Source organism: Schistocerca serialis, chromosome 12 (assembly GCF_023864345.2).
Source record: "Schistocerca serialis cubense isolate TAMUIC-IGC-003099 chromosome 12, iqSchSeri2.2, whole genome shotgun sequence".
Taxonomy (NCBI): domain Eukaryota; kingdom Metazoa; phylum Arthropoda; class Insecta; order Orthoptera; family Acrididae; genus Schistocerca; species Schistocerca serialis.
In genome coordinates, this window is record NC_064649.1 from 80,175,286 (window position 1) to 81,328,718 (window position 1,153,433).

The following is a 1,153,433-nucleotide window of genomic DNA, read 5'->3' on the forward strand; positions in this document are numbered from 1 at the left end:
GCAGTGGTTAGACACTGGACTCGCATTTGGGAGGACGACGGTTCAATCCCGCATCCGGCCATCCTGATTTAGGTTTTCCGTGATTTCCCTAAATCATTCCAGGCAAATGCCGGGATGGTTCCTCTGAAAGGGCACGGCCGACTTCCTTCCCTAATCCGATGAGACCGATGACCACGCTGTCTGGTCTCCTTCCCCAAACAACCAACCAACCCCGTTGAGTGGCTTCTGGTGCTGGCAAACATTGCTCTGCTTTCATACGTAGAGAGAAAGCAACCCGGGACATAGTAGAAAAAATTGAAGCAAACCCAAGGCTACCTATACATGCCGACATGGGAGGACCCATGAGACTCAAGACCAGGAAACGTATCGCCTGGAGCAGAACATTGGGCACAGAGGGTCTCAATGCTGAATGGAAGAATGCATGGCAGAGTCTGAGAAGAGACATCGTGGGAAACCATCACCTAATCCACGACCCAACCAAAAGGGTTGAAGGCTTCAATCTCAACAGGAAACACTGGTTGGCCCTAAACAGGTTTCGCACGGGAGTTGGACGATGCAGACAGCAAACAACCAAATGGGGCTGTACAGACAATTCGTGTTGTGACTTTGGCGAGGTACAAACAATGGACCATCTTCTGGTTTGTAACATTCATGGTTTCAGAGATGGCTCTCTGATGTCACTCCACAAGTTAACGGACAATGCCAGGAAATGACTCCATAATTTTAATGTCACTGTGTAATTAATTGTCTTCAATTTATATTATTTTTGTTCCATTTAATGTAATAATGTAGTTTGCTTGACATAATTGTAATGTAATAACCGATATAATTTGTTTCCACATTGTAAGTTCCAAACGTTTATTGTGATTTATATTAATCGTATCTGTTCTTTGTAAAATGTATCTGGCAGATCGAGCGAGAAATAATAATAACTTTGGGACAGTGTCATTCCTCAGAGCTCCTTTCTTCCACCAGTCCCTGCAATACATCCTACGTTCCCTTAACCCTCCTGGCCGCAACCTTTGTTACTCACCGTCCTCACTCATCCAGCCCCTCCCCTGTTCCCATTCCAGCACTACACATCCGTCATTTCACCACCACACCCAGTCTTTTTATTTATCTTCTTTTCCACTACTCCCCTCTCCCCACCTCTCCGATGCCCTCAGTCTAACTTGCAGCACTTTGCAGTCCGCCACCCCCACCATACTATCCCTCCCCCTCCCTACTCCAACCTCCTCCTTACCCCCACCCAGTTGCCACTCCCATCATGCACTGGTGCTGCTGCTCACAGTGTGGTTTCAGTTGCCTGAGACTGCAGTCGTGTGTGTGTGTGTGTGTGTGTGTGTGTGTGTGTGTGTGTGTGTGTGTGTGTGTGTGTTCCATTGTTTGATTTGGTCCATGGGGAAGGTTTTCCCTAATGTGTATTTTGTGCAAGCTTTCTAAATCCTTTGATGGAATTTACTACAAAATATATCCTCCTCCTTTTGGGGTTCCTCTGTGAAGATTCCTTCTTTGAAAGTGTTTACAAAATTCAGTCCATATTATTTAGTGTGTAATGTTTTTTTTTGCAACATTGTGCTTTACTATGTCGAATTCCTGACAATTACACTCCCAAATTGACACTCAAAGCAAGCAAGGCTCAAAACTCATGTCCTATTTGCATTCTCTCTACTAGCTGGAACTATGTTTCACAAATAAATACGTGGATCCGCAACCAGCACTGTTCGTCTGTTGAACGGAGGCCCTGTGGATCACAGTATTTGGAACCGGAAGTCGGTGAAATGCTCATGGAGATCGTGGATGCCCACCAGGCAAAGAAGTTAGCAAACAAGAATGTTGGCATGCATGTGAAACCGAGGCTTCTGTACAGGGTAAGTCAGGTCAGATAACAGGTGTACACTCAAATGTTCATTTGAGGCAGATCCTCAGTTGTAGTGGAAATACTGCTTATACTTCTTATACTTATAGGAAACATATGGTTTTCAAATTGTAATATGTTAATTGTTAAGGAAAAACAGCATTTGTATAAAATCAAAGCTAAACAACTGCTGTTTCATTTGCACGATCACTTATAAAAAATTTTGTCATCCAAGAGGCAGGTGTCCTCTTGAACACAGCTTTTAAGTCTCTGCTGGAAGTTACTCACAGCTTGGTGCAATGAGCATTGGTCAGTCAAGCCCATCTCTTCTTTAGTGGCAGCTTTCAACTCATTAAACTTTGGGGCTTGTAACATAGACAAGCTCTTCTCAAATATTCCCACAAAAAAAGTCACAAGCAGACAAGAATGGTGATCTTGGTCGCTGCAGCATGTCACCGAAATGAGAAATGAGGCATCCAGGGGAAATGTTACTCACAATTGCCATGGATGCATTTGCAGTGTGCAGTGTTGCATAATAATATTGTTGCAAATGAACACTATGCATGTTTATTTACCATCTCCGTAATTCTGGCAGAAAGAAAATGTTCAGCATTCATGGTCAGTGTTCGTAGTCACTATTATTACATTCTCAAAAAATAAAGTTCAGTTAAGAACACCGATAGCAGGTATGGCACATCAAACTGTCACATTTGAGGAGAGAAGAGATCTTTAATGAACCTCGAAGCTGTTTAGGGGCCCAAAAAGTGATAGTTTTGTTTGTTAATTGACACATTTAACTAGCAATGTACCTCATTCCTCATAAACACTATTTCATTTGGATCATCCTCATAGGTCATCTGCATACACACAGCAAAGTTGTCTAATTGTTGGAAGTCTGTAACTTTGATCTGTAAATTTAGTTGTAACAATTTTTTTCTCACAGTCTCCCAGTTCATCTATGGATGGAGTGCATATTAACGTGTCGATCTTTTTACGCTTCCGATGACTGCATCTCTCACAATGACAGTGTTTTCAGGTGTCCTTGCTTTTTTATCAGAACTGGGCCTTGCAAGCTCAGTATTGTATTGTATTTCAACTCGGAGCTGTGTGACAGAAATGGCAATAGAGTATCTGCCATGTTGCAATGGCTTTTAGGACAAACATACTGTATGCAAACTCTCAATCTTTTGTTGTCACAGTTCCATTCCTGCTGAAATGGTGGATAGTCCCAAAATGAATAGTCTGTGCCATCTCCTTCCCACCACTGACATGAATGTACAGCGAATCTAAAAAAATTTTGTTTCCGGTAGCTCACCCTGTATTTTGTGGACACGTATGAGTGCTCCACAGAAATTATCATATGCTTTTCTTGTCATAAGTTCCATTCAGCACGTATACAGATAAGCTCACAAAACAAAAATGTTGACACTTTCACTTGTATAGGGCAGCAAAAATTCATAAGTCTTGCAAACTGAAGCTCTGTTTATGGAATGTATGGCCTTTCTTTTCCCCTTGGCTTGCTGCCATCTGATGTTCACAATTGGCTTTAATCACTTCACGTGACACTCCCATCCAAATTAGGTTCCCATGTTCATGTTTAGCACAGGAATGATACATATTTCGGAAGTTTCCACTGAAATAATGCTGCAATATTGTTCTCTCTGCTGCGCTTTCGAAGGTCTGAAGGGCAGGAAACTCTATAGAATTCCTATTTAAGGGATGTATGCAGCAAACAGAATTTTCGAACATTAACTACATCACCTATAGGTTTAAGTTTCACTGATGAGAATATTGTGTAACAAAGAACTGAAGTGGTTTCCTCATGCAAATTCTTGATTCAAGTTGCTGCAGAATAATGTGAGGTAAAATCCTTGACTATCAATGCTGTTTATTTGTCTGCAGATGGTTGAAATAATCAATGACGATATGTAACTGATCCAACACATCATTGTGGTTTGATTTGGTTCAGTGAATATTAAATTCATAAAGACTTCTTTATGGTTTTCTCATTCATTTACTTGCGTTCAGTGAATCATTACAGCAAACAAAAGAAATAAAAGAAGGAAAGTCAAGCATAAAACCAGCAAATAAAATCTGAATAAGTAGATTATTTCAACACTAAGGCACTACACCACAGTGGTACAACCAGAATGTTTATATGGATCTGAATGAATGCCTAACGATGAACTATAAGATGGACAGACTAGAGATACTGGAAAGAAGGATTATTAGAAAAATAATGGGTGCAATAAAAACTGCAGATGGTTTGAAAATAAGAAGTAGTGGGGAGATCTACAAAAATATAGAGAAAATATCTGAAGTAATGGCCAAACAAAAATTAACCTTTCACAGACACCTCTACCGGATGGATGGAAACAGAATAACAAAACAAATACTCCTATATTTCTGGAAGAAGAAGTTGACAACAGCATGGATTACAGAAGTAAGGAAAAATCTAGAAAGGAACATCAAAGAATCAGAAATAGCAGAAAGAAACTGTTTCAAAAATTAAATACTAAATTTGGAAGGCTTTCAAAGCAGAAGAAATAAAGAATCGGTAACAACATGGACAGAAGAAAGGAAGAGATTTCATGGGGAGAAAATGAGGGAATACTGGAAAAATAGGAAACAACAACAAAGGAAGAAGAGGAACTGAAGTTGTTAACATGATCCTAGGTGGTCAATACGATTCTTTTTTAGAAGAAGAAGAAGAAGAAGAAGAAGAAGAGGTTATTTCAATCCTTGGAGTTTTACAGTTGTTTCTATGCCACACTAAGGAATTTTAAATGCAAATAGTGTCAGTGTTTACAGGAATACAATATTTGAAATGTTGAATTAACAGGAATAAAATACAGGGAGCAAAATACTGTCTACAATTTGTACAGAAACTTAACTGCAGTTATAGGAACGAGAAGATGTGAAAGAGAAGCAGTAGTTGTGAAGAGAACGCGATGTTCCACTGCTTCATTAGCTTGATATTGAGTAATGATGTCAAGTTTGCTCTGAGACTACAATTTCTTATTGTTCATTTGCTCACCTTGTTATTTCATCACCCCTGCCAGTAAAGTGTCTTGTCGGACGTTCTTTCTTGAATTGCTGCAGTTAACACTGGAAGTTAAGACTAGAGTCCAATATAAAATTCTCGAAATAAATACAGTGCTTCTCATAAACAAATGTTGTGTATTGTACTGTCATTTACAAAGACCTTCCATAACAAAGTTTGCTTATTATTCAGAACATCACAGATACATTAATTCAGACTATATCTAAAATGGTCTGTCTTAACAGGTACCAGTTGGATAGACAGTGAAACGTGAGTGGCTGGCATATCATTGATACTGTTGTGATGTGATGCATCTGTCACTTCACATGGAGGAAAGTCTTGTATCTGATAATGGGCATAAACATTAAGTTTTACATTTTGGTCTGAAAATAAGAGAAATGGGAATAATAAATTTACATGTGTTTGTGTATCATTCTTACATAAAATCAACATGAGCTGCAAACATATCTCCATGCCCGTCCCCTCCCTCCCCCTCCCCCTCCGTGTGTGTGTGTGTGTGTGTGTTTGTGTGTGTGTTTGTGTGTGTGTGAGGGGGAGGGGGGAGACGCATGCATGTATGCACATTTCTTTTCTGAGGAAGGGTTAGCCAAAAACTCTGTGTGCAAGTCTCTTTGTTATGCCTGTCTGCAGCTCATTGCGTCATCTTTACATCTTTTTTTCATAAAGATCACATAGACACAACCATCTGCTTCATCCCATTAACATTTTACATTATGTGAGAGTCAAATTCTTTACGGCCTTTAGCATTGTTGTAGATACATTTGTCATGTTCTGAGATATGTTCTGTAAGCGATATTTTGTACCTGAGAGCAGCCCGTTATCTGACTAAAACCGATTGTTTGTAATACACTGAGATACAGCTGTTGTGCAAGTCGTGACATTCCATGAAAGAAATCTGAGGTGTGTTTGCTTCAGTAACATGTGTGTCTGTTTAAAGCACGAACTTCAGGACGGGAACCTCGCGCCTGATACGACGGCCACGTACAGTCTACTGGACCGAGTCATAAATGTGCGGGAGGGCTACACGGTGCCCCTCGGCCTCAGGGGGACCATCATAGGTAAGGTGATAAACAAGAATTATAATATGAGATTCAACAAAAATCTTATAATGTCAACAGTATTTGAGACAGAAAGGAAAAACTGGAGCAGGGCTGAATAATACATAAATAAAAAATAAATAAGTAAATAAATGACAGCTTTACAGTCCATAAAAATTTTTTCATTGGGAGCCAGCGGGAAGAAGAAAAAGCAAGAATATAACATGTAGGATGAACTGTTTACAGAGGAATGGAAAAACATTTAGAATCAGTCTCGGGGGGGGGAATGTCAGTTCGGTATCAGAGAGTTATGGTAACACACAAGGCAATTATTGACCCTATGACTTATCTTAGGAGGCAGATAGAAGTAAGTCAAACCATCATTTATAACATTTGCAAATTTAGTGAAAGATTTCCTAGTGTCAGTGTTTACAGGAATACAATATTTGAAATGTTGAATTAACAGGAATAAAATACAGGGAGCAAAATACTGTCTACAATTTGTACAGAAACTTAACTGCAGTTATAGGAACGAGAAGATGTGAAAGAGAAGCAGTAGTTGTGAAGAGAACGCAATGTTCCACTGCTTCATTAGCATCATATTGAGTAATGATGTCAAGTTTGCTCTGAGACTACACTTTCTTATTGTTCATTTGCTCACCTTGTTATTTCATCACCCTTGCCAATAAGTGTCTTGTCGGACGTTCTTTCTTGAAGTGCTGCAGTTAACGCTGGAAGTTAAGACTAGAGTCCAACATAAAATTCTCGAAATAAATACAGTGCTTCTCATAAACAACATGTTGTGTATTGTACTGTCATTTACAAAGACCTTCCATAACAAAGTTTGCTTATTATTCAGAACATCACAGATACATTAATTTATACTATATCTAAAATGGTCTGTCTTAACAGGTACCAGTTGAATATATATGAGGGGCAGTCAGTGAAAATTGAACATCTACGACAACAGGACTGTGGAATGGTTTCATTCTAAAGTAATCATCACACACATTAAGGCATTTATCCCACTGGAGAATGAGATGATTGATTCCTGTTTGAGAGAATTTGACCCACGAAAGGCAAAGGTCCCAAGTTCGAGTCTCGGTCCTGCACACAGTTTTAATCTGCCAGGAAGTTTCATATCAGTGCGCACTCCGCTGCAGAGTGAAAATCTCATTCTAGCCTTTGTCTGATTGGCAGTGTAGGGGCAGGCAACGCCAACAGTGTAAACATCCCACATCACTCCCACTAATGAAATCTGAAGCTGTTCACACAAGTCCTGGTAAGATTGCAGTGACCTCCTCCTTTGACTTTAGGGCCTCCCTGCTCATTGAGTTCCTCGAGTGCAGAATGACAATCAATGCTCAGCACTACGAAGACACTGTCGGTAACGGTGACGTACCGTAAAGTCAAACCACCCAGGAACGCTGTCAGACAGGAATCATCCTGTTGCATGATAATACCTGCCCCACACTGCCAATTGGATGAAGGCTATGCTTCAGTAATCTGGGAAACACTGCAACATCCTCCATACAGCCTAGATCTTTCACCACGTGATTTTTCATGTCTGTGGGTCCTGAGGAAAGGCATTCATGGACGTCTGTTTAGGTCGGATGAGGAAATGCAAGAGTGGGTGCTGTTGTGGATCTGTCAGTGGCCAAACGCCCTCTACAGAACTGGAATTGATTGCTTCTTCTCCCAGTGGGATGTCGTAATGCGTGTTGTTATTACTCTTGAATGAAATCATTCCACCGTCTTGTTGTGGCGGGTGTTTGGTTTCCATTTGTCTGTCCCTGAACTTCCCCATGATGTCATTGGTAATATCAGGGCCGTTCTTATTCCTTGGCTTGGATAGTGTCTCCAAGGCAGGACCTGATGACACAGAATAAACCAGCCAACCAGCAAGTGCTGTGAATGTGGTAAAATTTCTATCATCCGAGCTTGCAGATATGCTGTGACCATCCATTGCCCCGATGTTATTCAGTCTGTACATTGAACAAAAGATGAATTTGGAAAGGGGTTAAAGTCCATGGAGAAGATACAAAGTGAGTATCTCCGAAGGACTTGAAAGAGTGTTGAATGGAACAGATGGTGGATTGAAGAGAGTTTGTAGGATGAATGCCAATAAAGTGAATATTACACAATGATCCACCACAAACGGTACTGGTCTAGCCCGACAGCCATCTAGCGGTAGAACGGGTGAATCTACGAAAATTAGCAGACACATTATCTGTACGCCAGAATAGACAGCAGTTCTAAACTGATGTCAATCTGCGCATGCACAGTAGGCAGCGATAACTTGCGCATGCACAGAAGGGAGTAACACAGTGCTTTCTGCTTGTTATTTGCTTATTGTTCGGCGGCTAGTGGCTAATTTCAGATTTTTGTGTTGGAGATTTTCTGCTCCTGCTCCTTCCCTGCCCTCCCCCGTAAGTAGGTTTCATAAATGCAGAAAAAATACTTTTTTCATTAGACTTTTATACTAGCTGTTTATGAAAGCATTTTTCTATTGATTGCTTTGTATCTGGAGATGAAATGGAGCGAAGAGACTTTAAGCGTCTTAATCCCGGCATACAGCGAGGAGAGGTGTATATATGACCCGCTCTATCATAATACAGTACGTTGGCAATTGTTTCTTTCTGAGTAATATGCATATAACATTATACGGTGATTTTCAATTTGTATCGTAATGCCTTAGTTTACAAAAGTTCATACTTGATTTGATTGCATCTCTTGCTTTATTTCAGCATGCCAGAAAAGAGAAACTGGCAGTGATAGGAGGGAAAGTCAGTGCAGTTTGGCCGAATGTGACAGACGAGGACTGCAAAAAACTGAGTAGCACATACACACTCCTGGAAATTGAAATAAGAACACCGTGAATTCATTGTCCCAGGAAGGGGAAACTTTATTGACACATTCCTGGGGTCAGATACATCACATGATCACACTGACAGAACCACAGGCACATAGACACAGGCAACAGAGCATGTACAATGTCGGCACTAGTACAGTGTATGTCCACCTTTCGCAGCAATGCAGGCTGCTATTCTCCCATGGAGACGATCGTAGAGATGCTGGATGTAGTCCTGTGGAACGGCTTGCCATGCCATTTCCACCTGGCGCCTCAGTTGGACCAGCGTTCGTGCTGGACGTGCAGACCGCGTGAGACAATGCTTCATCCAGTCCCAAACATGCTCAATGGGGGACAGATCCGGAGATCTTGCTGGCCAGGGTAGTTGACTTACACCTTCTAGAGCACGTTGGGTGGCATGGGATACATGCGGACGTGCGTTGTCCTGTTGGAACAGCAAGTTCCCTTGCCGGTCTAGGAATGGTAGAACGATGGGTTCGATGACGGTTTGGGTGTACCGTGCACTATTCAGTGTCCCCTCGACGATCACCAGTGGTGTACGGCCAGTGTAGGAGATTGCTCCCCACACCATGATGCCGGGTGTTGGCCCTGTGTGCCTCGGTCGTATGCAGTCCTGATTGTGGCGCTCACCTGCACGGCGCCAAACACGCATACGACCGTCATTGGCACCAAGGCAGAAGCGACTCTCATCGCTGAAGACGACACGTCTCCATTCGTCCCTCCATTCACGCCTGTCGCGACACCACTGGAGGCAGGCTGCACGATGTTGGGGCGTGAGCGGAAGACGGCCTAACGGTGTGCGGGACCGTAGCCCAGCTTCATGGAGACGGTTGCGAATGGTCCTCGCCGATACCCCAGGAGCAACAGTGTCCCTAATTTGCTGGGAAGTGGCGGTGCGGTCCCCTACGGCACTGCGTAGGATCCTACGGTCTTGGCGTGCATCCGTGCGTCGCTGCGGTCCAGTCCCAGGTCGACGGGCACGTGCACCTTCCGCCGACCACTGGCGACAACATCGATGTACTGTGGAGACCTCACGCCCCACGTGTTGAGCAATTCGGCGGTACGTCCACCCGGCCTCCCGCATGCCCACTATACGGCCTCGCTCAAAGTCCGTCAACTGCACATACGGTTCACGTCCACGCTGTCGCGGCATGCTACCAGTGTTAAAGACTGCGATGGAGCTCCATATGCCACGGCAAACTGGCTGACACTGACGGCGGCGGTGCACAAATGCTGCACAGCTAGCGCCATTCGACGGCCAACACCGCGGTTCCTGGTGTGTCTGTTGTGCCGTGCGTGTGATCATTGCTTTAACAGCCCTCTCGCAGTGTCCGGAGCAAGTATGGTGGGTCTGACACACCGGTATCAATGTGTTCTTTTTTCCATTTCCAGGAGTGTATATTCCAAACTTGGAAAAATAACACAAGTGCACCTTTCCGTATCAGTCCTTCAGAGTGTTGCAAATTACAGTGTGTATATCCACAACAACTTTTGAAAAGGTGGGCTGTGCCATTATGTGGCTAAAGGCCAGGCTCTAAAAACATTCCCCAGTAGCCAGGAAACGTAATGTTACAACCAGCCTGAAACATAACGGGGCATTTACCAGTTTGATCATAAATTGTATAAACATATGATTTAATTCTTACTTTCAAGAATGTGAGACAGCCTCCCTCATGACTGTGTCACACTTGCTAAATCCATCTTGTATCATAGACAATATAATAGAGGGAAACATTCCACGTGGGAAAAATTATATATAAAAACAAAGATGAGGTGACTTACCGAACGAAAGCGCTGGCAGGTCAATAGACACACAAACAAACACAAACATACACACAAAATTCAAGCTTTCACAACAAACTGTTGCCTCATCAGGAAAGAGGGAAGGAGAGGGGAAGATGAAAGGAAGTGGGTTTTAAGGGAGAGGGTAAGGAGTCATTCCAATCCCGGGAGCGGAAAGACTTACCTTAGGGGGAAAAAAGGACAGGTATACACTCGCACACACGCACATATCCATCCACACATACAGACACAAGCAGACATATTTAAAGACAGCAGCTTCTTGAAACAGGCCATGTCCATCCTCATGAAGCTCCTAAATTCATACGGATGTTCAAGCCTCAGTTCTTTCATAAGTAGTGAATATAATCCCCAGCCTTTGTCCCTTATTTCCAGGCAGAGTTGAATTCAACAACGTCTGGCTTTTTGTTTTCGTCATCATTCTGCCCAAATTCGAAGATTTACTGTCGCTGGCAGGGCAAAAGCTCCAAAAACAAGTGAGCCCCCCCGTGTGCAAAATGCAGTATAAATACATGTTGTTGTTGTTGTGGTCTTCAGTCCTGAGACTGGTTTGATGCAGCTCTCCATGCTACTCTATCCTGTGCAAGCTTTCTCATCTCCCAGTACCTACTGCAACCTACATCCTTCTGAATCTGCTTAGTGTATTCATCTCTTGGTCTCCCTCTACGATTTTTACCCTCCACGCTGCCCTCCAATACTAAATTGGTGATCCCTTGATGCCTCAGAACATGTCCTACCAACCGATCCCTTCTTCTGGTCAAGTTGTGCCACAAACTTCTCTTCTCCCCAATCCTATTCAATACTTCCTCATTAGTTATGTGATCTACCCATCTAATCTTCAGCATTCTTCTGTAGCACCACATTTCGAAAGCTTCTATTCTCTTCTTGTCCAAACTATTTATCGTCCATGTTTCACTTCCATACGTGGCTACACTCCATACGAATACTTTCAGAAATGACTTCCTGACACTTAAATCAATACTGGATGTTAACAAATTTCTCTTCTTCAGAAACGCTTTCCTTGCCATTGCCAGCCTACATTTTATATCCTCTCTACTTCGACCATCATCAGTTATTTTGCTCCCCAAATAGCAAAACTCCTTTACTACTTTAAGTGCCTCATTTCCTAATCTAATTCCCTCAGCATCACCCAACTTAATTAGACTACATTCCATTATCCTTGTTTTGCTTTTGTTGATGTTCATCTTATATCCTCCTTTCAAGACACTGTCCATTCCATTCAACTGCTCTTCCAAGTCCTTTGCTGTCTCTGACAGAATTACAATGTCATCGGCGAACCTCAAAGTTTTTATTTCTTCTCCATGAATTTTAATACCTACTCCGAATTTTTCTTTTGTTTCCTTTACTGCTTGCTCAATATACAGATTGAACAACATCGGGGAGAGGCTACAACCCTGTCTTACTCCCTTCCCAACCACTGCTTCCCTTTCATGTCCCTCAACTCTTATAACTGCCATCTGGTTACTGTACAAATTGTAAATAGCCTTTCGCTCCCTGTATTTTACCCCTGCCACCTTTAGAATTTGAAAGAGAGTATTCCAGTCAACATTGTCAAAAGCTTTCTCTAAGTCTACAAATGCTAGAAACGTAGGTTTGCCTTTCCTTAATCTTTCTTCTAAGATAAGTCGTAAGGTCAGTATTGCCTCACGTGTTCCAGTGTTTCTACGGAATCCAAACTGATCTTCCCCGAGGTTGGCTTCTACTAGTTTTTCCATTCGTCTGTAAAGAATTTGTGTTAGTATTTTGCAGCTGTGACTTATTAAGCTGATAGTTCGGTAATTTTCACATCTGTCAACACCTGCTTTCTTTGGGATTGGAATTATTATATTCTTCTTGAAGTCTGAGGGTATTTCGCCTGTTTCATACATCTTGCTCACCAGATGGTAGAGTTTTGTCAGGACTGGCTCTCCCACGGCCGTCAGTAGTTCCAATGGAATATTGTCTACTCCGGGGGCTTTGTTTCGACTCAGGTCTTTCAGTGCTCTGTCAAACTCTTCACGCAGTATCATATCTCCCATTTCATCTTCATCTACATCCTCTTCCATATCCATAATATTGTCCTCAAGTACATCGCCCTTGTATAGACCCTCTATATACTCCTTCCACCTTTCTGCTTTCCCTTCTTTGCTTAGAACTGGGTTTCCATCTGAGCTCTTGATATTCATACAAGTCGTTCTCTTATCTCCAAAGGTCTCTTTAATTTTCCTGTAGGCAGTATCTATCTTACCCCTAGTGAGATAGGCCTCTACATCCTTACATTTGTCCTCTAGCCATCCCTGCTTAGCCATTTTGCACTTCCTGTCGATCTCATTTTTGAGACGTTTGTATTCCTTTTTGCCTGTTTCACTTACTGCATTTTTATATTTTCTCCTTTCATCAATTAAATTCAATATTTCTTCTGTTACCCAAGGATTTCTACTAGCCCTCGTCTTTTTACCTACTTGATCCTCTGCTGCCTTCACTACTTCATCCCTCAAAGCTACCCATTCTTCTTCTACTGTATTTATTTCCCCCATTCCTGTCAATTGCTCCCTTATGCTCTCCATGAATCTCTGTACAACCTCTGGTTCTTTTAGTTTATCCAGGTCCCATCTCCTTAAATTCCCACCTTTTTGCAGTTTCTTCAGTTTTAATCTACAGGTCATAACCAATAGATTGTGGTCAGAGTCCACATCTGCCCCTGGAAATGTCTTACAATTTAAAACCTGGTTCCTAAATCTCTGTCTTACCATTATATAATCTATCTGATACCTTTTAGTATCTCCAGGGTTCTTCCATGTATACAACCTTCTTTCATGATTCTTAAACCAAGTGTTAGTTATGATTATGTTGTGCTCTGTGCAAAATTCGACCAGGCGGCTTCCTCTTTCATTTCTGTCCCCCAATCCATATTCACCTACTATGTTTCCTTCTCTCCCTTTTCCTACACTCGAATTCCAGTCACCCATGACTATTAAATTTTCGTCTCCCTTCACAATCTGAATAATTTCTTTTATTTCATCATATATTTCTTCAATTTCTTCGTCATCTGCAGAGCTAGTTGGCATATAAACTTGTACTACTGTAGTAGGCGTGGGCTTCGTATCTATCTTGGCCACAATAATGCGTTCACTATGCTGTTTGTAGTATCTTACCCGCATTCCTATTTTCCTATTCATTATTAAACCTACTCCTGCATTACCCCTATTTGATTTTGTGTTTATAACCCTGTAGTCACCTGACCAGAAGTCTTGTTCCTCCTGCCACCGAACTTCACTAATTCCCGCTATATCTAACTTCAACCTATCCATTTCCCTTTTTAAATTTTCTAACCTACCTGCCCGATTAAGGGATCTGACATTCCACGCTCCGATCCGTAGAACGGAAATACATATACTTGTTGTAACCAAGTGTCGTAATATAAAACTAACTGTTGAGTCTGTGCTTCAGAATAGTAGTAACCTACATAAGAGAATAACAATTAATACATTTCTTCTTAAATGGGAACCTTGAGTCACATAAATAATTTGAACGAATGACATTCCAATGTCACACGGTCCCCCTTGTGTTTCACTCGATAGAATGAACGACTTTACAAGAGATCAGACAGTTCTGTTTGCATTTCACATGTTATCACTATCTACTATGCATGTGCACCAGATGTTTCCATGTGGTCTATGTGAACCAGCCTGTAGTTACAGATATGCACACTTGGGGTGCTGGTGCATAGGTGTATGTTTTATGTGCATTGTGTAATAGGGGCTTAAAAGTAAAACAGGTGTGATAGAATGTAGTCAAATTAAATTGGCCAGTGTTGTAGGTATTAGATTAGAAAAGAAATTCTAGCTATTTAGGCAAAAAATACTCAAGATGGCTAAAGTAGAGAGAATATTAAGTCAGACTGCCAGCATTTCAGAAAATGGGAAATTTGTTAATATTTAATAGAAATTTAAGTGTTAGTAAGCCTTTGAAGGTATTTGTCTAGAATGTAGTCTTGTATGATAGTAAAACATGGACATAAAACAGGTCAGACAATAAGATAATAGAAGCATTTGGAATTGTGTTACCAGAGCACGATGAAGGTTAGATGGGCAAGTCAGATTATTAATAAGGTACTTACTCAAAGTGGGGAAAAGAGAGATTTATGGCACAACCTGACTAAAAGAAGGGATGGATTGATAGGATACATCCTGAGCCATCAAGGAATTGTCAATTTGGTAATAAAGGGAAGACTGGGGGATAAAAATTTTAGAGGGAGATGAAGGCCTGACAACAGTAAACAGTTTCAGATTAGTGTAGGTTGTCTCAGATTGAAAACAGCATCAGCAACATGTCTTGAGGAAAGGGAAGTTGTTCCAAGCTCTGCTTCAGGGGAGGCATGAGACACTTACAGTCGATTCAGAAGTAGACTGGAGGATACTAATTGATGCAATGTTCCAACCTTTCAGTATGGTTCTGTGCTACCATGTAATGAGTAAATTATATTGGAATGTGTATGAGATTTAATTAGGAATATGTTAGCAGGATGAGTTATGTCTTGTTATACCTCCTTTGGCTGCAACACAAATTAATCCTATATATCTTTGTATCTTAATGTATTTTAGTGTTGATTATAAGCTTGTTTGAATATTTACATCTCTGCTGCCGCTTACCTTTCATTTTTTTATTGCAAGAGGAAGACACATGAAAGAGGTGAGAAAATTGAGCAAACCACTCTCGTATTAGTGTCCATACTGTCAAAGTATGTCTAAGATAAGTGTGAAGATGTAAATAAAAGTGTGAGTTAACAAAAACTTCTCCAACTAGCCTATGTTATTTTATGGCGGTATTTAATATTCCCATTTCAGTTTTGTTAGATCCCTGTTCATAGCAAGCACAGCAACGCAGATTTACACACATCAAAAAAAGTTTTTCATCACTGCGGTTCCCAGAACTCCTGAAGTTAGACGTTGACTGCTGATATTGTATCAGAGACACAGTCCCTTTGACTGTTCGGAGATCTCACAAAACCCACCCAAAGATATAAACAACCATGCATGAGCAGTGCCTATTAGACAGATGGGATCCGACAGCCGGTCAGTTCCAGTCATTCCACCAGGAAGGAGGTACACGACTCATGTTGTCTGTAGTTCAACCATGGCTAGACGGTCAATACCACGGTTCGATCACGTCTGCATTGTTACTTTGTGCTAGGAAGGGCTCTCAACAAGGGAAATGTCCTGGCGTCTCGGAGTGAACCAAAGTGATGTTGTTCGGACATGGAGGAGATACAGAGAGACACGAACTGTCAATGACATGCCTCCCTCAGGCTGCCCAAGGGCAACTACTGCAGTGGATGACCGCTACCTATGGATTAAGGCTCGGAGGAACCCTGACATATTTGGAGGCCTTAGACACACTGTCCTGTGAGTGCAGCAAGGTGGAGGTTCCCTGCTGTTTCAGGGTTGGCATTATGTGGGGCTGATGTATGCCACAGGTGGTCATGGAAGGTGCCGTAACGGCTGTACGATACGTGAATGCCATCCTCTGACCGATAGTGCAACCATATCGGCAGGACATTCGTCTTCATGGACGACAATTCGCTCTCCCATCGTGCACATCTTGTGAATGACTTCCCTCAGGATAATGACATCATTCAACTATAGTGGCTAGCGTGTTCTCCAGACATGAGCTCTATCGAACATGACCACTCTGAGGGATCTGTGCCGAATCGCTGTTGAGGAGTGGGACAACATGGACCAATAGTGCCTTGATGAACTTGTGGATAGTATGCCACAACAAATACAGGCATGCATCAATGCAAGAGTACGTGCTACTGGGTATAAGGGGTACCGGTGTGTACAGCAGTGTGGACCACCACCTCTGAAGGTCTCGCTGTGTTGTGGTACAACTTGCAGTGTATGGTTTTCCTGAGCAATAAAAAGGGTGGAAATGATGTTTATGTTGATCTCTATTCCAATTTTCTATACAGGTTCCGGAACTCTCAGAACTGAAGTGATGCAAAACTTTTTTTTATATGTGTAGTATGTATGCCTATCAGAGGTGATGAGAAAGGGTAAAAAAAATAAAAAAAATTCTTTGTAAGAGGAAAGGTGGAGAAAGTAAGCCCATCAGATGCTAGACTGAGATGACAATACTATTGGCATGTGATTCATCCACATAGATAGTGCCTTACAATAAAAGTTTCTGTGAATAAAAACATTCAGTTGCGCACTTGAGCAATCTTTAGTGGGGTACAGTTACTAAAGATGTCATACTAACATAGAGGCTTGCAATTAATATTTTGAGAGTTTACAGTAGAAAGTGTGTTGAGAAATATATTACTGCCCTCACTCCTACATTTCAATTAATGGTTGTAGGAGTAAAGCTAGAGAAATTGGAGCATACTTGGAGATACATTTCAAAAAGAAAAATGGAAAATTATACTAGAGGACTACTTGTTTTCTGCCACCTGTCGTAATGTGACTTATTTCCACTGAAGTAGACATAAAACAAAAGTTGTTGAGAAATAGCACTTTTTTTTTTTAATTGAGGGCTTTGAGCAACTTTTCTCGTCCTGTGTCAAGCTATGGAGAAGAGACCAAAACTGAAGGAAAAGAAATGATTGTCCAAGCTGGAAAGTATAAAAAAAGGAAAGGAATTTTATTTAAAGTTGGGATACGTAAATGCTGTCCTCAAGAGTAAAGGGTAAGGGCTGGCTGGGTGGGGGATAAGGAAAAAAGGAAGAGGCAATGAGAGAGATTTTGGAACTTCCCAAAGCTGTGTGCCATCCAAGAATCGAGCTTGTAACCTTGACTTTTGCAGGCAACATTCCAGCTGGGCAATCTGCCCGCTCAGCCTTGCTGCAGCTAGTACACCTCTCCTACTTCCTACTTTGAAAACTTTTTTAGTTTGGCACTCAGTTTCAAACTACCAGTAAGTTTCAGAACAGTGCCAATATGCTGCAGATTTAAAATTTCGTTCTGGAAACGAATCCCATAGACTATGTTTAAGCTGTTTCTCTGCCAGAGCTTTTCTTCCAGGAGTGCTAGCCCTGCAAGAGATGCCCGAGAACTTGTGTGAAGTGTGGATGGTAGGATATGTACTGGCAGAAGTAAGCAGAGAGACTGGGCTGTTTGTAGTGCCCGGATAGCTCAGCTGGGGGTAAAGCCGAGTTTTGGGGTTCCAATTCCAGTCCGGAGCAGTATCAATCTGGCAGGAGGTTTCAATACAATGTGCACCACATAGTAGAGTGCTCAATTCATTCTGGCAGTTTTCCATAACAGATGCCCAGGTCAGTAACAAGATTCATTGAAACGAGTTGCATAGTTAGTTCCTGCGTAGGCTTTAACAATGCAAAGGTGGGAGGTCTGACGGAAGCACTGAGGTTACAGAGTTGTTTCCAGGATGCACCTTCCACTCATGCTGTAATGAGCCATTGTCCATGGGGTATCTGTCCAGTTGGGTTATAGAAACAGTTTCTGAGAGGTTTGGATCACTGGAGATGGGGTATGGCAGGCTGTAACTGTAAGGTCAGTCTCGAATTGTCTCCGAATAGCTCGATCAGTAAGAGCAGCCTGTCATACACCTCCACGCGACTTGCAAACTGTGCTGCCTGCCTGGCAGTAGACATTTCTGTGTCTGTGGGAGTTTAGTGATGTCACCAAACTACAACTTACTGTTTTCACCATAGTTACAGCTGGCTTGTTAATGAAATGAACTGGTCTCAGTAGTGGCACTGATGGAGCCGGTATTGTCAAAGAGATTTCTCACAAGGGTAAATGGCATGGTAAAGAAATAAGTGGAGAGGTGCAGGTATGCTGCTCATGGGGAAAGAATGAAACTACTGAGGCTGGTTTGGACAGAGTAATGATCAGGATGGCTATCAGTTTCAAAAAGTACAGCCCTAGTAAAACACTCAGTTGCAAAATTCTGAATGACAATGTTATCATGTGACTAGAAACATGTAACAGAACAGTGGGCTGAGGGTCACACTGTTCCTTTTGTCCAGTTTTTAATTTCACTAATCTTCTGGACCATAATATCTTACTGGTGTGAAATGATGCTTCTGTGACTTCCTTCCCTCTGGTACACAGTTTTCTATGTGGATAGCTATTTCTACCAAATTTTCTTTTAGTACAAGGGGCAGTCACCTGTTTTAGATACATCAGAATGCTGCAGAAGTTTCATGGGGAAGCCTTTATACATCCTCCAGACAATGTTGACCTTTCCACCTGTGATTTCCTTCTTCTTCTTCTTTTAGCCCAGAAGGAAGACATTTGATACAGATGAAGAGATGCACATGTGGGTACTGTTGTGGTTCTGTTGACAACAACAAACATTTTTCCATGAAGGCATTGACCATTTTATCTCACAGTGGGATAAATGTATTAACAGTTGTGACAATTAGTTTTGAAATTATAAACAGTTTACTCATTTTTTTTCCATCTGCTCATTTGACTGATCACAATAAGTCTTTGTAATTGTGATATGTTCTGTAGCTCTTGCTTATCTTTTTTTCTTGTATGATTTGTAGCACTTGAACAGTTTGTTATAGCTTATGTGCAGTTGTTGTAGCTCTTGCACAATTGTTGTAGCTCTTGAGATTGGATTTCATTAGGAAATCTGTGCACTATGACCACACAAAAAATAATGCAAATGAGGAGAACTCCAGCATAGGTGCTGTAAGTTTGAAACCTTTTAGTTATTATTGCATATCGATTTCAATGATGATCTTCAGAGCAAGACTAAGTCCAGTGGACTCGTAACTTCAAACATAGGTGTTCATAGTGAACAACATGCCAACTAGTAGGTTAGATTTGAATGCCAACTAAGAATTGAATCTTACCTGCTAGTTTGCATGTTCTTCACTGCGAACACCTATGTTTGAAGTTATATCTTGTGCATGACTATGTGAGTCCACTGGACTTTGTCTTGCAGTGAAAACAATCAATCTGTGACCGAAATTGATGTGCAATAATAAAAAAGATGGTTTCAAATTTATATGACCAATGCTGGAGTTTCTCTTGTTTACAATACTTGTTGTAGCTCTTGCGCAGTTGTTGTAGCTCTTGCGCAGTTGTTGTAGCTCTTGCGCAGTTGTTGTAGCTCTTGCGCAGTTGTTGTAGCTCTGGCGGTTTTTGTAGCTCTGGCACAGATTTTGTACCTTCTCCACTGTTTTTCCAGTCCTCATTAGGATTTTATAGCTTGTGAAATGTTTTCCCAACTGTTGCACAATTTTTGTAGCATTTGCATAATCTACTTCTATTGTAAGGGCTTTATGGATTTAAAAAAGTGTTTGTACAACTGAATGTTTGCAAAACACAGACAATAAGTGAAACCTCACTATCATACATCTCTGAAGGTATACGGCAGATGGGAGACAAGGAGGCAGACGTGATGCACGACGTGATGTTCGACGAGGCATTCCCCGGTGGGCTGTCGCTGCTGTGTTCGGAGAAGCGCAGCTACTCACTGCCGGCGGCGGCCCTCGTCAACCTGAGTCACGGGGAGCGCCAACAGCGCCGTCGCCAGCTGCAGCCCCTCAGCAAGCCCACCGCCGTCGTGCAGCCCTCCGGAGGTGAGCCAGGATCAGAGGCCTTACTGATAATTACATCTACATTTTTGTGTGGTAGTGCACATCGTATGGTATTGGAGATCACACTGATAACTGGCTTTCATCCTGTCTGACTAAAATTATAGACAAAAAATCTACTCACTAAGTGGCGGCTGGAGAAAACACACAAAAGTTAACGAAATGTGCAAGCTTACGGAGCCAGTGGCTCCTTCCTGTGGCAAAAGGGTTGAAGGGGAATGAAGAAAGGTAAAGGAAAAAGATTAACGAGGTTTAAGAAGTGGGGATTATTACAGAAAAATGGGTGAGAACTGTGGGTCAGTGGGGCAACGGCCTTGCCACTGTGGATACACCGGTTCCCGTCAGATCACCGAAGTTAAGCTTGGCCGGCACTTGGATGCGTGACCATCCCCGCCATGCACTGTTGCCATTTTTCGGGGTGCACTCAGCCTCGTAATGCCAATTGAGGAGCTACTCGGCCAATTAGTAGCGGCTTCGGTCAAGAATACCATCATAATGACCGGGAGAGCGGTGTGCTGACCACACACCCCTCCTATCCGCATCCTCATCTAATGATGACGCGGCAGTCGGATGGTCCCGATGGGCCACTTGTGGCCTGAAGACGGAGTGAACTGTGGGTCAGGGGAGACTTACAGGTGGGATGGGAAGGAAAGACTGATCGTTGGGGACTGCACCAGATGATGCATTCAGTCATTCCTTCTCATCCTGTCCAGCTTGTCTCCCCTGACCCGAGGTTGTGGGTAACATATCCTCATTCGTGCTCGTTTCGTAATCGTTGCCAGTCTTTTCCTTCATCCTGCTTCCTTCTGCCTCAACACTTCTGCCAGAAAGAGGAGCACTGGGTCTATGCACATTTCATTAACTCTCAAGTGTGTTTTCCTGCCACTGCTTGGTGAGAGTGTTTCTGTGTATCTAATTATATTTTCAAAAAATTGATTATTTTTGTTGATGTATCTAACAAAAAAGGGCTGCCTCCGTAGCTGAGTAGTTACCATAGATGTCTCCTGTACAGAGAACTCAGGATCAATTCTTGGTGCTGCCAGGGATTTTTCCGTGGTGAGAGGATGGATACAGGGTGCACTAAGCATTATGATGCCAATTGAGGAGCTACTCAAACCAGTAGTAGTGGCTACATGGTATGGAAAGCCTGCAAAACAGCGAGGAGAGCAGTGTGCTGACCACACGCCCCTCCGTACCGCAACTGCGTGGCACCATAAGGCAGAGGATTATGTGGCAGGCAGTAGACATGGCTTGGTACTTAAAGGCCTGGCTAGAAGCTACTTCAACAAAAAGGATGCAGAGTTTCACGTTGAGAGACCCAGGGAGTGCACACAATGAAACAGCATCATCTGACTGGGGAGTAATTGCCACAAATGTACCATAGGGATCAATATTGTGTCCATTCTTGGTCTCATTAAATACAAATGACCCTCCGTCATCTATACACAATGCAGAAATCATCCTCGTAACTGAAGTATCGCATTCAAGCCTAAAAGAGAAACTTCAGAACTTGGAAAAAGACAAAAAACAAAATACAACAGGAAAACAGAAATAAATAAAGGTGGATGTTGTCTAAGGATTTTATTCAAAGTTGGGAAAGGGAGATACAGTTCTGAAGAGTAGGAGTTTGCACAAGGCCTGATTGCACAACTAGAAATAATGCAGGAGGGGAAAATCAATAAATTAAGCAGAATAGCCTAAATTCTTATGTGTTTATGTTGATGAGAATCTGAAATGGAAGTCACATACTACAAATTCTCTTAAACACGTAAGGTCTGCAGATTTTGCGTTATGGATAATATCATATTTTGGAGATGAAAATGTTAAATAATTGCCTAACCTTTTCTGGTTTCATTCATTAAGTTCTGTGCCATCATATTTAGGTGTATTTTGTCATTGAATAAGAATGTTACTGTTGTATAGAGGCATGTAATGAGGATAATGTGTTGTACCCTCTCTAGAACATCTCGTAGACAAACCGAGCGAGATGGCGTAGTGTTTAGCATACTGGACTCGGGATGATGACGGTTCAAATCCATGTACTGCCATCCAGATTTAAGTTTTCCATGATTTCCCTAAATTGTTCCATGCAGATGCTGTGATAGTTCCTTTACAAGGGCATGGCCAAATTCCTTGCCGATTCTTAAAACGTTCAGAGGGTGCACTCCATCTCTAATGGGTTCGATGTTGACGGGATGTTGAATGTTGATCTTCCTTCTTGTAGACAGCTCTTTAAAAAGTTGGGCATACTGACAACAGCCTCACAAAAAATTTACTCACTGTCAAAGTTTATTGTCAACAGTCGGTCACAGTTTGAAAACAACACTAATATTCAAAAATTTATGTTACTATGAGACTATCTCAGACCCCAGCGACAACAAAGATTTGTTTTTCATAATCATTGACCAAATTTAAAAATTTAAAATGCTGTTGTAATCTACACATTAGGAGCTTTAGACTTGCGTTAAAGGTTTACAACAATAAGTATTACAGTTAGGAACAATATGTATGTCTTGAGGCAGCATACCTCACAACATGAAATTTACCTAGACTAACATATTTGTGCGAATATAGGCTGCATCTGAACTTCTGACATGAGATTACAGTAAAAAGTAAATCTCGAATATAGGCCACACTGCTGAATTAACGAGAAAGTTCAATTAGGCAGTACTCTGAGTTACGTCTGTCTCACTCCCCTTCTTCAGCTCTCACATAACTGGGGGTAAATCACCACCCCCTCCACACACACCCACACAATCTCTCTCTATCTCTCTTCATGATTCTTGTTATCATCATTTTCATTAAGCACATTCTGTGGCTTGAAATTCAGATAGAACAGCCAGTATACCTCAGATTACTAAGTACTACAACTACATTCTCATGCAGACACTAAACTATGTTGGCACCCCTACATAACAAGTGAACAGTACAGAGCAACAATAATATGCTCTGGGTCCATATGGAAATGAATAGCATGGAAAAGAAACTTTTTGCCAAAGGAATTTAAAGTTTTGTATGGGTGGGTTCGATGATTCGTGCAATGAAATAATTTGCCTAATCTTCGCAGAACTGCAATCGTGAAAAGCTGTCTCAGGCTTACAAAAACAGTTTGAAATCTTTCCATTGCTACACGATCCAGCTTTGATGTAAAATTTTTTATTTACATTCCCAAATAAAAAATATACCAAACAGCATCACAGTAAGTAATGTAGGGGAACATAGTGTGAAAATATGTACAAGTGGTACTGAAAGCAGCTGTGTACAATGATGTTGAGCATTACAGCTGACGGACAAAAGTGCCACTGTTGCAGTTTTTAATCAGCCACCCATCCCCAAGGGAGAAAGCTTCCCAGCTGATGATGTTATTTAAGAGCTCCTGACGTTACACTGCAGTAACTGATAATGATATTAATTTCAACCCACAAGATACGTGTACACATCACTTTGAAATTCACAATTTATGATCTGAGGGGAGAAATCTTGATTATAGGCTACACCGTAATTTTTTTTAAGCCAAAATTTAGGTTGTAGGTTCATGTCCATCTACTTCCCCTTTTCTTTTACTTTTTCCCCCCTAAAACATTCTGAGACATTTTTACTAATTTAATAGGAGTATTATCTGCAATAGTCGATGTTATTTATTATAAATAATGTATTCCCTGCACCTCTTATTGCATAGGCCAATGACTGGAATGTTTCCTCAGTTGCCAGAAATCTTAACATGACTGCCGTCTATGTCAGAAAGCAAACGTAAGTTACTCATGGGAAGCCTTTCTTATTATGAGACTGTGTAAAAGATATACATCTATCTTGGTTTTACGGACTGCCTCATGTTGATGTAACTGCTGAATATCTCGACCAGAGTACGTCAAAGAAAGAAAAATATAGAACAACCTTTAGCATTGCTCAGAACATCATGGGATAATGCATGTGTGCTTCTCCTAAGAGCCACGGTCTTCAACGCACATGCGCATCAGGGCACTCGGCACAGCTCAGTTGGTTCTGTTACTTGCCACAAACAGAAAAAGGAACAAAATGCCGTATGTTTTTAGTTACAAGAAAGAATGACATTCATACTTTATAAACACAACAAATAATTTAACACATACATTGGCTTGGCAGCTGGAGAAAAAACAATGTCACAAATGGATTTGTGACATTACATCGTGCACACATGGGTGTGTGCGCGCGCACGTGTGTGTGTGTGTGTGTGTGTGTGTGTGTGTGTGTGTGTGTGTGTGTGTGTGTTCATTCTTAAGAGAGACTGAACATAGCTAAGTACAAATTGTATAGATAACTACCCAATTGTGGCATATTATAAGCTATAGTGCATAATGCTTCACTTGATCCCCAGGACCAAACCTGCCAGTGGCACCACCTGTACACACATTCGCACCTCCATGGAAGAAGGCAGCAGCTCCCGTGTCAGTGTCTCCCCTACGGCAGCAACCGAACCAGCAGCAGGGCTCGGCGTTTGTCAGCTGGACGGCCGGCAGGGGTGTCACATCCCCACAACGGCCGGCACACAGCCAAGCCCAGGTGCAGCCTCCGCACCAGTTCCCGCCTGCAGTGGCGTTTGTGCAGGGACCTCCTCTGGTGGTAAGCTACACCTTCGTCTACACCTGTGTCCATCGTCACCAATGTCGTCATCGTCATTGTCGTCATCATGACGTTTGTCTCTCACTACACACATTGTATCAGTGAGCCTGTGTATTAGGTAGTAGAGTTATCTGTTGTTTTTCTTTTCGTCAAATTTCCATTTTCCTCGGCGTAGCCATGTGTATGAGGGCAGTCTGAAAAGTTCTCAGTCTGATAGTGGAAATGATAATTTATGCTTTCAAAGAAGTTTTATTTTTCCACATAATTCCTACAGTATCAACATATTTCATCCAGTGGTGTTTCAATGTCATTACCCTCTTTCTGTTGTTTTCCTCCGGAAGGGCTGCAAGGTAGCCACCTTCAAGTCGCAGTGGCGTATCATGGACCAAGTAGCGACTGGGGAAGAATTTTTGTGGTTTTGAGATGGACATCTGGGGCAGCCAAAACTGGGGAGTAGGGTGAATGTTCCAGCACATCATAGAGCAGATCACTCGATTCCCCCATTGCCAAGACACTATTGTGGGCAGGTGCTGTGTCCTGATGGAAGATGATATTTTCTCTTCTTTAAGGCGGGTCTGTTTTCATGAATGCTTGTTTCCAGTTTTGTTACAAGGTGAGAGTAGTATTCCCCAGTTGTGGCTTTATATTTTTCAAGACAGCCAATCAACAAAATTCCTTTCACATCTCAAAATGACGACACCATGATTTTTCCTGCTGATGGCATCTCCTTGCCTTCTTTGGAGCTGAAGAACCAGAGTCTGTACATTGCAGAGACTGCTGTTTGGATTCAGTCCATGTTTCATCTACTGTCACATATCAATACAGAAAGTTAAGTCAGTTTTTCCTAAAATGCATCTATTGGTTTTTGGAAAGTGTCATGTTAATACAATTGTGATCCACAGTGAATGCAAGGCACTTACCATGTGCAAAGTTATCTCATGTTCAATTCCTAATTCAAGATGTGACTGACATGTTCCTTTGATATACCTTGAGCATTTGCAATTTCATGCACCATTATACACCAATCTCCCAGAATCTTGTAATGCAGTTTATCAATGATTACAGATGGCTCATCTTGGGTGCTTTCGCAGCCACATTTTAAACTCGGCTGCCCATTCCTGCACAGTGGAAGCTGAAAATGAAATACACTTTTACAAGATGCTAATGAATTTCAATTTGTCTCAAGCCTTCTTTTACAAAACTTAATCGCTGGACTCTGCATGAAATAACCGCAAAAATCAACGTAGGATGTATGACAACGTACCTGTTAGGACAGTGTGTAATATTTTGTTGCAAAATATTCCTCCGAATTTGACAAAAGTAATGAACAATGCACCATACAACTCTGTTGTGATGCATAAAGCTCCAACAGTGCGCTGGAGAAAAGCGATATTTTCATCTAGGTGCAAAACAGTGTTCCATGAAACAAAGTTGACCCTAGCATGCGGAAGATGGAGTTAAGCGGAACTTGTAATGCTGTACAAGTTAAGAACTCCTTGCTACCAGTTGACAGTGTAGCTAATACTAAAGAGCATAGTTAAATTGGGCTTCCTCCACATCTCTCATTCATTTAAATCCGATTGAGAGTATATGGTCTCAGGTAAAAGTAATGTGGCAAAAAACAAGAAAAAGATTATGCTGAGTGAGAATGAAATGCTGACAAAAGAAGCCATTGCAAGTGACGCCATAGGACTGTTTTTGAGTTGTCAGCCATATCGAGACAGTAGTTCAGGAGATGTGGATTCATGAATGACTGACGAGTTTTGAGTAATACGTAACTTCTCTTGTTTCCATGCTAAAATCTGCTTCTTTTACCAAAACATGACAGATTTACGAATATCCATCTCACTAACCTACTAATGCAGCTGTAATTGTGATAGAATCCTGAAACAGTGTATTATTAAACTAGCAACTGAGGAAAAGTCCATATTTTATGAAGAAGCTCATTCCCCTGTATAACAATAAACACGCAATTTCTTCACTTATATTCTCGCAGAACCCACAGCAATTATTGTTTCGCAAGCTATTGGTGGCACTTAAAAATAACATTACTTCATTGGAGGGGAAAAAAAAACTTTAGTTGCTTGACTATCTTGGTGGACATGGAAGTTTTGTGTATTAATCATGTGGCAAAATACTCTCGTCTTTTCTTGTTATGATTTGCCAAAATCTTGTTTTGATATCTCAAGCCCTGTATAAGGTGTGAGGGATTTATGAGTATTTCATTCTGGCATTTTTGCTGGTGTGCCCGTTTATGACTGAGCACTTTACGTATGCTTCTTGTTCTTGAGACTGGAGGCAGACAGTGGTATCCTTCCATGTTTAAAAAATAATTCAATATGTTATCTACATTTCGCGTGCAGCAACATATGTCATAACACACTCAAAACTAAATTCATAGTGACCCCTATTTTTCATAGCAAACTTTAAGAATTTCATGCAGTAGTTTACCTGATTTGAAAAATTAAAATAACTATGACCATTAACGAAATGACAGATGGTTCATCATGAAGCTGATGAATGAAGCTATAACATGTGCGAAAATCTTAATTTTTCTATCGGACAGTGTGCACTTAACACATGCTGGCAATTGCACTTCTTTCCACTCTCTCTGTACCAAACTGTGAAAAGTTGCAACTTATTTTAAATGCATTATAAAAGGTCCAGAATTACAAACAGACGCAATGTAACAAGCAAGATTAAAAATTTAAATGACACAACTGTAATTATTCAAAATAAAATTTTAACAGGTCAAGTGAAACTACAGTAATGGAAATAAAGAAAATAAATGGAGCATGTACCTAGGTAGGCTAATTGATAAAGTGGTCTGAATGGGATTACTAGCTAGTAAGGGAACTGTGTCCGATCATTCAGTTCCAAGCTTGGGCAAGTGGACATAAGTCTATTGATTTCCATTGTTTCAAGGTAGATAATCTTTCTACATTTATTAATATAGATGTGATGGAAGACTTAATGTTGCATCTTGTAATTGTGTCCTCCTTTAAGCAGGTGGTGTGCAAAACTAGTCTCCTTTTCTATGTCTCTAACTTCTTTGGTGTTCCCTCAAGCAGGAGGACAGTGTTCTTTCTGACTGGCATATACAGAATTTGCCACAATTGCAAGCGATATTATCTCTTTTTTGTCCTAAATCAAACATTAACAATTGTCATCTTCCAAAAGCAATTGTGAAATACTGCGGAGTTGTAGTATTTTAAAGTTTTTGGTCCCACAAAAATTTCACAGCCACAAATATTTATCTTTGTAGCTGATGATGGTGTAACAGCCAAAAACTGGTTTGGTAAAATAATAAATATAATTGAGTATTACACCAGTGCCATGTGTATTTTCATTCTCAATCTATAAAATATTCTACCAAGACCTGACAGAACAGTCAATTAATGCAGTCAGTACTGTGCTTTAAATAAGTGCAAATTGCAGCCAGAAGCGATAAGTGCCCCCTATGTAAATAATTATCCCCCCCCCCCCACACACACACACACACACACACACACAAGAGGGGGGAGGAGGGTATCACAATGTAAGCAGACATATATTGAAACACAAAGAGTGAAGCTATCCCCACTGTAATAAAATGTTAAAGGCAGAATAACTCATCTAAATTGCTATGTTTCATCCAACATTTGCATATGAGGCATGCCGCTATAATACGACCTGACCATGTAACATTTCTATCTTCTAATCAAGTAAGTGTTGTACCAGGTGGTCACAGTTAAAATGTTGCTACCCATAGAGACCCAGTATGGGCTGTAACTATCATATGGCAGTGAAACCTAGTAGATATTCTAATGCGTTAATGTGGAACTGATTTATACTGGCAAAAGGTTAGTTCCATTTTTGGCCACCATTTGCAAATCTGGCACTGTACATCATGTTGCCTTGCCAACATCTCCAGTGTTCATATTGAACAAATTATGTTAAGTTGCACTGGCACTGTACATCATGTTGCCTTGCCAACATCTCCAGTGTTCATATTGAACAAATTATGTTAAGTTGCGGTTAATAATAAAGTGAAAATTATGTCTTTCTCACTTGTTTTACCTTTTCTGCCCACATGCCATTTCTAATCCATTACATATGCAATTGTTTCTATGTCTCTCTCTTGCATTTATAGTGCCAGATGTGCACCTGGTGACCAAAATTGGAACTTTTTTTTTTTTTTCCCCAGAGTAAATTGGTTCTGCATTAACGCGTTGGTTCTGCATTAACGCGTTAGAATATCTACCAAGTTTCACTGCCATACGATGATTACAGCCTACACTGGACGCCTATGAGTAGCTGCAATTTAATGAGAACCACCTGGTACATAATACTAGCATTATTTACTGAAAATCAAAATTATTTATAATGGAAAGATATCAGCATCCATAGGGAATAATGGCACAGTGTGGCTACATATTATTCCGTACCTGATCTTTGGCTGTATTTCCAGTTCGTCTTAGCAATGTCCATGTGTACAATGGAGTTCTCTGCAGCACAACATTGTGCTTCCTCCACACAATGTTGCAATTTACCTGTCATTATGGCTGTGATAACTGCTCCTCGTATGCAGTGTAAAGTTGTGAGGTGTTATATCGATGGGCCTTAGCATTAAGAGAAAACCCCCCAAAGACCACAACACCAATCTATATCACTGAGTCATGATGAGAATGTTGTCCTCTTAACTTGAGTGCTAATCCTGATGGCACTGTACAGCTGCAAGTATAGTGATTTTATCACTGTGTGCTGTGATTTTGTGATGGCCTGTTGGTGGCATGTGGTATCAAAATCAGTAATTGTTAGATGAAATAAAAGTCTGGCTATGGACTAAAGCAAATAATTTTTTTCTTTTTTTTTTTTCTTCTGAGTGTGTCTGTCATGGCTCCAACTAACAGTATGTTGAGAATATGTAATACAGTAACCATGTTCAGTAATTGTTCAGTAATAGTGATTGGGTGCTGTGATAGCTGGGAGCAGATGGATGTTAAACAGTTGACTGTACATAATGCTGATAGACATGGAACTTTGTGCTACTGAAGCCCGGCAGCAGTTACATACATCTGACTGTGCTCTGTCCTGACTCAGTGCAGACTGAATCTAGCATTGCCCACAGAACTTACACTCTGGCTATTAAAATTGCTACACCATGAAGATGACGTGCTACAGACGTGAAATTTAACTGACAGGAAGAAGATGCTGTGATATGCAAATGATTAACTTTTCAGAGCATTTACTCAAGGTTGGCGCCGGTGTCAACACCTACAACGTGCTGACATGAGGAAAGTTTCCAACCAATTTCTCATACACAAACAGCAGTTGACCGGCTTTACCTGGTGAAACATTGTTGTGATGCCTCATGTAAGGAGGAGAAATGCGTACCATCACGTTTCCGACTTTGATGAAGGTCAGATTGTAGCCTATCGTGATTGCGGTTTATCGCATCGCGACATTGCTGCTCACGTTGGTTGAGATCCAATGACTGTTAGCAGAATATGGAAACAGTTGGTTCAGGAGGGTAACACGGAACGCCATGCTGGATCCCAACGGCCTCGTATCACTAGCAGTCGAGATGACAGGCATCTTATCCGCATGGCTGTAACGGATCGTGCAGCCATGTCTCGATCCCTGAGTCAACAGATGAGGACTTTTGCAAGACAGACCATGGCTGCAGTTACCCTTGACACTGCATCACAGACAGGAGCGCCTGCGATGGTGTACTCAATGACGAACCTGGGTGCACGAAAGGCAAAACGTCATTTTTTCGGATGAATCCAGATTCTGTTTACAGCATCATGATGGTTGCATCCGTGTTTGGCGACATCACGGTCAACGCACATTGGAAGCGTGTATTCGTCATCGCCATACTGGCATATCACACGGCGTGATGGTATGGGGTGCCATTGGTTACACATCTCGGTCACCTCTTGTTCGCATTGACGGCACTTTGAACAGTGGGTGTTACATTTCAGATGTATTATGACCCGTGGCTCTACCCTTCATTCGATCCTTGTGAAACCCTACATTTCAGCAGGATAATGCACGCCCGCATGTTGCAGGTCCTGTATGGACCTTTCTGGATACAGAAAATGTTCGACTGCTGACCTGGCCAGCACATTCTCCAGATCTCTCACCAATTGAAAATGTCTGGTCAATGGTGGCCGAGCAACTGGATAGTCACAATACACCAGTCACTACTCTTGATGAACTGTGGTATCGTATTGAAGCTGCATGGGCAGCTGTACGTGTACATGCCATCCAAGCTCTGTTTGACTCAATGTCCAGACTTATGAAGGCCATTATTACGGCCAGAGGTGGTCGCTCTGGGTACTGATTTCTCAGGATCTATGCACCCAAATTGTGTGAAAATGTAATCACATGTCAGTTCTAGTATAATATATTTGTCAAATGAATACCCATTTATAATCCGCATTTCTTCTTGGTGTAGCAATTTTAATGGCCAGTAGTGTATTTAAAGATGCTTGTAATAATGTGTACACAAATTCTTCGAATACAAACATGTTACAATTTAAGTAACAACACAAAAGACAGGAGGAGAAGAGTTTATGTATACACCTTAGGAAGTGAAGTTATTTTTAGTTAAATCTCTTCAAAATAGCACAGGTAGCAGGAGTTTCGGACATGTCCCTTTATCCCCAGGATTTAGCAAAACCTGGCAAGAGTTTTCTGCTGATTCATATTTTCAAACCAAAATATTTCATTAATTAATGTGGTAAACTAGTAAAATTATACATTAAAATTGTATATTTTTGGAAACAGAAAAATTAGGGCTACAGTACTGTGATATTTGAGTTTTGAAGGGATTGCATTTTAAGGTTCAAACATCATAGAATTCTTACATTAATAGTAATGTTGAATAGTGACATTGATATAATTTTCAAAAAAATGTAATGTTTGTTGGAATAGACAAAATGAGAGGGCTTACAAATAAGATAAGTCGGTAATAAAACAGTTATTAGCACAGTGGAATATTTGAGTACTTGTGGATCTTATGAATCATAAATTTCAAATATTTTATTGAATAAAATTCTACTACACATTCTGTGTTTACTGTTGTTATCAGTGGCCTGCAAATTATATACTGAATAGCAAATTTTGAAAATTTTTGCTTAAAAAAGAATTTGGATATTTCACATATACACTGTTTAGGAATTGTGCGTGAAAAGGAGAACAGAAAGAGAAAATAATATTCATGTAAGGAGTGGTATTACAACAAGTGGAGGTATTGTGTGTTGCTAAGTTTCAAGGTGCTTGCAAACTGCCCTGTGTGATGACAGAACTGTCATGTCTCACAGTGCCCTTCAGTTTGTACATGTGTAGTATTGGCATCACTTGTCATTTTCAAGTCGATTGATACACACTTTTGTAACTGGCACTTCTTATAATGAAAAGTCTTGTGCAAAGCAGTTGTTAATGAACACTGCTGCCAATCACTCCCCACCACCCGTGCACCCCTAGAAAGTGTTTCTGCATGTTACTCCCACTTTCTCAGGTGTGTGTTTTGATGGTGGAGTAATGAGATCAAGAAAGACATTGTCCTTTGACTACAATGGCAGTAACTCACAGTTGGATTCTGTAAACTCATAAAACACCTAGGTACACGAATAATGCAGTCTACATAGGAGTCTAGCGAAAATGCAGTCTACATCAGAAACTGTTTACAAATTACTTGCGCTTCCTAGAATATTGCTCAGTTGTGTGGGCGTCATACCAAATAGATTTAGCATGCAGTATAGAATGTACCACATCAGTCCAAAGAGTTTTGAGGCTGGTTAATAATAAAGAGAGAAATGTTAAGATAGTGGTTTTAATCCTTCAGGTGTTCTACATAGCCTCTCGCCACTTGTGTGTAACACACAGAACATCCATACAACCATATGACACTGTCATAAAAGTTCTTTGGGGTGCTGTTCAATTCACTCATCACATGTTCTCAAGTGTAATGTATGTCGTCACGTGAGTTTCTGCACATTGCCATTTTGTGGTCGGTTCATATTGGTAACTAAAAGTCTCGTCACTCGTGGCAGTTTTTTCCTGAAAAGATTTTTTCACATTTTGCGTTTCAACTAAGGAGCTGCAGGTGTCCTTGTGTCATTGTTTTTGTTTGGGAGTCCAGGTGTGTTGTACAAACTTTCCAGACACTTTTCTATTCTTAAAAACATTCTTGAGAATGTGTTGATACTTGATTTAGAGATGTTCAGTTCGGTGCTCCATTGTAAATTATGACATGATAAAGTTGACAGATTATATTAACACGTCCGCTACTTAATACTGCCTGCACACCACTGACTGGTGAAATGCATATATGTTGTTTCCAGTTGTTACTTCAAACTGCCCCTGTAATTACTGCACTAACATTGCTTGTTTGGCAGGAATAAAATAAGCTTATAACTTTTTGGATGAACTGTATAGACGAAGAAGGGCAGCACAAATGGTGACAGGTTTATTTGATCCACGGAAAGTGTCACAGTAATTGTGAAAAACATGGCCTGGCAGTTGCTTCAGAATAGATGACAATTATTCTGTAAAGGCTTACTTGCAAGGTCCCAAGAAGCAGTATTAGGTGAGGAATGTGGGGATATACTATAGCCCCCTATGTATTATTCCTGTAATGACCACGAAAATGAGATTAAACTAATTACAGAGCACACACAGGCATTTAAACAGTCATGCCTCTCACACTCCATATGTGAGTGGAACACGAGGAAACCCTAATATGTTATACTGTGTGAAGTACCCTCTGCCATACACTTCACAATGGTTTACAAAATATAGATGTAGATATAAATATTGCAGTATGATAAGATGCACTTGAATTCGACCCATTTCCCAACTGTTTTGTCCTTTGATCAACTGCAAATTGCAACTAGCAACAGGAAAATCTTGATACCAAATTTGGTACATTATCCTTTTCGTGTTCTTTCAAGCTTCATACATAATTATTTTCTGCATTTCTCTTATTTGTTTTCCTTTACTCGGTAGAGTGCTGCAAGCAAAAACCCACCACAAGCAGCCGTTCTCCAGGAGAATACAGCAGGTGCCGAGTTCCGTGCTCTATGGAACAACTTGCAGGTGAGTTTATGTAGTGTTAGGTGACAGATATAAAACTTTGCTTGTGACCAGAGAATGTTCTTAGAAATGTTGTTATTCCTGTTTTCAGAAGCTGCCAGCCAACAACAGTGTGGTGCCTAAGAAACCTGACGGGAAACTGGTGCCTAAATCTGCAGAGGTACGTACATTAAACACTAGATCCTCCTGGGAACGGATTTATGTTGGTTGCAACGTATGTTACCTAAATGTCTTTTGGGATTCTTTGCTCATACTTTTATGTTGGTGTATGCACACAAAACAATATTGAACTGCTAAAATTGGTTAGATTTCCCAACATGTTTTATAATCCCACCTGCCATAAGTAATGGAACACTGAGTTTCATCTGTGAAGGAGGCTGCATATAGGACTCTAGTGCAACCTATCCTAAAGTACTGCCCGAGTTTTTGGGGTCCACACCAGGTGGGATTAAAGAAGACATCGAAGAATTTCAGAGGCAGGCTGCTAGATTTGTTACCAGTAGGTATGAACAAAATGCAAGTGTTACAGAAGTGCTTTGGAAACTCAAACAGGAATCCCTGGAGAGAAGATGACATTCTTTGCGAGGAACAGTAATGAGAAAATTTAGAGAACCGCTCATTTGAAGATGACTGCTGAATGATCCTATTGCCGCCAACATACATTTCGTGTAAGGACCACAAAGGTAAGATACGAGAAATTAGGACTCATACAGAGGCATATAGACAATTGTTTTTTCCCTCAATCTATCTGCAAGTGGAACAGGAAATGAAACAACTAGTAGTGATAATGTGATCCACTGATCCGCCACACAACATACGGTGCCTTGCAGAGTATGTATGTAGATGTAATGTAAAAAACATATGAATCCTACTCTGGGGTGAGTGATATTGTCAACAGTGGACAAAAGCTGAAACATTTCTTATCTGGTTTATTTGTTGTTCTGGAGTTGAATATCTAACCAAATAAGTTGTCATTGGCTTAACTGCAGCTTTGTCCATAAAAGTATTTTCTTTCGTGTACACTCGTTTTCTAACAATTTTGTACATGTGTAATTGTTTTTATGTTTTTATAAAAAATTGCACATTCTCTAACAAAACTACCTACTTGCTAACACCACAATACATTCCAGAAGTAACCACAATGGTAACGGTGCTTGCTAGTTATTACAATCAGTACTTCATATTGACAAGATAAGAGCCGATAGTTTTTGCGTGCCATTGAAAAGAAATGTATGGTGGTGATCTGTGTACCTCTCTTAATATGAGCATGATTCAAAAAGTAATGCTAGAAAAGATTTGTTCAGGAAACTAAAGATACACACAGAATTGTAAGGCACTGGTATTAATTACTTTTCCATGTAGCCACTACATTTGTCTAAGCTGAAATCAAAAGATGTCAGGAACTGTACATACATTACATACAGTGGAAATGGTCACATTGCTGATAAGGAAGGAAATTAAGAATGAGATTTTCACTCTGCAGCAGATTGTGCGCTGATATGAAAGATCCTGGCAGATTAAAACTGTGTGCTGGACCGAGACTCGAACTCGGGACCTTTGCCTTTCGCGGGCAAGTGCTCTACCAACTGAGCTACCCAAGCACGACTCACGCCCTGTCCTCACAGCTTTACTTCTGCCAGTATCTCGTCTCCTACCTTCCAAACTTTACAGAAGCTCTCCTGCGAACCTAGCAGAACTAGCACTCCTGAAAGAAAGGATATTGCGGAGACATGGCTTAGCCACAGCCTGGGGGATGTTTCCAGAATGAGATTTTCACTCTGCAGTGGAGTGTGTGCTGATATGAGATACTGGCAGAAGTAAAGCTGTGAGGATGGGGCGTGAGTCGTGCTTGGGTAGCTCAGTTGGTAGAGCACTTGCCCGCGAAAGGCAAAGGTCCCGAGTTCGAGTCTCGGTCCGGCACACAGTTTTAATCTGCCAGGAAGTTTCAAGGATTTAAGGATTGTAATCTTAATGATAGTGGTGTCGCTAGAAGTGTAGCTCTCGCACTTCTCTGAAAGTATTAGGTAAAGAGCTGGCCATGGCGTTCACGTGCCTAAGAGAGAGTAGTTATAAAATTCAAAGTAGTAATTAATAGGGGCACAACTGAAACACCTATATTGATTTATTGACATACACTCACAATGTAATGCCTTTTACAGAAAAATCTTGCACCTGAGATTGGGAGCACATAATGCTAATGTCTGACTATTTCTCAGAGCTCAGTACCTCACTTGCCATGAGGGAATTTGGACCCAGTTTTTCAGGAAGGGAAAAGGAGATGCATGAAAGCAAGGACATGTTGTTGAAGTTGACTGCATGTGTGTAGTGATAAATGTTAAAGGCAGTGAACAGTGTACTTTTATTATTTACTGATGGAAGTAAAGCTATGAGGATGGGTCATGAGTAATGCTTGCGTAGTCCAGTCAGTAGCATTTGCTCGCAAAAGGCAAGGGTCCCAAGTTAGTCTCGGTCTGCCACACAACTGTAATCTGCACGTGCTCTGCTGCAGAGTGAAAATTTCATTCTGGAAGATAACCTGATCCAACTGTGTATAAACAGGAGAGCAATGTTGTTACGTATAACAGATGAGGAGTGTGTTTATTAAGGCACTGGCCTCAGTTTCAGGAGGATAGAAGCTCATGCTGTGTCCAGCTATCCTGATTTAAGTTTTCCTAAATCATTTCAGGCAAATATCAGGATGATGCCTTCAGCATGGCCACAGCTGACTACCTTTTCTGTCATCATTAAGCACTTATGGACAGTGTGTGCTATAGTTAATAAAGAAAATTGACTTTGGTGAATGTACAAGATAATAGAAGCAAAACCATTTTAGTAGACTTAGCTCAGTATACGAGTTGTTTGCAAGGTAATTGCAAATTTGTGGTTGCAAGTCACCACTGAGTTCAGTATTAAGAATTGTCCTAATCAGTAGAAATGTATTGAAATGTAAACTTTTCAGTTGAGCTTCCATCTAATTCGGCTCAAATTTGACATGAACCCGTATGCTGTTTATTAGTCAATACATGAGCAACATTTCTCGTTCAAAAAGTAGTTAGGGGTTCTGGGTGATCATCTTATTGTGCTTCACATTCTTCTGAGAAAACTTGAACATGCCTGTCTCCAGTTTTTGTGGCAGGACCTTCTATGATTGCTCAAGAATGTTACTCTTGCACAACAGTAGAGAATGTGGTAGTTTTGTGTTGCGGCACCGGCACATTTTATTGCCAATGTAAGACATCTAACTTGCCAGTATGATCAGAGACAGATAGGTCAAGCAGGGTGCGCACCTTGGCCTTCAAGATCAGGCTGTTACAATTGTAGATCAAAGACGTTTTCCGGAACAATTCATGCTCACATTGTCAAGTCCAAATCAGTTGCTACATCCAAACCACAAAAAGAAAGAATGTGTTAAAATGAAGTACAGCGGAGTTCTGTTGAGGTTCTGACAGCCAATGAAATTAAAAATTGAACGACCGTAGTTGTGGGCCAATTACATGTATACACTCTGGGGGAGGGGGAGGGACTACACACCATAAAGGAATTTATCCATGAATGGGATGGGATGGAAATCAGTAGATGTAATGTGTATATATAGACAAACAAATGATTACAGTTTCAGAAAAAATGGATGATTTAGTCAAGAAAAAGAGCTTCACAACAAACAATAGGTAAGCCAATAATGCATTGGTCATCCTGTGTCCCTTAACAAGCTGTTAAGTTACTGTGTGTGACATTAATTGATAGAATTGTTGGATGTCATCTTGAGGGATATGGTCCCAAATTCTGTCCAATTGACACGTTAGTTCAAGAAAATTCTGTGCAGGTTCAAGAGCGACACTTGTAATGCTTCAAGCATTCTGAATTGGGAAGAGATCCAACGACCTTGCTGTCCAATGTAGGGTTTGACAAGCAGTAGAAACTCGTCATTTGCAGGCAGGCATTTTCTTGATGAAATGTAAGCCTAGGATGGCTCCCCATGAAGGGCAACAGAACAGGGCATAGAATATCATTGATGTACAGTTGTGCTGTGGATAACAGCCAAAGGTGTCCTGCTCTGGAAAAAATGGCACTCCAGACCTTCCCTCTCAGTTGTCAAGCCGTATGGCAAGCGACAGTCAGGTTGGTATCTCACAGTTGTTGGTGGCATCTCCAGACACGTCTTTGCCCTGGAATGTCATTGACTGAAGTAGAACTCTGTTTGGTAATGAGTCCCACTTCAAACTGAGCCTCGATGGCCAGTAGAGATGTAATGCACGGTGACTTGATTAAAAAGTTCACATTTGTACAAAGTAGGCCAATATTTCGTCCTGAAGTCAGGGAAACTTGTAACCACATGCCCAATTATGGTATCAACAACTCATATCCGTGTTTACTGGAAAGTTTTTGTTTCTATTGTCAGTCTTTACTAATAATTATGGTATACCTTATGTTCCCATATGTTTGAATATGTGAATTATGCTTTTCCTTGTATTTAGTAGACACATTGTGTATCATCGTAAAGTGTTCCTCAGGTAAATAAGTTACTAATATACTACCAGAATAGTTGTTGAAGTATAATGTGAAGGTGGAAGGTGACTGTGGTTTTATGCTGTGTGTATGTTCTGAAGGTGGAAGACCAGGGGACAGAGCTGTTGAAGAAAGTGCTCAGAATCGTGCCAGATAGCCCTGACGGTGCGGCAGCCAAAGAGAAACGCAAGACGGGTGCTGCATCTGTGACTGCTGAGACACAGGTGACGAACAGTGATACTCTAAAATAAATGCCAGCCCTCACTAGGATAAGAATTGTCACATTACATTTGGGTAAAAACGGTAATATACAGACACTAGAACAGATAGAGATTAAAAAGGTGATGGAGGTAGAGAGGTGTGTGCAAAATTTGTTGCAGAGATTGTTCTGCATTACCCATAGTCCATGTTCTGCTTTCATACAAGGCTATGCTACAGGCATACACTCTCAGAAATGTCTTCCTCAGGTTAAGGTCGATGTCTAATAACAGTAGACTTCATATAGAAAGGAATGCCCCTTCTTGTGCACTGGCCTGCTTCTTGTATCTTTCATTGCTACATCTGTCATGCATTATTTGGCTTCCACGGTGGTGGAATTTCTTCATTTTATTTACTACCTGATCCCCAATTTTGATGTTAAATTTATCAATAATATGATTTCTGCTATAGTCCTCAGTACTTCTGTATTGCTTTCATTTACTCTTGATACATATTCTTTGCTCACTAGATTGTTCATTGTATTTAACAGATCCTTGTAATTCTTCCTCAGTTTCATTGAAAATAGCAGTGTTATCACTGAATCTCAATATTGATGATGTTTCCCTCAATTTTAATCCCACTCCTGAACATTTCTTTTATTTTGCTTGATCATTGTACAGGCTGGACATTAGGGGCAAAAGACTACATTCTTGTCTTACACCCTTCTTAATGCAAGCACTTGTCTCTCAGTTTTCATTCTTATTATTCCTTCTTAGTTTTTCTATATATTGTTTATTAATGGAATGTAGTAATATTATAAGAAGGAAAATTTCTACTCATGATATAGTGGAGATGCTGAGTCACAGGTAGGCACAACAAAAAGACACTCACAATTATAGCTTTCGGCCATTAAAGTCTTCATCTATTGTCAACAAAGTCTTTAATGGCCGAAAGCTATAATTGTGAGAGTCTTTTTGTTGTGCCTATCTGCGACTTAGCATCTCCGTTAATGTGGTGAGTAGCAACTTTCCTCCTCATAATATTGTTACATTCCATCCGGGATTTTCCATTGTTTGATTATTGTTTATAAATGGTCATTCCCTATAGCATATGTCTATTTTCTGAAAATTTCAAACATCTGCCACCATTTTATGTTGCTAAATGCTTTTCCTAAGTTGAAAAATTTAGTGAAAGTGTCTTGATTTTTCTTAGCTCTTGCCTCCATTACCATGTTCATTGTCAGAACTGCCTCTCTAGTGTCTTTATGTTTGCTAAAACCAAATGGATCATCATCTACAAGATTCTCAGTTGTCTTTATACTGTTCTTGTCAGTAACATGGTCACCTTAGATGGCAAGCTAATTGTGCCACATGTCTTACATTCCCTATCTTCACGATAATATGTATGATGTTTTTCCAAATCCCAATGGAATTTCTCTAGTCTCATAAATTCTACACTCTACACAGACAGTATACCAATTAGGTTCCTTTCAAGTATACTGATGCAGTAGTTCCGTACTTAGCAACCTTATACAACCACTCTCTTGGCAAAAGATCTGTACCCAAAGACTGGAAAGTTGCACAGGTCACAAATATTCAAGAGAGGTAGTAGGACTAATCTACTAAATTACAGGCCCATATCATTAACGTCGATTTGTAGCAGGATTTTGAAATGTATATCGTGTTCAAAAAATTAGTAATTACCTCAAGGAGAACGCTCTATTGACACACAGTCAATATGGATTTAGAAAACATTGTTCTTGTAAAACACAACTAGCTCTTTACTCACATGAAGTGTTGAGTGTTATAGACGAGGGATTTCAAACTGATTCTGTGATTCTACATTTCCTGAAGGCTTTTGACACTGTAACACCCAAGTGACTTGTAGTGAAGTTTCGTGCTTATGGAATATTGTCTCAATTGTGTGACTCGATTTGTGATTTCCTTTCAGAGAGGTCATAGTTCATAGTGACTGATGGAAAGTCATCGAATAAAACAGAAGTGATTTCTGGCGTTCCCCAAGGTAGTGTTATAGGCCCTTTGCTGTCTTTTCTATATAAATGATTTATTGCAGCCATCTTTGGTTGTTTGCAGATGATGCTGCCATTTATCATCTAGGTTGTCAGAAGATCAACACACATGCAAAACAATGTAGGGATGCTAGGTGTATGGTGCGAAAATTGGCAGTCGACCTAAATAATGGAAAGTGTGAGGTCATCCACGAGTGTTAAAAGGAATCCATCAAACATTGGGTACATGATAAATCGTTCATGTCTAAAGGCCACAAATTCTTTTAAATATGTAGAAACTACATTTTGAACAACTTAAATGGGAAACAACACATAGGAAATGGCGGGGAAGGCAAATTGAAGACTGTGTTATATTGGCAGAACACTTTAGAAAATGTGGCAGATCTATTAAAGACACTGCCTACGCTGAACTTGTCCATCCTCTTTTGGAGTACTGCTGTATGGTCTGGGATCCTTCCCTGATAGGATTAATGGAGTAAATTGAGAAAGTCAAAGAAGAGCAGCGCGTTTTGTATTATCGTGAAATAAGGGAGAGCGTGTTGCGGACATGATACAGGGTTTGGGGTGAACATCATTAAAACAAAGGTGTTTTTTGAAGCGGTGGAATCTTCTCATAAATTCCAGTCACCAACTTTCTCCTCTGAAGGATTGGATTGTTTGGGGGAAGAGACCAAACAGCGAGGTCTTCGGTCTCCTGTGAAGGCAGAAATATTTTGTTGATGCTGACCTACATAGGGTGAACCGATCATCATAATAAAATAAGGGGAATCAGAAACGCTTGGAAAGATATAGGGGTTCGTTTTTTCTGCACACTGTTAGAGGTTGGAATAATAGAGAATTATTGTGAAGGTGGTTCGATGAACTGTCTGCCAGCCACTTAGTGTGATTTGCAGAGTATCCATTTAGATGTAGATGTAGTGGCAGGTGTTGATACAGTAAGCAGGTTCAAATGGATGCAGAGATGAAGAGGCATCCTTAAGATAGACTAGTGTGGGGAACTGTATCAATCCAGTCTGTGGGCTGAAGGACCACAGCAGCAACACCTTCCTTACGTTGTTACTCCTTTCACATTGTGTAAATTCTGCAGCACCCTGATACTGTAATAATTCTGTTCTGCTTACTTCCATAATTGCCCATTAAGTGTAGAATTAGTCCTTCACTTTTCAGCACACTCATCATTTAGCTTTTTTTTTTTTTTTTTCCAGACTTCGCCAGCCAAGAGCATTCAGAAACCTACAACAGAGAGCAGCTGCATGAAACTGCTGCACATGTTCCAGGCCAGGGGTAAGCTTTACAGGAGATATAATTGAACAAAATAACCACTTCTAAAGAGAGGGGTGTGTGTGTGTGTGTGTGTGTGTGTGTGTGTGTGTGTGTGTGTTACCCACCCATACCTGCAGCCATGCAACTGGCATGGGTAGGAGAGAGAGAGAGAGAGAGAGAGAGAGAGAGAGAGAGAGAGAGAGAGAGAGAGAGTGTGTGTGTGTGTGTGTGTGTGTGTGTGTGTGTGTAATTTTTTTATTGTCCCTGACAGCTGTGTGTGTGTGTGTGTGTGTGTGTGTGTGTGTGTGTGTGTGTGTGTGTGTGTGTGCCGGACTGTGAGCACTGTGCGGTCAAAATGGAAGAGGTGATGATCAGGAGTGATTAAAAGACACAAATATAGTTTCTGCATTTATTACCGATTCAGGGTACAAAGAAACTCTCCAGGATGGAGTTAGTTATTACATATGCTACATGCAAAAGTTAGAAAGGTGCAGAAATGTTACAGGAGTGAGTGCTGAATAATAGAGATAGGAACAGATGCACATTACTAGAGTCTTAGAGATAGATGGCAAAAAGCTATGTGTCCTGAATGAGATGCTAAATACAAGAGAGTGTAATCGAGCAATCTCTCTGCAGGCAGATGCTGGAGGCAGCCATGTGGTCTGTCTCTCTACCTCCTGGCTGCACTGCATCGTGCAAGGACACCACATGGCTGTCGGATTTTTGTGATTCTTTACACAAGGTCTGTTTAAAAAGTATCAGACTCTCTCTCTCTCTCTCTCTCTCTCTCTCTCTCTCTCTCTCTCTCTTCTCTTTTTCTCTCCCCCCTCCCTTCTTCTTCATCATCATCTTCTTCTTCTTCTTCTTCTTCTTCTTCTTCTGTGCATGAGCTGACTTGAATCTTCATGCACATGGGTGAACTTTTTCCCACCAGTCGATAGTGTAGTTGCAGGCAAGCTGTTGACTGAGGTAGTGTGTAGTGCTCGTGTTGGGTTTGCATTGCAATTGAAATGGCAGACAGACTGGAGTGGTGCTACTGCATCAAATTTTGCCAGCAACTGTGTGACAGTCATGTGGGAATTCAGATGGATTTTTGCTGTAGTGATGCAGGACCATCATGTGACTCCAGAGAAATTTTGGAAGAGGAGGGCATCAGCACTTTTTCGGCACATCCCATTGTGACAGAATATTTGGCCACGAAGAGAGTGTCGGCAAAATTCGTGCCAAAGCTGCTGACAGCGGAGCAAAAGCAACTTCATGTTGAAGTCTCGCAGGACACGCTGAAGTCCACAGCAAGTGACCCTGATTTCGCGAAACCGTAATCGCTGGTGACGAGTCCTGGGTGTACAGGTATGATCCGGAAACCAAATCCCAGTCATCACAGTGCAAGCATTGCTCCTCACCGAGACCAAACAAGGCCCGCCAAGTGAACAGCAATATCAAAATGATGCTGACTGCTTTCTTTGACTCCTGTGGTGTGGTACACCACAAGTATCCACCGCAGGGTCAATCGCCAAAGAGTACTACCAGGATGCCCTCCGTCACCTATGTGATGCTGTGCGGTACGAGAGACTGTGGTCAGCAGAAAATTCGTGCCTCCAGCATGACAGATTACACAAGTAATGGGCAAGGCGAACTCCAGATTGTGGTTTATTGGTAAATCCAGAAGCGATACAGTCCTTCAACAAAGGAAATTGCTTACAATACGGTAGTTCGTCCAGTCTTAGAGTATTGTTTGTCTGTATGGGACCCTTACCAGTTGGGTCTCATTCAAGAGATTGAAAAGGTCCAAAGAAGAGCAGCAAGATTGACTAGTACATTTAGCCATCGCGAGAGCATTACAAATCTCGTTGAAAGTTTGAAGTGGGATTCACTTGCAGATAGACGATGCACTAAACGGAAGGGGCTGCTCACTAAATTCTGAAATCCGATCTTTGCTGAGGATGTAGAGCATATATTATTACCACCAACTTTCAAATCGCGCAATGATCACCATTCAAAGATAATGGAAATTAGAGCTCGTACTGAGGTGTTCAGAAAGTTGTTTTTCCCTTGTGCGATCTGCGAGTGGAACGGGGAGGGGGAATATGACTTTGGTGCAAATTGTGCCCTCAGCCACACACCGCTTGGTGGCTAGCGGAGTATATATGTAGATATAGACAATGCTCCAGCACTTTCCTTGCACTTGATACAGACTTTTTTGGGGAAAAAATCAGATACCTGTGCTTCAACAGGCTCCTTGCTCTTCTGATTTGCCCCCCCTGCAATTCGTGGTGTTCCCCAAACTCAGGAGGCCATTGAAAGAGACGCAATTTCAAACAAGAGAGGACATTATGGCAGCAACAACAGCCAACCTAAACTCCATTCAGAAAGAGGCTTTTTCGGCATGCTTCCAACGATGCTGGCACTGCTGGGAGAAGTTTGTGGAGTCTAAAGGGAACTGTGATTGTGTGTCCAACACTCCAGGTAAGCCAGCTTTTATTTCCCTGCCCAAGGCCATATACTTTGTAACAGACCTTTTTATTATGGTAAGTGAAGTTGGGGATCCATTATGTATCCCCGAAGCAGTTTCAAGCGAGTCTCGAAAATTCTCGAGAAAATATACTTTCCTTGCTTGCAGTGTGGGTGGTCCGGGTTTGATTCCCAGCTGATTCAAATTTTTAAACAAAGATGCATGCTCTTATAAGCATGTCTGTGAAACATAAAATCAATTAATTTCTATTTTTTTTAATTCAAACAATCTTTATTGACCATCATTTATTAAAAGTCAGCAATTAATAATTTACATTTGGTATGAAAAGTGGAATTTTGTGTGTGATACGTAATTATTAATAAGAAGATGCACATTTTTCATGAAAAGTGGATTAGATTTGTTTTAATTAGTGTATATTTGGTGAATATCATAGTCAAATGATGTAGGTGTTCAAACTGGCTAGAAAAAAAAATGAAAAAGGTAATGACTGAAACAAGACTCGAACCAGGGATCCAGTAATTCCTGGTCTCAAGTGCTACCGATTTCTTTCTTTCTCTCTCTCTCTCTCTCTCTCTCTCTCTCTCTCTCTCTCTCTCTCATGTATCCCCATCCCTATCTTTACATATTTTACACTTCAGGTAAATGTTCACAGGACTTGCAGTTTTGTTTAAAAATTTACGTCAGCCAGGAATAAAACCTGAACGACACGTGTGAGGAGCCAAGTGGTCCATTGAAGACTCATTCTAGCTTTGGCAAGATAGAGATGTGAGGAAAAATTCTAAGCTGTTTTTCTCAAGTATTTTAGAATGTTGTATCTAACTGCTTTGGGTCATTTATATTTGAGTTGTGAGCTTTACGTACCACAAATGTAAAAAATTATAAAAATCTTATTGCCATGTGGTTTCCTCGTTGGTAGGGCTCTGTCTTGCCTTCAGACTTTGGTCCAGTGATTCAGCACTTGTGTAGCAGGATGTGTGCCTGGGTATGATGATAGGTGTGTGTGTGTGTGTGTGTGTGTGTGTGTGTGTGTGTGTGTGTGTGTGTGTGTGTGTGTGTGTGTGTGTGCGCGCGCGCGCGCAGCAGGATAATGAAATGTTTCTGTGGTTCTTTTTGTAGGACTCGGCATTCCCCGCTATGCATACATTCCCCAGGAAGACGGGACAGTGCTGGCTAACGTTCAGATGCCGGACAACACAACCTACCACGGGGAGTGCGCTGCCAACAGGGAACAGGTCTGTCATTCGCCACATCTTCACCTGCTGTAGTCTCTGTATCATAGATGTGTTAAAATTTTGCTGTGTTGTGCTCTTTAGCAGCTACATACAAAAATACTGAGTGGTGGAGAGAAATGCGAGAACTTGAAATAATTAGAAAAAAATGAAGTAATATTTCAAAACTTCATTGGAGATTCAAAATATGTATTTTTTTAATGTTTCATGCGAACTTGCAAGTCAGTACGTAGTTCACAAAATGACGATGAGAAAATTTGTAAACAGAGAATTAAAAAGTATTCCATGAAGTTTTAGGATTTCAGTCAGATGATGTCATCTTCTTGCCATGATATTTTAGCTGACAATCATTCAACCATCTTCAGGTGAAAATTTTGTTGCAGGAATTGCTCGTAAACATTGCTACCTTTATACAAAAAATTGGCAAGAAGATGCATACCCAAAGACAGCCGCTACATGAGTGACCTCTGTCAAGTTCAGCACTTTCTTCAAGTACTGTTTCATCTGTGATGCACAGGCATGTGGGTAATGAGATACTGCATGCATGTGCTCTATCAGAATGCGGAGTTTCGGAGTTAAAATTAAAATTTCAAAATTAATCAAATAAAATGTCACTGAATGTATCATAGGTCATAAAATGTTTTCTCTCTGAAGAAATTAAAGATATCACCAGGTCCAATGCCTTATCCAGTTGAAAGCCACCATGATTAATAAGATCTTGTACTAAACTGACCAATTCCTTAATAACTGAATCTCAGAAGGGTGTCGTTGAAGCCTAAGATTTGCGAGGGAGAGTAATCCATGGAATGTCCTGTGGAGATACAGTGCACGGCTATGGCTGACTTACTGAGCTGTGAAAGGTGAGTGTGGCGATCAAGTTAAACACATCTGTCACGTTGTCTGACTGTCGTAGGCTTTGCCACACTGGCAAGGTACTTTGCAGATTCTAGTCTTCCACAGTCCCAGATTGTCTTTTGCTGAACTGAGACGAGCACATGTCTTTGTAGGTAGGCGGAAGATTACTTTGACTTGACTTTTTCATAATATTCTGCCTAACGCCAATAAAATGTTGCTGACATACAAGAGGAATGCCCTGGACTTGAACCAGTTGTTCTCATCTTGATCATGTGAATGGTCACGTTTATTCTTCCGTAAAGCTATGCTGATGTGATATAGAGAATATCTATTATCTTTAACCATTGACTGAAGGAGCTCCAGCTTCTGTGCAAGGCTCTCCATCAGACACAATATGTGCCCGGTGAACCAACATTCAAAGGACGCCCATATTTTGTGACGGTTGGTGGCAGCTAAATGCCTGCAAACACTGGTCTGTATGTGTGGGCATTAAGATAAACGGAATCCTGCAATGATCTGTCCACTTTCCATGTGACCAAGACATCCAGAAATGCAGACAGCCACCCTTCTCCACTTCCATCGTAAATTTGATATTCTCGTGGATAGAATTCCAATGCTGCCAAAAGTGTGACAGTTCTTCTTCGCCATGGGAAGACATTTCACCAGAAGACTTTTGATTTAAATTGCGCTGAATCAAGTGCCCTCTCCTCAAAGTCTTCCATAAAAAAAGTTTGCTACCAGAGGGGACAGAGGACTACCCATGACAGCACCATCAATTTGCTCAAAATATTCACTGTTGAATAAAAAGTTGGTTGAGGAAAGGACATAGTGAAATAGTGCTATTATATCAGCTTTAGACTTACTTCTGATGAGTGACAGCAAATCCATGAGAGGGACCCTAGTGCAGAGTGAGATGACATCAAAGCTTACTAATATATCCCACACGATGTGAATATGATATGAACACTTCCCCGCAAAAGTTCTCAGTAAAGATACAGTATGTCAATCTCGGTCGTACATTGGAGTGCCGATATTGCTCACAATAGGATGTAATGGAAGACCGTTTTTGTGTATTTTTGGTAAGCCATATAACCGTGTTGGGACAGAGCTATGATGTCTTAATCTTTTTACAGCTTCTTGCAGAAGGGAAGAAGAATACAGCACCACTGTTATTTCTCTTTCTCCTGTCCCTGTGGGGTTTTTATCAATCTTCCTGTGCATTGGTTCAGTCAACAAGCTATAAATCTTCTGTTAATAGAGGTCACATAGCAGCACAGTGGCATTTCCCTTAGTCACTGGAAGGACCACAGTGTGTGGATCGTCTCGTAGCTTTCGTAGTGTGGTCCTTTCTGTCGAGGAAATGTTATTCTTCTGGGGTGGAGCTCTCGTGAGTACGTGATAGTTTCACGTCTTATTTCTTCTGCAGCATCACTGGGAAGAGGTCTAATAGCTTCTTCACCAGCACCAATAAAATCCGTTACAGGCAAGTTTCTAGGCACAAACACAAATTTCAAGCATTTCCCAAGCACTGACAGCATCATGTTGTCCAGAACTTTATCCATGAAACTGACCACGGAGTGTCGAAAAGTGTCTTGTTGCAGTAACATTGCCCCCCCAATCCTGCGTGCGGCATAGATGGAGCAATATTCGAAGAGGGTGCGTAACTAGGCAGAGGTCACTCGTGTAGTGGCTATCTTTGCGCAACGGTCTTTGTGCCAGGTTTTTGTATAAAGGCAGCAATGTGAACTAGTAATCTCCAGTGCAAAACTGTCACCTGAAGATGGCTGAATCGTTGTCTGGCAAAATATTATGGCCAGAAGTCACTGCTATTGGGCTGCAACAGCCAAACTTCATGGAATCCTCTTTACTCTGGGAAAATTTCAAGATTCACTGAGAATTAAAGAATTAATAAACACATTATAGAGATAAGTTCTTCGCTTCAGCGAATAACTCGTGTAGAGTGTAGAATGTCAAGGAGGAAACCTCTCTACTTGAATTTGAATACTTCAGATTTAGTTCTCGATTTTTTTTTTAAATTTTGCTGTAAGCCTGTTGAAAATGAAACCAGCTGAATGGTGCACACTTTTATCTACAGTGCTTAAGAAACTATTATATCATTTTTCCATCTGCCATTCGGTGACTGAATGTTGCAGTTAATTCTTAATGAATCAATATTGGCAACAACAAATTGCCTATGGCCTACAGCAAACTGACTCTGCAAAGCAGTTTGACTACGTGGTTCTGGGCTAAAAGTATTCATAGTGACTGTACAGAATAGCCACAAGATGTGACGCCATGTGAGATAGGAGAGTGAAAGCAAGCAAAGTAAACAAGCCTTAACGTTTCAAAGTCAGACACAATGACATTATTGTGGTAGTGAAGATAGCAGCATCCAGCTTCTGCACAAGACTTTGAATTAATGTGTCATTTCTAAGAAATGTATTGTACTGAACAGTGTAATGTGTTATTCCTGCTCTCAGCTATTAAATGTATTAAATTTTCGTTTCCAATTGCATTTAACACCAAAATAACTGGTATGTTGTGATGTTCAGAAATATTTGAGAACAGAAAGCCCAACACATTTTTACTTATGTTTTGTATCACGGACCTTCACAGAAGTTCATTGTACACATGGCTTTACAGCCCTGGATTCATCACTACTTTTATATGCTGTATGTGCAGTTCATTATTCTACTTATTTTATGACTTAACTTCTTCCTTTTTCATCAGTTTATTCACTTTTGATTATAGTTAGTTATTTTTGCCACAGTACTTTGATAACTAAAACTCATCACAAACACCCAGCAAAGATAGCATGCTCATCTGAGATAGTTATAGAAATCCCCTGCATCTGCCCCTGCTCCTGCCCCCCGCATCTGCCCCTGCCCCGCCACATCCTCCTCTGAATGATCCCCCCCCTCCGTAATTCTGACCCCCTCCCTGCATAACTGCCCCCCCCACATATCAGCCACCCCCCCCCCCCCCCCCACATATCGGCCCCTGTCCCCCACATATCTGCACCTGCCCGCGTCTACCCATCCCCACCCCCCGCATCTGCCCCTCATCCACATCTCTCCATCCCTCTCACATAATCTCCCTCCCCATACCTGTCACTGTCCTTCCCTTTACCTTAATCTCTCCCTCTGCCTCATCCTTCTCTCTGTCTCATCCCTTATCCCCCCCCCCCCCAACATTCTCTCTCTCTCCCTCCCTCTCTCCCTGTGTGTGTGTGTGTGTGTGTGTGTGTGTGTGTGTGTGTGTGTGTGGGGTGTCATCCTCTTGTTATCAGATTTTGGATATAGTTGAAAAGGAAGGAAGAAAGAAAGAGAGAGAGAGAGAGAGAGAGAGAGAGAGAGAGAGAGAGAGAGAGAGGGGGGGGGGGGCACTCATTGAGGCAAACTCTCAACCACTTGCGTATCAGTCCTGAATTTTTTGTGCATTACTAACTGAGGGTCAACCAAGGTAAAAAAGTGAAAGGTAGCAGGTGTGGTACCTGGGACAAGAACCTACACTACAGTACAAGTGGTTTCAAAAAGTAGATCCCACCACTGGGGACCTCCTCTAGTCTGTATAATTGCCCGTTTCTTTTGTAGTGCCTTCAAAACTTTACTTTTTGATAATGACATCTGACATACCTGCTTATTGCTCAGTGTTTAATAATTGGTAGGAGCATCTTTAAAGTGCCTTTTCTGTGCACTGCAGGCATCAGAGAGTGCAGCCCGAGTGGCACTTGCCGAGTTGGAAGCTGCCGGCGGTGCTCTGCAGTTTGGAGCGTCTGGCCAGAGCTGGATGCAGTTGCACCAAAAACAACAGCCGTTTGGCAGTGGGAGTGGAGTCCACCACGGCAAAGGTGCAGGGGTAGGTGCACTGCCAGCACCTCCCCAGCAGTGGTTCCAGAATGGCAGCCCCAGTGGCCGGTTCAGTCAGCAGCCGCACGGGCAGTGGAGGTCACACACAGCAGGTAAACATTTCTCAACTGTTCGGAGGCCTCCCTTCTGTCTGACCCAACATGTTGTCTGTAATAATTAACACCCTCATGGCAAATAAACTTTGCAGTTTCTAGCATAACTTGTCTTCGCTCTTGCCTTTTGGATAAATGTTAGCCTTCAATTCGACTTCCAATAATAATTCAGTTAACTGAATTTTGGCCTTTACGTCATATTCCTCCAGAGATTCAACCCAGTATTCAGGTAGGTATTGCACTTTTGGAACTCTTTTTGCTGTTTAGAACATGCTCTGCTCGAGCAGTGAGAAGAAATGATCTCGAAATTTGACAAAAATTTGTGGAAAGGTCAGAAACTGTAATCTTTCGGGTTTCCTCTACGAGTCTTTCAACTGCACAGATGGATTCTTTATTAACCAAACATGGAAACCCACTTTTTTTGTCATCGTTGCATTTGATATCGTCCTTCATTGACCTATCTGACCCATTTTCTTACTATTGAATCAAACAGTGAAAAATCCAGGATGGAATAATGACAATGTTATGAAAAGGACAGATTGCTAGTCACTAGACAGGGTGGAGAAAAACTGTCACGAAATTTTAATCCTGGATAGCTGATGCCAGTAGGAACCTCTGCTGTGTAGGTCGACAACGCACAATTTTTAAACTATGGAAACTTGGCACCACATGCTCCAATTGGCCCCAGGATTGCCCTGTTGCCAGATGCTGTGGACAATGCATGACCACAAATGCTTTGCCTGCCAGAGTTCGCTATGTATCCAAGGCGGGCCCGCATGCTCAGTGCTAGTGGGCCAGCCTTCCACTCTGGTGGCCTGGGGACAAATCTGCTGTGGTCCCGATTCATCCATTGTAGTTTTGTGATAAGACATACTGGGAACAAACCCATCAACAGCTGTTAGTTCACGTACAGAAAGTCTTTTATAAATTATGTCGGCTCTGAAAAGGGCCTTTTTTGTAGTTAGGACATTGTTTGCTTAAAGCAGGTGCTCGAACTTGGGACCCTCTGATGGGGGACAAGCTTGGTAACGTCGAGTGGTGTTTCGCCAAACTCTTTCAAAGATTCGCGGCATTGCCCTTATGTGATTGGCGGCATTAATTCCTCTTCATTTCTAGCTGGTTCGTGTTTGAGTGGGTGAACTAGAGCCTTGAAGAATACCCACAGGAAAAGGTCTGGTGGCATGAGGTCTGGTGATTGCAGGGGCCATGTCATATGAGCACCTCTGCTAATTACCCAGCTGTCGAAGAGTTCATTTAAATATCCGCGCACAGCACGACTGTATTGTGTGGGTGCCTCATGATGCTGCAACCACATTTGTAGCCATATGTCCAGGGGAACATCTTCCAGCAAGCTGGACAGAGTTTCATGCAAAAAGTGAAGGTAATTTGCCCTGGTAAGTCAGGGAGGTAGATGCACTGGCCCAGTCAGATGGTCACCCACAATGCCTGCCCAAATGTTGAGCAAAAATCGTTCCTGATGTCTGCGGACATACTTGATGTGAGAATTTCCCCTTGCCCAGTAGTGAACATTTCGAGTGTTGTGGAGGACATCCCGATGGAAGGTGCACTCATCTGTAAATAACACAATGGTGGGGAAGCTGGGATCTCATACAACACATCGCAGAAACCCCAGGCAAAACCCTAGCCTGTGTTTGTAGTTCACCACAGGATTTAGGTCTTGGACAGGGTGGAAACTAAATGAATGCTGGCCATCATCCCTCAAAACCTCCCAGACTAACCAATGAGTGACCCCCATGTCATGTCCAACTGCTCGTGTATTTGTCTAGATGCTTTCTCAAAGGCATTCCAAAACATCCCAAAGGTGTTCTATAGGATTCAGGTCAGGACTCTGTACAGGCCAGTCCGTTACAGGGATGTTATTGTTTTTGTGGCGTAACAAGACAGCTACGCCACACTGAAGTAGCCGAAAGGCACGCGTAATCTCACTTATGCTAGAGAGAGGTCTGAAATAGGATACGTAATGAATGGTAGCAAAAAAAGTACGTAGCTGCTATTATACTTAACTTTTAATCCTTGTTGTATACATCGTTCTTGATGAGACATTTCATACGATAACTATCAAACTATGTAAGGCTAATGGCGCCTTGCTAGGTCGTAGCCATGAACTTAGCTGAAGGCTATTCTAACTATCTCTCGGCAAATGAGAGAAAGGCTTCGTCAGTGTAGTCGCTAGCAAAGTCATCGTACAACTGGGGCGAGTGCTATTCCGTATCTCGAGACCTGCCTTGTGGTGGCGCTCGGTCTGCGATCACACAGTGGCGACACGCGGGTCCGACATGTACTAATGGACCGCGGCCGATTTAAACTACCACCTAGCAAGTGTGGTGTCTGGCGGTGACACCACAATTGTCATGCAGTATCACGTTGTGTTCCAGATCTTCCGGCATCACTGTGATATCCCGCTAACGAGCCTGTTTCGCCAAGTTGCCAGTGAATTGTTGTAAAAGTTTGCAGGTGTGGGTGGCATCTTGCTGGGTACCATTCCTCATACAACCAACGAGCTTCATGCACATTACAATAGCTCGTTCTTCAAACGAATGCTGTGCCACCATGCTTACTGTATGATTAAATCGCAGGTGACATGTGTGCTCTGAAGCTAAGACCTATTCGACGTGTGTGTGTGTGTGTGTGTGTATCACGTTGTGGCAGTAACGGGAAGAGGGACATTTGTACACTATATGATCAAACCCCCAAAAACATACATTTTTCATATTAGGCACATTGTGCTGCCAGCTACTGCCAGGTACACCATATCAGTGACTGCAGTAGTCATTAGACATCGTGAGAGCAGAATGGGGTGCCCCACAGAATTCATGGACTTTGAACATGGTCAGGTGATCGGGTGTCACTTGTGTCATACACCTGTATGCCAGATTTCCACACTCCTAAACATCCCTATGTCCACTATTTCTGATGTGATAGTGAAGTGGAAATGTGAAGGAACACGTACAGCACAAAAGCATACAGGCTGACCTTGTCTGTTGACTGACAGAGACTGTCGACAATTGAAGAGGGTCGTAATGTGTAATATACAGTCATCTATATAGACCATCACACAGGAATTCCAAACTGCATCAGGACCCACTGCAAATACTATGACAGTTAGGCTGGAGGTGAGAAAACTTGGATTTCATTGTTGAACGGCTGCTCATGAGCCACACATCACGCCGGTAAATGCCCAACAATGTCTCGCTTGGTGTAAGGACCGTAAACATTGGATGATTGAACAGAGGAAAAAACGGTGTGTAGTGGAACGAATCACGGGACACAATGTGGCGAACCGATGGCAGGGTGTAGGTATGACAAATTCCTATTGAACGTCATCTGCCAGTGTATTTAGTGCCAAAAGTGAAATTTGGAGGCTGTGGTGTTATGATGTGGTCATGTTTTCCATGGAGGAGGCTTGCACCCCTTGTTATTTTGCATGGCACTATCACAGCACAGGCCTACTACATTGATGTTTTAAGTACCTTCTTGCTTCCAACTGTTGAAGAGCCATTTGGGGATGGCGATTGCACCTTTCCACACGATCGAGCACCTGTTCATAATGCATGGCTTGTGGTGGAGTGGTTACACAACAATAACATCCCTGTAATGGACTGGCCTGTACAGAGTCCTGACCTGAATCCTATAGAACACCTTTGGGATGTTTTGGAATACCGACTTTGTACCAGGCCTCACCAACTGACATTGATACCTCTCCTCAGTGCAGCACTCTGTGAAGAACGGGCTGCCATTCCCCAAGAAACCTTCCAGCACCTGATTGAATGTATGCCTGCAAGAGTGGAAGCTGTCATCAAGGCTGTGGGTATGCATTCCAGCATTATCGATGGAGGGTGTCAGGAACTTGTCAGTCATTTTCAGTCAAGTGTCCAGATACTTTTGATCACATAGTGTATGTGTGAACCGACAACCATAGCGCTGCTCGTCAGCTGATGAATGGCAACAGGGCAATCCCACGACCAATCGGAATGTGGGGCCTTAGCTTCCGTAGTTTAAAGATAGTGTGTTATCGACCTACACAACATTAGTAATTTTGATTCTTACTGCCATCAGCTATCCAGGGTTAAAATTTCGTGACAATTTTTCTCCACCCTGTAAAGTAGAGACGTTAAGTCGCAGACAGGCAGTACAAAAAGACTGCTAAACAGGTAAGCTGTCAGCCAGGAAGCCTTCTTCTAAAGTAGACAAAACAACCACTACCCCCACCCATCCACGCACACACACACACACACACACACACACACACACACACACACACACACACACACACACACACACACACACTGACTCATATACAGACACAGACATAACTCAACACACACATGACCACTGTTTCTGGCCACCAAGGCCAGATTTTGAGCAACTGTCCATGAGGGGAGAAGCAGTCTAAACTGTGTACCAACATAAGCTTTCTTGAATTGTGCAGATGGGAACTCTGCCTGCAATATGTCCTACATTCCTGTAACCTCCTTTGGTCTCAATCTTCGTTAGTTACTGTCTTTCACCCTTTCCTGTTCCCACTTCAGCACTACACAGCCTTCTGTTCTAACAATGCACCCACTGTCTCTCCTCCCCCACCCTCCATCCATCCACCCAACTGCACCTAGCTGCCCGACCCTCTCCTCACCTCATCCCTTAAGTTCCCATAAGAAGCACTTGACTGTCCTCCACCCCTACCCTACCATCCCTCCCCCTCTCCTCTCCAGCCCTCTCCTTACCCCGACCACCCAGATTGATTCTCCCTTCATCCGCAGTTGCTCCCAGTCTGGTCTCGGTAGCCAGTGACAGTGGTCATGGTGAGTGAGTTGTATTGGCCTGAATGTATGTGTGTTTTGTCTACTTCAGAAGAAGGCCTCTCGACTGAAAGTGTACTTGTTTAGCAGTCTTCTTGTGGTACCTTTCTGCGACTCTACGTCTCCACTTGTTGATATAGTTTATAGTTGATGGCCGGGGACACCACATCACTGTTACAGGCAGTCTGCAAATATCAGTTCATAGTTGTTGACTACTACATCTACATGGATACTCTGCAAATCACTTCTAAGTGCCTGGCAGAGGGTTCATCGAACCACATTCACAATTCTCTATTATTCCAAGATCGTGTATAGCGTGTGGGAAGAATAACACCTATATCCCTTATTTTGTCTTGGTGATCGTTCCTTCCTATGTAAGTCGGTGTCAACAAAATATTTTCGCATTCGGAGGAGAAAGTTGGTGATTGTAATTTCGTGAGAGGATTCCATCGCAACGAAAAACACCTTTCTTTTAATTATGTCCTGCCCAAACCCTGTATCATTTCTGTGACACTCTCTCCCATGTTTCGCGATAATACAAAACGTGCTGGCTTTCTTTGACTTTTTCGATGTACTTTGTCAGACCTACCTGGTAAGGATCCCACACCACGCTACAGTATTCTAAAAGTGGACGGACAAGTGTAGTGTAGGCAGTCTGCTTGGTAGGTCTGTTACATTTTCGAAGTGTCCTGCCAATAAAACACAGTCTTTGGTTAGCCTTCCCCACAACATTTTCTGTATGTTCCTTCCAATTTAAATTGTTGGTAATTGTAATATCTAGGTATTTAGTTGAATTTACAGCTTTTAGATTAGACTGATTTATCGTGTAACCGAAGTTTAACGTGTTCCTTTTAGCATTCATGTGGATTATCTCACACTTTTCGTTATTTAAGGTCAACTGCCACTTTTCGCACCATTCCGATGTTTCTCCTAAATCGTTTTGCAGCTTGTTTTGATCTTCTGATTACTTTATTAGTCGGTAAACGACAGTGTCATCTGCAAGCAACCAAAGACGGCTGCTCAGATTGTTTCCCAAATCGTTTATATAGATAAGGAACAGCAAAGGACCTATAACACTACCTTGGGGAACGTCAGAAATCACTTCTGTTTTACTTGCTGACTTTCCATCAATTTCAACGAACTGTGACCTCTCTGACAAGAAATCACAGATCCTGTCACATAACTGAGACGATTGGAGTTAACCCCCTCAGCGTCAGTTATGGCTTGAAGATGGTGCTCTGAAGCCCCCAAACTGGTAGCCATATAAGCGTCATCGTAAGGATGGATTTAAGTGTTCCATTTTATTACATCTCCATTTCATGGTGAGTAGCACTCTATCCTTTCATAATATTGTTACCATTGAATCACTCATATTTTCTTTGCAAGCCTCACAAATGAATGTGGTGTGGTCTTCTCCGCATTCAGGAAATTAATTACAGATCCAATCCCACAATCAGCAGGATTTTCAGCCAACTTCATCATTCTAAACAAGCACTGGACACCACAGGCAACACACGTTTGACTCAAAATGGTGTAATATCCTTCTCCTCAATTCAAGGCAACTACTGCACATGTGACAAATTCATAACCTCCTGCGCTGTTATCCTGTTTTTATGGAGTGAGCTCACAAATATTGCCAGGTATGATGCAAGTGAACACGCAAGTCAATCAGTGCAGAATGAGTATCATATTTATTCATCAATTTAACAGTTATTGGATCTTCTATAACCATATATGTGATACGTCACTATTACATACGTAAAATATAAACATATTACTCAGTGCATGTACCCAGTAAGTACATGTGTCTACAGAGGCACATGTTCTGGGACAAAACAATACATATTCTTCCGACCTAGCGAGAATAAGAGTAATAACAGTTGAGTCTCTTGGTCAATGTTAGTGAATAGATGGCCTATGTAGGTAGTGGCCCAAAATATATTTTAGGATGTCGTCATATTTTGCATGGGATTAAGCAATATTTTTTAAAAAATTAGCACATATTGCTGAATAGCCTTGACAGTTGCTCAATGTTATGGGCCCCACATCACCTTAAACCAGCTCCCGGTATAGGTTTAGTAGCCCAATCTAAAGTTGGGAGACTGACTATGAGGGACTTGCTCATTACTAAGCAATGCTGACAAATCAGCTTACTCATTAATCACATAATAACCTGCAAACCATGGATGAAGGGCAACATCCTGGTGCTATCTTCCCAGGTATGTGGAAAGCGTCTGCCAGAGTGCCACACTGCAAACTGTTATTGGCGGCCTGAGTACATATAAAAGGTTCCTATATATGTTTGGTATCACCACTAGGTTGGATTAAAGGAAGACATCGAAGCTATTCAGAGGCATGCTGCTACATTTGTTACGAGAAGGTTCAATCGACACACTAGTGTTACGGATATGTTCTGTAAACTTGAATGGGAATCCCAGATGGGAACACTATTGAAAAGTTTGGAGAACTGACATTTGTGACTGCAAAAAGATCCTACTGCCTGCAGTGCACACAAGGTGGACAAAAATATGGAAACAGCAAAAACTCACCACTTTACCATGACTAATACAATATGGGAAAACTGTTGGCATTCAAAATAGCTTCCAGTCATCTCAGAATGGATAAACCTTGTAAGGTTTTCATGGGACTCTTAGAATCTTATACCATTCTTCCTGCAAAATAGTGGCAAGTTCATATAACAGTGGTGGAGGTGGCTAACGATTGTTCACTCTTCTCTCCAAATTAGACCAAAAAGGATCTATATTATTGAGATCTGGCGACTGGTGACAGGGGAGATGCAGCAATTCATCCTTGTCTCTCAAAACCATATTGTTATATATCTATCAGAAAAGCCAAATAGATTTAAGTCAGTAGTGTTTCTATAGCAAGTAGAGATATTCCACCATGCAGTGTTTCAACGCTTAACATACAATGGTGTCATCTGCCTTCCAGCTGACACGTCAGACCGGAGTCGGCTGAGGGACCATCAGGGGCACCCTCCAAAAGGATCTCGGGGCAGCCCGGGGTGGCAGCACCAGCATCAACATCAGCAGCAGCATCAGCATCAACAGCAGCACCTGCAACATCACGGACGTCATGGTCAGGGATTCCAACCACTGTTTGGGCAGGTAGGCTGAATGGCAATTGCTTGCTGATAACTGCCTCGTTTGTTATCTCCCTGTTGTTGTGGTCTTCCATCCAAGACTAATTTTTTGCAGCTGTCCATACAATTCAACCCTCTGCAAGCCTCTTCATAATGATTGCAACATATATCTTTCGGAACCTTCTTACTGTCATTGGGTTTTAGTCACCACCTACAATTTTTACCCCCACATTTCCCTCTGTTACCAAATTGATGACTCTTTGAACCTCAGAATACAAGGTGTGATTAAAAAGTAATGAGAATTGTGTTTCTTAAAGTGTCTTTATTTATTCATCAATTTCAATTTTGTTCACTTTAGAATAATCCCCCTGAGATATAATACTCATGCCAGCACTTTTTCCAATCTTGGATGCACTTCTGGAACTCACTTTCGTTACAATGTTCATCTCCTTCAGTGATTCAGTTTGTGTTTCATCAATGGTGGCAAAATGACGGGCTTTCATGGTTCTCTTCAGCCTCAGCAATAGAAAGAAGTAACAGGGGGGCCAAACCCAGCAAATACAGTGGTTGAGGCAACATAGTGGTTGTGTTTTTTGCCAAAATAATCATTAACAAGTATTGTGGTGTGACTGGGAGAATTATTGTGATACAATTTCCACAAGTAGTTTTGCTACAATTCTAGTTGTTTTCTTCAGATTGCTTCACACAAACAGCACATAACTTCTAGGTAGTATTCCAAATTGACTGTGCAACGTTAAGGCAGAAATTTTTGATTCATTATCTCATTGTAATCAAAGAAAATGGTAAAAACAAAGATTCTGTAACTTACCAAACGAAAGTGTTGGTACGTTGATAGAGACAATAACAAACACAAACACACACAAAAATTTCAAGCTTTCGCAACCCATGGTTGCTTCATCAGGAAAGAGGGGAGGAGAGGGAAAGACGAAAGGATGTGGGTTTTAAGGGAGAGGGTAAGGAGTCATTCCAATCCTGGGAGCGGAAAGACTTACCTTAGGGGGAAAAAAGGACAGGTATACACTCTCACTCGTGTGCGCGCGCGCGCGCACACACACACACACACACACACACACACACACACACACACACACACACACATATATAAATCTTTTTAAATCTTGATTTTACAGGCAGTTTCCATTGGGACGATTGGGCCGGGTTTCAATGTCATACCCATATAACCATATTTTGTCATTTGTTATAATCTCCTTCAGAAACTCTGGATCATTGTTGATTTCATTCAGCAGCTCATGAGCAATGTCTGAGTGACATTTTTTGTCGAAATCCAACAATTTTGGAACAAAATTTGCTGCTACATGTTTCATGCCTAAAACATTGAGAAAATTGCTTGGCATGGACCAGAGGGCATGCTGAAGGATATGAACATCATAATGAAAAGTTTCAGGGAGAGCATAAGGGAACAATTGACAGGAATGGGGGAAAGAAATACAGTAGAAGAATGGGTAGATTTGAGGGATGAAGTAGTGAAGGCAGCAGAGGATCAAGTAGGTAAAAAGACAAGGGCTAGTAGAAATCCTTGGGTAACAGAAGAAATATTGAATTTAATTGATGAAAGGAGAAAATATAAAAATGCAGTAAATGCAGCAGGCAAAAAGGAATACAAACGTTTCAAAAATGAGATTGACAGGAAGTGCAAAATGGCTAAGCAGGAATGGCTAGAGGACAAATGTAAGGATGTAGAGGCTTATCTCACTAGGGGGTAAGATAGATACTGCCTACAGGAAAATTAAAGACACCTTTGGAGATAAGAGAACCACTTGTATGAATATCAAGAGCTCAGATGGAAACCCAGTTCTAAGCAAAGAAGGGAAAGCAGAAAGGTGGAAGGAGTATATAGAGGGTCTATACAAGGGCGATGTACTTGAGGACAACATTATGGAAATGGAAGAGGATGTAGATGAAGATGAAATGGGAGATACGATACTGTGTGTAGAGTTTGACAGAGCACTGAAAGACCTGAGTCGAAACAAGGCCCCGGGAGTAGACAACATTCCATTGGAACTACTGACGGCCTTGGGAGAGCCAGTCCTGACAAAACTCTACCATTTGGTGAGCAAGATGTATGAAACAGGCGAAATACCCTCAGACTTCAAGAAGAATATAATAATTCCAATCCCAAAGAAAGCAGGTGTTGACAGATGTGAAAATTACCGATTAATCAGTTTAATAAGCTACAGCTGCAAAATACTAACACGAACTCTTTACAGACGAATGGAAAAACTAGTGGAAGCTGACCTCAGGGGAGATCAGTTTGGATTCCGTAGAAACACTGGAACACGTGAGGCAATACTGACCTTACGACTTATCTTAGAAGAAAGATTAAAGAAAGGCAAACCTACGTTTCTAGCATTTGTAGACTTGGAGAAAGCTTTTGACAATGTTGACTGGAATACTCTCTTTCAAATTCTAAAGGTGGCAGGGGTAAAATACAGGGAGCGAAAGACTATTTACAATTTGTACAGAAACCAGATGGCAGTTATAAGAGTCGAGGGGCATGAAAGGGAAGCAGTGGTTGGGAAGGGAGTAAGACAGGGTTGTAGCCTCTCCCCGATGTTGTTCAATCTGTATATTGAGCAAGCAGTAAAGGAAACAAAAGAAAAATTCGGAGTAGGTATTAAAATCCATGGAGAAGACATAAAAACTTTGAGGTTCGCCGATGACATTGTAATTCTGTCAGAGATAGCAAAGGACTTGGAAGAGCAGTTGAATGGAATGGACAGTGTCTTGAAAGGAGGATATAAGATGAACATCAACAAAAGCAAAACGAGGATAATGGAATGTAGTCGAATTAAGTCGGGTGATGCTGGGGGAATTAGATTAGGAAATGAGGCACTTAAAGTAGTAAAGGAGTTTTGCTATTTGGGGAGCAAAATAACTGATGATGGTCGAAGTAGAGAGGATATAAAATGTAGACTGGCAATGGCAAGGAAAGCGTTTCTGAAGAAGAGAAATTTGTTAACATCGAGTATAGATTTAAGTGTCAGGAAGTCATTTCTGAAAGTATTTGTATGGAGTGTAGCCATGTATGGAAGTGAAACATGGACGATAAATAGTTTGGACAAGAAGAGAATAGAAGCTTTCGAAATGTGGTGCTACAGAAGAATGCTGAAGATTGGATGGGTAGATCACATAACTAATGAGCAAGTATTGAATAGGATTGGGGAGAAGTTTGTGGCACAACTTGACCAGAAGAAGGGATCGGTTGGTAGGACATGTTCTGAGGCATCAAGGGATCACCAATTTAGTATTGGAGGGCAGGGTGGAGGGTAAAAATCGTAGAGGGAGACCAAGAGATGAATACACTAAGCAGATTCAAAAGGATGTAGGTTGCAGTAGGTACTGGGAGATGAAGAGGCTTGCACAGGATAGAGTAGCATGGAGAGCTGCATCAAAGCAGTCTCAGGACTGAAGACCACAACAACAACAATGAAAAGTGAGTTCCAGAAGTGCATCCTAGATTGGAAAAAGTGCTGGCATGAGTGTATTATATCTCAGGGGGATTATTCTGAAGTGGACAAAGTTGAAATTGATGAATAAATCAAGAAACGCAATTCTTGTTACTTTCCGATCACACCTGGTATTCTGAGGTTCAAAGAATCAACAATTCTTTAGTAATTAATGTGCTAGGGTATCAAGGGCAGTCATCATCTTTGTCTTCTCAGCCTTATCTGAAATGTTTATACCACTTGTAAACTCTTGTCTTACATGTAGTACATTTTCAAAAGCCACGTTCAACATTTTGAATGATGTGGTGCACATTATTCCATTTCTCAAGCAAAATTTAATGCAAATTCTTCAATCCCTCTTTTTCGAAAGTAAAAATTTGCCAAGCCTTCAAAAACACATACCTTTTTGACTGTCAACAATAGACTAAGTATTAAAAGCAGCTGAAAATGCAAATGTACATGAGGAAATTGTGTACCAATAATATAATAAAATTTATTTGAAAATCAGACTTATAATGCCCATTAAATTGAAAAATTCCTATTATTTTTTTATCTCAGTTTGTATATCCTATCAACCGACCTCTTATTTTAGTTAGGTTGTGACACAAATTTCCTTTCTCCAGGGTTTGGTTCAGCACCTCCTTGGTAGTTAACCTGCCTACATATCTAATCTTTGCCCATACCTCACTTTTGTCCACCACCACACTTCAGACACACATCTTCAGAAAAAGACTTCCTGACACTTGAATTTACATTTGATGTTTTCATAAACTAGTTGCTATTAGTAGTCTGCGCTTTACGGCCTATCCACTACAGCCATCATCAGTTTTTTGGTGCCCAAAATAGCAAAATTCGTTGACTACTTCTAATGTGTGAGTTCCTCATCTAATTCCCTCACCATTGTCTTATATGATTTGACTACATCTCATTTCATTTGTTTTACTTTCTTAATGTTCAGTTCATTTCAAGACATTATATGTTCCTTTCAACAGATCTTCCAAGTCCTTTAAGATTGCTGATGACATTGTAATTCTGTGAAAGTTTTTATTTATTCAGCTTGAACTTAAATTCCCTTTCCAAAGTCTCCTTGGTTCCCTTTATTGTTTTCTTACTGTAGAGGTTGAGAAACATAGGGGATAGGCTACATCCTTGTCTCACTCCCTTCTCAACTACTGCTTTCCTTTCATGTCCTTCTTCTCTTATAGTTGCAGTCTTGTTTACGCACAAATTGTCAAGAATATTCCACCCCCTGCTGTCTTCAGAATTTGAAAGTGTGTGTGCTGCAGTCAACATTGTCAAAAGGTTTCCCTAAATTAACGACTGCTATAAACATAGAAAAGCTATTCTTTAACCTTACTTTGATCTTGTGCCTTTGTTCCACATTAGCACAGGGTCAAAATTTGTTATGGACAAATTTGTCATGGTTAATTATGAGGTGCCAAGATGCCCTTCCTGTCACCCCCTCAGGAGAAAATATGTGTACTCCAACAGTCTGCATATAGTGTTATTTACATGACAGTGAGTGAAAGTTTCATAAATGTTTGCAAACTGCATAATTGATGCAGGACTCTGGTACTAGCCTGGTATTTACCTAGTTGGATGTGGGAAACCACCTAAAAACCACATCCAGACTGGCTGGCATGTCTCCCTCATCTTTAACCTGTCAGGCTGATTGGATCCGGGGTCAGTGCAGCTCCCCTTCCCAGAAGTGCTGCTTTAACATGCACATCTATCCAGGCAGGTCTGCTGTTCTTTAACTTGTCTTCTAAAACACGTAGTAAGGCCCCACTATTGCTCCTACATTTCTCCAGGACCCAGACTGATCTTCTCTGAGGTGGAGTTTACCAGTTTTTTCCATCTTCTGTAAATAATTTGTCATTGTTTTGTAATGACAACTTATTAAACTGATATTCACACCTGTTGTTACCTAACACTTTTATTTTAAATCTTTTCCATTTTTACCACCCCTATCTGATTTCTCAAAAAACTTCATTTCACTTAGTTGCTCCTATTTTTTTTCTCTTTCGTTCATGAACCTGGTCACTGCATTTGAGTTCACTTGCATAACTTACACACACTGTACAGCAGAGTGAAAATCATTCTGGAAACAATCTCATGAGGCTGTTGCCATGTCATGTCCCCGCAATATCCTTTTTTCCAGGAATAGTAGTCTTGCATGTTACGCACGGGTACCTCTGTGATGTTTGGAAGGTAGGAGATGAAATACTGATGGAAATAAAGCTCCGAACATAGGTCACAAGTTGTCGCGTAACTCAGTTCGTAGAGCACTTGCTTGTGAAAGGCGAAGATCCTGAGCTCGAGTTCGAATCAGCACTCAGCTTTTGTATGTAAGGAAGTATCGTGTCAGTGCACACTCCACTGCAGAGTGAAAATTCATTCTGGGAATCTATAAATGTCCCAATGACTTTCCTATGTCAACTCTGTTCAACACTTCATGAGAAAAGATACTACTGCTTTTATATGAATTGCTATTTTCTGAATCTGTGCTGCAAGTTGTGTAGTAGCCTCTGTTTACTGAAGAAAGATTCCATTTGATTGGTCCTAGTGATCTAGCATTAAAGTATGTGACTGGAAATTGAGATGTCACGGGATCGAAACCTGGCTGGAGCATAGAAATTTTCAGTCTGCCTTTAAACTACTCGTCTACTCAATGATGAAAAAGAGTTGTCAGAAACAACACATTGTTGGGATTGCTCATCAACTTGTAGATCCCCTTTCCCCAACTGGATAATGTGAGTAGATTAGGGACATAAGTCACTGAAGTGGCTTGCTATTGAAAGCCTCAAAAAATTATTATCTAGGATTACTCTTTCAGGTAACTTGCTCAGTGCTGAGTTCATGGAAGTTGATCTATAATTCTGTGTCAGTTGGTGCTGTCTTTCTGTGCTGGTGGTATCTAAGTGATTTTTAAAAGATCATGAAACTTTCCCAATTGAACTGTGTATTAAATTTGTTAGTGGTTTTGTTAATTCACTTCTTCATTCTGTAAGTTATGACATTCATTAGACTCTTTTTAGAAAAAAAAACCTGGGAATAATTTTTAGGGCATTACAGTCTGAAACAGTCATCACGGAAAAAAGATTACTCATTTTACTTGAGTTAATTACTGGTGTTGAACCATCCATTTCTTCTCTCCATGCCTTACTAAATTGATCTATGAGAGTCTCACATATTGTGTTTGGCAAACTTGACAGCGTTACATTTTCTTAAAATGAGAATACTTTGGACCTTAAGAGAAAACAAGTTACCTTCATATCTAAATAACACGTAGTTAGTTAGTTAGTTAGTTAATCAGTCAGTTATTTAGTTGTTCCATATATTATTTGAATGATTCTTTTATTGAAATTATTTGGAACGAGTCAATTATGGAATATGTATACACAATTAGTGTTAACATTAATGAACACCTTATTTTTTAGACATACCCATGCAGCTACACTTAGAAACAAGGTTTGTACCTCTCCCTCTCTTCTTCTTATATGTATATAAAAACTGGCTGCCTTTGAATTCATAGGACTCAATCGGGATCATGTAATCAGTTTCGGCTTTACAGTTGTCCTCAGAATCTGTAAGAAGGAAACACCTGATTGCATACATTCTCTGTTATGCAGCATTTGGTGTGGCATTTCCAATGGACTGTTTTGGAACACCCTTATTGCCCGGCTCACATTCCAAGTGATTTTCACCTCTTTGACCATTAAAGAAGCACCTGCCTGGCCCTTCCTTCAGAACTGGTGCAGACAGGTGGGCTGCTGTTAAGTGACTCCTTAACTTCGAGCCCGAGTTCTCTTGTGTGTTTACCACAGATTGGTTTACCAGTAGAATGAATGCTCAGACAAGTGTGGTGACTGAATGGAAAAGCAATATGGAGCATTATCCGAATGGTCTCCACTGTCTCTGACACAAAAACACTAATGGTTACTCACTTTGTTTACTTTCACTCGTATTATCTGGTACGGGGTTACATCTGTGGGCAAGTGTGTGCACGTGCCAAGAACATTCCGAGTCCAGTAAGGGGTGGTCAGGTTGGTTGTAGTGTCAGTTTGTCAACTTTGTGTAAGCCATCATTCAGCTGTCGTGTAATTGTAACTGTTACCATGTACATATATTCCACCGTGACATTTGTTGTTGGTAGTATTGACTTGTTGAGAAGAAACTGCTGCACTAATGCTTGGATAACACTTTCTGAATTAATGTTTTTAAATGATCTTCATCAAACCTCAAAGGTCTTCATGAACACGGAGAGTCACTAATGTCAGAATGATCTTCCTTAAAGGGCACCTCATGCTCTAAAGCAAAATCACAAAAATCAGCAGGTGGTCATTTGTGCATCACTGCTTGCTCATCATCAGTCCACTTACGAACAACACTGACCATTCCTGTCCTGTAAGTGAACAGGGTAGCATAGTGTTTAGTACACTGGACTTGCATTCGAGAGGACGACTGTTCATACCTGTCCGGCCATCCTGATTTAGGTTTTCCGTGATTTCCCTAAATCATTAATGCAAATACTGGGATGGTTCCCTTAAAAGGGCATAGCCACTTTCCTTCTCCACCCTTCCCTAGTCTTAGCTTGTGCTCCGTCTCTAATGACCTCATTGGCAACGAGATGCTAAACCCTAATCTCCTCCTATCCTGTATTATTACTGGTGCTGAGAAATGGTGTCTTTATGCCAACGTATGGAAATGGAAGGAATGGTTGTGCCCAAACAAAGCAGTAACTCCCTGTATAAAGACCTGCATGCATCTAAAAAAGATAATGTTATGCATCTGAGGGAACAGCAATGGTGTGGTGTACTACGAATTGCTTCCCCAAGCTGAAACCATCACTAATCACATTTATTGTCAACAACTGAGACATGTTGCAGACACAGTCCAGGAACAGTGAGCAGGAAGACTGCGTGAAGTGGTACTACTCCACAATAACACCCGGCCACATCCTGCTAGACTGACAAAAAGCACTACACAGAAATTGAGTTGGGAAGTCATTCTGTGCCAAACCTATTCCCTTGTTCTTGTATCCTCAGATTTTCACCTTTTCCACTCCATATTAAACAATGTTCAAGGAAATTCCACTACAGATGATAATGCGCTCTGAGCATGGCTTGGCGAGTTGTTCTCCTCAAAACCAGTGACGGAATTGAAAAGCTACCCCAGCATTGGAAGACTGTTGTAAATAGTGAAGGAGAATATAGTGTTCACGACTAGAGTCTCTGCTATGTGTATCTGTTGTGTTTATTTAAACTTGTGCAAAAATGCTGCAAATTTATGCACCAACTAAATAAATACACAGAGCGCCTCAGTAATTTTGTCTCTCTCTTCAACTTCCCAAATGGACATTTTCTCACAGATGACTCATTCCCTTTATTACTGAATCATCATCGTGTTACGTGTGTCTACCTTCCAGTAATCAAATTGGGTGCCCAGGATGATGTACAGTCAGGAATTAGTCTGGCAAATTTTGTGAATGATGCCGTCAGTGCTTGAATTAGACTTTCGCAGATGGTTTTTCAATTTTGATATCCTGTAACTATGTTCAGTCAAACGTTCCAACTAAAATCCATTCCAAATAGGTATTCATAAATATTTCACTAAAGTTACAAATTCTGGTGATAGTGCAACTGAACAGTTAGCTACTTTGGACTATAGTATATTCTAAAACTTAGAAGTTTCACGATTGTGGCAACCACCTACTTTACGGCTTCTGTTGCAGGGTTCACAACAGCAGCAGTACAACCGCCGCTCCGGTCTGGCAGAGGCCGGCCACGCTCAGTACGGCCCGGGCACGGGCGGAGGCGTCGCCGGAGGCCTCCCGCCGCGCCTGCAGAACCTCCATCACCACCAGCCACACCAGCAGCTCTTCCAGAACGTGGCCCCTCCGCCAGGGGCACTGCCCCCTCGTTTTCTCGGGCAGCAGGCGCAGCCGTTCGTGCCGCTGCAGGCGGCCGTCAAGTCCCGTGCCGTCACTGGTCGCGGTTCGCAGGGCGAGGAGGGTCGTCACAGAGGGCAGGAGAGTGAGCGGGTGCAGGTCGGTTCACTCCCTCTATCTTATATACAACTATCTGATAAATTTCTCTAAATCGTAAATTTAAGACAGTAGACTTATTTTCCATCTGTCGGTCACTGGTTTTATTATTTCAAACAACTGGTGATCTTTAGATCCTAAAACACCCTTTATTTCTAACCAACTATCCCAGAATCTGGAGCCTAGTGACAGCAGCGGGTTGCCTATTTAACAGCTTCTAGGGCAATAAAAATGATTTTCAATATCTTAACAATACCAGAGAAGGGAAGTTGCTACTCACCATATAGCGGAGATGCTGAGTCGCGATAGTAACAACAAAGAGATTCACACAATTAAAGCTTTCAGCCATTAAGGCCTTTGTCAGCAGTAGACACATACGCATGCACGCGAGCGCCCCCCCCCCCTCCCCCCCACACACATGCGCGCGTAACCGCAACTTGCATACACATCTGCAGTCTCAGAGAGCTGAAACCACACTGTGAACAGCAGCACCAGTGCATGATGGGAGTGGCGACGGGATGGAGGTAAGGAGGAGGCTGGGGCTGGGGCGGGGAGGGGGAGGGATAGTATGGTGGGAGTGGTGGACAGTGAAGTGTTGCAGCTTAGACGGAGGGCAGGAGAGAAGATGCTGGGGAGGCGGGGGGGGGGGGGGGGGTGGTAAGTAGCAGAAAGGAGAGAAATTAAAAGACTGGTTGTGGCGGTTAAATGACGGCTGTGTAGTGCTGGAATGGGAACAGGGAGGCGGCTGGATGGGTTAGGACAGTGACTAAGGAAGGTTGAGGCCAAGAGGGTTACGGGAAAGTAGGATGTATTGCAGGGAACATTCCCACCTGCCCAATTCAGAAAGCTGGTGTTGGTGGGAAGGATCCATATGGCACAAGCTGTGAAGCAGTCATTGAGATGAGGGATATCATGTTTGCCAGCGTGTTCAGCAACAGGGTGGTCCACTTGTTTTTTGGCCACAGTTTGTCGGTGGCCGTTCATGCCGACAGACAGCTTGTTGGTTGTCTTGCCTACATAGAATGCAGCACAGTGGTTGCAGCTTAGCTTGTAAATCACATGACTGGTTTCATATGTAGCCTTGCCCTTGAGCCTGATGGCTGCAGAATGAGTGGTGAGTAGATGGAGTGTACATGGAAGAGTAAGCACAGCAAGTTCCAGGAGGACTGCACCACAAGCAACAGCTCTGATGAAAAGATGGATGATGACAGCTGAGATCTGGCGAGAGGTTCTCCACAGACCGTCAGGAACAGGTCACTGGGAGCTGGATCAATGTTTCGAATGTATTCTGTTATGTTGAATGATAGGTCTCACTTCTGTTTGTGGTAATCAAATTGACTCTTACGTGTTCTTATATGACCTGGTGAGGTGGTGGTTCTCGAGATGTGTCACTCTCTGACTTGTAGAGTCTTGGTGTGAGGAATTAGTGGATATGGCAATAGGACTGATTTGGTAATTGTTGAAGGGAGGCCGTATGCTCACTAGCATGTGGCAAGAATGGTAAACCTTTCATGGCTGGGGTTCCAGATGGCATTTTCATCTAGGATAGTGCAAAACCCGCATTGCAGTTCACACAATAGATGTCTAGATAATTGTGGCAATCCTAGACTGACCTGGCCAGTTCACTGATTTGTCACTGAAGGGGCATGTCTGGTAAGCGGTATACTTTCACACTGGCCTCCCATCAACAATCTTAGTGAAGTGACACAGCATGTGCTTCAGGCATAGCAAGAAATTGCTTAAGATGACATTACTGGGTCACAACTTATAATGATGTTGCTAATGGACATCAGTACCAAACAGAATGAAAATGTACTCATTTAATACTCATTATGCAATGAACATCTGAACAAAAGAGAAGAGTGTGATAAATAGGAACTGGAAAAAAAATCCTTTTGTTCTATGATCAAACTCAGTGCTATTTTTTGACTAACTTCTTATTATTTATTTACCAAATTTCTTATATTTTTGCCACATATGGTATCTCTTCTGCCAAAGTCTCTATTATTTTTGCCAAATACGGTGTAAGTTTTTTGCCAAATTCATTGACCATGTTGCCACATTTGGTGTTACTTTTTCCTCAAATATAGATGTTACTTTTTTGCCAAAATGCAGAGTTTTTTTGCCAAATTTAGTGTTTCCTTGCCAAATTCAGTGTTTCATAGCTATATTCTTTATTATTTTTGCTAATTTTGGTACTATTATCATCGTGACATCGAAGTTCATTACAAAGGAAATGAAGTGTCAGTTTAACATTATACACCAACCTCAGCCTTTAGGAATTTAGAAGTCAAAATGCAGTTTTAATGTTCAGTAATGATCAGTTATGAATATTAGTGAACTGCAGTCCTCAGATTTGTAACATTTTTATGCAGCAAAATTATGAATGTTCCAATACCTCAGTGCCATTTATCTCACGTAATTTTGCTAAAAATGCTAATTTTGCGTTATTGTTTTTGCAGAATTTTCCTGTCCCTATTGATGAATGTTTGCCTGATGTTTTGTGCTGTAACTCTTTCCATTTATGTAAGCATACCTTTCAATCTTCACTGTATCATCATCACATTCCAACTTGAATGCCAGCTCACAGACATCGCTATTTAACGGTTCCTTAATGTTTTCAACATCTACTTTTTTAGTCAAAAATACTTACTACGAATTAAAATATTTGATTTAACTAAAACAGAATACTTCAACACTGTTTGTTATTTTTTCAAAAATCATCAACCTGTGTCCGAATAATCTGCAAGCAGGATTATCTGCACTTAGATAATTGGAAGCTTGCTGTATTCATTAAATATGTTTTCCTTTTGTGTATTAAAGTAATCTTCCAAATCATATTTTAATAGCTCAGTAACAAGCACTTGAGATACGAATTTTACATACCTTCCATCAAATTAATTTCTTAGAGCATGACACATTATGTAATTCTTGGAATCGGTTGTATTTTTAACAATGGTAATTTTAGAATGTTGTCCCTCTCGGGTAAATTTCTGATGCAGATGTTCACTAATTGACATCTATATGACTGCTTTGAAATTAACGCTTACATCCTTTCTCGAGGGTTTATCAAGCTGCCGTCAGATAGTTTCTCAACTGTTCCATTCTTGAATAGGACATGGAAAAAATGAATACCTAAATATTTCCCTTTGAGCTCATATTTCTCCTATTTTATTACTGTGGTTCCTATGTTGGTGAGATTCAGGAGAAAAGTTGGTGACTGAAATTTCACAAAATGATCTTGTTGCAATGAAAAAGCCATTGGTTCAATGATTGCCATCCCAACTTGATTATCATATCCATAACATCTCTCTCTCTCTCTCTCTCTCTCTCTCTCTCTCTCTCTCCCTCTCCTACTTCGTGATAATACATAATGAGCTACCCTTCTTTTAACTTTTTCGATATCTTCCGTCTCCTGTCTGCTAAGGATCCCATACCTTGCAGTAATGCTCCAGAAGAAGATGGACAAGTGTAGAGTGGATAGTATCTTAAATAGATTTGTTGCATCTTCTAAATGTTCAGCCAATAAATTGCAGTCTTTAGTTTGCCTTCCCCCACAACATTTTCTGTTAGATAGCTTCTACGTAAGATGTTTGTAATAGGGTATTTGACTGTTTTCTTGAACTCATCTTAAATTGTTAATTATGCCATTTTATGCTTTTTGCCTTCATGAATTTCAGCACCCTTTTATAAAAAACAGAAATAAAATTTAAATAATTTGAATGCCTGCTAAAATGCTCCATTTCAGTCAACTGGCTAGCTCGCTGCTCATACTGTCATAAAGCTAATTCACAGTGATGTCTTGGTTTGGAATTTACATGTCAGAAAATGGATTCCAAATGGTGTGTAGTACTACACTGTACAAATACATCCATAAAAACTCTTGAAAAATTGTTTTTGATTGTTTCAGAGAGTGAGAAGGTATGTAAAAAATTAGTTGCACTGTACCAGCAAAATGCCATCATGTCGCCGCCAAAATTCCCTTACTTAATTATAAATGTTTTGCACTCTGAAGTTAACATTAATTTACCTCGGAGATATGCTTTCTCACTGTTACAAAGGACAGTGTCAGTCAACGAAATTTAACTCTTAATAAAAATTATCGTTATACCCACTTCCTTGGACAGCATTGGCAGTTTGGTCGGTAGAGCGGTGGACTGTCGAATATTAGAAGATGATATCCATAGATCGCTGGTTTAAATCTAGCCTGCAATAATATTTTAACTTCTTTATAAAACAAATTGACAGTCCTTTCATGTGAAAACCAAATCACAATCACAAAACTTCACCAGACTGATTACAAACAGTGTATTTTTATGTTTTTCTTGGCATTTACATGCACGTACATTTGCAATAATTGTTCACACACATCACTTTCAAAAAGATATTTTCTAGTTAATGTGACCACTAATTTCTTATTTTAGTAGTAGTAGTAGTAGTAGTAGTAGTAGTAGTTTTTCTTTAAAAAAAATCTTCATACTGTTCAGCAAGGATCCTTTTGTTTAAGCTTTTGAAGTTTCATCATCTTGCATAAAATGAAGTTAAGTCTGCTTCAGACATGATGTTAGTTTACACTCACAAACAGTGCAGCCCTTACATTTGTGTTACCTGGATGTTGTACTAAACCTCGTTGTACTGTGGGAGTATGGTGATATCTTCACTGTTTGCAATGCTTTCCAAAAAAGGTAATTGTTTGTAAGCAAAGTAGATACATTTATTCTCAGTTGTCCATTTTTCAGAGTAGATTAACGTGAAGCTATATCCAATACATCTCATCATTGAAGCAACTGCTACAATGAGTTCTTGCTAACACTATTTTCAGATTTTGTGTAAAATTATGACCCCTCCAGGACTCAAACATATATTCTTCCTTTCCATAATCACATACGCTATCCATTGCACAACAGAGTGCATGCTGCTTGTGGCTCCTCTGCTGCGTATCTTGTATACTGGAAATCAGCACTAAGATTTTCACAAGAATGGGGAAAAGAATGGCCGTCCTTGCACATATCACTGTTCTGAATGAGTGGTGCATAAACACATCAAGTTTTGCGAAGTTTACACTGTCAGCATTCATAAAATTCCTTTCTGTTGTTACTTAAAAGAAATAAATGTGTTTTCCATACCTAAATAGTGTAACTATTTGCAGAAAAAGTACGTATAAACCTAGTAACTTTGGCTAACACTCATGTAACACACATATAGCTTCATTTTACTCCTAGTCTGTGATGTCACAGAGCTTCAGTCAATAACAGCGTATTTTCGATCATATGACCAAATCTTGAAATTTAATGATTTTTAAGCTTTAATTACATAAAAATAAGAGATTTTGTGCGAATATTGATTGCAAATGTGATTTGAATGTTATAATCACTCCAAATAACTGCTATAATCACTCCAAATAACAATAATCCGAACCATATTTTTAACATAAGAAAATAGTGTATTGTAATCCCTAGATATTTATTTGAATTAGCAACCATTACATTTGTGATATTTACCGTGTAATCTAAATTTAACAGATTTTTAATACTTGTGTGAAGGGCCCTTTACTTTTTATTGTTTATTAATTTCTGTGCACCACAATTTTTCAGAACTCGACAACTTCCGTCGAGCAGTCGCCTGTGAATAAGTCGAGTGGGGGCAATGTGGGAACTCCCGACAAAGTTGTCTCCACTGCCAGCAAGGGCTCCGGTGGGCCGGCAGCGCGCAAGACCCGCAAAGTGCGTATAGCGGCACGCTTCACTTACGGCCTGGACGTTGATGACGAGAAGCAGCCAGCTCTGCCAAACGAGGAAGAGAAAAAGGAGGAGACGAAGCAGGCAGTGGGCAGCGACTCAGGGGCTGTTGAGGGCCCCACCACCGAGCAGCAGAACTAGAGGCATTTTAATAGTGGTCGGCATTCATTGTAGGCTGTGAACTGTTACTGTAACTACGCTTCTAAGTGAAAGAAAAAAACGCTTCGTGAACTATCACGAACCTATCATTTATATATAGTGAGATCATATGCATGAGAAAAAAAAAGTTCTTTTTGAATTTGTACCGAAAAACTGCAGTTGATTACATTTTAATGTACTCTTCGCAAATCTGATGACTGATCAAATTATCAGATTGGTCGTTGTATGTGCAATGACTTTTGAATTGCTGATTTTTAGTTTGCATGTTTGTGTTTATGATTGTAGCTTTGATCAGTGTATTTTCTAATAAGCCCATAAAAAATGATTTGGTTAATGTGAAAACTGCTGATGTAAGCTGCATTCTGCAGCTTTACATCTCTCTCTGCATTTGTGACGACACACAGTTTCCAAATACTGTATTTCCAATACAGATTTGATTACTGCTGAACCTTTTTTATAGTGTGAGTACCACATGTGATCCTGTATATTTTCAAATAAAAGGCAAAAGATAAAAATATATGTGTTGAAAAGGGTAAGTTGCGCACACTGACTGGTTGGGTAACTTGTTTGAGCACTGTTAACGCAGATAGGAATTCTGCTTTTGAACAGAGTAGTATATTAGAACAGCTCAGAGTTGAAAGAGAGTAACTAATTCAGTTGTGGAATACAGTGCTCCAGAAATGAATGAAAAATTGTAAGGTAAAGCATGTGGTTGTGGAACTTGAGGGTGTCGTAAGATGGTCAATTTCCCAGTTTGATTACAGAAAGTTAAGCCAGTAAAATTTCTTACTCATTTTAGAAACGATTTTTGACTGCATCTGCACTGCTCTTTTCGAAGCTATACGCAAGAGTCTATCATACGGCAGATAAGTTCAGGCCAAAAATAAATCACCAATAAGTAAACAGGTATTCATTGGACAAATATATTATACTAGAACTGACATGTGATTACATTTTCGTGCAATTTGGGTGCATAGATCCTGAGAAATCAGTACCCAGAACCACCACCTCTGGCCATAATAACGGCCTTGATATGCCTGGGCATTGAGTCAAACAGAGCTTGGATGGCGTGTACAGGTACAGCTGCCCATGCATCTTCAACACGATACCACAGTTCATCAAGAGTAGTGACTGGCGAATTGTGACGAACCAGTTGCTCGGCCACCATTGACCAGACGTTTTCAGTTGGTGAGAGATCTAGAGAATGTACTGGCCAGGGCAGCAGTCAAACATTTTATGTATCCAGAAAGGCCCGTACAGGACCTGCAACATGTGGTCGTGCATTATCCTGCTGAAATGTACGGTTTCACAGGGCTCGAATGAAGTGTAGAGCCACGGGTCGTAACACATCTGAAATGTAACGTCCACTGTTCAAAGTGCCGTCAATGCGAACAAGAGGTGACCGAGATGTGTAACCAATGGCACCCCATACCATCACGCCCGGGTGATACGCCAGTATGGCGATGACGAATAGATGCTTCCAATGTGCGTTCACCGCGATGTCGCCAAACACGGATGCGACCATCATGATGCTGTAAACAGAACCTGGATTCATCCGAAAAAAATGATGTTTTGCCATTTGTGCACCCAGGTTCTTCGTCGAGCACACTATCGCAGGCGCTCCTGTCTGTGATGCAGCGTTGAGGGTAACGGCAGCCACGGTCTCCGAGCTGATAGTCCGTGCTGCTGCAAACATTGTCGAACTGTTCGTGCAGATGGTTGTTATCTTGCAAACGTCTCCATCTGTTGACTCAGGGATCGAGACGTGGCTGCACGATCCTTTACAGCCGTGCGGATAAGATGCCTGTCATCTCTACTGCTAGTGATACGAGGCCGTTGGGATCCAGCACGGCATTCCGTATTACCCTCCTGAACCCACCAATTCCATATTCTACTAACAGTCATTGGATCTCAACCAATGCGAGCAGCAGTGTCGCGATACGATAAACTGCAATCACGATAGGCTTCAATCTGACCTTTATCAAAGTTGGAAACGTGGTGGTACGCATTTCTCCTCCTTACATGAAGCATCACAACAACGTTTCACCAGGCAACGCCGGTCAACTGCTGTTTGTGTATGAGAAATCGGATGGAAACGTTCCTCATGTCAGCACATTGTAGGTGTCGCTACCGGCGCCAACCTTGTGTGAATGCTCTGAAAAGCTAATCATTTGTGTATCACAGCATCTTCTTCCTGTCAGTTAAATTTCACGTCTTAGCACGTCATCTTTGTGGCGTAGCAATTTTAATGGCCAGTAGTGTAATAATAATAATAATAATATTAATAATAATAATCAGTTTTCCATTATTTACATACATTATCTGTACCAATGAAAAATGTGTCACTTTCATTGGTAACATAGTCCAGTTCCCAATCAGTGTTGTGCTGATAATCCACTATCAATTCTTTCTCTTTGTCAGCTTCACCACCATCTGTGGCTTCTTTTTGTACTGAATAATTCGTAAAATATTTTCCGTGGTTCTTAGAGAGTGAAAATCCCAACTGGGTAAAACATCTTTGTTACAAAGAGATCATAACCGTCTCACTCAGTTAGTAAATTAATCTAAAATCACTTGTGGTAGCATAATAATAGTATAATGTAAAACAGCTTACGTGAGCAGTTGCACAGGGTACAAAATGCGCTGGCACAGATCACTTTCCAATAAAACTGTGTAACAAATAGAAATAAGCACAAAACTAAATGGAGCTTTGTCTTTTTGTTGTTAAGATAGTTGGTGAATATATGTTGTAGTGCTGACGTTCTTTGTTGTGTGGGTTGAAGCACTGACAACGGAGTCTGTGAATATACTGAATGATGGGAAGCTAATCTGTTTTATATCTAGCAAATCTGAATATCACACTGAATAGCAGAAGCATTGAGTCATCAATGAGCACATAAATAAGGTTCAAAACTGCGGACAAACTCTTTTCCAAGCTTTGGGGGCGGGGGGGGGGGGGGGGGGGGGCGCATGTGTGTATTTTTGTTGGTGTGCATTGTATTCTAGCTTGAAAAAGGTTTTTGTACCAAATAAATTTGATTATCTAGTGAACATAAAACAGTGCTATTAGACGTGATGCACAACCATTAACAGCTTATCAGTGACACCTACCACATGGTAATCATTTACAGATAACCTCTCGTTGTCCTTGTGACAAAAAGCTCCATCAGGTCTGTGACGAAATTCAATTGTCATTCTACAGCATCAGAGCGATATACAAAACAAACTACTGCTGCTGGTAATTTGCCCGAGTCCGTAGTGCAGTATTACACTACTGGTTAACAAGGACAGAACATATACAATTATAATAAAGAAGACTGTCCAGACAGTAGAGTAGTTCAACGTCACTGACTCATTTTGGGAGGTTGTAGCAGGTGATGGATAGGGTGGTAGTAATGATAGCTGATGCTGGAGTACCACAGCCCAGGCATTATTGGCACATTATCATCAGTCAACTCTCATTTTATTTTATTTTATTTTATTTGATGACAGACAGTTGCTGATAATTACACAATAAGTATAAGAGGCTGAGAGTGTAATCTAGGATTTCAAAGTGCCAGTGACATTGTTTACACTAAAAAGGTTGCAAGCTAAATTAACCCATTCACCTACAGTACATGGATATAGCCATCATAGCAGCTCTGTGTATTGTGCTACCATGACTGGTACAACCATCACAGCACTGTAGATGCAACATAAGAGTCTTCTGTAGCTCTGTGCTTTCTGTAATAATTGTGAGCCATACCGCTTGATGGCACTAGTTGTATGTTTATGAAACTGAAGCCACACCACAAGATGGCCACAAAAAATTGACATTTTTTGGAAGAGAGTGATATTGGTGATGCAGATAATGGTGAAGACAATGAGAGTGCAAGTGAGATATCAACAGTTAGCATATTGGAGGATAGGGAAACTGTAAGTGCACAATGAAGTGCAGCGTCACGCGAAACTTGTGCCGATGTGATGACAAAATATTTTGCGGCATCTTGAAAGGTGGCCCATTGAAACTGGGACAATGTAGCTACTCCTCCTATAATTGGCAGTTGCTCTGTAACATCTGAAATAGAAACAATGGTTCTGCAGCATCTGGGACAAAATCCTACATAACTTCAGGTCGTAAATCAGTTTATAACAACAGCTTTTGACTCCATTGTGAGAGAAACTATCTCTTTTGCAGCGAAACCACAGACTACTAATTCAAGCAGTGACAACACATGCTTGTTTCCTATAACAGCTGATAAACTGAAGGCACACTTTGCTCCCTGCATCCTCATGTCACAGACATGAAAACCTTCTGTACAAGACAGTTGGTCACAAAGAAAAATAATTGAGACTCCAGTATTTGCTAAAAGAATGCCACTGAGAAGATGTTATCTCTAAGTATTTGCACTTTGCTACTGAATCACCAGAAACACAACATGGTAAACTGAGGAAACTGAGGTCAGTCATTTCGCAGGTACTCGACAAATTTCAAAGAGTATATTTTCCTAGTAAAAATGTCAGCATCGATGAGAGTATAACGTTACTGTGTACTCAAATAGAAGGATAAAAGGGATGATCAAATTTTCTATTTGAGAACATTGCTGCTGTATATATGCAATGTAGTGCGACTCCGATGTGGGTGTATAAGCACCAACAGGGGCAAAGGATTAGTGTGGCATTAGTGTCTTTCTGACATGTGGGATGAATGTGGAAATGTGAATTATGGTGACGTTATTACCAAATGCGTCCAAGCAGTACCTATGTGATGTTAATTTTTTCTTGGCTGTGGAAGGGCAAACACTGGCAGACATCCATAAGAAAACGAATAATGTGTACAGGGAAGCACATCTGTTGAAAACCATCATTATGGAATGTTCTGGAGTGCTGCTGCTCCCTGACAATGCACATACCCACATTGCAAATGTTGTAACACAGACATTAAGCGAGTTCGAGTGGGAGACACTCGGGCACCCGCTCTATAGTCCTGATCTCTGCCTATGTGATTATCATGCCTTTGGTCTCTTGAAAAAGATGTTGAAGGGTCAACTGTTCCTGTTGGACAAGGATGTGCAGCAGGCAGTTACAGACTTCTTCACGCAGCAGATCATGATGTTTTACCTTCAACATGGTGCGTTAATGGAATAATTTCCTCAATGCCCATAGTGATTTTGCCCGAGTGGCATACCATTTGTGGACTGTACGGCCTTTAAACAGAAACTTTTCCATTCCCCTTGTATTTTGATGTTCCATCATATGGTGCAAAAATAATATGAACTATCAACAGTCAATAAGTTCACTGATAGTGCTATCGATATATAGATATTTCAGCCTAACGGCTGACGCCCATCCTTACTTTAGCCAAGACCAAACATTGTACATCACTGCCCTTACTTGAGTCGAGTTGTTGTTTTGTTAATCATTTCAGTTCTTACTTGCAGTTGAATTTAATGTAAGTGCTGTCATTTAGTGTTTTTGTGGGATGCTGTCCTGATAGTTTCTAATAATGGATAAGCTGTAACAAGAAAAATGGTTACCCATTCGTGAGTCATAAGTTTTAAATACCTGCATATAAATGTTGGGAGTGGCTTTGTCTGGTTTAAATCTTTTAAATAGACCCAGACCTTATCACTTTTATTTGTCCATTTCTTGGCATGGCTAAATTTCTGACAAGTTCTTTTGTCTGTTTATATCCATTGAGGCACCTGAAGGTGCAATTTAATTTGTGAAACCAGTCATCTTCTTCGACAAAGAATTCTAACAACCACAGTGGTCTTGTTTATTCAAATCATGGAATATTTCAGCTGTGGTTGCACTACATATAAAATAGTGTCCACAATTTCTATAGCAGTTTAATGTTAGCACTGGAGTTGTTATGTGGAGAATGATAGAACATAAGGCAGCAGTGCATTTCAAATAACATTAAATTAAAATCAGTGCATAAAAATGGACTTGAACTGGCCAATGTCACCCTGAAATTGCGTTGATCAACAAAAATATCGCCCAATCTGTTCATACAGGTGGTACTCAGTTATTAAAACTGGTTTTAATGTAGAACAACTTGGGAGTGGAGTGGGCAGTGGGTGGGTGTGGGGATCGTATTGTGGAGGGTGCAAGGGGTATGTGATGACAGCACATTCTATAGTTTACTCGTTCCTAAAAGATATTTTCAGCAGGCTTGAAGTCTCTGAGGCAATTGCGCCCTGCATTCTCCCCGTTTCATCCAAAATCTATTCACGCTCTTGTAATACTATAATAACTTAGGCCACAAATTCCCTGCACAACTAAATGTTAAAATATTCATGCTTTCATGCACTATCGAATGTACATGTGAAGGAGAAACATGCAATATCAGATTTTCATCTTTTGTTGTGGTGTATTTTATTTGACTTGAAAAGAATGTACAACAACCAGTTTCCCCAAATTCTCCACTGAGCAGTGTACCTCTGCACCTTGAGGCACTGAGCTAGCAGTCATTGGATTTGGGAGGTGAGGTGACTTGCTATGAAAGGGAACAAAATGGGGTGTAGACTATCATTGACGTACTGCAGCGATGTAAGGGTGCTGCAAGATGACGACCAAAGGGATCCTGCTGTGAAAAGAAATGGCACCCCAGAACATCCCTCCTGGTTGCTGGGCCAAATAGCAGGTGACAGTCAGATTGGTACCACACCATTGTCTGGGGCATCTCCAGACATGTCTTCAGCCTGTAATCTCCTTGACTGGGGTAAAATTGTCTTCAGTGATGAGTCCCACTTCACACTGCACTCCGGTAATCAGCAAGACCTGTCTGGAGACGCCCCAGACAAGGGTTTTAATGTAGAATGACATGGGAGTGGAGTGGGAAGAGGGGTGGGTGGTGCTGGGAGGGGGGGGGGGGGGGATCAGTTTGTGGAGAGTGCAAGGGGTATGTGATGACAGCACATTCTATAGTTTGCTCGTTCCTAAAAGATATTTTCAGCAGGCTGCTTGAAGTCACTGAGGCAATTGCGCTCTGCATGCTCCCTGTTTCATCCAAAATCTATTCATGCTCCTGTAATCTAATTGTCTCCAGAATGAGATTTTCACTCTGCAGCGCAGTGTGCGCTGATATGAAACTTTCTGGCAGATTTAAACTGTGTGCCAGACTGAGACTCTAACTCAGGACCTGCCTTACGTGGGCAAGTGCTTTCTTCCAGGAGTGCTAGTTCTGAAAGGTTCACAGAAGAGCTTCTGTGAAGTTTGGAAGGTAGGAGACAAGATACTGGCACAATTGAGGCTGTGAGGATGGGTCTTGAGTCGTGCTTGGGTAGGTCAGTTGGTAGAGCACTTGCCCGCGAAAGGCAAAAGTCCCGAGTTCGAGTCTCAGTCCAGCACACAGTTTTAATCTACCAGGAAGTTTCAACCTAATTGTCGTCTGCCAGGCAGGAGTGATGGTTGGGGATGCCATTTCATTTCATATCAGGACCCATTTGGTTGTCATTCACAGCACACCTACAGCACAGCAGTAAGATGACAGTATTCCAAACCCAATTTTGTTTCTCTTTATGGCAAGCCATCCTGAGCCTCCATTCTAACAAGATAATGCCTGCGTGCACGCACGCACGCGCGCGCCTCCCCATTTAAGAACATTGGGGCATTATGAGCCGGACCCTCCAATCAGCTTGGGATTTTGACAATCTAACATGCCAATTGGACAGAATTTTGGTTCGATGTCCCTCAGGAGGATATCCGCCAATTCTGTCTGTCAGTGCCAAGCCGAATAATAGGCCAGAGATGTACTTACACTTTATTGACATGCTCGATTTGTGAAGCTTGTTCTCTTGAATAAGTCGTACAGTCTCTGTGACATTGTAATCATTTACATGTAAATTACATCTACTTATTTTCGTCCCTTTCCCCCTTTAAAGTGCATTTGTTGGAACATGTATGCTACATGCCTAAAATTTTTTAATTTAGTATTTTAGCATTATTTTGTCACTCTTGAGTGAGGCGGATAAAGGGTGCCTGTAAGCTTAAGGGTCAAAATCATACAGACGGTGGTGAATTATAAATTGAGTAAGCTGAGATAAAGATCTAATGGCCGAAAATTAATAAGTCAGGGGTTAGAAGTACCGAATGAGCAATCCATGTGAATCACGTTTTGTAGGCTGCACATGTTTCATAACAAATAGTTGCATGTCACATCAACTTTGATATCTTAAATAACAAAGCATATTATCTTGTGTGTTATGTTCATTGTGAAGATTATCAGTGTTTACACTTCACGACTAGTTATCAAAGATGGAGTGTTACCTGTTACAGAAACTGGTAGAATTTTCAATTAAAGTATATTGCAGTAGGATTCTATATCTGGAAAGAAAAATGAATGTGCAGAGAAAAGTTTTGCAATAGCAGTTAACAATATAATTTGAGGCAATAGTTTTGGATTATGTGGAAGATGTTTTATAAGCAAGAGCTTGCAATTTTCCCATGAAATGTGCACTTCAAGAACACAGTTTAGGCAAGTTGGTGTCAAGGGCAACGAATGTGCACACCAACTGGCGGATATGGTATAGCAGTACTTCCACTGAAATAGCGTACAGTGATTTTCATAGTATGCTCGCCCAACAAGCAAGAATGGAATGGACAATGTTAGTGGATATAGATCATATCATCAACAGCACATGAAACGAGATGATTCAGTTTCCCCCGTCAGCACTCATGAGGAGAGATATTGCTACTATTAACAGAATAAGACCCTCTTCAAGAAGAGCACTGAACATATGCTAATAAATATCATTAAATAAAATCATCCAGGAATGCTGTATAATACCTGTATTTTAAAACAAATAAGATTTATTTTTCTCTTAAGAGTAGCTCTTAGCTCTATGAATAGATCCAACACAAAATGTATTTTCCATTTGACCCATCTTTATGAAAGAGTGCTTGAAAATTTGAGGCATTTTTATTACATTTCATTATGTATATTTTCAACATAAAATGAAAAACACAAGTCTTTTTAAGGTCCTCTTTAATGAATTGGACCTGCCCCAATTAATGAAGTCCTGTCTACGTCCTCGATCATGTGGAAACAAGTTTTGAATGTGAAGTACGTTAAGTTGCCCTTCATGTGGACAAATGTTTCATGATATACCATACACAACTAAACTCTGCGAATGATTGTGATGATGTAAGTCCCTAGAAAAAGTATATTTTTGTTCATATTTTGTTAATAATTATGTCTGTGTGAGGAATAAAAACACACTGCAAAAGTAATCATAATCCAATGACAAATCTGTTCTAAAAAATCATATGTGAATAGGTTAAGTAAATAAAGGATGTTGTCTGTGGAAAAAATAAGTCAAAACTAATGAACGATATTCCAGGTGAAATGGGAGCTGGGCAGTTGCCTCGAACAACAGTGTGGCGCATAAAATTATCCAGCATTTGTATTGGCATTAATTTTTTCAGGTAATAAATTTTTATTGTGCATTTTGTTGTTAGAAGTGAGAATATCTCACGGAGATTAGTTTCTTTTATTTCCAAGTGCACTGTTTGTGTGTTATTCCAAGATGGCAGACAAAGGAAGACCGCCTGTTGAACAGCACATTAAAACTTATTTTTTCATGAAATTAAAAGTGTGGTGCTTTCACAGAGACAGTTTCATGTTCATTTTAAAACTCAGTGATTGCCCTCATTTAAAACAATATGTCGACATTACAAAACATTTAATAAAGGTGTTTCAATGTTTGAGAGGAAGCGCAAACGGCCTGCGAATGTTCGTGGTCCACAGAATGTCGAAACTGTCAGACCGGCATTATTGAGAAACCTGGCAACTCGACAAGGAAAACAGCGGCACAGCTTGGGATTTCTAGACAATCTGTACAGCAAATTTTAAAAACTAATTTGCATCTGTATATGTACAAAATAAGAATTTTGCCTAAGTTAATGACGGGTGACAAAGGTCGAAGAATCGGTCACATTCACTGAATGGGAGGTGAATCACAGTGTACTGTTTAACAATGTCTGGTTTTTGAATGAGACATTTTCACCTTGGTGGCCTTGTTAATAAACAAATTGTGTGCTTTTTGGTTTCCGAGAATTCAAACGTGTTTCATGAAAAGGTGCATCTGACTCCAACAATACTGTATGTGCCAGTATCTCAAATCGTGGCATAATACGGCCATTCTTTTTGGAGCAGACAGCGAACAATGAACATTATTTAACATGCTGAATAATAATTTTGGTCCTCAGCTTCTTGCAAAAAGGTTTAAATTAGAAAACGAGTGGCTCATGCAGGATGGATCCAGCTAATGTCTTAAACTTTCTGCATGAAAATTTTAAGGCAAGAGTCATACCAAAGATGTAATTTGATGAGTAATTCAAAACATAGGAGTTTGTGAAGGAGAAGTTGGTAGATGTGTTGGTGGTCATATTGAACAGGCAATAAGCAGAACATAATCTTCACGTATGTTGTTAACACATTGTATTTTACATTTATGTATCCTGACTGAAATAAATGTATTTTACTGAAACAAATGTTGGATCATTTCGTGCACCACCCTGTAGTTTTGAGCAAACAGTGACAGTAACTGTAAAAGAAGTACCACTGTTCTGTGGACATCCTAGAGTAGGAAGACAGGCAGAGGGAACATCAAAGTCAAGGAAGAATGTGGAAACTGCTTGCTCACATATTTGATATGCCAAATAAATGGAAGCAAAGGCGAAGACTCTTTCTCCTTCTTCAGTGTCAGCTTCACTGTGAACCTTGGCTTCTTCAGTAATTCTCTGTCAGTTTTAACGATCTAGTACTTGAGCTTTCCACCCCTACAGTCCAATTTCTTCAGGTTCTCCATGAATCCATCTGGTAATTGGTAAACCCTGTCCTCTATCACCCCTGGATTTCCAACGAATATCTTTTTTGGTCACTTCCGTATCACTCATCCATACCATGTGCCTGGTCTGTCTCAGTCCAGATGATTCCACAGTTCTTCTAATTGGAGGACACTTGTAACTTTACATTCTTCTCCATCTTCCTCTTTCACAGGTTGGGCCAGCTGTCCTTCGATGTACCTTTCTCTCAAAGGCATCTAGTATTCAGATATCTTTTGATGTTAATGACCATGTTTCTGAAGCATATGTAAGCAATAGCCTTATAAGTGTTTTATAAGTGGTTGAGTAGATGGCACACATTGAGAGCCACGAGGAAAATAGTCTTTTAATGCAAAATACTCTGTTGGGTGCTATTAATCACTGTTTAATTTTATAAGAAGTGTCATTTGAGTGGGTAACTGCCCATCCCATATATTTAAACTGCTCAACTCTCTCGAAAGTGTAATTGCTCAAAGTTATCGAGGGTGACATTTTCTCTGTATGTGCTTTCCCAGCAACCATGGTTTTAGCTTTCTGCTGGTTGATATTCAGTTTCATATTTCTATTGGCTTGCTCAAATGCAGTGGATGTCTCCTCCATTTCCTTCTGAGTTCTTGTCATCAGCATGGGCGAATATCTGCAGTGATTTGTAAAAGATCATTTCTCCGCCCAGGAAGTTTGTCCCCTTCATAACTTCTTCACGGCTACATAAGAAACACCACCACCAGCGGACCATCTTTTACATCTAGTGGATGAGACCTCATTCCTCCCATTCTTAGACTACTCTGTCCCTCATTCATCATCATTCTAGAGAGCCTTTACAAATTTCCAGAAGTTACTAGTTCAGTCAAAGCACATTTCAGTTGCTCTTATGCATGCTATCATATGCTGCTTTTTAGTCAATGAAGAGGTAATATGTGCCAATCCTGGATTCAGTTACCTTTTCTAAAATTTGCTTCCAGGTGAAGATCTGATGTACAGTTGATTTATGTGGGAGAAACTCACATTGGTGTGGGCCAATCTCTCTGAACAATTGTGAGACAAAGTCAAACAGTTTGTTAGAGAATACTTCACGTCCCAAGACTAGTTTAGCAGATTTGGAAATCACACAAGGTGAGGTGAAAATGGTGCAAGATGGACGTTAGCACTGGGGTAGATGATGTGTATAAAAAAAAACAGTTGAGAAAATACAGGAGAATATCGAGAATTTAGGACAAAATATCTGTGGTAAAGGAGGCAAATTCACACACAAAGTATCAGGTGATATTTTAGGACTGCTTGTAGAGAAAATACTGCAGACATTGAGGTAACTGATGACTGGAGGGAGGATATGAGGATATTTGTGAAGAGCAAGGTAACTCTAAAGCTAAGGTTGACACCTTGTGAGAGGAAATTGCACTGGCAAAAAAAAAAAAAAAGTTAGATTAAAAACATTTACAAAATAATCCAGACATGACCTTATTCCACAGGGCTACATGATAATTTTTAGTCATACTGCAAAAAGTATAAAATTTGTTGGTTAGTATCTAAGTGTGGACAACTCTGGGCTTACGAAATTGGAAACATTGTACAGTTTGAAGACTGTATAGAGAACTTGATTCAGCAATATGCCATTCAGACAAGAATCATAAGAGAATTCCTGATGATTGTAGACTGGGGTAGGGGGAGCAATACAAAAGCAAACTGTGAGAAGATGACAAACTTTAGTGTGTTGTTGAGGTTCTTTTGAGTGATGAACTCACAATTGGAGAACTGTCACAGAAACTACCCGTGCAGACTAAAGAACTAGTAAGTGCACGTCCGCATGGAATAACACACAGCTTAGAAGAAAATCAAGTGGGTGAAAACAGCTGAATATACAAAGTGACCGCTTGCACAGGACATCCATCATGGAACAACTGGATGTGAGGTTGAGATTGTTAGAATAACAGAGGAAACAGACGATGAAATAAGGAATAGTTATTTTATTTTTTTATCATATGGCACTGGGCAGCAGTATATATACAAATATAAATACAATAATAAACGGGAATAAAAGTGTGCTACAACACGTAAGAGAATGTAGAAGATGTAACAAGTGTCACATAACAAATTGCTGACTACTCATCGATGCTCAGATTTTATATCAACTTCGAAGCATGAAGTGTGGTTGCTGTAGCTTCCTTGACTGAGCCACCATATTTTCTTATTGGGTACATATTTATGATACGGTCCACAGTTGCAGTTGAGCTGTCCACAAGTCCCCATTTATAAAAGCGCGGCCTTGTACCTTGTGTGGCCACTTCGAATACAGTTGAGTTTAGTCCAATCTTTTCTTGGTCAGCTGGACCCTTGTGGTGCATTACTGGACGAACCACTCGAGATTAAAAATAGATCATAAAGATCTATAATCTATCTACAATACATTAAAAGTTCATTATGGTAGAGAAGTTCATTCTGAATGGGGACAGGAACAGAAATGGAAAATCCTTTGGTAAGTTCAAGTCATTCACTATTCAAGATACGATGGCTTATGGGATCCTCCCAAAATTTCAACAGCATTAGCGAGTTATTTTCGTCTGAATTGTTAATTTTTTGTCATTCAAAGAAGCACGATCAGTTATACGGAACGGCCACATTTCTCTTGTTTCATTTTGATCTTTTGCCAAAATACAACATAAGTTGGACTAGCTAACCTTGCTGTAGCTATTGTGATATGTAGTTCTGAAAAACTGTCATATTAAGCAGTTGGCAATCAGAGAGGTCAAAAGCTCACAGAAAACCTCATACTTTCGGTTTGCAATAACATAAGAGAAGAAATTTCATGATTATTTTCGTACAAGCAAAGTCTGTTTTCAAGAGATGTCAAAGACCTTAAAAAAATTACAATACTGGAAAAAAACAATAGCTCTTGCTATATCGTAGTAGATAAGAACCTATATAGAAAAATACTTTCCTCTCTGCATGCTTTCACTTGTCAAAATCTCAAAGATATCTCAAACAGTTTAGGCTGTATGAGGGGTGTTACACTATGTGATCAAAGGTATCCGGAAACCTGTGACTTACAAGTTTGTGGCACCCTCCATCAATAATGCTGGAATTCAGTATGGTGTTGGCCCACCCTTAGCCTTGACGACAGCTTCCACTCCAGCAGGCATACATTCAATCAGGTGCCAGAAGGTTTCTTGGGGAATGGCAGCCCATTCTTTACGGAGTGCTGCACCGAGGAGAGGTATTGATGTCAGTCAGTGAGGCCAGGCACGAAGTCGGTGTTCCAAAACATCCCAAAGATGTTCTATAGGATTCAGGTCAGAACTCTGTGCAGGCCAGTCCATTACAGGGATGTTATTGTCATGTAACCACTCTGCCACAGGCACTCGATTGTGTTGAAAGATCAATCACCATCCCCAAATAGCTCTTCAACAGTGGGAAGCAAGAAGGTGCTTATAACATCAATGTAGGCCTGTGCTGTGATAGTGTCACACGAAACAACAAGGGGTGCATGCCCCCTCCATAAACACGACCACACCATAACACTGCCGCCTCCGAGTTTTACTATTGGCACTACACACGCTGGCAGATGACATTCACCGGGCATTTGCCACACTCACACTCTGCCATCAGATCGCCACATTGTGTACTGTAATTCGTCACTCCACACAACGTTTTTCCATTGTTCAATGTTTACGCTCCTTGAACCAAGCGAGGCATCATTTTGCATTTACTGATGTGATGTGTGGCTTATGAGCAGCCGCTCGACCACGAAATCCAAGTTTTCTCACCTCCCGCCTGACTGTCATAGTACTTGCAGTGGATCTTGAGGCAGTTAGGAATTCCTGTGTGATGGTCTGGATGATGTCTGCCTGTTACACATTACGACATTCTTCAACTGTCGGCGGTCTCTGTCCGTCAACAGATGAGGTTGGCCTGTACGCTTTTGTGCTGTACATGTCCCTTCATGTTTCCACTTCACTGTCACATCAGAAACAGTGGACCTAGGGATGTGGAAATCTCACATACAGATGTATAACACAAGTGACATACAATCACCTGACCATGTTTGAAGTTCGTGAGTTCCGCGGAGTGCCCCATTCTGCTCACAATGTCTAATGACTATTGAAGTTGCTGATATGGAGTACATGGCAGTAGGTGGCAGCACAATGCACCTAATATGAAAAAGTATGTTTCTGGGGGGGGGGGTCTGGATACTTTTGATCACATAGTGTGTGAATATTTCACTCTCTCACAAGTGAGGTCAGAAATGAATGAGCTACATAAATTCTATTTTCTCGAAATTGGAGACAGATCGAGATCTCTTTCTAACTCTAAACAGAAATTAAATATCTGAGCCTAATTTCATTTGCAGCAACATATAGTGTAATACCCACTAAACGTAAAATCATAGCAACCCATTTTCCCCTGCAAACTTTTTCAAACTTCACGCAGTGTCATACTTAGTTGCGAATATCGCGTTAAGTATGACCATCATTGAACGTTTGGGCACTTCACCGGGAAGCTGACATATAAAGCTATAGCTAACACTAAAATTAATTTTTTGCCGATTATTTTCTATAAAATTGTTTGAGAAACATTGCAGGGTATGCATCGTTATTCTGCCAGCGCACTGAAGCAGTTAAAGAATGTCTCATCCATTCTGGCTCGCCAGCAGGTGCAGGGCCTCACTAGTCGGTGCAGTCCCATTGCTGCCATTGTGTTCTGCCTCATTAGGGGATATTTTCCACACTGGGTCAAGCCGCCACATGCTATGCAGGTAGCCTGCTTTCTTTCTGTGCACACCCTACAGAAATGCTCAACAAACTTTGGTAGCAGCAAACGTTACAAAAGATGTGCTGTTCATCACGGAAAAGTTTAGTATTGAAATTCCAAAACGGCACTATTCGGCAAGAGTCGGACAACGTATTACTTCCTCCCATAAAATCTCACAAAATGACCATGGCGAGAAATTAGGGTTAATACATAAGCTTACTGAGAATCATTTTTTCCAAGCAACATTTGTGACTGGAACAGGGAAGGGGGGCATCAGTTAACGGTACCAGATGTATCCTGCACCACACACCTTTAGGTGGCTTGTGGAGTATGGTGTAGATGTAGATAGCATGAAGTAGGTGGCACTCAAGATGTGGACGATTCACACGATCTTTTTCAAATGAAAACTGATAGTGTAGTTGTGAAGAAAAACAAATGACGGGGACACAGGAGGATAAGAAATATGTGGGCAAGCCGGTATGGCTCTTGCCGAAGCCTGAGAGCCACAAGAACAGAGAATGCAAATAAATGGTAATGATAAAAGCATATTGTTAATGTCAGTGTTTTATGCCCTATTACGTGGCCTCCAAACACTGGATCTAGCCACGTCAAGAAAATTATTATTTCTATTTGAAACCACTCACAAAAAAAGTAGAAGTCTATGAAGTCTTTCACTACAATACAATGTAGTTAGATAAAAAGTACTTTGTTATCTTTACACATTGGATTAAGATAAAACCACAAGATTTTGATTTTGGAGGCTGTCATCAAAAGCGGGAAACCTTATTGCAATTCAGAAATGTCTCAAAATCATGTTCCACATTCCCTTCAGATTCAAAACCGTCGAGAATCACTCTCCAGACCAAATTGGGACTCATCTGTGAAAAGAACATTGGCCCACTGTTGGATTGCCCAAGTGGCATATTGACAGCTCCATTAGACGTTTCCCTCTGTGAAAACACGTCGGAGGTAAACATACATAAGGCCTTGGACAATAAAACCCACTCTATTTAAGCCTTCTCTACACTGTTTGTCTGGATACAGTATGTCCAGTGGACACTGTGAGGTCAGATTCAGATGCTAGTTGGTGCGCAGTACTAAGGCGATAGTGTCATGCCCTTACCACCGAATAACGGTCCTCTCTTATTGGTGTTGCTCTTGGCTTGCCCTGCCCTGCCCTTCGGGACACAGTTTTGATCCCTTTACACTGTCGCCACATCCAAAAAACAGCAGAACGATCCACCTTAAGCCATAGGGGGCCACATGAGTTTGCAACTGTCCTGTTTCCATTCTTCCTACGGCCCTCCCACACAGAGAGTATGGTAGGAATCTTCTCTGTGCCACACTCCACCGTCTAAGACTGTGTGTGGGACTACCAGGCCAACACTGCTTCGTTCAATAGGTTCCCTAACATCATCGGTGGCATGATTTTCTGTTGACCAAAATTCCATCTTCCATGCAGAACACAGTGTTATGGACATTGTTGACAGTTTTTGTTATTATATTGTGAATTAGACACAGAATGGGGAAATAGCGGTTTGTTAAGTTAATTTTGGATACCAGTGTACTTCTCCTATCTAGCTCTATTCTCCCACCAAAATTAAAATGTCACTTGAAATACCACTAGACATATCAGTTAAAGATACAGCATTATTAACAAGTGTCTTTACATCTAAATCCAGTGAGGGCACTGCCAGAAAGGTGAACACAGCACCTCTGGCCGTCTGGTCATGAGAGAACAGCTAGCCAGTCGATTTAATCCCGAGCGACAATGAGTTTGCTTTCGTTCTCTGTTGTCATCCAACTTCATGTTCTGACCTGATGCTTCCCTACTCAATGGCCGTACATTTACAAACTATGCCGGATGACGAAGAGGACTGCTGTTGCTACATTGTTCATAGTAGCTTAATCACATTCTTATGTTCTTTTTCATTATTACATCTTCTCACACATTACTCCTATTTGATTTTGTGTTTGTAACTGTGAACTCACCTGACAATGTCCTTTTGTTTCTTCTTCCTGCCACCATACTTCTCTAGTTCCTACTATATCTACCTTCAATCCATCAGTTTCTCTTTTTCAATTCTCCAACTTACTTACCCAATGAAGGGGATGTAACAGTCAACACTCCACATGCAGAACATGTTTGTTTGTTCTTGATGACATCCTCCCAAGTACTTCCCACCCAGAGAATCGAACACATGACTATTTTACCTCTGGAATCCCACTATCATTAAGCCAGAATATCCCTGGGAAAGTTGATTGCTGTAGTTTCCCCTTGCTTTCAGCCATTCACAGTACCAGCACAGCAAGGCCATGTGGACTAGTGTTACAAGGCCAGGGCAGGCAATCGTTGAGACTGGTTTGTTTGGTCTCTCCACAGACACCCCACTGTTGTGATTGTACCTACGGTTCCAAATGTCTGTATCGTTCAAGCACTCATGTCAATCCATCTCAGTGAGGTCAATGGTTTAGTGCGAATATACAACCTTCGAAAACTGCCACACAATTTTCTGAAACATTACAGAGTTTAGCAGTGGGAAGATGGCAGTCCAGTTTCTTTGTCACAGGTAAACACATTCCTCCGTAGCGGACACTTAACAAGACTCATTGGATTCCAGTCATCTAGACATGTTTCCACTGGCTGGTGGTCCAAGTGTTGTGCTCCTAAAACTACTAAAGCTGCTGCTTTGCATTCACCTTCACCCAGTTTACTAATGTTTGACAATACTATATCTGTGATGAAAGTTCTGTGCATGCAGTTAATTTTCTGTTGTCCTTTCTGGCATAAATATATTTCAATATTTTTAGTCTCTGAAAGACTTTTGTGCATGCTTGCAGTATAATTTCTGTTTTACTGTAAAATGGCTAAAATTTTAATGAGGTAAATGACAAATACTGAACAGATTTAAGATTTTGCTCACCTTTTCTGTTAGAAGATGCAATTACATAATACAATACAGTGTACTGCTAAATTTGGAGGCCAAAGATGGGAGGAACAATATGATCTTAGTGTCAATCCATAAGAGTACAGACAGAAGAGATGGAAATATTGGTACTACATCTGAGCTACAAGATGATGTTGAAACTTCTCTTGAAGGGAGTAGGAGAACAGATAGAAGGTACAGACTGAAAGTAGGGAAGTGTATTCACAGTACAGATCTTCACCCTAAACAACTAACAGAACACAGGGCTTTAAAGAAGACAAAGACAATGGTAACTTTGTGGACTTCAAGAAGGCATGCGACTCCAATGACATCCTTACCGCTCGAAGGATTTTGAAAGACAGACTAGACACCACTACTGATAACAGGAATTTTGACAAACATAAAGGCAACAGTAAGATTCACAGGAGCACTGTCAGAAGAGTTTGAGATCAAGATCTGTGTCACACACAGAGGACTTCTCAGCACTGTGCAAAAGGTGGAGAAATTTAAATACCTAGGATGGTGTATAACAGAAAGGAACAGGAGAAGTGAGGCAATCATAAAGAGGATGAAGAAGAGGAGGAAATCAGCTTTATGTGTGACCCATAATGTATACAATAGAAATAATATACGAGGGTAATCCCAAAAGTAAGGTCTCTTATATTTTTATAAGTACAGAACTCTGTTTGTTTGGCAGTTGGTCACACTGTTATGAAGAGTGCTTCACGCACTGTGTGTAAACATGCGCACGCTGTACTGAGGCGCTCAGTCTTGGCTTGGCAGCCGTTGAGAATGGATCTCGCATTGGATGTTACCGCAAAGTGTTATTCAGTTTCTGAAAGCAAAGGGCACTGCCCGGATTGAAATCCATCGCCAATTGATGGAAGTGTATGGCGAGTCGTGCATGGATGTCAAAAATGTTCATAAGTGGTGTAGAGAGTTTGCAGCTGATTGGGCCAAAATTCACGATGAACAAAGGAGCAGAAGACTGTCAATTTCTGAGGACACAGTGTTGAAGGTTGAGCAAAGCATGTGTGAAGATCGACAGATCACCCTGGATGATCTGTGCACATCGGTTCCTGAAGCACCGCTCACAGATTTTTAACGGAAACATTGAACTACCGGAAGGTGTGCGCAAGATGGGTACCTCCCATGCTGACTGAGGACCACATGCGGCAATGAGTTGATGCTTCCTGTGCATTTCTTCACCGCCTTGCAGCCGAACAGGACAACTTTCTGGACTCAATTCTCACAGGTGACGAAACCTGGGCATACCACTTTCCACCCGAGACCAAGCAACAATCACACCAGTGGCGGCATCCTTCTTCGCAGCATGGCAGCGAGCTGGTATGACATGGGCATACAAAAACTGCTACAGCGTCTACAAAAATGCATCAACAGAAATGGTGATTATGTCGAAAAATAGCTAAATGTTCAAGCTGTAAACTGATGTAAACCATTGTAGAAATAAACAGGTCTATGTACTTATAAAAAAAATAGGAGACATTGCTTTTGGGATTATCCTCGTAGCTATTGAAGCACAGAGAAGACACCATAATGCAGTGGTGACAAATGCAGTCCTATATGTGGCTGGGACAAAAACAGTAGGAAGACATGGTACACAATGAGTAGAGAAAAAAGAGGGAAAAATACTAAGGAGAATACGGGGCTTGACAGAGATTATGAAACACAGTTGTGAAGACATAGAGAAGAACTGTACCAAAGTATAAGGACAATATCAGGAGAAATAACACTGACGTGGGCAAGATATGCAGGATGTGTTACCAGAATGAATGTGGGCATATTGACCAAAGGAGTATGGTAGACAGTGGGCAGGATAAGAGGAAAGAGAGGAACCAACTAATTGTTGAACTCTGAAAAAGTTGGTTGGAAGTGGGGATTAACGTGGGAGGGAAGGAAAATTGGAGAAGCATGTACACACTCAGTGCATCGCCTGAGATAAATGAAGGGCACAGAACAAAGAGACAGTATTATCAATGGAGCATAGAGGAGAAGAGGATCCCGAAGATCTCAGAAGAAGCACACGAGAGAAGAAGGAAGAGGGTGAAGAGATTCTGAAGCAGGAGATGAAAATGCAGTATACAAATGGGCTACCCATCGTCCCATAAGGGTTTGTGAATGAAAGGTGACAGCACTAGCAGTGGAGGGTATATAAAGCATGTTGGAGGGACACGGACAACAGGGCAGATTATCTGACATCCAAAAGTGCATGATCATTGGCTTTCGGACCACAAGTGGAAGCCGGACGACCACCGAGCGGTGACAGATGACTTTTCAGGTGAATCAAGTTTTATGCTCCATCTGTGTGAAATTCATGAAAGCCAATACCCTGCAATAATAGTCGGAAGGGGGAGCGTTACGACCTGGGAAACATTTTTGTTCATTCGCTGGGTCATCTCGTCATTCTGAAAGGCGCAATGGATCAACACGAGTATGCATCTATCCTTCTGGACCATCACCCCCACATACAGTTTGTTTTGCCTTGGCGCGATGGCACCTATCGGCTGGACAATGCGATGTGTCACACGGCTCTTTGTGTATGTGCGTGGTCCAAAGAGCAGCAGAACGAGTTCAGCTTACTCCCCTAGCCACCAAGCGCCCAGGATTTAAGGGGAGTTGGAACTCCCTATCTCGACAATGTTAAATTTAGTGACTTTGCTTCCCTTATTTCAGGAACCGCTGTAGCCATTGACATGAAACTTTTACAGGACATTAAACTATATGTTCTGAGTCTACTGAAGTACATTAATTGCAGTTTAGCCACTGCATTCGGAAATACAAGTTTTTAATTACACAGTTAAAAATTTTGTGTACTTTTTGTACATTATCCTGTATAATTTTAATTATACATAACATTATGTTCTTATTTTAGTTCAGTAGACTCAGGGTATGTATGTTATTACTCGCTGAAAATTTGAATAATCTACTCAAAGTGGTTTCTGAGATATAAGGAAAAATGCAACAGAAAATGTAAATTTTTCAGGAATGGCTTCTAAAGTTTCAAAACACTGTAACTCACTTAATATATGATTAATTTTTTATTTTTAGTCACTCAGAAGCACCCCGCACCATACCGTATATCACCTTTTTCCAAGTTTTTCCTTCTTTCTGTACTCCTTAGTGGCCAATTGTGCTGCATACTCTGCTTTAGCAATGTGAACCTTGTCCACCTGTTCAAGTTATCTGATGCAGTTTCCTCCAGGATTAATTCCCGTATGTTGTAGCACTTTCACCCTACCAATGTTGCCATCATTAAAAGCAATAACACCATCACTTGCCCCCCACTTTAGTGTCTATTTCCAACAAAAACATTTTTTTGGTAAGCGAGTCCACGTAAGATTATTGAAGGACTCATTGGGATTTTGAGTTTGACCATGCAGATCCTTCTTCAGTAATTCAGGATTTTCTAGCTCTCTGTAAATAGGTTTTATGATATCCACAACTGCTGCTGGGATGGAATGTTTATGACTGTATGAACTGTTTGAGTACTGGGCATTGCCGTAACTGCACCATGAATCAGGTCCAGGAGGGAAAAGGTGGTGTACTGGTTTTTCATCAGTTGACAGTCTGTGGAAGAAGGTAGTCAATACTGCCTGCTTCATTTTCAACAAATCCTCAGTATTATTTCTAGTGACCATCGCACAATACTGCTACAGTTCATCAATCATTTTGTCTGTCAGCCTGCCTCACGGTTTTACCATCAGAAGGTTTGTCTCTCAAACGTCATTTCAGCTTCCTCTTCTGGACATGACCAACACATTTCAGTTTTGTAATAATCTTCTCACCATACGGCTGAGCAGCTACTACACTGCTGTACGCTTTTGCGTCTCCATCACCTAAGAACTTAGTGTAACACACTTCCCTTCCGTTCACAGATCGACTAAAAATTTCAATAGCTGCCGAGGCCTCCATATCACCACTTGTTCCTTCATAATTTCTGTCACAGATATGCCCTTCTTCATTCCCTGATTTACACTTCTAACAATGTTTGGTTAAGATCTGGAAACCGGTTACCTTTCCAATATCCACACTGCTCACCGTAGCAGCTGAATTCTTAGAACTGTAGCCACGCTTCTGCCAAGTGCCATCAAGAGCTTCTGGTATGTCAGTCATACCATCATTTATTTGAACAGCTTTGTTTGCAGCACCCTTCATTGACTCTTATGCAACAGATTCCACAGCAGCTCCAATAAATCCTGCATACTTGTCAATTTTACAAGGTGGGTGTGGCATATTCATGGCGGCACACATTGTTTTTGCTGCAGTGTGTCCTTTACCATTAGCTCTCAATCCATAACACCATCTAACATTTACTTCAACATAATTATCTTTACACTTATCAGAATTCCAAAATGAATGAGTATATTCACAACTGGCACAACTAATGATAAGTTTCCTGGCTAGTTCATTTGATACCTCACTGTCTTCATGTAAACTGGCCCTCCACAAATTTTAAAACACACACATTCACATAACACCCTTGTTAGGATGTGTAAATTTATCAGAATATAACCTCACCTACCATTTACACCACTTTCATTTTGAGAAAACTTTGTATAACAACGTTTTATTTTAATCTTTGAAGCACTAATGGGTGTTTCTCCAGATACTGACGAGTTTGCTTGTATTTCATTGTCTGTAACTTCCCACGCCACATGTTGAACACAATGTTTCCCCTTATCGAAAATCTATTACCATGAAACCCACATTTCTTAAAAACACTTCGTTTTGGCATCTTACTTTACTTTTTGAGAGATTTACGAATCTATTCATCACTTTTCCTCGGTAAAACGTTAGCACTTCAATATAAAATGTGCGTTTATATTGTGAAAGGATACGATACTGTTTTTGACAGTGCTACTAATACAAACATGTAATTTAACCTTCATAACACAGCTGTCCATACCCTTCCATATACAAAAAAAAAATTACCAATTAGATATTGAAGCAATGCACGTAAAAATTTTAAAATTTTCAACCTGTGTAATGTGAGTTTATATATTGAAAAATTTCAAATTTTATAATGAGATAAAAATCGGAAAATGTGGAAAAAAAACTTTTTCTGTTCTAACTCCCCTTAAACCCAAAGGAGACTCTGTGGGACCACCACAATCCAGCTTTCACACCACGTACCTTCAACTGAAACACCCAGTGTAGCAGGCCAGGGCACTACAGATGGCATGGCTCCACATCCCTACCAGAACTTCACGACTTTTTCTGCATGTCTTGCAGTAGTCCGCACTGCAGGTGGTAGTTAATCAGGCTTCCGACAGGTGGTCACATTAATGTGATTGGACAGTGTATATTAAAACTTGTCAGTCAATGTCGTGGCAGTGGTGCTCTTATTATGATTAATGAGCCTTTTTCAATACCTTCTTGTCTAACACAGTAAGAATCATTGTAACTTAACTTACAGTTAACGTGACAGCCCCCAAAAATGCAGCTTTGACTGCTAGGCTTTTTTTGTGATAGCTCTCTTACTGTCTTCCTTGTGAGATTCTTCAAATTACCTATGCCGAGACCAATCAGGAGTCCTGTCAGTGTTCGGCTCCACTACCTGAAGGGAGGGCCTTTCCATGAGTGCAGCCATGCTAGGAAGTGTGCAGATAGAACCCAACCTAAAAGTGCCTTCCAGTTACTGCACATGATTCTACAGTGAAAGAAAGTATTTTGCTTTACATGATGGATATGGGGATGAATCAAGCTGCTATACTGAGAAACTCCCAGTCATTACAGCAAATACTGCACATTTGCTACCCAACAACTTGCAGCAGAACATACTCCATGTGACACTTTCAACAAGCAGATCCACTGTTTCTGTTGCCTTCAACAGTTACACAAACCATTTAAGCAAACTTAAGTGAAACTGGCCATGTGTAACATGGACTTAAGTAAGTTTAGTTTTTCTTCTACTGTTGAATTCAGACAAAAAGTCTTTGTGAATTCTATGCACTGTCTTGACACTGGACACAGTAGTTCTTGAATCCAAAGCACATTTAGAATTTAAAATCACTGAGGAAAGGGGGAAGTCGATTTGAAATCATTTTACTGACAAGGACTTCCAAAAAAGCACAATGATTCATATACCAATATCCTCTATCTGATACCTTGCTATAATGCAAACTTGTTGTAATATAACAATGAAAACAATCAATTATTGAGAGACAATTATTTGATTTGATCCATTATAAATGGTTCTGAAAGCCTGTGACAAAACAAATTAGTTTGTTTATATACGAAAAATAAAGTAAATTGTGACTGGTAGCAGATGAGTTATTTATAAACAAACCTATTACACAATTATTTAATTGGATAGATTTCCTTCTCATCCTGTATGCTAAGCTAAGTCTCCCCTGACCCACCGTTCTGGGTGACTTTCCTGAAATCTATCCCTCTTCCAACACCTCTACAGACGTTTTCCTTCACCCTTCTTCTTCCACTTCAACCATCTGCCTGAAGGAGGAGCCACTGGCTCTGAACCAAGTGAGGTGGTGCAGTGGTTAGCACACTGGACTCGCATTTGGGAGGATGACTGTTCAATCCCGTGTCCGGCCATCCTGATTCAGGTTTTCCGTCATTTCCCTAAATTGCTTCAGGTGAGTGCCGGAATGGTTTCTTTGAAAGGGCACAGCCGGCTTCCCTCCGCGTCCTTCCCTAATCCAATAATGATAACCATGACTTGCTGTTTGGTTTCCACCCCCCTCCCTCACAAAAAAATATCAATCTAATCCACTCCATTGGCTCCGAAAGCTGGCCAATTACAACTGTCTTTTATGCATGTGTTCTGGCGCTCCTTGGTGAGTAGATTTTTTATTTTATCTATCCAATTACATATTTGTTGTTGTGATCATCAGTCCAAAGACTGTTTCATGCATTCCAAACAACACAGTCAACAGACATCCTTTTGAACTTGTTTACTGTATCCAGCTCGTTTATGATTTTTACCTCCAACACTTCCTTCAACATTAAATTGGTGATCCCTTGATGTTCAGAATGTGTCAAATCAATGAGTCCCTTCTCTTAGTTAAGTCATGCCACATATTTCTTTTCTCCACAGTTCTATTCAGCAGCTCCTCATTACTCACATGGTATCCTATCTAATCAACAGCATTCTCCTGTAGCACCACATTTCTCAAAATCCGCTAGTCTCTTCTTGTCTTCTGAAAAGATGTTCCCAATACGTAAATCTACATTTGATGTTAACAAATTTCTCTTCTTCTGGAACACTTTTCTTGCCATGGTACATATTATTGGAGTGCATATCTTGAATGTTACACGAGCACTTTCATAATAAATGAGTAAATAAATCAATAAATAAACAATACAGCGGAAACTAGTACAACATGAACCCCCTCAGGGGGAAAAGAGGTAATATCAAATTATAGATAGAAACACACATTTTGTCCATTATGGGGCTTCAAATTTTTACAAAACTTGAAAATAATTCAGTTTCTTTCTTACTATACATCACCTGACATTACTTGATGTTTTGAAACTAACAATACATCATTCAAGTCATAATGACAAGTAGTAGTCTCGGGCTTTGCAGAAGCAAAATCTATCATTATTTGACCTTTCAAATACCTGAACACTGTAACAACAGGTCAATCTGCAGCTGCAGTGCTTACCAGGTTCATGTGTGTGACCTCTCATTTGCAAATGACTTATACTAAAGAATGTAACTTGCAGATTTATGTATTCCAACACTTTCGTCTGTCACATACAAATGATCACGCTCCAACGTCTTGCAGGAAAGAAAAAGGAAAATATACTGCCACCACCAAGACCTACTAATAACACGGCACTAACAAACACATTGTTCAAAAAACAATATGAAACCCAACGAAATGAAATATATGGCTTAAAGTTAGGACAGAAGTGGAGATTAAAACAGTTCTCTGTTTAACTTTGTGCAAGCTAGCCAGAGGAAAATCAGAAAAAAAAAAAAATCCAATATCAATATGATGCAGTGTGTCACATGTACACCAATTATATGAATGCCACTAACTCGTCATTTTTTGAAGTTTCTGACACCCAGCACAGCTGTAGATTAATACCATCACAACAGTTAATGGTGTAATGGCAGCTGGTTAACACTTCTAGAGGTGTTCAGTGCAAAGAAAGAAACCAAATGAAAGAAAGGTGAAAGTGAACAGCAATGTTGTTAGAAATGGAGCACAAGCTGAAATAGGACATGGATTGGGAAAGATGTTGGCAGTGTCACTTTCCAAAGGGACCATCCCAGCATTCATCTTAATCTACTTGGGGCAGACAAGATAGCTACATAGTCTGGCAAAAATGTGCTCCTACTACGCCCCCCTCCACCCCTCCTCCCACACACACACACACACACACACACACACACACACACACACACACACGAGTGGTACAAAAATGTGCTCCTACTACACCCCCCCCCCCCCCCACACACACACACACACACACACACACACACACACACACACACACACTCACACACACCCCAGAGTGTTATCTCCGGTGCAACCTAGAGGCCCATGACACAAGAAACTGAAATAAAAAATATACTGGTAAGGCAGCCCTCTTATAATCATGAAAAATACAGAATTCATTATTTTGTTTGGGCTTATTTGGTTGAGTTGTTCTGTGAACAGACAATCTATATTACTAAATGGCTAAAACAGTCATCAGTTTGTAAGCTGCTTATTTACTGGCTTCCATGGGTAACAAAAAATTTGTTTTCAGTATTTCATATAATCCTTGACTGAAATTAAAATGCTGTCAACCTACTTATTATGATATATAATCTTAAATCAAAATTTTAAAGTAAGTATTACAAACTGGAAACTGTGTACATGTCATGAGGCACTGTAGCTCGAGGTGCACAAATTAGCCATACTATTTTCATCCAGTACTTCAGAATGAGAGTTCCTGATGACTTGCAACAAACTGTGAAAGTAATTTCAAACCATTTCTATACTTTTTCTCGCTTATAATCTTAACATCAAGCATCTAACACTTTAATTTGTTTGTAAAGTAATGAAAAGTTTGAAGCTGCTTTATACATGAGAGTTTAATTCTTTAGAGGGGGGGGGGGGGGGGCAGTTCAATGGTTCATAACATTCCTCATTATGCAGCAGATACCTAAGTCAGTCTATACGGACCAGAGCTAATCACTCCTGGGTGACCACGGCCACCTTAAGAACAGAAATTTTGAAAATCAGTGACGGCTCAGCACAGTCTAATGTAAAAACACAAGATTATGACCGAGCAGGTGAGGATTTTGCTTTGTGCTTCAAACTATTGGGGCTCTGAATAGGGAAGAGAGACCAGCTGTTAACTTAGCAGTGCAGGGAAGTGAGCATTCGACAAATAAAAACCGTATAGGAAGACTTCACCACCTGGTGCTAGACAGGGAGCACAAATGAAATCTATGGATGCAGAGTGCACCATATCTGTGCTTTCGTCATAACATAATCTACCTTATCAGATGTCATCCTCTGGGCATAAAAGATGGAACATCTCTAATTTGACAAAGGTCAGACTTACCGTATTTACTCGAATCTAAGCTGCACTTTTTTTTCCAGTTTTTGTAATCCAAAAAACCACGTGCGGCTTAGAATCGAGTGCAAAGTAAGCGGAAGTTCTGAAAAATGTTGGTAGGTGCTGCCACAACTAACTTCTGCCATCTAATATATGTAGCACTGAACAGGTATGCTCTGCAGGCACAAAGATAAATACTGGCACCAAAACCTATACGTCAGTAAATAAATTAAAAGAAAGGTAGAAGAATGTAAACATTATGCCATGTATTCATTAGTGTTTGCTGCTATCTGATTTAAATCCCATCTGCCTAATAAACTACGAAACTAGAGAGACAACAGCAAACGCAGAAGAATATACATATAATGTCACATTTACATTCGTATTATTCTTATGCTGAATAGTGACACAGTCAGAAATGAAGCACGAATCTAAGATGACTAATTTCTGAGCAGAATGTAATGTACTAAAGAGGCATCTACAAAGATTTTCAAACGGAGAAAATTTTTCGCTAAACTCTCGTTCGGAACAAATTCTATCATACGCAGTCTATTATTCGGTTCTTGTTGATCATTATCAAAGAAAACAGCAGTATAAGTAACAACAAATAACAGTCTCTTGCCGTTGTTTCGGTTATGAGACAATTCCTCTCTTTTTTTTTTCTTTTTTTTTTTAAATTGTAAGCCGCGGTAGCGCGCACAAAAGCAAGCCATGCTGCGAGCGGCGACAGGTTGTAAACACTCATTATCAGAATGCGACAAACAATGCATGACACAGTACAATAATGCATTTTCAGCTTAGAGTGATGTAAACACCTATAACAAAGAGAATGGCACTTATTAGATCAAAGCAAAATAATCAATTGATTCAAAGCACGTGAAAAAGGAAGGGTTACCTGTATAAATACGGATGGAGCGCCTGACACGTAGCAATGGCTACTTCGTAAAGCTTAACTGTTAAGCTTACGACTCAAACCAAACTACTGTAGCTGTATCTTCATTCATTCGACCTCAATTGTGTCTCATGTTACAATGGACCAACTTTGTTTCGATTTGGAGGGGTGGTCTAAAACTTTTCTCTGAATTTAGAGTCTCAAATTTCAGGAGCAGCTTAGATTTGGGAAAATTTTTTTTCTTGATTTCGAGTCTCATTTTTCCAAGTGTGGCTTAGATTCGAGTAAATATGGTAGCCTCTGATGTCAGGGATACAGGCAGTCATCAAAAGCTTTGGATTTTGTCCAAATTTGATGCACCAAGTTAAATCAGAAACTTTTATCTAAGGGAACAGTTGCAAAAGACTTCCCAGCCATTATCATGTCTGACATGCAACTCATCTCCCCCCCCACGCGCACCTTTGGATCGAACATGTAGTAGACAACATCCATCATAAGGCTGCATTTCCATCACAGAAACATCTCATCACCTCTGCATGACAGCCATCACACTCCTCGACTTGCTTGCTATACTCCACATGGGAAAGTAATTTATATCATACATACTTTTCGCGTGGGTGTTAAGTCAACCAGCAACTGCTTTTGTGAATGACACTAACAAGAAAATTATTTGCGTTTTAATGAACACGTCTGTGTGAAATTTTGGTTGCAAGACCATTACGTACCTCTCAATTTGCTGGAGAGAGTCGTTTTTCACCAAGACTCTGCAGATGCGCTCTAGATGCCACGTAGAAGCAAACAATACAGATATCTTAACTACAAATGCAAGTGATGACTTTCAATAAAATGCTTCAATCAATATGAACACCTACAAAATGCACAGTGAAGGAAAGCAAGTTGATCACATGTCAAAACTGCACAGTCTACAGTCTATAATATTAGTGCTGAATGCCATATCAACTTTTGAAGTTGTCCATAGCTTCACCAATTGTCCTGCGTTACAAAGAATTGGTCAGTATACTTCTGCAGATAACTGAATGCAAATGACAGAATGCATTTTCATGACAAAGTATCTGTCACAGAATTTTGGCTGCACATTCCTTGAACGTAATGTAAGAAAGTCTGTTATTCTCTTGGCATATATTTTATATTGGCTGAAGAAATACACGTCCAGAGGTTGTGCCCTCCTCCCCCTCCCCCACGCATGCACAGGGTCCAAACTTTCCATTTGGTTCTTGGCAGCATATATGTATATATATCTTGTCTGCCAAACGTCCATCCTTCGACACAGCAACATTGATCATGTAGCTCTGTGTTGCACTGTTAACTGATCGCAACATCAAGACAACGTTCCTCTTCCTTTTCATGGACAGCGTTCTTCTGGAAAAAGCTAACAGTTCTGTACAGAGCCCATTCAGATATTTTCTGTCATGATATGCACATAAACTTCATCAACAAATGTTTGAATTCTTTGAATCGTCTCTTCTTCATCATCTTCATCTTTTCATGCTTGGAGCACATTATCTTAAATACTTTTTTCAAATTAGTAATAAAGCCCAGGGATGTAAAGATTGTACACCCGCAGTTTCTGGCTACATCCATTGTCCACTGTTGTAAATGCAATCAGTGGAATGGAATGAATGGAAAAACCGCATTTTCGCACTTCTTCATTACACATTGCTTGATGATATCGAAATGCAACGAACTATTTTCTTTGAAACCTGTATTGACTTCTCTTTTCTCTGCCACATAGTCCAGTAAGCTTTTAACATTGCTTATAGCCTTCACCTCAGGGAGTCACACCTAGTGATACGTGGCTGGCGACCACGGGGCCCCGAGCTGAGTCCTGGCATTCCTTCCACTTACTTATGCCAGGCTCCTCACTCTTATCTTTCCTATCTGGCCACCCTCGGCCAGCTCTTGTTCTTTTCCGACCCTGACGCTATTAGGTTTCGAGGGCTAGGGGTCTTTCATTTTCCAACCTATACTTCTCATGCAGCGTCTGACCCAGAGTGGGCGGCTGCAAAAGGCGTCTGTATCCCATGTTAGGGGCGGCCTCCAGAACTGCGGAAGGCAACGGAATACCACCGCAGATTATCTTCCCTGCATAATGCAGTCTCCATTTTATGCACAAAAAATGGCTTCCTCTCATGTTAAATCAGTGTCCGGAGGTAAAATAGTCCCCCATTCGGATCTCCGGGGGGAACAACTTGAAAGGAGGCAAAAAATCAAAACAAGAATTGGTACCTGGAATGTCAGAACTCTGCTACAAGCAGGAAAACTAGAAAACCTTAAAAGAGAGATGGAAAAGAATCATATGGACCTCGTAGGAGTTGCTGAAGTAAGATGGAATGGACATGGAGAGTTGCAGTCAGATGAATATGTATTCTACTACTCAGGAGGAGAAGTAAAAGGAATTAATGGAGTAGGAATGATTATGACAAAGGAATTGGCTAAATGTGTGGAATATGTAGACTATGCAAATTATTGGTGTAAGGCTGAAAGGAGCACAAAAAGATTTACTGATTGTCCAGGTGTATATGCCAACTTCAGAACATGATGACCAAATTGTAGAGGAAACGTACAATGTAATAGAGAGAATAATGGACGAAAATAAAAAATGCTGCAAAATAGTAATGGGAGACTGGAACGCCATTGTGGGAGAAGGGAAAGAGGGAAACATAGTAGGCAGTCATGGTCTTGGAAAGAGAAATGACAGAGGTGAATGGTTAATTGACTTCTGCAGGGAAAGGCAGCTGATAGTGGCAAACACATGGTTCAAGAACCATAAGAGGAGGCTCTACACTTGGAAATCACCAGGGGATAAATATAGAAACCAAATCGATTTTATACTGGTAGAAGAAAGATACAGGAATGGAATCAAGAAGGTGCACACATTACCAGGTGCAGATATTAATAGTGACCACAACTTACTTATGGCAGAAATAGAAATAAGAATGAAAAAACTGAAAAAGGCGACAATGGTGAAGAAATGGGATCTAGAGAAGATAAGGTCCAACAAAGAACAAATTACAGAAATGCTGTCTCGGGACTTTCTAAACACATTACGAGACAAAGAAGCACCTGATAATGCCAACGAGTACTGGAATATGCTGAAAGAAGGAATCATTAAAGCAGGACAACAAAATATAGGATATGTAAAAGGGAAAAGGTCAAAAAAACCATGGGTCACACAAGAAATGATTTCCAAGATGGAGGAGAGAAGAATATTGAAAAACAAGAACACTGAAGATGCAAGAAAGATATACCGAAGGTTAAATAACGAACTGCGAAGAGAAACAGAGCAGGCTAGGAAAAAATGGCTAAAAGAGGAATGTGATGAAATTGAAGAACTGGACAGGAAAGGAAGATACAACTTACTATGCAACAGAGTAAAGACTATGACATGGGAACAAAACAGAGCAGGAAGTGCTACTATGGAAATTTTGAGTAAAGACGAAGAGGTAGTGTATAAAGATCGTGACGATGTCCTCCAGAGATGGGAAGAATATATAAAAGAGCTATATGACACAAATAGCAAACCAGAAACTCTGGAACTTGAATCACATAACAGTGTAAGTGATGAAGAGAAAGGACCGACCATCATAATGCAAGAAGTAAAGTCTGCTATTGCTGCAATGAAAAATGGCAAAGCAGTAGGTACACATACAATACCGGGAGAAATACTAAAATGCTTGAACCACAATGGAATAAGAGAAATATTGAGGTTATGTAATAAAATATATGACAGTGGTGAATGGCCTGAGGACTTTTTGACAACAGTAATGATTCCATTGCCGAAAAAACAAGGAACCAAGAAATGCAGCGAGCACAGGACAATCAGCCTCATTTCACATGCAGCCAAAGTGATGTTAAGAATAATTAACAAAAGACTTGAAAAAGTAATAGAGGAGAATCTCGGCGAGGAGCAGCTTGGCTTTAGACGGAATATGGGCACCAGAGATGCAATAGGGCTCCTACGAATCTTAGGAGAAAGGTTTATTGAAAAAGGAAGAGACCTATATATGTGCTTCATCGATTTAGAAAAGGCATTTGACAATGTGGTTTGGGACAAGCTGGTGACTATTATGAGGGAAAAGAGAGTGGACTGGAAAACCAGAAGACTTATAAACTCATTGTACCTTAATCAAAAAGTTTCAGTTAAAGTGAGAGGAGAAAGTACAAACTGGATCAGACTAGGGAAAGGAGTAAGACAAGGATGCTGTTTATCACCTAGTCTTTTCAACCTGTACTTGGAAAATATGATTGACCAATGCTCATTAGATGACAAAGGAGTAGAAATTGGAGGAAGAAGAGTAGGGTGCTTGAGATTTGCTGATGACATGGTCCTTCTAGCCACAGGGGAAAAAGAATTACAGGATTTGGTGGACACCATTGCAACTAACGGAAAAAAATATGGAATGAAAATTAACACAAATAAAACAAAAGTATTGGCAATAGGAGGAAATAAGGAACTAAAAATTGTACTGAATGGAGAAAAACTAGAACAGGTGCAAAATTTTAGGTATCTTGGAAGCAGGATAGACACCGACTGGAAGTGCACCACAGAAATTAAAACAAGGATAGCAATGGCAAAAGAGGCGTTTTATAAGAAAAGGAGAATCTTCTGCAACGGTATGGACAGAGAACTCAGAAAGAGACTCATAAAATGTCTTGTATGGAGTGTTCTTCTATATGGTGCTGAAACATGGACTATGAGGAAAAAAGACAGAGAAAGGCTGGAGGCTTTTGAGATCCGGACATGGTGGAAGATGGAAGGAATAAGTTGGATGGACAGAGTAAAAAATGAAGAGGTACTGAGAAGAGTGGGAGAGAAAAGGCAGTTACTAGATGTAATAAAGAGAAGAAAAAGAAATTGGATTGGGCATATATTAAGAAAGAATGACGGACTGATAAAAACAGTTTTAGAAGGTTATGTAGAAGGGAAAAGGAAGCGAGGAAGGAAGAGATTCCAGATACTGGATGACATGATGGACGGTACAACATACAGCAGCCTTAAGAAGGAAGCAATGGATCGCAGAAAATGGAGAGGCAAAGGACCTGCTAATATAGCAGATAACTGATGATGATAGCCTTGTTTAGGGTATCTTTTCAGGAGCTTATCATATACATTGAAACCCCCTGACATGATAATCATTGTATATGTTCTTCATGGGTTGTCAAACACCGTGATTATACTTTCCACTTTAAACTTCTTATCAGGAGAAAGTTGGAGTTCAAGGTCACTGCTTCCATCGCCTCTTTTCAGATTTGTCATATCACTACCACTTCCAGTGAGGTGTTCATCACTATAGCCACAACCATAATATTCCTGTGTTATGTGTTACAATACTATCCGTTGTAACCTGTGATTAAAATATTTGCACTATAATAGATACCAGAAAACAATTGAATGATTCATCTTCTACACCAAAACTATCTCCGCAAAGAAAAGTTCACTGTATCTTCAGCCCAACCAATTGCAATACATTAGCAGGATCAATTACTAATTGCTGACTCACCTGACACATCATTGTACAAGTAACGTCACAAAATGCAACTTCACATACACAATGCATTATCTCTACTGGTCCCTACTCCCATAGTAGCAGGCAAAAGTTGAATTCAGCACAGCAATTGCAGAGGTTCACAGATAAACGAATATCACTGGTGCAATAAGAGATCTTCCAATAATCCCTCACAGGATTGTGGTGTAAATGCGTTTGCTCGAGCTCAAATATTTTCCTTGTAAGAAAAATTGAAGCCACCAGTTTTCCACAAATATTAACATCATCATCATATCAGGAAATACAATTACATGACTTTGAAAGATGTCAAAGGTTAGCAAAGGATCTCAGTCGGTTCAGGCTGCCAATACCTGCTCACAATCAAAACTGTGAGAAGCGTCTACTGAAATTTGATGAAATGAATCAGGCCTTGAAGAATTCAAGGCAGCTCTGCCAACACACCCTGCTCCCACATACAAGGCGACATGAATTGCATGACCTCTGCTCAGTACGTGGCATACAGTGGCTGTACATTATGTAGTCAACAGGAGAGGATGAAAGGTATGTTTTCTGGTGCATTTAAATAACCAGAACATATCAGCTAAGAGAAATAACCCTGGGAAAAAAAATCTTGCTGCTCCTAGAAAGGTGGCTGCGATATGGCTGGTAACCAGCTCTCAGAAAACACTCACTACTCCTAGTACCCCAAGATAGGTACCGTAACAGGTTATTTCACATAATATCTGAAGAGGAGGAGGAGACTTTGAGTGTAATCAGCACATAGCATATAACTGTGGTAGTGCTATACTTGCATTTTACTTCATCTTTAACTTCTGAAAGCCATCATAAAACCAGAAGGTAATGTGGCAATGTCACTTCAGAAGTAATACTACGATGAGTTGCGATTTGTTGTCTTAATTTGTTGTAATCATCAAATGTACCGTTTACATAATATTATATAGGATGTTCAACAAATATCAATGATCATAACAATAATAATGTAAAAATAACTGCTCAGCTTCAGCAAACAAAGTATAAGAACTGTAGCTTTATATTTCTACATAAATGAACCATTCAACTTTAAATCATGTTCAACAAAGTATTCAATAAGTGTTAACAAGATATTAACATATTTTATGAATTGTTTCTGTCTGCTACCAATAGAACTCCATATTGTTACACATGATACAATCAACTTATTTCCAAATCATACTATAATACTGTGGGTAGCAGAGTTACAACCCTTATCACAACACAGGTCCCTAGCTTTTAAACTGAAACAGTATTACTTTTTGTCGATCCCACAATAAATAATGTATTTACACAGGACTGTACAACAGTCACACTACAAGACTGGAATGTGTTTGATATTCTAATTAGCTATTTATCCAACACCATTTTCATTTGAGCCTTAAATATAGTATATGCTTAATTAATTTTAAGCAATACAAGGCAGATACATGTAATTACATAAGGTAAAATGTAAATTATTCCATCTGGCATCTGCAATGCAATGATTTTACTTGAAGTCATCTGGGTTGAACATTCCCTGCAAAGAAAAGGCATATGTTAAAGCAAGAAGTTGTGAAAAATAAGCTCAGTTTGGCAACTGAAAATTATGAAAACAAAAACAATAGTTTCGAAAAAGAAGACTCTCTCTTCAAAGTTTAATATGCTGGGGTGACAGTAGTGATGCACAAATGAAAGATATTTATAAACCAATGGTCACTAGCAGCACAATAGGGCTCATCACAATATCTATGAGCCATAACAGTAATTCCAAGTAAAGTAATTCTTAAATTTTTTAATTTATCATGACTAGATCATGGCCTTCAGCTCCTATGATTGACAGCATCTATTGCAAATCCGTTTTTTTTCCCCCCCTTCTTTTTTACCAAGTTTCTCAGTTTCTATGTGTACTTGTGGTGCAGCTATGTATGCACCTGAGGCACTGTTATGGGGATAATTATAATCCCCAAAGCTAATAATAATAACAATGGCCATTAATGGTTGGAAAATGAGAAGTAACAATGTGTGTGTGTGTGTGTGTGTGTGTGTGTGTGTGTGTGTGTGATATTTTTTTTGGCAAACAGGAATAAACAACACACAGCATGGTCATAAACACCATTTCCGTCGTTTAAATGACGTACTGACATTAGAGTACCATTTCAATTGTTATTGCCCATCATGTTCCATGTAAATCAAAAATAAAATCAGTTTTACAATTTTAATCTGCGTGTGTCGACAAATCTAGTTAAAAAAAAATTGTAAAGGATATTGTGGAGAAACGAAAGAAATGTGTTGACCTTCGAACAAAAATTAGAATAAACTGAAAGATTTAAAAAGGGAGAAACTGCTGCAAATGCTGATTATGGTGTTGAAATGCAGACTGTTTGGGACATTATAAAACGAATAAGCAGAAAATACAGGATTTTGTCAGGAAATGCAATTCTAATCCTGGACCATGCACACGAAAAAGCATTAAGGGATTTACATTTGATGAATTAAATGCTGCTCCTTTCAACTTTTTAGCCAAAAACAAACAGGTGTCATCCTTTCATACATACCAAACAAACTTTTTTCATGAAGCTCTAGGGTTAGAGGGCAAATTTAATGCCTCATCAATATGGCTAACCAGATTCATATGACATCATAAGATTTGCGAGCTTACTGTGGTAGGAGAGCAACTTAGTTCAATGTTGCAGCAGCTGATTCCTTCCAAGAAGAGTTCCAAACATTTGTGGAAGAAGAGAATATCACATCATCATCATCATCATCATCATCATCATGTAAGACTGATTATGCCTTTCAGCGTTCAGTCTGGAGCATAGTCCTCCTTATAAAATTCCTCCATGATCCTCTACTCAGTGCTAAGATTGGTGCCTCTTCTGATGTTAAGCCTATTACTTCAAAATCATTCATAACCGAATCCAGGTACCTTCTCCTTGGTCTGCCCCGACTCCTCCTACCCTCTACTGCTGAACCCAAGAGTCTCTTGGATAACCTTGCTTCTCCCATACGTGTAACATGACCCCACCATCTAAGCCTGTTCGCCCTGACTGCTACATCAATAGAGTTCATTCCCAGTTTTTCTTTGATTTCCTCATTGTGGACACCCTCCTGCCATTGTTCCCATCTACTAGTACCTGCAATCATCCTAGCTACTTTCATATCCGTAACCTCAACCTTATTGATAAGGTAACCTGAATCCACCCAGCTTTCGCTCCCATACAACAACGTTGGTCGAAATATTGAACGGTGCACAGATAACTTAGTCTTGGTACTGACTTCCTTCTTGCAGAAGAGAATAGATCTTAGCTGAGCGCTCACTGCATTAGCTTTGCTACACCTCGCTTCCAGTTCTTTCACTATGTTGCCATCCTGTGAGAATATGCATCCTAAGTACTTGAAACTGTCCATCTGTTCTAACTTTGTTCCTCCTATTTGGCACTCAATCCGTTTATATCTCTTTCCCACTGACATTACTTTCATTTTGCAGATGCTAATCTTCAGTATTTGTATGGAGTGTAGCCATGTATGGAAGTGAAACATGGACGATAACTAGTTTGGACAAGAAGAGAATAGAAGCTTTCGAAATGTGGTGCTACAGAAGAATGCTGAAGATAAGGTGGGTAGATCACGTAACTAATGAGGAGGTATTGAATAGGATTGGGGAGAAGAGAAGTTTGTGGCACAACTTGACTAGAAGAAGGGATCGGTTGGTAGGACATGTTCTGAGACGTCGAGGGATCACCAGTTTAGTATTGGAGGGCAATGTGGACGGTACAAATCGTAGAGGGAGACCAAGAGATGAATACACTAAGCAGATTCAGAAGGATGTAGGTTGCAGTAGGTACTGGGAGATGAAGAAGCTTGCACAGGATAGAGTAGCATGGAAAGCTGCATCCAACCAGTCTCAGGACTGAAGACGACAACAACAACAACAATAATCTTCATACCATAGTCCTTACACTTCTGATCTAGCTCTGAAATATTACTTTGCAAACTTTCAATCGAATCTGCCCATCACAACTAAGTCATCCGCATATGCGAGACTGTTTATTTTGTGTTCACATATCTTAATCTCACCCAGGCAGTCTACTGTTTTCAACATATGATCCAAAATAATATGAAACAACAGTGGAGACAGGTTGCAGCCTTGTCTTATCCCTGAAACTACTCTCAACCATGAACTCAATTTACCGTCAATTTTGCTGCCTGACTATCCATGTAAAGACCTTTAACTGCTTGCAAAAGTTTGCCTCCTATTCCATAATCTCGTAGAACAGACAATAACTTCCTCCTAGGAACCCAGTCATATGCCTTTTCTAGATCTATAAACCATAGATACAATTCCCTGTTCCACTCTTAGCATTTCTCCATTATTTGCCATAAGCTAAAGATCTGGTCCTGACAACCTCTAAGAGGCCTAACCCACACTGATTTTCATCCAATTTGTCCTCAACTAATACTCACACTTCCTTTTCAACAATACCTGAGAAGATTTTACCCACAACGCTGATTAAAGAGATACCTAGTAAAAACTGCCAACAGTATCCTTGCTTTAAAAAGTGAAGTTCATGCTCCTGGACATATGCTGTCTAAAGAAAGCATTACTATTTTGTGCACCCTTAATGCTTCTGGTAACCACAAAGTGAAACTGCTACTGATTGGGGGGAAAGAAAGAGCATTCAAGGATACCACAGCTAAGGATCTTCCTGTGGATTAAACAGTCATAAAGGAGCACAGACTGATAGTGAAATTTTCAAAAACTGGTTCCACGCACACAATGTATCCCTAGTTCGAATGCAGTTCTACTGCTTGATAATGTCTCTTCACATCTTGATCAGAAGATTCTCATATCTGACGATGGTCTCATCCCAACTACGTTCTTACCTCTTAAACTGTCTGCTGTAATAAGGCCAAAGGACCAATGCATAAATGCATCAATAAAACGGTATTACCAGGCTGGTCTACTGAGAATACTATTTGATGAGAATGATTGTGGAGGAACATTCTTCCACATATAGAAGAAAGTGGTTTTCAAGGTTTCAGTGATGAAAAATAACAACTGTGCACTGACAATGGCTCCAACTAGTTTTGAAAGTGTCGATGACTGAAATTTGAATGAGTGTCTGAAGCCACAATGCATGTGAACCCAGTTTCTAGTATACGAGTGACACCAAAATTGTGACTGTTGCTTCACAACAAAACAAAGAGGAGAGTGAATGTGAATGTGTGGGTGAAGACAGTGACCTTGTCAGTCACTGTACCGTACTGCAATGTGTTTATATTCTTCTAGATCATATGGGCTGAGGGGATTTTTGTAAAATGATATAATTGCTGCAAGAAAAATTCAAAATTCCATGTGAAAAATGTGTACTACTCTCAGAACCAGATCAACATCACAGACTACTTTAAGAAGTAAACTGGCCTGTACCTACGCACAGATCTCAGATAAACTTACAGACAAGGCTTGAGGGCGAGTTAACAAGAAAGAAAGGCAGACAAAAATGTGGAAGAGAGAGTTATTTTGATAAAAGGGTGGGGCATTAATAGAAGTTGGAAAGCAGTAAATCATTCCAATGTTGGTTCCCAATACAGAAAAGACTATGCATATACAGGCTGTTTCAAAATGAATAAACGGGTTTTACGGCTTTGTAACATTTATTATATTTAACTTACAATTATAAATAATACATCAAGTGAAAGAGAAACTATAACACTTTTTCTTAAAAGTGTTCAATCTGAACCAAGAGTTGATATGCAAGTTCTTCCAAAACCTTGATCTCTGTGTCTATATCAATTGTTGCAACGATGCTGTTTCTGAGATCAGCTGACAGCGGAGACATATACACATCATCCTTTAAGAATCCTCAAAGGAATGGGGTAAGAACGTGTGTGAACATGAAGGTCATATAAAATGAGCTCTTTCATCCAGTGCCTTGCGGCCAATCCAGTGGTCGCGTACAATGTTATTTAAACAGTTGCGTGCTGAGTTATGCCAGTGAGATGGTGTACCATTTTGCTGCCAAATAAAATTCTGTGGTTCAGCTTCTTCCAGTTGAGGAGAGTGTCATAGTACTAGAGCATTAAAATGAGAAACACCAGTTACAGTTACTTCATTGAAAAAGTTGAGGAGTCTCGTTGCAACTGTACCATCTCATGAGGATATGCTAACCCACAGATACACACAATACATGTGTCCACATTTCCATTTAGGTGAAATGTCGATTCACCACCGAAGACAACACGATCTAGAAAATCTTCATCTCATGCAGCAAAATTTTGTTTGTGAAGTTGGCATGTAGTCTGTAGGCTTTAGAGCTTGTAACAACTGCGAACGACAAGGACGAACTGATTTCTTGGGAATATGCGTGATAGACTCACTCGTTCATGATTTTTTTCATTCATTCTTGGTTGTTCCATACTCTTCCCTCTCTGCACGGGTATACAAACAAATCTGAGTTTCTCTTTCATTTGATGTATTATTTATAACTGTGAGTTGAATGTAATAAATGCTACCAAGCCTTAAAACCCGTACATTCATTTTGAAACACCCTGTATTACGTAAGTCTGCAGACTTTGCTGCCATTATCATTGAAAGTAAAAGCTTCCGGTTTGTTAGGCCCAGTCACATTCTTCTTCAATTTCTTGTACATAAATGACATTTTAACCACTGAAGTTCTACTAAACACTCAGATATCAAACTTTCATAAGATGGTTTTAATATGAGATATATGTGGCTCGGTGGGTAAGTGTTATATTACCAATGCAAAGATCTGACGTTCAGACCTCAACTGGTCCAGGGATTTATTGCTTCTTTCACCTCTAACAAACAACTATCTGTAAAAAGCAACAAGCTGCACTGTGGCCTGGAGTTCAAAATACATTCTGGGTCATCCTCTAACTGTCTGGGAAAGTCACTGCTAATTAAAAAGAAGAACAACATATCACCTCTCATGAGCACGTTGCTTAGCAAAGCACTGGTATCCAGTCTGCCCTTTCAATTGAGGATGGCCATTCGTTTGTAAAGGTTAAGCTTAAACGACAAATGCCAACTCATAACAGGTAGCACGAAACCCACGTTGTTCGATAAACTTATAAAGTGGCCGGACTTATAGACCCCAACTGGCAAAGAGCTGGTTACGAACATACTGAAGCTTAAATGAACCTTCGATGCCACACCTCATTTGGAGCTTCCGGTGAACCTGGAAAACTTACATACTGCAAAAGTTTCCTGAACAAAGAACTCGAGCCCCTGCACAACTATCATCCACCACGGGAGATACCCAGTGCAGAGAACGAGATGGACGATTTGGAAAGGCCTGAACTGCATCAGACTGAGCACGGCACCAGTGAAAGCAGATCATATCGAGTGCAGCCTTACAGGTGAATACGGTGTCGGATGTGACTGAAGAATATCAGGATACGGAACACCTCATGACCCGTCCCAACTGCCCCAGTAAATGCACCCTTGACAAATTATGCAGGGAAGCAAGGAAGCACTCATGTAGTCCAATAATGGACCACAAAACATTTGACCTCTGGCTAGAATAAACTAAAGTTTACATTGTACATAGATAGAATGGTTTGCAGAAGTTTCTTCATCTCACTAAAATCACAATTTTATCATCTCATTACATGAAATCTCATTACATAAGTTACTAGTTTAATGTACAGAAGACTCATCAATGTAAGTAATATAATTAAGGCATACAATGTGTAAAAAAAATCTTAATTTACAACATTTGTACAAGTTTATCAGATTGCTCTACAAAGGAAGATTTATAACCTTTTAACGATTCTGTGACTGAATAATCAAATTTTGCACAAGGTTGACATGTTATTTTCTTTCAGCAAATCTAATTCCATACTGTCAATCTTTTCACCAGAAATCTATTATAAATTTTCATAACCACTTACTGTGGAATGTGGTGTTAGAGTTTTTAATGTATGAGACAGTAAGACAAAATTATCTTTTTTCTAAATCATATATAGGTTGAAAATTGCTTGCATAAAGATAAACAGTTCATAAGTACAGAGGGGACAAAAATGTGCCTTACAATTGACTGTATACACTATCCCAATTACTTATTTTATGTCTTTAAAGACATTGTTCGATATGACAACTGGCGTGCAATAGTAAATTAACAACTGGAAGAGTAGAATGAACACCATTTTCAGCTGGTTACTAAGGAGTGTACTTAGTACAGCAGACTGTACCTATTCTACAACTACACACACAGCCACAGCGTGCAAACCAGTGTTCAATGCATGGCAAATTGTACTTAGTATTAGGGTGTCCCCTTCTTCCATTTGCACAAGAAGGAGGAATGAATAAAGAGCTGTAGTATATTCCTAGATTTCTTACTTGACACTTTTCTTAAAAATTTGATAGGTAGGATTTTGCACGACACTCTTCAATAGTCTGTCAATTTGGATTTTTCAGCATTTCACTGACACCTTTCCACGGATCAACAAACCTGTCACCATTTGTGTTGCTCTTCTTTGCAATACATGCAGGTACACTGTCTGACAAACAATGTGAACCACTCACAAGACGCAGTCAGATGTCCATGTAACTTCATACATGTACATACTGTCAGCAGGTATGTAAACTGATTCCAGAATGTTGGACTCCTCTGTGACAGGTAAAATGGCCACCAGAATGCATTAGCATTTTTCACATTTAGCGCTGTTACTGGACCCAGTAGACTATATAAGGGATGTGACAGCATCAGATGTCAAGTGATCACTGTGAAAGACACACAAAGGCCACGTACTAATGTGAGATAGCATTATCAGCAATCGACAGAGCTTGAAAAATGGCCCGATTGTGGGTCTCCATTCAGCGAGTTGCCCACTGTTCACTGCATGGTGAGGTCAGGGCAGACATACTTACAAAGATTGTGGTCGACCACAAGGGATGATCACCATATCGTGCACCGAGCACATCTTAACCGTTTTACAACTGTGCCTTCCATCCGAGAACAAGTAATGGACTCCTTGCAACATTCTAAGTCATCCTGCACCACTGTTTGGAGACTATCAGTAGTCAGACTAGACAACCGCAATCACACATGTAGGCTGCCGCTAGCAGCACAATACAAATGGCTGAGCTCGGAGTGATTCTGTGACTGGGAAGCAAGGACTGGTAATGAATGGTGATACATTGTGTATAATGAAGAATCCCAGTTCTGCAGTACCCTGGATGACCACTATCCGAGAGTATGGCAGCAACCTGCAGAGGTGTCTCATTCATCAGTGTTTTGGACAGGCATTATGGTGCAGTGAGCCACAGGGTACGATTTCAGGTCACAGCTAGTACTGAATCGGGGAACTCTTATGACACGATTCTATGTCACGGATATTCTGTGTTGTTACACGTTCTCTCTCGTGCCACTTTTCGATGGGACAAAGCTCGTCCACACGTACACGTGCCTTTATGAACGTTCTGTCTGATGCTGAGGTGCTCCCTCAGCCAACTAGATTCCCTTATCTATCTTTGATAGAACACGTGACACCAGTTCGGACATCAACATTGCAGTGCCAATATCCGGGATATTGAGGACTAGTTACGACAGTTGTTGGCCAGCTTACCTCAGACAGGATACAACTGCTTTATGATGCTCTTACCACCAAATTGTTACACACATCAAAGCCAGAGGGAACAATGTCACACTGATAAAGCGGGCCCACACTGCCATGTTCTCTGTAAATTTAATGTGATTCGTAATCTCTGAAATAACATCACATACCATCTCAGCCCACAAAGTTTTATTTAATTTCCTCTTCCCCTTGTGGGTGTTTCACATTTTTTTATTGGTAGTGTATGAAAGACATTAAAACAGTTATCTGGCAACATGCTGGGTCCCATCTCACCCTGGTGTTGAATGACTTGCCCTTCCCCAATTGATCCCGATTTCCTTCAAGAGGACGAATCTAATACACTCATGCTCATAAATTAAGGATAATGCTGACACAAGGTGAAACAATGCTCTGGTGGGCGGTTTGTGGGTTTAAATCACCTCGGGGTATGACCATGCGGTGCATTTGACCTGCGGTCGTCGCACAGTGGCGCTGGCAGCAGTCCACATACGCAGAGGTGTGTTGGTGCATGTCAGAGTAAGTGCAGCGAGTAAGTGTGCAGACGTTTTCAGACGTGCTAATGGTGACTGTGTGTTGAAAATGGCTCAAAGAACACACATTGATGACATTATGAGGCGTAGAATACTAGGGCGACTGGAGGCTGGCCAAACACAGCAGGTCTTAGCACGGGCCCTCCGTGTGTCACAAAGTGTGATCAAGATTATGGCAACGATTCCAGCTGACAGGAAACTTGTCCAGGCACTACAGTATGGGACGTCCACAGTGTACAACACCACAAGAAGACCGATATCCCACCATCAGTGCCCGCAGACGGCCATGGAGTACTGCAGGTAGCCTTGCTCGGGGCCTTACCACAGTCACTGGAACAGTTGTCTCCAGACACACGGTCTACAGATAACTGAACAGACATGGTTTATTCACCCGGAGACCTGCGAGGTGCATTCCACTGGCCCTTGTTAGCAGGAGAGCCCGTAAAGCTTGGTGTCAAGAAAACAGTACATGGTCATTGGAACAGTGGTCCCACGGTATGTTCACGGACGAGTCCAGATATAGTCTGAACAGTGATTCTCACAGGGTTGTCATCTGGTGTGAACCAGGAACCAGATAAGAACCCCTTAATGTCCTTGAAAGGGCCCGGTATAGAGGTCGTGGTATGATGGTGTGGGGTGGGATTATGACTGGTGCACATACACCCCTGCATGTCTTTGACAGAGGAACTGTAACAGGTCAGGTGTATCGGGACGTCATTTTGCACCAGTATGTCCGCCTTTTCAGGGGTGCAGTGGGTCCCACCTTCCTCCTGATGCATGATAATGCACGGCCCCACTGAGCTGCCATCATGGAGGAGTACCTTGAAAACAAAGATATCAGGAAATCGAGTGGCCTGCCTGTTCTCCAGACCTAAACCTCATCGAGCACGTCTGGGATGCTCTCGGTCGACGTATCACTGCACGTCTTCAAACCCCCAGGACACTTCAGGAGCTCCGACAGGCACTGGTGCAGGAATGGGAGGCTATACCCCAGCAGCTACTCAACCACCTGATGCAGAGTAAGCCAACCCATTGTGCGGCCTGTGCGGCATGGTGATCATACCCCATATTGATGTCGGGGTACATGTGCAGGAAACAGTGGCATTTTGTAACACATGCGTTTCGGGATGGTTTTCACAACTTATCACCAATACCGTAGACTTACAGATCTGTGTCGCGTGTGTTCCCTATGTGCCTATGCTATTAGTGCCAGTTTTGTGTAGTGCCATGTTGTGTGGCACCACATTCTGCAATTATCCTTAATTTATGACCACAAGTGTAGTTCCACGAGTTAGGATAATTTTTGGCACTTTTACAGAGTGTTGGGAACAATCAAATGAAAACAATCGATTCAGACGGTTGTTGGAAAACAGTCAACTCATTCGCTTGTAGCTTTACGTCTCAGCTGAATTATTCATTCACTCTTGACTGAAACCAGTCTATGTATGGGAGCAACCAAATGGAAAACAAGTGAATCAGTTGGTTCTAGCTTTATATATCAGTTGGATTATTATACATTCATTTCTTCTAAGTGAAACCAGTCCATGGGAGCAACCAAATGACAACAGTTGGCACAACCCTTCGGTGTTTTTCATACCATGTTTCAAGTAAAAAATGCCTCTGAGCATCGTGCATGTTCCATGTCAGTATACTGTTGCTGCCAGGGCCGGGGTTGCAACAGGTGCGAGGAGGTGGCGTGGAGGCCAGTCAGTCACCGCCAGCATAGGTCCCGGGAATGCTGCACTGCACTCTCGCTGGCTGCAACCCTAGTCCTGGCAGCACCAGGAGGCGGCTACGGTGGCATCGTCACATGCCTGCCCTAACAACCGTCACCATCATCGAAAAGGGTGAAAAAGTAGGGGAGTGAAATCACTCAATCCAGAGACTGAGTGAAAACATTCATATAACTGGTGAAACTGAAGATATTTGTGTCAGTCAATTGTCTCAGATTGGATGAAACCAGACAAGTGAGTGAAAACATTCACATAGTTGACATGGCCACAGCGACTCTCTCATTCGGTTGTTTCATTCGAGTGAAAAAAACCAACTGAAGGGAAAAAAAAAAGTTAACTGGGCAGTCGTTTCTTGAAAACAGTCGGTTGTCCCATCACTACTTTTATGTGTATTTATCAGGAGCTGTAAAAATTGTGTGTCTCCGGTGTAAGTCTATCTCATAATTTTACAAGAATACTAAAAGACATATTGCATGCTATAACACTAATAACTGAAATTCTATTGATATTGTAAATAACACTTCACAAATGAGGTATTAATTTTGAAAGGACACTAAAAATAATTTGGAAACCGTTAGCAGCTAAGGTAATCATTTAAAATATCTACACACGATGAACAGTTATGTGGATAAATAAACACACAGTGAAACTTCGAGAAAGTTGCCACTCGCAAAACTTTGGCTTACCCTCGCCCTTCGCAATATCGAGTCTTTGGTGGCATCGTAAGGATGATCCTTGGACGGTATCTCGAGAACGGCTGGAACGGGCTGCGAGTGGCTGTCAATTACGTGTCGAATCATCTCGGCAATCTGGAGAATGTACATAAATGGTCTCAGATTCCTTAATGTGATGCACTTTACAGTGTTGTGGCTAAGTGAGAGTGAAGGTTAGTGGGAAAAAAAGGACTGGAGAGGGGGAGGGTAAATTACATGAAAAAGCTTAAAACCTAAATAAATTTGAGACAGTCCTGTAGATATTTACGTATCATTTACTTTTCAATGTATCCTATTAAGTTATTTATTGCAGAAAGATGATACACACCATTAACAACAAATGCCAGCATATACAACAGATGACCAAATTCAGACGTTATCAATAGTGAAACATTAACCGACAATGGGTTAGCAGGCAGCACTAACTCTGTCCCTCCGGGAACTCTGAGAGAGAGCACAATTTCAAGCAATTTTATGCTTAAACGTAGATCTCTATCTCTAAAGTCACTTGCCCGTTTAATCTCAACAGCTTCTTTGTTAACAGCACAACAGTAACTGTAAATAAGAGCCGGAAACTCTGTGTTGTTACATTCCATCAAATGAGTGACACTGAGGCAATGTTCTGCAATCACAGTTGCCATGCACAGCAATCTCTCATTGCAGTTGTACCTTCAAAATAATTAGGTGGTCCGAGTCTTAATTCATTCACTCATTTACTGTGTTTGAATATGACCGGTTTGATGCAGCTCACCACAGTTTCCCTCTTTTCAGCCCAGAGTACAAGTGTAGCACTTACATTTACACCCAACGTTGTTCAATAGAAGTTGGACAGTTGATGAGAAAATCTGCTGCTCTCTCTCTCTCTCTCTCTCTCTCTCTCTCTCTCTCTCTCTCTCTCTCTCTCTATGCACTGTACTACATTAAAAATAAAGACACAGCTTTGATAAAAGCTGCTGCTTTCTCAGCTGTGTTAATTTAACAGCTGAAATTTCCTGTCAGCTTAAAACTTTGTGCCATACTGGGATTCAAACCTGGGACCTTTGCCTTTTACAGGGAAGTGTTCTGCTGATTGAGCTTTCCAAGCACAGCTTCCAACCTGCCCTCAAAGCTTTACATCCACTGGTGCCTTATCCTTATCTTCTACCTTACAAACTTGGTAATTCAATTCTGGGAACCCCCCCCCCCCCCCCCACACACACACACACACCCTCCCCTACATTGTTGCTGAGCCATGTGCCTGCAATAGCCCTTGTTTCAAGATTGCTAATCCCACAAGGTATGTAGAAAATCATGGAAAAGTTTGGGAGGTATGATATGAGGTACTGGCTGTGAATGTGGGCGTGCTTGAATAGCTAAGTCTCCACAGCATTTACTGCTAAAGTCAAAGGTCGCAGGTTCAGTCCAGTCCAACACACAGTTTTAATCTCCCACTAAGTTTCAAATCAGTGCACACTCCCCTACAGTGTGAAAATTCATTCTGGAAACTTAATAGCTGCTCAAGGAAAGCTGTAGAACTGTAAAGAAACTAATTAAAGACATTAATTTGATACGACACCTAACTAATGGTGATGCAAGTACATCTTGTAAGTTACAGGCTAACACGAATATTATATGGCCGATACCTCGAGAAGCTCCTTTGGGCTGAAATAAAAGCTTCTACAAGTTATATCAAGTAACTAAAGAATTTTCTGTGTCACTGTGGCTCTGCTTCGCACCACTTCATGCAGTTCATTCACTTTTTGTTTTCTTTCTTTTATTAAAAATAGGGTACAAACAATAGGTTCTTGCAGTCTGTGTGACTAAATTTTAATAACTCAGTTCAAAGCAGCTTTTCTCAACATAGTTTGACCATTAACCCCTTGTTTGCAATACCTGCTATTATGTTTTTATATTAACTCCACCATAATTACAATGTGGAGTTACTTTGTTAAATGTTCTTGAAATTAAGAACACTAACTGGTACAAAAATAAGCCATCTACTTTCATTGCATCTGAGTAAGACCAGTTATTTCTGAGAAATGTTAAAATATACTTTTTCAGTATTAGCTGCAAATGAACAGCTTCACTTGGGCTTTTTTCCATTTATTTTTGAACTGGAAAAAGAGTGCAATTAATCATTTTACCTGCATAGTACTTAACTTATGCAAATTATGTTATTATGAACTACAGTTGGTATTTTGCTTTGGAGACAAACTGTATGTTAAATTTATCATAAAATGGAGCCGTTTACAACTAAACAGTACAAAAATTGACTTGCCTTTTTCTTTTACAGTTAATACAGCCACTTCTACGCTGTTTTTTTGCACGACTTTTTGCGAGGGCATACTGAGAACACTGATCCAATTTCAGAATTCTGTTGGAAAGTTTAAGATTTTGTCTTGATCCATCTTGTATCCTTGGATTTAATATCCTGCCCCCCCCCCCCCCCCCCCCGTCCCCCCATTCTCATAATATGTATTCACTGATTTTATTGTTGAACTACATAAATTTTCTGTCACTAAAACTGTTTGTTCACACAATCTTTCATTGTTTACATGGTTCCAGTCTATATACCAATGCACTTTCTCAATGAGTTGCTCCTGTGCCTTGACCACACTGCACAACTCATCAGTTAACACAAATTAGACAAATCCTCTCTCTCTCTCTCTCTCTCATCTGCAACAACTTCATGCCGTGGGCTCCCTGTCACCAATCGTCCTCCATACAGTCTCAACTTGGTGCCATCCGAGTTTCATCTGTTTCTCAAATTTAAAGAACACTTTCAAGGACTTCATTTTCATAGTGATGAAGTGGCTCCAGTAGAGGTCAACATTCTACAGTGACAGTACCAACAAACTGGTCTCTCATTGGCAGAAATAAGGCATCAGGATGACAAAGGTGAGAAATAAATATGTACAATGTTAATAAAGTTTGTTTTATTTAAAAAATGTTAAGAATTTTCACGTACAGGAGAGTAAGAAACAGTCTGCAAAGGTTGTACGGATGTTGCTGGAGAGGTTTTTGCTGAGAACCAATTGCTAAGAAAAAAATTCTGCACGTTGCACCATTTCTGAGTTAATTAACATTGAAGTTAGCCAATCAGGCCATTGAACGCACAAATTTAAGTGGCCCGCCAGAGATTGTTTCACCAAATATGTTCTTCATTTGGTTTCCTACTACTGAACAAGACAGCAATACAAGAAATGTTGAGACTGTATGGAGGACAACTGGTGACAGGGACCCACGGCATGAACCTGAACCAAAGGCTGAGCAGCCTCGTGCACTGTCATCTACGCAATGAGAACAACAGACATTAAATGTATCTAGTGTCTTGTTTGAATTGGCATGTGCAATGGCCCAAATGGCTGATTTCACAGCTAATCAATTTGGAAAAGAAATAGCATACAGAATTTTTTTTTTTGTTGACAATTATTTCTTAGCATAACCTACTCTACAACACCTTTACAAGTTTTTCAGACTGTTTCTGACCACCCTGTTATTGATTTGTTTCTCAAGCTCATAATTTACCTGAAATCAGGTCATTACCATATAGGAAAAAGTGGCTGAATAACTATAAAGAGGTAGTTATACTGTCAAATAATGGCAATAGCCGAAACCTGGGATAAGAATTTTTTTTCCATTGTCCATGTAACAGTGAAACATAGTCAACCAACATTTAAGGTGAAAGCCACTGTGCCACATTGCCACTTGTGCACACTGGTGTGATTACATCTAGTCACCAGCTAACAGGCTGTCCAAGGAGAAAATCCTATTCATATTAGTCACTATGTAGTCAGTTTGTTTAGGAGGATTGATACTCAGAGCTCTTTTAATGCTCTTCCTTATTAATGACAATATTATGATGAAAATAACAGGCTGCGGGTCGATCAAAGCGTCCGATCCCACCCGTCGGCTTTGACCCGTGACGTAAGGCTGTTGTGGTGTGTGGCATCACGACGGTGCGGAATTTAGTTTGTGAGGGTGGCATGTTTGTAGGTGTTGTTTTGATGGGATCGGTGGTGCTCTCTGGTGGTGTGTTAGGTGAGGTTTTTGGTTTAGTTTGCGAGTGTGGCATCATGAGTGAATTTTGGTAAATTGCTTTTTTTTATGTCTTTGGGAGGTATGGATATGACTGACTGAGTCAACAGTTTTTGGTTGTCTCTAATAAAATTTCTTCAACTATTCGGATTTTTGGATGAAGTCGTGAAGTGTTCAGTATGTCGTGAAGAAATGAGGCTTACTTAAAGTTCCGGCATCTCGGACCAGGGACGGCTGTATGTGGAGATGTCGTAAGGATAACAGGTCAAGGGAATGTTTGATCCCAATGTGTGGCTGTTGATGTTGGTATCGGGAGATGTTTTTGAGCTGTATAGGTCAAGGGTGTTAGGTCCTAATTTATGGGATCGGGAGCTGCTATTGAGCTATATAGGTCAAGGGAAGTGGCCGATTCCAGATGATGATAGTGTTTAGTGGTATTTGGGAAGTTTTGTGATGTCGGTTTTTTTCGTTGTTTTGCGTGGTTTTGTATGGGGTTGGGTGTCTAAATTTGTTTATATTTAGTTCGTCCCCACCCAAAAAACCCCTACTTCCCGCACTTGTCCCGTTAGTGTCATTAGGCTTTTTGTGGAACGTGTGTGTGTGTGTGTGTGTGTGTGTGTGTGTGTGTGTGTGTGTGTGTTTTCCGATGTATTTTCGTTCTCAATGTGTACGTAACGGCTTTATATGCGCCATATTGGAATCATGGTTTATGGTCGTTTCCGCCATATTTGTGACGTCATGGGTCAAAGCAGATGGGCGGGATCGGATGCTTCCATATTTCCCAGGCTGCTGCTCACCATATAGAGAAGACATTGAATCAAAGACAAACATAACATTTGGTTCAATAGGCATTCTTCTAAAGCAGGGATCCCCAAACTATTTTGGACAAGTGACCCCTTTTCCAAAATGAACTGTTACCTCAGACCCCCGTGGCCAAATTACCTACTTTTAAGATCAACCCCCTTATTCATAATGGTCTGCTAACTTAAAGCAGCTGCTACAGAGTGTTATTTTTCATTCTGACTTAGGTCAATAGAAGAAGACAGAGTGAGAATTAGTAATGCTTTAAGTTAGCAGACAGTTTTAAATATTGTGTTAATTTAATAGCGGTCAATTTTTAGACCTTGTCGACCCTCAAAATCAGTTTTCGTTTATGTCGACCCCTAGGAAATCGATATCGACCCCAAGGGGTTGTATCTCACACACACACACACACACACACACACACACACACACACACACACACACACACAGAGGAAAAAATTTTGTGAGAGTTGTAAGTTATACTTAACATGGTCAATAAAGAATAAAGACCTATTTTGTCTTAAGCCCCTATGATTGTACCAAGCCCAGCTGAAATAAATGGCAGTACTTACATTCTGGTTAATCAGTATGATGTCAATATCATCTCTCCTCACAAATCTCTTGAAGCATTCCTCTATTTCACTAACGCTGGTGTCTGTGAACAACAAACACCACATTAAGTAACATGTTACAAATACTTTTTACTACACAGTAAATCTTACAAAAGTGACTACAGAAAAGGAAGAGAAAAGTGACAAGTAAATACTTTTCAACCGAAGGCATTATACAGGGCGTTTAACAGTTAAATGCACAAACCGAAATATTAGGCAGCACCAACAACAAATATATTTTGTTAAACAAGCAGGTGTCAGAAGTGCGCATGGAGTGAGTTCAACATGCAGGTAAACAGTGACTCACAAAAGTACCTTCTTTAAATATCGAACACCAAAGTCGATTTGAGTTACATAGTGTTGTGGCATCACGACATTCAAAGTGAGTCCGTAAATGGCATATAATGCTGTAGCACATGCTTGCCAGTTGCAGTATGTAACACTGAACACTGTATGTGTAGAACACTACAAGACGAACTTTGTTTAACAGTGCAGCTGAAGGCAACAGTCAAAGAGCTTGGCAAATTAACCACAAAAGTTTCCCCACATGAACATGTTCACATTATCACACCTTTACAGACATCCACCATCAACTGAGCAATATTGCCATATTGGTGATATGCAGGTCAAATGCAGGCACGTAAAGGACAGTGCGTACGCCTATGTTTGAGGAAGACACATTATTGTGTGTTGAGTACAGGCTCAAGGCATGAACACGTGATATTGCTGCCAACTTCGGTGTTCAGCTCGGGTTACTATAGGGTGTGTTGCATTAAAAGGTGCTTAGTCCTTTACATTCCACGAGAGTACTGGCCCTGGGACCAGATGACTATCCCCCCCCCTCACCTCGAGTTTGTATACAGATTTCTGCAACAGGCTACAAGTTTGTACACAAAGTCCTGCACCAAGCCAGCAAACACTTTCAGTTTTCTACGGATGAAAGTCAATTTACATGCATGCAGGTGTGGGTAGGTAAAAAGCCACGTAAGTTATGTGAGGTCATCGGAGACGCCAGTATTGTGGGTGACTTCTTGCTTGGGTCCTACATGTTGTCTTCTTGACTGGTGGCCAATAGAGAATGTTCTAGCAAGAGCAACTGCTGATGTTACTGGAGGAGGTATCCCTGTGTGTCAGTGAGAGGATGTGGTTCCAGCACGACGATGATCAGGCACACTTTGCAGAAACAGTATATGCAGCACTGACCCCACTTACTGGCTAGGGAGGACCAGTACATCGATATGCTAGATCCCTGACCTCACCCTATTCCCCTGTGGGCCCACAGGCGTTACTTGCAAGAACTCTCAAAGCGGCCCCACGTGTAAAAAACATGTAACATATGGAAATAAGGAAGCGTCCGATCCTGCCCGTCTGCTTTGACCCATGACGTCACAAATATGGCTGAAACGACCATAAACCACGATTCCAATATGGCGCATATAAAGTCTGTACGTACACATTACGAGGACGAAAATACATCGAGAAACAAACACACACACTTTCCACAAAAAGTGTAATGACACTAACGGGACAAGCGCGGGAAACGGGTTTTTTTTTGGCTGGGGGGCAAACTAAATATAAACAAATTTAGACATCCACCCCCAAACAAAACCACACAAAACGACGAAAAAAAACCGACATCACAAAACTACCCAAATACCACTAAACACAATATCATCTGGAATCGGACACTTCCTCGACCTATATAGCCCAACAGCAGCTCCTGATCCCATAAATTAGGGTCAAACATTTCCCTTGGCCTATATAGCTCAAAAACATCTCCCGATACCAATATCAACATACACAGCCACACATTGGGATCGAACACTTCCCTTGACCTGCGCAATGTTAATTTTATCCGTCATATCCATTCCTGAACAAAAACAACAACCAATTAATTTTACTAAAATTACCACACGATGTACAGCGAACAACACTAAATTAACCTTCACACAAAATCGTTAACTCACTGAAATGAATTCCACTACAAAACACAGCCAACACTCGAACAATTCTGGATAATGAGCAAAATCAAACTGAGCCCATTACACCACACAAACGAAAACCCTGAACATACCACCAGAGAACACAATAAACCACAACACGACAACATCTACAAACACGCCACACCCACAAACCAAACTCCGCGCCGTCATGGTGTCACACACGACAACACTCTTACGTCACAGGTCAAAGCCGACACGTGGGATCGGACGCTTCTGTCGACCCTAACATACTTCCCATCAAACACGGGACGTCCTGCTGCATCGATATTGGCTGCGCACTTAAGTTAATGGCATTCATTTCAAGCATTTACTGTAAGACTGATCAGAATAATAAAGAACTAGAACACATTTAACATTGTTTTATTCTCAGTCACAGTCGACAATCTCCCGGACACTTGGTACTCAATATGCGGTTGTGGCACCTGGTTACTAAATTAAATGTATGTCTTGATGCCTCCATTGTATCTACAAGTTTGGGTATTGAATTTTTGAACACCTTGTATTAAGATTCTGTGGCGGAATTTTAGTTTCCACCTAAGTATTTCTAAAAACATATCTTCAATTTTAGCTCCACAACTTTCCTGGTAGATAAGACTAAAACTTCCTGTTCTGAGGAAATGAAAGTTGACTCTTAAAGGATTACATATGTTGTTGTTGTTGTTGTTGTGGTCAGTCCTGAGACTGGTTTGATGCAGCTCTCGATGCTACTCTATCCTGTGCAAGCTGCTTCATCTCCCAGTAACTTCTGAATCTGTTTAGTGTATGCATCTCTTGGTCTCCCTCTACAATTTTTACCCTCCACACTGCCCTCCAGTACTAAATTGGTGGTCCCTTGATGCCTCAGAACATGTCCTACCAATCGGTCCCTTCTTCTCAAGTTGTGCCACAAACTCCTCTTCTCCCCAATCCTATTCAATACCTTCTCATTAGTTATGTGATCTACACATCTAATCTTCAGCATTCTTCTGTAGCACCACATTTCAAAAGCTTCTATTCTCTTCTTGTCCAAACTATTTATCGTCCATGTTTCACTTCCATACATGGCTACACTCCATACAAATAATTTCAGAAACGACTTCCTGACACTTTAATCTATACTCAATGTTAACAAATTTCTCTTCTTCAGAAACGCTTTCCTTGCCATTGCCAGTCTACATTTTATATCCTCTCTACTTCGACCATCATCAGTTATTTTGCTCCCCAAATAGCAAAACTCCTTTACTACTTTAAGTGACTCATTTCCTAATCTAATTCCCTCAGCATCACCTGACTTAATTCGACTACATTCCATTATTCTCATTTTGCTCTTGTTGACGTTCACCTTATACCCTCCTTTCAAGATACTGTACATTCCGTTCAACTGCTCTTCCAAGTCCTATGCTGTTTCTGACAGAATTACAATGTCATTGGCGAACCTCAAAGTTTTTATTTCTTCTCCATGAATTTTAATACCTACTCCAAACTTTTCTTTTGTTTCCTTCTCTGCTTGCTCAATATACAGATTGAATAGCATTGGGGAGAGGCTACAACCCTGTCTCACTCCCTTCCCAACCACTGCTTCCCTTTCATGCCCCTCGACTCTTATAATTGCCATCTGGTTTCTGTACAAATTGTAAATAGCCTTTCGCTCCCTGTATTTTACCCCTACCACCTTCAGAATTTGAAAGAGAGTATTCCAGTCAACATTGTCAAACGCTTTCTCTAAGTCTACAAATGCTAGAAATGTAGATTTGCCTTTCATTAATCTTTCTTCTAAGATAAGTCGTAAGGCCAGTACTGCCTCACGTGTTCCAACATTTATACGGAATCCAAACTGATCTTCCCCGAGGTCAGCTTCTACCAGTTTTTCCATTCGTCTGTAAAGAATTCATGTTAGTATTTTGCAGCTGTGACTTATTAAACTTATAGTTCGGTAATTTTCACATCTGTCAACAACTGCTTTCTTTGGGAATGGAATTATTATATTCTTCGGATTACATATATGTGAAATCAAATAAATAATTCACAGTAATAATTATGAAACCAGAAGTACGCATGATTTTCATACAGAAGTGCTGACAAAGATTCTATATCAGAAAAGTGTATTAACCAAAAATAATCTTCAATGAACTGCCCGCGAAAATACAAAAATAAATATATATGGTTTATTTAAGAAAGAGCTGAAGAAGATACTAACATCTAATACAGTACTGAAGAGCCATAAATTCTTCACCTTGAATGAGATGTGCTAATTTGTTTTGTAATACATGTTTTGCTATGTCTTTCATATAATAAATGTTTCTGCCACTTCGCTGTTTCTGGGCAGCTGCACATCCGTCAGGCCATCAGAGCATGTCAAAGAGCAATAATGATTACACATGTGAAATTAACTGTGTGAAATTGTCTGAGTGCAGCAGTCGTCCCCCCGTCTCTGCCTAGCATTTGAATACACTTATTTTTTGTGTTTCCTCATAAATGCTGCACATTTCACTGTAGACAATAATGTGTTGTAGAAATATTCATCTTTCATTTAACAAATAATATAGGTTTTTGAAGTTTTCTGGGAAAATGTATTGATTTAATTGGAATAGTAACATGGTGACAATTTGTTACTCCTGCTTTTAGGTAGGCATATCAAGGTTGAAGAATGCTGGAAGGAAATGATAAAAGTTTACAGAAACTAACAAAGGGTAGTATCTTGTAACATACTCCTCTAGCCAAAATACAAAGAGGAAAGTTGCAACTACGTCACATCTACATAACTTAGCATCACAAAAATGGACGATGTGTTTTCAATAACCGCAAATGGTGCAAAATTGAATATTTTTTTCGTTAGAAATAGGGATGAATAATGTAAAGATAACAATCTATCTCACTAGTTTAAATACCATGCATTTTGGTCTGTAAAATAGTACAGTGGATAGGAGGGGGAGAGTAGCTGTATTTCTTACACGCTCCATTTGAATGTTGTAGAAGGAATTATTTATATTGTTGCTAGAGTAATACATTATGACGAAAAATGCAGTTGTATCTTTTGCCCGGTAGCGTGATCTAATCACATACGATAGTGGACATGGATCTTCTTACGACATTGACAACACGGTATTACTCTGCCAATGCAATGGAATACGAACTCTCATTTAATAAACTATGGGATTATAAGCATTTATTTGAAGAATTTACGTACTTTTGTCTACCACCATGAAGTTAGGATGTCTGCTTTTATTTACTTCTCCAACTCCTCCGAGAAGAAAGCCAACGCAAGTGTCCTAAAAATGAAAAACAATAACAACAACACATGTACAAAATAAGTGTGACATCCAGCCAGGTCAGAAAACGTACCTCATCTCCAATGACTGAGACGAGTTTTCCTTTGTAGGCTGAATGTAATGCCATTTTACACAAGCTGTTCACGCAAACCGTACTACACTTAAAATCACGCCCCCAAGTCAGCTGATCAAGCAGAGGTTATTACTGACTCAAAGACTGCCATAAACCACGGCCGCCTATATTAATTCACGAGGCCATCGATACAGAAACTTCGTAACTGGAAGCTCCTTGTCTTCCCTTCCATCCAGAAACACTATGAATGAATTTTAGCGCAGTTTTCGTACAAACACGGCTAAATTTTATTCACTACGTTTCTCTCTTTTAGACGTGAGATGCATCGATTCCGTGTTTTCATCGATACTCCCAGAAACTGTGGTGTGAACATGATAAACTTCGTGAAATTAAGTAAGGCATAAGTAAGTTGTTCTTGTGTAATTTAGACCCCAAGACACTATACGAGCGTTTTACGCTAGTCTGCGTACTTACCTGGTGTTCAGCTCGTCGGAAGTAGACGTTGCGGTGTAACTATTTCTTCGAGTGTGCTGTTATCTTATTTACATTTGTGTGACCGTTATTCTCCCAGACTGATTCTCCAAATCTGGCGTAATTACTTAAAAATCCATACTTTCTATATTTGCTATTTATTATAAATAACTTTCATTACTACTAAGAGTCAACAAGTCGTCCATTGTTTTCATCGTTACATGAACTACATTAAGGTACAAAATTCAGTCGTTCAGTATGGAAGAGTCATACTAATCTAGTCCATTCTCCGTCTGTTACAACATGCGTCTGTTGGTACTATAATGGTTCTTTGAAAGCCTGCGCAGGGTAACGCTCTTTCAACACAACAATCCCCGCGAACGTGATGTATATTGACGTCACGCGTAATATCGACGACCACATGGTCAGCTATCGATTTTGTGACAAGGAAGAATATCAATATCATTCATCATTGTTTCTCGATTCACTCGCAGCAATTTAAGCTCTCCTCTTAGATTCCTGCTTAACCAACAATCCTAAGTTGCTACATTTTCGGAACTAAAGAGAGAAATATTTGCGAGAAGAAGAAATACAAATTTCATTGCAGCTCATTTTAGTCGCAGTATTTAAAGCTGTACTCTTAGGTTCAAGCCTAACCACAAACTCGGTAATTGCCACATATTCGACAATAAAGAGCCAAATATTAGTGAAAAAGCAGGATATGAATTTTATTGCTGCTCGTTTCAGTCGCAACAATTAAGGCTGTATTCTTAGGTACCTGTTTAACCACACCCTCGGGAAACGCTACTCATTCGTAAACAAACAGCAAAATATTTGTGACAGGGAAGAGTATGAATGTTAATGCTCCACTTTTCACTCGCGGCAATTTAAACTGTCCTCTTAGATTCCTGCCTAGTCACACTCGAAAGGCGGCACATATTCGGGAATAAAGGACAAAATATTTATGAGAAGGAAGAACATGAGTTATATTGTAGCTCGTTTCAGTCTCAGCAATTTAAGCTGTCCTCGTAGGTTCCTGCCTAACCACACATTCGGAAATCGCTAAGTATTTATTTCATCCTTCGATCTCAGGACAGACAGAAAGTAAATAACATCCAATATTGCAGAACATACTCGTATTACATTCATACGACATTAACAGAACGTATTAACAACGCCAACATGAAAAAAGTCACATGTAACTGGATGCGAACCAACAACTTCCGACTCCAGCAACCACGATGTTATTCATGCGACGTTTAACTCCGGTATTGGTTATCGTATTCCATCTTGAAGGTTTGTACCGTTGGTGCGGTATTAAGTGGCATGTAATGATAATGCTGATGTGTTTGTGATAAATTTTCAATGTTCCGTTATACTGAAACGACATGCTGCTAATTATAAGTGTGTTTCATTCTTAATTTGTAAGTTATTGACGATAACAACTCACATCTAAGAGAGCTCCCTTACATGAACGCATTAACATCGATAAATCATTAAGTGACATTTTATTACAACAATTATTATAATAATTCATTATAAGAATGACAAGTTTTTGTAAATATCCGGTACGCGCGGAGGAAATTTTGTGAGAGACCGATATCGAATGCTAACCAAAGTCGATAGCTGATCATGTTGTCGTCGATATTGTGTGTGACGTTAAAATGACGTCACGTTTACGGGAATAAAGAAATTATTATGAAACGAGCTTTACACGAGAAGCGTCTCGCGGGCCCCGAGGAATCATGACGTCATATCATGGCATGACGTTGTCAGAAGCGTCTCGCGGGCCCCGAGGAATCATGACGTCATATCATGGCATGACGTCGTCTCTCATGCAAGCCAATATCGCTGGTACTACGGTATGTTGATGATTTTCACTTATGGACCGTCTGACAGCAACTGAATAAAACACAATGTTAGTGCCATACGCGTTTCGCCTTTATTTTCTGCAAGGCATCATCAGTGGCAGGTTGCGTAGGTTTCTTACATATTACGCTCCTGTTGCATTTTTGGTCTTGTTCTTCTTCCTATGAGCGCCAATTTGCTGTTTTTTCTGCATTCCACAGCACTATGCACTGAACGCTTTTTTTAATGCAATGTTTTGGTTTCTGTTGCCGACAGGATAGTTTATATTCCAGACAATGGACAAGTAACTTCCGTTAGTAATCTTATCATGCGCAAGAAAAGTAAAATGTATGGTAAATCTACAGAAATTTCATTCTTTGTGCCTATAGTATTCTGATGCATTATGTTACTCAGTAAAGTTTCTCTCAATGCATCTATGTGGATTATTTGTGGTAACGGCGTATTCTCATAACAAATGGCTTCGGTATTTAAGTTGCAATCATCGAAACTTTTTCCTGATCAAAAATTGTGTAGTAACTGTATTCTAACAGTAACCTGCACATTTGAAAACTTTTGAATGTTCACAATTAATCATTGATCATAGTCAGTATTTTTGACAGTAAAATAGATATGAATTGCAGTGACTGAATCCAGGTTTGTGAGTGGTGTAATGTGTTTTTGTAATGGATGTTTCAGAGTTTCTGAAGTGAAAGTCCAAGGAAGAGAAGACAACGAGAAGTAGCTTTTTTGTCTGTTTCATGGTTTATAGGCCTATTGGGGAAACTCGCCATGTAAAAAAACGAGTAACGCATCCAGATTGGTACCTCCATGGTGATGTGGAAATCCGAGCATTGTTAATAAAGAAATTAAATCTGTGTGTGTCTTTCTTTTGATTCCTTTATCATGTTGCCTATAGTAGACCAAATTTAATTAAAATACCCAGGTGATAATTTCAACATAAATTGGACTATGTGCTTAGCTGCTTCTCACAGGCAAAGTATAAATATTCACCATCCTATGGCATGCATGTTCACTAGTCAGTTATGGCAAAAGAAATCACTGACTCAAAGCATAATTTGCTTGGTAGACATGATTGGAAATGGCCTTTTTAGTTATAAGTTTACATTATTAGATTATAGTACTCCCTGAGAGATTATCTTCTGCATTTCTTGGCCCTGACATGATTAGGTCTGGAATACAGCATTAAGTGTGCTGCTCTGCTGTCAGCAGCATGGTAGTCAACGTGTTACGCAGTAGTTTAGGAACTAGTGTGAAGTATATGCATCTGTACAGCCTTGGCTAAAAAGATACAGCTAGAATGCTAATTACTGTTTCAGGAATTATCCTTTACACAGTTAAATATATTATGTTAAATATGTATCTAAAACTAAATTCATGAATAACTTTGTAGTCATTTAAATAAAAATACCGCAAACCGAAAAATTGTCTTGAAATGGTAAGGGATATCAAATATAAGTAAATATTTTTCCTCGGTAAGATTAAAGTGTAAAATTGCTGATATCTGGTTGTTACCATGAGATCAGTGCTGGCCCCAGCAGAGCAATGTGCTGTGACCACCGGCACCTTCATGCCAGCCAACGGGTTAATACACAAAACAGGGCAGTGCAAGACTTGGTCCGTAATTGTCATTGGTTGAAGCAACTAAAATTTCTGAGGTATGCTGCAACTGTGTTATTGGTATATTCCCCAGCATGATTTAAAATCTTTGCATTGAAATGGCACTGACAGTGTGTAATATATTTTGCAACTGAGAACAGATAAAAATTTATGTGGGAATATATTTCAAGAAACCCTTTCAAACCAAACCTGACAATTATGTTGACACACCAGTAAACCCACCTGAATGGCACACTGGGTTACACAAGCATTAGCTGTAGAATAGGTAATTTACACACAAAACTTTTCATACAAATTTTATTGTAAAGCACACTGAAGTTAAGGGAAAGATGCAATGCCTAGATGAGATAAACATGGACACACAATAACTCGTTTTGCTCAGATATATGGAAAATTAACTGTAGCATTATATGATGTATAACATATATATGACATATAACACATCTGAGGTGCAAATTTGTGGAGAGGAGAGATTGCATTGAACCTGTTGTGTATGGTGCATATTTTGTTGCAGTGCTGGGATGATGTCATCCAGATTTCAAAATTAGGGGTCTTGTAATGAAACTCTCATCAGTTTTAATATTTAAAAATAAACACGCCTGAAAAAGGAAGCTGAATAGGACTTTAAATTAAATTGCAAAAATTTTCTTGTTTTGCACATTCACTGCAGCTGACACTTAAAAGCTCGTGGCTAGTAGCTCTTATTGACCTTTGTGTCAGCCACAGTGAACATGTTGAAGATTTTAAAGTAACAAAGTAGTTGTTGACATTCTGGTATTAATGGATGGCAGCAGGAAACACAGCAATGAAATAATGTGAATGACTTAAACCAGGAATTAAACAAGTCTACATAGCTTTGAACACAGTCATTTCACACTTCTTAGTCACTGCATATTTGTGTGCTATAACTAATACAGCAACCTTTCATTTTCTCATCTTTGATCAGGGACACATGTCACATCTTACTTATTTTCCTAGAGCAACTCTAGGTTTACTAGATCCACATTTCAGAATTCTGGTAATTGTAGTCCTACTTCATGCTGAAAGTGTGGGTTGATAGCTGTCTCTTCAGATATGATCTCATCAACTGCCATTTCAGAAACTTGAAGGAAAACTGTGATTATTAAATTTTCCGTCAGTGATGAATATATCACTAATGTATATACCACACAAATATTCATGATGCTATAGAATAGTGCAGGGCCATCTTCTGGAACACCTGCTGGGTAGACTAAACAGTGCACTTCACATCCAGTGCATCAGTTTCTTCATAGGTAGTATCATAGTACACTACTATCTCAGGCTTGATTGTTGTGATGCTCAGTGAAACAGCATTATGCCTTGAAGACACTAAACTAACAGCCTTCTTAAGTTTTTGAATGAAGGATATAAGTAATATATCCAAAAACAATTAAGTTTTACATTTTGCTGTAAGAAACTCGTTTGGAATCTTTCCTTTTATTATTATTTTGTACATGTGTGACCTTTTTGTGTCCTCTTCCCAGTTTGACAAGCACATCTAATTTACTTAATGAGGATATTTATGGTTACAAACAAAAAAAAGAAAAAACATGTGGTGACAATGCAACCTGCGAACAAAGATCATCTTCCAAAACTTTACGAGCCTAGGAAGTAAGCACAATGATTTGGACATAATAGCATGTTTTAATAAACCAGATGTTTCAGTTATTACTGAGCACTGGTATACCAAAAAAGAACCTTATTATGCACCAATTAACAAAAAAATTTCTGCTCGTCTTTCAGTAGGGATATCAAACCTTATGGTGCTGTTGCAAAAAGTGCCAATAGTTGGTGCTCAATTCCTTACATGTTGAAGGTGTTACTGAACTTTCTGCAATAAGCTATAGATGGGAAAGCTAATCTCTATCAATTGCTTGTAGAGAGAGATAGTAAATACTCTGGGAAAACGGCTGGGTAATAATGCTGATAATTGTTCACAGTTTAATAAAACCTTATCTAACACAAATCAGTTTTCACTCTTAAGAATGGCGAGTGGCATACACTGATCTAACATTGCTGATATGTAATACAGAGCAAGTTCGTTAGCTGAAGTGAAAGCAACTGCTCTAGGGGTAGGCATCCCCGAAATCAAGACCCTGGTCCTCCAGGTTGGGGGTTGTGCTTAGGGCCAGCGACCCTATCACAGGATCCTGTAGGAGAAAATGGATTGCTACGAATCAGAATGACAAGAATGCTGGGCCACCAAACTTGATGACGAACTTGCAAAATTTAAAGGTTATGAATATGGGAACATGGAATGTATTAAGTCTCTATAGATCAGGATCACTGATAAATGTCATACAGGAACTTGAAAGGTATAAAATGGATTTAGTTGCAGTACAAGAAACCAGATGGACGGGTAATGGAAGTATAAACAAAAATAAGTATACAATAATGTATGGGGGAAATGATACACAAATACATGCACTAGGGACAGGATTTATAATAAACAACAAATTGTTACCTTTTATTAGGAAATTTGAGGCAGTGAATGAAAGGATATCTCACATTACGATTCAATGCAAATATAAGACATTAAATGTTATAAATTGCCATGCTCCAACAGAGGATAAAGAGGACAATATTAAAGAAGAATTTTACAACAAATTGGAACAGGTATATGATACATTCTCGAAAAATTCAATTAAAATAATTCTAGGAGATTTCAATGCCAAGTTAGGACATGAAAATCATTATAAACCTACAATTGGACCTCATAGTCTACATCAGCAGAGTAATGAAAACGGAACAAAACTTATTAGCTTTGCCACTTCCAAAAACATGTTGATCAAAAGTACATATTTTGCACATAAAGATATACATAAACAAACATGGGCTTCAAGAGATGGCATCACAAAAAATCAAATTGATCATGTATTAATCGAAAAACAACATCATAAATGCATACATGATATCAGAAGTCAAAGGGGAGCAGACTGTGATTCGGATCACTTTCTTGTAAAAGCCAAGTTCAAGATCTCACTCTCAAGACATAAATGGTCTAAATTAAATGGTGTTCCTAGGTTTAATACAATGAAACTGAAAAACCCAAACATTCTCAACCAGTACATTAGAGAATTAGAAACACACAAACCTGAAGTGGAAAGTAAAATTAACAATGATGATACTAATCAAGCCTGGAACGCTCTGAAAGAAAGTATCACACGAGCAACTACCTCAGTTTTGGGACATTTTACTACAACTAAGAACCCCTGGTTTGATGCCGAGTGCTCGAACGCTATCGAAGATAGAAAATTAGCAAGGGAAAAATTCCTACAAAAACCAATAACACAAAACAAACTTATTTTTGAAGAGAAACAGAAACTTGCCAGGAAACTCATTAGGAAAAAGAAAAGGGATTTTATGAATTACAAATTAAAAAGAGCTGAGAATGACCGTACCACAGACTCCAGAGGATTTTTCAAGAGCATAAATATGTTTAAAAGTGGGAATATAAAAAATTATGGACAGTTCATAACAGACCCAGATGGCTCCTTGCTAACAGAAAGAAGTGACATTGCTAACAGATGGAAGGAATATTTTAATGAGTTACTAAATGCTCCAACTATAAGCGTCTCTCAGGAAGATGACAATGAATATCTTACTGCTGACCCATCGGACGAAGAGCCCAGCTTAGCAGAAATTAAAGAAAGCATCAAGAAGCTGAAGAGACATAAAGCTCCTGGAAGTGATGGTATAGACACAGATATATGGAAGCTCAGTAAATTTCCTTTTGTAAACTGCTTACACAAAATCATCACCAACATCTGGAAGCAGGAACAGGTCCCACATGATTGGAAAGAAGTAGTTGTGTGCCCTATATACAAGAAGGGGGACCCAACAAATTGTTCAAACTACAGAGGAATTGCGTTACTAAACACAACATATAAAATTCTGACAAATATACTGTTAGCAAGGATAAGCCCTTACGTTGAAGACTCCCTAGATGATGCCCAATGTGGATTTAGACCTAACAGATCGACTATTGACAATATATATGTCCTAAGGATGTTGGGTGAAAAGAAATATGAATTCAATCAAAATGTACATATGCTTTTCATTGATTTTAAAAAAGCTTTTGACAGTATCAACAGGGAATATTTATGGAAGTGCATGAGGCAGATTGGCATCCCTAACAAATTGATAAATTTAATAAAATCTTGCACTTTAAACTCAAAATACAAAATAAAAGTAGCTAGCAAACTTTCTGAAGACTTTGAGGTTAAAACTGGAGTCAAACAAGGGGATTCACTCTCACCAGTTCTTTTTAACATAGTAATCAATAGAATAATCCAAAAAGTAAAGCTACTACAAATTGGAGCACAACTGGAAAGCAAAATTAACATTGTAGCATACGCTGATGACATTGCATTATTATCTGACAGTGAGAATGATTTGAAGCTTCTTACTGCACAATTAATTAAAGCCACAAATGGCACAGGCCTCCAGCTGAATACAGACAAAACAATGTACTTTATCTTATCCCGCTATCCATCAAATAATAATGTACTGCAAATTAATAACACAGCTTTCACAAAGACAAATGAATTTAATTACCTTGGTACAATAGTAACCTCTGACAACTCCATAAAAATTGAAATAGAATCACGAATTCAGAAGGCTAACAAATGCTACTATAGTCTCTTGACAGTTTTCAAAAGCAAGTTAATTTCTAGGAACACCAAACTACAAGTATACAAATCATTGATTATACCAGTACTCACCTATGGATCTGAAACCTGGACTCTCACAAAAAAAGAGGAAAACAGATTAAGAGTATTTGAACGAAAAATTTTGAGAAAAATATTTGGACCCATAAGAGATAGGATCAGTGATGAATGGAGATTGCTAAATAACAATGAAATTTACAAATTATATAAAGACTCCGATATAGTGGCCAAAATTAAAGCCAAAAGACTGAAATGGATAGGGCATGTCATCAGAGCACCACCAAACAGGACCATCAAGAAAGTGACTGAAGAGATTCCCACCGGAAGACGACCTCTTGGACGCCCACGCATGAGATACTTGGACAATATTCAAGACGATCTCAGAAAACTAGGACATGACAGACAGTGGCAAATTACTTGTAAAGACAGAGCAAAGTGGTTCAACATTGTCCATTCTGCAGCAAAAAGCCTTCATGGATTGTAATGCTTAATAATAATAATAATAATAATACAGAGTACCCAGGACTTAGTACTGGGATACTTTCTTTTGTCGATTTATGTAAATGAAAAAATACTGCTCCCTAAATTCAAGGATAGTTCTGTATGCTGATGCTACATCTATTGCATGCACGTGTAAAGGTCATGAGCAACTACAAAAACTGTGAAACTGTATTACAAATGAAATAATTCAGTATTTCTATGAAAGTCATCTCATTGTCAGCACAAGATAGCAGCAGTAATGGATTTTCACCCCACAAGACAGATTTTGAAATTCAGTTGTGCACTGGAACTGATATTGTCATCAAAGAAAACTACTACTTGGTTACAGTTAAACTTTCTATATTTAACATGTTATAACATGGAAACTAATTACAGTACAAGAACACAACTTGGTAGCATTAATGTCAAGGACATGAGGAAGAGAAATAATGCAGAATCAATTCAATTGAAACACTTTTAATGTTTCCAGAATGAGAAACATCCCCCAGGCTGTGGCTAAGCCATGTCTCTGCTATATCCTTTCTTTCAGGAGTGCTAGTTCTGCAAGGTTCGCAGGAGAGCTTCTGTAAAGTTTGGAAGGTAGGAGACGAGATACTGGCAGAAGTAAAGCTGTGAGTACCGAGCGTGAGTCATGCTTCGGTAGCTCAGATGGTAGAGCACTTGCTCGCGAAAGGCAAAGGTCCCGAGTTCGAGTCTCGGTCGGACACACAGTTTTAATCTGCCAGGAAGTTTCACTTTTAATGTGCTGCTACAGTACACCACACCAGTACCATTACTGGTGACGGTGATGGAGGCTGCTATGAAAAGCTTGCGATTTTATTCAAATCTGATGTGGCAAGTTAACAAAACTTTTTATCCATGTGAGTAAAATTATTGTGTAAAATTGATAGCGCAGCTTCTTACAGAAGTCTTTTCAGGGCCCTTCGGAGTCTTTCACTTACATGTCAACATATTTACTCCCTAATAGTATTTGTTGTTCATAATAGGGGTAATTTTACTCTGTTCAGTGAAATAAACTTGCAAAATACTGGAAGTAAAAACAATGTCCATGTAGACTATACATCCCTGCCTACGATTCAGAATGGAATATCACATTCTGATCTAAAGTCTTTAACAGGTTGCTGCTAGACATCAGACAGAAAACTGAAAATCCTAAGGCAATAAAAAAATACAAAGTAAAAAAAATATTTTATTAGCTTCTCCTTCTATAATTATAATTAAACATAAAGTTTCGACTCACAAATGCAATTTCTAGTTAATGTTAACACTAAGGTTCAAATTAACAGGATTTTAATGTTACCATTATATGTACAGCTGACAGTAGTCATTGTAAAATTATGAAATGACATGTACAAAGTATGAGAGAAAAACAGCACTTAAAAAAAAAAAAAACCAACCTTTCTAGCTTTCAGGGTTGTTACTTCCTTCCTCTGGGAAGATGAATATAGTTTGTGACTGGAAATGAGGGGAAGATCACTTACACCACCCGTATAGAACAATTATGTGACACATTCATGTTTGAGATCCAGGTCAGATTTAAGCAACACATTGAAGCAACTCAGAGTCTGGATGCTATATAAGTTACCAGTAATTTCAAACTATGTGTGAGTATAATGAAGATGCTTGGCAAACACATGTGAGAATCCCTGGCGGGAAAATAATGTTCTTTTTGTACAACACTATTGAGAAAATTTAGAAGGCATGAGAAATCTGGGCTCGGATGGTAGATAGCCTTTCTTCCCTCTCTCTGTTTGTGAGTGGAACAGGAAAGAAAATGATTTGTAGTGGTACAAGGTACCCTCCACCAGGTACCATTTGGTTGCTTGTGTAGTATGTATGTACATCAAAATACGGAAGAAAATTGTGACTGCCTACTACATTAAGAAGTAATAGTTGAACTAACCTAAGCTTTGTGATTTACTTCAAATGTTTTGTCCCACAATCAGTGACTTGCATCTACAGCAGTCTTACAATTTGGAGATGTCAGTAGGCTTACTGCTTAGATCTATTAATATTCCCTCATTGAGCTCTTTTTATCTTAAGATCACATAAACTGGATTTTTGTGAAACTACATACAGGGAGATGTGATTGGCATAGAGCTGTCTGTTTACAGAAAAACAGCGATCAAAATTTATGCATATCGGTAACACACACTGGGCAAGAGCACATATCTGGGCTAGAGCACTATACTGGATTTCGCCCCCTTCCCCCCCTTTCCCTAGAAACCTTGGCTGGAGTAATAACTATTTGTAGCGATAATTTCGTTGACAGTTGTGCAACATAGCGAATGAGAAATAACGGTTGTGATAACAGGCAGACGTGTGGCTTTGCCTAATATTTGTTTGCGGCGTATGTAAATGCACTTTCCCACATTTAATGCATTTCTCATAATAAAAAAATAAAACTACTGGGTCATCCCCAAAAAACATATATTAGAAAATGAACAATCATCCGACGTGTTTTGATGCATATTATTTACAGATATCGTACACAAACTGGAAAAATGCAATGGGCGTTCCACTACGTATCCTTTACCATATTTGATTTGTTTTTCCGCATTTGCTACTGCTGGTATGGGTTCAAAGACAAATTCGTGCTGCAAACGTCTCAGTGGTAGTTAGCCTACATTGGTAAGCTGCAGTTCATGCGTTAAAAACATTTATACACATTGTCCTCAATGCGTAATATGTGTTATGCTATAAATCACTCTGCCTTTCGACCAATAATTTGTTATCAGTTGGCTTCAATCAATCACGTAAGACTCTAATGTGTAACTTTGACTACGCTGCGGATTATTATGTCACCATAATCCAGATTATTCGCATTCAAACCTTCTTTCTACATTTAATTCTGTTAATGGAAGCTTCATTCAAACAATCTGGATTGATTTGACGTTCCAAAACAATAGCTGATGGCAAGTCTGTACAAACGCTGTGGCCAACGTGTGACGTCACTTACGTCAATAGAGTTGTTTACAGGTCTAGTCACCAGGCAGCGCTGTCACGCTTTCAGCCTTACTGATGACGTCATGAAGCGATTCCTCGGGGCCCGCGAGACGCACGTGCTTTACACGTCTGCGCAGTGCGCATCAACAAGCCAGGATCGCGATACATGGAACACTCATTGTCGCTTTCTTTCGTGAAGCCTCTGTGAAAGCTGTCCCATTTCTCGATATAGCTCAGCACCTGCAAAACACAATCAACTGACAATATATGTACATTTATACTCGTCATGTTATTTTATATTCTATAAATAACTTTTGTTGCGAATATGATTCGTCGGTAAGAAGATGTAGAGATACGCATCATTCCTCCGGAGTGCCATGTATCACCACGACGTTCTGAATATTCAGTCATAGAACTTGAAAAATTCTTTAACCCTAAGCATTTGTCATGTTGTTGGTCTATGGCAGCGATCGTGAAACATTTTTACTCAACAGCCGATACTGGCATTGCGGTGCATGATCTGAACCGATCTTACAAAACCAGAAGCGTGCATCGAACGCCGCCAACCAGTGCTGGCCCACCTCGGACGTGCCGGCATCCGTAATTCACAGTGGCACCGAAAACGGTCGTCAGACCGCGTCGCCAGAGGTCGCCCGATGACATTGGCCAACAGCGTAGTCAGAGTGCATCCGATCTCCTTCCTCAGTTTTTGGCCGGGCCAAGGGGGTTAGGTCAAGTTAGAATCTATTCCATGTATGAAGTAGAATAGATTTTAATCTCTTAGGGTAGGGTGGATACCACGATACATCTGTGGGTGGTTACGAGTCCCGCATAGCAGCTTCTGCTATTAGAGAGACGCCGAATGCACGTGAATAAGCTTTCCTGTCTCGTAAAGAACGTGGCTAGTACTATACAGACTGTCCTCAATTATCGGAATAACCAGATAAGTTTTACAAATATATGAGATGACGGGAGAAGCGTTCTGTTACATATTCGAGATAATTGGTGGCGAACTTGAAAGCAAGTCATAAACGTTCTGTTTCGCTGCGTTTATTTAAAGTTGTGCAGACGAATGACAACTAACCTTCAACAACTGTCATTTAGCACACGGGTGGAAGACAAGCATAAAGAGTAGTATAAGATACTCAGAAAACCTAAAGCACTTAAAAGTGGAAGTACAAATCGTATGCCACATTTGCAAATCATTTCATGTTGACAGAATCACTACCATACTTGCATAAAACGTCAGCAAGGAGTACTAATGATTTGTGGACAACTAATGACAATCTGCCACAAAAAAGATCCACTAAACTAGCTATAAGATACTCCACCCTTTTCACTTGAACAAATTATTTTTGAGGTTATAATCTATTACTAAATTTTCCAATAAGGATTTTGCCTATTTGAGGTTTCGAATACACCTTCAGTTTCAGTCCATAGATTCTGAACTATAGCCCGATTATGATATTTTCATCATCAGGATGCCACAAACTCACTCTTGGACTTGTTGGACTAAGCTTATAAGTTTCTCAAGTTCCATATTTCATGTGCGAGAATGTCGGTCAGTTTGACCAAAGGGAACAAATTGATCAGAATTTCACCGATTGTCGTCCAAAGTCTGTATGTTCGGGAGAGACGATCGGCTACAGTGTGACTGTGCATGTAGTGGCATAATGATTTGAATAGATCTTCAGTCTCCAGCCGATGTTGGTGGTGGTCGTCGGAATTCATCGATCTTGGTGCCGCTGTGACCTCAGCCTATACGACAGCGGGCTCAGCCCAACCCTGTTTGCCAGGGTCTGCTCGACCCGGGCTGGTGTGCCAAGCTCTGCTGTACCGGGACATCACAGCAAGCTGTAGGAGGCTCGTGTATCATGGCACAGTCTGGCTCACGCATCTGTCTCCACCATATGGTCAGATCACTTACCTGTATGCTGCCCTGAACTGTCACGGACAAAATGAAGAAGAATGCAAATTACTGATCAGCAAAATTTTTCCTTTTGTTTTCTTACAATGAACTATTATTATTCACTGTTTTGCAGTTCCTTATGAGAAATAAGTTGTGGCAGTCCATGAGTACTCTTTTATTTGGACCAAATGCAAGGTTTGTTTGTGTGGTGAACATAGTTGTTGAGGATATCCAAACTAATTCTTTGAAAAATAAACTAACAATTATCGTAAACATGTTATACATTGTATGGATGACTGTATGAGCTTGGGTGACAGAAACAACAAGAACATCTCAGGCTTGTGATGTGAAACTTCTACTTGGTCCAGCATGGGGGTCTTCAAGTCATCATCCCAGGAAGTTGGTGGAAACAGTATGCTCTGATTCACAGAAACAGCACAATCACAGATCTTTTTATCCATGTCAGATGAAAAATCTGATCGACTAAAAATAAACGACAGCTACTGTTACAGTTTTGTATGTAGTATAATTGAACAAAGGAAACAGTTGTTCCTTGAGTATTTTTCATTAGTGTTGTTTAAGTTGGCAAGTTTGCGGTGTATGTAATGTAGCAAGAGGTGCTACACTGAATGGCAATGTATATACACTGTGAAACCTGTCATATCACAAATAAAAGAATGAGACTTACTGAGTGTATTATGACTCAACAGTGAATATTTAGGTTGGCAAAGGAAAGAAGTACCTGGGGCAGGTGGGGGCGGGGGGGAACTTCATTCAGGAAATTTTCTCCGACTCGACAAAGACGGAAAGTCATTGACCTGAGAATCCACAGCAGTAGAGGCTTTATTTTCCAAATTTGTAGTTTCTGGATCCCTGTATCCTTCATTTCAGTTACAGTTTGTTTACGAGTTCCATGTGTGGCCCCCTTTCCAGTCATTGGCTGGCTCCTCAATTTTATTATTGAATCACCAAAGTAAAGATATTTGTTCAAAGTTTTCATATGAACTTTCCACAAATTTGTTGACTGCTTCTTCTCTGTTTTCATGCTTTGAGGTTCCCCTGTTATTTTCAGTAATATGACTGGAGACAAAATAATTTTAGTTCCCACTAAAGCAAGCCAACCTTGGCACCCAAAGCATCACACCTGAAGCTTTTGTTCAAATAATCTTTAGAAGAAGAGTACCAAGCAATTTCTTTTTGCTATAATCAGCTACAAATTTCTGTTAACAGACATTGTTGGACATACTTTGCGCAAATACGTAAACACAATACAGTGCACAATAAAATGCACATTGGCCCCAGTTGTCTGTTGTATGCTAAACAGCACAAGAGATCCCCACCAAATCTGTGAAGCCATGTGCTATGAAGCCCACACTTTACTCTGAAAAAAAGAAAAGAAAAAATTGCTTACACAAATGTTATTTGCATAACTCCAACATATTCATTTCTTCAGAATGTTTACAGCTTGAAGTGTGTTGTGCACTCTAGGGTGCAGTCGTTGAAGTGTTTTCCTTGTTAATAAATAAATAATAAACTGATAGTACACTACTATCTCAGGCTTGATTGTTGTGATGCTCAGTGAAACAGCATTATGCCTTGAAGACACTAAACTAACAGCCTTCTTAAGTTTTTGAATGAAGGATATAAGTAAGTAATATATCCAAAAACAATTAAGTTTTACATTTTGCTGTAAGAAACTCGTTTGGAATCTTTCCTTTTATTATTATTTTGTACATGTGTGACCTTTTTGTGTCCTCTTCCCAGTTTGACAAGCACATCTAATTTACTTAATGAGGATATTTATGGTTACAAACAAAAAAAAGAAAAAACATGTGGTGACAATGCAACCTGCGAACAAAGATCATCTTCCAAAACTTTACGAGCCTAGGAAGTAAGCACAATGATTTGGACATAATAGCATGTTTTAATAAACCAGATGTTTCAGTTATTACTGAGCACTGGTATACCAAAAAAGAACCTTATTATGCACCAATTAACAAAAAAATTTCTGCTCGTCTTTCAGTAGGGATATCAAACCTTATGGTGCTGTTGCAAAAAGTGCCAATAGTTGGTGCTCAATTCCTTACATGTTGAAGGTGTTACTGAACTTTCTGCAATAAGCTATAGATGGGAAAGCTAATCTCTATCAATTGCTTGTAGAGAGAGATAGTAAATACTCTGGGAAAACGGCTGGGTAATAATGCTGATAATTGTTCACAGTTTAATAAAACCTTATCTAACACAAATCAGTTTTCACTCTTAAGAATGGCGAGTGGCATACACTGATCTAACATTGCTGATATGTAATACAGAGCAAGTTCGTTAGCTGAAGTGAAAGCAACTGCTCTAGGGGTAGGCATCCCCGAAATCAAGACCCTGGTCCTCCAGGTTGGGGGTTGTGCTTAGGGCCAGCGACCCTATCACAGGATCCTGTAGGAGAAAATGGATTGCTACGAATCAGAATGACAAGAATGCTGGGCCACCAAACTTGATGACGAACTTGCAAAATTTAAAGGTTATGAATATGGGAACATGGAATGTATTAAGTCTCTATAGATCAGGATCACTGATAAATGTCATACAGGAACTTGAAAGGTATAAAATGGATTTAGTTGCAGTACAAGAAACCAGATGGACGGGTAATGGAAGTATAAACAAAAATAAGTATACAATAATGTATGGGGGAAATGATACACAAATACATGCACTAGGGACAGGATTTATAATAAACAACAAATTGTTACCTTTTATTAGGAAATTTGAGGCAGTGAATGAAAGGATATCTCACATTACGATTCAATGCAAATATAAGACATTAAATGTTATAAATTGCCATGCTCCAACAGAGGATAAAGAGGACAATATTAAAGAAGAATTTTACAACAAATTGGAACAGGTATATGATACATTCTCGAAAAATTCAATTAAAATAATTCTAGGAGATTTCAATGCCAAGTTAGGACATGAAAATCATTATAAACCTACAATTGGACCTCATAGTCTACATCAGCAGAGTAATGAAAACGGAACAAAACTTATTAGCTTTGCCACTTCCAAAAACATGTTGATCAAAAGTACATATTTTGCACATAAAGATATACATAAACAAACATGGGCTTCAAGAGATGGCATCACAAAAAATCAAATTGATCATGTATTAATCGAAAAACAACATCATAAATGCATACATGATATCAGAAGTCAAAGGGGAGCAGACTGTGATTCGGATCACTTTCTTGTAAAAGCCAAGTTCAAGATCTCACTCTCAAGACATAAATGGTCTAAATTAAATGGTGTTCCTAGGTTTAATACAATGAAACTGAAAAACCCAAACATTCTCAACCAGTACATTAGAGAATTAGAAACACACAAACCTGAAGTGGAAAGTAAAATTAACAATGATGATACTAATCAAGCCTGGAACGCTCTGAAAGAAAGTATCACACGAGCAACTACCTCAGTTTTGGGACACTTTACTACAACTAAGAACCCCTGGTTTGATGCCGAGTGCTCGAACGCTATCGAAGATAGAAAATTAGCAAGGGAAAAATTCCTACAAAAACCAATAACACAAAACAAACTTATTTTTGAAGAGAAACAGAAACTTGCCAGGAAACTCATTAGGAAAAAGAAAAGGGATTTTATGAATTACAAATTAAAAAGAGCTGAGAATGACCGTACCACAGACTCCAGAGGATTTTTCAAGAGCATAAATATGTTTAAAAGTGGGAATATAAAAAATTATGGACAGTTCATAACAGACCCAGATGGCTCCTTGCTAACAGAAAGAAGTGACATTGCTAACAGATGGAAGGAATATTTTAATGAGTTACTAAATGCTCCAACTATAAGCGTCTCTCAGGAAGGTGACAATGAATATCTTACTGCTGACCCATCGGACGAAGAGCCCAGCTTAGCAGAAATTAAAGAAAGCATCAAGAAGCTGAAGAGACATAAAGCTCCTGGAAGTGATGGTATAGACACAGATATATGGAAGCTCAGTAAATTTCCTTTTGTAAACTGCTTACACAAAATCATCACCAACATCTGGAAGCAGGAACAGGTCCCACATGATTGGAAAGAAGTAGTTGTGTGCCCTATATACAAGAAGGGGGACCCAACAAATTGTTCAAACTACAGAGGAATTGCGTTACTAAACACAACATATAAAATTCTGACAAATATACTGTTAGCAAGGATAAGCCCTTACGTTGAAGACTCCCTAGATGATGCCCAATGTGGATTTAGACCTAACAGATCGACTATTGACAATATATATGTCCTAAGGATGTTGGGTGAAAAGAAATATGAATTCAATCAAAATGTACATATGCTTTTCATTGATTTTAAAAAAGCTTTTGACAGTATCAACAGGGAATATTTATGGAAGTGCATGAGGCAGATTGGCATCCCTAACAAATTGATAAATTTAATAAAATCTTGCACTTTAAACTCAAAATACAAAATAAAAGTAGCTAGCAAACTTTCTGAAGACTTTGAGGTTAAAACTGGAGTCAAACAAGGGGATTCACTCTCACCAGTTCTTTTTAACATAGTAATCAATAGAATAATCCAAAAAGTAAAGCTACTACAAATTGGAGCACAACTGGAAAGCAAAATTAACATTGTAGCATACGCTGATGACATTGCATTATTATCTGACAGTGAGAATGATTTGAAGCTTCTTACTGCACAATTAATTAAAGCCACAAATGGCACAGGCCTCCAGCTGAATACAGACAAAACAATGTACTTTATCTTATCCCGCTATCCATCAAATAATAATGTACTGCAAATTAATAACACAGCTTTCACAAAGACAAATGAATTTAATTACCTTGGTACAATAGTAACCTCTGACAACTCCATAAAAATTGAAATAGAATCACGAATTCAGAAGGCTAACAAATGCTACTATAGTCTCTTGACAGTTTTCAAAAGCAAGTTAATTTCTAGGAACACCAAACTACAAGTATACAAATCATTGATTATACCAGTACTCACCTATGGATCTGAAACCTGGACTCTCACAAAAAAAGAGGAAAACAGATTAAGAGTATTTGAACGAAAAATTTTGAGAAAAATATTTGGACCCATAAGAGATAGGATCAGTGATGAATGGAGATTGCTAAATAACAATGAAATTTACAAATTATATAAAGACTCCGATATAGTGGCCAAAATTAAAGCCAAAAGACTGAAATGGATAGGGCATGTCATCAGAGCACCACCAAACAGGACCATCAAGAAAGTGACTGAAGAGATTCCCACCGGAAGACGACCTCTTGGACGCCCACGCATGAGATACTTGGACAATATTCAAGACGATCTCAGAAAACTAGGACATGACAGACAGTGGCAAATTACTTGTAAAGACAGAGCAAAGTGGTTCAACATTGTCCATTCTGCAGCAAAAAGCCTTCATGGATTGTAATGCTTAATAATAATAATAATAATAATACAGAGTACCCAGGACTTAGTACTGGGATACTTTCTTTTGTCGATTTATGTAAATGAAAAAATACTGCTCCCTAAATTCAAGGATAGTTCTGTATGCTGATGCTACATCTATTGCATGCACGTGTAAAGGTCATGAGCAACTACAAAAACTGTGAAACTGTATTACAAATGAAATAATTCAGTATTTCTATGAAAGTCATCTCATTGTCAGCACAAGATAGCAGCAGTAATGGATTTTCACCCCACAAGACAGATTTTGAAATTCAGTTGTGCACTGGAACTGATATTGTCATCAAAGAAAACTACTACTTGGTTACAGTTAAACTTTCTATATTTAACATGTTATAACATGGAAACTAATTACAGTACAAGAACACAACTTGGTAGCATTAATGTCAAGGACATGAGGAAGAGAAATAATGCAGAATCAATTCAATTGAAACACTTTTAATGTTTCCAGAATGAGAAACATCCCCCAGGCTGTGGCTAAGCCATGTCTCTGCTATATCCTTTCTTTCAGGAGTGCTAGTTCTGCAAGGTTCGCAGGAGAGCTTCTGTAAAGTTTGGAAGGTAGGAGACGAGATACTGGCAGAAGTAAAGCTGTGAGTACCGAGCGTGAGTCATGCTTCGGTAGCTCAGATGGTAGAGCACTTGCTCGCGAAAGGCAAAGGTCCCGAGTTCGAGTCTCGGTCGGACACACAGTTTTAATCTGCCAGGAAGTTTCACTTTTAATGTGCTGCTACAGTACACCACACCAGTACCATTACTGGTGACGGTGATGGAGGCTGCTATGAAAAGCTTGCGATTTTATTCAAATCTGATGTGGCAAGTTAACAAAACTTTTTATCCATGTGAGTAAAATTATTGTGTAAAATTGATAGCGCAGCTTCTTACAGAAGTCTTTTCAGGGCCCTTCGGAGTCTTTCACTTACATGTCAACATATTTACTCCCTAATAGTATTTGTTGTTCATAATAGGGGTAATTTTACTCTGTTCAGTGAAATAAACTTGCAAAATACTGGAAGTAAAAACAATGTCCATGTAGACTATACATCCCTGCCTACGATTCAGAATGGAATATCACATTCTGATCTAAAGTCTTTAACAGGTTGCTGCTAGACATCAGACAGAAAACTGAAAATCCTAAGGCAATAAAAAAATACAAAGTAAAAAAAATATTTTATTAGCTTCTCCTTCTATAATTATAATTAAACATAAAGTTTCGACTCACAAATGCAATTTCTAGTTAATGTTAACACTAAGGTTCAAATTAACAGGATTTTAATGTTACCATTATATGTACAGCTGACAGTAGTCATTGTAAAATTATGAAATGACATGTACAAAGTATGAGAGAAAAACAGCACTTAAAAAAAAAAAAACCAACCTTTCTAGCTTTCAGGGTTGTTACTTCCTTCCTCTGGGAAGATGAATATAGTTTGTGACTGGAAATGAGGGGAAGATCACTTACACCACCCGTATAGAACAATTATGTGACACATTCATGTTTGAGATCCAGGTCAGATTTAAGCAACACATTGAAGCAACTCAGAGTCTGGATGCTATATAAGTTACCAGTAATTTCAAACTATGTGTGAGTATAATGAAGATGCTTGGCAAACACATGTGAGAATCCCTGGCGGGAAAATAATGTTCTTTTTGTACAACACTATTGAGAAAATTTAGAAGGCATGAGAAATCTGGGCTCGGATGGTAGATAGCCTTTCTTCCCTCTCTCTGTTTGTGAGTGGAACAGGAAAGAAAATGATTTGTAGTGGTACAAGGTACCCTCCACCAGGTACCATTTGGTTGCTTGTGTAGTATGTATGTACATCAAAATACGGAAGAAAATTGTGACTGCCTACTACATTAAGAAGTAATAGTTGAACTAACCTAAGCTTTGTGATTTACTTCAAATGTTTTGTCCCACAATCAGTGACTTGCATCTACAGCAGTCTTACAATTTGGAGATGTCAGTAGGCTTACTGCTTAGATCTATTAATATTCCCTCATTGAGCTCTTTTTATCTTAAGATCACATAAACTGGATTTTTGTGAAACTACATACAGGGAGATGTGATTGGCATAGAGCTGTCTGTTTACAGAAAAACAGCGATCAAAATTTATGCATATCGGTAACACACACTGGGCAAGAGCACATATCTGGGCTAGAGCACTATACTGGATTTCGCCCCCTTCCCCCCCTTTCCCTAGAAACCTTGGCTGGAGTAATAACTATTTGTAGCGATAATTTCGTTGACAGTTGTGCAACATAGCGAATGAGAAATAACGGTTGTGATAACAGGCAGACGTGTGGCTTTGCCTAATATTTGTTTGCGGCGTATGTAAATGCACTTTCCCACATTTAATGCATTTCTCATAATAAAAAAATAAAACTACTGGGTCATCCCCAAAAAACATATATTAGAAAATGAACAATCATCCGACGTGTTTTGATGCATATTATTTACAGATATCGTACACAAACTGGAAAAATGCAATGGGCGTTCCACTACGTATCCTTTACCATATTTGATTTGTTTTTCCGCATTTGCTACTGCTGGTATGGGTTCAAAGACAAATTCGTGCTGCAAACGTCTCAGTGGTAGTTAGCCTACATTGGTAAGCTGCAGTTCATGCGTTAAAAACATTTATACACATTGTCCTCAATGCGTAATATGTGTTATGCTATAAATCACTCTGCCTTTCGACCAATAATTTGTTATCAGTTGGCTTCAATCAATCACGTAAGACTCTAATGTGTAACTTTGACTACGCTGCGGATTATTATGTCACCATAATCCAGATTATTCGCATTCAAACCTTCTTTCTACATTTAATTCTGTTAATGGAAGCTTCATTCAAACAATCTGGATTGATTTGACGTTCCAAAACAATAGCTGATGGCAAGTCTGTACAAACGCTGTGGCCAACGTGTGACGTCACTTACGTCAATAGAGTTGTTTACAGGTCTAGTCACCAGGCAGCGCTGTCACGCTTTCAGCCTTACTGATGACGTCATGAAGCGATTCCTCGGGGCCCGCGAGACGCACGTGCTTTACACGTCTGCGCAGTGCGCATCAACAAGCCAGGATCGCGATACATGGAACACTCATTGTCGCTTTCTTTCGTGAAGCCTCTGTGAAAGCTGTCCCATTTCTCGATATAGCTCAGCACCTGCAAAACACAATCAACTGACAATATATGTACATTTATACTCGTCATGTTATTTTATATTCTATAAATAACTTTTGTTGCGAATATGATTCGTCGGTAAGAAGATGTAGAGATACGCATCATTCCTCCGGAGTGCCATGTATCACCACGACGTTCTGAATATTCAGTCATAGAACTTGAAAAATTCTTTAACCCTAAGCATTTGTCATGTTGTTGGTCTATGGCAGCGATCGTGAAACATTTTTACTCAACAGCCGATACTGGCATTGCGGTGCATGATCTGAACTGATCTTACAAAACCAGAAGCGTGCATCGAACGCTGCCAACCAGTGCTGGCCCACCTCGGACGTGCCGGCATCCGTAATTCACAGTGGCACCGAAAACGGTCGTCAGACCGCGTCGCCAGAGGTCGCCCGATGACATTGGCCAACAGCGTAGTCAGAGTGCATCCGATCTCCTTCCTCAGTTTTTGGCCGGGCCAAGGGGGTTAGGTCAAGTTAGAATCTATTCCATGTATGAAGTAGAATAGATTTTAATCTCTTAGGGTAGGGTGGATACCACGATACATCTGTGGGTGGTTACGAGTCCCGCATAGCAGCTTCTGCTATTAGAGAGACGCCGAATGCACGTGAATAAGCTTTCCTGTCTCGTAAAGAACGTGGCTAGTACTATACAGACTGTCCTCAATTATCGGAATAACCAGATAAGTTTTACAAATATATGAGATGACGGGAGAAGCGTTCTGTTACATATTCGAGATAATTGGTGGCGAACTTGAAAGCAAGTCATAAACGTTCTGTTTCGCTGCGTTTATTTAAAGTTGTGCAGACGAATGACAACTAACCTTCAACAACTGTCATTTAGCACACGGGTGGAAGACAAGCATAAAGAGTAGTATAAGATACTCAGAAAACCTAAAGCACTTAAAAGTGGAAGTACAAATCGTATGCCACATTTGCAAATCATTTCATGTTGACAGAATCACTACCATACTTGCATAAAACGTCAGCAAGGAGTACTAATGATTTGTGGACAACTAATGACAATCTGCCACAAAAAAGATCCACTAAACTAGCTATAAGATACTCCACCCTTTTCACTTGAACAAATTATTTTTGAGGTTATAATCTATTACTAAATTTTCCAATAAGGATTTTGCCTATTTGAGGTTTCGAATACACCTTCAGTTTCAGTCCATAGATTCTGAACTATAGCCCGATTATGATATTTTCATCATCAGGATGCCACAAACTCACTCTTGGACTTGTTGGACTAAGCTTATAAGTTTCTCAAGTTCCATATTTCATGTGCGAGAATGTCGGTCAGTTTGACCAAAGGGAACAAATTGATCAGAATTTCACCGATTGTCGTCCAAAGTCTGTATGTTCGGGAGAGACGATCGGCTACAGTGTGACTGTGCATGTAGTGGCGTAATGATTTGAATAGATCTTCAGTCTCCAGCCGATGTTGGTGGTGGTCGTCGGAATTCATCGATCTTGGTGCCGCTGTGACCTCAGCCTATACGACAGCGGGCTCAGCCCAACCCTGTTTGCCAGGGCCTGCTCGACCCGGGCTGGTGTGCCAAGCTCTGCTGTACCGGGACATCACAGCAAGCTGTAGGAGGCTCGTGTATCATGGCACAGTCTGGCTCACGCATCTGTCTCCACCATATGGTCAGATCACTTACCTGTATGCTGCCCTGAACTGTCACGGACAAAATGAAGAAGAATGCAAATTACTGATCAGCAAAATTTTTCCTTTTGTTTTCTTACAATGAACTATTATTATTCACTGTTTTGCAGTTCCTTATGAGAAATAAGTTGTGGCAGTCCATGAGTACTCTTTTATTTGGACCAAATGCAAGGTTTGTTTGTGTGGTGAACATAGTTGTTGAGGATATCCAAACTAATTCTTTGAAAAATAAACTAACAATTATCGTAAACATGTTATACATTGTATGGATGACTGTATGAGCTTGGGTGACAGAAACAACAAGAACATCTCAGGCTTGTGATGTGAAACTTCTACTTGGTCCAGCATGGGGGTCTTCAAGTCATCATCCCAGGAAGTTGGTGGAAACAGTATGCTCTGATTCACAGAAACAGCACAATCACAGATCTTTTTATCCATGTCAGATGAAAAATCTGATCGACTAAAAATAAACGACAGCTACTGTTACAGTTTTGTATGTAGTATAATTGAACAAAGGAAACAGTTGTTCCTTGAGTATTTTTCATTAGTGTTGTTTAAGTTGGCAAGTTTGCGGTGTATGTAATGTAGCAAGAGGTGCTACACTGAATGGCAATGTATATACACTGTGAAACCTGTCATATCACAAATAAAAGAATGAGACTTACTGAGTGTATTATGACTCAACAGTGAATATTTAGGTTGGCAAAGGAAAGAAGTACCTGGGGCAGGTGGGGGCGGGGGGGAACTTCATTCAGGAAATTTTCTCCGACTCGACAAAGACGGAAAGTCATTGACCTGAGAATCCACAGCAGTAGAGGCTTTATTTTCCAAATTTGTAGTTTCTGGATCCCTGTATCCTTCATTTCAGTTACAGTTTGTTTACGAGTTCCATGTGTGGCCCCCTTTTCAGTCATTGGCTGGCTCCTCAATTTTATTATTGAATCACCAAAGTAAAGATATTTGTTCAAAGTTTTCATATGAACTTTCCACAAATTTGTTGACTGCTTCTTCTCTGTTTTCATGCTTTGAGGTTCCCCTGTTATTTTCAGTAATATGACTGGAGACAAAATAATTTTAGTTCCCACTAAAGCAAGCCAACCTTGGCACCCAAAGCATCACACCTGAAGCTTTTGTTCAAATAATCTTTAGAAGAAGAGTACCAAGCAATTTCTTTTTGCTATAATCAGCTACAAATTTCTGTTAACAGACATTGTTGGACATACTTTGCGCAAATACGTAAACACAATACAGTGCACAATAAAATGCACATTGGCCCCAGTTGTCTGTTGTATGCTAAACAGCACAAGAGATCCCCACCAAATCTGTGAAGCCATGTGCTATGAAGCCCACACTTTACTCTGAAAAAAAGAAAAGAAAAAATTGCTTACACAAATGTTATTTGCATAACTCCAACATATTCATTTCTTCAGAATGTTTACAGCTTGAAGTGTGTTGTGCACTCTAGGGTGCAGTCGTTGAAGTGTTTTCCTTGTTAGTTTAGGGTTTTATGTAGCTGCTGGCTCACACTATATAGTTGAAGGTGGGTCAGAACACCTCATGAGATCTGTCTTCCAATGTAACATCTGATGTATTTACCTTTTTCTTTCAATCCAGTTGCTGTAGTTGACTCTCTCGAAGTACAGGTCCTGCTAATCAGTGCCTCTGAAATCCCGTGAGCAGCCCAGGAAAGGCTCGACTTCTTCATGCTCTGCAGCTTTTATTGGAGCAAAAGAAGTTAAGTCTATCAAAAAAAAAAAAAAAAAAGATACAGGACATTTCCTCAATGGATTCACCCAACCAAGGTATAGGCCATTCCTTCTACAGATCCACCTACTCTTTCCATCTCATACACTTTATCAACTAGTTGTTTGTCAACAATACACACACACACACACACACACACACACACACACACACGATTGCAGTCTCAGGCAACTGAAACCACACTACGAGTAGCAGCACCAGTGCATGATGGGAGTGCCAACTGGGCGGGGGCAAGGAGGAGGTTGGGGCGGGGAGGGAGAGAGATAGTATGGTGGGGATGGTAGACAGTGAAGTGCTGCAGGCTAGTCGGAGGGCGGGGGGGGGGGGGGGGGGGGAAGTAGTGGAATAGAAGAGAAATAAAAAGAATGAGAGTGGTGGTGAAATGACAGCTGTGTAGTGCTGGAATGGGAACAGGGAAGGGACTGGATGAGTGAGGACAGTGACTAACAATGGTTGAGGCCAGGAGGGTTACGGGACTGTTGGATGTATTGCAGGGAAAGTTCCCACCTGGGCAATTCAGAAAAGCTGGTGTTGGTGGGAAGGATTCATATGGCACAGTCTGTGAAGCTGCCACTGAAGTGAAAGATATGTTTGGCAGCATGTCCAGCAACAGGGTGGTCCTTTTATTTCTTGGCCAGTTTGTCGGTGGCCATTCATGCGGACAGACAGCTTGTTGGTTGTCCTGCCCACATAGGATGCAGCGCAGTGGTTGCAGCTTAGCTTGTAGACGACACAAAGGGTTTCACAGTTAGCCCTGCCTTTGATGGGATAGGTAATGTTAGGTACCGGACTGGAGTAGGTGGTGGTGGTGGGAGGATGTTGGGGATAGTTCTTGCATCTAGGTCTATTACAGGGGCATGAGCCATGAGGTAAGAGGTTGGGAGCAGGGGTTGTGTAAGGATGGACGAGTATATTGTGTAGGTTCAGTGGACGGTGGAATACCACTGTGGGAGGGTGTGGGAAAGATAGTGGGCAGGATATTTCTCATTTCAGGGCCCAACAAGAGGTAATCGAAACCCTGGCAGAGAATATAATTCAGTTGCTCCAGTCCTGGGTGGTACCAAGTTACAAGAGGAATGCTCCTCTGTGGCTGGACAGTAGAACTTTGTGAGGTGGTGAGAGGCTGGAAAGATAAGGCATGGAAGATTTGTTTTTGTACAAGGTTGGGGGGGAAATTACAGTCAGTGAAGGCTTCAGTGAGACCTTCGGTATATTTTGAGAGGGACTGCTCATAACTGCAGATCACAGGTGGCTGAGGCTGTACGGAAGGGACTTCTTGGTATATAATGGGTGGCAGCTGTCGAAGTGGAGGTATTGCTGGTGGTTAGTAGGTTTGATATGGATGGAGGTACTGACGGTGGCCATTTTTGAGGTGGAGGTCAACATCTCGGAAGGTGGCTTGTTGGGTTGGTAGGACCAGGTAAAGTAAATGGGGGAGAAGTTTTTGAGATCCTGGGATAATGTGGACAGGGTGTCCTCACCTTCGGTCCAGATAGCAAAGATGTCATCAATGAATCTGAACTAGGTGAGGGGTTTAGAATTCTGAGTTTTTTGGAAAGATTCCTCTAGATAGCCCATGAATAGATTGGCATAGGATGGTGCCTTGTGGGTGCCCAAAGCCATACCATGGATTTTTTGTAGGTAATGTCTTCAAAGGAGATGTAATTGTGGGTGAGAATATAGTTTGTCATGGCAATTAGGAAAGGACGTTGGGAAAGGTAGTATAGAATAGCAGTAATGCCATGGGCATTAGGAGTGTCAGTGTGCAGTGAGGTGGCATCAACAGTGATGAGCAGGGCACTGTGTGGTAAAGGGGCAGGAACTGTGGAGAGTCGGTGGAGGAAATGGTTGGTATCTTTTATATAGGGGGGTAGGTTCCAGGTAATAGGTTGAAGGTGATGGTCTATGAGAGCAGAGATTCTCTCAGTGGGGGCACAGTAATCGGCCACAATGGGAACGTCCTGGGTCATTGGGTTTATGGACTTTGGGAGTGGAAGGTGGGGAGTGGTAGGTGCAAGTAGTGAGATGGACTCTGGGGAGAGGTTCTGGGATGGGCCTAAGGATTTGAGTAGTGACTGGAGATCCTGCTGGATTACTGGAATGGGGTCACTGTGGCAACGTTTGTAGGTGGAAGTATCTGACAGCTGACAGAGTCCTTCTGCCAGGTAATCCTTGCAGTTCAAAACAACAGCGGTGGAGCCTTTGTCCGCAGGTAGGATTCTGAGGTCGGGATCACTTTTTAGATGGTGGACTGCAGTTCTTTCTGCGAGTGTAAGGTTAGTTTACATGTTGACGGATTTGGGGAATGACGGTGAGGCAAGGTTTGAGGTTAAGAAATACTGTAAAGTTAAAGCAATGGTTTAGGGGCAGTGGGGGTGGATCATGGTTGGATGGAGGAGTGAACTGAGTTAGGCAAGGTTCAATATTGGTTGAGTCTGATTTGTACGGTTGATGGCAAAAAAGTGTTTCACTGTAGGGACCGGGAGAAGGAGAGAAGTTCTTGTAACAAGTCCTGCATGATTGAATTTGGGAGCGGGACAAAAGGTGAGGCCTTTGGAAAGGACTGATATTTCTGTGGGGCTAAGGCTTCTGCAGGAAAGATTTATGACTGTGTTGCGCGCCTGTTTAGGTTCAGGCTTCTGTGTGGTAGTTGGAGGGAGTTTTGGAGGGTGGGTTAAGTGTAGTAGGTTAGCGAGACAGGATTTGTCAGCAATGAAGGAATGTGGGGGAGGTTTGGAGGTTGTTGTAGAGGTGGTGGATAGTTGTACTTCGAGGTGGGAGTAGGAACTGAGCAGGATGGAGAGCTTTTTGAAGCGGCATTGTGCATGTTGCTCAAGTTACTCCAGGGCAAGAGTTTCAGTGTGTGTTATGGGTTTGCATCGCCTATCCCATCAAAGGCAGGGCTACCTGCAAAACCCGTCATGTGGACTACAAGCTAAGCTGCAACCACTGTGCTCTGTGCTGCATCCTATGTGGGCAGGCCAACCAACAAGCTGTCTGTCTGCATGAATGGCCACCAACAAACTGGCCAAGAAACAAGAGGACCACCCTGTTGCTGGACATGCTGACAAACATATCTTTCACTTCAATGGCAGCTTTACAGCCTATGCCATATGGATCCTTCCCACCAACACCAGCTTTTCTGAGTTACCCAGGTGGGAACTTTCCCTGCAATACATCCTACAGTCCCGTAACCCTCCTGGCCTCAACCATTGTTAGTCACTGTCCTCACCCATCCAGCCCCTTTCCAGCTCCCATTCCAGCACTACACAGCTGTCATTCCACCACCGCACCTAGTCTTTTTATTTCTCTCCATTTCCATTTCTTCACCCCCCCCCCCCCTCCCCTCTCCACCTCTCTTCTGCTCTCTGTGTAGCCTGCAGCACTTTACTGTCCAACACCCCCACCATACTATCCCTCTCCACCCCAGCCTCCTCCTTACCCCCACCCAGTCGCCACTCCCTTCATGCACTGGTGCTGCTGCTCGCAGTGTGGTTTCAGTTGCTTGAGACTGCAGTTGTGAGTGTGAGTTGCGTTTACGTGAGAGCGTGTGTGGGGGGGGGGGGGGGGGAGGGGGGGGGCAAGTGCGCGTATGTATGTCTATTGTTGACGAAGGGCTTAATGGCCGAAAACTTTAATTGTGAGAGTCTTTTTGTTGTGCCTATCTGCGACTCAGCATCTCCGCTTTACGGCGAGTACCAACTTTCCTTCTCATAGATTGTTACATTCCATCCTGGATTTTCCATTGTTTATCAGCTAGATGAATATGCCCCATCTTAACTTCATCAGTATACACAGTTATTAGCCATATTTTACTGTATTTACTCACTCTGAACAACAAGTTTCTCCCATAATTGCTCTCTGCGGACGTTACCTGTTTGCTCGCTATCCAAAAATATTAATTCCTCTCTTCTAAGTTTTTTTGTTTTCTTACTCTTGTTTACAACACATATAACATCACTACATACACATACTTCTGATGTTTATGTATTTTGCTCCTGCTTACTGATACATATAGCTTATCCTTTACTTTCTCATCATTACTAGATTTAGACAATACAAAAGATTTTATTCCAGATGTTTCTTGTGAATACGCGAGGATAATGTTAGCACTTCATCTCCTGTTACTAAAATTTATTCTTCATGGTTCAAATGGCTCTGAGCACTATGGAACTTAACATTATTCCTCATGGACCTACTCCTTGTTGAATACTAGTTATCAAACCTTCTTGTTCTCAGGTTAACCTGTAAGATCGTGTTTCTTATTTGTATTTAAACATGCCATCAATTTGTCTTGCCTTCCATCTCCTACTTGAACTCTTCTCCCCTACAATGTGTGGCATGACAAACATGTGTCACCTACTTCACTGAAAAAAAATAAAAGTTCTGTTAGTCTATTGTCATCGTCATGCTTCAAATACCTGCCAGTGCAATCCTACTGTTGTATGTTGTAAATTCTACTACACAGACTGTAAAAAGAAGAGATCTTGCAATAGAAACTTTGCATATGGACAGAAGGAAGATATATTTGGTACTCCTAATGGAGAAGTAAGAGGAAAGGAAATAGAGACAGGTGTGGGACAGAAGGAAGATATATTTGGTACTACTAATGGAGAAGTAAGAGGAAAGGAAATAGAGACAGGTGTGTTAGGACTTAAGAAGTAAAGAAGACCATACCCCATAGATGGATTCCCTTACAACCCCTTCCACAGGGATCCCATCTGCTAAGTTACTTCACCATGGTGCCAGAGGGAGTTCTTCAGCATTCCCTACAGAATGGACATGTCACAGCTTCAGCGTTTATCCTAACGAGCCCCTGTGAAATGCAATGGAATAGGTAAATATATTCATGTAAGCCACTGTCAATGATCAGTAATAATAACTTCTGTGGTCCATCTATTTAGTGGTCAATGCTCAATAGAGGTGATATCACTACCCATGATTAACATCTCGTAAAAAAATTCAAATACAGACCCAACCATTCTATTCTTGTTTCTTTTAAATATTCAAAACTAATAATTTTGTATTCTAAATTCCAGAATATTTAGCTTGCTATACCCATAGCTTATGCAAAGACCTTGTGAGTTAAAACATTTCTCTGCAGTCTCATAGAGCTATAACCTCTTCCACTTTCTATTACTATCATATGATAGCAGAACTAATATTGTTGTTCTTGTTGGCTTATCATGTACTACATGAACATCCTACATCTTTCAAAATGTTTCTTGAAATGTTAATTTGTAATTAAGTTTATTAACTAAGCTCATGGCTATCTATGTAAACCTACTGATGCATTCGTTACCAAATAAACATTAGACACTATGCATATAGGTGCTGGGGTCGTACTTTTTTTTCAGTTCTGCTTCTGGAAGAAGTAGTAATAGAAGGTATAATATTAATAAAACACAAGAGAATAGTCAAAGAAGATAGGAATTGTCCCAGTAAAAACTAAGATAGAAATACGGAAACAATAAAAACTCAGACGGCTGGTAGTTGTCAATCCATGGAATTCCCATAGGCCGTGAACTATCATGGAGTCTTAAATCTTTTAATCATTTCTGTATTGTTGTGTATCAGGGTCTGTTAGATATACTGCTTTTAGATGCGGTATATTCTGAACTTTAAAAGAGCCATTGTAATGCTGAGAAAGTTTGCTCGTTTCCTTCCTTAAATTTGAACTATGGTTAAAATACCTTTCTAATACCAAATTATTTATTTGAAAGTTTGGTACAATAGCCTTATCATTAAAAGTTCTGACTTTTTTTTGTGTCTGTGTAATCAGATTCTCTTATAGTTTCTCTTGCAATTTTTCCTTGTAAATTGTTGGTGAACTCACCATGTACACAATTTTAACAAGGGCTCTGCTATAAAAGTTTTATTCATAATTTCTACAGAAGCTAATTCTGTTGACATATGCAGTAATTCATTAAGGATTGCTTGAAATTCTGGCACAAGTTGGGCCCTGGTAGTGTGCCTTGTAGAACAGTATGTTTTATACAATTGTCCTAATTCCTACATTACAGGTTCACAAGGATTAATTTGTGGACAATACTTGGCTATAGTTATGTGCCTTATCCTGCCCAAGCCAAGAAATCCTTAAAATTATGGCTAATAAATTGTGGGCCATTATCAGTTAATAGATATTGTGGTTACCCACATCTGGAAAATACTCTTGCAAGCAATGCATTACTGTATTTGCTTGTTTAATGGGATAAAGTTTAACGCATTTTGACCAACATTCATGTTCTTCAGTATCTTCTTTAAAAAGAGTGGTAGTATTAATGATTCTACTCTCTCTTGTATGGTAGAATTTACAAATTCGTGTAATTGTTCCTTGAAATTAGACACCGTTTCAAGTGTATTAACTATTTCTCCAAATTCTTTGCATTATTCTAAAACAATTACATGCTCATTCACCTCTGAGATTTGATCTTTTACTTCCTCACAAACTAAACTGCATTGGTTAGTGATCTCTTTCTTCAACTCGTGAGGCAAGTGAGTCAAAGTTTTGCAGTGTTAGTTAATTTAGCTTCTATTTCCTGTTTGGTGTGTCCTGTTATCTCAGATTTTAGTTCTTCTTTCCCATTTTCTGCCATGACAGGCAGGTCATTACTTTTAGACTCTACTTTTTGCTATTTAATGGTCAAGCCACCACCAAGCCGCGACGCCAAAATGTAAAAGGCCCACCCACAGCAGGTGAAGCCGTTTATTTTTTGTCATACCTTGCTGTTTTTTTGTATTCCACACATCCCATTTAGTGTCTGAACACTCGAAAGCAAACACTAGCTCACAATATATGTTCCGCGACTTGCTCCCTACTTAATATTATTGTGTCAAAATCATCTTTCCTTGTACTAAACAAGGAGTGTGAAATGTCATTTGTCTAAATGGCATTTAACACTTTGTCTATTCATGTATGTCCGCCCCCGGTAGCTGAGTGGTCAGCGCGACAGACTGTCAATCCAAAGGGCCCGGGTTCGATTCCCGGCTGGGTCGGAGATTTTCTCTGCTCAGGGACTGGGTGTTGTGTTGTCCTAATCATCATCGTTTCATCCCCATCGACGCGCAAGTCGCCGAAGTGGCGTCAAATCGAAAGACTTGCACCAGGCGAACGGTATACCCGACGGGAGGCCCTCGTCACACATTTCATTTCTATTCATGTATCACAGAAATGTGATATACGATATAGAAAATGAAGTATAGAAGGTTTACATCAATACTTGGACAACACTGCTCCAGTAAAGTGAAATATTTTGCTAGTTTCAGTGTACTTCATAGCCTATGTGGAGTCTATTAAATAATTAATTATTTCTGGTACCTATTACCTGGCTGGAATTGCAGAATTTTAATGTATTACTCATAATTATTCTAGTCTGTACATAGGTACAACCCACTGTACCCCTTCACCAGTTTGAGAACCTATGCCACCTGTGCGGCACCCCCAGCACTCCGCATCCTATGTGGCATTGTTATTTTATCAGTTACAATCAGTGTTATTGGTAACAACTGTGATATTTGTGGTGTTACTGTTTCTTTGTGTGTACTTGTGGGTCTTCCCCCCATGAACCATGGACCTTGCCATTGGTGGGGAGGCTTGCGTGCCTCAGCGATACAGATGGCCGTACCGTAGGTGCAACCACAACGGAGGGGTATCTGTTGAGAGGCCAGACAAACGTGTGGCTCCTGAAGAGGGGCAGCAGCCTTTTCAGTAGTTGTAGGGGCAACAGTCTGGCTGATTGACTGATCTGGCCTTGTAACACTAACCAAAACGGCCTTGCTGTGCTGGTACTGCAAACGGCTCAAAGCAAGGGGAAACTACAGCCATAATTTTTCCCGAGGGCATGCAGCTTTACTGTATGGTCAAATGATGATGGCATCCTCTTGGGTAAAATATTCCAGAGGTAAAATAGTCCCCCATTTGGTTCTCTGGGCGGGGACTACTTAGGAGGACGTCGCTATCAGGAGAAAGAAAACTGGTGTTCTACGGATTGGAGCGTGGAATGTCAGATCCCTTAATCGGGCAGGTAGGTTAGAAAATTTAAAGAGGGATATGGATAGGTTAAAGTTAGATATAGTGGGAATTAGTGAAGTTCGGTGGCAGGAGGAACAAGACTTTTGGTCAGGTGAATACAGGGTTATAAATACAAAATCAATTAGGGGTAATGCAGGAGTAGGTTTAATAATAAAAAAAATAGGAGTGCAGATAAGCTACTACAAACAGCATAGTGAACGCATTATTGTGGCCAAGATAGACACAAAGCCCACACCTACTACAGTAGTATACGTTTGTATGCTAACTAGTTCTGGAGATGATGAAGAAATTGATGAAATGTATGATGAGATAAAAGAAATTATCCAGGTAGTGAAGGGAGACGAAAATTTAATAGTCATGCGTGACTGAAATTCAAGAGTAGGAAAAGGGAGAGAAGGAAAAATAGTAGGTGAACATGGACTGGGGCTAAGAAATGAAAAAGGAAGCTGTCTGGTAGAATTTTGAGCAGAGCATAACTTAATCATAGCTAACACTTGGTTAAAGATTAATAAAAGAAGGTTGTATACGTGGAAGAATCCTGGAGATACTAGAAGGTATCAGATAGATTATATAATGGTAAGACAGAGATTTAGGAACCAGGTTTTAAATTGTGAGACATTTCCAGGGGCAGATGTGGACTCTGACCACACTCTACTGGTTATGACCTGTAGATTAAAACTGAAGAAACTGCAAAAAGGTGGGAATTTAAAACGGAACCTGGATAAACTGACTAAACCAGAGGTTGTACAGAGTTTCAGGGAGAGCATAAGGGGACAATTGACAGGGATGGAAGAAAGAAATATAGTAGAAGAAGAATGGGTAGCTCTGAGGGATGAAGTAGTGAAGGCAGCAGAGGATCAAGCAGGTAAAAAGACAAGGGCTAGTAGAAATCCTTGGGTAACAGAAGAAATATTGAATTTAATTGATGAAAGGAGAAAATATAAAAATGCAGTAAATGAAGCAGGCGAAAAGGAATACAAACGTCTCAAAAATGAGATCGACAGGAAGTGCAAAATGGCTAAGCAGGGATGGCTAGAGGACAAATGTAAGGATGTAGAGGCTTATCTCACTAGGGGTAAGATAGATACTGCCTACAGGAAAATTAAAGAGACCTTTGGAGAAAAGAGAGCCACTTGTATGAATATCAAGAGCTCAGATGGAAACCCAGTTCTAAGCAAAGAAGGGAAAGTAGAAAGGTAGAAGGAGTATATAGAGGGTCTATACAAGGGCGATGTACTTGAGGACAATATTAAGGAAATGGAAGAGGATGTAGATGAAGATGAAATGGGAGACACGATACTGCGTGAAGAGTTTGACAGAGCACTGAAAGACCTGAGTCGAAACAAGGCCTCGGGAGTAGACAACATACCATTAGAAATTCTGACGGCCTTGGGAGAGCCAGTCCTGACAAAACTCTACCATCTGGTGAGCAAAATGTATGAGACAGGCGAAATACCCTCAGACTTCAAGAAGAATATAATAATTCCAATCCCAAAGAAAGCAGGTGTTAACAGATGTGAAAATTGCCCAACTATAAGTTTAATAAGTCACAGCTGCAAAATACTAACATGAATTCTTTACAGACGAATGGAAAAACTGGTAGAAGCTGACCTCATGGAAGATCAGTTTGGATTCCGTATAAATGTTGGAACACGTGAGGCAATACTGACCTTACGACTTATCTTAGAAGAATGATTAAAGAAAGGCAAATCTACATTTCTAGCATTTGTAGACTTAGAGAAAGCGTGTGACAATGTTGACTGGAATACTCTCTTTCAAATTCTGAAGGTGGCAGGGGTAAAATACAGGGAGCGAAAGGCTATTTACAATTTGTACAGAAATCAGATGGCAGTTACAAGAGTTGAGGGACATGAAAGGGATGCAGTGGTTGGGAAGGGAGTGAGACAGAGTTGTAGTCTCTCCCCGGTGTTATTCAATCTGTATATTGAGCAAGCAGTAAAGGAAACAAAAGAAAAATTTGGAGTAGGAATTAAAATTCATGGAGAAAAAATAAAAACTTTGAGGTTCGCCGATGACATTGTAATTCTGTCAGAGACAGCAGAGGCCTTGGAAGAGCAGTTGAATGGAACGGACAGTGTCTTGAAAGGAGGATATAAGATGAACTTCAACAAAAGCAAAACGAGGATAATGGAATGTAGTCAAATTAAGTCGGGTGATGCTGAGGGAATTAGATTAGGAAATGAGACACTTAAAGTAATAAAGGAGTTTTGCTACTTGGGGAGCAAAATAACTGATGACGGTCGAAGTAGAGTGGTTATAAAATGTAGACTGGCAATGGCAAGGAAAGCGTTTCTGAAGAAGAGAAATTTATTAACATCGAGTATAGTTTTAAGTGTCAGGAAGTCGTTTCTGATAGTATTTATATGGAGTGTAGCCATGTATGGAAGTGAAACATGGTCGATAAATATTTTAGACAAGAAGAGAATAGAAGCTTTCGAAATGTGGTGCTACAGTTGAATGCTGAAGATTAGATGGGTAGATCACATAACTAATGAGGAAGTATTGAATAGGATTGGGGAGAAGAGAAGTTTGTGGCACAACTTGACCAGAAGACGGGATCAGTTGGTAGGCCATGTTCTGAGGCATCAAGGGATCACCAATTTAGTACTGGAGGGCAGCGTGGAGGATAAAAATCGTAGAGGGAGACCAAGAGATGAATGCACTAAGCAGATTCAGAAGGATGTAGGCTGCAGTAGGTACTGGGAGATGAAGAAGCTTGCACAGGATAGAGTAGCATGGAGAGCTGCATCAAACCAGTCTCAGGACCGAAGACCACAACAACAACAACTTCACTCACTAGAAATGCCATCTTCCACAAAGATTCTATGACCATATCATCTAACCTTGCTTCCTGCAAATGACTAAACACCACATACATTTTATGCTCTACTTTAATTTAAAATAAAACACCTTCAAGGCAATTGAACATTTTAATTACATTGTCCAAGTGCTGCATATTCAAAAACCATCTAACTTTTCTTCAGATGAAACTTATACTAACTATAGACAATTCAGTAACTATTTTTGTAAATTTTTAATATTGATATTGTTACTGCTTCCTAGGAATTTGGTGCTCTTCCATGCCAGAATGTCTTACATGCCATCAAATTACATGCAAAAATAAGAAAATACATACTGTACCAAAATAAGACTATTTATTTCCTATAATGAATGCCATTTGAGTTTGATAATTCTGTGAGGGCTCCACATCGAGCATCATTTGGCAGTAAGAGATCATCAGAGATTGTGAATCGGGTCCTTTGTTGCATTACAGTGCTTATCCTGTATCTGCATACTGTCAACGAAATTTAAAAACTGTTGACAAGCTCAAAATTGGATTCATTTGCCCTTCCTCTTTGGCTCCCAGCAGTTACCATATGTTCCATAAATGCATAAAATGGCTTTCTTCACAATGTTTTACAAACATTGATCATCTTCAAGAAGCTATCGAATTGTGTTTCTAGTGCTTAGCAGAACAGTTGTAGCAAATTACGTTGAGAAGTAGCTTAAAGATGGAGCTGCACTTTTTGTATACAGTTAAGAGTCATTCCCTGTGTTAATGTTATCTTATTAAGCAAATGGATATTACTTTCTGAATTGCCCTTGTATTTAACAGCCAATGTTGTGCTTATCTGTGCAGATATTTCTGTGCCAATTCTTGTGTATCACAGATATGCAGCATAAATGTGGTAACCTACTCATATGGAGGAAATTTTGTTTCATCAGAGGATTTCCTAGTTGAAATTACAAATTTCTGTGAACCAAAACTTTTTAAAGCAAATTTTTGCCTTAATAGTTTTTATGTCCACAAATGAATTTTTTTCAGTTTTTGTATAACTTACTAGTGATTACTCCAAATTCATACGAGGTTTACTGTTTTAATACTTAACAACAATTCAGCAAGTTATATGCTCTTGCTGATGCAGGAAATCCCTACATTACTGTCAGTTACTTTTCTGTGTTGCCTGTGACGACCTCAAGTATATTAAAAATCTTCACAGGAACACACTTCAAATTGTTTCCACTGGAATGTAAAGCCAATAGACTCTGATATCAATTCATCACATTTCAAACCATACTATGGTCATTATTAACTTGAAAAAAAAAAAAAAAAAAAAAAAAAAACTGGCAAAATACTTGTTGTACTGAAATTAATAAAGAAGATCCAAATCCTGAATGTTCAATGCTGACCTACAAGATCTCCATCATACTCAGAATTGCACTATGGACAATGAAGAAAATTCACCAGGATTTTGTGAATAGTTGAGTAACAAACATTACAATAGTTCAATAAGTTTCTCCACTTTACTTATGGGGCTTCACAATTGATTGTTTAAAAAGCAGAATTTCAGAGTGATTTGTAACAAAATATCTTAGAACATTCCGTTCCACCCCCACATCCTCCCTCGCAGAATTATCTGAGTCTCTCAGAATCCCCTTCTGTGATTTTCTTGACCCTTCCAGTAAAAACAGGTTCCCTGAGAATTCCCGATTTTCCAGACAGATAACCACCCTGTATGTTGCACTTAATGGAAGTAAAGAGACATCCAATTTGCTTCGTAATTGCCTCCCTGCCTTGAAACAGTATGCAACATGCAATGTACTTCACAATGCCATGTTCATAAATGTGTATATATGAAGTTTATTTGTAGACGGTGCTAGTTTAAATATACAAGATGGGTCTTTTGAACATGGAAAATTGTGGTACATAGGTAGAACTGTTTCCATTTATGATAATAATATAATCAACAAATGCCCAGCAAAATGCAGTATAGCATGTGCTGTTAGTGAAAGGCTCCTGGGCACAAAGGACTATTTTCAAATACCGACAGAACCTGAGCACCTGCATGTAGCTGGTGTTGCATCCAAGAACTGTCCCGGAGATGGGTCTCACTTGAACTACCACATTGACTGTGGAGGTTGCATTTCTACAAAGTAAAGATTCCACAAATTTGTCTAATTTTAAAATAATACAATAACTGTAGAAAAAAGATGGAATAAATTTTGGAGGGGGAGGAGTTGTTGGAATTTAAAATGGGCAGATGTCATTTTAAACTGTTTTTATTATGTACATAACATCACAATTACATATTTTTGCACAAAAAATAAATGTGAATAAAAATAGCCTGTGCTTCCTTGCATATAAAACCATTTATTATAGCTGCTGCAGGTTATTAAAGCTTGGTTTCATTGTAATATCTTGTCTTCTAACAAATGTATGCTGCAGAACATGATAAGCACTAAATATTGACATACATATGAGAATACTGTTACATATTTTCTAGTTGAAACACACATGCTAACAATCTGCACACATAAAAGCTGACTATGTTACTCTATTACAATACTGCTGTAGGACACATACCTTTTGAGAGTATGCAAGTAGAGAAAAAAGCAGAAAATTGATTCTTTGGTTTCTCCAGTCAAGACATATGAGTTAAACTGTATGTGCGTGATTTTTTTCTTTAATTTTTCAGCAGTGCACAAGGTTTCTCCAAATTGATGGGGTCAAATAATTATTTAGTATACACCAATTTATCTGCTGATAAGAAATAATAAGGAAGTTCATAAAAAATTATGAAGTCATGTTAGCGAGTAGAATATAATTATAAAGTTTAAATAGTTATACACTTATGTTCACTTACTGGCCTCGACAAATAACACAGCTTTAATTTGTAAATATATTTTTAAACATATGTCATATTAATTGTTAAACAACAATAGTTTTTCAGCTGTAAATGACAGTGGAATCTCTCCTTAATGTTTTGATAAAAATAAATCTTTGAAAATATCTGTACTTTACATATAAAAATTTTATTTTATAAACATCTAAAATAGACTTAATGGTAGAAATTAATTCTACAACAGTGCCTTACCAGAGGAAAAGAATACGAAATAACACTCTTTGTGGTGTCTGCAGTGTGTTACAATGTTATCCCAATCACTATTACTTTTATAGCCACTTCTCTTTGTCCACAATACTAAAATTTGTTTCCCTTCATATGTGATGTGAATCTTTGATCTGTTTCCAATAAAGCGAATATAGTCTAACACATACTGTAATCCATTTAATTTGTATGGGCAAATAACTAATCTCCCCAAATTATTATTGTTATTACCATTATCTGTAATGCACATTGCAGAACTCTTTCTGCTCATTATCCAGTGCACAGATACTACACATGTAAGTATCAGAATTTCAGTAGCAAGATGTATACTTTAATCTACTCAGCCTCAAAACTGATTTGGACAAAATAATAATAATAATAATAATAATAATAATAATGCTGTGGATTAGTAAGCCAGTAGTTATACCGGTGTCTGATTGTGTTAGGAGTTCCAAGATCAGGGAGAGCAAATTCAGGACTGAGATAACTAAGAAAGCAGCTGTCATTAAAAAAAAAGACAGTAGACAGATACGAAGTATGGGACTATCAAATGTACCAGGAGAGTGCTTCTGCACTATGCTTTGGATACTGATAATTAGGAAATGATGCAGAATCAGCTAGTTAAATTGTATTTCTTGTAAAAAAGTGGCACATAATATTACATTTCCACTGCCCCCCCTTTTTTTGGGCAGGGGGGGGGGGGGGGGGGCTGGGGTTTGGAGTTATGTCTGTAGCTGGTGTTATATCAATGATCATTGCAATTCAAATGAAGAAAACCAAATTGTAATTATTTTTCCATTTTATATATATCAGCCTCAGGTGACTCAACGTGACTTCAGGCCGATATACTGTGTGTCCCTCCCAAAAGTCATAATTCGCATTTTCTCTGACATTCGGAAAATATTTGCAATGTGTGGATGGAGTTAGCCCAAAATAAATACTGCTCATCATGTCTTTCACATGATGCCCAGTTTTATCAATATCAGTTAACAGGGACAGTAAAACAGGAAGAATAACCAGTACTCCACCAGCAAATGAGCAGTGCTGCTACATGACAGTAACAGCCAGCACGAGCCAGGATGACAAATGAGTCATTGCTGGACTACTGGTTATTCTTCATGTTTTACTGTCCCTGTTAATACACACTGGTAAATTAATATCACACTAGATTAATTTGGGACCACACCATCCAATAGGCATGTGAAATTCCAGTTTAAAAATCATTAAGTTTTCGATGGGAAACAAACCGATGCTATCCACTGACACTGGACGTCGCATGAAAGACATTATGAGTGGTATTGGTTTGGGCTGACTTCACCTACACATTGTAAAAACAAAACTGCAAATACCTGCTGAAACACCAGAGAAAATGCACCTGATGGATCTTTGGAGGCACACAGTGTATATCATTAAAAAAATTATGATTTTATCACTGTTACCATAAGGCAGCATATCTAATCTGTGTAACTGCCCTCCTCCTCTATCTCTGTGTGTTCGACAATTTATAGGAACAGAGGAATAGCTTGTGTGTGTGTCACATAATAAGCTGAATTATGTGATGCTCTGTTACTTCATTTGGATGTCTTGAGCACTAAGAAGTAAAGAGAATATACTTGAAGACTACTGGTAATAACAACAAAAGATTTCTTGACAAAAGATAAACATGATAATATTTTTGGTTAAATGTGGATGATAAATAGTCCAGACTAGAAGATAATAGAGGTTTTTGAAATATGTTACTACAGGAGAATGCCAAACACTCATTGGGTAGATGAGGCAACCAGTGAAGTGCTACTGCACTGAATTGGGAAGAAAAGAAATTTATGTCTTAGCTTAATTAAAAGATGAGATCAGATGATAGCACACATACTGAAACATCACAGAATCAGTTTGGTAATGGAGAGAACTGATGTGGGTAACAATTGTAGAGTAGGCAGTTGCAAATTGATGTAGGATGCGGTAGTTGTGCAAAGATGAAGTGACTTACACAGGGCAGACTAATAAGAAGGGCTGTGTTGACCAGTCATTAGACTGATGATCATAAGAAGTAATATTATTCAAATATCTTCACCTTCAGGTAGTATACCACAGGAGGTGTGTGTAATGTCCAGAAGCACATATATAGCTGCCAAAAAAGGGCTTAGAGCACAGCCGACTGAATAGAAAGGTGAATGGCACTTCTACAGAAAATTAAATACTTTGTGGGCCTGACACTCTTCTTGAGACTGGTGCAAAAATAACAATTACACAACATTTTTGCATCGTAAGCATCATTGTAGAAACTTGTTGTCCATCCTCTCTGTGTGTATTCACTATCTGATTACTTCTGGGAATCTGTAACTTGCCGAGAATAAGAATCTTGTGGTGATCAAAATAGCACCTTGCAGACATCACTTCGAGATTAATCTCAAAATACTTTGCACAGTTATGTAGCCAACAATATTACAATGCCAGCCTCGGTCAGTACCTTTTCCTCGTGTGGAAGCTGCAGCAAAACTGTAGCTCAGCTGGCGAGACGCTAATATCAGTATGTTACAATGAATATAGCAAATATGGCACGAGCACAGTGGAACATTTACACACACAAAATCCAGTCTTGTAGAAAATTTCTTAAACCAGATACTTTTCAGTAAATATAAAGTGAACATCTTAAACAATAAATAGACATTAGAATACTCTCTGACAAACAAGAGTAAAATATCATCAGCTGAGGCTCAACAGATTTAGGGAAAATTGATTGTCAACACATTGAGACAAAAACCAAGGGATAACCATTTATTTTAAGACATAACACATCCATTACTCAGTCTTTTTTTTTTTTTTGTTATAATTTGACTCTTATAATTAATTGCACACCTGTCATCTGTCAGGCTATTTTTACCAAGGAATATAATTTTTGTGTGTTCTGCACTTCACATATTGTCACACTGATATGAGTCTTAACTGAGCTGCCATTTTCTTTTCACGTAATGCAAGAAAGTTATTGCTGAGGGATACAGTTTTGACCTGTATGTGGTCCTGTTATCCTGGGATCTATTATATCTCCCGTGTCCCTACTCCACCCCCAACTGCTCTTTCTAATTTTATAATCTACGAGGGTCATTTCATAAATAATCTTAGATACTGTGATTGATGAGGATCAGCAACTGTGCATTAAAGTGCAAACTACTACATGAAAAAGTCCAATTAAAATCCAGTAATATGAGTAACTTTTAAGGTCAGTTAACACAGGGCTACAATACACTTTCTCACTGGACTAATCATTTTCGTGAAGGTCGTGTGAGTGCTGAAAATGAACCGAGACCATTAATCTCAAACTATCAACAGAGTACGCGAAGGAACTTGCCCTCCTTCTTGCAGCGGTGTACCGTAGGTATCTAGAAGAGCGTAGTGTACCAAAGGATTGGAAAAGGGCACAGGTCATCCCCGTTTTTAAGAATGGACGTCGAACAGATGTGCAGAACTATAGACCTATATCTCCAACGTCAATCAGTTGCAGAATTTTGGGACACATATTACGTTCGAGTACAATGACTTTTCTGGAGACTAGAAATCTACTCTGTAGGAATCAGCATGGGTTTCGAAAAAGACGATTGTGTGAAACCCAGCTCGCGCTATTCGTCCACGACACTCAGAGGTCCATAGACACGAGTTCCCAGATAGATGCCATGTTTCTTGACTTTTGCAAGGCATTCGATACAGTTCCCCACAATCGTTTAATGAACAAAGTAAGAGCATATGGACTATCAGACCAATTGTGTGATTGGATTGAAGAGTTCCTAGATAACATAACGCAGCATGTCATTCTCAATGGAGAGAAGTCTTCCAAAGTAAGAGTGATTTCAGGTGTGCCGCAGGGGAGTGTCGTAGGACCATTGCTATTCACATTATATATAAATGACCTGGTGGAAAACATTGCAAATTCACTGTGGCTTTTTGCGGATGATGCTGTGGTATATCGAGAGGTTATAACAATGGAAAATTGTACTAAAATGCTGAAGGATCTGCAATGAATTGACGCATGGTGCAGGGAATGGCAATTGAATCTCAATGTAGACAAGTGTAATGTGCTGCGAATACATAGAAAGAAAGATCCTTTATCATTTAGCTACAATATAGCAGGTCAGCAACTGGAAGCAGTTAATTCCATAAATTATCTGGGAGTAGGCATTAGGAGTGATTTAAATGGAATGATCATATAAAGTTGATCATCGGTAAAGCAGATGCCAGACTGAGATTCATTGGAAGAATCCTAAGGAAATGTAATCCGAAAACAAAGGAAGTAGGTTACAGTACGCTTGTTTGCCCACTGCTTGAATATTGCTCACAAGTGTGGGATCCGTACCAGATAGGGTTGATAGAAGAGATAGAGATGATCCAACGGAGAGCAGCGCGCTTCGTTACAGGATCATTTAGTAATCGCGAAAGCGTTACGGAGATGATAGATAAACTCTGCAGGAGAGACGCTCAGTAGCTCGGTACGGGCTTTTGTTGAAGTTTCGAGAACATACCTTCACCGAGGAGTCAAGCAGTATATTGCTCCCTCCTACGTCTATCTCGTGAAGAGAGCTTGAGGATAAAATCAGAGAGATTAGAGCCCACACAGAGGCATACCGACATCCTCTCTTTCCACGAACAATACGAGACTGGAATAGAAGGGAGAACTGATAGAGGTACTCAAAGTACCCTCCGCCACACACTGCCAGGTGGCTTGCGGAGTATGGATGTAGATGTAGACGTAAATGTAATGGAGTGTGAAACTTGTGGCTGGTGTTCTCGAAGGAAAATGGAGCGCAACACATGAGGAAATTTCTGACACACTATGATTTCTTTGTGATAGGTCCCTCACTATTTGAGTACTGAACTGGAGTGCAAACACCTAGTCATCATAACCTTTCCAAAAAGAGAGATTTAATACTGAAGATCAAGCTTTCTTGCACCAAATTGTCACTATTGATGATATGTGGCTTACATGCTTTGAGCACAAGTCGGATGAGTGGCGAGTACAAGACTTCCCTGTGGCCCAAAAAATTCCGTCAAACTCTAAGGTCGAGCAGTTATTAGAGTCCAACATTTCCGCCGAGGTCAGGTTACTCATTCACCATGACAATGTTTGCCCGTCCATACAGTGCCAAAGTTATAACTCAAAAGCTGTGCCAATACAGGTAGAAAGTGTTACCTCCAGCTCCCTACAGTCCTGACATTAGCCCACTGTCTTTGACTAATTCCCAAAGTTTAAACAATTTTGCATTCATCTCTGTGAGAGCTTGGTGCATCTGCTACATGGGCTATTAGTCAGCTGAACGAAGTCTGTGTGTCAGATCAAACTGTAAAATTTTCCCAACACTGGGACATGTCGCTTAGAAGCACGAAGACTATATTGGGGCACTGTAAAGCAGCAATGTCAAAAAAACTTTACACAGAAATGAATTTAAAAAACTGCCATGTTTAAGAAATAACCCTTGTAAAGTGTTCATGACTGATCCACCTTTTATTTCATGCTTCAAAGCCTTCATTTTAAAATCTTTAGGAACTCACTGGGACAATTTTCTAAGTAATATTCATTTTCTCTGACAAGCTGGTATAGGAGCTGAGTTGTTATTTCCTTGCGAGTGGAGTTGGAGCCAGATGTCCGAGAGCAACTTGTGCTTCTTTACTTCTTGCAATGGCAGTCAGTGTGTGTGCACTAATGACGAAATACTTCAGTGTGGTAGTTTGAATGATGCATACAAAGAAACAGTGTGAAACATTATAGTGGAGAACTGCAAGTTCAGCAATGATCGAAAGGGTGGCACTCAAAATATCAATTCGAATGGGTAGACACGATAACTCCTATACTTCTATTCCTGTCTCCTCCCAATGAAGGAACTACTGCTTCAGAAAACTAGGATAGAGTTGCATATTTTATATGTGCCTATCAGCAATTTTCCATTTGATACTGGGATACCAACCAACACATCAAGTAAATGAAAATTTCACTGCAGGTTTCCAACATTCAATGCCTGCCACAACATCAAGTGAACTCTCCTGACTCATGATCATTTTAGAACTTCTAGCAGAGGACCACTGTTTATTTATGTGTGGCACTTGTAATGCAAAGTTGCATTATTCCCGAAAATTGACATGCGATATTGTAGTAAGTTGTTGTGCTGGGTCACAAAAATAACACAGGAATCTTCATGTGTTTCAGTGTTTCTTATAGTTTATAGTCTTCAATTACCTGCCTCAATCTACAAAAATATATCTGTCTTCCCAAGCACTGTAGTTTTCGAGTCAAAATCCTAGTGACTGTAGGGAATGGAGAACAGAAACAATGGCCCCCCTCATAAAGCCACCTCCTGTTAAGTTAAATTTCCAACAAAATACATTTTTTTTGTGCAAAGTTCAGTTTTCAGCAACTTCCACTTTCTTAATTAACATAACTACAGACACAGAACTATATTACTAGCACTAAATGCAGAAATTTCTTTTATCTAGATGTCAGTAGTGCTGACTAAATATTATAATTATCAGTCTAATATATTTAAAAATATACAACAATTTTAAAAAGACAAACAAGACATTTGTAAAAGTGACACTGAAATCAAGGGACGGGACTGTTACACCTGTAAGAGGAACAAATCACAGTACACATTCTTGCGGAGTCATGTCTAGTGGCCCAGGTACCACATCTGGTTTATTTCAGAACTGGCCACTTTTCAAGTTCTGCAATCATTAACAGCTGTCCCTTCTTCATCCAACATTTTCTTTAGCTTTGAGCCACTGAAATAGCATTCAAAATCTTGCAATTTTAGCTTAGATCAGCTATAATCGAGCTTTTAACTTTATAATAAAGTAATATAACGCAGCACGAATATTAAAATTTTTAATGGAAACAGCGTTCAAAATCTAGCAATTTTGGCTAGTCCAGCTGTGTTTGAGCTCCTAATAATGTGGAACTTCATAAAAATTATTGCTGTGAAGAAGTTTTGTAATTAATCTTTTTAGACTACAACAATGTGTTGTACTCTCAATGGCAGGAAAATTTATCAATATTTTCTCATCACTTTATTTTGTACTGTGGTTTCCTGACCACACTGATCACCAGGAAAATCTCTAGAGTAAAATATACATGAAATATAATAATCTGAATTATATGTTGTGTGCTAAAACACTACTCTATAACACATCCAATATTTGCTGCTGGCTTCAGTGTTAAATTCCAATAATTTTAACATCAAAAAATAAAGGAAGGAAGACAAGCACATACACCGCATCTCTAAGATCTGTTGATGAATTGACTCTCATACAGTATATACAATTGTATTCAATGATTAATATAAGTAAATCGACATATAATCTCATTCCTTTTAGGAGTCACAAGAAGCTACAGAAAAATAGAACTCCATCATTTGCAGTTAGTGTAAACATTAATATAAGTGTAAACTACAAAGAAAAATTAACCAACATCCATGTAAATATATGGTATTTTACCCGTTTCAAGTTTCAGTTAAACAGACTTTACATCCAGTTTACATTAATATTATACAACTACTTCGAGACACATATTCTACTTTTGTAATACACACCAATAACATTATGCAGGCATGAATTAGCAGCTACACCATCTATCTACTGAATATTACTTTATGACATTTACTACATAAACAAGACACTTATATGTCAAAATGAGACTTGCCAAAAACCTACAAATACATTTACAAAGCACACACCACATTAATACTGTGGCATTCTATGACATTAACAGTCTGACATATCGGGGGCAATTTCAGGAGGGATCCAACTAATCTCGTTTTTTTCCGTTTTTTCTTTCTTCCTCACACTACAGGCTGCCAAAAGACAAACCAAAAAAGGTCCAGTAAAAAGTGAATAAGACCATTTTCTCAAACACTGATGGGACTGCACATGTATCAGGTACAACACATAATGCCTCTTCATTACTATAACATGTTAAAAAATTAAGTGAGATCCTTCAAACAGATTCATTGTTTTGGTACAACTCCAGCTATTTGTGCAGCTGCAGATACAATACAGATCTTACAAATAACAAAATTAATTTAAATGAATTAAGAAGTAATTGTCTATTACTGCAGTCCAATATTGTATAAATGTGTATCATGAAATGCGATAATAAATATGCTCTTAACAAAGTTTACAAAATAATATGTAGCAGCAAGTTTTTCAACTTTCGAACATCTCTGAAAGAACTAAATTCATAAGTTTTCATATTCATTAAAGCCTTTATGAGAAAAGAACAGTTGAAAATAAAATTACAAAAACAAATACAGAAAAAGTATCAGAAAGTTTGGTTGTTTTCACACGTCCTCACTATGCTGTCACAGGTCTCCCTCATTGATGCGTCCTGCACAACTTTCTCATCCAGTTCACATAGACCCAATTCCTGTATCTTCTCTTTTTCTGCCTGAAAAAGAAACTTCATTTTTTAATTTCCTTCTAACTTACAGATGTCTTAGAAATATACATTTCTGTATTTGTACTTGGTTGTAGTTTTCCCACAATTATTCTTATGGATTATTGACTAACTGTCCTTCACTTTAAGGAGAGAAGCTGCCAAGGCAGTTTCAGTTTAAAATGGTGTACTACTGTGCACTAATTCTCAACTACGTGATTGTAGGAACGGGTAATAGACCACAAAGAGTAGTTATTTCACATTGGACTGTTTGGAAATCATGATACACTTGAGACACTGCAGAAAGCATTTCAGAAATACTCAGAACAGGGTAAAACCTGTCGCTGGGTTAATCCTGGCCCAGGTAGAAAACAAAACACAGGCTACTTAGCACAGGTAGACGCATCGGGTCTTGAACTTTGAGGTAAAACAAACCAGCCAGTTAGTAACCAATGAGCACTCTCCATACTGACACCTGACAATTGTAAAGAAGCAGGAAGACATCATCTACAAAATCCAAAATATAATAATGCTGAAAAATTGGAGGACTTAAGTTGCTGTAGACAGGCTTGCTGCATGCTGAGCTGAGCACTGTGCCATTACCATCTGATGCGTCTACCTGTGCTAAGTAGCCTGTGTTTTGTTTTCTACCTGGGCCAGGATTAACCCAGCGACAGGTTTCACCCTGTTCTGAATATTTCTGAAATGCTTCCTGCACCGTCTCCTTCTGTTGCTCTAAGATTTTTCGCCACTGAGACATACATTATTCTAGCCGCAAACACTAGTTTCTGACTTTGAAGCCTGTCTGGAAATTAACAGCCTTTACAAATCTGCACAGATATAAAGACATATTTCCCTTCAGTAGTTTCTGATCCAATTTTGGTAACCCAATCCAATTTCAGTATAAATCAGCAGTTTAGTGTTCCTTAATAGCTGCATGTCTACAGCACCTACTGTAATGCATGTATTCTTCACCTACTAAATAAAGAAATACACAAATTTGATTTTTGTTAAATGCACATTTTTTAACTTTCTGTTGGTGTTCACATTATACAGTCCCATAATTTATGAGGGGTGAAGACCATGAGCGATATACTAGGTTGGTGCATAAGTTTGTTTTTGTTTTGAATGTTCCCGGTTGCTATGGGTCTAAGTGTCACAAAAGTTTTGGGTCTATGGGTTCAGCAAGACAAAGTGGGACACACATATAAATAACTTGTCTAGAAAACTATCATCTGTGTGCTATGGCCTAAGAATTTTAAAGGCTACAACAAGCAAAACAACAGTACTGCAGGCATACTATGCACAGTTCCACTCATTAGTCCGATATGGGATCGTTTTCTGGGGATACTCAACTCACAGTGTAAAGGTTTTTAGAATGCAAAAAAGAGCTCTAAGAATAATTTGTGGCATTAAAAAGATGGAGTCCTGTAAATCCCATTTTACTGAGATTGGTGTTCTAAATGTTCCAAGTTTATTCATTTATGAAACTATCTTGTTCACTAGGGACTACCTCCTGAAAACAGGCAAACTGCTACAGAACAAAACTGTACACAACTATAGTACTAGAGGGAAATCAAATATACATCAAAAATATCACAGAACAACCACCTATCAGAGGAGTATAATTAACATTGGTGTAATATTACACAATAAGATACCAGAGGAAATAAAAAATGCTACTCATCCAATATTTAAAGCTAAACTAATGGCATTTCTAATAAAGCACTGTTTCTATTATGTCAGAGAATTTCTGAATACGTAACAAAATTAATTGTAACAGGTACCTATTTTTAATTTGCCTACTATTTTGCTAATACTATGTATTATTGTAACTTATCTTTGACCTATCCAATATCAATTGTACAATTTGCCCTGTATGATAAAACTGGACCAATAAAGAATCACATCAAATTTATCAATTATCATTTTTTATTTGTAGTTGCTGTTTGAGTTCACGTGTTGTCATTTGAAAACAGTGAGTGGAGCTGTGGATGCTACAAATGCCATGCCAAGTGCAGAAATCAGAACATTTCCAACACATCCTTCTGTGTGAGTACAGTAGAGAGGTGACAGCGACAGAGGTAACCAGAAACATTTGTGCCTTGTATGGGGATAATGCCACTGCACAGAGCCCAGCAAGAGAATTGTTTTCTTGTTTTAAGGAGGCTCCTTTTTGACATTAGTAACTCTTCATGTTCAGGAAAACCTTCAGGGTTTGATGAAGATCATTTAAATAAATTAATCCACAATGATTTGTGTCAGTGCACTCAAGAACTGGCACATGTGATGAACCGTGATCATTCCACCATTGTGCAACACTTGGATGCGACAGTTAAGGTTCAAAAATCAGATGTATCGGTGCCGAGTGCTCTGAGCCAAAATCGAAAAAAATCAGCAGGTGGCCATATGTGCATCTCTGCTTCCTCATCATCAATTGGCTCGTGAACAACACTGACCATTCCTACCCTGTCTCATCACTGGTGATGATAAATATTGTCTTTATGCTAAAGTAAGGTAAAAGAAAGGAATGGTTGAACCCCAACAAAGTAGCAACTTCCCATGCAAAAACTGTGCATATCCGCAAGAGACAATGTCTTGCATCTGGCGGAACAGCAATGGTGTGGTGTGCTATGAATTGCTTCCCTGAGGTGTAACCATCATTGCTGACATTTATCATCAACAACTGAGACATCTTGTAGACACAATCTGAGAATAATGACCAGGAAGACCATGTGAAGTGATGCTACTCCACGATAATATCTGCCCACATTATGCTAGACTGACAAAAAGCACTGTACGAGGTGCATTCAAGTTCTAAGGCCTCCGATTTTTTTTCTAATTAACTACTCACCCGAAATCGATGAAACTGGCGTTACTTCTCGACGTAACTGCCCTGCAGACGTACACATTTTTCACAACGCTGACGCCATGATTCCATGGCAGCGGCGAAGGCTTCTTTAGGAGTCTGTTTTGACCACTGGAAAATCGCTGACGCAATAGCAGCACGGCTGGTGAATGTGCGGCCACGGAGAGTGTCTTTCATTGTCGGAAAAAGCCAAAAGTCACTAGGAGCCAGGTCAGGTGAGTAGGGAGCATGAGGAATCACTTCAAAGTTGTTATCATGAAGAAACTGTTGCGTAACGTTCGCTCGATGTGCGGGTGCGTTGTCTTGGTGAAACAGCACACACGCAGCCCTTCCCAGACGTTTTTGTTGCAGTGCAGGAATTAGTTCTTCAAAACATTTTCGTAGGATGCACCTGTTACCGAAGCACCCTTTGGAACACAATGGGTAAGGATTACGCCCTCCCTGTCCCAGAACATGGACACCATCATTTTTTCAGCACTGGCGGTTACCCGAAATTTTTTTGGTGGCGGTGAATCTGTGTGCTTCCATTGAGCTGACTGGCGCTTTGTTTCTGGATTGAAAAATGGCATCCACGTCTCATCCATTGTCACAACCGACGAAAAGAAAGTCCCAATCATGCTGTCGTTGCACGTCAACATTGCTCGGCAACATGCCACACGGGCAGCCATGTGGTCGTCCGTCAGCATTCGTGGTACCCACCCTGCTGACACTTTTCGCATTTTCAGGTCGTCACGCAGGATTGTGTGCACAGAACCCAAAGAAATGCCAACTCTGGAGGCGATCTGTTCAACAGTCATTCGGCGATCCGCCAAAACAATTCTCTCCACTTTCTCCATCGTGTCGTCAGACCGGCTTGTGCGAGCCCGAGGTTGTTTCGGTTTGTTGTCACACGATGTTCTGCCTTCATTAAACTGTCGCACCCATGAATGCACTTTCGACACATCCATAACTCCATCACCACATGTCTCCTTCAACTGTCGATGAATTTCAATTGGTTTCACACCACGCAAATTCAGAAAACGAATGATTGCACGCTGTTCAAGTAAGGAAAACATCGCCATTTTAAGTATTTAAAACAATTCTCATTCTCGCCGCTTGCGGTAAAATTCCATCTGCCGTACGGTGCTGCCATCTCTGGGACGTATTGACAATGAACGCGGCCTCATTTTAAAACAATGCGCATGTTTCTATCTCTTTCCAGTCCGGAGAAAAAAAATCGGAGGCCTTAGAACTTGAATGCACCTCGTAAAGGCGGTACGTTGTGAAGTCATTAGTCACCCACCTCATTCACCTGATCTTGCGCCCTCAGAGTTTCACCTTTCTGCTTTCTTTCGAACAATCTTCAAGGAACTCCCTTTCCAGATTGAAATGCACTCTGAACATAGCTTGATGAGTTCTTCACCTCAAGACCACGTGATTTCTACACTTGCCGAATCAAGAAGTTACCCCAGCATTGGCAGAGAGTTGTTAATTGTGAAGGAGAATTTATTATTGATGACTAATTTCTTTTTAGTGTTTATTAAACATGCAGAACAATGCTACACATTCATGCACCAACCCAATAGTTTTTCTTTGCGTTGTTTATGAAGTCAAAAGCATCCTGTTACTTTATACAGTGAACAAAATACAGTGACTGTCTGTGACATTGCTCTCATTTGTTGTGAACCACATAAAAAACTTTCTAACTTAATTTTTATTGTATCATGAGACGTATTTGCTAGTTTTGTGAATGATTTTTCTGTAATATGTACACTATGTAAACAGCACATATATTGCACAGTTGAAAGCATGCAGATGCTGAGAAATTTTCCAACACGTTTCTTAATTCTCCAGTAAATTTTTGTCTGTAGTTGGCTAAATCAAACAAGTCATAAGACTGATGTAGAAAATGTAGGACATACTTCTCTGTCAGTAATGTTTTGTAACTTTAATGTAACTTTCAAAATTGAGCACACATAATCCTAGATGTTCATCTTCTCCTGTGTGTTTTATGATACAGTGATTTGTCCACAGGCAGCCACAAACTAAAAGATGTGTGTGGGTCTGAACAGTTTATCTGGAATGATACATTTCATATGCAACTGTAAAATAAAATCATCAAGTGCATGGAAATCAAGGTCTATGAATATTTTTGGATGGTATTTGAATAATTCCAAATAAATATATGACAACTTATTATTTTGCAATATTTAACACAATGTTTGCTGTACTTTTAGTTTAGTGTAATTCTCAAACAAAACAGACCCCACAGCACTTTGAACCTCCAATTTGTGTATTTATCAGCACAGTAATTATCTGAATACATGCTTTAAAGTTTTAAACTTAGTTGTGTAAATATTTTCACACGAAGTTTGTATGTTTTCCATCCTTCCCTTTACAGCATTCCAATGTGGCATTGCCTAATGCAAACTGGGTCAGTTTTCACCCCTGTGGTCTAGTGGTTGATTGAAATACAAGGTGTTGGAGTGACTTTAAAATTGCAATGTCTGTACCATACTGGCAAACACGAGGCATTTACTTTAGTGTAACCCTTGACTTTGCAAGCATGACTAGAAATTTTCGTGCTGTTAATTGTCTGTTCTTCCAGTAATCTGGAAACCACTGAAGCTGCACTTACTGGATATGGTATATGCTTTTAGATTACACCTTCTTAAATAGCACTGTTGTATGAGAATGTCATCATTGCTGTAATTACGAATACTTTTTATGGACAGCTTCAAAGAAATGCCACAGATTCGCATTACTTACGTTACCTCATAATCACAGAAGTAAAGTGTAGATGAAAAATATGAAGGGAAGGCACGGTGTGTATGCACACAGGAAAAGAAAAAATTCCAGATTTCTCAATTAAAAATGCACTTTCTCCCACATGAAAATGCTCTTCTTCAAGGTAAATCCCTTGAATGGTAAAGGTTTTATACAGCAGTGTGGAATTTCAGAGAATGAAAAATCTCAGGGGGAAAAAAAGTTTTGAAAAGATCTGTGATGTGCAGTAACATTTACACTGCTTATTTTCATTTTATGATATGCTACATACTTTTGTATTCATATTATGAAAGTATGGATTCTGAAGTTAGGTTTCCGAAGCTTTGAAATTGAGATTGAAATGCGCTTTTGTAAGCCAGTCACATGTCACATGATCTCGCCAGCCAATGACTGCAGATATTCAGAGCATAGGACGCGTGACATAGGCAGCCAATAGCAACATCACTGTTAAGAAGTGTGAAAACACAAATAGGAAAAGTTAATGGTTTAAATTAATGTACATAGTGTAGCTATAAGAAAAGTTAAGCCTTCACATACAATATTCGTCATGAAGATTAATAAGCTACAAGAAAAACTAAGCTTTCGCATATAATATTGGTCTTTCAAGCATGTGTTAACACTTTAAGATACATCATACAAATATGTCAGCAAAATTTTAAATAATGACGTTAATGTCTGGTCTTCTGGGTTCAAAATACTTGTAAGTGGCTAGTCCTCAATGTGTTAAGTTTTAAATGAGAGTCACATGCGATGTGATTTAAGAAATTCATTGCATTTTCGCACTGTAACATACTTCATCATGCGTAAAAGGAAATGTAATTTGAAACTAACGCTTTTCAAATTACCATTCACAATATTTTTCCACGACATGTTACAAATAGCTTTGTTTCAGTAGTATTCCAGAAAACAGGCGTTACTGTGTGTGGGCAACTATGATGACGTAGGAAGCCCATATGTTCGCGTGTGCGTGTGCGTGCGCTTGTGTGTGTGTGTGTGTGTGTGTGTGTGTGGGGTGGGGGGGAGGGGCCCTTACATTAAATCATAAAAGAAACAGGATACTCAAAGAGCATCGGAATTTTGTACACCATAGTAAAAGGCATAATTCAGCTTAAAGTGCACATTCATATGCCCAGATTCACAATAAAGTAAGCCCCAACCTGATATTAAGATTTGAGAGTGGTTTTCGGGATGCAAACTTTCTTGGAGTAGCAGTACTGTATTAGCTCATGTTTGATTCTTATTATTATGGCATAATGCCATACGTGCCAGAAGATGAAAATGTGCACTTGAAATTCAGTGAGCAGTTGAAACTAGCCAGTAGCATGGAATGAAACACTTCATTTCTAGTAATCTGGCCGTGTCTCGGGAAAAGATTAATAAAAGCCACATTTATTTAGCAAACCGACAAAAATAGCTTCATTGTTCTGCCAAAAACATGGAAACAAAACAAAAGCAGAAAAATGAAACTAATAATAGATGTTAGTCTTCTGTAATTATGTGAATGTATTTTAATTCACTCGATAGCTCCCAACCACAGAAATCCATTTTGTTTTTGGCAATCTGGCAGCTTGGGCACACCAGCAAAATTTTTCCAGATAGCACCTGGCTGCTTGTTGCTACTGCTGATACAGCTAACAGCCACACTAAAGAAGCCAGAAGCAGGTGAAGGTACTGCCTGTACTCAACGCAACTGCGCATGCGCGTGGGCCTACGGGCAACTGCTCAAGCGAACGTTTCGTAAACAGTTGTGATGTCACACTCGTCAGCAGCAGTTTATTGTTATGAAGTATTCCATAGTCCTAAAGCCTTTGACACATTTTGCTGTTTATCAGTTCTTACCAGTCAAAATTACAAAAATTTAACTGATGTCTAAAACAATGAAAATTCACGGTTTTCTCCTGGATGGAAAAATTTCCGAGTTTTCCCAGATTTCTGGTGCGTATACACCTTGGAAGGGGATAAATGAACAAGGCTTGAAATCTTGACAATCTGTGCTGAAGGTAGCAGAGGTGTTTCTCTGGAAAGGAAGAAACATAGAGGACTGCTATAAGAAATTAAAAATCCGAGAAACAATGGGTCACAAATTTAAATGAAGATGGCAAAGTAATGCACACAAACACAAATGAAGACAGGAACTATTCGACTGCAGATTGGTGTGTGTGTGTGTGTGTGTGTGTGTGTGTGTGTGTGTGTGTGTGTGAGAGAGAGAGAGAGAGAGAGAGAGAGAGAGAGAGAGAGTTGCATTTCCATATGTCTTCTATACTTACATAAATTACAGTCCCAATCCACACTTTCTGTCTGTATGTTAGGGCTAATCTTGGGAACTGCTTTGAAGATTTTGATCCAGTTTTGACTAATACATAAAATGATTCATAAGTAAAGTTTGTATATATAAATATTTCATGAAAATTGAGTGAACTACAATGAATGAAAGGTCCCACCGCTGTGAAAATGATGCCATTGCCACTTAGCAGTGCACCTGCTGCAATTCCAAAGAGCAAATATCGACCAAAATTTGTGTAGAGGCTGGTTGTCTATCTGTAAAGTGTGTGCCTGGAAAGTGAGAGGCTGCAGGATTAAACCCCAGGCACACCATGGACTTCTCACTCTTCCTTTTAACCCAGCATTCACTGCACAATGATGTGGAGATTCACCAGAAACTAAAACGGTTTGGATTCCATGTTGAACTGTAGGGCCCCTTTCTCTGACGGGATAAATGGTTAGGGAGACACAAGTCACTGAAGTGATGTCCAATTGAAAGACTTGCACCAGGCCACTGAACAATCCAAAATTATTATTATCAGAATCTGTACATGTATTGTCCTTCTATACATATTATAATTTAATGTCCTCTGCTACTTTTTACACCTGTATGTGAAGGCTAATCTCATAAAATACTGTAGAAATTTTCATACTCCCCTTGGGCTGTTGCTGGAGTCAGCAGAATATTATCTTTTCCATCCTTAGTTACTGTTTGGAGTGACATCTTGCTGCAATGGTGGGAGCTGTGAGCTACTGCACAACCTACAGTGGCAGGAGCAGGGTCCACCAGTGATTGCCAGGTAATGAGTAGCTCTTATATCCGCTATGGGACACAAAACAGGCTGGTGACTGCCCCACTGACAAATAAGTGGTTGTGGCAGCTCGTTACCTCCGATGCCCGGCTCGCATTGTTTGGCAGGTTGCAGAAGTTGTATGACAGTTATGATACTTATTTACCAACCATTGTTCTCTGAATTTCAATCTTAACTCTATGCACTGGCCCATAAACAAAATTGGAGCTATGTCAGACAAGTTGCCCCGTCCCAGAGTCTTAGTGCTATCTGTGTGAAGCTGGGATGGACCACTAGTCATCATAATAAAAAAGTGTGTATGCAGCTTTGGAATGGAAACACTTTAGGACAGCTAAGAAACCTAATAAAAAGCATAAATGAAACAATGGAAAATTCAGGATGAAATGTAACAATGCGAGAGAAAGAAAAATGCTACTCACTACATAGCGGAGGTGCTGAGTCGCGATAGGCACAATAAAAAGATTCACACAATCATAGCTTTCGGCCATTAAGGCCTTTGTCAGCAGTAGACACACACACACACACACACACACACACACACACACACACACACACACATGCAAGCGCAACTTGCACACACATCTGCAGTCTGCGCTTGCACGAGTGTGTGTGTGTGCGTGTGTGTATGTGTGTCTACTTCTGACAAAGGCCTTAATGGCCGAAAGCTATGATTGTGTGAATCTTTTTATTGTGCCTATCGCGACTGAGCACCTCCGCTATATGGTGAGTAGCAACTTTCCTTCTCTCGTATTGTTGTAATAAAAAGCATAAATAGAATCACAAGGGGGAAAGACAGAAATAAAACTGCCCAAGAAGCACAAAGGAAGCTATTTGAACCAAATTCAGATATTAGAGAAAACGTTCTCAAAAGAGGGAAAGTATCAGAAGTGAAAACGAATAATCTGTTTCTGTGATATAAATTCTTCAATCTCCACGAAGTCTCACATCTCTCGGTTTCCAACATGGCAACCTGTACTAGTCCAGTGCTCTATTACAATCACATTCCCTTTGTACTCTAACATAATGTTGAGGAGAAATTTATGTAGACACATCAAAATAATTTTAAAATTAATGTTTGAGGTACAATGAGGTGACAAAAGTCACGGAATACCTCCTAATATCATGCCGGACATCCTTCTAACTGATGCAGTGCAGCAACTCAATGTGACACGGACTCAACAAGTTGCTGGAAGTCCGCAGTAGAAGTACTGAGCCATGCTGCCCCTATAGCCGTCCATAACTCTTGACAGTGTTGCCGAAGCAAGATTCTGTGCACAAATTGGCCTCTTGATTATGTCCCATAAACATTTGAAGGGATTCATGCTGGGTGAACTGGGTGATCAAATCATTTGCTCAAATTGTCTATAATGTTCTTCAAACCAGTCACGAAGAATTGTGACCTGGTGACATGGCACATTGCCATCTATAAAAATTCCATCATTTGGGCATGTGAAGTCCACGAATGGCTGAAAATGGTCTCCTTGTTATGTTGTTTTCTATTAATGATTGCATTACAATTCATTTTGGTAGAAATCCAAGAAATGGTGGTAAAGTAGACGAACAGAGTTTCACTTGGTCCAAAGGAGCCAGTCCATTCCATGTAAACACAGCCCACACAATCATGGAGCCACCACCAGTGCCTTGCTGACAACTTGAGTTCATGGCTTTGTGGTGTATGTGCCACAATCAAACCCTACCATCAGCTCCTATCAACTGAAACAGGGACTCAATTGACCAAGTTACAGTTTTCCAGCCATCTGGGATCCAACCGGTACGGTCACGAGCCAAGAAGAGGCACTGTAACGATGTCGTGCTGTTAGTGAAGGTACTCACGACAGTCATTTGCTGCCATAGCCCATTAACACCAAATTTCACTGCACTGACCTGACAGATACGTTCGTTGTACATCACACGTCGATTTCTGTGGTTATTTCACACAGCGTTGCTCGTCTACTAGTGCTGACAACTCTACGTAAACACAGCTGCTCTCGGTAGCAATTCCAAAATGGAATGTCCCAGGCATCTACCTCCAATTACCATTCCGCATTCAGAGTCTGTTAATTCCTGTCACGCAGCCATAATGGCGTCAGAAACCCTTTCGCACGAATCACTGGAGTACAAGCACTTGGCGGAAACCTTTTCATGTGAATCATCTGAGTATAAGCACTTGCCTGCAAAAGTCAAAGGTTCTGAGTTCGAGTCCCAGTCTGGCACACAGAAAATCTGCAAGGAAGTTTAATTTTGGCACACGCTCCACTGCAGAGTGAAAATTTCATTCTGGAGCACGAGTACAAATGACAGCTCTGCCAAAGCACGGCCCTTTTATACCTTGCGTATGCAGTCTGTATATGTGCATTTCATTGTCCCATGACTTCCGTCACCTCTGTGTACTTTCCACTTTCAATTAATTGACTGTCGGCTAGCCTACTTGCACAGATGCATGCCACACTAGTATTGTTCAACAGAAAATTATTATATTCACGATTTGCACCTTGGTGATGCTTATGAGTACACAAAATCTTCTGCAGGAGTCATTTAGCAGGTTCAACAACCACTTAGGTGTTCCAATACAGATGACTGCAGTATTAAGCTGGACAATAAACATTTGGAAAATGTGTCACACTTTAAATATCTAGGTAGCCAAATTAGAAGTGACAACAGCCTGACAACAGAAATTGCAGCTCGTACAGCCAATGCAGCCTCAGTTTTTGGCACACTGAATCACCGAGTATGGAAATCACATGATCTCAGACTACAAACTAAACCTGCGGTCTACAAAGCAATTAATATTACCAACTTTACTCTACGCCTTGGAAACCTGGTGCTGTTATAAAGCTGACATTAGGAGGCTAGACACCTTTCATCTTCGCTATCCGAGATCAATTCTCCGCATGAAATGGGAGGACTGTGTTCCAAACACAGAGATTTTGCGTCGCATGAAATTGCCTGGTTCTGAAGCTCTCTTAATCAAACACCAACTGAGATGGAGTGGCCATATCAAACGCATGGACGACAGTAGACTTCCCAAAGCGGTGGCCTACTCAGAGCTCTCGTGTGGAAAGTGGCGGCAAGGTGGCCAGCACCTGGGATATAAAGACACCACCAAACGCCACCTCACGGCCTGTGGCATTCCGAGCAAACGTTGGGAGGAGCTTGCATTGCACCGATCAGAGTGGCGCTCAACTGTACACAAGAGTGTGGAACAATTCGAGCATATCCGCCTAAAGAACCTGGACGATAAACGAAAGCTCCGCAAATCTAAGCCCAAGCCTAATTACATCCATACGTATAACTCCACTGGGAAACTGTATTGCTCTTCATGCGACCGGATCTTCAAAGCAAAGCTCAGCTTTGGAAGCCACATCTGAGCCCGCCACAATACGGACTAAACGATTGACAGAGTTGCTGTCGCCGGACACGGCAAGGAGGAAATCATCATCATCATCATCATCATCATCATCATATTCACGATATTTCCTCGTTACTAAGAAAAAATGATCGAAATATTAATTGGTAGCTGCTATCCTATCACTACTATACCAGCCAAATATTTCCTTCATGCTTGTTACAACTGGCATATATAAAGGTAAGCTGAAAATTACTGCCTCTGAATTTTTTTATGTGAAAACTCTCAGCGCTTTCCAAATAAAACAAACTTAATTAACAGCCTATACATTTATTTCTCATGTCTACATATTTATTTCTCTGCATAATCACTCTGGTGATAAACACATTTTTCCCAACAATATAAGGAAAAGATAGATGGTTACTCACTGTCACTGTAAAGACTACATGTTGAGTTGCAGACAGCCCCCCCCCCCCCCCCCCACACACACACTTACACAATTTCATTCACAGAAGCTGAGCTGCTGGAGATGTCATATCTGTGTGTGTGTGTGTGTGTGTGTGTGTGTGTGTGTGTGTGAGTGTGTGCGCGTGCGCGCGCGCTTTCTCATGTGAATGAATATATGTGTGTGTGTGTTTCCATTTCTGAAGAAGGCTTTGGCCAAAAGCTAAATGTGTAACTGTCTTTTCAATGTGCCTGTCTGCAATTCCATAGCAATTCCAAAATGGAATGTCCCATGCATCTAGCTCCAACTATCATTTCGCATTCAGAGTAGGTTAATTCCCATCGTGCAGGCACAATTGCATCAGAAACCATTTTGCACGAATCACTGGAGTACAAGCACTTGTCGGCAATCTATCTTTCTCTTATATTGTTGATATTCCAACGTGGGGTTTCCATTGTCTGACATTTCTCCCAACAAGAGACCAGTTTATTGATACTGTCACTGTAGAATGTTTCACTTTGTTGATGGAGCCACAACCACACCTCTGCTTGTATTGCTTCATCACTATCAAACTGAAGTTCTCGAAGGTGTTCTTTAAGTTTTGGAAACAGATGAAGATCGGATGAGGCCAAGTCAGGACTGTACGGAGGATGACTGGCGCTGGTGAACCCGAGGCGTCAGATTGTTGCAGATGTCACAGCACTAGTGTGGTCTGGCATTGTCGCGCTGAAGGACAGGGTGTACGTGTGTGGATTAACTCTCAGAATTTGTGCTTTCAGTTTTCTGAGGGTCTGTTCTTCACACAATGACATAGTTACATTACACACCTCCATGTTACACAATACAATTCGGAGCCCTCTGGCAGCAGAGTAATGTACTGTTAACATGTAATACCTCAACCGATATTGAGAACAGAATACAAGGTTCTTAATAGGCTGTGTGATCACCACAGATGGTAATGCATGCTCTGCAAAGTCCTCCAATGCTGGCCACAAAGTTAGTAAGGAATTCTTGTGCTAAAGCGTTCCATTCCTCAACTAGCATGGATGACAACTACTGGATGGTCATTGGTGCATGTGGACATGCTGCAATACATATCCCCAATGCATCCCACATCTGCTTGATGGAATTTAAGTTGGGGGAATGGGCACACCAATTCATTCGTCAAATATCCTTTCATTCCAAGAGCTCCTCCACGAGCACTGTTCGATGCGCTTGTGCTTTGTCATCTACCTGGATCATGTTTGACAATGCTATACATAACCTCATACGGTGAGAGGTGGGAGCACATAAGGCACCCAGCGAACATTTCAAACACGTTTTAGTGGTCCATGTGTTATGTTGTGAGGAGGCATAATGTTGCATTGGCATACTGATCTCCGAATCTTTGAACACAGTACACTCACAGTGACAATGCACTACTTCCCTATGTGCATCATGGGTCATTTGGCCCTGCCATAGTTTTAATGGATCACAATGCAAGACTGCTTTAAACTGCACAAAACGAAGAGATCCGGAATGAGAGGATATTCAGCGAATGGGTGGCCTGCTCATTCTCCAAATTAAATTCCATCGAGCACATGTAGTATGCGTTGTGGAGATGTACGGCAGCATGACCACGGGCACCAATAACTGTCCAACATTTGTAACATGCTATGCCATTTGTGGTGATCACACACCCTATTAAGAACCATGTCCCACCATTTGTAATCTCCAGGAGAAAATCATGAATTGCACTGACTTCGGTGTAATTATAGTCATCGAATGAAAGTGACCTTCCTGTTCGTGTCATTGTGTATTTCTCTTAGTTACCTTCTGTACTATATTGTAGTGGTTCTTTCTGTGATGGTCCAAGTTTTACTGAGCTATCTTATTTGGCAGTGCTGCATCATGAGAAAGTTACTTCCATCCTTAACTGCTTCACAGCAGACTACTATAACTGAGATCTATTGCTCATGTAGGGACAGTAGCTCAGTCTAATTACAGCTCACAGAGGCATTTAACCTCTGTTAATCATGCAATAATAATTCCTGACATAGTTACCTGTGCAGATGACAGGTGTCATCCACAACATAAATGGTGCATTTGGATACTTTAAATGGTGTATGTGAATGATTTAGGAGTGTTTTATTTGATTCTAAATATAATACACTTAATACACAAATACAGAACGGCACATGCTAGCTAACAAAGTGTTTTATTTAAATTTAAATACAATACACAGATACAGTAAGACATGCACTAGGTGACAAATATTTTTAGGAATTCTTCGTAAATAGCTCCAGTACATCTCTGATGGCAGCCAACTTGGCATTCTTACTGCCAACACCTCTATCGAGTGTGCTATAAAACCCCAGAGATCTCAAGTGCAAACTGAATTGATTTTCACTCATGGATAAGTAGCACAATTCAAGTTCGTTGCCCTTTGAATTTTCCCACAACTCTGATAAACTCTTCCTAGAATGTCTCCGATACCCAGACAGACATTAAAAATCAAAGAAAGCTCTGATCTCTATAACATCTGTTCATTTAGCATTTCTTAGCTAAAAAAGTTACTACGAACTTCACTAATGTAAATATTAGTACGTGAAGCAATAACGAATATTATATTTTCACCCCAAAATAGCTTCATTATATGTATTTCTGTCTTTCTTATACATGCTTTGTTTATGGGTCCAGGTAAATGCATAATAATACTACAAGAACTTGTTCTAACATTGGCAGGATATTTACTTTTCCTCCATTTAGCTATTCCATCTTTTCTTAAAAGAAATATGTCCTCTTGAATTACTTCTTCCTGTGATTCATATTCATCATTTTCAGGTACTTCTTGTTCTTTTCATGAATCATGACCACTTTTTTGTACACAATCCTCGTTTTCTGAGTCAGCAATATCATCTCAGGATCTCCATCACCCAGCTCATGGAACCATTTTAGACATTCATCAAGATCTCTGCTAAACTCTGTCCTAGCTTTTTTTTAACTTTTACATTTATTTCACAAACTAAAAGTATAGGAAATATTTACTTTTTGTAGGTAAGTATTCCATGTAAAAAGCAAATTAACTATAACTACGGACAAGAATGTTGGATTGAATCTACAAGGGTAATCCCAAAAGTAAGGTCTCTGGTTTTCTTATAAGTACATAGACCTGTATATTTCTACAATGGTTTACAATAGTTTAGACCTTGAACATTTAGCTATTTTTCAACATAATCACCATTTCTGTCGATGCATTTTTGTAGACTCTGTGGCAGTTTTTGTATGCCCATGTCATACCAGCTCGCCGCCACGCTGTTCAGAAAGTTATGAACCTCTTCTTTCACCTCGTCATCAGAGCTGAATTGCTTTCTGGCCAAATGTTCTTTCAACCTAGGTAACAGGTGATAGTCACTGGGCGCAAAGTCAGGACTATAAGGGGGGGGAGGGGGGTGATTATGTTCCACTGAAACTGGTGCAAGAAAGCAAAGGTTTGCCGAGTGATGTGTGGGCGAGCGTTGTCATGGATGAGAATGTGTATACCCTTGCTCAGCATTCCTCTTCTCTGGTTCTGAATTGCCTGTTTGAGTTTTTTCAGAGTCTCACAGTACCTGTCAGCGTTAACTGTGGGCCCAGCGATTCAGCTCTGACGACGAGGTGAAAGAAGAGGTTCATAACTTTCTAAACAGCATGGCAGCGAGCTGGTATGACATGGGCATACAAAAACTGCCACAGCTTCTACAAAAATGCATCGACCGAAATGGTGATTATGCCGAAAAATAGCTAAATGTTCAAGCTGTAAACTGATGTAAGCCACTGTAGAAATAAACATGTCTACGTACTTATAAACAAGAATAGGAGACCTTACTTTTGGGATTACGCTCGTAGGAAAGCAGTAGAGTGACATGCACTTTGTTTGTTTCAGATTGTAGCAATAGTGCTCACATGGATGGCCAGTGTCCTCCAGGCTATAGTAATATCTCAGAAACAATGCAGCCCTGCATAACTGAAAGCCAATGATGGTTGAAGCTAACAGATGGAGAGTTAACAGAAAGATAAAAAAAATGGCATGAAGTAAATCCAATCCAATCATTCACAAAACATTGGGAAAATCATGTGGATGATGAGTGTCATCTGCACAAGCAATGAAGGGCTAAGTAGTCATTCTTCCCATGCTTCACACCCAAATGGATTGAGTACAAGGGGAAGAGCCTTCTGCCATGCACTTCACAGTGGGTTTCCAGAGTATGTATGTAGGTATAGAAATTGGACCAGCAACCTCATGTTTACAAGTTCAAAAATCTATGCAGCTAGGGATCGCTTTACCAAAGGGGTCAATATTTCTTTCTTTTCTTCTCTTTTTTTTTACTTCAAAGCTCTCAAAAATCATTTAAAACAATCAGTTTTACCAAATGTTTTTGAGAAGTGCATCATACTGTTTTAACAGATGGGAGGGCAGTAACCTTTAAATCCTACAATCATGAGGAAAACTGAGGGCAGGTAGTCCATAATGTTGCTTTGTCATATTTCAAATGATCAGTGATATATAAAAGACAAGATATGCACACAAGAATACACTTTCATAGAGTGACAACAGCTTCCCTCCACTTACCTGTTCCTCCTCTCTATCCCGACTGACACTCAGAGAAACAGCGTCTGTCCTGAGAATGCGCGCGGGTCATCAGAGAGGACGAGGGCGGAGACGAGGTGCGCGAGCCCGCGCTCCTCGCCGGCAGAGAGCCAGTGCACCACGACAACCGCCTTGCGCAACTTCTCGTGGTGGCGCGCCATGTGGCGGCCCGAGCGGTGCAGCTCCAGTGCCGACACACCACGCATGCCGTCACCCTCCGGGTGCTCGATCACGTGCACGATGACACCCTGCCGACAGAAGTGTACCACAAACTGCCGCCTTGACCTACGTGACAACTCATTTTCGTATCAGTTACCGAATGGAGGAATCACCAAACAACTGCATATGGTATGTAATCTGGAATGATGGTCAGCTGTATGCATACAAGTAATTTAAACTGCCTCAAAAGCAAGTGTGCTAGTTGTAATATTATCAGGAGTATCACAGGGTTCTACTTTGTGAGGTATTGGATTGTTCACTTATTTTGATTATTTTGATGCCACAGTATCAGTCAGTACCGTTTGCAATTTTTGCATCCTATGCCATCCGTTTGTAAGCAAACAATTTAATTTTAGGTTGTTCATTTATATTTTCTAGAGGCAAAGTTTTACACAGTTTAAATGTGCTGTTCTGTTAGATTGGATGTATTTTTTCTGTAACGTTATTTATTTATTGTTTTATAATTGTACAAGGTGGTGAAAGGGATGTAGGCAGAAATGGAGATGTGATTGTCAGGAGTGACTGAGAGTCATAAGTTCTAATAAACTGTATGCGATTATTGCGGTTTTGGCTTTACATTAGGACCCTTAGGAATGGATTTAGTTATACCCAGTCACATGGGTGACAGCGGTGAGAGGCAAAAAAAAAAAAAAAAAAAATATATATATGTCTGGGGCAAATGCTGAATAATAGAGAGAAGCAGAGGTAAGTTGCAAGAGTGGGGGGCAGATGGCTTAAGCTATCTCCTCTGTAGGAGGTGGTAATTACCAGATAGTGTAATTCTGAAGTCTGTCTCTGCAGACAGACATGGGAGGCACTCACGTGGCCTCTCTCTCAAGCCTCCTAATTCAATATTCAAAGAATGCTGCACTTAGTACAGGCTCTGTACTGTTTTTGCACTTTGATCCATCAATTCCAGCACTCATATGGTGGCATGTGTAACTAGTGATAAAAACTGGAAGACAATAAAAATTATTAACTTGCAGGGGCCCACATTGTAACTAACAACTGAGGTTGTACATCATTTGGAAAGTTTTAAACTAGGTATACTATAGGTCACACTGTGTCTCTGTAAATGAAATGAGTTTGAGTACAAATAATAATATTAATAACTCTGATATCAATTCTGCAGGTAGCACCTACATTACCCCTCATTATGAGGGGCACTCTGTCTGAACAGACGTCGGATGGCACAATGGTACTGCCCAACTGCCATGTCATCCTCACCTGATGAATGCAGATATGGAGAGGGGGTATGTGGTCAGCACACCGCTCTCCCGGCTGTTTTCAGTTTTCGTGACCGTAGCCACTACTGCTCACTCAAGTAGCTCCTCAACTGGCATCACAGGGGCTGAGTGTACCCTGCTTGCCAACAGCACTCGGCAGATCTGGACAGTCACCGTCACCCATCCGAGTACTATCTGAGCCCAAGAGTGCTTAACTTCGGTGATCTGATGGGAACCACTGTTACCACTTGCAGCAAGGTCACTGGCTTATGCACGCTTCTACAGCCTTGCGTTTGTCCTCTAGCCATTCCTGCTTAGACATTTTGCACTTTTTGCCATCTCATTTTTTCGTCGACTGTAATCCGTTTCACCTGCTTCATTTGCTACATTTTTATATTTTCACCTACCATAAGTTAGATTCAATATGTTGGGTGTTGTCCAATGATTTCTACTGGAACTAGTCTTTTTGAATATCTGATCCTCTGCTGCCTTCTCTATTTCATCTCTAAAAGCTACCCACTCATCTTCAACTGCATTGCTTACCCCATGTTTCAGTCCAACATTGCCAAATGCTTGCTCTGAAACTCTCAGTAACTTCTGATTCCTCAAGTTTATCCACAGTCTATCTCCTTCATTCCTTCCTTTTTGCAATTTCTTCACTTTTAGTCTGCAGTTTGTAACCAATAAATTATGGTCAGAGTACACATCTATCCCTGGAAATGTCTTACTGTTTTAAAACCTGGTTTTGAAATCCCTGTCTTACCATTATATTGTCAATCTGAAACCTGCCAGTGACCCATGTCTCTTTCACACATACAACCTTCTTTCATGGTTTTTAAACCAAATGTTTACAATGATTAAATTTTGCTCTGTGCAAAATTATACCAGGTGGCTTCCCCTTTCACCCCCCTCTCCCAATGTTCTCCCACAACATTTCCTCCTCTTCCACTTACTACTACCAAATTCCAGTCTTCCACCACTATTAAATTTTCATCAATTTGAATTATTTCTCATCACACATTTTTTCAGCCTCTTCATCATCTGCAGAGCCAGTAGGTTACAACATGTACTACTGTGGTAGGTGTTCGCTTCCTGTCTACCTTTGTTAAGATAATGTATTCATTTATTCAGCGTAGCTTACCGAGACTCCTACTTTCTTGTCCATTGTTAGACCTACTCCTGTATCACCTCTGTCTCTTTTAGTATTCATAGCCTCATTCACCTGAAGGGAGATACTTTTCTTCCTGCCACTATACTTCACTAATTTCCTCTATACCTAATTCTTCAAGCTACCTACACAACTAAGTTATCTAACATTCCACACTTTGATCTGTAGAACATCTGTTTTGTTTCTCCTGATCACATCATCTCCCTCAGTGTTCGTTGCCTGGAGATCCAAATGAGGACTAATCTACCTCTGGGATGTTTTACTCAAGAGGATGCCTGCATCATTATGCCATAAATTAGAGCTGTATATCCTTAGGAAATATAATGGCTGTGTTGCACTGTGGTTGAATCTATGGTACAGCTATGTGTCGCATAGAGGCCTGCGAGCCATTCCACCGTGGCAAGGTCCGTGTTGTATTCTAATGGCCCTGGAGGCAGTATTAGTAGTAACCTCAGTCTTTATCAGTTGATGCAGTTATCCATAATAATGAAGCCCCATAAATAAAAAATCTGCATAAATATTCAGTCATGGCATGATAAAATTTCAAAGTGGTGCATAGATTGGCAACTTGCTTTTAATGTTTGAAAATTTAAAATCATCACTTCAAGAAAATTAAATAATATGTTACAATATAACTGCAATATCAATGAGTCACAAATTTGATTTGGCCAACTTGTACAAATCGCTGGGTGTAACAATTTCTACGAATATGAAACCTAATGATCACGTAGCCTCAATCAAAGGTAAGGTAGGTGGCAGACATTGGTTCAATGACAGGATATTATGAAAATGCTGTCTACAAGGGAGACCACTTACAAATCAATTACACTACCCATCATAGAGTATTGCTCAGGTGAGTGGGACCCATACCAAATAGGGCTGATAGGGAATATTGGATGCATGTAAAGAAAGCAAGCACAAATGGTCACATGTTTATCTGCCTCACTGAAGATCACCAAGGAGATGTAAAAAAACTGAAATGGCAGACACTGGAAAATGGATGCAAACTGTTTGAAAATACTTCGAAATTAATTTGTTGACTGTGAATTCCTTGGCATCACCTATATTAGGTATAGATCTACTACCCAAAAGAGACATGAAAATTTGTGCTGGACTTGGGACTCAAACTTGGATTTCCTCTTACCGTGAGCGGTCACCTTAACCACTTCAGCTATTTGTGCACGCTCTCTGGACTGACACAAACTGCAATATATCACACTATCTATGTGGCCACTTATTTCATCACCAAATGCTCCCACCATTACGTGGATTCCCGCAGCAGGGAGAACGAGACGATGAGGAGTTGAGACCAATTTTACTATTGAGTCCATGTAATGTTGTGAGCATTAGGTGATGAAATTAGTGGAGTACAATGGAGGATGTAGACAGTGTGACATATGGAAGTCTGAGTCAGTACGGGGAGCATGCATGGATAGCCAAAGTAGTTAAAGAGACCACTCATGATACATGGGATATTTGGGTTCAAGTGCTGGTCCAGTACAAATTTTCATATGTCACTACTGAGTATTAAATCTACACCTGATACAACTTATATCAAAGAATTAGCAGTCAGCCAATTAATTTTGAAGTATTTAGTACAGCTGTGGATTGTCAACAGTGGCTGTTCTTTTCACAGCCCACTTGCAAAGTTTCACAATTGAGCTTTAAGTGAGGAATCTATGAATATAGTACAACTGCCTAAGTTCTGATGCCATAAGAATGGCACCTGTTACAACACACGAGGATGTGTTTAAGCTACTGTTAATCCTGTATTCCATAAGTGACTGGGACAGGAAAGATCCCACATATCTCATGGACTTCACAGTGGTTTGCAGAGCACAGATGTAGATTTTGTCAACACTGTGTTTGAGAATTTATGTGGGTTTTGGTCAGCTTATCAAAGTGTCAGAAATGGAATCTTTTCAAGGGCAGACATGTATCATCAGTGTATTGGAGAACACCGTGACAGTATTTAGTGGGCAGGATGCATTTCAGTCAGTTACTTTTGAACATCAATGACCATTAAGTGATATGTAGTAATTTGCAGGAATATAATTTCCTTTCTGAAGGTGAATTTATTAATGGCGAAACTTGTAGAATTTAGCATTTGCAACCACTGTAAGACTCAATCCAAGTGGCTAATCTGATTGAAAACCACTGTTTAAACCGAATAATAGTGAATAATACACGCGCCTCAGAAACAGGACTGTCTTAACTGGAACAGAACTCAGAAAAGAAAACCGGACTTAAGATTTGGAACATGGAATGTAAGATGTTTGTTCAGGCCGGGAAGCATGCAAACTCTAGTCAGCCAACTAGCAAAACACACACTACAAATTGTGGCACTGCAAGAAATCAGATGGCCAGGAACAGGGTCTATAAGAACAAGTACAGGAAGTATTCTACATGGAGATTGTGGTGACCACCGAGAATTTGGAACAGGCTTTTATGTCAGTAGCACAGTGCTAAACTTGGTAAAAGAATTCAAATCCATAAATAACAGAATTTCATACATAACAATTGGTGGACAAAGCATAGATGTGACCTTTCTTAATGCACATGCTCCTTGTGAAGACAAAGATGAACTCATGAAAGAAGAATTCTATAGTCAACTGCATCTCACGCATGACTCACTGCCAAACCATAGTATGGGGACTTCAACACTATGGTAGGAAGAGAGACAACTTACAGGCCTGTCATTGAAAATGCCAGTTTACATAAAAAGGTAATGACAATGGTAGCCGTTTGATTACATTTGCTACAGATCACAACTTATGCATATCTAGTACCATGTTCCCCCATAAAAATATTCGTAAGGGGACATGGATATCATCTGATGGCCACACTGTGAACCAGATAGATCATGTATGTATCCAAAAACATTTTGCAAATTGCATCAAGGACACCAGGTCATACAAAGGAGCAGACTTTGACACTGATCATTTCCTAGTAATAGCTAAAATCAAAACCACCCTGAATGAAGCAGCCGCAAAAGTTTAGGGAAAACAGAAAAAACGTAACCGAGTATGGATCAACCAGATAGGTGAAAGAAAAACTGAGAAAGAAGGAGAGCCAGAAAAGAGTGGTTAGAAAACATGAACAATATACAACTAAAAGAGAACTTCACTCGAATAAGGAAAGAAACATCAACAGTTCTCAGAGAGGAAAAAAGGAAATATTACAATGACATACTTAACGAGGCAGAGGAGGATCTCACTCAGCGCAGGACTAGACAAATGTATCAAAACGAGAAGAAATGTACCAAAAAGTATGTAAAGAAAGAACAGTTGATTAAAGATGAAAAGGGGAGAACACTAGTGAATGGAAAAGAGAGAGGGCAAAGATGTGCAGAATATTTCTCCCAGCTCCTAAATTGCAAAGACCCTATAGAACTTCTTCCTTTTGAGTCCCCTCACACTGTGGACACAGAAGTGACTACTCCCACTGAATATGAAATTACACAAATACTCCAAAAATTAAAAAATAATAAAGCGGCTGGGGAATACCAAATTGTTGCAGAGCTCATAAAAATGGAGAACTTGACCTTGTAAGAACCATGGTAAGCCTCATACGGCAGGTTTGGGAGCAAGAAAGTCTCCCAGAAGTTTCGAAAATGGCCATCATTACTGAAAAAGAATGGCACCCTGGTATGTGACAATTATAGGGGAATATCTCTGCTAGATATCAGCTATGAAGTGCTATCTTTATGCCTCCTAAATAGGATACTACCACTTGCTGAAGAAGCTGTAGGAGATTACCAATGTGGATTTAGACGCAACAGATCAATGGTGGACCATCTATTTACCCTACGTCAAACAACGGAGAAATGCTGGGAATATAATACAGACATGCGCATGCTCTTCATTGACTTAAAAAAAGCCCTATTACAGTGTACACGGGGGACTATAATCAGAGTACTAAAGGAATTTCAGTTTTCATCTAAAATAATCCACTTGGTGGCAATGTGTCTAGAACAAACACTCTGTTAAGTGCAGACAAGTACTGGTCTACCTGAACAGTTCGAAGTTTGAACTGGCCTCAGACAGGGAGACGCCCTCTCCCCTATATTATTCAACCTTGTACTTGAAAAAATAGACTGGGAATTATGAAAACTGATCCCACTGGAATATCCCTACACAACATGTCAATGACCCGACTGGCATATGTAGATGATATAATACTAATCAGCAGTAGCAGAGAAGAGCTCAGAAGAATGGCAGGCTCATACTGCAAGATTGCTGGTAGGGCTGGCCTGCAAGTCAGTGAAGATACAACAGAAACATGGTCCCGAGCAAGTCAGAGAGAGATGGGAACCTGCTCACGGTGGACAATCTCCAATTCAAAAGGTCAAATGCTTTCAAATATCTTGGTAGTCTCTGCAGTGATCAGAACCACTGTGAAATTGAAATAAATGCAAGAATTGTTGGAGGCAACAGAGCATACTTCAGCCTTTAGGATGTGCTGAAGAAAAGATCCTTGTCAAGAAGTTTTAAGATCAGGCTGTACCAAAGTATGATTATGCCAGTGGTTATCTACAGTGGTGAAAGCCTCACCTTTAGGAGAAAAGATGGAGAGAAACTACTTGTTTTCAAACGAAAAATCCTCCGAAAAATATATGGTCCTGTGATAGATTCACAGGGCCACAGGGGAAAAAGAATTACAGGATTTGGTGGACACCATTGCAACTAACGGAAAAAAATATGGAATGAAAATTAACACAAATAAAACAAAAGTATTGGCAATAGGAGGAAATAAAAATTGTGCTGAATGGAGAAACACTAGAACAGGTGCAAAATTTTAAGTATCTTGGAAGCAGGATAGACACCGACTGGAAGTGCACCACAGAAATTAAAACAAGGATAGCAATGGCAAAAGAGGCGTTTTATAAGAAAAGGAGAATCTTCTGCAGCGGTATGGACAGAGAACTCAGAAAGAGACTCATAAAATGTCTTGTATGGAGTGTTCTTCTATATGGCGCTGAAACATGGACTATGGCGGAAGATGGAAAGAATTAGTTGGATGGACAGAGTAAAAAATGAAGAGGTACTGAGAAGAGTGGGAGAGAAAAGGCAGTTACTAGATGTAATAAAGAGAAGAAAAAGAAATTGGATTGGACATATATTAAGAAAGAATGACGGACTGATAAAAACAGTTTTAGGTTACGTAGAAGGGAAAAGGAAGCGAGGAAGGAAGAGATTCCAGATACTGGATGACATGATGGACGGTACAACATACAGCAGCCTTAAGAAGGAAGCAATGGATCGCAGAAAATGGAGAGGCAAAGGACCTGCTAATATAGCAGATAACTGATGATGATGATGATGATGATGATAGATTCACAAACAGGGGAATGGAGAATTCGAAAATACCAAGAATTAAAAGAACTTTACGCACAGCCTGACATTATAAAAAGAATAAGAAGAAGAAGGTTGACCTGGGCTGGACATGTAGCAAGGATGAATGAAGGGAGGATACCCCATGATGTGATTCTGGGAGCTGCAGCTGGAAGGAGGTACCGCAGAAAATATGCAAGGACAATATTGACAATGACACCGAGGACATGGGACTAGGAGCGGGAGAGTGATGGCAGGAAGCTCGCAACTGGAAACAATAGAGGAGGAGTGTGGAGCAGGCATATGGTCACTAAGGCCCCAGTCACAGATAAGTAAGTAAGTAAGAAAGATTATTAAGTTGCTTGATTTCTTGTATTGCTATAAAAAAAAATAGTAAAATTTAGCAGTTTATTTCACCATTTTATAAACAATTATTAGCCATAGTTCCCTACTGCAGAAGACAGAAATATGCAGAATGACAGGTACACAGTAAGAACAACTCCTGTCCCATGGTCCTGGTGTAGTGTCTACTTTATGTGATCAGTTGCCACATTTGATACATAAATTAAGGTACGGTGGTGTTGTATAGTCCTGAATTTTCCCTTTTGGAAGTAAGGGCCATTTTGATGTAACTGATACAACAGGAAGTCGATGAACTGGTCAATACCAGTACATTATGAACTGTCTGACACCCCCATTTGTGCAGTCAAAAAAAATTACTTTTTCTAAAATAAAGAAGTTACTCAGCATTCCAAAATATCGATTACTAAATAATTCACAAACATAGATACTGCCACAAGCTGTGCTGCAAGCAGTGTGGCACTGTGGTTAGTGTCATTGATCAGTGTGCTGTGGGTTGCTAGCTCAAACCCAACCACCAGCAGTTATTTGTATTTAATATTTGTCATTTCCGGAAGGTTCTCAAAAGTTCCTACATTTTTAATGGTTGCATATTTTGAGATATTCCATGTATGTCTACACAGCAGCACTCTCCACCTGAGAGTTCAGTGTTGTTCTGTTCTGCTCTGCTCTGGTTATACGTGATAAACATGCTTTCACTACTAAATGTTGTACTTTCCCAATGATCCTGCTTCCAGATTTGGACTCGAGTCTGGATAGCATGTCAGAATATAAATATGTGTTTCTCAGTTTAATAACAGTGAAATAACATTTTTCACATTATATGTAGCAAATAATGCAACACTAATAATGTATACTCCACTGTTTATTGTAACCAAAGTCTGCATATGTTTTATGCAAAAAATGTAGTTTTAGAAAAACTAAAATAGACACAGATAAAACCTATTAAATAAATAATATATAAATGTGGGCAAGTGTTAGAAGTAGCAATATGTGAAAAAGAAATGTAGAATGTGACTAATGGAAAAACATTAAACAGTTATTACATAATTAATAATAAATATAAGAGCTAAATAATTTCTGATTAAAAAGTTTTTTAAAAAAATGCTGTACTGTAATGAAGTTAATCAAGATGGAACTTTGATTATTATGAGGTATTCTGCTGACTGTTGTTAGGGTATAAAGGTATATGTGACAGAGGCCATGTGAGATTGATTTGACAAGCAGACTGCACATTTAAATGGAAATTTATGACAATAGTGTGGAGCTAGCTGCAAAAACCTGAACCAAAACATCCAGCTATTGAGATAAGTTTTAAAATGGGCTTGCAGTTCAGTAATTTAACATTGCTGTCATTATTTCTGGCATGTGGTTCTGTTATAGGTCGTAAACTGTAAAAACACTCAAGACTGTTACACTGATGATAAATTATATTTTTGGACATTTTAGACGGAATGCAAATGTTACACCAGTCATTTCATCTGCTCATAATTTCAGTTTTCGCACACGCATTTTTATTTCATTTCGATAAATTAAAGTTCTAATTTCTCAAATTCCCTGTTACCAACTTGACAGAAAATCCTAGGAAGTTCTGGTCTTACGTTAAATCAGTAAGTGGATCAAAACAGCATATCCAGACACTCTGGGATGATAATGGCATTGAAACAGAGGATGACACGCGTAAAGCTGAAATACTAAACACTTTTTTCCAAAGCTGTTTCACAGAGGAAGACCGCACTGCAGTTCCTTCTCTAAATCCTCGCATGAACAAAAAAATGGCTGACACTGAACTAAGTGTCCAAGGAATAGAAAAGCAACTGAAATCACTCAACACAGGAAAGTCCACTGGATCTGACAGGATACCAATTCGACTATACACAGAGTACATGAAAGAACTTCCCCCCTTCTAACAGCCGTGCACCGCAAGTCTCTAGAGGAACGGAAGGTTCCAAATGATTGGAAAAGAGCACAGGTAGTTCCAGTTTTCAAGAAGGGTCGTCGAGCAGATGCGCAAAACTATAGGCCTATATCTCTGACATCGATCTGTTCTAGAATTTTAGAACATGTTTTTTGCTCGCGTATCATGTCATTTCTGGAAAGCCCGAATCTGCTCTGTAGGAATCAACATGGATTCCGGAAACAGCGAACGTGTGAGACCCAACTCGCTTTATTTGTTCATGAGACCCAGAATATATTAGATGCAGGCTCCCAGGTAGATGCCATTTTCCTTGACTTCCGGAAGGCGCTCGATACAGTTCCGCACTATCACCTGATAAACAAAGTAAGAGCCTACGGAATATCAGACTAGCTGTGTGGCTGGATTGAAGAGGTTTTAGCAAACAGAACACAGCATGTTGTTCTCAATAGAGAGACGTCTACAGACGTTAAAGTAACCTCTGGTGTGCCACAGGGGAGTGTTATGGAACCATTGCTTTTCACAATATATATAAATGACCTAGTAGATAGTGTCAGAAGTCCCATGCGGCTTTTTGTGGATGATGCTGTAGTATACAGAGAAGTTGCAGCATTAGAAAATTGCAGGAAGATCTGCAGTGGATAGGCACTTGGTGCAGGGAGTGGCAACTGACCCTTAACATCGACAAATGTAATGTACTGCGAATATATAGAAAGAAGGATCCTTTATTGTATGATTATAGGATAGCGGAACAAACACTGGTAGCAGTTACTTCTGTAAAATATCTGGGAGTATGTGTGCGGAACGATCTGAAGTGGAATGATCATATAAAATTAACTGTTGGTAAGGCAGGTGGCAGGTTGAGATTCATTGGGAGAGTCCTTAGAAAATGTAGTCCACCAACAAAGAAGGTGGCTTACAAAACACTCGTTCGACCAATACCTGAGTATTGCTCATCAGTGTCGGATCCATACCAGGTCGGGTTGACAGAGGAGATAAAGAAGATCCAAAGAGCAGCGCGTTTCGTCACAGGGTATTTGGTAAGCGTGATAGCGTTACGGAGATAGTTAGCAAACTCAAGTGGCAGACTCTGCAAGAGAGGTGCTCTGCACCGCGGTGTAGCTTGCTGTTCAGGTTTCGAGAGGGTGTGTTTCTGGACGAGGTATCGAATATATTGCTTCCCCCTACTTATACCTCCCGAGGAGATCACGAATGTAAAATTAGAGCGATTCGAGCACGCACAGAGGCTTTCCGGCAGTCGTTCTTCCCGCGAACCATATGCGACTGGAACAGGAAAGGGAGGTAATGACAGTGGCACGTAAAATGCCCTCCGCCACACACCGTTGGGTGGCTCGTGGAGTATAAATGTAGATGTAGATATAGATGTACCCACCTGCTTCTCAACATCGAGGACCGTGGCCAGGTCGAGCAGCTGCCCGTCCTGCGAGATCTCGTGCACATGGAAAAAGACCACCGTGTTGTATGTGGAGGTGACCGCTGGTGCCGCCGCAGCAGTGGCGGGCGGAGTTCCGGGTGGGGAGTCGCCGGGCTCCGGGAGGCTACCCGTCGTGATGCGCGCCAGCTCACCCACCCGCGGGGTCAGCTCCTCCGCGAGCAGCCGTGCCGCCTCCGTGTCTGCTGCCGCCACCACGCACACACGTGTGCTGCGCTCTGCAGAGACGGGCGACTGTCGTTCAACTCCGGTATGCAGTGGTATAAATAGAGGGTTATTTTAAAAGGTGTCTAGAGGCAACGGAAAACATAAGGTTATTATTATTGCAGTGATGGATAGGCAAAGCCTCCTAGTTTGTTTCTGCATAGAGTACACTGCGGACCATTAAAATTACAAGACCGTGAAGACAGCATGTAACAAATGTCAAATTGACACCGAGAGTACCACATGTTCGAATAAGCAAAAGATTACCATTTCAGCACAACCACAGAAAGTAAGTAGGAGTAATGCCATCTACAAGCTGCAAATAGCAATGATTATGCAGTGAGTTTCTCTTTTATAAATTGCACCTGAATATTGCTTGTTTTTGAGAAGAATGTATTAGGAATTGTATAAGGAGGAAAAACATCTACCGACATATATCAGAATTCAGGAGTGGCATTACTGTGGTCTATTGTGATTGTTGTTTATCATTTCATATTGCAGCTCATCTTGATCGAGGTCTCACAACTATAATGACACAATGGAACTGATGGGTTCAGGAGCGGCATACTAAATACCATGTATTTAGTGAACGAGACAACAGACAGTTTATGCTCAGACACACAGGATCATACAGGCACACTAGTACCTGACATCAGGAAATTGGTTTGGTTGCGAAAACACACTTGACCTCTTAGCCACAATAATCCTGATCTAATAGAGAGTGTCATGACGGACACAGGGATTAGTGAACACAAGGTCATTGTAGAGAGGCTCAAAACCATATCAACCAAAACCACTAAAAATAAATGCAAAATATATCTATTTAAAACAGCAGATAAAAATTCGCTGATGCCTTCCTAAGAGAGAGTCTCCATTCCTTTCAAGCTAATTATGTAAGTGTAGACCGGATATGGCTCAAATTCAAAGATACAGTATCGACAGCAATAGATAAATTCATACCACGTAAGTTAATAAGAGATGGGACTGATCCACCATGGTACACAAAACATGTCAGAACACTGTTGCAGAAGCAACGAAAAAAGCATGCCAAATTCAGAAGAACGCAAAATCCCCAAGACTGGCTACGTTCCACGGAAACTCGAAATTTAGTGCGGACATCAATGCGAGATTCTTTTGATAGTTTCCACAATGAAATATTGCATGAGTGACATAAAAGTAGATATCTTAGGTGTTACGAAACAACTAAAATCACTTAAGAAAGGCAAGTCTTCCGGTCCAGACGGTATATCAATCAGGTTCCTCTTAGAGTATGCAGACACAATAGCGCCTTTCTTCGCAATCATATACAACTGCTCATTTGATGAAAAGTCTGTTCCTAAAGACTGGAAAGTAGCACAGGTCACACCAATATTCAAGAAAGGAAATTGGAGTAACCCATTGAATTACAGGCCTGTATCACTGACCTCAATTTGCAGTAGGATTTTGGAGCATATACTGTACTTGAACATTATGAATCACCTTGAAGAAAATGACTTATTGGTACATAACCAACACGGATTCAGAAAATAGCTCTTTATTCCCACAAAGTAATGAGTGCTGTCGACAAGGGATCTCAGATCGATTCCACTTTCACAGATTTCCAGAAGGCTTTTGATACCGTTCCTCACAAGTGACTATTAATCAAATTGTGTGCATATGGAGTATTGTCTCAGTTGTGTGACTGGATTCATGATTTCCTCTCAGAGAGGTCACAGATCGTAGTGATAGACAATAAATCATCGAGTAGAACAGAAGTCATATCTGGCATTCCGCAAGGTAGTGTCATAGGCCCTCTGCTGTTCCTGATTAATATAAATGATCTAGGTGATAATCTGAGCAGCCCCCTTAGATTGTTTGCAGATGACGCTGTAATTTACTGTCTAGTAAAATCACCAGATGATCAATTCCAATTACAAAATGATCTAGAGAGAATTTCTGTATGGTGCGAAAAGTGGCAATTAGCACCAAACAAAGGAAAGTGCATGGTCTTCCACGTGGGTACTAAAAGAAATCGGATAAATTTTGGGTATACGATAAATCCCACAAATCTAAGGGCTGTCAATTCGACTAAATACCTAGGAATTACAATTACGAGCAACTTAAATTGGAAGGACCACATAGATAATATTGTGGGGGAGGCGAAACAAAGACTGTGCTTTGTTGGCAGAACACTTAGAAGATGCAACAAACCCACGAAAGAGACAGCCTACATTACACTTGTCTGTTCTCTGCTGGAATATTGCTGCATGGTATGGGATCCTTACCAGGTAGGATTGACGGAGGACATCGAAAAAGTGGAAAAAAGGGCAGCTCATTTCGTGTTATAGTGCAATAGGGGTGAGAGTGTCACTGATATGATGCACGAGTTGGGGTGCAGTCACTGAAACAAAGGTGGTTTTCTTTGCGGCGAGATCTATTTACGAAATTTCAATCACCATCTTTCTCTTCCAAATGAATAAATATTTTGTTGACACCCACCTACGTAGGGAGAAATGATCATCATAATAAAATAAGAGAAATCAGAGCTCGAACAGAAAGATTTAGGTGTTCCTTTTTCCCACGCGCCATTCAAGAGTGGAACAGTAGAGAAGTAGTATGAAAATGGTTCAATGAACCCTCTGCCAGGCACTTAAGTGTGAATTGTAGAGTAACCATGTAGATGTAGAAGACAATTATTTACACAACGTCTGTAGAAGCACAGACTGTCAGCAGGGCAATCCTCATTTTGTCTTCCCCTGCCACAACAGCACAATGTAGCTGTGGGAGAGCACAGACCTGTCAAGCTATCTTTAAAAACCACCAACAATTGTTCATGTCCTATAAGTTTTGTTCATTTTTTCAAATGATAGAAGCTGTCCCTTCAGTTTCAGTGTACCAACAATCCGTACACATTGTATGACAAATTTCTTTGCACTTAAATAAAAATATTAGTTCTGTGCAGGCTATCAGTTTCATCACAAACTTTGCAGTTCAGTGAATAAAGCTGCTATGTGGGCTACTGAAGTGCAGTATACATGACCTTTACTGGGACTGAACTGATGTTACAGGTTGATATGGTATCTTCCTCATATAATTTAATCTGTAAGGTCAGCACAGTTTTATAGTAATACCAACTATTGTTGTTAAGTACAAAATCTATCACTTTCTAAGTTTCAACTATAGTTGCATTACTTCTCACAATGAGATCTTATGGACAGACAATCTTTGAATTTCTTAGTATTTATAGCACTTGCAGACCATTTCCAAGACATAAATTCCTTAAACCAGTAGTACGAAACACACCGCACGCACACTGTAAACCATTAATGCAGTCTTCAGTCATCAGTAGCCAAGTGTGCAATGTAAAAGCTTGGGAATTGTATAGTCGCTGATTCATTTCTCACTGGCAGTAATATTATTTTTCTTTTTATTTAAATTCCACATTTATTAGCAAATAAAAATGTTGATTAATGATCAGTGAATCATATTTTTAAATAAAAAGTCCATCTTTTTATGTTTAATTACTGGTCATATGAAAAATTAAAATTTGATACATACATGCAAAATACCCTGTTGTTAAATGAGAAACATTATGCACATCAGCAATACTATTCAATCTCTAAAAATAAAAGACTATTTTATTCTTTATTTGGGGTTTCGCATTTTCACACAAAATTTTTCTTTATTGTGAATACTGGTATTTTCATGCAGTTTGTAATTAAACATAAAAAGATATTATTATTATTATTAAAATGTAATTCAATATTTGTTAACTAACTTTTCTATTTGCAAATAAGAAGGCAACTTGAACCAGGAAAAAAAGGCGACGTTGCTGCTAGCAAGGTTCAAATCGGCAACTTCACAATTACAAAACTTTTACAATATTGCAGCACCTGAGTTATTCTGATTATGATGCAAAGTTCCTTTGGACATATATGCAGGTCCAAAGGAACAGGCACTGTGGCGACTACAGCCACTATAAAATACAGTCCGGCACGGATTTTCATTGTTGTCATTCCATTGTATAGCTGATGTTTGGGACGCAGCATCTGCGGCTAACCGACCGCTTTCCATGAAGTAGGGCCGGGGCTGTTCCTCAGCTAAGTAACATAGCTTGACATGGTACCACGGTACTTTAGCTTTTTATGTTTGACCATGCCGGATTCTGGCATGTATTAGTTTATTTTATGCTTCTGAAGAAGGCTAGATTACTCTAGCTTAAACCTGGGTAAAGACCAGTAACTTTTCGAAACTGAGGCGTATCTTTGACGTATTAATTTATCACAGCTGCTGACAGGGCTGCAACATGTTAAGAATTCTTATAAACATGATAGTGCTACCGACCTGACCATGTCTTCAGTTCACTTTTTCAGGTGACAGAGTACACAATTTTGTCGTCGCTGTTATGTCAGTGTGTCTGGCAGAATTGCTTTGCACTTTGTCATTCAATATGAAATGGACAGATGATGTTTCAATATACAGTCCATGCTTTATGTCGACTCTGTGTCTTCACACTTTGCTGTGGGACTGTTCTGTCACTGCAGATTGCAGCAAATAGTATAAATAAATATTCCTGTCTATCCTAATGTGGATCATAAATCAAGAACAAGATAACTAATAAGGGGAAACCGCCATAGGTCACTCTCTGATATAGTTGAAACTCAGCAGGGTGAAAGAAGAGTGAAAATAAAGGGACACCTGTTCTGGCTTATGTGCCCAGACATAATAGTTTTCAAGAAATGGCAGTCAAAGTTTTGATTCCACTTCATCAGTCCTCTTGTTCGCCATGTATCCAAGTAAGTTGGTATTGGAGCAGCCAGGGGCACAGTTTTGAATTTCTGCATCCTGTGTTCAAATCCAGTCTTATGTTTTTTTTTTTTTTTTTTTTTTTTTGGTTGTCACAAAAGTATGTGACATCAATATTTTTTGTGACATCTTGAAATACAATGGAATTATTGAAAACAGCCTTTATCATCACAACTGGCATGGATTAAGAGACATTCCAGAAAACTGTTGCCAACAGCAATTGTTTGTCTCTAATAAGTCAGTGGCAAATTTTGTCATTTAGTCCAACAAGACTTAAACCAAGTAATAGAATGGCAATGGCCACAAAATTGTGGGAGTTCACAGAAGAAACCACTCATCAGTTTTTGAAAAAGTTTTCCAAACTTACATAAAAATGAGGCTGTTTCTCTACATTATTGACTTAAGCAGTGGACAAAGTCATCACTCCTTACATGATTGGCTGTTAGTCGATGAAATAGGAAAACCGAACTTTTCATTAAAAGTAATTCCACCAAAAGTGTATGCCTTTTTGTTACTCATGTGATGTATACTTTTACTGAAAAGTGATGAACAGCATTCGCCGATTAGAGAAGAGTCCTGTTTTCCTTGCACAGCAATGGGAAATCACAAGTAGAAGTGATGTTCTTAAAATACACAGTTTGATCCATAATCACCAGCAGGTTCCAGCTTTTGAGAAAATGCTTCAATATGCGTAGTTCAACCTGAAATCATTACCAGATAGCGAGGTATTTAGCTATGTTAATGAGGATGTTTTTCTAATTATATTCACACTATAAAAATGTGACTGTGGCATATGTTACTTAACACAATGCTTGTGGTGCTCCGAATTTCTGTTTAGAACATCTTTTGTTGCAGGTATCACCCTGGGGAACACGCTGGTTCTCTTGGGCATAAAAGTAAAAATCAAAGCAAAAACTGAAATAGTATAAGTAACATGTTTTTAATTTTCAGTTGCCACTTAGTACATAAGAATTGTGGCAATAAAATGTGTTTCTAGTAAGACTTGAAAGAATCATTTATTTTGAAAGTACTTCCATTAGATTTCACAATGGCACAAAAAGTATTGATGTAACACAGTTCTGTGGCAATAAGAGAGAGAGAGAGAGAGAGAGAGAGAGAGAGAGAGAGAGTAAAGAAAAAGAAAAACATACGACTGAATTTGAACATGGGGCACAAAAATCTGAAGCTGTGCTCCTTACCTCCCACTTCCCTCTATCCCCCCCCCCCCCCCCCGCCCCACCCCACCCCCACCCCAAGGGGTCCACCCTTCTGAAATTTAAGCAGCAGCTGAGTTCTAACCTGGAACCCACAATATTTTTTTTACTGGCCAAAGACATTACCGCTAGAGCACATGTTTGCTCAGCCACTGTGCTACCAACTCTCGTGGATACTCATTGCACAATGGGAGTGATCTAGTAACATTGAAACTTCTGACCACAACTTGTTCAGAAACTACTGAGCATTGGCACCAGAGCCAAAATACATGTAACTTTATTCTCCCCTTCTTTCACCCACCAAGTTTCAACTGTATCAGAGAACAGCCTATGGTGTGTTCCCTTCATGAGAAAAGACGAGCACGTCTGAAGTATTTGTCACCCAGTATGTTTGACAAGTGCGGCAGTGGTGCACCAGAAGCACGGCTACCAAGTATCGACTGTAGCAGCCTGAGTGTTAAATGATCATTATCTGCACTTTTGCAGAAATGTGTTGCATCTACATTTTGCACTCTGCCCACTGGCATTCCCACACAGATGTAGCTCACCCCTGAGGCAGCCAGCAGCGGCGTACACATCCCTCTTGTGGGTGACCTTCCAGAGGTCTGGCGGACCCTCCAGGAGACGTGGCCGCACGCCGGCGTGCCGCAGAACCAGCGCGAGGCACTCCGTCCCACGATCCAGCTCATCCTCCGTGCTCTGCAATGGAAAACATTTCTCTGCACAAGTGTCTTAAAATTACACTGAGTCAATATTTTCACAATCAAATGTTCAAATGTGTGTGAAATCTTATGGGACTTAACTGCTAAGGTCATCAGTCCCTAAGCTTCCACACTACTTAACCTAAATTATCCAAAGGACATACACACACACCCATGCCCGAGGGAGGACTCGAACCTCCGCCGGGACCAGATTTTCACAATCAACTGGCTCATAGTGAAAAGATAATTTATCTCACAATCCACATTGCTTACTTGGGGTGTCCAAAAGTCTCTCCGCTGTGTCGTATGATTGTTAGCCGTGCGTGCCATACGACTGTTCGCCTGCCTGGGTTACTTCTCTTCAAGTGGACTCTTCCAACATTCCACTGTTTCATTTATCTCAACCAGCATCAGTAGTATCGTTGGTGTGTGTTGTTACGTGTTGACGTTAATGTTTAAGTTTAGTTCCTTTGTTCGTTTGTTTTGTTTTTGTCACTGTTAAAATGCTAACCATTGAAGAACATGTGTTTTTAGTTAAACAAGTGTTCAAAGCTGGCAGTAAATACACAGTTTCAGTTTGCCAAACGTTTAATTCAGTTTTCCCGTAGACAACACTCCCACATCGCGATACTGTGTGAGATTTGATTAACAAATTTCGAAGTACGGGTTCAGTGACAGATGCACCGACAAGTGGTTGTCCTAGCGTTTTGTCTGAGGATAAACTACTCGATATTTCCAATAAAATGTCAATGAGTCCGAACAAGTCTGTAAGACAACTTGCCCAGGAAATGGATGTTAGTGTCAGAATGGCCCACACAGCTGTAAGGAAAAAATTGAAACTTTTTCCATACAAAGTGACAGTCGTGCAACAACTGAAAAATACTGATCATGGCAAGAGACTGCATTATTGTCAATGGTTCAAAAATTTCGTTCAAAAAAATGGAAGGGATATTCCTAATGAAACGTTTTTCACTGATGAGGCATAGTTTCATTATCCGGGTACATGAACTTGCAAAATTCTCGTACGTGGAGTACTGCAAATCCATTGTGTATTCATGAGGAACCACTTCATCCTGTGAAAATAGGAATTTGGATTGCAATTTCTAGATGTCGGATTGTGGGTCCCATATTTTTCAACGAAACAATAAACACACAATGATACTGCAGTGATAATCTGTACCCATTCATAGAAGAACTTGTGTTAAGTGAAATACTTAACAGTTATTTCCAACAAGATGGTGTAATCGTGCATACAGCTCGCGTCTCAATGACACTGCTTGCTGATGTTTTTGGAGGTCGCATAATTTCACAGGGACTTTGGCCTCCACGGTCACCTGACCTAACACCACCTGACATTTTCTTCTGGGGTGCAGTGAAAGCAACTGTCTATAAAAACCATCCAAAATCCATCGATGAATTGAAAACTGCAATATCCACTTTCACTGCTTCTGTTACAGAAGAAATGTTACAGCTTGTGTTTGGAAACATGGTTAGACATACTGAATTGTGTATTCAACAACAGGGGGGACACTTTCAACATTTAATGTGAAAATCTGTAAGTAAAAATGAATATTCAATAAATTAATAATTTGTATTTCACCGAGTTTCATTTCAGTATATTCACTGTGACATACGGCATGCGCAGCTAACAATCACATGGCACTGAGGAGAGACTTTTAGAACACTCCGTAGATTCTGGAAAAGCTCTTGACTGAACTGATTGTGATAAATTATGGGCAAGAGTGAATGATACAAGCTACCCAGCACACTTAATCAGTACAATTGAAAGCTTATATTGTGAAATAAAAATAGTAATAAATACAGGAGAAAAGATGGCAGATGAGATAAAAATCAACCAGACTGTGAAATAGGGGTGTTCTCTTTCACCCACTCTTATTAACATTTACATATGTGTGGCGTCTGTTGTTTCAGAACTGCCCAAAAGAACAGACACTATTTTTGATCCAGCTGCCACTATGAATTAATACAAAAAGGACATACAGACTTGGTAATTTCCAAGAAATGGTTCACATCAAAATCACGGGCTGACAACGAGAAATATTCAGATTGAATGCTTCACTCTCGAGATGCTGACAAGAGAGACACTAAATGACAAATGTATCGAAAATAGAAAGTCATTAAAAAAGAGAGAGTAACAGCACTTGTTTCACTCACAGGAATTAATTAAAGAAATGAATACTATCACTTACATTATTCATCAGGTATCGGCATCATGTACAATACCGTGTCTGGCGTAAGAACCACTCCTTTCTCCCCGTACCCGGGATACATTTTTCACACGTTGTTGGAAAATTGGGAGAAACTAACAGGAGAGAGATTTACCAAATAGTCATAAGTAGTGAAAATATAAAAACTGAAATGCTTACTCTCTTGTAACGTTCTACTACTCTCAGGTGACATTCCACTTCAAGGATCAGGCATTCGATACATATCGTTTGCAGTGAGGCTGCAATTTTGATGTGCCCTGTTTCTTGGAAATTACCACAGACCTTAGCTGTGAGCAGGCATTGACTGCAATCGATCGGGTGCAGATGTCTCAGTTGTCAGAGATTCTGCCTAGTAAGCAGAGGACATGGGTTTGACTTTCCCCACTGATTACAATCAATGCTCACTCGCAGCCCAGGTCTGTAATTCCTCTGTGTATTTTTAACACTTATGCTGACTAAGACCTGGAGTTCAAACCTGAGTCATCCTATAATTGTTTCCTGTTAGTGATCACTTCTTTCAGCTCTGGTAGTCTTTGCTAATGTGATAAATGCTGAACTGCACCATTGTTCAAAGTCTGTGTTAAACTGCAAACCCCCTTCAACTGGCTGGGTAAGTCAGTTCAAAAGTCGGAGGAAGGCAACATCAGGACCTTGTCTGGTAAAGCAGCGTGGTGTTCAGTGCAACCTTTGGGTTGATGACACATTTAGCCTGCAGCTATAGTGACAAGTGTCCTTAAAAATTTGAAATCTGATGATTATCCAGGAATTAAATTGGATAAACACGTGAATCTAAGCACACTACTATTTGCAGATGAAAAACTAATAATTCGAGTATAAGAAGATGACTTCCAGTTAATAGCACATTGGGTAAAACATATATGTATAGAATAAAGTCTTAAAACTTCGTTACATAAGATGAAAGTTGTGGTCTTTCTAGGTAAATACCCAGTATGGTCATGATAGTATGACAGTCACTCCCAAAGAAATGCACACTATCTTTATAAAAATACTGTTTTCATTCTGCATGTGTGAAAGTTTTACTGTGTATAGATACATCCTTCCCGCTTGTTTTCAAACTTAGTTCAACCTGTTGCAAGCCTTAACCACCCTTCGCCAAGTGATCAAATCAAAATGACAAGGCAATCTCACTTACAGGGTCATTCTGCTCCACGACAATGCAAAGTGTCAGACAGCCAACACAGTCATGGTACTCCAGCAGACATTCAAATGGGAGGTTCTTGGCCACCCTCCATACAGTCCAGAACTCTCTCCCTGTGATTAGGCCAATTCTGGTCCCCTTAAAAAGACTCTGAGGGGCAAACGATTCACATCGGATGACGACGTCCAGCTGTATGTGCAGAACTGGTTAACATAGCAGGCCTGGGAATTTTATGAGACAGCCATTCATTGCCTTGTGTCACAGTGGGACAAGTGTCTCAACAGCCACTGTCAATACTTCTAACATACAGGTACTGGCTTCTGTAATTATGACTCCGACTTGTTTCTTTTTGAACACCCCTTATAAATGCCTGTGGAAATGCGGCAACCATCCTCTCTGCATCTGCAAATGGCACCACAAATGTAATGGTACAAATCAGTGGTGGCTTGAATGCAAAGCCAGGGAGATGAACCTCAGGAAAGGAAATGAACTCAAAGTGCGCTATTTTCTACAGGGGAGCAGAAGATTTTAACACTGTGTAGAGATGAGCATGACTTGTGCAAATGTCTGAGCAACTAGCAACATGGAAACTAGAGGCAAGCGAAACATAGGAAGTTGGAAGCTTCTCCATTCGCTATGTTTTCTACTCCCATCAATAATTAATTTTTTGTTTCTTCTCTTTTCACTGCAGGTTCACATGTAATATGTCATATGTACCTGAATGTTCAGAACGTTATTTAAACAAAGTTCCAGTTACATTTATAGTTCAGCTAGTTATATTTATCTTCCTGATTCCAATTATACAATTAGCTTCACTAAAGAGCTCGGTTCATTAAAAGTTACAGCTAATTGAAATCTTGACTGTAGTGTGTAATGGGGAAACACTTTGAGCTAATAGTCAGAATACAAAATGCAGTTACCAGTCTTTTGAAAGTAGGTACTTTGCTCCTTTTGAAAACAAACTTTAAATTGCTTGAAACAAATTAGCTTCTGAGATAACTGTCACTGAAATTTCAGAGCCTCATAATTTTGACTGACTATTTTGTCTTAATGTTTATAAAAGTCTGACCTTTACTTTTTGAATCAAATGACATTATTTTCAAGACAGATGCCATAATCATAAGTAGGGATTTTCTAACAACAGAAGCATAACACTGCGCCATATACTCTATAATTTACTGACCTTCAACATTTGTCATAAACCAGATAACAGTAACATACAAAATAACAAAATGTAACACAGCCAATTTTCAAAACATTAGGTACTTTCAGAAACCACACAATATTTTTATGCTGTCTGCAAATAGTCACCCCTGCCCAAAAATCATGCAGTCTACCACCAGAATTAAGTCTGACCAGCAAGCGATCATGTAGTATCATTATGTAGTATCATTACAATACAGCTTTAGATATGAAACGCATTAAATCTTTGTTGAAAGAATATGTGACCATAAATTACTCATGCATTAATAATTATGTCAAACTGTACAGAAAGGTTTGCTGAGGTCAGTTTGGTAGAGGCAGTATTAATTAGTGCCAACTTTTTTTTCATTATGTAACTGTATTTAAGTGTGATGTTTTTTTTTTTTCCAACCTACATACTGTCTGTTACTCTGGTGTAATTATATGCCACTCAACAATGTGGTGGAGCTTGTGATATTTCAGTTGATTGTCCTCTGCCACACTGAACTACTGTCAATTATATCATCAAGAGTGTATACAGTATGTAGTTTTCCCTTAACTGCATGCAAAAGAGAACTGTGAAACCCGAACTGGTCATCATTCGTGAATATGTCACAAATCGAAGTAAAATTGATTGTTTTCCAGCATTAAATACTGTGCGGGCCGCATCATTAGAATTATCCTTTTTGTCACGAACAGTTTCAAACCTGTTACAGCAACTGAGAGAAGAAGTGGCAGCTACCGAGAGCACCAAAGCACAATGGATTAGCTACACAGTTTTGAGTATGCCGATGCCAGCGTAACAACTTCCATGCCTGGACTATTTCCGCCAGGAAGTAAACACTCATGTCCGTGGCTCTGTGCCCATGCCACGCTTCGTGGGCGTCCTCTGTGACATCATTCTGCACTATTCTGCTGCGATACCCTCGCCCATATCTATCTCAATGTCGGCTGGTGGGAATACCAGATCACTCTCCGCTGAAAAGGACATGTATGGTTGAAAATGACCTGGCTTTTGCTGCAACATCCGCTGCAAAACTGGAGAGTGCTCGAAATTCTTCAACAGCAAATTGGCTGATGGATGTGATGACACTGATAAGGCTGGCTCCACCATAGGGGTAGAAGATTGTGGAAGCTGGGGTAACAGTGTGTCTACCAGCATCACTGGGGGCAAATTGTCGTCCACTGGCGAGTAGGACAAAGAGCGCTCAGGTTCATATTCCACAGGTTCTGCATCAGTAGTCACGATAACTATCCCCACCATGACCCTCTCCATGGTCAAATGTAGGGCAGTGGAAGGTGCAATGAGGCAGCAGCAGGTGAGCACACTGCTACAATAGGGACCCCCCCCCCCAATGGAACAATGCTGCAACAGACCCTGTCGCCTGATGACAAGCTAGGAGACGGCAGCATTGAGGATCCGATAGGTCATGGGCTCAACTGATTGGAATGGTGAGTCGGTTGCTCCTGACAGACATTCATCACAAATAAATGCCAACTTTTGTAGAGCACAATATCACCCAGCAGGCACCCCTGCCGCCAGCCAATAGGTCCAGCCAAAACAGCAGCCCTGTGAGGAAAACACAGTGGGCTGCAATGGTCCGGGGCCTGTGGTTAGGGGTGCAACAAATCCAAACAATCCCACAGCTAGCTCCGGTGCAAACTTTCCACTGCTCTGCATCTGTTAACCAGCATCACCTGGTACCAGACAGGGCATCGTTGGAGTATAAGGAAGACACAGAATTCTTAATTTGAGTTTTAAATGTTTGCAAGAATCGCGCCACCTCTGAGTTAGAACCCAGGTAAAATGGAAATGACTGTATGGCATTGTTGGCTGGGAGGTCCCATGCGGAGAAGTTCAGCCGCCATATTGCAAGTCCTTTTTAGTTGACGCCACTTTGGCGACTTGCAGGTCAATGATGCTGAAAATGATGATGAAGGACACACAACACCCAGTCCCCTGCTGGGAATCGAACCCAGCCCCCCTGCGTGGTAGGCAGAAACGCTACCGCTACGCTACAGAGGTGGACAGAACCCAGGTGAGATGGGGGCAACAGTCAGATGCTGGATACCGTTGCAAATGTAAAAGTCTGCAAACCCTTGAGACATGAATTGGAAACCAATTTCAGGGACAAGGATCAGGGGAGAGCCCGAACCGATAACATGGAGGAAAGTTTGGAAACAAACAGAAAATCTGACAACGCATCGATCACGAACAACTACATGCTTCCAGAAAAGGGACCCACAAACTCTTTGTGCACGCTCTCCCGAGGGTGCCCCGAAGGGGGCCAAGTGGAAAACTGATGCAGCATTGCAACCCAGTGCAGGAGCCCACATAAGGTGTCCAATATCGTGATCAATCGCCAGCCATTAGATGTGAAGAAGCACCAAAGCCTTCAAATGGGACAGACTCTAGCATGACGCACACAGGAACTGGAGTATGTGATGATGCAACATCGGAAGGACAACCAATGGAAAACTTTGCTCTTCTACGTGCGAGCATAAGGACCCCCTGTGTAATGTCGAGCAGATCGCACAGCACAAAAAACTGTACCCCACACCGAATCTGCTGCTGAAGGAGGCCGGGGCCAGTAAAACCTGTCCCATGCATCTTCCCACCACCACCTACTCCAGTCCTGTAACCCGGAAGGTGTACACGAGAGCCATGTGTGAAAGCACCCACGTGATTTACCAACTGACCTGCCTACACTGTGAAGCTTTCTATGTGGGAATGACCAGCAACAAACTGTCCATTCACATGAACGGACACAGGCAGACAGTGTTTGTTGGTAATGAGTATCACCCTGTGGCTAAACATGCCTTGGTGCACGGCCAGCACATCTTGGCACAGTGTTACACCGCCCGGGTTATCTGGAAACTTCCCACTGACACCAACCTATCAGAACTCCGGAGATGGGAACTTGCCCTTCAATATATCCTCTCTTCCCGTTACCCAGCAGGCCTCAACCTCCGCTAATTTCATGTTTCCGCCACTCATACCTCACCTGTCATTCAATAATATCTTTGCCTCTGTACTTCTGCCTCGACTGAGATCTCTGCCCAAACTCTTTGCCTTTACATATGTCTGCTTGTGTCTGTATATGTGCGGATGGATATGTGTGTGTGTGTGTGTGCGCGCGATTGTATACCTGCCCCTCTTTCCCCCAAGGTGTCTTTCGGCTCCCGGGATTGGAATGACTCCTTACCCTCTCCCTTAAAACCCACATCCTTTCGTCATTCCCTGATGAAGCAACCGTGGGTTGCGAAAGCTTGAAATTTGTGTGTGTGTTTGTGTTTGTTATTGTCTCCATCAACGTACCAATGCTTTCGTTTCGTAAGTTACAGAATCTTTGTTCTTAGATATATTTTTCCCACGTGGAGTGTTTCCCTCTATTATATTCATGTCATTAATTTGAACCCTGACTATAGTAATATATATATATATTTGCAACTTGTCATCTGCATAGGATTTGTCTACATTCTATTTTGTTTATGTTAATTTCATATAACGACTCGTTCCATTATAATGGTGATTTGCTCCTCAATTTGCTATTATGGAACAAGACATGAAAAAAAAAGGAAAGAAAAAAAAAAAAACCCAACATGTTAATCTGTGGGGGAGGAGGGAATCAGAAAACACAGAGATGAGCACAAAGGAAAACACAATGTCACTGTTGCAAATGACTGAGCAAGTTGATACAAGGAAACCACGAGTATGGTGCAAAGTGAGAGCCACATCCAAGCACACTGAAATTCTGTAAGAGCTGCTGGTCGAGGCCTATTGCAACTGGCAAGTAAACACCTGGACCAGTGGGTCAGCTGATACCACACTTTATGTGTGCCTTCCGTGAAAGTATTCTGCATAATTTCACTGCGATATAGATGCCAGCTAATCTGCATTCAGTTCAATGCCTGTTGGCAAAATGGTAAAATCGTGTGAAAGTATACAAAGTTTCAAGAAACAGCTTTAAGTCAGATCAACATGGTTACAGCGCACGCAGAGACATTTAAGCAGACATTCTTCCATACTACATGTGCAAATGGAACGGGGAAGAGTCCTTACATGGGTACAATGGCCTGAGAGGATGGACGTAGATGTAGAAGAGCGAACTAAATCATTGACTTTTCCAGTTGCATGAGACAGGTTGCTGCCAGTTAACACATTACACTGTGCAAGTACAGCCATCCTCATCTTCGATAAAACTTCCCTAAGCGTGTAACTACACTGTCTTACAGACCAACATTTCAGGCAGTACTGCAAATGGTTTTCAACAGGATGCTGTAAATACTATCTACCCTCCAACTCATACCATTCAGTAGAGAACTAATGGAGTTAGAAAAGGGGAACCATGAGACAAAGGTGTAACTTACTGTAAATAAAATCCCATGAGGTATGACAATTCCAAAACAGGCCAAAACATAGTGCTATAAAACAACATGATAGTGTCTCCACATACTCGTAAAGTGTGTCCATAAATTCACTGAATTGAGTGCATCTGGCCCATATTTCAGAAATGACAGAGTACTACAGAAATCTGAGTCTCGGGTCAGCAGTACCTTGTTGTAAGCAGTGGCCAGCACCTCCGTCCGGAATGCCTGCGGGGTCTCCGACGCGAGGTGAGAGTCGCGGTCGAGACTGGCCTGCAGCAGCAGCGTCCCACCGGCGTCCGGAGACGCGCGCACCACAGTCGAGGTGAGTGGCCGCGTCGCACCTGCCGCCCCGTGGTGCTCAGCCAGTACCACCAGCCTCTCTAGCAGCTCCGCAGGTACCAGAGGGCGCACTGCATCGTGCACCACCACCACGCGCACACCCGCCTCTGCGTGAAGAGCACGATGTGAGGTACTTGCATATGTCGTGATGCCCTCCACATGCTGTGTTTATGCCGGCTGGAATGGCCGAGCGGTTCTAGGCGCTACAGTCTGGAACTGCCTCGGGCATGGATGTGTGTGATGTCCTTAGGTTAGTTAGGTTTAATTAGTTCTAAGTTCTAGGGGACTGATGACCTCAGAAGTTAAGTCCCATAGTGCTCAGAGCCATTTGAACCATTTTGCTGTGTTCATGTGTAACCTCACAGGACAAATTTTACTCATCCTCTTAAAAGAGCACCTTCATCAAATTGCAGCACTGTAGAATATGCAGGATTGGTACCAGGCACTAATGTGACCCTCCACTACTTACCTATTAGTTGACTACATTAGTGCTACACTTGGGAGTGAGGGCAATTCGGTCTTCTTACTGTGAGTTTTTATTGTGATATTTCTGAGGACATGCTGAGCCACTTGACAGTACAAGCACAACTGTCCTGAAAGCATTCACACTGTGCTGTGTTTCCCACTGTCACTATTTCATTTGTTTATTGTAATGTCGCCACACATTTCCGGTAACGGCCACGGGTGGCCAAGTGCAATAATAGCATGGTCGAGCAGCAAATCGTGGTAATGAAGTGGCATGTATGTGCTGTCAGTTATATGGAATCAGTACAGTGAGATGGGTCGACATGAAGATGTCACAGAATGCCAGGAAGGAGCTATCGTGTTCTGGCGTGACCGTGATCATACTTTTAATGAAGCTGGTAGACTTGTTGATGTATCAATGGAGACTGTCTAACATGTCAATGAGCAATGATGTACCACTCACAACCATGTAGCATAGTATAAGAATAGTGGCCGTAAACAAATCCTAACCAATGGGGCAGGAGACAAGTGTCATGTCTTATCAATGACAATCAGTTTCAAACCTGAAAGAATTGCTGCTGTCAGTGAATGCAGGTTAATTTCACCCAGTTTCCATAAAAACATTATAAACAGTAGGTCTGTAGGGTGGTCTGACGAGTTGTCATTTATGGCTTTTTTTCAAATGATGCAAACTATCTAGTGCACTGGCAGCCTAACATATGAGGACTATTCATAAAATAACCTCCAATTACATATAATAAATAAATAAATAAATAAATAAAAATTATGTGTATGAGGTTACAGAATTTGTTTTACACTATTGTGAAAGAATACACTCCCATTTATTTTTCCACACAATTTCCAGCCACAATGAGAGATTTCTCATAGCATATGATGAGCTTTGAAATTCTGCAGTTGTAGAATTCTGCTGTCTGCATCCACCTAGCATCAAATTTCCTGTAGCTCAAATCTCAGTAACCACTTTTGTACAGAAGATTACTACTAATCTATGGAAAATGAACACAAAGTTCCACCATGGTGAGTCTTCAGTTTTCTGTAACCCTTTCCCGAACCAGACGAAACAGATCTGCACTCACAATACTTGGCCAAGCACATTTCTCTTCATCGTGGACTTGTCAAACTCAAGCTCTATCCAAACAGGCCTCAGGAGGCCCAGCAGCACCGATCGATCGCTGTGTCATCTTCAGCTGACAGGCATCACTGGATGCAGATATGGGAGGATTGTGAGGGTACCTCAGGTCGGTGATAGTTCTGCGATGTATTTGATAACAGAACTTGGACCTCCTCATTAAAGTTTACAGTGAACATGAACCAGAATATTTATTTCACCATTCTTGGGGACTAATTATTGTCCTTTCTTGTACATATTTATGGTGAGTATGTTTTGGACACTCCTGTCCTGCATGGCACTTTCTCAGCCAGTCAGTTTTCATGACCAGACCTGCTATTTCTTGGTCAAGTAGCTCCTCACTTGCCCGCAAAAGGCAAAGGTCCCGAGTTCGAGTCTCAGTCCGGCACACAGTTTTAATCTGACAGGAAGTTTCAGCTCCTCAATTGGCCGCACAAGAGATGAGTGCACCCTGCTTGCCAACAGCATTCAGCAGACCTGGACGGTCACCCGCCCAAGTGTTACCTATGCCCGACAGCCCTTAACTTGGTGACCTGATGATATCACAATTGCGGCAAGGACACTGGTTTGCCCAGTTTTGAACATACAGCTTCATTGTATCACACCACCTTCCCTTGTTACAGAAGATTTTGACTACTAGAAATTTAGTGCCAAATGGGTGCAGGTAGCACAATTCTATGATTGCGGAATTTCACAGCTCATCAAATGTTACAACAAATGTCTCAATGTGGCTGGAAACACTCAGGAAAAATAAATTAGAGTGCGTACTTTCACAGATTTGTAAAACAAATGCTGTAACTCCATTCACACTTTTTTTTTTTTAAATAAATGGAGATTTTTCGTGTTCTGCTTTCGAACTCACAGGTGGCCAAAGAGAACAGTCAATGCAATTATTAGTCCAAGTATGGAACACTTTATTTGAAGCAAAAAGTGATACACTTATTTTTGTGGTGTCCATGGCTGTGGCTGAATGTTCACATGTGGAACTACATATGCAATTCAATGTTTTGGGGTCTAAACACAAGAAGCAGTCAAACACTCTGAGGTGCATGAAATCACAAGTCTGTAGAAAAATGAACAATATTATTCAGTTACAATAAAAACACATCTGTTGATGGCCAGTAAAACACTGTATAACAGAGACTGGTAGGAAAATAACAGTGTGATGTTACAATGAGCATATACTAGAGGCAGAAGTATGTCTTCTCTGTGACAGTGGTCAAAACAGAACTGCCACTCTTTCACCTGTGGCCACTTCTCAAGCCATGGCATGGTGAGGGCGCCTCGCAAATCTGGCAGGGGTGGGGGTGGGGACAGAAGGGGGGGGGGGTGTTGCTATTTCTTCTTCCTGAATGGCAGCCTGTGACGTTAGCAGGATGTGTGGGCTCTTTGCAGTGGTTGACACCTGTAGCACCGATATCAATGGTTGCAGGTTACTTTACGAATGACCAATGTAATATTTAAGCTGCAGAGCATAGTGGAGGTCAGTGGTAGTTCTGTGATATTTTCGATAACACAACTCTGGCCTCCTCAGTAAAGGTCATGGTGAACATGAACCGGGCTACTTATTTCAATATATTTGGAGATCAACTGTTGTCCTTTCTTCTATATCTTTATGATGAGCATGCTCTGGACACTACTATCCTGCAAGAGGACAACAGCCACATTGGCAGTCCTACATGCGCAAGTTCCCACTTTGATGAACACTATTGCACGTCGACAGCCCTGCTAAATCACCTGATTTTAGTCCTAAAGAAAACATCTGGAACTATTTGGATCAGCAGAGGAATCAATTTGCTTGCAATTTGGCAGTTCTACAGCAGGGGTGTACAGACTTCCCAGTACTAAAGGCTGCAAGCCCCTAACTGGTGACCACATCAGGGACGGGGAGGGGGCGGAAGGAATATGCCATTTCGTAGTTTCCACAGGGTTCCACCCTCTCTCTTCTGGGAAAGAATACAAGATGATTACAAACAAATTTTTTTTTTTACACAAACAAATGGTGAGGGGCAGTCTCTGATCTCTGCTCTACAGGATCTAACTATTAATAAGTGGCTCCAGCTGAGTATGACATACCTGAAAAAATGTGTGGACACATTTCCTTGCAAACTGAAGCCATTATTGAGGCTATTTATAGTGGCAGTCTTACACAGCACATTATTAGTGTGATGTTTCTGCAGGAAGACTCACTTTTTGTCCAGTGTAGTTAACCTTATAATGTTATACAGGATGTTTCAAAAAGAATATATGTATCACAAAGCACTATGTTGTAAAGACTGTCTATCACTGTGCCATGGCTCAGTTATTGGAGGAACAAATACATTTTCTAGTTTATATTAATTGCTACTACATGTTGGTATCCTGTTTGCTTGGTCAATGTCACAGGTTGTAAAATGGCTATGCTATACAGCACAGAAATCATTTTGTGTTCTCGAGTTTGCTAAGTGTAATTCTGTGATTATAGTGCAAAGACGTTTCAGGGTGAGGTACCAAACTAATAATCAGAATGGATGGAACATTCACAGATGGTATCGACAGTTTGTGTATGTAAAGGAAGGAGTCCAGGCTGCCCTTGTACTTCCGATGCAAATGTTGCACGAATTCAAACTGCTTTCCTATGCAATCCTATAAAGTTAACTCATTGTAAAAGTTGGGAGTTACAACTGCCTACAACAACAATTTGGCATGTTTTGAGATGTTGGTAGGTTATGAAGCCGCACAAGTTACAGCTGTTAGAGGCTCTACATCATGACGGGAAATGCAAACGTGTGCAATTTTTCGATAAGCTTTGGAATGCTGTCGATAATAACAACACTTTCACACAACGCCATCCTAGTAGGAAAGTGAACAAACACAATGTTCAAAATTGGGGCTACAGAATCCACATGCACACACTGAATTTGTATGTCATTCACCCAAAGTCAATGTGTTTTGAGCGATATCCCACTTGTCTGTTTACAGCTCATTCTTCTTTGATGGAGTATCTTGCTATGTTACAAAACTTGCTTTTTTCCGTTACTTCCTTTCCAGTGGGCCCGCAGCTTGCATAATGTGATCTTATTGTAGCAAAAAAAGAAACAAAAGACATTTATGTTCCAAGGTTCTAAATCATACAAGCTAAGACGTACACTAGACAATGGCAAATCACCGACATGAGCTCATCTTGTACATTGTATTACTACGAATAAATAAATATATAAATAGTGCATCAAAACACTTGTACCTAAAATTTAAAAAAAAAAAGAGGACTACTTCATTTTCTATTGATACAAGTCACCATCCTCACTGGAGTTGCCAAGTGCGTGACTATCTGAATTCGGGTATCACTGACATACTGTTCGTACTGCTGGCAGAGGACATACTAACCATCTATAATCTTAACTTGAGAGATTCGTAAATATGTGTCCCAAGTTTCATAGTTGTATATCTTCCAGTTTAATAAACATAAGTGTTCAAAATACAAGTTTCTTACAGTTTAATAAACGTAAGTGTTCAAAACACATATATTCTTTTTGAAACTTGCTGTATTGTTCTTTGCTAGTACCAAAATTATTCTATGAATAATTTTTGACATGACTCCTGTATACAAACCAAACAGTTTGTAAATGTATGTAATCAGATTAACGATCTCTAACCCCATCCCTCTCACACATATACATACCAGCTTTCTGAAGTGCCTGCAGGCCATTCCGTATGGATCGGTGTCGGCTGCAGCCCCCTCTGACAACAGAGACACGATCTGCACCTTTGATGCCGGACCCGTCCAGAACCGTCTGCACTTTCTCCGGAGAGTCCACGACCAGCGCGACACGACGGACCCACGGCGGCCGCAACACCTCCTCCAGAGCGTACAGCAAAATGGGCCTGCCCTGTCAGCAATTTAAACACTCACGATTAGCTGGGTGTTCTAGCAAAATAACAACAAACACATTTCAGCACAGATGTTATTGCAAGGGTCACATATTAAATTTCTACACATCTCCCTTAGATGGGCCATTAAGTTGCTGTCTTATGCCAACACTGAATGACATTAAGTTAAGCAGTACCATAAACTGTATTTATTTATAAATAATACTTTAATTATTACAACAGCTTGTCTGCGCAATGAATTTTGAAGTCAGGTTTAGTTTTCAGTATCATTATCTCACCCAATACCATTCAAACTGTGTCAGGCCTCTCTCGACATTCATAAAATTATGTTATGTATCATATTATATAGCTTGGAGTATGTCTGAGAAACATTAAATATTGTTTCACCTAATCAGTAATTTTCTTGAAGGATGACCATCAATAATGATGTGTAGTATACTCCAAACTATATAATTCCAGCCCGAGATGCTGGAATTGGTGGTCATCTGTGCATGAGGGGTGTGTGTGTGTGTGTGTGTGTGTGTGTGTGTGTGTGTGTGTGTGTGTGTTTTTTTTTTTTTACTGACAATGGCTGTGGCCAAAAGGTATATGTAAGTGTCTCTTAATCATGCCTGTCTCTAACTTGACGTGTCTTCTTTACGAGAGTAGCAATCTACCTTTTCCTACATTGTTGATCTTCCTATCTGGAGTTCCAAATTGTATAATGTGAGGCATTACACAATTGTGTGGGTGTTGAGAAATGCCTGAAACAGCTGAGTGATAAATACAATACATGATGTCTCAGATAATGGCCCTGAGAACAAAACATGTCTTCAAAATTCATTGCATAAGCAAAGTGCTGTAGTAGTTAAAGTATTATACATAAATAAATACAATTTATACTAATACTTACCCTAATGTCTGTGTCAGGAAGTCGTTTCTGAAAGTATTTGTATAGAATGTAGCCATGTATGGAAGTGAAACATGGATGATAAATAGTTTAGACAAGAAGAGAATAGAATCTTTCGAAATGTGATGCTACAGAAGAATGCTGAATATTAGATGGGTAGACCACATAAATAATGAAGAGGTATTGAATATAATTGGAGAGAAGAGAAATTTGTGGCACAACTTGACTCAAAGAAGGGATCGCTTGGTAGGGCATATTCTGAGGCATCAAGGGATCACCAATTTAGTACTGGAGAGCAACGTGAAGGGTAAAAATTGTAGAGGGAGACCAAGAGATGAATACACTAAACAGATTCAGAAGTATGTAGGTTGCAGTAGGTACTAGGAGATGAAGAAGCTTGCACAGGATAGAGTAGCATGGAGAGCTGCATCAAACCAGTCTCTGGACTGAAGACAACAACAACAATAACAACAACAACAACCCTAATGTCATTCAGCGTTGGTATAAAACAGTAATGTTCTAGGTGTTATATATAAAGAGTAATGAACTCTGAAAGTACAGGATGAAAATGCTACCTGTTCACGAGCAGGTCCCCGTAAGATTTGGCATTACTGTTGTTTTAGTATTTGTCATTGGTTATTGATCAAATGGTGGCAGCCAGAAACTGACTGAGTAGATTGTTCACAGTGACTGGCTAAAAAGACCACAACGTGAAAAAACGGCAATTTCAAATAAAGGTTTCTGTCACTTGATTTTTTTATGATTTTCGTAAATGCCAAACTTGACAAAAATGACTCAATGTTTGGCAATCAATTAACCATCTTCAGAAAAGACTTACAACTTAAGGGTATGTGACTTGTCATGAGATGGAGTTATCCATAGGTATATCAAGGACTTTGGTACATCTGATTCTGCATTGATATTCAACTGCAATAAAAATCTGTTACTGATGGATTCTGCACAGCTTGACAGAAGTCCAAAAATTGGCCCATGTTAATCGTTGTAAGGAAATGCCTGGAACATTTGACCTAGAACATGCAAAACCCTTATGTGAGATCATAATGGGAGGTGAATCTTCAGAATCTGCATAAGAGATGGACACGAGGAATGGTCAACTGTTTGAGAGTTCTGAAGTGAACAAACACCAACAAAGCACTTCACGACTTCCTACAAAATGATAGTTCCTTTCTTTGATAATGTAGGAAAAAGACAGATTGCTACTTACCGTAAAGAAGACAAGTCAAGTTGCAGACAGGTACAATTAAAAGACACTCACTTATAGCTTTCGGCCACAGCCTTCATCAGTAAAACACACACACACACACACACACACACACACATACACACACACACAAGCAAGCACATCTTGGGCTGGAATTCCAGTCCAAGATGCTGGAGTTGGCTGTCGCGTGTGCGTGAGGTGTGCTTGCTTGTATGTGTGTGTGTGTGTGTGTGTGTGTGTGTGTGTGTGTGTGTGTGTGTGTGTTTTACTGACGAAGGCTGTGGTGTGTGTGTGTGTGTGTGTGTGTGTGTGTGTGTGTGTGTGTGTTTTACTGACGAAGGCTGTGGTCAAAAGCTATATGTGAGAGTCTTTTAACTGTGCCTTTCTGAAACTTGATATGTCTTCTTTACAGCACCAGCAATCCATCTTTTTCCTACACTGCTGAATTCTTACCTGGACAGTCCATTGCTTAAGTTCCTTTCTTTGATTACACTGGCCATGTTGTGAGCATTCCTTTAGAGGACTAAGTACAATGCTGGGTACTACACAATGTTCTGCCACAAGTCATTGATGGAAGTCAGAAAAATCAACTGAAAATGTTGTATCATTGTTCCTTGTAGAGTCACACTACACACAACTGAATCTGATGGAGAAAAACACTGTTGCCCACATTCTCCTGATTTATCACTTAAAGACACATTTTTGTTGCTTTATGTTAAACAATGTCCAACAGTGATTTTCATCGCCTTTAAGGGTTTGAAACAGTCCGAAATCACATTTTGAGATATCAACATACGAGTGGGAAAAAAAAATTGACCAGAATTCGTTCAAAGCCATGCAATGGTGTATAAATTTTAAAAGCAAACGTTTTGCAAAAGAGTAAGGCTATATGTGTTTAAAAACTGATCTTATTAGTCCTCATAATGTCTAAGTGAAAATACATAGTGCAGTGACATAGCTCAGAAACTGTGTTGCCAAATGAATGACAGTGAAATGAATGTGTGAATGAGCATGAGGAAAACACTGCCAAAAAAAAAAAAAAGGGAGAGAGAAATAGGCGCAGTAAGACTTACTGAGAAGCTTAAAAAATAACCTCATTTTGAGAAAGCTAACTACTGGTCCACGGCAACAACAGTGCTATGCTGCATCCATTGTAGATCTGAGCTGACAGTCACTGAAAAACAAAATGTAATCTACAGAGGAAATAAATAGCAGCTAAGGATGCCACAACCATAGTGAAATAAATTCCAAATCTCAGATATTTACTACAGTTAACCAGAGTGATACCAATGCATTTTCCAAAAATGTGTAATACTGGGGCGGGGAGTTAGTTTGTGCACACCACCAATAAATAAATAAATAAATAAATGTGTTTAATTTTTATTAACAATATATTTTTTTAAACATAGGTACTGATGGATGAGTAAGGTACAGAACCTGAAAACATTTTTTAGCATGATCTTAGCAACACCTACATATTTTCAATAATGTTTACTCCAAGTGCAGGGGTACTTCATGACCACCACCAAAAATTTAAAAAATATAAATTTCATAACTGTCATTGATTTCACCTCACATCATGCCTTTCAAAATTCTACAGATGTGTAAGACAGGACCTAAACCTGAAAATATGAATATGACATTTGTTGTGAAAGGTCACAGTGGGTAATAGGACTTAGATTTTTGGTTAAGTTTTACTGAAAAATTTAAACAGTTGTGGAATCTGATATAAGAAATCACCAAAAACGATAAACATTTTTTCAAAATTTTAAAATATAAAGTACCACTCGAGATCACAATATTTTTAAAAGGTGGGCACAAAGTACCCCCTCCCCCCTCGGTAACGCAAGGGTTAACACATTATTATGAGGGGTAGTTATAAAGTTTCAATTATCTCTCAAAAAATTAAGGTATTTAATTACAATTTTTGTTTATTTGCAAATACATATCTGCAGACCTGGTACACACTGAATTCCCACACCACAGTACGGTACCACTCTGCTAGACGGCGAGAACGAAATAACACAGTCCACCATTAAGGTAGAGTATCATAAGGTCGTTGATTTTCTGCATCTAGTGGGAAAAAAGTGCTGCAACAAATCTGTGCTAAGTTGGTGAAAGTGTAAGACAACAACACATCATCATATGATACAGAGATCAGGTGGTGCAGGCACTTCTAGTGCGGCCACACACGTCTCAGTGACAAAGAATGAAGTAGCTGGCCATCTCTCCATTGAGAACCAGCAATCGTAGGAACTGGTGACCCTCTTGCTCAAAGACCAGGGAATCACTATTGAAGCAGTGATGGAACAAGTTTAAATCAGTCACGGATTGCACAATGAGGAAGTGTTCTGTGGTTATCAGCTGAGCCGAGACAACTTTCAGCGGCAGTATTTCGACAAGTTTTCTACTCTCACCATCAGGCGAAGCATCAGGTTTATGTACAGTTTGTATATTTATAGTTGGTAGATGACAGGTTTCTCTGCCTCACCTGCAACGGCTGGGCCAATTGCGCGCCCTCAGAAGGGATATTGTGGACAGTGGAGAGGGATCGTGGACAGTGGTAGGGGGGACTTCTGGCACATTGGAGGGTCCCAGCACCACGTCCTGGTGTTGCCTGTCTATTGCATTTGCTGCCTTCGCTGCTTTCATGCCAGAGCGCTCCTGACGTATTCTTGCTAGTGCTATATCCCATATGGAGCAAAGTTAGAAACCATTGCTCTGGTTGACAAGATCATCACAGACTCGTATTTTTACTGCCTCTTTGATGATCGAGTCCTAGACCTCATTTTTCCAGTGCAGCACCTCTGTCTGTTCAATATTAAACATATGACATCATTGAGTCTGTGTTCTGCCACTGCAGATCTGTCTGTTCGTCTGAGGTGACTGCTTCTCACATGTTCTGAGCTGTGCTGCAAAATATACTGCTGTATCTGGCCGATTTACTGCTTGCCACATTTGCAACTAATGCCACAGACTCCAGATATTCACAGTCCTTGTTGATCTTTCATTGAGCCAAACATATTTTTGATTTTGGGGGCAATGAGCAGAAAATGGTTTTAATGTTGTTTTTTTCTAGTATCCTGGTAACCTTGACCATGGCCCAGCATAAGGAAGGAACAACACACATTTATGTCTTTTCTAGCCATAGGCTAAAATCAAAAATATACTTGGTTCAATAAAAGGCGAACCATGACTAGAGTCTAAGCATCAGTTGCAAATGGGGCAAGCAATATTGGCCAGACACAACAGTATATTTTGCAGTATCACTCGGAAGATGTAAGAAGTGTATGCCTCGGCCAAATGGACATATCTGCAGTGACAGAGCACAGCCTCAATGGAGGCCATGTGTTTGATTTTGAACAGACAGAGGTGTTGTGCCACACAAACAGGTTTTGGGATGTGATCTTCAAAGAGGCAGTGGAGATAAGGGTTTGTGATGACCTAGTCAACTAGCTTAGTGGTTTCCAACTCAGCTCTGAATGGGATATAGTGCTAGCAGGAATACATCAAGAGCACTCTGATGCAAAAGTGGCGAAGGCAGCATTGGAATAGACAGGCAGCACCAAAAATGACGCCAGGGTCGTCAAACACAGTGGGAGCCCCCACCACCACTGTCCACAACGGTCCACCCCCCCCCCCCCCCCCCCTCCCTTTCATTGTCCACGATACCCCTCCTTCTGGAGGCAAATGATTGGACCAGCTGTTGCAGACAAGGCAAAGGAGCTTGCAGGGGCTATAGAGATATGAACTGGACATGAAACAGACACTCCACCTGAAGATGATGAGTAGGAAACTTGTTAAAGTGTTCAAAATGGTAAAGAGCAGCAACTAGTTGTCATTTCCATTCTAGCTTTATTACAGTAGTTCCAGATTTCGGCTAGTAACTAGCCATTATCAATGCGGTATTCCTTAGTTATTATATGTGCCCTAGTATGTCTACACCTGTTGTTCAGGCTCTTGTCACAATAATCTTTAATCAACTGTGACAAGAGCTTAAGGAACAGGCGTAGACATACCAGGGCACGTATAACAACTCCAGAATACTGCATCCATAATGGCTACTAACTAGCCGAAATCTGGATCTGCTCCAATAACGCTAGAATGGCAATAACAACTCATTGCTGCCCATTATCATTTCGAAAGTTATATCACAGTCGCAGAGTGCCATGCATTTTCCTAATGGAAGGTAGTTTGATGGTGTTGAAATGTTGCCACAGATTTATGTTTCGACTCAGCTAATAAACTGAGAAGATTTCATCATTGAAATTTGCCCAGAAAGCCTACAGTCCCACCTCATACAATATTCTGATCGTGAAAAAGGCCATCATCTGCTCAGTTCCGCGACTGTTCGTACCCGTTCAAAAAGCCTGCTGATTAAAATGTAATAGCGGAAAGATTTCAACTGTGTCAACCTGATCCAGATGACTTCTTTAGCCACTTGATCATCGTGGATGAGTGCTGCGTGTATCACTATGACACAGAGACAAAGGAGCAAAGCAAGCAGTGCAAACATGTGGATTCATTAATACCGAAAAAGGCAAAGAGACAAATATCATCAGGCATGGTGATTCTGAGACTGCCGTGGGGTGGTGTCAACAGACTGCGTTTTATGTTGCTAACCATCACAGGAGCATAATGCCAAAATCTCCTGACATTATGGCGGACTTTCCAGACAAAGCATAGCAGGAATCTGTCTGAGGAGGTGGTTTTGCTCTACAACAAAACCCCTGCTCATTCTCCTGCTTTTTTTGGGCTATCAAATTTTGCCCCCCACCTTTTATCATCCTGACACGCTGCCCAGTGAACTGTTCTTTCCTCAAGTGAAGAAACCATTGCACAGCAAGCATTTCCAGAATGACAAAGAGGTGATTTTAGAGGTGGAGCATTTCCTCAACAGCCAAAGTGCAGACATCTACGACAAAGGTCTGCATCACATCAAGGACTCACCCGTGATTTATTTATATTTATAGAAAATCAGCTAAATAAATGTGAGTGTAGTTTCAAGAAATTCTGGGGATAGAATCAATTCCTGGTGTAGTTACAATTTAACCACACTCAGCATGGAAAAGATTTTGGGGTTGTGTTCAGTACTTGAAATAACCTGTAAATCACCGAAGGTGACTGCTGGGACGATTCGTCTGAGAAGGCTGCCTCATTTTTATCTACTTCCATATTAAGCAAAATCTAGTTCCAAATGCTTATGATGGCAGTTAGATGGGCTGATTTCTGGTTTTGTATAAGTAGAAGTTTGCTTCAAATGATCGTACCTGTCATATCCCTGAATACCGCCCATCCCTCCCACATGTTTTACACAAATCTGACATGAATAAGTAAAAATAAATCAGAAAGTTGATGCAGGGAACCATATCAATTACTGGAAACAGTTGTGGTGAATGCATATTCATTGGAAAAATACTAAGAAATTGTGACACAAACATTGAAGATCACTCATATAAAGCAAATTTGTCCAACTGGTTACAGAGCACAATGCATCTGTTTCAAATTTAAATTGCAGAATTCATCACGGATTTGTTCATTCGGTGGGAAGATCCTCCACAATCCCCAGCAAGGAAAAAAAAACTACAGGAAATGAAGTGTGTAAGCTCACTGGTCATTCCAAGAAAATCAAGGGATGTATTACTTTTTTCCACAAACATTTCATATAATCACCAAGACATTAAAATTAGACAAAGTTTTGTTTATGTAGCTATCCACACACCAATCACAAAAAGGAACAGTAAGAGTGTAAAACCATACTAAAGAAACACTAAGTATATACAATAATTTCAGGACTACAAAAGCTGGTATGTTGGTAGTGTCTATAGTTATTTTAATGGTACAAAAAAGGTGTATTTCTTCTGAAAAGATTTCATGGCATTTCAGACTACACAATTTCATACAATGAACTGATGCATGGATTGTAAACATGATGCTTAATGAAATGCTTATGGAAAATATTAACAGTAGACCTAAGTAAGTAAGTCGAGTCTGTTTAGCAGTCATAGCAAAGAAACCCCTGAAGCAAATTGAAAAGGAAGTCAAAGTGCATGCAGGTGCCAGAATGCATTAAATTTACTCTTTCTCTGGAAAGGTGAAGGTGCATTTTATGTCAGTTACAGATTCAAATTCCACATTTAAGAATTAAAAGTGACATAACATCAATCACGTTGCAATGTGGGTCCAGTATTCTGCAGCCCATATTTTGTGCACTACGGAACAAGGCTGAAATGCAGTGAACACTTTGCACTAGTCAACCCTTACAACATCAGTTACGGTGCTATCTACTAGCTATTGGATCTCGTGGGCGAACAGACTGAGTTAATTCTAACACGATTTCTGTTAGTCAAATTCATCCGGTTTACTACAGAGACATATTTGAATTTCCAGATAGTTGTAATATATAGAGATCAGTCAACACAGGCCACATGTTGGACTACATTTCGTTGATCACATGCCATAGATCCCACGGGATGAGGTGTCTGGGATATCTAATGGACTCAAGGTTTTACACTATGTTGAAGTACTATACAATTAAACGACTTAAATTTGTGAAATGTCATTGTATTACAGTAAGTAGGAACGCGCATCACATGCACAGTTATGGTGTCAGTAACAGCATTCAATGTTACCCTGGAGTAACAGAATGAAAGGTGGATCGCCCATACAGTATGTTGCAGAGCAGAGTTCCTGCAATAATGTTATATCTAACACCCCCCCCCCCTCTGTAATTTCATGGATATCACACTTCAATATTCAACTATTTACTGCTGTTCCCGGGGGATACGTGTAATATCAACAAGATGGACTGCCTACATTATCAAATAACAGAACAAAAATCGATGGGAAAAGGTGATATAAAATAAACTGATGCAAATGTGCAATCTGAGGCACTGGTATTAAAGTTCTACACAAAACATACTTAAAAAGAGACGGGTATTACAGTTTAAAAACATTTCTCGGTGAATGTACGATAACTAGGGCTTAACATCAGATGGTGTGGTCGGAAAATTAAGAAATTATCAACACGAAAATCAGTAATACGTAAATTTACCGGCAAACGTTTTTGAAGTTGAGGTTAGGTCATGTTTATAAACATAACTATTGTTTGTAAACAAAGGTTTTTTCGATGTTTCACTTGTGGTATTGCATTCTTCAGAAGAAGTTAAAACTAATTATTACCATTATTTCGATGTATTGTTTTGGTGACGATGCTCCGACCCTTTCACCTGTTCCAGCTGACGGCAAGATGACACCAACTTCGAACGAAATCATTTTGCCTATTATATGACAGTACTTGTTTCTGGTGAACTGGACTTACTCCTGGGGGCAATATCCTAAGTGTTAAAAACGCTACATTTCCTACATAAACTCACAAAATAAACAGAATGCAGCTATACTATAGCTCAAAACAAACTATCCCTCCGTGCCACCCATTTCGTAACACACACAATCGCCATTTTCGTTCGTAATCGAAGTGTGGTTAAACGAATATTTTTTTCCAAAAAACTATTAATATGCAATTGCATAATTACAACATTGTCGTCGGATAACTTTTCTTTACACTATTCGCGGCATTTTTTATTGTTATGTTTTTTAATCAACAAAGTAACTCTTCCAGTTGTAGTGAAAACGTCTTATCCTGGGGTGTTTTGGGACACCTTTCAAAATTGAACGTCATGTAGTTGTTTTGTAAAATTTTTACGATGTAATTTGATGTTAAATCGAACTACTTTAAACTTTTTTATCTCTGGATAAGTTAACTAAAGGAACGGTAGGCATGTTTTCTCATTTCTACATTAGAGGGTCTTTACACTATAGCAGGCTTACGCTAACCTCGAATTGAATGTTATTTTATTATAACAAATAGGAATTTTGCTCCCACTGACGACAGAATCACGTCTTTGTAGCCTGGTATTTGGAAGCTTTTCGCTTCTTGTACAAGGAACGTTTCGAGTCGCCCGCCAGTCCAGTATATATTTTAACGCAAGGAACGCAAGCGAACCAGTTGCTTTCTCTGAAGTGAACTCAAGATGGCAGAGAGTAAGGGTGCTTTACTTGCTAAATCGGTGCAAAAACATGCGGGAAGAGCGAAAGAAAAGGTGAGTTTCCAATGACAATATTTATTTCGCCTTTTTTGGGTGGTGTTCTTTCTAAATCACAGAGCTTTTCGTGCTGTGATCGCAAAACCTCGAAATAATGAGACTATTACCAAAAGCGGAGTGGTCGGCTGCTTGTGTAAGCATACCGAATACGACAGTGCAAAGATATAAAAATACGTAGTTTGCGCGTCTGTCAATATCACACGCGAACAGCTGACCGCAGGCGCGCTACATAAAATACTGTTATTCTAAGATTTATTTGATACCATTACTCTGTGTATTAAATAACTTCTTGTTGTGCGTAATTTAATTAAATCATGTGACAGAGGACTCATTTTTTCCCTTGTTTTGGAGAAGCAACACCCACTTGTCCTGGATGTATGAAATGTAAAAATAATACAGCTAGCGCGACCAAGAGCACCGGCGTGTATTCAGTTTCCTAAGGTTATTTATATCCTGTCTAAAACTAGCTTAAAATAAAACAGTGGTGATTTTGAAGTAATTATGGTGTAGTGGGCGTCTTAACACGATCTTTAACAATAGACACCCACTTTTTTTTTTTGTAACTGATAACAATGCTTTCTGAGATTTACGTAAATTTATCTCGATTATGTCTTTAAAAAAACGAAACGTTAACCGCGAGAAAAATGAGTAATTTACTTTTTAACTTAGAACATAACCCAGACAACCTGAATCCAGATAAAACGCGAGCTTTTAACTTCTGGTGCATTAATTTTTTTTCTTCCAAGTCTCAAGTGTTAATACGAATAAGGATCGTATTGTGTATTTAATTTCATTTTTTTCGCAATGCTTTGTTGCAGTTCTGCAAAGAAAAGTGTACGTACATACCATCAAATCTACGTTTCGAAGCATTTCCTTAATTGTAATTTATTCACCTTTCATAAGGCAAAGTAAAAGAGCCAATTGACGCGCAGAGAATACAGTTAGGTCGACAAGATGTTAATTGGAGCCTAATTAAAATGACCTTATCGCACTTTTCTTCATGTAATGATTGTATTTTTATTACATTTTGTATTACGTCTTCTGAACAAGAACAAGTGGGTGCCCTTTTTTCTGTGTTTGATACGTATGGCCTTGTCTAAAACGTCGTCTTCTGTGACAATATAATTTTGCATCGAAGATTCAATATTATCGTCCGCGGTATCGTGTTTATTTTGGAAGTGTGTGTCCGTCGAGATGACTACAGAACATATACTAGATCTGTTCATCTTCATGTTGGAGTTTTTTTTAAAAAAAAATATTTTTACAATTCTGTTAGTATGTATGTGTGTGTGTGAGGGGAGGGGGGGGGGGGGGACGGCGTAACAGATTCCGGAAGTGATGTGTATCAAACTGGTGAAGAATGCCATCAGAGAACACAGTATTGCTGTAGTTATGTCAGAGGGAGTTCTTACTGTCTGCATATTTTTGACATCTCTCCATGTGAATTAGTTAATTTGCTGTGGTGTGTGTGTAAAATCAAATAGAAAAATGCTTTTCAGTTTGCTGATGTATTTCAGGAATTCAGTGTTCGACTTTACGTTTACTGCTATACTCTGCAGGCCACCACCTTGCGGTGTGTGGCGGAGGGTTCTTCGCGTACCTCGTGCTACGATGGTTAATTGTTCCGTTCTCGAAACGTTTTTCCCTCTCGTTGCTTAGGGGGAATAGCGGGCCTTTTGATAGTTTGTTTTTCCTTCTCGAATGGTGCACGGGAAGAACAGCTGTAAATAATCCTGCTTATGGGATTGCACTTTTCTGTCAAGGTCATTTCACGAGACGGAGTAGTCTGTCCTTCGAGTTTTAATAGCAAACCACTCTTTGACGCCCGGACACCTGTTCTGTAGCGTCTATCACTGCCCTATTGCAGAGATAAGAGGGTGTGAGAGGGGAGGGGTTATTTATATGGTGTGAATAGTATTTTTCCTTAGTGGGACACGACGCTCTCAGCATCTTAAGAAGGAAGCGATCGGGTTCTACGGGCAATACGTTCTATATTGTTGGGCTTTTCTTCCTTCGCACATGAAATTTAAGGGGGACGTCGAGCGGCATTGCCTCTCATAGCGCATAGCGTATTAACGACGTATTTTATATCATCAACGCCCTAACACCTCTTGACTCTTGGAAAAATGAGTTTTATTTTAGAACGGAAAACTTGTCTCCATCAGTTATTCCTCTTTTACTTACCTAAATGCCAATCAGTTTGTCCGCTCAGCGAGTTGCGAATTACTGGGCTAATTTCGTTTCAACTCTTTTTCTGTAACTTGGTGTAATAATTTGAATAGAACGATGTAAATTACAGCCCACACTGGGATTACTACTTTGCCAACTAATGATTTATTAAATGTAATAGTTTTCAGTTTCTTGCTCATATACCAAACGCCTTCTCGAAGACTGTATTCGTAACTTTATTCCTGAAAATTAGTTTGACAGCAGAGAGAGCCGCTCAAGTGATCTTCCTAATCGATTGGATTAGGAGCAAAATACACCACCAAAAATAAGTCGTATATGTCGCGTTCCTAGACAGAAATAATTAGGTCGAAGCCATTACATATTTTTTCTGCGTATTTACCAGTTAAAAAAAAGCCACATTCGTTACTGTTTCGGTTTGTACGTATATTGAAGTAAGGGCTAAAGAAAGCGGGTAAACGGGTGACAGTCGAAAAGTAAGTGAATATGTTGTTTCCAGAAGTTCCGCCAATATATTAGTGAAATGAAATAATTTTTTATATTATTAAATAATTTAATTGCAGTGATGTATAAACAAAACAATATTGTATAGTAGGCATAAATCGCACAAAGTCGAGATGTTGTCAGTTGACTGGCTTTGTATCGGGGGGGGGGGGGGGGGGATGTTCTAGTTTCCTGATGGAAGATTTCCCTTGGTTTCTCTAAATTACTCCTGGTAAATACCAGACGCTTCCTACGGTAGGGGCCCGGTTGACTATGTTTCCCGTCCCTGTTACATTAGATTTGCAAAAATATGTAAATGCCAGTGTGTAAAAAAAAATTTCCCACCATAGTATCACGATACACCTAGTATCCTTGTAAAAGTGTATTAATACCGTACTTCAGCAACTACTGACGCACCATATAATGATTCTTCTCATTCGGTTGCGCTTTGTATGCTCTACGGTTTTGGCTCGTTCCGATTATCATTGGACAAACCATTCCGCTCGCGAAAATCCTATTTATAACCAATCAGCAATAATGTGTCCGCCCCCGATAGCTGAGTGGTCAGCGCGACAGACTGTCAATCCTAAGGGCCCGGGTTCGATTCCCGGCTGGGTCGGAGATTTTCTCCGCTGAGGGAGTGGGTGTTGTGTTGTCCTAATCATCATCATTTCATCCCCATCGACGCGCAAGTCGCCGAAGTGGCGTCGAATCGAAAGACTTGCACCAGGCGAGCGGTCTACCCGACGGGAGGCCCTCGTCACACGCCATTATTATTATTATTAGCAATAATGTGAATGCATGCTTTCCCGGCGTAAACAGCTGGTGAAGAGTTCTCGGGCTTCCAGTAGGGTGGCGGTCTCTTCAGACTGCGACGTTTCGACGAGTGACATACTCATCATCATGATGAGTACGTCACTCGTCGAAACGTCGCAGTCTGAAGACACTTCCGCAAGCTGCATTAGTGGCTTTGAAAGGGTCTACGACACAAAACTGGAAGGAAGGGAAAAAAAGCGGCAGTAGCGTCAGGCTTTTAAATGGAAGTCAGCAAACAGATGTTAATTTCAATAATTTACGGTCCCCAACCGACTTAAATTCATCAAAATTAGCACAGTAAAAGAAGGCAGCACGTATCCAGGTTTCCCATCTGGTTAAAATAGGTTCTGGTGGCAAACCAAAATTTGGCAGTACATCTCTAAATGCGGCTGCACGGACAGGTGCTTTGAAGAAATCTTTCAACAGAAAGAAAAGGAATACTATGCATGCCTTAATGCGTCAGAGTTAACAAATCTTTTTTTATTTTGTGCAGCTATTTACTTTGTTTGTAGAGGACATCAGCATATACACATTTTTCATGTTTGAGACGTACCAGTACTGTTTCAGCGTAAGAGCAAAACATGCAACACGCTTGCTTTTCCGGCCTTTATATGCGGCGCACCAGAACTTAACAACAGAACCCTTTTTTATTTAAATTTGTTGATACGACTTCTACCAACATCAACCGAGACGAACTGGTCACTTGAGCTCACTGTGAAGTTGAACGCCGCGCGTAGTGGCTGCGAGGTTTAAGGCGTTATGTCACGGACTGCGCGGACCCTCCCGCCGGAGGTTCGAATCCTTCCTCGGGCATGTTGTTCCTAGCATAAGTTAGTTTAAGTGGTGTGTAAGTCTAGGGACTGATAACTTAAGAAGTTTGCTCCTTTTGGAATTCACACACATTTGAACATTTTTTTGAAGTTTAACAAAATTCGCCGATGACATTGTAATTCTGTCAGAGACAGCAAAGAACTTGGAGGAGCAGTTGAACGGAATGGATGGTGTCTTGAAGGGAGGATATAAGATGAACATCAACAAAAGCAAACGAGGATAATGGAATGTAGTCGAATTAAGTCGGGTGATGCTGAGGGTATTAGATTAGGAAATGAGACACTTAAAATAGTAAAGGAGTTTTGCTATTTGGGGAGCAAAATAACTGATGATGGTCCAAGTAGAGAGGATATCAAATATAGACTGGCAATGGCAAGGAAAGCGTTTCTGAAGAAGAGAAATTTGTTAACATCGAGTATAGATTTAAGTGTCAGGAAGCCATTTCTGAAAGTATTTGTATGGAGTGTAGCCATGTATGGAAGTGAAACATGGACGGTAAATAGTTTGGACAAGAACAGAATAGAAGCTTTCGAAATGTGGTGCTACAGAAGAATGCTGAAGATTAGATGGGTAGATCACATAACTAATGAGGAAGTATTGAATAGGATTGGGGAGAAGACAAGTTTGTGGCACAACTTGGCCAGAAGAAGGGATCGGTTGGTAGGACATGTTCTGAGACATCAAGGGATCACCAATTTAGTATTGGAGGGCAGCATGGAGGGTAAAAATCGTAGGGGGAGACCAAGAGATGAATACACTAAACAGATTCAGAAGGATGTAGGTTGCAGTAGGTACTGGGAGATGAAGAAGCTTGCACAGGATAGAGTAGCATGGAGAGCTGCATCAAACCAGTCTCTGGACTGAAGACAACAACAAAATTCGCGAAGTTACTCCTGTTTTGCACTTCTGGCGTAATTCTTACGAAGAAAACAATCTATAAAAGGTGCTAACTTGGAAGTTATTGCAATATATGCACGGAGTCCAGAGAAATTGTATGCATTATAAATCTCTAAATTGTTTCAGACGTTCCTCCGTTTGGCCTTTGCTTCTGTTGCTGTAAACATATGTAATTGAACGATGATTATTTAATGTAGGCAACGCAAGTAAAGAGACACACAATTTTTATCATCAATTTGTTACAAATACGAGCATTCTTCTTGAGTTGCAACAGAGAGTGATATTGTTTTTCACTTTCGTTTAGTACCTTGATTCCATTTTTCATGGCGACGAGTAAAATAACTCGACAGCAGAGATGTATATCTTGCTCAAGTGAGGGTCTAGTCTGTGGAAAAAGATACGGAACGAGAAATCAAAATTTACAAGAGGCGTTCAACAAGTAATGTTAGAATTTAATGACTTTTCTGGAGACTAGAAATCTACTCTGTAGAATTCAGCATGGGTTTCGAAAAAGACGATCGTGTGAAACCCAGCTCCCGCTATTCGTCCACGAGACTCAGAGGGCCATAGACACGGGTTCCCAGGTAGATGCCGTGTTTCTTGACCGCCGCAAGGCGTTCGACACAGTTTCCCACAATCGTTTAATGAACAAAGTAAGAGCATATGGACTATCTGACCAACTGTGTGATTGGATTGAAGAGTTCCTAGATAACAGAACGCAGCACGTCATTCTCAATGGAGAGAAGTCTTCCGAAGTAAGAGTGATTTCAGGTGTGCCGCAGGGGAGTGTCGTCGGACCATTGCTATTCGCAATATGTATATAAATGACCTTGTGGATGACATCGGCAGTTCACTGAGGCTATTTGCGGATGATGCTGTAGCATATCGAGAGGTTGTAACAATGGAGGATCTGCAACGAATTGACGCATGGTGCAGGGAATGGCAATTGAATCTCAATGTAGGCAAGTGTAATCTGCAGCGAATACACAGAAAGAAAGATCCTTTATCATTTAGCTACAATATAGCAGGTCAGCAACTGGAAGTAGTTAATTCCATAAATTATCTGAGAGTAGGAATTACGAGTGATTTAAAATGGAACGAGCATATAAAATTAATCGTCGGTAAAGCAGATGCCAGACAGATTCATTGGAAGAATCCTAAGGAAATGCAGTCCGAAAACAAAGGAAATAGGTTACAGTACACTTGTTCGCCCATTGCTTGAATATTGCTCACCGGTGTGGGAACTGTACCAGATAGGGTTGATAGAAGAGATAGAGAAGATCCAACGGAGAGCAGCGCGCTTCGTTACAGGATCATTTAGTAACCTCGAAAGCGTTACGGAGATGATAAACTCCAGTGGAAGACTCTGCAGGAGAGACGCTCAGTAGCTCGGTACGGGCTTTTGTTGAAGTTTCGAGAACATACCTTCACCGAGGAGTCAAGCAGTATATTGCTCCCTCCTACGTATATCTCGCGAAAAGACCATGAGGATAAAATCAGAGAGATTAGAGCCCACACAGAGGCATACCGACAGTCTTTCTTTCCGTGAACACGAGACTGGAATACATCAACGTTTATACTCCGCAAGCCACCCAACGGTGTGTGTCGGAGGGCACTTTACGTGCCACTGTCATTACCTCCCTTTCCTGTTCCAGTCGCGTATGGTTCGCGGGAAGAACGACTGCCGGAAAGACTCCGTGCGCGCTCGAGTATCTCTAATTTTACATTCGTGATCTCCTAGGGAAGTATAAGTAGGGGGAAGCAATATATTAGATACCTCATCCAGAAACGCACCCTCTCGAAACCTGGACAGCAAGCTACACCGCGATGCAGAGCGCCTCTCTTGCGGAGTCTGCCACTTGAGTTTGTTAAACATCTCCGTAACGCTATCACGCCTGCCAAATAACCCTGTGACGAAACGCGCCGCTCTTCTTTGGATCTTCTCTATCTCCTTTGTCAACCCGACCTGGTACGGATGCCACACTGGTGAGCAATACTCAAGTATAGGTCGAATGAGTGTTTTGTAAGCCACCTCCTTTGTTGATGGACTACATTTTCTATGGACTCTTCCAATGAATCTCAACCTGGCACCCGCCTTGCCATCAATTAATTTTATATGATCATTCCACTTCAAATCGTTCCTTACGCGTACTCCCAGATATTTTACAGAAGTAACTGCTACCAGTGTTTGTTCCGCTATCATATAATCATACAATAAAGGATCCTTCTTTCTATGTATTCGCAATACATTACATTTGTCTATGTAAAGGGTCAGTTGCTACTCCCTGCACCAAGTGCCTATCCGCTGCAGATCTTCCTGCATTTCGCTGCAATTTTCTAATGGTGCAACTTCTCTGTATACTTTAGCATCATCCGCGAAAAGCTGCATGGAACTTCCGACACTATTTATTATGTCATTTATATATATATTGTGAAAATCAAATAAGTCCCATAACACTCCTCCGTGGCACGCCAGAGGTTACTTTGTCTGTAGACGTCTCTCCATTGAGAACAATATGCTGTGTTCTGTTTGCTAAAAACTCTTCAATCCAGCCACACAGCTTGTCTGATATTCTGTAGACGCTTACTTTATCAGGCGACAGTGCGGAACTGGCATCTACCTGGGAGCTTGTATCTAATATTTTCTGGGCCTCATGAACAAATAAAGCAAGTTTGGTCTCACACGATCGCTGTTTCCGGAATCCATGTTGATTCCTACAGAGAAGATTTTGGGTTTCCAGAAATAACATGATACGGGAGCAAAAAACATGTTCTAAAATTCTACAACAGATCGATGTCAGAGATATAGGCCTATAGTTTTGCGCATCTGCTCGACGACCCTTCGTGAAGACCGTGCTCTTTTCCAATGATTTGGAACCTTCCGTTCCTCTAGAGACCTGCGGTACACTGCTGTTAGAAGGGGGGCAAGTTCTTTCGCGTACTCTGTGTAGAATCGAATTGGTATCCCGTCAGGTATAGTGGACTTTCCTCTGTTGAGTGATTTCAGTTGCTTTTGTATTCCTTGGTCACTTATTTCGATGTCAGCCATTTTTTCATTCGTGCGTGGATTTAGAGAAGGAACTGCAGTGAGGTCTTCCTCTGTGAAAATAGAAGGGAGAACCGATAGAGGTACTTAAGGTACCCTCCGCCACACACCGTCAGGTGGCTTGCGGAAAATAGACGTAGATGTGGAACACATTTTTTTTCTGAAAGAAAGTTGGTTTTATTCAATATTCCAATACACTATATTATTCCCCACTCTTTTGGCTGCAAAACCCTATTTTTCAACAAAATCTCCGTTCACTGCGACTACTTTACTGGGAGAACCTGTATGCCCGCTTGATACCCCTCTGCTGGTCGACGTCACAGCAAACGTCGTCCTCTTAATCAACGACATACTGCTTCCCACGGAGTGCATCCTTCATGGTCCAAACAGATACGAGTCGGAAGGCTAGCAACCCAGTGGGCACAACGTTTGAGTACCCCGACTAATGAACAAGTGCGTCAGCACTACCAACAGAGACGTCCAGTTGAGCAGCACGGTGTTTGATTGTGATCCTTCGATCGCCCCGAATGAGGTTGTCGGCACGTTCCCACACTGCTGTAGTCACAGCTGTGTGCGGACGGCCTGCATGCGGGATATCGGCCAGGTTTGCGTGACCTTCTTGCGATGATAGCAGACGCCTCGCCCAACGAATCACCTTGCTTTTGTTCACTTTCAGCTCTCTAGGGCTTTCTGCAAGCGCGTGCGAATATCTACGATGCTCTGGTTTTCCGCCAAAAGAAGCTCAATGACAGCTCCGTTATAGGACGCCATTTTGGATTTTATGTATAGCGCTGCCACCTATTGAATCTTCATGAAACTATTGGAGCTGAGGCATTTTTTTCAACCGAAATCGGCCAAGAAAAAACGTGTTGTCCTACCTATCGAGAACCCCTCGTGTAATTTGTTCCGCCAATGACTTGCGTACTGTCTTTAAAAGCCAAGCGGACTGCGCTTCAGACTGTGCCTGTGTGAAGGTCAGCGGGAGCCAAGGTCGAGCCGCATGCAGTAGGACTTTTTTAGTCCCAGCTCAGCGGTCACATTACTTGCTCGTGAGTAGGCGTTTTGCAGCTTTCATACTGCACGTAGCTGTTTACGATTTTGCCATTTTTCACTTAGAAATGCTTTGTTGTGGTTGTGTTCTTCAGTCATTCGTGTGAATCAGTGCTGCACTCTGGTCTAGCCACCCCCCCCCCTTTTCCTCTTATACATGTATACACTACTGGCCAATAAAATTACTACACCAAGAAGAAATGCAGATGAAACTTCCTGGCAGATTAAAACTGTGTGCCGGACCGAGACTCGAACTCGGGACCTATGCCTTTCGTGGGCAAGTGCTCTACCAACTGAGCTACCCAAGCACGACTCACGCCCCGTTCTTACAGCTTTACTTCCGCCAGTACCTCGTCTCCTACCTTCCAAACTTTACAGAAGCTCTCCTGCGAACCTTGCAGAACTAGCACTCCTGGAAGAAAGGATACTGCGGAGACATGGCTTAGCCAGAGCCTGGGGGATGTTTCCAGAATGAGATTTTCACTCTGCAGCGGAGTGTGCGCTGATATGGTACTTCCTGGCCGATTAAAACTGTGTGCCGGACCAAGACTCGAACTCGGGAGGTCCCGAGATCGAGTCTCGGTCTGGCACACAGTTTAAATCTGACAGGAAGTTTCATATCAGCGCACACTCCGCTGCAGAGTGAAAATCTCAATCTAAAAAATATTCATTTCGCAAGTTAAATTCAATATCTTGTTTAGAAAATATTTCTCTTAGAATGAAACTTTCGTTTACGGTAGATAATAATGTAAATTTATTTTAATGACTGACTTCACCTATGAATAATGAGGGAAGGAAAATGAATGGATTAGTCAGCTTCTATCTTCTCTGCCCTTTCACGTTGTAGTCTTCACGTTTTTATTGCATTGTACGCCGTGTAACATTCGCGATATAACTGCGAAAATAAAATAGAAAAGGTGAGTTATTCGGATTAACTAATGTTTAACATTCACACTCCAGTATAGTTAGATTCAAATTCGCAGTGCAGCAACATTACTTTGGTACGTCTACCTGTCGAAAATAATCCATTCGAAATTGTAAGAAGCGACAAAAAACTTTTTGGTATTACGAGCAAGGAAGAAAATCACAAAGAAGAGTATTTTACGATTTAACGTGGACGCCGAAATGTGCTATATTTGTATAAAGCAGGTTGTCCCGGCTCCTGCATTGTTGGCAACATGCTCACATTTCGATGTGAATGACAGTATTGTTGCCGAAAGGTCTAAGAATATCTATCGAGCAATCTAGCAGCGCTTAGCTTCTTCTTTTGCCAAATGTCAGCTGCAGGGTCGTGTCAATTAGATCTTCGATTTTTGCCTGTGCCAAATGTTCAGATTCAAAATTAGGCTTTTCCATGAAGCTCAATTTGTTGATTATCTGTCAAATGAAGTCCTGTTGCTCAAACGTCAGGTTAGTGACCGTAAACTCTACATAAACGAGTGGGAAAAATTGGTTCAAGTGGCTCTGAGCACTATGGGACTTGACATCTGAGGTCATCAGTCCCCTAGAACTTAGAACTACTTAAACCTAACTAGCCTAAGGACACGTCCATGCCCGAGGCAGGATTCGAACCTGCGGTCGCACGGTTCTAGACTGAAGCGCCTAGAACCACTCGGCCCCTCCGGCCGGTAACGAGTGGGAAGTGTGCAGCGCTAATCCTATTGAAAAGATACTCGCGGAAAGAATTACTCACAAAAAACAGAAAGTGCAAAGTTAAAGGGCATTTCACCTATTTGTGACAAATATTACACTCAAATGTTGCTGTATGTAGCAACGGAAGAAAGAAGAAATGGTTTCCTAGTACGTGAAAGTGATAATTCCCTGAAAAAAAAAGACGAATTCGATTGAATGACGTGCAGGAAATAAACAGTTTAACAAAGTTCAATTTTTTAAGGGAAGTAATTCTTTAGATTTTATTTTCAGGTGCCATATTTTTAACCTTCTTTCGCCCTCAAGGAAACGGAAATGTGAATAGCGTAGTCGCCAAACGTAAACGAACTTGCACCTAGCGAAGTATAAACACATTTCTGCTTCTTGACGAAAGTGAGAGCATGTATCAATGACGTCACTCACCAGCGATTGTCTAGAAGCTTAGATATTTAGGCGGTCGTGCCTTACATTGCAGTATACGGAGGTTTTTGTTTTTGTCGTGAGTCTTTTGACTAGTTTTATATGGTCCGCAATGAATTCAGCATTTCCATCTCACGAGTAGCACTTGCAACCTACTTCCTCATTTATTTGCTTCCTGTACTGTTTTTACCCGCTGCAGCTCCCTCTAATAGCATGGAAGCTGTTCCTTGATGTCTCAACAACCTGTCCCTTCTTCCTGTCAGTGTTCTCCACATATTCGTTTCTGCACCGATGCTGTAGAGAACCTCCTCATTCCTTACCTTATCAGTCCGTTTAACTCTCAAAATTCGTCTGAAGCACCAAATTTCAAAGGCTTCGATTCTCTGCTGTTCTAGTTTTCCAATTCTCCATGTTTGACTACCATTCAATGCTGTGATCGAGACGTAAAGTTTCTGAACTTTCTTCCAGAAATGAAGGCCTATATTTGGTACTAGCAGCCTTCTCTTGGCCGGGAATGCCCTTTTTGGCAGTGCTAGTCTCCTTTTAATGTCTTCCTTGCTCCCTAGGTTGCAGAATTACCTAACTTCGTCTGCTCCTTGATCCTCAATTCTGATAAGTTTCGCGGTGTTCTCATTTCGGTTACTTTTCATTACTTTCGTCTTCCCTCGATTTACTCTCTCCATATTCTGTGCTCATTAGACTGTTGATTCCATTCAACAGATGTTGTAATTCTTCTTGGCTTTCACTGAGGATAGTAATGTTATCAGCGAATCTTATCATTGATATCCTTTCACCCTGAGTTTCAGGTACACTGTCGAATCTTTTTTATTCCTGTCCTTGCTTGCATACATCCCTGCCTTACACCCTTTTTAATTGGAGCATTTCATTCTCGGTCTTCCAATCTTGTTGTCCCCTCTTGGTTCTTGCACATGTTGTATGTTATCCGTCTTTCCCTATAGCTTACCCCTATTTTTCTCAGAATTTCGAAGACGTCGCACCGTTTTACTCTGTGAACGCTTCTCGAGGTCTACAAATCTTATGAACGTGTCTTGATGTAGTTCAGTCTTGCTTCCACGGATTTAACCGCGGTCAAACGCACGGTTGGCTGATGAACACAAAATCTGTACCCAGGTGGGAAGTTGGCCCAGCTGATATATGACCGACTACGAGGTGGAATCCAAAATTTTCGGGACTGGTGCTGCCACCTGGTAAAAGGAGTAGTAGATCCCGCCAGGTGGCGAGAGCTGCATATCTGATGAGTCAGTGTGCGGAGTGGCGTTCATCTGGGAGGACATGTTGCGTGTCCACAGTGATTTCCATAATACTCTGTTTGGTGTGGCGATTTTACGATGGATCCGCGAACAGAACAGCGCGTGTGTATCAAATTCTGTGCGAATCTCGGGAAAAGTGCTACAGAGACCCTTACAATGATTCAGCTGGGTCCTGGCGGAGGTTCGAGTTCTCCCTCGGGCATGGGTGTGTGTGTGTTTGTGCTTAGGATAATTTAGGTTAAGTAGTGTGTAAGCTTAGGGACTGGTGACCTTAGTAGTTAAGTCCCATAAGATTTCACACACATTTGAACATTTTTTTTGATTCAACTGGACAAAGCAGCAATCGTCCCACTGGAAGAGCCCGGACTCTCCAAGACCCAAAAAAAGCGAGACAGGTGAAGAGCATGATCATCATTTTCTTTGATACCAAGGGAATTGTGCTCGAAGAATTCGTCCCACCCAACCAAACAATGAATTCCGCATACTGTGATGTTTTGCGACGGCTCTGTGAAAACGTGTGGCGACGACGGCCCGAACTATGGCGCCAGGGGAACTGGCTGCTGCATCACGACCACGCGCCCTGTCACACGTCCTTGCTCACCAGGACCTTTTTGGCAAAAAGCAACATGGCGGTTGTACCCCACCCACCGTACTCACCAGATTTGGCATCTTGCGACTTCGCGCTATTCCCAAAACTGAAACTCAAGTTGAAAGGGCGTCGGTCCGACACTCTAGAGAGGATTCAAGAAGCATCGCTGACGGTGATAGGCACCCTCAAAGAACAGGACTTCCAGGAAACGTTTGACCAGTGGCAGAAGTGCTGGGACTGGTGTGTACGTGCACTTCGGAACTACTTCGAGGGTGATGGTGACCATTAGTCCAAAGGTAAGGTTTTCAACAGATGGCAGCACCAGTCCCGGAAATTTTGGATTGCACATGTATACTTGCTCTAGCGGCAGGGAAAGCAGGTTATATACTGTTGGGTGCCAGGTCATATAGGGATACCGGGAAATGAACAGGCTGATCGAGCTGCCAATGAGGTCTGCAGAGGACAGGATGTGTCACAGTGTCCTGTTCCCTTAGAGGCTGTCGTTCCTGCACTAAACAGGAAGTTCATGCAGTTGTAGGATGAGGAATGGCTGGCGGTAACGGACAATAAGCTGCGGTTGGTGAAGTCAACCATCCAGCCGTGGCGTTCATCCCGTAGGATGAACTGACCCCCACACTTCTTAGAACTGGGCACTGCCCTCTTACACATGGCTTTTTACTACGGCGAGAGATCCCCCGTTTTATGATGCTTGTGGCGTGCAAATCTCTGTGCACCGTATTTTGACAGAATATACAGGGTATTACAAAAAGGTACGGCCAAACTTCCAGGAAACATTCCTCACACACAAATAAAGAAAAGGTGTTATTTGGACATGTGTCCGTAAACGCTTAATTTCCGTGTTAGAGCTCATTTTAGTTTCGTCAGTATGTACTGTACTTCCTCGATTCACCGACAGTTGGCCCAATTGAAGGAAGGTAATGTTGACTTCAGTGCTTGTGTTGCCATGTGACTCAACGTTCTACAGTACTAGCATCAAGCACATCAGTATGTAGCATCAACAGGTTAGTGTTCATCACGTTCGTGGTTTTGCAGTTAGTGCAATGTTTACAAATGCGGAGTTGGCAGATGCCCATTTGGTGTATGGATTAGCACGGGGCAAAAGCCGTGGCGCGGTACGTTTGTATCGAGACAGATTTCCAGAACGAAGGTGTCCCGACAGGAAGACGTTCCAAACAATTGATCGGCGTCTTAGGGAGCACGGAACATTCCAGCCTATGACTCGCGACTGGGAAAGACCTAGAACGACGAGGACACCTGCAATGGACGAGGCAATTCTTCGTGCAGTTGACGATAACCATAATGTCAGCGTCAGAGAAGTTGCTGCTGTACACGGTAACGTTGACCACATCACTGTATGGAGAGTGCTACAGGACAACAAGTTGTTTCCGTACCATGTACAGCGTGTGCAGGCACTATCAGCAGCTGATTGGCCTCCACGGGTACACTTCTCCGAATGGTTCATCCAACAATGTGTCAATCCTCATTTCAGTGCAAATGTTCTCTTTACGGATGAGGCTTCATTCCAACGTGTTCAAACTGTAAATTTTCACAATCAACATGTTTGGGCTGACGAGAATCCGCACGCAATTGTGCAATCACGTCATCAACACAGATTTTCTGTGAACGTTTGGGCAGGCATTGTTGATGTCTCGATTGGGCCCCATGCTCTTCCACCTACGCTCAATGGAGCACGTTGTCATGATTTCATACGGGATACTCTACCTGTGCTGCTAGAACATGTGCCTTTACAAGTACGACACAACATGTGGTTCATGCATGATGGAGCTCCTGCACATTTCATTCGAAGTGTTTGTACGCTTCTCAACAACAGATTCGGTGACCGATAGATTGGTAGAGGCGGATCAGTTCCATGGCCTTCACGCTCTCCTGACCTCAACCCTCTTGACTTTCATTTATGGGGGCATTTGAAAGCTCTTATCTACGCAACCCCGGTACCAAATGTAGAGACTCTTCGTGCTCGTATTGTGGACGGCTGTGATACAATACGCCATTCTCCAGGGCTGCATCAGCGCATCAGGGATTCCAGGCGGCGGAGGGTGGATGCATGTATCCTAACTAATGGAGGACATTTTGAACATTTCCTGTAACAGTGCTTGTAGTCACGCTGGTACGTTCTGTTGCTGTGTGTTTCCATTCCATGATTAATGTGATTTGAAGAGAAGTAATAAAATGAGCTCTAACATGGAAAGTAAGCGTTTCCGGACACATGTCCACATAACATATTTTCTTTCTTTGTGTTTGAGGAATGTTTCCTGAAAGTTTGGCCGTACCTTTTTGTAACACCCTGTATTTTATAACGTGATGTAAGGCCAGAAGCAAAGTCTGTGGGGATCTGCCCTCTATTTTAGATGCTGATGACATGCGTGTGACTAAAGTTTTAAAGTTTTGCGATGTGCCTGGACTTTGGCCTAAGCGTTTAGGCTGGAGGTTTTGCTGTGTGGCAAAATGCCTGGCTCACCCTTTTTTGTTCTTGGATCATCCAGCCACGTCCATCTAATACTATATTTTAATTCCTTATACCTCTTTTTTCCTGTTCAGTTGGTGTTTTAATAATGGCGCAATACTTCGTTGCATGCTTGTGTGTGGGTGCGCACATAGTTTTCCAACATTTTTTATCTTTATTTTCTGTGCTGTTTTATAGACACTGAAGCGTAAAGGAAACTGGTACAGGCATGGCCATTAAAACAGAGATGTAAACAGGCAGAATATAGCGCTGCGCCCGGCAAAGCCTATGTAAGACAAGTGTCTGGCGCAGTTGTTCGATCGGTTATCGCTGCTACAATGGCAGGTTATCAAGATTTAAGTGTGTTTGAACGTGGTGTTATAGTCGGTGCGCGAGCAATGGGACACAGCATATCCGAGGTAGCGATGAAGTGAGGATTTTCCCGTATGACCGTTTCCCGAGTTTACCGTGAATATTAGGAATCCGGTAAAACATAAAGTGTCTGACATTGCTGCAACCGGAAAAAGATCGAGGAAGAATGGGACCAACGACGACTGAAGACAATCATTCAACGTGACAGAAGTGCAACCCTTCCGCAAATTGCTGCAGATTTCAGTGCTGGCCTATCAACAAGTGTCAGAGTGCGAACCGTTCCAGGAAACATCATCGATATGGGCTTTCACAGCCGAATGCCCGCTCATGTACCCTTGATCACTGCACGACCGATGCTTTACACCTCTCCTGGGCCCGTCAACACCCACACTGGACTGTTATGACAGCAAACATTTTGTCTGGTCGGACGAGTCTCGTTTCAAATTGTATGGAGCGGATGGACGCGTACGGGTATGGAGACCTCATGAATTCATGGACCCTGCATTTGAGCGGGGGACTGTTGAAGCTGGTGGAGGCTCTGTAATGATGGGCGTGTGCAGTTTGAGTGACATGGGAACACTGATACGTCTAAATACGTCTCTGACAGGTGTCACGTACGTAAGCATCCTGTCTGATCACCTGCATCCATTCATGTCCATTGTGCAATCCGACGGACTTGGGCAATTCCAGCAGGACAATGCGACACCCCACAAATCCAGAATTGCTATAGAGTAACTCTTCTCAGTTTAAGCACTTCTGCTGGCCACCAAACTCCCCAAACATGAACATTGTTGAGCGCATCTGGGTGGCTTGCAACGTGCTGTTGAGAAGATATCTCCACTCCCTCGTACACTTACGGATTTATGGACAGTCCTACAGGATTCATGGTGTCAATTCCCTCCAGCACTACTTCAGACATTAGTAGAGTCCATGCCAAGTCGCGTTGCGTCACTTCTGCGTGATCGCTGGGGCCCTACACAGGTGTACCAGTTTCTTTGGCTCTTCAGTGTACCTGTTTATTGTATTTTACCGACACTCGTCTCAAACCGTTTCCGCGCGGTCGCTGATAAACCTTACTGTCGTCGCCTATACCAACATATGCTATCCTATACTGCGAATGTTTGCTAATCAACATTAACGTTGGTGCAGCACAGAGACATTGTAAACGCGGCTTGCTTACGGTGATCACGGTACCTTGGTTTTTGACAGTCTGGTGCACTCGACAGTGAATCTCCGCAGCTCGTGGTCTCGCGGTCGCGTTCTCGCTTCCCGAGCACGGTGTCCCGGGCTCGATTCCCGGCGAACTCGGGGATTTTCACCTGCCTCGAGATGACTGGGTGTTTGAGCTGTCCTCATCATTTCATCATCATTCATGACAGTGGCGAGTTTGGACTGAGCAAAGTTGGGAATTTGTACGGGCGCTGATAACCGCGCAGTTGAGCGTCGCACAAAGCAAACATCAAATGGTTCAAATCGCTCTGAACACTATGGGACTTAACTTCTGAGGTCATCAGTCCCCTAGAACTTAGAACTACTTAAACCTAACCAACCGAAGGACATCACACACATCCATGCCCGAGGCAGGATTCGAAACTGCGTCCGTAGTGGTCGCGCGGTTCAAGACTGAAGCGCCTAGAACCGATTGGCCACACAAAGCAAACATCATCATCATCATCCGATCTAGTCGCCGTTTAACCGGCACCAATAACTAGCTGTGCTCCACTCAAATGACTGCCCTTTCCTTTTGCTCCGGCCAGGCTCGGTTTGGTCGTCGCCTGCTACGGCAGTACCGGAGATACGGCCTTGCATCGTTAGTCGAGACAGCCGGAGGTCATCTGCAATGGTATGTGTGGTGGTAGTAAATGATTCCAGTTCAGAGTGTCAGCATGTGGTCTCTCCGTCGGAGAAATGAGGCGGCGCGTGCGGCTGGTGGCCGGTCTAGGTGGAAAGTAGGCGAGAAGTGGCTTCCGGGACCGGTGCGTGAGGCTGCATGCCGGGCGGCGCTCCACGCTCCATTCAGTGCTAATGTGGCCGCCGCAGCGACAGGACAGTTTAGTACCTTCACTCCAGGAAAGCCGCCACGTATTTTCGTCTGTCACACGGGTTTTAATGACAACCGCGAACTAGGGCTGTTGACAAAATATTGATATGTCGACATTTTTACAAAAATTATCGATATATAGCGGCGATATTTTCCCCCGATGTATCTGTTTCGAAATGGCAATATAGTGTGCCGATATTATTTTATATTGTTTTTCTTTCGTTATTTTCACTAAAAATTTGAAATTCTTCTTTTTAAATGGTGTTGTTGTGGTCTTTAGTCCTGAGACTGGTTTGATGCAGCTCTCCATGCTACTCTATCCTGTGCAAGCTTCTTCATCTCCCAGTACCTACTGCAGCCTACATCCTTCTGAATCTGCTTAGTGTATTCATCTCTTGGTCTCCGTCTATAATTTTTAACCCTCCACGCTGCCCTCCAATACTAAATTGGTGATCCCTTGATGCCTCAGAACATGTCCTACCAACCGATCTCTTCTTCTAGTCAAGTTGTGCCACAAACTCCTCTTCTCACCAATTCTATTCAATACCTCCTCATTAGTTATGTGATCTACCCATCTAATCTTCAGCATTCTTCTGTAGCACCACATTTCGAAAGCTTCTATTCTCTTCTTGTCTAAACTATTTATCGTTCTCGTTTCACTTCCATACATGGCTACCCTCCATACAAATACTTTCAGAAACGACTTCCCGACACTTAAATCTATACACGATGGTAACAAATTTCTCTTCTTCAGAAACGCTTTCCTTGCCATTGCCAGTCTACATTTTATATCCCCCCGACTTCGAGCATCATCAGTTACTTTGCTCCCCAAATAGCAAAACTCATTTACTACTTTAAGTATCTCATTTCCTAATCTAATTCCCTCAGCATCACCCGACTGAATTCCACTACATTTCATTATCCTTGTTCTCCATGGATTTTAATACCTACTCCGAACTTTTCTTTTGTTTCCTTTACTGCTTGCTCAATATACAGATTTAGCAACATCGGGGAGAGGCTACAACCCTGTCTTACTCCCTTCCCAACCACTGCTTCCCTTTCATGCCCCTCGACTCTTATAACTGCCATCTGCTTTCTGTACAAATTGTAACTAGGGGTGTTCATAAAATGTTGATATGGCGATATTTTTACAAAAAATACTGACATATAGGCCCTTTGCTGTTCCTTATCTACAGGGTGATCAAAAAGTCAGTGTAAATTTGAAAACTTAATAAACCACGGAATAATGTAGATAAAGAGGTAAAAATTGACACCCATGCTTGGAATGACATGGGGTTCTATTAGAACAAAAAAAACATAGTTCACAAAATGTCCGACAGATGGCGCTGGACAGCAAAACGTCAGTAACTGCTTCCGTGACGGGTGAGAGGTACGCCGATATGTTACAGAATCGCATCATCCCCAGCCTGGCTCATAAACACCTGCTGGAACGTACGATGTTTATGCAGGATGGCGCTCCACCCTATATTGCTAGACGCGTGAGAGATCTCTTGCGCTCGTCGTTTGGTTATGATCGTGTGCTCAGCCGCCACTTTCGTCATGCTTGGCCTCCCAGGTACCCAGACCTCAGTCCGTTCGATTATTGGATTTGGGGTTACCTGAAGTCGCAAGTGTATCGTGATCGACCGACATCTCTAGGGATGCTGAAAGACAACATCCGACGCCAATGCCTCACCATAACTCCGGACATGCTTTACAGTGCTGTTCACAACATTATTCCTCGACTACAGCTATTGTTGAGGAATGATAGTGGACATATTGAGCATTTCCTGTGAAGAACATCATCTTTGCTTTGTTTACTTTGTTATGCTAATGATTGCTATTCTGATCAGATGAAGCGCCATCTGTCGGACATTTTTTGAACTTTTGTATTTTATGGTTCTAATAAAACCCCATGTCAGTCCAAGCATGTGTGTCAATGTGTACCTCTTTATCCACATTATTCCGTGATTTATTCAGTTTTCAAATTCATACTGACTTTTTGATCACCCGGTATATAAACGATTTGGCAGACAATCTGAGCAGCCGTCTTCGGTTGTTTGCAGATGACGCTGTCGTTTATCGACTAATAAAGTCATCGGAAGATCAAAACAAACTGCAAAACTATTTAGAAGAAATATCGGAATGGTGCGAAAAGTGGCAGTTGAACTTAAATTACGAAAAGTGTGAGGTCATCCACATGAGTACAATATTTTGTTGACACCGACCTACATAGCGAGGAACGATCACCACGATAAAATAAGGGAAATCAGAGCTCGTACGGAAAGATATAGGTGTTCATTCTTTCGCGCGCTATACGAGATTGGAATAATAGAGAATTGTGAAGGTGGTTCGATGAACCCTCTGCCAAGCTTTTAAATGTGATTTGCACAGTATCCATGTAGCTGCAGATGTAGATATAACAGCGACATTTTCCTCTGATGTATCTGTTTCGGCCGACCGGAGTGGCCGAGCGGTTGTAGGCACTACAGTCTGGAATCGCGAGACCGCTACGGTCGCAGGTTCGAATCCTGCCTCGGTTAGGTTTAAGTAGTTCTAAGTTCTAGGGGACTGATGACCTCAGCAGTTAAGTTCAAAATGGTTCAAATGGCTCTGAGCACTAAGGGACTTAACTTCTGAGGTCATCAGTCTCCTAGAACTTAGAACTACTTAAACCTAACTAACCTAAGGACATCACACACATCCATGCCCGAGGCAGGATTCGAACCTGCGACCGTAGCGGTCGCGCAGCTCCAGACTGTAGCGCCTAGAACCGCACGGCCACTCCGGCCGACTAGCAGTTAAGTCCCATAGTGCTCAGAGCCATTGAACCATTTTATCTGTTTCGAAATGGCAATATAGAGTGCCGATATTTTTATTTTATATTGTAGTTCTTTTGTAATTTTCGGTAAGTTGTTCTTTTTAAATGGTGGTAGAACATAATTTTGTTTATACTATGTGAAGGAGTCTTACTTTTTGAGCTTTAATCACGTCCAATCTTTCGCTTTGACTGCGTGAAGCAAGTATAGGTGGCACAGTAGCAGGGGGGGGGGATAGGGGAGGTGGAGATCTGAATAGAATCACAAGATTTCCGATGTGAAGAGTTTACAAACCAGTTACGTTAAACCAAAATTTTATCGCAGCTAGTGTTCTATTTATTCACATCGGCATTCTTCAAAAACAGTTGGTGAAAATAATGCACAAAAATGTAAATGACAAGGTTGGTCTTTTCGGTTGGTGGAGACGTGAGGGGCGCAGCCTTGAATCCTCCAGCAACCGGGTAGGTAAGCAGGTGACAGGACTGACATATTGTATGTTTTATTATAGACAATAATATAATTATCTCTGCCATGTTCCTTATCTCCTTCCCCTCCCATGTTTTACTTTGCGCGTCACCTTGAGCGCCACAACGTTTGGAACGCGGATTTACTGCAAACTTCGTACATTCGTAGTACTCCATTAGGACAACAAAATGTGCAGGCAGTAGCGCGTACTTCTTAAGCATTACTGAGAAAATCGCAAGGTAATTTCGATCGTCAAATATATACCTGTGCGTGGGCGTTTTTACCATGAAGCGGCGGCAGCCGAATGGGTAGCGGTCAAGCTCCGTAATCGCTGGATCGAGTCCCGTTGGTCAGTTTTTTTTATTTCAATTTTCTTTACTATTTATATTACAATTGATATAATGGGAAAAATACGTGTAATCGGATGAACGTTTATTAAATTTACAATGTTATTTGACAGTCTACAAATTTTTACTATCACAAATAATATAATATTCGTAACTGTCGACTAGTAAACGGCCAAACGCATAAAGTGATACTGAAAATGTATGCTTGTCCGTGTCTTCAAAATTGTTCGTATTTAATCGAAAAAGAACGATAAATTGCTTCTCGTCAAGACGCTGTTAAAATGCACTCGATACTGCATGATCAATTATCAGCGCCGATATTTCAGGAAATGCTGCGTTATGCATGGTTTGTTTTGTGTTAGTAGAAGAGCCAGCACCGTGTTACGAGTGGAGGCCGAAATGCACGCGTTTTAGCTCACGCAGGCTAGCGTGAGGAGTGAACTATACTGACGTGAGGTCTGGAACATGACAAGGAATGAGAATTCAGAAAGCGGACGTAATTAGTTTGATACTTAACTGTAATCCATTAATGATGAACGTCGCTCTTGACGGTACACGATTCATAATATTATCTGTTCAGAATACATTCATAGTAACTGAATATTGCGCCTTGCTAGGTCGTAGCAAATGACGTAGCTGAAGGCTATGCTAAACTGTCGTCTCTGCAAATGAGAGCGTATGTAGACAGTGAACCATCGCTAGGATAGTCGTCCGTACAACTGGGTACGAGTCTAGGGAGTGTCTCTAGATTAGACCCGCCGTGTGGCGGCGCTCGGTCTGCAATCACTGATAGTGGCGACACGCGGGTCCGACGTATACTAACGGACCGCGGCCGAATTAAAGGCTACCACCTAGCAAGTGTGGTGTCTGGCGGTGACACCACAGTTTGCTTCCAAATTATCGGCTGAAAGAGCGGTTTTTGAAAATGTTAACGAGGTTTGTTTTTCACGGAAAACCTCAAAAGACATCGCGTATGCGGAAACATAGCATTTATTCAATGCAGCTGGTGCCGTTTAACTTTGTTTTCCATGTTTTTACGAAAAATACCATCCTGCGAATGTACTCGTAATGTCGAAAGCGTCGATTAATGTGCATCTTTCGAAAGCCGTCTGTGCCGGTCAAAACTTGGAGGTAACAACTAGTTTCAGGCTCCTTCCAGGTATAAGGGATTTCTCAAATCACGGACAAGCATACATTTTCACTATCACTTTAGGCGTTTAGTCGTTTACTAGTCATGAATATTATATTATTTGTGATGATAAAAATTCGTAGACTGCCAAATAATATTGTAACTTTAATAAAAGTTCATCCGATGACAAGTATTTTTCCCATTATATCAATTGTAATATAAATAGTCAAGAAAATTACTGTGTTGAAAATAAAAAACAAAGGGGAGAACGGGACTCGATCCAGCGATTACGGGGCTTGAACGCTAACCACTCGGCTGCCGCCGCTTCATGGCAAAAACGGCCACGCACACGTATATATTTGACGACCGAAATTATCTTGCGCTTTTCTCAGTAACGCTTGAGAAGTACGCGCTACTGCTTACACATTTCGTTGTCCTCGTGGAGTACTACGAGTGTACGAAGTTTGAAGTAAATCCGCGTTCCAAACGTCGTAGCCTCCCCTTGTTAGTCGCTGGCGCTGTGTAGGCTGGACTTGATCTCAATAAGATAAAAGATAAAATTTTTAAACATATAATACACGCGAAACATTTTTACATCCTTTACTGTAACTTCATACGATTTCCTTTGCCTGCTTGGAGTATTCATGACGTTTAGAACTGCTACCTGCTTCAAACGGGAGGATTCGTTCCCATCGTTTTTTCAGAGCCATGCGAGCTTGGGAGGATTCGGTACCATTTATCTGACCGTTGGAGGATTCGGAGTTGCGCCCGACGTTTAGCGTCTCCGCGCAGTTTTAACACCACAACTGCCAGGTCGCTGGTGTTTGCGGAAACATAGAAAAATTGGAAGTCTACATGAAATGAAATGTTCCGGACGAATTCGACGTGTAACGACACCGAACGACGGATCCATCGGATACCTTTCATTGTGGCACTTAAACATGCAGACACCATTGGTAGCAAAGTGGTTATCGCCAGGCGTGCATAGTTCGCCGTTCAATTCTTGCTCTATGGGGGATAAGCAGACTGCTAGTTTATTGATGTACAGAATATCTAATAATAAATCAATACTTAAATATACAGCTCTAAAACCGGTATTATATTTACAATAAGTAGGTTTTTTTTATAGGCCGGTATTCGAGATTTCATCCGTCGATATTTCGATTATCGAGACATTTCTCGATGTATACGAGGACTGATGGTGATAATTTCTTAAAGTATCGATATATCGGAGTCCTGATTTTTTTAAAAGAAATCAACAGTCTTACCACGAACCGTCGTCTTCGGGTTGAAACCCTCCAATGGCCTTATCTTTGATAACTATTTAATGGGGGACGTTGAAGAAAAACACTATTTCAAAAATGCACCAAATCTACAGTTTTGGAGATATGGCAATGAAATTTTGTACTACACTTTACATGAAAGTGACACATTTACATATAAAATCCTTTGATTATATATATTAAACTTTTTTTAAATTAAATTTGAAGTTCTATTTTCAAAAAATAATGTATGTTCCTTTTTCTCAGCAAGTATTCTAGAGATTTCTACAAAAATTTCTCTGTTTCATCTATTTATATGTCGTAAGCTTCTCTCATGAGGTCTTTGGAATTGGTGAAATAGGAGAATTTTCATAATTTTTTAAATTATAATTCCACAAGTACAATTTTTAATTCATGCAAAATTCCAAGCACTTTGCCCCATATCTCACTTGCAATCAGAATTTCAAAATTTGCTCTTGAGACAACGTTTATTAGATTTACAGAAATATGTGTACAGAATTTCATAATTCTAGCATTCATAGAATCTGAGGGAAAGGTACATAAACTTTAAAAAACAAACTTTTCAGGAAACGCAATTAAAAGTTCAACCTAATGTTTTTCCTTATGTCACTTCTTCAGAAGGCACCTCATTTGTGCTCTGGGTCGTCCTTCTCTTTAAGGCTTCTGCTCTGGCTTCTTGTTGTCTGTCTTATTTCCTTTACCAGGTCTTCAACTGACTTTTGAGGTGCAGATACGCGCTGTAAATCTATTTTTCTCAGCATGTCTTGAGTAAAATTCCTTATCTTGAAGCCCATTCTTTCTAATACCTTCATTCTCCCGACGTTCCCATCATCAAATACAATAACTGCATCATAAGTTGCAATTCTGGCAACTGTAGCAGATGCAAATGTGTTTTTTTAGGGCATCGTTTCCATAGTGAATTTTGAGACTCATTTGGATTTTGGGTTTTGCCATGAACACACTTTCTGAGAAGTGCAGGATCGGCCAAAGATCGCGTTGTGTAACATAGCTGCTACACACACACTTCGTCAATATGTGATAAAAATATTTATAGGAGAGATAACTAGTAACAATCGGCTGTGAGAATATAGGTTTCCGTTTGCGGAGATTTGCAGAAAACTCGTTGATCGTATGCCAGCAAAGACAGAGCTTGAGTGACACCGCTGGTTCCCATGGGGAAGTGTTGAGGAGTTTCAAATTGATTCCGTATTTCTAGATTTCCAGAAGGCTTTTGACATTGTACCACAGAGGCGGGTTGTAGTGAAATTGAGTGCTTTTACGCGATGTCGTCTCGATTATGTGACTGGATTCGTGATTTCCTGTTAGACAGGTCACAATTTGTAGTAATTGACGGAAAGTCATCGAGTAAAACAGGAGTGATTTCTGGCGTTCATAGGCCCTCTGCTGTTCTTTATCTGTATAAACGATTTACGAGACAATCTGAGCCGCCGTCTTAGGTTGTCTGCAGATGATGCTGTCATTTGTCGTCTAGTAAAGTCATCAGAGATCAAAACAAATTGCGAAACGATTTAGAAATGATATCTGTATGGTGCGAAAGTTGGGAATTGACACTAAATAATGAAAAGTGTGAGGATATTCTAGCGTTAAAAGGTTTTTTGCTTTTCACATTTAACCAAATATAACATTGATGATGATGATAATATATGGCAATGTTTGCCGACAAGATAAAGAATGCAACCTTTTAACACTAGATTGCGTACTCACGGCAGTTCTCCTTGGCCGTTTTTTTTTTTTTTTTTTTTTTTGTACGACTTGGAAAGAGAGAAAAATTAATGAATGATCGACGATGCGTCGGTTCTCGATTGTGTTCAGGAGACGTACAGATTGACTGCGTGAAAATAGTTTCTCAAATGACCTCTTAACCCGGATTGCTTTCACGTAATCAGACTCTTCAATGAAATTACCTAAGGGACCTATTTGAATAATAAAAAAAATGCAAAACAGTGAAATTTTGTAAAAGAAAAGTTGTCAGATCGGAAACTGAACACATTAATGGTCCCCCAAATACAATCGAGACACCGCGATAAAGAGCGAACCTGTAACAAAGTTCATTTAAACATAAACATTATTTGTGGTTAATTTAAAGAAAAGAATAAGCATAGATTTTCTGTACAGTGAAGCATCAATATATTCTTAAAGAACAAAGGCGTTAAACTATAAACATTAACAAATTTACAATGTATACAAAACTTATATTTTTATGTTTTTCTCATACATGGAGCAGTCCAACAATCGCTGCTTTTGTATGTGTGATATTTTGTAAAAATTAAATGTCCTGGCGTGCGCGTAAGTATTTTTTATCGTCACAAGGTTTACAAAAGCGTTTTCTTTCTTGATGATAACGTGGTTTTTCACACTAAATGAAATATAACTTGTGCGGTGCTACACAACATGTCTTAACAAGTCGGCGACCAAACATCAAAGGTATTGAAGTACATGTTAACATATCGGCGACCAGAAGTACAACTAACTATAAAGACTCTAGAATTTTCCTAACAAATGATAAATTGTTATTTCTTCTGTTTCGCAGCTTCTTGCTATCCAGCGCTGCGGCAATGATTTTAAATATCTGCGCCCAGCGAGTCATAGTGTTTAAAAGTACCTTTTAAACGCTGGCCGCGCGTCTTGGTATAGGCGCACGTTATAAACAGATTTCGTTTCTTTACTCTCGCGTTGTCATGCTTAGTATCATTACAAACTACAGCTCGATGGTTGTCCTTTTCTCATATGCAAGATGTCTGAAATCCAATAATATCACAATATCCACATGGGTGCTAAAAGCAACCCGTTAAACTTCGGTCACACGGTAAATCAGCCGTAAATTCAACTAAATACCTGGGAATTATAGTTACGAACAACTTAAACTGCAAAGAGCACATAGAAAATGTTTTGGGGAAGGCAAACTGAAGACAGCGATTTATTGGCAGAACACGTTGAATATTTGACAGATCTACTAAAGAGACCGCCTACACTACGCTTGTCCGTCCTCTTTTGGAGTACTGCTGTGCGGTCTGAGATCGTTACCAGATAGGATTGACATAGTACATAGAGAAAGTTCAAAGAAGAGCAGTTCGTTTTGTATTATCGCGAAGTAGAAGAGAGTGTGTCACTGACATGATACAGGATTTAGGGTGGACATCATTGAAACAAAGGCGTTTTTCGTTGTGGCGCAATCTTCTCATAGAGTTTCAGTCACCAACTTTCTCCTACGAATGCGAAAATATTTTGTTGACGCCGACCTACGTAGGGAGAAACGTTCATCGTAATAAAATGAGGGAAATCAGTGATCGCGCGGAGGGACAGAGGTGTTCGTTCTTTTTTCCGCGCGCTGTTATAGAGTGAAATAATAGAAAAATTTCGTGAGGGGAGTTCGATGAGTCCTCTGCCATGCACTTACGTGTGATATGCAGAGTATCAATGTACACTACTGGCCATTAAAATTACTAGACCACGAACATGACGTGCTACAGACGCGAAATTTAATCGACAGGAAGAAGATGCTGTGATATGTAAATGATTAGCTTTTCAGAGCATTCACACAAGGTTGGCGCCGGTGGTGACACCTACAACGTGCTGACTGAGGAAAGTTTCCAACCGATTTCTCATACACAAACAGCAGTTGACCGGCGTTGCCTGGTGAAACGTTGTGATGACTCGTGTAAGGAGGAGAAATGCGTACCATCACGTTTCCGACTTTGATAAAAGGTCGAATTGTAGCCTATCGCGATTGCGATTTATCGTATCGCGACATTGCTTTCGCGTTGGTCGAGATCCAATGACTGTTAGCAGAATATGGAATCGGTGGGTTCAGGAGGATAATATGGGACGTCGTGCTGGATCCCAACGGCCTCGTATCACTATCAGTCGAGATGACAGTCATCTGATCCGCATGGCTGTAAAGGATCGTGCAGCCACGTCTCGATCCCTGAGTCAACAGATGGGGACGTTTGCAAGACGACAACCATCTGCACGAAGAGTTCGACGACGTTCGCAGCAGCATGGACTATCAGCTCGGAGACCGTGGCTGCGGTTACCCTTTACGCTGCATCACAGACAGGAGTGCCTGCGATGGTGTACTCAACGACGAACCTGGGTGCACGAATGGCAAAACGTCATTTTTTCGGATAAATCCATGTTCTGTTTACAGCATCGTGATGGTCGTATCCGTGTTGGGAGACATGGCAGTGAACGCACATTGGAAGCGTTTATTAGTCACCGCCATACTGGCGTATCACTCGGCGTGGTGGTATGAGGTGCCATTGGTTACACGTCTCGGTCACCACTCGTTCGCATTGACGGCACTTTGAACAGTGGACGTTAGATTTGAGATGTGTTACGACCCGTGGCTGTACCCTTCATTCGCTCGCTGCGAAAACCTGCATTTCAGCAGGATAATGCACGACCGCATGTACGGGCCTTTCTGGATACAGAAAATGTTCGACTGCTGCCCTGGCCAGCACATTCTCTAGATCTCTCACCAATTGAAAACGTCTGGTCAATGGTGGCCGAGCGACTGGCTCGTCACAATATGCCAGTCATTACGCGTGATGAACTGTGGTATCGTGTTGAAGCTGCATTGGCAGCTGTACCTGTACACGCCATCCAAGCTCTGTTTGACTTAATGCCCAGGCGTATCAAGGCCGTTATTATGGCCAGAGGTGATTGTTCTGGCTACTGATTTCTCAGGATCTATGGACCCAAATTGCGTGAAAATGTAATCACATGTCAGTTTTAGTGTAATATATTTGTCCAATGAATACCCATTTACCATTTGCATTTCTTCTTGGTGTAGCAATTTTAATGGCCAGTAGTGTAGAGATAGAGATGGTGTGGAAGTATTGATACGCACCATCTAGCAGAAGACTCTTTCAAATCTCCGACTGCGACTGACATTAAAGTGTACCGGTATGCAGAGGCAGACATGTAGAGGGGTGTGTGTGTGTGTGTGTGTGTGTGTGTGTGTGTGTGTGTCAGATATTGCAGACTACTCGCAGACCGTAGTGCGAGCAAAAATAAAACTTTATGTAATGTACGATATAACAGTGGCTATGTTGTTTAGAACAACAAATCAGTGGGCCGACCGAGGTGGCCGTGCGGTTCTAGGCGCTTCAGTCCGGAACCGCGTGACTGCTACGGTCGCAGGTTCGAATCCTGCCTCGGGCGTTGATGTGTGTGATGTCCTTAGGTTAGTTAGGTTTAAGTAGTTCTAAGTCTAGGGGACTGATGACCTCAAAAGTCCCATAGAGAAACATGTACGCATGTCGGAAGGAACAGGCACTGCGGCGACTGCAGACGTTTTTATTCGTAACACATGCACCGCAATATCGTATTTAACCGCCGATGTCAGGCAGCGACTTTCAATCCAGAAAGACCCTACCTGTACGTAAATTACTTAACACGTGTATCGTACAGACAGTGAGGTGTGCCTGTGGACATCTGGAAGTTTAGATCTGGTAGTGAGTCATGCACGGATAGCCGAAGCGGTTAAGGCGGCCACTGTGTAACGCGGGAAATCCGGGTTCAAGCCCCGTTCCGGCACAAATTTTCATTGTCGTCATTTCCTTCTGCAATACTGAGTGCTATCGACAGGGGGTGTCAAATTGATTCCATATTTTTAGATTTCCAGAAGGCTTTCGACACCGTTTCTCACAAGCGGCGTCTAACAAAACTGCGTGCCTACGTAGTATCGCCTCAGTTGTGCCACTGGATTCGTGATTTCCTGTCAGAAAGGTCGCAGTTTGTAGTAATAGACGGAAAGTCATCGAGTAAAACAGAAGTAATATCCGGCGTTCCCCAAGGAAGTGTTATAGGCCGTCCTGATCTATATTAACGACATAGGAGACAATCTGAGTAGCCGTCTTAGATTGTTTGCAGATGATGCTGTCATTTACCGCCTTGTAAAGTCATCAGATGGTCAAAATGACTAGCAAAATGATTTAGATATCTGTATGGTGCTAAAAGTGGCAATTGACCCTGAATAAGGAGAAGTGCGAAGTTATTCACAAGAGTACAAAAGAAATCAGCTAAATTTCGATTACGCGATAAGTCACACAAATCTGAGGGCTGTAAATTCAACTAAATACTTAGGGATTACAATTACAAATAACCTAAATTGGAACGATCACATAGATAATATTGTGGGTAGAGCAAACCAAAGACTGGGATTCATTCGCAGAACACTTAGAAGGTGCAACAGGTCTACTAAAGAGACTGCTTACACCACGCTTGTCCGCCGTATTCTGGAGTATTGCTGTGCGGTGTGGGATCCGCATCAGGTGGGACTGACGGGTGACATCGAAAAAGTACAAAGAAGGGTAGCTCGTTTTGTATTATCGCGAAATAGGGGAGATAGTGTCACAGACATGATACGTGAATTGCAGTGGCAATCATTAAAACAAAGGCGTTTTTCGTTGCGACGGGATCTTCTCATGAAATTTCAATCACCAGTTTTCTCCTCCGATTGAGAAAACATTGTGTTGGCACCCACCTACATAGGGAAAAATAAGAGGAATCAGGGTTCGCACAGAAAAATTTAAGTGCTCGTTCTTACCGCGTGCCGTTAGATAGTGGAAAGGTAGACAGCTTGAAGGCGGTTCATTGAACCCTCTGCCAGGCACTTTATTGTGAATAGCAGAGTAATCACGTAGATGTATATAGATGTGGCTGATTGGTGTTCTTATTCGCAACTGCGAATACATTTAATGTATCCATTTCTCCAATTGTTATCAACTTTTGTATGATATTCTGTGTATATCTTATTACAATAACAGTTTTATTTCTCGCATACCTGATGGACTGCCGGCCGTTGAGGCCGAGCGGTTGTAGGCGCTTCAGTCTGGAACCGCGCGACCGCTATGGACGCAGGTTCGAATCCTGCCTCGGGCATGGAAGTGTGTGGTGTCCTTAGGTTACTTAGGTTTAAGTAGTTCTAAGGTCTAGGGGACTGATGGCCTCAGATGTTAAGTCCCATAATGCTCAGTGCCATTTGAAACATTTTTGAACCTGATGGAATATTAATGACGTAATGCAGCGGGCGGAGTATTGTACATTCATTGTTCCGTCCTTGTGCCATAATAAAACGGGCCGCAGCGAAAGCTATTTTCCGCCTCATTCATTTCACCCCGTGTTGTCCCACAGTGGAGCGTTCCGCGCGTAAAATCCGATACGTGTCTGCAGAAAGCGCGTCATCTACGTATCCGATTCTCTTCTCCGGCTGCCAGCCTTAATCAGGGGGGCAGAACAATCGCCGGAGGCTAGACAATAGGCGGCGTGTCGGCCGATTTCCGAACGCGATACGTCAGCCCTTGTCTGCGGACGCCTCCCTGCCGTCGGCATAAAGGTCGACCCATACTGAGCGTCACCGCCACCGCAAAGCGGCACTGTTTCCACCATGGAGGTAGAATAAGGGGAGATGGCGCTACAGACTTGCGCTGCACGTTGTTTTGAAGCCAGTGGGCGGGGCCTGCCGCCATCTTGGTTCCCCCAAAACATCAGCAGGCGAGTGTTTACAATTGCTTCTTGTTCGTTATTTATGTCATGTGCACGTGATATTTGTTTTATATAGTAAATGTTACCCGGTTTTAGTGAACAACACAGCATAAGGAACGCAACTTCAAACGTTTTTCTGGTCTTAAATGCGTATTCGATACAGTAATACGTAAAAATATTACGCTTCTTGCCTCAGTACTGTAATTCCTTTTTGTTTATACACTTGGAATAACCGAGAAGAGACGTATGTGCTATGAAAAGCGTGCTTTTGTAATCCATTTCTATTCACTTTCATTGTGTTTGTGTCGATAATTGATAAAGCCAGAGCTCCAAAAACAATGATTGATAGTTTAGAGGCACCGATTTGTATTCGTTGCATTTTCAAGTCAAATGCAAATTTTAAATGTTCACGTTTGCAAGAAACTTACCTTACTTCCTTTGGTGTCCCATAGATGTATGCAGGGATGATATAAACAAGCCAGCTGTCATGTCAACAAAGTGAAAAATACGTTAAATTACGAAGGAACAGAACTGAATTTAAGATTGTCAGGCCGATTGCAATTTCCACATCTGCTTTCTTTTTAAATTGTACCTACCAAATGACATTCAGTGTGGCAAAGAACAGAAATTTACAGGGTAACACAACAACACAGTGATTAATGTAATGATCAAAGCCTGGACTTCGATAGGGGACTTTGCTTTAACAAATATGTAACCATTTAAGTGCTTATAATTTAACCACTGTAACAGGTGTTCCACACATTTTACTGAAGATTTAATTAACTACATGTAGTTACGTTAGTTTTATATTAAATTATTGCATTTTAAAACATTAGTCCCCATTTCCAGGATATTTCTTGCCAGGACTTTTCAGTTACTTCAGAATAACCACACAGTGAAAACCAAGTGTAATGCTCACTTCCAGGCAGCTCTTCACCTTGGATTGATAGGAAATCTAAAGTTAAATCACAGAAATAAAACCATACTGTAAAACTTTACAGTGCATCAGAATTTCAAGTATATATAAGAAAATAGCGCTTAAATAAGTCCACTTACGAATGAAATGTGATTTGTTTAAACTTTAGACTACAATCAGAACGATTAGTACACCCGTAAGCGACACAGCCGGCATTTTTTTATCAAAACACTTCACGACTACACGGAATCAAACTACCAGAAGCGAATGTTTTGGGGTAGCTAACATGGCGGACCTTCTCTTGGGTCGGCTTCAAGTTTGTGACGTCATGACAATTCCTCTTATTTTTACCTCCATGGTTTCCACCCTAGGCAGAACGTCAACGTCACGTCGCTTAACTCAACACTGGACGTTCAAAGTAACACTGAAATGCCGGCCGTGGTAAAGAAAGCCTGTACGAGGCGTGATCTGAAAGTAACGAGAATGCCTCCGAATTTCTGTGAACACTCTTCAAGCATTTTAAATAAAACAAGCTTTGTTAACATTCTACATCTTTATTCTTCATGTTTTTGCTCAACATAGTAACTCTGGCGGCTAACACACATCTCCCAACAAGAGACCTGTTTATTGATGCCGTCACTGTAAATTGTTTGATTTGCTTAACCGAGCCACAACCTCACCTGGTCTACATCTATATCTACATGGGTACTCCGCAAATTACACGTAAGTGCCTGGCAGAGCGTTCATCGAACTACCTTCTCTGTTATTCCAATCTCAAACAGTGCGCGGAAAAAACGAACATCCATCTCTCTTCGTGCGAACTCTGACTCCCCTTATTTTATCATGATGATGTTCGACCCCGGTAGCTAGGTGGTCAGCGCGACAGACTGTCAATCCAAAGGGCGCGGGTTCGATTCCCGGCTGGGTCGGAGATTTTCTCTCCTCAGGGACTGGGTGTTGTGTTGTCCTAATCATTATCATTTCATCCCCATCGACACGCAAGTCGCCGAAGTGGCGTCAAATCGAAAGACCTGCACCAGGCGAGCGGTCTACCCGACGGGAGGCCCTCGTCACACTTTATATATATATATATATATATATATATATGATCATTTCTCCATATGTAGGCCGGCGTCAAGAAAATGAGCAAGTGGTCATTGATATTTCCGCCGCAACGAAAAACACCTTTGTTTTAATGATGTCTACCCCAAATCCCCCCCCCCCCCCCCCCCCATGAACCATGGACCTTGCCGTTGGTGGGGAGGCTTGCGTGCCTCAGCGATACAGATAGCCGTACCGTAGGTGCAACCACAACGGAGGGGTATCTGTTGAGAGGCCAGACAGACGTGTGGTTCCTGAAGAGGGGCAGCAGCCTTTTCAGTAGTTGCAAGGGCAACAGTCTGGATGATTGACTGATCTGGCCTTGTAACAATAACCAAAACGGCCTTGCTGTGCTGGTACTGCGAACGGCTCAAAGCAAGGGGAAACTACAGCCGTAATTTTTCCCGAGGGCATGCAGCTTTACTGTATGATTACATGATGATGGCGTCCTCTTGGGTAAAATATTCCGGAGGTAAAATAGTCCCCCATTCGGATCTCCGGGCGGGGACTACTCAAGAGGATGTCGTTATCAGGAGAAAGAAAACTGGTGTTCTACGGATCGGAGCGTGGAATGTCAGATCCCTTAATCGGGCAGGTAGGTTAGAAAATTTAAAAAGGGAAATGGATAGGTTGAAGTTAGATATAGTGGGAATTAGTGAAGTTCCGTGGCAGGAGGAACAAGACTTCTGGTCAGGTGACTACAGGGTTATAAACACAAAATCAAATAGGGGTAATGCAGGAGTAGGTTTAATAATGAATAGGAAAATAGGAATGCGGGTAAGCTACTACAAACAGCATAGTGAACGCATTATTGTGGCCAAGATAGATACGAAGCCCACACCTACTACAGTAGTACAAGTTTATATGCCAACTAGCTCTGCAGATGACGAAGAAATTGAAGAAATGTATGATGAAATAAAAGAAATTATTCAGATTGTGAAGGGAGATGAAAATTTAATAGTCATGGGTGACTGGAATTCGAGTGTAAGAAAAGGGAGAGAAGGAAACATAGTAGGTGAATATGGATTGGGGGACAGAAATGAAAGAGGAAGCCGCCTGGTAGAATTTTGCACAGAGTACAACATAATCATAACTAACACTTGGTTTAAGAATCATGAAAGAAGGTTGTATACATGGAAGAATCCTGGAGATACTAAAAGGTATCAGATAGATTATATAATGGTAAGACAGAGATTTAGGAACCAGGTTTTAAATTGTAAGACATTTCCAGGGGCAGATGTGGACTCTGACCACAATCTATTGGTTATGACCTGTAGATTAAAACTGAAGAAACTGCAAAAAGGTGGGAATTTAAGGAGATGGGACCTGGATAAACTAAAAGAACCAGAGGTTGTACAGAGATTCAGGGAGAGCATAAGGGAGCAATTGACAGGAATGGGGGAAATAAATATAGTAGAAGAAGAATGGGTAGCTTTGAGGGATGAAGTAGTGAAGGCAGCAGAGGATCAAGTAGGTAAAAAGACGAGGGCTAGTAGAAATCCTTGGGTAACAGAAGTAATATTGAATTTAATTGATGAAAGGAGAAAATATAAAAATGCAGTAAGTGAAACAGGCAAAAAGGAATACAAACATCTCAAAAATGAGATCGACAGGAAGTGCAAAATGGCTAAGCAGGGATGGCTAGAGGACAAACGTAAGGATGTAGAGGCCTATCTCACTAGGGGTAAGATAGATACCGCCTACAGGAAAATTAAAGAGACCTTTGGAGATACGAGAACAACTTGTATGAATATCAGGAGCTCAGATGGAAACCCAGTTCTAAGCAAAGAAGGGAAAGCAGAAAGGTGGAAGGAGTATATAGAGGGTCTATACAAGGGCGATGTACTTGAGGACAATATTATGGAAATGGAAGAGGATGTAGATGAAGATGAAATGGGAGATATGATACTGCGTGAAGAGTTTGACAGAGCACTGAAAGACCTGAGTCGAAACAAGGCCCCCGGAGTAGACAATATTCCATTGGAACTACTGACGGCCGTGGGAGAGCCAGTCCTGACAAAACTCTACCATCTGGTGAGCAAGATGTATGAAACAGGCGAAATACCCTCAGACTTCAAGAAGAATATAATAATTCCAATCCCAAAGAAAGCAGGTGTTGACAGATGTGAAAATTACCGAACTATCAGCTTAATAAGTCACAGCTGCAAAATACTAACACGAATTCTTTACAGACGAATGGAAAAACTAGTAGAAGCCAACCTCGGGGAAGATCAGTTTGGATTCCGTAGAAACACTGGAACACGTGAGGCAATACTGACCTTACGACTTATCTTAGAAGAAAGATTAAGGAAAGGCAAACCTACGTTTCTAGCATTTGTAGACTTAGAGAAAGCTTTTGACAATGTTGACTGGAATACTCTCTTTAAAATTCTAAAGGTGGCAGGGGTAAAATACAGGGAGCGAAAGGCTATTTACAATTTGTACAGAAACCAGATGGCAGTTATAAGAGTCGAGGGACATGAAAGGGAAGCAGTGGTTGGGAAGGGAGTAAGACAGGGTTGTAGCCTCTCCCCGATGTTGTTCAATCTGTATATTGAGCAAGCAGTAAAGGAAACAAAAGAAAAATTCGGAGTAGGTATTAAAATTCATGGAGAAGAAATAAAAACTTTGAGGTTCGCCGATGACATTGTAATTCTGTCAGAGACAGCAAAGGACTTGGAAGAGCAGTTGAACGGAATGGACAGTGTCTTGAAAGGAGGATATAAGATGAACGTCAACAAAAGCAAAACGAGGATAATGGAATGTGGTAGAATTAAATCGGGTGATGCTGAGGGAATTAGATTAGGAAATGAGACGCTGAAAGTAGTAAAGGAGTTTTGCTATTTGGGGAGCAAAATAACTGACGATGGTCGAAGTAGAGAGGATATAAAATGTAGGCTGGCAATGGCAAGGAAAGCGTTTCTGAAGAAGAGAAATTTGTTAACATCGAGTATAGATTTAAGTGTCAGGAAGTCGTTTCTGAAAGTATTTGTATGGGGTGTAGCCATGTATGGAAGTGAAACATGGACGATAAATAGTTTGGACAAGAAGAGAATAGAAGCTTTCGAAATGTGGTGCTACAGAAGAATGCTGAAGATTAGATGGGTAGATCACATAACTAATAAGGAAGTATTGAATAGGATTGGGGAGAAGAGAAGTTTGTGGCACAACTTGACCAGAAAAAGGGATCGGTTGGTAGGACATGTTCTGAGGCATCAAGGGATCACCAATTTAGTATTGGAGGGCAGCGTGGAGGGTAAAAATCGTAGAGGGAGACCAAGAGATGAATACACTAAGCAGATTCAGAAGGATGTAGGTTGCAGTAGGTACTGGGAGATGAAAAAGCTTGCACAGGATAGAGTAGCATGGAGAGCTGCATCAAACCAGTCTCGGGACTGAAGACCACAACAACAACACCCCAAATCCCTTATCATGGCAGTGACACTTTCTCCCCTATTTCGCGATTACAAAACGTGCTGTTCTTCTTTGAACTTTCTGGGTGTACTCAGTTAATCCTATCTGGTAAGGATGCCAGACCGCACAGCAGTAGTCCAAAAAAGTACTGACAGCCGTAGTGTAGGCAGTCTCTTTATTAGATCTGTTACATTTTCTAAGTGTTCTGTCAGTAAAACGCAATCTTCGGATTGCCTTCCCTCCAATATATTCTGTGTGTTATTTCCAATTTAAGTTGTTCGTAATTGTAATTCCTAGGTATTTAGTAGTACCGCTCCTTCACTGTCAAAGGGAAGTCCTCGAAGATTTCCTTTAAATTTTGGAAACAGGTGAAAATTGGATGGGGCAAAGTCGTGAGTGTGTGAGGGTGATCGACGACAGTGAAGCCAAGGCGTCGGATTGTTGCACATGTCGCAGCGCTCATATTTGGTCCGGCATTATCGTTCTGAAAGAGACGATGTTCCATATGGACTCTAACTTTGAGCTCATGTTTTCGGTATTTTGATTGCTGCCCGCTGTTTCTCACGCACCGAAGAATTTAAGCTAACCAGCGGCATGTTACAAGCTGCAATCCGGAGCCCTCTAGCGGCAGTGTGTTGCAACTTGTCAGCCAAGCGGGTAAGCCGACAGAGTAATATGCAAGACATGTAATGCCTCAACCGATATTGAAAACGGAATAAAAAGTTCGAAGGCACTACTTTTTCGGCTCGCCCTCGTCCATTAATCTGACAGCACCATTGTAGTAGCGGGCACAGTTTTTTTTTATATAAACCTTTATTTGTATATAAGGAGGTATACATAATGCTACACAAAAAATGTTGATGGTGTCGAGACAGCAACCAGCCACAAATTTATTTTCAGTTTCTTTATTCAAAGTGCGCCGTTGCCGGTTTCGAGTCGTTATCATTCATCTTCAGACGGTTTTCATGCCTTCACTACAACGTTTTTTTTACAGATTAATTGTCCTAAAATATAAATAATACATAATTATAAGCACGTCACACAGATGGTTGCGTTACAGATTTTCATTGCATGTGACTTACGTGAAATATCGGTTTGGAGTGTTTGTTTTCATTACATTCGTCCAACAGATGTGAATACATTCCCACTGCATTCTTATCGTTGAACACGTAAAAGCGAGTAATGCACCTAATACGAAGGGCGTTTGAAAAGTTCGTGCAAAAATAAAAACTACTTACGTGTTTGGGGTAAACCTTTTTCATTTTTGGACTTAGTCTCCTTTTAGATTTATATACTTCCTCCAGCGCTGTTCTAATTTGTTGATCCCTTCCGAATAAAAGGAATTGTCCAAGTCTGCAAAATAGCTATTAGTTTCTGCAATCACCTCTTTGTCTGAATAAAATCTTTGTACGCCAGCCATTTCTTCAAATTGGGGAACAAATAGTAGTCTGAGGGAGCCAAGTCTGGGGAATATTCCATTAATTCTGCGACTACAACTGCAGAGGCGTGTGCTGGTGCAATGTCGTGATGGAAAAGGTCTTTTTTACGGTTCAATCGCCGGCGGTTTTTCTTGCAGCTCGGTTTTCAAACGGTCCAATAACGATGGATAATATGCACCTGTAATAGTTTTACCCTTTTGTAGGTAGTCGATGTGGATTATCTCTTGCCAGTCCCAAAAGACAGTCGTCATAACCTTTCCGGCCGAAGGAATGGTCTCCGCCTTTTTTTTGGTGCAGATTCTCCCTTGGTAACCCATTGTTTAGATTTTTCTTTGATTTCAGGAGTATAGTAATGTATCCATGTTTCATCCACAGTGCCGAAACGACACTTGAAGTCCTGTGCATTCCTGAACAGCTGCAAACCATCCTTGCAACAATTCACACGATTCCGTTTTTGGTCAAGCGTGAGCAATCGCCGAACCCATCTTGCGGATAGCTTTCTCATGTCCAAATGCGTATGCCAAATATTATGTACCCGTTCATTCGAGACGCTACAGCACTAGCAATCTCACGCAGGTTAACTCTCCTGTCATCCATCACCATATCATGGATTTTATGAATGATTTCTGGAGACGTAACCTCCACATGACGTCCAGAACGTTCAGTATCACTTGTGCCCATATGGCCACTCCGAAAATTTTAAAACCACTTACAAGCTGTTCTAATCGAAGGAGCAGAGTCACTGAAATGTTTATCGACTTTCTCTTTAGTCTCCTGAGGCGTTTTGCCTTTCATAAAGTAATGTTTAATCACCACACGAAATTCTTTTTCGTCCATTTTTTTGACTATCACTCGACTTCCTTGATTCACACGAATGCCAAACACAAAGAAATAGACCAGTATTGCTGAAACTTGGTGTGCGTTCTTTCCAAAGTATCTACTAACTAAACATGACGTCGATACGCGCTGGTGGTGCCATCTCTCGGACTTTGCACGGACTTTTCAAACGCCCCTCGTAGCTCTTCTGAGAGAAGTAACCTCTTTTTTTTTTTTTTTTTTTTTTTTTTTTTAAAACGTTGCGTACTATTTTTATAGATAGTTGAATGTATCACATCATATGCCCTCTTCAGCGCTGCAGGAATCACAGTTGGGATTGGGCATTAATTGTAATAAATATCTTGATTTATTAATATTCGTGTGAGGCCTACATGCTCTGCCTGAATCTCTAAATACCATGCGCTCTGAAGCTGCAGTCATAGTCGATTGATAATGTTCATACTTTCTTTCCGCGACCTTTGTTGGGTCGTGTACTATGCAGTATCGTAGGACCAGGTTTTTCGGTGCGTCTGCACATATACTTGGCAAGTCACGATACGGTGCATGGTGGAGGATAGCACTGGTAATCATTCCCTTTCCTGTTCCACTACGCAAATGGAGCGAGGAAAAAACGACTGTCCTGATTTCTCTTACATTTTCTTCGCAGCCTTTACGTGAGACGTATGTTGGTGGCTGTAATATCTTTCTGTAGCAAATTTTCTGGACAGTGTTTTGCGTCGTCTTCACTCCATGGATCCCCCCTTGAGTTCACATATCACTTCCGCAATAGTCGCGTCTTGATCGAACCTACCGTTATCAAATGCAATGGCGTCCACCTCCGGTAGCTGAGTGGTCAGCGCGACAGAATGTCAATCTTAAGGGCCCGGTTTCGATTCCCGGCTGGGTCAGAGATTTTCTCCGCTCAGGGACTGGGTGTTGTGTTGTCCTAATCATCATCATTTCATCCCCATCGACGCGCAAGTCGCCGAAGTGGCGTCAAATCGAAAGACCTGCACCAGGCGAACGGTCTACCCGACGGGAGGCCCTAGCCACACGACACTAAAATGAAATGCAGTAGCACGTCTCTGAATTTTTTCGATGTCTTTAATCCAACCTGATGGTGATCCAGAACACTGGAGCAGCACTCAAACAACGAGTCACGCAGGTGTTCTACATACTGTTTCCTTTACAGACAACGCATACTTTACTGGACTTTTCCCAACAAACTAAAGTTGACCATTCGCGTTCCATGCTGCAATCCTGACATGATCGTCCCGTTTCATGTCGCTTCGCAAAGTTACGCCTAGACATTTAAGCAACCAGACTGTCAAGCAGCACATGACTAATACTGTATTCGGACATTACAGGATTGATTTTCCTACTCATCTGCATAGATTTACATTTCCCCCCATTTAGGTCGAGCTCATATTCTTCACGCAAGTTACAAATGCCATCCAAGTCATCCTCTGTTCTCATACAGTCACTCAATGTAATCTTATGCCACAGTGTAAAAGGGGGAAATGCGCCTGGAACAAATATAAATTGCGAGGAAAATGTATAAAACAAATGTAAACATACTTGCTACGGATAATAGCCACGAAAACAAAGTTATCACACTACGTGAATATTAGAAAAAAGGAAAAAATAGATATCTAAGTAGTAGATTTGCAGCAAGTGGGGGGCCTAGGGGTGGTGTTTATAGCTGAAACAGATAACCAGTTTTAGGTTATATCGTCTTCTCTTTTTTTTACAGTGCCAGTTAAATCTGAGAGTTAAGAAGGCTCAGAATAACCGGTTTCTGAAGTAAGCGAATCCTTATTATCTCCCGTAGTAATCGGACTAAGAAAAATCGTGACTCCCTCAGTTTTAAGATACATAGAATCAACATTGAATAACCAAATAAAAGAAAGCGTACTCTGTCCACCGTTCGCTGCTTTTCACGAAAATTCATAAGTGATAGAATACTACAAAAAACAAGAGTGTACTCCTACTGATTATATTACTTGAAACTCTAATCAAAAACCATGTTGTAATCGAGGGTCATACCACTATATGGGCATTAGGAATGAAAATTGAGATTGCAGAACCCTATTTCTTGTGTTATTTTGAACGGTTTCAAGGGCTACAAGCAAAAAACGGGATATTACGTAGACACACGAATAAACTATAAGTCTTTGTGGGTGTCTTGCGACGAATGCGAGAAACTAGCGTATAGATGAGGACTCTTGGACATCGGACATACTCGCGTACCGCGAGGCATCACACACGGCAACAAGGACATTATTGCCTCAAAGTGTTGTAGCAATTCTTTTGCCACGTGATTATTGCTTGTTCTATCGTCATTGTTGTTAAAATAACACTGATCGGTTTTCCGCATTTTCTGCAATAACGCAATATACACTACTCGCCATTAAAATTGTTACACCAAGAAGAAAAACAGATGATAAACGGGTATTCATTGGACAAATATATGTGATTACATTTTCACGCAATTTGGGTGCATAGATCCTCAGAAATCAGTACCCAGAACAACTACCTGTGGCCGTAATAACGGCCTTGATACGACTGGCCATTGAGTCAAACAGAGCTTGGATGGCGTGTACAGGTACAGCTGCCCATGCAGCTTCAACACGATACCACAGTTCATCAAGAGTAGTGACTGGCGTATTGTGACGAGCCAGTTGCTCGGCTACCGTTGACCAGACGTTTTCAGTTGGTGAGAGATCTGGAGAATGTGCTGGCCAGGACAGCAGTCGAACATTTTCTGTATCCAGAAAGGCCCGTACAGGACCTGCAACATGCGGTCGTGCATTATCCTGCAGAAATGTAGGGTTTCGCAGGGATCGAATGACGGGTAGAACCACGGGTCGTAACACATCTGAAATGTAACGTCCATTGCTCAAAGTGCCGTCAATGCGAACAAGAGATGACCGAGACATGTAACGAATGGCACCCCATACCATCACGCCGGGTGATACGCCAGTATGGCGATGACGAATACATGCTTCCAATGTGCGTTCACCGCGATGTCGCCAAACACGGATGCGACCATCATGATGCTGTAAACAGATACAGCGTCAAGGGTAACCGCAGCCACGGTCTCAGAGCTGATAGTACACGCTGCTGCAAACATCGTTAGTGCAGATGGTTGTTGTCTTGCAAACGTCCCCATCTGCACGATCCGTTACAGCCATGCGGATAAGATGCCTGCTAGTGATACGAGGCCGTTGGGATCCAGCACGGCGTTCCGTATTACCCTCCTGAACCCACCGATTCCATATTCTACCAACAGTCGTTGGATCTCGACCAACGCGAGCAGCAATGTCGCTATACGATAAATCGCAATCGCGATAGGCTACAACCCGACCATTATCGAAGTCGGAAACGTGGTGGTACGCATTTCTCCTCCTTACACGAGGCATCAGAACAATGTTTCACTGGGCAACGCCGGTCAGTTGCTGTTTGTGTATGAGAAATTGATTGGAAACTTTCCTCATGTCAGCACGTTGTAGGTTTCGCCACCGGCGCCAACTTTATGTGAGTGCCCTGAAAAGCTAATCATTTGCATATCACAGCATCTTCTTCCTGTGGGTTAAATTTCGCGTCTGGAGCACTACATCTTCGTGGTGTAGCAATTTTAATGGACAGTAGTGTGTTAAAGAAATGGAAATTTTAAGAGTATTACTTTTTTTAATATTATTTAAAATCCAAAAAAATCAGCAATGATACTGTGGCCGATTGATACTTTGGTTTTTTGTCCGCTTATTTGTAAGAAAGAAAAAAAAACAGCTGTTATAACTGAGATCAAACAAGTATTGAAAAATATCGGTTATTCGGAATTATAGTTGGAGTCACGAACGATGGTGTGAAGTTCAGGCTTGTACTGTGCATCTACGTCACGTGTCCCCGACAGCCAATTAGCGTTCAGAAGTGTTCTGCTGTGAATGCCGTAGCTAATGCTAGCATTAAACACGACCGTAGCGAGTTGTTTAATGAATTTCCATTCCATTTGTTGCGAGTTGTCATCACAGATGGTGGCGGTAAGTGAATTCTGCAGAAGCACGCGAGCGACATAATATGCAGGATATACGCTTTCTTCAAGCGGAAAGCACACGCATGCGCGGACCGCAGCTGTCGTTTGGAATCGCCATAAATGCAATCCCCGTCCATGCCTCGGCATGCGCGAACCGCCTTCTTTCGTGGAGCGGACTATAAAATACAAGTATCGGTTTTAACCGGCTTCCAACGTCTCCAGGTGCAGCGCCTTGGTCCGGCTGTTGGCCAGTGCGTCTTGGAAAATGTGAAGGGCGGGCAGTCTTCAGAGCTTCCCGGTATAGCAGCAAGCGCCGTGGCTGCACGGGCAGGGGCGAGAGCAGACGACGAAGAAAGCCGGTCAGGTTCAGGGCCGTGTGTGTGTGTGTGTGTGTGTGTGTGTGTGTGTGTGTGTGTGTGTGTGTGTAGGTCAGCGGCCTACAAAACGGAGAGTCGTGAGCGGCCGATCAGCCAGGAGAAAGGAAGAGAGGAGAGCACAGCCGGGACCGGAGTGGACTGGACTTTCTACGTACGGCCGCTCCCCGCCACACGTCCGGGAGGAGCGCCGGCTGACCGCCTTCCGCAGCCCCGCCTCATCTCACCGCTAGGTGCCGCAAGCTCTGCAAGCCGCGCCGTCCATCCACATACAGAGACTGACAGGTCGTGGGATAGCGATATGCACATATACAGGGTGTTAGAAAAAGGTACGGCCAAACTTTCAGGAGACATTCCTCACACACAAATAAGGAAAAGATGTTATGTGGACGTGTGTCCGGAAACGCTTAATTTCCATGTTAGAGCCCATTTTACTGTCGTCAGTATGTACTGTGCTTCCTCGATTCACCGCCAGTTGGCCCAATTGAAGGAAGGTAATGTTGACTTCGGTGCTTGTGTTGACATGCGACTCATTGCTCTACAGTACAAGCATCAAGCACATCAGTTCGTAGCATCAACAGGTTAGTGTTCATCGCGAACGTGGTTTTGCAGTGAGTGCAATGTTTACAAGTGCGGAGTTGGCAGATGCCCATTTGATGTATGGATTAGCACGGGGCAATAGCCGTGGCGCGGTACGTCTGTATCGAGACATATTTCCAGAAGGAAGGTGTCACGACGGGAAGACGTTCGAAGCAATTGATCGGCGTCTTAGGGAGCACGGAACATTCCAGCCTATGACTCGCGACTGGGGAAGACCTAGAACGACGAAGAGACCTGCAATGGACGAGGCAATTCTTCGTGCAGTTGACGATAACCATAATGTCAGCGTCAGAGAAGTTGCTGCTGTACAAGGTAACGTTGACCACGTCACTGTATGGAGAGTGCTACGGGAGAACCAGTACCATGTACAGCGTGTGCAGGCACTATCAGCAGCTGATTGGCCTCCACGGGTACTCCTCTGCGAATGGTTCATCCAACAATGCGTCAATCCTCATTTCGGTGCCAATGTTCTCTTTACGGATGAGGCTTCATTCCAACGTGATCAAATTGTAAATTTTCAGTCAACATGTGTGTGCTGACGAGAATCCGCACGCAATTGTGCAATCACGTCATTAACACAGATTTTCTGTGAACGTTTGGGCAGGCATTGTTGATGTCTCGATTGGGCCCCATGCTCTTCCACCTACGCTCAATGGAGTACGTTGTCATGATTTCATACGGGATACTCTACCTGTGCTGCTAGAACATGTGCCTTTACAAGTACGACACAAGATGTGGTTCATGCACGATGGAGCTCCTGCACATTTCATTCGAAGTGTTCGTACGCTTCTCAACAACAGATTCGGTGACCGATGGATTGGTAGAGGCGGGTCAGTTCCATGGCCTTCACGCTCTCCTGACCTCAACCCTCTTGACTTTCATTTATGGGGGCATTTGAAAGCTCTTTTCTACGCAACCCGGTACCAAATGTAGAGACTCTTCGTGCTCGTATTGTGGACGGCTGTGATACAATACGCCATTCTCCAGGGCTGCATCAGCGCATCAGGGATTCCATGCGACGGAGGGTGGATGCATGTATCCTCGCTAACGGAGGACATTTTGAACATTTCCTGTAACAGTGTTTGAAGTCACGCTGGTACGTTCTGTTGCTGTGTGTTTCCATTCCATGATTAATGTGACTTGAAGAGAAGTAATAAAATGAGCTCTAACATGGAAAGTAAGCGTTTCCGGACACATGTCCACATAACATATTTTCTTTCTTTGTGTGTGAGGAATGTTTCCCGAAAGTATGGCCGTACCTTTTTGTAACACCCTGTATACACAGAAGCGCCAAAGACGCTAGTATAGACGTGCGTATTCATATACACAAATAGGCAGTCAGCCAGAATACGGCGCTGCGGTCGGCAACGCCTATACAGGGTGGTCCATTGATAGTGACCGGGCCAAATATCTCACGAAATAAGCATCGAACGAAAAAACTACAAAGAACGAAACTCGTCTAGCTTGAAAGGAGAAACCAGATGGTGCTATGGTTGGCTCGCTAGATGGCGCTGCCATAGGTGAAACGGATATCAACTGCGTTTCTTTAAATAGGAACCCCCATTTTTTATTACATATTCGCGTAGTACGTAAAGAAATATGAATGTTTTAGTTCTACCACTTTTTTTTTGCTTTGTGATAGATGGCTCTGTAATAGTCACACACGTATAAGTACGTGGTATCACGTAACATTCCGCCAGTGCGGACGGTGTTTGCTTCGTGATACATTACCCGTGTTAAAACGGACCGTTTACCAATTGCGGAAAAGGTCGATATCGTGTTGATGTATGGCTATTGTGATCAAAATGCCCAACGGGCGTGTTCTATGTATGCTGCTCGGTGTCCGGACCGTTCGCCGGATTGTTACGTTATTTAAGGAAACAGGAAGTCAGCCATATGTGAAACGTCAACCACCACCTGCAAGAAATGATGACCAAGTAGGTGTTTTAGTTGTTGTCGCGGCTAATCCGCACATCAGTAGCAGACAAACTGCGCGAGAATCGGGAATCTCAAAAACGTGGGTGTTGAGAATGCTACATGAACATCGACTACACCCGTACCATATTTTTATGCACCAGGAATTGCATGGCGACGACTTTGAACGTCGTGTACAGTTCTGCCTGTGGGCACAACAGAAATTACGGGTCGACGACAGATTTTTTTACACGTGTCCTATTTAGCGACGAAGTGTCATTCACCAACAGCGGTAACGTAAACCGGCATAATATGCACTTTTGGGCAACGGAAAATCCACGCTGGCTGCGACAAGAGGAACTTCAGCGACCCTGGCGGGTTAATGTGTGGTGCGGCATTATGGGAGGAAGGATAATTGGTCCCCATTTTATCGATGGCAATCTAAATGATGCTATGTATGCTGATTTCCTACGTAATGTTCTACCGACGTTACTACAAGATGTTTCACTGCATGACAAAATGGTGATGTAGATCCAACATGATGGATGTCCGGCACATAGCTCGCGTGCGGTTGAAGCATATTTAATGGCAGGAGGATTGGTTGTCGAAGCACTATACCATGGCCCGCACGTTCACCGGATCTGCCGTCCGCGGATTTCTTTCTGTGGGGAAAGTTGAAGGATATTTGCTGTCTTTATCCACCGACAACAGCTGACAACACGCGTCAGCGCATTGTCAATGCATGTGCGAACATTGCGGAAGGCGAACTACTCGCTGTTGAGAGGAATGTCGTTACACGTGTTGCCAAATGCATTGAGGTTGACGGACATCATTTTGAGCATTTATTGCAGTAATGTGGTACTTACAGTTATTCACGCTGTAACAGCATGCGTCCTCAGAAATTATAAGTTGACAAAGGTACATGTATCACATTGGAACAACCGAAATAAAATGTTCAAACGTACCTACGTTCTGTATTTTAATTTAAAAAACCTACCTGTTAGCAACTGTTCGTATAAAATTGTGAGCCATATGTTTGTGACTATTACAGCGCCATCTATCACAAAGCGAAAAAAGTGGTCCTACTAAAACATTCATATTTCTTTACGTACTACACGAATATGTAATAAAAAATGGGGGTTCCTATTTTGAAAAACGCAATTGATAACTGTTTGACTTATGGCAGCGCCATCTAGCGGGCCAACCATAGCGCCATCTGGTTTCCCCCTTCAAGCTAGACAAGTTTCGTTCTTCGTAGTTTTTTCAAAATGGCTCTGAGCACTATGGGACTTAATTTCTGTGGTCATCAGTCCCCTAGAACTCAGAACTACTTAAACCTAACTAACCTAAGGGCATCACACAACACCCAGTCATCACGAGGCAGAGAAAATCCCTGACCCCGCCGGGAATCGAACCCGGGAACCTGGGCGCGGGAAGCGAGAACGCTACCGCACGACCACGAGCTGCGGACCAAGGGCTTTCTCAGCCGAGAGCCAATCGTGTACCCTTGATGAGTGCACGACACAAAGCTTTACGCCTCACCTGGGCCCGTCAACACCGACATTGGACTGTTGATGACTGGAAACATGTTGCCTGTTGTATCGAGAGGACGGGCATGTACGGGTATGGAGACATAATCATGAATGCTTGCACCCTGCATGTCAGCAGGGGACTGTTCAAGCAGTTGGGGGCTCTGTAATGGTGTGGGGTGTGTGCAGTTGCAGTGATATGGGACCCTTTATACGTCTAGTTACGACTCTGACCGGTGACACATACGTATGCATCCTGTCTGATCACCTACATCTATTCGTGCCCATCATGGATTCCGACGGACTTGGGCAATTCCAGCAGGACAATGCGACCCCCCTCATGTCCAGAATTGCTACAGAGTGGCTCCAGGAACACTCTTTTGAGTTCAAACACTTGCGTTGGCCACCAAACTCGCGCCTACCCTACACTATATTAGGCAGGTTTACCAGTTTCTATTGCTCTTCTGTGCATACAGATGGCGGTAGTACCGCGTGCAGAAGGTGTACAAGGACTGCACCGGCAAAGCTGTCATTTGCAGTCAGGTGATTCGTGTGAAGAGGTTTCCGATGTGATTATAGCCGCACGACGCGAGTTACGGCATTAAATACCGGTTTTTTATTATTATTCCACAAAAACAGCAACAAAAATGTCTACAATGAAATGACATAAATAAGGTGACATATAATTGCAGCCGTTCGAAGTGGCCGAGCGGTTCTAGGCGCTATAGTCTGGAGGTGCGCGACCGCTACGGTCGCAGGTTCGAATCCTGCCTCGGGCGTGGGTGTGTGTGATGTCCTTAGCTTAGTTAGGTTTAAGTGGTTCTAAGTTCTAGGGGACTGATGACCACAGCAGTTAAGTCGCATAGTGCTCAGAGCCATTTGAACCATTTTTGTAGCTGCAGTCATAAATTACAGCATTCAAAGAATGAGGAATCATATTCAGTCTTTAGCAGTAGCACACATTTAGCACCTCCGCTGTCACCTTCAACTAGTGGCAGTTCAGCACGCACATTTTCTTCTTCTGAAGGCTGAAGTTCCTCACCATCATTTCCCAGACCGAATAATATTATTTTGGAACTCTTCCATTTGGTCCGCGTTTGCATAGAAAAACAGCAATGTCAGAAATCGAGTCCGCCTGATGCAAAACACCTTGTTATTCGTTTATTTCTTTATTATCCCAAACTAGTTTCGGCGACAAATTTCACAATCATCAGTGGTTTTTTAAAAATCTAAAACATGCAAATAATGGCATGGTTGTACAAACACAGTAAAACATTATTACATTTTTACAAATCGTCTTTTGAAATATAGTTTTATATTGATACTTTCATACTACCTTATTTTATGTTAAGCACGTTTTAAGCAATTATTGGCGCTGCTTGTGACATATTTTTTGTGCACTTTTTATTTTTCTGTTGTCTTTTTACTTAGCGAACACCATGTCATCTGCAACCATGTGAGCGGCTGTTAGTAAACAAATACTATAAGGTGAACTTTGTATGTCAGCAATATATACTTGGGGTTGTGGTAGTGTTTTGGAAACCCAGTTATTTGTTGTGTACTGAGCTGTTGCTTAGCTATTCGTGTACTCCCGTTCTTTGGGTGTTATGTGGCTGCTTTTATACACAGAAAAACAAAACTTTTGCAGTTTGTTTCTGATCCAGAATATTACGCCATCTTGCTTTTCGCGCGTGTCGCGAGAGGCGTACCGCATGTGTCGAGAAAGGCTATGAAAAACTGTAGCGCGAATTGTTTTTCTGTGTATAAAAGCAGCCACATACTACCCAACGAACGTGAGTACGCGAATAGCTAAGCAACAACTCAGTACACACCAAATAACTGGGTTTCCAAAACACTACCACAACCCCAAGTATGCTCACATGGTTGCAGATGACAAGATGTTCGCTAAGTAAAGAAGGACGGCAACAGAAAAATAAAAAGTGCACAGAAAATATGTCACAAGCAGCGCCAATAACTGCTTAAAACATGCTTAACATAAAATGAGGTAGTATGAAAGTATCAATGTAAAACTATATTTCAAAAGACGATTTGTAAAAATGCAATAATGTTTTACTGTGTTTGTACAACCATGCCGTTTTCTGCATGTTTTAGGTTAAAAAAAACCACTGATGATTGTGATACTTGTCGCCGAAACTAGTTTGGGATAATAAAGAAATCAACGAATAACAAGGTGTTTTGCATCAAGGCGGACTCAATTTCTGATGTGACTGTTCCCAGACCCAAATTAATCATTCAGTAAATCCTTGACGTGTGTTCCTTCCAGGGTAAATTATCTGCACAGAAGAGAAGTCCCGAACAGCGACATCGCAAAATACTCCGCTGCCTTGTTATTTTTGTCAGTTCCAGCCTTCTAAACGCATCCATAGGGAGTTCAAGATCTTCGTTTATATCAGACACCAGATGTTTGTCGCCATATTCTTGTATCTGCTGTACTGCTGATTTATTTTTCATGTGTGACTTGCAGGTGAGGTTAGGGTCGGGAACGTGACCCAACCCATTCCCTCTCTACTAGGAATCCAGTTCCTAACATGTACCCATTCTCTTGAAGACAATTCGGAGCATGTTACCATATTTCTTATTGTGATTCTGATACTTAAGTGTTTTATCGAATTCATTTTCCATATACATCTTGTATTCAATATCTTCATCGCTGCCAATATTGTTAAAAATGTAACTTTTATATTTGCCAGTTAACCAAATCACTGCGTTATTTTTTGCGTGACTGTAGTAACTTTCTTCTGGTCTGAAGAACCGGTTAGAGGGTACATTGTCTGCTGAAGTTCTTGTTATTTGAGCAATTTTCTCCCTGGTCCACCTCCAGTTGATGATCCGATCTCCATATGTGTAACGATGAGGCACACTATCAACGAGGTTGCATTTGCTGCAGAGGTTACTGTCACTTAAATCTATGGCAAAGAGACGCTCATAAGTGCTAATGATGTTACTGACTACCTTATACAGCGCTGTTCTCACGTCAGACGAAAGAACATCACTACTGATGTTTTTCCAGTCCACATTCCATGCTGTTCCAGCATATTTAGTTTCTACACTACTGGCCATTAAACCTGCTACACCAAGAAGAAATCCATGTGATAAACGGATATTCATTGGACAAATATATTATTCTAGAACTGACATGTGATCACATTTTCACGCAATTTGGGTGCATAGATCCTGAGAAATCAGTACCCAGAACAACCACCTCTGACCGTAATGACGGCCTTGATACGCCTGGGCACTGAGCCAAACAGAGCTTGGATGGCGTGTACAGGTACAGCTGCCTATGCAGCTTCAACACGATACCACAGTTCATCAAAAGTAGTGACTGGCGCATTGTGACGAGCCAGTTGCTCTGCCACCATTAACCAGAAGTTTTCAATTGGTGAGAGATCTGGAGAATGTGCTGGCCAGGGCAGCAGTAGAACATTTTCTGTATCCAGAAAAGCCCGTACAGGACCTGCAGCATGCGGTCGTGCATTATCCTGCTGAAATGTAGGGTTTTGCAGGGATCTAATGAAGGGTAGAGCCAAGGGGCGTAACACATCTGAAATGTAACGTCCACTGTTCAAAGTGCCGTCAATGCGAACAAGAGGTGACCGAGACGTGTAACCAATGGCACCCCATACCATCAAGCTGAGTGATACGCCAGTGTGTCCAATGTGCGTTCACTGCGATGTCGCCAAACACGGATGCGACCATCATGATGCTAGAAACAGAACCTGGATTCATCCGAAAAAATGTTTTGCCATTCGTGCACCCAGGTTCGCCGTAGAGTACACCATGGCAGGCGCTCCTGTCTGTGATGCAGCGTCAAGGGTAACCGCAGCCACGGTCTCCGAACTGATAGTCCATGCTGCTGCTAACGTCGTCGAACTGTTCGTGCAGATGGTTGTTGTCTTGCAAACGTCCCCATCTGTTGCCTCAGGGATCGAGACGTGGCTGCACGATCCATTACAGCCATGCGGATAAGATGCGTGTCATCTCGACTGCTAGTGATACGAGGCAGTTGGGATCCAGCACGGCATTCCGTATTACCCTCCTGAACCCACCGATTGCATATTCTGCTGACAGTCATTGGATCTCGACCAACGCGAGCAGCAGTGTTGCGATACGGTAAACCGCAATCGCGATAGGCTACAATCCGACCTTTATCAAAGTCGGAAACATGATGGTACGCATTTCTCCTCCTTACACGAGGCATAACAACAACGTCTCACCAGGCAACGCCCGTCAACTGCTGTTTGTATATGAGAAATCGGTTGGAAACTTTCCTCATGTCAGCACTTTGTAGGTGTCGCCACCGGCGCCAACCTCGTGTGAATGCTCTGAAAAGCTAATCATTTGCATATCACAGCATCTTCTTCTCTGTCGGTTAAATTTGGCGTCTGTAGCACGTCGTCATCTTCGTGGTGAAGCAATTTTAATGGCTTGTTGTGTATGGTATTTTTCCTTTCATGTTTCAGCTAAAATCGCCTTTGCTGCAACGGTTTTGGAGTTTAAAAATGTTTTTGGGGAGATAGATTAGTTCAAGATAATACTCAGTAATGTGTTTTAGTTTAAAACGTTTTTTTTTTTTTTTTTTTTTTTTTTTTATAGTTATCGGCGGCTCTACACTTCCTGGACCGACAATGTCGTATAGTTTTGCTGTAATGCACCCTGGATCGTTACACATTATGTTCCATGTTCGTTTGACATACAATGCCATCGCTTTTAGACTTGATGTCCGTTAGACGCGTTCCTCCATTGCTTGGATCCAAAACTGCTGCCTTGGTAGTTGGACGCATGGGACATTCTATTTCGGAAATGGCAGGGAATTCAGTGTGAAGAGCGTGCCGAGAATAGCTGATCTCTAGCATTACCTCTGACCACGCTAACGCAGTAGCCGACGACCTTCACCTAACGACCGAGAGCAGCGGCGTTTGTGTACGGTTGTCTTTGCTAACAGGCAAGCAAGACTGTGTGACATAACGGCAGAAATCAGACGGCCGTACGACGAATGTATCCGTTAGGCCGTTGCGGCAGCAGACGAACGACGCGAGTGTCTTTGCTAGTAGCACGATACCTCTCCTGGAGTCGTGAGCATATCGGCTGGACCGTGGTTTACTGGAAAACGGTGGCCACGTCTGATGGATCTCGATTTCAGTTGGTAGCGTTGGGGTGTGGTGCAGGCTCTACGAGGTCATGGAACCAAGTTGTCAACAAGACACTGCGCCAGCTGCTGGTGGCTCAAGAGTGTTGTGAACTGTGTCTACATGGAATGGACTGGTTCCCCTGGTCGAACTGAACCGAGAACTGACTGGAAAAGTTTATGTTCAGATCATTTGCACCCATTCCTGTTCCCAAACAACGATGTAATTTTTATGGATGAGAATGAACCATGTCACCGGGCCCCAATAGCTCGCGATTGTTTTGAAGAACGTTATTTACAATTTAGAGCAAATTATTCGGCTTCTCTCTCTCTCTCTCTCTCTCTCTCTCTCTCTCTCTCTCTCTCTCTCTCACACACACACACACACACACACACACACACACACACACACACCGAAAACACGACTGTATTAGTATTAGAATGCTACGTTGTGTCAAAATTTGGAAGCAATTGACCAAAAACATTCGGAGATGCGCGATTTTGAAGACACACACACACACACACACACACACACACACACACACACACACACACACATTTACATTTTTATTCACATTCATCAGGCGACATACATCTCTTCTGCAAGAAGGAAGTCAGTACCAAGACTAAGTTATCTGTGCACCGTTCAATCTTTCGACCAACTTTGTCGTATGGGAGCGAAAGCTGGGTGGATTCAGGTTACCTTATCAACAAGGTTGAGGTTGCGGATATGAAAGTAGCTAGGATGATTGCAGGTACTAGTAGATGGGAACAATGGCAGGAGGGTGTCCACAATGAGGAAATCAAAGAAAAACTGGGAATGAACTCTATAGATGTAGCAGTCAGGGCGAACAGGCTTAGATGGTGGGGTCATGTTACACACATGGGAGAAGCAAGGTTACCCAAGAGACTCGTGGGTTCAGCAGTAGAGGGTAGGAGGAGTCGGGGCAGACCAAGGAGAAGGTACCTGGATTCGGTTAAGAATGATTTTGAAATAATAGGCTTAACATCAGAAGAGGCACCAATGTTAGCACTGAATACGGGATCATGGAGGAATTTTATAAGGGGAGGCTATGCTCCAGACCGAACGCTGAAAGGTATAATCAGTCTTAAATGATGATGATGATGATGATGATCAGGCGACAGTACGGAACTGTACCAAGCGCACTGAGGAAGTCGAGGAATTCGTATCGCGGCCTTCATAGGTATATTTTGGAACTTTTTAAATTACTCCGTTGTTCATTAGTATTTCCTACCATATTGGGTCCCCCCCATGAACCATGGACCTTGCCGTTGGTGGGGAGGCTTGCGTGCCTCAGCGATACAGATAGCCGTACCGTAGGTTCAACCACAACGGAGGGGTATATGTTGAGAGGCCAGACAAACGTGTGGTTCCTGAAGAGGGGCAGCAGCCTTTTCAGTAGTTGCAAGGGCAACAGTCTGGATGATTGACTGATCTGGCCTTGTAACAATAACCAAAACGGCCTTGCTGTGCTGGTACTGCGAACGGCTGAAAGCAAGGGGAAACTACAGCCGTAATTTTTCCCGAGGGCATGCAGCTTTACTGTATGATTACATGATGATGGCGTCCTCTTGGGTAAAATATTCCGGAGGTAAAATAGTCCCCCATTCGGATCTCCGGGCGGGGACTACTCAAGAGGACGTCGTTATCAGGAGAAAGAAAACTGGCGTTCTACGGATCGGAGCGTGGAATGTCAGATCCCTTAATCGGGCAGGTAGGTTAGAAAATTTAAAAAGGGAAATGGATTAGGTTGAAGTTAGATATAGTGGGAATTAGTGAAGTTCGGTGGCAGGAGGAACAAGACTTCTGGTCAGGTGACTACAGGGTTATAAACACAAAATCAAATAGGGGTAATGCAGGAGTAGGTTTAATAATGAATAGGAAAATAGGAATGCGGGTAAGCTACTACAAACAGCATAGTGAACGCATTATTGTGGCCAAGATAGATACGAAGCCCACACCTACTACAGTAGTACAAGTTTATATGCCAACTAGCTCTGCAGATGACGAAGAAATTGAAGAAATGTATGATGAAATAAAAGAAATTATTCAGATTGTGAAGGGAGACGAAAATTTAATAGTCATGGGTGACTGGAATTCGAGTGTAGGAAAAGGGAGAGAAGGAAACATAGTAGGTGAATATGGATTGGGGGACAGAAATGAAAGAGGAAGCCGCCTGGTAGAATTTTGCACAGAGCACAACATAATCATAGCTAACACTTGGTTTAAGAATCATGAAAGAAGGTTGTATACATGGAAGAACCCTGGAGATACTAAAAGGTATCAGATAGATTATATAATGGTAAGACAGAGATTTAGGAACCAGGTTTTAAATTGTAAGACATTTCCAGGGGCAGATGTGGACTCTGACCACAATCTGTTGGTTATGACCTGTAGATTAAAACTGAAGAAACTGCAAAAAGGTGGGAATTTAAGGAGATGGGACCTGGATAAACTAAAAGAACCAGAGGTTGTACAGAGATTCAGGGAGAGCATAAGGGAGCAATTGACAGGAATGGGGGAAATAAATACAGTAGAAGAAGAATGGGTAGCTTTGAGGGATGAAGTAGTGACAGCAGCAGAGGATCAAGTAGGTAAAAAGACGAGGGCTAGTAGAAATCCTTGGGTAACAAGAGAAATATTGAATTTAATCGATGAAAGGAGAAAATATAAAAATGCAGTAAGTGAAACAGGCAAAAAGGAATACAAACGTCTCAAAAATGAGATCGACAGGAAGTGCAAAATGGCTAAGCAGAGATGGCTAGAGGACAAATGTAAGGATGTAGAGGCCTATCCCACTAGGGGTAAGATAGATACCGCCTACAGGAAAATTAAAGAGACCTTTGGAGATAAGAGAACGACTTGTATGAATATCAAGAGCTCAGATGGAAACCCAGTTCTAAGCAAAGAAGGGAAAGCAGAAAGGTGGAAGGAGTATATAGAGGGGCTATACAAGGGCGATGTACTTGAGGACAATATTATGGAAATGGAAGAGGATGTAGATGAAGATGAAATGGGAGATATGATACTGCGTGAAGAGTTTGACAGAGCACTGAAAGACCTGAGTCGAAACAAGGCCCCCGGAGTAGACAATATTCCATTGGAACTACTGACGGCCGTGGGAGAGCCAGTCCTGACAAAACTCTACCATCTGGTGAGCAAGATGTATGAAACAGGCGAAATACCCTCAGACTTCAAGAAGAATATAATAATTCCAATCCCAAAGAAAGCAGGTGTTGACAGATGTGAAAATTACCGAACTATCAGCTTAATAAGTCACAGCTGCAAAATACTAACACGAATTCTTTACAGACGAATGGAAAAACTAGTAGAAGCCAACCTCGGGGAAGATCAGTTTGGATTCCGTAGAAACACTGGAACACGTGAGGCAATACTGACCTTACGACTTATCTTAGAAGAAAGATTAAGGAAAGGCAAACCTACGTTCCTAGCATTTGTAGACTTAGAGAAAGCTTTTGACAATGTTGACTGGAATACTCTCTTTCAAATTCTAAAGGTGGCAGGGGTAAAATACAGGGAGCGAAAGGCTATTTACAATTTGTACAGAAACCAGATGGCAGTTATAAGAGTCGAGGGACATGAAAGGGAAGCAGTGGTTGGGAAGGGAGTAAGACAGGTTTGTAGCCTCTCCCGATGTTGTTCAATCTGTATATTGAGCAAGCAGTAAAGGAAACAAAAGAAAAATTCGGAGTAGGTATTAAAATTCATGGAGAAGAAATAAAAACTTTGAGGTTCGCTGATGACATTGTAATTCTGTCAGAGACAGCAAAGGACTTGGAAGAGCAGTTGAATGGAATGGACAGTGTCTTGAAAGGAGGATATAAGATGAACATCAACAAAAGCAAAACAAGGATAATGGAATGTAGTCTAATTAAGTCGGGTGATGCTGAGGGAATTAGATTAGGAAATGAGGCACTTAAAGTAGTAAAGGAGTTTTGCTATTTGGGGAGCAAAATAACTGATGATGATCGAAGTAGAGAGGATATAAAATGTAGGCTGGCAATGGCAAGGAAAGCGTTTCTGAAGAAGAGAAATTTGTTAACATCCAGTATTGATTTAAGTGTCAGGAAGTCATTTCTGAAAGTATTCGTATGGAGTGTAGCCATGTATGGAAGTGAAACATGGACGATAAATAGTTTGGACAAGAAGAGAATAGAAGCTTTCGAAATGTGGTGCTACAGAAGAATGCTGAAGATTGGATGGGTAGATCACATAACTAATGAGCAAGTATTGAATAGGATTGGGGAGAAGAGAAGTTTGTGGCACAACTTGACCAGAAGAAGGGATCGGTTGGTAGGACATGTTCTGAGGCATCAAGGGATCACCAGTTTAGTATTGGAGGGCAGGGTGGAGGGTAAAAATCGTAGAGGGAGACCAAGAGATGAATACACTAAGCAGATTCAGAAGGATGTAGGTTGCAGTAGGTACTGGGAGATGAAAAAGCTTGCACAGGATAGAGTAGCATGGAGAGCTGCATCAAACCAGTCTCAGGACTGAAGACCACAACAACAACAACCATATTGGGTATTCAAGTTGAAAGGCCATAACATTTTTTTGATCTGCAATCGTACCTCAACCTTAAAGTGTAACTCGCACTGTGACCGGGAGCATGTTAGTGGAACATGGAGAGCTGGGCTTGTGCGAACAAGAAGACCCGTGCCCTGACCTGAAAGCCGTAGCGGCCAGGAGGAAAACAGGCCGAGTAGCTGTCTGTCTGTCTGTCCGCCTGGTGTGTTTGTTTGCGGCTCGGCGTGAGGCAGCGGGCGGAAAATAAACCTTGTGGAAGGTCAGGAAGGCGGGGACGGCCAGCGAGCTGCTGCTTCCTTCCTTCCTTCCCTCCCGCCCTCCCTCACTCCCTCTGTGGAGACTCATCGTGGTGTATGGTGGAGAGGGTCCACTGTCCCCCCTCCCTCCCCCTTCATATTCATCTACATCCGCATCTAATCTACATCCCTACTCCGCATCCCACCGAGGTGCTTGACGGAGGATACTCTGTACCACTACTTGTCATTCCCCTTCCTGTTCCACCCGCAAATAGAGCGAGGGAGAAACAACTGCCTGTGTGCTTCCGTACGAGACCTAATTTCTCGTATCTTATCTCCGTGGTCCTCCGTGCAGTGTACGAGGTGTGGCTAGAAAAAAACCGGACTAGTACTGGTGAAACAATAAAACGAATGCAATAAGGCTGAAAGTCGCGTGGCCTGTCACGTGACTCTCGCTCCGCCTACTGCTCGAGTTTCATCTGCCTCCTGCACTCAGTCTGCCCGTGGCGTCTGTTTTAAGTAGTTGACGTTTTGTCTGTGCGTCGGAAAATGTTGAGTGTACAGAAAGAACAGCGTGTTAACATCAGATTTTGTTTCAAACTAGGAAAATCTGCAAGTGAAACGTTTGTAATGTTACAACAAGTGTACGGCGACGATTGTTTATCGCGAACACAAGTGTTTGAGTGGTTTAAACGATTTAAAGATGGCCGCGAAGACACCAGTGATGACACTCGCACTGGCAGACCATTGTCAGCAAAAACTGATGCAAACATTGAAAAAATCTGTAAACTTGTTCCTTGTCAACTCCTGTTAACTCAGACACTGCTCTGATTGTTAAACGGCGATCTTGTCGAACAAGTTTACCCATTTTTTCAATGTTTGCATCAGTTTTTGCTGACAATGGTCTACCAGTGCGAGTGTCATCAGTGGTGTCTTCGCGGCCATCTTTAAATCGTTTAAACCACTCAAACACTTGTGTTCGCGATAAACAATCATCGCCGTACACTTGTTGTAACATTACAAACGTTTCACTTGCAGATTTTCCTAGTTTGAAACAAAATCTGATGTTAACACGCTGTTCTTTCTGTACACTCAACATTTTCCGACGCACAGACAAAACGTCAACTACTTAAAACAGACGCCACGGGCAGACTGAGTGCAGGAGGCAGATGAAACTCGAGCAGTAGGCGGAGCGAGAGTTACGTGACAGGCCACGCGACTTTCAGCCTTGTTGCATTCGTTTTATTGTTTCACCAGTACTAGTCCGGTTTTTTTCTAGCCACACCTCGTACGTTGGCGGCAGTAGAATCGTTCGGCAGTCAGCTTCAAATGGCCGTTTCTCTAAATTTTCTCACTAGCCCTTCTCGAAAAGAACGTCGCCTTCCCTCCATGTTTTTTCATCTGAGTTCCCTACGCATCTCCGTAACAGTTACGTGTTGCTCGAACATACCGGTAACCAGTCTAGCAGCCCACCTCTGAATTGCTTCGATGTCTTCCTTAAATCCGATCTGGTGTGGGTCCTAAGCACTCGAGCAGTACTCAAGAATAGATCGTGAAAGCATCCTGTATGCGGTCTCCTTTACAGATCAACCACTCTTTCCTAAAATTCTCCAAAAAAAAAAACGAAGTCCACCCTTCTCTTTCCTCACACGCTCGTTCCATTTCACATCGCTCTGCAACGATGCGCTGAGATATTTAACGACGTAACTGTGTCAAGCAAGACAGTACTATAATGTTGGTATCCCAACATTACGGGGCTTTTATGCCTACTCATCCGCATTAACTTACTTCTGTACAAACAATCTTGTTGGAAGAACATCCGCAACTGTGCATTATAGCAGAGGCTGAAAACACCGCTTCAGTTGTAAATTATTTTCGCACGACCGGTTTCGGACTGTTGTAGGCCCATCCTCAGGTGTCGTAACTGTGCTATAGTCCCCGAGCGGCGCGTGTACCAGGCCCGGTATGGTTCCTATGAGGGCAGAACTCCCTGTTCTGCGCTCATAGGCAGCACGCGGCGCTCGGGGACCATAGCACAGTTACGACACCTGAGGATGGACCTACAACAGTCCGAAACCGGTCGTGTGAAAATAAAGTAATTTACAACTGAAGCGGTATTTTCGACCTCTGTTAGTTTTATGCATTTACGTTAGTTACCATTGATCACACCAACTAGAAATTTTAAGTCCTCTTGGAGCTTCTTACAGTCACTCAAATTTGACACCAGCCCATACGCCACAGTATCATCGGAAAAAAGAGAGAGAAAAAACGCAGATTGCTACCCATCCTGTCCGCCAGATCATTCAGATACGTAGAAAATAATAGCGATCCTATAACACTTAACTGGGACACACCTGACGATACTCCCGTCGCTGGTGAACGTTCGCCGTCGAGGACAACATTACGTAAGAAGTCTTCGAGCCTCTCACATATTTGGGAACCTATTCCATATACTCTCATACCTTCGTTAAGTCTGCAGTGGGGCCTGTCAAACGCATTTCGTAAATCTAGAAATATGGAATCCGCCTGTTGCCCTTCATCCATAGTTCGCTGTATTTCGTGTGAGAACAGGCCAAGCTGAGTTTCGCACGGACGATGCTTTCTAAAACCACGTTGATTCTGAACAGACGCTTTTCCGTCTCAAGGAAATTTATTATATTCGAACTGAGAACATGTTCAAGAATTCTCCAGCATACCGATGTTTAAGATATTGGTTTGTAATTTTGGGGTTCGTTCTTTTATCCTTCTTTTGTATAGGAGTCACTTGCGCTTTTTTTGGAGTTGCTTGGGACTTAGTGATGGCGCCGACCGTTGTGGCCGAGCGGTTCTAGGCGCTTCAGTCCGGAACCGCGCTGCTGCTACGGTCGCAGGTTCGGATCCTGCCTCGGGCATGGATGTGTGTGATGTCCTTTGGCTAGTTACGTTTAAGTAGTTCTAAGTTGTAGGGGACTGATGACCTCAGATGTTTTAAGTCCCATAGTGCTCAGAGCCATTAGAACCATCTGAGATTAGCGATAAATGCGAGCTTGGTAAGGAGCCAGTGTCGTACAGAATTTAGATACAGTCAGGAGCTGGCGACTTATTTGTTTTGAACTCTTTTTGTATCCCTTTCGCGGGAAGAAGAACTGTCGGTAGCGTTTCCTGGGAACCAGAATTTCTCAAATTTTAGCCTCCTGGTCATTATGCGAAATGTGTGTTGAAGGAAGTGCCCTGTTCGGCATTCAAATTGGTATACCGTGAAAGGGGGAAGCAACAAACTTCAAACTGACCTGAAGTGTAATGTGCTACATGCTCTTATATGCAAGTGACTAGCATTTCTGCGCAACCAAATTCAGAGGTTGGAGGAATGCCTTCTACATTCTGTCCACACGGTGGTTCACTGTTGTCGGTACAAAAATAGTAGAGGACAATGAAACAAGCAGATGTGTATATAAATAAAAACGTAAACGTATATTTGTTCAAAATTGTCATCTCCGAACGTTCAGGACTGATTGCTTTAAAATTTTGTCACGACGTCGATGTCTAATACGGTCGTCTTTTTAGGTACATAATTCTTCAATATCCCCCTCTCTCCTTGTCTTCACCCTCCCTCCCTCCCTCCCACCCTCCCGACTGAGTGAGGTGGCGCAGTGGTTAGCACAATGGACTCGCACTCGCGAGGACGAAGGTTCAATCCGGCGTCCGGCCGTCCTGATTTAGGTTTTTCGTGATTTGCCTAAATCGCTTCAGGCAAATACTGGGATGGTTCCTTTGAGAGGGCACGGCCGACTTCCTTCCCCATCCTTCCGTAAAACGATGGACCGACCACTTCCATGTTCTGTCCTTTCCAACCAACCTCCCCCCGTTTTCTACCCGCATTTTCTCCCTCCAATTTCTCCCTCCCCTCTGTCTATCCCCCCCACCCCTATCTCTCTCTCTCTCTCTCTCTCTCTCTCTCTCTCTCTCTCTCTCTCTCTCTCTCTCTCTCTCTCTCTCTCTCTCTCTATGGCTTATTGTTACTGCAAATTCAGATTCTGTAGTAATTCTCATTGTAATCATAAACCAAGCCATAAATATAACTTTCCTGTTTGCTAACAACGTTTCAAAAAATGTTCAAATGTGTGTGAAATCTTATGGGGCTTAACTGCTAAGGTCATCAGTCCCTAAGCTTACACACTACTTAACCTAAATTATCCTAAGGACAAACACACACACCCATGCCCGAGGGAGGACTCGAACCTCCGCCGGGACCAGACGAACAACGTTTCACTATTGCATTTTATAAGGGGAAAACATTGTTACTAAAACTCTCGTTATGTAACTTTCCGATTTACTTCAAATATTTAGACGTTTCTGTAATAAACATTCTGACACATATAGACTGTATACTTCGTAAAATGGACAGACAGACAGACACAGAGAGAGAGAGAGAGAGAGAGAGAGAGAGAGAGAGAGAGAGAGAGAGAGAGAGAGAGAGAGAGAGAGAGAGAGGGGGGGGGGGAGGGAGAGAGGGGGAGGGAGGGAGGGAGGGAGAGAGAGAGGGGGGGGAGGGGGGGAAGGAGCAGGGGATCAGGAAGTATATTCAGTTCCCATACATATTAGAAACGCGTGTTTTCTCTTTTCTTCTCTTCCTTATAAACGTAGGTCCGATTCAAATGGTTCAAATGGGTATAAGCACTATGGGGCTTAATATCTGAGATCATCAGTCCCCTAGTTTTAGAACTACTTAAACCTAACTAACCTAAGGACATCACACACAACCAACCATGCCCGAGGCAGGATTCGGACCTGCGACCGTAGCAGCAGCGCGATTCTGGACTGAAGCGCCTAGAACCGCTCGGCCACAATCGCCGGTGTGTAGGTCCGGAATCCAAAAGTTTCCTCAGTAAGATATATTACGACTGAGTAATATACCTTGCAACAGACTCTCCGAGTAGCCAAACTGCAGTTGTGCACTCGAGGTCAAACACATTACAGCAAATGCTCCACACGGCCACCAGTCATATGAAGGCAGGATTTAGCATGTCTCCTCATTGGCACCCGTATACGCACAAGAACCCCAAGTCGTGTTCCGAATGCATTCACAATCATCCGCAACGCATACCCGGTACTGTTATCACCTAGGCTGTAATACACTAAATGTTTTAAATATCACTGCCAAAAAAAAATGAGGAAAAACCGAGTTCATGCCGGGTTACGTGGAAGGCCGTGGTATGGCGAACTATGACCGATACACTTGTCGAGGATTCGGCTACGTATTCCAGAAAAGCCACATGGGAATGGCAGTGCACCATTTCGCATGTACCACATACGCATCTTTTCACCACAAGGAACGTAGTACAAAACGTAGTGCTTAGACATTAAGCAATTATTCTTCCCACTCTCCATACGTGAATGGAAGGGGAACGAGCCGTAATAACGCGTACAGTGGGAAGTACGCACTGACAAGCACCTCAGTGTTTGCAGAGCTTCTATGTAGATATAACCTCAGGATCTGTCTAATAAGAACCGTTAGTGTTCCGTAAGTGTGTCTGTGTGTTTAAACTAAGTAATCTGTAAACAAATTTTGTAAAGAACGCTACCGATCGCAATTGTTTGTTCACATGCTTAAATTATGTAATACATAACTGACCTCTATTGATATTTGACTTTATACTACAACAAGAAGTTAATCGAAGTCTTTGTTTTATTGGCTTGTACTGTATTAGGTTGATGCATATGTTCGTATCGTTTTTGTTCTTCATGTTGGTATTACGGTTGAAGTGCATTTATTCATAGAGTGTCATTCTTTATTTGTAGTTCACTGTCGCTATTTGAGTTTACGTATTGCCAGTTTGTTATTTGGAGACAGTGTGTGGAGCTGTGAATGCTAGAAAATGGAGTGCAAAGTGGGTAAATCGGAACATTTCCGACATAACCGACACTAGATCTAAAGTCAGATTCATGGAAGAAATTTCTGAACCATTTGATATAAAGATTGGTGTTGGACAGAGACATGGACTCTCCTCGTTACTGCTAAATGTGTTTTCGAAAAGGTAATTACAGAATGGCGAGAGCAAAAGTCGAGTCAAAATATAGATCGGTCACGTAAGTTAGATAGAAGTAATATTAGAGTAAATTGCCAGAACTGACGCCAGGTTGCAAATCGACGGCCTATATAGGGCACCGTTCAGTACACGGCGCATGCGCCGCCCATCACGGTTTCTGCCTTCCTAGACAGGGAGGTGGCGCCGCCCTTAGTGAAACACTGCTGACAATGATATATCGCAATCAAGGCCGCACCGAAGAACGTTCAGTTTTGATGCGAGATAATACAGGATTCCACGTCTTGCTAAGAGGAAACCCACTTTCTCTGTTGATCAAATTATCCGCCAACCTAATTTCAATCGCCTCTTTGTAGACACTATTCCAAAAACCGGAAATGTTGGCAACCACCACAGTTTCATCAAATTTCATACTGTGTCCCTCATTTAGGCAGTGTTCTGCTACTGCCGATTTTTCCGGCTGTTGTAGCCTCGTATGACGGCGATGTTACACACACCTGTCATGCACTGTGCGAATCGAACGGCCACTATAAGCGTTCCCACATTTAAGGAATTTTAACATTAAGAGTGTGTTCTGTCCACCTTCTAAGATTAGGGCTCTGCTCGGCTCTGTGAAAGATGATTTGGGGCTTAGGAAACCTGGTGTGTACAAAATTTCATGTCAATGTGGGAACGCTTACATTGGCCATTCGATTCGCACAGTGCATGACAGGTGTGTAGAACATCGCCTTCATACGAGGCTACAACAGCCGGAAAAATCGGCAGTAGCAGAACATTGCCTAAATGAGGGACACAGTATGAAATTTGATGAAACTGTGGTAGTTGCCAACATTTCCGGTTTCTGGAACAGCGTCTATAAAGAAATGGCTCTGAGCACTATGGGACTCAACTGCTGAGGTCATCAGTCCACTAGAACTTAGAACTACTTAAACCTAACTAACCTGAGGACAACACACACATCCATGCCCGAGGCAGGATTCGAACCTGCGACCGTAGCGGTCGCGCGGTTCCAAACTGTTGCGCCTAGAACCGCTCGGCCACTTCGGCCGGCTGTCTATAAAGAGGCGACTGAAATTAGATTGCCAATCAACAGAGACAATGGGTTTCCTCTTAGCAAGACGTGGAGTCCTGTATTATCTCGCATCAAAATTGAACGTTCTTCGGTGCGGCCCTGAGTGCGATATATCGTTGCCAGCAGTGTTCCACCAAGAGCGGCGCCACCTCCCTGTCTAGGAAGGTAGAAACCGTGATGGGAGGCGCATGCGCCGTGTACTGAACGGTGCCCTATACAGGGTGTTACAAAAAGGTACGGCCAAACTTTCAGGAAACATTCCTCACGCACAAAGAAAGAAAATGTTATGTGGACATGTGTCCGTAAACGCTTACTTTCCGTGTTAGAGCTCATTTTATTACTTCTCTTCAAATCACATTAATCATGGAATGGAAACACACAGCAACAGAACGTACCAGCGTGACTTTAAACACTTTGTTACAGGAAATGTTCAAAATGTCCTCCCTTAGCGAGGATACATGCATCCACCCTCCGTCGCATGGAATCCCTGATGCGCTGATGCAGCCCTGGAGAATGGCGTATTGTATCACAGCCGTCCACAATACGAGCACGAAGAGTCTCTACACTTGGTACCGGGGTTGCGTAGACAAGAGCTTTCAAATGCCCCCATAAATGAAAGTCAAGAGGGTTGAGGTCAGGAGAGCGTGAAGGCCATGGAATTGGTCCGCCTCTACCAACCCATCGGTCACCGAATCTGTTGTTGAGAAACGTACGAACACTTCGACTGAAATGTCCGGAGCTCCATCGTGCATGAACCACGTGTTGTTTCGTAAAGGCACATGTTCAACATTACCCTCCTTCAATTGGGCCAACTGGCGGTGAATCGAGGAAGTACAGTACATACTGACGAAACTAAAATGAGCTCTAACATGGAAATCAAGCGTTTCCGGAGACATGTCCACATAACATCTTTTCTTTATTTGTGTGTGAGGAATATTTGCTGAAAGTTTGGCCGTACCTTTTTGTATCACCCTGTATAAGACGTCGATTTGCAGCCTGGCGTCAGTTCTTAGCGGGACTCATCAGCAGAAGCAGCATTTTCCTGAAGATGGAGACCAGGTGGATCGCCGAAATATCGAGTCTAGTTGATTTTAGGATCCGGCAGCAAGCCCGAAGAGACTTTCAAGACTTATTACGCCGGGAAAGCCTACGTAATCACATGGATGGTAAACAGTGCAGACCAGAAGAGATCAGAAGCTTTTGATATGTGGAACTACAGAAGAATGTTTAAGATTAGTTGAATAGATAGAATAACTAATGAAAAGGTACTGAATCGAATTGGGGAGGAGAGAAATTTATGGCACAACTTGACTAAAAAAGGGGATCCGTTGAAAGAACACACTCTGTAGCTCCAAGGAATAGCTAGTTTGATTATGGAGGGAGCGGTGGAGTGTAAATTGTACGGTGGAGTGTAAATCGTACGGGGAGACAACGGTTTGACTACGGTAAGCGGGTCCAGTTGTATGTAGTCGTTATTCGGAGGTGAAGAGACTGTCAGAGCATAGCGTAGCCTTGGGACTTGAGACCAGAAGTGCAGTTGGTGGTGCCGCGTGGCTGCCATATAGTAAAGCCGGGTCCATTGAGTAGCGGCCACTAGAGGCCGGTGTAGTAACCTAGAGCAGAGCCTGGGCTCTGGCAGGGGCCTCCCCTGTCTATTTCTGAGTGTGTGCTGGGCGGCCTAGGGCCCCAGGCGCTACCGGCCGGCCACGTACAACACGGCAGCTACCGCTACGGCACCCAATAACAAGTAGGAGCCTCACTCCAAAAGAAATGCACACTATTTTTGTAAAAATGCAGTTTTCATTCTGCATGTGTGAAACTTTATCAGTGTGTAGATACAACCTTCCTGCTTGTTTTCAAACTTAGTTCAACCTGTTCCCGTGAGCGGCATCTTCAACATGGCTGCAACACATGATGTTCGTCATAAGCAACGTGCTGCACTTGGTGCAGGGAGTGGCAACTGACCCTTAACGTAGGCAAGTGTAATGTATTGCGAATACATAGAAAGAAGGATCCTTTATTGTATGATTATAGCGGAACAAACACAGGTAGCAGTTACTTCTGTAAAATATCTGGGAGTATGCGTGAAGAACGATTTGAATTAATTGTTGGTAAGGCGGGTACCAGGTTCAGATTCATTGGGAGAGTCCTTAGAAAATTTAGTCCATCAACAAAGGAGGTGGCTTACAAAACAGTCGTTCGACCTATACTTGAGTATTGCTCATCAGTGTGTGGGATCCGTAGCAGGTCGGGTTGACTGAGGAGATAGAGAAGATCCAAAGAGGAGCGGCGCGTTTCGTCACAGGGTTATTTGGTAAGCGTGATAGCGTTACGGAGATGTTTAGCAAACTCAAGTGGCAGACTCTGCAAGAGAGGCGCTCTGCATCGCGGTGTAGCTTGCTGTCCAGGTTTCGAGAGGGTGCGTTTCTGGATGAGGTATCGAATGTATTGCTCCCCCTACTTATACCTCCCGAGGAGATCGCGAATGTAAAATTAGAGATATTCGAGCGCGCACGGAGGCTTTCCGGCAGTCGTTCTTCCCGCGAACCATACGCGAGTGGAACAGGAAAGGGAGGTAATGACAGTGGCACGTAATGTGCCCTCCGCCACACACCGTTGGGTGGCTTGCGGAGCATAAATGTAGATGTAGATGTATGGAGATGCTGCTGTCGATCGCAGTACAGTTAGTCGGTGGGCAAGCAGGTTACGTGATGAAAGCGGGCACGGCAATATTTAGGATTGTCCTCGCAGCGGCAGGCCTCTTACTGCACACACTCCAGACAATGTGCAGAGTGTTAACGAATTGGTGACTGCTGACAGACGTATCACAGTGGTCGAATTCTCGCGCTACGTTGGGAAAGGGGAAGGAAGTGTTTGCAGAATACTGAAAGTGTTGGCGTTAAAAAAGGTTTGTGCCAGGTGGGTTCCCAGGATGTTGACAGTGGCTCACAAAGAAACAAGAGAAACGGAATGTGGCGAAGTTTTGGAACAGTACGAGAACTGTGGAGATGAATTTCTTGGAAGAATTCTGATAGGTGATGAAACGTGGCTCCATCATTTTTCACCAGAGACGAAGAGGCAGTGAATGGAGTGGCATCATGCAAATTCACCCAAGAAAAAAAAATTTCAAAACCACAACTTCTGCTGGAAAAGTTATGGCTACGGTGCTTTTCGATTCCGAAGGTCTCTTGCTTGTGGACATCGTGCCAAGTGGAACCACAACAAATTATGATGCATATGTGACGACACTGAAGAAACTTAAAGCTCGACTGAGTCGTGTTCGACCACATCGGCAAAAGCATGATGTTTTGCTGTTGCACGACAATGCACGGCCACATGTCAGTCAAAAAAACGTGGAAATGATCACAAAACTCGGATGGACAACACTGAAACACCCGCCCTACAGTCCTGACCTGGCTCCATGTGACTGTCATCTCTTTGGGAAACTGAAAGACTCTCTTCATGGAACAAGGTTTGAAGATGATGACTCCCTTGTGCATTCTGCCAAACAGTGGCTCCAACAGGTTGGTCCAGAATTTTACCGTGCGGTTATACAGGCGCTGGTTCCAAGATGGCGTAAGGCAGTTGAGAGTGTTGGAAATTATGTGGAGAAATGAAAATATTATTACTAATGGATGTATCTACACAGTGTAAAACTTTCAAACCAGTAGAATAAAAGATGGATTTTTTAAAAAAATAGTGTGCATTTCTTTTGGAGTGACCCTCGTATAAGCCTCACTGCCGCGTCTTCGGCTGTAGCGACTCGCCCATCACGAGCAGCCCTACTCCCATAAGGAGATCGCATTCCGGCCATTGTACGACACACCCACTAATACTGTTCACAGATAGCAATGGAGACACTATCGAAGACAATGCTGCCAAAGCAGAGGTACAAAACACAGCCTTCCGAAATGCCTTCACAAAAGAAGGCGAAGTAAACATTCCAGAATTCGAATCGAGAACAGCTGCCAACATGAGTAACGTAGAAGTAAATATCCTCGGAGTTGTGAAGCAACTTAAACCACTTAATAAAAGCAAGTCTTCTGGTCCAGACTGAATACCAATTAGGTTCCTTTCGGAGTATGCTGATGCATTAGCTCCATACTTAACAATCACTCGACGAAATATCCGTACCCAAAGACTGGAGAGTTCCACAAAAATGGTTCAAATGGCGCTGAGCACTATGGGACGTAACATCTGAGGTCATCAGTGCCCTAGAACTTAGAACTACTTAAACATAATTAACCTAAGGACATCACACACATCCATGTCCGAGGCAGGATCGAACCTTCGACCGTAGCAGCAGTGCGGTTCCGGACTGAAGCGCCTAGAACCGCTCAGCCACAGCGGCCGGCTTCACAAGTGTACTGTGATCATCAGGAATCCGCTAAAACATCAGATCGCCAACATCGCTCCTGCCGGAAAAATATCTTGCAAGAATGGGACCAAGACGACTGAAGAGAATCGTTCAAAGTTGCACAGGTCACACCAAAATTCAAGAAAACTAGTAGGAGTAATCCACTAAATTACAGGCCCATATCGTTAACGTCGATAAGCAGCACCATTTTGGTACATAAATTGTGTTCGAATATTATGAATTACCTCGAAGAAAACGGTCTATTGACACACAGTCAACATGGGTTTAGTAAACATCGTTCCTGTGAAACACAGCTCTTTATTCACATGAAGTGTTGAGTGCTATTGACAAGGGATTTCAGATCGATTCCGTATTTCTGGATTTCCAGATGGATTTTGACACTGTACCATACAAGCGGCTCGTAGTAAAATTGCGTGCTTATGGAATATCGTCTCAGTTATGTGACTGGATTTGTGATTTCCTGTCAGAGAGGTCGCAGTACTTGGTGACTGGCGGAAAGTCATCGAATAAAACAGAGGTGATTTCTGGCGTTCACCGAGGTAATGTTGTGGGCCCTTTGCTGTTCCTTATCTATATGGACGATTTGGGAGACAATCTGAGCAGCCGTCTTAGGTTGTTCGCAGATGACGCTGTCGTTTATCGACTAATAAAGTAATCAGAAGATCAAAAATTGCAAATGATTTAGAAAGGATACCCGAATATTGGCAGTTGACCCTAAATAGCGAAGAGTGTGAGGTCATCCACGTCAGTGCGAAAGAAAATTCGTTCGACTTCGGTTACATGATAGGTCTGTCTAATCTAGGGGCCGTAAATTCAACTAAATACTTAGGTATTACAATTACGAACAACTTGGATTGTAAGGAACACACGGAGGGTGTTGTGGGGAAGACTAACCAGAGACTGCGTTTTATTGGCAGGACACTTGGAAAATTTAACAGGTCTACTAAGGAGACTGCCTACACTACGCTTGTCTGTCCTCTTTTAGATTACTGCTGCACGGTGTGGGATGCTTACCGGATAGGATTGACGGAGTACGTCGAAAAAGTTCAAAGAAGGGCAGCACGTTTTGTATTATCGCGGAATATGGGAGAGAGTGTCACAAAAATGATACAGGATTTGGGCTGGACATCATTAAAAGAAAGGCGTTTTCGTTGCGACGGAATCTTCTCACGAAATTCCAATCACCAATTTCTTCTCAGAATGAGAAAATATTTAGGGAGAAAAGGGGTATCAGAGCTCGTACGGAAAGACATAGGTGTTCGTTCTTTCCGCACGCTGTACGAGATTGGAATAATAGCGAATTGTGAAGGTGGTTCGATGAACCCTCTGCCAGGCACTTAAATGTGATTTGCAGAGTATCGATGTAGATGTAGAGTACGCCATGGAGGCTAGGGGTCGCCGGGAGTATTACGCAACCGTACCGGGTACATCTACATGGATACTCTGCAAATCACATTCAAGTGCCTGGCAGAGGGTTCATCGAACCACCTTCACAATTCTCTGTTATTCCAATCTCGTATAGCGCGCAGAAAGAATTAACACTTTTATCTTTCCGTACGAGCTCTGATTTCCCTTATTTTATCGTGGTGATCGTTCCTCCCTATGTAGGTCGGTGTCGAAAAAATATTTTCGCATTCGGAGGAAAAAAATTGGTGAATGAAATTTCTTAAAGATTCCGGCTCAACGAAAAAACGCCTTTCTTTTAATGATGACCATCCCAAATCCTGTGTCATTTCTGTGACACTCTCTCTCATATTTCGCGATAATACAAAACGTGCTCTTTTTTTCCTTCTTCTTCGTACTTTCTCGATGCACTCCGTCAATGCTATATGGTAAGAATCCCACACCGCGCAGCAGTAGTCTAAAAGAGGACGGACAAGCGTAATGCAGGCAATCTCTTCAGCAGATCTGTTACATTTTCTAAGTCTCCTGCCAATAAAACGTAGTCTTTGGTTAGCCTTCCCCACAACACTTTTTATGTATTTCTTCCAATTTAAGTTGTTAACAATTGTAATTTGTAGGTATTTATTGAATTTACGGATTTTACATTAGACTGATTTATCGTGTAACCGAAGTTTGAGTTCCTTTTAGCACTAATGTGGATGACCTCCCACTTTCCGCTACTTAGGGTCAATTGCTAATATTTGCACCGTACAGATGTCTTTTCTAAATCGTTTTGCAGTTTGTTTTGATCTTCAGATCGTCTCCTAAATGGTTTATGTAGATAAAGAACAGCAATGGGCCTGTAACACTACCTTGGGGAACGCCAGAAATCACTTCTGTTTTACACGATGACGTTCCGTCAATTACTACGAACTTCGACGTCCCTGGCAGAATTCACGAATTCGTCCGATTCGGATAATGCCTTTGTGGCGAATCCTGCCTCGGGCATGTATGTATGTGATGTCCTTAGGTTAGTTAGGTTTGAGTAGTTCTAAGTTGTAGTGGGCTGATGACCTCAGAAGTTACGTCCCATAGTGCTCCGAGCCATTTGAACCATCTACAGTGGTACGAGGAATTAAGACACACACACACACACACACACACACACACACACACACACACACACAACCTCGTTCATTTCTGGATACGGGTTTTTCAGTCTAGATTTCCGGGTACTCGAAAAGTAACAGTTTGGCCGCGTAGACTTAACGGGCATATTTGAGGTGGGAGTCAGCGGATTTGAAACCGAGCCGCCTCCTTTTCGGGCCGGTTGTGAATGCGAGGAGGAAGGCGCGCAGTTTACAGTCACTTAATATGGGCGCTCCTTTCTCCGGATGACTGAATATTCATTAGCGATTACGCGCAATCATTTATTTTCTCCGGCATTTGCCTTCACGTTAGTGTGTGACGTTTACATCAGAGCGCCAAGGAAATTTCTTAGGTTGATGCAGTTGCGAAATCTTCGCACTGTGGCTCTTGGGCAGAAGGACGGTTTCTTCACGTGCGCTCAGGAGAGGCGCCGTAATTATTGAGTGCCTTGGCAGCCAAATGCGATGCTGTTGGTGGTGATGTCATACAAGAGAACTCCGCTTACCCTCGCATACAGGGTTATTACAAATGATAGAAGCGATTTCACAGCTCTACAATAACTTTATTATTTGAGATATTTTCACAATGCTTTGCACAGACATACAAAAACTCAGTTTTTTTAGGCATTCACAAATGTTCGATATGTGTCCCTTTAGTAACTCGGCAGACATCAAGCCGATAATCAAGTTCCTCCCACACTCGGCGCAGCATGTCCCCATCAATGAGTTCGAAAGCATCGTTGATGCGAGCTCGCAGTTCTGGCACGTTTCTTGGTGGAGGAGGTTTAAACACTGAATATTTCACATAACCCCACAGAAAGAAATCGCATGGGGTTAAGTCGGGAGAGCGTGGAGGCCATGACATGAATTGCTGATCATGATCTCCAGCACGACCGATCCATCGGTTTTCCAATCTCCCGTTTAAGAAATGCCGAACATCATGATGGAAGTGCGGTGGAGCACCATCCTGTTGAAAGATGAAGTCGGCGCTGTTGTGGCATGAGCCAACTTTCCAGCATGTCCAGATACACGTGTCCTGTAACGTTTTTTTCACACAAGAAAAAGGGGCCATAAACTTTAAACCGTGAGATTGCACAAAACACGTTAACTTTTGGTGAATTGCGAATTTGCTGCACGAATGCGTGAGGTTTCTCTACCGCCCAGATTCGCACATTGTGTCTGTTCACTTCACCATTAAGAAAAGATGTTGCTTCATCACTGAAAACAAGTTTTGCACTGAACGCATCCTCTTCCATGAGCCGTTGCAACCACGCCGAAAATTCAAAGCGTTTGACTTTGTTATCGGGTGTCAGGGCGTGTAGCAATTGTAAACGGTAAGGCTTCTGCTTTAGCCTTTTCCGTATGATTTTCCAAACCGTCGGCTGTGGTATGTTTAGCTCCCTGCTTGCTTTATTCGTCGACTTCCGCGGGCTACTCGTGAAACTTGCCCGCACGCGTTCAACCGTTTCTTCGCTCACTGCAGGCCGACCCGTTGATTTCCCCTTACAGAGGCATCCAGAAGCTTTAAACTGCGCATACCATCGACGAATGCAGTTAGTAGTTGGTGGATCTTTGTTGAACTTCGTCCTGAAGTGTCGTTGCACTGTTATGACTGACTGATGTGAGTGCATTTCAAGCTTTCTCGGCTCCTGTCGCCATTTTGTCTCACTGCGCTCTCGAGTGCTCTGGCGGCCGAAGCCTGAAGTGCGGCTTCAGCCGAACAAAACGTTGAGTTTTTCTACGTATCTGTAGTGTGTCGTGACCATATGTCAATGAATGGAGCTACAGTGAATTTATGAAATCGCTTCAATCATTTGTAATAGCCCTGTATATCCTCTCAAGGCGCCAGAAGCGGACTGCTACACTGCTTCACAGTTGCTAAGGAACCCAGACGTTGTTGGACAGGGCTAATCACAGGCGGCAAGAAACACAGTACATACGTAACGTAGGTGGAGTGGTATACTTACAACGATCTGACCACATTGGAAAGCAGGATAACAGACATAAATAATCCTTCAGTTGAAACTTCGGGGCTGAGAGGCCGCTGTCGACGTATAAAATTTCCACCTGACGTTTCGTCTCCATCTGCGGGAGACATCTTCTGACGTCGTCTGGCTACAGCCACTGAGGCTCCAGGTACTCTCCCATTTATAGAGCGCATAGAGGGCACCACCATTCGTCACGTGATGCCGACGGTATGCCTAGCTTTGGAAGGTGTCATCATTCTCGATTAAGAGTAATCGATTGCCATTCTCCTGGTGCAACGTCAACATCCATATTTTGTCCAACTTTAAAACTTCCTCTTCTCTATTAAAATTGTTATGGTGTTTGTGAATCTCTATTGCTTCACTATACATGCGCGTATGATAATGGGATGTTCGTGCTAGAACGCTTGTCTCATTATATTTAGTTTCGTGGTTCCCATCTCGAACAACATGCTCAGCTAAGCCACAGTTTCTTTTATGTTCGGCTAAGCGGGTGTTTACACTTCTTTTCGTTGTTCCAAAATATACTTGGCCGCAACTGCGTGGAATTTTGTATACCCCAAGTGTTGCTAGCGGGTGTCGGGCGTCTTTTGCAGTTCTTAAATATTCCTTTATCTTCTTGGTGAGTTGTTTCGATCACATACTTGGCCAGAACTTTCTCGATACGGTCGGTGACTTCATTAATGATCGGTAGGAAAAGTTTTCCAGTAGGTGACCGTTGTTGCTCTGGACTTCTGGGCTGCTGCTTTGATGGAGGGCTCGATCAATTTCCTTGCTGGTATATCCGTTTTTCATGAAGGCTGACTGTAAGTAAGTTAGTTCATCTTGTAAGTAAGCCGGTTCGCAGATTTTGTTGGCTCTGTCCACCAAGGTTTTCATGACACCTCATGCGCGCATGTATAGAGAAGCAATATTCACAAACACCATAACAATTTTAATAGAAAAGAGGAAGTTTTAAAGTTCGACAAAACATGTATTTCCTTTTATTAATAAATGTGTACAGATCATGACATTCTAAAGAACAATACTGACCCACTGTTGATAGCATAAGTGTGCTGAAAGATTTTGGACTATTTATTTACATAATCAGGCGGATCCGAATCCGCATAATTAAGGATATTGTTGCTATTACAGCGTATTCGCACTTCCATCTGAGGACAGACACGTAGACAGTTCCTCGTACGGAAGCGTGGAGGATAAAAACAGTGTCCGACATGGCGCCAGATGAGAAAACGTCAGATGCCGTTGAAAGCAGACGTCCTGAGACTGTGTGAAGTGAAGACTTCCTCCAGTGATCAGTCCAAGGGTTCGTTGACATGAGATCTCCAGTCTCTCACGCCTTCCTGCTTTCTTCATTTCTGTGAAGTAGTTGCAGCCGACGTCTCGCTCTAAATGTTTTTCCACTGACATCGCCCTCTATTGTTGTTGAACCGTGATTTATTTTCAAAGAATATTCTTAAGAATTTATTTTATTTACTAGCGATTCATCAAGAACATTAACACATTCAATCACGCAGATTAAATCTGTGTGCCGGACCGAGACTCGAACTCGGTCTGAGCTACCGAAGCACGACTCACGCCCCGTCCTCACAGCTTTACTTCTGCCAGTATCCTTTCTTTCAGGAGTGCTAGTTCTGCAAGGTTCGCAGGAAGTAGCTGCCAGGGAGTAACTGATGAAATCATAACCAAATTCCTTTTAACAAATGGGAATTTTATTCCCTTTAATAGTGCCTAAAAGCATTTTTTAAAAGAAACATTTAAAATTACAATCAGAAATCACCCTCCAAATATCAGTTACAATTTATTCAGAGGCAGAAAGAAACAAGTTTTGACTGTATGAGCTTTTGGGCAGAGAACCTTGCCGAGCTCTTTTGACACGGCCGTAGTTACGACTGCTAACAACAGCCTCTGAAAGACTACACTGGTGCAAATCTGCAACACACCAGATTACTTTAAACTAAGAGTTTTAACAATTCACACACGCGCACAAATTATGCACCCCCCCGTAGGAGGGATGGAAATGGTACAAAACACTAACAATTAAAACATTAACCTTGCCACTGAAGCTGCAACTTGATTTTAACTTCTAAGAAAGTCTTACAGTGAGAGGGTGGCAACTTTATATACTAAAATGATCATTTAAATAAAAGCCCATGAACTGCAATCTTATATAAAATTCGACAAGGTTGCCCAAACAATAGTTAAGATGCTCTACAGTACACATATACCGCCTCTCAAGACGATAGGCAAGATAAAAACATACTTCAGGAATTAGGCCGTTACACTCCAAGCAATAAATTCGTTAACACACCGAATCCGACAAACATTACAGAGGCAGCTACCAACGTACGGTAGATCGATAGGGAGATTACCGAACAACCCGAATCGCAGGTTGCTCTAACCCGCCCCTACTCCACAAGGGAAAAACGGACCACCAAATTCATAAACCACCACCTTCCTGCGGGTGGGCAAACGGAGAAGAATGGTGGGACGACCCCAAAACAAAGCGGCCGGTGACCTCACCAAGAAAACGAGTAGAATTTAACAAGAGTAAATCAAACAACATATCACGAATCACTTACCTTCTAATAAACTGCGATTTCTCGAGAAGACCTGGCGCAGCACCCCCAAATCGCTCTCCCGAACCGTCCGCTGCCAGCCGCTTCAACGGACGCAGGAAGGCGCGCCGGTCTCCCGTCTCACGGCGTCGCAGCTCACACCGGCCAGACCGATGTCTTGGGTTGACTCCTGTTGCTCTCGTGTCGACCGCGAAATCATTACCCCTCGTTATACGTTGCGGCCCACTGAACTCACGTGGGGACCTCACATGCGCCGACGCTCAAGGCGGACAAGTCATCTTGTGTCTCAGTGCGCGACCGACCAACCGATCGATCCAACCGCCAATGACCGTTGCCCGAGCAACTCGAGCAGACTGGCGGCCTAACGCGCAGACTCAGATGCAGGAACTAAGCCCCGACCGGGCGACCACTCGATGAGTTCTCTGACTGGCGGAGTGGAAAGACTCTCATTTTGCCGGCTTTAAAGGCTGATCCGAATGACAGATATACTAGCACTCCGAACGACAGACAGACACAAACTGCCTAACAAATGCGGACGAGAGACAGACTAGCAAGCTGGGGACGAGGGACTGACCCAGACTGACCCCTGCCGAGTTCATAGCGCCCCTTAAATGCACGTGAACAGGCTACCTTTCCCCTTTCCCACCAGAGGGAGACACCAAAGCTGCGATTGCCGCAGCGGCGCCACCGCCAGAAACGGAGGGCGACTGCTTCACACTACGCGCTGCGGCGCGCTCATCAAAGCAGCAATTTTTACCACGGTCAGTTGTGTTCAGAAACCCGCGGATGTGTCGACAGATAGACAACAGAGTGAATGTTTTTCATTAGATGACAACAAAACTTATAAAGCTGTTCCCAAATCAGAGAGCGCCTCGCCGTAAAAAGCCGTATTGACAAACAAAAGAACAAAGCCAAAAAAAGGCCGGGTGTGAGTAGGCCACGCGCTGTGAGGGTTCCGTACAAACTGGATTATGTTCACAGGCAGTTCATCCATTCCGGGATTCAAGGATTTTCGCCCATTATCGACAATGATACTGGCGAGACTTCAGTCTCACGGATTCCAAGACTTTCGAGAATGTTTTAATTTGATGTCTGAAGTCGGGTAACAAGTGATAAAAGAAATATTTTTTAGTTTGATACAGTTATAATTAACAATTTTATGATTTTTTTCCCCATTACATGCACTGTGGAACCTTTCTTGTTGCCGAATTTCATGATTCTGTTTCAATGAGGAGGTATCCCGTTGATGACATAGTTTGCGAGTGTCAAACTGGTGATATCTTTTGATTGTATTAACTTATGGTTCAAATGGCTCTCAGCACTATGGGACTTAACTTCTGAGGTCATCTCTCCCCTAGAACTTAGAACTACTTAAACCTAACTAACCTAAGGACATTACACACATCCATGCCCGAGGCAAGATTCGAACCTGCGGCCGTAGCGGTCGCGCGGTTTCAGACTGTAGCGCCTAGAACCGCTCGGCCGCCCCGGCCGTCTGTATTGACTTAGATGCTTCACCTTTTTACATGGCCAAAGGAACTTAGGTCTTAATACACTCCTGGAAATTGAAATAAGAACACCGTGAATTCATTGTCCCAGGAAGGGGAAACTTTATTGACACATTCCTGGGGTCAGATACATCACATGATCACACTGACAGAACCACAGGCACATAGACACAGGCAACAGAGCATGCACAATGTCGGCACTAGTACAGTGTATATCCACCTTTCGCAGCAATGCAGGCTGCTATTCTCCCATGGAGACGATCGTAGAGATGCTGGATGTAGTCCTGTGGAACGGCTTGCCATGCCATTTCCACCTGGCGCCTCAGTTGGACCAGCGTTCGTGCTGGACGTGCAGACCGCGTGAGACGACGCTTCATCCAGTCCCAAACATGCTCAATGGGGGACAGATCCGGAGATCTTGCTGGCCAGGGTAGTTGACTTACACCTTCTAGAGCACGTTGGGTGGCACGGGATACATGCGGACGTGCATTGTCCTGTTGGAACAGCAAGTTCCCTTGCCGGTCTAGGAATGTTAGAACGATGGGTTCGATGACGGTTTGGATGTACCGTGCACTATTCAGTGTCCCCTCGACGATCACCAGTGGTGTACGGCCAGTGTAGGAGATCGCTCCCCACACCATGATGCCGGGTGTTGGCCCTGTGTGCCTCGGTCGTATGCAGTCCTGATTGTGGCGCTCACCTGCACGGCGCCAAACACGCATACGACCATCATTGGCACCAAGGCAGAAGCGACTCTCATCGCTGAAGACAACACGTCTCCATTCGTCCCTCCATTCACGCCTGTCGCGACACCACTGGAGGCGGGCTGCACGATGTTGGGGCGTGAGCGGAAGACGGCCTAACGGTGTGCGGGACCGTAGCCCAGCTTCATGGAGACGGTTGCGAATGGTCCTCGCCGATACCCCAGGAGCAACAGTGTCCCTAATTTGCTGGGAAGTGGCGGTGCGGTCCCCTACGGCACTGCGTAGGATCCTACGGTCTTGGCGTGCATCCGTGCGTCGCTGCGGTCCGGTCCCAGGTCGACGGGCACGTGCACCTTCCGCCGACCACTGGCGACAACATCGATGTACTGTGGAGACCTCACGCCCCACGTGTTGAGCAATTCGGCGGTACGTCCACCCGGCCTCCCGCATGCCCACTATACGCCCTCGCTCAAAGTCCGTCAACTGCACATACGGTTCACGTCCACGCTGTCGCGGCATGCTACCAGTGTTAAAGACTGCGATGGAGCTCCGTATGCCACGGCAAACTGGCTGACACTGACGGCGGCGGTGCACAAATGCTGCGCAGCTAGCGCCATTCGACGGCCAACACCGCGGTTCCTGGTGTGTCCGCTGTGCCGTGCGTGTGATCATTGCTTGTACAGCCCTCTCGCAGTGTCCGGAGCAAGTATGGTGGGTCTGACACACCGGTGTCAATGTGTTCTTTTTTTCCATTTCCAGGAGTGTATATGGCATAAATTTCAATATGATACGCTACCTGTTCCTGAGAAAAAGGGTTTTTGAATAGCTGGGCAGAAAGACAACAATGTGATCGTATGAGAGTTCTGTTTTTACCGACAGAGGTACGGAAACATAAATAGTATAAGCAGTGCCAATCGTGAAGCATTCAACGAATTCTATTGTGTACCGATCTGACAAGAAGTCTGAATAAGTTTTCCGACCTTAATCAATAATCAGAGCAAAGCCATCTGCTCAAACAGTCAGTGATCATAATGGCACCGAGACGAAACGTTGAAGAACTAAATTCCTTCTTCCACATTTGGTTCAGTGAGCAGGATTGTACTTTAGGCTCATCGTGTCACACGAACTTCACAATGACTAATATGGAAGTAAGTGCCCGCGCAATAGAAAATAAAGTTATAAAATCCTTCAACACATGTAAGGGGACTGCATGGGACAGTTACATTACCTATAGAACTTCTCTCTTCTGGCAGCAGTGCACCTATGTCGCGGAAGGAACGAAGCATTACGCTTAGTTAAAAAACATACAGGTCTTTCCAGCCTTCAAAGAAAGTCGTTGGATAAGTGTCAGTCTGTTGTAGAATTTTGGAAGAAGTTGTATGCTTGCATATTATGACGCTTCTGGAGACCGAAAGCCTCCTCTTTATCAGTTGGCATGGATTTAGCAAATAAGGACTATATGAAACCCAGGTGACTCTGTTTGTCCACGAGACCTGGAAAGCGGTGTATACATACGCCACGGCTCATGCCTTGTTCTCCGACTTCCATAGTGCATTACAGTTTCGCACGGTCGCATAGTGAAGAAAATAAGATCGTACAGAATACCAGGGCAAATGTCCGATGAACTGAATAGTTTGTAACAAAAAGAACACAGCACGTCACTCTTAACGGTAAGAAATCTTTAGACGTAAAAGTAACTTCGGGCATATCCAACGAAGTGCTGTAGGACAACTACTGTTCAGAGTATATATTACCTGTCAAAAGTTTTGGATCACCCATAAGAAAAGCTATATACTTCATGTCAATGTACAAACTAAATAGACAAACAAAATAAATATTTTCTCTCTCTCACTCTTACACACACACACACGCACACGCACGCACGCACGCACGCACGCACGCACATAGTACAATGCAATATAGTTTAGATTTTAGCCTCTCCAAAATAGCCACCGTGAGTCTTGCACAAATCCTTGGCATTCTGAAGTTAAAGATCTGTGGTGTTTTTGCAGATATTGGAGTCTAACACGTGTGTAAACTAATCCATAAGTCTTAAACATTATAAGATCTCCGTTCTCTGACCTCCCTGTCAGGTTCATCCGACAAGAGTTCAATAGTTTTCAAATATTCTCGGTTCCTCACATTTCCTTTTTATATTGACAAACGCTCTGCACAATGTAGAGGCATGTGTGGGATCGTGGTCTTTCTGCAGGACAAACTCACGACCAATAAGTCTCTTCCTACGTGGAACTACATTGTTGATCAGTATCCCGTAATATCCTTCCCCCTCTGACGTTCCATTAATTCTCACTACATCACCACACCTTGACATACCCTCCACCATGTTCTCCCACGGACTCTGCCTAAGTTCTCTACGAAGTCGACGAACAAGCATTCGACAATGGCTCCCAGACACTTCAAACTTAGATTTGTCCGTGAATAACACCTTGTACCATTACTGCACCCTCTAGCCGGCCGAAGTGGCCGTGCGGTTAAAGGCGCTGCAGTCTGGAACCGCAAGACCGCTACGGTCGCAGGTTCGAATCCTGCCTCGGGCATGGATGTTTGTGATGTCCTTAGGTTAGTTAGGTTTAACTAGTTCTAAGTTCTAGGGGACTAATGACCTCAGCAGTTGAGTCCCATAGTGCTCAGAGCCATTTGAACCATTTTTTTGCACGCTCTAGTTTTTATGTTGCTTTTTCCAATGCAATCTTCTCACCTTATTCCTTTTGCGTAATAAAAGTTTTTTGGCCGCTCTGCACGCTTGTAAACCTCGTTACACGCATATGATGATGCACTGTTGAGACAGAGATTGGAGCTGAACGCACACTGTTTACTTCCTCGCGAATTTCATGTGCAGTAGAAGTCCTCTGACGTTTACTCTGTACCCACATGAACTGACCTTCATTGTATGATCTTATTCGGTGTCTTATAGATCGCGAAACACTTGCATTGACGCCAGTTTTGCTTGGACGGTTACGGTATATACACAAACTTTCGCTGCGATTGTTCTACTACAGTAGCCTTCCTGATGCAGAGCTAAAATTACAGCTCGTCCTTCAGTTCCAATCTTCTGTTTCCGTCCTATTAGGAGGTAACAGGTACGAACCTGGTCAGGTATACAAACAATCAGCTAGACGCACACAGTGTACTGTAAACTAAAGTGCAATGATTGCTGCACGGATTGTTGAAGGAATGAGAGCTACTCGCATGGGACCCTTTCTGGTAAAGGCACATCAGTGTTGTTGTGGATACTTATCAGCAACCCTCTACGCGAACACCCGTCAAACCCAGAAGAGAGGCGCTTAGTCTTTATACGTTTATACTAGTTTTGTTATCTGAACGAGGATATGACAGAATATTCGAAACGAAATCCCTCATTTAAGCACAAATCCACAGTTGTGATCGGAAACTTTTGACCGATAGTATATATATGTGCACGATAGGTGCCCAAAATTCTTACCGACCACCACAAAACTCAAAGAATGGCCTCTGCATTAGACTTTCTGTCACGTTACGAGGACGAAGGAGAACCATTGTTAAACAGAATCGTGACCGGTGACGAAACCTGGATTAAGTACGTGAACCCTGAGACAAAAGAACAATCAAAGATGTGGGCACATTCAAATTCGCCTACCAAACCAAGAAAAGCCTCGCAAGATTTTTCTGCCAGAAAACTGATGGCAACGGTGTATTGTTGGTTGAATTCATGGAACGTGGTACGACCATTAATCAAGACGTGTACTGTGAAACAATAAAAAGTTACGACGGGCTATACAGAACAAACGCCGTGGTATGCTGACTTCCGGTATCGTTTTTTTTGCACGATAACGCCCGTCCTCACTCTGCTCGCAGAACAACGGCCCTTCTTGAGTCCTTCAAGTGGGACGTTATCAACCATCCACCTTACAGCCCAGACCTGGCGCCAAGTGATTATCACCTCTTCATGCATTTGAAGAAATGGCTCGGGTCACAGCGGTTTGATGACGACGAAGAGCTCAAAGATGCGGTTACAGGCTGGCTCCAGGCACAAGCGGGTGATTTTTATGCAGAAGGAATTTCAAAGCTTGTGAAGAGATACGATAAGTGCCTCAATCGCTATGGAGACTATGTAGAAAAATAGTGCAAAGATGTAGCTGTAAGATGTATATATTAAAATATTTTTATTTAACTTGGTGTATTTTTTTAAATATATGTGACCAAGTGAATAACGTCGGAAGTTTCTTGAGGCTATTCGCGGACGATTCCGTTGTGTACAGAGAAGCTGCAGCGCTAAAAAAATCGTAGCGAAATGCATGCCGACTTGCAGAACATCGATGCTTGGTGCACAATGACTTTTGCCACCTCAATGTAAATATCTGGGAGTATGTGTATGGAGCGATTTGAGGTGGAACGAAAACACAAAACTAATCGCAGCAAATTTGTTGTAAGAATGCTCAGCAAATATAGTCCATCATCAAAGGGACTAGATTACAACACACTCGTTAGACCAATGCTTGGATATTGCTCGTCAGTCTGGGATCAGTACTAGATAGAACTGATAGAGAAACTAGAGAAGATTCAAAGAATAGGAGCGTGCTTGTTCACAGATTCATTTAGGAAGCGCGAAAGCGTCGCGGAGATGCCCACCCAACTCTAGTGGGCGACGGTGCAAGTGCAGAGTTGCGCATCATGCTGTGGTTTACTGTTAAACTTCCGACAGCGTACATTCCTAGGAAATTTAACCAATGTATTCCTTTCTCCTACGTACCGGGTGATCAAAAAGTCAGTATAAATTTGAAAAACTGAATAAATCACGGAATAATGTAGATAGAGAGGTACAACTTGACACACATGCTTGGAATGACATGGGGTTTTATTAGAACCAAAAAATATAAAAGTTCAAAAAAATGTCCGACAGTTGGCGCTTCATCTGATCAGAATAGCAATAATTAGCATAACAAAGTAAGACAAAGCAAAGATGACGTTCTTTACAGGAAATGCTCAATATCCCCACCATCATTCCTCAACAATAGCTGTAGTCGAGGAATAACGTTGTGAAGCATGTCCGGAGTTATGGAGAGGCATTGGCGTCGGATGTTGTCTTTCAGCATCCCTAGAGATGTCGGTCGATCACGATACACTTGCGACTTCAGGTAACCCCAAAGCCAATAATGGCACGGACTGAGGTCTGGGGACCTGGGAGGCCAAGCATGACGAGAGTGGCGGCTGAGCACACGATCACCACCAAACGACGCGCGCAAGGGATCCTTCACGCGTCTAGCAATGTGGGGTGGAGCGCCATCCTGCATAAACATCGTGCGTTCCAGCAGGTGTTCATCAGCCAGGCTGGGGATGATGCGATTTTGTAACATATCGGCGTACCTCTCACCCGTCACGGTAGCAGTTACAAAACCAGAATCACGCATTTCCTCGAAGAAAAAAGGCCCGATAACGGTAGATGTGGTAAATCCAACCCATACCGTGACTTTCTCGTCTTGCAATGGAGTTTCCACGACAGTTCTAAGATTTTCGGTAGCCCAAATTCTGGAGTTGTGGGCGTTGACAGACCCTCAGGGCGTGAAATGAGCCTTGTTGATCCACAACACGTTACTCAACCAATCGTCATCTTCCGCCATCTTCTGAAACGCCCACACCGCAAATGTCCTACGCTTCACTAAATCGCCAGGTAACAGTTCATGATGCCGATGGATTTTGTACGGATAGCATCGGAGGGTACGCCTAAGTGCCAACCAAACAGTAGTGTAGGGAATGCCGGTGCGACGTGCGACTGCACGAGCGCTGACTTCCCCGTGCATAGACAAACGCGGTAAGGTCTCCATTTCTTCCTGAACTGTCTCAGCAGCATTACGCACTGTGCTCGGTCGGCCACTACGGGGTCTATTGTCTAAACAACCCATGGCTTCGAAATCATTCTCGCCACAGCTGCATTTGTCAACGGACCTTTACCCGTTCGGATCCCCTTCCTATCGCGATAGGATCGTAACGCTGAACTAGCATATTCACCATTGTGATAATACAGCTTCATTAAAAGCGCCTTTTCAGGTAATGTCAACATGCTGCGACTGCCGGCGCATCTGATTCTCTGTCTCATTACAGCTCCTTTTATACACGATTGTCATGCGCAGTCATTGACGTTTTGCTGTCCAGCGCCATTTGTCGGACATTTTGTGAACTTTTTTTTCTGATAAAACCCCATGTCATTCCAAGCATGTGTGTAAATTTTTACCTCTCTATCTACATTATTCCGTGGTTTATTAAGATTTCAAATTTATAGTGACTTTTTGATCACCCGGTATATTTCGCGAGAAGTTCACAAAGGTATGATCAGAGATATTCGAACTCACACGGAGTCCTACCAGCAATCGTTCCTTCTGCAGGCCTTTCTCGACTGCAACAGCAGAAGGAGTCGGAGGGTCAGTGGTGCACGAAGTACGCTCCGCCACGCACCATGAGATAGCTCGCGGAGTTTAGATGCAGATGAAGAAAGCAGGTGGCAGCGGGCAGCGAGCGCTGCTAGCAGATACTTCCAGGTCGCGCTTGTCCCCGGGACGGGTTGGCTTGCCTGGCGGCTGTCCGCTATGTTTAGGCGCACCCGCTGCTGCTGGCACCGGCTGAGCCCGGGCGGGGAAACCAGGAACAGCTGCCCTGCAGAATCTACACAGACGTCTGCTGTCCAAATCCAGGGAAGTCCCCTCCACCCAGCACCGTAGCCAGGGTATGGCAGCTGGGGCACCGTTTCCGTGTACCTGCAGCAAAAAAAGAAAAAAAAGATGAACCACAAAATAAGAGGTAGATGAGAGCTGAAGGAAGAAGTAGAAGACTTGAAAGTAAAACGGGAAGAATTAGAAGTAGGAGAAAAATTAGATGATGTAGTAGTAGTAGTAGTAGTAGTAGTAGTAGTAGAAAGAAGTAAGAGGAGTGGTAGAATAAGATTTATAAGATGTGGGAGAAGAATTAGAAGAAGTAATTGTAGGAGAAAATTGGGAGAGGAGAAGAATTAGTACTAGTAGGAGGTGAATGAAGCAGGAGGCAAGGGAGAATTAGGAATAGGAGGGAGTGAATGAAGCAGGAGGCAGCAAGAGAAAATGAATGAGGCTGGAGGCAGAGGAGGGTTAGGAGGAGGGAAAGTAGTAGTAGTAGTAGTGGTGGTGGTGGTGGTGGTGGTGGTGGTGGTGGTGGTGGTGGTGGATAACTGATTGAAGGGTAGTAAAATTGGAAAGGGGTATGAAAGGAAATCACGGGGAGACCAGTTTATTTATTTAATTAACTGCTTCTGATAATATTTCTTCAGAATGTGGCACAGGAATAGCTAAAGGGATGTTGAGATAATTGATAGTCCACTTTTTTTTTTCTGGATGTGCCCTTAATTGGGGGAACCATGCAAAAATACAAATTTGTGGAATGCTTGCTCAGCTCTCTCCGTATCATGGGAACAGCAGTCGGCATGTTTGGTCTTTATCTGTGTAGCGAGTCCCACAAGTTTGTAGAACGCGTATTGCAACAAATGTGTGGTCTCCACTTCTTGTCCATGTCTCCCAGTTTACAACCAAAATACAAGTACTATGCTTTCTTTATGATTGACGTGAAATTTCGTTTTTGAGGTTATCTCACCGCAAACATGAGTTGTGAGCACTGTTTACACATACATACATACATACATACATACACAGAAGCAGGCACACATTACGTCACTACGATCACATTTGCGATTGTCAATTCTCATTACGAGCACTATAAACGTACAAGTCGTGGTACGCCTTCTTTTTGATGGCCACGAAATTGTGCTCTTTTTTTCCGATGGTCATGCGTCACATCATCTCGAACATCAATTTCGTGTGCGCTGTTAACACATTTAGGCGATATGTGTAAAATTAGTCGCTTCAAATAACGACAAGAGAGAAAACACAACTCAGTGCATACTATCTCACAACGACCACTTCTGGAAATGCAAATTGTAACTTCTGAAGAACTCTACACAACCCGCTTTCCCTGAAAAAGTTTTTAACAGAAACTAAAGCATGATGTCCATTGTTGCTAATTAATTTCAAGCAAAACTATGAACCGCTGGTTAAAAAAAAAGTCCGCTACCTGTTGTTTTCAATGTAAAAAATGTATTTTCCCTACTAGCAGTAATTTAGACACCCGATAAACTACCATATAAACGATCTAAAATCAGAAAGATTTTTTCCGCTGAAGAGTATACAAAATCCACTAGATTTAGTGGGAAAACTACTGCATTGTCAATACTGGTGAAGTTGATGTTTGCCGGCCGGTGTGACCGAGCGGTTCTAGGCGCTATAGTCTGGTGCCGCGCGACCGCTACGGACGCAGGTTCGAATCCTGCCTCGGTCATGGATGTGTGTGATGTCCTTAGGTTAGTTAGGTGTAAATAGTTCTAAGTAGACTCAGTTGAGTCCCATAGTGCTCAGAGCCATTTAAACGATTTTGAAGTTGATGTTCCTTTGTCAGCATTATACAGAGGGGTCCAAAAAAATGTATCCACTGTTTAAAAGTCCATAACTGGCAAAATAGTTGACGGAGTTGTCTCATCTTCGGTAGTGTAATAGTTTGTAGTCCGGCAATCGCCACACAAGCGATGTATTGCGTTGTTTTGTTTTGTCAGATGACAGTCGCCAGATAGTCAGTGTTTTGTTCTTGGTTGTTAGTTACTCGAGTAAACATGGCTGGGGCAAGGCTTACATTCGATGAAAGGAAGCCAGTTTTGAAGTGGTATTTTCAGTACGAAACCATTGAGTTTCAACGGCAGTGGCGAAATGAGTATCAAACAGAGCCATCGACACCTTTAACGATTCGTCGCATTCGAGACAAATTTGAAGCCGAAGGCTGTGTTAAAGATGTACACAAACAACGTTTTGGACGACCTGTAACGATAACAAGTCCAGCTAACTCCCTTCGTGTGTTACAACAATTCACTCGCTCACCACAGAAGTCTGTGAGACAGTGTGCCCGTGAAACTGGAGTAAGTCGCTCAAGTGTTCGGCCAATTTTGAAGACAGCAAAGTGGAAGTGCTACTTCCAACGATTGCTACACGCAGTGAACGAGGACGATCCAGATGGTGACCATTTCAAACACCTACAGTGATATCTTTAAGTTGGACTTCAAGCTACACTTTCATCAAAAAATGAGACAACAATGGATAAATTTTTTTGGACCCCTCTGCAGTGCTAGCAATAAGAGTAGCTACGTAGTTGAACGCCAAACAGTGGATGTTTATTAAATAAGCAGGGAAATACAGAAGCCCGATCTTACCCGTCGGCTTTGACCCATGACGTCACAAATGTAGCGGAAACGACTATAAACGACAATTCCAATATGGCGGATATAAAAACATCGCATACGTATTATCCAATATGGCGGATATAAAAACATCGCATACGTATTATAAACACTGAAATACACAAGTTTCACAAAAAGCCTAATGACTCTAACGGGACAAGCGTGGGAAATTGGGAGTTTTTGGGTGGGGACAAACTAAATATACACAAATGTAGCCACCGACCGCCATACAAAACCACGCAAAACAACGAAATAAATCAACATCACAAAACTGACCAAATACCAAAAAACACATTCCTATCCAGAATCGGACACTTCCCTTGACCTATGTAGCTCAACAGAACCTACCGATCACATCCTCCAATACAAAAAAAAAAACGAACACTTCCCTTACACCTACATACATCTACAACAGCTCCCAATCACATAAATTACGATCGAACAAAGATAATAATAAACAAGTGGTACTCGTGGCCAGGCAGGGGGGGGGGGGGGGCTGCGCCCCCCCCCATGACCCCCCCCCCGCCAAAAACAAAACTCCCAACCTAACCTCGTATTCAGGGCTACGCTACAGATCAATGTGTAGGTCCCTAGTCCCTAACGTCACGGGTCAAAGCCGACGCGTGAGATCGGATGTTTCTGTTGACACAAAACACACATCAAAAACAAAAAAAAAAACGGAACTTACCTCAAAAAAGTTCCAGCCCCACAAACTAGATTGGCCACCACAATCACACACAAATGCACCCTAACTAACCACTTTCGGCCTATACATTTTACCCACAGCCCTTAAAAAAACCCGAAAAATGCAATAGGCCTCTGGGACACTCTTCCGCCAACAGTACTCATCTAAATGAGACTGAAGGTTGGAAGAGCGCCTCTTCCCCCTCCCAAGAACTGACTTAACCGCCCCCCACATCCCCTCAATTGTGTTAGTGCAAGCCCCAGTATCATAATTCTTAAATTCTAGACTGTGGTTCACTACTAAATGATTAAATCCCCTGTCACCCAACCCCCTATAAGAAGAAAAAGCATCAGAAACTATTGTGGACCCGGGCTCTACATACCCCTCAATTAACCCCACTAATTCAGCCTTCGACCTCCCCTACACAACCCTAAAAACACATTCAATACCCCCACCCCCGTGAACAACAGCCCCCCACACCCAAAGACCAGCCACAGACTTCCCCCTCCCATACTTCCTTTTACCAAACTGCGACTCGTCCACCTCCACAAGCACCCCATGCCCACCCAACTTACCCCTGTACTTAATAAATTCCGAACACACTTCACGACAAAAGGAATACCAGTCTAAAACAGTCCTCTCACTCACACCAGTCTCAAACGCGCAAAAACTCTGTGGGCATCTATAACAAAAATAATATGTAATAAGCACAATCTCACGCATGCCCAATCTAGACTTCTCGAACCAGGTACCACGCCTTATAGAACGCCATACGCCATCTTTCCGGCAACACCACATGTATCCGTCGCTGGTCCGAGAGGCCGGAACTTTAACCAATTTCATCGCCTCAAGGCAAAGAGAACACTTAACAACTTCGGCGATTAAACCGAATAGTTGTAAGAACTTGATAAGTTCTAACGCTGTCTCGCCCATCATCGCCCTCAACCGAACACTATTAAGGCGGTCTTTCATATCCATTCCTAAACAAAAAACCACAACCAAATACACTCCATAACAAACTCACCCGACATACAGCAATGAGCATTAAATTAAAACAAACGAAAACCATGAACACACCGCCAGAGAGCACCACAAACAAAAACAAGACTAAACTCCGCGCCGTAATGACGTCACACACCACAACACGCTTACGTCACGGGTCAAAGCAGACGAGTAAGATCGGAGGTTTCTGTTGACCCATAAGCAGACATCTGCAGTTGTCACGAACCCTTATTTTGTGCACTTGGGCATTGGAAACCAGCACCGATCTTCAAATGCTAATGTCATATTTGTTGTCAGCGCTCTCAGATTAGTAAGAAATGGTTACTTTTATCTCCAAAGCACTTTCGCTGTTGACCATTGTAACCTGTCCTCTGGCGTGTCAGCGGCAAATCGTACACGACGCTCAATAGATCGAATATTCTCTACCGTAATTGATTTTTTTTTTATCTTTTTCATTTAAAGAAGTAAAGACTTCGCCTGTTTCGACCTCACAGACAGGCCCTCTTAGATTTTCTTCATAGGTGAGCTGCAGGGGTATGGCTGTAGAAGTTGTGTAGGACTAGCCTTAGACTTAAAGCTGGGTCGTCGGTAGCGCACTGTTTCGCAGCCCGGAACAGAATGTTATGTCGCTGTTTCTGTTGATGCCTTCCGGAAATTAGGTGAGTTTCTCTCGTCGCTGGTTGTGACGTAGATAATGAGAGTGTGTGTTTGTTCCGCGTAGCTCGCGTGCCTCGCACTTCACGTTGCGCAATAACACGGCAGGAAAGCGCTGTCTTCATTACCTGGACTTCGTGGTCTCAGGAACAATGGGAGGCTGTCTCGTCCAGAACAAGAATATTGCGGGCACCATTTCAATTTTTTACAAACGAACACTCGATCGATTGATACTGTTGATGTGCGCTGTACGTATTGTTTCAAAAAACTGTCATTTTGTGCTGTTGTAACAATGGCAGCGTAGAAAGTATCCCAGTAGTTTGTTTACAGCGACTATGAAAGACACTTTCTTACGAAAACGTTGAAACTTGAAGGTTTTCGTTGGGCGATTTACTACTGTTTTCGTAAATGCCTAATTACTCTATAATGCCGAGATGCGTTTCTTTCAACTTTTGAAAATCTTATCTTCAGTAAAAACTGTTTAGAATCGGTTTGCAGAACTTCGCCGTGGGTGTGCAGGAATTTGGTAAAGGTCGTGCAAAATAGGTTATCTTTCAAAAAACCATTCGTGCTTTGTGTATTATGTATGGTTCAAGAGGACCTACTTATGACTCACAAAGTGATAGGTGCATCCTTATACATACGAGACATGTTTTTTAAGTAAGTACCGTTTTGAAATTAAAAAAAGACGTGCTAAGATATCTCAATAATTTTATTTTTATATGAAAGCCTGTACCTTAATCTAATTTTCTACATAATTTCCGTCAATATTGAGGCACTTATCATAACGTTGTACCAGTTTTTGAATACCCTCCTCATAGAAGTCTGCCGCCTGACTTGTAAACCACTGCATCACCACTGTTTTGACTTCGTCATCGTCTTGAAGACGCTGACCGTCCAGGTGTTTCTTCAAGTGCATGGACAGATGGTATACACTGGGCGCAAGATCGGGGCTGTACGGAGGATGATTTCGCGTTTCCCATCGAAAAGATGTGATGAGATCTTTGGCCTGATTTACCACATGCGGACGGGCATTGTCTTGCAGCAAAACGATGTCCTTGCTCAACTTCCATGGACTGTTGCTTTGATTCTGGTGTGACGTAGGCCACCCATGTTTCATCGCCCGTAACAATTTGGCTTAAGAAATCATCACCGTCGATATGGTACTGCTCAAGGAAAGTCAATGCAGTATCTAAACGTTTGGTTTTGTGCACATCCGTCAACATTTTCGGTACCCAACGTGCGCGCAATTTTCGGTAATTCAAGTGCTCGGTCTCAGTGCCATACAAAACACTACGAGAAACATTAGGAAAGTCATCCCGCAAGCAGTAAATCGTAAAGCGTCTGTTTTCTCTCGCCTTATTGTCCACTTCCTGCACCAAAGTTTCATTAACGACTGAAGGACGCCCACTCCGTTGTTCGTCACGCACATTTGTGCGGCCATCTTTAAATGCTCTCACCCACTATCTTACTATTCCATAATGTTTTCTCCGTAAACTACACAGATCTCACGATGAATATCGATCGCTTTTAGGCCTTTAACACTAAGAAATTTTATAACAGCCCGTACTTCACAGTCGGCGGGACTCACGACTATCGGAGGCATCTTAAACACTCAGTACACAGCGTGAACAAGGAAGAATCAGACTGTAATGGCGGCAGTGCGTATATTAAGGTACAGGCTTTGATGTAAAAATAAAATTATTGAGGTACCTTAGCACTTCTTTTTTTAATTTCGAAACGGTACTTACTTAAAAAAACACGCCTCGTACCTCGATTTGGTTTGACCATTTCGCTGGGGAAAGATCTGATTACGCACAAGTCGACCGAGACTGCAAAAGTTCGACTGAGGAGATGCAAAATCTGTATACAACGTCATAACGGGTGATAAAAGTTACTCCTACGAACCGGAAACTAAGCAAAAAGTAACAGTTTGAATGTTGCGAGATTAACAGAAACCAGCAAAACGCGTACTTTGGCAGATTCAAGTTCTGGGTGGGGCCGTAAGAAGTCTGGGATGGCTAAATGAGCAGCAGCAAAAATGTGTCCATCTTAGAGACCCAGCTCGGCAAACAGTCTTCCTTACACGAGAGATCTCGTATCGGCGAGCTCCGTGCTGCAGAGCGAAAGTTTGCAAAGTTACCCAATTCTATTACCATTAAGTTTACGTTTATTTTGTGGCTACCCTTCAGTATACCTAATACAAACTTTTGTATTCTGTTGCAGGTTTGTGAACTCTACATTTGTTGGGTGTGCTTCATAATCGGTGAGCGCGTGAGTACAGTTAATGTATGTTTCCGTCACTGATCGAGGATTCAGCTTCAGTGATTCCAACAATCAGGTTGTTCCTGAAGTAGCTGTAGTATCCGTGATATACACGGCCATTCATAAGTACACCACACAAAAAGAAAAACTGCCTCACCACGAAGGAGGGACGGGACGGAAAGCGGGATATGTGATGTACCGGGTGATCAAAAAGTCAGTATAAATTTGAAAACTTAATAAACCACGGAATAATGTAGATAGAGAGGTAAAAATTGACACACATGCGTGGAATGACATGGGGTTTTATTAGAAAAAAAACACCCCATTTTACTAGACGCGTGAAAGATCCCTTGCGCGCGTCGTCTGGTGATGATCGTGTGCTCAGCCGCCACTTTCGTCATGCTGGGTCTCCCAGGTCCCCAGACCTCAGTCCGTGCGATTATTGGCTTTGGGGTTACCTGAAGTCGCAAGTGTATCGTGATCGACCGACATCTCTAGGGATGGTGAAAGACAACATCCTTTACAGTACTGTTCAAAACATTATTCCTCGACTACAGCTATTGTTGAGGAATGATGGTGGACATATTGAGCATTTCCTGTAAAGAACATCATCTTTGCTTTGTCTTACTTTGTTATGCTAATTATTGCTATTCTTATCAGATGAAGCGCCATCTGTCGGACATTTTTTGAACGTTTGTATTTTTTTGGTTCTAATAAAACCCCATGTCTTTCCAAGCATGTGTGTCAATTTGTACCTCTCTATCTACATTATTCCGTGATTTATTCAGTTTTCAAATTTATACTGACTTCTTGATCACCCGGTACATATAAAAGCAAACAAATTACTATGATTTCAGAGAAACTGGATAATACATTCAAGAGAAAGAGTTTCACAAATTGAGCAACTCAGTAACTCGTCGGTCCACCTTGGGCCCACATGAAAGCAGGTATTCAGCTTGGCATTGATTGGTCGTGTTGTTCGATGTCCTCCTCAGGGATATCGTACCAAATTCCGAGACCTGGAGACATTGCTGGCCAGGGTTGGATTTGATAAGCAGTAGAAACTCTCGCCATGTGCGGGCGTGCATTATCTTGCTGAAATGCAAGACCAGGATGGCTCGCCATGAAGGGCAACAAAACGGAGCGTAGAATATCGTCGACTTATGCTGTAACGGTGCCGTGGGTGACAACCAAAGGTGTCCTGCTCTGAAAAGAAACGGCACTTCAAACCACCTCTCCTGCTTGTCGGACCGTATGGTGCGAGGCCGAAGACGTGTTGTTGGTCTTCATGGCAAGCCGTCCTGGGCTTACATTTCAGCTGCCTTGGCCATCAAGATCGCCAGATCTCTCCCGATTGAAAACCTTGGGAATATTATGAGGAGGTACCTTCAACCAGCTCGAGATTTTGACCATCTAACACGCAAATTGGACGGAATTTGGTACGATATCCCTCAGGACCACATCCAGCAACTCTAACTGCTTCCATAAGGACCAGAGGTGGAACAATACGTTATTGTCTTGACCAATTTCCGTGGCTCCTTACTTGAATAAATCATGCATTTTTTTCTGAAATTATAATAATTTATCTGCACATGTACAGATCTCCGTCCCATTCGGATTATTCCTTCGTCGTGCGTCGGTTGGTTTGTTTTTGTTTTGCTTCAGGGCGCAAAAAACAACTGGGGTCATACGCGCCCAAGTCAGAACTATAGAACACGTTAACAGAGGAATTAAAAGACGACTATACGTCAGTCCCAACTGACACAAGACAGCTAAAAACAGGGACGTGTAGAAAGGGTTAAAAAAGACACTATACGGAAACGGAGGTCCAAAACGAAAAATTAAATGGCCTTCGCCATATTGCTTTGGCTGATAAAGAGTAAGCCGGCCGCGGTGGTCTAGCGGCTCAGGCGCTCAGTCCGGAACCGCGCGACTGCTACGGTCGCAGGTGCGAATCCTGCCTCGGGCATGGATGTGTGTGATGTCCTTAGGTTAGTTAGGTTTAAGTAGTTCTAAGTTCTAGGGGACTGATGACCTCTGATGTTAAATCCCATAGTGCTCAGAGCCATTTGAACCATTTTTTTGATAAAGAGTAAGATGCGGTTGACAGTCCGCGCGTCATTTGCTAAAACGGCCGATAACTCAGACGGCAAACCCAAGCGGGATCGTAAACGGTTAAAAAAATTGGCATTCCTTCAGGAAGTGGCGGACAGTTAAAACTTGGGTTTCAGAAGACGACTCCACGAAAACTCCAAGAGATGCAGGAAGTAGACACGTATCAGTGGACAAAGCATCTGTCCAAGTTTATAACTCACACTGTATTGTATGTTAAACGGGGACCTAGAAACGACGGAGAGGCTCCGTCCCCGCCGCAGCCGCAGTGGTCCGCAACCCCACGACGACTACCGCAGTCCACAACTCTGCCGCCCCACGCCGAACCCAGCGTTATTGTGCCGTTCGGCCCTCGGTGGGAACCCCCCTCCCCCAGGGAACGTCTCACACCAGACGAGTGTAACCCCTGTGTTTGCGTGGGGTAGAGTAATGGAGGTGTACGCGTACGTTGAGAACTTGTTTGCGCAGCAATCGCCGACATAGTGGAACTGAGGCGGAATAAGGGGAACCAGCCCGCATTCGCCGAGGCAGATGGAAAACAGCTTAAAAACCATCCACAGACTGACCGGTTCACCGGACCTCGACACAAATCTGCCGGACGGATTAACTCACATTACATGTGCTCAATATAAGAAAATGGGCACAGTTTGTGATGTGGCAAATGTCAGTTTGCAGTTCACTGGGATCGCTGACACGAAACGCGGGGAAAGGTGCGACAGCAACCCGCTTTGGAAACTCGTTCATTGTGTTGCCTGTCTGCAGGCGCGAGCTGATTCGATACTCCGGGGAAGATGATTTGTCTCCATGTTCTGCCACGCCTGCCTCTTAGTGCAGCTACACCACGCCTCGTATTTCGAATCGTAACACAGCGAGATGCTCTCTCCACCGATGTGTGTCACTTTCCTGCTGTTGTTGTTGTTGTTGTGGTGGCAGTCTTCAGTCCTGAGACTAGTTTTATGCAGCTCTCCATGCTACTCTATCCTGTGCAAGCTTCTTCATCTCCCAGTACCTACTGTAACCTACATCCTCCTGAATCTGCTTAGTGTATTCATCTCTTGGTCTCCCTCTAGGATTTTTACCCTCCACGCTGCCCTCCAATGCTAAATTGGTGATCCCTTGATGCCTCAGAACATGTCCTACCAACCGATCCCTTCTTTTAGTCAAGTTGTGCCAAAAATTTCTCTTCTCTCCAATTCTACTCAGTCCCTCCTCATTAGTTACGTGATCTACCCATCTAATCTTCAGCATTCTTCTGTAGCACCACATTTCGAAAGCTTCTATTCTCTTCTTGTCTAAACTATTTATCGTCCATGTTTCACTTCCATACATGGCTACACTCCATGCAAATACTTTCAGAAACGACTTCCTGACATTTAAATCTATACTCGATATTAACAAATTTTTCTTCTTCAGAAACGCTTTCCTTGCCATTGCCAGTCTACGTTTTATATCCTCTCTGCTTCGACAATCATCAGTTATTTTGCTCCCAAAATAGCAAAACTCCTTTACTACTTTAAGTGTGTCATTTCCTAATCTAATTCCCTCAGCATCACCCGACTTAATTCGACTACATTCCATTATCCTCGTTTTACTTTTGTTGATGTTCATCTCGTATCCTCCTTTCAAGACACTGTCCATTTCGTTCAACTGCTCTTCCAAGTCCTTTGCTGTCTCTGTATTAATATGAAATAGAGGATGGAGAAAGAAAGGGAAGGGAGGGGTGGGAATTCGTGACTTACAGCGGCGCAGGGCATTGTGATAATGCAGCGGCGAAAGTTGGAAATTTGTGCCGGACCAGGCCTCGAACCCTAGTTTACCACTTTCCATGAGCGGTTGCCTCAACCGCTTCGGCAATCCAAACACGGTGTCTAACCGACTCAAATTTCAAAACTTACCCCGCGCTGCAACGCAGCTTCCCTCGTCCATTAACCACCTATTCGCAAGTTGTTGGTTCCAGTTAGAGTTCTGACGATATAATGCATTCGCACTGAAGCTAATGTCATAGAGCTGTGGCGGTCTTGAAGAACTGTTTATATCTGAGTGATGTCGGACAAGTCAGACAGAACATACCACTCAAATGTAGACAATTCTGTTTGTCTTGGAGTTTCGCGGGCTCGTCTTCCCATGCACCCGAGGTACTAATTCATAACACTGTACTTCGCGCCGACTGTAAATAACGTGACGAGGCTGTCTGCCTTGCGTCAACATTTGTCAACTCCCTTAGCTACGGGGACGAGCCAACGTTCTACAAGCTTTCACTGCGTTCTTGAGCTATGCTGCTGACCACTTAACTGAAGCTCTGCTTTCTGGGAATGAGTGTTAGCAGCCATTTGTTAAAAAAATTTCATTTCGGCGCGCATTTGAAGAATGTGTTTTGTCAAATCGTTACTTTTTTTGGTGCTTTAATCTTGTTACGGCATTTTTTCAATGCGATAGGGTCCGTAGCTTCGATAATTTTTTTTGTAAGACTTATCGAAGCCTTCAGTTGCATATAAAAAGAGCTTTGCAACAACTGTTCGGTGGTAACGTGCTCCTAAAATAGCATAAACACCACCTCGGAATTATTTTATGAGCATAACATGATGTCATAGGAGCAACGACGTATATGACATAAGCTACTACCAGAAAATCATCCTTGAAATACTTGAAATTGGACTGTGGCCGAAATTATACAATCGTACAGGAAATGAAGAGGATGGCAGAACTGAAGGCTCCAAGAAATCTTTAAAGAAAATATGCCAATTGTAATGAAATTTAAAGTTTAAATATTCTTTGCTCAATAATCAGTTAAACAGATGGTCTTGTTATTAGGTAACGAAATCTAGCGGGGTACAGTTTGTGCTGAGGGTTTGGCACTTCAGTATTGCCGGTCGGAGTGGCCGAGCGGTTCTAGGCGCTGCAGTCTGGAACCGCGCGACCGCTACGGTCGCAGGTTCGAATCCTGCCTCCGGCATGGATGTGTGTGATGTCCTTAGATTAGTTAGGTTTAAGTAGTTCTAAGTTCTAGGTGACTGATGACCTCAGAAATCCTATAGTGCTCAGAGCCATTTGAACCAAAAACATGGTTCAAATGGCTCTGAGCACTATGGGACATAACATCTTAGGTCATCAGTCCCCTAGAACTTAGAACTACTTAAACCTAACTAACCTAAGGACATTACACACACCCAAGCCCAAGGCAGGATTCGAACCTGCGACCGTTTCGGTCGCGCGGTTCCAGACTGAAGCGCCTAAAACCGCTCGGCCCCATTTGAACCATTTTTGAACTTCAGTAGGTGGTCGTCCGTTTGGACAGTCGCATAGTGGTTCCTCATCGAAGTAGCACCATCCGGCAAGATTATAGTTGCAATTTGAGAATTAGTCAAAAATGGTTCAAATGGCTCTGAGCACTTTGGACTTGACATCTGAGGTCATCAGTCCCCTAGAACTTAGAACTAATTAAACCTAACTAACCTAAGGACATCACACACACCCATGCCCGAGGCAGGATTCGAACCTACGACCGTAGCAGCAACGCGGTTCCGGGACTGAAGCGCCTAGAACCGCTCGGCCACAACGGTCGGTGGTCAGCGTTACCTTACTGGAACCTGTGCGAAGAGCTTTGGAATTCTTTGGCGGAGAGAGAAGTGGGATGTTTCCACTATTGACTTTGTTGTTTGCTCTCGGGCTGTCCGAATACTGTCGGACTGTTGCACGATGACGCCCGCCCGTACATTGCCAATCGGAAAGGACTATGCGCTTCGACGATTTGGTTGGAAAACGCAACAATACGACGTACAAGATGTTACGGAGAGTGAGGGTTATGGCTACCGCCGCGCCGCGCGGGATTAACCGAGCGGTCTTAGGCGCTGCAGTCATGGGCTGTGCGGCTGGTCCCGGTGGAGGTTCGAGTCCTCCCTCGGGCATGGGTGTGTGTGTTTGTCCTTAGGATAATTTAGGTTAAGTCGTGTATAAGCTTAGGGACTGATGACCTTAGCGGTTAAGTCCCATAAGATTTCACACACATTTGAACATTTTTTGCTACCATTCCCGCCGTATGTGGGGCTTTTGTGCGACGTAATGGAAGCTTGGCGGACGCGACGGAAGGGTCGTTTTCGATGCGATACATTCTGGTGTCTAGGTCTTGGCCCATTTGTTCCTGCTACTGCGTCCCAATGAAGCAGTGTGTGGCGTGTGGTAAGTCCCTCTCCGGCAAAGAGCTGAACAGAAAAAAGTAGCGAACCTGTGTACGTTTCTCAAGAATAACTCGTTGAAAGGTGCGTTGCAGATAGGGGCACCGTAGCGTGTCTAAATAATGCGGTTATCAGCGGTGTAGCAAGGACATGTGGGCCACGCGAGACAAAAGCGGCAGTGGGAGCGCGAGGACACAGCGGGTAGTGTGTGTGTGTGGGGGGGGGGGGGGGAGGGGGGGGGGTTGCGCCGATAAGGAACACCGCCAGCCTGGTAGGGCGGGGGCGCACGTGTCTGCTGCCGCTCTAGAGCAGTGGTCGTCAAACAGGTCTCACAAGGGAACCTCCCCATCGCACTCCCCTCAGACTTACATGGAGACGGCATGACCCTGGGGTCCGGGATTTGTCCGAAATTTTGTGTGGTGAAAGAGGACCCCTAACACCTCACGTGGTTAAAATACACTCGTGGAAATTGAAATAAGAACACCGTGAATTCATTGTCCCAGGAAGGGGAAACTTTATTGACACATTCCTGGGGTCAGATACATCACATGATCACACTGACAGAACCACAGGCACATAGACACAGGCAACAGAGCATGCACAATGTCGGCACTAGTACAGTGTATATCCACCTTTCGCAGCAATGCAGGCTGCTATTCTCCCATGGAGACGATCGTAGAGATGCTGGATGTAGTCCTGTGGAACGGCTTGCCATGCCATTTGCACCTGGCGCCTCAGTTGGACCAGCGTTCGTGCTGGACGTGCAGACCGCGTGAGACGACGCTTCATCCAGTCCCAAACATGCTCAATGGGGGACAGATCCGGAGATCTTGCTGGCCAGGGTAGTTGACTTACACCTTCTAGAGCACGTTGGGTGGCACGGGATACATGCGGACGTGCACTGTCCTGTTGGAACAGCAAGTTCCCTTGCCAGTCTAGGAATGGTAGAACGATGGGTTCGATGACGGTTTGGATGTACCGTGCACTATTCAGTGTCCCCTCGACGATCACCAGTGGTGTACGGCCAGTGTAGGAGATCGCTCCCCACACCATGATGCCGGGTGTTGGCCCTGTGTGCCTCGGTCGTATGCAGTCCTGATTGTGGCGCTCACCTGCACGGCGCCAAACACGCATACGACCATCATTGGCACCAAGGCAGAAGCGACTCTCATCGCTGAAGACGACACGTCTCCATTCGTCCCTCCATTCACGCCTCTCGCGACACCACTGGAGGCGGGCTGCACGATGTTGGGGCGTGAGCGGAAGACGGCCTAACGGTGTGCGGGACCGTAGCCCAGCTTCATGGAGACGGTTGCGAATGGTCCTCGCCGATACCCCAGGAGCAACAGTGTCCCTAATTTGCTGGGAAGTGGCGGTGCGGTCCCCTACGGCACTGCGTAGGATCCTACGGTCTTGGCGTGCATCCGTGCGTCGCTGCGGTCCGGTCCCAGGTCGACGGGCACGTGCACCTTCCGCCGACCACTGGCGACAACATAGATGTACTGTGGAGACCTCACGCCCCACGTGTTGAGCAATTCGGCGGTACGTCCACCCGGCCTCCCGCATGACCACTATACGCCCTCGCTCAAAGTCCGTCAACTGCACATACGGTTCACGTCCACGCTGTCGCGGCATGCTACCAGTGTTAAAGACTGCGATGGAGCTCCGTATGCCACGGCAAACTGGCTGACACTGACGGCGGCGGTGCACAAATGCTGCGCAGCTAGCGCCATTCGACGGCCAACACCGCGGTTCCTGGTGTGTCCGCTGTGCCGTGCGTGTGATCATTGCTTGTACAGCCCTCTCGCAGTGTCCGGAGCAAGTATGGTGGGTCTGACACACCGGTGTCAATGTGTTCTTTTTTCCATTTCCAGGAGTGTATTATGACGCACTACCCGGAAAATCCGGAGAAAAATAGATCCAAAGTTTCTTAGGTGCCTTATCAGTATAAAATGTTAGTCCAGTGCCGAGCCGCCGTCTGGCCTACACGGTTAGCAGTCGGACCCTTACGCCACAGGTCTCGGGTTCGATTCCTCCTCTGGCACTTCTTTTTTTTTCTTCTGTTGCTTGCAAGATTGCAGCGCGTTGTTACAGGCGAATCGTGAAATTAATTCCCAGGAAGACTGTATAAAAATTCATTCTATAATTCACCATCAGTTATCGTCAACAATATTCCGAGACATGATTCAATATGTCTGGTGTGGCTCAAAATTATCAGAAACTCACAACATTTTCGTAAATGTTAATGGGGCATATTTTTGTACAGATTTATTGCAAACACCCTGTGATTGTAAAAAATCCGCTTTTATATGTTGCGCAAGATGTCGCAAAAATTATTGCTTTGTTTGTTTTTACGATAGTTACCACTGCGGTTCTTGTTTATAATTATTATATGTATAAAAATTGAACGTTTCCCAATCGAATTTGTTATTCTGATTAAAAACCCAATGTTTCTCCTTATATACTTTACAATGAAAAATTTACCCACCGCCATGAATTGTGTTGTTGGACAAAAAGAAAATAATTTTTATTCAATAATGTAACTAATTTGTTAAAGATAATGTAGGTTTGGGAAACTTTCTGAATAATTGGTGACTAACAAAAGAAAATGAAACAGAAGAAAATAAAGTGCCAGAGGAGGAATAGAACCCGAGACCTCTGGCGTAGGAGTCCGAGCCCTAAACATCTAGGCCAGATGGCGGCTCGGCAGTGGACTAACATTTTATACTCATAAGGCACCTAAGAAATTTTAGATCGATTTTTCCCGGGACTTTCCGGGTAGTGCGTCCTAATATTTTAACCACGTGAGGTGTTGGGGGTCCTCTTTCACCACGCAAAATTTCGGACAAATCCCCGACCCCCGGTCGTGCCGTCTCCTTGTTAGTTATAAGTTGGCACAGTCCATAGGCGTTGAAAAACTGAACACAGATCAATCAAGAAAACAGGATGAAGTTCTGTGGAACTATGAAAAAAATATAAGCAAAATATACAAACTGAGTAGTCCATGCGCAAGATAGGCAACATCAAGGATAATATGACGTCAGGAGCGCCGTGGTCCCGTGGTTAGCGTGAGCAGCTGCGGAGCGACAGGTCCTTGGTTCAAGTCTTCCCCCGAATGAAAAGTTTACTTTCTTTATTTTCGCAAAGTTATGATCTGTCCGTTCGTTCATTGACGTCTCTGTTCACTGTAATAAATGTAGTGTCTGTGTTTTGCGACCGCACCGCAAACTTACAGTTCGGAAATATTCATTGACCTTGTTATTGAAGTCGCGAGCTATATTTGCTGGATTCATATTGCCCACGGAATACATCTCACGTATTTAATGCACTCTCGTCCAAAGTAGCGAACAGTCAACTGCCAGCCAGGGAGCCAAGTTAGCAGGAATACTCTCTCTTCAGTGCGCTGTAGTCGACTGACGTCGTGTGTTTCGATGTTTGTTTAGGTGTAGCGTCCCCATACTACGGCGCAGTTACCTCGCATCGGACGGACGGACGGACGGATAATACTTGTCTGAAAATAAAAAATTAAACTTTTCACTCGAGGGAAGACTTTAAACAAGGAACTCTCGTTCCGCAGCTGCTCACGCTAACCACGCGACCACGGCGCTCCTGAGCTAACACTGTCCTTGATGTTGCCTACCTTGCACGTGGACCACTCAGTTTGTATATTTTGCTTATTTTTTTGATAGTTCCACACAATTTCTTCCTGTTTTCTCGGTTGATCTGTGTTCAGTTTTTCAAGGCCTACCACTGTGCCAACTTATAACTAAATCTGAGGGCGGTGCGATGGGGAGGTTCCCTTGTCAGCCACATTTTGTGACAATACGACGTATGTTCAAAAAAAAATTCCGGAACTCCGTCCACAAAATTTATCAACGTTTACCTTTCACTAATAGTGCATGGTCTCCCAACGCCGTTCCCACTTCCGAAATCAGTCTTGGTGCGCCTTTTGTTGGAGAGCTGTTGATTTTAAACTGGTCTATGTTGTTGAGAAAAAAATTTCATTACTGAGTAAATGTACTGTGAAGCAGCTGTAAGAATTCCTAAACTTTTAAACACATGCCTACAAGATGTGCGACTATCAGCCCCACACATTAATCTAGAAAGTACAGGGTGGCGCACGAAATGTTTTACCATTTTATTTTTGAATATAAACTTTATTGACAATACAATCGGAAAGGAACATATGCTACAATGAAGAGCCGTCCATGGAGATTTGTTCTAACTCAGCACATGCTCAATATGTCCACCATTTCGTTTCCTAACTTCTTTCAAAGAGCACTGAAGTTAGTGATTACCCTCCGTCACATGTCTTCCGTAATTTCACTGCAAGCTTGAAGAATAAGTCTTCTGAGCTCCATTAAATCTCGTGGACGTTTCCGGAAATTTTTTTTCCTTTAGGTATCCCCAAAGGAAAAGGTCACATGGATTAAGGTCTGGACTATTGTGGGGCCAATTTTGTCCGTCATTGAAGCGACCTGGAAATGAAGTGAAATGACCTGGAAATGAAGTGAAATGATCCGCATGTCGAAATGCTCGTGTAAAAACTCTAACAAAGTGTTTGCAGTATGTGGCCTTGCTCCATCTTGCATGAGCCACTGTGTGTTGAAGGGCAAGACAGTAGCAAGAAGCTGTGGAATGAAGCTATTGCGAAGCATACTCAAATAACGCTCGCTGTTCACAGTTTCTTCTAAGAAAAAGGGTCCAATAAGTCCGTGACTGGAAATTGCTGCCCACGCTGTAATCGTCGGAGCATAATGTTGTCGTTCATGAAGCACTTGTGGGCTTTCAGTGGCCCAAAAGCGTACATTTTGTTTGTTAACCACACCGTCTACATGAAAACGCGCCTCGTCTGAAAACCAAACGTTGTTGAGAGTTTCTTCCCTATCTTCCGCCCACTGAGCATTGCACAGATCATCTTGTATGGGTACATATGGAGGTCACTTTTAAGAATGCGTTGAACGGAGCGTCTGGATATTCCCAGTTGCACTGCTGCCTTTCTACACGATTTCCCGGGACTTCTCTGTACAGCAACTCGTAGCGCTACGATATTCTCCGGCGGACAAACAGGCCGAGGTCGCTTCGCTTCCAATACTGTTCCTTCCTGTACAAAATTATCATACAACCTGTGGATGGTCTTCTTGCAAGGGACCCATCGTGTGTTAAACTGTTGTCGAAAACGCCTCTGAGTCACAACAATGCTTTTCGTTTCATGAAAAAGTAACACAATTGCCGATCGTTGCTGTGTCGTCAGTCTTCCATTGTCAGCCATCGCTGCTGACTAGTCTCCTAGCGGCAGTATCGAGAATTACACGTCATTTCGTAACTCATTTGTTTTTCCAAGCGCAGCTGGTACTGCTGTAGAGATCCCAGCGGGATATCTAATGTGCGTCGTAAATTGTGAAAGAAACAATTGGTAACACGTTTCGTGCACCACCCTGTAGTTAGAATAATGTGTGGGGTTCATAGTCGCACATCTTGTAGGCATCTGTTTAAAAGGTTAGGAATTCTTAAAACTGCTTCACAGTGCATTTACTCAGTAATGAAATTTTTTCTCAATAACATGGACCAGTTTAAAATCAACAGCGAAATTAATTGTAATACCAGAAAAAAGAAAGACCTATCTTTGGCACAGAAAGGGGTAAAATAGGCTGCTATAAAACTTTTTGATAAATGCCTGACGGACAGCAGTAACAGTTTCGTTTTTTTGTGTAATAGTCACGCACCAACGGGGGTGAATGTGCTGTGCCGGTGCGTTATCGTGATGGAAGAGCCATGAATTATCCCGCCACATTTCAGGCTATTCACTTCTCATGCATTTTCTCGCAGGCGTCGAAGCATGTCCCGGTAGTACAATCGATTAACAGTTATTCCCTGTGGCTCTAGTTCTTGATGAACTAATCCTTCAAAGTCAAAGAAAACTATCAGCATGGTTTTGAGATTTGACCTGACCTGACCTAACCTAACGAGCTTTTTTCTGGTATTGAATAACCTTTCCCGACCAATTGTTTAGATTGAACCTTGGTTTCAACATCATAATCATAGACCCACGTCTCATCACCAGTTATGATCCTCCCAAGGAAGATCTCGTTCTCATTTGCGCGATCCAAAAGCTCTTCACAGATAACGAGGCGAAGGTCTTCCTAGTCTTGACTCATGAACCGTGGGACGAACTTGGAGGCAACACGGTGCATTCCAAGATGCTGTGTCAGAATTTCATGACATGATCCAACTGAAGTGTTACATTCTTCTGCAATCTCTAGGACAGTCAGTCCTCGTTTTCGTTGACGTTTCTGATATGAGCGTTGTTGGTACACATCGAAGGCCGTTCTAAATGAGGGTCATCTTAAACTTCCGTCCGGTCATATTTAAACTGCGTGAACTATTCGTAATACTGAATACTGCTTAAGAACTCATCAGCTTAGGCTTCCTGCATCATTTGGTGTGTGTCTGTAACGGTTTTCTTTGGCTTCACGCAAAATTTAATGCACATGCGTTGCTCCTCTCACTCTGCCATCTCGAAATTCTCTGTGCGCCACAATTTCTACTGAATACAGCGCTGAACAACTAATAGACATAAAACAATGAAACTTCCGGCACATTAAAGGCAGGCATGTGCAGGGATGCCAACCGCATTTTGCTCCAACAGACCATTTGCGTGAAATTACGAATGTTCTGGAATTTTTTCAACAGACGACGTACGCATCTTGCAACTAAGAACTGAATAGAAAACGGCTGACATTAAGAGCCTTTCCTATTCAGTAATAAACAAAAATACAGTAGAGACAGTAATATTTTAAGCTGTGTTGAGTTTTAACTGACATCGCTGAATTCGGTCGTGAGCTAAGTAAAGTTTGCCTCTTACCAAAGGGACAGAAGGGTAAGTAGTGCTGCCAGTGGGGTGTTACAGAATATGACAGGAGCAATTTTTTACTGTTTGTCTTCCAGTATTGACAACTCAGGCGTGCCCAACTCGTACCAATCAGTTGTAATGATATAAATTTCAAATGAAAGTAATATGGATTCGTGGACGCGCATGCCTAATAATTGAAAGGCGGTCCATATTTGTAGCAACCCTGTCTTTCTCTTGTCGGTAGAGCACTTTCCCGCGAAAGGTAAAGGTCCCAAGTTGGGTATCGATGCGCCACATAGTTTTGTCAGGAAGTTTCATATCAGCGAAAACTCTGCTGCAGAGTGAAAATCTCGATTCACAAGTAAGTTTGACCGTTTACATATGCATTTGTCAAACAGTAGCCAGTTGCTTGCCGAACTCTTTTTTATAATTTTGCGATATGTGGCAACTGGAATATACATCGAAGATTTAAAAAAGTTTGTATAGTGCATTGCATCTCGTACTTCGGCAACAAGTGACAGCTGCTTCAAAAGCGAAGTTAAGTTTGACAAACGCAGTTAGCACGTCTTCGCCCTTGTTTGACAAATCTGTGGGCACACAACAGCGAATTTGGCACACAAGTTTGAACATTCATCTACATCGTTACTGTGCAATTCACACTTAAGTGCCTGGCAGATGGTTCATCGAACCATTTTCATACTACTTCTCTACCATTCCTCTCTCGAATGGCGCATGGGAAAAAGGAGCACCTGAATCTTCCCGTTCGAACTCTTATTTCTCTTATTATGATGATCATTTCTCCCTACGTAGGTGGGTGTCAGCAAAATATTTTCTCATTCGGAAGAGAAAGTTGGGGATTGAAATTTCGTAAATAGATGTCGCCGCAAAGAAAACCGCCTTTGTTTCATTGACTGCCACCCCAACTCACGTATCATATCAGTGACACTCTCACCCCTGTTGCACAATGACACGAAACAAGCTGACTCCTTTGCACCTTTTCGATGTCCTCCGTCAACCCTACCTGGTAAGGATCCCACACCGCGCAGCAATATTCCAATTCCTCGATATTTAGTTGAATTGACAGCCCTTAGATTTGTGCGATTTATCGTATACCCAAAATTCATCAGATTTATTTTAGTACCCATGTGAATCATCTCGCACTTTTCTTTGTTCAGTGCCAATTGCCACTTTTCGTACCATACAGAAATTCTCTCTAGATCATTTTGTAATTGGAATTGATCGTCTGATGATTTTACTAGACGGTAAATTACAGCGTCATCTGCAAACAATGTAAGGGGGCTGCTCAGATTATCACCTAGATCATTTAAGTAAATCAGGAACAGCAGAGAGCCTATGACACTACCTTGCGGAACGCCAGATATCACTTCTATTCTACTCGATGATATACCGTCTATCACTACGAACTGTGACCTCTCTGAGAGGAAATCACGAATCCAGTCTCACCACTGAGACGATACTCCATATGCATGCTATTTGATTAACAGTCGCTTGTGAGGAACGGTATCAAAAGCCTTCTGAAAATCTAGGAATATGGAATCGATCTGAGATCCCTTGTCGACAGCATTCACTACTTCATGGGAATAAAGAGCTAGCTGTGCTGCACAAGAACGATATTCTCTGAATCCGTGTTGGTTATGTATCAATAAGTCATTTTCTCCAAGGTGATTCAATATGCGGTCCTAACTCAATTCAGTAAAGTAGAGTGGGAAACAGACCTTACTCGAGCGGCCAGGCCAGCGCGTGGACCTTACCTACCCTGCACACAGATGATAGGAATACTGGAAAAATATATTTAGGAGCTGCTGCAGGAGGAGGGCGAGGGACGCAAAGGTGGCCAGCTGTGTGGAAACCAAACCGCAGCGTCAGTTGCAGCAAAATTTCTGCAATTCAGGTCCAGGCCGGCCGCAGGAGAAACCTCCACGCGTTTCCCAATCTTTCTACTCTGCCGACTCCACTCTCGACCATGACATCTTGCACGAATTACACTACTGGCCATTAAAATTACTACACCAAGAAGAAATGCAGATGATAAACGGGTATTCATTGGACAAATGTATTATACTAGAACTGACATGTGATTACATTTTCACGCAATTTGGGTACATAGATCCTGAGAAATCAGTACCCAGAACAACCACCTCTGGCCGTAATAACGGCCGTGATACGCCTGGGCATTGAGTCAAACAGAGCTTGGATGGCGTGTACAGGTACAGCTGCCCATGCAGCTTCAACACGATACCACAGTTCATCAAGAGTAGTGACTGGCGTATTGTGCCGAGCCAGTTGCTCGGCCACCATTGACCAGACGTTTTCAGTTAGTGAGAGATCTGGAGAACGTACTGGCCAGGGCAGCAGTCGAACATTTTCTGTATCCAGAAAGGCCCGTACAGGACCTGCAACATGCTGTCGTGCATTATCCTGTTGAAATGTAGCGTTTCGCAGGGATCGAATAAAGGGTAGAGCCACGGGTCGTAAGACATCTGAAATGTAACATCCACTGTTCAAAGTGCCGTCAATGCGAACAAGAGGTGACGGAGGCGTGTAATCAATGGCGTCCCATACCATCACGCCGGGTGATACGCCAGTATGGAGATGACGAATACACTCTTTCAATGTGCGTTCACTGCGATGTCGCCAAACACGGATGCGACCATCATGATGTTCTAAACTGAACCTGCATTTATCCGAAAAAATGACGTTTTGCAATTCGTGCACCCAGGTTCGTCGTTGAGTACACCATCGCAGGCGCTCCTGTCTGTGATGCAGCGTCAATGGTAACCGCAGCCGTGGTCTCCGAGCTGATAGTCCATGCTGCTGCAAACGTCGTCGAGCTGTTCGTGCAGATGGTTGTTGTCTTGCATACGTCCCCTGTGGAATCAGGGATCGAGTCGTTGCTGCACGAACCGTTACAGCCATGCGGATAAGATGCCTGTCATCTCGACTGCTAGTGATACGAGGCCGTTGGGATCCAGTACGGCGTTCCGTATTACCATCCTGAACCCACCGATTGCATATTCTGCTAACAGTCATTAGATCTCGACCAATTGCGAGCAGCATTGTCACGATACGATAAACCGCAATCGCGATAGGCTACAATCCCAACTTTATCAACGTTGGAAACGTGATGGTACGCATTTCTCCTCCTCACACGAGGCATCACAGCAACGTTTCGCCAGGCAACGCCGGTCGACTGCTGTTTGAGAAATCGTTCGGAAAAGTTCCTCATGTCAGCACGTTGTAGGTGTTGCCACCCGGCGCCAACCTTGTGTGAATGCTCTGAAAAGCCAATCATTTGCATATACGTCCATACTCTACAAGTGCACCGCAGAGGGCACTTCCCGTTCTACTACGTATCGTGGTTTGTTCCTGCTCCATTCGCGTATGTAGCGCGGGAAGAGCGATCTGTGCGTGCCGTAATTAATCTAATCTTGTCTTCGTGGTCCCTGCGGGAGTCATCGGTGGACATGTAGCACGAGAAGACTTCAAAACGTAACTTACAGATTATCATGGCAGGCCAAGTACCTGTTACTGAGTGGTGTACTACACTGCAAAATGATACAGGTGTATGACATTATTTTTCAACATAGGCCCAAATATTTCCAAGCGATGGGGACGTTCTATGAGTCGCCGGCTGCTGTGGCCGAGCGGTTCTAGGAGTTTGTCTGGAACCGCGCGACCGCTACGGTCGCAGGTTCGAATCCTGACTCGGGCATGGATGTGTGTGATGTCCTTAGGTTAGTTAGGTTTAAGTAGTTCTAAGTTCTGGGGACTGATGACCTCACATGTTAAGTCCCATAGCGCTCAGAGCCATATGAACCATATATGAACCGCTTCATAAATAAACCAAAGCTAAACGCATGTGGCATAAAGTAAAATGGCTTCCACCTAGTTGCGTAGACAGGTAGAAGAGGGTAAGGAGCGATGGAAAACACAAAATGTTGGCCAGGTGCTAGTAGAACTCGCGCTCTTAGAGTTCCGAACAAACTTAATTACGTATGTAGACAGTTCATCCATACCAGGAATGGCACAGTATTGGTCCCGAGAGTCGCAAAGCTTTCGAGACTGAGAAAAAATTTTTTTCGTGTGCTGTAATTACAAATGGATAATTTTCGAATTTTTTCCTTCACTTTTACTGTGGCCTCTTGGTTTCTGCCAAATCGCATGATTCCAGGTCAACCCGAGGTAATGTATAGGTTTTCATGAGTGAGTTTGCAAGTATAAAAATATGTGACATAATTGGTCGTGTCTTTTGACTGCGTTGACTGAGACATACATTTATTACACCTCCAAGGGACCACAGACCTTAGTATGTCGCATAATTGTCAACTTGATACTGCTACCCGTTACTGATTACGGACGAACGGATTAGATAGATAGATAGATAGATAGACAGACAGACGGATAACAAAGGCGATCTTGTAAGGCTCCGTTTTTACAGACTGAGGTACAGAGCTCTAAATATGAGTATTTAACTTTATATTGGATTTCAAGTATTTTTTTTATAATTTTTTTTTCGCTAGAAGCAATCTGCATTTAATTCGTCCCTACTTTCTCCTTCGGCACTTATTTCGCTGATGAGAATTTTTCCGGGTTGTATGGCCGTGGTCCATGGAACTCTTCCATCCCTGACGTTTCGTCCAAAGCTACGTTGGTCATCTTCGGAGGTGCTCCTGGTTGTGATGAGTCTTGCCGACTGACGAGTCGGACGTCGAAGAGCGGCCTAAGTACCCTGGAAAGTGGGCGTGGTCTGGATTTCACGTGATAGAAGAGATAAAACTTGACAAAGATAAAATTTTTTAAATATCGAGCATAGTACGTCGAAGATAAAAACTTCTAATCGATTCTGCAGCGCCACAGTCCATATATCACAGAGTTTCATGGCTTCTTCTTTTCTGTTACATTCATCCCCATGTTTGTACATTTCGATCGCTTCTCTATATTGCCGCGGATAATAGTTCGTCATACTACGTAAAACTTTAGTTTCCGAAAATTTCACGACGTGATCACCTGACTGAAGAGCATGTTCCGCCACGGCTGATTTGTCTGTTTTCCCTAGTCGGCGAAGACTTCTATGTTCCTCCAAACGTGTATACACACTTCTCTTTGTAGTTCCAATGTAGACCTTGCCACACGTACACGGAATCGTATGTACACCTCTTGCAGACAGAGGACGACGTTTATCCTTAACGGCGCGAAGTGCTTGGCCTATTTTCTTAATTGGTCTGAAAATCGCCCGAACGTCACGTTTCTTCAGAATCTTGCCGATTTGATCCGTTACTTTTTTGATGAAGGGTAGAGAAACCGTGTTCTTCCATCGCTGTGGCCTATCATTGTCCTTAGGCCTCCTGTTATTCGGTCGCAAAACTCTATTTCATTACTACAGTACCCATTCTTCTCAAAAGCCTGCTTTAGATGTTTTAAATAGGCGTCCAGGCGTCCAGGTGTTCCGGCGTAGAAATACTTTTAGCTCTGTCCACGAGACTTCTAGATTCTCAGCAGCTGAAACATCCAGTAGAGAAAGCCTTCAGTGTATCAGTTACTTCGCTGCCGAAATAACAAAAGTCGTTTTCTATCCTGTGTCTCATTTCCTAATCTCGTCCCCTCATTATCGTCAGTTATTTTTCGCTACTGGGCATTAAAATTGCTACACCACGAAGATGACGTACTACAGACGCAAAATTCAACCGACAGGAAGAAGATGCTGTGATATGCAAATGATTGGCTTTTCAGAGCATTCACACAAGGTTGGCGCCGGTGGCGACACCTACAACGTGCTGACATGAGGAAAGTTTCCAACCGATTTCTCATACACAAACAGCAATTTACCGGCGTTGCCTGGTGAATCGTTGTTGTGATGCCTCGTGTAAGGAGGAGAAATGCGTACCATCACGTTTCCGACTTTGATAAAGGTCGGATTGTAGCATATCGCGATTGCGGTTTATCGTATCGCGAAATTGCTGCTCGAGATCCAATGATTGTTAGCAGAATATGGAATCGGTGGGTTCAGGACGGTAATACGGAACACCGTACTGGATCCCAACGGCCTCGTATCACTAGCAGTCGAGATGACAGGCATCTTATCCGCATGGTTGTAACGGATCGTGCAGCCACGTCTCGATCCCTGAGTCAACAGATGGGGACGTTTGCAAGACAACAACCATCTGCACGAACAGTTCGACGACGTTTGCAGCAGCATGGACTACCAGCTCAGAGACCTGCGCCTGCGATGGTGTACTCGACGACGAACCTGGGTGTATGAATGGCAAAACGTCATTTTTTTCGGATGAATCCAGGTTCTGTTTACAGCATCACGATGGTCGCATCCGTGTTTTGGCGACATCGCGGTGAACGCACATTGGAAGCGTGTATTCGTCGTCGCCATACTGGCGTATCACCCGGCGTGATGTTATGTGGTGCCATTGGTTACACGCCTCGGTCACCTCTTGTTCGCATTGACGGTGCTTTGAACAGTGAACGTTACATTTCAGATGTGTTACGACCCGTGGCTTTACCCTTGATTCGATCCTTGCGGAACTCTACATTTCAGCAGGATAATAGCACGACCGGATGTTGCAGGTCCTGTATGGGCCTTTCTGGATACAGAAAATGTTCGACTGCTGCCCTGGCCAGCGCATTCTCCAGATGTCTCACTAATTTAAAATGTCTGTTCAATGGTGGCCGAGCAACTGGCTTGTCGCAATACGCCAGTCACTACTCTTGATGAACTGTGGTACCGTGTTGAAGCTGCATGGGCAGCTGTACCTGTACACGCCATCCAAGGTCTGTTTGACTCAATGCCCAGGCGTAATAAGGCCGTTATTACGGCCAGAGGCGTTTGTTCTGGGTACTGATTTCTCAGGATGTATGCACCCAAATTGCATGAAAATGTAATCACATGTCAGTTCTTGTATAATATATTTGTCCAATGAATACCCTTTTATCATCTGCATTTCTTCTTGGTGTAGCGATTTTAATGACCGTACTGTACTTTACACGGTATTCTCAGTCTGCGCTTCTGAAGAGTTAGGGCCGCGCTGTGGTGTTTCTGTGTACGCTGCAGGCGTCCTGAGGATAGCTACTTGTCGGCAGCGGCGCCTGCAGCTGGGACGCGGGTTCCCGTGTAGCAGAGACCTTGGGCCGCGGCGTTTTTCCTCCGCAGGTTGCATCACGGGCGCTGCCGCCTGCTTGCGTCACGAACCTGTCTGCCGGGCCAGCACAGGTTGTGTCGCCTGGCGACGGCCCAGCTGTTCGTCCCCCTTCACACCGTAGCGAACCCGAGCGAACATCCAACAGCGAACGATAATGCTCTCTGGTCTAGGCGTGCGTGAGCTGCGAGCTTACGGTCGTATTCCGATCGCGACGGTCTTCTTGCGATCCCTCAAAGGAAGTTCACGTCCTGTCCTCTTCGGCGCTAGTAGTACGGAAAGTTGTCGCCTGCTACTATCCAACCACGATATTATTGCACCTAGCCTCGCATCCACGCGGTGACGTCACAGCAAACATGTACAGTGGCGAGTGAGGAAAAGACACGATACCGCGACCGATTTCGACAGTTTTACTATACTATCAAGTGGTTCAGTATTGTTCTTGTTGTTGTGGTCTTAGTCCTGAGACTGGTTTGATGCAGCTCTCCACGCTACCCTATCATGTGCAAGCTGCTTCATCTCCCAGTACCTACTGCAACCTGCATCCTTCTGAATCTGCTTAGTGTATTCATCTCTTGGTCTCCCTCTACGATTTTTAGCCTCCACGCTGCCCTCCAATACTAAAATGGTGATCCCTTGATGCCTCAGAACATGTCATACCAACCGATCCCTTCTTCTGGTCAAGTTGTGCCACAGACTCCTGTTCTCCCCAATCCTATTCAATAACTCCTCATTAGTTATGTCATCTACCCATCTAATCTTCAGCATTCTTCTGTAGCACCAGATTTCAAAAGCTTCTATTCTCTTCTTGTCCAAACTATTCATCGTCCATGTTTCACTTCCATACATGGCTACCCTCCATACAAATACTTTCAGAAACGAATTCCTGACACTTAAATCTACACTCGATGTTAACAAATTTCTCTTCTTCAGAAACGCTTTCCTTGCCATTGCCAGTCTACATTTTATATCTTCTCTACTTCGACCATCGTCAGTTATTTTGCTCCCCAAATAGCAAAACTCCTTTACTACTTTAAGCATCTCATTTCCTAATCTAATTCCCTCAGCATCACCCGATTTAATTCGACCACATTCCATTATCCTCGTTTTGCTTTTGTTGACGTTCATCTTATATCCTCCTTTCAAGACACTGTCCATTCCGTTCAACTGCTCTTCCAAGTCCTTTGCAGTCTCCGACAGAATTACAATGTCATCGGCGAACCTCAAATTTTTTATTTTTTCTCCGTGGATTTTAATACCTACTCTGAATTTTTCTTTTGTTTCCTTTACTGCTTGCTCAATATACAGATTGAATAATATCGGGGAGAGGCTACAACCCTGTCTTACTGCTTCCCAACCACTGCTTCCCTTTCATGCCCCTCGACTCTGGGGGACTGATGACCTTCGCTGTTTAGTCCCCCTTAAACATCCCAACAACCACCACCACCACCCCTCGACTCTGACAACTGCCTTCTGTTTTCTGTACAAATTGTAAATAGCCTTTTGCTCCCTGTATTTTACCCGTGCCACCTTCAGAATTTGAAAGAGAGTATTCCAGCCAACATTGTCAAAAGCTTTCTCTATGTCTACAAATGCTACAAACGTAGGTTTGCCTTTCCTTAATGTATCATCTAAGATAAGCCGTAGGGTCAGTATTGCCTCATGTGTTCCAACATTTCTATGGAATCCAGACTGATCTTCCCCGAGGTCGGCTTCTACCAGTTTTTCCATTCGTCTGTAAAGAATTCGTGTTAGCATTTTGCAGCTGTGACTTATTAAACTGATAGTTCGGTAATTTTCACATCTGTCAACACTTGCTTTCTTTGGGATTGGAATTATTATATTCTTCTTGAAGTCTGAGGGTATTTCACCTGTCTCGTACACCTTGCTCACCAGATGGTAGAGATTTGTCAGGACTGGCTCTCCCAAGGCCATCAGTAGTTATAATGGAATGTTGTCTACTCCCGGGGCCTTGTTTCGACTCAGGTCTTTCAGTGCTCCGTCAAACTCTTCACACAGTATTGTATCTCCCATTTCATCTTCATCTACATCCTCTTCCATTTACATAATATTGTCCTCAAGTACATCGCCCTTGTATAGACCCTCTGTATACTCCTTCCACCTTTCTGCTTTCCCTTCTTTGCTTAGAACTGGGTTTTCATCTGAGCTTTTGATATTCATACGAGTGGTTCACTTTTCTTCAAAGGTCTCTTTAATTTTTCTGTAGGCAGTATCTATCCTACCCCTAGTGAGATAAGTCTCTACATCCTTACATTTGTCCTCTATCCATCCCTGCTTAGCCATTTTGCACTTCCTGTCGATCTAATTTTTGAGACGTTTGTATTCCTTTTTGCCTGCTTCATTTACTGCATTTTTATATTTTCTCCTTTCATCAATTAAATTCAATATTTCTTCTGTTACCCAAGGATTTCTACTAGCCCTCGTCTTTTTACCTGCTTGATCCTCTACTGCCTTCACTACTTCATCCCTCAGAGCTACCCATTCCTCTTCTACTGTATTTCTTTCCCCCATTCCTGTCAATTGTTCCCTTATGCTCTCCCTGAAACTCTGTACAACCTCTGGTTCTTTCAGTTTATCCAGGTCCCATCTCCTTAAATTCCTACCTTTTTGCAATTTCTTCAGTTTCAATCTGCAGTTCATAACCAATAGATTGTGGTGAGAATCCACATCTGCCCCTGGAAATGTCTTACAATTTAAAACCTGGTTCCTAAATCTCTGTCTTACCATTATATAATCTATCTGATACCTTTTAGTATCTCCAGGATTCTTCCATGTATACAACCTTCTTTTGTGATTCTTGAACCAAGTTGTGCTCTGTGCAAAATTCTACCAGGCGGTTTCCTCTTTCATTCCTTACTCCCAATCGATATTCACCTACTACATTTCCTTCTCTTCCTTTTCGTACTATCGAGTTCCAGTCACCCATGACCATTAAATTTTCGTCTCCGTTCACTATATCAATAATTTCTTTTATCTCATCATATACAAACGTTATGACGATTATGTTTGCCGGATACATTAAGCGTTCCCCGTCAGAGAAACAAATCTTTCCCAAAAAGTCACTGTTTGCGTCAGTCTTGCCTAGCACATCCACTGCAATCTGCTAGCGCTGAGGTTTGTTCGTCGGCTTTAGTGCCTGAAGCAGCTGCCTCTTGGAGGTATATAGCCGTAATCTCTTGTGCAAGACATTGTGCACTGTTGGGTGTTTCATTTCGAACACTCTGGCCGCCATACGCAACGACTTTGTCCGACTCCTTGCGAACGCCTGCCGCACCTTGTCTATGTTATGAGTGTGAAACAAAGACGACCCGCCCCCTTCTTATGGAGAACATTACCTGTTTTCGTAAGTGGCGTATGCCGAGCCCGCATCGTTGGTCGGGACAGTGGTTGCCTTCCATGCCGAATTTGAAAGTTTCGTTGCACTTGGATGTCGGGTGTCGCCTGTATGAACCATACCACATACTGCGCTTTCTCCTGTGGCGTCCACATTTTATCACGTTTTAAAGTTCAATTTCACGTCAAAACAGAGTCACCCGGAAGGTAAAAAAACTTACCTCAAAACTATACTACTCTCCTGGAAATGGAAAAAAGAACACATTGACACCGGTGTGTCAGACCCACCATACTTGCTCCGGACACTGCGAGAGAGCTGTACAAGCAATGATCACACGCACGGCACAGCGGACACACCAGGAACCGCGGTGTTGGCCGTCGAATGGCGCTAGCTGCGCAGCATTTGTGCACCGCCGCCGTCAGTGTCAGCCAGTTTGCCGTGGCATACGGAGCTCCATCGCAGTCTTTAACACTGGTAGCATGCCACGACAGCGTGGACGTGAACTGTATGTGCAGTTGACGGACTTTGAGCGAGGGCGTATAGTGGGCATGCGGGAGGCCGGGTGGACGTACCGCCGAATTGCTCAACACGTGGGGCGTGAGGTCTCCACAGTACATCGATGTTGTCGCCAGCGGTCGGCGGAAGGTGCACGTGCCCGTCGACCTGGGACCGGACCGCAGCGACGCACGGGTGCACGCCAAGACCGTAGGATCCTACACAGTGCCGTAGGGGACCGCACCGCCACTTCCCAGCAAATTAGGGACACTGTTGCTCCTGGGGTATCGGCGAGGATCATTCGCAACCGTCTCCATGAAGCTGGGCTACGGTCCCGCACACCGTTAGGCCGTCTTCCGCTCACGCCCCATCATCGTGCAGCCTGCCTCCAGTGGTGTCGCGACAGGCGTGAATGGAGGGACGAATGGAGACGTGTCGTCTTCAGCGATGAGAGTCGCTTCTGCCTTGGTGCCAATGATGGTCGTATGCGTGTTTGGCGCCGTGCAGGTGAGCGCCACAATCAGGACTGCGTACGACCGAGGCACACAGGGCCAACACCCGGCATCATGGTGTGGGGAGCGATCTCCTACACTGGCCGTACACCACTGGTGATCGTCGAGGGGACACTAAATAGTGCACGGTACATCCAAACCGTCATCGAACCCATCGTTCTACCATTCCTAGACCGGCAAGGGAACTTGCTGTTCCAACAGGACAATGCACGTCCGCATGTATCCCGTGCCACCCAACGTGCTCTAGAAGGTGTACGTCAACTACCCTGGCCAGCAAGATCTCCGGATCTGTCCCCCATTGAGCATGTTTGGGACTGGATGAAGCGTCGTCTCACGCGGTCTGCACGTCCAGCACGAACGCTGGTCCAACTGAGGCGCCAGGTGGAAATGGCATGGCAAGCCGTTCCACAGGACTACATCCAGCATCTCTACGATCGTCTCCATGGGAGAATAGCAGCCTGCATTGCTGCGAAAGGTGGATATACACTGTACTAGTGCCGACATTGTGCATGCTCTGTTGCCTGTGTCTATGTGCCTGTGGTTCTGTCAGTGTGATCATGTGATGTATCTGACCCCAGGAATGTGTCAATAAAGTTTTCCCTTCCTGGGACAATGAATTCACGGTGTTCTTATTTCAATTTCCAGGAGTGAGATACTAACAAATGGTTTTCAAAATGTGATAACTCAGTCTTAAGTTGTGCAGATAATTGATGGACACTCTGTATTGTGCTCGGACTAATACTGTTGTTGTCGACATGAGTTGGTTGAGCTATTAGCGATGGAGTGCTCCGACAAAAATGCAGTGTTGCTGATACAAGAATATGAATACCATATGCCCTTCTGAAAGCCACGAAATCCACAGCACAGTTGGCGAAGGAAAAGAAATGAGATCGGTAGAAAATTCTCGGAGCATTCAACCGCTCTTGTGCGAAGATGAGAAAGACGATAAATGCGTTAGGCCGGCCGAAGTGGCCGAGCGGTTCTAAGCGCTTCAGCCTGGAACGGCGCGACCGCTACGGTCGCAGGTTCGAATCCTGCCTCGGGCATGGATGTGTGTGATGTCCTTGGGTTAGTTAGGTTTAATTAGTTCTAAGTTCTAGGGGACTGATGACGACAGATGTTAAGTCCCATAGTGCTCAGAGCCATTTGAACCATTTTTGATAAATGCGTTAGATGCTTGAACCAGGAGGCAACAGAGTAAATAAGCACATGCTTTGTAATTCTTTTTATTAAAAAGGAAAAGCACAACAAATATCCATGGAAGTAAAAAAAAACCGCGAATGTGTATCTATTATACTGATTAAAATTAAGAAAATACGAAAAACGTAATGATTTTCGTTGCTTATGTTCATGGCTGATGTGTCACTATTAGGACAGAGATCTTTAATGGGAAATTAAAACAGTTTTCTAACAAACTATAGTGCAGATTTTATGAAATAGCGTATGTGACAGGTCGTGCGAATATTGCACATTTCAGTAATTGCATTTTATTGGCACTTTCTCCGTTATATGGACTTCAAAAATATCCTTGAAGTGCCTCACACATGTGACTGCTGACATAAGAAACTATGTGGTATACAGCAGCTACTGAAAAGCAAAACAGCCACTAAGGTAAATGTTACCGGTTGCTAATAATCAGATAGTAAATCCTAGCGTTTCTTGAGGTTGTGTTGGTCGTCGGTAATTAATGTTCTGCTTTTAAACTTCCTCTTCAGTTGTAATGAGAAGCCAGCGAAAAGCGTCAACCGACGTTAAGTGCAGTTGTGGAATAATGTTAAAGAAAGCTGGAGGTCAAATTCACCATAAAGTGCGCTACGTCCACGCAGTTCTCTTTTACGTACAAATTCAGACACTTAAACTCTCGCTTTCCTACGCCATTTTGCTTGCTTTCTCAGATGCAGTGCGCTCACCATGTAAAATACTGAGTATCAAGGTTTTGCGTCGTGGCTTAAAGCGTAGCAATGCCAACGCATTTTCCATAGCGCGCGTTACCAGAGGGAGGGGGGTACTTTATGCCCACCGTAAAAGTAGCCGAAAAAAATTCGCTACTTGTTGACTTGTATCAATAAGACACTTTTTGAAGACGTGCTAATGAGTAAGTAGGGTTCAGTTACTGAAAAAGCAGGCCGCGGTGGCCGAGCGTTTCTAGACGCTTCAGTCCGGAACCGCGCGACTGCTACGGTCGCAGGTTCGAATCTTGCCTCGGGCATGGATGTGTGTGATGCCGTTAGGTTAGTTAGGTTTAAGTAGTTCTAAGTTCAAGGGAACGGAGGAAGTACAAACATGTTCCGGGAAAATCAGGAATACAGAAATAAAAGTCGCTGAGGAATGAAATAAATAGGAAGTGCAGGAAAGCTAAGACGAAATGGCTGCAGGAAAAATGTGAAGACATCGAAAAAGAGATGATTGTCGGAAGGACAGACTCAGCATACAGGAAAGTCACAACAACCTTTGGTGACATTAAAAGCAACATTAAGAGTGCAACGGGAATTCCACTGTTAAATGCAGAGGAGAGAGCAGATAGGTGGAAAGAATACATTGAAAGCCTCTTTGAGGGTGGAGATTTGTCTGATATGATAGAAGAAGAAACAGGAGTCGATTTAGAAGAGATAGGGGATCCAGTATTAGAATCGGAATTTAAAAGAGCTTCGGAGGACTTACGGTCAAATAAGGCAGAAGGGATAGATAACATTCCATCAGAATTTCTAAAATCATTGGGGGAAGTGGCAACAAAACGACTATTCACGTTGGTGTGTAGAATATATGAGTCTGGCGACATACCATCTGACTTTCGGAAAAGCATCATCCACACAATTCCGAAGACGGCAAGAGCTGATAAGTGCGAGAATTATCGCACAATCAGCTTAACAGCTCATGCATCGAAGCTGCTTACAAGAATAATATACAGAAGAATGGAAAAGAAAATTGAGAATGCGCTAGGTGACGATCAGTTTGGCTTTAGGAAAAGTAAAGGGACGAGAGAGGCAATTCTGACGTTACGGCTAATAATGGAAGCAAGGCTAAAGAAAAATCAAGACACTTTCATAGGATTTGTCGACCTGGAAAAAGCGTTCGACAATATAAAATGGTGCAAGCTGTTTGAGATTCTGAAAAAAGTAGGGGTAAGCTATAGGGAGAGACGGATCATATACAATATGTACAACAACCAAGAGGGAATAATAAGAGTGAACGATCAAGAACGAAGTGCTCGTGTTAAGAAGGGTGTAAGACAAAGCTGTAACCTCTCGCCCCTACTCTTCAATCTGTACATCGAGGAAGCAATGATGGAAATAAAAGAAAGGTTCAGGAGTGGAATTAAAATACAAGGTGAAAGGTTATCAGTGATACGATTCGCTGATGACATTGCTATCCTGAGTGAAAGTGAAGAAGAATTAAATGATCTGCTGAACGGAATGAACAGCCTAATGAGTACACAGTATGGTTTGAGAGTAAATCGGAGAAAGACGAAGGTAATGAGAAGTAGTAGAAATGTGAACAGCGATAAACTTAACATCAGGATTGATGGTCACGAAGTCAATGAAGTTAAGGAATTCTGCTACCTAGGCAGTAAAATAACCAATGACGGACGGAGCGAAGAGGACATCAAAAGCAGACTCGCTATGGCAAAAAAAAGGCATTTCTGGCCAAGAGAAGTCTACTAATATCAAATACCGGCCTTAATTTGAGGAAGAAATTTTTGAGGATGTACGTCTGGAGTACAGCATTGTATGGTAGTGAAACATGGACTGTGGGAAAACCGGAACAGAAGAGAATCGAAGCATTTGAGATGTGGTGCTATAGACGAATGTTGAAAATTAGGTGGACTGATAAGGTAAGGAATGAGGAGGTTCTACGCAGAATCGGAGAGGAAAGGAGTGTATGGAAAACACTGATAAGGAGAAGGGACAGGATGATAGGACATCTGCTAAGACATGGGGGAATGACTTCCATGGTACTAGAGGGAGCTGTAGAGGGCAAAAACTGTAGAGGAAGACCGAGACTGGAATACGTCAAGCAAATAATTGAGGACGTAGGTTGCAAGTGCTACTCTGAGATGAAGAGATTAGCACAGGAAAGGAATTCGTGGCGGGCCGCATCAAACCAGTCAGTAGACTGATGACAAAAAAAAAAAAAGTTCAAGGGGACTAATGACCTCAGATGTTACGTCCCATAGTGCTCAGAGCCATTTGAACCTTTTATTTGAAACATCTTTTACCACGCTCTTAGCGATATCGACATTTTCGATAACGTGTACTAACAAAGGGGAATAAAAAATAGAATGATTAAAAATGCAAATTTCATTAATTGTTGTTGACTTTTACTCACGACATACTATGTAAAGAGATACTGTGATGTGTAAACGAGGTCCTGAACATTAAAATATTGCATATCGCGCTCACTGAGAAAGTGATGTCTACTCCAAAGGCTTAAATTTTTGGTTCAACTTTAACAGAAACGGTTCTAGGCACTTCAGTCCGGAACCACGCTGCTGCTACGTTCGCAGGTTCGATTCCTGCCTCGGGTGTTGATGTGTGTGATGTCCTTAGGTTAGTTAGGTTTAAGTAGTTCTAAGCTGTAGGGGGCTGATGACTTCAGATGCTAAGTCCCATAGTGCTTAGAGCCATTTTTTTGTATCAGAAAATTTTTTTAAAATCGTGGAATCTGGTAGAAGAATACGTTGAAAATCATTTTTTTTCAAAATGTAAGTTTACTATATTTTCAAAATTTGGGCATGAAGAACCACGCCCAACCCCCCGCCTCCTATAGCGTTCCATCCAGTGCACCAATTTTTAGCGCCAAAAAACAATAACACAACTTTCATTGGCTATGCTCGTTCTATTGTGTTCTCTGCGGTTCACTTTGGTGTAAACTCTTGTTCACGGATACAAGCGAATCGTAGTGAATGCTGGCGAATTGTCTGCGAATGCACATTCGCTTCGCTTGCGGTGTGAAGGGCAGTTTACAAATGAAGCTTAGATCCAACGTGTCGCCGATTCTGCTAATCTTCGTTGCGGCTGTAGTACATAAGTCGCTGTAACAAATGCTGATCTATTACAACACTCTTCCAAGAAATCGAAGTTCCACGTTGTACAGTACGAGATCGCTAGCGGTCGAGCAGCGGCGTTAGCGGAACCAGCTATGGCGGCAGGCCCCGAGTCTGTCTGAGCCAGACCTGTTGTAGGTCCTGGTACTAAATCCATTTCAACAACACAGAAATATATTTCCGGCATGCAGTAACGAACGAACGTTCTGAGCGGTTACGAACTCTTGGTTGTCCACTCGATTACTTCTAGTATGCTGGCCGCTGTGGTCGAGCGGTTCCAGGCACTTCAGTCCGGAACCGCGCTGCTACTACGGTCGCAGGTTCGAATCCTGCCTCGGGCATGGATGTGTGTGATGCTCTTAGGTTAGTTAGGTTTAAGTAGTTCTAAGTTCTAGGGGACTGATGTCCTCAGATGTTAAGTCCCACAGTCCTCAGAGCCATTTGACCGAGCGAGGTGGCGCAGTGGTTATCACACTGGACTCGCATTCGGGACGACGACGGTTCAATCCCGCGTCCGGCCATTCTGATTTAGGTTTTCCGTGATTTCCCTAGATCACTCCAGGCAAATGCCGGGATGGTTCCTTTGAAAGACCACGGCAGACTTCCTTCCCCACCCTTGTGCTCCGTCTCTAATGACCTCGTTGTCGACGGGACGTTAAACACTAATATCCTCCTCCTCCGCAGAGCCATTTGAACCATATTTTATTAAGTCCTATGGTGCTTAGAGCTATTTGATTTTTGAACTTCTAGTATTGAAATGAAGCGCTTTGCAACGTAGGATAACAGACAATTTCGGTCCAAATGGTTCAAATGGATCTGAGCACTATGGAACAACAGCTGAGGTCATCAGTCCCCTAGAACTTAGAACAAACCTAACTAACCTAAGGACATCACACACATCCATGCCCGAGGCAGGATTCGAACCTGCGACCGTAGGGGTCGCGCGGTTTCAGACTGTAGCTCCTAGAACCGCTCGGCCACTGCGGCCGGCGCTTTCAACGACTGTCCGTACTGTAGTCGTGTGCCAGTGAACAAACAATTTTAATTGCGTAACCTTGCATTTTTTTTTTTTTTTGGAGGTTACTGAAGCTTTATGACTAGCTCTAGGTCCCTAGCAGGGCCCCAGTCCGCCACTGGGCCGGCGTGGGAGGTCCTCCGCCTGCAGTCCACGTGCCTCTGGCCTTGCATGCCCCTTGTGAGCGCCAGGCGGGCTTATCTCTCGCTACCTGTTCCTCGCGACTCCCACACGCTAACTGCCGTGGCCTCCACCTACTAACGCAGTCTCTCCTCCCCACTACGACTCGCCTAATTTCTCTAAAATCGCGCACTGTGGCGTCCGGCGCCAGCACTGAATACAGCAGTCTGTCTATGGAGTAGACGACGTTTCCACAGGGCTAGTGAGATCCGTGGATTAGCTAGAAAAGAAAAACTTTAAATGAAACAACAAGTTTACTGTTACCAGTCACCGTTTTATTTTTTCCACGACGCGTTTCGAAGGTTTAAACCTCCATCATCGGGTGGATTTACATTAGTTAGTGTTACATATGTGTGTATGTTGTGTTACGACATTTGGAGGAACTTGTGGCACTGCCTAGTGGAGAAACAAGACACTATTTCAGAATATGGTTTTGGATAACTTTTGACAAAAAATTAAACTGATATTTAATGGTAAACTTTAATAAGTAAACTAGAGTACCTCCAGTGGTCACAGGTTCCTTTTTCTGTCGTAACACTTCACATGTATACTGCCACATTTGTAAACAAATATGGCGTCTGGAATCAGCTGGGTGCAAGGTTCGTACAGCAGAAGAGAAGACATAATCGCAAAGTGCAAAGAATATACATTGTAACAACATTATTATAGAATAATCGTTTAAACCATTTGGAGGTGTTTGTTTTGAGGTGTCAAATATATGTGTGTGTACTTCAGGTGGTATATAAATCCAATTTTGAAAGGTTAAAACAGCTAAACATTCGTACTCGTTTATGCAATCAGGTGAAATGTTAAAATGGCTTAAACTTCATACTTGCTAATAACAATTAGGTAAAATGTTACAGGCTTGAATTACACTGGTCATATTGGCTACAGCAGTAAAATCATACATAGATGACACTCTTTGAAGAAAGAGAAGAGAGAGAGAGAGAGAGAGAGAGAGAGAGAGAGAGAGAGAGAGAGAGAGAGAGAGAGGAAGGAAGGAGTGATTATATGAGAGCAAACATTTACATGGCAAGGCGCATATATTTGACACCTCAAAACAAACACCTCCAAATGGTTTAAACGATTATTCTATAATAATGTTGTTACAATGTATATTCTTTGCACTTTGCGATTATGTCTTCTCTTCTGCTGTACGAACCTTGCACCCAGCTGATTCCAGACGCCATATTTGTTTACAAATGTGGCAGTATACATGTGAAGTGTTACGACAGAAAAAGGAACCTGTGACCACTGGAGGTACTCTAGTTTACTTATTAAAGTTTACCATTAAATATCAGTTTAATTTTTTGTCAAAAGTTATCCAAAACCATATTCTGAAATAGTGTCTTGTTTCTCCACTAGGCAGTGCCACAAGTTCCTCCAAATGTCGTAACACAACATACACACATATGTAACACTAACTAATGTAAATCCACCCGATGATGGAGGTTTAAACCTTCGAAACGCGTCGTGGAAAAAATAAAACGGTGACTGGTAACAGTAAACTTGTTGTTTCATTTAATGTCAGTAACAGTCACGGTAAAGCCTAACCTAAAAATGTTCGCATTTAAAAGAGAAACTTTTCAAACTCGTGTCCCGTATACACGGTATTTCAGAATTACACCGACAAACTTCGAGGGGATACAGAAGGCGTCCTGAGGAACAAAGTGAGGACAGAATCCCGTCTCCGGAAACGTCATCCAAGACCTGTACGAAGCGTACAAGTTAAGGCACCAGCACCTGTATATCTATCTACACTGAAGCGCCAAGGAAACTGATATAGCCGGTCCGTGTTGCCGTGCGGTTCTAGGCGCTTCAGTCTGGAACCGCGTGACCGCTACGGTCGCAGGTTCGAATCCTGCCTCGGGCATGGATGTGTGTCCTGTCCTTAGGTTAGTTAGGTTTAAGTAGTTCTAAGTTCTAGGGGACTGATGACCTCAGATGTTAAGTCCCATAGTGCTCAGAGCCATTTGAACCATTTTTGAAACTGATTTAGGCATGCATATTCAAATACAGAGTTATGTAAACAGGTCCAATATGGCGCTGTGATCACCAACTGCTACGAGGGGCGTTTGAAAAGTCCGTGCAAAAATAAAAACTACTTACGCGTTTGGGGTAAACCTTTTTTATTTTTCGACTTAGTCTCCTTTTAGACTTGTACACTTCCTCCAATGCTGTTCTAATTTGTTGATACCTTCCGAATAACAGGAATTGTCAAAGTCTCCAAAATAGCTATTAGTTGCTGCAATGACCTCCTCGTTTGAATAAAATCTTTGTCCCGCCAGCCATTTCTTCAAATTGGGGAACAAATAGTAGTCCGAGGGAGCCAAGTCTGGAGAATAGGGGCGGGGGTTGTGAAACGAGCTGGAATCCTACTTACATTAATTTTGTGACCACATTTGCTGAGGTGTGTGCTGGTGCATTGTCGTGATGGAAAGGGACTTTTTGCGGTTTCAATCGCCGGCGTTTCTCTTGCAGCTCGGTTTTCAAACGGTCCAAAACCCCCCCAGGGGGTCCACAACTCTTTTGTGGACACGTGCGTAGCGAGCACGGGACCCCGAGCTAATGTGGCCCTCCTTCCTTTCCGGGCTGCATACCTTCCCTTCCCTTTCCGCATCCCTCCCCGTCCCCCATCTTCGCCCCCCCCCTCACCTCTGACTATTTCCTTCCCTTTCTCCCCCTCTGGGAGTATGGTTTGTGCCTACGTCCGGAGACGGACGCTCGAAACTTTTCCAACTTACTTGCTTTCTACACTTACAAGTCCTCGTCCTTCCTCTGTCCTTCCTCTGTCCTTCTCTTTTCCTTCCCTCTTCTCCTTGCCCTTTTCTCCGCTGCGGCGTTCGAGACCCCCTCTTCTTTCCTTTCCCTTTCTCTTTTTTCCTCCCTGTGCGTGTCTGAAGGCCGACCCACGCACTTCCATGCGTAGCCGGTGACGGGGTAACGCGTAATTCCCCGCCCCGGGTAGACAGGTAGGACACGTACGTACCCCCTGGTAACGGCCAGGCCCAGGGAGGGGTGATTACCCGAGCTGATACCTTCCGAAAGTGCCGATTGGTCCCTCCGTCCGTTTGTCGGGAGGTGTGACCTGAGGTGTGAACAATCACCTAAGGCGGGTGTGCCCTCGGTGAGGGCCCCCACAAGGGAGGAGCGCGCCATCGGAGACGCCGGTAATCATGGGGGATTCTTCCGCAATGGTTTCCTCACCTTCCACTATGTCTGCTCACAAACGTAAGTTCACTGAGTCTCAGCCACAGACGGTTCTTCCATCGTTGCCACAGTTCCTTGTTGTTTCTCGGTCTGACGAAGGTCACGACTTTTCCACGGTCAACCCTTTCATTATTCAGAAAGGTGTCGACGCAATTGCGGGTCCCGTAAAGTCTTGTTCCAGATTACGGAATGGTACCCTGTTGTTAGAAACACACAGTGCCCTCCAGGCTCAAAAATTGCTGCGTACTTCTCTGCTCCACACCTTCCCTGTCCGGGTGGAACCGCACCGTACCTTAAATTCCTCGCGTGGAGTCGTTTATACACGCTCCCTCGATGGATTGTCTGACGAAGAAATTCAGCACTACCTGTCTGACCAGGGCGTCACCGCTGTTCATCGGGTTATGAAAAGGGTTGACTCGAACATCATTCCGACCCGCACTGTCTTCCTGACATTTGACAAAGTTCAACTCCCATCAAAAATCAAAGCAGGCTATGAGATCATTTCCGTTCGCCCTTATGTCCCAAACCCTACGCGTTGCTATCGATGTCAGCGGTTCAATCACACCAGCCAGTCCTGTTCCAATCCGGCCAAATGTGTTACGTGTGGCAAGGATGCCCATGAGGGTGCTTGTCCACCTCCATCCCCTCACTGCATCAACTGTTTGGGTGACCACGCTGCTTCCTCTCGAGATTGCCCCGTTTTCAAGGACGAAAAGCTGATCCAGGAAATAAGAGTGAAGGAAAAGGTGTCGACCTTTGCTGCTCGAAAGTTACTCGCCAGTCGACAGCCCACCGTGCCTCAGAAAGGAAAATACAGCGCTGTCCTTGCTTCTCCTCGGTCAACAAAGGAGGCGGCCACGCAGACTTGCGACCTCACATTTAGTACCACGGTCGTCAGATCGGCCAGCGCAAAGATCGCCCGTTCAACCTCACCTCTTTCACCTGCCCACTCTATGGCTCACCCTTCGTCGGGTTCTGCTAAATCTCGAGCCCAAAAGTCAGACGCCAAGTCTTCAAAAAAAGAGCATTCTCGTGAAGAGTTTTTACGTACTACAACTTCACAACCATCGGTTCCTCCTTCATCTAAACATACCTCCAAGAAGGCTACGAAGAAACACAGTTCCTCTCCTTCTCCGCCAAGGCGTGTCCCATCTACAGCACCTCCTGGCGGAAATCGCCCTCGGCCGTCTTCTGTGTCGCCGAGGCGCACTGTTGGTGGCCGGTCAACTGGCCGATCGTTGGTGGCAGGAGCTGCTCCTGACCAACCTATGGATCAGGATCTTCTGCCTTCGACTGAATGCCATTCCATGCTGTCGGTCGCAAGCTCTGAGCAGTCGTTGAGTTGACAGCACCCTTGGTCACGTTCCTCCCTTTTCTGTTCACCCAATGTCCATTATCCACTGGAATATCCGCGGCATTCGCGCCAATCGGGAGGAATTGTCGATCCTCTTACGATCCTACTCGCCGGTCATCTTCTGTCTTCAGGAAACAAAGCTGCGTCCCCATGACCGCTTTGTTCTCCCTCATTTTCAGTCCGTCCGATATGACCTCCCCTCTGTTGAAGGCACTCCAGCCCATGGAGGACTCATGATTCTGCTCCATGATACTCTCCATTATCACCCAATCCCCTTAAACACTTCCTTCCAAGCTGTCGCCGTCCGTCTTTCCCTTTCTGGGTACACGTTCTCTCTTTGTACGGTATACATTCCATCGTCTACACCAATGGCACGAGCTGATCTCCTTCATCTTCTTGATCAGCTTCCACCCCCCTATTTGTTGGTTGGGGACTTCAATGCCCACCACCCGCTTTGGGGATCTCCACATCCTTGTCCACGTGGCTCACTATTGCTAGACGTCTTCCACCAAGCGGATCTAGTCTGCCTCAACACTGTGGTCCCCACATTTTTATCTGCCTCCACGGCAAATTTATCCCATTTGGACCTTGCGGTTGGTACTGTTCCGCTAGCTCGGCGCTTCGAATGGTTCGCCATTGATGATACACACTCGAGTGACCACTTTCCATGTGTTCTTCGACTGCAGCCTCAACTGCCATATATGCGCTCGCGACGCTGGAAGTTTGCCCAAGCCGATTGGACACTTTTTTCGTCTCTAGCGACATTCGATGACCGTCGCTTTCCCAGCGTCGACGATGAGGTCACACATTTTACCGACGTTATTCTCACAGCTGCGGAACGTTCAATACCACGCACCTCCGAATTGCCCCGGCGCCCTCCAGTTCCTTGGTGGAACGAGGCATGCCGTGACGCAATACGTGAGCGGCGACGTGCTCTTCGCATTTTCCGTCACCATCCAACTTTGGCCAACTGTATCCGATATAAGCAGCTCCGTGCGCGATGCCGTCGCGTCATCCGCGATAGCAAGAAGGCAAGCTGGAAATTCTTTATTAGCTCATTTAACACCTTCACTCCCTCCTCGGAAGTTTGGAGTCGGCTTCGACGGTTCTCAGGCGCGCCTAGTTTCTCCCCGGTCTCTGGGCTCACTGTCGCGCATGATACCTTAGTGGACCCCGTCGCAATTTCTAACTCATTGGGTCAGCACTTTGCTGAGATTTCGAGCTCTTCAAATTACCCGCCAGCGTTTCTCCCGAAGAAACGTGCAGCGGAAGTGCGACATCTTGCTTTCTCCTCTCAAAATCGCGAAAGCTACAATACTGTTTTCTCCATGCGCGAACTCCAACATGCACTCTCTTCTTCTCGCTCCTCCGCCCCAGGACCGGATGGTATCCATGTCCAAATGTTGCTGCATTTATCAACCCATAGCCTGCGTTACCTCCTTCGCCTTTATAATCGAATTTGGACCGACAGTACCTTTCCCAGGCGATGGCGGGAAGCTATTGTCGTTCCCATTCCGAAACCTGGAAAGGACAAACATCTCCCCTCTAGCTATCGCCCCATTTCTCTCACGAGTAGTGTCTGTAAGGTTTTGGAGCGTATGGTGAATTACCGTTTAGCTTGGTGGCTGGAGTCCCGCAGTCTTTTAACACCAGCCCAATGCGGATTCCGAAAGCATCGTTCTGCTGTTGACCATCTTGTTGCTCTCTCCACTTATATCATGAACAATTTTCTCCGGAAACGCCAAACGGTAGCAATATTTTTTGATCTGGAGAGAGCGTACGATACCTGTTGGAGGACAGGCATCCTCCGCACACTGTTCTCTTGGGGCTTTAGAGGCCGGCTGCCCCTTTTTCTTCGCGAATTTATGGCAGAGCGCACATTTAGGGTGCGGGTGAACACTACTCTCTCCCGTACTTTCTCCCAAGAAAACGGGGTACCCCAGGGCTCCGTGCTGAGTGTTGTACTGTTTGCCATCGCCATTAATCCAATTATGGATTGTCTCCTTCCTGATGTCTCGGGCTCCCTCTTTGTGGACGATTTTGCGATCTACTACAGCTCTCAACGGACCAGCCTTCTTGAAAGACGTCTTCAAGGATGTCTCGATCGCCTCCACTCGTGGAGCATCGAAACCGGCTTCCGTTTCTCACCCAGTAAGACCGTTTGTGTTAATTTTTGGCGACGTAAGGAGTTTCTTCCGCCCTCCTTACATCTAGGTCCTGTCACCCTTCCGTTTTCCGACGTCGCTAAATTCTTGGGTCTTATGTTTGACAGAAAACTGTGCTGGTCCTCCCACGTTTCCTATCTTTCGGCTCGCTGTCTGCGTTCCCTTAACACCCTCCGTGTCCTGAATGGTACCTCTTGGGGAGCGGACCGAGTCGTCCTTCTCCGCCTCTATCGCGCCTTAGTGCGCTCGAAATTGGATTATGGAAGCATAGTCTACTCCTCTGCTCGGCCGTCTATTCTTCGGCGTCTCGACTCTATCCACCACCGTGGATTACGTTTAGTGTCTGGAGCTTTTTACACCAGCCCTGTGGAAAGCCTTTATGCTGAGACTGCTGAACCTCCGCTGTCCAATCGGCGGGCAGTCCTTCTGAGTCGTTATGCTAGCCATCTGTCTTGCATGCCTGCTAATCCAGCCCATAACCTCTTTTTCGACGCCTCCTTTGATGTCTGGTATGCAGGCCGCTCCTCCTCCCTACTACCCCCAGGAGTCCGCTTCCGTCAACTGCTCCATTCTCTTTCCTTCCGCTTTCCTAAAACCTTCTTGACAACTTGGGGTACAGCACCGCCTTGGCTCCGTCCCCGGATCGACTTGCTCAGAGACCTATGTCAATTTCCCAAGGATGGTACCCCTACACTTGTTTACCGTCGGGCATTTGCTGCTCTATGTGCACAAATGACGGAAGCCACATTTATTTACACCGATGGCTCGAAAACATCGTTAGGTGTAGGGAGTGCCTATATTGTTGGCGACACCCCAAATCACTTTCGGCTTCCCGACCAGTGTTCGGTTTATACTGCGGAGCTTTACGCTGTTCTCCAGGCTGTCCACTACATCCGCCGCCATCAGCGGATACAGTACGTAATCTGCTCAGATTCTCTCAGCTCTCTCCTAAGTCTCCAAGCTCTTTACCCTGTGCACCCTCTGGTCCACCGGATTCAGGACTGTCTGCGCTTGCTCCACCTGGGGGGCGTCTCAGTGGCGTTCCTCTGGCTCCCGGGACATGCTGGTATCTGTGGAAATGAGGCGGCCGATATAGCGGCCAAGGCTGCAGTCTCTCTTCCTCGGCCAGCTCTTCAGTCTCTTCCGTTTACCGATCTACGGAGCGGTTTATGTCGCCAAGTTACTCATTTATGGCATGCGCATTGGTCAACACTTCCCCACAATAAATTGCGGGAAGTGAAAGCCCTTCCTTGCGCTTGGACCTCTTCCTCCCAAACGCGTCGTCGGGAGGAGGTAATTTTAGCTCGACTCCGGATAGGGCACTGTCTTTTTAGTCATCGACATCTTTTAAGCGGTGATCCTCCCCCACTCTGTCCCCACTGCTCTCAGCTGTGGACGGTCAGACACCTTTTAATTGAATGCCCCTATTTTAATCCGTTACGCTCCCGTCTACAGCTCTCGCCTGATCTATCGTCGATTTTAGCAGATGACACGCGCTCAGCTGACCGCGTTCTACAGTTTATTAGTGACAGTGAAATGACGTCAGTCATTTGAAGCTTTTTTTGGGGACAACCAACCCCTTTCTATAGTGGACTTTTAAGCATTCCTTCTGCCTTTAGTTTCTCAAATTTTCTGACTTTGTTTCCATTGCTGCTGATTTTAAATTTCGTTTTTTTTTCCCTGTTTTCTACGTCACGGGCTGGGCGCTAATGACCATAGAAGTTTTGCGCCCTAAAACCACAAACAAAAAAAAAAAAAAAAAACGGTCCAATAACGATGAAAAAAATGCACCTGTCATACCCTTTTCCAGATATTCGATGAGGATTATCCCTTGCGAATCCCAAAACACAGTTGCCATAACCTTTCTGGCCAAAGGACTGGTCTTCACCTTTTTTGGTTCAGATTCTCCGTTGGTAACCCATTGTTTAGATTGTTGCATGGTCTCAGGAGTATAGTAATGCATCCATGTTTCATCCACAGTAACGAAACGACGCTTAAAGTCCTGCGGATTCTTCCTGAACAGCTGCAAGCAATCCTTGCAACACTTCACACGATTCCGTTTTTCGTCAAGCGTGAGCAATCGCGGAACCCTTCTTGCGGACAGCTTTCTCATGTCCAAATGTTTATGCAAAATATTATGTACCCGTCCATTCGAGATGACCACAGCACTAGCAATTTCACGCACCTTGACTCTTCTGTCATCCATCACCATATCATGGATTTTATCAACGATTTCTGGAGTCGTAACCTCCACGGGGCGTCCAGAACGTTCAGCATCACTTGTGCCCATATGGCCACTCCGAAAATTTTGAATCCACTTATAAACTGTTCTAATGGAAGGAGCAGGAGTAATATTTAATCACCACACGAAATTCTTCTTCGTCCATTTTTTTGACAATCACTCGACTCCCTTGATTCACACGAATGCCAAACACAAATAAATAGACCAATATGGCTGAAACTTGGTGTCCGTTCTTTCCAAAAATGCTTCTAACGAAACATGGGCCGATGGTGCCAGTGGTGACATCTCTCGGACTTTGCACGGACTTTTCAAACGACCCTCGTGTATAAGACAACAAGTGTTTGGAGCAGATGTTACATCAGTTACCGCTGCTACAATAGCGGGTTACAAAGATTTAAGTGAATTTGAACGTTATGTTATAGTCCCGCATGAGCGATGGGACACAGCATCTCCGAGGTGCCGATGAAGTAGGGATTTTCCTGTACGACCTTTTCACGGGTGTACCGTGAATATCAGGGATCCAGTAAAACATTAAAATCTCAGACGTAGCTGCGGCCGGAAAAAGACCCTGCAAGAACGGGACCGACGACGACTGAAGAGAATCGTTCAGCGTGACATAAGTGCAACCCTTCCGGGCCATTAACAAGTGTCAGCGTGCGAGCCATTCAATGAAACATTATCGACCTGGGCTTTCGGAGCCGAAGGCCAACTTGTGTATCCTTGATGACTGCACGACCCCTTGCCTGGGCTCGTCAATACCGAATTTCGACTGTTGATGACTGGAAACATGTTGCCTGGTCGGACGAGCCTCGTTTCAAATTCTATCGAACCGATGGACATGTACTGATATGGAAGCAACCTCATGAGTCCATGGACCCTGCATGTCAGCAGGAGACTGTTCAAACTGGTCGAGGCTCTGTCATGGTATGGGGCGTGTGCAGTTGGAGTGATTTGGGACCCCTGATACGACTCTGACAGGTGACACGTACGTAAGCATCCTGTCTGATCACCTGCATCCATTTATGTCCGTTGCGCATTCCGACGGACTTGGGCAATTCCAGAAGGACAACGCGACACCCCACACGTCCAGAAATGCTACAGTGTGTCTCCAGGAACACTCTTCTGACTTTAAACACTTTCGCTGGCCACCAAACTCTCCAGATATGAACATTATCGAGCAAATCTCGGATGACTTTCAAAGTGCTGTTCAGAAGACATCTCCTCACCCCCTCGTACTCTTAGGGATTTTCGGACAGCCTTGGACGATTCATGGTGTCAATTCCCTCTCGTTCGACCTATACTTGAGTATTGCTCATCAGTGTGGGATCCGTACCAGGTCGGGTTGATGGAGGAGATAGAGAAGATCCAAAGAAGAGCGGCGCGTTTCGTCGCAGGGTTATTTGGTAACCGTGATAGCGTTACGCAGATGTTTAGCAAACTCGTGTGGCAGACTCTGCAAGAGAGGCGCTCTGCATCGCGGTGTAGCTTGCTCTCCAGGTTTCGAGAGGGTGCGTTTCTGGATGAGGTATCGAATATATTGCTTCCCCCTACTTATACCTCCCGAGGAGATCACGAATGTAAAATTAGAGAGATTAGAGCGCGCACGGAGGCTTTCAGACAGTCGTTCTTCCCGCGAACCATACGCGACTGGAACAGGAAAGGGAGGTAATGACAGTGGCACGTAAAGTGCCCTCCGCCACACACCGTTGGGTGGCTTGCGGAGTATCAATGTAGATGTAGAAGCACCTTTCAGAGATTAGTCGAGTCCGTGCCACGCCGTGTTACTGCACGATATTAGGCAGGTGTACCAGTTTCTTTCGCTTTTCAGTGTATGTTTACAGGGTTATTCCGTGATGACGTTACAAACTTTAATGGATGATGGAGGAGGATAAATGTATCAGTTTGAGGTAAAGGACCGTGGTTCGGAAACGACGGGGTCGAAAGTTGTGAGCGAAAATCGTTTGATACCTATGGCAGCGCAATACATGAACCGTTACTGTTATTGGTAAGAATGTGCGGTAGGCACATTTGAGACGTGGTAGTGTGGATCAAAACAAGAGAAAGTGTCTAGTAAACACGGGCTCCTAACTGTCGTCCGAAGACTGTACGTTCTGGTGATGAGATCGCCTGCATTGTGGCCGCGCACGTAGTGGCGTGCTGATTTGAAAAGATCGGACGTCTTCGGCCGATGTCGGACGCGTGGGATTAGCCGAGCGGTCTTAGGCGCTGCAGTCATGGACTGTGCGGCTGGTCCCGACGGAGGTTAGAGTCCATCCCTCGGGCATGGGCGTGTGTGTTGTCCTTAGCGTAAGTTAGTTTAAGTTAATTAACGGGAGGTTTACTGTCTTTGGCCCGAAAAAAGCATGTTCTTTGAGAATTTTTTTTCCTGGGATGTGTTATAGATATCAATGTCAAATTTGGTCAAAATGTTTGATATTTCCTCTACAAACCGGAATTTTTTCGACCGGAATGTCGAAGAGCAAAGGCGAGAGTGCCATCGGACCGAAACAAAATTTCGATGTAGACCTCCACGCGCGGTATGTCACAGGTCAGCCGGCTCGTCTGAAATCAAAACTGAGTTGACGTTAGCGAAGTATGTAAGATTCTTTAGGAGTTGTACCTCGCTCAAGTTATTTGGACCATAGGAAACAAAATAGCGTCCATTGGAAAAGATAGGGTTTATTCATCGATTTTTCGACTTCGTCGGCCAAGTAAAAATATTTATAGTGGATGGATCGGAATAAAAGTGGTACGACTTCTAGACAATTTAGTTGGCTTCGTCGGAAACAAAGAATCTTTCCAATCGGTTCAGTAGATTTGAAGTTACCATACGCGCGATGAAAAATTCATTTCGAGAAAAACGCGTTTGAAGTATTGTCTACATGTAAATGCAATATTATGCAACTTACGTTCAACCTGCTATTCCGGGTTCGTAAACTAGTCCTTTCTCTTCCTCACAGAGGGCCTTCTGCTCGATCTGGGCCATCCTGCGCTGCTCCAGAGCCGCTCGTACGGCCGGCGACAAGCGGTTTTCGGCCGCTTGAATCCGGTGGTCGTCCGAATGCTTGGCGAACTGCGTCGAATAGAGACCCAGGGTGACGTCCATCGTTGTCATGGTCTTCAGAATTGCTGAATACCCTTCGTTGAAGCTGCTCACTGCCAGGAAAGTCGCAATCTCCACAGTCTTCGCACCAGAATGCAAATGCTTGGGGGCTAGCTTCCAAACACACGCGTTCAAACTTTCATTTGAATTTTGTGTCTTCCCCCACGCCCCCCTCCCCCAAGCACCGGTACAATAACTCGTCCTCCGAAAGAACAAAACTGGTGCGTGAAAAAGGCCGATTTCAGGCAGGTGCATTTTTTTGTTCAACCCCGAATAACAAACATTTCCGTTCCGTATTCGGAAAAACCGTTTCAGGGGTGGATTCTAAACACTTTTTTGGATCCAAAAATGCAATTAAAAAAAAACGATTTTTTTGAACCAAACGATAGTAAACCTCCCCTTAAGTAGTGTGTAAGTCTTGGGACCGCTGACATCAGCACTTTGATCCCTTAGGTACTTACGACAAGTTTCAAAGTTTTTCCGGAAGCCGTCATAGCACGGGGCGAGCCAGTTAACGTTGGCGTGGATGCGGAGGGGACATCCGACCCCACGAGAGACAACGCCGTCGGCAAGCGGGGCGAGGCAGCTAACGTGAATTGAGTTCTCAGCGCTCTCCAGGGGCAGTTGTCGGCTTTATTCACCTCGCAAATCGTATAGTTTCTGTACGGGAACGGACGCGCGTAACATAGCTCCGTTGCCTCTTTTAACGATTATCAAAGAAGAGCGGAGAAAATCACGAAGAAGATGCTGGACTCGATATCTTGAACAGTAGACTGCAGGTAGAGAAACACTACATACACTACTGACCATTAGAATTGCTACACCACGAAGATGACGTGCTACAGACGCGAAATTTGACCGACAGGAAGAAGATGCTGTGATATGCAAATGATTAGCTTTTCAGAGCATTCACACAAGGTTGGTGCCGGTGGCGACACCTACAACGTGCTGACATGAGGAAAGTTTCCAACCGACTTCTCATACACAAACAGCAGTTGACCGGCGTTGCCTGGTGAAACGTTGTTGTGATGCCTCGTGTAATGAGGAGAAATTCGTACCATCACGTTTCCGACAATGTCGCGATTGCGGTTTATCGTATCGCGACATTGCTGCTCGCGCTGGTCGAGATCCAATGACTGTCAGCAGCATATGGAGTCGGTTGCATCAGCAGGGTAATTCGGAACGCCGTGCTGGATCCCAACGGCCTCGTATCACTAGCGGTCGAGATGACAGGCGTCTTATCCGCATGGCTGTAACGGATCGTGCAACCACGTCTCGATCCCTGAGCCAACAGATGGGGACGTTTGCAAGACAGAAACCATCTGCACGAACAGTTAGACGACGTTTGCAGCAACATGGACAATCAGCTCGGAGACCATTGATGCGGTTGCCGTTGACGTTGCATCACAGACAGGTGCGCCTGCGATGGTGTACTCGACGACGAAGCTGGGTGCACAAATGGCAAAACGTAATTTTTTTTCGGAATAATCCAGGTTCTGTTTACAGCATCATGATGGTCCCATCCGTGTTTAGCGACATCGCGGTGAACGCACATTGGAAGCGTGTATTCGTCATCGCCATACTGGCCATTGGTTACACGTCTCGGTCAACTCTTGTTTGCACTGACGGCACTTTGAACAGTGCACGTTGCATTTCAGATGTGTTACGACCCGTGGCCTTACCCTGCATTCGATCCCTGCGTAACCCTACATTTCAACAGGATGATGCACGACCGCATGTTGCAGGTCCTGTACGGCCCTTTCTGGATACAGAAAATGTTCGACTGCTGCCCTGGCCAGCACATTCTCCAGATCTCTCACCAACTGAAAACGTCTGGTCAATGGTGGCTGAGCAACTGGCTGGTCACAATACGCCAGTCACTACTCTTAATGAACTGTGGTATCGTGTTGAAGCTGCATGGGCAGCTGTACCTGTACACGCCATCCAAGCTTTGTTTGACTCAATGCCCAGGCGTTTCAAGGCCGTTATTACGGCCAGAGGTGGTTGTTCTGGGTACCGATTTCTCAGGATCTATGCACCCAAATTGCGTGAAAATGTAATCACATGTCAGTTGTAGTATAATATATTTGTCCAATGAATACCCGTTTGTCATATGCATTTCTTCTTGGTGTAGCAATTTTAATGGCCAGTAGTGTATAACAAATCGAAGTTACAGGACGCGTTTTCGAGAGGTATTCTATTTGATGATGCTTTGAAACGGCTTACACTCGTATCACGTACTCTGTGACAAATAAAATTAACCAAATACGATGTTTAACTCCGTGCAGTATGGCGGGGACTAAGTGGCGCTGGTGACGTAAAAACTGTGTCGCATGTCACTGGCCAAGTTCCTCTCCACGAGGCAAAAAGTCTGACGTACCAGTTTCTTTCACGCTCCGCGGAGTAGTGGGGCGTGCAATTCGACGGTGTGACGTCACCAGCTGCTAGTGTACCCGTGGAAGGGCGGCTGTAGCAGCGTGTACTGCCGACACCCCCGGGATAACAAGGCCGTCCAGCAGTGTTAGTGACGTCACACTAAGCGGCCCATAGCCGATGCAGCAGTCCACGGACACCTCCGTACAGACGCGCCTGATGCTAACGATCTTCTGTCCGTCATACAGAAAGGACCCAACTATAATTCGAACCAAAGACCAAATTATATATATTCTTGTAAACAGCATAAAGGTTCATAACGAAATACCGATTACATATACGGGCAGGAATAGGTTCTAGAACTCCTTTGAAATGTGTTTATCTTCAGTACCAGAATGAACGTCAAATTGTCAGGTTTTCTAACTAGAAAAGCACTTTGTTAGTAACAGACAGCAATAATGAGACTTGTAGTTGGTGATTTCTACGTGGAAAAGCTGTAGAGAGATTGAAAATGGTAAGTAAAGAGAGCCTCAGCCTTTTGCTCACATTCTTACATGTAATGCACGTGGTTGTTTTTCATTTCCTTACCTTTCATAAAATTTTTAATATTGTTTCAAGAAGTGTATCTTCAATAGCAGAGTGAACTTCAAATTGTCAGGCTTTTCATAAAGGAAAGAGCAGTCCCTTAGTATCACAGTGCAAGACAGAATCTTGTGTTCAGTGATGTCTATGTTAAAAGGAGAATATTTGATATCTGTCTTTTGTTTCCATTCTTTATTACTGGGGATACACTTGTAAAAATTCTTGAAAAGAGCTGTCACCATGAACGTATGAGTAAATTCACAATAGTCATGTGTTTTATGAGATAAAGCGAACTCTTGTTACCTTACTGTAAACGAAAGTTGTGAGGGTTTTGCTATGTATGACAGTGTTTAAGATAATTTACTTTCAGTGTAATAGCTTGAAAATGTTAAGTCCTGCTGTCAGTTGGCATTTGTCACCACCTGTATGCGAGTTTTAAAGCTAAATAGGGTTCTGACAATTATAAAATAGTGGCAAAGTTCCTCAATCGATTAAACTTATTCCTGCCCGTATATGTAATCGGTATTTCGTTATGAACCTTTATGCTGTTTACAAGAATATATATAATTTGGTCTTTGGTTCGAATTATAGTTCGCTCCTTTCTGTATGCGTCTGTACGGAGGTGTCCGTGGACTGCTGCGTCGGCTATGGGCCGCTTAGTGTGACGTCACTAACACTGCTGGACGGCCTTGTTATCCCGGGGGTGTCGGTACTGCCCGGCTGGGACACGGGACGCTGTGCGCTGGACGGAGATGTCGGCCGCAGCTGGAAGCCGGCCACTTGGCAGCCGACTGATGCGGCGCTTCCTTCGCAAATAACCGCCGCAGTGCGGTGCGTGGCGCGGGCCTGTGTCTTCGCGCCTCTTAACCGCGATCTACGGCGCAGGCGGATGAACAGTTTCGCAGTCTCGCTGAAGTACTGGCTGTCGTACATTTCCCGCCCGCACAGCCTGATCCTAAAGCTGCTGGCACACTGGAAGAGACAGCTAACGTCGACGTGCACGCAGATGGGATGTGCGCGTACAACGCCGCAAGAGACAGCACCGCCGACACGTGGCAAAAGCTGCTTAACGTAATTTTGCGCTCTTAGCACTCTCCAGCGATAGTTGTTCGGAAGGACAGAAACCATCTTCATATAAATATATAGTTAAGGCTCACCGGCCATTTGACCGTCTTCTTCTGTGCGGATGCACAATCAGTGCTTGAACTCTTACGGGAATCGGCGGTAAAGCCGCGAGTAATGAATATAATGGACAGGGGCACTATGAGTATAGTGCGGAACAAAAAGTTGCTAATGTGGGTCTCACGGGAGGTGTGCCAGAGATAAGTGACTGCAGTCGCACTATCCTCTGTGTGCTCGCTGGCTCAGATCGATGCCGGCACGGTTGCTCAGCGTGTTCGGTCAGAGGGTTAGATGCGCTCTGTAATAAAAAAAAAAACTGAGCGAATGGTTCAACTAAGAACTTCAACGGGCGTCAGGAGACGTCCGCCGCGAACACATGCAACGAACTATGACAGAAAAAAGATGGACAGACCGTCTGCCATGTAAGCAGGAGATCCCGGGTTCGAGTCCTGGTCGGGGCACACATTTTCAGCTGTCCCTGTTGACTTACATCAACGCCAGTATGCAGCTAGGGGTGTTCATTTCATTGTAACTTCATGTAATTGTCGTAAGTTATGGGGCAACTTCGTAAGTTTGCGTAATCCAGTGGTATTAAAATGGCTCTGAGCACTATGCGACTTAACTTCTGAGGTCATCAGTCACCTAGAACTTAGAACTAATTAAACCTGACTAACCTAAAGACATAACACACATCCATGCCCGAGGCAGGATTCGAACATGCGACCGTAGCGGTCGCTCGGCTCCAGACTGCAGCGCCTAGAACCGCACGGCCACTCCGGCTGGCAGTGGCATTAATATTGTTCCCTAGTTGGACCAAATTCTGAGTTCTGAGAGTCTCAGTATCACCATTAGCTAAGTCGAAGGGTGCAATATTCGAAGGACGCTCACACGAGTTTTATTTTCCCTTTCTCTTTACAATATTATAAAATCTTTGCCGGTTTTATTGATCAGAGTCACCATTCTCATGACTATGGTCAAACTACGAAATGAAAGTATAATTTAAAGAATTTAATTTAAAAAAAACAACAACACTCAAATGTTCTCCTCGCACGTTTGTGTGTATCAACGCCATCTACGAGACGCTTATTGGAATATACGTAAATGACCTTGACATCGAAAGTTCACTGAGGCTTTTTGCTGAAGATGCTGTGGTATATCGAGAGGTCGTAACAATGAAAAATTGTACTGAAATGCAGGAGGATCTGCAGCGAATTGACGCATGGTGCAGGGAAGGGCAATTGAATCTCAATGTAGACGTTTCCACGTGTCATACATCAGCCTGTCTCTCTCTCTCTCTCTTCTCTCTCTCTCTCTCTCTCTCTCTCTCTCTCTCTCTCTCTCTCTCTCTCTCTGTGTGTGTGTGTGTGTGTGTGTGTGTGTGTGTGTGTGTGTGTGTGTGTGTGTGTGTGTGTCGCTCTCCCGAAGAAGAGATTAGATCGTGACGATAAGATTAGGTTAATTACAGCTCGCGCAAAGGCCTTTTCCCGCTCTCTATACGTGAATGAAACGGCAAGTAGCCCTAAATAACGTAGTGGGGAGTACACTCTGCCATGCACTTAATTTCTACGCAGAGCAGGAGTTCAGAAGAGCCAGCAGCAGCGGCAGAGGTGGCCGTGGCGTGCTGTCCCGCTGTACCCAGAGTCACCTTGGAGAGCCACCTCAGCAGGTAGCGCGCTGCGCTACTAGCCGTTCACAAAACATCCGCCAGTGCTGTGCCCGATGCTTTAAAAGGACGCTCTACTCATTGCGGGCTCTCGGCATTTAAAACACAGCTCAAGCGCCGTGCGAGGCGTAATTGTGCGACCACGCTGTAAACCCGTCGGCACACGGACCGTGCATTTGAGCGTTGAGCGTGCCGAGTTTCTGACGTCGTAACGTGGATAAGTACGTTGGGGAGTCGTCCGAGCGTGCAGAGTAATATTCTGAAAGTGCGTTTCTACATCTACATACTCTGCAAGCCACCTGACGGTGTGTGCCGGAGGGTACCTTGAGTACCTCTATCGGTTCTCCCTTCTATTCCAGTCTCCTATTGTTCATGGAAAGAAAGATTGTCGGTATGCTTCTGTGCGAGCTGTAATCTCTCTGATTTTATTTTGCCTTCGCGAGATATACGTAGGAGGGATCAATATACTGCTTGACTGCTCGGTGAAGATATGTTCTCGAAACTTCAACAAAAGCCCGTACCCAGCTGCTGAGCTCCTCTCCTGCAGAGTCTTCCTCTGGAGTTTATCTATCATCTCCGTAACGCTTTCGTGATTACTAAATGATCCTGTAACGAAGTGCGCTGCTCTCCGTTGGATCTTCTCTATCTCTTCTATCAACCCTATCTGGTACGGATCCCACACTGCTGAGCAGTATTCAAGCAGTGGGCGAACAAGCGTACTGTAACCTACTTCCTTTGTTTTCGGATTGCATTTCTTTAGGATTCTTCCAATGAATCTGTCTGGTATCTGCTTTACCGACGATCAACTTTATATGATCATTCCATTTTAAATCACTCCTAATGCCTACTCCCAGATAATTTATGGTATTAACTGCTTCCAGTTGCTGACCTGCTGTTTTGTAGCTAAATGATAAGGGATCTATCTTTCTATGTATTTGCAGCACATTACACTTGTCTACATTGAGATTCAATTGCCATTCCCTGCGCCATGCGTCAATTCGCTACAGATCCTCCTGCGTTTCAGTACAATTTTCCATTGTTACTACCTTTCGATATACTACAGCATCATCCGCAAAAAGCCTCAGTGAACTTCCGATGTTCTCCACAAGGTCATTTATGTATATTGTGAATAGCAACGGTCCTATGACACTCCCCTGCGGCACACCTGAAATCACTCTTACTTCGGAAGACTTCTCTCCATTGAGAATGAGATGCTGCATTCTGTTATCTAGGAACTCTACAATCCAATCACACAATTGGTCCGATAGTCCATATGCTCTTATTTTGTTCATTAAACGACTGTGGGGAACTGTATCGAACGCCTTGCGAAAGTCAAGAAACGCGGCATCTACCTGTGAACCCGTGTCTATGGCCCTCTGAGTCTTGTGGACGAATAGCGCAAGCTGGGTTTCACACGATCGTCTTTTTCGAAACCCATGCTGATTCCTACAGAGTAGATTTTTAGTCTCCAGAAAAGTCGTTATACTCGAACATAATACGTGTTCCAAAATTCTACAACTGATCGACTTTAGAGATATAGGTCTATAGTTGTGCACATCTGTTCGACGTCCCTTCTTGAAAACGGCTCCTCGGTAAGCATTGCAGAGTCCATGGACATTTTCTCCTTGTTACTCTGGAAGCTGTCTACCGTACAGTCTTAGGAACAACAGTGGCAGTACGTGTCTTCCACTGTCAGACATAGTAGAACGGTTTTCGTTCGTTTCCGGTACATGGGCTCTTACCTCAAATTGATGCATTTATCCTTCTCCATCATACTAGAAAATCTTTATCATCGCGATATCACCTTGAGTGTTATGTACATGCATTACAGGCGCCGGGGCCTATGACTTGGACGCTCTTTAACGTCGATGGATGACGTTTCCGGGCATGGGTTCCTATTCAAAATATTATGTACTTAGTCCCCTCTAAAAGAACTAGACGTCTGTAACGGGGAATTATGAACACCCTGTATATGCTGCCGCAACAGCAAATTAAAGATCTCAAAAACCAGTCGTTAATTGTAGAATGTGTTGTAATAAAATGACGGGAACTTCATAATGATGGTAAAATAATTATTGTAACTTTCGCTTTATGAAAGTATGCCTTTTCAAGGCAACGGCGCATTGAGGATACATCAAAAACGCATTGTTCTTGATACAATTTGTTAAGTTAAATGTCAGTTAATAACACACCTACGATCAAAGCTTCCAGGAGAAGGTAAGACGCAAAGTATGGTGGTATACATTCGTGGTCAGTGTTGCATAACGAGTCTCAGAATTGTAATGTATTAGATAACGAGATGAGGATTTTTTACAAGGTTGTGATACACCCTTATTCGGTTCTAGGCGCTTCAGTCCGGAACCGCGCGACTACTAGGGTCGCAGTTTCGAATCCTACCTCGGGAATGGATGTGTGTGATGTCCTTAGGTTAGTTAGGTTTAAGTAGTTTTTAAGTTCTAGGGGACTGATGACCTCAGCAGTTAGGTCCCATAGTGCTCAGGGCCTTTTTTTAATTTTTGTTCTTCCTCGGGGAAGATCAGTTTGGATTCCGTAGAAATGTTGGTACACGTGAGGGAATACTGACCTTACGACTTATCTTAGAAGCTAGATTAACGAAAGGCAAACCTACGTTTCTACCATTTGTAGACTTAGAGAAAGCTTTTGACAATGTTGACTGGAATACTCTCTTTTAAATTCTAAAGGTGGCAGGGGTAAAATACAGGGAGCGAAAGGCTATTGACAATTTGTACAGAAACCAGATGGCAGTTATAAAGAGTCGAGGGGCATGAAAGGGAAGCAGTGATTGGGAAGGGAGTGAGACAGGGTTGTAGCCTATCCCCGATGTTATTCAATCTGTATATTGAGCAAGCAGTAAATGAAACAAAAGAAAAATTCGGAGTAGGTATTAAAATCCATGGAGAAGAAATAAAAACTCTGAGGTTCGCCGATAACATTGTAATTCTGTCAGAGACAGCAATGGACTTGGAAGAGCAGTTGAACGGAATGGACAGTGTCTTGAAAGGAGGATATAAGATGAACATCAACAAAATCAAAACGAGGAAATGGAATGTAGTCTAATTAAGTCGGGTGATGCTGAGGGAATTAGATTAGGAAATGAGGCACTTAAAGTAGTAAAGGAGTTTTGCTATTTGGGGAGCAAAATAACTGATGATGGTCGAAGTAGAGTGGTTATAAAATGTAGACTGGCAATGGCAAGGAAAGCGTTTCTGAAGAAGAAACATTTGTTAACGTCGAGTATAGATTTAAATGTCAGGAAGTCGTTTCTGAAAGTATTTGTATGGAGTGTAGCCATGTATGGAAATGAAACATGGACAATAAATAGTTTGGACAAGAAGAGAATAGAAGCTTTCGAAATGTGGTGCTACAGAAGAATGTTGAAGATTGGGTGGGTAGATCACGTAACTAATGAGGAGGTATTGAATAGAATTGGGGAGAAGAGAAGTTTGTGGAACGACTAGAAGAAGGGATCGGTTGGTAGGACATGTCCTGAGGCATCAAGGGATCACAAATTTTGCATTGGAGGGCAGCGTGGAGGGTAAAAATCGTAGGGGGAGACCAAGAGATGAATACAATAAGCAGATTCAGAAGGATGTAGGCTGCAGTAGGTACTGGGAGATGATGAAGCTTGCACAGGATAGAGTAGCATGGAGAGCTGCATCAAACCAGTCTCTGTACTGAAGACAACAACAACAACATCTAACCATGATTGGTTGAAGTTCTTTATAAGACGTAAGAAAGATATTGCTATCCAAACAAATTTCACGCGTAAGTGCTAGTGTAGTGTATCCGTGGGCAGCAGTGTGGCGCAATCTCGGGCGTTTGCGTGTTCTGCCGTGTTCTCCCTGCGTCACGTGTGTCTGCCACACTTCCCACACGCGGACCCGGTTCCACTTGGGTGAAGGTCGCAGTCGAGAACAGCGAGCTGGCGCGTCGGGTGAAACACTGTACTCGCACTCGGGAGGTCGTTGCTTCGATTCCCCCCGGCCGACCAGATTTTCTCGAGTTTCTCTCGTTCAGATTACAGCCGGGTAACGACCTCGACAGCCCTCCATATTTCGACCGGTGAACACCCCGCGTCTTCAAGGTACGAACGGAAGCACAACGGGCTGCAGAGGGCAGTTTAAAACCTCAGCGGGCGGGGCTACGCCAAACAGGAGGCAAAACACGGCGCGTGCGGAAAGTTATTCGACCCGTACACGTTATAGACCGCGAATCGCCTCATTATATTGAAACCAACGTCTCGATCAGCTATCAAGTGCCGCATCCGTTTTCAAGCGACTTCTGGAATGCTGTCCAGTTCATGTTTATCATAATATTAGCATTTTTTGTGAAGGTTTCCTCGTTGCTGTTGTGGTTTTCAGTCCAGAGACTGGTTTGATGCAACTCTACATACTACTCTACCCTGTGCAAGCTTCTTCATCTCCCAGTACCTACTGCATCCTGCATCCTTCTGAATCTGTTTAGTGTATTTATCTCTTGGTCTTCTAACATTCTGCGTGGTGTCTGTTGTTCTATGTAGTGTCTCCCTACCACTCTCGCGCAACGACGCTCTGAGCGTGTTTTTTAGGGAATTGACTAGTTTGAACCTGGGACCTGTTGCTGGTAAGGAGACGCCAGACCACACATGGCATGTAGAGTTCAGAAGAGTTCAGTGAGACTAGCGATGATATAACCAAATACTTAATGATTTCAGCGTCAGCTCCACTGCACTCCCTGTAAAGGAATCTTAATACTAACGAAATTTAGTGGAAGGGGTTCAAGGCTTTCCTATTTTTAGTTAGCTGGTAAAATAACGTCGAAAAAGTAGTTAAGTTTACCATTGGAAATTTTATTCTACTCACAAAACATTGTTTATAAATTGCACTATTGATAAAAGGAAATGTTTTAATACAGGATGGTAAAAACCAACTGCGTTCAACAAAAATGTGAACGAATATTCCCAGAATGGGTTTCCAAGTTCTACAATGGATCGAAGGATGACCTATGCCATATCACATCTATAATCTAGGTTTAAATTAAGTTTCACAAAAGAGAAAACTATCAAAATGGTCTACAGTGACCCTCAATTATCTTTAATTACTTATCTAACTTGTAAATTACAGTGGCTGATGTGGCTTCTCAATAATTATATAACAAAAAATCATCGCGTTTCAGATTTTAACTTACGTAGCAAATGTGAATACCATGAGCTTCAATTGACGATCGACACTAGTATTACGTTAAAAGGGGGTGTAACAGATGAGACTTCTGCAGTTCTGTGTGAAGCCTTACGCGCTCAAAAATGCGGCATCGCGTGCGTTCATTACCTTGTCGGTGTTCGTCAGGGGGGCGGCGGCCGGCGCAGCTCCATACAGCTCACCGTCTCGGAAGCAACTTTCTCCTAACTTCTCCTTACTACAATTTACCGAAGTTGGTTTAAAAAAAGAAACTATTTGGCTGTGTTTTCATCTGACCAATCAGGGTCTCAGTGTTAACCTTAAGCTCCGCCTACAAAAATTCTGTCTATCCAATGAGAAACGTTGTACTTTTATGTGGTGGGGCAATGTTTTTAAAGTTTGCAACGTAACGGAGACGCGTAAAAGTCTCACGCTAAAACTTGCAGCTGGTGTAGCCCTTTTAGTGTTATCGTAAGATCTATACTGTTCTTCTGGAGGGCTCTAGCTTTTAACATGGGCTGGGGGTGGTCTTGGCGGTTGGCTGGCGACGTGGGTGTCCGTCCCTTATCGTAGGGCCTTCTAGCTTAACACGGTTCTGCTCTCGGCTTCTGTTCTCGTTTCTCCTCTCGGAACTGAGTCTGTTTCACGGTGGGAAGGTATGACATGCATTTAGGCGTTCTTGTGTTAGTCTGTGGTATGCCATTTGCCCACTCGTTGATCGTATTACTTTGGTTAATTTAATGTCAGGATTTATTCGGAGCTATGTGACATACTACTGGATTTGCTTATCATGTCAGGGTTTTCATGGGAGATGTTGGATTTGCCTGACACCTTACAGTCTCCCTCTACGATTTCTACCCTCCACGCTGACCTCCAATACTAAATTGGTGATCCCTTGCCTCAGAACATGTCCAACCAACCGATCCCTTCTTCTAGTCAAGTTGTGCCACAAACTCCTCTTCTCCCCAATCCTATTCAATACCTCCTCATTAGTTACGTGGCCTACCCATCTAATCTTCAGCATTCTTCTGTAGCACCACATTTCGAAAGCTTCTATTCTCTTCCTGTCCAAACTACTTATCGTCCATGTTTCACTTCCATACATGGCTACGCTCCATACAAATACTTTTAGAAACGACTTCCTGACAGTTAAATCTATACTCGATGTTAACAAATTTTTCTTCTTCAGAAACTCTTTCCTTGCCATTGCCAGTCCACATTTTCTCTACTTCGACCATCATCAGTTATTTTGCTCCCCAAGTACAAAAACTCATTTACCGCTTTCTGCGTCTCATTTCCTAATCTAATTCCCTCAGCATAACCCGATTTAATTCGACTACATTCCATTATCCTCGTTTTGCTTTTATTGAAGTTCATCTTATATCCTCCTCTCAAGACACTGTCCATTCCGTTCAACTGCTCTTCCAGGTCCTTTGCTGTCTCTGACAGAATTGCAATGTCATCGGCGAACCTCAGAGTTTTTATTTCTTCTCCATGGATTTTGTTTCCTTATTACAATGGTAAAACATGCGTTTGGCTGCACCGAAAACTGTGTGAAAGGAAGTAATACACTTTAAGACAAAAGAAAACGACGCACCACGAACGTGTTACGAAAATGGGTGCAAATTCGTACCGATATGACGGAAAATGGAAAACTGTAAACTTCGGCGGTCGATGGATGAATATGTGACGCTGCAGCGCAATTTCACCGCGCAACTGACAAGGATGGTAAACAAGGGACATGTCGATACCAGTGCATGAAGTCTGTGCGCATTTCGTTTCATATACTCAGTTGGACTGTAACTATGCCTCACAGATACGCGCGTGGTCAACATACGGAGACGTCAGCATTTGAGAGAGCACATGTAGTCAGGCTCAAAGAAGCCGGTTGGAGTATTCGGCGAGTAGCTAGTCATTTGAATAGGACCGATGCCACTACACGACGATGTTGACAAGAGTGGGTGAACCGCGGCCGAACACAGTGTCAAGACGGGAGTGGTCGACCTAGAGAGACGACAGAACGTGAGGTCCGAGCAACCATCAGGGACGATTTCAGAGCCCCTGATCCGTCATTATCATCGACCCAGTGAGCAAATAGTGCTTCAGTAACCATAAGAACCATGGGAGCTGAGTTCACGGCGACTTTGGCGCCGACTACCATTGGCCTCTGTACACCAATAAGCCCATTTGCAGTGCTGTCGGTCAGATTCGACTCTGGAATCGTGTCTTCAGTGACGAGTACGGCTTCGAACTGAGACCGGATGAATAGCGAAGACTTGTCTGGAGACTCCCCCCCCCCCCCCCCCCCCCCAAGAAAAAAAAAAAGTCGGCGATGTACTACGCCCCGTTTTGTTGCCCTTCACGGCAAGCAATCCTGGGCTTACACTTGAGCAAGATAAAGCCCGTCCGCACGGCGTTTCCTTCTGCTTGCCAAATTTTACAAGGGTCGTTTGAAAAGTCAGTGCCAAAATAAAAACTACTTACGTGTTGGAGTAAACGTTTTTTATTTTTCGACATAGTCTCCTTTTAGACTTATACTCTTCGTCCAACGCTGTTCTACTTTGTTAATCCCTTTCGAATAATTGGAATTGTCCAAGTCTGCAAAATGGCTGTTAGTTGTTGTAATCACCTCCTCGTTTGAACAAAATCTTTGTCACACCAGAGATTTCCTCAAATTGGGGAACAAATAGTAGTCCAAGGGAGCCAAGTCTGGAGAATACGGGGGACGTGAAACGAGTTGGAATCCTATTTCCATTAAGTTAGCGACCACAACTGCTGAGGTGTGTGTTTGTGCATTGTCGTGATGGAAAAGGACTTTCTTGCGGTCCAATCGGCGGCGTTTTTCTTGCAGCTCGGTTTTCAAACGGTCCCATAACGATGAATAATATGCACCTGTAATAATAGTTTTACCCTTTTCCAGATAGTCGATGAGGATTATCCCTTGCGAATCCTGAAATACAGTCGCCATAACCTTTCTGGCCGAAGGAATGGTCTTCGTCTTTTTTGGTGCAGATTCTCCCTTGGTAACTCATTGTTTAGATTGTTGTTTGGTCTCAGGAGTATAGCAATGTATCCACAGTGACGAAACAACGCTTAAAGTCCTGCGGATTCTTCCTGAACAGCTGCAAACCATCGTAGGAACACTCCACACGATTCCGTTTTTGGTTAGGCGTGAACAATCGCGGAACCCATCTTGCGGATAGCTTGCTAGTGCCAAATGTTTATGCAAAATATTATGTACCCATTCATTCGAGATATCCACAGCACTAGCAATCTCATGCACCTTAACTCTTCCGTCATCCATCACCATATCATTGATTTTATCAATGATTTCTGGAGTCGTAACCTCCACAGGGCGTCCAAAACGTTCAGCATCCCTTGAGCCCATATGGCCACTCTGAATATTTTGAAACCACTTATAAACTGTTCTACTCGAAGGTGCAGAGTCATCGTAATGTTTACCAAGCTTCTCTTTAGTCTCCTGAGGTGTTTTGCCTTTCATAAAATAATGTTTAATCACCACACAAAATTCTTCTTCGTCCATTTTTTGACAATCACTCGGCTTCCTCGATTCACACGAATGCCAAACACAAAGAAATTGACCAATATGGCTGAAACTTTGTGTGCGTTCTTTCCAAAGATGCTACTAACTAAACTTGACATCGATACGCGCCGGTGGTGCCATCTCTCGGACTTTGCACGGGCTTTTCAAACGCCCCTCGTACCTTGGTGAGGACGGTCGCTGGATCACTCCCCAATTGAGAACGTTTGTGGGTAGGACCCTTCAGGCAGCTCGGGATTTTCACAATCTAACGCTCCTGTTGGACAGACTTTGGCACGATATCTCTCAGGAGGATATACAAGAAGTCTGTCTGTCAACGCCACGCCGAATAACTGCTCGCATGCGACTCAGACGTGGACTAACGGGTTACTGTCTATTTGTGAATCTTTCTCTTGAATAGATCAATTTCATCTGAAATTGTAAAAATTCATTTTTGTGTACATGTACATCACTTCTACCAATTTCCGTCCCATTCGGATAATTTCTTCGACGTTTCTTCCATTGTAGTGTGTATTTTGGCCTTTGGTGTCTTCCTAATCTTTTTTTAGTTCCCTTTGCTTTGTTTTCGTGAGATATTGCAGACTTTGCACACGGGCCTGATGGTTTTCCTACTACAAAAGAATATTAAAGCAAAAAGGTGTTCACATCTTAACAATATCTGCATAAGGAGAGAGCCTACACTACACATAAATCGTTAAAATGCGACGACGACATGTACTCATGTCAGATAGTTTTATATTCTGACAGAACGTAACTTTTGCAGTGTTACTTGAAAATGGGCTTAAGGCCGAAATTGCAATAGTAATAATAAATATTTTATACAGTTCTAACATTCTGTGTGGTGTCTATTTGTTCTAAGTCGTGTCTGCTTACCACTTTCGCGCAACGACGCTCTGAGCGTGTTTTTTAGGGAATTGACTAGTTTGAACCTGGGACTTGTTGCTGGTAAGGAGACGACAGACCACACATGACATGTAGAGTTCAGTGAGACTAGCGATCATATAACCAAATACTTAACGATTTCAGCGTCAGCTCCACTGCACTCCCTGTAAAAGAATCTTAATGCTAACTAAATTTAGTGGAAGGGGTTCAAGGCTTTCCTATTTTTAGTTAGCTGGTAAAATAACGTCGAAAAAGTAGTTAAGTTTACCACTGGAAATTTTATTCTACTCACAAAACATTGTTTATAAATTGCACTATTGATAAAAGGAAATGTTTTAATACAGGATGGTAAAAACCAACTGCGTTCAACAAAAATGTGAACGAATATTCCCTGAATGGGTTTCCAAGTTCTACAATGGATCGAAGGATGACCTATGCCATATCACATCTATAATCTAGGTTTAAATTAAGTTTCACAAAAGAGAAAACTATCAAAATGGTCTACAGTAACCCTCAATTATCTTTAATTACTTATCTAATTTGTCGTAAATTACAGGGGATGTAACAGATGAGACTCGGGGCGGCACAGCTCCATGCACCTCGCCGCCTCGGAAACAACTCTCTCCTAACTTCTCCTTACTACAATTTACCGAAGTTGGTTTAAAAAAAAAAAAAACTATCTGGCTGTGTTTTCATATGACCAATCAGGGTTTCAATGTTAACATTAAGCTCTGCCTACAAAAATTCTGTCTATCCAATGAGAAACGTTGTACTTTTCATGGTGGGGCAATGTTTTTAACGTTTGCAACGTAACAGAGACGCGAAAAAGTCTCACGCTAAAACTTGCAGCTGGTGTGGCCCTTTTAGTGTTATCGTAAGATCTATACTGTTCTTCTGGAGGGCTCTATCTTTTAACATGAGCTGGGGGTGGTCTTGGCGGTCGGCTGGCGACGTGGGTGTCCGTCCCTTATCGTAGGGCCTTCTAGCTTAACACGGTTCTGCTCTCGGCTTCTGTTCTCGTTTCTCCTCTCGGAACTGAGTCTGTTTCACGGTGGGAAGGTATGACATGCATTTAGGCGTTCTTGTGTTAGTCTGTGGTATGCCATTTGCTCACTCGTTACTCGTATTACTTTGGTTAATTTAATGTCACGATTTATTTGGAGCTATGTGACATACTGCCGGATTTGCTTATCATGTCAGGGTTTTCATGGAAGGTGTTGGATTTGCCTGACACCTTACACAGTCAACGGCAACTATGACGTCTTTTAAGAAATATTTTACGACTTTGAATCCCAACCATGAGAAGTTAATCGAGATCACCTTTATTAGAATTTTTCACCTTTGTTGAGAGACGAAATTTATAAATTGGGAATAGTAGCAAAAAAAAACGAAAAATCTGTTATTTCCAAAACGGGTTTTGATCGGTTTTAAAGGTCAGGTTAAAGTGGTGACGAAAAAAAGATATAACCGAAAAAAGTTTGTTCCTGCGATAACCGCCATCCGTACTGCGTAGCCCACGCGGACGTGACCGGTGCGGAGTGCGGCAATAGCGGGTTGAGGCGTGCTGCCGCCCGCACACCTCGGCCACTGCTCTGACCTTTCGGGCCATTCCCAGTAATGTAGCAGCGCAGGCGGCGGGCGGCCGGCCGTCTCCCTGGCAACCGACGCCGAAAGGACCCGTCCCCGCGTGACGTCACCGCGAACAGCGCCGAGGAGCGGCGGAAGCGGTCGAGCCGCGCAGCCCACGGGAACTGTGACGTCACGGCCCGCGCCGGCAGCTGAGCGGGCCGCTTTCCGCATTGCCCGCTGCCTCGTCTCACAGTCCCGGCACGTCGCCCGTTACACTCTCGACAAACTCCTAGTCGGAGATACTCTCAAGCAACACGCACTACAACGCGGAATGCTTCAGTCCTAAAATTTCCCGAGCAGGCGTTCTTTTACTATATCTCTGACCTGCATTAGCACAGGGTCGACATGCTTAATACACTGAGGTGAGAGAAGTTACGGAATACTTCCTAATATACAGGGTCGTCCATTGATCGTGACCGGGCCAAATATCTCACGAAATAAGAGTCAAACGAAAAAGCTACAAAGAACAAAACTTGTCTAGCTTGAAGGGGAAAACCTGATGGCGCTATGGTTCCCCCGCTAGACGGTGCTGCCATAGGTCAAACGGATATCAACTGCGTTTTTTTAAATAGGAACCTCCATTTTTTATTACATATTCATGTAGTACCTAAAGAAATATGAATGTTTTAGTTGGACCACTTTTTTCGCTTTGTGATAGATGGCGCTGTAATAGTCGCAAACATATGGCTCACAATTTTAGAAGAACAGTTGGTAACAGGTAGGTTTTGTAAATTAAAATACGGAACGTGGGTACGTTCGAACATTTTATTTCGGTTGTTCCACTGTGATAGATGTACCTTTGTGAACTTCTCATTTCGCATGTTGTTACAGAGTGATTACCTGTAAATACCACATTAATGCAATAAATTCTCAAAATGGTGTCCGTCAGCCGCAATGCATTTGGTAATACGTGTAACGACATTTCTCTCGAATCCGAGTAGTTCGCCTTCCGTAATGTTCTCACATGCATTGACAATGCGCTGACGCGTGTTGTCAGCCGTTGTCGGTAGAGCACGATAGCAAATATCCTTCAACTTTACCCACAGAAGGAAATCCGGGGACGTCAGAATCGGTGAACGTGCGGGACATGGTGTGGTGCTTCGACGACCGATCCACCTGTCATGAAATATTCTATTCAATACCGCTTCAACCGCATGCGAGCTATGTGCAGGACATCCATCATGTTGGAAGTGCATCGCCATTCTGTCATGCAGTAAAAACATCTTATAGTAACATCGGTAGAACATTACGTAGGAAATCGACATACATTGCACCATTTAGATTGCCATCGATAAAATGGGGGCCAATTATCCTTCCTCCCATAATGCTGCACCATACATTCACCCGCCAAGGTCGCTGATGTTCCACTTGTCGCAGCCAGCGTGGTTTTTCCGTTGGCCAATAGTGCATATTATGCCGGTTTACGTTACCGCTGTTGGTGAATGACGCTTCGTCGCTAAATAGAACGCGTGCAAAAAATCTGTCATCGTCCCGTAAATTCTCTTGTACCCAGTGGCAGAACTGTACATGACGTTCAAAGACGTCGCCACGCAATTCCTGGTGCATAGAAATGTGGTAAGGGTGCAATCGATGTTGATGTAGCATTCTCAACACCGACGTTTTTGAGATTCCCGATTCTCGCGCAATTTGTCTGCTACTGGTGTGCGGATTAGCCGCGACAGCAGCTAAAACACCTACTTGGGCGTCATCATTTGTTGCAGGTCGTGGTTGACTTTTCACATGTGACTGAACACTGTCTGCCATACATCAACACGATATCGACCTTTTCCGCAATTGGTAAAGAGTCCATTTTAACACGGGCAATGTATCACGAAGCAAATACCGTCCGCACTGGCGGAATGTTACGTGATACCACGTAGTTATACGTTTGTGACTATTACAGCGCTATCTATCACAAAGTGAAAAAAGTGGTCCAACTAAAACATTCATGAATGATATTTTCACTCTGCAGCGGAGTGTGCGCTGATATGAAACTTCCTTGCAGATTAAAACTGTGTGCCCGACCGAGACTCGAACTCGGGACCTTTGCCTTTCGCGGGCAAGTGCTCTACCATCTGAGCTACCGAAGCACGACTCACGCCCGGTCTCACAGTTTTACTTCTGCCAGTATCTCGTCTCCTACCTTCCAAACTTTACAGAAGCTCTCCTGCGAACCTTGCAGAACCAGCACTCCTGAAAGAAAGGATACAGCGGAGACATGGCTTAGCCACAGCCTGAGGGATGTTTCCAGAATGATATTTTCACTCTGCAGTGGAGTGTGCGCTGATATGAAACTTCCTGGCAGATTAAAACTGTGTGCCCGACCGAGACTCGAACTCGGGACCTTTGCCTTTCGCGGGCAAGTGCTCTACCATCTGAGCTACCGAAGCACGACTCACGCCCGGTCTCACAGTTTTACTTCTGCCAGTATCTCGTCTCCTACCTTCCAAACTTTACAGAAGCTCTCCTGCGAACCTTGCAGAACCAGCACTCCTGAAAGAAAGGATACAGCGGAGACATGGCTTAGCCACAGCCTGAGGGATGTTTCCAGAATGATATTTTCACTCTGCAGTGGAGTGTGCGCTGATATGAAACTTCCTGGCAGATTAAAACTGTGTGCCCGACCGAGACTCGAACTCGGGACCTTTGCCTTTCGCGGGCAAGTGCTCTACCATCTGAGCTACGGAAGCACGACTCACGCCCGGTCTCACAGTTTTACTTCTGCCAGTATCTCGTCTCCTACCTTCCAAACTTTACAGAAGCTTTAAAACATTCATATTTCTTTACGTACTACACTAATATGTAATAAAAAATTGGGGTTCCTATTTAAAAAAAAAAAACAGTTGATATCCGTTTGACCTATGGCAGCACCGTCTAGCGGGCCACACATAGCGCCATCTGGTTTCCCCCCTTCAAACTAGACGAGTTTCGTTCTTTGTAGTTTTTTCGTTTGATGCTTATTTCGTGAGATTTTTGGCCCGATCACTATCAATGGACCACCCTGTAGTGTCGGACCTCTCTTTGTCCGGCGTCGTGCAGCAACTCGACGTCGCCTGGACTCAACAATTCTTTGGGAGTCCCCTGTAGAGATACTGAGTCATGCTGCCTCCACTGGACTCGCATTCGGGAGGACGACGGTTCAATCCCGCGTCCGGCCATCCTGATTTAGGTTTTCCGTGATTTCTCTAAATCGCTCCAGGCAAATGGCGGGATGGTTCCTTTGAAAGGGCACGGCCGACCTCCTCCTCCATCCTTCCCTAACCCGATGAGACCGATGACCTCGCTGTTTGGTCTCTTCCCCCAAACCAACCAACCAACCAACCATGCTGCTTCATTAGCCGTCCATAATTGTGAATTTTACCAGTGCAGGATTTGGTGCACGAACTGACTTTATGATTATGTTCCATAAATGTACGATGGGACTCATGACGGGCGATCTGGGCGGCCAAACCATTCGCTCGAAATCTCCAGAATTTTTCTCAAACCACTTACGAAAAATTACGGTCTGGTGACATGGCGCATTGTCATCCATACATGAATGGCTGCAGATTATCTCAAAGTTACCAAACATAACGAGTCAGTGATCGGTTTAGTTGGACCAGACAACCTAGTGCATTCCATCTAAACACAACTCACACCTTTATGGAGCCACCACCAGGTTGTGTCCGCAGACCGTGGTTTAGTGGCTAGCGTTGGCTACCTTTGGATCTCGGGGTCCCGGGTTCGTTTCCCGGTCGGGTTGTGGATTTTCCTTGCCCGTGGACTTCGTGTATTTGTTGTTCTCATCATTCCATCAGCATTCATGCAAGTTGCAAGATTGGACTGTGTTCCGATTTGGAATGTGTACGGGCGCAGATGACCGCGCAGTCTTCTTCTTTGTGTGTGCGCCTTACGACAGATCTCAACAGGACACTTTCCATCGTTCACTGTTCCGAGCATCTTCTTCATCTGTTGTATGGTCGTCCTCAATGTTGTCCAATATTCCAATTCTCTTCCCACCTCTTGCTCACATTCCTCCCACTTTTTCCTCTGTAATTCTTCGCTGCAGACAATTCAACGGTATACATGTCCCAGCCAAGGTATTTCCCTCTTGCGAGTGTGTGGGTGCTATTTTGTCATTCTGTGCAACGGATTAATCTGAGATCGAAAAGCAACTGGAATCACTCAACAGAGGAAAGTCCACTGGACCTGACGGGATACCAATTCGATTCTACACAGAGTACGCGAAAGAACTTGCCCCCCCTCTAACAGCCGTGTACAGCAAGTCTCTAGAGGAACGGAAGGTTCCAAATGATTGGAAAAGAGCACAGGTAGTCCCAGTTTTCAAGAAGGGTCGTCGTGCAGATGAGCAAAACTATAGACATATATCTCTGACGTCGATCTGTTGTAGAATTTTAGATCATGTTTTTTGCTCGAGTATCGTGTCGTTTTTGGAAACCCAGAATCTACTATGTAGGAATCAACATGGATTCCGGAAACAGCGATCGTGTGAGACCCATCTCGCTTTATTTGTTCATGAGACCCAGAAAATATTAGATACAGGCTCCCAGGTAGATGCTATTTTCCTTGACTTCCGGAAGGCGTTCGATACAGTTCCGCACTGTCGCCTGATAAACAAAGTAAGAGCCTACGGAATATCAGACCAGTTGTGTGGCTGGATTGAAGAGTTTTTGCAAACAGAACACAACATGTTGTTCTCAATGGAGAGACGTCTACAGACGTTAAAGTAACCTCTGGCGTACCACAGGGGAGTGTTATGGGACCATTTCTTTTCACAATATATATAAATGACCTAGTAGATAGTGTCGGAAGTCCCATGCGGCTTTTCGCGGATGATGCTGTAGTATACAGAGAAGTTGCAGCATTAGAAAATTACAGGAAGATCTGCAGTGGATAGGCACTTGGTGCAGGGAGTAGCAACTGACCCTTAACATAGACAAATGTAATGTATTGCGAATATATAGAAAGAAGGATCCTTTATTGTATGATTATAGGATAGCGGAACAAACATTGGTAGCAGTTACTTCTGTAAAATATCTGGGAGTATGTGTGCGGAACGATCTGAAGTGGAATGATCATATAAAATTAATTGTTGGTAAGGCGAGTACCAGGTTGAGATTCATTGGGAGAGTCCTTAGACAATGTAGTCCATCAACAAAGGAGGTGGCTTACAAAACACTCGTTCGACCTATACTTGAGTATTCCTCATCAGTGTGGGATCCGTACCAGATCGGGTTGACGGAGGAGATAGCGAAGATCCAAAGAAGAGCGGCGCGTTTCGTCACAGGGTTATTTGTTAACCGTGATAGCGTTACGGAGATGTTTAACAAACTCAAGTGGCAGACTCTGCAAGAGAGGCGCTCTGCATCGCGGTGTAGCTTGCTGTCCAGGTTTCGAGAGGGTGCGTTTCTGGATGAAGTATCGAATATATTGCTTCCCCCTACTTATACCTCCCGAGGAGATCACGAATGTAAAATTAGAGAGATCAGAGCGCGCACGGAGGCTTTCCCCTCCCATGAACCATGGACCTTGCCGTTGGTGGGGAAGCTTGCGTGCCTCAGCGATACAGATGGCCGTAGCGTAGGTGCAACCACAACGGAGGGGTATCTGTTGAGAGGCCAGACAAACGTGTGGTTCCTGAAGAGGGGCAGCAGCCTTTTCAGTAGTTGCAGGGGCAACAGTCTGGATGACTGACTGATCTGGCCTTGTAACAATAACCAAAACGGCCTTGCTGTGCTGGTACTGCGAACGGCTGAAAGCAAGGGGAAACTACAGCCGTAATTTTTCCCGAGGGCATGCAGCTTTAATGTACGATTAAATGATGATGACGTCCTCTTGGGTAAAATATTCCGGAGGTAAAATAGTCCCCCATTCCGATCTCCGGGCGGGGACTACTCAAGAGGACGTCGTTATCAGGAAAAAGAAAACTGGCATTCTACGGATCGGAGCGTGGAATGTCAGATCCCTTATTCGGGCAGGTAGGTTAGAAAATTTAAAAAGGGAAATGGATAGGTTAAAGTTAGATATAGTGGGAACTAGTGAAGTTCGGTGGCTGGAGGAACAAGACTTTAGGTCAAGTGATTACAGGGTTGTTGTTGTTGTTGTTGTTGTTGTTGTTGTTGTTGTGGTCTTCAGTCCTGAGACTGGTTTGATGCAGCTCTCCATGCTACTCTATCCTGTGCAAGCTTCTTCATCTCCCAGTACCTACTGCAACCTACATCCTTCTGAATCTGCTTAGTGTATTCATCTCTTGGTCTCCCTCTACGATTTTTACCCTCCACGCTGCCCTCCAATGCTAAATTTGTGATCCCTTGATGCCTCAAAACATGTCCTACCAACCGATCCCTTCTTCTAGTCAAGTTGTGCCACAAACATCTCTTCTCCCCAATCCTATTCAATACCTCCTCATTAGTTACGTGATCTACCCACTTTACCTTCAGCATTCTTCTGTAGCACCACATTTCGAAAACTTCTATTCTCTTCTTGTCCAAACTGGTTATCGTCCATGTTTCACTTCCATACATGGCTACACTCCATACAAATACTTTCAGAAACGACTTCCTGGCACTTAATTCTATACTCGATGTTAACAAATCTCTCTTCTTCAGAAACGATTTCCTTGCCATTGCCAGTCTACATTTTATATCCTCTCTACTTCGACCATCATCAGTTATTTTGCTCCCCAAATAGCAAAACTCCTTTACTACTTTAAGTGTCTCATTTCCTAATTTAATACCCTCAGCATCACCCGATTTAATTTGACTACATTCCATTATCCTCGTTTTGCTTTTGTTGATGTTCATCTTATATCCTCCTTTCAAGACACTGTCCATTCCGTTCAACTGCTCTTCCAAGTCCTTTGCTGTCTCTGACAGAATTACAATGTCATCGGCGAACCTCAAAGTTTTTACTTCTTCTCCATGAATTTTAATACCTACTCCGAATTTTTCTTTTGTTTCCTTTACTGCTTGCTCAATATACAGATTGAATAACATCGGGGAGAGGCTACAACCCTGTCTCACTCCTTTCCCAACCACTGCTACCCTTTCATGCCCCTCGACTCTTATAACTGCCATCTGGTTTCTGTACAAATTGTAAATAGCCTTTCGCTCCCTGTATTTTACCCCTGCCACCTTCAGAATTTGAAAGAGAGTATTCCAGTTTACGTTGTCAAATGCTTTCTCTAAGTCTACAAATGCTAGAAACGTAGGTTTGCCTTTTCTTAATCTTTCTTCTAAGATAAGTCGTAAGGTTAGTACTGCCTCACGTGTTCCAACATTTCTACGGAATCCAAACTGATCTTCCCCGAGGTCCGCTTCTACCAGTTTTTCCATTCGTCTGTAAAGAATTCGTGTTAGTATTTTGCAGCTGTGACATATTAAACTGATAGTTCGGTAATTTTCACATCTGTCAACACCTGCTTTCTTTGGGATTGGAATTATTATATTCTTCTTGAAGTCTGTGGGTATTTCGCCTGTCTCATACATCTTGCTCACCAGATGGTAGAGTTTTGTCATGACTGGCTCTCCCAAGGCCATCAGTAGTTCTAATGGAATGTTGTCTACTCCCGGGGCCTTGTTTCGACTCAGGTCTTTCAGTGCTCCGTCAAACTCTTCACGCAGTATCATATCTCCCATTTCATCTTCATCTACATCCTCTTCCATTTCCATAATATTGTCCTCAAGTACATCACCCTTGTATAAACCCTCTATATACTCCTTCCACCTTTCTGCCTTCCCTTCTTTGCTTAGAACTGGGTTGCCATCTGAGCTCTTGATATTCATACAAGTGGTTCTCTTCTCTCCAAAGGTCTCTTCAATTTTCCTGTAGGCAGTATCTATCTTACCCCTAGTGAGATAAGCCTCTACATCCTTACATTTGTCCTCTAGCCATCCCTGCTTAGCCATTTTGCACTTCCTGTCGATCTCATTTTTGAGACATTTGTATTCCTTTTTGCCTGCTTCATTTACTGCATTTTTATATTTTCTCCTTTCATCAATTAAATTCAATATTTCTTCTGTTACCCAAGGATTTCTACCAGCCCTCATCTTTTTACCTACTTGATGCTCTGCTGCCTTCACTACTTCATCCCTCAGAGCTACCCATTCTTCTTCTACTGTATTTCTTTCCCCCATTCCTGTCAGTTGTTCCCTTATGCTCTCCCTGAAACTCTGTACAACCTCTGGTTCTTTCAGTTTATCCAGGTCCCATCTCCTTAAATTCCTACCTTTTTGCAGTTTCTTCAGTTTCAATCTGCAGTTCATAACCAATAGATTGTGGTCAGAATCCACATCTGCCCCTGGAAATGTCTTACAATTTAAAACCTGATTCCTAAATCTCTGTCTTACCATTATGTAATCAATCTGGTACCTTTTAATATCTCCAGGATTCTTCCAGGTATACAACCTTCTTTCATGATTCTTGAACCAAGTGTTAGCTATGATTAAGTTATGCTCTGTGCAAAATTCTACAAGGCGGCTTCCTCTTTCATTTCTTCCCCCCAATCCATATTCACCTACTATGTCTCCTTCTCTCCCTTTTCCTACTGACGAATTCCAGTCACCCATGACTATTAAATTTTCGTCTCCCTTCACTACCTGAATAATTTCTTTTATCTCGTCATACATTTCATCAATTTCTTCATCATCTGCAGAGCTAGTTGGCATATAAACTTGTACTACTGTAGTAGGCATGGGCTTTGTGTCTATCTTGGCCACAATAATGCGTTCACTATGCTGTTTGTAGTAGCTAACCCGTACTCCTATTTTTGTATTCATTATTAAACCTACTCCTGCATTACCCCTATTTGATTTTGTAATTATAACCCTGTAATCACCTGACCAAAAATTTTGTTCCTCCAGCCACCGAACTTCACTAGTTCCCACTATATCTAACTTTAACCTATCCATTTCCCTTTTTAAATTTTCTAACCTACCTGCCCGATTAAGGGATCTGACATTCCACGCTCCGATCCGTAGAATGCCAGTTTTCTTTTTCCTGATAACGACGTCCTCTTGAGTAGTCCCCGCCCGGAGATCCGAATGGGGGACTATTTTACCTCCGGAATATTTTACCCAAGAGGACGCCATCATCATTTAATCATACAGTAAAGCTGCATGTCCTCGGGAGAAATTACGGCTGTAGTTTCCCCTTGCTTTCAGCCGTTCGCAGTACCAGCACAGCAAGGCCGTTTTGGTTAATATTACAAGGCCAGATCAGTCAATCATCCAGACTGTTGCCCCTGCAACTACTGAAAAGGCTGCTGCCCCTCTTCAGGAACCACATGTTTGTCTGGCCTCTCAACAGATACCCCTCCGTTGTGGTTGCACCTACGGTACGGCCATCTGTATCGCTGAGGCACGCAAGCCTCCCCACCAACGGCAAGGTCCATGGTTCATGGGGGGGATTACAGGGTTATAAATACAGGGTTATAAATACAAAATCAAATAGGGGTAATGCAGGAGTAGGTTTAATAATGAATACAAAAATAGGAGTGCGGGTTAGCTACTACAGACAGCATAGTGAACGCATTATTGTGGCCAAGATAGACACAAAGCCCATGCCTACACAGTAGTACAAGTTTATATGCCAACTAGCTCTGCAGATGAAGAAATTGATGAAATGTATGACGAGATAAAAGAAATTATTCAGGTAGTGAAGGGAAACGAAAATTTAATAGACATGGGTGACTGGAATTCGTCAGTAGGAAAAGTGAGAGAAGGAGACATAGTAGGTGAATATGGATTGGGGGGAAGAAATGAAAGAGGAAGCCGCCTTGTAGAATTTTGCACAGAGCATAACTTAATCATAGCTAACACTTGGTTCAAGAATCGTAAACGAAGGTTGTGTACCTGGAAGAATCCTGGAGATACTAAAAAGTATCAGATAGATTATATAATGGTAAGACAAAGATTTAGGAATCAGGTTTTAAATTGTAAGACATTTCCAGGGGCAGATGTGGATTCTGACCACAATCTATTGGTTATGAACTGCAGATTGAAACTGAAGAAACTGCAAAAAGGTGGGAATTTAAGGAGATGGGACCTGGATAAACTGAAAGAACCAGAGGTTGTACGGAGTTTCAGGGAGAGCATAAGGGAACGATTGACAGGAATGGGGGAAAGAAATACAGTAGAAGAAGAATGGGTATCTCTGAGGGATGAAGTAGTGAAGGCAGCAGAGGATCAAGTAGGTAAAAAGACGAGGGCTAGTAGAAATCCTTGGGTAACAGAAGAAATATTGAATTTAATTGATGAAAGGAGAAAATATAAAAATGCAGTGAATGAAGCAGGCAAAAAGGAATACAAACGTCTCAAAAATGAGATCGACAGGAAGTGCAAAATGGCTAAGCAGGGATGGCTAGAGGACAAATGTAAGGATGTAGAGGCTTGTCTCACTAGTGGTAAGATAGATACTGCCTACAGGAAAATTAAAGAGACCTTTGGAGATAAGAGAACCACATGTATGAACATCAAGAGCTCAGATGGAAACCCAGTTCTAAGCAAAGAAGGGAAAGCAGAAAGGTGGAAGGAGTATATAGAGGGTTTATACAAGGGTGATGTACTTGTGGGCAATATTATGGAAATGGAAGAGGATGTAGATGAAGATGAAATGGGAGATGCGATACTGCGTGAAAAGTTTGACAGAGCACTGAAAGACCTGATTCGAAACAAGGCCCCGGGAGTAGACAACATTCCATTAGAACTACTGATGGCCTTGGGAGAGCCAGTCATGACAAAACTCTACCATCTGGTGAGCAAGATGTATGAGACAGGCGAAATACCCTCAGACTTCAAGAAGAATATAATAATTCCAATCCCAAAGAAAGCAGGTGTTGACAGATGTGAAAATTACCGAACTATCAGTTTAATAAGTCACAGCTGCAAAATACTAACGCGAATTCTTTACAGACGAATGGAAAAACTGGTAGAAGCGGACCTCGGGGAAGATCAGTTTGGATTCCGCAGAGATGTTGGAACACGTGAGGCAATACTAACCTTACGACGTACCTTAGAAGGAAGATTAAGAAAAGGCAAACCTACGTTTCTAGCATTTGTAGACTTGGAGAAAGCTTTTGACAATGTTAACTGGAAAACTCTCTTTCAAATTCTAAAGGTGGCAGGGGTAAAATACAGGGAGCGAAAGGCTATTTACAATTTGTACAGAAACCAGATGGCAGTTATAAGAGTCGAGGGGCATGAAAGGGAAGCAGTGGTTGGGAAAGGAGCGAGACGGGGTTGTAGCCTCTCCCCGATGTTATTCAATCTGTATATTGAGCAAGCAGTAAAGGAAACAAAAGAAAAATTCGGAGTAGGTATTAAAATTCATGGAGAAGAAGCAAAAACTTTGAGGTTTGCCGATGACATTGTAATTCTGTCGGAGACAGCGAAGGACTTGGAAGAGCAGTTGAACGGAATGGACAGTGTCTTGAAAGGAGGATATAAGATGAACATCGACAAAAGCAAAACGAGGATAAGGAATGTAGTCAAATTAAATCGGGTGATGCTGAGGGAATTAGATTAGGATATGAGACACTTAAAGTAGTAAAGGAGTTTTGCTATTTAGGAAGTAAAATGACTGATGATGGTCGAAGTAGAGAGGATATAAAATGTAGACTGGCAATGGCAATGAAATCGTTTCTGAAGAAGAGAAATTTGTTAACATCGAGTATAGATTTAAGTGTGAGGAAGTCGTTTCTGAAAGTATTTGTATGGAGCGTAGCCATGCATGGAAGTGAAACATGGGCGATAAATAGTTTGGACAAGAAGAGAATAGAAGCTTTCGAAATGTGGTGCTACAGAAGAATGCTGAAGCTTAGATGGGTAGATCACATAACTAATGAGGAAGTATTGAATAGGATTGGGGAGAAGAGAAGTTTGTGGCACAACTTGACCAGAAGAAGGGATCGGTTGGTAGGACATGTCCTGAGGCATCAAGAGATCACCAATTTAGTATTGGAGGGCAGCGTGGAGGGTAAAAATCGTAGAGGGAGACCAAGAGATGAATACACTAAGCAGATTCAGAAGGATGTAGGTTGCAGTAGGTACTGGGAGATGAAGAAGCTTGCTCAGGATAGAGTAGCATGGAGAGCTGCATCAAACCAGTCTCAGGACCGAAGACCACAACAACAACAACAACAACATGTGACGATACGGAAGAATCTTGAAGCTCGACTGAGTCGTGTTAGACCACATCGGCAGAAGCAAGATGTTTTGCTGTTGCACGACAATGCACGGCCACATGTCAGTCAAAAAGCCATGGAAGCGATCACAAAACTCGGATGGACACCACTGAAACACGCATTACAGTGCTGCCCTGGCTCCAAGTGACTATCATCTCTTTGGGAAACTGAAAGACTCTCTTCGTGGAAGAAAGTCTGAAGATGATGACTCCAGTGTGTTCAAATGTTCAAATGTGTGTGAAATCTTATGGGACTTAACTGCTAAGGTCATCAGTCCCTAAGCTTACACACTAGTTAACCTAAATTATCCTAAGGACAAACACACACACACACACACACACACACACACACACACACACACACACACACACACACACACACACACACACCGATGCCCGGGACCTCTGCCGGGACCAGCCGCACAGTGACTCCCTTGTGCACGCTGCCAAACAGTGGCTCCAACTGGTTGGTCCAGAATTTTATTGTGCGGGTATACAGGCGCTGGTTCCGAGATGGCGTAAGGCAGTTATAGGGATGGAAATTATATGGAGAAATGAAAATATTGTTGCTAAAGGATGTATCTACACACTGTAAAACTTTCAAACATGTAAAATAAAAGATGGATTTAATAAAAATAGTGTGCATTTCTGAGCCGATATGTCATTTATTTGTAATCATTTCGCCGGCCGCGGTGGACAAACGGTTCTAGGCGCTTCAGTCTGGAACCGCGCGACTGCTACGGTCGCAGGTTCGAATCCTGCCTGGGGCATGTATGTGTGTGATGTCCTTAGGTTAGTTAGGTTTAAGTAGTTCTAAGTTCTAGTGGACTGATGACCTCAGATGTTAAGTCCCATAGTGCTCAGATCCATTTGAACCATTTTTTAAATCATTTAATATACACCATATGCACTATTGCAACAGTACATCGTGAGGGAATTGGAAACCTATAAAGAGTGTACTTTTTTCTGATAGTGTATATCCGACATATTGTTACTTCTGTACAGCTTGCATTCCGTGTCATTAAACTTCCCAGATCCAGAAAGAATTTTACTTGTTCTAGCTTTCTCCGTCTAAAAATATGTTAAGTGACTCTTGCTTATTTTCACGACTTTTATAGGAAGGCGTTGTCCGCGTGTCGAACTGCGTTCATTGTCTGAAAGATTTCTTGTATGAATAAACCACGCCGTCTTTAAAATGAGTGGTTTTTCCTGAATCCAGAAACGTCCTAATGTGTGAGCTTAGAATATGCGTAGCTACCGATTAAGAAAGCCTACCATGTAAACGGAACACTTACATGCGAGATGAACAGTTTAGGGGGTATCACCGAGCTCTGGGGAGCTAATCGGTTTTTCGGCCTCTGCCGGTCTGTGGTGACAGGTTGGCAGTCTCAGTGGCGGGGGCGGCCTGTGACGTCAGCGACGTAGGTCGGTGGCCCGAGCTTTGCTGGCAGACGGCGGGCTTCCTCATTAAGTGACCGCCGTAGTCTGGCCAGGGGGAGGCTGCGCGGCTGGGACTCTTGTGGTCCGGCAGAGTGGGCCGCCGACGAGGGAGTCTGCGGTTCGAGACCAGGGCCGGCGCCCCTTACACCACTGGTGTTCAACAATCATCATCTTTACTTCAAGGAGTAGGCCTTTTTCTGTTTTCCCTGTTACGGTAGCAGTCGCTTCCACGGTCTTCCATGGCTTCTTCTCACAACTGAATTAAATCTTCATATCTGGAAAGATAATCTTCCTCTCTTCACTCTTTAGATACGTTCCTTCCCGTTGGTGCCGTCTCCTTCCTTGTTATACGTGCGTGCGAATTAATCGCGCCGGTTATTTCTTATGTGAGGGTATCTCTGGTATCCGATAAGGAGATCAGCACAAGAATGGTAAAGTCTTTTACTTTTTGTCTCTGTAAATGAATTTGTCAGCGTAAGGTTAGTTGGTTAATTTGGGGTTGGGTTGTTTGGGGAAGGAGACCAGGCAGCGAGGTCATCGGTCTTATCGGATTAGGGAAGGATGGGGAAGGAAGTCGGCCGTGCCCTTTCAAAGGAACCATCCCGGCTTTTACCTGAAGCTATTTAGGGAAATCACAGAAAACTTAAATCAAGATGGCAAGACGCGGGATTGAACCGTCGTCCTCCCGAATGCGGGTCCAGTGTCTAACCACTGCGCCACCTCGCTCGATTGGTTAATTTGGGGGAGGGGACCAAACAGAGAGGTCATTGGTCCCATCGGATTAGCGAAGGATAGGGGAGGAAGTCGGCCGTGCCCTTTCAAAGGAACCATCCGGGCAATTGCCTGAAACGATATAGGGAAATAAGGGAAAACCTAAATCAGGGGGGCCGGACGCGGGTTTGAACCGTTGTCCTCCCGAATGAGAGTCCAGCGTGCTAACCACTACGCCACCTCGCTCGGTAACTTGTAAGTATATAAAAGAATATTGTGGATGTTTTTCCATATATGATGTTGCAAGTTTGTGTACTGTTTTTAATTTTTTAGAGCAAATGGAGCACTGAACTTCATTGCTACCGCTACGTCCTCTAACAGGTGTTGGTTGGTTGGATGGTTGGTTGATGGGTTCAAATGGCTCTAAGCACTATGGGACTAAACATCTGAGGTCATCAGTCCCCTAGACATAGAACTACTTAAACCTAATTTACCTAAGGACATCACACACATCCATGCCCCATGGTAGGATTCGGACCTGCGACCGTAGCACCTGCGCGATTCCGGACTGACGCCCCTAGAACCACTCCTCCACAGCGGACGGCTGGTTGATTGGGGGAGGGGACCAAACAGCGAGGTAATCGGTTCCATCGGATTAGTGAAGGATGAGGAAGCAAGTCGGCCGTGCCCTTTCAAATGGACTACCTCGGCTTTGCCTGAACGATTTATGGAAATCACGGAAAATGTAAATCAGGATGGCCTTAACGCGGGTTTGTTTGAACAGTCGTCCTCCCGAATCAAGAGTCCAATGTGCTAACCACGACACCACCTCTCCCGGTGTCAGTGCAAGATAAAGTTCCGTAGCCTACATATATTCGCTATGAAACACACGTAAACAGTTCTGCGGAAGAAGCTGTACAGAAATTAAAATTAGTTTTCAATAGATTATGTGAATATTTTTGATTCTTTCAAACTAAAATGCACTTTTGTAATTGTGAATACATTAGTTTCCCAATATTTAAACGAGAATCGCCTGAAACTCTGTATTTTTAATGAAAATTGCCGACTAGCTCGTAAACGCAACGACATATATTAATTGTCGCTTGCAGAAGCAGTTAGTTTCTTTCATACACAAAACCCCCATACTGTAACTATTTTCCCGTTACTTTTGTTTTTGATCTATCAGTGTAGAAAAATAATAAGCAACAAATAACTTAATGTTTCTTATACTGCATTATTCTTAATTCTTTTGCCTTTCTCGATCTCCATGTTATTTGGGTATCTATTTTTAAAATTGTTACCTAATCGCTAAGAATCATAGCACCGTATCTGTCATCCAAATATGAATGGTTCCAATTTTCTCCTATTTTTGTATTTTATTGAAGATATTTAATATATTCGGTTATCTCCGAATTTCGAAATCTGCAAGCTCTTGTTCACCTCGTTTCTGCTGTCGTAAATCTGATATCTGTTGCTAGCATGCGACTTTCTTGGGCATTTATTTATATCCCATGATTCACTCCCGTAAACAGGCATTGGAGATGCTATACTCTTGTAAAATTTCAGTTTCGTTTCTTTCCTCTCTTTATTTTTAGAAAAAAATGTTGAAATGTGTGTGAAATCTTATGGGACTTAAATGCTAAGGTCATCAGTCCCTAAGCTTACACATTACTTAACCTCAATTATCCTAAGGACACACACACACACACACACACACACACACACACACACACACACACACACACACACCCATGCCGGAGGGAGGACTAGAACCTCCGCCGGGACCAGCCACACAGTCCATGACTGCAGCGCCCTAGACCGCTCGGCTAATCCCGCGCGGCTTGTTTTTAGACATATGTTCATTGTTGGAAATATACTCCCATACTTCGCCAGACACGTGTGGCGCAGCAACCTAAAGTGTTCAACTTGCTCTGTTATTAATTATAATTTTTGTCCGTACAGGGCGTTCTCTTTCAAAAACCAACTTCGTCCGTCATCTTCATTCTCCTTCAGCGTGTGGCGTCGTCTGCGTATAAAAGGCATTTCCAGCGGGAATTTCTGTTACTCCTAAGTCGTCCGTTGCAAAGCTCTCCTCCCGTTCCATTAGCGAATGATTCGTGGGAAGAACAACCATTGGTAAGGCACCTTCTTAGCTATAATTCCTCTGATATTTTTTGTCACGGTCGCTTTGCGACATTTGCGTACAAGAAAGTAATGTCTTAATGCCGTTCTTAGAACGGTACGCTCTGAATTTTAAATGGCTGGTTCAAATGGCTCTGAGCACTATGGGACTTAACTTCTGAGGTCAACAGTCCCCTAGAACTTAGAACTACTTAAACCTAAGTAACATAAGGACATCACACACATCAATGTCCGAGGCAGAATTCTAACCTGCGACCGTAGCGGTCGCGTGGTTCCAAACTGTAGCGCGTAGAACCGCTCGGCAACGCCGGCCGGCAAAAGGCAGCTCGGAATTTTAACGGGGAAGGTTGATTTACACTGTACGTTACTGAATGAAACGTTAAAACACACCGCGATCCCCTGCTATACCCGCAGGACAGGAGAGATAGTTTAATCTGTGGAAAGAGGCAAAAATGAATGGCTGTCAGTTGCACTCGAACATGCTACTTTATTCATTTGACAGACATTACAAGAGTAAAGAAAACATTAAAAACAGAGCAAGCCAAACATTAATTTTAGAACTTAATTCGTGGCAAAATGCGCCATTCAATCTCACGCCTCACCCTGTATATTCAGACTTCCTGTATCGCGGTCGATACTTCATAACATCACTTTCGCATTTCAGTGCCGGGCTAAGTGATGCGTCGTTAAGTCGATGATCTGTCACTTTCAGCTTTGTTGACGTCCAGTGTCAATGGACCTAGGATCTGTCTGTGATGCCGCCCGCCTCTCTTGTAGCGCCTGCCACTGCAGTTTGTTCATCTCCGTAACGCTCTCGCGTCGTGTAAACGATCCCTGTGATAAAACCCGCCGCTCTTCTTTGGATCTTCCCTTTTTCCTGTATGAATCCTACATGACAAGCGTCCCTGACTGATCAACAATTCTCAAGAATCGGTTGGACGAGTATCTTGTGAGTCGCGTCTTCCGTGGATGTATTAAAACTTCCTTGGGGTTCTCCCAGTAAATCTCGGCCCGACATCTGCTTGCGCCACACTAGTTTTATGTGGTCGTTACACTTCAGGTGGCCACGGACGGCCACTCTAAGGTGATTTACTGTTGTTTCTGTTCCCCGTGACTTACTGCCAGCAGTGTAATCGAACATCAAAGCCTCTAGTCGCCTGCGTATACGCAGTACGTTACATTTACTTGTGATGAGGACCAACTTACAGTCCCAGCACCATCCGGCGCACGTCTTCGTGCATTTCGCCAGTCTCCTGGCGTTTCACCCTTATTATAGATAAGTGCATTATCCACGAACAGCCTCACGGAGCGTCCGACGGTAGCCACCACACGGTTTATACACGGCCGAGTCACATTAATGTGACCACTGCCACATTCTACGTCACCGTGCAATAACAGCTCTCATGTGACAGGTGTCAGCACCAGCAGTGGATGGTATACAGCTCGGGGCACGCGGAAAACAGTGCAGCTGTTGCTGTAATTTGGATACGGAGCAATTTAGCTGACTGATTGGTTTTGGATATCATTATAGATCCCACCGACGATGCCTTAAAATGAAAAAAAATGTGAAACTCGTCTGGGGAAAATAAAATACAGAGCAATAAGAGAAGGTCTTTTTGTTTACAAAACAAACATATACAAAGTTTCCTACTTTAATGGCTCAAATGGCTCTCAGCACTATGGGACTCAACTGCTGTGGTCATAAGTCCCCTAGAACTTAGAACTACTTAAACCTAACTAACCTAAGGACATCACACACATCCATGCCCGAGGCAGGATTCGAACCTGCGACCGTAGCGGTTGTGCGGTTCCAGGCTGTAGCGCCTTTAACCGCTCGGCCACTCCGGCCGGCCCCAACTTTAATGCTTGTCTTACTGCGTATAAAAGTAAAGATTATACCTCTTAATGAGCAGATTGTGATAGACTTTTAAATTAGGTCAATAACATGAAGTTGTGAAAAATCTAATTTTTATTGCTCCTGAAAACTGTTAGGTAGGCAATCTGCATCTGTGTACCATGTACCGGGCTAACTGTTTAGTGGCGTAGATTCTTCCCGTGGTAAATAACGCGAATGCATTGGGAAGAAGTGAATGTGCAGGTTAGAATGGTAAGCTTCCTCTGTCATGTGTTTTAATGGTTTCCGGAGGCATGTGGAGGTAGATGTGTTCGAAGACAGTTGCCTGAGTACTTATCGTTTTAGCATTGGTAAGATGTGACTGATAGGAGGCACGGTACAACGATTTTCCGCGGTGAAATGATTTCCGAAACCCGAATTCGGTGTTTCGGCTTTGCCTGTGTTATCCTCATTCTGCTAGTTGCCAATTAGGTCACTGAGCGAGTATGTAGATTACGTTCATCGATTTGCTGGCTTTGCGTAAAGCCAGGGTTTGTAAAGTTTTTTTCAATGGGGTCGATAGGCGGAATTTTACTTTGAAGGCAATGGAAAATTGTACTGATATGCAGGAGGATCTGCAGCGAATTGACGCATGGTGCAGGGAATGGCAATTGAATCTCAATGTAGACAAGTGTAATGTGCTGCGAATACATAGAAAGATAGATCCCTTATCATTTAGCTACAAAATAGCAGGTCAGCAACTGGAAGCAGTTTATACCATAAATTATCTAGGAGTACGCATTAGGAGTGATTTAAAATGGAATGATCATATAAAGTTGATCGTCGGTAAAGCAGATGCCAGACTGAGATTCATTGGAAGAATCCTAAGGAAATGCAATCCGAAAACAAAGGAAGTAGGTTACAGTACACTCGTTCGCCCACTGCTTGAATACTGCTCACCAGTGTGGGATCCGTACCAGATAGGGTTGATAGAAGAGATAGAGAAGATCCAACGGAGAACAGTGCGCTTCGTTACAGGATCATTTAGTAATCGCGAAAACGTTACGGAGATCATAGATAAACTCCAGTGGAATACTCTGCAGGAGAGACGCTCAGTAGCTCGGTACGGGCTTTTGTTAAAGTTTCGAGAACATACCTTCACCGAGGAGTCAAGTAGTATATTGCTCCCTCCTACGTATATCTTGCGAAGAGACCATGAGGATAAAATCAGAGAGATTAGAGTCCACACAGAAGCATACCGACAATCCTTCTTCCCACGAACAATACGAGACTGGAATAGAAGGGAGAACCGATAGAGGTACTCAAGGTACCCTCCGCCACACACCGTCGGGTGGCTTGCGGAGTATGGATGTAGATGTAGAAAGCTTCCTTACTGCTTAGTCGTCGTCGGGTGGGCAGGTGTAGGACCGATGTGGAAACAGCACGGCACGTGTCATTGCCCTCTGAGTGTGTGTGGGCGGCCGCCTAGCAGAGCGCTCTCTCTCTCTCTCTCTCTCTCTCTCTCTCACACACACACACACACACACACACACACACACACACACACACACACACACACTTGTGACTACGTAGCCTGGGGATGCTGCAGTCAGTCCGAGTGAGCGGTACGTCTGCTTGGTGTAGTTTTTCGGATCTCCTTATTTATTCGGGAGAAAGCTATGTCGACTGTTGCAACAGATTTCGTGCAAAACACGCATGTGCGTATTGATCACATATGCGTATTTCGTCTTCGAATTTTTTTTTCCTTTTCTGCAGGTATTAACAACAGTTTTACATCCTACTCTGCAAACCACTGTGAAGTGCATGACAGAGCGTACGCCTATTGTACCAGCTAAGAGGAGTTTTTCCCCGCCGCATTCACGTGTGGAGCGCAGGAGGAATTACTGTCTAAATGCCCTGCGCGCTATAATGAGTGTAATCTCGTGCTCGCCGTTCGTACCGGAGCAGTACGTACGGGGTTGTAGTACTGGGTGATTCTAAAAGAAATAACAGATACTAATTGTTTATTGCAGACATAATACACTGAAACCGGTACACCCACCTAATATCGTGTAGGGCCCCCACGAGCATGCAGAATTGCTGCAACACGACTTGGAATGGACTCGACTAATGTCTGAAGTAGTACTGGAAGGAATTGACACCATGAATCCTGCAGGGCTGACTATAAATCCGTAAGAGGGGGTGGAGATGTCTTCTGAACAGCACATTGCAAATGTGCGTCTGAAATCTTATGGGACTTAACTGCTAAGGTCATCAGTCCCTAAGCTTACACACTACTTAACCTAAATTATCCTAAGGACAAACACACACACCCGTGCCCGAGAGAGGACTCGAACCTCCGCCGGGACCAGCCGCACAGTCCATGACTGCAGCGCCTTAGGCACATTGCAAGGCATCCCAGATATGCTCAAAAATGTTCGTGTCTGGGGAATTTAGTGGACAGCGGAAGTGTTTAAGCTCAGAAGAATGTTCGTGGAGCGACTCTGTAGCAATTCTGGACGTGTGGGGTGTCGCATTGTCCTGCTCGAATTGCCCAAGGCGGTGGGAATGCACAGTGGACATGAATGGATGCAGGTGATCAGACAGGATGCTTACGTACGTGTCACTTGTCAGTCGTATCTAGACGTACCATGGGTCCCATGTCACTAAAACTGCACACGCCCCACACCATTACAGAGCCTCCACCAGCTTGAACAATCCCCTGCATATGCAGGGTCCATGGATTCATGAGGTTGTCTCCATACCCTTACACGTCCATCCGCTCGATACTATTTGAAACGAGACTCGTCCGACCGGACAACATGTTTGCAGTCATCAACATTCCAATGACGGTGTTGACGGGCTCAGGCGGGGCGTAAAGCTTTGTGTCGTGCAGTCATCAAGAGTACACGAGTGGGCCTTCGGCTCCTAAAGCCAGTATCGATGATGTTCCTGTGAATGATCCGCAGGCTGACACTTGTTGATGACCCAGCATTAAAATGTGCAGCAGTTTGCGGGAAGGTTGCAATTCTGTCATGTTGAACGATTCTCCCCAGTCGTCTTTGGTCCCTTTCTTGCAGGATTTTTTCCCGATCGCAGCGATGTCGGAGATTTGATGTTTTTCGCGTCCCTGATATTCACGGTACCAAGTGAAATGGTCGTACTGGGAAATCCCCACTTGATCGCTACCTCGGAGATGCTGTGCCCCATCGCTCGTGCGCCGGCTGTTGCACCACGTTCAAACTCACTTAAATCTTGATAACCTGACGTTGTATGACCAGTAACCGGTCTAACAACTTCGCCAGACACTTGTTGTCTCACATAGACGTTGTCGACAGCGGCGCCGTATTCTCCCTGTTTATACACAGTATCTCTGTATGTGAATACGCACTCCTATACAAGATTCTTTGGCGCTTTATTGTACAAAAGATAGGAAGACATTGCACAGGGCTGTGGATAGAGGAAGGTTGAAATTTTTGGCACAGCTGCGCCGTTGTTAGTTTGTAGCAGCGAGAGTAATCATTCTTCGTTTGGGAATTCGCGCGAAGTCAATTCATTGTTCACGTGCAACGATTCAGCAAGAAGTCTCCTCTGAACAAGCAGACTTATGAGTGGTACACAAAATTTTTGGGAACTGGTTCCATTCGAGGGGCGTTTGAAAAGCCCATGCAAAGTCCGAGATATGGCACCACCGGCGCATATCGAGGTCATGTTTAGTGAATAGCATCTTTGGAAAGAACGGACACCAAGTTTCAGCCATATTGGTCTATTTCTTTGTGTTTGGAATTCGTGTGAATCAAGGAAGTCGAGTGATTGTACGAAAAAGCATTTCGTAAGGTAAAATGCCTCAGGAGACTAAAGAGAAGCTTTATAAACATTACGGTGACTCTGCACCTTCGATTAGAACAGTTTATAAGTAGTTTCAAAACTTTTCGAGTGGTCATATAGGCACAAGTGATGCTGAACGTTCTGGACGCCCTGTGGCATAAATGACTTAGTTGACAACATCGGTAGCTCCGTGAGGCTATTTGCAGATGACACGGTTGTCTACAAGAAAGTAGCAACATCAGAAGACTCGTACGTACTCCAGGAGGACCTGCAGAGGATTAATGCATGGTGCGACAGCTGGCAGCTTTCCCTAAACGTAGATAAATGTAATATAATGCGCATACATAGGGGCAGAAATCCATTCCAGTACGATTATGCCATAGGTGGTAAATCATTGGAAGCGGTAACGACCGTAAAATACTTAGGAGTTACTATCCGGAGCGATCTGAAGTGGAATGATCACATAAAACAAATAGTGGGAAAAGCAGGCGCCAGGTTGAGATTCATAGGAAGAATTCTAAGAAAATGTGACTCATCGACGAAAGAAGTAGCTTACAAAACGCTTGTTCGTCCGATTCTTGAGAATTGCTCATCAGTATGGGACCCTTACCAGGTTGGATTAATAGAAGAGATAGACATGATCCAGCGAAAAGCAGCGCGATTCGTCATGGGGACATTTAGTCAGCGCGAGAGCGTTACGGAGATGCTGAACAAGCTCCAGTGGCGGACACTTCAAGAAAGGCGTTACGCAATACGGAGAGGTTTATTATCGAAATTACGAGAGAGCACATTCCGAGAAGAGATGGGCAACATATTACTACCGCCCACATATATCTCGCGTAATGATCACAACGAAAAGATCCGAGAAATTAGAGCAAATACGGAGACTTACAAGCAGTCGTTCTTTCCACGCACAATTCGTGAATGGAACAGGGAAGGGGGGATCAGATAGTGGTACAATAAGTACCCTCCGCCACACACCGTAAGGTGGATCGCGGAGTATAGATGTAGATGTAGATGTAGATGGAGGTTACGACTCCAGAAATCATTGATAAAATCCATGATATGGTGCTGGATGGCAGAAGAGTCAAGGTGCGTGAAATTGCTAGTGCTGTGGTCATCTCGAATGAACGGGTACATAATATTTTGGGTAAACATTTGGACATGAGAAAGCTATCCGCAAGATGGGTTCCGATATTGCTCACACTTGACCAAAAACGAAATCATGTGAAGTGTTGTAAGGATGGTTTGCAGCTGTTCAGAAAGAATCCGCAACACTTACAAGCGTCGTTTCGTCACTTTGGATGAAACATGGATACACTACTATAGTCCTGAGACCAAACAACAATCTAAACAATGTGTTACCAAGGGAGAATCTGCACTAAAAAACGGCGGAGACCGTTCCTTCGGCCGGAAGGGTTATGGCGACTGTCTTTTGGGATTCGCATGGGATAATCCTCTTCGACTGTCTGGAAAAGGGTAAAACTATTACAGGTGCATATTATTCATCGTTATTGGACAGTTTGAAAACCGAGGTGCAAGAAAAACGCAGACGATTGGACCGCAAAAAAGTCCTTTACCATCACGACGCTGCACCATCACACAACTCAGAAGTTGCAGTCGTAAAATTGATGGAAATAGGATTCCAACTCGTTTCACATCATGCTATTCTCCAGACTTGGCTCCCTCTGACTACTATTTGTTCCCTAATATGAAGAAATGGCTGGTGGGACAAAGATTTTATTCAAACGAGGAGGTGATTGCAGCAACTAATAGGTATTTTGCAGACTTGGACAATTCCTATTATTCGGAAGGGCTCAACAAATTAGAACAGCGTTGGACGAAGCGTATGTCTAAAAGGAGGTTATGTAGAAAAATAAAAAAGGTTTACCCCAAATATGTAAGTAGTTTTTATTTTTGAACGGACTTTTCTAACGCCCGTCGTACGCAAATAGTGGCCTCCCATGTCTGATGAAAATGTCGAGCGTATCAGATATGGGTTCACTCGGATCCCTCGGAAGTCCACAGGATGAGCAGCCCAAGAACTTCAACTTCATCAAACAACGGTTTGGACTGTTGTGGAAACACTCCTGCATATGGAGTTGCAGTTACTGCAGAAACTGCGTCCCGCCAACCATAAGCTACGAATTCTGCATTTCAGCTCTCCCTGGTATGGCAGAGGACTCACCTTTTCGGACGAATCGACGTTTCATCTTTCGATTAAAGTAAACTTCCATAATGTCAGAATTTTCGGGTCACAAAACCTTGGCGTCGTCGTCGAACACGAAAGAGATTCACCGAAACCGAACGTGTTTTTTACCTTTCCTGTTCACAAACTTTACGGACTTTCCTTTTTTGCGGAGGAAACTGTGACAGGAGTGTCGTACTGGGACATACTGGAAAACTGGTTATTTCCTCAGTTTCACGAAGTTTCCGGTGATAACATTTTTATCATCACAGCACCTCGCCTCTCTTTCACCTTGAGGTGCGGCGTTATCTCACCACCACCATGCCACAACGATGGTTCGTGTGTGTGTGTGTGTGTGTGTGTGTGTGTGTGTGTGTGTGTGTGTGTGTGTATTTTCCTAAGGGACCAAACTGCTGAGGTCATCGGTCCCTAGACTTGCCCCGGTGCTGAAACTGACTTGCCCCGGTGCTGAAACTGACTTGCCCCGGTGCTGAAACTGACTTGCCCCGGTGCTGAAACTGACTTGCCCCGGTGCTGAAACTGACTTGCCCCGGTGCTGAAACTGACTTGCCCCGGTGCTGAAGCTGACTTGCCCCGGTGCTGAAGCTGACTTGCCCCGGTGCTGAAGCTGACTTGCCCCGGTGCTGAAGCTGACTTGCCCCGGTGCCGAAGCTGACTTGCCCCGGTGCCGAAGCTGACTTGCCCCCGTGCCGAAGCTGACTTGCCCCCGTGCCGAAGCTGACTTGCCCCCGTGCCGAAACTGACTTGCCCCCGTGCCGAAACTGACTTGCCCCCGTGCCGAAACTGACTTGCCCCCGTGCCGAAACTGACTTGCCCCCGTGCCGAAACTGACTTGCCCCCGTGCCGAAACTGACTTGCCCCCGTGCCGAAACTGACTTGCCCCCGTGCCGAAACTGACTTGCCCCCGTGCCGAAACTGACTTGCCCCCGTGCCGAAACTGACTTGCCCCCGTGCCGAAACTGACTTGCCCCCGTGCCGAAACTGACTTGCCCCCGTGCCGAAACTGACTTGCCCCCGTGCCGAAACTGACTTGCCCCCGTGCCGAAACTGACTTGCCCCCGTGCCGAAACTGACTTGCCCCCGTGCCGAAACTGACTTCCACAAACTTATGCTAAGAACAGCAAACACACACACACACACACACACACACACACACACACACACACACAGACACACGCCCGAGGGAGGACTCGAACCTCCGACGGAAGAGGCCGCGCAGGCCGTGACATGGCCGCCAAACCACGCGTCCATTCCGCGCCACAACGATGGATGGCAAGAGGTGGACTACACAGACCTTGTTCATTGCTTCTGGCGTGCCATGCCACCAGGCCACACCTTGAGGTTTTTTTCAGAGGGGGTACATGAGAGACAGTCGTTGTTCACCTATGGCAGCTACTCTTAAAGATCTCAGAATCCGAATTGTTGAAGCTGTTGATTCATGTGTGGAATGGAATGGGCTACCGTTTACATGTTTTTCGAGCAGTGCACGGTGCTCATATTGAGGGTATGGTGAAGTGTCTATGCGAATATGAAGCTTTTAACCCTCCTCTGTCCAGTGACATGTGTATTGCGGTTCTATTTTTTACTGTTTGCTTTTATAAACAACTGGAAACTTTGTTTTTGAATCACCCTGTATATTACTAGAGTCATCAACTAAAGCTGGTTCTTGAAACTTAGTAAGTAGGCTCTCTCTGTCGGGATAGTTTTCGTCTGTCTTCAAGAGCCTGCAAGTTGAGTTGTTTCTGCATCAGTGTGGCGCTCTCCCATGGTTGAAACAATCATGCCTGTCTCTGTGTACGTTCAGTGTTGCCTGTTAGTCCTATGAGGTACGCGCCCCCACAAACTTGAGCAATATTCTAGGATGGGTCTAGCGGAGTGATTTGTAAGGGGCCAACTATGTAGACTGCATTTTCCCACTATCGTAACTGATGACGCTGAATACGTTTCATTTTATTTGTCTTTTGTGTGTTGACTGTGTTGTAGCCGGCCGGGATGGCCGAGCGGTTCTAGGCGCTACAGTCTGGAACCGGGTGACCGCTAAGGCCGCAGGTTCAAATCTTGCCTCGGGCATGGATGTGTGTGCTGTCCTTAGGTTAGTTACGTTTAAGTAGTTCTAAGTTCTAGGGGGCTGATGACCTCAGATGTTAAGTCCCATAGTGCTCAGAGCCATTTGAACTGTGTTGTATCTTTATCCGAGGACCGTTTGTCTCCTCGATGTCGTTGACAGCGCACTAGTAATTGCAGGGTGTGAAGAGAATGAATCTCTCTCTCTCTCTCTCTCTCTCTCTCTCTCTGTCTCTCTCTCTCTCTCTTTCTCTATGGCCATAACGGTTCTACGTAATAAATCTCCGTCAGCAAAAGGCATTATCTCGTCAGAGATGATGAGTCTTTTTTTTTAAGCGCAATGTAATGAACTTGATATTCCATTACAGCTTAGCGATAAACTACACTCCTGGAAATGGAAAAAAGAACACATTGACACCGGTGTGTCAGACCCACCATACTTGCTCCGGACACTGCGAGAGGGCTGTACAAGCAATGATCACACGCACGGCACAGCGGACACACCAGGAACCGCGGTGTTGGCCGTCGAATGGCGCTAGCTGCGCAGTATTTGTGCACCGCCGCCGTCAGTGTTAGCCAGTTTGCCGTGGCGTACGGAGCTCCATCGCAGTCTTTAACACTGGTAGCATGCCGCGACAGCTTGAACGTGAACCGTATGTGCAGCTGACGGACTTTGAGCGAGGGCGTATAGTGGGCATGCGGGAGGCCGGGTGGACGTACCGCCGAATTGCTCAACACGTGGGGCGTGAGGTCTCCACAGTACATCGATGTTGTCGCCAGTGGTCGGCGGAAGGTGCACGTGCCCGTCGACCAGGGACCGGACCGCAGCGACGCACGGATGCACGCCAAGACCGTAGGATCCTACGCAGTGCCGTAGGGGACCGCACCGCCACTTCCCAGCAAATTAGGGACACTGTTGCTCATGGGGTATCGGCGAGGACCATTCGCAACCGTCTCCATGAAGCTGGGCTACGGTCCCGCACACCGTTTGGCCGTCTTCCGCTCACGCCCCAACATCGTGCAGCCCGCCTCCAGTGGTGTCGCGACAGGCGTGAATGGAGGGACGAATGGAGACGTGTCGTCTTCAGCGATGAGAGTCGCTTCTGCCTTGGTGCCAATGATGGTCGTATGCGTGTTTGGCGCCGTGCAGGTGAGCGCCACAATCAGGACTGCATACGACCGAGGCACACAGGGCCAACACCCGGCATCATGGTGTGGGGAGCGATCTCCTACACTGGCCGTACACCACTGGTGATCGTCGAGGGGACACTGAATAGTGCACGGTACATCCAAACCGTCATCGAACCCATCGTTCTACCATTCCTAGACCGGCAAGGGAACTTGCTGTTCCAACAGGACAACGCACGTCCGCATGTATCCCGTGCCACCCAACGTGCTCTAGAAGGTGTAAGTCAACTACCCTGGCCAGCAAGATCTCCGGATCTGTCCCCCATTGAGCATGTTTGGGACTGGATGAAGCGTCGTCTCACGCAGTCTGCACGTCCAGCACGAACGCTGGTCCAGCTGAGGCGCCAGGTGGAAATGGCATGGCAAGCCGTTCCACAGGACTACATCCAGCATCTCTACGATCGTCTCCATGGGAGAATAGCAGCCTGCATTGCTGCGAAAGGTGGATATACACTGTACTAGTGCCGACATTGTGCATGCTCTGTTGCCTGTGTGTATGTGCCTGTGGTTCGGTCAGTGTGATCATGTGATGTATCTGACCCCAGGAATGTGTCAATAAAGTTTCCCCTTCCTGGGACAATGAATTCACGGTGTTCTTATTTCAATTTCCAGGAGTGTATATGAGCATACACTGCGGGGGTGGGCTCATCGTCGCTGAACTGCTGCGGCAGTCAAAGTGTTAGCGTCCTGGCAGAGATATTAATAGTAATCTCAGACTATTTACAGACGTCGGTTAGCCATAATAAAGTGCTGCCTGGTGAAAAGCTACCCAGTAAGACTTCAAAGTGGTGCAGAGGTGGTCAGCTTGCTTCATATGTACAGAAATGTAAATCTGTGCAATTTACAAAACGCTGAAACTTAGTAACTTCCGATAACAATATTTATAGGTCACAACCGGAATGGTTCAAATGGCTCTGAGCATTATGGGACTTAACATCTGAGGTCATCAGTCACCTAGACTGAGAACTACTTAAACCCAACTAACCTAAGGACATGACGCACATCCATGCCCGAGGCAAGATTCGAACCTGCGACCGTAGCACCAACGCGGTTCCCGACTGAAGCGCCTAGAACCGCTCGGTATCGGCCGGCACAACCGGAATCGTTTAGGTGTAAGAACATGTGGGATATAAAATATATGAAATGGAATGATCAAATAAGCTCAGTCGTAGGGAAAGGGCGTGGGAGATCTTGGTTCATTGGTGCATTGCCATATTAATAAATAAAACCACTGATGATTCTGCAACTGCAGTGAAACATGTCTGGGACAAAAAACAAAATTGTGTTTTGCTAAAGGCCGGATCCCACCCAAAAAACATAGGTTATCGTTAAAGCAAACACAGACAAAAGAGCTTCACCCTGAAGATGATCATTGGTACAGTACTTGGGAAATGCAGTCAGTCTGCAACAAAGGAGACTGCTTGCAAATCACTCCTGTATCCGGCCGTACCACATTGCTCAACTTGTGGGACCGATACCACATAGGTTAAGTGGCAGATCGGGGGCGGGGAGGAAAGGACGTAGATTAGTGTTCCGTACCTCAGTAAGTAAAAGCGGGACCCTTAGTGAATCAATTTTTTGTCTGTCTGTTACCACCCGTTCTTCTCGGCAACGGGAAGATGTCAGGTTGAAATCTGTGCTAAATACGAGGATCTACGGTACCTAGCGCAGGGATTTTTAACATTGGGGGCGTGGTAACACATAGTGCGGAGGGCAAGCTTAACGAAACGAAAATAATATCAGTTCAAAAATTAAATGATTTGGACCATTATGAGGTAAGGGGAGCAGCTTACAATTGGTTCGTCTCTTACTTTAAGAACAGAAAGCAGAAGGTAATTCTCCGCAATATTGAGAGTGGTAGTGATGTTCAGTCCCAATGGGGCACTGTTAGTGGGGCGTTCCCCAAGGGTCGGTGCTGGGGCCACTGCTGTTTCTTATTTATATAAATGATATGCCTTCTAGTATTACAGGTGATTCAAAAATATTTATTTGCTGATGACACCAGCTTGGTAGTGAAGGATCTTGTGTGTAATATTGAAACATTATCAAATAATGTAGTTCATGAAATAAGTTGGTGGCTTGTGGAAAATAATTTGATGCTAAATCACAGTAGGACTCAGTTTTTACAGTTCCTAACTCACAATTCAACAAGAACCGATATTTTGATCAGACAGAATGGGCATATTATAAGCGAGACGGAACAGTTCAAGTTCCTAGGCGTTCGGATAGATACTAAGCTGTTGTGGAAAGCCCATGTCCAGGATCTTGTTCAGAAACTAAATGCTGCTTTATTTACCATTAGAACAGTATCTGAAATAAGTAACAGTTCAACACTAAAAGTAGTCTACTTCGCATATTTTCATTCGCTTATGTCGTATGGTATTATTTTATGGGGTAATTCTTCTGATTCAAAAACGGTATTTTTGGCTCAAAAACGGGCTGTTCGAGCTATATGTGGTGTAAGTTCGAGAACCTCTTGTCGACCCCTATTCAATAGTCCGGGAATTCTGACATTGCCCTCACAGTATATATTTTCTTTAATGTCGTTTGTTGTTAGCAATATTAGCCTATTCCCAAGAGTTAGCAGCTTTCACTCAGTTAATACTAGGCAGAAATCCAATCTGCATTTGGAACGCACTTCCTTGACTCTTGTGCAGAAAGGAGTGCAGTATTCTGCTGCATCCATTTTTAATAAGCTACCACAAGAACTCAAAAATCTTAACAGTAGCCCAAACACTTTTAAGTCTAAACTGAAGAGTTTCCTCATGGCTTACTCCTTCTATTCTGTCGAGGAGCTCCCGGAAGAGCTAAAAAATTAAGCAAATTCCAGTGTTACATTGTTGATTTTCTTTATTTAAATTTATGACTTTTCACCTGAATATGTATTTTTAAAATTTCATTTTATCTGGTTCTAATATCGTGTTATAATTTCATGTATTGACTCGTTCCATGACCATGGAGACTTCTCCTTAATTTGGTCCCATGGAACAATAAATAAATAAATAAATAAGAATATAAAAGAAAAGCAAAATACATTCTGACACAATAAGAAACTGAAATTCACTCTTAACACTGATATAACGGACTTATAAACAGGACTGTATCAATTCTGCACAATGCATTTAATAATTAACTTTTCAGTACTAAACTAATTAATGGTTAGCCCCTTGGGCCTGGATTTCAGAGCAGAATTTTTTGAAGAAGGGTTTAATATTAGAAATAGACACTCTGAATGGAATAGAGCAAAACCCTAATAACTGACACCATGGGACGTACCCTCTGCCATGTACTTCATAGTGGTTTGCATAACGTATCTGTATGTGGTGTGCCGATGGTACTGTTGCCGACGACTGTGCCGCTAAAGCGGAGTTATTGAACGCAGTTTTCCGAAATTCCTTCACCTGCGAATACGAATGGAATGTTCCAGAATTTGAAACACGAACAGGTGCTAGCATGTTTCTTAGAAGTAGATACCTTAGGGGGCTGCGAAGCAACTCAAATCGCTTGATACGGGCAAGTCTTCAGGTCCAGATTGTATACCGATTAGGTTCCTTTCAGATTACGCTGATACAATAGCTCCCTACTTAGCAATCATATACAACCGCTCGCTCACCGATAGATCTGTACCTACAGATTGGAAAATTGCGCAGGTCGCACCCGTGTTTAAGAAGGGTAGTAGGAGTAATCCATCGAACTACAGACCTATATCACTGACGTCGGTTTACAGTAGGGTTTTGGAGCATATACTGTATTCAAACATTATGAATCACCTCGAAGGGAACGATCTATTGATATGTAATCAGCATGGTTTCAGAAAACATCGTTATTGTGCAACGCAGCTAGTTCTTTATTCGCACGAAGTAATGGCCGCTATCGACAGGGGATCTCAAGTTGATTCCGTATTTCTAGATTTCCGGAAAGCTTTTGACACCGTTCCTCACAAGCGACTTCTAATCAAGCTGCGGGCCTATGGGGTATCGTCTCAGTTGTGCGACTGGATTCGTGATTTCCTGTCAGTAAGGTCGCATTTCGTAGTAATAGACGGCAAATCATCCAGTAAAACTGAAGTGATATCAGGTGTTCCCCAGGGTAGCGTCCTGGGACCTCTGCTGTTCCTGATCTATATAAATGACCTGGGTGACAATCTGAGCAGTTCTCTTACGTTGTTCGCAGATGATGCTGTAATTTACCGTCTAGTAAGGTCATCCGAAGACCAGTATCAGTTGCAAAGCGATTTAGAAAAGATTGCTGTACGGTGTGGCAGGTGGCAGTTGACGCTAAATAACGAAAAGTGTGAGGTGATCCACATGAGTTCAAAAAGAAGTCCATTGGAATTCGATTACTCGATAAATAGTACAATTCTCAAAGCTGTCAATTCAACTAATTACCTGGGTGTTAAAATTACGAACAACTTCAGTTTGAAAGACCACATAGATAATATTGTGGGGAAGGCGAGCCAAAGGTTGCGTTTCATTGGCAGGACACTTAGAAGATGCAACAAGTCCACTAAAGAGAGAGCTTACACTACACTCGTTCGTCCTCTGTTAGAATATTGCTGCGCGGTGTGGGCTCCTTACCAGGTGGGATTGACGGAGGACATCGAAAGGGTGCAAAACAGGGCAGCTCGTTTTGTATTATCACGGAATAGGGGGGAGAGTGTGGCTGATATGATACGCGAGTTGGGATGGAAGTCATTAAAGCAAAGACGTTTTTCGTCGCGGCGAAATCTATTTACGAAATTTCAGTCACCAACTTTCTCTTCCGAATGCGAAAATATTTTGTTGAGCCCAACCCACATAGGTAGGAACGATCATCAAAATAAAATTAGAGAAATCAGAGCTCGAACAGAAAGGTTTAGATGTTCGTTTTTCCCCCGCGCTGTTCGGGAGTGGAATCTACATCTACATCTACATTTATACTCCGCAAGCCACCCAACGGTGTGTGGCGGAGGGCACTTTACGTGCCACTGTCATTACCTCCCTTTTCTGTTCCAGTCGCGGGAAGAACGATTGCCGGAAGGCCTCCGTGCGCGCTCGAATCTCTCTAATTTTACATTCGTGATCTCCTCGGGAGGTATAAGTAGGGGGAAGTAATATATTCGATACGTCATCCAGAAACGCACCCTCCCGAAACCTGACGAGCACGCTTACCAAATAACCCTGTGACGAAACGCGTCGCTCTTCTTTGGATCGTCTCTATCTCCTCTGTCAACCCGACCTGGTACAGTTCTCACACAGATGAGCAATACTCAAGTATAGGTCGAACGAGTGTTTTGTAAGCCACCTCCTTTGTTGATGGACTACATTTTCTAAGCACTCTCCCAATGAATCTCAACCTGGTACCCGCCTTACCAACAATTAATTTTATATGATCATTCCACTTCAAATCGTTCCGCACGCATACTCCCAGATATTTTACAGAAGTAACTGCTACCAGTGTTTGTTCCGCTATCATATAATCATAGAATAAAGGATCCTTCTTTCTATGTATTCGCAATAAATTACATTTGTCCATGTTAAAGGTCAGTTGCCACGCCATGCACCAAGTGTCTATCCACTGCAGATCTTCCTGCATTTCGCTACAATTTTCTAATGCTGCAACTTCTCTGTATACTACAGCATCATCCGCGAAAAGCCGCATGGAACTTCCGACACTATCTACTAGGTCATTTATATATATTGTGAAAAGATATGGTCCCATAACACTCCCCTGTGGCACGCCAGAGGTTGCTTTAACGTCTGTAGACGTCTCTCCATTGATAACAACATGCTGTGTTCTGTTTGCTAAAAACTCTTCAATCCAGCCACACAGCTGGTCTGATATTCCGTAGGCTCTTACTTTATCAGGCGACAGTGCGGAACGGTATCGAAAGCCTTCCGGAAGTCAAGGAAAATAGCATCTACCTGGGAGCCTGTATCTAATATCTTCTGGGTCTCATGAACAAATAAAGCGAGTTGGGTAGAGAGGTAGTATGATTGTGGTTCGATGAACCCTGTGCCAAGCAGTTAAATGTGAATTGCAGAGTAATCGTGTAGATGTACGCAGATTTTAACTGCGCTTGAGACTGTAAGCGTAGCAGACGAGGAGACGAGGTTTGATCACCTGACGCGGTCGAGTGCGTGAGATGTGGTTCGAGCCCTGCTCCTGCTCCCGCTACCTGCCGAGAGCGCTGCGTGCGAGAATTCCATTGCGAAGGCCAGGAGGTCAGCAGAGCCGAGGAAGGGAAGCAGAGCCGGCGATCCTGCCACGCCCGTCTAACAGCGCGTTCACTCAACTGCAACGGCGCCGCCGTGTGCCTAGTGGCTGCGTATCTCGAGGACTGGCAAGTCTGCATCACACAAATTAATAAATGTGGCATAAACTTGTACAGGAGCAGAACAATTCAACCGCCGCGGGATTATCAGGTACGCGGTGTGGGATAGGGGGCACGGTCGAAACAACAACCATTTGTACCCCCGGGCGTGTTACAAAGGGATCACCAACTCAGGAGGGAACCGTGGGGGGTAAAAGTTGTAGAGGGAGATCAAGAGATGGATACAGTAAGCAGATTGAGAGGGATGTAGGGTGCAGTAGTTACTCGGAGATGAAGAGGCTAGCACAGGAGAGAGTAGCATGGAGAGCTGTGCCAAACCAGTCTTTCGACTGAAGATCACAACAGCAACAACGACAGCATGTATTAAGGAAAATGGAACTGCATCAGATCAGTAGAAAACATGTGTTGCACAACGAATGGTACCTCGTTGACTGTGCGCCAGTGACCCTTCTGTATGTTAGATGCTGTCTGCTTCTCATTTACTGGTTCATCTGTTAGTGGTGGAGGTATTTAGTGTACGAAAAATCTGAGGCAGTGATAGCGGATACGAAACGATTGTCACGACACATGACTATTGTTTCCTTTGAGCACCAGCGGAGATGAGTGGTAAAAAATGGGGCCCAAAGGCGCACTATCGTAACAACCAGGAAAGCTACGACTGGAAAATATGGACCCCGATTTCTCTGTATTTGTCGGGAGGGTGTAGTAACGGCGCCCTCTCTCAGCAGACAGTTACAGCTGAAGCTGTAGCACGACAGGCGCGTAGGCCGCGGGTGGAACCGGTTTGTGGCCACGCCTCATCCCACGTGCCTCTGCGTGTCTCTCCGTGTAAAGCCTTCCTTTCCTTCTTACTCCATCTCGGCGCCTTTTCCCTCCCTGCGCTCAACAGCTCCGCACGCACCAGCCGCTCTGGGTAATAAGCACGCTCCGTGTGCACGCAAGCCTCACACCAGTGTAATAGAGTTTTTCCTGTAAATCTTGTACGCGACAGCGTACACAAGTTGAGCTTGGTAAAGCTTAGGTAACCCGCTGTATACAAAAAGGAGTAAAGAAGAAATACAGCGTGTTCGGAGATTCACATAACAAACTTGTCAGTACTTTCTTGCGTCCGTCGACCGTCGCAATTTAATTTATTATTTACTACACAAATTGAATGGTAATGGTGATTGTTGCCGACTTACGTGGTGAGCCCTAATGAAAATGATATTCCATTCAATTTAGATTTACAGTTAAATGCTTTTGTGAAGTTTTCTTTTTTAACAATATTAATCTTCAGTGGAAATTATTTGTTACGTTAATGACTGGAAGACTCGCTGAATCTTAAAACATGAGCATATACGAGGGTCACTCCAATAGAAATGCACACAACTTTTTTTTAAAATCCATTTTTTATTTTACATGTTTGAAAGTTTTACAGTGTGGCTCTGAGCACTATGGGACTTAACATCTGTGGTCATCAGTCCCCTAGAACTTAGAACTACTTAAACCTAACTAACCTAAGGAAATCACACACATCCATGCCCGAGGCAGGATTCGAACCTGCGACCGCAGCAGTCGCGCGGTTCCGGACTGTGCGCCTAGAGCCACTCGGCCACCGTGGCCAGCTTTTACAGTGTGTAGATACATCCTTTAGGAACAATATTTTCATTTGTCCACGTACTTTCCATCCCTTTCAACTGTATTACGCCATCTTGGAACCAGCGCCTGTATACCTGCACGATAAAATACTGGACCAATCTGTTGGAGCCACTGTTTGGCAGCGTGCACAAGGGAGTCATCATCTTCAAACCTTGTTCCACGAAGAGAGGCTTTCAGTTTCCCAAAGAGATGATAGTCACATGGAGCCAGGTCAGGACTGTAAGGCGGGTGTTTCAGTGTTGTCCATTCGAGTTTTGTGATCGCTTCCATGGTTTTTTGACTGACATACGGCCGTGCAACAGCACAACATCCTGCTTTTGCCGATGTGGTCGAACACGACTCAATCGAGCTTGAAGTTTCTTCAGTGCCGTCACATATGCATCAGAATTTATGGTGGTTCTACTTGGCATGATCTCCACAAGCAAGAGTCCTTCGGAATCTAAGAACACCATAGCCATAACTTTTCCAGCAGAGGGTGTAGTTTTGAATTTTTTTTTTTTTTTTTCCTTGGGTGAATTTGCATGATGCCACTATATTGATTGCCTCTTCGCCTCGGGTGAAAAATGAGGGAGCCATGTTTCATCACCTGTCACAATTCTTCCAAGAAATTCATCTCTACCATTCTCGTACTGTTCCAAAGTTCGCTGCACACCGGTTATCTTGTTTCTTTGTGAGCCACTGACAACATCCTGGGAACCCAACTGGCACAAACCTTTTTTAACGCCAACACTTTCTGTATTCTGCAAACACTTCCTTACCCTATCCCAACGTAGCGTGACAATTCGTTCACTGTGATGCGTCTGTCAGCAGTCACCAATTCGTTAACACTCTGCACATTGTCTGGAGTGTGTGCAGTACGAGGCCTGCCGCTGCGAGGACAATCCTCAATATTGCTGTGCCTGCTTTCATGACGTAACCTGCTTGCCCACCGACTAATTGTAGTGCGAGCGACAGCAGCATCTCCATACACCTTTTTCAACCTCTTGTGGATGTTTCCCACTGTCTCGTTTTCACAGCACAGGAATTTTATGACAGCACGTTGCTTCTGACGAACGTCAAATGCAGCAGCCATCTTGAAGACATTCTGTGACGGCGCCACTCACGGGAACAGGTTGAACTAAGTTTGAAAACAAGCGGGAAGGATGTATCTACACACTGTAAAACTTTCACACATGCAGAATGAAAACAGCATTTTTACAAAAATAGAGTGCATTTCTTTTGGAGTTATCATCGTAAGTTGTACAATGGAATAAACTTTTCGTAGTAATTCCCTCGACTAGTCAGTTCACTTTAAGGGGATACGGAATCGGATTTTGGGTTAAAAAATCGAATTTTTTTTATTGGCGTATTATATTCTGCCATGTTTCCTCTTTAAAATGACGTATCATACATAGCTCTACTACAATTATAACTATTTTATTTTTATATATTTGTGAGATCGGGTATTGCGCTTTAGTTATACACGTCTCTCGTGGCTGACCATGAACTTTTTGGCAGTACCTTTAAAGTGACATGAATTCAAATATCCCGGTTTCCAGCGACTATTTATACACTAGTTGCCCGAAAATGTTTCTCTCTGGTTTCCTCAAGTTACTCTTTGACTTTGTGGCGGGACTGTTTTGTAAACAGTGTGATATAAGAAAGTAGTTGTTGTTGAGTTATTTCGTATTTAGTGCTTCATTCTTCGCAGTGAAAATGCCTAGAGCTAAAGCAAAAGTATTTAAAAAGCGTGTGAACTGGCAAAAGAAAAGAAATAATGATTCATTAGCAAAGCAAAGCAGTTCATCATCATCACTGTTGGAAAATGTGAATCCACTTATTACTGATTTGCCGAACGAACTTACACCAAATGAAAACAGTGCTTCTCATAAAAAACTAAGAGATTTGGAAGAGAAATATAATTTACTTGATAGAGGGAATGAAGTTTTTGAACTCATTGATACGAATATATTGTGTGAAGCTCTTGAAAACAGTTTGTGCTGCAAAAAATGTCATGGAAACGTTTCTCTGAAAGTAGAATCCCATGTTGGCCTGGCTGCCCAGTTTAATTTAATATGCAGTGTTTGTAAATACAGCTGTAAGTTTCCAAGTTCGGTTTCAGTAACTGTAAATAATGGATACAAGAAAACTGAACTTTATAGTGTAAATATTAGGTTAGTTTATGGATTGCGAGCAATTGGTAAGGGCAAAGCAGCTGGTGATATGCTATGTGGTGTTCTAAATCTTCCAAGTGCACCTTCAAAGTTTGAAGCTTACAATTATGTACTAGGATCTGCAGTTGAAGATGTAGCACAGAAGTCAATGCAGGTTGCTGTGGAAGAAGCAGTGGAAGAAAATGACGGCAGTCGTGACCTCACAGTGGCGTTTGATGGCACGTGGCAGAAAAGGGGCCACACCTCCAACAATGGTGTTGTAACAGCAACTAGTGTTGATACTGGCAAGGTTATTGATGTTGCAATAATGTCTAAATACTGTAGGTGCACAGGCAGGCTGAAAAATGAACACAGTGATGACTGTATTGCTAATTATTATGGTAGTAGTGGTGGCATGGAGGTTGCTGGGGTGAAGAAAATTTTTCATCGCTCTTCACAGTGGTATAATGTTCGCTATGTCAAATATCTGGGAGATGGTGACTCTAAAGCATTCAAAGAAGTTTTGGAAAGCAAACCATATGGGAACAGTGTAAATATAAGCAAACTTGAATGTATAGGACATGTGCAGAAGAGAATGGGTGCCAGGCTGAGAAGGTTAAAATCAGTTATGAAAGGGAAAAAACTAGATGATGGGAAAACCTTGGATGGCAGAGGAAGATTGACTGATTCCATAATAGACCACATTCAGAACTGCTATGGCCTTGCAATCAGGCAAAATACAGGCAATCTTGAAGAAATGAGGAGAGCTATATGGGCTTTATATTTCCACACCGCATCCACGGATGAGCATCCACAACATGGTTTGTGCCCCAAAGGTGAAAACAGCTGGTGTAAATACAATAGGGGACTAACAACAGGAGAGAAATACATTCACCACCACAGTCTACCATCAGCCATCATGGCAGAAATAAAGCCCATTTTCAGAGATCTGGCTGACAGAAGTCTTCTGATGAAATGTCTTCACGGAAAAACGCAGAACCCCAACGAGTGCTTGAATAGTGTGATATGGCATCGTCTCCCAAAAACAGTGTTTGTCGGAATTAATACACTACATTTTGGTGTGTATGATGCTGTGGCAACCTTCAATCTTGGAAATATAACTAAATGCCAGGTCCTTCAAAAGTTGGGTATGTGTGTTGGTTCTCGTACGGTACGTGCTATGTTCTTTTTAGATCAGCACAGACTAAGGCATGCTGATAATATAATCAAGACATTAGTGAAAAAAGCAAGACAGGTGCAGAGGGGTGCCAAAAGAAGACTTGAAGATGATTATGAAGACTGTGAAGGGGGTATTAGCTACGGATCAGGAATGTTTTAATCTTCTTTCTCCGTTTCCCGTAAGTTTACTTTTTACTTCATCTAGGAACATTATCTCAGGTACTGGTCAACCTAGAAGTCTGAAATTTTTATGACGTAGTGACATAGGTCCCTATTACATACTGAAACAACGATTTTTTAATTACTTGATTTACAAAAGACTTAGGGGTGATAGTCTAGTAAAAAGCGATGGAAAAAATTTACTTAAAAATAAATGTACAATATCTCTGTAAGAAAATACTTTGACAATAAACTGTTGTTTCAGTATTGTTGTAACATATGAATGCACATACAGTAAAATTTTTACCTCTCTGTCTCCAGTAGTTTGTGAGAAAATGTTCCCTATAGTAGGCATATATTAACATTGCGGGGATAGGTGATTCCGTATCCCCTTAAAGCAAAAAATATTTAGTTGTTAATTATAATTGTGGCCCACACACGCGCGAGAGTATTTTTTCTTACCTCCGTTAGCCATTGCATTGTGGTCGGAGTCCTGGCTCTGGCTGTTGTACTGAAAATAAAGCTACGTATTTTCCGCAACGTCGGGCGGCTGTTGAGAAAAATGTATATTATGTTAATAGCAGGCGAGTTTTTCGATTCCGCTAATTTTTTCAAGTTAATATCGCCACGTAATGGCGTCGTTGGCTGCATCGGCCGCTGCGATCGTTGCGCTGTAAATTACTCGAATGCAGGTTAATTCAAGGAAGGTGGACATGAACTCTGGATCACCTCTTACAGATTAAAAGTTAACAACAATATTGAATCAATATATTATCTGCTTAATCAGTACAGATATGCTTACATTTGCCAGCACTCGCAAGATGTTCGTCTACACGCAACCAAGACAAGAGAAGTGAAGTCGACTAAAAAAATTAACAAAAGAGCGCATCTTTATATTTCTCTGCCCTCGAAACTTACACAGAGAAATTATTATAATACGGATACATGAGAAAAATACATGTTCGCTTGAGCGGCTAGTGTCCACTTATTATTCAATTTTTAAATGTCTCTTCCTTATAAATAATGTTTTTAAGGGGCTCCGGAACGCCCTATACTTGAAATGTTAAAATAACGCTTATAAATTACATCTTTCCTCACAAAGTAATTGAGGTAGGAAGTTGAACTTTTTACAGATTATTTATTGGAATATGGGCTACAACTTAACACAGGGATTTTACAAAATTTTAGTTCAGTTATTAAAGATGATTTTTTTTCAATTGTAATGAAAATTCACAACATTTTTTTGCAATTTTTTATTTATATATTAAAAAATATACAGTTTTTTGGAAAAAGGCCGTGTTAAATTATGCAGAAGGTACTGTGTAACATTTACTGAAAGTTTGAAACAAATATGTATAGAAGATCCTTAGAAAACATGTAATTAGTATGAGAAAATAAAAGTTTTGGGAATCGAGCGACAAAGATTGGATTAACTTTTTAGTGCATTCCAGGTCCATAGGATGGATTATATTCATCCTCTGCAAACTCCTCCTCCAGCTTCCTCTTGTTCCTCCTCCTGTTTACTCTTGCTTGTATTTCTAGACTCTTTGCAGCCCTGTCTGCAGCCCGAAGGCGTTCCTTGTCTAAAGCAAGCATCGCTCGTTGTTGTGTTCGTAGATTTTGCTACCATTTTCTTCAGTTGCAGTTACTGCAACACTGTTCCAAAAGGTGGTCATGTATGAACACTTATCACATTTCAGTTGTATTTCACTAGCAAGTCCTACGTGCTTTATTATGGAGAGTTCCAGACCAACTTCACTACATGGATACATCTTACACAGTTTGAAAAAATTCCTTTGAGAACCGACATATCAAATATTTCATTCACATCCGATTCGCCCATAAAACATTCATAGTTTTCACTCATTGAACCAAGCTTCTTCTGTGAAGTATTTTCTTTTCCACTTTGACTGCTATGGGCAGGTGTACTTGAGAGGTTGGGTTCACTCACTTGGTTATCGTCTTTATTGTTTTCAGTAATAACACATACCTTTGGCTTTCCAACATTTCTCCTTTTCTTAAAAGCCTTCAGAGGATTTCTAATTACTTTTACTCATTATTATACTTCAACAAAACAGAAACTCAAGAAACAGAATTAATTACGAATATTTTCGAGATAACGACAGAGTAAATAATCATGAAACAATCGACAATCACACCAGCGATATATATTGAACCATCACAGGTTAGCCACAACACGTACTTTATCTCACATCACTAAAATGTACCTGATGCTCACGGACGTTAATAATAACACCATTTGACAGCAGTTTAACAGCGCCACAGTGGGTCACGCCCATGTACATTTCAAAACAAATTTAAAAATAGTTGTAGTCTTCGGAATTGAATAAATTATATATCTATTAAAAGGTAATAGTCTGCAGATTCATAAAACGCAAAAAAGTAAAAATTGAACTTTTCATGATTTTTGAGCCTTTCCGGAGCCCCTTAAGTCTTTTCTGAGTATTTCACTGGGGACGGTATAACTTCTAGTAGGAAGTGAGCAGATAATACCGTACAGTGTGTATGAAAAAGAATGATCCGATGTGGCACGTCTATATTTCTGAAAGTAATACAATGAATTTTCTTTTTTTATGAACGGGAAACTGTTTTTTTATACCTTTTCATAGATGTTCAATATGCCCCCTTTAGGTGCACGGCATATGTCAATGCGGCATTGTTCCCGCACTGCAGCGAGCGTGTCTTCAGTTACAGCTCCCACAGCTGCTGTTATGCGATGTCTCAGTTCATTTATTGTTGTTGTTAACGGAGGCACATAAACGGAGTCTTTTATAAACTCCCACAAGAAATAATCACATATAGTCAGGCCCTGTGACCTTGGAGCCCAGTAATGTAAGGCTGAATCATTTGGTCCAGTACGACCGATCCATCTTTTAGTACTTCTTTAATTTAAAAATTCCTGCACTTGCAGATAGCACTGTGGCGGTGTCCCATCCTGTCGGTAAATGAAGTCGTTCGAATCAGCCTCGAACTGTAGGAAAAGAAAGTTCTCAAACATATTGGGATATGTGCTCCCTGTAACAGTGATGTCGGCAAAGAAAAATGGACCTTACACATGTTTACTGTTTGCTGTTAAACTGCACAAAACACGTTAAATTTTGGAGAGATCCTCTCGCATTGTACAACTTCATCTGGTTGTTGTGTGCCCCATATTCTCACATTATGCTGGTTCACCTTCCGATTTAAATGGAACGTTGCCTCGTCGCTAAAGAATAAGCGTGGAAGAAAACTGTCATGCTCCATCTTGCCAAGAACGAAATTACAGAACTTCACACGTTGTTGTCTGTCACCCTTACGAAGAGTTTGCAGCAGCAGAATTTTGTTCGGTTTCGTGTGTAAACGTCGAGGCAACACAAGCCAGACGGACATCGGCGGCATGTGGAGCTGTCTAGCTGCACTGCGAACAGATTTCTGCGGACTCCTTGTGGAACTATGGCGGATGCGTCCGACGTCTGTGTCAGACACTTGGGGACGGCCCGGTGATTTGCCTTTGCACAAACAACCTGTTTCTCGGAATTGTTCGAAAATGGTTCAAATGGCTCTGAGCACTATGGGACTTAACATCTTAGGTCATCAGTCCCCTAGAACTTAGATCTACTTAAACCTAACTAACCTAAGGACATCACACACATCCATGCCCGAGGCAGGATTCGAACCTGCGACCGTATCTACATCTACATTTATACTCCGCAAGCCACCCAACGGTGTGTGGCGGAGGGCACTTTACGTGCCACTGTCATTACCTCCCTTTCCTGTTCCAGTCGCGTATGGTTCGCGGGAAGAACGACTGTCTGAAAGCCTCCGTGCGCGCTCTAATCTCTCTAATTTTACATTCGTGATCTCCTCGGGAGGTATAAGTAGGGGGAAGCAATATATTCGATACCTCATCCAGAAACGCACCCTCTCGGAACCTGCGAGCAAGCTACACCGCGATGCAGAGCGCCTCTCTTGCAGAGTCTGCCACTTGAGTTTGCTAAACATCTCCGTAACGCTATCACGCTTACCAAATAACCCTGTGACGAAACGCGCCGCTCTTCTTTGGATCTTCTCTATCTCCTCCGTCAATCCGACCTGGTTCGGATCCCACACTGAGGAGCAATACTCAAGTATAGGTCGAACGAGTGTTTTTTCAGCCACCTCCTTTGTTGATGGACTACATTTTCTAAGGACTCTCCCAGTGAATCTCAACCTGGCACCCGCCTTACCAACAATTAATTTTATATCATCATTCCACTTCAAATCGTTCCGTACGCATACTCTCAGGTATTTTACAGAAGTAACTGTTACCAGTGTTTGTTCCGGTATCATATAATCATAGAATAAAGGATACTTCTTTCTATGTGTTCGCAATACATTACATTTGTCTATGTTAAGGGACAGTTGCCACTCCCTGCACCAAGTGCCTATCCGCTGCAGATCTTCCTGCATTTCGCTACAATTTTCTAATGCTGCAACTTCTCTGTATACTACTGCATCATCCGCGAAAAGCCGCATGGAACTTCCGACACTATCTACTAGGTCATTTATATATATTGTGGAAAGCAATGGTCCCGTAACACTCCCCTGTGGCAACCGTAGCAGCAGCGCGGTTCCGGATTGAAGCGCTTAGAACCGCTCGTCCACTGCGGCCGGCTCGGAATTGTTCATACCATCTTGTAATGCTCTGTGCTGTAGGAGGATCCACACCATACCCAGTACGGAAGTCACGCTGAACAGTTATCAATGACCCGCACTGCTCAAAAGGTAGAACACAAAACGCTTTCTGTTGTCCCGACACCATTTTTAGTAGAAGTGAAGTGGGCGCACACTGCTGCCGCCTAGCACGAACCACGTAAAACTCGTGAGTTTGCTCATTCCAATAGTACGTTTTTCACGCACATATCTCAAATTACATAATAGTTATGATTTTGTGGTGTCACCGCCAGACACCACACTTGCTAGGTGGTAGCCTTTAAATCGGCCGCGGTCAGTTAGTGTATGTCAAACCCGCGTGTCGCCACTGTCAGTGATTGCAGACCGAGCGCCACCACACGGCAGGTCTAGAGAGACGTCCTGGCACTCGCCCCAGTTGTACAGCAGAGTTTGCCAGAGATGGATCACTGACAAATACGCTCTCATTAGCCGAGACGATAGTTAGCATAGCCTTCAGCTACGTCATTTGCTACGACCTAGCAAGGCGCCATAATCCTTTGCTATATATATTGTGATGCCTGTACCGTCAGACCAATGTTCTCCAATTATGGATTAAAGTTAAGTCTTCCAAGATCTTCGTACTTTATTTGCTACTATTAATTCCCTTAACTGTTCCAGACCTCGCGCCAGCCTGCGTGAGCTTATAGCGTGCGTTTCGGCCTCCTCTAGCAACACGGTGTTGGCTCTTCTGCCAACACTTCAGATTTTTTAAAAGTCGGATGATTCTTTTTTAATACGCCCTGTATTCTGAATTGGAACCCATGTCCTGAAAAGTACCAATTCCGTGCTACAACAGTTTGAAAAAATGTTACTAACGCGACCAATACAACAAGGAATTGATCAGGCGCGACCCAATACGTCTCTTGTTTTACCACTCATTAATAGCCGAAGAGATTGCTCGTCTACTCCTCTTGGCGGGTTCCCTTCAACGTGACGCAGTACGTCTCGTTGGAGCACCAAAGTCACGCCTGCTGACGGTGGAGGTACTCTTTCTCGAAGCAGATGCGTAATTGTAGCGAAAAGGGTAATGCGGTGGAGTCGGACGTTGTGGAGAACGTTCTTGATAATGGCGACAGGCAGCTGTTCCATTACCGTGAGCTTCGCCATTCAGAAGGATCATGTGTGTGTATTCTGCAAACGGGCACTCAACCATGTTCTTTAAAACTCACACACACCTGAACGAGGCTCGAACCCGATCAGAGGGGTAGGATATACGTCAAATGACATCAACCGACCCGACGTAACCGCCTCCCACCATGACTACCTGTTGGGCCGGCCGCGGTGGACGACCGTTTCTAGGCGCTTCGGTCCGGAACCGCGTGACCGCTACGGTCGCAGGTTCGAACCCTGCCTCGGACATGAATGAATGTGATATCCTTAGTTGGGTTTAAGTAGTTCTAAGTCTAGGGGGCATGACCTCAGATGTTAAGTCCCGTAGTGCTTAGAGCCGTTTGAACCATCTGTTCCTAACCAACCCCAGTTATCCGACAGGGAAAAGGGGATCAGCTGAATCTGAATCACGTGCCGTTGGTGTCGACATTTCAGATGGTTGAGAAGTGAAGGTTAGGTTAAATGCAGAATGAAAGTTTCCGTGGGCCGTTCAGCATTCGATCCCATGACCTCTCAATCACGCGCTTTAGCGCCTGACCACTATGGTGGTAGTGTTCGTGGCCGTTATTCCAAAAGTGGCGTGGTTACGGTCATTGTAGTGGTGGTGGTCGTCATTCGAAAAGGGGCAGTGGTCACTGACGTGGTCGCGGTCATCATTACAAAAGATCCCGTATCATTTAGCTACAAAACAGCAGGTCAGCAACTGGAAGCAGTTAATTCCATTAATTAACTGGGAGTACCTATTAGGAGTGATTTAAAATGGAATGATCATATAAAGTGGATCGTCGGTAAAGCAGATGCCAGGCTGAGATTCATTGGAAGAATCCTAAGGAAATGCAATCCGAAAACAAAGGAAGTAGGTTACAGTACGCTTGTTCACCCACTGCTTGAATACTGCTCAGCAGTGTGGGATCCGTACCAGATAGGGTTGATAGAAGAGATAGAGAAGATCCAACGGAGAGCAGCGCGCTTCGTTACAGGATCATTTAGTAATCGCGAAAGCGTTACGGAGATGATAGATAAACTCCAGTGGACGACTCTGCAAGAGAGACGCTGAGTAGCTCGGTACCGGCTTTTGTTAAAGTTTCGAGAACATACCTTCTCCGAAGAGTCAAGCAGTATATTGCTCCCTCCTACGTATATCTCGCGAAGAGACCATGAGGATAAAATCAGAGAGATTAGAGCCCACACAGAGGCATACCGACAATCCTTCTTTCCACGAACAATACGAGACTGGAACAGAAGGGAGAACCGATTGAGGTACTCAAGGTACCCTCCGCCACAAACCGTCAGGTGGCTTGCGGAGTATGGATGTAGATGTAGATGGTCGTGGTCGCCGTTTTCACGGGGCGGAGGGGCGGTGGTTCGTTGCCGTAATGGACCTGACTCCAGAAAGGGCGGTTGTTGTGGCGACGTTAGACCGTGTGCACCTCGGCGGTGAGCCCGAGTCCACAGAATCAGCGGTGACTCTCGTACTTGATACTTGCCCAGGCCGCTTACCTGTGTAATGTGTGACTCAAGATTTTCTTGTGGCTTTGCGCCCCTGCGGTGCCGTTATTAGCCTAGTCGCTATAAGAGAGTGTTGAAACAACTACAGTCTCCTGTGTACACTGCATCGTCCTTCTTACGTAAGTGGCTGTTAACAGAGGGCATCTTCCAGGTAATCCAAGCAGGAAACTAAGGTCGTTTGCGGTGCCTGTGGAGTACACATTTCGGGATGCCATAGTTTAACTGAGGGCGTCTTATATTTCGATCAGAGACCTTCAAACTACGTCTGTTTGAACCTGCTTACTGTATTCACCTCTTCGTGCGGCTTTTCCCGGATGATGCTGTAGTATACAGAGAAGTTGCAGCATTAGAAAATTGCAGCGAAATGCAGGAAGATCTGCAGCGGATAGGCACTTGGTGCAGGGAGTGGCAACTGACCCTTAACATAGACAAATGTAATGTATTGCGAATACATAGAAAGAAGCATCATTCATTGTATGATTATATGATAGCGGAACAAACACTGGTAGCAGTTACTTCTGTAAAATATCTGGGAGTATGCGTACGGAACGATTTAAAGTGGAATGATCATATAAAATTAATTGTTGGTAAGGCGGATGCCAGGTTGAAATTCATTGGGAGAGTCCTTAGAAAATGTAGTCCACCAACATAGGAGGTGGCTTACAAAACACTCGTTCAACCTATACTTGAGTATTGCTCATCAGTGTGGGATCCGTACCAGGTCGGGTTGACAGAGGAGATACAGAAGATCCAAAGAAGAGCGGCGCGTTTCGTCACAGGGTTATTTGGTAACCGTGATAGCGGTACGGAGATGTGTAGCAAACTCAAGTGGCAGACTCTGGAAGAGAGGCGCTCTGCATCGCGGTGTAGCTTGCTGTCCAGGTTTCGAGAGGGTGCGCTTCTCGATGGGGTGTCGAATACATTGCTTCCCCCTACTTATACCTCCCGAGGAGATCACGAATGTAAAATTAGGGAGATTCGAGCGCGCACGGAGGCTTTCCGGCAGTCGTTCTTCCCGCGAACCATACGTGACTGGAAGAGGAAAGGGAGGTAATGACACTGGCACGCAATGTGCCCTCCGCCACACACCGTTGGCTTGCGGAGTATAAATGTAGACGTAGATGTTCGTCACTTTCTTAAATTTTAACCCCAAACACTTCGTTCTGTTACCAAATTGACAATTTCTTGATGCCTCATAATGTATCTTCTCAACTGATCCCTTCCTTTAATCAACTTATGCTAAAAATTACATTTTTTACTCATTTTGGTTCAGTACCTCTTCATTATTAAGCGACGTATCCATTCTCCGGCAACGGCCTAGCCGCAGGGGATACACCGGTTCCTGTGAGATCACCGAAGTTAAGCGCTGTCGGTCGTGGCCGGGACTTGGATGAGTGTTAACTATCGAAACGAATAATAAAAAAAAACTTTTTAGCGCTATCTTGGCTATTAAAAAAAATTCTTTTAAAGTACGTACAGACCACTATGAGAAACTTCAAATCTATATTCCTTGTACAAGTATAATTATACGCTCATATAAATCAATTTAGCGAGAAAAATCCACTAATGTACATAAATTTCTACGTACTTGCTTCTGTGTGCGGCACACAGTGTTTGAAAACACAACAGTGTCAATTTGCGCCAGCTGTTCAAATGGTTCAAATGGCTCTGAGCACTATGGGACTTAACTTCTGAGGTCATCAGTCTCCTAGAACTTAGAACTAATTAAACCTAACTAACCTAAGGACATCACACACATCCATGCCCGAGGCAGGATTCGAACCTGCGACCGTAGTGGTCGCGAGGTTCCAGAATGTAGCGCCTAGAACCGCTCGGTCACTCTGGCCGGCCGCGGCAGCTGTCTTTCGTGAGATAATCGCCTCATCCGCTACCTCACCGCATCCTGTGATAAAACTATAAACAACGAAAGGGAAGTTATTGGTTAACCGGGACCAGTGACCAGCTCTGCTGTAAAGCACTTGTACAGCTCCCATCGGACGTTATCCATTATAATATGGTTAACGTAAAAACTGTGTTATACCATAGGATTTTTTCAGTAAATAATTCTACTCTTTAATATTTGGCGTAACGTCTAAAACAGTGCACGTTGCCTTCTAGTTACGGGTTGCCTATCTAACTGCTTTCAGGGGCAACATAAATGTGATTTTCAATATTTCGTATAGTTAATGACGCAGTTTACAAATTTAAAGTGCTGCCATAATCAAGAGGTATAATCTTGTCTTAAAGGCGTAATATAGCAAGAAAAGTCTAAGGGGGCAATCAAATGAGATTGAGGCAGATGGCAAAAACCTGGATAGGTGGGCTCACGAACCGAGTGTGTCCGTACAGACTTAATTATGTATACAGAGAGTTCATCCATCCCGGGAATAGAGAATGTCTAAGGTTTTTTCCTGTTACAGCTATCCATACTGGCAAGTTATACGTGTATCTGTTCGTGAGAAATAATGGTCTCTCACACAGGCGGACATAGTTGGATAACAAATGACAACAAAAATATTTTTACGTGTATATAATTACAAGTTAACGGTTGTGTGTACTGCGAAACCTAGTTTATTGCCAAATTTAACGATTCTAGGTCAACGAGAAACAGCCTATAGGTTTGATGAATGATTATGCGAGTATCAAAATATGTGACGTACGTGACAGTCTTTTCATTACATTGAGTTAGAAACATACGATTTTTACACCACCAAGGGATCATAGAACTTACTTTGTGACAGAAATTTGAGCTTGATACGTCCACTCGTTCCAGAGAAAAGGGGATGCTTAACACTTTGCCGTCCGCACGTCTCGTAGAAATTTATTCGCGTGGCGCCGGCAGCCCTAATTCGGATTACTTGGCTTGTCGCCGGCCGCTTGTAACCTTTCCGTTGATGACAAGCTTCAAACACATTGACTTTTGCGCGCTTTAATTTTCCGGAAATGCTCTATTTTGCCGTATCGTTTCACAAAACTCGAATTTTCTTCCAAGTAACTTCTCTGAAAGTTCTGCACTGCCATAATAATTATCCACGCAGAGGTGATGCCAATTTCCATAAGGTGTCAATAGTTTGATCACTATTTTTGCTGAAGGCTGTCCATCACCGGAATATATCTTGAATGAGGAAATGTACCCCGTATTCGAATCTCACAGCATCTGAATGACTATGTCGTATTTCGTAATTTTCGACGGATTGTAAACTTTAAAATTTAACCGTCCACGCCACGGTATCATTCCTTCATCAATTGAGATGTTTCAACTTAGATTAAACGTTTCTTTTAACTTTTTGGAAAAATAATAAACTACGTATTGCACTTAAGAAATTCAGCAGGCATTATCCGTTTTATTGTTGCTGTCGCAAAAATGTGAAAATGATTATATTTGTCTGAATCGGTTTCGGGACATCGTTTTGCGAAATATCGGTGTCTCTATCAACGGATTCGTTGACCAATAATAATTGATCCTTGCTTTTCTTACAATCTGCATAAGGATAGCAAGCCCAAATCATTTTCTAAGTTCGGGTTCCGTAACGTCGACAAATTTGGCTTTTTTAATCCAGTTTCATTCTATTGCAACTTTGACTGTAGTACTTGTTGGTTTCGTTGCTAATACATTCAAATAGATCGTTCCCAATATATAATTCTACCATATCCTCGACGCTGTGTTTATCTTTGGGAAATATGTTTGGACCCGGAGATCCTTCAGATTTATTATTGGTCCTGAGTAAATCATAGTCCGCCTTCTTCGCCTGATTCATCGGAATCGGTTGGCAACCGTAGCGTTCGCCGAATTCTTCTTGAACGTATTTCACTATCTTCCGACGATTCTGCTTCACTTTCATTTTTTTAATATCCAGTGTCTTCTTCGCAATCGTCCAAGTCGTCTGGAACGTCAGACAAGACGTCTGCGCATTAGTAGTTAATCCTATTGTCACTTCCGTCCGCCATGATGAAAGGGCACAACTACTTATGAAAACAAACTTGTTGACGTGTGTAACTTATTGTTACCTAAGCGAAATACCAACAGAATGAAAAAGATACTAAAATGCTGTCACCGGCCACTGTGCGATACTACGCTCACGACACCACTATGGTGTCGCCGGCCACAGAGCGATACTATGCTCACGACACCACAGTGGTGTCGCCGGCCACTGAGCGATACTACGCTCACGACACCACAGTGGTGTCGCCGGCCACTGAGCGATACTACGCTCAAGACACCACAGTGGTGTCGCCGGCCACTGAGCGATGCTACGCTCACGACACCGCTGTGGTGTCGCCGGCCACAGAGCGATACTACACTCACGACACCACTGTGGTGTCGCTGGCCACAGAGCGATACTACGCTCACGACACCACTGTGGTGTCGCCGGCCACAGAGCGATACTACGCTCGCGACACCGCTGTGGTGTCGCCGGCCACAGAGCGATACTACGCTCGCGACACCGCTGTGGTGTCGCCGGCCACAGAGCGATACTACGCTCGCAACACCGCTGTGGTGTCGCCGGCCACAGAGCGATACTACGCTCGCGACACCGCTGTGGTGTCGCCGGCCACAGAGCGATACTACGCTCGCGACACCGCTGTGGTGTCGCCGGCCACAGAGCGATACTACGCTCGCGACACCGCTGTGGTGTCGCCGGCCACAGAGCGATACTACGCTCGCGACACCGCTGTGGTGTCGCCGGCCACAGAGCGATACTACGCTCGCGACACCGCTGTGGTGTCGCCGCCCACAGAGCGATACTACGCTCGCGACACCGCTGTGGTGTCGCCGGCCACAGAGCGATACTACGCTCGCGACACCGCTGTGGTGTCGCCGGCCACAGAGCGATACTACGCTCACGACACCGCTGTGGTGTCGCCGGCCACAGAGCGATACTACGCTCACGACACCGCTGTGGTGTCGCCGGCCACAGAGCGATACTACGCTCACGACACCGCTGTGGTGTCGCCGGCCACAGAGCGATACTACGCTCACGACACCGCTGTGGTGTCGCCGGCCACAGAGCGATACTACGCTCACGACACCGCTGTGGTGTCGCCGGCCACTGAGCGATACTACGCTCACGACACCACTGTGGTGTCGCCGGCCACTGAGCGATACTACGCTCACGACACCACTGTGGTGTCGCCGGCCACTGAGCGATACTACGCTCACGACACCACTGTGGTGTCGCCGGCCACTGAGCGATACTACGCTCACGACACCACAGTGGTGTCGCCGGCCACTGAGCGATACTATGCTCACGACACCACTGTGGTGTCGCCGGCCACTGAGCGATACTACGCTCACGACACAACTGTGGTGTCGCCGGCCACTGAGCGATACTACGCTCACGACACAACTGTGGTGTCGCCGGCCACTGAGCGATACTACGCTCACGACACCACTGTGGTGTCGCCGACCACTGAGCGATACTACGCTCACGACACCACTGTGGTGTCGCCGGCCACTGAGCGATACTACGCTCACGACACCACTGTGGTGTCGCCGGCCACTGAGCGATACTACGCTCGCGACACCACTGTGGTGTCGCCGGCCACTGAGCGATACTACGCCCGCGACACCACTGTGGTATCGCCGGCCACTGAGCGATACTATGCTCACGACACCACTGTGGTGTCGCCGGCCACTGAGCGATACTATGCTCACGACACCACTGTGGTGTCGCCGGCCACTGAGCGATACTATGCTCACGACACCACTGTGGTGTCGCCGGCCACTGAGCGATACTATGCTTGCGACACCACTGTAGTGTCGCCGGATGGCAGAGTGTTAACAGTCGGACGGACGAACGGACAGACAACAAAGCTATCCTATAACGGTTTTGTTTTTGCCGATTGACTTAAAGAACTCTTAAAAGTAAGTAAACTATTTATTTCAAAAGTAATCTCCAAAACAATTAATACATCTATACCAATGTGAGACAAGACGGTCAATGCCTTCATGAAAAAATGTTTGCTGTTGCCTACGCAACAATGATTGTACCTAGGCGTTCACTTGTTCGTCCGTAGCAAATAGACAGCCACGAATATCTTTCTTCAGAGTGCCGAGTACACGGAAATATTGTGGTCTGTATGGAGGATGTGTAAGGGCTTTCCAGCGAAACTTCTGCAGGTCAGTCCAGCCGCTCAGGAATGTTGACGGACATAAGTCTCTTGTAGGAAAATGCCCGTCCAAATGTTTCCAAGGTCGTTTCGACCACGCTCCAGAACTGTCGCTGCGAAGTCCTTACACGTCCTCCACACAGTCCCTATCTCAGCCGATAGTACACTGAAGAACCAAAGAAGCCAGTACACCTGCCTAATATCGTGTAGAACCCCTTCGAGCATGCAGAAGTGCCGCAACACGACGTGGCATGGACTCGACTATTGTCCGAAGCAGTGCTGGCGGGAACTGACACAATGAATCCGGCAGTGCTGTCCATAAATCCATAAGAGTAAGAGGGGGTGGAGATCTCTTCTGAGCAGCACGTTGCAACGCGTCGCAGAAATGCTCAAAAATGTTCATTTCTGGGGAGTTTGGTGGGCAGCGGAAGTGTTTAAACTCAGATGAGTGTTCCTGGAGTCACTCTATACCAATTCTGGACGTCTGTTGGAGTCGCATTGTTCTGCTGGAATTGCCCAAGTCCGTCGGAATGCACAATGGACATGAATGGATGCGGGTGAACAGACTCGATGCTTATGTTCGTGTTACCTGTCATAGTCGTATATGGACGTATCAGGGGGTCCCATATCACCCCAAATGCACACGCCCAATACCATTACAGTGTCTGCAACAGCTTGAACAGTCCCCTGCTGACATGCAGGGTCCATGGACTCATGAGGTTGTCTCCATACCCGTACACGTCCATCCGCTCGATACAATTTGAAACGAGACTCGTCTGACCAGGCAAAACTTTTCCATTCATCAACTGATCAATGTCGGTCTTGACGGCCCCAGGCGAGTCATAAAGTTCCGTGTCGTGCAGTCATCAAATGTTTACGAGTGGGCCTTCGGCTCTGAAAACCCATATCGATGATGTTCCGTTGAATCGTTCGCACGCCGACGTTTGTTGATGGCCTAGCGTTGAAATCTGCAGCCAGGGTTGCACTTCTGTCACGCTGAACGACTCTCTTCAGCCGGCGCTGGTCCCGTTGTCTTTTTCCGTCCGCAGCGATGTCGGAGATTTGATGTTTTACTGCATTCCTGATATTCACGGTACACTCATGAAATGCTCGTAAATCCCCACTTCATCGCTACCTCGAAGATGCTGTGTGCCATCGCTCGTGCACTGACTATAACACCACGTTCAAATTCACTTAAATCTTGATAACCTGCCATTGAAGCAGCTGTAACCGATCTAACAACTGCGCCACACACTTATTGTCTTATATAGCTGTAGCCAACCGTAGCGCCGTATTCTGGTGTTTACATATCTCTTTAGTTGAATACACATGCCTACACTAGTTTCTTCCACGAAGACATGGACTTGTCTCACATTAGTATAAATTTGGTTCAAATGGCTCTGAGCACTATGGGGCTTAACTTCTGAGGTCAACAGTCCCCTAGATCTTAGAACTACTTAAACCTAACTAACCTAAGGACATCACACACATCCATGCCCGAGGCAGGATTCGAACCTGCGACCGTAGCGGTCACGCGGTTCCAGACTGTAGCGCCTAGAACCACACGGCCACTCTGGCCGGCTTTAGTATAAATGCTTTAACAGTTGTAGTGATTCCAAAGTAATGAAAGGAAAAGGTTTATCGCTTACTAATTTTTCGCTGTTCGTGCAGTAAAATTTAAGCACCATACAGTATGTTGCAATTTATTATTTCTGTACTAATTAATAACTCTATCCGCAATTCATTTTGCATATCCGCATGTATATCATTGAATGTACCTAAAAATTATATCATTGCGCGGCACATACATCAGGAAATGGAACGTAATAAACATAGAGATGGTTCAAAAATTAGTTTTTGTTGAAACTGTGTTCCAGATTCGGATGTAGCGTACACAGTATTACAAGAGCGCGTGTTCTACGTACGTGGCAGATACTTACCTCTTGCTTCTGTCTCTGTTTACGAAGTAAAGTGACGCGACACGTTTCGGCGGGACTCTGCCGTCATCAGTGAGGACCTGAGTGTACCAAGTCACACTTCCCTGCTAATTGTCCCCTTTTTCCTACGGCCAACACTCACTTTTTTTCCTAGCAACATACAAAGTACTTCAGACTCCTCATTACGTAGTCTTGTTTTACGTTTTCATTATACAGGGTTATTACAAATGATTGAAGCGATTTCATAGCTCTACAATAACTTTGTTATTTGAGATATTTTCACAATGCTTTGCACACACATACAAAAACTCAAAAAGTTTTTTTAGGCATTCACAAATGTTCGATATGTGCCCCTTTAGTGATTCGGTAGACATCAAGCCGATAATCAAGTTCCTCCCACACTCGGCGCAGCATGTCCCCATCAATGAGTTCGAAAGCATCGTTGATGCGAGCTCGCAGTTCTGGCACGTTTCTTGGTAGAGGAGGTTTAAACACTGAATCTTTCACATAACCCCACAGAAAGAAATCGCATGGGGTTAAGTCGGGAGAGCGTGGAGGCCATGACATGAATTGCTGATCATGATCTCCACCGCGCCGAAACTTCAAAGCGTTTGACTTTGTCATCGGGTGTCAGGGCTTGTAGCAATTGTAAACGGTAAGGCTTCTGCTTTAGCCTTTTCCGTAAGATTTTCCAAACCGTCGGCTGTGGTACGTTTAGCTCCCTGCTTGCTTTATTCGTCGACATCCGCGGGCTACGCGTGAAACTTGCCCACACGCGTTCAACCGTTTCTTCGCTCACTGCAGGCCGACCCGTTGATTTCCCCTTACAGAGGCATCCAGAAGCTTTAAACTGCGCATACCATCGCCGAATGGAGTTAGCAGTTGGTGGATCTTTGTTGAACTTCGTCCTGAAGTGTCGTTGCACTGTTATGACTGACTGATGTGAGTGCATTTCAAGCACGACATACGCTTTCTCGGCTCCTGTCGCCATTTTGTCTCACTGCGCTCTCGAGCGCTCTGGCGGCAGAAACCTGAAGTGCGGCTTCAGCCGAACAAAACTTTATGAGTTTTTCTACGTATCTGTAGTGTGTCGTGACCATATGTCAATGAATGGAGCTACAGTGAATTTATGAAATCGCTTCAATCATTTGTAATAGCCCTGTATGTTTGTACAGCTGTAGTTTTTCCTTGCTAAACAATCGATGTCGGGCAGGTTAAGAAGGGTGAGCAGTTTTTAGCGTTCTCCTCATAATTCAGTTGCAATTAGTAACTCCTCCTCCAGCCCTAGTTTTTTAGGAAATCGAACAATCTATACGTTCATTCGTATGTATGGACGCTGTTTACAAAGTGTGTTGCAAATATAGTTAGTAGTGAAGAAGTAATAAATTAAAATGTCCTTCTCGATGCTGAAGTTCTACTACACAAAAAGTGAAACTGCAATAAGCGAGCCGGCCGCGGTGGCCTGCGGTTCTAGGCGCTGCAGTCCGGAACCGTGGGACTACTACGGTCGCCGGTTCGAATCCTGCTTCGGGCATGGATGTGTGTGATGTCCTTAGGTTAGCTAGGTTTAATTAGTTCTAAGTTCTAGGGGACTGATGACCTATGATGTTAAGTCCCATAGTGCTCAGAGCCATTTGAACCATTTCTTTTGCAATAAGCGATAAACTTTTTTCCTTTCATCGATTTGTGGAGGGGGTCATTGAATACAATGAACTGTGGATGAAGCCCGCCCGACCAACGGGCATTACATGACTTGATAAGAAAAAGTGATAGGGCACTGAGTGTAGTGTTGGCAGAAGCGCCAACACTGCGTTGCTAGAGGAGGCCGAAATGCACGCGTTTAATTAAACGCTGACTGGCGTGAGGTCTGGAACAGTTAAAGGAATTAATAGTAGCAAATAAATTAAGTAGTTGATATAATACTTAACTTTAATCCACAATTGTAGAACATCGCTCTTGATGATACATGCTTCACATAATAAATATCAATTGAATACGGCGCCTTGCTAGGTCGTAGCTAATGTAGCTGAAGGCTATGCTAACTATCGTCTCGGCAAATCAGAGCGTATTTGTCAGTGAACCATTGCTATGAACGTCGGCTGTACAACTGGGCGAGTGCTAGTAAGTCTCTCTAGACCTGCCGTGTGGTGGCGCTCGGTCTGCTATCACTGACAGTGGCGACACGCGGGTCCGACGTATACTAATGGACCGCGGCCGATTTAAAGGCTACCATCTAGCAAGTGTGGTGTCTGGCGGTGACACCACACTGAGAATGGCTAGTTCCTAGCTGAAATCTAGATCTGCCAATAAAATTTAAAAAGGACGACTGATAACTGAAATCTGTTATTTACATGTTCGATATCTATTTTCTTGCTTTACACGTGAAAATAATACCTTAAAGGGGAATAAAAAAGCGTATGTAACGGATCCGTTACAATCACATGTAAGGGTTTATTTCCCTTTCAACAGCATATGGAGCTTAAATACCTCTGTGCGTCCTATAATAAGACTAATCTGTCTTCGTGACTCAGACTACAGTAGATAAAGCCTAGCGAGATGAATATATCTACAGTCTTCACTTAATACCGCTTCCTAAAACTTAGTAAGTGGGCTTCAGCGGCGAAATTGGTATCCATCTTCGGGCGTTTGCTGGTTAATGTTTTTCGACATATCCGTCACTCTCTCCCGTGAATCAGAATAAGCTGAGGTGCGTCCGCCATGTTTCGTAGTAATATACCCGACACAGGTAGCTCTATTCAGGATGTCAGGACGTAAACGTCAAACAGGCACATGGAAAACAATGAAAATTAATTAATTAAAAAATCAAAAGACTGTTTTATGGAAGGTCTCTGTTCATTCTGATATGTGCTTTTTATTTTTCAGGTGAGTTCACGCTGCGCACGTCTGCATGCCAATGCCGAAGAGATGATTTACTGCGTCAAAGAAAGGTAAGTACTAATGACAGATGCTAAGTGCCAAATGACAGTAGACGTTATGTCTCGTTGCTTAGGCGCCGTCTGTTTCATTTGCCCTTTCTCTCGGTGTAGCGTTCACGTACTGGCACACGTGTCAAGACGACGTCTGTCTTTGATTCTAACAGCTCTGCAGCTATTGGCGGCAGCTGAGAGCCAGTGGTAAAGCAGCAATCACAGGTCGCCATGTAGCCAACCCCATGAAAGCTGCCTGCAGCAATAGCCAAAACGTCGCTTGTTTCATCGTATGACGTGCTCACATGCCCGGAAGAATCTTTTGGAAACAGTCATTCTTGCTGACTGGAAAAGAGAGGCACGCAAAAGAGGAAGAAGAGGAGGAGGAGGAGGAGGAGGAAACGAAAGGAATCCTGACCGGTTCAGAGATAATTTGATTTTATTTCAGGGATGACAATATTGAGTCAAATGTACAGACAAGTTGGCATTATGGCCCCAGATCCCATCATGACATTAGACGCAATCTGGCCTCGATTCACACACTGATTCGTTTGGGAAGCGCATCATAAAGCCGTATCCTCCCCTGAGACAAGCTGGCCCATAAATGCTGCAATTGGTTCTTGGTATCCTAATGCTAATGCTGCCACTGAAACGGAGGTGACGTAGAAGCTGACCCTACACATATCCTGTTGGGGGCAGATCTGAGGATCCTGCTGATCGGTGGAGTACCTCGAAATCACGCACACAGTTCAGACACACGTGCCGTAAGCGGAAGAGCGATTGATTTGTTCAAGAACGTCACCACGATGGTGTCGAATGAGAACTAATACACCTTAAGGGGGAAAAAAAAGACGACGCACTACGAAGGATTTGCCCGAATTGAACACAATCCGGTAGATTTGTAAATGTATAGACGAACAAATGTTTACAATTTCAGAAAAAATGGCTAATTTATTCAAAAGAAAGAGCTTCACAAATTGAGAAACGCAATAACGCGTTGGCCCACCTCTGGCCCTTCTATAAGCAGTTACTCGAATTGACATCGATTTATTTAGTTTTGGATTTCCTCCTCAGGGATGTCGTGCCAAAGTCTGTCCAATTGGCGCGCTAAATCATCAAAACCCCGAGACGGTTGTAGGGCTCTGCCCATAATGCTCGAAACGTTTTCAGTTGGGGAGAGATCCGGCTACCTTACTGGCCAAGTTAGGGATAGCCAACTACGACAAAAAGCAGCAGAAACTCTCGCCGTGTGCGGGCGGACATATCTTACCGAAATTGAAGCCCGGGATGGCTTGCCATGGAGGGCAATAAAAAGGGCTGCAGCGCATCGTCGACCGATAGCTGTGCTGTAATGATACTGTCGATGGCAACCAAATGGATCCTGCAGTGAACAGTTCAGTGATACTCTTGTTCTCATCAGGATCGACAGCAAACCTACACCAACACCGACAACAATAGTTAGGGAATACATGTCGAATGTGGCAAGCCAAAGATGAAATACAGAAAGTATATGAGGACTTTGAACAGGTAATTCATAAAAGGATATGAAAATCTTAATAGTCTGTGGGGGATCAGAATGCGGTTATAGGGGAAGGAATAGAAGAAATGGTTACGGGAGAATATGGGCTTGGTATTGGGAATGACAGACGTTCTGCAATAAATGTCAGCTAGTTATAACGAATACTCCCTCAAGAATCACAACAGAAGGTGGTATAGCTGGAAAAGGCCAATGATACGGGAATATCTCTGTTAGATTATATCATGGTGAGGCTGAGATTCCGAAATTAGATACTGCATTGTAAGGCTTAACCAGGAGAAGATATAGATGCGAATCACAATTTAGTAGGGATGAAGACGCTAGTCAGGAAGTATCAATACGCAAAGAAATGGGATACGGAAGTACTAGTGACTCAAGAGATACGCTGGAAGTTGTCGAAGGCTGTAGATACTGTTACAATGAATAGCTCTGTAGGCAGTTCAGTTGTAGCGGAATGGAAATCTCTAAAAAGGACAATCACAGAAATTGGAGAGAAAAACATAGGTACAAAAACGTTAACTGTATAGAAGCTATGGGTAACAAAAAATACTTGAGTAGATCAATGAAAGAATGAAGTGCAAAAATATTCAGGGTAATCGGGAATACGGAAATAAAGGTCGCTTAGGAATAAAGTAAGTAGGAAGTTGGGGTAAGCTAAGGCGAAATGACTGCATGAGAAACGTTAAGAAAACGAAAAGAAATGATTGTCGGAAGAAGTGACTCAGCATACAGAAAACCCAAAACAACCTTCTGTCAAATTAAAAGCAAGGATCCTAACACTAAGAGTGCAATAGGAATTCCACTGCAAAATGCAGAGGAGATAGCAGATGGGTGGAAAGAATACATTGAAGGCCTCTGTGAGGGGAAGGCGGCTGATGACATGGAGAAGAATGAACAGGGGTCTTGTATGAGACATGCCGGATCCAGTACTAGAATCAGAAGAAAAAGGTTCAAATGACTCTGAGCACTACGGAACTGAACATCTGACGTCATCAGTCCCCTAGACTTAGAACTACTTAAACCTAACTAACCTAAGGACATCACACACATCCATGCCCGAGGCAGGATTCGAACCTGCGATCGTAGTAGCAGCGCGGTTCCGGACTGAAGCGCCTAGAACCGCTCGGTCACACTGGCCGGCTACTAGAATCAGAACTTAAAAGGGCTATGGAAGACTTAAAATCGAGTAAGGCAGTAGGAATGGATAAATTTCCAACAGAATTTCTAAAATTATTGAGGGAAGTGGTAACAAAACGTCTATTCACTTTGGAGTGTAGAAAGTATGAGTCTGGCGACATACCATCTGAGTTTCGGTAAAATATCGTCCACACAATCCGAAGATTGAAAGAACCGAGAAGTGCGCGGATTATCTTACAATCAGCTTAACAACTCGTACATCCAAGATACTGACAAAAATAATATACAGAACAATGGAGAAGAAAATTGAGAACGTGTTCGATAACGAAGAGTTTGGCTTTAGGAAAGGTAAAGGTACCAGTGAGGCAGTACCGACGTTGCGACTGAGAATGGAAGCAAGACTAAAGAAAAATACACGTTCATATGATTTGTCGACATGCAAAAAGGGTTCGACAATGTAAAATAGTGCAAGATGTTCGAAATTCTGAGAAAAATAGGGTAAGCTATAGGGAAAGACGGTCACTATACAATATGTACAAGAATGGAAGACCAAGATCGAAGTGTACGAATCAGAAAGGGTGTAAGACGAGGCTGTAATCTTTCGCACTTTCTATTCAATCTGTACATCGAAGTAGTAATGACAGAAATAAAGAAAGATTCAAGGGTGGAATCAAAATTCAACGTGAGAGGATTTTAGTAATAATAATCGTTGATGAAATTGCTATCCTGAGTGAAACGGTTACTGCATCGATGATTTCAGCCGTAAATAGAAATATTAAAAAAGGTAGGAAGATTTTTCTGTTTAGCAAAAGTGACAGAAAGCAGATTTCAGAGTACTTGACGGCCCAACACAAAAGTTTTGTCTCAAGTACAGATAGTGTTGAGGATCAGTGGACAAAGTTGAAAACCATCGTACAACATGCATTAGATGAGTATGTGCCAAGCAAGATTGTAAGAGATGGAAAAGAGCCACCGTGGTACAACAACCGAGTTGGAAAACTGCTGCGGAAGCAAAGGGATCTTCACAGCAAACATAAACATAGCCAAAACCTTGCAGACAAACAAAAATTACGCAAAGCGAAATGTAGTGTGAGGAGGGCTACGCGAGAGGCGTTCAATGAATTCGAATGTAAAGTTCTATGTGCTGACTTGGCCAAAAATCCTAAGAAATTTTGGTCTTATGTCAAAGCGGTAGATAGATCAAAACAAAACGTCCAGACACTCTGTGACCAAAATGGTACTGAAACAGAGGATGACAGACTAAAGGCTGAAATACTCAATGTCTTTTTCCAAAGCTGTTTCACAGAGGAAGACTGCACTGTAGTTCCTTCTCTGGATTGTCGCACAGATGACAAAATGATAGATATCGAAATAGATGACAGAGGGATAGAAAAACAATTAAAATCGCTCCAAAGAGGAAAGTCCGCTGGACCTGATGGGATACCAGTTCGAATTTACACAGAGTACGCGAAGGAACTTGCACCACTTCTTGCAGCGGTGTACCGTATGTCCCTAGAAGAGCGTAGCGTTCCAAAGGATTGGAAAAGTGCACAGGTCATCCCCGTTTTCAAGAAGGGACGTCGAACAGATGTGCAGAACTACAGTCTAACGCCGATCAGTTGTAGAATTTTGGAACACGTATTATGTTCGAGTATAATGACTTTTGTAGAGACTAGAAATTTAATCTGTAGGAATCAGCATGGGTTTCGAAAAAGACGATCGTGTGAAACCCAGCTCGAGCTATTCGTCCACGAGACTCAGAGGGCGATAGACACGGGTTCCCAGGTAGATGCCGTGTTTCTTGACTTCCGCAAGGCGTTCGATACAGCAGGCGTTCGATACAGTTCCCCACAGTCGTTTAATGAACAAAGTAAGAGCATATGGACTATCAGACTAATTGTGTGATTGGATTGTAGAGTTCCTAGATAACAGAACTCAGCATGTCATTGTCAATGGAGAGAAGTCTTCCGAAATAAGAGTGATTTCAGGTCGCAGGGGAGTGTCGTACGACCGTTGCTATTCACAATATACATAAATGACCTTGTGGATAACATCGCAAGTTCACTGAGGCTTTTCGGGGATGATGCTGTTAGTAGGTCGAGAGGTTGTAACAATGGAAAATTGTACTGAAATGCAGGAGGATCTGCAACGAATTGACGCATGGTGCAGGGAATGGCAATTGAATTTTAATGTAGACAAGTGTAATGTGCTGCGAATACATACAAAGAAAGGTTCTTTATCATGTAGATGCAATATATGAGGTCAGCAAATGGAAACAGTTAATTCCATAAACTATCTGGGAGTAGGCATTAGGAGTAATTTAAAATGGAATGACCATATAAAATTAATTTTCGGTAAAGGAGATGCCAGACTGAGATTCATTGGGAGAATCCTAAGGAAATGCAATCCGAAAACAAAGGAAGTAGATTACAGTACACTTGTTCACCCACTGCTTGAATATTGCTCACCAGTGTGGGATCTGCACCAGATAGGATTGATCGAGAAGATCCAACGGAGAGCAGCACGCTTCGTTACAGGATCATTTAGGAATCGCGAAAGCGTTACGGAGGTGATACATAAACTCCAGTGGAAGACTCTGCAAGAGAGACGCTCAGTAGCTCGGTACGGGCGTTTGTTGAAGTTTCGAGAACATATCTTCAACGAGGAGTCAAGCAGTATATTGCTCCCTCCTACGTATATCTCGCGAAGAGACCGTGAGGATAAAATCAGAGAGATTAGAGCCCACTCAGAGGCATACCGAGAATCTTTCTTTCCACGAACAATACGAGACTAGAATAGAAAGGAGAACCGGTAGACCGAGCGAGGTGGCGCAGTGGTTACACACTGGACTCGCATTCGGAAGGACGACGGTTCAATCCCGCGTCCGGCCATCCTGATTTAGGTTTTCCGTGATTTCCCTAAATCACTCCAGGCAAATGCCGGGATGGTTCGTCTGAAAGGGCACGGCCGACTTCCTTCCCCATCCTTCCCTAATCCGATGAGACCGTTGACCACGCTGTCTGGTCTCCTTCCCCAAACCAACCAACCAACCAAGAACCGGTAGAGGTACTCAAGGTACCCTCTGCCACACGCCGTCAGGTGGCTTGCGGAGTATGGATGTAGATGTAGATGCAGAAAGTGACGAAGAATTACATGATGTTCTGAATGGAATGAACAACGTAATGAGTTCAGTAAGTGGGTTGAGAGTAAATCGAAGAGAGACGGAAGTAAAGAGAAGTAGCAGGAATGAGGACAGGAACTTACCAAGATTGGTGATCACGAAGTAGATGAAGTTAAGGAATTCTGATACCTAAGCAGCAAAATAAGCCATGACGGACGAAGCAAGGAGGGTATAAATAGCAGACTGGCACTGATCTTGACACACTTTTTTCGTATACAATTAAAAGTAGCAACAGGTTCGCCAACTGTTACGCAAGGCACTACCTGGCGCCATTTGACGTATATCGATGTAACTGTACCACCCAACTGAAAGCCAGCAGAGAGCTGTAAAACATCAACTGTAAGAGTGGTCAAAGTATACCCGGTCTACGATACTGAAGTAGCGGTTGGTAACCATGCATTCGCATTTCTCTCGCAAACGACTCGCTCGCGAACCCCTGTCCGCTGTAATGATTTTATTTCTATTATTGTGGACGTACCCTTTGTCGTTATTTGCTGTTAATCACGGTAGCCGGTGTAAAGTATACGTTCGTATTTGTTCGTTGGGTAACGCAGCAAATAGCCATCAACCGCCGGGGCTATAACTTCTCCCGCATGCTCCGAACGTGCTCAGATACAGGTCGCCATTTAAAATTCTCTGATAGCAGACCTTATCCGTGAGCTGCCGGTATCAGATCTGAAACTGTTCGTAGTATTCTCTTTTTATCTCACAATCCGCCGACGTTGCTGATAACCTGTCAAACTGTTTTCCGGTAGTTCCGAGTGCTTAAACGATGCACTTGAAATTACATCTGCATTAAGGGGTGTTGGAAGTGACTGAAGAGGCCTGGCCAGTGTACCGTAGCTATGATTTTTAGGTTCAAATGGGTCTGAGCACTATGGGACAACATCTGAGGTCATCAGTCCCCTAGAACTTAGAACCACTTAAACCTAACTAACCTAAGGACATCACACACATCCATGCCCGAGGCAGGATTCGAACCTGCGACCGTAACGGTCCTGCGGGTCCAGACTGAAGCGCCTAGAACCGCACGACCACCGCGGCCGGCTGATTTTTCGGCATACTGTTACACAATGATGCAGTCGTGGAGAGAAAATCTCAAGTTTTTTTGTTTAATCTTCCTGTTGAACAACTAGAATCACATAACGACTTCAGTTCCTCTTATTACATCATAGTTCCTGTTTTTCTAGTAGTCCTTAATCTTTTCCTTTATGCTGTCCACGTTGTTCCCGATGTCTTACTCTGCCTTGAAAGTCTCATCATGAATTTAGTATTTTATTCTTAATAGCGTTTCTTTCTATTATTTCCGATTCTTTGATGTTGTTTCTTTCCAATCCTCTAATTTATGTAATCCATGCTATTACCGATTTCTTTTTTCAGAAATACAGCAATATTTGTTTCGATGCCTGTTCTCATTCATTCAGCAGACACGTCCAAGAAAGGTTAATCTTAGCTTTGCCATTACTTCTGATATTTTCTGTATATTTTCGTAACTTCTCATTTTCCAGTTATCTGTAGTTTGTACTGCATTCATTATTTTGCTAGTAATCCGTCTTTCAAGTATCTCTATTGTTTGCAGCTTCTACAATGAATTGCCAAAGAAACTTGTATAGGCATGCGTATCCAAATACACCGAAATATGTAAACAGGCAGTTTCCCACATGCCATTTGATGAATACCAGGTTGGTTGGCATTTTCCGCCTAAGATACACGCCACGCAAACATTTAGAGCACTTTCCCACACTTGCGCCTGTATTAGACAACAAGTGTTTGGCGCATTTGTTAGATCGGTCACTGCTCCTACAATGGCAGGTTATCAAGATTTAAGTGAGTTTGAACGTGGTGTTATAGTCGGCGCACGGGTAATGGGACACACCGTCTTCGAAGTAGAGATGAAGTGGCGATTTTTCCGTACGACCATTTCACTAATGTCCCGTGAATATCAGGAGTCTGGCAAAACATCATATCTTCAATATCGCTGGGGCCTGAAAAAGATCCTGCAAGAACGGAATCGACGACTAAAGAGAGTCGTTCGACGTGACAGATGGGCAACCCTTCCGCAAATTGCTGCAGGTTCCTATGCTGGGCCGTCAACGAGTGTCAGCGTGCGAACCATTCAACGAAAGGTCATCGAGATGGGCTTTCGCAGCCAAAGGCGCATTCGTGTGCGCTTGATGACTGCAGAAAACCAAGCTTTACGCCTGGCCTGGACCCGTTAATACCTATACTGGACTGTTGATGACTGTAAACATGTTGCCTGATCGGACGAGTCTCGTTTCAAATTGCGTCGAGCGGATGGACGTGTACGGGTATGGAGACAACCTCATGAATCCATGGACCCTGCGTGTCAACATGGGACTGTTCAAGTTGGTAGATGCTCTGTAATTGTGTGGGGCGTGTGCAGTTGGGACCCCTGATACGTCTAGATAGGAGTCTTAAGAGGTGACACGTACGTGAGCATCTTGTCTGATCACCAGCATCCATTCATGTCCAATGTCAATTCCGACGGACTTGGGCAATTCCAGCAGGACAATGCGACACCCCAAACTCCCAGAATTGCTACAGGCTCTAGGAACACTCTTCCGAGTTTAAACACTTCCTATGGCCGGCAGACTCCCCAGACATGAACATTATTTAGCATATGTGGTATGCCTTGCAATGTGCTGTTTAGAAGAGATCTTCATCCCTCGTACTCCTGCGGATTTATGGACAGCTCTGCCGGATTCATGTAGTCAATTCCCTCCAGCACTACTTCAGACTTCAGTAGAGTCCATGCCATGTCGTGTTGCGGCGCTTCTGCGTGCTCGCGGATGCCCTGCATGATATCAGGCAGGTGTTCCAATTTCTTTGGCTCTTCAGTGAATTCATCGTGAAGCAGTCAAAAAAATTGTTCAAATGGCTCTGAGCACTATGGGACTTAACTTCTGTGGTCATCAGTCCCCTAGAACTTAGAACTACTTAAACCTAACTAACCTAAGGACATCACACACATCCATGCCGGGGGCAGGATACGAACCTGCGACCGTAGCGGTCGCGCGGTTCCAGACTGTAGCGCCTAGAACCGCTCGGCCACTCAGGCCGGCGTGAAGCATGGATAGAAACATTGTGGTCTCACCACCGTGGTATAGTGTTTTGGTTTTCTGTTTGCGCATTTCTCGTGTAGGTACTTTAAGAGATTATTACTATTATTATCGTTGTTGTTGTTGTTCTCATTTTGCATTTATGAGCGCACATTACGTTCAGTCTACGATGAACATATCGATACGTGTACTCGCCGCGTGTCCAGGCGTGTTAACGCGACCGCTTTTGCGACGGGGAGGTTTGCCGGCCCGGATTAACGACTAAGGGGAGGTGTGCTGAACAGTCTGAACGTGGTTTTTAGGCAGTTTCCCACATGCCATTTGATGAATACCGTGTTGGTTACCATGTTCTGCCTCAGATACACGCTACCTAAGCATTAAGAGCACTTTCCCACACTTGCGCACGTAATTTTCTCTAGACGCAGACAAATGGGGCACAATGCTGCTGTCCTTGGTGGTGGTGGTGGTGGTGGTGGTGGTGGTGTTCGGTTTGTGGGGCGCTCAACCACGCGGTTATCAGCGCCCGTGCAAATTCCTAACCTTTATTCAGCCCAGTCTCGCCACTTCCATGGTGAGGACAACACGAACACCGTCATCTCGAGGCAGGTGAAAACACCTGACCCCGCCGGGAATCGAGCCCGGGACCCCGTGCTCGGAAAGCGAGAACGCGACCGCGAGACCATGAGCTCAGGACAGGGGGGGGGGGGGGGGGGTGAATAGGAAACTGATGACCGTAGTACGGTGGCCCTCGAATCACAGTCCAGCGTCATTTTTCAGTCAACAAATTGCTGAAAGAGTTGAACGAAGCAATAAAGGACAGAAAAAGTGTTACATTATCCTCGGAGAACTGAACCCCTAACTTAGAGACCAGCAGTGGCTATAAGGCCAGGGATTTTCTGCGCTCCAGATTCGGGCATTGTCTGGTTTTCGCTATCATTCACAAAAACAGCTGCTTCGTTCCTGGAGACAAGTTCGCCATTATACTTGCTCACAAGCTGTAGCTCTGGCGGAACCGCTTGTATAGAGGACATACTTAGAAAGAGGCCACTAGGCGGCGGTGTTGATACGAGATACTGCTTTTCTACATCTACATCCATACTCCGCAAGCCACCTGACGGTGTGTGGCGGAGGGTACTTTGAGTACCTCTATCGGTTCTTCCTTCTATTCCAGTCTCGTATTGTTCGTGGAAAGAAAGATTCTCGGTATGCCTCTGTGTGGGCTCTAATCTCTCTGATTTTATCCTCGTGGTCTCCTCGCGAGATATACGTAGGAGGGAGCAATATACTGCTTGACTCCTTGGTGAAGGTATGTTCTCGATACTTCAACAAAAGCCCGTATCGAGCTACTGAGCGTCTCTCCTGCAGAGTCATCCACTGGAGTTTATCTATCATCTTCGTAACGCTTTCGCGATAACTAAATGATCCTGTATCGAAGAGCGCTGCTCTCCGTTGGACCTTCTCTATCAACCCTATCTGGTACGGATCCCACACTGGTGAGCAGTATTCAAGCAGTGGGCGAACAAGCGTACTGTAACCTACTTCCTTTGTTTTCGGATTGCATTTCCTTAGGATTCTTCCAATGAATCTCAGTCTGGCATCTGCTTTACCGACCATTAATTTTATTTGGTCATTCCATTTTAAATCACTCCTAATGCCTACTCCCAGGTAATTTATGGAATTAACTGCATCCACTTGCTGACCTGTTATATTGTAGAATGAGATTTTCACTCTGCAGCGGAGTGAGCGCTGATATGAAACTTCTTGGCAGATTAAAACTGTGTGCCCGTTGCCTTTCGCGAGCAAATGCTGTACCATCTTAGCTACGGAAGCACGACTCACGCCCGGTCCTCACAGCTTTACTTCTGCCAGTATTTCGTCTCCTACCTTCCAAACTTAAGCTCTCCTGCGAAACTTGCAGAACTAGCACTCCTGGAAACATCCCCCAGGCTGTGGCTAAGCCATGTCTCCGCAGGGTGCGTGGCGGAGGGTATCCTGTACCACTAAGAGTCTTTTCCTTTCCTGTTCCACCCGCAAACAGAGCGAGGGAAAAGCGTGTGTCTGTATGCCACCGTGTGAGAATTTCTAGTATCTTATCTTCGTGGTCCTTAGGTGCAATGTATGTTGGTGGCAGTTGAGTCGTTCGGCAGTCAGCTTCAAATGCCCGTTTCTCTATATTTTCTCAGTAGTGTTTCTCAGAAAGAACGTCGCTTTCCCTCTATGGATTCCCATTTGAGTTCCCGAAGCATGTCCGTAACACGTGTTGTTCGAACCTACAGGTAACAAATCTAGTCAGCCTCTAAATTGCTTCGATGCCTGCTGAAACGCCCGCTAAACCCGCTGGGCCGAACAGGTGATTAGGGTCGTGGAAAGGGCCAAATAAGGTTGGGGTCAGTTTCGCCTTAAAGTTGTAATTTATTGTAATTTAATAACACATTTACATCCAAAGCGGCACATAGCCGAACCCTTTTAACTAAGTTTCAAAATGCAGCTCTTTCACGGCTGAAGGCCTCCAAACAAGAAAACTTAAAAATCCAAAAGATAAAAATGCAGTTAAAATAGCACATAAAATAATTAAAATATATATATATATATATATATATGTCACAGCTAGGTGGAAAGTTTCAAGGTAGAAGTAGATAGAACAAACATATGCAAGGTGCAATACAAACGGCTGAAGGCCATAATTAATTTTCCAAAATTTTAAAAAAATATAACCGGAAGCCTTAAGTTTCAAGTAGCTGAAACCGAACTAACAGAAAAGGAAACACGGCGGCAATAACCTTTCAGCAAATATCCACTTGCCGGAATTCAAACTTACCTACATAAAACTTTGAACATAGCTGCTAAGGTTCAGTGACCGTGTCAGAATTATATTAGAACAAATAAGCCCTCGGTCACAAATATTAAGTCAAAATTGATCAGGTTTCGACGCTACTAAGAGCGTCGTCTTCAGAATTAAACTGTTCTAAAATATATTAGGTATATAATACATTAATAAAATTAAAGAGATGCTGTACTTACAAGTCACACATTAAAAAAAATCTAAGCCGGAAAGGCGAAATCATGAATAGTTGTAAATAAGATGGCGAGCCGCTAAGGGCTGCTCGTACTTGAGTGAACTATTCATGACGTCGCCTTTCCGGCTTAGATTTTTTTTAATGTGTGACTTGTAAGTACTGCATCTCTTTCCAGTCAGTACAAACTTTAATTTTATTAATGTATTATATACCTAATATATTTTAGAACAGTTAGTTTAATTCTGAAGACGACGCTCATAGTAGCGTCGAAACCTGGTCAATTTTGACTTAATATTTGTGACCGAAGGCTTATTTGTTCTAATATATTACTTACATAGAACACAGTGAAACCAATAATTTTTCTTTTATCATTGGCTGTGATAAATTATAAATAGATAATTAAACACCGGTGAGAAAGACAGTAAAGACAACAGCACTCAGAAGCCTCTAGAGGATCGGTCTGCCCTCGTTCACTTAGGTGAGACAGGTGGTGAGCCCAACACCACTTGATCCGTCGGAACCCAACCAAGGGACAGCCACGGACCGACAAACAAATGACTTGCTTGCCACCAATCCGTACAAGAGAATTCAAACACAAAATTTTACGTATGTGATTATACACAATCAAATATGTATATGTATTAAGCTGTCTAAACTACACACCGTGTTGGGCAGTGACAACATGTGAGAAAAGGATACTGCCTGAAATTACGTTAGTGGCCAGAGCAGGTAACTGGAACACTAACGACCACAAGGCAGAAAATTCCGCTGGTGCACTTCAATTGTAGTCAACCAATATAGTTAATTCCACCGCATGGCGGCTAAATTTCAGCAACAGGAACACTCGCTGTTGCTCACAGGAAAAGCTCCCCAACAGCGAACTACCAAAACGAACCACCACAACATGAATGGCTTGGGTAGTTGAAGCCACCACTCAACTTTGACGTCCTGGGTCGGTGAGCCACGAAGCTCGTAGCGATCGGACAGCTCCACACACGCTCCGACACTGCGCAGGGACCGCCAGCAGACCCAGCCGACTGCACCGAGTGGAGATAACTTCCCTGGTCCGCGCCAACCGACTGACTCGCTCAGAATGCCGACATCTAAAATAGCCGTCAGTGAACATAAAGGTACGTTTACACTGGGATACATGTATCGCGACATGTATGAGCGACATGTCAATTTGACATGTCGCGATACATCACCTCATACAAAAATTCACGGAACTTGTATGCGGACCCTCTAGCTCATACATGTCGCGTATACATTTTGTATATCGCTTTTTGGCCATATACGCGACATGTATGAGCGACATTTGAAGAACTCGCGCATGCGCAGTACTATCATTTCCTGTCGTCTTCTCGACTGCCGCTTATTTCGACGATTAGCGCATGCATAGTACCAGGCTCTTTGGCGGCTGTTTGAGTTTTGAAGGTGCCGACTGTCGTTTCGACGTTAATGTATCTGCATAGAATATCAAAAAGTGCCATATGCAACATTATTCTTCGTGTTTGCGAGGCCACTGTGCAAGTTTTATCCCAAGAAGTGAAGGTAAAAGTTTTATATATATATCAGTGTATGTAATACATTATATAATTTTTTTCATGCATCTGGCAAGTGTATCAATGTTTCGCCATTATTCCAGCGGCCTCGCATGATAATGTTGACAACGGATGCCGACAATCGTGTGTGAGACGTTTGCATTAGCAATCGCGCGACAATGCAAATGTTTTGTCATGAAACCTTCGTTTCAAGAGGGATCCCCAGTGGCCAAAAAACGGAGTGTTACTGCCAACTGATCCTCTGGTGGAATCGCTTCCCGAAAGTTTGTGTTGGTTTTGGACACAAGAGGAGCCACAAGTGATAACAAACCGCGGAAATCCTCCATACTCATCCTAACATAATTTCTAAAATATGCGCCATCTTCTAGCGTTAGTTCGCGAGAAACTCTCTGTGCCACCATCTACGCTTCCTCCGCCTTTTCTTCCTACCATCTTCCAAAAGAGCAAGTGTATCAGCACATAAAAATGTGAAATCTTCCAAATCGTCGTCGGAAGCTGTCGCACAGTGATTCATATCAACCAGTGTAAACGCACGCTCATACACGTGTGAGGTTGATACTTGTCAACTCATACAAGTCGCGATACATGTCGCAAAGTCGCATATACATGTATCTCATACATGTGCCGATACAAATCGCAGTGTAAACGCACCTTAACGCCAACACACACACACACACACAACCTGACAAACACTTGAGCAAAGGCCTGAAGGATACCCAACAGTAAGTAAGCATGCACGAAGACAAATCGGGAGTTCATGTCGCGCGCGCGCGCGCGCACACACACACACACACACACACACACACACACACACACACACACACACACACACACACACACACACACATAGTGTCGGAAGTTCCATGCGGCTTTTCGCGGATGATGCTGTAGTATACAGAGAAGTTGCTGCATTAGAAAATTGTAGCGAAATACAGGAAGATCTGCAGCGGATAGGCACTTGGTGCAGGGAGTGGCAACTGACCCTTAACATAGACAAATGTAATGTATTGCGAATACATAGAAAGAAGGATCCTTTATTGTATGATTATATGATAGCGGGACAAACACTGGTAGCAGTTACTTCTGTAAAATATCTGGGAGTGTGCGTACGGAACGATTTGAAGTGGAATGATCATATAAAATTAATTGTTGGTAAGGCGGGTACCAGGTTGAGATTCATTGGGAGAGTGCTTAGAAAATGTAGTCCATCAACAAAGGAGGTGGCTTACAAAACACTCGTTCGACCTATACTTGAGTATTGCTCATCAGTGTGGGATCCGTACCAGGTCGGGTTGACGGAGGAGATAGAGAAGATCCAAAGAAGAGCGGCGCGTTTTGTCACCGGGTTATTTGGTAACCGTGATAGCGTTACGGAGATGTTTAATAAACTCAAGTGGCAGACTCTGCAAGAGAGGCGCTCTGCATCGCGGTGTAGCTTGCTCGCCAGGTTTCGAGAGGGTGCGTTTCTGGATGAGGTATCGAATATATTGCTTCCCCCTAGTTATACCTCCCGAGGAGATCACGAATGTAAAATTAGAGAGATTAGAGCGCGCACGGAGGCTTTCAGACAGTCGTTCTTCCCGCGAACCATACGCGACTGGAACAGGAAAGGGAGGTAATGACAGTGGCACGTAAAGTGCCCTCCGCCACACACCGTTGGGTGGCTTGCGGAGTATCAATGTAGATGTAGATGTAGATGAACCCGACTGCACTGCAACTCCCCGACTGGCAGGTCCGGACCGCGCTCCAGACGCGTTCCAACTGACTGGCAGACCCGGATTCGAAACCCGAACTCGCTCACGACAGACAACGACCTGGAAGTAATAGCCGCCGAGGAAAGATACTATGAGGGGAGATACATCGATACGGCGACGCTCACGATCAAGCAGAGCAGCAACTCAGTGACCGTAGCAATTTAAATTAACGTAGTGATGTGGAAGTACGTTAAAAACAGGGTGTATGGCGGGAACACGAGCCACGTACGACTCACCTGCCTTCAATCCGACTTGGTCCGGACCCCAAACACTCGAGCACTACTCAAGAATGGGTCGCACCAGTACCCTAAATACAGTCTCGCGTAGGTGAACCACTCTTTCCTGAAACTCTCCCAATGAACCGAAGTCGACCATTCGCCTTCCCTGCCACAGTTCTCACATGTTCGTTCTATTTTATCTCTCTTTGGACGTTACGCCCAAATACTGAAACGACTTGACTGTGTCAAGCGGGACACTAGTAACACTGTATCTTCCACTCATCCTCATTAACTTAAATTTTTGCATATTTAGGGCTAATTGCCATTCATCACACCAACTGGAAATTTTGTCTAAGTCGTATCTTCCTAAAGTGACTCGACTTCGATACTTTACGTACACCATGGCATCATCAGCAAACATTCGCAGATTGCTGCCCACACTGTCCGTCAAATTGTTTATGTGTGTAGAGAACAACAACGGTCCTACCACACTTCCCTGGGGCACTCCCAACGATACCCTTGTCTCTGATGAACACTCGCTGCCGAGGACAAATTACTGGGGTGTATCCGTGAATCTATGCCGTATGCTCGTACCTTCGTTAACAGCGTTCAGTGGGGCACAGTGTCAAAGGATTTCGGAAACATAGAAATACGAAATCTGCCTGTTGCCCTTCATTCAAGTGAGAAAAGGGCAAGGTGAGTTTCGTACTAGCGATGCTTTCTAAAGCCATGCTGCTTGGAGGGCATAAGCTTCGTGAATGTGTTCAAGAATTCTACAGCAAACCGAAGCTAGGGGTGTCCCCGTGTCAGTGAAGAAGTGTGTGCTCTTACCGCCTTAGCAACAAGTTGTTCTACATCTACATGGATACTCTGCAAATCACATTTAAGTGCCTGGCAGAGGGTTCATTATCTATTATTCCAATCTCGTATAGCGCGCGGAAAGAATGAAGACCTGTATCTTTCCGTACGAGCTCTGATTTTCCTTATTTTACTGTGGTAATCGTTCCTCCCTATGTAGGTCGGTGTTAACAAAATATTTTCACAATCGGAGGAGAAAGTTGATAATTGGAATTTCGTGAGAAGAGTCCGTCGCAACGAAAACGCCTTTCTTTTAATGATGTCCAGCCCAAATCTTGTATCATTTCTGTGACACTCTCTCCCACATTTCGCAATGATACAAAACGTGCTGCCTTTCTTTGAACTTTTTCGATGTACTCCGTCAGTCCTACCTGGTAAGGATCCCATACCGCGCAGCAGTATTCTAAAAGAGGACGGACAAGCGTAGTGTAGGCAGTCTCCTTAGAAGGTCTGTTAAATTTTCTAAGTGTCCTGCCAATAAAACGCAGCCTTTTGTTAGCCTTCCCCACTACATCTTCTGTGTGTTCTTTCCAATTTAAGTTGTTTGTAATTGTAATACCTAGGTATTTAGTTGAATTTAAGGCTTTTGGATTAGACTGATTTATCGTGTAACCGAAGTTTGAGTTCCTTCTAGCACTCACTTAGATGACCTCACACTTTTCGTTATTTAGGGTCAACTGCCACTTTTCGTACCATTCAGATATTTTTTCTAAATCGTTTTGCAGTTTGTTCAGCCAGTGAACACAATTTTTTTGTAACATTTTTGGGGAAAAGCGATCTTGTAAGCTGTATAAAATTAGTGACAGACAACAGTCTAGAGCGCGATGGTCATTATGTTTTAAATAACCTAAGAAGAGGGCATCTTCAAAATAGCACCATCAGCTGAAGTTGATGATGTCCAAGACACTCAATTGACGTTTCCGACTTTGATAAAGGTCGGATTGTAGCCTATCGCGATTGCGGTTTATCGTATCGCGACATTGCTGCTCGCGTTGGTCGAGATCCAATGACTGTTAGCAGAATATGGAATTGGAGGGTTCAGGAGGGTAATACGGAACGCCGTGCTGGATTCCAACGGCCTCGTATCACTAGCAGTCGAGATGACAGGCATCTTATCCGCATGGCTGTAACGGATCGTGCAGCCACGTCTCGATCCCCGAGTCAACACATGGGGACGTTTGCAAGACAACAACCATCTGCACGAACAGTTCGACGGCGTTTGCAGCAGCATGGACTATCAGCTAGGAGACCACGGTTGCTGTTACCCTTGACGCTGCATCACAGACAGGCGCGCCTGCGATGGTGTACTCGACGACGAACCTGGGTGTATCAATGGCAAAACGTCATGGGCTCTGAGCACTATGGGACTTAACAGCTGTGGTCATCAGTCCCCTAGAACTTAGAACTACTTAAACCTAACTAACCTAAGGACATCACACACATCCATGCCCGAGGCAGGATTCGAACCTGCGACCGTAGCAGTCGCACGGTTCCGGACTGCCCGCCTAGAACCGCGAGACCACCGCGGCCGGCTCAAAACGTCATTTTTTCGGATGAATCCAGGTTCTGTTTACAGCATCAGGATGGTCACATCCGTGTTTGGCGACATCGCGGTGAACGCACATTGGAAGCGTGTATTTGTTATCGCCATACTGGCGTATCACCCAGCGTGATGGTATGGGGTGCCATTGGTTACACGTCTCGGTCACCTCTTCTTCGCATTGACAGCTCTTTGAACAATGGACGTTACATTTCAGATGTGTTACGACGCGTGACTCTAGCCTTCATTCGATCCCTGCGAAACCCTATATTTCAGCAGGATAATGCACGACCGCATGTTGCAGGTCCTGTACGGGCCTTTCTGGATACAGAAAATGTTCGACTGCTGCCCTGGCCAGCACATTCTCCATATCTCTCACCAATTGAAAACGTCTGGTCAATGGTGGCCGAGCAACTGGCTCGTCACAGTACGCCAGTCACTACTCCTGAAGAACTGTGGTATCGTGTTGAAGCTGCATGGGCAACTGTACCTGTACATGCTATCCAAGCTGTATTTGACTCAATGGCCAGGCGTATCAAGGCCGTTATTACGGCTAGAGGTGGTTGTTCTGGGTACTGATTTCTCGTGATCTATGCACCCAAATTGCGTGAAAATGTAATCACATGTCAGTTCTAGTATATTTGTCCAATGAATACCCGTTTATCATCTGCATTTCTTCTTGGTGTAGCAATTTTGATGGCGAGTAGTGTAAAATACCGATCGCGATCTAGACTGCTTTTTCGCTAATTTTAAGCGAACGCCATGCCTGCTGCGGTGTCTCGTGGGAAGTGGGGCAGTTTGGAAGCGCGACTGTTGACCTTGTCCTACGTCTCGTGCAGTCTAGGTGTTGTGACGCGTTGCTGCATTCTCTTGTTAAGCCATTGCCTCCGGAGCTTTACGACTGAGGGTCTTCGTCGCAGTCGCAGACTGCAGTGCGCTGGTCCGTGATTGGCCAGCTGTTAGGTAAGTGGCCCTCAATGCCGCCGCACACAAAGCACCGGACGCGCCTACTCCACAGCCACAAAGCCAGCCGCCGCCTCGCAGTTTAAAGGCTCGGGACGACGTGTCGCCTCGCCTGCTCTACACCGGCCGGACACCAATAAAGGCGTCTTCTCGCGTGACGTGAATGCGTTCGTGGACGATGAGTTAGTAGAGCTGACTGGCGTCACAGCGTGGAATCCCACTGTCGCGAATGTGTAGCGTGAAGTATTGTGAGTGCACAGCCGAGGGTATAATGTAGCACAGGGTGTGCCAGTAAACGAGTAACCTAACGTCAGAAGGGACGCTACGAAGCAGGAGGAACTGCGTTTTTGTGGTAAAGCCGTCGGCACACGGACCGTGCATCCGAACGTTGGGGGTTGAGCGTGCCAATTTTCTGACGTCATAGCGTGGAATACGAGGCCCACGAGAAAAACAGGCCGCATCGCGTACGTCACGAAGGTAGTCCTGAACTCGCTCGCTCACTCAGCTCAGCAGACAAAATGCGTTTCTAAACCTGTTAACTCGCAGCTGGTCGTGTAAGTACTAACGAGAATTGCATCTTCCACTGGTATCTGCTATTATGAAGTCTTACTGATTAACAATAGTACAGCAAAATTTAATTTAAGATCAATCCTCTATATAAATTTATAACGGCGTGTTTATAGCATTTAGTCTTCTGCTTAACAGTTTATTGTATTCTGCTTAACAGTACTCATTACATGCTGGAAGTGGTGCCTCGTGGGACTGATATTCATTTTAGCATGATTTTGTTTTATTGTACGCCAGTACAGCCGTAACAGATTATAAGAAGCCCTTGTACTTCCGATCATTATAGGACTAATAACAGAAATATTCCATAATAGCAGATTCCAGTATAAGATTCAGTTTTCGTTTCTACGGAGACGCCTAGTTACAGGTTAACAAGTGTAGAAACGTAGTTTGTCTACTGATTTCAGTCAGTCTTTTCCGAACGTGCAGAGCAATATCTGGCATGTCAGATATTCTGAGCGTGCGTCTGAGAGTTGACCAATCAGATAGCACACGCCACCTACGTGACATGCACGCCATCTCCCTTCAGCACAGAGTTGTGCGGCGCCATATTGGCATTCATTTCAAGCCTACACGTATATATGCAATTTCTGAGCACCAGCAAATTGAGAATCACTGGAAAAGCCGTTGCTAACTGTGTGATCCGTTGCAGCAAAATAATGAGAAACACCATATTCGTGGCAAAAGAATTATTCTAACTTGTGTATTATGAGAGTAGGCTATTTGAAGGCAGTTACACACTGAAGACTCACCCAAAACGCATTGTTCTTGGTACAATTTGTTATAATTAAATTTCATTTAGTAACATAGTTACCATTAAACCTTTCAGCAAGTGCTAAGATTGGTAAGATCCTAGGAATGGCTATTAATCTCAAATTGTTGGTTTAGCGTGGTGAATAGCGTCAGTCATTTGTGAAATTTTTATGTTTGGGTTGTGGTTCGCGACTCGCCAGTACGTAATATATCTTTTTTTGCTAACATTTGCGCTTTTATTAGGTTTTGTTACTTTATTATTAGTTTAATATAAATATATACTATAATTTTTGATGTTATGTAAATATATGTTCACCTTTCTTTGGGTGATCGATTGGCTTGATCTACACTACACCTTGAGCTACTTCTATAAAGATATTTTGCTCCTTTTTCTTTTACGCTTTGTAATTCACGTGTTGCAAAGATTCTGCTACTGGGTAGGAACAGTGATGAAGTAAGACTGACCATAGAGTTTTAGTAAAATGTGGGAATGATGAAATAATGTTTATCTTATGTGAAGAAGTATTGCAAATTTGTATCGCAGTTCGTAATGGAACTTTTATAAGCCTGTGTCCATATTGATTGGACATGATACTTTCCTTTTCGTGGACAATGGAGGAAATGTGCATTTTAATAGAGCTAACGTGGGAATTTTACGAGCGCCCGTTGAGTAAACAGTGTGATTTACGAACTAGAAACTTCCCGCAACTGCCGCCGGAGTGCGTTGGGATCGCGTGTACCAATTTGGGGCCCACGTACCGTATGAACAAGTATGTCTTGAAAGAAGGATGTAAGATGAACATCAACAAAAGCAAAACGAGGATAATGGAATGTAGTTGAATTAAGTAGGGTGACGCTGAGGGAATTAGATTAGGAAATGAGACACTTAAAGTAGTAAAGGAGTTTTGCTATTTTGGGAGCAAAATAACTGATGATGGTCGAAGTAGAGAGGATATAAAATGTAGACTGGCAATGGCAAGGAAAGCGTTTCTGATGAAGAGAAATTTGTTAACATCGAGTGTAGATTTAAGTGTCAGGAAGTCGTTTCTAAAAAGTATTTGTATAGAGTGTAACCATGTAAGGAAGTGAAACATGGACGATAAATAGTTAAGACAAGAAGAGAATAGAAGCTTTCGAAATGTGGTGCTACAGAAGAATGCTGAAGATTAGATGGGTAGATCACATAACTAATGAGGAGGTATTGAATAGAATTGGAGAGAAGAGGAGTTTGTGGCAAAAGTTGACAAGAAGAAGGGACCGGTTGGTAGGACATGTTCTGAGGCATCAAGCGATCACCAATTTAGTATTGGAGGGCAGCGTGGAGGGTAAAAATCGTAGAGGGAGACCAAGAGATGAATACACTAAGCAGATTCAGAGGGATGTAGGTTGTAGTAGGTACTGGGAGATGAAGAAGCTTGCACAGGATAGAGTAGCATGGAGAGCTGCGTCAAGGGATCAACAATTTGGTATTGGAGGGCAGCGTGGAGGGTAAAAATCGTAGAGGGAGACCAAGAGATGAATACACCAAGCAGATTCAGAAGCATGTAGGTTGCAGTAGGTACTGGGAGATGAAGAAGCTTGCACAGGATAGAGTAGCATGGAGAGCTGCATCAAACCAGTCTCTGGACTGAAGAGTACAGACTACAACAACAACATGCACTGGGCCATTTTACCACTAAATCTTGGGGGGGCGGGGGGGGGGGGGGGAAGGGAGGGTGGCGATGGTCAGATTCCCTCTCAGAAACACAGCACCACGCGATGGAGACGCAGCTCAGTGGCACTGGCCGCCCGCTGTCAGCTGTGCGCCTTCGGCCTGTGTGTGCTGAGTTTGGCGCCGTGCTTGTTTACTCGTCCACGGGCGACTGCTACACACGGCGCGATTAACGAGCGCCGCCGCTCCTGTTTGCAGCTACAGCTGCTGCCGAGGAAACTGGAGCGTCCGAAGATGAGCACCTGCGCCTGCTGTCCGGCTGTCTGCTCCGTAGCGGTGCTCAGCGGATCCGGTTAACCGGCGGCTAACTCGGAGTTTCCGGTTGGCTGCGCTGCCTCCGTGGCAGACGATGAGGAAGCGGGTGCAGTGCTCTGTCGACAGAAGCCGGCGGACGGATCCCATTGAGAAGCAGCTACCTTGCGACGTGTGGCTATAAAATAATGGGACTGTCGCTGTCACACGGTAAATTTGCATGCGTCAATGATGAACGACCATTAGCTGTGAAGCCTTCTCAGTCGAATGCGGCATCTTTGGTGTATATAGACGAATCAATGTGGCCTTAGAGTCAACTGCCTTGCCGCAGAGGTAACACCAGTTCCCGTCAGATCGCTGAAGTTAAATGCTGTCGGGCTGGGCTAGCACTTGGATTGATGACCATCCGGTCTGCCGATCGCTGTTGGCAAGCGGGGTGCACTCAGCCCTTGTGAGGCAAACTGAGGAGCTGCTTGATTGAGAAGTAGCGGCTCCCGTCTCGTAAATTGACATTCTGCCAGGAGAGCGATGTGCTGACCACATGCCCGTCCATATCCGCACCCAGTAACGCCTGTGGTATGAGGATGACACGGCGGCCGGTCGGTACTGCTGGGCCTTCCACATCCTGTTCGGACGGAGTTTAGTTTTTAACGTGGCCTTAAAACTGTCGTTTTGTTTCGCCGGAAAAATCATAAGCGTAATAATGCAGCAACGAAATGCCGTTAAGTTTCACATGAAACTTGGAAGAACTCCTACTGAAACCTATCTCTCTTTCCAAGCATTAATCCCGACGTTGCGGGGTCTGCTGTTATGGTTAAACGGACATGTTAATTTTAAGGGGTGGCCCGACGCCGTTCCTGTCGCCACCCCGTGCTCCCCCCTCCCCCGTACCCCCCCCCTCCCCCACCCCAGGAGGGAATAAGTGTACTGCAGCTGTCTGCATCTAGTGGAAGCCATGGAATAGTGCGAACGAGTTCAAATGTCTGCGAATGGTGTAACTGAGGCGGAACGTGGGGATCAGCCCGGTATTCACCTAGCAGGATGTGGAAAACCGCCTAAAAACCACTTCCAGGCTGGCCGGCACACCAGCCCTCGTCTTTAGCCCGCCGGGCGGATTCGATCCGGGGCCAGCGCGCCTACCTGAGGCCAGGAAGTAGCCGCGTTAGCGCTTTCGGCTACTCTGGCGGGTTCCTACTGACACCTATCTTTTCACTAAAATAAGTGTTTGGCGAAGACTGTTTATCACTTACCCGAGTTTCTGAGTGGTTCAAGCGTTTCCAAGATGGTCGAGAAGACGTTGAAGATAACTCACGCTCGCGTCGCCCATCAACATCAGAAAAGGGTGAAAATATCGAAAAAAGTGGATAAACTGATTTTTTGTGACAGTAAGTTAAATTTTACAAAACCATTGTAACATGAGAAAAATGCGTGCAGAACACTTGCCAAAAATTCTCACGATGGAACAAAAAAATGATCGTGAAAATTTTTCTACTGATGCTTTGAATACCATTGAAAATTGTGCTAACTTCTTGGAAAGAATGATAACATGTGACAAATCTTGGGTTTTCACTGAAGAGCTAGGAAAAAAAACATCAATCTACACGCTGGAAAGGCCCCAATTTCACTCGAATGAGCAATTAAAGATTCTGAGCTATGGTATTTTTTTCCTGTATTGATGGAATCGTGTATGTTCACTGGGGTGCTGAAGGTCAAACTATTAATGAACGTTACTGCCTTGGAGGTTCTTGCCCAACTCCGTAAGAAGGAAATGACCCGAACCGTGGAAGAAAGTCTGCATCAAGACAACGCTCTGTCTCGTACCGCGTTGTCTGTTAAGAGGTTTCTAGCGAAGTACAATGTTAGACGAACCACCTTATTCGCCTGACCTAGCACCATGTGACTTTTATCTATTCCCCAAGGTCAAATCTGCATTGAAAGAAACAAAATTTCAATCCATTGAAGCAGTGAAAGAAAGAAAAAGTGGCACGCGTCATTAGCCAGCCCACAGACTTGCAGCATTGTTTCCATCAATGGAAAATTCCCATGGAACGTAGAGGGGATAGAGGAGGGGAGTACACTGAGGGTGGCAATAGCTAAATATGTATGTTTTCGAAATGAAATGTTTTACAGGAATAGTCCCGTTACTTTGTAGCCACACATTTGCTTTTGGCCATTTTAAATGGTGCAAGTTGGTAGGAATTCGAGAAAAATTGCAGTAAGCTATTGGACAAGGCTGGAAATATACAGTGTAAACAATAAGCTAGAGGGAATAGTAAGAATGGAACACAAGCAAAGAAGTGTTCCAGTTAAAAAGAGTATAAGACTGGGATATACACTGCTGGCCACCGTAAATGCAACACCCTGAAGGAAGTATCCGAATCAAGTGAAATTTACACCATGGGTTTGCAGCGATGAGATATGCAACTGATTAGAATTTCAGCGCAGACGCACATCACGCGCGCCTGTGGCGCTACCTCATAGCGCCATTTAAGGCTTGGCGATTTCGACGAGTGTACGTTCGGCACGTGTGTTTATCTTGTGGTTGTTTCACAAGACGATCAGTTATGCCTCGTAGACAACAGCGAACATCTTTCGATCAAGTATCCGAGTTCGACAGAGGAAGGATAGTGGCTTACCGAGATTGTGGATTATCATACAGAGAAATCGCTCGTCGTGTTGGACGAAACCAAACAACTGTAATGCGGATATGTGACCGTTGGATGTAGGAGGGTACGACGGACCGACGTGGTCGATCGCATTCACCTCGGTGCACCACTGCACGTGCTGATAGGCAAATTGTGCGCATGGCAGTGACGGATCGCTCAGTGACATCCCGAACCAAAGCACAGCACATTGCGTCTGTAACGCATCATCCAGTGTCTGCGCGTACCATTCGACGCCGTTTACAGCAGAGTGGTCTGTCCGCAAGACGTCCATTGCTTCGTCTACCATTGACGCAGAACCACAGACGTCTCCGTCGCCAATGGTGTGATGACAGACGGATGTGGACGGCAGAATGGAATGACGTTGTCTTTACTGACGAGGCACGCTTCTGTCTGCAGCACCACGATGGTCGGATTCGAGTGTGGAGACACCGTGGAGAGAGGATGCTGGACAGCTGCATTATGCACAGCCACACTGGTCTTGCACCGGGTATTATGGTATGGGGTGGTATTGGATATTACTCTCGCACGCCTCTAGTACGCATTGCCGGTACTTTAAATAGCCGGCGCTACATATCAGAGGTGCTGGAGCCAGTTGTCCTTCCTTACCTTCAGGGCTCGGCCACAGCCATATTTCAACAGGATAATGCGCGACCACACGTGGCACTCATTGTCCAAAGGTTCTTCGTCAATAACCAGATTGAATTGCTTCCCTGGCCGGCTCGCTCTCCGGATCTTTCGCCGATAGAAAACATGTGGTCCATGGTTGCTCAACGAGTGACCCAGATTACATCCCCAGCTGCCACACCAGATGATCTTTGGCAACGTGTGGAAGCTGCTTGGGCTGCTGTACCCCAGGAACACATCCAACGTCTCTTTGACTCAATGCCGAGACGTGTGGCAGCGGTGATCTCCAACAATGGCGGCTACTCTGGCTACTGATTCTGGCAGGAACCACATGTCACAGACGTCTGTAAACGTAATCATTTGATACTTGGTCAACATGTTATCTACAAAATAAATTTTGTTGTGCTATCTCTTGTCTTTCTTGGTGTTGCATTTACGGTGGCCAGCAGTGTAGTATTTCATCCCCCTACTGTTCACTATATCGAAGAAGCAATCAGAGAAATCAAAAAAAGGTTCAAAATTGAGATTAAATCTCAGGCTGAAAAAATATTCGGTGGTAATATTAGCTGATAGAAGTGCTCATTGGAAGTGCAGGACGTGAGGCTGAAGCGAAGAAAGGCGAAAGTGATGCGGAGTAGTACAAATTAGATTAGCGAGATACGTAACACCAAAACTGGGGACCACGAAGTTAAGGAATGCTGCCTCGGAAGCAAAATAGCGTGTGACAAACGGAGCAAGGGAGACATAAATAGCAGACAAGCAAAGGGGGACATAGCATTTCTGGCTAACAAATCTGCTGGCACCAAACATCCGCCCAAATCTGAGGATGAAATTTCTGAGAATGTGCGATTGGAACACAGCATTGTGTAGTAGTGAAACATGGACTGTGGGAAAACCAGACCTGAAGAGAATCGAAGCATTTGAGATGTGCAACAGAAGAACGTTGAAATTGGGTGGACTGATAAAATAAGGAGTGACGAAGTTATCTGCAGAATCGGGGAAGAAAGGAAAGTATGGTAAACAGCTGGCCACCGCGGAAGCTCCTCGGTTTCGCACAGAAAGCTCGCAATTGCAAAGACAGCAACCAGTCTGTGCGCAGACTGCGGTGCTACGTCAAGTGGATATGAGAGAACAGTGGTTCTCAATATATTTCAACTCAGCGCCCCCTTGCTGGCTTCAAATGAATGCCAGCGCCCTCGATTTTGACACATCTAAAAAATTATTTACCCGATTGTAAACATTATCTTATCAGATAAAGCACAACTCTAAGAATCATCGAGTATATACGTTATGTCATTTAGTCTTGTTACTAATTCGATGTGGTCCACCTATTTTGTGGCAACCGAGTAGCATTTGCAACCTACGTTGTAAGGTGTCAGGCAAATCCAACACCTTCCATGAAAACCCTGACATGATAAGCAAATCCAGTAGTATGTCACATAGCTACGAATAAACCGTGACATTAAATTAACCAAAGTAATACGAGTAACGAGTGAGCAAATGGAATACCACAGACTAACACAAGAATGCCTAAATGCATGTCATACCTTCCCACCGTGAGACAGACGCAGTTCCGAGGGGAGAAACGAGAACAGAAGCCGAGAGCAGAACCGTGTTAAGCTAGAAGGCCCTACGATAAGGGATGGACACCCACGTCGCCAGCTAACCGCCAGAACCACCCCCCAGCCCATGTTAAAAGCTAGAGCCCTCCAGAACAACAGTATAGATCTTACGATAACACTAAAAGGGTCACACCAGCTGCAAGTTTTAGCGTGAGACTTTTTCGCGTCTCCGTTACGTTGCAAACTTTAAAAACATTGCCCCACCACGAAAAGTATAACGTTTCTCATTGGATAAACAGAATTTTTGTAGGTGGAGCTTAAGGTTAACATTGAGACCCTAACTGGTCAGATGAAAAGACAGCCAGACAGTTTTTTTTTTTTTTTTTAAACCAACTTCGGTAAATTGTAGTAAGGAGAAGTTAGGAAAGAGTTGCTTCCGAGACGGCGAGATGCATGGAGCTGCGCCGGCCGCCGCCCCCTGATGAACACCGACAAGGTAATGAATGCACGCGATGCCGCCTAAGAGCGCATAAGGCTTCACTCAGAACTGCAGAAGTCTCATCTGTTACACCCCGTTTTTGCGTAATACCAGTGTCGATCGTCAATTAAAGCTCATGGTGTTCACATTTGCCACTTGAAGTAAAAATCTGAAATGCGATGATTTTTCTGTTACATAGTTATTGAGAGGCCACATCAGCCACTGTAATTTACGACAAGTTAGATATGTAATTAAAGATAATTGAGGTCACTTTTGTGAAACTTAATTTAAACCTAGATTGTAGATGTGATATGGCATAGGTCATCCTTCGATCCATTGTAGAACGTGGAAACCCATTCAGGGAATATTCGTTCACATTTTTGTTGAACGGAGTTGGTTTTTATCACCCTGTATTAAAATGTTTCCGTTTATCAATAGTGCAATTTATAAACAATGTTTTGTGAGTAGAATAAAATTTCCAATGGTAAACTTAACTGCTTTTTCGACGTTATTTTCCCAGCTAACTAAAAATAGGAAAGCCTTGAACCCCTTCCACTAAATTTAGTTAGTATCAAGATTCTTTTACAGGGGGTGCAGTGGAGCTGACGCTGAAATCATTAAGTATTTGGTTATATCATCGCTAGTCTCACTGAACTCTACTGAACTCTACATGTCATATGTGATCTGGCGTCTCCTTACCAGCAACAGGTCCCAGGTTCAAACTAGTCAATTCCCTAAAAAACATGCTGAGAGCGTCGTTGCGCGAAAGTGGTAGGAAGACACGACTTAGAACAAACAGATACCACGCAGAATGTCAGAATCTCTTCAACTATTTGCTGGATGTATCCCAATCTCTGTCTTCCTACACAGTATTTATCCTCTACATCCGCCTCTAGTACCATGGAAATTATTCCCTGATGTCTTAACAGATGTCCTATCATTCTGTCCCGTGTTCTTATCAGTGTTCATTTTTGGAACACAACCTACGACCAGCTTAGAGACAGAAGTGATGACACTTCCTGCAGGACCTGACCATCATTTTGCAGGACAATGCTCAAGCCCGTACCGTGCAAGCTGTTACTGATTTGTTTGACTGATGGGGCTGCTAAGTGCTATACCACCTACTGCACTCCCCCGACTTAAGCCCTCGTGAGTTCAACTCGATTTCTAAGCCGAAAGAAGCACTTCACGGCATTCGCTTCAGAACTGCTACAAATTCGTCGGGCTCGAACTGTTAACACAACTGGCACTGCTAAGTGTTTCCTACGACTTCCGCATCGCTGGCGACGGGATATACACTTTCCTGGTGATTACTTCAAAGGTCAGTAAAACTTTGAAACACGTATCTATTTTATACGAGCTGTAAATAAATAGTTGCCACTATTAAATTTAGAAACCTCATAAACGAAATCGTAGCTAAAATGGTGCGTTTTCGAGAGATCCTCAATTCGCCGGTGCTCCGAAACATATACTCATCCCACGTACTCTGTGAGAAAGAAACCCCTCCAAATACACAACTGGCCATTAAAATTGCTACACCACGAAGATGACGTGCTACAGACGCGAAATTTAACCGACACTGTGATATGGAAATGATTAGCTTTTCAGAGCATCCATACAAGGTTGGCGCCGGTGGCGGCACCGACAATGTGCTGACATGAGGAAAGTTTCCAACCGATTTCTCATACACAAACAGCAGTTGACCGTCGTTGCCTGGTGAAATGTTGTTGTGATGCCTCGTGTAAGGAGGAGAAATGCGTAACATCACGTTTCCGATTTTGATAAAGGTCGGATTGTAGCCTAACGCGATTACGGTTTGTCGTATCGCGACATTGCTTCTGGCGTTGGTCGAGATCCAATGACTGTTAGCAGAATATGGAATCGGTGGGTTCAGGAGGGTAATACGGAACGCCGTGCTGGATCCCAACGGCCTCGTATTACTAGTAGTCGAGATGACAGGCATCTTATCCGCATGGCTGTAACGGATCGTGCAGCCACGTCTCGATCCCTGAGTCAACAGATGGGGACGTTTGCAAGACGACAACCATCTGCACGAACAGTTCGACGACGTTTGCAGCAGCATGGACTATCAGCTCGGAGACGATGGCTGCGGTTACCCTTGACGCTGCGTCACAGACAGGAGCGCCTGCGATGGTGTACTCGACTACGAACCTGGGTGCACGAGTGACAAAATGCCATTTTTCGGATGAATCCAGGTTCTGTTCACGGCTTCGTGATGGTCGCATCCGTGTTTGGCGAGATCGCGGTGAACGCACATTGGAAGCGTGTATTCGTCATCGCCATACTGGCGTATCACCCGGCGTGATGGTATGGGGTGCCATCGGTTACACGTCTCGGTCACCTCTTGTTCTCATTGACGGCACTTTAAACAGTAGACGTTACATTTCAGCTGTGTTACGACCCGTGGATCTACTCTTCATTCGATCTACATCTACATCTACATCCATACTCCGCAAGCCACCTGACGGTGTGTGGCGGAGGGTACCTTGAGTACCTCTATCGGTTTTCCCTTCTATTCCATTCTCGTATTGTTCGTGGAAAGAAGGATTGTCGGTATGCCTCTGCGTGGGCTCTAATCTCTCTGATTTTATCCTCATGGTCTCTTCGCGAGATATACGTAGGAGGGAGCAATATACTGCTTGATTCTTCGGTGTAGGTATGTTCTCGAAACTTTGACAAAAGCCCGTACCGAGCTACTGAGCGTCTCTCCTGCAGAGTCTTCCACTGGAGTTTATCTATCATCTCCGTAACGCTTTCGCGATTACTAAATGATCCTGTAACGAAGCGCGCTGCTCTCCGTTGGATCTTCTCTATATCTTCTATCAACCCCATCTGGTACGGATCCCACACTGCTGAGCAGTATTCAAGCAGTGGGTGAACAAGTGTACTGTAACCTACTTCCTTTGTTTTCGGATTGCATTTCCTTAGGATTCTTCCAATGAATCTGTCTGGCATCTGCTTTACCGACGATCAACGTTATATGATCATTCCATTTTAAATCACTCCCAGATAATTTATGGTATTAACTGCTTCCAGTTGCTGACCTGCTATTTTGTAGCTAAATGATAAAGGATCTATCTTTCTGTGTATTCGCAGCACATTACACTTGTCTACATTGAGATTCAATTGCCATTCCCTGCACCATGCGTCAATTCGCTGCAGATCCTCCTGCATTTCAGTACAATTTTCCATTGTTACAACCTCTCGATACACCACAGCATCATCCGCAAAAAGTCTCAGTGAACTTCCGATGTCATCCACAAGGTCATTTATGTATATTGTGAATAGCAACGGTCCTATGACACTCCCCTGCGGCACACCTGAAATCACTCTTACTTCGGAAGACTTCTCTCCATTGAGAATGACATGCTGCGTTCTGTTATCTAGGAACTCCTCAATCCAATCACACAATCCGTCTGATAGTCCATATGCTCTTACTTTGTTCATTAAACGACTGTGGGGAACTGTATCAAACGCCTTGCGGAAGTCAAGAAACACGGCATCTACCTGTGAACCCGTATCTATGGCCCTCTGAGTCTCGTGGACGAATAGCGCGAGCTGGGTTTCACATGACCGTCTTTTTCGAAACCCATGCTGATTGCTACAGAGTAGATTTCTAGTCTCCAGAAAAGTCATTATACTCGAACACAATACGTGTTCCAAAATTCTACAACTGATCGACGTTAGAGATATAGGTCTATCGTTCTGCACATCTGCTCGACGTCCCTTCTTGAAAACGGGGGTGACCTGTGCCCTTTCCCAATCCTTTGGAACGCTACGCTCTTCTAGAGACCTACGGTACACCGCTGCAAGAAGGGGGGCAAGTTCCTTCGCATACTCTGTGTAAAATTGAACTGGTATCCCATCAGGTCCAGAGGCCTTTCCTCTTTTGAGCGATTTTAATTGTTTCTCTATCCCTCTGTCGTCTATTTCGATATCTACCATTTTATCATCTGTGCGACAATCTAGAGAAGGAACTACAGTGCAATCTTCCTCTGTGAAACAACTTCGGAAAAAGACATTTAGTATTTCGGCCTTTAGTCTGTCATCCTCTGTTTCAATACCATTTTGGTCACAGAGTGTCTGGACATTTTGTTTTGATCCACCTACCGCTTTGACATAAGACCAAAATTTCTTAGGATTTTCTGCCAAGTCAGTACATAGAACTTTACTTTCGAATTCATTGAACGCCTCTCGCATAGCCCTCCTCACACTACATTTCGCTTCGCGTAATTTTTGTTTGTCTGCAAGGCTTTGGCTATGTTTATGTTTGCTGTGAAGTTCCCTTTGCTTCCGCAGCAGTTTTCTAACTCGGTTGTTGTACCACGGTGGCTCTTTTCCATCTCTTACGATCTTGCTTGGCACATATTCATCTAACGCATTATGTACGACGGTTTTGAACTTTGTCCACTGATCCTCAACACTATCTGTACTTGAGACAAAACTTTTGTGTTGAGCCAACAGGTACTCTGAAATCTGCTTTTTGTCACTTTTTCTAAGCAGAAAAATCTTCCTACCCTTTTTAATATTCCTATTTACGGCTGAAATCATCGATGCCGTAACCGCTTTATGATCGCTGATTCCCTGTTCTGCGTTAACTTATTCAAATAGTTCGGGTCTGTTTGTCACCAGAAGGTCTAATATGTTATCGCCACGAGTCGGTTCTCTGTTTAACTGCTCAAGGTAGTTTTCAGATAAAGCACTTAAAAAAGTTTCACTGGATTCTTTGTCCCTGCCACCCGTTATGAACGTCTGAGTCTCCCAGTCTATATCCGTCAAATTAAAATCTCCACCCAGAACTATAACACGGTGGGGAAATCTACTCGAAATATTTTCCAAATTATCCTTCAGGTGCTCAGCCACAACAGCTGCTGAGCCAGGGGGCCTATAGAGACATCCAATTACCATGTCTGAGCCTGCTTTAACCGTGACATTCACCCAAATCATTTCACATTTCGGATCTCCGTCAATTTCCTTCGATACTGTTGCACTTCTTATCGCTATAAACACGCCTCCCCCTTCACTGTCCAGCCTGTCTCTGCGGTATACATTCCAATCTGAGTTTAGGATTTCATTACTATTTATATCTGGTTTCAGCCAACTTTCTGTCCCTAGTACTATATGGGCGTTGTGACCGTTTATTAATGAGAGCAGTTCTGGGACCTTTCTGTAGACGCTCCTGCAGTTTTCTATTAACACATTAATATTGTTATTCCCTGTTGCATTTTGCCTACTCCTACCTTGCTGCGTCTCAGGAGGCGTCTTGTCGGGCCTAGGGAGGGGATTCTCTAACCTAAAAAACCCCCATGTGCACTCCACACGTACTCCGCTACCCTTGTAGCCGCTTCCGGCGTGTAGTGCACGCCTGACCTATTCAGGGGGACCCTACATTTCTCCACCCGATAGCGGAGGTCGAGTAATTTGCACCCCAGATCTCCGCAGAATCTTCTGAGCCTCTGGTTTAAGCCTTCCACTCGGCTCCAAACCAGAGGACCGCGATCGGTTCTGGGAACGATACTACAAATAGTTAGCTCAGATTCCACCCCGCGAGCGAGGCTTTCCGCCTTCACCAATTCCGCCAACCGCCTGTACGAACTGAGGATGACCTCTGAACCCAGACGGCAGGAGTCATTGGTGCCGACATGAGCAACAATTTGCAGTCGGGTGCACCCAGTGCTCTCTATCGCCGCCGGCAGGGCCTCCTCCACATCTCGGATGAGACCCCCTGGCAAGCAGACAGAGTGAACACTGGCCTTCTTCCCCGACCTTCCCGCTATTTCCCTAAGGGCCTCCATCACCCGCCTAACGTTGGAGCTCCCAATAACTAATTAACCCCTCCCCCCGTGTGCCTGCTCGGACCTTGCTGAAGGAGCGGCCACATGTCCACTCACAGGCAGAGCGGGCGATGCCACACGGCCAGCCTCCACATTGACCCTCCGCCTCGTGCGCCGCGAACGCCGCTGAACCCGCCACTCCCCTTGGGGAGAGGGTGGCCCAACCGCGCCCAGTACACGCGAAGATGTCTCGACAGCAGGGACAGTGAGTGAAACATGTAACACCTGGGGTGTACCTTGCGACGCACCAGACTCCCCACTGCCGCTACACTCCGAGGCAGCAGCCTGAAGACGGCTGACCGCGGCCATGAACACGCTCAGCTGTTCGCGAACAGTGGCCAGCTCCTCCTGCGTCCGTACACAGCAGACACACATCCTATCCATCCTAAGGAATCAATTTACTGAAGAGAGTTAATCAACCTTTAACTAGACTGCTAATTTACTAAAGGCGGCTGATAGTTGACTAAACTGTGATTGCTAGCCACTTCTTGTAGAAAACAATGAAAATAGCACTACCTGTCTCTGGACTGTATTGAAAACAAACACTAGCACTACTGGCACTATGGCTGACTAAAGGGACTCTCTCTGACTGTATTCAAAACAAACACGAAATCTATGGAACACTATTAATAGCACCCGACAATTAAAGCTTCCTAAAAGCAAATACACACGGAAGAAGAAGCGACAAGTAAGAAAAATACAGTTAATATTTAGATTAAGGTAGCTCGTTGCACAGCAGACGTGACACAGACGGCAGTTACGACGACACTGATCCCTGCGAAACCCTACTTTTCAGCAGGATAATGCACTACTGCTTGTTGTAGGTCCTGTACAGGTCTTCGTGTATACAGAAAATGTTAGACTGCTGCCCTGGCCAGCACATTCTCCAGATCTCTCACCAATTGAAAACGTCTGGTAAGTGATGGCCTAGCAACTGGCTCGCCACAGTACGCCAGTCACTACTCTTGATGAACTGTGGTATCGTGTTGAAGCTGCATGGGCAGCTGTACCTGTACACGGCATCCTAGCCCTGTTTGACTCAATGCCCAGGCGTATCAAGGACGTTATTACAGCCAGAGGTGGTTGTTCTGGGTACTGATTTCTCAGGATCTATGCATCCAAACTGCGTGAAAATGTAATCACATGTCAGTCCTAGTATAATATATTTGTCCAATGAATACCCGTTTATCATCTGCATTTCTTCTTGGTGTAGCAGTTTTAATGGCCAGTAGTGTAGTTCAACTGAAATGAACATGGCGGCCATTCGGTTCTGCTTGTGAGGTAAAAACGTTGTCGCGCTCATCGGCTGCGTTTCTCTCCCCCACGCAAAAGTCCGGCATCACAGGCTCTTCACCTTTTGTTCCAAGAGATGTCGCCGAGAAAATTTTAAATTTCCCGTTATTTCACGCTCCGCGGTGAAGCAGAACGTGGAGTTGCACACTGTGACGTCACCAGCTCTGCTCCCACGTGCGTTTTCACGCCCCGTGAGAGGACGACTTTACTTAGGTGGGCCGGCAGACGTGTCAATCAGCGCTCGCCTCCTCAGGACGCAGTAGTGGCTCGCCTGCCGGAAGAGAGCGTCCTGCCTCTTCCGGCCCGTGCCGCGTAGTAACTTCCGGCGCCACAGCCGCCGTATCGGGAACAGAAGTCATTCCCAATGCAGCAACAGCAGAACTACCATTATGCACATATTCATAGGCTTATGTCGCTGACGGCGGTTGTACAATTATGGTACATGTTATATTCCAATCCCAAAGAAAGCAGCTGCTGACACATGTGAAAATTACCGAACAATCAGTTTGATAAGTCACGGATGCAAAATACTGACGCGAATTCTTTACATACGAATGGAAAAACTGGTAGAAGCCGACATCGGGGAAGATGGGTTTGGATTCAGTAGAAATATTGGAAGACGTGAGGCGATACTGACCCTACGACTTCACTTACAAGCTAGATTAAGGAAATACAAACCTACGTTTCTAGCATTTGTAGACTTAGAGAAAGCTTTTGACAATGTTGACTGGAATACTCTCTTTCAAATTCTGAAGGTGGCAGGGGTAAAATACAGGGAGCGAAAGGCTATTCACAATTTGTGCAGAAACCAGATGGCAGTTGTAAGTGTCGAGGGGCACGAAAGGGAAGCAGTGGTTGGGAAGGGAGTGAGACAGGGTTGTAGCCTGTCTTCGATGTTATTCAGTCTGTATATTGAGCAAGCAGTGAAGGAAACAAAAGAAAAATTCGGAGTAGGTATTAAAATCCATGGAGAAGGAATAAAAACTTTGAGGTTCGCCGATGACATTGTAATTCTGTCAGAGACAGCAAAGGACTTGGAAGGGCAGTTGAACGGAATGGACAATGTCTTGAAAGGAGGATAAAAGATGAACATCAACAAAAGCAAAACTAGGATAATGGAATGTAGTCCAGTTAACTCGGGTGATGCTGAGGGAATTAGATTAGGAAATGAGACACTTATGTAGTAAAGGAGTTTTGCTATTTGGGGAGCAAAATAACTGATGATGATCGAAGTAGAGAGGATATAAAACGGAGACTGGCAATGGCAAGGAAACAGTTTCTGAAGAAGAGAAATTTGTTAACATCGAGTATAGATTTGTCAGGAAGTCGTTTCTGAAAGTATTTGTATGGAGCGTAGCCATGTATGGAAGTGAAACATGGACGATAAATAGTTTAGACAAGAAGAGAATAGAAGCTTTCGAAATGTGGTGCTACAGAAGAATGCTGAAGATTAGATGGGTAGGTCACATAACTAATGAGGAGGTATTGAACAGAATTGGGGAGAAGAGGAGTTTGTGGCACAATTTGACCAGAAGAAGGGATCGGTTGGTAGGACATGTTCTGAGGCATCAAGGGATCACAAATTTAGCATTGGAGGGCAGCGTGGAGGGTAAAAATCGTAGAGGGAGACCAAGAGATGAATACACTAAACACATACAGAAGGATGTAGGTTGCAGTAGGTACTGGGAGATGAAGAAGCTTGCCCAGAATAGAGTAGCATGGAGAGTTGCATCACACCAGTTTCAGGACTGAAGACCACAACAACAACAGCAACATCATATGCTTACCTACGAGGTCTGTTCAGAAAATTCCGGAGCATCCTTATTTTCGCGCTAGTAGTATGTTGAAATGCAGATGGCATCCCAGCAAACGCCTGTGTTTAATGTGTAACTGCCGGAACTTTCATTGGTTTATGTCTGTCATTGTTCAGTGCTGTATTGAGTAGAACGTTGTGTCGCTCTGTTTGCGGATTTCGAGATGGCAGAGTTAGAGAAGCAACACGCCTGCATTAAATTTTGCGTGATACTCCGGAAAACCTTTACAGTGAGACACCAAATGATGCAGGAAGTCTACGCTGATGAGTGCTTAAGCCGTACTCGGTGTTACGAATGGTTCACACGGTTTGAAAATGGCCGGACGGAAGTTAAAGATGACCCTCGTTCAGGACGCCCTTCGACGTCTACCGACGATATCCATCACTGACTCCTCAGAACGGACAAAAAGCACATCATCAGTCTTCTTCACTGGGATTTCAGTTAAGCAACCTGCATGAACTCCTAGTCTCATAAGGGTCCTGATATTTCCGGTGTTACCGTCGTTTAACAGCAAACAAGCATCAGTGGACCAGTTCTAACCATAGTAAATGCGCAAAACGTTGTATTTGGGCATCTCTGCCAAATCGGTAACCGAAGCCTTTGTTCAGGTTTTGTGTTCCACCAGACATTAACAGCAGGCGAACATAGCTAACGGCAGGCAAAGGTAACGCATCATAAACTTGCTCACTGCCTTGTATACTCTTCAGATGCTTCTCTGAACGCAGAAAATGATAAAACATCGCAAACAGAATCGTGTAGAAAAGGGGTGTCGCATTACGCATTGGTTGAAACAAGATGAATTTTGCAGCATTTGCAGTGTGAATTATACTCCGAAAAATTTGAGACGTACTTTCTAACATGCTACAGAACTAAATCTTGGCAAAATACTTCAACAAATAATGGTTCTAATGGCTCTGAGCACTATAGGACTTCTGTCATCAGTCCCGTAGAACTTAGAACTACTTAAACCTAACTAAACTAAGGACATCACACACACCCATGCCCGAAGCAGGATTCGAACCTGCGACCGTAGCGGTCGCTCGGTTCCAGGCTGAAGCGCCTAGAACCGCTCGGACACTCCGGTCGGCAATACTTCAACATTCAACATTCTTTACCAATTTTTCGTACATCCCCCTTCAAGGGCTTCGTAGACCACAGCTGATGCAAAAAGAAGCAACCGATTTGCATCATTTGCGTAAGCTGGACGAAGTGTGTAATATTCTAACTTTGCCCCTCTACCGTAGAGTAGTTGCAGTAAGACGATCCTTCTGTTGGCTGTACGAGGATCATTTCAAAAGTCTTGCACACTGCGCATGCGCGAGTGTTAAGGTGGTGTGATCAAGTTGAAATTCATGTCAGTGTGAGGGAGACTTCAGGCGTCATAGTCGTACTGTTTCAGAACATATCGTTCTTGTGAAACACAACTAGCTCTTTATACTCATGTATTAATCTGTGCTGTCGATACGGGATGTCAAATTGATTCCATATCTTTAGATTTCTAGAAGGCTTTCGACACCATTCGTCACAAGCGTCTTCTAACCAAACTGCGTGCCTACGGAGTATCGCCTCAGTGGTGCGACTGGATTCGTGATTTCCTGTCGGAAAGGTCACAGTTCGTAGTAATAGACGGAAAGTCGTCGAGTAAAAAACAGAAGTAATATCCGGCGTTCCCCAAGGAAGTGTTATAGGCCCTCTATTGTTCCTGATATATATTAACGACATAGCAGACAATCTTAGTAGCCATCTTAGATTGTTTGCAGATGATGCTGTCATTTACCATCTTGTAAAGTCATCAGATGATAAAAACGACTTGCAAAATGATTTAGATAAGATATCTGTGTGGTGCGAAAAGTGGTAATTGACCCTGAATAAGGAAAAGTGTGAAGTTATTCACATGAGTACTAAAAGAATTCAGCTAAGTTTCGATTACGCGGTAAGTCACACAAATCTGAAGGCTGTAAATTCAACTAAATACTTAGGGATTGCAATTACAAATACCCTAAATTGGAACGATCATATAGATAATATTGTGGGTAGAGCAAACCAAAGACTGCGATTCATTGGCGGAACACTTAGAAGGTGCAACAGGTCTACTAAAGAGACTGCTTACACTACGCTTGTCCGCCCTATTCTGGAGTATTGCTGTGCGGTGTGGGATCCGCATCAGGTGGGACTGATGGATGACATTGAAAAAGTACAAAGTAGGGCAGCTCGTTTTGTATTATCGCGAAAGAGGGGAGATAGTGTCACAGACAGGATACGTGAAGTGGCAATCATTAAAACAAAGGCGTTTTTCGTTGCGACGGGATCTTCTCATGAAATTTCAATCACCAGTTTTCTCCTCCGACTGCGAAAACATTCATCTTGGGACCCTTCGACATAGGGAGAAATGATCATCACGATAAAATAAGAAGAGCTTGTTTTTCCCGCGTGCCGTTCGAGAGTGGAACGGTAGAGAGACAGCTTGAAAGTGGTTCATTGAACCCTCTGGCAGGCACTTTATTGTGAATAGCAGAGTGATCACGTAAATATAGTCGTATATGTGTTTGCTGGTTCGCGTGCCTGTGCCGAGAGTAATTCAGTTTTAAAACCGAAGCTGAAACTGACTCAGATCGGAGTACACAAAGTGACCAGCGTTACTATATCAAAATCGAATCCGTACGTGGAAAGACCCCAATGGAAATTTACAACGCTTTGATTGAGGTGTGTGGCAATAATGTAGTGGATCGCAGCACAGTATCACTCAGGTCTGCTCGTTTCCGCGATTGTCGGGGGAAGCACTGAGGACAACCCGAAAAGTGGGAGGCCATCAGTGGCAACAGGCCAAAACTCTAAAATAGCTGTTAGTATCATTTTGGGAGAGGATCGACGGCAAACGTGTGAGGAAATTGCATATGAGACCAGAATGTCACTTCAGTTTACAGAATCATAATTGAAAACTTAAACGCTTCAGTCGAAACTTCCGGCCTGAGAGGCCGTAGTCGATGTATAAAATTTGCATTACGATCAGATCGACGGGGTGGCGATGGGAAGCCCTCTGTCCAGCTGTTGCCAGTTTATTTATGGAGATCTTCGAACAACGAGCGCTGCAGACTGCCAGTAAAAAGCCAGCTAAACGGTACCGCTTTATGTTGACGACACATTTGTAGTGTGGACTCGTGGTGAAGAAGAGTTGGATGTCTTCTTGGTGCATCTGAACAGTATTAACTCGAAGATGCAGTTTACGATGGAGAAACAGAGTAACGGTCAACTCAATTTCCTGGATGTGTCGGTAATTAAACGGGTGGATGGGACGCTGGGGCACAAGGTATATAGAAAGGACACTCCACAAGGAATCTAACCATCATCCGAGGCAAAAAAGAGGTGTCATGAAAACGTTGGTGGACAGAGCCAACAAAATCTGCGAGCCGGCTTACTTACAAGATGAACTAAATCACTTACGGTCAGCCTTGATGAAAAACGGATATACCAGCAAGGAAATTGATCGAGCCCTCCATCAAAGAAGAAAAGAAGCCAAAAGTCCAGAGCAACAACGGTCACCTACTGGAAAAGTTTTCCTACCGTTCATTAATAAAGTCACGGATTGTATCGGGAAAGTTCTGGCCAAGTATGGGATCGAACCAATCTTCAGACCCACCAAGAAGATTAAGGAATATTTAAGAACTGCAAAAGACGCCCGACATCCCCTAGCAACACCTGGCGTATACAAAATTCCATGCAGTTGTGGACAAGTATATATTGGAACAACGAAAAGAAGTGTAAACACCTGCTTAGCCGAACATAAACTGTCGCTTAGCAGTGCATGTTTTTCGAGATGGGAACCACGAATTTAAATTTAATGAGACATGCGTTCTAGCACGAACATCCCGTTACCATGCGCGCATATATAGAGAAGCAATAGAGATTCACAAACACCATAATAATTTTAATAGAAAAGTGGAAGTTTTAAAGTTGAACAAAATACGAATGTCGACGTTGCGCCAGCAGAATGACAATCGATTACTCTTAATCGAGAATGATGACACCTTCCAAAGATAGGCATACTGTCGTCATCACGTGAGGAATGGTGCTGCCCTCTATGCGCTCTATAAATGCGAGAGTACCTGGAGCCCGATGACCTCTGAAGATGTCTCCTGCAGATGGAGACGAAACGCTAGGTGGAAATTTTATACATCGACCACGGTCACTCAGCCCGGAAGTTTCAACTGAAGACAACACCGGCCGTGAAAGCATACATTGTATGAAAATTTAAAGATGAGAAAAATGCTGACTGAGGGGTTCCGTATCGTCTGAGTGAAGTGCAGAAAGCAGGTCGCAAAAGAGTCGCAGAAGAATTGCTTCAACGTTATCGAACAGAAGAAGAACAGTTTCTGAAAAGGACATTCGCTTCACTGTGTGAATCCTAAATAAGAGATTTTGAGCCAGAACTGAAGTGTCAATCATCACTGTGGTAAACATTTAGGTACAATTGATGAAACTTACAGTGAGATGACCCGAGTAATGAGACAGCTCAACAATGAAGGTGCCGCATCCGAAATACCGAAATTGCCAAAACGTTGGGAAGCTGCGATAAGCAAGAATGCAGAGTATATTAAAGGCCCGTGAAGGTATTTTTTTAAAGAAATTATTTTCTTCAATTCTGTCTTACAGTGCGCGGAACATTTGATAGCCCAAGGACTATTCAAAACTCTTGATCGTGCTTTCCTAGTTAATTAGTTGGTTGCACGGTACGGTAGCCGTTATGATGTGGAACGTGTCAAGTGCACAAGAAATGCACATATGAAACAAGATGGTTCAAATGGCTCTGAGCACTATGGGACAGTCCCCTAGAACTTAGAACTATTTAAACCTAACTAACCTAAGGACATCACACACATCCATGCCCGAGGCAGGATTCGAACCTGCGACCGTAGCGGTCGCGCGGTCCCAGACTTTAGCGCCTTTAACCGCTTGGCCACCCCGGCCGGCTATGAAACAAGATTTTTATATATATATATATATATATATATTTATTTATTTATTTATTTATTTATTTATTTTACAATACAGAGTTACGGCCGCGCGGTATTAGCCTAGCCATCTAGGGCTCTTCAGTCATGGACTGTGCGGCTGATCCCGGCGGAGGTTCGAGTCCTTCCTCGGGCATGTGTGTGTGTGTGTGTGTGTGTGTGTGTGTGTGTGTGTGTGTGTGTGTGTGTGTTTGCCCTTAGGATAATTTAGGTTAAGTAGTGTGTAAGCTTGGGGACTGATGACCTTAGCAGTTAAGTCCCATAAGATTTCACACACATTTGAACAGTGTTACGGATAAATATTTCTGTTCTTTACCCCATTCCCTTCAACGGCACAAAATGCATATACTATATTTATAGATTTATTTATTCCTATTCAAAAATACATGTATGGTATAGAAAGAGTTATCAAGGAGATATGATTTCAATTTATTTTTGAAGCTGTTACTGCTGTCTGTCAGAAATTTTATTTCATGTGGTAATTTGTCGAAAATTTTTATAGCAGTATATTTTACCCCCTTTCAGTGCCAGAGATAGGTTGAGTAAAGGATAGTGTCTTTCTTTTTTGTGGTATTATAATCATGAATGTCAATGTTGTTTTGAAACTGGTCCATGTTGCTGAGAACAAATTTCATTAGTGAGTAAATGTACTGTGAGGCTGTTGTAAGCATTACCATTTTTTTAAAAAGATGCCTACAAGATGTGCGACTATGAACCCCACACATTATTCTAACCACTTTCTTTTGAGCAGTGAATACTTTATGTCAAAATGTTGAGTTACCCCAAAATGTTATTCCGTATGACATCAGACCACTAATAGAACCCAAGATATGAACCCCGGAAGAATCTTGTATTTACGCGCTGCGTTTTGGAACATACTAACAAGGGAACCTCCCCATCGCACCCCCCTCAGATTTAGTTATAAGTTGGCACAGTTGATACGCCTTGAAAAACTAAACACAGATCAACCGAGAAAACAGGAAGAAGTTGTGTGGAACTATGAAAAAAATAAGCAAAATATACAAACTGTGTAGTCCATGTGCAAGATAGGCAACATCAAGTATAGTGTGAACCCAGGAGCACTGTAGTCCCGTGGTTAGCGTGAGCAGCTACGGAACTTGAGGTCCTTGGTTCAAGTCTCTCCTCGAGTGAAAAGTTTAATTTTTTTATTTTCAGACAAGTATTATCTGTCCGTCCGTCCGTCCGTTCGATGCGAGGTAACTGCGCCGTAGTATGGGGACGCTACACCTAAACAAACATCGAAACACACGACGCAGCAGTGTCGTATAGAATATATCAGACGTGTTTTCTTGTGGAGGAATCGGTTGACCTATGACCTTGCGATCAAATGTTTTCGGTTCCCATTGGAGAGGCACGTCCTTTCGTCTACTAATCGCACGGTATTGCGGTGCGGTCGCAAAACACAGACACTAAACTTGCTACAGTGAACAGAGACGTCAATGAACGTCATAACTTTGCGAAAATAAAGTAAGTAAAATTTTCACTCGAGGGAAGACTTGAACCAAGGACCTCTCGTTCCGCAGCTGCTCACGCCAACACCGACTCAAAGGAAGGCCTCGGCGCTTGTTCGTGATGTCACGTCAGCTAGGCACGGCGAACGCCAGGTCTGTTGCAGACAGAAACGCCTTATTTTTGGACAAAATGTTTGGTATTGTTTTGGATTCTGCAGCTTTATTTAGATGAAAGGTTTTCTTACTATCGTAAAGCTACAAATGAAGATCATAGTTCTGTATTACTGAATCCTGCCGAAACAAACATAGATCAATATCAGAAGATGCTTTGCCCCATTGCAAGCTTCGGAAATTTTACATTCAAGTAACTATATTTACTTGATCCATGTCGTTATCGAAACTTACCCCAACCCCCGTAAATTAACTCGTTTCTTTTATTTTTTTTTTTTTATTTTCGTTTGACATCGTCACTGGAAATGTGAACTAATTTACATGTGTAAATGTCCAACTGTTGCCAGTCATTAGATCACAGTCGTTTTCAACGAAAAGAATTCTAAACAGGAAACAAAATAGCTTCACACATCGAAAATACCGCTGAGCTTAAACTTTTTTAAACATGCACATTAGAAAAGATAAATATTCCCCTCTTGCAACTGAAAGGAGAAACTTTATAACATAAAAAAATTTTATTTGATAAAACAAGTATCTCTCTTTTGCCTCTTCCTCTGTCCCCCACCCCCTCCCCCAACGTGTACAATCGCAAGATATTTCATTAACATTCAGTGCTCCTCACCCCATAGTCAACCAAGATACCTAAAGAAGAGCACCAAATGGTTCACAGTTTCTTGTAAAAGCAACCCAGTACAAACGTAACTTCCTCAGATTTACAAATAAGGTAAAGACGCACGAATTCTGTTGCTGCTGGACGATGAAGTTGTTTTTGTAAGTCAATTGTTTAAACAGGTGGAAATTTAAGTTCAAGAGTACACTATTTGTTAAGAAGTGTAATGAATTGCAAAATTGATTGATTGCAGAAATCTCTCAGAACAATGTGTGTTGGTCAACTACCGCCAGTAGCTTCACATTTTCCTGTGTCAGAGAGGGAGACACCACCATTATGAGTATGCCTGCAACAGGCCTGGCGTTCGCCGTGCCTAGCTGACGTGACGTCACCAACAAGCGCCGAGGCCTTTCTTTGAGTCGGTGTGCCTCACGCTAACCACGGGACCACGGCGCTCCTGAGCTGAGACTATCCTTGATGTTGCCTACCTTGCGCATGGACTACTCAGTTTGTATATTTTGCTTATTTTTTTATAGTTCCACACAACTTCTTCCTGTTTTCTCGGTTGATCTGTGTTCAGCTTTTCGAGGCCTATCCACTGTGCCAACTTATAACTACATCTGAGGGGGGTGCGATGGGCAGGTTCCCTTGAAAGCAGTGCATGCTGTCGCGTGCGTACCGAAACGAAACACGCACGCAGGCACACGCGCTGGCTAGCGAGCGAAGGAGTCTGGAAGGCGTGCGGGTTTGATGTAAACAGTTTTCTCCGTTCTCGCGCGGCTGGTTGTGAGATGGAAAGGCAGGGGGAAGCGAGGCCCACAGAGATGTGGGCGGTGATAAGGAAGATTTGGGGGGGGGGGGGAGGGGGAGCCGGTTGTAGCACGTCCGGCATATCTCGGGGAATAAGGCTAAGAGGCGCGCCGTGGTGGAAAGCGTGCGGGTGGGGAAAGCCGTGTGGACGGGCCGACAGACGGGGCAGTACGCATGCGCGGCGGCTCTTGACCCTGACCGTGACCCTGAGGCCGACCTCGCTGTCCTGGTGACCCACTGCCACTGCCCGCCGTCCGGCTGCGTCTGCACGCCGTGACCTGCGGCTGCCCTGACCCGGGACCGCTGCTACTTGCTTTGCTCTCTGCAAGCGACGGCTGTATCAACGGAATGCCGGACATTAGCCACACTTGCCCCTTCGCCAGGTAGCGATCCCTCAGGTAAGAGACGCCCTTCCTACTTCTGTCCGCTTTCAAACCGCCGTCTCCACATCTTACTCGATACAACCAGTACGTAAGGGACCTTCTTAATCGACATCTTGCCGAAATACAAAGATTCTTATCCGAAATCGAAATATTTATAACTTTTGGGAAACGAAAGCAAGACCAACGATTATGTCAGTATACGAGGGCAGTTCAATAAGTAATGCAACACATTTTTTTTCTCGGCCAATTTTGGTTGAAAAAACCGGAAATTTCTTGTGGAGTATTTTCAAACATTCCCGCTTCGTCTCGTATAGTTTAATTGACTTCCGACAGGTGGCAGCGCTGTACGGAGCTGTTAAAATGGCGTCTGTAACGGATGTGCGTTGCAAACAACGGGCAGTGATCGAGTTTCTTTTGGCGGAAAACCAGGGCATCTCAGATATTCATAGGCGCTTGCAGAATGTCTACGGTGATCTGGCAGTGGACAAAAGCACGGTGAGTCGTTGGGCAAAGCGTGTGTCATCATCGCCGCAAGGTCAAGCAAGACTGTCTGATCTCCCGCGTGCGGGCCGGCCGTGCACAGCTGTGACTCCTGCAATGGCGGAGCGTGCGAACACACTCGTTCGAGATGATCGACGGATCACCATCAAACAACTCAGTGCTCAACTTGACATCTCTGTTGGTAGTGCTGTCACAATTGTTCACCAGTTGGGATATTCAAAGGTTTGTTCCCACTGGGTCCCTCGTTGTCTAACCGAACACCATAAAGAGCAAAGGAGAACCATCTGTGCGGAATTGCTTGCTCGTCATGTGGCTGAGGGTGACAATTTCTTGTCAAAGATTGTTACAGGCGATGAAACATGGGTTCATCACTTCGAACCTGAAACAAAACGGCAATCAATGGAGTGGCGCCACACCCACTCCCCTACCAAGAAAAAGTTTAAAGCCATACCCTCAGCCGGTAAAGTCATGGTTACAGTCTTCTGGGACGCTGAAGGGGTTATTCTGTTCGATGTCCTTCCCCATGGTCAAACGATCAACTCTGAAGTGTATTGTGCTACTCTTCAGAAATTGAAGAAACGACTTCAGCGTGTTCGTAGGCACAAAAATCTGAACGAACTTCTCCTTCTTCATGACAACGCTAGACCTCACACAAGTCTTCGCACCCGAGAGGAGCTCACAAAACTTCAGTGGACTGTTCTCCCTCATGCACCCTACAGCCCCGATCTCGCACCGTCGGATTCCCATATGTTTGGCCCAATGAAGGACGCAATCCGTGGGAGACACTATGCGGATGATGAAGAAGTTATTGATGCTGTACGACGTTGGCTCCGACATCGACCAGTGGAATGGTACCGTGCGGGCATACAGGCCCTCATTTCAAGGTGGCGTAAGGCCGTAGCATTGAATGGAGATTACGTTGAAAAATAGTGTTGTGTAGCTAAAAGATTGGGGAATAACCTGATGTATTTCAATACTGAATAAAACAACCCCGTTTCAGAAAAAAAATGTGTTGCATTACTTATTGAACTGCCCTCGTATAATTAGTTCTGCCAAGTACAGGACTATTACAAATGATTGAAGCGATTTCATAAATTCACTGTAGCTCCATTCATTGACATATGGTCACGACACACTACAGGTACGTTTTGTTCGGCTGAAGCCGCACTTCAGGTTTCTGCCGCCAGAGCGCTCGAGAACGCAGTGAGACAAAATGGCGACAGGAGCCGAGAAAGCGTATGTCGTGCTTGAAATGCACTCACATCAGTCAGTCATAACAGTGCAACGACACTTCAGGACGAAGTTCAACAAAGATCCACCAACTGCTAACTCCATTCGGCGATGGTATGCGCAGTTTAAAGCTTCTGGATGCCTCTGTAAGGGGAAATCAACGGATCGGCCTGCAGTGAGCGAAGAAACGGTTGAACGCGTGCGGGCAAGTTTCACGCGTAGCCCGCGGAAGTCGACGAATAAAGCAAGCAGGGAGCTAAACGTACCACAGCCGACGGTTTGGAAAATCTTACGGAAAAGGCTAAAGCAGAAGCCTTACCGTTTACAATTGCTACAATCCCTGACACCCGATGACAAAGTCAAACGCTTCGAATTTTCGGCGCAGTTGCAACAGCTCATGGAAGAGGATGCGTTCAGTGCGAAACTTGTTTTCAGTGATGAAGCAACATTTTTTCTTAATGGTGAAGTGAGCAGACACAGAGTCCGAATCTGGGCGGTAGAGAATCCTCACGCATTCGTGCAGCAAATTCGCAATTCACCAAATGTTAACGTGTTTTGTGCAAGCTCACGGTTTAAAGTTTACGGCCCCTTTTTCTTCTGCGAAGAAAACGTTACAGGACACGTGTATCTGGACGTGCTGGAAAATTGGCTCATGCCACAACTGGAGACCGACAGCGCCGACTTCATCTTTCAACAGGATGGTGCTCCACCGCACTTCCATCATGATGTTCGGCATTTCTTAAACAGGAGATTGGAAAACCGATGGATCGGTCGTGGTGGAGATCATGATCAGCAATTCATGTCATGGCCTCCACGCTCTCCCGACTTAACCCCATGCAATTTCTTTCTGTCGGGTTATGTGAAAGATTCAGTGTTTAAACCTCCTCTACCAAGGAACGTGCCAGAACTGCGAGCTCGCATCAATGATGATGCTTTCGAACTCATTGATGGGGACATGCTGCGCCGAGTGTGGGAGGAACTTGATTATCGGCTTGATGTCTGCCGAATCACTAAAGGGGCACATATCGAACATTTGTGAATGCCTAAAAAGCTTTTTGAGTTTTTGTATGTGTGTGCAAAGCATTGTGAAAATATCTCAAATAATAAAGTTATTGTAGAGCTGTGAAATCGCTTCAATCATTTGTAATAACCCTGTATATATATAGATCCCTCTGTCTGTACGGTAGCTTCCTTTCACGCTTACTGATTGCGATAGAAACAGTCCTTCGCCATGGGAGCAACAAGAAAGGAACGATGTAAACAGAATGCAAATGTACGCTAATCATTTCTTTTTTATCACTGCATTTGTGCCTACTTTAATAACTCCAACTGCATACGCAAAAGACAATAAGGAAAGAAGAAATGGGAATGGGAATGTTTGAAAACAACAACCACATACTCCATATTAATTTACTCTCTAAAATCCGATATCCCTTGCGGCGAAACATTGGTTAATAAGGTGTAGTGGGAGAATGTTCAAAAAACCACTGAAAATACGTTCACTAAATAGAGATAAGAACAGCTATGATTGACATGTGATGTAAAGTCGACCTACAATTTTAAAATATCAGAAATAAGGAAATGAAGTAATTCAGAATGCTATGCTTGTAACGTACGTTGTTGTTCTACATTGTTTAGCTCTGGTATTTACAGGGTCACAGAGAAAACATTCTAGGTTTTGGAGAGAAAAGCTGTAATTGTAATGATCTGCACTACAACAGAAACAAGAAGCACAACTTAAGGAAAAATTATGTAATGTGTGTTCCAGCTCAGAGGCGTCATTGAAGCAGATAGTTCCTGCGACGTAGTATGGGCAGAGGTTATATTCGAAACCGGAATAAATTAATAACTGGCTCCTTTTACCGACCCCCGGTCTCAGATGAAACAATTGCAGAAGAGTTCAAAGAAAACTTGAGTCTCATCACAAATAGGTACCCTACTCATACAATTATAGTTGGCAGTGACTTCAATCTACCTTCCGTATGTTGACAAAAATACGTTTTCAGACCATATTGTAGATAGTAACAACTTCCGTAATTGTTCTAAATGCTTTTTTAAAATTATTTTGAACAATTAGTCCACGAGGCCATTCAAATTGTAAATAGTTACGAAAACACATTTGACCTCTTGGCCACAAATAATCCTGAGCATCACGACGGATACAGTGATTACAGCTGTAGCGAGGCACAATTCTGTAACAATGAAATTCACCAAAACTAAACGCGAAATATGTCTATTTATAAAGGCAACTAAAAATTCGGTTGACGTCTTTCTGAGAGACAGTCTCCAATCCTTCCAAACTATGTAAGTAAAGACCATATGTGTCTTAAGTTCAAGGAAATAGTATAAACAGCACTCAAGAGATTCATACCAAATAAATTAATAAGAGACGGAACTGATCCCCCATAGTACACAAAACACGACAGAAAGCTGCTGCAGGAGCACCGAAAAAGGCACGTATAATTTAGACGAACGCAAAATCTCCAAGATTGGCGAAGTTTTAATGAGGCTGGAAATTTGGGCGGATTTCAGTGCGAGATGCATTTAGTAGTTTCCACATGAAACTCTCTTTAGAAAGGTGGTGGAAAATCCAAAAAGCTTCTGGTTCTATGTTAAGTAAACCAGCAGAAAGGCTCAGTAAGCGATGAGGAGGCGGAGGAAGGGGAGACAAGGGATCCAACCCTTCGGAGCAGGTAAAATCGTGGCAATGTCCGGCGTGGCAAATTTCCGCGCACCATATCAACGTAAGCTACCTATTTATTACTGAAAGTAACGTATCCCTCAGTACGAGAGAGAGTAAGACTTAAACATATCGACCCCAGCCACAGCATGGTAGATTACCTAACGGGACACAGCCCTTACCTCACGCACTTAAATCGTGTGAGTCTGAAGCAGACAAATACAAGTACATTCGGGGTAGAAGGTTCCCCAGAACACTTCATCTTATTCTACGGACGATGCACGTGCAACTCATAAACATAGAACAATCCATACACGAAATACTCAGAGACCAGACGGCACAGACAACGGGGCTATACAGGGTGGTCCATTGATCGTGACCGGGCCAAATATCTCACGAAATAAGCGTCAAACGAAAAAACTACAAAGAACGAAACTTGTCTAGCTTGAAGGGGGAAACCAGATGGCGCTACGGTTGACTCTCTAGATGGCGCTGCCATTTTGTTGTTATTGTTGTCTGCAGTCCTGAGACTGGTTTGATGCAGCTCTCCATGCTACTCTATCCTGTGCAAGCTTCTCCATCTCCCAGTACTTACTGCAACCTACATCCTTCTGAATCTGCTTAGTGTATTCATCTCTTGGTCTCCCTCTACGATTTTTACCCTCCACGCTGCCCTCCAGTGCTAAATTTGTGATCCCTTGATGCCTCAGAACATGTCCTACCAACCGGTCCCTTCTTGTCAAGTTGTGCCACAAACTCCTCTTCTCCCCAATTTTATTCAATACCTCCTCGTTAGTTATGTGATCAACCCATCTAATCTTCAGCACTCTTCTGTCTACTTCGACCATCATCAGTTATTTTGTTCCCCAAATAGCAAAACTCCTTTACTACTTTAAGTGTCTCATTTCCATATCTAAGTGCCTCAGCAGTACCCGACTTAATTCGACTACATTCCATTATCCTCGTTTTGCTTTTGTTGACTTTCATCTTATATCCTCCTTTCAAGACACTGTCCATTCCGTTCAACTGCTCTTCCAAGTCCTTTGCTGTCTCTGACAGAATTACAATGTCATCGGCGAACCTCAAAGTTTTTATTTCTTCTCCATGGATTTTAATACCTACTCCGAATTTTTCTTTTGTTTCCTTTACTGCTTGCTCAATATACAGATTGAATAACATCGGGGAGAGGCTACAACCCTGTCTCACTCCCTTCCCAACCACTGCTTCCCTTTCGTGCCCTTCGACTCTTACAACTGCCATCTGGTTTCTGTACAAATTGTAAATAGCCTTTCGCTCCCTGTATTTTACGCCTGCAACCTTTAGAATTTGAAAGAGAGTATTCCAGTCGATATTGTCAAAAGCTTTCTCTAGTTCTACAAATGCTAGAAACCTGATTTTATAATCACAACGAAGGTATTGGTTCATTGAGATTTCGGGCTAGACTTCATTTTCATCGAACAGTTACGAGCCCTGTTCTCCTTCAAACAGAAGTATATGGCAACGGTAGTGATTACGGCATTTTGTAAGTGCGGTCTCCGAAAATTAAAGACTGCGGAAACTTAAGGTAGAGTGTGAGTGAAAGCAGACTATGAAATTTAGCCACCTTGTCAGTACAGTACGATACTGACGCTAAACTGACTTCAGTAACAGAAACAATACATTTGCTCCACTCAAAACAACAAAATTGCTTGGTAAAATCGTATAAAACACAATACATGGAAAGGCTTATTATCTGAGCACGTAATGGTAACCTTTTTCTCTTTTTAGGGTTTGGTACCTCAATCGGCTAAAACGGAACCCTGATAGTATCACTTCGTTGTCGCCCTGTTTGTCTGTGTCCGACATTTGGAAACCATTTTCCTCAGAAAGAAGCAGACGTTTCAAGTTGAAATTTATGTCACATAGCCGGCCGCGGTGGACAAGCGGTTCTAGGCGCTTCAGTCCGGAACCGCGCGACTGCTACGGTCGCAGGTTCGAATCCTGCCTCGGGCATGGATGTGTGTGATGCTCTTAGGTTAGTTAGGTTTAAGTAGTTCTAAGTTCTAGGGGACTGGTGACCTCAGACGTTAAGTCCCATAGAGCTCAGAGCCATTGGAATTTATGTCACATACTAAGGTCAACGGTCCTTTCGCGGTGTAATAAATGTAACCTTTTAAGTCGTCGCAGTAAAAAAAAAAAAAAAAGGGTCAAATGGCTCTAGGCACTATGGGACTTAACATATGTGGTCATCAGTCGCCTAGAACTTAGAACTACTTAAACCTAACTAAGGACATCACACACATCCATGCCTGAGGCAGGACTCGAACCTGCGACCGTACCAGCAGCGCAGTTCCTGACTCAAGCGCCTAGAACCGTTCGGCCACAGTGGCCGGTTGCAGTCAAAATATGCGGGTAGCTCTGTCACATATTCTGATGCTCGCAAACTCGTTCATCAAAGCTTAGAGGGTGCTTCACTAGAGCTAGATTCAAGAAATTTGGCAGGAAGCAAAGGTGCATAGTACAAATAAAGGAAAAAATCCGAAAATTGTTAATGCGTAATTTTATCAAGCGAAAAAAAATTTTTTTTGTCATTCTCGACAGTTTTTGAATTCGCGGGACCAATCTTGTAGATATCGATAACAAGCAAAAATCGTAGAGAGTTTAGATTCCCGGGATGGATGAACTGTCTACATACATAATTAACTTTGTACGGAACCCTGAGAGCGCGTGCTCTACTCGCATTTACCGGATTTTTGTTTTTATTGGTTTGGACTACTATCCTTCCTTCCTTTCTCTCTCTCTCTCTCTCTCTCTCTCTCTCTCTCTCTCTCTCTCTCTCTCTCTCTCTCTCTTTCTTTCTTTCCAGTACTTTGTAATCCTTTCCCTACGTTGTTCTCTTCTTTCTTCTGTCCATATTGCGCCTTTTTGTCTTCTCTTGGAAGCCCTTGAACTTCTTACTTCTGCTCTGAACTTTCCTTTTCCCACTATTTCATCCTTCGTTATTTCCATATCCTCCAGGTCTACTTTAACTACCTTGATCGCCATTATTGATGTTTTGAGTGGTTCTGTCAAAACAATTAAAAAATCTTGTCGGTAGTCTTTCTTTCGTGTACCTGTTTTTGGGTGTCCGTAGAATACAATTCTTCTTAGAATCAGTGTGTCTAATGCTCATTCTAATGTTTCATAAACGTTTTTTATTACTTCTTAATTTCCATTTCACATTGTGATGTCTTGGTTCCAACATTCTTATGATTATTTTCCTTTTTTTTCTTTTCTGTTTCACCTAATTCTTGATCTGTATTTAACGAAAGGCATTCTGGTATAATGACAGTGTTGTAGTGCCAGAATATTGCATTTATGGATACAGATTCTAGTTACACAGGTTTTTTGTTAATTAAAAAGGCACCCCAATTTTCCTTGCAATTCTCATCCCGTTTGGTTTGTTTACGTACATGTACGTCAACGAGGCAAACAAAATGAAAAGTGGGATGAAACATGCTTATATTTCCTAAATAAGGCGGTAGTGCGACCTCCATGTGACCAATGTCAACTAAAAACATGAAGAACCATCTCACTGAAGATGCCTTAAAGTGGAAAAACGCGAAACGTGTCTGGGAAAATAAAATACACTGCAGCAAGAGAAGGCGTTTTTTATTTACAAAAGAAACATGACACTTTTTCAACGTAGCCACCAGGTCTCTCTAAAGAACAGTCGGAACGAATCGTTCGCTTCATCGACGGTAGAAATCAGCTCCTTGTTCTTGGAGCAGTTCGAGAACGCCGCGTCAACATTCGTATCGTTGGAAAACCACTCCCGGCCACCCCCACACGTTCTTTCAGCTCGCAGAAAAGAGGGAAACCGTGTGGGGGAGAATGTTGACATCCCGAACAGCACCACCCAGGTCTGGGCGGCCTCGGTCAAGTTGCTGACAACATTTCACTACAGATGGACGCGACGTTGGACTATGCCCAAATGCCGCCAGAATTTCACGGTCATTCTGTGTGCTGTTCATACGAAAAATGGTTCAAATGGCTCTGAGCACTATGGGACTTGACATCTATGGTCATCAGTCCCCTAGAAGTTAGAACTACTTAAACCTAACTAACCTAAGGACATCACACAACACCCAGTCATCACGAGGCAGAGAAAATCCCTGACCCCGCCGGGAATCGAACCCGGGAACCCGGGCGCGGGAAGCGAGAACGCTACCGCACGACCTCGAGCTGCGGACGCTGTTCAGACGTTTCTCCCACAAGAATTGTACTGTCCCGTGTACTTCAACTTTACAGAATGTTTCCACTTGCCGAGCTATTTCGCAGGCACACTGTATTGCATATGAACATACACTACTGGCCATTAAAATTGCTACACCAAGAAGAAATGAAGATGATAAACGGGTATTCATTGGACAAATATATTATGCTGGAACTGACATGTGATTACATTTTCGCGCAATTTGGGTGCATAGATCCTGAGAAATCAGTAACCAGAACAACCACCTCTGGCCGTAATAACGGCCTTCACACGCCTGGGCATTGAGCCAAACAGAGCTTGGATGGCGTGTACAGGTACAGCTGTCCATGCAGCTTCAACACGATACCACAGTTCATCAAGAATAGTGACTGGTGTATTGTGGCGAGCCAGTTGCTCGGCCACCATTGACCAGACGTTTTCAGTTGGTGAGAGATCTGGAGAATGTGCTGGCCAGGGCAGCAGTCGAACATTTTCTGTATCCAGAAAGGCCCGTACAGGACCTGCAACATGCGGTCGTGCATTATCCTGCTGAAATGTAGGGTTTCACACGGATCGAATGAAGGGTAGAACTGCGGGTCGTAACACATCTGAAATGTAACATCCACTGTTCAAAGTGCCGTCAGTGCGAACAAGAGGTGACCAAGTCGTGTAACCAATGGCACCCCATACCATCACGGCGGGTGATACGCCAGTATGGCGATGACGAATACACGCTTCCAATGTGCGTTCACCGCGATGACGCCAAACACGGATGCGACCATCATGATGCTGTAACCTGGATTTATCCGAAAAAACGTTTTGCCATTCGTGCACCCAGTTTCGTCGTTCAGTACACCATCGCAGGCGCTCATGTTTGTGATGCAGGGTCGAGGGTAACCGCAGCCACGGTCTCCGAGCTGATAGTCCATGCTGCTGCAAACCTCGTCGAACTGTTCGTGCAGATGGTTGTTGTCTTGCAAACGTTCCCATCTGTTGACTCAGGGATCGAGACGTGGCTGCACGATTCGTTACAACCATGCGCATAAGATGCCTGTCATCTGGAGTGCTAGTGATACGAGGCCGTTGGAATCCAGTACGGCGTTCCGTATTACCCTCCTGAACCCACCGATTCCATATTCTGCTAACAGTCATTGGATCTCGACCAACGAGAGCAGCAATTTCGCAATACAATAAACCGAAATCGCGATAGGTTACAATCCGACATTTATCAAAGTCGGAACCGTGATGGTGCGCATTTCTCCTCCTTACACGAGGCATCACAACGTTTCGCCAGGAAACGCCGGTCAACTGCTGTTTGTGTATGAGAAATCGGTTGGAAACTTTCCTCGTGTCAGCACGTTGTAGGTGTCGCCACCGGCGCCAACCTTGCGTGAATGCTCTGAAAAGCTAATCATTTGCATATCACAGCATCTTCTTCCTGTCGGTTAAATTGCGCGTCTGTAGCACGTCATCTTCGTGGTGTAGCAATTTTAATGGCCAGTAGTGTAGTAACTATTCTCGAAAGAACAGATACGATTGATGACCGTGCAGATTCTCTAGAATAAATGATAATTAATTGAAACCCTCAGCTGCCAGCAGGTGTTGTTGATATACCGCGATGGGGACAGCTGAAAATGTGTGCCCCGATTGGGACTCGAACCCGGTATCTGCTGCTTACATGGCAGACGCTCTATCCATCTGAGCCACCGAGGACACAATGAATAGCGCGACTGCAGGGACTTATCCCTTGCACGCTTCCCGCAAGACCGACATTCCCAACTGTCCACAATCTAGATACGTAATGTTCCTAATAGATACTGTGCCCATCCACTCATTACTCGCGCATACTAAGGTGACGATTCCCGTAAGAGGAGCTGCACGGCCATCAATGGCTTCTGTTCTTTCGAGAACAGTTACTATCTTCATATATAGTTAAATGGCTACCCGGCCTTTGATCTTCGTCTGTGCGAATGCGCACAGGTTGCCCGGCTCCGAAGGCCCGTATCAATGATGTTTCGTTGAATGGTTCGTGCAGATATCCCTTGGAATCTGCAGCAATTTGAGGAAGGGTTGCACTTCTGTCACGCTGAACGATTCTCTTCAGTCGCCGTTGGTCCCGTTCCTGCAGGATCTTTTTCCAGCCGCAGCGATGTCGGCAATATGCTGTTTTACCGGATTCCTGATATTCACAGTACACTCGTGAAATGGTCGTACGCCGGTCGGGGTGGCCGAGCGGTTCTAGGCGCTACAGTCTGGAACTGCACGACCGCTACGGTCGCAGGTTCGAATCCTGCCTCGGGCATGGATGTTTGTGATGTCCTTAGGTTAGTTAGGTTTAAGTAGTTCTAAGTTCTAGGGGAAAGTCCCATAGTGCTCAGAGCCATTTGAACCAAATGGTCGCACGGGAAAATCTCCCTCCCCTCCCCCCCCCCCCCCCTTCATTGCTGCCTCGGAGACGCTGTGTCCCATCGCTCGTGCGCCGCCTATAACACCACGTTCAAACTCACTTAAATCTTGATAACCTGCCACTGTAGCAGCAGTAACCGATGTAACAACTGCGCCAGACACTTGTTTGTCTGTTATAGGCATTGGCGACCGCAGCGCCGTATTCTGCCTGTTTACACATCTCTGTATTTGAATACGCGTGGCTACAGCAGTTTGTTTGGCGCTTTAGTGTGTATTTCTAATGGACTGCTACGGTCGCAGGTTCGAATCCTGCCTCGGGCGTGGATGTGTGTGATGTCCTTAGGTTAGTTAGGTTTAAGTAGTTCTAAGTTCTAGGGGACTGATGACCTCAGATGTTAAGTCCCACAGTGCTCAGAGCCATTTGAACCATTTTGTGTGTGTCTAATGTGTTTAGTGGAAGTAGCCGTTTCAGAACTGTGTGAACAAAACATTGGGATGCTGACTTTACTTGCGGCCCTCTTGTGAACTAGTGCCACACTAGGAACACGCCAATGCCTCACCACGTCGAGCAGAGACAGCGGTGTGCGGACATTGGCCACGCCGGACATTTGCCACGGTTTTACCTGCTCCGAAGGGTTGGGTCCCTTGTCTCCCCCTCCTCCACCGCCTCACTCGCCGCCGACCCGCAGTAAAGGCACTTACTGAGCCTTTCCGCTGGTTTACTTAACATAGGACCAGAATCTCTTTGGATTTTCTGTCACATCTCTAGAGAGACCTTCGTTGTGGAAACTAATAAATGCGTCTCGCATTGAAATCCGCACCAAATTTCGAGCCTCAGTAAAACTTCGCCAGTCTTCGAGATTTTGCGTTGGTTTAAATTATACGTGCCTTTTTCGCTGCTCCTGCAGCAGCTTTCTGTCGTGTTTTGTGTACCATGGGGGGATCACTTCCGTCTCTTATTAATTTATTTGGTATGAATCTCTCGAGTGCTGTTGATACTATTTCTTTGAACTTAAGCCACATATGGTCTTCACTTACATAGTTTCGAAGGATTGGAGACTGTCTCTCAGAAAGACGTCAACCGAATTTTTAGTTGCCTTTATAAATAGACATATTTCGCGTTTAGTTTTGGTGAATTTCATTGTTACAGAATTGAGCCTCGCTACGACTGTAATCCCTGTATCCGTCGTGATGCTCAGGATTATTTGTGACTAAGAGGTCAAATGTGTTTTCGTAACCATTTACAATTTGAATGGCCTCGTGAACTAATTGTTCAAAATAATTTTAAAAAAGCATTTAGAAGAATTACGGAACCTGTTTTCTATCTACAATAGGATCTGAAAACGTATTTTTGTCAACATACGAAAGGTAGATTGAAGTAATTACCAACTATAATCGTATGAGTAGGGTACCTATATGCGATGAGACTCGAGTTTTCTTTGAAATGTTGAGCAACTGTTTCATCTGAGACCGGGGGTCGGTAAAAGGAGCCAGTTATTAATTTATTCCGGTTGTCGAATATAAACTCTGCCCATACTACGTCGCAGGAACTATCTGCTTCAATGTCGCTTGCGAGCTGAAACACACATTACATAATTTTTCCTTAAGTTGTGCTTCTAGTTTCTGTTGTAGTGCAGATCATTACAATTACGGCTTTTCCCTCCAAAACCTAGAATGTTTTCTCTGTGACCCTGTAAATACCAGAGCTAAACAATGTAGAACGACAACGTACGTTACAAACATAGCATTCTGTATTACTTCATTTCCTTATTTCTAACACTTTAAAAATTGTACGTCGACTCTAGATGACATGTCAATCATGGATGTTCTTATTCTATTTAGTGAACGTATTTTCAGATTTTCAGTCTTGTTTTGAACATTGTCCCGGTACACTTTACTAACTAATGTTTCGCCGCAAGGAATATCGTATTTTAGAGAGTAAATTAATATGGAGTATGTCGTTCTTTTTTTTTCTTTTTTCTTCAAACATTCACGTTCCCATTCCCCTTATTGTCTTTTGGGCATGCAGTTGTAGTAATTAAAGCAGGCACAAATGCAGTGATCAAGAAGAAATGATTAGCGTACATTCGCATTCTTTTTACATCGTTCCTTTCTTGTTGCTCCCATGCCGATGGACTGTTTCTATCGCAATCAGTAGGCGTGAAAGGAAGCAACCATACAGACAGAGGGATCTATATTTATACTTCGCAGAAGTAATTACATAGTGACATAATCGCCCCCCCCCCAAAAAAAACACTGTCTTCAGGCCATGAGTGGCCTACCGGGATCATCCGACCGCCGTGTCATCCTCCGAGGATGATGCCGATAGGAGGGGCGTGGGGTCAGCACACCGCTCTCCCGGTCGTTATGATGCTATTCTTGACCGAAGCCCCTACTATTCGGTCGAGTAGCTCCTCAATTGGCATCACGAGGCTGAGTGCACCCCGAAAAATGGCAACAGCGCATGGCGGCCACGCCCAACAGCGCTTAACTTTGGTGATCTCACGGGAACCGGTGTATCCACTGCGGCAAGGCCGTTGCCTTCGTTTCCCAGAAGTTGTAAATATTTCGATTTCGGAAGATAGGGTCTGTATTTGGTCGAGATGTCGAAGAAGAAAGTCTCTTACGTACTGGTTGTATCGAGTAAGATGTGAAGACGGCGGTTTGAAAGCGGACAGAAGTTGTACGAGGAAGGGCGTCCCTTACCTGACGGATCGCTACTCAAGCTACCTGGCGAAGGGGCAAGTGTGGCAAATGTCCGGCGTGGCAAATGTCCGGCATTCGAGACAGCTTGTGTAGCTCAGAGTTCCCGAACGGGACCCGCCTCCGATGCGCTGTCGCTGGCTCTTCAGGTGACGGCGGCGGCTGTTCGATCGCAGTGACGGCTTCCACAAGTGGATCGGTCCCACCAGTGAAAGCTGGAGCTAAGCTACAGCAGTCGGTTCTGGCGGTGACGGCCTCGCCTTGTGCAGAGCGCCGGCTCAAGAATGCGGCCGTGTGTGGCTGCGAGCCCAGCCAGAGCCGTTATGTAAGCTGAGCCGGCGCGCCAGCCGCACATGCCATACCATACCATACCTTTCTCCCCTCCCCTCTGCTCTGCTCTGTTCAGCTCTGCCCTGCCCTGCCCTGCCCTGCCCAAATATCGGCAATCCGAACGAGCCACGGTTCCTCCTATAAAAGGTGACGACAAAAATATCGTCCAGCTGCCAGATGCACTCGGACGCTCAGGGTTCTGTACAAGCATAGAGGGGCACTCCAAAAGAAGTGCACACTATTTTCATTCTGCATGTGTGAAAGTTTTAGTGTGTAGATACATCCTTCCCGCTTGTTTTAAAACTTGGTTCAACCTGTTCCCGTGAGTGGCGCCGTCACAGCATGTCTCCAAGATGGCTGCTACACTTGCCGTTCGTCAGAAGCAACATGCTGTCATAGAATTCCTGTGCTGTGAAAACGAGACAGTGGGAAACATCCACAAGAGGTTGAAAAAGGTGTATGGAGATGCTGCTGTCGACCGCAGTACAGTTAGTCGGTGGGCGAGCAGATTACGTGATGAAAGCGCGCACGGCAGTATTGAGGATTGTCCTCGCAGCGGCAGGCCTCGTACTGCACACACTCCAGACAATGTGCAGAGTGTTAACGAATTGGTGACTGCTGACAGAGGCATCACACTGAACGAATTGTCACGCTACGTTGGGATAGGGTAAGGAAGTGTATGCAGAATACTGAAAGTGTTGGCGTTAAAAAAGGTTGGTGCCAGGTGGGTTCACAGGATGTTGACAGTGGCGATCACAAAACTCGGATGGACAACACTGATACACCCGCCTTACAGTCCTGACCTGGCTCCATGTGACTATCGTCTCTCTGGGAAACCGAAAGACTCTCTTCGTGGAAGAAGGTTCAAAGATGATGACTCCCTTGTGCACGCTGCCAAACAGTGGCTCCAACTGGTTGGTCCAGAATTTTACCGTGCGGGTATACAGGCACTGGTTCCAAGATGGCGTAATGCAGTTGAGAGGGATGGAAATTATGTGGAGAAATGAAAATTTTGTTCCTAAAGGATGTATCTACACACTGTAAAACTTTCATTCATGTAGAATAAAACGTGGATTTAAAAAAAAAGTAGTGTGCATTTCCTTTGGAGTGACCCTCGTATGTGTACAGTTCAACCGTTCTTGGAATCGATTATCTCTAGGTATCTGTCTCTTGTCGATTATAACACTGGCAGGTCCAGGGAGTCCAAGACTTACGAGAATCATACAATGAACGCTTCCACGAGCGGATGTTTTAGCTGCCGGGAATTCTTCCGGGTTGTATGGCCGTGGTCCATGGAACTCTTCTATCCCTGACGTTTCGTCCAAAGCTACGCTGGACATCAGAGGTGCTCCTGGTTGTGCAGAGTCTAGCCGACTGACGAGTCGGACGTCGAAGAACGGCCCAAGTACCGTGGAAAGTGGGCGTGGTCTGGATTTCACGTGGTAGCAGAGATATGAACCGTGGATTTATTTTCAAAGAATATACTTAAAAATATATTTTTTTCACTAGCGATTCATCAAGAACATTAACACATTTAATCATACTATGTGCGCGTGGAAGTAGTTGCCAGGGAGTAACTGATGAAATCATAACCAAATTCCTTTTAACAAATGGGAATTTTATTCACTTTAATAGTGTCTAAAAGCATTTTTTAAAAGAAACATTAAAAATTATAAGCAGAAAGCACCCTCTAAATATCAAGTTACAATTTATTCAGAGGCATAAAGAAACAAATTTTTGAGTGTTTGAGCTGTCGGGCTGAGAACCTTGCCGCTCCCTTTTGACACGGCCGTAGTTACGACCGCTCACAACAACCTCTGACAGACTACTCTGGTGCAAATCTGCAACACACTAGATTACCTTAAAGTTTTAACAATTCACACAAGCACACAAACAATGCACTCCATAGGAGGGATGGAAACGGTACAAAACACTAACAATTAAAGATTAACTTGCCACCGAAGGTGCAACTTGATTTTAACATCTAAGAAAAGTCTTACGGTGGAAGGGTGGCAACTTTGTATACTAACATGACCATTTAAATGAAAGCCCATAAAATACAATCTTATATAAAATTATACAAGGTTGGTCAAACAAGTTGAGATGCTCTACAGTACACATATATCGCCTCTTAAGATGATAGATAAGATAAAAACATATTTCAGGAATTAGGCCGTTACATTCCAAGCAATAAATTCGTTAACACGCCGAATACGACAATCATGACAGAGGCAGCTATTAACGTACGGCAGATTGATAGGGAGATTACCGAACAACCCGAACCGCAGGTTGCTCTAACCCGCACCTACTCCACAAGGGAAAAACGGACCACCCAATTCATAAACAACCACCTTCCCGCGGGTGGGCAAACGGAGAAGAATGGTGGGACGACCCCAAAGCAAAACGGCTGGTGACCTCACCAAGAAAACAAGTAGAATTTAACAAGAGTAAATCAAACAACACATCACCAATCACTTAGCTTCTAATACACTGCGATTTCTCGAGAAGACCTTGCGCAGCACCACCAAATCGCTCTCCCGAACCGTCCGCTGCCAGCCGCTTCAACGGACACAGGAAGGCGCGCCGATCTCCCGTCTCACGGCGTCGCAGCTCGCACCGGCCAGACTGATGTCGTGGGTTGACTCCTGTTGCTCTCGTGTCGACCGCTGCGAAGTCACTACCCCTCGCTATACGGCGATGCCCACTGGACTCACGTGGGGACCTCACATGCGCCGACGCTCAAGGCGGACAAGTCATCTTGTGTCTCAGTGCGCGACCGACCGACCAACCGATCGATCCAACCGTCAATGACCATTGCCTGAGCAAACTCGAGCAGACTGGCGGTTTAACGCGCAGACTCAGATGCAGGAACTAAGCCCCGACCGGGCGACCACTCGCTGAGTACTCTTACTGGCGGAGTGGAAAGACTCTCATTTATCTGGCTTTAAAGATTGATCCGAATGACAGACATACTAGCACTCCGAACGACAGACAGACACTAACTGCCTAACAAATGCGGACGACGGACAGACACTGACTGCCCCAGACTGATCCGGCTGACCAACTGCCGAGCTTATAGCGTCCCTTCAATGCACGTGAAGAGGCAACGTTTCCCCTTTCCCACCAAAGGGAGACACGAAAGCTGTGATTGCCACAGCGGCGCCACCGCCAGAAACGGAGGGCGACTGCTTCACACTACGCGCTGCGGCGCGCTCTTCAAAACATCTATTTTTACCACGGCTGAAGATAACCTTTGTCAAGGATAAAACATAACTATCGATCATCGTCAAAGATAAAAACTTCTCATCGATTCTGTAGCGCCCACTTTCCATCGTATTTAGGCCGTTCCTTGACGTCCGACTCGCCAGTCAGCAAGACTCAGCACAAAAAAAAAAAAAATGGCTCTGAGCACTATGGGACATAACATCTGTGGTCATCAGTCGCCTAGAACTTAGAACTACTTAAACCTAACTAACCTAAGGACATCACACACATCCATGCCCGAGGCAGGATTCGCACCTGCGACCGTAGCAGTCGCGCGGTTAGACTCAGCACAACCAGGAGGACCTCCGAAGATATCCAACGTAGCTTTGGGCGAAACGTCAGGGATAGAAGAGTTCCATGGACCACGGCCATACATCCCGGAAGAACTTTCGAGAATGTTTTAATTTCTAGTTTGAAGTCGCTTAACAAACCCAAAAGAAATGTTTGTGTTTGATATAATTAAAAATTAAGTTTTGTAATATTTTTGCTTCACTTGTACTATGAAACGTTTCTTCTAGCCAAATTTAATGATTCGAAGTCAACGCGAACAACCCTGTCGGTTTTAATGGGTGAGTTCGCGAGTACCAAAATTTGTGACGTAAATGGCCGCATCTTTTGATTGCATTCACTTAGAAGCTTAATATTTTTACACCACCAAAGAACTATAGACTTCAATTTGTGACATAAATTTCGATTTGAAACGTCAACCATTTCCTGAGAAAAATGAGTCTTAACATGTGGACAGAGACACAGTCTGATAACAAATGACAAAAAATAGTTCAAATGGCTCTGAGCACTATGGGACATCTGAGGTCATCAGTCCCCTAGACTTAGAACTACTTAAACCTAACTAACCTGACATCACACACATCCATGCCCGAGGCAGGATTCGAACCTGCGTCCGTAGCCGTCGCGTGGTTCCAGACTGAAGCGCCTAGAACCGCTCGGCCACACCGGCCTGCAACAAATACAAAAAAAAAGAAAAAAATCGTGTGTTACAGTTACAATTAAGGATATTATGATATTTTTTCCTTCACTCGTACTGCGAAATCTTCCTTCTTGCTCAATTTAATAATTCTACGTAAACCCTATAGGTTTTAATGAATCAGTTCGTGAATACTAAAATATGTGTCATAAATGGTGTTATCTTTTGATTGCATTGACTTAGAAGCTAATATTTATTATAGTGCAAAAGTACCATGTACCTTAGTATGTGACATAAATTTCAACTTGATACGACCCGTTCATTAGAAAACAGGGTCCTGTCAGAAAGCCAGTGACAACAAAGTGATCCTATAAGGGTTCGTTTTTTACCGATTGAGGTATGGAACCACAATAACTTGTTTCACAGAGATAATGTATCAACCAAGTGTTGTTTAGCTACCAGACGTTAATCAGCATGACTGCGGTCCTTGTAACTTCCTCAAGACGATATGAACGTCAGTCCTTTTGTAAAAGTAGTATCCTTTATTTTTAGGGTTTCGTAACTCAAGTGAAAAAGGAACCCTTGTAGCATCACTTCGTTGTCTGTGTGTCTGTCCCACTGTTCGAAACCCCTCTTGTCCGGAACGAGTAGGCGTATCAAGTTGCAATTTACATCGCATACTAAGACTTACAGTCATTTGGTGCTGTAGTATATTCAAGCTTCTAAGAAAATTCCATCGAAAATAAGACCATTTATCACCTATTTTGATACTCGCAAACTCGCTCTTCAAAACCTACAGGGGACTTCCCAATGGTGAAGAATCATAAAATTTGCTGAAAAGAAGTTTCAAAATACAGGTAAAACGAAAAATCCGAAATCGTTAATTTTTAATTATATTGCACAAAAAATATTTTTGTCGCTTCTTACCCTACTTCAGATCTAAAATTACAATATTCTCAAAACTTTTGAAGCTCCCGGGGCCGAAGTAGCAATGTCGATAACAGGCAAAAAGACCTCATTTCCCGGCATGGTTGAACTGCCTTTATACATTGTATGTTAACCGGGGACCTAGAAACGACGGAGAGGCTTCGTCCCCGCCGCAGCCGCAGTGGTCCACAGCCCCACGACGACTACCGCAGTCCACTTCACCCCTCAGCCGCCCCACACCGAACCCAGGGTTATTGTGCGGTTTGGCCCTCGGTGGACCCCCCAGGGAACGTCTCACACCAGACGAGTGTAACCCCTGTGTTTGCGTGGTAGAGTAATGGTGGTGTACGCGTACGTGGAGAACTTGATTGCGCAGCAGTCGCCGACATAGTGTAAGTGAGGCGGAATAAGGGGAACCAGCCCGCATTCGCCGAGGCAGATGGAAAACCGCCTAAAAGCCATCCGCAGACTGGCCGGCTCACCGGACCTCGACACAAGTCCGCCGGGTACGTTCGTGCCGGGGAGCAGGCGCTCCTTCCCAGTCCGGAAAGCCGTGAGTTAGAGCGCACGGCTAACGGGAGGGCTTATTTCACCCACACCCGCCTCACCCTCCGCAGACATTCTTTCGAGCGCCGCGGGGCCGCGCGAATATTCCAGCCAAGCAAACAGAACTACCTGAGAGGTCGCGCCGGCCGCTATGAAATACACTCCAGGAAATGGAAAAAAGAACACATTGACACCGGTGTGTCAGACCCACCATACTTGCTCCGGACACTGCGAGAGGGCTGTACAAGCAATGATCACACGCACGGCACAGCGGACACACCAGGAACCGCGGTGTTGGCCGTCGAATGGCGCTAGCTGCGCAGCATTTGTGCACCGCCGCCGTCAGTGTCAGCCAGTTTGCCGTGGCATACGGAGCTCCATCGCAGTCTTTAACACTGGTAGCATGCCGCGACAGCGTGGACGTGAACCGTATGTGCAGTTGACGGACTTTGAGCGAGGGCGTATAGTGGGCATGCGGGAGGCCGGGTGGACGTACCGCCGAATTGCTCAACACGTGGGGCGTGAGGTCTCCACAGTACATCGATGTTGTCGCCAGTGGTCGGCGGAAGGTGCACGTGCCCGTCGACCTGGGACCGGACCGCAGCGACGCACGGATGCACGCCAAGACCGTAGGATCCTACGCAGTGCCGTAGGGGACCGCACCGCCACTTCCCAGCAAATTAGGGACACTGTTGCTCCTGGGGTATCGGCGAGGACCATTCGCAACCGTATCCATGAAGCTGGGCTACGGTCCCACACACCGTTAGGCCGTCTTCCGCTCACGCCCCAACATCGTGCAGCCCGCCTCCAGTGGTGTCGCGACAGGCGTGAATGGAGGACGAATGGAGACGTGTCGTCTTCAGCGATGAGAGTCACTTCTGCCTTGGTGCCAATGATGGTCGTATGCGTGTTTGGCGCCGTGCAGGTGAGCGCCACAATCAGGACTGCATACGACCGAGGCAAACAGGGCCAACACCCGGCATCATGGTGTGGGGAGCGATCTCCTACACTGGCCGTACACCACTGGTGATCGTCGAGGGGACACTGAATAGTGCACGGTACATCCAAACCGTCATCGAACCCATCGTTCTACCATTCCTAGACCGGCAAGGGAACTTGCTGTTCCAACAGGACAATGCACGTCCGCATGTATCCCGTGTCACCCAACGTGCTCTAGAAGGTGTAAGTCAACTACCCTGGCCAGCAAGATCTCCGGATCTGTCCCCCATTGAGCATGTTTGGGACTGGATGAAGCGTCGTCTCACGCGGTCTGCACGTCCAGCACGAACGCTGGTCCAACTGAGGCGCCAGGTGGAAATGGCATGGCGAGCCGTTCCACAGGACTACATCCAGCATCTCTACGATCGTCTCCATGGGAGAATAGCAGCCTGCATTGCTGCGAAAGGTGGATATACACTGTACTAGTGCCGACATTGTGCATGCTCTGTTGCCTGTGTCTATGTGCCTGTGGTTCTGTCAGTGTGATCATGTGATGTATCTGACCCCAGTAATGTGTCAATAAAGTTTCCCCTTCCTGGGACAATGAATTCACGGTGTTCTTATTTCAATTTCCAGGAGTGTACTTAGGATTGAATTTTAAGAAACTATTCAGTGAAAGAATTTGAACTTTTCGCATCTTACAGTCTCATACTTCACGAAATTATAAATGTTTGCAGAGATAAATACACATAGCGCAGACTTTGTGTGCCGATGTGGTTAATTTTAGGTCTTACAGGGTGTTTCAAAAGTGACCGGTATATTTGAAACGGCAATAAAAACTAAACGAGCAGCGATAGAAATACACCGTTTGTTGCAATATGCTTGGGACAACAGTACATTTTCAGGCGGACAAACTTTCGAAATTACAGTAGTTACAATTTTCAACAACAGATGGCGCTGCAAGTGATGTGAAAGATACAGAAGACAACGCAGTCTGTGGGTGCGCCATTCTGTACGTCGTCTTTCTGCTGTAAGCGTGTGCTGTTCACAACGTGCAAGTGTGTTGTAGACAACATGGTTTATTCCTTAGAACAGAGGATTTTTCTGGTGTTGGAATTCCACCGCCTAGAACAGTGTTGTTGCAACAAGACAAAGTTTTCAATGGAGGTTTAATGTAACCAAAGGACCGAAAAGCGATACAATAAAGGATCCGTTTGAAAAATTTCAACGGACTGGGAACGTGACGGATGAACGTGCTGGAAAGGTAGGGCGACCGCGTACGGCAACCACAGAGGGCAACGCTCAGCTAGTGCAGCAGGTGATCCAACAGCGGCCTCGGGTTTCCGTTCGCCGTGTTGCAGCTGCGGTCCAAATGACGCCAACGTCCACGTATCGTCTCATGCGCCGGAGTTTACACCTCTATCCATACAAAATTCAAACGCGGCAACCCCTCAGCGCCGCTACCATTGCTGCACGAGAGACATTCGCTAACGATATAGTGCACAGGATTGATGACGGCGATATGCATGTGGGCAATAAACAGAACTGGCGCATATGGGGAACCGAAAAGCCCCATGTTGCAGTCCCATCGTCCCTGCATCCTCAAAAAGTACTGGTCTGGGCCGCCATTTCTTCCAAAGGAATCATTGGCCCATTTTTCAGATCCGAAACGATTACTGCATCACGCTATCTGGACATTCTTCGTGAATTTGTGGCGGTACAAACTGCCTTAGACGACACTGCGAACATCTCGTGGTTTATGCAAGATGGTGCCCGGCCACATCGCACGGCCGACGTCTTTAATTTCCTGAATGAATATTTCGATGATCGTGTGATTGCTTTGGGCTATCCGAAACATACAGGAGGCGGCGTGGATTGGCCTCCCTATTCGCCAGACATGAACCCCTGTGACTTCTTTCTGTGGGGACACTTGAAAGACCAGGTGTACCGCCAGAATCCAGAAACAATTGAACAGCTGAAGCAGTACATCTCATCTGCATTCCGCCAGACACGTTGTCAAAGGTTTCGGGTAATTTCATTCAGAGACTACGCCATATTATTGCTACGCATGGTGGATATGTGGAAAATATCGTACTATAGTTTCCCAGACCGCAGCGCCATCTGTTGTTGAAAATTGTAACTACTGTAATTTCGAAAGTTTGTCTGCCTGAAAATGTACTGTTGTCCCAAGCATATTGCAACAAACGGTGTATTTCTATCGCTGCTCGTTTAGTTTTTATTGCCGTTTCAAATATACCGGTCATTTTTGAAACACCCTGTATGTATAATAGTAGGCAGCTGAAAATATAAATTAGATTCGTCCAAAGAGTGTAAGACCTAAAACCACAATATTAACTGCTGACAGTAGAAACTAAAAAATTTGTTTTCCCACTGTCTCCAATTCTGCTTCCTCAACTTTAATACCATTTGGACATAATGAATAATTGCAAAACAGAAAGAAGTTAAACATAAATGAATACTGTGAACTACATAATTACTCTGCCACGCCAACATTTGGGGTTACACTCGTCTGGTATGAGAAGTTCCCGGGGAGGGGGGGGGGGGGGGGGGAGGTTACACTGGGACCCCTACCGCACAATAACCCTGAGTTCTGTGTGGGGCGGCGGTAGGGTGCGTGGACTGCTATGGCCGGTTGTGGCGGGACGAAGCCTCTTTGTCGTTCCTAGGTCCCTGCTTCAATACACAATGTGAACTACAGCAATGGAAACAGTAAATCTGAAGTACATCGAAGAAAAATGGTTCCACATCGACAAGGATCGTTTACTAATGGAAAAAGAAGAAAATGTTGGCAGAGGAAAGTATAGCAAAATTTTCTATTTCTATCAAATTTTAGCACCACGCTTACATGCTCTAGTCACCCAGAGCACAGATTTTGCATCAGGGAAGAACAACCTCAAGAATGCCCTTGAAGATCTATCCAGATACTACAGCACAAACCAGCTTCAACCAAACCCTTCAAAGACCCAAGTGTGTGCTTTTCATTTGAGGAATAAGGAAGCCACTTGAAAGTTAAAAATAGTATGGTCGGGGGTCGAACTGGAACACTACGAGACTCCAAAATACCTAGGAGTGACACTCGATAGATCTCTCACTTTCATAAAGCATTGCATGAAGTCGAAAGTCTCCATCAGGAACAATCTCCTACGGAAACTGGCTGGATCACAGTGGGGTAGTCAACCTGAAACAGTCCGAACATCTGCAACGGCTCTATGCTATTCTGCGGCAGGATATGCCTGTCCTGTTTGGTATAATTCAACTCGTGCCAAACAGGTGGATGTAGCTCTCAACGAAACCTGCAAAATTACAAAAGGTTGCTTGAAACACACTACTGCAGTCGAATGGCTTTACCACCTCGTAGGAATAGCACCACCGCCTGTTCGAACAGAGATAGCTGCGAACAAGGAAAAAAAGGCAGTGGAACAGGAAATTATTCATCCTCTGTATGGGCACGAACCGCATCCGCAACGACTTGAGTCAAGGAAGAGTTTCCTTAGAACATCAAAGGAACTTAGAACCGGTGTTGAAAAAGCTAGGCTACAACTATCGAGGGTTACGAACTACCTTCTCCCTGGCTGGAAAAAGAGTTGTTGAAGCTTTACCTCCAGGCCATGACAAAGAATGGACAACTTTGAAGTCCCTGAACAGACTGAGACCCGGAGTTGGAAGATCAAAAGTTAACTTGGCAAAGTGGATACATTGATCAAACTGACATTCGGTGTGACTGTGGAGATGAACAGACAGTCCGGCACATGCTTCGGTGTCGATTGCGTCCAGTCTCCTGCACAGAAGATGACGTTCAACAAGCAGCAGAATTAGCGCTTAAAGTGGCCAAGTTTTCGTCAAAAGTAATTTAACCATAACTGTGTGAAATGTATGTGCATGTACCTGTATGTTTCTGACACGAGAATAATAATACACTACTGGCCATTAAAACTGCTACACCAAGAAGAAATGCAGATGATAAACGGGTACTCATTGGACAAATATATTATACTAGAACTGACATGTGATTACATTTTCACGCAATTTGGGTGCATAGATCCTGATAAATCAGTAACCAGAACAACCACCTCTGGCCGTAATAACGGCCTTCACACGCCTGGGCATTGAGTCAAACAGAGCTTGGATGGCGTGTACAGGTACAGCTGTCCATGCAGCTTCAACACGATACCACAGTTCATGAAGAGTAGTGACTGGCGTATCGTGACGAGCCAGTTGCTCGGCCACCATTCACCAGAAGTTTTCAATTGGTGAGAGTGAGAGGCACCCGCATGCCTTGCTCATACTGTGGCATCAAGCAGTCAGGCCTGCAAGATGAGTGGTCTGCCAAGCGAGTGGACTCATTCTTGTTTATCGAGTAACATGAACTCTGGTACTCACAATTAAGTTACAAGTTATTCTCCTGTTTGAATATTACGCAACGGGTACAGAAACGCACATCTGTAATTTACACAACTCTGACTGTTCACTACGCACTGGCAATACCACATTTTCTTTCTTATTTAACGGCTTTGATCAACACGTGGCCATCGCACTCAATATGAATGGCGCACACATTATAATTTCTGGGTATCGTGACAACATACTATTCGATGGAAAAGGTCGCCAATCTTTTTCTTTTCACTATCGTATTTATTCTGATAAATTCTATAACCTAATCACACAAATTCTATAACCTACAACAATAACACATGAGAAATTCCGCCCAGTGGGCATGGCTTTACATTGGTGATTCTCTATCTTATGGTCTCGTAATTATTTAACGCTACAGTGCACTTTCTGGATAGGATGGTGGATCTTTTTCTATATCTCACACTTCGACTCTCACACCCATCATAACGAAAATTTCCTCCAGACCGAGCGGTACAAAAAGGAACATGCATAACCCACTGCCTCTGAAACTATCTTGTTACTCTCCCATGCCAACCACACATACTTAAATTTCATGAAATACATCACACTGGCAACATACAATACAAAGAATAGTCACAAAGTTATGATCACATCACTTTCAGCTTTTCCACTTCAATTAGTATTTATCCCAGTTTCACTGCCCCACTTCTTAATTTTTCTTTCCTACTATGAGCTCTAGAGGATATATGCACGTATTCCTGTGCAATGCAAGCCAAGTGGCGTTGCTGGATAGACGATTGACTCACCTTGCTTCTCTCTGAGTATTATAGTTTGAATCAAGTGTCACACGGAAACATAACACGCAAAGTAATATTAAGAACATATTCATCACACACGCGAGTCCTCAACTGATACCATGGACGAATACTTCTCTTTATCCTTTGTCTCATACACAGATTGAGACTCACACAGTGCTCACCACGTGGAAGTACTCGTCTCTAATTTCAAATCCTTCACACGCCATTTCTTAAATATTTACAACTTACAGTACACACGCCAGTAATTCAGCTTAACTTAAGCACTCGGAAGTATTTCAACTTATTGCTACACGTGGTTTCATTGTGACCGTTGGTCACTTCCGAAGATTACTACGATCCCCTTAATATTACCTGCCTGACATTTAATTCTCCCCACAAAAGTTCCTGAAATACAGAAATTATTATTCCAAACTACTCTTAAGTATTTCACATGCATACCATGTCTCCACTCTTTTGTCTTTACGGACCACACCTAAGACAGGTCTTACCAACACTAGATCCAGCGGCAGAGTGCTGAAACATGGTCGATCTTCAGGTCCTCTTGCACCTCTGTCGAAGTGGGGGAGCACCTTGCTACCGTATTGGTCAGCCATATATCAGGCGCTCAAAGCTCAGGTAAATTTCATCTCTTTGGTCCCACCAAAGGTGACCAAAGGATCGTCTCAAAGATGATCATATATTTACATTCACTATCTGCGGTTAGCAGACGACCATACATTCATTCATTTCTCAGATCTCACCAAACTGGATGTAGGGATTTATTTTGTGGGAGTGCACATGTGATCAATTAAATAAATTGTCATTCTTTCCCACACTGGTATCCGGCTTCGCTGTATTAATTGAAATTGAGTTATTATTAGAAAAAATATGTTGTACTGACAAGAATAACGAAGAATGTTGTACCTATTTTCAATATCGGGCGGTACTGTACCCTTGCAAGAGATCTGGAGAATGTGCTGGCCAGGACAGCAGTCGAACATTTTCTGTATCCAGAAAGGCCGTACAGGACCTGAAACATACGGTCGTGCATTACCCTGCTGGAATGTAGGGTTTCGCAGGGATCGAATGAAGGGTAGAGCCACGGGTCGTAACACATCTGAAATGTAACGTCCACTGTTCAAACTGCCGTCAATGCGAACAAGAGGTGACCGAGACGTGTAACCAATGGCACCCCGTACTATCACGCCGGGTGATACGCCAGTATGGCGATGACGAATACACGCTTCCAATATGCGTTCACCGCGATGTCGCCAAACACGGATGCGATCATCATGACGCTGTAAACAGAACCTGGATTCATCCGAAAAAATGACGTTTTGCCATTCGTGCACCCAGGGTCGTCGTTGAGTACACCATCGCAGGCGCTCCTGCCTGTGATGCTGCGTCAAGGGTAACCGCAGCCATGGTCTCCGAGCTGATAGTCCATGCAGCTGCAAATGTCGTCGAACTGTTCGTGCAGATGGTTGTTGTCTTGCAAACGTCCCCATCTGTTGACTCAGGGATCGAGACGTGGCTGCACGATCCGTTACAGCCGTGCGTATAAGATGCCTGTCATCTCGACTGTTAGAGATCCGAGGCCGTTGGGATCCAGTACGGCGTTCCGTATTACCCTCCTGAACCCACCGATTCCATATTCTGCTAACAGTCATTGGATCTCGACCAACGCGAGCAGCAATGTCACGATACGATAAACCGCAATCGCGATAGTCTACAATCCGACCTTTATCAAAGTCGGAGCCGGCCGGTGTGGACGAGCGGTTCTAGGCGCTACAGTCTGCAACCGCGCGACCGCTAAGATCGCAGGTTCGTATCCTGCCTCGGGCATGGATGTGTGTGATGTCCTTAGGTTGGTTAAGTTTATGTAGTTCTAAGTTCTAGGGGACTGATGACCTCTGAAGTTAAGTCCCATAGTGCTCAGAGCCATTTGAACCATCAAAGTCGGAAATGTGATAGTACACATTTTTCCTCCTTACACGAGGCATCACAACAACGTTTCACCACGCAACGCCCCTCAACTGCTGTTTGTGTATGAGAAATCAGTTGGAAACTTTCCTCATGTCAGCACGTTGTAGGCGTCGCCACCGGCGCCAACCTTTTGTGAATGAATGCTCTGAAAAGCTAATCATTTGCATATCACAGCATCTTATTCCTGTCGGTTAAATTTCGCGTCTGTATCACGTCATCTTCGTGGTGTAGCAATTTTAATGGCCAGTAGTGTAGAATACTTGTCATTTCGAGCCATTAACTTCCTTCAGCTTTCTTAATATTTGTCGCATTCCTTCATGGCGGTGCAGTTCCCAGATATACAGATGTATTTACGGCTGTAAACCGGAGAGAGTGTTAATTACTCTTTTTGTTTGCTTTTCAGGTGAGTAGCTGTCAGCATGGGGTGTTTGTGGCGTACCAGGAATGGGATCTAAGAGCAGGTACAGTGCAGACGCTGCGTCGATGTCCACTAGCGGATCACTTTCCGTAACGCAGAGTGCATTTTTTTAAACTGCTTTTCAATGGAGTGTTGAAATCTTTTTGTGCCAGCAGCAAACTCTTTAGGAAGAGAACCACTGCTGAGAATGACGTCAAATTCAAATAGTACATTATTGACCGGGGGGGGGGGGGGGGGAGGAGGAGAGAAAAACACCATGGAAAAAAATTAACGAAACTTTTGTAAATAGATGGTGCTGTAAATGCGGTAACGTAAATGAGGTTGATAACAAAAGATGGATGAATACGACGCCTATGGTTTGAGTTGTACATTACACCATTTGCACTGTTGTGTGTCCATGACCGCACAAGTTCAGCAGTCAACAGTTGTGACACTCTTAGTTGGGTAACACTATTCACCACAGCAAGGTAGTACCACATCGAATGGGAAAAATCGGTTTTTAATTGTCTAGATCCCAAAAAACAAAATAAAAAGCAAAATGACTTTGTATGTTAATTGTCCTGGAGCCAAAAACTGCATAAACAGCAAAATGTCGTGAGACTGGCACAACACATCTTCAATGTGCTGTTCACCGTTTTCTGCCACAAGTTGAAGTCGAGAAACAGCACGTTCAACAACACGTCGAAGTGGCAAATGGCTCTGAGCACTATGGGACTTAACTGCTGTGGTCATTAGTCCCCTAGAACTTAGAACTAATTAAACCTAACTAACCTAAGGACATCACACACATCCATGCCCGAGGCAGGATTCGAACCTGCGACCGTAGCGGTCGCGCGGTTCCAGAATGTAGCGCCTAGAAGCGCTCGGCCACAACGGCCGGCCCACGTCGAAGTGACTCGGGAGCCACGTTCGGAATGCGTTGCGCAATGCGTGTCTTCGGTTCAGGCGTAATTGGAGTACTGATTACGTCTTTCAGATAACCCTACAGCCAGAAGTCACACGGACTAAAATCAGGTCATCTGGATGGCCAGGCTGTAGGCAAATTACGGCCGACAACTCTACGATTTCCGAAATGCCTCTGCAGTTGCCGCTTCAGTGGTTCAGTGGCTGTGTAATGTGCGGAAGAGCGCCATCTTGAATAAAAATGGTCCAACCCCCCTTCCCCCCCCATCCCGGTCCACCTGTACGAAGGATTGTAATGACATTGGTGCGCAAAAGACTTTCATAACCAGTATGAGATTTTCGCTCTGCAGCGTGCGCTGATATGAAATTTCCTGGCAGGTTAAAACTGTGTGCCGGACCGAGACTCGAACTCAGGACCTTTGCCTTTCGCGGGCAGGTGCTCTACCATCTGAGCTACCCAAGCACGACTCACGCCCCGTCCCCACAGCTTTACTTCTGTAAAAGGCAAAGATCCCGATTTCGAGTCTCGGTCCGGCACACAGTTTTAATGTGCCAGGAAGTTTGGATTTTCATAACGTTTGCCAGTGACGGTACAGGTAACACAATCCGGAGGAGTCATCTCCTCGGAATAATAAGGCCCCTTCGACAAACCATGCCGTCAACCCGTACCACACAGCCACCTTTAGAGAATGAAGTGGTACCGGCTGATATGCGTGCAGATTTTTTGCAGTTCTGCTTATTGACGTGCCCTTGTAGATAGGAATGTACTTCGTCTGTCCACAGATCGTTCCACGGCCATTCATTGTCCAGTTCCACGAGAGCAAGAGATTCCAAAGCGAATGTTTTTCTGGCAGTTCAGCAAAAAGCAACTCATGAACATGGGTGATTTTGTATTGATAGCAATGCACCGTGCTCGCAGTCATGTCCAAAGTTCGGGCAATTCCCTGTGCACTCCTCATTTGCACACCACCGCTCGACCACTTCTGCAATGCTGTCGCCATCGACAGACGTCGGATCAGCTGCTTTCATCCCTCTGCCCCATTGCACTTCAAAAGGACGTACCATTTCTAACTTTGTAATCATTTTCTCCAGACCGTTAGCAGACATCGGACCAATATCTTTTTTCATATCCTCGAGTGTCTGGAACTTACGCAGGGCTACGGGCGCGTAATCACCGTTCTTGTAAAAGAGTTTTACCAGCAGTGTGTGATCCTACATGGAGACAGCCATGTTTGGCGCCTCGGACCCAAACTGAGGCACACCGGTGTGTCGAGCGTCCCTTGGTGTGCACTTTCTGACGCTTACAGCGGCATCTATCGGCCATATTTTCACTACATGCCTTTTTTTTCGATGACGTTTTTCCTCTGCGCCACTGATATGCTGTTCAAATTTGATGTCATTTTGAATGATAGTTCCCTTCCTACAGTTTTTTTAAACTGGAATTTAATTATGGACACCCTGTATAATTATCAAGATTCATTTGAGTAGACTGTTTCTTTATCCAATGATTTAAATTGGCATATGGCGTCACCTCCTGAATAAAAAAAATAAAATAAAATAATTCGGCCAAGGTAAGTAGTTCGGCGCAGGACCTTTTTCGCGACGGCATCTGTGCGTAAAATTTTCTTGTTGTTCGAGCCATGTCGTATTTAACTTAAACCTCCAGCTTTCGAAAGTATTCGGAATCTTGTTGATGTGGACCATTTTGCGCAGGAAATTTGTACATATTAGTTTTACAAATTGAAACCCCTGAATTTTTATGTGCCGATGTTATGGAAGTTACGTGACAGCGCAAACTCAATTCTATGAGCAGATTTCGAGAGGACAAAGGAGTAACTGTAAGCAGTATAAGAGGGGCACTCAATCAGTATTGCGAAAATAGTGGAGTTTGTTATGGTACATCGTGGAATATTCCCGCTTCAGCCCTTATAGTTTCATACAGGTGGCAGGGCTATACGTAGGCTTCAGAATGGCGTCTGTAAAGGAGGTGCCGGCCGGGGTGGCCGAGTGGTTCTAGGAACCGCGCGACCGCTACGATCGCAGGTTCGAATGCTACCTCGGGCATGGATGTGTGTGATGTCCTAGGTTAGTTAGGTTTAAGTAGTTCTAAGTTCTAGGGGACTGATGACCTCAGATGTTAAGTCCCATAGTGCTCAGAGTCATTTGATTTTTTGTAAAGGAGGTGCGTTCCAAGCAGAGAGCTGTCATTGCTTTCTTTTGACGGAAAACCAGAGCATCGCGCTTGCAGAATGTGTATGGAGACCTGGCAGCAAAAAAAAAAAGCTCTGAGCACTATGGGATTTAACATCTGAGGAGGTCATCAGTCCCCTAGACTTAGATGTACTTAAACCTAACTAACCTGAGAACATCACACACATCCATGCCCGAGGCAGGATTCGAACCTGCAACCGTAGCGATCGCGCGGTTCCAGACTGAAGCCCCTAGAAGCGCTCGGCCACAAAAAGCACCGTGTGTCTTTGGGCGAGGCGTCTGTCATCAACGCGTCGAGATCGCGCGAAGCTGTTCGATTTCCGCGTGTCGACCTTCTGCACGCAGCTATGTCTGCTGCAGTGTTGGAACGTGCGGACACACTCATTCGAGGTGATAGACGGATCACAAACGCCTGGCTGCGCAACGGCTCGTCCCTGTTGCTGATGCTGACACACTCGTCCTCCAGTTGACGTATTCGAAGGTGTGTGTCCTCTGGCTTCCTCTCTTCCTAACAGAAGAGCACAAAGAACGACGAAGGACTATCTGTGCGGTATTGCTTCCTCATTACGAGGCTGATCGTCGAATATGGTCACTGGCGATGAGACATGACTTCATCAGTTCGATCCGGAAACAAAACTGCAGGCCAGGGAGTGGCGCCACATCACCTCTCCTCCGAAGAAGAAGAAAAAAAAACAAAAAAAAAAAGGCTCAAAGCCGCACCTGTAAAGTCCTGGCGGCTGTCTTTTTGGACTCTGGAGGGGTTATTCTGTTTGATGCCGTCTTTCATGGTGCACTCAGAAGTGTGTTGTGGTAACCTCAGGAATCTGAAGAAATGATGTCAGCGTGTTGGTCGCTAAAGAAATGCAAACGAACTTCCGCTTCTCCATGACAACGAAGGTCGCACGGAAGTCTTCGCACCCGTGAGGAACTCACAAAGGTGGATTGGACTGTTCTTCCTGATCCACCCTACAGCCCGAATCTCGTACCTTTCAGCTTCCATCTGTTTGTCCCAAAGAAGGATGCACTCCGCGGGAAGCAATACGTGGGTGATGAGTTGTTATTGATACTGCAAAACGTTGCCCCCGACGGCGACCAGTAAATGGTTCAAATGGCTCTGAGCACTATGGGACTTAACATCTGAGGTTATCAGTCGCCTAGAACTTAGAACTACTTAAACCTAACTAACCTAAGGACATCACACAACACCCAATCATCACGAGGCAGAGAAAATCCCTGACCCAGCCGCGAATCGAACCCGGGAACCCGGGAGTGGGAAACGACAACGCTACCGCACGACCACGAGCTGCGGACTCGTCGACCAGTAGAGTAGTACCATGCGGACATACAAGACCTCCCAGTAAGATGGCGTAATGCCGTCGCTTTGAACGGAGATTATGTTGAGGAATAGCGTGTTGTAGAACAAAGTGTGGGAAACCAACATACTTAGAGAAAAAAATGTTGCATTACTTACTGAGTGCTCCTCGCATATTGCCCGTCTTCCGCAAGCCGGCCGCTGTGGCCGAGCAGTTCTTGGCGCTTCAGTCCGGAACCGCGCTGCTGCTACGGTCGCAGGTTCCAATCCTGCCTCGGGTATGCGTGTGTGTGACGTTCTTAGGTTGGTTACGTTTAAGTAGTTCTGGCTCTAGGGCACTGATGACCACAGATGTTGTCCCATAGTGCTCAGAGCCATTTGAACCATCTTCCGCAGTAGCTGCTATATATCAGTCATTATTAGTTTTTCCGTCTTAAATTATTGCAGTTTGAATATGTCACTAGATGCCTTTCGCTTTTGTTTACGAACGATCTTCTGTGGCCAGTCTGGCTATGTGATACCTTATACGTGACGTGCGTTCTGCCGTCTCCTCGTGACATGCACAGCGTGTTCTGCAGGAGCGAGCGTCGCTGTGCTGACGGCCGCCTTCCTCCCGTATCGATCTCATCTCTCGGCGCTCCGCGACGACAGCCCACTCAGCCGCCAATACCAGACTCGGCCTGGCTTTCAATTTCAGGAACAGATCCCTGCCCCAACCATCTCTTCCTCCAGCGCGGGCTATCTACCGTCATCTGTCGCTGGCTTCTTCAGCGAATGGAAGTCTTCTACAGTAAGTGTCTTCGACTAGCGGCCACTCGCACTTTGTGATCATTTGACACCTTGGTGTATTTCGTTTCGATTCTACATTCAAGCTCATAAATTAAAGATAATTACAGAATGTTGTGCCACACAACGTGGCACTACACCAAACTGGCACTAATAGCATTGGCACATAGGGAACACACACGACACAGATCCGTAAGTTCTTGCTATTGGTGATAAGTTGAGAAAATCGTCCTGAAACACATGTGCTACAGAACGCTACTGTTTCCTGCACATGTACCCCGACATCAATCTGGGAAATGATCACCATGCACACGTGCACAGGCCGCACAACGGGTTGGCATACTCTGGATCAGGTGGTCGAGCAGCTGCTGGGGTATATCATCCCATTCTTGCACCAGTGCCCGTCGGAGGTCCTGAAGTGTCCTAGACGTTTGAAGACGTGCAGCGATACGTCGACCGAGAGCATCCCAGACGTGCTCGATGGGGTTTAGGTTTGGAGATCAGGCAGGCCACTCCATTCACGTGATATCTTCTGTTTCAAGGTACTCCTCCACGATGGCAGCTCGGTGGGGCCGTGCGTTATCATCCATCAGGAGGAATGTGTGACCCACTGCACCCCTGAAAAGGCGGACATACTGGTGGAAAATGACGTCCCGATACACCTGACCTGTTACAGTTCCTCTGTCAAAGACATGCAGGGGTGCACGTGCACCAATCATAATCCCACCCCACACTATCAAACCACGACCTCCATACAGGTCCCTTTCAAGGACATTAAGGGGTTGGTATCCGGTTCCTGGTTCACTCCATATGAAAACCCGGCGAGAATCACTGTTCAGACTATATCTGTACTCGTCCGTGAACATAACCTGGGACCACCGTTCCAATGACCTTGACACCAGGCTTTACGGGCTCTCCTGTGACCAGGGGTCAGTGGAATGCACCTTGCAGGTCTCCGGGCGAATAAACCATGTCTGTTCAGTCGTCTGTAGACTGTGTGTCTGGAGACAAGTGTTCCAGTGGCTGCGGTAAGGTCCCGAGCAAGGCTACCTGCAGTACTCCGTGGCCGTCTGTGGGCACTGATGGTGAGATATCGGTCTCCTTGTGGTATTGTACACTGTGGACGTCCCATACTGGAGCGCCTGGACACATTTCCTGTCTGCTGGAATCGTTGCCATAATCTTGAGATCACACTTTGTGGCGCACGGAGAGCTGCTGTGTTTGACCAGCCTCCAGTAGCCCTAGTATCCTACCCCTCATAATGTCATCAGTATGTGTTCTTTGAGCCATTTTCAACACACAGTCACCATTAGCACGCTTCAAAACGCCTGCACACTTACTGGCTGCACCGTACTGTGACTTGCACCAACACACCTCTGCGTATGTGCACTGCTGCCAGCCCCATCGTGCGACGACCGCAGGTCAAATGCACCGCATGGATATAACGAGGTGATTTAAACCCGCAAACCGCCCACCAGAGCGTTGTTCCACCATGTATCAGCATGATCCTTAATTTATGAGCATGAGTGTATTTTGCTCACATTTTCATCTGGCTGAGGTTAGAAACTCCAGTCGCGCTTGTAGAGCAGAGACTTTGCTCTACCATACGGTGTGCAGCAGGAACAATAGCCATCCTGTCCAGCCTTTCTGAAAAAGAGAGTGTGTCGCAAGAAAATACATTAAGAAAATACATTTTACTTATCTAACAGTAGATTCAAAATACACGCAAATTTACGAATCATTTTATATACACTGAAGAGCCGAAGAAACTGGTACACCTCTCAAATATCGTGCAGGGCCCCCTGCGAGCTCGCAGAAGTGTCGCAACACGACAAGGCTTGGACTCGACTAATGTTCGCAATGCTGGAGGGAACTGACACCATGAATCCTGCAGGGCTGTCCATAAATCCGTAGGAGTATGAGAAGGTGGAGATCTCTGAACAGCACGTTGCAAGGCATCCCAGATATGCTCCATAATGTTCATGTCTGCGAGTTTGATGGCCAGCGGAACTGTTTAAACCCAGAGGAGTGTTCCTGGAGCCAGTCTGTAGAAATTCTAGACGTGTGCGGTGTCGTATTGTCCCGCTGGAATTACCCAAGTTCGTCGGAATACACAATGGACATGAATGGATGCCGGTGATCAGACAGGATACTTACGTACATGTCACCTGTCAGAATCGTATCTAGACGTATCAGGGGTCCCGTATCACTCCAACTGCACACGTCTCACACCATTACAGAATCTCCAACAGCTTGAACAGTCCCCTGCTGACATGAAGGGTCCATGGATTCATGAGGTTGTCTCCATACCCGTACACGTCCATCTCAAAAACTTCGGTATTGAGAACGCTACATCAACATCGATTGCACCCATACCATATTTCTGTGCACCAGGAATTGCATGGCGACGAATTTGAACGTCGTGTACAGTTCTGCCAGTTGACACAAGAGAAATTACGAGACGATGACAGATTTTTTGCACGCGTTCTATTTAGCGATGAAGCGTCATTGACCAGCAGCGGTAACGTAAACCGGCATAATATGCACTATTCGGCAACGGAAAAGCCACGATGGCTGCGACAAATGGAACATCAGTGACCTTGGCGGGTTAATGTATGGTGCGGCATTATGGGAGGAAGGATAATTGGCCCCCATTTTATCGATGGCAATCTAAATGGTGCAATGTATGCTGATTTCCTACGTAATATTCTACCGATGTTACTACAAGATGTTTCACTGCATGACAGAATGGGAATGTACTTCCCACATGATGGATGTCCGGCACATAGCTCGCGTGCGGTTGAAGCGGTATTGAATAGCATATTTCGTGACGGGTGGATTGGTCGTTGAAGCACCATACCGTGGTCCGCACGTTCACCGGATCTGACGCCCCCGGATTTATTTCTGTGGGGAAAGCTGAAGATATTTGCTATTGTGATCCACCGACGACGCCTGACAACATGCGTCAGCGCATTGTCAATGCATGTGCGAACATTACGGAAGGCGAACTACTCGCTGTTGAGAGGAATGTCGTTACACGTATTGCCAAATGCATTGAGGTTGACGGACATCATTTTGAGCATTTATTGCATTAATGTGGTATTTACAGGTAATCACGCTGTAACAGTATGCGTTCTCAGAAATGATAAGACCACAAAGGTACATGTATCACATTGGAACAACCGAAATAAAATGTTCAAACGTTCCTACGTTCTGTATTTTATTTTAAAAGCCGGCCGTGGTGGCCGAGCTGTTCTGGGCGCTTCAGTCTGGAACCGCGCGACCGCTACGGTCGCAGGTTCGAATCCTGCCTTGGGCATGGATGTGTGTGATGTCCTTACGTTAGTTAGGTTTAAGTAGTTATAAGTTCTAGGGGAGATGTTAAGTCCCATAGTGCTCAGAGCCATTTTTTAATTTAAAAAACCTACATGTTACCAACTGTTCGTGTAAAATTGTGAGCCATATGTTTGTGAGTATTACAGCGCCATCTATCACAAAGCGAAAAAAGTGTTCCAACTGAAGCATTAATGTTTCTTTATGTACTACACGAATGTGTAATAAAAATGGGGTCCTATCCGCATCCTCAACTGAGGATGACACGACGGTCGGATGGTCCCGATGGGCCACTTGTGGCCTGAAGATGGAGTGCTTTAAAAAAAAAAAAAAAGGGCAATTGATATACGTTTGACGTATGGCAGCGCCGGGCCAACCATAGCGCCATCTGGTTTCTCTCTTCAAGCTAGACAAGTTTCGTTAGTTGTAGCTTTTTCGTTTGACGCTTATTTCGTGAGGTATTTGGCCCGGTCACGATCAAAGGACGACCCTTTAGATTAGGAACAGTAGAGAGCCTATAATACTACCCTCGTTACGCGAGCTACAAGTAAAATCGCTGTGTGTTAGCCTTAGCAGTATTCCTGCTTACAATGGCTGTGTTGACCGTACCAGCAGTGTTAAAACATAAATTCAGAGCGCACACCGTCCGGAAGCGTGATGGGGAAATAAACAAATCACGTGATACGAGCGCGGATGGGTGGCGTGTAACTGCGTCGTGACTGCTGCTCTTTGAAGTCGTACGGGCGCGCTGTTGAGATACTCCGCTGAGGGCGAATCACGTGCTAAGGTCCGGCAAAACGCCGTTCGGAAAATAAAGTGGCAGCGGCGCGTCACAACAAACCGACCCCTCGCGAGGAATTAGGCTGGCTTCGGCTACTTTTAGCGCGGACTACTTTCCGTCCGGCGGCCAGCGTGCGGTCGAAATAGCCGGCTGGATGTTGGCGGCGCTGCGAACGGAACTGTTCGCTACTAGGGAAGTCGGTGGCGGCTCGTCGCGGGGGTGCGAAGCGCTGACCTCGCGCAACCGAACGATCTGCGACCGCGTTAATGGAGCGCGGGCTGCCGGGCTGAGTCACGGCACGTCGGAATAGCCCGAGCCGCACTGGGGGAGCGTGGCAGGGGTGGGGGTAGGTTGGAAATAGAGCGACCGGGCTCCAGCGAGGAAGGCCTCGGCGCTTGTTGCTGACGTCACGTCAGCTAGGCACGGCGAACGCCAGGCCTGTTGCGGGCATGCTCATAATGGTGGTGTCTCCCACTCTGACACAGCAAAATGTGAAACTATTGGCGCCGGCCGCGGTGGCCTAGCGGTTCTAGGCGCCCAGTCCGGAACCGCGCGACTGCTACGGTCGCAGGTCCGAATCCTGTCTCGGGCATGGATGTGTGTGATGTCCTTAGGTTGGTTAGGTTTAAGTAGTTCTAAGTTCTAGGGGACATGACCACAGCTGTTAGGTCCCATTGTGCTCAGAGCCAAACTATTGGCGGTAGTTGACCAACACACATTGTTCTTAGAGATTTCGGCAATCAATTAATTGGGCAATTCATTACGCTTCTGAACAAATAGTGTACTCCTGAACTTAAATTGCCACCTGTTTTAACGATTGACTTACAAAAACAACTTCATCGTCCAGCAGCAACAGAATTCGTGCGTCTTTACCTTATTTGTAAATCTGAGGATGTTACGTTTGTACTGGGTTGCTTTTACAAGAAACGGTGAACATACTGGTGCTCTTCTTTAGGTATCTTGGTTGACAATGGGATGAGGAGCACTGAATGTTAATGAAATATCTTGCGATTGTACACGTTGGTGGAGGGGGTGGGGGACAGAAGAAGAGGCAAAAGAGAGATACTTGTTTTATCAAATAAAATTTTTTTATATTATAAAGTTTCTCCTTTCAGTTGCAAGAGGGGAATGTTTATCTTTTCTAATGTGCATGTTTAAAAAAGTTTAAGCTCAGCAGTATTTTTGATCTATGAAGCTATTTCGTTTCCTGTTTAGAACTCTTTTCGTTGAAAACGACTGTAATCTAATGACTGGCAACAGTTGGACATTTACACATGTAAATTAGTTCACATTTCCAGTGACGATGTCAAACGAAAAAAAAGAACAAATAAAAGAAACGAGTTAATTGTACGGGGGCTGGGGTAAGTTTCGATAACGACATGGATCAGGTAAATATAGTTATTTGAATGTAAAATTTCCGAAGCTTGCAATGGGGCAAAGCATCTTCTCATATTGATCTACGTTTGTTTCGACAGGATTCAGTAATACAGAACTATGATCTTCATTTGTAGTTTTACGATAGTAAGAAAACCTTTCATCTAAATAAAGCTGCAGAATCCAAAACAATACCAAACATTTAGTCAAAAAATAAGAGATTTATAGTGATCGTCTCGCCCGGGGCGTTTCTGCCTGCAACAGACCTGGCGTTCGCCGTGCCTAGCTGACGTGACGTCACCAACAAGCGCCGAGGCCTTCCTTTGAGTCGGTGTTGGCTCCAGGCGTCCACACGGTCACTGTCCCTGGTACTGACGAATGCCGGACATTTGCCACGCCGGACGTTTGCCACACTTGCCCCTTCGCCAGGTAGCTTGAGTAGCCATCCCTCAGGTAAGGGACGCCCTTCCTCGTACTACTTCCGTCCGCTTTCAAACCGCCGTCTCCACGTCTTACTCGATACAACCAGTACGTAAGGGACCTTCTTCTTCGACATCTTTCCCAAATATAGAGCTTCTTTTCCGAAATGGAAATGTTTATAACTTTTGGGAAACGAAAGCAATACCGACAATTATGCCAGTATGTAATTACTTCTGCAAAGTACAAATATAGATAATTTTGTCTGTAGGGTAGCTTCCTTTCACGCTTACTGATTGCGATAGAAACAGTCCATCGGTATGGGAGCAACAAGAAAGGAACGATTCAAGAGAATGCGAATGTCCGCTAATCATTTCTTTTTGTTCACTGCATTTGTGGCTACTTTAATAACTCCAACTGCATGCCCAAAAGACAATAAGAAAAGAAGAAATGGGAATGTGAATGTTTGAAAAGAACAACAACATACTCCGTATTAATTTACTCTTTAAAATCCGATATCCCTTGCGGCGAAACATTAGTTAGTAAAGTGTAACGGGACAATGTTGGACAATGTTGAACTGTGCGGCTGGTCCCAGCGGAGGTTCGAGTCCTCTCTCGGGCATGGGTGTGTGTGTGTGTGTGTGTGTGTGTGTGTGTGTGTGTGTGTGTGTGTGTGTGTGTGTGTGTGTTTCACCTTAGGATAATTTAGGTTAAGTAGTGTGTAAGCTTGGGGACTGATGACCTCAGCAGTTAAGTCGCATACAGTTTCACACACATTTGAACATTTTTTTGACAATGTTCAAAACAAGGCTGTAAGTACGTTCACTAGATTAGAATAAGAACATCTATGAAACTTCCTGGCAGATTAAAACTGTGTGCCGGACCGAGACTCGAACTCGGGACCTTTGCCTTTCGCGGGCAAGTGCTCTACCCAAGCATGACTCACGCCCCGTCCTCACAGCTTTACTTCTACCAGTACCTCGTCTCCTACCTTCCAAACTTTACAGAAGCTCTCCTGCGAACCTTGCAGAACTAGCACTCCTGAAAGAAAAGATACTGCGGATGCATGGCTTAGCCACAGCCTGGGGGATGTTTCTAGAATGAAATTTTCACTCTACAACGGAGTGTGCACTGATATGAAACTTCTTGGCAGATTAAAACAGTTTTAATCAGCCAGGAAGTTTCATATCACCGCACACTCCGCTGTAGAGTGAAAATTTCCTTCTAGGAACACCTATGATTGACATTCATCTAAAGTCGACGTACAATTTTACAATGTTAGAAATAAGGAAATGTAGTAATACAGAATGCTATGCTTGTAACGTACGTTGTTGTTCTACATTGTTTAGCTCTCGTATTTACAGGGTCACAGAGAAAACATCCTAGGTTTTGGAGGGAAAAGCCGTAATTGTAATGATCTGCACTACAACAGAAACTAGAAGCACAACTTGAGGAAAAATTATGTAATGTGTGTTTCAGCTCGCAAGCGCCATTGAACCAGATAGTTCCTGTGACTTAGTATTGGCAGAGGTTATATTCGACAACCGGAATAAATTAATAACTGGTTCCTTTTACCGACCCCCGGTCTCAGATGAAACAGTTGCTGAACAGTTCTAAGAAAACTTGAGTCTCATCACAAATAGGTACGCTACTCATGCAATTATAGTTGGCAGTGACTTGAATCTGCCTTCCGTATGTTGACAAAAATACATTTTCAGATCCTATTGTAGATAGAAAAATGCTTTTTTTTATATATTATTTTGAACAATTAGTTCACGAGGGCATTCAAATTGTAAGTGGTTACGAAAACACACTTGACCTCTTAACCACAAATAATCCTGAGCATCACGACGGATACAGGGATTACAGTCGTAGCGAGGCTCAATTCCGTAACAAAGAAATTCACCGAAACTAAATGCGAAATGTATCTATTTGTAAAAGCAGCTAAAAATTCGGTTGACGTCTTTCTAACAGACAGTCTCCAATCCTTCCAAACTATGTAAGTGAAGACCATATGTGGCTTAAGTTCAAAGCAATAGTATCAACAGCACTCGAGCGATTCATACCAAATAAATCAATAAGAGACGGAACTGATCCCCCATGGTACACAAAACACGACAGAAAGCTGCTGCAGGAGCACCGAAAAAGGCACGTATAATTTAGACGAACGCAAAATCTCCAAGATTAGCGAATTCTTACTGAGGCCCGAAATTTGGTGCGGATTTCAATGCGAGATGCATTTAATAGTTTCAACAACGAAGGCCTCTCTAGAAATGTGGCGGAAAATCCAAAGAGATTCTGGTCATATGTTAAGTAAACCAGAGGAAAGGCTCAGTAAGTACCTTTACTGCGCGACAGCGATGAGGAGGAGGAGGGGGAGACAAGCGACCCAACCCTTCGGAGCAGGTAAAATCGTGGCAAATGTCCGCCGTGGCAAATGTAGGCACACCTTACTGACAATCCCGGTAGCGCGTTGAGAAGTCTTGCCTCCACGCTTGGTGGCACAGCAGCTAAGCTGTCGGCACACAGGAAGAGGCATCTAACGTTGACGTGGTCGCAGATTTCACGAGACACAGCGCTGTCGGAAAACGTGTAACGTCTCCTGGCAAAACACATTTTATATGCGGTAAAAAAAGAAAAAAATAATTGACCTGGATGATTATAATTTTATTTCTGCATGGACAATGATTGTGTGAACTGTATGTAATAAAGAGAAACCATTAAAACATTTTTTCTCTGATAATAGTCTCATGTTCTCGTCAAATGTTTTTTATTCCAGTCTCTGATCACAATATCAATTCTTCAGACGATGACCGGTCTCAGTCCGTAATGACCATCCTCAGATCCTTTTTACACCACGTCCTAAAGCGATGAGGCCACTCCTTATCATTCTAGGACATGGTGTAAAAAGGATCTGAGGATGGTCATTACGGACTGAAACCGGTCATCGTCTGAAGAATTGACATTGTGATCAGAGACTGGAATAAAAAACATTTGACAGTATGGGATCACTGTTTGTGTACGCGATTATGTCGCAGTTGGTGAAATCATGTACTCGTGTTAGTCGTCGTACTTATTGGTATTTCAGTGTTAACAAAAATCCACTGCAAAATTTTGATGTTGAACAAACGTTGCGTACTGTAACATCAGTATTACCTTTTCAGTAACTGTAAAGTAAGAAAGATACGTTCAACTTTATAGCGAGTTACAGTAACGAGACAATGTTCCTTTTATAGAAAGCCAGATCCAGAATAAAAAGAACACAATATACGAGGGCAGTTCAATAAGTAATGCAACACATTCTTTTTCTCGGCCAATTTTGGTTGAAAAAACCGGAAATTTCTTGTGGAATATTTTCAAACATTCCCGCATCGTCTCGTATAGTTTCATTGACTTCCGACAGGTGGCAGCGCTGTACGGAGCTGTTAAAATGGCGTCTGTAACGGATGTGCGTTGCAAACAACGGGCAGTGATAGAGTTTCTTTTGGCGGAAAACCAGGGCATCTCAGATATTCATAGGCGCTTGCAGAATGTCTACGGTGATCTGGCAGTGGACAAAAGCACGGTGAGTCGTTGGGCAAAGCGTGTGTCATCATCGCCGCAAGGTCAAGCAAGACTGTCTGATCTCCCGCGTGCGGGCCGGCCGTGCACAGCTGTGACTCCTGCAATGGCGGAGCGTGCGAACACACTCGTTCGAGATGATCGACGGATCACCATCAAACAACTCAGTGCTCAACTTGACATCTCTGTTGGTAGTGCTGTCACAATTGTTCACCAGTTGGGATATTCAAAGGTTTGTTCCCGCTGGGTCCCTCGTTGTCTAACCGAACACCATAAAGAGCAAAGGAGAACCATCTGTGCGGAATTGCTTGCTCGTCATGTGGCTGAGGGTGACAATTTCTTGTCAAAGATTGTTACAGGCGATGAAACATGGGTTCATCACTTCGAACCTGAAACAAATCGGCAATCAATGGAGTGGCGCCACACCCACTCCCCTACCAAGAAAAAGTTTAAAGCCATACCCTCAGCCGGTAAAGTCATGGATACAGTCTTCTGGGACGCTGAAGGGATTATTCTGTTCGATGTCCTTCCCCATGGTCAAACGATCAACTCTGAAGTGTATTGTGCTACTCTTCAGAAATTGAAGAAACGACTTCAGCGTGTTCGTAGGCACAAAAATCTGAACGAACTTCTCCTTCTTCATGACAACGCAAGACCTCACACAAGTCTACGCACCCGAGAGGAGCTCACAAAACTTCAGTAGACTGTTCTTCCTCATGCACCCTACAGCCCCGATCTCGCACCGTCGGATTTCCATATGTTTGGCCCAATGAAGGACGCAATCCGTGGGAGGCACTACGCGGATTATGAAGAAGTTATTGATGCAGTACGACGTTGACTCCGACATCGACCAGTGGAATGGTACCGTGCAGGCATACAGGCCCTCATTTCAAGGTGGCGTAAGGCTGTAGCATTGAATGGAGATTACGTTGAAAAATAGTGTTGTGTAGCTAAAAGATTGGGGAATAACATGGTGTATTTCAATGCTGAATAAAACAACCCCTGTTTCAGAAAAAAAAATGTGTTGCATTACTTATTGAACTGCCCTCGTATCTTGTTTTGTTGAAAATTAATGCTGCGAAGAAAGTCACAGCACAGCGTCCCTCAAAAGTATTTCAGGGCTCTTTTCGGAGCAACATATTTTATCTCATCCATTTGTCAATATATTAGTTGTTACGCGAGCAGTAACAAGGAGAGCGGAACACGGGATGAGCTGGTGAACGGGATGTTGCGCTGTCAGCGCTCTCCAGCGGCAGCTGTCTGCTTTATGTGGCTCGCGATCCACACAGTTTGTTCACGAAAACGGTCGTGCATAACATTACTACGTTAACTCAATTAAAAAGCACATTTCCTCCTTTGTCATGTTGTTCTGTCTGTACATATACATGTGCATCTGCATCGTTACTCTGCAATTAGCCGTTAAGTGCCTGGCAGAAGGTTCATCGAAGCGCCTTCAAGCTATTTCTCTACCGTTCTATTCTCGAACTGTGCGCGGGAAAAAAGAACACCTCAGTCTTCCTGTGAGCTCTGATTTCTCTTACTTTATTATGACAGCCGTTTCTCCCTATATAGGTAGGCGCTTGCAAAATAGTTGCACGTCCTGTAGAGAAAGTTGCCGATAGAAATTTCATGAGAATATCCTGCCGCAACGAGAAACATCTGTGTAGAGCCTCCGCGAGCACGCAGAAGTGCCGCAGCATGGACTCGACTAATGTCTGACGTAGTGCTGGAGGGAAGTCTGACACCATGGATGCTGCAGGTTTGTGCATAAATCATTAAGAGTATGAGGGAGTGGAGCTCTCTTCTGAACAGCACATATGCTCAGTAGTGTTCATGTCTGGTGGCCACCGGAAGTGTTTAAACTCAAAACAATGTTCCTGGTGCCACTCTGTAGCAATTCCTTACGTGTGCAGTGTCGCATCGTCCTGCTGGAATTGCCAAAGTCCATCGGGATGGACAGTGGACATGAATGGATGCGGCTGATCCGATAGGACGTATGTGTCACCTGTCAAAGTCGTATCAGGAGTCCCATATCACTCAAGCCCCACACGCCCCACACCATTACAGTCCCCTGCTGACATGAAGGGTTCATAGATTCACGAGGTTGTGTCCATATCCATACGCTTGATACAATCTGAAACGACACTCGTCCGATTAGGCGACATGTTTCCAGTCAACAGTTCATTGTCGGCGTTGACGGTCCCAGGCGAGGTGTAAAGCTTTGAGTCTTGCAGTCATCAAGGGTACACGAGTAGGATTTCGGCTCCGAAAACCCATATCAATTATGTTTCGTTGAATGGTTCGCATCATGACATTTATCGCCCAGCATTGAAATCTGCAGCAATTTGCGGAAGAGTCGCGCTTCCGTCACGTTGAACGATTCTCTTCAGTCGTCGTTGATCGCATTATTGCAGGATCTTTTTCCGGCCGCAGCGATGTCGGAGATTTGATGTTTTACGGGATTCCTGAGACACACTCGTGAAATGATCGTACCGTAAAATCTCTACTTCCCCCCCCCCCCCCATCTCACCCCCCCGCCACTACACACACACACACACACACACACACACACACACACACACACACACACTAACAACAGTATGTGATACTTGGAAAACAAATGAACCCACTGGCTATGGAGAAACTACTCGCCGAGACAGGTTTTGGGTGTTCAACGCGAAGAATTGAGTTTGCTCGTGGAAGAATCGTATTTCCACATTATCTAATGTGGATGTTGTTCATTTGAGTCCTCCATATTTCTTCTCTACGCCAGTTGTAGCCGCTCCCCGTCGATCTGCTGTTGTCGACTTCTGTGACGTAAGATATTGATGTTTGTTGTCTACTGTATATGCCTCACATCCGATGGAGCAAGCACAGAAATCTTCACTGTAACGGCGACTAAATTTCAGGTTTTAATAATAATAATAATAATAATAATAACGTTGACTTTTTGCACCCTTCATTTGTTGCTGCGTTACCGAAGACAAGATAATTAATAACGTCTTTGGGTATTAGTTATTAGCCGACCGGGGTGGCCGAGCGGTTCTAGGCGCTACAGTCTGGAACCGCGCGACCGCTAAGGTCGGAGGTTCGAATCCTGCCTCGGGCATGGATGTGTGTGATGTCCTTAGGTTAGTTAGGTTTAAGTAGTTCTAAGATCTAGGGGACTGATGACCTCAGCTGTCAAGTCCCAAAGTGCTCAGAGCCATTTAAGCGTGGGTGGAGAGGCGCCGGTTTTGCTCAGCTCTTGAAGCCGCGGGCATCGGGGCTCGCCAGAGGCGAATCTTCGGGTCGTCTAGCCTAGTCTAGTCTAGTCTAGTCTAGCCTTGCCTAGGCTAACCCAGGCCTAGAGCTGGAGGCAGCCCCACGGTGCGCGCGTGGCGAGCTCACGTGGCCCACGCGTCGCGGGCAGGGCAGCAGACTTGCGGACGGGAATAGACGCATTCCGCCGTCTGCTCTTTTCTGAGCCCTCCTGCCTGAAAATCTGCCAGCATCACACACACACACACACACACACACACACACACAGAGGGCCTCCCGCACCTGCCAGGCGGCAGGGCCTCGCTACCGCCTCGCCTCAGTCGCAGCGTGGGACCGATCGCGGAAAACGCTCTCTTCTGAAGCCGTTCTCACACGAGACGACTTCCTTAACGTTGACGTGGACCTGTACGAGTTTTGTGACGTCACTCCCTACTATTTCACCCTGAGGGGCTATTCCGTAAAGTGAAATACAAAAGTCACAAACAAATGGTTCAAATGGCTCTGAGCACTATGGGACTCAACATCTATGGTCATCAGTCCCCTAGAACTTAGAACTACTTAAACCTAACTAACCTAAGGACATCACACACACCCATGCCCGAGGCAGGATTCGTACCTGCGACCGTGGCAGTCCCGCGGTTCCGGACTGCAGCGCCAGTCACAAACAAAGTTGGGGTGAAATTACAATGAAAAGTCAACCCTTAACTGCTTACAGGCGTTGTCATACGTCAACGGGGACAGATGAAAATGTGTGCCTCGACCGGGACTCGAACCCGGCATCTCCTGCTTCTGCTTACATAGCAGACGCTCTATCAATCTTTTTTCCCCTAATAAAGCAATGACACAAGTGTGACAATAAAACGGACGAAACGCAAAACGGAAAAGCCATAAGAATGAAGGGAGGACACAGAGGATAGTGCGACTGCAGGGATTTATCCCTGGCACGCCTCCCGCGACACCCACATTCTCAACGTATTGTCCCGCACTACATTCGTAGTGCCCCCGCCCATTATACTCATTACTCGCGGCGCGTTGCCGATTCCCGTAAGAGTTCGGGCCCTTTTTGTGCATCCGCACAGAAGAAGAAGAAGATGGTCAAGTGGACGGTGAGCCTTAACTAATATATATATACAAAGTTGCGAAACGCCATATTACGAGGAGCGTTTGAAAAGTCCGAGAGATGGCACCACCGGCGCGTATCGAAGTCATATTCAATTTGTAGCGTCTTTGGAAAGAAGACACACCAAGTTTCAGCCATACTGGTCTATTTCATTGTGTTTGGTATTCGTGCGTATCAAGGAAGTCGAATGATTGTCAAAAAATGGACGAAAAAGAATTTCGTTTGGTGATTAAACATTACTTCATGAAAGGCAAAACGCCTCAGGTTCAGTATGGCTCTGAGCACTATGGACTTAACATCTATGGTCATCAGTCACCTAGAACTTAGGACTACTTAAACCTAACTAACCTAAGGACATCACACAACATGCAGTCATCACGAGGCAGAGAAAATCCCTGACCCCGCCGGGAAGCGAACCCGGAAACGCCTCAGGAGACTAACGAGAAGCTTGATAAACGTTACGGTCACCCTGCACCTTCGATTAGAACAGTTTATAAGTGGTTTCAAAATTTTCGGATTGGCCGTATAGGCACAAGTGATGCTGAACGTTCTGGACGCCCTGTGGAGATTACGACTCCAGAAATCATTGATAAAATCCACGATATGGTTATGGATGACCGAAGAGTTAAGTTGCGTCAGTTTGCTAGTGCTGTGGGCAACTCGAATGAACGGATACATAACATTTTGCATAAACATTTGGACATGAGAAAACTATCCGCAAGATGGGTTCCGCGATTGCTCACGCCTGACCAAAAACTGAATCCTGTGAAGTGTTGCAAGGATGGTTCGCAGCTGTTCAGGAAGAATCCGCAGGACTTTAAGCATTGTGGCGTCACTGTGGATGAAACATGGATACATTACTGTACTTCTGAGACCATGCAACAATCTAAACAACGGGTTACCAAGCGAGAATCTGCACCAAAAAAAGGCGAAGACCATCCCTTCGGCTGGAAAGGTTGTGGTGACTGTGTTTTGGGATTCGCAAGGGATAATCCTCGTCGTCTATCTGGAAAAGGGTAAAACTATTACAGGTGCATATTATTCATCGTTACTGGACCGTTTGAAAACCAAGCTGCAAGAAAAACGCCGGCGTGTGGACCGCAAAAATGTCGTTTTCCATCACGACAGTGCACCAACAAACAAATCAGCAGTTGTGGTCGCAAAATTAATGGAAATAGGATTCCAACTCGTTTCACATCCCCTCTATTCTCCAGACTTGGCTCCCTTGGACTACTATTTGTTCCCTAATTTGAAGAAATGGCTGGCAGAACAAAGATTTTATTCAAACGAGGAGGTGATTGCAGCAATTAATAGCTATTTCGCAGACTTGGACATTTCCTATTATTCGCAAGGGCTCAAAAAGTTAGAACAGCGTTGGACGAAGTGTATAAGTTTACAAGCAGACTATGTCGAAAAATAAAAAAGGTGTACCCCAAACACGTAAGTAGTTTTTATTTTTGCACGGACTTTTCAAACGCCCCTCGTATATTCGTCAAGGATGGGGAAGGAATTCTGCCGTGCCCTTTCAAAGGAACCATTTCGGCACTTGCCTGAAGCGATTTAGGGAAATCACGAAAAACCTAAATCAGGATGGCCGGACGCGGGTTTGAAACGTAGTCCTTCTGAATGAGAGTTCAATGCGCTCCACCTCGCTCGGTTTCAAGGTATTGAAGTCTACGTTTAGGTACGTTACAGAGGATTACGTGACTAACATACGGACAAGGGAGGAAATGTGCATTTTCATAGAGTTAACGTAGCAGTTTTCCACGAATCGTTTTCCGTACAGAAACTGTGGTTTGGGGGCCAAATACAGCTGACAACGGCTCCTGGGGATCGGTGAGAGCGGAATTGGCGATAAGGGATTCGGGAAGCACATTGAATCCGTAACCGAAAGAGCATTACAAGTACTCAATAACCTCATCTCCATAGGACACAAAAGATTGCACCCCACCCCTCCACCTAATAAAATTGTACCATAACAGTTTTACTAACTTCAATAGTGGGATACGGCTCTGGAGTCTCGGCACACAGGCTCACAAGGGTGATGGCCACCATGACAGTGAGAATAGTAGAGAGGAACATGCTGTTAAGATCTATGGGGGCTTATAGGACATCTCCAGGGGGTGCCCTATTAGTGATAATGGGGCTCTGTCCTCTGGACATCAAAATTAGAGATCAAGCAACATGGTACTGGGCTAAGAAAGGGAATGATATGAAAATAGCAAATATTCTGAGAGTTCGGGCTAGGGACAAGGGGGAGATAAGGAAAAGGGGGCGAGGACTATGGCAGGAATTATGGGAAATGGATGAATCTGGTAGAAGAACTTTCAGACTCTTGCCAAATGTTAGGCATGAGGTATTTCGAGCCAACCCGGGGTTTGATTCATTTTCTCACTGGTCATGGGCCCTACCCGACATATCTATGCTGGTTTGAGAGTGTGACTGTGGCGCATCGCAGGGCACTCCAGACCATGTGGATTACGAGTGCTCCCTATTCGATGATGCAGCAGTTACATTACGAGAACTACTACCAAACAACGATACATACGACCTACTGAGACACGAAGAGACTTTCGAAACTTTGAATGACCTGGCAATCGAGGTATCACGTAAAGTTCTGACTGCGTAACTGCGGGATATTAGCGATTAAAACCAACTGCTGAACGTGTCCTAGTACCCTAATCCTGTACCTCCTGTGCTTGGACAGGTCTACTCGCTAGTTGGAATCCGCCACGTGCAGGGCTAGGGGGAGTGGGGTACATAAACTTCACGATTATCACAGCACCGAATTTGACGTAGGTTAGTTAGTAGTTAGTAGGATTAGAATTAGATACCAAAATAGGAACCTGCAGCGACTAGTAGTTTTGGTCTGCCCAGTGTCAGGGGCACGCTCACCGGGATTAGCTCGATGAGCCAGGCTCTAAAAAGTAGGTTTATATCTACACTGACACGCTAGTAACGCTGCAGGCAGTTCGAGTTACTAATAAGTAGGTAGTAGTGTATAGTTTAACGAAAGTCGCAAGTCTGCCCATTAACTTGTACTGTTTACACTGTCTGTAGTTTCCAGATTTACAAATTAACTGTAATAGCTGCAAATAACATACACCACTGTATCACTTAGGACCCATTAATCATTAAGGTGGAGCCGGCCGCGGTGGCCGAGCGGTTCTAGGCACTTCAGTCCGGAACCGCGCGACTGCTACAGTCGCAGGTTCGAATCCTGCCTCGGGCATGGATGTGCGTGCTGTCCTTACGTTAGTTAGGTTTAAGTAGTTCTAAGTTCTAGGGACTGATGACCTCAGATGTTAAGTCCCATGGTGTTCAGACTCAGCCATTAAGGTGGTGGGTTATATTGTATAATTATTATGTATTGCAACTAAAGATTTTTTTTTTCAATAAGGCGCCCGTCGTGTGTGCCGACGGCTCTCTCTCTCTCTCTCTCTCTCGTGAGGGTTTTCCATATTTTTGCCCAGCCCCTGCAAATGTCATCCAAGCTTACCTGTTCGATCTTATGCCCAGTTGGGTTAGATAAGTCGCTGCTGCCAGAGTTGGCATTTCTATACAGTTAATTATGCACCCTGCATACATTCAAGTCACTTACCAATTTAATTATGTTCTCTCCCTACTACAGTATACACGCACAACAAGTAAAACTTCGCTATTTGTCATGAGCCCCAGCGTTTGAGTTTTAATTGGCAGCACGAGTGGGTAGTGTTGTCAAAGATTCAGGCACATTCCTGCTGGCGGCCTAACGGTCGAATACCTGACAATGCTATTCAGGACTGTCAAGATATGAAAGACTCTGAAAACTTCCCGTTCAGTGTGCATTGTCGCTTTACGGTCCCCGTTCCGAGTACCGTACTGTGTCGGTAAACTGAAGAGCGAGTGAGCGAGTCCCCACTCTGCCAACCCAGCTACGTCACAGGGCGCTTCTACAGGCTGTTTCACAACGTAGTGCCGACCCTGCCGCGGCGCGCGCTTTGTATCTGTGGCGACGCCGTGTACAGATACGTCCCGGCTGCTGCTTTTATTTTTAGACAAATGCGTTAAGACCAAAGGGATACAAAGACGACAGCTTCTTCTGAAGCACAACATTATAGAGTAAGTAATATTAACATAAGAACGGAAGTCAGGATTCTACTGCCGCGCGGGGTAGCCTCGCGGTCTGTGGCGCGTTGCCACGGTTCGCGCGGCTCCTCCCGTCGGAGGTTCGAGTCCTCCCTCGGGCGGGCGTGTGTGTGTGTGTGTGTGTGTGTGTGTGTGTGTGTGTGTGTGTGTGTGTGTGTGTGTGTGTGTGTGTGTGTGTGTGTGTTGTCCTTAGTGTAAGTTAGTTTAATTTAGATTAAGTAGTGTGTAAGCCTAGAGACCGATGACCATAGCAGTTTGGTCCCATAGGAACTTGGCACAAATTCCCAAGTTTCAGGATTCTACTACAAACGTAGAACCGAATGCCTGTTCATGTGAACGTATGTTCCTCTATTGTTATTCGTAAAAAGAACTGCATGTAACGCAATCAGTCTGTATAATTTAAGGTTTTTTTTCTTACTTCGCGATTCTACTAAAAGATAGTTTTATTTGAAGCGCTGCATTGAAACTTAACAATTCTTGCAACACGAAGAGTGTTCAAAAATTAACAAAAAATTTAACAATTCTTGCAACACGAAGAGTGTTCAAAAATTAACAAAAAATTTATAATTTTGTATGTTGTACTAGTCAGATTTTCAGTACTTTTTTCTCATTGTCTTCGTTAACATGTCTGAAAAGTATGTGGAAAAATGTTATGCATGTTGGGTATTTACTCTGTTGTCAGCTGTCAAAAATGTTACATGTGTTTTGGTAGCACCAACGATTATTTTCTTCAAAAATATATTAGAGAATCTGTATTAAATTTTGTTACAAGAATTGAATAAAGTCTATGAAAATTTTCGAAATGTTAAATATTGCTTTTGGTGTGTGTGTTATGAGTAAACCAAGGACATACAACTGGTATAAACATTTCAAAGCAGACCTTAAAGGACAGCGGTTTTACAAGCACAGATAAGATTAAAAATGCACAGTTAAGAGACCTATAAACCATCCTGAGGAAACAGTTGCTGAAGTGTTTCGGAAATTGGATAAAGCTCTGGCATAAGTTCAAAATGGTTCAAATGGCTCTGAGCACTATGGGACTTAACATCTCAGGTCATCAGTCCCCTAGAATTTAGAACTACTTAAACCTAACTAACCTAAGGACATCACACACATCCATGCCCGAGGCAGGATTCGAACCTGCGACCGTAGCGGTCGCGCGGTTCCAGACTGAAGCGCCTAGAAACGCTCGGCCACCAGCGGCCGGCTTCTGGCATAAGTGTACAGAATGTAATGGGGTATATTTTGAAGATGATAACGTTGCTGTAGATTAACAAACGAAGTTCTTAGCAAAAAATAAAAATTAATATGTGAACCGACCTCGTATGTCAAGCTTTTTACTTAGAAGTCCAATATCGTTTTACACATTTCGAAGGAAATTTCATCAGTGTTTAGAGTAGCTATTGCTCACATGTTTTAAGCAATATGTCTTAGAACCAGATGAATAGTAAACGAAATAGATATTTAGTGACAGAATATATTCAAATGCTGCTGTTTCATAGGCATCAAAGGTTTTACGTGATTGTGCAACTGTCTATAACGATGGGTTTCCTCCCAAAATTATTAGTTTTCTTTCGTGGCGATTGCAGTAAAGCATGCGGCCTATTTTTTGCTTTTACTTCCTTATGCGTCCTATTGTGGTGAGACTGACGTTTGCATAAATTGCAGCCCTTTGATTGGGACTGGTAATATTGCGCCAAAAGTTCTTTTTGTGTCGCCTCTTTAACAAACACTGTAATAAGATCAGAGACGATCGAACGCTCGTTACTCCTCAAACACGTCCTCTTCTTAATATTCTGCACATTTTCTTGCAATGAGGGTGAACATCCATCACTTCCGGATACAGAAGTTTATCAGTGAGTATACAAGGTTGACTTACTGACACTGGCAACTAAGACCCCATGGACAGAAACGATGTATCACTACACGCCGGTCTATACCACTAGACAGGTAACGGGAAACTGATTTTGGGTGCCCCTGTAGGCCTGTGGCAGCATTCTTCTACATCTACATCCATACTCCGCAAGCCACCTGACGGTGCGTGGCGGAGGGTACCTTGAGTACCTCTATCGGTTCTCCCTTCTATTCCAGTCTCGTATTGTTCGTGGAAAGAAGGATTGTTGGTATGCTTCTGTGTGGGCTCGAATCTGATTTTATCCTCATGGTCTCTTCGCGAGATATACGTAGGAGCGAGCAATATACTGCTTGACTCTTCGGTGAAGGTATGTTCTCGAAATTTTAACAAAAGCCCGTACCGAGCTACTGAGCGTCTCTCCTGCAGAGTCTTCCACTGGAGTTTATCTATCATCTCCGTACCGCTTTGGCGATTACTAAACGATCCTGTAACGAAGCGGACTGTTCTCCGTTGGATCTTCTCTATCTCTGCTATCAACCCTATCTGGTACGGATCCCACACCGGTGAGCAGTATTCAAGCAGTGGGCGAACGAGTGTACTGTAACCTACTTCCTTTGTTTTCGGATTGCATTTCCTTAGGATTCTTTCAATGAATCTCAAGCTGGCATCTGCTTTACCGACGATCAACTTTATAGGATCATTCCATTTTACATCACTCGTAATGCGTACTCCCAGATAATTTATGGAATTAACTGCTTCCAGTTGCTGACCTGCTGTTTTGTAGCTAAATGATAAGGGAACTATCTTTCTATGTATTCGCAGCACATTACACTTGTCTACATTGAGATTCAATTGCCATTCCCTGCACCATGCGTCAATTCGTTGCAGATCCTCCTGCATTCCAGTACAATTTTCCATTGTTGCAACCTCTCGATATACTACAGCATCATCCGCAAAAGCCTCAGTGAACTTCCGATGTCATCCACAAGGCCATTTATGTATATTGTGAATAGCAACGGTCCTACGACACTCCCCTGCGGCACACCTGAAATCACTTTTACTTCGAAAGACTTCTCTCCATTGAGAATGACATGGTGCGTTCTGTTATCTAGGAACTCTTCAATCCAATCACACCATTGGTCTGATAGTCCATATGCTCTTACTTTGTTCACTAAACGAGTGTGGGGAACTGTATCAAACGCCTTGCAGAAGTCAAGAAACGCGGCATCTACTTGGGAACCCATGTCTATGGCCCTCTGAGTCTCGTGGACGAATAGCGCGAGCTGGGTTTCACACGAACGTCTTTTTCGAACCCATGCTGATTCCTACAGAGTAGATTCCTAGTCTCCAGAAAAGTCATTATACTCGAACATAATACGTGTTCCAAAATTCTACAACTGATCGACGTTAGAGATATAGGTCTATAGTTCTGCACATCTGTTCGACGTCGCTTCTTGAAAACGAGGATGACCTATGCCCTTTTCCAATCCTTTGGAGCGCTACGCTCTTCTAGAGACCTACGGTACACCGCTGCAAGAAGGGGGGCAAGTTCCTTCGCGTACTCTGTGTAAAATCGAACTGGTATCTCATCAGGTCCAGCGGCCTTTCCTCTTTTGAGCGATTTTAATTGTTTCTCTATCCCTCTGTCATCTTTTTCGATATCTACCATTTTGTCATCCGTGCGACAATCTAGAGAAGGAACTACAGTGCAGTCTTCCTCTATGAAACAGCTTTGGAAAAAGACATTGAGTATTTCAGCCTTTAGTCTGTCATCCTCTGTTTCAGTACTATTTTGGTCACAGAGTGTCTGGACATATTGTTTTGATCCACCTACCGCCTTGACATAAGACCAAAATTTCTTAGGATTTTCTGTCAAGTCAGTACATAGAACTTCACTTTCGAATTCATTGAACGCCTCTCGCATAGCCCTCCTCACACTACATTTCGCTCCGCGTAATTTTTGTTTGTCTCCAGGGCAAAGGGAAAGGCCACTTCCCCCACCAAAAGCGACAGACTATAACACCGCCGGCAGTATGTCGGAAGATATTTCTGGCGGCTGAATCACGCCGCGCGTACCGTACACGGAAGACCAGAGCTCAGTTGGCACCAGGTGGAAACTATTCGCTCGCGCGTAGGCATCAAAGTGGGTCGCCCGGCTAGGTCCCAGAATGGAGCACTTTTCCTAGGCGTGCTGAAGCGAGTGGGGGAGGGAGCCGCAAAGAGCGCGCGCGGCGCAGCGGTTTATTCGGGGCGCCGTCGGCGTGGCTGATGAATCACCCATTGTGCTTCCGCCGCGGCTCGCGACTCGACAGGTCACGTCTTCAGCAAGTCAGCGCCGGCACTCGCTAAACTGAAGCGCGCGCGATATTTTTGGCCCGTGTCTGAGCACTGGGCGGTTGTTTTGTACTGGTACTGCTGCCACTCACTTTGTAACACTCGACTTTTACTCATCCAGTTGCCGAGTGTTGCTTGTTCGCGCTTGTCCCGGCATTTTAACCTGCCAGGAAGTTGCCGCCTCCTGTTTCCTTATACACGCCTCAGTACGAGCCCTAATTTCCCTTATCTTGGAATGGTGGTCACTGCGCGGTTTGAAAGTTGGTGGTAATAATATATGCTCTACATTCTCGACGAAGATCGTATTTCGGAATTTAGTGAGCAGCCCCTTCCGCTTAGCAAAGTGTGTCCCACTTCCAACTTTCTATGAGATTTGTAACACTCTCGCGATGGATAGCTGTACTAGTCACGAATCTTACCGCTCTTCTTTGGACCTTCTCAGTCTCTTGAATCAGACCCAACTGGTAAGGGTCCCATACAGACGAACTGTGGTGTGCGTACTGTAAGACCTTCGGTACACACACCATCAGATTATTTGACTTGTCGCTCTAGCGAAATAGGCGATTGTCAGCAATATGTCTCGTGGTCTTATCGTGGCGTGTTTATCTTCTGCCGTTAGGTCAGACGATAGAAATGCCGCCCGCATCTCGTGGTCGTGCGGTAGCGTTCTCGCTTCCCACGCCCGGGTTCCCGGGTTCGATTCCCGGCGGGGTCAGGTATTTTCTCTGCCTCGTGATGGCTGGGTGTTGTGTGATGTCCTTAGGTTAGTTAGGTTTAAGTAGTTCTAAGTTCTAGGGGACTGATGACCATAGATGTTAAGTCCCATAGTGCTCAGAGCCATTTTTTGATAGAAATGCCACTTGCATGCTTAGAGTAGCAGATTGACAGAACTTGATTAATTTTCACACACATTTATTAAAATAATAAAAAGGATAGACATGACGTAACGTGATTCTGGATGCTGTTTACAATTGACAATCTGAAGTTCCTTTGGTCTTGGTACGTTAATCTTAGTCTCACATATATCTCTGATACTTGACAAAAGTGTCTATATATTTGTCTTCACGGCTATGTACAGGAATATGATGATCTTATAAGGCGCAGACTGAAACTTGACTACAGACTAATGCAGACTGGTGCATACTGACTAATCGGAGGTCTGTACACTCGTTATAATACCTCGAGCGTTCAGGTATCACACCGCGAGGAGAAAAGGTTCTACGTTAGCAGCAGCAATCTCATTGGCTGCGTTACTTATTAATACGCGGATCGGTGGAAGCAGAATTTGGTCCGTCTCTATGGCAGCGCCATCTCGTAGTGCGGAGACGGACGAGCGCTGCGCCTGCGCTGTTGTGCTTAGCAGGGCGCGCTCTATTGGGAAAGTTGTGTACGCACTGACTACGTGGAACTATGTACACAGCCGGCCGAAGTGGCCGTGCGGTTAAAGGCGCTGCAGTCTGGAACCGCAAGACCGCTACGGTCGCAGGTTCGAATCCTGCCTCGGGCATGGATGTTTGTGATGTCCTTAGGTTAGTTAGGTTTAACTAGTTCTAAGTTCTAGGGGACTAATGACCTCAGCAGTTGAGTCCCATAGTGCTCAGAGCCATTTGAACCATTTTGAACTATGTACACAACACGAACAGTGCTCTAAGACTGGACGAACTAACGTATTGTAAGCTATTTCCTTTGTTGAAGGACTTCATCGCTTCAGGGTTCCACCAATAAACCGCCTTGCCCGTTGCTTGTGTTATCTGATCATTCCATTTGAGATCATTTCGAATACTCACACCCAATTACTTGGTGCATGTTACCGCTTGCAAAGACTGGGCATTTATTTTGTACTCTTACAGTAATGAGGATTTTCGCCTTGTTATACGCAGTAGCTTACACTTACTAATATGGAGACATAACTGCCAGTCATTACACCACACATTTATTTTCTGCAAATCCTCATTGATTCGTTCACAACTTTCGTGTGATACTACATTCCTGTACACTACAGCATCATCGGCAAACAGTCTAATGTCGCTGTCAATACCATCAACCAGATCGTTTATGTAAATCGTAAAAAGCAGTGGACCTATTACGCTGCCAACAGCTGAAGTTACGCCTGTTTCTGTTGAAGTCACCCTATTCAGGACGACATACTGCTCCCTGTCTGCTAGAAAACTTTCTATCCAACCGCATATGTCATCGGATAGACCGTAAACGCGCACTTTTTGGAGCAAGCGACAGTGCGGAACTAACTCGAACTGCCGGCCGGTGTGGCCAAGCGTTTCTGGGCGCTTCAGTCTGGAACCGCGTGACCGCTACGGTCGCAGGTTCGAATCCTGCGTCGGGCATGGGTATGTGTGATGTCTTTAGGTTAGTTAGGTTTAAGGGGAGTAGGACGTCAAACGGGTCGACTTGTAGCAGCAGAGGCATCACACATTTCAATTTCCAGTGTCTATACTTTTACAAATAAGTTCATAAAACTTTGTCAGCATCACCAGGAAGGATTCAGGATTCACACTCATTGCAGTGGAAGTTCGAAAGCATAAAAAAATAAATTTTTTTTACGTGCGAAATTTCATCATTTTTTCACTTAGTAATGGCTGCATTTGTTGCTATAGGTACACTTTTCTTCATAAGTAAGAGATATTCTTCGATGAATTTTGCACAGCATGCATACCATACTTACAGGTGTATGAAACTCTAGAATTAATTTAATTTATGAAAAAACGAATGAGCTGTTGTATTTTATACTTCATGTTTAGAAAAAACACAAATTTTGTAGTTAATTACCTCAATTTTTACCACAGTTTTTAATAGATTTCGAAAATTTCAGAGTTTCGTACACCTTTAAGTATGGTTTGTATGCTGTGCAAAATTCATCGAAGAATCTCTCTTACTTATGAAGAAAAGTGTACCTATAGCAAGAAATACTGACCTTAGTAAGTGGAAGAAAATGATGAAATTTCACATGTAATAAAAATTATTTCGTTATGTTTTCGAACTTCCACTGCTATGAGTGTGAATTCTGAATCCTTCCTGGTCACACTGACAAAGTTTTACGAATTTATTTGTATAAGTATAGACAGTAGAAATTAAAATGTTCTGTGGTGCCTCTCCTGCTCAAAGTCGGCCCGTTTGACGTCCTACCCTCCCCCCCCCCCCCCCCTTAAGTAGTTCTAAGTTCTAGGGGACTGATAACCTCAGAAGTAAAGTCCCATAGTGCTCAGAGCCATTTGAACCATTTTTTGAGTGGAACGCCTTTCGAAAGTCGAGGAATATGGCATCAACCTGGGAGCAGTTATCTAGAACCTGTTGTATATCATGCACAAAGAGGGCCAGGTGTGTCTCTCATGACCGCTGTTTCAAGAATGGTTCTCATGGCTCTGAGCACTATGCGACTTAACTTCTGAGGTCATCAGTCGCCTAGAACTTAGAACTAATTACACGTAACTAACCTAAGGAACTAACCTGAGGGAATTAGATTGGGAAATGAGACGCTTAAAGTAGTAAAGGAGTTTTGCTATTTGGGGAGCAAAATAACTGATGATGGTCGAAGTAGAGAGGATATAAAATGGAGACTGGCAATGGGAAGGAAAGCGTTTCTGAAGAAGAGAAATTTGTCAACATCGAGTATAGATTTAAGTGTCAGGAAGTCATTTCTGAAAGTATCTGTATGGAGTGTAGCCATGTATGGAAGTGAAACATGGACGATAAATAGTTTGGACAAGACGAGAATAGAAGCTTTCGAAATGTGGTGCTACAGAAGAATGCTGAAGATTAGATGGGTTGATCATATAACCAATGAGGAGGTACTGAATAGGATTGGTGAGAAGAGGAGTTTGTGGCACAACTTGACTAGAAGAAGGGATCGGTTGGTAGGACATGTTCTGAGGTATGAAGGGATCACCAATTTGGTATTGGAGGGAAGCGTAGAGGGTAAAAATTGTAGAGGGAGACCAAGATATGAATATACTAAACAGATTCAGAAGGATGTAGGCTGCAGTAGGTACTGGGAGACGAAGAAGCTTGCACAGGATAGAGTAGCATGGAGAGCAGCATCAAACCAGTGTCAGGAATGAAGACCACAACAACAACAATAACAACCTAAGAACATCACACACATCCATGCCCGAGGCAGGATTCGAACCTGCGACCGTAGCGGTCGCGCGGGTTCAGACTGCAGCGCCTAGAACCGCTCGGTCACACCGGCCGGCCGCCCGCTGTTTCCTAATTGTGATAATAGTTACGGTCTTCTGAAAATAATTCAGTATTCTAACTGAAATAGGATCGAATCGGTCGTGTTGTATCCCTCAGCAAATTCCATTTTACCCTTCAGGGGGTAATATCTCCCAGGTTGGGACCCACTGTTGTAGCGGCTTAATCTCTCTCTTACGTACTGCTATGCGTTAAATAGTTTGTAATTGCGATATTAATTAGCCTGCATAGGGTGTATTTTCAGAACTGCTGTTTGTCAGTGGACGCGTGAGCGGCGTCGTGCCCTGTGCAGCGACGGGCCGCGAGCGGCAGACTAATTGGCGCGTGCCCCGGTAATTAGCGGGGGCGGCAGGCGGGGGTTGCAGCCTCCCCGTCCGGGCGACTCCTCCCCAGTTGGGGCCCAGTTGGGGGAGGTCGCATCGCGTCGCGTCGCCTCCCGCCGGGTCGATATGCAATCCCTGCTCCCAGCCGGCCCGGTCCGGCCCTGCTGGGCGCTGCGCCACCCGGCTTAAGCCGTCGGCACACGGACCGTGCATCTGAACGTTGAGCGTGCCGAGTTTCTGACGTCATAGCGTGGAATAGCACGTTCGGGAGTCTTTCCGAACGTGCAGAGCAATATCTGGCATGTCAGATATTCTGAGCGTGCGTCTGAGCGTTGACCAATGAGATGGCACAGCGCCACTACGTCACACGCACGCCGTCTCCCATCAGTACAGAGTTGTGAGGCGCCATATTGGCGTTCATTTCAAACCTATATGTATATATGCCGTTTCTGAGCACCAGCAAATTGAGAATCACGGGAAAACCCGTTGTTAGTTGTGTGATTCGTTCCAATAAAATTGTGAGGAACATCGTATTCGTGGCAAAAGAATTATTGTAACCTGCGTATTATAAGAGTAGGCTATTTGAAGGCAGCGACACACTGAAGAACCACCAAAAACGCATTGTTCTTGGTACAATATGTTATAATTAAATTTCAATTAGTAACATAATTATCTACGATTAACGGTTTTAGCACGCTGTAATACAATATGTTTAAGTACACCACAGGTATTAGCGGTTTAGCGTAAGGGTTAGCGTCTCTGTCGAAGAAGCTCTTTTTGTTGGGGCGGTGGTTCGCGTCTTAACACTACAAAATTTTTTTTCCTAACATTCGCATTATTAGGTTCTGATACTTTATTATTAGTTTAATATAATTATACGCTATAATATTTGATGTTATGTAAATATAAGTTCACCTTTTTTTGAGGGGTGACTTTGTTCGATTGGCTTAATCTACAGGACAGCTTGCGCTACTTGTATAATGTTATTTTGTTCCTTTTTCTTTTACGCTTCGTAATTCACATGTTGCAAGGATTCTGCTACTGGGTAGGAACAGTGATCCAGTCAGCCTGACCCTGGAGTTTTACTAAAATGTGGGAATGATGAAATAATGTTTATCGTATGCAGAGAAGTATTCCAACTTGTACCCCGCTGTTTGTAATGGAACTGTTATAAGCCTGTGTCCTTATTGATTGGACATGGTAGTTTCCTTTTCGTGGACGATGGAGAAAATGTGCGTTTTAATAGAGCTAACGTGGGAATTTTACGCACGCCCGTTGAGTAAATAGTGTGATTTACGAACTACTAGAAACAACTGCCGCTGGAGCGCGTTGCGATCGCGTACACCACGTTGGGGCCCACGTACCGTATGCACAAGTAGCATCGTTCCTGAGCGTTCAGCAGCACGCTGAACTTCGCGCGCTCAACGTTAACGTTCGACAGCACGGTCCGTGTGCCGACGGCTTAAGCCGTCGGCACACGGACCGTGCATCCGAGCGTTGAGCGTGCCGAGTTTCTGACGTCATAGCGTGGATTAGCATGCTCGAGAGTCTTTCCGAATGTGCAGAGCAATACCTGGTATGTCAGATATTCTGAGCGTGCGTCTGAGCGTTGACCAATGAGATGGCACAACACCACCTACGTCACACGCACATCGTCTCATTTCAGTATAGAGTTGTGAGGCGCCATATTGGCATTCATTTCAAGCCTATATGTAGATATGCCGTTTCTGAGCACCAGCAAACTGAGAATCACTGGAAAACCCGTTGTTAACTGTGTGATTCGTTCCGATATAATAATGAGAAACATCATATTCCCACCGAGCGAGGTGGCGCAGTGGTTAGACACTGGACTCGCATTCGGGAGGACGACGGTTCAATCCCGCGTCCGGCCATCCTGATTTAGGTTTTCCGTGATTTCCATATATCGCTCCAGGCAAATGCCGGGATGGTACCTTTGAAAGGGCACGGCCGACTTCCTTCCCCATCTTTCCCTAATCCGATGAGACCGATGACCTCGCTGTCTGGTCTCCTTCCCCAAAACAACCCCCCCCCCCCATCATGTTCGTGGCAAAATAATTACTGTAACTTGCGTATTATGAGAGTAGGCTATTTCAAGGCAGCGAAACACTGAAGATCCACACAAAACGCATTGTTCTGGGTCAATTTGCTATAATTAAAGTTCAATTAGTAACATATCTACGATGAAGGTTATCAGCAGTTCGTTTAGCGTAATGAGTAGCGTCTGTGGTGTGTAGTGAGATGTCTGTTGGGTTGGTGGTGCGCGGCATGACTCTTCCAAATTTTTTTTTCCTAGCATTCGCGTTTTTATTAGGTTCTGATGCTTATATTAAACTAATAATAAAGTATATACTGTAATACTTGATAGGGGTGACCTCGTTCGATAGGCTTCATCTACAGGACAGCTGCGCTACTTGTATAAAGATATTTTACTCCTTTTTCTTTTACGCTTCGTAATTGACATGTTGCAAAGATTCTGCTACTGCGTAGGAACAGTGATCAAGTAAGACTGACCTTGAGGTTTTACTAAAATGTGGGAATGATGAAATAATGTTTATCTTATACGGAGAAGTATTCCAAATTTGTACCGCACTGTTTGTAAAGAAACTTTTATAAGTCTGTGTCCTTATTGATTGGATATGGTACTTCCCTTTTCGTGGACGATGGAGAAAATGTGCGTTTTAATAGAGCTAACGTGGGAATTTTACGCGCGCCCGTTGAGTAAACTGTTATTTACGAACTAGAAACATCCCTCAACTGCCGCTGAAGTGCGTTGCGATAGCGTATACCACGTTGGGGCCCACGTACCGTATGTACAAGTCACATCATTCCTGAGCGTTCAGCAGCACGTTGAACTTGGCACGCCCAACGTTAACGTTCGACAGCACGGCCCGTGTGCCGACGGCTTTATGCAGCCGCGCGGACCAACTGTCTGCAAGTCTGTCCCTTGTGCGTGCCGATGCCTGCCTGCTCAGCGGCCGAGCCACGCTGGAAGGAGGCGTCGGTGCGCGTTTTAACGCAACCGGTGATCGTGCGTCTTTGGGGGAGCTGATCTCTTTGGGTGCACCACAGGGCGTGATGCTGGGACCACTCTTGTTACTGTCGTTTTAATTTTTTTTTAATAGCCGAAAAAACAGAAAATGTAAAGTTTCTTAAAATGGCGATAGCATTACTATTTATTTATTCTCAAATTATAAACCTGTTACCTGATGTTTAAAACAGGTCGTACATCTTACAATTTTCGTTTTTCATCTTATTAGTTTTCTTTTCTTTTGTTTTATCTGCAACATTTACAAAGAATGATACTTTTCAAAATAACAATAATTGAAGGTTGAAATAAATTTTTTTCTTTTTAAGAAGAATATAAAAAGAAGATAGGATACAGGAGAGATTTGTTAGTACCATCACCCAATGTGACTGGCGGTCAACACCTCGAAATGGTTTCTCCGAGCCGTTGACCGCCAGTCACACACACACACACACACACACACACACACACACACACACACACACACACACACATGTTTATTAGTAGAGAAATAATATTGGTTATCCTATTTATTATTTATTACCACGCCCCGGGAGTAGACAACATTCCATTGGAACTACTGACGGCCTTGGGTGAGCCAGTCCTGACAAAACTCTACAATCTAGTGAGCAAGATGTATGAGACAGGCGAAATACCCTCAGACTTCAAGAAGAATATAATAATTCCAATCCCAAAGAAAGCAGGTGTTGACAGATGTGAAAATTACCGAACTATCAGTTTAATAAGTCACAGCTGCAAAATACTAACGCGAATTCTTTACAGACGAATGGAAAAAACTGGTAGAAGCCGACCTCGGGGAAGATCTGTTTGGATTCCGTAGAAATGTTGGAACACGTGAGGCGATACTGACCCTACGACTTATCTTAGAAAATAGATTAAGGAAAGGCAAACCTACGTTTCTAACATTTGTAGACTTACAGAAAGCTTTTGACAATGTTGACTGGAATACTCTCTTTCAAATTCTGAAGGTGGCAGGGGTAAAATACAGGGAGCGAAAGGCTATTTACAGTTTGTACAGAAACCAGATGGCAGTTATAAGAGTCGAGGGACATGAAAGGGAAACAGTGGTTGGGAAGGATGTGAGACAGGGTTGTAGCCTTTCCCCGATGTTATTCAATCTGTATATTGAGCAAGCAATAAAGGAAACAAAAGAAACGTTCGGAGTAGGTATTAAAATCCATGGATTGTAATTCTGTCAGAGACAGCAAAGGACTTGGAAGAGCAGTTGAACAGAATGGATAGTGTCTTGAAAGGAGGATATAAGATGAACATCAAGAAAAGCAAAACGAGGATAATGCAGTGTAGTCGAATCAAGTCGGGTGATGCTGAGAGAATTAGATTAGGAAATGAGACACTTAAAGTAGTAAAGGAATTTTGCTATTTGGGTAGCAAAATAACTGATGGTGGTCGAAGTAGAGAGGATATAAAATGTAGACTGGCAATGTCAAGGGAAGCGTTTCTGAAGAAGAGAAATTTGTCAACATCGAGTATAGATTTAAGTGTCAGGAAGTCGTTTCTGAAAGTATTTATTTGGAGTGTAGCCATGTATGGAAGTGAAACATGGACGATAAATAGTTTAGACAAGAAGAGAATAGAAGTTTTCGAAATGTGGTGCTACAGAAGAATGCTGAAGATTAGATGGGTAGATCACATAACTAATGAGGAGGTATTGAATAGAATTGGGGAGAAGAGGAGTTTGTGGCACAACTTGACCAGAAGAAGGGATCGGTTGGTAGGACATGTTCTGAGGCATCAAGGGATCACCAATTTAGTACTGGAGAGCAACGTGAAGGGTAAAAATTGTAGAGGGAGACCAAGAGATGAATACACTAAGCAGATTCAGAAGGATGTAGGTTGCAGTAATTACTGAGAGATGAAGAAGCTTGCACAGGATAGAGTGGCATGGAGAGCTGCATCAAACCAGTCTCCGGACTGAAGACAACAACAAACAACAATTTATTACTAATCCTATGTATGACCTACTGTAGGTGCCCATCCATGTACAGCATTTGGTGATTTCTTGGCTAGGTCGCCAGCACTTTTGCTTATTTACTGTCACATCTCAGCTTCCTCCTCCAGTTCCTCCTCATTGTCAGTATTTTCGTTGTCACTGTGTGTATCGCTGTCCACCCTTTGGAGATTGTTACTACGTTGCACGTAGGCATGTCTGTAATGTCGTGTCCGCATGTACTCTTCATGTGTTGTTTTTGAAATACTGTTTTTCTGTGTGTTTAATTGTGCCCATTGTTCTTCGTCTCTTGTTGCTGTATATATATCTACGTCTGTATCTGTGTAGTGCAGTGTATGTCTATTGTTGGCGTATTGCCCGCAGAAAAAAACTGTGTTCTGGGGAACCTTTTTTCCCGCATGTGCATGTAGGTGTCTGCCTCAGACTCACGCGGTTTAAGTGCGTGGGATAAGGTCCGTGTCCGGTTAAGAAATTACCATACCGCGGCTGGGATCGATATGTCTCATTCTCAACCGCTCCCTTATGTCAGGGAGGAAGTCGTGCAGTCTACTTCCCTTATCACTTACATCCCACTCGTCTTGCCATGAATCCAAATGCCAACTTTTAAGGTGACGTCTCTATCGTCACACCGGTTATTGTGTGTACCTTATCTAGTCTCCCCACCTTTGACCAGTACCTTGCAGCTCTGTATTTGATCGTGATGTCGATGGGGCATATTCCGAGCATCACACACAGTGCATCCGCTGAGGTGGTACCGAAGGCTCCAGATAGCCTCGTCTGACGGATGCTTTGTTGGTGACCACGTTCAGTCTATGTGCCCACGTGCTAGCTGCGAAGCTGAGTACTGATTCGAAGAGCGCACAGTGGTATGCACGTATGACTGGTAGAGGTAGTCGGTACTGTTTTGAATTTAGCCTCACCAGTTTGTGTAGTATTTTTTCTGCTTTGTCTGTTGTTACCTTATGTGTTAGTGGAAATTCAGTTTTTCATCTATGTGTACCCCAAGAAAGCGCGTAATATGTGGTCGTTTGATGTTTGTGTCCCCTGTGCTTTCACGGACGATATTTTCGTTTCTGTGAATTTTGTTTGATCGATGACCTTTGCCCATGGCATGTTTCAGTGCATAGCGATTCGCCTCTTCATGCTGTAGACCCAGGTAAAATAATGTTAACAGTCGTAGTAAGGGGTGGTTGTGCTTGATGCTCATCAACACAGATAAGGCACGTGTCGCGCTGGACTGTGGGTGTTCCGTACAGATTAGGCATCGGTGCAAGTTGTTTGTAAGTAGTGCACACTTCGTATTTCCATTCAGAGGCCGAGGTCGACGTGCAATGAAAGACCTAACAGAGTTCCAAAGAGGGCAGTTTTTGGGGGCTCCATTAGCTGGAGCATCAGTAACAGCCAACTGCTTCAACAGTCATGACAGCCTACACAAAGCATGAAAAGACATCATCGTGTAAACGTAATAGTGGGCGCAAATCAAAACTAAGCGACAAAGGTCGTCGCACGCTTGCACGACTTGTGTCAAAACGACGCAAAACTACGGGGGCTAAAGTGACTTCAGAGCTCAATACCCATCACCCCGTCTCTATCCACACTGTCCGCCGAGAACTAAATGGTTCAAATGGTTCTAAGCACCATGGGACTTAACATCTGAGGTCATCAGTCCCCTAGACTTAGAAATGCTTAAACCTAACCAACCTATGGACATCACACACATCCATGCACGAGGCAGGATTTGAACCTGCGACCGTAGCAGCAGCGCGGTTCCGGACTGAAGCGCCTAGAAGCGCTCTGCCAAATCGAGAACTCCAGAAAGCGAATATTCGTGGACGAGCTGCTATACCGAAACCATTAGTGACGACAACCAACGCAAAGAAGCGTAAAACATGGTGTCGGGAGCATAAATCCTGGACGGCTGATCAGTGGAAACACGTCACATGGTCCGACGAATCAACGATTTCGTTATTCGGGCCGGGTCTACGTCTGAAGGACGCCAAATTAAGCCTACATTCCTGCTTGCTTGAGTCCAACGGTTAAGCATGAAGGTGGATGTGTGATGGTGTCGGCAGCCATATCATAGTATCCTGCTAGTCATCATTACTCTCAAAGGCCGTGTTATAGCCAAAGATTATGAGAACATTTTAGGTGACCAGGTACACACCATGTTTCAAATGTTGTTCCCCAAAGATGATGCCATATTTCGGGACGACAGTGCACCCACTCACACAGCCAGGACAGTACAATCGTGGTATGAGGAACATGCAACTGAACTGCAGCGTCTTCCCTGGCTAGCACAGTCCCCGGACCTGAACATTATCGAACCCTCGTGGGCGGCATTGGAGAGCGCAGACTCCGGAGCAGATTTCCGCCTCCATCGTCGCTACAGGAGTTAGAAGTGGTTCTGATCGAAGAGTGGCACAACATTCCACTGGAGACTATACCCTAGATTCCAATATCGTTACCTTCTCTTACTTTTGCTCTTGAGGAAGAATGGGCTGTGTAAGGGGTCCGTAGGCCCTTACTATAAGTTTTGCGACAGCACAGGTCGACAGGACAAACAATCGATAGTGTGCGTCGGGTGGCGAGAGCGAGTGTTGAGACAGTGTGTGGTACGCGCTGTGGGCCGAGCCGGGTGGAGGTCTGTTGCTGGAATGCAAGACCGTACCGACGAAGGGAGTGGCCATCGCCGTGGTTTAACCCCTTTGTGTTAGGAATATTCGGGAAAGTGAAAAAGTATAATTACTAGTGTGATTCAGTGATATTTTTGTGCCGATATTTGTAATTACGCGTCTACCGCGCCGGCATCATTTGGATTGCAGTGTTGGATTGTAGTGTTGGATTACAATGATTGAAATTGCGTGTGACGATAATGAATAACGAAAGGGCCTGTGCTGAGATTAGCCGTTATTAATTCTGTACGACGAAGGCAGTGGCTGTCTCCTTACTTTGTGCTTTTGTGATGAATATAAGTTGTTGATTAATGAAGCCGTGTTGTCGTTCTTCTTGGCACCAGACATTTCATTATTACAGCATTTGAGAAGGACAAAATGGAATGTAACATCTCCGTACCAGTCCAATTCGATTGCCAGCCCCATTAGGTACACGGTCACATTAGTTATTATCTATTTGGGCTGCTATCAGATCCCGATCGAGCGGAATAAGTCAGTAGATTAAACCGGAGTGTTACAGCTGCCACTCCTCCAACGACACCGAGCGAGGTGGCGCAGTGGTTAGCACACTGGATTCGCGATCGGTAGGTCGACGGTTCAACCCCGCGTCCGGCCATCCACATTTGGGTTTTCCGTTATTTCCACAAAATCGCTCCTGGCGAATGCTGGGATGGTTGCTTTGAAAGGGCACGGCCGACTTCCTTCCCCGGCCTTGCCACAATCCAATCTTGTGCTCCAATGACCTCGATGTCGACGGGACGGAAAACCGAATTTCCTTCCTTCTTTCCAGAGACATTCTGACACCTCAGCGAAAATCTCTCCTGCAGAGTTCAAACCTTCGTAAAGGCGGAGAGTGCACACACGCCATGTTGATCTATCTTAACACGTGTCCGGATACTTTTAATAAGCTACTGTATAAAATGACGCCGTCCGCTATGGGAGAGCGGTTCTAGGCGCTTCAGTCCGGAATCGCGCTGCTGTTACGGTCGCAGGTTCGAATCCTGCCTTGGGCATGGATGTGTGTGATGTCCTTAGGTTAGTTAGGTTTAAGTAGTTCTAAGTGGAGGGAACTGATGACCTCAGATATCAAGTCCATAGTGCTTAGAGCCATTTGAACTATTTCATAAAATCATTTACACATGCAGTCACAAAGACCCTTGCCCATGCGGTCAAGCGTAGACAGAAAGAACAACTCGTATTAAGAGCCACCTTAAGGTAAACAAGGGCAATTTTCGTGTGGGGAAACACGGATGAATCCTCAGTAGCAAATCATGCGCTGTCAACCAGGAAACCACCAAATTCATTTCTCACACATTATGTTTTTATCGAAATTGAATCAGTACTTGGTGGTTGTACAAAGGGGCCATGGACATTCAAGAGCACGAAAACAACTTGGGGTGGGGGGTGGGGGGGGGGGGTGGTAGCTCTACTTGAATGCATCAAAAAATGGTTCAAATGGCTCTGAGCACTATGGGAGTGAGGTCATCAGTCACCTAGACTAAGAACTACTTAAACCTAAGGACACCACACACATCCATGCCCGAGGCAGGATTCGAACCTGCGACCGTAGCGGTCGCGCGGCTCCGTACTGAAGCGCCTAGAACCGCTCGGCTACAGCGGCCGACATTGAACGCCTGACAAATAGGTGTTGTATGATTTTTTTTCTGGTAAAGTAAAAAGTAATGCTAAATCTGATGATGTAGTTTCATTGCTTTTGTTCTTTTGCCTTTAAAAACTGATTTCTATGTTCACGTCGGACGCTCCTTGTGACAACTGCACCAGGTGGAAAGCCCTCTTGCAACCGAAACATTTGTCATCGACGGAAATTCCCAAACCCTCCTATTCGACTTGTACAAGGTAATTTTCTATAAGTCATTTTAAAACATTTCGTTGTCACCATGCGTAGGGTAACTTAAAAATATTGAGTTCTAACAAGACGGAGGGGCGTTAAAGGAAATATGTTTTTCGCCCAACACATCGAGACAGAAGCGTGCACCGAAAATAGACTCTTCAGGATATCGCAAGCGACCACATACGCTGATAAAACCAAAAACTAAACTCCGTCCGAACAGACCGTGAAATCCTAACGGTACCGACCGTCCACCGTGTCATCGTCAGCCCACAGGCGTCACTGGATGCGGATATGGAGGAGCATGTGGTCAGCACACCGCTCTCCCGGTCGTATGGCAGTTTCAGAGATCGGAGCCGCTACTTCTCATTCAAGTAGCTCCTCAGTTTGTGTCACAAGGGCTGAGTGAACCCCACTTGCCAACAGCGCTCGGCAGACAGGATGGTCACCCATCCAAGTGCTAGCCCAGCCCGACAGCGCTTAACTTCGGTGATCTGACGGGAACCGGTGTTACCACTGCGGCAAGGCCGTTGGAACGCACACACTGATAGAGAATTCAATTTAGAATGTTGGCATCAAATTCTGATCAAAGTAGTATGCGTCGTTCTAAAGTTACGTTTCGCGCCAATTTGAAAAATACGTTTTCGGGGAAAACGCGTTTAAAGTTTTGGGTTGCATTTTTGTAGTTAGACACACCATAAGTCAGCGATCCCAAGATTCCTAAAACAGGTCTTTCTCCTTCTTCGTGAATATGGTGGTCCAGCGGCTTTGTTTGGCATCCTCTGTCATCCGCTGAGTTACTCTGCCCGCTCGACACTCTTTTCGTTTGCTTCTGTGCAGAAGTTGTAACAGGCTGGTCGAATATGAAGTTCGAGCACTTTCACACTTTCCACAATGAATGTTAAACCGTCGTCGAAATTACATGCTGCCACATTGGCCGTGATGTCGACTTTCTTTTGTTTCTTCCTCTGTGAAGGGTTTTCGGAGATACCTTTTGACAAATCGCCTTGAAACTCGCTAACTGAGATTCTCGAGAACTTAGCACGAACATTGCCATAAAGTAGACATCGTCGAAACCATTTAAGCAAATAAATAAAACAATAAAAAGAATCGGTTTTCTGAAATTGTCAAAAAAAGGCTACCCCGTTACAGAAAAGGAGGAGGACTGAAATTAGATATCTCTTGATGTAATAATGTTTGCAAACCGCCCCAGTCTGCGTCGCCTGGCCACCAAGAGCTGTTGCATAGCGATTTGATTCACGGATCCAGTTATATGGCTCCCTCCGTGTATAGCGATTCCACAACTATGACGTGTGGGACCGGAAGATGGCACCAATGTACTGCTGAAACTGGTAGCATATAAGAAGTTCAAAAAATGAATTTCTACAATACATACGGCTGTTGGTAAGTTATTGCATCAAGAAGTACATGCCAGCCGTTGTCCGACAGTTCATAATGGATCAACAAAGATGAAATTAGATAAGTTGTGGACCTTAACTACAAGTCGTCGGGTCTCTGCGAAGTTAGGCGGCGGTGTGATGACGTTACTACCCTTCAGTTGCGCGGATACATATCGGATGGTTGTGATTAAAGTGCAGTAAATTAATGTGGGCTGTAATTTCCGTATGCCAACGAAACTTGGTTTCTTTTGGGTCATCATTCTTCTGACTGGTTTGACGCGGCCCGTCACGAATTACTCTTCTTGGTAGATAAACTAATACGTTAATGCTGAACCGATTTTCGCTGACGAATAAAAGTCAAATGGCTCTGATCACTATGGGACTTAACACCTGAGGTCATCAGCCCCCTAGAACTTAGAACTACTTAAACCAGACTAACCTAAGGCCATCACACACATCCATGCCCGAGGCAGGATTCGAACCTGCGACTGTAGCGGTCGTGCGGTTCCTGACTGAAGTGCCTAGAACCGCTCGGCCACAACGGCTGGCGAAGAAAAGTCAGTTCCAGTATTGGCTACCAGGAGCAAATCTGGCGCTATGAATGCAAGAAACACGTGTACAATTGTTTCTGTATGTAATGAATTAGGAATGGGACGTTGGGCAGAAGAGGTCAAACAAGTGAGAAAAACATAATGTTGATTTTTATTAGTAACTGCGCTTACACACAATTTATTCAATATCAGCACCGGAGTTGACTAGGTGCTGCATTGCGCCAGATTTGCACCTGGTGGCCAAAATTGGAACTAATTTCTTTGCAGCCTAAGTCGGTTCCGCATTAACGCATTACCATATCTACCAAATTTCGCTGCCATACAATAATTATAGCTGACAATGGACCTCCATAAGCAGCTATGCTTTAATTATAACTAACCGGCATACGTTTGAAACTGCTGAGTGTTTCACGAGGCAATAGATTACTATTGTATGGAAGTGGTAGCTGGATAAATAAACAGAGACAGCAAAAGAAAGAAGTGAGATCGTTGAGGTGAGTGAGGGACTGCACAAGATGATGATTTGATTAGAAATGAAAATTTTCGGAATGAGTTGAATGTACAAAATGGTTCTGAGCACTGTGAGACTTAACATCTGAGGTCATCAGTCCCCTAGAACTTAGAACTACTGAAACCTAACTAACCTAAGGACATCACACACACCCATGCCCGAGGCAGGATTCGAACCTGCGACCGTAGCGGTCGCGCGGTTCCACACTGTAGCGCCTAGAACCGCTCGGTCACCCCGGCCGGCTTTTGAATGTACAAGCCAAGCTATTAAAGTAAGGAACTAAGTGAAAGCAGAGAGGTGGCGACTTTTGAACAGAATGAGAGAGATTCGAGGCTAGTGTAGGTATCATGCCGTATCGCATGCAGTTAATCCTCACCATGCTTCTGCCAGACAGCCAGCGGTATGTTTATGTCGTCTTCATTTGTAGCTTTTTGCTCTACCGTTACATAAGACAACTACGCCTCTTATATCATCATATTGGCACAACTCGACAATAACATGATGCAAAACTCGACATTCTCATGATGTTCTGACGAGATAAACAGCTTGTGACACAACAAGTGTGTATGAATACAGCTGTGCTGTTTCTCGATCATCATCAAAATGAGACACGGATGTCGCTCGTCCAACAAGTGCTCAAGACGATGCTTGCGAACCTGTTGCCAAAGTAGGCGGCCAGTAGGGAGACAGCGGTAATGTGTGCCACTAAACCTGGACACGGAGTGTCCTTCAGTCAGTGTGTACTTCCGCTTCCTGCAGAACAGAGCATAGCGCTGATAACTCGGCCGGCTTTATCTTCTGCTACCTTCCGGCAGCGACACTGCTGTTCCAGAGCTGCTCTTAACTAACGTACCGTTCTACACACACACACACACACACACACACACACACACACACACACACACACACAGAGAGAGAGAGAGACTTTTTCCGTTTCTCAAATTGCCTGTCATGTCCAGCCCCATTTGGCTCTATATAATTCCAATCCCAAAGAAAACAGGTGTTGACAGATTTGAAAATTACCGAACTATCAGTTTAATAAGTCACAGCTGCAAAATACTAACGCGAATTCTTTACAGACGAATGGAAAAAGTGGTAGAAGTCGACCTCGGGGGAAGATCAGTTTGGATTCCGTAGAAATGTTGAGGCACGTGAGGCAATACTGACCCTACGACTTTTCTTAGAAAGAAGATTAAGGATAGGCAAATCTACGTTTCTAGCATTTGTAGACTTAGAGAAAGCTTTTGACAATGTTTACTGGAATAATCTCTTTCAAATTCTGAAGGTGGCTGGGGTAAAATACAGGGAGCGAAAGGCTATTTACAATTTGTACAGAAACCAGATGGCAGTTATAAGAGTCCAGGGGCATGAAAGGGAAGCAGTGGTTGGGAAGGGGGAGAGACAGGGTTGTAGCTTATCCCCGATACTATTCAATCTGCATATTGAGGAAGCAGTAAAAGAAACAAAAGAAAATTTCAGAGTAGGTATTTAAAATCCATGGAGAAGAAGTAAAAACTTTGAGGTTCGCCGATGACATTGCAATTCTGTCAGAGACAGGAAAGGACCGCAAGAGCAGCTGAACGGAATGGACAGTGTCTTGAAAGGAGGATATAAGATGAACATCGACAAAAGCAAAACGAGGATAATGGAATGTAGTCGAATTAAATCGGGTGATGCTGAGGGAATTAAATTAGGGAATGAGACACTTAAAGTAGTAAAGGAGTTTTGCTATTTTGGGTGCAAAATAACTGATGATGGTCGAAGTAGAGAGGATATAAAATGTAGACTGGCAATGGCAAGGAAAGCGTTTCTAAAGAAGAGAAACTTGTTAACATCGAGTATAGATTTAAGTGTCGGGAAGTCGTTTCTGAAAGTATTTGTATGGAGTGTAGCCATGTATGGAAGTGAAACGTGGACGATAAATAGTTTGCACAAGAAGAGAATAGAAGCTTTCGAAATGTGGTGCTACAGAAGAATGCTGAAGATTAGATGGGTAGATCATATAACCAATGTCGCATTCGGGAGGACGACGGGTCAATCCCGCGTCCGGCCATCCTGATTTAGGTTTTCCGTGATTTCCCTAAATCGCTCCAGGCAAATGCCGGGATGGTTCCTCTGAAAGGGCACGGCCGACTTCCTTCCCTGTCCTTCCCTAATCCGATGAGACCGATGACCTCGCTGTTTGGTCTCTTTCCCCAAAACCAACCAACCAACCATATAACCAATGAGGAGGTATTGAATAGAATTGGGAAGAAGAGGAGTTTGTGGCACAACTTGACAAGAACAAGGGACCGGTTGGTAGGACATGTTCTGAGGCATCAAGGGATCACAAATTAGCATTGGAGGGCAGCGTGGAGAGTAAAAATCGTAGAGGGAGACCAAGAAATGCATACAGTAAGCAGATTCAGGATGTAGGTTGTAGTAGGCACTGGGTGATGAAGAAGGGCCGGTCGGTGTGGCCGTGCGGTTAAAGGCGCTTCAGTCTGGAACCGTTGACCGCTACGGTCGCAGGTTCGAATCCTGCCTCGGGCATGGATGTGTGTGATGTCCTTAGGTTAGTTAGGTTTAATTAGTTCTAAGTTCTAGGCGACTGATGACCTCAGAAGTTAAGTCTCATAGGGCTCAGAGCCATTTGAACCACAGATGAAGAAGCTTGCACAGAATAGAGTAGCATGGAGAGCTGCATCAAACCAGTCTCTGAACTGAAGACCACAACAACAACAACAACAACAACAGCATCTTATATGGTATGAATATAAGCTTTTTCAAACTATCAGCAAATTGAGGATCCGTCGAAAACGGGACTTTTTAGTTAAGATTTGTTATAATAAAATTACGGGAAACTACATACTAGTAGTAAAAGGCCTCCTATTTGATGCTTTCGGTGCTATAACGTGACTGCTCTGAAACCATAGCTTTTCAGTGCTACGGCACAGTGATCATGTATGAGGAGTGCGTCGTTTTTGGTGCACTTTGTCGTACTAAAATATCAAATAATGACATTTACTTTTACACGTTGTATACCATATAAATGAGGTGCTACAAACGTCTTCGGCCTGCAGTCCCATTGGCTGGGGTAGAACTGTCTTCAGTATTGATTCCCGCTTCGAACTCAGCCCCAATGCTCAGCGAAGGTGCGTCTGGAGTCGCCCTGTACAGCAGTGGGATAGCAACTTGACTGTTGCAAATTGGATTGTAGAGTGTAATATGGTTAGCGATTTCAATGTCTGGTTAAAATCGACGTTTAACGTGATCCAAGAACAAGATCTTTGATGCAACAGTAATTTGTTCCCATTGGGATGCTTAATATCGGTGAGCACCTTTGCCGCTCACCGTTGGAGTGCTCCATTTCGTTGAGTACCCACGGCAGGTGAGCCTGTCATTATCACATCGGGGGCATTTTAACTTATTACAAAGGTTGTGGTTTGTATTCCGCGTAGCGGCCAGCGTGAGATTTACAGCGGTTTGATGTAAACGCACACCCTGTTGGAGGGGTTCGAGAGAGGCGACCGAATTGAACCATTCAGGTGGTTTGGGCACTTGTCACAGCCAACCCCGTAGGAAACAGAAGATAACGTTGCCATACGAGTAGCTTATTTGCCAGAAATGTCTAGCCATATTATTTGCATTGTACACATTTACAACACACTCAAGTAACGTCTGAAGATCGGTATGTACCTTTAGAATACAAAGGTTTATATTTACATCGTAAATGAAAGTAGAACCAAATGCTTTGTGTCTTAAATGAAAAAACCAGCAGAGTTGATATTTGTCGATTACAGCGCCATCTACCACGAATGGAAAACAATGGTTTGGGTAGGCCGTACGAATTTTTTTTTACGGACAGACTTTTCTACATGACCCCCTACCACCCACTCGTGGTTGTGTTGGTAGGTATCGCTTGGTCTCACGCTGTTAGTAAGGGACTTGTGCCTTGGTGCGCGGCAGTAGTTAAGTGCGGCGAACAAAAGTTCGTGAAATACGGAGCAACAAATACTCTTAGGAAAAGCTACATACTCTATGATTTACCAATTTTACCGTACATGTGAAAATACATTTGTTTCATACGATGCTTGCGCAGTTTCGTCATTCAAACTATAATAAATAGATCAGTTTTTAATGTATCAGTGCGTTTTCGTTACTTACACTTTGCCGACAATCAACAGAGACACAAAGAAATAAATCCAGATAGACTACAAGATAAAACCACCCCTAATTAACAAATGATTAATCGAACGGTTCTCTACAGTGATTTCGGATAAGCATTTTGCTTACTCTTCGTATGTATAATCCTCTTCATGATTTAGCGCGTTTTCGTCAGTAAGTGCAAATATAGTCTGTAAGCAAGTATTATAAAAACAATATATTACGTATAAGCAATGAAAAGTGCATGCCTAATGAAATAAAGTAACTTCCACGCCTTTCGAGCTTAATTTAAATAGCATTATGTTAAGAGAGTATTACTAAGCTGACTCTGACCCTGCTGTGTTAACTGCGGTTAAATATGTCTGCGTAACGTAACGCTAATGACAGTGTGGAGGGAACAGGGTGAGAATTGTGTAAGCCGAGTATATTAACTAATACGGTAAAGTTAAAAAATCATAGAGAATAGCCTTTTCTAAGACAACTAAGTGTTCTACATCGCGCAGTACACTGACGTATCTGCCAATCACAACCACTCGCCTCGATTCACCACAGTACTGGTAAAACACCTTGAAGACTCTCTCACAGTTACATTGCATCAAGAGTGAAACAATCAAAAATTTTTTACATATATGGTAATGTTCGTAAGTCATATACACTGAAGAGCCAAAGAAACTAGTACGCCTTCCTAATATCGTGTAGCCCGCGAGTACGAGGAAGTACCACAACACGACGTAGCATGGACTCGACTAATGTCTGAAGTACTGCTGGAGGAAACTGACACCATGAATCCTGCAGGACTGTCCCTAAATCCGTAAGGTTACGAGAGGGGTGGAGATCTCTTCTGAACAGCATGTTGCAAGTGTGAGGGTACTAGTGTGTAGTATCTGTAAGTGGTTGTTCTTTGGAGGGCGACAATGCCCAGTGGCGCAGAGAGTCGCAAGCAGAGGCAGTTGTTGAGAGGCTGTGGAAGGTGTAGGCTGCGTGAGCCAAAGGCGGTTGCGTAGCGAAGGATTTATCTCTGGTTAATAGCAGTGGCACACAGTTTGAATAATAGTGTGTTTGTGTTTGTGCAGTGTGATAAAGGAAATAAATTAAATTTTACCAGTTCTTGATGCCTCTCCATCAGGTAGTACCACGCCATTGCATTTAACAACGAACGAAGTCTCGATATACACGGTCAAGTACAACAAGAAGATTGTAACATAATAATCGTTAATTAACCCATATAATCTCCCAAGGAGATGGGAGCTTATACAAGGCATCATGCATATGCTCAATAATGTTCATGTCTCGATAGTTTGCTCGCCAGCGGAAGTGTTTGAACTGAAGAGTGTTCCTGGAGCCACTCCGTAGCAATTCTGGACGTGCGGGGTGTTACATTGTCATACTGGAATTGCAAAAGTCCGTCGGAATGCACACTGGACACTAACCGATGCAGATGATTAGGAAGGCTGCTTAGGTAAGTGTCACCTGTCAAAGTCATATCTACACGTCTCAGGGGTGTCATATCACTCAAACTGCACAGGCCTCACATCTCCACCAGCTTGAACAGTCCCCTGGTGACAAGCAGTGCCCATGGATTCATAAGATCGTCTCCATACGCGTACCTGTCCATCCGCTCGATACAATTTGAAACGAGACTCGTCCTAACAGACGACATGTTTCCAGTCATCAACAGTCCAATGTCGGCGTTGACGGGCCCAGGCGAGGCGTAAAGCTTTTTGTCACGCAGTCATCAAGGGTACACCTTCGGCTCCGAAAACCCATATCGATGATGTTTCGTTGAATGGTTCCCATGCTGACACTTGTTGACCTAGCATTAAAAACTGCAGCAGTTTGCGGAAGTGTTGCACTTCTGTCACGTTGAACGATTCTCTTCAGTGGTCGTTGGTCCCGTCTTGCAGGATCTTTTTCCGGCCGCAGCGATGTCGGAGATTAGTTTTATACGGGAATTCTGATACTCACGGTACACTCGTGAAATGGTCGTACAGGAAAATTCCCAATTCATCGCTACCTCGGAGATGCTGTGCCCCATCGCTCGTGCACCGACTATAACACCACGTTCAAACTCACATAAATCTTGATAACCTGCCATTGTAGCATCAGTAACCGATCTAACAACTGCGCCAGACACTTGTTCTCTTATCTAGGCGTTGCCGACCGCTTCGGTGTAACACTATTTATCGATCCATATTTCGCCGATTTTGCCTACCTCACTCAGCCACTACCACTTACCGCGACCAAACTAACACGATAACTACACTCATAATATCCTTAATGAGATATACGTCTGTATGCATCTCATACGTAGAACGTTACGCGTGCCTGCTCCCATGCCATACATTCTGACCCGGGCAACGAACTGGATGAGAAAAACTTGCGATACCTGCAAGAAAATGACACAGGTTCCGAGCCAGAAGCACAATCCCACAATGGGACAGCTTTCACGAGATAATTAGCAATCGAATAAGCTGGTGGCTGGGATCTGTTGCAGCTGCGGTGTTTATTTCTTCGCATGGGCCATTACTATGGAGTAACACTTGTATGCAGCAACAACCTGACGTAATGAAAGTTTACTTTATTACTGGCACTTCCTGGCAGATTAAAACTGTCTGCCGGACCGAGACTCGAACTTCGGATCTTTGCATCACGCGGGCAAGTGCTCTACCATCTGAGCTACCCAAGCACGACTCACGACCCGTCCTCACAGCTTCAGTTGTCCCAGTACTTCGTCTCCTACCTTCCAAACCACAGAAGCTCTTCTGCGAGCCTTGAAGAATTGGCACTCCTGGAAGAAAGGATATTGCAGAGACATGGCTTAGCCACAGCCTGGGGGATATTAACAGAATGATACTGGTTACTTTATTGGTTCAATTGCCTATGAGCACTATGGGACTTAACATCTGAGGTCATCAGTCCCCTAGAACTTACAACTACTTTAACCTAACTAACCTAAGGATATCACACACATCCATGCCCGAGGCAGTATTCGAACCTGCGACCGTAGCAATCGCGCGGTTCCAGACTGAAGCGCCTAGAACCGCTCGGCCACTGCGGCCGGCTGGTACTTTATTACTGTTTAATTACACAGTGATTTACCTCATATAATGTAGGTTTACTTTTTCGTTGTTTGATGAAGCTAAGATTAAACTGCGATTTTGCTCATACATGGTTGCCTTAGTAACATAGAACAGCTGTTCTTTACATCCGTACAAAGTACGTCGCGCGCCCGCTTGCGTAATAATAGCAGCGCAGTCCTTCACTAATAAACACGAAAATATCAGTTCTGCAGAAGCATCAAAGGATTCTTACGAAAATTCCAATAGAGTTTCAGTTTCGCAAAATACGAAGGCCACACACAGCCCGCTACCCTGGCCATACTAGAGTAGAAGTTGATTCCTTATTGCTCTCGCAAAGTGCAAAACATCCACACCACGCCTGAGGTTTTGTGGACCTCCTACCCCGCCGTACGTCAGCGCCGGCACGGAGACCTGCCTCTGAACAAACAGAGCGCTCCATTGATTCGGGCTGAAACACGTCTCCTCTCTCTAGGACGGGTTCAGGACCCACCCGGGGCAGGCGATGAGTCGTACGGAGGCGGGGTGTGGATGTTTTACCAAATAGGCGCGCCACCACTGACGGAACAGTTTCTGTCAACCTGCAGACTACAGGGCCCCTCATCGTGCAAGATACTTCCAGTCAGCGTTTGGTATTAGGAAGCCTCCAAATCTCGTATATATACTTCACATTCGCCGTTCAAAATTATGTTTGAGAACATTTTCCATATTATCCCCACTCTTTGTAATCAAACAAAGAAAATGTTTACAGTGCTTCAAATAGTAATATTCGCAGTAAACTAAAAAAGGTATTCATTTAATGTTACATATTTTAAAAGAAGAAATGTTGATGTTTGCTGCTTTGACAGGCAGGTGGCGAGGAGCTAGATAGGAGCTGGCGTGTGTAGCTGGCTGTCTAACTAGCAGGCGTATAGCCTGCTACTGGCGGAATGTGAGCGCGACGAAGGACAGCAATTCTATAGTCTATAGGCTAGATAATGCGAGTGCTTTTTCGCAGGGAGAGTGGTCTTCCTCGGCCCTCGCGAGGTGTGACGGTGCCTTATGCCGAGGTCGCAAAGTATTAGGGTGGTGCATAAGAAGGCAGCGTTTTTCTTCCGTGTATTAATATTGTTATGGGTTTTGGATTTTACGAAGTGTGTTCTACGTCACTGGCCCCTTACCTGCATTTGTCGTAAATCCCTCGCCCAGCGTAAAGTTCCAAGCGACTGGAAAAAAGCTGTGTGTAGCCTTCTTATCTTGACAAACTGAAACTTTATTGGAATTTTCGTAAGAATCCTTTGATGCTTGTGCAAAACTGATATTTTCGTGTTTATTAATGAAGGATTGCGCTGCTTTTAATACAGAAGAGTGCGCGTGGCGAACTGTATACGGATGTAAAGAACATGCATGTATGAGCAAAATCGCAGTTTAATCTTAGCTTCATCAACTTCAGTTGCTGCAGAATCCTTGAACATGTTCTCAGTTGGAAGACAAAATACTTTCTTGAGACGGAGAAGCTTATGTCCACGAATCAGTATGGTTTTAGAAAGCATCGTTCGTGCGAAACTCAGCTTGCCCTTTCCTCACGTGACATACTGAGAACTATGTATGAAGGGCAAGAGGCAGATTCCATATTTCTAGATTTGCGGAAAACATTTGACAACGTGCCCCATTGTAGACTGTTAACGAAACTACGAGCATATCGAACACGTCCACAGATATGTGACTGGCTCGAAAACTTCTTAAATAATAGAACCCAGCATGTTGTCCTCGACGGTGAGTGTTCCTCAGAGACCACGAAGTGTGGCAGGACGGCTGTTGTTCTTGATACAGGATGAGGCAGCTAAGTCATAACAGACCTTGTATCTCCCCAACCGTAGTAGATACAAAGATGCCGTTTGGACAGTGAATTGCAGGGACAGGGGTTTCTCGAATACATCACATTTCATGCTTGTGCAATTTTTTATTACAGAGATACGAGGCCATCTTTGGTATATGTGTATATCATAATATTTCGGCGAATAGTTTTTGAGACAGATATATATATGTACGAGAACAAACCGTATCTCAAAAACTATTCGCCTAAATATTATTATATACACATATTTGAAGGCATCTTTTTAAGCCCATCATGTTACGATAAACTTTAACATAGTGTTCCATTTAAAAAGAAAACAAAGATGGTCTTATATCTCTGTAACAAAAAATAGTACAAACATGAAATGTCCCTGCAATTTACTGTCCAAACGGCATCTTTGTATCTATTACGGATGGGGAGATGCAAGGGGTGTTATGACTTAGCTGCCTCACCCTGTATACACAAATGATTTGGTGGAAGGGTGGGCAGCAATCTGCGGTTGTTTGTGGATGATGTCGTGGTGTATGCTAAGGAGTCGAAGTTGAGTGACTGTAGGTAGATACAAGACGACTTAGTCGAAATTTCCAGTTGCTGTGATCTATTGGAGCTAGCCCTAAATGTGGAAAAATGTAAGTTAATGTGGATTAGTAGGAAGGACAAACCTGTAATGTTCGGATACAGAATTACTAGTGTCATGCTTGACACTGTCAAGTAGTTTAAATATCTGGGCGCATTGTTGCAAAGCGATATGAAATGGAACGAGGATGTGAGAACTGTGACGGGGAATGCGAATGGTCGACTTCGTTTTATTGGGAGAATATAGGAAAGAGTGGTTCACCTGTAAAAGAGACCTCATATAGGACGCTGGTGCGACCTATTCTTGAGTACTGCTCGAGTGTTTGGGATCCGTAGCAGGTAAGACAGAAGGAAGACATCGAAGCAGTTCAGAAGGGGGATGCTAGCTTTGTTACCGGTAGGTTCGAACAACACGTAAGTGCTATGGAGATGCTTCAAGAGCTCAATTGGGAATCCCTGGAGGGAAGGCGACGTTGTTTTCGAGAAACACTATAGAGAAAATTTAGAGAACCGGCATCGGAAGATGACCGCCAAACGATTCTACATCCGCCAACTTAAATTGCGCATAAGGAGCACGAAGATAAGATACGAGGAATTAGGGCTCATACCGAGGTATACAGGGTGAGTCACCTAACGTTACCGCTGGATATATTTCGTAAACCACATCAAATACTGACGAACCGATTCCACAGACCGAACGTGAGGAGAGGGGCTAGTGTAATTGTTCAATACAAACCATACAAAAATGCACGGAAGTATGTTTTTTAACACAAACCTACGTTTTTTTAAATGGAACCACGTTAGTTTTGTTAGCACATCTGAACATATGAACAAATACGTAATCAGTGCCGTTTGTTGCATTGTAAAATGTTAATTACATCCGGAGATATTGTAACCTAAAGTTGACGCTCAGTTGCGTGTTGTAACAAACACGGGCCACGGTCGGCGAGCAGTATCTGCAGGGAAGTGTCCCGCTGGAAACGCGTCAACGTATGTGGTATCAGCATGATGGTGCACCCATACATTCCGCAATTAACACTAGGCTGACCCTTGACAGGATGTTCGACGGGCGTTTCATAGGACGTGGAGGACGCATAAATTGGCCAGCCCGTTCTCCTGATCTTACACCTCTGCACTTCTTTCTGTGGGGTACGTTAAAGGAGAATGTGTACCGTGATGTGCCTACAACCCCAGAGGATATGAAACAATATATTGTGGCTGCCTGCGGCGACATTACACCAGATGTACTGCGGAGTGTACGACATTCATTACGACAGAGATTGCAATTGTGTGCAGCAAATGATGGCCACCACATTGAACATCTATTGGCCTGACATGTCGGGACACACTCTATTCCACTCCGTAATTGAAAACGGAAACCACGTGTGTACATGTACCTCACCCCTCATGGTAATGTACATGCGCGTCAGTGAAAAAGACCAATAAAAATGTGTTAGCATGTGGACGTAATGTGCTGTTCCAGTCTCTTCTGTACCTATGGTCCATCACCGTTCCCTTTGGATCCCTACGTAATTCGGTGCTCTCCGATACACACGATCGAACAGCGGAGGAGTGGTACTCAAGCGTCAACTTTAGATTACAATATCTCCGGATGTAATTAACAATTTACAATGCAACAAACGGCACTGATTACGTATTTGTTTATATGTTCAGATGTGCTAACAAAACTAACGTGGTTCCATTTAAAAAACGTAGGTTTGTGTTAAAATTCATACTTCCGTGCATTTTTGTATGGTTTGTATTAACCAATTACACTAGCCCCTGTCCTCACGTTCGGTCTGTGGAATCGGTTCGTCAGTATTTGATGTGGTTTACGAAATATATCCAGCGGTAATGTTAGGTGACTCAGCCTGTATAGACAGTCGTTTTCCCCTCGCTTTATTTGAGAGTGGAACAGGAAAGGAAATGACAAGTACAGGATACCCTGCGCCACGCACCGTCCGATTGCGGAGGATCTATGCAGATGTAGAATTATAGATTGTCGTATTTTATCTGTACTTAAATGTTCGTATTTGAGTTGCCATATTGTCATTTTGCCATTTGAAGACAGTGAGTGGAGCTGTGGACGCTAGAAAGTGGAGTACCAAGTCAAGAAATTGGAACATTTCCGACATATTTTTCTGTGTGGCTTCAATGGAGGGCTGGCAGCAGCGGAGTTAGCCAGAAACATTTGAGCCGGATTAGGGGATAGTGCCACTGAACAGAGCACCGCAAGAAAGTGCTTTTGTCGTTTTAAAAAGGATCGTTTTGACATTAGTGACTGTCCACGTTCAGGAAGACCTTGAGGGCTTCATGAAGATTGCTTAAACGCATTAATCCACAATATTTGACGTCAGTGTACTCTAGAAGTGGAAAATGTGATGAACTGTGCTCAACCCACCATCGTGTGACATTTGTATGCTTATCAATTGAAGACAGAAAGTCTGTATATGAGCCCCCGATCATTTTATATTTAGCACTTTTATGTTCACACGTTTCGGCTTATCGCCAGCTTCAGATCTGTTGTAACGTTAAAATATTCTGATATAAATCATATTCAGGTTAAACATGTAAAGAAATCTGTGCGATCAATACGGACTTGTAAAAATAAAACATTTGTATGCAGTGCGGAAGGTTCAAAAACCGGGGGTGCTCTAAGCCAAACACACAAAAATCAACGGATGGCCGTATTTGCAACTCTGGCTGTGAACAACACCGACCATTCCTGTCCTGTCCTGGAGACGAAAAATGGTATTTTTATGCTAACATAAGGAAGACAGAGGAATGGTTGAACCTCCCTCTACAAAGACCTGAGCCCATCCAGAAAAGATAATGTGCAGCTGGTGGAACAGTGACTGTGTGGTGTACTACAAATTGCTTCCTCGAGGTGTAACAATCACTGCTGACATTTATTGTCGGCAACTGAAACATCTTACAGACGGAATTGGAGAGCAGAGACAAGAAAGACTACGTCAAGTGCCCGCCCGCATTCTGCTAGACTGACAAGAAACACCATACAGGAGTTCGGTTGGCAAGTCATTCCGCAGCCGCTCCTGATGTCACACGAAATCACAACCCCAGGTATCCGCTCCCGGTAACTCAGTGGCCAGCGCGACAGAATGTCAACCCTGAGGGCCATGGTTCGATTTCCGGCTGCGCCGGAGATTTTCTCCGCTCAGGGACTGGGTGTTTTGTTGTCCTAATCACCATTATTTCATCCCCATCGACACGCAAGTCGCCGAAGTGGCGTCAAATCGAAAGACTTGCACCCGGCGAACGGTCTACCCGACTGGAGGCCCTAGCCACACGACATTTACAACCCCAGGTGTAGATCAAGTGTGTCTAACAAGCAGACAGGTTAAATGCACGTCCTCAATTGGCCTCCTCCTAACCTACACACGGCCGTCACTGGCGCCGAGGTAGAAACAGCTTCCATCGGAAAATACAACAGACCTCCACCCTGCCCTGCAATGAGCTCTCACTTGGCTCAAAAAATGGTTCAAATGACTCTGAGCACTATGGGACTGAACTTCTGAGGTCATCAGTCCCCTAGAACTACTTAAACCTAACTAACCTAAGGACATCACACACATCCATGCCCGAGGCAGGATTCGAACCTGTGACCGCAGCAGCAGCGTGGTTCCAGACTGAAGCGCTAAAACGCCTAGAACCGCCTGGCCACCGCGGCCGGCTGCTATGCAGCGCGCTGTTTTTTTGCTCGATTTCGTTTCCTAAAGTGCATGGAATGTCTACGCCGGTATATGAAACCTTTACCATTCAAAGTATTTGTGGTGTACCGCTCAGAGGGAAAATACATTGTCACTTGACACGAAAGGGTATATTTTCATCCGGGAAAAGGTGTATTTTCAACCTGGAGAAAGTCTATTTTCAACTTGGAAGTCATGGAAATATCAGAATTTTTTGTTTTCTTCTCGTCTGTGTTTACACCTTTGATTTTGAAATAATAAGAAAGTCTACCCCGTTCTTGTGGACGCTTATGTCTGTTAGTGAAGCAGACGAGAAGTTGCGCCGTATATCCGAGGCAGACACCAACATCCACAGAAGAGGCCTGCTGCAGTGGAACCGCAGAGCATTTTTATAGAGATGGGGCCCCTCCACGCCCACACCAACGTGGTGGCCAGACCAAAAGTTCTACTGTCATCTCCGTCAACATGTTAGTTATCTAATGAGTAGATCACAGGATGCTGGGCTGTGGTGTTATCCGTTCATCTGGGTAAGACTACGCATTAACACGGTCCATCAGGTGATAGATAGTGGACGAAACGCGAGTGAGGGTAGCAATTTGAAGAACAGAGGGAAAAAAGTGCCAAAGCTCGTGCCGTGGGAAAAAACCTCTGCCACAGTGGGATGGGTAGTAAGAGCAGTCAGTAGTGGCTTACAAGCTGCGATAGTTCATGCAAGGTTGGATTTGTTAGTATGGGTATCATGCATCATTACCGTGGCAGGCGATGGCGATGTATCCGAGTTTGCTGCAGCTGCTGCATTCCTGGAACAATCAAGACCGTTATATAGTAGTGGGAGATCGGCCATAGGTCATCTCACTGTGCGGGGGATGTGTGGAGATTGTCTGCATGCAGTGTACGGTACGGCTTCGCTGCGTGGTGCCAGTTATTCGGCCGTGTGTTCCAGCTGGATATCCAGTAATGGCGTCTCATTAACAGGGGCTCACCTGTACCGTTGTGTTTGTGTGTGCTTGGCCATAGATGTTAGGTCCTTACAAGTACGTCTTTTGATCTTTTATGTTTCCATCTATGGTTGTGGTCGTACTTCCCCAGATTCAGAATAAACGGGTTCTGCGAATGTCTGAAGTTTCTGTATAGTCTTGTGGTGAGTTTGTGGATTACCTCCGTGAGGGTCTCAAGTCGGTATTCCCGGTGAAGGTCCGCGACGCGTGTGTAACGCGGAGCGTTGCTTATGATTTTGAGTACTTTGTTTTGTATGAGCTGCAGACGGCGCAGGCGTGTAGGCGCAGCGTATCCCCAGACGGGAGCTGCGTACGTCATCAGGGGTCGGATAAGTGTCATGTATATGGACCTCGACACCCTTCTGTTCAGTGTGCTACGCCTGTTGAGCATAGGATAGAGCTGTTTGAGCCTCGCGCTATCTCGGTTGGTCATGTGTTGTATGTGGTCCCCCCAGAGTAATTTCCGGTCCAGCCAGACACCGAGGTGTTTGACATTCTCGCGGAAACGTGTTGGGCGTGCACGTAGAGTTATTGGGTTGCAGTGTTGATGTTTGCGTAATAGTTTCGGTCTTCTAGTGAACAGAACGGCTTCGCACTTGTCGACATTTACTCTAACACGCCATTTCACCAGCCAAGGCTCAGCCACACTGAGTGCAGTCTGTAAGCGTGACGTAATGTTTGACGGTTTCCAATCTTGCGCGAGGATGGCTGTGTCATCCGCGTAGATTGCCATCGTTGTGTTGTGTGTGGTTGGGCGGTCGTTTATGTAGAGGTTAAACAGTAGGGGCCCTAGGATGCTTCCCTGGGGTACTCCCGCGTGTATACCGTGTCGTGTTGATTTTTTTTCCCTGCACGTCAGTGTTGAAACTCCTGTCTGTGAGGTATGAGTGTATTAGACGCACCAGCCCGTCGAAGAATCCCGCGTCGCTGAGTTTGCGAATGAGGCTGTTGTGCCACAGACTGTCGAAAGCCTTTTCAATGTCTAGGAACACCACCCCTGTTGCTTTGTTTGTGTTGAAGCGATGTGTTACATGTTCAACGACCCGTAAGAGTTGTTGTGTTGTGGTGATTCCTGAAGCCGAATTGCTCCGGTCTCAGGATGTCATTTGTTATGCAGTGCCTAGTGATGCGTTTGAGAATCACCTTCTCAAAAAGGCTGATGGGGGTCGGTAATTTTGTGGGAGGCTGTGGTCTTTCCCCGGCTTCCTGAACATCAGGATCTTGGCCGTCTTCCAAAAGGCGGGGAAGTGTTGGTGTGAGAGCAGCTGGCGGTTGGTTATCTGGACAGCCGGTGGCGGGCTCTCGCGTTGGAGAGGCGGTCGAGAGGCCGCGCCGCGCAGATAGCGGGAGGCAGGCGCGGTCGGTACGTCCCAGCCAGCACACGCGCCTGCTGCCCCACTGACTCCCACAGCTGAGGCAGCGGCGTGGATACACCGCGCTCCCCGTCCGAGACACGCTCAAACCGTCGGCAATCCTCTGTCCCCAGGAAACACTCAAGCCGCGTCGCCGTTCCTGCGAACTACGATGGGACCTCACGTGCTAGTCTGTTAATTTTCTACATCTTAGGTTGGTTGGTTGTTTGGTTAATTTGGAGGAAGGGATCAAACAGCGGCTTAATCGGTTCCATCGGACTAGGGATGGATGCGGAAGGAAGTCGGGCGTGCCCTTTCAAAGGAACCATCCCAACATTCGCCTCCCAAATGCGACTCCAGTGTGCTACATCTACACTACTGGCCATTAAAATTGCTACACCAAGAAGAAATGCAGATGATATACGGGTGTTCATTGGAAAAATATATTATACTAGAACTGACATGTGATTACATTTTCACGCAATTTGGGTGCATAGATCCTGAGAAATCAGTACCCAGAACAACCACCTCCGGCCGTAATAGCGGTCTTGATACTCCTGGGCATTGAGTCAGAGCGTGGATGGCGTGCACAGGTACAGCTGCCCGTGCAGCTTCAACACGATACCACAGTTCATCAAGAGTAGTGACTGGCGTATTGTGAAGAGCCAGTTGCTCGGCCACCATTGATCAGACATTTGCAATTGCTGAGAGATCTGGAGAATGTGCTGGCCACGGCATCAGTCGAACATTTTCTGTATCCAGAAAGGCCCGTACAGGGCCTGCAACATGCGGTCGTGCATTATCCTGCTGAAATGTAGGTTTTCGCAGGGATCGAATGAAGGGTAGAGCCACGGGTCGTAACACATCAGAAATGTAACGTCCAAAGTTCCGTCAGTGCAAACAAGAGGTGACCGAGACGTGTAACCAATAGCACCCCGTACCATCACACCGGGTGATACGCCAGTATGGCGATGATGAATACACGCTTCCAATGTTCGTTCACCGCGATGTCGCCAAACACGGATGCGACCATCACGATGCTGTAAACAAAACCTGGATTCATCCGAAAAAATGACGTTTTGCCATTCGTGCACCCAGGTTCGTAGTTGAATACACCATCGCAGGCGCTCCTGTCTGTAATGCAGCGTCAAGGGTAACCGCAGCCGTGGTCTCCGAGCTGATAGTCCGTGCTGCTGCAAACGTCGTCGAACTGTTCGTGTAGATGGTTATTGTCTTGCAAACGTCCCCATCTGTTGACTCAGGGATCGAGACGTGGCTGCACGATCCGCTACAGCCATGCGGATAAGATGCCTGTCATCTCGACTGCTAGTGATACTAGGCCGTTAGGATCCAGCACGGCGTTCCGTATTACTCTCCTGAACCCACCGATTCCATATTCTGCTAACAGTCATTGGATCTCGACCAACGCGAGCAGCAATGTCGCGATACGATAAACCGCAATCGGCTACAATCCGACCTTTATCCAAGTCGGAAACTTGATGGTGCACATTTCTCCTCCTTACACGAGGCATCACCACAATGTTTCACCAGGCAACGCTGGTCAGCTGCTGTTTGTGTGTGAGAAATAGGTTGGAAACTTTCCTTATGTCAACACGTTGTAGGTGTCGGCACCGGCGCCAACCTTGTCTGAACTCTCTGAAAAGCTAATCATTTGCATATCACAGCATCTTCTTCCTGTCGGTTAAATTTCGCGTCTGTAGCACGTCATCTTCGTGGTGTAGCAATTTTAATGGCGACTAGTGTAGTTCTACATGGGTACTCCGCAAATCACATTTAAGTGCCTGGTAGAGAGTTCTTCGAACCACCTTCACAATTCTATTCTCTATTATTCCAATCTCGTATAGCTCGCGGAAAGAATGAAGACCTGTATCTTTCCGTACGAGCTCTGATTTCCCTTATTTTACTGAGGTGATCGTTCCTCCCTATGTAGGTCGGTGTTAACAAAATATTTTCACAATCGGAGGAGAAAGTTGATAATTGAAATTTCATGAGAAGGTTCCGTCGCAACGAAAAATGCCTTTCTTTTAACGATGTCCAGCCCAAATCCTGTACCATTTCTGGGACACTATCTTCCATATTTCGCGACAATACAAAACGTGCTGCCTTTCTTTGAACGTTTTCGGTGTACTACGTTAATCCTGTCTGGTAAGGATCCCACACCGCGCAGCAGTATTCTAAAAGAGGACGGACAAGCGTAGTGTAGGCAGTCTCCTTAGTAAGTCTGTTACATTTTCTAAGTGTTCTGCCAATAAAACGCAGTCTTTGGTTAGCCTTCCCCACAACATTTTCTACGTGTTTCTTCCAGTTCAAGTTGTTCGTAATTGTAATTCCTAGGTATTTAGTTGAATTTGCGGCCTTTAGATTAGACTGATTTATCGTGTAACCGAAGTTTGGGTTTCTTTTAGCACTGATATGGATGACCTATTACTTTTCCTTATTTAGGGTCAACTGCCACCTTTCGCACCGTCCAGATATCTTTTCTGAATCGTTTTACAGTTTGTTTTGATATTCTGGTGACTTTATTAGTCGACAAACGACAGTGTCATCTGGAAACAACCGAAGACGGCTGCTCAGATTGTCTCCCAAATCGTTTATGTACATAAGGAACAGCAAAGGGCCTATAACACTATCTTGGAGAACGCCAGAAATCACTTCTGTTTTACTCGATGTCTTTCCGTCATTTACTACGAACTGAGACCTCTCTGACAAGAAATCGCAAATCCAGGCACATAACTGAAACGATATTCCATAAACACGCAATTTTACTACGAGCCTCTTGTGTGGTACAGTGTCAAAAGCCTTCCGGAAATCCAGGAATACGAAATCGATCTGAAATCCCTTGTCAGTAGCACTTCACACTTAATGTGAATAACGAGCTTGTTGTGTTTCACAGGAACGATATTTTCTAAACCCATGTTGACTGTGTGTCAATAGACAGTTTTCTTCGAGGCTGACCACTGCGCCACCTCGCTCCATTTAGGTTGCTGCTTCGTAGCGTTTTTGTTTTGCATGTCGGTATTCGGGTTTATTTCTAGAATGTCATTTTTTATTTGCAGTTCACTGTAGCTGTTTGAGTGACAGGAGCTGTGGACGCTAGAAAATGCAGTGCCAGGTGGAGAAATCGGAATGTATCCGATATATTCTTCAGTTTAAGTTCAGCAGGGCGGATTTGTGTCGAGGTCCGGTGAGCCGGCCAGTCTGTGGATGGTTTTTAGTCGGTTTTCCATCTACCTCCGCAAATGGGGGCTGGTTCCCCTTATTCCGCCTCAGCTACACTATGTCGGCGATTGCTGCGCAAACAAGTTCTCCACGTACGCGAACACCACCATTACCACGCAAACATAGGAGTTTCACTCTGGTTTGAGACGTTCCCTGGGGGATCCACCAGGGGCCGAACCGCACCATAACCCTGAAAGAGTGGTTCGGTGTGGGGCGGCGGAGGGGTGAAGTGGACTGCGGTAGTCGTCGTGGGGTTGCGGACCACTGCGGCTGCGGCAGGGACGGAGCCTCTCCGTTGTTTCTTGGTCCCCGGTTAACATAACATAAGTTCAGTAGAGGACTGGCAACAGCAGGGACAGCTGGCATGCGCGACAGCGGCACCTCCCATCCGTCGTCAAATTGAGATTGTGAAGAGTCCTCACATGTCCCGTGCTCCGAAGAAGAAGAAGAAGAAGCTGCGTGACGTTGGGTACCTAGGGTTTGTTGATTACTAATGTTAATGGTTTCATAATCTCCTCTTCGGTATCCCACAGTGGAACGTAGGTTGTAAGCCATCCTGAAATATCCAATAAATAATACACTCGTGCCAACATCTGCCACCTAAAGTGTAAACAAAATTCATTGCCACATTTACAATGCCAATGTTTCTTCTCTGTAGACAACTTGTGTACAAGCCTATATTTATTTTTACCCTGATCAGGAGACCTCACTACCCGTGAGGCCATTTTCTAGGATGGCCTTCGGCTGTGCGTCTGAGGTATGACTTGTGAGGTTCTCTTATTGAGGTTCTAATAATTATACCACAAAGGCCTATAACGACCCTGTCTAAAATCAAAGTACCTATTAGCACACCTTATTCCGTTAGGCATAAAAACAAATTCTCTATGCCCGCATCTCGTGGTCGTGCGGTAGCGTTCTCGCTTCCCACGCCCGGGTTCCCGGGTTCGATTCCCGGCGGGGTCAGGGATTTTCTCTGCCTCGTGATGGCTGGGTGTTGTGTGCTGTCCTTAGGTTAGTTAGGTTTAAGTAATTCTAAGTTCTAGGGCACTGATGACCTCAAGATGTTAAGTCCCATAGTGCTCAGTGCCATTTGAACCAACCAAATTCTCTATATGCCTCCCTAAACTGACGAATTAAATCATCAAGGTTCGGCTTATAAGACCACAGTTCTTCTAACACAATAACAGCAGCAGAATAATTTAGTTTGTTGCCATAAATGGTAATAGCTAATTCATCAATCCTCTGTTGATTGTTGGGAACTAGGAATGCCAGGCGCAGGTCGTGCGGATAATTTCGGATATGGTCCTAGTTGGCATAAAAAAACTCCAACGCAGACATTAGCTGTAAACAATAACCTTTATTCAGAAAGTAACAGTAACCTTCCTCTTACAAAATGTCATATACACTCTATTTCTTACAACATATGTTACATATTTAACTTCACTCTGAACATTATCAGTTTTCTCAGGTTCATCACCAGCAATTTGTAATCCAATATAAAATGGGTTAGTACCTTGAAACAAACGATTCTTTGCTTTACACTGGTTTTCCAAATCAGTCCATGATTTAACCTTGTCCATATCAGCACTTGTTTCTGGTTTAGAATACGTTACAAACTTAAATCTATTCCTCCTACTATATTTACGCCATGGAACACCTGCAGCGCGTGTTGGGATAATGCCACTGGACAGAGCACGGCAAGAAAATGGTTTTCTCGTTTTAAAGCGGGTTGTTTCGATATTATTGACTCTCTACCGCGAGGAAGACTTAAAATCAGGACTGATAAGGATAGTTTAACCGTATTAACCCGCAATGATCCACATCAGTGTAGTCGAGAACTGGCAAATGTGACGAATTGTGATGGTTTCATCATCGTGCGACAGTCAGTACAGTGCGGGAGGTTAAAAAATTAGGTGTATGGAATATATCATGCTCTAAGCCAAAATCACAAAACTCACGTGGCCATATTTGTATCTCTGCATGCTCGTAATCAATTCTCGGGTAGGTGCGGCTGCCCCGGATCGAATCCGCCCGGCGGATTAACGACGAGGGCCGATGTGCCGGCCAGCCTGGATGTGGTTTTTAGGCGGTTTTCCACACCGCGCTAGGTGAATACCGGGCTGGTCCCCATGTTCCGCCTCAGTTCCACGGCTCGCAGACCTCTGAACACATTCGCACTATTCCACGACTTACACTCGACGCAGACAGTTGGGGTACACTAATTCCGTCCCGAGCGGTACGGGATGGCGGCAGGAAGGGCATCTGGCCACCCCTTAACCATTAACACGCCAAATCCGATTAACGATGGCTGACCCTGCGTAACTGCGGGACAAGGCTCATGCGATAGATAGAATGCTCGTCATTAATAGGCTCGTGGACACCAGCGACCATTCCTTTCCTGTATCGTTCCTGGTGACGAGTAATGGTGTGTTTGTGCTGACATAAGGAAAAGAAAGGAATGGTTAAACTCAAACAAAGCAGCACCTCCCTGAGCAAAGACATGAGCGCATCAACAAAAGATAATGTTATGCATCTGGTGCAACGGCGACGGTTTCTTGTACTGCGAATTATTTCCCCGAGATGTAACCATAACGGCTGACATTTATTGTCAACAACTGAGATGTAGAGTCAGTCCGAGAACAACGACCAGGAAGTTTGCGTGAAGTGATACTACTCCACGATAATGGTTCAAATGGCTCTGAGCACTATGGGACTGAACAATTGAGGTCATCAGTCTCCTAGAACTTAGAACTACTTAAACCTAACTAACCTAAATAATGCGCCGGCCGCGGTGGCCGAGCGGTTCCAGGCGCTACAGTCTCGAACCGCGCGATCGCTACGGTCGCAGGTTCGAGTCCTGCCTCGGGCATGGCTGTGTGTGATGTCTCTAGGCTAGTTAGGTTTAAGTAGTTCTAAGTCTAGGGGACTGATGACCTCAGATGTTAACCATTTAGTTATCGGCGGACGGTGTGGACAGAGACGGGATTATGGGTATTGAGCTCTGCAGTCACTTTAGCCCCCGTAATTTTGCGTTGTTTTGAGACGTGTTAGCGTGCGACGATATGTGTCGTTTAGTTTTGATTTCCGCCCACAATTACGTTTACACGATGAGATGTAGGTTGTCATGACTGTTGAAGCAGTTGCTCTTGAAACGTTCAGGAAATTAGCTGTCTTGGTTACTGATGCTCCAGCTAATGGAGCCCCCAAAAACTGCCCTCTATGGAACTCTGTTAGGTCTTTCATTGCACGTCGACCCCGGCCTCTGAATGGAAATACGAAGTATGCACTACTCGTAAACAACCTGCACTGATGCCTAGTCCGTACTGAACACGCACAGTCCAGCGCGACACGAGCCTTAGCTGCGTTGTTGACCGTCAAACACAACCACCCCGTTACTACCACTTTTCACATTATTTTGCCTATTCCCGTTCTGAGGTTCAAAAATGGTTCAAATGGCTCTGAGCACTATGGGACTCAACTGCTGAGGTCATTAGTCCCCTAGAACTTAGAACTAGTTAAACCTAACTAACGTAAGGACATCACAAACATCCATGCCCGAGGCAGGATTCGAACCTGCGACCGTAGCGGTCCTGCGGTTCCAGACTGCAGCGCCTTTAACCGCACGGCCACTTCGGCCGGCCTCGTTCTGAGGATTCTATACATTGTTCCGTTAGCGTAACTAAAGGTCTCTGCTTTCTTTTGATTCTGCATTTGTCATGAAATAGGTAGTACATCGTGAGAAGCTGAACGAGTTTAGTCTGCCTATTTTCTGATCATTTATTATTATTTTATTTTATTTTTATTATATAATAATAATTATTATTATTATCATCATTTATTATTATTTTGCCTCCTGCTCCCTAAAAGCCGTAACTTTTGTTTGCTTTGAAGATCCTGATAGATCACGCAACGTAGTTGTTGTGGCTGAAATATGAGCAGCTGTTTTGAATGTGCTCTCGCTATCAGTGCGACGCACTTGTCTAAATACTCAAAACAAAAGATTTCGGTGCAGTGTTACCTATGGAAGCGTATGCAGCATTTTAGCACAGATACCTGTTTGTCGATGAGTGGTGCGATAATCTGTAAGGAGTAGCAAAGTGAAAAAGAGACAGATGGGTAAAAAAATAAGTAAACTTTATTATATCAAAAGTAATCGCCGTAATTGTTAAGAAATTGGTCCCACTGTGAGCCACGACGGTCAATGCCTGCACTGAAAAAAATGTTTGTTGTCGCCTATGGAACCATGGTTGTGACCAGACATACATCTCCCAAATCGACGGTCACAAATGTGTTCCTTCAGAACTCCAAAAAAATACTACTGGCCATTAAAATTGCTACACCACGAAGATTACGTGCTACAGGCGCGAAATTTAAACGACAGGAAGAAGATGCTGTGATATGCAAATGATTAGCTTTTCAGAGCGTTCACACAAGGTTGGCGCCGGTGATGACACCTACAACGTGCTGACATGAGGACAATTTCCAACCGATTTCTCATACACAAATAGCAGTTGACCGGCGTCGCCTGGTGAAACGTTGTTGTGATGCCTCGTGTAAGGAGGAGAAATTCGTACCATCACGTTTCCGACTTTGATAAATGTAGGATTGTAGCCTATCGCGATTGCGGATTATTGTATCGCGACATTGCTGCTCGCATTGGTCGGGATCCAAAGACTGTTAGCAGAATATGGAATCGGTGCGTTCAGGAGGGTAATACGGAACGCCGTGTTGGATCCCAACGGCCTCGTATGACTGGCAGTCGAGTTGACAGGCATCTCATCCGCACGGATGTAACGAATCGTGCAGCCACGTCTCGATCCGTGAGTCAACGGATGGGGACGTTTGCAAGACAACCACCATCTGCACGAACAGTTCGACGACGTTTGCAGCAGCAGGAACTATCAGCTGGGAAACCATGGCTCCTATTAACCTTGACGCTGCATCACAGACAGGAGCGTCTGCGATGGTGTACTCAACGGCGAACCTGGGTGCACGAATGGCAAAACGTCATTTTTTCGGATGAATCCAGGTTCTGTTTACAGCATCATGATGATCGCATCCGTGTTTGGTGACATCACGGTGAACGCACATTGGAATCGTGTATTCATCATCGCCATAGTGGCGTATCACCTAGCGTGATGGTATAGGGTGCCATTGATTACACCTCTCGGTCACCTCTTGTTCGCATTGACGGCACTTTGAACAGTGGAGCTTACACTTAAGACGTGTTACAACCCGTGGCTCTACCCTTCATTCGATCCCTGCGAAACCCTGCATTTCAGCAGGATAATGCACGACCGCATGTTGCAGGTCCTGTACGGGCCTTTCCGGATACAGACAAAGTTCGACTGCTGCCCTGGCCAGCACATTCTCCAGATCTCTCACCAATTGAAAACGTCTGGTCAATGGTGGCCGAGCAACTGGCTGGTCACAATACGCCAGTCACTACTCTTGATGAACTGTGGTATCGTGTTGAAGCTGCATGGGCAGCTGTACCTGTACACGGCATCCAAGCTCTGTTTGACTCAATGCCCAGGCGTATCAAGGCCGTTATTACGGCCAGAGGTGGTTGTTCTGGGTACTGATTTCTCAGGATCTATGCACCCAAAGAGCGTGAAAATGTAATCACATGTCAGTTCTAGTATAATATATTTGTCCAATGAGTACCCGTTTATCATATGCATTTCTTCCTGGTATTGCAATTTTAATGGCCATTAGTGTATTTTGATGCGTACATTACACACACGAAGTGTGTACAGTTACTTTTGAATCACCCTGTTTGGATGACATTAGTTACGTATTAAGGACGAGTCCATGGCGGCAGCCGGTGCTGGTACGTTACAGCTCGACACATATGTGACGCAGCTTGCAGTTGCCGGCACGTAGACGGGTGGCGAGAAAAAACCAGTCCCGCGTCTCGAGATTACTGGGTCTGTCTGGTCGGTGCCCGGTACTCAGAACTCGGTAAGGGGCAGTCGCTAAAAGGCGACGGACGGCCACGGCAGCACAGCGCAGATCTTCAAACGAGGCCGTCTCGGAGCGAGGCGTGATGCGCCTACAGGAGCGGGGGACAGACAAGTCAGCTAGCAGTCACCAGGGTAGCCTAGACGGCGCCGGCAAGTCACTTCCTAGGCCAGTGGTCCAAAAATGGTTCAATTGGCTCTAAGCATTATGGGACTTAACATCTGAAGTCATCAGTCCCCGACACTTAGAACTACTTAAACCTAACTAACCTAAGGACATCACACACATCCATGCCCGAGGCAGGATTAGAATCTGCGACCGTAGCGGTCGCGCGGTTTCAGACTGTAGCGCCTGGAACCGCTCGGCCACCCCGGTGGCACCAGTGGTTCCCCAGCTCCCCGAGACCATTAAACCTGAAAGCAATCATGCACTATACAGTTAACCCCCCCCCCCATCCACCCTCCCCCGCTGCGGACACACACCAGCACTATCACCATCAACATTGTCCGCCCCCGGTAGCTGAGTGGTCAGCGCGACAGAATGTCAATCCTAAGGGCCCGGGTTCGTTTCCCAGCTGGGTCGGAGATTTTTCTCTGCTCAGGGACTGGATGTTGTGTTGTCCTAATCATCATTATTTCATCCCCAACGACGCGCAAGTCGCCGAAGTGCGTCAAATCGAAAGACTTCCACCCGGTGAACGGTCTACCCGACTGGAGGCCTTAGCCACATGACATTATTATTATTATTATTGTATTATTATTGTACCATCAACATTAGCACCCAGCTAAACTTTCTTTGGACAATCATTTTTAAAATCACAAAAGATAAATGATACAGTATTTCTTTTTTGTAGTCAGTGACGCAGTTGGGTTGCTTAATCCCTAAAGAATGATAAAGCAGTTCTCAGTGGATCGCAAGTGCTACCTACAACTCCTCATCAGCTAGCATTACTCCCAAACGTGTACCCCCCCTCCCCCCCCCCAACCCCCCGTCAGATTTAGTGATAAGATGGCCCAGTGTATATTGACCGTTAAAAGCTGAACATAGATCAGGCATGAAAAACAGAACGTGTACTGAAATACACACACCAATAAGAGTTCCGGAAAATGTACAGAAAATTCGGATAGAGATCAACATAAACATCATTTCCGCCCTTTTTATTGGTCATGAAAACCACACACTGCATGTTGTACCAACATACAGCGAGACCTTCAGAGGTGGTGATCCAGACTGCTGTACACACCGGTACCTATAATACCCAGTAGCACGTCCTCTTGCATTGATGCATGCCTGTATTCGTCGTGGGATACGATCCGCAACTTCATCAAGGCACTGTTGGTCCAGACTGTCCCACTCCTCAACGGCGATTGGACGCAGATCTCTGAGAGTGTTTGGTGGTCACGTCGTCCATAAACATCCCTTTTGAATCCATCCCAGGCATGTTCTATAGGATTCATGTCTGCAGAATATGATGGCCACTCTACTCGATGTCGTTATCCTGAAGGAAGTCATTCACAAGATGTGCGCGATGGGGGCGCGAATTGTCGTCCACGAAGACGAATGCCTCGCCAATATGCTGCCGATATGGTTGCACTATCGGTCAGAGGATAGCATTCACGTGTCGTACAGCCATTATGGCGCCTTCCTTGACCACCAGCTGCGTACGTCGGCCCCACATAATGTTACCGCTAAACAGCAGGAAACCTCCACCTTCCTGCACTCGCTGGACAGTGTGTCTAAGGCGTTCAGCCTGACCGGGTTGCCACCAAACATGTCTCCGACGATTGTCTGGTTGAAGGCATATGCGACACTCATCGGTGAATAGAACGTGATGACAATACTGAGCGGTCCATTCGGCATGTTGTTGGGTCCTTCTGTACCGCGCTGCATGGTGTCGTGGTTGCAAAGATGGACCTCGCCATGGACGTCAAGAGTGAAGTTGCGCATCATGTAGCCTATTGCGCACAGTTTGAGTCGTAACACGACGTCCTGTGGCTACGTTATTCAACATGGTGGCTTTGCTGTCAGGGTTCCTCCGAGCCATAATCCGTAGGTAGCGGTCATCCACTGCAGTAGTAGCCCTTGGGCGGCCTGAGCGAGGCATGTCATCGACAGTTCCTGTCTGTATCTCCTCCATGTCCGAACATCACTTTCGTTCACTCCCAGACGCCTGTACACTTGTTGAGAGCCCTTCCTGGCGCAAAGTAACAATGCGGACGCTAGTGGGCCTTGATACTGGCCGTCTAGGCACGGTTGACCTACAGACAACACGAGGTGTGCACCTCCTTCCTTTTGGAATGAGTGGAACTGATCGGCTGTCGGACCCCCTCGTCTACTATGCACTGCTCATGTATGGTTGTTTACATCTTTGGGCGGGTTTAGTGACATCTCTGAACAGTCTGTGATACAATATCCACAGTCAACGCTATCTTCAGGCTTTCTGGGAACCGGAGTTATGCAAAACTTTTTTTGATATGAGTATGAAGAAAAGCAAGCTTAATAAGAACAATATCGAGGAAAATCAGTTACAGCGTCGCAGTTAAGTGGTCACGGTGTTAAACCGGACAAGCCGTGTTCAAAACCCCTCGTGCCATATATTTTTCTCACAATTCAGTACTCGTTCTTTCTGCTTTCATGCTTGATCTGTGTTCAGTTTTTTGGCGGGCTGTCTACTAGGCGCTCTTGCCACTAAATCTGAAGTGGGTCCGATGAGGAGTATCCTTGTCAGTGAGGGTCGACGGTTGTTACAAAACGTGATTCCTCTCCGTGCCGACACTTGCTTCAACCACATCCTAAACCACACTAAAGTCTTTATTCTAATCTTAGGCCTAGTGTCGGTAACACATTTAATTGCTAAACTCCTTAATTTTGAACCGGCAGAAGACTTAAAGCTGCCAGTGCTTTGTGTCTGACCAATGCCACGAATAACATTTATAATCGTAACAATAATAGTACAGTGTACAACATGCGGCTGTCTAGTGAAGCAATTTCTGGTCTGTTGCGGGAACTAAACTACAACTCTGAGAAGGCATTTTCATGACAGCTTAAAGCGTATGTGACGCATATGTCACGATTCTACTCTCATAGTACAAAGCGCTGAAGATTAGATGGGTACATCACGTAACTAATCAGAAGGTACTGAACAGAATTGGGGAGAAGGGGAACTTGTGGTACAATTTGACTATAAGAAGGGATCGGTTGCTGGGACACATTCTGAGGCATCAAGGGATCACCAATGTTGTACTGGACGGAAGCGTGGAGGGTATAAATCGAAGAGGGAGACCAAGAGATGAATACACTAAGCAGATTGCCGGCCGCGGTGGCCTAGCGGTTCTATGCGCTCAGTCCAGAACCGCGCGACTGCTACGGTCGCAGGTTGGAATTCTGCCTCGTGCATGGATGTGTGTGATGTCCTTAGGTTAGTTAGGTTTAAGTAGTTCTAAGTTCTAGGGGACTGATGACCTCAGAAGTTCAGTCCCATAGTGCTCAGAGCCATTTGGATACGGTCTGCCAAATTTTAACGTCATGCATGATGCGGCAGTTCTCACGCATCTCATTGTTTAAGACGTCATATCCCCTGAACTATGATAGGCGGTTCTTACCCCAACACAGATTTTTGCCTGACGATATGGGATATGTATATAGAGTTTGGTTGAAATCGATCCAGTGGTTTAGGAGTAGATGTGGAACAAACCTACTGACACACATACATACATTTTTATAATATGTATGGATTACGAAGTCATGCTGACCGCCCTTATGAAGCCCACACTAGAGAGAGATTTCCAGAAACAAATAGGATAAACATATAAATGCCAACCACACAAAAAATAATATATCACCAAGAGCTATACACATAAAGGACACTGGCCACACATCTCACGGTATCGTGAACGACCATCATAAAATGTACAAGGAACACGACATGGATTTATATGAAGAATTAAACATATTAATGTGTGGCACAGGACATGCTAACATCTTACTGAATGATAAGCTAGGAAATTATTTATTATTATTTGGAAATCTTTATCGAAATTACATCGATCATTATTTTCATTCAATTAATTGGTTTAAATGTAATTTTTGTTTCCATTTCTTCGTCATATCATTTTAATCGCCGTAGGAACTTTGTTTCATTTTTTCTTTAAATCATTCTTTTTTCAGTCGGAAGTCTTTTTGAATATAAATTATATTTATTATAATAGTCAATTATTTGAAAATTTCGATTTCTCTGTTAAAAACAACAGATGAAATAATCTATTTATATTTGAGCAGTGGTATAAAATGTGTTCTAGTTAGCTGATACGCAATTTTTTTTTTGCAGGCTAATCGTCAAACAAACATTTAAAACATAACCTAAATACCTATTGCGCTTTGGACAAAATAGCACAGATGAAAATTTAAATGAAAGACGAGTTTATAAGCAAAACTGAAGAGTTGTAACGAACTCAATAATGTGGACGAAAAAGGGGTGACAAAAAAGAAATTAAATCGAAATTAATAAGTAAAATTAATTAGAAACACATGAACAGAGATTTCATGTGGAAAAAGAACGACAGAAAGAAAGATGAAAGCAAATGAAGTTGATATTTGATTAAAATTATGGGACAAAAGAATGAAATTTAAAAATTACCGTTAAATCAATTAACTGAATAAGACAGACGATCAAAATCATTTCGATAAAGATTTAAAAATGAAACGCACTGCATCTCATGAGATTCGAACCCATAATCTCCTACTTGCAGAACTGTTATCCTATGCATTGCACCACACAACCAGACTATATAATGCAACTGTTTCAACGCTATTGTTGTCACACGAAATTTCGGATTGTTTTTTCGTCAATTACTCGCAAACGAGGACCCACAAAGGTGAATGGCTACAGTGTGCGATACCTGGCATCCTAAAGTACATCACCGTATAGATAGTTTCAAAAAGTTGATCGCAACACTCGGGACCTAGTCTTGTAAGTCTGGTGAAATGGGTGGATGAGGAGCGAAAACACAGCCAAGTTCATGCACCACTTTCGTCATTGTTGTCGCTGATGTTTGAGATGGTGTATTGTCTTGGTGCGAGAACACTTTTTTTGCGCGCCAGCCTTTTTTTCTTTTTTCAGCCAAAGCAGGTTTCAAACGATCCAGCAATGAACCATAATAGGGTGCAACTATGGCTGTGCCTTTTTTGCCAGTAATCTGTCTGGATTATTGCTAAAAGCACTCCGTCTTCAGGCAACAAGTGGCCTATCGGGACCATCCGACCGCCGTATCATCCTCAGCTGAGGATGCGGATAGGAGGGGCGTGTGGTCAACACACCGCTCACCCGGTCGTTACGATGGTTTTCTGTGACCGGAGCCTCTACTAGTCTGTCGAGTAGCTCCTCATTGGGCATCGTGAAGCTGAGTGCACCCCGAAAAATGGCAACAGCGCATGGCGGCCCGGACGGTCACCCATCCAAATGCCAGCCACGCCCGACAGCGCTTAACTTCTGTGATCTGACGGGAACCGGTGTACCACTGCGGCAAGGTCGTAGCGCTGGATTATTGCTAGGGATTCCCAAAAAACAGTGGCCATCACTTTACCAGCTGACAATGGTCTTTTCCTTCTTCAGTGCACTTTCATCAGCCTTTGTCCATTGTTTGACGGCCTTTTGACTCTGGTTTGTAGTGATGGATCCAGGTTTCATCAACAGTCATAAATCGGCGCAAAACGTCTAGCGGGCTGCGATTAGACATCGCCAGCCACTATGTTGTAATGTACCGGATGCGCTCTTTGACGACAGTGAGTAATCGCGGCACACAACTCGCACACAGCATCTTGCTATGCACTCACTCAGTTCAGATTCCTACAGTCGGAGCAATACCAAGAGTTTTTATTCGGCGGTCTTCTATTACCCTATGACGGAATTTGTCAGTGGTTTCCTTTGTGGTGACCACCATTAGACTGCTGGAGCGTGATTCGACTTCGGTACCTATCCGACCGCCTTTAAATTCATTAATCCAAAGTGTGATGGTACAGGGTCCGGGAGAACTTCAATTCTGTTTGATTTGTGCGGCAGTCCAACCCTTCCAATGAAACTGTTCAACCGTCCGTTACTCGCGCGGATGACAGGTGTCATCCACAAAGCAAGCGGTGTATTTGTTCACTTTGAACGGTCTTTATGACTGATTTTATCATGTTTTATTACATCTAAATATAATACATTTAAGATTCGTATACAGTATAATATATTTTAACGTTTGGAACAATTCGACCATTCGAAGAACAATATCTTCAGCTGAATTACTGGCATTACATGGTCCCTCTGGTTGCTTACCGTCGTACGGTTCTAAATTCAAAGTGTAAGCTGTTTTTACGTCAACCAAAGGAAACACTTTTAACCCATACTTTGCTGGTTTGCTAGGGATATATTGCCTGAATGGAATGGGCAGTTTCTTCTAAATGCCAAAAGCTGTTCGTAAACGGTAAGATATTCACTAGGTGAAAAATATTTTTGGCAATTGTTCGTGAATAGTTCAAGTACCTCTCTGATAGCAGCCAACTTGTCAATCTCTCTGCGAACGCCTCTATCACGGATATTATCAAACCTCAGACATCTCAACACAAACCTGAATCGGTTTTCACTTACGCATAAATAACATGATTCAAGTCAGTTTTTCTTTGAGTTATCCCACAATTTCGATATACTCTCCCTAGAACATCTCAAAGATCCACACAGATATAACAAACCAATGAAAGCTCTGATCTCTATCGCATCTGTTTTTTAGCATCGCTTTCGCTAGAGAAGTTACCATGAACTTCACTGATGGATATATTACTGCATCTTGCATGCAATAATGCTTATTATGTTTTCATCCAAGAACAAATTCAGAGCCGGCCGGAGTGGCCAACCGGTTAAAGGCGCTACAGTCTGGAACCGCGCGACTGCTGCGGTCGCAGGTTCGAATCCTGCCTCGGGCAGGGATGTGTGTGATGTCCTTAGGTTAGTTAGGTGTAAGTAGTTCTAAGTTCTAAGGGACTGATGACCTTAGAAGTTAAGTCCCATAGTGCTCAGAGCCATTTGAACCATTTGAACAAATTCAGAATTTCTGTTTGTCTTTTTTTATACGAGCTTGATTTTTTGGTCCATGCAAATGCGTAATAATATTACAAGATCTGCTTCTAACAGTGGTAGGATATTTATTTTTCCTCCGTTTACTTACTCCATCTTTCCCTAAAACAAATGCATCCTCTTGAGTTACTTCTTCCTGTGACTCATATTCATCGTTCTCTGGCACTTCTTGTTCTGTTCCTGAATCATGACCGCTTTCATGAACAGAATCCTCAATCTCTGAGTCAGCTCTATCACTATGAGTATCATCATCACTCAGCTCATTGAACCATTCCAACCATACATTAGGATCTCTACTAAACTCTGTCCGAGGTTTTTTTGCTGTTGACATTTCTTCCACAATCTAAAAATAAAGAGAATACTAGGTAACACGGAAGGTAACTGCAGTCAGTTACAATAAGTCCAAATTTACGCACATCAGAGATCGATTGAATCTAGGAAAGCAATAAAGTAATACAGACTTACTTAGTTTCAGATTGTGGCAGCAGAGCTCGCGCGGATGACAAATGTCCTCCAGACTATAATAATGTTTCATAAACAATGTATCTTTCGTAACTGAAAGACAACAATGATTGGAGCTAACTGCTAGAGTGTTAACGGAAAGGTACTGAAAGTGGCACGAACTCAATCCTGCCCTGTCAGACAAAATTGAGCGGGAAAGTCATGTGGATGACGAGTGTCATTCGCCCGAGCGACGGAGGGTTAACAACAGGACGAAACTAGGGTTTCTCCATTTTTTAATCGCGGACAATAAATACACTGACCAATTCAGATGGCTGTCAACAACGAACTGTACGCTGTACATTGTTGAAAATCTTTATGGAATAATCAAGCTTACCAAACGTACGGGCGCAACAAAAATGTCCCAGTGATTCAGGAAAAATTATCAAACCAATCTTAGCGCCCTCGCACTTCGCCATATTTAGAATAACATGCTGAGTCTTCGAAGATACGGGATACGGCTAGGATGAAACAGAACACAGCATGTTGTTCTCAATGGAGAGATGTCTAAAGACGTCAAAGTAACCTCTGGCGTGCCACAGGGGAGTGTTACGGGAGCATTACTTTTCACAATATATATAAATGACCTAGTAGATAGTGTCGGAAGTTCCATGCGGCTTTCCGCGGATAATGCTGTTGTATACAGAGAAGTTGCAGCATTAGAAAATTGTAGCGAAATGCAGGAAGATCTGCAGCGAATAGGCACTTGGTGCAGGGAGTGGCAACTGACCCTTAACATAGACAAATGTAATGTATTGCGAATACATAGAAAGAAGGATCCTTTATTCTATGATTATATGATACCGGAACAAACGTTGGTAACAGTTACTTCTGTAAAATACCTGGGAGTATGCGTACGGAACGATTTGAAGTGGAATGATCATATAAAATTAATTGTTGGTAAGGTGGGTGCCAGGTTGAGATTCACTGGGAGAGTCCTTAGAAAATGTAGTCCATCAACAAAGGAGGTGGCTTACAAAACACTCGTTCGACCTATACTTGAGTATTGCTCATCAGTGTGGGATCCGTACCAGATCGGGTTGACGGAGGAGATAGAGATCCAAAGAAGAGCGGCGCGTTTTGTTACAGGGTTATTTGGTAAGCGTGATAGCGTTACGGAGATGTTTATCAAACTCAAGTGGCAGACTCTGCAAGAGAGGCGCTCTGCATCGCGGTGTAGCTTGTTGTCCAGGTTTCGAGAGGGTGGGTTTCTGGATGAGGTATCGAATATATTGCTTCCCCCTACTTATACCTCCCGAGGAGATCACGAACGTAAAAGTAGAGAGATTCGCGCGCGCACGGAGGCTTTCCGGCAGTCGTTCTTCCCCCGAACCATACGCGACTGGAACAGGAAAGGGAGGTAATGACAGTGGCACGTAAAGTGCCCTCCGCCACACGCCGTTGGGTGGCTTGCGGAGTATAAATGTAGTGGAAAATATGATGCTGAAATAACCTGTCCACACATTCGGTAATTACTTGAACACTAGTTGAACTGAACTGAGCACGCTGTCGTGTTCATTATTGTGAAACAATTACTAGCGTTCATGTGACAGCGAGTTGCCGGTCTACACGTCTGCTTTAAAACAAGATGGCGCCGGCGCCATATTCGGCGGATTATGACTGGCAGCTGGAGCCTTTCGGGCGGGGCGCGCGCGGCCCTCCAGATTTTTTGGCTCGCTGCGGCTGGATATTTTCCGGGTCGCTCTTTCTCCTTTCGCCTGCAGTCTACCTGCCTTCATCCGCGGCTGCAATTAGGACCGCGCTGCTGTGATAAAGCCTGGCTCGCCAGCCGGTACGCGGAGCCTCGTTAGGGCTTTACTTCCCTTCCCTCGCATTGCTTCCAGAGCTGCGCAAGTGCTCAGCTTCCAGCGACTGCCCCTCCAGCAGAAGGGGAGGAATATTCGGAGGGGAATGCGGGAACGCAGCGAACTGTGCTAACCAGTAGTGATGGAAACAGCTGAAACAAAACAACCCAGTCTGTCGCCTTTTTCTACAATCGACTCATTCCGTTCTAACTTTACGTATCGGTTGGACTATTGATTCATTTTTTTATTCATTAATTAATTCGAGTGATACCAGTCACGAGCCGGCCGGAGCTGCCGAGCGGTTCTAGGCGCTACAGTCTGGAACGGCGCAACCGCTACGGTCACAGGTTCTAATTCTGCCTCGGGCATGGATGTGTGTGATGTCCTTAGGTTAATTAGGTTTAAGTAGTTCTAAGTTCTAGGGGACTGATCACCTCAGGTGTTCAGTCCCATAGTGCTCAGAGCCATTTGAACCAGTCTATGAGGGAAATGCAGTGAAATGATCCATTCGGTCATTGTACAAGGGTGAGTCAAATGAAAAACTTAAATATTTTTTTAAATATTATTTACTGTGCAGAAGTAGTACAAAGCTGTATCACTTTTCAGCATATTCTCCCCCACGCTCAATGCAAGTCCTCCAGCGCCTACAAAGTGCATAAATTCCTTTAGAAAAAAATTGTTTTGGTAGTCTGCGCACCCACTCATTCACCGCGTGCCGTACCTCTTCATCAGAACGGAACTTCTTTCCTCCCATTGCGTCTTTGAGTGGTCCAACATACGAAAATCACTTGGGGCAAGGGTCTGGTGAGTATGGTGGAAGAGGAAGACACTCAAAATGCATGTCTGTGATTGCTGCAACTGTTGTACGGGCAGCATGGGGCCTTGCATTGTCATGTTGCAAAAGGACACCTGCTGACAGCAATCCTCGTCGCTTTGGTTTGATTGCAGGCCACAAATGATTTTTTAGGAAATCTGTGTATGATGCACTGGTGGCAGTGGTCCCTCTAGGCATGTAATGCTCCAAAATGACATCTTTTTCGCCCCAAAAGCGAGTCAGCATAAACTTCCCTGCTGATGGTTCTGTTCGAAACTTCTTTGGTTTTGGTGATGAGAAATGGCGCCATTCCTTGCTCGCTCTCTTCGTTTCCGGTTGGTGGAAGTGAGCCCAGGTTTCGTGCGCAGTAACAGTTCCTGCAAGGAAGCAATCAGCTTCTCGTTCAAAGCGCCGAAGAAGTTCTTCACAAGCATCAACACGTCGTTCTCTCATTCCAGGAGTCGGCTGCCGTGGTACCCATCTTGCAGACAGTTTGTGAAACTGGAGCACATCATGCACAATGTGGTGTGCTGACCCATGACTAATCTGTAAACATGCTGCAGTGTCATTCAGTGTCACTCGGCGGTTTTCCTCCACTATGGCTTCAACTGCTGCAATGCTCTGTGGAGTCACAACTCGTTGTGCCTGACCTGGACGAGGAGCATCTTCCACTGAAGTGACACCATTTGCGAACTTCCTACACCATTCGTAGACTTGCTGGAGTAACAAACATGCACGACCCTACTGAACCTTCATTTGTCGATGAATTTCAAAAGGTTTCACATTTTCACTACGCAGAAACCGAATAACAGAACGCTGTTCTTCCCTGGTGCAAGTTGCAAGTGGGACGGCCATCTTTACACTGATACTGCGACGGTATGTGTGCATCTGCACTATGCTGCCACCTACAAGCCATTCTGCACGCTGTTTGTAGCACGCTTATCAACTTACAGGATAATGGCGCGAAATTTCGATTTGTTGTTACAAATTTAAGGTTTTCATTTGACTCACCCTCATAGCTTTACATATCAGGTGCGCTATTTTTTTATTTAGGTTTTTTGTTTCACGCCCATACAACCAACCACAGTTTAGACACATAGGTAACAACTGTCAGGTTCGATTATTATCTACGAACAAATTTTGTGCAGTTTTAGCAAAAGAACTATAAATTTTATAAAGTTGGTATGTATAGACGCCGTTTATCTACTTGCAAAATTTAATTTAAAATCTGCGATAGCGAAAGGTGCGTTATATTAACTAAATAATTGTGTACAAATACACTTCACTATATTGTCCGACGTTGTCTTCCGATATGTTCGCGTGTTGGGGTCCGTCCTCTAGGCAATGCAGTTGTTTTTTCTACATCTACATGAGTGCTCTGCAATTCACACTTAAGTGCCTGGCAGAGCGTTCGTCGAACCATTTTCATACTACTTCCCTACCATTCCACTCCCGAATGGCGCGTAGGAAAAAGGAACACCTAAATCTTTCCGTTCGAGCTCTGATTTCTCTTATTTTGTTATGATGATCATTTATCCCTACATAGTTGGCTGTTAACAAAATATTTACGCATTCGGAAGAGAAAGTTGAGGATTTAAATTTAGTGAATAGATCTCGCCGCAAAGCAAACCGCCTTTGTTGCAGTGACTACCACCCCAATTCGCGTATCATATCAGAGACACTCTCACCCCTATTGCGCGATAACACGAAACGAGCTGCCCTTCTTTGCACTTTTTCGATGCCCTCCGTCAATCCTACCTGGTAAGGATCCCACACCGCGCAGCATTCCAACAGGGGACTGACAAGTGTAATGTAGGCTCTCTCTGTAGTGGGTTTGTCGCATCTTCTAAGTGTTGCCGGCCGCGGTGGCCAAGCGGTGCTAGGCACTTCAGTCTGGAACCGCGCGACTGCTACGGTCGCAGGTTCGAATCCTGCCTCGGGCATGGATGTGTGTGATGTCCTTAGGTTAGTTAAGTTCAAGTAGTTCTAAGTCTAGGGGACTGATGACTTCAGATGTTAAGTCCCATAGTGCACAGAGCCATTTCAACCATTCTAAGTGTTGTGCCAACAAAGCGCAGTGTTTGTGTCGCCTTCCCCACAATGTTATCTGTGTGGTCTTTCCAATTTAAGTTGTTCGTAATTGTAATTCCTAGGTATTTAGTTGAACTGACAGCCCTTAGATTTGTGCGGTTTATCGTATATCCTAAATTTATCAGATTTCTTTTAGTACCCATGTGAATGACCTCGCACTTTCCTTTGTTTGGTGCTAATTGCCACTTTTCGCAGCGTACAGATATTCTCTCTAGATCATTTTGTAATTGGAATTGATCATCTGGTGATTTTACTAGACAGTAAATTACAGCATCATCTGCAAACAATCTAAGGAGGCTGCTCAGATTATCACCTAGATCATTTATGTAAGTCAGGAACAGCAGAGGGCCTATGACACTACGTTGCGGAACGCCAGATATCACTTCTGTTCTACTCGATGATTTACCGTCACTACGAACTGTGACCTCTCTGAGAGGAAATCACGAATCCAGTCACACAACTGATACGATACTCCATATGCACGCAATTTGATTAATAGTCGTTTGTGAGGAACGGTATCAAAAGCCTTCTGGAAATCTAGGAGTATGGAATCGATCTGAGATTCCGCTGTGCGCCTGGGAGTCGCCGCTAGCACCTGTGTTTCTGTGTTCTCGTCTCCTTCCCTCTCCTGCCGTAATCGCAGGATATACAGGGCTATTACAAATGATTGAAGCGATTTCATAAATTCACTGTAGCTCCATTCATTGACATATGGTCACGACAGACTACAGATATGTAGAAAAACTCAAAGTTTTGTTCGGCTGAAGCCGCACTTCAGGTTTCTGCCGCCAGAGCGCTCGAGAGCGCAGTGAGACGTAATGGTGACAGGAGCCGAGAAAGCGTATGTCGTGCTTGAAATGCACTCACATCAGTCAGTCATAACAGTGCAACGACACTTCAGGACGAAGTTCAACAAAGATCCACCAACTGCTAACTCCACTCGGCGATGGTATGCGCAGTTTAAAGCTTCCGGATGCCTCTGTAAGGGGAAATCAACGGGTCGGCCTGCAGTGAGCGAAGAAACGGTTGAACGCGTGCGGGCAAGTTTCAGGCGTAGCCCGCGGAAGTCGACGAATAAAGGAAGCAGGGAGCTAAACGTACCACAGCCGACGGTTTGGAAAATCTTACGGAAAAGACTAAAGCAGAAGCCTTACCGTTTACAATTGCTACAAGCCCTGACACCCGATGACATAGTCAAACGCTTTGAATTTTCGGCGCGGTTGCAACAGCTCATGGAAGAGGATGCGTTGTGTGCGAAACTTGTTTTCAGTGATGAAGCAACATTTTTTCTTAATGGTGAAGTGAACAGACACAATGTGCGAATCTGGGCGGTAGAGAATCCTCACGCATTCGTGCAGCAAATTCGCAATTCACCAAAAGTTAACGTGTTTTGTGCAATCTCACGGTTTAAAGTTTACGGCCCCTTTTTCTTCTGCGAAAAAAACGTTACAGCACACGTGTATCTGGACATGCTGGAAAATTGGCTCATGCCACAACTGGAGACCGACAGCGCCGACTTCATCTTTCAACAGGATGGTGCTCCACCGCACTTCCATCATGATGTTCGGCATTTCTTAAACAGGAGATCATGATCAGCAATTCATGTCATGGCCTCCACGCTCTCCCGACTTAACCCCATGCGATTTCTTTCTGTGGGGTTATGTGAAAGATTCAGTGTTTAAACCTCCTCTACCAAGGAACGTGCCAGAACTGCGAGCTCGCATCAATGATGCTTTCGAACTCATTGATGGGGACATGCTGCGCCGAGTGTGGGAGGAACTTGATTATCGGCTTGATGTCTGCCGAATCACTAAGGGGGCACATATCGAACATTTGTGAATGCCTAAAAAAACTTTTTGAGTTTTTGTATGTGTGTGCAAAGCATTGTGAAAATATCTCAAATAATAAAGTTATTGTAGAGCTGTGAAATCGCTTCAATCATTTGTAATAACCCTGTAGATGCTGACGTGGAAAAATCACCTTGCAGCCATTTATTTAAGGAACTGGGGATAATCTCAGTAGCTTCACAGTCCTTAATATAAACTGAAGAGCCAAAGAAATTGGCACATCAGCCTAATATCGTGTAGGGCCCCCGCAAGCGGACAGACGTAGTGCAACACGACGTGGCAGGGACTGGACTAATGTCTGAAGCAGTGCTGGAGGGAACTGACACCATGAATCCTGCAGCAGGGCTATCCATAAATCCGTAGGAGTACCAGGCACTGGTGATGGATGAAATTTTCACTGCCAACATCTGGCCGGCGAGGGGAGAAGGGTGCTGACGTAACGCTCCTGACCACCACACTTCGCGCCAATGCCCTGGATTCAATTCCAAATCTCTTCGCAGTGTCTCATGAAGTGAGGGCAAGTGCCACTTGGTGATCCATCCGTCGGATGGGGACGTAAAGTTCGGCGGCCCCGTTGGTGCAATTCGAGACGAGTAGGCTGTATGCAGACACCGGGGATCACCTCCTCCCCATCATCATCATCATCACCATTCTCATGCAACCAAACCTAACACTACACTGAACAAGCAGTCATCAGTCATTCGCTAGGCGCTTGTGTCCGGAACCGCATTGTTGCTACGGTCGCAGGTTCGAATCCTGCGTCGGGCATGGCTGTATGTGCTGTCCTTAGGTTAGTTAGGTTTAAGTAGTTGCAAGTTCTAGGGGGCTGATGACCTAGGATGCTAAGTCGCATAGTGCCCAGAGCCATTCGAACCACAGTCATTCGCACCACGCAGATACACTCTTAACACTTCATAACTAGTCAGAGGAAAGCAACGGCAAACCACACAAGGATCTCACAAAGAACGGCGGTGAAGTATTCCTGCATCTTCTACCCTACGCTCATACGCTATGAGGCTACTTCGACTGGAATTTGGGACTACAAAAATATTTTCAAATTGGTTCTGACTAGTGTAATAGTTTATAGAAGTAAACTGGCGATCCTTTAAAAAGCAATAGCTAGTTTTTCAAGCACCTCAGTGTTTTTGACGTCACATCTGCTGAACTGTGTGTTGTACGATGATACAATTTTCCAGGAACATTCAATTGTATACGTGGCTACTGACTGCAACGTAGTGAGAAAATAGAATTAGTAGGAAAGAAGTCATACATTAAATAATCATGATCAGTGCTGAAATTTCTCTGCATCAATAGCGAAAATGTAGTGAGCGATAACTTTTTTAGGTTTGAAATTATGTGTGAAGTTTGTTGCAAGTAGCAAAGTGCTCCTCAAATACTGGGTGTTACAGTCTGGGTATTTGCGCTTGGCGAGGAACTATAATGTAGTTAAATTTTCTACTTAGACATGTTTTCGCCAGAGGCCACGGTTCTCGCGTCACTAAAGAAAAACGTACAAAAGGGACCTTAGAACGCACGTCCACCCCAGACTTACCACTCACCAGTCAGGATTTCTAGTATGTTGTTCTTGTCACACTCTCCTACCACTGCAGAAAAATTTCCGACTACACGAACTACTCCCGATATTCGAATTTTTTTTGGTCTTCATGGATTGGGCTGTTGCGCCACCAGCTTAGTCGTCTATTTCGTTAATAATTTAAACGTGCCCACGAGGGTAATGAAAGAAAAACGACTTTTGTAAACGTTACTTTAATTACTTTGGCAATTCGATCCCGACTTAAGCCATATATCCAAAGTACTTTCGTAGTCAGACGGCCTAAAAAATATATCCACGTAATTATTGACTGTTTACTGTTAAAATTCACAGAACTGTTGGGTGAAATTTACACAGATCACATTTTTACAGTTTATGTAACTAGTTGACTAAGCTCAAATTGGTTCAAATGGCTCTGAGCACTATAGGACTTAACATCTGAGGTGATCAGTCCTCTAGAACTTAGAACTGGTTAAACCTAACTAACCTAAGGACATCACACACATCCATGCCCGAAGCATGATTCGAACCTGCTACCGTAGCAGCAGCGCAGTTTGACTGAAGCGCCTAGAACCGCTCGGCCACAGCGGCCGGCGTTGACTAAGCCAGTGGCGTAATTTGACTAGTCAGTGAAGACGAAAAAAAGACAGAAATAATTCGCGCAGTTCCAAATTTTTTGTACAGAGGTAGGAAGGAGTCCCTAACAACATAATAGAAATCCTGACTGGTGGGGGCTGAGTGTGGCAGTGGGAGAGCATTTGGTCACTTTAGTACGTTTTTCTCGAATAACTTGAAAACCGTGGTCTCCAAGGAAAAAGTGTCCCAATACAGAATTAAACTGCATTTAATTTCCTGCAAAAAATCCTTTTTATGTGGTTAACCACTGCGCCACCTCGCTCGACTATTGGTAAGATGGTTCAAATGGCTCTGACCACTATGGGACTTAACATCTGAGGTCATCGGTCCCCTAGAACTTAGAACTACTTAAACCTAACTAACCTAAGGACATCACACACATCCACGTCTGAGTCCGGATTCGAACCTGCGACCGTAGCGGTCGCGCGGTTCCAGACTGTAGCGCCTAGAACCGCTCGGCCACACTGGCCTGCTATTGATAAGAGCCGAAGGCTTCTTGGCGTGAAAAAAATCGTTGGCTATGCATTTTTTATATGACACAATGAAATAAAAAGAAGTCGTTAGGCGTTAAAATTAGTGGATGCGAGAAACGAGACAGTACTTGGACGTTTCTCCGTCAGTCGACTGTCTGGCGTATTATGTGACAGATGGGGCATTGTCGTGATGAAGACTGGTGCGACGCTTATGTTTGTTTTTCCCGATTTCTTCGGCGACTTCTGGAAAAACTGTGTTCCACTACTCAGCATTAACCGTTCTTCGCTTATCTAACGCAGTCATCGCGACGTGGCCAGGGTAACCATAGAGACGAGGCATTATTGAGCTGAAGTGCTTTGCGAACCAACCACTTTTGTTTCGGATCATTTTGGAACACACAAACAGTTGACTGCTGTGCCCAGTCCCCAGCTATAGGACTAGTAGCTTGCTCGTAGCGAACGAGATAATAGGAGACTCTCGCGCGTGGTTTTGGAAGGCACGGTGTAACATTGCGTGTTGCATAAAATGACATCGGTAGCGGCAGCTGAACCACTCCGTATAGCGATTACAACGCGCGCCCACAGCTTTGGAGCTCGCGTGGTCGAGTCTGGTTGAGCACAGGAACTGTGACCTACAATAGGAAGGCAAACTAGCTGGCGATCTACGGTACCGTACGCGGTCCGCCATCGTCTGGGTGATAGCAGAACTGGTTAGCAGCATTACTGGAACCGGGACTGGTCAGCGGTTCCCCTACAAGTCGGTCACCTCCTTCTCTTATTCTTACTCTTTCTTCACGTGTTAGGACTTTGCCTGTTACGTCTCTAGTTGAGTACCTACATCGACGGTGGTTAGTTGATCTCGTGATCTTTCCCCTACTGATCGATAATTATTTCCGCTAATATCGTCTTCGTTTGTGAAGGAGGTGTTATTCCCCAAAAAGTTGAATTCATTCCCTCTTTGTGTTTTCTCGTCGTTTGTTACATTTTTCATTGGTACCAGGTCTTGACCTTTAACCCTCTGTGCGTCACATTTAGAAAAATATTGGGGAAATTTTTTTTGTGAGGAATATTTACTGTATACGTTGCATATATGCCATATCCATTGCAGAAGTTCTTTTGAAGCTATTGGTTGATAAATAAAACAATGATTCCAAATGGCATCATTAGAAATTGCATAATAATTACTTTTCTTTCCCTTGCCCTTGAGGAACTACGAAAAGTTGTTTCCATAACCAAGAAGTTCAGTGTACACAGAATAAAACTAAACACAACAGTTACTGTTCACTCACAAATGCAGCAGCACAACTCATGACACTTCTCTGTTCTGCACTTCAAACAAACGGCGAGTCATGAAAGCAAATGGCACTGTGATCTGTTGGCCAAACTTGGAACTACGTGAAGCGATGCCAAACGGTATCATTGAAGCATTGGGAAACTAAAAAAAAGCCAGGAATACTTAATGATGCCATTTTGAATCGCAGACGCAGAAAGGGTTAAAAGCGATGAATTTTTTTGGGGTCGAGATGAAATGGAAAAGAACGTTCTACATCTACATCGCTACTCTGCATTTCACACTTATGTGCCTGGCGGAGGGTTCATCGAATCATTTTCATACTACTTCTCTACCATTCCACTCTCGAATGGCGCGTGGGAAAAAGTAACACCTAAATCTTTCCGTTCGAGCTCTGATTTCTCTTATTTTATTATGATGATCATTTATCTCTACGTAGGTGGGTGTCAACAAAATATTTTCGCATTCGGAAGAGAAAGTTGGTGATTGAAATTTCGTAAATAGATCTCGCCGCAAAGCAAACCGGCTTTGTTTCAGTGACTGCCACTCCAACTCGCGTATCATATCAGTGACACTCTCACCCCCATTGCGCGATAGCACGAAACGGGCTGCCCTTCTTTGCACATTTTTGATGTCCTCTGTCAATCCCACCTGGTAAGGTTCCCACAGTGCGCAGCAATATTCCAGCAGAGGACGGACAAGTGTAATGTTGGCTGTCTCTTTAGTAGGTTTGTCGCATCTTCTAAGTGTTCTGCCAACAAAGCGCATTCTTTGTTTCGCCTTCCCCATGAAATTATCTGTGTGGTCTTTCCAGTTTAAGTTGCTCGTAATTGTAATTCCTAGGTATTTGGTCGAATTGACAGTCCTTGGATTTGTGCGATTTATCGTATACCCAAAATTTATCGGATTTCTTTTAGTACCCATGTGAATGACCTCGCACTTTTCTTTGTAAAGTGCTAATTACCACTTTTTGCATCATACAGAAATTCTCTCTAGATCATTTTGTAATTGGAATTGATCGTCCGATGATTTTACTGGACGTTAAATTACAGCGTCATCTGCAAACAGTCTAAGTGGGCTGCTCAGATTATCACCTAGATCATTTATATAAATCAGAAACAGCAGAGGGCCTATGACACTACCTCGCGGAACGCCAGATATCACTTCTGTTCTACTCGATTATTTCGTTTCAAAAAACAATAAAAAAAGAGTAGAGAATAACGCATGCTCCGGATCAGAAATAAAAATTTTAAATGCTGATCTGAAAAGTAGAGTAATACCTATGAAAATGAATTATTTACGAAGGTTCGTCATAATACGAAGAATAGAGAAAATAAAATAATGGTGATCGATAGGATTGAAAGAAAACCATTAAAGTGGTATGGACAGATGATTCGAATGTCTCTAAGCACTTGGGACTTAACATCTGAGGTCATCAGTCCCCTAGAACTTAGAACTACTTAAACCTAACTAAACTAAGGACATCACACACATCCATGCCCGAGGCAGGATTCGAACCGGCGACCGTAGCAGCAGCTCGGTTCCGGACTGAAGCGCCCAGAACCGCTCGGCCACAGCAGCCGGCCTGTTATTTATTTTAAAGTAAACGTTGTGCTTACGAAGTTTTATTACTATATGTTAAAAATGTTCCACATGACTGTAACTCAGCAGCAATGCCTTTATGAAGTACAATACGTGCTGAATGAAGTAATTGCTTGTATGTCGTCGTATGTGTGGCGCACTCCAGATGTAAGTTACTGTCGAGAGATTTTATAAACATAGGTACGACAATAACGGTGATTTACCAACATCGAGAAAGTGGCTGATGACTGTGCTGTTGAGCGCCCCAAATCCAGCGTCAGCATGATGACCATGATCATTATCCTGCTGAAAAGTGTGCGCCGGCCGGAGTGGCGGAGCGGTTCTAGGCGCTACAGTCTGGAACCGCACGAGCGCTACGGTCGCAGGTTCGAATCCTGCCTCGGGGACGGCCGCGGTGGCCGTGCGGTTCTAGGCGCTTCAGTCTGGAACCGCGTGACTGCTACGGTCGCAGGTTCGAATCCTGCCTCGGGCGTGGATGTGTGTGATGTCCTTACGTTGGTTAGGTTTAAGTAGTTCTAAGTTCTAGGGGACTGATGACCTCAGATGTTAAGTCCCATAGTGCTCAGAGCCATTTGAACCATTTTTTTGAAAAGTGTGCTCAGGAGCACTACGACGATTGTCACATTTTATTGACAGAGTTTTGGAGACACAATTGGGAGCTCCCTTTAGCAGATCTAATGACGGCAGAGCGTAGAGTCAGGACCGTTGTACGCTTTTGGACAGTGAGTGGCATCGGAATGACAGTCTGTTCTTCCCTGTGCTGTGACGGCTGACGCGGCAGCTGCCACCGCGCGCTGTCGACAGTAACCGGCCGCGCCATTCAGTATTGGCAGGCACGCCTCCCATTCACGCGAATTTGAAAGACTCGTACACACCGCAGCGAATGGAAGCAAACACAGGGGAGCGAGCATTCACAGACAATTCGCCAGTTTCCACCACCATTCGCCGGTGCCCGTCAACGTGCGTACGTACCTACGCCGACAGTGTGAAGCTCATGGCAAAGGTACTTTCGACTGTGCGACCCTTTCCTCGCCCATATGCAGCGCGGAAAAGCGTCGCAGTTAGTCTAATCTTGTATTCGTGATCCCTACGGAAGAGATAGGGACGAGTTTTTAGCATATTTATTGGTTGATTCCTCAGTTATGCCGGTTCTGGGAAACTTTTCAGGTAGGCTTTCGCGCGATAGACACTGGCGTCTGTCTTAGTGTCTGCCAGTTCAGGATTTTTGAAGTTCCTCTGAAGCTTCCAGAAAGAGATTTTCACTCTGCAGCGGAGTGTGCGCTGATATGAAACTTCCTGGCAGATTAAAACTGTGTGCCGGACCGAGACTCGAACTCGGGACCTTTGCCTTTCGCGGGAAAGTGCTCTACCAACTGAGTTACCCAAGCACGACTCACGCCCTCTCATCACAGCTTTATTTCCGCCAGTACCTCGTCTCCTACATTCCAAACTTTACAGAAGCTCTCCTGGTAACCGTGCAGGACTAGCACTCCTGAAGGAAAGGATACTGCGGAGTCATGGCTTAGCCACAGCCTGGGGGGTTTCCAGAATGTGATTTTCGCTCTGAGTGCTAGTCCTGCAAGGTTAGCAGGAGAGCTGCTGTAAAGTTTGGAATGTAGGGGACGAGGTACTGGCGGAAGTAAAGCTGTAAGGACAGGTCGTGAGTTGTGCTTGGGTAGCTCAGTTGGTAGAGCACTTGCCCGTGAAAGGCAAAGGTCCCGAGTTCGAGTCTCGGTCCGGCACACAGCTTTAATCTGCCAGGAAGTTTCATATCAGTGCACACTCCGCTGCAGAGTGAAAATCTCATTCTGGAAACATCCCCCAGGCTGTGGCTAAGCCATGTCTCCACAGTATCCTTTCTTCCACGAGTGCTAGTTCTGCAAGGTTCGCAGGAGTGCTTGTGCGAAGTTTGGAAAGTAGGAGACGAGGTACTGGCGGAAGTAAAGCTGTGAGGACGGGGCGTGAATCGTGCTTGGGTAGCTCAGATGGTAGAGCACTTGCCCGCGAAAGGCAAAGGTCTAGAGTTCGAGCCTCGGTCCAGCACACAGTTTTAATCTGCCAGGAAGTTCCTCTGAAGCTCTCCCACGGGTCAAACAAACCTTTGACCATCCTTGTTACCGTTCTTTGTATACGTTCAATGTCTCCTACTACACATATTTCGTAAGGGTGCCACACACTAGAGCAATAGTCAAGAATCGGATGCATGACTGTTTTATAAGCAGTGTCCTTTGTCGAGTGATTGTACGAGGATGATTTGATGAGTCTGCTAAAAAGGCAAGGAAAAAATGTTTGTTTCGTAAACAACTCACTTCACTTCTGATCATAGTCTTCTTTGAAAGTTATACAGTTGGTCCAGCGATGCTCCAGCTTTTTCATCCCACCGGAAAAGTAGGTTCAATCAAACTCCGCTAAATACTCGTTGACTGCTACTGTTACATCCTCATGTAATGAAAATTTCTTCCAGCAAACTAAAGTTTCATGTCAGTTGGTACTAAGACTGGTCACTAGGGTGGACGAGAAACCAAATCAAAACCCAGTTCATGTACTTTCACTGTTATTACCGCTGATGTGCGGGATGGTGCATTATCCTGGTGGAAAGAGCATTTTCGTGCGTGCCAACCTCCGTCTCCGCCTTTCTTCCGTCAACGTAAGTTTAAAACGATGCAGCAGTGAAGCATAATAGGGTCCAGTTATGGTTCTGCCTTTTTCTAAGACCGAGCGAGGTGGCGCAGTGGCTAGCACATTTGACTCGCATTCGGGAGGACGACAGTTCAATCCCTCGTCCGGCCATCCTGATTCAGGTTTTCCGTGATTTCCCTAAATCGCTCCAGGAAAATGCCGGGTAGGTTCCTGTGAAAGGGCACGGCCGACTTCTTTCCCCGTCCTTCCCCAATCCGATGAGACCGATGACCTCGCTGGTCTGGTCTCCTGCCCCAATACAACCCCAAAAAAATGGTTCAAATGGCTCTGAACACTATGGGACTCAACTGCTGAGGTCATTAGTCCCCTAGAACTTAGAACTAGTTAAACCTAACTAACCTAAGGACATCACAAACATCGATGCCCGAGGCAGGATTCGAACCTGCGACAGTAGCGGTCTTGCGGTTCCAGACTGCAGCGCCTTTAACCGCACGGCCACTTCGGCCGGCCAAAACAACCCAACCCCAATGTTTTCTAAGTAATCTATCTTGGATTGAGGAATCCCGATGTGGCATTGTGGGAAAGCGTGTATTGGTCACAATTCGAACCATTCAGGACCGATGTGTTGAGCAACACACATTTGTTTCAGCCTGAGAAGTGTGCTGTGGTAATGCACTGTCTTACCGAGGGACATAAAATGTTGTATGAAGAGAATCTATATTGAAATTCCACGATCTAACAATCTTATAAACAGAGGCGAGGGTTACCCTTTAAGTAAGATTTGGAACTTTGTTTTATCAGACATTAAAAAACAACGGTCATTGATTCGGTCATCAGAATAGTATTTGCTAGTCATTTATCGATTTCGCCTACTGCCACTAGGGAGGCGCTATATGTTCACCTTCTCTGTAGGGCAGTTAACGATGATTTCTTTCGTGCGCGTTGATGGTATGAAGGAGCCGCCATTCGAGTCTGAATACAGGGCCCCATAGTCGGCACCTTATCCATGACAATTTTTTTTGTGTCTCTTCTAGCATCACCATTACACCATGGTGTCATTCTCATTCAACAGTGACTATATTTTAAGTGTAATGTAAAATCGTCAAACGAGTTTTAAAAACCATCAGTATTTTCCATCTATGTATATTTTACAAAATCCTCGTCACTTGTTTTTATGTGAAAGTCGTTAAACGTGTCCACCTATGTATTTTTTACACATTTCTCTGTTATTCCAAGACCTGCGACATGGTCGCGAATTGAACAGTGACCCGAAAATACAGTGTGTTAAAAAAGTCTCTCCGCAGTGCCTATGATTGTTAGCCGCGCGTGCCATATGTCGCAGTAAATATACCGAAAGGAAACTCAATGAAATACAAGTTACTAATTTTCACATTAAATGTTGAAAGTGTCCCTCCAGTTGTTGAATTCACAACTCAATTCGTCTAATCAAGTTTCCAAACACAAGCTGTAACATGTCTTCTGTAAAAGAAACAGTGAAAGTGGATATTGCTGTTTTCATATCATCGATGTATTTTGGACGGTTTTTATAGACAGTTGCTTTCGCTGCACCCCAGAAGAAAAAGTCGGGTGGTGTTAGGTCAGGCGACCGTGGAGGCCAAAGTCCCTGTGAAATTATGCGATCACCAAAAACATCAGCAAGCAGTGACATTGAAACGCGAGCTGTATGCGCGGTTGCACCATCTTGTTGAAAATAACCGTTCTGTATTTAACTTAACACAAGTTCTGTTACGAATGGCTACAGACTATCCATTTGAAGAGAAGTAACCGAGCCAGTTGGACAATCATACGGCACGCGCGGTTAACAATCATACGGCACTGCGGAGAGACTTTTTGAACACACCGTAGAATAAATTTCCTTCGATTGACGTCTGTGGTCACATATTTTTGTCATCAGACTACTGGTTTCGGTCTATAAAAATGGTTCAAATGGCTCTGAGCACTATGGGACTTGACTTCTGAGGCCATCAGTCCCCTAGAACTTAGAACTACTTAAACCTAACTAACCTAAGGACATCACACACATCCATGCCCGAGGCAGGATTCGAACCTGTCCCCTCGACCAGTGGTGTACGGCCAGTGTAGGAGATAGCTCCCCACACCATGATGCCGGGTGTTGGCCCTGTGTGCCTCGGTCGTATGCAGTCCTGATTGTGGCGCTCACCTGCACGGAGCCAAACACGCATACGACCATCATTGGCACCAAGGCAGAAGCGACTCTCATCGCTGAAGACGACACGTCTCCATTCGTCCCTCCACTCACGCCTGTCGCGACACCACTGGAGGCGGGCTGCACGATGTTGGGGCGTGAGCGGAAGACGGCCTAACGGTGTGCGGGACCGTAGCCCAGCTTCATGGAGACGGTTGCGAATGGTCCTCGCCGATACCCCAGGAGCAACAGTGTCCCTAATTTGCTGGGAAGTGGCGGTGCGGTCCCCTACGGCACTGCGTAGGATCCTACGGTCTTGGCGTGCATCCGTGCGTCGCTGCGGTCCGGTCCCAGGTCGACGGGCACGTGCACCTTCCGCCGACCACTGGCGACAACATCGATGTACTGTGGAGACCTCACGCCCCACGTGTTGAGCAATTCGGCGGTACGTCGACCCGGCCTCTCGCATGCCCACTATACGCCTTCGCTCAAAGTCCGTCAACTGCACATACGGTTCACGTCCACGCTGTCGCGGCATGCTACCAGTGTTAAAGACTGCGATGGAGCTCCGTATGCCACGGCAAACTGGCTGACACTGACGGCGGCGGTGCACAAATGCTGCGCAGCTAGCACCATTCGACGGCCAACACCGCGGTTCCTGGTGTGTCCGCTGTGCCGTGCGTGTGATCATTGCTTGTACAGCCCTCTCGCAGTGTCCGGAGCAAGTATGGTGGGTCTGACACACCGGTGTCAATGTGTTCTTTTTTCCATTTCCAGGAGTGTATATGTGTATATAATTCAGGCTCACCGGCCATTTGACTATCTTCTTCTGTGCGGATGCACAAACAGTGCCCGAACTCTTACGGGGGTCGGCAGTAAAACCGCGAGTAATGAGTATAATGGGCGGGGGCACAATGAATATAGTGCGAGACAATAAGCTGCGAATGTGGGTCTCACGGGAGGCGTGCCAGAGATAAGTCCCTGCAGTCGCACTATCCTCTGTGTCCTCGGTGGCTCAGATGGATAGTCTGTCTACCGTGTAAGCAGGAGATCCCGGTTTCGAGTCCCGGTCGGGGCACAACTTTTCAGCTGCCCCCGTTAAGTTATATCAACGCCTGTATGCATCTAGGGGTTTCATTTCATTGTAATTTTTTCAGCCATAATTGTACGATGTAAAATAAAGAGGGATACAATCAGTAAAGTCTGTAATGGGCTTATAAGGTGTAAGAGGCATTACAGTAATAAAAAGCAGTGAAATAAAACACGACAAATGTTAGATTGTTGAAAAGGAAAAAGTTAAGAGACTGTAACTGGCATACGCCCAAGTTCTTGGAACGGCGTGCCGCAGGGTATGAGGGGTCCTCTGGCTGTCACGTGACCCTAACCACTTCTCGCCTATGCGGCGTTCTGGCGTTGGCGTAACAGACGGCGCTGATTACGTGCAGCAGTCTGTTTTCATTCATTCGGCTTTTTAGCTATTTGTTTTGTAATTTTTATATTACTCTGTGTACTCGGAAAGCTTTTTATTATTTATGTGATTTTCTATAATATCGCCACTTTATCTGTTATTCAGCGGAAATATTGTGTCAAATTGACTTCATGATCCGGCTGCAGACCCGAAAAAAATAGTATCAGTTATTACGCCGGGAAAGCATACGTAGTTTGATATGAGGATTATTCATTTGGAATCGCAAAAAACAGTGGCCATCACCTTACCAGATGAGAAAATTGTCTTTGTCTCTTTCGGTGCACTTTGACCAGCGTCAGTCCGTTGTTTTGACTGCCCGTTTTGGCTCTGGTGTGTGACGGTGGATGCCAGTTTCATCAACAATCACTAGTCGATGCAAAAAGTCTTGCGGATTGTGATTAAACATCGCCAGACGTTGTGTTGAAATGTGCCGGATGCGCTTTTGGTCGACTGTGAGCGGTCGTGCACCCACTCCGCATACGGCTGCGTCATGGCCGATTCTCCGTGCAGGATATTACCCACGCGCTTAGTTGAGACGTCTGCAGGATCAGCAATCTCACAATTTTTTTTCTGCGGCTTTGTGTTACAATATCATCACGATAAAATAAGAGAAATCAGGGCTCGCACGGAAAAATTTAAGTGCTCGTTTTTCCCGTGTGCCGATCGAGAGTGGAATGGTAGACAGCATGAAGGTGGTTCATAGAACCCTCTGCCAGGCACTTTATTGTGAATAGCAGAGTAATCATGTAGACGTAGATTGTGGAGACGAGAGATCTTCAATAGAATGACTTCCTAGATTGAACAGTGTGTTGCGATCCTTGCTGTTATGTTGTATATTAATGACCTTACAGATAATTCAGGGTGTACATAAAATCCGAAAACACTTTCAATTATTTATTTCACAAGAAGTAAACATTGTACAGATGTCATACATACTGCATTTTGAAGATAAACTCTGGAAGTTTTTTTGACAAGCATTCGATATGCGAACCATGAGCGATCCGTAAGACGTCAATACGATAATCGAATTCTTGCCATACCCGTCCCAGCATGGCATCGTCGACTGTGACAGTCGCTTCCCGTATTCCTCCCGGAGCTCTGCTACATCACGTGGTAGAGGCGGTACATGCACCAGATCTTTAATGTGTCCCCACAGAAAAAGGTCACACGGAGTGAGATCTGGTGATCGGGGAGGCAATTTCATGAAACAGCTTCCCTCCACACATGAACTCGCCACGTTTGCGACCAGCGCTGACTATCGGCAAATTACCAAACTACGCCGTGGCGGTAAACACGAAAAACAAACTTTCAGGGTTTACCTTCATAATGACATATGCAAGGGCGTACCCAGGATCTGAATTGGGGAGGGGGGGGGGGGGCAGGTCATGCTAGTCTCAGGAAACAAGGACTTGAGACAACATACAGCACTTCTTATTAAATGAAACAGTAAACCAGTGAAAAACCGCTTTTAATAAACATTATAAATACAAGAACGCACTTGTACAATCCGACAAAACATACAGCATTTCTTATTAAATAAAACAGTAAACTAGTTAAAAACTGCGAATATCTTCGGGGGGGGGGGGGGGGCGGGCGGCAGCTGTCACCCCTGCCCCTCGCTGGGTCCACTGATGACACTCTAGTCTCTTCCTGTATTCTTCTCTGTCATTGATCTCGACATATTTGTCGGTGTATATTTGTTCCTCAAATTTTCCTTTCCTTCGACCTTGATCCCCAGTTACAACCAGTCCTTCCGAAGTTCAACAACCCACTTGGTTCCTGTGTTCCCTCTTGTCCTCCCTGTTTCTGAGCATACTCATCCTAACTACATGTCAAGCAAACCTAGCCCTTTTTAGTCTGATTTCCCCAGATATTGTTCTCGTGTTCCGGTACAATTCTTCCCTAGGTCTTCGCACCACCTCTCTCCACCTCTTTTGGGACCTAGTATTTTTCTCAGTATTTTTCTCTCTTTTTTCTCTAGTTGTTCTGTCCCATTTCTTCCTAGTGTCATCGTCTCAGCAGCATATAATACTGCATTCCTCACCCTTGCCTTGTAGTGGCTTATCTTTGCCTCTGTGGATATATTCTTTTTATTGTATATCTCGTCATGCAGAAAGCTGACCTCATCTTCTTTATCCTCTGTTATTCCCTCCTTGCTCCTGTTCCTTCCTGTTTTAAATTCTCCCAGGTATTTAAATTTGTCCACCATTTGCACAGTGCCTTCCGGTGTTTCCCAGTCTGCAATGGTATTTAATGTGTTTGTCTTGTTATAGGCGATCCTCAGTCCCACCTTTCTGGCTACCTTACTTAAGTTTAGAGTTGTGTCTTCTTCCGTCTCACTTACTATTGCTATGTCGTCTGCAAAGGCTAGGCAGTCCACTTGAGCCCTGTTGTCCTTTTTGTCCCCCTCATGGGTCTTTGGTATTCCCATTTCCTCGTTTATTGCTCTCCACTGCCTGATCACTTCGTCCAGTGCTATATTGAACAACAATGGTGAAAATCCATCTCCCTGTTTAACACCAGTCTTGATCTCAAATTCTTCTGACAGTGCTCCTCTGAATCTCACCCTTGCTTTTGTGTCTGTCAGAATTTCTTTTATGAGTTATTGTGTAGTTCCATAAAGTCCTCAGTACTTCAGGATCGTAACAAGAGTCTGTCACCGATGGAGTCATATGCCTTTGTGAAGTATGATACCGGTACAATGTTTGGTTCTTGTGCAATAACGAGTTGAAAGTTTTCGCGGACTTAATGTACATCCTGTAGTATTGATGAGTGAAGTCTCTGTTGTGTGTATCTGTTGTGTTAATTAAACTTATGGAAAAACCCTACGAACTTTAGCACCCATCCAATTAGATAATCATGTAATACGTTTTGATGAGAACTATGATTGACAACAAGACTGATATCCGGCCCTTTGTTTGTTTCAGGTGAGTGAGAGCGAGTGTTCTGTGAGCACCATTGCGGCGGTCGCCGAGCATATCGACAGGTAACGTTTCCCTTGATCAAAGCCCGCGCAAGTGAGAGCTCGCTCTGTGTTCTTCTGCCAACTTGCTGGAAATGGGACAGGCGGAAAGTGCACATATTCCTGTATAGCTTTTTTTTTCACGCTGACAGAGTACTCCAGTCCCGTCGTAGTGAGTGGTAGGCAAGCTGTCGTGACATGATGTGCAGCTACACCGTAAACAAGTTAGCATCTGGCTGCGTACATGGTTTTTAATTTCTTTATTCTTATAATTAAATTTTTCCCGAGACATTTAAGTCTCATCTTTACTCTGCGTTAATGATAGAAGCAGAAGAAATGAATTAAAATTTGTGTCACGGCCGGGACTCGAACCCGGTTCTTCTTGCAGAAATGCTAATACTGACAATGTAGGAGGAAAATAAGATGAAACGAATTGAGTTTTGTGTTGGGGAGGGCACTGGACTTAAGGCGCTCGTGCAGAAATGTTGACCATAGTGCTGCGCTGATGTAATGTTTGGCATTTCTGCATAGTAAGCAGCCGGCACGGTAGCTCAGCGTGTCCGGTCAGACAGCTGGGTGGTCTCAGTAATACACTACTGGCCGTTAAAATTGCTACACCAAGAAGTAATGCAGATGAAAATTCATTGGACAAATACATTATACTACAACTGACATGTGATTACATTTTCACGCAATTTGGGTGCATAGAAGCTGAGAAATCAGTACCCAGAACAACCACCTCTGGCCGTAATAACGGCCTTGATGCAGTCAAACAGAGCTTGGATGGCTCCCCATTCAGCTTCAACACGATACCACAGTTCATCAAGAGTAGAACTGGCATATTGTGACGAGCCAGTTGCTCGGCCACCATTGACCAGACGTTTTCAGTTGGTGAGAGATCTGGAGAATGTGCTGGCCAGGGCAGCAGTTGAACATTTTCTGTATCCAGAAAGGCCCGTACAGGACCTGCAACATGCGGTCGTGCATTATCCTGCTGAAATGTAGGGTTTCGCAGGTATCGAACGACGGGTAGAGCCACGGGTCGTAACACATCTGAAATGTAACGTCCACTGTTCAAAGTGCCGTCAATGCGAACAAGAGGTGACCGAGACGTGTAACCAGTCGCACCGCATACCATCATGCCGGGTGATACGCCAGTATGGCGATGACGAATACACGCCTCCAGTGTGCGTTCACCGCGATGTCGCCAAACACGGATGAGACCATCATGATACTGTAAACAGAACCTGGATTCATCCGAGAAAAACACGTTTTGCCATTCGTTCACCCAGGTTAATCGTCGAGTACACCATCGCAGGCGCTCCTGTCTGTGATGCAGCGTCAAGGGTAACTGCAGCCTCGGTCTCCGATCTGATAGTCCATGCTACTGCAAACGTCGTCGAACTGTTCGTGCAGATGATTTTAGTCTTGCAAACGTCCCCATCTGTTGACTCAGGGATCGATACGTGGCTGCATGATCCGTTACAGCCATGCGGATAAGATGCCTGTCATCTCGACTGGTGGTGATACGAGGCCGTTGGGATCCAGCACGGCGTTGCGTATTACCCTCCTGAACCCACCGATTCCATATTCTGCTAACAGTCATTGGATCTCGACCAACGCGAGTAGCTATGTCGCGATACGATAAACCGCAGTCGCGATAGCCTACAATCCGACGTTTATCAAAGTCGGAAACGTGATGGTTCGCATTTCTCCTTCTTACACGAGGCATCACAACAATGTTTCACCAGGCAACGCCGGTCAAGTGCTGCTTGTGTATGAGAAATCGATTGAAAACTTTCTTCATGTCAGCACGTTCTATGTGTCGCCACCGGCGCCAACCTTGTGTGAATGCTCTGAAAAGCTAATCATTTGCATATCACAGCATCTTCTTCCTGTCGGTTAAATTTCGCGTCTGTAGCACGTCATGTTCGTGGTGTAGCAGTTTTAATGGCCAGTAGTGTAATAAAAAAAAAATGCGTGAACGGACCAACTACGAACATCATGGGATGTCATCTGACGTCAACTACGACCAAATACAACGAACAGTAACTTACAAAATGCAAAAAAAGTAAGCAAGAAGATCCGTATTCGAGTCCCGATCGTGGCACGAATTTTAATTCATTTCTTCTGCTTCCACCCTTATCGCAGAATTTCTCTATTGGATCATCAATATCGGGACTGCGAGTCTCATCGTCAGACGCTTCGTGTATTACTTGTATACAGGGGGGGCGAGAAGTCCCGTAACACCCAGTAACGAATTTTAATTAATTTGATATGTTTTAGCACAAGTACTTGCTTACGTAAGTAAGTCTCTAATATATTCTTGATCTTCCTGGAGATGCATTTCTACACGCCTACATGTTATTCTTGACACAGTTTCAGCATGTCCGGTGTTATAGTGCGAAATGCGTCATCAACAGCATTGCGCAGTTCTGCGTTTGTGGCATAACGGCGTGCACATAAATGCGCCTTTATGACTCACGATAATGAGTTGTCACGTGACTTGAGCTGAGGACTTTTTGGTGGCCATTTCAGAGGAGCTGGTGTTGCTGATGAACCACTGTCTGTCCACCGTCCTGGAGAGTATTCACTTAGGAAATTGCGCACTGCAAGAGCGTACGGAGCAAGGGCTACGTCGTGCTTGAACCGTGTGCGTTGTGTCAGGACTCGTTCCTCAAGATGGGGTATTAACGACGTTTGAAACAAGTGGAAATAATTTGCTTTACTTCAAAAAATAAATAAATACGGCCTAAGCAGAAGTGATGTCATCGCCGACCATATCACTACGTGAGGTGCTTCCTTTCTAACTCGACTGTGTAATGGGGATTCTCTTTGGACCAAACCAATATTTGTTGCACGTGACCTGTAATATATGGAACATTCATCTGAAAGCGTTACCTTGGCATGGTTCACTTGTTAGGAAATTAGCTGAAGCATGGCACGTTAAAATACGCTCATTCCGGTCTGTATCCGATGACTCGTTTGCTAACGTCGATCGAAAAAGTGCTACCTTAAACTCATTCTTCATGTGATCTCGCGTTCCGAAGCCCGTTTAGGTGTCGACTTCATAGGACATTGTTCGAAGCAGACACTCCGGCACACGTTTTCTTCTCGTGTCTTCTCTCTTCCGCTCAGCATCCTTTCCTTCACACTGCCAAAAACAGAAGCACATATTTCCCAATCCAGAAGTGTTACCTTCCGTGGTGGAACCTTGTTAAATTTTCCCCGGAATGCTCCCATAATCTGTCTCATTGTCTGCCCTGTGCGTTGTCGTTCCATGCAGCCCTTGTCACTAGGAGCTCATCAATAGAGTAATTATGACCGCTCACATCTGCCACTGCTAAAAAGTAAATTCGACTGCGACTGTGAATACGCGTAAACAGAAGTTCCAGCAACTGATAAGAAGTAACATAACTGCCAACCTGCGTAATAAAATCTGATACTTAAAGAGGGATTACGGGGGTACGACGACTTCTTGTCCACGCTGTACATCTAATAGATGTTAAGTATAATTTTTCTCGGTTTACACCTCTCTTGTGATCGGCGATCAGGAGTACGTGCAAGATCCGCGTTCACAAGATCACCTCAGCGGCCAGTGACAGAGTCGTAGTGTCGCTTTGGAAAATAATAATAATAATAAACGGTCATTCATTCATCTCTACATTCGTCACAGTGAAGTGATAGTGGATACCTGCTTTGGACAATGTCAAATGATACTACATTGTTCCAGAGACCTTTGCAAGTTTTAAATACCTGTGATGTTTATAGTCAGACTGGAGCAAGGCAATGAAATTTGTACCAAGACCGGGATTCGAAACCGGAGCTCTTGCTCACAAGGCGTTAACTAAAAGTGTTGTAACTGGAAGACACAGCGGTCATACTTATAGTTTTTTTTCATTGCAAACTCCTAAGATTGTATTATGTATCTTCTTAATCAAAAGTCTTACGCCCAGAGGATACCACACGACATCTACGAAAGGCTTTCACGGAGTACAAGGAAGTTGGTGGGAACTGTGAACGCCACATTTTTCAACCTGGAACAAAAAGTGATGATATTGTCCAATGTAGTACGTTGGCTATATTAAAAACTGTTTTTACCAAAACTGCGGCACTCTGAAATAGAAGTCAATTTTTTCGACAGAAAAGGTAGTTTTAAAAACGTGCCCCAAAAACTGAAATTAAAATATATGGCAAAAATCCTTCGCACTACAGTAGAAAAAACACCTATTCACGGGTTACAAAAAGCGTAATGTAAATACGTGTAGACATCATATGAGTTATAGCTTCCGCCAACTAGAAAAAGTTGTTTTGAAAAAATAAGCGTTTAATGTTTCAACGGGTGTTTTTATTATTGGAATTGAACAAAACTTTAATCGGCAATACCAGCACAGCACAGTGTCGAAACACACTCATTTTGACGAAATTACATCGATTAACTGGCTTCCCATTACTAATCGAAGCGTTTTTTGCACGGTTGGGATTAATTTTCGAACCTTTTCTCTCCATATAAAAACGGAGTAGGGTGGCGCAGTGGCTAGCACACTGTACTCGCATTCGGGAGGACAACGGTTCAATCCCGCGTTCGGCCATCCTGATTTAGGTTTTCCGGGATTTCCCTAAATCGCTCCAGGCAAATGCCGGGATGGTTCCTTTGAAAGGGCACGGCCGACTTCCTTCCCCGTCCTTCCCTAATCCGATGAGACCGATGACCTCGCTGTCTGGTCCCTTCCCACGAAACAACCCTATCCATATCAAAAGTTCGTCAGTTTCAAGCACTCACGTTTTATTTCGTATATAAAACAAGCGAAAAGACACGTTAAGCACTTGCTTTCAGACTGTTACGAAGATAAATCTCGTTGAGAATGTATTTTAGCTGACGGTAATGTTCTCTGTGATACTATCCGAGACTAGTAGGACGTGTATCACATCGGTAAGCATTAAACACTGAAGAGCCAAACAAACTGGTACATCTGCCTAATATCGTGTAGGGACCCCGCGACCACGCAGAAGTGCCACAACACGGCGTGGCATGGCCTCGACTAATGTCTGGAGTAGTGCTGGAGGGAACTGACACCATGAATCCTGCTGCGCTGCACGTAAGAGTACGAGGGAGTGGAGATCTCTTCCGAACAGCACGTTCCAAGGCATCCGAGATATGCTCAATAATGTTCATATGTGGCAAGTTTGGTGGCGAGCGGAAGTGTTTAAACTCAGAAGAGTGTTCCTGGAACCACCCTGTAGCAATTCTGGACATCTGGGTCGTCGCATTGTCATGCTGGAATTACCCTAGTCCGTCCGAATGCACAATGGACATGAATGGGTGCAAGTGATCAGACACGATGCCTACTACGTCGTATTTACGCGTATCAGGCGTCCCGTATCACTCCAACTGCACACGCCCCACACCATTACAGAGCCTCCACCAGCTTGAGCAGTCCCCTGCTGACATGCAGGATCCATGGATTCACGAGGTTGTCTCCATACCCGTACACGTCCATCCGCTCGGTACAGTTTAAACGAGGTTCTTTCGACCAGGCAACATGTTTGCAGTCATCAACAGTTCTATGTCGGTTTTGACGAATTCAGGCGAGGCGTGAAGCTTTTTGTCGTGCAGTCATCATGGGTACACGAGTGGGCTTTCGGCTCCGAAAACCCATATCTATGATTTTTCGCTGAATGGTTCGCACGCTGACAGTTTTTGATGGCTCTGCATTGAAATCTGCAGCAATTTGCAGAAGGGTTGCACTTCTGTCACGTCGAACGATTCTCTTCAGGCGTCTTCGGTCCCATTCTTGCAGGTTATTTTTCCAGCCTTATCGATGTCACAGATTTGATGTTTTACCTATTTCCTGATATTCACGATACATTCGTTAAATGGTCGTACGGGAAAATCCCCACTTCATCGCTACGTGGGAAATGCTTTGTCCGATCTCTCGTGCGCTGATTGGGACAGCACGGTCAAACTCGCTGAAATCTTGATAACCTGTGATTGTAGCAGCAGTAATCGATCTAACAACTGCGCCAGACAGTTGTTGTCTCATATAGGCGTTGCCAACCGCAGCGTCGTATTCTCGCTGTTCACATATCTCTGTATTTGAATACCCATGCATATACCCGTTTTTGGCCCTTTAGTGTAGTATGACATCGGTTGCATTCGAGCGTTCAGATTCACCAGACGCCCATGTAATAAATCAGTGTTTTAACATATTTTAACATTTATAGCACAGTTTATACGAGGGTTGGAGCTTAAATAGTGGCAACTATTTATTCACAACCGATACAAAGCGTTACTGTCCTTCAAAGTGGTCACCAGCATTGTGTAGAACCCGTTGCCAGCGATGTGGAAGTCGTAGTATACCGTTAGCAGAGCCTGTTCTGTTGATAGTGCGAATGGAGCGGTCTGAAGTTATGGTGATTCTCGTGTACGACTGTGATGGTGTTACGCTAACGCATTACGTTCCTCCACGCGGACGGTCAGTACTCAGTATCACTGTTCGTTTTTGGAGCATCACCTGTGACATGCTTTGCGAAAGAAGCGGCGACACTTTCTGCGCAACCCACCCATCATTTTGCACGACAATGTGCGGGCGCATACAGTGCAAGCTGTGGCTGCTCTGTTGGGTCTATGGGACTGGGAAGTACTGTACCATCCACCATACTCCACGGACGTAAGTTCTTGTGACTTTGATTTGATTCCGAAGATGAAGGAACCACTTCGTGGCATTCGCTTCAGAACTGTTCCAGAGATTCGCACCATCAACAGAACAGGCTTTGCTAACGGCATGCTACGCCTTCCACACCTCTGGCAACGGGTTCTATACAACGCTGGTGACTACTTTGAAGGACAGTAACAGGTGCAAACATGTAACTCTTTTGTATCGGTTGTGAATAAATAGTGGCCACTATTTAAGTTCCAACCCTCGTATGAACGAATCTTAAAAATGGGCTCTACAAGGGAGGTTTTAAGGCAGTTGTTGTTGTTGTTGTTGTTGTGGTCTTCAGTCCTGAGACTGGTTTGATGCAGCTCTCCATGCTACTCTATCCTGTGCAAGCTTCTTCATCTCCCAGTACCTACTGCAACCTACATCCTTCTGAATCTGCTTAGTGTATTCATCTCTTGGTCTCCCCCTATGATTTTTACCCTCCACGCTGCCCTCCAATACTAAATTGGTGATCCCTTGATGCCTCAGAACATGTCCTATCAACCGATCCCTTCTTCTGGTCAAGTTGTGCCACAAACTTCTCTTCTCCCCAATCCTATTCAATACTTCATCATTAGTTATATGATCTACCCATCTAATCTTCAGCATTCTTCTGTAGCACCACATTTCAAAAGCTTCTATTCTCTTCTTGTCCAAACTATTTACCGTCCATGTTTCACTTCCATACATGGCTACACTCCATACAAATACTTTCAGAAATAACTTCCTGACACTTAAATCTGTACTCGATGTTAACAAATTTCTCTTCTTCAGAAACGCTTTCCTTGCCATTGCCAGTCTACATTTTATATCCTCTCTACTTCGACCATCATCAGTTATTTTGCTCCCCAAATAGCAAAACTCCTTTACTACTTTAACTGTCTCATTTCCTAATCTAATACCCTCAGCATCACCCGACTTAACTCGACTACATTCCATTATCCTCGTTTTGCTTTTGTTGATGTTCATCTTATATCCTCCCTTCAAGACACCATCCATTCCGTTCAACTGCTCTTCCAAGTCCTTTGCTGTCTCTGACAGAATTAGAGTGTCATCGGCGAACCTCAAAGTTTTTATTTCTTCTCCGTGGAATTTAATACCTACTCCGAATTTTTCTTTTGTTTCCTTTACTGCTTGCTCAATATAGAGATTGAATAACATCGGGGAGAGGCTACAACCCCGTCTTACTCCCTTCCCAACCACTGCTTCCCTTTCATGCCCCTCGACTCTTATAACTGCCATCTGGTTTCTGTACAAATTGTAAATAGCCTTTCGCTGCCTGTATTTTACCCCTGCCACCTTCAGAATTTGAAAGAGAGTATTCCAGTCAACATTGTCAAAAGCTTTCTCTAAGTAGTTAAGGCAGTAACAAATTTAAACTAAAAAAAGAAATTATGCTCTGCTCTAGTCCCCTTAACGCCGCTGCTCGGCATCCGGGGTACTCATCTGCTGTTGAGTAGGATCTGACAACATGTAACATTGATTTCTTGACACGTCTGGACGCAGCGTAATAAAAAATGTTCAAATGTGTGTGAAATCTTATGGGACTTAACTTCTAAGGTCATCAGTCCCTAAGCTTACACTTACTTAACCTAAATAATCCTAAGGACAAACACACACAAACCCATGCTCGATGGAGGACTCGAACCTCGCCGGGACCAGCCGCACAGTCCACGACTGCATCGCCTCAGACCGCTCGGCTAATCCCGCGCGGCGCAGCGTAATAGACCAGCGTTTGTTACAGGTAAGTTGAGCGAAATCGGCGACCCCTTGGCCGTATGCTTCCCTTGCCAGTTGCGTGATAGGTTTCGCACTCTGTTGTTGACAAGAAGGAGTCAACCCAGGATTTGAAAGTCGTAGGCGATGGGCCCTCGGTTTTTCATCTGCAGCGCAGAAACGAGCCCGGCGTCAGGTTGTGTACGTCAACTCAACTCGACTCTTCGCTTTGTACACGCGAGACGACTGTGTAACGAGGCGCGGGGATAAGCAGGCGCACCTGGACTTCACACGTCACGCCTTCCCTTGTCTTTCCCTGCTGCGTCGCTTGAGGTGTTTACTCACGGCAAACATGTGCCTGACCCCCCCTCTCCCTGTGTGTGTGTGTGTGTGTGTGTGTGTGTGTGTGTGTTGGCAAATCAGCGCTTGCAGGAGTGTACTCGTGGCCCCTGCCAACTGAACCAGAATACGAGATGTTCCCAGAACGTACTGTACCGTGCAGTACCCTTATTCGCCCACCCTGTTAACCGCAAGTACTCTACTGCAGTTTGGCGCTCTTCCTTCCGCCCCTCTCGGAACTAGTCCACTGTTTCATACCATCTGCGCATTGGTCGTACCAGGCCCAGCCACTGTTTCCTCCTGCCTAATGAACCACCCCCACAATGTGGTTGTGAAGCCAGACTGACGATATTGAAGTGTTGGCAGAAGAGCCAACACTGTGTTGCTAGAGGAGGCCGAAATGCACGCTTTTAAGCTCACGCAGGCTGGCGCAAGGTCTGGAACAGTTAAGGAAATTAATAGTAGCAAATAAAGTACGTAGTGATATAATACTTAACTTTAATCCACAATTGGTGTACATCGCTCTTGACGGTACATGTTACAATCTCAATATCAAATGCTATGGCGCCTTGCTAGGTCGTAGAAAATGACGTAGCTGAAGGCTATGCTAACTATCGTCTCGGCAAATGAGAGCGTAGTTGTCAGTGATCCATCTCTGGCTAAGTCGGCTGTACAACTGGGGCGAGTGCTAGAACGTCTCTCTAGACCTGCCGTGTGGTGGCGCTCGGTCTGCAATCACTGACAGTGGCGACACGCGGGTCCGGCGTATACTAATGGACCGCGGCCGATTTAAAGGCTACCACCTAGCAAGTGTGGTGTCTGGCGGTGACTCCACAGATATCGCACATATTTATGGAATGTCCCCTTCTTTTGGCCCTTCGTGCTGTCTTCCAGATTCCTTAAATTAACAGACGATTCACGGGTGGTTGAACTGGTTCTCAGTTTCTTCCGTGAAACTGGTTTTTATTTCCAGATGTAAATGTTGTATCCACGGACCCAACCAACCAACTCGTGCACGCGCGCCCTGACCGTGACATCGCTGGCCACAGTTCCTGTCGCGGCCGTCGGCGTAGGGCATTACCTCTGACGGAAGAAGTCGCGCCATGGCTGAGCTCGGTTTCGCAGCGCCCTCTGCCTTTTGCAAATAGGGAGGAGCGCTGGCCCCGAGACGTATAGTCTATTGTCGATTGTCTATCGCTAGCCTTTCGTGGAGTTTATAGCGGAGCCATTGCAGAGTGATATTTGCTATTGCATTCGACTAGGCTCAGTACACGGATTACTCTCGGATATTACTTGGACTTGTATTGCTAGTGCACGTTTTGTCAGAAATAAAGATAAGTTATCCCTTCATTCTTGCTGGCCCAATTCTTGTCATTAATTATTTTTCGGGCAACAGACATAGCTACATCCTGGTCACTACCCACGCTTTATACAATTTGTGGTGGCTGCCCCAAAAGTACCGCCGAGGACCTAGGGTTTGGGAGCCGTCACGAAAGTAAGGATTTGCTTTACTCCTCGAGCAGGGGCAGCATGATTGTGGTTTGGACTACTCGTCATGTCTTCTCGATCTGGGACCCCAACACCATTCCGCCATGGGAAGATCGCCCCCCTTTTTGCGGTTTTTAGATCTGGTTTCACCTTTTATGCCTTTTGCTGTGTGTGTTTTAATTTCATTATTTTATAATCTGACTCCCCTGACAGGATACGTCCTCTTTTAGCGGACCCTCATTCTTCTGTGACTAATTTTGGAATCACGGGACTGATGTCCCCGCCGTTCGATCCCATAAGCGCTGGCCGGTGTGGCCGAGCGGTTCTAGGCGCTTCAGTCTGGAACCGCACGATCGCTACGGTCGCAGGTTCGAATCCTGCCTCGGGCGTGGACGTGTGTGATGTCCTTAGATTAGTTAGGTTTAAGTACTTCTACGTTCTAGGGACTGATGACCTCAGCAGTTAAGTCCCATGGTGCTCAGAGCCATTTGAACCATTTTTGTTTTTTTTGTTTTTTTTTGTTATCATATGGTTCAAATGGCTCTGAGCACTATGGGACTCAACTTCTGAGGTCATTAGTCCCCTAGAACATAGAACTAGTTAAACCTAACTAACCTAAGGACATCACACACATCCATGCCCGAGGCAGGATTCGAACCTGCGACCGTAGCGGCCTCGTGGTTCCAGACTGCAGCGCCTAGAACCGCACGGCCACTTCGGCCGGCTACTCCTTTTGTTATCCCATAAGCCCTCTCAATCAATCGGTCACTCTATCCTGTGAACAATATATATACCTAGCATCAGTTAGATGTATAGAGTGGACAAGAAATGAATCCATCGCTTTAATCCTTGTTTAGTGTAAGATTTTACTATGTAGGTTCGTAGCTGAGTTACGTCTTATTAATTGTTGGAATTGACACGTACATATATTCACAGTTGCACTCTGGTTTTCATTTGTAGTCACGACAGATGCGAACGGTCGTAGAAACATTACTGAGACTACTGCTGTTTGTGATATAAAAGCAGTTTCCTATATCAGTCACTGATTTTCTTGCAGGACGCAAGTAGTTTTAAGTTCTAGGGGACTGATGACCTCAGATGTTAAGTCCCATAGTGCTCAGAGCCATTTTTTTGCTCGACAACGTCTTCAGATCGGTTACCGCTGCTACAGTGGCACGTTACCAACATGTGAGTGAGCCTGAACGTGGTGTTACAGTCGGCGCACGAGCGATGAGACTCAGCATCTCCGAGGTAGCGACGAAGTGGGGATTTTCCCGTACGACCATTTCACGAGTGTACCGTTAATATGAGGAATCCGGCAAAACATGAAGTCTCCGACATCGCTGCTGCCGAAAAAAGATCCAGCAAGGACGGGACCAACGACGACTGAAGAGAATCGTTCATCGTGACAGAAGTGTAAGCCTTCCGCAAATTGCTGCAAATTTCAATGCTGGGCCATCAACAAGTGTCAGCTTGCGAACCACTCAACGAAACAATATCGATATGGGCTTCCGGAGCCGAAGGCCCACTCGTGTACTCTTGATGACTGCACCACACGAAGCTTTGCGCCTCGCCTGGGCCCGTCAACACCGACATTGGACTGATGATGGCTGGAAACATGTTGCCTGGTCGGACGACTCTCGTTTCAAATTGTGTGATCTTCAGCCCATATGCGTCACTGGATGTGGATATGGAGGGGCATGTGGTCAGCACACCGCTCTCCCGACTGTATGTCAGTTTACGAGAGGGAGCCGCTAACCTCAGTCAAGTAGCTCCTCAGTTTGCCTCACAAGGGCTGAGTGCACCCCGCTTGCCAACAGCGCTCGGCAGAACGGATGGTCACCCATCCAAGTGCTAGCCCTGCCCGACAGCGCTTAACTTCGGTGATCTGACAGCAACCGGTGTTACCACTGCGGCATGGCCGTTGGCTCATTTAATTAATATAATTTCCTAATATGAACTATCCTTGTAGACCCTGTAAATCGCACAGAATTTATCTTCAGGATTACTTTTCTACAGTGATACTATTTCTTGCATTCACACTCCACTGACCGTTTCTGAATTCTGATCCAAACAAAAACACCTATTCATAAACAAGGACGAGAAACTGAACTGGAAGCTTCGTATTTGCACCCAGTAAAAAAGGAAATAACAGTGACTCCCGGCGATAACTGAGTGCAGTCAACAAAAATTACTCAGCAACGGCACAACGATCGAATGTTTCCACTAAGAACTGAATTCATTGGACTGCGTCGACTAATTTCATTCGGTTGCCCCGACAGACTGGTTTCACTCAAAAATGTGAATGAATAATTCAATTGATCCTAACTATAGCGGAATGAGCCGATTATTTTCGGACAAGCCGCGGATTCCATTATTTCATTCCGTTGTTCCCATCACTACTCCTACTCCACGCGCGCGCGCACACACACACACACACACACACACACACACACACACACACCATTCTAGTTTCTGAATGAAATACCCGCTGCATAATCTTTCATTGCACTGGGTGTTTCATAATTAATGACGTGAACGAGTACAGTTGAAAGTACACGATGCTAGAAGCAAAAAAAGTCTCGGTAAACACAGTTCCGCAAGCAAACCGTTTGCGAGATAATTGCGACTGTGTAGTTACCAGCCACTACTGACGTGATTCTGTGTAAACACCTCATGTTGTGGTCTTTGTTTACATTTTAGAGACGTGGAGTTGTATACAGAATGGATACGACAATACAGTACACAGTCAGCGGACCACTCATGTCAGTTGCTTGCGGAGCTTCAGTTACGTTGTGCGAGTGTCGCTGTTAACAGGGAACATTACAAAAACGAGAAGTACGCGAATATGCGTTTCTACATCTGCACCTACATATATACTCCGCTAGCCACCAAGCGGTGTGTGGCGGAGGGCACAATTCGCGCTAAAGTCATATTTTCCCCCCTCTGTTCCACTCGCGGATCGCGCGAGGGAAAAACGACTGTCTGAACGTCTCAGTACGAGCTCTTATTTCTCTTATCTTTGAATACTGATCATTGCGCGATTTGAAAGTTGGTCGTAATAATATATGCTCTTCATCCTCGGTGAGGACTGGATTTCGGAATTCAGTGAGCAGCCCCTTCTGTTTAGCGGGTCGTCTATCTGCAAGTGTGTCCCACTTCAAACTTTCTATGAAATTTGTAGCGGTCTCGCGATGGCTAAATATACCAGGCACGAATCTTGCCACTCTTCTTTGGACATTCTCAATCTCTTGAATCAGACCCAACTAGTAGGGGTCCCGTACAGACGAAAAATACTCCAAGACTGGACGAACTAACGTATTGTAAGCTATTTCCTTTGTTGAAGGACTGCATCGCTTCAGGATTCTACCAATAAACCGCAATCTTTAGTTCGCCTTACCCGTTACTTGTGTGCCGGCAGTTCTAGGCGCTAGTCTGGAACCACGCGACCGCTACGGTCGCAGGTTCGAATCCAGCCTCGGGCATGGATGTGTGTGATGTCCTTAGGTTAGTTAGGTTTAAGTAGTTCTAAGTTCTAGGGGACTGATGACCTCAGAAGTTAAGTCCCATAGTGCTCAGAGCCATTTGAACCATTTTAACCGTTACTTGTGTAATCTGATCATTCCATTTGAGATCATTTCGAATCGTCACACCCAGATACTTGACGCATGTTACCGCTTCCAAAAACTGGGCATTTATTTTGTACTCGTACCTTAATTGGGATTTTCGCCTTGTTATATGCCGTAGGTTACACTTACTGATATTGAGAGATAACTGCCAGTCATTACACCACTAATTTATTTTCTGCAAATCCTCATCGATTTGTTCACAACTTTCGTGTGATGCTACTTTCCTGTAGACTACAGCATCTTCGGCAAACAGTCTAAGGCCGCTGTTAATACCATCAACCAGATCGTTTATGTAAATCGTAAACAGCAGAGCACCTATTATGTTGGGCTGGGGCACAGCTGACGTTACGCCTCTTTCTGTTGAAGTCACCCCGTTCAGGATGACATACTGCTCCCTGTCTGTTAGAAAACTTTCTGTCCAACCCCATATGTCATCGGATAGACCGTTTCATGCGCAGTAAGGCTATCGGCAATGTGCGGGAGGCTGCACACTTGTATCGAGAAGCAAGCAGTTCCCGAAGACGAATGTATGCAAGGCTGCATCGATGCCGCAGAGAAATTGGAAGCTTTGCACTTGCTGCGGGAGAGGATAGGCGGGCACGAATTACACCTGTGCTTGAAGATGTGTTGCTGGAAACAGTCTAGAAGTCTCCAGGAATCTGGACAAGGAGATCTGGGACAGAAATCCCTGGAATGTGCCACAGCAGTGTTTGGATGCAATGTAGCGGGAGCACCTCCGACGAGTTCAGTGGCTTGATGAGGCGGAGTTTGGTCCTACACTAACGTTTTGTCTGTGGATGCAAGAACAATCTGTAGGCAACCCTATGTTTGACAATAACATTTTATTTACAGGAAAAGCAAGATTCACTCGTTTTCTTTCCAATTGTCACAGTTCTCACATTTGGAGTCATCCAGGCTCCAATCCACTTGCTGTGTATGCGTCTCCACATCAGCGATGTTTCTAGATCTACATCTGCGTACATGGTCCGCAAGCCACCATATGGTGCATGGCGGAGGGTACCCTGTACCACTACTAGTGATTTCCTTTCGTGTTCCATTCACAAACAGAAAGAGGGGTCGGCAAGTTCGAATCCTGCCTCGGGCATGGATGTGTGTGATGTCCTTAGGTTAGTTAGGTTAAAGTAGCTCTAAGTCTAGGGGACTGATGACCTCAGATGTTAAGTCCCATAGTGCTCAAGGCCATTTGAACCATTTTTTAAAATTATCGCACGATCGTTTCCAAATTCTTGTCTGGCACGATCAGCTCATCTCACTCCCTGTGATTTCTGGTTGTGGGGTTACCTGAAGGACAGGCTTTTCCAGGGGAACATTCACACATGTGCTGATCTGAAGCGCATCATACCAAGAGAGGTAGCCAACACAGCTACGGACATGCTTTGTTTTGCTGTGCAGAATGCAATCCTGCGCTTTCAGACTTTTCTGGACAATGATGGGCGCCATACTGAACTCCTTTTGTAACAGTAATGGTATGATGTACCGTACCAACACATTAACAGTGTTTCAGTTGAATTGATTTTTCATTATTTCTCTTCCCCATGTCCTTGACGTTAATACCATCAAGTTTGGTCCTCGTCTGGTAAATAGTGTCCGTATTATGACGTGTCAGATAGGGAAAGTTTAATTATAACCACCCTACACACTTCGTTCGGGCAACGGCCTTGCCGCAGTGGATACACCGATTCCCGTCAGATCACCGAAGTTAAGCGCTGTCGGGCGTGGTCGGCACTTGGATGGGTCACCATCCGGGCCAACATGCGCTGTTCCCATTTTTCGGGGTGCACTCAGCCTCGTGATGCCAATTGAGGAGCTACTCGACCGAATAGTAGTGGCTCCGGTCAAAAAATCCATCATAACGACCGGGAGAGCGGTGTGCTGACCCCACACGCCCCTCCTATCTGCATCCTCAACAGAGGATGACACGGCGGTCGGATGGTCCCAATGGGCCACTTGTGCCTGAAGACGGAGAGCTTTTTACACACTTCGTTCCGTGAGGCTGAAATCTTCATCTACATGATTACTCTGCAATTCACATTTAAGTGCTTGGCAGAGGGTCATCGTACCACAATCGTACTATCTCCCTACCATTCCACTCCCGAACAGCGCGCGGGAAAAACGAACACCTAAACCTTTCTGTTCGAGCTCTGATTTTTCTTATTTTATTTTGATGATCATTCCTACCTATGTAGGTTGGACTCAACAAAATATTTTCGCATTCGGAAGAGAAAGTTGGTGGCTGAAATTTCGTAAATATATTTCGCCGCGACGAAAAACGTCTTTGCTTTAATGACTTCCATCCCAACTCGCGTATCATATCTGCCACACTCTCTCCCGTATTACGTGATAATACAAAACGAGCTGCCCTTTTTTGCACCCTTTCGATGTCCTCCGTGAATCCCACCTGGTAAGGATCCCACACCGCGCAGCAATATTCTAACAGAGGACGAACGAGTGTAGTGTAAGCTGTCTCTTTAGTGGACTTGTTGCATCTTCTAAGTGTCCTGCCAGTGAAACGCAACCTTTGGCTCGCCTTCCCCACAATATTATCTATGTGGTATCCAACTGAAGTTGTTCGTAATTTTTTACACCCAGGTACTTAGTTGAATTGACAGCCTTGAGAATTGTACTATTTATCGAGTAATCTAATTTCAACGGATTTATTTTGGAACTCATGTGGATCACCTCACACTTTCCGTTATTTAGCGTCAACTGCCACCTGCCACACCATACAGCAATCTTTTCTAAATCGCTTTGCAACTGATACTGGTCTTCGGATGACCTTACTAAACGGTAAATTACAGCATCATCTGCGAACAACCTAAGAGAACTGCTCTGATTGTCACCCAGGTCATTTATATAGATCAGGAACAGCAGAGGTCCCAGGACGCTTCCCTGGGGAACACCTGATATCACTTCAGTTTTACTCGATGATTTGTCGTCTGTTACTACGAACTGCGACCTTCCTGACAGGAAATCACGAATCCAGTCGCACAATTGAGGCGATACCCCATAGGCCCGCAGCTTGATTAGAAGTCGCTTGTGAGGAACGGTGTCAAAAGCTTTCCGGAAATCTAGAAATACGGAATCAACTTGAGATCCCCTGTCGATAGCGGCCATTACTTCGTGCGAATAAAGAGCTAGTTGCGTTGCACAAGAACGATGTTTTCTGAAACCATGCTGATTACGTATCAATAGATCGAAGTGATTCATAATGTTTAAACACAGTATATGCTCCAAAACCCTACTGCAAACCGACGTCAATGATATAGGTCTGTAGTTGGATGGATTACTCCTACCACCCTTCTTAAACACTGGTGCGACCTGCGCAATTTTCCAATCTGTAGGTACAGATCTATCGGTGAGCGAGCGGTTGTATATGATTGCTAAGTAGGGAGCTATTGTATCAGCGTAATCTGAAAGGAACCTAATCGGTATACAATCTGGACCTGAAGACTTGGCCGTATCAAGCTTTTTTGAGTTGCTTCGCAACCCCTAATCTACTTCTAAGGAACTCATGCGTGTTAATAAGTAGTATATCCAAGTGTTGTAGACGTCATGCGTTTGGCGTTCATTGCTTTTCGCCTTCCTGGTGCTGCGGAGTAGTTGTCAAGATGTGATACGGCAGACCGTGACATCCACTGCGGGATGGAGGAAGAAAGCAGAGACTGTGTGGTGGCGTGTTTCTCTATGAGTGACGGAGGCGCCTACGGGCGAGCCCGTCGCGTGCGCCGACCTCACGCACACGCAGCTGCCACGCGCCGCCGGCCACGTTGCGTAACGCAGCGGGCGGCGTCGTGGAAGCGGGCAGCGAAAGCTACGCCGGTACCCTGCCGCCTAGTAGTCTATACTCGGCCTGCGGGTTCACCAGGAGACCACACTGACTGCCCCGCCTCGAATTTCTTCATACGTACAGCAGTTAGATTCAGAGACTGCACATCAGTTCTCTAACGCACTACGACGCTATAATCGAAGTTACCCGCTTCGTGGCATATTTCATGTAATACCTGAGCTAATATAAAACTTTAAAATGATGGAATTTACACTACTGGCCATTAAAATTGCTACACCAAGAAGAAATGCAGATGATAAACGGGTATTCATTGGACAAATATATTATACTAGAACTGAGATGTCATTACATTTTCACGCAATTGGGATGCATAGACCCTCAGTACCCAGAACAACCACCTCTGGCCGTAATAACGGCCTACGCCTGGGCATTGAGTCAAACAGAGCTTGGATGGCGTGTACAGGTACAGCTGCCCATGCAGCTTCAACACGATACCACAGTTCATCGAGAGTGGTGACTGGCGTATTGTGACGAGCCAGTTGCTCAGCCACCATTGACGAGACGTTTTCAATTGGTGAGAGATCTGGAGAATATGCTGGCCAGGGCAACAGTCGAACATTTTCTGTATCCAGAAAGGCCCGTACAGGACCTGCAAACATGCGGTCGTACATTATCCTGCTGAAATGTTCAAAGCGCCGTCAATGCGAACAAGAGGTGACCGAGACGTGTAAGCAGTGGCACTCCGTTCCATCACGCCGGGTGATACGCCAGTATGGCGATGACGAATAGATGCTTCCAATGTGCGTTCACCGCGATGTCGCCAAACACGGATGCGACCATCATGATGCTGTAAACAGAACCTGGATTCATCCGAAAAAATGACGGTTTGCCATTCGGCAACCAGGTTCGTCGTTGAGTACACCATCGCAGGCGCTCCTGTCTGTGATGCAGCGTCAAGTGTAACCGCAGCCGTGGTCTCCGAGCTGATCGTCCGTGCTGCTGCAAACGTTGTCCAACTGTTCGTGCAGATGTTTGTTGTTGTCTTGCTAACGTCCCCATCTGATGACTCAGGTATCGAGACGTGGATGGACGACCCGTTACAGCCGTGCGGATAAGATGCCTGTCATTTCGACTGCTAGTGATACGAGGCCGTTGGGATCCAGCACGGCGTTCCGTATTACCCCCCTGAACGCACCGATTCCATATTCTGCTAACAGTCATTGGATCTCGACCAACGCGAGCAGCAATGTCGCGATACGATAAACCGCAATCGCGATAGGCTACAATCCGACCTTTATCAAAGTCGGAAACGTGATGGTACGCTTTTCTCCTCCTTACACGAGGCATCAGAACAACATTTTACCAGGCAACGCCGGTCAACTGCTGTTTGTGTGTGACAAATCGGTTGGAAACTTTCCTCATGTCAGCACGTTGTAGGTGTCGCCACCGGCGCCAACCTTGTGTGAATGCTCTGAAAAGCTAATTATTTGCATATCACAGCATCTTCTTCCTGTCGGTTAAATTTCGCGTCTGTAGCATGTCATCTTTCTCGTCTGTAGCACGTCATCTTTGTGGTGTAGCAATTTTAATGGCCTGTAGTGTAGTTGGTACAGTGGGAAATATCATGAAGCAATTCACAGTGGTTCGCAGGGTGTGGGTGTAGTTGCGGTTGTGGACGCAGATCGCCGCTGAGGCAACGTGCGGTGTGAGGAACTCACCGGCGTCCACTTTTAGCGCGGCGCCCGGCGCCAGCAATTTAAAGGTCGCATTAATTAGGACGGCTCTGACCGCGGGGCACTGCCTTACCGTCCGGTCGAAGCGGCTGCCTCACCCTAGATAGCCTATACAGGACGATTCTCGTTAACGTTTCAAAACGCCACATGTGACGAAGACGTCGCTGAGACAAGTAATTTAATGTGAGATACACAGGGCTCAAATTTCGTGAAATACCCCATAAGTGGATGACAAATGCTGAACACGTGACGTCACGGTTGGGCTTGTCGAGCCTACCCTCAGCGGTAGGGGGCAGTGCAACACATTCTCTCCGCTGGGCTTCTCTGTTTCCTATCGCGTTTTGTGAATGTGACCTGTTGTAAACGTAGAAGTTACTGAGTTGTAGAATTTTGGAACACGTATTATGTTAGAGTATAATGACTTTTCTGGGGACTAGAACCCAGCATGGGTTTCGGAAAAGACGATCGTGTGAAACCCAGCTCGCGCTATTCTTCCACGAGACTCCGAGGGCCATAGACACGGGTTCCCAGGTAGATGCCGTGTTTCTTGACTTCCGCAAGGCGTTCGATACCGTTCCCCACAGTCGTTTAATGAACAAAGTAAGAGCATATGGACTATCAGACCAATTGTGTGATAGGATTGAAGAGTTCCTAGATAACACAACGCAGCATGTCATTCTCAATGGAGAAAAGTCTTCCGAAGCAAGAGTGATTTCAGGTGTGCCGCAGGTGAGTGTCGTAGGACCGTTTGTATTCACAATATATATGAATGACCTTGTGGATAACATCCGAAGTTCACTGAAGCTTTTTGCGGATGATGCTGTAGTGTATCGAGAGGTTGTAACAGTGGAAAATTGTACTGAAGTGCAGGAGGATCTGCAACGAATTGACGCATGGTGCAGGGAATGACAATTGAATCTCAATGTGGACAAGTGTAATGAGCTGCGAATACATAGAAAGAAAGATCCTTTATCATTTAGCTACAATATAGCAGGTCAGCAACTGGAAGCAGTTAATTCCATAAAATATCTGGGAGTAGGCATTAGGAGTGATTTAAAATGGAATGACGATATAAAATTAATCGTCGGTAAAGCAGATGCCAGACTGAGATTCATTGGAAGAATCCTAAGGAAATGCAATCCGAAAACAAAGGAAGTAGGTTACAGTACACTTGTTCGTCGACTGCTTGAATACAGCTCAGCAGTGTGGGATCCGTACCAGATAGGGTTGATAGAAGAGATAGAGAAGATCCAACGGGGAGTAGCGCTCTTCGTTGCAGGATTATTTAGTAATCGCGAAAGCGTTACGGAGATGACGGATAAATTCCACTGGAATACTCTGCAATAGAGACGCTCGGTAGCTCGGTTCGGGCTTTTGTTGAAGTTTCGAGAACATACCTGCACCGAGGAGTCAAGCAGTATATTGGTCCCACCGACCTATATCTCGCGAAGAGACCGTGAGGATAAAATCAGAGAGATTAGAGCCCACACAGAGGCATACCAACAATCTTTCTTTCCACGAACAATACGAGACTGGAATAGAAGGGAGAATCGATAGAGGCACTCAAGGTACCCTCCGCCACACACCGTCAGGTGGCTTGCAGAGTATGGATGTAGATGTGGATACTGGGCGACCATAAGGTAAATAAGCGAATTTTTTCTTTTCTCCCTCGGCATTAATATCAAGCTCTTTTCATTTTGAATGGAACGCCCAAACAGTTTGACAACATGAGGGCCAATGACTTCGGAACACTATTTATGAGTGTTGTTATCCTTCGGCAAGGCTCTCCTTCTTTGAAAGTATGAGCCAAAGTCCGAGTACCGAGCAAGTTTATGATGCCCCGAGCGTGTATATAGAGGTAACTGTCAGTGTCTTCTTCTTCTTCTTCTTCTTCTTCTTCTTCTTCTTCTTCTTCTGTTACGGCCTCTGTAGGACCACGGGTAGCCCCTTCGTGGACTGCATTTTCCTCTTCTCTCCCAGAGCATCTTTATTCTTTCTTTTCTGTTCCGCTCTTCTTCCGAGATCTTTGGTTTCCGTTTCTCCTGTCGGCTCCACTGGTGACATTCTAATCTTTTCCTGTATTCTTTTTTGTCACTGATCTCCGGCATATTGGTCGGTGTATATTTGTTCCTCCAATTTTCCTTTCCGTCGACCTTGATCCCCAATTCCAACCAGTCCTTCCGAAGTTCAACAACCCACTTGGTTCCTGTGTTCCCTCTTGTCCTCCCTGTTTCTGAGCATACGCATCCTAAGTACATGTCAAGCAAACCTAGCCCTTTTTAGTCTGATTTCCTCAGATATTGTTCTCGTGTTCCGGTACAATTCTTCCCTAGGTCTTCGCATCCACCTCTTTTGGGACCTAGTATTTTTCTCAGTATTTTTCTCTTTTCTTTCTCTAGTTGTTCTGTCCCATTTCTCCCTAGTGTCATCGTCTCAGCAGCATATAATATTGCATTCCTTACCTTTGCCTTGTAGTAGCTTATGTTTGCCTGTGTGGATATATTCTTTTTATTGTATATCTCTCTCGTCATGCAGAAGGCTGGCCTCATCTTTTTATTCTCTCTGTTATTCCCTCCTTGCTCCTTTCCTGTTATAAATTCTCCTAGGTATTTAAATTTGTCCACCATTTGCACAGTGCCTCCCGGTGTTTCCCAGTCTGCAGTGGTGTTTAATGTGTTTGACTTGTTATAGGCGAACCTCAGTCCCACCTTTCTGGGTACCTGACTTAAGTTGTCGAGTTGTGTCTTATTCCGTCTCACTTACTATTGCTATGTCATCTGCAAAGGCTAGGCAGTCCACTTGAGCCCTGTTGTCCTTTTTGTGCCCCACATGGGTCCTTTGTATTCCCATTTCCTCGTTTATTGCTCTCCTCTGCCTGATCACTTCGTCCAGTGCTATATTGAAAAACAATGGTGACAATCCATCTCCCTGTTTAACACCAGTCTTGATCTCAAATTCTTCTGACAGTGCTCCACTGAATCTCACCCTTGCTTTTGTGTCTTCTATACACTCTCTCTCTCTCTCTCTCTCTCTCTCTCTATCATTTTCCTTGTGCCTGTGTCGCGCACTCCGCAGGGTCGGCGTGGTTATCGTCTGATTTGACAAGGTTAATTAAAGGGGTGGCCGATGACCTTCCTGTTGCCACCCCTTGGAGGAGTCGATGATGAAGACAACTTAACACTGTGACAAGGACGAGGACAAAACAACACCCACTCCCTAAGCGGAGAAAAATCCTCGACCCAGCCGGGATTCGAACCAGTGCGCGACATTCCGTCGCGCTGACAACTCCGCTATCAGGGCGGACGGTTTCCTATACACATTCTGACGCAAATACCCATCCGGACGTCCGTTTTAAATCACGTTAAGGAAATGTAGGGGGCTCCGCGTTTCAAGTGTGCGGCGTAGCACTGTGCTGCCAGTACAAGTGGCTGCCACGCTGTGAGACGAATGGCTCTGTAGTACCGGGAGAAATACGGTCGCCCTCGAGCTGTCGGCGCGCGCCCGCAGTCGGCCTGGTGGGAGGACTGTAGAGAGAGTATACGAGTGTGTTTACAGTGACTCCCACCTGTCTGCGGGGGCGGCCAACTCGATACGGCGACCTCGCCTTCACTCCCACGCCGTGCCTACCCCAGCCCAGTCTGCGACCCGTAACGCCTGTACGCGCTCTTTTGATAGAGGCCAGAGGAGTGGGTGTAGGAAGGCACGGCAAGTTATTTTGGATGAAGAGACATAGACATAGACATAGACATAGACATAGACATAGACATAGACATAGACATAGACAGACAGGTAGACGAGTAACTCCAGTCGTGACCCCCACGGCATTATATTGGGACCGGGGCTATTCATATTGAGTATTAATAACATCGCAGAAAATATGAATAGGCAACTTCAGAACTCTTGCAGATTTTCGGTTACCTACAATTAAGTACTACAGTAGAACCCCCTCTAATCAGTCACCTTCGAGACCGGGACTATGGTCGGAACGAGGGAAAGATCGAATTATCCGAAAAAATCTAATATTTATCGCAAAAAATATAAAAAGACATTTAGTACAAAAAATTAAACGATTTAAGAACTAAAAGATGTCTACAGGAATATAAAAAGATGTTTTATACACAGTGTTAAACAGTATATTAACTAAAAATCGTCTACACACACTATAATATGTATTGGTTTTAAAACGAAAGACGACAAACAAATTACAGTACTGTACTGTACATAATAACGTATAAACGATATATACTGTAAACTAAAAAATGTTTATAGCACTGCATATAAAAAAGTATTTTTTTTCAAAGAAATAAACTACTGTATGTATAAACTAAGAAATGATTATACTGTATGCATTGTTTTTACAGTAAAAACGAAAACAAATTACTTGGAAAAAAGTCGGGGATACATTTTTGACGAGTTTTCCAAGCATCAATCCAGCCTTCACTGGTAGCAAATTTAGTTTCGGCTTCCAGTTTTTTTGTGCAAAAGTATCGCTTTTTCTTTGAGAATTGGCCCGGATATTGGAGTTCCTTTCCTTCTTTCTTGACAAAACCACATCCACAATGCGATATCAAGCAGTTCAAGATTAGGCTTTTTTAATGTTTTGCGATTCTTCAGAGTGTTTTCACCATCAATCGTAACTGTATAGGGGTCAATGTCTTTCCGATTCTTCCTCCAATCCTTAATTGTCGTGACAACTACATTCAGTTTCTTTGCAATTTTTTGGAGCGAATCTTCTTCGTCCAGCCTTTGTAGCACTGCTAATTTTTCATTTCGTGAAAGAGTTGCGTGTTTACGTTCGAATCCAGACATGTTCAGAAACAGACTACTGTACACACAGTTAATATACAGTAATAAGTACAGTAGAGAACACGGAATAAAGCAAACAACGAAGTTTGTTAATCCCAACAAAGGATAAAACTGCACAATAACGTACAGTATAACAATATGCACAGCGATAAACACCACAACAATGGCCCGACAGGTGTCCAGTCAGTGACAAGTTGGCACAGGCTCGCGAGCCTGAGCATAGTCGGACTAACCGGAGTGACGGACCATCCAAGGTCGGATTAGAGGGGTTCTACTGTATCTGAAGAACTAAAAAAACAAAGAAAAAAACTGCAGAAACATTCATTTGTAATTTATTTGCGTGAAACATGTAATAACATGCATAGCGACCCGCCAGGTTATTTTTTATTTTATTTATTTATTGCCAAATTATAGACCTGTTACCTGATGTTTAAAACAGGTCGTACATTTTACAGTTTTCGTTTTTCATCTTTTTACAGTTTTCTTTTCTTTTGTTTTATCTACAACATTTACAAAGAATGATACTTTTCAAAATAACAGTAAGGTGGAAATACAAAGAAACATTTTGTTGTTTTTGTAAGAAGAATATAAAAAGAAGGTAGGATAGAGGAGAGATTTGTTAGTACCATCACCGAATCTGACTGATGGTGAATACCTCGGAATGGTTTCTTCGAGCTGTTGACCGCCAGACACACACACACACACACACACACACACACACACACACACACGCACACACACACACACACACACAAACAAATGGTTATTAGCAGAGAAATAATATTGCTTATCCTATTTATTACTATATATGTAACTCCTTTAGGTGCCCATCCATGTACAGCATTTGGTGTTTTCTTGGCTAGATCGCCAGCACTTTTGCTTATTTACTGTCACACCTCAGCTTCCTCCTCCTGTTCCTCGTCATTGTCACTATTTTCGCTGCCACTGTGGGTATCGCTGTCCACCCTCTGGAGATTGTTGTCACGCTGCGCATACGCATGTCTGTAATGTCGTGTCTGCATATACTCTTCATGTGTTATTTTTGAAATACTGGTTGTCAGTGCGTTTAATTGTGCCCGTTGTTCTTCGTCTCATATTGCTGTGTAGATATCCATGTCTGTATCTGTGTAGTCTAAGTGTAGTGTGTGTCTATTGTCCGCGTGTTTCCCGCAAAAAAAAAAAAAAACAGTGTTTTCTGGGGAACCTTCTTCCCCACATGTGCATGTAAGTGTCTGCCTCAGACTCACTCGGTTTAAGTGCGTGGGATAAGGTACGTGTCCGGCTAAGAAATTATCATACCGCGGCTGGGATCGATATGTGTCATTCTCAACCGCTCCCTTATGTCAGGGAGGAAGTCGTGCAGTCTACGTCCCTTATCACTTACACCCCACTCATCTTGCCATGTATCCAAACGCCAACTTTCGTCTCTATGGGCACACTAGTTATTATGTGTACCTTATCTAGTCTCCCCACCTTTAACCAGTACCTTGCAGGTCTGTATTTGATCGTGATATCTATGGGGCATATTCCGAACACCACACCCGCCAGGTTAGCCGAGAGCTCTGCTTCCTGGACTCGGGTAGACGCGCCAGCCCCAGATCAAATCCGCCTGGCGACTTAACGACGGAGGCCTGGATGCGGTTTTTAGGCGGTTTTCCACATCCCACTAGGTGAATACCGGGCAGGTCCCCACGTCCCGCCTCAGTTACATGGCTCGCAGACATCTGAACACATTCGCACTATTCCATGGATTACACTAGTCACAGACGGTTGGGGTACACTAATTCCGTCCCGGGGGATATGGGGTGGCGGCAGGAAGAGCATCCAGCCACCCCTTAAATTAACCTTACCAAATCCGATTAACTGTGACGACCCAGCGCCATTGCGTGGAAAAAGGCACAAGCAAAAGAAACGAAAGGAAGAAAGAAAAGAATGTAATTGCATGCATAGCAATTGGTAGTAAGTACAACAGTATCTAATTTTACTTTATAATAGGAACTTAAGAATGTAGTCAAAATTATTTGACATAATAATACTTTAGATTTTTAGTTTCTACAGTAGGCTATAGAAGCACTGCTCAGTCAGCCACGATTTTTGATGTTTTTCGAATCTCTCTCCAGTTTTTACCTGCAGTTCATTTGGCAGTGCATTGAAGTATTTTGCTCCATTAATATAGGGACTGTTTGCTGTTTTTTTCAGTCTTCTGTGTATTGTATGGTAATTTTGTACTTGTCTAGTATTGTTATCATGAATTTCTGCATTACGACATGTATACTTCTTATCTTCTACAGTTAATTCTATTGGTTCAAACACATACATAGAATAGATAGTCGTAATTTTAAATTCTATAAACAATCCTTTACATGATGTTCTAGCATCTATTTTGCCTAATATTCTCAAGGCTCTTTTCTGGAGTTTAAATACTCAGTCTATATGAGTTTTGGTAGCCCCACCCCACAATGAAAGACCATATGCTAGAAATGGATGTATTAAACCAAAATACATCATCCTCATTGTTTGGGTTTTGACGTATGGAACTATTCTTCTTAAAACATATAGGCTAGATGATAGCCTTACACATACATTGTCAATTTGTTGTGTCCATAGTAGTTTGTTATCTATGCATGTACTTAGGAATTTACACTCACTGCAGATGTTCCCTAAAATATTACTATCTTAAGAATCGGTACAAATTTGCAAATCACCAACATTGAAGGGTATTATATTTGTTTTTTGTAAGTTGTCTTTTAGATTGTCATTTTCAAACTTTTCCTTTGCAATAACTATAATTTTTTTTTTACCTCCATGCCGAAAGTAAGAACTTCATTTCCCCAACAAAGGCCTGAAGTGTCATCTGCATACATTGTAATGAAGGTATCATTTTCTACTATCTTTGGGAAGTCATTAACGTAACATATAAAAAGGAAGGGACCAATTATCGATCCCTGGGGCACACCAAATTTAATATTCCAGTCCCTTGATGTATAACTTTTTAATGTTTCTCCATTATTGTGTGAGATTGAGGTAGACTGTCTTCTGCTTTTTAAATTTGATGTGATGAGGTGCAATGGTTTCCCAATTATGCGATCTCTGCCCAGTTTTGACAGAAGTCCCTTATGATCAACCCTATCAAATGCCTTTGATAGGTCTAGGAAACCTCCCAGCTACTTGCATGCCTTTATCAATTTTGTCAAGAGCTTTCAGAATAAATTGAAGTGTTGCAGTCATGGTGTTACGACCACTTCTGAAACCATGCTGAAAATCTCCCAGGATGTTGTGCTTATTACAATGCTCTAACATATATTTCAGAATTATTTTTTCAATTAACTTGCTAAAAACGGAAGTTAAAGTGAGTGGTATGTAATTTTCTACTAGTTCTTTATCACCTTTTTTGTAGAGAGGTTTAATTTTAGTTAGAAGTTGATAAAGTACAGGGTCTAGTAATGTCTTTTAAATCTTCAGAAATGTGAAATTGTGTATTTCACAAAACGCTGCAACGTAGCATCGTATGACTTCTGTACCAACGAACTACAGTTGAGATCGGTCAGCTCATACATATAGTGGGCGTAACACTGTGTAGGGATGTGAAATGAAATGATCGCATAGGAACATTCATAAGTAGATGCCAGACAAGGGCCCATTGGTAGGATACGGGAAAATGGTATCATTATACGAAGGAGATTAGTCACAGAACACTCATGCGAACCATGCCAGAGTATTGCTCGAGTATGTGGGACCCGTACCAAATAGGACTAACAAGCGATATTGATCGTACAAAAAAAAAAAAAAAAAAAAAAGAAAGCCGGTACCAGTGACGACAGATTTGTTCAACTATGGGAGAGAATGACGGAGATAGTAAAAAACCTGAACGGACAGACAATCCAACTATTCTGGGAAAACGAACTTTCTGAGTTTCAAGAACCAGTTAGGTGAGGAATAGAGACATAATTCTTTAGCCTGCTGCGTGTCATTCCCGTAGGAACGGTGAGGACAAGGGTAGGGAAGCTGCAGAGCCATTTCCTCATTCTCCCGCTTACCATATCCTAAGAAACAGAAAAAAGCCACAGTATTAAAAACTGAAATACACAGTATTTATGCTCCACAGCAACCTTAATTTCATTAGATGAACGTCGGTCGAAGAACCCGAGACAGAAGCCAATAGGCAGTTTGTCAACAAGTGGCCACGAAAGCCTTAACAATTTTGTCTTAATTTCATGGTTCGTTGTGAACGGCTTTCGGCTTTTTAGGCCGTTCTCGAACATCTTCAGACCTAACAGATAGTCAACACATCAGCGACAATTTACGGCTGTACAAAGATACTTTTACTTCTGGGACTACACATCTATACAAAAAACACAAACCTAGTGAAATACACAAAGAAGTTGTGAATAAATAAACCTTCAACATCTACCTCTACATCGTTAGTCCACAAGCCATCTTGCAGTGTGTGACGGTGGATACTTTCTGTATCATTATCACTTCCCCTTTTCCAGTTACAGCTGCGAATGGTCCGCGAGAAGAACGGTTGTCGGTAAGCCTCCATGTGGGGCTAGCTTTTCGCGAGTTATACGTGGGAGAAAGCAGTGTATTGGTTGACTCTTCAAAGAACATACCATCTCGGAATTTTAACAGTAGACCATACCGTGATGCAGAACGCCTGTCTTACAACCAATGGAGCTGACTGACAGTCTCCACGACGCTTTTGCGTCTACTGAACGAAACTGTAACGAAATGTGCTGCTCTTCTTTGGATCTTCTCTACTTCCTCTATCAGTCCTATCTGCTAAAGATCCCATACTGACGAGCAATATTCAAGCATTGGTTGAACGAGTGTTTTGTAAACTACTTCCTTTGTTGATGGACTACATTTACTAATGATTCTTCCAAAGAATCGGTCTTGCATCTGCCGTAAGTGCGATTAATTCCATGTGGTCGTTCCATTTTGAATCGCTCTGCACGCATATTCGTAGATACTTTGTGGAAGTAACTGCTTCCAGTTACTGTTCTGCAATTTTGTAATTGTACAATGACGGTCTATCTGTCTACGTGTTTCCAATACGTTACATTTATTTGTTACGTTAGTTGCCACACCGTGCACCAAGCCTCGTTCCTCAGCAGGTCATCCTGTATTTCGCTGCAATTGTCTAGTGACCCGAATTCTCTGTATACAACAGCATCATGCGCTAAAAGCCTCATCAAACATACGATGTTTCTACTGAGTCATTTATGTACACGGTGTCTCAACATAATGTATACACTTTTTGAAGCTCAATATCTCCTTAATTAAAGGAGATAGAAATACAGTACAATGTTTGTGGTGTACCTTAAGGTCTAAATAAAGGTGGTAAATGTTTAAAATGGCCTCCTTCAGCCCCAATACACCATCGACAATGACTTTGTACAGAGTGACATACCAGCTGTATTGTTCCTAACGCTTCCTAACGCAATAGCATCACAGGCTTCCTCAATTTGCTCCTTAAGGTCATCCAGTGTTTGTGGTCTTGCAGTTTAAACTGTGTCCTTGAGAGTACCCCACAGACAGAAGTCTAGAGGAGTTAAATCACGAGATCGAGCTGGAAACTCCACTCTCCCTCTTTTTCCCATCCATCTTGCAGGAAATGTACAACTGACAATTACCCTCACTTCATTAAAGTGCCGGCCGTTGTGGCCGAGCGGTTCTAGGCGCTTCAGTCCCGAACCGCGCAGCTGGTACGGTCGCAGGTTTGAATCCTGCCTCGGGCATGGATGTGTGTGATGTCCTTAGATTACCAGAATGAGATTTTCACTCTGCAGCGGAGTGTGCGCTGATATGAAACTTCCTGGCAGATTAAAACTTTGTGCCAGACCGAGACTCGAACTCGGGACCTTTGCCTTTCGCGAGCACATCTCGGTCCGATACACAGTTTTAATCTGCCAGGAGGTTTCGTCCTTAGGTTAGTTAGGTTTAAGTAGTTCTAAGAGTAAGCGACTGATGACCTCAAATGTTAAGTCCCATAGTGCTCAGACCCATTCGAACCATGAATGTGAAAGTGATGTGGTGCATCATCCTGTTATTAAGACCAGAAATTATCATATGCTATTCAGATGTGAGAGTGTTTTCAAAGTAGTACAGCCCAGTTAACCTTCTAGATGACAGACCACACTAGACTCGTACTCTTGATAGATTCACATGCCTTTCCTCTGTTACGTATGGGTTCTCACTGGCCCAGTACACGCAAATGTGGTAGTTAATTGTTCCATTAAGTTTAAAGGTCACTTCCTCTGACCCAAGAATTAGCTCGGGGAAATTTTGCTCCTCTTCGCATTTGTTAACGAGCCAACCACAAAATTAACTTCACCTATCAGGATCTTCGTCATTAAGAGCATGGAAGTGTCTTGGAATGTAAGGCTTGAATTTCTGAGCCCACTGAATTCTATGAATACTGCATTTGCAGGTCCCAATCTCGTGAGAGCATTGCCTCAAAGATTTATTCGGGATTGTGTTTATGCCTGGATCACTGTGTCAACACTTTCATTGTCTGCTGAAAATCTCTTTCATCCGCAAACGTCGCTTCTTCATATTTTGTACTGTTCCTTTGATGTCAAACTTAACTCAGATTCTTGTAATTGTTACCCTTGGTGATGATGGTGCTCCAAATTCAGCTCTCCATCATCATCATACCTCACTGACATTCTCTGTTTTCCAGTAACACTTTAGCACCCACTTCCGTTTAGCCAACAATAACACCATGTCTACAAAATGGTTCAAATGGCTGTGAGCACTATGGGACTTAGAAATTAGTCCCCTAGAACTTAGAACTACTTAAAAGTAACTAACCTAAGGATATCACACACATCCATGCCCGAGGTAGGATTCGAACCTGCGACCGTATCGGTCGCGCGGTTCTAGACTGAAGAGCCTAGAACCGCTCGGTCACACCGCCGGCCCTATGTCTGCAATCCTGGAACAAAAGTAAGCGTTGTTAGGTTTTACGCTGCCTTCTGAATAATTACCCGTAAAAACTGCATTTCCATCTCCCTTATTTGAAGACATATTCAATTTCAAAAAGTGAATACATTATTTTGGAACACCCTGTATATTGCGAAAAGTAATGGTCCTGTTATTCCATTGTCTTCTAAGATTAAAAGTATGAGAATGTGGGGGGCAAAACGGTAGACAAATGAGTACTGGCAAAAAAAAAAAAAATGGCTCTGAGCGCTATGGGACTTAACATCTGTGGTCATCAGTCCCCTAGAACTTAGAACTACTTAAACCTAAGTAACCTAAGGACATCACACACATCCATGCCCGAGGCAGGATTCGAACCTGCGACCGTAGCAGTCCCGCGGTTCCGGACTGAACGCCTTGAACCGCTAGACCACCGCGGCTGGCAGTACTGGCAAAAAGTGCTACGTTATTTGTACAAAATGACAGGTAAGCGTGATGGATAGACAAAAAAGGGGAAGCACCGAGGGGCAGATAGGAAGAAGTAGTCAATGGAATATGGATGTAGAAGAGTTTTACTATTCACAACGATCGTATTACCTTATGATGTCAAAAAGATTAACTGGCTGCTGATACTTCAGCAAGGATGAATAATGGAGCTGTACAGCGTGTAACATAAAAGGTGTGGACAAACTTTCAAGAAACATTACTCTCACATAGAGAATAGAGTTTGTGGTGTCACCGCCAGACACCACACTTGCTAGGTGGTAGCTTAAATCGGCCGCGGTCCATTTAGTACATGTCGGACCCGCGTGTCGCCACTGTGTGATCGCAGACCTAGCGCCACCACAAGGCAGGTCTCGTGATACGAACAAGCACTCGCCCCAGTTGTACGGACGACATTGCTAGCGACCATACGGACGAAGCCTTCCTCTCATTTGCCGAGAGACAGTTAGAATAGCCTTCTGCTAAGTCCATGGCTACGACCTAGCAAGGCGCCAATTGTAACAGTGCATGTATCTTACGAGTCTCATTTGTATAGTCAAGAGAGATGTATCACAAGGAGTCATTAAAGTTAAGTATAAAGCAGCTACGTACTTTTCTTGCTACCATTCTATAGTTATCCTGTTACAGAATTCACGCCCGTCTGCGTTAGATAGCGTGCCTATCGGCACCCTCAAAATAACACTGTGTCGGCACTTCTGTCGACACATCAGAGTTATATTGCCATCTCTACGGAAACGCTTTATTTTCCATAATCACATTAATTAGGGGAAACACGCAAAAACATAAGATATAAGCATTACATGAAACATTTTCCTTACAATAAATGTTCAAAATACGCTCTTGGTTACGTTTGGTTAGAATATATACTAAGTTGAAATTCTTAGATTCACCGCCAGTGTTTGTTGTTCCAATTTAACGAAGGAGATATTGACATGTGACTACGTTGCTTGTGTTGACATGCGACTAACTAGCACCAAGCACATAGCACCAGCTGTTTAGTGTTCATCAAGGACTTTGTTTCCGGTGCAGTGCAGTGGAAGTGTACTCAAATTCGGAGCTGGCAGATGGCCATTTGCTGAGGGAATTAACAAATGGTAATGTCTGTGGCGCTTAACGTTTGTGTCGGGAGATATTTCCAGAAAGACAGTACGGGGACAGGACGGCGTTAGAAGCAGTTGATGGTTACTGATATGAGACGCGAGTTGGGGTGGCAGTCACTGAAATAAAGGCGGTTTTCTTTGCGGCGAGATCTATTTACGAAATTTCAATCACCATCTTTCTCTTCCGAGACTCAGAGGGCCATAGACACGGGTTCACAGGTAGATGCTGTGTTTCTTGGCTTCCGCAAGGCGTTCGATATAGTTCCCCACAGTCGTTTAATGAACAAAGTAAGAGCATATGGACTATCAGACCAATTGTGTGACTGGATTGAAGAGTTCCTAGATAACAGAACGCAGCATGTCATTCTCAATGGAGAGAAGTCTTCCGAAGTAAGAGTGATTTCAGGTGTGCCGCAGGGGAGTGTCATAGGACCGTTGCTATTCACAATATACATAAATGACCTTGTGGATGACATCGGAAGTTCACTGAGGCTTTTTGCAGATGATGCTGTGGTGTATCAAGAGGTTGTAACAATGGAAAACTGTACTGAAATGCAGGAGGATCTACAGTGAATTGACGCATGGTGCAGGGAATGACAATTCAATCTCAATGTAGAGAAGTGTAATGTGCTGCGAATACATAGAAAGAAATATCCCTTATCATTTAGCTACAAAATAGCAGGTCAGCAACTGGAAGCAGTTAATTCCATAAATTACCTGGGAGTAGGATTAGGAGTGATTTAAAATGGAATGATCATATAAAGTTGATCGTCGGTAAAGCAGATGCCAGACTGAGATTCATTGGAAGAATCCTAAGGCAATGCAATCCGAAAACAAAGGAAGTAGGTTACAGTACGCTTGTTCGCCCACTGCTTGAATACTGCTCAGCAGTGTGGGATCCGTACCAGATAGGGTTGATAGAAGAGATAGAGAAGATCCAACGGAGGGCAGCGCGCTTTGTTACAGGATCATTTAGTAATCGCGAAAGCATTACGGAGATGATAGATAACGTCCAGTGGAAGACTTTGCAGGAGAGACGCTGAGTAGCTCGGTACCGGCTTTTGTTAAAGTTTCGAGAACATACCTTCTCCGAAGAGTCAAGCAGTATATTGCTCCCTCCTACGTATATCTCGCAAAGAGACCATGAGGATAAAATCAGAGAGATTAGAGCCCACACAGAAGCATACTGACAATCTTTCTTTCCACGAACAATACGAGACTGGAATAGAAGGGAGAACCGATAGAGGTACTGAAGGTACCCTCCGCCACACACCGTCAGGTGGCTTGCGGAGTATGGATGTAGATGTAGATGTAGATGGTGGTCTTAGAGATCACGGGACGTCTCAGCCTGCTACTCTCGACCGGACGGAGGCCTAGAAGGACATCAGCTGGATGAGGAATTTTTTGGTACAGATGACGACACCCTAGTATTAGCGTAAAAGACAATTAGCTGCAACACTAGAACCTGCCGTATCCCTACCATGTACAGCGTGTGCAGGCACACTCAGCAGCAGTTTTCCAGAGATCCATGGTCGCATCAGGAATTCGATGCGACGACGGGTCACCACGTGCATCCTTGTTAAAGGAGGCCGTACTGAACGTTTCATTCAGGAAACTGTTTCATACTGTACTCATACGTTCTTTTACTGTGCATTTCTTATGATTGTGTTAAAGAGTTGTAGAAACTGGAAATGAAGCGATCCATTGAAATGACTTCCTGAATAATTAAATGTTTCCCTGAGACATTTAAGTCTCTTTTTATTACCTTCGGTAATGATCTAAGCAAACGAAATGAATTAAAATTTGTGTTGCGGCCAGGACTCGAACCTGTGTCTTCTTGCTTGGCAGAAATGCTAAGCATTACACCACCGCAGTACGATGGTCAATATTGCTGCACGAACTACCTAAGCTGAGTGCCCTCCCCAACACAAACTTCATATGTCACTACTGCCAGGGCTCTCCGACATTGGCAAGCACCCCAGCACGACGTAATGGGACGTCCTTGTACCGTTGGTGATCTTAGAGATCTTATAATTAAATGTTTCCCTGTTTTCATTTCGTCTGCTTCGATCATTACCGTAGATAATAATAAAGAGACTTAAATGTGCCAGGGAAACATTTCATTATAAGATCTATAAGATCGCCAATGGTACAAGAACGTCCCATTACGTCCAGTGCTTGCCAATATCGGAGAGCTCTGGCAGTAGTGACATATGAAGGTTGTGTTGGGGAGGGCACTCAGCTTAGGTAGTTCGTGCAGCAATATTGACCATCGTACTGCGCTGATGTCATGGTTAGCATTTCTGCCTAGCAAGCAAGAGACACGGGTTCGAGTCCCGGCTGCAGCTCAAATTTTAATATATATTTCGTCTGTTTCGATCATTACTTTCTGAATGTTTGACCATATCTTTTTGTTACACGCTGTATTTGATTCTTAAGAATTAAGGCAGGGTTCTGTTACTTGTATTAACTTACAGCCATAATTTCAAGTAATTTTTGTTTTTTGCCATTATTTGCTCAATAGCAGTGGTTCCCAACCTTTCTCAGACCATTACTTCTCAGTGCAATTAGACATTAGCTATTACCCCCCCCCCCCCCACTTTTTGCCATTTGTTGTCCTCCCCCCAACCTCACATTGCCACCAACTTGAGCAGCTAACTAAACTGCATATTCAAAGACTTTTCTTGGAACACTAAGTTTTTAAATGATGAAAGATTAACGATGTTGTGTGTGTGTGTGTGTGTGTGTGTGTGTGTGTGTGTGTGTGTGTGTGTTTCTTTGTCTGTTTATATGTTTCAGGATGAATGATGAACGAATTCGTGGTGCATCGCAAGTGCTACTCGCATTTCCTTCTCAGAAAAGGACGCTATATATTCACAGTGAGGGTACACAGTTGTTACAAAACACGCTTTTCCTGCATTACTCCTCTACATTGCAGCACTTGCTTGACCTGCACACTGAAACCCCCAAAGAAAATCAAACAAGTTCAGAGGTGTGCACTATACTTACTGTTTGTAAATCACTTAGTTGCTGCACTCCTTGTTTCTGAATTGGCGGAAATTGGATGACTTCACACTGTTAATTCTTCGTTTCTGACCACAGCCACTAATAGTCATAATAATAACAATAATACTGTGTACGGAACTATCTTAGGCCTGAGGTAGTTACTGCTGTGTCGTGCTGTCAATTGCTTCATTTATCTCTTTCGAAACGAGTAATGAAGCAATTTCTGGCCTGCTGCAGGTACTATATACTACTTGGAGAAGACATTATCTTGAGACATTCAGCATTTGTTACGCATCTCTCACTTTTATCGTCAGCAATGTACAGGACAAAGCACATCATGTGTGTGTAGTAGATGTCCTATGTGAAGAATCTGTATCCTCCACCACATTAATGCTACTTATTAAAGAAAGTAATAATTGATAACTTTTATAACCGGTAGCAGAGTCTTACTAAATTGTGATAATAGTAATGATCTTTTGGAAATAATTTGGTTTCGTACCTGAAACAGAATAGAATCGTTTCGTTTTTACCCATCAGAAAATTTCATTTTACACTATGGCCATTAAAATTGGTACACCACGAACATGACGTGCTACAGATGCGAAATTTAACCGACAGGAAGAAGATGCTGTGATATGCAAATGATTAGCTTTTCAGAACATTCACACAAGGTTGGCGCCGCTGGCGACACCTACAACGTGCTGACATGAGGAAAGTTTCCAACCGATTTGTCAAACACAAACAGCAGTTGACCGGCGTTGCCTGGTGAAACGTTGTTGTGATGCTTCGCGTAAGGAGGAGAAATGCGTACCATCACGTTTCCGACTTTGATAAATGTAGGATTGTAGCCTATCGCGATTGCGGTTTATCGTATCGCGACATTGCTGCTCGCATTGGTCGGGATCCAATGACTGTTAGCAGAATGTGGAATCGGTGCGTTCAGGAGGGTGATACGGAACGCCGTGTTGGATCCCAACGGCCTCGTATCACTAGCAGTCGAGATGACAGACATCTTATCCACATGGCTGTAACGGATTCTGCAGCCACGTCTCGATCCCTGAATCAACAGATGGGGACGTTTGCAACACAACCACCATCTGCACGAACAGTTCGACGACGTTTGCAGCAGCATGGACTATCAGCTCGGAGACCGTGGCTGCGGTTACCCCTGACGCTGAATCACAACAGGAGCGCCTGCGATGGTGTACTCGACGACGAACCTAGGTGCACGAATGGCAAAACGTCATTTTTCTTGGGATGAATCCAGGTTCTGTTTACAGCATCATGATGGTCGCATCCGTATTTGGTGACATCGCGGTGAACGCACATTGGAAGCGTGTATTCGTCATCGACATACTGGAGCATCACCCGGCGTGATTGTATGGGGTGCCATTGGTTACACGTCTCCGTCACCTCTTGTTCGCATTGACGGCACTTTGAACAGTGGACGCTACATTTCAGGTGTGTTACGACCCGTGGCTCTACCCTTTATTAGATCCCTGCGAAACCCTACATTTCAGCAGGATAATGCACGACCGCATGTTGCAGGTCCTGTACGGGCCTTTCTCAATACAGAAAATGTTCGACTGCTGCCCTGGCCAGCACATTCTCCAGATCTCTCACCAGTTGAAAACGTCTGGTCTATGGTGGCCGAGCAACTGGCTCGTCACAACACGCCAGTCATTACGCTTGATGAACTGAAGTATCGTGTTGAAGCTGCATGGGCAGCTGTACCTGTACACGCCGTCCAAGCTCTGTTTGACTCAATGTCCAGGGGTGTAAAGGTCGTTACTACGGCCAGAGGTGGTTGTTCTGGGTAGTGATTTCTCATGATCTATGCACCCAAATTGCGTGAAAATGTAATCACATGTCAGTTCTAGTATAATATATTTGTCCAATGAATACCCAGTAGTGAATGGCCAGTAGTGTACCTCCTCCGGGGGTAATTACTCCAGGTTGGGAACCACTGCTCTATGGAGAACACCACATCTAATATCCTAATTGCCGTGGCGTCCTAGGCATCAGGCGCCGACTGCAGCCCGCACAACTTGTACGTCGTTTGGGTAGCCGCGACCTCCGCCCCTACGGAACGGACTCCGCCTAAACTCCGGGGTCAGGCCGGCAGGTGGCGGCAACAGCGTTCCATCCCGGTCACCAGGCGGCGGTAGAGGTCGTTGACGCACCGCACCTTTTCCTGCATTTGAGGGCCATGCGCCGAAAATAGGCCTGCATGTGCCCTTCCACGAGGCAGCTATTTAGCCCAGCGTGCGAGCTTAGCAGAGCAGTTCCTTTGCAGCCAGCAGCCGGCCAGATAACCGCTGCTCATCACTCTGGATTCCACCACCATCTTCAACGACGGTGCATCGCCTCCTCCGTCTGGCACGTGCTGGATGGAACTTGGCATAATTTCTACTATTTCACATTTGTTTTGGCCATTTTCGCAGCAGCTATATATAAATTGCAGTTGTTTCAAAGAAAATGCCTTTTTTGCATGCTGCACATAGAAATTTTCATTTTTGTTTAAGCACCCAGACGCGATACTGCTCACCGGTGTGGGATCCGTATCAGATAGGGTTGATAGAAGTGATAGGGAGGATCCAACGGAGAGCAGCGTACTTCGTTACAGGATCATTTAGTAATAGCGAAAGCGTTACGGAGATGATAAACTCCAGTGGAAGACTTTGCAGGAGAGACGCTCAGTAGTTCGGTACGGGCTTTTGTTGAAGTTTCGACAACATACCTTCACCGAGAAGTCGGGCAGTATATTGCTCCCTCCTACGTATATCTCGCGAAGAGACCATGAGGATAAAATCAGAGAGATTAGAGCCCACACAGAGGCATACCGACAATCTTTCTTTCCACGAACAATACGAGACTGGAATAGAAGGGAGAACCGATAAGGTACCCTCCGCTACACACCGTCTGGTGGCTTTGCGGAGTATGGATGTAGATGTAGATGACGTGCCCTTTAACCCCCCAACTTCCCTACCTCGAAATCGCAGCCCACTGAGAGAAACGCCGACTGCACTGGCTGCTGTTATTCACCGCCGAGACCGGACAGAGAGAGAGAGGTGTGCGCGCACCATTAGCTGGTGACGGGCAGCTGTCTGGTCTGGTTCTGTCTTGTGCGTGGCCCGCGTCGCTTGGCGAGACTCCAGACCGCCAATCAGCGCCGCTTGTGAGCTGGGCTGGGGTGACTGGAGGCTGCAGCGTACACTGGTAGTGGCTGTGACGCAATCCAGGACAGCCGAGTGCAGCGGCCGTTCGTCAAAGAATTGGGGGTGGGGGTGAGGAGGGGGACTGTAGGGGGCCGGTGTTCATGGGGATCATGGACGCACCCCTCCCCCTCCCCAGAAAATACACTCCTGGAGGTTGAAATAAGAACACCGTGAATTCATTGTCCCAGGAAGGGGAAACTTTATTGACACATTCCTGGGGTCAGATACATCACATGATCACACTGACAGAACCACAGGCACATAGACACAGGCAACAGAGCATGCACAATGTCGGCACTAGTACAGTGTATATCCACCTTTCGCAGCAATGCAGGCTGCTATTCTCCCATGGAGACGATCGTAGAGATGCTGGATGTAGTCCTGTGGAACGGCTTGCCATGCCATTTCCACCTGGCGCCTCAGTTGGACCAGCGTTCGTGCTGGACGTGCAGACCGCGTGAGACGACGCTTCATCCAGTCCGAAACATGCTCAATGGGGGACAGATCCGGAGATCTTGCTGGCCAGGGTAGTTGACTTACACCTTCTAGAGCACGTTGGGTGGCACGGGATACATGCGGACGTGCATTGTCCTGTTGGAACAGCAAGTTCCCTTGCCGGTCTAGGAATGGTACAACGATGGGTTCGATGACGGTTTGGATGTACCGTGCACTATTCAGTGTCCCCTCGACGATCACCAGTGGTGTACGGCCAGTGTAGGAGATCGCTCCCCACACCATGATGCCGGGTGTTGGCCCTGTGTGCCTCGGTCGTATGCAGTCCTGATTGTGGCGCTCACCTGCACGGCGCCAAACACGCATACGACCATCATTGGCACCAAGGCAGAAGCGACTCTCATCGCTGAAGACGACACGTCTCCATTCGTCCTTCCATTCACGCCTGTCGCGACACCACTGGAGGCGGGCTGCACGATGTTGGGGCGTTAGCGGAAGACGGCCTAACGGTGTGCGGGACCGTAGCCCAGCTTCATGGAGACGGTTGCGAATGGTCCTCGCCGATACCCCAGGAGCAACAGTGTCCCTAATTTGCTGGGAAGTGGCGGTGCGGTCCCCTACGGCACTGCGTAGGATCCTACGGTCTTGGCGTGCATCCGTGCGTCGCTGCGGTCCGGTCCCAGGTCGACGGGCACGTGCACCTTCCGCCGACCACTGGCGACAACATCGATGTACTGTGGAGACCTCACGCCCCACGTGTTGAGCAATTCGGCGGTACGTCCACCCGGCCTCCCGCATGCCCACTATACGCCCTCGCTCAAAGTCCGTCAACTGCACATACGGTTCACGTCCACGCTGTCGCGGCATGCTACCAGTGTTAAAGACTGCAATGGAGCTCCGTATGCCACGGCAAACTGGCTGACACTGACGGCGGCGGTGCACAAATGCTGCGCAGCTAGCGCCATTCGACGGCCAACACCGCGGTTCCTGGTGTGTCCGCTGTGCCGTGCGTGTGATCATTGCTTGTACAGCCCTCTCGCAGTGGCCGGAGCAAGTATGGTTGGTCTGACACACCGGTGTCAATGTGTTCTTTTTTCCATTTCCAGAAGTGTACATTAGTAGAAGCAATGATAATTAATGGAAACCCTCAGCTGCCAACAGTTAAAGGCTACCCGGCCTTTGCCCCAACTCTTACGCGAATCGTCACCCTAGTTGGCGCGAGTAATGAGTGAATGGGCAAATATCCTTTAGAAACATTACGAATATACGTTGTGGACAATTCGGAATGTGGGTCTCACGGGAAGCGTGCAAGAGATAAGTCCCTACAGTCGCGCTATTCATCTGTGTTCTCGGTGGTTCAGATGGATAGAGCGTAGGCCATGTAAGCAGGAGATCCCGGGTTCGAGTCCCGGTCGGGGCACACATTCTCAGCTGTCCCCATTGAGGTCCATCAACAACACCTGTTGGCAGCTGAGGGTTTCGATTAATTATCATTTCTTTCTAGAGAAGCTGCATGGTCATCATTGGTATCCCTCCTTTCGGAACAGTTACTATCTTCATATTAGTAGAAGCGTTTATTCTGGGTGGCGCACGAAAAACCGGCCCCTAGTACTAGACTGTTCGTTGCCACCCGCCAGTTGTCATTTATTGTTTCGAATCTGTTGTGACTATGTCTTGTACTTCCAGTAGGAAAGCCGTTGCGACTTGATTAAAACGTGTGAAGTACATATCTCAGCGAGATGTACCCTCTTCAAGAAAGAATAGCAATAGTGAGGCGTACGTGTCTACCGGTTCAATTGAAGAAACGCGCGACATTTTTGCAAAGAACTTTACTGGCGTTTCCATGCCAGCGAAGACCACTTTAAAGGATCGGGTGACAAAGTTTCTTGTACAAGGTCAGTTAGAAACGCAAAAAAGAATCCAGTCCTGTCCGTTCGTATACCTGCTGTGATCACGGATATTCGAGCACGAATGATCCAGAGTGCAAAGGAGTCGATCTGTAAATTGTCCCAACAAGTAAAAGTACTGGTCAGCGTGTTTCACACGATATAAGGATGAAGTCCTACAAAATGTCATGTTACTTCCTGGCAGATTAAAACTGTGTGCCGGACCGAGACTCTAACTCGGGACCTTTGCCTTTCGCGGGCAAGTGATCTACCAACTGAGCTACCCAACCACGACTCACGCCCCGTCCTCACAGCTTTAATTCTGCCAGTACCTCGTCTCCTACCTTCCAAACTTCACAGAAGCTCTCCTGCATACCTTCCAGAACTAGCACTCGTGGACAAAAGGATATTGCAGAGACATGGCTTAGCCACAGCCAGGGGTATGTTTCCAGAATGAGATTTTCGCTCTGCAGCGGAGACTGCGCTGATATGAAACTTCCTGGCAGATTAGTTCTGCAAGGTATGCAGGAGAGCTTCTGCGAAGTTTGGAAGGTAGGAGACGAGGTACTGGCGGAATTAAAGCTGTGAGGACGGGGCATGAGTCGTGCTTGGGTAGCTCAGTTGGTAGAGCACTTGCACGCGAAAGGCAAAGGTCCCGAGTTCGAATCTCGGTCCGGCACATAGTTTTAATCTACCAGAAAGTTTCACATCAGCGCACACTCCGCTGCAGAGTGAACATTTCATTCTGGATATGTCATGTGTCCATGAACTGAAGATGGGAGATAACGCAAAACGTGTGGATTATTGTACGTGTCTATGTAAAACCGTTCTGCTTTGTTCCATGAATGATGATCCCTGGTTCCTTCTGACAGTACATGTGAACTCACACAATACCAGATACTGCTCAACAAACAATCGCTACACGATTAATGATGAACATCTTCACAATGAAAAAGTCGGATTGCGGGTCCAATGTTTATTGAAACAACAGTACACACTGCTGTGCACATGCGAATCTTAGAGGAATTTTAGGCAGAGTTGACCCCTCATGAACGTACGTACGCTGTCTTCCAACAGGATGGGGTGACCCGTCACTCTTCACGCGAGTCAGTCTCACGAATTCGTGAAAGATTCACAGAAGAAAGAAGTGTCAGCAAAGGATTGTCGCCGCCGCGTTCACCGGATCTAACCACTTTTGACTGTTGTGTGTGAGACAGTCCCAAGGGAGAAGTGTATACAAGTAACCAAATAAGGTTAGAAGACTTGCAAGACAATAGTCGTAATTAAACTTTGAAAACTGGTGCGGCAAAATAGCGCAAAGTTTACGTTAACATGTAGGGCGCACGCAAAAGTGTATTGAAGAACTAGGTCATTTTCAGCACCTAATGTAATTAAAAAGACAATATCAATACAGTAAATGTAGACCTTTCTATTAGATTATTTATTATCTCTCAATTATCTAATTGTTACAGATTTATCTATTTGTTGTTGTACCTTCTCGTGGCGGGCAGCAGTTCGCGCTTAATTGGCGAGCAGTCTGCAGTCGGGGGGCGATATTTCGTTCACTACCCTGAACAAGATGTTTAAAAAGTATCGTACATTCCTATAGAGGTAGTATTGGTCAAAACTAGAAGAAAAGACGCCACAGTGATGTCTGGAAAGCAATACCTGTTGAGAAAGAGGCCAGTCTCATTACCATCCGTATTTTACGTAGAAGTAGGCATTGTTGCACATTGTTACCTCGCGTCCTGGCACATCCGTTTTCCGCAGTGAATCATGCACTTTCTGAAATACTCCCAGTTCCGTTCGGATTACTTAACATGCACTGATCACACACCGTTGTAAAGTCTGCAAATTGTCGATGGGTTGGGCATACACCAAAGTCTGTAAACGTCACTGTAGCCAGAAATCCATCGGATTCCGGTGGACGGGGAGGCTATGACAGCGGATCTCCTCGACCAGTTTATCGTCCATGAGACGTTGTGGTGAGGTACTGCCGTAAGGAAATGGTGGAGGGATGCTCCGTCGTCCATAAACCAGTCTTTCCACCGAACGAGGTGGCGCAGTGGCTAGCACACTGGACTCGCATTACGGAGGACGACGGTTCAATCCCGCGTCCGGCCATCCCGATTTAGGTTTTCCGTGATTTCCCTAAATCGCTCCAAGCAAATGCCGGGATGGTTCGTTTGAGAGGGCACGGCCGACTTCCTTCCCTAATCCGACGAGACCGATGACCTCGCTGTCTGGTCTCCTCCCCCAAACAACCCAATTACTGCCCCCCCCCCCCCCCCAACCCAGTTTTTCTGCAAGGGCAACGTTCTCCACTTAGTGCTGGCAATTCAACTCGCAGAAATCAGTGATAGGCAGCACCTGTTAATTTGTCTAGTAGAGTTGTGGCCCTGTAAATCTGTCATGGACAAGCCGGCCGGAGTGGCCAAGCGGTTCTAGGCGCTTCAGTCTGGAACCACGTGACCGCTGCGGTCGCGAGTTCGAATCCTGCCTCGGGCATGGATGTGTGTGATGTCCTTAGGTTAGTTAGGTTTACGTAGTTCTAAGTTCTAGGGGACTGATGACCTCAGATGTTAAGTCCCATAGTGCTCAGAGCCATTTTGTCATGGACAATTTCTGCCCACACACTGACAATAAACCGCTCCTGACACTTCACCTCCATGATTGCTCGAGGATCTGCCCATATGTGCATACTGCTGTATAATTTATTTGGTCATCTCTTCTGAATTCTGCTTCACGTAAAAGTAAAATACAGACTGTTAACTGTGGATCTCCAACGGCCCATATGTCTTCAGGCATCGGTTTCCGGACACAGAATTATAGGAACCGCTCTAGTCTGGACAAGGAATATGTGACTTTCTCTCTCTCTCTCTCTCTCTCTCTCTCTCTCTCTCTCTCTCCTTTTTTTTCTTTTTTCTCACACTGTATTTTTAAGTACTTTATTTCCAAATTAGATCATGCGTATTGTCCCATAGCAAGTTCGTAAAAAATTTTGTATCGTATCGTTATTAACTTGTGTTTTTTTTGGTTTAAATATTCTTACCAATGAAACATTACCTAACATTGTACTAACTTATCTATTATGCATAAATAACAGTGGAACAACTTTAGAATTACTATTCTGGAACCAACAAACCGCCATACGTACATTTGAAAAAACGAATCCGATTCTCCTACACATACAGACACCCAATCTATTCGCCTCCGTTCAGGTAGTGTATCGCTCACTGTTTCGCTCACCACTGTTTCAAGCAAATAAACACTGCACCATGCTCCTGTCATACTGCAATATTATCAAGCAGACGGCACTAGCCAGTTGATGGAGGGAAGGCCGTGCTGCGGCTGAAGGCTGAGAGGGAGTAGGAGGGAAGGGTCGGTGAGCTCTGAATGTCCCCCCCACCCCCACCCCCCCCACCCCCTCCTTCCAGGATTTCCTCTCCCAGTTGACTGTCATTAATTTTGATAGGGGCCAGCCAACAGCGAGGAGACGGTCTTCCTGGCACGTCCGCGCCGTATTGCTTGATTTGAAACGATGGACCCAGTTCCGAACGTGTAGACACTAATGTTAATGAAATTTTTCTGAGAGCGGTTCTAGGCTCTTCAGTCTGGAACCGCGTGACCGCTACGGTCGCAGGTTCGAATCCTGCCTCGGGCATGCATGTGTGTGATGTTCTTAGGTTAGATAGGTTTAAGCAGTTCTAAGCTCTAGGGGACTGATGACCTCTGATGTTAATTCCCATAGTGCTCAGAGCCATTTGAACCATTTTTTTAATAACTACACTCCTGGAAATTGAAATAAGAACACCGTGAATTCATTGTCCCAGGAAGGGGAAACTTTATTGACACATTCCTGGGGTCAGATACATCACATGATCACACTGACAGAACCACAGGCACATAGACACAGGCAACAGAGCATGCACAATGTCGGCACTAGTACAGTGTATATCCACCTCTCGCAGCAATGCAGGCTGCTATTCTCCCATGGAGACGATCGTAGAGATGCTGGATGTAGTCCTGTGGAACGGCTTGCCATGCCATTTCCACCTGGCGCCTCAGTTGGACCAGCGTTCGTGCTGGACGTGCAGACCGCGTGAGACGACGCTTCATCCAGTCCCAAACATGCTCAATGGGGGACAGATCCGGAGATCTTGCTGGCCAGGGTAGTTGACTTACACCTTCTAGAGCACGTTGGGTGGCACGGGATACATGCGGACGTGCATTGTCCTGTTGGAACAGCAAGTTCCCTTGCCGGTCTAGGAATGGTACAACGATGGGTTCGATGACGGTTTGGATGTACCGTGCACTATTCAGTGTCCCCTCGACGATCACCAGTGGTGTACGGCCAGAGTAGGAGATCGCTCCCCACACCATGATGCCGGGTATTGGCCCTGTGTGCCTCGGTCGTATGCAGTCCTGATTGTGGCGCTCACCTGCACGGCGCCAAACATGCATACGACCATCATTGGCACCAAGGCAGAAGCGTCTCTCATCGCTGAAGACGACACGTCTCCATTCGTCCCTCCATTCACGCCTGTCGCGACACCACTGGAGGCGGGCTGCACGATGTTGGGGCGTGAGCGGAAGACGGCCTAACGGTGTGCGGGACCGTAGCCCAGCTTCATGGAGACGGTTGCGAATGGTCCTCGCCGATACCCCAGGAGCAACAGTGTCCCTAATTTGCTGGGAAGTGGCGGTGCGGTCCCCTACGGCACTGCGTAGGATCCTACGGTCTTGGCGTGCATCCGTGCGTCGCTGCGGTCCGGTCCCAGGTCGACGGGCACGTACACCTTCCGCCGACCACTGGCGACAACATCGATGTACTGTGGAGACCTCACGCCCCACGTGTTGAGCAATTCGGCGGTACGTCCACCCGGCCTCCCGCGTGCCCACTATACGCCCTCGCTCAAAGTCCGTCAACTGCACATACGGTTCACGTCCACGCTGTCGCGGCATGCTACCAGTGTTAAAGACTCCGATGGAGCTCCGTATGCCACGGCAAACTGGCTGACACTGACGGCGGCGGTGCATAAATGCTGCGCAGCTAGCGCCATTTGACGGCCAACACCGCGGTTCCTGGTGTGTCCGCTGTGCCGTGCGTGTGAACATTGTTTGTACAGCCCTCTCGCAGTGTCCGGAGCAAGTATGGTGGGTCTGACACACCGGTGTCAATGTGTTCTTCTTTCCATTTCCAGGAGTGTATCTTTGGCTTTCACTAAGGCAGTTGGCTTTGTGGAAACTGTTTTGCTTTCATATACTGCCCGAAGTGATGCAGTTATTATTCCCGAACACTATTTTGCGAGTCGAACAGGAGATGAAATGACTAGTAGTGGGCGAAGTACTCTCCGCAGTGCACCGTATAGTTCAAAAAATGGTTCAAATGGCTCTGAGCGCTATGCGACTTAACTTCTGATATCATCAGTCGCCTAGAACTTACAACTAATGAAACCTAACTAACCTAAGGACATCACACACATCCATGCCCGAGGCAGGATTCGAACCTGCGACTGGAGCGGTCGCTCGGCTCCAGACTGTAGCGCCTAGAACCGCACGATAACTCCGGCCGGCACCGTATGGTGGCTTGCGGGTTATGTATGTAGGTACAGATGTAATCTATAACGAAAAATAGACTTTAATGTGATCAATGTAAGTGTCGTAAACTATTATTCTGTGAGATCGCACGTGTTCACAATAACCTAATAGTCATCATAGGCACTTCTGTGTATTATGCATTCACATGTTTTGTGACAAGTTTGTTATTACCTTACCATTTTTTTAAATTTAGTCCACATCCATGAACATGATTTCATTAGAATCTGTGGAAGATATATTAGCCTCTCTGTTTATTTTTATTTATTTATTTATTCGAATAACGTTTTTGGAGGGTACGATAAATCAACTTTGGTTTTGCTTCTTTGTGTTAAATTTTCGTTGCTCCCAGACTTCCTGCATTCTTCGAGAGTGTCGTTCCTTCTCTTCGTCGGTCCATTTCTTTCCTTTTGTTGACGTCTTTCTTTCTTAAAAACCTGTCCTTTCTGTTGCTACTCTAGAAAGTATAGTGTTGTCTCCAGTATCACGTCTATTCTAATTCCAGTGGTTTTCGTATCTTCGTCAATTTCAGTTAACCATGTGAGGTTGGAATTGTAGCTGTTTAGTAAGTTGAAGGTCTAATTGGATAGTCTGCTACTGACCATTCTTTATACAGTATGCGTCCATAAATCTATAGTCTTCTTGTCCTCTGTTTCTTCTATAAATATGGAATTCCTGTCTTACGACATCATCTACATCCTTGAGGATCTCATTGGTACGTATCTATGGAACAAAAAGCTAATGTAATGTTAATCTAACTGTTGGGTTATGGGCTATGGTAATTACATATGTCCCTATGTTGCACACAGTCTCTCTCTCTCTCTCTCTCTCTCTCTCTCTCTCCATAGAGTAAATATCTCTTGAGTGAGCATTGCGTTCTGCGCATGTTGTCAACATTAAACCAGGATTGTCACGTGTTTTCGGGACTTCGCTGTGCGTGTGTGCTTTCCTCAGAGTTTGAAGTTTATTATATCAAGAGTTTTTGTTTTGTTTTCACCGTTTGTTGATAGTGTAATAGGGATGGTAAATTACTGTTGTTGCTACGGATGCAAAGAAAAATATGCGAAAGGAGGGATAGTAACTTTTCATGGGTGCTATGTTTAAAAATTTCGAGACGCATTATAATTAAGGCTTGATTCTGTAGACCTATTTTTCTACGATTTTATGACTATATAACAGATATTATGGCTCGTACAAAAGCTTACAAACAATCGCTTCCTCTCGTAAATTTGCTAGTGGAATAGGAAAGGGAATGGTTAGTTGTTTCAGCAACTACTATCTTCCATGTATTTATCAGTGACTTGTTGATTATGTATATAGATTTGAAAGACGGGAGACAGATAAATTCAATAGAGTGGGAGTCTGTAATTGTCTTCGTATAATATGTGTGTCCAAACCTTTTGTTTACTATAAAGTTACAGCAGGAGACCATGTTAAGTGTGTCTAGGACATGGAGAATGATTATGTGTGATTTATATTTTAGTTTCCCGAAGGATGAACAATGAGTAAAGACGTGGCTCCAGAAAATAAGGAGGAGTAATTTTGTCCCCACAAAATATTCCAAAGTATGTTCAAAACACTTTGAAGAGGAATGTTTAGAAAGAGAAAAATTTGGACGTGTGTGGCTGAAGGTAGATGCTACACCAACTATTTTTAATTTTCCACAGCATCTACTACCAATTTCTGCATTCAGCTTAAATACATTTTCTGCACAAATCAAATAAAAAACTCAATAGTGTAGCTAATCAACGTACACATTCATCTCCTTTGGTGTATTTTGCCTTCAATTTATTTTCTTCACCATTCGATTAAAAAGCGTAAACTATTCGTAACATGTCCCCAAACTCTTTCATTTGTCTCGCTTTCCACTTCCCTTAATGGTGTTAAATGGGTTGACTGTTACATGACCAACTGTATTTGCCTTCCAGTACATTTATTCCCCGATCGCCTTTTTCTCCCTTCTTACTCAGTCTACTATTTATTTAATAAACTGGGAGCAAGTACGTAAAATGCGTTAAATAAACACTTCAAAGTGTCACCAATAAGAAAAATTGTGCTTTAGATCGCAAAAACGAGAAAATAAATACGCAGAAATAGCAGAAAAAAGGTCGAATTAGCAGAGATATAATCACTAATGTGAGGCAAATTCGATGTTTTTCTGACACTTGCAAAAGTGCTAGCGTACTGTCAAGTCGTTTTGCAAGACTTATCACTGCAAAAATGTACGTCAGGCTCTGTAATACTATAAAGTGCCGGATCATACCGAAAACTACCAAAAATCGAGTGCATCTGAATTGACACCTATCGCAAAGAAGGAGAATGCAATATCACTTGCCCTTAAAATTTACGTAGCTGGTTTATTCCCGGTATCAAATGGATACTGTTAAAATGTCTGCGCAACATATATAAATAATCCACGACACGTACGAAAAGAATCCGTCTGTACTAGGGATGTAGTGACATTCGAAATATCCAGGGTGCTATACGGACACACACACACACACACACACACACACACACACACACACACACACACACGACGTCCCGAAATCACGTGACCAGGCCGGCAATGTATGTTGACAACAACAAAATCTGTTCTGCGCATGTGAATGCTCACTCCAGAGATATTTACTCTCTCTCTCTCTCTCTCTCTCTCTCTCTCTGGTGTGTAAATGGACAGTGCTGCCACCCTAACGAAGTCTGTAGTTAGCATTGTCGAGTAAAGGTAGATTCACATTCGTAACGAACCGGCGGTGTGTTGCAACGTGGAAAATAATTTTCTGTTTTGCGAAGTTTTTCGGTCGTGTATGGTTTTTGCGAAAACCAAATGTCACGTACAAACAATTAGTTGCAAACAAAACAATCACTCTCTGGATGTATCTCTGGGCGCATAAACTCCAGAGATAATAGTAAGTAATACAGTCGTGCTGGTGTTCCACGAGCTTTCTTAAAATACTGTCTTACCCTTGCACCCAGCTTAAGGCAGTTATAGTCTAATAATATGGCGTATAAGAGGCTTAAGCCGTCGAAGAAGGTGAGTGCAAGCACAGGTTTTTACTGTTTGTGCTAGCAGATTATAAAAAAATGGTTCAAATGGCTCTGAGCACTATGGGACTCAACTGCTGAGGTCATTAGTCCCCTAGAACTTAGAACTAGTTAAACCTAACTAACCTAAGGACATCACAAACATCCATGCCCGAGGCAGGATTCGAACCTGCGACCGTAGCGGTCTTGCGGTTCCAGACTGCAGCGCCTTTAACCGCACGGCCACTTCGGCCGGCAGCAGATTATAAATAAGTAGTTTCGCTGACATGGTGCAGTGCCAGCTTAGTCGTACTTTCCTTTCCTTTGCTTTGTAATTAATTTAGCTGTTGCTGTTCCCTTCCTTACTGCAAAACTCGGCGAAAGATACAAGCAAATGAAATATATATAAAAAGGCACCTACCGCTGCTTCAGGGAATATTTGTTTGTAGACAAACGGCAGTTGTTTCCCGTGACGTCATCTATCAACCGGCGACACCCCGTCTCCCTACTAAAACACGTTAGAGGCATTTTCTCTGGTGTTTCGGCACGAACTTTTAATTTACTTTTGAAGTGTGCAGTCAGCCCCAACAGATACTGCTCGTCACGTCGTTCACGAGACATCCAGTGTGGACGGAAATAATAGGTTTATTTCCAGTTACAAACAAAATCATTTTCGAATCGAAAATTTAAGTTTCCATTCGATAAAGCACTCCAAGATTAGTCTAGTGTGGTATTCACTTTATCGACGTGTATTAATTGGGCGGTGCTGTCGCTGCTTTAGTACTGGTTATTCTTCGTGTTTTGCTGTCCCAATTAATACACGTCGATAAAGCGAATACCACACTAGACTAATCTTTGAGTGCTTTATCGAATGGAAACATAAATTTTCGCTTCGAAAATATTTTGTTTGCAACTGGAAAGAAACAGACTCATTCCGACGGCGCTTCTCGGAAGAATGACTGTACCCGAAAGCTTAAATATGTTAGCAGTCGTTTTGGTTGTGCCTATCTGGGACTCAACGCCTTCTCTATATGGTGAGTAGCAGTCTATCCAATCCATATTGCTACTCTATCCTGGGCTTTGTATTCAACGTACTACCTGTTTGCGTTACACTATTTCAGGCACGATGGCTTTGACAAGAATATTAGTAACATAATAAATAGGATCTAACGTATTTTAGCTCTTTTATCAATATTTTGCTGGTTGCCGTAGCTTATAGTAGTTAGATACTGGCAATGAATTTAAATAAGTAGCCTATACATTTAACGACAGCGAGAATTAATTATGAGAAATCTGCGGTTTATGTGACAGTTTCTCAGAAAAAAGCCGGCCGCAGTGGCCGAGCAGTTCTAGGCGCTTCAGTCTGGAATTGCGTGACCGCTACGGTCGCAGGTTCGAATCCTGCCTCGGGCATGGATATGTGTGATGTCCTTAAGTTTAAATCATTCTAAATTCTAGGGGACTGATGACCTCAGATGTTAAGTCCCATAGTGCTCAGAGCCATAATAAAAAAAGGGACACCCACGAGACGACGAAAGAAACAAAGGTTCTCTCCTACTACACTTTAGCTATTCATGCAGTATAACTTGAGCATCCGGCACGACGTTTTAATATATTACTTCTCTACTACCAACTCTATTGGCAACACACATTGCAGACAGTATTGGCATACACCACTGAATGCAATGGCAAAATTATTCCATGTTACGACACATAATTCAGGAGATATAATTCTTTAAAGTCAGTAACGCCATTAGACTGTTTTTTATTTGCAGTGTTACATTTACACGATCATGATTTCGACTTTACAGTGCCGTTATCAAGTGTTTTAATGTTATACAGTGCCTAAGATGGCATACTGTCGTATTTAAAATACACTAATAGACACATTGTCTAATAGTAAAAGAGAAATATTGACCCTTAGACAATGTGTCTCAATAGCGTATTTTAAATACGACAGTATGCCATCTTCGGCACTGTATAACATTAAAACACTTGATAATGGCACTGTAAAGCCGAAATCATGATCGTGTAAATGTAACACTGCAAATAAAAAACAGTCTAATGGAGGTACTGACTTTAAAGAAATATATTAAGACTGTGGCCCCACGTTACGAAAACATTATCAGGAGATATAACGTCATAAACATTCAACTGCGTCTCCGCCACCATAGCTGACTGGACAGAGCGCTGGCTTGTCGTGCCCGGGTTCGATACCTGGCTGGGTTGGAGATTTTCTCCGCTCAGGGACGGCGTATTTGTATCGTCATCATCATCATTATTTCAAGGCTCGTCCTTCTGCTCTTTTAGCTCCTGGAGTCCGCTTTCGCCACTTGGTACGGCGGCGTAACTTCGCACTACCTGCACCTTTCCCGATGGGTGTGAACCCTTCGCCACCTTGGCTTCTTGAAGCGGCCCGTGTTGACCTTGACCTTCATTCTCTTCCTAAGGGCACTACTCCAGCCTCGGCCTATCGCCTTCAGTTTCACGACCTTCGCATGGAACAGCACTAATACCTTAGTATACACTGATGGCTCTCGGACTGACCGTGGAGTCGGGTGTGCCTTCGTCATTGGCACCCGTGTCTTTCGATATCGGCTTCCGGCGCACTCCTCCCGTATTTACAGCCGAGTTCTTCGCCTTGTATCAGGCCACGGAATACATCAGGCGATTGAGCCTTTTCAATTGTGTCCTGTGCTCAGACTCACTCAGTGCCCTTCAAAATCTATGCGCGCTGTTCACCGCTCATCCCTTAGAGCAGCCGCGCGGTCTAGGGCGTATTGTCACGGTCCTCGCGGCTCCCCCCCCCCCCCCCCCTACCGGTGTGTGTGTGTGTGTGTGTGTGTGTGTGTGTGTGTGTGTGTGTGTGTGTGTGTGTGTGTGTGTGTGTGTGTGTGTGTGGTCCTTAGCGTTAGTTTAAGTTCGATTAAGTAGTGTGCAAGCTTACGGACCGATGACCTCAGCAGTTTGGTCCCATAAGACCTTACCACAAATTTTCCTTAGTGCAGCGGATCCAGGAAAACTGACAACTGCTCACTCTTGGTGGAGCCAGTGTGATGTTTCTGTGGGTTCCTGGTCATGTCGGTGTGCCAGGAAACGAGGCTGCTGCCAAGGCTGTAGTCCTCGTACCTCAGCCCGCGAGTACCCATATTCCCTCCTATGCCGTCTGTCGGGAGGTGGTGTCCCTTTGGCATCGCCAATGATCCTCTCTTCACGGGAATAAGCTCCGACTTATTAAGCCTCTCCCAGCCGGGAGGAGGTTATTTTAACTCGGCTGCGTATTGGGCACTGCCTTTTTAGCCATCGTCATTTGCTAAGTGACGCTACCACACCACTTCGTCCACATTCCACTCAAGTTTTAACTCTCCGCCACTTCCTGATGGAATGTCTGTTTTTTAACATTTTCCGTTCCCGTTTGGGTTTGCCGTCTTGAGTTATCGGCCGTTTTAGCAAATGATGCACAGGCTGTCGACCGCGTCTTACTCTTTATCCGCCAAAGCAATATGGCAAAGGCCATTTAATTTTTACTTTTGGACCTCCGTTTCTCTGACATGTACTTTACATTTGCTTCTATAGTCTCGATGTACATATACGAGACGTTACAGGGTACCTCTCATCAAAATTTCAGACATCGTCAGTTGAAACACAAACGGGGCCCAGTTCGCGCGAAAATATCAAACTGATAGCGTCTTGCGCGCCTCGCTAGCTGCGGCAGACAGCTATCCGATGGGGCCAAGGTTCGATTCCCGGCCGGGTGGGAGATTTTCTCCGCTCGGGGACTGGGCGTTGTGTTATCCTTACATTCGTATAGCCATTACTGACACGAAAGTTGCAAAAAACATTGTCGGATCGTTTTTTCACCATGGAGATGGCTGTGTGGACACGCAAAAAGAAGAAAGAAAATTGCGTCCAGTTCGTCGCATCGCGATTTGCACTAGAGCCCGCGCGTGTTCGCTCACATAGCATAATTGAAGTTCACGTAGGACCTTTTTTTTTGTTTAAACACTACAGAGTAGCCCACCACCTAGGTTACTAAGGTGGGTCGTGTGCTACTTAAGGCAAGTAAGAAGCCAGGCAGCATGTAGGTCTCTTAGCCGTAATGGCTGCTCACAAGTTAGGTTAGCTTGACAAGCACCCATTCCGTTTCCCGTCCCTGCCACGAGGAAGAGGACCTTTTTCTAATATTTCTGCCCTGAATGTTGCTCTGTGAGTTGGTACAATATATAATACAGTACGTGATGTTTTAATTCAAAATAATTAAAACAAATCAATATAATTATATGAAATATAAAATGAAACAAAATAGAAATAAAAATATACAAAAAATTTCTAAACTATATCGTGTCAACAAAAAACCAAGTTCTCACTCATGCAATTCCAGAGCGCAAGGCTGTATATGTGCCCCAAAGTCGAACTGAACTAGATTTCTCTATATGAGATTGTAAATGAAGTTAAAATTTTGCATAAAACATAAGCATAATGAATATTAACCTATAATGATGTAGGTTTACGTTAAAGTTTCAATTCTATTAATAAAAAGGACTGAAGCTGAAATTCTTGCAGAAACAATCTTAGATACAGGAAGTATTCAGGTAGCTATAGTTGAACAAACAAGATTCCTCTATTCGAAATTTAAAAATTAAATTTAAAGATGAGATAACGTTTAAATCATCAGTTATTAGAAACAAGTGGTTACCAAAGTTAGGATAATTAATAAAAAGAATATAATTATACTTAGTATCAAATAAAATGAGTATAAACAGTGAATTTTTAAAATGTATGGTGCCTTCTGAAACCAGATTCTCACTCGTGCAATTCCTGAGTGTGGAGGCTGTGTATGTCCCTTTAGGTTGAACATAACTAGATTTCTCTATATAAGATTATAAATAATGTTTAAATTTCACGTGAATAATAAAACAATATGAATGTTAACATATAACAATAGACTTACACCTTTTTAAGGCTGTTTACCATAACTGATGCCAAACTTCTCCCATAAACAAATAAAAATACAAAAATGTTCAGGTAGCTAAAGGTTGTACATAATCAATTCCTCTATACAATCTTATTTGAGGCAATGGATTACTAAAGTGGAAACAACGTTAAAAATCACCGAGTAAATCTAGAAGTAGATGGTTCAAAGACACATTGGAGAAAAAATCATATATATAACTTGAAAACTAGAAATGTCTTCAGTAAAACGTTAAGTCTCATACAGTGTGTTACAAAAAGGTACTGCCAAACTTTCGGGAAACATTCCTCACACACAAATAAAGAAAAGATGTTATGTGGACATGTGTCCGGAAACACTTAATTTCCATTTTAGACCTCATTTTAGTTTCGTCAGTATGTACTGTACTTCCTCGATTGACCGCCAGTTGGCCCAATTGAAGGAAGGTAATGTTGACTTCGGTGCTTGTGTTGACATTCGACTCATTGCTCTACAGTACTAGCATCAAGCACATCAGTACGTAGCATCAACAGGTTAGTGTTCATCGCGAACGTGGTTTTGCAGTCAGTGCAATGTTTACAAATGCGGAGTTGGCAGATGACCATTTGATGTATGGATTAGCACGGGGTAATAGCCGTGGCGCGGTACGTTTGTATCGAGACAGCTTTCCAGAACGAAGGTGTCCCGACAGGAAGACGTTCGAAGCAATTGATCGGCGTCTTAGGGAGCACGGAACATTCCAGCCTATGACTCGCGACTGGGGAAGACCTAGAACGACGAGGACACCTGCAATGGACGAGGCAATTCTTCGTGCAGTTGACGATAACCCTAATGTCAGCGTCGGAGAAGTTCTGCTGTACAAGGTAACGTTGACCACGTCACTGTATGGAGAGTGCTACGGGAGAACCAGTTGTTTCCGTACCATGTACAGCGTGTGCAGGCACTATCAGAATCTGATTGGCCTCCACGGGTACACTTCTGCGAATGGTTCATCCAACAATGTGTCAATCCCCATTTCAGTGCAAATGTTCTCTTTACGGATGAGGCTTCATTCCAACGTGTTCAAACTGTAAATTTTCACAATCAACATGTGTGGGCTGACGAGAATCCTCACGCAATTGTGCAATCACGTCATCAACACAGATTTTCTGTGAACGTTTGGGCAGGCATTGTTGGTGATGTCTCGATTGGGCCCCATGTTTTTCCACCTACGCTCAATGGAGCACTTTATCATGATTTCATACGGGATACTCTACCTATGCTGCTAGAACATGTGCCTTTACAAGTACGACACAACATGTGGTTCATGCACGATGGAGCACCTGCACATTTCAGTCGGAGTGTTCGTACGCTTCTCAACAACAGATTCGGTGACCGATGGATTGGTAGAGGCGGACCAATTCCATGGCCTCCACGCTCTCCTGACCTCAACCCTCTTGACTTTCATTTATGGGGGCATTTGAAAGCTCTTTTCTACGCGACCCCGGTACCAAATGTAGAGACTCTTCGTGCTCGTATTGTGGACGGCTGTGATACAATACGCCATTCTCCAGGGCTGCATCAGCGCATCAGGGATTCCATGCGACGGAGGGTGGATGCATGTACCCTCGCTAACGGAGGACATTTTGAACATTTCCTGTAACAAAGTGTATGAAGTCACGGTGGTACGTTCTGTTGCTGTGTGTTTCCATTCCATGATTAATGTGATTTGAAGAGAAGTAATAAAATGAGCTCTAACATGGAAAGTAAGCGTTTCCGGACACATGTCCACATAACATATTTTCTTTCTTTGTGTGTGAGGAATGTTACCTGGAAGTTTGGCCGTACCTTTTTGTAACACCCTGTAGAAGTGTAGAATATAATAATTCGAGTGTAAAATTACTTAAGTTGGTTACAACTAAATCTAGTAAACCTGGCAAGTCGAGTGACAAGGTTGTGAGGCAGGGAGGGGAACCTGCATGTATGTCCAATGAAATCTCAAATAATCTGTGAGTCAAAAGAGGGAGCCTGCGTTGTATGTCTAATGAAATGCATCAGTCAGTCTTATGACACAGTCATTGTTAGTGGGACAGTTGAAGCGCCGGCAAGTGTCTGGATATTATCGCGCCGCGTCTGAGTGCCGCTAGAGGTGCTGAGATGTGCGGGCGTGCCGTGTCCGTGTAACCAGACGCCGCGGGCGCGCCCTCTGCTGACGAGAGCCGGCAGTCGAGTCAGCGCCCCGGCACTCCACTGCTCCCCCACTGAGCGGACACTCGGCGGCTGCTTCCGCTGCACTACAGCACGCGGCGCTTCGTTCACCGATCTCTGCACTGCCACGACGGAACATTCTTTAAAAAGAATGTACGCTACAACACAACTTTCTGACACTTTCTCAGGTGTTCAAACATAAATCCCTTAATACGAGTGCTATCCATAAAGTTCATTACGTTTTGGAATTAAAAGTAAATAAAGTATTGGAAATTTTTTTTATTATGTATAGATGAAAGCCACACTTAAATACTACTTTTCTACATAGTTGCCATTTAAATTAAGGCACTTATCGTAGCGATGGACGAGCTTGGAAATTCCTTCGTCGTAAAATTCGGCCGCCTGCGCCTTCAACCACGTGGTTACCTCTTCTTGAAGCTGTGCGTCGTCATCAAAACGCTGCATAACCAACCACTTCTTCATTGCTGGTAATAAGTGGAAGTCGCTCGGTGCCACGTCGGGACTGTACGGCGGATGAGGAAACAACTCCCACTTAAAAGATTCGAGAACTTCACGAGTGACATTTGCCGTGTGGGCCCGAGCGTTGTCGCGAATCAGCAAGATCTTTGAGCCCAACTTTCCCCTACGCTTGTTTTGTATTGCTCTTCTGAGGTTGTGCAGAGTTTGGCAATACCATTGAGATTTTATTGTAGTGCCTCTTTCCAGGAAACCACAAAATCACACCTTTTCTGTCCCAAAAGAAGAGGTAACGATGTGGTTGAAGGCCCAGGCGGCCGAATTTTACGACGAAGGAATTTCCAAGCTCGTCCATCGCTACGATAAGTGCCTTAATTTAAATGGCAACTATGTAGAAAAGTAGTATTTAAGTGTGGCTTTCATCTGTATATAATAAAAAAAAATTCCAATTCTTTATTTATTTTTAATTCGAAAACGTAATGTACTTTCTGGATAGCCCTCGTATTTGATGTGGAATGCGAATCGTTTTACTTACGAGCACAACACGGCAAGTGCCATAACGGGATATCACAAAAACTTCGCTCAGTGGAAGAGGATCAAAGTAAGTTTCTGAAAAATTGGCGGTCATATGTTTTCGAGGTATTTTATGTACCTAGTAACCTACTTCACGTCGTGTTGCGGCGCTTCTGAGTGCTCGCGGGGGCTCTACACGATATTAGGCAGGTGTATTAGTTTCTTTGGGTCGCAGGTTCGAATCCTGCCTCGGGCATGGATGTGTGTGATGTCCTTAGGTTAGTTAGGTTTAAGTAGTTCTAAGTTCTAGGGGACTGATGACCACAGAAGTTAAGTCCCATAGTGCTCAGAGCCGTTTGAACCATTAGAAACAGATCCTGCACAACCGCTATCGTCATCTGACGGAAACTTAAAATTTCATTGCGGACTGTGATTCCCATGGGTTGGTATTGATACATGGTACCACAAAGACTTCCCCTAAAAAGTGTGTGGTTTGCGATGATACAAATGTTTCCATTACTTGCCGCATAAACTAGCCACATGAATACACCATACTACAGAGAAGGTTAGTATTCAACGACGTGTGTGTCATATCGACTTTCTTGTTTTGACTAATGTCTGTGGTTAACTCATCGCCACGCCCATTGTCTGTGATTCAAAGATGTGTGGGTACACATTCACTCCTAATAATTTGTACCTGGTGACAAATAGGGTGTGGCGTCCGGTTGAAGCTAAGTCTACCTAGGTGGTGTGACTAGACAATCTTAAGAGCAATTTTCCTGCAGAGAAGTTTGTCAACGCGCCATTTTCTCCCAAGAAGTCGACCTGAGCATACAGTCTGCAACTAGGCTGTGTTCCAACGTCAGCCATCGACATCTATACTCCGCAAGCCACCCAACGGTGTGTGGCGGAGGGGACTTTACGTGCCACTGTCATTACCTCCCTTTCCTGTTCCAGTCGCGTATGGTTCGCGGGAAGAACGACTGCCGGAAAGCCTCCGTGCGCGCTCGAATCGCTCTAATTTTACATTCATGATCTCCTCGGGAGGTATAAGTAGGGGGAAGCAATATATTCGATACCTCATCCAGAAACGCACCCTCTCGGAACCTGGCGAGCAAGCTACACCGCGATGCAGAGCGCCTCTCTTGCAGAGTCTGCCACTTGAGTTTATTAAACATCTCCGTAACGCTATCACGGTTACCAAATAACCCTGTGACGAAACGCGCCGCTCTTCTTTGGATCTTCTCTATCTCCTCCGTCATCCCGACCTGGTACGGATCCCACACTGATGAGCAATACTCAAGTATAGGTCGAACGAGTGTTCCGTAAGTCACCTCCTTTGTTGATGGACTACATTTTCTAAGGACTCTCGCAATGAATCTCAACCTGGCACGCGCCTTACCAACAATTAATTTTATATGATCATTCCACTTCAAATCGTTCCGCACGCATACTCCCAGATATTTTACAGAAGTAACTGCTACCTGTGTTTGTTCCGCTATCATATAATCATACAATAAAGGATGCTTCTTTCTATGTATTCGCAATATATTACATTTGTCTATGTTAAGGGTCAGTTGCTACTCCCTGCCATACTGGTGTGTAAGTCTGTGCTTGCGATGCACGCCCAGTCCGTGCGAGACACAGGCAGAGAGAGACTGAGGCTGTTACGTGGTGAAGGACCGGCAGTGTCGGCCAAGGCCGTCACCGAGCAGTTAGCGGCTGTTAGCGGCGGCTCGCTCATGTGACTGACGCCGCTCGTGCTCACCTGTATAGCACCGTTTGGTGGTGCTGCCTATGTGCGAGGAGATTCTCGAGCGACTGCTGTCTACTTGTCAGAGTTCCCAAAAGCTATTGGATACAGTGACTCAATTATTTAGATAACCGATTAGGTGTCTGGTAACGCAACACCAGTATTTAGTAAGAAAACACCTCTGTTATTTCGCACTAGCCTTCCGCACTATACATTTCTTCCTTTCTCTGGAAAACCTTGTTCCAAAGCTCTATAATCGATAACAGTAACACTTGGTCCTTTTATGAGCTCATCATCTCATCGACTGTGGCTCGGTCCCTAGTCCATTTCTCAAACAAGCAAATGCGAACTTCCGGTACTCAAACTTACACTACTGGCCATTAAAATTGCTACACCACGAAGATGACGTGCTACAGACGCGAAAATTAACCGACAGGAAGAAGATGCTGTGATATGCAAATGATTAGCTTTTCAGAGCATTCACACAAGGTTGGCGCCGGTGGCGACACCTACAACGTGCTGACATGAGGAAAGTTTCCAACCGATTTCTCATACACAAATAGCAGTTGACCGGCGTTGCCTGGTGAAACGTTGTTGTGATGCCTCGTGTAAGGAGGAGAAATGCGTACCATCACGTTTCCAGTCGGATTGTAGCCTATCGCGATTGCGGTTTATCGTATCGCGACATTGCTGCTCGCGTTGGTAGAGATCTGATGACTGTTAGCAGAATATGGAATCGATGGGTTCAGGAGGGTAATACGGAACACCGTGCTGGAGCCCAACAGGCATCTTATCCGCATGGCTGTAATGGATCGTACAGCCACGTCTCGATCCCTGAGTCAACAGATGGGACGTTTGCAAGACGACAACCATCTGCACGAACAGTTCGACGACGACGACGCATGGACTATCAGCTTGGAGACCACGGCTGCGGTTACCCTTGACGCCGCATCACAGACAGGAGCACCTGCGATGGTGTACTCGACGACGAACCTGGGTGCACGAATGGCAAAACGTTTTTTCGGATGAATCCAGGTTCTGTTTACAGCATCATGATGGTCGCATCCGTGTTTGGCGACATCGCGGTGAACGCACTTTGGAAGCGTGTATTCGTCATCGCCATACTGGCGTATCACCGGCTTGATGGTATGAGGTGCCATTGGTTACATGACTCGCTCGCCTCTTGTTCGCATTGACGGCACTCTGAACAGTAGACGTTACATTTCAGATGTGTTACGAGCCGTAGCTCTACCTTTCATTCGATCCCTGCGAAACCCTACATTTCAGCAGGATAATGTACGACCGCATATTGCAGTTCGTGTACGGGCCTTTCTGCATACAGAAAATGTTCGACTGCTGCCCTGGCCAGCACATTCTCCAGATCTCTCTCCAACTGAAAACGTCTGGTCAGTGGTGGCCGAGCAACTGGCTCGTTACAATATGCCAGTCACTACTCTTGATGAACCGTTGAAGCTGCGTGGGCAGCTGTACCTGTACACGCCATCCAAGCTCTGTTTGACTAAATGCCCAGGCATATCAAGGCCGTTATTACGGCCAGAGGTGGTTGTTCTGGGTTCTGATTTCTCAGGATCTATGCACCCAAAGTGCATGAAAATGTAATCACATGTCAATTCTAGTATAATATATTTGTCCAATGAGTACCCGTTTATCATCTGCATTTCTTCTTGGTGTAGCAATTTTAATGGCCAGTAGTGTATTATTATTCTCGTGTCAGAAACATACAGGTACATGCATATACATTTCACACAGTTATGGTTAAATTACTTGTGACGAAAACTTGGCCACTTTAAGCGCTAATTCTGTTGCTTGTTGAACGTCATCTTCTGTGCAGGAGACTGGACGCAATCGACACCGAAGCATGTGCCGGACTGTCTGTTCATCTCCACAGTCACACCGAATGTCAGTTTGATCAATGTATCCACTTCGCCAGGTTAACTTTTGATCTTCCAACTCCAGGTCTCAGTCTGTTCAGGGACTTCAAAGTTGTCCATTCTCTGCCATGGCCTGGAGGTAAAGCTTCAACAACTCTTTTTCCAACCAGGGGGAATGTAGGTCGTAACCCTCGATAGTCGTAACCTAGCTTTTTCAGCAGCGGTTCTAAGTTCCTTTGATGTTCTAAGGAATCTCTTCCTTGACTCAAGTCGTTGCGGATGCGGTTCGTGCCCATACAGAGGATGAGTAATTTCCTGTTCCACTGCCTTTTTTTCCTTGTTCGCAGCTATCTCTGTTCGAACAGGCGGTGGTGCTATTCCTGCGAGGTGGTAAAGCCATTCGACTGCAGTAGTGTGTTTCAAGCAGCCTTTTGCAATTTTGCAGGTTTCGTTGAGAGCTACATCCACCTGTTGAATTATACCAAACAGGACAGGCATACCCTGCCGCAGAATAGCATAGAGCCGTTGCAGATGTTCGGACTGTTTCAGGTTGACTACCCCACTGTGATCCAGCCAGTTTCCGTAGGAGATTGTTCCTGGTGGAGACTTTCGACTTAATGCAGTGCTTTATGAAAGTGAGAGATCTCTCCTAGGTATTTTGGAGTCTCGTAGTGTTCCAGTTCATCCCCCGACCATACTATTTTCAGCTTACGAGTGGCTTCCTTGTTCCTCAAATGAAAAGCACACACTTGGGTCTTTGAAGGGTTTGGTTGAAGCTGGTTTGTGTTGTAGTATCTGGATAGATCTTCAAGGGCATTCTTGAGGTTGTTCTTCCCTGATGCAAAATCTGTGCTCTGGGTGACTAGAGCATGTAAGTGTGGTGCTAAAATTTGATAGAAATAGAAAATTTTGCTATACTTTCCTCTGCCAACATTTTCTTCTTTTTCCATTAATAAACGGCCTGTGTCGATGTGGAACCATTCTTCTTCGATGTACTTCAGATTTATTGTTTCCATTGCTGTAGTTCACATTGTGTATTGAACGAGGGACATAGGAACGACAGAGAGGCTTCGTCCCGCCGTAGCCCTCAGTGGTTCACAACCCCACAACCGGCCACAGCAGTCCACCCACCCCACCGCCGCCCCACACTGAACCCAGGGTTATTGTGCGGTTCAGCTCCCAGTGAACCCCGCCCCCCCGCCACGGGAACTTCTCATACCAGACGAGTGTAACCCCAAATGTTGGCGTGGTAGAGTAATTATGTAGTTCACAGTATTCATTTAACTTTTTTCTGTTTTGCAATTATTCATTATGTCCAAATGGTATTAAAGTTGAGGAAGCAGAATTGGAGACAGTGGGAAAACAAATTTTTTAATTTCTACTGTCAGCAGTTGATATTGTGGTTTTAGGTCTTACACTCTTTGGACGAATCTACTTTATATTTTCAGCTGCCTACTATTATACATAGATACATGAATATTCATGTTTTAGTAATTTAGTATAATTGGGTACGCGAAACGGTTCCTCATACTGAAGCAGTGCTAACCTTTGTATATTTCAAGTTCTAACCCAGTTGCAATTACCGGGTGTACGAAAGGCGTTGATTTTACTCCACCGGTTATAACTTTCATTCGCATGAACACACGAAGTAAATTTATAATATGTAATGATTGTCACTGCATAAAACAAAAATAAAACGACGAAATATTAATATCTAGGTTTCTAATCGATTCCAAGCAAAGAAGGGAAAGCAGAAAGGTGGAACGAGTATATAAGGGGTCTTCTTGAGGACAATATTATGGAAATGGAAGAGGATGTAGATGAAGATGAAATTGGAGATACGATACTGCGTTAAGAGTTTGACAGAGCACTGCAAGACCTGAGTCGAGACAAGGCCCCGGGAGTAGACAACATTCCATTGGAACTACTGACGGCCTTGGGTGAGCCAGTCCTGACAAAACTCTACAATCTAGTGAGCAAGATGTATGAGACTTGCGAAATTCCCTCAGACTTCAAGAAGAATATAATAATGCCAATCCCGAAGAAAGCAGGTGTTGACAGACATGAAAATTAGCAAACTATCAGTTTAATAAGCCACGGCTGCAAAATACTAACACGAATTCTTTACAGACGAATGGAAAAACTAGTAGAAGCCGACCTCGGGGAAGATCAGTTTGGATTCCGTAGAAATGTTGTAACACGTGAGGCAATACTGACCCGAAGACTTATCTTAGAAAAGAGATTAAGGAAAGGCAAACCTACGTTTCTAGCATTTGTAGACTTAGAGAAAGCTTTTGACAATGTTGGTTGGAATACTCTGTTTCAAATTCTGAAGGTGGCAGGGGTAAAGTACAGGGAGCGAAAGGCTATTTACAATTTGTACAGAAACCAGATGGCAGTTATAAGAGTCGAGGGGCATGAAAGGGAAGCAGTTGTAGGGAAGGGAGTGAGACAGGGTTGTAGCCTATCCCCGATATTATTCAGTCTGTATATTGAGCAAGCAGTAAAGGAAACAAAAGGAGAAATTCGGAGTGCAAACGCACGAATCATTCTTTCCGCTAATTTCATACTGTTCTTTACAACGAATCTGCAGTGCACGACGGTTCCTGTCCGTCGGTACATGGGAGGGAAGACCAGGTTCTTTTTGCGAAACACTACTGAGAAAATTTAGAGAACCATCTTTTGTAGCTGATTGCAGAACGATTCTGCCGCTGCCAAAGCATGGGGAAGACAAGATAATAGACATTAGGGATGGTACGGAGGTGTATAGATGGTCGTTTTTCCCACCCTCCATTTGCGAGTGAAACAGGAAAAGGAATGACTGTCGACGGTACAAGGTACCATCCGCTGTGTGCCGTCTGGTGGCTTGTGGAGTGTGTACATAGACATAAAATAAAGGGTCACATACTGTCACCGAGGATGTGTAAATCATGGATGGTGTTCACGGTAACATGGATGAATGGGTCCAAGAGATGGTAGGAAAAATAATGCCAAAACATCAGAGAAGCTTCACCGGCCTGAAGCGCCTGCACAGTTGTGTGTAGCGTGTGACAGGAGCCGGCTGGTCCCCTCGCGTTTTATAAGAGGCTTAACTTCGGCCCGGGGCTTCGGACACGCACTCGGCACGCACACGGACCGCGGCTGGTTGCACTACGCCCGTCCGCTCACCATTCAAGTACGCGAAGTCTTACACCTGCTCGCTAGACAGCGAAAACAACACGCACACAGTCTAGCCCAAGCTACGCTGAACACTAGTCGATATCAGTTACATGTGTCACCTTCTTCACCTGACAATTAATACGACTGTCTGAAATGAAATGGAGCATGGTGCAAGCTAAGTCTGTGAAGTTTTCTTGTGTTTCATGCATTGGGGGGGAGGGGGGGGGGGTGCGGGAACGGCATAATATCCCGGTAAGACTGCCTGGCAGGAAATTTTTGTCTTTCGGGGAGTTTGTTGGAAAGAGATGAAGCTAAATTCTTCCTGGGCTGGATTAGACTATTTACAGTTCACACGTGTCAACGGCCCGACATTTACCCGTGCTATCGATTTTCCGTCCTATTCCATTCCTGCATTGGCTGAGGGTAAAATGACTGTCTACATGCGTCTACAGGTAACACCAAAGTAAGAGGTCTCTGGAAAGAGAACTGTCAACAGATCGGAAATTACCAAGAACGAGAATTGTTCGAGAAATATAATTGTGGTACTGTGGACGTCGAACTCCCGAGCGACCGCTACGGTTGCAGGTTCGAATCCTGCCTCGGGCATGGATGTGTGTGATGTCCTTAGGTTAGTTAGGTTTAAGTAGTTCTAAGTTCTAGCGGACTGATGACCTCAGAAGTTAAGTCCCATAGTGCTCAGAGGCATTTGAAACTTTTTTTTTTTTTTTTTTTTTTTTTTTTTTTTTTTTTTTACGTCGAACTCGACAGAAAACTGTGGGTCAAATCAAACAGAATCTGCACCGGATGTGATCGGTGCTCTGACTCTCTCCAAATTTGTGGTAAGATCCTGTGGGACCAAACTTCAGAGGTCATTGGGCCCTCAGCTTACACACTAGTTAAACTAACTTTCGCTAAGGACAACACACACACACACACACACACACACACACACACACACACACACACACACACACACACACACACACACACACACACACCCATGCCCGAGGGAGGACTCCAACCTCCGACGGGGGGCCTCACTCTCTAAAGGTGATATTGGGGAGTCTCCGAGTTGTGACTGTTGTGCGATGAAACGACCTATCAGACATATAAGACAACAACTCCTTCGATGCTATAAGGGCACGTGGAATGATTTTGTGAACGCCAATGCCACGGTGGTGGAATCGATTGTTGTTGTTGTGGTCTTCAGTCCTTCCTTCGAAAGGGCAAGGCCGACTTCCTTCCCCATCCTTACCTAATCGGATGGGACCGATGACCTCGCCGTTTGGTCCCCTCTCCCCAGTCAACCAGACAACCAACTTAGGAAATGATCAACACTAATAAAATTAGAAGACTTAAATGTACAGCCAAATTGGAGATATATCGTCTTTGTTCAGTGAGAAAATGTTTCGTAAGGGTTTTAAATTAAGTGTAAAGTTTGTTGGATGTCGCTAATTGCTGTCAGTGTCGAATACTGGGTCATTAGTGTCTATGCAATTTGCGCTCCGTGACTTACGCATATACAAATTTATACTGTCTCTAACTTTAATACCCGTCTGGTTGTGTTAAGCCTTTGATATAAGATTGTTGTTGTTGTTGTCGTTGTTGTTGTTGTCTTCAGTCCTGAGACTCGTTTGATGCAGCTCTCCATGCTGCTCTATCCTGTGCAAGTTTCTTCATCTCCCAGTACCTACTGCAACCTACATCCTTCTAAATCTGCTTAGTGTATTCATCTCTTGGTCTCCCTCTACGATTTTTACCCTCCACGCTGCCCTCCAATACTAAATTGGTGATCCCTCGATTTCTCAGAACATGTCCTACCAACCGATCCCTTCTTCTAGTCAAGTTGTGCCACAAACTCCTCTTCTTCCCAATTCTATTCAATACCTCCTCATTAGTTATGTGATCTACCCATCTAATCTTCAGCATTCTTCTGTAGCACAACATTTCGAAAGCTTCTATTCTCTTCTTGTCTAAACTATTTATCGTCTATGTTTTACTTCCATACATGGCTACACACCATACAAATACTTTCAGAAACTACTTCCTGACATTTAAATCTATACTCGATGTGAACAAATCTCTCTTCTTCAGAGACGCTTTCCTTGCCATTGCCTGTCTACATTTTATATCCTCTCTACTTCAACCATCATCAGTTATTTTGCTCCCCAAATAGCAAAACTCCTTTACTACTTTAAGTGCCTCATTTCCTAATCTATTTCCATCAGCATCACCAGACTTAATTCGACTACATTCCATTATCCTCGTTTTGCTTTTGTTGATGTTCATCTTATATCCTCCTTTCAAGACACTGTCCATTCCATTCAACTGCTCTTCCAAGCCTTTTGCTGTCTCTGACAGAATTACAGTGTCATCGGCGAACATCAAAGTCTTTATTTCTTCTCCATGGATTTTAATACCTACTCCGAATTTTTCTTTTGTTCCCTTTACTGCTTTCTCAATATACACATTGAATAACATAGGGGATAGGCTACAACCCTGTCTCACTCCCTTCCCAGTCACTGCTTCCCTTTCATGTCCCTCGACTCTTATAACTGCCATCTGGTTTCTGTACAATTTGTAAATAGCCTTTCGCTCCCTGTATTTTATCCCTGCCACCTTTAGAATTTGCCCATGAGCCCCCCCCCCCCCCCAACCTTCAGACTTTGAAAGAGAGTAATCCAGTCAACATTGTCAAAAGCTTTCTCCAAGGCCGCAAATGCTAGAAACGTAGGTTTGCCTTTCCTTAATCTATCAACCTAAGATAGGTGATATAAGATTATAACCTCTTAATGAGCACATTACGAGAGCATTTAAAATTGTTAAATTCGATCAATAACTACGCGAAATATTGAAAATAAAATTTTTGTTTCACCCGGAAGGCGTTAAATATACAAATTACAACTGATTTCGTGCTCCCCTGTGCGTATTTTAGTCGTTTGTGTCATTGGAAATTGAACGAATGGCCATAACATACTTCGTAGTTGTGAAAATGGAAAAAATGACGTCACAAGCGACACGGAAGAAGCACTCTGATATAAAGGTAGGCAGTTGTGGCATGTTTACAGTGCGATGGACCACTTACTAACAGAATAGTGGCAGCAAACGTTCCCGGTTTTTCGAATCTAATGAACAGTATAGCAGCAACACAAGAGATGCCGTGATGTGGAGCAACCGTGGATGAAAAAAAAAAAGATGTATTTGTGGGGAGTTGAGGATTTTACAATCTGCTGATGGGCGCTCTCCTTTTATGGCAAAACAACGAAACATCTGCAGATCTCAATTGCAGAAGTGCACCTCCGAATAAAAAATTATTTAAGCAGCTTTTTCCCCAAGATGATTATTAAAATTCTGACTGTCCCTTGAGATGTTTATATTTTCCCACCTCCGCGTTGCAAATGTTTTGAGTGAAATGCCCAGTCGATGCGCTGTTGTTTTCACGTCAATTCTACCAACATTGAGAGTTGTTTAATTTCTCGAGGTTTTGTAACATTCCTGGATTCATGTCTCGTCGCTGTGCAGACTATGAAAAGGATTGCGGAAGACTCCCAAATAAATTCCAAAGTACAGTGCAGTTTTAATACCAATATATTTCCAGGACTCTGGTGTCCGAGCCTGGTGAACTGTACCGGTTACATCACATGTACCCAAAGTTGACATCAAACGACACAGAGTTCACAACAATCAACAAACGAGTGAGCCTACAATACATTTGCTCGCAACCCTTGCCAAAAAACGAGTGCCCCAAGTAGACTTGGCCACTGTTTCTATGTTTCGATACAGTGTATCGATACGTGGAACTGTTTCACTGTTTCGGAACGGCTGTGGTTCACTGTTTCGAAACACCACTGTTTCATTCCGCCCCTGTCTCTGATAACCGCACCAGATTCGATCTCGAACCAGACACAGAAACTGTATCGTTGTTTCAAAATAAGGCTGTTTCAGTCCACCTGCGCTTGGAACGGACTAATTGTATCGAAACAGTGATGTTTCATTACGCTCTGTGTCGTACGAGATTCGGGCTCGGCACAGATACTGAAACACAACATAACACTTCATGAAACACTTTCAAGAGTGGCGAAATCTTTTTGACAAGCAATACAATGAAGCTTAAGATATCCGAAAATAAAGCTTCGTTTCTAGCTGACTGACCTATTACGAAATGGCGTAACATCTGCTTTATAAACACTAACTAAACAATAAAACAACGCATTATTACTCACATTCAAAATAATAAATATGTGAAAATCATTCGATTAAATTACACTTTTTTTTTTTATAACATACGCTTCTCTTTTCATGTACAGTAATCGTATTAAGAAACGCAAGTAAGCCTACAACGTTTTGAATAAAAAAAAGGCGTAGAGTGACAGTTATTAGACATATACATATATTTGATCTAGGTACAATTGCAAGCAATCTGTATGACATATCACTGATAGTGTAATGGTGAATGGGAAGGGCTGGGAAGCATGGTGACTTTATAGTAACGGTTCGAAACACCTTGAAAGACAAAATTTTTTTCTGTTATATTTTGTTATTTATTCGAATTATTTGGCGTTATTTGTGAGTCTATAGTCACTGCGCCTATTATCCACAATTATTCCCCTTGTGTGCATGGAAATTAGCAGGATGGGTATATTCCCCATACTAACGGAATGTGGGAATCCCAGTAGCATATCCGTTGTTTCTGCAGTTTGCTCCCATCTCCAGTTCCGTTCGTGGTGGTTCTTCTGTCTTCAGCTATGGCTGTCCTCAGCCAATTGAAAAGTATGAAAGTCACACAACACGAAAGCAGCGCATTTGCTGCAGGAAATACGAAACTGCCAAGACGCCCAAGTGATAGTTTCATACTTTCTGCGAAATGATTAGCGCTCTCGCACCTCATTTGTGTTTATGTGGACATACTTATACGGTAGACATTCAAGATGATAAAATGTGTAGGTTTATTAGATTACAAAACACATACTGTTTCGAAACAGCGTATCGAAACATTACATTGTACTGTTTCATTTGTTTCGAAACAGTTACGTGTTTCAGTTTGCCCCATCTCTAGCCCCAAGGCGCCTGCGTGACCTCTATTTATACTTTTGTTAACAATTACCTACAATGAAAATTACAATTTTATGTAAAATCACAATTAAAAGTTAAACCGAGTATGAGATACACATTGCTAAAAATTTACAATCTCAGTGCTGAACAAGGTGAACCTATTTTCAACTTAGTTACGAGTTAATATAACATTTTCTGACTAATTATGTTACAGGTAACAATTACATTTCTAAATTTTTTTATAACAAATCAACTAGTGCCTGAATTTTAGTGCTAACATTTATCGGAGATTCAATTAACATGCTTTATTTATATGTTCTATTTAATTTGCTGTAGTAATTTTATACTGATAGGTTTACTGGTACATCCTGACCATGTGCTACATTTCTTTCTATTAGTTACAGTATTAATTTCACATTTATATTGTGTTTCTCACATAAGAACAATGTTAATCAGCAAAGCATCCTTTTCGAATTATATGTTTACTGAAATAGTGGTTATTGTTGTATGTAATTTGGAAACAGGTCACTTTACAATTGGACAGTTTGGACTGGTGTTTATCTTTAATGCTCTCCGAGGGGTTCTGATACGTAGCAATGAGACACAGTAATATTTCACCCTCGTTTATGTCGCCTGTCGCGACAACGTGGCAACTAAGATCGAACTACAGGACTGATCAAAGCGACGTGAGGTGGTATGATGAGAAGCAAGCGGGGTGGCGGGCTTAAAATGACCTTAATGGCCTCCTCCGAGGGGTTACGGCGGGGCTGTGACCTCTGGTCGTGGGATGCTCTCCTGGCCTTACGGGGCGTGGCGCGGGCGCTGGCGGAGGCGGCGCCGTGTGACGTCATTGGTGCCCCCGGAAACCGGGGCTCGGCCGGGGAACCTGTTGGCGTGGGCCGCGGGGAGAGAGAGAGAGAGAGAGAGAGAGAGAGAGAGAGAGACTGCCCGCTGTCTCTCACGCACCGCTACAGCGCAACACTTGCCACGTTTAAGTGTCTCACAGCCTCCGGAAGACGGAAACGGAATTTCGGGAAGCGTTTTTCGCTGTCTTGTTCACACGTTAAGTTCTGCGTCGATATTACGTATACATCTATGTGATTGCTCTGCTATTCACAATAAAGTGCCTGACACTGTGTCCAATGAACCACCTTCAAGCTGTCTCTCTACCGTTTCACTCTCGAACGGCACGCGGGAAAAACGAGCATTTAAATTTTTCTGTGCTAGCCCTGATTTCTCTTATTTTATCGTGATGATCATTTCTCCCTGTGTAGGTGAGTGCCAACAGAATGTTTTCGCAATCGGAGGACAAAGCAGTTGATTGAAAGTTCATGAGAAGATCCCTCGCAACAAAAAACGCCTTTGTTTTAATGTTTGCCACTCCAATTCACGTATCACATTGGTGACACTATCTCCCCTATTTCGCTATAATACAAAACGAGCTGCCCTTCTTTGTACTTTCTGGATGTCATCCGTCAGTCCCACCTGATGCGGATTCCACACCGCACAGCAATACTCCAGAATAGGGCGGACAAGCGTGGTGTAAGCAGTCTCTTTAGTAGACATGTTGCACCTCCTAAGTGTTCTGCCAATGAATCGTAGTCTTTGGTTTGCTCTACCCACAATGTGATGTATGTGATAGTTCCAATTTAGGGTATTTGTAATTGTAATCCCTAAGTATTTCAGGGTTCCCGGGTTCGATTCCCGGCGGGGTCAGGTATTTTCTCTGCCTCGTGATGACTGGGTGTTGTGTGATGTCCTTAGGTTAGTTAGGTTTAAGTAGTTATAAGTTCTAGGGGACTGATGACCATAGCTGTTAAGTGTCATAGTGCTCAGAGCCATTTGAACCATTTTTGAACCTAAGAATTTAGTTGAATTTACAGCCTTCAGATTTGTGTGACTTATCGCGTAATCGAAATTTAGTTGATTTCTTTTAGTACTCATGTGAATAGCTTCACGCTTTTCCTTATTCAGAGTCAATTGCCACTTTTCGCACCATACAGATATCTAAATCATTCTGCAAGTCGTTTTGATCATCCGATGACTTTACAAGACGGTAAATGACAGCATCATCTGCGAACAAACTAAGACGGCTACTCAGATTGTCTCCTATGTCGTTAATATACATCAGGAACAATATAGGGCATATAACAATTTCTTGGGAACGCCGGATATTACTTCTGTTTTACTCGATGACTTTCCGTCTATTACTACGAACTGTGACCTCTCTGACAGGGAATCACGAATCCAGTCGCACAACTGAGGCGATACTCCGTAGGCGCGCAGTTTGGTTAGAAGACGCTTGTGAGGAACGGTGTCGAAAGCCTTCTGGACATCTAAAAATATGGAATCAATTTGACTTTCCCTGTCGATAGCACTTATTACTTCATGAGTATAAAGACCTAGCTGTGTTTCACAAGAACGATATTTTTTGAAACCGTGCTGACTATGTGTCAATAAATCGTTTTCTTCGAGGTTTTTCATAATGTTCGAATACAGTATATGTTCCAAAACCCTACTGCAAATCGACGTTAGTGATACAGGCCGATAAAGTGATATAGCCGTGTCAAATAAAGGTTTGTCGAGCGTCACTGATGGCGTCTTCAAAACAACTCGTAGCATAGGAATATCTAAGGAGTTCGCATTCAAATGCGCGCAACAGGTTTACTGTCGTCATAGTACACAGACTTCAAATCATGTGACTTTGGTGCTGTCTGGTGCATGTTCGTAAGCGCACTGCGTATTTTCAGTAATACATAGCTAGAACGGATAGCTCCCGTTGAAATGTACAGTGAAGTTTGTACTGACTTTTCATAAGCAGCCTGCAGTGGATACAGTAAAGAGGAAAAGTAGGCATGGCCACTGCAGCTGTATTTTTTAGATTTTGTACCGGACTTCATCGTTGTGCCGGGTCTGTGTTTTAGAAAATTATGCTTCGGTGGCATTTCAAAATGGTTTCCTAGTACGCCAAGACGATCACTCCCTAAAAATAACTTTCAAATTTCATACTACCATATGCCGTCTTGCATAAAAATGATCCCATCCACATATCCACGATGCTGAAGAGCTGGAATGACGTGGTTGTGCGAAAGACACTCATAGCGCTTACCAGTGACTGTACAGGTAACGGAACAGGAAGCACCTGTCTTCGAAAAAATATGGCCCTATGATAAACGATGCCGTAAACCTGCAACACACAGTGACCTTATCAGCATGAAGTGGTACTGGTTGATTTGCGTGTGGATTTTCCGTTGCCCATATTCGACAGTTCTGTGTATTGGCAAATCCTGTCGGATGGAAGTGGGCTTCGTCTGTCCACGGCCAATCATTGTCCACTTTCATGCGATAATAAATTCTAAAGCAAAGGTCTTTCTTGCTGGCAGGTCAACAGGAAGCAACTCGTGCACATGGGTAATTTTGAATGGACAACAAAGAAGGATGTGCCGTAGGATTTTACGCACCGTGCTCACGGGTACGTCCAACGCTCGACTTCCAATCAATTCGTGTCCTTCCTGTACAAGGTCGCACACCAAAAGCACCCGTCTTTTCGAATTTCCGAATCTTTCTCTCCAGACCCGCGGCAGTCATCGGACCAACGTCTTTTTTCAAACCCTTCAGTGTCCGGAACTTTTGCAGAGCGACGTGTGAACAGTCATCATTCTTGTAATACAGCTTTACAAGCAGAGCGCGATCCTGCATTGAGACAGTCATGGCGAACGTCGCAGACGCGAAAGGAGGAAAAGCCGTGTACTTCGTTTGGTCGTGCGCATGACAGCGCCATCTATTGATCAGTTTTCACACTATCTTTTTTCTTCTGCCATTCGTTTTCCCCCCTTCTCCGATAATATTTCGTTCCAATTTGACGTCATTCTGACCAGTGGTGTTATTTCTACAGCGTTTTGAAAGTTTAATTACAATCACCCTGTATTATAGCGAAATACGGGAGAGTGTGCCACTGATATACGCGAGTTGGGGTGACGATCATTAAAACAAGGCCGTTTTCAGTTGCGGCGATATCTTGTCACGAAATATCGCTTACCAACTTTCTCCTGCGAATGCGAAAATATTTTATTGAGTCACATCTGCGCAGGGAGCAATGACGATCGTAGTAAAATAAGAGAAATCAGAGCTCTCACGGAAAGATGTAGGCGCGCGTTTCTCGCGCGGTAGCACGGTACAGAAATAGTTCGACAGCGGTAAGTATAGAGTAATCATGCAGGTATACATGTTCTAGGAAGGAAGAGCTATCAGGTCTGCTTAGTATACTAGTGAGGGCTTCACCGCAACAACTGCGTGGCCTTGCATTGCCAGAATGCGGCCTATTTAGCTCGATGAAATAAGAGTTATCCCAGAGGGGCGCTGACGTGATGGTGAGGAATAGCGATGGCTGGTGATGCACGAGTGGATGCAGAAGCTGACGACATGAGCAAGGATCCGCAGATCGTCACACCGCACTCACACGAAGCAACTCGCCTGCGTTCATCTGCATGTACAGGGTGTCCAGAAAAGGGCTCCCTGATTTGAAAATTAAATATCTCGAAAACAAAGATCGATAGAGGAATGCAATAAACGGTATGTTTATTGTGAAAGCGGTAAGAAGTTTATACAGCAGTTTGAAATAATAGTTACAAAAGCTGCTAACAGATGGCGCTGTACGCTGTACAGCTCATGTCAGCATACATAAGTGAAATAATCGTATGAAAACAATCTTTGCAAACAATCACATCACAATGTTTTCAAAATGTTCACCATTGGCACTTCAGAGGTGGCGCAAACGAAGAATGAAATTCGCCATCACATTTCGTAGTGTCTCAACCGAAATGGATTCACATGCCACAGAGATCGCCGATTCAAGCTCTTCCAGCGTGGCGGGATGCTTCGGGTAGACCATGTCTTTCACTGTGCCCCACAAAAAAAAGTCACAGGGAGTCAAATCCGGCGAATATGGAGGCCAATCCATGCCTGCACCAGTAAATTTGGGATATTCCAAAGCAATGACTCGATTCCTGAAGTATTCCTCAAGAAAGCGAAACACTTGTTCGGTCCGATGTGGTCGGGCTCCATCTTGCATAAACCATTCAGTACCTGGTCGATCCTCTAACTCTGGCGACAAATTGTTCCAAAATTGCAACGTAACGTGCACCAGTGACCGTTTCTCGAATGAAAAAAGGGCCAATAATGCCTCTGCTGCATACTGCAGCCCACACAGTAACTTTAGGAGAATACAGGGGTTTCGCTTCACACCAATATGGCTTTTCGGGACCCCAAAATCGCTAGTTCTGCTTATTCACGTATCCATTCAGGTGGAAGTGTGCTTCATCTGTAAACCAGATGCAGCCTACAGCCATTTGGAAAATTTCCCGGCCGGGAAATCAAACCTGGGACCCCGTGATCCAGAGGCAGCAACCTTAGCCACTAGAGGCTGGATGAATGTCAAGTACCTGCAGACCTTGTAAAACTTATGGAGACAACCGTGGTTACTATGCTCTAGTCTGACGACTTTTTGATTTTAGGAAAACATACAGACATGAACACAACAAAAATAAATATTTTCAAATACAGTTGGATTCAAGTGAAAAAAATTTCACCTTGTGTCGTCAACACGAGAACAATGTACAAACTTAAAGACTAGAGCTATTCTAACCTTTTCAACATATGGGTTAGCATGGACACAACAATCTGATAAATGATCGAGATTTCATTGGCACTTACCTCGTTTTTGTCGATAAGTGTATGACATTTAGCACACCATGCGTTTTTCAGAATAAAATATGTATTTTTATTGATAAAAGGAAGGGAACTTAAAAAAACTGTAATAGTTATGTGACTCTTACTGTAGAAAATAAATAAAAATATTGCTCTGTTTTTCTCATTATAATATCTTTGTGAAAACTTTGAGGTTGTAATTCTGTCAGAGACAGCAAAGGACTTGGAAGAGCAGTTTACCGGAATGGACAGTGTCTTGAAAGGAGGGTATAAGATGAACATCAACAAAAGCAGAACGAGGATAATGGAATGTAGTCGAATTAAATCGGGTGATACTGCGGGAATTAGATTAGGAAATGAGACGCTTAAAGTAGTAAATGAGTTTTGTTATTTGGGTAGCAAAATAACTGATGACGGTCGAAGTAGAGGGGATATAATATTTAGACTGGCAATGGCAAGAAAAGCGTTTCTGAAGAAGAAAAATTTGTTAACGTCGAGTATAGATTTAAGTGTCAGGAAGTCGTTTCTGAAAGTATTTGTATGGAAGTGAAACATGGACAATAAATAGTTTGGACAAGAAGAGAATAGAAGCTTTCGAAATGTGGTGCTACAGAAGAATGCTGAAGATTTGATGGGTAGATCGTATAACTAATGAGGAGGTATTGAATAGGATTGGGGAGAAGAGGAGTTTGTGGCACAACTTGACCAGAAGAAGGGATCGGTTAGTAGGACATGTCCTGAGGCATCAAGAGATCACCAATTTAGTATTGGAGGGCAGCGTGGAGGGTAGTGAAACGTCCCCTTTGAACAATTATACACGACTGTGCTTAAACTGACACACAATATTTTGTTAGCGCAACGCAATCTGACTTTCAAAATTCCCTACAAAAGAATGGCCCTGACTAGCATTAAACTATACCTTTCACAAATCACTTACCTCACAAAATCTTCGCTGCTCAAGCTACTGCAATACAGCGAGCGCCACTACTGCCAGCTAAATAAAAGATTCAAACTACTGAAGGCACTAACTACTGATAGGGATAGTTAGCAAATGAAAGATATTAATAGAGAACAAACAATGTATTTACCTTGATATCATCATATATAAATATAGCAGTTCATGACAAATTACAAATCTCCGCCATCTCTCTCCCCACATCCACCACTGCTGGCGGCTCACCTCCAACTGCCCAACGCTACGCGCTGTTCACATCCAGCTGCCGCTGCCCAACACTACAATGGCAGACAACAATGCAAACTAGCCACAGACTGCACACAGCACAGCCAGTGATTTTTATACAGAGGTGGCGTTACCAATAAAAAACCTAAACAGCCTATTTACATAGAGAAAACATAAACAGCCTACTTACAAAGCCCCCATGCTCCCCACAAAAAATTTTACAAATTTTTTTTGGGCAGTGGCCAATAATGATTTGATAAAATTTTTCATAATTACAATAACAAAGAAATCAAATGCACACACTTATTGATATTATGTTGGTCAAAAGCTCAAATTTTCTCACAGTCTATAAAGATAGTCCTGATCATTCATCATAACAGTAATTACAGGTTTTTTTTCACAAAGTCTCATTAGTAAAAGAAATTGCACACAGAAGTAGTGGATTTCCATGCAGTCTTGAAGAAGTAGTGTTGTCCTTCCAACGGAAAGACAGTGCTGACTCTTGACATGCATACAGGTAATGGGCCACAACAGAGCAAACCCACAGCAGAGTCATTCGAAGTTTTGAAGAATATTGGTAGGTAGGTCATCACAGAGCAGACCCACAGTAGTCCTGGTAGAGATTACGGTATTGGTGGGCCACCAGAGGTGCAGACCCACTGTAGTCCTTGTAGAGATGGCCAGCAGCCATCTGTTGCGATTGTGCAGGTGCACATTCACCATCAAAGAGTCTTGCGGTTAATATAGCAAGTCCATAACCACCACTTGTGCACTCACAAAGTTTCTGGAATTGTCCTTAGAACCAGCAATGCTGTTATCCAGTCCCTTGCTGAATTAGTAACACACGTGCAAATTAGATTCCAGGTTCGAATCCTGGCAGGGTCGCCATATGAAACGTCCCCTTTGAACAATTATACACGACTGTGCTTAAACTGACACACAATATTTTGTTAGCGCAACGCAATCTGACTTTCAAAATTCCCTACAAAAGAATGGCCCTGACTAGCATTAAACTATACCTTTCACAAATCACTTACCTCACAAAATCTTCGCTGCTCAAGCTACTGCAATACAGCGAGCGCCACTACTGCCAGCTAAATAAAAGATTCAAACTACTGAAGGCACTAACTACTGATAGGGATAGTTAGCAAATGAAAGATATTAATAGAGAACAAACAATGTATTTACCTTGATATCATCATATATAAATATAGCAGTTCATGACAAATTACAAATCTCCGCCATCTCTCTCCCCACATCCACCACTGCTGGCGGCTCACCTCCAACTGCCCAACGCTACGCGCTGTTCACATCCAGCTGCCGCTGCCCAACACTACAATGGCAGACAACAATGCAAACTAGCCACAGACTGCACACAGCACAGCCAGTGATTTTTATACAGAGGTGGCGTTACCAATAAAAAACCTAAACAGCCTATTTACATAGAGAAAACATAAACAGCCTACTTACAGTAGAAATCGTAGAGGGAGACCAAGAGATGAATACACTAAGCAGATTCAGAAGGATGTAGGTTGCAGTAGGTACTGGGAGATGAAGAAGCTTGCACAGCATAGAGTAGCATGGAGAGCTGCATCAAACCAGTCTCTGGACTGAAGACCACCACCACCACAACAACAACAACAACATCTTGGTGAAAACAGAAAAATTGAGTAACTCGGAGTCAGTTTTTTTGCTCTTAGCCCGTTATTGATTTCCTCTCTACATTTATGTTCAAGGATGCATTTCTTGCGGTGTTTTCATATTTTTGTTGAACTTATGTATTATGAGACCAGAGGCACACACCACACGGTGACTGTACGTGTGTGCCCAGACGGATTTTTTTATAAGGCGTTGTTTCCCGTCAGGAGGTGATAGAGCGCAGCTGAAGTGACTGGCGCGCGTGCCCCTGGAGAGGGAACGGGCCGCGTTGGCTTCCCCGGGCCGTGACTCACTGCCCACTTGAGACATCCTGGAAACGCCGTGCAGCGCGGCGCGTATTTTTAGCGAGCCGGAGTCGCGAAGTGCAGCCCATCTGGCCATCTGGCCCACAGGAGGGACCCCGGGGTCTCCACGTGGCGTCGGTCACTTGTTTGGAGAGCTGGTCAGCCGCGCTCCGGTTAACCGAGCAGCGCCCTCCCTCCGGTTATCCCCAGAAGCCGCCGAGCAGTCTGAGGCCGAACGGAGTGAGCAGTCATTTCACGAAAGGCTGCGGACAGACACGGGCACTTTGTGTTCTGATATTCCTTCTGTGGTACAGAGAAACAGGTAGTTTAGGCTCATGTCGATTCGCGGATTCTTCTTCCAGAAATATTCTTCTTTGCACATGTAATTCAACACGACCCTCTTATCGGGACAAAATCGACGGATGCAATGGTAATTTCAGGATTATCGCAAGAAAGTGTGATAAGGCCGTTCATGTTTACCGCATACATAAATGATCTAGTGCAGTAGTTCCCAACCTGGGGTTATTCCCGCCTGAGGGGTAAAATGAATATTTTAGGATTTCCAGAAGGCCTTCGACTCCGTTCTTCACAAGCAGTTTTCTAACCAAACTGCGTGCTTACAGAGTATCGCTTCAGTTGTGCGATTGGATCCGTGATATCCTGTCAGAAAGGTCACAGTTCGTAGTAATAGACGGAAAGTCATCGAGTAAAACAGAAGTAATATCCAGCGTTCCCCAAAGAATTGTTACAGGCCCTCTATTGTTCCTGATCTATATTAACGACATAGGAGACCATCTGAGTAGCCGTCTTAGATTCTTTGCAGACGATACTGTCATTTAACGTCTTGTAAAGTCATCAGAAGATCAAAAAAACGACTTCCAAAATGATTTAGATGAGATATCTGTATGGTGCGAAAAGTGGCAATTGACCCTGAATAAGGAAAAGTGTGAAGTTATTCACAGGAGTACTAAAAGAAATCAGCTAAATTTCGATTACGCGATAAGTCACAGAAATCTGAAGGCTGTAAATTCAACTAAATACTTAGGGATTTCAATTACAAAGACCGCAACGGTCGCAGGTTCGAATCCTGCGTCGGGCATGGGTGTGTGTGATGTCCTTCGGTTAGTTAGGTTTAAGTAGTTCTTAGTTCTAGGGGACTTATGACCTCAGATGTTAAGTCCCATAGTGCTCAGAGCCAGCCATTTTTTCAATTACAAATAAGCTAAATTGGAACGATAGATAATATTGTGGGTAGAGCAAACCAACGACTGCGATTCATTGGCAGAACACTTAGAATGCGCAACAGGTCTACCAAAGAGACTGCTTACACCACGCTTGTCCGCCCTATCCTGGAGTATTGCTGTGCGGTGTGGGGTCTGCATCAGGTGGGACTGACGGATGACATCGAAAAAGTACAAAGAAGGGCAGCTCGTTTTGTATTATCACGAAATAGGGGAGATAGTGCCAAAGACATGATACGTGAACTTGAGTGGCAATCATTAAAACAGAGGCCTTTTTCGTTGCGACGGGATCTTCTCATGAAATTTCAATTAACAGTTTTCTCCTCCGATTGCGAAAACATTCTGTTGGCACCCATCTACATAGGGAGAAATGATCGTCACAATAATATAAGAGAAATCAGGGCTCGTACAGAAAATTTTTAAGTGCTCGTTTTTCCCACGTGCCGTTAGAGAGTGGAACAGTAGAGAGAAAGCTTGAAGGTGGTTGATTAAATCCTCTGCCAGGCACTTTATTGTGAATAGCAGAGTAATGATGGAGATGTAGATGTTCACTTGAGAGTATTATTGCATTTGTAGTTGTAAAATGGATATTATTTATACCTCTCTAAACAGAGACCGGATCCCATATGAATTTTTCGCCCCGCAGCGGAGTGCGCTGATAAGAAACTTACTGGCAGATTAAAACTGCCTTCCGGAACGGGGCTCGAACTCGGGACCTTTGCCATTCGCTGGCAAGTGCTCTTCCGTTTGGAAGGTGGGAGACGAGGTACTGGCGAAAGTAAAGCCGCAAGGACTCAGCCGATAGAGCACTTGCCCGCAAAAGCCAAACGTCCCGAATTCGAGTCCCGGGTGGCACACAGTTTTAATCTGGCAGGAAGTTTGAGATCGGATGCTTGGCTGTTGGGTGAAAGAGTGGACGACCAGAAACAAGCTATGCACAGTGTTTAAAAGAAGTGTCACTGAGCCGTGTTGCGGCTCGCGTTAGTGCCGTTGGTAGGTTGGCATCGTGTAATAGGGATACAGCGCCTCGTTTTCTTCTTGTGTTTACTGGCGCCACTACGTTTGCTAGCATTGTCTGTTTGCGAGTGGCAGAAGCAGCGGTTATTGATATCTAGTACCTTGGTACTATCTTTGGAAGGACATCAAGTGGTGCTAGGTCGGAGTGTGTCAGGCAGTTCAGTTGGGATGGAGCAGCAGTGAAGTCCAGCAGAACGAGGACACGCCGGGGCCGCTGGTGGCATGCAGGCAGTGCCAGGTCGAGGGATTGTAGTTGCGAGGGCCACAAACTCATTGTCCACTGACCCAGGACGTTTGAGTTGAGTGAACATCAACCCATTGGTGAAACCTCCACTATTTTGAGATCATGCCGTTTGTTCGCATGTTGCTGCTCGCAGGGTCGCTGAGATGAAGCGCAACGAGTGGAGTATTTGGACTTGGCGAAAGTAGTTAGCCGTCCTCCGCTTCTTATTATTAATTATTGAATTCCTTGTGTTTATTGGTGAAGTTCAACAAGTGGTATTTTTCTGCCTAGTGGCCGCTACCACCCCAGTTACCTGCCCTGGAGGTTAGTATATTTTCGCGGAGTGAACCTTTCCTCGCCTTGCCGCTGCTGTCCGGTTAGGTGTGTAGTTAGACAGCCTCCTTGATAGTGGTCCGGATGTGTTGTTTCTTTTGGACTACTTTGGTCGTACCAGTTCTGTCTACTTCTGGATGTTCTATACACTGGACTCTGAAGATGCAGTACTGTCCGCCAGTTCCGACTGGCCTGGGTTAACCATCGTTGTATTGGTTATCAGACGTTAGGTAGATTTTGCAAGAGTATTGGCGTGCGTTTGAACTGTCACTAGTTTGAGTTGCCATCTGGTTAAGTGAATACAACTCTGGCTGCCTGTCTCGTCGGTTACGAAGTTGAACGACTTTCCCAGGCTGATACTTGGAGCACTGTCTCAAGCCCACTTCTCTCTTGGTTTGATCAGATTGTGATGATTGATTTTTTTTTTAAATTTAAATTTGAGTTACTACTATTGGGGCCTTCATCCGACAAGTAATTTGAATTTCTTGTTAATAAGCCCTTCAGCCTTCAGTGCAACTTGCTCAAGAATTTTATTAGACATTGTGTCTTAACATTAAATATATTGTCAACTGTATTGCAATTGGTTCCAAATAAAGTGTATGTGATTTTTTTTAAAAACTCGGCAACCAACGGCCGTCCACACCGAATCCTGCCTTTCCCTAGTCCCATGCTTCAGTCACATATTGCTAGAGGACGTACTATTGGTCAAAATTTGAAGAAAAATTCCTATATTTATACACTCTAAGACAAAAAGACGCACCACGAAGGAATTATCCCAATGGGGCCGAAATCGGGAGATGTGATGTAGACGTACAGACAAACAAATCAATACAGTTTCAGAAAAAAGGGGTGATTTATTAAAGAGAAAAAGCTTTACCCATTGAGCAAGTCAGTAACGCGTTGGTCCACCGCTGACCCTTAGGCAAGTACTTACTCGCCTTGGCATTAATTGATACAGTTGTATGTATTCTGTCCGACTGGCGCGTTAGATCGTAAAAATCGTGAGGGTCCTGCCTGTAGTGCTCCAAATGTTCTCAGTTGGGGAGAGATCCCGGCGACCATACTGGATAAGGTAGGGTTGGGCAAGAACGAACACAAGCAGTAGAAACTCCCGCTGTGCGCGGGTGGGTGTTATATTGCGAGGGTAATACCAAAACTAAGATCTCCTATTTTTATTATAAGTACATAGACCTCTTTATTTCTACAATGGTTTTCATCAGTTTACAGCTTGAACATTTAGCTATTTTTCGACATAATCACCATTTATGTCGATGCATTTTTGTAGACGCTGTGGCAGTTTTTGTATGTCCACGTCATACCAGCTCGCCGCCATGCTGTTCAAAAAGTTACGAACCTCTTCTTTCAACTCGTCGTCGGAGCTGAATTGCTTTCTGGCCAAATGTTCTTTTAACCTAGGTAACAGATGATAGTCACTGGGCGTCAAGTCAGGGCTATAGAGAGTGGGTGGGTGATTATGTTCCACTGAAACTGTTGCAGGAGAGCAACGGTTTGCCGAGCGATGTGTGGGCGAACGTTGTCATGGAGAATGTGTACGGCCTTGCTCAGCATTCCTCTTCTCCGGTTCTGAATTGCCCGTTGGAGTTTCTTCAGAGTCTCACAGTACCTGTCAGCGTTAATTTTGGTCCCAGTGGGTATAAAGCTGACCAACAATACCCCTTTCCGATCCCAAAAACGATTGTCATTACTTTACGGGCAGACTGTGTTTGTTTTAATTTCCGCGGCTTCGGCAAAGAATGATGCCGCCACTAGCCTAATTGTTGCTGGGTCCCAGGTGTAAAGTGGTATGGCCAGGTTTCGTCACCCGTGACAATTGAATCCAGAAAGTTGTCCTGTTCGGCTGCAAGGCGGTGAAGAAATGCGCGGGAAGCATCCACTCGTTGCCGCATGTGGTCCTCAGTCAGCATGCGAGGCACCCATCTCGCGGACACCTTCCGGTAGTTCAATGTTCCCGTAAAAATTCTGTGAGCGGTGCTTCGGGGGACCTCAGGAACCGAATCATCCAGGGTGATCCGCCGATCTTCACGCATGCTTTGCTCAACCTTCAACACCGTCTCCTCAGAAATTGACGGTCTCCCGCTCCTTTGTTCGTCGTGAATTTCGGCCCGACCAGCTGCAAACTTTCTACACCACTTACGAACATTTTTGACACCCATGCACGACTGACCATACACCTCCGTCAGTTGGCGACGGATTTCAATCGGCGCAGTGCCCTTTGCGTTCAACAACCGAATAACTGCGCGCAATCCGCACTCGGCGGTAACATCCAACGGAAGCTCCATTCTCAACGGCTGCCAAGCCAAGACTGAGCGCCTCAGTGCGGCGTGCGCATGTTTATACACAGCACATCAACTCTTCATAACTGAACCGTGAATTTACTTTCAAAATCTTTTCTTAAAAAATTTATTTACTAGCGATTCATTTAATCACACTATGTGAGCGTGGAAGTAGTTGCCAGTAGGTAACTGATGAAAACAAATTTCTTTCAATAAATGGAAATTTTATTCCTATAAACCCTTTCTTTTTTTAAAAACAGAAAACAGATTTAAAAATTGTAATCAGAAAGCATCCTTTAAATATCAAGTTACAATTTATTCAGAGGCAGAAATAACTTTTTTTTTTTTTTTGACAGAATGAGCTTTCGGGCTGAGAACCTTGCCGCTCCCTTTCAACACGGCCGTAGTCACGACCGCTCACAGCAACCTCTGAAAGACTACACTGGTGCAAATCTGCAACACACCAGATTACTTTAAACTAAAAATTTTAACAACTCACACACACATTAACTATGCACCCCACAGGAGGGATGGAAACGGTACAAAACACATTAACAAAATTACTTGCCACCGAAAATGCAACTTGTTTTTAAAGGAAAACTCTTACGGTGGAAGGGTGGCAACTTTATATACTAAAATGACCATTTAAATAAAAACCCATGAAATGCAGTCTTACATAAAATGTACATGCTCTACATTACACATATACCGCCTTTCAAGATGACAGGCAAGATAAAAACATATTTCAGGAGTTCGGCCTTTACACCTTAAGCAATAAATTCGTTAACACCGAATCCGACAAACATGACAGAGGCAGCTATTAACGTATTTTATCCGAGAAAAGTTCAGAATTCCAAAGGGCTGCACAAAACCCGATGGACAGACTCCCTTCAGAGTCTCACTTTTTATTTCTTCATGTTTCTGACTCTGTGCTAAATCTGATTTATGCGTTCAGCCTGTCGGCTGCAGCATAAACTAAAGTATTGACTTTTTCCGCTAGGTTGCTGACGTACAGTGAGGCCCATAATAACACTACTGGCCATTAAAATTGTTACACCAGGCAGAAATGCAGATGATAAATCGGTATTGGCTGGCTCTGAGCACTATGTGACTTAACTTGGGAGGTCATCAGTCGCCTAGAACTTAGAACTAATTAAACCTAACTAACCTAAGGACATCACACACATCCATGCCCGAGGCAGGATTCGAACCTGCGGCCGTAGCGGTCACGCGGTTCCAGACTGAAGCGCCTTTAACCGCACGGCCACACCGGCCGGCTATAAATCGGTATTCATTCCACAAATATATTACACTAGAACTGACATGTGATTACATTTTCATGCAATTTGGGTGCATACATCCTGAGACATCGCTACCCAGAACAACCACCTCTGGCCTTGATACGCCTGGGCATTGAGTCAAACAGAGCTTGGATGGCGTGTACAGGTACAGCTGCCCATGCATTCATCAAGAGTAGTGACTGGCGTATTGTGACGAGCCAGTTGCTCGGCCACTATTGACCACACGTTTTCAATTGGTGAGAGATCTGGAGAACGTGCTGGCCAGGGCAGCAGTCGAACATTTTCTGTATCCAGAAAGGCCCGTACAGGATCTGCAACATGCAGTCGTACATTATCCTGCTCAAATGTAGGATTTCGCAGGGATCGAATGAAGGGTAGAGCCACGGGTCGTAACACATCTGAAATGTAACGTCCACTGTTCAAAGTGCCGTCAATGCGAACAAGAGGTGACCGAGACGTGTAACCAATGGCACCCCATACCATCACGCCGGGTGATACGCCAGTATGGCGATGACGAATACACGCTTCCAATATGCGTTCACCGCGATGTCGCCAAACACGGATGCGACCACCGTGATGCTGTTAACAGAACCTGGATTCATCCGAAAAAATTACGTATTGCCATTCGTGCACCCAGGTTCGTAGTCGAGTACAGCATTGCAGGCGTTCCTGTCTGTGATGCAGCGTCAAGGGTAACCGCAGCCATCGTCTCCGAGCTGATAGTCCATGCTGCTGCAAACGTCGTCGAACTGTTCGTGCAGATGGTTGTTGTCTTGCAAACGTCCCCATCTGTTGACTCAGGGATCGAGACGTGGCTGCACGATCCGCTACAGCCGTGCGGATAAGATGCCTGTCATCTCGACTGCTAGTGATACTAGGCCGTTGGGATCCAAAACGGCGTTCCGTATTACCGTCCTGAACCCACCGATTCCATATTCTGCTAACAGTCATTGGATCTCGACCAACGTGAGCAGCAATGTCGCGATACGATAAACCGCAATAGCGATAGGCTACAATCCGAGGTTTATCAAAGTCGGAAACGTGATGGTACGCATTTCTCCTCCTTACACGAGGCATCACAACAACGTTTCACCAGGCAACGCCGGTCAACTGCTGTTTGTGTATGAGAAATCGGTTGGAAACTTTCCTCATGTCAGCACGTTGTAGGTGTCGCCACCGGCGGCAACCTTGTGTGAATGCTCTGTAAAGCTGATCATTTGCGTATCACAGCATCTTCTTCCTGTCGGTTAAATTTCGCGTCTGTATGACGTCATCTTCGTGGTGTAGCCAGTAGTGTACTTTCTTTTCCCGGCTCTTAAAACTGTGAACCTGTCTGTTGCTATTCATTTGCTGATGAGACGTTTTTCTTCTCTGTTCATAGATCCTCCAGAACTTGGGGAAGGTGGACCGCACTGCAGACGAAATTTTCGACGAGCACTTGCAGAACTTCACACGCCAGCAGAATGCCGCAAACCGCCTGCAGAAGGAGTTCAACAACTACATCCGCTGCGTCCGGGGTGAGTGTCACAGAAGTAGCGCCACCATTACACTGAATAAGTCTAGCGCTTAGCGTCGAGCTCCATCTTGTGCACCATTTGGTCTTGTCTTAGGCCACATGGCGCAAAAACATACCATAGTTTGCGTAATAATAGTAGTAATAATAATGATAATAAAGATAGAAACAACACTAGACAGTCATTTAGGTGAAAGTCAAGGTGGTTTTACGAAGGGAAGGTCATGCACAGAATAAATATTTAATCTCAAGTCAGTAATTCGCCACAGACAGATTACTTAATTCAAAGGACATTGTAGTTTTGTTTGCGGATTTCAAAAAGATTTTTGATTTTGTTGATAGAGAAGCTATAGACAAAATAATTCGACAGTTTGGCGTAAAGTCTAAACTGGCAAACCTAATCCGTGAAATACTTACAGATGCAGTCTGTAAAGTAAAATTTATGGGAGTAACTTCAGAGCATTTCAGAATAAAAACATGTGCACGACAAGGCGACGGCCTATCCCGAATTCTTTTTAATCATGATTGAGAGAAAACAGAATTTGGAATGAACAGTTTATTCAACTCGACAGGTGTGGCAGGTTCCGTAATAACCTACATTTTTTCCTGTGTCATCAGTCTTCTGACTGGTTTCATGCGGCCCGCCACGAATTCCCCTCCTGTGCTAACGTGTTTATCTCAGCGTAGCACTTGGAACCTACGTCCTCAATTATTTGCTTGACGTATTTCAATCTCTGTCTTCCTCTACAGTTTTTGCCCTTTACAGCTCCCTCTAGTACCGTGAAAGTCATTCCCTCATTGTCTTAACAGATGTTCTATCATCCTGTCCCTTCTCTTTATCAGTGTTTTCCACATGTTCCTTTCCTCTCCGATTCTGCGCAGAACCTCCTCATTCCTTACCTTACCAGTCCACCTAATTTCCAATATTCGTCTGTAGCACCGCATCTCAAATGCTTCGATTCTCTTCTGTTCCGGTTTCCCTCCAGTCCATGTTTCACTGCCATACAATGATGTACTCCAGACGTACTTTCTCAGAAATTTCTTCCTCAAATTAAGGCCTATGTTTGGTAGTGGTACACTTCTCTTGGACACAGATGCCCTTTTTGCCATTGCTAGTCTGCTTTTGATGTCCTCCTTGCTCCGTGCGTCATTGGTTATTTTTCTGCCTAGGTAGCTCAGTTGCTTAACTTCATCTACTTCGTGACCACCAATACTGATGTTGAGTGTCTCGCTGTTCTCATTGCTACTACTTCTCATTACCTTCGTCTTTCTTCGATTTACTCTCAATTTGTACTTATCAGACTATTCATTCCGTTCAGCATATCATGTAATTCTTCTTCACATTGCTCAACCTTCCTCGATGTACAGATTGAACAGTAGGAGCGAAAGACTACATACTTGTCTTACACCCTTTTTAATACGAGCACTTCGTTGTTGGTCGTCCTCTCTTATTATTCCCTCTTGGCTCTTATACATATTGTATATGACGCGTCTCTCCCTATAGCTTACCCGTACTTTTTTCAGAATTTGAAACATCTTGCACCATTTTACATTGTCGAACGCTTTATCCAGGTCCACAGACCCTATGAACGTGTCTTGATTTTTCGTTAGTCTTGCTTCCATTACTAAGCGCAACATCAGAATTGCCTCTCTCGTGCCTTTACTTTTCCTAAAGCCAAACTGATCGTCATCTAGCGCATCCTCAATTCTCTTTTCCATTCTTCTGTATATGATTCTTGTAAGCAACTTGGATGCATGAGCTGTTAAGCTGATTGTGCGATAATTGTCGCACTTGTCAGCTCTTGTCGTCTTCGGAATCGTGTGGATGATGCTTTTCCGAAAGTCAGATAGTATGTCGCCAGACACTCACATTCTACACACCAACGTGAATAGTCGTTTTGTTGCCACTTCCCCCAATTATCTTAGAAATTCTGGTGGAGAATGTTATCTATTCCTTCAGCCTTATTTGATCGTAAGTCCTCCAAAGCTCTTTTAAATTCTGATTCTAATACTGGATCCCCTATCTCTTCTAAATCGACTCCTGTTTCTTCTTCTATCACATCAGACAAATCTTCTCCCTCATAGAGGCTTTCAATGTATTCTTTCCACCTATCCGCTCTCTCCTCTGCATTTAACAGTGGAAGCACTTTTAATGTTATCACCGTTGCTTTTAATGTCACCGAAGGCTGTTTTGACTTTCCTGTATGCTGAGTCTATCCTTCCGAGAAACATTTCTTTTTCGATGTCTTCACATTTTTTCTGCAGCCATTTCGTCTTAGCTTCCCTGCACTTTCCATTTATTTGATTCCTCAGCAACTTGTATTTCTGTATTCCTGACTTTCCCGGAACATTTTTGTACTTCCTCCTTTCATCGATCAGTTGAAGTATTTCTTCTGTTACATACTCGTGTGGAAAAAAAAACAAAAAAAACTTGTTGCTAAGCAGATATGAATGAATTGTGGCTGGCAAAGATACACCAGCTGCTCATTCTTTCCCTATCAACGATTTCTTACACGCACCGAAAGTGTGAGTTGCGCGAGACTTGAGAACCGAGTAAACAGTTCGTGAATAGCGTGACTCGGGAGAGGATTCAATGACCTTGTGACACCCTTCTCAAGTGAATCAGTGCAGGTATCCAAGCTAGAGGGTTGCAGTGACGTACTGATACGTGGGCTCATACTGCCAAGTTCTTTGTAAATTTGACTAGATTTTTTAATCACTGAAGTAACATTTTATGCTCTCTCAACCCATGACATTTCATTTCGTTTTCTCCTCGCATTTTTTTGCCAGGCACTCTATTTTGTGAACAGTAGTGGTGCTGTAACACTGCCTTCGAATACCTCTGTGCACCAAGTCCACTTGCAGTGGTGTCGTGCACAGTCGTCCAGGATTCTCATTAAATGAAGTAGAATTGATTTTAGTGACGCGTTCCGCTTCGAAGTGAGCCCCAGTCACTAACGAACACTTCTGTTGAGACGCCCCAGACAGCGGTGGGAGACCAAACTAATTGTCACCTCCAAGAAACAGGAGTGATGCTTTGTGGTTGCAATTCATTTCATAGCAGGACACTTTTCGCTGTCATCCACAGCACCATTACAGTAAAGCGGTACGTCGACGAAATGATGTGCCCCATTTTCTTGCCCTCTTCCATGGCAAGCCATCCTGGGCTTACCTTTCAGCAAGTAATACCCGGCCGAGCACGGCGAAAGTTTCTATTGCTTATCTTCGTGCTTGCCAAATGCTGCCTCAGTCAGCAAGGTCGCCGGATCTCTCCCCAACTGAGGACGTTTGGTGCATAACGGGTTGGGCCCACCAATTACAGTCCTGCTGATAAATTAAGGGTAACTGCGCAGTGTCGCATGTACCTCGACGTCAATATGGGATATGATCACCATGCATACGTACACAGGCCGCACAACGGGTTGGCATAGTCTGGATCAGGTGGTCGAGCAGCTGCTGGGTTACAGCCTCCCATTCTTGCACCAGTGCCTGTCGGAGCTCCTGAAGTGTCGTAGGGGTTTGAAGACGTGCAGCGATACGTCGACCGACAGCATCCCAGACGTGCTCGACAGGGTTTAGGTCTGGAGAACAGGCAGGCCACTCCATTCCTGATATCTTCTGTTTCAAGGTCTCCACGATGGCAGCTCGGTGGGGCCGTGCGTTATCGTCCATCAGGAGGAAGGTGGGTCCCACTGCACCCCAGAAAAGGCGGACATACTGGTGGAAAATGACGTCCCGATACACCTGACCTGTTACAGTTCCTCTGTCAAAAACATGCAGGAGTGTACGTGCACCAATCATAATCACATCGCACACCATCAAACCACGACCTCTATACAGGTCCCTTTCAAGGACATTAAGGGGTAGGTATCTGGTTCCTGGTTCACGCCAGATGACAGCCTGGCGAGAATCACTGTTCAGACTATACCTGAACTCGTCCGTGAACATAACTGGGGACCACTGTTCCATTGACCATGTACTGTGTTCTTGACACGAGGCTTTATGGGCTCTCCTCTGACCAGGGGTCAGTGGAATGCACCTTGCAGGTCTCCGGGCGAATAAACCGTGTCTGTTCAGTCGTCTATAGACTGTGTGTCTGGAGAACTGTTTCAGTGGCTGCGCGGGAAGGTCCCGAGCAAGGCTACCTGCAGTACTTCGTGGCCGTCTGCGGGCACTGATGGTGAGATATCGGTCTTCTTGTGGTGTTGTACACTGTGGACGTCCCGTACTGTAGCGCCTGGACACATTTCCTGTCTGCTGGAATCGTTGCCATAATCTTGATCACACTTTGTGGCACACGGACGGCCCGTGCTACGACCTGCTGTGTTTCTCCAGCCTCCAGTCGTCCTAGTATTCTACCCCCCACAACGTCATCAATATGTGTTCTTTGAGCCATTTTCAACACACAGTCACCATTAGTACGTCTGAAAACGTCCGCACACTTATTCGCTACACCATACTCTGACGTGCACCAACACACCTCTACTATGTATGTCGACTGCTGCCGGCGCTACCGTGCGACGAGCGCAGGTCAAATGCACCGCATGGTCATACCCCGAGGTGAGTTAAACCCGGAAACCGCCCACCAGAGCGTAGTTTCACCATGTATCAACATTATTCTTAATTTATGAGCATGAGTGTAGCTAGAGATTTTGATGACGTAATGCGCCAATTTGACACAGTTTAGCACAATGTCCTCCAGGCGGACATCCAACAACTGTGTCAGTCAAAGCCCAGTTGAATGAGTGCTTGCATAATGACCTGCAGTGGACCAACGTGTTACTGAATTACTCAGTTTGGGAAGATCTTTCTCTTGAACAAACCATCCAATTCTTCTGACGTTGTAACCATATATATATATACTCCTGGAAATGGAAGAAAGAACACATTGACACCGGTGTGTCAGACCCACCATACTTGCTCCGGACACTGCGAGAGGGCTGTAGAAGCAATGATCACACGCACGGCACAGCGGACACACCAGGAACCGCGGTGTTGGCCGTCGAATGGCGCTAGCTGCGCAGCATTTGTGCACCGCCGCCGTCAGTGTCAGCCAGTTTGCCGTGGCATACGGAGCTCCATCGCAGTCTTTAACACTGGTAGCATGCCGCGACAGCGTGGACGTGAACCGTATGTGCAGTTGACGGACTTTGAGCGAGGGCGTATAGTGGGCATGCGAGAGGCCGGGTCGACGTACCGCCGAATTGCTCAACACGTGGGGCGTAAGGTCTCCACAGTACATCGATGTTGTCGCCAGTGGTCGGCGGAAGGTGCACGTGCCCGTCGACCTCGGACCAGACCGCAGCGACGCACGGATGCACGCCAAGACCGTAGGATCCTACGCAGTGCCGTAGGGGACCGCACCGCCACTTCCCAGCAAATTAGGGACACTGTTGCTCCTGGGGTATCGGCGAGGACCATTCGCAACCGTCTCCATGAAGCTGGGCTACGGTCCCGCACACCGTTAGGCCGTCTTCCGCTCACGCCCCAACATCGTGCAGCCCGCCTCCAGTGGTGTCGCGACAGGCGTGAATGGAGGGACGAATGGAGACGTGTCGTCTTCAGCGATGAGAGTCGCTTCTGCCTTGGTGCCAATGATGGTCGTATGCGTGTTTGGCGCCGTGCAGGTGAGCGCCACAATCAGGACTGCATACGACCGAGGCACACAGGGCCAACACGCGGCATCATGGTGTGGGGAGCGATCTCCTACACTGGCCGTACACCACTGGTGATCGTCGAGGGGACACTGAATAGTGCACGGTACATCCAAACCGTCATCGAACCCATCGTTCTACCATTCCTAGACCGGCAAGGGAACTTGCTGTTCCAACAGGACAATGCACGTCCGCATGTATCCCGTGCCACCCAACGTGCTCTAGAAGGTGTAAGTCAACTACCCTGGCCAGCAAGATCTCCGGATCTGTCCCCCATTGAGCATGTTTGGGACTGGATGAAGCGTCGTCTCACGCGGTCTGCACGTCCAGCACGAACGCTGGTCCAACTGAGGCGCCAGGTGGAAATGGCATGGCAAGCCGTTCCACAGGACTACATCCAGCATCTCTACGATCGTCTCCATGGGAGAATAGCAGCCTGCATTGCTGCGAAAGGTGGATATACACTGTACTAGTGCCGACATTGTGCATGCTCTGTTGCCTGTGTGTATGTGCCTGTGGTTCGGTCAGTGTGATCATGTGATGTATCTGACCCCAGGAATGTGTCAATAAAGTTTCCCCTTCCTGGGACAATGAATTCACGGTGTTCTTATTTCAATTTCCAGGAGTAATATATATATATATATATATATATATATATATATATATATATATATATAATGTGTGTGTGTGTGTGTGTGTGTGTGTGAAGGGTAGGTTAATTTTGTTTCCCTGTTGCAGATATTGTTAGAAGCTTAATGATGCTTTGAATATCTTAATGATACTCCTTCTGTTGTTTGTCTGTACTGTCTAGTGTAGAAAGTGAAGTAAAAGCTTCCAGAGCAGTCGCTCATTACTGTTAGTCTCGAAGCACCAGATCGTTGTCTGAGTGAGAGCGGGGAGTCTGTTCGGTTTACAGCGGTGCAGGCGGCGAGCAAAACCCTGATGGACTCCCTGAACGAGATCTACGAGAGCAACTGGACGGGCCACGACCTGCTGTACGTGCAGGCGCAGAACTGCGAGATGCTGTGGCAGGACTTCAGCCACAAGCTGGGTGACCAGGTGCTCATCCCGCTCAACACCTACCAGAGCCAGTTCCCCGAGATGAGGGTGAGCACCGTAATCACGTACTACTCGTAATTTACTCCTCCTTATCTTACAACGTGAAACGTCCCCTGTCCCCTTTTGAACAATTGTACAAGACTGTGCTTAAACTGACACACAATATTTTTTTTTAGCGCAACGCAATCTGACTTTCAAAATCCCTACAAAAAAATGGCCCTGACTAACATTAACCTATGCGTTTCACAAATCGCTTACCTCACAAAAATCTTGGTTACTCCCACTACTGCAATACAGCTAGCGCCACTACTGCCAGCTACATAAAAGATTCTAACTATGGAAGGCACTAACTAGTGATAGGGATAGTTAGCAAATGAAAGATATTAATAGAGAACAAACAATGTATTTGCCTTAATATCATCATAATATATATAGCAGTTCATGACAAATTACAAAACTCCACCATCTCTCTCCCCACATCCACCACTGCTGGCGGCTCACCTCCAACTGCGCAACGCTACGCGCTGTTCACATCCAGCTGCCCAACACTACAATGGCAGACAACAATGCAAACTAGCCACAGACTGCACACAGCACAGCCAGTGATTTTCATACAGAGGTGGCGTTACCAATAAAAAAACCTAAACAGCCTACTTACAAACGCAGTGTGCTGAATCGGCAATCAGTGACACTGCTAAACTATTTTAGCTTCCGTCGAACAGAAGCACGTGAACAGAATGAAATTTTCACTCTGCAGCGGAGTGTGCGCTGATATGAAACTTCTTGGCAGATTAAAACTGTGTGCCGAGACTCGAACTCGGGATCTTTCCCTTTTGCGAGCAAGTGCTCTATCAGCACACACTCCGCTGCAGAGTGAAAATCTCATTCTGGAAACATCCGCCAGGCTGCGGCTAAGCCATGTCTCTGCAATATCCTTTCTTTCAGGAGTGCTACTCCTGCAAGGTTCGCAGGAGAGCTTCTGTAAAGTTAGGAAGGTAGGAGACGAAATACTGGCGGAAGTAAAGCTGTGAGCACGGGGCGTGAGTTGTGCTTGGGTAGCTCAGTTGGTAGAGCACTTGCCTGCAAAAGGCAAAGGTCCCGAGTTCGAGTCTCTGTCTGGCACACAGTTTTAATCTCCCAGGAAGTTTCGAATCGATTTGCACTCCATTGCAGAGTGAAAATTCTCTCTGGGAACATTTTGTTTCTTTGCATTGTTTACATGAGCACTATATATAGTCTACTGTTAGTACGAGGGTGAGCAAATGAAAGCCTCAAATATTTTTTAAAAATATTATTTACTGTGCAGAAGTGGTACAACGCCGTATCAAATTTCAACATAATCTCCGCTACGCTCAATGCAAGTCCCCCAGCGCGTACAAAGCGCATAAATTCCTTTAGAAAAAAATTCTTTTGGTAGTCCGCGCAATCATTCATGCACTGCGTGGCGTACCTCTTCATCAGAACGGAACTTCTTTCCTCCCATTGCGTCTTTGAGTTGGCCAAACATATGGAAATCACTTTGGGGCAGGGTCTGGCGACTATTCTGGTCGAGGAAGACACTCAAAATGCAGATCTGTGATTGTTGCAACTGTTGTACGGGCAGTGTGGGGCCTTGCATTGTCAGTTGCAAAAGGACACCTGCTGACAGCAATCCATGTCGCTTTGATTTGATTGCAGGACGCAGATGATTTTTAAGGAGATCTGTGTACGGCGCACTGGTGACAGTGGTCCCTCTAGGCATGTAATGCTCCAAAATGAGGCCTTTTTCGTCCCAAAAGAGAGTCACCATAATCTTCCCTGCTGATGGTTCTGTTAGAAACTTCTTTGGTTTTGGTGATGAGGAATGGCGCCATTCCTTGCTCGCTCTCTTTGTTTCCGGTTGGTGGAAGTGAACCCAGGTTTCGTCCCCAGTAACGATCCTAGCAAGGAAGCCATCACCTCCTCTTTCAAAGCGCCGAAGAAGTTTTTCACAAGCGTCGACACGTCATTCTCTCATTTCAGGAGTCAGCTGCTGTGGTACCCATCTTGCAGACACTTTGTGAAACTGGAGCACATCATGCACAATGTGGTGTGCTGACCCATGACTAATCTGTAAACATGCTGCAATGTCATTCAGTGTCACTCGGCGGTTTTCCTTCACTATGGCTTCACGTGCTGCAGTGTTCTGTGGAGTCACAACTCGTTGCGCCTGACCTAGACGAAGAGCATCTTCCACTGAAGTCACACCATTTGTGAACTTCCTACTCCATTCGTAGACTTGCTGCTGTGACAAACACGCATCACCATACTGAACCTTCATTCGTCGATGAATTTCAATAGGTTTCACACCTTCACTACATAAAAACCGAATAACAAAACGCTGTTCTACCCTGGTGCAAGTCGCAAGTGCGGCGGCCATCTTTATACTGATACTGCGACGGTATGTGTGCATCTGCATCATGCTGCCACCTACAGGCCGTTCTGCACGCTGTTTGTAAGACGCTTACCAACTTACGGGATAACGGCGCGAAATTTCGTTTTGTTATTACAAATTTAAGGTTTTCATTTGACTCACCCTCGTATACCACAGGAGCTGCTTTCTGCCTTTTAATGTGTATGTTGACTCGTTGCACATCCTTGAAAGCTCTCCTTTACAGTGAGATTTATGGAACACGATGTGCGAGTGAGTGAATGAGTTAAAAGCAATTAAGCGTTATAACAAATATTTTGTAATTGCAGAAAAAGATCGAGAAGCGCGGCCGGAAGCTGGTGGACTTCGACAGCCAGCGACACAGCTATCAGTCGCTACAGCAGAGCAACCCGAAGAAGCGCGACGAGCTGAAGATGGTGCGGGCGCGGGAGTCGCTGGAGGAGGCGAAGCGCACCTACGAGATGCTCAACTCGGAGCTGCACGACGAGCTGCCCGCCCTCTACGACTCGCGCGTCCTCTTCCTCGTCACCAACCTGCAGACCTTCTTCGCTGCCGAACAGGTCTTTCACTGCGAGTCTGCGAAGGTCAGTATGTTTCTGCCTGTGTGAATGGAAAATGAATTATGTTTCCTTTTTCCATTTTATTATCCTACTTTTTCTTTGGATTTTGGTTTCTTCATTGTGCTCGCAGTACTCGAGTCTCCCTGGTAGAGGACTGGAGGAGCGTCCTTCTAATATGTGCATCATAAATAGAGCAGATCGGGGATAAACTATTGATGTCTGCTTTTTGAAACTGAAAGCATTCTGATCCTTAAATTGAATAAAATTTTTTACATGAAGTGTCACATCCCCTTTACAGAGTGTGTTCCATAAATAATGCGACCAATTTTTTTTCTGACACAACGGAACACCGTAGCGTGTTGTAACCGGCTGGGCTAAGTGAAGGGCGGTGTTAGCTTCAAAACGCTCTTTGTCTCATTCGGCTGCGAGCTGCCGGAGAGTCGGGACGTGCGTTTCCGTCAACCCCGTTTTGAGTTTATGTAACACGGCACAATGGATCATTCTGTAGGGCAATGGTATGCTATCAAATCCGCCACCGAAACGTTTCCATTACTTCAGCATGTTTTTGGGAATGACTGCTTGTCCAAATCACAAGTTTTCCGATGGCACAAGTCGTTCACAGAGGACCGAGAGGAGATCACCGACGAACCTCGCAGTGAACGGCCATCAACGGCACGAGTCGACGAAAATGTAGCGAGTGCGCAGTTGTTTGTACTCTGACAGACGGCTGAGCCTTCAATTGATAGCACAAACTCTAAACATGTCAAAAACAACTGTTTTCTGCATTGTGACGGAAGATTTGAACATGAGAAAGGTGTGTGCCAAACTCGACCTAAAAGTGTTGAACGACAAACACAAGCACATCTGAGTGCTTCGGTGCCGAGAAATGTTGGAAACGTGTGAAAATGATCCTCATTTTTTAAACTCGGTTATCACTGGTGATGAGTCGTGGATTTTTTTTGTACGACCCTGAGACAAAAAGGCAGAGTTTAGAGTGGCACACCCCATCATCGCCATGTTCCAAGAAGGCATGCATAAACAAGTCCAGGATCAAAACCGTGCTCATTGCCTTCTTTGTCGTTAGAAGCATTGTCCTCCAGAACCTACCGGGACTACAGTGAACTCAGCTTCCTTCTTGCAAGTGCTCAAAAGACTGAAAAGGAGGGTCTGGCACAGCTGAAGTGACATCGAGGACATGTGGAAAGTTCACCATGGCAACGCGCCGAGTCACAGCGCCTCATTGCCAACGACTTCCTGGCCAGGACCAAGACCCTTTTGGTTCCCCAGCCTCCCTACAGTCCTGACCTGGCTCCCACTGACTTTTTTTTGTTTCCTTGGTTAAAAGGAGTCATGAAAGGAAAACACTGGGACACGATTGAAAGCATCCAGACGCATGTTACATCAGCTCTAAAGGACATTCCAGAAAAGGCATTTCGGGATGCCTTCCAGGCATGGAAACACCGCCTCCAGAAGTGTATAGACGCAAGAAGGTGCTATTTTAAAAATTTTTGAGTATTTGTATGAATATAGTCAATAAATGACTTTTTATGAATTTGATCGCATTACTTATGGCATGAACCTTGTATAAAGATCACAAAGAATCCTCGCATGTGACATATGTAAACATGGTGGAGATGAGGAAGGTGTCTTCCTAAAAGGAATCACTGGGCATTGACATACTTTATAGTGAACTGTCACTTGAGAATGGCATAATAGGCCAAAATCACAATTGGGAATAAAGACATTTAATAAACTTCCAGGGGAAGATGTCATCTTGAGACAGATATTAAATACAATTAAAGGGTCACTATTGTATTCCGTAAGAGTATGATCTTCTCAGTGTAAGACTAGTCTTTGATGGAACACAAATAGTGGAAGGAGCACAAGATTATCCTAATTCTTATGAGTGTTTGAATTAATTAACTCCCAAGGAAGAATATTGTCAAATATGTTAGCACTGACTTCAGTCTTTTTTACGTGCTCTGCTTCGAACTGGAACATGGCTGTACCTAGCCATGTGACCAAGTTAATTTCCAAGGTCCGGTCTATGGTTTGGTTTACATTTGTTTACCATTGAAGTAGACAATAGTAGTGGTGCAGAATATGACCTTCATGCATCGTTACTGTGGGTGGTCCAGATAAACTTTAAAGGTTTCAAATGAAACCGCAGAAACCCGTCTGTAGGATGAGTATTACATGTTCTAGATGAAGTAAAGGTGTGGACACTGGGAAATAAGAACACACCACAGTTATGGGCTTTAAACACACTGTCATTTGACCACTGAACAGACTCCCATATGGACAAAGTAGTAATAAGCATCCCTGGCATAGAGAAACGACTGAAAAAGTTGAAACCAGATAAGTCACCATGTCCAGATGGAACCACAATTCAGTTTTATAAAAAACATTCTACAGCATTGGCCATTCCTCAGCCTGCATTTATTGTCAATCTCTCACCCACCACAAAGTCCTGAGTGACTGGAATAAAGAGCAGGTGGCTGCTGGATATAAGAAGGGTAAAAGAATGAAACCACAAAATTGCAGACCAATATCCTTAACATCGTTTTGCTGCAGAATTCTTGAACATACACTCAGTTTGAATGTAGTAAATTGAGCTCAAACCCTTATGTCCAAGAATCAGCACGGTTTTAGAAACCTTTGCTCATGCGAAACTCGGCTTGCCCTGTTCTCTGTAGACTTCCGAAAAGCACTTGACACGGTGTCCCACTGAGAGCTGGTAACAAAGGTACGAGCATATGGAATTAGTTCACAGATATATGAATGGCTCAAAGACTTCTTAAACAATAGAATCTAGTATGTTTTCCTCGACGGAGAGTGTTTGTCGGAGATGAGGTTATCGTCAGGAGTCCCCCAGGGAAGTGTGATAGGACTGCTGCTGATCTCTATATACATAAATGATGTGGCAGATGGGGTGTGAAGCATTCTGCAGTTGTTTGCCGATGATGCTGTGGTGTACGGTTAAGGTGTCGAAGTTGATTTACTGTAGGAAGACACGAGATGACTTGGACAAAATTTCGAGTTGGTGTAATGAATGGCAGCTAGCTTTAAATGTAGAAAAATGTAAGTTAAGGAGGATGAGTAGAAAAACAAACCCGTAATGCTCAGATACGGCATTAGCAGTATCCTACTCGACACATTTGTTGTGGTCGATATGAAATGGAACGAGCACTTGAGGATTGTGGTACAAAAGGTGAATGGTGGACATCAGTTTATCAGGAGAATTTTGGGAAAGTGTGGTTCGTATGTAAAGGAGACTGTATATAGGTTGTCAGTGCAACACATTGATGAGTACTCTTAGTGTGTTTAGGTCAGATTAACGAAAGACATTGAAGCAATTCAGAGATGGGCTGCTAGATAAGTTAGTGGTAGGCTCGAACAACATGCAAGTATTATGAAGATGCTTAGGGAACTGAAATGGAAATCACTGGAGGAAAGGTGACATTCTTTTCAGGGATTGCTATGGAGAAAATTTAGATGACCAGTATGTAATTTGCACTGTACAATGATCCTACTGTTGCCAATGTACATTTCGTGTAAGGACCATGATGATAAGATACAAGCAATTAGGGCTCATACAGAGGTATATAGACAGTTGTTTATCACTTGCTCTTTTTGTGAGTGGAACAGGGAAGGATGTGATTAGTAGTGGTACAAAGTACCATCTGGCATGCACTGTATGGTGACTTACGGAGAACTGATGCAGTTATAGAGGCAATGTAGATGTAGCTGTAGGTGTAGAAACAAGTCCACCAGTTTCATCTTCTTTACAGTTAGTTAAAAGGAGAAACTTGGCGGCTGTCAAACTAGATGATGTGGTTTACTGATATCATCGAAATGAGAGAGAAGATGTGCAAAAACGTTTAACACATTGACTGCCGCAAGTCTGCCATTGGTGACAGCAGATACTCACACATGATGCCCTGGTCTGGCCTATCAGTCAAATGTCCATCACTGTGCATGCGGCAATCCAGGTGTTGCTCAAACTGTGGCACTGTATGTGCCGTTGACTCACGTTACTGAACCGTCAGCTCTTTCTTCACCGTGCCTTATGTCAGAGAAAGTTATACAATATGATATTTGGTATCAATCTGTATATTATTAAGAATTATTTATTTATTTCTGTAAATTGGATTTAGTGGCTCTCTGCATACTTCACAAAGCTTACGGCAACTGCCTTGATATTACAGTTTTATGAAATAATATATCATTTCAAACACACACTTGAAACTGACTGATTTCACACATCCTAATTCTTTGCACTCTTATTCTTTTAGAGTAACAACAACAGCAGTTGTTGTACTTCCAGTCAGTCTTCCATTGTGGTAGAGACTTGGCTACCTCTTCTCTGCATGCTGACTGCTATCCCTCATCCACTTATGCTGTCGTTAAAGGATATATCTTTTTTCTCCTGTACTGCAGGTTTTCGGAGAACTGGAGGCTATTGTGGACAAGCTAGCAACTGAATGTCAACGCGGATCGTACACTGTCAAGAAAAGTTCACCCAAGTCGCCCAAGATTTCGACTAGTAATAACAAGTGAGTAGTATAATGTGTTATTGTATTAATTCTCATACTTGGCATGTTTCTGTTTAGACTGCACTCTGGAAACCTTAGAGGTTATGCTTCATTTATCTAATGACATAATTGCTTTTGGCTAATTTTCTATGCATAAAACATTCAACCAAACAGAGGAGGAGGAGGAGGAGGAGGAGGAGAAGATGAAGAAATAGTAACAGTACCAACAGGGGAGAATGAATTGCCAAGCATAGAAAAGGCAGTAGTAATCATAAAAATGCTGAAGAAAGAACAGGAATCAGGAATGGATGGAATACATGCAGAGATGCTAAGAGAAAGAAGGGGAGCCTACGAGAGCGTGTACTGTCTGATTTGTTTAATCTGGAGTAGAGGAAGGATCCTGGCAGAATGGAAGCAGTCTGTCATCACCCCAGTACTTAAGAAATGCGACACAACGAGATGCAGCAACTGTCGAGGAATTTCCTTACCGTGTTTCGTAAACCCTCAACAGAAAGGCCTCATCACTGCTGCTGGGGAGAATGAGTTCCATTATTGTTGCTGTAGGCAGAGTTTGTGAGTTCATGAAATGGCTTCTTGTGCAGTACACCGCTAAGACAATTTCTCCCTGCCGCTATTACACAGCTATCCCCCAGGGTCACGTAAAAGGATAGGAGAACGAAGTTCTAAAACACCCAAACAAATTAGTGACAATGTCACACAGATGAGTTAAAAGGGGTTACTTATTTTGGTGAATTGCTGAATAATGAAGCCTGCAACACTGCATGTAATATAATGCCAAAAAGGCCCTCAATGGCTAAGTGCAAGTAATCGTAGGTAAACGTCACAGTACACAGCAAATGCAATTTACAACTACTGTCTGTTCACTTCTCAGAGTTCACTAAATGACGTTCCCTGTCGAAGTCAGCCCTGGTTGATGATCTGTAACAAAGTGCACGAAAGCTGCTCTTCTGTCTTCTGAGTAGGCTTTTGTCTGTTATCGCCTGATCAGTGGCGAATTGTACTTGCCCCGAAATTGGCTCAGGCTAATTCTATTACATTCTTCTAGTGATGGCTAGAAAGCTTTAACAGTTCTGCATTGGAGGAGGTGGAAGCAGTACTGGGTATATACAACGGAGCATAACTCTTCAGAGTTAACAAAATATTACTGGAAAAGTGATGTTTGTGCACGTGAGGTACCTGTTCTCTCACACTATTACATTCTGAATTAGAAATAAAATCTTTTTTGATTGTCCCTTAGTATGTGTGTGCCTGTCGAGGCAAATAAAATATTCGATGACCTTCATATGGTGACAACTTTAATTTGTGCTGTAATTTTGAGATGTATTACTTTAGCATGACAATATTTTTATTGTTTCAGCATGATCCAGAGTGTACCATCTTCACCGACATCCATAGGGGGTAAGTCAGTCTCAGAATAAAACAAAAACGAAGCATGCAGCACATATGTAGTGTGGCTGTGTACAGTCTCCAATGTTCTGTAGAATTAATCTTTAGATATGTCAGTAGAACTAAATGCATTAAAGGCCATACTTATTAAAATAGTCTGGGCTATAGTATTGTGGTTGAATAAATACCTTGTAGAAAGCCAACTTTTCATCCCATCTATGGAGGACATCGCCAAGGCTTCTATGAAAGTTCAATTAGTTACTTCTCCCACCAGTTACAATTTGCTGCCATCCGCGCTTGCAATGTGCCATAAACAGGGACAGGAAAATATTACATAAATGAATGATGTGACAAGTAAAACTAATTTGGCAGTTTTTACAAAGATCATGAAATTTAGCATTTTCCCCCATTCCTGCACACAAATCTTGTGACTCTGAAGGCAACAGTTCACTGAGACTGCTAACCAATAGTTATTTAATCTTGAAATTTGGTTTTGACTTTTGTTCTCTAGATTGAGGTATGCATATTACCTTAAAAATGATAGTTCACTTCCCGTTTATGAAACATGCCTAGGTGTGATGTCAGCCTGGTAACAGATTTCTCTGCTGAAGTCATATTTCGTACCTCCTTTTGCACAACACAAACCTGGGAAAAAGTCACATTTTGGAGAGATCCTTAATGCAGCACGTCAGTTAAACAACATATTTTTATAACGACAAGCAAATATTAAAACTCCAAATACAGCACTTCAGCTTTGCAAACGTGTAAATCAGCATAGCACCTCCTTGTTTTCCTTCTGTCAGTCATTTGGGCTACTCTACAGATCATGTTGTCATCACAGAATTCATTTTACAAAATAGTAGAAATAATATGGAGTAAATATTGTAATAAACAATCTCAGTATTCTTTTCTACACCAGAAACACCTTTGTGTGACATCATGTATCCTGTGCTGTGATTGGTTTATGGAAACAAACCAAGTAGGTGCCATGTTGATATATGTATTTGTGAAGCTGAAGTGCTGTCTTTGAAGATTCCTGTATTTAAACTTAAGTCTTATGAAAACATACCATTTAATTGGTGCTCAGTATTAAAAATCTCCCCAAAATGCATGATACTGTTTGTTGTGCAAAAGCATAGGGAAAAAATGTTGTCAGCAGTTAAAAATAAAAATGATTTAAGGATAAATTCATTATTATGAGAAAATAAAACAATGGAAAATCCAGAATGGAATGTAACAATACCAGAGGAGGAAAGTTGCTACTCACCATATAGCAGAGATGCTGAGTCACGATAGGCACAATAAAAAGATTCACACACTCATAGCTTTCGGCCATTAATGCTTTTGTCAGGAGTAGACACGCATACACACTCGCGCACATAATACACATTCATGCAAACACAACTTGCACACACATCTGCATTCCCAGAGAGCTGAAACTACACTGTGCAGTTTCAGCTCTCTGAGACTGCAGGGGTGTGTGTGTGTGTGTGTGTGTGTGTGTGTGTGTGTGTGTGTGTGTGTGTGTGTGTGAGCAAGCGCACGCGCGCTATATGGTGAGTAGCAACTTTCCTTCTCTGGTATTGTTATTAAGAGAGAAAGTATTTTTAATGACGTGACAAATAAATGTTTTAAAAACTTTAGAAGGAATACTTCAGACAATGTGGAATGAACCATGAAACACATTGGGCTGTGCCTTCAAACCAGACTGCCAACTCTTACAACCACATATAATGCAATTCTGTGTTCATAGCAGTAGGTTCTCATTTCAGCAAGATAAGGGTGAACTCTATTAATGATGACATGGCCATGAGCCTGTAATGTATATCGGGAATGGCAGGTACATGCAAGTCCCTTCAGTATTTAGTCAAACAGCAACTTCCATATCGATAGAAAATATGGACTCCAAGCAGCAGTTTTCACACCATATAAGGGTTTTGACAGTATGCTGTCACTAAATAGAAATCATTAGTTATAGGAATTTTTTCTTTTGGAAAACTTAACACTGGTTGGCTGCAGAGTTAATTGTTCTTTAATTGGTTAAATTTAATAGATCTGAAGTAACACTTTACATGATGAAACAAAATGAGTTGTATGATGGAAATAAATATAATTCAACAAAGAACAGAACTTGAAAACAAGCAGTCAGAAAATAACACTGGATTTGACAAAAATTAACATCAGAATTGGCCAAAAAATCAATTTTTTTCCTGTTCTTAGGAATAGGTATGTAAGAGTTTAATAATAATAAATTGTTTACATTGAAACACTGTTATGGAATAACTTCCAAGAAAATGCAATTCAGAGATATGCAGCCTGTGTCAAAAAAATTTGAGAGGTACCTGTGTCATACAAATGATTGATGACGTATAACAGTATCACTTGCTGTCAACTTTGACAGTGTTGTAATTTATACAACATAAAACTGAATTGTGCACTGACCAATGTCAGTATTTCACTTAGCAGTGGTATTGTGAACACAAATATGTGGCTATACAAGTGCTTTAAGAAAGAGAATAGTGTATGTTTCAATCATTTGGCCAACATTGGGGAAGTCAGTCTTTCTGTCATTATTTACCTTAGTGGAAGGTCTTTCCCTTTGTCTCTCGTTACTCGACCACTTGTGGTTTGGTGGTTCTACTTATGGACTCGTAAACTGTGTAGTATTTGTTGTTGGCAACAGGTACAGTGTACAGTGAGTATGTAAATGGGTGTCTTTCATGACAGGTATGTTAACTGCTGTGTGGAATAGGCCTATCCATATGAGCTATTCTTCAGGTAATGGACTGAAAAGCATCCTGTGTTAAATGTAGCCTGCAATTTCTAGAATACCTTGCCATATCCGAGACTGTTAGTTCCGTGCTACTTTATTCTCCAAGAGTTAGCTGAGGAATTTGGAAAGTGCTATATGTAAAAATGCAGGATGTTTCAAAATGAACATATAGGTTTTAAGGCTTTGTAACATTGATTATAATCAACTTACAATAATAAATAATTCTTTAAATGAAAGAGCAACTCATAGTTTTGTTTTTATACCTATGCACAAAGGGAAGAATACGGAATGACCAAGAGTGATTGAAGAAAATATTGAATGAGTGTGTCTTTCACCTGTAGCTCCAAGACATCAGTTCAGAAGGCAAGTCGTGAATTAGCAATTCCAGTGGCCTCAGTATGGAGACTTTAAAGGAGGTGCTTAAAACTATGTACCGTCTGCAGTTGTTACAAGCTCTAAGCCTACAGACCACAATTTACATGACAATTTTGCAAATGAAATGTTGTTGCATGACGACGAAGATTTTCTCAATCGTGTTATCTTCAGTGATGAATTGACGTTTCACCTAAGTGTAAATGTGAACATCATTTAACGTGCACATCTGGGGTCTGAAGTTCCGCACGAGATGGTACTACCAACTGACCTACCCAACTTCAGAAACAGCATTGTTGCAACATTTACTCCAGACACACTGATAGTGGCTTGGGAAGAACTCACCTATGAACTTAATATGCGATCATTGAACACTCGGAAGAAAAACTGTTACTTGTAAGAAGAACTGTTTGACTATGTCAGTCATTTGATATATTATTTATAGTTGTAAGTTGAATGTAATAAATGCTACAGAGCCTTAAACCTGTCTATTCAGTTTGAAACACACTGTATAAATATTTTTACTAAAATGTTCTGAAGTGGAGCATTTGCATCACAAACATGCCCTCCCTCAGATAGCTCTGGATCCATATACTTGACAGGCACCTGTCAAAGGGGAACCGTGGAAATTTTAAACTGGAGTGTCCATTTGTCCCCTACCTGCCTCTCATCTTGTCAACTGAGCTACATTGCTCCTCCCTCTTCCTCCATCATTGTACAGTGCAATCGAAAAGTCGCGCACATGAAAATAAATGTCTACAAATAGGACTCGTATTGCATTCATTCTATCAGCCACCTTAAGATGGTACCACAAGTATTACATACAACAGTCAACACCAGTGTTATGGTTACAGGTGACATTATGTCTGTAATACTGCAAAGTTTATTGCTTGATAAGCATGTAATTTTGCCGAGAGCAATGAGTTTTCGTCCTTCCTATGCACATATTGTAGACATTTCATGAAAAATATCCAAATGCCACATGCAATAATAATATTAATTACATGTTTCTGGCAATGCAGATCAGTTGGAGACAAAGTGAGAACATGGAGACGGGTCATTTTGAAACATGACTGAAGAGATAGATGTGACAGTGTGTTTTCCTTCAAAAAACTTGAGGAGATTACTTTCCCAATCTCAGATTTTCTATGTGAGTGATAAGAAAGTGATGAACAGACAAAATTTTGTGCACATCATGTTCGTAGTGTGCAGAAGGTGGGCTGGGGGGGAGAGAGAGAGAGAGAGAGAGAGAGAGAGAGAGAGAGAGAGAGAGAGAGAGAGAGAGAGATTTTATCAAACTGTACATGGTTTAAGTGCGATTTTTTTGACATCCTTGGAATTGCAGAATGGGAACGTGTTTTCTTCACTGATGAGGTATCATTTGATCTGTGTGGATATGTGATTCGTTAAAATACAAGATATGTGATTAGTTACAACACAAGAATTTGCTCAACTGAAAATCCACGTCTTTCATGAAGACACCTTGCCCAGTCAAAAAATAGGTGTATGGTGCGCCATATAGTGTCTGAAAATAGTGGGGGCGAATTTTTTTTTAGCCGCAGTGAACAATGTTGTTTATTGAGACATCATTATGCCATTTATTTTGCTTCTGGAGGCTGATCAGTGTTATTGTTGGTGGCAAAAGGACAATGCCACTTGTCACACATCTAATGAAACAAATCATTTCTTCAGTGAATGTTATGGTGATTGACTCATCTCTAAAGTCTTATTGCCTCCACATTTTCCCAATTTGTCTCCAGACTTCTTGTGAGACTATCTTAAAGGAATGCCAATGTGTGTGTGGCTACATGCCTGGCAGAACTGAAGAATAATGTAATGATGGAGCTTAACGTCATCAGTGAAATGTACTCCACAAAATGGCCTCGAGCGTGGTAAAATGAGTTGTGCATGTGTTGCTGAACAGGGCAACTATCTTCAAAATATGTTCACGACAATATGTGTGAAGTTATTCACTTTAATGCATGTGACTTTTTGACCACTGTTTACTTGCTTCCTACTACATTGCACTAGTATTACACTTCAGCTACAAAAATGGTAACCAAAAATAGGAAAATGATACTGGCGATCCCTCGTTTTGAAGCGACGCATATGACCTGCACTAAAGACAAGAAAGAGCTTTCTTCGAACAACTGAAACAATTACATCACCACCTTCCCCTCACCGAATAGAAGTGTGACGAAACAACGCAACTGGAAGTAATAGCCAAGACAAAAAAAAAGAACTTGCTGCAAGTTTCCAGATATCCTGCCAGATGTGGAGGACTCTGAACAGCATGCAAACTGGAGTGACAAGGTGCAAACAAAACTTGAAGTGATGGGGCTAAATTACTGGAGATACAACCTGCGAGAGTGGAGAACTTAAAAATGCTGAACGCCTCTTTGTCTGCCAGAAGTTGCCTGAAGTCTGCATGCTGGCGACCGGGTTTTATCGGATGTTCCAGCAATTGATATTGTTGAGTTCTGGGCCTCAAAATGAGTTTAACGTTTACAAAGTATTGTGTATATATTTGTATTTGAATTTGTAAATAACTGTACTGTCTATCCTGGATACGAAAACAAAAATGGAATGGGTTGGATCAGGGAAGGAAATAGGCCATGCCCTTTCTTAAAGAACCATTCAGGCATTAACACACAGGGATCTGTGGAAATGATAGAAAACGTGAACTTGGATGGAAATTGTGTGGTTTGTGTTGCCTCCAAAGCCACTTGACTTACATTTGTAATGTGAGTCCTAGTCTTCTGTTCTAGATGACTGAGTGAGTTTTGAAATTCAAACTATGGCTCTGATCAGTGAAACTTATTATTAACTACAGTGCAGAGATCTTCTTGTGGGGTATGGTTGCCCATCTCTCCAAAAGATTAATGTCCTGTGTGCCATATTAAAACTTTGATTAAAAGAATATTTTTGCTTCAATGTAGAAAATTCATCCAAAAATGTTCAAAGTTTTGTGATTGCCACTGATGTTACAAAGTTATCCATTTTTATTGTTTGGAGATGACTGTGATTCTTGTACTTGTTACAATAATTTTTATTTCCAGAGACACATTTATGGTTTTAGTTTACTGGTTTTGGTCTGAAGATTACCATTTGTGATGGTCACACATGTAGTCTAAAAATGTAAAAGTGATTGTTTCTGGACACAAAAAAATCATTGGTGTGTCACTAGCTTTTCTAGGTATAAAAACCAGATTGATAATCGAAAAGGGTGTAAATTAAGCAAATGTATGGCTTGCTGTATCATTGTGCTGTAGTTGCAAGGAATATATGAAGTATGCTGTTGTTCAGTATTGTGAATGAGAATTCGCATGAGTACATCTACTAATTAATGTTTGTGCATACCTGGTTCTTGAGCATTTTGTCTGAGCCATACATGTATTAATACTATTAACTTTCATGTGTTTATTAATAGTCTAACTGTTGTTTCAGAGCTGATTGTTGTTAAAATTGTGGTATTACAGTCCACATTGCTCCACAATTTTTCATACAATATCATACAGAATATGAGAAAGAAATTTCATTGCAGAAGTTTCTGTGGCACATTCAATAGTACGGTTTGGGTTTCCATTTGAGTTGATCCAGTTCATGTGCACAATATTTTGAATATCGATGTAGATGTAGTTTCATCATTGTGTACTTGCTGCCTGACTGCTGACAGACAGTTGCTTATCTGCCTCAGATTTTAGAAAACTCTGTAGGCTAAATTTTACAAGATTCTTTTGCCAGACTTGGTGATTCCTCAGTTTCTGTGGTGGAAGCCAAGTTGGTGTTGCATTTTCTTTCCACTTTCATAGTTGTATTCACCAGTTGCCGAGTGTAAATTTTTTTGCTCACCATTTGTACTCCAACCAAACTGTTTGTTTGCTAACCCCCAGAACTTGGAAATCATTGAAAGACTGCTACAAAAGTACTCCATTTAATGCACTTTACTCCCATGACAGAATTAAAGGTTTGCTTTTATAAAGATAAAGTCAATATAGGCATTCAATACCTAGGTTTATGCCACATATTGTGCCTACATGGCACGTCATATGTGGGACAGGCCAGTAGAACAGTAGAGGAGATTGCTATGAACATAAGTGACACACACGACTGAAATAACCAAAATGGATAAGCTGTCTTTAAGCATTGTGCAATATAACTGTAAAATAAAAGATGTCAAATGTTAATGGTATGAGTTGTGTGTGTCTTGTTCGGAAACAAATTTATTTCATTCACTTGTGGTACTTGCTGTTGACGACAGTAATGCCGACTTTACTCTTTACTCTCAAGCCTGCATTCAGTACTGCTTGGATCTGTCTTGAGTTTGTTTCTCTGGCAGTGATGGCTGTAAAGTAAAAGGGATACACTGCAGTACTGATATGTTTACTGATGTGGGCTTACCTGATGTGCACGTCGTGTACGAGTTCACTGAATATGTTTATTCCCACAATTCGGGCATGGGTGGTAGTGAAAGCGTATACTACTGTGAACTGTAGTGTGGCAGTCCCTAGTCAAATGACTGAAATAGTCTCCACTTCTCCCAAGTGCACAGTTTTATTTGTCAAATAATAGCAAAGTAAAGACAGTTTGATCAGTCATTCAGTATTGTGCACAAGAATGACTTCTTCACCTCCGCTGGATACCGGCAAGTGTACTATTGGAGAACAAGAGTGACAGATGTGCCCTGGCCACCTCTCTTTCTGGTATTCTGTACGGACTGCTCGGCTCTGAGACTGAGGTGTCGTGTGCATGCCCTGCACGGTCCCCGTGTGTTGCAGCTGGCGATGACAACCAAGGCCCCCCTCCCCCCTCCCCTAGCAGCCCCCCTCCCAGTGCTCCGTCCCCGGAACCTGCGGCCGAAAACCCACCCCCCACAGCGGCTGCCCCACCGAGGGCGGAGACGGCTCCGAAAGGAGGTGACGAGCCCCACCCGCAGGTAAACGGTAACGCCAAGCCAACACCCTCCTCGGCAGTGCCGGATGGCACGGCACCTGGCAAGAAAGTGGAAGAGCTGTACGACATACCTGTGGGTGAGTATGGAAATCGACAATTAGTTTGATGTGTATCGTATAAGCATTTCTAATTCATTTTTTCTCTGTACTTTCTGGTTGGTGCTCTTCAAAAATAGCATGGTGGTATTATCAGCAGACTGGTATCTAATTTTAATACAGTTTTTGACAAGTGACTGTTGCCATGAGATTCTATAATTCCTTAAATAAATATGCGATAATGGCAACAATCCAATTGTTCTGTATTATATGATGGATGGAATAATAGACATATTATTATGTAGGGAATGTGTCTGCTGGTGATCCCTATCACTGCTACATTCTAGAGTTCTTACCATTTACTGTGCAGCATCTGTTTCACAGTTCCCTGACCTGTTATTTTCCTCAAGTAAAAAGAACAGATGACTTTGGTTAATAGGTTGTTCAGCTACTTTATCAGGCTGTATATGCCCCAGGACAATCGGGAAATGAAGGAAAAACTCAGGAATCTTTTCATCCGGGAAAAATTTGGGAATTTTTCATTCATTGGTTTACTTTTCAGTTAAATTTTAGTAATTTTGGCTGGTATAAACTGATACTGCAGCAATAAAACATAAAAGACACAGCTATTGACAACAGCAAAACACAGTGGACACAAAAGTGTCTGCTGGCAGCAAAATGTGCCCAAGGCCTTTAGGGCGAAGATTACACAGTACTTCGTAATAACAAACTGCTTTCGATGAGCATGACATTACAACTGTTTACATTTCTAACAGGTCGCAGTAAATATTGCAAATGGCGGTTTGAGAAGTGTTGCGTTCAAAGTGATTTTTTTTTTTTTAATGCAAGATGAATTACGTAGCATGTGAGACTGTGCGATGAATTTCTTAAATGTGACGTGGACTACAATTGGCTGAAAAAGCGCATTGCAGTTTCAGATTCAGTGCTTCAGAAGCTACTGTGCTGTATATGGTGGAGTTCATATTTATACTTTCATAATACGAAAATATGCAATGTATCTGTTGCAGTGCATCAAAGATCTTTCCAAAACACATGGTTTTTGTTTCCTGAAGTTCCAGGAAGTTCTATGTCAATGTATACCAGAGAACTGATAAGTTTTATAGCTCCGAGGAAAAGTATACAGTCACTTAACGCGGAAAAATTTACTTTCACCAGGGCCATAGCGTATTTTCACCCTGCAAAAAGTGTATTTTCCCTTGCAAAATCCTGGAAAAATCTGGGGATTTTTGTTTTTCTTGTCCGCATATTCACCCTTTGTACAAAATGTATTGTGCACTTCATAGGAGACACTTTTTATTATGCCTTGCATCTAGTGCTGATGGCAGTTCAACCTCCTTGATAAATTGCATTATGTTTTCCCAGTAGCACAAAACACTAGTTAAGACTCTTTGCCAGACATTACATACACTAACGTTATAAGCCTAACCACTTAAAACTGTTCTTATCAATTACTATTTGTGACTGATGCAGCCATCTGCACAGACTGAGAGCTGATCCATCATTCCACTATGTCCACCTCAGAGATGGACCATCACTCAAATGGTTCAAAGATCAGTACCATCAATGCTACTTTGAATTTATTTTTGTATGCATTTGTGAGTGAGTGGGTTACAATACGATCTCCACTTGTTATTGTAAAACTGCATTTGGTATGATTTTTATTTCACTTTTATTATTCATTCCCCTTATTGTGTGGGTGCTGAGCATCCGAAAGAATTTAGAATGGGGTGCGCAAGTACTGTAGCACCCACAGTCAGAGCCCCCTGAAAGAGGGTCAGTCTCGCATCACACTTGTTGTAAATATTTTCCGAGCCAGTCTTGTTTAACCTAATCTGTATGAAAAGATCAAACTACTAAAAAAATGATGATTAGAATGAGAACAATAATTATTCTTGTGAGCAAATAGTTATACATAGCCATATAACAGTAATTTGTTGCTGGAAACCACTTGCTAGAAAATATTATTTTGTATATCTTGAATCTCACTCTCTTTCCTGTTGGTTTCTTTCAATACTCATGTCCAGGGAGCTACACATAAAGCAAGTTTCTGGAACAGGTAAAAGTAAAATACATATCTAATTACACAACAATACATTAGTAAGGAACTTCCCAAAATGTTGAACTCTCCTCCTACTACAGAAAGTGCAGACGGGCTCTGAAATGTCAATAATGGTGCACTGAAGCAACACAAAGTCGGGTTTATACATTTTTCTGTAATGCAGCTGCCTCTTCTGTCATTGTGTTAGGTCAGTTTTGTCAAATTGGAAGACAGGCAAGATTATTCACTGTTCAACTTGTTCTTTGAGTAGGAGTTTATTTGTGCTGCAATGCCAATTAACTGTTGTTACGATTTCTTTCTAAATTTGTTCTACAGCTTTCTTGTACAACCAAGGTTTCCCATTATCCCTACAATGTACTGTCTTTGACTTTATGTAGTTAATAATTGAGCATTATAACAAATAAGTGTTGCATTTTGGAAATAACATTTATTGTTGAATGTATAACATGTTCGTATTAACTTTTTATGTACACAGCATATCTGTTCCCAGGGTGACTAACAGTAGACCATATGACTCAGAAACCTTGTCAGTGTTAACAGTAAGACTTGTTTGTGCAGAAATTATTAAAATTGTTTCTGTATTGAGATTTATTACATAACTGAACCATACCATAGCCATAATTTAGTTAGTGTATAAAGCACACGTTTTTTCCTTGTGTTATCAGAGAAGTAAATCCCTGAATGAGTAGTATTCCTAAATATGTCCCATCACGAAGTGACCTCTAGGCATGAAAGATTGATTCTATTGCTGAATTTTAAGTATGGAAAGAGATGAAGATGAAATGCAAATCGACCACTTACATGCAACCTGTAATATTACGCTCCCACACATCACTATTAAAATTTCTGTCTCTGCACAAGTTTTGAAAGCTTCGTGAGGCGTGAGATACAAAAGAAAAACTTTTTACTTATCTTCTTTTTCTCTTATTGTTGGCTCCAATTTTTTGCATCTAGGGGTACATTCTTGTGGCTGAAATTTTGATTTAATGTTGTGGGTTCCTGATGACTGAATAAGATTTTGCTGTATTATTCTTGAATTTTATTCTTTGTAACATTCTTCAATATCACACAGACTACACAATATCCACGTCTATCACACCACAAATTACATTATTAGTGACACAGTCAAAATGCGTCTGATTCCATCAGAACCATGCCCACTACTAATAACATTCTGCGGTACTCACAATATTCCAAAGAGTTTACGAAGCGAAAGAGTTTACATACTTTCTTGAATATATCATTATTCAGAAATAAATTTAATAATTAGCATTATATTGTGCAATTAATAACATTAATTTTAAATAGGTCCGATATTTCGTAATTTCAAATATTTTTAAAAGAAGAATAATTGTAACTGTTCATACATGTCGCTTGTAACAAATTAATTTATTTTTATACATTCCAGCCTGAAATATAGCACATCATACACAGAATCAAATGAAGTTCATTCAGTTAAACAGCTGATACAATGTTCACCTATAGAATAATCGATGGTAACATTGTATCTGTCATTTCTATTAAAAGGGGGTGGGGTGGAGGGCAATGTTAGAGGAGGGTGTCCCATTACAAACTGCAGTGTATGACATAATGACTGAGAAACAGCAAATAACATAATATTAACTGCACCATGTTCTAAATATTTTTATTAATGCTGAAGATTAGATGGGTAGATCACATAACTAATGAGGAGGTATTGAACAGAATTGGGGAGATGTAGAGTTTGTGGCACAACTTGACTAGGAGGAGGGATCGGTCGGTAGGACATATTCTGAGGCATCAAGGGATCAGCAATTTAGTATTGGAGGGCAGCGTGAAGGATAAAAATCGTAGAGGGAGACCAAGAGATGAATACACTAAACAGATTCAGAAGGATGTAGGTTGCATTAGGTACTGGGAGATGAAGCAGCTTGCACAGGATAGAGTAGCATGGAGAGCTGCATCAAACCAGTCTCTGGACTGAAGACCACAACAACAAAAAATTGATGAAAATCTGATTTTAAAAATAATGGCCACAAAACTTAATTCACATTCAGTGTTGTAAACATCATCACACAGCTATCAAGGTGGAGCCTATTGGAGATGATAACATAAAATTCTGCTGATGACTTGTTGTTATATTGGAACTTATGTGAGTAAGAACCCTCAGATGACTACAGATGAAGCAACCTTTTCTCTTTATCTCACTGCAGAGTTCATGCTCACATTATCTGCACTACACAAATATGACAATCGAGTACTTTTTAACATTCACACTTTCTGAATATAAAATTTAGCTGATTACAGATGGCTGGAAGAAATATTTATGCCTGTTTTTCAAGCAGATGAGTGCTTCCATTTTGTTTTATAAGCTGTATGTGTAATTTGCATTTTACTGCTTATTCGAAACTTTTGCACCTTTTAATTAATATTTTACAGCAGAAGAATGTTACTGAAAATATTTAGATAAGAGATTTGCTGCTAATGACTTTCCAAAGTAAAGGCCATGCCACTAAGGTTAGCAATGAACTTGAGAGGGGATAACATTTGTCTGTTCTTGCTTCCCACAGGTGGTGACATGGCATCACAGTTAAATTTGCAAATTTAGGGAGGTGATACTAATCCTGTTTTCTGATGTGTTCTACATGCTTTAATTGTTAATTTAAGGCAAGCTAGTGATGGACTCCAGTTTCTCAAGTAGTTGTTAGCAAACTGTTTTGTAAAAATGTACCCATTTTCTCGACAGGTGCTACAACCGACAACCTCCCGCCAGGGGTCCTGTACCGTGTGAAAGCGACGTACAAGTACAATCGCGAGGACGTGGACGAGCTGTCATTCGACGTGGGCGAGATTATCAGAGTCGTGGAGTACGACGACCCGGAGGAACAGGTCTGTAATAGCGGTGGTGCCCCCATCTGGTTCCTCTTCTGTGTGGCTGTAGCATTCTGCTACTTGTAGCTGTCGGCTCAGTAAGAGTGACGGGGGAGCGTCTATTGGTGTAGAGTCTGCCATTACAGGTTTGTTGCAGGATTTTGTACTGTCCAATCTGTGTCTGGATTTTACGTGCAGTCAGTGACAACTAATGGCACTCTATTTATGCCTGATTGAATGCTGCTCCATGTTCCGCATTTCTTCTCGTAAATAATCACACTGCACCAAAAATTAGTTACCACAAGAAGACATCTCGCTAATGCTGTATAACACTATCGGATCAATAACAGCCTCAATTATGAGACAAACAAATGTTGACAAGTTTCTTTGGGTATGGAGTATCCAGCTGATGGTTAGATCCTTCAGAGCTGCCACTTTGCAGGGATGTCAATATCAAGCTTTCACTTGCTGTTCCATTTAGTCCTACACATTTTCTAGGGATTAACATTGGATGATTTAGTCTGCCATTTGAAGTGTTGTAGGCTGCTTAAGTGTTAGTTAAACAGGGAGCATGTATAAGAAAGGGAAATGTAGAGAGAAACTTTGTAGTTCATAGGAGCTGCGATCAAAAAATAAGGGGAATTTAATTTCACAGGCTTTAAACATCCAAATTTCAATTTTTAAAATCTTGTTAGTACACATTTATCTGATGTATGCTGGCATTTTCATCTGTTCTGAATATTTACTTTATTGTTGACAGTCGAGAAGGTTAAAAGCAGTGTAAAGTGCCTTAAGACTTCTTACTTTCAAAAAAAGATAGATCAAAGAATGTACATTAAATTGTGCTTGAAAAATGGAATAAAGTGCAGTACTGCATTCAAAACGCTGACTGTGGCTCCTGGTGAATATGCTATGAGTAAGACAAGGTTTTATGAGCGGTATAAATGTTCCAAAGTGGGTTGAGAAGATTTTGAAGATGACAATTGTCCGAGATGGCCTAGCACATAAATTACTGATGACAATGAGGAAGAAATGAAGAAAATGATTCAGGAAAATTGTTGAATCACCACCAGAGGGGTTGCTCATGATATCGGCATATCCTTTGGCTCATGACAAGCAATTTTTTTCTATATTTTTTTTTCAGCATGAAATGTGTAGCACCAAAGTTTGTTTTGAAATTATTGAGGTTCGACCAAAAATGACATCGCATACAATAGACACTGCTCAGGAATTGATGAATGAAGTAACGATGATCCAGAACTTCTAATTATAAAGAAGGTTATAACAGGTAGCAAAACATGGATATATGGGTATGATGGCATAACTGAGGCCTAATCATCCCAATCGAAACTGCCAAAATTGAAAAAAATTAAAGTTGAATTACGTGTAAGGGTTCCTTTCATTATTTTCTTCAATTAAAATGGGATAGTCCATCATGAATTCCTGTCTCATGGTCGTACTGTCAATAAGGGATACTTCCTGGGAGTTACGTGCTATTTGCCTCAAGCAATCTGAATGCATCATAATACTGCTCCTACTTGCACATCGATGCTTTTTCATCACTTTTCGGCAAAAACAAAACCATTATGTTGCCTCAACCACTGTATTTGCCATGGCCTCCTGCAACTTCTTTCTATTCCTAAGACTGAAGACAACCATGAAAGGGCCTCATTTTATATTAACTTCTTAGTTTTATTTTCCTTTAAGCATAAAATTATGCATTCCCTGTGATAAAAGTGTGGCAGAATGTGCATAAAACATTCTCTCTAATGCACTTCATTCCACCAGAACCTTTAGATATTTCATTCATGTAACTGTGTAGTGGCATATATACTGATAAAATGGCCTGTTACTCTATGTACTGATGTTGCTATTAACCGGACAGTCTCTTTGTTCACTCTCCAGTTCAGTATCAGTTAAGTTTAGCTTTTGGTGGTACATCATTGTATGGCTTTCGCAATTGCATTTCTAATTTGCAACATTCCATACTTTTGTAGAAAGTTATCATTTTTAATTGTCTACTTGATTCCACCTCGTGAGGAGTCCCTTCATGGTGGTATAGATAGTGTTAGGTGCCCATAAAATAAAGGAATTGACAACTCCACTGTACACTTGAAAGAACACACTGAAAGATGATAAGTGTTCGACAAAGAAATTTTCAAATGTTTGACAAAAATTAAACACTTTCAATCTCACGATACTGACACATATGGCACAGATTTGTACCATATTCTGTTTGTGTGACTGCATGATACTCATTTGTAAAATATTGTTAATGTTGTTTTGCTGAGGACATGAAGTCATTAATATAAAACTTTAATTTATTACATGTTGTATATAACATCTATATAATTGTACCTTTGGGGCCAACAGTGATTTTACTATGATGATATCATTTTTTTGTCACATTTCTTTTCTATGGTGACTTCCAGGGTAACAGCATATCCCCATGTTACTTTGAATGATATATTATGCAGCTTTTTTAATACCAAATATTTAATTAATGTTACTGGTACTGGTTTTAAATAGCTGTGCACTCCAATAAATAAAAAAAAGGTATCTGAAATTTATGATTTCTGGATGGCAGATTATCTTAGATGACAGAAAACGATATTTTTAGTAAGTGGTGCATAAATTAACACATCTCACTTCCACTGTGCACCTTTCTTTCATCACCTGCCCCCCCCCCCCCCCCGTTCCTCAACTGCTGTGCTCGTGATAGCAACCCAGAAACTCATTTCTAGTAGACTTAATTTTATTCTCTAGAAATAGTAGCAGGGGCTAAGAGGCTCAAAATTGAGCATTGTATTAGACTAGAGAGGGCAAGATATCCTGGAATCTGAGCACTGTTCATCCTCAGTCAAGCTCTGATTCTTTCACTAAGTTCAACATGAATCCCCTTACTGTATTTTCTCGGATAAAATGTATCTGGACTTTTTCTGTACTATGTGCCCTCTCTTTTGGTTTTGACTTCCATCTAGTGCTCACAGACCTCTTATTACACACTGACCTTACACACAGACTCATTGTTAACAGAAAATCTGTTAATGCATCACAGTACTGCCCCACAATACATGCTGCAGTATGTAAACGAATGCTTCTGGTAAGAGGCTGCCCGCATGGCTAATTCCCAAAACTGTCCAGTCTGACCAAGGCAGTATCCATCCCATCCCAGTGATCTACTATTTAAGGGTCAATTCTTTCAAAAGCCAGTGCTGTAGAATAAGTGCAGACACAGATTGAATATTTACTGCTACTGGCAAAACAAAATATTGCTTGAACAAAACCTCATACATTAAAAGAAATGTGTTTAGTATTTTCCACTAAAACCTCAGAAGCCTCATAAATAAAAAAGGTGACTGTCTTATATCCATTCAAGAAAATGAAAGGGTAGATGGAATTTCAGCAGACTTGTTGTGCATACCAGAACAGATCTATTTTGACAGATGAAGGTCTTCAAAATGTTTCCAACCCTTCAGGTTAATGAAGAAAGACTCTTAAGCTCTGTAAAGCAGTTGGATACAGTTTTAATAAGATCATGCAGATGTTCCTGGAGAATCATTGTTTGTGGAGGCTTTAACATCAGTTTTCTGTCGGATGGTACTGACTAAGGGCACCTAAGTTGTTAATGTACAGCTATGCATTATTTTCCTCAGTAAACTTCCCAAGAGGATTGAGCTGGCCTCTTGTCGCCGAGCGGTTCTAGGCACTTTAGTCTGGAACCACGCGGCTGCTATGGTTGCAGGTTCGAATCCTGCCTCGGGCAAGGATGTGTGTGAACAAAATAGTGCAACAGCTATTGACAATTAGGTTTTAGACCAAACAGTCTGCATTTATTTAGCACTAACGTCAATAGTAAATGGTTTATCTTACCATGGCAGACAGTTGTTAATAATAAAATACCCTTAAGAGCCAAAGAAACTGGTACACTTGCCTAATATTGTGCAGGACCCCCGCCAGCATGCAGAAGTGTCACAACATGATGTGGCACAGACTTGACCAGTGTCTGAAGTAGTGCTGGAGGGAAGTGACGCCATGAATCCTGCAGGGCTGTCCATAAATCCATAAGAGCACAAAGGGTGGAGAGCTCTTCTGAATAACATGTTACAAGGCATCCCAGATAAGCTCAATGATGTTCATGTCTGGGGAGTTTGGTGGCCAGTGGAAGTGTTTAAACTCAGAAGAGTCTCTGTAGCAATTTGGGACGTGTGGGGTGTCGCATTGTCCTGCTGGAATTGCCCAAGTCGTCCTGAATGCACAACGGACATGAATGGATGCAGGTGATCAAACAGGATGCTTATGTATGTGTCACCTGTCAGATCGTATATAGATGTATCAGGGATCCCATATCGTTCCAACTGCACAATCCTCATGCCATTGCAGAGTCTCCACCAGCTTGAAAGTCCTCTGCTGACATGCAGGGTCCATGGATACCTGTACACATCCATCCACCGGATACAATTTGAAATGAGACTTGTCCAACCAGGGAACATGTTTCCAGTCATCAACAGTGCAATGTAGGTATTGATGCAGCCTGGCAACGTGTAAAGCTTTGTGTTGTGCTGGGTACATGAGTGGGCCTTCAGCTCCGAAAGTCCATACCGATGATGTTTCATTGAATGGGTCGCACGTTGACACTTGCTGATGGCCCAGCATTGAAATCTGCAGCAATTTGCAGAAGGATTGCACTTCCGTCATATTGAAAGATTCTCTTCAGACGTCATTGGTCCCGTTCTTGCAGGATCTTTTTCCGGCCGCAGCGATGTCGGAGATTTGATGCTCTACCAGATTCCTGATATTCACGGTACACTCGTGAAACAGTCATATGGGAAAATCCCCACTTCACCACTACCTCAGAGATGCTGTGTCCCATTGCTTGTGCACCAACGTTAACACCACACCATGTTCAAACTCATTTAAAGAGTTGAAACTGCATTACCACCAGTATGGTAAAAATCTCCAATCTGATATTAAAAAAGCAAAACTCGTGTAGGAAGGTAGAAGATGAGGTACTGACGGAACTAGGGCAGGCCGTGGGTCATGATGGCCTGCTGAAGGAAACAATCCCAGGTTTGAGTCCCAGTCTGGCCGACAGTTTTAATATGCCAGGCAGTTCAAAACTTGTGTATTTTACCACAAAAATATGTTACTCCAAGAATAAGCCAAAAACTATTTTAATCGTAATTAAAAATGAAACAAACAATTTAGTGACCATTATGAAATTCATCCCCTAGCTAAGATCTCTGCAGAAATGGTTACACTTGCAAACCATCAAGCAACAAATTCTGTTGTTACTTCCTCACATTGGTAGCAGACATTGCACCCACTAACAAACAAAAAAATGCACACTAGTTAGATTTACTTGTACAGACGCTCCATGTACCACCAACAAATATTAGTTTGAAAAACACAACCCCTAAGAATATTTGCAAAATTCATCAGATCACCAAAAAGTAGTAAATCTGCTGGCTGTGGTGGTGTTTCTAGCAGAATATTTAATTCTTGTTAAAACATGAACATAGAAAGTGGTGTAAAAAGTGACTTGATAGCATTACCCGTAAGTTATTCTTGAAGCGAATGTACAGCTCTGAGCGTATTTCATAAAAGACGTAAATACCGCGTAATAACAGCCATTTGCAAAACTGGAGACATGGAAACCACCTCCAATTACAGATCTATCTATTACCTTCCAGTCTTTGTGAAAGCGTTTGAGACAGTGACCTATGGTAGAATACGTTTTCATTTAAGTGAGAAGAACTTGTCTGCTGTCCCTCCCATTGACTTTCAGGAAGAAATCTCAGTAGATACAGGAATACCTGACCTGACAAATGATGTCATGGCAGAGCTCAAAAAGAAAAATTGTTCTGTTGGAAAATTCTGTGATATTTCCCAAAGCCTTTGATTCTGTTGATCACAGAATTCTACTTTATGAGACAGACCTAGTGGCCAGTACTCACCGTGAGTAAGCAAAATATTTACTTTTTTATGGTGTTGGAATTATTAATTCTGTTTCTTCTGAGGAAGGATAGGTTCCCCCTTTTGTGGGGAGGTGAGCAAGATGATGAACACTGTGCCATGAACTGTCACTTGATCTGTGGATTGTATTGGTAACCCATACTCAGCTCCTGCAAATGATGAGGATATCCAACAACTTATGACCATGATGCCTAGTGATTACACAGGAAGCATGTGCAGACTGTTTCTATCAACTTTACTACTGATGTCAGAAGTGTGTTGTAGCTAAACGTGATTATTTTGAAGAATAGGAAAGGTTTTTTTAACTATTGTTTCCTTTATTTTCTGAGACCATTCATTGAACTTATATTTATGAATAATACTGTTGTTTTTCACCAGTCATTAATCGCTGTCAACAACTTTATAAGAAATTAAATGTACTGTTAGGGTATTGTCAGTATGCTCAACATTTCAAAAGAGCCATGTACATGTTCTGTACCACAACACTTTCTTCCTCAATGGAGAGCTGTGCCAAAAAATGTGAAGTCGACTTTGACACTGGTATCTCCAACATCTGATACTATCTGTAATGTAAAAGTTGTAAAGCTTAAGCATTTATGGTGAGCCGTAACATGTAACTTCCAGGTGAGATTCTTATCAATATGGTTATTGTGAATAAAACAGTCTATTTCACCAAATTGATTGATTGATTTATTATGCTATTTTGGATATGTCAGATCTACAATTAAGATAAAAGGAACATAAAGAGTGACAGGTGTTTGTTGTACAACATTAAAAAAAAAATATTTTTAGAAAGTTCACTCACCGAAAAACTTACAACTTGCAAAACAAGGTTCCATGTCATTCGTAAAATCTATGCCTAATTGAGGTGTCAGCTAATATGAAGACATTCATTGTAGCAACATGTGGACCTAGACAGAGCTGTGTTCCAAAATATTTGAATTTAACAATCAGATTTGCTTTTATTCTTTACAGTCTGTTTTAAAAATCTACACATGTTACAGTATTGTTTGGCTAAGTTTTAGTTCACAGTTTTTTTATTTATTTGACATGTGTAATTATAACAACAATTAATAATTAATACTCCCCATTATGTTCATGCAAAATATGTTTAATACTGAAGTACATACAGCTGTTGTATAGAAAATACTGTATAACACAGTCAATTAATACTTGTTAAGTTTAAGCAAAGTCCACACGGACTAATTGCCGCCATCTGTAAAGTTAATGTCATGAATATCCAACTATATTCATTTGTTGCCATTTATAATTGAGCTTTGTATGTTTATAATTAAAAGAATGTCTGTCTTTTTTACAAGAATGAAGTGAACAAGGAGAAAAAGAAGATAAAATAAAATTTGAAGGCAACCACCTCACACTAGCTCCACCCATCTTCATATAATTTTTTAACTCTGTCATTAGTTGATGCCATTATTAGAGCTTTACGATTGACAATGAACCTTTGTTTTGCAAGTTCTAAGTTCAGTAAACTTTATTAAATATATTTTTTAACTTATTGTAGCTTAGTGATGTACAACTTGTTGCACTTTATGTTCGTTTACTCTTAATTGCAGATAACTGATGAAAGTAGTAGCCAAAAATGGCATAAAAATAAAGCAGTTTATTTGCCAATCTTAGACAGTTTTTTCACAAAAGTATCATAAGTCCATTTGCAGAGAACCAGTTATTAATTCTTATAGCCTTAATTATAATTCATGAAATGCAAGCAGAGAGAGAGTCAGACATCTCAGGTGCTTAGTGGTGTATCATTTATACTGGGTGGTTATAATTAATGTCCAGCTACTTGTGGAGATCCAGTGTGAGCCGTAATTATCATATGAGAAAGAAACTTGGCAGATGAGCTAATGTAGAACCAATTTACACTGGAAAAAGAAATAGCTCCAATGTTGGCCACCAGGTGCAAATCTGCTGCTGTACATCTGCAAATTGTGTAAATGGCAGTTAATAATAAAATCAACATTATGACTCTCATTCATTTGACCGTTTCTGCCCATGTCCCGTTTCTAATCCATTGCATATGGAAACATTTCTACAGGTCTTTCTTGCATTCACAGTAGACTTGGCCACTGTTTCTACTTTTCGATACAGTGTATCGATACATGGAACTGTTTCAGTGTTTTGGAACAGCTGTGGTTCACTGTTTCGAAACAGTGGTGTTTCATTCCGCCCCTGTCTCAGATAACCGGACCAGATTCGATCTCGAGCCAGACGCAGAAACTGTATCGTTGTTTCAAAATAAGGCTGTTTCAATCCACCTGTGCTTGGAATGGACTAATTGTATCGAAACAGTGATGTTTCATTCTGCTCTGTGTCGGACGAGATTTGGGCTAGGCACAGGTACTGAAACACAATGTACCACTTCATGAAACACTTTCAAAAGTGTCGAAATCTTTTTGACAAGCAATAGCAGGAAGCTTAAGATATCCGAAAATAAAGCTTCATTTCTAGCTGACTGTCCTATTCTGAAATGGCGTAACATCTGCTTTATAAGCACTAACCAAGCAATAAAACAACGCATACTGTTTACATTCAAAATAATAAATATGTGAAAATCATTCAGTTAAATTACACTTTTTTTATAACATACGCTTCTCTGTTTACGTACAGTAATCATATTAAGAAACGCAAGTAAGCCTACAACATTTTGAATAAAAAAAGGCGTAGAGTGACAGTTATTAGACATATACATAAATTTGATGTAGGTATAATTGCAAGCAATCTCTCTGACAAATCACTGATAGTGTAATGGTGAACGGGAAGGACTAGGAAGCATGGTGAATTTATAGTAACGGTTCAAAACACCTTGAAAGACAAATTTTTTCTGTTATATTTTGTTATTTATTCAAATTACTTGGCATTATTTGTGAGTCTATAGTCACTGAGCCTATTATCCACAATAATTCCCTTTGTGTGCATGGAAATTAGCAGGATGGGTATATTAACCATAATAAATGAATGTGGTAATCCTAGTTGCATATCCGTTGTTCCTGCAGTTTGCTTCCACCTCCAGTTCCGTTCGTGGTGGTTCTTCTATCTTCAGCTATGGCTGTCCTCAGCCAATTGAAAAGTATGAAAGTCACACAACACAAAAGTAGCGCATTTGCTGCAGGAAATACAAAACTGGCAAGACGCCTAAGTGATAGTTTCATACTTTCTGCAATATGATCAGCGCTCTCGCACCTCATTTGTGTTTATATGGACATACTTATACGGTAGACATTCAAGATGATAAAATGTGTAGGTTTATTAGATTATGAAACACAAACTGTTTCACTGTTTCGAAACAGCGTATCGAAACATTACAGTGTACTGTTTCATTTGTTTCGAAACAGTCTCTAATTCACAGCAAAATATCTGTCAAGTTTCACTGTCATTCAATGATTACGGTCCACACTGGACCTCCGTGAGCAGCTGCACTTTAATTATAGCCACCCAGTATAGAACAAGAACAAGATGGCAACCGGTATTAAACCCAGCCAGTACACCGGTAGTGATTATTCCACATTCTGAAGAGGTTGTTTCATTGTGCACACTCCCTGGGTTCCTTATTGCAACATTATGCATTCTTTTACATGCATTCCTATTCTATTTCAAATATTGCCGTAGTCATAAAGAATGTTTGGAGACTAATAGAATGGGTTTTGTTGTGTTCCAGGAGGAAGGCTGGCTGATGGGCGTGAAAGAGGGTACAGGAGAGAAGGGCATGTTCCCTGCCAACTTCACGAGGCCGCTGTGAGGTGGCCGCTGCCGCACGGATCTGTGACGGCAGCTTCCGGCCTCGCGGCGCGGCTCGGCCGGCAGTTCCTTGGCCGGCCGGTCCACTCTTGGCTCTGCTCCTGGCCCACCGCAATCCGTTTCCCGTCACACGCAAACCTGAGAATCTCTGCTTTACTCGAGAGGGCCTGTCCACCTCTATACTACATGTGACTTTCCCTGCTGCCACGGTGCAGACAAAACTGTGTAAATGGTGCAGAGTGACATCATTCTATGATTACAACTTGTTAGTCAATTGCAGGATGACAGATCCTCTGAAGGTGAAGTTCTGAAAATGTTGGTCAGTTTTAAAAGGCAGTATAGTTTCACTTAGTTATTGTATGTGTTAGAGAGAAATATTGTCAACCCATTGAATTTTCGGAGGAGGGTTCTTACCTCCTAGACGACAAATGTCACGTATGAAAAAAGGACAAGTAAGCATACATTTTAATGGAGTTGTTCTTTTAGTTTTGTTTAACATGCTCTGCTTGTATTGGCTACATTCTGGTGCCGTGTTGTTATATTTGGTTACTCTGAAGCAATCACGGTCAAATTTAAATTTCCTTTAAGAAGTTTACAGCATATTTTATCTTATTTTAATATAAATATAACTACTATGACAGCTATAAGTTTGCTGCAGGTTTTCTTATAGCTGCTCACATTGCTCAGAATACGAATCACACTCATTCTTGTCTTGCTGATACTGTTGCAAGCCCACAGGCTAAGGGATTATTCAAATTTCTATTTCCATTTACTGATTTCCCCCCCCCCCCCCCCCTCCCCCCAGAACATCAAGATATCTCTCCCACTTTTTTGGTCTTCTTTGCCTTGTCTTGGGCATAAAATCGTGCCAAATGAAAATTACTCTTCTGAATTTATTTTTATATACAATAGTTTATAAGAATATTACAAGTAACCATTATGTGCTACACCACAGGACAATTATTTCTCACTATTGTGTTTCTCTGTTAGCATGCTGAATTTTATTGCTGTTGTAAATTGTAATTTGTGTGGTTTTTTTTTAGGAATAATCATTTGTGAACAAACGTCGATACAGAATAAGACATTTTAAACAGAGTTGTGCCGATTTTGCTTCGGTTATAATTTTACCCTCGTCAGGACAAGAGCCCAGACGTGGAGCCAAGAGTGACTGTAAAATTGTTACATATATTGTATTGTATTTGTAGAATCTGTAAGAGTACTTTATCAGTGGCCTATGTCCTGTAACACAGTTTTTGTGGCAGACACCCTCCTACCTAGGCACCTGCATAAAGAGAGTGGGCACGCTTCGAAGCTCTTGTCAGCACGCTGCAAACCTGTCTCCAAACGTTTTCATTCTGTCCGTCCGGAGATACATCGAAGTTTTCACTATGTGCATTTAGTACTCCTTACAGATTTACCTGTTCAAGTTGTAAACATTCCACTTGACCAGCAATAAATGATACGGCACGTGTTTATCGTAATGTGCCACTGTTGCCAAATTGCCATCTTTGTGAGAAAGCATTTTATATGGCAGTGTTTTTATCCTTCTTCTGGAGAAATTTCTTTCTTCCTGCAGTTGAGAGAGAACTGTATAGAAAAATAGATATTTTGTCGATCTACCTCCTTGTATGTAGCCCGGTGGAATATTGGAAACTACAAAAACCAAATGTTCTCTCCATAATCTTGCACAACACAAAATTGTCTCCAAAATTTTTTTTCTTCCATCAGAAAAAGGTATTCTGCAGGTGCCTAGCTAGGAGTTAAAACTGCCCATAAGTGCCTTTATTAAACGAAAAGAGAAGAAAAGTACATAACAAGACACTAATTCTATTAATAGTCTGAAAGGAGAATGCCAGTACTTCCTAATGTCTATGTGACAGTATTTATTACACTGGAAAGTAAACACACATAGACAGAAAAAATTGGGGAAATTTCTGATCTGCTGGTTTGCTTCTTGCTTTAAGAAATGTGGAAGCTGACCAGTTCCACTGCATGCTCACAGTTTGTTTCAGGGAGCATTTATGCCAATTTGTGTCTTCCTTTAGCTGCTGCTATCCAATCCATTCTCTCAAAACAGGGAAAGGTGGATCACAGGCTTTCAGTCTAAATTGAAATTGTTGCTCACATTAATGTCTTTATTCCCACTTCCGCACTTCATGGGGATAATGTTACACTTTTTTTATGCCTCCCCCACCCTCTCCATTAGGGGCACTACCTGTGTCTTTGGGAACCACTGGTGAAGGTTTCAGAACGTCACAGTTCATTTTCTTGCTACGCCATCATTTCATTTGTGAATTTACAATAGTGTAGCATTCATCATATCCTGTTATTCGTCAGCATAGAGTATTAGGTTGTCTGTCAACACTGAATAAAAATACTCATAAAAATGTTGTTGTTCTAATATTAATCTCAGTTTATTATTATCTTTATACCATAGCAGTTATTTTATCCACTTTTTTCTCCTCCCATTTCACTGGGGAGTATGAATTTGTGATGTGTGCGCTTCCAAGAATTATAGGAGAGCTGAAAGCTCAAAGAATCTTGTCACCCCTTCCAGTAGAATGACAAGTAGTTTCTGGATAATTTTATCTGGATAAGTGGAGTGTTTTATTTTTTAAAGAAAATGTAAGAAATTGAAGGGACAATTTAGTTCAGTCAACATTGCTTATCGTGTATTGCTTTTAAGTCGTTGTTGTTGTTTTCTTTGTTGATTACAAATGTGCTCCTTATTTAAAGTGTAAACCTTTTTACACCTCCTCCCGTCCATTTGTTTGTTTGTAAGAAGCATTCAGCCCATCGTGTCATTCATTTTCCATTCGCATGCATTTCAGATGTTATTTTCAGGCATTTTTAAAACATTTTTACTACACATAATTCATGATTTATTGTGATTAGTTCTCATTATTTCCAGTTCAAGCACTGGTGCCATTTTGAAATAATAATTATATTACTGTGAACATGTGTACATTACTGTTGTTCTGATTTTTATTGATATTGTGATACATAAACTGTCATTGTAGCCAGAACATGAACAGATTTTAATATTGCTTTATCACATAGATAAGGAAAAAGTTGTGTCTTGAGCAGCTGATTTTTTTTTTTTTTTTATTTGTGTGTTCTGAACACGTTTCGTATTTATGCTGGGCGTGTTCAGTGGTTTGAAAGTGTATGAAGAAACTTGAAGATTGCTGTGTACCACTACTGTTCACCACTTCCGCATCTCCCTCTGCAACTTCTGCTTGGCAAAAAACAATTTTTTTTCTAATCTGTATGATAAAGCAAATTGAAGTTGCAACTGAGGAAAAATGGCTGAAAATATTAACAATAACAGATTTTAATTTGTACCATTTTTGGAAACTTATCTTTCCTTTTTTTGCCATATTCTCGAAGTAAGATAGACTGCCGCTATATACTGTTACAAATATATTGAACTAAATTTTTTTCATAAGTAAAACTGTTTTAGTTTAATATGTATAGAGAAACTAAAACACTGTATCTTGTTTTAAAAGATATTAAAAGTTTTGCTCAACCTTCTTCCTTGGCTTCAATGATCTGAATGGATAACAGCATTTGTTGGTTCTGTTACTGAAATCAGATTTTTAATATCACATGATGTGTGGCACAAATAATGACATCATATAGCCGAAGAGAAAATAGTGTGCACAAAATAATATACAGGGTGTTCAGAAAAAAAGTATCTAATACTTTGAAAGTTGGTAGTACTCATTGAAACAAGTCCATTACATAGGGTCCGGAGATACATTCTTTCCAAGATACACACACGTCTATAGGAAGGGTTGTGCGACTCTCGGTTGTGGATATTACCACAGTCATTTGGCGCTCCATCAAATGTTTTGGCAGTTGTCTACTCACAGTACTCTACCTACCATTAGGCGGTCTGCAGTCAGTTGTATGGTTTGACTCATGCTGTGGGCTGCGTTACTTTTTGTCATGTTTGTGTGCCTTATTGTACAGTACTGTCTACCCTGGGTATGTATCATGGTGTTTTATCTTGTTCCAAATGTGGTTTCACATAACTGTTTACTGTAACCCCTGTTGGTAAGTAAAAATGGTGTAGTAAATTTACATTTTCTCTCTTGCGTCACTTAGTAGCAATGGAAGCCTACTAATCTACAAGAGAAATGGCAGATATGATTTTCTGCTTTTGTTTAGCAAATGGATGTAGCTGTAAGCCATGTCCTCTGTTAAGCTGTTCAGCAGACTTTGCCAGTGTCTGAGGGACATAGGTTCCCTTGCACCTTGGAAGACTGACAGTGGGAGGCCTAACACAGTCTGCATGCCTGCTACGTTTGGTGGAAGAAACACCTGTGTGCGATGATCAGAAGGCATGTCTCACTCTCTTATCTGGGGGGGGATTAATTGCTGCATGCTGTACGCGTATAATCTAGAGTGAGTTCAGGCCATAAGGCCACAAGACGATCATGGCAGATCACAGTTCTGTCAAGGGCTGTTGCAGAAGTGTGCCGCAGATCCACTGTTCACATCTAAGATTTTATTTGAAGATGAGGCAGGGTTCATGAGAGGTGATGCTGCGTATTTCCATAACCAGCATATACGGGCAGATGTAAATTCCCAAGCAGTTCAGGAAAGAGGGTATCAACACCGACTGTCAATCAATGTATGGGCAGGCATACTTCGCAATAGATTAATAAGGCCATACTTGCTACCACAGAGGTTAAATGGCACACATTATCTGGACTTTCTCATTAGTATACTGGCTACCTAGCTGAAGGCTATGCTAGTTATGCGGCTAATTATGTGTTTGTAGACAGGCATGCGGTGGCAGCGTTGACGATACACACGTCGACAAGGCATAGTGCTTCAATGCTGTTGCAGATAGAGCTCACAGCGGAATGGTTCCGCTGGCGTGCACTGCCTGCTTAGATAGAGAGCGGGTGACCTTGGTTACGTAACGCACTGATAATGGACTTAGACTCTGCAGGCACCAGCCGGCGGGAGTTATCCCGTACGTGTGCTGCAGTAGTACTGGCAGCACGCGTACCCTGGTGCGCCGGAACCGTTCCGCTGTGAGCTCTATCTGCAACAGCATTGAAGCACTATGCCTCATCGACGTGTTTATCGTCAACGCCGCCACCGCATGCCTGTCTACAAACACATAATTAGCCTCAAGAATAAAATTGGAGGATATGGAACAGTCCAAGCAGTTATATTAAATGGACCTATATTCTTCCATGGCTGCAGGGTTAATTTTAGTCTGGACGTCGCTACTGGAAATTCTGGTAGTGGTTGGTTTACGCTAGCCATCATCTGTTGTGAAAACGCCTCCCTTCCTGGACTAGAATCTTTCACCGATTGAGATGTTATCGCCTACAAGATGTGCCATTGTGGAATTGACCCGAAGACTAATAGTAGACCTAGTGATGTCTATAGTAATATGCCATTTACATTGTATACTCGTTCTTGTAGAAAAGTTAGTAATGATGAAAAAGTACATGTATGGATGAAAGGACTTGGTGTACTTGCTCAAAATCCAACTAACTGGATTGGTTGGAGGGGGAGGGGGGGCCTAGACCTCAATACCGTAGACTTTTAGTTATGAACTTCTGGACCCATGTTCACTGGGTTTATTTTTCTTGTTTCAGAGAGGACTTTTTCAGCAGCAATTTTTGAGACAGCTATTGTAAAATGTGAGTAAAGTAATAATGTTCATACATGTGAATAAATGTAAACATCTGAACCTGGGGTGAACATAAAATGAATGTACTCTTGAAAAAGAGCAATGTTGAGGCATAATTTGTTGGCGTGGTATGCAGGGAAATGGGTGCCATTCGTATTGGCATGTTACCCCACAAACATCGTCACGGATGCTATAGTTTTTTACTTCATGCACTCAGAGTGGCGCTCTTGCATGAGTTTGGGTATGTCAATCAGGCCTGCAGGTCACCCCACCGAAGCCTACCCATGCCTAGCCTAGAATCTGAAATAAATGGTGTCATACTGTTCACAACCATCCATATTTGTACCTGACTAATTTAAATCACCAGTCCTACTCTTGAGGATGCAGGAAGTAACCTGGAGTAGACCTGATTGTGTCCAACCATGTAATCTCTGATGTTCATAATTAGCAAACTTGGCCATGCTTCTCAATCGTTAAATATTGATGGGAAATGGATGTACATCCTAATCTGGGTTGTCCCTGAGAATTGTGTTGAGATGCGTATTTCGACTCCTTGAATGTGAATGAAGAAGTCCTTTGTTGTCATTTTTTATTTTTTTAAGAATTATAAAATGTACACAATACAATAACAAAACTTCAGAATACACAATTTTGTTTTTTGGATACTGTGTGGTAAGAAAATGAGTTGGTTTCCCGAACTACCAGTTAGTTAAAGGGCAACATTTAACTGACGACATGAAAAAGACACTGATCAAAAATCAATTGCACAACATTTTGGTATCTGACCTTGAGCTTTGTTTATTGTTATTGCAAGTGAAACCTTGATTGGTAAATGGACTTGCTTAAAATTAATGGGTAAATTGGTTGGGATCATTGGTATACTGTGTGTGTGTGTGTGTGTGTGTGTGTGTGTGTGTGTGTGTGTGTGTGAGAGAGAGAGAGAGAGAGAGAGAGAGAGAGAGAGAGAGAGAGAGAGCAGTCAAAACTGAAATTTTTGCTAGTAATGTTTCTCCTTAATGATATATATTTTATACTAATGTATAACTTTTATTGTAATTGCAAAGAAATTCTAGGTTTGGGGACGGCTCAGCAGTATGATAGTCAACTCTCAATCTAAAATATTTTTGGCCTCTAGTCTTTCCTTGTGTACAATAAAATAAGCTGGTGAGTCACATCATACCCTGCTTTATTTTTAATGGCCTCGTAGAACTATGGACGAATTCACTGAACAAACTAGATACAGAGGGGACAGTACCATGAATTGCCGGTAACTCAGGACTGGATCTGTAAAGCAATGGAGACAGACATCAGCAGCAGACGTCATCAAACTGGCATTGATTCAATTCTGGAAGCATGATGAGACTGTTGTTTTTCACATGTTCGCTATTTTATACCCCTTTATGATTACCCAAAGGTATTACACAATGGGACAGGCTGAACAGCTTCACCAAGTATGCTGTACACTGATGCTCCTAGGTTCTTCCTCTTGTTTATCTGTATTTAATATTATGCTGAGCCAAGTGACATCCATACCAATTTTGGTGTAATATGTTGTAGTATAGAGCCTTGTAATTTATTTTAATTAATTAATTTATTTTTTTTATCTCATAATTTATTACGTACCCATTTACTGCAGTTTCTGCACTCTGCTGGAATCACTGGAAATATTTCAGCAGTTTTTTTCTGCCTTCTTCAGCAGGTATGTTTATAAAACCTCTATTTAGAATGTGGTGACTTGACGGCTTTTTCGTGTGCCACCATAAATGTGGCTGGGTCACTGAAACAATGTGCTTGGGATCTGAATGTATTAATTCACAGCCACAAGCATGTAGCCACAAAGAATATATTGAAAGAGGTTGCAAAAGTAATGAAGGGTACAGTAGCAGCAGGATATGGGACTTTGAGGACAGCAAATTTGACAAGATGACCGGCTACTCTTTACCGCTACAAAAGATTACAGGCACGCATTTTGAAGGGCATGCTGTTTGGACTGGGACCTTCATGGAGCGGCTGGAATGATGAAAAATTCCCACCTCTATCCAGTACCCCCAAACTCACTAGACCGCCACAGTCCTGAAAAAGAACAAAACCGGACACTGCTTGCCATTACGATTTTATCCTAAATGTTATGCTACAGTGTGAACATTGTTCGACCAGCACTTGTCTGTGGCATTATGCATAAGCACCTGCCATTTAAACTTAAATGTGAGCTGCCTGTTCTCTGTCAGTGTGTTCCTTTCCATCCGCAACTAACCATTATGCAAGAGCAAAAGGAAGAATGTGGAAGGAAGTTCACAGTTTAGAGTTCACTGGATTGGCTGTAGTGTCAGAAGGGCGAGGAACTGGGCAAACATTTGAGAGCCTATCCACAAAACTGAGATTTGAGAGTTTAATATATTTGGCAGTGGTGCAAGGTTAGCAACCATGAAACTTGTATAAGTTCACGAAACTAGTGTCTCAGTTACAACTGTGTGGGATGAGTTTCAGCACAATAGTACGAAAGAACCAAATACATTTTCCAGTAAGTCTTGGAACAATTATTTTCCCAGCTGATTTGTAGTACAAATTTATCACACATCTTCACAATACAGCTGATCTTCTATTCACTGTTTCAGTTATTAAATGAACTAATACATAAATAAATCTCTAGAGAAGACTTGGAGAAGTGTGTACTGGAGCACCACACAAACAATCTGTAACACTACCTCCGATATGATGCAAAAGCGTTTGCCTCGAACAAATATGTATAGAATACTTGTGGCTGTCATAGATATGTCGCAAGCTTAATAGTTATTTGTAAATAACAGATTTCAGCTATCAGTCGTCCTATGGAATTTTTTATTGGCAGGTATAGATTTCAGCTAGAAACTAGCCGTTCTCAATGCACTATCACTTTGGGTCCATGCATGTAATGCCTGTTGGTCGGGCTTTGTCCACAGTTCATTGAATACATGATCTGTCAATAAAAATTCCAAAGGACGACTGATAGCTGAAATCTATTATTTACAAATCAAAAATAATGGTTGCTGCGTGCAACAGCCTCTGAATGGAGGGTAACATTATGTTTAGAAAATACTGAGCAAATAATCCATAACGTAGTAGTTTCATAACAGAAATTAATGCAACTGGTATCTTTGGTTTCTAGTGTGTCACAACACTTTTCCATACGGTAGGAAACAGCACACTCTTCGAGTAATGAATTAAACATTTTACTGTCACCCACTGAGAATACCTTGTTAAAAAGGTGAAAAAAACCTAGGTGAATCAATAAAATTTCATGAGCAACACCCAAGAAGGTATTTCATTACTAACAAGTACAATATGAAAAGAATTAGAGCATAAGTTGCACCATTATTTTATACAAAATAAAAGTACAACTGATGCTGAAATTATATTCATATACTGACCAGCTCAAAAATTTTGTATCATCTCATAATGCAGGCACAATCTTATTGGCCAGTCATATGATAGGTCTCATTCTTAAAAGTTTAAGCACGGAGAGAATTTAGAGAATTTACCACTACAGTAACAGTTAATGATCAGCAACTGACTGGAGTTCGTTAACAGCTGCTCCTACATTAATGTATACCTTGATGTGTTTCATGCTCCTGAAGGTTTTCTATTAACAATTAATGAACAGTGAAAGAAATAAATGTCACTTATGATATAAATTTTCATGGCATTTTGATTTTGTTGTGTATGCACTTTTGAAGGCAAACAGGGTAAAATACAATGCCAAATTATTTTATTTGTCCTACAGAATAACATTAAATATTTGTAAAAATAAGTCAACAAATAGAATAAAATTAATCTAACCTCTCAAACAACAGAAAGAAAACCAAATACATTTCAAAGAAAAAAAGAGACCTCATGAACCTGGAGGTGAAGAACAGCACAATATGATTGAAGTATTATGCACTGTTCCATCAGTCCAACTGTTTTCCAGGTTTTAGTTTCCCGTTTCCGCTGACTGTCTCAGTATTTCAATCTGTGAACCACTATCAATATCCAGTGCAGCATCTCCCTAGATACAAAAAAAGCACAGTTTTTCCTGCATGAGCAAGTTCAGCTGTTCATTAAATATAAATTCCCTTACACAGCACTAATAATGTAAAGGACAGGAAAGCAGCTATTTTATTAGATAGTTAGTAATTATTCTACAGATTGTGATTACAATATCTTGCTGTATTGTGGAATGAGTAAGTTTTACTGTTAAAGTACCATTAAACAGTGGAAAATATGGCAACATATTGACCATTTACATAATTATCTTGTGCTCTTCTCTTCATACAGTGATTTATTATATTTGAGTACATTCTACCCTAGCCCTTATCTGTCAGTGATGTCAAGATTTGCCAGGAGTGACAAATCGTTCAGGGAAATCACTGTTGTAGGTAATGAACACAGGAGTTTATGAGCTGGTGTTCAAGTGAGATACTTGTACCAGGCTGTTGAGCCACAGAGAATTAATATATTATTATTGTCATCGTCAATTTCGTTGTTCCTTATTAGCTTCTTTACATGACAGGGTAGATGGTCAAAGATTTTCATTGGTAAATATCTCACTCCTGCCTGGTCCACACTAAAGCTGTCAGCACACGGACCATGCTGTCGAACGTTAACGTTGAGCGTGCCAAGTTCAACGTGCTGCTGAACGCTTGGGAAAGATGGGACTTGTGCATATGGTACGTGGACTCCAATGTGGTATACGCGATCACAACACACTCCAGTGGCAGTTGAGGGATGTTTCTAGTTCGTAAATCAAGCTGTTTACTCAATGGGCACACGTAAAATTCCAACGTTACCTCTATTAAAACGGACATTTCCTCCATCGTCCACGAAAAGGAAAGTACCATGTCCAATCAATAAGGACACAGGCTTATAAAAGTTCCATTACAAACAGTGCGAAACAAATTTGCAATACTTCTCCGCATAAGATAAACATTATTTTATCATTCCCACATTTTAGTAAAACCTCAAGGTCAGTCTTACTTGATCACTGTTCCTACCCAGTAGCAGAATCCTTGCAACATGTGAATTACAAAGCATAAAAGAGAAAAGAGCAAAATATCTTTATACAAGTAGCGCAAGCTGTCCTGTAAATTAAGCCAATCGAACAAAGTCACCCCCCATAAATGTGAACTTATATTTACATAACATAAAATATTATGGCATATACTTATATTAAACTAATAATAAAGTATCAGAACCTAATAAAAATGCGAATGTTAGGAAAAAAAATTTGGTAGTGTTTGGATGCGAACCACCACTCCAATGATGAATTCGTCAGTGGATGGTGACGCTACTCATTACGCTAATCCAACAACACAGGCTTGGTTTTTAGTCATATTATGTCAACCCTTGCTAAAAATGTTAATCATAGATAATTAATTATGTTGTTGTTGTTGTTGTTGTTGTTGTGGTCTTCAGTCCTGAGACTGGTTTGATGCAGCTCTCCATGCTACCCTACCCCATCCTGTGCAAGCTTTTTCATCTCCCAGTACTTACTGCAACCTACATCCTTCTGAATCTGCTTAGTGTATTCATCTCTTGGTCTCCCTCTATGATTTTTACCCTCCACACTGCCCCACAGGGGCACGAAAGGGAAGCAGTGGTTGGGAAGAGAGTGAGACAGGGTTGTAGCCTGTCCCCAATGTTATTCAGTCTGTGTATTGATCAAGCAGTAAAGGAAACAAAAGAAAAATTTGGTGTAGGTATTAAAACCCATGGATAAGGAATAAAAACTTTGAGGTTTGCTGATGACATTGTAATTCTGAAAGACACAGCAAAGGACCTGGAAGAGCAGCTGAACGGAATGGACAGTGCCTTGAAAGGAGGATATAAGATGAACATCAACAAAAGCAAAACGAGGATAATGGAATGTAGTCGAATTAAATCGGGTGATGCTGTGGGAATTAGATTAGTAAATGAGAGGCTTAAAGTAGTAAATGAGTTTTGCTATTTGTGGAGCAAAATAACTGATGATGGTCGAAGTAGAGAGAATATAAAATGTAGACTGGCAATGGCAAGGAAAGCGTTTCTGAAAGTATTTGCATGGAGTGTAGCTATGTATGGAAGTGAAACATGGATGATAAATACTTTGGACAAGAAGAGAATAGAAGCTTTCGAAATGTGGTGCTACAGAAGAATGCTGAAGATTAGATGGGTAGATCACGTAACTAATGAGGAGGTATTGAATAGCATTGGGAAGAAGAGGAGTTTGTGGCATAACTTGACTAGAAGAAGGGACCAGTTGGTAGGACATGTTCTGAGGCATCAGGGGAGATAATTATGTTATTAATTGAAATTTAATTGTAGCAAATTGTACCTAGAACAATGCGTTTTGGGTGGATCTTCAGTGTGTCACTGCCTTCAAATAGCCTACTCCCATAATACGCAAGTTACAATAATTCTTTTGCCACAAATATGTTGTTTCTCATTATTTTATTGGAACGAATTACACAGTTAAGAAAACAGGTTTTCCAGTGATTCTCAATTTGCTGGTGCTCAGAAATGTCATATATACATATAGGCTTGAAATGAATGCCAATATGGTGCCTCACAACTATGTACTGAAGGGACATGGCGTGCGTGTGACGTAGGTGGCATTGTGACATCTCATTGGTCCACGCTCAGACGCACGCTCAGAATATCTGACATGCCAGATATTGCTCTGCACATTCGGAAAGACTCCCGATCGTGCTATTCCACACTATGACATCAGAAAGTCAGCACGCTCAACGTTTGGATGCACGGTCCGTGTGCCGACGGCTTAAGGCTGAGAGAAGAAGATTAGAGATTAGCGTACTTCTGATGATGAAGTCGTTACATAAAAAGCACAAACTCAGACTGGGGCTTGAATCTGGCCATGTCTTTTAAAAAGGAACCTTCGTGGTATTTGCCTAGATCTGGATACCTGGATAGGGATATGATTAGCTGTACTAACCATTGTGTCACCTTGCACAGTCCAGTATTGAGCAAACACCACAACACTGCTTTGTAGACATATACATTGGTGGGAAGGATTATATGAAAACTACCAAAACAGTCTGATCAGCAGAAAGAGTTGTTTACACAATTACTTCTAGTATCATAATGTGTGTCTATCGATAGCTTGTAAACAGAATTATTTCAAAAACAGTGCAATTGATTTTATCACTCAGTTGATGTGTATCGAAGTGAGGTTTAAGAAGATGGACTTCCCATTTAATCAGTGTTAACAGGCAGAAAAATTGAGAGTTTTAGTGTGCATGCGACACACAATGGAGTATAGTCAAATGAAGTCAGGTTCATCTCATGGAATTACATTAGGCAATGATACACTAAACACTGTAGAGGAGTTCAGTTGTCATTGGTTTCTCTATCTTAAGTTTACTGCAATGAACTGGAAATGTTTACCAGACTCATTTCACTTTTATTTACAAAGCATCTTCTGGGGTAATTGGTGTTTCTGCCTCTTGTTCACTTATTCTGCAAACCACTGCATTTTCCTTCTTTGTTAATGGAGATTGAAATAGAAAAAAGTTGTGATTGGGTTTACCAGGATTGTTGTCTTCTATGCTGCCTTTCAAACAAATTGTCTGTAAGTGATGCAATTAAGAGCTAGGGATTATCTTTGACCAGAAAACCCCAGGTACTGTATTTGATTTTTGTGTTATTGTAATTGAGCTTATTCTCATATCACTGTACAGGGACACTACAGACTTCTGGGGTGATTCTCCTGGGCCCATCACAAATAAAACCTCTTGTACACATGTGCAAAGTAGATGATCAAAATTTTAAGGAACAGAAGTTCGAATGTGCACAAATTATAGGAGAAAAACTACTGAATTTCTCTGAGATATTAATTACTTTGTTAAAAGTAGGTTTTGTAAGCCTACATTTGTTTTTCTGTTGGCTGAGTCTTTAAAAAGTATAGTATCTTATAATTTTAACTGCATAGCACACTTACCAATGCAAGATCTCTCAAACTATGGCTTCTCTTCAGTCTGGATGTACCCATATGGGAGCCAGCAGGGGCAATGTTTAGTATCTGTCTGATTTGTCTCAATTTCTCGTCCTTGACTTCTAAATGTCTCTGAAAGAGTAACATATATAGTATGTAATGTGTCAGAGATACAGTAATTATGTCTTAAGTAACAAGAAGGAGATAAAACTGTGTGCCTGTCTTTCTCAAATCCCAAAATCTCATCTTCTGCAGGTAGTGCTCTTACCAGCTTAGTTATCTTGCCACTACTCGTGAGCCACCCACACAGCTTAGTCAGTCAGAGCACCACTGAGAAAGGCATCTGGTAGGAAAATTAAAAGCAGTGCATACTCTACTGCAAGGGCAAATATTCTTTCCAGAATTCCAGAATGAAATGGTTATTTTTTTAAAACAATGAGACATAATATAAATCGTATGCAAACTTTTGCAAAAGCTGACACGCACACGTGTTTGTGCCCACACCCACTCACGTGATAGTTATGCATAGCCATAGGTACGCATCATCATCATCATCTTCTTCTTCTTCTTCTTCTTCTTCTTCTTCTTCTTCTTCTTCAGTTATCTATGGGATCTGCATTAGTAATACAGGTTTTGGCCATGTAGGTGACAGTTGGTGGCTGGATGATTTTCCTGGCACCGCCACTCTCCCCAGGACAGAACCTGTGTACTTCATCTGAATGCATCATGTTCAAATGTGTGAGAATTTTCCAAATGTTTGCGCAATGTGTATCCAAGGCAGGATATGACTACCAGCTCAATACTCATGTAGTCAGGTGTGGGGAAACTGCCTAAAACGCATATTTGGGCTGGCCAGGTCACTGGCCCTTGTCGTTAATTTGTGAGATGATTTGATATTGGGCAGGCTCGCCTCTCAGAAGGGATTTATTAACGCACTCTGTTGTCTGGGTTTGTCACGGCATAGGTAGTGTGAGACACTGGGAAGCAGTAGTCAGTATCCATAGTGCCCTAAACAGGCCTCTGCAGGAAATTCTTGAGTTCGCACCACAAATAGTTTTTATTACACGCTCCTGGACTCAGAAATTTGAGATTAGCATGATGAATTACCCCAAAAAAATAATCCTTACATCATTATGGAATGAACGTCAGGAAAGTATGCTAGCTTTTTTATTTTTGTATCACTTGTATCTGGCAACATTCACATTGCAAATAGAGATTTGTTTAGGCACTTCAGCAGTTCTGTGGTAAGCTCCTCCCAGTTTCATTATCAGTCTGTGATCCCAAGAATTTAACACTGTCAACTACACTACTGGCCATTAAAGTTGCTATACCACGAAGTAGACATGCTACAGATGTGGAATTTTACCGACAGGAAGAAGATGCTGTGATATGCAAATGATTAGCTTTTCAGAGCATTCACATAAGGTTGGTGCCGGTAGCGACACCTACAACATGCTGACATGGGGAAAGTTTCCAACCGATTTCTCATACACAAATAGCAGTCGACTGGCGTTGCCTGGTGAAACGTGGATGTGATGCCTCGTGTAAGGAGAAGACTTTGTTAAAGGTCGGATTGTAGCCTATCGTGATTGCGGTTTATCGTATCGCGACATTGCTGCTCACGTTGGTCGAGATCCAATGACTGTTAGCAGAATATGGAATCGGTGGATTCAGGAGGGTAATACGGAACGCTGTGCTGGATCCCAACGGCCTTGTATCACTAGCAGTCGAGATGACAGGCATCTTATCCTCATGGCTGTAACGGATTGTGCAGCCACATCTCGATCCCTGAGTCAACAGATGGGGGCGTTTGCAAGACAACAACCATCTGCACGAACAGTTCGACAATGTTTGCAGTAGCATGGACTATCAGCTTGGAGACCGTGGCTGTGGTTACCCTTGACGCTGCATCACAGACAGGAGCGCCTGCGATGGTGTACTCAACGACGGACCTGGGCGCACGAATGGCAAAACGTCATTTTTTTGGATGACTGTAGGTTCTGTTTACAGCATCATGATGGTCGCATCCGTGTTTGGCAACATCGTGGTGAACACACATTGGAAGCGTGTCTTCATCATCGTCATCCTGACTTATCACCCGGCATGATGGTATGGGGTGCCATTGGTTACACGTCTCGGTCACCTCTTGTTTGCATTGACGGCACTTTGAACAGTGGACGTTACACTTCAGATGTGTTACCACCCGTGGCTCTACCATTCATTCAATCCCTGCGAAACCCTACATTTCAGCATGATAATGCAGGACCGCATGTTGCAGGTCCTGTATGGGCCTTTCTGGATGCAGAAAATGTTCGACTGCTGCCCTGGCCAGCACATTCTCCAGATCTCTCACCAATTCAAAATGTCTGGTCAATGGTGGCCGAGCAACTGTCTCATCACAATACGCCAGTCACTACTCTTGATGAACTGTGGTATCGTGTTGAAGCTGCAGGGGCTGCTGTACCTGTACGCGCCATCCGAACTCTTTTTTTTTTTTTTTTTTTTTTTTTTACTCAATGCCCAGGCGTATCAAGGCCGTTATTATGGCCAGAGATGGCTGTTCTGGGTACTGATTTCTCAGGATCTATGCACCCAAACTGCTTGAAAATGCAATCTCATGTCAGTCCTAGTATAATATATTTGTCCAAAGAATACCCGTTTATCATCTGCATTTCTTCTTGGTGTAGTAATTTTAATGGCCAGTAGTGTATTTCTATCTGCTTGTGATTGTATTTTACAAATGTACTAGCAGGAAACGTTTTAAAAGTTCTGAATTGCATATAGTGTGCTTTTCAAAGTTTAGTGATAAAGAATTGATGAGGAACCATTTATTAATGTTCAAAAGAATTTCATTAACTGATTTGCTTAGAGTATGTTTTATTCACTATTAACTGCAGTGAGTGTGTCATCTCCAAACAAAACGAACTTGACAACTAGTAATGATACTGGAAGGTCTTTAGTATACGCAAAAAAATAAGAGCCCTAAGATGGAAACTTGTGGGAAATTGCGTGTAATTAGCTCCCAATCGGATGATGCACTTCTTTTTCTTGTTGAAATTCTTTGTTTCCTGGCAGAGATATAGGATTAGAATCATTTTGCAGCATTTTCTGGTACACCATAATAGTCTAAATTATTTAAAAGGATTTGTGGTTGTCACAGCCAAATGCTTTTGACAGATCACAAAATGTAGCAACAGCCTTTAATTTATTGTATAATGAATTACATACATTCTTACTATATGGGACGACAGCCTTGTCAAAATAGGTATCCTTTTGGTTTTAATATCAGGTTGTTCAGCTATTTCTGTGGGCACAATGTAGTGCCGCTGTTGTTATACATTCACACCACTTGCTGGCAAGTTCTGTTAGTTTAGCTTTATGATGCCGTCGCTCTCTATCTGTCGAGTTCTGATGCTGACAGCTGATACATGTGACTCAATACTTTGTACAAAGACTTTCCTTTTTGGTACGTCTTCTCCTCGAGCATTCTTCGCAATAGTTTTAATAAAATTTACTCTAAGTGACTTTCGTCATTTATGTTTGAATTTTTAGGTTTATCATTTTACTTTGCAGATGTTCTGTGCCTGAAATGCATTAGTAAATGAGAACTTTTGAACAGAAAGTGACCTATTATTCTAGTAACCTATTCAGCACTATAATAAGTTTCCCCAAGTTTTCCACATGATTGCAGTTCTCCTGTATGACTGTGTTACACCGTAAGTTAACCCTCTTCTAAATACTTAAGTGTGAACTGCGGACTAACTATAGACACCTCGATGTAGATGATACAAAGGTGGATACTCTGGAAGCAGCAACTGCACTTCTCAGACTACACACAAGGCAAACTCCCCATTGCACTCTCCTCAGATTTAGTAGTAAGAGCACTCAGTGGACAGCCTGTCAAAAACAGAACACAGATCAAGCATGAAAGCAGGAAGGTGGTATATTGAATTGTGGAAAAAAAAAGCAAAATAGAAACAATGACTGGTCCAAGGACAAGAAATGAAATATAAGGCAGGGTGAATGAGCAATAGTGTTGTGGTAAGGTGTTGGACAGCCCAGTGGGTGAGCCATGCTCAAATCTCCGTTGTGCGTGTTCGTATGAATGTGAATGTGATTGTGATCACTCCCACAAAAAAGATAAAACATAATAGTTTGTCACATAAGCAAAATTTTCACAATCTCACAGTTTCTTTGTGCTCTGTTAAAACATATGTTTTTAATGTTTTTGAAGTTGTGTTCCATTTTGGAAGCTTTGACTGTTTTAATTCCTTTGTTATAACATAGTTCACACCTGTTTATTTGCTGTCTTCATTTCTGTGAGATGTCTATGTGATATCTCGCCTGCTCTCATCATTTATCACATTTACTTGCAATGTTAACATATTCTTACCACATGACTCATATTCTGTTAACACCACTGTGGTTGCATATCTCTCAATATTGCACTTGTTAAGCTTGGACCATTCACTGCCCCCCCCCCCCCCCCCTCCCCCTGCCCCCGAATGCAGTTCTCCTGTTTTCATGCTTGATCTGTGTTCAGTTTTTGATGGCCCATCCACTGGGTCATCTTAACACTAACTCTGAGGGGGTGTGATGGGAGTTTCCCTTGTCAGCAGCTATTTTTAAACTATATAAGCATACTTTTCACTTTACTGATTTCAGAGCACGTGATCAGCTGTCTACATACTAGAAAAGTCGGCGCCTGATCAATACCAATATTGCTGTGAAACTTCCTAGCAGATTAAAACTGTGTGTCCGACCGAGACTCGAACTCAGGACCTTTGCCTTTCGGGGGCAAGTGCTCTACCATCTGAGCTACCGAAGCACGACTCACGCCCGGTACTCACAGCTTTACTTCTGCCAGTATCCGTGTCCTACCTTCCAAACTTTACAGAAGCTCCTGCAGGAGAGCTTCTGTAAAGTTTGGAAGGTAGGAGACAGATACTGGCAGAAGTAAAGCTGTGAGTACCGGGCGTGAGTCGTGCTTCGGTAGCTCAGATGGTAGAGCACTTGCCCGCGAAAGGCAAAGGAACCGAGTTCGAGTCTCGGTCGGGCACACAGTTTTAATCTGCTAGGAAGTTTCATATCGGCGCACACTCCGCTGCAGAGTGAAAATCTCATTCTGGTTCACGAATATTGCTGTCAAATTGAATTTACAAAAACCATGATAAATTATGGAAGGAATAATTTTTATTTCATTTTTCAATATCCTGAGATTTTCAATTTCATGACTGATATCTGCAGCAACCTCCAAAAGATTTGGGCACTGAAATATAAAACGCCATTACATATCTTAATCTTTGTTAGGAATAGTTTACATGGAAATTATTTTTACTTTTAGTACTGCAATTGTGAATTTTACAATTCACATGAAATTTTATTTTTGTTAGTAAACATAAATATCATTGGGTGTAAATACAATGACACATCAGTGAAAGATTTCCAGTTATTTCACATTATAATTGATAATCCTTGTGAAGTTACTCTCAATTAGATTGGGTTGAGTTGGACATTAAACAGTTCTTTAATTCGTGCTACCATATTTGCCTCAAAACATTCAATATCCTGTGGCAAGTGGTTGAAAGAAAGTGTATCCCAGTGTCTGACTCCTATCCGAACTATCATTAAACACACAAAGTATTTGCAGACGTCTTGGTATTATCATGCTTTGTAGTAGGCCCATGAGAAAGGACATTAATTAGTGTATATAATGTGAAGTAGTTGTTACAGCAACAAGCTATTTAAAGGTCTACATGTAGGAACTTCTAGAACTAATACAATATTTATAATTCTTGGTGGGATCTATAGGTGGTGATGAATGAACTGAGGAAGAATTTTCTGTACGCAATTTCCTTAAAAAAATGACTATTCCTGATCAATCAGTGGAAACATGCAGATGGAACTAGTTCAGATAAAAACTGCTTTCACAGCACATCATTTCGAACAAAATTGTCTATCTCCCCCGTCACAATCAGGAGTAACTGCTGGGGTCATGCACAGTTTTCTGCTCATAAGGGGTGTTCATATTTTTAACAGAAACCCATGTCTGGAAACGTACAATTTCTGTGCTACAGTTGTTTGAAAACATATTGGTAACATGACCACTTTCACACATAATTGATTAGATGGGACCCAGTAGATCACTTGTTTTACAATTACACTCATTAATTAGCCAAAGAAATTACTCATGCACTCACTGACAGGTTCTCTTCAATGTGATGCAGTATGGCCTCTTCCACTTAGGATGTGTGGCATCTCCTAGGAGCACCACAGCCCTACCTTTTGACAGTGCAGGTGCCTATTCTAGAAGCCAATGTGTAATTGTGGCAAAAAAGTGTGCGACAGTCAGACGCTGTGGAGAACGATCTCAAAAAAGGTGACGAACAACTTCGCCATTCAGAAGGATCGTGTCGGCATGTTCTGCAAACGTGTATTGAACCACATTGCTCCCATACTCACAGATACATGAATGAGGCTCGAAACATGTCGGAGAGGTAGTATAGACGTCAAATGACACCAGCTGATCTGACTTAACCACTCCCCACTGTAACTGCCCTGTTGCATACCTACCCAGCAAATGTGTTCAAATGGCTGTAGCACAGAAACAGTACATTTCCAGGCATAAGTTTCTATTCGAAATGCTACAATATTATGAGAAGGAAAGTTCCTATTCACCATATAGTGGAGATGCTGAGCTGCAGATAGCCATAACAAAAATATTTTCACACTTTCAGCCAATGGTCTTTGTCAACACCACACACACACACACACACACACACACACACACACACACACACACACACACACACGTTATGTACTCACTCCCTCTACAACTCCTAGAAGTTTGTAACAGGGTTTCCAAACACCCTGTATAGGTATGACTGCAATGTCTAGAACCTTCCAGATGAGGGGCAAAATGACACACATGCGACAAAGCAGTTCAGGCAGCCTCTGCACTATTGAGTTACATCTGGAGGTGAGAGGGGATGGTGCCATGTCTGAAACTGTTGCTTCCAACTACCTATAAGCTCCAAAGAAACACCTTATTTTTTTTTAGTTAAAAAAAAGAAAAAAGTAGCCCCTGAAAATTAGAACATTACTAAGTGTTGGTGAGTAGAAAATGTTTCTATTGATTTAAACCACTTGCTAGCAGCTTAGAGGATAGCGTAAGTCTTTTTTCTGGTTTGGATCTCCTCTGCAGCATTTTTTTAAACTATTAACAAATGGAATCATACTTTTTAAATAAAAATAAATATTTTTATGTAAATTCCCTGTCATTTAACACTTTAGCATTTCACATGTTTGAATCACGGTTTAATTAATTTTCGTAAGAACAGTAACTAAAAATAATAATTTTTATTAAAAATTGCTGCAATATTTATTAATTAGTATTTCCACTTCTTAATAAATGAGAAATTTAAATAGAAGTAACAAAAAATGTTGCTACTATGGAGATCTGAAGGAGCCATTTTACAATATCAAAATTTTACACTGTACATTCAGCTACCAGTTGCACTCTAAATCCTCTAATCATCAAAGGCAACTTTTCTCCATTTTTTAAAATGGTGTCACACTACTTTAGGTAATTGACGTCCGATCACTGAGCTTTAAATCTTATACATTACAAATAAAATCGATGAGGTCCAGTCCATAAGGACATCTTGTCAGTCATCATCTGTATAATGGAACCTCAACACAAAAGCACATGGGCTGATGCTCTTGTCCTTTCAAATTGTATTTTTTATCAGTTCTCTAAGCAATGTCCAGTTATGGCCTACTTCCAGGATCCCTTTGTCTTTTGGGGTGTGTATGTGCCTAGTACAATTCTGAGCAACAGTCCAAATCATTTATCCTACACAGATGCTGCCACTTTTGCAAGGGATACCGTGCACACTGTGCACTTTAAGGCCCGTGTAATCTTTACCTGGTATCATGTCTCTTGGACCTTTGAAGTGGGCCAGAATGCTGGTCTCAACCCATGTCTATGATCCTATTTAGGTGATTTTCACCTCAAAGTACAGAAGGAATGCTTGGAGCTTTATCTCTTCCACCAAGTGATGAAACATCCCTCCTCAATGGTACACGAAAGTAGCCATTTTCTGTTGACACTAGATACAAATACTCTGAAGACAGATAAGACTAGCTTCTTCATTTTAAATCACTCAACTGGAATCATGTAACTGAGCTAGGATGCTTCATTAAAACCTGAAATGGATTTTCCATTTCAGTTTATGAGATATCTGTACTTCCAAAAACTGGATCCTTATCTATGGGCTGAATTTTAATGGATTATAATTTTAAGTTGTTGGATTGTGTGACATTTAACAAATTGTGCATACTGAGGCATGTAAGGTTGATAATGGTCTCAGGTATGTTTGGGCTGTAGGAGATGCTCAGAAACCTGAACTATCACACAAAATCCTACTGATAAACCTTTTAGAATTTTAGAGGAATCTACAGCTCCCTACAATTCATACTCATTAGGACCACAAAGACAAGGTTAGACTAATTGCACATTTAAGGAATCACTCTACCCGCACACCACATGTGAATGGAATGGAATGAAACAGGATGAAGCCATTATAAGTAGTACAGGGAAGTACCCTCTACTATGCACACCACCAATTTTTGCAAAGAGTGGGTGGGTGAGAGAGAGAGAGAGAGAGAAGAGGGAGGGAGAGAGGGAGGGAGAGAGAGAGAGAGAGAGAGAGAGAGAGAGAGAGAGAGAGAGAGAGAGAGAGAGAGAGTGACTGTGTAAATTTAGAAGAAGATGTACACATTTAGTGATAATTTTATCTCTGAACAATCTGTTGATATCTTCAAATTTTCATTTAGCTGTCTCCCCCTCCCCTAGACAAGTGCAGAACAGAAAGTAACCTCTGTTTGGCTGTTTTCTTTTTTTGTTTTTTTTTAAAAAAAAAAAAAAAACTTCCATGGCACAAAATATTATGTACATTATTTAACTACAGTTTCTTACTATTTTTCAATACAGTCACTATTTAGATCTAAGTGCTTTCATAGCTTTTCACTAATTTACTTCTTCATAAAATTCTGACATCTTGCATGGAGAATTGGTGAGCCCCATTTTTTTACGGCATTTCGAAGTTAGTCATCTTCATCTAAGTGCTGCAATGCAAGCCACTACTTTATGTGAGCGAAGAGATGAAAATCACATGGCGCCAAGTCTGAGTTGTAAGGGGTATAATAAAAACATCCTGTTTGAATTGCTTCACAATCACTCAAGTTTTTCAGGCATTGTGAGGGCGAGTGTTGTCAAGCAAAAATACAACCCCAGATGTCAGCTTACTGTAACATTTCTTTGGAGTGGCTCACTTAAGTTTCTTCAGAGTTTCACAGCAGACAGCTGAAGTGATTCGTTTCACAATCCATTAACTCAACCAGCAAAATTCCCTCGGCATCTCCAAGAACTGCATCCATAACCTTCCTTGATGACAAAGTTTGCGGCCTTTCGTCGGCTTGCATGGAGAATTGTGTTGAAAGAAATCCTACTGCTGCTCGCACTTTGCATTTTGTCTAATTTCTTTATTACAGCATTCACCCTTTGAGGTTATAATAAGACAATGCACAGAAAAACAAGGTTCGTACTGTCACAGCTGGATGCTTACCGAATCAGGGAACATGCAAATGTGACAATGATGCTGCACAAAAACACTAGTAGCACACTAAAACAGCAGATCGTTCTGAACTGCCCTAGTATTTATGTATTCTGCAAAGAGGACAAGGTTTTCATTTAGTGAAGTGCAAGTTAATAATCATGATTGCACATTAGAAAAAAGTGCACATGATAGAAGTCTGCCATACACTATGCCACACTGCTATAAATTCAGAATGCCTATCAGATTTTGATGGACATGAAACTCTTACACCCTACAGATAAAACACAAACAACTAACCAAGAAAAAGTTATTTCTTTCTATAATGTTTCATAGTTTGGAGCACTTTTCTCTATCTCTCTTTTTTTCTGAGGTCAGATAAGAAGAATGGTGCATTAAAAATGTGGGGTTTCCTAAAAGTTTTATTGTCACTGTCTGTTACACTTTCAAGTTCAACTGACCAGTGACAACACTGTGCTTATTTTAGTTAATTTCACTGTTAAATGCAGGAACTGGTAAGATTGAAATATGAAACACTGTTTCATTGGACAACAGGAAAATGCTCAATTGTTACCTTGAGTTCTGACTGTATTTTCAACTGCTTTTGCATTTTCTGTGATATTTCTTCAGTTTCAGAAACAAGAAGGCTGCTATATCTCTGTTTGATCAAATTTTTCTCCAGCTCAAGTTTCTTGAGGGCAAGGTCCTTCTCATGCAGCTAAAACATAAAATGCTACAATTCACTGACAATCCACTAAATCCACTATGTTGTTCAAAGTTATAGAGGCAGGGAAATGTGAACAAGGTACATAAAAGAGGAAATCCTAGTAAATATCTAGGACAGACTAAAGTGTGTGTCAGAAACAAAATGGACTCAAAGTATAGGAATGAAAACTGCTACTTGCCCCTGAACATTTTTCAAGTGAAACAGGATTTTTCATTGGCAGGATAACAACACAGAGATCACATATAGCAGAGCTAAAATATTAAAATCTAATCACTGTTTGTACCAATTATTTTTGTATTTTATAAAATGAAGTCTCATAATCAGCTGCACAGTTTTTAAAATAAAGATTAAATTAACCCAGAATGAGCAGAGTGTGTAAGTTGCTGGAAAAGAGGAAACTATATTTTGACAGAAAATTTACTGACTTTTATGCGATTGCAGGCTTTCAAGGGACATTCCAATGGCACTTCGCTGACTACCCAATAAGATTTTATCATTAACTGATTCTGACACAATGTCAGGCACCAATAATTCCAGGGGACATTGAAACTGCAGAAAGCAGGAACTTTTGTTCATTCAATAAGCAAAATCTTTCCAGGTTAATTTATTTTTGTTTTGTGTTCATTTTTAATGAATGCTGAATCTTTGTGGGTGCGTGGTTTGATTTTTTCAGTGTATCCATTGCAAAACAAACTAGTTGACATTCATAAGCAGTGCTTGGTCATCACACAGTTTTGCAGCATATCACACACATCAGTTGGTAGAATTATGTCGGAATGAAATAAAAAGTATGTGCCGGAAGCAAGATTTGATTCAGACCTTACCCTTAGGAAACCAAGTACTTATGCTTGGCTGCAGAATCTGTGATTAATAGTGACCATACAAAGTATGCAAGTGTGAGTGAAATGTTCGATCTCTATTTCCTCAAAAATGTTTGAGAGTTGCCTCTTGCTATTTATATATATTGAAGTCTAGTCATGTCTTACACAGCAATCAAATTGATGAGGGGAAGTTTGTACAGCCCTCTTGTTAGCCGCAGCTTAGGGGATTGTTTCCAGAATGAATATACACTCTGCAATCAAGTGTGAACTGATCGGAAGCTCCCTGGCAGATTAAAACTATGTGCCAGACTGGGACTCAAACCTGAGACCTTTGCCTTTCATGGCCAAGTACTCTGCTCAACGAGCTATACGTGCACAGGCTCACAACCAGCTCTCATGTTACAATTTTGCCAGTATTTGATCTCCTACTTTCCAGACTTCACACACTGATAAAACTCTTGTAGGCTGTGGTTAAGCTATGTCTCCACAATACCATTTCTTCTAAGAAGTACTATTTGTGCAAAGGGTGCAGGAGAACTTCTGTGATGCTTGGAAGGTAAGACAAGAAGTACTGGTGGAATTAAGGCTGTGAGGTCAGGTCTCAAGTTGCCTCATGTAGCTCAGTTGCTGGAGCACTTGCCGGCCAAAAGCAGAGGTCCCAGGTTCGAGTTCTAGTCAGGTGTAAAGTTTTAATCAGCCAAGAAGTTTGTATGGCCCCTGTGATATCTTTCTTCCTGGAGTGCTAGTTCCACATGGAATGTCAGAGAAGTTCTGTGAATTTTGGAAGGTAGGAATTGTCGTACTGTCTGAAGTTAAGCTGTGAGGGTGGGTCACTCTGACAGCTCAGTCGGTAGAGCATCTGCCCATTAAAGAAAAAGGTTTCACGTTCGAGTAGTGGTCCAGCAAACAGTTTTAATCCAACAAAGAGTTTCTTGCTTTTGTTTGTTGAATATCTTCCCACCAGAAATGTGGCTGTGATAAAGTGCCAAGCACAGAGGTCTTGGATTTGATCCCCAGTAAATCCTAGGATTTTTATCTGTCACTTATCACTTGTTTCACCTCTGGCAATGTCTGTTGATGTTAAAGACGCCGTGGTTCAGAATCTACATTAAACTGCAGGTCCCCCATAGCTTGATGGGTAGGACTGTTCAAAGATCAGAGGAAGCTTCCGCATTCCACCTCCGAAAGGTCCACATATCAAATTTTTCCCCAATTTAAAAATACACTTTTCCTAGGTGAAAATATATGGAAAACTGGGCAAAAGTCCTTTTCCTCTGCATTAAGTGACAATATACTTTCCCTTAAAGGTACAAAGCTTCTCAATAATTTGAATGGTAAAGCTTTTATACACTGGTGAGGAGATTTCTGCCACTTTGGCACATGAAACACAGCAAAAAGCAATGCATTTTGGAAAAATTTTTGATGTGCAGTAACATGTGCACTTCATATTTCTGTACTGCAAAAATAAGAATAAGTAATCGACCAAATACAGCACAGGGCCTTCCAAAGCGATGAAACAGAGATTGCACTGCATGATGTAGTTTTGTTAGCAAATCATAGCTCGCATTATTTTATCTTGCCAGCCAATGACAGCAGATATTCATGTCATATAGTCAGACAATAGCAACCTCACTGTTAATTGTCACCAACACACAAACAGAAAAAGTTGTTGGTTTTTCTGGATTTCGATTAATATACATACAGTATAATTATAATGAAAGAAAAACTTTCACATATAATTATTTTTGTTTTGGATGAGAGAGACACACACTCCATGATTTAAGAAACTGATCACACATTCTCACATGTAATTTGTATTTGTATTTGTACTTTTATTTTATTCATCTCATACCATACATATTACAGATCATCTGATTTTATTGTGCAGGAGACACATCAGTTTTGGCTTGTGATATACGTTGTGACACAACCTAATTCATTTTGTGTAAAAGGAAATTTACTTTGAAAGTAATGCTTCTTATACCACCACTCAACATTCTCCCTTGACCTGTTAGAAATGTATACAGGTGTGATGTCACACTTATCATAAGTAATTTGTTGTTACAAAATATTGCACAAGTCTCCGTCCTAAAGCCTTTGACACATTTTGCTGTCGGCAGACACTTCTGTATGCACTGCATTTTGTTGTTGTAAATGGCACATTTTCTTAGCAACTTTAGTGTTAGTTTGGTGTTATTCTCTCATTATGTTTTATCGTTGCAGTATTATTCTGCCATTTTTCCTGGGTTTCCTGGTTGTCCTGGAGCATACACACCTCAAGGAAGCTGAAGTAATAGAGAGTATATCTGAACGTTGGTGTTACTGTTGCCTTTGAAGGTGCTTATGAAATGTTTCTGTTGTGTTTGTGTAAGAATCTCACAGACTACAACAGATACTCTTGGAGAATCTTTTGTTTGCAGAATGAGCACTTCCGTCTAACACCAATCTGCTAAATATCATAGTCTTCCATTTGCATTACAGTGTCCGTCAATGCAGCATAAATTTTTGTAGAATTGAGGTTAAAAGCTTTACCTTTCGCCCCAGTATATGTAACACAAGTTCTTTCTCATCCACATCCTTTTGGAAGGCTCTGATGTGGGACTTCAAGAGTGAAAGTTTTGGTTCCAGCGAGTTCACCTGAAACATTTAATATGTAATGATGTTTTACAATTTATAAATTAGATTGCAATGAAGCTTCCTTGTTTTTGTTGCAATCTACGGCTTTATGACAGCAAAAATAATCAATTACTGATAATACAATGTAAATGAACAGATAAAAAAAAAATCAACTCACCAAGCAGCAGCAGGGGAACACACACACACACACACACACACACACACACACACACACACACACACACACACACACACACAAAAAGGATTTAACTTCTACAAGCTTTCAGAGCCAGTGGCTCCTCCTCCTGGCTGAAGAGTTGAAGGGGAAGGAAGAGAGGTGAAGGAAAAGGACTGGAGAGGCTTAGGGTAAGGGGTACAGTTCAGAAAAGTCACCCAGAACCATGAGTCAGGGGAGACACCTTATCAGGTGTGTCTCCCCTGACCTGGGGTTCTGGGTGACTTTTCTAAACTGTACCCCTTTCGCTAAGCCTCTCCAGTCCTTTTCCTTCGCCCCTCTTCCTTCCCCTTCAACTCTTCTGCCAGAATAAGGAGCCAATGGCTCTGAAAGCTTGTAGAAGTTAAATCCGTGTGTGTGTGTGTGTGCGTGTGTGTGTGTGTGTGTGTGTGTGTGTTTTTCCCCCTGCCACCACTTGGTGAGTAGATTTTTTATCTATCCATCTAGAGCTTATATACATATATATATATATAACAGAGGGAAACATTCCACATGGGAAAAATATATCTAAAAACAAAGATGATGTGACTTAGCAAACGAAAGCGCTGGCATGTCGATAGACACACAAACCTACACACAAAATTCTAGCTTTCGCAACCAATGGTTGCTTCGTCAGGAAAGAGGGAAGGAGAGGGAAAGACGAAAGGATGTGGGTTTTAATGGAGAGGGTTTTGTTTGGTAAGTCTCATCATCTTTGTTTTTAGATATATTTTTCCCACGTGGAATGTTTCCATGATGTGACTTGCCATACGAAAGCCCTGGCAGGTCGATAGAAACACAAACAGACACATACATACACACAAAATTCAAGCTTTCGCAACAAACTGTTGCCTCATCAGGAAAGAGGGAAGGAGAGGGAAAGACGAAAGGAAGTGGGTTTTAAGGGAGAGGGTAAGGAGTCATTCCAATCCCGGGAGCGGAAAGACTTACCTTAGGGGGAGAAAAGGATGGGTATAAACTCGCACACACACACACACACATCCATCCACACATATACAGACACAAGCAGACATATTTAAAGACCTTTAACACTACCGCTGCTATAACATCCACCGTTTCTAGTTCAATAACAGCTGCTTTCACGTATTAAACAACCATTTCAGCTAGTTCTAATAACTTTCACTTTATTTCCACTTCCGTTTTTCGCACATCACTGATCATATTTAGCCGCTCCCCACAGGTTTTAACGTCATTATTTCTTCATCAGACAATTGTCAGCCCCATTTTCGTAATCTTTCACCACAACACCACTCCTTTTAATACATTTACACGTTTTTTCGAAATTTTCCCGAATTTCTCCGTCCTTTCACGTGTTTTAGCGGCAACACAACCTCCTAACCTTCATGCACATCGCTGTCTACCAACCCAAGTTCACCACAGGATCAACTTAACCAACACTTTTTCGCCTTTTTTCATACCAGATCTCCACTTTCTAGTTCACCCTTATCTCTCCCCATATATTTTTATCTTTCATTTTCATTTCAACCTCGTGTTACACTTTCCACCGTCTAATACCATGTCACCCTCACGACGACCCCATTAAGTTTTATTTACATTCCCTCCGCAAACATGCCTTCAGCCTAGCCAGATTACGCTCGCATATATTATTTTCTCAGGCTTGTCTGACATTTGGCATAACCCCCAAAGGCCTCACACTTAAAGTTCCCATCTCTGGCTGTTTTTAAATTGGTCTTTAAATATGTCTGCTTGTGTCTGTATATGTGTGGATGGATATGTGTGTGTGTGCGAGTGTATACCTGTCCTTTTTTCCCCCTAAGGTAAGTCTTTCTGCTCCCGGGATTGGAATGACTCTTTACCCTCTCCCTTAAAACCCACATGCTTTCGTCTTTCCCTCTCCTTCCCTCTTTCCTGATGAGGCAACAGTTTGTTGCGAAAGCTTGAATTCTGTGTGTATGTTTGTGTGTCTGTCGACCTGCCAGCACTTTCATTTGGTAAGTCACATCATCTTTGTTTTTAGATATATTTTTCCTACGTGGAATGTTTCCCTCTATTATAACTAATATATATATATATATATATATATATGGTTATAATAGAGGGAAACATTCCACGTAGGAAATATATATCTAAAAACAAAGATGATGTGACTTACCAAATGAAAGTGCTGGCAGGTCGACAGACACACAAACAAACACAAACATACACACAAAATTCAAGCTTTCGCAACAAACTGTTGCCTCATCAGGAAAGAGGGAAGGAGAGGGGAAGACGAAAGGAAGTGGGTTTTAAAGGAGAGGGTAAGGAGTCATTCCAATCCCGGGAGCGGAAAGACTTACCTTAGGGGGAAAAAAGGACAGGTATACACTCGCACACACGCACATATCCATCCACACATACAGACACAAGCAGACATATTTAAAGACAAAGAGTTTGGGCAGAGATGTCAGTCGAGGCAGAAGTGTAGAGGCAAAGAAGTTGTTGAAAGACAGGTGAGGTATGAGTGGCGGCAACTTGAAATTAGCGGAGATTGAGGCCTGGCGGATGACGAGAAGAGAGGATATACTGAAGGGCAAGTTCCCATCTCCGGAGTTCGGATAGGTTGGTGTTGGTGGGAAGTATCCAGATAACCCGGACGGTGTAACACTGTGCCAAGATGTGCTGGCCGTGCACCAAGGCATGTTTAGCCACAGGGTGATCCTCATTACCAACAAACACTGTCTGCCTGTGTCCATTCATGCGAATGGACAGTTTGTTGCTGGTCATTCCCACATAGAATGCGTCACAGTGTAGGCAGGTCAGTTGGTAGATCACGTGGGTGCTTTCACACGTGGCTCTGCCTTTGATCGTGTACACCTTCCGGGTTACAGGACTGGAGTAGGTGGTGGTGGGAGGGTGCATGGGACAGGTTTTACACCGGGGGCGGTTACAAGGGTAGGAGCCAGAGGGTAGGGAAGGTGGTTTGGGGATTTCATAGGGATGAACTAAGAGGTTACGAAGGTTAGGTGGACGGCGGAAAGACACTCTTGGTGGAGTGGGGAGGATTTCATGAAGGATGGATCTCATTTCTGGGCAGGATTTTAGGAAGTCGTATCCCTGCTGGAGAGCCACATTCAAAATCTGATCCAGTCCCGGAAAGTATCCTGTCACAAGTGGGGCACTTTTGTGGTTCTTCTGTGGGAGGTTCTGGGTTTGAGAGGATGAGGAAGTTGCTCTGGTTATTTGCTTCTGTACCAGGTCGGGAGGGTAGTTGCGGGATGCGAAAGCTGTTGTCAGGTTGTTGGTGTAATGCTTCAGGGATTCCGGACTGGAGCAGATTCGTTTGCCACGAAGACCTAGGCTGTAGGGAAGGGACCGTTTGATGTGGAATGGGTGGCAGCTGTCGTAATGGAGGTACTGTTGCTTGTTGGTGGGTTTGATGTGGACGGACGTGTGAAGCTGGCCATTGGACAGGTGGAGGTCAACATCAAGGAAAGTGGCATGGGATTTGGAGTAGGACCAGGTGAATCTGATGGAACCAAAGGAGTTGAGGTTGGAGAGGAAATTCTGGAGTTCTTCTTCACTGTGAGTCCAGATCATGAAGATGTCATCAATAAATCTGTACCAAACTTTGGGTTGGCAGGCCTGGGTAACCAAGAAGGCTTCCTCTAAGCGACCCATGAATAGGTTGGCATACGAAGGGGCCATCCTGGTACCCATGGCTGTTCCCTTTAATTGCTGGTATGTCTGGCCTTCAAAAGTGAAGAAGTTGTGGGTCAGGATGAAGCTGGCTAAGGTAATGAGGAAAGAGGTTTTGGGTAGGGTGGCAGGTGATCGGCGTGAAAGGAAGTGCTCCATTGCAGCGAAGCCCTGGACGTGCGGGATATTTGTGTATAAGGAAGTGGCATCAATGGTTACAAGGATGGTTTCTGGGGGTAACGGACTGGGTAAGGATTCCAGGCGTTCGAGAAAGTGGTTGGTGTCTTTGATGAAGGATGGGAGACTGCACGTAATGGGTTGAAGGTGTTGATCTACGTAGGCAGAGATACGTTCTGTGGGGGCTTGGTAACCCGCTACAATGGGACGGCCAGGATGATTGGGTTTGTGAATTTTAGGAAGAAGGTAGAAGGTAGGGGTGCGGGGTGTCGGTGGGGTCAGGAGGTTGATGGAGTCAGGTGAAAGGTTTTGTAGGGGGCCTAAGGTTCTGAGGATTCCCTGAAGCTCCGCCTGGACATCAGGAATGGGATTACCTTGGCAAACTTTGTATGTGGTGTTGTCTGAAAGCTGACGCAGTCCCTCAGCCACATACTCCTGACGATCAAGTACCACGGTCGTGGAACCCTTGTCCGCCGGAAGAATGATGATGGACCGGTCAGCCTTCAGATCACAGATAGCCTGGGCTTCAGCAGTGGTGATGTTGGGAGTAGGATTAAGGTAAGGTTTTTTAACCACCACCTACTCCAGTCCTGTAACCCGGAAGGTGTACACGATCAAAGGCAGAGCCACGTGTGAAAGCACCCACGTGATCTACCAACTGACCTGCCTACACTGTGACGCATTCTATGTGGGAATGACCAGCAACAAACTGTCCATTCGCATGAATGGACACAGGCAGACAGTGTTTGTTGGTAATGAGGATCACCCTGTGGCTAAACATGCCTTGGTGCACGGCCAGCACATCTTGGCACAGTGTTACACCGTCCGGGTTATCTGGATACTTCCCACCAACACCAACCTATCCGAACTCCGGAGATGGGAACTTGCCCTTCAGTATATCCTCTCTTCTCGTCATCCGCCAGGCCTCAATCTCCGCTAATTTCAAGTTGCCGCCACTCATACCTCACCTGTCTTTCAACAACTTCTTTGCCTCTACACTTCTGCCTCGACTGACATCTCTGCCCAAGCTCTTTGTCTTTAAATATGTCTGCTTGTGTCTGTATGTGTGGATGGATATGTGCGTGTGTGCGAGTGTATACCTGTCCTTTTTTCCCCCTAAGGTAAGTCTTTCCGCTCCCGGGATTGGAATGACTCCTTACCCTCTCCTTTAAAACCCACTTCCTTTCGTCTTCCCCTCTCCTTCCCTCTTTCCTGATGAGGCAACAGTTTGTTGCGAAAGCTTGAATTTTGTGTGTATGTTTGTGTTTGTTTGTGTGTCTGTCGACCTGCCAGCACTTTCATTTGGTAAGTCACATCATCTTTGTTATATATATATATATATATATATATATATATATATATATATATATATATATATATATATATATATATATATTAAAAAAAACAAAGATGAGGTGACTTACCGAACAAAAGCGCTGGCAGGTCGATAGACACACAAACATACACACAAAATTCAAGCTTTCGCAACAAACTGTTGCCTCATCAGGAAAGAGGGAAGGAGAGGGGAAGACGAAAGGAAGTGGGTTTTAAGGGAGAGGGTAAGGAGTCATTCCAATCCCGGGAGCGGAAAGACTTACCTTAGGGGGAAAAAAGGACAGGTATACACTCGTACACACGCACATATCCATCCACACATACAGACACAAGCAGACATATTTTGTCTTTAAATATGTCTGCTTGTGTCTGTATGTGTGGATGGATATGTGCGTGTGTACGAGTGTATACCTGTCCTTTTTTCCCCCTAAGGTAAGTCTTTCCGCTCCCGGGATTGGAATGACTCCTTACCCTCTCCCTTAAAACCCACTTCCTTTCGTCTTCCCCTCTCCTTCCCTCTTTCCTGATGAGGCAACAGTTTGTTGCGAAAGCTTGAATTTTGTGTGTATGTTTGTGTGTCTATCGACCTGCCAGCGCTTTTGTTCGGTAAGTCACCTCATCTTTGTTTTTATATATAAATTTTTCCCACGTGGAATGTTTCCTTCCATTATATATATATATATACTGTGTCTTCTATAATCAGGTATTTATTAAATATCATTAGAAGCTAACTTTGAGTTAAAATCTTTGGTTAGTGTTTTTATACGTCATCATTACATTTTCTGACACTCTGCAGCAAATCATATGAAAAGACGCGTTTCGGAGAGGTCTTTAATGCGATGAATGTTAACTTTGCAGCTGCTTAATATTTTTGGTGTTTTCAGTTCTAAATTTAAGGCATTTATTGTAGTTTACCTCCAAAGCTCGAAGTTAAATGTTTTTCGCTGGAATTATGTTTTTCCACCTTTGCGTGAAAATTCTTTAAGTCAGTGATACCAGTTTCAGTTCAGGCACTATCAGTACTATTTGTACGAAGACAGGTGAAACAGAAAAATGCATTTTTCACTTCACAACCACTCAGCTGCACCGTACATTGCTCTATTAAAACTGCGTTTGTATCCTTGCCTAGATTTGCACCGTTTCTGTTCTTGATTGATCATTAGATCAGGTCTGGGTGCACCAAGTTCTTTCACTTGCATCCTATGGCCGTGTTCCAAGTTTTTACCTTTCATATTGCGCTGGTTTCACACTCGCGGTATGTCGCAGATATTCACAAGCAAGTAAAACTCACTAAAATCTTGCAAAATACACTCCGAAAAAGAAACTTGCTAATATCACACGATATCAATAAAAGCAGTCAGCATCAGCAAGCAAGGAAAGTAGTCACGGGACAAATTTCGCGCGCTTTGTCCTCTAATCACTTATGAAACTCTCGCTAGATGGCAGTACTGTTGTTACGGTTAGAGAGCCTGTAGTTACGGTAGTCTAGTGTACTCTGGCGGGATATTTGCAAACTTATTCTAAATGGGGATAAAATAGCCAATGGTAGAAACAAAACAACTATGTAAAACATTATCAAAACAATAATACTAAACGTCGATTAATGACGCATCGAAGCGTAGTAGAGATGTGCAGAGACTGAGATTGGATAGCGAAGTTTCGGCCACTCTGCATTCCTTCATTACATAGATAGTGAAACGTGAAAAACGTGTGGTGGTTGGTATGACACCCTTAGGCTGCAAGCTCTGAGCCTTCGGGTCGCCCATAAAGAGCGGTACTATGTTGAAGCCATACCCCCAAACCGCTACTACATGCAGCTTACGGACATTCCAAGGCGCAGCTTAAACACTACTAACCGTTCGGAAAACATCTATCGATACAAACAGTTCCAAAAACGTTGACCGTCGTTATTTTAATCGGAATGGGAAATGTGCGAAATTCGTCCTGATAATTTAAATTTTGTAATATGTTCTTGCAAAATTTACTTTAACATATATTTTGGGGTGGCTCCGCCTCAGAGCCTTTAATTACGAGCCGCGTCTGGGAGAGGGTAAGGAGTCATCTCAATCCCAGGAGTGGAAAGACTTACCTTAGGGGGAAAAAAAGAACAGGTATACACTCGCATACACACACATATCCATCCGCACATACACAGACACAAGCAGACATTTGTAAAGGCAAAGAGTTTGGGCAGAGATCTTCATCCTAACCCACAACTTCTTCACTTTCAAAGGCCAGACGTACCAACAATTAAAGGGAACAGCCATGGGTACCAGGATGGCCCCCTCGTATGCCAACCTATTTATGGGTCGCTTAGAGGAAGCCTTCTTGGTTATCCAGGCCTGCCAACCCAAAGTTTGGTACAGATTTATTGAAGACATCTTCATGATCTGGACTCACAGTGAAGAAGAACTCCAGAATTTCCTCTCCAACCTCAACTCCTTTGGTTCCATCAGATTCACCTGGTCCTACTCCAAATCCCATGCCACTTTCCTTGACGTTGACCTCCATCTGTCCAATGGCCAGCTTCACACGTCCGTCCACATCAAACCCACCAACAAGCAACAGTACCTCGATTATGACAGCTGCCACCCATTCCACATCAAATGGTCCCTTCCCTACAGCCTAGGTCTTCATGGCAAACGAATCTGCTCCAGTCCGAAATCCCTGAACCATTACACCAACAACCTGAAAACAGCTTTCGCATCCCGCAACTACCTTCCCAACCTGGTACAGAAGCAAATAACCAGAGCCACTTCCTCATCTCCTCAAACCCAGAACCACCCACAGAAGAACCCCAAAAGTGCCCCACTTGTGACAGGATACTTTCCGGGACTGGATCAGACTCTGAATGTGGCTCTCCAGCAGGGATATGACTTCCTCAAATCCTGCCCTGAAATGAGATCCATCCTTCATGATATCCTCCCCACTCCACCAAGAGTGTCTTTCCGCCGTCCACCTAACCTTCGTAACCTCTTAGTTCATCCCTATGAAATCCCCAAACCACCTTCCCTACCCTCTGGCTCCTACCCTTGTAACCGCCCCCGGTGTAAAACGTGTCCCATGCACCCTCTCACCACCACCTACTCCAGTCCTGTAACCCGGAAGGTGTACACGATCAAAGGCAGAGCCACGTGTGAAAGCACCCACGTGATTTACCAAATGGCCAGCACATCTTGGCACAGTGTTACACTGTCCGGGTTATCTGGATACTTCCCACTAACACCAACCTGTCAGAATTCCGGAGATGGGAACTTGCTCTTCAATATATCCTCTCTTCCCGTTATCAATCAGGCCTCAATCTCCGCTAATTTCAAGTTGCCGCCACTCATACCTCACCTGTCATTCAACAACATCTTTGCTTCTGCACTTCCGCCTTGACTGACATCTCTGCCCAAACTCTTTGCCTTTTAATATGTCTGCTTGTGTCTGTATATGTGTGGATGGATATGTGTGTGTGTGTGTGTGTGTGTGTGTGTGTGTGTGTGTGTGTGTGTGTGTGTACTCATCCTTTTTTCCCCCTAAGGTAAGTCTTTCCGCTCCCGGGATTGGAATGACTCCTTACCCTCTCCTTTAAAACCCACATCCTTTCGTCTTTCCCTCTCCTTCCCTCTTTCCTGACGAAGCAACCGTTGGTTGCGAAAGCTTGAATTTTGTGTGTATGTTTGTGTGTCTATCAACCTGCCAGTGCTTTCGTTTGGTAAGTCACATCATCTATCATCTACACACACACACACACACACACACACAAACACACACACACACACACACACACACACACACACACACACACACACACACTGAAGAACCCTCTCCAAGGTCATGGAATGTGTCAGTACATGAAATTACAACTTAAAAGTAATAACAGCTAAAAATAAAATGTTAATGAAGCCGAAAAAGTCAAGCCATTAAACACAATCAACAATACAAAATGAATCAGCTCAATCTTTCAAGGAACTCCTTGATAGAATAGGAGTGATCCATGAGGAAACACTTCAGTTTTGACTAGAAAGCACGTGGATTACTGCTAAGATTTTTGAATTCTGGTGGTAGCTTACTGAAAATGGATGCAGCAGTATACTGCACAGCTTTCTGCACAAGAGTTACGGGAATACAATCCAAATGCATGTTTGATTTCTGCCGAGTATTAACTGAGTGAAAGGTGCTTACTCTTGGGAACAAGCTAATATTGTTAACACGAAATGACAGTAAGGAACATAAGTATTGAGAGGCCAATGTCAAAATACCCAGACTCGTGAGCAGGGGTCGACAAGAGATCGTGAACTTACACCACTTATCACCTGAACCGCCCATTCTGAGCCAAAAATATCCATTCAGAATGGGAAAAGTTACCACAAAATATAATACCACAAGACATAAGCAAATGAAAATAAGCAAAGTAGACTAATTTTCGTGTTGAACTATCAGTCACTTCAGATACCATTCAAATTGTAAAAATGGCAGCATTAAGTCTTTGAACGAGATCCTGAATATGGGCTTTCCACGAAAGTTTACTATCTATCTGAAGACCTAGAAAACTGAACTATCTAGTTTCACTAATCATATGCCCATTCTGTGAAATTAAAACATCAGGTTTTGTTGAACTGTGTTCAAAAATGGCTCTGAGCACTATGGGACTCAACATCTGAGGTCATCAGTCCCCTAGAACTTAGAACTACTTAAACCTAACTAACCTAAGGACATCACATACATCCATGCCCGAGGCAGGATTCGAACTTGCGACCGTAGCAGTCACGCGGTTCCGGACTGAAGTGCCTAGAACCACACGGCCACTGCGGCCGGCTTGAACTGTGTGTTAGAAACTGTAAAAACTGAGTCTTATTGTGATTTAGCATTAGTTTATTTTCTACGAGATATGAACTTAGGTCATGAACTACGCTATTTGAAACCGAGCCATTGTTGCACAGAGCATCCTTTACTACCAAGTTAGTATCATCATCAAACAGAAATATTTTAGAGTTACCCATAATACTAGAGGGCGCATCATTTATATAAATAATAATAATAATAATAATAATAATAATAATAATGTTGTGTAAGTCGACAAAACACCATTTTTAAGCTATATAAACTTGGTGCCTTGCACCCCCAATTGGCCATGGCATTGCCCCGTTGCCATTCGTCGGTTGACGGGCATTGCCATGGTTGTCGGTTCACACAAACAAACATCCCTCATCCCATCACTGCCCCAACGTGATACGCAAAGAATTCACGGTCATGCGTTGTCCAGAGCATCTGGCAACAGGGCAAATGGGGTGCATGGCGCCAAGTTTCCATAGTTTAAAAAAATTGTGCATTGTCAACCTACACGGCATCAGTAAATTTGGTTCCTACTGGCATCAGGTATCCGGGGTTAAAATTTCGTGACAATTTTTCTCGACCCTGTATATTGGCGTTACTGCTAAGAGTCATCAGACACATTTTCTCTTATATTTCGGCAGATATCTACAATTTCATTTTTGCAGTGAGTAGCTGGAGTCAGCCCAGACAAATACTGCTCATCACGTCTTTCATGTAACACTCAGTGCATAAGGAAAAGTGTCATTGTATTTCCTGTTACAAACAAAATTATTTTTAAAGCAGAGTTTTATGTGCCCATTCAATAGGAGGGTCCAAAATTAGTTCAGTGTGATATTAATTTTATCTACATGTATTAACAGGAATATTAAAACATTAAGAAGAATCAGTATTCCAGCAGAAACTGAGCATCATTTCCGCAAGGGGGCGGCAGGCACTGCAGGCCAGGGTAGTGCTGTCGCTGAAGGAGCACTGGTTATTCTTTCTATTTTACTGTCCCAGTTAACACATATCAATAAAATTAATATAACACTAGACTAATTTGGTCATGTAAAACTCCCCTTAAAAAAAAAAAAAATCTTTGTAATAAGAAACAAACTGCTGCTTTTCGTCAACACTGGGTGTCACATGACAGATGTGATGAGCAAATATTTTTGGGGTTTATTCCAGCTACACATTGCAAAAACAAAACTGCATAACGTGCCTAAATGTCAGAGAACATGCACTTGATGACTATTATGGTAAAAAATATCAATGCCCATGGATTTAAGACCTCTTTTGGTAAACTGTTCCCCTCCAATTCCCTCTACCTCTGAACGAAAATGTGGGCATAGACTTGGTGCAAAGTAGCACATTTATTTTATAGAAATGATCTAACCTTAACCTCCATTCCCCCACATTCACCTTATTTTTAATACCAGTGCATGCAATCCAACAGCCCTATACATGTTACCAAATCTGAGTTTTTATCTAGGTTTCCGAGTTCCATTTCAGCTTCTTTAACAAGACAGTGACACTACTGTACTGCTCAAAATTTTCCTGGATAAATCTTGCTGCCCCTCGTTGTATGCCTTCGAGGTTTGAAATCAGGTGTGGTTGGTATGGGTGGCATACGGAACTGCAATCTCCAGACGAGGACTCATCAAGGAATAGAATGCCTTGTTTAACCTTCCTTGAACAGCCTTATTACTTGGAACAGGACACTGTTTGCCTAACACACTAAAGAAAAACCCACACATGAAGATACCGAGGCAATTTGCTATTAACAAGCACACCTATATACTTAAAATTAGTTCACTCAGAGGATCTCCCCTTCTAACTTATCTTTAAAAGTTGTCTGATTTTCTGGAGTGGAAACTGAGCAGATGAGCCATAAAACGTACGTAGAAACTATTTTTAACACTCTCCTGTAATCAGCTGCAAGGTCAAAGTGTCTATTTCCATAGATATTCAGATTCACATCTTTTCAATCGTGCTGTAAATACTGACCATAAAAACAAATTTTTTATTGTAAAATACTCACTCTCTTTCTCTCTTGGTTCAGTTCTTCCTTATAAGTGTGAAGCTGCTGACGGAATAAATCATTTTCCTTCTGAGTTTCTATTAATCTCAAACGAAATTGATTTTCTGAAAAATAAATTAGCTGCTGTAAGGAAGAGAAATTTCAGAGTTTAATTTGCAAAACATAAATAAAAAACAAACTTTATTAGCAGATCCAGGTGTCATATGAGGGAACTCCAAAAGCAAGTAACACATTATTATGGCAAGTCAAACAGCTTTTATTAAACGCTGCATCACACTTAAAATGACAGATACACTACTGGTCATTAAAATTGTTACACCACGAAGCTGACATACTAAAGATGCGAAATGTAACCAACAGGAAGAAGATGCTCTGATATGCAAATGATTAGCTTTTCAGAGCATTCACACATGGTTGTGTGGTGAAACGTTGCTGGGATGCCTCGTGTTAGGAGGAGAAATGCGTACCATCACGTTTTCGACTTTGATAATGGTCGTATTGTAGCCTATCGCGATTGTGGTTTATCGTATCGCGACATTGCTGCTAGCGTTGGTCGAGATCCAATGACTGTTAGGAGAATATGGAATCGGTGGGTTCAGGAGGGTAATACAGAATGCCGTGCTGGATGCCAACGGCCTGAGATGACAGGCACCTTATCCACATGGCTGTAACGGATCGTGCAGCCACATCTCGATCCCTGAGTCAACAGATGGGGACGTTTGCAAGACAACAACCATCTGCACAAACAGTTCGACAACATTTGCAGCAGCATGGACTATCAGCTTGGAGGGTGTACTCAACGATGAACCTGGGTGCACGAACGGCAAATCGTCATTTTTTGGATTAATCCAGGTTCTGTTTACAGCATCATGATGGTAGTATCCGTGTTTGGCGACATCACGGTGAACGCACATTGGAAGCGTGTATTCGTCATCACCATACTGGCATATCACCCGGCATGATGGTATGGGGTGCCATTGGTTACACGTCACGGTCACCTCTTGTTCGCACTGACGTCACTTTGAACAGTGGACATTACATTTCAAATGTGTTTCAACCCGTGGCTCTACCCTTCATTTGATCCCTGTGAAACCCTACATTTCAGCAGGATAATGCATGACCACATGTTGTAGGTCCTATACGGGCCTTTCTGGATACAGAAAATGTTTGACTGCTGCCCTGACCAGCACATTCTCCAGATCTCTCACCAATTGAAAACGTCTGGTCAATGGTGGCGAACAACTGGCTCGTCACAATACGCCAGTCACTACTCTTGATGAACTGTGGTATCGTGTTGAAGCTGCATAGGCAGCTGTACCTGTACATGCCATCCAAGCTCTGTTTGACTCAATGCCCAGGCATATAAAGGCCGTTATTATGGCCAGAGGTGGTTGTTCTAGGTACTGATTTCTCAGGATCTATGCACCCAAATTGCATGAAAATGTAATCACATGTCAGTTGTAGTTAATATATTTGTCCAATGAATACCCGTTTATCATCTGCATTTCTTCTTGGTGTAGCAATTTTAATGGCCAGTAGTGTACATGACACAATCACGAAGTCTCTGTACACATTGGTCTGAGCATTCTACCAATCACTCTGTTCCTCAATGTTAGAATTCTGCTCCTTGGTTGTGGACCATTCAAGAACTGCTGTGTGAATGTCCTCTTAGTTGGAAAATTTCTTTCCACCCAGGTAGTCCTCAATTGCCGGGAAATTGTCCCCCGTGGTTGATGTTGGTAGCCTTCCTTTCTGATAAGCACCACCCATGTCTATGCAGCCTTTGTCACACTGTTTGCATCATTTCATTGCAGCTGGACATGACACTGCATTTCGTCTATACACTGCCAGACTTTCGTGGTGAATCTGTATGCAATTTAGACATTTTGTTCACAAGAAGCAAACTGTCTCACATACTTCAACTTCAGAATATATTTCCAGTTTCTGCACCATTTCACTTTCACATTGTGATGCACCTGCTATCCTGGCAGGTTAAAACTGTGTGCCAGACTGAGAACTGAACTCAGGACCTTTGCCTTTTGTGGACAAGTGCTCTACCGACTGAACTACCCGAGCACAACTCGCCTCGTCTCCTACCTTGCCCACGAAAGGCAAAGGTCCCGAGTCCGAGACTCGGTCCGGCACTCAGTTTTAATCCTCCAGCAAGTTTCATATCAGTGCACACTCCACTGCAGAGTGAAAATTTCATTCTGGAAACACCTGATATCCGATCTACAGGAGAACTGTGTCTGTAAGAAACCCAGAACATGTACTCTCACTAACAATGTGCCACACTCGTTGCGTGGCGGTCTTAGCATAAGGCAATGTGTACCTATGTAGATAAACTATGAAAGATGATGATTTATATGCAAGGAACATTTAAACAAGGACAATCATTCTTTGATAAGGCTGCTATTCAACCTGCCTTCATAGCACAGGATTTGAAATCTCAGACATGCAACGTTGGCACAAATCTCCACACACACCACTTGTTTCCTAAGCTGCTCAAGTATCGATGCTTCCACTTAGCTGTAACTAAGGTAACATCAAACACATGGATGGCCACGGCATGCCAAACTTCTTGTGTGCAGGCTGCATGAGGGATTTGCTCAGTCCTTCTCGGAAGAACACAGAATATTTGTTCATGGTGTGAAGGTCATTCAAAGATCTAATGTCTGTCTGCACAAATACAGACAGTCTAGAGATCTATCAGCACAAGCCTATCACAATGAATGGGAATGACAGAAAACAGGGATGAGAGTTCTCAGTATATATTACGAAGTTGCATAAGTGATAGGTACGACATATTTGTTGTGAAACAACACCACAATACTGTGGAGAAAGAATCTAGGTATTTAGCTGACAATTAAAGACCAAAAATTACAGCAATCAACAGATGCAATTCATTGTACTGTACCTCAAGAAGTACTTTGTGCTAAAGTTGCAGAATGTGATGGCCAGGGCAATAGTTGAACATGGTTTGTATCGAACTAGGTCAGGACAACACAGCACATATATAATCTTGCATTATACTATTGAAAGATAACATCACAAATACATGGAGAAATTGGTGGTACGAACAGCAGCATTCCTGAAGTCACAAGCATTACCCCACTGTCAGTTTCAACAGTTTTTTATGGAACTTAACAAAGAGTATGGAGACTTTACTTGTATATATTACTGCGAAGTACATTGGCTAAGTCAAGGGACATGACTGGAATGATTTTTCAATTTAAAACTTGCTATTGTTTAATTCACGAAGGAAAAAGGGGGGGCGGGGGTGGTCAGCAACAAAAATTAGAACATCCAGAATGAATTGCTGACATTGTTTTTAAGTGGACTTGACTGCATACTGCCCACAGTAAGACATTACAAGGTGAGAAACAACTTCTTTTTGATTTGATGGATCCAAAACGATGTTGTAGAAGGAACACATTCTGAGAAACACTGTCTAGTTTCCTAAGCTCATCTGTACTAAATAAAATCACATGGTTTGAAGAATTCATTGTGGCTTTGGAAAAATTACAATGATCGTTCCCTAAACATTTTGAGGACACTGACAATCAAACATCTGTTTTTGAGCAGTTTTCAAGACCATTTGTTGTTTCAGTTGCAAGAGACCCTTCACATATGCAGATGTAACTGATTGATCAGCAAAGTAATTCCCTTTAATATTATAACTGTCCAGAACGTCTACATTGCTTTCCTCAGGTAGAGTTTCCACGTCCCCATAATGAGTTTGCAAAAGTGCAACAATTTTTTGACCAGTGTGTGTGTGTGTATGTGTGTGTGTGTGTGTGTGTGTGTGTGTGTGTAAGATGTTTGAAACTAAGTCAGTCAAGATTACGTGCCAACCTGAGCATGAAAATTTGTGAAACTGTCTGCGTGTGTCCCACACGAATACTATATTATTCAGTGCGCCAAAATATTGAAATATACTGAAAATGTGATTTGTGATCTATGTTGTTGAGAAATGTTAAATATAAAATCAAGTTGTATACAGTCTGAGTGCATTTCCAGTTTAATATGGCATGTTCACACTCCACACTTCACACTGAACTGGCCTGTCAGAGAGGTATGGGACCATCATGCTATGAATGGATCAGAATATGTTGTTTTCATAAGATGAAGATATTGATGTACATCGAGGTACATCAGTTGTGGATGAAAAACAGGAAGAAATATATGGCACGTTCAAGGTATTGAAAGAACTAAACAGCTAAGCAGATTCAGAAGGATGTAGGTTGCAGTAAGTACTGGGAGATGAAGAAGCTTGCACAGGATAGAGTAGCATGGAGAGCTGCATCAAACCAGTCTCGGGACTGAAGACCACAACAACAAACACGTATCCTGAATGTTTCCAGCTTATTACAGAATGTCTCAAAAGTGTTTCTATATCATGTTAGACAAAGTGTAGGACAGCATTCAGAGAAAAGCAATGAAACTGGAATGTTTTGATCATAAATCCTGTTTTTCATATAAATGTAAACCTAAAGATTGCTGATTTTGTGGCAGATGTTGAAAACACTCCGACACTTTTCCAAAATCTGATCATCCGTAAATATTTCCCTCCTGAACACCAGAAATTTCTCGTTATAGATCACAGTTTCCTACCATGTGACAGAGATTTCACGCTTATAGAGAGGATCAAAATATCCTTTTATCCATAAAACTAGATTCAAGTCATTGCCAACACCAAGGACAATGCATTCCTTCTGTGCAAGATGGAACCAGAGGATTTCAGGGATCTTAGCACAGCATATCACAGAGGCTCATTCAACATAACTGGGTATGTCTGGCTACACATTTCATCTGACAACCTACTACACTATGGAGTAGGAAAAGTCATAACATCCAGCAACCATGAATTTGTCAAAGCACTGCAAAGAAACCAAGAAATGCTGGGAACAGGAATCTGCCACTAAGTAACTTGACAGTTTGCCCTCTCCTGTGTGATAAAATTCTGCCAGTAAAAAATACCAAGAAGAAAGCCTTACTTGACATGTGACAGTATATCCCAGCTGAAAAACAGAATTTCTATGAGCAAGTACCAAGCAAATAGTGGATCTGCATGTCTGTCTGGCAAAATCTTTGACCGAGGATGGAAAATGTAATATTGACTGTATATGTTTAGTGTAATTGTAGCAGGAATAGTATTAAATTTGTGTGTATCTTCTGCTGTTGCTTGTGCAGATCTGTATTGTGGTAAACATTAAGTTTTTTGACATGTGTTGTTATACTTTCTCAAAATAAGGTTTCTGTTTCTGCAATAAGTAACACAAAAAACCAGTGTTTCAGCAGCATGACATTGCAATTGCTTATATTCAACACTGTTTGTCCAAGAATATAAAAAAAGATAGTACTATTTTTTAAACAATACCTTAAGTAATTGTGTAATAACTGTAATAAAAATATGTAAAATGTCATTTCATGTCATATACACTACCTGCACTAAGAAAGCCCGAATAGGTAAATAAAATAGCTACACATTAAACATCTGGAACAAAGAATACTTTAGTTATATCAATAGCAAAATCCCATTTCTCATTCACTGCACACCGGAACACAAGCCATTTCTTCGACAATATGTGAACAAAAATAGTTACTGAATGTTTTGTGAATGAAACTGTTTGTGTAGACAAAAAAAAAAATTCACACATACAATATACAGTAGACAGCTAACTCTGACGCTGGATCTGTGATTGTCTACCTCTAGTTTTAAAATGAAAATAACTCTTAACTGAATATTAACTTAAAATACTGATCAAATGACTTCATAAGCAACACACAAAAGAGGAACATGAGCCACAAATCCGCACTGTGTGAGACCATAACATCGACTGTTGCACTTCGTAGCTCATTGCCGCCAAATGTCAAAATATATCACTTATTTACCCAGGACAGGAAAGAGATATCTGTCTCCTTCCACCACTAACAACAATTTTGGTGTATTAGCTACATTTCTACATAGCAGCCTATGTCCTAAAACTGACCGAACGTAAACTGGTCAACAACTACATTCTTCACTGCAAACTTTTCAAAATATGCGTGGTGGTTATTTATTTTGGAAGTTTCACAACTATGCACAGTAACAAAAATAAAACCAGTTGACTACCACGATGTGATGTCAGACAACAACTTGGGGGAAAAATAAAATAAAATCAAAAACTTTTTTAAATAGTTCCCTCAAAATTGAACAAGAAAGGCTGTGTAGCAGTGAACATAAGTGAATCTCAAAACTGTGTACCTTTATTTTTTACATTAAAGGTACATGTTTTACTTAGAAACTGCCTTCAGAGACTGATGCATCTTTGCTTCATCTGCATTAATTTTTTTAAAGCACATCGGATGACTTCAAATCGCTGAAAACAACAGCATGCCATTTTGACGTCTCTGCCATGCACCCTTTTGGTGCGCCATTTGCGGCGACAAACAGATGTAGTGCAGACCATGAAGTGTCGTGTCCCCGCATGCTATCTCTGTGTGGAATGTTCATTTATTTACAAGGAGGTGGCACAAAACAGCACCACTTCCCTGCCAAACATCTGCACCACACCATTTCTGTGTGAACTGGGTCTTACTGTGCCTGGCTCGAGAGGCGAAACTATGTGGGGCGCGGCATACTTGGCACTACAAGAGATGTGGGCACTACTGATCTGGTGGCAGCTGACTGTAACAGCCTCACTGCTCAGGCCTGTGAGGTACTGCAGTTTGCGACAGTAGTGCTGATGGCGGCAGTGAGTTGGAGCGCTAAACTCCAGACGTCATTGTACAGGTGGTAGCTGATGAGTGAACAACAGCTATCCGGCAGATGCACAGGTGATCTGGCTGCCTGGTGGCCAAATGACTTAACCGATTGATGCATGCTCTGGTGGCTGAATGGGCACGTGCAATTAGAGCTTTGGTGGGTACTTGTTTTGGTGCTGCAACAGCTGACGCTATGCCACTGCGGCGCCCTGCATGACAGCTTGCTGGAATGTCATATGACAGCTCGCTGGAATGTCATCATAACACAGAGGGTGGTCAGTGCTGTAGTGATGTCAGCTGTAAGGAAAAAGTATCTCACTTTCAGCACTGATACAAAAGCTATGTTGATGTCCTGCTTCTGCCACACAAGACTACAACTCACAATGGCCAAATTCCAGGTTGAACTGAGCTGCAAGTCATTTTCTTTGTTACTCTATACCTTCTTTCATTACACTATTCCAGAAATGTTAGCACTTGTGATGACAAAAGTTATAACTTTATTGACCTGTTGGATGCCTCCTAAGTCATCTTCCTATTTAAGTGTCCAGTTGGTGAGCCATTCCCAGAGTATTTCATTGATGAAATCTCAGGGTATTAGCCGAATGGTAGTGTCATCTTGTTGTAAAGTTTCAACAAGTTTCCTACTGGTCATCATCTGGCAAAGTGTTGGTTTCTTTTATAATTGCTTGACCTTCTACTCCTCTGCTCAAGGTATAACAGGTGGGCCAATCATGTGCCTCTGGAGGAGTATGTCACAACTGGTGATAGGGTGGGGTTCGAGGGGGCAGGTTTGAGAGGGGAGAGGTTTGAGGGGGGGGGGGGGGGGGGGAATGGAGGTGGGTATCAAGTCATGATGTTCCAATGAAAATAATCAGTCTCTGAAAGTATAATGTATTGGATAGATAAAAAAATCTTCTCCCCAAATGGCAGCAGGAGAACATGCATATAAAAGGTCTTAGGTCTGCAAGCTTTCAGAGCCAGTGGTTATTTCTTCTGGCAGAGGGGCTGATGGGGAAGGAAGACTGATCAAGGAAAATGACTGATGAGGTTCAGAAAAGGGTAGAGTTCGGAAAAGTCACCCAGAACCCCAGATTAGGGAAGACTCCTTTTCTTAATCTTACCAGTCCTTTTCATTCACCTATCTCCCTTCTCCTTCAGTCGTTTTGTTAGAAGAAGTAGCCACTGGCTCTGAAAGCTTGCACACGTAATATCTTTTATATGTGTGTTCTCTTGACGCTGTTTCGTGAGTAAATTTTTTTTATCCATCCAATACATCATAAGTCATGATGTTCACTGTACATAGTGACTATGGATTTTGAATGGGAACATGATTATGTAAACTGTTATTCAGTACTTTATGCATGCTGATCATTTCAAACCAGTGTCTATTGTAATTATTAAGACAGATTATCTTAGATGTTGCTAAATAAATCTAGAACTATGTCAACACTTTCAAGAATATACTTTGCCTGGAGCAAACATTCCCCACTAGATCATCAGCCATGCTGTATGTCAATTTGCATTTGGTGAAGAGGTTCCAAATGGTATTTGCATCAGACCCTTTTGGAAATTTAATCATGCCTGAAAAATATTCACTGTTGCCATAATACTGTGCTCTAGCCTCTGATATTCCAGTATCAGAAAATCTCATTGTGCAATGGAATACATGATTTTGATCTCCTCTTACATGTCAGTGGTGGAACTGATTGCTCTGAACTTTGGAGTACTATTTATAGGTACTATTATTGAGGTTACAGCACCATCTGTTAGCAGCTTTTGCAACTATTACTTCGAAATTCTGTACACAATTCTTACTTTTCACAATAAATGTACTGTTCGGTCTTTGTTATCGAATTATTTAATTATAGGATCAGGAAGTCTTGTTGTAAACCTTGTACATACACATATAATGATGGGGTTATTTTGTCTAACTGTCAACTATTTGTACTTCTCATAATATAAACAACAGGTTTTACTTTTGTGTGTGGATTTTTTGACATGAAATTTTATCCCAGGGACTTAGCAAAGGATGCAATGAATTTTCTGATTGAAATATTTCACAGGTTGCTCTATAAAGGTATAGATATTTGGAAACAGGAAAATTACAGCTACAATACTATAAAACATGTTTTCGAATGGACTGCATTTTAAGATTAGAACATTTTTGAATTCTTACAATAAAACTAATAGTGAATAGTGATAACTTTTGAATCACATGTCATAAAAGATGATATTTATAAAGATGTAAATGAGGCTTTCAAATAAGGTATGGCAATTTTAAAACAAAGAATTATTAGTGGGGTCAAATTTTCAAGCCTACATGGTTCTCATGAACCATAAATATTGAATATTTCTTTATGGATACCAAACAGAAGAATGTGGATCTCATACACAGAATAATAAGGTTTAGAAAAATAAAGCTTGGCGAAGAATTTGGAAATTTCTTGTGTATCTGGCATATGTATTGTGTATGGAAAAGATAGGAGAAAAAATATAGTATTTTATGTTAGGAAAGCTATGACAACAAGTGGATCTATTCGATCTCATTATGTTTCAGGATGCCATCAAATGATATTTTATGGTCATTTTCCAAAGAACATTCAACTACTGCTAATTTCTCTAGACAGCATGGTCGCAGACACCTCATCTTCAATCTAATGTCAGTCTATTGTATACAAGGTGTGCCGGAATAAATACTGGATGATCTCATATGCTATTTTGTAAAAACCAGGACTTATCAAGCTCCTCTATCTTCCACAGGCCTATGATTTGGCATATTTTAGATGGAGACCTGAACATCCACTTGATGTAATGTCCCTTCAGCAGCTAGTTAATCTCCCATTACTGAACCACTGAATGGCAAAAATATGAGCTTCTCACTCTCCTCCTCAGTTGTGCTCTGTTTCCAGATATTGCCTGAAATTGCTTTCAATATTTGTTGGTTGTTGTAGCCAGTCCCGAGGAATAGAAGTCATAAAGATTACTACGAAAATGTGGTGTCAATACCAGAGCATCTACATTATTTTGTCCAACCTCGGTATATTCTCCCTCTGCTTTTATTTAATCTATTTTCAAAACATGATATGTGTTGAAGCACAATCTTCATTTTTCTTTATTCTTCCTAATGAGATTTGCACAACTGAGTTCCATTTGGCCAAATGCTACATTAACTGTAGCAATAAAACCAATCTGATAAAACATCATGCAAAAGTCTTGCATAAGGATGTAATATGCTTTCCCTTTTAATTTAATTTTAATAAAATGATTCCAGAAAATGGAAATGACTACATACATTGTCAGAGGAAATAACTTACGGTTTTCATACAAGTTGCTCACAAGCTGAGATGACCTCTTCATGCGGTGTTCGAGAAATCTTATAAGGTGGTTGTGACTGTTTTCCGGTTGCTGACTGTTCAGCATTAATAAAGGAAATGGAGGACCCAAACTGAAAGAAAAAAAAACACTTTGCGCATATCATATTTATCATGTACACTGACAGTGAAATAGTGTGTATTACACAAATTTTAAAAAATCTCCAAATAAGAACAACTCTCAGAGACACAGTGCTAATACTGTGTAATAGCAGCTCTAGCCTTGAGAAAGGCCTCAATCGGTGAGGAAGAGAGACTACAAATTTCTTGAGGTATGCTATATCTGTTTGAAGACAATCACTGATCATTAGGTCCCACAATATTTCACCTGCTCTCCCAAAATATCCCAGAATTATTTTATGGAATTAAGATGGGGTGATTTAGTGCACCAACTGAGATGCAATAGGCTGTGTCAGTGATCGTCAAGCTGAAAATGTACTCAAGCAGCCCTGTGAATATGGATGTGGTCATCTTGGAAGACAGGAGTGTCCACAGCTTACTCATAATGAAAATTATAATGTAACAGACTGAGATTCAACAATAATAGTACATGATACATATTTTAGTATGCCTCTCAATACATTGAAAATTTCAGTACATAAAAATAGATGTACCACCCTGTTCTAATTTTCAATTTACACCAGGCACTGTATATTGCTGTGAAGAGGATACTGATTCAAAATAAACTTGTTAAATGTCAAAAATGTTTGTTCATACTGTAAACCTATTTTAATTGCTTGTCTTGAATAAAAGATGGTACTGTGTTTTGTACAAAATTGTGAGGGTTTAGGATTGAGTGGGAGCGCACAGAATATTAATTTATTTTTGACAAAAATTTGCATATTGTACCATAGTATTCATTGTTAAAAATATTCATCATACAAAATTTAACTTGGAAAGATTCTCTGTTTTATGAAACTATTTAAGCAAAATAGGTTTATATTTCCTATTGAGTGCAGTGTCATGCATGAATAATATTGTACAGGTTCTTCTCCACGATAAATAATAAAAATATTAAATATAATAATATTCTAAGTGCCATGTTTAGTCGAGATATATATGTAATCAAAGCCGCAACTGTGGCAAGAGATGGTAGTTCTGTTTAATTATTGATTGGTTCAAGTGAGTTGTCAATGGCAGTACAAGTATGAATTAGTTGAAATGAATAAATGAACAAAACTTATAGTATATTAGTGTTTAATCTTTTGATTTCAACAAGTTATCCTATGTTAATCTTGACAGGGTGTTAAACCCTAATCTTCCCTATGAAAACTGTTTAAGAATTTATCATCATCAAAACAAAAAAAAAAAAAACTGCAGACAACTGTAAGCAGCAATGAATATTGTCCTTGGATTCTTCAAGATGTGTAACAATGTTAAAAGTAATGTTTTCTGCCCTAAAAACTTCTACGATTAGCAAAAATCCCTAATTTTTATGTCAATGAAAATGCAATGTTTAAATATAACTTTTCACTGAATTTTTACATCTCATTTGAGAGTATGAACATTGCAACATGTAGCAGAAATGACAAGACTTAGTCACCGAGGCTGTTGAAATTAACATCCTGGTCCATGCTCATGGTAATGTGAATGAGTATACCAACACTTAATATGAAAAATGACCTCAAAACATCACAAAACCTTCTTTGATTTGAACTACAGCGAGTGTTAAACGTCTCACTGGACAGTTGGTGCACTTAAAACCTTGCGTCATTTGATAAAAGGCCAACACGTGACTCGTCAGACAAAACTGTGTGTCTCCAGTCCAGTTTCTGTATGTCTGGCCCATTTAAGATGTGTGGCTCTATGTAATACTGTGAGCAATGGTCTTTTGCCCGGTGACTGGCTCCTGAAGTCTATTGCATGCATTTCCCTTCAAAATGTTCACTTGATAACTCGTCAAGATGGATCTGCATTCACAACTGCAGCAGTTCCTGTTAACATACCCTGTCAAGTATGATCTCTGTACAATCACTGTTCTTATATTGTGTTACGTGGCTGCAAATTGTACACAATTTCTTGTAGAGTCTTTGGACAGTCCTCTTTGATATACTGACAAATTGAGCAACTTCATTCACAGTGCGGTCACAGACACATCCAAACACATCAGCTACTTTCTGCCATTCTGTTACATTATCAGAGTGCCACATCTTAGTGTATTCTCACTTTTAGCATACCAGATGGCAACAGGCAGCAACTTACCAAAAATCAATGAAATTACGTAACCGAAGTTGCACAGATATTGATTATTTAAATGGCGACCAGCTTTGGACTTTAGTCCATTATCAAGCCATCCTGTACAAGAAAATGCACCGTGTTAGAATGAACATAAACAATACATATGATCACTCAAAGCAGAAGTACGTTTGGCAATATGATTACATACCATGGAAGTCCTATCATAGCACCATAATGTTTGTACATTGACCACACTGTTTGTATGAGTGGCTCAGTGCAAGGTACTATTTGCATACGACAGTCCTGTGTTGCGTGCAGCAAAACAAAGTTACGTGAGCGTTGAACATTGTTCGGTAAGCCAAGGGATGGTGCTGAAGGGAGAGCATCGTGGACAGGTTGTTTTATTTTACAAAATAATGGTTACATATGACTGTAAGTCATACACATTTTAGCTTGATGTTAAAAAACTGTCACAATATGGAAGATGAATGTACAAAAGAAATCTTGTGAACATATGTGCATCTTGTCTCGTAGTGATGCCACTGGCCAGTCAGTGTAACATTAAAATGACTGTAGCATAAATAATGGTTCACAATTTAAATTTTTTTATAAAAAACTAAAATATCGAAGTCAAACAATCAACAGTAACAAGTAGAAGAAGAATTTTGCAAACGCTCCAACATTACACTTCATAGTGCCACCAGTGACCGATCAATATAAACAAATGAATGTACTGTACATGACAATATACAGTCTGTCTTTTTTTTATTATTTTAGGGTGCAAAAACAACTAGGCTCATACATGCTCATGTCAGAACCGTGGAACACAAAGATGAAAAATGAGCTAAAAGTGACTACATGTTAAGCCCAATCAATGAAAAGATAGGCACATAAAACCAGGAACTTGGAAAAAGGTCTATAAATCACACCATAGAGACAACGGAGGTCCTGAACTAAAGATTAAATGTCCTTCGCCATATTGCTATGACAGATAAAAAGTGGTCAAAGCCTGTACATTGTTCGCAAAATGGCTAATAACTCAGATGACTAACATAAATGAGAACGTAAGGGTTAAAAAAAGGGCATTATGTCAGGAAATGGCGAACTGGGATCGCCACTTAACAAATGGCGATGGCAAAATACACAGCCCAAATTACTGAATGTCCAAGACCACTTAAGCGAGAGCATAGCAAAGCTTCAATATATTTTGAATATAACAGAAGGAAACATTCCACGTGGGAAAAATATATCTAAAAGCAAAGATGATGTAACTTACCAAATGAAGGCGTTGGCATGTTGATAGACACACAAACAAACACAAACACACACACAAAATTCAAGCTTTCGCAACCAACGGTTGCTTCGTCAGGAAAGAGGGAAGGAGAGGGAAAGACGAAAAATCCACATCCTTTTGTCTTTCCCTCTCCTTCCCTCTTTCCCGACGAAGCAACCGTTGGTTGCGAAAGCTTGAATTTTGTGTGTGTTTGTGTTTGTTTGTGTGTCTATCAACATGCCAACGCCTTCATTTGGTAAGTTACATCATCTTTGTTTTTAGATATACTTCAATATATTTTTATTGACAATAAAATACACTGCAATGCATACACTATTATGTGAAACTAAATCAACAAACACACAACAGAGAACATTTATTGTGCGTACATTACTGGAATAACATTTAACATCATGCATGCGAAGTCCATTCATACTGAGCAGAACCATCCTGCTAGTAGTAGCTTTTAATAATCTTATGACCACTGTCAAAAACAGAATAGGCAAGACCACATATTAAAAATGAAACTATTATCCATTTAAATAAGAAACTTCTGTGCAATTTTGACAGTTTTGTAATTTCATTTCCTGTTACTGTGGTGATTCTATACATACTACCAGCATGATTTGTGTCAGCAGTGGAGGGTTACATGGCCACCTAATACAAGTTCTATGCTATCCACAGAGCTTCAAAGCAACCACTGTGCTCATTTAAGTGGTGACTAACATTCTGTCCAGGGAGGTTACACACATGCTAATAAAGCCAAAAAATGTGTTTCTGACATGATTGAGCAAATAAGCAACATACGGCTGCAGAATAAAGGCTAATATTATTCTTTCAGAAGATAACAGACACACGAGGGAAATAGGGGAATGTCTGGATGGGGACAGCAATCACTGAATAAACTCAGGGAAAGATACGGACATTCCATGGTCATTCTTTCATTCACCATGCAGTGTAGATATTACCATATAAAAGAATCTTAAAGAATGTCAGCTGCAACTGGCCATCAATATATGGAAAGTAGCAAATAGATATTACTTTAAATATATAATTAAGTGTGGATTGTGTCTTTGGAAACACTCAACTATCACAGCACAAACACTACAGATATAAAGGAGGAAGGAAGACAAGAAATGTATCTGAATATGTGCACCACACATCAGAAACCCATTTACTGTCAACTGTCATATCCCCACAGAGAGTGCTCAGCAACAGTCTGAAAAGCTCGTCAGGGTGTTGTGCATCAGGTTGTGCAGAGAAATAATTGTTACGAAAAAATTCGATATGGTGCCATTTCTGAGTTAGTTGGCATTAAAGTTAGCCAATTAGGCCGTTACACATGCAAATTCATGCAGTCTGCCAGATAAAATTAGTGTCAGTTGATCTCATCGCATACACGATAGGGCACAAGACTGCTCAGCCTCTGGCTATGGTACAATCCTTACTACAGTTCCATGTCCAATTTCTTGTACTGCTCTCTTGTTCAGTTTTACGAAATTAAACAAATAACATGTCTGGCATCATCATCTGTAGTGGTCCACTTGAACTTAAATGCTAATTTATTCAGGAAAGGTGCAATATATTCTAAAAATTATGGGTGCTATCAGAGAGATCCAATTACTCAATGGGGGATATTGACAAAAGCTGTAGTATAAATTTCTGATGGATAAAACTTATTATTTATGCCATTAGGTAAATAGAGCTGCTCATTCATAGAAATATCATTTTAATGTTTTTTATGAAAATGACTAAGTTTGCACATATCAAATGGTTTGTAAACATACATCACGAGATGAATAAACCATAGTTCACAAGTAATAGGCGCAAATTAACGAAGAGAAGTAGCTGTTATAACTTCATTAATAACATTAACTGAATTTTCCACCAGTGCTTGGCAGATAATGATAATGATAATAATAATAATAATAATAATAATAATAATATAATAATACTCATTTGGAGTAGTGAAATGGAGTAACACAGACCTAGAAGCACTCAATACACTTACACGATCACAATGCCACAAACATAGAATACATCACATACATTCAGCAACTGAAAGATTCACATTAAGCAGAAAGGAAGGAGGAAGGGGATTTATCGACATAAAAAACCTACATTATGGACAGGTAGACAATTTAAGAAAATTCTTTCTAGAACGAGCAGAAACTAGCAAAATACACAAAGCAATCACTCATATGATACAACGGCTACACCACTGCAATTTCATAACCACTTCTACAACCCTTTAGATCACATAACATCAACAGATACGAAGAAAGTAAATTGGACAAAGAAAACATTACATGGCAAGCACCCGTATCATCTAAGACAGCCACACATCGATCAAGACGCATCCAACACATGGCTAAGAAATGGCAATATATACAGTGAGACGGAATGATTCATGATTGCAATACAGTATCAAACAATAAACACCAGATATTACAGCAAGCATATTATTAAAGACCCCAATACCACAACAGATAAATGCAGACTTTGCAAACAACAAATAGAAACAGTAGATCACATCACAAGCGGCTGTGCAATACTAGCAAATACAGAATACCCCAGAAGACATGACAATGTAGCCAAAATAATACATCAACAGCTTGCCTTACAACATAAACTTATAAAACAACACATTTCCACACACAAGTTTTTTTTTTTGGTCATCAGTCTACTGACTGGTTTGATGCAGCCCGCCACAAATTCCTTTCCTGTGCTAACCTCTTCATCTCAGAGTAGCACTTGCAACCTACGTCCTCAATTATTTGCTTGACGTATTCCAATCTCTGTCTTCCTCTACAGTTTTTGCCCTCTACAGCTCCCTCTAGTACCATGGAAGTCATTCCCTCATGTCTTAGCAGATGTCCTATCATCCTGTCCCTTCTCCTTATCAGTGTTTTCCACATATTCCTTTCCTCTCCGATTCTGCGTAGAACCTCTTCATTCCTTACCTTATCAGTCCACCTAATTTTCAACATTCGCCTATAGCACCACATCTCAAATGCTTCGATTCTCTTCTGTTCCTGTTTTCCCACAGTCCATGTTTCACTACCATACAATGCTGTACTCCAGACATACATCCTCAGAAATTTCTTCCTCAAATTAAGGCCGGTATTTGATATTAGTAGACTTCTCTTGGCCAGAAATGCCTTTTTTGCCATAGCGAGTCTGCTTTTGATGTCCTCTTCGCTCCGTCCGTCATTGGTTATTTTACTTCCTAGGTAGCAGAATTCCTTAACTTCATTGACTTCGTGACCATCAATCCTGATGCTAAGTTTCTCGCTGTTCTCATTTCTACTACTTCTCATTACCTTCGTCTTTCTCCGATTTACTCTCAAACCATACTGTGTACTCATTAAACTGTTCATTCTGTTCAGCAGATCATTTAATTCTTCTTCGCTTTCACTCAGGATAGCAATGTCATCAGCGAATCGTATCATTGATATCCTTTCACCTTGTATTTTAATTCCACTCCTGAACCTTTCTTTTATTTCCATCATTGCTTCCTCGATGTACAGATTGAAGAGTAGGGGCGAAAGGCTAAAGCCTTGTCTTACACGCTTCTTAATACGAGCACTTCGTTCTTGATCGTCCACTCTTATTATTCCCTCTTGGTTGTTGTACATATTGTATATGACCCATCTCTCCCTATAGCTTACCCCTACTTTTTTCAGAATCTCGAACATCTTGCACCATTTTATATTGTCGAACGCTTTTTCCAGGTCGACAAATCCTATGAAAGTGTCTTGATTTTTCTTTAGCCTTGCTTCCATTATTAGCCGTAACGTCAGAATTGCCTCTCTCGTCCCTTTACTTTTCCTAAAGCCAAACTGATCGTCACCTAGCGCATTCTCAATTTTCTATTCCATTCTTCTGTATATTATTCTTGTAAGCAGCTTCGATGCATGAGCTGTTAAGCTGATTGTGCGATAATTCTCGCACTTGTCAGCTCTTGCCGTCTTCGGAATTGTGTGGATGATGCTTTTCTGAAAGTCAGATGGTATATCGCCAGACTCATATATTCTACACACCAACGTGAATAGTCGTTTTGTTGCCACTTCCCCAAATGATTTTAGAAATTCTGATGGAATGTTATTTAACCCTTCTGCCTTATTTGACCGTAAGTCCTCCAAAGCTCTTTTAAATTCCGATTCTAATACTGGATCCCCCATCTCTTCTAAATCGACTCCTGTTTCTTCTTCTATCACATCAGACAAATCTTCACCCTCATAGAGGCTTTCAATGTATTCTTTCCACCTATCTGCTCTCCTCTGCATTTAACAGTGGAATTCCCGTTGCACTCTTAATGTTACCACCGTTGCTTTTAATGTCACCAAAGGTTGTTTTGACTTTCCTGTATGCTGAGTCTGTCCTTCCGACAATCATATCTTTTTCGATGTCTTCACATTTTTCCTGCAGCCATTTCGTCTTAGCTTCCCTGCACTTCCTATTTATTTCATTCCTCAGCGACTTTTATTTCTGTATTCCTGATTTTCCCGGAACATGTTTGTACTTCCTCCTTTCATCAATCAACTGAAGTATTTCTTCTGTTACCCATGGTTTCCTCGCAGCTACCTTCTTTGTACCTATGTTTTCCTTCCCAACTTCTGTGATGGCCCTTTTTAGAGATGTCCATTCCTCTTCACCTGTACTGCCTACTGCGCTATTCCTTATTGCTGTATCTATAGCGTTAGAGAACTTCAAACGTATCTCGTCATTCCTTAGTACTTCCGTATCCCACTTCTTTGCGTATTGATTCTTCCTGACTAATGTCTTGAACTTCAGTCTACTCTTCATCACTACTATATTGTGATCCGAGTCTATATCTGCTCCTGGGTACGCCTTACAATCCAGTATTTGATTTCGGAATCTGTCTGACCATGATGTAATCTAATTGAAATCTTCCCGTATCTCCCGGCCTTTTCCAAGTATACCTCCTCCTCTTGTGATTCTTGAACAGGGTATTCGCTATTACTAGCTGAAACTTGTTACAGAACTCAATTAGTTTTTCTCCTCTTTCATTCCTTGTCCCAAATCAATATTCTCCTGTAACCTTTTCTTCTACTCCTTCCCCTACAACTGCATTCCAGTCGCCCATGATTATTAGATTTTCGTCCCCCTTTACATACTGCATTACCCTTTCAATATCCTCATACACTTTCTCTATCTGTTCATCTTCAGCTTGCGACATCGGCATGTATACCTGAACTATCGTTGTCGGTGTTGGTCTGCTGTCGATTCTGATTAGAACAACCCGGTCACTGAACTGTTCACAGTAACACACCCTCTGCCCTACTTTCCTATTCATAACGAATCTTACACCTGTTATGTCATTTTCTGCTGCTGTTGATATTACCCGATACTCATCTGACCAGAAATCCTTGTCTTCCTTCCATTTCACTTCACTGACCCCTACTATATCTAGATTGAGCCTTTGCATTTCCCTTTTCAGATTTTCTAGTTTCCCTACCACGTTCAAGCTTCTGACATTCCACACCCCGAATCATAGGACGTTATCCTTTCGTTGATTATTCAATCTTTTTCTCATGGTAACCTCCCCCTTGGCAGTCCCCTCCCGGAGATCCGAATGGGGGACAATTCCGGAATCTTTTGCCAATGGAGAGATCATCATGACACTTCTTCAAATACAGGCCCCATGTCCTGTGGATACACGTTACGTGTCTTTAATGCAGTGGTTTCCATTGCCTTCTGCATCCTCATGTCGTGGATCATTGCTGATTCTTCCGCCTTTAGGGGCAATTTCCCACCCCTAGGACAAGAGAGTGCCCTGAACCTCTATCCGCTACTCCGCCCTCTTTGACAAGGCCGTTGGCAGAATGAGGCTGACTTATGCCGGAAGTCTTCGGCCACCAATGCTGATTATTTATCAAAATTTAGGCAGTGGCGGGGATCGAACCCGGGACCGAGGACGTTTTGATTATGAATCAAAGACACTACCCCTAGACCACGGGTTTACTGACATACAAGTATGCACCACAAAATGTACTGGAGAATGATGAATACAAATTATACTGGAACAGAACCATTATAACAGATAAAACAACACCACATAACAAACCTGACATCATACTCACTAATAAAAAGAAGAAATTAACACAACTAATCGAAATATCCATACTCAATACAACAAATATACAAAAGAAAACAGGAGAAAAAATTGAAAAATACATCCAACTGGCTGAGGAAGTCAAGGACATGTGGCATCAGGATAAAGTTGACATTATACCAATTATACTATCAACTACAGGAGTCATACCACACAATATCCACCAGTATATTAAGGGAATACAGCTACATCCAAACGTGTATATACAACTTCAGAAATCTGTAATTATTGATACATGTTCAATTACCCAAAAGTTCCTAAATGCAATATAACACATACCGTACAGTTAAAAGGAAGTGACGCTTGATCACGGTCCGCGTCACTTTCCATTTTTAACCAGACTTAACGTCTGAGAAAGTAAAGAAATAATAATAATAGGAAGACACTTTGTAAGGTACTGCTAAAATATATTTATTTGGTCACAAATTGATTTTTGTCTTCTTACACTTTCTTCAGGTGACAACTGAATGTCATAAACACAATTGAACATGATGTGCAACTTACACAGATATTATTTGTACAGAAGAAACAAACATTGTTTACACAGCAAATAATTACAGTTTTCATCAAACAGGAATAATACATTAACTAAAAAAGGGAGGCAGGCAACAAAGATTTTATGAGGAGATACATTTAACAACTGATGAAAAACAAGGTGAACACACAGTTTGAATCTAGTATTTGTACTGAAAACTTTATTTAAGAAAGGGGAAAAAGGAACTTGAGTGACCATTTAATATTAAGCTGACATTATTTCTACCCCCCCCCTCCCCCCCCCCCCCCCCCCACACACACACACACACACACACACACCCACACCCACACCATACTGGTGATTACATTATCGAAGTGTAACAGTTTCTTGATAGTTCCTACTTTCAGCTGGCACAAAAAGATGCAGCTATACCTTACAATGAATAAATGAAAATCTTCATTTAAAAGTATTATTATATTTGAAACCTATGGTCCCTAAAGTATATGGTTTACCTAAATTACATACAGATGGCATTCCAGTATGCCCAGTTGTGTCATCCTTTTCTGTCCCTTGTTATCTACTAGCAAAACATGTAAATTATATCATTAAAAAGAAAACCATTTTTAAATCTAAGTTTGATATCAAAAATTCCATGACTCTTGTTGATACAATTAAAGATAAGCAAATCAAATCCCATTCTAAACAAAAATTGTTCGACATCACGAGCTTATTAACGTGTGTTCCTACTGATGAATGGAGAAACATATAAACATATCTCTTGAACAAAGCCAAATTGAATTCTGTAGAATTACATGATATAATCAATGCTATTCAAATGTGTGTAAAACAGAATTACTTCCAGTTCCAAAACAAGTATTATAGTCAGTCTGATGGCCTAGCTAGGGTCTCACCTCTTAGTTCTGTACTATCCGAAATTTTTATGGACAATTTCAAACAAACTTTCTTATAGAAAGAGCAACTGACTTGAAAATAAAGTACTGGGTCAGGTATGTGGATGATGTGCTGTGTTTGTGGACCAACACCAATAGACAATTAAGTACATTACTACAACAATTATACTCACAACATAAGAAAATTCAATTTACAATGTAGCTGGAAGGCTCTTATATAAATTTGTTGTGCCTTAACATAGACATTAGTACAAGAAGACACTTAATAAGCATTTAAAGAAAAACACAGAGCCACAATCACAGTAATTCCTGCACACTCCCAGCACCTACACAAGTGGAAACATGCAGTTTTCCATCAGCCTCATATCTTTTCCATTATGTGAAGCAGCCTTTCAAACAAAACTACAGATCACCAAACACATTGATTCCAGCAATGGCCATAGCTCTTCCCAGATTGATAATATCAAGGAAAAAAGAAAATGCGTAAAATTAAACCACTTCCGTACACTGGCCAACAGCCATTAGTCAGTAGCTACAACGCCTGGTGCAAAGTCCCATATACTTTCAACATTTCAGACAACATTCCAAAAAGTTGATGTCTTGCAACTGCAGACCTGCATTTTATAATACCATTAGCATACCAAATGTTTTATTTAGCAGTAAAGATAAACTGCAACTCTTGGGACAGAGTGGGATGTATAAAATCACTTGCAAGTGGTGTGAAAAAGTGTATATTGGTCAGCCAGGCAGAGCTGTGGCAATTGTGCTATGAGAATTGTAGAGAAGCTAGAGATAAAGGAAGAAAGATTCACCAATGCAAATCATCTTTTACCAGAATACCCTTCTCATGATGCAGAATGTAAAGTTTTACATTCTGTTAAGAAAAGTTATTGCGCCAGCCGCCGGTGGCCAAGAGGTTCTAGGCGCCTCAGTCTGAAACCGCGCGACCACTATGGTCACAGGTTCGAATCCTGCCTCGGGCATGGATGTGTGCGATGTCCTTAGGTTAGTTAGGTTTAAGTAGTTCTAAGTTCTAGGGGACTGATGATCTGAGATGTTAAGTCCCATAGTGCTCAGAGTCTTTTCTTTTTTTAAGTTATTGGGAATCAACAAACACCTGACACAGAATGCCAGCTTAGTATTGCTGACAGGTGCGAATAATACTGAACTATAATTTTACAAAGTGATGTCTGCAAAATACTGACATGAATTATGTACAGAAAAACGTAAAATTTGGTAGAAGCCGATCTCATGGAAGGTTAGTTTAGGTTCTGCAGAAATGCAGGAATGCAGGAACACATGAGTGACCCTATGACTTATCTTTAAAGGAAGGTTGAAGAAAAGGAAATTATGTTTGCAGCATTCATAGGCTTACAGAAAACTTTTGACAATGTTGAATGGAACACACTGCTTGAAAGTCTGAAAATTGCAGAGATAAAATACAGAGAGTGAAAAGTTATGAGCAACTTCTACAAAAACCGTACTACTTTTTATAAGCGTTGAAGAACACGAAAGGGAAGCAGTAATTGAGAAGGAGTGAGAGAAGGTTGTAGCTCATTCCCCAATGTTATTCCATCTGTGTACTGACCAAGCAGCAAAGGAAACAAAAGAAAAATTTGCAGAATTAATTAAAGTTCAGAGAGAAGAAATAAAAACTTCCAACAGACTGCAAAGGACTTGGAAAAGCAGTTGAATGGAATGGACAGTGTCTTGAAAAGTGGTTAAAAGATCAGCATCAACAAAAGTAAAACAAGGGAAATGGAACACAGCCAATTAAATCAGATGATGCTGAGGGAATTAAATTAGGAAATGAGACACAAAGTAGTAGGTATGTTTTGCTATTTGAGAAGCAAAATAACTGATGATGGCTGAAGTAGAGGAGACATAAACTGTAGATTGCCAATGGCAAGAAAAGCATTTCTAAAGAAGAGAAATTTGTTAACATCAAATATAGATTTAAGTGTTGTCTTCTCTGAAGGTATTTCTATAGAATGTAGCCACATATTGAAGTGAAACATTGATGATAAGTAATTCAGACAAGAAGAGCAAAGAAGCTTCTGAAAAGCAGTATTACAGGAGAATGCTTAACATTACGTGGGTAGAACGAATAACTAATGAGAAGCTACTGAATCAAACTGGGAAAGAAAAAATTTTTGGCAGAACTTAACTAAAAAAAAAAAAAAAAAAAAGGATTGGTTGATAGGACACATTCTGAGGCATCAAGGAATCACCAATTTGGTACTGGAGGGAAGTGCAGGGACGCCCAAGGCTGGAGGTAGTAAGCAGATTGAGAAGGATGTACGCTGCAGTAGTTACGCATTGATGAAGAGGCTTGCACAGGATAGAGCAGCATCGAGAGCTGTATCAAACAAGTCTTCAGACCGAAGACCGCAACGATTTACATTCCCAAACACATTGAATCAGATAACACAAACTGCCGATTTTACAGTCTTGTTGTTTCTTGTATAAATTTCTGCTAACTCTCATGGGTCTAAATGAACAACCATGTGGATGAAAAAGTTGAACTCTCACCTTGGATATGACATGCTTGTAAATTTTGTTGTGGTGACTTATTTTTCAGTTATGACATATTGTGTATAGCCCTCATGTTGTTAGATTAGTAATCAGCAGTCTGTAATTTCATCCAGAGAGTGAGGTTGTTTTGCAATTATATCTATTATTCACCCTCACGTTAAGTAGCCTGTATTTAAGAGTTTGGTATCTCACAACGGAACTGTAGTGTCGGCAGACTTGCCAACACTACGCACACTAATTGAAAGAGGCGGCCAAGATGCACGCGCTAACTCACGCGGGCGGACGTTAGGTCTGAAACAGGATACGTAATGAATGCTATAAAGAAAAGTACGTAGCTGCTGGAATACTTAACTTTAATCCATCCTTGTTGTACATCGCTCTTGACTATACAAGTGAGACTCTGTAGATACATGCAATGTAATGCTAATGGCGCCTTGCTAGGTCGTAGCCATGGACTTAGCTGAAGGCTATTCTTGGCAAATGAAAGAAAGGCTTCGTCAGTGTAGTCGCTAGCACAGTCGTCCGTACAACTGGGGCGAGTGCTAGTCCGTATCTCGGGACCTGCCTTGTGGTGGCGCTCGGTCTGCGATCACTGACAGTGGCAACACGCGGGTCCGACATGTACTAATGGACCGCGGCCGATTTAAAGCTACCACCTAGCAAGTGTGGTGTCTGGCGGTGACACCACATTCCTCCCCCGCAAATCGGCAAACGGTCGCGTTATAAGGCTTCCGCCCGCCGTGGATGAGGTGGGGAGCCTAACAACAGGCGAGGCTGTGCCACCCGCACCCGGCCATTCGGTCCGAGGGGAGCTAGGAAATGCCTGAAAACCTAGTCCAGGGTGCACGTCAACATGCGGTGTATGCGCCCGTAAAGAGACAGGAGGGGCCAAAGGGTCGACCTCCATTGCGTCAGGGTATCCGACGCGCGATGATGCCATGTGGTCCGGAGCGGGCAAGAGGTCCATGGCGGAGGACAGCTGGTCACGGGAAGCGATCGGCGGCGCGTGACCGAGCGAGGCGCTTGGCGGCTGAAGCAAAGCGTCCACTGCGGGCAGCGCCGGCGGGAGAACAGGTGGCGGCAGCGGCGGCGGCGGCGTGTCGCCATGGGGCAAAATGGAAGGCAGCATCGGTAACACCTGGGGATGAGGCGAGCCAGTAGATGGGTCCCCAAGGCGCTGACCGGACGGCACCGTCACTGAAAGCAGACGGGGAGCGGCAGAACCCAGGCAACGACAGAGGTGCAGCTGATTGAGATGCCGACGCACCTCACCAGACGCCCCCAAAACCAAATACATCGCGCGGCCGAGGCAGCGAAGAATGCGCCCTGCGAGCCAACGCCGTGAACCACGATAGTTGCGATAGAATACAAAGTCGCCTGGAGCAAAAGCAGGAGTCTGTTGCTGCACAGGAACCTGATGCGGTGGATGCAGCAAAGACGTCAAGGTTCGATGAGGACGACCGTGGAGCAACTCAGCCGGCGAGCGACCATCTCGGGGCTGAGAGCGATACGAAGACGAAAAGAGCAACAACGCGTCCTCCCGAGAATGCGACTCTTTCAACTTCAACATCTGTGACTTGAAAGTCCGGACCAATCGTTCAGCGGCACCGTTTGACTGAGGCGAAAACGGCGCGGACGTCAGATGTTGAATACCATTGGCCTTGCAGAATGACTGAAATTCTGCGGACATGAATTGTGGGCCATTGTCGGAAACAATAGTCTGTGGAAGACCTTCAATGCAAAAGATAGCGGATAACGCTTGGACGGTGGCAGATGACGTCGTGGAAGACATCCGGACAACAAAAGGAAAATTACTGAAAGAATCGACCACAACCAACCATCGAGCATTCCAGAATGGACCAGCAAAATCTATATGCAAGCGTTGCCAAGGGGAAGTGGCTTTCGGCCATGCAAAGAATTTCCGCGGTGGTGCAGATTGTTGTTCAGCACACGCCATGCAAGAAGAGCACATATTCGTAATCGCAGCATCAATTCCAAACCAACTACAGTGCTGACGAGCAAGTTGTTTCGTTCGCACTATACCCCAATGTCCTAGGTGGAGAAGCTTTAAGACAGATGACTGTAACGAACGTGGGACCACGACCCTGGACTGATCATTATCAGAATGCAACAACAAAACATCACGTCGAACAAAAAGTCTCTCCTTGTGAGCAAAAAATCTCTATCCGTGACTTTGACAAGGGCCATTGCGTAGCAACAAAACGCAAAACTGTAGCAAGGACAGGGTCAGCAGCTGTGGCTGTAGCTACACGACGAAAATCAATCGGAAACGATTTGACCACGTCATCGGTTTCTGAATCAATGAACATGCAAGCAAGTCCGGAAGAATTGAATGCTCTATTCTCAGTAACAGGCAAACGGGACAACGCATCGGCGTTTCCGTGCTTAGCAGTGGACCGATACAAGATATCGTAGCGGTACTGTGAGAGGAAAATAGACCAGCCAATGAATTTCTGCGCTGTACGTGGAGGTACAGCCTTGTTCGGATGAAAAAGCGATGTCAAAGGTTTGTGGTCTGTGATGATGGTAAAGTGACGACCATACAAGAAATCGTGAAACTTAGTAACACCAAACACGAGAGCCAAAGCTTCTTTCTCGATTTGTGAATAATTTCTTTGCGCTGACGAGAGCAATTTGGACGCAAAGGCAATAGGGCGATCATGTGAGCCATCTCTGTGCGCAAGCACAGCAACTGATCCCGAAATCCGATGCATTTACCATCAACAAAAGGGGTTTCTGGGGATCGAATGGCGTAAGGCAAGTATTTGAAAGCAATGCCGATTTCAACTGGCAAAAGGCGCGTTCGCATTCCGTTGTCCAGACGAACGGAACACCTTTACGGCGTAAGCGATGAAGCGGTGCTGAAATGGAAGAGGCATGTGGGAGAAAGTTATGATAATAGTTAATTTTTCCCAACACACTCTGTAGCTGCTTCAAATTCTGCGGCGAAGGCAAGTCTTGTATGACACGGAAGTGCTCTGGACTGGGATGTATACCTTGGGCATTGATTACATGTCCCAGATATGGTAAGTCACGAGCAAAAAACACACATTTGTCCTTCCGCAAGCGAAGACCATTTTGTCGCAATACCTGAAATAATGTTCGGAGATTTGCTAAATGTTCTTCTGCCGTCTTTCCGGAGATCACAATATCGTCCAGATAGTTCGCAGCAGTAGGGACCACACACAAACAGTTTGTAGATACTGCTGAAACAATGCAGGGGCGGATGCGCACCCGAATGGCAGTCTTTTGAAGCGATACAACCCAAGATGCGTGTTAACCACCAAAACGCGCTGGGATTCTTCGTCCACTGGTATTTGCAAGTACGCATCTGCTAGGCCCAACTTAGAAAAATATTTACCCGGGCACAGTTTGTCAAAAAGATTTTCCGGGCGGGGTAAAGGATATGGAGCAATCACTAGTTGTGGATTCACCGTTGCCTTGAAGTCCACGCAAAGTCTCAATTTTCCTGAGGGTTTTGGCAAAATTACTAAGGGTGATGCTAAAAGAGAAGCCTGCACACGTTCAATTACACCTTGTGATTCTAAATCGTGTAATGTTCTTGCGACCTCATCACGCAATGCGTGGGGAACATTGCGCGCTCTGAAAAATTTCGGTTGCGCGTTCACTTTCAGTTCCAAATGTGCTTCATAGTTTGTAGCGCAACCAAGGCCCGGTGCAAAAATTCTTCACATAGACGAGAAACACCGGCGGAAGGCACAGTCTGATTCACTGATAGGACCTGATTGACTATAGACAAGTTAAACAACTGAAATAAATCTAAACCAAACAAGTTCACTGCAGTAGAAGAACGAAGAACGTAAAATGACACAAGTTTTGTTTGTCCCTTGTATGTTGCAAGAAGAGTGCACTGTCCTAACACAGGGATATCCTGACCTGAATAGCTAGTTAACTGAACCTGTGCGGCACACAACGGAGGTTTGCCCAGTTGTTTATACGTGTCTAGATCGATCAAGGAAACTGCAGCTCCGGTATTGAGCTGGAATGGGATCACTTTGCCTTCAAGGTCCAAGTCTACAAAAAGTTTATTGTCCTGCTGACGACAAGAGCGACTGTCTCGTGCAATTTGAACAGACACTGATACAGAATCACTTGCTAATTGACGTGATTTCTGGCGACGTCGACGCACAGTATTTGTGGCACGAACACAGTCACTGTTAGAAAGAGTGGCACTGGGCGGAGTGGAATTAACTACATGAATGTCCAAGGGCGAAGGTTCACGTGCCTGAGCCGTCTTGGTTCGATTCCGGCGCGAAGCAAAGGGCCTGGAATCGTTGTTTTTAGTGTCCGATCTGAGCTTTTTCTGGCAAACACTCTGAACATGTCCTTTTTTATTACAGAAAAAGCAAATAGCTTGGCGTGACAGGCAATTCTCACGCGAATGTCTAGTAGCACACCGTGGGCAGGACTTTAGTACTGCATTTGCATGCTGGCGCGGGACATGTGGCTGCGCGGACGTGCGCGAGGGCTGTTTACAGTTCCGTGCAGCTCGCCCGGCGGGCCGGTTAATGTTACACACGGCTGGCGAAGTTTCAAATGATTCCTGAGCAAAGTCAAGTGTGTCTTGCCTATCCAATATGTCTATCACTTGTTGAAGGGAGGGATTAACTAGTTTCAAAATCTGTTCCCATATACGAACATCAGAAACGTTCTGTGCAATTGCATCACGTACCATTGTATAAGGGAGTCCACATTCACACTCAAAAGCACAATCCCTAGTAAGGCCTTGCAAAGTTGCAACCCACTCCCGATTAATTTGACCGGCCGTACGTTTTGTACGAAAGAACGTATACCTTTTTGCAACGACATTGACTGTTTCTTTGAAAGAGGCATCTAAAGCAGACAAAATGTATTCGTAGGACAGAGTTGCTACGTCGCGTCGGGGAAACAATTTCACTATCACACGGTACGTTTGCACCCCTACACACGCCAATAAATGAGGCTGCGACTCGTTACCTTGAATTCTGTAGGCGGCGAGATGGAATCCAAATTGGCATGACCACTCCGTCCAGCTTTCCAGGGCCGCATCAAATGGCCGGAACGGGGGTGCAACAGCATGTTGTGGCCGCGGTAGCGGTGAAGCGGCGGCTGCCGCAACGGTTTGCATTGCACGTTGACCCTGGACGAGCTGTCCAAGGGCATCCAATAACGCCTGCGTCTGCTGATTCTGCAAGCGATAAAATTCGGACAGTACATCTGGAGATTGTGGCGAAGCCATGACACAAGTAAATTAGGGCAATACGAACGCTAATTCCTCTTTTGAGACTCGTCGCCAAAATATGTAGTGTCGGCAGACTTGCCAACACTACGCACACTAATTGAAAGAGGCGGCCAAGATGCACGCGCTAACTCACGCAGGCAGGCGTTAGGTCTGAAACAGGATACGTAATGAATGCTATAAAGAAAAGTACGTAGCTGCTGGAATACTTAACTTTAATCCATTCTTGTTGTACATCGCTCTTGACTATACAAGTGAGACTCTGTAGATACATGCAATGTAATGCTAATGGCGCCTTGCTAGGTCGTAGCCATGGACTTAGCTGAAGGCTATTCTCGGCAAATGAGAAAAAGGCTTCGTCAGTGTAATCGCTAGCACAGTCGTCCGTACAACTGGGGCGAGTGCTAGTCCGTATCTCGGGACCTGCCTTGTGGTGGCGCTCAGTCTGCGATCACTGACAGTGGCAACACGTGGGTCCGACATGTACTAATGGACCGCGGCCGATTTAAAGCTACCACCTAGCAAGTGTGGTGTCTGGCGGTGACACCACAGGAACAACAAACTGCAGACAGTTGCTGCGGGAAACAGCCATGAATGAGAGACATCAACAATGACATATCCTTGAGAGGCTTGGTGTGTCGTTGTTGCTGAAAAGTGTACTTACATCAGAGCACAGTGCCACGTGCACAACTTTCATCACCCACACTCAGTACCACCATCATCTTAGTCATTAGTCGGGGGGGGGTTAAGAGTTTTACTCAAAGTGATCTAATATTATTTATATGTTTTTCTTTAGAGGAGAAAAAGAATATTTCGAACATACCTGTAAACAAGCCCTGAGGCTGTATCAATATGAGGTTCTTCCTCTCTGTGGTTATTCTTAGTGGAGTATCTGGCATCTTTATACGTCTGGAAAAGAACAATATGATACGCTTATTTATAATGCTCCTGAGATATGAAACTAATTATGTGATTATTCTGATGGTGACACTAAATTCTGTGCAGTTACTGTTTTAATAATTTTATAGCTGTGATTTTTTTTATCACAAAAATATAGGATATGATTAAAATCAACTAAACCACATACTCTTTGATTTACCAGTGTGTTTCTGTGCACAAAGTAAAAATGGTCTATGTTTCATTTTTACGCCCAAAAACGCGTTTCGTAACTACCAGAGCAAAAAAAATTATTTGAGGCAGGTCTAGAGTGTGCTGGTAAACAATTTCATTCTGTTTCAATAATTACTTTCCTTCCACAATTATCAGAAACAAATCAAATATTGCACTTCTGTTCCTAAACAGCAACTACATTTTCTAATATCTAAGTTTTATTTGTGAGAAGCAATAGCTAAATGCTTCTTCTACTCCTTCAACCATCTGCTCAGATTGGTTGGTGTTCTGATGTCAATGACTTCTTAATTAAATTCTTGAAGAAATTATATTTTTTTCAATCAAACAGTAAACTCTTATGAGCATTAATTCTGAAACAAATGTTTTCATCACATTATATACATTCACATCTGTTAGATTATGTAACATGTCTTGTAGTCAATCAAATTCCTCTCATTATTATGAAGACTTAATATTTGCAGGATTGGAACTTCTTGAGCCTAAATCCTGAAATCTAATTATCACACATTCATTTCCTCCCTGGAACATCCTTTCCGAAATACCATGAGTAATCCAGACAATGAGAACGAAGTCTTTCATGTTGGCACTTATATGTAAAACATTCTCAGTTTTGCAACTGACTGGCTTCACTGGTGGCCTTATAAAGCTCGTGGACAGCTTCTGATTGGTCAGCGATTACATACTTCTGTCACAGATGGTGTCAATATGTGCGCTGGTGTGGGGGCACCACTTCCGTTGGAATGTAAACCTTGAAAGAAATGTCTCTGCTGCTTCTCTGCATCGAGCACTTGTTTCCATGCAACGCTCCGATAGTGTCCGCTATCACGGTTAAAGTTCTTCTCGCTCATTCTTATTTCAACAACCTCCTTAATGACGGAATCCCAGTATGTGGAGGCATGGTACAAAATTTTTGTTTCATCGAACAGTATTTTATGTTTGTTCGTGAGGCTGTGCTTCGCAATTGCCGATTTCTCCAGTTCTCTATTTTTAATATGCCATTGGTGTTCTGCACAGTGACCGGAAACACTACGAATGGTCTGAGCTATCTAATTGCTTCCATACTCACAGGAGATATTATAAATTCCACAGACCCTGAGGCGAGACTGTCCTTAACAGGGCGCATCATCTCCTTAATTTTCCTAGGAGGACGAAAAATTTGTCATATACCCCTTCTACCCAGGACTCTTCCTATTTTGCTGGACATAGCGCCACAAAAAGGAAGAACCGCACTCAGTGTTTCATCCTGTGAGTGTGCAGCATTTTCAAATTTCCTTTTCTTGGAGAACACTGTCTTTATATCGTGTACACCATAGCCATTCTATCGGAACACGTGCTTCAGTTGGATCATTTCGGACTTCAAGTAGTCCTCATAAGAAACAGTTTTTGCTCTTCATACTAACATGTTCAAAACAGCTCTCATCTGAACAGGGTGATGGAAACTCTGTGCATTAAGGTACAAATCAGTATGCGTGACAGTTCACACACATGACCACTGTCATCTCTGGGTGCAGAGGCCCTTAGCACCTGGAGACGTGTGTGTGTGTGTGTGTGTGTGTGTGTGTGTGTGTGTGTGAACATGTTTTAGTGTTTGTGTCACTCTAAATCTGAAAAGAATTTTGTCTGATAGTTTAGTCCACTTTTGGTAAAAATATGGGTATCTGCCACTCATTGTCTACTCTACATGGTGATTAGAAATCAATCCTAATTCACATTGTAAATATTATATTTACATGAAATTTACATTCCTGAGTGCAAGTATTTTGATGTAATATAGAAGTAGTGGCTAATGAGGTATAATTTTGTTTTTAAATATTTCAGGATTTTTAACTTCTTACCTGATGTTTACTGGTAACCTGTTATAGACTTTTGCACCAGAATATAAGACTATTCTGAACCCTAGAGACATGTGCAGTCTGTATGTAAAATTATTTCTACTTCTACTATTGTGGTTATCAATTGCCAAGTACATCCTAAGTTCACTCTTATTAACCATAAATACCATTAGAGTGTTTGCATATGATTGGCATTTAAGTGTAGGAGTCACCAGGTCTCCAAAGAGGACTCTGAAAGAGGTTCGATTATCTACTTTACACAGTATTCTTATTCCATACAAATACTTTTTAACCTTATCTGGACTGGCCTGAATGATTGTGTCATAGAACATAAATTATTGAAAGCATGCAAAGTACCCAATCAGCCCAAAAAGTTCTGAAACTTGATTAATTAAAAAATAGAGAAAAGTTACACTGGTGCTCTTAATGCTTCCATTATACAGAGACCCCAAGCACTTAAGTATAACACACAGCACATTCCTACAGCCATATGAAACTGTCAAAGTTTTCAACTCACCCATCGCACTGGCTTGACTCTTATTTCATTGAAACACTGATCCTTCATATGAAATTCTATACTTTGTCATTCTGTGGTAGGTTCGCATTGATAACATCTTGTATCATTACCCATGATAATTGTTTCCAGAAAAGATCTGTCTGCATTTTGCATTTCAATCAAGTTGCAGAAAGTGTCCGCACATCATTGTCTTTGTTTGGGGGTCAAGGTGTTTAAGGCAACCTTTTTACACACTTTTCTCTTCTTCAAAACATCGTGGAGAATGTCTTGGACATTTGATTTAGGGATGCTGTCCACTGTAATGTGTGACAACAAATGACACACTATTGCTGCAAGTCCACTACTTAACACTGCCTCCTCACAAGTCACTGGTCAAAGCACGTCTGTTGTTTACAGTTGTTAGTTCAAGCTGCCACCATATTTACTGTGCTGATGTCACTTGAACACCAGGAATAAAATTAGTCTTGGAGCTTTAATAACAGTACAAAGCTCAGTTTTTCTCCATTTAAAATCACAGTCGACACACTGACCAATTCCAACAGCTGTCAACAGTGAACTGTATGCTGTATAATGTACAAATTCTTTATACTGTTCTTAGAACAACGACACTTACCAACCACAAAAGCACAACAAAAAATGTTCCATCTTTCATGGAAATTTACCAATCTTATCGAACCACCCTTGCAGCTTTCAATACAGTATTCACTGGGATTTTATTCCCACTTCTTTTGTATACAGCCACTCCCTTTTTCACCATATTAAACCTACAGTAGTGTGATACTAAATCAAATGGCTCTGAGCACTATGGGACTCAACTGCTGAGGTCATTAGTCCCCTAGAACTTAGAACTAGTTAGACCTAACTAACCTAAGGACATCACAAACACCCATGCCCGAGGCAGGATTCGAACCTGCGACCGTAGCGGTCTTGCGGTTCCAGACTGCAGCGCCTTTAACCGCACGGCCACTTCGGCCAGCATAGTGTGATACTAACTCGTATCCACATGGGTACAACTGTTCAGTCTCTGTGACTTCTAGGTAATGTTTTGTTATACATAACACATTTGTAGAGATACATTTAGATTTTTCAGTGCCCTGTATTGATATGAGAAACTTATTTTTCTAACTTAACAAGTTTCTTATGATCTGATGAAAAATTCTAAATGTATAACGACTTCACCTTTGTACGCCCCAAGCTGTTTTTTGTTTCCCTATTTCCTATTGGAACTTTTTAGTTATTTGGAAGGTCAGTTTTTTGGAAACATTTACACAAAAAAGGCCAACTACTGTAAATCACAGGTATTGGACAGTGTTCTAGTTACCTGGAATTCTTGTGGAAATCAGCTGTGGTTGTGCAAGTAACCTTTCCATGGAAACATTCAGATGTAGACACAAGGTGTGGTGTGGCCACATCTTTCACACCCATGTGTGACTGGCACAATCTGATAAGTCTCACCCAAAGCCGTTCATTTACATGTTCAATAGGAGATGTCAGCCAGGACTTTCTGTATCATTCGGAGGAGTGACATCATCTTCATTTTGTTGGTCTTTATCCCTTATCTTCAAAAAGTCGTCATGTCAATTTCTTGATCTCGCAATGTTTGTGGTAGCTGGTGGCCAGATGGCCTCCCTATGTCTCCCCCCCCCCCCCTCCCTCCCCTCCTCCTCCTCTCTCCCCAGACATAATTTGTGTACCCCATCCATCTGCATTTAGTGTTGCTCCATGTGAAAGTGTTCAACCTGGTCAGATGTGGGAAACCACTTTAAATGCACATGTAGCCCGGCCAGCAAATTGGCCCTGATCATTAATCTTGCCAGGCTTGTTAGATACATGGCTGGTATGCCATCCTCCATCCCAGACGCAGTGTGCTTACATGCATGGCTATCTGGGTGCGTCATTCAAAGAGTGACAATTTTCACATTTGTGTGAGGAGCATTCTCACCAATTGTAGGGCTTGAAAATGGTAATCAGCACTGTCCCTACTTTTCACTTGAGTGATATCAGATAAGGCATAATAGCAAATGCTTCACATATGTAACTTTACTAGGATTTGTGTACTGAAAAGTTGAGGTTTTCTGTTTGTTGCATGTTTTACAGAGGAGATCCTGACAAGTGAGTCATTGCTTTTCCACAGACGCAGGAATTTGTCAGTGCTGGTCACTATCACAAAACCGCTAATGGTCCATGGCACTGTGAACATTGGGTCACCACAATCAGTATCATCTCTCTGCACTTCATTAAATATTTAGGTTTGAAATTAATACATCAAAATGTACCAGTTCTACAGGTCTTCAGCTTGTATGACCATTATATGTTGTCAGTGTTTGTAAAATAAACTGAATGTTTACCACATGAGTGTCAACTATGTCTACTGAATAGAATAGTAATTGTACCACTGAACCATAATGAAGTTACTGGAGCTAGACTGCTTGCAAGATTATCTTTCAAGGCATCCGAGTGCTACTGTATTGCAAAGATAGATCTTCTACCTTTATCTGATGGCGACTATTGAAATCAATTATGAAGTCATGAACAGACGAGATAATTTTGCAAACTAATAATGCATGATGGAACTGTGAGGCTTACCAGTCATCATTTTAGATTAAAGAGGAAAATGAACATAGGAATTTTGAAGAGTAACAACTCTTAGTTTCTTATTGGTTATTGCTCGAAATTTACTCCTTACATGAAGAAGAAAATTTACTAAAAATCTAGAACACAGTTTTCTCTCATCTAGGTGATAATATGACACTGACATATTTAATGAAAAATGGACTATATTCTCGAAAAATGAAGATATAAAATTATTTATGAAGACTTTACTCTGAGATGGTGTCCTGCTGATACACATGGTCATCTGTAATATCAGACACATTCTTTGAGAAATTTTAATAAAATTCAACACCTCTTCCTTCAAGAGTACAACATTTCACCATATCCTGAATATGCTGGTATGTCTCTGCGAGTAATTTAAGACTGAGAGGCTTTCAATTGTTAAGATTATATTTAAGGCTGGTTGGTTGATTTGGCAGAGGGGACCAAACAGCGAGGTCATTGGTCCGATCAGACGAGGGAAGGATGGAGAAGAAAATCGGTTGTGCCCTTCCAGAGGAACCATCCCGGCATTTGCCTGAAGCGATTTAGGGAAATCAGGGAAAACTTAAATCAAGATGGCCGGTCGCAGGTCTGAACCATTGTCCTCGCGAATGTGAGTCCTGTGTGCTAGCCACTGCACCACCTTGCTCAGTTTCTATTTAAGAGATTCCATAACCAGTCGAAAATAGTATCACAACTAATAGCAGGACGGAACACCTCACAATGTGCCTGATGCCAACCTCAATTGTGACTGTTCCTGAGCCCCCCCCCCCACCACCACCACCAATAACCACTACACGATCATGTTTACCAAGCTCATTTTCAAGAAAGCTTAAATCTCTAAATCTCAGATGATATCAATGATTCATGTACATGGTCTAAAAATATCATGTTACCTGCCATTCACTACCCACAGAGTTCCGTACTAGTATAGACATTACCCACCCAGGACTACTACCTAGCAGAACGACATTCTTGATCTTTTCAAGTCTCTGTCTGCTTCTAACCTTAGCCTTCACTTCATACAAAGGAAAGCCACACAGCTAAAAACAGAAAAAGGGACACTGAATAGATAACATGTGGTATTAAAGTAGAAAGAGTATTCATTGCTTAGTAACAAATGATTACACAACCAATAAATGATAAAATCTACACTACTGACCATTAAAATTGCTACACCATGAAGATGACATGCTACAGACGTGAAATTTAACCAACAGGAAGAAGATGCTATGATATGCAAACAATTAGCTTAACAGAGCATTCACACAAGGCTGGCACCGGTGGCGACACCTACAACGTGCTGACATCAGGAAAGTTTCCAACTGATTTCTCATACACAAACAGCAGTTGACTGGCGTTGCATGGTAAAACGTTGTTGTGTTGCCTCGTGTAAGGAGGAGAAATGCGTACCATCACGTTTCCGACTTTGATAAAGGTCGGATTGTAGCCTAGCGCGATTGGGGTTTATTACATCGCGACATTGCTGCTCGCATTGGTCAAGATCCAATGACTGTTAGCAAAATATGGAATCGGTGGGTTCAGGAGGGTAATATGGAAAGCCATGCTGGATCCCAACGGCCTCGTATCAGTAGCAGTCGAGATGTCCGGCATCTTATCCGCATGGCTGTAATGGATCGTGCAGCCACATCCCAATCCCTGAGTCAGCATGTGGGGACATTTGCAAGACGACAACCATCTGCACGAACAGTTTCATGACATTTGCAGCAGTATGGACTATCAGCTCAGAGACCACGGCTGCAGTTACCCCTGACGCTGCATCACAGACAGGAGCACCTGCGATGGTGTACTCAACGATGAACCTGGGTGCACGAATGGCGAAACGTCATTTTTTTGGATGAATCCAGATTCTGTTTACAGCATAATGATTGTTGCATTCGTGTTTGGCAACATCGCGGTGAACACACATTGGAAGCGTGTATTCATCATCGCCATACTGGCATATCACCCAGTGTGATGGTATGGGGTGCCATTGGTTACACGTCTCGGTCACCTCTTGTTCGCACTGACGGCACTTTGAACAGTGGATGTTACATTTGAGATGTGTTACGACCCGTGGCTCTACCCTTCATTCGATCTCTGCGAAACCCTACATTTCATTTCAGCAGTATAATGCACGGCCCCATGTTGCAGGTCCTGTACGGGCCTTTCTGGATACAGAAAATGTTCAACTGCTGCCCTGGCCAACACATTCTCCAGATCTCTCACCAATTGAAAACGTCTGGTCAATGGTGGCCGAGTAACTGGCTCATCACAATATACCAGTCACTACTCTGGATGAACTGTGGTATCCTGTACACGCCATCCAAGCTCTGTTTGACTCAATGCCCATACGTATCAAGGCCGTTATTACGGCCAGAGGTGGTTGTTCTGGATACTGATTTCTCAGGATCTATGCACCCAAATTGCGTGAAAATGTAATCACATGTCAGTTCTAGTATAATATATTTGTCCAATGAATACACGTTTATCATCTGCATTTCTTCTTGGTGTAGCAACTTTAATGGCCAGTAGTGTTTAAGGGGCAATCAAAGCATTCCTGTATGAAGGCTGTACAGCCAAAAATTGGTGTGCCAATCATGCAAAATCGCTATGAGCACTAAGGTAATCATCCCACTGATGCACCAAGGGGAAGATGCCTGTTTGGCAAAACACTGTGTCCTGTTGCGTGAAGAAGTCCATAACTGGCTGCTGCACATCTTCATTCGACAGGAATTGTAGACCCATGAAGGTTTTTTTTAAATGACTGAGGGCATGATAATTGCATGGGGAGAGATCACAATTATAGGGGCAGGTGCTGAAGTGTGACCACTCGAGTTGGCATAACTTCTGCATTACAAAATTTATTATGTAACCCAAAGGTGGAGGGAGAAGAAAGCAAAGGAAAAAGAAGGAATTATTGACATCAGCTGAATTGGGACTTTTATGTGGAATCAGCGGCAATGAATGAAAATGTGCGGTAGAGCAAGAATAGAACCCAGGATCGCCTGCTTACTAGACAGTTGCGTTAACCCTGTGCCACCAAAACACACTGTTTATCGCAATTGCATAGACTATCCCAGCATGCCTCTCAGCTGGCCCAAACACTCAGTGAGTGCCACCTGTCCCCAGTCCCCATCCAGACCCTTCACATTCACTAGTCTGAGATTCCTGCAGGAAGTCTAACATAATAGTGCATCTGCAACGAAGGTAGTGCATTTGCAGCTCATTGAGGTGAATCACCTCGTTACAGTGGTGTCTGTTCTTTCGGACATGTCTGAAAGAATCGACACCACACATTCATGTGATTTGGAATACTGGGACATACATGAAGCACAGACATGTTGCCCCATACACATTCTTCAATCTCCATTGGATGTCTACTGACTTTTGTCCTTCAGCAGCTAAGAAAAGTATAACAGCACATTGGTCCTTTTTGGAAGCATTTGGTAATAACATAGCCTTAGTACAAGTTTCTGCATTTACTGCACATGTGACAGAAAGACATGAATGCCACAGTAATTCCTTGTCTCCATGGTGGTGCTTATATATCTGCTTCGGAGTCACGATATGTTAAATATATATGCTGCAGCAATACCCTCAAAACAAAATTTTTGATCACCCCTTATGACACAGCATCTATGGATACTCATAACAGAGATTTCCAAACAATGATTTGAAAAGGATAGATTCTTACTCAGTACACAGAGGAGGTGCTGAGCAGCAGACATGTCAAACGAATAAGCGTACTAGATATATTCATGTTCCCAGTACCATCTCTGAATGCTGAGGCCCCACTGTGTTTGTATCTGAGGTAAGCAGCAAACTTTGCTAGGGAGCATAGTGGTCATACAGAGAAGGAATGAGGAGGCCATAGTAGGGTAGGGGAGGAGAGCGGAGTGGGGAGATGGAAGTGCTGTCTGTGAGATTATGCAGTGATAGGTGCTAGGGGGAGGAGGGGGGATTGAAGTACACAGGACTATGTGTGTCTGTGGGTTAGAAGGTTTGTAGCAGTGGAGCGAAAGGTAGAGGACAGGAGGGGTTACGGGAATACTGGAGAGTTTCCACCCATGCACTTCAGAAAAGATGGTTGTGGTGGGAAGAATCTATATGGAACAGGCTGTGAAGCAGTCATTAAAGCGAAGCACATCAGGTTGGGTCGCATGCAACGTAACTGAGTGGACGAGCTGTCACTCTGATTCTTTCCAAAAGCAACAGTTTTTCTGAAGTGTGAAAACTCCCTGCAACATAGCCTGCAGTCCTACAAATCTCCACTAGTCCCTGACCTCCACCTGCCTATCCTCTTCCCTGCTCCCTCTACACATGCCTTCTAAGCCCCCAAGTTCACCTATATAGTCTTTCACCCTGCTCTACTTCTCTTCTCTCCCCTTCCCACCTCCCCTACCCAGCACATTTCCGATGGTCCATCTAGCAGCCTTATCCTGTCCCTATCCCGTTCCTGCACATTCCAACAGGCAGCACTAACACATTCTGCCATCTCCACCAAGCTATCTCTCCCACTCTCTCCCCCTCCCACCCCCCTCCTCTACCTCTACCCCACTATTGATATCTCTCCCCCTCCCCTTCCCACCCCATTCCTCTTCTGTAGCCCCAGAAAAGATTTCTGTTTACCTTAGACACAGTAACAGTCACACCTTAATGCATGGAGACAACGGTGCTAATCATGTGAGAGTTGTGCTTGTGTGCGAGTCTTCTGCAGTTGATTAAGGACTTAGAGCTGCATTTCTCAACTTGTGGGATGTATCACCCTAGGGGGGGGGGGGGGGGGGGGGTATGACAACACTAAATGGAGGGTGTTACCTTATTGAAAAGAACAAAAAAACTTTAATTCAAAAATTTATTAATTTACTGGAAGGAAAGGAAAGGAAAGCAACATACATTCTGACATAATAAAAAAATTAAAATTCACATTCCACAATGACGGTTTTCAACAGACATGATGCCCCATACACATTCCTCATTCTCTGATTAATATCCACTGGTGTTTTTCCTTCAGCAGCCCAGAAATGAATTTCAGTACTACACAATGCATTTAATATTATCATTATTTATTTTATGGCCTTCATTGGACTACTGTAGTCAAAAATACAAAGTTCTAAACAAGTTGTTACACAGGGATACAATTTGGTTCGACAATAACTTAGTATATTTACGTAATATAATTATTAAAGGCTATTCTTATATGAAAGGTGTTTTGCTCTTCTGTCTGCCCAATATTTCTTCATTCTTTCAGATATTTTCTTTCTTTCTTTCTTTCTTTCTGCATCTGAGACAACTCTTCCTGTACTCCTTTTATTGATTTTCATTTGTAGTCTGATTTGCGGGTCTTGCAGTATTCTGGTTTTCTCTGTCTTGTTTTTTAGGTCATCTACGGTAATTTGAAGTTCTTTTATATCTTCCTTAATTTCTGTGATCCATTTAATGTCGCTCTTGCTATTCCACAATTTTTGTATTATTTTTTTACTAATTCTGTTTTCTGGAGTTCTCATCAGATGTCCAAAGAATGAGATGTGTTTCTTCCTGATTGTGCTCATGACTGGTTCTATTTTCTTATATACTGTTTCATTTGATGCTATTCTCCAATGTCCATTTATTTTATACTGTTTATTTATACATGTCCTAATTATTCTTCTTTCTATTTTTAGTATTCTGTCAATTTCTGCTGTATTAGTTGTTTTGAAGATAGTTTCAGCTGCATATGTTATTTCTGGTTGTGTAACTGTTTTATAGTGTTTTAATTTTGCATCTATAGATAGGTTTTTTGTTGTATGTAGTTTTGGTAATGTAATTTCCATAGTTCAGTTTTTTATTCTATTTTGCCATGATGGCTTCTCATTTAGATCGTATGTTATTATTTCGCCTAAATATTTAAATTTATCAACAATTTTGATTTCCTGTTCTCCTATTGTAATTTTGTTTGCAAGTGGTGGATCAGTTAGCATAATCTCCGTTTTTTTCAAATGATATTCTAAGGCCTACTTTCTCTGCTATTTCTTGTAGTGATTTCACTTGTTGCCTGGCTTCTTGAACGGTGTTGGCTAGGAGAGCAAGATCATCAGCGAATCCCAAGCAGTTTAAGCTAATATCATCTTTTGCACTTCCAATTTTTATCCTCTTTGGATTGTCCTTGTACCATTCTCTCATTATGTATTCCAGTGCACAGTTGAAAAGTAATGGTGATAGGCAGTCACCTTGTCTTAAGCCCGTTTTTATGAGGAATGGTTCCGAAATTTCTCCTCTAAACTTCACTTTTGATTTGGTGTTGGTTAGAGTGAGTTGTATTATTTTAATTAGTTTTGGATGGAGTCCTAGATTTCTTAAAATTTTTAATATTGAAGGTCTGTGGAGACAGTCATATGCCTTCTTAAAATCTACAAATGTTATTGCCAGAGGTTTGTTCCGTTTCTTGTAGTATGCCATAATCAATTTTAAACTAATTATCTGCTCTGCACAGCTTCTCCATGGTCTGAAACCTCCCTGATATTCCCCTAACTCCTGTTCTAATTGCTCCTTGATTCTTTCATATAGGATCTTGGATAGAATTTTCTATGTGCAATCTAGGGGAGTGATGCCTCTGTAGTTGTCTGGGTTGCTCTTATCTCCCTTTTTGTGTATTGGGTGGATGATAGCTGTGGTCCAATGTTCGGGAAATTGTTCTGTTACCCAAATTTTTGTTACAGCCATGTGTATGGTGGTCTTGACTGTGTCACTTGCATATTTCCACATTTCAACAAAAACCTGATCTTCTCCACATGCCTTATAATTTTTTTGTTCTTTAAGAATTTCTTCTACTTCTTGGAAAGTTGGAGGGTCTAGTTTGTTAGGTTTGGTTTTTATTGGGGTATTTATGTTGATTTGTAAGGGTTCTTTGGGTTCCTCGCAATTCAGAAGTTTGTAAAATGCTTTTGCCATGATTTCTGCATTTTCCTTGTTACTGTGTGTCATTCTTCCATCTTCATCTTTCAGTATTAGTGTAGGGGCCTCATATTGTTGTAGTTGTTTCCCAAAGATTTTGTAGTAATTCCTGGAGTTGGTTTTATGATAATTACCTTCTATAGACTTTATAATATCTTTATGAAATCCTCTCTTGATTCTTCTAATATTTTGAGTGAATTTTTTTCTTTCATTTTTTAGGTTGATGGCATTTTCTTCAGTTTTATGTGTTTGAAACTTTAACCATGCTTGGTGTCTATCTTCATGGAATTTGTCACATTCTGATGTCCACCATGCATGTTTCCTTCGTGGATTCAAGGGAGCTAGATTCTCTGCTTCTTTTTTAAGATTAGGCACTAGTTGTTCTAGATCATCTGTTAATTTGATGGTTTGTGTTATTTGTTTGTACTTATTATTTTTAATTAGCTGATGTGGGTCAAACCTCCTAATGCATTTAATAATTAACTTTTCAATACTAAAAAGAAAACAAGTTTAGTAATTACTACTGACTCAGTTTGGTCTGGTTTGCAGAGCAAAGGTTTTTGAAGGAGGGTTTAATATATTAGAAGTAGACATTGAGTTTTTTTTCTCTTGGTTTAGCTGAAATTTATAGTTTGTCTACAGAGTCAACAATGCAGGAAAACCAGTTTTGCAAAGGTTGGAGGTTGAAAATTGCATTAATACACAAAATGCTGTTTTCAATGCAGGAAACTTGCCATGCACAGCTGCCTGAAATTCAATGAGCAATTTATTACTAAACTGTTTTCCAATTTTGCCACTTTCTGTGAAGCCTATGAAGATTTTTTTTCTCCAGACATGTTCAAAGACTTTTAGGAGTATATTCGCAGGCTACTTGTAAGGCCTTGGACACATACAGGGCTATTACAAATGATTGGAGCGATTTCATAAATTCACTGTAGCTCAATTCATTGACATATGGTCACGACACACTACAGATACGTTGAAAAACTCAAAGTTTTGTTTGGCTGAAGCCGCACTTCATGTTTCTGCCGCCAGAGCGCTCGAGAGCGCAGTGAGACAAAATGGCGACAGGAGCCGAGAAAGCGTATGTCGTGCTTGAAATGCACTCACATCAGTCAGTCATAACAGTGCAACGACACTTCAGGACAAAGTTCAACAAAGATCCACTAACTGCTAACTCCATTCGGCGATGGTATGCGCAGTTTAAAGCTTCTGGATGCATCTGTAAGGGGAAATCAACGGGTCGGCCTGCAGTGAGCGAAGAAACGGTTGAACGCGTGCGGGCAAGTTTCACGCGTAGCCCGTGGAAGTCGACGAATAAAGCAAGCAGGGAGCTAAACGTACCACAGCAGACGGTTTGGAAAATCATACGGAAAAGGCTAAAGCAGAAGCCTTACCGTTTACAATTGCTACAAGCCCTGACACCCGATGACAAAGTCAAACGCTTTGAATTTTCGGCGCGGTTGCAACAGCTCATGGAAGAGGATGCGTTCAGTGCAAAACTTGTTTTCAGTGATGAAGCAACATTTCTTGTTAATGGTGAAGTGAACAGACACAATGTGCGAATCTGGGCGGTAGAGAATCCTCACGCATTCGTGCAGCAAATTTGCAATTCACCAAAAGTTAACGTGTTTTGTGCAATCTCACGGTTTAAAGTTTACGGCCCCTTTTTCTTCTGCGAAAAAAATGTTACAGGACACGTGTATCTGGACATGCTGGAAAATTGGCTCATGCCACCACTGGAGACCGACAGCGCCGACTTCATCTTTCAACAGGGTGGTGCTCCACCGCACTTTCCACCGCACTTCCATCACGATGTTCGGCATTTCTTAAACAAGAGATTGGAAAACCGATGGATCAGTCGTGGTGGAGATCATGATCAGCAATTCATGTCATGGCCTCCACGCTTTCCCGACTTAACCCCATGCGATTTCTTTCTGTGGGGTTATGTGAAAGATTCAGTGTTTAAACCTCCTCTACCAAGAAACGTGCCAGAACTGCAAGCTCGCATCAACGATGCTTTCGAACTCATTGATGGGGACATGCTGCGCCGAGTGTGGGAGGAACTTGAGTATCGGCTTGGTGTCTGCCAAATCACTAAAGGGGCACATATCGAACATTTGTGAATGCCTAAAAATACTTTTTGAGTTTTTGTATGTGTGTGCAAAGCATTGTGAAAATATCTCAAATAATAAAGTTATTGTAGATCTGTGAAATCGCTTCAATCATTTGTAATAATCCTGTATACATAGTCGTGTGATTTTTGTATCTAGACGTGTCTATAGATAATCAAGCTATTTTGTATATAGACAATTGAGAGACGTTCCTTGTCTATAGACATGATTTTGCAACAAAATCGCAGAACTTGCGACTTCCGTTTGAAATAGGAGACATGAGGCAGTTCCTAGACAATGTTGCGCAATGCTTTGTAATGTGGACATGTTGGTAGACATGGCCTCCAATTATTCTCATTGCACTGTGGAAAACACATCATCAGTTTATTATTTTTTTCTTATTGTTAAAGAATACTTACCAAGATGTGGCTAATGGAGAAAGTGTTGCTGCTGACTGAAGATTTTCATGTGGCATCGCATTTGTGGGAAGTTAGTGATTCCAAATACAGTCAAACCTCCGTATTACAATTACCAATACAATTATAAAGCCGGGTACAGCAATAATTTTATATGGCCCAGGGTGATTTGCTATATGTACTATGTTAATTACCCCTCATTACAACAATGAAGGCATTTACTATTTCCTACTTCTAAGCAGCTCACTATAGTGGTAGGTACTGTTTATTTAGCTACTAGACTTTTGGCACTTTATTTCCAGAAGCTTTGCTACATACTACAGTACTGTATTTATTCTAGTGGTAAAGAAAATAGTATTCAGCCGTGGGCGAGCTGTGCTGAGCGGCAAACATCAAAGAGCTCCTTTATTTGAATGAGTGTTTAGTTTGTCCACTGTTGAGCTTCAGTAGCAGACAGACGCTGCTTATCTCTGTGAGTTTTGCAATCTGTGACTGTTTTTAGTTGATATAAATGCTTTGGACTTTGCTAAGATTTGAACAATGGCTGGAACTCTGAAACAAATACAGTAAGGTTGGAGACAAAAATGGAGGTTTTCAAAGACATTGATAATGGAATGAAACAAGTAGACGTGGTGAGGAGCTATGGACTTGCACAATCAATGTTAACTACATTCCTTGAGATATGAAAAGAAACTGAAGAAAGTTTTGTAGGTGGCAAATTTAACCCTTCAAGGAAAAGAATGAAGACGGTTGCTGCTGACGATGTGGACAGTGCTCCACTGCGGTGGTTTAATGAGATGCCTGTGCAGAATGTACCAATTAATGGTCGACTGATACGTCAAAAAGCCTTAGATTTCGCTAAGTTGCCTGACGATTCTAATTTTAAGGCAAGTAACGAATAATTGCAAAGATTTGAGGACAGGCATGAGATCATTTTTAAAGTGATTTTGGGAGAAGAAAAATCAGAATCTTTAGGTGCTGCATAATTTTGGAGGAAAAATAGCATGTGTGAACTGTTACAAAAATACAGTTCTAGAACTTATAAGTTCTACAATGCAGGTGAGACAGGATTGTTTTATCAACTGATGCCAGAGAAGAAGACAATGGCCTTTAGAGGAGAAAAGTGTACCAGAGGGAAGCAGTCTGAAGTACATCTAACTGTTCTTCTCTGCAGCAATGTGTCAGAGACACACAAATTGACACCACTGGTGATCAGATGATCAGCAAACGCACGGTGCTTCAAACATGTAAGAAGCTTACCAGATAAGAGGGTACATACATTTTGTTTTACTTTCCTTTAATTTATAAGTTAATTCAGTACAGTATAGCTTCAGCTACGTGATTTCTTTTACTGCAGTCAACTACTAGGCAAATCGAAAAGCATAGATGACGTCTATTCTTTTTATTGAGTAGTTGCTCTTGCTTGATGCAGAGATGTCAGTAAAGAATAAGACTAGTGCATTGCTGGTGGATACTTTTAGTGCGCATAACGACAGGCCAGCACTGAAAAACGTTGAACTATACTACCTCCCCCGAACTGTACTTTGATTCTTCAGCCACCAGATATGGGAATAATGAAGAACTTTAAGACAAAATACTGCCCATGTTTAGTTCAACCTCAGATCAGAAACATTGAAAGAAAGGTGAGCAATCCCTACAGTTTCAATGTGAAGTAGGCTTGTGACACAATTGCTAGTCACCGAAACAGTGACTGAACTGCTGGACAAATGCAAGAATTTCCAAAAGTGAAGATGTTGGTGAGAATGTTGTGGTGGATGAAATAATGCAGGATGATATTCAAAGTGACCTGGAGATTTATTCAGCAGTTACTGGTAAAACCATAGATGCTTCAGTATTTGAATACTTGTCAGTGGATGATGAAGTGTTCGTGTTTGAAGCATATACCAACGAATCGAGGAGTTAAAGGGTAATCTGCCTATTGAAGACTCTGACGATGACAGTAATGTGATAAGTGTGGTGTAACCACCAGACACCACACTTGCTAGGTGGTAGCTTTAAATCGGCCGCGGTCCATTAGTACATGTCGGACCCGCGTGTCGCCACTGTGTGATCGCAGACCGAGCGCCACCACAAGGCAGGTCTCGAGATACGGACTAGCACTCGCCCCAGTTGTACGGACGACTTTGCTAGCGACTACACGGACGAAGCATAGCTCATTTGCAGAGCAGATAGTTAGAATAGCCTTCAGCTAAGTCAATGGCTACGACCTAGCAAGGCGCCATTAGTAACATTGCATGTATCTATGGAGTCTCACTTATGTCGTCAATAGCGATGTACCAAGGATGGATTAAAGTTAAGTATTCCAGAAGCTACGTACTTTTCTTTATAGCATTCATTACGTATCCTGTTTCAGACCTCACGCCATCCTGCTTTAGCTTAGCGCGTGCCTTTCGGCTTCCTCTCATTGTGTCTAGGCTGTCTTGTCTAGACACAACATTTTTGGCGACGAGTCAACAAAGGGTCTTGTTCTTTCTAATTGCTTACATTTACTTGTGTCATGGCTTCGCCAGATGTACTGTCCGAATTTTATCGCTTGCAGAATCAGCAGACGCAGGCGTTATTGGATGCCCTTGGACAGCTCGTCCAGGGTCAACGTGCACTGCAAAACGATGCGGCCGCCGCCGCTTCATCGCTACCGCAGCCACAACATGCAGTTGCACCACCAATCCGTAATTTTCAAGCAGACGTGGAAACATGGACGGAGTGGTCACGCCAGTTTGGATTTCATCTCGCCGCCTACAGAATTCAAGGTAACGAGCGGCAGCCTCATTTATTGGCGTGTGTAGGGGTGCAAACGTACCGTGTGATAGTGAAATTATTTCCCCGACGCGACGTAGCAACTCTGTCCTACGAAGAAATTTTGTCTGCTTTAGATGCCTATTTCAAGGAAACAGTTAATGTAGTTGCAAAAAGGTATACTTTCTTTCGTACAAAACGTACGGCCGGTCAAACTAATAGGGAGTGGGTTGCAACATTGCAAGGCCTTACTCAGGATTGTGCTTTTGAGTGTGAATGTGGACTCCCTTATTCAGATACTATGGTACGTGATGCAATAGCACAGAACGTTTCTGATGTTCGCATACGGGAACAGATTTTGAAACTAGTTAATCCCTCCCTTCAGCAAGTAATAGACATATTAGATAGACAAGACACACTTGACTTTGCTCAGGAATCATTTGCAACTTTGCCAGCAGTGTGTAACATTAACCGGCCTGCCGGGCGTGCTGCACGGCCCGGTAAACTGCCCTCGCACACGTCCGGGCAGCTGCCGCCACGCTCTAAACCAGGTGTGCCGCGACAGCATACACCTGCAGTGAAATCATGCCCGCGGTGTGCTACTAGACATTCGCGTGAAAATTGCCCGTCACGCCAAGCTATTTGTTTTTACTGTAATAAAAAAGGACATGTTCAAAGTGTTTGCCAGAAAAAGCTCAGATCAGACAATCACATCCATTCCAGGCCCTTTGCTTCGCGCCGGAATCGGAGCGAGAATACTCAGGCTCGTGAACCTTTGCCCATGGACATTCATGTAGTTAATTCCACTTCGTCCAGTGCCACTGTCTCTAACAGTGACTGTGTTCGTCCCACGAAAAGTGTGCGTTGACGTCGCCGGAAATCACGTCAATTAGCAAGTGATGCTGTACCTGTATCAGTTCAAATTGCACGAGACAGTCGCTCTTGTCGTCAGCAGGACAATAAACTTTTTGTAGATTTGGACTTTAATGGCAAGGTCATACCATTCCAGCTCGATACCGGAGCTGCAGTTTCTTTGCTCAATCACGACACGTACAAACAACTGGGCAAACCCCCGTTGCGTGCCGCAAATGTTCAGTTAAATAGTTATTCAGGTCAGAATATCCCTGTGTTAGGACAGTGCACTCTTCTTGCAACATACAAGGGACAAACAAAACTTGTGTCATTTTACGTTCTTCGTTCTTCTTCTGCAGTGAACTTGTTTGGTTTAGATTTATTTCAATTGTTTAACTTGTCTATAGTAAATCAGGTCCTATCAGTGAATCAGACTGTGCCTTCAGACAGTGTTTCTCGTCTGTGTGAAGAATTTGCAGACATTTTTGCACCGGGCTTAGGTTGCGCTCAGAACTATGAAGCACATTTGGAACTGAAAGTCAACGTGCAACCGAAATTTTTCAGAGCGCGCAATGTTCCTCACGCATTGCGTGATGAGGTCGCAAGAACATTACACGATTTAGAATCACAAGGTGTAATTGAACGTGTACAAGCTTCTCTCTGGGCCTCACCCTTAGTAATTTTGCCAAAACCTTCCGGAAAACTGAGACTTTGTGTGGACTTCAAGGCAACAGTGAATCCACAACTCGTGATTGCAACTTTTCCCTTACCCCACCCGGAAGATCTTTTTGATAAACTGTGCCCGGGTAAATACTTTTCGAAGTTGGACCTAGCAGATGCGTACTTGCAAATCCCAGTGGACGCCGAATCCCAGCGCGTCTTGGTGGTTAACATGCATCTTGGTTTGTACCGATTCAAAAGACTGCCATTCGGGTGTGCATCCGCCCCTGCATTGTTTCAGCAATATTTACAAACTGTTTGTGCGTCGGTCCCTACTGCTGCGAACTATCTGGACGATATTGTGATCTCCGGAAAGACAGCAGACGAGCATTTAGCACACCTACGAACATTATTTCAGGTATTGTGACAAAATGGTCTTCGCTTGCGGAAGGACAAATGTGTGTTTTTTGTTCGTGATTTACCGTACCTGGGACATGTAATCAATGCCCACGGCATACATCCGAGTCCAGAGCACCTCCGTGCCATACAAGACTTGCTTTCGCCGCAGAATTTGAAGCAGCTACAGAGTGTGTTGGGTAAAATTAACTATTATCATCGCATTCTGCGCAATGCCTCTTCCATTTCAGCTCCGCTTCATAGCTTACGCCGTAAGGGTGTTCCGTTCGTCTGGACGACGGAATGCGAACGCGCCTTTCGCCAGTTGAAATCGGCGTTGCTTTCTAATACTTGCCTTATGCCATTTGATCCCCAGAAACCCCTTTTGTTGATGGTAGATGCATCGGATTTCGGGATCGGTGCTGTGCTTGCGCACAAAGATGGCTCGCATGATCGCCCTATTGCCTTTGCGTCCAAATTGCTTTCGTCTGCGCAAAGAAATTATTCACAGATAGAGAAAGAAGCTTTGGCTCTCGTGTTTGGTGTTACTAAGTTCCATGATTTCTTGTATGGTCGTCACTTTACCATTATCACAGACCACAAACCTCTGACGTCGCTTTTTCATCCGAACAAGCCTGTACCTCCGCGTACAGCGCAGAAATTCATTCGCTGGTCTATTTTCCTCTCGCAGTACCGCTACGGTATCTTGTATCGGTCCACTGCTAAGCATGGAAACGCCGATGCGTTGTCCCGTTTGCCTGTTGCTGAGGATAGAGCATTCGATTCTTCCGAACTTGCTTGCATGTTCATTGATTCGGAAACCGATGACGTGGTTGAATCATTTCCGATTGATTTTCGTCGTGTAGCTACAGCCACAGCTGCTGACCCGGTCTTTGCTACCGTTTTGCGTTTTGTTGCTACGCAATGGCCTTTGTCAAAGTCTCGGATCGAGGATCCGTTGGTTCGCCGATTTCTTGCTCACAAGGAGAGACTTTTTGTTGGACGGGGTGTTTTGTTGTTGCGTTCTGATAATGATCAGTCCAGAGTCGTGGTCCCACGTTCGTTACAGTCCTCTGTTTTACGGTTTCTTCACCAAGGACATTGGGGTATAGTGCGAACGAAACAACTTGCTCGTCAGCACTGTACTTGGTTCGGAATCGATGCTGCGATTACGAATATGTGCTCTTCTTGCATGGCGTGTGCTGAACAACAATCTGCACCGCCGCGGAAAGTCTTTGCATGCCAAAAGCCACTTCCCCTTGGCAACGCTTGCACATCGATTTTGCTGGTCCATTCTGGAATGCTAGATGGTTGGTTGTGGTAGATGCCTTCAGTAATTTTCCTTTTGTTGTCCGGATGTCTTCCACGACGTCCTCTGCCACCATCCAAGCGTTGTCTGCTATCTTTTGCATTGAAGGTCTTCCGCAGACTATTGTTTCCGACAATGGCCCACAATTCATGTCCGCCGAATTTCAGTCATTCTGCCAGGCCAATGGTATTCAACATCTGACATCCGCGCTGTTTTCGCCTCAGTCAAACGGTGCCGCTGAACGTTTGGTCCAGACTTTCAAGTCGCAGATGTTGAAGTTGAAAGAGTCGCATTCTCGGGAGGACGCGTTGTTGCTCTTTTAGTCATTGTATCGCTCTCAGCCCCGAGATGGTCGCTCGCCGGCTGAGTTGCTCCACGGTCGTCCTCATCGAACCTTGATGTCTTTGCTGCACCCGCCGCATCAGTTTCCTGTGCAGCGGCAGACTTCTGCTTTTGCTCCAGGCGACGTTGTATTCTATCGCAACTATCGAGGTTCACGGCGTTGGCTCGCAGGGCGTATTCTTCGCTGCCTCGGCCGCGCGATGTATTTGGTTTTGGGGGCCTCTGGTGAGGTGCGTCGGCATCTCAATCAGCAGCGCCTCTGTCGTCGCACGGGTTCTGCCGCTCCCCGTCTGCTTTCAGTGACGGTGCCGTCCGGTCAGCGCCCTGGGGACCCATCTACTGGCTCGCCTCATCCCCAGGTGTTACCGATGATCTTCCATTTTGCCCCATGGCGACGCGCCGCCGCAGCCGCCGCCTGTTCTCCCGCCGGCGCCGCCCGCAGTGGACGCTTCGCTGCAGCCGCCAAGCGCCTCCTTGGGTCACGCGCCACCGATCGCTTCCCGTGACCAGCTGTCCTCCGCCATGGAACTCTTGCCCGCTCCGGACCACATGGCGTCTTCGCGGGTCGGGTACCACGACGCAATGGAGGTCGACCCTTCGGCCCGTCCTGTCTCTTTACGGGCGCATACACCGCATGTTGACGTGCACCCTGGACTAGGTTTTCAGGCGTTTCCTAGCTCCCCTCGGACCGAATGGCCGGGTGCAGGTGGCACAGCCTCGCCTGTTGTTAGGCTCCCCACCTCATCGCATACGTCAACATGGGGTCCTCCCCACGGCGGGCGGAAGCCTTATAACACGACCGTTCGCCGATTTGCGGGGGAGGAATATTGGTGTAACCGCCAGACACCACACTTGCTAGGTGGTAGCTTTAAATCGGCCGCGGTCCATTAGTATATGTCGGACCCGCGTGTCACCACTGTGTGATCGCAGACCGAGCGCCACCACAAGGCAGGTCTCGAGATACGGACTAGCACTCGCCCCAGTTGTACGGACGACTTTGCTAGCGACTACACAGACGAAGCATAGCTCATTTGCAGAGCAGATAGTTAGAATAGCCTTCAGCTAAGTCAATGGCTACGACCTAGCAAGGCGCCATTAGTAACATTGCATGTATCTATGGAGTCTCACTTATATCGTCAATAGCGATGTACCAAGGATGGATTAAAGTTAAGTATTCCAGAAGCTACGTACTTTTCTTTATAGCATTCATTACGTATCCTGTTTCAGACCTCACGCCATCCTGCTTTAGCTTAGCGCGTGCCTTTCGGCTTCCTCTCATTGTGTGTAGGCTGTCTTGTCTAGACACAACAATAAGTGTGAATACCCCTCCTGTGCTGGAGCTAATAGGTCAGTTGGAAACTATTCAGCAAGTAGCATCTTCAGTCCCCAGTGTTTCAGCACAGGAATTGATTGTGTTTGAGGAGATAAAGACAGTATTCACAAGACAATCTTTAAGAAAAAAGAAACAAAGGAAAATAAGTGATTTTTTTTTTCTATACACAAAAGTAAGATTCTACAGGTACAGTATTAGTAAATGAAGTGAACAAAAGGTGTTTCATTATTTGTCTTTCAATGTGCGATTCTTCAGTTTCTCCTGGCGTATTTCTTGCTCGAACAGTTCATGGGTGTACTGCTGATCCGTAGTGTCCAACGGGCACACTATTTCGGCAATCAGACATGTCACCATCGTCAGGTGTGCTGATGAACTGAGCTCCTGAGGACGGGCGGCCATCTTAAGTCCCCTCCCCCTGTGAGGCATTCTGTCTGTGGTCCGCACCCGCGCGCCGGTGGTTACTGACATGCTGGCGTCAGCATCTGTGGTGGCGTTGGTGTTAATTGCCTCGTCCACCCTAGTCACCTGTTCATTTTCTTTGCTGAGCGTCTTTTTAATTAGACTCAATGCTGGTTCCCATTCCTTGCTAAGGTTATAGCCACAATCTCGGTTGGTGAGTCCATCCCTGGTACAAATTTCGATAGCCTCTCTAACGACGCTGTCCCAGTATTTAGATGTCTGTGCTAAGACCCTGGTATATTGGTAGTCCATTTTGTGATTTTTGGACAAACAGTGCTCTGTAACCTCCGATTTGTCGGGGTACATACGTCGAGCGTGCCTCAGATGTTCTTGGCAACAATCTTCGATGGTGCACACTGTCTGTCCAATATGAGTCTTCCCACATTGACATGGAATCTGGTATATGCCAACCTTCCATAAACCGAGATCGTCTTTGACACTTCCCAGTAATGCTCGTGTTTTATTGGGTAGGCAAAAGACAGTTCCTCATCAGTGTTTCCTCTATATTCGTCCTATTTTCCCCGATAGTGCATCAGAATACAGTATGTAAGCAGTGGCTCTCTCTTCCTCCATGACTTCCTCCGTCTCCACAAGCTGTACTGTAGAGGTGGGGCGGAGAGCGCATCTGATTTGCCATTCTGAGTACCCATTTTTCCAGAATACAATTTTGAGGTGTTCCAGCTCATGGGGCAGACACTCTGCGTCAGAGATGGTGCGCACCCTGTGCAGCAATGTTTTTAGCACCCCATTCCTCTGTGAAGGGCGGTGGCAGCTATTTGAATGCAAAAACAGGTCGGTGCGCATTTTTTTGCTGTACACCCCGTGGCCCAGGGTGCCATCCACTCTTCTTTTGACTATGATGTCCGGGAATCGTCATCTTCCTTCTGCTTCGGTCTCCATAGTGAATTTGATGTTTGGATGTATGGAGTTCAGCTGCGTAAGGAAGTCTAGGAGCTTGTCCCGTCCGTGGAGCCAGATCACAAACGTGTCATCCACATAACGGAGAAAACAAGTAGGTTTCCATTTGGATGACGCTAAAGCTTCCTCCTCGAAGTGCTCCATATAGAAATTCGCGACCACAGGCGAGAGTGGGCTCCCCACTGTGACTCCTCCTGTCTGTTCATAGTATTCTCCATTAAAGAGAAAATACGTGGAGGTCAAAACGTGACCGAAAAGGTCGGGTGTCTCCTCATCAAATTCCTGTGCAACAAGCTCAACTGACTCTTGAAGAGGTACCCTGGGGAATAATGAAACAACGTCAAAACTCACCAGGATATCGGAGCCTTTCAGCTTGAAGTTGTCAAGACGCCAGCGTCTCAGCGTCCACCGAAGCACGGCCATGGGTGCGGACAGCAGAGAGAACACCTCGCAGGGAGAGGAGGGCATTTAAGACGGCTGCCCACACTCTCAGGAGCTCAGATCGTCAGCGCACCTGACAATGACGACATGTCTGATCACCAACATTTTGTGCCTGTTGGACACTATAGAGCGGCAGTACACCCGTGGACTGTTTTAATGTTATTTTTGATCAGAAAAGTACTACAGTAATGTACTTCTCAGCCATGAAAACATGGCTCCTTGCTCCAAGTCACAATAACAATAACCCTGGTACAACAATTTAATTTTCACGGTCCCATGAAATTCTTTATACCGAGGTTCGACTGTATAAAAATTTGCATGGAAGAGCCAATCAAAAAATATTAAGTATCAGTGAATAATGTTAAAATAGACTGCTTCTCCCTTCAAATTCTGAAATAAATAATAGCTGAAGTGACACCCCTCTGCAAACAGTACAAGTTTCCACCAACATCTCCTGTTTTGATTTCTTTTACTATCCGTTATCACTGCACAAGCTACGATCCCTTCAGCCACATTTAGCAAATATTCATGAACAATGCATTCAAGTGTGTACACGAGACAAAATATCTAGACTGTCTGTATACATTATCTATCAACATGTCTTTAGACAGTTTCTCTACAATGTGTTCAGACAATCACTCAATTTTGTATACAAGCGTGAACTTACCGTAAGACATAGCAACAGATGGATATCAGTTCTCATTTTGACAACGTAGTGGATCAATGTTACGAAAGAAACACTGATTTAGTATGAAAGCTGAATATATTTAGCATTCTTTTTCACTGTACCTGTCTAACTCAAAGTGTCCTTTATGAGCTGCATAGTAATCTATCTTTTCCCTATTGATGCTATTCCATCCTACACTTTCCATTGTTTGAGATTTACCAACAGCTATTTAACACATTCAAAGCTACATGCTAGAATAAAAAGAAGCATTTAGACACATTGTAACGCACCAGTGATTCTTCGTCACAGTGTTCTTGTTGATGTGCGTCAAGAGCGTCTGCTGTTTTACTGTCTTCATCAAAATTATTTTCTAACAGTTGTACAGATCTTGACTGACAATAAGGAACCACCTTGATAATTCTGCCAGTCTGTTTTTGTTCAGTTATTTCAAAATGGGGCTTCAATGCTACAGATTCATTCCTCATTTTATCTGAAAATAAAGTTGCCATTTGAAATCAGGAAGTACAAAAATTCCATGTTCCATTCTTATGGCACATACACTCACAGAAATGGAAAATACTACAGCATCAACACCTTGATCAAACTGATTACCCAGTATTTTCACAAACGGTCCAGTCACATTAATGTGAGCACATGTCAAAAGCCTAAATATCTACCTTCGCAATGTAGACATGTGGGAAGAGTGTCAATTAGGTTCTGGAAGGTATCAACGGGGAAGTGTGGTCATGCTGACTCCAGTGCTGTAGCCAGCTACTCTAGGTTTCTCAGTCAAGGATCGACAGTGTGAACAGCCCAACTGAGGTGGTCCCACAGATTCTCGATTAGGTTTAAATGCAGAGAATTTTATGGCAAAGGGCGTGTGGTAAACTCACCCTGGTAATCTTTCAACCAAGCACGTATAATGTGAACTGTGTGACGTGTTGCATTGTCCTGCTGGTAGATGCCATGTTGCTGTTGTTGTGGTCTTCAGTACTGAGACTGGTTTGATGCAGTTTTCCATGCTACTCTATCCTGTACAAGCCTCTTCATCTCCCAGTACCTACTGCAGCCTATATCCTTCTGAATCTGCTTAGTGTACTCATCTCTTGGTCTCCCTCTACGATTTTTACCCTCCACACTGCCCTCCAGTACTAAATCGGTGATCCCTTGATGCCTCAGAACATGTCCTACCAACCAATCCCTTCTCCCAGTCAAGTTGTGCCACAAACTCCTCTTCTCCCCAATTCTATTCAATACCTCCTCATTAGTTATGTGATCTACCCATCTAATCTTCAGCATTCTTCTGTAGCTCCACATTTCGAAAGCTTCTATTCTCTTCTTGTCTAAACTATTAATTGTCCATGTTTCACTTCCATACATAGCTACACTCCATACAAATACTTCCAGGAACGACTTCCTGACACTTAAATCAATATTCTATGTTAACAAATTTTTCTTCTTCAGAAACGCTTTCCTTGCCATTGCCAGTCTACATTTTATATCCTCTCTACTTCAACCATCATCAATTATTTTGCTCCCCAAATAGCAAAACTCCTTTACTACTTTAAGTGTCTCATTTCCTAATCTAATTCCCGCAGCATCACCCGATTTAACTCGACTACATTCCATTATCCTTGTTTTGCTTTTGTTGATGTTCATCTTATACCCTCCTTTCAAGACACTGTCCATTCCATTCAACTGCTCTTCCAAGTCCTTTGCTGTCTCTGACAGAATTACAATGTCATCGGCGAACCTCAAAGTTTTTATTTCTTCTCCATGCATTTTAATACCTACTCCAAACTTTTCTTTCATTTCCTTCACTGCTTGCTCAATATACAGATTGAATAGCAACGGGGAGAGGCTACAACTCTGTCTTACTCCCTTCCCAACCACTGCTTCCCTTTCATACCCCTCGACTCTTATAACTGCCATCCGCTTTCTGTACAACTTGTAAATAATCTTTCTTCTAAGATAAGTCGTAGGGTCAGTATTGCCTCACATGTTCCAACATTTCTACGGAATCCAAACTGATCTTCCCCGAGGTCAGCTTCTATCAGTTTTTCCATTCATCTATAAAGAATTCGTGTTAGTATTTTGCAGCTGTGACTTATTAAATTGATAGTTCGATAATTTTCACATCTGTCAACACCTGCTTTCTTTGGGATTGGAATTATTATATTCTTCTTGAAGTCTGAGGTTATTTCGCCTGTCTCATACATCTTGCTCACCAGATGGTAGAGTTTTGTCAGGACTGGCTCTCCCAAGGCTGTCAGTAGTTCTAATGGATTGTTGTCTACTCCCGGGGCCTTGTTTCGACTTAGGTCTTTCAGTGCTCTGTCAAACTCTTCACACAGTACCATATCTCCCATTTCATCTTCATCTACCTCCTCTTCCATTTCCATAATATTGTCCTCAAGAACATCGCCCCTCCTTCCACCTTTCTGCTTTCCCTTCTTTGCTTAAAAGATGCCATTATACCAAGAAAAAACAAATTGTATATACAGCTGGACATGATCTTCAAGAATAGATGAATACTTTTGTTCATCCATTGCGCCTGTGACGAGATCCCCAGGGAGTGCCACGAAAACCATCCCCGGACTATAATGCTCCCTCTTTCGGATGGACCCTTCCGACAACGGTGAGTATATCATGGGGATTGGCACCTGTGACATCATTGTTGTGTGTCATCAACTTAAGTTTTGAGTATTTTAGCAGGATGCTAATTTTTGAAATATTATGCGTGTTTCATAGGTTCCTGAGTACTCTTTCCATGTTTCAAATGTTATTGTGAATGATGTGCAGTGTAAAACAAATGATATAGGTAACAGGGTAGTCAGTAACATCAGTACTGTGCACTGAGAGAACATACTAATGTTTAACTGCAACATAATGCACTGCATACTGTTTCCGACATGGAACTTTAGTAACAGTGAAATTTTGTTGTCTCAAGGTGATCAAACAGTCAGTGAATTCAACTATTTTATATTCTTATTGAGGCACAAGGGATTGTCTATTTTGCTTACTTTTTCTCAAATTATTTCACATGAGGAATTCTGTGCACTCACCGAGAACGTTCTCAGACCCGAAAGGGATGGTCAGACTGATCTGTGGTGTCAGATTGGTAACACTGTGTAGGCCACTGTTCAGCTGTCTCAGAATTTTAACTCTGTAATTCCTGTGCGCAAGTCCCATACTGGTGTTTACAGCTCACAATACTGTAAACCAGAAAGATATACTCTGAGGTGGAAAAAATTATGGAATACCTACTAACATTATGCCTGATCTCCTTTTGCCTGGCATAATGGAGCAACTCAATGTGGCAAAGACTCAACAAGTCATCAGAAGTCCCCTGGAGAAATACTCATCCATGCTGCCTCTATAGTCATCCCTAATTGCAAATGTGTTGCTGGTGCAGGATTTTGTGCAAGAAATGGCCTCTTGATTATGACCCATACGTGTTCGCTGGGATTCATGTCGGGTGTGTGTGGCCAAATCATTCGCTTAAATTGTCAAGAATATTCTTCAAACCAATCATGAACAATTGTGGCCCGGTGACAAGGCACACTGTCATCCACAGAAAGTCCATCGTTGTTTGGGAACATGTATGGCTGCAGATTGTCTCCTAGTAGCAAACAATAACCATTTCCAGTCAATGATCTGTTCCGTTGGACCAGAGGACACAGACCATTCCATGTAAATACAGCCCACACCATTATGGAACCACCACCAGTTTTAACAGTGCCCTGTTGACAACTTTGATCCAAGGCTTCATAGGGTCTGTGCCACACACTAACCCCTAGCATCAGCTCTTACCAACTGAAATCGAGACTCGTCTGACCGGGCCATGTTTTCCAGTCATCTATGGTCCAACTGATAAGGTCACAAGTGCAGGAGAGCCGCTGCATGCTATGTGTGCTTTTAGCAAAGGCATTCGCGTCACTCGTCTGCTGCCATAGCCCATGAATGTCAAATTTTGCCCCACTGTTCTAATGGATATGATCGTTCTATGCCCCACATTGATTTCTGCAATTATTTCGCACAGAGTTGCTTGTTTCTTAGCACTGACAACTCTGCAAATGCTGTTGCTCTCGGTGAAGGCCGTTGGCAACTGCGTTGTCTGCAGTGAGAGACAATGCCGGAAATTTGGTATTCTCAGCACACTCTGGGCACCTTGGATCTCTGAGTATTGAATTCTGTAATGATTTCCAAAATTAAATGGCCCATGCTTCTAGCACTGATCACCAATTCCTTTCGAAGTCTGTTAATCATTATCATATCGGAAAACTTTTTACATGAATCACTCAAGTACAAATGACAGCTCCATCAATGCACTGCCCTTTTATACCTTGTGTACACAATACTAGCGCTATCTGCATATGAGCATATCACCATCCCATGATTTTAGTAATCTCAGTGTATATTTGGATAATAATTCCTTAGGTATTCCACAGATGGGTGTGCACTATTCATTAGGTTTCGTTTTCAATAGTCTTCCAGCAGAACTGAAAAAAAAAATGTAGTTATAAATCCATAGTATTCAAATACAAGTTGAAAAGTTTCCTTGTGGCACACTGCATTTCTGTAGAAGAGTTCTTAACAGTCATAGAGAATTTTGTAATATGGTATTTAATCAAATATTTTCTCATAATTTTTCTTGAATTTTATAAATTCTTTAGTCTCTCATTTTTGTAATTAGTGCTCTGTAAACTATGCTCTGACTTGCTCCTTACACAGGAAGCTTTGGCTCACACAATCTCATAGACCCTAATGAGACAAGCAAGAAGTACACTAAGAACCAGGCAACACACTGTAGTTTCAGCCTGGAGCAGATCCATGTCAGGAAAGCCCTCCAAGAATTGCCAAGGAATGCAACTTTGAAAGGCTCTCCTACATGAAGAAAGCTTTGAAAAATTAATGGACAATGTGATTTTTCCAGATTGGTGAAATCACTCTCCACATAAACTTCAGGCTGACGAAACTGTTAAAAAACTGGTGTTCACCAACGTTCTGTATTATTTCTCAAACAAAGAGTGACTGAAAAGTTTTACAGCCAAACCGTGAAATACTTGTCCTTGTCAAATGGCAGCTTAGCAACTAATAGTACATTTCTTTGCTAGATTACAGACAGAACTGTTCATGACTATCCTTTTTCTGTTTCAGGTACAAGAGTCTCAAGTGTCCAAAGTGTACACATTTCAAAAAATGGATAAAGAGAGTGAGCATGTGGTCATCCAATACCCGCCGAAAAAGGGCATGACTGCACAGGGGGCCCATAGTGAACTGATGGAAACATTAGGGCAGGATTTCCCTTCCATTTCCACTGTGAAAAAGTGGGTGCAGAATTCAAGTGTGACAACACCTCTGAGATGGCCCTCACAGTGGTACACTGCTAACAGCAAGTATGGAGGAAAACGCAACTGCAGTCCAAGATATCACCATCGCAGAGGCCGTGGGACAGAATGCTACGGTACTGAGACAGTGGACATATCTCGGTGCATCCACTATAAGACAGTAGATGTATACTTACACTACTGGCCATCAAAATTGCTACACCATGAAATTGATGAGCTACAGATGCGAAATTTAACCAACAGGAAGAAGATGCTGTGATATGCAAATGATTAGGTTTTCAGAGCATTCACACAAGGTTGGCTTTGGTGGCGACACCTACAACATGCTGACAGGAGGAAAGTTTCCAACCGATTTCTCTTACACAAACAGCAGTTGACTGGCGTTGCCTGGTGAGACGTCATTGTGATGCCTCGTGTAAGGAGGAGAAATGCATACCGTCACGTTTCAGACAGATAAAGGTTGGATTGTAGCCTATCGCAATTGCAGTTTATCGTATCATGATATTGCTGCTCACGTTGGTCGAGATCCAATGACTGTTAGCAGAATATGGAAACGGTGGGTTCAGGAGGGTAATACGGAACGCAGTGCTGGATCCCAACGGCCTCGTATCACTAGCAGTCGAGATGACAGGCATCTTATCAGCATGGCTGTAACGGATCGTGCAGCCACATCTCAATCCCTGAGTCAACAGATGGGGATGTTTGCAAGACAACAACTATCTGCACGAACAGTTCGACAGTGTTTGCAGCAGCATGGACTATCAGCTCGGAGATCACGGCTGCGGTTACCCTTGACGCTGCATCACAGAGAGGAGTGTCTGTGATGGTGTACTCAACGACGAACCTGGGTGCACAAATGGCAAAATGTCATTTTTTCGGATGAATCCAGGTTCTGCTAACAGCATCATGATGGTTGCAACCGTGTTTGGCGATATCGCGGTAAACGCACATTGGAAGCATGTATTCATCATCGCCATACTGGCGTACCACCCGGCGTGATGGAATGGGGTGCCATTGGTTACACGTCTCAGTCACCTCTTGTTCACACTGACAGCACTTTGAACAGTGGACGTTACATTTCAGATGTGTTACGACCCGTGGCTCTACCCTTCATTCGATACCTGCGAAACCTTACATTTCAGCAGGATAATGCACAACTGCATGTAGCAGGTCCTGTACGGGCCTCTCTGGATACAGAAAATGTTTGACTGCTGCCCTGGCCAGCACATTCTCCAGATCTCTCACCAACTGAAAACGTCTGGTCAATGGTGGCAGAGCAACTGGCTTGTCACAATAGGCCAGTCACTACTCTTAATGAACTGTGGTATCGTGTCGAAGCTGCATGTGCAGCTGTACCTGTACATGCCATCCAAGCTCTGTCTGACTCATTGCCCAGGCGTATCGAGGCCGTTATTACAGCCAGAGGTGGTTGTTCTGGGTACTGATTTCTCAGGATCTATGCACCCAAATTGCGTGAAAACGTAATCACATGTCAGTTCTAGTATAATATATTTGTTCAATGAATACCCGTTTATCATCTGCATTTCTTTTTGGTGTAGCAATTTTAATGGCCAGTAGTGTATTTACATTCATAAAACAAAGCAAAGGCAATCACTCGCCTATAGTTGACTGATATGTGGCATTTAGGAACATGCAACAGAAATGGTATTTATACTAGCTTTTGAGCTCTTGCTCTTCCTCTAGTAGAAGTACACACATGCATTACGCACAAAACCACAGACACCCAAATGCACAAGTCTCAGCAACGAGTTGGACAAATCACTAAGAGTTGTACCTGATGTGCACTAGGTCTCATCTCAGTAAGTATCAAGAAGGTTGACAGCAAAAAATAAATGCTAGAGACACGTCATGACCAATGAAAACCTTAGTCTTTTTTGGGAATATCCTGTGAAATTTCTCAAATGTTTTGTGACAATGAATGAAGCATGGGTTCACCACTTTCCACTCGAATCCAAGGTTCAGTTGAAACAGTGGAAACACCTTTCCTCACCATTTCCCAAGAAGTTCAAATCAGTTGCACTAACTGGCAAGCTGCTGGTCTCTGTTTTTCGGTATTTGAGGGGTGTTATCCTGGCTGAATACCTCAAAAAAGGTGAATCAGTGAACAAAACATGTTATGCTGCTCACCTGATGCATTTATGGGCCCCATGAGCATGAAATGCATAGGGGTTGTGAAAGTATTAACGTTTTCAATGTTGTTATACAGGTGACGTTTTATTAATAATCTTTGGAAGTTGTCCTTCACAGGTCATCATGGTTTTGTTCGTTTGTTTTTCAGTTGTGCATAATGGCTGTCTGTGATGTATAGTGTGATTCTGTTATTCGCTGATAGTATTGTGGTATTATTGTACTTTTGTGGTTCTTCAAATAAATGTTTCATTTCTTAACAGTGTTTCATGTTTTGTCAACATGGTAGCAAATGTGTATACTAGATAAAGTTTTGCTAAAGTGCGACAGTTGAAGCCAATTTCCATGACAAATTGACGTAGCAGTGCAGAACGTGAGACAATGGCCAATGACTGACAAAAGACACCAAATTGAAAAGCTCACTGGCGAAGACAATTTGGGGATTTGGAGAATCATAATGAGTAGTATCTTGGATTGTGACAAAATCTTTGAAGTCATAAATGGTGAGCTGCTTAGGCCAGGAAAAGTGGACTTTACTTCCTGTTGGAGAATGCAATACTGCTACTGAGATTTGGGATAAGTGACATAAAATTTATGATTTTCACTCAGCTGAAAACATTGATCTGCTTCGACACAAATTTCGCAACATTTTGTGGGAAGCACCTGGTGGTATACAAGGCCATTTAGCCAAATTTGATGAAGTACAAACTCAACTTTCCTTGTTAGACAAGCCAATTGACAATGGTGATCTCTGTGCATGATTTTTGCAAACTCTGCCCAAAGAGTTCGATTATATTCATATTACATAGCACGACTTATCTGCTGAAGAGAAGACATGGAATAAGTTACAAAAACGGTATTTAAATTATGAACCGAGAATAACAGACCATGATGAAAGTGTTGCTACAGCAATGATGTCGAAAATGAATATTAACAAACAGCAATAAAGACACAATCAATCTCCATCTGAATATTATACATTTACAACATCTAATTAGAAAAGGAATAAAGACAGAAAATACTTTTCATGTAGTAAAGCAGGTCACTTAGCAGAACAATGTGAAACAGGATTAGTTTGTTTCAAATGTAAGAAAAAGGGCCATTGGTCAAATGCATGTACTACAACAGCCAAAAGAGAAGACTGTGCTATGTTGTCAAGGGGTACAACACCAGTGGACCGTTCAGGAAGTTGTCGTCGTACAGACAGGCCTACTTCAAAAATTGAGAGAAAAGTGTTAATGGTGGGACACAATAATTTTTCTGTAGATGTAAATCCCGTAGACTGTGACGAGTGGTACATTGACAGTGGTGCGACACATATTGTAACAAATCAACATGTTTGCTACACTATGTATGAACCATTTGAAACTCCCATAACCTATTTTCTGTTAAAAAGATTTTTTTCAAAAGCAATATTCCAATTGCGTTTGCTACATCCAGTGGGGAAAATTAGCTTTATCATTTACCCATGAAAGTTTTTCATAAAGAAAAGTCTTGTGCTGTTGCAGAAAATGACGACACATTAGAGGTGGCAGGAAAAAATGGGTCACCGACACAAATGCTATGTGCACCAGTTTTTGAAGGATCATGGCATAGAAACAAAGACTGATGGCAACCTTTGAGAGGTATGTATCTATCACGAACATCATTGGCTAGCATTTGGTGAAAGAGTACAGAACCCACTAAACTTGGAGAATTATTTTATGCAGGTATTTGTGGACCAACGGAAGAAAATGATTTTCAGGGTCATCGATACTTTGCTGTCTTTAAGGACGATTTTTCCAGTTTTAGAGTAACATACCTTTTGCAACACAAAGATGAAATTAAAGAAAAATTACCACTGTTCATTAAAATGATAAAGACTCAAGCTGATGTCACTATGAAAGAATTACATACAGACAGTGGCAGAGCTCCATAATAAATATGTACATACGTTAGCTGTTTCAACTGAACTAAAACGTTCGATGACTGCACCATATACTCCTCAGCAGAATGGAGTTACTGAGCAAAAAAAACTGAATACTTCGTGAGATGGTAAGTTCTTGGCTCTTCTCTGCTCAATACCTACCAAAAGCATTGTGGGAGGAGGCTGTTCTGGCAGCAACACACACTCTGAATCAATATGGACCCCCAAAGATTAAAGGTAAAGCTCCAAATGAAATATTTTGGAAGAAACAAGGTTGTTTGGAAGATTTGGTGATATTTGGAACAGAATGCTATGCTTGGATTCCTACACAAAAACAGAAGTAGTTTGATGCTAAATACTTAAAATGATATGTGGTTCGTTAAGACGACTGTGGACACTGTGTTTATTTTCCTGAAATAGTGTGTGTGTGTGTGTGTGTGTGTGTGTGTGTGTGTGTGTGTGTGCGCGCGCGCGCGTGCGTGCGTGCGTGCGTGCGTGCGCGCGCGCAATTCAACCAGAAACAATTACACAAACTGGTTACCCAAGAGACAAAAAAGGTTGTTCAAATGGAGATGAAAATGAAAATGTTGATTTTGAAGAGGATAGTCAACGAGATTGTATGAACCAAGATGTAGCAATAAGTGATGAAAGGGTTAATAATCTGTATGATACTGAATGCCAAGTTGACAAAATGAGTGCTCTCGTTAGAACAAGGCACCCGCGCATACATCCAGCTTTTTAATGACTGCCCTAGACTCCTATGGCTTCAAACTGGTTTGGCACTCACCTTATTCACCCCATTTGGTCCCGTCTACCTTTCATCTCTTTCCTAAGCTCAATAAACATCTAGCTCAGTACACATCAGATGATGATATCGTGGCTGAACTGGAGGACTTTTCTGCCAAGCAGGAAGAAATATTCTACAAGGTGGGTACAATGGGCCTGTTGAAATACAACTACACTGAAAAATAGCCATACACATTTGGACTAGTGGCAACCTTTATTGGGCCCATTGAGAACTTTTCAGTCAGCTCTCATAATTAAAGAAGTGAATTTATACTACATGAACTGAGATTTTGAATAACAAAAGAATTCTACTACTTTTTGACTTTCCTAAATAAAAAGTGCAGAGAGGTCTGATACAGAAATCAAATTTCTGCTGCAGTATTAATACTGACGATTAAATTCAATTAAAACAAGCATCCACTGAAAGGCAGAAGATGTCTCATAACACCCTGTTCCACATATCCCATGATGAAGTATACCCTGCAGGGATGTGCAATGAGTTAAGCTATATGTTAATGGACAGAAGCAGCCTTTTCTGATTGTTTCTGTAACATACTAACAGCCAGTTATAACTAGAGCTAATCTACGTACATTTTTTATTAGGGCAATTAAGTCTATATTTTTGAAAGTTTATCATAAATCACAATTTTATACTTGTATAATAAAGGAGAAGCAACCACTCACCTATAGCTGACTGATAGAGTTCTTGCTCTTCCTCTAATACAAGCACACATTCATCATGCACAAAATGAGACACCCAAACGCACGAGCTGTGAACATGTGTGAACACATTTGGGTGTGTGTGAGAGAGTATACGTACTATTTCCAGCAAAAGAGCAAGAGCTCGAATGCTAGTACAAACACTGCTTTCTGTTGAATGTTCCTGTGTGCCACATACCAGTCAGCTATAGATATGTGGTTGCCTTTCCTTTCTTTTACATATTATCCATCCAGGAATTTCCACTGTTGGTATAAAATGTTATGTACACTAGAAAAAAGGAGATACATTGCAGAGAGGGGTGGGGAAGATTTCAGTATCCGTTCTACCACCAACTTTAATCCATCTTCCTACTTTACTGCTAACCTGCTGCTTTTCTCTGCTACTTGATACTAAGGATTTATATACCATTGCTGATTTAGAGAATGTTATCAGCTGTCTATTGTATATACCAAAAAGGTTAATACCTAATTAATAGGAACATCAGTGTTAGCTGAAATTCAATACAGCTGAGGAAGCAGCAGCTCCTTTCCAAGTACTGTCAATATATGCCACATCTACAAGTAGAAAAAAATTATATCTCACTTTCAGAAATGTAAATTCCTTTCTTAGAGAGGGATAGCTGGAGGCAGATTGAAAAGGATGAACAATTTGTGAAGAACTCAGCCATCTGTTCTGAGGACAAAGAAAGCTAGACGGGAACTTGCTCTCCAACGTATTTCTTTTCCTATTTTTTATTTTCATCCTCCCCCTCCCCCCATTCCTCCCTCGCTCTCTCTCTCTCTCTCTCTCTCTCTCTCTCTCTCTACCTACCTAGCTGTCCTTCCTCTCTGGGGCAGGCACTGTCAGTTCTGGAAGCTACCTAATTTTTTTCTGCTTTTAAATACAGCTGTCACCAGCACTTGGAATTTTGGCTCCAGGAAGCAAGTAATGGCCAGCTATTCTGCACCCCTGTAATTTTACAGTTTATTCAAAGGCAAGGTACGGTAGTAATCTAGAACTGAGAACTAAGGTAAGGAAGACACAGTAGTGAAGCACATAAGTATTTCCTAGTTAGGGGTGGTTCGTGCTTTAGGGCGCAAAACTGCTATGGTCACAAGCACCCATATCATAATGTAAGAAAAAACAAGCACTAAATAAAAACCTTAGGCAAAAAATGCAAAAACCCAATCAATCAACTTTAAAAGAGCAGCAGCTAAGGACAAGGAAGTCCCTACGAAAAAATTCTCAAAATATTGCTGAGATGGTGGAGGTCCCTGTGGGGAGAAGAACCAAATTTGCTTCGCCATGCCACTGCAGTGAATAGAACTTGAGACGTGATCCACAGAACACGTCATCTGCTAAAACATATGACAAAGTAGATGGCAAAGAACAGACAAACAGTTAAAAAAATGGGCACCGGATCACAAAGTGGCACACCATCAAGGGTTGACGGCAACAGGCACAGACTGTAGCCACTTAATAAATGGTGGTGACTAAAATGACAGTGTCCTATACGCAACCAGACTAAAATGACCTCCTCACAGTGTGAGAGCAGACAGGAAGTCAACCATCCTATTGGGAGATATTTAATATCCCAGAGTTTGTCCCTTGGAAGGAAGAGCATTTTGCAGTAGAAAGTGGTATTTCATGCCGGCAGACAGCGACATGAAGATCATCTGAGGGAACATAATGACTAGCAGACCGAGGGAGGAGCATCATCAGCAGCATTGTTCCCTGGCATGACAATGTGAGCAACAACCCACAGGAACACCATGTTGGTTCCCCCCACAGTAAACGAGTGGAGGCCTTCTTGGATCCATTGTACTAAAGGGTGGACTGAGTATAGCACACCTATCCCATCAAAGGCAGGACTAACTGTGAAACCAGGCATGTGATCTACAAGTTAAGCTGCAACCACTGTGCTGCATTCTACGTAGGCATGACAACCAACAAACTGTCTGTCTGCATGAATGGCCACTGACAAACTGGCCAAGAAGCAGCTGGACCATGCTGTTGCTGAGCATGGCTCCCAACACAACATTGTTCATTTCAGTGACTGCTTCACAACCTGTGCCATCTGGATCCTTCCCACGAACACCAGCTTTTCTGAATTGTGCACGTGAGAACTCTCCCTGCAATATATCCTACATTCATGTAACCCTCCTGGCCTCAACCTTCGTTAGTCATTGTCGTCACCCACCTAGCCCCTTCCCTCTTCCCATTCCAGCACTACACATCTCTCATTCCACCATCTCGCCCAGCCTTTTTACTTCTCTCCTTTTCCGCTACCCTCCCGCCCCCCCCCCCCCCCCCTCTCCCTTGCCCATTGTCTAACCCAACTGCATCCAGCTGCCCTACCCCTCTACACCTCGTCCCAATTCACTCCCACAAACAACACTTACTGTCATCCACCCCTACCGTTCCATCCTTCCCCCTCCCCGCCTCCTCCTTACCCCCAATACCCAGCTGCCTCTCCCACCATGCACTACTGCTTGCAGTCTTTTTTTTGCACCTATCTGCAACTCAGTATCTCCGCAACAGAGTGAGCGGCAACTATCCTTTTCATAATATTGTTAAAAAAATAAATAAAATAAAATAAATAAATAAATAATGAAGCCGAAGAAGCCTCTGGTACTGCTTATTAAATAAAAACATATTCAAGCATTTCTTAAAATTAAATTATATCACAAAACCTGCTTCACCAAGTTTTTTACAGCTTTGTTTAGTGTCATCTATGGATTTTTCTGAATTTGGGAGATCATTGACACACACAGTTCTGCTGTATTCTTGCACCCTCACTTCTTCTCCAGCAGTACAAGGCTACAAAGAGATCAGAAATATACATTTACCACTGTGGAATGCCAATGTTAAATGCTTACTTCAAACTTTCTAACATATTTGTCTTTTCAAACTACAAAATATTATTACACATTTCTATGCTATTACATATATCCAAAGAAATTCTGTCCAAATGTAAAGACTGTTAGTGGCACCAAAGTTAGTGTACACCCCTAGCAAATGAGACAGGAACTGACCCTGATGGTAGCAAAGCAAAAGCTGAAATAGTTAACGTTATCAAATGTTCCTTTACAAAGGAGAACCCAAGAGAATCCTCATACCACTGAAAAGATGAAAGAAATAAGAATTAATGTCCGTGTTGTCGAGAGACAGCTGAAATCGTTAAAACTCAACAAAGCTTCAGGATCCAATGGATTCCCTATTGGTTTCTATACTGAACATGTGGTGAGTTAGCCCCTCTTGTAACTGTAATCTACCTTAGATCCCTCAAACAAAAAAGTATTCCCAAGTCTTGGAGAAAAGCACAGGTCACATCTGTCTACAAGAAGGGTAGTAGAAATGATCCACGAAACTTCCGTCCAATATCCTTGACATATATTTGTTGTAGTATCTTAGAGTATATTCTGAGCACAAACATAATGAAGTATCTTGAACATAATGACCACCTCAATGCCAACTATCATAGATTCCGGAAACATCGTTCATGCGAAACTCAAGTCGCACTTTTCTCACATGATATACTGAAAGCTTTCGATCGAGGCAGTCAGGTAGATGCAGTATTTCTCCATATTCAAAAAGTATCTGACTTAGTGCCACACCTATGCCTATTGTTGAAAGCACGATCACATGGGGTATCAAGTGAAATTTGTGACTGGACTGAGGACTTTTTGGTAGGGAGGACAAAGCATGTTTTCTAGGATGGAGAGTCATCATCAGATGCAAAGTAACTTGAGGTGTGCCCCAGGGAAGTGTGTTTGGACCCTTGTTCTCCATGTCATATATAAATGACCTTGCAGACAATATTAATAGTAACCTCAGACTTTTTGCAGATGGTGCAGCCATCTATGATGAAATGCTGTGTGAAAGAAGCTGCATAAATATTCAGTCATATCTTGATAACATTTCAAAGTGATGAAAACATTGGCAGCTTGCTTTAAATGTTCACTAATGCAAAATTATGCACTTCACAAAATGAAAAAAATGTAGCATCCTATGACTATAAGATCAATGAGTCACTGTTGGAGTCTGCCAATTCATACAAATACCTGGGTGTAACACTTCATGTTGTTGTTGTTGTTGTTGTTGTTGTTGTCTTCAGTCCTGAGACTGGTTTGATGCAGCTCTCCATGCTACCCTATCCTGTGCACGTTTCTTCATCTCCCAGTACCTACTGAAACCTACATCCTTCTGAATCTGCTTAGTGTATTCATCTCTTGGTCTCCCTCTACGATTTTTACCCTCCACGCTGCCCTCCAATGCTAAATTTGTGATCCCTTGATGCCTCAGAACATGTCCTACCATCCGGCCCTTCTTCTCGTCAAGTTGTGCCACAAACTCCTCTTCTCCCCAATTCTATTCAATACCTCCTCATTAGTTACGTGATCTACCCATCTAATCTTCAGCATTCTTCTGTAGCACCACATTTCGAAAGCTTCTATTCTCTTCCTGTCCAAACTATTTATCGTCCATGTTTCACTTCCATACATGGCTACACTCCATACGAATACTTTCAGAAACGACTTCCTGACACTTAAATCTATATTCTATGTTAACAAATTTTTCTTCTTCAGAAACGCTTTCCTTGCCATTGCCAGTCTACATTTTATATCCTCTCTACTTCAACCATCATCAATTATTTTGCTCCCCAAATAGCAAAACTCCTTTACTACTTTAAGTGTCTCATTTCCTAATCTAATTCCCTCAGCATCACCCAACTTAATTCGACTACATTCCATTATCCTCGTTTTGCTTTTGTTGATCTTCATCTTATATCCTCCTTTCAAGACACTGTCCATTCCGTTCAACTGCTCTTCCAAGTCCTTTGCTGTCTCTGACAGAATTACAATGTCATCGCCGAACCTCAAAGTTTTTACTTCTTCTCCATGGATTTTAATACCTACTCCGAATTTTTCTTTTGTTTCCTTTACTGCTTGCTCAATATACAGATTGAATAACATTGGGGAGAGGCTACAACCCTGTCTCACTCCCTTCCCAACCACTGCTTGCCTTTCATGCCCCTCAACCCTTATAACTGCCATCTTGTTTCTGTACAAATTGTAAATAGCCTTTCGCTCCCTGTATTTTACTCCTGCCACCTTTAGAATTTGAAAGAGAGTATTCCAGTCAACGTGGTCAAAAGCTTTCTCTAAGTCTACAAATGCTAGAAATGTAGGTTTGCCTTTGCTTAATCTTTCTTCTAAGATAAGTCGTAAGGTCAGTATTGCTTCATGTGTTCCAGTATTTTTACGGAATCCAAACTGATCTTCCATGATGTCGGCTTCTACCAGTTTTTCCATTCGTCTGTAAAGAATTCGTCTTAGTATTTTGCAGCTGTGACTTATTAAACTGATAGTTCAGTAATATTCACATCTGTCAACACCTGCTTTCTTTGGGATTGGAATTATTATATTCTTCTTGAAGTCTGAGGGTACTTTGCCTGTCTCATACACCTTGCTCACCAGATGGTAGAGTTTTGTCAGGACTGGCTCTCCCAAGCCCGTCAATAGTTCTAATGGAATGTTGTCTGCTCCCGGGGCCTTGTTTCGACTCAGGTCTTTCAGTGCTCTGTCAAACTCTTCACGCAGTATCGTATCTCCCATTTCATCTTCATCTACATTCTCTTCCATTTCTATAATATTGTCCTCAAGTACATCGCCCTTGTATAAACCCTCTATACACTCCTTCCATCTTTCTACTTTCCCTTCTTTGGTTAGAACTGGGTTTCCATCTGAGCTCTTGATATTCATACAAGTGGTTCTCTTTTCTCAAAAGGTCTCTCTAATTTTCCTGTAGGCAGTATCTATCTTACCCCTAGTGAGATAAGCCTCTACATCCTTACATTTGTCCTCTAGCCACCCCTGCTTAGCCATTTTGCACTTCCTGTCGATCTCATTTTTTAGACGTTTGTATTCCTTTTTGCCTGCTTCATTTACTGCATTTTTATATTTTCTCCTTTCATCAATTAAATTCAATATTTCTTCTGTTACTCAAGGATTTCTACTAGCCCTCGTCTTTTTACCTACTTGATCCTCTCTGCTGCCTTCACTACTTCATCCCTCAGAGTTACCCATTCTTCTTCTACTGTACTTCTTTCCCCACTGCTGTCAATTGTTCCCATATGCTCTCCCTGAAACTCTGTACAACCTCTGGTTTAGTCAGTTTATCCAGGTCCCATCTCCTTAAATTCCCACCTTTTTGCAGTTTCTTCAATTTTAATCTGCAGTTCATAACCAATAGATTGTGGTCAGAGTCCACATCTGCCCCTGGAAATGTCTTACAATTTAAAACCTGGTTCCTAAATCTCTGTCTTACCATTATATAATCTGTCTGATACCTTCTAGTATCTCCAGGATTCTTTGATGTATACAACCTTCTTTTATGATTTTTGAACCAAGTGTTAGCTATGATTAAGTTATGCTCTGTGCAAAATTCTACCAGACGGTTTCCTCTTTCATTTCTTACCCCCAATCCATATTCACCTACTATGTTTCCTTCTCTCCCTTTTCCTACACTCGAATTCCAGTCACCCATGACTATTAAATTTTCGTCTCCCTTCACTATCTGAATAATTTCTTTTATCTCATCATACATTTCATCAATTTCTTCATCATCTGCAGAGCTAGTTGGCATATAAACTTGTACTACTGTAGTAGGCGTGGGCTTCTTGTCTATCTTGGCCACAATAATGCGTTCACTATGCTGTTTGTAGTAGCTTACCCGCACGCCTATTATTTTATTCATTATTAAACCTACTCCTGCATTACCTCTAGTTGATTTTATATCTATAACCCTGTATTCACCTGACCAAAAGTCTTGTTCCTCCTGCCAGCGAACTTCAGTAATTCCTACTATATCTAACTTCATAGGGATATGAAGTGGAACGATCACACAGGCTCAGTCATAGGTAAAGCAGGTGGCAGACTTTGGTTTACTGGTAGATTACTGGGGAAGTGCAATCAGTCTACCACAGAGAATGCTTGCAAATCACTGGTGAGGCTGGTTCTAGAATACTGCTCAGGTGTGTGGGACCAACATGAAATAGGACTAACAGGTGATAATTAATATATACAGAGGGACAGTATGAATGGCCACAGGTTTGTTTAATCCATGGGATAGTATCACAGAGACACTGAAGGAACTCAACTGGAAGGCTCCTTAAGGCAGATGTAAACTATCCTGAGAGATTATTAACAAAGTTTCAAGAATCAGCTTTAAATGATGACTAGGAATATACTACAACCTCCTGCATATTGCTCACATAGGGATCATGAAGATAAGGCCACAACAATTACTGCATACCAGAGGTATTCAAACAATCATTCTTCCCACACTCCATACGTGAACGGAATGGGGAGAAACCATACCAACTGCACAATGGGCCATACCCTCTAACATGCACCTCACGATGGTTTGCGGAGTATATAGGTAGATGAAAATGTAGACATAATGCTACCCACCAGATCTTCAGCAAAATAGGCGTGACCTAGCTACAAGAAACTAATTTACAGCAGGGTAACATCAAACATACAAAGTGCTCCAGGAAACATGCACATTTACTACAAACTCCCAAACTGCAAAAATGCCCTATTTATAACTTGTCGTTCCAGAATCTCATTCACACAAAATTGAGAAATCAGCTACACAGTCTTTAGAAAATAACTTTGATGAATAGTGCCCTATGTGTGAATTTTTACCACTGTGAAGTACATACACAAACTGTACTTAGGACATTGCCCATGAGATTGCACTGAAGCAATGTGTCGTGTGACTAGGGCCTCCCGTCGGGTAGACCATTCACCGGGTGCAAGCCTTGCAATTTGACGCCACTTCGGTGACTTGCGCGTCGATGGGGATGAAATAATGATGATTAGAACAACACAACACCCAGTCCCTGAGTGGAGAAAATCTCTGAACCAGCTGGGAATTGAACCGGGGCCCTTAGGTTTGACATTCTGTTGCGCTGACCACTCAGCTACCAGGGGCAGACACTGAAGCAATGATACTTTGGATCAAAGGCAACGATTCTGGTACTAAAGAATGATGCTGATGTTTAAAGGTTATAACACACTGTCAGTTGGCAATCCCTGGATTACATTGGTTGAGTTACTAAGTCCAACTTCCTGCATTCCTTTGGTTAGATATGACATTAACCATTGGTTGGCTATACCATAAATCCCACAAAACTTCAGTTTATGTATGAGAATACTGTGATTCACACAGTCAAATGCCTTTCATAAGTGACAGAAAATACCAACTGGTGGTATTTTGCTATTTAAAGCATGTAAAATTTGGTGAGTGAACATGTAAATGTCATTCCCAAAAGAGCAAATCATCTGAAATCCAAACCAATTTGCTGAGGATGATATTGTTTCTCAGGTGAGATACTATTCTAGACTACATCTGCTCCTGAAAGAATTTGCAAAATCTGCATTTATCCAATCACCCAAGAAATCTGAAAGAAGAGCTTCTAAGGAACTAAAATTTTCTAACAGAAGTTTAAGATAATGTTAAAAACATAACATCCTACGCACCCTAAACAAGCCTGATCCTGACTGAAGACATCAATTCTGTGAATGGTGTGAGATCTGCAGTGAAAGTTATCCTAACTTTTACAAAACAATCCTGTGGTCTGATGAAGCAAGTTTTGAGTTAAATGGAAGAGTTAACAGACAACTGTATGTATTGGTCTTCTGAGTGTTCATGATTTGTTATTGAGGAGAAGCTATATGTTCTCGGAGTTAGAGTTTGGGCTGCTATGTGATAAGCTCTTATTTTTTTTATGGGTCCATTAATGCTTGAAATGCTAAAGATAGGTTAGTAAATACAATAACCCGGTACTTGAAGCTTTTCGGAACAACCTCACTTTGCAGCAAGATGGTGCTCCACTGCATTATGATTTCCAAGTTTGTGCATTTCTGGATGACAATTTTCAACAGTGGACAGGTAGGTGGGGGTAAAACTGGTTGGCCATGGAACCTCACACTGTGCCATTTTTCAATGGGGGGGGGGGGGGGGGGTTGGGGATACAGGAAGACAATGTTGTTGCTACAAAACCATTAAACCTACAGCATTTAAGGGATCTGAATAGATAAGAATTTGAAAACATTTCTGGTAATAATGGGGAGTTAAATGACAAGGTATAAATAAGTGTCTGAACAATGTGTTAGATGTCTGGGTAACAAAGGTCACTTTGAACAATTTCAGTAGGAAAAATTACTTCGTATAAACCACTAAAGCTACAAAACACTGAACTGCACTTCCAGTTAATCGACTTTTACCACACTTTGTAGAGGTCCATTGTGAACGGAATCTTTTCCATACACCATAATCTGACTTCCTGCCACTGTAGCACAACAATCCCTACAAAAAAACGTGTTTTTGAGATATTTTTAATGTGCTGTAAAACAAGCTGCATATTTTCAAAACCTGCAAGTATAAATACGAGAACCACTACATGTGGCATGATAGCTTCGGAAATTGTTAAGTTGAGATTGCACTGCACAACGTGCTTTTCTTAACCAATCAGACATGTGATCTCGTCAGCCAACGGCAGCACACAAAAATCAGAGCACATGACTCGTGATGTAATCAGTCAGTGACAACATCATATTTTCGATTCACCTCCCACGGCAGGAGGGCTGAGAGGAGGTCATCCGAGTTGCTGGGAGAAGTTTAACAACCCTGAGCTTATTCCCATGAAGGGAGGACCAGTAGGGATGCCAAAGTGACACTACCTCCAGACATGTGGCAACACAAAAATCATCGGAGGGAACTAGCGGGCTGAGGTAAGAGGACTGCAGCCTTGGCAGCAGCATACGCAGTCTGGTTTCCTGTCAGTCAGACATGACCAGGAAGCCACATAAACATCAAAGTGGCTCCATCAAGAGTGAGCAAGTGACAGTTTTCCTGGACCCATTGCACTAGGCGATGGCCGGTGCACAGTGCACAGACACTTTGAAGGCCGCAGAGAGTCTGAGCAGATGACAATTGAAAAGCCTCTGTCACTGGATGTACTCCATGGCCCGGTACAGGGCGAAGAGCTCTGCTGTAAATACTGAGCAGTGTGCCAGAAGCTGATATCAAAAACCGTTGGTGCCAATGATGAAGGCACACCCGACACCATAGTCAGTCAAAGAGCCATCAGTGTACGAAAAGGTACTATCACCAAGTAACATCCGAAGGTCCTAAAACTGAAGGTGACAGAGCGAGGCTAGGGTGCTGTCCTTAGGAAGTGAATGAAGGCCAAGGTGAACATGGGCTGCTGCACGAAGCCAAGATGGTCAAGGGTTCACACCCACAGCGAAAGTTGCAGGTAGTGTGAAGTTAATCTGCTGGAGCAAGAGTCGAACTCCAGGAGGTAACAGAAGAGGGATGTGTCCCATACTGGCGATCAAAGGAGTCATCGAAGAAGGTGGCATAGGATGGGTGGCCACACTTGGCAGACAAATGGCATGCATATCTGCTGAGGAGAAAGTCACAGTGGTACGACAGTGGTAGTTTGGCAGTTTCTGCATACAGACTCTCAACCGGTCTAGTATGAAAGGCACCAGTGATCAAATGGATACCATAGTGGTGGATAGTATTGAGACGGCGTAAGAGGAACGGACATGTAGATACATAAACAAAGCACCCATAGTCTAGTTTTGAACGGAAAAGATACAAACGGAGGAGGGTGGTTCGATTTGCACCCCAGGAAGTACCATTGAGGACACACAGTACAACGAGGGTCCATGTACAGTGGGCTGCCAGGTAAGACACATGGGAGGACCAAGAGTGTTTCCTACTGAGCAGTAGCCCCAGGAATTTCGTAGTTTCAACAAATGGAAGACCAACAGGTCCAAGATGTAAAGATGGTGGGAGAAACCAATAGTGCTGTCAGAAATTCATAAAAATGGTTCTGTCAGTGGAAAACTCAAGGCATCATTGATGCTCCATGAGTGAAAACAATTGAGACATCACTGAAGTCAACACTCAATGAGACAGGTACATGGAGAACTGCAATATATGGCAAAATCGTCAACAAAAAGGGAGCCAGACATGCCCAGCAGAAGACAGGCATTATAGGGTTAATGGCGATAGCAAAGAGGATGATGCTCAGCACTGAACCCTGAGGCACACCGTTTTCCTGCATAAAGGTGTCTGACAAGACAGAACCCACACGTACCTTGGAAACTCAGTCTTTTAAGAATTCCTCAAGGAAATGGGGCAGAAAATGGGGCAGATGGCTACACCAGACTGCCAGCAGGTGTCTTACACTTTCTCCAAATCAAGAAACATGGCCACAGTCTTTGATTTCCACAGAAAACTATGTATGACATGGGTATACAAAGTGACGAGATGGACAACTGCAGAACAGCGCGTTCATAATCTACATTGTACAGTAGTTAATCAATTGCGAGACTCTAGCCACCATATCAGCCGGGCATGAATCATACGTTCCAATGCCATGCAAACACAGCTGGTGAAAGAGATGGGGCAGTAACCAGAAGGAGGGTGTTTGTCCTTACCGGGCTTAGGTATGGGTATGACAGTGGCTTCATGCCAGCATCTGGGAAACTTGCCCTCTGCCCAGCTGCAGTTGTAAGTATTAAGCAGAAAGTGCTTCCCCGCAAGAAAAAGGTGCTGCAACATCTTAATGTGAACAGATTCTGGCGCTGGGGCAGAGAATCGAGATGAAGTGAGAGTATGATCTAGCACCCTCATAGTAAAGGCAGCATTGTTAACATGCGTAATTCTCTTGAATGGTATCGCCCGAACCTCCTCTGCTCATTTGTGATGGAGGAAGACAGGGTGATTGATAGTGGGGGGAGCTCCAAATTTTCGCAAAAAGGCGGCCCAAGCTGTTGAAGATAGCAATAGGGTCCACAATGACATCATCTGCTACTATTAGGTCGGAAATTGAGTGATTAATCTTGGTCCCAGAGAGCCATCCCACAAGACACAAGAGGGAGGGGAATTGTGAAAAGAACTAGTGAATGAAATCCAGCTAGCTTTCTTGCTATTCCAAAGAATGCGACGACACTATGCACACATATTTTTATAATGAATGCAGTTTGCCATCGTAGGACGACTGTTAAAAACGTGGAGAGCACGTATCCACGAGTGGACTGCAACACGGCATGCCTCAGTCCACCAAGGGACTGAGGCACAGTGTGGTAAAGGGGATGTGTGAGGAATGGTAAGGATAGCGTTTGTAAGATATTTCACTTGGTCATCAACTTTGGAAAAATTGTCTGTTGAAGGTCACCAGCAAGGAGAAAAGGCTCCAGTCGGCCCTAGTAAGCTGCCATTTGGATGTGCATAAAGGTTAGGTAAGAGTTAGCAAATGGATAGCACACGGGAAATGGTCGCTCGAGTAGGTGTCAGAGAGAACAGACCACTCGAGATGATGCGAAATCTGGCAGTGCAGAAGGATAGGTCAAAACGGGAATAGGTGTGCGAGGAATCTGAAAGGAATGTGGATCCTCCTGTGTTAAGGCATATGAGGTTACGTTGATTAAGAAGGTCAGCCAAGAGGGCACATCACTGACAGGTTCTGCGAGAAACCCAAAGGGGATGGTGCACATTAAAGTCATCAAGCAGTAGAAGTGGGTGAGGTAGCTGCCCAATAAACTGGACGATGTCTGCCCTTATGACATCGAAAGACAGAGGAATGTAAATGGTACAAAGGGAAAAGGTCAAGTGCGGACGGAAAAGGCGAACTTCAATGGCTTGAAAATAGGTGATCAGGGAGATGAGTTGACTATGAACGTCATCCCGTATGAGCAGCATGATTCCCCCATGGGATAGAATGCCAACCTCGGGGTGGAGGTCAAAACGGGCCGGGAAGAAATGCAAAAGCTCAAAGTGGTCATGAGTACACCATTTTGTTTCCTGAAGGCAGAGTACAAGTGGATGCTGCAATTCTAAAACCAGACTTAAATCCTCTTTGTTCGCTCTAAGGCCACAAGTGTTTCATTGGAGGAGAGTCACAATGAGGAAAAAATGAAGGCTTGTCATCTCAGTGGCTGGCGAGTGTCAGCCTGCAAAGACTCACTGCTACAGCGCACAGAGGCAGGAGGACCCTGCTCCATGAGGTCTACAGAAGCGTTGACTTTCTTCTGCTGTTGGCCTGCAGAGTCCAGCGCAGAAAAACAGTTGGTGGTGCACGCTGGCAACACGGAGGCTGACCAGGCGAAGGTATCATGTGGCGACGACGTCGAAGAGGATCTTCAAGGCAGTGAAGGAGAAGACCATTTGCTTTTGTTGTATTTCTTAGAGGTTTTCCAGTTAGCAGAGGAAGACTCAGGGGTGGGTTGGTTGGTTGGCTGGAGGAAAGTAGGAAGTCTTCACGGGAGTATTCCTTCTGTCCTTTCTGGCCTGCCAGTTGTGTAGCTGGTGACTTCGCCCAGTGAGGTGAGAGTTTTATGGCTTGTTGCACAGCTGGACGAAGGGACGACAATGCTACCATGACACTTGGCGATTTCACAACCTCGGAACTGACTTTGAGGTCGCATGTCTAGATCGCTATGTCCTTCATTGAGTGTGATGTAGAAAGATCATTACTATAAGTGCCAGATGGTAGAACACAGGGTTTGCAACTATCCAATACCTTGTGAGCGAGCGGGTAAGGTACTTTTTCCTTTACCCGGATCTCCTGGACAACCCGCTCATCGAGATACATGGGATAATCCTGAGAGAAGGCAGCATGGAGACGGGGGTGGACAATTGCACTCGTGTGCATCCCTACCCCAAGTTACACATTTGGCCAGCTGTCAACAAGACATTCAATTGTGGTTGAAATGATGACACTGGTAGCAGTGTACGGTCGCACTGTGGTAACTTCATAGCCTGCTTTGATCACAGACAGAAGCGCCACTCTATCAACAGTGAGAAAAGGAGTGTGTGTGAGCACTAAGGAGGCATCTACCCTTTTCATCAACCAATAGATGGCAATGACACGCTGATCACAGAGGCATGTTTGGGTTTCGGCCTCTGTCAGACTGTTGAGCAGCCAAGTGTAAATAACACCACGGACAGAATTCAGAGTTCTAGGGGTCTGACACGAACAGGATAGCTGTGGAGGAGCTATGCGGCAAGCAGTTGTTGTGCCTAAGAATTAGAAGTAGTCTTCAAAAACAAAGTGCCATTGCGTAAACAAGAGCAGGATTTCATTGGACCGGCAATTGCATCAACACCTTTCTCAGTAATAAATGGATCTACTGTAGCAAAGGACTGACCGTCTTCAGTACATGAAACCACAAAAAACTGTGGTGGAGCTGGGTCTTTGAATCCGGAGCTTCATTCCATTTACATATGGTAGATGTGGACTGCAAAGATGATGATTGGCTCATTGCGAGGAAATCCCCCATGACTGATGGCACACTCCTTCCACTGGGGTCCCCTTCACAAGGGGGCGCACTCGCCTTAGGTGATTGTTCACACCTCCCGAACACCTCACAGAGGGACCACTCGGCAATTTGGGAAGGTAGCAGCTCAAGCAATCACCCCTTCCTAGGCCTGGTCTGTACCAGGGAGTATGTCCGAACCCTACATGTCGGGCTGGGAATTACACATTACCCAGTCACCTGTTATGCGTCAGATGCAAGAGAAACCTCAAACACCGAAGCGGAGGAAGGATAGGAGAAGGTGAATGAAGAAAGAAAAAAGAAGTAAAAAACAGTGGTGACACTGTTCGTATGTCAGCTACAGACAGTGCAGAACATTCTCAAAAACACCCCAGACATGTTCCCTAGGGGAGGAGAAAAAGATTAGCAAGAGGATAGACAAATAGCATGGAAGGGAAAAGATGCTGCAAAGGCTGGGGCCCTGTGGTGGCAAAGCACAAATCCACCAAAGAGCGATGAGTCCCCTGGAGAGGAAGGGGGGCGGGGGGCGGGGGGGAGGAGGGGGACCTTGAGCTAAGCTACTCCAAGCCTAACCAGACTGGAAATTGCGACCTTTTCAGAGAAAAACAGCCAAATATTTCTGACAACAAAGAATACAAACATCACCGCTTCACTCATGGCAATTAAAGCTGTGATGGGCAAGCCTACGCATATCCTTGGAAATCATGATGTCAAAATCGTGACATAATCTAATAATAACAGCACATATTCCTCAGTTAACCACGAATAGAAATGTCATCACTTCACTCACAGCAACTGAAGCTGTGCTCTCACATTGATCGCAACACAACCACAAGCCTCATCCCCCATCCCCTCCCCCTGAAGAAAAAAATGACCAATTCTTGTGACAATCTGAATTGTGTGAAGACACAGGACATTACTTAGCTTATTTCTGTACTGTATGCACATTAACCTGAGGTTACACTCAAGAAAAGAGTCAAATTAACAGACTAAATCATATATGCTGTGAACAAGGCTTTTTGTGGCAATCCAAGCTGCACTCTTGTTACACAGCCTAAACACACCCTCTGAGATTGCAACCAATTTGGGGAGGGGGAAGCCAAACATTTCTAATGTGCAAGAATAGGAACATTCATGTCATTACTTTGTTTAGAGCAATTTAAGCTATACTGTTAAATCTCAGCCTAACCACAATTCCCCTAAAAAGCAGCTAATTTTTGTGACAACCAAAATTATATGCGAAGGCATAGCTCTGCTTATTTCTATACAGTATGTATAGGAATGTGTGCGAGGATGCAATGTAAAACTCATGTAACTGGCTGACTAGATGTCATCTGCTCACTGTAATTGGCTGACTAGATCACATGACCTGTGATTGCTACGACTGGTTGACATTAGTAAATCTAGCCGCCACCATTTTAATTTCAATGCTTCAGAAGCTAACATGCCATATTCTGTGGATTTCGTATTTATACTTGCATATTCCAAAGATATGCAGTTTCAATGATACACTGTGTTACAGATCTCGCCAAAGCATTCTGTTTGCAGGACTGTTTGTTGTGTTACAGAGACCAGACATCTGATAACTATGTATATAAGTTTTACCTTCTGAATATTACACAAGGGAAATTTCTGTTACTGTAGTGACAGAAATAAAATTTCGAATGTATCCCGCATTCCATGGGAAAGTAATGACTTTTATACTTTGCAAATGTCTCAGAACATATGGATATTTTAAGGAGGGCTGATTACTTGTCTAGAGACAACACATCATGTTATACTCTCACATAACATGAATTAAGGGCATATACAGTAGATAATTAATTTTACAATGTGCTAATGTAAGTCATATAAATATATAAACCCACATCCTTTCGTCTTTCCCTCTTTCCTCATGAAGCAACTGTTTGTTGCAAAAGCTTGAATTTTGTGTGTATGTCTATCGACCTGCTAGCGCTTTTGTTTGGTAAGTCTCATCATCTTTGTTTTTAGATATATTTTTCCCACGTGGAATGTTTCCCTCTATTATATATATATAGACACACACACACACACACACACACAAACGAAGATGATGTGACTTACCAAATGAAAGCACTGGCACGTCGATAGACACACAAACAAACACAAACATATACACAAAATTCAAGCTTTCGCAACAAACTGTTGCCTCATCAGGAAAGAGGGAAGGAGAGGGAAGGACGAAAGGATGTGGGTTTTAAGGGAGAGGGTAAGGAGTCATTCCAATCCCGGGAGCGGAAAGACTTACCTTAGGGGGAAAAAAAGGACGGGTATACACACACACACACACACACACACACACACACACACACACAAGCAGACATATTTAAAGACAAAGAGTTTGGGCAGAGATGTCAGTCGAGGCGGAAGTGCTGAGGCAAAGATGTTGTTGAATGACAGGTGAGGTATGAGTGGCGGCAACTTGAAATTAGCGGAGATTGAGGCCTGGTGGATAACGGGAAGAGAGGATATATTGAAGAGCAAGTTCCCATCTCCGGAGTTCGGATAGGTTGGTGTTGGTGTTAGTGGGAAGTATCCAGATAACCCGGACGGTGTAACACTGTGCCAAGATGTGCTGGCCGTGCACCAAGGCATGTTTAGCCACAGGGTGATCCTCATTACCAACAAACACTGTCTGCCTGTGTTCATTCATGCGAATGGACAGTTTGTTGCTGGTCATTCCCACATAGAATGCATCACAGTGTAGGCAGGTCAGTTGGTAAATCAGGTGGGTGCTTTCACACGTGGCTCTGCCTTTGATCGTGTACACCTTCCGGGTTACAGGACTGAAGTAGGTGGTGGTGGGAGGGTGCATGGGACACGTTTTACACCGGGGGCGGTTACAAGGGTAGGAGCCAGAGGGTAGGGAAGGTGGTTTGGGGATTTCATAGGGATGAACTAAGAGGTTACGAAGGTTAGGTGGATGGCGGAAAGACACTCTTGGTGGAGTGGGGAGGATGTCATGAAGGATGGATCTCATTTCAGGGCAGGATTTGAGGAAGTCGTATCCCTGCTGGAGAGCCACATTCAGAGAGTGTGTGTGTGAGTGTGTGTGTGTGTGTGTGTGTGTGTGTGTGTGTGTGTGTGTGTGTGTGTGTGTGTTGTTGTTGTTGTCCACCTGCCCCCACCCCCTCTCCAACACATCATTTTTTGTGTGTGCATATCGACAACTCAGCGCTTCTACTTTTGAATGAGTGGTAACCTTTAATACTGAAGTGTTTACATTCTACAAGAACATTCCTGTAATATTTGGTCTCAAATTGTGCAGGTTCTGAATAACACATACCTGCACCAGCAATACAGTGAACGTGGTACTATCATATTTTGTATTTTTCACTGTATATGATAGCCATTTTCTTTTCCGATCTTTGCAGAACACTTCAAGTAACTCTCGCATAAGGTTCACTTCAATTTCTGTCAAACCATGCACAAAAATGCTGTGATTACTTCCATCCATACTTGTTCCAATTTATAGAAACTGAAAAACATAATAACTTTGTATTTTATTTATTTATGTAAAAAGGACCGTGTCAACATCATAAGGTGTGCCATAAAACACCTGCCACAGGAATGCTACCAAGACATAAATATTGTAAATAATGTTACTTTTTATTTTACACTTCAGCTGGCTGTATGTCAGTTAATATATGATAAAATTCTATTTACAGGTATGACGAAAATTTATTAAAATCTAAATACCACCATGCATACATACAAATTATGTCTGTCTACCAAATGATGACATACCGGCAAAATAATTAAAGTTAGTGGAGGAGGACAATTATCTGAGGTTACTTACAAGGGGCAGTCAAACAGTCTACATCCTTCCATGCCCGGAATTTTAAGTACGGTACCATACAATTACACAAAAAGTATTTTCGTGCACATTATGTACTTAAACTACTATAAAAGGATGGTGGGCGCGGTACGTAACTGTTACTTACATTTCACATGGAATGATCGCGAAGTAAATCATAACACACGCCAGATACGCATTTGATCATTTTCACACAGCATCTCGTCTCACAGAGCGAAATACACCAATCCTCGAGTGACGTAAAAATAAAGGAACGCAATGAATTTAAGTATGACTTAACACAAAGTTTCGCGGCGGCAGCCTCCCTGCTGCTTACAGGGAGTGAATTATAAACTAGTGAAAATAAAACCGAAATACATGCTTCGCAAAACACGTCTCCCTACACCCCGATCCAATTCACTCAATATACCGTACTATATGGAACTGGGAGCAACAACGATAAAGAGGCGGCGTACTTTAACGTTTGTGTCACCGAACACTTTTAAAAAATTAGCATATACAAAATAGTATACAACACAATTACTTAGACGCATCAACATGTGGCAAAAAACTATATCTCGGGTTAAAATTCTCTATACGTTCTGTTTTAACGGAGCATATACTGAAAAATAACATATTATTCACGTTATGGATATATACACTATATGCATGTATTGCACAAGAAATGTTATATCAGTACCTGTCACTGACAACAATTTCTCATCAAACAGTCCGCCTAACTTCTGTATCCATAGATCACAGTCGGGAAACACCATTTCTACCAACCAAGAACCAACCATCGATCTCTAAGAGATCAGAATGACCAACAGATAATAGCTACAAATGCATAGAAGAAATAGTAGTGAGCACAGTCTAACTAGACTGTGGTAGTGACTCCTACTATATACATTCTACGGTACAGTGGTGTAGATTATACGAGAATTCCATGAGTCTGTATCGTAATGTGTTTATTCTCTGTTTTCTAGGGTCAAGGCTCAGGGTGGCATTCACCTCACGCTAGATGAGGAGAAACTACGTCATAGTGACGTAACGCTACGTCATCGTGACGTAAATAATCTAAATCGACTACCTGATACGTAACATCCTAGCAGTTGTACAATAGATGTTGCACCGATAACGTGAAAGCTAAATGAAAATAGACGTGTACAAACGAAGTGACAGCAGTTGTGTGGTATGGTCATCCCAGTTGAATCACTTATTACTCTGTAATCACAACAATTCTGAATCTATTTGTGTGTTTCTTGAATGTCTGAGCGAAGGAACCATAACAACAACGAAAGTCAAAAATAGCGTCTAGTCATTTTTAAAAAAATCCGATTAACTGTGCATAAATCATGTGGCTAGAAACTTGAAATAGCGAGAAATTAAAGTGTTTCGTATTTTTATAAAATCCAATAGATTGTACATAATGCTTCTGGGCAGAAACGTTAAACTGAGAAATTAATGTGGTTCCAAAGATAATTCCGAATGTTGTTGGAATTTTAATTTTGCCTTCGTGTTGTAAATCAACTCAGACACTTTTGCTCCTCAGAAATAAGTTATTGATGATGATTATAATGTACTGACCTTTTTATAACGCACGTCATTATTTTGCTTTATACGTTGTATACTGTGAAAAAACAATGACATGCAAGTCACATTTACCAGAATTTTAAACAACTGAAAGCAGTGAGTCCTGTTGCCATTTTCAGCTACTTTTTGTATGATTCTTAGGCAATATGGAAATAGCTATAGTAATCGTGCCAAACACCACCAAAATTTATACCATATCTATTGAGAGAATAAACAAACACAGTATTCCACCATCGCATATGAAACAACTCTTAGTGGTGCTGAAAACAGAAGGCTGTTGAGGTTATTTTGTCAGGTAGCTCATCCATTGTGACACTCAGGATACTGCTTAAATATTAAAATGTAAGTAACGATTATAGACGAAATATCATTGTTTTTTCACAGTATATAGCGTATAACGAAAAATAATGACGTGTGTTATAAATAGGTCAGTACCTTATAATCATCAGGAATAATTTATTGCTGAAAAGCAAAGTTTTCTGAGTTGATCTACAACATGAAGGCAACATTAAAATTCCAGCAACATTTGGAATTATCTTTGGAACCACATTAATTTCTCGGTGTAACGTTTCTGCCAAGAAGAACTTTGTACAATCCACTGGCTTTTATAAAAATACGATGTTGTTGTCGTTGTGGTCTTCAGTCCTGAGACTGGTTTGATGCAGCTCTCCATGCTACTCTATCCTGTGCAAGCTTTTTCATCTCCCAGTACCTACTGCAACCTACATCCTTCTGAATCTGCTTAGTGTATTCATCTCTTGGTCTCCCTCTACGATTTTTACCCTCCACGCTGCGCTCCAATACTAAATTGGTGATCCCTTGATGCCTCAGAACATGTCCTACCAACCGATCCCTTCTTCTGGTCAAGTTGTGCCACAAACTTCTCTTCTCCCCAATCCTATTCAATACTTCCTCATTAGTTATGTGATCTACCCATCTAATCTTCAGCATTCTTCTGTAGCACCACATTTCGAAAGCTTCTATTCTCTTCTTGTCCAAACTATTTATCGTCCATGTTTCACTTCCATACATGGCTACACTCCATACAAATACTTTCAGAAATGACTTACACTTTAATTTATCCCTGTCTCACGTTTCTATCCACATGATTTGTGCGCAATTATTCGGATTTAACTACTCCCTTTTTTTTAACTTTCGTTATCGTTATGGTTCCTTCGTTCAGGCTTGTCTACGTCAGGATGACGTATCGTTACGTCACTATGACGTAGGGTTATAGCATGAGATGAATGGTACCCTTCATTCTCTCACTAGATGAGGAGAAATCTACGTCATAGTGACGTAACGCTACGTCATCGTGAAAGCTTATTTCACAGTAACTCCCTTAGTTGTGACGTCGTTTTGACGTCACACACAATATCGACGACCGCATGATTCGCTATCGCCTGTCTTCAGCATTCGATATAGGCCTCTCATAAGATTTCAAGTGCGCGTACCAGAGATTTACAAAAAACACATTATTCTTGGAATGATTTATTATGATTATTGTTGTAATAAAAGTTCACGTAATGATTTATCGACCGTTAATGCCCCCATATAAGAGTGCTCTCTTAGGAGTGAGTTGTTATCGTCAATAATTTACAAATTAAGAATGAAACCACGTGTTTCATAATTTGCAGTATGCCGTTCCAGTATAACACAGCATTTAAAATGTATACGAGCACATCGCCATTATCATTAAATGTCACTTAACAACGCATCAACAATATAAGTCTTCAAGGTAGAATATGATAACTAAAACCTGTAATAAACACCACAACATGACTAATGTCGTGATTTCGTGAGTCTATAGTTATTGGTACAAATCCTGCTTCATGCGGATTTTTTTTTTTTTTTTTTTCATGTGAGAGTTGTTAACTCGTTCTGCTACTTTCTTATGAATGTAATAAAAGTATGTTCCGTCATATGAGAACGATGGATGAAAAAAATATTTAGCAATTTCCGAGTATGTGGTTAGGTAGGAATTAAATTGCTGCGAGTGAAACGAGGAGCATTAAGATTAACATTCACTTTCTTCCTTGTCACTAATATTTCAGTTTTTATTTGCGAATATGTAGCGATTTCCGAGTGTGTGGGTAGGCAGGAACCTAAGAGGACAGCTCAAACTGCTGCGCGTGAGTCGAGGAGCAATAATATCTATATTCTTCCCTGTCACAACGTCGATAGCCCATCATTTGATATTCGATGTTAAGCTTGCCGTCACGTTTGCGGGGATTATTGTGAAACGGGCATTACCCTTGATTATATGGTTATTCTTTGCGTTGTCTAGCTGACGCGGAATGTCATGCACATCGCATCATTCTGTGTAATTAATTTATATGTGGAAATAAATCTTTTCACGAGTTAACCACAAGCAATACCTAAAAGGTATCACTCCTCGGTAATTTCCAAGAATAATTGTTAATCGAAAGCGCGGCCCCTAACGATGTATATCGAACGTGGAACTCTATGTCCACCTCACATTTCTGGTGGCGCGAATTATAATAAACGTTTGGTGCAGTGCCAGGGGAACATAGTTTATTGTTTTTGGTTGTGAATAGCAATGAGTGAAATGCTGGTAGTCTCACATGGCGAATGTTAATTACTCGGTTATGTAGTGTGGAAAGTTGCGTCCAGTGCAACAAAAAACTGCTATAAGAAAGAACACGTGGTTTGACGTTCCCTAGTTGCCCATCAAGAAGAGGGTAATTTCCAAGAATGATTGCCTCTCGAAGTCGCGGGATCCAAATGATACATATCGAACGTGCGATCTTAAATCGATCATGCGACTCTGGTGGCGGGCGTTATGAGTATGTTTAAGGTGGTCACTACAGAAACAACAAAAGAAGGGCGTTACAAAAATACTTGTAATTACAAAGGAGACGACTTTCCTTACTCGTTGTCGGTGTTGTCGTCAGAAAGTCCATATGATGTGCACGCTACGGGAACAATTCCCTTTTTGCCACTAATTCGCGGAGGTGTGTAACTTAGAGCAACTAAGGGAACGACGGAAAACAGATGAAAATAACGATCACAAATAATTGATCATAACGCCTGCCACCAGAGTCGCGTGATCGATTTAGGATCGCACTTTCGATATGTATCGTTTGGACCCCGCGACTTAGAGAGGCAATCATTCTTGGAAATTACCGAGAAGAGCATCATTGTAGTTTCTTGTTGACTGAAATGCTATGCGGTACACGCGGCGGCTTCTGAAACACTATTGTCCACGAACACGGTGTGCGACTACTGCGGTTTCTGCCAAGAAGCCTGTTACGTCATAGACACGAACGAGAGTGTTCCAGTCGGTAGACAAAACAAGGTTTTCGAAATAGACGAATCGAACACGGCTATTGGAAAATACCAGAGACAACGACTGTTGAAAAATGGATTGCAGCCGGCGGCTTAATACAATGCGAGGAATTAGAATGTATGTAGAAGACGTGGCCGTCGAGTAAAGTAAGTAGAGTTAATACTTTCATTTATAATTACCTGTAATTTAGTAAACGTTGTTTTGTTGTTGCTCTAGTAAGCGCTGTAAATGGTAACCATAACACTTGACACTAGAGTCGTATGGTCAACATAGAATCGCACGTCAGCCCCGGATCTACTATATTTCGGAACCGGGGCAAAAACTCGATTTTGGCTCCCCTCTCCCTCCTCGAGTGTTTGAGACAGGTCGTTAAAAATTTAGAGAAATCAATTTATCAAACATGTGCTTATTTTGTAGTCTGATATATATACTTTGATATATAAAACTTATATATTCGAGGAAATGCAAGAATGTTATTCGGTCTTAAGGGTGCTAAAGTGCTGTGCCAGACGCCTCTTCACACAGCATTCTTCTGTCGCACATCAGTGTATTTCGGACTGTGGAATTCTAACGTGTATATTTTGTAATGGAAGCCATGTCTATATTCATACCTACCCCCCCCCCCCCCCCTCCCTCAATAAAGAAAACCTCACAATTAGTAAAGGATGGGATTATTTGTGATAGGGAGAATAAGAAGTCTTCAGAAACTTTTGCACTCTTTTTGCCCATTAGCTAATAACTGTTTTGTGTGACAGAAAACATAGAACTAGTGAAGACAAGAGACAAGTAAGACAGTACACATTTCTTCAATCTATAGGTGTCACCATTTTTTCTCTAATTTTGCTAAGGCGCGGTGTGCTTTCCTTTGTGCGAAAGAGTGTACTATACTGTGTGATCAAAGTATCCGGACACCACGAAAAACACGTTTTTCATACTAGGTGCATTGTGCTGCCACTTACTGCCAGGTACTCCATATCAGCGACCTCAGTATTCATTAGACATCGTGAGAGAGGAGAATGGGGCGCTACGCGGAACTCACGGACTTCGAACGTGGTCAGGTGATTGGGTGTCACTTGTGTCATACGTCTGTAAGCGAGATTTCCACACTCCGAAACATCCCTAGGTCCACTGTTTCCGATGTGATAGTGAAGTGGAAACGTGAGGGGACACGTACAACACAACAGTTTACAGGCCGACCTCGACTGTTGACTGACAAGAGACAGTTGAAGAGGGTCGTAATGTGTAATAGGCAGACATCGGGTCTAGTGCAGCAGGGGATACAACCCGTCGGCTTTGAACAATGGCGTCATTCCTTAGTCATAGATCTTAATGTCTTCACTTCGAGGCATAGATAATAAAGCAGTTCTGTGTTCTAATAAGCTTTTGCTGTTATGTTTCAATTTCGTTTTTTTACTGATTGCTTAATAAAGTAGGATCAGTTTATTCTATCTCGTGAGATTTTTTTTTAAAAAGCCAAAAAAACACTATTGCTTAATAAAGTAGGATCAGTTTATTCTATCTCGTGAAATTTTTTTTAAAAAAGCCAAAAGACACTTATTAGCTACTGAAGGGAGCTACAACACTAAGAAGAATCGCTTCTCGGTTTTTGACAAGATATTGCTTAATAAAGTAGGATCAGTTTATTCTATCTCGTGAGATTTTTTTTAAAAAAGCCAAAAAAACACTATTGCTTAACAAAGTAGGATCAGTTTATTCTATCTCGTGAGATTTTTTTTAAAAAGCCAAAAAAACACTATTGCTTAATAAAGTAGGATCAGTTTATTCTATCTCGTGAGATTTTTTTTAAAAAAGCCAAAAAACACTTATTAGGTACTGAAGGGAGCTGCTTAATAAAGTAAGATCAGTTTATTCTATCTCGTGAGATTTTTTTTTAAAGTCAAAAAACACTTATTACGTACTGAAGGGAGCTAGAACATTAAGAACAATCGCTTCTCGGCTTTTGACAAGATATTGCTTAATAAAGTAGGATCAGTTTATTCTATCTCCTGAGATTTTTTTTTTAAAAAGTCAAAAAACACTTATGCTTTTGACAAGATCAATGTTTATCTCTCTCGCATTCCTTTGTTTCTCAACATTCTCCTCAGCTCTTTCATCTCTGTAATACATGCTCTCTGGCGACTTGTGACGTCATTGTTCAAAGCCGACGGGTTGTATCCCCTGCTGCACTAGTCCCCAGACATCTATCCAGACCATTACATAGGAATTGCAAACTGCACCAGGATCCACTGCAAGTACTATGACAGTTAGCCGGGAGGTGAGTAAATGTGGATTTCATGGTCGAGAGGCTGTTCATAAGCCACACATCACACCCGTAAATGCCAAACGGCGCCTTGCTTGGTGGAAGGAGCGTAAACATTGAACGATTGAACAGTGGAAAAACGTTGTGTGGAGTGACGAATCACAGTACACAATGTGGCGATCCGATGGCAGGGTGTGGGTATGGCATATGCCCGGTGAACGTCATCTGCCAGCGTGTGTATTGCCAACAGTAAAATTCGGAGGCAGTGTTGTTATGGTGTGGTCGTGTTTTTCATGGAAGAGGCTTGCACCCTTTGTTGTTTCGCGTGGCACTATCACAGGACAGACCTACATTGATGTTTTAAGCACATTCTTGCTTCTCACTGCTGAAGAGCAATTCGGAAAGGCGATTGCATCTTTCAACACGATCGAGAACCTGTTCATTATGCGCAACCTGTGGCGGAGTGGTTACACGACAATAACATCCCTGTAATGGACTAGCCTGCACATAGTACTGACCTGAATCCCATAGAACACCTCTGGAACGTTTTGGAACGCCGACATCGTGCCAGGCCTCACCGACTGACATCGGTACCTCTACTCAGTGCAGCACTCCGTGAAGAATGGGCTGCCTTTCCCCAAGAAACCTCCCAGCACCTGACTGAGAGAGTGGAAGCTGTCATCAAGGCTATGGATGGGACAGCACCTTACTGAATTCCAACATTACCGATGGAGGGCGGCACGTAGTTTTAAGTCATTTTCAGCCAGGTGTCCGGATACCTTTGATCACATAGTGTATTACCTCATCAAAGTTCGTCAAACGTTTCGCTAGATGAAAAATCAAAATTTTGTTGTCTAATATTGAAAAAGCTGTTAATACGAATAGTATCCAAGACTGGTGTGGTTTTTCGATTTGATTACGTCTAGTTTGTCACTGTATGCTACATAAAACGAAATTAGCCTTTCTTATTTTGCAGCTACTGTAATACACCCCAAATAAGCGAAACTATTTCGGCACAAATGGTCATTTTTTTTCTACCTCATTTATATAAATAACAGGACAGAACATAATTCACTAAGTACCACTATCAAATGCCTATTAGGTCTACTACAAGCAAAAAGTTTTTAGTTACGAAATAGTTTCACATTTCATTCAAAGGTTCCAGTTTCTCAAGCATGAGATTGAAAAATAGTAGTACGAAATTTTTACATAAGTTTGGAATCGTTCTATTCTTCCATACAATTTGTGTGATGTCCCCGTTTATTCTCCTTCCTCGTTCTAACAAACAATCTTATTATTTGTGTAACTATTCCTGTCATTGTCAAAACTTATTCTGCATTTAACTTCACTAATCCTGACAGAATCACCATTTCAGTTATCCCGCGTTTATTCTTCGTTTAGGCGTTATTACGTGTTCATACAACGCGTTTTCTATTCCGAGAATAGAACTTAAAGCGGCTGCAGACCGTGGATCTACAACTCTGGTAGCCAGAATCTATGGATTTTGTGAATAATTATAATGACGCTGATAAACAAGCAACGACTGGCACTTGCCCGTTGGGGTTTATTCGGCTCAGCTCGTACAGCCCCATCCCCTTTTTTTCTGCGGGAAAGGTGTGTATTTACACATGCGACGGGGATGGCAGAGGGCAGAGATGTCACGTTCACTATGCACATATTCAAAAATCAAACTTATGATTAGTTCATAAATCAATTTAGAATGGGTTCAAAATGTTCAGAAAGCAAGTGGGATGCATTCCAAAATCATATGAATAATCGATAGTCCAACGCGTGCTGGATACTAGGCGCTTTGTGAAACAAGACTTTTTTCTCCAAGAATATGAATTTGGCGCCTCCTGAAATTCCCGTCTGGGGCAGATACCCCGATTTGCTACAACCCTACCTCCCCTAGGATCTAGGACACAAACAGCATTTGTAACGTTTAAATCCACGTCCACTGGTGGCGTGTGAGAGTTCGCCCAGCGGCGCGCTGACTGGAGATTTAAAAGTGCTGTCTCTACATCTACACTCAGCAAACCACCGTCAAGTGCGTGGTAGAGGGTACGTCCCGTTCTACCGAGGTGGTAGATTATTCTTAGTAATTAGATAAAGAAATCAGTCTAGGAACTCTTTCGCAAGAACTTTTAAAATTTATGTGTGTAATTCGTAGCAATTTCTATTTGACAAAAATTTAAATAAATTTGACAGTAACGCACTTTGAAAAATTTTGTGTCTTCCGATCCATTCACGTATGGAGCGTGGGAAGAATCACACATCTGAGCGACACGCAGATCGCCGGGTGCGGTCGATGAAGATGCTGTCCACGCCGCGCTAGAGATGTTATATAGACCCCTACGTTTCGCTCCGATTAAGACCGCGAGGAGAAGATTAGACTAAATAAATCACGCACAGAGGAACTTTTTCACGCTTTCCATATGCGATCGGGACAATAAGAAATCCTAATGTGTTGTGCCGTACTAAGTACCCTCTGCCACGTACTTTACAGTGAAACTTCCTGGCAGATTAAAACTGTGTGCCGGACCGAGACTCGAACTCGGGACCTTTGCCTTTCGCGGGCAAGTGCTCTTCCAACTGAGGTACCCAAGCACGACTCACGCCCCGTCCTCGCAGCTTTAATTCCGCCAGTACCTCGTCTCCTACCTTCCAAACTTTACAGTGGTTTTGGAGAATGTATTTCCATGTACATAAAGGTAAACGGTTGTCAGAGCTGGTATAGAAACCCCAGATTTAATCTGTACAATAATAATAACAATAAAATATAAAATCAGTAAACAGCAAAGCAAGGACATTTGTACGTATAAGCTAATGTAACTTTTACTGTTTGAGAGATAATCGAACCAAAATTTGAAAGAATTTCTACTGGCCATAGCCTGGATTTCTTTAAAAATATTTTTCAGGTAACTTGATCAGGACTTTGGTGAACACTTTTAGAACTGCATCACATGAGAAAGATTTTCTCATTGGTTTCTTTACTGATCACTTTCAAAAGGGATAGATTATTCTTAGTAATTAGATAATAAAAATCTGTGCACTAGTTTCTTAATATCAGTCTAGGAACTCTCTAACAGTTTTTAAAATTTATGCGTATGATACGTAGTAATTTTTATTTGACAAAAATTTAAATAAATTTGACAGTAATGTACTTCAAGAAATTTTCTACAACAGGAAGTTGTGGTATAGTATGCACAAATTATGTAGCAAATTTCACCTTTTTATCTGCTGTTATTCAGCAGAAAATGTTCCTTATACAATGAAAAATGAAATTAGCGGGAAATGCAGAGAAAACTTTATCTTATCGTTTATCCCGCAAACAAGTACCTTAATGTTGGCCACGACCATACATTTGGCCTTTTAGGTTTTCATGTAACTCTTTTTATCTAGTCTAATCCTTCTGGCATCCCCTTTTGGCAATATCCATCACTGACATTTCAGAACTAGCAATAAGCAGATCGCTAATCTTCTTCAGTAGGTTTACAATGAAGTTGAATCAAATCCTAGTCCCATAAGGGTCCTGATTCTTACCGTGTTTCCATCAATGAACATCAGACAAGCATCATATGAGGAAATGGCCAAAACGTTGTCTTTCGATGTCTCTTTTAAATGACATAATTTAAGTTTGCTTTCGGGTTATGTGTTCCATCACGTGTACATTTCTTTAATAAATCGTAATTAAACGTATCGTAACCATACAGATGTCTTTTCTGTTGGCAGGAAATAACAAAATATCGCTAACAATGACAAAGTGGCATAGAAAAGAGGACACTGCGTATTGATTCTAAGATGGCTTTTACATCATTTTTATCACGAATTATACTCTGAAAATTGGAGGCAATGTTTCTCACATACTACAGCACTATTTGGTGGCAAGAAATGCAAAATTTTTGTTCAGATATATCCCCCTGAATAACAGCACGAAGATGATTTCTCTTGTTTTCATGTTCCGCAGCAGAACCTACAGTGATCACTTCAGATGGCCCTGAATGCTTACCTGCCCGGCAGACGTGGTTCAAAATACGTTTCAAACCTTTACGAAATGCGCACTTACAAATACTCTTTTACTTCCCGTGTCCATTGTGCAGTAAATATTTCCTTTACTGTATTTATAAACTTTTGCATCCTTGTTCTCTGGTAAAGTGTGCAAATTCACTGCTTCGTCCAAGAGTGGGCAGACGAGCAGGTGATGTTATGTTTTGACTTCCCCAGATTCGCACTTGTCCTCTACGTACATCAATTTCTTTAGTGTGTTTTTGAAATTGGAGACTCCTGATCTTAGACAGCTGAGTGTTTTCCGGATGGTATACGAGAGCGCTTGGTCTCGAGAAAACTCCTCTTTAATTTCGTAAGTAGGGCTGACTTGCCTCCCTTGCCGTGGATTTAAGTGATTGGTTTCACTGTTAAGGTGATAGTTCTCTCGAGGAAACTCTTTCTCGACCTCAGGCGTTGCGTGATAACAGTATGATTATACAGGGAGTCCTTGGAAGTAAGGTCAAATTCAAGAATATGACCGGAACGATCACACGAAGCAAAAATGTCAGCAAAGGAGATGTCTGAAATGCCTTCGTTAAGAGCTATGGACACGTCTGCATCTTCGATTCTGTTTAATCTTTTCTACTGTAAGTTCTTTGCTTTCCACATTTTGGGAGAACGTAGGATGGACTAGAAAAACAAAAACTGACTAGTAAACATGCGCCCTGAAATGCATGCCTTAAGACTCTTGGGCATTTATTCAGTAAAGGGGATGTGTTTTACAATAGCGAAGATGAAGTGCTCATACCTCTTAAGGGATGCAACTTAGAGCCCATGTTTACTAGAGTTTTTTCCTTCGAACGATCATTCCTTTCATATCACTAAACGTTGAGCATTTCTTCAGGGGCACGCTGAGTAACATACCGGGTGTCGATAAAGTGCAGCGGCTCTCGGGGGTCTAGTATTGGATGTTCAAAGTTCAAATGTGTGTGAAATCATATGGGACTTAACTGCTAAGGTCATCAGTCCCTAAGCTTACACACTACTTAACCTAAATTATCTTAAGGACAAACACACACATCCATGCCCGAGGGAGGACTCCAACCTCCGCCGGGACGAGCCCCACAGTCCATGACTGTAGCGCCTTAGGCCGCTCGGCTAATTCCGCGTAGCTAGTTTGGTATGTATAAAGGAATTATATACAATTTTTTTCATGAATATATAAACACTAGTTCAACTACCAATCGTTAATGCGTAAAGCATTTTCTGAACAAAAGAAGCTTTACGCTCTTCGTTTATTAGTTTTGGAATAAGTTACCTTTCGCTGTTATCCTGTCTTAGTGTTAAGACGTGTGCTATTTCTTACTGATAAAATTGGGTTAAATAATGAAAGTGATTTTGAAGCAGAGCGATTTCGTCTTTTGTGATATCATGGATCCCAGCCCCTGAAATTCTGGAAAATTATTACTATTATTTTAATTTTATGCAGAGAATTTAGATGGAGGCGACGATCTTCACGGTGACGCTGCTCAACAATAGAGGTACGTGAATACGTTCATCTTTTTCCTTTCGTGGCCGCTACCGTCAATTTCAATATATTTGTCGCGACATTCAGAACCTGCAGTCTTTTTTTTTCATTTAATTTCGAAGTCCACGCATTTACGTTCTAAGATGAATAAATGCATTTAACTATAATACTTTTTATCCAGGCCACGGGGGATGGTTGTACTCAAAATGTACGTGCCTCTATCCCGTTCGTAATGTTCGCATACATTTGAGTGTGTACAAGAGTAACTATATTTAAGACTCATTTCCTACACAGTATTAACGCTTTTTTATACCACTCATTCGCGAATGTACGTGCCCTTTTATTTGATGTAGTCAGTTGGCCATATTCTTTAATAACATTATTTGTAATATTCAGTGGCTTAGTTTCCACAATTGATCTTTGCCTGTGTCGCAACAGCGCTTCACGCGAAATATTTATTACCCGACATCCACAATAACTTTTATTTAAAAATTTCGACGACCGACTGAATAAAGATTTTTCTCACAATAACAATAGCAAAACATAATAATATAAGAGGACGCGTTACAGTTGTCATTATAGTATGGCCGCGAATCTTGGTAGATGCTAAAGCGTTAATGCGTAACCGATTTACGCTGGAAACAAATTAGTTCCAATTGTGACCACCAGGTGCAAATGTGACGCTGTACGTTGTTTGTATAACAGCATAACAGCCACGCTGTCATCTGGCGAGCCATAACGAGTGTGAACAGTATGGCTGTCGAGAAGAGAGGCTGTGCGCTGTTAATTGAACTACACTCCTGGAAATGGAAAAAAGAACACATTGACACCGGTGTGTCAGACCCACCATACTTGCTCCGGACACTGCGAGAGGGCTGTACAGGCAATGATCACACGCACGGCACAGCGGACACACCAGGAACCGCGGTGTTGGCCGTCGAATGGCGCTAGCTGCGCAGCATTTGTGCACCGCCGCCGTCAGTGTCAGCCAGTTTGCCGTGGCATACGGAGCTCCATCGCAGTCTTTAACACTGGTAGCATGCCGCGACAGCGTGGACGTGAACCGTATGTGCAGTTGACGGACTTTGAGCGAGTGCGTATAGTGGGCATGCGGGAGGCCGGGTGGACGTACCACCGAATTGCTCAACACGTGGGGCGTGAGGTCTCCACAGTACATCTATGTTGTCGCCAGTGGTCGGCGGAAGGTGCACGTGCCCGTCGACCTGGGACCGGACAGCAGCGACGCACGGATGCACGCCAAGACCGTAGGATCCTACGCAGTGCCGTAGGGGACCGCACCGCCACTTCCCAGCAAATTAGGGACACTGTTGCTCCTGGGGTATCGGCGAGGACCATTCGCAACCGTCTCCATGAAGCTGGGCTACGGTCCCGCACACCGTTAGGCCGTCTTCCGCTCACGCCCCAACATCGTGCAGCCCGCCTCCAGTGGTGTCGCGACAGGCGTGAATGGAGGGACGAATGGAGACGTGTCGTCTTCAGCAATGAGAGTCGCTTCTGCCTTGGTGCCAATGATGGTCGTATGCGTGTTTGGCGCCATGCAGGTGAGCGCCACAATCAGGACTGCATACGACCGAGGCACACAGGGCCAACACCCGGCATCATGGTGTGGGGAGCGATCTCCTACACTGGCCGTACACCACTGGTGATCGTCGAGGGGACACTGAATAGTGCACGGTACATCCAAACCGTCATCGAACCCATCGTTCTACCATTCCTAGACCGGCAAGGGAACTTGCTGTTCAAACAGGACAATGCATGCCCGCATGTATCCCGTGCCACCCAACGTGCTCTAGAAGGTGTAAGTCAACTACCCTGGCCAGCAAGATCTCCGGATCTGTCCCCCATTGAGCATGTTTGGGACTGGATGAAGCGTCGTCTCACGCGGTCTGCACGTCCAGCACAAACGCTGGTCCAACTGAGGCGCCAGGTGGAAATGGCATGGCAAGCCGTTCCACAGGACTACATCCAGCATCTCTACGATCGTCTCCATGGGAGAATAGCAGCCTGCATTGCTGCGAAAGGTGGATATACACTGTACTAGTGGCGACATTGTGCATGCTCTGTTGCCTGTGTCTATGTGCCTATGGTTCTGTCAGTGTGATCATGTGATGTATCTGACCCCAGGAATGTGTCAATAAAGTTTCCCCTTCCTGGGACAATGAATTCACGGTGTTCTTATTTCAATTTCCAGGAGTGTATTTTATGCGAACGGCAGCAATTACAGTGCTGCACTGAGAGAGTATCGCCGACCGAAAGGTCTGAGGAGAGGCCAGATGTCGGTAAATGGTTTAAAGAAGATGATAGTGAAATTCGAAAACACAGGTGAGCTTAGCATGGCACCTGAAAGAGGAAGGCGTCCTATCCCAGTGGAAGTTTTTGAAGAGGTTTCTGTAGCTGTAACTGACCATGCAGCACGTGTCCCGGGTAGTGTTGGTGCTCGGGCAGTGTCACGAGAATTGTCCACCCAGGGTCAACAGTAGGGAAAGTTCTCCTGTCTGTATTACACTGGTACCTGTACAAGATACAGACGGTGCAGCAACGTTCTGAACTTGCTCTTCGGTTTCTGGCACGGACCGAAGTTGACGACGTGTGGCCGGGAAATATTCTATGGAGTGACGAGGCACATTTTGTACTACAGGGTGCAGTGAATTGACAGAAGTACAGAATTTGAGATACTATTAAACCGCGTGTTGTACACGGAGAGCCACTGCACTCACCATATTTGACTGTGTGTTTTGGACCCAGAGAAAATGTCATCACTTCTATGCTGTTCATTTTTGCACACAACCTGCTACCAGCTTAGAGATGATGACACTTTCGGGAGGACCTGACTATGATTTTGCAGGACAATGCTCAAGCACGTGTAGTACAAGCTGTTACTGATTTGCTTGACTGATGGGGCTGCTAAGTGCTATACCGCCTACTGCACTCCACTGGCTTAAGCCCTCGTGAATTCAACTCGATTTCTAAACTGAAGGAAAAACTTCGAGGCATTCGCTTCAGGACTGCTACAAATTCGTCGGGCAATAGGCAGCGCCGCTCGAACTGACAACACAACTGGCACTGCTAAGAGTATCCTACGACTTCCACATCGCTGGCAACGGGTTATACACAATGCTGGTGACTACTTTGAAGGTCAATAAAACTTTGAAACACATATCTATTTTTTACGAGCTGTAAATAAATAGTTGCCACTATTAAAGTTCCAAGCCTGGTACATTGTCCTATGACAGAACGTGATGTGAAGCGACGACAGACCCATTCATTACTTGATGCTATTCAGAGACTTACAGAACAATACGATGGAGCAGTACAGGCACAGTTTCGCAGAACTCACTGACATGCACCTTGTATATGGGGAAGTACGTTGCAATGCTCTGGCCGCTGAAAGGCTGTACGATTTCCTAACAGACATCATCCGTCACGACGAGTGTTTTTTCTCTCGATCGACGAATGTGGGAGACTAGTTTATTGGAGGAAAGAAGAAACGAGGAACAACATGAGGACCATTAGTTCCCCCGATTTTGAAGAAGTGGTGCTGGAACATGTTACAGTGGATCCCCCTTCACGTACTCGTCGTATTTCACGTGACATAGGCGCTGCACGTAGTAGTGTGCGCTGAGTACTCCACGAACAACGGTTACACGCACGACACCCACAACGAGTCCATGCAATGCTTGTGCCTGAATTTGGACCAAGGGTCGCGTTGTGTCAGTGGTTGCTCCAACAACGGATGATTGATCGACCATATTTTCTCCAAATCGTGCTGTTTACTAACGAGGCCTCATTTGATCGTAATGGTATTTCGAACAGCTGCAATAGCCATGTGTGGGATGAGCAAAACTCTCACGCTGCAGTAGAGTCACACCATCAAGAACGTTTTGCTGTGAATATCTGCGCCGATTACCTCGTTGGGCCGTATCTTCTACCGGGCCATCTGAATTGCCACCTGTACTTGAGGTTCGTGCAAAGAGTTTCACCTGAGTCGCTGGAGAAGGTACCTTCGCTTTCGTGAGAGGATGTGTATGCAACATGACGGTGTACCGCCTCACTTCCTTCTGGATGTCCGCAACCATCTCAGCGCTGTATTACCTGGTCACTGGATTAGAAGTTGAGGTCCTATTCCATAGCATGTGAGGTCACCTGACTGAATTTCCTAAGGGGATGTCTACACTACTGGCCATTAAAATTGCTAGGCAAAGAAGAAATGCAGATGATAAAGGTATTCATTGGACAAATATATTATACTAGAACTGACATATGATTACAATTTCATGCAATTTGCGTGCATAGATCCTGAGAAATCAGTACCCAGAACAACCACCTCTGGCCGTAATAACGGCCTTGATACGCCTGAGCATTGAGTTAAACAGAGCTTGGATGGCGTGTACAGGTACAGCTGCCGATGCATCTTCAACACGATACCACGGTTCATCAAGAGTAATGACTGGCGTATTGTGATGAGCCTGTTGCTCGGCCACCGTTGACCAGACGTTTTCAATTGGTGAGAGATCTGGAGAATGTGCTGGCCAGGGCAGCAGTCGAACATTTTCTGTATCCAGAAAGGTCCGTACAGGACCTGCAACATGCGGTCGTGCATTATCCTGCTGAAATGTAGAGTTTCGCAGGGATCAAATGAAGGGTAGAGCCACGGGTCGTAACACATCTGAAATGTAGCGTCTACTGTTCAAAGTGCCGTCAATGCGAACAAGAGGTGACCGAGACGTGTAACCAATGGCACCCCATACCATCACGCCGGGTGATACGCCAGTATGGCGATGACGAATGCACGCTTCCAATGTGCGTTCACCGCGATATCGCCAAACACGGTTACGACCATCAGGATGCTGTAAACAGAACCTGGATTCATCCGAAAGAATGACGTTTGCCATTCGTGCACCCAGGTTCGTCGTTGAGTACACCATCGCAGGCGCTCCTGTCTGTGATGCAGCGTCAAGGGTAACCGCAGCCGTGGTCTTCGAGCTGATAGTCCATGCTGCTGCAAACGTCGTCGAACTGTTCCTGCAGATGGTTGTTGTCTTGCAAACGTCCCCGTCTGTTGACTCAGGGACCGAGACGTGGCTGCAAGATCCGTTACAGCCATGCGGATAAGATGCCTGTCATCTCGACTGCTAGTGATACGAGGCCGTTGGGATCCAGCACGGCGTTCCGTATTACCCTCCCGAACCCACCGATTCCATATTCTGCTAACAGTCATTGGATCTCGACCAACGCGAGCAGCAATGTCGCGATACGATAAACCGCAATCGCGATAGGCTAAAATCCGACCTTTATCAAAGTCGGAAACGTGATGGTACGCATTTCTCCTCCTTACACGAGGCATCACAACAACGTTTCACGAGGCAACGCCGGTCAACTGCTGTTTGTGTATGAGAAATCGGTTGGAAACTTTCGTCATGTCACCACGTTGCAGATGTCGCCACCGGCGCCAATCATGTGTGAATGCTCTGAAAAGGTAATCATTTGTATATCACAGCATCTTCTTCCTGTCGGTTAAATTTCGCGTCTGTAGCACGTCATCTTCGTGGTGTAGAATTTTAATGGCCGGTTGTGTAAAATCAATTTTGTATGAGACTCCAGTGGATACGGAGATGGAATTAGTTGCCAGAATTATAGTGCCTGTGACATGATTCGAAACGCTCCACCGATGTTTGTCAGAGTGCGTCAGAATCTTGTTCGCCGACGTCATGCTTGCATTGAGGTTGATGGCCATCAGTTTTAGCACATTTTTTAAGATACAGTACAAGTGGTACGTTCATTGTGTCAATGATAGTATTTGCAGTTAAGTGTAAATAATGTAAATAAAAAAGTACGTGTTTATGTTATTTTATTGCTATTATCTCCTTGAGCTGCCTTTTCCGACCCTAGGTTCCCAACATCAAATTTTTCAATGGAACATATTCTATGTACTGTTAAACTTTTGCACGCTCTTACGGAAACACCTCTATAAAGCGCTACGTCAAACTTCAAGTTGACAGATGGAGCCAGCGCCCTCGCTGGTGGAACCGCGAAACTCAGCTGTCCTCTGCGTTACCGCGGCCTCTGTCGTCCTGGAATGGAGCAAACCGTGGAGATGATAGGGTTCCACGCACTGTCCAACCGGTAGCCGCTATCGTCGTTCATCAGGTTTTCCGCCAGGCCTATTTCCACGGATTCTTCAATCATGGAGTCCCAAAAAATGTTGCTGTAGTCACATTCATAGTTCTATCATACTCCATTTGAAGTCCAGTGGAAGTTGTATTTTATGGTACCTCGTCGTGATCATTAGCTCGGAGTAGTCTGCAAACCCCTGGCTTGCTCAGTATACTTCTTCCCTGTAGAGTAACTTAATTTTTACTAATAACCAGGCCTAGGCGCCTCCGGTATTTTAATGCTTTTCTTGCGCCTTTAAATACAACACGTATTAGATGATAAGTATGTTGTTACAGGAAACCTTCTGGATAAAGGATAACAAGTATTTTTTTAATGTAAAGATGTATACAGTATAGGTATAAACTTGTGGTCATTGGTATTCCCTGGCAGCGTGGCTGGCGCAGAAGACTCTTTGCCCCCTTTGACTATTTTACCCGTCAAGACTCCAAGTACGTCTTCAACGCTCCTGGAACGGCACGAAGACCCCAGGCAAATAATAAAATATACAAAACAGGAGCCGTGTGGGATCAGCCGAGCGGTCTGAGGCGCTGCAGTCATGGACTGTACGGCTGGTCCCGACGGAGGTTCGAGACCTCCCTCTGTATTTGTCCTTAGTATAATTTAGGTTAAGTAGTGTGTAAGCTTGGGGACTGATGACCTTAGCAGTTAAGTCCCATAAGATTTCACACACATTTGAACATTTTTGAACAAAACAGGACATGGCCCGTAATAAATCTTCTTACATAGTAATTAAAACTTTATATTCTGAACGATTATTCCGAATAACAAAAACGCTTATAATTCTACTAATAAAGCTGAACATTTACACCGAAGAGCCAAACAAACTGGTACACCTGCCTAATATCGTGTAGGGCCCCCGTAAGCACGCAGAAGTACCACAGAACGACGTGGCATGGACTCGAATAATGTCTGAAGTAGTGTTGCAGGGAACTGACATCATGAATCCTGCGGAGCTATCCATAAATTATTAAGAGTACGAGGGGGTGGAGATCTCTTTTGAACAGCACGTTGCAAACCATCTCAGATATACTCGATAATGTTTATGTCTGGGGAGTTTGATGGCCAGCAGAAGGGTTTAAACTCAGAAGAGTGTTCCTGGAGTCACTCTGTAGTAATTCTGGACTTGTGGGATGTCGCATTGTCCTGATGGAATTACCCTAGTCCGTTAGAGTGGACATGAATGGATGCAGGTGATCAGACAGGATGCTTACGTACGTGTCACCTGTCACAGTCGTATCTAGACGTATCAGGGGTCCCATATCACTCCCGCTGCACACGACCCACACCATTACAGATCCTCCATCAGCTTGAACAGTCTACTGCTGACATGCAGGATCCATGGATTCATGAGGTTGTCTCCATACCCGTACACGACCAGGCGTTCGACACAATTTGAAACGAGACTCGTCCGACCAGGCAACACGTTTCCAGTCATCAACAGTCCAGTGTCGGTTTTGACGGACCCAGACGAGCCTTAAAGCTTTGTGTCGTGCAGTCATCAAGCGTACACGAGTGGGCCTTTGGCTCCGGAAGCCCATATCGATGATGTGTCGTTGAATGGTTCGCACGTTGGTCCTTGTTGATGGCCCAGCATTTAAATCTGCAGCAATTGGCGGAAAGGTTGCACTTTTGTCGCGTTGAACGATTCTCTTCAGTCCTTGTTGGTACCGTTCTTGTAGGATCTTTTTCCGGTCGCAGCGATGTCTGAGTTTGATGTTTTACCGGATTCCTGATATTCGCGGTACAATCGTGAAATGGGCGTACGGGAAAATCCCCACTTCATCGCTACCCCGGAGATGGCGTGTCCCATCGCCCATGCGCCGACTGTAACACCACGTTCAAACTCACTTAAATCTTGATAACCTGCCAATGTGGCAGCAGTAACCGATCTTCCAACTGCGTCAGACACTTGTTGTCTTATATAGGCGTTGCCGTATTCTGCGCCTTTACATATTTGTCTGTGTACTTGAATACGCATGTCTACACTAGTTTTTTGGCGCTTTAGTATGCATTCAAAATTAGTACGAGATTTCACTTTCACCCAGCGAAATTATTTATTTCAAAACTCTGACTACAAAATATCTGGATACTCTCGTACTCTCACAAAAAACAGTGTTCGGCAAAGGCGGACTTCCCCGGTTTTTAACGAAATCGGTCGTAATGAATGGGATTGATTTGAAATTTCGTTAAAGAAGAATAATAAAATTTATCTGTTGTTTTTAAGTTAATTTTCTTTCGTGCGAACTTTGTTGTAGAACCACTCTCTTATTTTCGTGTGGTAATAAAAAATTTTTACTTACTTATTACGTACATTTAAAGAAAAAATAATATTTACGTGAACTCATATGAACTGGTTAAGAATATTAGGTTGAGAATTGGGTCCTTTAAATCATTCGGCCTTGGCATACACTTTCCTGATGCAGTGGATTTTTTGTTAAATATTTTTACTGAATTTTATCCCGGCACTAGCCATAGAACACAAGATTACCTCTATTAGCAGAAAATGTTTTAATTATTGCCAAGCCGACATTTATCACTGATCAAACCTACTTCATTACACATTTAAGATATTTTGAAAGAACCAAACTGTTTAAATTTCAATGTTAACTAACATTAGCTATCCGCCTACGAATGCACAAACGTATAATTAATTCAATTTTTATCAGCCACAGGATCACTGAAAAAGAAGAACAATTTCTTAATTCACCATTGATTTTTATGCATCTGTTCCCGATTTACGGGTTTGCTATTGTTGGTCGCGGCACAGCCCAGCAACACCGCTAAAAAATGCTGAAAAATTCTTAAAGAAATTTTATAGATGACGTGGGCAAGCTAATTTACCTAAATAATTCACACTTTTGATAAACTCTAATATATTTAGATCAAACAACAATGCAACTCCCATTAATTCGTAACGCATCGTCTAATGGCGGCTAAGTCCAGACAGAGACAAAAGAAGTCTACCCATTCGTAAAAAACTCTTTCACAGTGTCCTACCGCAATGACTTCTGAACAGAGAAGACCAAAGAATACATAATGCGTTGTGCTTAAATAGTATTGCTGACTATTAACATTTCTTTGCAAATTGACGATATTATTCTCTTCTGGCAACATATCTCTGCTATCGCAAATACTGACACATTTTACAATCACATAATAAATACAGAAAAATTCCTATCCTAAATACAGACAAATATTACAACAAAAAATATAAGGAGAATAACAAATGTCTTTTACACCACATTCAGTAATATTTTTGTTCAATAATTACGATATATACAACTTGCCCAGAGCGGCGTATATGGTACAAATAAACTCTTGTTTTTTTTTTTTTTTTTTTTTTTTTTTTTTTTTTTTTTTTTTTTTTTTTTTTTTTTTTTTAATAACGTGAGTTTGCCAGGGAACGTTACAGGTTGTAAATTCCGGCCTTCCGCGAAAGGTCTATAATCTTAGATGATGGACGGAAAATCACTTTCACCTGAAATTTACAGAGGGTTCTTGCCATTTTAAACGAAATGTTAGCCACAAAAGGAAGAAAAAGTAAAGATTTTGCCGGCTTGTCCTCCTCTTTATCCGATTCCTGATTTTCGGTTTTAAATGACTGCCCTATGGATCTGCTGGTTGGTACATCCATGTTTTTTCTGAACGCTGTCTCTCCTAAAGAGCTCACGCACATAATTCCCAATAAAAAGGTATGCTACCATCATTGCACAATGCGGAACTTTAAGCATACGTTTGATGTTTTATTCCACTTTGTTCTTTTGTTGTTTGCAGGAAACTTGAATTTGACAACACCTTGTATTTCCACATTGGCCAGCGCCAGTATCGACTGCCTGCAAAGAGATTGGCTCCTCTCTGCAGTTTGTAGAGGGCAGCAAGCTCATCTGGCACTCTCAGGATGAAGTCTCTGTGAGAAATAGTTAGAGGTAAGTAACTTAAAAATTGTGTGAATGCTGATCATGGCAAGATCAAGAATATTGTAAAAGACATGCGCTGGCCATCGGTGGGTGCCAGCTCTGACACTGTAGGGTCTAGCCATTTGGTCAACTATATCTACTCCACCTTTAGTTTCATTACAGTTTCTCGAAGTTTCTTCTCAGTATTCTTAGTCATCTGACATCCAACATGCATGTTACTCAGAATAAGAATATTTTTTTCTTTTTCCCTTGATATGCACCGGCCGTTGTGACCGAGCGGTTCTAGGCGCTTCAGTCTGGGACCGTGCGACTGCTACGGTCGCAGGTTCGAATCCTATCTCGAGCATGGATGTGTGTGACGTCCTTAGGTTAGTTATGTTTAAGTAGTTCTAAGTTCTAGGGGACTGATGACCTCAGATGTTAAGTCTCATAGTGCTCAGAGCCATTTGCACCATTTGAACTTCTAGATGACACTGGAGCCGGAAGCGTCAGTTTAAAGGGAAGCGAGGGGTATTGTTACGTCACCAGAGAAGCGGTAATGGTAGGGTGGGTTAGTCGGAGTAGCTCAGTGACTTCGAACGTGGACTAGTCATGGGATGTCACCTGCCATGGGAAACTCCCTATCGCACCCCCATCAGATTTAGTGTTAATATGGCCCAGTGGATATCCCGTCAAAAACTGAACACATATCAAGTATGAAAATAGGAAGAAGGTGTACTGAACTGTGAAAAAAGAAGCAAAATAGTTACACTGAACGGGCTAAGCTCAAGAAAATCCTAGGAAGTTCTGGTCTTACGTTAAATCAGTAAGTGGCTCGGAACAGCATATCCAGACACTACGGGATGATGATGGCATTGAAACAGAGGATGACACGCGTAAAGCTGAAATACTAAACACCTTTTTCCAAAGCTGTTTCACAGAGGAAGACCGCACTGCAGTTCCTTCTCTAAATCCTCGCACAAACGAAAAAATGGCTGACATCGAAATAAGTGTCCAAGGAATAGAAAAGCAACTGGAATCACTCAATAGAGGAAAGTCCACTGGACCTGACGGGATACCAATTCGATTCTACACAGAGTACGTGAAAGAACTTGCCCCCCTTCTAACAGCCGTGTACCGCAAGTCTCTAGAGGAACGGAGGGTTCCAAATGATTGGAAAAGAGCACAGATAGTCCCAGTCTTCAAGAAGGGTCGTCGAGCAGATGCGCAAAACTATAGACCTATATCTCTTACGTCGATCTCTTGTAGAATTTTAGAACACGTTTTTTGCTCACGTATCATGTCATTTCTGGAAACCCAGAATCTACTATGTAGGAATCAACATGGATTCCGGAAACAGCGATCGTGTGAGACCCAACTCGCCTTATTTGTTCATGAGACCCAGAAAATATTAGATACAGGCTCCCAGGTAGATGCTATTTTTCTTGACTTCCGGAAGGCGTTCGATACAGTTCCGCACTGTCGCCTGATAAACAAAGTAAGAGCCTACGGAATATCAGACCAGCTGTGTGGCTGGATTGAAGAGTTTTTAGCAAACAGAACACAGCATGTTGTTATCAATGGAGAGACGTCTACAGACGTTAAAGTAACCTCTGGCGTGCCACAGGGGAGTGTTATGGGACCATTGCTTTTCACAATATATATAAATGACTTAGTAGATAGTGTCGGAAGTTCCATGCGGCTTTTCGCGGATGATGCTGTAGTATACAGAGAAGTTGCTGCATTAGAAAATTGTAGCGAAATACAGGAAGATCTGCAGCGGATAGGCACTTGGTGCAGGGAGTGGCAACTGACCCTTAACATAGACAAATGTAATGTATTGCGAATACATAGAAAGAAGGATCTTTATTGTATGATTATATGATAGCGGAACAAACACTGGTAGCAGTTACTTCTGTAAAATATCTGGGAGTATGCGTACGGAACGATTTGAAGTGGAATGATCATATAAAATTAATTGTTGGTAAGGCGGGTACCAGGTTGAGATTCATTGGGAGAGTGCTTAGAAAATGTAGTCCATCAACAAAGGAGGTGGCTTACAAAACACTCGTTCGACCTATACTTGAGTATTGCTCATCAGTGTGGGATCCGTACCAGGTCGGGTTGACGGAGGAGATAGAGAAGATCCAAAGAAGAGCGGCGCGTTTCGTCACCGGGTTATTTGGTAACCGTTATAGCGTTACGGAGATGTTTAATAAACTCAAGTGGCAGACTCTGCAAGAGAGGCGCTCTGCATCGCGGTGTAGCTTGCTCGCCAGGTTTCGAGAGGGTGCGTTTCTGGATGAGGTATCGAATATATTGCTTCCCCCTACTTATACTTCCCGATGAGATCACGAATGTAAAATTATAGAGATTAGAGGGCGCACGGAGGCTTTCAGACAGTCGTTCTTCCCGCGAACCATACGCGACTGGAACAGGAAAGGGAGGTAATTACAGTGGCACGTAAAGTGCCCTCCGCCACACACCGTTGGGTGGCTTGCGGAGTATCAATGTAGATGTAGATGTAGAAGATGTACTACATCGAGTGAATTTGGAAAACCCTGGCGTTGTGGTTATGTGATTATGGTGTTGGACTGCAAAGGGGGATATCCGTGTTCAGAATCTGCCTAGTGACCCTTTTCTTCTCACAGAATTACGAACTGTCTGTCCTGTCGTTGAGGTGTCTGTTCGCTATATTCAAATCTGTGTCCGTGTCCTGGTGTAACGTCGATTTGCAACTGCGACGTGTACCTCCTGTTCGTTCTACACAAGTACTACATGTTATGACCCCTGCGTTCCGTTTCGGAAGTTTTGACTCTTGCTTTCCCTTGTTGTAACATGGATCACATCAGTTTATTTGTTGTTTTCAGTTCTGTGAGAGGTCTATGCAGCATCTTCCTTGCTGTCACTATTCGTCACATTTACTAGCGAAGGTAATGTATCCTTATCACACGACTCATATTCTATAATCAATGTATTGTATGACAACTGCCAAGATTACAGAAGAAGAACAGACATGTCAGTGGCCAGACGGCAAGTTCATAATTTTGTGAGAAAAAAAGGCACGAGGGAAATTTGCAATCCAGCATCGTGACGCCGTAGCTCTTGCAATTCGATATTGCACGTCTTGGTCTTGGACCGTTCACTGTTTCTATTTTGCATATTTTTTTCAGAGTTCACACCTTTTTCTTGTTTTCATGCTTGATCTGCGTTCAGATTTTGATGGGCTATCCAATGGGAAGGACAGACTCATCATACAGGAAAGTCAAAACAACCTTCGGTGTTTTTAAAAGCAAGGGTGGTAACATTAAGAGCGCAACGGCAATTCCACTGTGAAATGCAGAGGAAGGAGCAGATATGTGGAAAGAATACACTGAAAGCATCTATGAGGGAGAACATTTGTCTGATGTGATAGAAGAAGAAACAGGAGTCGGTTTAGAAGAGATAGGGGATTCAGTATTAGAATCGGGATTTAAGAGGGCTTTGGAGGACTGAAGATCAAATAAGGCTGAAGAGATGGATAACATACCATCAGAATTTCTAAAATCATTGGGGGAAGTGGCCATAAAACGACCATTCACGTTGGTGTGTAGAATGTATGAGTCTGGCAATATACCGTCTCAATTTAGGAAAAATATCATCGAGACAGTTCCGAAGATTTCAAGAGCTGACAAGTGCGAGAATTATCGCACAATCAGCTTAACAGCTCATGCATCCAAGTTGCTGGCAAGAATAACATCAGACGAATGGAAAAGAAAACTGAGGATGCGCTAGATGACGATCAGTTTGGTTTTAGAAAAAGTAAAGACACGAGAGTGGCAATTATGACGTTGCGGTTGATAATGAGAGCAAGACTAAACAAAAATCATGACACGTTCATAGGATTTGTCGACCTGGAAAAAGTGTTCGACAATGTAAAATGGTGCAAGATGTTCGAAATTCTGAGAAAAATAGGGGTAAGCTATAGGGGGAGAAGGGTAACCTACAATATGTACAGGAGCCAAGAGGGAATAATAAGAGTGGACCACCAAGAGAGAAGTGTTCGGATTAAAAAAGGTGTAAGACAAGGATGTAGTCTTTCGCGCCTACTGTTCAACCTGTACATCGAAGAAGCAATGATGAAAATAAAAGAAAGGTTCAGGAGTGGAATTAAAATCCAAGGTGAAAGGAATCAATGATACGATTCGCTGATGGCATTGCAATCCTGAGTGAAAGTGAAGAAGAATTACATGATCTGCTGAATGGAATGAGCAATCTAATGAGTACAGAATATGGATTGAGAGTAGATCGAAGAAAGACGAAAGTGATGAGAAGTAGTAGAATTGAGAACAGCGAGAAACTTAACATCGGGATTGATGGTCACGAGGTAGATGAAGTTAAGGAATTCTGCTACGTAGGCAGTAAAATAACCAACGACGGGCGGAGCAAGGAGGACATCAAAAGCAGACTAGCACTGGCAGAAACGGCATTTGTGGCCAAGAGAAGTCTACTAATACCAAATATTGGCCTTAGTTTGAGGAAGAAATTTCTGAGAATGTACGTCAGGAGTACAGCATTGTATGGTAGTGAAACATGGACCGTGGGGAAACCGGAACAGATGGGAATCGACGCATTTGAGATGTGGTGCAACAGACGAATGTTGAAAATTAGGTGGACTGATAAGGTAAGGTAAGACGAGGTTCTACACAGAATCGGAGAGGAAAGGAATATGTGGAGACACTGATAAGGAGAAGGGACAGGATGATAGGACATCTGTTAAGACATGGGGGTATGGTGCTAGAGGGAGCTGTAGAGGGCAAAAACTGAGGAGGAAGATAGAGACTGGAGTACATCCAGCTAATAATTGATGACGTAAGTTGCAAGTGATACTCTGAATGAAGAGGTCAGCACAGGGGAGGAATTCGTGGCGGGCCGCATCAAACCATTTAGAAGACTGATGACCTAAAAAGGAAAAAAAAGAAAAATCCAATGGGTCATTGGTCATTGTAACAATGAACGTGGGGAGGGGGGGGGGGGCGATGGGGAGTTTCCCTTGTGAGTAATAATACAAGGTATCCGAAAAGTCTTTCCCTGATTACATAAATTGATAACTCAGGCTAGAAGTAAGATACAAATATGAAACTGGTATCTAACTGTTTACAAACTATCAAAGTCTTTTTTACACATCAGTAAACTTCCACATGAGCACCCTTGGTAGCACGTAGTACATCTAAGCGATATTCAATTTCCGTCCATACATTAGCCAACATCACTGGAGGAATCGATTCAACGACTGTGGTTATCCGTTGCCGCAGGATTTCAAGATCTGGTACACGTGTTCGGTAGACCTCGTCCTTGACATAACCCCATAAAAAGAAGTCTAATGGAGTTATGTCAGGAGAGCGTGGAGGCCAAACCGTTGGCCCATCATGACCAATCCATCGCCGAGGAAAGGTCATATCGAGGTAGGCACGGACGTCCAAACCCCAATGAGGCGGTGCACCGTCTTGCTGAAACAAGACATCGGGGTGATACTGAAGCAGCTGAGGAACAGCATACAGTTGCAACATGTCCAGATACACTGCATATTTGATGAAGCCTCAGCGAAGAAGAATGGCCCGATAATTCGATCGTGCAATAGCGCGAGCCAGTTGGTGTGGCCGAGCGGTTCTAGGCGCGTCAGTCCGGAACTGCGCGACCGCCACGGTCGCAGGTTCGAATCCTGCCTCGGGCATGGATGTGTGTGATGTCCTTAGGTTAGTTAGGTTTAAGTAGTTCTAAGTTCTAGGGGACTGATGACCTCAGATGTTGAGTCCCATAGTGCTGAGAGCCATTTGAACCATTTGCAATAGCGCGCACCGAACATTCACCTTTGGACTGCCTCTGGTGCACTCCATGACCTCGCCAGGGGGTTGTGAACCCCAAATGCGCACATTATGGCGGTTCACTACTCCACTGACAAAAAAGGTCGCTTCGTCGGAAAAGGCAATTCGTCTGAGATAACCATCATCGTCCTCAATACGTGCTAGCATTTCGACCGCTAAGTCATATCGTCGTGTACTGTCATTGGGCAACAAGGCCTGAAAGATTTTCACTTTGTATGCACGAAACAATAAACGTATGTGTAAAATGTCATGGAGAGAGCTTTTGGCATCTGTAATTCACGTGAGGCCCTGCGCACCGATTTCTTCGGACTTCGCAGAAAAGACTGCCTTACAGCTTCCACCCTGTCTGCTGAGGTTCTTGGTCGGCCTGACCTCGGAAGGTCAGCAACCGATCCTGTGTTCTTGAGCTTCTCATACCAGGCTTTAATGCTCTTGACATCAGGTGGATTCCTTCCAAACGTTGTCTGGAAGTGTCTCTGCACTGTGGTTGGTGATCGTGTCTCATGGTACCACAAGATACACTGTGCCTTCTCCTGATTGGTTAACATGGCTTCTTGGGCACTGCACCTCATCCACTACTTACGTACTGCGAACCTAAAACAGAAAAAAAACTTTGATAGTTGTAAACAATTCGACACAAGTTTCATATTTGTATCTTACTTCTAGCCTGAGTTATCAATTTATGTCACTCCAGGCAAATGCCGGGATGGTTCCTCTGAAAGGGCACGGCCGACTTCCTTCCCCATCCTTCCCTAATCCCATGAGACCGATGAGCACGCTGTCTGGTCTCCTTCCCCAAAAACAACCAACAATCAATTTATGTAATCAGAAAGTCTCTTCGGACACCCTGTAGATCTGTCAGGGGTGTTTCAAACGATCTAAAGCCGCCCAAATGGGCTCTTGGTGATGTGGTTGTGAAGTATCCCAAGCAGAGTTCATGGCGTCATAAAGACGAAGGGTGGGCACACCCCATATTAACCTCCACTTATAAGCGTGCGTATGCTTTCGCTGCTGTAGTGCGTTTCTTCAGCAAATTGTCTCAAGCGAATGGAAACAAGTGCAGGTGACTCCAGTTGCAAGAAAGATAAAAGAACTGATTTCGCGTAATTACAGACCAATATCCTGAACATCGGCTTGCTGCAGAATTCTTGAACACATTCTGAGTTCGAATATAATTTTTTTTCTTTTGATACAGAAAAGCTTTTGGCCACAAGTCAGCACGGATTTACAAAGTATAGTGCCTCAAAAAAGTGTCATAGGACCGCTCTTATTTTCTCTCTATATATAAATGAGCTAAAGGGCAATGCAAGCAGCAATTTAGGATTGTTTGTTGATGAGTGACTGTAGGGGATACAAGATGACCTACAGAGAATTTCTAGGATGTGTAGTGAATGGCAGCTAGCTCTAAGTGTAGAAAAATGTGAGTTAATGAATTCTTCTCGGGCTATCAGCCGAGTGGTGGCGTCGTCTTGTCGCAACGTTTCAGTGAGTTTCGTACCCATCATCTTCTGGCGAAGTGTCGGAATGCTGTCTCTCTCACACCTTTTATTTTCCCCTCCTTGGGGAAGTGTATAGAGGAGTTTGTAGCCTGCTGGTTTTTACTCCACTAAGTGTGTTGTGGGTGTGTGATTGTCTTTGACTGTTTTGGCTGTCTGTGTGTTGTGTCGGTGTTCTGGTGGTGTCTAGTACTTGCATGAGGTTGGCGAGATGTTGGGTATTTTAAGGATTAAGGATTGGTATTGGGATTTGGAGATTTTATGCGATTTTTCTCTTCGACTTACCCGTCGAAGATTGTCATGGGGCGTTTGTGCTTGTTACGGGACATGTCATACCGACCTAAGGAGTGGATGAGGTTATTTCCAGATCTGGAAGAGCTCTCATAAAAAGCCCTTGCCAGATTCTGGAATCTTTCTTTGAGGAGTGGGATTTCGGCAGCGGCGTGCAGATCGTCGGTGGGGAATCTGATGGGTAGATCCAGTGCCCTACTGAGGGCGCGGTTCTGCAGCCTCTGCAGTTTGCCCATGTGCTGCTTTGCCGCGTATCGCCAGTCAGGGCACGCATAGTCCATTACTGGCCATATGAGGGCCTGATAGACGTTTAATCCTACAGAGCAGGGAAGGGAGCTGGTTGTGTTGAGGACAGGGTATAGGATGAACATTCTGGCGCAGACCTTCCTGCGGATCTCGTCTATGTGGGGTTTCCACGTTAGTCTCGAGTCCAAGGTTGCGCCGAGGTACTTGGCGGATATGCGCCAGGGGAGTCGGGATCCATGTAGGTGCTGGTGAAGGGGGGGGGGGAAGGGAGGGGGGGGGGGCTTGAGGGGTCCGCGTCTCTCGAGTCTCCGGGTGATCAGCATAGCCTGTGTCTTTTCAGGATTGATGGTGATGCGCCAGCGACGGACCCAAGTTTCTGTGTTATCTAAAACCCTTTCTAGCCTACGGATGACCAGGTCCTTGTTCGCATTTCGTGTGTAGAAGGCTGTGTCGTCTGCGTACTGCACTGTGTGCACCAGGGGGGCCGTTGGTGTGTCCGCATTGCACAGACTGTACAAAACGGGCCCCAGGACCGATCCCTGTGCCACCCCAGCACGAATACGCCTTTTGGTGGAGGTGGCTGTTTCTACCTTGACAGAATGGGATGATGTTGCTGCTGCTGCTCACATCTGTTACTTTCCCCTCTTTGGGGAAGTGTGTGTGGGGGAGTTTGTAGCCTTTCGGCTTTTACTCCCCTGTGAACGTGTGTGTGTGATTTTTCTATAGTTTTTTGGTGTCTGTGACTTGTGATGTTTGTTGTGAGTGAGTCTAGTACTTGCCTGAGGTAGGCGAAAAGATTGGTGTTAAATGGGAAGGAACTGGATTAGGGATTGGGTTTTGGGATTTTCTCTTCGACTTAATCGTCGAAGATCGTCATAGGGCGCTTATGCTTATCGCGGGACATGTCATACCGACCTAGGGAGTGGATGAGCGCGTTTCCGGATCTGGAAGAACCCTCATAGAAGGCCCTTGCCAGATACTGGAAACGCTCTCTCAGGAGAGGGATTTCGGCTGCGGCGTGCAAGTCGTCTGTGGGGAATCCAAGAGGTAGGTGCAGTGCCCTTCTGAGGGCGCGGTTCTGCAGCCTCTGGAGTTTGTCCAGGTGCTGCTTTGCCGCGTATCCCCAGACAGGGCACACATACTCCATTACTGGCCGGATCAGGGCCTGGTAAACATTTACTGCTACTGGGCAGGGAAGGGAGCTGTTTGTGTTCAGGATAGGGTATAGGATGGACATTCTGGCGCAGACCTTCCTGTGGACCTCGTCTATGTGGGGTTTCCACGTAAGACGAGAGTCCAAGGTTACGCCAAGGTACTTGGCGGTTCTGCGCCAGGGGAGTTGGATTCCATTTAGGTGAAGGCGGAGGGGGGGACGTTGAGGAGGTTCGCGCCTTCCGAGCCTGCGGGTAATCAGCATTGCATGGGATGATGTGTTCTGCATATCTATATAGCTGCTTGGCCGTCGTCCGCTACTGTAGGCCGGCCAATCACGTTCCTGCGGAAGGGGCTACCGCGTCGGTAGTGGTGGGGATGGGGGGGGGGGGACGGCGTAGACCGGCGTTGAGACCCGGTGGCCGCCGGGATGATGGGTACGAAGATGAAGATGATGGGAACGAAACTCACTGAAACGTTGCGACAAGACGACGCTACCACTCGGCTGATAACATCAGTGGAATACGCCGAGAAAGACTGCAATCGCATAAATGTAAGTTGATGTGGATGAATAGGAAAAATAATTTTGTAATGCTCGAATACAAAATTAGTAATGCGCTGCTTGACTTGCAGAGCGATACGAAATGGAATGAAATGCAGTAGGGAAGGCGAATGGTCAACATCATATTATTGAGAGAGAATTTTGAGGAAGTGTTGGTCATCTATAAAAGGATCAGCGTATAGCACGCTAGTGCAACCCATTCTTGAGTACTGTTAGAGTTTTTGGAATCCACACCAGGTCGGGGTTAAAGGAAGACATCGAAGCACTTCAGAGACGGTCTGCTAGATTTGGTACGCAAGTATCACGGATATGCTTCGTGAACTCAAATGGGACTCCCGGAAGGGAAGACGATTATCTTTACGCGAGGCACAGTTGCGCCGATTCAGAGAACCGGCATATGAGGCCGACTGCAGAACGATTCTACTGCATCCAACGTGCATTTCGCGTAAGGACCACGAAGGTAAGATACGAGAAATCAGGGATCGTACGGGGGCTTTTAGTCAGTCGCTTTCTCCTCGCTCTATTTGCTAGTGGAATAGGAAAGGAATTGTCTAATAGTGGTACAGAGTACTCTCCGTCAAGCACATCACGATGGTTTGTGGAGCACGTATGTAGATGCAGATGTAGCTGCTTCTGTTGTGTTTAGACTGATTAACCTCCAAATATCGATTATAGGCATATGTATAATTTTACTGATAAGTGAGCTTGATGAGTGGTGTATTTTGAAATATTTTTACTATGTTTCACGTGTTCGAGCTGGAGTAATTTGCATGTCAGTATTGCAGGTGTGGACTGCATTGTCTGTGATGCGATAGTCAGGCGACGCATCTACAAAAGACTACTGAGGAGCGGCTAGAGACTGTAGTGTCTTGGACGCGACGTACGCGCTCCGTTGCTGCCGAGGGTTGGGAATAACCGAATGATTGAAACCGGTACTGGTATCTTAGTTCTGAATAACCGGTATTTTTCAGTATTTGTTTAGTCCCGGCTATAACGGGGTTTTTTGTTTTGTACTAAGAACCCAGTCAAAAAACCGAAATATCAATTAGCTGTAGCAGCAGTGCTAATATTTTTCGTTTTTAAATAAAACTTTTTTGAAAAAGGAGTAATTTTTAATCGTAAAATGTGTATTGGTTTGAAATATTGTGTTACTATAGAAAATGAGAAAATGCGATCAGTACTTTTATAATAACAACGCCGACAGAAACGAGAAAATGGGCTTGCTACAGCACTGTTGAGACAATAATGTCTCTGTTGCCGTGTGTCGTGGCTTAAGGTACGTCTGCGTACGTGCGGTGTGTGAGACTTGCATCCACTGGGTCTGTACGGTAGTTTCTCATTACCATCGTCGGACATCGTTGTATTGCAGGATGGCTCCAACAGTATTGTGGAAATATTCTTACGAAGTGACCTAGCGATGGGGTACAATGCTTCGTTTACTTAAAAGATTAAAGATTTGTCTGCCCTTTCTATGATGTAAAAATGAGGAAGGAAATTGTGATGACAGTAATAAACTGAAAATTTGCAACAATTCATTCATAGTATACAATAAAAATAGAAAGTATCTAATCTGCTTCTTGTGTCTACATAATATGCCATCTGCTTGAAGCCCTTGAAAACGGAAAAATTAATATGGAACATAGAGTTTTTAAACCTCATTTTTTCACTCTTCAGCGCTGACTATTCGTAATGCCCAAATAGTGCTATGATGCCGATAGCAACATGATTTTTGAGCAGTGTTTCAAAAAATTAGAATCAGTAGGAGAATGCGGGTGATTTTCTGTAGTAAGCAACCACTTTTGGAAAAAAACAGCAAACAGTGGACGGACAAAGTTTTCTTTTATGTCCCTATTTGATTTAGTATTTTTATTCTATATCTTGCTGACTCAGTAAAGGAAATGGAGTTTATGTTGCTGAAATTTGCCAAAATTTAATCTAAAAATAAATTAGAAGAAAACAAAAACTATGGTAGTAGGGAAGACAAAAGAAAATGGTAAAGTTAATATTAAACTAGAAGATGATGTTCTAGAGCAGGTTGAGAACTTCTGCTATTTGGGGAGCACAATCACCGACTAAAATAAATGTATCACAGATATAAAGAGAAGAATAGCCTTGGCAAAGCAAGCTTTCCAAAATAAAAGGAATTTACTAACAGACAACCATATAAGCCTTTTGTCTGGAGTGTCGTAACATACGGATGTGAAACGTGGACTCTGGGATAAGCAGAGAAAGAGAGACTGGAAGCAATGGAAATGTGGATTTGGAGAAGAAAGACGAAAAGAAGCTGGGTAGATAGAAAAAGTAATGAACAGGTCTTAAGAGAAGTGAATGAGAACAGAACGCTGCTAAATTATATAACAAGAAGGAAATCGAAAATGATAGGGCACATAATGAGACACAACCAGTTCCTAAAGAATGTATTTGAAGGAAAAGTTTTAGGGAAAAAACAAAGTGGCAAGCCAAGAGCAATGAATTTTAATAACATCAAAGAAGATATGGGGATAAAATCGTATGAAGAATTGAAGGGGATGACAATGGACAGAGGGACATGGCTAAATCGACAAGGCATAGCCTTTAGTTTATGATGATTCTATATCTCTTGAAACAGAGTCAGAACTTTTCAATGTTTGTTCGATTTCTGCGTTTATTGCAGGACGCGCTAGGGATACAAACGAAAATTGGTTATTTCATGAACCACTTACTCTGAGCGCTTTTGACACTCAGGTTAAAACGACATAAAAAAATCGATACAGCCGAAAATCGGTCTTGTCAGAAATAACCGCCATCCGTAACGCTGCCTATGAAATAGTGCTGTACGAAGATCGCAACCATGCTTTCTCCTATGTCAGCGTGGTTGCCTTCTTGCAGGGGCTGCGTCAGTATGAGGTTTATACACACATCACGCCAGGGAAGTGTGCTGGGATTTTCGCTGTTCACGATTCATATTAATGGTGAGCCGTTGCGACTGGCGGTAGGGTGTTCTACTTGCATATCTGATATCGATATTCGGCTGTCTTACTATCTTTAACTGCTCCCCCCCCCCCCTCCCCCGGGTGAACGTGTGACGAGAGAGTCTCCGGTCGGCGTTCAACAAGCCATCTTGTGTTGAAAACAAGGCCGCGTCCCTAATCGTGGTGCACGGGCTTCGCCGTGCTCTCCGCCCTTGTTTTTTGTCGTGCCGGATGTACGGTGCCGATCATTGGGCGCCTTGACGTGCAAAATTGTGGTGGGTTCGTCGTCTCACGCTGAACAGCTTCCCAGCTCATAATTTGCAAGCTCCAAGTTACGTATAACTAACTAAGAAGATTGTTGAAACCTATTATGGCATGGGTAGCTGCCGGAGATGGTTCTGAACTTGGTTCCACAGTGGCTATTTGAAGGAGGCTGACGTTCCTCGTGGAGTGTGCGTTTTAAGTGGTTTTCATGCAAATTTTAACTTGTCTTAGGACATACTGACCGCTTTGGGACTCGTTGCGGCTGTGTATGCGCCCGGCAGCCGTAGACTTAATGGTTTAATCATTAGTCACGGCGGGATTTGGTATGTTTATTTAATGTTGAAAGCACCTTAAGGGGGGTAGGACGTCAAACGGGCCGACTTGGAGCAGGAGAGGCACCACAGGACATTTTATTTTCTACTGTCTATACTTTTACAAATAAATTCATAAAACTTTGTCAGCATGACCAGGAAGGACTCGGGATTCACACTCACAGCAGTGGAAGTTCAAAAACATAACAAAGTAAATTTTTTTACATGTGAAATTTCATCATTTTTTCGCTTACTATTGGCTGCATTTGTTGCTATAGGTACATTTTTCTTCACAAGTAAGAGAGATTCGTTGATGAATTTTGCACAGCATACAAACCATACTTAAAGGAGTATGAAACTCTAGAATTTTCCAAATCTATTAAAAACTGTGGTAATAATTGAGATAATTAACTACAAAATTTGATTTTTTTCTAAACATTAAGTTTAAAACGTAACAGCTCATTAATTTTTTCATAAATTAAATAGGTTCTAGAGTTTCAGACACCTGTAAGTATGGTTTGTAAGCTGTGCAAAATTTATCGAACAGTCTCACTTACTTATGAAGAAAAGTGTACCTATAGCAACAAATGCAGCCATTAGTAAGTGAAAAAAATGATGAAATTAAACATGTAAAAAAATTATTTTGTTATGTTTTTGAACTTCCGCTGCTACCAGTGTGAATCCTGAATCCTTCCTGGTCATGCTGACAAAGTTTTATGAATTTACTTGTAAAAGTATAGACAGTCGAAATTAAAATGTCCTGTGGTGCCTCTCCTGCTCCAAGTCGGCCCGTTTGACGTCCTACCCCCCTTAATGCAACTGGAAGTGCTCTCCGAGTTTCCTGCTGATTTACCGGGAGACGGGTAATGTTATACTATTGCTGCATAAGAATTTGGAGGCATGCTTATTATATATTCCAATGTGGCTGTGGTTTGACCTCGTTTTCATTGCAATCTATTTGTGCTGCAGGTTATTTGTTAAGTCTGCTCGGTTCCTGGCGTCGGTGCGGTTATGGATTCTTGTCAGGAGCGCTCATTGTGAGGCTGGTCGGACTATATATAAATATATACCGTCTGCTATGTGACCCTGTGCACAAGCCGTGGGGAGTGAACGCTCGTATTGCCTGCCGGCCGTAGCGTTATTGCTTCCAAATACTGCTGTGGGCCCTAACGCTGTTCCCTAAAGTTAAGTGCAATTTGGGAATCACTCTGAGTCATTATGTCCGTTAGTTAAGTGAGGCCACTTCGTTAATATAAGCGTTTCGGTAAGTCATTTTACTGGTTGAGTTATTACTAGCCATTCTTATTTAACACTTATGTTAATCATTTGTGTATCTTTAATGAATGTGCAACTTGTTATTTTTCCTGTGTGCCAGTTTTACAACCTTGGTTGGCCCCCTTTGCATTTTTAGTATAAGATGTGGACCTTTATGTGGGCAATTCAGTTTAATTAAGCTTTAAGATCTTTGTTTTTTAATGAAGTTGTGGTATTATGCGGTTGTGTAACTTTGGGTTGGAAGTGTATAGTGTTACTAGTCTTTTGAGATATGGTTAAACAAGAACGATTGTTTATGATTGATTATTCACCGTGCCTTCTATCTATGATTTTCGCTGCGGACGCAAAATATGATTTGTAATCGTGTTTGTGTAATTCAGTTAAAGTGAAGATTTGTATACTGCATCAGTAAGAGGGCAAACGTCCGAATTGAAGTTTATAATAAAGTGTGTTTTGAGTCAAATTAAAATTGCAAAAGAATCACAAGCAAGTCCATCACTAGTGATCCCGGGCTTCCTATTTCCTTTAAATAACTGTGGTGAGATTGTAATTTTGGTTTTCTACAGAATTAAGTAGTACCACGGTTCAAATGGCCTTTCAGACAACAATTAATAGTAACCTTTGACTTTTCACAGATAATGAGGTTTTGTACAATGAAGTAATGTCTGAAAAAAAGCTGCTAAGTAATACGCCGGATCTTGAGGCATTTCGAAGTACCACGGAGGTTTACTGCATTTCCTGTGACAAGTGCCCCACGCGGTATGCTGGACACACGGGTAGAGGGTTTGACATCATGTTCTGCGAACACCTAAATGAAACCAGTTCGAAGTCGTCTGCCTTGAGCAGTTATTTATGCATTCTGTCACTAATTTGCCCATTAATTTAAAAACACTGTACAGGGAAAATAAGAGCCATATCCTCAATATACGCGTGCTATACACGATGGATCTACAATTGGTCTGCGGTGTGATTTCGTGTGACAGCAGGAACGCTCTCGTGGTCGTCCATCGCATCCTGACTTCAGATCTGTAAGTCAGCCTGTCGTGCTGCCGTTCATGAACAGTATTGCAGGGGGTGTTTTCCAACAGGATAACGCTCCACCACATACCGCTACTGTAACCTAACATGCTCCACAGAGTGTCGACATGAGGCCTCGGCTTGCCCGGTCACCATCTGTTGCCAATCGAGAACATCCGAAATGTGATTAAAACATAACGAAATTTTTAAAATTTCATGGGCTTTATGCAACCGATTTCAAAAAAATTTTTCTTGTCGGTACACATCTTCCTTATGTACGTTTGCAAAAAAAATGGTCAAATGGCTCTGAGTATTATGGGACTTAACATCTGAGGCCATCAGTCCCCTAGAACTTAGAACTACTTAAACCTAACTAACCTAAGGACATCACACACATCCATGCCCGAGGCAGGATTCGAACCTGCGACCGTAGCAGTCACGCGGTTCAAGACTGAAGCGCCTAGAACCGCTCGGCCACACCGGCCGGCCGTATGTTTGCATTTTCAGCTCTTTTGAATATGTACTTTCCTGTTGACAGACGCAAGGGTTAAATGTTTTAGCGTGATTGGCGAATTCATGCACTCGAAAAAATTGACTCAAAAATTTTGCATTAAATTTTGCATGAAAAATGGAATGAAGTGCAGTACCGCATTCGGAATATTGATTGCGGCTTTTGACGAATCTACTATGACTAAGCCGACCGGGATGGCCGAGCGGTTCTAGGCGCTACAGTCTGGAACCGTGCGACCGCTACGGTCGTAGGTTCGAATCCTGCCTCGGGCATGGATGTGTGTGATGTCCTTAGGTTAATTAGGTTTAAGTAGTTCTAAGTTCTAGGGGACTGATGACCTCAAAAGTTGAGTCCCATAGTGCTCAGAGCCATTTTTACTATGACTAAGACGAGAGTTTACGAATTATATAAACGTTCCGAAGAGAGATGAGAAGACGCTGAAGACGACGGCGAACCCGGATGCTCTATAACATCATTTACTGACGACAATGTTGAAGAAGTAAAGAAAATGGTTCTGGAAAATCGTCAAATCGGAACATTGCTAATGATGTCGGCATATCCTTTGGCTCATACCAAGCAATTTTTACAGATGTTTTGGGCATGAAACGTGTAGCAGCAAAGTTTGTTTCGAAACAGTTGAATTTCAACCAAAAACGACGTCGCGTGGACGTCTCTCAAAAATCACTGAATGAAGTCGAAACCGATCCAGGACTTCTAATGAAGGCTGTAACAGTTTACGAAACATGGGTATATGGGTATTATGTAGAAACTGAGGCCCAAGCGTCCCAATGGAAACTGCCCGAAGAGTCAAAACCGAAAAAACTCGATAAGTTCCATCATATGTGAAAACTCTTCTCATTGCTTTCTTCGATTACAATGCGATAGTGAAAGCTTATCCATTACGGATGTTTTAGAATTCAGGACTGTATGTTCAACGTAAGTAAATAAAATTCCAATTAGTCACTTGTTTGAAAACCGTTCAGCACAAAAGATTACCAGAAAGAACTAGACATCATCACACAAATAGCAACAAACAATGGGGACAATAAGGATCTAGTCACCAAATTAAACAAAAAATTAAAAAACAAATACAGTCAGAGAACACAGTACATAAACACCCACAAACAACAGTACAACAAAACACTACACAAACAGGCACAAACAGTGACAGAACAATAAGGACACAAAGAATACAGGAAAACAAGAAAAAAGATTCAAGATGGTACACAATGACATACAAGCACAAACTCACGCATAAAATAACAAACATTTTCAAAAGACAAGTGATAAACATAGCATTCAAAACAGACAATTCAATCCAAAGGCACATTCCAAAAAATAACAAAAAACACAGACATCTACCACAAAGCAGGAAAATACCAACTACAGTGCAACACATGTGATGGAAGGTATATAGAACAAACCAGCAGAACATTTGACACCCGGTACAAAGAAAATATCAGAGCATGGAAATATGGAACGAGACATTCAACTTTTACAGAACATTTGAGAGAAAATAACCACAAACCCACAAGAGAAAATGATATGAAAATAATTAGAATAAATAATGAAAGACATCTCCTAACATTACAAGAAAATTATCATATATACAAAACAAAGGCTGAAAAGAAACAACTACTAAATGACCAAGAAAATATGACTAACAACTTACTGTTAACACTGATTGATCATATAATAGACAGAAATGCCAACAAAAGATTACACATCTGATTCCTCTCATAAGTATTATTATTATTTTTTTAAGAATAAATAAATGAATAAAAAATAGTAACACAAATAAAATCATTTTTATTTTATTAAAAAAACTCTCTCTCTCTCTCTAATACACACACACATACACACACACACACACACACACACACACACACATTCACAAAACAGTTAAATGCAGAAAACTGAGAATGTTGGTAACGCTTAGAAAAACAAATGAAACTCTGTATTAAAAAGATGACAGCTACAGCGTTGTGTAACGTAAACAGTGAACTGAAAGTGAACTGTAAGATGTCCGCCTGGTTGCCAGGTGAGAAAAAGCAGTTTGCTTAGATGAAATGAATTAGAAGTTACCTGTAAATACTTTTCCATTTCATAAAAAAAGTGAAGGAACTGTTTTGCTTGTCTGTTAGTACTGACAACTCTACGCAAACGCCGTTGCTCTCAGTCGTTAAGTGAAGACCGTCGGCCACTGCGTTGCCCTTGGTGAGAGGTAATGTCTGAAATTTGTCATTTTCGGCACACTCTTGACACTGTGGATCTCGGAATACTGAATTCGCTAACTGTTTCCGAAATGGAATGTCCCGCGTGTATAGCTCCAACTACCATTCTGCGTTCAAAGTCTGTTGATTCCCATCATCTGGACATAATCATGTTGGAAACCTTTCCACATGAATCACCTGTGTACGAATGACAGCCCCATCAATGCACTTCCTTTTCATACTTTGCGTGCATCTGTATATGTGCATATCTGTATCCCATGAGCCGGCCGCGGTGGCCGAGCGGTTCTAGGCGCTTCAGTCCGAAATCGCGCAACCGCTACGGTCGCAGGTTCGAATCCTGCCTCGGGCATGGATGTGTGTGATGTCCTTAGCTTAGTTAGGTTTAAATAGTTCTAAGTTCTAGGGGACTGATGACCTCAGATGTTAAGTCACATAGCGCTCAGAGTCATTTGAACCATTTGAGCTATCCCATGACTTCCGTCACCTCAGTGCATATCCCCAGTGTTGCTCATGTTATGACCGGGGATACGCGAATACCTTACAGTTACATTTAAGATTATGCTCTTATACTAGAGGATAAATATAATAGTTATGTGCAACCTGAAGATATGGTATTAATTGCACGAAATCGGTCGCTTGTCCACGCACACACGCACACACACACACACACGCACACACACACACACACACACACACACACACACACACACACACACACACACACACACACACATATATATATATATATATATATATATATATATACACACACAGGGTGTTTCAAAAATGACTGGTATATTTGAAATGGCAATAAAAACTAAACGAGCAGCGATAGAAATACACCGTTTGTTGCAATATGCTTGGGACAACAGTACATTTTCAGGCGGACAAACTTTCGAAATTACAGTAGTTACAATTTTCAACAACAGATGGCGCTGCAAGTGATGTGAAAGATATAGAAGACAACGCAGTCTGTGGGTGCGCCATTCTGTACGTCGTCTTTCTGCTGTAAGCGTGTGCTGTTCACAACGTGCAAGTGTGCTGTGGACAACATGGTTTATTCCTTAGAACAGAGGATTTTTCTGGTGTTGGAATTCCACCACCTAGAACACAGTGTTGTTGCAACAAGACGAAGTTTTCAACGGAGGTTTAATGTAACCAAAGGACCGAAAAGCGATACAATAAAGGATCTGTTTGAAAAATTTCAACGGACTGGGAACGTGACGGATGAACATGCTAGAAAGGTAGGGCGACCGCGTACGGCAACCACAGAGGGCAACGCGCAGCTAGTGCAGCAGGTGATCCAACAGCGGCCTCGAGTTTCCGTTCGCCGTGTTGCAGCTGCGGTCCAAATGACGCCAACGTCCACGTATCGTCTCATGCGCCAGAGTTTACACCTCTATCCATACAAAATTCAAACGTGGCAACCCCTCAGCGCCGCTACCATTGCTGCACGAGAGACATTCGCTAACGATATAGTGCACAGGATTGATGACGGCGATATGCATGTGGGCAGCATTTGGTTTACTGACGAACCTTATTTTTACCTGGACGGCTTCGTCAATAAACAGAACTGGCGCATATGGGGAACCGAAAAGCCCCATGTTGCAGTCCCATCGTCCCTGCATCCTCAAAAAGTACTGGTCTGGGCCGCCATTTCTTCCAAAGGAATCGTTGGCCCATTTTTCAGATCCGAAACGATTACTGCATCACGCTATCTGGACATTCTTCGTGAATTTGTGGCGGTACAAACTGCCTTAGACGACACTGCGAACACCTCGTGGTTTATGCAAGATGGTGCACGGCCACATCGCACGGCCGACGTCTTTAATTTCCTGAATGAATATTTCGATGATCGTGTGATTGCTTTGGGCTATCCGAAACATACAGGAGGCGGCGTGGATTGGCCTCCCTATTCGCCAGACATGAACCCCTGTGACTTCTTTCTGTGGGGACACTTGAAAGACCAGGTGTACCGCCAGAATCCAGAAACAATTGAACAGCTGAAGCAGTACATCTCATCTGCATGTGAAGCCATTCCGCCAGACACGTTGTCAAAGGTTTCGGGTAATTTCATTCAGAGACTACGCCATATTATTCTACGCATGGTGGATATGTGGAAAATATCGTACTATAGAGTTTCCCAGACCGCAGCGCCATCTGTTGTTGAAAATTGTAACTACTGTAATTTCGAAAGTTTGTCTGCCTGAAAATGTACTGTTGTCCCAAGCATATTGCAACAAACGGTGTATTTCTATCGCTGCTCGTTTAGTTTTTATTGCCGTTTCAAATATACCGGTCATTTTTGAAACACCCTGTATATAGGGTGTTACAAAAAAGTACGGCCAAACTTTCAGGAAACATTCCTCACACACTAATAAAGAAAAGATGTTATGTGGACGTGTGTCCGGAAACGCTTAATTTCCATGTTAGAGCTCATTTTAGTTTCGTCCAACTACGCTCAATGGAGCACGTTATTATGATTTCATACGGGATACTCTACCTGTGCTACTAGAACATGTGCCTTTACAAGTACGACACAACATGTGGTTCATGCGCGATGGAGCTCCCGCACATTTCAGTCGAAGTGTTCGTACGCTTCTCAACAACAGATTCGGTGGCCGATGGATTGGTAGAGGCGGACCAATTCCATGGCCTCCACGTTCTCCTGACCTCAACCCTTTTGACTTTCATTTATGGGGGCGTTTGAAAGCTCTTGTCAACGCAACCCCGGAACCCAATGTAGAGACTCTTCGTGCTCGTATTGTGGACAGCTGTGGTACAATACGCCATTCTCCAGGGCTGCATCAGCGCATCAGGGATTCCATGCGACGGAGGGTGGATGCATGTATCCTCGCTAAGGGAGGACATTTTGAACATTTGCTCTAACAAAGTGTTTGAAGTCACGGTGGTACGTTCTGTTGCTGTGTGTTTTCATTCCATGATTAATGAGATTTGAAGAGAAGTAATAAAATGAGCTCTAACATGGAAAGTAAGCGTTTCCGGACACATGTCCACATAACATATTTTCTTTATTTGTGTGTGAGGAATGTTTCCTGAAAGTTTGGCCGTACCTTTTTGTAACAACCTATATACGAGGGCCGTTCAGAAAGTAACCTCCGGTTGATTTAAAAAAATACACCAAGTTAAATAAAAATATTTTAATATATACATCTTACAACTACATCTTTGCACTATTTTTCTACATAGTCTCCATAGCGATTGAGGCACTTATCGTATCTCTTCACAAGCTTTGAAATTCCTTCTGCATAAAAATCACCCGCTTGTGCCTGGAGCCAGCCTGTGACCGCATCTTTGAGCTCTTCGTCGTCATCAAACCGCTGTGACCCGAGCCATTTCTTCAAATGCATGAAGAGGTGATAAACACTTGGCGCCAAGTCTGGGCTGTAAGGTGGATGGTTGATAACGTCCCACTTGAAGGACTCAAGAAGGGCCGTTGTTCTGCGAGCAGAGTGAGGACGGGCGTTATCGTGCAAAAAAACGATACCGGAAGTCAGCATACCACGGCGTTTGTTCTGTATACCCGTCGTAACTTTTTTATTGTTTCACAGTACACGTCTTGATTAATGGTCGTACCACGTTCCATGAATTCAACCAACAACACCCCTTTGGCATCCCAAAACACTGTTGCCATCAGTTTTCTGGCAGAAAAATCTTGCGAGGCTTTTCTTGGTTTGGTAGGCGAATTTGAATGTGCCCACATCTTTGATTGTTCTTTTGTCTCAGGGTTCACGTACTTAATCCAGGTTTCGTCACCGGTCACGATTCTGTTTAACAATGGTTCTCCTTCGTCCTCATAACGTGACAGAAAGTCTAATGCAGAGGCCATTCTTTGAGTTTTGTGGTGGTCGGTAAGAATTTTGGGCACCCATCGTGCACCGAACTTACGGTAACCCAATCTTGCTGTCACTATCTCGTACAAGAGAGTCTTAGAAATCTGTGGAAAACCAGTAGGCAACTCCGACATTGAGGAACGTCGATTTTCACGAACTTTTGCATCAACTGTCTGAATGAGTTCGTCAGTCACCAATGATGGTCTACCACTCCTCTCTTCATCATGAACGCTTTCTCGTCCACTTTTAAATAAACGTACCCATTCACGGACAACTCCTTCACTCATAACTCTTGGTCCGTACACGGCACAAAGCTCACGATGAATAGCTGCTGCAGAATATGCTTTGACTGTAAAAAACCTTATGACAGCACGCACTTCACATTTGGCGGGGTTTTCTATTGCAGCACACATTTCAAACTGCCACAAAAACTAAACTAGCGCAGGTACGACGTTCACTCGACCACGGCTTGATGCCGACTGACCTGTTGAGTGCGTGAACGCACAGATGGCGTCGCTAGTCCCCCCACAACCCGCACTGTGATCAATCGGAGGTTACTTTCTGAACCGCCCTCGTATATATATATATATATATATATATATATATATATATATATATATATATATATATATATTATGAATCACGATTTGAATCTGTTAACTCATACAATAACGTGTGTTTAACAAATTTTTGCCTATGAAATGTAAAGATCGCATAGGCTCACTGCAGGTAAAGTAGTGGGCTCCAGGTTATTAGTGAAATACCACGAAAATGCAATCACTTTTCCAAAACACTGGTGTAACCCACTGTATACTATATGCCACGTAGTGTGACCTGAACCAAACAGCATTAGTGGAGGGTATTGTGCATAAAGAAATAAGGTCAGGATAAATTTTCACAGAGTTGTTTAAGGCACTGAGGAAACAGCACTTGCAGACGCTAGACGATAGATGTCAACTTTCCCGTGAATGCCTAATTAGAACGTTTCATGAACTAACTTTGAGTTATTCCTAGGGATATACTGCAACCCCACTACGTATAGCCAACGGCCTTGCCGCAGTGGTAACATTGGTTCCCGTGATATCACCCAACTTAAGTGCTGTCGGGCTTGACTAGCAATTGGATGTGTGACCATCTGGTGCTGTTGGAAGGCGGGATGCACTCAGCCCTTTTCAGGCAGAGTGAGGAGCTGCTTGATTAAGAAGTTGTGGCTCCGGTCACGAAAACTGACAACGGCCGGCATTGCGATGTGTTAATGACATGCCCCCCATATCCACAGCCGGCCGCTGGTGGCCGAGCGGTTCTGGCGCTACAGTCTGGAACCGCGAGACCGCTACGGTCGCAGGTTCGAATCCTGCCTCGGGCATGGATGTTTGTGTTGTCCTTAGGTTAGTTAGGTTTAATTAGTTCTAAGTTCTAGGGGACTTACGACCTCAGCAGTTGAGTCCCATAGTGCGCAGAACCATTTTTGAACCATAACCACATCCAGTGACGCCTATGGACTGAGAATGACACGGCGGTCGTCGATACCGTTGGGACTTCAAGGCCTGCTCGGACGGAGAGAGTTCCTACGTATATCTCTCGGAATCATCGCAATGACAAGATTACGGTAATAATAGCACGCACAGAGGCGTTTAAGTAGTTATTACCTGCGAGAAAATGATTATACTGCAGCACAAAAAATGCGATGTTCCTGTTTATTTGAAAGACTAATATGCTACAAGGCTAATATACTCCCGTTCTCAAAGACTGACTGAAAAGTGGACCACCAGCTGCCTCATTCTATCACCATGAGCACATCTAAAAATTTTCCCAAAAAATTTGGCATGCAAACATACCCGTGCTCTTTTTAACTAAACTCTCACTCCCAAAGGATCCCCTAACTGTAACTCCCTCACACTCATTTGTCCATCGATGTAAGTCACTCACACCCATCCATTCCCACTTGCCCATTCTCACTCGCTCATGCAGCCCAACTCATTGTCTTTATCTCTTTGTGTCCCTCTGTCACTGTCTCCTGCGTCACAGCCGCATTCTACTTCATTGTGTCCGACTACTACTATCTCCTCTCACTGTCAGTGCCTCCTTCTTGCTCTCTCTCTCTGATTGCTGCTATCCCATTCATTACTGCATCTGCTGCTGTCACTACACTCTCTTCCTCGTTGCCAGTGTCACATACACTGTCTCTCATCATCACTGGATTCACCCTCTTCCACTTTCTCCTTCTCTTTATTCGTTCCCCACTGGTATTGTCACCTTTAATATTTTTCTAATACTGTTCCGTCACTGTCAACTGCACTGAATCGCCAAAGAAACTGGTACAGGTATCCGTATTCAAATACAGAAATACTTAAACAGATAGAATACGGAGCTGCGGCCCTTATAAGACAACAAGTGTGTGGCGCAGTTCAAATGGTTCAAATGGCTCTGAGCACTATGGGACTTAACAGCTGTGGTCATCAGTCCCCTAGAACTTAGAACTACTTAAACCTAACTAACCTAAGGACATCACACACATCCATGCCCGAGGCAGGATTCGAACCTGCGACCGTAGCAGTCGCACGGTTTCTGACTGCGCGCCTAGAACCGCGAGACCACCGCGGCCGGCTGTGGCACAGTTGTTAGATCGGTTACTGCTGCTACAATGGCAGGTTATCAAGATTTAAGTGAGTTTGAACGTGGTGTTATAGTCGGCGCACGAGCAATGGGACACAGCATCTCCGAGGTAGCGATGAAGTGGGGATTTTTCCGCACGACCATTTCACGAATGTATCGTAAATATCAGGAATCCGGTAAAACATCAAATCTCCGACCTCCCTGCGGTCGGAAAAAGATCCTGCAAGAACGCGACCTACGACGACTGAAGAGAATCGTTCAACTTGACAGGAGTGCAACCTTTCCCAAGATCTGTAGATTTCAATGCTGGGCCATCAACAAGTGTCAGCGTGCGAACCATTCAGCGAAGCATCGTCGATATGCGCTTTCGGAGGCAAAGGCCCATTCGTGTAGCCTTGATGACTGCACGACACAAAGCTTTACACCTCATCTGGGCTCTTCAACACCGACATTGCACTGTTGATGACTGAAAACGTGTTGCCTGGTCGGACGAGTCTCATTTCAAATTATATCGAGCGGATGGACGTGTACGGGTATGATATAACCTCATGAATCCATGGACCCTGCATGTCAGCAGGAGGCTGTTCAAGCTGGTGGAGGCTTTTTAATGATGTGGGTCGTATGCAGTTTGAGTGATTTGGGACCGCTGATACGTCTAGATACGACTCTGACAGGTGACACGTACGTGAGCATCCTGTCTGATCACCTGTCCATTTGCATTCAACGTACGTGGGCAATTCCAGCAGGACAATGCGACACCTCACACGTCCAAAATTGCCACAGTATGGCTCCGGGAACACTGGTCTGAGTTTAAATGCCTCCACTCGCCGCCAGACTACCCAGACATGAACATTATTGAGCATATCTGGGATGTCTTGCAACGTGTTGTTCAGAAAAGATCTCCACGCCCTCGTATTCTTACGGATTTATGGACACCCCTGCAGGATTCATGGCATAAATTCCCTCCATCACTACTTCAGACATTAGTGGAGTCCATGCCACGTCGTGTTGCGACACTTCAACGTGCTCGCAGTGGCCCCACACGTTACTAGACAGATGTTACAGTTTCTTGGGCTCTTCAATTTAACTTTGCTGTCTCTTGGCAGTCTGTGTAATGTTGCATATACTATTGATAGTCCGACTACTACGCAAATAGCTTCTGAAAGTCGGAACATAGTCTTCAGATTACTGTACTAAGTGTAGACACGGAATGCTACTGTCTAATTGCTGGTGCGGAACTGGTGTGCATGTCCATGGCACATCGTGTTTTGGTGCCTGTCAGTGCGAAGGATTTCCGAGTCCGCCGGTACTTGGCAGAAGGAAAGTAGTCTGTGGTGGACAGCATTCCCTACTGGCTGTCTACACTATTAGCGGACGTACACGGCATGCTGAAGGAAGGGGCGCAGAAGCAGCGATTGGTCCGTGTCTGTGAGCGCCATCTGCAGGCCACTGCTCGTACTTGAGATATGCCAGGCGTGTGGCTGAGCCTCTGTGGTGGCGACCTCTTGCAGTGTTTCTCGTGTAGCTCTTGCCCACTACACAAGAAGTTCTTTATACACAGCCAGAATAAAAAGTTATTACACCCTTTTACACGTTTCCAATGCACTCAAGATTTATTGTTGCAACAGTGCATGTGGAATACGTGAAATGATTACATTTACAGATCAATAAAACAAGCGGTTATGAGGTACCAGGTATCGACCCATGCTGACACGCTCATATTAGTTCGAGGTATAGACTCCACGGGAGACAACGCAGGCGCTGCCTCTGGTATTTACATCTACATCTACATCCATAGTCCGCAAGCCACCTGACGAAATTGGCGGAGGGTACTTTGAGCACCTCTATCGGTTCTCCCTTCTATTCGAGTCTCGTATTGTCGGTATGCCTCTGTGTGGGCTCTAATCTCTCTGATTTTATCCTCATGGTCTCTTCGCGAGATATACGTAGGACGGAGCAATATACTGCTCGACTCCTCGGTGAAGGTATTTTCTCGAAACTTCAACAAAAGCCCGTACCGAGTTACTGAGCGTCTCTCCTGCAGAGTCTTCCACTGGAGTTTATCTATCATCTCCATAACGCTTTCGCGATTACTAAATGCTCCTGTAACGAAGCGCGCTGCTCTCCGTTGGATCTTCTCTATCTGTTCTATCAACCCTATCTGGTACGGATCCCACACTGGCGAGCGGTATTCGAGCATTGGTGAACAAGTGTACTGTAACGTACTTCCTTTGTTTTCGGACTGCATTTCCTTAGGATTCTTCCAATGAATCTCAGTCTGGCATCTGCTTTACCGACGATTAATTTTATATGGTCATTCCATTTTAAATCACTCCGAATGGTTACTACCAGATAATTTACGGAATTAACTGCTTCCAGTTGCTGACGTGCTATATTATAGCTAAATGATAAACGATATTTCTATCTATGTATTCGCAGCACATTACACTTGTCTACATTCAGATTAAATTGCCATTCCCTGCACCATGCGTCAATTCGTTGCAGATCCTCCTGCATTTCAGTACAATTTTCCATTGTTACGACCTCTAGATATACTACATCATCCGCAATAAGCCTCAGTGAACTTCCGATGTTATCCACAAGGTTATTTATGTATATTGTGAATACCAACGGTTCTACGACACTCCCCTGCGGCACACCTGAAATCACTCTTACTTCAGAAGACTTCTCCCCATTGAGAATGACATGCTGCGTTCTGTTATATAGGAACTCTTCAATCGAATCACACAATTGGTCTGATAGTCCATATGCTCTTACTTTGTTCATTAAACGACTGTGGGGAACTGTAAGTCAAGAAACGCGGTATCTACCTCGGAACCCGTGTCTTATGCCCTCTGAGTCTCGTGGACGAATTGCGCGAGCTAGATTTCACACGATCGTCTTTTTCGAAACTCATGCTGATTGCTACAGAGCAAATTTCTAGTCTCCAGAAAAAAAAATGGTTCAAATTGCTCTGAGCACTATGGGACTTAACATCTGAGGTCATCAGTCCCCTAGAACTTAGAACTACTTAAACCTAACTAACCTAAGGACATCAGACACATCCATGCCAGAGGCAGGATTCGAACCTGCGACCGTAGCAGTCGCGCTGTTCCGGACTGCGCGCCTAGAACCGCTAGACCACCGTGGCCGGCAGTCTCCAGAAAAGTCATTATACTCGAACATAATACGTGTTCCAAAATTCTACAACTGATCGACGTTAGAGATAGAGGTCTATAGTTCTGCACAACTGTTCGACGTCCCTTCTTGGACCCGGGGATGACCTGTGCCCTTTTCCAATCCTTTGGAACGCTACGCTCTTCTAGAGACCTACGGTACACCGCTGCAAGAAGGGGGCAAGTACCTTCGCATACTGTGTGTAAAATCGAACTGGTATCCCGTTAGGTCCAGCGGCCTTTCCTTTTTTGACCGATTTTAATTCTCTTTCCATCCCTCTGTCATCTATTTCGTTATCTACCATTTTGTCATCGGTGGCACAATATAGAGAAGGAACTACAGTACAGTCTTCCACTGTGAAACAGCTTCGGAAAAAGACATTTAATATTTCCATCTTTAGTCTGTCATCCTCTGTTTCAGTACCATTTTGGTCACAGAGTGTCTGGACATTTTGTTTTGATCCACCTACCGCTTTGACATAAGGCCAAAATTTCTTAGGATTTTCTGCCAAGTCAGTACATAGAACTTTACTTTCGAATTCATTGAACGCCTCTCGCATAGCCCTCCTCACACTACATTTCGCTTCGTGTAATTTTTGTTTGTCTGTAAGGCTTTTTCTATGTTTATCAAATGGTTCGAATGGCTCTGAGCACTATAGGACTTAACATCTGAGGTCATCAGTCCCCTAGAACTTAGAACTACTTACACCTAACTAACCTAAGGACATCACACACATCCATGCGCGAGGCAGGATTCGAACCTGCGAGAGTAGCAGCAGCGCGGTTCTGGACTGACGCGCCTAGAACCGCTCGGCCACAGCGGCCGGCAGCTATGTTTAAGTTGCTGTGAAGTTCCCTTTCCTTCCGTAGCAGTTTTCTAACTCCGTTGTTGTATCACGGTGGCTCTTTTCCATCTCTTACGATCTTGCTTGGCACATACTCATCTAATGCATGTCCGCCCTCGGTGGCTGAGTGGTCAGCGTGACAGACTGTCAATCCTAAGGGCCCGGATTCGAGTCCCGGCTGGGTCGGAGATTTTCTCTGCTCAGGGACTGGGTGTTGTGTTGTCCTAATCATCATCATTTCATCCACATCGACGCGCAGGTCGCCGAAGTGGCGTCAAATCGAAAGACCTGCACCAGGCGAACGGTTTACCCGACGGGAGGCCCTAGCCACACGACATTTCATTTCATCTAACGCATATTGTACAATGGTTTTGAACTTTGTCCACTGATCCTCAACACTGTCTGTACTTGAGACAAAACTTTTGTGTTGAGCCGTCAGGTATCTGAAATCTGCTTTTTGTCACTTTTGCTAAACAGAAAAATCTTCCTACCTTTTTTAATATTTCTATTTAAAGGCTGAAATCATCGATGCCGTAACCGCTTTATGATCGCTGATTCCCTGTTCTGCGCTAACTGTTTCAAATAGTTGGGATCTCTTTGTCATCAGAAGGTCTAATATGTTATCGCCACGAGTCGGTTCTCTGTTTAACTGCTCAAGGTAGTTTTCAGATAATGCATCCAGACGATCGTACAGATTGCGAATACTGTCCTGGAATACGTCGTTCCACAACTTCTCGACCGGTTCACGTAGGTCAGTAAGAGTTGTTGGTTGATGAGTCGCACGGGTCACTTCTCGTCCCATCATATTCCACGCATTCTCCACTGGAGATAAGTCTGGAGATCGTGCTGACCAGAGAAGTTGCTGCACGTCTTGCGGAGCGTATTGAGTGTCACGGACAGTGTGTGGGTGAGCATTATGCTGTTGTAGCAACGCATCACCTTCCTGTTGCAAAGGAGTGCTAACTAACGAACAACATTGTGCTTGCACTGAGCACTGGTTAGCGTGCCCTCCAGAAACACTAAAGGTGAAAGAAATTTGGAGCTTATCGCAGACAGACGATAAGGCCTGGGGTAGCGCCAGTGTTTCTTGAACGAATACATTCTATGAGACAGCACCTGCCAGGTCTACGTCGTACAAGCGAGCGAACGTCTCTTGCTGCAGGCAGAAACTGTTGTCTTCAGTTGAAACTTCCCGGCTGAGAGGCCGTGGTCGATGTATAAAATTTTCACCTTACGGTTCGTCTCCATCTGCGAGAGACATCTTCTGAGGTCGTCCGGCTACTGCCACTGAGGCTCCAGGTACTCTCGCATTTATGGAGCGCATAGAGGGCACCACCATTAGTCACGTGATGCCGACGGTGTGCCTGTCTTTGGAAGGCGTCATCATTCTCGATTAAGAGTGATCGATTGCCATTCTGCTGGCGCAACGTCGACATCCATATTTTGTCCACGTGTTGTTGGCCGTTATTGAAGCTCATGCAGAGAACCAACCACGCATACTTACCAACCGTGCACAGGCAGGGTGACGACTCCAGCGAGCGACCAAATGGGTACAAAAATCTGTTTATTTATGTAACTTTGACTAATTGCTTGCAGATTACGTACATGATTACTTACTAATATTATAACTTTACAGTGTAAATTGCCCTGAAGATGACCCTATCGCGAGTTGAAACCGGTTGGCAGCATAATAAATAATACGATTGTGACTGTCATTTTGAATAATTGATTATAAGTAAACTAATCGCTGTTATCTCCACACAACTATGTTGTCTAAAAAAAAGTTTGTAGCATTTATTTTGGACACCAATGTATGGTCCAAGTTTCATCAAAAATGGTCCAAATGGCTCTGAGCACTATGGGACTTAACTTCTGAGGTCATCAGTCCCCTAGAACTTAGAACTACTTAAACCTAACTAACTTAATGACATCACACACATCCGTGCCCGAGGCAGGATTCGAACCTGCGACCGTAGCGGTCGCGCGGTTCCACACTGTAGCGCTTAGAGCCGCTCGGCCACTTTATTTTATTTTTTAAATGGAACTAAAAAAAAAGCTAAGTGCCACCGCCACTTTTCATCCTATAACATAAAAATCTGGTCCACTTCAGGCATTGGCTCCTGACTAAACCTACTCCAGAGAGCTACCTAAATACCAGGGGAAATATGGGAAATCAAGATTAGGGCTATCCTTACAAACAAAACAAAATCTTCCTTTTTCTGAATTTTATTTGTATTTTTATTGTTTTTATTGTTATATATTTTTTATTTATTTTTTGTTTAGTTTTGTTGTGTAATTGATCAGAGGCCTTCTGCGCCCCGCTGGTGATATGTTGAGTCACGTCTTCTCGAAATTGATGTGTTCCGTTCAATTGTTCAGAAATGTTCATTGGTTCAAACAGGAAACCTTCTTCTCTCTTGGCTTAACACATTCCAGCTGCGTGGCGGGTCGTGGAAAGCACTCCAAGGAAGTTCGAGAAAAATTGTCTGTATTTTGGGTGACGTACAACGACATAATGACGGTCATTGAGGTATGTCCAAAAATCGAGTACAGAGTCTACAGTTTGTCCAAATAGGTAGTGAATGGCATGTCCGCGAATCCAATTCACAGCATTGGTCTTTGTCCGAGGAAAATAATCACGTTCCGGAAATAATAATGAAAGGGGAGTAATCCGATCCGGAATGTCCCGCGTTAGAAAAGCCACAATACGACGAACCAAGTGCCAAACCTCCGCCGCCAGTCCGCAAACAAACCGATGTTCATCATTGTCTGGCACTCCACACGTGGAACATAGAGGTGATTGGGCGAGGTGGATACGATGAAGGCGAAATTGGTTGATTTCCTTACCATTGACAATTAGGTACCGCACAGACTGAACATTCGTGTCAAGGTAACAGGCGAACACTGCGCGCCATACATGACGCCAGTCAACCTGGGGGAACTTTTGTTCAATCGGGTTAGGTGGACGACCTAATTGGAGGACATCGTATACTGCCTTTGTCTTGAGTAAAAGCTGTCTTGGTAAGGTGAGGCGTAGATAACTGAGTTCAAGAAAGAAGTATCGTATATAATGGAACTGGGCCGGAACATCCGAGATCATCACTGGGGCTGACAGTGAGACCGGCGAGTATGCCGACAGGAGGAGACCAGTGAGGCTCGTTGGGCAACGTGTCCATACTGTCATCTGGGAGCTGACAAATAGGGCGCGAGCTCTATCCGGCACGTGAAACAGACCTATCCCACCTCGTTCACGGGGAAGAGTAAGGGTTGCATAGTTAACTTTGAACAACAGCCCAGAGCTGACGAAAGATGCCATCGCTGCCAACATGCGACGTGCCACAGTAAGTGGGAAAGGTAGAACTTGTGCTACATGGGGAACTCGGGATGCGATATATATATTTACATATCGAGCTCGTTGGAGAATATCTAGGGATCGAAGGCGGTGGCCCATAAGACCTGCTCTGATCATTAAAAGGAGGCGTCGGCAGTTGATGGTGGCTGAACGCCGGAGGTCAGATGAAAAATCTACTCCCAAACAGCGAATGGTATCAACGATGGTGAGAGGTGTAACGCACTCCACGGGAAGTCCCGTGCCAATGAACATAACCACTTCGGCTGGCGCAGGTTCACCCTCCCGAAACCGTTTATGCCACCCAGAAACTTGTGTTTTCCCCATGGCTTGCTCTTTGTAGGATTGCTGCAACATTTCCAAATGTTTGTGATGGAGTTTTGCCAATGAGAACGCAAAATCTAATTGACGCGCGCTGCTGCAACATGAAATCCATGTTGGGTACATAAACATTTATCCTGCTTGCCTCCAACTGTGTATTGCGAGTTGAAACCGGTTGGCAGCAAAATAAATAATGCGATTGTGACTGTAATTTTGAATAATTGATTATAAGTAAACTAATCGCTGTTATCTACACACAACTATGTTAAAGCATTAATTTTGGACACCAATGTATGGTCCAAGTTCCATCAAGTTATGCTACTTGGCAGAGACACGTCATGTGAAAGTCACTTAAGTTTTGCACACCAATGTAATTGCAGAATGACGAGGTGAATTCCGAGCCGGTACGTTTCCTGAAGTGCAAAAGGCAGGCTTCCACAACCGAGGTCTCCGACAAGTCGTTTATCATCTAGAAAAAATGTGACGCTTTGAAGGGTGAATATGTAGGAATAGATTAACACCGAGTTGCACTAGAGCAGGTTGATTTGTTGGCGGTGATAGTTATGACTGCCCTGGCAGAATCATAAGTGCAGGGCCGCCTAGCTGATAAGCATGCACCTGACCCTCTACCCCTGGTGCAACAACAGCTTTGTGGAGGCGTGCCAAGACGACGCAATTCCTCTGTGAATTACGTCAGCTGGAATGTGGAGTCGTCGCCCATTGAGGACCCGTCTCCAGCACTGCAAAACAGCTCGATTAGAAATAGTCGGTCAGTACAGTAAGCAGCGGTGTTATTTCTGGTTCGGGCAGGCCTCAAGCCGGCCGGTGAATTAAATGCGACCCAGCCAAGGCTGCGAGCCCGATAAATTGCGAAAGTGGCAACTCGTTTCTCATTCCAGACGGGCGGGCGAGACATTTACCTCCAGCGCGGGAAATATACCGCAGTTACTGGCCGCGTTCAGGCAATAAGGGAAAAGTCACAGGTATGGTGATCGGAGACCCTTCTCTGAGTTTTTCTATCTTAGTCCGTTACACAGGAATTTACATTATACTGGTATAGTCTGTAATCTGCTAAACGTGTTTACTGTATAAATCACAACATCCTTCAAAATATATTAAAATTTATTTGCACTACTGGCCATTAAAATTGCTACACCACGAAGATGACGTGCTACAGACGCGAAATTTAACCGATGCTGTGATATGCAAATGATTAGCTTTTCAGAGCATTCACACAAGGTTGGCGCCGGTGGCGACACCTACAACGTGCTGACATGAGGAAAGTTTCCAACCGATTTCTCATACACAAACAGCAGTTGACCGGCGTTGCCTGGTGAAACGTTGTTGTGATGCCTTGTCTAAGGAGGACAAATGCGTACCATCACGTTTCCGACTTTGATAAAGGTCGGATTGTAGCCTATCGCGATTGCGGTTTATCTGTATCGCGACATTGCTGCACGCGTTGGTCGAGATCCAATGACTGTTAGCAGAATATGGAATCGGTGGGTTCAGGAGGATAATACGGAACGTCGTGCAGGATCCCAACGGCCTCGTAATACTAGCAGTCGAGATGACAGGCATCTTATCCGCATGGCTGTAACGGATCGCGCAGCCACGTCTCGATCCCTGAGTCAACAGATGGGGACGTATTACAGACTCGAAATTTAACCAACAGGAAGAAGATGCTGTGATATGCAAATGATTAGCTTTTCAGAGCATTCACACAAGGTTGGCGCCGGTGGCGACACCTACAACGTGCTGACATGAGGAAAGTTTCCAACCGATTTCTCATACACAAACAGCAGTTGACCGGGGTTGCCTGGTGAAACGTTGTTGTGATGCGTCGGGTAAGGAGGAGAAATGCGTACCATCACGTTTCCGACTTTGATAAATGTCGGATTGTAGCCTATCGCGATTGCGATTTATCGTATCCCGACACTGCTGCTCGCGTTGGTCGAGATCCAATGACTGTTAGCAGAATATGGAATCGGTGGGTTTAGGAGGGTAATACGGAACGCTGTGTTGGATCCCATCGGCCTCGTATCACTAGCAGTAGAGATGACATGTATCTTTTCCGCATGGCTGTAACGGATCGTGCAGCCACGTCTCGATCCCTGAGTAAACAGATGGGGACGTTTGCAAGACAACCACCATCTGCACGAACAGTTCGACGACGTTTGCAGCAGCATGGACTACCAGTTCAGGGGCCGTGGCTGCGGTTACCCTTGACACTGCATCACAGACAGGAGCGCCTGCGATGGTGTGCTCAACGACGAACCTGGGTGCACGAACAGCAAAACGTCATTTTTTCGGATGAATCCAGGTTCTGTTTATAGCATCATGATGGTCGCATCCGTGTTTGGCGACATCGCGGTGAACGCACATCGGAAGCGTGTATTCGTCATCGCCATACTGGCGTATCATCCGGCGTGATGGTATGGTTACACGTTTCGGTCACCTCTTGTTCGCACTGACGGCACTTTGAACAGTGGACATTACATTTCGGATGTGTTACGACCCGTGGGTCTACGCTTCATTCGATCCCTGCGAAACCCTACATTTTAGCAGTATAATGCATGACCGCATGTTGCAGGTCCTACACGGGCCTTTCTGGATACAGAAATTGTTCGATGCTGCCCTGGCCAGCACATTCTCTAGATGTCTCACCAATTGAAAACGTCTGGTCAATGGTGGACGAGCAACTGGTTCGTCACAATACGCCAGTCACTACTCTTGATGAACTGTGGTATCGTGTTGAAGTTGCATGGACAGCTGTAGCTGTACACGCCGTTCAAGCTCTGTCTGACTCAATGCCCAGGCGTATGAAGGCCGTTTTTACGGCCAGAGGTTGTTGTTCTGGGTACTGATTTCTCAGGATCTATGCACCCAAACTGCGTGAAAATGTAGTCACATATCAGTTCTAGTATAATATATTTGTCCAATGAATACCCGTTTATCATCTGCATTTGTTCTTGGTGTAGCGATTTTAATGGCCAGTAGTGTAATTAATTATCCTAGTCCACCGAACACTACAATACAATTTATTAAAAACTACAGTCTAACACAAATTACAGAGAATTTCACATTTTGGGGCTCCAATGTCAGCAACCAACGTGACAGGGCTATTCGCTGCAAACAAGTCTTCCATGTCACAGGTCTCGCTCAGGTTACTGCAGAACAGGTTTTCAGAGTCCCACCACACCCACATTTGCAACATTCATCATCACTTCTTCAAATTAATCTTTCACCTTTCACCCCTGATCTCAACTTATTGAGGGTTTTACATGTACTGAATTGGAGGTGGCAGTTTGATGGTAGCTACGGTGGGATACAAAAGATAGCCAGAATTATTTACTTAGTGGAAAATACTGCTCACCTTTATTCAAATTCCATTACAGATCTGCAAAGCGATCTCCCTCGGACACAGTACGTTCAATCCAATGTTCAAAGTAATCTCTGAAGCCGGTTATTGATAGTCTGTTGAGTACACATGAAATTTTATTTTTTAGCTCTTGATCACCCTGAAAATAACGATCTGATACTCTTTTTTCACAGCAGGAAATATGTGGAAGCCACACGGGAAGCCCAGTGAATAAGGTGGATGTGATATCACCTCAGTGCCCAATTCATTGATGAGCCGATGTATTATCCTGTTGAAGGATCCATCCCTTTTGAGCAAGATGTGGTCTTTTTGTTGCAATTTTCTTCCTTAATGGCCGATTCAATACATTACACTACTAATTCGCAGTAACAGTAGGTTACTCATCCACCATGTGATCGTACACAGCCGGCAGGTGTGGCCGAGCGGTTCTAGGCCCTTCAGTCTGGAACCGCGCGAACCTGCTTCGGGCATGGATGTGTGTGATGTCCTTAGGTTAGTTATGTAAGTAGGCTGTTTAGGTTTTTATGTTGGTAACGTCACGTAGCGCTCTATATGAAAATCAGTGACTGTGCTGTGTGAAGTCTCTGGCTGGTTTGCATTGTTGGAATACTCGCTATTGTAGTGTTGGGCAGTTGTATGTGAATCAGCGCGTAGCGTTGCGCAGTTGGAGGCAGAGTTGCCACTTTAGCGACTTTGTCGCTAGAAATGGCGACTTTTGCCTTCATCTTAGCGACAAAAAGAACTTTTTAGCGACAAAAATTATTTAGCGACTTATTTGGCGACTTTTGGAGTACTGACGACTTTTGAAGTACAAATCAAAACTATTTTGGGCCAGTTATTTTCATTAACAAAACTAATATTTTAACTATAGAATGGGTACTACACTGACTTTGTTCTAGATTTACTAAGCTAAATTAAGTTCTTAGCAGATTATGTAGCATTGTCCAGCATTTAGTAAACCTGAATGTGGGAATCGCCTACAGAGTAAAAAATCTTGACTATAGAACAATTCATTATTCATTACCCACTAGCCTGTTATCGTCGATAGCGTATCGATCTATAATTCTTCAACTTTTGAACTCCCTTTATTTTTGGAATTGACAAAAAGCATACGTAATATTAAGTATAATAAAATACATTTCTCTCAAGCAGCCTCTAATTTTTCGAAATTTTAACTCGCAGTCAAATTATTACCACATGCACAGTGGTAACGCAAGAACAATTCGTTGGGGTTATCTTAGACATTATTACATTTAAACTATGAACAATAGGACTGATATCGAGTTACCGAGTGAGTAGATTGTTTCATGACCTCTAGTTCACCTGAGTTTTAATTTATTTTCAGTGGTTATAAATTGGTGAAACATAATGGATTTACCGCAAAAGAAGAAGCAGTACACTCAAAAATATCGGAATGCGTGGGAAGCAGAACCTGAATTCAATGGGTGGCTGAAGCCAGTCGTTGGAGACTTATCAAAGGCAAGATGTTAAGTGTGTGCAACAGAGTTTTATGCTAAATTGCGTTATATTAGAAAGCATTTGAAAACTAGTAAGCATAAAAATAACTTGATTAAAAAAAACACACAAACCACCTCACCTGTGAAAATTGTTCCGAAAACTACAGACAGAATAGCAAGCAGAGCGGAAGGCTCCCTTTCTTTATTTATTGCTGAACGTTGTTCTATTTTAGCTGTAGATCATTTAGGAATACTGTGCAAGAAGGTGTTTTCCGGTGGTGAGGGCGCTAAAAATATGCAGTTACATCGTACAAAGTGCACTAACATTATAACTGTTTTGGCTCCATATTTTACACAATCATTGGTTGAAGATATAGGTAACCAAAAATATAGTGTACTAATAGATGAATCCACAGATGCATCAATATCTAAAATGATAGGTATCGTTATACGGTACTATAGTGTGAACAACCAAACCATTAGTTCAGCATATCTCAAACTCGCTGCAGTAGAAACTGAAGATGCAAGAAATCTGGCTGCTGTTCTTGTGAATTCTTTGAAAGATCTCAAACTTCCAATCGCTAATATGGTAGGAATTGGCACAGATAATGCTTCTGCAATGGTTGGAATAAACAATGGGCTTTTCGAACAACTCAAGAGAGAATATGGTTTGAAGCATTTGGTACTGATCCGTTGCATTTGTCACTCTCTTCAGCTTGCAGTTTCGCACGCCTCAGTGAATACCATACCTAGAAACATAGAGTTTCTTGTACGGGAAACCTACAATTGGTTCTCCATTTCACCCAAAAGACAAGAGGAACATAAAAAGTTTTATGAGACAATAAATTGTGGAAAACAGCCACTAAAAATTTTGAAGGTCTGTGCAACACGTTGGCTTTCAATTGAACCAACAACACGAAGAATTCTGGAGCAGTGGGAAGAACTAAAGCTACATTTTTCACTTGCCATGGTACAAGACAATTGTTACACTGCCGATCTTTTCTACAAGATGTATTGTGACCACTCAAATCATCTTTACATGTTTAACGTTAACCATGTTTGAAAAGACGTGCAAATAGCAATAAAAGCTTTTGAAGGAGAAGACAATGACCTCACTAAATTACTAGATACACTTGTATTTCTCATGCAGTCAATCGGACAAAACATAGTTTTTCCAACTGTTGATTTGTTGACAACACCAGTTCCAACCGAACGTATGTACGCAAATCCGATCCTTGGCTTTATGTTTGAACAGCAATTGCCTGAGTCAAGTTTGTCTCAAGAAAATCAAGTTTATTTGAAGAAGAGATACATTCAGTTTAGTCTGAAACTCATAAAAGAAATTCAACAAAGACTGCCAAGTAACGTTACGATCTTGAAAGAAATGTCAATGCTGAATGTTGAAGAAATACTAAAAGTGAATAAAAATAATGCTGTAGTGGATGTAGCCAAAGAATTGGGTTTTAGTGGCGACTTCATAGACGGTATGCTGCAAGAATGGCATAATATCAACTTCATTAGGTGGAATAACACTACTAACACTGTTCGATTTTGGAGTGATGTTTTGCAGTATAAAAATGCCACAGGGGAGAATCCTTTTTCTTTGATTTCACAGCTGGCAATGACTGTTCTATGCCTACCGCATTCAAATGCAGAAGTGGAAAGAATATTCAGTTCTATGAACATTATAAAAACTAAACAACGTAACAGATTATCGTTAAAGACAATTAATGCTTTGATCATATTGAGAGACCAGCTGAAGAAACAAAATAAAGATTGTGCATCTTTTGACATACCGTCAGACGTATTGGAGCTAATTGGAACGAACGAAAGTTATTCTTTTGCGACAAAACCAGTCGAACTGCAACATCATCTTTTGAGCGACGTTCAACCCTCTACATCAACTACAGCTCTGCCAGAGCATGAAACAGAAGAGTTATTCGATCTTCTGAGTGACATACCAGTATGTATATATTTTGTAACCTAATTTGAGTTCTTGCTTTCTTTTGTTACAAATATAGTTGTATATTTCTAGTATATTTGACTGTTGTGATTGAAACAACAATTTATGTGTTGTGTCAATTATGATAACATGTTTAATTAAACGTTAGCGTATTTTAGACGTATGTTGTTTCAAGCGATGCGTCATTTAATTAAGACAATATATCAATTACGTATGAGACAATTTTTATTAATATTTTATTACCCCCCCCCCCCCCTACTGGCTTATTGCACCATTCACAGCACGAAATTTTCAGTACACCCCTAGTAAAATCAGTTTTAGCGACTTTCTAGCGACTTTTGATATTGAATCTAGCGACTCGGGTTTTTTGGAGTTGGCAACACTGGTTGGAGATGAGTCACCAGCAGTGGTGGATGTGGGAAGAGAGATGGCAGAATTTTGAGAGCGTACGATCTGGACGTGTGTCCATCAGAAAGAGTAAATTTGTAACATTGGCTATGATGAACTGATATATATATATATATATATATATATATATATATATATATATATGATGACTTTTTAACATTATTAAGGTAAATACATTGTTTGTTCTCTGTCAAAATCTTTCATTTGCTATCTATGCCTATCAGTAGTTAGTGCCTTCAGTGGTTAGAATCTTTTATTTAGCTGGCAGTATTGGCGCTCGCTGTATTTCAGTAGTTCGAGTAACGAAGATTTTTGTGAGGTAAGTGATTCATTAAAGGTACAGGTTATTGTTAGTCAGGGCCATTCTTTTGTAGGGATTATTGAAAGTCAGATTGCGTTGCGCTAAAAATATTGTGTGTCAGTTTATTGATGATCAGAATAAGTAAAGAGAGAAATGTCTGAGTACGTTCAGTTCTGCTCAGCTCTTAGAAAATCAAATAACGTAGGGGGTTTACCAGCACAGTAATTCATAAATTTTTCTAAGGGGAGGTTCAGTTATGTTTAAGTAGTTCTAAGTTCTAGCAGACTGATGACCTCAGATCTTAAGTCCCATAATGCTCAGAGCCATTTGAACCATTTTTGATCGTACACAATGCCTTGCTTATCGAAGAAGACAGGATGCATGACTTTTCCTGCACTTGGTTGAACTTTGGCCTTTCTGAGTCTTGAACTTGAAGGCTTTTTCCATTGGGCACTGTTCTGTTTTGTCTCTGGGTCAAAATGATGAAAGCGCGATTCGTCGCATGTGACGACTTTGTCCAAAACAGTCTGGTTCTCGCTGGAGTCTTCCCTTCTATTGTTGACACGTCATCACACGGTGAGCCTTTGTTGGTCACTGACCACACGAGACACACACTTTGCTGCAACTTTTTCGTGCCCTAGAATATTTCGAACAATATCGTTAGCTGATCCCTAGGATATATTCATGATCTCTTCAGTCTTTGCTAACGATAAACAACTTTCTTCCCGCAACATGACATCAATTGTGTTGACATCGCTTTCAGTCTCCTGGGGCGTGGAGCATACGCAGCTTCACCCTCTCGAAATCGTGTATGCCACTCAGAAACTTGTGTTTTCCCGATGGCTTGGTCTTTGTAGGATTGCTGCAACATTTCCAAATGTTTGTGATGGAGTTTTGTCAAGAAGAACGCAAAATCTAATTGACGCGCGCTGCTGCAACTTCAGATCCATGTTGGGTACAGTAAACACTTTCCCTGCTTGTCTCCAACTGTGTACCCCCAGGCGACTGATGCGTATGGTATTACGTCACTCAACGTCAGACCTCTCCGGCACTGCCAACACCAATTTCTGGTTATTTTTTGACACCCTCTCTTATAAATCTCAATCTATGTGCCCAACCCTACACGTAGGGTTGAAGTTGGAAGGAGCATTAGCCTACAAACAACAATGTATACGCACAAGGACACAAGATATTCATCAAGAACAATTTCTGCAAACTGACAAACACGACGCAGCGATTGCAGCCCAGCATCTTTCATACATGCTCGCTTGCTCTGTGTTTCTCTGTTGCGGAGTACCTGCACTGGTCTGGAACAGCTCTGCATAGGCTAACCTAGTTGATGTGTCTCTTCATGAAACATGCCACATAGTCACAGGGTCCCTAAGGCCAACCCCAGTCAAGAAGATATTTCCATTCACGGAAGTAGCACCTTCAGATGTAAGGAGATACGTTGCAGCAGAGAATGAAAAGAAGAAGCAAGAAACAGATCCAACGCATACACAGTTCGCAACTCACACGTGTCCATCATGACTGAAACCCGGAAGGAGTTTTCCACTGACAGCTAAAAAACTTTCAAGTTCAGCAGGACCCCGCCGAATTGCGGGGAGGGGGAGGGGGAAGAGAAGTCTCCTGGAGGATTACTGACATAAATTAAAATTTTATGGCGTAATGGTGTATTTCCTCGGGGAAGATCAGTTTGGATTCCGTAGAAATGGAACACGTGAGGCAATACTGACCCTACGACTTACCTTAGAAAATAGATTAAGGAAAGGCAAACCTACGTTTCTAGTATTTGTAGACTTAGAGAAAGCTTTTGACAATGTTGACTGGGATACTCTCTTTCAAATTCTGAAGGTGGCAGGGGTAAAATACAGACAGCGAAAGGCTATTTACAATTTGTACAGACACCAGGTGGCAGTTACAAAAGTCGAGGGGCATGAAAGGGAAGCAGTGGTTGGGAAGGCAGTGAGACAGGGTTGTAGCGTATACCCGATGTATATTGAGCAAGCAGTAAAGGAAACAAAAGAAAAATTCGGAGTAGGAATTAAAATCCATGGAGAAGAAATAAAAACTTTGAGATTCGTCGATGACATTGTAATTCTGTCAGAGACAGCAAAGGACTTGGAAGAGCAGTTGAACGGAACGGACAGTGTCTTCAAAGGAGGATATGGGATGAACATCAACAAAAGCAAAACGAGAATAAAGGAATGTAGTCGAATAAAATCGGGTGATGCTGCGGGAATTAGATTAGGAAATGTGACGCTGAAAGTAGTAAATGAATTTTGCTACTTGGGGAGCAAAATAACTGATGATGGTCGAAGTAGAGAAGATATAAAATGTAGACTGGCAATGGCAAGGAAAGCGTTTCTGAAGAAGAGAAATTTGTTAACATCGAGTATAGATTTAAGTGTCAGGAAGTCGTTTCTGAAAGTATTTGTATGGAGTGTAGCCATGTATGGAAGTGAAACATGGACGATAACTAGTTTGGACAAGTAGAGAATAGAAGCTTTCGAAATGTGGTGCTACAGAAGAATGCTGAAGATTAGATGGGTAGATCATATAACTAATGTGGAGGTATTGAATAGAATTGGGGAGAAGACTAGAAGAAGGGATCGGTTGGTAGAACATGTTCTGAGGCACCAAGGGATCACCAATTTACTATTGGAGGGCAGTGTGGAGGGTAAAAATCGTAGAGGGAGACCAACAGATGAATACACTAAGCAGATTCAGAAGGATGTAGGTTGCAGTAGGTACTGGGAGATGAAGAAGCTTGCACAGGATAGAGTAGCATGGAGAGCTGCATCAAACCAGTCTCTGGACTGAAGACCCCAACAACAACATAGCGTAAACAGGAAATGTAGAGAAGTTGTTAAAATCGTGTCTCGCTGATGGCAAACAAAGGGTGTCAACAGCAAAGAGGCCTGTGTTAAGGTACCAGGCGTCACCCAGCTGGAAACTTAATTACATCTGGCGTCCCACGAGGGTGCATGTAGCGCCCTTACGCTTTCGTCGTGTATTAATGATATTTCATAAGCGACGTTACTAGATTGCCAGTATTTATTTGCGGATGATATAAACATTACAGTGACCAGAGATTGGAGTATATCGTATAAAACGCAACGACACAGTGCTGTTTTTCAGTTTTGTATTTATTCCAAACGGTTTCTGTCTTAAACCATCGTCCAGGAAAAATATAAATAAGTCAGCTGTCACAATACCGTCCTTATGACGATAATAATTTTGTGTTGTGTTAAGTACGACATGTGAGAGCTTTTTTTTATTTCCATTTTTCCAGGATTTAATACTGCAACCGGTCAGAATTAATACGAGGGGCGTTCAATACGTAATGCAACAATTTTTTTTACAAGCTACTGAGCATGCTATTGCTGAGTCGGCCAACAGCATATGCTGAGGAAGTAAGAACTGGCCATTAAAATTGCTACACCAAGAAGAAATGCAGATGATAAACGTGTATTCATATTTGTCCAATGAATACTAGAACTGGCTGCAATTTGGGTGCATAGATCATGAGAAATCAGTACCCAGAACAACCACCTCTGTCCGTAATAACGGCCTTCATACATCTGGGCATTGAGTCAAACAGAGCTTGGATGGCTTGTACAGGTACAGCTGCCCATTAAGCTTTAACACGATACCACAGTTCATCAAGAGTAGTGACTGGCGTATTGTGACGAGCCAGTTGCTCGTCCACCATTGACCAGACGTTTTCAATTGGTGAGAGATCTGGAGAATGTGCTGGCCAGGGCAGCAATCGAACATTTTCCGTATCCAGAAAGGCCCGTACAGGACCTGCAACATGCGGTCATGCATTATCATGCTGAAATGTAGCGTTTCGCAGGGATTGAATTAATGGTAGAGCTACGGGTGGTAACACATCTGAAGTGTAACGTCCACTGTTCAACGTGCCGTCAATGCGAACAAGAGGTGACCGAGACGTGCAACCAATGGCACCCCATACCATCATGCCGGGTGATAAGTCAGCATGACGATGACGAAGACACGCTTCCAATGTGTGTTCACCACGATGTCACCAAACACGGATGCGATCATCATGATGCTATAAACAGAACCTGGATTCATCCGAAAAAATGAGCCGGCCGAAGTGGCCGTGCGGTTAAAGGCGCTGCAGTCTGGAACCGCAAGACCGCTACGGTCGCAGGTTCGAATCCTGCCTCGGGCATGGATGTTTGTGATGTCCTTAGGTTAGTTAGATTTAACTAGTTCTAAGTTCTAGGGGACTAATGACCTCAGCAGTTGAGTCCCATAGTGCTCAGAGCCATTTAAACCATTGAACCATCCGAAAAAATGACGTTTTGCCATTCGTGCACCCAGGTTCGTCGTTGAGTACACCATCGCAGACGCTCCTGTCTGTGATGCAGCGTCAAGGTAACACCAGCCATGGTCTCCGAGCTGATAGTCCATGCTGCTGCAAACGTCGTCGAACTGTTCGTGCAAATGGTTGTTGTCTTGTAAACGTCCCCATCTGTTGACTCAGGGATCGAGACGTGGCTGCACGATCCGTTACAGCCATGCGGATAAGACGCCTGTCATCTCGACTGCTAGTGATATAAGGCCGTTGGGATCTAGCACGGCGATCCGTATTACCCTCCTGAACCCACCGATTCCATATTCTGCTAACAGTCATTGGATCTCGACCAACGCGAGCAGCAATGTCGCGATACAATAAACTGCAGTCGCGATAGGCTACAATCCGACTTTTATGAAAGTCGGAAAAGTAAAGGTACGCATATCTCCTCCTTACACGATACATCACGACAACGTTTCACCAGGGAACGCCAGTTAACTGCTGTTTGTGTATGAGAAATTTGTTGGAAACTTTCCTCATGTCAGCACGTTGTAGGTATCGCCACCGGTGCCAACCTTGTGTGAATGCTCTGAAAAGCTAATCATTTGCATATCACAGCATCTTCTTCCTGTTGGTTAAATTTCGCGTCTGTAACACGTCATCTTCGTGGTGTAGCAATTTTAATGGCCAGTAATGTACTTAGGTTCGAGCAAGAAGGGTTTAGAAGGGGAAAATCAACCACAGATGAACTGCATATACAAGGGGCATTGAGTAAGTGATGCAACACTTTTTTTTTCTGGAAGCAGGTTGGTTTTATTGTGGGCTCCAGTACACCATGCCTAGGCCCCATTCTTTTTGGCTTCGAAACCCTATTTTTCAACATACTCTCTGTTCAACGCGACGGTCTTACGTCACTTTACTGAGAGGACCTGTATGCTCGCGCGGTATTTACTAGTTGACGACGGAGGCAAAGTCTTTGCTCCATCAATAACCTGCTCGTCATCCACATTTTGCTTCCCGCGGAGTGTGTCCTTCATTGAGCCAATTCAGAAGGTGCGCGGTCTTGGCTGTACGATAGATGTGGAAGAACAATCTAATTAAATTCTGTGAGCTCCTCTCGGGTTGCGCAGACTTATGTGAGGCCTTGCGTTGCCATGGAGCAGTTTGTTTGCATTTTTGTGGCAATGAACAAGCTGTAGTCGTGTCTTCAGTTTCGTGACGGTAGCACAATAGACTTCAGAGTTGATCGTTGCACCATAGGGAGAGCATCGTACAGTATATCGCCTTCAGACCTTCGACATTACCTTACCGGCTGAGGGTGCAGCTTTGAACTTTTTCTTCGGAGGCGAGATAGTGTGGCGCCAAGTCATAGATTGACGAAATAAATCTCGGGTGAACAGCCTGGTATGAGTGTGCATAGGACACAATACTTCGGCAATCGACCACGTTGGCATCATCAGGTGCGCTGATGTACTGACCGGCGGTGGACCGGCGCCAGGTATATATAGAACAATCCCCCTCCCGTTCCTCCCTTAGGCGCTTCCTATGAGTCGTTGCGGTCCAGGTACAGCGTCCGTTCTCCCGCCGTCTGGGCGCTGCGTCCTAGGTCTTCTCCATCAGGAGGGTCTGCCGGCATCGCTCTCGTTATTCTTCCCTCCTCCCCCGAAGTCGGTACACTCTGGGAAATTTCCTTTTTTTCTTAATCTGGGTGATCGCGGGTTCCCACGTCTTGCTAAGGATGTCACGATTTAGTTGTGGCTCCCTTACTCTGATCTCAATGGCTTCTTTGATGACACAGTCCCAATATTTGGAAGTCTGTGTCAGGACTTTGGTTTGGTCATTAATTTATTTTATTTAGCGTAATGCTCATAACATCACAGTAAAAATTACATAAACAACACGATAAAAAAAGAATCACCTATGTATAAACAGAGCAATAAATAACAGTTTGTATATAAGGACACCACCAATTGTAAATTTACACTCACAGAAGAGCAATCACAAACAAACGTCCAGCTTAGATAATATATAGTCGATTGCCTCTTGGGTCGCCATTAGGGAATCCTGTGGGTCACCCTCATATGCCCTTAGTGGGCATTCCTGCACGATGTGTTTGACCGACTGTCTCTCAGCGCCACAATCGCAAGCGGCCGAAGGAAGTTTACCCCATCTGTGTAAGGAGTCGCCGCATCTCCCACAGTTGGTTCTGATGCGATTAAGAGTTGACCAGACTTTGCGAGGGCAATCAAATCCTTTTGTTTTACTAAAGATGCATGGCATACTGCGGCAGTTTACTGCTGTTCTTCTCTCCCATTCCTCTTTCCATCGGTCATTTATTTTAAAGTTGGTTTGGTGCAGCGCCTGTGCGGTCTTTAGTGGAGGATGCCTAGACCGGAGTCGGTTTCCTTGGATGTCGTGAGTATCTTCATGGTTTTGTAATTGAGGGTTGGTCATGATTTTTTGAAATTCTCTAACCAGAGCGTGTTCTCGGCGCAGGTTAGGAGGGGCTATGTTACTGAGAACGGGCAGCCATACTGTAGGAGTTGGCCTGATTGTGCCTGATATAATACGCATTGTAGCATTAAGTTGGCTATCTACCATGTGTGTGTGTTTGCTGTTGAGCCTCACTGGGGCACAGTATTCTGCCACTGGATACACCAAGCCAAGTGCGAATGTTCTTAAGGTAGATGCTGTGGTGCCACAGAGCCTCTGCAATATGTTGTTGCGTGTTTTAAGTTTCGCTGCAGTTTTCGTCGGGTGTACTTTGGATGTTAGTGTCCTATCTAGGGTAACCCCAAGGTACTTTGGGTGTTTGTTGTGATTTAGTGTTTTCCCGTCTAGATATACATGTAGTTCTCTGTTGGTCATTTTGTTGTTCAAATGGAAGGCAGATACTTCCGTCTTTGTAGCACTGGGTTGTAGCCTCCATTTTCTAAAGTACTCGCTGAGAATCCCTAGGTCACTCGTAAGGGTAAGGATATCTTCGGAAGTTTGTATGTTTCTGTGGGCTGTTGCGAGAGCCCAGTCGTCAGCATAACCAAATTTGCACGATCTGGTTGCAAACATGTCAGCGATGTAAAGGCTGAAAAGAAGGGGCGCAAGGACAGAGCCTTGTGGGAGTCCATTATTGAGTTTCATCTGTTTGGTCATAATCCATGCTGTGGAGTTCTGACAGGCAATGCTCAGCGATTGCCGACTTACTGGGCTGTTGGAGTCTAGTGTGCCGTCGATGTTCTCGGCATCAGTCCTCAGTGGTACGAATGGTTTGACCTATGTAAACACTACCGCATTGGCAAGGTATCTGATAAACCCTTGATTTACGTAGACCAAAGCTGTCCTTGACACTACCAAGAAGGCTCTTGGTTTTGCTTGGAGGACGGAAGATGGTTTTCACTTGGTGTTAACGTAAAATGCGTCCAATTTTTCCGGATAAGGCCCCACAATAATAGCCAATGCCGCCTCCTCCTGAGATTCATCCTCAGTTTCCGCCGGTGCTGCAGGTGTGGGATGTAGAGCCTTCCGAATTTGCCCTTCCTTGTAACCGTTCCTCCGAAACACGGTCTTCAGATGGTCCAATTCTTGTTGGAGACTGTCCCTGTCGGAGATGGTGTGAGCTCTGTGTACAAGAGTTTTGAGCACGCTATTCTTTTGTGCCGGGCGGTGGCAGCTATCCGCATGTAGGTACAAATGGGTGTGCGTCTTCTTCCTATACACGCTGTGGCCCAAAGTGCCGTCAGCTCGTCTTCTAATCAAAACATCTTTCCTTAGCAAGGCGTGGGAACCCGCGATCACCCAGATTAAGAAGAAAAAGGATATTTCCAAGGGTGTACCGGCTTCGGGGGAGGAGGGGAGAATAACGAGAGCGGTGCCGGCAGACCCCCCTGAACGAGAAGACCTAGGACGCAGCGCCCAGACGGCGGGAGAACGGACGCTGTACATGGACCGCACCGACTCATAGGAAGCGCCTGTGGGTGGAGCGGGAGGGGGATTGTCCTATATATACAAGGCGCCGGCCAACCCCCGGTGTAACACAACCATAGGTGGAAGCACAAGCGGCCAAACACACTACTTGCTAGGGCATAGCCACCTGTGGTAAACCAACTTACGCAGACAAGCGAGAAACGTCGGCAAGCTCCTGCATATCAGCAACACTGACTGGCAACTACCAGCTGCTATTAGAGCCGACCAACAGGCCACAGCAGGGAAACCGACGAGCTCGCCCACTGACGCACAAACAATTCGCCAACATCACCCTACACTGTGCTTCCGATATATGACCTATCGGACACAAAAACGATAATAAACCTAACTGTTGCAGGTTGCTGACGCTGGCACACAACGCCAACCTCCGAGCAACACAACCGCACAACGTCAAAGCTATCGACATGCATGATGCCCACTACTAACAAAGCCTATCCTTGCACGACCTATCGCAGGCAGCAACACATCCGCTACTGCTCTTACCACCCGACCTAACTATCGCAGAGGTTTTTTTCCCTTGGCTCTTGCCTTGGCACTTTTTTTCCTCTGCCCTTCAAACCGCTACCCTTCGTTCGACTTCGACCCAATCTCTCTCCAGATGAGCGCGTATTAATGGTTAACCTTAACCAGACGTACGCAAACATCGCAGTACCCACATACTGCGATGCCTTACTTTAGTGAATATTAACCGCTATGCAGAGATGGCAGTTGGCCTACTGAGTTGGCCATCATGCTGGTGTAGACGTGGAGGAGCTCCACATCTTTTTTTCTTTTTTTTTTAATTAAAAAAAAAAAAAACGCCGGTCAGTACATCAGCGCACCTGATGATGGCAACGTGGTCGATTGCCGAAATATTGTGTCCTATGACCACTCATACCAGGCTGTTCACCCGAGATTTATTTCGTCATAAAATACGCCTGGAGAAATTGAAGAATCACAAATTCATAGATTGCCGTTTTATTTCCGCTACGAGGTAATGAACCCATGTTTCATCTACTGTGATGATGTTCGACAAAAGATTATCACGATCACCCTCGTAATGCGTAAAGCTGAAATTTTAAATTTAGCATTTGAGAAATCTTTCACGCAGGAGGATCGTACAAACATACCGCCGTTTGAGTCTCGTTCAGATTCCTGTATGGAGGACATAGTGATAGACATCCCTGGGGTTGTGAAGCAGCTGAATGTGAAATAAATAAATCGCCACGTCCTGATGGGATTCCAATTCGGTTTTACAGAGAGTACACTACTGCATTGGCTCCTTACTTAGCTTGTATTTATCGCGAATCTCTTGCCCAACGTAAAGTCCCGTGCGAATGGAAAAAAGCGCAAGTGACGCCTGTATATAAGAAGGGCAGAAGAACGGATCCTCAAAATTACAGACCAATATCCTTAACATCGGTTTGTTGCAGGATTCTCGAACATACTCCCAGTTCGAATATAATGAATTTCCTTCAGACAGAGAAGTTGCTGTCCATGCGTCAGCACGGCTTTAGAAAGCATCGCTCCTGCGAAACGCAACTCGCCCTTTTTTCACATGATATCTTGCGAACCATGAATAAAGGGTATCAGACGGATGCCATATTCCTTGACTTCCGGAAAGCGTTTGACTCGGTGCCCCACTAGGTACGAGTATATTGGATTGGTTCCCAAGTATGTGAGTGGCTCGAAGACTTCTTAAGTAATAGAACCCAGTACGTTGTCCTCGATGGTGAGTGTTCGTCGGAGGTGAGGGTATCATATGGAGTGCCCGAGGGAAGTGTGGGGGTCCGCTGTTGTTTTCTATCTACATAAATGATCTTTTGGATAGGGTGGATATCAATGTGCGGCTGTTTGCTGATGATGCTGTGGTGTACGGGAAGGTGTCGTCGTTGAGTGACTGTAGGAGGATACAAGATGACTTGGACAGGATTTGTGATTGGTGTAAAGAATGGCAGCTAACTCTAAATATAGATAAATGTAAATTAATGCAGATGAATAGGAAAAAGAATCCCATAATGTTTGAATACTCCATTAATAGTGTAGCACTTGACACAATCACGTTGATTAAATATTTGGGCGTAACATTGCCGAGCAATATGAAGTGGGACAAGCATGTAATGGCAGTTGTGGGGAAGGCGGATAGTCGTCTTCGGTTCATTGGTAGAATTTTGGGAAGATGTGGTTCATCTGTAAAGGAGACCGCTTATAAAACACCAATACGACCTATTCTTGAGTACTGCTCGAGCGTTTGGGATCGCTATCAGGTCGGATTCAGGGAGGACATAGAAGCAATTCAGAGGCGGGCTGCTAGATTTCTTACTGGTAGGTTTGATCATCACGTGAGTGTTACGGAAATGTTTCAGGAACTCGTGTGGGAATCTCTGGAAGAAAGGAGGCGTTCTTTTCGTGAATCGCTACTGATGAAATTTAGAGAACCAGCATTTGAGGCTGACTGCAGTACATTTTTACTGCCGCCAACTTATATTTCGCGGGAAGACCACAAAGATAAGAGAGATTAGGGCTCGTACAGAGGCATATAGGCAGTCACTTTTCCCTAGTTCTGTTTGGGAGTGGAACAGGGAGAGAAGATGCTAGTTGTGGTACGAGGTACCCTCGGCCACGCACCGTATGGTGGATTGCGGAGTATGTATGTAGATGTAGATGGGCGAGCAGTTCCGCTCGATGGACCTTCGTTGCTCTTTATGGTCTCCTATTATGCGGCGGGGAACCCAGCGGGTACACGCTTCTCAGTACCCCAACTGGTACGCGAATATCACCACTACCAACAGAGACGTCCAGTTGAGCAGCAAGGTGTTTGACTGTGATCAGTCGGTCACCTCTAATGAGAGTGTCCGCACGTCCCAACATTGCAGGAGTCAGAGCTGTGTGCGGCCCGTCGGCAAGCGGGAGATGGGACAGGGTTCTCGCGACCTTGTCGCGGTGATGAGAGGCGCCTCACCCTACAACTCACCGTTCTTTCGTTCGCTGTCACGTCTTATTAGACATTCTGCAAGCGCTCACGAATATCTGCGATGCTCTGGTTTTCCGCCAAAAGAAACTCAGTGACAGCTTTCTGGTTGGAACGCATCTCTGTTACAAACGCTATTTTGAAGGTTACGTATAGTGCCGGCACCTATCGGAACTTTATGAAGTTATAGGAGCGGAAACGAGAATATTGCACGATGTCCCACATCAAATTTCGCATTTCTTTCAACCGAAATTGACTGAGAAAAAAATTGTTGTGTTACTTATTGAACGCCCCATGTATTTTAATATTTTTGCCGTGCATGATTTCAGTGTTCCCGCATTTTCAAGTGTCTATCCATGAGAAGTGTTAAAATAAAAGAACTGGAAACAGATTAAACCAAACTTGATTGTCATTATCATGCTGAAGATTAGATGGGTAGATCATTTAACTAATGAGGAGGTATTGACTAGAATTGGGGAGAAGAGAAATTTGTGGCACAACTTGACTAGGGATCGGTTGGTAGGACATGTTCTGAGGCATCAAGGGATTACCAATTTAGTATTGGAGGGCAGAGTGGAGGGTAAATATCGTAGAGGGAGGCCAAGAGATGAATACACTAAGCAGATTCAGAAGGATGTAGGGTGCAGTAGGTACTGGGAGATGAAGAAGCTTGCACAGGACAGAGTGTCATGGAGAGCTGCATCAAACCAGTCTCTGGACTGAAGACCACAACAACAATAGCTTTGAATCTGAGGTCCTCTTAACTTCCGCCAATGGCTAGAAACCTCAGTCTAACAGCCTATCCTCGCAGCGCACAACCTCTCTCATGACTGTATTCTATTTCGTTAAGAATGATTTGATGATGTTCAGCATCTCCGAAATGCACGATTCATCCAGTCTTAGATATTCACAAAAATCATTGGCTCCTAGCTGCTTAAAGGGCTCTACATACGGAATAACCGACCGACGGATTGACCGACAAATTGGACAAATTTCAATCGACTGGCCGACAATCTTTTCTTGTCCGGATGTCGGGCGGATACGACAATCAGACAGCTGAATCCCCACCCCGTCACCCCAACACTTCACCCGATAAATTGTGCCGTCTGTAGCGCTGTCGTGCTAACCTGTCGACCAAAGTTCGTCTTTTGTCACTGCGCGCGGGGTTGAATGCTGTTCTAAAACACAGGCGGACGAAACTGTATGGGCAAATTTTCTGGAAAAATTTAAAGACTGCATTTGCTAGTGCGATACGTCGGGTGAAGAGTATTCCAATAAAGACGCAAGAAATGAAACTCTCTTCTTATAGAGGGACTTTTTTTAGTTTCTAACAGATGCTAAATGCTTCATTTCTTATGTATCTGATGTATTTCTTAGATGACGTGCATCACCATCTTGTGTAGTCTTTCTTCTTCGAATGTGAAATGAGTTTCTTAACCTTATAGGTCTTATTTTATGCTCACACACACACACACACACACACACACACACACACACACACACTGGTCATACCGGACTCGAGAGTCCATTACCGCAGCAACGTATTTTCGCCATCTGTCCCTGTCTTGGGCTATTTCCTTCCATTCACCTTCAATACCTAGGCTCCTCAAATCAGCCTTCACATTGTCCTCCCCTCTACGCCTCGGACTCCCCACAGGACGTTTTCCCTCTAAGTGCCCTACCAGTACTCTGCGCGCTGACCTGCCCTCATCCATTCGAGCCACGTGACCCGCCCATTTCCATTTCTTTTCCAAAATTTGAAGCAGGGTGAATATTTGGTCTATATTTGATCTGTTCCTCCGAAAGCCAGCTTGGTAATCCCCAACAATTTCATCAGAATATGGTGTAAGCCTGCTTAGCAGAATATTCGAGAAAATTTTGGAACATACTGGTAATTGCGATATCCCTCTATAATTACTACAATCCATTTTGTCGCCCTTCTTAAATGTTGGGATCAGAATCGACTCCTGCCACTCTTCGAGTATCATATCTGAGTTCCATTTGGTTATCACTTTGTGAACTAATTCCACCAATTTCTGTCCCCCATTTTTCACTAATTATGCAGTTATGCAATCTGATCCTGGTGCTTTATGGTTTTTCAATTTGTTGATTGCGTCTCTTACTTCCTTTTATGCCACATACATAAATTATTAATAATGCTAACATCAGTGGCGGATACATATTGGGGGGGGGGCGCCAGCGTTGCCACACGCCCCCCCCCCCCCACCCCCCCCACCCCCCCCGCAAGCTCTCACTCTATTCGCTCGTTTCTTTCGCCGACGCGACTGAATCGAGTTATCGAGTAGTTGCACTTTCCTATGTAGTACGCGCATCCGCGTCATCGTGTTTTATACGTTTATGTCTGGCACATAGATAGCTAACACGTACCTTCGAGAAAAGTCGCAGCCATTCTAGTGATCTCTATAAGTTATTCTGTCTGGAATTTGTTCGAGAAAAGTAGCGAATATTCTACTGTTTTCTTATACAGAGAACCTTCGATACATAGCGTTATAAATACGGACTATTTGTCGAATAGGAAGCTAGTTTACATTCAGAAGCAGAAATATTAAGACTGAAGAATGAATAAGTAAAAAGTCGTAGTTGTAGCAATTGTGAAGATTAGTCAACAGTGAGAGTAATCAGGCGATTGTGAAATATTAATAATAGTATTGTTGAAGAAGCGAAGGCAGTTATGGAAAAGTTAGACGTGGGGATGAGTGTTCCTCGTCTTACAGGCAGACAAAGAGACAGTAAAAACTGCGACCATAATGATGATGCTATGACATATTGGCAAAGAACTGTTTTTATTCCAACACTGGTCCATGTTACGACTGACATAAGAAAATGGTTCAAATGGCTCTGAGCACTATGGGACTCAACATCTGAGGTCATCAGTGTCCTAGAAGTTAGAACTACTTAAACCTAACTAACCTAAGTACATCACACACATCCATGCCCGAGACAGGATTCGAACTTGCGACCGTAGCAGTCGCGCGGTTCCGGACTGAGCGCCTAGAATCGCTCGGCCACCACGGACGGCATTTGCTTGCCTATCTGAATCTATTGCTACAATAGAAAGAAGTTTTTCAACATTGTGGCGAACAAAGACATGGTTGAGGTCGACAATGGAGGATCGACTTAATGGCTTAGCTTTGTTGAACATTCATCCTGACATTGATTGTCCTATTGTCGATGTAATTAACCAATTTCCAAGGAAGAATAGGCGCACAGAATTCATCATTTAAGGAAGGGAACCACAATAGTAACTTCATTGTATCATAAGATGGCATTGTCTTGTATACATGTATAATCAGTTTAAATAAAACTTTCTTAAACTTTGCATGTGACTTGATTATTTCTTATTACCGTAAAAGTAAAGGTAACTCTAGATATCTTTAGCGCGCCCTCCTTGAGATTTTTCTGTATCCGCCACTGGTTAACACGATCGTCTTTTATTCATTTTGCTACACCCTGACGTATTTCCTCAGTCTTCAATAAATCACCTTGCAAACCCCCTTTTTGTTTCTGGGTAAATCCGTCGGGATCTCATAGAGCATATACTCAATGAAGGTAAGATAAACAAATCATAATAACACGGTGGTGCTGTAATACCTGAGCCGGCCGGTGTGGCCGAGCGGTTTTAGGCGCTTCCGTCTGCAACCGCGCGGCCGCTACGGTTGCAGGTTCGAATCCTGCCTCGGGCATGGATGTGTGTGATGTCCTTAGGGTAGTTAGGTTTAAGTAGTTCTAAGTTCTAGGGGACTGATGACTTCAGATGTTAAGTCCCATAGTGCCCAGAGCCATTTTTTTGTAATAGCTGAGTGCAGTCAGTCGGGACGAGGGGTAGCCTGCTGTGGAATTGGTCGGTCGGTCGGTCGCCCAACAAACTGGTGCGTGTGTAGGGGCCTTAGTTAACCGGAAGCGGGTGAATTTCTTTTATTGCATTAAGCATTTTTTGCCCACTGTTTCCTCTAGGCTATTTTTTTTTTTGGCCTTGTTGCCTTAAAAACAACCAAGGCAAATCCCCCTTATTGCTCGCGTAAAACCAAGCGGGATCTCGTAGAACATAAAGCTCAATGAACAAATGACAATAGGGCGGCGCTGTAGCCGCTGAGTGCAGTCGGTCGTGAGTGTGTGGGCTGACACGAAACTGGTCTGTCGGCCGACCGATAAATTGGTGCCTTTAATTTGTTGTTAAACTCAGGAGAGGATGCTCCCCTTCTGCGCCGGCGACTGTTTTGATGACGTCAGCCAGACGTATCGCTCATCGAACGGCTTCTCACAGGCCAGCAGCCAGTAACGGACGTCCGAGATGCAGCTTCGTGCACACTGAAACAGGTATTTTCATAGGACAAATCAACAGGTTACTTACCATTCGTAATGAAGACGTTTTCCTTACAGAATTCAAGGGTGCTAAAATTACGAATTTTATAAAACAATCATATTCGCCTATCAGTGCTAAAATTATTGTCACTATTACAACTTCGGCGTAGGACTATTGTCAAATGCCCAGCTTTACTTTAGGGTGTATCAATCTAAAAATCAGCTGAAATGTGTAAGTTTTCTGTATGCTCAGGCTATTCACTGTGAGAATGCTTAGACATTAAATAACCGTGAGGCTACGTACTACTCATCGGCATTTTTACGACGTAGTAGTCTCGTGCTCATTTAATGACGACGCTTTCTTGCAGTGAACAGATTCAAAATACAGATAAGACTTGTCGGAAGATTTTTAGGTTTTGACATATCCTACAGTAAAGTTGTACTACTGGATAATGGAAATACGCCCAAAGCTCTTATAGTGCAGATTCTTTTAGTCAGAGGCGTGAATGCCCACCCCGGGGACTAGTGTAGCAGGGGATACAACCCGTCGGCTTTGGACAATGACGTCACAAGTCGCCAAACGAGAAGCGATTCTTCTTAGTGTTGTAGCTCCCTTCAGTAGCTGATAAGTGTTTTTGGCTTTAAAAAAAAAATCTCACGAGATAGAATAAACAGATCCACTTTATTAAGCAACCAGTAAAAAAACGAAACTGAAACATAACAGCAAAAGCGAAAATGGTAAACTGCTTTCTGGCGACTTGTGACGTCATTGATCCAAGCCGACGGGTTGTATCCCCTGCTGCACTAGACCCCCCACCCCGAATTCTTTGAGCTTCTGGAGAAATTTAAAAATTACTGATGTTCGTGGGACACGTCGTGCGAGTAATACAGGAATATTGATGCAAAAAGTGAACTACTTTCATTCATTTACCGAATCCATGATGGCTTCGAGTGGCGCATAGCGAGAATGAAAGTCTGTCGACTTTCTGTATTTCTGTTCCTTGCCAGATATCTTATCTAAAAACGTAAACACACTCAATAGAATATTCATAAAACATACGTGGTTCATTGTTATAACTGTTGAAGTCCAGTGTGAAGAACCAAGTGAGTTATGTAGTTATAACAGTTGATTTCTTATGTTTGTAGTGTTTATTAGATTTGTGCCACCATGTGTAGTCTGTTCATCGAACCTGTATAAATAAATGCGTAAATATTCGTTTGTTCAAAATCAATCTTCGAAAGCTCTTAACAGATTGCTTCGAAATTTTGACAATATAGAAGGGAAAGCATTGTTAGCAAAAGCCTCGAAATCTACCTTTCCGATTTCCTTCAAATATTTACGCGTTACTGTAATAAACTTGTAGACAGTTTCTCAACTTATACGAGTGTCGAGAAACCGTATTGTAGCTTAGCCTCTGTCAACACTGTGTTCTTTTTCCCTTAGGAATGGTTTGATGTTCAGAAGCTTTGAAATGCGTGTTTCATCCATTCATAGCTATTCAAAAAAATCGGCTCCAAACTGTTTAAGTAATAAAGCGTGGGTGAGTTTTTCTTCTATTAGTCATTTTTTTTGTTGCCCAAAGCCTTCAGTCTCTAAACTTTCTAATATATACACATACATACAATAGTGAAACGTTGTTAGCAAACAGGAAAATATTTGTCTTATTAGTTTATGATAAGAATATCACTACAGAATTCGAATTTGCAATAACAGTAAACTAAGCTTAAGGTCGGGGGGGGGGGGGGGGGGGGGGACAGAGGAATAGGACATAAAAAACTGAAAGGAGGAGTTAGGACGTATCTGCAGTTCCCGTACATATTAGAAACTATCTCTTTCCTTCCTTTTCCATTTAAACAGACTGAGCCACAGTAAAGTGTGGCTGGGTACAGCTCTTTTGAAATGAATTTCTTTAACTTAAAGGTCATCTTTTATGGTACAAACCTAAATTAATAACGTGTACATGAACTCTTTACTTTGATATATTTTCTCAGGCAACTATAAATCATCTTGAAGGCTTCAGGCATAAGTTTGGATAATAGTGGAGATAAGAGCACAGAATTTGAGGATCCCTTAATTTCTACCAGTGTCTAGAAAGCGTAATGTAGCTTAGCCTCTCTGAACACTGTTCTTTTTCCGTTAGGGAATGGTTTGATGTTCAGCAGCTCCGAGATGCGTGTTTCATCCATTCTTAGATATTCACAAAAATCGGCTCCAAGCTGTTTAAGTAATAGAGCGTGGGTGAGCTTCTTTCCTTCCATTAGCCGTTTTTTTCCCCCAAAGCCTTCTCTCCGCATTTTTCCCTTGTTACTTCTAAAACACCCAACGCAAACCCTGTTTTTGATTGCGTAAAACAGAGGGATCTCGTAGAACATAAACTCCATGAACTTGAGATAGATAAATCAACAGGGCGGCGCTGTAATCGCAGAGTGCAGTCATTCGGGATGTGTAGATTGACACGAAATTGGTCAATCGGTCGATTGATAAATTGATGCATGTCTAGGGACTTTAAGCCCAGAATGTACTTACTTGTTCTTTTGTTTAGATTTCTGCGTCCAATTAGGATTACCTTATAGACGAGATACTGTATTAAATATGTTACGTTAAGCATGTAAAATCTTCACGGGCGAAGACGCAAACCCCTAATTATGTTGGTTTCATTAGTTTCGTATTACACATTCAGTAAGCGGTAAACTACTTTCCTTTCATTATTTTTGGGCTGTAAGCGAAAAAAACGTTTAGAGGGGGGTTTCGATTGTTTGAAAAACATTGGAAATAGCTAAATGCTCTCCTTAAACACTGACTGATATAGTGTGGGTAATTTGCAATCGGTTTTAAGAAAACCTACTTCTTTAGCCATCTGAAGGATCATGGCGCCATATCTTGAACCGTGTCTTACAGTGATAAAAAAGTGAGGTACATTCAGTGGTGTATGTGGATATTGTCTGCAAACCTGCGGATAGAGTTGGTATTAAAAAAGTGATAAATTAATACGTCAAGCCTGATGCTTAATTTTTAATGCATGAACAGGGAAAATGTAGTAGCGATATACTGTACTCCTTTCACTATTTTGTGGAGGGGGCAAGGGTATCAGAGAAAAAGCTTCGAAAAGATCTGAAATTGTGTAAAGTGTTTTGAGAGACAAGTTGCATTCATACTGTGACGCATTTGGCCTACTGTTGTTCGCCTATATTGACGCATTTGAGATCACATGGAACTAAATTTTTAGTTTTGACAACATACGAAATAGTTTAGAAGCGAATAAGCATCATAACTGGAAGAAAGTTTTATTAATCTTGCAATGGCGGTCTCATTGTCAAGGCTTTTTGTCGCAGGGTGCAAAAAATAAAAAAAATAGTCATACGCACCCATGTCGTATATAACCTTAGAGCACTAATAAGAAAAATTTAAAAGCGACTACACGTTAAGTACCATCGACGGTAGGAAAGAGATCTAAAATAAAGGACTTATTCTTGGAGAAAGGTCAACAAAATACGCCGTAGAGATAGCGGAGGTCCCGCCCCAAAGATTAAATGTTCTTCGCCATGTTGCTACGACAGATGAAAAGTAAAACAGTGCGTCGTACCTAGCTAAAATGATTTCGCGACGAGAGGAGATCGGGCAAGCTGTTGGCTAACCTATAAAAAGATTTGTCCTGACTTGTTGGTACTGACTAACGCTGAAACTTTATAGTTATTGTTTTACATCGTAATTTATTCATGCTTAAAACATCTTTTGCTAATGTTTACATGGGCACTTCTTCGAACACAATATGACACTTGCTCCTAGTCTGACAATGAGTCCTATATTGCTACACAAAATCTAAGATCACACTCTGAAGCACAACACTAACTGATGCAATCTGACACTATTGGAGCCAAAAAACATGTGACGAATCCAGCTTCCAGTATCTTCTACAACAGGAAATAGTCCAAACTAGTATTAGCATGCCTTCTGTAATTGAAACTATTTATCCGTTTTAATTTATATATTTTTTCTGAAAATAATTAAGTGAAGGTTTACAGGTCTAATGACAAATAACAAAGGTTGCAGATTTTGACAACATGAAAAATAAAAGCTTCCCGTTATCTTATAAAATAAATTTCATTCGTGACAGAACAATTACTAAAATTATAAATGAAGATAGATATTTTGTTTGAAGATAATATTAAAAAATACTTTTTATTGTATCTGACGTAGACTACATTTCAGATCATATACCTGTACTTTCAAAATTGTAACTGCTAATTTACATGTAAGATAAATATGTGGTAATATATGGAATGACAAGTAGAAAAATTTGCTTCCGGAAAATTGTATTTGACTGTTGGGAAGCTTTATAAGCTTTCATAAGTAATAAATGTATTACATAACTCAATTCAAATCTGAACGAAATTTATATGGAATCAAACATTTCCCGTTGACATGTGAAAGATCCGAAAGGATTAGAGTTATACAATTCTCAAATACTCCAATACCAGCTGAATATATTCATCCCAAGGGATTTCTGCTTACGCATCGGCCCCCCACAACCCCTCCCCTCCTCCCGCCACTACCCCGCCTCCCCCCTCCCACCTCCCCCTACCCCGCCTCCCCCCTCCCCCCTCCCCCTACCCCGCCTCCCCCCTCCCCGCCCCCCCTCCCCCACCCCTCCACCCCCCACTCCCACATACCCTCCTCCCCCATCCCCCTGCCCCCTCCCCCTCCCCCCCTACCCCACCTCCCCCCTCCCCCCTCCCCCTTCCCACCTACCCCCCACTACCCCACCTCCCCTGCTCCCCCTCCACTACCCCACCTCCCCCTCCCCCTCGCCCCCCCCCCCCACTACCCCACCTCCGCCCCCCCTCCCCCACCTCCCCCTCCCCCCACTACCCCACATCCCCTGCCCACCACTACCCTGCCTCCCCACTACCCCGCCTTCCCCCCTCCCCCCACTACCCCGCCTTCCCCCTCCCCCCACTACCCTGACCCCCCACCCCCACTACCCCGCCTCCACCCCACTACACCTCCACCCCACTACCCTGCCTCCACCCCACTACCCTGCCTCCCTGGCCCCACTACCCTGCCTCCCCCCCACTACCCCGCCTCCCACCGCCCCCCCCGACGTCTCCCGCCCCCCAGTTCTGAAACAGAAACTCATCCATGGAATAGAAAGGTTGTCCAAAAGCAATGATTTTATGCTAGACTTAAAACTTGATCTGCTACCTGCGAGACACTTTGTGTTGGGCAAATAAACAAAGATTTTTGTTGCTGATTAATGTACTACTTTTTGAGCAACTGACAGCTTCAATAACGGGTAGGAGAGGTCATTTTTTCCTCTAGTGTTGTACATTATAACATCACTGTTTTTAGCGAATTGAGATGGATTATTTATAACGAATTTCATTCACAAATATATGTACTCTGATGGTGCAGTTAAAAAAAAACCCGTACTCCTTGAATACGTGCCTACTTGACGTCCTTGGTTGAACACCACTAATTATTCTCACTGCTCTCTTTTGTACAATCAATACTTTGTCTAAGTGGTAAGTTACCCCAGACAACTATTCCATAAGACATTATTGAGTGGAATTATGCAAAGTATGGTAGGAGGCTGAACTGTTTATTACCAAGACTAGTGATTATACGAAGAGCGAAAGAAGCTGAACTTAAATGTTTGAGAAGCTCAGTAATATGCTTCTTCCAGTTCAAGTTGTCATCAATGTCAACACCCAAAAATTTGGAGAAATCTACCCTGTTAACTGAGCCCTGTTCATACGCTACATCAATTGTTGATATGACTATTCGGTGTACAGAACTGGATGTAGTTAGTATTTTTCAGAATCAAGGGAAAGTCCATTTTCTGAGAACCACTTAATAATTCTTTGAAACACATCCTTAACAATATCTTCAGCTGATTTTTCTGGAATAGGATTTATAACACTCGTGTCATCTGCAAAAAGTACTAGTTCTGCTTGCTGAACGTTAAGTGAGAGGTCATTCACATGAATAAAGAACAGAAGAGGACCCAATCAGCAGTGCAAAGTGGGATGACATGTACATGCTGACATCAGGCAGTTTTAAAGCTCTGTAGTGTGACTCGCCTACAATCACATTGATCTCATAGAACGGCTTCCAACATCAGAGAACTACAGATACTTTTTCATTGCAGTGGACAGAAATAGTTGATGGCCCCAACACCACCACTCTCTATCAGTTCTTCATCTGAGGATGCGGTGAAGATCTCAGCGTCCCCTGCGGATCTGGATCTCACTGGTACCTCATCCACTATAGAAATGGCTACAAATACTCAGTCGGCAGAAGCGGGGTGTGGCCCTGTGCATAACCTGCCTCCTTGCGCGCTTCATGCCTTCCCAGCTTCATGATAACGTCATCCTCCAATGGAATGATGGCGGTTTTTCCCGCAACTGTTAAGCTTTACACCTGCTTTCTTCATTGCCCTCCAGAAAACCTGGTTCCCAGCAATGCGGACTGCTGCCCTCTGTGGTTATAAGGGCTATTACAGGAACCTTAGGAATTATTATAGTGTCAGGTGGAGTTTGCGTCTGTCCTGAACGCAGTAGGCAGTGAACCTGTGCCCCTTCAAACCCTTCTTGAAACAGTGGTTGTCAGGATAAGGACGAAGCAGGAAATAACTGTCTGCAAAGTATATCTTCCTCCAGATGGTGCAGTAACCCTTAACGCATCGGCTGCACTGTCTGATCAACTCCCTAAACCTTTCCTACTTTTGGGAGATTTTAACGCCCATAGCCCCTTGTGGGATGGTACTGTGCTTACTGGCAGCAGCAGAGATGTCCAAACTTTACTATCTCAGTTCGATTTCTGCCTCTTAAATACTGGGGCCGCCACATATTTCAGTGTGGCTCATGATAGTTCCTCGGCCATTGATTTATCAATTTGCAGCCCCCCCCCCCTCATATCCAGGAGAATGGGGTCCTGCAGGGCTCTGTATACAGTGTACCTCTACTTTTAGTGGCCATTAAGGGGCTCCGGAACGCCCTATACTTGCAATGTTAAAGTAACGCTTATAAATTACATCTTTCCTCACAAAGTATTTGAGGTAGGAAGTTGAACTTTTTACAGATTATTTATTGGAATATGGGCTACAACTTAACACAGGGATTTTACAAAATTTTAGTTCAGTTATTAAAGATGATTTTTTTTTTCAATTGTAATGAAAATTCACAACATTTTTTTGCAATTTTTTATTTATATATTCAAAAATATACAGTTTTTTGGAAAAAGGCTGTGTTAAATTATGCAGAAGGTACTGTTTAACATTTACTGAAAGTTTGAAACAAATATGTTTGGAAGATCCTTAGAAAACATGTAATTAGTATGAGAAAATAAAAGTTTTGGGAATCGAGCGACAAAGATTGGATTAACTTTTTAGTGCATTCCAGGTCCATAGGATGGATTATCTGCATCCTCTGCAAACTCCTCCTCCAGCGTCCTCTTGTTCCTCCTCCTTTTTACTCTTTCTTGTATTTCTAGACTCTTTACAGCCCTGTCTGCAACCCGAAGGCATTTCTTGTCTAAAGCAAGCATCGCTCGTTGTTGTGTTCGTAGATTTTGCTGCCATTTTCTTCAGTTGCAGTTACTGCAACACTGTTCCAAAAGGTGGTCATGTATGAACACTTATCACATTTCAGTTGTATTTCACTAGCAAGTCCTACGTGCTTTATTATGGAGAGTTCCAGACCAACTTCACTACATGAATACATCTTACACAGTTTGAAAAAATTCCTTTGAGAACCGACATATCAAATATTTAATTCACATCCGATTCGCCCATAAAACATTCATAGTTTTCACTCTTTGAACCAAGCTTCTTCTGTGAAGTATTTTCTTTCCCACTTTGACTGCTATGGGCAGGTGTACTCGAGAGGTTAGGTTCACTCACTTGGTTATCGTCTTTATTGTTTACAGCAATAACACATACCTTTGGCTTTCCAACATTTCTCCTTTTCTTAAAAGCCTTCAGAGGATTTCTAATTACTTTTACTCATTATTATACTTCAACGAAACAGAGACTCAAGAAACAGAATTAATTACGAATATTTTCGAGATAACGACAGAGTAAATAAACATGAAACAATCGACAATCACACCAGCGGTATATATTGAACCATCACAGGTTAGCCACAACACGTACTTTATCTCACATCACTAAAATGCACCTGATGAACACGGACGTTAATAATAACACCATTTGACAGCAGTTTAACAGCGACACAGTGGGTCACGCCCATGTAGAACACATTTCAAAAAACATTTAAAAATAGTTGTAGTCTTCGGAATTGAATAAATTATATATCTATTAAAAGGTAATAGTCTGCAGATTCAGAAAACGCAAAAAAGTAAAAATTGAACTTTTCATGATTTTGAGCCTTTCCGGAGCCCCTTAACGGTCTAGCAGCAGCTGTAGGGGCATCCGTCTCCCCCTCTCTGTATGCAAACGACTTCTGCATTTCGTACTGCTCCACCAGTACTGGTGTTGCTGACGGGCGCCTACAGGGAGCCATCCACAAGGCGCAGTCATGGGCTCAAGTCCATGGTGTCCAGTTTTCGCCTGCAAGGTCGTCTGTTATTCACTTCTGTCGACGTCGAACCGTTCATCCGTTACCAGAACACAACTGACGATCCCCTCACTGTAGTGGAGACATATCTGTTTTTAGGACTGGTTTTCGACGCCCAATTGACTTGGCTTGCTCACCTTCGTCAGCTTAAGCGGAAGTGCTGGCAGCACCTCAATGCCCTCCACTGCCTGAGCAACACAAACGCTGCTGCAGCTCCACAGAGCCTTTGTTCAATCCCGTCTTGACTATGGGAGTCTGGTTTATTGTTCAGCGGCGCCCTCGGCGTTGCGTTTACGCGACACAGTGCACTATTGTGGCGTTAGACTAGGGATGGGAGCTTTTAGGACGAGTCCAGTGACCAGCGTCGTTGCACAGGCTGGAACTGGAATTACTCCACTGCAGGTCAGGCGTGCACAACTGCTGGCCAGTTACATTACACACATTGCACAGGTCAGGGCTTCCAATTGCAGGTCGCGTCCAATCCCTTCTATTTGAACTGGAGTTCGCTGGACTTTTCACATGGCCCAAAGGACTCAGTTCACCCCACGGCTCTCCGCTGTCACTTCATATCGATTCTTGACATGTACCTAAGCCATGAAGTGTTTTACATCAACAGCTCGATCACTGATGGTCATGTCGGCTTCGCGTATGTCCATTGACGACATATCAAACAGCATTTCTTCCCTGATGGCTGCAGTGTTTTCACTACAGAGCTGGTGACCATATCTCATGCTCTTGAGCACATCAACCGAGCGAGGTGGCGCAGTGGTTAGCACACTGGACTCGCATTCGGGAGGACGACGGTTCAATCCCGTCTCCGGCCATCCTGATTTAGGTTTTCCGTGATTTCCCTAAATCGTTTCAGGCAAATGCCGGGATGGTTCCTTTGAAAGGGCACGGCCGATTTCCTTCCCAATCCTTACCTAACCCAAGCTTGCGCTCCATCTCTAATGACCTCGTTGTCGACGGGACGTTAAACACTAACCACCACCACTTGAGCACATCCGCTCATGCCCTGGTGACTCATTTCTACTGTGTACTGACTACTTGAGCAACCTACAAGCTATAGACCCATGATACCCTCGCCAGCTTTTGGTAGCGTCTATTCAGGAGTCCATCTATGCCCTGGAATGGTCTAGTATTTCAGTGGTGTTGTTGTGGATCCCAGGACACGTCGGAATCCCAGGCAACGAACTTGCTTACAGGCTGGCCAAACATGGTACATGGAAACCGCTTATGGAGATTGGCATTCCAACAACTGACCTCCATTCGTTTTTACATCACCAGCTTTTTCTGGTTTGGGAGACGGAATCACATAGTCGCAGTATGCACAACAAACTGCGTGCCATTAAGGAGACTACGAATGTGTGGCAGCCCTCCATGTGGGCCACTCTCAGGGATTCTGTGGTTCTCCGCTGGCTCTACATTGGCCACACTTCGGTGACCCACCGCTACCTCCTGCGCTGTGAAGACCCGCCTCAGTGTCAATGCGGTGTCCCACTTTGATTGCCTTGTGACGAAATCTTTGGTTACCAGTCTCAGACTGCTAATTTTATCTGACAACGCCTCATTGGCTGATTTAGTTTTATGTTTTATTCGTGAGGCTGGCTTCTCCTGTTTATTCTCATGGTCAGCCATCCATGGTAATCTGTTTTGTAGTTTTACTCTTCTACCTGTTTCTTGCGTTTCTGTGGTATTCTTCTCCCCTTATTTCCACGAAAGTGTTGTTCTCCTTCCATCTTTCTTGTGGTTTTTCCTTTCTCTCCATTTTGTGTTGTCTGTCTTGCTTGTTTTATTCTCACCCTTGTGGCATTGTTTTACTCAGATTAAGGGAGTGATGACCTAGCTGCTTGGACCCATCCCCCCCTTTTAAACCAACCAACCTCTGGCCTCCTAGCCACCCTGTCGCCGCCCCCCCCCACTGTCGCCGCCCCCCCCACTGTCGCCGCCCCCCCCACTGTCGCCGCCCCCCCCACTGTCGCCGCCCCCCCCCACTGTCGCCGCCCCCCCCACTGTCGCCGCCCCCCCCACTGTCGCCGCCCCCCCCACTGTCGCCGCCCCCCCCACTGTCGCCGCCCCCCCACTGTCGCCGCCCCCCCCACTGTCGCCGCCCCGCCACTGTCGCCGCCCCCCCCGCCGCCCCCCCCACTGTCGCCGCCCCCCCACTGTCGCCGCCCCCCCCCACTGTCGCCGCCCCCGCCCACTGTCGCCGCCCCCGCCCACTGTCGCCGCCCCCGCCCACTGTCGCCGCCCCCGCCCACTGTCGCCGCCCCCCGCCCACTGTCGCCGCCCCCCGCCCACTGTCGCCGCCCCCCGCCCACTGTCGCCGCCCCCCGCCCACTGTCGCCGCCCCCCGCCACTGTCGCCGCCCCCCGCCCACTGTCGCCGCCCCCCGCCCACTGTCGCCGCCCCCCGCCCCACTGTCGCCGCCCCCCACGCCCACTGTCGCCGCCCCCCGCCCACTGTCGCCGCCCCCCGCCCACTGTCGCCGCCCCCCCCGCCCACTGTCGCCGCCCCCCGCCCACTGTCGCCGCCCCCCGCCCACTGTCGCCGCCCCCCGCCCACTGTCGCCGCCCCCCCCCCACTGTCGCCGCCCCCCCCCCCACTGTCGCCGCCCCCCCCCCACTGTCGCCGCCCCCCCACTGTCGCCGCCCCCCCCTCCTCCCCCCCCCCCTCTCTCTCTCTCTCTCTCTACTGTCGCCGCCCCCCCTCCTCTCTCTCTCTCTCTCTCTCTCTCTCTCTCTCTCTCTCTCTCTCTCTACTGTCGCCGCCCCCCCTCCTCTCTCTCTCTCTCTCTCTCTCTCTCTCTCTCTCTCTCTCTCTCTCTACTGTCGCCGCCCCCCCTCCTCTCTCTCTCTCTCTCTCTCTCTCTCTCTCTCTCTCTCTACTGTCGCCGCCCCCCTCCTCTCTCTCTCTCTCTGTCTCTCTCTCTCTCTCTCTCTCTCTCTCTCTCTCTCTCTCTCTCTACTGTCGCCGCCCGCCACCTCTCGAGAATCAGAGCACTTAGCGACTCCAACATACACTATGTGATGAAAAATCTGTACACCTGGCTGAAAATGACTTAAAATTCCATGGGGTCCTCAGTCAGCATTGCTGTAATTCAATATGATGTTGGTCCACCGTTAGCCTTGATGAAACTTTCGCTCTCGCAGGCATAGGTTCAGTCAGGTGCTGGAAGGGGAATGGCAGCCCATTTTTCACGGAGTGCTGCACTGAGGAGAGGTATCGATGTTGGTCGGTGAGGTCTGGCACGCAGTCGGTGTTCCAAAACATCCCAAAGGTGTTCTTTAGGATTCAGGACAGGACTCTGGCATCGCCAGTCCATTACAGGGATCTTATTTTCGTGTAACCACCCCACGATAGGCCGTGCATTATGAACAGGTGCTTGATCGTGTTGAAAGATGCAGTGGCCATCCCCGAATTGTTCAACAGTGGGAAGCAAGGAGGTGCTTAAAACATCAATGTAGGCCTGTGCTGTGACAGTGCCACGCAAAGCAACAAGGGGTGCAAGCACCCTCCATGAAAAACACGACCACACTATGACACCACCGCCTCCGAATTTTACTGTTGGCACTGCACACGCTGGCAGATTACGTTCATTGGGCATTCGTCATACCCACACCCTGCCATCGGATCGCCACACTGACTGTGTACCGTGGTTCGTCACTCCACACAACGTTCCTTCCACTGTTCAATCGTCCGATGTTTACGCTCCTGTGAGCAGTCGCTCGACCATGAAATGAAAGTTTTCTCACCTCCCATCCCTGATGCAGTTTGGAATTCCTGTGTGATGGTCTGGATAGAGGTCTCCCTATTACACATTACGACCCTCCTCAACTGTCGACGGTTTCTGTCAGTCAACAGACGAGGTCGGCCTGTACGCTTTTGTGCTGTTCGGTTTCCACTTCACTATCACGTCGGAAACAGTGGACCTATGGATGTTCAGGAGTGTGGAAATCTCGCGGACAGAGTTACACTCAATCACCTGACCACGTTGGAAGTCCGTAAGTTCCGCGGAGCGCCCCATTCTGCTTCTCACTATGACTACTGAAGTCGCTGATATGGAGTACCTGGCAGTAGGTGGTAGCACAATGCACCTAATATAAAAAACGTATGTGTTGGGGCTGTCCAGATACTTCTGATCACATAGTGTACTTCAAACATAATTTGAAACTTTTACTAACCTATATGTCGCTTACATGCTTAAACGGAAATATTTAAAACACTCTTTTAAATAGTAATCAGATGTTTAAAGCTGTTATATACACTGAAGTTAGTTTGTTTAAAGAATCGGGGGGTTTACTTGTCTGATTAAAAGCAGCTTGTGACGAACGGCTTCAAAAGCCCCGTGGAAATCTATAAAAATATGGGAATAGCTTAAGATCCGCTGTCCATAGCAGTCTTCAAAAGAGTGCATGGATTTTCATATGACTTGAAGTAAAGAAAAACCTGATATACTTGTTTTGTAAATAAAAAGCGCCTTCTCTTGCTCCACTCTATTTTAGAGTGCAGGAAGAAAAGCCTTTTTTTATTTACAAAAATTTCTGTGCTTGCTACGGAGGCTGTCCATGCAAACTCGCTAAAAGACAATGAGTTTCAAAATAATTTGAAATTAGCTGAATCACTTTGTGCTGTTGTTCTCCAGTTTCGTTGTCAGGGAACAGCAACTTTATTTAAATTCCTTAAAGCGTTTATTAACGGTTCTGTCAACAGTTGCAGTATCCATTAGGCGACTAGTTTCGAGCCCTTACAGGTTCATTTTCAAGCCTGGCCTACTGAGGCTGCACTGACAGTGGCTGATCTTAATAGCAAACGTTGAGTGGCAACATATGCTCTATAAATGTTCGCAGGATGAATGCCATGATCCATACATGCCAGATACCAGGTCAAGTGAGTTTGATGTACCGATCCCGTGTCCGTTCGAAACGAGACTATGGGTGTTTGGTTCACGCACCTGCCCGTGCGTCCGTCTGACTCCATCTCAATACAGTCCACCATCGTGGCATCCGTTTGGCCGCTGGCGCCCCTTACGTTATCCCGGTTGACTCTTAACGCGGAAGTTGCCGAACTACCGCCGTCTACATCTACATGACTACTCTGCAATTCACATTTAAGTGCTTGGCAGAGGGTTCATCGAACCACAATGATACTATCTCTCTTCCCAACTCGCTTTATTTGTTCATGAGACCCAGAAAATATTAGATACAGGCTCCCAGGTAGATGCTATTTTCCTTGACTTCCGCAAGGCGTTCGATACAGTTCCGCACTGTCGCCTGATAAACAAAATAAGAGCCTACGGAACATCAGACCAGCTGTGTGGCTGGATTGAAGAGTTTTTAGCAAACAGAACACAGCATGTTGTTCTCAATGGAGAGACGTCTACAGACGTTAAAGTAATCTCTGGCGTGCCACAGGCGAGTGTTAGGGGACCATTGCTTTTCACAATATATAAAATGACCTAGTAGATAGTGTCGGCAGTTCCATGCGGCTTTTCGCGGATGATGCTGTAGTACACAGAGAAGTTGCAGCATTAGAAAATTGCAGCGAAATGCAGGAAGATCTGCAGCGGATAGGCACTTGGTGCAGGGAGTGGCAACTGACCCTTAACATAGACAAATGTAATGTATTGCGAATACATAGAAACAAGGATCCTATATTGTATGATTATACGATAGCGGAACAAACACTGGTAGCAGTTACTTCTGTAAAATATCTGGGAGTATGCGTGCGGAACGATTTGAAAAGGAATGATCATATAAAATTAATTGTTGGTAAGGCGGGTACCAGTTTGAGATTCATTGGGAGAGTCCTTAGAAAATTTAGTCCATCAACAAAGGAGGTGGCTTACAAAACACTCGTTCGACCTATACTTGAGTATTGATCATCAGTGTGGGATCCGTATCAGGTCGCGCTGATGGAGGAGATCGAGAAGATCCAAAGAAGAGCGACGCGTTTCGTTACAGGGTTATTTGGTAAGCGTGATAGCGTTACGGAGATGTTTAGCATACGCAAGTGGCAGACTCTGCAAGAGAGGCGCTCTGCATCGCGGTGTAGCTTGCTGTCCAGGTTTCGAGAGGGTGCGTTTCTGGATGAGGTATCGAATATATTGCTTCCCCCTACTTATACCTCCCGAGGAGATCACGAATGTAAAATTAGAGAGATTCGAGCGCGCACGGAGGCTTTCAGACAGTCGTTCTACCCGCGAACTATACGCGACTGGAACGGAAAAGGGAGGTAATCACGGTGGCACGTAAAGTGCCCTCCGCCACACACCGTTGGGTGGCTTGCGGAGTATAAATGTAGATGTAGATTCCACTCCCGAACAGCGCGCGGGAAAAACGAACACCTAAACCTTTCTGTTCGAGCTCTGATTTCTCTTATTTTATTTTGATGATCGTTCCTACCGATGTAGGTTGGGCTCAACAAAATATTTTCGCATTCGGAGGAGAAAGTTGGTGACTGAAATTTCGTAAATAGATTTCGCCGCGACGAAAAACGTCTTTGCTTTAATGACTTCCATCCCAACTCGCGTATCATATCTGCCACACTCTCTCCCCTATTACGTGATAATACAAAACGAGCTGCCCTTTTTTGCACCCTTTCGATGTCCTCCGTCAATGCCACCTGGTAAGGAGCCCACACCGCGCAGCAATATTCTAACAGAGGACGAACGAGTGTAGTGTAAGCTGTCTCTTTAGTGGACTTGTTGCATCTTCTAAGTGTCCTGCCAATGAAACGCAACCTTTGGCTCGCCTTCCCCACAATATTATCTATGTGGTCTTTCCAACTGAAGTTGTTCGTAATTTTAACTCCCAGGTACTTAGTTGAATTGACCGCCTTGAGAATTGTACTATTTATCGAATAATCGAATTTCAACGGATTTCTTTTGGAACTCATGTGGATCAGCTCACACTTTTCGTTATTTAGCGTCAACTGCCACCTGCCACACCATACAGCAATCTTTTCTAACTCGCTTTGTAACTGATACTGGTCTTCGGATGACCTTACTAGATGGTAAATTACAGCATCATCTGCGAACAACGTAAGAGAACTGCTCAGATTGTCACCCAGGTCATTTATATAGAACAGCAGATACGCGTGCCGTTTGTCCGCAATGCCTGGCCACTCATCCCATGCCTCCTTCTTCGACGTGAAACTGATGCATAAGGAATAACGGCTTAGTTATGCGATTGGATTCGTGATATCCTATCAGACAGGTCACAGTTCGTAGTAACTGACGGAAAGTCATCGAGTAAAACTGAAGTGATTTCTGGTGTTCCCCAAGGTAGTTTTTTAGGCCCTTTCTGTTCCTTATCTATATAAACCATTTAGTAGATAATCTCAGCAGCCGTCTTGGGTTCTTTGCAGATGATGCTGTCGTTTATCGTCTAGTAAAGTCATCAGAAGATAAAAACAAATTGCAAAACGCTTTAGAAAAGATGTGTGGTGCAAAAATTGACAATTGACCCTAAATAACGAAAAGTGCGAAGCAATCCACATGAGTGCTAAAAGGAATCAGTTAAACTTCGGTTAGACGATAAGTCAGCCAAATCTAAAGTATGTGAATTGAACTAAATACCTAGGAATTACAATTATGAACAATTTAAATTGGAAGAAACACACACAAAATGTTGTGGGGAAGGCTAACGAAAGACTGCGTTTTATTGGCGGGACACTTAGCAAATGTAGCACATCTACTAAGGAGAACGCGTTTTATTGGCAGGACACTTAGAAAATGTAACAGACCTACTAAGGAGACTGCCTACACTACGCTTGTCCGTCCTTTTTTAGAATACTGCTGCGCGATGTGGGATCCTTACAAGATAGGACTAACGGAATACATCGAAAAGTTCAAAGAACGGCAGCACGTTTTGTACTATCGCGAAACAGGTGAGAGTGTCATTGAAATGAAATGATACGGGGTTTGGGATGGACATCATTAAAACAAAGGCGTTTTTCGTTGCTGCGGAATCTTCTCACGAAATTTCAATCACCAGATTTCTCCTCCTAATCCGAAAATATTTTGTTGACTCCGACGTACATAGGGAGAAACGATCATCATAAAAAAATAATGGAAATCAGAGTTCGGACGGAAAGATATAGGTGTTAGTTTTTGCCGCGTGTTGTGTGGGATTGGAATAATTGAGAATTAGCGTGAAAGTGGTTCGATGAACACTCTGCCAGGCACTTAAAAGTGATTTCCAGAGTATCCATGCATATGTAGATTCCTTTGACCGCCAGTAAGGGGCGCGTCTCTCCCACTTTCCTGATGAACGTGAACCCTTCACCACCTTGGCGTCGTGCGGCAACCCGTGTTCACCTCTGCCTCCATTCGCTTCCTAAGGATCCTACCCCAGCCTCGGTCTATCGCCTTCAGTTTCACGACCTTCGCACGGATCTTCGCGATAGTATCTTTGTGTACACTGATGGCTCCCGGACAGACCGTGGTGTTGGGTAAGCCTTTGTCATCGGCACCGACGTTTTTTGGTATCGGCTTCCTGAACACTACTCAGTGTTTGCAGCGAAGCTCTTCGCCCTGTATCAGGCATGCAGTTATCCGGCGACACAGGCTTTTCAGTTGTCATCTGCTCCCAATCCCTCAGTACCCTTCAGAGCCTACATCTACATTTATACTCCGCAAGCCACCCAACGGTGTGTGGCAGAGGGCACTTTACGTGCCACTGTCATTACCTCCATTTCCTGTTCCAGTCGCGTATAGTTCGCGGGAAGAACGACTGTCTGAAAGCCTCCGTGCGCGCTCGAATCTCTCTAATTTTACATTCGTGATCTCCTCGGGAGGTATAAGTAGGGGGAAGCAATATATTCAATACCTCATCCAGAAACGCACGCTCTCGAAACCCGGCCAGCAAGCTACACCGCGATGCAGAGCGCCTCTCTTGCAGAGTCTGCCACTTGAGTTTGTTAAACATCTCCGTAACGCTATCACGGTTACCAAATAACCCTGTGACGAAACGCGCCGCTCTTCTTTGGATCTTCTCTATCTCCAACGTCACCCGTATCTGGTACGGATCCCACACTGACGAGCAATACTCTAGTATAGGTGGAACGAGTGTTTTGTAAGCCACCTCCTTTGTTGATGGACTACATTTTGCAAGGACTCTCCCAATGAATCTCAACCTAGCACCCGCCTTACCAACAATTTTATACGATCATTCCACTTGAAATCATCCCGTACGCATACTCCCAGATATTTTACAGAAGTAACTGCTACCAGTGTTTGTTCCGCTATCATATAATCATACAATAAAGGATCCTTCTTTCTATGTATTCGCAATACATTACATTTGTCTATGTTAAGGGTCAGTTGCCACTCCCTGCACCAAGTGCCTATCCGCTGCAGATCTTCCTGCATTTCGCTACAATTTTCTAATGCTGCAACTTCTCTGTATACTACAGCATCATCCGCGAAAAGCCGCATGGAACTTCCGACACGATCTACTAGGTCATTTACATGTATTGTGAAAAGCAATGGTCCCATAACACTCCCCTGTGGTACGCCAGAGGTTACTTTGTCTGTAGACTTCTCTCCATTGAGAACAACATGCTGTTTTCTGTTTGCTAAAAACTCTTCAATCCAGCCACACAGCTGGTCTTATATTCCGTAGGCTCTTACTTTATCAGGCGACAGTGCGGAATTGTATCGAACGCCTTCCGGAAGTCAAGGAAAATAGCATCTACCTGGGAGCCTGTATCTAATATTTTCTGGGTCTCATGAACAAATAAAGCGAGTTGGGTCTCACACGATCGCTGTTTCCGGAATCCATGTTGATTCCTGCAGAGTAGATTCTTGGTTTCCATAAATGATACGCGAACAAAAAACATGTTCTAAAATTCTACAACTGATCGATGTCAAAGATATAGGCCTATAGTTTTGCGCATCTGCTCGACGACCCTTCTTGAAAACTGGAACTACCTGTGCTCTTTTCCAATCATTTGGAACCTTCCGTTCCTCTAGAGACCTGCGGTACACGGCTGTAAGATGGGGGCAAGTGTACTTCACACCGTCCATCCCTTGTGCCACGGCCCATCAGAACTTCCACTCGCTCACTGTTGACGGACCCACTGTGATGTTTGTGTGTGTTCCTGGTCACGCCGGTCTGACGGGAACCAAGGACGCTGACGCTGCTACCAAGGGCGGAGTCGTCCTACCTCGGCCCCCCAGTTCTTCCATTACCTCCGATGGTCTCTGCGTGCCGTTTGTCAGCAGCTGGTGTCACTTTGGCATCACCACTGGTCTTGCCTTAACGGGAACAAGCTCCGGGGAATTAAACCTCTCCAACGGTTTGGCCGACCTCCTTTTCGGTCCTCTCGCCGCGAGGAAATCATCTTAGCTAGGTTGCGTATCGTGCACTGTCGTTTTAACCATCGCCATTTAAGTGATGATCCTCCACCACTTTGTGCTCAGTGTCATCAACCATTGACGGTTCGTCATTTCCTGATGGGATGCCCTTTCTTTTAACCACTTACGTTCTAATGTATAGTTGCCGTTGAGTTGTCGGCCGTTCCAGCGAACGACACGCGACCTGTCGACCGCGTTTTACTCTTTATCCGCTGTAGCAATATGTCGAAGGACGTTTAAATGTTTTTTATTCCAGTCTTTGATCAAAAAATGAATTCTTTAGACGATGACCGGTTTCAGTCCGTAATGACTATCCTCAAATCTATAATATACAAATGTATACACCTAGTGAGGATCGTGTCTTTCAACACAGCAAAACGTATCACAATATATTATCATACAGCCAGGGAGATGTACAGAAAATACGGTAAAACACACCTTTTTTACACCATGTCCTAAAGTGATAAGGCCATAATGGCATCGTCAAAACATATGAATATGATCAGCATAGCATCGTGATATAGGTCTAAACTAAGGTATAGAATAGGCCGCGTAGTCCACACAGTCATTATTGCAACTCGCTACTGAAGTACAGTAGCTACCAGAAATCTGTTTGCCTACATCATCCCTAGATGTCGCTACTGTCGGATTACATGTAGTCATCATTTACGCAAAAAACATAAACTGATAACAACACATTATGTAAAAGCCGTCCAGAGTGGCCGTGCGGTTCTAGGCGCTTCAGTCTGGAACCGCGTGACCGCTACGGTCGCAGGTTCGAATCCTGCCTCGGGCATGGATGTGTGTGGTGTCCTTAACTTCTGAGGTCATCAGTCGCGTAGAACTTAGAACTAATTAAACCTAAGTTCTAGGCGACTGGTGACCTCAGAAGTTAAGTCGCATAGTGCTCAGAGCCATTTGAGCCACTATGTAAAATACATTTAGCAGACTTTTAGAATTGATAACTATCATAAGAACTAAATTTTGATACATGAAAAGATGAATACAGTCACCCATACAAAATTACTAAAAGATCATTCATCTGTCCTTTTTTCAGCTGTCATATAGACATTTTATCTTTCATATGCAATTTATAGGTTGCTGCAGGCAAGGTAATACTTATATTAATTGTTGACCGTACATTCACCATAAAAAGGATCGGTCCTATTCTATACATATATTTCCTTGTAGTAATTTTATGTGCGTAACTGTATTCGTCTTTTAATGTATCACAATTTAGTTTCTATGATAGTTCTTAATTTTAAACGTCTGCTACATGTATTTTACATAATGTGTTTTTATCAGATTATGTTTTTGGCGTAAACGATGACTACATCTAAGCCGACAGTAGCGACATCTAGGGATGACGTAGCAAACAGATTTCTGGTAGATACTGTACTTCTGTAGCCAATTGCAAGAATGACTGTGTGGACGATGCGGCCTATTCTACACCTTAGTTTAGACCTATATCACGATGCTATGCTGATTATATTTATATGTTTTGACGATGCCATTATGGCCTCATCACTTTAGGACATGGTGGAAAACAGGTACATTTTACCGTATTTTCTGTAAATCTCCCTGGTTGTATGATAGTATATTGTGATACATATTGCTGTATTATGTTGAAAGACACACTGCTCACTAGGTGTATATATTTGTATATTGTAGATTTGAGGATGATCATTACGGACTGAAACCGCTCATCGTCTACAGAATTCATATTGTGATCAAAGACTGGAATAAAAAACATTTGACACTGTTTGTATACGCGACCATGTCGCAGTTGGTGAAGGACATTTAATCTGTAGTTCAGGACCTCCGTTGTGCCTATGGCGTATTTCACGGCCCTTTCTCTAATAGCAAGAGTCCGCAGCTTGTGGTCTTGCGATCGCGTCCTCGCTTCCCGAGCACGGGGTCCCGTGTTCGATTCCCGGCGGGGTCAGGGATTTTCATCTGCCTCAGGATGACTGGGTGTTTATGTTGTCCTCATCATTTCATCATGAAAGTGGCAAGATTGGAGCAAAGGTTGGGGGTTTGTATGGGCGCTGATAACGACGTAGTTGAACGCCCCACAAAGCAAATATCATCGGCCAAGCAGGCCACCACTTCGCCACCCCTTCAGCCTGGTCTCGTGGAAAGAGACCTCCGGTCAGCCCTACATCGCAAGGTCCGCGATGTCTGGAGCTCTGAATGGTCTGTCTCGAACACGCCAAATAAGCTCCGCATGGTAAAGTCGTCCACGGCCGTATGGAACTCCTCCTTGAGGAGCACGCGTTGGGACTCAGTTGTTCTCTGCCGTCTCCGAATTGGACATACGCGGTTGACCCACAGCTATCTCCTTCGCCGTGAGAACCCGCCCAAGTGTCGCTGTGATGCAGGGCTGACAGTGGTCCATCTTCTGATGGACTGCCCCCCTTTTAGCCCCCTTGCGGCTGTCCTTTAATTTACCTGCTGCACTTCTTTTAATTCTAGGTGGCGATGCCTCTATAGCTGACTCAGTTTTAAGTTTTATCCGTGCAGCTGGGTTTTATCACTCTAGTGTGGGCGCTCTCGCATGATTTCTCAGGCTACACCCACCCCAGCGACTTTTGTGACGTGGATACCAAAATAGTATCTTTTATGGTAACAAGTTGGGTTGGTACCTCTATCAACGCTTTCCAGCTGGAGGTTCTTCGTTTGTAGTTGAGTGGTTGACCTTTTACCTGATCCATCAACCACTGTAGTCTGTTTTCCTCTAGTCTACTATTTGCTCTGCTCCTTTTAAGTGTCTTCCATTTTGTGTTATTGCGGTATTCATTTTAGCTCTGTACCCCTTGCTGTTCCCTCCCTCTGGGTGCAGAGGTTACGCTTTTACTGTATAGGCCTTTTACAAGTATGTCTGTTTGGCACAAGGGACTGATGACCTCGATGTTTAGCCCCCATCAAACCCCAAAACGAACCAACCAAGCAACCAATCATCATATTCATCATCATCGTAATCATCATCATCGTAATCATCATCATCGTAATCATCATCATCGTAATCATCATCATCGTAATCATCATCATCGTAATCATCATCATCGTAATCATCATCATCGTAATCATCATCATCGTAATCATCATCATCGTAATCATCATCATCGTAATCATCATCATCGTAATCATCATCATCGTAATCATCATCATCGTAATCATCATCATCGTAATCATCATCATCGTAATCATCATCATCGTAATCATCATCATCGTAATCATCATCATCGTAATCATCATCATCGTAATCATCATCATCGTAATCATCATCATCGTAATCATCATCATCGTAATCATCATCATCGTAATCATCATCATCGTAATCATCATCGAAGAGAAAGTCCGTTTTTAGCTGCCTTTCCTTCCATCGATTTAGTTTAACACTGGAATTACCATAGGGGTAATTTTTGACCCACGAGGTTTTCTTTGAGAGCCCTACCCCCCTTCATAATCATCGCAGAACCAAATGCTCTCGTGAATTTTCATCATTTATGGGGTTGTGCAACTAACGAAAATTTCATCCTCCTAGGCCACGTAGAAGTATAAAAAATTTACCTGTTATTCCAGCAGTACCACGTGAGTCACTTTTAACCCATACCCATTTTAACGCTATTTGATGTCCGTAACAGCGATTTTCAGACACTAAATAGTTTCTGGGTGTGCCTCGACATTATTCACGAGATGATTGAGTATATTACGACACTTTGGGCCAAAAATAACGCGAAATACGAAGAATCTGGAGGTCGGACGATGCTTTATATAAGCGCGGTTTTCCGTTTTATACGGACTGGCGACACATAGACCTATAGAGAGACACTGGGAAGCCACAGAGCAACATATTAAACAGTGGGAAAGCCGCCCCGCCCCCTCTTCTTACACTTCTGCCTGGAACACTTCTAATAGTTCTTACACGGCAGCAGAAGTCAGGCGCGTCCCTTACGGAATATACCGTCTGACAACTTCCTCGCCTCCATGAAACTGGCGGTTGAGCTGAAATAAAAAGGAACAAGTTGGGTTGGCACTCTTCGGAGATAACTCAAAGAGGTCCTCCCTGCGGCGTGAAGTGGAGACGACGTATTGTATGCGACAAACTTCTCACAGCATACCGAGGTTCAAATGGCTCTGAGCACTATGAGATTTAACATCTGAGGTCATCAGTCCCCTAGACTTAGAACTACTTAAACGTAACTAACCTAAGGACATCACACACGTCCATGCCCGAGGCAGGATTCGAACCTGCGACCGTATCGGTCGCGCGGTTCCAGACTGAAGTGCCTAGAACCGCTCGGCCACAATGGCCGGCGCATACCAAGGGAAAAAGAAAAAAAAATCCTTATTCTGAGTAACATGCATGCTGGATGTCAGATGACTGAGAATACTGAGAAGAAATTTGGAGAAACTCTGAAGTTTTACAATGAAACTAAGTGTGGAGTCTATATAATTGACCAAATGGCTAGACGCTGCAGTGTCCAAGTTGGCACGCACCGGTGGCCAGCACATGTATTTTACAATATTCTTGAGCTTGCTGCCCTGTGCAAACTGCAGAGAGGAGCCAATCTCTTTACAGGCACTCGATACTGGCGCTGGCCAATATGGAAATGCCAGGTGTAGTCAAATTCAAGTTTCCTGCAAACAACAAAAGAACTAAGGCGAGTAAAACATCAAACGTATGTTTAAAGTGCAACAAATGTGTATGCGAAAGTTGCCAAACCAAAAGTCTTGTCGAATGTCTGAACTGCGCACCCATCTCATCTTAGGCAATTGTCAAGCCTTTTTTCCTAAATATTTCCAAATATCTATAAACTGAAGTTATTTGTCCTTATGTTTTAGTTAGATTACAAAAAGCAAGAAAACAGGCAAAGAATTCAGCCACCTGTTGCGTTTTAGAATCTTTCGAAAATACCCGGTACTTAATTTGTCTGTGAAAGTAAAAATACTATTAGCACTCCTACAAACTATACTTTTTGATTCTGTGTCAATCTTTTTATGAAGAAAAACACTGTGACATACCTTATTTGTTTTAATGATGATTAATGAGACTGTGGAATTTCTTCCGTATAATTAAAGATGAAAGTTTGTTCCTGGTAATTTATGTTTGACGATGTACTATTCATCTTAGAGGCCAAATTATTCTTTGATTACAGTTTGGAGTCTTCCTGAACATATTGCTAACATGGTGGCACTCAAAAAATACCACCCAAATAAGAATAAAATGATAGTTTCCTATTGTGGGTAAGAAATGACCCACATGGTATTTCTAGAGGTACGGAAAAGTTCGGTATTTCTAATGTTAACTGGTAGTCGCTTTTAACTCCTTTTTCGCCTTCGTGTTCTACGGCTCGGACTTGGGCGCGTATGACCTTAGTTGTTTTTGCGCCCCAAAACAAACGAGTGATTTGATTTTGACTTCATGCTAACATACATTGTTCATGTAATACCACAGGGCTTGAAAATTAACTTGTGAGAATTCGAAACTAGTCGCCTAATAAATACTGCTACTGCTGGCAGAACCAATCATAAACCCTTTAAGAAATTTTTACTTCTCATTCTCATAGTGTAGATAAAATTTGTTCAGAGATCGCAATGGTTTCTGATTTATTTTGTTGGGAAGTGAATAGAACTGATTGGCGTTCAGAAATGTGCAGTATTTTAGTTATATTTGTTTTGAGTGCACTTCCTTCAAACGCATTCATGGGAAGGGTTTTCTTTATTATGAACATTAAATAGAGGGACGATCGGAACGGGTGTTCAGTTGATCTAATAAAAAAACGAATTGTACATATCCTTCAAATATGGCGAAAACTGCAGTGATTTTTATAAGGCTTCGTTACCTGTTGGAAAAAAGTTGAAAATTGCGCGCTCAACTGAAAGGTACTCCTCGTAATTGTGTTGATTATTATTTTATTCATGGCTGTATTTTGCAGCAACTGTAGTATTTTTTCAGAATAAAATACAGTCGTCAGTTGCAAATATATTTTTTGTTGTGTACACAGTTCCGCGTAGTCAGTGCGTACACAACTTTCCCACTAGAGCGCGCCCCGCTAAGCACAACAGTGCAGGCGCAGCGCTCGTCCGTCTCCACACTACGAGATGGCGCTGCCTTAGAGAAGGACCAAATTCTGCTTCCGCCGATCTGCGTATTAATATGTAACGCTGCCAATGAGATTGCAGCTAACTAGAACCTTTTCTCCTCGCGGATCACACTCGCGCGGTGATACCTGAACACGCGAGGTATTATAACGAGTGTACAGACCTCCGATTAGTCGGTCTGCATTAGTCTGTAGACAAGTTTCAGTCTGCGCCTAATAATATTACCATATTCCTGTTCATAGCCATGAAGATAAATGTATAGACACTTTGTCAAGTATCAGAGATATGTGAGAATAAGATTAACATACCAAGACCAAAGGAACTTCAGATTGTCAATTGTAAATAGCATCCAGAACCAAGTTAAGTTATTTTTATGCTTGTTATTATTTGAATAAATGTCTGTGAAAATTAGTCAAGTTCTGTTTCAAGTTGGTCACCGTCAATCTGCTACTCTAAGCGTGCAAGTGGCATTTCTATCGTCTGACCTAACGGCAGAAGATAAACACGCCACGATAAGACAACGAGATATATTGCAGACACTCGCCTACTTCGCTAGAGCGACAAGTCAAATAATCTGATGGTGTGTGTACCGAAGGTCTTACAGTACACACTCCACATTTTTATTACATCTTAGCAGTTTTGATAACTTAGTTGTCTTCTGAAACCTACAAAATTAGGGATATTATACATCTTCAGTGCTGAGCTGTACATTTATGTGAAGTTCAAAAAGAGTATTACAGTAACTTACACAGTACACACTATTTTGAATGCATATCATCTCTTACAAAATGTAAAAAGTAACCATTTTTTCGAGTGTATATAACTTCTTCATATACCTTTGTTGTGTTTTTATATGCTTTTATGTATGTTCCTCGTTGCTAGCACAACAGCGTGACATTTACATTGATCGTCGTCGTCATTTCCTTGGGCCTTTGTCCCACTGGATCGGCCCTGTCACTATGAATTTGGCAGTGTTAGGGTCAGAGGGTGGCCGGACGCCCTTCCTGTCGCCACCTCGTACCCTCTGTGACGGAATTAGTGTACCCCAGCTGTCTGCGCCTAGTGTAAGCCATGGAATGGTCAGCAAGTTGGGTAACTGAGGTGGAACATGGGAACCAGCCCAGTATTCACCTAGTGGGATGTGGAAAATCGCCTAAAAACCACATCCAGGCTGGCCAGCACACTGGCCCTCGCCGTTAATTCGCCAGGCGGGTTCGATCCGGGGCCGGCGCACCTCCCCGAGCCCAAATTGGCAGGTACATAGATATGATTGTTAAAATGTGTGTGATTTCCTAAGTGACCAAACTGCTGTGGTCATCAGTCCCTAGACTTATACACTACTTAAACTAACTAATGCTAAGAACAACACACACGCCCATGCCCAAGGGAAGACTCGAACCCCTGGCAGGAGGGACCGCACAGTCAGAGACATGGCACCTCTAACCAGGCGACCACTACGCGAGGCTAGATGTGATTCAGTTACTGTAAATTTTCAATCTGTGTTTACAATGATCGCATTACATTTCAGGACATGTCATGGCATTACACTTCTATGAAGAATTCACACTCATGCTCAAAAATTAAGGGTAATGCTGATACATGGCGAAACAACGCTCTGGTGGGTGGTTTACGGGTTTATATCACCTCGGGGTATGACCATGCAGTGCATCTCACCTCCGGTCTTCGCACGGTGGCGCTAGCAGCAGTACACATACGCAGAGGTGTGTTGGTGCATGTCAGAGTACAGTGCAGCTGGGAGGTGGCATGAGCCCCCTCTCATATTTCTATCTTAAGATTTTCTTCTCTAATTGCATGCGGTGAAAATTTGCTATTCCTTCACATGCGGACTTCCCACGCAGCATCTCTCGTCACCCAGGTGGTCCGGTGACAGGTGGGCTCTGCGGATCTCGAGAGGGTTAAGCGGACGAGTGTGAGGGAGTCGAGTGAATGCTTTCCAGACGCCGACATTGTCAAGAGACACGCCCACAGGAGCCTGAAGCAGCGGCTGGGCTAGAGGTTCTGTTACTTCGCAGAAACTTAGCGAAAATACTTTCTGGCGGGCTACCAGCAAGGCGTGGGAATGACTTGTGTACCCAGGCAGTTGTGGCGGGAAAATTCCCGCGCTTTCTGCAAAATAGTAACTGTGATTGGCTTGCTCAGGGCATAGCTCCGTGATGTAGCAAAATCAGCGCAGAAATTGGCGCCAAGAATCTCCATTGGTGGAATGGTAGTGCTCCGGCAATAGAGTGGAATTTTCCGCCGGTTTTCCAGTTGCTGATTGGAACGTTTAACCACGGCCACTGTCGTGGGGGCGGGAATGTTGTGTGTTCGGCCTGTACGGTTGCTCTAGGTAGTCGGCTCTCGCCTTTCGGTCGAGGACGTCGAAGCAACCAGCCATCGCCTCCGGTACGCCAAATCGTGTTCTTGCAGTTAAGAAGACAGATTGGTAAGGTATGTCCGCAGCACCGGCAGACAGGGATTTTCCTAGGTGATAATCAGAGCTCAGCAGAGCGCGCCTGTTCGTCTTTTTCTAACTTTGTTCTGTCTTGGGTAGCAGCAATTAATGTTGGGTTGGCTATGTGTTTTCTCTTAAGATTTGAGTTACAAGGAATTGGCACCACATACCACTTCGTCATAATCCTCACAATCTAGTTTAGGGACAACTTAACATTCACAGTATTTGTTTGAGTATCCAATTTGAGCCAATTTGATGTATTGTAAATGTTTCATGTGTTTTTGTTTATTACTTTGTGTTTAGTCTTAATAAATCATATTGTTATTTTGGACAGAACTTTCATTCTGTTTATCGGTAGAGCAACCCTATCATTCCTCACTATGTTAATGAAACCTTCGTTTATTTAACTTATTTATCAAATTAAATTATTGCAGGTGCCAAACTCTCTTCTACTCCACTGGCAGGGTTGATTAGAGTCAGTTCGCGTATTTTTTTTTTATCCTTGTGCAACAGCAAAAGTCGGAGTTAGAATAGGGGGGGCTTAGAGCATCATTTACATATGTAGATTCTAGAAGAATTTAGTGTTAAATACACTGCTAGCCCCGGCACCTCGCATAAAATGGCGACCCTGCCAGGATCTTTCCTGTGAATCACTGATAAGCTAACAGTGTTCTTAGTAGGAACATTCAAATTTTTTTTCTCTACTTTTTTTAATGATTAGTACCCAAGTTCTTTTTCTTGTAATTCTGAGATTAGTTTTTATTAGCGGCGCATGATTTTAGTTTTTGTTTTAAGTATATATTATTGTTTGTTCATGGTTTTTTTTGTGTTTTTTTTTAATATGGTGTCCGTACCACATCACACTTTGTTGGGTTTGTGTGCGGTTTCTGTACCACAACAAATTGTGCATGTAATTATAGCGTTAGAACGACGTTGTTGAAATTTTATGTTTATGTGTAAAAAATATTGGGAGTAGATTATTTTTATTGTGCATTTTTCGATAAATTTGTTTTTCGTGAATGATCACGAGAAGTAAGGCACGACTATTATCGAGCGAAGCTATAACAAAAGAGGATAGCATAATGGATAAGGGGCAGTTTACTGACGGGGATAGGTTCGGAGGTGAGATGCGCACATTTTTAGCAGGACAGGACGCCAGGGTCATTGATGAGGAAGGTGATTTGGACGCGATCTTAGAGCAGCGTCGCGGCCGTGATTATGATAGTGAGGTAGAGGATGAAACAGAGACAGGCACACAGGTCGACACGGTAGCAGAAGTTTATAATCAAACGAACGAGAGCAGACAGGAGCTAGCTCGGCCACGTCAGAGCTCTAGCGCCCAGGTGTCCAGAGTTACATCTCCCACGTTTGAAGAGGATCAGAAAGATGATGTAAACCCAATACTGAGGTTCCTACGATCAATGAAAGAAGAAGCTGACGAACAACGTAAGAAGGAGAAGGAAGAAGATGAGAAACAACGTAAGAAGGAGAAGGAAGAAGCTGACAAACAGCGTAAGAGGGAGAAGGAAGAAGAGGAGAAACAACGTAAGAAGGAGAAGGAAGAAGATGAGAAACAACGTAAGAGGGAGAAGGAAGAAGAGGAGAAACAACGTAAAAAGGATAAAGAAGAAGCTGACGAACAGTGCAAGGAGGACACTCAAGCAATAATTTCGCATATAGGGGAAATTCGTGGGGAATTGCTAACAATAAAGAAAGAGAAGCAAAACAAATATCAATAGTAGCACAAAAAGTAGCAGGCCTAGCCAAAACGGCAGCAACAGGGGCAATGAAAATCGCAAAAGCAACTTCTCAACTCGCAGGGCGCTTGCGACGTGCGACACAAGCCCACTCAAAATCCCTAGCAGTCTTAAAAACTCAAGGTAATATCGCGGTTATGAACATCACGAAACGAATGAAAGAAGTAGTGTCGGATAGCAAAACTAGAGCGAAACGGGCACACGAGCACCACGCGTTCGGATACCTATGTTGGAGTACACAGAATTGCTTCTCCGAGGAAAAGCCCGCCGTGTACTAGCCCAGTGACAGAGTGCGGAACTAACAATGCACACGCAGAAAGAGCGAGTAATAGCTCCAATAATTGCAACCCACTTAGAAGAGTGAATGCTGAATGCCACTTCCACTGTGATACAGACGTAGCACATCACAGTTATCAGCAAGATAGATCAGGACACTCAGCAGACGTGCAAGTATCGGAAAAGAGTGACAACACCAGTGCGAGGATCGGACAGAATTTTGATCATAATCACTTCCTGTCGATACTAAAACTCCAGGAATTCAAAGATAATGGAGGGTCGATGAATCCGAAGAGCTGGGTGATGCAATTTACAAATTCATTACCGTCGTCATGGCCAACCCAGGCCAAATTAGAATTCATGTGTGTACACATCGAAGGCCAAGCCGCGGAAAAGATGCGGGGCGTGGCAGCGACGTGTCGGACTTGTCAGGAATTTGTTGGTGCATTCCTGCGGACCTACTGGTCAAAGGAAACGCAAGACAGGATTAAAGAGGAAATAATATTTTGTCCTGAACTGGAAGTGTCCGGGCATAGGAGCGCAACCAAATTTTTTGATGATTTACTCAAGAAGAATCAGTTTTTAGATAGTCCATATAGCAACGGAGAAATCATTAAATTTTGCTTTTCCAAATTGCCAGTTAGGTATCAACAGACACTTGTCGGGAAGTGTGGATCTGACATAGATGCATTTAAGAGTCTACTGCGCGAACTCGAAGTAGTCTTCGATAAACAAGACGCAAAGGACAGGAAGAAGGCGCAAAATAACAAATACCACGGGCCAGCAAGGGAAGACGACAAAAGATCGCATAATCGCACTGGTCAGTTAGGAAACCAGGGTTACGGAAATCAAGGTTACGCTATTCAAGGTTATGGAAACCAGAACGTCAGGGAACAGGGTCAATCTAGACAAGCAATCTGGGACAGGAGGAATGACGAACGGCAAAGCGACCATAATTGGAGAGAGCGAAATCAAGGACAACAGGAGAACCAGGAGATTGAAATTAGACCTCCAAATCCTAATGTACGTCAGAGGAGAGGGAGTCTAAGAAGGGATTGACGCTAGTCCATAGGACTCCACCACTTCTCTCACACAAAGAAGTTCGTGGAATAATAGTAGTTTAAGTGGTGTACATAGTAGAATGGGCAAATATATGAACCTTTCTTCGGGGAACAATAATCGTTGCATTAATAGATTAAGATTGTTAAAGTATTAACACGCTGCGTTTTCTCGCATAAGAATTTACTGCTGTTAACTTTTTTTTTGTCTATGTTCGCGATCTCCTCTGACGTTGCGATAAGAGGCACTACCTTTCCATGAGCAATGTTTTTGTCCTTTCCTATCTGGTGTCCATGCTAAGGGATAAAGATGAGTGACGAGATGTCGCACAAACGGGCGCATACAAGAACGTGCTCTTAGAAGCGTTCTGAGAAGTCGTGATACGCTCCATAGCGGCCACAACCAGTTCGTGAGACGTTCATCCCAATGCTTGCAGGCACGCGTCAGTGCACTGCAAGATTGTGGTATATTGCGTGATTTCGAGGATGAATATGGGCAGTATAGTTTTTGCAGCGCTGCGCCAGCATCGTTGTGTTGCAAGTCGGGGTGAACCTGTGAGCGTTTGACTCCAATGGTGCCCTAGACGATAGAAATGCGGGCGTAAAGCCTACCATGCCAATGTGCTGGTTGGGGATTTAGCGTGCTGCTCGTGACTGTCACAGATGAATAACCAGGGAATTATACTTGGGAATTCGTGACATACTGTGTAGCTGGTGTGTGGTGGGCGACGGAATCCTCAACAGGAACCAGTCCTGGCTTGGTCATATTACATTGCCTCTGGAAAGGTGTGCTTTGATCGCGAATACTGCATAACCTAGAAAAAGAAGTTGCAACTATAAATTTGTCTTGTATGGCCATGGCTAACCCAGTCTCTGGAGTTTCAGTGAGGCGTAGTGAGAACTCGGAGGCCATGTCGTACGGCGCGCACATCACTGTCGTCAATAGTGGGGAGCAGCGAGACATCTCAGTGTAACAGGAATTATGTAAGAGTATTGTATAAGGTGAACAAAAATAAATAAATAAATAGATAAATAAATAAAAATGGTACGATATACTAGGATAAGTTAAACCGCAGGATTTAACAATAACTAGATTAATATTATTGGGGTTTTCTACCACAAGTGTTTGGCGCGCGCCTGTTGGGATGTTATTTTTCAGGTCATCAAATCACAGACCCAAGATGGAGGGACGACCGGCGAGTGAACGTAGAATAGTTGCTTGTTCTTTATAAGCTCAGGAAAACTTTAGCCTGCATAATAACATAATTTATTCAGAAGACATACAATGTAGATCGTTGGCATATGGTAGTTAATTCTTGAGCATGTCTACTGTCGATCTATATAAGTATTAGTAATATTGGTGCGGGCCCGCACATTTAGTTGTTCATCCATTACATAGCATCATTTATCACACACCATGTACAATAGTGATATCGGTCTCTACACAAATATCAATATAAATTATTTCCATGTCTCAATTTGATACACCAAGATTTTGTTATAATGATAGCCATAGATTAATAACTATAAAAGTAAAATAAGAGTGTCTGAAATGACAGACCATCAATGTGTCATTATGTAAATTTATTATAACATAGAAGGTCATGGAAAAAAGTTAGGCATAAGATTTTTGTCAGAACTGTGCAGATGACGGGTATCGTGGCAATGCAGAGGCCAGCCAGCGCAAAAACAAGAGGTCTTCGGCTACCTGCAAGAAGGCGAGCGTCCGGTCCTGCAAGCTGACAGTCACCGGGCCGTATACCTGAGGGATTAGGCGGGATCCTCGCTGGGCCACAAGTGAAAGTGAGGCTGGCCGTTGACACTGACATGCGACCCACACGCGACAGCCTGCTAGCTCTCCGGACGCGGCAGCTGTTTTGAGGGATTCCCTGCGGCAGACCACGTTGTCGTGAGTACACGAAGAAGATCACATATCATGTAAGAACCTGCGCCTCATGTGCCTCAGGACAGAAAGCGACGCTATATACTCACCTGTTTGGGTTTTTAAAACTCACTAGCATTGGCCGATCTGCATACACAAAGCAGTATCGTGCCACACTAACAAATGTATGGTCTCATTTCTAACTTCTTCTCTCTATTAGAGAGCAGTTTTAGCAATCGTTGCTCCTAGTTCGATCCTGTATGGATGACCTCACACACTTGTGGAGTCACTCCATGTGCCATCATCCCTCGTCGAACTGCAATATTGGGAAATGTAAAGTACTGCCAGCGAGAGAAGAGACCTAGACTAGTGATGTATCCCAACAAGTAGACCTCAGAGACAATTAATCGATGTGAGGAGAGCCTATCACTGTGTCTTCCTACCGTACTGCCGTGATCATATGCGTGGGTCTAGGTGCAATCTCAACAGAGTACTGCAGATGCTCCAGCACACCCTATTGCCGTTGCAACAACGTAGCAACAACACCCGACGTTTAGCCCTATGTGATGTCAGTACTGTGGAATTTGTGAAGTGCTTCGAATATTTCTAACAATGTGATTTAGTGCCTCATTCTCAGCACAGTCGTGAACTTTGTGCAATGTGCACGCACAACTTGATGCCCCATGAACCTTGTTTTTCTTTCTCTAGTGTTGTTTTTGTAATGTATGTTATACCTTGTATGTGTTTGTGTTTTACACTGTAATTCTTGTTACAAATTACTGTATTGTTCTCCACACCATGTTTTTTTTGTATTTTGTATTTATTATTGTGTGTATGCAAACAGTGTGCCTGAAGTCCCCATAAACTGAAGCAGATACCATCACTGTCATTGTGAATGGACCATCAGTTCAGGGAACATTTTGTAAACGCTATTCTTGCTGCAGGGAGACAGAATGAATCGGAGGTTGTAATTAGATTCTGAAAGCTCACAAAGAGATTAACTTAAATAGTATCATGTGTGAGTCAGTTCAGGTTAGTTTAATGATTAAAAGTGTTGTAACATCTTGGGCATTTAATTACGGAGCACTCCAACTCTGATTGTAAAGAATAAATTGCTCCATATTTGGCTCACATGCCCGGGCCATATTTAGAGAGTGAATGTCTGTGTGAATCGGTGTTTGGAAGGGGCTCCCTGGGTATGGATGTGTGATGTGAGTGTTAGTGTTCCAGATTAAGAAGGTGAAGTTGGCTACATCATAAATAATCCTCCCTCTATGAGCTGCATTTTTCAGTTGCAGTGATTTTCTTTATAGAGTGCAGCATGCGCAGCCAGTTTGCGAGATTGTTCTTGGGCGATTGACTCACTACCTTGCTCCTAAGTGAGCCAACCGCTCACCAATTACAATCTAAAATGGCGTAGGGGCTATGAGAGGTGGCATGACCCCCCTCTCATATTTCTATCTTACGATTTTCCTCTCTAATTGCATGCGGTGAAAAGTTGCTATTCCTTCACACGCGGACTTCCCACGCAGCGTCTCTCGTCACCCAGGTGCTCCGGTGACAGGCGGGCTCTGCGGATCTCGAGAGGGTTAAGCGGACGAGTGTGAGGGAGTCGAGTGAATGCTTTCCAGACGCCGACATTGTCAAGAGACACGCCCACAGGAGCCTGAAGCAGCGGCTGGGCTAGAGGTTCCGTTACTTCGCAGAAACTTAGCGAAAACACTTTCTGGCGGGCTACCAGCGAGGCATGGGAATGACTTGTGTACCCAGGCAGTTGTGGCGGGAAAATTCCCGCGCTTTCTGCAAAATAGTAACTGTGATTGGCTTGCTCAGGGCATAGCTCCGTGATGTAGCAAAATCAGCGCAAAAATTGGCGCCAAGAATCTCCATTGGTGGAATGGTAGTGCTCCGGCAATAGAGTGGAATTTTCCGCCGGTTTTCCAGTTGCTGATTGGAACGTTTAACCACGGCCACTGTCGTGGGGGCGGGAATGTTGTGTGTTCGGCCTGTATGGGTGCTCTAGGTGGTCGGCTCTCGCCTTTCGGTCGAGGACGTCGAAGCAACCAGCCATCGCCTCCGGTACGCCAAATCGTGTTCTTGCAGTTAAGAAGACAGATTGGTAAGGTATGTCCGCAGCACCGGCAGACAGGGATTTTCCTAGGTGATAATCAGAGCTCAGCAGAGCGCGCCTGTTCGTCTTTTTCTAACTTTGTTCTGTCTTGGGTAGCAGCAATTAATGTTGGGTTGGCTATGTGTTTTCTCTTAAGATTTGAGTTGCAAGGAATTGGCTCCACATACCATTTCGTCATAATCCTCACAATCTAGTTTAGGGACAACTTAACATTCACAGCGTTTGTTTGAGTATCCAATTTGAGCCAATTTGATGTATTGTAAATGTTTCATGTGTTTTTGTTTATTACTTTGTGTTTAGTCTTAATAAATCATATTGTTATTTTGGACAGAACTTTCATTCTGTTTATCGGTAGAGCAACCCTATCATTCCTCACTATGTTAATGAAACCTTCGTTTATTTAACTTATTTATCAAATTAAATTATTGCAGGTGCCAAACTCTCTTCTACTCCACTGGCAGGGTTGATTAGAGTCAGTTCGCGTATTTTTTTTTTTTATCCTTGTGCAACAGCAAAAGTCGGAGTTAGAATAGGGGGGGCTTAGAGCATCATTTACATATGTAGATTCTAGAAGAATTTAGTGTTAAATGCACTGCTAGCCCCGGCACCTCGCACAGCGAATAAGTGTGCAGACGTTTTCAGACGTGCTAATGGTGACTGTGTATTGAAAATGGCTCAAAGAACACACATTTATGACGTTATGAGGGGTAGAATACCATGGCGACTGGAAGCTGGAGAAACACAGCAGGTCGTAGCACGAGCCCTCTGTGTGCTACAAAGTGCGATCTCGAGATTAGGGCAACGATTCCAGCAGACAGCAAACGTGTCCAGGTGCTACAGTATGGGACGTCCACAGTGTACAACGCCACAAGAAGACCGATATATCACCATCAGTGCAGATGGCCCCAGAATACTGCAGGTAGCCTTGCTCGGGACCTTACCGCAGCCACTGGAACAGTTGTCTCCGGACACACAGTCTACAGACGACTGAACAGACATGGTTTATTCGCCCGGATACCTGCAAGGTCACAGGAGAGCCCATAAAGCCTGGTGCCAAAAACACAGTACATGGTCATTGGAACAGTTGTCCCAGGCTATGTACATGAACAAGTCGACATATAGTCTGAAAAGTGATTATCGCCGGGTTTTCATCTGGCGTGAACCAGGAACCAGATACCAACCCCTTAATGTCCTTGAAACGGACCTGTATGGAGGTTGTGGTTTGATGGTGTGGGGTGGGATTGTGATTGGTGCACACACACCCATGCATGTCTTTGACAGAGGAACTGTAACAGGTCAAGTGAATTTGGACGTCATTTTGCACCAATATGTCAACCTTTTCAGGGGTGCAGTGGGTCCCACCTTCCTCCTGATGGATGATAACGCACGGCACCACCGAGCTGTCATCGTGGGGCCGGCAGGAGTGGTCGTGCGGTTCTAGGGGCTACAGTCTGGAGCCGAGCGACCGCTACGGTCACAGGTTCGAATCCTGCCTCGGGCACGGATGTGTGTGATATCCTTAGGTCAGATAGGTTAAATTAGTTCCAAGTTCAAGGCGACTGATGACCTCAGAAGTTAAGTCGCATAGTGCTCAGAGCCATTTGAACCATTTTTTGTCATCGTGGAGGAGTACCTTGAAACAGAAGATATCAGGCGAGTGGTGTGGTCTGCCTGTTCTCCAGACCTAAGGCCCATCGAGCACGTCTCGGATGCTCTTGGTCGACGTATCGCTGCACGTCTTCAAACCCCTACGACACTACAGGACCTCCGACAGGCACTGGTGCAAGAATGGGAGGCTATACCCCAGCAGCTGCTCGACCACCTGATCCAGAGTATGCCAACCCGTTGTGCGGCCTGTGTACGTGTGCATGGTGATGATATCCCATATTGATGTCGGGATACATGCGCAGGGAACAGTGGAGTTCAGTAGCACATGTGTTTCGTGACGGTTTTCTAACCTTATCACCAATACCGTGGACTTGCAGATCTGTGTCGTGTGTGTTCCCTATGTGCCTATGCTATTAGCGCCAGTTTTGTATAGTGCCACGTTGTGTGGCACCACATTCTACAATTATCCTTAATTTATGAGTATGAGTGTATCTGCGTATGCTAAACCAAGTAAGTTTCTGTAATACACTTCTTATACTTCATTAAAATGTACAGCCAAATTTATAACCTAATTTCGTAGGTTTCTGAAGATGACAAATTTGTCGAAACTGGTAAAGCGAAATAAAAATATATTCGCAACTGCCGACTGAATTTTATTGTGAAAAAAGTGTTGGGTTTGCGGTAAAGAAAATGTGTGTAGTAAATATAAATTTAGGAAGTTAGTGTCGATGCATTCGGTCCTGTTTCTCCTCACTGAAATCTGGCTAGCCACACAGTTCACTTCGTGTGGAGAACCGAGCCAGTTGTGTTTCACAAGAGCGATGTTTTCTTAATCCGTGCTGGCTGCGTCAACCTTTTTCTGAGATGTATCCCGCCACACGCAGCCCCGGCAGGAAAGCTGAGCCCGCTGCGGCTTTGAAGCCCAAACCGCTGCGTCAGAGCGCTCCACGTGTCTGCCCTAACGTGCTCGGCTGTCGCGTAAACAAAGCTTGTGTGTCGGAGCCTGGGGAGGCGAGGGGCAGCCCAAGGTGAAGGGACGGCCGCAGCCACTACCTGCGACACGCGCCGCTCCACCAGCCTGTACTGTAGCCCCGTGCGCGGACCACATTCCAGAAAAACAGCTTCAAGCTCAAACCACTACTCTCCTCACGTCGCCGTCGTACCAAGTGTGTTCCGAAAGCATGCGCCGCTCAGAGCAGAGACCTCTCATATGACGATCCAAAGAGAGCAGGCAGTCACTTATTAAAGGTTGTAATGGAGAGCAGAGAACCACTTGTATGAATATCAAGACCTCACATGGAAACCAGGTTCTAAGCAAAGAAGGGAAAGCGGAAAGGTGGAAAGACTATATAGAGGGCCTATGCAAGGGCAATGTACTTGAGGACAATATTATGGAAATGGAAGGGGATATGGATGAAGATGAAATGGGAGATACGATACTGCGTGAAGAGTTTGACAGAGCACTGAAAGACCTGACTCGAAACAAGGCCCCGGGAGTAGACAACATTCAATTGGAACTACTGACGGCCTTGGAAGAGCCAGTCCTGACAAAAATCTACCATTTGGTGAGCAAGATGTATGAGACAGGCGAAATACCCTCAGACTTCAAGAAGAATATAATAATTCCAATCCCAAAGAAAGCAGGTGCTGACAGATGTGAAAATTACCGAACAATCAGTTTAATAAGTCACGGATGCGAAATACTAACGCGTACTCTCTACAGACGAATGGAAAAACTGGTAGAAGCTGACCTGGGGAAAGATCAGTTTGGATTCCGTAGAAATGTTGGAACACGTGAGGCAATACTGACCCTACGACTTACCTTAGAAGCTAGATTAAGGAAAGTCAAACCTACGTTTCTAGCATTTGTAGACTTAGAGAAAGCTTTTAACAATGTTGACTGGAATACTCTCTTTCAAACTCTGAAGGTGGTAGGGGTAAAATACAGGGAGCAGAAGGCTATTTACAATTTCTGCAGAAATCAGATGGCAGTTACAAGAGTCGAGGGGCACGAAAGGGAAACAGTGATTGGGAAGGGAGTGAGACAGGGTTGTAGCCTATCCCCGATGTTATTCAATCTGTATATTGAGCAAGCAGTGAAGGAAACAAAAGAAAAATTAGGAGTAGGTATTAAAATCCATGGAGAACAAATAAAACCTTTGAGGTTCGCCGATAACATTGTAATTCTGTCAGAGACAGCAAAAGCCGAATTAAGTCAGGTGATGCTGAGGGAATTGGATTAGGAAATGAGACACTTAAAGTAGTAAAGGAGTTTTGCTATTTGGGGAGCAAAATAACTGATGATGGTCGAAGTAGAAAGGATATAAAATGTAGACTGGCAATGGCAAGGAAAGCGTTTTTGAAGAAGAGAAATTTGTTAACATCGAGTATAGATGTGTCAGGAAGTCGTTTCTATGGAGCGTAGCCATGTATGGATGTGAAACATGGACGATAAATAGTTTAGACAAGAAGAGAATGGAAGTTTTCGAAATGTGGTGCTACAGAAGAATGCTGAAGATCAGATGGGTGGATCACGTAACTAATGAGGAGGTAGTGAATTTAATTGGGGAGAAGAGAAATTTGTGGCACAACTTGAGCAGAAGAAGGGATCGGTTGGTAGGACACGTTCTGGGGCATCAAGGGATCACCAGTTTAGTATTGGAGGGCAGCGTGGAGGGTAAAAATCGTAGAGGGAGACCAAGAGATCAATACACTAAACAGATTCAGAAGGATGTAGGTTGCATTAGGTACTGAGAGATGAAGAAGCTTGCACAGGATACAGTAGCATGGAGAGCTGCATCAAACCAGTCTCAGGACTGAAGACCACAACAACATCATGGTTCTTGAATTGCGTAACTATTACGGCACCTCAACTCAACCTCTCGATACCAGCAATATTCTACTGTGTTTCTGTAAAGTAGTTGACATATTTCTGAGACAACATTCAGATTTGATTTCATAAATGTAGAGGTACTTTGATACATCGATATGTTTATGTTGCAATGATATTATTCTTATGTGTGTTCTTTCTTTTGAGACTATGATCTTTGTCGTACTTGTAACTTGATTTTTGGGCGCGTAAGCGATTTTTAGTTGTTAGCGAGTCGGACCTTGAGAAAGTCAAGTCTTGGACGTCATGTTGAAAAGACGCAAATGTGAACTTTAACAGTACGGAAGATGTTTTCAAGTATGTTTTGTATTGTGAAGTAATGTTTTGTGTGTTACGAGATATTGCAACAAATGCAATAAAAGGGAAGCGTAACTTTAATTCGGACTGCTGATAACTTTTTTACATCACCATTGTCCTGCAAAAGTGTAATCTTCAAGAATGTTTTGTGAAATATATCTATAAAACTTTTGAATATAGCAGGATAAAATCTAGGCCTCTTTGGATCCGAGCTTGGAATCACCACCACCTAGATTTTCGACGATTGAGCCATGATTTTACATCGAGACCAGCGTGGGAAACACGAAAAGATGAGTGCCCAGTTTATTCACTATTACATGAAATCGCTTTATTAACTGTGCTCTAATGACACCTGCCGCATAATAACTTTTGTTGTTGCCCTGAAATGCAGATTTAGCAGCGTGAGCAACACCACAATCATTATTAAATTTTGACCTTTGTTGTGGTAGGGTTGTTAGAAGGTGTAAAATGCGTATTTGAACCATCAGCTGTTTTTATACGAGGGCAATCCCAAAGGTAAGGTCTCCTATTTTTTTATAAGTACATAGACCTGTTTACCTCTAAAATAGTTTACATCAGTTTAAAGCTTGAACATTTAGCTATTTTTCGACATAATCACCATTTTTGTAAACGCTATGGCAGTTTTTGTATGCCCGTGTCATACCAGCTCGCCGCCATGCTGTTTAGAAAGTTTTAAACCTCTTCTTTCACTTCGTCGTCGGAGCTGAATCGCTTTCCAGCCAAATGTTCTTTTAACCTAAGGAACAGGTGATAGTCACTGGGCGCCAAGTCAGGAGTGTAGGGTGGGTGGGTGATTATGTTCCACTGAAACTGTTGCAGGAGAGCAACGGTTTGCCGAACGATGTGTGGGCGAGCGTTGTCATGGAGAATGTCTAAGCCCTTGCTTAACATTCCTCTTCTCCGGTTCTGAATTGCCCCATTTGAGTTTTCTCAGAGTCTCACAGTACCTGTCAACGTTAATTGTGGTCCCAGCGATTCAGCTCCGCCGACGAGGTGAAAGAAGAGGTTCATAACTTCCTGAACAGCATGGCGGCGAGCTGGTATGACATGGGCATACGAAAACTGCGACAGCGTCTACGATAATGCATGGACGGAAATGACTGTCGAAAAATAGCTAAATGTTCAAGCTGTAAACTGATGTAAACCATTGTAGAAATAAACAGGTCTATGTGCTTATAAAAAAAATAGATCTTACTTTTGGGATTATCTTCGTATTAAATCCAAATTCTACCGGTTTCGGTCTTGGACCATCTTCAGGGATTCTATACAAAGATACAAATAATTATATGTAGCATATAGGAAATGTTAAGTTTTTTTGCAGGGAAATACAAAATAACATGATTACTTACAAGGGTTTAAGCCACCTTATTGCACTAATCTTTATTTAAAATGTGTAGTGGATGCTATGAATGTAAATGTATGGCACAGGACTTTAAAAGCAAACGTCCGAATAGCAAATGTATACAAAGCAGCCCTGAAGATAAGATCAGAACTGTAAATATTACTTATACAAAATTTTGAGAAGCTGGTCAAAGATCTTCAGGGAGGTGGGGGTAGGACGTCACACGGGCCGACTTTGAGCAGGAGAGGCAGTACAGACATTTTAATTTCCACTGTCTATAATTTTACAAATAAATTCATAAAACTTTGTCAGCATGGGCAGGAACGATTCACGATTCACACTCATAGCACTGGAAGTTCAAAAACATGACAAAATATTTTTTTTACTTGTGAAATTATCATTTTTCACCTACTATTGGCTGCATTTGTTGGTATAGGTACACTTTTCTTCATAAGTAAGAGATTCTTCAATGAATTTTGTGCTACATGCAAACCATACTTACAGGTGTACGAAACTCTAAATTTATTTAATTTATGAAGAAATGAATGAGCTGTTTAAAATTTAAAATTGATTTTTAGAAAGAAGTCAAATCTTATAGTTAATTGTCTCAACTTTTAATACAGTTTTTAAAAGATTTGGAAAATTCTAGACTTTCGTACACCTGTGCGCCATACACTGTCATTACTTGATATTTAATATGCAGAAAGTCCGCTTTTCGAAGATCATCATGCTGCCATAGTATTGAAACGATATTCTTTCGTATCATTCATGGTGTAATACTAAAAGCATGAACTACAAGAAGACGCCATCTTCCGGTATGCACTTTCCTGTCATTTTCTTATAACAAACGACAAGTTTCCGAGAGATACTTAATTTGTTGATGCTTTGAAACAGTAAATTCATACCAAATACGATGGTTTGAAGCGGTTCCTAAGTTCTGCTAGTGAATTAAAACGTTGTTGCACCTCTTTGGCCATGTTCCTCTACACGAGCAATCTTTATTTCACGTCCGCATTCTACTGGAATGTGGAGTTCCACGCTGCGCTGTGACTCAAACAGCTCGTCCACGTGCGTTTCCACTTCCCGTGAGAGGAGGGCATAAGGGACCCATCATACGATAGACCAATCAGTGCGTGAGTTGACTACGTGTACGCTCCAAAGCCATCTTGCGGTGTTTGGCGGAGGGTACTTTGTATACCACATTGACTTCAGAATGGTTGGTGGGAAGAATCATCGCTGGTAAGCCTCCATCTTTATGACCATTCGCAAGATAAGTCAGGGAAGAAGCAATATACACTCTAAGATAAAAAAAAAGTCACCACGACAGTCTCTAGAAGAGCGCAGCGTTCCAAAAGAATGGAAAAGGGCACAGGTCAACCCCGTTTTCAAGAAGGAACTTCGAACAAATGTGCAGAACTATAGATCTATATCTCTAACGTCGGTCAGTAGTAGAATTTTGGAACACGTATTATGTTAGAGTATAATGACTTTTCTGGAGACTAGAAATCTACTCTGTAGGAATCAGCACGGGTTTCGAAAAAGACGATCGTGTGAAACCCAGCTCGCGCTATTCGTCCACGAGACTCAGAGGGCCATAGACACGGGTTCCAAGGTAGATTCCGTGTTTCTTCTTCCTCAAGGCGTTTGATACAGTTCCCTACAGTCGTTTAATGAACAAAGTAAGAGCATATGGACTATCAGACCAATTGTGTGATTGGATTGAAGAGACCCTAGATAACAGAACGTAGCATGTCATTCTCAATGTAGAAAAGTCTTCCGAAGTAAGAACGATTTCAGGTGTGCCGCAGGGGAGTGTCGAAGGACCGTTGCTATTCACAATATATATAAACGACCTTGTGGATAACATCGAAAGTTCACTGAGGCTTTTTGCGGATGATGCTGTAGTATATCGAGAGGTTGTAGCAATGGAAAACTGTACTGAAATGCAGGAGTATCTGCAACGAATTGACTCATGGTGCAATGAATGGTAATTGAATCTCAATGTAGACAAGCGTAATGTGCTGCGAATACATAGAAAGAAAGATCCTTTATCATTTAGCTACAATATAGTGGGTCAGCAACTGGAAGCAGTTAATTCCATAAATTATCTGGGAGTAGGCATTAGGAGTGATTTGAAATGGAATGATCGTATAAAGTTGATCGTCGGTAAAGCAGATGCCAGACTGAGATTCATTGGAAGAATCCTAAGGAAATGCAATCCGAAAACGAAGGAAGTAGGTTACAGTACCCTTTTTCGCCCACTGCTTGAATGCTGCTCAGCAGTGTGGGATCCGTACCAGATAGGGTTGATAGAAGAGATAGAGAAGATCCAACAGAGAGCGGCGCGCTTCGTTACAGGATCATACGGTAATCGCGAAAGCGTCACGGAGATGATAAACTCCAATGGAAGACTCTGCATGAGAGACACTCACTAGCTCGGTACGGGCTTTTGTTGAAGTTTCAAGAACATGCCTTCACCAAGGAGTCAAGCAATATATTGCTTCCTCTTACGTCTATTTCGCAAAGAGACCGCGAGGATAAAGTCAGAGGGATTAGAGCCCACACAGAGGCATACCGACAATCTTTCTTTTGACGAACACTAGCAGACTGGAATAGAAGGGAGAACCGATAGAGGTACTCAAGGTACCCTCCACTACACACCGTCAGGTGGCTTGCAGAGTATGTATGTAGATGTGGAGATGTATTATCCAGAAGCGACGTACGTCGGTAGATGTGATGTACATGTACAGACGTGTCTGGAGATGACCCGGACAGCGGGGGATGCCGACCTGTCTGTCACCCGCCATAAAACCCGACACCCAGGAGTGGTGGTCTGGGCGCCGTCTTTATATATATATATATATATATATATATATATATATATATATATATATATATATATATATATAAGAACCCTATTGGTTGTCATCCGTGGCACCCCTACAGCACAGAGCTACGTCGACGATTTTCTACGCTCCGTTATGTTGGGGCAAGCCATCCTAGGCTTACATTTCAGCACAGCACAGCGGCGAGTGTTTTTACTGATTATCTTCTCGTTTAACAAACCGTATCTTGACCAGAAAGGTCGCCGTAAGTCTTTTCTGTTGAGAACGTTTGGAACTTTGAGCAGAATCATACAACCAGCCCCCGTTTTTGACGATCTAACGTGCCAATTGGACAGAATTTGACGAGATATTCCTCATGAGCACATTAAAGATCCTTTATCAACGCCAGCTGCGCGGGATTATCCGAGTGGTCTCAGGCGCTGCAGTCCTAGACTGTGCGGCTGATCTTGGCGGAGGTTCGAGTCATCCCTTGGGCATGGGTATGTGTGTTGGTCTTCAGGATAATTTACGTTATGTAGTGTGTAAGCTTAGGGACTGATGACCGTAGCAGTTAAGTCCCGTAAGATTTCACACACTTTTTTTTTTTTATCAATGCCGAGTTACTGCTTGAACACGGACCAGAGGTAAACCAACACGTTATCGACTTCCTCAATTTGTGAAGCTCTTTCTCTTCAATAAATCATCCAATTTTTCTGATACTAATCATTTCTTTGTTTGTACTTGTACAGGACATCTACCTTTGTCCGTCTCTTTCGGATAGCTCCTTCATGGTCGCGTCTCTTTTTTAATGTGTGTGTTGAGTCTTAGGAATGCACGTCTCAGTTACGTTTGTGTTGTTTGCAGATGATACAAACATTGCAATAAGTAGCAAGTCAAACACAGATTTAGAAATAGCTGCTAATCAAATTTTCACTGACATTAATAAGTGGTTTAAAGCTAATTCTTTGTCATTAAACTTTGAGAAGACCCACTATATGCAGTTCAGAACCTGTAGGAGATTTCCTTCCAGAATAACGTATGAAGACATGCAGATCGAAGAGGTTGACAGTGTTAAATTTCTGAAATTACACCTCGATAATAAATTCAGTTGGTAAGGGTATACCGCAGAACTGCTTAAGCGCCTAAACAAGTCTGTATTTGCTGTGAGAATGATGTCAGACGTAGGAGATATAAATATAAAAAAACTTGCAAACTTTGCTTACTGTCATTCTATTATGTCGTATGGCATCATATTCTGGGGCAACTCATCAAACCGAGAAAAAGTTTTTATGATGCAAAAGCGTGTGTTGAGAATAATTTGTGGTGTAAATTCGAGAACATTTTGCAGAAACCTGTTCAAGGAACTTTGTATTCTAACCACTACTTCTCAGTATATTTATTCCCTAATGAAATTTGTTGCAAGTAATACATCTCTATTTCCAACCAATAGCTCAGTTCACAGTATCAATACTGAGAATAAGAACAATCTACATAAAGGCCTAAAATCACTTACCTTGGTCCAAAAAGGGGTCCAATTTTCAGGAAAACACATTTTAATATATTGCCAGCAATCATTAAAAACTTGGTTTCACATAAAACACGGTATAAACAGAGTTTTAAAGACTTCTTGAGAGGCAACTCCTACCCTGATGTATATCTTAACAGAGACGGTTAATTCAGCTTAAGTAAAAATATGTTAGATTTCAGTTTTGATAACACTTGGTCACAACAGTCATGAGTAGGTATTTTGTGCATGACAAATTTATTAATAGTGCATAACAGTGTTTCATTCTGATAGTGTGTTGATTCTGTAAATATTAGCTGTCCCATTTTACTGCATTGTATAAACTTATTTTGACTATCTCCTGACAAATGATCAGGGTAGTAAATATTATATTCAAATGTTTTATGTTTTTATGTCATACTTCCTGACATGTTCCACACCCACGCATTTTTTGGGTCTATGGAACGAAAATTGAATCTAATATAATCAAGGCGGTTCAGTCATGTTTTGAGGTGGGATAGTGTGTGGTCTCAGGACACCCCGTGTGCCAATACGTGGAAAGCTGGCTGAAGTATTTTGACTGTGGCTCCATTTTTTTGAACATCTTAGAGCGGGATTCGCAGTGATGGATAACACTGCACGCCCCCAACGTCAATATTGTGTGCACCTTCCTAGTGGGGCATATAATCAGTCTGATGGAATGACATTCTATTCTCCAGATCTCAGCTGCATTGAGAATGTGTGGGTCATGCTAAGACGAGCGGTTTGCTATCGTCCCGTCCCGCCAGAGACCTTACAGGGCATCAAAGAAGCAACTGCGGAGGAGTGGAACGATATCGCACAGGCCTATTTTGACAGTTTAGTAAGTGGTATGCCTAACCGCATTCAGAAGTGTCACCAATTGCGAGGGTCCAAATGGTTCATAAACAATGTGCTATGCAAGATTATATTGAGAAGAAACTGAATGTTTGCAGTGGAATTTTTTGGAAGGTCTTGCTTTTTCATTTTTTGTTTGTGTGTATCAATTGATATTGTGTTTAGGTTTATTTCTGTTTTATGACTGCATCTGACAGAACAGTTTTGCTTCCTGTTATGTCCAGCACTGAAAATAAAGCAATATGCTACATTTATTTTGACCACTATTTTCTTACTCCGTTCACTTTTTATGTGTTGCACTATTTCTCTAAAACAATTTACAAAAACTATTCCACAAAATTAAGGTTTTTTCCAAATGTGAGAAGCAGTTCCAAAGTACAATATACTCACTTACCAAGAAACAAATATTCTAATTAAATTGCTGTATACCAATAATCACTAAATGAAATCAAATTTAGTTCCATCAAAAACCAGTTAAAGGTTAAATATATTTTGAAATAAAAGCTATTCGCAACTAACACTAATTCACATTTTCAAGATGGAAATAGTTGAGATAGGGAAGAGATTCAGTTCATTTGCATCTAACATGTGTTCCATGGTAGATCACGTTCCATTTCAAGATAAAATATGGTGCACTACCGAACGGTCCACACGAGTAAAAACAAGAACTTTAGAATGTCGAAAGTTCGTCGAATTTCGTGTGTAGAAAAACTCCCATGATAACTCAGCGAAGGATGTTTCCTAGATACCAAGAAAAATATCTGGTCCTACGTAAAATCACTAAGCATGTCGAACCGTTATGTTCAGTCACTCATTGACCAATCTGGTGTGGCAATAGAAGACTGCAAAAGTAAACCTCTAGTGTGACAGTGGACAGATGTTGGACTGCTCGGGAACCTGAGGGCAGGAATACTCATCGAGGTTCCGATCATCGACGTCTGACCACAACAGTGGAGGTTCGCTGTACTGTGCATCCAACATACTGTAACCCCTTCACATCTATACTCGCTGTCCGAGAACAAGTAATGGACTCGCAGCAACATGGTCGTACCGCACCATCAGTTGAGGCCTAAAGTGCGCGTCATTTATGACGGCGGCCGAGTTTAGGTTCGTTCTCCGCATCTGACGTCACAAAACACAGTCAGCCAATGAACAGAGAACGGCGTTGCCAGAGCTCGACTGCAGTGCAGAGCACGGGCGAGTGACTTCAGTTTTAGAAACGTTCAGTCATACATAAAGTAATTGAACAAAGGCAATGTCTTGATAGCAACTTTCTTTTATAGAAAGTTTGGAAAAAGCATTCTTTATACCAATTGCTTCATATTCTATTAATTAATTAAATCAATCAAGCAATAAGCCTCCTAATAGCGATAGCAAGGAGAGGTGTTTGTATCATTCTCACTAACCGCTTTTTCGCAATAAAGAACAGCGGTAATTATTTATTTCCTATTGTACTTCGACAAAACGTGAGTAATTCATAGTCATACCAACAGTGTTTGTCGCTATTTTGCGTGATATTTTAAAGTCCTCTGGGAGATTTATTGAATGACAAGCTGTGTTAGCGTAATGGTTAAGGTGTTGGACTGCCAAATGAAAGGTTCTGGGTTCAAACCTTGTTCGATCTTCATATTTTCTTTATTTAAAAACATTATCGAAGTGTCTTACTTCATGAATTTTATTCGTTTGAATGTAATTTTTTGAAATTTCTAGTGGCAACTAAAATCGACCATACGCTATGGACTTTTACCTCTGCAAACTCTTCAAAATTTCGAACAATGGTTTACTACGTCTAATGCTGCACCATAACTGCGTTAAACATAGAAACAAAATGAAGTCATTTATGGGGGGAAGGTATCAGTCAAGACGATGTGTAAAAATCAAATTTTTGAGCCAAATAGTTTTTGTGAAATTGAATGATAAAGTGTGTCAAAGTAGTCGAAACACCATGTGCTGCACAGGCGAGCAGTTCAATGATGACAAATTCGCGCACATCGCGGAATGCGGGGAGCACGTCTCTGTAGCAGCGAAAGGGTTAATGCAGCCGTGGTGGCTTTTCTTCATAAACTGCGCGCTCTCCCCGAAACGCAAGTTTGCGAACTATACTATGGCGCTGCTTCTTTTGGCGTGTACAACTGGCAACGCAGCAATATCCCGCGCCTGGTCGGGCATGCGCGAAGCGCCAAGATAAAATAATTGAACTATAGTAGCAGTCAGACTAGCGAATGTAGGCTGGCGTCAACACCATGACACAAACGGCTGTCATAAGGATAGAAACTGAAGTAACGAATTAAAATTCGTGCCAAGGCCGGGACTTGAACCCGCGTTTCCTGTTATCAGGCAGATGTTATCCACTACACCACCCTCGTATTGTCGATAAAATAGCTGTGCAGAATACTCTAGTCCCAATGTCCTACCCAGAACAAACTTCAGTTCACACCTCAGACCATCTTGATTTTCACCTTTTTAAATCAGCAGTATTGCTGAGGCTCTACGATGCTGGACTAGCACCCAAACGTTTTACAAAATGGGGGAATCTTGACTGTATCTCCTGCATAGATGATCTATTGATTCGATGTAATTACTTTTTTCCTGGCGAGGATTCGACTAGAGTATTGCATGCAGATGTGTTAGCTACAGTGCCAGGATGGTGTAGTGAATAACACATCTGCCTAGTAAGTAGGAGACCTGGGTTCAAGTCCTAGTCTTAGCACAAATTTTAATTCATTACTTCACCTTATACCCTTATCGAAGATCAACTAAAGGCTACAATTGGAGTGGTGCCGTGTTTGGGAGATATGGAGTGCTGATTGATAGTGTCGTATTGTGATCAGCAGTGAACTGCAGTCGTGCACCACCGTGAATGACCACCTGTCAATATGGCCGCTACCTGGGGAGAGGTCTCCTTTTTCCAATGTTAAGAAGAGCCAGAGCAGCGTTAATCCTGCCATCATGGTGTGGGATGCCATCTGCTGTGACTTTAGCAGAAGTGGTTGAAGGAATTCTGGAAGGATAATGGTACGTCACGATCATTTTTAGTCTTCATTTGCATGTCTTACCTCCCATGCAAATGTATCGTGGGGCCATTTTTCGACAGGCTAATGCCCTTCCACACATGGCACGTGCCTCTACGACTCGTCTGCGGAATTTTGTGGTCCTCATGTGGCCAGCAAGAGCCCCAGAACTGTCATCAGTAGAAGATATGTCTACATCTACATATGTACTCCGCTAGCCACCAAGCGGAGTGTGGCGGAGGGCACAATTCGCGCCAAAGTCATATTCCCCCCCCCCCCCCCCCCCTCCGTTCCACTCGCGGATCGCGCAAGGGAAAAACGACTGTCTGAACGCCTCAGTACGAGCTCTAATTTCCCTTACCTTTGAGTGGTGATCATTGCGTGATTTGAAAGTTGGTGGTAATAATATATGCTCTACATCCTCGGTGAAGATCGGATTTCGGAATTTAGTGAGCAGCCCCTTCTGTTTAGCGCGTCGTCTATCTGCAAGAGTGTCCCACTTCAAACTTTCTATGAGATTTGTAACGCTCTCGCGGTGGCTAAATGTACCAGTCACGAATCTTGCCGCTCTTCTTTGTACCTTCTCAATCTCTTGAATCAGACCCAACTGGTAAGGGTCCCATACAGACGAACAATAGTCCAAGACTGGACGAACTAACGTATTGTAATCCATTTCCTTTGTTGAAGGACTGCATCGCTTCAGGATTCTACCAATAAACCGCAATCTAGAATTCGCCTTACCCGTTACTTGTGTAATCTGATCATTCCATTTGAGATCATTTCAAATAGTCACACCCAGATACTTGACGGACATTACCGCTTCCAAAGACTGGGCATTTATTTTGTACTCGTACATTAATGGGGATTTTCGCCTTGTTATACGCAGTAGATTACACTTACTAATATTGAGAGATAACTGCCAGTCATTACACCACGCATTTATTTTCTGCAAATCCTGATTGATTTGTTCACCCCTTTCGTGTGATACTACTTTCCTGTAGACTATAGCATCATCGGCAAACAGTCTCAGGCCGCTGTCAATACCATCAACTAGATGGTTTATGTAAATCGCAAAAAGCAGTGGACCTATTACGCTGCCCTGGGGCACACCTGAAGTTACGCTTATTTCTGTTCAGGACCACATACTGCTACCTGTCTGTTAGAAAACTTTCTATCCAACCGCATATGTCATCGGATAGACCGTAAGCGTGCACTTTTTGGAGCATGCGACAGTGCGGAGCTGAGTCCAACGCCTTTCGAAAGTCGAGAAATATGGCATCAACCTGGGAGCCGGTGTCTAGAGCCTGTTGTATATCATGCACAAAGAGGGCCAGCTGTGTTTCGCATGACCGCTGTTTCCTAAAACCGTGCTGGTTTCTGCAGATGAGATTCTCAGAGTCTAGAAAGGTCATTATGTGTGAACACAAAATATGGTTAGCTCAGAAGTAAACTCTGTCCTAGTGCCACCATCAGGGATACCAGAGACCGGTTCGAACAGTTGTGGTGCAGCTTGCCAAAGGAGAAGATACAGTGGCTTTGTGACATCCTTCCCAACCGAATCAGTGCAGTCATGTAGGGCAGAGGTGTTGCAAAGTCATACTTCGTATCGGTGATCATTGAACGCCGCAAGTCCAGATAGCTTTCCAAAACCGAACGGTCCGAGTATGGTGCGCTCTTCCATTTGTTCGCGTTCGCCCTTCTTTCTGCCGTTAGTGCCCTGGAGAGCGTACAGTGAAGCCTCAGCCTGCGCTCGAAACTGAACCGGCTCAATCCACGTACGAGGTCAGAGCGTCGTCCTGTGGGTTGTGCTACTGTGCCACGGGAAGGAGGTAGGGGAGCCGAAGCCGTTAGGCAACCCGCGGTAGCCCCAGGCTAGATGTGACGCTGCGGCCTGCGTGCGCCGTAAGCAGGTGATAAATCTTCCAAATCTTCTCCTTCCCCACCCAACACCACTCGGTCGTATCGCAGCCGCTGTCCCAGCCTACAACAGTGGGCGTGCGACCTCGTCACGCTAATAGCCCGCACGTCTTCTCCATTCCACTGCTTCCTTTCAAAACAGCGCTGCTCCGTGGTACGCATGCCGTCCACTGCATACAGCTCCCCACGTTCCCTTCTACACGAGGTGCCACAAGGCACTGTGTTAGGCCCAAAACTGTCACCCGTGGCCAGCATACCAGGGCTCCACCATAGTTCCCATTTAATCGTTTATATAGCGGTGCCTAGACGGTCAATACTGTTTTAAAATATTGCGCAATATTACGGACCGTCAATAAAAATATGTAATAATAAACTCAAAAGAAGATGCACCATGAAGGAATTGTCGGAATGCGACGGAAATCGGTAGCTATGATTTGTGTGTACAGACAAACCACCCATTAAAATTCCAGAAAAATGGATGATTATTCAAGACAGAGATTAACAAAATTAAACACGTCACTAAAATGTTGGTCCACCTCCGACTTTTGTGTTTGTTGTTGTGGTCTTCAGTCTTGAGACTGGTTTGACGCAGCTCTCCATGCTACTCTATCCTGTGCAAGCTTTTTCATCACCCAGTACCTACTGTAGCCTGCATCCTTCTGAATCTGCTTCGTGTATTCATCTCTTGGTCTCCCTCTACGATTTTTACCCTCCACGCTGCCCTCCAGTACTAAATTGGTGATCCCTTGATGCCTTAGAACATGTCCTGCCAACCGATCCCTTTTTGTATTCAAGTTGTGCCAAAACCCCTCTTCTCCCCAATTCTATTCAATACCTCCTCATTAGTTATGCGATACTGCGTGAAGAGTTTGACAGAGCACTGAAAGACCTAAGTCGAAACAAGGCCCCGGGAGTAGACAACATTCCATTAGAACTACTGACAGCCTTGGGAGAGCCAGTCCTGACAAAACTCCACCATGTGGTGAGGAAGATGTATGAGACAGGAGAAATACCCTCAGACTTCAAGAAGAATATAATAATTCCAATCCCAAAGAAAGCAGGTGTTGACATGTGAAAATTACCGAACTATCACTTTAATAAGTCACAGCTGCAAATTACTAACGCGAATTCTTTACAGACGATGGAAAAACTGGTAGAAGCCGACCTCGGGAAAGATCAGTTTGGATTCCGTAGAAATGTTGGAACATGTGAGGCAATATTGACACTACAACTTATCTTAGTAGAAACATTAAGGAAAGGCAAACCTACGTTTTTAGCATTTGTAGACTTAGAGAAAGCTTTTGACAATGTTGAGTGGAATTCTTTCTTTCAAATTCTGAAGGTGGCGGGGGTAAAATACAGGGAGCGAAAGGCTATTTACAATTTGTACAGAAAGCAGATAGCAGTTATAAGAGTCGAGGGAAATGAAAGGGAAACAGTGCTTGCGAAGGGAGTGAGACAGGATTGTAGCCTCTCCCCGATGCTATTCAATCTGTATATTGAGCAAGCAGTTATTCGTCTTGGCATTGATTGAGTTGTCTAATACCTCCCTGAGGGATTGTGCCAAATTCCGCCCAATTGGCGTGTTAGATCGTCTAAATCTCGAGCTGGTTGGAGGTCCCTCCCCATACTGCTCCAAACTTGCTCAATCGGGGAGACATCCGGCGACCTTGGTGGCCAACGTGGGATTTCAAGAAAAGCAACAGAAACGCTCGCCGCGTGCGGACGGATATTATCTTGCTGAAATGTAAGCCCAGTATGGCTTCCCAAATGAAAGGTACATAAACGGGGAGTAGAACATCATTGAAGTACCGCTGTTCAGGAAGGCTGTTACAGATGGCAACAAAAGGGGTCCTGACAAACTGCCTATTGGCTTCTGTCTCGGGATCTTCGGCCGACGTTCATCTAATAATTTTACTGACGTTTCGCCAGCATGAGTGGCTGACATTGTCAAAGCTTCACCGTCCATTGCCGGTGGTGAACTGGAGCTGAGCTCGCGGCCGCAGACTATATGTACCTGGCGCATCAACGTCCGTGGGCTTCTCTGCGGCCATTTCCGGTGCGGTTCTCCTCTTGCTACCTGCGACGGTCGTTCGCTGCAGTACGGGAAGCCAGGATCCGTTTACCTTAAGGCTTTCCTCTTTCTTGTTGATGCTGTCCGCGTGTTTTTTGTATTTCTACAGCTTCTCTGAAGAAGCACGTGTGATAGTGCTCCTCTACAGTCAGAACTTCCGTGTCGGCGAATTTTATTACGTGGTCGGTCTCACTCAGTGCGTGCTCTGCCACGGCCGATTTCTCCACCTGCCCCAGCCTGCAATGTCGCTTATGTTCTTTGATCCTGGTGTTGATTGATCGTCCAGTCATTCCGACATAAACTTTTCCGCATGTGCATGGTATACAGTATATATCTTTCATAAATTGTGGTTTGACAATAGAAATATACACGTCTTACACATCCAACAACTCTACCAACGGCTATCCGAGTAACTGCTTGCATAATGGCCAGAGGTGGACCAACGCATTCTTGATTTGTGGCTCTTTCTCCCGAATAAATAATTTAATTCTCGAGAAATTGTAGTCGTCTGCTTGCCTGTTCATGTACATCTACCGATTTACGTGCCATTTGGGTCATTAATTCCATCGTGGTGCGTTTTATTTTTCCTTGGAGTGTGCATTGAGAACAGAATAATACAATTGGAGGCATTATTTTTAAGGACGCCCTCATCGTATGCTCTTTCATTTGCAGCTGCAGACTTTCGGTACCGTGCAACGTGTACAGCAGCCGGCAGCGGGGTGGCGACAGCGAGTTTAGGCGGTGTGCGCAACTCCGCGCTAATGCGAGTAAAAGGATGGTGTAAACAGATATTAATGGTCCACGTGTCTTCTCCCTTCCACTGCTTCCTTACGTAACCGACACGTCCACTATACACAGCTTCTCACGTTCCCTTATGGACAGGGTCCCGCACTGCTCCGTGCTAGGTACAGCGTTGTACTCTTGTGGCGTACATACTAGCGGCGCCATACAAGTTTGTACGGTACGCCAGGGTGGCGGTATTACCCCTGACATTATTACTGTTAGAAATTCAATCATATGTTGTTTTTAAAACACTGGCAATTAAGAAGTTGGGCAAGCAGCGGAGGGTCGGATGGTGTATTTCTGGGTGGTTATAATTAAGGTTACTTATAATCCGTCTTGATTGCAATCTTTTTTATTCATATGACCTGTTTCGGCTCATTCAGAACCATCTTCAGACCCGTAACGATAATGATACTAATTTACTATTTCACGGAAGCAAATCTTTTTCATCCTATCTAATCAGTATCAAATGTACCAGAACGTACCTGATATTTCAGTTACAGGAGTGACCTGTCCATATCCAGCAACTTTCACATGCTGCGTCACATAGAATTGGTTGGCAGAGTGCACGTCATTTATATTAATTATAACACTATTACCGACAGGTGGCGTCTGGTACATTTGTTACATTCCATTTGCACATACTATATTCAGTAGATTTTTTGATTAAAAAATACTTAATTAAAGTACATAGATGTCAAGGTTAAAATCTGTACTTACCAAAATTAAAAAACAGTAAAATTATCATTTTTATACGATCTAAAAAACATAGGGCGATTTATATATCTATGGTGCTGGTGTGGAATTGTTTTCCTCCATGGTCTGCTTCCGTGGTTCCCGCCATTTCGGTGTTATGCCGCGGTCCGCTCAGTCGTCTGACGTCCATCGCCGCGTGAAAGAGGGCAGCGCAGGACGGCCCCGTCAACGACGCCAGGCGCCGCACGCATTATCCAGCTTCTCCACCGCGCACCATCTCTCATCCCTCGGCCTGGACCTCCACACGCAACAGTTGTCATCAAAGGTTATATAATTAAAGTGCAGCTGTTCACTGAGGTCCAGTGTGGGCTGTAGTTATCGTATGGCAGCGAAACTAGAGCGTTAATTGGAACCGAAATACACTGGAAAACTACGTATGTATGTATGTATGTATGTATGTATGTATGTTAACTGGGGGCCTAGAAACGACAGAGAGGCTCCGTTCCCGCCGCGGCCGCAGTGGTCCACAACCCCACGACGACTACCGCAGTCCACTTCACCCCTCCGCCGCCCCACACCGAACTCATGGTTATTGTGCGGTTCGGCCCCCAGTGGCGAACGTCTCACACCAGACGAGTGTAACCCCTGTGTTTGCGTGGTAGACTAATGTTGGTGTACGCGTACGTGGAGAACTTGTTTGCGCAGCAATCGCCATCATAGTGTAGATGAGGCGGAATAAGGGGAACCAGCCCGCATTCGCTGAGGCGGATGGAAAACCGCCTAAAAACCGTCCACAGACGGGCCGGCTCACCGGACCTCGAAACAAGTCTGCCGGACGGATTCCTGCCAGGGACAAGGCGCTCCTTCCCGCTCCAGAAAGCCGTGCGTTAAGCCGTCGGCACACGGACCGTGCATCCGAACGTTGAGAGTTGAGCGTGCCGAGTTTCTAACGTCATAGCGTGGAACATCACGTTCGGGAGTCTTTCCGAACGTGCAGAGCAATACCTGGCATGTCATATTCTGAGCGTGCGACTGAGCGTTGACCAATGAGATGGCACAACGCCACCTACGTCACACGCGCGCCGTCTCCCTTCAGTACATAGTTGTGAGGCGCCATATTGGCATTCATTTCAAGACTATATACAGGGTGTTTCAAAAATGACCGGTATATTTGAAACGGCAATAAAAACTAAACGAGCAGCGATAGAAATACACCGTTTGTTGCAATATGCTTGGGACAACAGTACATTTTCAGGCGGACAAACTTTCGAAATTACAGTAGTTACAATTTTCAACAACAGATGGCGCTGCATGTGATGTGAAAGATATAGAAGACAACGCAGTCTGTGGGTGCGCCATTCTGTACGTCGTCTTTCTGCTGTAAGCGTGTGCTGTTCACAACGTGCAAGTGTGCTGTAGACAACATGGTTTATTCCTTAGAACAGAGGATTTTTCTGGTGTTGGAATTCCACCGCCTAGAACACAGTGTTGTTGCAACAAGACGAAGTTTTCAACGGAGGTTTAATGTAACCAAAGGAACGAAAAGCGATACAATAAACGATCTGTTTGAAAAATTTCAACGGACTGGGAACGTGACGGATGAACGTGCTGGAAAGGTAGGGCGACTGCGTACGGCAACCACAGAGGGCAACGCGCAGCTAGTGCAGCAGGTGATCCAACAGCGGCCTCGGGTTTCCGTCGCCGTGTTGCAGCTGCGGTCCAAATGACGCCAACGTCCATGTATCGTCTCATGCGCCAGAGTTTACACCTCTATCCATACAAAATTCAATCGCGGCAACCCCTCAGCGCCGCTACCATTGCTGCACGAGAGACATTCGCTAACGATATAGTGCACAGGATTGATGACGGCGATATGCATGTGGGCAGCATTTGGTTTACTGACGAAGCTTATTTTTACCTGGACGGCTTCGTCAATAAACAGAACTGGCGCATATGGGGAACCGAAAAGCCCCATGTTGCAGTCCCATCGTCCCTGCATCCTCAAAAAGTACTGGTCTGGGCCGCCATTTCTTCCAAAGGAATCATTGGCCCAATCCGAAACGATTACTGCATCACGCTATCTGGACATTCTTCGTGAATTTGTGGCGGTACAAACTGCCTTAGACGACACTGCAAACACCTCGTGGTTTATGCAAGATGGTGCCCGGCCACATCGCACGGCCGACGTCTTTAATTTCCTGAATGAATATTTCGATGATCGTGTGGGCTATCCGAAACATACAGGAGGCGGCGTGGATTGGCCTCCCTATTCGCCAGACATGAACCCCTGTGACTTCTTTCTGTGGGGACACTTGAAAGACCAGGTGTACCGCCAGAATCCAGAAACAATTGAACAGCTGTAGCAGTACATCTCATCTGCATGTGAAGCCATTCCGCCAGACACGTTGTCAAAGGTTTCGGGTAATTTCATTCAGAGACTACGTCATATTATTGCTACGCATGGTGGATATGTGGAAAATATCGTACTATAGAGTTTCCCAGACCGCAGCGCCATCTGTTGTTGAAAATTGTAACTACTGTAATTTCGAAAGTTTGTCTGCCTGAAAATGTACTGTTGTCCCAAGCATATTGCAAGAAACGGTGTATTTCTATCGCTGCTGGTTTAGTTTTTATTACCGTTTCAAATATACCGGTCATTTTTGAAACACCCTGTATGTATATATGCCGTTTCTGAGCACCAGCAAATTGAGAATCACGGGAAAACCCGTTGTTAACTGTGAGACTCGTTCCAATAAAATAACGAGAAACAACATATTCGTGGCAAAAGAATTATTGTAACATGCGTATTATGAGAGTAGGCTATTTGAAGACAGCGACACACTGAAGATCCACTCAAAACGCATTGTTCTTCGTACAATTTCTTATAATTAATTTTCAATTGGTAGCATATCTATGATTAAGGTTTTCAGCAACGGGTAACATACTATGATTAGAAACTACGGCTGTGTTGTTGGTTTAGCGTAATACGTAGAATCACCGTGTTGAAGTTGGTTATCTATCAGGGCGGTGGTTCGCGTCTTGACGTTTCCAAATTTTTTTCCTAACATTCGCGTTTTTATTAGGTTCTGATACTTTATTACTAGTTTAATATAAGTACATACTATAATATTTGATGTTATGGAAATATAAGTTCACCTTTTTTTGAGGGGTGATTTTGTTCAATTGGCTTAATCTAATATACAGCTTCCGCTACATGTATAAACATATTTTGCTCCTTTTTCTTTTACGCATCGTAATTCACATGTTGCAAAGATTCTGCTACTGGGTAGGAACAGAGATCAAGTAAGACTGACCTTGGGGTTTTACTAAAATGTGCGAATGATGAAATAATAAACATTATTTATTATTCTTATGCTGATAAGTACTCCAAATTTGTACCGCACTGTTTGTAATGGAACTTTTGTAAGCCTGTGTCCTTATTGATTGGACATGGTAGTTCCCTTTTCGTGGACGATGGATAAAATGTGCGTTTTATTAGAGCTAACGTGGGGAATTTTACGCGCGCCCGTTGAGTAAACAGTGTGATTTACGAACTAGAAACATCCCTCAAACTGCCGCTGGAGTGCGTTGCGATCGCGTATACCACGTTGGGGCCCACGTACCGTGTGCACAAGTCGCATCGTTCCTGAGCGTTCAGCAGCACGTTGAACTTGGCACGCTCAACGTTAACGTTCGACAGCACGGTCCGTGTGTCGACGGCTTTAGGCTACTCGGCTAACTGGGCGGACTACTGGAAAACAATAGTTCTTATGTTGGCCAGCAGCTGCAAAACTGGCGCTGTGAATGCAAGAAAGACGTATAGATACGTTTCCATATGGGACGTGGTCAGAAATGGTCCAACAAGAGAGAAAGCATAATGTTGATTTTTATTATTAACCGTCGCTTTCGCAGTTCGTTAAATATGACCATCGGAGCTGTCGACGAGATGCTGGATCTGTAAAGCGACGTGATCAATGGTTGCTCGCACCAGTTCCTTTGGAACCTGAGCCACGTGTTCCTGTAACTGGCCTTCAGATCAGGTAGACCGAAAGTGTCCCTCGTAAACGCGTTCTTTTAGGTGTCCCCAGAGCCAAGTCACATAGATTCAGATCAGGTGATTTTGCAAGCCATGCATCTTGATAGCGTCTGAAGATAGCGTCTGAAGATAGCGTCTGAAGATAGCGTCTGAAGATAGCGTCTGAAGATAGCGTCTGAAGATAGCGTCTGAAGATGGCGTCTGAAGATGGCGTCTGAAGATGGCGTCTGAAGATGGCGTCTGAAGATGGCGTCTGAAGATGGCGTCTGAAGATGGCGTCTGAAGATGGCGTCTGAAGATGGCGTCTGAAGATGGCGTCTGAAGATGGCGTCTGAAGATGGCGTCTGAAGATGGCGTCTGAAGATGGCGTCTGAAGATGGCGTCTGAAGATGGCGTCTGAAGATGGCGTCTGAAGATGGCGTCTGAAGATAGCGTTCCTGGTAGGATTCATTAAGCAGATCTTTCACAGGGAGAGTGATGTGAGGTGTTGCCCCATCTTGCACGAAAACAGTGGTTTCCACACAGTTGTGTTCATCCAATGCAGGAATCACATGTTGTAAAAGGAGGTCTCGATAACGTGCAGACGTCACTGTACACATGACAGGCTCTATGGGTGTTCTCTCTTAAAGAACGGACCGCGAATAAAGGTGCTTGTGCATTCGTAACACACTATCACATTCAGCGAGAGCAATTTTTTTTCGTGCATAACACATCATTCAACAGCACCCCAAATTCACTAGTTCGTGTATACACTACAATCTGTACTATAAAAAGTGCCTCGTCACTGCATAGAATACTGACTAGTCACATTTATCAACTTCGATCCGTGCCAGAAACCGAAGAGCAAATTCAGAACGTTCTTTGCGGATCATGAGGTTTCTGTCGCTGCACTGTCTAGAAACCCGAAAACCCAAATAAGAATGTCATGATAATTTAAAGTGTTATCCTGACAGGTACGACAACTTTGGCAATACTATAACACCCTAAAGTTTTGATGAACACCAATTTCAATAATTACTAAGTCTGTCATGATATAAAGCTGGAAAGAAAGTAAGGTTATTTTTAATTATCTACCAAACATCTTAGTAATGACTGCAAATCAGTACGACGAAAGTTAAGTCCAAAGTAATATGTCGGTCAGAGATAACATTAATTGTGTAAGTGAGTTGTAAACGCGGCGCAAAGGAAATTCAATGCGTTTACAATTTCTCGATCATGGAAAAGTTAGTCGCTTGCTAGCTTGCTTGCTATCAAGTCGAGAGGGAGCACCGTTTGTTATAGTACTACAAACGGAACGCTACGAGATTGTTTCTTTTTTAAAAAAAGTAATATTGTGTGATAGAGATGCGCGGACTTCCTCTGTTATTCTGACTTGAGAACTTGAACTGAAGTGATATTCTGACAGTGTACGTCGAGTTAATCAACTTTAATTATTGGAGATATTATTGTTGGACTCAACCCTCATCAAAGTCAAGTTACAACGAAGAATGGACATAGTATCGAAGACTGCAATACCTGATTAGTCTGGAGTAGGAAACATTAATACGATCACACGAAGATGATACAAATACGCCGATTGTAAAAGTTGTAATTGTCACGATCACCGAACTGAAAAGAATCTTAATTGATCTGATCCATCGGTGTGCGTGTGGTGTGATGACCATAAACTAATTGCTAAGAAGGAATAATAAAATTGTTCGTCAGTAATGGAAATCTCACGTGTTGGCTCCATCATTAATTGAACTGTGTGATAGTTGATAATAAAAATTAACTGGGAACATTTTAATTGAAAGAGTGACTTGATGAACATTGAGCATTGAAAGGAGTGTTTTGCCGAAATAATATCACGACGCACAAAAGCAAGATAACATTATACATTATCTTTGGATTTGCGTCGTGCCGTAGTGAATAATTCTGCCTAGCAATGTAACTACTACTGATACTGAACCAAAAAATGAATTTTTCCTCGCTTCAGTGGTGTGAAACGACGCCGGTGATGAATGATTCACTCAGTACTGCAATAACTAACTAACTGGGCATGGCAAATCATCATAAAACCATAACAGACAATTAAAATCAGCAGTTGGCATCGCTGAGAAAACTCGCAAACGGACTTCCATACATTACGTGAGGAACAATTTTCTTTAGAGATTTTCAGGTGCTGCTCCCCGTTATCCGACGGGGACAACCATCACTGCGCGTCGCGTCTCCATTCCACCAACCGAGCTGAAACAGTAGCAGCTCAACATCAACAGCGACAACAAAAAGGGGAAAGGGGACGTCACAGCGGGCAACAGTGTAACATAGATCGTAAAACATTCCGTACCACTGACCATGGGATGCTCAATTCTCGCGACGCGACACTGCGCCAGCATTAGCTACCCGGGCCCGTGCTGCGTGGTTAATTACAGCAACAGCAACCTCGTGAGTAGCTTCCGGGACAGGACGCCTCTTCCAAGGGCCACACATGTTTTCGAATGTCAAGGTGATCTTCTTTAAATCATTTAATGACATCGTAACTCTCCTCAGAGCATCAACGATACTCTCTCAATGCAGCACTGAAATTGCTGCCGCTCACACAAAATTGTTTCAGTAACAGGGTACGGTCTCTCTGCTCGATAGCCGTACTGTTCTCACGTTATTGCTTTGTCACAACACAGCGTGGATTTCATACCGCCACACACACACACACACACACACACACACACACACACACACACACACACACACACTGTACAGCGCGAGATTTGCATCTTGTGGCCGAAATTGGAACTAATTTGTTTTCCATCGTAAACTGGTTTCGCATTAACGCATTAGCATATCGACCAAGTTTCGCTGCCGGACGATAATTACAGCACACGCAGTTTATCCGTGAAAAGCTACCCTTTAATTATAACCACACGCTATTTTCTGAAGCTTTTATTGCAATATTTCTCATACAAACAGTGTTACACGTTACTTAATAGTATTGTAAAATTCGATGATATAAGAATATACGTTCGTTGTTTTATTTTTTCCCATCCTTCGCATTTTCATCGTTTGTCTTGGAGAGTTCTGTCAGAAGTGAGAAGAATAATGTACAGAAGAACGGAAAAGAAAATTGAGGAAGTGTTAGATGACCATCAGTTTGGCTTTAGAAAATGTAAACTCACGAGACTTTGCGGTTGATAATGGAAGCAAAAGTAAATAAAAATCAAGACACGTTCATCGGATTTTCGATCTGGAAAAAGCGTTCGACAGTGTAAAATAGTGCAAGAAGTTCGAAATTCTGAGAAAAATAGGTGTGAGCTATAGGGAGAGACAGTTAATATACAATATGTGCAAGAGCCAAGAGGGAATAATAAGAGTGGACGACCAAGAACGAAGTGCTCCGGTTAAAAAGGATGTAAAACAGGGATGTAGTCTTTCCCCCTGCTGTTCAGTTTGTACATCGAAGAAGTAATGATGGAAATAAAAGAAAGGTTCAGGAGTGAAATTAAAGTTCAAGGTGGAACGATATCAATGTTACGATTCGCTGATGACATTGCTATCCTGAGTGAAAGTGAAGAATTACATGATATGCTGAACGGAATGAACCATCTAATGAGTACAGAGAGAAGCTTAGTATCAGGATTGGTGGTCACGAAGTAGATAAAATTAAGGAATTCAGCAGTAAAATAACCAATGACGGACGGAGCAAGGAGGACATCAAAAGCATACTAGCACTGGCAAAAAGGGCATTCCTGGCCAAGCGAAGTCTACTAATATCAAATATCAGCCTTAATTTGAGCCGGCCGGAGTGGCCGTGCGGTTCTAGGCGTTACAGTCTGGAGCCGAGCGACCGTTACGATCGCAGGTTCGAATCCTGCCTCGGGCATGGATGTGTGTGATGTCCTTAGGTTAGTTAGGTTTAATTAGTTCTAAGTTCTAGGCAACTAATGACCTCAGAAGTTGAGTCGCATAGTGCTCAGAGCAATTTGAACCATTTTGAACCTTAATTTGAGGAAGAAATTTCTGACAATGTACGTCTGGAGTACAGCATTGTATAGTAGTGAAACATGAACTGTGGGGAAACCGGAACAGAAGAGAATCGAAGCATTTGAGATATGGTGCTACAGACGAATGTTGAAAATTGGGTGGACTGATAAGGTAAGGAATGAGGAGGTTCTGCGGAGAATCGGAGGGGAAAGGAACATGTGGAAAACACTGAAAAGGAGAAGGGACAGGATGATAGGACATATGTTAAACATATGTTAAGACAAGAGGGAATGACTTGCATGGTACTAGAGGGAACTGCAGACGCCAAAAACTCTAGACAGAGATTGGAATATATCTAGAAAATAATTGAGGACGTGTGTTGCAAGTGCAACTCTTAGATGAAGAGGTTGGCACAGGAGAGGAGTTCGTGGCGAGCCGCATCAAACCAATCAGAAGACCGATGACCCAAAAAAATAAATCGGAAGTGAAACTGCAGTTGTAAAAGTGTCATTTTTGTTGCAAAAGTGTTTTAACGCGACTGTAAATAGTTATAAACTTGAAATTGCCCATTACATCTCCTACTTAGGTCAAAGAACCTGCCATACCGTTTCTTGCTGAAGCCTTCGGCTTGACGCAAATTGGTGGATTCAGCTGTTTTCGCCCTTAAGTCTTTCCATAATATCGTAGTAAAATTGATAAATGAAAAGCACCAGTTTGCTTTTGTTCTGCAATATTGTAGAACAAAAGCAAACTGGTGCTTTTCATTTATTATAATGTTGTTCTACCAAGAACCGACGAAGATTCTGTTGACATCGTAGTAAAATTCTTTAGCCGCGTAGGTGTTGCGAAAAGGGGCTGGTATTAATTCAGAGGTACACACGGTGTTTGTTTTAACCTAATATCTCGGAAACAACGTATCTTACGAAAGTGAGCCCTAGGAGAAAAGTTAATATTATTAAAGGTGGACATACAACTGGCCACCTCTCAACCATGCCGCCCTGCGTGGGTAGGGTGAACTTTGCATTTTCAAACGGGAACACACCCACCCATTTTTATTGCGTATTCGCATTCTTTGCCAAGAAATAGTACGGTTTATTCAAACCATCATTTTTCATTCTTGGTAGATGGCACTATGATCGACAAATATCAAGTGTGCGTGTTTCACGCCGTCTAGGTTCGGTCGACAACTGGCCACGACAAGGGAGAGTCTCCGTATTTCAACACATCACAACCACGGCACATCTACTCCTGTCATCAGAGACCTGGTAATGGACTCTCTGGAACATTGTGTATCGTCCTGTACCATTGACCGGAGACTGGTAATCTGGCGGGCGAGGGAATAACAGTCCCGTGTGAAGTCTGCTGTTAACACCACGCCACAGCTTCTCATGTGACAGAGTCGTGGTGTCATTTTTCAACAGGACAATGCTCGTCCAAACGTGATATGACCAGTCATCGTGATGTTAAGGTACTACCGTGACATATTATAGGTGTGGGACTAGTTCACACACATTCCAGTATCCGGGGTATGAAGAGACGAGTTAAAACAGTTGTAGGGTCAGCTTGCGTCAATAGAGGATGTAACGGCCTAACGGTAGCCTTCCCAACCACACCCGAGCATGCATTCAGCACTTGCATCCATACCAGAGCTATGAAAAGTGGGCTCATAGTGCCAAGTTCTTTCTTAAATTTGACTTAGCTTTGCAATCACTGACGCAACATTACGTACTCTCCATCCCATGAAGTCTCTGATTTTGTCCATTATAAATGTTTTTTAAAACCTGCAACTGTGAAAACAATGGGTTTGCTTATAAATAACTTTCTGCTACCAGTCACGATTTTCTTTTATGTTTTACACGTCGCGTTTCGGGAAATGATTCCCATTTTCAAGTGTGTATTTCTTTGCACTATGTCCTTTTTTTTGCAATGTTTTCGATGTGTGAGGTTCTGCTTTGTTTTGTTAGCTTTACTGCAATATATAAGAAACGCGCAACTTTCAGTTAGTTATCGATTTTTATATGTAGTTAGTGGCGAAATTTGGAAGGACGTGTATTTAAAGTTGTCTTATGGTCCATTTGCGCAGAGTACCACACATGTTAAACAGCACTCGCAACTTTCTGTGCACAGTACATATCGGGAATAACTTGCGTAGCGGCCGGCTGGAGTGGCCGTGCGGTTCTAGGCGCTACAGTCTGGAGCCGCGCGACCGCTACGGTCGCAGGTTCGAATCGTGCCTCGGGCATGGATGTGTGTGATGTCCTTAGGTTAGTTAGGTTTAATTAGTTCTAAGTTCTAGGCGACTGATGACCTCAGAAGTTAAGTCGCATAGTGCTCAGAGCCATTTGAACCATATTAACTTGCGTAAACAAACAGTTGCAAAAATGTTTTTAGATGTAGTTGACAGAAATAATGTTACACGTTCTCCACAGATACGCGTTTGCACAGAAGGTATTTATCTTAACAATATGGATTACAATTTGCTTACATCTATTTTACAATGGTGCTCATTTCTGTGTTACAATTATTATTTAAGTATATTGTCGAAGCGCGAGACGAAATTCACAGATTCACTTTAAAGTTTCTCGTATAGCATTTTCTCTTCGTATTTTCTGTAATACTAAAAGAGCAGCTTGAAGTTGAATCGGTGAATTTCGTCTTATGCTTCGACAGTATACTTAAATGAACGTAGTAACACACAGAAATAAACACCACCGTAAAATAGATGTAAGCAAATAGTAATCTATATTGCTAAGATAAATACCATCCGTACAAAAGCATATCTGTGGAGGACCTGTAACATTATCTTGCTCGGCCGCCGGTGGTTTCTTTGTCGGCCGCCGCCGGTGGTTTCTTTGTCGGCCGCCGTCGAATATCCATCGTGCCATGAAGGACAGTCGCAACCAATGATTGGGTCCATATAATCACGTTAAATACAGAATGCTTGTCAACCAGGCAAGTTGCTAGACGTTTGCACCAGAGTCAAAGTAATCGCGTAAACATAGAATCTGTTTCAATTTACAGTGCACGTTGAGGACTTAACCTGCAGTGGCCATCCACGTTCAACAGCCGCACAGGATGATCTATATCGAAGGTTTCTGAATCAAATTACTGCGGGCTGAGTGCCTCAGAACTGAATTGTACGAGGGCAGTTCAATAAGTAATGCAACACATTTTTTTTTCTGAAACAGGGGTTGTTTTATTCAGCATTGAAATACACCAGGTTATTCCCCAATCTTTTAGCTACACAACACTATTTTTCAAAGTAATCTCCATTCAATGCTACGGCCTTACGCCACCTTGAAATGAGGGCCTGTATGCCTGCACGGTACCATTCCACTGGTCGATGTCGGAGCCAACGTCGTACTGCATCAATAACTTCTTCATCATCCGCGTAGTGCCTCTCACGGATTGCGTCCTTCATTCGGCCAAACATATAGAAATCCGACGGTGCGAGATCGGGGCTGTAGGGTGCATGAGGAAGAACAGTCCACTGAAGTTTTGTGAGCTCCTCTCGGGTGCGAAGACTTGTGTGAGGTCTTGCGTTGTCATGAAGAAGAAGTTCGTTCAGATTTTTGTGCCTACGAACACGCTGAAGTCGTTTCTTCAATTTCTGAAGAGTAGCACAATACACTTCAGAGTTGATCGTTTGACCATGGGGAAGGACATCGAACAGAATAACCCCTTCAGCGTCCCAGAAGACTGTAACCATGACTTTACCGGCTGAGGGTATGGCTTTAAACTTTTTCTTGGTAGGGGAGTGGGTGTGGCGTCAATCCATTGATTGCCGTTTTGTTTCAGGTTCGAAGTGATGAACCCATGTTTCATCGCCTGTAACAATCTTTGACAAGAAATTGTCACCCTCAGCCACATGACGAGCAAGCAATTCCGCACAGATGGTTCTCCTTTGCTCTTTATGGTGTTCGGTTAGACAACGAGGGACCCAGCGGGAACAAACCTTTGAATATCCCAACTGGTGAACAATTGTGACAGCACTACCAACAGAGATGTCAAGTTGAGCACTGAGTTGTTTGATGGTGATCCGTCGATCATCTCGAACGAGTCTGTTCGCACGCTCCGCCATTGCAGGAGTCACAGCTGTGCACGGCCGGCCTGCACGCGGGAGATCAGACAGTCTTGCTTGACCTTGCGGCGATGATGACACACGCTTTCCCCAACGACTCACCGTGCTTTTGTCCACTGCCAGATCACCGTAGACATTCTGCAAGCGCTTATGAATATCTGAGATGCCCTGGTTTTCCGCCAAAAGAAACTCGATCACTGCCCGTTGTTTGCAACGCACATCTGTTACAGACGCCATTTTAACAACTCCGTACAGCGCTGCCACCTGTCGGAAGTCAATGAAGCTATACGAGACGAAGCGGGAATGTTTGAAAATATTCCACAAGAAATTTCCGGTTTTTTCAACCAAAATTGGCCGAGAAAAAAAATGTTGCATTACTTAATGAACTGCCCTCGTATGTTCGAAAAGGGTACAGGACGTCACGTTTCTTATCATATTGTTAGGAGACGATTGCATGATGTGAATCGCCACCTCGATGACCATGGCGAGAACTATGTCGTACACTACACCATCATGGACTGTTACAGATGGGGCCGGCCGCTGTGGCCGAGCGGTTCTAGGCGCTTCTGTCCGGAACCGTGCGACTGCTACGGTCGCAGGTTCGAATCCTGCCTCAGGCATGGATGTGTGTGACGTCCTTAGGTTGGTTAGGTTTAAGTAGTTCTAAGTTCTAGGGGACTGATGACCTCCGATGTTAAGTGCCATAGTGCTCAGAGCCATTTGAACCATTTAGTTACAAAAAATATGTTCAAATGTGTGTGAAATCTCATGGGACTTAACTGCTACGGTCGTCAGTCCCTAAGCTTACACACTACTTAACCTAAATTATCCTAAGGACAAACAAAAAAAAACACGCAGACACACGCAGACACACGCAGACACACGCAGACACACGCAGACACACGCAGACACACGCAGACACACGCAGACACACGCAGACACACGCAGACACACGCAGACACACGCAGACACACGCAGACACACGCAGACACACGCAGACACACGCAGACACACGCAGACACACGCAGACACACGCAGACACAGGCAGACACAGGCAGACACAGGCAGACACAGGCAGACACACGCAGACACAGGCAGACAGACAGACAGAGACAGACAGACAGAGACAGAGACAGACAGACAGAGACAGAGACAGACAGACACGGGCACGGGCACGGGCACGGGCACGGGCACGGGCACGGGCACGGGCACGAGGGAGGACTCGAACCTCCGCCGGGACCAGCCCCAAAGTCCACGACTGCAGCGCCTTAGACCGCTCAGCATTTTGTTACAGATGGGCAAGAAATCATGCAGAATGGACGCCTCAGTATGGGCGTCAGGTGTTGCTTAGTCACGAAACTCTGATTTGTTTGTGCTCTGTTAACAGTAGACAAAGTGTCTGGAGACATCCCGGTAGTACCGAATGCCTTCAGCACTCTGTCCCACATGTGCAACAAACTGGTGGTGAAGTGATGGATGTACTGAAATGGCATTAGGTGGGCCACCGTACATCACTCGTGGTTGTACAGGACGATCTCACTGCTCTACGGTACAGTGACGAGATTCTGCAACCAATAGTGCTATCCTATCGCCGTCATTCCGGTGACAGTTTCATCTCGATGGATAACTTGCGTCCTCATCGCGCTGCTCGTGAATACGTTCGTTCATCGTGCTAGGATCGGCAAAATGGAGTGGCCTCTCTGCTCTCTGGACATGATCCCAATCATCCACCTGTGCGACCAACTGAAACGGTCTGATTCCCACGTCGACAACGACCGGGTACTGTGCACGACTTAGAATCGCCGCTGAAGGGATGGACGATTTGGACCAGGGCCAGCTTAATGATCTCATCCATGGTGTGCCGCGCTGATTCCAGCGTACATCCTAGCAAGAGGACGTTGCATAACGTACTGACGTTGCTCAGGAGTGCTGTGATAACCTCTTCAAAATGATTCAAATGGCTCTGAGCACTATGGGACTCAACTGCTGAGGTCATTAGTCCCCTAGAACTTAGAACTAGTTAAACCTAACTAACCTAAGGACGTCACACACATCCATGCCCGAGGCAGGATTCGAACCTGCGACCGTAGCGGTCTCGCGGTTCCAGACTGCAGCGCCAGAACCGCGCGACCACTTCGGCCGGCGATAACCTCTTCCCTCGTTGTAAAGAGACGTATTTGTCATCTCACAAATGTAGGTTTTTCTGATTTGGATTAGATTGTTTTCGTTCCAAAGACTCAAAAATGAGATGATTCGCGTGAGTGTGAAACACGTCAGAAAGTATAACATAAAAAATGGACATTTGGATATAATAGTCACTTCCCAGATATTTTGTCAACGGACTGTCAAAATATGTGAATACATTAAACTGGAACTGCTAATCCAGAATGAGATTTTCACTCTGCAGCGGAGTGTGCGCTGATATGAAACTTCCTGGCAGATTAAAACTGTGTGCCGGAACGAGACTCGAACTCGGGACCTTCAGAATTGAAGTTGTGTGGACGGATCGTGAGTCGTGCTTGGGTAGCTTGTTGGTAGAGCACTTGCCCGCGAAAGGCAAAGGTCCCGAGTTCGAGTCTGGCACACAGTTTGGAATTGCTCATGTTAACAGGATTAATGCGCTATTAGAATGAAACATAGTTACGCACTTTCGATAAATTTATCATAGACAAACTGCCTAATCCTGACTGTTGTGACAAAGTGCTGTCAAAACTGAAATTTAACACACGTATTTACTTAAGTTTGTCGAAGAGTTCCTGTTAAGATTTTCATCCATAGAGTAGGAGTTGCCCATCAAAAATTCTTTCACACTGTATTTAAACTGTGCTTTGTCTGAAACCAAGTTTTTAATGGTCGCAGGCAGTTTATTGAAAATGTGTTTCTGAATATTGGACCCCTTTTTGGTCCAAGGTTAGTGACTTTGTTCTTGCTCCTAGTTTTGATACAATGTTTTGATCTATTGGTGGGAAACAGACACATTATCTGCAACAAATTTCATTAAGGAATAAATACACTGAGAGGCAGTGGTTAGAATGTCTAGTTCCTTTAACAGTTTTCGACATGATCATCTTGAATTTACACCACAAATGAGTGTTATTACGCGTTTTTGCACTCGAAACACTATTGCTCGGTTTCGCGAATTATCCCAGAATATGATCCCATATGACATAATGCACTCGTAAATTAAGGATAATTGCAGAATATGGTGCCACACAACGTGGCACTACACAAAACTGGCGCTAATAGCATAGGCACATAGGGAACACACACGACAGAGATCTGTAAGTCCACGGTATTGGTGGTACGTAGAGAAAACCGTCCTGAAACACACGTGCTACAAAACGCCACTGTTTCCTGCGCATGTACCCCGACATCAATACGGGATATGATCACCATGCACACGTACACAGGTCACACAACGGGTTGCCATACTCTGGATGAGGTGGTCGAGCAGCTGCTGGGTGTAGCCTCCCATTCTTGCACCAGTGCCTGACGGAGCTCCTGAAGTGTCGTAGACGTGCAGCGATACGTCAACCAAGAGCATCCGAGACGTGCTCGATGGGGTTTAGGTCTGGAGAACGGGCAGGCCACTCCATTCCCCTGATACCTTCTGTTTCAAGGTACTCCTCCACGATCAGGCCATGCATTATCATTCATCAGGAGGAAGGTGGGACCCACTGCACCCCTGAAAAGGCGGACCTACTGGTGCAAAATGACGTCCCGATACACCTGACCTGTTACAGTTCCTCTGTCAAAGACATGCAGGGGTGTACAATGTACATGCACCAATCATAATCCCACCCCACACCATCAAACCACGACCTCCATACAGGTCCCTTTCAAGGACATTCTTAGCTGGTTCCTGGTTCACGCCAGATAAAACCCGGCGAGAATCACTGTTCAGACTATACCTGGACTCGTCCGTGAACATAACCTGAGACCACTGTTCCAATGACCATGTAGTGTGTTCTTGACACCAGGCTTTATGGGCTCTCCTGTGACCAGGGGTCAGTGGAACGCACCTTGCAGGTCTCTGGGCGAATAAACCATGTCTGTAGACTGTGTGTCTGGAGACAACAGTTCCAGTGGCTGCGGTGAGGTCCCGAGCAAGGCTACCTGCAGTACTCCATAGCTGTCTGCGGGCACTTATGGTGAGATATCGGTCTTCTTGTGGTGTTGTACACCGTGGACGTCCCGTACTGTAGCGCCTGGACGCGTTTCCTGTCTACTGGAATCGTTGCCATAATCTTGATATCACACTTCGTTGCACATAGAGGGCCGTGCTATGACCTGCTGTGTTTGACCAGACTAAAGTCGCCGTAGTATTCTACCCCTCATAACGTCATCAATATGTGTTCTTTGAGCCATTTTCAACACACAGTCACCATTAGCACGTCTGAAAACGTCTGCACACATATCGCTGCACCGTACTCTGACATACACAAACACACCTTTGTGTATGTGGACTGCTGCCAGCGCCACCGTGCGAGGGCCGCAGGTCAAATGCACCGCATGGTCATACCCCGAGGTGATTTAAACCCGCAAACCGCCCACCAGAACGTTGTTTCATCATGTATCAGTATTATCCTCAATTTATGAGCATGAGTGTAGAATGGAAGTGAGCAAAGTATGGAAGTTTATTTTTTACATTTACATCTCGTGCATTTGACATCATTCGCATTGAAAATACAGGCTTGTGTAGACGCTTCAGCAATTCTGGTATGCCCTTTCCAAACGAATTTTTTATCGAGTTGTAGTCCCAGTAATTTAACACTGTCTGGACACACTTCAAATGGAATATACAGGTTGTCCATAGATGAAGTTCCAGTTTCAAAACGCTGTAGAATGAGAGCCAGTGCTCAGAATGACGTCAAATGTGAATAGCACATTATTGAGGCAAGGGGAAACGTCATGGAACAAAGAATTAACGACGATGTGACAGATAGATGTCACTGTAAGCTCCAGAAAGTGCACACCAACAGACGCGCAACACGCGGCTTGTCTCAGTTTGCGTCAGAGAGGCGCAACATGACTTGCCGCCATGAAGGACTGCGCGCTGCTTGTAAAGCTCTTTTACAAGAACGGTGACTGTGTGTCAGTAGCGCTACAGAAGTTCCGGTCATTCAGGGCATTTCTTGATGCAATAATTTACCAACAGCCGTATGTATTGTAGAAATTTATTTTGTGAACTTCTTACGTGCCATCAGTTTCTGCATTACATTGATGACATCTTCAGTCCCCACACGTCATAGTCGTAAAATCGCTATACGCAGGAGGAGCCATATAACTGGATCCGTGCATCTACATCTACATTTATACTCCGCAAGCCATCCAACGGTGTGTGGCGGAGGGCACTTTCCGTGTCACTGTCATTAGCTCTCTTTCCTGTTCCAATAGCGTTTGGTTCGCGGGAAGAACGACTGCCGCAAAGCCTCCGTGCGCGCTCGAATCTCTCTAATTTTACATTCGTGATCTCCTCGGGAGGTATGAGTAGGGGGGAGCAATATATTCGATACCTCATCCAGAAACGCACCCTCTCGAAACCTGGACAGCAAGCTACACCGCGATGCAGAGCGCATCTCTCGCAGATTCTGCCACTTGAGTTTGCTAAACATCTCCGTAACGCTATCACGCTTACCAAATAACCCTGTGACGAAACGCGCCACTCTTCTTTGGATCTTCTCTATCTCCTCCGTCAACCCGACCTGGTACGGATCCCACACTGATGAGCAATATTCAAGTGTAGGTCGAACGAGTGTTTTTTCAGCCACCTCCTTTGTTGATAGACTACATTTAGTCTAGGACTCTCCCAATGAATCTCAACCTGGTACCCGCCTTACCAACAATTAATTTTATATGATCATTCCACTTCAAATCATTCCGCACGCATACTCCCAAATATTTTACAGAAGTAACTGCTACCAGTGTTTGCTCCGCTATCATATAATCATACAATAAAGGATCCTTCTTTCTATGTATTCGCAATGCATTACATTTGTCTATGTTAAGGGTCTGTTGCCACTCCCTGCAACAAGTGCCTATCTGCTGCAGATCTTCCTGCATTTCGCTACAATTTTCTAATGCTGCAACTTTTCTGTATACTACAGCATCATCCGCGAAAAGCCGCATGGAGCTTCCGACACTATCTACTAGGTCATTTATATATATAGTGAAAAGGAATAGTCCCATAACACTCCCTTGTGACACACCAGAGGTTACTTTAACGTCTGTAGACGTCTCTCTACTGAGAACAACATGCTGTGTTCTGTTTGCTAAAAACTCTTCAATCCAGCCACACAACTGGTCTGATTCCGTAGGCTCGTACTTTATCGGGCGACAGTGCGGAACTGTATCGAACGCCTTCCGGAAGTCAAGGAAAGTGGCATCTACCTGGGAGCCTGTATCTAATATTTTCTGGGTCTCATGAAATTAAAGCGAGTTGGTTCTCACACAATCGCTGTTTCCGGAATCCGTGTTGATTCCTACAGAGTAGATTCTCCCCCCAGGGGGTCGACAACTCTTTTGTGGATACGTGCATAGCGAGCAGGGGACCCCGAGGTAATGTGGCCCTCCTTCCTTTCTGGGCTGCATATCTTCCTTTTCCGCATCCTTCCCTATGCCGCGTCTTCGCCCCCCCCTCCCCTCACCTCTGGCTCTTTCCTTCCCTTTCTCCCCCTCTGGGAGTATGGTTTGTGCCTACGTCTGGAGACAGACGCTCGTAAATGTAACACATTCTTCGCCTTCTCTGCTTTTATGTCTTCATCATTCCTTTGTCTTTCTCTTTTCCTTACCTCTTCTCTTTACCCTTATCTCTGCTGCGGCGTTTGAGGCTTCTCTTCTCTTCTTTCCTTTCCCTTTCTTTGTTTTTCCCTTTCTCTTTCTTCCTCCCTGTGCGTGTCTGAAGGCCAACCCACGCATTTTCGTGCGTAGCCGGTGACGGGGTAACGCGTAATTCCCCGCCCCGGGTAGACAGGTAGGACACGTACGTACCCCCTGGTAACGGCCAGGCCCAGGGAGGGGTGATTACCCGAGCTGATACCTTCCGAAAGTGCCGATTGGTCCCTCCGTCCGTTTGTCGGGAGGTGTGACCTGAGGTGTGAACAATCACCTAAGGCGGGAGTGCCCTCAGAGAGGGCCCCCAACAGGGAGGAGCGCGCCATCGGAGACGCCGGTAATGATGGGGCATTCTTCTGCAATGGTTTCCTCACCTTCCACTATGTCTGCTCACAAGCGTAGGTTCACTGAGTCTCAGCCACAGACAGTTCTTCCTTCATTGCCACAGTTCCTTGTTGTTTCTCGGTGTGACGAAGGTCACGACTTCTCCACGGTCAACCCTTTCCTGTAAAGTCTTGTTCCAGATTACAGAATGGCACCTTGTTGTTAGAAACAGTCAGTGCTCTCCAGGCACAAAAATTGCTGCGTACTTCACTTCTCCACACCTTCCCTGTCCAGGTGGAACCGCACCATACTTTAAATTCCTCACGTGGAGTCGTTTATACACGCTCCCTCGATGGATTGTCTGACGACGAAATTCAGCACTACCTGTCTGACCAGGGTGTAACGGCTGTTCATAGAGTTATGAAAAGGGTTGACATGAACATCATTCCAACCCGCACTGTCTTCTTGACATTTGACAAAGTTCAACTCCCATCCAAAATCAAAGCAGGCTATGAGATAATTTCCGTTCGACCTTACGTCCCAAACCCCACGCGTTGCTATCGGTGTCGGCGGTTCAATCACACCAGCCAGTCTTGTTCCAATCCGGCCAAATGTGTTACTTGTGGCAAGGATGCCCATGAGGGTGCTTGTCCACCTCCATCCCCTCGCTGCATCAACTGTATGGGTGACCACGCTGCTTCCTCTCGAGATTGCCCCATTTTTAAAGACGAAAAGCTCATCCAGGAAATCAGAGTGAAGGAAAAGGTGTCGTCCTTTGCTGCTCGAAAATTATTCGCCAGTCGACAGCCCACCGTGCCTCAGACAGGAAAATACATCACTGTCCTTGCTTCTCCTTGGCCAACAAAGGAGGTGGCCATGCAGACTTGCGACCTCACCTTTAGTGCCACGGTCGTCAGATCGTCCAGAGCAAAGATCGCCCGTTCAACCTCACCACTTTCGCCTGCCCACTCTACAGCTCACCCTTCATCGGGTTCTGCTAAATCTCGAGCCCAAAAGTGAGACACCAAGACTTCGAAAAAAGAGAATACTCATGAAGATTTTTTACGTACCCCAACTTCACAACCATCGGTTCCTCCTTCATGTAAACATCATATTTCCAAGAAGGCTAATAAGAAACCCAGTTCATCTCCTCCTCCGCCAAGGCATGTCTCATCTACAGCACCACCTGGCGGAAATCGCCCTCGGCCGTCTTCTGTGTCGCCGAGGCGCACTGCTGGCGGCCGATCAACCGGCCAATCGCTGGTGGCAGGAGCTGCTCCTGAACAACCTATGGATCAGGATCTTCTGCCTTCGGCTGAATGCCATTCCATGCTGTCGGTCGCAAGCTCTGAACAGTCGTTGAGTTGACAGCACCCTTGGTCACATTCCTCCATTTTCTGTTCACCCAATGTCCATTATCCACTGGAATATCTGCGGCATTCGAGCCAATCGGGATGAATTGTCGATCCTCTTACGATCCTACTCGCCAGTCATCTTCTGTTTTCAGGAAACAAAGCTGCGTCCCCATGACCGCTTTGTTCTCCCCCATTTTCAGTCCATCTGTTTTGATTTCCCTTCTGTTGAAGGCACTCCAGCCCATGGAGGACTCATGATTCTTCTCCATGATACTCTCCATTATCACCCAATCCACTTAAACACTTCCTCCAAGCTGTCGCTGTCCGTCTTTCCCTTTCTGGATATACTTTTTCTCTTTGTACTGTATACATTCCATCGTCCACACCAATGGCACGAGCTGATCTCCTTCATCTTCTTGGTCAGCTTCCACCCCCCTATTTGCTGGTTGGGGACTTCAATGCCCACCACCAGCTTTGGGGATCTCCACATCCTTGTCCACGTGGCTCACTATTGCTAGACGTCTTCCACCAAGCGGATCTAGTTTGCCCCAACACTGGGGTCCCTACATTTTTGTCTGCCTCCACGACAAATTTGTCTCATTTGGACCTTTCGGTCGGTACTGTTCCGCTAGCTCGGCGCTTCGAATGGTTCGCCCTTGATGATACACACTCGGGTGACCACTTTCCATGTGTCCTTAGACTGCAGTCTCAACTGCCCTATATGCGCCCAAGCCGATTGGACATTTTTTTCGTCTCTAGCGACATTTGATGACCGTCACTTTCCTAGCGTCGACGATGAGGTCACACATATTACCGACGTTATTCTTACAGCTGCGGAACGTTCAATACCACGCACCTCCGAATTGCCCCGGTACCCCCCAGTTCCTTGGTGGAACGAGGCATACCGTGACGCAATACGTGAGCGGCGACGTGATCTTCGCGTTTCCCGCCACCATCCTACTTTGGCCAACTGTATCCGCTATAAGCAGTTCCGTGCGCGATGCCGTCGCGTCATCCGCGATAGCAAGAAGGCAAGCTGGAAATTTTTTATTAGCTCATTTAACACCTTCACTCCCTCCTCGGAAGTTTGAAGTCGGATTCGACGGTTCTCAGGCGCGCCTAGTTTCTCGCCGGTCTCTGGGCTCACTGTCGCGCTTGATACGTTAGTGGACCCCGTCGCAATTTCTAACTCCTTGGGTAAACACTTTGCTGAGATTTCGAGCTCTTCAAATTACCCGCCAGCGTTTCTCCCGAAGAAACGTGCAGCGGAATTACAGCCTCTTGCTTTCTCCTCTCAAAATCGCGAAAGCTACCATACTGTTTTCTCCATGCAGGAACTCAAACATGCACTCTCTTCTTCTCGCTCCTACGCCCTAGGACCGGATGGTATCCACATCCAAATGTTGCTGCATTTATCAACCCATAGTCTGCGTTACCTCCTTCGCATTTATAATCGAATTTGGACCGACAGTACTTTTCCCAGACGATGGCGGGAAGCTATTGTCGTTCCTGTTCCGAAACCTGGAAAGGACAAACATCTCCACTCTAGCTATCGCCCCATTTCTCTCACGAGTAGTGTATGTAAGGTTTTGGAGCGTATGGTGAATTGCCGTTTAGCCTGGTGGCTGGAGTCCCGCAGTCTTTAACACCTGCCCAATGCGGTTTCCGAAAGCATAGTTCTGCAGTTGACCATCTTGTTTCTCTCTCCACTTATATCATGAACAATTTCCTCCGGAAACGCCAAACAGTAACAATATTTTTTGATCTGGAGAGAGCATACGATACCTGTTGGAGGACAGGCATCCTCCGCACACTGTTCTCTTGGGGCTTTCGTGGTCGGCTGCCCCTTCGCGAATTTACGGCAGAGCGCACATTTAGAGTGCGGGTGAACACTACTCTCTCCCGTACTTTCTCCCAAGAAAACGGGGTACCCCAGGGCTCCGTGCTGAGTGTTGTACTGTTTGCTATTGCCATAAATCCAATTATGGATTGTCTCCTTCCTGATGTCTCGGGCTCCCTCTTTGTGGACGATTTTGCGATCTACTACAGCTCTCAACGGACCAGCCTTCTTGAACGACGTCTTCAAGGATGTCTCGATCGCCTCTACTCCCAGTAAGACCGTTTGTGTTAAATTTTGGCGACGTAAGGAGTTCCTTCCACCCTTCTTACATCTAGGACCTGTCAACCTTCCGTTTTCGGACGTCGCTAAATTCTTGGGTCTTATGTTTGACAGAAAACTGTGCTGGTCCTCCCACGTTTCCTATCTTTCGGCTCGCTGTCTGCGATCCCTTAACACCCTCCGTGCCCTGAATGGTACTTCCTGGGGAGCGGACCGAGTGGTCCTTCTCCGCCTCTATCGCGCCTTAGTGCGCTCGAAATTGGACTATGGAAGCATAGTTTACTCCTCTGCTCGGCCGTCTGTTCTTCGGCGTCTCGACTCTATCCACCACCGTGGATTACGTTTAGTGCCTGGAGCTTTTTACACCAGCCCTGTGGAAAGCCTTTATGCTGAGACTGCTGAACCTCCAGTGTCGAATCGGCGAGCAGTCCTTCTGAGTCGTTATGCTAGCCATCTGTCTTCCATGCCTGCTAATCCAGCCCACGACATTTTTTTCGACGCCTCCTTTGATGTAGGGAATGCAGGCCGCCCCTCCTCCCTACTACCACCGGGAGTTCGCTTCCGTCAACTGCTCCATTCTCTTTCCTTCCGCTTTCCTAAAACCTTCTTGGGGTACAGCACCGCATTGGCTCCGTCCCCGGATCTGCCTGCTCCGTGACCTTTGTCGATTTCCCAAGGATGGTACCCCTTCACTTGTTTATCGTCGGGCATTTGCTGCTCTATGTGCACAAATGAAGGAAGCCACATTTATTTACACTGATGGCTCGAAAACATCGTTAGGTGTAGGGAGTGCCTATATTGTTGGCGACACCCCAAATCACTTTCGGCTTCCCGACCAGTGTTCGGTTTATACTGCGGAGCTTTACGCTGTTCTCCAGGCTGTCCACTACATCCGCCGCCATCAGCGGATACAGTATGTTATCTGCTCAGATTCTCTCAGCTCTCTCCTCAGTCTCCAAGCTCTTTACCCTGTGCACCCTCTGGTCCACCGGATTCAGGACTGTCTGCGCTTGCTCCACATGGGGGGCGTCTCGGTGGCGTTCCTCTGGCTCCCGGGACACGTTGGTATCTGTGGAAATGAGGCGGCTGAAATTGCGGCCAAGGCTGCAGTCTCTCTTCTTCGGCCAGCTATTCAATCGATTCCCTTCTCCGATCTACGGAGCTTTTTATGTCGTCGTGTCGTTGTTTTATGGCACGCACATTGGTCGACACTTCCCCATAATAAATCGCGGGACGTGAAAGCTCTTCCTTGTGCTTGGACCTCTTCCTCCCGAACGCGTCGTCGGGAGGAGGTAATTTTAACTAGACTCCGTAAAGGGCACTGTCTTTTTAGCCATCGACATCTTTTAAGCGGCGATCCTCCCCCACTCTGTCCCCACTGCTCTCAGCTGTGGACGGTAAGACACCTTTTAATTGAGTGCCCCTATTTTACTCCGTTACGCGCCCGTCTACAGCTGTCAATTTTAGCAGATGACACGCGCTCGGCCGATCGCGTTCTCGAGTTTATTAGTGCCAGTGAAATGACGTCAGTCATTTGAAGCTTTTTTTTTGGGGACAATCAACCCCTTTCTGTAGTGGATTTTTAAGCCTTCCTTCTGTTTTTGGTGTCTCCAATTTTTTGAGTTTCGCTCCCATTGCTGCTGGTTTCCATTTTCGGTTTTTACTGTTTCCTAAGTGACTGACCGGGCGCTAATGACCATAGCAGTTTTGCGCCCTAAAACCAAAAACAAGAGTACATTCTGGGTTTCCAGAAACGACATGCAACAGCTCTTGGTTGCCAGGCGACACAGACTGGGGCGGTTCGCAAACATGCCCTAGTCACACGACATTTTATTTATACTCTGGGGTAACTCGCCAAAGCAGGCAAAAATGTTTCGAGTGCAAGAACGCGTAACAAAACTCATTTGTCGCGTAAATTCAAGATGTTTGCTAACCACCCCAGTCTGTGTCGCCTGGCCACCAAGAGCTGTTGGATAACGATTTGATTCACGGATCCAGTTATATGGCTCCTTCCGTGTATAGCGATTTTACGACTATGACGTGTGGGACCTGAAGATGACATCAATGTAGTGCCGAAACTGGTAGCTCATAAGTAGTTCATAAAATAAATTTCTACGGTGCATACGGCTGTTGGTCAATAAATGCATCAAGAAATACATGCCAGCCGTTGTCCCATGGTCCATAATGGATCAACGAAGATTCAGGACATTGGTCCGATGTCCGCTAATGGTCTGAAGATAAATGATTACAAAATTCGGAAAAACAGGTTCTTCTGAAGTGCAATGTGTCAGAGTGGAAAGCAGTTGATGCGAATCTGTTGATGATGTGGCCGCAGCATTCAGGAGGGGTCGAGCGGTGGTGTGCAATCATGAAGTGGACGTGGAACGTTCCGATCGTTGGACGTGCCTGCGAGCAAGAGGCATAAAATCCTGCGAAACATCCTTCATTACTATCCATACAAAATCACCCACTTTTGGGAGTCGCTTCCTGCAGACCTGCCAGCAAGAGAAACGTTCGCTCTGGAATTTTGCTCGCGCGGAAGTTGACAAAGAAGGCCGTGGAACACTCTGTGGACAGACGAGGCCTATTCCCATCTCCAGCACCATGTCAATACGTAGAATTGCAGACTATGGGCAACGGAAAAACCGTTCGTACATCGATCAGTACCACTTCATTCCGCAAAAGATGACTGTGTGGTGCGAGTTGACGGCATCGTTTATCGTCGGGCCGTATTTTTTCGAGGAGATAAATCCCCTACCAACACTGGCGAACACTCTCATGAGAGACCTATGCGCACCAACGTCATTTCAACCCTCCAGCAGCATGGATGTGTGGGTTGGATCATTTTTATAGAAGATGGCGCTCCTCCGCATATTATACAGCCACTGAAGCGGCTGCTGTGCAGGCATTTCGGAAATCCTAGAATTATCAGCCATCATTTTCATATGGCCCGGTCATACAGATCAACTCATCTTAATCTGTGTGACGTCTGTGGGTTTATGTGAAAGATGTGTTCACTGCGCGAATTACAAACGTAGCTGAATTGCGTAACGCATTATGAACGTCAGCCCCAAAGCACAACCATCTGTTGCGAAATATGCTGATTCTGGATTTGAACTAGTGGTAGAAAACATTCGACAGCATATTGATGTGTTGCGCCAGTGTCACGACAGTTAGAAACCGGCGTCACTTTGCTTCTCATGCGGGTGTTGGCCTCAGGACAATTAAAAACAAATTGACATCCTTATCTGACAAACACCGCTACATCTGTTGACTGGCGAACTTGGGCAGTAACACGCACTGACCAGCAGCGATGGTTTAATGTGCAGCTCAAACCACAGGCGTCGTATTGCGATTCATCTGTCATTTGTAGGCTGCCCCAATTACGTTGAAAGCTTACAGAGTTATATACTGCTAAAATTTTCGATAGTTTCTTTGTTGCATGACGCCCCCCCCCCCCCCCTGTGTCATTAATAAACTATTCAAATTTGTCATTCTGAGCAATGGTTCTTTTTCTACAGCGTTTCGAACTGGAACTTTAATTATGGACACTTTGTATGTGCATGCCTGACAACCAATTTCTGTTTTGTGTCATAAATGTAGAAACGAAGTGGTGATGCACGCCTTTTGTTCAGTATGTAGTGTATTCAACAAGGAATTGTCAGAACTGGCCTATGGGGTCGTTGTGGGAAACCTCTCACACTTAGTATCATACATTTTTAACGAGAAGTTTGAAGAAAGAGCTCTGGAATCAGCAGTCCTTAAATCAACTGTATTTTGCCAACCTGTCGTGAGTTAACGAGCATTTCCCTCTCATTTAAGTGTATGGCCAAAAGGGACAGACTTCAGGAATTGTGAAACGAATCCTGTCGTCCAGGACCGAGTGCCACAAAGTGCGCAGATTCGCCACGAGATGGGGAAATTCACAGGCGTCTATTGTGCTGCATCAGGCCTAAGTGCTGTAGTGTGCGAGTGGAATAGACGAGAACCTACGTCATAGGGAAACCCCATAGAAGCTGTTGGTGGCCAGAGAGACGTAGCAGTGTTAAATATGGCGGACCTAAGATTGGCCATAGAGGGAAATATTGATGGAAACTATTTAATTCTGTAGTAATGCAGGGACTCAAGCCACAGTAATTTTAATCTGCCATACACCATAAATTTTCATGGTGATCCTAATAAAACTTGAATATTGATCATATCTATAGTAGTTCAGGACTTGCTGTTAAAGTAAAATTAGTAAGTTTTGTAACAAAGACGTGAATGCTAAAATCTGAATGCTTTGGTCGATCTTGATAATCGACATTTAATATAGAAGCGCATCATTAAAATTACAAATGTTCTAAATATCAACTCTGTAACTTTATTTGTTTAACAGATATGGTAAATTTAAATTATCAGTATTTTAAGTTAAGCTTCAGATCATCGTTTCCTCCACACAAAAAAATGGTTCAAAAGGCTCTAAGCACTATGGGACATCTGAGGTCATCAGTCCACTAGATTAGAACTACTTAAATCTAACTAACCTCAGGACATCACACACGCCCATGCCCGAGGCACGATCCGAACTGAAGCACCTAGAACCGCTCGGCCACAACGTCCGGCTATTTCCTCCACACAAAACACATCGAAGGATGACAGCATGACACCTTATTGAATCATCAGGTAACACAATATTTGTTGTAAAGTTTAGTGCGTAATAGTTGCTTTTGTTCTTTATATATTTATTAGAAATCACATTGGTGTAAGGCACATTCAAAGTGAAGAAGGAAATTGCATTGGTTTTATGTAAAACAATTTAACGTTATTATTTAATGGCTATTATTATTATTACTTTATTTAGAACGTGAAAGTGGTCAATCTTTGATTATTTAAATATGTTAAAATGTAAAATAATGTAGAATGAGCTGTAGCCAGTCAGATGGACGGCTTCAGGAAAGGGAACTGCCCTAGTCAGTTGAGCGAGGATGTTCGGCGCGCGGGAAACACGGCCAGGGACGGGCAGAGGGCAGTGCGGGTGGAGACGCGAAAGCGGATGGTCGGTCTTCGGATAGCTAGGAAGTGAAACGACAGAAAATTCACGGTTGTGTGGTATCGCGGGACTTGGTCTCTGAGCGGTGCGCAGCTGCGCGCCGGGTGTGAACTCTAACTTTTCGCGTAGTTAACGAGATGGAGTATTGGACTTATATTCACGATGAGATTGTGAATGATCGAACTGTCTCAAATGAATATGTGTTAGAATGTAATAGTAATTCTAAATACAGCCACTTTAGTTTTCTTTCTGAATAAACATTATTCTAACCAAATGGCAACTTTGTGGCCTACATCATTTATGGGTTGTTAATTTAGATCCCATTATTATTATTATCTTTCCTTTCTCAGACCTTAGGTCTGGTTCAGAATGAAAGTGACGCGGACCTTGATCAAGCGTCACTTCCTTTTAACTGTACGGTATATGTTACATTGCGTTTAGGAACTTTCGGGTAATTGAACATGTATCAATAATTACGGATTTCTGAAGTTGTATATATAAGTTTGGATGTAGGTGTATTGCATTGATGTACTGGTGGATATTGCGTGGTATGACTCCTGTAGTTGAAAGTATAATTGGTATAATGTCAACTTTATCCTGATGCCACATGTCTTTGACTTCCTCAGCCAGTTGGATGTATTTTTCAATTTTTTCTCCTGTTTTCTTCTGTATATTTGCTGTATTGGGTATGGATATTTCAATTAGTTGTGTTAATTTCTTCTTTTTATTGGTGAGTATGATGTCAGGTTTGTTATGTGGCGTTGTTTTATCTGTTATAATGGTTCTGTTCCAGTATAATTTGTATTCATCATTCTCCAGTACATTTTGTGGTGTATACTTGTATGTAGGAACGTGTTGTTTTAAAAGTTTATGTTGTAAGGCAAGCTGTTGATGTATTATTTTTGCGACGTTGTCATGTCTTCTGGGGTATTCTGTATTTGCTAGTATTGTACATCCGCTTGTGATGTAATCTACTGTTTCTATTTGTTGTTTGCAAAGTCTGCATTTATCTGTTGTGGTATTGGGATCTTTAATAATATGCTTGCTGTAATATCTGGTGTTTATTGTTTGATCCTGTATTGCAATCGTGAATCCTTCTGTCTCACTGTATATATTGCCTCTTCTTAGCCATGTGTTGGATGCGTCTTGATCGATGTGTGGCTGTATTAGATGATACGGGTGCTTGCCATGTAGTGTTTTCTTTTTCCAATTTACTTTCTTTGTATCTGTTGATGTTATGTGATCTAAAGGGTTGTAGAGGTGGTTATGAAATTGTAGTGGTGTAGCCGATGTATTTATATGGGTGATTGCTTTGTGTATTTTGCTAGTTTCTGCTCGTTCTAGAAAGAATTTTCTTAAATTGTCTACCTGTCCATAATGTAGGTTTTTTATGTCGATAAATCCCCTTCCTCCTTCCTTTCTGCTTAATGTGAATCTTTCTGTTGCTGAATGTATGTGATGTATTCTATATTTGTGGCATTGTGATCGTGTAAGTGTATTGAGCGCTTCTAGGTCTGTGTTACTCCATTTCACTACTCAAAATGAGTAGGTCAATATTGGTATAGCATAAGTATTTATAGCTTTTGTCTTGTTTCTTGCTGTCAATTCTGTTTTCAGTATTTTTGTTAGTCTTTGTCTATATTTTTCTTTTAGCTCTTCCTTAATATTTCTATCATCTATTCCTATTTTTTGTCTGTATCCTAGATATTTATAGGCATCTGTTTTTTCCATCGCTTCTATGCAGTCGCTGTGGTTATCCAATATGTAATCTTCTTGTTTAGTGTGTTTTCCCTTGACTATGCTATTTTTCTTACATTTGTCTGTTCCAAACGCCATATTTATATCATTGCTAAATACTTCTGTTATCTTTAGTAATTGGTTGAGTTGTTGATTTGTTGCTGCCAGTAGTTTTAGATCATCCATGTATAGCAAATGTGTGATTTTGTGTGGGTATGTTCCAGTAATATTGTAACCATAATTTGTATTATTTAGCATGTTGGATAGTGGGTTCAGAGCAAGGCAGAACCAGAAAGGACTTAATGAGTCTCCTTGGTATATTCCACGCTTAATCTGTATTGGCTGTGATGTGATATTATTTGAATTTGTTTGGATATTAAGTGTGGTTTTCCAATTTTTCATTACTATGTTTAGGAACTGTATCAATTTAGGATCTACTTTGTATATTTCCAATATTTGTAGTAACCATGAGTGGGGTACACTATCAAAAGCTTTTTGGTAATCAATGTATGCGTAGTGTAGAGACCTTTGTTTAGTTTTAGCTTGATATGTCACCTCTGCATCTATTATCAGTTGCTCTTTACATCCTCGTGCTCCTTTGCAACAGCCTTTTTGTCCTTCATTTATAATTTTGTTCTGTGTTGTATGTGTCACTAGTTTCTGTTTAATGACTGAAGTTAATATTTTGTATATTGTTGGTAGGCATGTTATGGGGCGATATTTAGCTGGGTTCGCTGTGTCTGCTTGATCTTTAGGTTTCAGATAAGTTATTCCATGTGTAAGTGTATCAGGAAATGTGTATGGGTCTGCAATGTAACTGTTAAATAATTTAGTTAGATGTGAATGTGTTGAGGTGAACTTGTTTAACCAGAAATTTGCTATTTTATCATTTCCAGGGGCTTTCCAATTGTGAGTAGAATTAATTGCTTGGGTGACTTCATGTTGCAAAATTGTCACTTCAGGCATTTGTGGTATCATCTTGTATGTGTCTGTTTCTGCTTGTATCCACCGTGCATGCCTGTTGTGTTGTACCGGGTTTGACCATATGTTGCTCCAGAAGTGTTCCATGTCTGTTATGTTTGGTGGATTGTTTATTTCAATGTGTGTGTTATCTATTGTCTGGTAAAATTTCTTTTGGTTTGTGTTGAATGTTTGGTTTTGTTTCCTTCTATTTTCACTTTTTTTGTATCTTCTGAGTCGTTTGACGAATGCTTGTAATTTCTGCTTCTTTTCGTCTAATTGCTCTGTCGCTTCTTGTTGTGAGATTTTACCTAACCTTTTTCGTTTTTTGTCTGATATTTCATTTCTTATAAATTGTGTTAGCTGTCTGATGTGTTTTCTCAGTTTTTCTATTTTGATCTGTAGCCTGTGTTGCCATCCTGGTTTTGTCGGTGTCTTCTGTGTGTTGGTTGGTTCTGATCTCTGCCTAGTGTGTGTATTTAGTGTAGTGAGTGCTCCTATATAAGCCAGTAGTTGTAACTCTTCCATAGTTGTGTTTTCATTTATTTTGTTGTGTATGATTGTGTTGATAGTTTTTATTGTTGTTTCGACTTGTGGGTTATTTGGCGGTCTATGCAAGAGTGGTCTAATGTCTGTATTTGTGTCTTTGTATTCTATATATGTCAGCTGAAATTTTTCTTTTATATCTAACATGTCACTTCGTGTTCTATTTGTGCTTGTTCTGGTGGCTGTCTTAAGATTTCGTTTTCCTCTGATTGTTTAATTGATGTGTGTTGTTCTTTGTTTGTTTGCTCTGGGATGTTGGAGTCTGTTACTGTATTTTCTTCTTCTGATTGCACATTATTTTGTTCCAGTATTTGTTGTACTTGTTGTTTGAAGTTTTCTAATTCTGACTGGGATATCCTGTTGTTATTGATTATTAAACGGATCTGATCAGCTAGTCGTTGTTCTGTTAAAAATTTTAATTCTGGGTATCTGGTAATAAATGTTGTGTATACTTGTGATCTGTATCCAGTTGTGTTGGTTCCTAGGTTTGTTGCTCGGTAATAACAGAACATGAGGTGTCGATTAGCTTCATCAGACCATCTCATCCTCTATCTTTGTTTTCCTTCTAGGGTGGTTGCAGGAAGCATATCCTGCAAAACACCTCTATTTGGATTTGAATCATTTTCCAGTTGGATAGCAGTGTCGTTACCATTGTGGGCGGGCATAGGGTTCAAGCATCGTCCCCGACAATGACGCCGCTTGTCCGAGGCTTCTTTAGTTCTGTCCTGAACCAACTAATCACACTAAAAGGGGGGTTAGCCCTATTAGTGGTTTGTTCTTTTCGTCGCCTTTTACGACTTGCAGAACATACCGGAGGCCTATTCTTTTCCCGGGCCTCCACGGGAATTATTATTATTATTATTATTATTATTATTATTATTATTACTGTTGTTATATGTTATATTAAAATTGTATGTTTCATACAATTCTGCAAACTTGCCATCAGCCAGGCAATTTAACCAAAGGGTCACAAGTGTGTAATTTAGGGCGTGTAATGCGGCACGAGCCAAGACATTTCGTCGAAAAGGAACCGCATGTGAGGCCGAACATCCCTGGGCTGTTAGCTCGTAGTATTCATGTAACTTGGCTCTCTTTTAGTCGACCACAGTATTAGTGCAACTGGTAGTGAGGTCGCTTTTGTTGTTTGATCGTGAGTCAGCGCGTGATCGGCGTTACAGAGGGACGGGAAGACAGTAAAACTATAGTTACGCAGTGTAAACTGCACTAAGCGTGGTGATCACGACAATGAAGTGGACGGTTGGATGGTGCATCACAGAAGCGATAGAGTTTTTCACGTGCCGTACTTGTTTCACTGGAATCCGTTCGGATTTCATCCGCCGTGTCGGTTTCCAGATCAGTATTGTCGTGTGCTGCGGATTCATCTTTACTCTGAAGACCATCATTTATTGTTATATTCTTTATGCTCCTTCCATTAACCCATCTCGGTGACAATATTTAATTTACAATTCCTTTTACATGTTCGCAGGCTTTTCGTCAGCCATGCTGGGTAATCTATGTTACTATGTAAAGACAAGATGTTGTTGAAAGTTGAGCCAGCCGTTGTGGCCGAGCAGTTCTAGACGCTTCAGTCCCCAACCGCGCTGCTGCTACGGTCGCAGGTTTGAATCCTGCCTCGGGCATGGTTGTGTGTGATGTCCTTAGGTTAGTTAGGTTTAAGTAGTTCTAAGTTCTAGGAGACTGATGACCTCAGGTGTTAGCTCCCATAGTTCTGAGAGCCATTTGAACCATTTTGTTCAAAGTTGTTTCCGAAAATCTTCATAAGTACTTGACGGGTGTAGGTCTACTGCAAATTTTTTCACGACTATCTAACAAACATTTGGACAGACATAGGTGTATATTTCTAATATATTTAATATGTATGCACATATACAATAAGAAAGGGACAATGTTGTTAGCAAAAGTCTTCGAAAAGTTCGTGACCGATTTATTTCAAATTTTTACACATTTTCTACTAACAATCAGACGGACACAGGCTATAATTTCCTTTCTGAAAACCTATGCTCTTTTTGTCTTTTAAAATCGATTACGAGAAAGACAATGCTGTGCTGTGAAAATATGTGGCTTCATTTCCTTCCTCTCAATCAGTTTTAACTACAACATTAGGGCAGTTGAATCATTAAACAAATTGTATCTTCCATATATATTATATTTTCTTGCATACAATTTTAAACAAAAAAGTATACCAAATAATGTGGTATTTTTCTTATTCGCAGGCGGTTTTGACGGAATACAGGAAAGTTGTATTTGTGGCTAATCGGCTTATGATTAGAATATTACTAAGGAATCTGAATAATCGGCAACTTCTCAATCCTAAGCGTTTGCAAATTAAAACTATGCGAAATACTGTCACTGAAGCCACTATCCTCACAGAACCAGCAGCTGGAGGTGTCGCCCACATACCCCATGTACATAGACTGCCAGTGATCTCAACCGATTCGCCCAGTCAAGATTTCGTTTGCATTAGCAATAAACAAGATTAGTGGTGAGGGGGGGGGGGGAGAGGACATGGACAAAGAGCGGAGGAGGAGACAGAGAGAGATGGTAAGTAGTTTTGGATGTAATCCAATTCCATACACATTCAACGTCTAGCGTAGTGCCAGCTGCTACACTCGTGTAGACTATATGGGCTGCACAGACTTTGTTTTCCTTTAATCAAATTTTTGTATTCAGAAACTGCAACACCTTCTAAACTTTTCATGCCTTAAGTCTATAGAAACATGATCTTTTCTTAAAGTAATTCTGAGCACAAATTCTGGAAGCAGGAATCCAGGGCTCTTGTTCATCACGTCTTTTGTGTTCGTGTGGTGATATTTACATGAAAAGTTTCTTCCAAAAAAATGGTTCAAATGGCTCTGAGCACTATGGGACTTAACGTCTTAGGTCATCAGTGCCCTAGAACTTAGAACTACTTAAACCTAACTAACCTAAGGACATCACACACATCCATGCCCGAGGCAGGATTCGAACCTGCGACCGTAGCGGTCGCGCGGTTTCAGACGCGCCTAGAACCGCTCGACCACTCCGTCTGGCAAAAGTATCTTCCCCGAACACACATATATATATCTAACCGAGAAGTAAAATACCAATTTTCATAGATTTAGTTTTAAATTTTTTTTTATTATTACAAGATGCTACTCGAGGCAGGTGTAAAAATGAACGTGCGCAATGGAAAATACCGATCGCGAAATGAAGATTTGGCCCTATCTGACTACCCCTGAAGCAGATCTTAGGATCTCTTAATGGTGATATTATTTCCTCCTCCTTGCTCTTTTACATACATATTACAACACAAATGAATGATTAAAGGAATTAGTAACTACTAGATGATACATGTTGTTTGTGCTTAGACGTTTATTGAAGATTAAAACCCCTTTATATATTACAAGTGTTTACACAGGGTGTTTCAAAAATGACCGGTATATTTGAAACGCAATAAAAACTAAACGAGCAGCGATAGAAATACACCGTTTGTTGCGATATGCTTGGGACAACAGTACATTTTCAGGCAGACAAACTTTCGAAATTACAGTAGTTACAATTTTCAACAACAGATGGCGCTGCCGTTTGGGAAACTCTATAGTACGATATTTTCCACATATCCACCATGCGTAGTAATAATATGGCGTAGTCTCTGAATGAAATTACCCGAAACCTTTGACAACGTGTCTGACGGAATGGCTTCACATGCAGATGAGATGTACTGCTTCAGCTGTTCAATTGTTTCTGGATTCTGGCGGTACATCTGGTCTTTCAAGTGTCCCCACAGAAAGAAGTCACAGGGGTTCATGTCTGGCGAATAGGGAGGCCAATCCACGCCGCCTCCTGTATGTTTCGGATAGCCCAAAGCAATCACACAATCATCGAAATGTTCATTCAGGAAATTAAAGACGTCGGCCGTGCGATGTGGCCGGGCACCATCTTGCATAAACCACGAGGTGTTCGCAGTGTCGTCTAAGGCAGTTTGTACCGCCACAAATTCACGAAGAATGTCCAGATAGCGTGATGCAGCAATCGTTTCGGATCTGAAAAATGGGCCAATGATTCCTTTGGAAGAAATGGCTGCCCAGACCAATACTTTTTGAGGATGCAGGGACGATGGGACTGCAACATGGGGCTTTTCGGTTCCCCATATGCGCCAGTTCTGTTTATTGACGAAGCCGTCCAGGTAAAAATAAGTTTCGTCAGTAAACCAAATGCTGCCCACATGCATATCGCCGTCATCAATCCTGTGCACTATATCGTTAGTGAATGTCTCTCATGCAGCAATGGTAGCGGCGCTGAGCGGTTGCCGCGTTTGAATTTTGTATGGATAGAGGTGTAAACTCTGGCGCATGAGACGATACGTGGACGTTGGCGTCATTTGGACCGCAGCTGCAACACAGCGAACGGAAACCCGAGGCCTCTGTTGGATCACCTGCTGCACTAGCTGCGCGTTGCCCTCTGTGGTTGCCGTACGCGGTCGCCCTACCTTTCCAGCACGTTCATCCGTCACATTCCCAGTCCGTTGAAATTTTTCAAACAGATCCTTTATTGTATCGCTTTTCGGTCCTTTGGTTACATTAAACCTCCGTTGAAAACTTCGTCTTGTTGCAACAACACTGTGTTCTAGGCGGTGGAATTTCAACACCAGAAAAATCCTCTGTTCTAAGGAATAAGCCATGTTGTCTACAGCACACTTGCACGTTGTGAACAGCACACGCTTACAGCAGAAAGACGACGTACAGAATGGCGCACCCACAGACTGCGTTGTCTTCTATATCTTTCACATCACTTGCAGCGCCATCTGTTGTTGAAAATTGTAACTACTGTAATTTCGAAAGTTTGTCCGCCTGAAAATGTACTATTGTCCCAAGCATATTGCAACAAACGGTGTATTTCTATCGCTGCTCGTTTAGTTTTTATTGCCGTTTCAAATATACCGGTCATTTTTGAAACACCCTGTATATCAATGTCCAATGGACATAAAGAGATACAAACGACCGTCTCGAATGAAAAACAGCCCACAGTTGCACTAATTATGTTTATTCTAAACCTTGACCCTGGTTTCAGCTATAATAATACAGCCTTGTTGAGAAGTCCTAAAAAGTGATCAAACTAACATCTAGACCAGTAATACAATCTATACATTAACTTCAAAAATTACGTATGTAATAACATCTTACTTACATAATCTATTAAAAATGAAAAATATCTTAGCCCAGCGGCTGCGTCAAGAACAATAAAATAACTTCAAAAGACGTAAGCCTGTTTCGATCATAAGTAAAACGATATATGGCACCGTGTGTCGTCCGCCACTACATCTGTTATACTAGGCGCACGGTCTTCAAGTGTGCTACATCCTGCGCACCATAGCTGGCGCTCCCCACTTGAGCTACATCGCACCGTTTATCAGGAACCTAGTCGATATCTACGATAAAATATTAAAACGCCTACAAGTGCAACTGAAGGACCATATTCTTATTAATACGACTGTCCAACAGTTAAAATGCTGTTGCGTACGATCATTACAGTGGTCAAACATTAACAAATTCACATAACAAAGTTTGCATCACTATTTAAAGCATCATTCAAAACTGGGCTATTATATGCAAATATAACTCCAGCTTACATTATACGCCCTGACAGCTTATAGGGCTAATTCTACTAGCCGACCTTAGTCGTTGTACATAGGCACAGTACTAATGATTGACGATAGTGTTACGAATAGCAGTCTAGTGCGTAAGTACGGTAACATGTCGCAAGACAATTCTACATCTACATCCATACTCCGCAAGCCACCTGACGGTGTGTGGCGGAGGGTACCTTGAGTACCTCTACCTGTTCTCCCCTCTATTCCAGTCTCGTATTGTTCGTGGAAAGGAGGATTGTCGGTATGCTTCTGTGTGGGCTCTAATCTCTCTGATTTTATCATCATGGTCTCTTCGCGAGATATACGTTGGAGCGAGCAATATACTGCTCGACTCCTCGGTGAAGGTATGTTCTCGAAACTTTAACAAAAGCCCGTACCGAGCTACTGAGAGTCTCTCCTGCAGAGTCTTCCACTGGAGTTTATCTATAATCTCCGTAACGCTTTCGCGATTACTAAATGGTCCTGTAACTAAGCGCGCTGCTCTCCGTTAGATCTTCTCTCTCTTTTCTATCAGCGCTATCTGGTACGGATCCCACACTGCTGAGCGGTATTCAAGCAGTGGGCGAACAAGCGTACTGTAACCTACTTCCTTTGTTTTCGGATTGCACACATAAATAACAGCTTGAGGCTCTTTACGACAATTACCTACTGGAGAATTCTCCTAAAACAGTAGTTTATCTCACATATATAGTTTTACTTATGATCGAAACAGGCTTATGTCTGTTCGAGTTATTTTATTGATCTTGACGCAGCCGATGGGTTAAGACACTTTTCATTTTTAAAAGCTTATGTAAGTAATATGTTATCACATAAGTAATTTTTGAAGTTTATGTATAGATTATATTACTGGTTGAGATGTTAGTTTGATCACTTTATAGGACTTCTGAAGAAGGCTATATTATTATAGCAGAAATCATGGTCAAAGTTTAGAATAAACTTAATTAGTGCAACTGTGGGCTGTTTTTCATTCGAGACAATTTCGTAACGGTTGCTGGTGTTGCTACCATGATCAAAATAATGAGATACAAATGAATTTTCTAACTAATATTACTGATCAATTGCCCAAATCTGCCCCTTTTTATGGCCAAGCGATCTAATATAAATAACGCAAGATGACTGACATCATCTACGTACCAAACACTAGAAGACACTACTTTCAAAGATGATCTACAGTGGCGCGCAACCTCAGTGGAAATAAAACTTACGTAATCATAGTTGTTTAGCTTTATAGCCCCAATAAGCCGAAGCAATTAGTAATATCACCGTATGTACTGCGTCCGGCGCATCGAGCGATGGTTCTCGTACACGTCTGCGGCAGTGGAATAACTCCAGCCGCAAAATAAGAAACTCATTCAAACACTAGGACGGCAGAGGGCGGTCCTCTGACCAGTATACTGTCTTCTCCTCTCTGTATTCTACAGACAAGAAACGCGAACTCCCAGCCACAAGGACGGAACTTCTCAATGTGAGTATAGACAGAAGAAGTGTTCTGTCACTGAACACTACGTACTCAACGACGACTCCCTACCCAGAGACGAAGTCCATAATCGTACTCCAGGAGTTCACGAATAAAGCAGTAGAATACCTTACACATATCACGAGTGCCATACTTAAACACCAACACTTCCCCCCTTTTGGAAGACGGCCAAAGTCCCGATGTTTAGGAAGCTGGGGAAAGACCACTCCCTCCCACACAATTACTGACCCATCAGTGTGCTGAGAGCGCTCAGTAAGTTCGTTGAGAAGGTAATACTAAAACGACTCACCAGGCACTGCATCACAAACGACATCCTGAGACCGGAGCAACAACTCCTCCGTGTCGTTGAATACGTAAAACACGGATACAACACAAACGAAGCAACTGGGACTGTGTTCCTGGACACCGAAGAGGCCTTCGACCATTGGTGGCCCAACGGCCTCAGCGACGCAGGGTTCTCCGATGGGCTCGTACGTCTCATACACTCATATCTCACGGACAGGAGTTTCAACACAGACGTGCAGGGCATTCAATCAACACGACATGGTATTCAGGCTGGAGTACCCCAAGGAAGCATCCTAGGGCCCATACTGTTTAACCTCTACAAAAAAAGGTTTTGAGCACTATGGGACTCAACATCTGAGGTCATCAATCCCCTAAACTTAGAACCATTTGAACCTAACTAACCTAAGGACATCACACATCCATGTCCGAGGCAGGATTCGAACCTGCGACCGTAGCAGCAGCGCGGTTCCGGACTGAAGCGTCTAGAACCGCTCGGCCACAACGGGCGGCTTAACCTCTACATTAATGACTTTCCAGCTACACGCATCGCGGATGACACTGCCATCCTTGCGCAAGATTGGAAGCCGTCTAACATTAACTCACCACTACAGACTGCACTCAGAGCGGCAGAGCTTTGGCTGGTGAAATGGCGTGTTACAAGTGTGAAGCCGTTCTGTTCACTAGAAGACCGAAACTCCTGAGCAAACATCAACACTGCATCCCAAGAACACTACAAGCACCCCCAATACGTTTCCGTGAGAAGGTCAGATACTTCGGTGTCTGGCTGGACCGGACACTACACATTCGACACCTGACCAACAAAGCAAACGCGAGGCTCAAACAACTTTACCCCTGTGTTAAACAGGTGTAGCACACTGAATAGGAGGGTGTCTAGGTCCATGTATATGACACTTATTCGACCCCTGATTACGTACGCAGCCCCTGTCTGGGGATACGCCCGCGCCGTCTGCAACTCATACAGTACAAAGTACTCAGAATCATAAGCGATGCTCCGCGTTACACACGCACCGTGGATCTTTACCGGGAATATCGGCTAGATACCCTTTTGCAGGTATTCCAAGAACTGTCCAGATGACTGTACAGAAACACCAGACATTCGAATAACCCGTTTATTCTCTCTCTGGGTAACAAGGACCACAACCATAGATGGAAACCTAATAGATCAAAAGACACTATTAGCAAGGAATTAAACATCTATGGTCCATAGCACGCTAACACAACAGTACTGGCGAGCCCCTGCAACACAGCTACTACTGGCAACCCCAGATGCTCGACCCGCCGAAAAACAGGCAACCGCGGGGAAGCCGTACTTACACAACACGCAAACCAGCCATACACCACCCCTACACTGTGAGCTGATCAACGGCCGATTGCCCACTAATGTATGACGACCTCGGTCTGTTACAGGGACGAAGCCACTGCAGCAGCCCCAGGAGAATTAACAGGAGCCCAGCTGCAGAGTCCAGACTGACCCATCTACAACGAGCACCCGCAGCGACAAAGGTAACGATGCACGATACCTCGCACTAACATAACCTCACCTTGCATGCACTGTCGCAGCTAGCAAGCCGCTACTGCCTTTACTACTCATCCTACTGTCGCAGAGGTTTTTTTTCCCCTTGGTGCTTGCTTTGGCACTTTTTTTCCCCTCTGCCCTTACAAACCACTACCTTTCGATCACCTTCATCCACTGTCTCATGATGGACCATGTCAATGAGTAACCCTACCCAGACGCATGGACAACATCACAGCCCGCATCCTGTGACTCCTGATTCGAGAACTAATCTCAGCGTCACCCCAGTCGTTGGCATTTAGTTCAGTGATCCAACCCGCCTTCGAACGACTGTTGAGGAATCTGCCCCAAGCGACCCAGCCGTTTGGTACACGTGCAACGGCCTGCCTCAAGGATCCGGATCACTCGGGTATGAAAATACACACCCAGGGATGGAACGCACTACCGCCTTGGTGTCTTCAGAGGCCCAAAGTGATTTTAAGCCTGAAGCAGTACCCGAAAAATTTTACTCCAGGTATGGTTTTTACAACTTTGTTTTCGTTTATTTTAGGTATGTACCATACGTTATTTATACAGATGGATCCCAGCAGGGGAATACTCTCGGTTGTTCTGTGGTTTTCCCTGATAGGGTTTTTAAAGCGCATGTTCCAGAACAATTTACAAATTATGATGCGGAGTTATATGGCATTCTAATAGCACTGGAGAGGGTTCACAGACATCACCGTACGAGTTTTCTTGTCTGTTCCGACTCTTAGTGCACTGCAAGCGCTTCACCAAATGTATCCGGTAGACCCTCTGATTCAGCTCATCCATGACTCCTTAAAGCGGCTCCAACACCGTGGCAAGGAGGTGATCTTTTGCTGGGTACCTGGCCACGTTGGGATACAGAGCAACAACATGGATGACAAAGCTGCCAACGAAGCATGCTGGGATAGTTCATCAGTGTCCCATCCGGTTGCACGCCATTATTTTCTGACAGATGCATCATGCGTCAGTGGGAGACTGAATGCTTGCAGGTGTCGGACAACAAACTGCGGTCGCTCAAACCGACCACAAAAGCTTGGTGGACTTCGTGTCAGCCTCACCGCTGGAAGGAGGTTTTGCTTACCAGACTGCACATCGGGCATAGCCCTTTCACACATGGTTTCCTCCTCCGGGGTTGGGGATCCACCTTTCTGTGAAGTTTGTGGCGTGCCGCTTTCAGTTGAGCATATTGTGGCTAAGTGTGTCCTGTATACTTGAATTAGGGCAGCCCTCTGTCTCGCTGGAGATCTGACCACTGTCCTCGCAGATACTAATACCAGTGTTAGCAGAGTGGTGAAACTTGGTGAACTATCAGGCCTCACCCCTAAAACTGTGGGGGGGGGGGGGGGGGGGGGGGGGGGGGGGGGGGGGGGGGTGGGGGGGGGGGGGGGGGGGGGGGGGAGGGCGGCAGACTTTAGTACGTTGTAAACTGCTCTGCATGTGGAGACAGCCTTCGTCCCCACCCATGAGATTTCATGTTGACTTTTCGTCAGGGGCGCTGATGACCGTGACGTCGAGCGCCCCCTCAACCCAACTCATCATCGAAAAATATGTTATACGGAGATGACAGTAGAACTTTTGGTAAGGTCACCACGCCGCTGGGGGTCCCATCCATAAAAAAATCTGCAAATTTCAAGTTTCTGTCCTTAAAAGGAAAACTACGCATCGCAACCCCCTCAGATTTAGCGGAAAAATGGCCCAATGGATAGCCCGTCAAAAACTGAACACAGATCAAGCATGAAAACATGAAGAAGGTGTACTGAACCAGGAAAAAGCAAGCAAAATAGAAACAGATAACGGTCCAAGCTTAAGAAGTGCAATATTGAGCAAATATAAACACCCACAGCGTCGTCGTTATATGTTCTCGGTGTTGGACCATGAAGGGGGAGATCCGTGTTCGATTCTCCCTCGTGTCCGACTTTTCCTTTCACAAAATTAGGAACTGTCCGTCGGGTAATTGAATGTCTGTTCTCTGTATTCAAATTTGTGCCTGTGTCGTGCTGTACTATCCTTTTGCAATAGCGAGGTGTAAGGATGGGGCCTCCAGACGCACATACCTCCTACACCAGTGCCACATGTTAACAACTCTTGCGTTCCGCTTTAGAAGTTTTGACGATTGCATTCCTTTGCTGTAATAAACACTCATGCGCATAAATTAAAGATAATGCTGATACATGATGAAACAACGCTCTGGTGGGTGGTTTGCGGGTTTAAATCACCTCGGGGTATGACCATCCGGTGCATTTGACCTGCGGTCGTCGCACGGTGGCGCTGGCAGCAGTCCACATACGCAGAGGTGTGTTGGTGCATGTCAGAGTACGGTGCAGCGAGTAAGTGTGCAGACGTTTTCAGACGTGCTAATGGTGACTGTGTGTTGAAAATGGCTCAAAGAACACATATTGATGACGTTATGAGGGGTAGAATATTAGGGCGACTGGAGGCTGATCAAACACAGCAGATCGTAGCACGGGGCCTCTGTGTGCCACAAAGAGTGGTCTCAAGATTATGGCAACGATTCCAGCAGACAGGAAACGTGTCCATGTACTACAGCACGAGACGTCTACAGTGTACAACACCACAAAAAGCCCGATATCTCACCATCAGTGCCCGCAGACGGTCACGGATTACAGCAGGTAGCCTTGCTCGGGACCTTACCGCAGCCACTGGAACAGTTGTCTCCAGACACACAGTCTACAGACGACTGAACAGACATGGTTTATTCGCCCGGAGAGCTGCAAGGTGCATTCCACTGACTCCTGGTCACAGGAGAACCTGTAAAGCCTGGTGTCAAGAACACAGTACATGGTCATTGGAACAGTGGTCCCAGGTTATGTTCACGGGCGAATCCAGGTATAGTCTGAACAGTGATTCTCGCCGGGTTTTATCTGGCGTGAACCAGGAACCAGCTAAGAACCCCTTAATGTCCTTGAAAGGGACCTGTATGGAGGTCGTGGTTTGATGGCGTGGGGTGGGATGATGATTGGTGCGCGTACACCCCTGCATGTCTTTGACAGAGGAACTGTAACAGGTCAGGTGTATCGGGACGTCATTTTGCACCAGTATGTCCGCCTTTTCAGGGGTGCAGTGGCTCCCACCTTCCTCCTGATGGATGATAACGCACGGCCCCACCGAGCTGCCATTATGGAGGATTACCTTGAAACAGAAGATATCAACCGAATGGAGTGGCCTGCCTGTTCTCCAGACCTAAACCCCATCAAGCACGTCTGGGATGCTCTCGGACGACGTATCGCTACACGTCTTCAAACCCCTACGACACTTCACGAGCTCCGACAGGCACTGGTGCAAGAATGGGAGGCTATACCCCAGCAGCTGCTCGACCACCTGATCCAGAGTATGCCGACCCGCTGTGCGGCCTGTGTACATGTGCATGGTGATCATATCCCATACTGATGTCGGGGTACATGCACGGGAAACAGTGGCGTTTTGTAGCACATGTGTTTCGGGACGGTTTCATCAGCTTATCACCAATACCGTGGACTTACAGATCTGTGTCATGTGTGTTCCCTATGTCCCTATGCTATCAGCGCCAGTTTTGTGTAGTGCCACGTTGTGTGGCACCACATTCTGCAATTATCCTTAATTTATGAGCATGAGTGTACTTCACACCCGTTTGTCGTTTTTATACCCGTGAGAGTTCTGTTCGGCATCTCGCCTGCTCTCACAATCCATCATAGTTACTTGAGACGGTAATATATTCTTACCACACGACTCGTGTTCTATAAACAATGTATAGTATAACAGTTGTCAAGATCACAGAAGGAGAACAGACATGTCAGGACCCGGGCGAAAGGTTCATAATTTTCTGAAGAAAATAAAAAGCACCAGGGAGATTTGAATACGTATCTCTCTCTTTGCAATTCAATACCGTGACCACATAACCACAACGCTGTGGCTATTTATATTTGCTCGATGTTCCACTTTTTAAGCTTGGACCGTTCTCTGTTTCTATCTTGATTTTTTTCCCACATATCAGTACACCTTATTCCTGATTTCATGCTTGAGCTCTGTTCAGTCTCGGTTCGGAACCGCGCGACTGCCACGGTCGCAGGTTCAAATCCTGCCTCAGGCATGGATGTGTGTGATGTCCTTAGGTTAGTTAGGTTTAAGTAGTTCTAAGTTCTAGGGGACTGATGACCTCAGATGTTAAGTCCCATAGTGCTCAGAGCCATTCGAATTTTTCTGTTCAGTTTTTTATCATTAAATCTGAGGAGGGCTGAAATGGGGAGTTCCCTTGTTACTGCTTCGGGCTGGGCGATGACGCGTCGGTGAGTGAGGGAGTCGGCAGGGACATTGCCTTTCTAGTGCTAGAGAGAGATTGCGAAGCTTTGCCGCGTTCACTAGTCTTAGATAAACTCTCTTGATATTTGCTGTAGGAAGAAACGTTTTTGTCCGCTGATTTTGGTGTACTGGTTTTTCATATCAGCTCTACAGGGTTCAGATCACAGTGGTAAGGTGGGAGCGTCAGAATCCCTTACGCTTCGAAACTGCATCTGCTTTACAAAAAGGGTTCGGCTTATTACAAGCTCATTTCTTGCTAAACTAGGTTCAACTCTGGTTCTATTCAGAATGAGCCATTTAGTAATGTCGTTTTTAAATTAAAGTTGAAATAAATAAGCTCTCGGTCACAATTTTCTTTTTGACCAGGTTTCAGCACTTAATAAGAGTGTCATCAGAATTTAAATACACTACTGGCCATTAAAATTGCTACACCACGAAGATGACGTGCCACAGACGCGAAATTTAACCGACTGGAAGAAGATGATGTGATATGCAAATGATTAACTTTTCAGAGCATTCACACAAGGTTACCGCCGGTGGCGACACCTACAACGTGCTGACATGAGGAAAGTCTCCAACCGGTTTCTCATACACGAACAGCAGTTGACCGGCGTTGCCTGGTGAAACGTTGTTGTGATGCCTCGTGTAAGGATGAGAAACGCGTACCATCACGTTTCCGACTTTGATAAAGGTCGGATTGTAGCCTATCGCGATTCCGGTTTATCGTATCGCGACATTGTTGCTCGCGTTTGTAGAGATCCAATGACTGTTAGCAGAATATGGAATCGGTGGGTTCAGGAGCGTAACACGAAACACCGTGCTGGATCCCAACGGCCTCGTGCAGCCAACGAATCGTGCAGACACGATCGATCCCTGTGTCAACAGATGGGGACGTTAGCAAGACAACAACTATCTGAACGAACATTTCGACGACGTTTGCAGCAGCATGGACTGTCAGTTCGGAGACCATGGCTGCGTTACTCTTGACGTTGCATCACAGACAGGAGCGCCTGCGATGGTGTACTCGACGACGAACCTGGGTGCACGAATGGCAAAACGTCATTTTTTCGGACGAATACAGGTTCTGTTTACAGCGTCCTGATGGTCGCATCCGTGTTTGGCGACATCGCGGCGAACACACATTGGAAGCGTGTATTCGTCATCGCCATACTGGCGTATCACCCGGCGTGTTGGTATGGGTTGCCATTGGTTACACGTGTCGGTCACCTCTTGTTCGCATTGACGGCACTTTGAACAGTGGACGTTACATTTCAGATGTGTTACGACCCGTGGCTCTACCCTTCATTCAATCCCTGCGAAAGCCTACATTTCAGCAGGGTAAGCACGACCGCACGTCCCAGGTCCTGTGCGGGCCTTTCTGGATACAGAAAATGTTCGACTGCTGCCCTGGCCAGCACGTTCTCTAGATCTTCCATCAATTGGTCAATGGTGACCGAGCAACTGGCTCGTCACAATACGCCAGTCACTACTCTTGATGAACTGTGGTATCGTGTTGAAGCTACATGGGCAGCTGTACCTGTACACACCATCCAAGCTCTCTTTGACTCAATGCCCAGGCGTATCAAGGCCGTTATTACGGCCAGATGTGGTTTTTCTGGGTACTGATTTCTCAGGATCTACGCACCCAAACTGAGTGAAAATGTAATCACATGTCAGTTCTAGTATAATAAATTGTCCAATTAATACCCGTTTATCATCTGCATTTCATCTTGGTGTGGCAATTTTAATGGCCAGTAGCGTATATCGGATCTACCGATTCCAATTCCATTTGGATAATCCCTTCATGATTCGTTTTTTTAGACTAATAGTAGCAAAAAACTGCATTTTCTCCAACACCAACACCAAGACGGCAACTGCAACCATTCTGGCATCGGCATAGGCTGTGTCGGCTGGCTGGCTCGGCCGTGTGCTCTGGTACCCTTCCACGCGCTGCCACTTGTCATATCCCAGCGGGTGGCTTCTGTGGCATTCAGGCCCCACATGGCCACAAACAGCCGGCGGCCAGGTCTCGGGGAGCGCTATTGTTGTCCCGACTGCACGGGGCGGTTTGTTTGCGCGCGGCCAGCGACATGACGCAAGTCCGGGGCGGTGTTGCTGCATCGAGCCACGCGTCGCGCGGCCCTGGACTCGAGCGCCGTAGACGCCTTGTCCTTACTCTGCGCAGACCTCGGCCAAGTTCGGCGCCGGTGGTCACGTGGGCACTGCACCAGAGTGCATCGCAGGTCATCAGCTGGGGGTCAGGAGCGACTGAGAAAAGTGGAGGAATGTGAAAGATCCCCTCGCTTCTAAAATGATACTGTTATTACTCAGCTTAGACGCGAGTTCGTAGAGGGTGGTATGTATATGTGGCGTACAGTATAACTGGTCAGCATTTCAAAAAAAAATGGTTCAAATGGCTCTGAGCACTATGGGACTCAACTGCTGAGGTCATTAGTCCCCTAGAACTTAGAACTAGTTAAACGTAACTAACCTAAGGACATCACAAACATCCATGCCCGAGGCAGGATTCGAACCTGCGACCGTAGCGGTCTTGCGGTTCCAGACTGCAGCGCCTTTAACCGCACGGCCACTTCGGCCGGCGGTCAGCATTTCCACCCGGAATTTGCGAGTGTGAGTCGGACCTTCCTTGGTTGGCCTTGGTGGGTCGTGTCGTCGGATTTCCTCCTACCTGTGCGCGGGGCAGCTCTCGTAAATGTCGTCCCGTGCAGATTCTTCATTGGCGCATTGGATGTCCCTGTCGGTGGAAGCTAATTATCTTAAATTGCTGTCGATCAATTTTGGGCTATCTGTTTATTCGAAATTAATATTCAGAATGCCGTAATATCACTTTTATTCCTATTAGATCAATAATGAAACACTCATGTCACGAACTACTCGTAACCGAGAGCATGGCTATCATCGAACAAGACAGGAAGAGCTCTTAATGCCGACTGCCGACTTTGGCGCGCAGTCCGTATCTCTTACTAGTTTCGTCTCAGTTCGTGGATTTCCGATCAAGTTCGTACTTACTAAGATATGCATTTGTTAATGAACAGGTGTGAATTTTAACGAGGCAAAATTACTATAAATAGTTTTAAACATCCAGAGGCTCCTCCTAGTATTCGTGTTGTCATAAATGACTTTAATTATTAAATATAAATAAACAAAATAGGTGACTTTGGATCGAAGATGGCGGTACTTCCCGTCATGTATATTTCCCAGGCTGACGCTTGTTGCTAAGGTCCAGCGCCGAGCCCCACCCCACTACGCGCGACGTATGGTCGCTTCGTCACCTAGCCAGCCAGCGTGGGAAATGCTCTCCGACTCATGGCCGTCTACGGACTACAGAACTTCCTAACAATCGTGATTACATCAATAAGAGACAATAATTTATTAGAACTGGTAAAAATGTCTTCCTCACGTAAAAGGCACCTTACAAATGGGAGAAGAAAAAGTGACCAGTTGCCCTAAGTGAACGTACAGAGTCCTCAAGCACTGACACTACACTACCTATGTTGGTAGTGATGGAAAATTTCGTACCACCAGCTTCTTGCCTGAACGTTACGAATCAGATCCTTCAGTGTTATCATACCTCTGTTGTCGCATCCCAAACGGGAGTGTTGTTGGAATTGGGCGACAGGTTTCGGAAAGAAGAGAAATACTCACCTGGCGTAATTGAGAGGTATTCTTGACCTGACTATGTTAAAATGAAATGACGAAGTGTGGTTTTACAACTTCTGGCGCCATTCGGAAAATAGTATCAACTCCAGCCAAACTTGCTTTAAAGGAAGCGTACCCATAAAAAGACGAAGTCTTCACTCAGGGACTGTGACTAACTTGGTCAGCGTGACGGATTGCCGTCCTACGGGTCTGGGTTCGATTCCCGGCTGGGTCGGAGATGTTCTCTGGTCAGGGACTGGGTGTTGTGTTGTCTTCATCATCATTTCACCACCATCCGGCGCGCAGGTCGCCCAATGTGGCGTCGAATGTAATGAGACCTGCACCAAGGCGGCCGGACCTGCCCCGCAAAGGGCCTCCCGGCCAATGACGCCAAACGCTCATTTCCATTACCGTTCAAATTATTTTAAATGGAATTGTCAGTAGTAACTGAGCCTGCACCCACGGCACAACATACAGAATTCCATAACTACACGACTAGGATTCCATCAGCTGTGTTGCAACTGCTACAATCCACCATACTCACCAGACCTTGCCACAAGTGATTTCCGTATGTTTGGACCACTCAGAGACGCAATGAGAGGAAAGAAGTTCCGTTGTGATGAAGAGGTACGCCACGCGGTGCATGAGTGGTTGCTCGGACTACCAAAAGAATTTTTTTCTAAAGGAATTTATGCACTTTGTAAGCGCTGGATGACTTGCATTGAGCGTGGGGGAGAGTATGTTGAAAAGTGATACAGCTTTGTACCACTTCTGCACAATAAATAATATTTTAAAAAATATTTAAGGTTTTCATTTGACTCACCCCTGTACTTCAAACCAATTGTGTACAATTTTGGCTTAGTGACACGACATCGTTGTTTGGGAACATGATATCCATGAATGACTGCAGATAGTCTCCAAATTGCCAAACACAACCATTTCAGTCAATTATCGGTTCAGTTGGATCAGAGGTTCAAATGGTTCAAATGGCTCTGAGCACTATGGGACTTAACATCTGAGGTCATCAGTCCCCTAGAACTTACAACTACTTAAACCTAACTAACCTAAGGACAACACACACATCCATGCCCGAGGCAGGATTCGAACCTGCGACCGTAGCGGTCGCGCGGTTCCGGACTGAAGCGCCTAGAACCGCTCGGAAACTCCGGCCGGCGCTTGCATTGTGTTGATCACCTGGGTTCATGGCTTTATGGGGTCTGAGCCACACTCGAACCCTTCCATCAGCTCCTACCAGCTGAAATCGGTACACATCTGACCAGCCCACGGTTTTCCAGTCATCTAGGGTCCAACTGGTACGGTCATGAGTGCGAGAGAGGCCCTGCAGGCGATGTGCTTTTACCAAAGGCACTCGCGTCGGTCGTGTACTGCCATAACCCATGAACGCCTAATTTCGCTGCACTGTCCTACAGGGTAAATTCGTTGTACATCCCATATTGATATCTGCGGCAGTGTTGCTTGTCTCTTAGCACTGACATCTCTAGACAAACGCCGCGTTCTCCATAGTGAGAAGTAAACCCTGAAATTTGGTATTCTCGGAACACTCTTCATACTGTGGATCTTCGAATATTAAATTTCCAAATGATTTCCGAAATGGAATGTTCCGCAGGTCTCGCTCCAACTGCCATTCCCGTTCAAAGTCTGTTAATTCCTGTCGTAAGGACGTAATCATGACGGAATGATAACAGAAGGCAGCATGTCATTCTGAATGGAGAGAAGTCTGCCGAAGTAAGAGTGATTTCAGGTGTGCCGCAGGGGAGTGCCGTAGGACTGTTGCTATTCACAATATATATAAATGACCTTGTGGATAACATCGGAAGTTCACTGAGGCTTTTTGCGGATGATGCTGTAGTATATCGAGAGGTTGTAACAATGGAAAATTGTACTGAAATTCAGGAGGATCTGCAACGAATTGACGCGTGGTGCAGGGAATGGCAATTGAATCTCAATGTAGACAAGTGTAATGTGCTGCGAATACATAGAAAGAAAGATTCTTTATCATTCAGCAACAATAAAGCAGGTCAGCAACTGGAAGCAGTTAATTCCATAAATTATCTGGCAGTAGGCATTAGGAGTGATTTAAAATGGAATGACCATATAAAATTAATCGTCAGTAAAGCAGATGCCAGACTGAGATTAATTGGAAGAATCCTAAGGAAATGCAGTCCGACAACAAAGGAAGTAGGTTACGGTACACTTGTTCGCCCACTGCTTGAATACTGCTCATTGGTGTGGGATCCGTACCAGGTAGGGATGACAGAAGAGATAGAGAAGATCCAACAGGGAGCAGCGCGCTTCGTTACAGGTTTAGTAATCGCGAAGGCGTTACGGAGATAATAAACTCCAGTGGAACACTCTGCAGGAGAGACACTCAGTAGCTCGGTACGGGCTTTGGCTGAAGTTTGGAGAACATACCTTCACCGAGGGGTCAAGCAGTATATTGCTCCCTGCTATGTATATCTCGCGAGGAGACCATGAGGATAAAATCAGAGAGATTAGAGCCCACACAGAGGCATACCGACAATCCTTCTTTCCACGAACAATACGAGACTGGAATAGAAGGGAGAACCGATAGAGGTACTCAAGGTACCCTCCGCCACACACCGTCAGGTGGCTTGCGGAGTATGGATGTAGACGTAGATGAAACCTTTTCACATCAATCGCCTACGTTCAAGTGGGAGCTCCGGCGATCCGCTGCCCTGTTATACCTTTTGAACGCGATACTACCGCCATCTGTATGTGTGCATGACTTGTCACCTCGGTGTATAGTACATAAGATAACTAAAAAAATACGCAATAAGACGTTCAGAAATGACACTTTTATTCAAAGACTATAATTACAGTGAGCCCATCACGATTCGTCATGGTCCCCTGGACACCACGGGAGGGGGAGAGTATGTCCATCACGACGCACAGCAATCTGCGTCTACATCTACGTAATTTTTCTGCAATTCACAATTGAGCGCCGGGCAGAAGGTTCATCGAACGACCTTGAAGTTATTTCTCTACGATACCGCTGCCGAACAGCGCGAGTGAAAAACTATCACTTAAATCCTTCTGTGCGAGCTCTGATTTCTCTTAATTTATTACGATTATTTTCTCACTAAGTAGGCGGACTCTAACAACATATATTCAGGAGAAAGTTGGTGATCGAAATGTCACGAGAAGATCCTGCAGCAACGAAAAAGCCTTTGTTTTAATGATTGTCGCCCCAATTCATGTGTAGTGTCCGCAACCCTGTCTCCTCTCTTGCGCGATGATACGACACGAGCTGCTCTTCACTGAACTTTTTCTGTGTTCTCTGTCAATCCTGTCTAATGCGGAACCCACACAGCACAGCAATACTCCAAAAGAGGGCGAAAAAGCGTAGTGTAAGCAGTCTTTTTAGTAGACATGTTACATTTCCTAAGTGTTCTGACAATAAGGTCGTATACATGGACGAAGCCTGGAGATACTGACAGGTTTCAGATAGATTACATAATGGTAAGACAGATATTTAGGAACCAGGTTTTAAATTGTAAGACATTTCCAGGGGCAGATATGGACTCTGACCACAATCTATTGGTTATGAACTGTAGATTAAAGCTGAAGAAACTGCAAAAAGGTGGGAATTTAAGGAGATGGGACCTGAATAAACTGACTAAACAAGAGGCTGTACAGAGTTTCAGGGAGAGCATAAGGGAACAATTGACAGGAATGGGGGAAAGAAATACAGTAGAAGAAAAATGGGTAGCTTTGAGGGACGAAGTAGTGAAGGAAGCAGAGGATCAAGTAGGTAAAAAGACGAGGGCTAGTAGAAATCCTTGGGTGACAGAAGAAATATTGAATTTAATTGATGAAAGGAGAAAATATAAAAATGCAGTAAATGAAACAGGCAAAAAGAAACAAACGTCTCAAAAATGAGATCGACAGGAAGTGCAAAATGGCTAAGCAGGGATGGCTAGAGGACAAATGTAAGGATGTAGTGGCTTATCTCACGAGGGGTAAGATAGATACTGCCTACACGATAATTAAAGAGACCTTTGGAGAAAAGAGAACTACTTGTATGAATCTCAAGACCTAAGATAGAAAACCAGTTCTAAGCAAAGAAGGGAAAGCAGAAAGGTGGAAGGAGTATGTAGAGGGTCTATACAAGGGCGATGTACTTGAGGGCAATATTATGGAAATGGAAGAGGATGTAGATGAAGATGAAATGTGAGATATGATACTGCGTGAAGAGTTTGACAGAGCACTGAAAGACCTGAGTTGAAACAAGGCCTCGGGAGTACACAACATTCCATTAGAACTACTGACAGCCTTGGGAGAGCCAGTCCTGACAAAACACTACCATCTGGTGAGCAAGATGTATGAGACAGGCGAAATACCCTCAGACTTCAAGAAGAATATAATAATTCCATTCCCAAAGGAAGAAGGTGTTGACAGATGTGTAAATTACCGAACTATCAGTTTAATAAGTCAAGGGTGCAAAATAGTAACGCGAATTCTTTACAGACGAATGGAAAAACTGATAGAAGCCGACCTCGGGGAAGATCACTTTGGATTCTGTAGAAATATTGGAACACGTGAGGCAATACTGACCCTACGACTTACCTTCGAAGTTAAAGTAAGGAAAGGCAAACCTACGTTTCTAGCATTTGTAGACTTAGAGAAAGGTTTTGACAATGTTGACTGGAATATTCTCTTTCGAATACTGAAGGTGGAAGGGGTAAAATACAGGGAGCGAACGGCTATTTACAATTTGTAAAGAAAGCAGATGGCAGTTATAAGAGTTGAGGGACATGAAAGGGAAGCAGTGATTGGGAAGGGAGTGAGACAGGGTTGTAGCCTCTCCCCGATGCTATTCAATCTGTATATTGAGCAAGCAGTAAAGGAAAGAAAGGAAAAGTTCAGAGTAGGAATTAAAATACATGGTGAAGAAATAAAACCTTTGAGGTTCACCGATGACATAGTCATTCTGTCAGGCAGCAAAGGTCTTCGAAGAGCAGTTGAACGCAATGGACAGTGTGTTGAAAGGAGGATATAAGATGAACATCAACGAAAACAAAACGAGGATAATGGAATGTAGTCAAATTAAATCGGGTGATGCTGAGGGAATTAGATTAGGAAATGAAACACTTAAAGTAGTAAAGGAGTTTTGCTATTTGGGAACCATAATAACTGATGATGATCGAATAGAGAGGATATAAAATGTAGACTGGCAATGGCAAGGAAAGCGTTTCTGAAGAAGAGAAATTTGTTAACATCGAGTATTGATTTAAGTGTCAGGAAGTCGTTTCTGAAAGTATTTGTATGGAGTGTAGTCATGTATGGAATTGAAACATGGACGATAAATAGTTTGGACAAGAAGAGAATAGAAGCTTTCGAAATGTGGTGCTACAGAAGAATGCTGAAGATTAGATGGGTAGATCACATAACTGATGATGAGGCATTGAATAGAATTGTGGAGAAGAGAAATTTGTGGCACAACTTGACTAGAAGAAGGGATTCGTTGGTAGGGCATATTCTGAGGCATCAAGGGATCACCAATTTAGTATTGGAGGGCAGCGTGGAGGGTAAAAATCGTAGATGGAGACCAAGAGATGAATACACTAAACAGATTTAGAAGGATGTAGGCTGCAGTACGTACTGGGAGATGAAGTAGTTTGCACAGGATAGAGTAGCATGGAGAGCTGCATCAAACCAGTCTCAGGACTGAACACCACAACAACAACAACTGACAATAAATCTCAGTCTTTGGTTTGCTTTCCTCACAACATTAGCTAGGTGATCACTCCAATTTAAGTTAATTGTAATGGTCATTCCTAAGTCTTTAGTTAAAGTTTACACCCTTGGGATTTGAAACGCATGTTCTGCAACGTGCTCCCAAGCTTACCACAAGGTTGGTAAGAGTTCTTGTGACAAGGCGTTCCATTCCTCCGTCAGCGACGTTAACTGCTGGATGGTTATCGATGCTTGGTGCATGTGGACGTCTTGCAAAGCCTCTCCTCAAGGCATCTCACACGTCCTCGATGGGACGTGCGTCGGAGGAGCGTGCAGTCCCAATATCCACTCATTGTAAGACTTCCTCCACCTGCGCAGCTCGATGCAGTCTGTAATGTTATTTGGGCCTCACTGCCCCTTTTTTTAACTAATTTTTGTCTGATTTTATTCTGAGAAGCTCAGTAATGTGTGTAAATACCGTAAATGTAAATTTGATTCAAAAAGTACTTGAAGTGAAGCGCAGCTGGACAGCAACAAACTCTTTAGCGCGCAATCCCTGCAACGATAGTAGTTGTGAATCTGTGAGTATGGACTCAAAAACAATTCATTTACTTAAAAAAAGGACTGTTAATCTGTATCTTTTGCAAAGAGGACGTGTTGTTAGGCCGTGGCTCAGAACGTATTGTTACATTTAATGAAAATTGCTGTTTCGGTGATAAAACCCAGTAAAGTATGTGCAATAGATGCCAAACATTTATGTATACAAATTTTCTGGAAGTGAAGAATAGAAATATCTTGCTTTTGGAAAAGGTGGACTTCATTGTCGTTGGCGCCTATCAATCGACAGAATTGTAAGTGTACAAAGTTCACTAAAATACCGGAAAGGAAATGCATTTTCTAGAGTACTCATTCAGTACGTAACAACCTCTCATAATTTCTTAATTACAGTAATTGGATTATGTTCTTGTACAATAGCATGGTGCTGAACTCCACTGACCAGTTTTGATGCAGCGGGACGTGTAGTTTAAAGGAAGTTTGTGTGCCAAGCAATCTCCTTTTCTCACGAAAAGCACATTTGTGTTTGATCTTATTTACTTACAACAGTGGTCTCTTAGGTATGAAAAGCTACGAAAACTTGGGCTCAAAGCTATCCGCAATACGGCCGAGTAACTAACAGTCGTCTTTTAAACCTTAAAGAACAATAACTTCCTCCAAATTATAATACTCGTGCAGAAGTTGATCATTCAAGGAGGCAGCAGCCAAAATTCAGGTACCAGTTACGACTTAAAGTAAAAATCTCAATAAAAAAATATCAATCTCTCTCTCTCTCTCTCTCTCTCTCTCTCTCAAAAATGCTCGAATGTGTATGAAATTTTATGGGACTGAACTGCTAAGGTCATCAGTCCTAAATTATCCTAGGGACAAACACACACACATGCCCGAGCGAGGACTCGAACCTCCGCCGGGACGAGCCACACAGTCCATGACCGCGCGTCTCTCTCTCTCTCTCTCTCTCTCTCTCTCTCTCTCTCTATCTAAACACATATATAAATATTCATATTATTAAGATAAAAGTCATTTTATAAGTCGCATCCATAAAAATGACGTTACGGCCGAATGCACCCTTGAAAAGATGGAGATGGGGAAACAGTGCAAATTCACAATAACGTTGACCGATGTGTGTACCTTCACATATTTTTTGAACAGTAGCCTCATGCAACAGTATGCCTACCCACACCATAACATCTGGACCGCCAAAACGATCATTTCGACAATGTTTCTGGCAGCACCACCTCTCGCCATGGTACGCCCAGCATCGTCGGCATGATCGTTTTGATGGTCCACATCTCGCGGCTGGTGGAGCCCTAATGCTACATGGGTGTAATGACATTAAAATCTTTCTACACGGTACACTCACTTGTGAAAATTATTTTGACAATGCACTTTTTCCCCACGCGCATCCTTTCGGGGGTGCATTGGGCCCTGTCTTCATTTCTACAGATGACAGTGGGTGACAACATCGAGCTGGCAGGTGGAGCAGCTCTTGGGAAGAAAAGATATTCGGCAAATGGAGTGACCTGCCCGTTTCTCCGGCTTAAATACCATCCAGCACGAAGGGAATGCGCTTTAGAGACGTATTGCTGTATGCCCACACGCACCAACCACCATCCAGCAATTTTCGCTCGATCTGGTTGAAAAATGGAAAGTTCTACCACAAGAACTCCTTACCACGATGTGGCCAGCAAGGGATCACGTTGTATAGCATCTGCTCTACGTGGCGATCATACACACTATTAACAGCCATGGTCTACTTTTTACACGGAAGAGCCAAACAAACTGGTACACCTGTCTAATATCGCCAAGCCCTCCCGCGACAACGCAGAGGTGACACAACACGACGTGCCATAGATTCCACTAATGTGTGAAGTAGTGCTGGAGGGAACTGACACCATGAATCCTGCAGGGCTGTCCACAAATCGGTAAGAGAGCGATGGGGTGCAGATCTCTTCAGAAAAGCACGTTGCATGGCATCCCAGACATCCTTAATAATGTGATTCTTGAGTTTCTCCCGGCGTATTTGATAATCAAAATATCCACGGGTATGCTGCCGGTCTACAGTGTCCAACGGGCACAATATTTCGGCGATCAAACATGTCGCCATCATCAGGTGAACTGACGGACTGAGAGTGGGCTACCCAAACGGAGGGAGTCGCCATGGGTAGCCCACTCTCACCGGTGGTAGCGAATTTGTACATGGAGAACTTCGAGGAGGAAGCCCTGTCGTCATCCGTATGGAAACCTACTTGCTTTTTCCGTTACGTGGACGACACGTTCGTCATCTGGCCACATGGTATGGATAAACTCCTTGACTTCCTTACACATCTAAACTCCATACACCCCAACATCAAATTCACTATGGAGACTGAAACGGAGGGTAAATTACCTTTCCTTGACGTCTTGGTCAAGAGAAGGGCTGACGGAACCCTAGGTCATGGGGTGTATCGGAAGGCTACGCACACTGATCTGTATTTGCATGCAGACAGCTGCCACCACCCTTCACAGAGGAATGGGGTACTTAAAACTCTAGTACATAGGGCGCGCACTATCTCTGATGCAGAGAGTCTACCCCAGGAATTGGAACATCTGAGAACTGTATTTCGAAAAAATGGGTACTCAGAGTGGCAGATTCAACGTGCTCTCCGCCCAACCACTGCAGCACAACCTGTTGAGATGGATGAAGTCACGAGGGAGGAGGTAGGCACTGCATTTATTCCATACACAGGCGCACTCTCGGGGAAAATCGCCCGCATTCTGAAGAAACACCGGGTCGGAACTGTGTTTTGTCCTCCAAATAAAACTCGTGCACTGGTGGGGAGCGCCAAAGATGACCTCGGTTTGAGGAAGGCCGGCGTGTACCAGATTCCGTGTCAATGTGGCAAGTCGTATATTGGTCAGACGATGCGTACCGTCGAGGATCGATGCCGTGAACACCAGAGGCACACTCGACTGATGTATCCGAGCAAGTCGGCGGTCGCTGAACATTGTTTGTCGGAAAATCACGCCATGGAGTATGACCGCACGAGGATTCTGGTACAGACGTCGAGATACTGGGACAGCGTTGTTAGAGAGGCCATCGAAATTCGCACCAATGACGACCTCATAAACCGTGACTGTGGCTATAATCTTAGCAAGGCCTGGGAACCAGCGATCGGGTTAATCAAGAGTAAATCGAGCAGACGTATAGTTGTGACGACCACGGCGGACAGAGCCATCACACCGACGTCATCTCAGACGCCGTCGCAATCTGTTCCACCGCGCGACCGTGGCGCTGGGCGCGGACGGCGGAGGGAGCGCGCCGCGGGCGGAGGGTATTTAAGTCGGCCGCCGCCGCGACCAAACCCAGTTCCCTCTGAGCAGCCATAGCGTACGGATCTCCGTGCCGGCACGTTCACAGGAGCTCAGTCCGTCAGTTCACCTGATGATGGCGACATGTTTGATCGCCGAAATATTGTGCCCGTTGGACACTATAGACCGGCAGCATACCCGTGGATATTTTGATTATCCTTAATAATGTCCATGTATAAAGTGTTTGGTGGGCATCTAACATTCTGCATGGTGTCTGTCTGTTCTATGTCGTGTCTCCCGACCACTTTCGCGCAACGACGCTCTGAGCGTGTTTTTTAGGGAATTGACTAGTTTGAACCTGGGACCTGTTGCTGGTAAGGAGACGCCAGACCACACATGACATGTAGAGTTCAGAAGAGTTCAGTGAGACTAGCGATGATATAACCAAATATTTAATGATTTCAGCGTCAGCTCCACTGCACTCCCTGTAAAAGAATCTTAATACTAACTAAATTTAGTGGAAGGGGTTCAAGGCTTTCCTATTTTTAGTTAGCTGGTAAAATAACGACGAAAAAGCAGTTAAGTTTACCATTGGAAATTTTATTCTACTCACAAAACATTGTTTATAAATTGCACTATTGATAAAAGGAAATGTTTTAATACAGGATGATAAAAACCAACTGCATTCAACAACAATGTGAACGAATATTCCCTGAATGGGTCTCCAAGTTCTACAATGGATCGAAGGATGACTTATGCCATATCACATCTATAATCTAGGTTTAAATTAAGTTTCACAAAAGAGAAAACTATCAAAATGGTCTACAGTGACCCTCAATTATCTTTAATTACTTATCTAACTTGTCGTAAATTACAGTGGCTGATGTGGCTTCTCAATAACTATATAACAGAAAAATCATCGCATTTCAGATTTTAACTTACGTAGCAAATGTGAATACCATGAGCTCCAATTGACGATCGACACCAGTATTACGTAAAAAGGGGATGTAACAGATGAGACTTCTGCAGTTCTGAGTGAAGCCTTATGTGCTCAAAAATGCGGCATCGTGTGCGTTCATTAGCTTGTCGGTGTTCGTCAGGGGGCAGCGGGTGGCACAGCTCCGCTCACCTCGCCATCTCGGAAGCAACTCTCTCCTAACTTCTCCTTACTACAATTTACCGAAGTTGGTTTAAAAAAAAACTATCTGTCTGTGTTTTCATCTGACCAATCAGGGTCTCAATGTTAACCTTAAGCTCCGCCTACAAAAATTCTGTCTATCCAATGAGAAACGTTATACTTTTCATGGTGGGGCAATGTTGTTAAAGTTTGCAATGTAACAGAGATGCGAAAAAGTCTCACGCTAAAACTTGCGGCTGGTGTGGCCCTTTTAGTGTTATCGTGAGATCTATACTGTTTTTCTGGAGGGCTCTAGCTTTTAACAGGGGCTGGGGGGGGTCGTCCTGGTGGTTAGCTGGCGACGTGGGTGTCCATCCCTTATCGTAGGGCCTTCTAGCGTAACACGGTTCTGCTCTCGGCTTCTGTTCTCGTTTCTCTCCTAGGAAATGCGTCTGTCTCACGGTGGGAAGGTATGACATGCATTTAGGCATTCTTGTGTTAGTCTGTGGTATTACATTTGCTCACTCGTTACTCATATTACTTTGGTTAATTTAATGTCATGATTTATTCGGAGCTATGTGACATACTACTGGATTTGCTTATCATGTCAGGGTTTTCATGGAAGGTGTTGGATTTGCCTGACACCTTACATATCACCACCCTTCAAACTTAATTTTTGCACTGAAGTTAGGCAATGATTGAATCGTTGTCTAAGTCAGTCAAAACTATCTAAATTTAGTTGCCTACTGTTCAGCCACATTTTTCTGGTTCTATGCTAGTTTGTATTACTAATTTATATTTTTATATTCTTCCACATTATTCTCAAAAATATGTATATATTGACAAGAGAAGAATATTTTTATGCTATTATTATTATTATTATTATTATTATTATTATTATTATTATTATTATTATTAATTTTTAATTATATTCTTTCTTTATTTAAGTGTGAAGTTTGTTTTTTAAGAAGTTTGCTATCGAAAGTGAGGAGTCTTTCACATCGATTTTCTTAGAAATATTATTTAAATGTAGTAATTAAGTAAAATCTATTACTAACACATTTTCTAAATATCATGTACAAGTAAAATGTTTTTGTTTCTAGACACTCATTTCAACATCGTTACACTAACAAATAAGAATTATTTCCAAGAATTGCTTTGTCAAAGAAATATACACACACAAGTATTGAGATATTATCCTAACAAATGGTACAAATGTTAAAAAAAAGGGAAAACATCCAACAAGATAATTTTTTATTCTTTCTTTTAATAAGGAGAAAATAAGTAAAATATAGTTATTCTTTTATTTTTATGAGGAGAAAATAAGTGGCATATAGTTTTAGTGTTTATTATGCCTTACTTTTGTTCTTTATATACTGTCCATTTCAGAACTAATGACTTATTTTTATCGATAGTCTATTTTTTATTTAAGTCCATAGTCAATGACTGTTATTTTGTAGTTTATAAGCTGTCTGGTGTGCTTAACTTATTCAGTTTTTCACACATTTCTTTTGCACAATTCCTACATCACATAATTTGATTTCACACATTCACACAATCCTATGAATGTTTAAGCATGAGGTTGGTGAATGTTTTTGCATGAAGGTGATGGACTTGAGCGAGATGGATGTGGGCAAGTATTTGATGTCCGTCGTTCCTTGTTGGCTTTGCAAGTGTGTGTTGCTGTTGCAGAGGTCCCATAATGGAATGGAGCTGTGAGTGCAGAATCTCGTGGTTTACTGGCTTTGTATGCACGAAAGTCATCATTATATGTCGCTGAAAGCGGTCGTTTTTCGTTGTAATACTTCACAAACGACTAGTTAACAATAGGATAGGGATTTGGGAAGGTATGTCGTCTATTCTTCACCCATCTTATTTCTTGGTCTCAATCTTGCGAATCTTCAACTTCTGTTCTTCCTGCTTTTTCTCTGCTTCTTACTTGCTTCTTGGTTCTTCTCTGGGCAGGATATGGAAATATTTATTGATAAGTAGTCACTTTGAAGTTCTCCTCCTAGTAACAGTTTGATAAATGGTTTGGACATGTCATTTCTACTTTGTGGACGTTTTCTTCAGTTTCGTGAATCAGCGTGCTGTTTAATAGCGGTATGGTGACTTTTACACATATTTTTTGCCAGTGGTGGCTTGCCCAAGCTGTCTTATCGTCAGGCCGTGTTTTGCTCACTCCGCCGAGTCGGGGCGCTCGGAGACCCTTCCGGCGTTCGGCGTCCCATTGCATCTCTGCTGGGCTCCGGCACTCTATGGTTCCGCTTGGCAGCAGATTTATTTACTGCCCACTTTCGCTACAAGAAGGTCCCTCTGTTGGTCTCGCTGTCCTTTCCCTTCTCTCGACGCTTCTGCCTTGTAGGAATCGTGTCTTGCTAATTACGTCCTTTTCTTTCTTGATACTTCTCGCATTGCAACTTGTGGGTCGTTGCATCTGGTCTTTGCTGGAGTTTTTACAATAGTTCTCACAAAAAGTTTTACTTATAATCATCTAACATATGTCTAGTACCTACATTGTTTTACGCCTTCTTAAAAAGCTTTACAAATTTCGGTGCCCTTTCCATGTTACAATTCTAAGATATTTTGAGTCTTAACTTCTACAAGAATCCTCAAATTCGTTTTTTATTTTTGTATAGTGTCATGGTGTATAGCATTTTAGTATTTCATGCTGTTAGACTATCTACACTTTATCCCTTCACCTTAATCTATGGTACTATTGGATGTTATTATTGAAACTACTTTCTTTTTCCCACCTCCCTCTCTCTTCATTTTTCTTTCTCCTGATGATCTTATCTGCAACATAATCTTGAAATATTGTGCTGATTATTTACCAGTAATAAAATTAATCTTCAAACTTTTTGATATGGCTCACATGGTGAAGTCCTAAGGTTTTGCCTGTTTTTGGGTTCATTAGTTCCACAGCATTATCATGAGCAATTTGGCTAATTATGACAGGTCCTTTGTATGCAGCGTAAAACGTATGTATTTTGTGTTTCTGTTTGCTGGAGAGATGGTGTGTTTCTACAAATACTTTCTGGCCTACTGAGAATGTTCTTTTAATTGCTGTTCTATCTCCTCTTTCTTTTCTTTTAATGGCTGCCTTTCTGATGTTGGAGAGTGCTGTTGCTATGACTTGTTTGTGCTGTCTACGTGGTACAATAGGAAATCTAACATTTTCTCTGGTTATGTTTGGGGGTTCAATGTTTTTAAGTACAGTAACTGGAGGTAGTAGTGTAGTGCTATGTGGCATTTCATTTATTACTTCTTGAAAATCTTTAAGGTATATATCCCAAGTGTTGTGTCTTTTACCTGCATATAATCGGCATAAAGTGCCTATGTCCTTCATAGATCGTTCTACTGGATTTATGCTAGGTTTGTACTTAGATTTGTAGATGGGTTTTATTTTGTGTTGTTTTAACGTGTTCTGCCATTGCACTGATTTGTATTGTGGGCCATTATCCGAAATTATTCGTTCCACTCGACCTACTTGTCTGAGAAAATCTTGTCTAAATGCTTTACTTATAGTAAGACCTGTTGCCCGTTTTAATGGTGTCAAGGTAACATATTTAGAAGTAAGTTCCAAAATTACAAATATGAAAATATATCCATTTTTTGTGCGTGGGAGGGGCCCCATCAAATCTGTTGCAGCTATTTGTTTTAATCTTTTAGGGATTATTGGAAACATAGGTGGTTTGGTTTGGAAAGTGACGTGTTTAGCCCTCATACATTTTTTGCATTTGACTAATACTGTTCTAATTCGTCTTTCCATATTAGGAAAATGGTTTGTTTTATTTTTAAAAAGCATTTCTTTGGTCCAAAGTGGCCATGGCTTAAATGTGTATACCATATGTACTTATTAATTAGTTCATCTGGGATATAAATTAACCATTCATTCGTTGCAACATTTCGTCTAAAAAATAAAACTGTTTTTCACGAGATAGTGCTGTCGAATATCTGGAAAATCCTTACTTCTCCACTTGTGTTTGATTCTTAGTATGTCGGGATACTTGTCCTGTTCTTTGCCTATGTTTTTCAATGCTGTCGTAATGTAGTTTTCGAAAGGTACTTGTTTCATATAGTACATTGTAAACTGGTCTTCTGCTGCTTCCAAACCTATGTTATTGGATGCACCCTGTAAACATCGTGATAAAGCATCTGCTAATACATTCGCTGGTCCTGGTATGTGTGTAATAGTGAAGTCAAATTCTTGTAGTATTAACATCCATCTGGCTAACCTCCCATGAGTTAGTTTTGCGGATAACAGAAATTCTAATGCTTTGTGGTCAGTGTATACTTTTGTTTTTCTTCCGAATAGGAAGTATCGAAAACGTTGGAAGCCCCAAACAATGGCCAATGCTTCCAGCTCCGTGACTGAATAGTTTTTCTCGCTTTTTGTGAGTACCCGACTAGCAAATGCAATTGTTCTATATGATCTTAGCCCTGCCTGTTCGTATTCTTGGAATAAAACAACTCCTAAACCTGTTTTCGCGCTATCGGTGGCCATACAAAAATCGGTGCTGTTGTTAGTTAGTTTTTCACTTTTAAAAATTCTTCATTGGCTTGTTGATCCCATACCCATGGCGTGTTTTTTCCGGTCAATGCACCTAGGCGTGGTGTTGCGAGAGAGTCGATCCAAATAAATTTTTTATAGAATCCGGTAAGACCTAGAAATCCTCTGAGAGTTTTCTTATTATATGGAGTACTGAATTCTTTGATTGCCGTTAGTTTTTCTGGGTCGGGCATTACCCCTTTCTCGGAAATTATGTTTCCTAGAAAGTTGACCTCTCGCCTTCCAAATTTGGATTTTGTTATATTTACTGTGACCCCGTGCCCTTTCATGATCTCTAAAAACTGATTTAATGTGTCGTTGTGATGTTCCCAAGAGGGTTCTGCTATAATCACATCATCAACATAACAAGTAACTTTTTGTAAAATTTCAGGACTGAGTATAGTATTAAATCCCCTAATAAACGCTGCTGATGATATGTTTAAACCAAATGGCAATCGTTTAAACTGGTAACATCTACCGAATACGATAAATGCTGTAAATTTTCTACATTCTGGGGCCAATTCTATTTGCCAGAAACTACTCCGTAAATCAATTGATGGAAAATATCTTAGCACCGTGGAAGTTTTGTATCAGTTCCTCTAATTTTTCTGGGCAATCTGTCTCAGTGATTATGATTGTGTTGATCTGTCTGGAATCAAACACTAACCTGATGTTCCCATCTCGTTTTTGTACAATATGGAGCGGGCTGTTATATGTGGAGGTAGCTGGTTCAATAATATCATCATCTAACATTTTAGATATCTCCTGGAATACTTTATTCCTATAGCTTAATGGGATTGTATAGGGTGTCACTCTAAATGGTTTGTGCTGTTTTACTTCAAACTTGTACTGAAAGTGTTTAATACTGCCAGTCTTAGGTAAAAATACCTCTGCTTTATCTCGTAAAATACCCTCTAATTCTCTTTTACTGTGTCCTGAAATACCTTGAACTTCTTGCAATTTTTCGTCTATTTCTTTATGGACTTCTAACATGAGTTGAGGCGATTCCCCCTTTTGTGCGTACCATTCTAATTCTTCATCCTCTTTATCTCGCGTCATTCTTAATTGTTTGTTTATAACTGGTATTTCTTCTAATTTTAGCTTTTGCTCAAAGAGAAATGTGACATTCCCGAATGTTACGCTACCTTTCCCCATATTTATTATCGCTCGTCTCTCATTTAAAAAATATGCACCTATAATCAAATCTACAGTTAGTTTAGGTATAATCACGAAGTTGGCATCGATCTTTTGACCTTGACACGAGAGTTAACCTTGTTTGTCTCGTAACTTCCGCAGCATTGTTTCTAATAGGACCTCTTACTTTAATCTTACGTGTTTTCAGAACTGGCAATTCCTCATTGGCATTACACTGCATGAATAAATTTTCTGAGATTGCAGTCAGTTCACTTCCGCTATCAATTACAATATTGACTGGGATATGCTTTACCATGGCCTTCACAATTGGTTGAATTTGAAAGGGTTGGTTCTGTTCTTCTTCTTCTTGCATCAACGAATCCTCCACTGAATCATACATCAGTCTTTTCAGGAATTTCCCTTGTGAATTCGAACTTTCTGTAGGTTAAGCTTCGACTGCTACTTCTCTCTCTTTTATTTCCTCTTCTCCATTTCTTCCTTCATTTACGCTTTCTTCAACATCCTCTACTCTTTCCTCATCCTCGTCTCTTCTCCTTCTTCGTCGCTGCTTCCACATAATCGCATCTAAATGCTCTAATTATCGCTTCATAACTTCCTTCATTATATACGTTGGGTTGTGTGCCCACTAGTAACTTATTTTCAACTTCTGTCGACTGCGCATTATCCTCGTTGAATTCGCTTTCCCTGGTTTCCATCTCAAATAGCTCTGCAATACTCATTACTTCGTCCTTTCCTCCTACATTCGTTGTGCATGCCTCTGATAATTCATCTTCCTCATCAGTATTCTCCCAATTAATTTGTTATTTTCCTGTCTTCGTTTTCATCTGGTCGCTGCGGATTTGTTTCTTCCTTCTTCTCTTCTAGTGATAAGGTATTTACTTCTCTGTTCAAGGCGCTGCAATTGTCCTGGGTCGGTGCATCATTCCCTTTGGCATGGGTGCTTAGCTGTAAATTCGAAAGTTTTTGGGGGTTTGGTGGTCTTACCTCCACCTCTTCTATCTGTATTCTCTTTTCTTGCTACGCTTGTTGATATTGGTTTCTTTGTTGATAATTTGTCGGTCTATTGGCGCTCCAATACCCTTCCGGTTGTCGTTATTCCCTCTGTAATAGTTGTTGCCGTTCATGGGTGAATTATAGTTATTGCCATATTCTCTTCTAAATCCATAACCGGTTCTTTGTTGAAATCTATTGTCGTTTCTTGGTGCGAAGTTATCACGTGGTTCGTAATTGTTTCTTCGTACTGTGTCTTGTGGATTCCACTGCTTTTTGCTTTCGTTTTCACGTGCGCTTCGCCTTTTTCTTGCGTCATCTTCCGAAAATATGAACTCTAGTTCCCTTAGAATACCTTTAAATGCTTCGACGTCATTGCCTCCGCGACCTACTAATGATTGCTGGTATTTCAATGGTAACTTCATCGCGCATAATTTAATCAACTCTCCGTCACTGTATGGTACATCGAAGCACTGATTTTTCTTTGCCATTAATTCGAAAAATTTCACGGGACTCTTCTCTCCTGAATTTTCAAAATATGGGTTCTGTAATAATTCGTACTTCACTCTGTTTTGTGCTTCGCTGGACCAATATCGTGAGAGAAACTTCTCTCTGAAATCTTCGTACGATCGCCATGTCGCTGCAACATTTTGCATGGTTTCTGCGACTGTTCCTGACATGTGTGCACATATAAAGTCTAATTTGTGTGCTAGCGTCCAGTGTTCTGGTAATCCTACTCGGAATTGATCAATAAAAGTTCGTGGATGTAATGAGTTTCCTTCTCGAAAGTGTTGAAATTTTCTGACTGTGAGGAAATAATCGTTGTCGTACTTCGTCATAGTTCCATATGAAATTCGCGATTCTTCGCCACTTTTGTTTCTGATCATTTTCTCCCGTCGTTCTTTCCGGTTGGATATTGTCCACTGCAACTTTCGCCTACCCTTGCGTAGTATCGTTGGAGTGGTACGCAATAATTTTCTTCTATCGGTTCTGAACGTGTAGCTGAATGCATTGCACTGTACTCTTCGCGACCTGGCTTTCCATTGTCAGGTATTGGTTCGGAATCTTGTCTGGCTAACCTTGCCGCTTCATTGCACGATCCAGACCGTCTTGAAACATACATTTGTGGTTCTGCATGTGTTTGTGGTGCTGTTTGTTCATCAAGAATTTCGAAACGTGTTTGTTACGGTGCAGGCTGTCTGATTTCACGTATGTTATTTTCCGCCTGTGATTGGAATCGCAAATGCATGATATCTTCGTTAATTGCTTGTTTTTCCGGTGCTGTTACAGATACGGATGTGGTTGCAGACTCTGTGCTTGTTCGATCCTGTTCACTACGCTCTTCAATGGTTTGCAACAACTCTGTTCGCAATTTCTGAAATTGTCGCTTCGTTTGCGCTTCTATTTTGACTATGCGGTTATCATATCTTTTCAGCGCTGCTTTTGTGATAAGTTTGCGTAACACACTGTTTTCACCAACTTCACGCGCTGTACCTGCTGCTTGTCTAGTAATTACGTTTATCTGTTTCTCTAGTTTCTTTACTTCTCCCTGGGTGTTGTTACGTAATGTTTTGATCTCGTCCTGAATGTCATTACGCAATGTTTGTACGTCCACTTGTATCTTCTCAACGTCTGTTCTCAATTGATTGTGACCTGTTATTAAGTTTCCTATCACTTCTCGAGATTCTTTTGCCTCGTCTTCAATGTAACTTAGGTGTAACTGAATTTTTTTGTTTTGTTCTTTAATCTCACTCATTTGTCTCGTGGTTTCTGCAATTTGTTTCGTCGTTTCTGCGTTCTGAATTTTAATTTGGTTCGCAATTTCTTTATTTTGTCTTGTCATGGTTTCCGTCATTTGTTGTAATAATTCTGCCAGATTGGTGGGTCCTATTGCGTTTTATTCCGACGTCCTACGCTCTGTGTTTTCGCCCAAGAGTTGGTTCGCAACTGATTGCATTGAACTGTGCGGTGACACGTTTCTGCTCGAATTCCTTGTACTCTGTGGTGAGGGAGCTCTGATTACTTGTACTATGGGTTCTACGTATTCAAGACGCAAGTTAGAATCCTCATCGGCTGTCTCTCTACTTTCCTGCTGCTCTGTCGTATGCTGACCTAGGTTTTCTGCGCCTTGGCGTACATTACCCTCTTATGGTGCGTAATCTGTCCTATTTCTCGCGATACTGCATCGTCTGTTGTACTGTCCTCTATTCTCTGTCCACCTTCATGTTGGGTCCCTACCTCAATTCGGTCAAGGTGTCGATCTGCCATTGCTAATCTTTCCAAATCCCTTATTTTCTGTTTTAAAAGCAATTCACGCGCCCTACTTCGCGTCAACATGCGCTCATACGATCTCACACGTTTCATAAACTTTTTGCACATACGACTTGACAATCCATTCACTTACTTGTTGGGTCAGAAATAACGCGTCAACGATGTATCCGCCACCTGTGCGCTTGCATTGGAGAGAGAACTTAATTCTAACAATGTTAAAATTCATAACTTAATTATGCTATTGTCTCTGCTAGAATGTCTCACGTTCTATTGAATACTTTCTTACTATGTATCGCTGCAGCTACTGTTTTCGACTATTTATAACTTTCATAAAAATTTTTGTTAAGAAAATTTTTCAACAGGATATTTTTCTGACCTAGTTGGGCATGTGGTTGACCTTCAAAAAGGTATTTTATCATCCTGGCAGGGTCGCAATTCTCTAACATTCTGCGTGGTGTCTGTTTGTTCTAAGTCGTGTCTCCCTACCACTTTCGCGCAACGACGCTCTGAGTGTGTTTCTTAGGGAACTGACTAGTTTGAACCTGGGACCTGTTGCTGGTAAGGAGACGCCAGACCACACATGACATGTAGAGTTCAGAAGAGTTCAGTGAGACTAGCGATGATATAACCAAATATTTAATGATTTCAGCGTCAGTTCCACTGCACTCCCTGTAAAAGAATCTTAATACTAACTAAATTTAGTGGAAGGGGTTCAAGGCTTTCCTATTTTTAGTTAGCTGGTAAAATAACGTCGAAAAAGCAGTTAAGTTTACCATTGGAAATTTTATTCTACTCACAAAACATTGTTTATAAATTGCACTATTGATAAAAGGAAATGTTTTAATACAGGATGATAAAAACCAACTGCATTCAACAACAATGTGAACGAATATTCCCTGAATGGGTTTCCAAGTTCTACAATGAATCGAAGGATGACTTACGCCATATCACATCTATAATCTAGGTTTAAATTAAGTTTCACAAAAGAGAAAACTATCAAAATGGTCTACAGTGACCCTCAATTATCTTTAATTACTTATCTAACTTGTCGTAAATTACAGTGGCTCATGTGGCTTCTCAATAGCTATATAACAGAAAAATCATCGCATTTCAGATTTTAACTTACATAGCAAATGTGAATACCATGAGCTCCAATTGACGATCGACACCAGTATTACGTAAAAAGGAGATGTAACAGATGAGACTTCTGCAGTTCTGAGTGAAGCCTTATGAGCTCAAAAATGCGGCATCGCGTGCGTTCATTATCTTGTCGGTGTTTGTCAGGGGGCGGCGGGTGGCACAGCTCCGCTCACCTCGCCATCTCAGCAGCAACTCTCCCCTAACTTCTCCTTACTACAATTTACCGAAGTTGGTTTAAAAAAAAAAAAAAACTATCTGACTGTGTTTTCATCTGACCAATCAGGGTCTCAATGTTAACCTTAAGCTCCGCCTACAAAAATTCTGTCTATCCAATGAGAAACGTTATACTTTTCATGGTGGGGCAATGTTTTTAAAGTTTGCACCGTAACAGACACGGGAAAAAGTCTCACGCTAAAACTTGCGGCTGGTCTTCTGTGTATATATTGTCTTCGAATAAAAGTCTCATTTTTGTTCGTGTCATCGCGTATTTACTTCTGTATTATACTCTGAGGAGACAAGTAATTGGATACCTTCCAATATCGCGTCGGATTTCATTTTGCCCGGCTTAGTGCAGTAACTCGGCGTGGAATGGACTTAAAAAGTCGTTGGAAGTCCGCTGCAGGAATATTGAGCCATGCTGCCTCTATAGCCGAGGTCCACGAGAAAGACAGGCCTCAGTGCGTACGTCACGAAGGTAATCCTAAACTCGCTCGTTCGCTCGCTCAGCTCACCAGACGAAACGCGTTTCTAAACCTGTTAACTCGCAGCTGGGCGTGTAAGTACTAACTAGAATTGCATCTTCCACTGGAATCTGCTATTATGAAGTCTTACTGATTAACAGTACTACAGCAAAATTTAATTTAAAATCAATATTCGATATAATTGGTATTATGGCTTGTTTATAGCATTTAGTCTCTTCTCCTTAACACTACTCGTTACATGCTGGAAGTGGTGCCTTATGCAACTGATAATCATTTTAACATGATTTTATTTTATAGTACGCCAGTACAGCTGTAACAAATTATAAGAAGGCCCATGGACTTCCCATAATTATAGGACTAATAACAGTAAGATTCCGTAATAGCGGATGGCAGCAGAAGATTGTTTTCGTTTGTATGGGCACGCCTAGTTAAGAGTTAACAGGTGTAGAAACGTAGTTTGTCTGCTGATTTGAGCGAGCGCAGAACTACCTTCGTGACGTACGCGCCGCGGCCTGTTTTTCTCGTAGGCCTCGCTATAGCCGTCTGTGACTGCGAAAGTGTTGCCGGTGCAGGATGTTGTGCACGAACTGATGTCTCAATTAAGTCCCATAAATATTGGATGGGGTTCATGTCGGGCGATCTGTGAGGCCCAACCATTCTCTCAAATTGTCTGTAGTGTTCCTTAAACCAGTCGCGAAAGATTGTAATTTGGTTACATACATATGGTCACATAGCGAAACATGAAGTCAATAAATGGCTGCAAAAGGTCTCAAAGTAGTCGAGCATAACCATTTCCACTCAATGATCCGTTAAGTTGAGCCATAAGACCCAGTACATTCCATATAAACACAGCCAACACAGATATGGAGCCACCACCAGCTGTCAGTCAGTACTGACAACTCTACTTATACGCCGCTGCACTCGGTCGTTAAGTGAAAGCCGTCGGCCACTGCGTTGTTTGTGGTGAGAGGTAAGGACTGAAGTTTGGTGTTCTCGGCACACTCTTCACACGATGGATCTCGGAATATTGAATTTCCTAGCTATTACAGAAGAGGAATGTTCCGTGCATCTAGAAGACCACCATTGCACGTTCAAAGTCTGATAATTCCCATCGTGCGTCCATAATCTCGTCGAAAACTTTGTCAATCATCTAAGTACATAAGACAGCTCCGCTGATACACTGCCCTTGTATACATTGTGTACGCGATACTACCGGCATAAGTACGAGGGTCACTCCAAAAGAAATGCACACTATTTTTGTAAAAATGCAGTTTTCATTCTGCATGTCTGAAAGTTTTACAGTGTGTAGATACATCCTTCCCGCTTGTTTTCAAACTTATTTCAACCTGTTACCGTGAGTCGCGTCGTCACATCACGTCTTCAAGATGGCTGCTACACTTGACGTTCGTCAGAAGCAACGTGCTGACATAGAATTCCTGTGCTGTGAAAACGAGACAATGGGAAACATCCACAAGCGGTTGAAAAAGGTGTATGGAGATGCTGCTGTCGATCGCAGTACAGTTAGTCGGTGGGCAAGCAGGTTACGTCACGAAAGCGGGCACGGCAATATTGAGGATTGTCCTCGCAGCGGCAGGCCTCGTACTGCACACACTCCAGACAATGTGCAAAGAATTAACGAATTGGTGACTGCTGACAGACGCATCACAGTGAACGAATTGTCACGCTACATTGAGATAGGGGACGGAAGTGTTTGCAGAATGCTTAAACTGTTGGCGTTAAAAAACGTTTGTGCCAGGTGGGTTCCCAGGATGTTGACAGTGGCTCAAAAAGAAACAAGGAAAACGGAATGCAGCGAACTTTTGGAACAGTACGAGAATGGTAGAGATGAATTTCTAGGAAGAATTGTGACAGGTGATGAAACATGGCTCCATCGTTTTTCACCAGAGACGAAGAGGCAATCAATGGAGTGGCATCATGCAAAGTCACCTGAGAGAAAAAAAATTCAAAACCACACCTTCTGCCAGAAAAGTTATGGCTACGTTGATTTTCGATTCCGAAGGACTCTTGCTTGTGGACATCATGCCAAGTGGAACCGCAATAAATTCTGATGCATATGTGACGACACTCAAGAAACTTCAAGCTCGACTGAGTGGTGTTTGATCACATCGGCAAAAGCAGGATGTTTTGCTGTTGCACGACAAAGCACGCCCACATGTCAGTCAAAAAACCATGAAAGCGATCACAAAACTCGGATGGACAACACTGCAACACCCGCCTTACAGTCCTGACCTGGCTCCATGTGACACACCTCTTTGGGAAACTGAAAGACACTCGTCGTGGAACAAGGTTTGAAGATGATGACTCCCTTGTGCACGCTGCCAAACAGGGCTCCAACAGGTTGGTACAGAATTTTACCGTGCGGGTATACAGGCGCTGGTTCCAAGATGGTGTAAGACAGTTGAGAGGGATAGAAATTATGTGGAGAAATGAAAACATTGTTCCTAAAGGATGTATCTATAGACTGTAAAACTTTCAAACATGTAGAATAAGAGATGGATATAAAAAAAAATAGTGTGCATTTCTTTTGGAGTGACCCTCGTATATGTACATATAGCTACCCCATGATTTTTGTCACCTCAATATACTGTAACAGTTCTTTGTATGTATGGTCGAAGTTCCATCGACCTATGTTACTTTGCAGTGACCTGTCTGTCTGTCTGTCTGTCTGTCTGAGAGGTGGCGTGCCTTTTAGATGCACACAGTAAGTATCCTCCCTCTCATATTTCTATCTTACTCTGAGTAATTCGATTTGGGGAAGTATAGCAGAGTATCGTCACTACAAGGCTAGTATTGAGAACTCAGAAAATATGAATATTTTCCTCTCTAATTGCATGTGGTGAAAAGTTGCTATTGCTTCACACGCGGACTTCACACGCAGCGTCTCTCGTCACCCGGGTGGTCCGGTGACGGGAGGGGTTCTGCTGATCTTGAAAGCCGACGGGTGTGAGGGAGTGTAGTGGATGGTTTCCAGACGCCGACATTGTCGTAAGAGCGGTGCCGACACGCCCACAGGGGCCTGAAGAAGCGACTGGGGCTAGAGATTCCGTTACTTCGCAGAAACTTTGTGAAAAAACTTTCTGACGGGCTACCAGCGAGGCTTGGGAATTTGTGTTGGCAGACAGTCTTGTCGGGCAATTTCCCGCGTTTTCTGCAAAATGTTAACAGTGATTGGCTTGCTCAGGGGATAGCTCCGTGACATAGCAAAATCGGCGCAGAAATTGGCGCCAAGTATCTCCATTGGTGGAATAGTAGTGCTTCGGCAATAGAGGGGAATGTTCCGCCGGTTTTGGAGTTGCTGATTGGCACGTTTTAACCACGACCACTGTCGTTGGGGCGGGAATGTTCTGTGTTCGGCTTGTACGGGTGCTCTTGAGGGAATTGGCTCTCAGCTTTTGGTCAGAGTAGGTTACAACACTGAGCTCTCGCTGCGCTGGACAGCCTGCCTTCCGTTGGCTGTCTAATATACTTTCATTTGATTGTAACTGTTTGACGAAGTTGCTGAAGTTTCGACATCAATGTAACTTTCCGAGTACAGTTGGCAATTGAGCGTTCTGCGTACAAACGGCCTATGTTGGCTGTCTTGAGCAGTTTTGGCTAAAGTTGACTGTATCGGAGTTACTGTGTGACTTCGCTTGTTAAAATGAATAACTGTACCATCAGTGGTTGTGTAGAAAACTTTCTTCGTCTCCCTCAGAGGCGCAGTTTTATTACTAGGAAGTCTTTAGCCTGGAACAACCAGACCAGGATAATTTGTTTCGAGCTATACTTGCCACATTATCATCACCACGACGGGACGTCGAAGCAACCATCCATCGCCTCCGGTATGCCAGATCGTGTCCTTGCAGTTAAGAAGACAGCTTGGTAATGTACGTCCGCAGCACCGGCAGATTAGGGAATTTTGCTCTGTGATAATGAGAGCTCAGCAGAGCGCGCCTGTTCCCGTCTTCTCGAACGTGGTTCTGTGTTGGGTGTTCATTGTCTGAGCTCTTACTACTGTAGCAACAATTAATGTAAGGTATAGTCTTTTGTAGGTATGGTTCCAAAACTCCTTCAGGTTTATTCAGCGATGACATTGTCCTGCATAGGTTGTTTTTATTTCTGAAATAAACACTTTGTGTCATGCTTCTGCACTATTAACTAATTTGGCCCCTTCTGTCATTTTTTAGCCATCTGCTAGTGAAAGAAATGACAAAATTTAAAGCAGCTTCAAGGATAGGAAAATGTCACAAATGTACAGAAAAACTATCTACACACAATGCAAAACTATAGTCACATATCTTTCACACATTAGTGTGGATAAAACACGATTTATTGGTCTCCCTAATAAAGCTTATTTATAAACATCATCGAGACGGGCACGATCTGAGTGTACATCACTACTTAGCACAATTTACATAAAAAACAAAAGAATATTAGTTATATTTGATATTACCGCCAAATGGTGTTACATCTTGCTTTGGCAGATGTGAATTCCGTATGTTTTGTACCCTGTCACAGTGCAAAGACCTGTATAAGGTCGGATTATTTCATTTCAGATACGGAAATTGTAACATAATTTGCCGGTGGTACTAAATATAATATGTTTTTAAGTTTTTTATGTAAGTTGTGCTAATTAGTGATGTACGTGCAGGTCGTGCTCGTTTCGACAACGTTCATAAATAACCTTCATTAGGGATACCATTAGATTGCGTTTTATCCACGCTGTGTTGAAGATGTAACTAGTTGTTCACCGTGAGGGAGGTGAATAAAAAGTCTCTCTGCACATTACTGACTTTATTTTTCTGTTTTTGAAGCTGCTGTAACTAACGTCATTTGTTTAACTACAAGATAGCTTGCAAATGCCACAAGGCGTGAATTAGCTTACAGTGCCGAAAAATGAAAGAAAGTTAATTATTATTGATATTTACAATTAAAAACAGTCTTGATCACGATTTATTTATCAAGGTGACCGGTTTCCACCACTACTGTGGTCATCTTCAGACCTATAAATTGTATACAAAGCTACATACATTAAAGAAAATACGTAAAGTTATAAAGAAGTTGTGAAGAAGTTGTGAAGAAGTTGTGAAGAAGTTGTGAAGAAGTTGTGAAGAAGTTGTGAAGAAGTTGTGAAGAAGTTGTGAAGAAGTTGTGAAGAAGTTGTGAAGAAGTTGTGAAGAAGTTGTGAAGAAGTTGTGAAGAAGTTGTGAAGAAGTTGTGAAGAAGTTGTGAAGAAGTTGTGAAGAAGTTGTGAAGAAGTTGTGAAGAAGTTGTGAAGAAGTTGTGAAGAAGTTGTGAAGAAGTTGTGAAGAAGTTGTGAAGAAGTTGTGAAGAAGTTGTGAAGAAGTTGTGAAGAAGTTGTGAAGAAGTTGTGAAGAAGTTGTGAAGAAGTTGTGAAGAAGTTGTGAAGAAGTTGTGAAGAAGTTGTGAAGAAGTTGTGAAGAAGTTGTGAAGAAGTTGTGAAGAAGTTGTGAAGAAGTTGTGAAGAAGTTGTGAAGAAGTTGTGAAGAAGTTGTGAAGAAGTTGTGAAGAAGTTGTGAAGAAGTTGTGAAGAAGTTGTGAAGAAGTTGTGAAGAAGTTGTGAAGAAGTTGTGAAGAAGTTGTGAAGAAGTTGTGAAGAAGTTGTGAAGAAGTTGTGAAGAAGTTGTGAAGAAGTTGTGAAGAAGTTGTGAAGAAGTTGTGAAGAAGTTGTGAAGAAGTTGTGAAGAAGTTGTGAAGAAGTTGTGAAGAAGTTGTGAAGAAGTTGTGAAGAAGTTGTGAAGAAGTTGTGAAGAAGTTGTGAAGAAGTTGTGAAGAAGTTGTGAAGAAGTTGTGAAGAAGTTGTGAAGAAGTTGTGAAGAAGTTGTGAAGAAGTTGTGAAGAAGTTGTGAAGAAGTTGTGAAGAAGTTGTGAAGAAGTTGTGAAGAAGTTGTGAAGAAGTTGTGAAGAAGTTGTGAAGAAGTTGTGAAGAAGTTGTGAAGAAGTTATAAAACGATCAATTACCATTGAATAGGAACCTCTTTCTGTTGGAGAATCACTACTGGAGAAAGCAGTGCACGTCTTACTATATATAATGGAGGCTCCGCCCACTTCTGACGGCATGTCATTACTAACCAATGAGTTACAAGGTGAATAACAATTTAAAATTTCTTAGTGAAAAGAACATTGTCAAGAATTAAAAATGAATACACACTAAACTTATCTTATCAAACAGCTATTGTCAATTAAGAAACGTTAAAAATATTTAAATATGTGGGATAAATGACCTTCGTTTTGGCAGCACATGGGTTGCCCTCTCAAGGCCTGTTGGTGAACCATTTGGAACCACTGGTTGCCATGGTGAAGTTGGACGCCGTTCCAAAGATGAAGCAGCAGGCTTCTTTCCAGGCGAACTAGTGGTTGCCGTGGTGAGGAGAAACGCCAGTGCAAAGATGTGGCAGCAGGCTTCTTTCTAACGAAGTTGTTGCGAAAGTGGAATGGCGAAGACTGTCACTGTATTATTGAGCAGCAACATGTCTTTATTGAAACGATTTTCAATGAGTAGGCTGCAATAATCTTTAGCTGACATGTATACTACATGCTGCACAAATACAATACGAAGTAGTTTTCCATATATATGAAATATTGTCTATGAAGTTCGTATGTAAATTATATGTGACAATTTTTAAAAGGTATTGCTATTCCTTAAGTTATATGCCAGTCTTATAAACAAATAAAAATAATGAAAATGGAAGCAATTTAAAATTATAATACTGTGAGCCATAGTGTCAAAATTAAAGAATGTGAATTAGCAATATGCAGTATAAAAGCATATAAGCAAAAATTCTAAAACAGATAGTCATAATTTGTAAGACATTGATCACTGCCACTCCTATAATGTATTCAAAAGTAATTAATTATTATTGGTTGCTTTTGAAAAAGAACGCAGCCCAAAAAAAGTGCAATATTGAAATTTCTGGAATACATTTGTCTAGACAACACATATAAGTGATTAGCATTACAAGAGCATAGGTTAATGTAAACGCGAGGAAAGCCATTGCAAATATGAAATATTGGTACATCAATAACAGGTGTAAGCACCAGAATGTTGAATGCAAGCATGCAAACTTGCATGAATTGTGTTGTACAGGTGCCAGATATGTTTGTGGGATGGTGTTCCATGTCTGTTGCAATTGTTTGGTGAATACAGCGACGGTTAATGCTGGTTGTGGATGAAGCTAATGTTGTCGCCCGATAATCTTCGTTTTGGAAAAGGAGTTAAAGGTAAGGGGTATTCCCAATATCGTAGGACTGGAGCGCTTGATTATTAAGCGTCCAGGCTCGAATGGAGAAATCTCTTTTATTTCTTTAAATGAGTTTCAACAATTAAAGGTACAAGTTCACCCGGATGTTCAACACCCGTCGTTCGCTGTATGATGACAGGAAGCGAAGCCGTCTCGGTCCTAATGGAGTTCTGGATCTTCGCCGTCCACCCCAGGAAGACCTCCCGCAAAATCGGGTGATGAGACTTGAACCCAGGCCAAACGCGCAACATGCTGCGGCAGGATCCCTGAAACTAAGACCAGAGTCACTTCCTTCTTCCTGGAAGTAACTTGGCGCAAACTTGGCGCAAACTCAGCAGCTGGCTTAACAGCATAAGCTTCCGATAAAAAATTAAATAGATTTCAACTACGTAGTCCCACGAGAAGTATAATTATCATAGAACAAGAAAGGGCAGTAAGGAACTTCAGTACTAGGGCGAGGTTTTAACCATCAAACACGCAAATAGCAGGCAAACTAGTCAAGTTTCAGTAAAAAGTTTCTTACAGCTTAATAATGGCCATGTGCATGATAACTAATTTAAGCTAATAGGGCCCAGATTTAGCAACAAGGCTTTTCAAACATACAACGCTAAAAAAAAACTTCATATTGGCCAAGCACATGATTACTACATTTAAACAGAATAGGCTAACAGAGCTTAGCACCAAGGCCTTTAAAATTTATTACACTAAACTTAATACTGGCCAAGCTCAGTCATCACAACATTAAAACAATAAGCTACTGTCGCCCAGTCGTGCTATATGCTGACAGGGACACAATCTCAATTTGATAGCTTCGCCTTAAGGAGCTGCACAAACAATGTTAAATAAGCCCGTGCGAACGTACCCAGCTCGTGAGTTGCGGTCAAGAATTCTTACTTAAAATTTACTACCTGCAATTGCAATGGTGCACCACTTTACTATTCTACAGAAGCGGACGCTACTTCAGGAATACACTCTGCAAAACAGCCACCCCATAGGGCCACATCACACTTTTATAATAAATACTTAATCGCCAGCTCAAAGCAAAAATACGATAAAAGTCTTGAACATAAAACGCCTCGTTCTACCAGAACGTTGTGCCCACACGACACAGCACAGGGATGTCTCAACTTTTCATAGTCCAAGCATAATTCTTTTGTAGACACAACGTATCCACAGAACAGACCACCAGTACCTCCCCCTTTCAAGTTAAATCAGTAGCAACATGCAGATACGGACGATTCAGAATCGCCACTGCCAAAAATGGTATCACTGCTGAATGACGATTCTCTCCATCAGCCTAAGAGGGCGGGTCCGTGTGCTAACACTCTGTTGCAACTAATGAAACTTTTTGCCACCAGCGTTGCCACAGGAGGCAATACTTACAACATTTCACAACGGCCTCACCACACCACACCACAAGACAATCAAACGCAGCACCGCTAGAATGGTGGCAGCTAATCCTTAACGGTCGTTTCCATCACTTTACTACGGTCGACATGCTTTTGTATTTCTCCTTAGCAAGAAGATTTTTAAACACAGTCATTGTCAGAGCCAGACCTTGCAATAACTCTCAACGACCGCGCCATGGACCAAGACAAGGTTTAAATGGTTCAAATGGCTCTGAGCACTATGGGACTTAACATCTGAGGTCATCAGTCCCCTAGAACTTAGAACTACTTAAACCTAACTAACCTAAGGACAACACACAACACCCCAGCCATCACGAGGCAGAGAAAATCCCTGACCCCGCCGGGAATCGAACCCGGGAACCCGGGCGTGGGAAGCGAGAACGCTACCACACGATCACGAGATGCGGGCCCAAGACAAGGAATGAACACTTTGCACACAGTTGAAGAATAAAGCTAACAACTCGGAGACGTTACCACCGAGATACTACGGGACCAACGTAACTGCCTTAAGCCGTCGTCACACGGACCGTGCAGTCGAACGTTAACGTTGAGCGTGCGAAGTTCAACGTGCTGCTGAACGCTCAGGTACGATGCGACTCGTGCACACGGTCCGTGGGACCCAACGTGGTATACGTGATCGCAACGCACTCCAGCGGCAGTTCATGGATGTGTGTAGTTTGTAAATCACACTGTTTACTCAACGGGCGCGCGTAAAATTCCCACATTAGCTCTATTAAAACGCACATTTCCTCCATCGTTCATTAAAAGGAAAGTACCATGTCCAATGAATACAGGCTTATAAAAGTTCCATTACAAACAGTGCGGTACAAATTTGGAATACTTTTCCAGTGATTCTCAATTTGCTGGTGCTCAGAAACGGCAAATACACATATAGGCTTGAAATGAATGCCAATATGGCGCCTCACAACTCTGTACTGAAGGGAGACGACGTGCGTGTGACGTAGGTGGCGTTGTGCCATCTCATTGGTCAACGCTCAGACGCATGCTCATAATTTCTGGCATGCCAGATATTGCTGTGCACGTTCGGATAGACTCCCGAACGTGCTGTTCCACGCTATGACGTCAGAAACTCGGCACGCTCAACGCTCGGATGCACGGTCCGTGTGCCGACAGCTGTAGCCGGTTCTCGTAGTCCACTACCGTCAACTACCACACGGCTACTTATCGTCGGCACGGTTTATCGGCGTTGTCTTCTTAAAGTAGAAATGAACGTTACGACGACGCTACGCACCACTTAACGGAACCCGGCCAGTAACCTTGAAGAGAGACAACGGAAACGATCAGCCGAGCCCAACCACTAATCTCCAGAATGTAACCAAAGCCGTGACCAGCAACTTACAACTAAACCACCAGAGCTTAATGCCAACGGATACACGTGCTGTACGCAACCACGACGCTGGCCAGCACAATTCTGCCTCGTCGCTGTTTTGTCCCTATGTGACATTGCGACCGTAAAACCCCAGCACTGAAGAAGTGAGCGCCCAGCCTAGCTTGCACTTAGCACACTGTCACCTTTGACGCTGCTAGCACCACAGCACCGTCACTCGCGCAGCTAGGTACGAGGGTTGTTCCAAAAGTAAGGTTCCCAATGAACTACAGCCTCGAGGGAAGGTGCTAGGCTAAATCCGGCAACAGTCCCGTGTGCAGTTGTTCCCCCTCTCTCGAACCCGCCCGTCCACAATTGGCTACGTCGCTCAGTGTTGGCTTGGCAGTAGAGGTGGACCAAACAGTGATTCTAGAGAAATGGTTCCCAACAGGTGGTCCGCAGACCCCCAGGGGTCTGCGAGCTATGCCAGAGGGATCTGCAAGATGCTATTAGAATAAAAAATGTATTAAATATATTTCGTATGATAACAGAGTTTTTGTTTTGTCTGTTTCCTGCATGAGCAGCCCAAGAACAATACAGTCAGTTTTAATTTTTTCCTGTCATTTTCAGTTCATACTCAATTTTTATTTTTTTAAGAAGTTATACTAAGCACCCAGATTTGAAGACAAAGATTTTGAACAATAATCAAAAATTTAACAATAGCAATGATGGCTCAATATTTTTTCAGTAATGAATATGTCAATGTTTTTTTTAAGTACCAAAAATAGAAAACGTATAAAAGACTCTTAATTTGGCTAGTTTAGGTACTTGATACTGTGATATGGCAAGGTACCAACCATGCTCGATGAGGAGGGTCCTCGAGAAAATTTTGTTGGGAACCCCTGTTCTAGAGTAACCGTTATCACAGTTCCAGTTATTCTTTGATAACAGTTATTCTTTGATAACAGTTATTCTTTGATAACAGTTATTCTTTGATAACAGTTATTCTTTGATAACAGTTATTCTTTGATAACAGTTATTCTTTGATAACAGTTATTCTTTGATAACAGTTATTCTTTGATAACAGTTATTCTTTGATAACAGTTATTCTTTGATAACAGTTATTTTTAACGATTATCAGTAACTGTCAAGTTATTTTTCGCTATCGAATACCGATTACTCGGACGGTGTTAGTTAACTAAACTGATGGGTTCCAAGTATGTCGTTATTTATCAGTAAAACAGCGAGTAGTGCGAAATCGCAGGAATGTCGTATGAATAGTGTCATAACCTTAGCTAATTAACTGAGCGTACATTTCAGTTCATGTCAGCACGATTATTAGTGTTTCATATTATATGTATGTAGGTTATCGGTTGCTATTACAAATATTATTCTCGCAACTGCAACAGAAAGTACGCGGAACTTCACCACAGCACTGTTTAAGTAAAATGTTAACAACGTAAGTATGAAGTAATATCTGAACTGAATACTGTACGTTAAATTCAAAGCTTAATTTCTTGTGCTGCTCACTTAATAAGTGTACAGCCTTGTAATACAACAAAACAATATACGTAATGTGACAGATCCGTTTACTCCTGTCCTGTACTGTATAGGCCTATTGGGGAAAGTGTGAGTACGCTAAAGCAAGTGTTATGTGAAATTTGGAAAACTGCTCTCGTTCTCCTGCTACATCATGTGTATAACATACGAAGACATGCAAATCGAAAACGTTGACAGTGTTACATTTCTGGGACTACAGCTCGATAATAAATTCAGTTGGGAAGGGCATACCAGAGAATTGATTAAGCGCGTAAAGAAGTTTGTAATTGCTTTGAGAATGTCTGATGTAGGAGACATAAATATGAAAAAGCTTACATACTTTCATCCTATTATTTGATAAGGGATCATATTCTGGGGTAACTCGTCAAACGGAGCAAAAGTTTTTAGCATGTAAAAGCGTGTAATAGAAATCGTTTGTCGTGTAAATTAAAGATCATGTAGGAACCTGTTCGAGGAACTTCGTATTCTAACCACTGCTTCCTAGTATATTTATTCCTTAATGAAATTTGTTGCAAGTATTTCCAACCAATAGCTCAATACATAATATCAATACCAGAAATAGGAACAGCAATGTACATAAACACCTAAAATCACTTACCTTGGTCCAATAAGGGGTACAATATTCAGGAACACGCATTTTCAATAAGCTGCCAGCAAGTCAGCAAAGATTAAAAACTTGATTTTAGATAGAGACTTTTTGATACAGAAGTGTATATTTCCACCCGTCTGCTTTGACCCATGACGTCATCAATATGGCGGAAATGGCTATTCTAAGTGTCTCCTGTGACGTCACTACATACACACGGCAACCAACATGAAGATACGTATAAAAAAGACAATAACACCTCCCTCCAAAAATACAATCAAACTAATGGGACAACCGCGGGAAGTTGGGGGTTTTAGGGTGACGACAAACTAGATATAATAGTAAAAAAAGCCACGATCCAAAAACACAAAATGACGAACAAAAAGGAAAAAAACGAAAACATTCCGCTACACCAACAATCTACAGGAATGGGACACTTCCCTTGAAGCTTATACAGGTTGATTAACCATAGGTGACAATACCGAAACACCAATACCTACAACTAAAACTACGAAAATTAGAATCGCACATTTCCCTTGGCCTATATAGGTCAACCAAAACCTTCAACTACGAAAATGGGAATCGGTCATTTCCGGTGACCTACATAGGTCCACCAGAACTATTGATGCCAAAAAACCAACACCTACAACTGCGAAAAATGAAACCAAAACCACAACCTCAAAAATCCACAAATCAAACATCCCTACATAAATTAAAACACCATAAATACACAAAACATCACAACTAGGAAAAAAAGATTACTTACCACCAGCAAATTCCGACATCTACAACACAACCAACTCATGAACACCGTGCAATGACATTCACACACAACACCTTTACGTCAAAGCAGACGGCTGGAATCGGACGCTTCCATTGACACCCCTCCTCCTACTCTGTAGATGAATATCTTAACAGAGACTGTGAGACCGGCTTAAGTAAAAATTCTGCTATATTTCAGTTTTGACAGCCTTGGCCACAACAGTCAAGATCAGGTATTCTGTGTATGTTGAATTTATTAAAAGTACATAACTATGTTTTATTCCGACAGTGAATCAATTATGTAAATATTAGCAGTTATTGTAATATATTCACATATTTTGAAAATCTACTGACAAATGATGAGGATAATAATTATTATATTCAAATGTTCTATGTTGTACTTTGACTTGTTATTTGTCATTCGCGATGGCCAGCGGCTATTCTTCAGTGTAGGTTGATTGAAAAAGAACGAAAAGATTTCAGTTGTTTATTACGAACTATAAAAGAATCACATGACTTGTCACTGGATAGATGAATGCTCGAGGTTCCTCAATAAGTAGTAATCTTGCAGTGTGAATTAATGTTTCTTTTGAAGTGCTGTTTATACAACCATGCAGTTTCAAGAGTCTTAATCATCCCATTGCTTTTGCTATGACCTCTTTGTGAGGTTTCCGTGATAATGTAGTATCTATAGTAAGAGACAATTAGTCATTTTTATAAGAAACGATCAGAAGTTTAATGTCTTATCTGTGAAAGTTAATACCTTTTAACAAAACTGCTATATAGCACAGTTACGTCTAAATTGTAATAAGATGAATTTGTAAGAGATTTTTGTATAACATTTTTAAACAATTTATTTCTGAACGAGATAAATGTCTTCTTTCGTTGCACCCTCTTTGGGGTACGCTGGATCAATCATTTCTTTGCGCGTTGTTCTTTTCTTAGGGCCCAGTATTTCTTCCTTCTTTCTGGTCTTCTTTTCCTCTCTTCTTCCGAGATGCAGGGTTTGGACTTAAGTGTAGATTTGTCTTGGAAACTTAATTTAGCTGTTCGATCAATAAGTGAATTTTCTGAAATCTTTAAATCTACTAGGTCTTTCTGAGTTTCTTTAAACCATTTGGGTTTCGTTTTGCGCTTACGGGAAAAGACAAAGATTTGATTAGTTAATCTGCTGGAATTCATTCTGAGAAGATGACCATAAAAATTTATCCTCCTCTTTCGCTTAGTACCTGAAAGTTTTTCAGCTTTCTTGTAGAGTGTTTCATTTTTTATGTATATAATCTTATTGCCTTGAAATTTTGGTCCTATGATTTTTCTTAAAATTGTTCTTTCCTTTAGCTCAAGTTTCTCCATTTGGCCTTTGAAATTCATGTTTAGTGTTTCTGCTGCATTCAGTGCTTCTGGCTTAATCAATGTCTTGTAATGTGTAATTTTGGACCTCCATGAAAGGGATTTTTTGTTGTATGTATTTTTTGTTAGTTGGAAGGCCAATTCAAGTTTATTTTTTCTGGATTCCATTGCTTTGCTTTCCCCAGCATTCCAACTAATCCATTCTCCGAGATAAATGAATTAGTGTATTAAAAGAAATATTGTCAAATTGAAAACTGGTTCACGCTGAAGGCATCCAAAACGGAATGGAAAGGCGGGATGGCGAAAAGGTGTCTTGTGACAGCCAGAGCGAGAGCACCAGCAGCAGCGAGTACTGTTTGTATAAAGCGTTTATTTTGCATTTTGTTTACGACCTTCCACTAAGGAAGGGATTCTATTTGTGTTTATCTGCTCTGCATAGTAACTAACAGTTCTTGATAAAACTTTACGTAGTTTTCGTGTTAGATTTCTTAGTGTTTTCTTGATCGTTTAGAACAGAAAGCGCCCTAAAACCGTCTTTTGTTTGTTTCGCGGCCGTTAGCCACTAGTCACTTGAATCAGCAGTTGTCTTGTGACAGCCAGAGCGAGAGCACCAGCAGCAGCGAGTACTGTTTGTATAAAGCGTTTTTGTACTTATTTGCTGCGCTTAGCTTTTAAATAGTTTTTCTGGGAAAACCTAGCGTAGTTTTCGCGTCTCGTATTTCAGTGAGTGTTTCTTGATTATCAGAGTAGCTCATCAGAAGATTATCTTGGGAATTTGTCACCGTATAGAGTAGGGTAAACATAGTCATGTGTAGGGACTGTGGTTGTTGTGAGCGGACGCAAGGAGAATTGGCCACTCTTCGGGGGCAGGTGGAGGCTTTGTCTGTTAGGCTCATCGAGCTCAAGGCGCAGGCGTCGGCTCGTAGTGGCGTTGGGGCAACTGTGGTGAGACCTATGCCTACTTTGGTGGCCTTGGAATCACATGGAACCCCTGATGTCGCTGCGTCTTCCGGCAGTGAGCATCTTACCGGTCAGCCATCACTCCAGGGTGAATGGCGGACAGTGGTGGGCTCGCGCGTGCCTGGCCGAAAGGCGAAGGTGGGATCTGGCCGCGTGGCAGCTGCCTTACCCCTTTCCAACAGGTACGGGGTGCTTCCTAGTGGTGATGACATCGTTTCCGAGCCACCACAGGATGCCTCGCCTGTTGGGCCAGTGGCCGATTCTCCGGCAAGGTCCCGACAGTCACAGAGGGCGGGCCTATTAGTTATAGGGAGCTCCAACGTTAGGCGGGTTATGGAGCCCCTTAGGAAAACAGCGGGTAGGTCGCGGAAGAATGCCAGTGTGCACTCGGTGTGCTTGCCGGGGGGTCTCGTCCGTAATGTGGAGGAGGCCCTTCCGGCAGCTATTGAACGCACTGGGTGTGACCGGCTGCAGATAGTAGCACATGTCGGAACGAATGACGCCTGCCGCTTGGGTTCTGAGGCCATCCTTGGTTCCTTCCGGCGGCTGGCTGATTTGGTGAAGACAACCAGCATCGCACGCGGAGTGCAAGCTGAGCTTAATATCTGCAGCATAGTGCCCAGAGTCGATCGCGGTCCTCTGGTTTGGAGCCGTGTGGAGGGTCTAAACCAGAGGCTCAGACGACTCTGCGACTATAATGGTTGCAAATTCATCGACCTCCGTTATTGGGTGGAGAACTGTAGGGCCCCCCTAGACAGGTCAGGCGTGCACTACACACCGGAAGCAGCTACTAGGGTAGCAGAGTACGTGTGGCGTGCACACGGGGGTTTTTTAGGTTAGAGGGACCCCCCCCCCCCTTGGGCGAAACGATAAAATACCTGACGGCTTACCAGAGAGGACATTATCATCGTTGATAAAGAACGTCCGTCCTCAGAGACCAAAAACAGGAAAAGTTAACGTAATATTGGTAAACTGCAGGAGTATCCAGGGCAAGGTTCCTGAATTAGTATCTCTTATTGAAGGAAATAGTGCGCATATAGTATTAGGAACGGAAAGTTGGTTAAAACCGGAAGTGAACAGTAACGAAATCCTAGACACAGAATGGAATATATACCGCAAGGATAGGATAAACGCCAATGGTGGAGGAGTATTTATAGCAGTAAAGAATTCAATAATATCCAGTGAAGTTATTAGCGAATGCGAATGTGAAATAATCTGGGTTAAGTATCAAAGGTGGGTCAGATATGATAGTCGGATGCTTCTATAGACCACCTGCATCAGCAACCGTAGTAGTTGAGCGCCTCAGAGAGAACCTGCAGAACGTCGTGAAGAAGTTTCGTGATCATACTATTGTAATAGGGGGAGACTTCAATCTACCAGGTATAGAATGGGATAGTCACACAATCAGAACTGGAGCCAGGGACAGAGACTCTTGTGACATTATCCTGACTGCCTTGTCCGAGAATTACTTCGAGCAGATAGTTAGAGAACCAACTCGTGAAGCTAACGTTTTAGACCTCATAGCAACAAATAGACCGGAACTTTTCGACTCCGTGAATGTAGAAGAGGGTATCAGTGATCATAAGTCAGTGGTTGCATCAATGACTACAAGTGTAATAAGAAATGCCAAGAAAGGAAGGAAAATATATTTGCTTAACAAGAGTGATAGGGCACAAATCGCAGAATATCTGAGTGACCACCATCAAACGTTCATTTCTGAGGAAGAGGATGTGGAACAAAAATGGAAAAAATTCAGAAACATCGTCCAGTACGCCTTAGATAAGTTCGTACCGACTAAGGACCAAAGCGAGGGGAAAGATCCACCGTGGTATAACAATCATGTACGAAAGGTACTACGGAAACAAAGAAAGCTTCATCATAGGTTTAAGAGTAGTCGAATCATAGCTGATAAGGAAAAGCTGAACGAAGCGAAAAAGAGCGTAAAGAGAGCAATGAGAGAAGCATTCAACGAATTCGAACATAAAACATTGGCAAACAATCTAAACAAGAACCCTAAAAAGTTTTGGTCATATGTAAAATCGGTAAGCGGATCTAAATCCCCTATTCAGTCACTCGTTGACCACGATGGCACCGAAACAGAGGACGACCGAAGAAAGGCAGAAATACTGAATTCAGTGTTCCGAAACTGTTTCACTGCGGAAAATCGTAACACGGTCCCTGACTTCAGCCGTCGCACGGACGCCAAAATGGAAAATATTGAAATAAACGATATCGGAATTGAAAAACAACTGCTATCACTTAGTAGCGGAAAAGCATCCGGACCAGACGAGATACCCTTAAGATTCTACAGTGATTATGCTAAAGAACTTGCCCCCTTTCTATCAGCAATTTATCGTAGATCGCTGGAAGAACGTAAAGTACCTAGCGACTGGAAGAAAGCGCAGGTCGTTCCCATTTTCAAGAAGGGTCATAAATCAGATGCGAATAATTATAGGCCTATTTCGCTTACGTCAATCTGTTGTAGAATAATGGAACATGTTTTGTGTTCTCGTATTATGACGTTCTTAGATAATACAAATCTCCTTCATCATAACCAACATGGATTCCGCAAACAGAGATCATGTGAAACTCAGCTCGCCCTATTTGCCCAAGAAATTCACAGTGCCGTAGACACTGGCGAGCAGATTGATGCCGTATTCCTGGACTTCAGGAAGGCATTTGATACGGTTCCGCACTTACGTTTAGTGAAAAAAATACGAGCTTACGGAATATCGGACCAGGTTTGTGATTGGATTCAGGATTTCCTAGAAGAAAGAACACAACATGTCATTCTTAACGGTTCAAAATCTGCAGATGTAGAGGTAATTTCGGGAGTACCGCAGGGAAGCGTCATAGGACCTTTATTGTTTACAATATACATAAATGACTTAGTTGACAACATCGGTAGCTCCGTGAGGCTATTTGCAGATGACACGGTTGTCTACAAGAAAGTAGCAACATCAGAAGACTCGTACGTACTCCAGGAGGACCTGCAGAGGATTAATGCATGGTGCGACAGCTGGCAGCTTTCCCTAAACGTAGATAAATGTAATATAATGCGCATACATAGGGGCAGAAATCCATTCCAGTACGATTATGCCATAGGTGGTAAATCATTGGAAGCGGTAACGACCGTAAAATACTTAGGAGTTACTATCCGGAGCGATCTGAAGTGGAATGATCACATAAAACAAATAGTGGGAAAAGCAGGCGCCAGGTTGAGATTCATAGGAAGAATTCTAAGAAAATGTGACTCATCGACGAAAGAAGTAGCTTACAAAACGCTTGTTCGTCCGATTCTTGAGTATTGCTCACCAGTATGGGACCCTTACCAGGTTGGATTAATAGAAGAGATAGACATGATCCAGCGAAAAGCAGCGCGATTCGTCATGGGGACATTTAGTCAGCGCGAGAGCGTTACGGAGATGCTGAACAAGCTCCAGTGGCGGACACTTCAAGAAAGGCGTTACGCAATACGGAGAGGTTTATTATCGAAATTACGAGAGAGCACATTCCGGGAAGAGATGGGCAACATATTACTACCGCCCACATATATCTCGCGTAATGATCACAACGAAAAGATCCGAGAAATTAGAGCAAATACGGAGACTTACAAGCAGTCGTTCTTCCCACGCACAATTCGTGAATGGAACAGGGAAGGGGGGATCAGATAGTGGTACAATAAGTACCCTCCGCCACACACCGTAAGGTGGCTCGCGGAGTATAGATGTAGATGTAGATGTAGATTTGGCGCGCTGCAGCTAGCTAGAACAAGGAGGAGTGGTGTTACTCTATAGGCAGCAGTGATAGAAGCGTCATAGGCTTGGCGTGAGTGTGGCTTTGTGGCTTATGCATCAGCTGCCTAAACAGCCTTGGATGGAGACTGCTGTTTTATAGTAGCACGGCGTTTACAGTTGGGCTATATTGTACATGTAAATAGACAGCAAGAAGATTTTATTAGGCCCAAAATCATAGAGCCCTGAGTGCTAATGCATGGGTTGTGTAGCCGCCACAGTGAAATGCCACACGGGTCGCCTACAGCAAAGGATTAAGAACTTCATTTAGAACTGTAGTAACAGCTTGAACCAGTAAAGTTTCTTGTTTGTATTTTTAAAAATACGAGGGTGGGTCAAATGAAAACCACAAATTTGTAGTAACAAATCGAAATTTCGCGCCGTTATTCTGTACGTTGGTAAGCGTGCTACAAACAGCGCGCAGAATGGCCCGTAGGTGGCAGCATAGTGCAGATGCACACATACTGTCGCAGTATCAGTATAAAGATGGCTGCCCCATTTGCGACTTGCACCAGGGAAGAACAGCGTTCTGTTATTCGGTTTTTGCATACTGAAGGTGTGAAACCTATTGAAATTCATCGACGAATGAAGGTTCAGTACGGTGATGCATATCTGTCACAGCAGCAAATCTACGAATGGAGTAGGAAGTTCGCAAATGGTGTGACTTCAGTGGAAGATGCTCCTCGTCCAGGTGAGGCACAACGAGTTGTGACTCCACACAACATTGCAGCAGTTGAAGCCGTACTGAAGGAAAACCGCCGAGTGACACTGAATGACATTCCAGCATGTTTACAGATTAGTCATGGGTCAGCACACCACATTGAGCATGATGTGCTGCAGTTTCAGAAGAGTCTGCAAGATGGGTGGCACGGCAGCTGACTCCTGAAATGAGAGGACGACGTGTTGATGCTTATGGAGAACTTCTTGGGCGCTTTCAACGAGAAGGTGATGGCTTACTTGCAAGATTCGTTACTGTGGACGAAACCTGGGTTCTCTTCCACCAACCGGAAACGAAGAGAGCGAGCAAGGAATGGCACCATTCCTCGTCACCAAAACCAAAGAAGTCTCGAACAGAAACCTCAGCAGGGAAGGTTATGGAACGAAAAAGGCGTCATTTTGGAGCGTTACATGCCTAGAGGGACCACTGTCACCAGTGCATCATACACAGATCTCCTAAAAAATCAAAAAATCATCTGCGGCCTGCAATCAAATCAAAGCGACGTGGATTGCTGTCAGCAGGTGTCCTTTTGCAAGATGTCAATGCAAGGCCCCACACTGGCCGTACAACAGTTGCAACAATCACAGACCTGCATTTTGAGTGTCTTCCTCATTCACCATACTCATCAGACCTGGCCCCCAAGTGATTTCCATATGTTTGGACCACTCAAAGACGCAATGGGAGGAAAGAAGTTCCGTTCTGATGAAGAGGTACGCCACGCGGTGCATGAGTGGTTGCGCGGACTACCGAGAGAATTTTTTTCTAAAGGAATTTATGCACTTTGTAGACGCAGGAGGACTTGCGTTGAGCGTGGGGGAGATTATGTTGAAAAGTGATACAGCTTTGTACCACTTCTGCACAATAAATAATATTTAAAAAATATTTGAGGTTTTCATTTGACTCGCCCTCGTAATTTCTTGGTACCATATTGTACAGTTGCTCAAAGAACATTTACCTAAGTCAGACACTCATCAGCCAGAACATTATGATCAGTGACCTTTTGTCGACATAAAGCCGTCCGGGCGATAGCAGCGTCACCTGGTGAGGAATGACTGCTGGTCAGACACACGCACTTGATATGTAGCAGTGAGCGTGCTGTCCGTGTGTAGAGTGGGGAAGGCGCGCCATCTGTCTGAGTCTGACCGAGGGCAGACTGTGATGTCCCGGAGGCTCGGCACGAGCATTTCGGAAACTGCGCGACTTGTCGAGTATTTGAGTGGTGCTGTGGTGTCCTCAACACGTGGCGAAACCAAGGTGAAACCACGTCCGGACATCGTGGGGTTGGGCAGCCACCCTTCGTTACAGATGGCGGACGTCGTAGGCTGGGCAGACTGGTAAAACAGGACAGGCGGCGAACTGTGGCGGAACTAACATCAGATTTTTTATGCTGGGAAGAGTGCAAGTGTGTCGGAGTACACAGTGCACCGAACACTCCTAACGATGGGTCTCCGCAGCTGACGACCTTTGCATGTGCCAATGTTAACACCATGACAACGGCAACCTACGACTGAAATGGGTATGTGGCCATTGGCAGTGGATGTTGGTGCAGTAGCAGAGCGTTGCATGGTCTGATGAATGCTGATACCTTTTGCATTAGCCGGCCGTTGCGGCCGAGCGGTTCTAGGCGCTTCAGTCTGGAACCGCGCTGCTGCTACGGCCACAGGTTCGAATCCTGCCTCGGGCATGGTTGTGTTTGATGTCCTTAGGTTAGATAGGCTTAAGTAATTCTAAGTCTAGGGGAATGATGACGTCAGATGTTAAGTCTCATAGTCCCATAGTGCTCAGATCCATTTGAACCTTCTGCATTATGCTGATGGGACGCTACGAATCCGTCATCTTCCAGGTGTACACCTCCCTTACACTCGTACTGCGGGACGAAGACAAGCTGGCACCGGCTCCGTTATGCTTTGGGAATCATTCACATGCGCACACATACAAGTCCAGAGGAGCTCGATCGAGGTACTATGACGCCCAAGGAGTATCGTACACTGGTTGCAGACTATGACGATCATGTTTCACGACTGCGGTGCCATTTTTCAACAAGATAATGCGCCGTGTCATAGTCAGGAGTGTGATGGAGTGGTTTGAGGAACACAGTGGCGCGTTCCAGCTGATGTGCTGGCCCCCCAGCTCTCCAGGTATGGACCCAATACAACACATCTGGGATGTGATTGAACAATTACGTGACTTGTGTGGGTAGATGCGTTGCAAATTCCCTCCAGCGACCGACCGAGGCGTCATTGCTTCCGTGTCACGGCGCGTCCCCGCTGTTATCCGTACCAAAGGTGGACATACCAGCTATTAGTCAGGTGGTTATAATGTTCTGGTTGATGAGTGTAGACCTAGACAGTGTCCTAAAATTACAAAGAACTATAATTTTGGAAACTTAATATAGTAAAAGATTTGAGATGGTCCATAAATGAAAGAAGGATGATTTCAAAGTATGTCCTAAGATTGTCAGTATTATAGTAGGTCTACAACTTTGCTTCCGCCGTTTTTTCTCGAAGTTCGGGCTTTATTGTGAAAAACTTACAAAATAAATTATGATTCATAGTATTGCCCATCACTAGCCATTGCATTGTCCCATCTTTCGGATAGCATACGAAATCCGTTGTGGGAGAACTGGGCGTCTTTTCTGGGGATCTATGAATCGATTCAATTTTGCACTTGTTTATATGATCGGAAGTGCTGGTCAGCCAGACTGTATGCCACTGATCGAAGAAGAGAGCAACGTATGGAGAATACGGCGGGATAGGACTTCTCATTTCAACGTTTCCATGTATATTTTATTAAAAGTTAAATTCCTCCAGCTGTTGTTAAGATTTTATATTTACTTCGCTACTAGTTTCGACGTTGCGTCAACGCCATCTTCAGACCCGTACACTTTGATGAAATCAGTTGTGTGTGGCTCTGTCTAAGACCGCGGTGAGACCAACACGTGCTCCACATGGATGGCGGGCAGTAACTAGTTACTGCAGTAGCGGCAAGTGGGGTTCGGGTGGTTAACTAGTTACTGCCCGCCATCCATGTGGAGCACGTGTTGGTCTCACCGCGGTCTTAGACAGAGCCACACACAACTGATTTCATCAAAGTGTACGGGTCTGAAGATGGCGTTGACGCAACGTCGAAACTAGTAGCGAAGTAAATATAAAATCTTAACAACAGCTGGAGGAATTTCATTTTTAGTAAAAATTATACCAGCTGTGTCCCACTTTCATCCAGTTTAAATATGGATGTACGAAGGTTTCCATGCATACTCTTACGGGTTTTGCGACATGGGGTCGAGCACTGACCTGTTGCAAAATTACCTTTACGTGTCTATCGCTGTATTTTGGCCGTTTGTGTTTCAGTGCTGGGCTCGAACGCATCAATTGCTTTCGATAATGATGTCCTGTGACTGTCTTCGTCTGAGTAGCTACGAAAACGTTCTGTCTTCCCCCGCCATGCCGGTCTTCGACATAAAAATCTCCGTTCGTAAGGCGTTGGAAACATTCTCTGCACGTTGTTACACTAATAGTTCCCTCACCATTGGTCTAACCCACCATTTTAAGAGCCACAGCCGCAGATTTCTTCTTGTTAAACCAGAAAATTAAAACTTACCGCAAATGGCGAGAAATTGATACGTAAGTTGACGTACTTAATCGAGAATAACCCTATGATGCAATCACAAATCGACTAATATTTTTATGGCATTATGTTTACAGATGCCTAAGCTTATTGTATTACACCTGTGACCAATCACCTGAACCCCACTTGCCGCTACTGCCATCTATTGCAAAACGGCGGAAGCAGAGTTGTAGACCTAATAACATAGTAATTTTGCTTAATTGAATTAGAATAGTAGCTGAGACGGCCGGTGTGGCCGAGCATTTCTAGGCGCTTCAGTCTGGAACCGCGCGACGCTAAGGTCGCAGGTTCGAATCCTGCCTCGGGCATGGATGTATGTGCTGTCCTTAGGTTATTTAGGTTTAAGTAGTTCTAAGTTCTAGGGGACTGATGACCACAGCAGTTAAGTCCCATAGTGCTCAGGGCGAATAGTAGCTGTTTCTTCAAATCACTATAATAGAAACCCCCTCATGGCAGATTTTTCTTTTTCTACACTTGAATAATATTATCTATACAGAGTATGAAACGTCCCCTTAGAAGAATTATACAAGACTGTGCTTAAACTGACACACAATATTTTTTGCGCAACGCAATCTGACTTTCAATAATCCCTACAAAAGAATGGCCCTAACATTAACCTATACCTTTCACAGATCACTTACCTCACAAAAATCTTCGTTACTCGAACTACTGCAATACAGCGAGCACCACTACTGTCAGCTAAATAAAAGATTCAAACTACGGAAGGCACTAACTACTGATAGGCATAGTTTGCAAATGAAAGATTTTGATAGAGAACAAACAATGTATTTACCTTAATAGTCATAATTGACATCCAGTCTTACAAATTCCAAAACTCCGCCATCTCTCTCCCTACATCCACCACTTGCTGGCGGCTCACCTCCAACTGCCGAACGCTATGCGCTGTTAACATCCAGCTGCCCAACACTACAATGGCCGACAAATGCAAACTAGCCACAGACTGCACACAGCACAGCCAGTGATTTTCATACAGAGCGCTACGTGGCGTTACCAATAAGAAAACCTAAACAGCCTACTTACAAGAGAGCAGAAAAGTGTTAATGTATCTGGCTGCTGTTGACAAAGTAAGAATGAAAGTTAACTGTTGTGCTGTATATGAGAAACTGTTTCTGCTTTAAGTACAGCAAGGTAGTATCGTGTCTGATTAGGCTAGCGTCTGTAACCAAAAGGTTACAGGTTCGATCCCATATTACCTGTAACATTGCTCCATACTGGAATCCCTTCAGGATACGAAGTAAAACTCTGATATTTTTATCCATTAGACATACACTACACGGTCAAAGTAATTTTATTAAATGCCTATAAAAAGGGTAATGTATGATTTAGTCTCTATTTTTGGAGTGGCTTTCATAGGAGTTCTCAGGTAAGGTGCTGATCCGAACATTATGACAGGAGACCACGTTTAGTCGACAAGACTGCACATGAGAAACGTTATACTTGTCTGTGTGAGAGGAAGTTTTAATGTTAAATATGTTTTTTTTTCCTGTGACAGTACTAATAATATTGCAAAGGAGTTAATGTTATATCGTGGCTTTTATTTTTTATTCCTTGTAAACATTTTGTGTCTGAAGACAAGCTGACTTTCTGTGGCGTTAGTTTTTATGAGCCACAGGCCGAGACATTTTTCTGGTTTCCTGCGTGTTCATTTCTCGTTGTCTTTTCGTGGCACCAACGTAGTGTCATCTGCGAATGACGTAAGTCTTCGTTCGAGTTGGGCGATGTGTGTCTACAGTGTATCTACTGTACAGTAAAGTTGCCTCTGGTACTGGAGATTCCGTGATGGTAGGCAGGAAATGCTAAGGCTTAATCTACATATGGTGGACGGTTCATTGAAGTAAAGTGGAAGGATGATAAGGATTTCTGGTCAGATGAGTATAGGGTGATATCAACAGTAGCAGAAAATGGTATAATTGGAGTAGGATTAGTTGTGAATATGAAGGTAGGGCAGAGAGTGTTACTGTGAACAGTTCTGTGATAGGATTATTTGCATCTGAATCGACCGCAGACCAACACCGACAACGATAATTCAGGGATAGCGGGTGATAAAAAGTCAGTATAAATTTGAAAACTTAATAAACCACGGAATAATGTAGATAGAGAAGTAAAAATTGACACACACTCTTGGAATGGCATGGGGTTTTATTAGAACAAAAAAAAATTTTCACAAAATGTCCGACAGATGGCGCTGGACAGCAATACGTCAGTGACTGCGCATGAAATCGTGTACAAAAGGAGCTGTAATGAGAGAGAGAATCAGATGCGCCAGCAGTCGCAGCATGTTGACGTTACCTGAAAAGGCGCTTTTAGTGAAGCTGTATTATCAGAATCGGGAATGTGTTAGTTCAACGTTACGATCCTATCGCCATAGGAAGGGGATTCGAACGGGTAAAGGTCCGTTGGCAAATGCAGCTGTGGCGAGAATGATTTCGAAGTTCGAAGTCACGGATTGTTTAGATGATAGACCCCGTAGTGGCCGACCGAGCACAAGGCGTAATGCTGCTGAGACAGTTCAGGAAGAAATGGAGACTGCAGCGGGTTCGTCTACGCACGAGGAAGTCAACGCTCGTGCAGTCGCACGTCGCACCGGCATTCCATACACTACTGTTTGGTTGGCACTTAGGCGTACCCTCCGATGCTATCCGTACAAAATCCATCGGCATCATGAACTGTTACCTGGCGATTTAGTAAAGTGGAGGCCATTTGCGGTGTGGGCGTTTCAAAAGATGACGGAAGGTGACGATTGGTTGAATAACGTGTTGTGGACCGAAGAAGCTCATTTCACGCTCCGAGGGTCTGTCAACGCCCACATTTGCAGAATTTGGGCTACCGAAAATGCTATAACTGTAGTGGAAACTCCATTGCACGACGAGAAAGTCACGGTATGGGTTGGATTTACCACATCTACCGTTATCGGGCCTTTTTTCTTCGAGGAAATGCGTGATTCTGGTTTTGTAACTGCTACCGTGACGGGTGAGAGTTACGCCGATATTTTACAGAATATCATCATCCCCAGCTTGGCTAATAAACACCTGCTGGAACGTGCGATGTTTATGCAGGATGGCGCTTCACCACATATTGCTAGACTCGTGAAAGATGTCTTGCGCACGTCGTTTCATGGTGATCGTGTGCTCAGCCGCCACTCTCGTCATGCTTGGCCTCCCAGGTCCCCAGACCTCAGTCCGTGCGATTATTGGCTTTGGGGTTACCTGAAGTCGCAAGTGTATCGTGATCGACCGACATCTCTAGGGATGCTGAAAGACAACATCCGACGCCAATGCCTCACCATAACTCCGGACATGTTTTACAGTGCTGTTCACAACATTATGCCTCGACTACAGCTATTGTTGAGGAATGATGGTGGACATATTGAGCATTTCCTTTAAAGAACTTCATCTTTGCTTTGTCTTACTTTGTCATGCTAATTATTGCTATTCTGATCAGATGAAGCGCCATCTGTCGGACATTTTTTGAACTTTTGTATTTTTTCTGGTTCTAATAAAACCCCATGTCATTCCACGCATGTGTGTCAATTTGTACCTCTCTATCTACATTATTCCGTGATTTATTCAGTTTTCAAATTTATACTGATTTTTTGATCACCCGGTATATGTCGACGTCGCAAGCCGAAGATGAAGAGACTAACTATATGAGGCTACTGAACTGGTGATTCAGTACGTAAAGAGAGATGAAAATCCAATAGCCATAAGGACTGGAATGCGATTGTAGGGGAAGGAGTGGAAGAAATGGTTACAAGATAATATGGGCTTGGTACTATGAATGAGAGAGGAAAAAGACTGAGTTCTGCAATAAAATGCAGCAAGTAATAGCGAATACTGTTCAAGAACCTCTAAGAGGTGGCGGTATACTTGGAAAGAGATATTCGAAAATTTCAGTTACATTACATCGTGACTGGACAGTGTGGCCGAAATTAGGTACTGGATTGTAAGGCTTACGCAGGAGCAGACATGGACTCGGATCACACTGTGATAATGAAGAAGAGTAGGCGGAAGTTTAAAAGACTGTAAAGGATGAATCAGCGCGCAGACAAATTCGATAGGAAATACTTCAGCTGAACGACGGAAGAAGGAAGTACAAAAATGTTCAGGTTCGCAGGAGAGCTTCTGTAAAGTTTGGAAGGTAGAAGACGAGGTACTCGCAGAAGTAAAGCTGTGAGGATGAGGCTTGAGTCGTGCTTGGGTAACTCAGTTGGTAGAGCACTTGCCCGCGAAAGGCAAAGGTCCCGAGTTCGAGTCTCGGTCCGGTACACAGTGTTAATCTGCCAGGAAGTTTGATATCAGCGCACACTCCGGTGCAGAGTGAAAATCTCACTCTGTTCAGGGGAAATTCATTAGTTTTTCTGAAATTCTAATAATTTGTTTGTTTGTGCATTACACCTACAGATTTCTGCCCCATTCGGAAAATTTCTTCCTGGTGCGTCATTTTCTTTCTTCGAGTGTAATTGTAATGAAAAAGACAGAAGATTCCTCTCTAGAAATTTCCTCATGACACCTCTGTCTCGCCATCTGCCACGTTAACAATTTAAACAGCACATACAACGGGTACTAGGAAAGTTTTTTCGAAGTAATTTCCGCTACACTGAGTACATTTCACCATCCTCCGAAACTAATCTCTAAACAAGTTCCCGCAAGTTTCTGTAGGGAGTAAAGCACACTCGTTGTCCCAAGCCCTCAGAAGGTTCTCATCACTTGAAAACTGTACTCCTTTCAGATTCATTTTCACTTGTGGGAACAATGCAAAGTCACAAGGAGCAAGTTTTGAACTGTAAGGCGGGTGCTAAAGAAGCTTGTCCTGTACCCCTCAACTATTCGGTGCATGGTTTGACGCTGTGAGCTGGAGTGTTGTCGTGATGGAGGAACCGAGCGTCCATTCTTGACTTCGATCGCAGGTTCTTCAAAGATGGGATCACTGTGGGCAGGCACCGCTCACTGTACCACTTAGCTGTGACTGTCTCCTGTGCATCCAAAACACGCTCCACAGTTCAACTCGATTTTGAAAAAAAAAACAGCTATCATTTTAAGGTGTTTCTTGTAGCGGCCATTTTCGCAGCAGCTGTATATAAATTGCAGTTGTTTCAAAGAAAATGCCTTTTTTGCACGCTGCACATCGAAATTTTTATTTATGCATCCAGACGCGTTTCGCCTTTTTTTACAAGGTACCTTCAGTGGGTGCCCTGAAATATTACACGATTTGTCCACTTTTACACACAGGTTATGGTTTCACATCTAGGTTATAGATTTAAAAACAGTTCCTTAACTTTTTTTATGAAATGGAAAGGTACTTACAGGTAACTTCTAATTCAATGGTTCTAGGCAAACTGCTTTTTCTCATCTGCCAACCAGGTGGACATCTTACAGTTCACTGTTTACGTTACACATCACTGTAACTGCCATCTTTTTAATACAGAGTTTCATTTGTTTCTGTAAGTGTTACCAACATTTCAACATTTTCAGTTCTCTGCATTCATCTGTTTTGTGTGTGTGTGTGTGTGTGTGTGTGTGTGTGTGTGTGTGTGTGTGTTAGAGGGGACGAGAGATTTATTTTTTTCTTATAATAATAATCATAATAATAAGGCCCGGGAAAAGAATAGGCCTCCAGTATGTTCTGCCAGTCGTAAAAGGCGACGAAAAGAACAAACCACTAATAGGGCTAACCCCCCTTTTAGTGTGATTAGTTGGTTCAGGACAGAACTAATGAAGCCTCAGACAAGCGCCGTCATGGTCGGGGACGACGCTTGAACTCTATGCTCGCCCACAATGGTAACGACACTGCTAGCCACACGAAAAATGATTTAAATCCAAATAGAGTTGTTTTGCAGGATATGCTTCCTCCAACCACTCTAGAAGGAAAACAAAGACAGAGGATGAGATGGTCAGATGAAGTTAACCAACACCTCATGTTCTATTATTACCAAGCAACAAACTTAGAAGCCAACACAACTGTATACAGATCACAAGTATACACAACATTTATTACCAGATACCCAGAACTAAATTTTTTAACAGAACAACGACTAGCTGAGCAGATCCGTGTAACAATAAAAATTAACAGGATACCCCAGTCAGAATTATAAAACATCAAACAACAAGTACAACAAATACTGGAACAAAATAATGCGCAATCAGAAGAAGACGTAAATACAGTAATGGACTCAAACATCCCAGAGCAAACAAACAAAGAACAACAAGCATCAATTAAACAATCAGAGGAAAACTAAATCTTAAGACAGCCACCAGAACAAGCACAAATAGAACACGAAGTGACACACATGTTAGATATAAAAGAAAAATTTCAGCTGACATATATAGAATACAAAGACACAAATACAGACATTAGACCATTCTTGAATAGACCACCAAATAACCCACAAGTCGAAACATCAATAACAACTATCAACACAATCATACACAACAAAACAAATGAATACACAACTATGGAAGAGTTACAACTACTGGTTTATGTAGGACCACTCACTATTCTAAATATACACACTAGGCAGAGATCAGAACCAACCAACACACAGAAGAAACCCACAAAACCAGCATGGCAACACAGGCTACAGATCAGAATGGAAAAACTGAGAAATGACATCGGACAGCTAACACAATTTATAAGAAATGAAATGTCAGAAAAAAAACGAAAAAGGTTAGGTAAAATCTCACAACAAGAAGCGATAGAGCAATTAGATGAAAAGAAGCAGAAATTACAAGCATTGGCCAAACGACTTAGAAGATCTAAAAAAAAAATGAAAATAGAAGGAAACAAAACCAAACATTCAACACAAACCAAAAGAAATTTTACCAGACAATAGACAACACACATTAAAATAGACAGTCCACCAAACATAACAGACATGGAACACTTACAGAGCAACATATGGTCAAACCCAGTACAACATAACAGGCATGCACGGTGGATACAAGCAGAAACAGACACATACAAGATGATACCACAAATGCCTGAAGTGATAATTTTGCAACATGAAGTCACCCGAGCAATTAATTCTATGCACAGTTGGAAAGCCCCTAGGAAAGATAAAATAGCAAATTTCTGGCTAAAGAAGTTCACCTCAGCACATTCACATCTAACTAAATTATTTAATAGTTACATTGCAGACCCATACACATTCCCTGATACGCTTACACAAGGAATAACTTATCTGATACCTAAAGATCAAGCAGACACAGCAAACCCAGCAAAATATCGCCCCATAACATGCCTACCAACAATATACAAAATATTAACTTCAGTCATTACACAGAAATTAATGACACATACAACACAGAACAAAATTATAAATGAAGAACAAAAAGCCTGTTCCAAAGGAGCACGAGGATGTAAAGAGCAACTGATAATAGATGCAGAGGTGACATATCAAGCTAAAGATAAACAAAGGTCGCTACACTACACATACATTGATTACCAAATAGCTTTTGACAGTGTACCCCACTCATGGTTACTACAAATATTGGAAATATACAAAGTAGACCCTAAATTGATACAGTTCCTAAACACAGTAATGAAAAATTGGAAAACCACACTTAATATCCAAACAAATTCAAATAATATCACATCACAGCCAATACAGATTAAGTATGGAATACACCAAGGAGACTCATTAAGTCCTTTCTGGTTCTGCCTTGCTCTGAACCCACTATCCAACATGCTAAATAATACAAATTATGGATATAATATTACTGGAACATACCCACACAAAATCACACATATACTATACATGGATGATCTAAAACTACTGACAGCATCAAATCAACAACTCAACCAATTACTAAAGATAACAGAAGTATTCAGCAATGATATAAAAATGGCTTTTGGAACAGACAAATGTAAGAAAAATGGCATAGTCATGGGAAAACACACTAAACAAGAAGATTACATATTGGGTAACCACAGCAACTGCATAGAAGCGATGGAAAAACAGATGCCTATAAATATCTAGGATACAGACAAAAAACAGGAATAGATAATACAAATATTAAAGAAGAACTAAAAGAAAAATATAGACAAAGACTAACAATAATACTGAAAACAGAATTGATAGCAAGAAACAAGACAAAAGCTATAAATACTTATGCTATACCAATATTTACCTACTCATTTGGAGTAGTGAAATGGAGTAACACAGACCTAGAAGCACTCAATACACTTACACAATCAAAATGCTACAAATATAGATTACATCACATACATTCAGCAACAGAAAGATTCACATTAAGCAGAAAGGAAGGAGGAAGGGGATTTATCGACATAAAAAGACCTACATTATGGACAGGTAGACAATTTCAGAAAATTCTTTCTAGAACGAGCAGAAACTAGCAAAATACACAAAGCAATCACTCATATGATACAACAGCTACACTACTGCAATTTCATAACCACTTCTACAACCCTTTAGATCACATAACATCAACAGATACGAAGAAAGTAAATTGGACAAAGGAAACACTACATGGCAAGCACCAGTATCATCTAACACAGCCACACGTCGATCAAGACGCATCCAACACATGGCTAAGAGAAGGCAATATACACAGTGAGATGGAAGGATTCATGATTACAATACTGGTTCAAACAATAAACACCAAATATTACAGCAAGCATATTATTAAAGATCCCAATACCACAACAGATAAATGCAGACTTTGCAAACAACAAATAGAAACAGTAGATCACATTACAAGCGGATGTACAATACTAGCAAATACAGAATACCCCAGAAGACATGATAATGTAGCAAAAATAATACATCAACACCTTGCCATACAACATAAACTAATGAAACAACACGTTCCCACATACAAGTATGCGCCGCAAAATGTACTGGAGAATGATGAATACAAATTATACTGGAACAGAACCATTGTAACAGATAAAACAACACCACATAACAAACCTGACATCATACTCACCAATAAAAAGAAGAAATTAACACAACTATTCGAAATATCCATACCCGATACAACAAATATACAAAAGAAAACAGGACAAAAAATTGAAAAATACATACAACTGGCTGAGGAAGTCCAGGACATGTCGCATCAGGATGACGATGACATTATACCAATAATACTATCAACTACAGGAGTCATACCACACAATATCCACCAGTACATCAACGCAATACAGCTACATCCTAACTTATATATACAACTACAGAAATCCGTAATTATTGATACATGTTCAATTACCCGATAGTTCCTCAATGCAATATGACATATACCGTACAGTTAAAAGGAAGTCACGCATGATCAAGGTCCGCGCCACTTTCAATTTTTGACCAGACATAACGTCTGAGAAAAGAAAGAAATAATAATAATAATTACTTCTTTCCTTTCTGAAACGTTATGTCTGGTTAAAAATGGAAAGAGACGTGGACCTTGATGAAGCGTGACTTCCTTTTAACTGTACGGTATATGTTACATTGCATTTAGGAACTTTCGGGTAATTGAACATGCATCAATAATTACAGATCTCTGCAGTTGTATATATAAGTTTGGATGTAGCTGTATTGCGTTGATGTACTGGTGGATATTGTGTGGTATGATTCCTGTAGTTGCTAGTATAATTGGTATATTGTCAACTTCATCCTGATGCCACATGTCCTTGACTTCCTTAGCCAGTTGGATGTATTTTTCAATTTTTTCTCCTGTCTTCTTCTGTATATTCACTGTATTGGGTATGGATATTTCGAATACTTGTGTTAATTTCTTCTTTTCATTGGTGAGTATGATGTCAGGTTTGTTATGTGGTGGTGTTTTATCTGTTACAATGGTTCTGTTCCAGTATAATTTGTATTCATCATTCTCCAGTACATTTTGCGGCGCATACTTGTATGTGGGAACGTGTTGTTTCATTAGTTTATGTTGTATGGCAAGGTGTTGATGTATTATTTTTGCTACATTATCATGTCTTCTGGGGTATTCTGTATTTGCTAGTATTGTACATCCGCTTGTAATGTGATCTACTGTTTCTATTTGTTGTTTGCAAAGTCTGCATTTATCTGTTGTGGTATTGGGATCTTTAATAATATGCTTGCTGTAATATTTGGTGTTTATTGTTTGATCCAGTATTGCAATCATGAATCCTTCCATGTCACTGTGTATATTGCCTTTTCTTAGCCATGTGTTGGATGCGTATTGATCGATGCGTGGCTGTGTTAGATGATACTGGTGCTTGCCATGTAGTGTTTTCTTTTTCCAATATACTTTCTTTGTATCTGTTGATATGTGATCTAAAGGGTTGTAGAAGTGGTTATGAAATTGTAGTGGTGTAGCCGATGTATTTATATGAGTGATTGCTTTGAGTATTTTGCTAGTTTCTGCTCGTTCTATAAAGAATTTTCTGAAATTGTCTACCTGTCCATAATGTAGGTTTTTTTATGTCGATAAAGCCCCTTCCTCCTTCCTTTCTGCTTAATGTGAACATTTCTGTTGCTGAATGTATGTGATGTATTCTATATTTGTAGCATTTTGATTGTGTAAGTGTATTGAGTGCTTCTAGGTCTGTGTTACTCCATTTCACTACTCCAAATGAGTAGGTAAATATTGGTATAGCATAAGTATTTATAGCTTTTGTCTTGTTTCTTGCTGTCAATTCTGTTTTCAGTATTATTGTTAGTCTTTGTCTATATTTTTCTTTTAATACTTCTTTAATATTTGTATTATCTATTCCTGTTTTTTGTCTGTATCCTAGATATTTATAGGCATCTGTTTTTTCTATCGCTTCTATGCAGTCGCTGTGGTTATCCAATATGTAATCTTCTTGTTTAGTGTGTTTTCCCTTGACTATGCTATTTTTCTTACATTTGTCTGTTCCAAAATCCATATTTGTATGATTGCTGAACACTTCTGTTATCTTTAGTAATTGGTTGAGTCGTTGAGTTGTTGCTGTCAGTAGTTTTAGATCATCCATGTATAGCAAATGTGTGATTTTGTGTGGGTATGTTCCAGTAATATTGTATCCATAATTTGTATTTTTAGCATGTTGGATAGTGTGTTCAGAGCAAGGCAGAACCAGAAAGGACTTAATGAGTCTCCTTGGTATATTCCATGCTTAATCTGTATTGGCTGCATTGTGATATTATTTGAATTTGTTTGGATATTAAGTGTGGTTTTCCAATTTTTCATTACTGTGTTTAGGAACTGTATCAATTTATGGTCTACTTTGTATATTTCCAATATTTGTAGTAACAATGAGTGGGGTACACTGTCAAAAGCTATTTGGTAATCAATGTATGTGTAGTGTAGCGACCTTTGTTTATCTTTAGCTTGATATGTCACCTCTGCATCTATTATCAGTTGCTCTTTACATCCTCGTGCTCCTTTGGAACAGGCTTTTTGTTCTTCATTTATAATTTTGTTCTGTGTTGTATGTGTCATTAATTTCTGTGTAATGACTGAAGTTAATATTTTGTATATTGTTGGTAGGCATGTTATGGGGCGATATTTTGCTGGGTTTGCTGTGTCTGCTTGATCTTTAGGTATCAGATAAGTTATTCCTTGTGTAAGCGTATCAGGGAATGTGTATGGGTCTGCAATGTAACTATTAAATAATTTAGTTAGATGTGAATGTGCTGAGGTGAACTTCTTTAGCCAGAAATTTGCTATTTTATCTTTCCTAGGGGCTTTCCAACTGTGCATAGAATTAATTGCTCGGGTGACTTCATGTTGCAAAATTATCACTTCAGGCATTTGTGGTATCATCTTGTATGTGTCTGTTTCTGCTTGTATCCACCGTGCATGCCTGTTATGTTGTACTGGGTTTGACCATATGTTGCTCTGTAAGTGTTCCATGTCTGTTATGTTTGGTGGACTGTCTATTTTAATGTGTGTTGTCTATTGTCTGGTAAAATTTCTTTTGGTTTGTGTTGAATGTTTGGTTTTGTTTCCTTCTATTTTCATTTTTTTTTTAGATCTTCTAAGTCGTTTGGCCAATGCTTGTAATTTCTGCTTCTTTTCATCTAATTGCTCTATCGCTTCTTGTTGTGAGATTTTACCTAACCTTTTTCGTTTTTTTTCTGACATTTCATTTCTTATAAATTGTGTTAGCTGTCCGATGTCATTTCTCAGTTTTTCCATTCTGATCTGTAGCCTGTGTTGCCATGCTGGTTTTGTGGGTTTCTTCTGTGTGTTGGTTGGTTCTGATCTCTGCCTAGTGTGTATATTTAGAGTAGTGAGTGGTCCTACATAAACCAGTAGTTGTAACTCTTCCATAGTTGTGCATTCATTTGTTTTGTTGTGTATGATTGTGTTGATAGTTGTTATTGATGTTTCGACTTGTGGGTTATTTGGTGGTCTATTCAAGAATGGTCTAATGTCTGTATTTGTGTCTTTGTATTCTATATATGTCAGCTGAAATTTTTCTTTTATATCTAACATGTGTGTCACTTCGTGTTCTATTTGTGCTTGTTCTGGTAGCTGTCTTAAGATTTAGTTTTCCTCTGATTGTTTAATTGATGCGTGTTGTTCTTTGTTTGTTTGCTCTGGGATGTTTGAGTCCATTACTGTATTTCCTTCTTCTTCTGATTGCACATTATTTTGTTCCAGTATTTGTTGTACTTGTTGTTTGATGTTTTCTAATTCTGACTGGGGTATCCTGTTATTTTTGATTGTTACACAGATCTGATCAGCTAGTCGTTGTTCTGTTAAAAAATTTAATTCTGGGTATCTGGTAATAAATGTTGTGTATACTTGTGATCTGTATCCAGTTGTGTTGGTTTCTAAGTTTGTTGCTTGGTAATAACAGAACATGAGGTGTCGATTAACTTCATCTGACCATCTCATCCTCTGTCTTTGTTTTCCTTCTAGAGTGGTTGTAGGAATCATATCCTGCAAAACAACTCTATTTTCGTGTGGCTAGCAGTGTCATTACCATTGTGGACAGGCATAGTGTTCAAGCGTCGTCCCCGACAATGACAGCGCTTGTCCGAGGCTTCATTAGTTCTGTCCTGAACCAAGTAATCACACTAAAGGGGGGGGTTAGCCCTATTAGTCGTTTGTTCTTTTCGTCGCCTTTTACGACTGGCAGAACATACCGAAGGCCTATTCTTTTCCCGGGCCTCCAAGGGGTTCATTATTATTGTTATTGTTATTAATATTATTATTATTATTATTATTATTACATTTTCCTGTATATACATATGAGAGGCATCAGATGTGTAATCATTTGTTGGGATTTCTGTCTATTATATGATCAATCAGTGTAAACAGTGAGTTGTTAGTCATATTTACTTGGTCATTTAGTAGTTGTTTCTTTTCAGCCTTTGTTTTGTATGTGTGGTAATTTTCCTGTAATGTTAGGAGATTTTTTATTTCAGACCAGCAGAACATTTGTCACCTGGTACAAAGAACATACCAAAGCATGTAAATATGGAACGAGCCACTCCACTTTTGCAGAAAATTTGAGAGAAAATAACCACAAACCTGATACAAGAGAAAATGATATAAAAATAATTAGAATAAATAATGAAAGACATCTCCTAACATTAAAGGAAAATTACTATATATACAAAACAAAGGCTGAAACCAAACAACTACTAAATGACCAAGTAAATATGAGTAACAACTCACTGTTTACACTGATTGATCATATAATAGACAGAAATCCCAACAAATGATTACACATCTGATTCCCCTCATAAGTATATATAGGAAAATATAATAATAGTAATAATTATTTAAAGAAAAAGCAAGAAATCTCTCTCGCTCTCTAAAACACACACACACACACACACACACACACACACACACACACACACACACACACACATACATAACAGTGGAATGCAGAGAAGTGAGAATGTTGCTGACACTTATAAAAACAATTGAAACTCTGTGTTAAAAAGATGGCAGTTACCGTAATGTGCAACGTAAACAGTGAAGTGTAAGATCTCCACCTGGTTGCCAGATGAGAAAAAGCAGTTTGCTTAGTAGCAAATAATTAGAAGTTACCTGTAAGTACCTTTCCATTTCATAAAAAAACGTTAAGGAACAGTTTTTAATCTATAACCTAGATGTGAAAACAAAACATATGTGTAAAAATGGACATATCATGTAATATTTCAGGACACCCACTGAAGATGCCTTGTAAAAAAAGGTGAAACGCGTCTGGGTGTATAAATAAAAATAAAAATTTCGATGTGCACCACGCAAAAAAGGCATTTTCTTTGAAACAACTGCAATTTATAAGCTATCATTTTGTTCTTTACTGATCGGGATTTTCTGACCTTTATGGTTGTGTCCGTCATCTTCAAAAACTCAAACTTTGAGTCTTAGTCGGCACATCATAATAGTACAACCAAATCTCATTACATGTCGTGATGTTATTAACATACTGAGATTATCCCTTAGAAAATTTCTTTAACATTTCCTGGCACCAAGTCACACGTCGTGCCATCTTCTCTTCCATCGGTCTATGGGGCACACAGAGACATCAAAGTTTACTTGCAAATGATCATGCAGGATCGAACGAATCGCTCGTGCATTTAGCTTTAAGGTATCCTGTATCTGCTTGTAGGTCACTCACCACTCGGCTGTCTTCGTCTAGCGTTTTCCTCACAGCATCAATGTTCACATTTTTACTTCTAAGTATACAGGGTGGTCCATTGATAGTGACCGGGCCAAATATCTCACAAAATAAGCATCAAGAGAAAAAACTACAAAGAACGAAACTCGTCTAGCTTGAAGGGGGAAACCAGATGGCGCTATCGTTGGCCCGCTAGATTGCGCTGCCATAGGTCAAACGGATATCAATTGTGTTTTTTTTAAATAGGAACCCCCATTTTTTATTACATATTCGTGTAGTACCTAAAGAAATATGAATGTTTTCGTCGGACCACTTTCTTCGCTTTGTGATAGATGGCGCTGTAATAGTCACAAACGTATAAGTACGTGGTATCAAGTAACATTCCGCCAGTGCGGACGATATTTGCTTCGTGTACCCGTGTTAAAATGGACCGTTTACCAATTGCGGAAAAGGTCGATATCGTGTTGATGTATGGCTGTTGCAATCAAAATGCCCAACGGGTGTGTGCTATGTATGTTGCTCGGTATCCTGGACGACATCATCCAAGTGTCCGGACCGTTCGCCGGATCGTTATTTAAGGAAACAGGAAGTGTTCAGCCACATGTGAAACGTCAGTCACGACCTGCAACAAATGATGCCCAAGTAGGTGTTTTAACTGCTGTCGCGGCAAATCCGCACATCAGTAGCAGACAAATCGCGCGAGAATCGGGAATCTCAAAAACGTCGGTGTTGAGAAAGCTACATCAACATCGATTGCACCCGTACCATATTTCTATGCACCAGGAATTGCATGGCGAAGACTTTGAACGTCGTGTACAGTTCTGCCACTGGGCACAAGAGAAATTACGGGACGATGACAGATTTTTGCACGCGTTCTATTTAGCGACGAAGCATTATTCACCAACAGCGGTAACGTAAACCGGCAAAAATATGCACTATTAGGCAACGGAAAATCCACGATGGCTGCGACATGTGGGACATCAGCGACCTTGGCGGGTTAATGTGTGGTTAATGTTCAAACGTACTTACGTTCTGTATTTTAAGAAACCTACCTGTTACCAGCTGATCGTCTAAAATTGCGAGCCATATGTTTGTGACTATTAAAGCGCCATCTATCACAAAGCGAAAAAAGTGTTCCAACTAAAACATTCATTTTTCTTTACGTACTACACGAATATGTAGTAAAAAATGGGGGTTCCTATTTAAAAACGCAGTTGATATCCGTTTGACCTATGGCAGCGTCATCTAGCGTGCCAACCATAGCGCCATCTGGTATGCCACTTCAAACTAGACAAGTTTCGTTCTTTGTAATTTTTTCGTTTGATGCTTATTTCGTGAGATATTTGGCCCGGTCACGATCAATGGACCACCCTGTATACTTGTACGATGTGGACATACATCACCGAGTGCAAGAATCATTTCATCAAACCACTAGTCTGTTTAATCGACGCGCGATGTTGTACCACAAAACTGCACGAAGCTCACTTCGTGGGCGTACCACAGACTTGGCACAACGGCTACAATGCAAATGTGAGACATTCTCAGAACACAGCAACAACCAGCCTCCTGCGACTATTGTTGCTTCGTATTGCAAAACTTTCCCACTACCCTTTGTATTTACGCGCGAGCAGACTGCAATCTTCAATCGTCAGTCGGGAAGTTGGTTGGGCAGCGCTACAATTTGCGTGGTGGTTGGTGGTTGGAACACGTGAGGCAATACTAACCTTACGACTTATCTTAGAAGAAAGATTAAGAAAAGGCAAACCTACGTTTCTAGCATTTGTAGACTTAGAGAAAGCTTTTGAGAATGTTGACTGGAATACTCTCTATCACATTGTAAAGGTGGCAGGGGTAAAATACAGGGAGCGAAAGGCTATTTACAATTTGTACAGAAACCAGATGGCAGTTATAAGAGTCGAGGGGCATGAAAGGGAAGCAGTGGTTGGGAAAGGAGTGAGACAGGGTTGTAGCCTCTCCCCGATGTTATTCAATCTGTATATTGAGCAAGCAGTAAAGGAAACAAAAGAAAAATTGGGAGTAGTTATTAAAATTCATGGAGAAGAAGTAAAAACTTTGAGGTTCGCCGATGACATTGTAATTCTGTCAGGGACAGCAAAGGACTTGGAAGAGCGCTTGAACGGAATGGACAGTGTCTTGAAAGGAGGATATAAGATGAACATCAACAAAAGCAAAACGAGGATAATGGAATGTAGTCAAATTAAATCGGGTGATGCTGAGGGAATTAGATTCACTTAAAGTAGTAAAGGAGTTTTGCTATTTAGGGAGTAAAATAACTGATGATGGTCGAAGTAGAGAGGATATAAAATGTAGACTGGCAATGGCAAGGAAATCGTTTCTCAAGAAGAGAAATTTGTTAACTTCGAGTATAGATTTAAGTGTCAGGAAGTCGTTTCTGAAAGTATTTGTATGGAGTGTAGCCATGTATGGAAGTGAAACATGGACGATAAATAGTTTGGACAAGAAGAGAATAGAAGCTTTGGAAATGTGGTGCTACAGAAGAATGCTGAAGATAAGGTGGGTAGATCACGTAACTAATGAGGAGCTATTGAATAGGATTGGGGAGAAGAGAAGTTTGTGGCACAACTTGACTAGAAGAAGGGATCGGTTGGTAGGACATGTTTTGAGGCATCAAGGGATCACAAATTTAGCATTGGAGGGCAGCGTGGAGGGTAAAAATCGTAGAAGGAGACCAAGAGATGAATACACTAAGGAGATTCAGAAGGATGTAGGTTGCAGTAGGAACTGGGAGATGAAGAAGCTTGCACAGGATAGAGTAGCGTGGAGAGCTGCATCAAACCAGTTTCAGGACTGAAGACCACAACAACAATTGGTGGAGATGGCGGGTGGGGGGGGGGGGGCGGGGGGGGACGATAAGTTGGCCATGCGATGGCCAGCTCCGACCGACAGCCAGAGAAGAAAAATTAATCAGGAGGCCCCTACACACGCCCAATTTATCGGTTAGCGATAAATTGGTCACAGTAAATTGGTACTTGTGGAAGGCCCTGAATGTTCAGCTCCGCATTACGTAGTGGTTTTCAGATACTTTCCAGGAGATAGTTAAGAGTATAAGGTCCATGCGACTGTTGACTGCGGTCCAACGGTGAGTTGAATGGGGTGCGTGCGGCAGCAACAGGTGATTGCGTGGTGGGGAGGGCGCGACAGCAACAGGTGTGGGTGGGCGCGGCCTCCCCTCCACGGCGCTCTCCCCTCCCCTCCCGGCCCCTCCCCTCTCCTGGCCCGGCGCCTGTTACGTGATAGGAGGCGCCGGCCGGCTATAAGCGTCTGTGGCGCGCGCGCGCCGGCATTCAGCGTCGCGACGCCGCCATGAACACATCGTACGCGCCACACCTCTTCCAACCGAGCGAGCCGCCGGCGGGGGTGCTCAAGGGCGCCGCCGCCATGTTCTACGTCGTCGACCCCGCCGACACGACGTTTCAGGACGCCGACGACGTCCCCAATTTCTTCAGACAGGTCAGTGCCGACGAACGTAACTGCCGGTGCCTTTTTACTACTTCTCTTGTGTACCAGACTCCGGGGCAGCCCGACTCGGGCGCAAGCCGGTTCGAATCGTTTGATGGATGCCATTTTCACTGCCAGTATTTCGCTGGCAAGGAAAGGGGAGATAGTGCCTGAACTTTATCATACAAGGCTGCCATACGTCCAACTTTCCCCTGTCATATTTGCAAGATTGTCCAGAGGCGTGCATGTGTTTTTACGTTCCGTACCTCAATTGATGAAATTGAAAGCCTTATACGATTGCAATCTCATTCATCAAAACGCGTAGGTTACTTGCCTCTGGTCTAGGATCATGATATTTGGCAAGTAAAAGGATTAACGCTAAACATAAAGGAAAAAATCCGAAAAATGATGATTTAATTATTCGACACGAAAAAATTTGTGATTTCTTATGTGATATGTCCGTCCGTTTAAGACCTCTTTCTCTCAGGTAGATGCCATTTTCCTTGACTTCCGGAAGGCGTTCGATACGGTTCCGCACTGTCACCTGATAAACAAAGTAAGAGCCTACGGAATACCAGACCAGCTGTGTGGCTGGATTGAAGAGTTTTTAGCAAACAGAACACAGCATGTTGTTCTCAATGGAGAGACGTCTACAGACGTTGAAGTAACCTCTGGCGTACCACAGGGGAGTGTTATGGGACCACTGCTATTCACAATATATATATATATATATATATATATATATATATATATATATATATATATATATATATATATATGACCTAGTAGATGGTGTCGGAAGTTCCATGCGGCTTTTCGCGGATGATGCTATAGTATACAGAGAAGTTGCAGCATTAGAAAATTGCAGTGAAATGCAGGAAGACCTGCAGCGGATAGGCACTTGGTGCAAGGAGTGGCAACTGACCCTAACATAGACAAATGTAATGTATTGCGAATACATAGAAGGAAGGCTCCTTTATTGTATGATTATATGATAGCGGAACAAACACTGGTAGCAGTTACTTCTGAAAAATATCTGGGAGTATGCGTACGGAACGATTTGAAGTGGAATGATCATATAAAATTAATTGTTGTTAAGGAGGCTGCCAGGTTGAGATTCATTGGGAGAGTCCTTAGAAAACGTAGGCCATCAAGAAAGGAGGTGGCTTACAAAACACTCGCTCGACCTGTACTTGAGTATTGCTCATCAGTGTGGGATCCGTACCAGGTCGGGTTGATAGAGGAGATAGAGAAGATCCAAAGAAGAGCGGCGCGTTTCGTCACAGGGTTACAGAGATGTTTAGCAAACTCAAGTGGCAGACTCTGCAAGAGAGACGCTCTGCATCGCGGTGTAGCTTGCTGTCCAGGTTTCGAGAGGGTGCGTTTCTGGATGAGGTATCGAATATATTGCTTCCACCTACTTATACCTCCCGAGGAGATCACGAATCTAAAATGAGAGAGATTCGAGCGCGCACGGAGGCTTTCCGGCAGTCATTTTTCCCGCGAACCATACGCGGCTGGAACAGGAAAGGGAGGTAATGACAGCGGCACGTAAAGTGCCCTCCGCCTCACACCGTTGGGTGGCTTGCGGAGTATAGATGTAGATGTAGATGATGTTGAAACTTATTTCACGTACTAACGTCTGTGGTCGCTTGGATGTGTAAAAAAAAGTCAATGCAGTCAAAAGTTTCTGCCTTTTGTCACATTTTGATACTCGCTAACCCACTCATCACAACGTACTTACCGTTGACCTAGAATCATGAAATTTGGCAAAAAGCAAGAGTTCACGGCACAACTGAAGAGAAAAATCTGAAAATTATTAATTTGTAATTATTTCATTCAAAAAATTTGTCATTTGAGATCGGACTGTCTGCCCATCTGTTCAACCTCCATTCTCTCAGTAACCGATAGATGTCAATTTCAAATTTAAGTCAGATATTAAGATCTACGTTCTATTGGCGGTGTAAAAAAAATTAAATTTCTATGTCTATGCAATCTAAAGATACGGTCGTTTACGTCACATATTTTGACACTAGCAAACTCAGTCATCATATGACATCTCGTGGAAATCGGGTTTTCTGCCGGATATCAGCGGATATCAGCGTCCCTGAGACTCAGGGAACACCTGATGAAGACGTCAAGTAATGACGTCGAAATATCGTGTTTGGAAGACGCTGATATCTGGCAGAAAATCCGATTTCCACGAGATGTCATCAAATCGCCGGGAAAGTCTAAGAAATTACTTCAGTCATCACAGCTTATCGGGTACTTGCCGTTGGCGTAGAGTCATGAAATTTGGCAGACAGCAAGGTTTCACACTAAAAGTAAAGTTAAAATCCATAAATTTTTAATTTGTAATTGTCACACACTAAAAACGATTTGTTATTTGTTATTTGTTATCTGACCGACTCTCCGTGCTTCTGCCTGTTAAGAGCCACTTCTTTCAGGAACCGGTAGACATGCCAAGTTGAAATTTATCACATACGAAGGTCCACTCTCTCTTTTCGGTTTAAAACATTTAATCTTGTTCCTGAAGGCAATCAAAAAATACGGCGAGTTAGTGACCTATTTTGATATATTCCCAGTATCGATATCGGTAACAGGCAAAAACAGGCGAAATTTTAGATTCCCGAGTTGGTTCAAAAATGGTTCAAATGGCTCTGAGCACTATGGGACTTAACTTCTGAGGTCATCAGTCCCCTAGAACTTAGAACTACTTAAACCTAACCGACCTAAGGACATCACACACATCCATGCCCGAGGCAGGATTCGAACCTGCGACCGTAGCGGTTGCGTGGTTCCAGACTTAAGCCCCTAGAACCGCTCGACCACACCGGCCGGCTTCCCGAGTTGAATGATCTACCTAAACACACAGATAAGTTTGTACGGAACCTCGATGCTCGAGTACTACTCTCACATACCTGTTTTTTGTGCAATCGTCCAGGTAAACCTGGACCCTTTTCCGTGTCTGAGGTAATTCGCTAGATTGCAAATGAATTGCGTTTAAGAAGTCCTGAAGTTCACTAAATGGGACTGGCAAGTAGCTAGTTCCGTTCATTTTCTACTGAAAGAACAGCGGCAGACACGGTTAGGCACTCCCTACACACACATTTCACATACTTGTTTGCCCCCCTCCCCTCCCCACTCACGTCTCGTAGGCCAACTTGTCGTCGATTGTGTGTGACAGGGAAAATAATTCGATTTGATCCACATTCCCATCATTTTCGAAGTTTCTGTTCTGGGTCTGCAAAGAATTGGAACAGTGCTGCAAAAAAGTTAAGTAGATCACTTAGTACTCGTAAAACGTCATGAAATGGTAGATCAATGACTTTAACATAATGCGTTTCGGGATAATCACCTTCAGATATATGTGAAGCAGGCGATAAATTGTCACGTAATATGAGCAAGAGGAAGACATGGAGCATCAAACATTCATAAGTAACAAGTAAAAGGCATACATCAGATACACAGAGCTATACAGATGAACTGACGTTATATGTTGCATACATAACTGTCAGAGGCAGGCCGGCCGCGGTGGCCTCGCGATTCTAGGCGCGCAGTCCGGAACCGTGCGACTGCTACGATCGCAGGTTCGAATTCTGCCTCGGACATGGATGTGTGTGATGTCCTTAGGTTAGTTAGGTTTAAGTAGTTCTAAGTTCTAGGGGACTGATGACCACAGCAGTTGAGTCCCATAGTGCTCAGAACCATTTTGTCAGAGGCAGACTGACGGTTCCACAGTGATAACAACAACACGAAACAAAATTCTACCGGTGGGTGGCGATAGTGTACCCTTAGTGGCGCCACACAGTGTCCAGAGAAAAACGAATACTTGCGTGCAACAGTTCTTAGAAATGTGTCAAGTGATATAGCCAGAAATAACCAAACGACAGTATAAAATATGTCGTACATGATTAATTGGTGGCTTTATAAGCGCTAAAGGTTTGAGATAATTTAACATAAGTAAAATAACAAATTTTTAAAAATTGTACAAGAATTTACAGTGTCCTCGTTCCACAATAACAAGAGTGGTAATGATCCGCCGGCCGGGGTGGCCGAGCGGTTCTAGGCGCTACAGTCTGGAACCGCGCGACCGCTACGGTCGCATGTTCGAATCTTGCCTCGGGCATGAATGTGTGTGATGTCCTTAGGTTAGTTCTAAGTTCTAGGGGTTGATGACCTTAGAAGTTAAGTCCCATAGTGCTCAGAGCCGTTTGAACCGTTTTGTAATGATCCAGATAACAACATAACAAAATAGATACAGAATTACCGTTGGATTGTGAGCGTGAGCAATTCAGTAACGCCTTGGCCCACCTCTGGCCCTTACGCAAGCAGTTAGTAGACTTGCCATTGATGGATACAGTCGCCGGTTGTGCTCCTGAGGGCTTTCGCTCCAATTCTGTCTAGTTGGAGAAATGATGATGAAGATGTTGTCCCATACTCCGTAACAGAGCATAGGGGACGATGCGGGAGACCCGCACCGCTGTACTAGGCAAGGTCCTAGTGGAGGTGGTTTGCCATCGCCTTCCTCCGACCGTAGTGGGGATGAATGATGATGAAGACGACACTACACCCAATCATCTCGAGGCAGGTGAAAATCCCTGACCCCACCGGGACTCGAACCTAGGACCCCATGCTCGGGAAGCGACAACGCTACCGCGAGAATTAGACATTCCAAATCCTGAGCTGGTTGGAGGGGGGTAGCAACAATACTCCACAATTCTCATTTGGGGGAAAGATGCGGTGACCTTGCTGGCGAAGGTAGTGGGTGGCAAGCACAAACAGTAGAAACTCTCGCCGTGTGCGGGCGGGCATTATCTTGCTGAAATGTAAGCCGAGGATGGGTTACCACGGAGGGCTACAAAACCAACACTCCGCCTACAGGCCACAAGTGACCCATCGGGACCATCCGACCGCAAGCGCAATCCGCAGTGGGGTATGCGGATAGGAGGGGCGTGTGGTCAGCACACCGCTCTCCCGGTCGTTATAATGGTTTTCATTGACCGGAGCCGCTACTATTCGGTAGAGTAGCACCTCAATTGGCATCACGAGGCTGAGTGCACCCAGAAAAAGGGCAACAGCACATGGCGGCCTGGATGGTCACCCATCCAAGTGCCGGCCACGCCCGACAGCGCTTAACTTCGGTGATCTCACGGGAACCGGTGTATCCACTGCGGCAAGGCCGTTGCCAGGGCAACAAAACGGGGAGTAGAATATCGTCAAAGTACCACTCTGCTGTAAGGGTGCTGCGAGTGACAGCCAAAGGGGTCCTGCTGGAAAAGAAATGGTACCCCGGACCATCACTCCTGCTGTCGGGCCATCTGGCAGGCGACAGGCAGGTTGGCATTCCTCCGCTGTCCGAGACGTCTCGAGACATTCGAGTGTACGTAATTAGAGGTGCAGATAGAACGGCCACCATATTCCATCGTGGTTGGTTCCATAGGAGGCATTACTCTAGATGCTCCCTCTCCTCAAACCTCAGTCACCACCAACAGCAGCAATACGTTCAACAAATAACCAGAGATGTTAAGTGTAAGTGCTACTGAGTTGAAGTTTGTACAGAAGACTGTCGTAGTCGAAAGTTTGTACAGAAGACTGTCGTAGTCGAAAGTTTGTACAGACGACTGTCGTAGTCGTAAGTTTGTACAGACGACTGTCGTAGTCGTAAGTTTGTACAGACGACTGTCGTAGTCGTAAGTTTGTACAGAAGACTGTCGTAGTCGAAAGTTTGTACAGAAGTCTGTCGTAGTCGAAAGTTTGTACAGACGACTGTCGTAGTCGAAAGTTTGTACAGACGACTGTCGTAGTCGAAAGTTTGTACAGATGACTGTCGTAGTCGAAAGTTTGTACAGACGACTGTCATAGTCGAAAGTTTGTACAGAAGACTGTCGTAGTCGAAAGTTTGTACAGAAGACTGTCGTAGTCGAAAGTTTGTACAGAAGACTGTCGTGGTCGAAAGTTTGTACAGAAGACTGTCGTAGTCGAAAGTTTGTACAGACGACTGTCGTAGTCGAAGGTTTGTACAGACGACTGTCGTAGTCGAAAGTTTGTACAGAAGACTGTCGTAGTCGAAAGTTTGTACAGAAGACTGGTGTAGTCGAAAGTTTGTACAGAAGACTGTCGTGGTCGAAAGTTTGTACAGAAGACTGTCGTAGTCGTAAGTTTGTACAGAAGACTGTCGTAGTCGAAAGTTTGTACAGAAGACTGTCGTAGTCGAAAGTTTGTACAGACGACTGTCGTAGTCGAAAGTTTGTACAGAAGACTGTCGTAGTCGAAAGTTTGTACAGACGACTGTCGTAGTCGAAAGTTTGTACAGACGACTGTCGTAGTCGAAAGTTTGTACAGACGACTGTCGTAGTCGAAAGTTTGTACAGACGACTGTCGTAGTCGAAAGTTTGTACAGACGACTGTCGTAGTCGAAAGTTTGTACAGACGACTGTCGTAGTCGAAAGTTTGTACAGACGACTGTCGTAGTCGAAAGTTTGTACAGACGACTGTCGTAGTCGAAAGTTTGTACAGAAGACTGTCGTAGTCGAAAGTTTGTACAGAAGACTGTCGTAGTCGAAAGTTTGTACAGAAGACTGTCGTAGTCGAAAGTTTGTACAGAAGACTGTCGTAGTCGAAAGTTTGTACAGACGACTGTCGTAGTCGAAAGTTTGTACAGACGACTGTCGTAGTCGAAAGTTTGTACTGAAGACTGTCGTAGTCCAAAGTTTGTACAGAAGACTGTCGTAGTCGAAAGTTTGTACAGAAGACTGTCGTAGTCGAAAGTTTGTACAGAAGACTGTCGTAGTCGAAAGTTTGTACAGAAGACTGTCGTAGTCGAAAGTTTGTACAGACGACTGTCGTAGTCGAAAGTTTGTACAGACGACTGTCGTAGTCGAAAGTTTGTACAGAAGACTGTCGTAGTCGAAAGTTTGTACAGACGACTGTCGTAGTCGAAAGTTTGTACTGAAGACTGTCGTAGTCGAAAGTTTGTACAGAAGACAGTCACAGCACGCTGCATGAAACTAGTGTGTTCTGACGACTCATAAAGTCAAAGAAAAAAAAAAAACTATCATAACAAGAAGCACAGTTATGCGTGTTGCTAGGTCCAAGGACTCAGGCAGCTGTTGTGTGAGGTAAGACAATGCCACCTGCTGTGAGGCGTGGCCTAGAGGCGTGTGTGCTGTGAATGCAGAATAGTGCCCGCAGCCTGAATAAAGATGTCCATCCCGCGCTGCGATGTATGCCTGCACTGAAGATGAACTGCAAAGGCGAGTTTGAAAGCGGGTAAACAAACATGTGGATGATGGAGACAGAGTGGTGTGCGAAGCGGCTTTATTAAGACTCGAATTAAAATTAAGAAGGTGGAGCAAGCCACCAGATGCCACACTGCTCAAAAGAATTAGGGGAACATGACTTTAGCAATAGTTGAGGAACGGTTTTGTTAGAAAATTTCTTTCACAAATTAAGTACACATTATTACATCCTGGACCGTTCGCGTGAAAAGAACTGAAATGTTCGACAGGTGTCATCCTGGTGTTTTTTATTGGAATTTGAGAGCTTCAATAATGTACACCATTAAAATTGCTACACCACGAAGATGACGTGCTACAGACGCGAAATTTAACCGACAGGAAGAAGATGCTGTGATATGCAAATGATTAGCTTTTCAGAGCATTCACACAAGGTTCGCGCCGGTGGCGACACCTACAACGTGCTGACATGAGGAAAGTTTCCAATCAATATCTCATACACAAACAGCACTTGACCGGTTTTGCTTGGTGAAACGTTCTTGTGATGCCTCGTGTAAGGAGGACAAATGCGTACCTTCACGTTTCCGACTTTGATAAAGGTCGGATTGTAGCCTATCGCGTTCCGGTTCATCGTTTCGCAGCATTGCTGCTCGCGTTGGTCGAGATCCAATGATTGTTAGCAGAATATGCAATTGGTGGGTTCAGGAGGGTAATACGGAACGCCGTGCTGGATCCCAACGGCCTCGTATCACTAGCAGTCGAGATGACAGGCATCTTATCCGCATGGCTGTAACGGATCGTGCAGCCACGTCTCGATCCCTGAGTCAACAGATGGGGACGTTTGCAAGACAACAACAATCTGCACGAACAGTTCGACGACGTTTGCAGCATCATGGACTATCAGCTCGGAGAACATGGCTGTGGGTACCTTTGACGCTGCATCACAAACATGAGCGCCTGCGATGGTGTACTCGACGACGAACCTGTGTGCACGAATGGCAAAAGTCATTTTTTCAGATGAATCCAGGTTCTGTTTACAGCATCATCATGGTCGCATCCGTGTTTGGCGACATCGCGGTGAACGCACATTGGAAGCGTGTATTCGTCATCGCCATACTGGCGTATCACCCGTCATGATGGTATGGGGTGCCATTGGTTACACGTCTCGGTCACCTCTTGTTCGCATTGACGGCACTTTGAACAGTGGACGTTACATTTCAGCAGTATAATGCTCGACCGCATGTTGCAGGTCCTGTACTGGCCTTTCTGGATACAGAAAATGTTCGACTGCTGCCCTGGCCAGCACAATCTCCAGATCTCTCACCAATTGAAAACGTCTGGTCAATGGTGGCCGAGCAACTGGCTCGTCACATACGCCAGTCACTAGTCTGGAAGAACTGTGGTATCGTGTTGAAGCTGCATGGGCAGCTGTACCTGTACACGCCATCCGAGCTCTGTTTGACTCAATGCCCAGGCGTATGAAGACCGTTATTACGGGCAGAGGTGGTTGTTCTGGGTACTGATTTCTCAGGATCTATTCACCCAAATTGCGAGAAAATGTAATCACCTGTCAGTTCTAGTATAATATATTTGTCCAATGAATACCCGTTTATCATCTGCATTTCTTCTTGGTGTAGCAATTTTAATGGCCGGTAGTGTATGTTTAACATACCGGGCATTGATACAAGTGTTCACCTAATTTTTTCATTCTACTGTTCATTTATTTTGGTGTCCTTGCATATTTTCATCTTTGTGTTTGAATCTCTTTTTTCAACAGTATTTGCTTCTTAATACACAGTGTGTTTCACAGTTACCATTAAAGGCTGCCAGGGGTTGCAGAGGAACTTGTGGCAACACTTTGACATTCTTTGCCACTCGAGTTTAGCGCGATCGCATCACTGACGTATTAGAGCATAATCTTTGCCGCTGTTGGCATAGTGACTTAAAGTTGTTTATGTTTATCGTTGTGTTTTCGAGTGTGAATGTAATAAAAGTTATTCTCAACGACTGCGTATTACTGTATAGTTCGGGCATACTACAAAGTCGCCACAAACTTATTACAGCTCTGATAAGAAACTCAAGTCACTATAATAAAATTATAAACAGCCGACCAGTTGCAATGGATAAAGATTAGATGGGTAGATCACATAACTAATGAGGGGGGTATTGAACAGAACTGGGAAGAAGAGAAGTTTGTGGCACAACTTGACCAGAAGAAGGGATCCGTTGGTAGGACGTATCCTGAGACACCAAGGGATCACCAATTTAGTATTGGAGGGCAGCGTGGAGGGTAAAAATCGCAGAGGGAGACAAAGAGATGAATACTCTAAACAGATTCAGAAGGATGTAGGTTGCAGTAGGTATTGGGAGATGAAGAAGCTTGCACAGGATAGAGTAGAATGGAGAGCTGCGTCAAACCGGTCTTGGGAGTGAAGACTACAACAGCAACAACAACAACAACAACATAGTACAGACAGTCCTGTGTGTGAAGGGTATTGTCACTATGGACAAACCACACACATCCGACTGCCACAAATCACGCCGATTCCACCGCTACACTGTTGTGCAATCTTTTCAAAACTTGCGGTAAGTAGGAAACCTGGTTAACTGACCCTGCAGAACAATCTCTGCCTGGACGGCACCACATGTAGGAAACAAATCAGCATTATCTTAATGTCTGATTTCACCTGACGAGCTTTCTTGGCGCCAGACGAACTGAAAGTCTTCCACTGGCTTGATTATTGCTTTGATTCAGGATCGCAAGCGTACCACCAAGTTTCGTCATCTGTTACAATTTCTGAAAATGAGCCTGAATTATATGAGGAGCCGATTACACTCAGTCGGTTGTGAGCTCTGCAACATCCATGTACTAATTTATATTTACGTGACAAACCCTATTTTTAGGGCTATATTTTAATTTTGACAAATGGATCTATGCAGACATTTGTAAAAACGGCGATGTAAAATTGCCACCTTCTGAAGAAGACAAATTTAAATTTGTTGAAACCTAGGTAAAGAATTCTTTATCCATTGCAACTGGTCGGCTGTTTATAATTTTATTATGTGAAACCGTTGCTGTTGTGCAGCTATGTTTAAAATACTGATATTCAAGTCACTATAGTAACTTTTCTTCTAGCCTTGACCGAAACTACCTCCTGTAGTAATATGTGACAGCTCTTTTTAACACTTTACGGGTGTCTACCACCCTTCCTCTTTGCTGGAATGCATTGTGGCACAAAAAACAAACTCGTCAGACAATTTAAATGTGAAGTCCTGACTCATCCAGCACTGTCGAACCTCCCATTGTAAGTACTGTGGTAGTTCCCACTAGGATCGAGAGAGGTCAGCAGTGCTCCAGATAGTCCGTCTGTGGCGATAGCTATTTCTCACGGTGTCCACACTGTTGTTAGATTTCGTTCACCGTGACCGAGGGCGTAATTGTTTCCGTCCTGTTGTTTCAGCTAGTTATTACAGGCAAAATAGTGACTCACATACATTCATGAACAATTCTGACGCATAAACATTCCCCCATTACGTTACATAATGCGTGGAACATCGAACAGTATTACACAATTAGTGAGTTTTTTGTTCTCTGAAGTTACATGCGATGGTAAATGAACTTCATATAAGTAATTCGAGACATTATTTTCAATTTCAGTTTGTAATCAATCGCTACTGGGGAGTACTGAAAGATAAGCCAACGGCGATACTAGATTCTGAAACACCTCCGGGTCAGCGTTCATCAGACGAAATGCAGATTGTAGTGATTACATGTCGCTTGCATACCAAAGCAGGGTCAGAAGAATTACGATAGGCTTTAGAAGTTGCAGTCATTTTTGCCTTTGGCCGGTGACAATTTCGGAAGGGCCTGTCATCTAGTGGACGTTTCGCGTATCAGGCACCTCTCTGTTTACGAAAAAAAAGTCTTGCATTCAGTACTGCCACGTAAAACCGTTGATACACATAATGTAGCATCACTATTTTCGAAAAACTGTTCTGTATCATTCCTGATGTCTGATAATGTTTTCATTCTAATGTAACTCTATAACGTCCCACCAGTCTTTTACAAAATTGTTCAACACATACATTTGTCTCACATCCCTGTGCCTGAAAGGGTTAACAGGCTGTGCAGTGTGACCCAAAAGTTCGTAAACACTTGAAAATTCCATACCTTACACAATAATGTAGGTAGAGAGGTGCATTGATACGCATGCTTGAAATGGCATAGAACTTTTATTTAAACTGTCCGCCTCCGTAGCGTAGCAGTAGCGCTTCCACTTGTGACGCAGGGGACCCGTGTTCGATTCCCGGCAGGGGACTGAGTGTTGTGTGTCCATAATCATTTCCATTATCATTGACCCGCAAGTGGCCAAACTGGCGTCAACTAAAAAGGACTTGCAATACGGTGGCCGAACTCCCCTGCATGGAGCCTCCCGGCCAACAATGCCATACGCTCATTTCATTTCATTTTTTAAAATTTAAACTAAGAAAAGGTGCACAGAATTAACAACAGACGGCGCTTCATATGATACAAAAGCGACAATTAGCATAGCAATCGATTTTTAGCAAAAGGCCGGCCTCGGTGGCCGAGCGGTTCTAGGCGCTTCAGTCCGGAACCAACGCGGATGCTACGGACGCAGGTTCGAATCCTGCCTCGGACATGGATGTGCGTGATGTCATTAGGTTTAATTAGTTCTAAGTTCTAGGCGACTGATGACATCGGAAGTTAAGTCCCATAGTGCCTAGAGCCATTTGAACCATTTAGCAAAAGACGATGTTCTTTATAAGAAATGCTCAACAAGTTGGCCATCAGTCATCAATACCTGTAGTCGAGCGACAATGTTGTGGACAGCACTGTACAACATGTCAGCAACTATAGTGAAAAGTTGCCGTCGGATGTTGTTTGAGCATCCCTAATGAGGTTGGAGGAGCATCCCTAATGAGGCTGGACTTGCGGCTTCTGGTAACCCTACAACCAATAATCGCACGGATTGAGGTCTGGGAGCATGGAAAGCCATTCATGACGCAAGTGGCGGCTGAGAGATCTCTCACAAGTGTAGCAGTATGAGGTGGAGCGCCAGCCTGGATAAAAGGCACACCTTCCAGCAGGTATTTATCAGCCAGGTAGGGATGATGCGATTCCGTAACACATCGGCGTATTTAGCACCCGTCACGCTGACAGTTTGAAAAGCAGCACCACTCATTTCCTCAAAGAAAAAGCGTCCGATCACGACTGATGTGGTAAATCCACACCCCCATCTTGACTTTTTAGTTTATGCACTGGGGTTTCAGCGACAGTCCTATGATTTTCGGTAGCCTAAATTATGCAGTTGTGGATGTTGACAAGCGCTCGGAGTGTGAAATGGCCTCCGTCGGTCCACAGCACGTTTGACAACCAATCGCCATCTTCCCCCATTTTTGGAGTTCCCACACCGCAAATTCCGCGACACAAAATCGGTGGCTAACAGGTCATGACGAGGCTGAATTTTGAACGCATAGCATTGGTTGGTACGCCTTAGTGCTCTCCAATTACTAGAGCGTGGAATGCCGGCGCGACCTGCGACTTCACCACCGCTGACTTGACCACGCGGAGATGAACCAGCTAAAGTCTCCATTCCTTCCTGAACTGTCCGAGCAGCAGTAGCGCTTGCATCTGGTCACCCACCACGGAGCCGGTCGTCTAAACAATGTGCGGGTTCGAACTTAGAGATCATTTTCTTCACAGCGACACTTGTCACAGGACCACTGCCCGTTCGAATAGCTGGCCGCGGTAGCCGAGCGGTTCTAGGCGCTTCAATCTGGAACCGCGCGACCGCTACAGGTTCGAGTCCTGCCTCGGGCATGGATGTGTGTGATGTCCTTAGGCTAGTTAGGTTTAAGTAGTTCTAAGTTCTAGGGGACTGATGACCTCAGATGTTAAGTCCCACAGTGCTCAGAGCCATTTGAACCCGTTCGAATACCCTTCTTTCGGCGATAGGATCGTAAAGTTGCATAGCGGATTCTTCCCTAACAGTGGCTTTTTCAGGTAAAATCGTGCCACGACTGCTGGCGCATCTGACTCCCTCTCTCACTACAGCTCATTCTATACACGATCCTCATGGGGAGTCACTAAGGTGTTGGCACCCAGCGCTGTCTGTTGGCCGGCTTCTGCATTCCTTCTCGGTCTGAATAAAATCGAATATCATTTCAGGCATACGTGTCAATTTTTACCCCTCTACCTAAATCATTCTCTGAATTTGAATTCACGGAATTCTGGGCCACCCTATGTGCAGGGTGAGTCACTAACTATTGCCACCTAAAATAACGCCGAAAGTATGATAGAAGCTGAAAAGGTTGTGGGACAAATGTTGCATTGGACAATGGGGGCCATAATATGACGCTGGTTTTTTATTGCTAGGTGGGGTCGCGTCAGAGATATGGTCAGCTTTGTTTTTTTTAAATGGGATGCTATAGATTGGTACTTATTTTCTGATAGCGGCAATGAGAGGAATCCAATGATGTGTAACAGTAAGGTCTTTGAAAGTCGACAAAGGTCACATAGATTTACAGAAGGTGTTCGAAGTGATGATCATTGGTATCGATGCAGTGCTGCAATCTTCTTATCATGGACTGACTGGTATTCCTTATCACTTCGGCACTTATCGAAGCACATGCTCTGACAATTCTCTCTCGTATATCGTGCAAATAGTAAATATTCGACGAATATCACGTATCTAACGCACCATTAACATGTTAACACCATTCGACGGTTTCGCAATGCAACACTAATAAGAACGTAAGACTAGTATCGTCGAATCAAGCTAATGTGAATGATGTGTTCCTTCGAAGAAAAAGTCGATATGCTTTTCATTTACGGAGAATGCCAACGAAATTCAGTGAGAGTTAGAGACTTAAACACTGAAATATATCTTCCACGTACTCATCCTACACGTCCGTTTAAATACGTGTATGATAAATTTCGAAGAACTGGATCTTTAAAGCATCCGAAACATATCTGGCAAAGGAAAGTTACTAAAGAGGAAACGGAAATTGGTACTTTAGCCACTGTGGTTCAAAATCCTTGTGTTAGTTCGCGCCATATCGCAAGGGAATCTGACATGAGCCAGAGTAGTGTTGTTCGTGTTCTGCATCGCCATAAATGTCATCCTTACCATATCAGTCTCCACCAAGAATTAACTGGTACGGATTGTATGCGTCGCATTGAATTCTGCCGACGGGCTCAACTTCAGATTCAGGGGAGTGACGCATTTATTGATTTATTTTTAGTTACTGACGAGGCTACATTCACGAACCAAGGAAATGTTAATTTGCATAACATGCATTATTGGGCTATTGAAAATCCGTGTTGACTGCGGCAAGCTGCCGGTGAATGAATGGTGTGGGATTCTGGAGGACAGAATTATAGGCGCCTATTTCATCGAAGGAAATCTTAATGGTAGGACGTACACCACATTCCTGCAAGAGAAATCAGGTCTGGTACTTGAAGGAATACCTTTAGGAACAAGGAACAGAATGTGGTATCAGCACGACGGGTGATCGGCACATTTTTCGCTGATGGCTAGAAATGAGTTGCAGAAACAACTCCCAAATAGTTGCATTGGACGTGGAGGAGATATTTCGTGGCCAGACTTGACGCCTCTGGATATTTTCTTGTGGGGACTCGTAAAAGACATTGTTTATAAAGACTTTCCAACTACAAAAAAAATAAAAATGGTTCAAATGGCTCTGAGCACTATGGGACTTGAATTCTGAGGTCATGAGTCACCTATAACTTACAACTACTTAAAACGTCGAACACCTTCGGTAAATGGACGTTCATGCCACCTTTGTGACCTTCGTTGACCTTCAAAGACCTTACTGTTGCACATTACTGGATTCGTCTTGATAGCCGCTATCAGAAAATAAGTACCAAACAATAGCATCCAATTTAAAGATGCGACCCCACCTAGCAACAAAAAACCAACGTCATATTGTGGCCCCCGTTGTTCCATGCAATTTTTGTCCCACAAACTTTTCAGCTCCTACCATACTTTCGGAGTTACTCTTGGCGGCAATGGTTAGTGACTCGCCCTGTATAGTGCACGTGTTACCAGTTCATCCGTTCTCGATAAAGATTGACCATTGCAAGATGACGCAATTACTACTTAAAACGTAATATCCATTCATTTTTCTTTCTGCAACGGATTTTTAATTAATGCAGCCGAGTCAGACGTGCGCAGCCCGAGGGAGGGAATCCCTGTTGCTATTGCTGGCTGTTGCGTAAGGTGCGCCGGTCGCCGTCCCAGTGCGGGGTCCGCCGTGTTTACGTTGCGTCGCTGCTGCGCTCAACATGAAACAGAAAATAACCGCTCATAAGCAGCAACAGCGTCCCGCCCTGGCCTCGCAATGAATCGTCTAAGACTTGTACCACTTTAATTCCGGTCCATCAACTATAAATATTTTTACTTGGCTGACGAAGTCGAAAAATCGATGAAAAAAACGCTATTTTTTTATCAAATGGCCGTTATTTTCTTTCCTACGGTCCAAATAACTTGAGCGAGGTACAACTCGTAAAGAGTCTTACATACTTCGCTAACGTCAACTCAATTTTGATTTCAGACGAGCCGGCTGACCTGTGGCATACCGCGCGTGGAAGTCTACATCGAAATTCCGCCTTTCCTCTTCCACATTTCCGCTCGAAAAAATTCCAGTTTTTAGAGGAAATATAAATAAACATTTTGACCAAATTTGACATTGATATCAATAACACATCCCGAGAAAAAAATTCTCAAAGAACATGTTTTTTTCGGGCCAAAGGTAGTAAACCTCCCCTTAAATTAATACAAGCGCCAAAGTCGTACGCAATGCCTAGTCCTGACTTCTAAAAACACATTCATTTACACTACTAGCCATTAAAATTGCTACACCAAGAAGAAATGCAGATGATAAACGAGCATTCATTGGACAAATAAATTATAATAGAACTGACATGTGATTACATTTTCACGCAATTTGGGTGCATAGACCCTGCCTGAGAAAACAGTACCCAGAACAACCACCTCTGGCCGCAATAACGGCCTTGATTCGTCTGGGCATTGAGTCAAACGGAGCTTGGATGGCGAGTACAGGTACAGCTGCCCATGCAGCTTCAACACGATACCACAGTTCATCAAGAGTAGTGACTGGCGTATTGTGACGAGCCAGTTGCTCGGCCACCATTGACCAGACGTTTTCAGTTGGTGAGAGATCTGGAGAATGAGCTGGCCAGGGCAGCAGTCGAATATTTTCTGTGTGCAGAAAGGCCCGTGCAGGACCTGCAACATGCGGTCGTGCATTATCCTGCTGAAATGTAGGGTTTGCCAGGGGTGGTAACACATCTGAAATGTAACGTCCGCTGTTCAAAGCGCCGGCAATGCGAACAAGAAGCGACCGAGACGTGTAACGAATGGCACCCCATGCCATCACGCCGGGTAATACGCCAGTATGGCGATGACGAATACACGCTTCCAATGTCCGTTCATCGCGATGTCGCCAAGCACGGATGCTACCGTCATGATGCTGTAAACAGATCCTGGATTCATCCGAAAACATGACGTTTTGCCATTCGTGGACCGAGGTTCGTCGTTGAGTACAGCATCGCAGGCGCTCCTGACTGTGATGCAGCGTCAAGGGTAACCGCAGCCACGGTCTCCTAGCTGATAGTCCATGCTGCTGCAAACGTCGTCGAACTGTTCGTGCAGATGGTTGTTGTCTTGCAAACGCCCCCATCTGTTGACTCAGGGATCGAGACGTGGCTGCACGATCCGTTACAGCCATGCGGATAAAATGCCTGTCATCTCGACTGCAAGTGATACGAGGCCGTTGGGATCCAGCACGGCGTTCCGTATTACCCTCCTGAACCCACCGATTCCACATTCTGCTAAGAGTCATTGGATCTCGACCAACGCGAGCAGCAATGTTGCGATACGATAAACCGCAGTCGGGACAGGCTACAATCCGACCTTTATCAAAGCCGGAAACGTCATGGTACGCATTTCTCCTCCTGACAAGAGGCATCGCAACAACGTTTCACCAGGCAACGTCGATCAACTGCTGTTTGTGTATGAGAAATCGGTTGGAAACTTACCTCATGTCAGCACATTGTAGGTGTTGCCACCGGGCCAACCTTGTGTGAATGCTCTGAAAATGCGATTCTAGGCGCTGCAGTTGGAACCGCGAGACCGCTACGGTCGCAGGTTCGAATCCTGCCTCGGGCATGGATGAGTGTGATGTCCTTAGGTTAGTTAGGTTTAAGTAGTTCTAAGTTCTAGGGGACTAATGACCTCAGAAGTTGAGTCCCATAGTGCTCAGAGCCTTTTTTTTTCTCTCTGAAAAGCTAATCATTCGCATATCACAGCATCTTCTTGCTGTCGGATAAATTTCGCGTCTGTAGCACATCTTCGTGGTGTAGCAATTTTAATGGCCAGTAGTGTATATGAATTTACATTGATGATGCCTCGTCACGGGAGATAAGCGATTTATTATCTACGGCTCGAAAGTAAAGAAGTAAAGACATTAGTATCCTTTAGCCGACCCCTGTCTTGTCGCTGAAAAAAATGGGCACGCCAGCCGTCGTAGCCCGGGCAACTAACCGAAGAATACGCACCGATCCAGCGGCCTGCCTCCGCAGTCGTGGTTGTCGTGCAACGCCGGACTGCGCGTCGTCAGCTCTTTGCTACCTGTATACACTACTGGCCATTAAAATTGCAACACCACGAAGATGACGTGCTACAAACGCGTAATTTAACGGACAGGAAGAAGATGCTGTGATATGCAAATAATTAGCTTTTCAGAGCATTCACACAAGGTTGGCGCCGGTGGCGACACCTACAACGTGCTGACATGAGGAAACTTTCCAACCGATTTCTCATACACAAACAGCAGTTGACTGGCGTTGCCTGGTGAAACGTCGTTGTGATGCCTCGTATAAGGAGGAGAAATGAGTATCATCACATTTCCGACTTTGATAAATGTCGGATTGTAGCCTATCGCGATTGCGGTTTATCTTTTCGCGACATTGCTGCTCTCGTTGGTCGAGATCCAATGACTGTTAGCAGAATATGGAATCGGTGGGTTCAGCAGGGTAATACGGAACGCCGTGCTGGATCCCAACGGCCTCGTATCACTAGCAGTCGAGATGACAGGCATCTTATCCGCTTGGCTGTAACGGATCGTGCAGCCACGTCTCGATCCCTGAGTCAACAGATGGGTACGTTTGCAAGACAACAACCATCTGCACGAACAGTTCGACGACGTTTGCAGCAGCATGGACTATCAGCTCGGAGACCGTGACTGAGGTTACCCTTGACGCTGCATCACAGACAGGAGCGCCTGCTATGGTGTATTCAACAACGAACCTGGGTGCACAAATGGCAAAACGCCTTTTTTTCGGATGAATCCAGGCTCTGTTTACAGCATCATGATGGTCGCATCCGCGTTTGGCGACATTGCGGTGAACGCACATTGGAAGCGTGTATTCGTCATCGCGACAGCGGCGTATCATCCGGCGTGATGGTATAGGGTGCCATTGGTGACACGTCTCGGTCACCGCTTGTTCGCATTGAGGGCACTTTGAACAGTGGACGTTACATTTCAGATGTGTTACAACCCGTGTCTCTACCCTTCATTCGATCCCTGGGAAACCATACATTTGAGCAGGATAATGCACGACCGCACGTTGCAGGTCCTGTACGTGCCTTTCTGATTACAGAAAGTGTTGGACTGCTGCCCTGGCCAGCACATTCTCCAGACCTCTCACCAATTGAAAACGTCTGGTCGATGGTGGCCGAGCAAATGGCTCGTCACAATACGCCAGTCACTACTCTTGATGAACTGTGGTATCGTGTTGAAGCTGCATGGGCAGCTGTACCTGTTCACGCCATCCAAGCTCTGTTTGACTCAACGCCCAGGCGTCTCAAGGCCGTTATTACGGCCAGAGGTAGTTGTTCTGGGTACTGATTTCTCAGGATCTGTGTACCCAAATTGCTTGAAAATGTAATCACATGTCAGTTCTAGTATAATATGTTTGTCCAGTGAATATCATCTGCATTTCTTCTTGGTGTAGCAATTTTAATGGCCAGTGGTGTAGTTGGTGCGGCCCCGCTATCGTTACCAGGGTGCGTATGCAGCTCGCTAGCGGGTGGAGCGCGTCACGTCTCCCGCCAGACACCCACCCACGCCCGCAACGCTATTCTTAGCCGTGCCTCGGCTCCTGCAGCGGCTGCCTGCTCTTCCGCAGCCATTGCCTCCAGTGGGCCAGCCCGCCTCAGTGGACGGCCTTCACGGCTGTGGCGGTGTTATCCCGCTCACCTCCTTCCGACACCATTGACACGCTTTTCTGCGCCCAAGGCGGCAGCCCGACGCCCGACAACAACTCTTTGGGCGCTTCATCCAGTCGCTCTCAGCCACCTGAGGGCAGACTCACACGAGAGCAGCTTGAAAAATGTCTCCGACCTTTAATGTAGAAGCCGACCTCGGCGTGGATCAGTTTGGATTCTGTAGAAATGTTGGAACACGTGAGGCAATACTGACCCTACGACCTGTCTTAGAATAAAGATTAAGGAAAGGCAAACCTACGTTTCTAGCATTTGTAGACTTAGAGAAAGCTTTTGACAATGTTGACTGGAATACTCTCTTTCAAATTCTGAAGGAGGCAGGGGTAAAATACAGGGAGTGAAAGGCTATTTACAATTTGTACAGAAACCAAATGGCAGTTATAAGAGTTGAGGGGCATGAAAGGGAAGCAGTGGTTGGGAAGGGAGTGAGACAGGGTTGTAGCCTTTCCCCGATGTTATTCAATCTTTATAGGAGTAAAGGAACCAAAAGAAAGGTTCAGAGTAGGTATTAAAATCCATGGAGAAGAAATAAAACCGCTGAGGTTCCCAGATGACATTGTAATTCTGTCAGAGACAGCAAAGGACTTGGAAGAGCAGTTGAACGGAATGGACAGTGTCTTGAAAGGAGGGTATAAGATGAACATCAACAAAAGCAAAACGAGGATAATGGAATGTAGTCGAATTAAATTGGGTGATGCTGACGGAATTAGATTAGGAAATGAGACACTTAAAGTAGTAAATGAGTTTTGCTATTTGGGGAGCAAAATAACTGATGATGGTCGAAGTAGAGAGGATATAAAATGTAGACTGGCAATGACAAGGAAAGCGTTTCTGAAGAAGAGAAATTTGTTAACATCGAGTATAGATTTAAGTGTCAGGAAGTCGTTTCTGAAAGTATTTGTATGGAGTGTAGCCATGTATGGAAGTGAAACGTGGACGATAAATAGTTTGGACAAGAAGAGAATAGAAGCTTTCGAAATGTGGTGCTACAGAAGAATGCTGAAGATTAGATGGGTAGATCACATAACTAATGAGAAGGCATTGAATAGAATTGGGGAGGAGTTTGTGGCACAACTTGACTAGAAGAAGGGATTGGTTGGTAGGGCATATTCTGAGGCATCAAGGAATGACCAATTTAGTACTGGAGGGCAGCGTGGAGGGTAAAAATCGTAGAGGGGAGACCAAGAAATGAATACACTAAGCAGATTCAGAAGGATGTAGGCTGCAGTACGTACTGGGAGATGGAGGATAGTGGCATGGACAACTGCATCAAACCAATCTCTGGACTGAAGACCACAACTACAACAACAACCCGATCTCGATTCTTCAAACTGTCTAACTCTCATGTACGAGGAGCGTTCTATAAGCAATGCAACTCATTACTTTTCTTCACCAATTTCGGATGAAAAAAAATGCGGTTTCGATCTACATTACATCAACACCCCGCAAGCCACCTAACGGTGTGGGGCGGAGGGTACTCTGAGTACCTCTATCTGTTCTCCCTTCTCTTCCAGTCTCGTATTGTTCGTGGAAGGAAAGATTGTCGGCATGCCTCTGTGTGGGCTCTAATCTCTCCGATTTTATCCTCATTGTCTCTTCGCGAGATATATATTGGAGGGAGCAATATACTGCTAGACTCCTCGGTGAAGGTATGTTCTCGAAACTTCAACAAAAGCCCGTACCGAGCTACTGAGCATCTCTCTTGCAGGGTCTTCCACTGGAGTTTATCAGTCATCTCCGTAACGCTTTCGCGATTACTAAATGATCCTGTAACGAAGCGCGCTGCTCTCCGTTGGATCTTCTCTATCTCTTCTATCAACCCCATCTGGTACGGATCCCACACCGTGAGCAGTATTCGAGCAGTGAGCGACCAAGTGTACTGTAACATACTTCCTCTGTTTTTGGATTGCATTTCCTTAAGATTTGTCCAATGAATCTGTCTTGCATCTTCTTTACCGACGATTAATTTTACACTGTCATTCCATTTTAAATTACTCCTAATGCGTACTCACAGATAATTTATGGAATTAACTGCTTCCAGTTGCTGACCTGCTATATTGTAGCTAAATGATAAAGGATCTTTCTTTCTGTGTATTCGCAGCACATTACACTTGTCTACATTGAGATTCAATTGCCATTCCCTGCACCCTGCGTCAATTCGTTGCAGATCCTCCTGCATTTCAGGACAATTTTCCATTGTTACCACCTCTCGATATACCACAGGATCATCCGCAAAAAGCCTCAGTGAACTTCCGATCTTATCCATAAGTTCATTTATACATATTGTGAATAGCAACGGTACTACGACACTCCCCTGCGGCACACCTGAAGTCACTCTTACTTCGGAGAATGACATGCTACGTTCTGTTATCTAGGAACTCTTGAATCCAATCACACAATTGGTCTGACAGTCCATATGCTCTTACGTTGTTCATTAAACGACTGTGGGCAACTGTATCGAACGCCTTGCGGAAGTCAAGAAACACGGCACCTACCTGGGAATTGGTGGCAGTGCTGTACGTAGCCTTCAAAATTGCGTCTGTAACGGAGACCCGTTCCAAGCAGACAGCAGTCATTGAGTTTCTTTAGGTGGAAAAACGGAACATCCCAGACATTCAAAGGCTATTGCTGTATGTCCACAGACACATGTACGTGAACAAAAGCAGGGTGACTCGTTGGGTGAGACGTCTGTTATCATTGAAACAAAGTCACGCAAACTTTTCCAATCTCCCGCGTACCGGACGGCCGCACACAGCTGTGATCTCCCGCAACGTTGGAACGTGCGGACACTCTCATTGTAGGTGCACAACTGGACGTCTCTGATGGTAGCGCTGACACATTTGTCCGTCTGTTGGGATATTCCAAGGTGTCTGTCCGCTGGGTTCCAGGCGACGAAACCTGGGATTATCACTTCAAACAGGAAACAAAACTGCAATCAATGGAGCAACGCCACACCACGTGTCCTCTGAAGAATATTTTAAAGTCGCACCCACGGCCGGTAAAGTCATGGCGACGGTCTCTGAAGGGGTTATTCTGTCCAATCTCTTCCTTTCATGGTACAACAATCAACTGAAATTTATTGTGCTGCCTTCACGAATTTCAAGAAAAGGCTTCAGCGCGTCCATCACAGAAATGCAAAGGAACTTTGTAACTTTCCCGTATAAACAAAAAAAATAAAATAATGATGTGTAACCTTCCCGAAGAGAAAATAAAAATAATTAAATTTTGATAATTAAATCCTGACGTATGAAAACTGATAAATCTTAACTCATGAAAAACTGATAAATTTTGACGTAAGCAGACCTACGCCATGGCCGTGTGAAATCAATCTGAATCTGTCCGTGAGAAGTAAACAAAAAATTCTTACCTCGTGATGGTGGCGCCGGATAACGCTGTCTATATATCTGCTCGTAAATGGCAAAGCTTTGTGGAATGCTGGCCTATCTACTAATACTGGATAACGAAATTTCCTGGCAGATTAAAACTGTGTGCCGGACCGAGACTCGAACTCGGAATCTTTGCCTTTCACGGTGAAGTGGTGCGCTACCGACTGAGCTATCCAAGCACGATTCCATAACCGTACTCACAGCTTCAATTCCGCCAGTACCTCGTCTCCTACCGTCCAAACATCACAGAAGCTCTTCATTCTGGAAACATCCCCCAGGCCGTGGCAAAGCCGTGTCTCTGCAAGTTTCGCCGAGTCCGTGAAGTTTGGAAGGTAGCAGACGAAGTACTGTCGGAATCGCAGGTGTGAGAGCGGGTCGTGAGTCGTGGTTGGGTAGCTCAGTCGGAAGAGCAAATTTCCGCGAAAGGCAAAGGTCCCGAGTTCGAGTCTAGGTGCAGCACACAGTTTTAATCTGCCAGGAAGTTTCAAACCAAATTTGTCCCCAGAATGTAAAAATATTTTGTTGGCTCCCGCCTTCATAGGGAGAAATGATTAGATGTCCGGCCCCGGTAGCTGAGTGGTCAGCGTGACGGAATGTCAATCCTAAGATCCCGGGTTCGATTCCCGGCTGGGTCGGAGATTTTCTCCGCTCAGGGACTGGGTGTTGTGTTGTCCTAATCATCATCATTTCATCCCCATCGACGCGCAGGTCGCCGAAGTGGCGTCAAATCGACAGAACTGCACCAGGCGAGCGGTCTACCCGACGGGAGGCCTTAGCCACACGACATTTCATTTTCATCATAATAAGAGAAATCAGAGTTCGCAGAGAAAGGCTTAAGTGCTGGTTTTTCCCGCGCCTTGTTAGTGAAGCGATAGGGAAGTGCGTTGAAGGTGTTTCAGTGAACCCTCTGCCAGGTACTTCGCCCGCATCTCGTGGTCGTGCGGTAGCGTTCTCGCTTCCCACGCCCGGGTTCCCGGGTTCGATTCCCGGCGGGGTCAGGGATTTTCTCTGCCTCGTGATGGCTGGGTGTTGTGTGCTGTCCTTAGGTTAGTTAGGTTTAAGTAGTTCTAAGTTCTAGGGGACTGATGACCATAGATGTTAAGTCCCATAGTGCTCAGAGCCATTTGAACCATTTGAACCAGGTACTTCATTGTGAATTACAGCTTAACCATGTAGATGCAGATGTAGATTGACACAGTCTGCAAAATATTTTGCGAATACGGTTAACAGTGAGGAAGAGAGAAATTGAAACGTCGTGCCTGATGCGGAAGGTGATTCATTGTGTGCGTGATGGAGGGGTGGGGGTGGTCTGCGACAATATGTCTAGGAGCTTGAAATTATGTGCAACGTTCGTTGCAGGTGGATAAGTGCCGTCGTTCTCAAATACTGGATGAGTGTAGTGCTCTGTGAGTAACGCTACCTCAAGATACAAACTCACCTTCCTGCCTTGTAGTGCTTCAGTTATACCTTTAACGCAAGACTATACCACTAAATAAGTAGACTATGGCAGAATTTTAAATTTTTAAATTAGATCAAATTTATGAAATATTGAAAATCAAATTTTCGTTCCCTCTCGAATCCGTTACAAACGCACCTCGAAACTGAAACCGCGCACGATGGACCAAGTCATCCGTGTAGTAGTAGTAGTAGTAGTAGTAGTAGTAGTAGTAGTAGTACAAGTACAGATATCGCGCATAGCACCGCGGAGTAGCAATATATTTCGGCCGACTTTCACGGAATTCACTACTTACGGGTGCACAATCAAGACGATATTGTAGAAAGCGATCCAAGCAGTCTGTTATATTCGTTATGGATAATTTCCACATCTTCGTTACAATGTTATCTTTTAACGCTCACTGTAAACAAACTACCCACTCAGTTTCTCAGCTAATAAATGAAAACGTTCCAAACACAGCAGTCTCATCAGACATTGTAAATAATGATAGCGGGTCATGTATTTTACTACTAATTCGCGTGTCATGATTTTATTAGTATTAAAAAATCTGAACATACTAAGTCAGTACTGCTGCCCTTATAGTGTTTTGTATAAAAAAATTTACACAGAAATACACCTGAGGATGTACCTGCAGGATACGAAATCGCTTGTACCAGTCTCTGAGCGAGTACGATAAAACAGCTAACGCAGTAAATTGGGCTCTCGATCAATTTTACCAGCACTTCAGCACCTCGGTACATTTTGTTTGAGTGTTCCTTTCGGTATGTAATAGCAATCTCAGTGGCGCTATCTAACGGTCGCTTCCGAACACACAAGAGCCAGCTTGGTCGCTTCTGCACTTCCCTATTGTCGCGCCTCTCGGCTGTAGAGCTACTGTTATCTGAGCAGCCACTCAACCTTATCTCATCGCGAAACTTGAACGGAAGCCTTCGCGCAAACAACGCCGCATATCACCCGTGACCCCCTGTAGAAGATACAGCTGTCCGTTTTAAACTGCGCATCTACTTGCAGTTGTAAACAGCCCCACGTAACATTCTGCGTTAACACGTTGCCGCATACGTTTTCTGACACGTGTCAACCATATTGTAAACGACGCCTTCGCCTATTTTATTTATTTATATTAATTACGCCGTTTTCTGGCGAGAGCCAGAAGCACGAACATCACTTTCAGTTTTTGTGTAAGAAATAAAAAATCGAATTACAGAATTGTAGAAGGATTGTAATATCTGTATTTTCCGCCCCAAATAATTATGAATCAAATAAGGCATTCTGAAGTAAGTAGAGCTTTTATCAATAAGCAAATAGAATCTAAGATTACGAATGCCACATATCATAAAGCATTAATTCATCTGTGAATTCCGTCTTATCTCCTTTCCGAAGGCAAACACAATAACCAAACGAACTTGAATAACAGTACTTCTAAGTTAGTCGATTAAAATTCAGAAAAAATAGAAAATGCTTCGATATCATAAAACGCACATTATAGTAATCAGTAACGAAAATACAACATAATAAGCTGACTCGCTACTCAACTTTCAAAATATGTACAAGTAGCTTTTTAAAAATCGAAAAGTTACGTATATTGTCAACTTTCCTAATAGCAAGATCAAGGTAGTTAATGGAGCTATCTTTTTCAACTTATTTGGTGTATGTATATCCTTGATTGCATTTGCTACTTCAGAACTGTTTTTGCTCCAAAATAATTATCGAACGTGTAAACTGATTTAAGTTTATTGTTCAGAAACTTATTTAGTTTATAGCATGGTGATGACATATTGTTCACAATCGGAGGAACCGCGTTTTCATCTTTGTGAATCTTGAGATCTAAGCTGGGGAAGCTTGACATTTATCATTTTAAGCGATTTGCCTCCATATTCGTTAAGAAGAAACTGGGAGCTGTCAGTCTTTCTCCGCAAACCAGTCTGATCCTTATTAGTTGGATCTCTGTGAATTTCTGTAATATCGTTTCCTGCAAAAAGCTCTTGGGCCTTTCTAATGTAGGCATACCTCTTTTTATGAAATACTTATACCTCTTCATATTTAAAGCGCACAAATGCACATGTATGTCAGTAATAGTTTGCATTGTTGTTTATTTTATTGTTTTATGCTGCTAGTGTATTTGTGTTTTTCCCATATTTTTCTCCAGATCAGAAGATACTTATTATAGACCGAAACCGTTAGTATGTTGATAAAAAATTTGTTCCATAGACGTGAAGCAAATGCAATTTATTATTAATTTAAGTGTCAGGAAGTTTTTCCTGGAGGTTTCTGGTGTGTTTCCTTCTGTGGACGATAGAGAATTCAGACAGGAAGAATGCTGAAGATAGGACGGATGGGCCGAGTAAGAAACGTGGAGGTATTGAAACGAATTGGGGAAATAATTAAATTTATGGCACATCTTGGTAATAGTAAAGAAATTCAGGTTGCGCTAATCATTCCGAGATGATGAGGCCTGCACAGGTTAGAGCAGGACAGACAGCTGCGTCAAACCAGTCTTTACACGAAGACCACAACAATGAACCTAATGCCTGCAGATGGATGGAAGGTGAGACTTAGTAATAAAAGTGCGGAATTAGGTCATGGTTCTCAATGATTTAGCGATCATTGGAAGCTAGCCACAATTCTAACGTGTGACAGACGAAGGTGTTAATGTGTTGGAGGCCATGTGGGTATCTTAAGACTGGTGCAAGCTACGGGTAAAGAGGACAGCAATCAAATAGAGAAAGGGAGGTGACTTACCAACTATGTCTTCCCAGCGTACGTAAACAACAAGCGGTGGGAGGGTGGGGGGAGGGGGGAGGGAGGGAAGTAAAGCTTCAGGCAGTTAACGCAGTACTTGACCGAACATGCAATACAGCAGATTAAGAAAACTCTCAACCAAAATTCAGCTAAAATAATCACAACGACCATCACCGTTATCGTCGTCGTCATAGCAGCATTAGTCACAAAAAGCCTTCCCCAGATTTTTCCACGGACTACAGTCTTCTGTAGGATTTACAGTGTTACATAAGGCCATGTAATAGATTGGCGTCAACTTTTTTATATCCTGCATTTCAGTAGAGAAAATTGTCATCAGTTTTTTTCACTGAAGAGCGAAAGAAACAGGTACACCTCCCTAAATTGTGTAGGGTCCCCGCGAGAACGCAGAAGTGCCATAACACGACGCGGCATGGACTGGAGTAGTGCTGAAAGGAATTGACACCACGAATCCTGCAGGGCTGTCCGTAAATCTGTAACAGTACGACGGGTGGAGATCTCTTCTGAACAGAATGTTGCAAGGCATCCCAAATATGCTCAATAATGTTCATATCTGGCGTGTTTGGTGACCAGCGGAAGTGTTCAAAACCCAGAAGTGTGTCCCTCGAGCCACTCTAAAGCAATCTTGGAAGTGTGAGGCGTCGCATTGTCCTGCTGGAATTGCCCAAGTCCGTCGGAGTGCACAGTGGACACGAATGGATGCAGGTGATCAGACAGGATGCTTACGAACGAGTCACCTGTCAGAGTCGTATCTAGACTCCAACTGCACACGCCCCACACCATCACAGAGCGTCAACCATCTTGAACAGTCCCCTGCTGACATGCAGTGTCCATGGATTCCATACCCGTACACGTCCACCCGCTCGAAACAATTTGAAACGAGACTCGTCAGACCAGGCAACATGTTCCTAGTGCAGTGTCGGTGTTGGCCGGCTCAGGCGAGGCGTAAAGCTTTGTGTCGTGCAGTCATCAAGGATACACGAGTGGGCCTTCGGCTCCAGAAGCCCATATCGATGATGTTTTGTTGAACAGCTCGCAGGCTGACACTTGTTGATGACCCAGCTTTGAAACCTGCAGCAATTTCCGGAAGGGTTGCTCTTCTGTCACGTTGAACGATTCTCTTCAGTCGTCGTTCGTCCCGTTCTTGCAAGATCTTTTTCCGACCGCAGTGACGTCGAAGATTCGATGTTTTACCGCATTCCTGATATTCACGGTACACTCGTGTAATGGTTTTACCGGAAAATGCCCACTTCACAGCTACCTCGAAGGTGCCATGTCCCATCGCTTGTGCGCCGACTATAACACCACCTTCAAACTCACTTAAATCTTGATGACCGGCTATTGTTGCAGCAGTAACCAAGCTAACAACTGTCTGTTTACATCTCTCTGTACTTGAATACGCATGCCTATACCAGTTTCTTTGGCGCTTCAATGTATATCCTGCATTCCATCAAAAAAGTGTCATTTGGACGTCTACAAATTTTTATTATCACAAATAATATTATATTCATAACTACCGACTAGTAAACGACCAAACGCATAAAGTGATACTCAAAATGTATGCTTGTCCGTGTCTTCAAAATCGTTCGTATTTAGTCGAAAGAGAACGAGAAATTGCTTCTCGTGAAGACACTATTAAAATACAGTCGATACTGCATGACCAATGATCAGTCCGATATTTAAGGAAATGCTGCGTTATGCATGGTTTGCTTCCAAATTATCGTCTGAAAGAGAGGTGTTTGAAAATGTTAACGAGGTTTGTTTTTCCACGGAAAACTTCAAAAGACCTTGCGTATGCGGAAACATAGCAGTTATTCAATTCAGCTGCTGCCGTTTAACTTTGTTTTCCATGTTTTTACGAAAAATACTATCCTGCAACGTGTAATCGTAATGTCGAAAGCGACGATTAATTGTACATCTTTCGAAAGCCGTCTGTGCCGGTCAAAACTTGGAGGTATCAAGTCGTTTCGGGCTCATTCCAGGTATAAGGGATTTCTCAAATCACGGACAAGCATACATTTTTAGTATCACTTTATGCATTTTATGCACATTGTAAAATTAATAAATGTTCATCCGATTATACGTATTTTTCCCATTATATCAATTGTAATATAAATAGTAAAGAAAATGACTGTTATAAATTTAAAAAAAAAACTGACGAACGGGACCCGATCCTGCGATCCAGCGATTACGGGGCTTGAACGCTAACCACTCATTTTGTTCAGTTTCGTTCGTTTCATCTGCTCGGGGCGGACGTCGTAAGACATCCGTTTAAGTTCGTTGTTGATCCATTAACTCAGTTTTTTTATTACAAAGGGCAACTAACCCTCTGACCGAACAAGCTGAGCTACCGTGCCGGCTTTGCGATTTTCTCAATAACGGTTGAGAAATACGCGCTAATGCTTCCACATTTTGTTGTCCTCATGGAGTGCTAAGAGTGTACGAAGTTTGCCGTAAATCCACGTTCCAAACGTCGTGGCCTCCCCTTGTGAGATTCCTCCGCAGTCAAACATCCCACTGAAAGAGTACGCAGCACCGTTCAAACCGACGTGATGATTGGGCGGACTACATATTAACGTCCACTAATACGTGTCCGAATATTTTTGATCAGATAGCGTATTTCGTTTTTATTAGTCGCAATTACATTTTACACCATAGTCCATTTTACACCCCTCCTAGTTATTGCCAATATGGAGCTCTTCAATTGTCGCGGAACAAGCCCCATTAATCCCTGTTGTGATGAGAGCGTTCGTACGTGGCCAGGACTCTGACGAGATACCATGTCCTCACTGCAGCACCCCACCGTCCCCACATCTTCTGTAACATCGCACGCAGCGTAAGACAGTCTCCTGTTGCTGGACCACGTGGGGACTCCAGCGTTTCTGGTGAAAGTACTGCTCCGGATGTGGCGTGGACCTCTCTGGACAAGTTTTGGTCTGGGTGCTCCACATATCGAGACCACGCCCCCTGCGCTTTCTCCACTCGTTTGCTGATCAGCCCAGCGCTACAAGGGATCGTTTTTCCCTACACGACACACATTCTGCCACGATCCTGCTTCCTTCACTTGTACCCCTCGTATGTTTACTTTACTCGGAATTGGCACTTCTAATTTTGATATGCCTTTTAAATCGGCCACTATTATGTTCATAGACTAGTCCCACCTTATTCTTGTCCTTCTGAATAGTTGACGCCTTTCAATAGAGTAATAGATTCCAGAACTCTTCTTCCATCATGAAATATTGCTCGTCAATCTGGGATGCACACCATATAGGGCTGACAGAGGAAGGGGAGAACAACTAAAAGAGCAGAGCATTTCGTCAATGATTCATTCAGTCAAAGCGAAAGCGTTACCGATTGCTCATGCAGTTCCAGAACAAGACGCTGCAACAGAGGTGCTGCGAATCATGGTATGTTTTACTGTTAAAATTACAAACCGTACGATCCTAGAGAACGAATATGTTGAGTCATCGAACATACACTGACGGTAGGAAATCGCAACCCCAACACGTATTTAATATAGTGTAACGAAGTTTCTGGAATAAATTTGTGCAGGTCACATGTCATTCACACCGAAAGATAACAGGTTATTCCAATCACCAGATAAGCCATTGCAAATATGAAATGTTGGTGTACGAGGGTAATACCAAAAGTAAGATCTCCTATCTTTTTTTTGTAAGTACATAGACCTGTTTATTTCTACAATGGTTTACATCAGTTCAAAGCTTGAACATTTAGCTATTTTTCGACATAATCACCATTTGTGTCGATGCATTTTTGTAGATGCTGTGGCAGTTTTTGTATGCCCATGTCATATCAGATCGCCGCCATGCTGTTCAGAAAGTTATGAACCTCTTCTTTCACCTCGTCGTAGGAGCTGAATCGCTGGGACCACAATTAACGCGAACATGTACTGTGATACTCTGAATAAACTCAAACGGGCACTTCAGAACCGTGAAGAGGAGTGTTGAGCAATAGTGTACACATTCTCCATGTTGCTCTCCTGCAACAGTTTCAGTGGAACATAATCATTACCCACCCTACAGTCCTAGCTTGGCGCCCAGTGACTATCACCTGTTCCCTAGGTTAAAAGAACATTTGGCTGGAAAGTGATTCAGCTTCGACGACGAGGTGAAGGAAGAGGTTCATAACTTTCTGAACAGCATGGCGGCGAGCTGGTATGACATGGGCATACAAAAACTGCCACAGTATCTACAAAAATGCATCGACAGAAATGGTGATTATGTCGAAAAATAGCTAAATGTACAAGCTGTAAACTAAACCATTGTAGTTATAAGCAGGTCTATGTACTTACCAAAAAAAAAGGATACGTTACTTTTGGGATTACCCTCGTATTTATAACACAGGGACAGTTAATGCTGGTTGTGGATGACGCTGGAGTTGTCTGACATCTCCCGTATGTGGTCGACTGGAGACAGATCTGGTCATCGAGCAGGCCAAAGCAACCTGTCGATACTCTGTAGAGCAGGGCATTTGGGAGGTGATATAATTTTAAAACCATCCTTATTTGCGGGAAGTATTACTGGTTCAAATGGTTGAAATGACTCTGAGCACTATGGGACTTAACATCTGTGGTCATCAGTCCCCTAGAACTACTTAAACCTAACTAACCTAAGGACATTACACACATCCATGCCCGAGGCAGGATTCGAACCCGCGACCGTAGCAGTCCCGCGGTTCCGGACTGAAGTGCCTAGAACCGCTAGACCACCGCGGCCGGCGGAAGTATTACTGAATTTCGTGTTACTTGACTACTTACTATTTTTAATTAAATGTAGTTATTAAAACAAATATAACTATCGAAAAGTAAACGAAGAAACGCAGAGAGTTTTCCTGAAAATGTATGCGTATCGTGATACGCAAAATTCCTTCTACATGAAATGGGTTAAGGTACCCACAACTACTTTGCCCCTCGCCGCTTCGAGCTGCAGACACAAAGGCAGGCCCCCATTTGAAACTTCCTGGCAGATTAAAACTGTGTACCGAACCGAGACTCGAACTCAGGACCTTTGCCTTTCGCGGGCAAGTGCTCTACCATCTGAGCTACCCAAGCACGACTCGTGCCCCTTCCTCACAGCTTTACTTCCGCCAGTACCTCGTCTCCTACCTTCCAAACTTTACAGAACCTCTCCTGCGTACCTTGCCGAACTCGGATGGTAGAGCACTTGCCCGCGAAAGGCAAAGATCCCGAATTCGAGTCTCGGTCCGGGCCACCGTTTTAAGCTGCCGGGAAGTTTCACATCAGCGCACACTCCGCTGCAGAGTGAAAATCGCATTCAGGCTCCCATTTGGCAGTTAACGTGCGGTGCGGAGACACGTTGCTAATATAGCAAGAACGAATGGTACAGGTGCAAATTTTTTGAATATCACAGAATTTACACTCGTACTACAAAAATGAAGGTTTCATCTGGATTCGAACCGTTCGTCTTACCAAGTTCGAACGCCAACGACTTAACCACCTTCAGCTCTAAAGGACGGCACCTACCCACAGACCGAGTGAGGTGGCGCAGTGGTTAGCACACTGGACTCGCATTTGGGAGGACGACGGCTCAATCCCGCGTTCGGCAATTCTGATTTAGGTTTTCCGTGATTTCCCTAAAAATCGCTCCACACAAATGCCGGGATGGTTCCTTTGAAAGGGCACGACCGATTTCCCTCCCCATCCTTCCCTAATCCAATGAGACCGATGACCTCGCTGTTTGGTCTTTTCCCTCAAACAACCCAACCCAACCTACCCACAGATATATCAGTCACATGACAGACGCTTAAAACTTCTCTTGCGATTTTCTCGGCACTGTCAGAATAGTTCTCCATACTAGTTGCACGTTATGAGCCGCGCGGGATTAGCCAAGCAGTCTAAGCGCTGCAGTCATGGACTGCGCGGCTGGTCCCGGCGGAGGTTCCAGTCCTCTGTCGGGCATGGCTATGTGTGTTTATCCTTTGGATAATTTAGGTTAAGTAGTGTGTAAGCTTAGGGACTGATGACCATAGCAATTAAGTCCCATAAGATTTCACACACATTTTTTGCACGTTATGTTGTTTTAATGTCTACCAAAGGTGTACAAAGTTTGAAGTAAATCTGTGACCCTAACATCGTGGCCACCCGTTGTGAGAGAGCACGCACTTACACAGCGTGAACGTTAGTAAAACTAACAAACTGCAGAGACGAATTCCCGACTGAAAATGGAGGGGAAACGTCGTAACCAACATGCGTCCGGAAATGCATCGTTGCCACAGTACACGGCGCTGAGGAATTATAATTTTGCTGGTGACGTGTCGAGTGTTCCGTGTGTGTTACAGGTAAAAGGGATAGTAGCGGTTGTCATGCGTGATACACATAATCGTACTTTCGCTTGCACCATGCTGGCGGGCCGTTTGCCTGGAGCTTGTGCTAGGGTTCGCCTCAACATCCTGCAGAACCCGCTCCTCCAAATGTGATGTAGGCACAGTCCGCCGCCTCCCCGTACGTCTGAATGGACCCATGATCACACAAACGCCCAAAAAGGGCTAGAAATGTTCTGTGACGCTGTTGGTGTCCGTGAGGGTAGCTGTTTCAGTATAGCCGTGCTGCCTCTCGATCGTTTCCATCTGCTTGGCAGTACACAAACACCATCTCGGCTCGTCTTCGACATGAATACCGGACCATTAAGCTGCGTCGAACACACAGCGTGCAACGCGCAAGGAACACACAGCACGTGGCCAGAAGAACTACCATTCATCAGCCTCATCTACTGTGGTAACGATGCATTTCCGGATACGTGTTCGTAAGACCTTTTTTCCTCCGTTTCCAGCCAGGAACCCGTCCCTGCAGTTCCAGGGTTTTATTAATGTTGACCCTCTTTACGCTGTATTTATATCATCGAATCTTGTAGAACATACTCCTGATAAATGTCTAAGAAACCCCGCAGGAAGTGCCACAAACACAAAGACGAAAAACAAAAATATTAACATAAATGATAATTCATTGAAACCCTCAGCTGCCGACAGGTGTTGTTGATATACCTCGATTGGGACAGTTGAAAATGTGTGCCCCGACCGGGACTCGAACCCGGGATATCCTCCTTACATGGCAGACGCTCTATCCAGCTGAGCCACCGAGGACACAGATGAATAACGCGACTGCTGGGACTTGTCCCTTGCACGCTTCCCGTGAGACCCACATTCCCAACTGTCCACACTCTACACACGTAATGCTCCTAATAGATATTTGCCCATCGACTCATTACTCACGCCCACTAAGGTGACGATTCCAGTAAGAGTTCGGGCAACCTGTGCGCATTCGCAAAGTCGGAGGTCAATGGCCGGGTAGCCTTTAACTATATGTGAAAATAGTAACTGTTCTCGAATTTTCTCTTCTGATCAGCACGTTGCTAGGCATCCCAGGTATGTTCAATAAGGTTCTTGTGTGGGGAGTTGGGTAGCGAGCAGAAGAGTTTAAACTCAGAAGAGTGTTCCTGGAGCCACGCTAGAAATTGTGGACGTGTGGGGTGTCGCAGTGTCCTGCTGGAATTCCGTCGGAATGCACAATGAACATGAATGGATGAAGGTGATCAGACAGGATGCTTAGTAAGTGTCACCTGTCAGAGTCTTATCTAGACGTATCAGGGGTCCCATGTCACTCCAACTGCACACGCCCCACACCATACAGAGACTCCACCAGCTTGAAGAGTCCCCTGCTGACATGCGGGGTCCATGGATTCATGAGGTTGTCTCCATACCCGTACACGTCCATCCGCTTGGAACAATTTGAAACGAGACTCGTCCGACCAGGCAATGGTTTTCCAGTCATCAACAGTTCTATGTCGGTGTTGTGGACCCAGGCGAGGCATAAAGATTTGTGTCGTGCAGTCATCAAGGGTACGCGAGTGGGCAACCGCTCTGAAATGCGTTACCGATGATGTTTCGTCGAATGGTTGACACGCTGGCACTAGTTGATGGTCCAGCATTGAAATCTGCAGCAATCTGCGGAAGGGTTGCACTTCTGTCACGCTGAATGATTCTCTTAAGTCGTCGTTGGTCCTGTTCTTGCAGGATCTTTTTCCAGCCTCAGCGGGGTCGGAGATTCCATGTTTTACCGGATTCCTGATATTCACCATACACTCCTGAAATGGTCGTACCGGAAAATTCACCCTTCATTGGTACCTCGGAGTTTCTGTGTCCCATCGCTCGTGCGCCGACTATAACACCACGTTCAGACTCACTTAAGCCTTGACAAACTGCCATTGTAGCAGCAGTAAACGATCTAACAACTGCCCCAGACACTTATTGTCTTATATAGGCGTTGCTGACTTCAGTGCCATATTCTGCCTATTTACGTATCTCCGTATTTGAATTCGCATACGTATCAGAGTTTCAAATGGTTCAAATGACTCTGAGCACTATGGGACTTAACGTCTGAGGTCATCAGTCCCCTAGAACTTAGAACTACTTAAACCTAACTAAGGACATCACACACATGCATGCCCGAGGCAGGATTCGAACCTGCGACCATAGCGGTCGGGCGTTTCCAGACTGAAGCGCCTAGAAACGCCGTACACACTCCCGATGTATAACAAGTATTATATGGGTTCTGCGATACAAGGCGCAAGGAATAAAAATACTCTTCTGATTTATAGTGCACCTGACGATGACGTAAGTGTTGCGTCGAAACTAGACGTTTGAAATAAATTTCTTTGATGACACGGCTTTGGTGGTTCGTTTTCTTTATTTACTACTGTAATATGCGTTACTCTTTTAGATGAGGCGACAATTACGCTGTCAAAAGTCCTCCCGAAGTCTACGCTAATACGCCATTTTAAGCGTTGGGACACCAAAAGGTACGTCTACTGTATGATCACCTACCTAATAGCCGGTATGTCGACCTCTGGTAAGGCGCTTCAGTCCGGAACCGTGCTGCTGCTACAGTCGCAGGTTCGAATCCTGCCTCTGACATGGATGTGTGTGATGTCCTTAGGTTAGTTAGGCTTAAGCAGTTCTAAGTCTAGGTGACTGATGACCTCAGATGTTAAGTGCCATAGTGCTTAGAGGCATTTTAACCATTTTTTTTTTTTTTGACAGCAGTGTCGTATTATGCCTATTTGCATATCTCCGTATTTGAATAGGCATACCTATACCAGTTTCTTCGGCGCTTCGGTGTACATTGATTGTAGCTCTACAGAAAGAGGAAAATAAACTTCTGCCTGCATACACCATGATCCCTTCCGAGTTACGTTCTCTCGCTTTCGGAATCTGTGGCCGTGCTTGTTTCCTCCAATGTGTTTTGTTGCATTGTTTGTGAATTCAATAAACAGCGATCGTGTGACATCGTGTGACCTCTTTGCTATTTCAGCCAAACGTACTTCCGATCTTTAGTGAACAGAGTGGCAGGTGGTTCTCACGTAACGTGAGGTTGGGTTGGGTCAGGTATTTTGTGTGCTTGCGAGAGTAGTGTGTGCCAGGGTCGCGGCGCGACACGCAAGCTGCCAACCCTCTCACGTCGTCGCTCTGCTTCCGCATGGGGGCGCGCGTTGCGGCTGACGTGTCCTGACGGGCGTCCACCGCGAGGTCGCGTGATCCAACCCCGGCTGAAACCCACACCCGCGGCCTACTTGCGCGCGCTCGGCCGACGGCCGACTAGTCTTCACAGCGCGCTGACAACTGGGTTAATCTCCGGCAAACTGCTATCACCACACAGTGGGACCTTGCAGCACGAGCTGAATGTCGCGGGGAAGGGGGGGGGGGGGGGGGGGGACGAAGTTAATACGCGTGAGTCGAACACAGTGTTGGTAGTGTACAGCTTGTCACACTCACCTGGAATGTCAAGGCGTAACGTTGGAAAGCGACGTGAAATGGAACGAGCACGTAAGGTCGGTTGTATCCAAGGGGATAGGACGTTTGGATTATTGGGAGAATTCTAGGAAAGCGCAGCTCACCTCCACTGAAGCGCCAAAGAAACTGGTATAGGCATGCATATTCAAATACAACTCCTATTTAAGGCAACAAGAGTCTGGTGCAGTTGTTATATCGGTTACTGCCGGCCGTTGTGGCCTAGCGGTTCTTCAGTCTGGAACCGCGCTGCCGTTAGGGTCGCAAGTTCGAAGCCTGCCTCGGGTATGGATGTGTGTGATGTCCTTAGGTTAGTTAGGTTTAAGTGGTTCTAACTCCAGGGGACTGATGACCTCACATGTTAAGTCCCATAGTGCTCAGAGCCATTAGATCAGTTACCGTTGCTATGATGGCAGCTTATCAAGACTTACGTTAGTTTGGTGTTACAGTCGGCGCACGAGAGATGGGACACAGCATCTCCGAGGCAGCAATGAAGTTGGGATTTTCCCGTACGACAATTTCACGACTGTACCGTGAATATCAGGAATCCAGTAAAACATCAAATCTTTTATCGCTGCGGCCGGAAAAAGTTCCTGCAAGAACAGGACAAACGACGACTGAAGAGAGTCGTTCAACGTGACAGAAGTGCAACCCTTCCGCAAATTGCCGCAGATTTCAATGCTGAGCAATCAAAAAGTGTCACCGTGCGAACCATTCCACGAAACATCATCGATATGGGCTCTCGGAACCGAAGCCCACTCGTTTATCCTTGATGAATGTGCGACACAAAGCTTTACGCCTCGCCCATCAACACAGACGTGGACTGTTGATGACTGGTCGGACGAATCTAGTTCCAAAATGTATCGAACGGATGGACGTGTACGGGTACGGAGACAACATCATGAATCCATGGACCCTGCATGTCAGCAGGGGACTGTTAAAACTGGTGAAGGCTATGTAATGGTGCGTGGCGTGTGCAGTTCGAGTTATATGGGATCCCTGAAACATCTAGATACGACTCTGACATGTGGCACGTAGCATCCTGTCTGATCAGCTGCATTCATTCACGTCCATTGTGCATTTCGACGGAGTTCGGCGATTCCAGCAGGACAATGCGACACCCCACACATTCAGAATTGCTGCAGAGTGGCTTCAGGAACACACTCCTGCGTGTACACACTCCTGCGTGTAAACACTTCCGCTGGCCACCAAGATCCCCAGACTTGAATACTATTTAGGGATGCCTTGCAACGTGTTGTTCAGAAGAGATTTCCACCTCCTAGTACTCTTCCGGATTTATGGACAACCCTGCAGGATTCATGATGTCAGTTCCCTCCAGCACTACTTCAGACATTAATCGAGTCCGTGCCACGTCGTGTTGTGGTACTTCTGCGTGCTCGCTGGAGCCGTACACGATATTACGCAGGTTTACCAGTTTCTGTGGCTCTTTACTGTATGAGGTATACGGCGTACGGAACACTAGTGCGAGCCACTTCGGAGTACTTTAAAAACGGATTATAAGGTCTCGATCGCAAAATCATTTGTCAGTGTTCGACCATTCAGACCCTCATACCGTGATGGTAGGCGGTGGCGGTGGATGGAGCGTGTTGGGTCGTCACGAACGTAAACGGCTCAAGCATACCAACATGGTATGAGGGTCTAATAATAGTCAAACTACTACCGAAACCGGTTTCCATCGAAATACATGTTTTTGCTGTCGAGTTTGTTCATAGTCCGTTTTTAAACTATTTTAAACCAGACCGCTGTTTTTCCACGAGAAATGTTCTCATACAGGAAGACATCGAAGCGATTCAGAGGTCTGGTGCCAGATTTACTACCTGCTGATTCGATCAACACTCGAGTTACGAAAATGCTCCGTGAATACAAATGGAATTCCCTGGAGGGAAGATGACGTTCTCTTCGCGAAATGGTACCGAGAAAACTTAGGGAACTGGTATTTGCGACGGACTGCAGAGCGACCGCAGTTCCCACCAACAAAGATCTTGCTTAAGGAGGAAACATAAAAAGAATATTCAGAATGAAAACGTGGTCCAGTTAGGCTGTATTCTTTTTGTTATCCCTGTCATTGGCCAGTTTCAACGGTGGGTCATTTTCGAGCTATACGTTTCATTTCACATTCTAATACAAAAATGGTTCAAATGGCTCTGAGCACTATGCGACTTAACTTCTGAGGTCATCAGTCGCCTAGAACTTAGAACTAATTAAACCTAACTAACCTAAGGACATCACACACATCCATGCCCGAGGCAGGATTCGAACCTGCGACCGTAGCGGTCACGCGGTTCCAGACTGAAGTGCCTTTAGCCGCACGGCCACACCGGCCGGCGCATTCGAATACATCTCTGGTACTTGTCGACAGGTATACATCATATTTCTGGCGTATGTGGCACACGAATAATACAATGGTGTACATGATAATACGTCCATTAGCAGACACAAATCTAGCTAATGGCCTTGTCCCGGCTAATGGAAGTAATGTTCGCTATTCCATTTTTTTTTTTTTTTTTTTTTTTTTTTTTTTTTTTTTTTTTTTTTTTTGCGACGTACCCACAGAAATACGATGTATTCCGCACCACATGTACCAGTGATGTATTAGAATGTCAAATCTACATCTACATTCATACTCCGCAAGCCACCTGACGGTATGTGGCGGAGGGCACCTTGAGTACCTCTATCAGTTCTCCCTTCTATTCCAGTCTCGTATTGTTCGTGGAAAGAAAGATTGTCGGTATGCCTCTGTGTGGGCTCTAATTTCTCTGATTTTATCCTCATGGTCTCTTCGCGAGATATGCGTAGGAGGGAGCAATATACTGCTTGACTCCTCGGTGGAGGTATGTTCTCGAAACTTCAACAAAAGCCCGTACCGAGCTACTGAGCGTCTCTCCTGCAGAGTCTTCCACTGGAGTTTATCTATCTCAGTAACGCTTTCGCGATTACCAAATGATCCTGTAACGAAGCGCGCTGCTCTCCGTTGGATCTTCTCTATCTCTTTTATCAACCCTGTCTGGTACGGATTCCACTCCGGTGAGAGTATTCAAGCAGTGGGCGAACAAGTGTACTGTAACCCACTTTTTTTTCGGACTGCATTTCTTTAGCATTCTTCCAACGAATCTCCGTCTGGCATCTGATTTATCGACGATCAACTTTGAATGCTCATTCTATTTTAAATCACTGCTAATGCCTACTCCCAGATAGTTTATGGAATTAACTGCTTCCAGTTGCTGACCTGCTATATGGTAGCTCAATGATAAAGGATATTTCTTTCTATATATTCGCAGCACATTACACTTGTCTACAGTGAA

At 43.2% G+C, this 1,153,433-nt stretch overlaps 5 protein-coding genes, 1 long non-coding RNA gene, 2 other non-coding genes and 2 pseudogenes across 9 annotated transcripts in view; 5 read left to right on the top strand and 5 right to left on the bottom strand.

Moving 5' to 3' along the window:
- LOC126428117 (5'-3' exoribonuclease 1) overlaps positions 1 to 73,789 on the top strand; it is a 204,932-nt gene extending 131,143 nt beyond the window's left edge. The window contains exons 22-34 of the mRNA XM_050090024.1: positions 1,676 to 1,871; positions 5,860 to 5,980; positions 19,975 to 20,190; positions 24,560 to 24,804; positions 33,802 to 33,891; positions 33,980 to 34,048; positions 38,496 to 38,618; positions 41,827 to 41,905; positions 45,474 to 45,589; positions 50,144 to 50,402; positions 58,172 to 58,347; positions 67,545 to 67,859; positions 73,451 to 73,789. Of these exons, the coding sequence (XP_049945981.1) occupies positions 1,676 to 1,871; positions 5,860 to 5,980; positions 19,975 to 20,190; positions 24,560 to 24,804; positions 33,802 to 33,891; positions 33,980 to 34,048; positions 38,496 to 38,618; positions 41,827 to 41,905; positions 45,474 to 45,589; positions 50,144 to 50,402; positions 58,172 to 58,347; positions 67,545 to 67,859; positions 73,451 to 73,735 (2,290 nt within the window). The 3' untranslated portion in view covers positions 73,736 to 73,789. The remainder of the gene's footprint in view (positions 1 to 1,675; positions 1,872 to 5,859; positions 5,981 to 19,974; positions 20,191 to 24,559; positions 24,805 to 33,801; positions 33,892 to 33,979; positions 34,049 to 38,495; positions 38,619 to 41,826; positions 41,906 to 45,473; positions 45,590 to 50,143; positions 50,403 to 58,171; positions 58,348 to 67,544; positions 67,860 to 73,450) is intronic.
- Positions 73,790 to 109,199: 35,410 nt separating this feature from the next.
- On the bottom strand, positions 109,200 to 131,729 carry LOC126428104 (V-type proton ATPase subunit F 1). Its single transcript, XM_050090005.1, has 5 exons — positions 131,525 to 131,729; positions 131,370 to 131,451; positions 126,162 to 126,244; positions 120,742 to 120,864; positions 109,200 to 109,729 (listed from the first exon to the last, which is right to left on the bottom strand). Exons 1-5 carry the CDS (start codon positions 131,576 to 131,578, stop codon positions 109,700 to 109,702), a joined length of 372 nt encoding a protein of 123 aa, XP_049945962.1. The 5' UTR covers positions 131,579 to 131,729; the 3' UTR covers positions 109,200 to 109,699.
- A 47,405-nt stretch (positions 131,730 to 179,134) lies between these two features.
- On the bottom strand, positions 179,135 to 240,050 carry LOC126428245 (D-ribitol-5-phosphate cytidylyltransferase-like). Its single transcript, XM_050090160.1, has 7 exons — positions 239,716 to 240,050; positions 230,214 to 230,421; positions 224,785 to 225,044; positions 215,506 to 215,656; positions 208,695 to 208,972; positions 197,063 to 197,328; positions 179,135 to 179,983 (listed from the first exon to the last, which is right to left on the bottom strand). The coding sequence occupies exons 1-6, from the start codon at positions 239,806 to 239,808 to the stop codon at positions 197,092 to 197,094; spliced, it is 1,227 nt and encodes a 408-aa protein (XP_049946117.1). The 5' UTR covers positions 239,809 to 240,050; the 3' UTR covers positions 179,135 to 179,983; positions 197,063 to 197,091.
- On the bottom strand, positions 222,183 to 222,253 carry Trnag-acc (transfer RNA glycine (anticodon ACC)). Its single transcript has one exon. It is a non-coding gene; the product is annotated as a tRNA-Gly (tRNA).
- A 434-nt stretch (positions 240,051 to 240,484) lies between the features above and the next one.
- On the top strand, positions 240,485 to 749,926 carry LOC126427900 (myc box-dependent-interacting protein 1). 2 transcript variants are annotated; one of them, XM_050089785.1, is made up of 9 exons: positions 240,485 to 240,635; positions 707,841 to 707,976; positions 714,543 to 714,733; positions 717,404 to 717,679; positions 722,096 to 722,211; positions 723,569 to 723,609; positions 731,521 to 731,772; positions 736,536 to 736,678; positions 746,313 to 749,926. In XM_050089785.1, the coding sequence occupies exons 1-9, from the start codon at positions 240,567 to 240,569 to the stop codon at positions 746,391 to 746,393; spliced, it is 1,305 nt and encodes a 434-aa protein (XP_049945742.1). In that variant the 5' UTR covers positions 240,485 to 240,566; the 3' UTR covers positions 746,394 to 749,926. The 2 variants fall into 2 exon arrangements, with proteins under 2 accessions (XP_049945742.1, XP_049945743.1); XM_050089786.1 differs by lacking the exon at positions 731,521 to 731,772.
- On the bottom strand, positions 565,397 to 565,514 carry LOC126428665 (5S ribosomal RNA; annotated as a pseudogene).
- Trnas-uga (transfer RNA serine (anticodon UGA)) lies at positions 613,730 to 613,804 on the top strand. The gene has a single exon. It is a non-coding gene; the product is annotated as a tRNA-Ser (tRNA).
- A 170,941-nt stretch (positions 749,927 to 920,867) lies between the features above and the next one.
- LOC126428228 (uncharacterized) overlaps positions 920,868 to 1,153,433 on the top strand; it is a 405,107-nt gene continuing 172,541 nt past the window's right edge. The window contains exon 1 of the long non-coding RNA XR_007576799.1: positions 920,868 to 920,902. This is a non-coding gene — a long non-coding RNA (uncharacterized LOC126428228). The remainder of the gene's footprint in view (positions 920,903 to 1,153,433) is intronic.
- The window catches only part of LOC126428227 (alkylglycerol monooxygenase-like), a 213,019-nt gene continuing 172,541 nt past the window's right edge, over positions 1,112,956 to 1,153,433 (top strand). The window contains exon 1 of the mRNA XM_050090144.1: positions 1,112,956 to 1,113,110. Within this exon, the coding sequence (XP_049946101.1) occupies positions 1,112,964 to 1,113,110 (147 nt within the window). The 5' untranslated portion in view covers positions 1,112,956 to 1,112,963. The remainder of the gene's footprint in view (positions 1,113,111 to 1,153,433) is intronic.
- Positions 1,118,171 to 1,118,288, bottom strand: LOC126428599 (5S ribosomal RNA; annotated as a pseudogene).

Coding starts and splice junctions, on each gene's coding strand:
- LOC126428104 (XM_050090005.1), bottom strand. CDS start 131,578: ATGGCATTACATTCAGCCTACAAAGGAAAACTCGTCTCAGTCATTGGA. Junction 131,452..131,524: donor TCTCAGTCATTGGAGATGAG/GTACGTTTTCTG, acceptor TTTCATTTTTAG/GACACTTGCGTTGGCTTTCT. Junction 126,245..131,369: donor CTTCATGGTGGTAGACAAAA/GTACGTAAATTC, acceptor TGTTGTTCACAG/ACACCAGCGTTAGTGAAATA.
- LOC126428245 (XM_050090160.1), bottom strand. CDS start 239,808: ATGATTTCGTTCGAAGTTGGTGTCATCTTGCCGTCAGCTGGAACAGGT. Junction 215,657..224,784: donor TGGCCACTGCTTACAACAAG/GTACTGCTGACC, acceptor TTTCCATTGCAG/AGCACGGAGGATGAGCTGGA. Junction 197,329..208,694: donor TCCTCGATGTTGAGAAGCAG/GTGGGTACATCT, acceptor TTCTGTCGGCAG/GGTGTCATCGTGCACGTGAT.
- LOC126427900 (XM_050089785.1), top strand. CDS start 240,567: ATGGCAGAGAGTAAGGGTGCTTTACTTGCTAAATCGGTGCAAAAACAT. Junction 717,680..722,095: donor TTCACTGCGAGTCTGCGAAG/GTCAGTATGTTT, acceptor CCTGTACTGCAG/GTTTTCGGAGAACTGGAGGC. Junction 723,610..731,520: donor TTCACCGACATCCATAGGGG/GTAAGTCAGTCT, acceptor CGTGTGTTGCAG/CTGGCGATGACAACCAAGGC.